Source organism: Myodes glareolus, chromosome 22 (assembly GCF_982192425.1).
Source record: "Myodes glareolus chromosome 22, mMyoGla1.1, whole genome shotgun sequence".
NCBI lineage: Eukaryota > Metazoa > Chordata > Mammalia > Rodentia > Cricetidae > Myodes > Myodes glareolus.
In genome coordinates this window covers 3,212,225-4,365,657 of record NC_142047.1, presented here as the reverse complement: position 1 = coordinate 4,365,657, position 1,153,433 = coordinate 3,212,225, and the positions used below count along the sequence as shown (strand labels likewise).

At 38.0% G+C, this 1,153,433-nt stretch overlaps 3 protein-coding genes and 1 long non-coding RNA gene across 5 annotated transcripts; 3 read left to right on the top strand and 1 right to left on the bottom strand.

Annotated features, from left to right (window-relative positions):
* The first annotated feature begins 27,743 nt into the window (after nt 1–27,743).
* On the top strand, nt 27,744–43,522 carry LOC146890315 (uncharacterized). Its single transcript, XR_015736037.1, has 3 exons — nt 27,744–27,969; nt 28,091–28,247; nt 43,441–43,522. It is a non-coding gene; the product is annotated as an uncharacterized LOC146890315 (long non-coding RNA).
* Nucleotides 43,523–152,515: 108,993 nt separating this feature from the next.
* Nucleotides 152,516–153,669, top strand: LOC148118387 (uncharacterized). Its single transcript, XM_087900392.1, has one exon. The coding sequence runs from the start codon at nt 152,596–152,598 to the stop codon at nt 153,535–153,537; it is 942 nt and encodes a 313-aa protein (XP_087756518.1). The 5' UTR covers nt 152,516–152,595; the 3' UTR covers nt 153,538–153,669.
* A 375,466-nt stretch (nt 153,670–529,135) lies between these two features.
* Nucleotides 529,136–1,055,189, bottom strand: Iqcm (IQ motif containing M). 2 transcript variants are annotated; one of them, XM_048438238.3, is made up of 14 exons: nt 1,054,885–1,055,189; nt 1,043,936–1,044,048; nt 968,203–968,277; nt 961,868–961,950; nt 959,400–959,664; nt 906,416–906,506; nt 902,309–902,388; nt 823,132–823,247; nt 795,954–796,012; nt 769,967–770,162; nt 754,701–754,845; nt 745,867–746,001; nt 613,969–614,130; nt 529,136–529,459 (listed from the first exon to the last, which is right to left on the bottom strand). In XM_048438238.3, the coding sequence occupies exons 3-14, from the start codon at nt 968,237–968,239 to the stop codon at nt 529,356–529,358; spliced, it is 1,473 nt and encodes a 490-aa protein (XP_048294195.3). In that variant the 5' UTR covers nt 968,240–968,277; nt 1,043,936–1,044,048; nt 1,054,885–1,055,189; the 3' UTR covers nt 529,136–529,355. The 2 variants fall into 2 exon arrangements, with proteins under 2 accessions (XP_048294195.3, XP_087756470.1); XM_087900344.1 differs by lacking the exon at nt 529,136–529,459 and adding an exon at nt 613,141–613,247.
* Nucleotides 1,049,263–1,049,739, top strand: LOC148118386 (ubiquitin-like). The gene has a single exon (XM_087900252.1). The coding sequence runs from the start codon at nt 1,049,349–1,049,351 to the stop codon at nt 1,049,583–1,049,585; it is 237 nt and encodes a 78-aa protein (XP_087756378.1). The 5' UTR covers nt 1,049,263–1,049,348; the 3' UTR covers nt 1,049,586–1,049,739.
* Nucleotides 1,055,190–1,153,433: the final 98,244 nt, after the last annotated feature.

Sequence of the window (1,153,433 nt, the reverse complement as noted above, 5' to 3'; positions counted from 1 at the left end):
ATGTTATATGTCAGCTGGTATGTTAAATAACAGCAGTATCTATCAATTTTTTTATTTTTCAGTGATTACAAATAGATGCTAAAATATTCCTCCCATACTTAGTAGACCATTTGCTGTCCCCTTGAGGAACATGTATGAAAGCTTAGAGATGCTTCAGTTATAGGTTGGGTTAACATTCAGCCCCTCATTTATGATTATGTTATAGGAGACTTCCCAGAAGACAGTAACTTTGAATGGTGTGTAGAGTCTAGAATAGAGTTGACTTGTAGAAGATAGAAAATTCCATATATGCTTGTTCATTGCCCTGAAGGCATGGAGTGTACTGGAGGCATAACGGAATGTTTGTTATACTATTCAATACCATTAAAAAAGAATTATGAGGTATTAGAACCAGAATAGGAGACACATTGAGTATTTTTACACAGATAAGTATTTAGAATGTAATAAAGTAGACTTTGGAGGTACAATATTAAAAAAATTCAAGTTACATCTAATATTTCCTTTTCTTCTTTAAGAGAGTGACTCTTCATTATCTATGTTTTGATTAAAGGTATGTAACCACCACACCCCAACAAGCAGGCCCCCTCATGTTACACATTTTTTTCTGTATTCACTTGTTATTGGAAATTTCAGTTTACTAGTAAATGGTTCAGTGGTTAAGAGCACAGCCTGCTCCTTGTAAGGTCCTCAGTTAAATTTCCAGCAACAACATGGTGGCTCACAATGATCTGTAATGTGATCTGGTGCCCTCTTGAGGAAAACACCTGGTTAGTCATCCTCATCAACTTAGACCATAAAACTCAATATGAAAAAGCCTAAGAGAACCACCATATATGGGCTGCCCATTCATGCTTCAGCATTGCCAGTACTAAAATTTCTTCATTTTTTTTTCAGCAGATAAAATTTGAATGAGTTGAACAGCACAGCGATTCAATGAATTTAAACGTTTGTTAAATGTCAGAAAGAAAGGTTTAAGTCAAAGCTAATGAAATCTCAAAGAAGAGTCATAGAATGGAAGTAAAAGCAAAATTGAAGAGCATCTAGTGAAGGATGAAGGAAGAATCCCTTTTGACTTAGTTTCCACTGTGAGTAAGTAAGAGTAAGAAGAGATAAAAAAATTGAGAATGATTAGAGGAGAGATTTGAAGAGTCATTCTGAATTGGCTGAAGACATTCACAGTAATGCATGAGCATGGGAGATGAATTGGAAAGATCATGAATGACGGGAATGGGATTAATGGGGGAATTGCTTGAAATAACATTAGATGTGGCCTTGAAGAAACACCTAACATTTAACCCAACAGCTTCCATGGCACCTGAGACTAAGGATTCTTCTTTTGGGCTTTTAACTGCTTTATTAATGTCTTTGTCAACTAAGAGTTTCGTTTTAGCATCTTTTTCATCAGGTAAGTAAATTAATATATTCTCAGATCAGATATGAATAATCTTAGGAAGCCAAATTTTACAAATGTCTGCTAAGAAAGCTTAGGAATAGCTACCTAAGACAAAACTGATAATTAAGCATATTGTTAGAATAAAAAGAAAAAGAATAAGCTCTGCATGTTGGTGTACACCTGCAATCTCTGCAGGAGGGTTATGGGTTCAAGGCTTTCCTGTGATACGTGATAAAATCTACCACAAATTGAAAATAAATGGAAAAAATAATTGGAGTGAGTGGAGGGTTACTGAATGTAGAATTACCATTGAAATGAAAGTGATAGGTCACTAAGTTTGAGTGATTTTGAGAATATAAACCAGTCAGTTCCATGAATTGATTTTTCCAGTTTGTATGATAGGTATTGCTTTGTAATGAACAAAACACAATAAAAAGGTAGAATTTATAATGAACATAGAGAAACTTTTATGATTGATGACAAAAAGTCACAGATCATGAGTTGGGAGGTAATTTGAGGAGTTGAGGTAAGAAAGACAGAAGTATTTCTGCAGGGTTGGTGACCGTATTGTACCTAGTAGAAGAAAAAGAGACAGGCGGTGGGTGAGTGTGTATTTTAGAAGTCACACAATGTGTGCTGATTTACCCTTTGTTTTGTTTTAAACTTGGACAATGTACTGAGTATTCTTGAAGAAAACAACCTTGTGAAACCCATATGCGACTATAAAAGTCATGGCCTTTTTAGGAGATTGGTGGATTTGATCTTGGCTTTCACATGTTTTAAATGGAATTCTACAGAAAACACTCAACAGTTTAATAAATCAGCTTATCCAACAGAACACTGCTGGGCCAACTTGCAAACCCAGTATGGCTGGTTGTTAAATATATGACAGCATGAAGTAAGAGTACTCTGGACATAGGACCAACAGCTTAGGAAAAGGTATGCTCATGGAATTTGTTTTTGTCATGGTATAGACATTAGAGGACAGAGGATAGGATTGAGTATTAAGGTAGATTTCTCATAAATATTGACAAATGGAAGGAGGCTAGCAGAATCCCCATCAGAAGTATCTTACACTTAGGACAGGCAGTAGCTACTAAGAGATGCCCTTGCTCTGCAGCCTGGAGAACAGGCTGATGAACACCTTAGGGCTGACATAGTCTGGGAATGCAGCCCTGAAGGAGGAGATAGAAAGCAGATCCATGCGAGACAGGGATAAGAGAGAAGAATTTGGGAGCTGTGAGGCCATTTCCCACTTATGGTTGAAACTTCCCTGTAGTCTTTTTTTAAAGGTTGTGTTCTAAGCTGTGTATGACTATATTTATAGCACTCAGAAGGTGGAGAAAGAAGGATCAAGTGTTCAAGGCCATTCTTTACTACTTAGTGAGTGAGGTCCAGCCTTGGCTACATGCAACCCCATCTCAAAAAATAAAGATGGAGAAGAGAAATAGAAAAAAGAATAAATCAAAAATATTAAAGAATTGAACTTATAATTCAAAAAAGTATTTAAAGAGTTCAGGAAATAAAAACTTGAAATCTATGAGCATAGGTTAAAATAACTGCGACAAACTCAGTAAGATAGGCCCATGTTATGCAATAGTACTTATGTTTAAAGTATTGTTTAGTCCTAATGGGTGATAATCAATTATTCTCTATGTAGAGTGGGCCAAAAGGAGAGAAAATTATTCTCAAATGCAGTACATAGGATTTAGATAAAATAGGAAGGATCTGATTATTAGATAAAAATTATTAGATTATTTAGATAAAAATGGGGCTGAGAAGGGAAGATTACTGTGGAAGGATATGGGATTTTCTACTTGGGAGGTCCTAACGAACAGCTTCTCAAATGTCAAGCTAATGTAAAATTCATTTCGGAAGGCTAGAGAGTAGTGGTGGAGATGGGTCAATTGAAAGGCGTGGGAGAGCAACATAAACACTAAAGAGATCTCATGATCATGAAGTACAACTATTATCTTAAATATAATCCATGTTATGAGTAGAACTAGAAAACCATTGAGAAATAATATTGCGTTGTGGTTTCTTATTATGTTTCTTCCTCCTGCTTTAATCTGGGCAGACGTTTGGAAAGTTGCCAAGCAGGCTATAACTATCTATTGTTGAAACTTAAGTCTCTTTATATAATAAGCTCTCAGAAAGACTAGATGGAAATGCTGGGGAATTTTTGTTTTGACAAAGAGTAATAACAACAATTTCACTTTTCCTCTAGTTTATTCGTTTGTTTGTGTTCAAGTAGTTTGGAGACATGGCAGCAGAACTAGAAGCTCTGGGGATGTAGAAGGAGGATCAAATGTGGTTTCTAGCTTCTAAGGGTGAGTGACCACTTAAAATCACACTTGGATAAGTAAGAAAGATAATTTACACTATACTACCAGTCAAGAGTTACAGGATTCTGTGATGTGGGCTATTTGTAGCCGGAGAGTTGTATTGTGGTGTTTATGGGTTGCAGAGGTAATAGAGGAGGTAGGTTTTCAAGGATGAGAAAGAATTAAGGGGCCATGGAGAGGCATTTGTGGGCAGACAATGGAACAGTGGTAGAGGTGAGATTTTATGTTTATCTCAGTCTCATGTCTAAAACTCTAGAAAGACTTTGCAACTGCAGTAAGTTGGCAGTGGTTCATGTATCACTAATATCTTCAAGATTTGCTCTCCACCTCCTACCGCCTTTTGTGCTCTCTTCCTATACACCCATTATGTTCTTTGTTATAGTCCTGACTGAGCTACAGGCAGGTGGGGTAGGGGAACACAATTAAGAAATACTGTCTTTAGTCAGTGGTATGTGAGTTCAAATCCCATTTTCCCTCCATTCTGCCACTTTTCTCACCCTATAGCCATACCAGTGCTTCCTAATCCAAGGCTTTTACACTTATCTCTCCTCACAGATCAATATGGTATGGAGGCAGGCATTTGTTATTAATTTTGTACTACCACGCCCATAGTTTCCCAAGGTTTGTAAATATCTAAGTGAGTGACTGCCGTGAGCAAGGAGGTAGATACAAATAGTATTACAAAAGTTCTGTTTTATTATCCTGAGGGTCCTCACACAAGGTTCACACTCTAAATTCCTAACTAAGGTCCTAGACCCAAGGCTGCTCAACCGGGTGACATCTTAGCTGAAGGTAAGGTCCAGTTTCTAATGGAAGTCTCTGGTTCAAGGGTTGGGATCCTGGGACAGACTCACCAGCTACAGGGAGATAAAGGTGGTGTTTTTCCAGAAGTGCAGAGTACAGTATTGCTCTTGACCTCTGCTTATATACTATTCAATGGACTCCATGGGGTTCTAGGAGTGTGTCTGCTTGTCTTGAGTAAGTGATGTCACTAGGTTCTAGTTATCAGGTTCTAGCTATCTAGTAGACAGAACAGAATTGTGGGAGAAAGAAAGCAGAGGCTGGCAGACGCCATGACTCTCCTCTCCGAGACAGCCGCAGGTTAGAATCCTCCGTGGTGCTACACAGATTATTAGAAATGGGTTAGATCAATATGTAAGAGTTAGCCAATAAGAGGCTACAGATAATGGGCCAGGCAGTGTTTAAAAGAATACAGTTTCCGTGTAATTTTTTCGGGTAAAGCTAGCCCGGGGGGCCGTGGGAAGTGGCCTGCCATTCATTCAACAGAGTGTGTGTTAGTGAGGATCGAACTAAGCTGTTCTTGCATGTATAAAAGGCATTATGCACATTATGTTAAATACTTTGGTCTTTGAGGCAGACACAGTGATGTTGAAGACTGTGTATAAGAATTATTAACAATTTCGTGGAAATTTATAAATTTGGGCCATAAAAAAGGAAAGAAAACACAGTAAATATTTCAATCACTAATAAACAAATACAAGAAAATAAATTTCAGGTACAGAGACATACAACTATTTAAAAACATAGCCAAAGCATTGTAGATAGTATTTCTATAATCTGTATGGCATATACATGTTTTCCCAAATTTATATTTCTTCTGAGTTTGGTATGCACCAAGATGAAAAACACATTCAGTAATAAAAGGTAATAAAATCACTTTCAAACAAAAATGTTGTAAAGGGGGCATAGCAGAGTTGAAATTGTAGGACTCTGAACTGGGTCAATCATAGTAAAGCATCCTCCTAACCTGATTAGTGTCAAGTAGGAGCACGGGGGTCGTGACCATGTTCTTTTTATTAATGAAATGAACAACTTCTTAGTTCAGTAAGTTTCATAAAAGCATTTAATGTTATTTCTTGTTATGCAAATGCTAATATTATAAAAAAGAAAATCGTGAGGATAAAGCATCAAGAAATGAAGTGAGTCTCCAGAGGCTCCATCCTGGGTCCGAGATGAATGTATACAAACCATCTCTTTTGGCAAAAATGACAGTTACTGGTGGATAGAACCAAGAGTCCACAATACGATATTCCTGGCTTGGGTTGTCACCATGGAGATGAAACATCTCCTGAAGAAGTTTTTCCAATCATGACTTTCACAGATGTGTCTGCCAGAATCATAAATGGCTAGCTGGATGTTCCTTTTTGAATGATAGCAGTCTCTGGACCTTGTCATACTTTCTTCTAAAATGAAGTTTATTAAACAAGTCCAAAATAATCATAAGAAATTTATATGCCAGAAAGGTCAAAGTAATGTGTTCAGAATGACAAAATTTCTACTTTATCAGTGGAATAAGTTCCATATGGGAAAGCAAATATAGTCACAGCTAGATATCCTACCAATCACATCAAATAAAGAGCATTTTAAGGTTGTTAACTTTATGGGTATAGGCAATAGTGTCCACTTTGAGTACAGATAATGAATGCTGGATTCTGTCTGGCTGTCCTCCCAGGGTTTCAATAGCCCTAGTAATTTCATAATCCATTGACTGTAATTGTGGAGTGTTAAAGGAGAAAACAGTGGGAATGTCACTGATGGTCTCCCCAGCCTTTCTTACCAAGTGATCTTTGTGCTCATTATTATATAGAGTACCTGAGTCAAAAACATGTCTCTGTTCAAACATTAGGCTAGAGATCTTGGGCATGGTTACATGTCCCAAGAAATGAACTAAAACTTTAGAAGCATTGTATATAGTTACTCAACCAGGTTCTACAGAATGAAAAGTGAAGTTCAAGGTGCCCATGGTGATGTTATAGAAGTCCACTGGCAGGTTGAAGGTTTTCGTAGAGCTTGTAGTAAAGTGTCCATTGTCAAGGTCTGTGACTTGGTTTACAAAGACCAAAAGGGTATTTGGAGTACATTGGACAGAGAGTGGGTGATCACAAGCATGTTAAAACCAAGTGAGATGATATGCTCCTCTGGATAGTAGACATCTTCTGCACTAGTACAACTAGTCTATAGAAAAGAATCAGTGGACATGAGAAATTCATCCCCAAGCTTCCTAGGCAATGGCGTGTATGAGAATGCCCATATAGACTAGGAAAAAAGTATTTTACAGACTTTTACAGCTGATGGTTTCTTTGGCTATATAGATCAGTTCCTTACTTGGAACTGGCATATCATGCTCTGTTATTTCAGATATCAATGAAGATATAGCAGACATTAGAAATCTAACTGGATTTCTAATTTCAATGAAGAATCCATTGCTCACACCAATAGCTATGCTGTAAGTCCAGTAGAATCTTGTAGACCACCATTTCTGTACCTAGTCCTGTAGAAAAGAGCTGATATAGGTCTGTTGCTACGCTTTAAGAAAAAAGTCTTGTTTGAATACATTATTCTCTTTGTTTCTCTGAATAAGTTATAGCAGATAATTCTGAGAGTTTTGGTTGGCTACAACTAATCTCTGCAATTTTTAGCTGTATATTTGTTAGTATATGCCAATGATTGCTTTAATAAATGTAGTTCTAGATGAAGGCCTGTAATCAGTTTGTGGTAGCTAGTCCATCATACAAGATATTAAAAACCAATGATTGTTGTCTAGTTAGATTTCTATTGTCTGCTATATCTGCACTGATTTATAAAAGAATGGATGATGAAATGCCAGTAAGGAGCATACAAACATAGTAAGGGGCCAACCAACATAGTCACAGAAACCACCAGCTGAAAAAGGTTTTCCTGCAGCAAACATATTTCCTGAGAAGTGGGAGAAAATTGCATTGTCATAAATTCAGGCTTAGAGCCAAGTTATTCAGATGGGAGCCATGATTTGAGGTGAGATCTTTTGTTCCTAGGTATAATTATAATTTAAGTCTTACTGGTAGACTAAGGTCAGGCATCATTTTGGGTGCTTTGGTAACTATTGGTGGGGCAGTAGCAGCGTTGGCAAATGCTGCCTTGTAGTGATATGTGAAGAATTTGTTATCCTTCCTGGTCCCATCCTCCTCTATAAAGGATGCATGGTGTTAGGCTGATTTCTGATTCCTGATTCCACAGGATTTCCACATTACGCGGAAGAAATATCCATCATCAAGTTGAGGTCCTTTGTGTAGAGTTCTTATATGTGATATATTGAGTATGGACTTATGAGACAAACTCTTCAATCCCTCACTGAGGCAGTGAAAGAATCATATAGAAATAGTAGGGAAGTCCTGGGTATATATGTTCCCGGTGCTTTAGTTTGGAAAGATCCATACCTACAGTTTTCCACCAATGTAAGTTTCTGTGGTCTGAATTTTCATGTGATACCTTGGAACAAAGGAGTCATAGGACCTAGGGTATCCTCTGGTTGCAAATTGTATCATGTCTACTCTTGAGTGGATGTAATCAGGTTTGTAGTTGCTAGAAGTCCAGGCTGAAACTTCAACAGACTGGGAACTAATGTTCCATATTCTGTGAAGAAACAACTATGACATGTTCCTTGCATATATATCTAGAGGAATTAGGAAGTTTATCATTTCATTGTCATGTAGTGTATGTATGGTAATATAGCTCTAACTTTTTCTTTTAAATTTGTCAAGCAAGTTTTTTTTGGTTTTAAAGATGGGTTCCGGTGTGGCAATGACAATTAGTGGAGTTTATTGTTCTTTTGGTTTCATTATGTTCCTTAAAAATGTGTCAGTAATAGAGTTGTCAAGTAGTAAATCTTCTGAGTGCGGTGGATGAAAAAGAGTGGTATTTCAGTTAGGTTACTCCATTTTATCTTCCACCACTTGGAGTTGTTATTTTGTTTGTGTTCTATTTTATTGTGTAGTGGTGGCCCAGTTGTAGTTGGAGCCATTGACGGACTGCAAGGCAATTTGAATGAACTCGCCATCATAAGTCCAGTCCAGTGTGAATCAAGTTATTTTGTTGAGAAGTCTTTCCATATGCAGAGAGTTATATTAGTCAACACATTAGTCCAGTTTGCATTGATTGATACCCATCTGAAAGATTTTATTATGGAGGTTCACACTTTTTGCATCAAAAATTGTAGTGGTATATAGGCTGTGTCTGGACAAAATATGGATGGCTGTTTTGGTATAATCTGAGTTTTGAAGAATGGCATACTGGCACAAAATGTCTGGGTGACTGCATGGGTTCTTCTCAGGTGGTGGGTCTTCAATATCTTAAGATGTGAAGGATTGTGAGAGCAGGTCAGTCAAGATAATGGAAATCTGTAGTGTTATATCCCCAATGCAGTAATTTCCAGCCAGTCATTAACATGTGAATTACATGGATAAATTGGTATATCATATTCTTCAGCATCTCTACTAGCTACTCAAACCATTCCCCTTAGTTACTAATGCTAAGCAACTTTATTAGGAACAAAATGCCATTGGAATACAGAGCAGAGGTTTATGGATTTAAATTTATTTGCTTAACAGATCTTTCCCAAAAACATGTTACAAAATAATTTTGCACTTACATTTTAAACTTTGAAGAATACCATGTATAATATAATCTTAAAAACTTTGTTGTGCTTTGTATGTGCATTCTTGACAAGATGCGTTACAAAGCTCATTTGGTTGTGACATGTCAGAGACCATAGGAGTTGTATCAGGAGACAATTAGTGTTCAGATTTTGATTCCCCTGAGGAATGATTCTCATGTGGGTGAGAATCCAGTTTGGAAAAGGCCTATGGGACCAAGAACTCTGGAAACTGTTGCTCCTGTCTCTAGTTTCATATGTGCAAAAGTAGTTATGGTGTCTCCACAATACTGGCATTGTAGTGTGCAATTTCATGTGTTTTGTACATGTAATCTCACAATTGCATCTCAATATTATGGACACATATATCTTGGATGGTCAGGAAGATGACCTCCCATTGAATTGCATAATTTTGATATATAGAAAATACACCCTAGTGTATATGTTTCATAACTAGAGCTATTCTCCCATGAGGACTGTAAGACAGTTAAAAGCCTGCTTTGTTCCTCAGACTAACACAAGAAATCAACAATGTTCTCCACAGTGTAATACAAGTTACACATAGTTAGCTCATTTCCACCTCAAAGTAAGTTCAAACTAGACTGAATGTTTCTGTATTAGATTATAAGTAAAGATTAAAAACTTTACAGATATGAATAAAATCAGAGTTACAGATGTCTAACCAGAGATATCAACAGAAAGCAACCTAAAGAAATCATGCCAATTCTTTGCTTGCCAAGTTTGGCTGATAAAGAACTATGTCTCACAGCTTGTCTCACCTAAGGCACTGTGTCCTCAGCTTCTGATCACAGTCTTACACCAGAAATCTTGCAAGCATGCATTGCCATGGTAAGCAACTTCATTTTCTTTCTTCTTGCTCTCTCCATTTGTTTGTTTTTGCTTTACTTGTTTTGAGACAGGGACTTTCTATGTAACCCTAGCTGTCCTGGAGCTCTCTATGTATAATAGGTTATCCTAGAACTCATGGCCCATGGGTGCCTGGACACCACAACACCTGGGTTGGGCCCTGCCTCTTAAGAGTTCTTTCTACACCTCCTAGTACTGCCACTCTTGGAACCAATTGTTTAACAAGTGGATCTTTAGAGGACTTTACAGATCCAAATTATAGTACAAGGAGAGCAATCCAGACCTAAAACAATGAGCGGTAGTCTTTAGATTCTCTTTAGTTCAGAATAAATAACTTTATTTGCCTGTAACTCTGAATTTTGTGAGGCAGGTGAATGCCCGAGGTGCTGAGGATTATTACAATATAGATTTCCTGAAAGTAGATTGGTGATTTCTCCTTTAAAATGATCTCATTCTGCTAGTCGCAGGACCACTCACTTTTCGGCTGTGTGTTGATGAAATTGTATTTCAGCAGAAGATATAATAATTGAGTAATGACAATAGAGACTATAAATATCTTAATAAAATAAATCTTGGTTATGCTTTTTTCTGAAATTAACATTAACTATTAGCTAATGAGGATAATCATTAGTCATTATTAGTTACTAACTTATTAACTCAAAACACTCTATTGTGCAAATTAGTTATCTTTATAGTTTTCTTTTATTTGTTTGTTTGCTTGCTTGGTTGTTTTTGTTTTTATTGAGGCAGGGATTCTCTATGGAACAGTCCTTGCTGTCCTGGAACTCACTCTGTAGACCAGGCTGGTCCTGAACTCACAGATCCATCTGCCTCTGCCTGCCAAGTGCTGGGATTAAAGGTGAGAATCACTACCACCTGACATAGGTAGTTTATTTTATTGTTGAACATTTTTCAAAGTTATAGCAAAAAGGTGAAATAAATATGTATTCTAGGTAGAAAATCTAAGTGCTATAAGATGTTAATGACATTAATAAGAAGTCTGTTGTAGTTGCTTTGCTCTAACGATTTCATTTTGAGAAAGAGGAACTTGAACACCATGGTCATGTCATAAAAATAGTGAATACCACATTGTATTCCAGGTACCCTAACAACAAAAGGTTTAGTTATGTGGTGGACCACATCAATTACTAAGCCCAAATAAGAATGAGATTAATTCTGGCTCAATAAGTTTGCTATCACTCTTGTCTATTGATTGTTAAGTGACTGAATTTATCCATCATTTAGAAACCTCAGTTAAGCCAGGTGGTGGTGGCACAGGCTGTTAATTCTAGCTCTTGGGAGGCAGAGGCAGGTTGATCACTATGAGTTTGACGTTAGCCTGATGTGCAGAGCAAGTTCCAGAACAATCAAGGCTACAAGAGAAACTCTGCATCGAAAAGACCCCCTCCAAACAAAAAGAAGGAAAGAAAGAAAAAAAAATGAGACATCAGACTCAGCTCTTCTGCTTGAGAAAGCCATGGCAAAAACATGATGACGTGGGCACTAATTTTGTACGATTGTCAAATATCAAAAGATCCATATTAATTGTGCATGGTGGCATGAACCTGAGATCCCAGCTTTCAAGAGTTAGAGGCAAGAAGATCATGGGCTCTGGGCCAGCCTACAACACACAATTACGTACTTTTCTGTAGAAAACAAAACACAATATAGCAGAAAAGAAACAAAAATCAAAATAAAAAAGGAAGAAAATAAAAACAAGCTGAAAAGAATAACAAAATAGAGTCATCTCAATTGGTTGTCAATAAAGAAAACATTTCTCGGTTCTATTCCACTGTCATCTGTAAAGTCAGCTTTAAAGCTTTCTAAAGCATAGCTTCCTCCTTTCCTTATGGTATCTTTGTTTTTATTGGCTTTGGAGACCATTGCTACTATTCTAGTGCTAAGAGCTTAAGGTTAAACAGACAAGATTAGCCGTATGCTTGGTTGTTTTGCTCATGTCTTTCTTGTCTACAATTAAAGTTACAGTTATGTAACCCTAAGGTTATGTGGATCTATGGAGGCAACGAACAGAAGTCTTTAACATGTGGCAAGTGAAGCAACTGAGTGATCAGCTTTCTGAGTTCTTTTGTTGAGTATAGGTGGGTGATAGTAATCAAAAGGAGACAGTTGTTTCTCCTCATTAACAATTGATGGAAAGATTTGACTAAACTTTTACCAGGAATCAGTGTTGACAAAACTGAAAAATGATAAGTCCAGAAGAGAGGCTGCCCTGAACATGTTGATATATACTATTGTTTAGAACCAATAATATTTACTTTCCTCTTCTACTATCTAATTATCAGGTGGTTTTAGGAAAAAGATAGCAACCAAATGAAGAACCAGCTCAATAAAACGCTAGTCCTAAGGAGTACATCTTGTCATGCAAAGATAGTTTGTTTTAAAATTGTTGTGTAGGGAATTAAATGATGTTGTAAGTTTCGATAGACTCATTTGTTACAAAGACAGAACAATAAATAGACTGGATACAGAGAAGGTTGAGTTGAACTGAAAGACTTCATCTAGCTCTGGCTTCAGGGGATAATAAAGACAATACACTGGAAAATCAGGGAACAGACACAAAGGAGTCAAGAGACAGGAGAGAGACACTTGAGAGGAAGTTCTAATGGGATGACTGTCATGCAACACAGAAGGAAGACTGGATGATATACTGCTACGGTCATAGCAAGAGTTTAGTTGCATGCATAATAGAACATACTCTCAGTGCTCAGGAGGCAGAGGCATGAGAGAATGGCTCATCTGTGACCAGCCGAGCAACATAGTGGATACTGGCCCAGAAAAAATACACTAAAGAGACTTGAAGTTTGGTGACACAGCATTGCCATTTCATGTGTCCAGGGTGGTGAGGCCAAGAGGAATTAGGACAGGGTATATAGCAACTTGGACAACTGACCATGTCCTAAACTTCCTGAACTATGATCCAAAATAAACTTTCCTTCTTCTAAGTTAATTTTTACAGGTGTTGTGTTATAATAGAAAACTGACTTATACACCTTCTTTCATTTCTCTCATTTTTTATTCCTTTTTTCTCTTTCCTAATGTCTATTGCTCATCTTGGAGGGGATTATTAATGATTTGCTATTAGAAGTTCTGAATGTAAGTTTTGTCAACTAATTATCAGAGGCATGAACTTAAGCCAGTTCCTTCTGAGTGCCAGTGTTTGAAAAAAAGCAAATAAATGTTTCTTAACAAGTAAAATGATAAGATCTGCTTCTCAGGGTTTCTGAGGAGCAGTTGAAGTAACTGGTCAAATATAGTGCAGAAATTGCTATGTGATATTTGAGGCAAAAGGAGATGTGATTTTTCCATAATATTGATGAATAAATATACCTTTAGTCTTTACTCTTCCCTTTTTCCTTTATAATTTCAAGGATCAAAAAGTCAAGAAAGAGACAAAAACCATATTCTTCTCTCTAAGTTTCTTTGAGAAAAGACTTAGGCATGGAGGAAAGGATCTGAGACTCTGCTAAGATTTATTTTGGTCACAGGACTCTGTAACAAATTAAGCCACCATATATTTCATTTGTGGGATTTTTATTGCTCTTTTTCATTGAGTTAAAGGAGCCACTGTCCTCTTCTGAGGCCCTGGACAATTTTTGGAGTGAAAAATTCAGGAAAGAAACAATTTCAGAGGGTGAGGAGTGACAGTGGGTCAATGAGAAATTTACTAATCCCAGACCTGCTCAGGTATGGTCTGTGTGGGCTGCAGTGTTCACACCTCATGAAAAGATGACTGAAGCCCACACAGGTCTCCCTCTAGATTAGCAATGACTGTGGTTTTTTGGAGATCCTAACAGAGGCCAGTCCTCTAGGCTGCTTTAACCATATTACCAGTTGACACAGATCTTAGTAGTAGTAGATTTCTCATTACTCTTATTTTTCTAGAATAATCACAAACGCTGACTTAGCTTTAACCACATACCACGCTCCAGAATCATCTAGAGGCTACCATGAACCACATTCCATCACAGCAGGAGCTATAATCCGCCCAATGACAGCATAGGTCCTGGCAGTTCCCTTACAGTCAAAGCTGGATTTCACAGGAAGTTGGAGAGTCACATTGATTTTGGCTTCGCTCCTCTTCTCTCTTTGGGGTTATGATAATAAATCAGCACAAACCCAAGAGCTAGCAACAACAACAGCAGTTCATTGCTTCCTAACTCTGGAGGTGAGATGTCCAAGATCAACATGTGTTCGGACTATTCTTATCTGAGGCCTGTGAGGGAAATTGACCTCCATCTCTCCAAGTTACAGCTGCATTGTTAGAATGTGATATTCCTTGGCTTCTGGTGCATCATCCCAATCCAAACTCTCTCTTCACATGGTGTCTTCTGTGGTTTATATCTATATCCAAATATCTTCTTTATATAAAGACACCAGTCATCCTGGATGAAGGGCTCTTATTACTTAATTTTTAAAATTCTTTTCTCATACATTATATACTAACTGCAGTGTCTCCTCCCTTCACTCCTTCCAATTTCCCTCCACCTTCCCTCTCCCCTAGACCTGCCCCTCCTCCATTTCCCTTTGGAAAAGAGCAGGCCCTACAGGAATATCCATCAAACATAGCATAACAAGCTACAATAAGACTAGACACAAACCATTTTATCAAGGCTAGACAAGGCAACCCAGTAGGAGGAAAAGGGTCCCAAGAACAGATAATTCACTGCTTAATTGATTCCCCCTGCAACAGTGCTATTTCTGAGGGTCGCCATAGTATGACTGTAGCATACATATTTCTTAAGAAAAAATCTCCACCCATACAAAGGATAAAGTCTGAAATATATCTTGATTAAAACTTATTTAAGACAAAAAATATGGAAAGTATGATGAGGCATGCCACACTGATTAAAGTGTCATGAATGACCCCTCTTACTAACAGTTGACATTTTAGTTAGTTGTCAACCCTATTGGTTAGTTGAGGATCTATATGAATAGATACCAGATGGTTGCAAAGAGTCTGACCGAAGTTAATCATCAATTACAACATTTATTCTCAAACCAAAAAAAAAAAACTTCACGTTTTTTGAGGGTCCATCATGGAGTCTTCATGCTAGCATTCCAAAGCATAGATTTAATGAGAGGCTAGAGGGAAAATTTTAGAATGGCCAGTGTACATGAATAAAAATTTGAAGGTAAATATTTGGAAAGGGTGACCAGAAACTTAAGGTTTAGAGGTTTTGGAGAGTATGAGAAGAAAAGAAAGAAAAGTATTCTGAGGTCCTAAGTCAGAGAATCCCACGAGACCTTGACTGAGTTCGGATCTGTGAAAGGTATCTCTTGACTGGGGAAGGATGCTGACCCCACACTGTTCTCTACACACTGTACCTTACTTTTACTCCTTGCCTTTATCTGCTGATCACTTTAATGCTTCTGTTCTCCAGACCTCTTCTGCCTTGGAAAAGCAGTATTTACATAGAATTAGGAAGTTGTACACATTTGTCATTGTACTTCTGTGCTTTATCACAGAACACAGTTCTTAAGTTACTAATAACACAACTTCACATGCATAATATGAATTTAAGAATTATGATTAAAACCATGAAATTATAAAGATCAGGGGGTTATGTACTATGAAGGTTTTTTTGGACCTTAAGTATAAAAGCATAGTTCATTTTAAGACATTTCTAAGAAACAGACAGCCTGATTCCTAATTTATAAATGAAAAAATTTGAGGTACAGCCAGCAGTTGTCTCAGAATTAGAATTTGAACTTACTTCTGCTAGATTATAGACTGTATCATATTTTCACTCAGGACTAGGGAACAGAAAACAGTGACGCCAATGGTACAACACAAAGTCAAAGTCTACGGCCATATACTTGATTAGAAATGACAAAAGACAGCAAAAATGGGGAGTTGTGGCTTCCCTTAAAGACCACACAGTGAAACTGTCATTGAAACTGTCCTTCCATGACCATCATTGACCCAATGGGACAAATCTACTATGAGGTACACACTGAGTATCCAGTAGTAATTTCCCTCATTCTTTGTCAGTCTCTTGCTTCCAGTGGTATGATCTCATGCATGCTAGCACCATAAACACATTTAGATTTTCTCTTACATTTGCATACAATTCAAATGTCTCCAACACGAAGTCACGTAGCTGAGATGCCGGCCAGTCACTGCTGCTGCCATGATACTCAGTGGCATAGGCAAGAAGAGGGCCGTGCTGTTATGCAATGCATCTCACACATGGGCTTATTTTCTCTTTTTAGAAAGAGAAAGAGATCTTGAGGGTCACTTTGTCCGGTCATTCTTAAAATTTGCCAAATACTAGCCTAATGAAGAATAGAATGACAGAATACAAAACAGAGCACTGAAAAGTGACGTATAGAGAAATAATGTAATATTTCTGTTTAATGTGACATGCAGCACTGTCTTCAAGCCCGATGAAAAAGGCTATTACAAAACTTAGCTGCTTAGTTCCCCTGATTCACAAATCTTGATTCAATAGTGTACATAACTGAAACTATAAGTTCAATAATACATAACACATCTTTCCTGCATTTGACCATAACTCACTTCTCCTCTCATTTTCCCCTCCAACACTCACTGCATATTACACAGCACATTTGATGTTTTTCAAGTTCATACATAACAGCTTCCACATTCTAGAATGTTTTAGCATCCTCAGCTCCTAGAAAGACTGGCAGAGATTGGTCATTGTTACTAGCATAATTGTTGAGAGATTCAGCGGAAACTGGCAGAGAACTTACAGATTCAAATACTGTCATCCTGGAGATCAATATAAAGACTACAAAGCTGCTTTATTATACAATGTGTATTAATAACATAAGCAACATGCTTATATTTAAAATATGATAATTTAAACTGATGACATCATGGGTTGTGATGAAGCTGAAGATAAGAACTGTTTCCTACACAAAACTAATCAAGATAAAGGAAGGTAGATCCCAAAGTGGGTGGGGTTGCTGCCTTATCAGGGATCTTGCTGGTGGTAAGAAGACGTAGCATATTAGTTCTGGGGGGGATGATTTGCAGACATGTGTATTTAATATGTATTAAGATCTCTAAGAATTTACTATCAAAATACACTGTAGGCTCTAAAATGAATAAGAGAATGTAAGGCCTGGGATAGAGCTCAGTAGTAGTCTTTATCAACTTGCTTTAGTTCCCAAGAGTTCACCGTCATCTGATTTTTCATTGTTGACCTCTACTCCCATATCAGGATCCTTATCTCAAAGGAAAATCAAGTTAGGTCTCCAAATAAAAAGGATTGCATTACTGACCCTCAAACAATTCACTTGTAAGCAGTTGTCTGTAATCAATTGTGGGTTAAAAAATTACCAAAGTTCTCAAACATTATCAAAAAGGTTTTGGCTCAGTCTTGGTCTGACCTTGCCAGGGCAAGGCTTTCCTTGCATAGTAATAACTTGAGTTGTTCTCCCCTCAGGTTCCTACACACTAGAAATCCTTGCAAGAGAGAATAATTTACCAGAGCTTCCTTGCAAACCTAGAAAGACTGCCAACAAGGACAGTTGTGCTTCTTCAATAACTACAATCTTCTTTTAGGATGCTTCATGCTTCTGTGGATATTAAAATTTAAAATGTTTTGTACATCAGTGGCTACCTACCTCCAGAGTATCTGCCAACATGGCTAGGAATTAGTATCTCCTGAAGTCATGTCAAGACAGCGCCCAAAATAAAGGAGCTCAGGATAGAAGCCATGGGGGGAGCTGTATGAGTTCTGCACCTACTCAATATCTTTCTGGTCAGCTAGGAAACACCTAAAATCACAGACACTCAAATCTAGACCCTGGCACACACCAAGGCTTCTCTCTGATCCGAATATTTGAATAAAATATTATTCAGAATCTCACACATGTGTACTTACATACTTAATTTTAAAATCTGGGTCCTGTGAAATATGATATACTTTATTAGAGCTTGCAATCACATATCATACTTCTTATAGACTCTGACAGTAACGGCAATAGGACACCCATAGAATTTCATATGCATTCTACCAAATGACAGTGTGGATCTGTACCTATGTGCAAAATACTCAGCCGCAGTATGTGCATGAACATCTATCAACTGTGCGCATTCCCATGGCAACAGCCATAGTACAGCAATTAACAAAATTTGATAAATTATTTCACTAACCATTTTACAACTTTGTTTTTTTTTAATCTTGGAAAGCATCTATTTTTTTAAATTTTTTTATTAATTTATAAAAATTTCCACTCCCTCCCCTCCTCCCAATACCCTCCCACTACCCCCACTCCCTCTCCTCCTCCCTCTCCAGTCCCAAGAGCAGTCAGGGTTTCCTGCCCTGTGGGAAGTTCAAGTTCCTCCCCCCCTCCCTCCAGGTGTAGGAAGGTGAGCATCCAAACAGACCAGGATCCCAAAAAGCCAGCACATGCAGAGGAAACAAAACCCAGTGCCATTATCAATGACTTCTCCGTCAGCCCCCGTGTCAGCCACATTCAGAGACTCCGGTTTGATCACATGCTCATTCAGTCCCAGTCCAGCTGGCCTTGGTGAGCTCTCATTAGATCAGTCCCCTTGTATCAGTGGGTGAACGCACCCCTCGCGGTCCTGACTTCCTTGTTCATGTTCTCCCTCCTTCTGCTCCTCATTTGTACCTTGGGGGCTCAGTCCGGTGCTCCAACTTTGAAATTTACCAGGGTATGTGCTTGCTTCCTTAGATTCCTACCCCTCTTCTTCCTCACTGCTTCCTCTTCCTCTTTTTACTACAGCTTTCATGTTTGACAACCATAGCAAACAATAGTCAATTAAGTGCCGAAAAGACACTCTAAAGCAGCTTTGACATCAAAATAGCAATTATGATTATTTTTTCAATTGGCCTTCATTTAGAAGCCTGGAACAATTTTTTTGTTTTGTATTATGAGAAAGAATAAGTAAATCATGAGTTGTTCCTATTGAATGGATTTTATTAAAATAAAATGCTCCAAAGCACATGGTTTAAAGAACATATTTCTTTAAAAGATCATATTTCTTATCCCAGGAGAGCTTAATATAGTCATTTACTCTAAATTTGATAGAATAGCACTGAAATAATGGCACACACTAAAAAATCATTTAAGTATTAAAAATGTTATTCCACCCTTTAAGAGATAAATAATTTATAGTGTTTACTGACCTACTACATGATAAGTAAAAAAAAAAAGATCATAAAAGAAACTGTTCAGCAAGTTAAGGCAGCTTATTGATGTCAGTTTGTAGCCTTCAGATTCATGCATAGCCCATTAAAATAAACAATATGGAGGGGTTACCTGTGCACTGCAAATAAAGAGTAACTGAGAGCTTGCCATAGTCTCTCGGGCTGCCCAGTCATTTATGTTCTCCATGCCTCAATCTTAACGTCTGTAGCATGGGGTCATTTGGTTAATGAGATGAGAGGCAGATAGGTGTCCTCTGAAAGTGTTATTGCAGTGACACTGGAGAAATAGCAGTGGTGAAATAGACTATGCACAGGTTGTCTATAAAGCTTTGCTAATGCTTATGGTGGAGACAGATATGGGTAGAAATAGAGATAGATATTTATAGCCACAGACAGAGATAGTTTTGAATAAGAAATGCCCCACAGGTTCATTTGTTTGCATGCTTGGTCCCCAGATGAGGATGTTTTGTGGAAGCTTTACGAAATGTGGCCTCACTGAAGAAAATAGATTACTAGGGGTGGGTCTTAATGGTTTCAGCCCCACCCCAGTACTGTCTGCTCTCTGCCTCCAGTAAGAAGCATTTGCCACAAGATCTAACCAGTATGCTGATCTACCATGAAAAAGTGGGTCCCCTAAACTATGAGCCAAATAAACACAGACTCTCCATAAGTTGTTTCTATGAGCTGTTCTGTCACAGGCACAAGAAAAATAATTTAGGTTTGGTGTGCAACTTCGGTATATACAAATAATGTGTGGTGACAATTCAACACAATTAACACACTTTTTTATGTCAAATAGTTATTGTTTCTCTGGATGGTAGTATTTCCTTTTTATTCTAGTTGTTATTTATTTATTAATCCATTTATTTTGTGTGTACACTTGTTCTTTGGTGTGCATGTGAAATTCAGAGAACAGTTTATAAGAATCCTAGGAATTAATTTTGTGTTCCAGTATGTGGATCCCAGGGTTTGACTCCCATTGTTAATCTTGTCTGTAGACTCCTTTGCCTACTGAGCCATCGCTCACTTAAGATAATGTATTCAGTTCCATGCATGCTGCCATGAGTGACAAGATGACATCTTTAGAGCTGAATGATATTCCATTGTGATATTTTTATTTGTGCATGATACATAGAATATATCATATATTTTAATACGTATGAGTAATTTTAGTGTGTATTATATAAATTCAATGTATTATTCAATTTATATAAATAATATAAATAAATAAATTCAATAAATTATTCTCTATATAGTCATTTCTTATGGAGGAATATGCTTTCTTACATTGTGTATCTGTTCTAGTTTTCTTATTTGAACTCTTATAATAATAACACCAATTTCCTATGATTTTAGTTTGTATGCATCCCATCTGTTTTGATATTCTCTTATATCTAGCTCATTTTCTTAGTGTCTATCAGTATAAATATAAAAATGGAAGTTTATTGGTTCACATTATCTTATAATGTCTTGCTTGGGACCTTATGTTGTTGTTGCTGATTTTCAAGGAGGGGATTGAGGAATCATGAGGAGGGAGGAGAATGAGGACTAGGAATAGAAGATGAAGGAAGTAAGAGGAGGAGGGAGGAGAATGAAGACTAGGAAGATGCGATGGAGGAAGTAGGATGAGGGAGGAGGATGAGAATGAGGAAAGGGATGAAGGAAGCAGGAGGAGGGAGGAGATTGAGGACAAGGAGTATGAGTATGATGGGCTTGATATCTGAGACAACTGAAATAAATTCACATCTTAGTATGCAAATTCTGTGTAATCTTAAATGAAGTTCTTCATTCATGTATTCATCCATCTACCAGATACATAATGAGTGTTCATTATGTGCCTACAAATGTCCTGGGTGCTAAATATAAGAGGGAACAAAGCAATGCCATTCATGCCCTCTGTCAGTCTGCATTTAAAATAGTCATACAGTTTCTTTCCTCTCTCCATTTTTGGTATGGAGAGAAATGTGCCGAAGAAGCTCAATACTTCCTCCCAAATTCAAAGCATTCTTATGACAAAAAGTTTTTTAAAATGTTTAGTGAAAGTACTTAATATATTGTAAATGTTCATACTAAAAGTATTTATTATTTCAATATTACTTCACAAATTTTAGCCTGGGATTATGATAGAATAGATGTATATTAAGAGAATAATTAACTGAAGATTTCAAGTTACCTAAGTCAGAGAGATAAAATAGCTTTACAAAATTTGCATTGTTTGTAAGGATAATTTTTCCCAGCTGATCATATATGCCACAAATATTTCTGAATACCATTGAAAAATAAAGCATAAAACTATAGAATTAATTGTTTTGCAAAGTATTTACAAAAATAGAGCTGTATGCACTTTTTCAGTGAAGGGAGCATGTGAAGCAAATGCATTTGGACAGGGAGGAGATTCTGAGTTTAGCTGCAGCTTGGAAGAAGGCGTGGCTGTGGGAGAATAGAGAGAAATGGAAAGGCCACGTGCTCATGTGATCAGGGAAGCAAAAAGCCTCCACAGAGAAGGGAAGGGAGCAGATGGAGACAGCCTGCACTAATTCTAATTGGAGAAGAAATAGAAAACGTCAGAGTGAAATACGATATTCCGCTGTGAAAATGTGCACCAGTGTGTGTGTGTGTGGGCGCTTCTCCGGTGAGAACGCCCTTGGAGGACTGTGGAGCACTACATGTCTCAGAGAGGAAAGGGAAGACGATCTTGGAACTCTGAAAATGACAGGAAAGTGACCGTTCTTAGAAATTCACTTCCTGAACTCTGAGGAAATCTGACTCTGATTGCACATGCAGTTTGGTAATGGTCATGAGTTTCCATTCCTAGAAACTAAAGAGACTACATCTCGAATTGGGCTGGAGGGTTAAAGGACAAAGGGAAGGAGGAAGGCATGAAAGGGGGGAAGTTTAGGGATGAAAAGGGAGAAGTTTAGAGAACAGGGAGTATGGATCAAGCTGGGGATCTTGATAAAGCATGAAAAACTGAGCAGAGGCCCCAGGACAATTTCTGCTTCAGGACCCAGGTTAAGCATGAGGCCCATGGGGTGAGCAGGAGTTTTCACCAGGGCACTGTTCATCTAGTTTGAACTTACACAGTGGACACAGAGAGCAACCCATTAAAATGGTTTATTTAAAGACAGTACAAAATGACAGTTAGTTAGCTGTTGTATAGAGGAGCGGGCTGCTTTTTGTACCCCCACCTCAGCCACCTGGCTAGATTATACCTGAAATAATTACACAGAAACTGTATTCACTTAAACCCTGCTTGGCCCATTAGTTCTAGCATCTTACTGGCTAACTCTCACATCTTAATTAACCCATCTCTATTCATCTGTGTTTCACCACAAGCTTGAGGCTTACCGGGAAAGATTCAGCATGTCTGACCTGGCAGCTTCTTGGCGGGCAGTTCTCTGTCTCTTCCTCCTTTCTCCCAGCATTCTGTTCTGTCTACTCCACCTGTCTAAGCTGCTGCCCTATCAAAAGGCCAAGGCAGTTTTCTTTATTTGACCAATGAAAGCAACACATAGAAAGAAGACCCTCTCACACCAGTTAGCCCTAATGAAGAGAAGATCAGATGATTGGGGAATACAGCAGCCTCCTGAAAATCGTCTTAGAAAGGATTGGTTTTCTTTAGACCCCGGAACTCAGTGTGAATAGCATCAAACATGTAGCTATATTTTCTAACATGACTCCAACTGAATATGTTGTGGGTCCAGCCACAGATGCTATTGCTATACATGGGAATATTGGAAGCTGAGACTTAAAGGAACAGGGGACTTGAGATGCAGGGGGAAAATGAGCACAAAAGCCCAAATCATTTCGGTGAATCGCAGGTGAGTTTTGAGCTCTTAAGGTACAGGATGGAGAGAATGAGGAACACTGAAGCTGGAAAGACAAACACCCATCAGACCATTCAGAACTTTCCTTCCTGGACTCTGTGCACTTTCCTGAAAGGATACAGCAAGGCAGAATTTCTGATGGGTTTGATGATACGGGTTTGACCAGGAGATTATACACAGAGCATCTGTTTTTAAATACATGTCTGCAAGGAAGGGGTGGGGCTTTAGCTGGATGGAGAGCTGAGGTTGCAGGCACTGCAAACTTTTCTGCAGGTCATTACCAACTCTCCTGTCTCACATGGAAACTTGCACTCTGCTAGGATAAGCCCAGGGAAAAGACATCTCTCTCCTCTAGGGCACCACTTGAGAGAAGACACCTTTCCCTAGGGATGTCTCTCCACAGTAGTTGTCTCTTTTCTCTAGAGGTACTGTCTTTATTTTCTTTACCAAACATTGTTTCTCACACTCTCAAAGAAGTGGTAGTTCACACACATTTTTCTCATGAAAGACAAGTGGGAGTGACCTTCTGACCTCCTCTGTACCATGTCACATGACCCACTTCAGACCCTCCCTGGATCATAGTGTGTGATTGAAGGTTGCATGAATCACCATTGCTTTTAAACCATTATTTTTTATTCGTGATTATTGTGTAGGTGTACATAGTATGTGCATTTGTGTGTGTGTGTGTGTGTTTTGGAGGGGCACAAATGGCATGTCACACACGTGAGTCAGTGGATGACATTTTGGATTTTATACTTTCCTTCCATCTTTAAACTGGCTCTGGGTATTTAACTCGGGTTGTAAAGTTTGGACAACAAGCACCTGTATCTGCTGAGTCAACGCTCTACACCAAAGACTGTTAGAGACATCCCTAGTGACACAGCTACTGAGTGGGCCAGCAGGTGAAGCATTCACTGCAAAGATCAGGCCTCTGATGCTCATCATGTGAGACTGAGGTGTCTCAGTCACAATCATAATTAATACGAACTCTGGAAAGAAGTCATCATGTGACATCATGTGAGACTGAGGTGTCTCAGTCACAATCATAATTAATATGGACTCAGGAAAGAAGTCATCATGGAGTGTTCTAATATTCTTTTGAAATCGTGGATAAATACGATGTGGATCTAAAAATCCTCTGACAATTGTATATAAAGGTGCCAATAAGTACATAGATGTGGCTAGGGAAAAAGATGTTAGGTGGCTAATTCAAAGGTAAGTCATTAATCAATTATTCCAAACCATTTTGTTCAAAGCTTAAGAAAACTTATATTGGTGACAGTTTTTAATTTGTAGTCACAAAATATCTGAAGGATAACATGAAAGACAGACATAATTCAAAATGCAAACAAAATATTAGATTGGATTTTCTTTGAATGTTAAGAAGAAAATTTAAATGCATCCTACAAGTTGGAGATAACACTCTAATGTGTAATTACACGCAAAGATCTAAGAGCAAACAATGCTAATAATTAACTGATTTTCTTTGCTGCCTTCCTAAATACCTGCTTAAAATTATTTGAAATCAATTATAAACCTCATGAAATTTCCCTTATAAGTACTTCAAGACTAAAAGATTATTCTTTGAAAGATCTCTAATGTTATTGGTTCATACCTAAGAAGATCACTGATGATTCATATTCTAACTCTCTCATTTTTAATCTGGTAAAATATATATCTAATATAAAGTTTAATTTATAATCATTTTAAATTAAATTTTCTCATTATCACATCTCTGCCTCTCTCCCTCCCTCTCTCCCTCCCTCCCTCCCTTCCTCCCTTCCTCTCTCTCTCTCTCTCTCTCTCTCTCTCTGTGTGTGTGTGTGTGTGTGTGTGTGTGTGTGTGTGTGTGTGTGTGTGTGATGATATTCCAGTGTTCATGCAGAGGTCAGAAGACAACTCTTGGAAGTCAGTTCTGTCCTTCCACTGTAGCCTGAATTCTGGGGGTCAAACAGGTCATCAGGTTTGTTCAGCAACTGCTTTAGCTTGCCAAACCATCTTGAACCCCTTGCACTGCACAGAGGGATTAGGACATTTGCACCACTGCAGCCATCACTGCACTGCACAGAGGGATTAAGACATTTGCACCACTGCAGCCATCACAGCCATCACATCAGGGTTTCATGATCATCTTCAGTCTGTGACTCACTGGATCTGTGACAAAGCTTGCAGGGATACTGCAGTGTCCTCCCTTGAATTTGATAGCCTTTCACAAGTGCAGGACCGAGGAGGAAATGTGAATGAATCTGTAGCCTGAATAAACAACAGTGAAGGAACTGTAGGGAGCAATTAGCTGAATTTCAAGTGACTATAGCGTTAGGTTGAAGTTTAGTCCTCAGATCAAGGAAGAGAAAATCCTGTTTTCTATACCTCCCAGACTACTTGAAATAATGTATGCAGAAATGATGAAAAAAAAGTCATGAGAGATAAGAAAATGCTAATTAGTGCTTGGAAAAACAAAAGTTAGCACCCCCACCCCAGCTGCAGTGAGAGATGTCACCTTAACTTTTGACAACATTTACAGAACTTGGAAGGCACATATTGTCTCAGACTGAGATAGAAAAGAGATGGGGAAGACACTGTGCTAAAAATGACTGTAGTCAATGGGAGGGCTGCCTCAGGAGCAGCTAGTCCTCTGTCCTGAGTGGCATCTGCTCTAATACTTTGCTGAGGAGAGCCAAGCAATTAGTGGTGGTTTAGGCAACTCAATGCTAGGGTTCATTCCAACTGTGTTTTACTTAGAATTTTTTGGTTATTAGTGACAGAAAGCAAAACCATACCCTTCAATAATTTCTCAGGTATAAAGGAGAATGTTAGAAATTATATTTGAGAAATGGAATATGGTGAGTGGCAAGGCTGAGCAGTGGAAGTTAAGTGAGCTGGAGCTCAATTCCTTCTCATCCACCTCTTTTCACTGTCTTGTCTAACTCTCCAGTGGTGGCTCTTTCTTTACTCATTGATTCAGTACAGTGGGTAAGAAGCCAAAGACTGGAGCCCGACGTCTGAGTCTTACTTCACATGTCTGTTTTAAAAGTTTTCAGAGAGACTATATTATCATTTAATTCTGGCGAAGAGGGAAAAATATAATGATCAATAAATTGGTTTGAGTTGGTATATTGTGAATCTTCTCAAACAGTAAGAGTCCTGGCCATGGAAGATTCATTGTGGCAAAGGACAGAGTTCCTGTCCTGCCTCTCATGATATGGATGGCCAGTCCTTAAGGGAAGACACTGGCTGAATGAAGTCCTTCATTATAAGCTCAAAGGAAGGAAAAATTTTTGGAGGTTACCCGGGAGTGACACAGCAGATGTGGGAGCATAGTTGAGGACCACTGCAAGATTCTTGTTACCCACAGACTGGCCAGGAATGCAGCAACTGAAGCAAAGCTTTTCTTTTCTGAGAATATTGGGAAAACCTTGAGACGAAGTCAATGGTGTGTAGCAGTTTGCAAACATTTGCATCTGTGGCTAAAAGCCACGTGGGCCCGGAGTCTGCGGGATTGTGGATGAGTCTCGTACTTTAGTGGAAAAGTCCATTCTTTATTCCATAAGCGAGAAGCTTGCTTCCTGGAGAGGAAATGATAGAAAGCACAGCATGGGATTTCCCTGTCTCCTAATCATCATTTCTTTCCTACACATTTTCCTAGCTATGAGAGGGGACCTTGTTTCTGCAGAGGACTCAGTAGGCTTGTAAGGCACTCATGGCATGAGAAGGACCAAGGCTTGACTATGCTGAGTAGGACAAGGGATCCTAACACCAGTTCACAGGGGCCTTAGCAAGGATTCCCACTGAGGAATTTTCCATTTTGTTTGTGGTGTTAGATTTGTTGAATCTGATGTGTATATGGGTTGGGTCTAGAGTGACTTTCAGAGCTTCTAGAAACAGGCCTGGTTTCTAGACCAACTCTACGAGGCTGTGATAAATCTTGTAGGGGGAGCCAAGTGGAGAAAAGCTAGTTCACTGAGTGAGTGCACTTGAGGAAGGTCCTGAGACTCAAGTCCTTTTCTAGTTCTTCTTGCTTCTGTTTCTGACGACCATGAGGTGAACATTTTCCTCTACCACATGTTTATGCCATGATTTTCTTCCTCCTCACAGGGCCAAATATTTTTGATATTTTGTCACAGTGATAGAAGCTAAATAACCAACTTTTATGAATTTTATGTTTATGAAGCAATTCCACAAGTTCTGGGAGGAAATTGGAGTTGAGAACACAAGGCAATACATGGCCTCTGGGAGGTGCCCAGCTCTCCATTTTCCAAGCCCCACCTGAATCTCTTTTCTCTCAGGCTGACTGAGAATAAAGGCAGATCCTTGAGTGAAGGGGTCAGGCATCAGAATGAGTGTGTGTTCTCACAGCCTTTGCATAATGTGCTGTAGAAGTGGAAGATGATGAAGGTGGAGATGATAGCAGTGTGGAGATGGGTTGGCCCTGCCGACTATGAATGCAAGTGGATCTGTTTGGCTATTCTGAGAACGTAGTCAGAGTGCCAGGAAGTCTAATGAAATGAAAGCCGGTGTGTGCACACTCATGCTTCTCTGAAAAGCCATAAGGAGAATGTCAAACGTTTGAATGTCTCATTATATTTTATATTTCATAACAAGCTGAGGGGTACTCAAAGAATAAAAATCAATGATTAAAAAAAAACTGGAGGATCAGGAGTGATGAGTTCTACAGTAGAAAATGACCATCAACCTTGCTTTCTACAGGTAAACAATGCACTGTATTCTTGGAAAGGAAAAGGGCAAAAAGCAAAGAGTGGCCCTAACAGCGACTCTAATCAAGTCTGCGGCAGAAGCCAGTTGGGGTAAATGAGAGATGACCTTGCTTCTTTCCCAAGCACTAATGCCAGATCAGGACAAAGTGCAACAGTGACGGCAGCAGCAGCAGGAGTCTGTCCTCCATTAGTTAGAGATGAAAACCACCGCATCCAGGACAAATGTGAGGCACGGGGAGGGGAGTGCTTTAAAATCCATGCTTGTTTTCGCACACACCTCCCCACTAAGATCTTTCCATATGCAACACAAAATCTGTTGAAGATATATCCATGCTCTTTCCCCAGAGTGACCCAGAAGTGGCCCAGCTGGCTGGAGGTGTGAACATAGGCTGAAAGAGAGGACCACTGCCTTTCTAGGATGGTTGCCTGGAGACTTCCAAACACTTCATTTTCTCAGTGAATATTTGTTCCAGATGATGAACTTCCATCTGCTATGGTTTGGGTAAGAAATGTCTCCTCACGGCTCATGTAGTGAAGGACCGAGTCAACAACATTCAGAGGTGAGGTTTTGAGGGGCGATGAGATCATGAGAGCTCTGACCTATCAGTTAAATACATTGATGGGGACAGGATATGATGAGGTTTTGAGAGATGTTGGCAACTTAGAGTAGGAGGGGCTGTCCCTGCCATAAACATACTATTTTACTATTCTACCTCCTGCTTTCCTCCGTGGTATTTGGTTTCACTACAGCCCAGAATAACAAAAACAAATGGGCATGCCCTGACACCTGTGAAATCAAGGGGAAAGGATTCTCCCTCCTTTAAGTTGATTTTCTTAGGAACTTTGTTATAGCAATGGAAGTTGGCCTAATTCAAGTGATGAGCATCTTCTTAACTGGCCAATGATGTTCCTTAGTTAATGCTGGAATGGATGTAAAGCATTATAAAATGTGGGAAGACATCATATTCTCCCCTATTGAAATTCAGATTTTTGAGCCCCAAAGGCTATTTGTTAGACAAATTAGAACAATCTATGTGACATATATTGCCCTAGGTAACTCAGGAAACAGGAAATTAGCAACTGGATAAAATGATTGTTGTCTTTGATTTTTTTCTTTATAATTCACACTTAACATATTTTACATTCTACATAAGCATTATTATTTGCACACATGTGTAAACACATTCAATCATATTTTTCAAAAGGACTATAAGATAATAAATACCATCTTGTGCACAGTGCTCCTAATTCTGTTCAATCATTTTTATCTTCCATATTTTCAAATATATAGTACATTTGGGGCTACAGTTGAAAGAACCTTGAATTAGAGGATGTAAACGGTCACACCAGAGCAATGTGCTCTATCTGACATGCTAGCTCAAAGCCCCACAGAGGATATGAATGCTTAAGGGGCTGCCACAGAGCTTAGTGTGTCCTAGGTACTAAACATCAGTCATTACCAATACCATCCACTAAGCGTTTCTCTTTGGATCAATCATTTAATTTCTCTGTCTTTGATTCTTATCCATCAAAAGATACAAACAGATCTCTCAGCTTTGCTACCTCTTATTTATATCATTATCTGCTATTAATAGTTCTCTAAAACAATGCCACATATAGCCAATGCACCTGACAGTTTTCTCATCAGTTGCCTTCTGCAACTCCTTACCATTTCCTGGACAATACTATTTCACATTAATTACCTTAGTTGTACTATCCGTACCTCTGGGAGCTAGATGTTCCCAGTATAAAATTATAGATTAGGCATAGAAAGATGAGCTACTAGCTCCTCCAATGGCAGCAAATCCTCAACACCAGGTCTCTGGGCCTTCAAAGCCTGAGACCTTATACAGAAAGAAAGAAACGAGGGAAAGAATGGCTTCCCGCCCAACTGCAAAGGCCTGAGTATTGAGTTCTAGTGTCCTCTTTCACACCTGCTGTTTACCCTCCCATCTATTAGAGACTTTCTGATGGACAAATGCTTATAGGAAAGGCAGAAAAAAGGGATGTAATTTGGGACATAAGGAGGGATGTTTACGTCTTTTTCAGTTTCTGGACAGTCACTTTTGTTGAGACGCTGCTTCACCACACAGAGCTACGGAACACTCCTGCATAAGATGGAGTCAGCCAGAAGAGGCAAAAGTTGCAGTGAGGATAGGGACACAGATCTGAGGCAGCAGGTAGGCTACCCAGCCAGGAGGACCGGGACAATTGAGCCAAATGATAAATCCTAGAGAATGGAGAATAAGAAAATAAGAAGACAAAAGAGAGACGTTTCTGAAAAATGGAGCTCATAGAATACAGACCAGGGCAGCAATGACTAATTTCTTAGTTTTACTTGCCATGATTGCACTTTTGAAAATGTCAGGATGCCTCTTTGGAGGAGCAGTTTTGGAATTTAGTTTCTAGTCTGGATGGCTTCCATATAAACTCTACTTAACTTTCTGTTAAAATTTATTTATTGATTGATTTTCTGTCAAAATTTCTGTTCCCACTTAGGTTATCAAAGGGATGAAGTAAATTTTCAGATGTATTCCGCACTTTTCTCTCTATTGTTTCCTGAGGTGAGGTTGATAAGCAGATTCCTCTAGTTTGCTTTGGAAGAGACAGAAGGCCATCTCCTTGCTGCTGTGCAGGCATAGTGCTACATGACTTGTCTTTTGAAGACAATGCATTTCCAGTTTATTATGTGAGTGTTGCAGAGTGAGAAACACTTCCCCATGGAGCACAAGATGTTATGGTTTAGGTGTGAGTGACAGCCCCCATCCCCAACAAAGACTCATGTGCTCAAGTATTGGTTGTCAGCTAGTGGAGCTGTTGGTAAGATATTGGGTCATGGGGGCTCTGATTCATGACTCAATCTATTGATTGATTGATTATTTTATAGTGTTGTTAGGAGCTGGCAGAAGTTAGGAAGTGAGACCTAGTGGGAGGAAGCAGGTGAGTAAGGCTGCACATTTTAAGGGAGCATCGTGTCCTTCCTTCCCTCCCTCCCAATTCTCTCCCTCTTTGCACCTTGGCTACTATGACGTGAGCAGTCTTCCTGTGCTTTGTCCTTCATCTGTAACATTTCCTGTGCCTTGTCTATAACCAGTAGACCCATTTGGCCATGGACTGGACTCTTTCATCCCTTAAGTGGTCTATCTCATACCTTCTGTCACAGTGCAGAAAAGCGTACTCATATGGACGGAATTTCCTGGATGGCCCTATTACTGTCTTTTCACTCCAATGTAATTTAAAGGTTGTTGGATTTCTGTCCTTATGAGGCTTTTTGCTAAAATGACTTTGAATATTTGTTATTTCTATTCACCAGAGAGCTCAAGTTCAATTCAGGCTCCAATATCTGTTTCTTGAAAGCCCTTCTTTATCTTTCTCAAACTATCATCAATACACATTAGTATGTGTGTACAGCATCAATATATTTAACCTGGTATATCATGTCTTGTGGGCACAGGAATCCACGAACCACATTGTACTGACATGAGACTACCTCTCTGGCCTTCATGCTAGCATCTATGAAAATAAATACCTAAAGACCATAAGGTATAAAAAAAAAAGGAGTATCCCCTAATGGCTAGGAATATGAAGTTGGAAGACCCTAGGCTGTCTGAATCTAATACTCTCATGGAATTGTACTGATTGGACTAGTTCAGTTTCATTCTGAGAGATAATATTTTTTTAAGGGAAACATACTCAAAACTAAATCCTTCAAAAAAAAATCTTATTATTTGTTGTCTTAGTCTTCTTCTTCTTCTTCTTCTTCTTCTTCTTCTTCTTCTTCTTCTTCTTCTTCTTCTTCTTCCTCTTCCTCTTCTCCTCTTCCTCCATCTCCCTCTCCTTTTCCTTCTCCTTCTTTTCCTTCTTCCTCCTCCTCTTCCTCCTCCTCCCTCTCCATCTCCTTTTCCTTCTTCGTTTCTTCCTCCCTTCCTCCTCCTCCTCCTCCTCTTCCTCCTCCTCTCTTTTAGTAGTTCACTGAAAATACTTATTTTTTCATATTTTAATTAAAAATTACTTTTCATTTTACATACCAACCTCAGTTCCCCATCCTTTCCTTTCTCCTGCCCTTCACCTCTGCCCTTCCCATCCCTAATCCTCTCCTCAGAGGGGGTAAGGTCATTCTTGGGGAGTCAACAAAGTCTGGAATACCAAGTTGAGGCAGGAACAAACTCCTCCCCCTGTATCAAGGCTAAAAAAGGAATTACACCACAGGAAATAGACAGGAAATAGGCTCCAAAAAGCCAGTTCATGCACCTGAGAGAGGTCCTGGTGCCACTGTCAAGGCCTATCATCCCTACAGATCAAGTCACATAACTGTCTTCTACCTTCAGAGGGTCTAGTTCAGTCCCTTGCAGGTTTTCCAGCTGTCAATCCATAGTCTGTGGTTTCCCCATCATGATCTTGACCCTACCCACACACTCATACGTTTCCTGCTCCCTCTCTTCAATTATACTCCAGGAACTTAGAACAGTGCTCGGCTGTGGGTCACTGCATCTGCTTCCATCAGTTACTGGATGTAGATTCTATGATGACAGTTAGGGTAGTCACTAATCTGATTAAAGAGGAAGATCCTTTCAGACACCCTTTCCACTATTACGAGGAGTCTTAGCTGGGCTCATCCTTGTGGATTCCTGATGAAGATACTTTCTCTTTTTCATTGTACAATTTTGGCTTCCTTGTCAAAAATCAGGTGTTCATAGGTGTGTGGATTAGTATCAGGGTCTTCAGTTCAATTCCACTGATCCACATGTCTGTATCTATGCCATTACAAAGCTATTTCTATTACTGTAGAGCAACAGTGCAGTTTGAAGTCAGAGATGGTGATGCTTCCAGAAGTTCCTTTACTGTAAGGGATTGTTTTGGATATCCTGGGTTTTTTGTTTTTCCGTATGAAGTTGAGTATTGTTCTTTCAAGGTCTCTGAAGAATTGTGTTGGGATTTTGATGGGAATTACATTGAAATTGTAGATTGCTTTTGGTAAGATTACTATTTTTACTATGTTAATCCTACTATTGAAGAACATGGGAGAGCTTCCCATTTTCTTATACTTTCTTCAATTTCTTTTTTCAAAGACTTAAAGTTCTTTTTGAACAGGTCTTTCACTTCTTTGATTAGAGTTATCAAAGACATTTTATGTTATTTGTGGCTACTGTAAAAGGTGGTCTTTCTCTGGTTTCTTTCTTATCTTAATTATCATTTTTATATAGGAGGACCACTGAATTTTTGTGTTAATTTTGTATCATGCCACATTACTGAAGGTTTTTTATCAGTTGTAGAAGTTCTCTGGTAGAATTTTTCTGGTTACTCATGTATACTATCATATCATCTGCAAATACCAAAAGTTTGACTTCTTCCCTTCCAGTATGGATTCCCTTGATCTCCTTTTGTTGTCTTATTGTTCCAGCTAGAACTTCAAGTATTATGTTGCATAGAGATGGAGAGAGTAGACAGCCTTGTTTTATCCTGATTTCAGTGGGATCACTTTGAGTTCTCTCCACTTAGTTTAATGTTGGCTTGTTATATATTGCCTTTATTATGTTTAGGTATGTTCCTTGTAGCCCTGATTTCTCCAATACCTTTATCACAAAGGGGTTTTGAATTTTGTCAAAGGCTTTTTCACCATCTAATGAGATGATCATTTACTTTTTTATTTTTCAGATTAATTATATACTGGATTACACTGACAGATTTTTATATGTTGAAACATTCCTCCATCTTTTGGATGAAGCCTGCTTGATCATGGTGTATGACTTTGTTGTATTTTTGGATTGAGTTTGCCAGTATATTACTGAGTATTTTTGCATCAATATTTATGAGGGAGACTGATCTATAATCCTCCAATCTGTAATCCTCTTTCTTGGTTGTGTCTTTGTGTAGTTTGGGTATCAGGGTAACTGTAGCCTTATACAAAGACTTTGACAATGTTCCTTCTTTTTATATTGTGTGGAATGACTTGAGGACTATTAATATTAGCTATTCTTTGACATTCTGGTAGAATTCGGCACTGAAATCATTTGGCCCTCAAATTTTTTTGGTTGGAAGACTTTGGATGACAACTTCTATATCCTTGGGGGCTATAAGTCTTTTAAATTATTTATCTGTTGTTGATTTAATTCTGGTACATGGTACCTATCCAGAAAATTTACATTTCTTTTAAACAGTCAAATTTGTGGAGTACAGTTTTTAAAAGTATTACCTATTGATTCTCTGAATTTCCTTGGTGTCTGTTGTTATGTCCCTCTTTTCATTTCTGATTTTAATAATTTGGATATTTGCTTTGCCTTTTGGTTAGTTTGGATAAGGGCTTGTCTTTTGTGTTTGGGTAAATGTTCTATAGTTGTCTGTTAAGTCTAGTTGAGTCATGACATCTGTTAGTTCTTTTATTTCTCTGTTAAGTTTCTGTCTGTCAGACTTGTCCAGTGGTAAGAGTTGGGTATTGAAGTCTCTCACAATTGTTGTGTGTGGTTTGATTTGCAATTTAAACTTTAGTAGTGTTTCTTTTACATAAGTGGATGCTCTTATATTTGGGGCACAGATGTTCAGTATTGAAACTTCATCTTGATGTATTTTTCCCTGTAATGAATATAAAATATCCTTCTCTACTTCTTTTACTAATTTTAATTTGATTTCTATTTTGTTAGATATTAGGATAGTTATACCAGCTTGTTTCTTGGGTCCAATTGACTGGAAAATCTTTTCCCAACCCTCTACTTTGAGGTGGTTGAGGTGCATTTCTTGTGTGCAGCAAAAGGATGGGTCCTTCTTTTGTATACATTCTGACAGCCTGTGTCTCTTTGTAGACAAATTGAGACCATTGATATTAAGAGATATATTAATGACCAGTGATTCCTGTTATATTTAACTTTGTTGTTTGTGGTAATAGTGTTTGTGTGTTTTCCTTATTTGGGATTTGTTGGTGTGAGATTATTTGCTGTCTGTGTTTTTGTGGGTACAGCTAACACTCTTGGGTTGGAGATTTTCTTCTTGTATTTTTTCTAGGGTGGGATTTGTGGATAGGTATTGTTTACGTCTGATTTTGTCATGGAATATCTTGTTTTCTCCATCAATAGTGATTGCAAGCTTTGTTGGGTACAGTAGTCTTGTCTGGCATCCATGGTCTCTTAGTGTCTGTAGAACATCTGTCTAGGACTTTCTGGCTTTCAGAGTTTCCTTTGAGAAATCAGGTGTATATTCTGATAGCTTTGCTTTTATATGTTACTTGGCCTTTTTTCTTTAAGCTCTAAGTATTCTTTCTTTATTCTGATTGTTTATTCTTTTGGTTAGTATATGACAAAGGAATTATTTTCATTTAGTCTATTTCATGTTCTGAAAGCTTCCTGTATCTTTATAGACATGTCCTTATTTCATGTTCTGTAAGCTTCTTGTACCTTTATAGGCATGTCCTTCTGTAGGTTGGGAAATTTTTCTTCTATGATTTTGTTGAATATATTTTCTATGTCTGTGAACTGGAGTTCTTCTCCTTCTTCTATCCCTATCATTCTTAGATTTGGTCTTTTCTTGGTGTTCCAGATTTCCTGGATGTATTGTATTAAGAATTTGTTAGATTTAACATTTTCTTTGACTGATGAAACTATTTCTTCCATTGTGTCTTTAATGCCTGAAATTCTCTCTTCCATGTCTTGCATTCTGTTGGTTATTCTTGCATTTGTAATTACTGTTCATTTACCCAGATTTTCCATTTCCATAATTTCCTTGGTTTGTGTGTGTGGTAGTCTCTCTCTCTCTCTCTCTCTCTCTCTCTCTCTCTCTTTCTTTTGTTTCTGTTTGAATTTTCAATTGTTGGACTGTTTCCTTAACTTGTTTGATTATTTTTTCTTGATTTTCTTGGCTCTCTTTAGGGGAATTTATTGATTTTTTCCCATTTTTTTGTCTTTTCTACCATTTCTTTAAGGGAATGTTTCATTTCCTCTTTAACAGCTGTTAGCATCCCCTTAAAGTTATTTTTAAGGTCGTTTACTTCTGTTTCATCCATGTTGGCATGTTCAGGTCTTGCTATTGAAGAACCAGTAGTTTCTGGTGGTGCCATATTGCTCTTTATGTTGTTGAGTGTGTTCTTACACTGCTGTCTACCCATCTCTACCTTCACTTGGTTCAGGTTGGATCTGTAGCTCTGGTGGCTGCTCTTCCTCCAAGTGCAGTTAGGACCTCTGACTTTGATGGCCACTGTCCCTCAAGGTGCAAGTGGGGCTGGTAGGTTCATTGGTCTTTGGTGTGGCAGGGGATGGTTGGCAGGAAGGGGTGCTGCTCACTGGTCTCTGGTAGTACTGGGGGGAGGGTGGAATAGAGGTCCTAGAGATCAGGACTTTCCAGTCAGGATATCAGATACTTATCTGTCCCTCCAGGTATGGGTGGTGCTGGAGGGGCCTGTATTCACTGGCATTGCAGGGGCAAAAATATTTATTTTTAAGGCATGATTAGCCTTACAACTTTAATGAAGCAATCACAGTGTTACTTTGGCAATGGGGGTATTACTAAGATCCAGCCTTTAACATGCTGGGAATGCAGCACAGGATCATATCACATGTGAAGTTCCAGGTCTGATATAAAGATCCAATCTTCTCTTTAGAATCTTTTCCAGCTGCTAAAATGACAGCCAAAGTTAACTACACTAAGGCTGTTCCTGGAAAGATGGTTCAGTGATCAAGAGCACTGCTGCTTTGAAGACGCTCAGGGCTTGATTTCCAGCATCCATGTGGCAACTCACAACTGCATGTAACTTCAATTTCAGGGCTTCCCATACTCTCTTTTAGCCTCCACAGGTATTGCACACAAGTACATAGACATGCATACAGGCAAACTGTCCATACACATAGAAACAAGTAAACTAAAACTATATAAACACATGATCTGTGTGGTCTATATCTACTTGATCTGAACCTTCATTTTCTTAAGGTTCCCAAGAGTCTGTATTATGGACTCCTTTCCAGAAAGACTTCTGTTTGCTGCCTTTTCCCTGATGCTATCTGATCCATCTTTCTCATCTTGTCTGTTCAACTTTAGAAAACACCCCAAACTGTGCACAGTTATCTGTGTAAACTCAAGGGCCTCTCCCAGAAACACCGTTCATTATTTCTGAGTTTTTTCCAGCTCCAGTAATGCTCCAAGGTGCTCAAGAATAATATTCAGAAGTCTAGACACAACTGGAAGTGAAGGGAAATTTTGAATCTTCAAGTCTATAATACCAACTCAGCGGGTACCTGCATTCCACTCTGGATCGCCCTTGTAGTCCCTAGCTTACAAGGCTGGAAATACCTCCTTGGCTGGTTCTATATTTGAGATTTCCGGGCTTCAATTAACATTATATCTGATTATACTACTGAGACAGAATGAATATGTTGACATGGGGGAAACATTGCAGGTCCTCAAATCTGACCCCAATGGACACTCCTAGTTCATGGTGGTATTTGGTTATCAGAGTCTAGCATAATCATTTAACATTCATTCCCAGGGATTTTAGTTTGCACTCGAGTTCAGCGCCAGCATTACAAATAAGCTTTCCTTGTTTTCACACTTAATAACCAATTTCTTTTTCCAATTGCTGTTCAGTTTTATAACTGTATCTTTATCTGTGGTCTTGATTTCTGTGATCTGTGGTCAATTAGCATTTAAGACAATAGTGAATTTGGGACATGTGTGCGTGTGCACACACTCACACAGCCTCTGAGAGACAATATGCAAATTGAAAACTACCTAAGGTTGAGTATGTGATAAAAGAAGCAAGGTACCTAGGGTACTGCCATGCTGCCCTGGTTTCATTAGAGCTGGCTTTATGCCTGTCCCTGAGGTGTCATATCTTTCTCCTGTCTGTCATATGAACCCCCCCCCACCCAGGGTTGTTTCTCTGTCACCACTGTGGTGAGCAGCCACTCGTTTCCTTTTGTTGTGGACCTCTTGTATCCTTTGTTCCCTCACTTCAAATCCAGATGTTTTATCTGTGAAGTTGGATGATTCCAAGCTCCCATCTACAGAGATGACTATTAACATTAAGACTAGGAAAGCGGCAGTTCTGAACTTTGGTTTCTTATACTCATCACTGCCATGGACTTGTCAACACGTGGATTTTCTTTTTGTTTATTTGTTAGTTGTTTGGTTGTGTGTGTGGGGTGGGATGTTTTTTGTTGTTTGTTAGTTGCTTGGTTGGGTGTGCGTGTATGGGGGGTTTCTTTTTGTTGCTTGTTAGTTGGTTGGTTGGGTAGGTATTTTTGTCTTTGTTTTGTTTTTCCCATCTTAGCAGAAACTCTTCTTTCTAGTGCAGGAAGACACTGGTCTTAGATGCTCAAGTAGCCTTTTTATTATTATTTTTTTGATAGAAGATGCTGTAGGAATTTATCATCCACAAGACACTTTGTTTTGGTTGCTTTTCTTGCTGCTTTGGTGTCACTTGAAGCTGCCTGCATGCTGAAGACCAACCATCCACAGCACATTTTCTCTAGTGAATCTTCCTGGCATTCCTGGAAGCACCCACCAGGGGAGGTTTCTGGGCATTTCGGCAAGATGGGTTGTGTTTCCCCAGAAACTGTGGACAGCTTTCTTGGCAGTTCAGGGAAGGAGATTCAGTACAACCATACTCAGTAAGTTTTCCTGACTTGCCTGGTACCGTAGTGAACATGAATATTATCTAAGGCACTGTTGCCACACGCTCTTCAACAAAGTACACATTTTACACTGGCAAAGATGATGGAGTACAGGGGTCTCTGAGTTTTCTCTCATTCCACAATCTACTCTTTCTATCATTTTCATGATCTTTTGCTCCTTTTAGTATTTGCATCAATTTTACCAATTTAATCACTGTACTTTAAACTGTCCTGTTCCCACTAGTGACATGGCTTCTGTCCCCTTTTTGGATTTAGCCTGATTCACTCTCTGATGCCCAGGTGATCTAATAAAACTTGGACAACTCTGCTGTTGGAGGGCATCTGAAGGAGGTACAGGGTTGTGGTCTGAACATGCCCCATCCAAAGTGAAGGTACTGATAATATAACATCTTAAGGAGTAGGTCTTTAAGTGGATTAGGCCAAGAGGGCTCTGCTTCATTAACATTGTCAGCACTGACAAACTGCTGCTGGATCCTAGCCCTCTTGTGCTTCTGCCCTCTGCCTTGTAGCAGATCGCTGGATTCACCTGTAATGTGACCCAGTCCTGACCTTGCTTCAGGTATTTTGTTGTAGGCACGCATAACGGATGAAGACAGGGGTCTCCTGGAGGTGACTATCATTGCCTTTAGTTAGGTTAAAATCAGCGTTTCCCAGGCATACATACATGCTGGACAGTGACGCGAAGTTCAAAGGTGCCTTCAGCAGTGACTGCATAAGTCTTTGTTTGGTGACTTTACCTCCTGGGCCCTTGCTTAGTAGCTCTTAAGTTTTCCAGCTACCAGTGTCTGAATACTAGCTGTCCAAGAAGGCTCCAATTGTCCTTGAAACACACATAGAATATGTATAAGGCAGTATCTTTATGAAAGAATTGACAGAATCTTGAATTTTTGCTTTAGATTTATTTACATTTTTACTTTGACAGTTCAGAGGCACTGGCTGAGGTCTGTCTGAATGGTGAACTATGTCTGATGGTGGGGTCTGCCTGAATGGTGAACTCTGTCTGAATGGTGGGGTCTGTCTGAATTGTGCTTCAGTACATGCAGCCTTCAAGTTTTCACGACTTTTCTAAGACTGATAGCAACCACATTGTCTAGGAGACTTGCTGGGAAATTAAAGGTGTTTTGACTTCTGGGCTAAGATTCTCTTGCTATTAGGTCAAGGGTTCATCTAGATTATAAGAAGTTTTTTGTTTGTTTGTTTGTTTTGTTTCATTTTCTAGTCATGATTCTAGTGGTCTGATGTGGCTTGAATGTATACATTGCATTACCATGTCCTGAACTCAGAGTTTAGAAGTAGTTGAAATGAGGAACAAAAGTGCAGTTTCGTGTGCATGCTTGGGAACAGAGTGCATATTTGTACACGTTATGTAACAGCATTTGATCCAATGCTCAGCTCAAATGTTTAGTAGTTACGTACTGCAAACAGATTTCTAATTGATCTCCCTCATAAATGGATAAATAAATAAGGACACCCAGTGTGTTTTTCTTAGTCTAGCCTGATTATGTCTTTCTCCTGTCAATAAAATTGACATAGAATTCTATTTTGTGTTTTTGTATGTGGTCTATTTATACTTAACTCATGAAGTCTTGCTATGAGTGTGTAGACACTGAACTCTGAGCTCACTGGCATCTAAAGTGCTACACTAAGTTTAACTCAGCAGATAAGGGGAATGTTTGTGAAGGGTTTTTTCTTTGGGCCGCCAGCTCACAAATAGTCACATGGAGACTTACTATTAACTATGAGAGCTCATCCTTAGCTTATGTTTATTCTTAACTAGTTCTTGTAACTTAACTTAACTTATATCTTTTAATCTATGTTCTTTCGTGTGACTCAGTGACCGTTACTTGAGATTGCCCATCTCGTTTCCTCTACATGTCCTGGTGACAACATCTTTAGGGGGCTCTGAGAAAACTGGGATAATTCTGTGACTATGTCAGACAAATATTAAACCACCATGTCAGTAATCTTATGGTCCAGATTAGCACACACGGCTGGTGGCTAGCTTCAACCCGCAGGCAATTGCTTATACATGCCATGTCTCTGATTGCTGCAGGGAGCACCGTGCCCCTTAGAGACTTCAGTACTAGGAAGTCACATCTGGCTCTTTGTCTAGAATTTTTCTTAGCTTTCTCAAGCCCAATGCTTGAATATGTGAGCTCCCATGTTGGCCCCATAATAGCAAGCTTTCTCATTAGTACTGCCAGCCCACAAATATTGACATGGAGATTCATTATTGATTATGAAAGCTTGGCCTTGGCTTAGGCTTGTCCCACTAGATCTTATAATATAAATTGACTTGCTTTTATTAGTATACATTTTACCATGCACCTTTTTACCTTTTGTCATTCTATTTGTCCAACTCTCTACCTCTCTTGTTGGCATCTCCTCTGCATCTCAATTATCTTCTCCAACTGTCTCTCTGTGCCCAGAAGTCCCACCTATACCCCCTGCCTAGCTATTGGCCATTCAGTTCTTTATTAAACCATTCAGTGCATTATATCTTCACACAGTGTACAAAGATCCCACAACAAATTTCTGCTTTAATAAAATGGCTTTGATAATTTATTATAGCTCTCATTCTAAACACCCATATAGAATTTCTGGAATCTATACCTTGATGACCTGTGTCTCCAGACCTTGATGTATCCTTCACCATCCCTGTTGTCTATTACTATCATCCCTTTACTTGGGGAAGGATAAACACTTCCTACACTTGTTTGGTACAGACACCTCTTTGAAATGGATTTTGTGAGAAGTTTTTCATTTATAGATTGTGAAATCTGAAACTGTAGCAGGATTTTCCCAGTATCTTTGTGGTCAGTAGCTTAGTTCACTGATTTTGTATCATAGCTCGACAACAGTGTGGAACATGGTAAAAATTTTCATGTCAAATAAATACCACCTGGCTCTTATACCCTTTCTGTCTCCTCTTCTGCAGAGTTCCCTGAACTCTGAGGGAAGGGATTTGATGGACACATACCTAAAGAACTAAGTGCCCAAGGTCGCTCACTCTTTGCATCATGTCTGGCAGTGGATCTCTGTATTTGTTCTCATCTGCTGTAGGAGGAAGCCTCTCTGATGATGGCTGAACAAGGCACTGATCTATAAGTATAGCAGAATGACATTAGGAGTTATTTTATTACTATGGTTCTTTAAGAGAAAAGTAGTATAGTAGCATTTGATTTTTCTCTAGGTCTCTGGGCTATCTAATTTCAGGTTCTTGGTCACTCAAGCAACCTTGAGTGTGTATTCCATCTCATTGGTGGTCTTAACTCAAATCAGACAATAATAGATTCTTCCCACAGGCTTTGTGTCAGCATTCACTGCTGTAGCTTGCCTGTAGGTCACTGTGGTAGATCAAAGGGTTCGTAGCTGTGCTGTGCTTTCTTTCTTTGGTAGCTGCAGAATTCCTTCTAGTACCATGAACACCAGTCCACAGGGCTGAAGGTTTTAGGCAGGCACCAGCTTGACCTTTTCATGATCAATGAATCGTATAGGTGATCTTTCCAAAGGCAGGACCTTACTGTCAGTCTCTGGAGAGCCATCAGTAGCCTTGGCAATAACCTGGATTGTTTTGGGGTTTCCATGGGACCCCCTTGGCTATGAATTCCATTGACTGCAAGTCAGTCTTGGTACTGGGAGATTTGTTTGTTGATGAGAGATGTCAAGTGGGGGTTTTGTCTCCCATGTTATTTGGTATTTCCATTTAGATTGCATTCCTAAATGTATATATTTTAGGAAAAGTCTAGTACATTGGGTTTCCATATGATTCCTCAAATGGCCATTAGTTTTAGTTGTTCCTCTGTGTATCCCCACCTCCCCCAACCCACCTTGCCTGATCATGGAGGATACCTTGCAATCAAGATCTTCTAGACACAACAGGGTTGGCACACATAGGAGCTCACAGAGACTGTGGCAGCATGCCAAGAACCTGCACAAGTCTGCACCAGTTGGGGTCCTAGAGCTGAAATCTGTCCCAGTCTCTAACCCAGAAGCTAGCACCAAGAGAGTCACTTGCAAATGAGAAACCACTTTCCTTTAAGAGAGTCTCACTGGGGAAACAAACCACTCTTGAGGATAGGCCCCATGCCCAACAGTAAATGACCAACACAAAACAAGCTCAGGGCATTCTTGGAGGTTCTTTGTTTCATAATGTTAAGTCAGGACTCTTAAAAAACAAATCTTACAGGACTTTTGTGTATATATTGTGACTTTGTTTTCATATCTTATGGGATTCCTGTGTGTGTGAATGGTGTATCTGTGTATCTATGTGTGTCTCTTGCCACCCCCAACCCCATTCTTTTTCCTCTTTATTTTTTGATCCTATTCCAATTTGTTTATTTTTGGTTTATCTTATTTTATTATTATTTCTTAGATACCTGTTTCCTTTCTAAGGAGATAGAGAAAGGGTATGGATTAAGATGGGAAGGAAGGCGGGGAGGAACAGGGAAGAGTAGGGTGAGGCCAATGTTATCAGAATATGTGGTATGAAAAATACCTATTTCCAATAAAAGAAAAAAATACTGCCTGAAAAATGTTGCCTTCTTTTGACGACATGAATGATATATTGGAATGAACTTCCTATGGTTGAAGAGACAATTGGGTTTGTTATGAAACTGAGTTTTCCCAGGAGTACCACATGACTGCAGCTATTAATTATCCAGTGTTATTGTTATCTTTTGCTCAGAACTGCAGTGCTCCCAGGGTCCTGTGGAACTTTTCTCCCATATGATCTTGTCGGGTTTTGATTAAGCATCATAATATACAGTTCATTAACAATGTATCTTAAAATGAGCTTTTGATTGGTCATTTACTGTAATTGATGGATTCTGTTGAAATTTCACATAGAAAATGTGCCAAGACAGTTACAATATTTCTTATTATGTATCACTCTGCAACCCATTCTCACCAGAGCACAATTTTATTTAAAAATACTAACTTTTAAAAATTAGATATTGACCTATGCCAAGTCACTTAGTCTTCTCAAAGTTTAATTAGAAAACCAAATCTATTGATATTGAACAAAAGTAAGAAAAATTGGGAAATTGGATAATATGATTAATCTCTACCATTTCCCTTTAGTATACAGGTCAGACTACTTCAGGGAAGTAAATCAACGCTATCAAGCTGGTCAAGGTCCTGATCTGCTTAACTTGATTCTCAGGCAAGTTACTAAGTTTCTCTTGCTTTTGGTGATAAGGAAACTGAGTCAGGTGTCCTTAAATGTTCCTTTCTGTTAGAACATTTCCTGCTTCTTTAATTTTCTAATACTGGTTATAAAATAAAAGCACTACAAAGATTTGGGAGACAATATTATTTGTTATTGTTAATATCATTGTTGTTATTATTATTTTATTTTTTGAGACAGGATCTCATCCATAGTTCAATCTGGCTTCAAACTCACTATGTAGCCCAATCTGACTTTGAAGTTGTATCCATCCTCTTGTTTCAGCCTCTTCAGTGCTAGAATTACAGACATATACCTTCATGTGCAGCTCAAATTTATAAGATTTTAATCAATGGTTCTGATATGTATCATACTAACATGATAGAAATCTGTTTCACTTGTGTTTTGTAGAATTTCCTCCAACTGAAACTGTGAGTGAAAAATCAAGGGAAGAAAGGTCCTCCTTTACATTTCTCTTTGAAGTGAGAATGGTTGGACATACCTATGAATCTACTATGGACTGTAAGACTAGGAATCTTTGCTGATGCGATAGAGAAAGATAAAGGCTACTATTGGGTATATCTGTGAGTCCTTTTCACTGCTGTTAAAGAGAAAGGTCAAATTTGAATTTGAGTTGTTGATCACAGGTTGTCTTTTAGGAAGGGAAGAACTAGTTTTTGTTAACTTTTCTAAGTCTTGTTCTGGCTAGAATATAAAAGTCCATCAGTTCAAATGTGCACATCTAACATTTTAGTGAAAACCAGAGGCTGAACAATGAAAAATTAGTTAACTATCCAGATAGAAAGTGTGTGTGGCCAAAATTGCTTAGTTTCCTGAGCTTGAAAGAAAGAGAATTGTAAATTGAAAGAAGAGAAATCTAAATTTTATCTTTCAGCAAAATTATCATCTTTCTTTTCTTCCATCTGCTCTCTTTCCTCCTCTCCCCTCTCTGTCATTTTCCTTTTCCTCCTTTTTCCATCCTCTTGCTCTCTTTCCTCCCCTTTCCTTCTTATCCTACTCATTTAAATATCAATATGTTAACCACTAAAAGAGACAAAATGTTTTATGACTTTAATATAATATGATTAGTCTGTCCATTATTCCTCTATGATACTTAGTGGATTATGGTTCTTCATGAGACTGTGTCTCTGAATTTATTGATTATTATCTTCAATGTTATATCCCTCTTCCTGCATCTTCCTGCACTGATAGTCATATTTAAGCAAAATAAGAAAGCATTAAAAAATAGAGTGTGAAGAACATGAATTCACTATCAGAGATTAAGTGAAGACATTCTTGAATTTTATTCTTATGATAATTTGATTTGCTTCCCACATATGCTGTCCACAGCAAGACACCTTTGCCAGCATCTTACATATTAAGCCACATAGAGGAGACAATTGTTCTGATGAAGTAAAGCCTAGAGAAACAATATAGATTTTTATGTTTTAAAGTAAATATATTTTTGATAATTTCTACAGATATCCTGATTTTGATTAACTGTAAAATGACACAGAATCAAAATGGTAGCTTGGATAACAGCTAACAATCCTAACTGATGTTCTTGGTTCAAAAGTAAAAAAAATAGGGAAATGTTCAGCAAGTGTACAACTGCACTAATATTTGGAAAACAACATAATATATATATATATATATATATATATATATATATATATATATTACCATGACTTGTCAATTCTTATTTCTGTCTTCATAAAGGAAAATAGAATATTAAAAAAATCTTATTCTTTAATCTGGGAATTAGATAAGGCAGAACATCTTGTCTTTATATCAGCAATGAGGTGTTTTGGAAAAGTAGTTTAGTTTTAGAGGTCATTCTGACCTCTAGCCTTCAATCCCGCTTAAATACATGAGCAGCCTAGGTTACTCAGCTCACTTCTAGCATTTGGCCTCTTGGTTATTGTGTGAGATACTCTCTAAAAATCTATGCAAAAATGTCTAGCATAGATGAGGCTTGTACAGAAGAGTCATGTGTTTGTGTCAGATTATTCACACATGAAATGAGCTTAATCTACAACATAATAGTTAAGAAAGTAGGGTCTATTGAAAAACTACAACAAATTGCACATGGCATCCCACTTAACTAAACAAGTATGAGATAAGCTGTCCAGAGCTGTGGGCATTGGACATTTGCAGCTTCCCTGCACAAACCTTGGCTTATTCAAGCATCTGGCTAAGGTACTATACTAACATATGCATATATCACAGATCTTTTCAACATTACATTATTAACTATTACTTGGACCAACACACATTCTACATGAGCTGCACATGCCAAGAGTCTCCAATGTTCTGCCTCCCATTTTCCAGAAGGTAATCACTCCAACAATTCATCCTAAAAGGGCATCATCTTTAAGTGGAGAAGCACAATGAATGCTTGAGATTCTGTTGCAAATCGTATTGTCCTCAGTGAAGGATGCCACAGTCAGCTGAATCAGTTCACTAAGCAGGGTCCTATATCTCTCGTGTGCCCACAGAGCGCTTCTATTTATGTTGAAATTATCATTTGCGGCTCTCCCAGCTCAGGTCTCCATAATTAACAATATACATGGGATTTCTTTTAATGTGAGACAAAAGAACCATTTAGTTAGGAATAAATCTAAGCATTGTAATAACTGGGCATATTTTATTATATATTTAACTTATTTTTGCAGCAAACCACACTTGGCAGCAGAACACAATTGGGAATTAATTCAAAAATCCCAGATTTGTGATCTTGGGCAATGATGTTACCAATGTTAAACTAGTGTTTCTTTATTATTGAAAAGGAAATGAAAATCTATTCCTCACTTATATTGCTATGAGATTTAAATGAAAAGAATCATATTCTATGGTCCTGTGTTGAACTTGTCATAGAGGAGATGTGCAGTTAAACAAATTAATCTTAATTTAAAATGTTGTGTGAAACTCACTTACAAACTCTACTCCACAATGACGCCAGCAGGATATTGTGGAAAGTCGAGACAGACCTGCCTGAGAAGCGAAAGCAGTGCAGCTCATTTTGGCCGTCTCAGTCATCTACCTATCTGTCCACCACATATTGATCCTCTCTGGAGTCTTGTGCTGAATTGGATATTAATGTGAACAACTCTTGGCTTTTCAGTTGTTAAGTGTCTGTGCACAATAAAGAAACAAACAGATTTATCAGTAGTGTGACTGTAATTGCTGGCAAATAGCTCCTTCACAGATTTAGCCAGGGTGGAACAAAAGGAAGTGAATTCTTTCCAAACATGTACCTCAAGTTTCACTATGGACATACATTCTCTATTTTTTCATCAGGATCCCATTGCATTATTTTCTTTGCATAGTAGATAATTCCAACTTCTACACCACATGTTTTTTATTCTTTTTGTAGACAAAAATAGCTTTAGAATTAAAATCTCATAGATTGAATATATAAGCTAAAATTTGGGGATCTAATTAAAATGCAGGTACTCTTTCATGGGGTCTAAAAAGATCTGCAAAACTACATTTCTCCAAGGACCTCAACAATGTTCTTGCTGCCAGCCTGTGGCCCATTGTTGGAGTAGCAAACCCCAAGTTACATCCCAGGTTGTCATGTAAGTCAACTATTATTGCTCTTCTATAATTTTTACTTACATCCAATTTGCATTAACAGATTTTAAAATTTGCTTGTTTACTTTCTTATCCCATGCCAGCTATGTCTGAAACTGAAATAGAAGCAAATAACCCCAAGACTCTTTAGCTGTTTGTCTCTAAGAAAATCTTCTTCTAAGAGGAGGCTTTGTTTCAGCTTTAAAATGATGACCAAATTTTACAGGATGCTCTCTTTTGGCAATTTTTTTGGTTTGTTTGTATCTTTGTTTTGCTGTGTTTTTTGAGCCTGCAGTAGCTAGTTTTCTAACCACAAAGAAAGTAAAAGTCTCTTGTGGAAAAAACAAATCACCCTCATGACATTAGCCTGAGCCTGAGGTCACCAGCACCACAGGCTGAGCATTCAAAGTAACAGCCAACAGTGGTCTGTCTTGAGTCCTAGCCAATCACTGAGAACAGATGAGAAGTGATCTCCTTGGCTTTATTAATAACTACAATAAAGACACAGTGGGCACTCCCACTGTGAACTTCCCCACCCCACTCTTAGTTCTGAGATATGAGGCTATTAAAAAAAAAACACCGCTATAAACTCATTATTTTAAGAGCTGTTTCTTCAGAAAAGTCTGGGCCAAGCATTCCAGAATATATTATCGTTTCAAACACAGATTCTCACTGACAACATTTTGTGGGCATCTATTTCATATTAATATTAAGCCAAAGAAATAATGGTCCTCATTTCTTTCCTTTAAAATGACAGGAATAGTGGGTACTTGTTCCTTCTGGAAAACAGGAAGTGTCTAAGCCAGCAACATTCACACTGGTGCCGTTCCTGCCTTGCTTCAGTTGTCCTGTGAACCTTGCCAACTTCTCCATAATGCATCTGTCTACCAGAAAGAGAGAGGCTTGTGTGAGAGATCTGCTTGTGAAGGTTATCTCAGGAGCAAATGATAAGCCGTTCTGCCTTATGAAAAGTCTTAAAGAGCTGCGTGACTGGAGAGAGGCAAGCAGAAAATGGGGCATCTGGTGATTATTTGCTCAAATTAAGAACAAAATGTTTCAGAATTTGGACTTAATCCTCCATAAGCCAGGCCTAATCTAATAAGCACTCTTCAGTTCTCTTTCCTCTCACCTAGAAGCCGTGAATGTTCAAATGTTAGTGCCTGGTGTCTCTATGAGATTCCCAGATTCCTTTAGGTTCTTATCCACCATATAATTTAGAGGTGAGAAGATGGGCTGATGACGTAGTAGCCAGGATCAGCTTTCTTGAATGAACTTATCATCAAGGCTTAGAGAGACTTTCTTTTGGTATTCTTCCCAACATTTAAGTGCTATATTTATTTTGTCCATTCATAACCCCAAATTGTGCCCTAGGGTCTGCACATCTGTAAAGACAGGAAAAGGAATTGCTTATGCTTCCATTTGTTCTATTAATTCAGAGTGTCCTGCAGTGAGTCGTAAGATCAATAGAGTGCTGGCTGTCTTCCTTTTATCTCTTTCTTGCCAGATTCCATTGCTCCCAATTCGCCTCTTCCATTTTCCTCTTGCAGTTGACGCTCTAAGCCACATGGTCCACATCAGCTCTTCTCACTACTCAGGGAGAGTAAAGTAACCCCAGCCTCAATGTGGTGCTGTTGACCTACCTAACCTTTCAAGTCCGTGAATGGAGTCCCAAAGTTCATAGAAATTTCTCTGAGTCTGCCTGTGTCCGTCTCTTCTTTGTATGCACATGGGATAAAGGTAAAGACTTAGGTTCACTTGGATAGATGACTAGTCTACAGAAGACTCCATGTGGCCCTTTTCTGATGTATTTTTTTGTGTCCCTGTTTCCCTGTCCTTTCTCATTTATGTGTCAAATGAGTGTGTTAATGTAAATAAGGTAACATTGACACCTGCGTGAGAAATGACAGTTTTTGAAAGACCAAGTTGGAATGATAAAATCCAAGCAAGTATGACACAAATTCAGCTCTAGGTCGACCTGAGATTTGTCAGTGAGGATGACCAAATTGTTCACATGATCCTTGTTTTGGTCTCTGGGAAGCTACCTTGCTTGGACAACTTTTTCTTTATGCATTGACCAGACAATTGACACATAATAAAATTTCCTCCCTTTGCGCTTCAGAAACTTTCTTGTCTCCTGAGGAGATGGGACGACCCTCATCTATAGTTGTTCAGCTGCAAGATGATTCAGCAAGAGAAAGCAAATGTCCCAGGTGACTTCTGTACATACTAAGAAGAAACCTTTAGTTTTTTCGAAATTTTTTATGTTTCTTTTATTATCAGTACTAATACAGAAGAAAAGCATGAGAATGAAAACTTAATGTGCAAAATGAAAGAAATTGTGGTATTAAAACCCTGCTAAGGTTTCTATTTTAAAGATCCCCAAGAGCACACGTGTTAATGGGAGGCCACATTAAAGGTGGTGAGACCCCTAGGAGGGGGCACTTGGAGGAAGAAGTGAGATCATTCAGGGTATGACCTTAACGAGGAAATTAGGACCCTGCTCTTTTTCATGCCTGAGAGGACTAGACCACATCATTTCATATGCTGTCATGGTGTGTGTGCTACTACCGAGCAATGAGACCTTTGGTCCTAGACTAGAAGCTTCATGATGGAAGATAAGATACTTTTCTCTTCTTTTAAACTTAATTTACCTTAAGTGTTTGTCAGAATAAGAATCTTTTGATGAAAATGAAATGAAAGAAATTATGCCTACTGCTAGAAAGAACTGCTTCATCACAAGAATAATGGCCTTTTTTAGAGTCGTCTAGAGTTTCTAGAATTTTCTCTGACAACTGCTATGACTAACTCCAAGGGGGCCCTGTTGTCTATGACTGTGTCCCTTTTTATGGTTGTTACTCTTGTCTTGCTAGTGTGGCTGCATTTTTTTTTAAAACTAAAGATAAATGAAGTTAGTGTTGGTGCCAGCACAGGAAGGACTTTTTTTGTTAGAAACAGCATTTCCACAGTGATGAATGGCCATCTAAAGTGAATAATGGATAGAGGAGAGGTGCAATGTGCAAGGAACCCCAGCTGCCCGCTTGATTTCCTCTGATTGTTTTTGGATGTTTTTGAGTTGGATTCAGGAGTTTCCAAAAACAAACAAAACTAAACGAAACAAAAGTAAAAAAGAAATATATACAATTGCTTCATTTTAAGTGCTGGTATTGGACTTACATGAGTACTCTTAATCTACACTCACACTCCTGCCCCATGTGTAGCCCTGTGCTTCATGATTGACAATCCCTACCCTGTACTGAGAAACCATCTGTCCCCACAGTTCGCCCACACCAGGATGGAGTTATTGTCAATGTGGCAGCCAGGACGGCAGCAACAGGCTCCCGTGCCAGACAACGCAGGTGGCTGGGCTCATTGGGAGTCACCAAAGAGACTCAGAGAAGACCAGCAGTTGGTTAGTGGGGTGGAAGGATCTGAACACATCATGAACAATTCCTGTCTAATGAAATTTTATTCAAGTGGACACTGAACCCTAGAATGCATCTATCAACTCTAATTCACAGAGATGACCACATGGTGTAATATCAGATTATAGTAACTGGAAACATACTAGAAAATATGGTGCCTTTAACTTTGGATGTACTCCATAGTTTAGTCTACACAAAAACCCTGTGAAGAAGGCATTGTTATTACCCTACTTATAGAAGGTGGAAATTAGTTATTGAATGGAGTCTACCCAGATATTGATAGAAAAGTTAGAATTTGTATCTAGGCAGCCCAGATTCCAGATCCAGAGTCTCCACGTTGTTTACCAGTGCATGCATTTCAAGCCTTTCTTTCTTTCTTTCTTTCTTTCTTTCTTTCTTTCTTTCTTTCTTTCTTTCTTTCTTTCTTTCTTTCTTTCTGTCCTGGAGAACATGCTCTGACAGTCTTTTTCTAGTTTTTCCATACATTTACAAAAAAAAGATAAGAAAATACTAAACATTTTTGTCAAAGTGATTCCTTAAACATCGCTGTATTTCTCCCCCACCACATACACACAATTCTATCCATTCACCACAAAATTTATTTTTCTTTACAGCTGAACAAAATTCTATTGTGTATTTCAACCACATTTTATTATCCATTCATCTGTTGCTAGACAGTCAGTCTTCTTTAATTTCCTAGTTTTGTGACTAGAGCAGCAATGTACATGGATGAGCAAGAGTCTCTAAGTAGGACCAGCGTCTTTTGGGTGTGTGCTCTGCTGTGATATAGCTGGGTCATATGATAGGCCTAATTCTAGCTTTTTGAGGAGCCTTCACACTGATTTCCGACACGACTACATCAGTTTAAACACTCACCACAGTGAATAAGGTTTCTTTGTCCCATTATCCCACAAGCATCTGCTCTTTTAATTTTTTAGTAGTGGCCACTCTTTGATAATTAATAATTGCCATTCTGACTGTGATTACATTGGTTTTAATTTGTATTTCTCTAATGCTAATGATGTTAAACACTTTTAAGTGTGTTTATTGGTCATTAGCATTTCTTGTTTTGAAAACTATGCAGTTTCAGATTTCATTTTAACTGGGTTGTTATTGTTTTATGCTTAGCTTTTAGAGTTCTTTGCATATTCTCTACATTAATCTTCTATTGGATGTATAGTTGGAAAATATCTTCTTTAATTCTGTAGTCTAATTCATCACTCAGTTGATTGCTTCTTTTCCTGTACTTTTAACTTCATGAATCCCATTTGTCATTTGTTGGCATTAATTCCAGAGCTATAAGAGTCACATTTGAAAGGTCTTACTTAAACCACAAAAGATCCTAGATAGCCAAAAAAATCCTGAGCAAAATCCCAAAACCAACTAAACAAAAAGCAATGCTGGGGTGATTGTAATTACAAATCCGAAGATAAACTATAGAGTCATAGTAATAAAAATAATGTGGCTTTGGCAACAAAACATGTATGTAGATCAATGGAACAAAATCAAAGACCCAAACTTGAGCACTTGTCTTCCTCCAGCTGCTTAGCATTGACCATAAATTTCATAAACATATGATGGTGGAAAAAAAGACAGCATCTTTAACAAATGGTAGTAAAAAAACCAGATATCCACACCCAGAAGAACAAAATTAGACCCATATCTATCACCCCACAAAAACACTAACTCCAATTGGATCAAAGACCTAAACTTGAGACTTGGAACCCTGAAACTGCTGTAAACAAACATAGGCAGTACCGTGGGTACTTTAGGTATAGGAAGGACTTCCAGAAAAGGACTCCATTAGTCCAAGAATTAAAGCCAACAATTAACAAGTGGAACTTCATGAAGCTAAAATGTGTCTGCACAGCTAAAGAGAAAATCAGCTGGGTAAAGAGGAAGCTCACAGAATGGGAGAGAATATTTATCAGCCGTACATCTCACAGAGGATTAAAATGTGAAATATATGAAGAACTCTACAAAGTCAACACAGCAAATGGCTCATTCTAAAAACATGATCACTTTTTTGATAGTATGTTTTCCAAAGAAGGAAAAATGGCTAAGAAACATCTCAAAAAAAATGTCCATTATCCCTAACAATAAGGGAAATTCAAAACAAAACAACTAAAATTTCATCTTACTCCAGTCAGAAAAGCAAAAATGCTGACAACAGCTACTGAAGGGGATGTGATGAAAAGGGAACCCCACTCACTCTTTGTAAGAATTGCAAATGGTGCAGCCGCGATAGAGATTAGTGTGGAGAATTCTTAAAAATTTTAAAAAAAACCTTACCATATGGATCTAGCTTTGCCACATTTTGGCAAATGCCTAATGGTCAATAGATACTTGCTTGGACAAGTTCATTGCTGCTCTATTCACAATAGCTAGGAAATGAAAACAACCTAGTCATCCTACAGTTGATGAACAAATAGTAAAAATATGGTGCATACATACTATGTAATACTATTCAGTGGTAAAGAAAAGTGAAACTATGAACTTTAAGGTAAATGAATTGAACTAGAAAATGTCACTACAGACTGTGTACTCAAATCTGAAGATCTGAAGCTAGAAGACTCCAGTAAGAGAAAACATTATTCAGATTTGAGTACACAGTCTGTAGTGACTATAAAAATAGGAAAACAAGATGGCACCATTGCCAGGATGGGGGTGTTGGGGAACAATAGAGAGGGCAATAATAGGGTACAATCAATCTGATGGGGAAAATGGGAAAAGAGACTACTTTTTAGGAAGTGGAAGAGAAGTAAATACAGAAGAAGGTAGGCATGGGATAAAGGGAAATGGCAGGATTCAAATGATCTTATAGGTGAAATAGGAACAGTGGGGCCTTCTTTGAAAGAGGGAGGGAGATAAAACAGAAGAAAGGACAGACAAATTACAAGTGATCTGATAGGTGGAATGGGAAAAGGGGGCTTCTAAGGGAAGGGGGAGGGAGGTACAGGATATGGAGGGAAGTGGATAAAATAGCAATATGGATGACTTAAAAGGCCACAAGGAATCATACCATTAAGTACCTAAAAATTCCCAATATGTAAGTAATTAAATACACACACACACACACACACACACACACACACACACACATACACACATATAGTTTTAATAAACTTCTCATCTGGGCTGATGCTGCTTTCCCCAAGAACTTTCCCCAAGAACCAGAGACCACCTAGCAAAAGCCTCAATACCAGACATGAGAAGTCTTTTGACCTGCTGTCCACAGATGTGCAAGAAACTCCCACAACATACAGCCTATTGCTGTTGCTCTTGGTTACATCCCAGATGTGAAAGATAAGTCCATATTGCTATAGACACTATATACTTTGTAAACAGGTCCCATAGACCCCTGAACTGGAGCTGACCTAAGGGTTATCTTTCCTGGTATCAGAAAGCACTATGAGAACCTCTGAAGGAAGGAGGCAGCCAAAAGTTCTACCCTGCTATGATAACTATGAGCCATAATGACTATTATGGTACAAAGCCCTAACTGTGCAATGTGGCACACATACTTTGTCTTTAACTAAAATCTTAGTTAAGTGCTCAGTGCTGGCAATCTTATGGTTGTTAGAGAAGAAACTACAACCATTAGTTTACTAAACTAATATTTAACCAAACAACATCTATAAACATTTATTCTTATTCCCACAGATAAGTGCAGTCTTCACCCTTCATCAAGGAAAACTTCACTTAGTAACAGACAGAGGCTACTACAGAAAAATAGCAACAAATCATAATGCAGAGTATGAAGTCTAGTCCCAGTGGATACATCTACAAAACACTCCTGCACCAAAGGCTCAAGAAACATTGCAGGAGAAGGGGCAAAAAACTGTAAGAGCCAGAGGACCAGGATTTCGCTGCGAGATTACGTCTCCTAGTAATGTCAGAAGCTATACCTGTAAAGCCTAACCAACATGACTGCTCAAATGTAAACTGAACAAGGAAGAGACCAAAGAATATCCAATGAACATGATCTACTTAGAGCTGCCTGTATTTCAAGGAGAGAAAGAAGGATCTAGACCCATTCTTTATGGGGATAATCAGTTTTTCCTGTGTCATTTGTTCCAAATACCATTTTCTCCAATGTATATTATGGCTTCTTTGTCAAAAATCAGATTGTTGTAGTTGCATGGGTTTGCGTTTGTGTTTTCCATTGATTTATATGCTTTTTTGTGGAGGACCTTGTTTTTATTTTTATGGTTCTGTAGTATAACCTGAAATGATACCTTCAGTAGTTTATTTTGAAGGTAAATGAAGTTGCCTAGAGGAAAAAATACTGCATGTTCTTTCTTATATATGCACCCCAGTTTCAAATATTTAGATCTATATTTTTTAACTTAAAGTAAATGTAAAAATAGCAAATTAAAGAATGGCTTGGGGATGGGAAGTTCTCAAGGGAGTAGAACATAGATTACATGAAAACATAGAAGTAGAATAGGGATAGGAATGTTTAGACAAAGATAAATGTGAGAGGATGGGAAAAACGAGACAGTGGAGAAGGAACAATACAGTATAAAGCGTTGGATCTACTAAAGAGCAACATGAAATATACTATTTTGCAAGTTAATTAAAATTAATTATCAAAAAATAATGAGTTGGACAGGAAATATGCTGCCTGGTTAAAGAATGCTGCTTCCAGAAGCTAACATTTGTCACCCCAGTGCCTAGTGTGATATACTTCTTTATGAGTTAGTGGCCATAGATGAGGCCTCAGTGACCCTGCAATAATACGAGTTTTTGCCATTCTTCCTAGTTGTCCACCAAAAGAGGATGATAAGACCCTATTGATGAAAATTCTACATACCTTGACTACAGGTTGTACAGAAATCAACATAGAAGTGAACTGGATTCTTCCTACCTAATGACTAGCTTTCACAGTGCCAGAAGGATGCTACAGGATAGTAGGGGAGATATAATTTTAATGGTCTTGCTCATCTGTGAAAACTAAGCATGATAATGTTATCTTTCTAGGCAAGGTGTGCTCACTGGTGCAATAATGGCATAACTGTTATGGCTATGGCCTGTGACTGTTGGATTGGATTAAAGCACGTTCCACAGGAGGGAATGCATACCTGGTCCCACAGTACTGTCAAACTGATCAAAACAACCGTGGCTGGTCCCAGGGAGATTTTCCCTTTTGTTGTTTGGCTAAATTGACACAGAATCGAACCACATTGTAAATATTTGTTTATACTCATAAACAAGTGTTTTTCTCACCCATGACCAGAGAAGTCTCCCTTTCCAGTGTATGACTGTGAATTCAGAGACTCATGAGAATAAATGATGGTTGAATGCTTAGCCTCAAAAGGGCAAGTCTATCCATTTGGTCTTAGGTTAGGTGGATTTGTGGAAGAAAAAGCAGAAAGAATGTGAAAATCAGAAGATAGAAGGGTTTTGAAGTTCTAACTTCAGGGCATTCAGTTACGTTTTCACAACATGATACAGCTATTGAAAACACAATCTCACCGCAACTGTGATTTGCTGAACTAGACTTTCACACGTCTGAGCCTGTAAACAGCCAGTTATGGCACCAGAAGAGGTTCAGGAAGCCCTACATTATGGTGGACTGTTGGCTACTGATAGATTATGGAAAAGGGATAATCATTATATTCAGCTGTGTACCCAACAGCAAGCCCACCAAGTTCTACTGGCCATTTCCAACCTTGTGGGCACATAGGAAATACTAGTCAAAAATCAATGAGTCACAAATCAAAATCAAAATACATGGAATGTGGGACTGGGACATGAAAGTGTGCTGAGGGCATTGGAGTATAAACAGAATGCTCTATGAACTATGTATAGCCATGCATGGAATTATCAAAGAACAAATTCGATCAATACAAAATGAAAAATTATTTAGATATAAAGAACTTTTTTCAGGTACTCTGATACTGATGATTACACTGGGCTATCTCAAGCCATTAAATCTAAATTGTACATGTAAGTTTTTTTCAAAGAATGAAGGCAGCATATTATACTGGGTCTCAAAGAAGTAATGTGGTATATAAGTTAAATTAGAGAATTGCTATTTTCCCTTTCTAGTATTGTCTCTCTGACCAAGCTTAGAAAAAAGCATAATCATCATTGTTCTCTGTTTTGAACTTAATATATATAAAAGTCAACATTCAGTGAAACCCTTTTGTTTTTTTTCAAATTCATAATCTCTTTATTTCTGTTATGTAATTTGATTTCCGGATATCGTCTCTCTTCCATGAATGTTTTAGGAGGTTCTTTGTCAGTACTTTTACCCAACTCTACAGTAATAATAAAAATAATGATAATTGCTGATTTACAGGCATCACAAATCTGAGCAACTCGCTTCACTTCTATTTCTCTCTAGCACTTCTTACACACTCTACCGTAGTGTACTGAATTTCTTAATGTACTCATTATTTGCCATTCCCCATTATGTTACCAGTCACGCAAAAGCAGTTATTATCTGTGTCTTTTATGGTGATAATGTGTCAACAATGAAACCAAGTCTACATTAGACATTTGAATTCTTGCTATTTTCTGTTTAAAAATCTACCTTCCATTGACATTTCTTCTAGGAGTAAGTACAAACTTTTTACTGTTGACATGATTTTCAGTAGTCTCTTGCAAACTTTGAAACTGGTTTTCTAGCTTCTTTCTCTCTAGGCAACTTCTGCTTCAGTGACCTGCACAGTGTCATACTTGAAACTTGTCATGTCAGGCACACATGTTCCATCATCTGAAAAACTCTTCCCAAGGACTTTGCTGACACTCCTCTTTTCAGCTATCTCATCAGATAATTCAGACATTTATTGATTTATCCATTCATTTGTCTACCCATTGCCTGCTCAAACTCTACAGTGATGAAATTGTAGCAAAATTCCACCATTGCGAGGAGGAAGCCTTACAGACTTCCAGCACTGGGGCAGGCCCTCACAGTATCTTATATATAACTTTGTTTTGATTCTTGTTATATTGAATAACAATTTATTTTAGATACATTCCTCGTCCTTCAGGGACAATGAGATACCCCAGAAGAAGGAATGAGTCATCTGCCCCCTTGTCCTTAGTATACTTAACAGCTCTTGGCACATAATATACATCTCATGGCTATATAGCTTGGTGTTCTTATGGAAGTAGGTGGTGTCTCTGACTCTTTTGCCTTTGCTTGGGAGCCTTTTCTTTCTACTGAGTTGCCTCATCTAGCCTTTATATGAGGGTCTGTGCCTGGTGTTAGTGGATATCCCTGGGAGGCCTGCTTGTTTTTTAAAAGGGAAACAGAGGAGGAATTATCTGGGGAACAGGGTAAGTGGGGGAAGAGACTGGGAGGAGAAAAGGGAGGGGGAAACTGAGGTTAGTATATAATGTATGAGAGAAAAATAAAGGCAAGAAAGAAAAGCTCAATGAACATATGAAAATTTTAGATGGAAAATATATGAAATAAATTTAAATACAATTTCAGTATTTTAAAATAAATTGTATATAGATTTCGTATCCAATCTGTTATTGTTTAACATCCTTAGTCATCAGAGAAATGCAAATCAAAATAACTCTGAGATTCCATCTCACACCTCTAAGTATGGCCAAGATTAGAAGCACTGATGACAACTTATGCTGGAGAGGATATGGGGTAAAGGGAAGACTTCTCCATTGCTGGTGGGAATACAAGTTGATACAGACTCTTTGGAGGTCACTGTGTTGATTTCTCAGAAAATTAGGAAACAACCTTTCTCAAGACCCAGTAATACCACGTTTGGGTATATATCCAAAGGATGCTCAATCATGCCTCAAGGACATGTGCTCAACTCTGTTCATAGCAATATTGTTTGTCATAGTTAGAACCTGGAAACAACCTAAATGCCCCTCGACCAATGAATGGATAAGGAAAATGTGGTACATTTACACAGTGGAATACTACACAGCAGAAAATAATGACATCTTGAATTTTGCAGGAAAATGGATGGAGCTATAAAACACTATTTTGAGTGAGGTAACCCAGAAACAGAAAGACAGTTATCACATGTACTCACTCATAGGTGGTTTTTAAACATAAAACAAAGAAAACCAGTCTACAAACCACAACCCCAGAGAACTTAGACAACAATGAGGATACTAAGAGAGACATACATAGATCTAATCTACATGGGAAGTAGAAAGTATAAAAAGACAAGGTCTTCTGAGTAAATTGGGAGCATGGGGACCTTGGGGAAGAGTTGAAGGGGGAGGGGGGAGGCAGGGAGGGGAGCAGAGAATAATGTAAAGCTCAATAAAAATCAATAAAAAATAAAATTTAATTTGTGCCTTCAAAAAATAAATTGTATTTAAATAAAATTTTAAGCAATATACATTTCAAATAAATTATAATTAAATTTATAGTGATTTTAAGTTATCTGAAACAAATGTACATATTTTTTATGAAGAGACAATTGTTTTGAGTTGAAGAATTTTCAGTCAAACTCTAGTATTCTATCCAGATATCAGAGAAATCTCAGAATATCCTTTGAGCATTGGGAAATGCATACTTAAGTTATACTAGCATTCTAATTTACATCATCTGAAATTCATTCAGTAGTAACCATGTAACTGAGCCATCTTGGAGTCATATACCAAGTAATAAGACAGTAAGTTAGGTAGTGTAGCACACAGAAAATATTTTTTGTTGAAGTCTCAGTTATCAGCAAATAACTCTCTATGAAGCAAGGAAAAAAAGTTGCTAGGTAAGGTCACGTTTGTCCTCCAGAGCAGAGAAATTAACCATTTCCAATGAGAACTATTGTATAATGTGATGGTTAATATGTTTTCCAATGTGATTAACACTCTGAATAGCTTATTTAAATGGAAGTGTGATTTGCTTTTAAAAGAGAACTGGTTTACTTCCCACTCACTCTCTCATTTTGCCTCGGACCTGTCTCAGTTCCTGATGGTTTTTGTCTGTTTTGTTTTCTTTATTTTTGTTTTGAACCTGGAGCCACCCAGAAAAAGACACAGACTGCCTGAAGGTGAGAACAGGGCCATTAACTGAGCTTCCCTAAAAAAAACGGCGCTTAAGTCAAATTACAGTTTCTTTTGTTGGAACAAATGAAACGCTAAAATAAAAGTATGTTCTGGCTTCATTTGAAGTGTTTGTTGAGATATTTCTGTACGCCTATCTTAATCCCCGGGGCTGAGGATTCTGGGCAAAGTGCTGAAGCTGCAATGCTTTGCTATTCATCGGTCTTCCATCTGCACAGCACACAGACCTCATATTGTTCATTGGGATCCCTGTTATTGTTCGAGTGTCTATCACAAAAGAGATGCCTTAGTCCTCCAGGGTAACTGGCTGTGATAGCAATGGACACAGATGGTGAATGAATGCATTAATATGCTTTGTTCATGATGGAAATTGCATGAAATAATACATTAACTTGGAAGGATGGCTCCCCATTTTGTGACAGAAGCTTGGGAGGCCATGTCTGCATGTGCAAGATGAAATGGAGTTTTGAGGAAATTATTTAATATTTGTGATGTATGCAAAGTAATTTCTGTCCCCTGCTTTAATAATTAAGAGTTTGATGAACTTTAGTGTGAATCTACCCAAGCAATGTGCATCCCTTTGGCTTTTCACCACCTTTATTCTTAATGTGTCCTGCCATGTTTCCTATGCAGGGCCAGTCACAACTGTGATAGGTGCTTATAATGCAGTTATGTTTCCTGCCCCCTACAGGAAAAAAGAAGAATGACAACATTCCACTGTATCTTGATCATTTTGTCTGCTTTTGTAGTTGTTGTTTGTTTGTTTTCTAAATGAGTTTTTGTCAGAGCTCTTAGTAAAATGGGAAGCTCAGAGCCCAATGCACCATTGCGGGAAGGAGGGCTGTGGCGAGGAAGTCTATACTGCACAGCTTTGCACACAGGCTGCACGGGTGGCTGCAGCCCTAAATGTGAGGAGAGCTGGTAACAGAAAGCAAAGAAAAAGGGCTATACCTGGATTTTCCACATGAAAGGAATTCCTTCTTTTATAAAGTAAAACAAAATCAGTATGAGGGTCATTTGGAAGTTGTGAACGAATGCTCTATACTTATACTTAGAAAAGAGTCTCTGCTGAGTGTTCCTCCTGTGAGAAGTGAGAAGGCGGAGGCCACATCACCCTTCTCTTCTCTCCTAACCTAAGGACAATCTCATCCTCTTGCTTTCTCTTCTTTATTGCATCTTTTACCAATTTCTGCTCTTTTTTTGCCAATTTCCATTAAAGTTTTTAAGAGTAATTGATTTCCTACAACCAATGAAATAACATAAAAACAGTCACAGTTAAAAAGCTGGAGCTGTCAAGATGGCTCAGGGAGTCAAGGCACTTCACCAAGCTTGGAGACTCAAGTTCAATTCTTTGGATCCATGTAGTGAAAGGAAAAAGAAAACACCTGTAAGTTGACCTGTGACCTTCGCATATGCACTGTGGCATGCAGGAACCTCCTCCTTCCTGCCTTGCTCTCAAGAAATGCAAAAATACAAAATCTATTTCTCTCATCTCTCACTCACAGCTTCCTTTCTCCTTTCTGTAGCCCATCAGTGCCTAGAGCAAAAGGTGTTCACAACCTTCTGCTCCTGAACAAGTTGACCCCACTCCTAGACCCTAAGGACTACAGGGGTTTTGGAAAAGAGAAAGCGCTTTGTTGAAATGGATCAGTAAAGAGAGATGTCCTAATGGTTGGATCAGTTGGTGGTAGAGGTTTAACTAAACTGGTCAGTTGGCAAGAAGGGGGAGATTGTATAGCTTTAGGTCAGGGTATCTTGCAACTTCAGGAGTTGGAGGCTTCTTTGGGGGTAGAGGGGTTCTATCATTTTCTCCTGGGCCACTTTGAGCTTGTAAAATATAAAGGTCGTTGGCCAAATGAGCTGACCTCTGTGAATGTCCATTCTTCAAAAGCCAGCTAGAAGCTGTTCTTGGATGGAATCTGAAACAACTTAGGGTTTGGATGTTTAAGGAACTTTTTTCCAGTCTGGTGCTGCCTGGGCTATTCTCTTTGGTGTACTTTTCAATACTATCATTATGGTCTGTGAGCATATCAATATATACACATGTGAATAATTTTTACAGGTCTGTGGGTAAATTATGATGTGTACATGTGTACATTTTTGACTGATTTTTTTTATTTTTAAAACTTGGTTTATTCCAGGTACATCCTTGTTCATGCTTCTTAAATGACTTTATTACAGTTTTTAAAAGTCATGCACTTTCTTCCAGATCAACAATAAGAATCAGTGAACACAAACATTTTCTGTTTGTTTCTGGCAAAAAATAAGTTTCCTATAGAAAATGTACATAGATATATAATTACATAAATATTATGGAATGGATACAGCAAACCAATTAGCAAGTTCGTTAGGTCAGGTTCTTGTTGTCTTTTTTGTAATGTGAATATTAAAATCCACTATTAGCAAGCTTTATGACTTTTAAAAATAAATACATAATATCCAATAATGTACCACTATTATTTAAATTGCTGAATTTTTCAATTTATAATTGAGAACAAAATAATGTTATAGTTGACATTATTTTTACATATGTATTAACATATAAATCACCTATGAATCACATGAAACATATATATCTATACCACCTGCATATTAATTAATACATATAACATATTTACTCTTAAATATATATTCTATATGCTACATTAGAAAAAGATGTCAAGATAGGTGGTCAAAGAATAATATTTCTTTATTTTCTTATAGAACAAAATTAATTACTTTTACATACTTGCCAATTTGTCCTTTGAACAATGGTGCCCCCTCCCTTCCAATTGCATGTCTCTGATTGGAGTGAGGCTGAAAACCAATGCAGGCTGGGGCTACTCATTTGTTTTGCAGCTGCCCAGAGTCCTAAAATAATCACACAGAAATCTGTATTAATTACAACACTGCTTGGCAATGATGCTAGCATATTTCTTGATTGCTCTTAAATCTTAAATTAACCCATTTCTATTAATCTGTGTATCATCATGTAGTTGTGGCCTATTGGTAAGTTTATGTCCATTGTCTGGCATCTGTCTACTGTGGTGACTACATGGCTTATCTCTGACCCCACCTACTTGCTCTCTACATCTCTGTTTGGATTTTCCACCTGACTTTCCTCTGTTAAGCCACTGACTGAGAGCAGCTGTGTTAGTTAACTAATAAAATCAACACATATATAGAAGGACATTCTACACCATTTCCATTTTCTGTTTAAATAAAAAGGAAGATTTTAATTTTAGAATAGTATAACTACACATAACAAAACAGGTATCAAGCAAGAACTATGGTTACAATATTTATATCTATCTGTTGGCAGAGGTTTCTGTCCCACCTGGTCCTGCAATAAATACACAGAAACTATATTATTTGAAATAATGTTTGGCCAATAACTTAAGCATATTTATAACTAGCTCTTATACTCTAAACTAATCCATCTCCATTAATCTGTGCATCACCATGAGGTCATGGCCTGGCAGCAAAGTTTTGGTGAGTTCTGGTGGAGGGGGTCTGTCTCCTGTGATGGTTACATGACTTCTCTTTGACTACGCCTACTCTCTCCTCCTTTATCTACTTGGAATTTCCACAACGCCCTATTCTGCTAAGCCATTGGCCAAAATAGCTTCATTCATTAATCAATAAAAGCAACACACATATAGAAGGATTTCCCACACCAGACCATGTCAGGTATTCACAGGACATTCCCTTTCCTGTTTTCAAATCATTCATATTCTTTTCCTTTCTTACTTTTTTCTGATTGATATATTAGAGCTCTTCCTTTCCCTTTTGTGGATTTATCCCTCTTCACTCTGTATGTATTGATTTTCCTTTTTTGTCTTACTTGTCTATTGTCATTATTTATTTTGTAAATGTAAAGCTCCAGATGATCTGTGGAATAAAACTGCAGAACACTCTATAGCTTTGGATAGGTCACATGGCCATGTTTCCATCCTGGGTTCTCTTATACACATGTCTGCAACTGAGTTGCAGAATGACTGAAAGAATGTATACATGGTCCTCTTGTGCCTTGTGGGATTTTAGTGAATAAACATGATGCAGAGCACAGGCAAAGGGACAGGCTGTTCAATGTATGAGTTAGGAAAGACCAAACCTAAGAATAATAAAGATAGAAGAACAAGAAAAAAATCCAGCTCAAGGGCACAGAAAATATGTTCAGCAAAATCAGACCTATCAGAATTACTCCCAATTTCTCAATGAAAACAAAAAGGTCCTGGACAAATGTGTTGTGGACATTAAGAGACCACAGATGTAAGCCCAGACTGCTATATCCACCAAATCTTTCAATCACCATCAATGGAGAAAACAAGATATTCCATGACAGCAAGATTTAAGCAATACCTATCCACAAATCTAGCCATACAGAAAGTACTAGAAGAAAAACTCCAACCCAAGGAAGCTAACTGCACTCACAAAAACACAAGCAGCAGATAACTTCACACAAGCAAGCCCCAAAGAAGGAAAACACACAAACACCACCACCAAAAAATAACAGGAATTAATAGTCATTGGTCATTAATATCTCTTAATATCACTGGACTCAATTCACCTATAAAAAGACACAGGCTAAGGGAATGGATACAAAGCAGGATCCATCCTTCTGCTGCATACAAGAAATATACCTCAATCACAAAGGCAGACATTACCTCAGAGTAAAGTGTTGGGGAAATGTTTTCCAATCAAATGGACCCAAGAAACAAGAGGGTATAGCTATACTAATATCTAAAAATATAGACTTCAAACTAAAACCAGTCAGTAGAGATGGAGAAGGATACCTTATACTCAGAAACAACTTGTCAAGATGAAGTCTCAATCCTGAACATCTCTGCCCCAAATACAAGAGCAACCACATAAGTAAAAGAAACATTACTAAAGCTTACATCACATATCAAATCCCACATACTAAAAGTAAGAGACTTTAACACCCCACTTTCCCCAATAGACAGGTCAACCAGACAGAAACTTAGTAGAGAAATAACAGAACTAACAGATGTCATGACTCAAATGACCTCCCAGATTTCTGCAGAACTTCTCACACAAACACAGAAGAATATACTTTCTTCTCAGTACGTGGAACCGTCTCTAAAATTGAGCACATACTCAGTAACAAAACAAACCTCAACAGATACAAAAAAAGAAGAAGAAAAGAAAATGGAACCCCCCCATATCTTATCAGATCACCATGGTTTAAAGTTAGAATTTAACAAAAACACTGGTTGCAGAAAGCCTACAAACTCATGGAAATTACACAGTGCTCAGTGGAACCACACCTGGGTCAAGGAAGAAATAAAGAAACTAAAGACTTCCTAGAATTTAATGAAAATGAAGGCACAACATACCCAAACCTATGGGACAGTGCTAAAAGGCAAGTTCATAGCACTACTGCCCGCATAAAGAAAGTGGAGAAATCTCACACTAGTGGCTTAGCAGCACACCTGAAAGCTCTAAAAAAAAGACTCAACCAGGAGGAGTAGATGACAGGAAATAATCAAATTGAGGGCTGGAATCAATAAAACAGAAACAAAGAAATAGTAAAAAGAATCAGTGAAACAAAGAGCTGGTTCTTTGAAAAGATCAAGACAGACAAACTCTTACATAAACTAATCAAAAGACAGAGGGGAAACATTCAAATTAGCAGAATTAGAAATGAAAAAGGGGGCATAACAACAGACACAAAGGAAACCCAGGAAATTATTAGGCCATACTGCAAAAACTTGTATTCCACAGAATTAGAAAATGTAAAAGAAATGGACAACTTTCTGGATAGGTGTCACATACGAAAATTAAATCAAGACCAGGTGAACAATTTAAATACACCTAAAACCTACAAGGAAATAGAAGAGCTATCAAAAGCCTCCCAACCAAAAAACAAGCCCAGGGCCAGATGGTTTCAGTGCAGAATTCTACCAGAACTTCAAAGAAGAGCTAATACCTACTCTTAAAATTGTTCTACATAATAGAAAGAGAAAGAACACTGTTAAACTTTTTTTATGGGGCTACAATCACCCTGATACTGAAACCACACAAAGACTTAATCAAAAATGAGAATTACAGACCAATTTCATTCATGAACATAGATGCAAAAATACTCAATAAAGTAGTGGCAAACTGAATCCAAAAACACATCAGAAAATTATCTACCATGATCAAGTAGGCCTCATCCCAGGCATGCAGGGATGGTTCAACATATGAAAATATATCAACGTTAACTGCCATATAAATAAATTGAGAGGAAAAAGCCATGTGATAATCTTATTAGATGCTGAAAAGCATTAGAAAAATCCAACACCCCTTCATGATAACTGTCTGGGAGAGATCAGGTATACAAGGAACATATCTAAACATAATAAAAGCAATATGCAGCAAGCTGACTGCCAACATCAAATTAAATGGAGAGAAACTCAAAGAGATTGCACTAAAATCAGAAGTAAGACAAGTTTGTTCACTTTCTCCATATCTATTTAACATAGTTCTTGCAGCTCTAGCTAGAGCAATAAGACAAGAAAGGGGGATCAAGGGGATCCAAATTGGGAAGTAAGAATCAAACTTTTGCTATTTGTAGATTATATGATGGTCTACATAAGTAACCCCAAAAACTCTAACAGGAAACTCATACAGATGATAAATGATCTCATTAATGTGTTAGGATATAAGATCAACTCAAAAAAACCTGTAGCATTCCTATACACAAATGATAAAGAAGCTGAGAAATAAATCAGAGAAACATCACCTTTTATAACAGCCACAAATGACATAAAATATCTTGGGGTAAGACTAACCAAAGAAGTGAAAGCCTGTTTGACAATTGCTTTAAGTCTTTGAAGAAAAATTGAAGAAGATTGTGGGGGGCCGCAGCCACATTCTCCATCATCAAGATGGCGCTGACATCCGGCTTCACCACCAGGTGAATGCACATGTGTTGGTAACTTTCCACTACTGTGTCCCCGCCTACTCCCGAGGCATCACCTAGGACTGGGAGCAGCGGACCAATCCAAGAGTGACACGTCCGAAGCAGGGTCTGTTTCCTATATAAGGGATGGGTTCCATCATATCTGGGTCTCCGCCATGTTGGCTGATGCTCGTTCTCCCAAGGGGCATTAAAGCTATTTCTGCAGTAGGATCCTGTGTCCCGCGTGGTTCTTGCAGGCGAGGCCGAGCGCAGGACATCTGGTGCCGAAACCCGGGAAGAAGAACTTTGCACTGCCGGAGACCAGGAGGGATTCAGAACTGCAGGTATTCATGCTCAGAGAGGTATAGCATATCAGAAACTGAGCAGCAGTGGGAGGTTGTGCGCGCGCACCCAGATAAGTTAAAAAGGACCCCCCAGTGATTCTAAGAAAGTAAAAATGGGGGAGAAGGCTGATTTACAAGGTCAAAAGCTTTATGTTATGTTGTTCATGTTGTCTTTTGTGTACCAGACAGGAGAAAGATATTTAAATTTAGGAACTGCTAAGAATATGATGTTTTGGAAAAGAGGTTCTGTTTTCGTCTACACAGAAAATGAGAGCCTAAAGGTGTACTTGGGATTTATGTGGTTTGAATCACCGAGACATCCTGAAATGTTGTAGTGTATACCCCTAAAATGCAACGGCCCAATTCAGCAGGAAGCAGCCAGAGAGACTAACATTGCCCAAATTCCCTAAAAGATTAAATGAGGTCCTTTCAATGGTTGCAGAGCAGCAAGCCTGCTTCTCTGAATTCCACTTTGCTCCATACAACAGTTTGGACTCGCAATGAATGCAACTACAGCTAAAGGGCGGCTGGAGCGGAGCTTTGCTGGGTGGATATGGTGGGGGGCGCAGGACAGAAGATACCAGAAAATGTAAAGATCATCCATGCTGTCAGATAGGTAGGATCAACATATTACAAATTGCAATCCTACCAAAAGCAATCTATAGATTCAATGCAATCCCCATCAAAATCCCAACAGAATTCTTCACAGATCCTGAAAGAACAATACTCAACTTCATATGGAAAAATAGTATAGACAGTATAATATAAAAGAGGACAGACAGACATATAGTAAAGGAGTAAGGATAATAAGTATTAAACTTGTAGAAAAATTAATAGAGCAATAAAATCAGCCACATAAATATGGGATAATATACACAAAGAGTATTATGTATATTATTGTGTTTTTTGCATTCTTGACTGTAAATGAGCTAAGTACTGAGAGACATTTCATTGTATGGTCTGCTAAGGTAAACCAACATATATACCATAAAGGTATCTTGACTTCAAAATTTGGGTCTAAGGATATATTGCTTTGTAAAGAGATTGTTTTGTACTTTTGTTTCCACAGAGAATGAGAAGCTGTGAATTCCTTTCAGACTAATGTGGTTTAATGGAACAAGACCACCTGAAAGATCTCCACAAATCTCAAAAAATTACTTTGCCCAACAAAAAGCAGGAAAGAGTTTGAAGAAAACTATGACCAAATTATCAAATATTGTCTGCAATTGGTTGTTTTTGTTTAAAGGAGGATATGATATAGAGATGAATATTTTGCTTTGGTATGGATCTGGTTTATTGATACAAATTTAAGGCCAATTTTTATATGTATTTCTTCTCTAGATTAAGGTATTGTGATTGTGTAGCTCATTTAAAAATATAGCGTATAATTTAGTAATATAGGTTAATAGATAATCATCTATAATAGTCAGACTTGTAGTCATATTAGGTTTTCTAGATACATAGAAATATATTTCAGCTAGATATGTATTTTTTAAATCTTTCAAAGACTAACAGAATATGGTATTTAAAATGTTTTAAAAACTTAGGACTTTCCATGACAGTGAGATTCATCTGCTCCTGGCTGCACCAATCTACTTCAAGAGGGAGATAGGCATTAAAGAGGCTCCTTATGGAGTTTGTTAGCCATTTTGACAAGAAATTGATCTTTCCTGAACTGTGTGATGGTATGCTGCATGAACTGGACATGCAGGACCTACAGAAAAATGACTGCTGAACTTGCCTAAAGGTGAGACAGTACTTCAGGGTTCCTACCAGAATCTGCTGGACATTCTATAGGACACAGAAGAAAGTGATTGACAAACTGCCAATATAGGCAGAACTGTCTTTGAAATTTCCTGCTTGATGGAATAGTCTGCCAGATGTTATGGGCCTGTAGGCTGAAGATAGATACCCCAATGTTACAAAAGAACTTTGGGTGACTGTTCAAGCAACGAGATGCTTCTGTCAATTCTAGAATTTTGGAGGTTGCTTACAATGTACTTCCTGTTAACTTAGGAACATTATATCCTTCTGGAGTCTTTGATGGAGATGAAGAACAGATTTCCTTAGTTATGATAATAGATAGATTAGATATAAAACTTCAGACTCACAAAAATAAGATGCATGATGGAGTATTTTTTTTAATTTGCCAACTGTAAGTACACTAAATATTGTAAGTATAATTCTTGCTTGGTAACTGTTTTGTTGTATATAATCTTGCTATGGTAAAGTTAAAACCTTTCTTTTCATTTAGACAGAAAAGAGAAAGGGAAGTGAGACTCCCCTCTGAATGCTGTGAATATGTTTTATGACCATTAGTTAATGAATAAAGCTCCTTTGGCCTATAGCAGGGCAGAATGGATAATTTTCTTGAAGCATACCATTGATCAAAGTCAAGTCAAGAATAAATAAGCAATTTTAAAGACCTGTAACCACTAATGTAATTAAGCTGTCAATAAAAGTCTCCCAATGATGAAAAAACCCAGGGCCAGATGGTTTTAGTACAGAATTCTATCAGATTCTTGAAGAAAAGTTAATGCCAATACTCTTCTAATTATTCCACAAAATGGTAACAGAAGGAACATTATATGATTTATTTTATGAAGCCTCTGTTATCTTGATACCCAAAACACAAAAAAATGCAACAAAGAGGGGAATTACAGACAAATTTTATCAACCCACATGCAAAAATTCCCAATAAAATACTTGTAAAGCAAATCCAGAACACATAAAAAAGATCATTCACCATTATCATGTAGGTTTTATTCCAGAGATTCATGGATGATTCTATACACAAAAGTCAATAAATGTAAACAAGCTGAAAGAAAAAAATCACATGATCATCTTCTTAGAGGTAGAAAAATTCTGTAACAAAATCCACACGTATTCATGATAATAGCCATAAACAGACTAGAGACACTAGGAACATTTCTCAATATAGTAAAGGTAGTTTAAATCAAGCACATAGCCAACATTAACTTAAATAGAAAGAAACTCAAAGCAATTCTACTAAAATTAGTATCAAGACAAGGTTGTTCACTCTATATATCTACTCAATGTAGTATGCAAATTCTTAGCTAGAGCCATAAGGCAACTGAAGGAGATAAACAGGATAAAAACTGGATGGTGTCACCTTCATCCTAATATATCTTATAGGCAGGACATCAGAGGATTTGTGGCTGGGTTGGTGTTTTTAGTTTCTCCTATGGTTTCATGCTGAGTACCTACCAGTACACATACACTCATCTATCTATAATAATCAGGTAATAACCAGGTCTTCTTGCTAAAGCATTAAGATGCCTTTCCTGGCTTATGATAAAAATTTTCAATTCTGTTTCTATAATAGATAAAAAGCGACTTGGCATATCAGTGTTCCTGTCTCAGCACACACACACACACACACGCACGCACACACACACACACACACACACACACACACCACACACACACACACGGTATGATCTTAGAACAGGAGGGTGCAGTGTCTCTTGGCTCAACAGACACACATGTTAGAGCCGGTGGATTCAGGAAACAGTGATCAGCAGACACACTATGCTGGCAGAGCTGGTGAATGTAGGAAACAGTTTGAAGGCTTTTGTATAGGCTTTTTTTTTTTAATCAGAAAACTGTTGGCTCCCGCTTATATAACCTTCAACTTCCAGAAACCCTGGGCCTAATTGCTTTAATTTACTCCCATACAAAGGTGATCAATTAATGTGAAAGATTGACTTTATTAGGATTGTCTGTGGATAGTGTTGGAGACTGCCATCATGAGAGTTAGACTGCCACTACTCTAAAAAATAAAGTCATTGGAAAAGATAAATGGCTGTTTCCTTGTCAAAAACCTTTCGACAGAACACAGGGTGCTAGTGCAATACCCCTTGGGGCTTGGTACAGGTGTTACACAGTAAATGTAATTTGAATTGCTGCTAGTTAGGTCCTCCCATTGTCAAAAATTTTGCTCTTCAAGGCCCATCACAGAGAACTGTCTTCATGACCAACGGAAAAGACCTAAAGAACACTCTGAAGTTACTGGGCAGAGTTCATGGAATGATAATTGGGGTGTGTTGTTACTGTCTCATTACCTAGATGATTAGCTCCCAGCTTCACAGTCCAGAGTGAAAGTCAAAGGGGCTGGCAGTAGTTGAACAACTTAATGGTAAGGTACATGGATAGCATGCCTAAGGCCCCCATTTAACCAAGAGGTGGGAATGAAATGGAATGATTTTAAAGCAGAGCCCAGTGCACAATAACCTTGACTCTAAATCCACTGACCTTGGAGCAAAGTGAGAAGACTCTGTTAAGTGTTTGGGATTTTCAGGAGCTAGAGTAACTCTTCACTGCTGGATCACCAAACCCAGTATCATGTAGGTGGCTTGGTTGGCCATCTGAGAACAGGTGCTAGCCTCTGAATGCTGCGGACTGTCCCCTCCATCCCAGTTCCTCTCAACTCCAGGCCTGTCGGGATTATTATTTGTCATTTATTTAGTGTTTCTTTTTCAGTGTAAAGTGTCAAAGCACAAGACCACAGCTGTGCTTCTTCTCAAATATGAAAAGTCATATTTAGACTATTTTTATATGATGAGAAAAAATTCACCATGCCTTCTGGATGGCCAGTGGAGTCTAATAGGATGACGATGTCACCTGGCTTTGAAAGAGGCTTAAATATGGAAAAGCCAATTTGCAAGTCTTGCATATTTTGTTGCTGACACCAAGCTGGGAAAGAAGCAAAAATATTTTGATCTTTGAGCTTGGGCATTTTGGGACAGATGGTCTTTCCAGCAGCATTCTTCTGCAGTGGGGTAAAAGGATGACAGAGGAAGGTATCCAAATAGAACACAGAAAGTCAACATGATAGAATCTTGGTCTCATTTTATGAATCTTTGTGTCAGACCTTGGAACATCCAAGCATCCCCATTCAATCAAGGAGAGGTTCCCCTTCTGAACTATGTGACAGGGATGACAGCTCACTTAAACTGTCTGGTGGGACCATTTGTTGGGTTTCCATCCAGTCCCTCGTAATCCTGCACACAATTGTAAACTATACATGTATGTATCATTGCCATGAAATGAGGTAGGGTAAAAGGTGTCTCCAGATGGGCTTGCACAAACATGGGAGGAAGAATATTGTTAGAGTCATGAAGGCCCATAAAGACCTTTGGGACCTCACCCCAGGTGGTTGGGGGAGGGCTGAAGTCTGACACAGCTGCACATTTTAAGAGGTAAGTGCTGCTTCTGTCTCCTGCCTTTCTGTCTGCCGTCTGTCTGTCTGATTGACTGACTTTCATATCTTCAGAGATGCACAGAGCTCCAGTTGCCTTGCAGATAGGCGCTAACTCACTCTCCTCAGACACTACACTCAGGAAAAGCATGAAACATCATGAGGTGTCCAGGAGTCTTTGCAACCCCGGAGCTCTGCCATTTTCAGCTCAGAGGTTTCCTGTCTTGGTGTAATTAATTTATTAGCTTGGAAACAGCAATCTTGCTCTGAAAATTACAGGGCAGGGGCACCCAATCATTTCTTTCGAAGTAATGGAATTGGAAATAGAGCACCATGTCAGTGTCCTCAGAATGGGACACAGTACACAATGGCCTGGTTAGGACATCTTTCCCAATCACATTTGGTCACTAATGAACCTAGACTCGGCTTTTACAATTCACACAGTAGAGGACAGGATAAGGCCTTACAGGACACATTTATGCCCACCTGATGGGCAATACAGGCTGTGACATGCAGCCAGTGATGCATTTTGAGCAATATTTCTTTGTTAAGTCTTGTCTCTTTCTTAGAGGGTTGGAGGAGAAGATGCTGGTCCTAAGAATATTGCTTATACATTATAAAAATTGTAATTTCCTTTTTGTTTCTATCGATTCAAAAATATCCATTTAGGCTCCGAGGTTATTTGGAGTCAGTAATGTGACACACATGGCATACAGTAGCGTTCTCCTCTACTATAGATAACAAATGACAACAGGAATAGACACATCAGCTAGTAGGCTTTCTTTCTTTGTGTATATATAAAAAGATACGCTCAGCCTTTTACACACATGAGCTCTGCACCCATGAATTCAACCAACAGAGAATGGGCACCGTTTAAAAAGTTGTGCCTGTACTGGACATGTGAGTATTTTTTGTCATCATTCCCTCAAAAATACCCAATAGCAGACCTATAGCAGATACTGCCGTAGCACGAGAACAACATAAGCACTATCGATACTGTTTAAAATTGGTGGGCTATCTTCCCAGGATACAGGGCTTGTGCATCTGTGGTTGTGGGATGTTGGTACTCACAGCACCCTGGAGGTAACGGGGACAAACGACAATGGAACACGGCGCGTAGAAGGTGCTTCATGTGCATTTGTGTAATTTGTCTTTGCAACAGGTATGAAAATGAGAATTGCATTTTTAAAAGATCAATTGGTTTGTCCAATAGCATCTCATTCATGGCAAGCTAGGCCAAAAGGCCAGAATTTAGCATTTCTGAAATAAATTCGGGCATTTTTACTTGTGGTTTTTTTTTTTTTAGCTGAAAACTATGAACAGACTTACTCTTTTTTCTTCCACAGCTGCTTTCTAATGTAGAGAAAGTTTTAAGGGAGTGAATATCACTGCAAAACCTGTAGAGTTTTAACTGGGGAACATTAGCATAGAAATAGCCTGGCACAATTGGATCTAATCTTCTCTCTTTAAGGAGGAAGGGTTTGGGCATGGGAGAGTGTAGATTCCCCTCTTCCCTCTCTGGGGGACTGCCACCACCTCCCAATTAAATAGAAAGACTTTTTCTTACTTGTGAATGCCCAGCCTTACTTTGGCTTATTTCTAGCCAGTTTTTCTTAACTTAAATTATCCCGTTTATGTTTTGCCTCTGGGCTTTTACCTTTCCCTATTGTAAACACTTTCTTTCCTTCTTACACCATGGTTGGTTGCTTGTGTGGCTGGGTGCTAGGCCCCTGGTGTTCTGCTCTCCTTTTCTCTCACTCTATTTATCTCCCTGCGTGGCAGCCTACCTGTTTCTCTCTCCTGCCTGGCCACTGGCCATTCAGTTCTTTATTAGACCAGCCAGGTGTTTTAGGCAGGGAAAGTAACACAGCTTTACATTTAATCAAAGGCAACATAAAAGAATAAAACACATCTTTTTGCATCATTAAACAAATATTCCACAGCAATAACAAATATAACAACTCATCCTTTTTATTTTTTGTTAAAAATTTACTTCTCATTTTACATACCAACCCCAGTTCCTCCTCCCTCTCCTCTCGCCCCCACCCCCACTGCTCTACCTTCCTATCTCCCATTCACTCCTTAGAGGGGGTAAGGCCATCCTTGGGGAGTCAGCAAAGTCCGATACACCAACTTGAGGCAAGACCAAGCCCTCCCCCCACCAATATCAAGGCTGAACAAGTTTATTCACCAGAGGGAATGGGCTCCAAAAAGCCAGTTCATACACCTGGGATAAGTCCTGGTGCCACTACCTGTGGAGGGCAGGACCACATTCTCTATTGTTTCTAGGAACAAAGGTAGAGATTGACCTCTGTGACCCCAAGATGTGGCAGTACACGCCTTTAGTCCTGATGTCTGGGCGGCAGAGGCAGATTGACCTCTGTGACCTCAAGGCATGGTAGTATACGCCTTTGGTCCCAACGCCTGGGAGGCAGAGACAAGCAGATCTCTGTGAGTTCAAGGTGATGTAGCACACGCCTTTATCCCAGCGCACATGCTTGGTAACTCTCTACCGCTGCGTCCCTGCCTACTCCCGAGGCATCATCTGGGATAATGGGCAGTGGACCAATCCAAGAGTGACACGTCAGAAGCGAGGACTGTTTCCTTGATAAGGGCTGGGTTCCCCTCATTCGGGGTCTCCGCTTTGGAAGCTGATGCTCTCCCTCTCAAGAGGCATTAAAGCTTTACTGCAGAAGTATCCTAAGTGCCCCGCGTTGTTCTTGCTGGCGAGACAGTAGCGTGGGACAACTGGTGCCGAAAACCTGGGATGCTGAGGGACCCTGACAACTGCTCGCACCGCCGGAGACCCCTTGGACACAAGGAGGATTCAGAACTGCAGGTTGTTTGCTCAAAGAGGTATGACTATTCCTGGACTTTTTGATTTTGGGCTTGACTTGTCTCCACCTTGGAAAGATTTTGTAGAGGCCTTGGTACTTCTTAGCAGTTCTCTTATCACTTTAAAATTGCTTAGAAGATAAATCCTGCCAGGCTGTTGTTGCAGACGGACAAAATGTATTGGAGGAAGTCCAGGATAACATATCAGAAACTGAATGCAATGAGAGGTTAGGCGCGCCTGTAAGAAAAAGAAAATAAGAAAAAGGACCCCCCCCCCGGTGGTTCAAAAAATGGGGGAGACTAAAAAGGAAATAAGAAAAAAGGACCCCCCGATGGTTCTAAGAATGGGGGAGACTGACCTACAAGGTCAAAAGCTTTATGTTATGTTGTTTATGTTGTCTTTTGTGTACCGGACAGGAGAAAGATATTTGAATTTGCCTAAGGATATGATGTTTTGGAAAAGAGGTTCTGTTTTCATCTCCACAGAAAATGAGAGCCTAAGGGTGTACTTGAGATTTATATGGTTTGAATCACCGAGACCTCCTGAAATGTTGTAGTGTATACCCCCAAAATGCAACGGCCCAATTCAGCAGGAAGTAGTCAGAGAGAGACTAACGACGCCCATATTCCCTAAAAGATTGTTTAAATGAGGTCCTTTCAATGGTTGCATAGCAGCAAGCCTGCTTCTGAATTCTGCTTTACTCCGTGCACCGAGTTTGGACTCAGAATAAATGCAGCTGCGGCTGGAGGGTGGCTGGAGCGGAGCTTTGCTGGATGGCTATGGTGGGGGGCACGTCGCACTGGCTCAGTTGGTGCCTGGCCTGGAGGGTATCACAGCAGTACTGAGAATGAGAGAGGTGCCACAAGCTGCCAGGCCAGAAGGCTTGCAATGTGCCTAAAACTGTATGGGGCTCTGAGACTGGAATGGCTTCTGTTCCGCTTGGCTGAGCTGAGCTGTGCTGATCCTAGGTAACAAAGGTGGACCAATAGCCTGGGGCAACGGGCGGGGCGAACAATGCCGGCTACTAGCCCGAGAGATTTTCCATCTGAATAAGGAGCTAAAGAGATAGCTTAGGGGTTAAGAATGCTGCCTGCTCTTCCAAGGGTCGTGAGTTCAATTCCCCAATGACCACATGGCAGCTTACAACTATTTGGTTTTAAATCTAACGTTTCAGGATCCACAGGGAGGTAGATGCAAAAAGTCCTTAAATTTTTAAGGTGATTGGGTCATTGGCTAAATCTGTGACTATGGCAAAAAAGCCCATAGTTTCCAACACGCCTCTGGTAGACTTCTTGATGCAGCTGGAGAATTGCGCCCCTGCGATCCCAGATGCAATGACTAATTATTAAGCAATTGTCTAGTTATCTTGTAAAAAATTAAACTAAAAAACTTAATGAAAAAATAACAAGGATGACCCTCTAAACAATGACAAGGGCATGGCCTATACTGATACCAGTTCTTGTTAAAAACGAAAAAAGGGGGAATAATGAAGGAGTTGCCCCCAACGCCAAGAGAGGCCATTGCCATGGCTCTGTTCACCATAAATTTTTTAAATTTGGATGATAATGGCCAAAATGCTGCAACATGACATTGTTCGGATCCACAGCGGCCCAAAAATTTGGTTAAGTGGAAAAATGTGCTTTCTAATGAATGGAAAGGCCCGGATCCCATTTTATTGAGATCCAGGGGAGCTGTTTATGTCTTCCCACAGGATCAAGAAAGCCCATTCTGGCTGCCAGAGCAATTGACCCGAACAGTAAAGAGTGATCCACAACACACGGATTCGCCTGAGGACCTGGCTGCTGTTCCTCCTGCCATTTTGCGGATGGATGACAGAACACCGATGGAGGACACTCTCAGCCTTCCTGAAGCTGTTACCAGTCAACCATAGGATGGCGGTGTCTCCTCGATTTTTTACAACCAATAAGATTCTGGGCCCCCTCCCTACCGTCCTAGAGATGATTTATAAGCTTGGCCGTAGGACTCCAGTCCTGGGCCATGTCTCTCATTCCCCTACTTCAAAGAATGGGTGGGGGTGGAAATGTTTTGGAACAGTCCTATGCTATGGATTAGTGTTTCTCCTCTGGATGGTCTGCTGACTCAAATCCCAAAATCGTAGGGACAAAGTGGTTATTGCACAAGCGTTGGCAGCCCTGAAACAGGGGCCTCTACCGATGTGTGGTTATCTATGCTGAAGCAGTAAGGTTTATGCCAACCAGCTCCTGCACCCCTAGGACAATGGTCCATTGCACAGGGTGGAATGCTTGGCTTAGCTAGCCCTGAAGGTTGTCGAGCTGAAGAGCATCGCACAGAGAATGGCCCTCTCTGAGAGATATGTCGTCCTGCATAAGGGTTTCCTGTCGTATATTCCCTTTCCCAGAAAAATGGCAGAGGGCAGGCCGGATAGGTTCCAGGTGTCATAAACCTAGGGGCAGATTCCGTACAAGCCCATCGTAATGTTTTCGCTCTGGGAAATGCGACCTCTATCTTTGCCTTCTGAGGGAGTTGCCTTTCTGCAAAGAAGTAAAAAAAAGGGAGATATGTGGAGGGCCGGACCACATTCTCCATTGCTTTTAGGAACAAAGGTAGAGATTGACCTCTGTGACCCCAAGATGTGGCAGTACACGCCTTTAGTCCTGATGTCTGGGCGGCAGAGGCAGATTGACCTCTGTGACCTCAAGGCATGGTAGTATACGCCTTTGGTCCCAATGCCTGGGAGGCAGAGACAAGCAGATCTCTGTGAGTTCAAGGTGATGTAGCACACGCCTTTATCCCAGCGCACATGCTTGGTAACTCTCTACCGCTGCGTCCCTGCCTACTCCCGAGGCATCATCTGGGATAATGGGCAGTGGACCAATCCAAGAGTGACACGTCAGAAGCGAGGACTGTTTCCTTGATAAGGGCTGGGTTCCCCTCATTCGGGGTCTCCGCTTTGGAAGCTGATGCTCTCCCTCTCAAGAGGCATAAAGCTTTACTGCAGAAGTATCCTAAGTGCCCCGCGTCGTTCTTGCTGGTGAGACGGTAGCATGGGACAACTACCAGTCCTCCCCCACAAACAGATCAAGTCCCATAACTGTCTCCTACCTTCAGAGGGTCTAGTTCTGGCCCATGCAGGTTTTCCAGCTGTCAATCCATAGTCTCTGTGGTTTTCTCCATCATGATCTTGACCCTGCCCCACTCATATGGTCCCTCCTCCCTCTCTTCAACTCTACTCCAGGAGCTCAACACAGTGCTCGGCTGTGGTCACTGCATCTCTTCCATCAGTTACTGGATGTAGGTTCTATGAAGGCAATTAGGGCAGTCACTAATCTGATAAAAGAAGGGAGGCCGTTCAGACCCCTCTCCACTGTTGCTAGGAGCCTTAGCTGGGCCCATCCTTGTGGACTCCTGAAAATTTCTCTAATACCAGGCTTCTCCTTGATCCCATAATGACTCCCTCTATCAAGATAATCTCTTTCCTTGTTCTCCCCTCTTTTTCTCCCCCAACTTGGTCTTCTTGATCTCTTATGTTCCCATTGTCCATCTTCTCCCTTCTACCCCATCCCAGTTTACCCAGAAGATCTTAACTATTTTCCTTCCTGGGACCCTTCATGTGTGTCTCTCTTAGGATCCCCCTTTTTAGCTAGTTTTTCTGAGATTGTGGATTGTAGCTTTTTTATCTTTTGCTTTACATCTCATATCTAATTATGAGTGAATGTATATTGTATTTGTCTTTCTGGGTCTGGGTTACCTCACTAAGGATATTTTTATCTAGTTTCATCCATTTGCCTGCAAATTTCAAGATATTGTTTTTTACTTCTGAGCAATATTCCATTGTGTAAATGAACCCATTTTTTTATCCATTTTTCAGTTGATGGACATCTAGGCTGTTTCCAGGTTCTAGTTATTACAAATAGTGCAGCTATGAACATAGTTGAGCAAATGTCCTTGTGGTATGATTGTACATCCTTTGGGTATATGCCTAAAAGTGGTATTGATGGGTCTTGAGGTAGGTTGATTGCCAGTTTTCTCAGAAACTGCAGTACTGATTTCCAAAATTGCTGTACAAGTTTGTACTCCCACCAGCAACGGGAGCATGTTTTCCTTGCTCCACATTCTCTGCAGCATAAAGTGTTATTAATGCTTTTGATCTTAACCATTCTGACTGGTATAAGATGGTATCTCAGAGTCATTTTGATTTTCAATTCTCTGATGGCTAAGGATGCTGAAAATTTCTTAAATGTTTTTTGGCCATATGAGTTTCTTCTGTTGAGAATTCTCTGTTTAGATCTATTCCTCATTTTTAATTGGATTATTTTGTATTTTGGTATCTAGTTTCTTGATATATATATATATATATATATATATATATATATATTTATATATTTATATATAGTGTCATCAAAAAATGGTGCTGGTATAACAGGATGTTGGCATGTAGAAGAGTGTAAATAGATCCATATCTATTCCCATGCACAAAACTCAAGTGCAGGTGGATTGAAAACCTCAACATAAATAAAGTTACTCTGAAACTGATAGAAGAGAAAGTGGGAAGTAGCCTTGAATACATTAACAGGACATATTAAACTGATAACCCACAACAGGAGGGAAGGATTTTTGCTGACCTTTCCTCCTGTACCAAGGAGCAGAGAGTCGTCCAGGGGAAGCAGTGTTTCTACTTGCCTGCAGCAATCCCAGAGGGTGGCTGAGCTGTCAGGCAGCTCATGTCTTAGCTGAGGGAGGAGAGCTTTGGAACATCTTAGTCTTGACAGGGGTGGGATGTTAAACTTGTCTTCAGTTTTCTTCATGTGGATCTTTTGCATAATTTTAGACCCTCAGAAAAACTTATGATGACAGTATACAGAACCAATGTGAATTTCCCCCAGATGTTAGCATTGGACACTCTCCACCTTTTCTCCATACATGTGAAGATGTGCCTGGCTGTGCAGTCACATACATATGCAAACATATATTCACAACAGGGATTATTTTCCTGAGCTTTTTGAGACCAAATTGCTGGGTCTTTTATGTATAAATACTTCTCTATGTATTCTCTACATACCAGCAGATTTATGCAGTCATAGGACAAATGTCAAAAAGAAAGAAAAAGATAAAGCCAGATTTAGAAAGACAAATGTCTCATATCCTCCCTGCCTCCTCTGAGGTGTGTCTGTGCAAAAATAAAGAGGATCATTGTTGAAAAGAAGGGAACTGAGGAAGGAAATGAATGAGGAGACAAAAACAGAAGTGGGAAAATATATACAAGGTACGTGGTACACTAGAATAAAAATATCCTCATGAAAATCCACCATAATGTGTGATTAATATAAACATGAATAAAATGTAAAAGGTAATTGATATTAATACAACATTACCAAATTTATAGACAGTCTTTTACTTTCCTTGTTATCTGAAGAGATGTGCTGTTTTGGGGGGCATTTGTCATAGTTCAGATGTAACATTTCTATCTTTGTTTGACCTGGATCATTTGGAAGATTGCAGGTCAATTGTCCTGAAGTCTGCCCCTGAACATGGATCTATCTTGTGTGTATTCACAGTGATACTCAGATGTGTCTTTTAGACAATGCAGGGCAAACATAGGACATTGAATCATTTTCAAGGATTTGTTCTGGGAAGGAGGATGAGATGAGTAGCTTGCAAACTGACGATGGGTCATCATTTGAGCACCTGTGACGTTTATCCATGGCTAAGTCACCATTTTCTCTTTGTGTTTAAGAAGTATCTTCTGAGGAGACACCTTGAGGTTGTATTTTTGACTTCAACATCATAGGTCCTTGTGTAAACCAATTGTGCTAGTTGTTCATGATGATTTTTCTCAATGTATTATTTCATCTTCACTTGTCTGGCTTGCAGTTGGTAGGGAGAGTTTTGATTTCTTTTAGTACATTTCTAACATATCCAATAGGCTGAGGTTCTTTATTGTTATTATCTCAATGCTCAATTCAGAACAGTAATTACCAGATTGTCTAGTGTCATTACTTTAAGCTCTTGGTGACATACCCTAGTGTTCTCTGAGCATTTCGTTATTTTCTCAAAGAATTTGAATTTTTGAACCTCCATTGTTGAAATCCATCATTTTTCTTGAATGCCTAGATTCAGTTATAAGATGTGGGATCCTGAGACTTTGAAAGCAGCATCTAACTATGAGTCATGCTCACTGCAATGGTGGTGTTACTAATTATAGGTTCTTTAGTGGACTGAGCAGAGAAGGAGATATAAATGTGAGATTATTTATATACATGTATGTACACAAAATCCTCTATAACTCCCATTAAGTGTTAGATTTTCATCATAGGTTTCCCTTCCTGATATTTCTACTTCCGAACATCACGAATTGGGACTGCCATTTTTCATAATGTATTCCCTTATTTACTCAATCTCATACTCTACAGAAATGTTCAGAACTCTGCTCACAGCTCATGAAAAAGAAGGCACTAATGTTAAACCAGCACCTGTCTAGTGTTTTCCTTCTAGCCTGAAGATATCCATCCTGAATAAAGCATTCAGAAGTGATTTGTATTAGTTTATGTATTTTCATTTACTGCACGTGTTAGTCACTTAGAATATTTTCAGTTCACTTTGTCCATTTGTTTTCCACTTTAGATTTTCCCCTTCTTCTATCACGGTCAGAAATGTACAAAAGGACAAGTGAGACATGTCAGTGTGCTCAATGTTTCTAGCCCATCCCATTCTCTTGTTTTCTCTACTCATATCCAGAAAGGACCAACCTCATTATTTTATAATTAATCTTTATTGAATTTATTTCAGAACAATTCAGAAAATACAGTGTTTTCTTTACACATAAAGCAGAATATTATGGACATTATTTTATACTATGCTTGTTTAATTCAATAACCTGTCACATAACTCATTCACTATCAATTTGTATAACTTTATCTAGTTCAGTTTCACAGTAAGGTAGAATACTGTTAAGTTATTCTGTTTATTCTCCTTAAGCTACTTCTAATAATTTGCTAATAAATTAATCTATGACATGTCACACAACATATATACTTTAGTATAGAGGTTCATTGTAGGGTAGTTTATGAATACTGAGATTCCCCTACTTAGGGGCTGAAATAATCTCCAGTTACATGAGCAGTGTAACACTTCTCTGCTTACCCACAGCCTTTCCAATGGACTATGATACTATAATATCATAATATCATACTATAATATGATAATATAATAGCTATACCAGTGGCATGTTGGCATGGTTTTAATGATTGTTCCCTGTTGTAGGAGTGTGATTAAATATCTTCTCAGGTACGTAAGTGATGTTTCATTAACATTTGGATTTGTTTGAATCTTTTACTCATTTTTATTTTGACCTTTGTCTTTTTAAGGCAGATCTTAATATTAGAGAAAATTTTTGTTTTGTTTATTCATTCATTTACATATGTATGTATTTAATGTGTTGTGTGTATGCATGTGTCCATGTATGTGTGCATGCACACACGACTGTGCTCATGGGAACACTTACCTTGTAGAGTCAATTGACACTGCCATATTTCCTTGAGACAGAATCTTTCATTGAACCCGAAGGCCACTGTTTCAGCTAGTCTGGCTGGCCAGAGTACTGCTGGGATCTGCATTTCTCTGTCTTCATTGATGGCGTTAACGGCATGCTCAACCATGTCCAGCTTTTTACAGACTAAGATTGCCTATTTTTTCCCCACTCCATACCTATTTTATTATTTTCCAACATTAGGACCAATAGTCTTTAAAGGAGGGACTCTATAAATAAATGTTTATTTTTAATCAGTTAAGTATTGCTTCTTCAGGACTTTGAAGTTTTAGTTTCTACTACTCTCTTATGAAATGCTCTCTTTATTCTTTCTGTGGTTGTTGTTTTGCTTTTAGGTTTTTGTTTTTTTGAGACAGGTTTTCTCTGTGTCTGTGTAACTCTGACTGTCCTAGAATTTGCTCTGTAGACAAGACTGGCCTTGAGCTCATAGAGATTCACCTGCCTCTGCCTTGAGTCCTGGGATTAAAAGTATGTGCCACCATTGCCTGGATGCCTTTGTATTCTTTCCAGTTAGTCACTGGGCATTTCCAAATGCTGGTCATTTGCAGCATCCCCTACATGCAGAACCCTGCCCTTTTTCTGTGTGCTTGCTCTCTCAGTCCCTGTTGTGCCAAGTCTTAAGTATTGACTGTTGAATGACAATTACCCCTCCTAATTCGAAGTGACACTAGGACTTGTGGTGTTAAGGAAAGTGTGGAAGCACTGGGGGGGTTTCAGAAATGAGTTCTGAGAGTCTGAAGATCATTAACAAGGTCTTTGTAGTGAATCATGGGAAAGTGAAAGGGACAGGAAGTGAAATGAGAACTGGTAGGAGGAAAGTTGCAAGTGAACCACTACCTGGTTCTTAGTGTTCAGATGGCAGTGGTTTAAGAGAAATTAGGGGTGGTTTCTGTGCCTCTTCAGTAACTGCTCATCACACAAATGTACACACACAGAGACATGCACACACATGCACAGACACATGCACACACATGCACAGACACACTCACACACACTCACGTCCGCTTCCAGTCTGCTGTTAATTTTAACCAGAGAGTGCTGCTTAGAGAAGTAATCAAGATTGTGAGAGTGCTTGTTTTCTGTGGAATGAGGCAGAGAAAATTGTGAAAAAGTAGCAGTGTAAAGCAAAACCTGCGTCCCCATTGTTCCTGCAGGCTTGGATATGTGCACACACGGAATCAAGAAGAACCAATTTTGTGGGCAGTCTCTGACTCACTCTTACCCTTCTGCATAACCACTCTTGGAGATGGTGTGTCAGGAGGAAGTCAGCACAACAGGTTGCTTCAGGGCTGTCATCTGAAGATTGCGGTAGCTATAGCTGGAGAGCCAATTCTCTTCCTTCTTTCGCCTGATAATTTAGGATTATGTATCTGTGATTTAAGCAAGATTTGTATGGACAAGTAATCGCTAGAAACTGTGTGGAAATATGATTTGAATCCCTCATCATATGTATGTCCTTGTGTAATTGAGGCAAAGAGTGTCACACTGACTTGAAGGATTCACTCCTGAAATGAGATTCACGGACATGATCTAAACTGTGACTAAACAGGAAGAAAAAATCATATAACAATAAAGATTTTTGTATCCTCACTCTATACTCACCTCTCATTCTTATTTTTGGTCCTCAAAATCTACATGCTAATTTTTATCTGTTTTAATAGAGATTCTTTATAAATTTTTAAGGCTTTTAATGTTCTTAAGTAATTATAAATTAATTCAGTTTGATTGATAGGAAGTGAGTTCTGGGTTAGGTGTGGTAACATAGTCAATTATACACAAATACACAGTATCATATCTAAAACTATTCTCATTTTTGCAAAGATCAGAACATAGACTTCCTGAGAAAGAGCAAACATAACTGTTAGTCTGTCTGTCACTGCTCTAAATATCCAATATCTAAGTACCAAATATCCAAGGTAGGTAATTCTTAAATATTAGATTTCTTAGCAATCAGTTTAGGAAGCTGCAAATCTGACCATCAGGTAGTCTCTCTCAGACTGGCCTCTGGCGCAGGCTTTTTTGACTTGTCCCATCAAGACGGATAACATCATGGCAGAAATGTGGATGATAAGGAGAAATTGCATAGCAGACAAGAAGATAAAAATTGGGAAAAAACCCATCTTTCTCTTCTCTAGCATCCCACTCTCTTGGAAACTAACAGGGTGTTCCCTTGAGATCTGCTGCTCCTGCTCAGTGCATCCCCATTGATTTGATTGCCTTGTATCAAGCCCCACCTTTTAAAGGCTCCATTATCTTCCACTGTCACAATACTGAAGATCAAGTTTCTGGCGTATGAACTCTGTGGGTGTATGCAACCACAACAATAACAAAGATAGAAAACTTCGAGAATATCATCGCAACATGCAGCAGTTCAAAGTAAAAAAAAAGTCACAGTGGAGCGGTGGAGCCAGCTTTCTCTCTGGCCCATGGGACCTGGAACACTGCCTATGTTCACAGTCACTGCAAAGCATATGAAGTGTGTCTTCTACCCGAAAAGGAAGAGGGGTTTTGATGAAACAGTAAATGGAGGTGCAGTCGTCTGGGTTAATGGCCTTTAAAACTGAACTATATAAACTGACTGAGCAACTTCCAATCCCCTTGTCTACCGCCTTTCTACCTCTGCCCACAGGTCAGCACTCTGCAATGAAGCAAACCCCAGCAGTGTTCATTGTCAGATAGAAAACCAAGTACCTAAGCACACACAATGGAAGGCATGCAGGCTATTCTTGACCAGCTCCTTCCCTGCCTCTAACTGCTCTCCAGTTTTCTTGTTCTTGTCCTGGGTCTTCTCAGATCCTTCGAAATGTAAGTTGTAAGTTCCCTAAAATGGCAGCTCCCCACCACTGCACGTGATTCATTGGATGTCCCACTTCCTAGATATCCTCACATTTCCTGAAGCCATACTTTTAAGTGGAGAAAATATATGAATTTGTCCCCAACCCCGCAATGACCTGAGCTGGTCACTCACTATTCTGAATATTTTTATATCTTTTCTCTCATATATCTTTTCTTACATAAACTAGGTCTGGGAAACTGCTGATCAAGCTTTTCTGTATTCATGAATCACCTAAGAGCATGATAAAATGAGGATTTAACCCCTATAGTCCCACATTTCCAGTCATTTCTCAGGCAATTCTGGAGATACTCACTTCTGGACCACACAGTGATCTAGCAATCATGACTAACAATTACTGACTGCTTTTATTCCTTTCTAGAAGGTTTTGGAGCCCCTTGAACACCTAACTTCTGATTGTTGTCCTCTAAGTATATAAATATGGTCCTCAGACTTTAACTTTATTGTCTATTTTGAGTCAATATAAAAATTATCCTTATCCAAGACTACATAGCAATATACATAAAACCGAGAAGTAAACCCATTCCAATCAATCTCTCCTCAGAGGTTTTTCACTACGGGCTTTGACATGAGCAACAATATGCTGTGCCTTAGATCAATTTACACAAAAATCACAATGGAATGTGTTGCTATATCAATAAAGAAAGAATAAGAAATGAAGTCATTAAACATTACAAATCGCCTTCCTAGCTGCTGACGGCTTTCCTTACATTATCTTGTTAGCTTTCACATACATGGAAGTAGATCAGTACTAGTTTCAGTTTAACTTGGGGAAACTTAGAAAAGAATGAATGAGCTGGCTTGGGGTTTACTTTTTCCTGCAAAGCTAATAAGTTGTTAGGTACAGTGCTCCTGAATAGTCTGTGTCATGGTGTCAGAATCCTATGTTAGGTGCAGTGCTACAGAGTAGTCTGTGTCATGGCATCAGGATCCTATGTTAGGTGCAGTGTACAGTGTAGTCTGTGTCATGGCGTCAGGATCTTAGGTTAGGTGCAGTGAACAGTGTAGTCTGTGTCATGGCGTCAGGATATTTTTAGTTTCAATCCAAGATCATTGGAAATAATTTCAGACAGAAAGAAAAATATGTAGATATACAAGATGATATTGCAAGATGTCATGGAAACTTTTGCTCCCAAGTTATCTGGAATTTTCTATGAACTTCCAACACCTTCACAGAGCTGTGTTTTGTTAGGCTAGAACCTCATAGGTTCATTGTATGTATCAAAGTGTTGTGATTCCATGAGAGATTGCTCCAAGAAGTTCACATTTCTGGTTCTCTTGCTATTTTAAAATATGATCTGGGGTTTGCCGTCTATTAAATTGTGTGCGTGTTTTTCACTATTAAAGAAAATTATAATGGGATTAAAGATCTAGCTATGCAATTGGTTTGGGAATGGTATGGCTAGAGTCTACCTGGCTTTTTCAGAGAAGCCATGAGATACTTTAAGGCTTGATTCTCATCTACTCAGGAGTCCTGGTTATCTGGCACATGCTTCAAGCTTTATTCTAACAACCTGTGTGGTATTTCCCTCTACTTCAATCTTTGGGAAAATGTACAGGGTTAGGATCTATTTCTCAGGAGCCTGTTGAAGGCCCGTTGAGAAAATAGGAGCACCAGGTCTGTATACTGCCGTGTTGTACAGCTGACCCTGGTGACAGACCTCCCAGTCCTGACCTTAGACATAGGAGACTTCTCTGAAGACATCAGGAGGTCCTGTCCAAGGCATAACTGCTCCTGTAAATGTGACCCCATTCTGCTGTGCACCTCTCTGCTTGTGACTGGGCATTCGTTTGCTTTAATGAGATTTTGCAGTGACAGGATTGGAACAGATTGCTAGCATTATGGCAGCCAGGATATTGTCAGGAGGAACTTGGCAGAGCTCATAGGTGTTATGATGCAGGCTCTTCGCTCAAGGGCAAGGATATTGAAGGGAAAATAGGAGAGGAGACAGAGTGGAGGTAATGTCACAAAGTCCTGAAAATGAAGCTGGTAGCAGTAAATGCATAGGGAATGATTTGAGATTTACTCACTTTTGAGCCCTTGGTGACTGAAGACATTGCAAGAATTGCTTCAGTGATATTCCCTCCTAAATCTGCATAATAATCTCTCAGCGGGCTTTTGGTGAAATTACAAGGATTCATTTACTAAATTGGGTTCAGTGTCTGTATCCTGCATGCCACATGAATATTCAACTCAGTGAATGCTTCCCAAGCTATGTTGAAGTTAACACATAAGCTGAATATAACTCAAGTAGAACTCAAAATTGCATGCTTATTTTAACCCAACAGAGTCCTGGTGCATTAAAGAATTGTACCCCTCCTCCCAATCTTGCTGTGTCAGTTAATGCTCATTCTAATAAAGCCCAGTGTAAAACTCTTTCAGTATTTGAATCTGATTTTTGGCATTAAGTAGTTTTCTTTATAACAGGGGATTAGGATAATAATACACAGGGCTATGAATGGTTTCTTAGAACAGTGGCAGCTGCCAAGCAGATTCAGGAAGAATGTTTAATTACAGTGCTCAGTAATAACAACAAAGAAACAGTTCAAGGAGAGGAAACAAGTCTATTCTGTGACAAAGGTCTGTGCTGAGTGGAGGAGGGGCAGTGCTCCGCAGAGTGTACCACAGATAGTTATACTGCAACTGCCTTGGCAGGCAATGGGCGTTTTATCTTCAGTTTGAGCATAATTTCTTCTTGGCACAAATCAGTTGGCACTCCAGGTTAAACAAATAGAATTATACTCTTTCTTCAAAACATGCAAGTCTTTTCTGTAAGTGAAATTATTAATAATTCTTTGAGAAGAGTTGATCTCATCCACTTCTGTAGAACAAGAGAACTTACCTAGGAGTCTGGCACCCTGTGTTCCCATGTGGAACTCTTCACATTAGGCCAACTCAAAGAGCTAGGTACTCTCTCTGAATCCCTTTCAACTATCAAGATTTCCCAGATAGTCTGATTATAAAACACGTTCAGAAAATACTCCTTTGGAAACATTTTGCCTGTACCATTTTATATTTCTTACAATGTCATATGACATTAGATGCATAGTCAATGGTCAAATGTGGTACAACTTTATTGCAAGGAAATACTTGTTTATACTTTTCATGTGCAAAGTAAAGTTCTAAATGTGTTTTATACACAAAATGTCAGTCAATAGACCAGCATTATTTTTATTTTTATATTATAGATCAGTGGTTCTCCACCTTCTTAATGGTGTGGACTTCAACACAGTTCCTCATGTTGTGGTAACACCAAGCATAAAATTATTTTCATTGCCTCTTCGTAACTGTAATTTTGCTACTGCTATGAATCATAATGTAAATATATGTGCTTTCCGATGGTTAGGTGACCTGTGAGAGGGTCATGACCCACAGATTGAGACATGGTGTTAGAGATGGAAAAACTGAAACTCCCAAAGTTGAAGTCATTTGTGCGAATTGATGGTATGAAATATGAAACTGAGAGTCAAATGTTAGCTTTTTTGTTCCCAACAATCATGGTTTCCTCTTTAAGATAATTTTCTGGATGAAAGGCAAATATTTCAAGTTCATATCAGCTCTATAAGGGAGAAATTGGTTTCATTTTTAACTGAATGTGTCCTTCTTAGGAAGTCTGAAATCAGGGATGGGGGCCAGACTTGTTTTAAGGACAAAGCCTTGGATTCCAGAAGAGCTTAAAGAACAGCAGAGGTTCCTTTTCATTCTGCCTAGTCATAACTCTGTAGAGTAAGCAACTCCCCCAGTGAGTTTCCCTGTTTGAAATGGTGCCACACTGTCACGACTTTCTCGCTGTGAGCCCAGCAGGACAGGCTAAGAAGCATGCAAGTCACACACGCACCGGTGTATGATGTGTGTGTGGGTGAGGGGTGGATTGAAAGAAAACCAAAAACGTGTAATCTGTCTTCCATGGATCTTGACGATTAGAGGAAGTCTGAAGCAACTACAAGGTGAATGTCCATCCCGAAAGACACTGAATACATGGATTAGAAGATACAGACTGTAACTTGTTTTAATGGTGTCAGATAAGTCAAGCCTGGTTGGAAAGAATTCAGCAAAAGTTGTCAAAAAATATGAATAAATAACTAGGAGGAGATTCTCTGATCTCAGGTGATGAAGTGTCCAGAAGAGATGATCCATAGCCTTATAATGTAAATGCTTGAATTAAAAGCAATGGTATCAGGGGAACAGGGAAAGTCAGTTTTTTTATGTCAGAAATTAAACACAAGTCTCCAAACATAAAATTGGGGTGTGTGTATGTGTATATCTTTCTGTAAAGAAGATGGAATTAGACTATTCTCCTCCTTCAAATATGATAAGCATATATACTGAAAAGAGCCAGTGAAGCTATGCAATGAAGAATAAGACTTTTAAAAGCAGATAAAGGTCTCAAGATAAGCTATGCACAGTCTAAGGACTTACAGATTGCTGGAAAACAAGTTTTGTCAAATGGCCTGCAGGAAATGGTGGGATCAACGGAGCAGTCATGCTTCATCATCTGAATTTGCTACTAACATACCCAAGAAACACTGTAGGAATCCCACAATGTTTAAAGCAGAAACATCTTTATTTTTAATTTCCTAGCATCTAAGCTCAGTTTTAGAGGAAGGTTTTTATATATTCACAGTATAAAGGAAAAAACAGCCACATTGCTATGGAACTGCCCCTGGTACACTATTTGAAGGTTAAAAATACATTTTTAAAATAAAAATAATCTACTTCTAATAATTTTTCTTATCTTTATTTTTCTTACAAAGTTAAACACTACTGTGGTTTGAAGTGAACAAATGTAAATTAGAAAGTAAAACCTAATGATCATTAGCAAATCGTCTAATGGCATGGTCCGTGGACGGAGATGGTGTTTATAAAGTCAGATGCCTGAGAAGGGGCTCCTCTGTCCACATCATAGCAATCCTCACATTAGGGGTGGATCAAAGTGGCGATCATTGGACATGCGTGGATGGGATGAGATGGGCCTTCACCCTGCTCTGCTTAGCTGCCTAATGGAGCATGGAGCTCAGCCCCAAGGAGGTCAGAGGAGGATTTATGGTCCTTGGTGATCTCATTTAGATTACAAGCAGCATCCTGATTTCAGGAATGACATCTAATAGGAGCCCTAGAGCAGATAGTGTCAGGGAATGGGGCTGGGAGAATGCACCCTGAGGTGAGAACATTGTCAAATGAGCTTACCTGGGTTATTTTATTTAAATGATTTTGTTTAATCAGGCTTTCTTGGTTCACCTGTGAGACAAGTGATTCTAAAGGAATTTTGACAAATAAGACAAAACAAAAAAGATTGCTTTGGCTTCCTCTATAGAACCCTCTCCTCCCCCGCCAAGATAATTTTCTTCCTGGATTATTAAATCAGTAAGCAGTCATTAACCACACAGACACTAACGGAATTCTTTGATTTAGAAGGAAATGGTGGTTTATCTTGGTGTCCTATGCTTATATTCGGATGCATTGTTTGTGTTTGTAAACTTCTTCAGTATGAAATGGCTGGACAGTGAAGCCTTCAGCCTTCTGCTGTGACTTTAATTAAGGCAGTTACAACTTTTTAAATACATGGGCGTCAACGTTTTCATTAAAACCCATTTGGGTTCCTGTTGCTTTCCACAAAACTTATCTTATGGCTGGCTTAAGAACATCTGGTCATGAAAAATAACCAAAAAATTTTGTTGAGAATGAGTGTAATAACTCATATACACATTTAGTTGCATTTTAGTAAGCAGAGGTTAGACATTGCATAAAAACAATGTTTTAAGAAACAAAGGAAGAGAAATCTTCTGAGTTCTTAGAGAAGAAGCATTGATTTGATCTCAGCTCAAGTTTCCCCTGTACTGGTGATTTATCAAAGGACAATTCTTTATAGGTATCTGGTATCTGTAAACTGGAAACAACAATTCCACTCTACCTTATGTTAGAAAGAGTTAACATGTAAATGGGCTTTAAGGTTATAAAATTAAAATGCTATGAAGAAATTACAATGTGAAAAATCTAGCCATTTCAAATGAAACCACTGAAGTTATTAGTTTAAAATGAATTCATTACAATGTTTTAAACATTCAGCAATGTGCTATGTGGGAGTTTCTGTTGAGATATTTACTTTGATGACAAAGAAGGCAGACCTGGTAATATAGGCCTATATTGTACCTACTCGGGTGGCTGAGACAAGAGGTTTGCAGATTCAGGACTGCCTAGTCTACGGAGCTAGTTTCAAGGCTTGTCTGGGCAAATTAGCAAAATTACGTCTCAAAATTAAAACAAATAAAATACGTGAATAGATGATTGGAAGAGATCTTGCCTGCCATGTATGAAGTTATAGCTTCAATCCCTAGCATTGAAAAAAGAAGAAATACTGTTCATTATGTAAGTTCACATTTAAAACGTGGCTATCATTGTGTTATTCTTAAGTGAGGACCCATTGTTTCCCGAAAATTTGTCTTATTCTTTTCTTCTTTCTTTTCCTCCTTTTTATTTGCTTTTGTCAGGCTCCCACCTTGTAGACAAGCCTAGGCTGTCCTCCAAATATCTCAACATCTCAGGTCAGCCCAGGCTGGCCTCCAAATACCTCAACATCTCAAGTCAGCCCAGGCTGGCCTCCAAATAGCTCAACATCTCAGGTCAGCCCAGGCTGGCCTCCAAATAGCTCAACATCTCAGGTCAGCTTCAAACTCCCTTTTCCTGCCTCCATTTCGAGTGTTCTGGTGTCACAGGCTTGTATCTCCAGTTTTATGCTTCATCATTTTAGATGACACTGGTTAATTTGTGGGGAGAATTCTCTGTGTGTGCTCTTATTCAAATGCATGCTGCATCATTAACTACTCCAATCAATTAAAAAAATATTGTTATTCATCTGTGTTTTAGGCATCATGCTTGCCCTAAAAATACATATACTGGGAAGAAAAAATGCAGAGTCTAGACTCAGGCTGTCATGAAGATGTTTTGAGTTCTTATTTTTCATGAGAGAAAGAAAACATATAAAAATGTCAATGAAGGATATCTTGTGAGGAGGCAAAAAACATCAACTCATGGGTCCAAGATTCTTTGTTGTCTTCTAGGATATCAAGTCAGAACTGAAATGGCTGGGTCTGGATGACTGCTGGATAAAACAAAGGGCATGATGTGGTGTGGATTTTTCTGTTGCTAGTTTGTTTCTAGTGCCTGCCTGTCATCCCTGGAGCTTCCAAACATAAATAACACAAGACAAGTCTAGGTTTCTCTGAACCATGCGCATAAGAATCTAGTCTTAAGAGAGATTTTTGAATCCTTAAAATGCTGAAAGTAGGTGGACGTGCAGATTAGTTCTCAGGTTCTGTCTTAATTACTTTTCCATTGTGGTGACAAAATACCTTGACCAAAGCAGCTTACAAAAGAAAGCATTTAATTTGGGGCTCACAGTAGGCTAGAATCCATGGCGATCATGGTGACAGTATGGCAAGAGGCAGGTAGGCATTGTGCTGGGGCTGTAACTGAGCTGACATCTGATCCACAAGAACACACAAGGAAAAGAGAGAAAGGGAAAAGGAGAGGTGGGGGAGAGAAAGGAGAGCAAAGTTAATTAGGAATGATGTGGACTTTTGCAACCTCAAATTCCACCTTCAATGCCACACTTCCTCCAACAAAGCTGCTCCTAATTCTTCCAAAACAGTTCCACCAACTGGGGAGCAAACATCCAAATAATGAGCCTATGGGGTCATTCTCTTCAAACATCACAGATCCTCTGAATGGTGCAATCTGTTAGAGGGATCTAAAGACATCAACTTTATATGAGAAAGCAAAAATATATCACATCTATCCAACTTCAAGTAAAGCAAAGAAACAGTCTGCTGCAAGCAGAGGTTTAGTTCTTGTCTTTGAAAAATAAGGTAGATTGGAGGGATTTCTCTTGCTGACCTCTAGCTGCTCTAAAGGCTCCTTGAGATACCATGTTGCATTTTTTCCTTCCTCTGAGGCAACCATGAGACTTTTCTAAGGATGTAAAGAGACAAAAAGAAAAAGGTTTTCCACTTTGGTTCCTCGCCCTGGATTTGTTTAATGTAAGTTGGACCATTTAGAAACAGTGAAGATGTCTCAGAGCACTTGGGTCTTCTTTCTGGATACTCCTGGTACCATTTACCTTGCTAATTTGCTCTTAATGAGTTCATCAGCAATGATTTAATACAACTTTGAGGAACAGCTTTCTTTAGTCTTTAATTCGCGACAGTTCCCCTTCTATTTGGCAGTACATTAATGGAAATGGAAAATTGCCTCATTCTAAATGTCAGAATAATACCGCACCAAAAACAATTCAGTCATGTCTTTCAAACCACGCACATATGGTTCATCAGCAAATGTCACAGTTCTCCTTCCCCCTTCCCCATGCTCCCACCCTGCCTGCACCTTCCCTCTTCATTCGTTCCCATTAAGCTTTCACTTCTTTTGCTGAAGCTTCGTTTCTTCTGTCACCTGTATTTGCTAAAGACCCAGAAGCCAGGTCTCATGACACCACATTTGTGTAGATCTTGGAAATGAAAGAGTTCACAGATCAGGTGACAGCAATTGCTTTAGCGTTATAAATGTCTTTCATCTGCTCTCAAAATTGAAAAGAAAAGTTATGTGAAGTTTCCTCCAAATATTTTTTGTGCATAATTTTAGAGTGTTTGGTGACATTCCCTCAACGAAACTGTGTTCTCTGCTTTACCTTCACCTAGTCAGAGCTTTTCCTGTCCGAGCACTGTGTCCAAGCGAGCTTCTATATAAGATGAATGCTTTTATTATGAACATCTTAGCTGTGATTTATTGGGCAAGCTTATAATATGAACCCGTGGTAAGTACATATTCACTTGATCTTATGGTAACTAAATTTTAATTGCCGGTCTTAGTTCATTAACACTCAAATGGTATTTCAATAATGTTCAGAATTAGTCTAAAAGCTGAACTACCCAAAGACAGCAATTTCTGAAGTTATTGATCAAGCATGAGCTGCCGTGTTATCCTCTGCACACTATTTTAAATGACAAATTTCTCTTCCTGAGAAAGACTTTTAAGATAATATCTGGAAGAAATACTTAAAGACTACAAGATATCCACTCTCAAATGTGTGTGTATGTGTATTTATGAATTCATATTCAAAACATATACCGAACACTGGAATTTTGAAGCTTAATTAATTTGGGATATTTGCTTTCTATTTTTACCAGAAACCCAACTCATCTGTGAAGTATGACACATTAATTCAAGTCAAATTTTTCTTTTCTTTTAAATCACATTTTTATTCTTTGAAAGTTTCATACACCTGCTCCCTGTAGGCTCACTTGGTTAAGCTGAAGCTAATCAGAAGGGAACCTATGGCTTTGCATTACAGAAGTTAGCTCAGAAGGCATGTAGAACATTTCCCAGGTTCTCTTTTGGTCTCTCTCTCTCTCTCTCTCTCTCTCTCTCTCTCTCTCTTTTAGCTAGTGGTCTTAAGAGCATTCCTGTCTCCTTCTGTAGGAACTGTATAATATTGTAATAATACTTGTTCTCATGATTTATTAAACACCTAGTTTGTGATAGATGCTTTACAAATGTTATTTAATCTAATTGTACCAAAGAAAGTGAAGTGTTTTGGAAACAGTTTCCTGAGGTTTAAAATGTTTTCATTTACAGAAATGGTGTACAAGTGTACATGTGGATCTATAATTTCTCTATGTAATATGGGATATATACATACATATACATATAGACATATATATATATATGCATATATAAAATAGAGAACTAGTAGATAACTGTCTATTATTTTGTATGACCATTAAAGAAAGAAATGACGGAAGCAGAAAGTTTTCATGCGCTCTGCCTCCCTACCTTAGAATTTGCTCCTTCCCCAATGCTTCCCTGTGGTGCCTTGGATCCAGAGGGAGGTATGTGTGTCCTGGCTGATCAGCTCTACTGAGAGCAGGATTTAGCATATACATAAGCTGTTTTGTGTATTTCTCTAGCCATTGCCTTCTACCTTCTACAATCCTTCCAAGTTCCTACAGAAATTTGAGGCCACCACTCACTTCCTTGAACTGACTTTTTGAACTAAATATATGAATGTACATATTGTTTGTATAAGTCTGTTTCCTATTATTCTAGATGAATGGATAACTCATAAAAAAGATTAGTTTTTTTGGGGGGGGATCAAACTATGAAGACTGAAGTTTAAGTTTGGATGGTTACATGCTGAGGTAGTAGGGGATACTGCAGGTTCCTGAAGTGGCCAGGATGCTGTATACAGAGAGGAATTAGGTGTCCTCATGTAGTGTCCTCTGCTCCTTACAAGAATTCCTTACAAGAATTCAAGGTATATGTTTATCAGTACCAATGTTGAGTGTTGAAATGGCCTCCTTTCTGCCTTTTGGTTTTGAATATTCTCTTTGCTGCACAGCTTTCTGACATTACCTCATCATGCAGACTTTTCCCACACTATCAGTTAAGACTGATAAACTAAAAAACAGACAGACAAACAAGCCCAAAATATCATTGAACTAGATAAGCTATGTTTGAAGCATATCCCTACAATATGGTCCCTGGAACTTATTATAAGAACTCTATAGTATGTTGTCCCTAGAGTCTACCTACCTGCTGCTGAGGGGACTGGAGCTGACACCAAAGCCTCTCTTGAGAACTCTATCAACCATGACATCACCACCACCTTCTTAAGGACTTCATTGTCTTAAAGTCACAATTCTTTTATGCTCTCTAGTACTTTTCTTAAGTATCCCTTGTACTGGGCTTTCTAAACAAAATACATTTTGGTTTTATAATACATTTGTTATATACTGTTAATCCACAGGTGAAGTAAAACACACAAAAATGTGCTTCTTAATTAGAAATTTCCTTATGAATTCCAAAAAGGAGGTGCCCTGGATTCTGTCGGTATGACTGGCATGCCCCGATTTGTCTTTGAGAGTAGAATTTAAACACCATGTAAAGACCTTGGTATTCCTTCCTGTCCACACTTCCCTTCTTGCTCAGTGTGTTTTGTAAGATTTTACTTCAGGGTTGCATGGCTGTGTGTTATCAGTTCTAGCTTGTCTAGTAAGAGGTGCTTCATAATGTTAGATGGCTCTCAGCTGAACTGACTACTGGAGATTTTCTTCACCCAAAGTCACCTCTAATCTCAGTAAACTTCCCAGTCTTTCTCCCTTTCTGGATTTCTCACCATGAGATGAGATCTTCTTATTTCTTTTTCTATCTTGTCCCTTACAGACTGAAGGTCATTTACCTGGGTGTGTGCCTGTCTTCTTTCTCTTTCTGCTGTTGTGATGAACTACTCTACCAAAACCAACACATGGGAGAAAGAGTTTATTTTAGGCCAAAGTTCATGGCAAGCCAGGTAGGAAGGTAAGATTGGCAATCCAATCAGCAGACTACATGGTATCACAATGAACAAGCAGAGACAAGGAATGTTTTCTTCACTTATATAGTCCAGGACCACAACCAGGAGAATGGTGCTACTCACACTGCAAAAGTTCTCCCACCTCAGCAAACTCAAGAGAGCCCCGGGAGTGTGTTCACTGGCCCATCTCCTGCGTGACTCCACCTCCTGGTAAGCTAGTGATTAGTGTTACCCATCACAGAATTCTCTCTGAGTTTTTATAGGCAGTGAAACCCAATTAAGGCTACAGAGTCCTGGTGCTTCTGGTGCTTGATATCAAGTGCAGTAAAAAGCAAGAGAAAAATAAGCTCAAGGTCTGTCCAGCCTCAGTCACAACAGCACTAACAATAACAACATACAAGAGGATGCAGAGAGCTCACAGAGTCTGAGTAATAAATTACCTTTTAAATCTAGAAATACAGGCTTAGCAATTCATGAGTGTACCCATGGTCAGAGATAAGCTATTATATCTGAAGTATTTGGAAGACATTAAAATAATCAATTGATTAAGTAAATTATTTTGTTGGCCCAGGATAATCAAGGAGATGAATGACAGACAAAATTGTTTTTCTTAATTAAGAGCAAATTTGAATGTTTTTCTGGAGCCTTTATAAATTTGATTGACACACTTGAGCTATGTTTTTACTTATGTACATATATATATATATATGTAATGGGAGCTTAGTGATGTCAAGTATTGACAAAGGTGAGCTTTAACACACACACACACACACACAAACACACACACACACACACACACACACTTTATTCTTGTTTTTTCCTTACCAGAAGGAAGATCAGGTGTCTAAATAAAACAATAATATGTCTTGTGATCCTTGTGAGGAACTGGCTAAAACTAGCTCACACATGCAATCAGAAGCTTATCCTTATAAACACTTTAAGAGCAGAGTTTCGGGTTACATCATGAATTCTTGGGGACACACGTACATGTTAGACCTTTTGAGAACCTTTTCTTATTACATAAGTTCTCTAGCTGTGAACTTTAGCCCAGAATGGACAGAAGCCTCTGTAGGAGTCAGGGACCTCGATTCGACTTCCTCTCTGTATTGTGTGTGTTGGGTTCTTTTTTTTATATACAACCAGTGGAGAAGGACCTTCATTCAGGTCCTTCATCATGAAGCTGACTGAGTCAATGGATTAGGGTTTAATTTATGGAAAGTAAATAATTCCTAAGACTGTCATACTCCAGTACCACCACTTGGTAATTAAAATCTCCAGGATCTTGCACTCTCAGGGTCCTGGGGGCTAGAAGCCCAAGAGCAAAGCATCGCCACAATAATCCTTTATCTTAAAGCCCTAAGGAAGAATCTGTCTTCCAGTCCAGTTCCCAACTGGTTAGCTCTAGGCTAGTGGTAGAGGAAATCACCCCAATCTGTATCCGCTTCTCTCTTCACATGACCTTCTTCTCTGAGTCTGTCTCTAAGTATGAGGCTCTCATTGGATTTGGGGCCTGTATATCCTAAGCCCTTGTGGTTATATGGCTTTTCCTGAGATCAGTGTGCTTATAAAACCCTGTGTCATAATAGAGCCAACTCATCACTATTTTAAAATACAGGCCATTCATTTAAAGGAGGATAGAAAGGACCAAAAAAGGGTGTTGCAGGGAGAAAACAGAAGGGAGAAATGTTGTAATTATATTATAATATCAAAATCAAATAAAACAGTCTATTGATCATAATAATCACAAGAAATATGTGTTGTTTTGCTTCATTTATTCCACCCACCATAAGTTTGTTTTAGATTTATCCACATAAATGTGTCAGTAGGTCCCCAGTCCACATTGCTGAGTTGCCTTCCTCACTGCCATTCATTTGTCACTTCTAAGTTCTGGGTCTTATTAATACAACTGTGATGGAGATTAAAAATGCAGTGTCTATGTCTGTGTTGATTCAGGCCATTTTTAATTGATTGATTGATTGATCATTTCATTCATTCACCAAATATTTAACAAAATCGTGCTAGAAACAGTGTTGGGCAGGGAGGATCCTGTTATCCATAAATACAGTTACACCTTCATGGAGCCTGCAGAAAAGGATAGGGGCTTTTTGTGGGTGCTGGGCCTCACTACATACTTTCCTAAAACAGGATTTCAATTTTTTGATGATTTTTAATTATTCAGTATGAATTTATAATTATCAGCATTTATTTTATTTATGGAACTACTATGTGCACTTTATTAGTACATAAATGTGGATTTTAAAAGAAGTTGTACAATAAAAAACGGAAGTAGAAGTTTCAGTGTCACCGTTTGTATTAATCAGTCACTTTGCAAGTCACCTTGGCTTTCACTCGAGTTATCTGAATATCTGCTGCATTTTAAGTCTCGGGAACAATGTCATAGTTCAAGATCATTGCCAGGCAGTGGTGACACACGCCTTTGATTCCAGTACTCTAGAGAGAAAAGCATGTGGATCTCTGAGTTCAAAGCCAACCTGGCTTACAGAAAGAGTTCTGGGACAGTCAGGGTTACTCAGAGAAACCCTATCTAGAAGAGCAAAACGAAAACAAAAAAAGCAAAAATGATCAGGATTTCCTGAGTCCTAAGGTTTAAATCCATGACTCCACTATGTCAAGGATTCCTCACAAGTCTTGCTACACAGGTATGTAAAACAAGTATATCACTTTACTAGAAATTCATAAACAGACTTATTAATTTTCATAGATGCATAATTTTGCCCCTGGAAAACTAATGAGATGGTTGCACTTGCTTACTTTTGCATAAAGAATTAAATCTTGGAGCTCAAATATGCAACGGCCCAACATATAACATTAAAAAAACTTTTTAAAAAAATGAATTAAACCTGGATGGAGGGCAGTTTCAATTTTTAAAATGTTGATCGATCCTTTGATTTTGTAATCATCAGTTTTGAGAATGTCACATCACAAATACAAAATGGAAGAACTCTGTTTGAACCATTTTAGAAGTTGGAGGAAATGCTGTAATAATTCCAAACAAAAAATTAATTTAACAATTATGTTTTATGAAACTCAACTCAGCGACTCAAGGAGCAATTGCAATACAAATATTCCCTGCCAGGGAAGGGATAGGCCACATGCAGATCTTAATCTCCTTAAACTCCTCTGGTCCCACCACCAACTCTGCGGAAGCCGCTCCTTTCTCGTTGCCCTGTCTCCACAGATCACACAGACATTCCCCTCCAGCATCCCCCCCTTACAAAAAACATTACTTTATCCCAGCAGTGCCTGGGAAACCTTCAGGCATGCCTGCCAGAAGAGCCAGTAGGCAAGCAGAGCAGTCAGCTCAGCTTCCGAGAAGCTAGCTGGCCAGCAGAGAAGTCATCTGAGTTTCAGATTCTTACTCTCCCCCTTCACCTCAAAATCCAGTCCTCCAGACTTACCCAGCTTCTGTAGCAGACTATCTGTGGCCTCTCCTCACTCTCTGCCTCAACTCTCAGAGGACTAAGTGAACCCTGGTGGACCACTCTACCTTACTCCCTTCCGTGTAACCCCTCGACACCCATCCACATTCCTAAATGTCAGCTTTCAATACCTAAGATACATTTTATCCAGAAACCCCAGTGGCTACATCTGTCAGGATCCCAGAAGAATTTCCTACCAGGCAACACACACCACCTCCAGATATTCCTAAGGACAAGAGAGGGAAATAGAAAACAAGGAGCAAAATACCCAGCAAGGACAAGACTAGATATCAGTATCTAGAATTGCAACCATCCCCAACTAGATTCCTAGATGCTAATGTAAAAATACATTAATACCAGCCAAGACAATATGTCTCCACTACAGCCCAGCAACCCTATGACAGTAGGCTTTAAGAATTGCAGTGCCGGGAAGAGTTTAAAATAGCCATTAGTAGTATGTTAAAGGTCTTTAAAGAGGAAATGAATAAAATCCTTTAAAAATAATCAATGAAAACACAAAGAGTGGAAGGGGACGAATAAAAATAGTTCATAACCTGAAAGTAGAAATAGAAACAATAAAAAAAACGAAATTAGAGGAAATATGGAAAGAAAATTAGGAACTCAAACAAGAAGCTCAGAGGCAAGTATCAACAGCAAAATACAAAATAATACAAATGATGGATGAGAGAATCTCAGACATTGAAGAAACAATAGAAATGGATACCTCAGTCAAAGAAAATGTTAAATCAAAAAAAAGATCCTGGCACAAAACATCTAAAAAATTTGAACAATATGAAAAGACCAAATCTAAGAATAGTAGGAATAAAGACAGGAACAGAAGAAAAGAAATATGAATTAAAGGCACAGAAAATATTTTCCAAAAAGTGAGAAGAAAATTTTCTATCCTAAAAAAAAGAAGATGATTATTAAGGTACAAGAAGCATAGAGAATACCTAATAGATTATATTAGAAAAGAAACTTCCCTGGCACATAATAATCAAAACAGTAAATGTACAAAACAAAGAAAGATTAAAAGCTGTCAGGGAAAAAAGAAACATTAAGGTAGACCCATTAGAATTACACTTGACTTCTCAACGAAGACTCTAAAAGCCAGCAGGGTCTGAACAGATGTGCTACAGACTTTAAGGTACCACAGATGCCAGCCCAGACTATTATACCCAGAAAAACTTTCAATCATAAAATAAAGAGAGAATAAGACAGTCTGTGACTAAAATACAAAAAAAATTAAGCAATATCATATCAATCTACAAATCCAGTCCAGATGTGCTAGAAGGAAAACTTAAACCTAAGGAGGTTAACCACACCTAAGAAATAACAAGGAACAAATCCCAAATCAGCACATCAAAAGAGAGGAAATACACACACACACCACACACCACTCTAATAAAATTAAGGGAATCAGCAAACACTGCTCATTAATATCTCTTGAAATCTGTAATCTCAATTCCTCAATAAAAAGACACAGACTAATAGAATGGATGAGAAAACAGGATTAATCCTTCTGCTGCATCCAAGAAGTACACTTTAACATCATCAATATTTACCACCTCAAGGTAAGAAAACAGAAACTTATATTTCAAGAAAATGAACCTAAGAAACAAGTTGGCATAGCCATTTTAATATATGACAAAATAGATTCAAACCAAAACTAATCAGAATAGATAGAGAAGGACACTACATACTCATGAATGGTAAAATCCACCAATTGGATATTGCAAATCTTAACATCTATACACCAAACACAAGGGTACCCAATTTCATAAAAACAGCACTGCTTAAATTTCATATTGACTCCCACTGACAGTGGAAGACTTTGAAACCTCATTTGTTGTCCAAAAACTGGCCATTCAGACAAAAATTCAACATAGAAATGCTGGGGCTAACTGATGTTATAAAACAAATAGACCTAACAAACATTTACAGAACATTTCACCCAAACACAAAAGATACACCTTCTTTTCAGCACTTCATGGAACTTTTGTGAAAACTGACCACATACTCAGACAGAAAGCAAGTCTGTGCACATGCAACGAAATTAAAACAACACCCTGCATCCCATCTGCCCACCATGGATTGAAACTGGACACCAACAATAACAGAGACAACAGAAAGTTTCAAACTCATGGAAACTGGACAACTTACTACTGTAGGAAAAATGGATCAATACAGAGATTAAGAAAGAAATTAAAGACATTCTAGAATTAAATGAAAATGAATATACAGCATACCCAAACATGCAGGACATGTTTAGGAGGTTCTAAGGAGCAAGCTGATAGCACTTAGTATCTACATAAATAATAATAACAAATAATAATAACAACAACAACAAAATAGAGATATCTCAAACTCAAAATTCAACATCATACATAAGAACTATAGAACAAAAAGAAATCACACCCAAAAGGAGTAGAGGGGAAGAAACAATCAAATTCAAGGCTGAACTCAACAGATTTGAAATGAAACAAAACAAAAGCAATGCAAAGAATCTATAGAACAAAGAGTTGCTTCTTTGAGAAAATTAACAAGATTAACAAATGCTTACCAAATTCAACCAGGCAGTGGTGCACACATTTTTAATCTCAGCACTCAGGGAGGTAGAGGTAGGAAGACCTCTGTGAGTTCAAGGCCTGCCTGGTCTACAGAGTGAGTTCCAGGACAGTCAGGATTGTTTCACAGAGAAACCTTGACTTGAAAAACCAAAACACAAAACAAAACAAAAACAAACAAACAAACACAAAAAACTAAAAAGTGAATAGTGAATATCCAAACTAACAAGACTACAGATAGGGTAAGCATAGCAACAGACACTGAGGAAATACAGAGAATCCTAAGGACATACTCAAAACATAGGCTCCATCAAATTGGAAAACCTAAAATAAAGCTTGCCTGAAGATCAGACAGTAAAACTGCCCCACTGGCCAGCCTCACAGCCCAGGCAGTGGTGACACAGCTATAATCCCAGGAGCCACACCAGTTTGCCGTAGAAACCCTGCAATAGTAGTGCAATCCTAGTTCTAGAAAGGAATATACTACGGTAAGAGACAGCTCTCAGACACAATCTTATTCTGAGAATTCTTGGAGCAGAATTACATTTTCGACTAAAGTAGAGGCAAGAGCCAGTAACTGGCTGTTTTTTTTTCCCGACCTTCAGGTTGAACCCCAATATCTGTCTCTGGGTTTTTATTAAATCATGCTACATAAACAGAAAATTTTCTTGATATATATCACTCATAAAATACAAATCAAGATCAGATAAGCAATTTAAACAAATCTATAATTCCTAGCATAATAGAAACAGTCATTAAAATCTTCCAACTGAAACAAATAAAATCACCACCACCACCAAAGAAAAGGGGAGGGGGGAGAAGGGAAAGCACAGAAGTCTATCAGATTTTCAAAGAAGAGTTAATACCAACACTCTTCAAATTGTTCTACAAAATAGAAACAGAATAAACATTTTCCCAATTCATTTTGTGGAGCCTCAGTAATACTGATATCCAAACCACATAAGACCCAATAGAGAACTAGAATTACAGGACAGTTTCCCTTATAAACATAGATGCAAAAATTATCATGAAATATTTAGAAACTGAATACAAGAACACATCAAAAAGATCATCCACCATGATCAAGTAGGCTTCATCTCAGAGATGCAGAATGGTTCAACATATGCAAATTCATAAAAATAAGGCATCAATAAAGAAACTGAAAGACAAAATCCACACATGATCATCTCATTGGATTCAGAAAAGATGTTTGACAAAAATTCAACCCCTTTTATGTATAGGTTTGGAATGATTAGGGAGACAAGGTACATACTTTAACATAATAAAGGCAATTTATAGCAAATCCATAGACAACATCCACTTAAATAGAGATAAATTCAAAGCAACTCCACTAAAATCAAGAACAAGGCAACCTTATCTACTCTCTCCAATGCTATTCAGTATAGTACTTGAAGTTCTAGCTAGAGCAATAAGGCAACTGAAATGCATCAAGGGAATCAGAGCAAGATCTGCAGATGATATGTTAGTTTATGTAAGTGACCCTGAAAACTCTCCCAGAAACACATACACTGGCAAACACTTTTAATAATCTAGCTGGATACAAAATTAAGTCACAAAAATCAGTAGCTTTCTTATATACACATAATGAATGGACTGAGAAAGAAATCAGGGAAACAACACCTTCCACAATAGCTGCAAATAACAAAATATCTTGGGGAGGGGGGTAACATTAACCAAGTGAAAGACCAGTATGATTAAAAAAAAACTTCAAGTCTTTGGAGAAAGAAATTTAAAAGATATCAGGATATTAAAAGATCTGCCATGCAAATGGATCAATAGAATTAGCATAGCCACACTGGCCATCCTATCAAAAGCAATCTGCAGATTCAATGTAGTTCCCATCAAAATTTCAACACAATTCTTCACAGATCTTGAAAGGACAGCCTTCAACTTTATATTGAAACACAAAAAAACTGAGGATAACTGAAATGACTCTGAATAGTAAAAGAACTGCAAGAGATATCACCATCCCTGACCTCAAATACTACTATAGAGATACAGTAATAAAAATAGTATGATATTGGCACAAAAACAGACACATCAATCAATGGAATCAAACTGAACACCTGGACATAAATCCACACATATATGGAGACTTGGATTTAAAAAAGAAGTCAGATATATACACTGGGGAAAAGATAATACCTTCAACAAATGATGCTGTTCAACCTGGATGCAGAAGAATTCAAAGAAATCCATACTTATCACTCTGCACAAAACTAACTCCAAGTAGATCAAACACATCAAGAGAAGTAGGGAGTAGCCTTGAACTCATTAGCACAGGAAAAGATTTTCTGAACAGAGCACTGTTACTACAGGCACTAATATCAACAATGAATAAATAGGACCCTATAAGACTGAAAAGCTTCTGTTTGGCAAAGACCACCACCATTTGCACAAAATAGCGGTCTGCACAATGGGAAGCTTTTTAAAATAACTACACATTCAACAGAGGGTTAATATTCAAAATAGATAAAAAAAACTCAAGAAACTATATATCAAAAAAACAAATCACACAGTTTTAAAAATTGTGTGCAGATTTAAATAGAGAATTCTCAGAAGAGGAAACTCAAATAGCTGAGAAACACCTAAAGGCATGTTCAACATCCTTAGTAATCTGGAAAACACAAATCAAAACTACTTTGGGAATTCATCTTACAACTGTCACTTCACTAAGATCAATAAAACAAATGATAGCTCATGCTGATGAGGATGTCGGGAAAGGAGAACACTCATCTACTACTTGTGGGGATGCAAAGTATAGAAAGCCACTACAGAAATCAATGTGGTTTCTCAGGAAGAAGAGAATCAATCCACCTCCAGATCCAGTTATACCATTCTTGGGCATAAACCCAAAGAATACTTCATCCTATGCAGAGACATTCTCAACCGTGGTTATTTTATTCATAGTAACCAGAAACTGGAAACAATATAGACGTCCCTCAAAAGATGAATGGATAAAGAAAATGTGGTATATTTTACCTATTGGAATAGACTAAACATCCACTTAAAATGTGAAATCAGGAAATTTGCAGGTAAATGAGTGGAACTAAATCACCCTGAGTGAGATAGATAACCCAGACTCAGAGAGACAAATATGGCATATCAAGCAGCCTGAAAGCAGGAAGTCTCATTGGCAGTCTAGGATGGTGTTCACAAACTTCCTAATGTTGCAGCTCTTTAATACAGTTCCTCATGTTGTGATAACACCCAACCACAAAATTATTTTTGTTACTACTTCATAACTGCAATTTTGCTATTGTTATGGATCATAATGTAGATATCTGTGTTCTCTGATAGGCTAAGGTAACCCCTGTGAAAAGGTCATTTGACCCACAACTGGTCATGACCCAGAGGTTGCAAACCACTGATTTAGAAGGTCTGTGGACTCAGAATTAAGACACAGTGTTTCTATGACAAATTCTGATGACTGGCTCCATGGGTGGCTGGAACTACCTCTTCTCAGCCTGGAAGTTTAGCACAGATCTACTGAGTTAGCATTGTATTTCCCATCAATTTCCCCTGGACTGGTTAGTCAGCAGTAACCAAACCAGATAAATCAAAACTGAGTGGGTAAGTATGGAACTGCAGAACACCTGGAAGACACTGTCAGCTGTTGATAACTTGTTTACTTGTCTGATACTGTGCTTCCAGATGTTGTGAAATTCCTGGTACGCAGAAATTCTTTATTTCCTTTTCATTTGAGTTCATTTAAAATGGTTCTTAGTATATTTGCCAACATAGAAATTCTTGCACGAGCTCTGCCCTGCAGCCTCTCCATCTAAATGTTTATTTTCTGTGCCACCTCGTGAATGTTAACAGAGCTGTGGTGAAACAGCTTCTAAGGATTTTCTAACTAAGACACACGCTATGTGATCCATTTTTTCTCTCCCTCATTTTCCACTTTCTGGAAAGAATGACTAAAGCAGGAAATTCAGTAGGAAGGGTATTTGATTTTAAATTTATGTAAAGATTTGTGAAAAGCCAAAATAAACTCTCCAGAAAATGTGAAAAGAGCTGAGACCCTTATCTATCTCCAGCAAATATATTCTTACCCAGTTTACTTCTGTATTTGTATGGTGAGACCAAATGCAAGCTCCTGATTTCACCAGTATTATTTGCATTATCTCATCTAGATTTGCAAATTCTTCAAGGACAGCAGCCACATTAACTCTTTAAATGCCAACTCACTTTAACTTTGCTCACTCTGATATCTGAGAGTCATTGTTATCATTTTGTTATTTCTATTTGGTAAATTTTTCGTACCCATCTGCAATCCTGAAAAATGTCTCTGTATATGTATACGCTTCCTATACTGGAAAAGTGCTAGGCAAAAGCAGAGCAAACATACAAATAACAGCAACAATATCAAAAATAGGGCATGTTCCTGCAAGAAGACTTTACCTATCTAGTCAAAGAGAGTATCACTTAAACAACATTAAGAGCACTCTCAGGATTTGTGTGTGTGTGTGTGTGTGTGTGTGTGCGTGTGCGCCTTTGGAACAAGATGCCTGGAGCAAATTATTACTAAATAGTGAATTAGTTGATATCTTAGTAATTGTCATTTTAAAAAGGATTTCTGTTTTAATCTTATAACAAAATTTAAAACAAAAATATTAATAATATTGAAATATCAGAATCCAAATGACAAAAGTAACTAACATTATTAATGAATTTCTTTTATATTTATTATGTAGAAATAAGACAAATGAAAGTAAAGGCCACTTGTATTCTTGCAGCATTTCAAAGCAAAACAATAACAAGTTATTTTCATCATATTATTGTTACATTATAGGCCTGTGTTTGGCTTTTAGCTACCCTGGTTCTCGAGGATTTCCATATAAATGAAGAACAAATTCCTGAAACTTCTAAGATAAAAGTAGAAGAAAAGTATGGCATAGCAAACAGGGGCAAGAGTTACCCATGACACTGCTATAGTTACACCTAGTTGGTATAATTCTGATGTGTTAAGGACATCAAGGGAAACTATAATTTTGTTTTTAATTACCCTTCAGTTAATTTGCTTTCTTTCTCTCACATGTATTTATTAAATTTTAGGCTGACATTTTTGCATATACAGCTTCACTTTTCTTTCAGTGGTATGTTGACATTGCTTTTTGGTTTGATTACCTGATTAGTTGCAAAGTTTACAGAACAGGGCCTTAAATCACTTCATTTAGCTGGTTCTCTGAGCCTCCATCTGTCTGCTGATCCCTCGGTTCAGTCTTACCTCTGCAGGACAATCTGTAGTGATGCACATAGAATCTGAGATGTGATTATTCATCAACAAAGCTTCAAACCCTAGGTCCTTCTGCTTTAGTTGTGGGAGCTCTTATAGAGGAAAGCATTTAATTGGGACTGGCGTACAGTTTCAGAGCTCTAGATCATTATTTTTATGAGGAGAAGCATGGCAGCATGTAGGCAGACATGATGCTGGAGAAGGAACTGAGAGTTCTACATCTTGATCTTAGGCAATGGAAGCGAACTGTCCATGGCTTGAGCATTTATGAGATCTTAAAGCCTGTCTCTACAGTTACACACTTTCTCCAATAAGGCCTCTCCTACGCTAACAAGGCCATACCTCCTACTATTGCCACTCCCTATGTCCCAAGCTTTCAAACATGGGAGTCTATGGGTTGCATACATAGTTACTGGTCATACCATCTCTACCCACTTACATGCCGTAGACTCTCTTTCTGACTTCTCTGCAGGAAAAATGATTTGTTTACATGTAGTTTATCAGCCACTGTGCATTTTCTGGTGGTAGACTGTTTTCTATGACAGACACAATATTTCTTCTTTTTATAGACACACCCCTTTGTCTTGGTTCGACACCTAACTACATATGCTTATATTCTATACCTCTTGAAGATGGGCTTGAATAAGTGGGTGGAAATTTACCTGGTCAATAGGACATGAGCAAATATGCAAAGAGATCCTTGAAAAGGGTTGTGTACTGGGCCTTAGCCCCTCTGGGTTTAGATGCTGCTGTTCTTGTAAACAAGCTGCATTTGCTTAGTTGAAGACAAGGATCAATCTGAAAGAAGTGGTGGTCCCACACCAATAGCGCTCCAGATTTCCAGTGGAGGCTATCCTATACTGCGTAGCAATCAGTCTTACCTGATTCATACAACTATCCAACAAACATATGAAGGTTTGTTTAAAACTCTAAAACAACAAGCAAATGCTTAGTTAGTTTCCATCCAATTTCTCATGTCATTGAATGCTTTATGTAGCAGAGCTTAGCAGTTTATAAGGTAATATCAAAAGAGAGAGGCTGTTGTTACAAAGCTTTAAAAGAACTCAAGATGGTTTTAGGATAAGATATGATGAAGCTGAAAACATACAAGCAACTTCTAGTCTAAATTGGGGGGGAAAAAGAGCCAAAGAATCTGTTAGAGGTGATGAAGTGGCAAGGAGAGAGTAATCACAGGCTGGGAAGATGATAATTCTTGTTATATAGTTGCAAACAATTGAGAAAACTGTCAAAAAAAAAAAAAAAAAGCACGAAACTGTCCCCAGTAAACTCACAGACAGGGCTAAGATTTTATGACCAAATGGTGAAAGTGTCGATTGGCTTTTGGCTAGCTACACTTGAGATAAAGATGTGCTAAAGAAGGAACTGTTTGGCAAGCTGAATTTAGAGATATATTGGGATTACAACTTTCCTGGATTAGAAACTGAAACGGCTTCATCTCCAGACTCTCCAGTCAAGCCTACAACATGCCTTTAGGAATGAAGATGCATTTTTAGGGTGGTCTATTGTTTTTAAGGTTCATTTTAAACCCCTCTGATAGAGTTAAAATGGTACCTAGTACACTCTTTCAATTAGTGATGCTTTAATAATTTTAAGAGCATTGTTTCAGTCTGCCTAGCATGATTTTTTTTTCATAGAAGTTTGGGGTATAGATTTGGGCAATAAGGAGTGTACTTGATTATGCTTTATTAGTGCATTCAACAATTGTTGTCAAGGTGATGCCTGCTTTTGTCATAAGATCTGAAACTGCTTACTACCAAAGAGCATCAGTGAGGCCTTACATTCTATTGATAAAACCTCAAGCTTTAAAAGGGCATAGCAAGAGTTGTAACATGAAGGGGCTTGCTTGTGGGGTTTATGTCCTGCCCAGTTCCCCACAGCCAGCAAACCCCAAAGAAAATCACACAAAGATTTCTACAAGTTATAAAACTGATTGGCGCATAATCTCAGGCTACTTATTAGCTCTTGTAGCTTATATTAACCCATTATTCTTATCTATGTTAGCCACATGGCTCGGTACCTTTCACAGCTGGGGCAGGTCATATGCTGCTTCTTTGGTGGTCTGGGCTGGACTGCAAAGGGAGCTTCCTGCTTCCCGGAATACTCCTGTTCTCATCGCCCCACTTCTACTTCCTGTCTGGTTGACCCACCTATACTTCCTGCCTGGCTAATTAGCGTTTATTTAAAAACATGATTGACAGAATACAGACAATTCTCCCACACCAATAATAATGCAAGAATAATGAACTGGGAACCAAGTTTGGGACTAGAATTGGGTCCTGATTAAGGATGGTGCGTGTTAAGAGTGATCTAAGAGAATCTCACAGAAGCTTTGCAATTCTGTCCTTCCTGGGTGGAAATGTCTATTACCATTACAAGTACCTTCTTTCTATTATATGTTGGATGGATTGGCAGGAGCTAGAAAACTTTAGTACACAAGACTTTGGATTAAGAGTCAAAACCGAGTTGTACACAAATAAACAACTAAATTGTGAATTGACTGGGATGACGACATATCAGGTATATCATCCTCATGGGAAGACTTTTGTAGAATTTGAGACCATTATTTTACATGTGAAAAGAAAGTCTGTTTGGTGATTGGAGGATAAAATATGCAGGATTGTTTGCACAAACCTGCATGATCATCCTTTTTTTGTATGCACATTCTTTGAGATAGAGCTTTGCAATCTTCCCATCAAGAGGTAGTTAAATTCTTCATTCCTTAGTCCAGATTCAGCCTGAGAACTTTATGTAGCTAGTGAGATATGAGGAACCTGGTAGAAGCCAAAGCATATAAAGCTTGTACACTTTTGGAAGTGTTAAGTGTTAACTCATGTGCCATCTGCGAGGATGTGGATGGTCCCGAAGCAGCCATGGGGAGGAGGTTACATAGAAAAGAATGGGTTGGAAAATGAATGTTGAATTTGGCTTGACCAGCAGCTCCAGCTAATAGAGTACAGAGTTCACTGCAGCCTGAGTAGTGAGTGGCAGATAAACTGGAAGGGTGGTGTACTTGATCTCCATCTGAACTGCCATCTACTGAATCAAATATAGACAACTATTATTTCTGGCCATTATGTTTTGAAAGGGCTTATTATGCATCAAAGGCTAATTGATGTAGATCTTCTGCTGAAATACAATGTAAAGGTTGTATGTCTCTATTACAGCCTTTAAAAAAATAACACACCACAACAATGGGTTGGGTGTATGGCTTTGTGATAGAGAACTTACCTAGTATACATGAGGCCCTGGACTTGATCCCTTGAACTGCAAAACACAGATTAATAAGCACATTATAATAAATTTTGCAGGCTTTGGAAATTTTTCAGTCAGTAAAGAGTTTGCCTTGCAGTAATGAGGACATGTTTTTGAACTCCCAGAATCATGGTTTAAAATAACTGTGTGTGGTAGTGAACAGCTGTAGCTCATGGCCAGGAAGGTAGAGAGAGAAAAGGAGATAAATTCCTGAGGGTTGTTGACCAGTCTGTCTTGTCTTCTTGGCTAGTTCCAGGACAGTGAGAAACCTGTCTAAAGAAAGCAAACAAAATGAAAACAAAATAAAGCAAACAAACAAACAATAGGGTGGATGGCAGCTGAGGAACGACAGCAGAAAGTATCCTCCAGCCTCTACCCACAGCACACTCACACAAGGAAATGCACACTGAAAAACATATACACCTGCACACACAGAAGCAAACACTACACACACATAATAATGCATTTCTTTTTAAATTTGTTTTCACTATTACCAAAGTGTGCTTAAGCGCCACTATCCCCTTTAACATCACTCATTTTGAGCATCTCCATTGAGAATTAGCCTGTTTTTCTTTCTGTTTTTGAAAAACTAGAGTTTGATTTTAGATTCCTATGCAAGAATTTCTGGGAATTAAGGAGTTTTCATCGAGTTTAGTTGGGAGCTGCAACTTCATCCACCTGCAACATTTCTCAGGTTTCCTTCTCTACTTTCTGGAAAACTATTCCAGCATAAAAAGATTTCCTTTCTGCCTTTTTCTTTGCCATTTGGTCATTTAGTATTTATTTTTAAGTGCCCATTTTTGGGCGACTAAGTTAGAGTTTCCAGTGAGCTGTTCTGAAACAGCCTCCAGGCATCTTCATGGCTATTAACTTCCAAAATGTCTTCTGGGCATTATTTTTTCTTAGTAAAAGCCCACATTATGCCATCACTTCCTTTTCTAAAATAGTGCCATTCATGATATTATTTTTGGCTTTTCTTCCTTGTCAGCACATTGGATTTAACCCTGTGTTGATGGGCATTGAACAGAAAGCCCCTGGATGGGGCAAGACCCTATTGCAATTTTGAGCAGCTTTCAGATTAGTGTAGCTATCACCTCTTCTTTTCTGTGGAGGATGAAGGACAGGGTTTGCATGTGCAGTTGGTCTTCTAACTATTAGAGGCTGCCACAGGGACTGCAGAGAAGGGAGCAGATGTTAGCAATGAGCAGGCTTGAGAGGCATGGTGACAAGCTGCATAGGCATGAGTTCTTCTTGATGAACTGTTTGTCTCAGTGTGGTGTTTATTAGACTCCTAGTTTACTCCATTTCCACTGAGGAATAGAAACACTGGACAACAGTGACAGTCCCTTCCCCATCCAACCACATACACTACAGTGCAGCACTGAACTGTCAGGAAGAGCATAAGGCTTGACAAATCCCCCCCGGAAGGAAAGAGAGAAGCCATGAAAAATGACTCCACCGTTTTTTTTTTTTTATCTGTCCATTAAAACAAGCAAAAGACAATGTGACAAAATTTCAGACTCCTACAGGAAGTTATAGGAAAGGCACTTCCATAATCCTCCAGATACATGTGCTGAGATATGACCACAGGTTACAGTTCTGCTGTTATTGTATGGGTGGAGGAAGAAGGTAAGCGTCTGGGTTTCTTCTGTTAGTTGTGAGAATGGGGAGTGGTGGGCTGGTCTGAGAATAGCCATCTAAAACTACACTAAAATAATGGTAACAAGCTCATGAAAGTAAAAAAAAAATGTGGAAATAGAGAAGAAAGTAAAAGGGATGGAAGATACTAGACACCTGGCAACACCTTCAGAGAAAGGATGACAAAATTATACATTAAAGTAAAACAGGAAGGAGATTTAAAAGACTTCAAATTAAATGATAGAAAGAGAGGTTTGTGGTGAATGTGACAAGTATGTGCGAACCAAAGCAAGCAGAGTACGTGCCAAAATAATACACTTGAAAATTTTCACTTATATATATAGTTTGTGTGTATGTGTGTTCATGCATACATGAATGAGTGTGTATATAGGAGCTAAGAAAAATATGTTAGCATATTTATCACATAATGGATTTAAATAAGTATAGATTGCTTATTTAATGAGAGAAATGAAATTCTTAATTTAACATTAAACTGAGAAGAATATTCAGACTGATTAATAAAATTAAAAATGTACTGATTCTAGATGTGGTAAAAGAGAATTAAGACTGAAGAGAAAAATTATGAAACTTGATAATATCAATAGACCCAATTCATCCAAGAATCAGCAAAAATTTTCATAAAGTATCAACTGTGTATGTAAGAGAAGGCTCCAATGCCTGTCTCTGAATTTTAGCAAAATCAAGTGAGTAATCTGTTTTTTAAGAATATAGCACAGTGCAACATTCTGTATTTTAACAATATGGAAGATCTTTGCTTTGAGGCACACATTGTCCATTGATGAAATCCAACTCTCTCCACATATAGATGAGGTACACAGTGTCCATTCATAAAATCCAACTCTAGCTATATATAAATGAGACACACATTGTCCATTCATGAAATCCAGCTCTATTCATGTTTAGAAATAGCACTTGATAAATCATAAAGCTAGAAATCATATTAATAGTCTAACTATAGCAAAAGAAAGCTGAACATTAACAAAAATCCCAAATAGGCACAGCTATCTAAAATGTTAAAGTACTATTAAGCAGTTAATCAAAGGAGAATGAAGAAACTTAGAATTAGAAAACTGCTTAAAATAGAAATGCAAAACCCTGAATCTGGAGGAAATATGAGAAAATACCACAACAATTTTACAGTTACTTATGCAAAGCTACAGTTATTTATACAAACATTTAATAAACAAATGTTAAATGTTTACCTAGGAATGTTATGATAAGAAATACAAAAAGCGAGACATGATTGCGTAGCTGCCCATTCTCATAATGTGAGCTACACAGTGAAATTCGGTCTTGAAAAAGAAAAATAATCTAGCAAACAAACAAACAGAACAATGGGCCCATACTACAAAAATGTTGGATACTTTATCATTTGTAAATGATAAACAGAATAAAGTCTTCTGAGATCATTAATTTTCTTTAAAATATTGCTCTTCATAAATAATTTAGAATTCCATTGAATAAATTTGTTGCCTGGTTATCTGCTGAGATATTTGTTTATTTGCTGCGATGTGATGGAAAACATTCTTATAGTTGCTCTTTGCGTCCATATTTTGCTGCAGTTTTACTGTTGTGATGGGCCTCCATGACTAAAAGCAACTTGGGGAAAAGTTAGTTTTGGCTGTGGTTCCTAAGGGGTGATTCTGTAACGGTGGAGAATGCCTGGAACCAGGAGCAGGAATCTGAGAGATCACATTTTATCCAAACACAGGAATCAGGAGGAATGTGAGCTTGCAGGAAGCGGGGGAAGGCCATAAATCCTCAGACTGTGTAAGGGACAGAACATACCCAGACACCAAATTCTCACCATAAAGGAGATTTATTAGTCCAAAGCTATAGGCATTGGGGAGGAGGGTTGCCTCTAGATCAGACAAAGACAGACAGTAAGTGCTTCTGTAGGAGTGTGTTTTTAAGGAGAAAAAAGAGGAAGTCTGTGTTAGAATTAGTTGTTAACTCCTGAATGGACCTGTTAGCCAGTATATCCAAAATATGAATTTTTATTTCTGAACCTTTTTATTTAGTGTCAGAAATGAGTTACTGGTCAAATAAGGGAGACCCTGGGGCTAACTTTAGGAGTGTGATATAACAGTTGAGCAATGAAGAGGGATGGTGAAAAGGCAAAACCTGCAAATGCCATGCTTTCTATGCTTGGGTCTGTTAGAGAACCCTTCATTCTGCCCCTTAGTGATATTCTTCCTTCTGAAAGGCTTCATTTCCTAAAGGAACTGTAACACAGTAGTTCTCAGTCTGTGGGTCGCAACACTTCAGGGCTGCATATCAGATATCCTGTATATCAGATATTTGCATCATGATTCATAACATTAGCAAAATTAATGGTATGAAGTAGCAACAAAATAATTTCATGATTGGGGCCACCACAGCATGAGAAATTGTACTAAAGAGGCACAGCATTAGGAAGGTTGAGAATCACTGATCTATAAACACAAACAATGCCACCAACTGGGGATCAAGTATTCAAATATGTGTGCCTATGGGGGGCATTTCCAATTCATCTTATCATATGTATGCTTCTGAAGCATATTTGAATCATAAGCATAGGAAGGTTGGCATGAAAAAAAGTCATTTAGCTGAGGGTAAGTGTTCAGTATCGCAAGCAAACAGATTGTGCTCTGTCTTCTCTTTACAATAAATTGTGTTATGTGATTTTCCTCAAAGAAGGACATTAGAAAGTTTTTCTTAAAAAAAATGAGGACGTTTTGAGAAAGTGGAAGATGGTCAATGTTCTAAAGAAGTGCATCTTACACACAACTACTGATTCTTCAGAGCCGGGAGGAGTGGAACATCCAGCTTCTCATTCTTACACAGTAAATCTTGTGTGACAATTTATCAACAAGTTTTTTCTTGGGACGCTAAGCATTAGAGCCACTCCCCTTTGCTGCTGAGGCCAGCATCTGCATAGAACGCCACTCTCCAGCATCTGTGTAGAACGCCACTCTCCAGCATCTGTGTAGAATGCCACTCTCCAGCATCTCTGTAGACGCCTCTCCAGCATTTGCGTAGAACGCCACTCTCCAGCATCTGTGTAGAACGCCACGCTCCAGCATCTGTGTAGAACATCACTCTCCAGCATCTGTGTAGAACGCCACTCTCCAGCATCTGTGTAGAACGCCACTCTCCAGCATCTGTGTAGAATGCCACGCTCCAGCATCTGTGTAGAACGCCACGCTCCAGCATCTGTGTAGAACGCCACGCTCCAGCATCTGTGTAGAATGCCACTCTCCAGCATCTGTGTAGAATGCCACGCTCCAGCATCTGTGTAGAACGCCACTCTCCAGAATCTGTAGAACGCCACTCTCCAGCATCTGCGTAGAACATCACTCTCCAGCATCTGTGTAGAACGCCACTCTCCAGCATCTGTGTAGAACGCCACTCTCCAGCATCTGTGTAGAACGCCACTCTCCAGCATCTGTGTAGAACGCCACTCTCCAGCATCTGTGTAGAACGCCACTCTCCAGCATCTGTGTAGAATGCCACTCTCCAGCATCTCTGTAGAACGCCACTCTCCAGCATCTCTGTAGAACGCCACTCTTGATTTGGGTTTTCAGTTCTGCTCCCCACACCTGTCAGTTGTCTAATGAGGTGAGCTGATTACTTTATCATTCTTTCCTTGATACGGCATCAAATTTTCTTTCAACTGCTCTAGAAACACATTGATTAATTGCTATCTTGTGCCTTCTTGTACTGAGCTACACTGAGTTTTTGTATTTAGAGACTCTGCATAATTTTGGTGTGGTTGGTGTTCACTTTTGGAATTGGTTCCACCAAAGGTGTATTCAAAAGCAGTAAAATAAAGCGTAATATTTAGTATTCTAAATATAAAACTTTTTACAATGTTTGTTTCAGAGAATCCCACTCGAGTTGCCCTGGTGATATTTATGTGATCTTTAACATCACTCTAGGCAAACAAAACTGAACATTTTGTATCATCAGTGATACTACTACTGCTTATCTTTCCATTGTATAATGCTGGTTTGAAGGGAAATATAGGAATGTTGAAGAGATACATAAAATCCCTGAAATTACATATTGGTTATATATAATAGTTATATAAAATACATACTATAAATACTTGCTATATAAATAGTCACTTAGTTGAACAGTGGAAATTTCCCCAAACTAACTCAACTGATTCAATTTTTCCATACACATTTTACCAATAGTTTATCTTTGGATTACTTATGAGTAAGGAAGTTCTCATTTCATTCTGAAATGAAAGAGAACTATGAATTACCACTTCTTTCTCTTTCTTGCAATGTTCCCTTTTGGCACACAAATGACTGGCTAACTCAGAGAAGCAATGTCAGTCATAAAATCTTGATAAGGTTCTATAGGAATGTACATTTCTTAGGATGTCATTACTTTTTGCATAGAAGATAAGTTCTAATTTAAACAAAAAACAAGGTGTGGTCTCTCAGGTTGGTCAGCATAGGGAATGACTGAATACTTCCTTAGTCTGTTCTTTGAGGTTTTTTTCTTTTTTTGAGTTCTTGAACACCAGAAGTCCAGTGAAATTTTTGTGTTCATAGGGCAGAGAACACACTGGGACTGTAGGAAAGCTTCGCTTTCATATCAGATTTCCCACTGGCATACAAGTTCAAAACTTAAATCAGTGAGCATTCAGGGTCTGTGACCATGCAAGATAAAACCAAGCCCTTCTGGCCTCCAACTCCACCCACACCTCTCACTGGCTGTACGTCTGTGCATCTGTGTGTGTGTGTGTGTGTGTGTGTGTGTGTGTGTGTGTGTGTGCAGGCCAATGTTGCCTCAAGCTTTGTAATATAACTTGTTGATCCTCAAGACCTTGAAGTGATTTACAGACAAACAAGTGAACACACTATGTGCCAGGCCCAGTGCTCCACACTTTGCATAGGGTTCTTTCCTTAGTCTCCAAACAACCATGAGAGGTGCATTTTATGATTCACTCAATTTTACACAAAGTGAAGCTCATGAAGTACAGTGGTTTGAATAGGAAATGTCCCCAGCAGTTTCATTGTTTGAACACTCAGTCTCCAACTGGTGGTGTTATTTGGAAACAATGTGGATCCTTTGGTAAGAAGGGTCTTTGGAGGGTATATACTGGTTACTCTGGATGGGCTTTGAAGATGATAGTCAGTTCTGATCTGGAACTATTTCTCTGTTTCCTGAATGAGTAAGATGCTAAGATGCTGCTGTTGTGTGCCCCTAACATCACAGACAGGAGCTGGTCCCACACCAATGCCTTTCCCACTGTAAAGTTCTAGACACTGTAAACTGTGAGCCAAAAGGAATCCTTCCCACCTTTAAGTTGCTTTCATCAGATGTTTCATCACAGTGACAAAAAACTTATTAATATTCAAAGTTTAACTTTGTCTTGTGAGGTCACACAGTCCACAAGCAGCAGAACCCGAGGAGCTTACTCTTCCTCAGACAAAACAACTTAATGGCATCCTACAAACAAGGAGTGAGGTATGAACCATCATTACAGAATGAAGAGTATATGGCTTAGTAAACTGATTTCATGGAAACTTCCAGTAATACAGAAATAAGTGTATGGTCCAAATGTGGATGACTGATGTTTCTTAGGGTCCTGTGAATCATTTAAACAGACGTTAAGTTGGACCCTTCAAATCCTGAATGAATTCATTCCTTGCCTGTCCTGCTAGTCACCCCCCTCCTCAGTCACAGTCTACCCCACACTCTGCTGGATGGATACACTGCTAAGAAGTCTATGTATCCGTCAAGATCCAAAGAACCTCCATAATTAATTTTGAGGTTCAGAGACTTTGATTAATGAAAGTTCTTGAGCTTCAGCTATTTCTATTACTGAACAAATGCTAAGACTGGAGGGGTAGCTTTTCTACAAACTTGTCCTGCCAAATATGCCTGGAAAAGCTGCCTGCGAATATCTACTTGGTCTACACACAGAAAGAATGGGCATTAGTTCAATTCTTAACTTTCTGTGAGAAGAATAAAGCTTCTGGGCTGGGTGTCTTCTCAGAAACAGGCTTCCTGAGCCTTGCAAAACACCCCCGTCCCCAGGAACTGCCCAGGGCCATGCGGCCTCTGTTTGCAGCTCTGTCCCAGGGACTCCACATGGAATTTGGGCTTCAACTGTGACTATTGGGGTGCACTGTCCAGGACCTTAGCAATAAAATATCCTTCTTAGAGGCTTTCAGACCTAGGTTGCTGACTTTTCTGCTCTTCCCCTTCTCAGATAGGCGAGACTGTAGTTCTTGATTTCCACTGCTATAAAAAAGATCTCACATTCTGGAAATGGATGACAAAAGCCGCAGTGTCTAGAAGCTTCCTTTGGAGACTTTGCTTAGAAAAGAAAGTGAATGCTAGGTGTGGTGGCCCATGGTTGTAACCAGAACTCTTAGGGGCAGAGGACTGAGTTCAAGGCTGATGTGATCTATAGTGGGTTGTAGAACAACCAAAGCAGAAAGGAGGAAGGATGAGAAACATGCTAAGGAATAAGGCTAGTCACAAAGGAGTGTGTGTGTCTGTGTCTGTGTGTGTGTGTGTGTGTGTGCATGTGCATATGTGTGTGTGTGTGTGTGTGTGTGTGTTTTCCTATGAGTTACTGTTTGAGTAATTTTTCAATTGGTATTTTCTTTTTGGTAGAGTGCTGTGGGGCATTGATTTTGTACCCTGTAAAGATTTGTCTGTTGTATTGTTTTAATAAAATGTTGTTTGGCCAGTAGCCAGGCAGGAAGCTTATGTGGGGCAACCAGAAAGAAAATATAGGCAGGGCAACAAGAACAGGAGAATTCTGGGAAGAGGAAAGATGCAGTCTGCAGTTGTCACCCAGACACAGAGGAAGTAAGATGAGAATGCCTCACTGATAAAGGTACTAAGTCATGTGGCTAACACAGACAAGAATTATGGGCTAACATAGGATGTGAGAATTAATAAGAAGCCTGAGCTTCAACCAGTTTATAATTAAAGTAGACCTCTCTGTGTTTCTTTGGAACTGAATGGTAGTGGGAAGGACAGAAACCTCTGGCAATAGTAGAGTCTGCCTCTCTATCCCAGGCTGAATTGGAAAGCACCAAGTAGTTCCAGCTGACCTTGAACTTGTGATCCTCCTGCTTCAATCTTTTAAGTGCAACCACACTCAGAAGAAGTATAATCTTTTACCAAAAAAAGCTACATCAGCCTCTTTAACGGACGTATGAGAAAATTCAATATTTCTTAGTAGATTTAAGTGGCAAAGGACAGATAGTTTAGAATTTGAAACTGAGGAGTAAAAATAATCAAAATAAAATAAACAGCACCTTCCCTGACTCTGACCCCTCTCACCAGAAATATGAAGGGAAAGAGGAGAACCAGTGACAGAAGTCAACTTGAGGCAGAGACAAGCATAATACTCTTTTAAATAAAAGCCAAATAAATGGCTTGTGAAGTTTGAGGAGTGATGGGTACAGCATGTTGTGACACTCTACCTTCCAGAATTGGTGATGCCATTTATGAAACTATGGGTGTTTGGAGCCATCATTTTGTTCTGGCATTAACATATAGGGACACAGTCTGAACAAAGTAACAACACAAAGGAAGTACTGTAAAAAAATGTTGTGTTGTTTGGATTCAGTCACTAATAATATTGGCAAATCCTTGAAGATTTTCATTGTCCTATAAAGTGGAAGTAAAAGAAAACACAAAGGTGGATGCCAAATTATTTTGAGTTGAATGAGTTCTACTTTATTCATGTCAATAATTCTTTAAAACCTGGTGCAGTGGGTTCAATAAATTTTTGTTTTCCTTGTACTTATTTACAAATTACATGCATCTCTGACCCTTCCTTAGATTTAATATTAATTCCCAAGGACCTGATTTCATTTATGAAATTCTCTAAGCCACAAGAATGAAAAAGGCGAAATACTGCTGTGCAATGTGTCCTTCCGTGTGTGGATGCCGGGCAAAAAAGGCTCCCAGTCGGCTTCTCTATTTGATCAATTGGCTTGCCATTTAATCTATTTGACTATGGACAGTTGGTTTGACCTGACTTCAGATTAGCTTAATGAGGATTAAGGTGGCATGAAATGTATAATGCTACAAATTTATAAATACAAAGATGACTATAGTTTATCTTTGGGGGTTGGGAGAGATTAGGTCAATCTCTAACTATAATTACAAATAGATTCTTGCTACCCCTGAGCACTGTGGAGCTGGGGAAAGTAACCGTGTTTGCCTTTTCTTAAGCCTGCAAGGCATTTTGGGTTCTGCCCAAATAAAGCAGCCTTTTGGCACGGCTCTCTTAGCTGGCAATATAACTGCATAATGTCTGCAGAATTTAGAATGGCCAGGAGGGGCAGGTCAAAGACAGCCAAATTATGATATCACATCCATAAAACCTCATCAATGGTGACACACAGAAAACACTCAGTGAATTGCTTTCATTAATTTATTCTTAATTAAGAAATTCTAAGTAGAGCAGTGTCTACATTCCTTGACAGATTTAACATTCTGCCCCTGTTCCTTTTATTGTTCATTGCTTTTCAAACAAACAAACAAACGAATAAACAAAAACCAGGCTACTATAGGTATCATATCGGTTGACAGGCTCTGAAGTGGTGTGGCTTGGGTAACCTGGGTTGCTGAGGCAGTCTTGTGGCGGGAGCATGTACTGTAAATGGTGACCTTGCTATAGGGATTGTCAACGATGTTACTGAGTCTTCCACTCTGGTTAGTATCAGAGCACACCTTACAGTGCCGTGAAGGAGGGCTGACTACAGAATTCTGTCTTTATTGTCAAGATCAGGACAGGGTGACCCTGTCCCCTTATAGTTGAGTGACCAGCTGATCCAACCTTGGCTTGCTTGGGGGTCAAATAATCAGATTCTTTTGGAAAGAGGGAATAAGAATGGCTGTTAGGCTGCCAGAATAGAATGAGGATCAGGGAAACAGTGGAATATGCAGTTGAATGCCAGCCCAGTTTTTCTTTGGGTCACACATGTTTTTAAAGCTAAAAATCTGGCTGGTCTACAAAACGACATGAGGAGGAACTGAGGGAAGGGAGAAGAACTGATGGGAAGTATTTCCTGGTAACCGTCTGACCCTGTCGGGAGTCGAGAATGTCACTGTGTGGGGACAGATATTCAGAAGTCTCTTCAGCTGTGTTGTCTGGGCGCCTGGAGTTATGCTCAGCCAGCAGAATTTAAAATCTACTGCAGCACCAGGAGGCAGAAAGAAAGCTCTCTGTATGGTCCAGTATGGAAAGGAGAGTGGGAGGAAATCACAGCCACGAAGATGAAAATGAGCCAAAGACACCAAAAGATTTACCAGGACAAGGAAAAGACGAAAATAAACAGAGAAAAGATTTGCAAGACCAAAGTGTCAAAGATATTTTTTTCACTGTTTTATAGGCAAAATTTAAAAGAGCAATGTATGAATTAGGAGCTATAAATAAATATTTGGTCCTTTATGTGGTCATGTTACTGTATTAACATTTATTTTTCATATTTGTTCAACTTTAAAAAATCTAGTTACTTAAAATGCAATTCCTTTTTTAACATTTTATTAACAATAGGAGCTATTGTTCTTGTCTGTAATGGATATTAATCAGAACTAAGTAGCAACTATTAGGAACTATGAGATATTTTGATTACTTGGAAAAGTATAGGTATAGAGATGTATCTTAAAATACTTACCTTTATATTCAAAGTCCTGGTATCTATCTGAAGCATTGCATAAAATCCAGTGAGGTGATTGCTACCTGCTTGTAATTTTGGCACTTAGGAGGTGGGGGCTGGAGAAATGGAAGTTCAAGGTCATCCTTTTAGCTATATTTAAAAAAATCAAGGTCAGCCAGGGTTGCATGAGACCCAGAAAAAGCAAAGCAACAACAAAAATAAAAGGGAAACAGTATTCTTTTAATACCTTGCAAGTCAGTTGCATTCCTGAGGACTTTTATATCAAATAATCATGTCAGGTAAGCGTCAGTGAACACGCCTTGATGCATGCTATGGAAGCCCCATCAAGTAAACAGCATGGACGAATCCCAAAGTATGGCCCAAATAGAGAAATCAAAGAGGATAGGATAAAGAGATACTTATTATTTGTATCTCACTGCTTTGGTGAATATTTGTGAGGGAAGTCCTGAATTCAAGTCAGGAAGAGACAATCACAACTACACTCAGATTTCAAGTGAACGAATCAAGCTAGAACTGAGCTTCAATTAGCTAAGAACATCTGACAGGAAGGCTTCCTGGTATGTCATGATGAGAGGATCAAGAGACAAAGAAGGGAAGCTGGTGTCTGGGATAACATCAGACCCAGTAACAGGCAGAACAGGAGAGAAAGGCACCTTGGTGAAAGCCTTTGGCACGAGGCAGGGGCAGAGTTCAGGTGTAGGCTCTACTGCCTACCAGTGGTGGAGGAAGGCACCAGCTGGACGCTGGAGTCCTTTGGACTCTGCATTTCTGTGATTATAATTGCTGTTTCTGGAGGGACATAGTTCCGGTTTCATTGAACAGCCCAGGCGAGTGACTGGATGAGGGTTACTTTAGTGCTCTTTTATTTCACTTCCTTCTGCATATGCCATCATTATTATCTTGAAATTTATAGTGCGATTTGTTGGGAAGATGGAGTAGAACATGATTATAATGCTTGGCTGGGGTGGGATGGGGTAAATCTACTCCCTGGTACCAGTTCTCTATATTTCTCCCTGACAGCTCTGGCAGGTGCAGACCAGACTTGATTTAACTTAGTATCCTGAATGTCCAATGTCCATGCTGCTTCTTAAACACAGAGTTTCCCACAATTTCACGTGAGCTTACACAGCAATAAATTATAGTTTCTGGGTTTCCCTCTGGGTGGAGCAAAATTAACTTACAAGCTCTGGCTGAATGAACTCAAGTTTTTAAATCATTAATAGCATGCTCAGGTCAACCGTTTAAGCATGTTTAATTGAAAAGAATGAAAATGGAGATGACTCACAGATTAAAACAATCTCTTGGCTTCCAGAAAAGATTTGGCTGATGGGTTTCGGGTATCACTGATATGGAAACACCAGGAAGGTTGTTACACAGGCACCCTCACCCTTGCCATACTTGCCTCATGAGGAATGCAAACGAGTCCTGCCATCCCTAATGTTCATATGTATAAAGCAACACCACTGTAACACTCAACATCAACACCCCTGGGAAGACCTATTTACTGACTGTGTGGGGAAACTGACAAACTGATAGTTTCTCTCCATTTTTGATAAAGAAGTATAAAAATGAAAACAGTGTGCACATGTGTGTGTGCCCATGCTCATCAATGTGTACATGTGTGTGTGCTCATGTTCATCAGTGTGCATATGCGTGTATGCTCATGTTCGTCAATGTGTACATGTATGTGTGCTCATGTTCATCAGTGTGCACATGCGTGTATGCTCATGTTCATCAGTGTATACATGTGTATGTGCTTATGCTTATCACTGTGCACATGTGTGTGCTAATGCTTATCATTGTGGACGTGTGTGTGTGTGCTCATGCTCATCGGTGTGCACACATGTGTACTTATGCTCATTCGTGTGCACATGTGTGAATTCACTCTCATCAATGTGCACGTGTGTATGCTCAGATCACCAGTGGGCACCTGCGTGCTCATTTTCCTCAGTGTGCATGTGTATTTATTTACACTCATCAGTGTTCACACTTGTGTTTGTTCATGCTTTTCAGTGTGCCCACGTGTGCTCACACTCACCAGTGTACACGTGTGTGTGTGTGTGTGTGTGTGTGTGTGTGTGTGTGTGTGTGTACGTGCGTGCTCTTGCTCATGAATGTAGGAGAGAGAGAGATGAGATACTAATACTCAGATTTCTTCAACTGGACTAAGTACTAATTTTTGGGCCCATTAATTTTTATAAGAACTCTGCCTCCAGAAGAAATAGAAGCAGCACAAAGCCTTGTTTGGCTCTCCTGTGGGAAACCACAGATGATCTGATGATCCAGTCAGTGTGGGTAAGGCCCCTCTCTCATCTTCAGATGGAGGAAATGTTGAGTGAAAGGTGATATACTATGAAGTAAAAATTCATAAATACATAAATTACTTGACTACTTCCTTTGATGATAAAAATAGGCTCAAAATTGACTCAAAGAACAAATAAATTATCTCTTCTTTTTTAGATAATTTCTACTTCTCGAAGGGGCATCCATGAGATATCAGGCTGGGATAGTATTGGAACAAAGCAGAAGTCCAGGGCTTGAGCTTTCCACAGCAGGCTCCAAACTCCTCTAAAAGGCTTTGCCAGGTTCCTAAGACACTTCATCTCTGCCACTGCAGCCTTAACCTAACTGATCCACCAAGTACAATTCCTATCATTGTTCTCAGAGCTTCTATTATAATGTAAGAGACAGAAAATACTCAACAATGAATGGATCATTGTCTTAACAATGGATGAGTCATGCCCCACTGTTGTTTGCTGGATATTCAGAGGCCCTTTCCTGACTGCGCCTGTTCTGAGTGGTCAGACTATCACCTTTTGAAGTAATGTGGTTGAGACAATTCTAGCATGCCTGCAGATTAAAGAAATAACCTTTTATATTTTATTCACAGAAGATTAATTTATATGTTACAATTAAATGAGAAATAATCTAATATTAAATAACTATATAATATTCAATATTTAAAATACTTAAAAATAAGCAGAAGTAAATAAACTAAAATGTAAAGACTACATATTATTTGTGGTGAGAATTATTTTATGTTTCTAAATTGAAATCTATTCTATTGTGTTTGTATATGTGCGAATGCTTGTGCATGCTGTGCGTTCATGCATGTGTGCGTCTAAAAAGAACCTGGAGATATATGTAGGTATAGAAATATCCAATGTATGTGGAATAGATATTCACCAATAATTTTAACAAAAATATCCACAGATAAGTCATATTTTATTGTAATTGATTATTGTGAAATAGAGTCATCTTTTAAACTATTGTCCTAGACCATGAAATGTTACAAACAACACTCTTGTGGTTGAGAATTTTTGTCTGAGGCCATATACTTCCATTAGACATTGTCCTTACTAAGAAGAGTGTTATTGCCATCAGTAATTGCTGCTTGAGGTCTCGGTGTACATTTGGATATCTATATCACTGGAGTGTAGCAGACTTTTTTTGGGGGGGATCACCAAACAGCTCCTAAATCAGGACATGGAGACTTATCATTAGGTTTGAATGCTTGAGCCAGTTTTGGTTAATTTCTTTTTTAACTTAAATTAATCTGTTTTCTCTTTATCTACATTTTGTTTAGGGACTTTTTACCTTAATTTCACTGTTTTTAGAGTCTGACTGGCTAGTGGACTGCCTGGCTTCTGACCGCAAGCATCTCTTTTGTTCTCTCCTTCTTCTCTGGTTTTTCCTTTCCTTAAGCCTTTATTTCTTCTCCTATTTATTTTCTCTGCACAGTGGCCCTTTTTATCCTTCTCCTGCTTAGCTATTGGCTATTTTATTAGACCAATCAGGTACCTTAGGCAAATAAAGTGAAACAGATGCAACTCATTGTTACATGATTAAATATACATCCTTACATTGTTAAACAAATGAAGCATAAACAAAAATAACATACCTTTACACAGTTAAAGACTTCCACGAGAGTAGACATGAGCCACCAGCCTCCACAGGACCAGGCTCAGGTCAGTGACATCTTCGGAAACAGACATGAGACGGGATACCCACACGAGTATGAACAAGTGAGCGACCTGCTCAGGAGCAGGCCCTAGCCAGTGTCCTCCTCAGGAGCAGGTAAGAGGGAGCAGGACTGAACCAGAGACCCCCATATGACAGAACTCCAGCCAGAAAGTTCCTCTGGAGCAGGCCTGAGTGAGTGATGTCTGCATGAACAGGCCTGAGCCAGCAACCTTCACACAATCAGGCCCAGGCCAGTGACCTTCGTCAGAGGAAGCCCAAGCCAGTGACATCCACTGGAGCAGACCCAAACTAGCAACCTCCTCCAGAGCAGGCCGGAGCCAGTGACCACTTCCAAAGCATGCTTGAGCCAGAGATCTACACAGTAGCAGGCCTGAGCCAAACACCTCTGCAGGACCAGGCCCAAGCCTGTGGCTTTGATGAGAATAGGCCCAAATGACTTCTGGGATTGCAGAGCGACTTGAGGAAGAACCAAGAGACCTCCAGGAATGTTGGGTGACTTCTAGAGTGACTGGAACTATGGCCCTGATCCCATCACAAAGAGAAACCATCTGAGCCTTGGATCCACTGGCACCTAGAAGAGTGATCACCAGAGATATGGTTCCAAATACACCAATCAGAGAAAAGGATGGGTGGACTAGGTAAGAACACACCCAATGCCACAAAGAACAACATGATACCAACAAAAACTAGTGTCTCTAAATCAGCAAGACTTGAACATCACAACATAGATAAAGCAGAAAAATATGACCTAAAAATAACTTGAGGAGAATGTTTGAGGCCCTTAAAGAGGAAATGAAAAATTCTCTCAAAGAAACAGAGAAAAAGACAAACAAAAAGTTGGAAGAAATTAACAAATCCCCTTTTAAAAAAAGACAAGAAAAAACAATCAAAAGATAAAAGAAATAATTAAAGACTTGAAAATCAAAATAGAGATAATAAAGAAAACACAAACTGAGGGAGCTCTGGAGAAGAAAATATGGGAAAATTATCAGGAACCACAAATGCAAGCATAAACAGCAGAATACAAGAGATGGAAGAGAGAATCTCAAGCACTGAAGATGCAATAAAGGAAATAGACTCATTAGTCAAAAAAAGCTTAATACAAAATATCCAGGAAATATGGGACATTCTGAAAAGACCAAACCTAAGAATAATTGGGATAGAAGAAGAAGTTCAACTCAAAAGCACAGGAAATATATTCAACAAAGTTATTAAACAAAACTTCCCCAACCTAAAGAAATGCATATGAAGATATAAGAAGCTTACAGAACACCAAATAGACTGAATCAAAAGAAAGTTCCCTTGCCACATAATAATCAAAACACTAAAGATACAAAATAAAGAAATAATATTAAGAGCTGCAAAGGAAAAAGGCCAAGTTACATATAAAGACAGACCTATCAGAACTACACTAGACTTCTCAATGGAAACAATAACACCATAAGGTCCTGGTCAAGAATTATGCAGTCATTAAGAGACAATGAATGACAACCCAGACTACTATACACAGCAAAACTTTCAATCACCATAGACAGACAAAGCAAGATATTCCATGACAGAACCAGATTTAACCAATACCTAGCCACAAATCCAGCGCTACACAAAGTACTAGAAGGAAAACTCCAACCCAGGGAAGTTAACTATATCCACAAAAACAGACAATAAATGATCTTACAGCAGCAAATCCCAAAGAAGGGAAAAACATATGACACAGTGACATACACAATGACATCTCCAGCAAGAAAAGCTAAAATAACAGGACCTAGCAATCACTGGTCATTAATATTTCTTAATATAAATGGACCCAACTTACCTATAAAGAGACATAGGGTAACAGATTAGATATGAGAACAAAATCCATCCTTCTGTTGCATGCAAGAAACATACCTCAAAGACAGACATTGCCTCCGAATAAAGGTTTGGAAAAAAACTCCCAATCAAATAGACCTAAGAAACAAGCTGGTATAGCTATCCTAATATCTAACAAAATAGACTTCAAACTAAAATCAATCAAAGGAGATAAAGAAGGACATTTCATATTTGTCACAGGAAAAATCCATCAAGATGAAATTTCAATACTGAATGTCTATGCCCCAAATAAAAGGGCACCCTCATATGTAAAGGAAATTCTACTAAAGCTTAAACCATACACTAAACCCCACACACTAATAATAGGAGACTTCAACACCCCACTCTCAGCACTGAACAGGTCTGCCAAACAGAAACTTAACAGAGAAATAAGGGAACTAACAGTAGTTATGACTCAAACAAACTTAACAGATATCTATAGAACATTTCATCCAAACATAAAAGAATATACCTTCTCAGCACCTCATGAAACCATCTCAAAAATTTACCACATACCAGGTAACAAAACAAACCTCAACAAATACAAAAAAATTGTAATTATCCCATGTTTCTTATCAGATTACCATAGCTTGAAAATAGAATTCAACAGCAATACTAATTTCAGAAAGCCCACAAACACACGGAAAAAGTCCAGGGCCAGATGGTTTTAGCACAGAATTCTATGAGATTTTCAAAGAAGGACTAATACCAATACTCTTCAAATTGTTCCATACAATAGAAACAGAAAGGACATTGCCAAATTCTGTTTACAAGTTTACAATTACTCTGATACCCAAACCACAAAAAGATATCGTTAGGAAATAGAATTACAGATCAATCTTACTCATGAACATGATGCAAAAATACTCAGTAAAACTCTGGCAAACCAAATTCAAGAACACATCAGAAAACTCGTTTACCATGACCAAGTAAGCTTCATCCAAGAGATGTAGGGATGGTTCAACACACAAAAATCTGCCATTGTAATCCATCATATAAACAAACTGAAAAAAAAACACATCTAATATCTCATTAAATGCTGAGAAAACCTTTGACAAAATACAACATCCCTTCATGAAAAAGGTCTTGGAGCAAGCAGTACAAGAAACATACACAAACATAATAAAGGTAATATACAGCAAGCCAAACAGCCAACATCAAACTAAGTGGAAAGAAACACAAAGCGATCCCACTGAAATAAGGAACAAGACAAGGTTTCCCCTCTCTCCGTATCTATTTAATATAGTACTTGAGGTTTTAACTAGAGCAATAAGGGTAAACAAAAGGAGATCAAGGGCATACACATCAGAAAAGAAGAAGTCAAACTCTCACTATTTGTTGGTGATATGATAGTTTACATTAGTAACCAGAAAAATTCTACCAAGAACTCCTACAACTTATAAGCACCTTCAATAATGCAGCAAGATATAAGATTAAATAAAAAATCAGTAGCTCTCCTTTATACAAATAGTAAATGGGCTGAGAAAGATATTAGAGAAACATCACCCTTCACGATAGCCACAAATAAGATAAAGTTTTTGGAGTAATGCTAACCAAACAGTTAAAGACCTGTATGACAAGAACTTTAAATCTTTGAAGAAAGAAACTGAAGAAAACACCAGAAAATGGAAAGATCTCCCTTGATCTTGAGTAAGTAGAATTGACATAGGAAAAATGGCAATCTTACCAAAAGCAATCTACAGATTCAATGCAACACCCATCAAAATTCCAGCAAAATTCTTCACAGACCTCAAAAGAACAACACTCAACTTTATATGGAAAAGCAAAAAAAACCTAGGACAGCCAAAACAATCCCATACAATAAAGGAACTTCTGGAAGCCTCACAATCCCTGACTTCAAACTCTACTTCAGAGCTACAGTACTGAAAGTAGTCTGGTATTGACATAAAACAGACAGGAAGACCAATGGAACTGAATAGAAGACCCATATATCAATCCACATACCTACAAACACCTGATTTTTGATAAAGAAGCAAAAATTATAATATGGAAAAAGGAAAGTATATTCAACAAATGGTGCTGACAATAACCAGATATCAACATGTAGTCGAATGAAAATAGACTGATATCTATCACCATTCACAAAATTCAAGTACAAATGGATAAAAGACCTCAACAAAACACCACCTCGACTAAACCTCATAGAAGAGAAAGTGCAAAGTACACTTGAATGCATTGGCACAGGAGACAACTTCCTAAATATAAACCATATATATATCCTAAATATGTAAATATAGCACAGAAACTGAGTGCAACAACTGATAAATGGGACCTCCTGAAACTGAGACGTTTCGGTAAAGCAAAGGACACAGTCAACAAGACAAAACGACACCCTACAGAACGAGAAAAGATCTTCACAAACCCCATATCAGCTAGAGGGCTGATCTCCAAAATATACAAAGAACTCAAGAAATTTGATGTCAAAAGGACAAATAATCTAATAAAAAAATGAGGTACAGACCTAAACAGAGAACTTTCAATAGATGGATCTAAAATGGCTTAAAGACTCCTAAAAAATGCTCAACATCATTAGTCATCAGAGAAATTCAGATCAAAACAACTCTGAGATTCCATCTCACACCTCTTAACCTGTCCAACATTAGAAGCACTGATGACAACTTATGCTGGAGAGGATGCCGGGTAAAGGGAACACTTCTCCATTGCTGGTGAGAATGCAAACTGGTACAGCCACTTTGGATATCAGTATGGTGATTTCTCAGAAAATTAGGAAACAACCTTCCTCATGACCAAGCAATACTACTTTTGGTTATATAACCAAAGGATGCTCAATTATACTACAAGGACATTTGGTCATAGCAGTATTTTTTGTCATAGTCAGAACCTGGAAACAGGTTCTTCTTGAGAACTGAAGAATGGATAAAAAAGGTGTAGTACATTTGCACAATGGAGTGCTACACAGCGGAAAGAAAAATAATGTCATCTTGAAATCTGTGGCCAAATGGATGGATCTAGAAAACATCATATAGAGTGAGGTAACCCAGACTCAGAAAGACAAATATATGTACTCTTTCATTAGTAGCTTTTAGACATAAAGCAAGGAAAAACCAGCCTACAATTTAGAATCCCAGAGTACCTAGACATAAAAGAGGACCCTAAGAGAGACATACATGGATCTAATCTACACGGGAAGCAGAAAAAGACAAGATCTGAATAAATTTGGAGAGTGTGGATCATGGGAGAGGGTGGGGGTGAGGGAGGGGAGAATATATATATATATATATATATATATGTATATCAATTAAAACAGTAAGAAAAAAACTAAAAAAAGAAATACCCTGCAGCATAAACAAATATAATACATCTTTGCCTAAAGTAATATTCTGCAACTCTGGAGCTCCTACAGTATAGGTACTCATTGTAGGTAATTACATTCTCCTCTAAATGGCTTTTTTTGGGGAGTGTTTCTGCTTAAATATACCTGTTAGTGGTGGGTGTACCTGCTTAAATTTTCCCATTGCTGAGTAATAGGTGTACAGGGTTTCCCAAACTATTCAAATATACTTAGTTGTAAGTACAAAGCAACCTTTAAAATTTTTTTGTTACTTCAGTTTTTTTCATTAAGACAATCTGTTTTACCCATGCTACTGAATTTGAAATTATCACTCTCTTCCTTTCCCCCTCTGCATGTATAGAATATTTATAGGAATAAGACAGTGAAGTGTTTCTGTTAATAAACACATATTTGAGGCTCATTCCTGCTCACCTTTCTCCCCTTCAGCAGTCACTGTTATTCCTGATGTCTGAAAGGCACAGAGAAGAATTATCTTTAGCTCTGGCTGGACTAGATGTGGATAATGTATCGCACCTCATTGATTTTCTAGAAGTACTAAATAATTGCTATAACATACAACAAATATAAGGAGGAAAATTCTAAGCACTTAATAAATATCCACTTTTACTGTTTCTCTTGGCATTACTAATGAGCAAATCTAAGAGAGGAAACAAATCAGACAATAGCCTTGAAAGCTAAATCTATAATTAAGAACACAGTGCTGCCATGAATCTACTCTGTAAATCAATAAAATTCTAAAGGCTCTTGTAACATTAGAACCCAGTTTTAATCAACTGTCTCAGAAAATTGGAAAGCACTAATATGACATTGATCAGATTGGCATCTTGTATACAAGGACAGTGGAAAATAGCTATGAACCAATCACAACAACATAGATGGAAAAGTGTAATAGCTAAGACCTAATAAATTCAAAAGAATATTGAATACACTGGGAAATACCAAGTATTCTCTCAAAGAGAAAACTATATAAGCAAAAAAACTGAGTTACTTCAATAAATTCAGAAAAAATTAAATGGAACTTTAACACAAATTTGTGATAAAATGCTCCACAAAACAAGAATACACATAGAAATGTTTAGTGCATCTCTCAGAAGTTTTTTAGTAAACATCATACTTAATGTTAAGTCTTCATTAAGGAAAGCATTATGCAATACAAAAGTCTGAAAAGGAAAAAGGTTTGTTTAATAATGTGATAGTCACGTAATTAGATAATAGGAAGCTACTGGGAGAGTGTGATTGACTGACTGCAGCTACACAGCTGGAGTAATAACCTAACGCTTTGCCATACAACAGTCCTGTAGAATACGCTACAGAAGCAAATCTCATCTTTCAGCTACTACTGGGTTTGCAGAGACAGGACAAGAATATTTCTTTTTCTTGAAGGTTGTAAAAAAATTTGCAGAGGGTCATAAGCACTCATTAAATGCCTGCAATTATCTCACACAGTATGATAAAATATAAACAGAAACATCATAAAGATCGACAAATAATCAGAAAACAATGGAAAATTCATGGTTTAGCATTTCAAAGAAGACATCAAAATGTCTCATAAACACTAGAAAAGTTGACCAACCTGATTAGCAATCAAGTAAACACAATCAAAAATTGCCTGAATCCCATCCCAGCCTTCATCCAGGTACACCTTCTGCTCTTTCTCCCTTCCCCCTGGGGCCACAAGATCTCCCCAGAGCTGCTCCCTTGCACGCTGAGCCTGGGCTGTGGGCTCAACCGGGCAGGGGCAGTTCCTGTGCTTTGAGAGACTGCCTGAGGACAGGCAGGCCCTGAATCAGCTCAGCTACATTCCTGGCCAGCAAGAGACAGTGAACTTCTAGCAGACATCCATTGGAAGAGGGGTGAGTTTGCTTCTGGCCCGAGGGCTTCGGCTAGGAGGAATTCAGACTTTCCCCGCCCCCCTTAACTTTCTGGTCACCCTGCAGTGGTGGCTCCACCCTGCAGAGCTCTCCCAAATCCTATCCCAGCCTTCATCCAGGTACACCTTCCTCTCTTTCCCCATTCCCCCTAGGGCCACAAGATCTCTCCAGAGCTGCTCCCTTGCACGCTGAGCCTGGGCTGTGGGGTCAGCCGGGCAGGGGCAGTTCCTGTGCTTTGAGAGCCTGCCTGAAGACAGGCAGGCCCTGAATCAGCTCCTCCACATTCCTGGCCAGCAAGAGACAGTGAACGTCTAGCAGACATAAATTGGAGGAGGAGTGAGTTTGCTCCTGGCCCAAGGGCTTCAGCTAGGAGGAATTCAGACTTTCCCTGCCCCCTCGACTTTCTGGTCACCCTGCAGTAGTGGTTCCACCCTGTGGAGCTCTCCCGAATCCCATCCCAGCCTTCATCCAGGCACACCTTCCTCTCTTACCCCCATCCCCCTGGGGTCACAAGATATCCCCAGAGCAGCTCCCTTGCACGCTGGACCTGGGCTGTGAGTGCAACCCGGCAGGAGGGAGTCCCTGTGTTTCAATAGACTGCCTGAGGAAAGGTAGACCTTCTGTCAGTGAAGTCCCTGCCCAACAAGGGAACCTGACCTGGTACCAGAAGATCCAATATAGAGCAGTTGAAGGAAGAGATGGGCAGACACCAAGGCAAGAACTTCTCCAACAATCTAAAAAACAACATGAAATCACCAGATCCCAATGACCCTACAATAGAAGGATTTAAACCTCTTAATTCAGAAGAAGCAGAAAAAAAGTGCCATTATGAAAGCAATAGATTCCCTTAAACAGGATATGAATAATTCCCTTAAAGAACTGGATGAGTAGTACAACAAAAAGATTGAAGAAATGAGTAAAGAAATGGATGAGAAGTATAAAAAAAAGTTCGAAGAAATGAGTAAATCCGTGAATGATACACTGGGAAACCAAGAAAAAACAATCAAACAGGTAAAGGAAACAGTTCAAGAATTGAAAACTGAAGTGGAGGCAATGAAGAAAACCCAAAACGAGGGCCGGCTGGATATGGAAAATCTAGGTAAACGAACAGAGACTACAGAATCAAGCATAACCAATAGGATACAAGAGATGGAAGAATGAATCTCAGAGTCTGAAGATACCACAGAGAAAATAAATGCTCTGATCAAAGAAAATGGCAAATCCAACAAATTCTCATCACAAAACATTCAAGAAATCTGGGACACAATAAAAAAACCAAATCTAAGAATAATAGGGATTGAAGAAGGAGAAGAACTGCAGATCAAAGGCCCAGAAAATATATTCAACAAAATTATAGAAGAAAACTTTCCCAACCTAAAGAATGATATTCCTATGAAGGTTCAAGAAGCTTACAGAACACCGAATAGACTTGATCAAAAAAAAAAATCCCCTCGCCATATAATAATCAAAACACAAAACATACAGATTAAAGAAAGAATACTAAGAGCTTCAAAGGAAAAAGGTCAAGTAACTTATAAAGGTAAACCTATCAGATTTACACTGGACTTCTCTATGGAAACCATGAAAGCCAGAAGGTCCTGGATACAGGTACTGCAGAAACTTAGAGATCATGGATGCAAACCCAGACTACTATACCCAGCCAAGCTATCATTCACTATCAATGGAGAAAACAAAATATTCCAGGATAAGAACAAATTTAAACAATTTGTAGCCACAAACCCAGCCTTACAGAAAGTAATAGAAGGAAAATCGCAACCCAAAGAATCCAACATTGCCAACACTGCCTACAATAACTCAGACATCTAGCGACCCTTCACGAGCTTAACTCAAAGAAGGGACACACACAAAATCTATTAAACAAACAAACAAAAAATAATAATAACCAGAGTCAACAACCACTGGTCATTAATATCACTTAATATTAATGGACTCAATTCACCTATAAAAAGGCACAGACTAAGAGATGGGATACGAAAACAGGATCCAACATTCTGCTGTTTACAAGAAACACACCTCAACCACAAAGACAGACATCTACTCAGAGTAAAGATCTGGGAAAAGGTTTTCCAAGCAAAGGGACCTAAGAAACAAGCGGGTGTGGCCATTCTAATATCTAACAAAATTGACTTCAAACTAAAATCAATCAGAAGAGATGGAGACAGACATTTTATACTCATAATAGGAACAATTCATAAGGAGAAAGTCTCAATCCTGAATATCTATGCCCCTAATATAAAGCCTCCTACTTATGTAAAAGAAACACTTCTAGAACTCAAGGCAGTCATCAATCCACAGACACTAATGGTAGGAGACTTCAACACTCCTCTCTCACCAATGGACAGGTCAATCAGACGGAAACTAGCAGAGAAATAAGAGAATTATTGGAGGTATTGAATCAAATGGACTTAACAGACATCTATAGAACATTCCACCCAAATAGGAAAGAATATACCTTCTTCTCTGCAGCTCATGCAACCTTCACAAAAATTGACCACATACTGGGTAACAAAGCAAACTTCCACAGATACAAAAAAATTATTCGTAACCACCTGTATCTTGTAAGACCACCATAGATTAAAGTTAGAATTCAACAACAGTGCTACCTCCAGGAAGCCAACAAGTTCATGGAAGTTGAACAGTCAACTACTGAATCACCCCTGGGTCAAGGAAGAAATAAAGAAAGAAATGAAAGTCTTCCTTGAATTTAATGAAAATAAAGACACAACATACTCAAACCTATGGGATATTATGAAAGCAGTGCTAAGAGGAAAGTTCATAGCACTAAGTGCCCAATTAAAGAAAATGGAGAAAGCACACATTGGAGACTTAACAGCACACTTGAAAGCTATAGAAAAAAAAGAAGCTGATTCACCCAGGAGGAGTAGAAGACTGGAAATAATCAAACTGAGGGCTGAAATCAACAAAATAGAAACACAGAAAACAATCCAAAGAATCAATGAAACAAAAAACTGGTTCTTGGAGAAAATCAACAAGATTGACAAACCCCTATCCAAACTAATCAAGCGGCAGAGAGAGAACATGCAAATTAATAAGATCAGAAATGAAAAGGGGGACATAACCACAGACACAGAGGAAATTCAGAGAATCATTAGATCTTACTACAAAAGTTTATATTCCTCAAAGTTGGAAAACGTAAAAGAAATGGACATTTTTTTTTGATAAGTACCATATACCACAGTTGAACCAAGAACAGGTGAACAATCTAAATAGACCTGTTAGTCACAAAGAATTAGAAGCTGTTACCATAAATCTCCATACCAAAGAGAGCCCAGGATCAGATGGTTTCAATGCAGAATTCTACCAGAACTTCCAGGAAAAGCTAATACCTATACTCCTTAATGTATTCCACAATATAGAAACAGAAGAGTCATTGCCAAACTCCTTTTATGAAGCTACAGTTACTCTGATACCAAAACCACACAAAGATACAACCAAGAAAGAGAATTACAGGCCAATCTCACTCATGAACATCGACACAAAAATTCTCAATAAAATACTGGCAAACCGAATTCAAGAACACATTAGAAAAATTATCCATTATGATCAAGTAGGCTTCATCCCAGAGATGCAGGACTGGTTCAACATACGCAAATCTATCAATGTAATCCATCATATAAATAAACTGAAAGAAAAAACCATATGATCATTTCACTGGTTGCTGAAAAAGCATTTGACAAAATTCAATACCCATTTATGATAAAGGTGTTGGAGAGACTGGGGATACAAGGATTATAACTAAATATAATAAAAGCAATATACAGCAAGCCGACAGCTAACATCAAACTGAATGGAGAGAAACTCAAAGCCTTTCCTCTAAAATCAGGAACATGACAAGGCTGTCCACTCTCTCCAGACCTCTTCAATATAGTGCTTGAAGTTCTAGCAATAGCAATAAGCAAACATAAGGGGATCAAGGGGATTCGAATTGGAAAGGATGAAGTTAAACTTTTGTTATTTGCAGACGATATGATAGTGTACATAAGTGACCCCAAAAACTCTACCAAAGAACTCCTACAACTGATAAACACCTTTAGTAATGTGTCAGGATACAAGATCAACTCCAAAAAATTGGTTGCCCTCCTATACACAAAGGATAAAGAAGCAGAGAGGAAAATCAGAGAAACATCACCTTTTACTATAGCCACAAATAGCATAAAATATCTTGGGGTTACTCTAACCAAGGAAGTGAAAGACCTATTTGACAAGAACTTTAAGTCTTTGAAGAAAGAAATTGAGGAGGATACCAGAAAATGGAAAGACCTCCCCTGCTCTTGGATTGGGAGAATCAACATAGTAAAAATAGCAATTCTACCAAAAGCAATCTATAGATTCAATGCAATTCCCATCAAAATCCCACCAAACTTCTTCACAGACCTTGAGAGAACAATAATCAATTTTATATGGAAAAACAAAAAACCCAGGATAGCCAAAACAACACTGTATCTCAGTGTAACTTCTTTTCTTTTTAATCTGATTCATTCCCTTTGATCCATTTAAAAATATTATGCTGAGAAAAGGTCATAGGATTCCGAGGCTTCCAGTAGCATAAAGAGTGTTAGAAAGTCCTTTTCCAGATGCTGATGACTTAACTGGCTCATGAACATCTGTATTTGAATACCTCATGGAACTCTGAAATAAAACTCCAGATTGATCTTAGCACGTCTTCCAATCTAATTTTCCCAAAATCTCATTCTCCTGTGTACTCTATTTCATGAGGGGGATAAATAATCATCTAATTACCAACATCCAAATCCCAAGCTCTTCTGACAACTCCTTTACATCACTCCATCAGTAATTCAGAGGGAAAACATGAGGCTTCAACATTCTATTTTTGTGTGTGTTTTGAGACAGGGTTTCTCTGTGGCTTTGAAACCTGTCCTGGAGCTAGCTCTTATAGACCAGGCTGGCCTCGAACTCACAGAGATCCGTCTTCGTCTGTCTCCCGAGCGCTGGGACTAAAGGTGTGCACCACCACTACTCGGCTTCAACATTTCTTAAACTTGCCCATTTTTCTTCATTGTCAACACCTCAATTTTGGTAACCAGGTTCTCTTTTCTTCCTAAATAATCTCCCCACAGAATGAGTTCCTTCCTAGACTATTTTTCCCATCACTATTAGAATGATAATTTTCCACATGAATATAGTCACTTTACATTATCATCCTGGTATACCCTACTTGGTATAAGTTCCTTGAGTATAAGGACTTGTACTTTGGTAATTTGTGGGTCTATATCATTAATCTTTGTGTCAGGTATACAAAAATACTCTATAAATGGTGTTCTGTGAGCTCAAGTTCTCTAGAAAAGCTAAATCTATATTAAAATCCTGTAGATTGTTTAACCTTGGCTAAATAGAGTCTTATGACTGTATATACATAGAATGTTATAAGTGAAGAGCCAAATTTAGTCATCTTTAACCTGTTTTTAATATTTTTGTTAATTACATTTATTTTTCGACAATTTCATACATGATCAAAATGCATTCTGATTACTCTTATCCCCTGTGTTGGCTAGTTATTTGTTTGTATTTTTGTTAACTTGACACAAGCTAGAGTCATCTGAAAGGAGGGAGCCTCAGTTGAGAAAACGCCTCTATAAAATCAGGCTATAGGGAGTTTTCTTAATTAGTAATTATGGGGGAGGGCCAAGCTCATTGTGGGTGTTGCCACCCTTGGGCAGGTGATCCCTCGATTCTATAAAGAAGCTAAACAAGCAAGACATAGAGAGCAAGCAAATAAGCAGCACCACCTCCATGGCTGCTTCAGTTCCTGCCTTCAGGTTTATTTTATTTTTCAGAGACTGGCTATGGAACAGTTTTTATACACTGCAATTATGTGTTGCTCTCATTATTTCATTGCTAATAAAAAGGTGACTGACCAATAACTGGGCAGGAAGAGATTGAGCGAGACAATCTGACACAGAAGGAATGCTGAGAGGAAGAAAGGTGGAGTGAGGAATTACCAGACAGACAGAAAGTAAGCAAGGCATGCTAGAGAGCTAAAACCTTGAGTCTTGGGACAGCACATAGATTAATAGAAATGGATTAACTTAAGTTGTATGAGCTAGTTAGTAACAAACTGGAGCTATTTGCTGAGCATTTATAATTAATATTAAGACTCTGAGTGGTTATTCGAGATTCACTGCTAGCACAGGAAAATTCTGCCTACAGAGAATCAAGGTTCATCCTTCATGACTTTATTTATTGATTTGAGACTCATAGTAAGTAACTTTTTCTCAGCAATAACCTTGTGGATCTGATTCTTTCTTGGAAGGCCCTTTAACATATTTAGTATTTAAAGTTCTATTTACACTTCTACCTAAACCTACACTTACTTGTGTGTTGAATTCTTGTCTCCTAAGTTTAGCACATTTCTTTACAGTTTTTTTCATGTAATAGAATATTAGATGTTGTACATGTCTAGTGAAAACAATCTCTGGATGTGTTTTTCTCTGACAAAATAACAAATTGTTAACTAGGTATCAGTTTGTGAACATTTTAAAAAAAATCCATTAGATAACTTGATTTCCACTTTGGATGGCACTGACACAGAAAGTGTCTGGCATTTACCCATTAGTTAAGAAAGTGAGTTCCTATATTAGTTAAAGAAAGATAAGCTAATCATAATTGCAAAGGAAATACCATTTCGAATAAATTAGTTTTCATTTTTGCAATATTTATTTTGCTTCAAGACTGCTAATTGCATTCAGGATAGTTACAAACCTTGCAACATAAAACATGTAAATTTAAATTATAATTTTCCCCTGCAATGTGAGAGAATATTTTAACATAGTAAAGAAATTGGGAAATGTAAAAATCATAAATTCTTGGTTGCACTGAGATTCAATAAGTAACAATAAGTCCCGATGCAAAAGCAGAAGAAATTCTAGCTTCGAACAACAGCCAGTTCTTGAGACATTCAACATATTCTACCAAAGAAAGATTGCTTTGCTGTTGCTGTTGTTTTCAAATATACATAAGCTCATGAGATCATTCTTTAGAGACTACTGTGAAATTAGACCTCTACCTAGTACTTCAGGTGTTTTATCCTGCCTTCAGGTTCTTACCATGAATTTCTTCCCTAACTTTCCTTCATGATAGACTGTGATGTGGAACTGTAAGCTTCAATAAACCCTTTCTTTCACAAGCTCCTTTTGAACATGGTATTTTAATATAGCAAAAGAAACCCTAACTAAGAAAACTTTTTTCTTATCTCTGTCCTCCAGACTAAAATGGATGTGTTGTTGTTGGAGAATGTTAGGAGTTGTTTGTGACAGGGCCTTACTGTGTAGTTCAGCTTGACCTCAAATGTATGAGCTTCCTGCCTTGCCTTCCAAATGCTGTGATTATAGTAATGTAACACCAAGCCTGACTCTTTAGTCCTTTTTGTCTATTCATGACTTCTTACCAGATGAGAAAATTTTACACAAATAAAGGTGTATATGTATATAAAACAAGTATATAGGTATAAAAAACATGTATGTAAATTAAAAATTTACTACTAATAAATAATAATGAAATTGAAAATTTTTCTTGTTATACATAAAATATTTTATTCTGAGCCAAATATGAAGAAACATGGCCCAAGAACCAGTATTCTAGTCATCCAGAATGGAATGTTTTGCCATGCAGGCTACATGAACATTTGTACTCACAAAGAAATACATAGATAGAAAAAAAATATAGCATATTTTCTCTCAAATACATAATTTATATTTTAATTGTGTATGTGTGTGTTATATGTGTGTATGTAAGTATACTGATCGATTTTTGTCAAGTTCATAAAAACTTAGACATATCTGGGAATAGGGAATCTTAATTAAGAATATGCCCCTATAAGACTGACCCAGAAGTGAGTCTGTGGAGTATTTTCTTGATTAATGATTGATGAGGGAGTGCTCTGCTTGCTGTGGGTGGTACCACCCTGGTCAGGTGGTCCTGGATGTTGTAAGAAAGCAGGCTTGCAAGCCATGGTCAGAAAGGCACTACACAGCATTTCTTCATGGCTTGTGCTTCATTCCTTGCGTTCAGGTTCTTGTCTTGGGTTTCTATCCTGACTTTCTTGGATAATAGACTATGATGAGGAACAGTAAGGTCAAATAAATCCTTTCCTTCCCATGTTTCTTTTGGTTGTGTTTTTTATCACAGCACTAGGAACCATAACTAAGACAGTAGAGCATGAAAATAGAAAAAGGATTTCAGATGAGGGAAGAGGTCTAAACAGAGGGGAGAAGATAGAAGAAGAGAGAGTAATGGTCTTTATATATGACATGAAATCAGAAGGGACACTATACTTTAGGAGAAGCAGGGAGCCAGGAAGAAATGGGAAACAGCAATAGGAGAGACAGTAGGGGAAGCAAAGAAGGACGGAATAAATGAATAGGTTATATGAAAATGACATAAAGAAATCCATTACTTTTGTGCCAAAAATTAACTAACAAAAAGAAAAGAATGTTATAGATCAATATGGGTTCATCAGGTAGGTGCACTGCAGTATTGGCAGAGAAATCTATAAGATATAGCTATTGTCTTTATTACATCTTTGGTATATTAGGCTTCTCTAGAGGAACAGAACTGATATCATGAATTCTTAGAATGAATTACCAGGCTATGGTCCAGCGAGTCTAACAATGACAGTCTACCAACAGAAGGTCCAAGAACCCAGTAGTCGTTCAGTTCACAAGGTTGGATATCTCAGCTGGTTTTCTGTATAAGCTGGAATCCTGAAAAAAAAGGGGGGGCTCTAATGCCAGTGAAGGAGTGGACTTGTCAATGACAGCAAATAGGCAAAGAAAGCAAGCTTCCTTCTTTCATGTCCATTATATAGGCTCCTAGTAGAAGGTGCAGCCCACATTAAAAGTAGATTTTATGACCTCAAAAGAACTGGATTAGAAGTAGGTCTTCCCACTTCAAATGATTTAATTAATTAAAAACAACCCTTCATAGGTATACCCAACTGGTTGGGTTTTAGTTAATTCCACATGTAGTCAAGTTGACAACTAAGACTAGTGATCATTCTTGTTTTTAGGATTGGTGAGGCCTAGAGGTTTGTCAAGCTTAGCAACATATTTCGAGGGGTTTTAGAGAAGTCAACTGGATATAGATCAGATACAGAAGTAGACAGTAAATGTCTCTTAGAAGTGCTTCAAGATGACCCAAGGTAATGCTAACTCCTCCCCTGCAATATTCCATCTCTCTTAGTTCTGCTCAACCAAGCTCAAACAGTCTGAAGAATTAATATAGATGCAGCTTCTTTAGAGATCTTCAATTTATAGTTTCATAATCTATTCTGTAGGACTACTAGGGTCCCAACTTCTGGACCCACCAAAGTGGCAGTCCTTCCTCTATAGCTGTGTCAGGTGAATAATCCACTCCTAAGATCCTTCCATGGAGAAACCAACTCACTATATATTTGGGAAGCCCCACCTCAAATCTTTTGCTGTGTATTTTCTGACTTGTTGAAAACAAGGTGATGATCACCTTGGTTATCCTTTGGACAGGAAATGTTCCCCTACTGTCTCACATTTTTGAAGCTTGGCTCCCAATTTCTGGTGGTGTTTGACAAGGTGTAGCTGCTGGTAGGTGGTGGGGTACACCTTTAATTCCTGAACTCAGGAAACAGAGGCTGGCAGATCTCTTTTGAGTTTGAAGCCAGTCTCATATACAGAGAGAGTTTCTGGACAACCAGGACTGTTACACAAAGAAACCCCATCTTTAAAAAACAAAAACAAAACCACCCCCCTCAAATCAAGGAGAAATTGTCGCACTTACAAGAAATGTAGTCTAGCTGGCAAAAATTGATTACTGGGGAGCTGACTTTGAAAGTTATAGCTGATCCTGCTTCCTGGCTGGCTCATGTATCAAGTTCTCTCTGTCTCCTACTTGACTTAACATATCAAGTAGCTCCTTCAAGATCCCACTGCCATGAGACCAACTGCTTTAGCTCTCATGCCTTCCACACTATGATAGACAATATTCCTTGAGTCACAAACCAACATTTATCTCCCATTGTTCAAGTTGTTTCTGTCAGCTACTCTATTACAGCAATGAGGCTAGTAACAAACAGAGTCTGCCTTTTGAAAACAAAGAACACTGATGGTCTCTGAAACTCTTTCTGAATCATTCTTTGGTTTTGAAAAGTACAATATGTTTACAAATAAATAACTCTATGGTCCTGTCCTATAGAAATTCAATAGCCTTTCCTCGTTCTTTAGGTTCCATCTAACAGTTCTCCTGATGGGATAATCTGACTAAATCTGCTTCACAAGGTGGCCATGCTGGCAAGAGCCTTTAATCCCAATATTCAGGAGAGGCAGGCAGATCTCCTATGAGTTCAAAGCCAGCCTGGTCAATATAATGAGTTCCAGGACAGCCAGAAATATGAAGAGAGACCCTGTCTCAAACAAACAAACAAAAAAAATTATCTCTCACAACTGTCTTGGTTTCTTTTTTCTGTTACTTTGATAAAATATTTTAACAAAATCAATAGAAGGGAAAAAGAGTTACTTTGGCTCACAGATCAAGGTTACAGTCTATCACAGCAGGGAAGTCAAAGCAGCAGGAATCTGAAGCAGGTAGTGGACCACATCTACAGTTAGAAAACAGTGATAAAAGTATGCATGTTAGTTCTGCGGACACTTTCTCTATTCATATAGTTCAGGATCCATTGCCCAAGGAATGTTCTTGAGTATAATTAATGTATCCTCATCAATTAATAAAGCCAAAACTTACTTCCCCCAGGAATGCTCAAAGGCCCATCTCCCAGATGACTCTAGAACTTGTTGACAACTAACACTAATCATCACAACACCTGTCTTAGTTACTTTTCTTTTGCTCTGACAAAACACCATGACCAAGGCAACTAATAAAAGAAAGCATTCGCCTGGCGGTAGTGGCACACACCTTTAATCCCAGCATTTGGAAGGCAGAGGCAGGCGGATCTCTGTGAGTTCAAGGTCAGTCTGGTTTACTAAGAAACACTTTCTGGGTGTGGGGGGGGAACATGCAACTTGGGATTCGTGGTTCTAGAAGGTTAGAGTCCATGACCATCAGAGTAGGGGGCATGGTAGCAGTCTGAAAGGTAAAACAAACAAGCAGTAGCTGAGAGCTCACATCTGATCCACAAACCAAGGCAGACAGAGAAAGCAAGCTAATTCACTGGAAATGAGTGAAATCTCAAAGCCCACCCCATGACACAACTCCTCCAACAAAGCCTAACTCCCAATCCTTCCCAAACAGTTCCCCCAGCTGGGGCCCAAGTAGTCAACTAGCTATGTGAGCCTAGTAGACATTCTTATTCAAACCAGAACACTATCTGATAGATGATGGTGGTGTACACCTTTAATCCCAGCACTCAGGAGGCCCAGGCAGGCAGATCTCAAAGTCCCAGGACAGCCAGGGCTACAGGGAAAACACTGTCTTGAAAAAAATCCTTTAATCTTGTTTTCAATTAGACAGAAGATTTGATTAAAATATGATTAAGAGTCATCTGAGGGGCTGGAGTGATGACTTCAAAAATAAAAAGCACTGGCTGCTTTTGTAGGGGATCTGGATTCAATTTGCAGTTAATAACCTGGCAGCTAATAACTGTTGCTCAAGTTCCCGGGGATCAGATTGTAGCATGGTTAATAAAAACCCAGAGACAGATATTGGGGTTCACCATGGAGGTCAGAAAAGCAAAACAACCAGTCACTGCCTCTTCTCTCTACCTCAGTCTGATATGGCAATCCCGCCTCCAGGAATCTCAGAGTGAGACTGTGTCTGATAGCTGTCTCTTTATATTCCTCTCTAGAGCTGGGATTAAAGACGTGTACCACCACTGCCCAGCATCTATGGGGCTAACTAGTGTGATTACTGGGATTAAAGGTGTGTGTCACCAGTGCCTGGTCTGTAAGGCTGATCAGGGTGGCTGTTTCACTCTCTGATCAGGTAAGCTTTATTTATTAAAATACAAATGAAATATCACTACATCTGATGTCACTCCAGTTCCAGGGGATCTGACACCCTCTTCTTGTCTTTATGTGTACTACACAAATAAGGTGCACAGATACATATTCCTGGAGGTAAAATAAAGATATAAACATTTAAAAGTCACTTGAAAAGATTTGTGCATAGAGTTTTCTGCTTTTCCACAGTGAGATTATGTTGTCAGTGTCTGATGCAAAACTGTCGGTGATGTCACAAACCCCAAGACCAGCCTGAGGAGATACAGTGGTAACCTCAGACAAAGAAGCATTTTGCCAAACCCTGGCCATGAAGGTTCATATTTATGTCTTTTTCTTGTCCATTTGTACAATAAGTTGTTTAGATATAAACCACATTAATGGATCATCTACTGCCAGAACCACAGGTATGTGCCTAAACTTAATGTTCAAAATGTATTATCATATTATTAATGTATTATGTTATTAAGAATGCTGTATTAAGAAATATGCTCTTATAATGGTGTTACTGTTATGAGGGCTTTAAGAATTTGCAGTACAGTAGTTGGTATTTTAAGTTCTATGTGGAAATTCAAAATCTAAAGAATATAGAGTTACAGTCCCCTCTGACTTCCCTTTAACACCCAGTCTGCCAACCAAACTAGACAACCTTATGGGAATAAATCTACCATAGGGCTTAAGAAGCAGGGGTTTCTTTTGATTTGGGTTTAGTTGTTGGAGTTAGGTTCTTTCTGTGTTGTTCAGGCTCCTTTCAAGTACCTAACCTGAATAACCCTTCATTCTTGGCCTCTGAAGTGACTGTTAAAATATACCATTGACTATGAGCATGATCTGTTGTTATCCTGTCCTATTTCTTGCCACATACATAGTAACACCCAACTGTACTCACCTATGCACAGCATATACTCAAATCTTAGTTACTGCAAAACCACCCATGATTCAGAGGTAATGCAAATAATGATACAAATTAGCCACAGATACTACTCACATTTGACATTTATACCCATGATGTATATGTGTTGCTTTTATTGGATAATGAATAAAGCTTTTTGGTCAAATGCTTAGCAGAGTAAAGCCAGGTGGGACATCAGAACAGAGATAGAGAGAGTAGGCAGAGTCAGGGAGTCACCATGTAGCTGCTGAAGGAGACAGACACCAGATCCTTACCAGTAAACCACAGCCTTGAGTCAATACATAGATAAAGAAAAATGGGTTAATTCAAGATGCAACAACTAACAAGGAGTACGACTAAGCTATTGGCCAAATAGTATAGTTTCTATATGATTATTTGGGTCTGAGCAGTCAGAAAACGAAAAAGCAGTCTCCGGCTACAAAGCCAGGATGTGCTCATGGAAAGAAAATTACACTGGAAGGCTAAGTGGGTAAGGCACTTGCTGTACAAGTGTGATGACAAATTCAGAGCCCCAGAACACACATAAAACTGAGCACAATGATAAGTTATCTATAATCTGAGTGTTCCTACAGTGGGATGTGAGATAGACAGGAGATAGACAAACTCACGAATCAGCTAAGCTGGTTTTCAGTGCAGCAATAAACAACCAAAGAGACCAGGAGCATGAATTCTATTCAGTATTGATAATAAAACTTGGAATCAGCTATTGTTGAACCCTGGAGTCCAATTACTGAGGAGGAGTCGCCCCAAGAAAACACTCTCACACCTCAGTTGATGCAAAAGCATGAGGAGTTTAATTAATTCTGTTGCAACAGGGTCTTTCAGCATTTGAGAAGCCAGAAAGACCCTGAATAGCTGGCACAGGCTACTTTTAAAGCAAAGCTGCAGAAACAAGCAGGGAAAGTCAGGGCTTGATCTTCAACTATTGGGATTGACTTATTCAAAGGGCTATTAGCATTGATTGGTCTGAGCCAGGACTGGAGGGTGGTTGCCAGATCAGGTGAGGTAAGAGGAAACATATGAGGGTTACTTTGACCTTTCCCAGGGACTGAGTCAAAACATCAGGAAATTAGCAAACATCTTAAGGGTTATCTTGCCCCAATTTTAGCAACTGAGTTCTATCTGGGGAACATTCACAAAGACTCTGGGAGAGGGACAGTTTCCAACATTTCAGTACGTGTGTAGGTAATTGTTAGATTCCTGGTTCCCAGGGTTGGGGGTGAGAAGCACTAAGGCTGAGAGGCTTCAGAGTTGCCTTAAAGTTTTACATTCCCTCCTCTTATTTGGCCAAAAATCTCAATCCTGAGATTTTTAGAGATAGGTTGATAGAGGGTACTAGGTACCAGTTTCCTGTCATCCTGGGACTAGGGAGAGTTAGGTTACACAGGTGTTAATATTGAGGGGTTGGAGTCCCCAAACAGGCCCTTTTCTGATACTTTTGTCAAGGTTAACGTTTCTGTTCCCCCCAACTACAGGACATATGAGAGGTAATATTGTTGAAACTGCCAGATGAGACCATTTCCTCATAATAGGGGGGTGAACTGTGAAGGATCAGAGAAGCAGGGCAACCGGCCACTAGAGAGTTCTCACCTCTACCAATGCTCAGACCAAAAAGGCAATCCTGTCCTCAGACTGCCTCCTCAGATTGCATCCTTAGACTGACTGCCTAGACTGCAACCTCAGAATGATTGCTGCTCAGACTGCTGCCTCGGACTGTTCCTCAGACTGATTGCTTTGGACTGCTCCTCAGACTGCACTGAGCTCCTATCTACTTCTGCCTTATATTCCTTTCTACACCCAGCCATATCACTCCTTTAGTATGGAGTGATATTTTGTTTGTAATCTAACAAAAAGCTTGCCTGAAGATCAAAGTTTAGAGCTAAGCCACAAGAGGCCAGGCAGTGGTGGGACATACCTTTAATCTCAGGACTCTGGATCTCTGTTAGTTCAAGGCCACCCTGGGTGACACAAAATTGATCCATTCTAAAAGAGAAACAGAGCTCCCACAAAGGTGATCCCACTTGGGATCACATAACTTTAATCCCAGCACTAGGGAGGTGGAGACAGGAGTGATATGAATGGGCAGAGAGAGGAAGATAAGGCAGGAGGAGACAGAAGGTCAGTGCAGTTTGAGGAGCGGTTGGAGGCAGAAGTCTGAGCAGCAGTCAATCTGAGGATGCAGTCTGAGGATGCAGTCTGAAGACTTTTTGGTCTTAGCATTGGTAGAGGTAAGAACTCTAGTGGCTGGTCACTCCGCTTCTCTGATCCTTCAGCTTTCACCCCCTGATAGCTGACTCCTGAGTTTTTATTATTAAGACCAATTAAAATTCATGCTACAGAGACCCTGTCTCAAACAAGGTAGAAGGTAGAAGACAGGGAATGACACCCAAGGTGTCCTCTGACCTTCACATGTACATTGAAACATGCACTTCTCCACACACAGACAAATCCATATGCACACAAATAGATAGATAGATTGATAGATAGATAGAAAGATAGATAGATAGATAGATAGATAGATAGATAGATAGATAGATAGATAGAGATTTCAAAAAATAAGATAGTGATATTGAGGAAAATACCTAAAGTCTTCCAGTGACATTCACATGCACATGCATGGGGAAATCACATTTACATACTTACATGCCCACATGTATGCACATACACACACACAAACACACGCACAAGAAAATTACGAAGGAAACTTAAACTTAAAAAGGAATCACTGAAGGACTGGAGAGATAGCTCAGTGGTTAAGAGCACTTGTTTCTCTTACAGAGGGCTGAGTTCAGTTCCTGGTACACTCATATGGTAGTTCACAAGCATTTGTCACAACAGTTTCAGAGTATCTGACAGTCTCTTCTAACCTCTTCCAGATTCCAGGCATACATGCATATGGTATACATAAATACATCCAAGCAAACACTCCAACACATAGGCAAACACTCATAGACTTAAATATATTTTTCAAAAAATCATTGAGAAAGAGAGTTGACTTCCATGTACAGTGGCAAACCACTCTCAAAGTGGGGGGAACTGGGTTACCTAGCACATTTGCTGATGATACAATCTATTTGCAGTTGGAAAAACTACTGACTCTACAGGATCAAAGATGGACCATTTTAGGAAATGCCCGCTGAGCTACATAGTGGCAATAGTGATCACAATCTTTACCTTTGCCTCCGTTTGTTTACCGCATGTTATAACCTGCATGAAAGAGAAGGTTCCGCCACCAGGAGGGTATGTTTTACACATTTAAGAATGAAAAGTGTGTGTATGTGGGTGGGTGTGTGGGTGAAGTATTGGCGCATAGGTGTGTGTACACATGCAGAAACCAGAAGATGACATCAGATGTGTTCTGCTTTATCGTTTTATGCCTTAATGTACTGATACAGGGTGTATCACTAAACCTAAATATTGGCTTACAGGCAGGAAGCCCTAGCAATCTTCCCCAGCAACCTCTCCCTCACATGTGGGGTACAAGCATATGCTACCATATACAACTATTTACTTGAGTTTTAAGTGAAAGATCTATGAGAAAGAAAGTCAGGTATTTACTTCTATATGTATATTAGTCTGCATATACAAATATGCATCATGTACCCGCAGGAGCCAAAAGATGGCATCAAACCCCTTGGAAATGGAGTTAAAGCTGCTTGGAGGCCACAGTGGGTCCTGTTAACTAAACCCAGTTTCTATGCAAGGACTGCAAGTACTCTTAATCACTAAGCCATGTCTCCAGCCCCAATAATACAGGCTTTTATATGGGGGAAAGTAAGTTCTTCCGAAGAACTCTCTGTTTTAAAGAGAGATAGCTCAGCAGTTAAGAGCACTGGCTGTTCTATTAGAAGTCCTGGATTTGATTCTCAGCACCTACACAGCAGCTCAAAACCTTCTGTAACTCCAGGTCTAGAGGATCATTGTCACCTTCTAGCCCCTACAGGCATCAAGCACAACCATGATGTAAAGACATACATGCAAGCAAAATACCCATATACATAAAATTGAATTATTATTTTTTAATTAAAAGAGTAAGAACTCACTATCTGATTACAATCTGGGGTAGCCATGGGACAGAAAATTGGGAAAAGGATGATTGAAATTTTTCCTTTAGCTAGGTATGGTGGCACACATGCTTTATCCCACCACTTGGGAGTCAGGGGTAGGTGGAAATCTATAAGTTTGAGGTCAGCCTGATCTACATAGTAAGTTCCAGGCCAGCCAAAGGATGTTAGGTGATTAATAAACATCTTTCATGCCTAATCCCTTACTGGAGGTTGATAAAAGAAGGCAGTAATCTAACGAAGCAAGTTGCTTTTATTCTAGAAATTTGACGGCATTAGCTTCCAAAATTGTCCCTGTTTAATCAAAATGTAGGAGTTTTACAAAATGTCATGACTATGAATAACATTTCCTGACTTTTGTTTTGATTATACCAGTGAAAAACAATAGTTTTTCTTTTTGTATCTCTCGCTTGGCATGGTCTGTATCCTCCTCAGAGAGGGCATGGGGAAGTCTTCAGTACAGTAAACTTTGGAAGAGGAAGATGATGGAAGGGAGGGATCCCTTTTCAATAGCCTCCAAAACTAATATCTGTTTACCTATCTAACATTGTGTCCTTAAGAGTTGAGCCCTAAACTCATTTACAAGATGAACATCAAGTTACTTTGCACATTTATGGATGAAATTAAGGGTATATAAGGGTTGAGAGTCCCCACTCTTACTGACTGTAATGCATTGGAGATCAATCAAGGGAACCCAGGTAGATGGAGACAGATTGTTGCAGGATCACCTGAGTGTGAATGGACAAGGAGACTATGATGTTTGATGTGGTCTTAGTGCAGGTAACAACAGTTGATGTGAGTTAACGATTACAGTAGTTGCATCATCAAGTGGAGGGAATGGCCTTTCACCTTAGTCCTTCACCTTAGCTTCCAGCTCTTAAAGACTTCTGGCCACCAATTCCACAACATTCCCTGATTCTAAGAAGTGGTGGTATAAGTGACTTGCCTGGGGCTCAATCTACATCTGTGACATATTTTCTAAATTCTCCACTGTTCATTGTAAGGAGAGGCTTCCTTGATTAAGGCTGAAGCTGCTTTTGCCTGTGGGTATACACATAGGTGGTTAGAAAGCAGTTTGCAGCTGTATCAGTTTAATTAACTGTCAGAAGTCCGTTCCTCCTGTGGGCATACCACCTCCTATACTTGAGTTGTTAGTCAAGCTTACTGGCCCCCTTCCCATCACCCAGACTGAGACTCTAGAATCCATTCAGAGAGCAGTTAGTTAGCACCACTACTCAAACAATCAGGCTGTTATTGTTATTGTGGGTATATCTAGCTTTCCAAATGTTTTTTATACTTCTTTTATTCCAATTAATCCTCCTCCATCCCACACCTTCATCCCCCCAATTCCCCTTCATTCTGCCTCCCTCTCTGTCTAAACATTTCCTTTCAGAATCCCTCTTCCTTTTATCTATGATCTACTACCCTCCCCCCAAGGTATACACACATGCTGCGTACACACACACACACACACACACACACACTTGCTTTGCTTTTTTGTTTCCTAATCTGCATAGGTACTCCACTAGATATAATGTACTAAAACTAGGATCCTCATATGAAAGAGAACTGGTGAAATTTGTCCTTTTTATCCTGGGTTACTCATGTACAAATTCACCCATTTCCCCTGAAATTTTCATTTCTATACCTAAATTATAATCTACTATACATACGTACCACATCTTTATTATTATTGATAATTTTGTATCCTCCTATACTTGGACTAAAAGTTATCTAATGCCTTTGAAATATTAAAAATATTCTGTAAGAAAAATTATTTATGAATTCATATGTATAACATGTGTTACAGCTGTCAGCACACTCTTGATGCTGCAGGGCGATAGGTAATGAAAAATCCCCAGACTATCTTAATACAAAATATACAGCTTTAATAAACAGAAGTAAGACTTACAACAGCTTACACCAGAATTCAAACGATCCATCCAGGCGCAGGAGCCAGGCGAAAGAGAGCTAGTGGAGCATGCTTGCTAGGTTTATAGACAGGCTTTAGCCTGAGGGCGGCACGCCCCCAAAACAGAATGTGATTGGCTGAACTCCCCTATCACACTCTAATTGTTACTGTGTTTAACTTTTACTCTGGAAAAATCCATAACCTAAGCTAACATTATATTTTCTGATGATAACAATAGTACTTTTGTTTTAAATTATGACACCCAAAGTTTTCTGTGTTTTAGGCTCAACAAAGAAAAGATGGAAGCTATATCATCCTGGTTATCTAAGGTATCAGCTGGTCAACCTGATATAATAACTGAGGATATTCTAGAAACTCAACTTCTGCTGTTAAATTCAGACCATATATCTGGACCCTCATGTCAAGAAAATCTATCTATGCCAAACAATACAATAAAACCGGATGAGCCTTCAAGTCTACAAAAGCCATGCATACCATCCAACCCACAAAATTCAATGAAATGTACAAATACAGATAAGTCATCGATACCATGCAGTGTAAAGAAGTCAAACAGAGAATTCAATCCAAAAAAGTTAACCAAATCATCACATCCCCAAAGATTACATAAGTCATCTAGCCTGAATAAGCTATACAAGAAACACAGCCTTAAAAAATCGCGTAAGCTCGCCCATACCTGTAAATTAACTAGTCGAGTCCATTCATCCTGCTCAGCAATGCAAATCACAACACCCTGGCTAACCACTGTGCAAATGTCAGCTGCTCTAACCACAAAGCCTTGCCCATCAGTCTCCAATAATCAACATATGTCCATCAAACCATCTAGAAGGAGACCAAACCAGGCACGTGAACACCGTGATCAAAAAAAGTCAGTGAGTACAGGAAAGGCTGTGTTACCCAGGAAGCATTCATCATTCACATTTTGCCAATATTATCAAGAAAAATGTCTTACTTGTAATCCTGATTTTTTTCTCAATGATCTTGTGGGGCCAAGGAGGGAACATGCTGGAAATCATTATGATTCAAACACAATGAAGTCATTCCCCAAGTCCTTTTATGGAGCACAGTACAAGTACACTGAAAGAGGGTACAAGTACAAATGTTATCAAAACAATGAGACTGATGAGACTATGAAAACATATGAGAGTGAAGACAGTGATACAGACATAGTCATTATTTGTGACAAAAGTCATGAAGATGACAACATCGTCTCAACTTACTAAGGACTTAAAACAATTGAATCTACATGTGGAATACTGGCATGTAATCACTGTCAAGAATAGACATATGTTTTGAAGGCAATTAAATGCATGGCACAACAAATTATTGGTTGTTGTATTTATCACTGCATCTCATTGGCACAAGATTCATTTGGTATATTTTTTATATGTGATCACTTAAATGGGAACCATACATGTACATGTACATACAAATCTAGAAAGAAATCTTAAGATGGATATCCTTAACTGCTCTTTCCCCTGAGATAGAGCTCAATGAAAGGCCCAATTTGACATTATTTATAGAAGGTTTTTTCAGTGCTGAGGAGTAAACTGAGGGTATCACTTCTGCTAGTCAAGTAGTTCACATGAGCTTTGTATACCACTTGGAAAGGTTTTTTTAATTTTTAAATTATTTTTTTATTATTATTTTATGTGTGTGAGTGTTTTGTCTCCATATATTCCTGTGCATCACTTGTGAGCCTGGTGCCCAAGGAGGCCAGAAGAGAGATTCCCTGGAAGTGGAGTTCCAGACAGAAGTTGCCATGAAGATATAGAGAATATTAACTGGGTACCCTGGAAGAGCTCTTAATCCACTGAGTCATCTCTTCTGCCCCTGGAAATTATTTGTAAATTTCTGTTTTCAGAGTTGGGATCAAGCCCAGGACTATGAATACTAGGCAAATGTTTCACCACAGAACTGTCCTCCCAGTTCCTGCAGAAACTTTTAGTTAGGGGTAGGATATGTGGTGCTGATTATGGAATCCAGAAGCACATGTTAGACAAGCTCTCTGCCACTGAGCCACATCCCCAGCTCTACTGTCAGTATTTATGTGGAAACTTCATGATTTAATACTGTGTCTTTCTCTATAGGACACAGTGCATGTTGGAAATAAAGCTCTATAGCTCTGTACTTGCCCCAAATTCACATGGTTGAAATCTAATGCTATATAAGATGAGTATGGAGTCCTTGGGTGGTAGTGGGGTCATGACAATAGAGCACATCATGAATGGGATTTGTACCTTTACAAGGAGCTAAATCACTTGCATCTGCCATGAGAGACACAGCAAAGATTTCCATACACTAATTATAGAGCTGGCCCTCCCTAGACATCTGCTGCTGCCTTAAGTTTGGACGTTCCACACTTGCGAACTGTGAGAAATAAATTTTCAGGCTTACAAGCCACTCAGTTTGTGGTATTTTGTTATGGACTCCAGACTATAAGATTCTCAATACAGCTTGCTTCTGGATAATTTAGAAAAATTCCTAACAACCAGTTCAAAGAACATCTCCTCCTCTAGAGATTACGACCTAAATGGAGGCCCCAACCTATATAGTACACACTCCTGGAATTCTATGATATCAGACTAAGTGTTGTAATTAACTCAACAATTAACTTACTGTAGATAGCAAGGGGCCCATGGTGAAATTTATACACATTGATTATATAAAGCAAACAAATGTTGGGGTCAAAGAAAGACTGGGTTCTCAGTCAGTCCCCATTGTCAGCCACAATCAGAGAGTCTGGTTTGATCACATGCTCATTCAGTCCAGGTCCACCTGGATTTGATGAGCTCCCATTAGAACAGGCACACTGCCTCAGTTGGTGGACCAACCCCACGTGGTCCTGACTTCCATGCTCATCTTCTCCCTTCTGCCTTTCAACTTGGCCTTGGGAGCCCAGTTCGTTGCTCTGATGAGGGTCTGTGTCTCTATCTCCATCTGTTGCTGGATGAAGATTCTATGGTAATATTTGAGATATTCATCAGCGTGATAGTGGGACAAGGACAGTTCAGGCACCCTCTCCTCTGCTATCCATGGACCTAGCTGGGGACATCCCATGGAAACCTGGGATCCCCTGTAGAGCCAAATCTCTTGCCAACCCTAAAATGACTCCCTTAATGTAGATAACTGTGGAGGGCCACAACCACATTCTCCATTACAAGATGGCGCTGGCATCCGGCCTCACTGCCAGGTGAACAAGATAGTGCACATGTGCTTGGTAACTTTCCACTGCTGCGTCCCTGCCTACTCTCGAGGCATCATCTGGGTTGATGGGCAGCGGACCAATCCAAGAGTGACACGTCCAATGTGAGGACTGTTTCCTATATAAGGGATGGGTTCCCCTCATTCTGGGTCTCTGCTTTGTAAGCTTATGCTCTCTCTCTCAAGACGTATTAAAGCTTTTCTGCAGAATAATCCTAAGTGTGCCGCGTCGTTCTTGCTGGCGAGACGGTAGCGTGGGATATCTGGTACCGAAACCCAGGACGCCGGGGGACCCTGACCACTGCTCGCACCGCCGGAGACCCCTTGGACACAAGGAGGATTCAGAACTGCAGGTCTATATGCTCAGAGAGGTATGACTATTCCTGGACTTTTTGATTTGGGGCTTGACTTGTCTCCGCCTTGGGAAGGTTTCGTAGAGGCCTTGGTACTTCTTTTAGCAGTTCTCTTATTTTCTCTTTTGGGATCACTTTGTTTCAGGCGATTCAATTGCTAAGCACTTAAGTCCGACGTAGATAAGCGGCTGTGCCTTGTCCTGTGTTTTAGTCTCCTGTACATAAAGGAGCCGCACACGGACTTTACTTTCATTTTTCATCGTGCCTGTAAGCCAGACATACATAAGCCACGGGCGCTTGTCTGCTGTTATGGGCTCTTTACAGTCTATTCCAACCGCCTTGGACGCGGTCCTGAAGCAAAGGGACTTAAAGATTGGTTAGCGGACACTGAAAAACTTTGTGAAAGAAGTTGACCGGGTTGCTCCCTGGTATGTTTGCTCTGGGGCTCTGACTCTCGCCTCATGGGAAAAATTAGGTAAAGATCTTGATCAAAAGTTAAAGGAAGGAGATTTGGGACAGGGGACCAAGGCCATTTGGGCTCTCGTCAGGAATTGCTTAGAAGATGAATTCTGCCAGGCAGTTGTTGCAGAAGGACGAAGTGTATTGGAGGAAGTCCAGGATAGCATGTCAGAAACTGAACGCAGTGAGAGGTTGGGTGCGCGCAAGAAAAGGACAGTCCCAGATAAGAAAAAAGGACCCCCCAGTGGTTCTAAGAAAATAAAAACGGGGGAGAAGACTGACCTACAAGGTCAAAAGCTTTCTGATACCAACAACAAGAAAAAAAAGGAAAGAACAGCAGTTTATATCCTCTGTAGGAGCTCAAAGCTCTGCAAATTGAAAGTGACCATGAAAGTGAGCATAAGAACGAAAGTTCTGGCTCGGGAAAAGAGGTAGAAGAACTAGATAGAGAGGAGGAGGCAGAATTAGAAGAAGAAGCGGCTAGATGTGAGAGGGAAAGATATCCCCATAATGGAGAGAAAATCAAAGCCTTTCCACTAAAATCAGGAACACGACAAGGCTGTCCACTCTCTCCAGACCTCTTCAATATAGTGCTTGAAGTTCTAGCAATAGCAATAAGACAACATAAGGGGATCAAGGGGATTCAAATTGGAAAGGATGAAGTTAAACTTTTGTTATTTGCAGACGATATGATAGTGTACATAAGCGAACCCAAAAACTCTACCAAAGAACTCCTACAGTTGATAAACACTTTTAGTAATGTGGCAGGATACAAGATCAACAACAAAAAATCGGTTGCCCTCCTATACACAGAGGACAAAGAAGCAGAGAGGGAAATCAGAGAAACATCACCTTTCATGATACCCACAAATAGCATAGAATATCTTGGGGTAACTCTAACCAAGGAAGTGAAAGACCTATTTGACAAGAACTTTAAGTCCTTGAAGAAAGAAATTGAGGAGGATACCAGAAAATGGAAAGACCTCCCCTGCTCTTGGATTGAGAGAATCAACATAGTAAAAATGGCAATTCTACCAAAAGCAATCTATAGATTCAATGCAATTCCCATCAAAATCCCACCAAACTTCTTCACAGACCTTGAGAGAACAATAATCAAGTTTATATGGCAAAACAAAAAACCCAGGATAGCCAAAACAATCTTATACAATAAAGGAACTTCTACAGGCATTACCATCCCTGACTTCAAACTCTATTACAGATCAACAGTGTTGAAAACAGCTTGGTATTGGCATAACAACAGAGAAGTCGACTTATGGAATCGAATAGAAGACCCGGGTATTCACAAACTTATGAACACCTGATTTTTGACAAGGGAGCTAAAAGTATACAATGGAAGAAGGATAGCATCTTTAACAAATGGTGCTGGCATAACTGGATGTTAACCTGTGGAAGAATGAAAATAGATCCATATCTATCACCATGCACAAAACTCAGGTCCAAATGGATTAAAGACATCAACATTAATCTGACCACTTTGAACCTGATAGAAGAGAAAGTGGGAAGTAGTCTACAAGATATAGACACAGGAGACCACTTCCTAAGCAGATCCCCAGGAGTGCAGACAATAAGAGAAACAATGAATAAATGGGACCTACTGAAACTGAGAAGCTTCTGTAAAGCAAAGGACACTGTCAGTAAGACAAAAAGGCTACCTTCCGACTGGGAGAAGATCTTCACAAACTTCTCATCAGACAAAGGTCTGATCTCCAAAATATACAAAGAACTCAAGAAACTAGACACTAAAACTCTAATTAACCCAATTAAAAAATGGGGGTACTGATCTGAACAGAGAATTTACAACAGATGAACTTCGAATGGCCAAAAGGCACTTAAGGTCATGCTCAACCTCCTTAGCGATCAGGTAAATGCAAATCAAAACAACTTTGAGATATCATCTTACACCTGTCAGAATAGCCAAACTCAAAAACACCAATGATAGCCTATGCTGGAGAGGATGTGGAATGAGGGGAACACTCATTCATTGTTGGTGGGAATGCAAACTTGTGCAGCCACTGTGGAAATCAGTGTGGCGGTTTCTCAGGAAACTGGGAGTCAACCTCCCTCAGGACCCAGCAATTCCACTCTTGGGAATATACCCAAGAGATTCCCTAACATACTACAATAGCATTTGTTCAACTATGTTCATAGCAGCACTATTTGTTTTAGCCAGAACCTGGAAACAACCTAGGTGCCCCTCAATAGAAGAATGGTTAAAGAAGGTGTGGAACATACACACATTAGAGTTTTACTCAGAGGTAAAAAACAATGACATCTTGAATTTTGCATGCAAATGGATGGAAATAGAAAACGCTTTACTGAGTGAGGTAAACCAGACCCAAAAAGAGGAACACGGTATGTATTCACTCATAAGTGGATTCTAACCATAATTAAAGGTCTTTGAGCCTATTATTCGTGATCCTAGAGAAGCTAAATAAGAAGGTGAACCTGATGAAGATTATTTAGCTATCCACCAGGAGATACGAAATAGACAAGATTCCCAGGTAACCTCGGGTGCATGGGGGGTGGGAGGGTTGTTGGAAGGGGAGAGGGTTAGAGAGAAGGGAGTTGGGGAGGAATGGGGAAAGCCCAGTGGACTGGGATGGGGGGAGGGAGGAAGGATGAATATGGGATCAGGGAAGAATATATTTCAACTAAGGGAGTCATTTTAGGGTTTACAGGAGACTTGATTATATATGGGATCCCAGGTCCAAGTTGAGATCCCCAGATTGTTCTCTGGACAGACGAGAGGGTGCCTGAACCGGCCTTGGCCCATAACCATACTGATGAATATTTTGCTTATCACCATACATCCTTCATCTGGCGATGGATGGAGATAGAGACAGAGACCCACATTGGAACACTGGACTTAACTAACTAGGTCCAAACGAGAAGCAGAAGGAAAGAGAACGTGAGTAAAGAAGGCAAGGCCAGAGGGAACCTTCATCCGAGGATGGATGGCGATACAGACAGAGACCCACATTGGAGCACCGGACTGAGCCCCCCAAGGTCCAAATGAGGAGCAGAAGGAGGAAGAAAATGAAAAAGTAAATCAGGACTGCGAGGGATGCAATCACCCACTGATACAAGGGGACTGATCTAATGAGAGTTCACCAAGGCCACTTGGACTGGGACTGAACGAGGACTTGATCCAACCAGATTCTCTGAATGTGGCCGGATTCTCTGAATGTGGCTGGCCCGGAGTCTTTCTGAAAAGCCATTGACAATGACACTGGGACTTGTTTCCTCTGCATATACTGGATTTTGGGGATCCAGTCTGTTTGGATACTCACCTTCCTGGACCTAGAGGAAGGGGGGAGGAACTTGAACTTCCCACAGGGCAGGAAACCCTGACTGCTCTTAGGGATGGAGAGGGAGGAGGAGAGGGAGTTGGGGGAGTGGGAAGGTGTTGGGAGGAGGGGTGGAAATGGAAACTTTTATAATTTAATAAAATTACTTTCTCATAAAAAAATTGCAGAAGAATGTTCTTCATTCTTACAATTGCCCTGCAAACTGTTACAACCAATAATTTGGTACAATCCAGATACACTGAGGATGGCGTGTGAGATAATAGAGCAATTGTACTCTTAAGATATAAACCCTAGGAAAATTTTCATAAGAGCCCTAAAAGGCATGCACCAGACTGTTCTAAACAATACTGTCTGTAGTAAATAACTTGATGCAGCCTAAATGTCCTTCAGTAGAGGAATACTCTCTGAAAATCATAGGAGCATATTCATATTCATGTTTAGAGACTTATACACAGTCCTGTGAATAAGCACCAAGAAAATACAAATTCAGAGCTAGCAGAAATAGCCTCAAAAGCAACGTGGAAAGAGAACTGATCCCCAAAATTGTCTTCTCATTGTCCCATGTCTGCTTACCTTGGCTCTGGTGCTTATGTGCCTGAGCACTCATGCAAACCCACATATACACGTGCACACACACACACAACACACACAACACACACACACAATGACTAATTACTTAATGAATGTTTTAAAAGTGTGTTCATCAACCTGGATAAATATCAAAAGCACAGTGTCAACTATAATTTGGACAGTGTATCTCTCGTGTCTTCTCACCCACACAAAAAGATCATTGTAATAATTTCTTTCCTGCAAGACTGATTTTCCCATATGCACTTATTATTCCCATGAACATATAAGTTGCTGCATCTTGTCCTTCACTTTCCATTCATCTAGACTTTTTGGTGACAGAACACTGAAAGAGTTGACTACATTTAACATCTACAAAAACTCTCCTCCCACTACCTTCTCTAAACTTGCTTTGACTCTCTTACTTTGAAAGTAGATACTCAGGAGTTTATCCACAAATATTATCCGTGTTTATCTATCACTTTAATATTGTAAATAGGTAGTATGCTCACATTTCAGAAATTCTAAGAGGTGAATATTTTTATTAAGAAACTTAAAATATACTTTTCTTATTTAACATAGCTATACCCTTTCCTACTCCCTCCCTCCCACTAGCCCTATCTTTCTCCTCCCTCTCCCCATCCATTTCTCAGAAAGAGTAAGTCTTCCCATGGGGAGTCAACAAAGTCTGACACTTCACTTTGAGGCAAGACCAAGCTCCCCACCACCTGCTTATATCTAGGCTGAGCATAATATCCCTCCAAAGAGAATGTACTCTAAGATGCCAGTTCAAGCAGTAGAAATAAATCATTGTCCCATTTCCAGTAGCCCCACAGACTGCCCAAGCCTCACAACTGTCTCCCACACTTAGTGGGCCTGATATGGTCCTATGCAGGTTCAGAGTCAGTGAGCTCTCACTAGCTCAGGTCAGCTGTTTCTATGGGTATCAACACCATGGTATTGATGTCTTTACTCATATTATCACTCCTCCCTTTCTTTGGCTGGTCTCTGGTAGCTCAGTCCAATGCTTCACTTTAGATCTCTGTATCCCAGACTCAGATAGACAAACATGGAATGTACTCACTCATAAGTGGATATTAGATGTAAAGCAAAGGATAACCAGCCAATAGTTCAAGATCCCAGAGAAGAAGCTAGGTGACAAGGAGAGCCCTACAAGAGACATACATGGATACCCCTGGGAAAGAGAAGCTGACAAGATTTTCTGAAAAAATTGTGAGTATGAGGGGAAAGTAGAAGGGAGGGTGGGAAGGGAGGGGAGGGGAGAAGGGGAAGGTAGGGGAGAACAAGAGAAGTGAATATTTTTAAAACTTTAAATGTGTAGGTATGAGTCTGTGCATACACACACGTGTTCCAGAGATTTAACTCTGGTCACCAGCCTTGTGCAGAAAGCACCTTTACACACCTAGTTATCTTGTCACACAGAGTTTATATACTACAGGATCTTTTCTTTTTACCATATTTTTTCTTTTAAGCAATTTCCAATCTTTTCTCCCAGTTATTATTTTTCTTGTGCATTAGCTCAGTTTATTTGTGCTACACAAATAAATATAAACATACTTGCTGCCACTGGTGTGGATGCAATTGTAGAATGGTCTACCAAATGCTGCTGCTCATTTTCACTTGATGGGTCATGGGATACATTTCATATCAACTTGTTGAATCTTCTCAATTTTTGTGTGTTTGTGGACATCTGTGTGTGTCAGTACACATGTGCTTGTGTATGGAGGTCTGAAGTTGATATCATGCTTTTCTCAATAAGTTGTCATCTCATATCTCATTTCTTGAAAGAGGTTCTTTCATTGCACTTAGAATTTACTGACTTTCCCAGCACTGGGATGACAGGCATGCACCTCTATGCCTAGCCTTTTATGTTGGGTCTTCAGGCTTGCAGTGCAAGAGCTTTAAAAGGAGCCTTCTCTCTTGCCTCTTTCAATTACTTTTTGAAAGATTAATATTCAGCTGAATATAAAAATGTATGATTTCCTTTACTGAAAAATTCCCATATGTTTGCATTACAATGCTTCAATATTAACTTTGTATGTAAGCATCATATAAAAATATGAGGATGGATTTCCAGAGTGAATCCCATAGGTCAAAATGAATGGAAATTTTGATGCATTCTTTGTGTAGGTAAGTGTGCCAACTTACATTTCTAGCAATGTATGGGACAACCTGCTCCCTTACAGCCTTTAGGAGATATATATATATATATATATATATATATATATATATATATATATATATATATATATTATCTATATATATATATATTACTATATATATAGTCGGAAAATGATAGTTCTAACTGGAATCTTTTTAATTAAGCATAACAAATGCCTTTTTATTTTATTTTATTTTTATTCATTTAAAAGTTCAGCATTCCTTTTTCTGTGAATGTTTTCAGTGATTTATTTATTAGTTCTCTGAGAATTTCTCACAGTCTATTTTGATCATATTTGCTTTTCTTCTTTCAAATCTTCCCAGACATACCCTCCTCCCCTTCTCATCCAACTTTGCATTCTTTTATTTTTTATTTTCACTTAGATCATTGATCTCACTAAGTTCTGATTATTTAAATGTTGGAGATAATAGCCATTGCATTCTGACATACTCTTAACCTTTTGACTTCAACCTAATTTCTTTGTTTTGGACCTTGTGGAATGGGTTCCACATCATATTAAGAAAATTTTCTAAACTTTTTTCTGATGCTCTCATTTGATCCATTATTTAGAGCATAAAAATCTCTGAATACCTTGAATATAATTGAAATTATGCATCCAATTTTAGTGGGGTTTTGTTTGCTTTTTTTCCTATGATTTCTAGGTTTCTTTTCATTGATTGACTATCCTATCTTTAAATGCCAAATTTCAGATTATTTAGCAGTTCTTAATTTTCTCTATATTAATTTGTTTACATATAAGAATCACATAGATTCTATGTATAACTGAGACATTAAGTAAGTTTTGATAACTAATCAAACTAACTCCTCCTTCACTGTTTTTTCTTCAGAGGTTTTCCAATATTTGTTTATTTTTTCAAAACCAACAACAACAACAAAAAGCATCTGTTTGTCCAGTACCACAAAATTCCAATATTTTATTGGAAGATTATTGCATTTATAAAGTAGCTTACAAAATTAGCGTCTTTGCCTTATAGTGTTTCAGTCTAAGACTCTGGCGGGCACCCTTTGAACAGCATTGCTTTCATGTGGTTTGTGTATTTGCTCTAGCAATTTCTTTTTGTGTAATATTGCAGATTTCTTTTTGTTCTTAGGTTCTTGGTTTTTTAATGGCTCAGGGAAAGTACATTTTTTTAGAGTTCCAACCAGTTATATAGAGTACACCTGAAATTTTAAAACTTTTTGTGACCTCAATCTTGACTTAATGTCTTAAGTTTAAAACTATAGCATGCACCATCACGCCTGTTGAAATTTATTGTTCATTGAACTATTGTTTGACAATTTTACATACATTTTACATACGTGTACAATACATTCTGGTCACACTTACTGCTCTGCAGGCCTCTTTTACCCCCTGCAGCTTGCACGAGCTCTCTCCTCCTCCCATCAAGTTCCCATTCCGCTTTCATTTCTTTTTGCTTGTTTTTGTTTGCTTTGCAACTAGCTGCATTTCACTGGGGCTGTCCATGTGGGTGCGAAGTTATCCTCTGCTTCATGAGTTAAATCACGAGTGATTATATCATGAAGACAATGAATTCTTTCACCTTAGAACCCTAAAGTATCAATACCTCCTCTGGTCAGGGCTAGGCTTCATAGCCCCTTCCATCTTCTATGACAATGTTTATGGGCTCAGTCTCAGTTTTTATGTAGACAGTCATGGCTGTTGTGAGTTCTGAGACTTCAGTCTCATAGTTTAGAAAGAGACTTGGTAGTCAGAGTCAGAGACATGTATGGAGAGCCTCTGCTGTCTCCAGCACCACATTCCTCATACACCAGAAACATCGGATAGAGGCTGCAGCCCAGACAAATGTCTCAGGAGTTCCTATTTGTCTTTCAAATATAATGAGCTTGGCAAATACTACAAGAGGAACAAATTCCTCACTTGGGAGCCAGAAGGAAAGGGCAACAGAGACATTGTGGAGCATTCATGAAATAGGCAAGCTTGCATGAGGCACCATCTGATACCAAGAGTGTATGAAAGAATGATGCTACCATGGGATGGTACAAAACTGAAGGAAATTGGAATGCCTAGCTGCCATGGAACTGCTCTTCTGAAGGGCAGACTGTAAGAAGCTCTTCATCATTACAGCTTTTACTTCTGACATAATCTATGTAAGGTTCAAGAAAATTTCCAGAAACTGTAATGAATACACAATCAGACCATTCATAAAGCAGTTATAGCTACTACTGGATGAAACAATGACCCTGAAAAGAAAAGGCCAGGGGCAAGTAACACAAGTTGTAATTCACCATAAGTGAAGATGCATGATGCTTTATAAGAACACAATTCAGAACAGCAATTCCTCATTTTTCTAACTTTTATGGTTGGTATTGATATATGCATGCTTCCATAAGCCAAAGTAGCCATACATTTCCACCTCCTTATATCCCTTTGCTATGTACAGACAGTGCCTGAAAGACAGCAAGTTAATTTATATTTGTTTCCCTTGCCAAGTATGATTAATTGATATAATATGTCAATTCCTTTTATGCAAATGTTAAGCTGCATCTTCATTTGTATTCATATATATGTATCACAGATAAATACTTTCCAAAGAGATGATCTCACCAGGGCAGTCGTGGGCAACTGTTTCTTCATAGTTTAATGTAGGAGATTTTTAAGGCTTTTTCTACTTAAAATATTTTGTAGTCTGGAAGAAACAGATAAAACTCCTTTCTGCTCTCAAAGAGCTTAAAATTTAGCAGGAGAGCTCAGGCTTGTCTTATCACACTCTTCATCTGAGCTGCCTGCTACCTCCTTGATCTCAGCAAATGGAGTCATTAGTCTGTACAGTGCTGAAGCCAAAGATGTGTCATCCTTCTCTCTCTGTTCTTCACTCTCGCATCCATTTGTTCAGTAAAATTTTCAAACCCTAATTTGAAAAACACATCATGAATCTCCTTTTGTCACCTTCACCACAACCACCCGTATCTTATCTATTGTTAAAACAAAGTATTCCTCAAGTTTGTGGCATAAGACAAACTTTTCTTTTCTTGGTGAAAATTTCTATGGCTCAGAAACTGAAATAGAGGACTGTAGGGACAGCTTGTCTTTGCTCCTCGTACTTGATCTTCAGTTTGGATATCTGAGGAGACACAAGGCATCTGAAGGGACATCCCCTCCCATGCTAAGGATGGAGGTGGTTGAAGATGACGGTTCCGGCATCCTTCCATGTCATGGCTTCCCATAGGTAGTTTGTGCTTCATCATACCGTGGTGACTTATTTCCTTAACACCAGAGTCCTGAGGAGAGGAAAATTAACTAGATGGTAAAGTTGTGGCATTCTTCTGTAGATCTCTGGTGCTTGCCACAACCCTATCCTTGCCCTGTTCAGGAGCTGGAGCCCTGACACCTCTCTGTGGGAGCTGTATCAGAGCAGGGGGAACAAAGACATTGCCCGAGTCACTTCTGTGAAGACACAATGTGCCTACATAATTATTCCCATGCCTTCTAACAGTAGATGCCCTGTCCCTACATGACCGTCTTCTGAAATCCATTTGTTCACTAAAGGCAGAGTACTCTTTTCTGTGACCATCTAATGTTCTGTTTCATTATTTTTAATAGAATAATTTTTATTTGTTCTTTGATAATTTTAGACATAGAAACATTGTATTTTGATTATATTCACTTCCCTCCCAACCCTCTCCCACACTTTATTTTTCTTTTATGTTAACCTACTGAATCCAGTTAATGCTGCCTGTTGAGCTGTCCACTGATCTTGTTGCTCGATATTGTCAGGTAACCACAGTTGTGGTGGATAGGTTCCATAAAGATTTCTAGTTTAGCCTGAGACATATACATAATAAGATCATGTCTCAAAAGAACAAAATATGACAACTATTTGTCTATGTGTGTGTGTCAAGTCATTCTCAGCCATAGTCTAAAACCATGCCCTTGACACACAGAAAGTGTTCAAGAGATATATACTGTAAAATAAACTATGTATATACATGTATATGATAGATGTTTTCTGTTCACAGATACAGAAGAATTTAAATGTACCTAGTTCTGACGGAGGCAAAAACATAAACTGGGATGGATTTCATTTAACAAGAAGGCCTAGGGAATTTTTCATATAGAGAAATAAGTGAGGTTTAGGAAACATACCAAAGAGAAAACTGAGGGTCCCTCAGGTGAGAGCAAAAGACTTCAGTGGGAAACTGAGGGAGAGGGGTGGAGGGCAGAACATGGACAAACATAAATGGCATTTTTATTTTTAGGTACTTTGACATATTTCTGTATGTGATAAGATCTTATGCAGTGGTTTTGACTAGCGGAAGAAACAAACTGCAAGAAACTGTATTAGGGAAAGCTGACAACAGAACAGAGTGTACAAGGTAAACTGGTTAAATGCTCCATCACTTTCTGACCTAGACAGATTACTTGTTAAGGGACTTGGGTTTCTTACAGAACATTTAGTTAAATGTTGATCCAAAAGCATGAATTACTCAATTTTTCTAGCCCACCTACAAGATCAAATTGGGACATCTTTGTAGCATGCTTTCTTGTCAGACTTACTTGGACTGCTAGCCCACAAATAATGGCACAAAGATTTATTGTTAATTTTGAAAGCATGGCTTTATCTTAAGCTTTTCCCCAACTAGCTCTTCTAACTTCATTAACTCATAGTTTTTAAATCTACATTTTGCCTTGTGACTCCATTACCTCTTTTTTGTACGGTACATCTGACTTGCTCCAAGCCTTCTGACAGAACAGTCCACCTAATTTCTTCTTCCTCTTCCTCTCTCTCCCCAAAAATCCTGCTTATCCTGTCCTGACAAACTATTAACCATACAACATTTTATTAAACTAATTAGAAGGTGGCTTAGACAGAGACACATCTTTACAGAGTACATAGCTGTTCTGTAATACACATTGCCTGTTTCTATAGTAAAAAACCTAGATATGTTCCCAACATAGCCTCATTTTCTCTGGGATTCACCACTGACCACCAAAAATCATTACAAATAACATAAATAGGATGAGTTCTGAAAATAGATATTAAAATTTCTGATTTTCTCTCAGACAGAAGAATCAATTGCGTACAAGTAATGTGGACCTGTGTAAGTGGAAGCTGCTCATTTGTTTCCTGGCCACCCATAACTGAAATAATTACACAGAAACTATATGAATTACAACACTGCTTGGCTGATTAGCTCATGCATATTTCTAGCTAACTCATCCATCTTGAATTAACCCATTTCTATTACTCTATATTTTAACACAAGGCTTGTGGTTTACTGGTAAAGTTTCCTGGCCTCTCCCTCCTTCAACAGCTACATGGTGTCTCCCTGACTGTGCCTACTCTCGCTCCATATCTCTTCCATCCTAGCTAATTCTGCCCTACTATAGGCAAAAGCAGTTTCTTTATTAACCAATGGTAATAAAACATATTCACAGCATACAGAGGGTAATCGCACATAATTTCCCCTTTTCTGTCTTAATTAAAAGGAAGGTTTTAACTTTAACATAGTAAAATAACATATAACAAAAAATTACCAAGCAAGAATATAATTATAATATTTAGTGCATTTATATTTGACAAATAATGGAAAATACTTTATCATCTATCCTATCTTTGTGAGTCTAAAATTTAATATCTAATTTACCTTTTATAATTACAACTATTTTTCTTCAACCCCATCAAAGACTCCAGAAGAATATAATATTACCTAAGTAAAGAGGAAGTGCATTGTAAGCAAGTTCCAAAGTTCTAGAATTGACAGAGACATCTTGCTGTCTGGACAGTTGGTCAAAGTTCTTCTGTAACATTGGGGAATCCATCTTCAACCTACAGGCAGTATCTGGCAGACTTTTTAGTGAAGCAGGAAATTTGAAAGATGGTTTTGCCTGTATTGATAGTTTTCAGTTGCTTTCTTTTGTGTCCTGAAGAATGTTTGGCAGACTCTTTTGTAGGAGGTTTTTCTGTATTTGTGTTGCTTTCATTGTTTAATAAAAAACTGTCTTGGCCTTTTGATAGGGCAACACATAAGTGGGCAGAGTAGACAGAACAGAATGCTGGGAAGAAGGACAGTGTGACAGACACTATGGTTCTCCTGCCTAAGATGGATGCTGGTTAGAATTTTGCTCATAAGCCATAGTCAAGTGGCCATACGCATTAATGGAGATGGGTTAAACTAATATGTGAGAGTTAGCCAATTAGAGGCTAGAGATAATGGGCCAGGCAGCGTTTAAATGAATACAGTTTCTGTGTGGTTATTTCAGGAGTTAAGCTAGCCAGATGGTGGGACACAGCCCACTCCTCCTACAATACTCTTTCATGAAGTAGGAACCACGAAGGACTGTCTCACCTTTAGGCAAGTTCAGAAGTCATTTTTCTGTGGGTCCTGCATGTCCAGTTCATACAGCATACCATCATGCAGTCCAGACAAGAGCAGTTTCTAGCCCAAATGGCTAGTCTTGTCACATTGAAGGCAAATTCCACAATGAGTTTGTTCAAAGCCCATCAACCTCTCTGAAGTAATTGGTGCTGCCAGAAGCAGACATGTCTCACTGTCAAGAAAAGTCTAAGTTCTTAAAACATTTTAAATGCCCTATTCTGTACATTTTTAAAAGATTTTAAGAATATTTATCCATCTGAAATATATCTCTATATATTTAGAAAACCTAACATGACTCTAAGTTTGACTATTATAAATGACTTAACTATACACTGCATTTTAAATGAGCAACATAAGCACAATACCTTAAACAAAAGCAAAAATACATATAACAAAATTTATCTTAAATTTGTATCAATAGATCAAGATCCATATCAATGCAAAGTTTTCATCTCTATATCATATTCCCCATTTAAATAAAAACAAACATTTATATACAACAAAGGACAATAGTTTTTAGGATACCAGCTGACTTTGGGCATGGTCTCATGTACTATAAATGCAGATTTAAAGTGTAAATGGGTCACTTGGCTGCTGGATTTGGTTTCAGTTCCCATCACATGCAGAGGACTATGATCATTACCCTGTCTTTGAGTTTACCCCCCTATTAAATAAACCTTTATTGTACTCCATGCTGAGCTATTGTGAAACTTTTTTATATGCCAACAAATTGAGGTCCACTGTCTGGGGCAGGGATAAACATAAGACCTACAAAACTGATGTGGGATTCCCCTCTGTATGCTGTGAATACCTTTGGTGAATGAAGAAGTTGCCTTGGCCTGTTGATAGGGGAAAATTTACGTAGGCAGGGAAAACTAAACTGAAGGTTTAGCTGGGAGAAAGAAGGACAGAGTCAGAGAGAAGTCATGGAGCCACTGCCAGAGACAGAGTGCTGAAATTTTGCTGGTAGGCCATGACTTTGTGGTAATGCACAGATCACTAGAAATGGGTTAAATTAAGATGTAAGAGTTAGATGTAGTGGGCCAAGCAGTGTTTTAATTAACATAGTTTCTGTGTGGTTATTTTTGGGCTGAGCAGCTAGAAACCAGCAAGTAGATTCTTACAACAAATTGGCACCCTCTCTTCCAACAAAAAAGCTTAACAAAAAAGAGGGCTTCTAGACCCACAAAATGGCAACCAAGTTCAGCTTCTTGGTAATCACACTTTTTCAGATAGGCTCTGTTGGCTAGCTACCAGCAGCAGCATGGCTTCTTTAAAAGCTGGCTTCCTGATTCATTCTGGCATTATTGAATGACTCTGGCTGTTTCAGGCGGCCCTATTATGGACCATTTAAACAGGGTTTGTGAGAAGAGTGCTAAAAGTTGCTTAATGGTGACATGGAACCACTGTATCCCTGGATCTCGGGCAGTGAACATGGCTTGCAGAACTGGTAATGAATGTATCTCTGTCATATTGGACTGGATAGAACCAAAAGGCAAAGTAACCTTCATCCTAGCCACACCCCTTAGCATTTTAAGAGGCACTGCTGGTCAGAAATGATTATAGATATGCAACAAAGACAGATTCAGACAAAAAAGACTTCTAAATGAGACAAATATACCTAGGCTTGGGAAAAATGAGAAAAAGAGTACAGACAGTTATAAAAAGAAATACATAGTTTTGAAAAATAAAGCAAAGTATTTAAAAAGACAGTAAAAGTAGTATAAAAGAGTAAAGACAGTTATAAATTAAAGAAGTAAAGAAAACTAAGTCATGTAAAGACACACAGAGAATTTGTACAATATTATATATTCTTTAAATTTTTGGCTGCAGAGAGACATTTGATTCTGGGAAATGCTAAGCTAAACCAAGATATATATTTTAAAGGTATCTTGACTTCAAAATTTGAGTTTAAGGATATGTTACTTTGGAAAAGATGTTCTACTTTTGTTCCCAAGAAGATGAGAACCTATAGATTCTTTCCAGGCTAATGTGGTTTGATGGAACAAAACTCTCCAAAGAGTCTCCATGAACCCCTAAAAATACTTTGCCCAACAAACATAATGATACAGTTTGGAGAAAACAATGCCCAAATTCCCAAAATGGTTGTTTATGAATTTTTTTTATTTTAAAAGGGTTGATTATAAATGGTTAATGGTAACAGTCAGGGTTTTTCTTAAGAAAAAAAAGGAATAGGTGGGATGAAATAATAGGTCGATTAGTGTGAGCTCACTCATACTACTGATAGTAACAGTAGTGAAATTACTTGTGAACTATTATTTATAGAAAATTTACATTGGTATAGATTCTTGTTTATTGATGCAAATTCAAATTATATTTGTTATATTGAATATGCCCCTACTTCTGTGTATAATACTGTGTACCTATGCAAAGTTATTTCATTATATTGTATGCATGTTTTTACCATGGCTTAAGATATTTTATATATTGATATAATTTTAGAATATATTTATCATATTATATTATATATTCCTACCTTTGATCAAGATACTTACACATTGCTTATATTTGGAGGTCATCTTCAACCACTTCAAAGAACTGTAGAATATGACATTTACATATTTAGGATTCTGTTGATGTGAGAAATGATTGTTCATGACAGCACTGGTCTGTTCCTAAGAGAATGTTGGGTACTGAAGACACTTCAATTGAAGCTTGTTTTGTTCTTGGCAAAACCAGCCTTTGGGCAAAGAATTGCCCTAACCTTGACCATTGATAAAATGCATGGTGTCCAGAGTGGACAAGTAGGATATAAGAAAAAAGAATGCCAAACCTTGCCAAGACAGGGTAAGACATTTACCCTGTTTAAAATTTTCCCACCTCTGCAAATGTTCTGTTAGTTACTCTAGGACTTAGCCAAAGCTGGTTTCCCCTGTTGACAGAGGTTTCCATCCCACCTGGTCCCTTAGCCATTCAGTCCCAAAGAAACACACAGAGGTATACATTAATTATAAACTGACTGGTCTAGTAGCTCAGGCTTTCTTATTAACTAAATCTTACACCTTAAATTAGCCCACAATTCTTGTCTGTGTTAGCGATGTGGCTTGGTACTTTTTATCAGTGAGGCATTCTCATCTTGCTTCCTCTTGTTCTGGGTGACAACTTCAGACTGAGCCTTTCCTCTTCCAAGAATTCTCCTATTCTGTTGTGCCACCTATATTTTCGGCCTAGATACTGGTCAATCAGCATTTTATTAAAGAAGTACAAGAGACAAATTTTTGCAGGGTACAAGACCATTGTCCCACAGCATGCCCCACTGTTGCAAATGAGACTTTGAATGATTGCACAGATAGTCAGTTGTCTCTGTCATTTCTTGCACCTTTTGGAATTTGCTTGGTTGCACTTCCTGTTTTCCCAAGTAGTATTATTTCCCTTCTCAGGTTTCTGATGGATTTGAAGACTAGATAGTCACAGTTACTTTCCTTTCATGACTTAGCCAAGCCATTTCTGATATAAGACTTAGACTCCTTAGGATAGGATATTTACTGAAACGTTTAGCATACGTTTTTGCTTGATATTATTTATGCTGGTTGTAATTCTAATTTTTATACTTGCTATTTGTTCTTATTGTATATAGTTTTGTACTGGGTTTGGAACTCTTATTTAAACAAAAGGAGGAGGTGCTGTGGGAACTCTTTCAGCCAATAACCTTTAAGATACCCACCTGCTTTGGGCAAGATTTCATGTACTATAAATGCATAGTACTCTTGGCTGCTGGATTCAGTTCCTGCTCCCAAGGAACACAGAGGACTGTGGATCTCTACCCTTTCTGTGAGTCTACCTCTATTAAATAAACCTTTATTATACTTCATTATGGGCTAGTGTGATACTAATTTATTACAAAGTGCAACAGACCTGGCAGTTGATTTCCTGTGCTTGAAGCTTGTAACACCTAGTTGCAAAGAAAATATCATGATTATCACAATGTATTTGTTTTGGAATATTGGTTTAAGATCTGTTATATTCATTTATACTGTGGAATATTTGTTTAATGGTGGAAACATGTGTTGAATTCTTTTATGCTGCATTTGTTTAACTTTGCAAAGCTGTTTTACTGTGCCTGTCTAAATCAACTGTTTAGTCTAATGAAGAGCTGATCAGCCAGTAGCTAGGCAGGAGAGGGATAGGCAAGGCTTTCAGGCAGAGAGAATAATGAAGAGGAAAAATTTAGCAAAGAGGACGAGCAAGAAAAGGAGGAGAGGAGAATACCAGAGGCCAACTACCTAGTCACACAATCAACCATGAAATAGGAAGGAAAGAGATATAGAATAAAGAAAGGAAAAATCCCAGAAGCAAACAGCAATTAAAGAGAAATGGAATCATTTAAGTTAGAAAAACTGGCTAGAAACAACTAAGTACATTCATAAGTAAAAATAAGTCTCCATGCAGGCACCCAAAAAGGAAAAAAAACCCCACAACTACAGAGATGAAGATGCTGGGGATTATAAGAGTTGATTTAGGAGAAGCTATGTCTCAGCTCATTTCATCCTGAAGTTCCAAGGTGCTCGTAACACACATGTATTATTACTTCCCACATTGATGAACACACATGTATTACTTCCCATATTGATGAAGGGAATCAAAGGCTTTCCATAAAATGTACCTGAGATTAATTAGCTTTATTGAAGTTTTCCATACAAATGCCATCTTGTCTTTATCAAATCTATGGGCCAGATAATGGGAAATCTGGTAAAATAAAGCTACAGATCACACCAACCAGGAAGATCCTACCCCATTCTGCTCTTTCTTAAAGACACATATTAAATTATTAATAATGTTTATTAAGTATTATTATATTATATTAATAACACTAAGTTAGTGGTGCTAAATATATGCATGAAATTAAGCTTGTTCATTAACAGTTCTATTACTGACTGTTTGTTCCTTAGACCTTTCTTGTATGTTGCTCCCTTGGATATTTCCTATTAAGCCATTCTTAGTGCTATTACTTCATCTGCATGTACGTGGTGCTCCATTTACAGAGTCCTGAGAAAGTGAGCAATCTCAATTGCCTGTGCAACTTCAGAAAAGATCTTTAGTTGGGCATGTTCTGTAGATATCTGATGACTATTCTTGAGAGTGTTATCTGTTTTAACAGACTCATCGTTGATAAACAAGGCTTTTACTTATTGATTTTTCATTTGAAACACCCATTTCAGAAACTTAAGAAAAAAACCCGATGAAGTGAGCCATGTAGTACTCAAGTTGGTGTACCCAAAACATCCGAAGAACATGTAGGGTGTAATAAATGCCTGAGTACTTGGAGTGTAATCAGCTCTTGTGCGAAGACCTGGGGTTGGTGGTTAGATTTTAATATTCACAGTAGAATCTGGACCACTACTGACAGTATGGCTCTAATGAGGCCTCTAAGGGCGCATATTTCCATATACATATGTGGGAAGATCATGTCAGTGCTCTATCCTGGTAACACCACACATGCCGCTCTCAACTCTTTGTCTTCTCCTCTAACCTATAGAATTTTTGAAGGAAGATGATTTTCCCCCATTTTTCCTTACTCAGATATTTAATCCTTAAAAAGTATCATTACATGTGCAAGACAGGGAGGCCATGGCTCTGAGACTGCAAAGAACCTAATCACAACCTTCCCTGTGGACACCCTGCTGCACTTCCTCATCCTCTGTTTTAGAAGGAAACAATGCAGTCCACTATAGCCTAAAAGAAGCAATGTTACTATGCTAATCTTCATCTATTATTAAATGCTATTCTTTAATTTTTAAATTTATTGTCTTATATATTACATCGTGACCACAGTTATCCCTCCCTCATTTCTTCCCATTCCCTCCCCTCTTCGCGCCTGCCCCACCACTCCTTCATCATCTCCCTCAGAAAATAGATAGGTCTTTTAGGCATGTCAACCAAACATGGCATATCAAGTTACAAGTCTAGGCACCTTACTTCATGTTAAGGCTAGACTCCACAGCTCAATAGGAGAAAATGGTCCCAAAAGCAGTCAACAAAGAGACAGCTGGTTTTATTTTTAAATGTCTCTAACTTGAGAGTTTTCATAGTTGAGAATCTCTGTGTTCTCAAGAGTGTGAACTACTGCAGTAGATGCTAGTGTCTAAGCAAACTTGTGTTTCCAATAATTGGAGAGTTTTTATGTAGATTGAGTCATTCTTAATCTATTGGTCTTTGATAGCATTCCATGCCTGATGAGTTTAACATCAAGTCTTTCATTCCTCTCTCCTCTCTTTTCCCCTCCCTTTCTCTTCTCTCCTTCTTCATTCTCCTTTTATTAAATCAGAGAGTGAATAAAACTAAATGTCTAAACATCTCGTCACCAAAGATGCATCTAAGAAAAATAAAGATGAGGAAGCTATGATCACAGAGCAATCGCTTGACTTTGATGATTGTTTGCCTGCTAATCCCAGCCCTTCTTTAATATTCATTGTCACCCTTCCACACCTGTGGCTCAGCAGCTGAGATTTAACAACCAAGAACCTGATACAAAATACTTCTTTTAAATTCTGAAAACAAGTTTTGTTCATTATAGATTTTGGAAATGATATCAAAGCACGTGATGTGTAGATTTAATTACTAGTTTTCTATGTCAATGCCAGTCTCTCCTGCTTCTGTCTAGCTTAGCCATTGCTACCACTTTGCTCTCTGTCTTTTGTTTTCATACCTACCTCCCATCTGGGTACATGTGCACATTTCATTTTAATTTGTTTTCAAAGCCACCACAAAAGGAAACCTATTTGCTTTAGGTTCTCTGAATAAATGGGGTATTTTTATATATAATGCAAAATAACATATTATAATATATTCAGTATATATTACGCATATGCACAGTATTCTAAAACTCCCCTCATGGACGGTGGAATTCTAATGAATGCCCTCAACATGCCACATCATTAGTGACTATACTTTTGCAGTCTTTGTCTCTAGAACATGAAAAACTTATAGCTATGATGGGTGTGGTTCTTAGAATTAGATTGTGTTAAGTGAAAAAAGGAACACTGAATATTTCTAAACAGTGGATTATAGTTACTCAACAGGAAAATTCTCCGAGTGAGCCAGAAAACCTGTTCTTTCAATCTCAGCCTAGAGACGAAAAATAACAATTCAAGCTGTATATGTTCTTCTTTTGGTCTAGAAAGAATAGACCATCCTGATGCTCACATAGCCTCAGGGAAGACAATATTAAGCATCTTCCAAGAGCGTGAGAACCATGTACAGGCATTGGCTCAAACAAACAAGGAGACATTCTTGGGATAAATGGAATCAACAACCAGAGAGTTCAGACAAAAACTTCCAATTAATTGTTAGTTCTGGCCAACATGATAATTTCAGCCTGGTGGTGACAAACAGAGACTGAATTAAGATGAGCAGAATTCCAGGCCCACAGTAGCTGTGAGATGAGAAATGTGTGCTGTTTGAAGTTGCCAACTAAGTTAAGCTGAGTGGTTCCTATGAACCTCAGAATTTGATCTTTCTTAGATACACCATATTTGCTGATACAATTAATGTATCTAAAGATAAAATGTTCCTGGGTCAATATGGGCAGGAACTGAGACAGAAAGGAGGCCTGATTTAAAAAAAAAAAAAACTGTTGTCCCTAAGTCAGGTGTTACTAAGGGCTGCTGACAGTCATCAGAAGTTGGGCGATAATTGTGAAATCAACCCACATGACTTTTAGAGTTCTGGCTCCAGAACTATCAGAGAATGAGTTTCTGTTGTTTTAACTCACCAATCTTGTGGGAAATTGCTGTGTAGAAATAAGAAACTGATATGCAAAATCAAAATATTAGGAAGTATTTTCTTCTTCCTACCAACATCAAGACTGCATCTCCCATGGAGATGACCATCTAGGAGGTTACTCCTATTTTGCCTGGATGTGAGTGTCCTGGTTGTGGACCAGGACTCACATTTGCATTGTCTGCATCTTGCTTTGATTGTCCTCTGTATGCATGTAGAGATTTAATTTTGACTCGGGGGCTTTACTTTTATTTGTTTTTAAACTTTGAACTATCACACATGTTTATTGGCACATGGTCACTTCTCAGAGTTAAAACTATTCCTTAGTAGCACTGTGGATATTAAGAACAGAAATCCTAGATGATAATAAAAAGAATTACAAAGTAATTCCTAAACCACATTGTACCAAAACAAACTTTCAGGAGTTTATGTGGTCAAAAAAACTCCACACAGGACTGGAAACAAGACTTACAGACCTGTTTAACCCTCAGTACACTATCATAACTATGTCCTTTCTGCCCTCAAGCTAGTACACTAACATGGATTAAAGCAATTTTAACATTGGTAAAAAAGCAACTCTCCAAAGACAGTCTGCTCCAAAGGTATATGTTAGGGGAGTCCACTTTACTCTAGGCTTACAATTCTTGCTGGAAGAAGCAATGTGGATTGCCTATGTTGGTGGAAAATTTCAAAGTGCTGTTTCTTTTTTCTAAGAGTTTCTATTTTATTTTTTTTTTTGGAGTAGGTGAGAGAATAGATCTCGGGGTTGAACCTCTTACCTAGTGTATAGTAGCAAGTATTCTACTACTAAGCTATGTCCCTAGCTGTTCTGAAGGATGATCTCTCCTTGTTGACTGTGATCATGACACAACTTCCATCAGTGTCAAGACCTCTTTTTAGTCCCAGTTCCTCTAAGTGGTGTGTTCATGTCCTTGTTATTCTACAGGAGAAATATACACTGATAGTTCCCATAATTATTATTTGTCCTATTGCAAGTAGAATCACTTATTTTTATCCCTCAAGGATTTAACCTAGGGCCCTGTCCATACGAGGCAAGTTCCATATCACTGAAGTATATCCACAGCACTCATTGTTTTGAGATAGGATCTCTTTAAGCTGTGCATTCAGGTCTTCAACTCACTCTGTGGTTTATGCTGGCCTTGGACTTTTGGTTTTCCTTCCTCAGTTTCCTGCATAGTCAGAATGACAGGCCAGAGTCACTTAACCTAATTATTCTCAATAATTATTTGACATTGAGAGAAAAGTCATTAAACAGTTTTCTACAAGTTTTTAAACTGAATGGAATTCTCTCAACCGGGCCCCGTAAAGCAGTGAGTACCTGACACTGAACTGTTGATGCTTCTGTCATCTGGTAGCCATGTGTGTGCATGTGTGTATGTACGCACATGCATGTGTGCATATGTAAGATAGAACTGACACTTTAGCTCAGCATGGTCCACAGTAATGATGCAACACATTAGAATTCACATCTTTCTGTTCATCCATCTGGACTGGCTGTCCATCTGTCTGCCCTTTTGTTAATCTGGACCTGGTTCTTCCATCCCACCTCTACAACAAGAATCAACTTCATAGCTTAACTCTGGCCCTTCCACCTGACTGGAAGACATTTGTTCTGCCCCCATTTGGTTGGTTATCTCAAGCCCTCAGACACTGCATTCTATCTTCTATCCAACTTCTCAGGACTTGAATCCGCTTGAACTTTGGTGTTACCCTTAACCCTTTGTAATCATTCTGCATATGCTCACACACACACACACACACACACACACACACACACAGAGAGAGAGAGAGAGAGAGAGAGAGAGAGAGAGAGAGAGAGAGAGAGAGATTCACCATGTGACATGTAATCTGAGAGTTAATGTGAGCAATCATGAAGACAATGAAAAGAGCCTGCATTCTCCTTAGAATGTGGGGTCACCTGGCAGATTTCTCTCAGTGAAACCAGTCTACTGTGTGAATTTGCTGTTGTTCAATAAATTCTAGCACTGTGAAAAACACAGGTACACAGTCTGTTTCTGATGCAGCAAGCTCATCATCTAGTGTTAGGCCATAATTAGATTTCTGAGTATCTGAAAACTTTTCTCCATCTTGTCAAATCATTCAACAAAGGAAAGTATAAAAACAGATACTTGGAGAAATTGTAAGAGTTCTTATTTGAGGTATTTTTTTCTTGCTTTAAAGTTATGCAGGTGTGTTTGGGGACTTAGGACAGCCTCCTCTTATACCCCAGCCTGTGCTGTATTGTCTGCAATTATCTTCAATCTTTGAACCTTAGTAGCTAATCATTCAGGGGTAAAAGCGAAGGAGACACACTGAATGAGGAGCCCTTTCTCTCATAGGCATCTCATTTCTGGCTTATTACAACAACAAGGCCAATACTAATCAGTTGTCTTTGTTTTCCTTTTCTTCCTAGGTGGGTGGATAGAAGACCAGATTTGATGTTACTGTTTTTATTTATTATTTTCTTAGGTTTTAAAAGCCTGTCTCTACTATGTTACTCATTGTGAAACGAAAGTACTTAATTAAACAAAAGATTTTCCATATGTCTCAGCAAATGTCCTTAGTACAAAAGCGCCTGCATAACTGCCCATGTTGGGGGGGGCATTCTCCTTCCAATTTCCTTCAAGTTCTGAAAGAAAACTAAAAGAATCAGTGAGATATTTGGGAGTCTGAGTGCACATATATCAGGAGGTATGAGTGGATGCTCCAACAAATTAAACTCTGTGTTTGTAGAAATTTCACAAATGCTAAAAGACATAAACCAATATCCAAATATACAAATACATTAACTGTTTTAATAATGACTAAATTGAAGTTAGTGGAAGAATTTAAAATTCTTTAGAAAAATAGCAACATTAAAGGCAAGAGAAAGGAAGTACTGGGCACAGATCATTTAATGGGTTGTGTGTCCTGCTTTCTGGTAGTATTTTCCTCTCAATGTTTCCATTTTGAAAACAGAGTCAGGCAGAGCAGTGGTCCCAACAGGAAGTCTTCATCTTTAACCTCTAGGATTCAGTTCCATGGCCCTCTTTGACTCCCTCTGCCTCCTGACATTACAAATGTCCTTTATCCCAGAACACATGCAAGGAGCAGATTGTAGCCATTGGCTCCTTCTCCAGCCTTCATCTGCTCTTCCTCATTTCCTCTTCTTTCTTCTTCTTCTTTCCACTGTCTGACTCAACTTTCCTGCATTCATCCCAACCTTTCCTGCTCAATTTAGAATATACGCTTAGGATCTTATAGTTCAAAAACAACTAACAACAATGGACTTTCAATTGACATTGAAATTGATGCTGTTAGTCAAACTGGAAAAAATGAGATGCTGAGAACTGTTGGGAGGAATAGTCAAGCTGTTTCAGATGGTTACACTGAAGTAGAAAAAAACCCTGTGCAAAGCAATATTCTATCTGTGAAGCAAATTCTGAAGTGTGGAGCAAATCATTTTTGCAATACAGTTTAAGTCAAGTGATTTATTGGGGTAAAGTAAATACTTGACGAGGGATATTTCAACGAATGTTGAAGACAGAAAGTGCAAGTCCACTGTGTACACAGTGGCTAAGGAATGGAACCAACGTAGGGGCCCTCCAGAAGATAACTAGATAACAAAATGCCACATATCATATGTCCTTAACAGAATATTACTCAGCAATTAAACCACGAAGTCTTGCCATCCTGTGCAATGTGAATGGAGTTAGAGATCACAGTGTCAGAAGATCTAAAGCAGGAGCAGAAAAACAGCACATGTTCTTTCTTGTTTACAGGAGCTGGAAACTTGGTCCCGCCAAAGAAAAGAGTGGAGTAGTGGTAAATGGAGTTATGGGGGGCAGGAGACTGAATGGGTAGGAAGAAGTTAAGAAAAAGTGTTTACAAATAGTGAGTTATTTTTAGACTTCTGTGGGGTCATTTGGTTAAAACAACCTATAATACAATTTTTAAAGAGTAGAGGATAAAGTTCTTAACACATCCAGCATGATGATACACACCTTCTATCCCAGAACTCAACAGGCAGAGGCAGGTGGATTTCTGTGAGTTTGAGGCCAGCCTGGTCTACAGAGTGAGTTCCAGGTCAGCCATGGAGAGATCCATAGTGAAATCCTACCTCAACAAAACAAACAAACAGATGAAGAAAGAATTCTTGACATGTAAAGTGATTACCATTTGAAGAGACAAAAGTACATATACATTTGAATATTGATCATTTCTTCCAAACATTGAAATTCTGTGATCCATCTCCAAAAGATGGTCAAATATGTTTCTACAACAAAAGATAAAATGACCACATCAATATTATAATAAAAACAAAGTAAAGAACATATAAAATTGTATCTTTCCATCTATATTTTGTTAAACTAACACTGAAATCAATTAACAAGTATTGATCTATGAATTTTGTAGAATCCCTGTCAAGGTCAGGCAAAATGGATATTGAAGACAGATAACAGCTTTGCTTATGAGAAGCATGAAGTTTCTCCCTACTTGTAATTAGATCTGAATGCTTTCTGGTCATAGCGACTGCTTTTTAACTTTCAAATTTCATTTTGATGTTTCAGACCACCCAGCTTTCACCATAGTCCCCGCTGCCTTAGAGTGGTCTTCTCAATTTCTTATCAAAATATGCTTGTCATTCACTAAGTGGGTTAAGCTTCATCTTCTCAGAGGCATGTCCTCTGGATTCTCCACAGCCCTTAGTTGCTGTTCTTCTTCCACTCCTTCAGCCAATAGACGCTGAGATACCAGCCCACTGGGGTGTGGTCTCTCTTTCTTTAAAAAGCAGCAGCAGCCCTCTGCTCATGCTCTCTTGCTCCAGTGACTAGACTCCTTTCCTGGCTATTGTGTAGGACGGTATTCTGTAAGTTTTTTCCCCTCAAATAAATAACACTTTGAATCCAGATTGGTGTGGGATTGTTTTGCACATTAGTTAGTACTGCCTTCTTAGCTTGGGTAGCAACTTACATTAATATTTCTCATAGAAAACAGGCTTTGCTAAAGTTTTGGGTTGTTAAGTGTCTTTGGAACACAGGATTCTCTATAGAGTGAAATCTTTGCTTTTTGTGGACTTTCATGTCTTATATGTAGCAAAGAACTACATCAAGGGTTGTTAATGCAGACCTGTTGAATGAAAGGGACTTCTAATGCACTGAACTTAATAGCATTACAGTCAAGAGCTGGAAAAAAGAGATAAACAAAAAATGAGACAGCATTCATAGCATTTATCTTAAAAGAAATATCTCAGAAGTCCATATAAATTTCTTTTCAATTAAAATTGTGGAATCAATAGATCCCGTTTTCATTTACAAATTCTATATTTAGTTAGGATATAATAAAAATTACATTTTTGATTCAATGAATTTATTGTTGACAGCTTAAATGACCCCACATTCTGATTATTTATTTAGTACATGTTTAGTGATTACCCACTGTGTGTTGAACCCTCCCTGACTGGGGAGAAAACAGCAATGACTAATGTAATCTTATTACTGTCACAAAACTTACAGTCATTGGGGTATGGTGGGGAAGAAAAGCTGCATGAGTGCACACCCAGCACACACTCCCTCACTGAGGAAGATGAGTGCACACCCAGCACACACTCCCTCACTGAGGAAATGCACACTCAGCACACACTCCCTCACTGAGGAAGTGCACACCCAGCACACACTCCCTCACTGAGGAAGTGCACACCCAGCACACACTCCCTCACTGAGGAAGTGCACACCCAGCACACACTCCCTCACTGAGGAAGTGCACACCCAGCACACACTCCCTCACTGAGGAAGTGCACACCCAGCACACACTCCCTCACTGAGGAAGTGCACACCCAGCACACACTCCCTCACTGAGGAAATGCACACCCAGCACACACTCCCTCAATGAGGAAGTGCACACCCAGCACACACTCCCTCACTGAGGAAGTGCACACCCAGCACACACTCCCTCAATGAGGAAGTGCACCCATAAAACTCATGTTCTACTCAGATAAGCAGAAGGCCATCCATTTGCAGAGGAAGTTGCTAAAATATGAAAACACCTAATTCAGACTACAGATTTTGGCTTGCTTCTCTTGGGGTCACTAAATTACAGAATTTGGGAGTGTCAACATGTCTGAAAAGATTGAACCTTCTATTTCTTTGAGAAAACACAGATATTTTCAGTTTTTTTTACTATGAAATAGTATGGTTCTTAATACAGTGGCAAATTGTTTATCTCTGTGAATCCAGAGTATCATAAAATTAGGCTTCCTGGTAGAAAAGTTTTTTTTTTAACCTTAAAGAATAATGGAAATGTTTGTCCATTTGTCCATTTTCTCTTATCATCACGGTCCTCTTCTTCCCCATCTCCTCTGTGGGGGTGCTCTTCCCCATTATCCCTATTGTTACACAGCTTTCCAGCAGACAGCATTTATTAATTTTACCTAAGATAATGGCTTACTTACAAATCAATGATCTTAAACTGTTAATAAAAATAGTAAGGAATGATTCACATTCCTTAAAATGGATACATTTGGCAACCCACATAGGACAAAGGGACATAATGAGGCATTTGTTGGGCACACAGTTCATCAATCCATGAAGTGTCATGAGGTGTCAAGGATGCCAAGCACAGACAAGTGGTATTTTTTGGTTGGGTTTTTTTCTTTCTTTCTTTTTTCTTTCTTTCTTTCTTTCTTTCTTTCTTTCTTTCTTTCTTTCTTTCTTTCTCTTTTTTTTTTTAGATCTCATGTAGGCAAGGTAAACCTTTCTTTAAAAGGTTTGCAGTTCCTTTGTCTCCTGAGTCCTGGGAAGACCAGCTAGCCCTGTTGCCCTGCTGAGCCGTTCTTCCCAGAGAGGTGAGTGGGTGCTAGCCTGGGCAGCCTGCCTGCCTCTCCGGGAAGGGAGGACAGCCCTTCCCCCCTCAGCTTCTGCGGCAGGGTCTTCGGTGTTCTAAGGGACCCCTCCTCTCCCCCCACTGCTGCGGGCCCTTTGTCTCCTGAGTCCTGGGAAGACCAGCTAGCCCTGTTGCCCTGCTGAGCAGTTCTTCCCAGAGTGGTGAGTGGGTGCTAGCCTGCCTGCCTCTCCGGGAAGGGAGGACAGCCCTTCCCCCCTCAGCTTCTGCGGCAGGGTCTTCCGTGTTCTAAGGGACCCCTCCCCTCCCCCCACTGCTGCGGGCCCTTTGTCTCCTGGGTCCTGGGAAGACCAGCTAGACCTGTTGCCCTGCTGAGGAGTTCTTCCCAGAGAGGGCTGAGGAGCTCTATCCAGAGAGTGCTGTGAAGTCCTACCCAGAGAGTGCTGAGGAGTTCTATCCAGAAAGTGCTGAGGAGTTTCATCCAGAGTGGGGGAGATGGGCAGGCGCCAATGCAAGAATTCCTCCAACAACCTGAAAGGCAACATGACATCGCCTGAATCCAGGGAGCTCGAAACTAGAAGAATTGAACACCCTACTCCAGAAGAAATAGAAGAAATCGACTCTAAGCGCTTCTTTATGAAAATAATAGAGGAACTTAAACAGGAGGTGAAAATCTGCCGTAAAGAAATGGAAGATAAGTATAACAAAAAAATTGAGGAAATGAGTAAAGAATTGGAAGAGAAATATACCAAAAAGTTTGAAGAAATGAGTAAATCCGTAAATGAAATTCTGGGAAACCAAGAAAAAACAATCAAACAGGTAATAGAAAAAGTTCAAGATTTGAAAACTGAAATGGAGTCAATGAAGAAATCACAAACCGAGGGCCGGCTGGCTATGGAAAATCTGGGTAAACGAACAGAGACTTCAGAAACAAGCTTAACCAATAGAATACAAGAGATAGAAGAGAGAATCTCAGACTCTGAGGACACCATAGAGAAATTAAACACTCTGTCCAAAGAAAACAGCAAATCCAACAAATTCTCATCACAAAACATTCAGGAACTGTGGGACACAATAAAAAAACCAAATCTAAGAATAATAGGAGTAGAAGAAGGAGAAGAATTGCATTTCAAAGGTCCAGAAAATATACTCAACAAAATTATAGAAGAAAACTTTCCCATCCTAAAGAACGATATTCCTATGAAGGTTCAAGAAGCATACAGAACACCGAATAGACTGGATCAGAAAAAAACATCCCCTCGTCATATAATAATCAAAACACAAAGCATTCAGACTAAAGAAAGGATATTGAGAGCTGCAAAGGAAAAAGGTCAAGTAACTTATAAAGGTAAACCTATCAGACTTACACCAGACTTCTCGATGGAAACCATGAAAGCCAGAAGGTCCTGGATAGAGGTACTGCAGAAACTAAGAGACAATGGATGCAAACCCAGACTACTTTACCCAGCCAAGCTATTGTTCACTATCAACGGAGAAAACAAAATATTCCAGGATAAAAACAAATTTAAACAATACGTAGCTACTAATCCAGCCTTACAGAGAATACTAGAAGGAAAATCACAACCCAAGGAATCCAACATTCCCAACACTGCCTACATTAACTCAGACATCTAGCGACCCTTCACAAGCACAACTCAAAGAAGGAAAACACATACACGCTACTACCCAAAAAAAATGACCGGAGTCATCGATCACTGGTCATTAATATCACTTAATATCAATGGTCTCAACTCACCTATAAAGAGGCACAGACTTAGAGATTGGATACGAAAACAGGATCCAACATTCTGCTGTCTACAAGAAACACACCTCAACCACAAAGACAGACACCTACTCAGAGTAAAGGGTTGGGAAAAGGTTTTCCAAGCAAATGGACCTAAGAAACAAGCGGGTGTGGCCATTCTAATATCTAACAAAATCGACTTCAAACTAAAATCAATCAGAAGAGATGGAGATGGACATTTCATACTCATAACAGGAACAATTCATCAGGAAGAAGTCTCAATCTTGAATATCTATGCCCCTAATATAAAGGCACCCACATATGTAAAAGAAACTCTTCTAGAACTCAAGGTAGTCATCAAACCACACACACTAATAGTAGGAGACTTCAACACTCCTCTCTCACCAATGGACAGGTCAAACAGACAGAAACCAAACAGAGAAATAAGAGATTTACTGGAGGTACTGAATCAAATGGACTTTACAGACATCTATAGAACACTCCACCCAAATAGGAAAGAGTATACCTTCTTCTCTGCAGCTCATGGAACCTTCTCGAAAATTGACCACATACTTGGTAACAAAGCAAACTTCCACAGATACAAAAAAATATTAGTGACCACCTGTGTCTTGTCAGATCACCATGGATTAAAATTAGAATTCAACAACAATGGTACCCCCAGGAAGCCAACAAACTCATGGAAGTTGAACAGTCAACTACTAAATCACCCCTGGGTCAAGGAAGAAATAAAGAAAGAAATTAAAGTCTTCCTTGAATATAATGAAAACAAAGACACAACGTATTCAAACCTATGGGACACAATGAAAGCAGTGCTAAGAGGAAAGTTCATAGCACTAAGTGCCCACCTAAAGAAAACAGAGAAAGCACACATTGGAGACTTAACAACACACTTGAAAGCTCTAGAAAAAAAAGAAGCTGATTTACCCAGGAGGAGTAGAAGACTGGAAATAATCAAACTGAGGGCTGAAATCAACAAAATAGAAACACAGAAAACAATTCAAAGAATCAATGAAGCAAAAAGCTGGTTCTTGGAGAAAATTAACAAGATTGACAAACCCCTATCCAAACTAATCAAACGGCAGAGAGAGAACTTGCAAATTAATAGGATCAGAAATGAAAAGGGGGACATAACCACAGACACAGAGGAAATTCAGAGAATCATTAGATCTTACTACGAAAGTTTATATGCCACAAAGTTGGAAAATGTAAAAGAAATGGACATTTTTTTAGATAAGTACCATATACCAAAGTTGAACCAAGACCAGGTGAACGATCTAAATAGACCTGTTAGTCGTGAAGAACTAGAAGCTGTTATCAAAAATCTTCCTACCAAAAAAAGCCCAGGACCAGATGGTTTCAATGCAGAATTCTACCAGAACTTTCAGGAAGAGCTAATACCTATACTCCTTAATGTATTCCACAATATAGAAACAGAAGAGTCACTGCCTAACTCCTTTTATGAAGCTACAGTTACCCTAATACCAAAACCACACAAAGACACAACCAAGAAAGAGAATTACAGGCCAATCTCACTCATGAACATCGACGCGAAAATTCTCAATAAAATACTGGCAAACCGAATCCAAGAGCACATTAGAAAAATTATCCATTATGATCAAGTCGGCTTCATTCCAGAGATGCAGGGCTGGTTCAACATACGCAAATCTATCAATGTAATCCATCATATAAATAAACTGAAAGAAAAAAACCATATGATCATCTCACTAGATGCTGAAAAAGCATTTGACAAAATTCAACACCCATTTATGATAAAGGTGTTGGAGAGACTGGGGATACAAGGATCATACCTAAATATAATAAAAGCAATATACAGCAAGCCGACAGCTAACATCAAACTGAATGGAGAGAAACTCAAAGCCTTTCCACTAAAATCAGGAACGCGACAAGGCTGTCCACTCTCTCCATACCTCTTCAATATAGTGCTTGAAGTTCTAGCAATAGCAATAAGACAACATAAGGGGATCACGGGGATTCGAATTGGAAAGGATGAAGTTAAACTTTCGTTATTTGCTGACGATATGATAGTGTACATAAGCGACCCCAAAAACTCTACCAAAGAACTCCTACAGCTGATAAACACCTTTAGTAATGTGGCAGGATACAAGATCAACTCCAAAAAATCAGTGGCCCTCCTATACACAAAGGATAAAGAAGCAGAGAGGGAAATCAGAGAAGCATCACCCTTCATGATAGCCACAAATAGCATAAAATATCTTGGGGTTACTCTAACCAAGGAAGTGAAAGACCTATTTGACAAAAACTTTAAGTCTTTGAAGAAAGAAATTGAGGAGGATACCAGAAAATGGAAAGACCTCCCCTGCTCTTGGATTGGGAGAATCAACATAGTAAAAATGGCAATTCTACCAAAAGCAATCTATAGATTCAATGCAATCCCCATCAAATTCCCATCAAACTTCTTCACAGACCTTGAGAGAACAATAATCAAGTTTATATGGCAAAACAAAAAACCCAGGATAGCCAAAACAATCTTATACAATAAAAGAACTTCTGGAGGCATTACCATCCCTGACTTCAAACTCTATTATAGAGCTACAGTATTGAAAACAGCTTGGTATTGGCATAAGAACAGAGAAGTCGACTTATGGAATCGAATAGAAGACCCAGATATTAACCCACAAACTTATGAACACCTAATTTTCGACAAGGGAGCTAAAGGTATACAATGGAAGAAGGAAAGCATCTTTAACAAATGGTGCTGGCATAACTGGATGTCAACCTGTAAAAAAATGAAAGTAGATCCATATCTATCACCATGCACAAAAATCAAGTCCAAATGGATTAAAGACATCAACATTAATCCGTCCACTTTGAACCTGATAGAAGAGAAAGTGGGAAGTAGTCTACAAGATTTAGGCACAGGAGGCCTCTTCCTAAGTAGGACCCCAGCAGCACAGACAATAAGAGAAACAATGAATAAATGGGATCTACTGAAACTGGGAAGCTTCTGTAAAGCAAAGGACACTGTCAGTAGGACAAAAAGGCTGCCTTCTGACTGGGAGAAGATCTTCACCAACCCCTCATCAGACAAAGGTCTGATCTCCAAAATATACAAAGAACTCAAGAAACTAGGCACTAAAACTCTAATTAACCCAATTAAAAAATGGGGTACTGAACTTAACAGAGAATTCACAACAGATGAACTTCGAATGGCCAGAAGACACTTAAGGTCATGCTCAACCTCCCTAGCGATCAGGGAAATGCAAATCAAAACTACTTTGAGATACCATCTTACACCTGTCAGAATAGCTAAAGTCAAAAACACCAACGATAGCCTATGCTGGAGAGGATGTGGGGTGAGGGGAACACTCATCCATTGTTGGTGGGAATGCAAACTCGTGCAGCCACTGTGGAAATCAGTGTGGCGGTTTCTCAGGAAACTGGGAGTCAACCTCCCTCAGGACCCAGCAATACCACTCTTGGGAATATACCCTAAAGATTCCCTAACATACTACAAAAGCATTTGTTCAACTATGTTCATAGCTGCACTATTTGTAATAGCCAGATCATGGAAACAACCTAGGTGCCCCTCAATAGAAGAATGGTTAAAAAAGGTGTGGAACATATATACATTAGAGTTTTACTCGGCGGTAAAAAACAATGACATCTTGAATTTTGCATGCAAATGGATGGAAATAGAAAACGCTTTACTGAGTGAGGTAAGCCAGACCCAAAAAGAGGAACACGGTATGTATTCACTCATAAGTGGATTCTAACCATAATTAAAGGTCTTTGAGCCTATTATTCGTGATCCTAGAGAAGCTAAATAAGAAGATGAACCTGATGAAGATTATTTAGCTATCCACCAGGAGGTAGGAAATATACATGAGTCCCAGGTAACCTCGGGTGCATGGGGGGGTGGGAGGGTCGATGGAGGGGGAGAGGACTAGAGAGAAGGGAGTAGGGGAGGAAAGGGGAAAGCTTGGTGGCCGGGGAGGGGGGGAGGAGGGAGGTAGGATGAATATGGGATCAGGGAACAATATATTTCAACTAAGGGAGCCATTTTAGGGTTTACAGGAGACTTGATTATATATGGGATCCCAGGTCCAAGGAGAAATCCCCCAGATTGCTCTCTGGACAGAGGAGAGGGTGCCTGAATCGGCCGTGGCCCATGACCATACTGATGTATATTTTGCTTATCACCATAGATCCTTCCTCTGGCGAAGGACGGCTATGCAGTCGAAGGCCCACATTGGAGCACCGGATTGAGCCCCCCGAGGTCCGGATGGGGAGCGGAAGGAGGAGGAACATGAAAAACGAAATCAATACTGCGAGGGATGCTATCACCCACTGATACAAGGGAACGGATCTGATGAGAGTTTACCAGGGCCAGCCGGACTGGGACTGAACGAGGACGTGATCTAGCCAGATTCTCGGAATTTGGCCGGATTCTCTGACTGTGGCTGGCCCGGGGTCTTTCTGAAAAGCCATTGACTATGACACTGGGACCTGTTTCCTCTGCATATGCTGGATTTTGGGGATCCAGTCTGTTTGGACGCTCGCCTTCCTGGACCTGGAGGGAGGGGGAGGGAGCTGGAGCTTCCCACAGGGCAGGAAACCCTGACTGCCCTGGGGGACGGAGGGGAAGGAGGGGGGGAGTGGGGGGAGTGGGAGGGTGTTGGGAGGGGGGGCGGAAATGGAAACTTTTATAATCTAATAAAATTTACTAAAAAAAAAAAAAAAAAAAAAAAAGGTTTGCAGTTTGAGAATTTGAGTGAGCATTTACTACCCTTGGAGGAACTTGGTGAAAGAAAATTCTCAAAGTAAGTAATCTAGAGGCATGAGATAGTTGGGCTTATCCTATTCATTTTCTTCCTTCAATTTCGCTTAGCCATCACCCGGTTCCAGCAGGCGCAGTACTTTTCTTCTTCTCCTTCTTGGGTTAAGGCAGGAAAGTTGACCAAGCACCACAGGAAAACCACAGATGGTCCTCACTGGTCTCCATAACAAGGAAGAGGGCTTTTTTTCTCTTTTTGACACAGTTCTACAAGTCACAAGGTCTGGTCTGCAAGAAAATGACCTTGAACTTCTGATCCTCCTGTTTCCACGTTTAGTGGCTGCTTTCTTGATGGTTCCTCCCTTCTTCTGTTCTCTCTTGCCATCTCCTGGGGGTTGACATGTAAAGATACCGGTAAGTAATGGTGTTTATATTTTCATCTCTGTGTGTGTGGCAGCGATGGGCAGAGATGAGGGGTCATCGCTCTTTTCTAAATGTTAACATAAGCATTTCCTGCCTCTTTGGTGCTAGGTTTACTGACTGACACACACCACTGTGTAGTATATGTCACGCTGGAATCAAACCTAAGACTCCTTAGGTTTGTGCACTACCAACCCAGATCTTGAGTTTTTATTTTTTCACAGATTTGCGTTGCCAGATAATTTTACCCTTTTATTCACTGAATATGAAATCAATAATCACTGATGGATATCTCCCTCACTCTGCCTCTTTCTCTATCTCTCTTTTTATGGTTCTTTCTTTTTGTTTCTCTTTCTTTATAGCAAGTGGATATTTGTTAGTTGGAGGAATTCTTTCAACAGTGTTTTCGTTATTACTCATTGGGCCATTTTTTTTTTCAAAATACCTCCTCTTTATAATTCAATCAAGGTTAAATTCACATGAACCTGTAGAGGTTCCAAATTGATTGGGTCTCTTTACACTTTTCTGCAGCCCTCTTACTTATCGAATATGATCTGGACACAGTTCACATTGAAAAAGAGTGTTTTTATTTCTTAACTTCAGGAGTCATCCTAGGGCCTCCCACATGCTTGGCAACCACTCTACCAATGAAGCACATCCCAGTTAGACTTCCTTCTAGGAAGTAGAATCAAGGTAGTCATTTGTGCCTTTTCCTTATTTCGATGTCGTAGAAATTCAAAGTTGAAGTTGTGTAAGAACATAAAATTCTAAGTGGACTTTCTGACATTTGCCAGTCAGCCCCATGTTTTTACCTGATCAAAACTCGAGTGGATGTTTACTGTGTGCAAACATCCACCGAATGCGGATGGAGAGTAGAGACAGAAGCAGAAACTCTATGTTTAAAGCTTGTTGGGAGGCTGGAAAGTGTCCCCACTGGCCTTTGTGCAGCAAAGAGAGCATGCTCAAGCCAGTGTGCAGAGGAAGCCAGGAGATTCTTTCTTCCTGGGCTTCAGTTAACTGAGGATGCGCGAGAATTACGAACATAGGAAGTGGATCTGCAAAGGACTGTGTGGTTTGAAACTTTCGGGGGTGCTTTTCTCAGTTCACAAACCCATGTCACTTTTTGAGAGCGCCTACTCTGTCATTTATAAACCGTCTCAATTTATGTTTCTAACCACGTGTCCCGGACGCATGCTTCTTCCTCTGACATTCTGCCCTCTCTCACTGCTTCTCTGACGTATATATCTGACTTTGAAGGTCTCCATCAACCTGCCTGCCCTATGGCTTTTCGCTCAAACTTTAATAAAATTGTCCTTGAGCTTCCTTCCTAGTTATCTTATTAAGGAGAGTAAGGGCCTGAAATGAGACCTTGGTTTCCTCAGTGAAAGGGTGTGTGTTAGATGAGGCAAAACCGATGGCTACAGTCCACATATAAGACTTTGGTTTCTCCAGTGAAGCACACATGTCCGATCAGAAAAGAGAGGTCTCAGTGGTCCACTTTCTTGTTAATCTTCCCTTTCTCTGGTCATCTTCTCAGGAGTTGGTGAGGACATGTGGGAGATTTAGATTTGGATTTGTCTTGATTTATGCTGTCATCTGACAACCAAGAGAAAAGTGATGACAACACCAGGGTTCCCGCAGTGAGGAACTTCAGATCTCATCTCTTTTATACTTCCCTTTTTGATCTTTTTTCTTCCAATATCATCTAAGCTACTATCACTTGCTGTTCCAGAAAAATACGCTTCCCAGAAGCATTCTCCAGCAGACAGAAATGGAGCCCAATATTAGCATCGGAAACCTATGTCTTCTGAGACTTTGACTGAAACTACTACATACATGATAAATATTTGGTTTGAAATGAATAAAACATAGGGTAATTCATCAGCTATACTTGAAAAGACAAGGGATCTCTTCTCTCCTACTAAAATATGCCTTGTATAGCAGAGAAATCATTGTCCTCGGTGGGTTATATCAGAATGTAAATGTGTTTTTGAACTTCACATGCAAAAAATGACAGTGATGTAGATTTATGCGAATATTTAAAATTTTGAGACTATATACTAATATGGAAAACACAAAGAAAATTTTTAACCCTACATCTTTTTAATTTGCAACTAGGCAGTTTCCCTATCTAAAAATTGGGCAGGAAAATGTAAGAATTATACCAGAATTCACTCAATATGGCACTAAGGAAGACATAACCCAAACCTGACAGTCCAAGTAAATCAATTCAAGACAGAGCAGTAAAAGGGGATTTTACAAAGTATTACCATACATATGTAACAATAAATACTTCTATAGATATATATTATTTCCTTACTGTATCCACTCACTTAAAACAGAATTGTTTGTTCCTAATTATTTTCCCTGTGAGGATTTAATTTAGGATTTTCTGCAAGGGAAATATACATGGGGCTTGGGAGGTCAGAGTGGCCCCTGAGCCCTAAATGTCTGCAGGGATCCAGGCTGCTGGAGATCATGTGGGTCCTTGATAGTCTTCTGACTCATCAGACCTGGAAAACAGAGTCGTTTTGGGGTCTTCTGGTTTGCCCTGATTAATCTGTAGTCACTCAGCTTCTGTTCCAATTATATATATTGATTCATAGTAAAGGGGCCAATTTTTCAGTAAGCAACCTACATGGTCAATGTTCTTCCCAGAATAAAGAAGGGGGAAGGGTAGGAAAGAAGGAAAGGGAAGGATAGTGAAAAAAAAAGGAAAAGAAAAGAGGTACCACTTCATTGGGCTTCTTTATGATATTTCATGCCTTGAGACTCCTGGATCGTTGGAGCCTCTCCAAGATTCACTTAGAGACCTTACATGAAGTAAAAGTCAGGACATACCTGTGTAATGGCGAAATAATCCCACATCAGTTAGGTTTTAAAAGAGTATTTACTTTGGGGGGTAAAACTTACATAACACAAACTGTCAGGAAAGGAGCCTAATCGCTGGGGCAGGAGCCGAACCAAGCACCGGAACCAAGAGAACAAGCAGAGGCTTGCTGCTCTCTTTTAAAGAGAAATATACCACGCCCCAGTGGGCTGGTATTTCATCGGCTATTGGCTGAAGGAGCGGAAGGTACTCCCACAGCATCTGTGGAATGATCCTGCTCCGAATTGACACTTTACATTATAAATGTCCTTTTCCAGCTTTTAACCAAAAAGGTGAAAATCAAGAGGAGCATGCAGTTGACAGGAGGAAACACCCAAAACATTTTAGTAACTGTCAGTCATTGAAACTGTGACACACACAGCCTCAGTCACTGAAACTGTGACACACACAGCCTCACTGTGGCCAGAGGTCAGAGTCAAGGCCTCTATGAGTCAGAGAAGTCTTTTCGGTTGTTTTCCTCACAGTGGGTCTACTAGATCCCCAAGTCTGTGCTGTAGTCATTTCCCAGTTGTAAATGTATGGATAAAATACCATACTCAACAAATAGGTCAGTTTCCATCCTTGATTCCCTAACCCAGACAGTATCAGTGGTGATGATATTTCAGGTCAGTTATCAGTCACCAAAAATGATCCACTTTCCCAGATGGCAAATGAAAGGCAATACAGCTTTCTGAAAGGGTTTGAAACAATTGCCAATATCAAAGACATGATCCTTGCTTTCTTCCCACACAATTTAGTGTATTTGTCAGGTGCAGAAGAAGACAGTTATAACTGGCAGCATGTTGTGGGTCACAATACATCTATACAGGTATTGATTCCAATTTTATTGAACCCCAGAAAAACCACTAGTAGGTGTTGAGCTGTTGATTCTGGCATGGACTTTTTCTCCAGTGTCTTTTAGCAATTATCAACCTGCTCAGATACAATCTGGTCAGTAGAAAGGACTTTGATTCGTGTTCATAATTCTACATCAGAGTTATGTCAACTCTTCAGCCTATTACTTGACAGATGTCTATTGCTTATTTTCTATTCTATGGGCCATGCCTGCCCACTTCTGGGTTCATGGGACCCAAACCTAAAGCTTGCATCCCAGTCAGAGGTTTGTGACTGGGAACTGCATTCATCCTTCCTACTTATGGAATGCTGGCACCTGTGCTTCAGCAGGTTTTTGTTTTACTTAGTTTTTTGTTTCTATTGAACATAAAAAAAGGCTGTTTCCAAATGGTAGAACTTTCAAAGAAGTCATATTCTTTTTTTATCCTGTTTCTTTTTTTTATTTTGTTGTTAAAACAATCTTATTTTACATAACAATTCCCGTTCCTTCTCCCTCCTGTCCTCCTGTTTCCCTCATCTTCTCCCCACCACCCCGATACTTCTCAGAGAGGGTAAGCTTTCCAATAGGGAATCAACAAAGTCTGTCACATCATTTAAGACAGCACTAATCCCCTCCTCCGTATCTAGGGTGAGCAAGGTATCCCTCCATAGGAAATGGGCTCCAAAGAGGCAGTTCATTGAATAGGGGTAATATTTGTTCCACTGCTAATGACCCCAAAAACTCCTCAAGCCACACAACTGTCACACACATTCAGAGGGCCAAGTTTGATCTTTTTATTTCGAGACAGGGTTTCTCTGTAACTTTGGTGCCTGTCCTTGAGCTAGCTCTTGTAGACCAGGCTGGCCTCGAACTCACAAAGATCCTCCCGCCTCTGCCTCCCGAGTGCTGGGATTAAAGGCGTGCACCACCACCGCCCGGCTTAAACTTTTTTATTACTTTAAAAATAATACCAATCAAAATTTTCACTTCCTTCCCTCCTCCCACTTCCCTCCTGCTCCCCCACACATCCTTTCTCCCTCCCCCTCCAATCCTGAGAGAGGGCAAGGTACCCTGCCCTGTGGGAAATCCAAGGTCCTCCCCTCTATATCCAGGCTTAGGAAGGTATGCAGCCAAATAGAATAGAATCTCCCAAAATAAATAAAAAAAAACAGTACATTCAGTAGAGAGACAAATCCCAGTGCCATTATCATTGGCTTCTCATTCTGCCCCAATTGTCAGCCACATTCAGGGGGTCCAGTTTGATCCCATGCTTGTTCAGTCCCAGTCCAGCTGGATTCTGTGAGCTTCCATTAGCTCAGACACACTGTCTCAGTGGTGGACCAACCTCTCATGGTCCTAACTTTCTTGCTCATATTCTCCCTCCTTCTTCTCTTTAACTAGACCTTGGGAGCTCAGTCCAGTGCTCTGACTTGGGTCTCTGTCCCTATCTCCATCCATTGCCAGACAAAGGCTCTGTGGTGATATTCAAGATAGTCATCAGTCTGACTACGGGACAAGGCCAGTTAAGGCACCCTCTCCTCCACTGCCCAGGGTCCTAGTTGGGTTCATCCCTGTGGACTCCTGGGAACCCCTCCAGAGACAAGCATCTTGCCAACCCCAAAATGGCTCCCTCAATTAAGACATCTCCTTCCCTGCTCCCACATCTGTCCTTCCTCCATCTCACCCATCCCACTCCCCCAAGCTCTCCCCAACCCTCCCCTTCTCCCCTCTCTTTCCCCTTTTCTCCTTCCCCCATTCCTCCCCCACCCCCATGCTCCCAACTTTTACCTGGCAATATTGTCTGTTTCCAATTTCCAGCAGGATCAGTATATGTTTTTCTTTGGATTCACCTTATTACTTAGCTTCTCTAGGATCACAAACTATAGGCACAATGTCCTTTGTTTATGGCTAGAATCCACTAATGAGTGAATACATACCATATTCATATTTTTGGGACTGGATTATCCCACTCAAAATAGTGTTTTCTATTTCCATCCATTTGAATGAAAAATTCAAGATGTCATTGTTTTTTACCGTTGAGTAGTACTCTAATGTGTAGATGTGCCACACTTTCTTTATCTATTCTTCCATTGAGGAGCATCTAGGTTGTTTCCAGGTTCTGACTATTACAAATAGTGCTGCTATGACATTGTTGAACAAATGCTTTTGTAGTATGATTGAGCATCTCTTGGGTATATTCCCAAGAGTGGTATTGCTGGATCCTGAGACAGAATGACTCCCAATTTTCTGAGAAACCACCTCACTGATTTCCAAAGTGGTTGCACAAGATTGCATTTCTACCAGCAATGGATAAGTGTTTCCCTTACTCCACATCCTTTCCAACATGCGCTATCATTGGTGTTTTTTATTTTAGCCATTTTGACTGGTTTAAGACAGTAAGTCAAAGTTGTTTTGATTTGCATTTCCTTGATTACTAAGGGGAAAATTCCTTTATTGCTGGTGGGAGTACAACCTGGTACAACCACGAGCATTTAGATTATCTTATACCAATCAGAAAGGCTAAGATCCAAAACATGAATGCTTGATATAAGATGGTGTCTCAGAGTCATTTTGATTTGCATTTCCTTGATTGCTAAAGACATTGAGCAGGTTAAGTGTCTTTCAACCTTTTGAGATTCCACTGTTGAGAATTCTACATTTAGATCTGTACCCTAGTTTTTAATTGGATTATTTGATATGTTGATATCTAATTTCTTGAGTTCTTTTGTAGTTTGGAGATCAGCCCTCTGTCCAATGTGGGACTGGGAATGATCTTTTCTCATTCTGTAGGTTGTTATTTTGTCTTATTGACTGTGTCCTTTACCTTATAGAAACTTCTCAGTTTCAGGAAGTCCCATTTATGAATTGTTGATCTCAATGTCTGTGTTACTGTCTTTTTTAGGAAGTGGTGTCCTTTGCCAGTGCATTAAAGGCTAAGTCTCATTTTCTCTTCTATGAGGTTCAGTGCTGCTGGATTTGTGTTAAGGTCTTCGATCCAGTTGAACTTGAGTTTTGTGCACAGGGATAGATATGGGTCTATTTGCATTCATCTACACATCAACCTCTAGTTATGCCAGCACCATTTTAAAATATGCTTTCTTTTAGCCCATGGTATGATTTTAGTTTCTTTGTCAAGAATCAGATGTTCATAAGTGTGTGAATTAATATCAGGGTCTTAGATTTGGTACCATTGGTTCTCCTGTCCATTTTTGTGCCAATACCAAGCTGCTTTAGTTACTGTAGCTCTATAGTAGAGCTTAAAGTCAGGGATGGTGATGCCTCCAGAAGTTCCTTTATTGTACATGGTTGTTTTGGATATCTTGACATTTTTTTTCATATAAAGTTGAGTATTGTTTTTTTGAGGTCTGTGAAGAATTGTGTTGGGAGTTTGATGGGGATTTCATTGAATCTGTAGATTGCTTTTGTTAAGATTGCTATTTTTACTATGTTGACCCTACCCATCCAAGAGCATGGGAGATCCTTCCATTTTCTGATTTCTTCTTCAATTTCTCTCTTTAAAGACTTAAAGTTCTAGTCATACAGGTCTTCCACTTGATTGGTTAGAGTTACCCCAAGATATTTTAAGTTGTTTGTGGCTATTGTGAAGGATAATGTTTCTCTGATTTCATTCTCAGCCCATTTATCAACTGTATAAAGGAGGGCTACTGAGTTTTTTGAGTTAATTTTGGATATTGCCACATTACCAAAAGTGTTTATCAGCTGTTGGAGTTTCCTGGTAGAATTTTTTAGGTCAATTGTATAAATTATCATATTGTCTGAAAAGAGTGAAATTTTGAATTCTTCCTTTCAAATTTGTATTTCCTTGATCTTCTTTTGTTGTCTTTTGCTCTAGCTAGCACTTTAAGTACTGCATTAAATAGACATGGAGAGAGTAGACAGTCTTGTCTTGTTCCTGATTTTAGAGGAATTGCTTTTAGTTTCTCTCCATATAGTTTGATGTTGGCTGTTGGTTGACTGTACGCTGCCTTTGATATGTTTAGGTATGTTTCTTGTATTCCTGATCTCTCTAAGACCTTTATCATGAAGGGGTGTTGTATTCTTTCAAAGGACTTTCCTGCATCTAATGAGATGATTATATGCTTTTTTCTATTAGTTTGTTCATATGGTGGATTACATTGACAGATTTTTATATGTTGACCTATCCTTGCATCTCTGGGATGAAGCCTACTTCGTCATGGTGGATGATTTTTCTGATGTGTTCTTGGATTAGGTGTGCCAGCACTTTACTGAGTATTTTTGCATCAATGTTCATGATGGAGGTTTGGTCTGTAATTCTCTTTCTTAATTGCATCTTTGTGTGGTTTGTGTACCAAGGTAACTCTTGCTTTGCATTGTCCCTTCTATTTCTATTTTGTGAAATAACTTGAGAAGTATTAGTATTAGCTCTTCTCTGAAATTCTAGTAGAATTCTGTCTTAAACCCTCTGATACTGGGACATTTTTGGTTGAAGACTTTTAAAGACTGCTTCTATTTACTTAGGGATTATAGATCTATTTAAATGTCTTATCTGCTATTGATTTAGTTTTGTTGTTTAATCTGTAAAATTGTCCATTTCCTTTAAAATTTTGTGGAATATGGATTTTTGAAGTATGACCTAAAGATTCTCTGGATTTCCTCTGTGTCTCTTGTTATGTCATCCTTTTCATTTCTGATTTTGTTCATTTGTATATTCTTTTTTTGCCTTTTGGTTAGTTTGGATATAGGTTTGTCTATCTTGCTGACTCTCTCAAAGAACTAGATCTTTGTCTCATTGATTCTCTGTATTGTTTTCTTTGTTTCTATTTTATCAATTTCAGTACTTAATTTTATTATTTCTTGATGTCTACTCTTCCTGGGCATTGGCTTCTTTTTGTTTTAGAGCTATCAGATATGCTGTTAAGTTGACAGTGTGAGATTTATCCATATTGTTTATGTAGGCACGTAGTGCTATGAACTTACCTTTTAGCATTGCTTTCAAAATGTCCCATAATTTTCAGTATGTTGTGCATTTATTGTCATTGAATTTGAGGAAATCTTTAATTTCTTTCTTATTTTCTTTCTTGTCCCAGGCATGATTCATTTGAACATTGTTCAATTTTTATGTATTGGTAGGCTTTATGCAGTTCGTGTAGTGGTTGAATTCTAACTTTAAATCATGGTGCTCCAATAGGATACAGGGGATTATTTCAATTTTTTAATCTGTTGAGGTTTGTTTTGTCACCAAGTATGTGGAGATTTTACAGAAGGTTCCATGAAGTGCTGAGATGAAGGTTATTTTTCTTGTGTTTGGGTAGAATGTTCTATAGAAACAAGCTTTCTCAGTACCTATGAAAATTTAAGAGCCCCACATTGGTACACCAAAATGTTATTGTTTTATTTTGTTTTGCTTCTTTTTTTTTTACTCTTGGTTCCCTGCTGTTTCCAACTCCTGTTGTAAGAAAAGTGGGCTGCATCCCACCACTTGGCTAGCTTAACCCCTGGAAAAACCACACAGAAATTGTAGTAATTAAAATACTGCTTGGACATTAGCTCTCATTTCTTATTGGCCAGCTCTCACATCTTGATTTAATCCATTTCTAGTAATCTGTATGACAACAAGAGGTCGTGGCTTTCTAGGAAAGATTCAGCATGTCTGATCTGGTGGCTGGCTCCATGGTAGCAATCTATGACCCCACATTCTTCCTCCCAGAATTCAGTTCTGTCTACCCTGTCTACCTGTGTTCTGACATATCAAGCCAAGCAGTTTTCTTTATTAATTAACCAATGAAAGCAACACATAGATAGAAGAACCTCCTATACCATTTCCCCTTTTTCTGTTTAAACAACAAAGAAAGGCTTTTACGTTAACATAATAAAATTACATATAACAAAACAGTTATCAAGCAAGAATTAGTTACAATATTTATATCTACTTTATCTTTTATCATAACTAAGGAAAACTATAACTATCTATTCTTCAACTCCATCAAAGTCTTCAGAAGGATTTAATGTTACCTAAGTAAACAAGAAGTAAGCAATTTCAAAACTCTAAAATTTACAGAGACATCTCACTGCCTGTACAGTCACACGAAGTTCTTTTATACCATTGGGGCATCCATCTTCAGCCTAGAGGCCCAGAGTATCCAGCAGAGTTTTCCATGAAGCGGGAAATTTTAAAGACAGTTCAGTCACTTTCTTCTGTATCCTGCAAATGTCTTGCAGACTTTTTCATGAAACAGGAACCCCGAATGATCATATCACCTTTAGGAAACTTCAGCAGTCATCTCTCTGTGGGTTCTTCATGTCTAGTTTATGCATCAGTCTAGGCAAAAGCAGTTTCTTGCCCAAATGGCTAACCAACTCCATAAGGAGCCTCTTTGATGCCCATCTTCCTCTTGAAGTTGATTGGTGCTGCCAAGAGCAGACATGTCTCATTGTTATGAAAAATCCTAAGTTATTAAAACATTAAATCCCGTATTCTGTAGTGTTTGAAAGATATGAAGAATGCCTAACTGAAATATATCTCTATATAACTATAAAATCTAACTAACATGACTACAAGCTTGACTATTATTGAAGATTATCCATTAACAACCTACATTTCCTAATTATATATTACATTTTTAAATGAACTACACAATCACAATACCTTAATCAAGATCAGAAATACATATACATATAGCAAAATTGACCTTAAATTTATATCAATAAAGTAAATTTCATACCAATGTAAATTATCCATATCTATATCATATTCCCCTTTAAATGTAAAAGAACATTTATAAACAATATTTGGGAATATGTGTGTAGTATTTTCTCTCCAAACTGCTTTGTGCTGTATGGGGGCACTGTTAATTGGGTGTTTCATGGTCTAGTCTGTTTGCTAGGTTCCTCTCCATCAGCAGTTGAGCAAAGTAATTTTTTGAAGGTGTTTACAGCAACCTTTCAGGAGGGCATGGTCTATCATACCATATTGATCTAGAAGAAATCCACAGGGTCTCATCCTCTGTGAAAACAAAAGAAGAACCTCTTTCTCAAAGTATCATATCCTTAGATACAAATTTTTAAGTCAAGATACTTTTAGAACATATATGCTGGTTTAATTTAGCAGCCCATTCAATGAAATGGTTTTTTTGTACTTAGCTCCTTTACAGTCAAAAAATTTAAAGAAAACATAATAAAATACAGAGTCCAGGCTCTCTGTGAATTTATCTTTTATCACAACTAAGGAAGACTTTAACTATAAATTTTTCAGCTCTATCAAAGACTCCAGAAGGATATAATATTACTTAAATTAACAGGAAGTGCATAGTAAGCAACTTCCAAAATTCTAGAATTGACAGAGATATCTTGCTGCCCGGACAGCCACCTAAAGTTCTTCTGTACCATTGGGGCATCCATCTTTAGCCTACTGGCCCATAGTATCCAGGAGACTTTTCCATGAAACAGGAAATTGTTTGTCCATCACATTTTTCTGTGTCCTGAAGAATGTATAGCGGACTCTTTCATGTGGCAGGAACCCCAAAGGACTATTTCACCTTTATGCAAGTTCAGCAGTCATTTCTCTGTGGGTCCTGCATGTTAAGTTAAGCAATCCAAAAATTGCACTTTCTTGCCCAAATGGCTAATCAACTCCATAAGTAGCCTCTTTGATGCTCATCTTCCTCTTGAAGTAATTGATACTGCCAAGAGCAGACATGTCTCATTGTCATGAAAATTCCTAACTTCTTAAAACATTTTAAATGCCATATTCTGAAGGTATCTGAAAGTTTTGAAGAATAACTAACCAAGTGAAGTATATCTCTCTCTATATAAAAAACCTAACTAGCATGGCTATAATCTTGACTATTATTTAGATGACTATCTATTAACCTATATTTCATTTTTAAAATATTACAATTTTATATTTAAAATATTTTCATATTTAAAAATATTACACTTTTTAAATGAACTACACAAACACAATATCTTAATCAAGGGCAGAAATGTACATATAACAAAATTGACCTTGAATTTGTATCAAGAAATCAAGATCCATACTAATGAAAGTTATTCATATCTATATTGTATCACCCTTTAAATGTAAATAAACATTTATAAACAATATTTGGGAATATGGGCATAGTTATTTCTTTCCAAACTGTTTCCTGTTGTTTTTTGGGTAAAGTATTTTCTTTGTGGGGGTGTTCACAGCAACCTTCCAGAGGTCTTGTTCCATCATACCATACTGGTCTGGAAGCAATCCAGAGGCATAAGAAACACAAAAGATACTCCTCTTTTCCAAAGAAATATATCCTTAGATAAACATTTTAGAATCAAGATACCTTTAGAATATATATACTTATTTAGCTTAGCAGCCCACACAAGGAAATGTCTCTCTGTACTTAGCTCCTTCACAGTCAAAAAATTCAAAGGAAACACAATGATATACATAATCCAAACTCTTTGTGAATTTTCCATTTTTACGTGGCTTATTTTTTATTCTATTACTTTTTAATATTTATTTTATTATCTTTATTCCTTTAATCTATGACTCTCTGTACTCTGTCTCTTTAAAGAGTTTGTTTTATTTTTGAAAAATAACATTTACTTCTTTTTATAACTGTCTATATTATTTTTCTTTTATCTCCCAAGCCTACGTACATTTATCCAACAGTGTGACCTATTTATATGTCTCTTTTTTTAAAACTGGATTTATTTTTATTGTATATCTGTAATTATCTTTGGACCAGAGGCACTTTTTAAAATGCTAACAAATTCTTAAAAATTTAAATTTCTCCATTAGTAGGGTACATATAGTACTTTCTTCTTGCTTGCACAGTCTAAAATTTAAGCTGTGTTATTTCTATGGTATATATTGTACTTCCTGCTCACTCCACACAGTCCAGCATGGCAGAGCCACTTGTGCCTCTGAGCTATGCACACTGCCCAAGTTTCAGGCACAAAACCGCTTCATGTTGTCATCAAACAAATTGCAGCATGCTGCTCACAGGCCGCACTCAAATGCTCTGTATCCAGACCTCCTGTCTGAAAGAGTCAGAGGTCACACTGGCAGCATAGCCTAGAAAACTGGCATTTCAAAACTGCACATAATTTTCTTGCTACTACTAAATCAGGAAAAGCAAGTGCGGCTAAACTTTGGGGTTTTTTGTATATAGAATTTTGTTTTAAGCTTTCTCAGGTTTTACATGGATTTAGTTGGCTATGTGAGTCCCAATTTGTTGGAGGGAGGCTGCTTGTTCATCTTGGCCACCCAGAACCAAAATAACCACACAGTGTTAATTAAAATATTGTTTGGCCCATTAGCTCTCGCTTCTTATTGGCTAACTGCTATATTAATTTAGCCCATTTCTATTAATCTGTATATCACCATATGACAGTGGCCTACCAGCAAAGATTCAGCATGTCTGACTCTGGCGGCAGCTCCATAGCATCTCTCTAATTCTGCCCTTCTTTCTCCCAGCATTCAGTCCAGTCCTCCCTGCATATCTAAGTTCTGTCCTCTCAAAAGGCCAAGGTAGTTTCTTTATTTATTAATGGTAATCAAAGCACACAGAGAGGACTCCCACATCATACATTCAGTCTTTAAGTTATCTAAGATGTCCAAATGCATGTGGCTCATTCAACATTCATGATTTTCTCTTTGTTACCTCTATGTGTGAACCTTGGAAAATTTTTATATTTACAAAGGAAAATATTTGTGTCTAGTTTCCCAAAAGATTTATAAGAGTTTTCTAGCAATATCATTTCCCAGGAAGATCAATCAGCTATCAACTGGAAGGCCGATTGCATTACAGATTTTTCCATTATGTAAGGAATAGTACTTTGTACTTAGTACAAAGATTATCTTGAGGCATAGAACTGCCTTTGCTGTACATGCTTTAATATCACCTTCTGTGCATGCCTATTCCTCATAGTTATTTCATACAGTATTATTTCTGACCCAGAAACTTAAATAATAGCTGATGGAGGATGAATAATAAGAAGACCTTTGAGGATTTAGTTACATCTTCAGCAGAATGACAGTACTCTTTAGGAATAGCTAAATTTATATCCTCTGTTCATATCTCATACTACAAATCAATAATTATATTATAGAACTATTTCACACCATGTATGATCAAGAAATGGAATTATTTCTATAATTAGGACCCTCAATAATCCCTAGCATAACTTTTATTTCTAGTATTTTTTTCAATTCTAGACTCTATTGATTTAAAAAGGATCTTGTTTTGTAAGAGAATAATCCTTCTACTAGGGTATCCAATAAATAAATTGGAAGTTGATGTTACTCCCCCAAAACTGTGATGGTAGTAAGCTAATAGATACATTTGAGTTACTGCATTGGCTACAGTGTTAACAATCAAAGGAAAGAATGAGTTTTCACCACATATTGTGTATAAAAATTTCTTAAATGTAGTATTTTCTTATCTTCTAGTAGTTAAGAGAAAACTATAATAACTAATAAAGTCAGGACTTCTTGTGGCTCAGACACTCCAGGAATAAAGCCTGAGTTACTCGAGCAAGTATGACATCAATGGTAAAGAAAATAAAGAAAAGAACAGTAGGTAAAGGAAGTAATTAATATAAGCTATGAGTAGATTTTCCCTAAAATTGTACATTTGTGTGCTTTGTGTGTGTGTGTGTGTGTGTGTGTGTGTGTGTAAATTTCTATCCCTCTTTCAGTTTTTTCTGTCCAATATAAAGCATGTTGATTTTGATTAATTTCAGGGCTCATATTTAAATCAGTGACTCCTTTAGAGAGCTTGTGCCCTCTTCCTTGTGTAAGTAAGAACAGAATCATGTTCTCACATATTTACTCAGAAATTAAATGTCCTGTAAAGGTGTAAATAAGGGTGCTGAGATGAAGAGAGTTTTTTTTTCAGTTTTAACCAATGTCATCTGAGTTGAAAATGGATTTTCGAGAATCTTCTTCCATGTATTGTTCCTGATTAGAAATGAAAGTCTGGTCAATTTAACAAGATTTGCAAAGTTCAAGCAAAACAATCTAACACTTTGAGAAAAAATGTAGTACTGCAGGCATCTAACCTAGAGTGCAACACTGTGAAAAGGTAGACCAGAAGTTTGTCTTATAAATTTTCCAGATTCTACTAGTCTTGAACTAAATATGTGTACAGGTCCTTGAGAAAGAATTTTCATTTTCCTCTTAGGTACTGGGACTGAGTTATATCTAATTGAGCTGTTGGCCAAGGGAATCATATGCAGGTCTCCAAATGTACCAGGCTGTTGGCAAGACTATATATGTTTGCTCTCCACAAATTGATGACAAGGCCATATTGCCGAGGACAATACATACAGAACTCATTTAACACGGAGATATCAGGCTTATGCCTACTTAGAGCATTTGTTATGAGAAGGGACTTTGTACACCACCAAAGACAGCCAAAACCCTTTTATCTTCAATGGTGTACTGCCTGTCAGATTGTGAGGGCAATGGTGGCACACACTTTGTTGAAAAAACTTACAAATATTTGATTTGACTTAAAACCCACTCCGAGATATGGAACCCATACGATGCTTGAGTCATCAAGAACCAGAGACTACCTAGCACAGGGCCCTAGGGTAAAACCAAATACTACTGTTCTAAAAACTATAAATAACTATGACCAGAGAATAATTCCTAAAGACATTCTGCTATAGTCATAGACTAGAGCCTTGCATTCATCCATCATCAGAGAAGCTTCCTCCTTCAGCAGATGAGAACAAACACAGAGACCCACAGCCAGGTATTATGCAGAGAGTAAGAGAGATCGAAATATTCAGTATTAAGCAGGATGTCTGTATCTAACGCTCAGGAAACCCTGCAGAAAGAGGTTGAAAGAACATAAGAGTCAGAAAGAATGGAGGACATCAAGAAAACAAAGTCCTCTGAAACAATATGGTTCAGAACTTATAGAGTGTGAGGCAGCATGCACAGAGCTTGCATGTGTCAACACCAGATTCTCTGTGTATATATTATGGCTTCCAGTTTAGTGTTTGTATGAGATTTGTGAGTATGAAAACAAGCAGGTCTCTTACTCTCGTGCCTTATCTTAGTCTCTTTTCCTTCTGTTTATTTGTCTTGTCTAGCTCTGAAGTGTTAATTTTTGTTTTTTTGTTTTTATTTATTTATTTATAAAAATTTCCACTTCCTCCCCTCCTCCCAATGCCCTTCCCCTCCCCCCCACTTCCTCTTCCCCTCCCTCTCCTGTCCTAAGAGCAGTCAGAGTTTCCTGCCCTTTGGGAAGTCCAAGGTCCTCCCCTCTCCCTCCAGGTCTAGGAAGGTGAGCATCCAAACTGACTAGGCTCCCACAAAGCCTGTCCATGAAGTACAATCAAAACTCAGTGCCATTGTCCTTGGCTTCTCAGTCAGCCCTCATTGTCAGCCACATTCAGAGAGTCCAGTTTGATCGCATTCTCCATCAGTCCCAGTCCAGCTGGCCCTGGTGAATTCTCATTAGATCAGTCCCATTGTCTCAGTGGGTGGACACACCCCTCTCGGTCCTGACTTCCTTGCTCATGTTCTCCCTCCTTCTCCTTCTCATTTGAACCTTGGGAGCTCAGTCCAGTGCTCCAATGTGGGTATTTTATTTTATCATTATCCCTTAGAAATTTGTTTGTTTTCAAACAAGAGAGAGAAGGGAGTAGATCCTGATATAATGGGAGGTTGGGAGCAACTGGAAGGAGTAGATGGTGGGGGAATGATAATCAGCATATATTATGTGAAAAAAGTCTCTTTTCAATAAAAGGAAAAAACGGGCATTTAAGAATATTGGTAGGGATAGCTAGAAAGATGGTAGATAGATAGATAGATAGATAGATAGATAGATAGATAGATAGATGGATGGATGGATGGATGGATGGATGGATGGATGGATGGATGGATGGATAGATAGATAGATAGATAGATAGATAGATAGATAGATAGATAGATAGATAGATAGATAGATTCTGCTGCTCCATGCATAACTTTAATAGGAAGTTTCTAGATGATCCAAAAATGGGTTAAATAACAGAAAGACATCCACCTTAGACGTGCAACTGCTTACCTACATTCAATCAGAAAGCAGATATGTTTATCATTTATAATGATACTCAGTGGCTGAACTACTTTCTCCACTGTTAAGAGGTATTGGGACCAGAAGGGCACAGTACATGCTTTCAGGAACTTACCATATATACTCCAATTTTTCTCTTTATTTTTGCCAAGAAACTCATCTAGAATGCTGTAGATATACATGACAATGTGACCCAAACCCTCCCCACTCTAGAGGTGAGCTTCTGCAACCACAACTACCTTCTTTTTTTCTGCATTTGGTGGCATTTTATTTTTTGAAAATGCTTTGTTCTTTGTATCTATATTGTATTTAATTCATTATAAGTTCTTGTTTAAGGCTTGTGTTCATTCTTGCTTCCCTGCAATGTCTGTTCTAATGGCTACTAGGTGTGTGCTGTGAACTGTGTGTGTCACCTATTTAGGGAAACAGCCTGTGATTAATGGATTAGCACCAGGGTGAGGGAGCAGCCATTCAGACTGGCTCATGTAATGAAGATATACTGGGGATTATCTCTTCTATAACATGTAGATCCTTAAGGATGAGACTAATCTCTGCCATTACCACAAATGTTTCACTGTTTTGCACTTGCTATTTTGCCTCAGGCTTCATAACTCCTACTTGTTTTTCACCACTATGATAACTCTTATCCTGTAACTAAGCAACAAAAGGTTAGGGTATGGTTGTTTCCAGTCAATTATCCTTTGTTAGCTAAAATTACTGTTGTGTGAGACTTTCCTAGAGAGTTGTGACACAGGCCTACTCTCCCCAGGTAGGGCACCTACAACAGACCAAAGCAATGATTAGCTGAAGTTCAATCTGGAAAACCAATGGTTGAATGTTGTTACTAGTGGCAGATGCATGTGACCCAGAGGCCTCTACATTACCCCAACAGAGTGATGATTCCTGCTGGTCCCTGGAGCTCTCTGCACAGCTCACAGGCAGCTTAACTGGAGGGCTAGTGAATCTTCCTTGGCAGCTCTCCTGGCCTGTTTCCGTCCCCAGAAATTGCTTACTGCTTCCACAGTTTTCAGGAGGAGCTCACATGAATCTTGTAAGTTTCAGTTTTTCCCAGATATGCAGGTTTTTACTTCCCATTCTCTTGGGCATCTCCCTCCTTTCTAAGAGGATGTTTCAGTTAGGAGGAAATTGCTGAACAACAATGGTCCATGGGGTCTGTAGACCAGAGAGACTTAACTGATTTTACCTACACTAAGAGTTACTACTTGATGCTGACATGTCCTCTCTCCAACAACGAAGATGTGATAGTATTTCAAGTGATGAAATATCAGTGCTTAAGGTATAAGTAGTTTTCATAATTACTTTTTTATGGTTTATGTTTAACTAAGTAAATGGGAGGAGGTCTCTATGTGGTAGTTTTTTTCCATAGACATTTGTGATTTGACAGGTCTGTTCCTTCTGGAAAGTTCACTTTTTCTAAAGTCAGAGGATTGTGAGTTGAAAACTGATGGAAGTGTGGAAATTGGGGAAGGTTTATGATTTTTTATTATGTATTCATTTATTTTGGTTCTACCATTATCATATCCTAGTATTACCCCCAAAGCTTTCTGTGGGCCAAATCTCATGAGGACTTCTTTGTATTTTCAATTTAGAATCAAACCATCTTACAATCAATTGTGGCCACTTTGCATGAATCAGAGTAAATTTCATCACTCATATTGCTGTCATTATGCTCAGTTATTCTATCATCAAATTTAATGTACAATAACTGACAAACAGATTCTGTGATGATGGCACCTTCAACTTACTTTGGAAATGGGAATCCACGTCTTCCCATGTTATATTCATCTGGTGTGTTCCCAAGACTTATTAGTATGTAACCCCAGCCTACCAGTTGTTTAATCTATCTCTCCTGCCATTTACTGTATCCTATGACATTGCTGGCATTCTAAATTTATTAACATTGGACCACTGCTTTCTCAAACAGAACATTATCAAGGCATTACATGCTCTCTTATGCATTTTACATATTTTCAATCTCTCTTGATCAAGTCCCTTCAGAATCTGTCCATATAATGCTCTACCATTTATTGTTGGAGAGACCTTTATAGTTGCTTCCATCCTTCCCCAGTTGAATTACCTGTATCTGACTTTAACTGTTGTCTGGACCAAATAAGAGTAGGTATTTGCACCAGGGCTAGACGAGGAAGACAAGTGAAAAAAGAATGCAAAATTTTTACAAAGCAAGGCAAACTACTTGCATAAGCTAATTCAGCAGTCCTTACTAACCATCCCATTACCTCCTTCAAGAGTTCTACCCTTTGTTTGGTAGATCTATGAAGAGAATTTAACCTTCTTTGAAACCTTGTTCTCAGATTTCTCAATTATTCATGAAATAAAAAACTTTGTATACTGTCCTGGATAACACTTGGTTGTTAATTGATTAATCGCTCTTAGTCTTTAACTGTCTTTCACAAGAGCATTAATTGCTCCTAGCATTAAACCACCAATTGCTCTGTTTTTATAATTCCTCTATTTTGCATTTATTTTTCTAAAAGGCCTGTTACTTTATGGTATATTTTCCTTCATACCTGTAGATAACAGTTCACATTTAAGAAAGGTGGGGCAGATGTTTTTCTGCCTTGCCCCCAAAGACTCAGAGTAACCAAGCTATTATAAACACTGAGGTTCCTGTTGCCATACAGCCTGGTCACTTAGTTTCAAAATATCACCTTAATATCAGTTTCTTTTCATAACTGAGAAAAATCCTTGTCTTTTCCCCTTCCTGATATGACCTAGAAAACGTTCTTTACTGGGCAAGTCTCCTCTAGTGGTTATAACTCTCACTCAACATCTCCTCACCATGGTCTGTGGAACATACTAGGTATATGGTAATGAACTAAGAGTGTTTTTCCTCTTTTGTTCTGCTCCTTCCTTTTCTTGTAGATTAAAAGCGTTAGTGTTGTTCTATTACACATATGTCATGCACCATCAAATATTACTTGCTTTCTGGACACTGAGATTGGTTTAAATATAAGACATACTTCTTAGGATATTTAGGTATATGAAGCTATACAAAACACAATATAAAATACCAAGACGACTGCATCTGGTGTAATTGGTGGATGAAATTGAGTATTAAAAACTAAAGGGGTTTGTATGCAGATGCTTTAAGTTCAGTATTATCATTTATTAGCTAGGTAACCACATAACACTTCAATTTTTGTTAATCATCTGATTTATATTACATAGTTGTTATGGCAACCTAATTTTATGTGTTATTTCTCTGGATTAATGATCCCTCAGGTGTTTTTCCTTTACCACTACATATTCACTAGAACAGATTTTCTTAATATGATTTAATTGATTTAACATATAACAACACAGTACATATAGAATATAATTATCTTTCACTAAGAAACTAAATAAAGTGTTTTTCAAGACAAGAAAAAACGTTATTTGCTGTAGCTTTTCATCTATTTTAGAAAGTACAGATTTTTAAAGGAAAATATATTAATAAGTAGTGTTATTAATACAATTACTTTTATTATTTTGGTGCAGATGATAGAAACCAGGGAGCTTGCATTTACTAGACCTGTGCTCTACTACTGAGCTATACCTCCAGACCTTTTTTCATTTCTAGTGTAGTAAGTATCAACAAGTATAAGTCATATAAATAAAGATTTTTTTGGGGGGGGACTCTCAGTAATTTCTAAATTTTCTACAATAAAACAATTTATAGGACTTCTAATTTTACTGAAAATAAAAAAATGATTGATTCTCAACTTTCCACAAAATACAAAAATAGAGAAACACAAACTTTTAGTGGTAGATTTGTTATAATATTTATGGTCATCCAAATATTAGTAGAAATTCTTAATAGTGAAAGTTAAGATAAAATCTCTCAGATAGTTAATCTGTGCAGAAATGCTAGTAATAAATTTCAACATAAGCACTTCTGAAAACCCGTTTGCTTAGCAAAACTGGTGCCTGCAGAAGGGAAGGACAAGTGAAATCACTCCTGCTTTGGCTTACTGCTATGTCTTCTTGACCATTATTAGAAGAAATATGTCAGAGTGGAAGGTGTTTTATAGTCAGGACAAAATGGTAGATCAGGCAATGGGAAAAGAAAAAAACAAACCACAGGCAGAATGTATTCTGCGCATTAATGATTCTCATTCATTGATTTTGGCATGAAATCTATACTCTGATCACCAAAACCGACAGTTTTTTAGGTAGTTGCTATAGGTGTATTTTAGTCCCAATGATCCAGAAACTTCCAACATTTTACTAAAGCTAGAGAACATTAGCCAAAATTAGCCCACTATACAAACAGAGGATTCTAATGAGAATCAGAAAGCCAGAGTGGAGAATTGAGGGTAATACTCAGTAATCCATCTTAGATTATACTTCTTATAAAGAAAGAAAGAAAAATGTGAAGCCTATGAGACATCGCTGCAGGTTTCAAGCTGAAACACAGCTTACTACCTGGGATCAAGAGGACTTTACTTTGTTACTTCAAAGGGAAGTCTTGATCCTCATGGTAAGGTCTAAGGGTCTTTGTGTGTGATGAGACAAAAGAGAAAAAATGGACTGAGACGAACACAATGAATACAATAAAAACAAGTTGAATTGAGGAAATGGTATTAAAACATTAAACTATGATCCTAGCACTAAAATCAAATTCAAAATGACACAGGTGACATAGTAGAACACGAATTCACTAGCAAATCTCTCTATGCAGAAATTAAGAACAAAGAAGCCAAATAAAAAAACAAGGTGGTGGCCATAAAGGTGAGATAATCAAAAGTCACATATTCATTAATAGTAAGAATAAATATACCAAAAATATAAGGGAAGTGAGAAAAAAAAATTAAGTGAAGCTATAAAGGATATTTCTTCAGAAAAAAAAATCTCTCCAGCTAAAAATAAAACTATTAAAAAAACTAGTGACACTTAATAAAAACAAACAGATCTCATGGCATATTAAACTATGCCAGTTAATAATATACTAACAGTTTCTGGAAAAATAACATATATATCTTATACATCTTAAGTAAGAAACATAATGGTTGGAGCATAAACAGAAGAAATGTTGCTAACATAATTTTTAATTACTATAAAAAACTACAGACGGTACTCTCTGAACAATTAAAAATTTATAAACTCAACTAAATAAATTTGAAGAAAATTAAAGTGACAGAGTAAAATAGATGAAAGTACCTTTGAAAATGTTGGAGGCCAACAGGATTTCTTTTTCAAGTCCAGTGTGTTTTTTTACAAAGCAATAATTGACAGTTCTATTTATACCCACATTGAAATTTTGTATATGTTAAAAAACACCAATTTTTTAAAAGTAAAAGACAAATTACAAGTTTCAAATGCATTTTTTGTGATGAATATACCATAAGGGAAGTTTCAGAAATATACACAATGTTTACAATCAGTCAGAAAATACAAATAGGTCATTCAAGAAAGTAATTGTTGAATACCTAAGACACACACACACACACACACACACTTATTCTCAATAACCACAGGCTTCCAAAATTATTTACAAAGAGAGAAAATTCGCTGGACAAAAGTTAAGTCCAGGCTGGAGAGATGGCTTGGTGAAAGATACTTGATGCTCTTTAGAAGACCTGAACCTGTGCAGGGGAAATCCCAAATTCCTAGAACTCAAGCCCCAAGTTATTCTTCTGACCCCCATGTATAAACAAGTACACTTGCTATTATGTTCACACACACACACACACACACACACACACACAAGCACACATGCATGCAGATTAACAATAAAAGTAAAACTTTTGAAAGTAGTTAAGGAGTCAAACAGTACAGTGAGATCATGAAACAGAATCAAATTTGCTTTACTCAGGGGCTAAGTTGGTATAAATACCTTGGTGGGAAAAATTACAGGTTTGTGAGTTTGAAAGAACAAACACCCTGTGTCTCAGAAGACTCCAACAAGTCCCCTTTAACAGTTTCTCTCTTTCTCTCTCTCTCTCTCTCTCTCTCTCTCTCTCTCTCTCTCTCTCTCTCTCTCTCTCTTTCTCTCTCTCTCTCTCTCTCTCTCTCTCTCTCTCTCTCTCTCTCTCTGTGTGTGTGTGTGTGTGTGTGTGTGTGTTAAGGGAAAAGATTTATATACAGAAAAATGAAATGTCAATACATTTATTGAAATGGTTTAGTGATGTTAGACAACATAATTTAGGCAATATAAGAGTCAGTTAGAGGTGAACAAATGAAATATATGAAGCAGTATGCAAAGGTCCCATATAACAAATTACTTTTGTTAGTGGAACACATATATGCATTATTTCATTCTCTTTATTTTTTGATATACCTTAAAAGGCCATAAATAGTTATGATATAGCTATATGTAAATGAATTAACTAAAAATAAATGAACAGAGCTACAAGAACTTGACCTGTTGAGTGCAAATATATGAATAAAAAGCTAGAAAATAAAAAATATGTCAAGTATGACTAAGACATAATGTCATACATGAGACTTTAATTTTTAAGAAAGGTTATTACCTGGTAAATTTAATTTGAAAAAAAAAAAGAAAACTTTAGCCTTGCAACCTCAGAAGAACTCTGAAACATGGACTGCAGTTTTACAGAGAGGCCTTAGAGGTGAATGATCACCTACTCAACTGGAGACCCTCACTCCTTAGGCCTTAGGTACCAGGACAAAACCTCAGGCACCTCCCCCACCTGCCTCAGTTTCTCAAACCAGTCAGCAGGCAAGCTTCTTAGAGGTAGGTTGCTCAAATACCCCCACCCCATGGATTGGACCCTGTAAGCTAAAAGTCCCACAATGCCCCCAAACACTGCTATGCCATCTCCCCCCCACCCAGGACCTCAGAGTAACTCTGAAGTACAGGCTGAAACTGCACAGAGAAGACCAAGAGGTAAATGATTACCCACCCAGGGGGCACTCCACTCTTTAGGCTCTCTTTACCATACCAGGGTAAAAGCACAGGATTCTCCCCACCTGCATCAATGTCTTTAGCCAGCCATCAGGCAAGCTTCCTGCAGTTAGGCTTCTCCAATACCCCCACTCCATTGATCAGACTCTGTAAGCTCTTCTATCCCCTGAGACCTAACAGAAACTCTGAAGCACAGGCTGTGACTGCACAGAGTGGCTCAAGAGAGCAGACCAAGAAAGCAGATCAAGAGAGACTTAGCAGCTCCCTGAGACACAGAGAGTGATAGTACAGAGCAAATCAAGAACAGAACCAAAGGAACAGAGAGCAACTGTCAGGATTGGAACAAGAGGAAAAGACATTGCCAGCACCAACTGGAGGAAGAGATGGGTAGACACCAATGCAAGAATTCAATAAAGAAGACAACTCTATCTGCACATTGTGAATCAGTAGCTATATTGATAAGTTCTTTAAAATTCCTTCGTGTTGAATAGAGAGAGGGCATGCTTTTGGTCCCAGTCACCCATCTAGCTTATACCTGAAATAATCACACAGAAACTGTATTAATTTAAGCACTGCTTGGCCATTATCTCTAGCCTCCTATTTGCTAACTCTCACATCTTGATTTAACCCATTTCTATTAATCTGTGTTCACCATGAGGTCATGGCTTACCAGGAAAGATTTAGCATGTCTGACCTAGCGTCTCCATGGCAGCTCTCTGACTATGCTTTCTTCCTCTCAGAATTCAGTTCTGTCTTTTCCACCAACCTAAGTTCTTCCCTATCAATCCAAGCAGTTTCTTTATTTATTAAGGCTTTGTTTGCTCCACCTTATTTAATTCTTCTGATTTGTAACCTGCTTTTCCTGATTCATTTTTATCAGTATAAAATGTATGGGCTCCAGTTATTGATGCATCATGTACAATTTGGGGAAAAATCTAAGAAGTTATCTTTATAAGGTTAAGTCTATCACTTTTGGGATAATTGCAATTAATTTCTCTCAAACAATTAGCACAAACCCTTTGCCAGGGTTTATTGTCTTCCCATAACTTTTTTTTATTTCTTCAGCAGTTAAAAGCACTATAACCTCTGCTGGGCTGATGAAGTCAACCTGCTAATTGACAAAGTCTCAATTTATCTTTTACAATTAATTTAGAAACTTTTCCATATATGTTTTTAATTTTTTACTTGGTTTATGTGGTCAAAAGATCCATTCTAAGATAATATCATCTCTCTGTATTCAAATTTCTGTAGGAGAAATTCTGTAAGGCAATATGACTAGAATACAATTAAGATTTGGGTCACTCTATCCACATGTGTCTTCTGTAATTTCTCCTCAAAAATTGTCAATTCCTTTTCCACTTCAGCTGTTAATTTTCTGGGACTATTAAAGTTTTTACCACATTCTAAGGTTTTGTTTAAATGAATCATTAGATTAGGTGTTATCCCAATAACTGGTCATAGACTGGAAATGTCTCCTAATAATCTTTGAAAGTCATTATGAGTCTACAACATATCTCTCATAATTTGTGCCTTTTGTGTTCTAATTTTCTGTAAACCTGTTCTGTAACCTAGGTAATTAGCAGAATCTCCTCTATGAATCTTTTCAGGAGCAATTTGTAATTCCCATTTAGGCAAGACTTTCTTTACTTTTTCAAACATCTTTTCAAAAGTATCTGTATTTGAATCGGATAACAAAATGTCATTCATGTAATGGCAGATTATAGATTTAGGAGATTGTTTACATATTATCTCTAATGGCTGTCTGACAATGTATTGGGACAGGGTGGGGCTATTGAGCATTCCCTGTAGGAGGATGGTCCATTAATATCTCCTAGTAGGCTGAGAATTATTATAAGTAGACATTGTAAAGGCAAATTTTTCTCTATTCTTTTCTTGTAAAGGTATAGTAAAGAAATAATCCTTTATATCAATAATTATGAGATGCCATACCTTTGGTAACAGAAAAAGCAGCGGGATTCCAGATTGTAGATGGCACATAGGTTTAATAACCTTGTTGATAGCTTTAAGATCTGTCACCATTCTGCATTTCACATTTCTTTTTAGCAAGGAACACAGGAAAATTCTAAAGGCTGGTAGATTCTTCAATATTCTGAGCATCTATTTGCTCTTGTACTAGCTGTTCTAAAGTCTGCAACTTTTCCTCAGCTAGAGGCCACTGTTTAACCCATATTGGTTTCTCATTTAACCATTTTATAGTCAGGTTAGTTAGTACCTTTGAAAGTTTATCAATTGTTTTGTGTTCTTATACAGCCTGAGTGGCTGGTGTCTGTCATTTATAAATTCTTCTAACATTTTCCTCAGAAACATAAGTTTTTGAGGCTCCAGGAATGTTAATATGGGTATTACATTGCTGCAAAAGGTCAAGACCCCACAAATTTGCTGCAATATTGGCTATATATGAACTCAGTCTTCCTCTTTTGTAAAAGGAGCGGTGGGCCGCTTCCCGCCGTCTGCCCGACTAGTTTTACCCCTGAAATAATTACACGGAAACTGTATTCTTTTAAACACTGCTTGGCCCATTGTCCGTAGCCTCTTATTAGCTAACTCTTACATATTGATCTAACCCATTTCTAATAATCTGTGTAGCACCACGAGGTGGTGGCTTACCAAGAGGATTCTAACCTGCAGCTGTCTCGGAGAGGAGAGTCATGGCGACTGCCTCACTGCCTTCTTCCTCCCAGCATTCTGTTCTGTCTTCCCCACCTACTTATGTTCTGACCTATTAGACCAAGCAGTCTCTTTATTAACCAATGAAAGTAACACATAGAAAGACACACCTACGTCACTCTTTGCCCTTTTATTCCTAAACATTCAACCCATCTTGTGCTTTGTTTTACCTGAGATAGGATTCCAGTTCCCAGGAACTGAACATCTACCTTTTGAAGAGGCCAATTTGGATGCCAAGATTCTGGAGTAATGATACTTACATCCACACCCATATCTAGTAAGCCTTATATATGAGTATATATAAATGCCATTTATATATACTCTTAGCTTTGGTCTTTGATCATTTATAAAAGTCTGCCAAAATATACATTTCCTCTCTCCTGAGGAATTTTTTGACTCATCCTCCACATTTATTCCATCTCTCAGACCAGTATTGTTTTTTACAGTAGGTGTTAGATTTTTTAAAATTTTTTCTTGTGAGACACATTCTTCAGAGTAACTGGGAATGACTGCACCACATCATCATGGGGGCCTTCAAGAGGCCCCTCATGGCATTTCCCAATGGCATTTGGTTGCATTGTCTATCTTTTGTTGACCACATTCATTGGTCCAATGTTGGCCTTTGTGACACCCCTTACCCATACCTGAAGGATGAGTCCTCCTATTCCTGCCATTCCCAGAGGAGACATTATTCCTAGAAATCCCTTGGCTAAATTCCTTCTCAGATGTCCCATTATATCACAATTAAAACATTTCATATTTTGATGTCTTCTCTTGACCAGTGGCAATTGCTTCTCCTACCCAAGCTTCAGTACCACAGTCAAGTGTCTCAACCTTCATTCTATGCAAGATCCATTCATCTATGGGTACTAATCTGATCTTTCAAAGCCCAAGGACCCTCTTGCATTCTATCTTGGCATTCTCATAAGCCAAAATTCAATTATTATATGTCTAGCTTAGTTAGTCTTTGTAAAAAGTCACTGAAAGGTTCTCTCTGACCCTGTTTAACCCTAAGATATGATTCAATTCTCTTTCCTAGTTCCTAAATCTTGTCCCAAGACTCTAAAGCAGCTGTGCTTCATAGGGACAAGGTGTTTTCATCATAAAGAACTTGATCCTAAGGATCAGAGTGAAGTCCCTTGCCTAGAATTTGATCTAGGGAAACCTCAAGTCCTTTTCTTTTTCCTGTTGCTTTAAAATTCTAGCTTCTTCCCTAATAAAGCACCTCCAAAGTAACTGCAGTTCACTTACTAGGACTGCTGAGATTAACTGAGCCCATGCTTGTGGCATTGCTTTGTTTCCAGAAGCCCACATTTTAATCATTTCTCTAACAATGGATGAATGTAGTCTGTAAGCTATGATTGTTTTTTTAAATTTCCTTTAGATCAGTCATACATATGGGCTCCATGAATATTCTTTGACAACCTTTGGGTACTTGGGGTCAGATACTCTTTCTGATGTTATTACTGGAAAGAAAGACAGAACTTTGGGGAATCTCTCCTTGAGATTCTTATGTACTGATGAGATTAAATTTTGTCTTTGTATCTTTTGTCCCTGGTCATTAAGTTTGATAAGTTTCTCAGTCTTTTCAAATCTATTTACCACTGCCTTTTTGTAAAGTTTGGATCCATTGTTCTTCTCCAATGCCTTCATTGAGGATTCCAATGGATGAAATCTGTCCAGTAGAGATAATATTTTATCCTTGGATATAATCTTCATAATATGCACATTACCTTACTGGAGAGGCATTCTATCAGTCAATCTGTCATGTCCCTTCAATAGAGTCTGATTAATATATTTAACAGTACAAATTCTATAAAATAATGTTTCAGCACCCACTGTCATTGATTGATGTGCCAAATCAGCTGTATCCTTCTCCAGAGTGCTGAATATTACTTTAAATAAATTACTGTCAGTCTGTACCATTTCTAAAAGTACCTCGGTTGAATGAGTTTTGTTAGTTAAATTGTTCGCCTCCTTCTGCACAGATCTGACCTCTTTTTTGAGAAGCTTGGTATCAGTCTGAAAAGACTGTACCATTTCTAAAAGTGCCTCCTTCTTAGCCCTATTGTGAAACCATATTTTTTTAAAAAATATGGAGCACAAGACTAATCTCCAGATTCAAAAGTAGTGATGTAGGATGGAAATCATTTTAGTCTTGTAAAATCTCATACATGATGTAAGTAGTAAAGAAGCTATTGAAACCTTGGATGGTTAGGTTGTCTGATATATTACCCTTTTAAGTCATAAAGTTTTCATTTATATTTCAAGTTATAAATCTTACCTATAGTTGATTTTGAGTTGGAGTAGGTGCAATAACCATTACCTGCCAGTAGGTGTCACGGGCCACCTGCAAAACAAACCCAGCTGGGCATAATGGTGCACTTGGAGTCACATGGTTGGTCTGAATCTAATTTTAGAGTGAAATGTTGAAAGATAAATCACAGACTGTGTGCTCTACATATGTCTCTAGAGCAGTGGGATAGGAAAATGCAAACAAACTGTTAGAATGCCACAGAACAGCTGGCTCAGATTGGGGGAAGTCCCCATCTTGCCAGAATTTCTGCAGTGTGTGCTGGCAAGAGACAAAAAGTGGGTTGCATGGGGAGTTGAAGTTACTCAGAGGCGTGTAAAGAGGAAATATAAAGAACCAAGGATCTACAGCTGCTTTTATAGTATTAGAGACCATGACCAAGTGGACTGGTATCTTAAAGGCTATTGGCTGAAGCAGCAGAATTTGCTCCCACAACGTGTGTGTGTGTGTGTGTGTGTGTGTGTGTGTGTGTGTGTGTGTGTGTTACCATTTCAGGCTTGTGTTGTTCCTCTTGGATTATTATGATACATTTGTCCTCAGATGAATTCTTCCCACATGATGCTTCTTCTGATTATGCCAATAGTCACATTTTCATCAAAATTGTCCACACTTAACTCACATTTCTACAACATTCTACCTCTCACCTCATTAACTAAAATCTCATGTTGCTGATGCATGAAAGTTATCATCTATTGTGGACTCTTTGTGACACTTTTTCTGGTCTATCTTCTTAGCTTCCTTGTTCTAGTATTATCAGCTCTTTATCATGACCTTCACCCTTTTCCCTCACCTATCTCTATTACCCTCCCCCTCCTCTCTTTCCATCACTTCTCTCATTTCATCTCTTCTCTTCTTTCTTCTCTTTCTCTCCTTCCATATTTCTTTTTTCCCTACTGCTTCTGACCCTCTTCCCCCCTACATATTGTCTTCTCTTTTCCCATGTACTTTCCTTCTATCTTCTCTTCTCTTTTTTCCTCTTGTCCCCTCCCTCCATCGCTTTCCCTTTCCTCACCCTTCTTTCTTCTCCTCTTCTTTCCTCCCCTCCATCTTTACTTCTTTTAGTTTGTGTGCTCTGAGTGATGGAATCCAAAACTTGGATCATGCCAGGTATGCATTCCATCACTAGCTACAGTCACTTTTATTTACTTTTAAATCATCCCTAGACTATTCTTCTTTGTTATTCTTCTCTTCATCTCCAAACTTGGGTTCCTCTATGTCCAGCCTTTCCTGAAGATATCATGTATAATGATTACTTTAAGGTTGACTTGGCCAACTCATACAACTTGTCATAGTATGCTTTTCAAATCTTAAATTTCTTTTTTTTTTGTAATTTTATTAAATTATAAAAAGTTTCCATTTACGCCCCTCCTCCCAACGCCCTCCCACTCCCCCCCTCCCTCTCCTCCTCCCTCTTTGTCCCCTACGGAAGTCAGGGTCTCCTGCCCTGTGGGAAGTCCAAGTTCCTCCTCCCTCACTCCAGGTCCAGGAAGGTGAGCATCCAAACAGACTGGATCCCAAAAATCCAGTATATGCAGAGGAAACCAGTCCCAGTGTCATTGTCAATGGCTTCTCGGAAAGACTGCAGGCCAGCCACATTCAGAAAATCCGGCCACATTCAGAGAATCTGGTTGGATCACATGCTCGTTCAGTCACGGTCCATCTGGCCTTGGTAAACTCTCATTAGATCCGACCCCTTGTATCAGTGGGTGATAGTATCCCTCGCAGTCCTTCGTCATTTTCTTCCTCCTTTTGTTCCTCGTTTGGATCTTGGGGGGCTCAGTTCGGTGCTCCAACGCGGGCCTCCATCTGTATCGTCATCCAACGCCAGATGAGGGATCTATGGTGATAAGCAAAATATTCATGAGTATGGTCACGGGCCAAGGCCGGTTCAGGCACCCCCTCCTCTGTCCAGAGAACAATCTGGGGATCTCTCCTTGGACCTGGGATCCCATATATAATCAAGTTTCCTGTAAACTCTAATATGACTCCCTTAGTTGAAATATATTCTTCCCTGATCCCACATTCATCCTTCCTCCCTTACCCCCATCCCGGTCAACCGAGCTTTCTCCATTCCTCCCCTACTCCCTTCTCTCTAACCCTCTCCCCTTCCATCAACCCTCCAACCCCCCCCCCATGCACCCAAGGTTACCTGGGACTCTTGACTATTTCCTACCTCCTGGCGGATAGGTAAATAATCTTCATCAGGTTCGTCTTCTTATTTAGCTTCTCTAGGATCACGAATAATAGGCTCAAAGACCTTTAATTATGGTTAGAATCCACTTATGAGTGAATACATACCGCGTTCCTCTTTTGGGTCTGGCTTACCTCACTCAGTAAAGCGTTTTCTATGTCCATCCATTTGCATGCAAAATTCAAGATGTCATTATTTTTTACCGCTGAGTAAAACTCTAATGTGTATATATTCCACACCTTTTTTAACCATTCTTCTATTGAGGGGCACCTAGGCTGTTTCCAGGTTCTGGCTATTACAAATAGTGCTGCTATGAACATAGTTGAACAAACGCTTTTGTAGTATGTTTGGGCATCTCTAGGGTATATTCCCAAGAGAGGAATTGCTGGGTCCTGAGGGAGGTTGACTCCCAGTTTCCTGAGAAACCTCCACACTGATTTCCAAAGTGGCTGCACAAGTTTGCATTCCCACCAACAATGGATGAGTGTTCCCCTCATTCCACATCCCCTCCAGCATAGGTTATCATTGGTGTTTTTAACTTTAGCTATTCTGACAGGTGTAAGATGGTATCTCAAAGTGGTTTTGATTTGCATTTCCCTGATCGCTAAGGAGGTTGAACATGACCTTAAGTGTCTTCTGGCCATTCGAAGTTCATCTGTTGTGAATTCTCTGTTCAGATCAGTACCCCATTTTTTAATTGGGTTAATTAGAGTTTTAGTGTCTAGTTTCTTGAGTTCTTTGTATATTCTGGAGATCAGACCTTTGTCTGATGAGGGGTTGGTGAAGATCTTCTCCCAGTCAGAAGGCAGCCTTTTTGTCTTACTGACAGTGTCCTTTGCTTTACAGAAGCTTTTCAGTTTCAGCAGGTCCCATTTATTCATTGTTTCTCTTATTGTCTGTGCTGCTGGGGTCCTACTTAGGAAGTGGCCTCCTGTGCCTAAATCTTGTAGACTACTTCCCACTTTCTCTTCTATCAGGTTCAAAGTGGACAGATTGATGTTGATGTCTTTAATCCATTTGGACTTGAGTTTTGTGCAAGGTGATAGATATGGATCTATTTTCATTCTTCTACAGGTTGACATCCAGTTATGCCAGCACCATTTGTTAAAGACGCTTTCCTTCTTCCATTGTATACCTTTAGCTCCCTTGTCAAAAATTAGGTGTTCGTAGGTTTGAGGGTTAGTATCTGGGTCTTCTATTCGATTCCATAGGTCGACTTCTCTGTTCTTATGCCAATACCAAGCTGTTTTCAATACTGTAGCTCTGTAATAGAGTTTGAAGTCAGGGATAGTAATGCCTCCAGAAGTTCCTTTATTGTATAAGATTGTTTTGGCTATCCTGGGTTTTTTGTTTTTCCATATAAACTTAATTATTGTTCTCTCAAGGTCTGTGAAGAAGTTTGATGGGATTTTGATGGGGATTGCATTGAATCTGTAGATTGCTTTTGGTAGAATTGCCATTTTTACTATGTTGATTCTCCCAATCCAAGAGCAGGGGAGGTCTTTCCATTTTCTGGTATCCTCCTCAATTTCTCTTTTCAAAGGCTTAAAGTTCTTGTCAAATAGGTCTTTCACATCCTTGGTTAGAGTAACCCCAAGATATTTTATGGTGTTTGTGGCTATCGTGAAAGGTGATGTTTCTCTGATTTCCCTCTCCGTTTCTTTATCCTTTGTGTATAGGAGTGCCACTGATTTTTTGGAGTTGATCTTGTATCCTGCCACGTTACTAAAGGTGTTTATCAGCTGTAGGAGTTCTTTGGTAGAGTTTTTGGGGTCGCTTATGTACACTATCATATCGTCTGCAAATAACGAAAGTTTCACTTCATCCTTTCCAATTCGAATCCCCTTGATCCCCTTATGTTGTCTTATTGCTATTGCTAGAACTTCAAGCACTATATTGAAGAGGTATGGAGAGAGTGGACAGCCTTGTCGTGTTCCTGATTTTAGTGGAAAGGCTTTGAGTTTCTCTCCATTCAATTTGATGTTAGCTGTCGGCTTGCTGTATATTGCTTTTATTATATTTAGGTATGATCCTTGTATCCCCAGTCTCTCCAACACCTTTATCATAAAAGGGTGTTGAATTTTGTCAAACGCTTTTTCAGCATCCAATGAAATGATCATATGATTTTTTTCTTTCCGTTTATTTATATGATGGATTACATTGATAGATTTGCGTATGTTGAACCATCCCTGCATCTCTGGGATGAAGCCTACTTGATCATAATGGATGATTTTTCTAATGTGTTCTTGGATTCGGTTTGCCAGTATTTTATTGAGAATTTTCGCATCGATGTTCATGAGTGAGATTGGCCTGTAATTCTCTTTCTTGGTTGTGTCTTTGTGTGGTTTTGGTATTAGGGTGACTGTAGCTTCATAAAAGGAGTTTGGCAGTGACTTTTCTTTTTCTATATTGTGGAATACATTAAGGAGTATAGGTATTAGCTTTTCCTGGAAGTTCTGGTAGAATTCTGCATTGAAACCATCTGGTCCTGGGCTTTTTTCGGTAGGGAGATTTTTGATAACAGCTTCTAGTTCTTCACGACTAACAGGTCTATTTAGATTGTTCACCTGGTCTTGGTTCAACTTTGGTATATGGTACTTATCTAAAAAAATGTCCGTTTCTTTTACATTTTCCAACTTTGTGGCATATAAACTTTCGTAGTAAGATCTAATGATTCTCTGTATTTCCTCTGTGTCTGTGGTTATGTCCCCCTTTTCATTTCTGATCCTATTAATTTGTAAGTTCTCTCTCTGCCGTTTGATTAGTTTGGATAGGGGTTTGTCAATCTTGTTAATTTTCTCCAAGAACCAGCTTTTTGCTTCATTGATTCTTTGAATTGTTTTCTGTGTTTCTATTTTGTTGATTTCAGCCCTCAGTTTGATTATTTCCAGTCTTCTACTCCTCCTGGGTAAATCAGCTTCTTTTTTTTCTAGAGCTTTCAAGTGTGTTGTTAAGTCTCCAATGTGTGCTTTCTCTGTTTTCTTTAGGTGGGCACTTAGTGCTATGAACTTTCCTCTTAGCACTGCTTTCATTGTGTCCCATAGGTTTGAATACGTTGTGTCTTTGTTTTCATTATATTCAAGGAAGACTTTAATTTCTTTCTTTATTTCTTCCTTGACCCAGGGGTGATTTAGTAGTTGACTGTTCAACTTCCATGAGTTTGTTGGCTTCCTGGGGGTACCATTGTTGTTGAATTCTAATTTTAATCCATGGTGATCTGACAAGACACAGGTGGTCACTAATATTTTTTTGTATCTGTGGAAGTTTGCTTTGTTACCAAGTATGTGGTCAATTTTCGAGAAGGTTCCATGAGCTGCAGAGAAGAAGGTATACTCTTTCCTATTTGGGTGGAGTGTTCTATAGATGTCTGTTAAGTCCATTTGATTCAGTACCTCCAGTAAATCTCTTATTTCTCTGTTAGGTTTCTGTCTGATTGACCTGTCCATTGGTGAGAGAGGAGTGTTGAAGTCTCCTACTATTAGTGTGTGTGGTTTGATGACTGCCTTGAGTTCTAGAAGAGTTTCTTTTACATATGTGGGTGCCTTTATATTAGGGGCATAGATATTCAAGATTGAGACTTCTTCCTGATGAATTGTTCCTGTTATGAGTATGAAATGTCCATCTCCGTCTCTTCTGATTGATTTTAGTTTGAAGTCGATTTTGTTAGATATTAGAATGGCCACACCCGCTTGTTTCTTAGGTCCATTTGCTTGGAAAACCTTTTCCCAACCCTTTACTCTGAGTAGGTGTCTGTCTTTGTGGTTGAAGTGTGTTTCTTCTAGACAGCAGAATGTTGGATCCTGTTTTCGTATCCAATCTCTAAGTCTGTGCCTCTTTATAGGTGAGTTGAGACCATTGATATTAAGTGATATTAATGACCAGTGATCGATGACTCCGGTCATTTTTTTGGGTAGTAGCGTGTATGTGTTTTCCTTCTTTGAGTTGTGCTTGTGGAGGGTCGCTAAATGTCTGAGTTAATGTAGGCAGTGTTGGGAATGTTGGATTCCTTGGGTTGTGATTTTCCTTCTAGTATTCTCTGTAAGGCTGGATTAGTAGCTACGTATTGTTTAAATTTGTTTTTATCCTGGAATATTTTGTTTTCTCCGTTGATAGTGAACAATAGCTTGGCTGGGTAAAGTAGTCTGGGTTTGCATCCATTGTCTCTTAGTTTCTGCAGTACCTCTATCCAGGACCTTCTGGCTTTCATGGTTTCCATAGAGAAGTCTGGTGTAAGTCTGATAGGTTTACCTTTATAAGTTACTTGACCTTTTTCCTTTGCAGCTTTCAATATCCTTTCTTTAGTCTGAATGCTTTGTGTTTTGATTACTATATGACGAGGGGATGTTTTTTTCTGATCCAGTCTATTCGGTGTTCTGTATGCTTCTTGAACCTTCATAGGAATATCGTTCTTTAGGATGGGAAAGTTTTCTTCTATAATTTTGTTGAGTATATTTTCTGGACCTTTGAAATGCAATTCTTCTCCTTCTTCTACTCCTATTATTCTTAGATTTGGTTTTTTTATTGTGTCCCACAGTTCCTGAATGTTTTGTGATGAGAATTTGTTGGATTTGCTGTTTTCTTTGGACAGAGTGTTTAATTTCTCTATGGTGTCCTCAGAGTCTGAGATTCTTTCTTCTATCTCTTGTATTCTATTGGTTAAGCTTGTTTCTGAAGTCTCTGTTCGTTTACCCAGATTTTCCATAGCCAGCCGGCCCTCGGTTTGTGATTTCTTCATTGACTCCATTTCAGTTTTCAAATCTTGAACTGTTTCTATTACCTGTTTGATTGTTTTTTCTTGGTTTCCCAGAATTTCATTTATGGATTTACTCATTTCTTCAAACTTTTTGGTATATTTCTCTTCCATTTCTTTACTCATTTCCTCAATTTTTTTGTTATACTTATCTTCCATTTCTTTACGGCAGATTTTCACCTCCTGTTTAATTTCCTCTATTATTTTCATAAAGAAGCGCTTAGAGTCAATTTCTTCTATTTCTTCTGGCGTAGGGTGTTCAATTCTTCTAGTTTCGAGCTCCCTGGATTCTGGCGGTGTCATGTTGCCTTTCAGGTTGTTGGAGGAATTCTTGCATTGGCGCCTGCCCATTTCTTCCACTCTGGATGAAACTCCTCAGCACTTTCTGGATAGAACTCCTCAGCACTCTCTGGGTAGGACTTCACAGCACTCTCTGGATAGAGCTCCTCAGCCCTCTCTGGGAAGAACTGCTCAGCAGGGCAACAGGCAAATCTTAAATTTCTTATACCTTATTTTGGAAGTATGATACCAATATGTAACCAATTTCTTTCAAATATTTAATTTACTCTGCCTCTTATCAATTTCATGCTGTTGTTGTTTTCTAAATTTAACTGCACACTTCTTTATAAAAGTGATAACTGATTTTGTTTGTGTTTCCCACTGTACCAACCACAGTGACTCCTAATAAACTTAGTGTTAACTAATAAATAATGGTCCCTTTATTCTGATTTTTTAAGTGAATATCATAAGGCTCTAAAAAAGGTAAGTTGTGGAGATGTTAAGGAAGCAGTAAAATGCAAATGAACAAGACATATTTTAAAGTATTCTGAAAACTATTTCCAAGATTGAGACAATGTTACCATAACCAGGCTTGCCAACAACACCCATTCTGTGGCTAGAAAGCACCTGGAGTTCAAAGTTAGGGAGGTAGGAATTGGGTGGCCACTTCAGAGGTCTCTAACTGTAAACAACTTTATAGTTCTTCCTTTGCTGCTGAGAATCTTTAGCTAGAATCTCAGTGGTAGGTTTTTATACAATCTTGGAAAAGCAAGAGAGAAACTTCATTTTGAGCACTTTGACACAGGAAGACAGATACAGAGTCAAACACCCTTTGCCAAGTATCTAACAGTGACAAAGCTGGGAATAAAAACCAGGTCCTGTGCTTTCCCATCTGGTGTTCTGTCAGCCAGACCACACTGTCTCTGCAGGGTGCCAACCTGGATTGATAACTGTACAAGTGGCATAACTCTGGTTTCTGCCTTTCCATGCTGTTGAAGAATAAACTTCTTTTTGTTCTATTGAATATAATGAAAATTTGTGTGTGTGTGTGTGTGTGTGTGTGTAAGTTTATAATTACTGATACTTTGATGTTTCCAGTGGGTGGAAACATCAGTAGAAGAACAAAAATACCACGATATGCATGCACTTCTGGTGATCTCAATGCTGGAAGATTAAGGAATTTGAAATGATACAGGTTTTAAATAAAGACTGTTTTAAGAGATGTGGCTTTAGAATGGACTAATTAAATCCTATTACCTTCTGCATGTCTCTGCCTGTCCTTCACAGCCTGAGCACATGACCAACAGAGCCGAATCTGGGAGCACATAGCATATAGTCTAGAGCTCCAGGCTTGTTCTCAGGCTCCTTCAGCTTCTTTAGCTTGATGTGCACAAGCATAAGACTGAAAATAGGGGAATTTTACTATGAGTCACATGAAACATTTCATTTCCATTCTAAAAAAAATGAAAATTCAAGATGGCTTAAAAATGTTTCTCCATTGCCAAGTCAGAAGCCTATTCAGGGATGGAGAAGGTAGATGTAGTACTCTTTGATATAGTACTATTTCAGTTCCTACTTTTTCAGGTCTCCGAGAGCTCTTTTGAAGAGCTATTGTCTCACTGAACTTCCTTACAGTCTTGTTAGCTATAATCTTGCAAGGTAGTTTTGCAGCAGTTCTGACAATGACTTTAAAAAGAAAGCAAAACTAAAAACGGCATGGGTTTGAGGGGTGAAAATGCATTAATTCTCTAAAATGAGCCTCATCAGTGTGATAACCTCAGCAGTGCAATAGTGTTGCATTCCCTTTGCAGTCTCATGGTATTAACTGAAAATCCAGCACAGTGAAGAGATGGACTACAGGAAGCAGGATCTCACCCAGCACATCTTTAGGACTGGAGCAATGTGGGGCAATGGGCAGGACATGTCATGAAATATGGATCACTCAGGACCATTGATGGGCAGCAAATCCCAGAGGGAATAGAAAATAAAAGAGAAGCTTTCTATTTTAGAATATGTCACACAGTCCCTGGAAGCAGCAGATCTCTCCTGCCTCATTTTCCAAACACGGTGTGTGCTACTAGTTTTTCCTTTGAAAGGAAAGATATGATTTTTATACTAGCACTACTGAAGAATGTGAGCTAAATGACGTCACACATGAAACACCAAATGCTGCTCCTGAGTAAGGTTCAGTTATGTAAAATTGGGTGGTAGATTTGACAGGAAGTCATACAGAAAAGTATTCTGATAAGACTTGTGTGTGTGTATGCTTAATCTTAAAAAGACACAGTAGTATAATCAAGACAGAAAAGAAGGAGAAAACCAAGTGTGATGGGCAATGAAAGAAATACATGTCCATCCTTAGAATTAGAGTAAAGGTTAAGGACAGGAACAGTAAGTACAGTGAGTTATAAAATTCACAGATGAACATGGGCTAGAAATTCTGATAAAATCTTAGCCAACATCCATCAGGCAGAGACATACTACAGCTATAAATGAAGACAAAGTGACTCAGTGAAAACCTCTGCTGTTCACGGCTGCCATTGGAAGTTAGGGTCCTTTTGATAAAACAGAAAATGGTAAATGGATTTTATAAATGTGTCTGAGTTTTGCACCAAATCTTTAATGATATGATAAAACCAAGAGTGACCCACCTGCAAACCCCTGGGTCTGCACAGCAACCCTTGAAGGAGACCAGCAAATGTCTGCAGACCAGAAAGCCCTAGAACATCTGCTTTCTCTCCCTCTGCTAACTCTTCTCCCTTATACTCACTCCTTATTCCAGCCACATTGATCTAATCATTGCTCTCTGTGGGGCTAGTATCTAATCACTCACCTTGGCTCTCACATTTCTCTACTGATGAATAGCTGCCATTTTTCCCTCAACTCCATGTATTTTTATAATCATAATTCAAAATTGTTTTTTTCTTCTCTAGAATATCTCATAGTACAGATTCTCTTTAGGCTATATACAATTTTTAAACTCTAGTTACACAGCTTTTAATAAATTTGTGTTGCTTCATTAGTAGAGATACAATTCTCAAAAATTTAGTCCTGAGCACTTACCATGTACAAGATTAGGAACTGGAGATGATGTGTATGTAGCGATGATGATGATGATGCTTCTCTTTCATTTTTTTCTCTATCCTTTATGTGTGTGTGTGTGTGTGTGTGTATGTATGTGTGTGTATGTGTGTGACATAATTTTAGAGTATTTAGAATAGTTTCTTTTTGTCACATATTATATGTGAATGTCAAGTTGAAATAAGCTTCTATTTTTCAATAGGTAGATGTTAACTTGATACAGATAATAGTTTTGTTTTATTCAAGCATGGAGTGCATGCTAAACCTTTGTGTCTAAACACATGAATGACAGATTGTAGAAGTTTCCCTCCAAATAAATAGTTCCCTAGTGTAGTAGTCTGAATAAAAATGGTCCTCATAGACTCATATATTTGAATGCTTAGTAACCAGTCGGTTGAACTGTTTAGGGAAGAAAAGGAGTTAGTTGTGGCCTTGTTGAATGAGGTATGGCCTGGTAGGTGCGGGTGGGCTTTGAAGTTTCAAGAACCCATGTTAGGCCCAGTCTCTTTGTCAACTGCTGCCTGTGGATCAGGATATAAAGCTCTCAGCTGCTACCTCAGTGGCATGCCTGTCTACTTTCCACCATGAGAGGCATGGACTGAATCTCTAAACTACAAGGAAGTGCCTAGTTAAATGCACTTTTTAAAGAGTTCCTTAAGTCATGGAGTGTTTTCACAGAACTAGTACATTAACTAAGACTTATGACTTCCTAAACCAGATCATGGGTGCAGCTACCAGCAGTTTCAGGAAATTAATGGTAAATAATGCTGATTCATTAAGAAAGAAGTCAGTCTGTTCTCTTCTTCTGGTTCATATACTTCTGAGGTCTGTGAAGAATTTTGCTGGAATTTTAATGATCATTGCATTGAATCAGTAGATTAATTTTGGTAACATTGCCATTTTTACTATGTTAAATCTACCTATCCAAGAGCATGGGAGATCTTTCCATTTTCTGGTGTCTTCTTAAATTTCTTTCTTCAAAGATTTAAAGTTCTTGTCATACAGGTCTTCCACTTGTTTGGTTAGAGTTTCTCTGATATATTTTATGTTACTTGTGGCTATTGTGAAGGCTGATGACTCTCTAATTTCTTTCTCAGCCCATTTATCATCTGTGTAAATTGGAGCTACTAATTTTTTTGAGTTAATCTTGTACCCTGCTACATTACTAAAAGTGTTTATGAGTTGTCGAAGTTCCTTAGTAGAATTTTTGGGGTCACTTATGTAAACTATCATATCATCAGCAAATAGTGAGAGTGTGACTTCTTTTTTCCCAATTTGTATCCTCTTGGTCTCCTTTTGTTGTCTTATTGCTCTAGCTTCAACCTCAAGTACTATCTATATTGAATAGATATGGAAGGAGTGGACAGTCTTGTCTTGTTCCTGATTTCAGTGGGATAACCTTGAGTTTCTCTCCGTTTAGTTTGATGTTGGCTGTTGGTTTGCTGTATATTGCCTTTATTATGTTTAGGTATGTTTCTTGTATTCCTGCTCTCTCCAAGACATTTATCACGAAGGGATGTTGTATTTTGTCAAAAGCATTTTTAGCATCTAATGAGAAGACCATTCTTCTTTTTTTTTTCAGTTTGTTTGTATGGTAGATTACACTGACAGATTTTCATATGTTGAACCATACCTGCATCTCTGGGATGAAGCCTACTTGTTCATGGTAGGTGATTTTTCTGATGTATTCTTGGATTTGGTTTACAAGCATTTTATTGAGTATTTCTTCATCAATGTTCATGAGTGAGATTGGTTTGTAATTCTCTTTTTTAGTAATGTCTTTGTGTGGTTTGGGTGTCAGGGTAACTGTAGCCTCATGAAAAGAGTTTGGCGATGTTTCTTCTGTTTCTATTGTATGAATACCAATGTTTTCATTGGTATTAGTTCTGCTTTGAAATCTTGTAGAATTCTGTGATGAAATAATCTGGTCCTGGGCCTATTCCTTTAGCAGTTATAGGTCCATTTAATTTGCTTATCTGGTCTTGATTTAATTTGGTAAATTGTATTCATCCAGAAAATTGTTTATTTTCTTTAAGTTTTCCAATTTACAAGGACAGGTTTTTGAAGTATGACCTGACAATTTTCTAAATTTCCTCCATGTCTGTTGTTATGTCCCCTTTTCATTTCTTATTTTGTTAATTTAAGTATTCTCTTTCTGTCTTTTGTTTAGTTTAAAGGTTTTTCTATTTTGTTGATTTTCTCAATGAACCAACTCTTTGTCTCATTGACCTTGAAAGAACCATACTCAACTTCATATGGAAAAGTAAAAAACCCAGGATAGTCAAAATAATCCTGTATAATTAAGGAACTTTTGGAGTTATCATAATCCCTGACTTCACACACTACTACAGAGCTACAGTACTGAAAACAGCCTGGTATTGACATATAACAGACAGGAGAACCAATGGAACTGAATTGAAGACTTGGATATCAATCCATACACCTACGAACACCTGATTTTTGACAAGCAAAAAAAGATAAAATGAAAACAGATAATTCAGTAAAAAAAATTGGTTACATGCTTAAACAGAAAACTCTCAAAAGATGAATCTACATTGGTGGGAAGACTCTTAAAGAAATGTTTGACATCCTTAGCCATCAGAGAAATGCAAATCAAAACAACTCTGAGATTCCATCTTACACCTGAGAGAATGGCCAAGAACAGAAACATTGATGACAGCTTATGCTGGAGAGGATGTGGGATAAAAGAAATACTTCTCCATTGCAGGTGGGAGTGCAAACTGGTATAGTCACTTTGGATATCAGTATGGTGATTTCTCAGAAAATTAAGAAACAACCTACCTCAAGATCCAGCAATACCACTTTTAGGTATGTATCTGAAGGATGCTCAATCATACCACAAGGATATGTGATTAACTATGTTCATAGTAGCAGTATTTGTCATATCCAGAATGTGAAAATAACCTAAATGTTTCTCAAACAAAGAACAGATGAGAAAAATGTGATACATTTACACAATGGAATATTACTCAAAAGTAAAAATCAACGACATCTTGAAATTTCCAGGCAAAGGATGGATCTAGAAAACATCATATTAAGTGAAGTAACCCAGACACAGAAACAGAAATATAGTATGTATTCATTCATAAGTGACTTTTAGACATAAAGTAAAGAAAAACCAGCCTACAATTTGGAATCCTGGAGTACCTAAACAACAAAGAAGGCCCTAAGAGAGACATACATGGATCAAATCTACATGGCACATAAAAAAATGACAAGATCTCCTAAGTTAATTGGGAGCATGGGGACCATGGGAGAAGGTAGAAGGGGAAGGGAAAAGAAAGGGGGAGAAGCAGAGAAAAATATATAGCTCAATAAAAACAGTTAAAAAATAAAGTATCCTGAGAAAAGGAAACAAAAGAAAAGGTTATTTGCGAGTAACTTAGATTTTTATTGACATAACGAAACACTGAAGATAAAAAGCATATATGAATACAAAAATGTTTTTAAAAAGGTTCATATACTTCCAGAAAGATGTCATTGGTAGAGATAATGAGTCCTTCAGCTTGTATCCTCCATTACTGATGACCCCCAAAATGCATATACACCTAGCCTATACCTTTCACAACTTAAAGATTTCAGTCAAATAAAAAGCCATGAGAAAACCACATCGTTGTCATTTTCTCCATCCAGTGGATGTTGTACTTGTTATGAAGTTGACAGTCTTGTGCAAGCGGTACATGTTCCCTTGAATTTCTAGTTCTATGAAGCACATTCTTCAACATCTTTTATACTTTGCTTGTTTCTTCAACTCTTGAGATTAATTCATCAATATTTTTTTCTAATATTTATAAAGATGTATTTTTTCTATATATTTAATCATGGTGATCTAGTTTAGATTCTGCCATTTATATATTTATCCATCATTTATCAACCATCTATCCATTTCCTATTATCTATCTTCTCTCTATCATCTATCTACCTATGTTCTATCTATTGGTGTAGCAATTGATGTATCATCTATCAATTGTCTACATATCATCTGTCAGTCAGTGTATCTATTTATCTATTATTTGCTTATTTTATGAAAAGTTAAAAACACAATATATCACTTCGCTCCAAAAGCAATTATTCAATACCAGTAGTTTGCAGTCATTTCTGCTCTTGTTTTTCCAAATCTGTTGCAGGGTTATCTGTTCTGTTCCCTTGGCCTGTCTGCAAGTTTTCATGCCAATATCGCACTGATTTTAATTATTGGCTCTTAGAAGAGAATAAGTCCTCTTGTTTCAGTATTTTTTCTTTTCATTATTTTTGATATTTTCCTGCGGGGTTTTTTGAGATGAAATTTTCAACATTTTTAAGTTACAAATTTTATTCCATTGGGATTACATTTAGAAGATACAAATTGACTTGGGAAGAATTTGTTTTATTATAATTATTAATTTTCCCAATAGTATAATCTAAATTTTAGGATTGCAAAAACATAAAAGTTTTTCCTTCTGGTACTATTTTTTTAAAAAAGGTTGCATCTAAATCTTAAATATTGTAGAGCTGTTTGTCTACTATGTGAACTGATGAATGACTTTGCATTCCTCTCAAAACCTGTTGGTTCATAATAAAACTCCCTTCCAGAACTTTCATTTTGATGAGCAGAGGCCAGCAGTGAAGCAGGTTAATAGCTCAAGGGATAACTTTAGTCAAAAAAGAAGTGAACACTTCTGAATGTGAAATGACTCCTTTATAACTAATTTCCATTGAACTAACTGGCAAGTATGACTTTGTGCTATAGTTCCATCTTTGGGGACTGATTCATCTCCCTCTCTGTACTTTGTTAAGGACCATGGGATCAAATGTAAGAAAAGTTGAGTTAATTGTTGAAAGAAGGCTTGACTCTGGGCTTTCACAAATTGGCTTTCCAAAGTGGAAAGGAATGAAAATTAAAAACACAGAGTTTAGTTTTGAAAAAAATCATCTTGTAGTAATTTTCTAAGAGTGCTTTTATGATTTCCTCTTCCTCTGTGTGGAACCGATTTGGGGCTGAAGAGATAACACATTTTTCTTAAGTGCATGATATGATGCCAGATTCTAAAACCCTCACATTTGATCAAGGAGCAGGAAAGAGACAGGCAGATGCTAGGAGCTTGCTGGGCAGCCGGTAGGTGACATGCTATGCTCATTGTTCAGTGAAGGATCATGTCAAAAAAAAGGAGGCCAAACACTGATCTCTGGCCTGCATTCACAAGCGCACTTTCCCGCTGCCCCATACGTATATTCACAGTCACAAATGCAGTCGTATACGTACTAAACAAAACATCTTTGATATGATTGTTGAAGTGACCTTTCAAAGCAAACACCTCTGATTGGCCATTCTTTTTCCTCACTATGAATGCTGAATGCTTCTCTCTCTCTCTCTCTCTCTCTCTCTCTCTCTCTCTCTCTCTCTCTCTCTCTCTCTCTCTCTCGGATGAAAACAGATTTAGTTGAAGGAGACAGCTGGGGAAGATACAAGTTCCACCACCAACATATTGCAGACCTGGTGGCTGAAGAGGCTGAGAGGTCTGTGTTTCATTTCTGACCTCCCACAGCCTCACCAGTTGTTGGAAGTGTATAGAACAGCAGCAGCTCCTGCTGATAGCATTTGGTAGCTGGAGAAAGTGCAGAATTTTTAAAACTTAAACACCCAGCATATCTGTGAGTGGGAGACTTTGGTTGCAAGCATATTACCCACTTGTTATTTCTGATTCCTGTATTCTTTACATCCTTTTCCAAATACTTCTTCAAAAGTTACTTATAAATTTATGCCAAAATAATTGTGAGCATGCTTTCCCTCTAGAAGTTTGCACTCAGAATATCTGTCTAATTGGTATATTTGTTTGAAATATTTATGTATGCAGTATTTGTCACAGAAATTGGATACTATGGCTAATTGCTGAGAAGAGATCTGTGTGGGTGTTCACGTGGAGGAGGATGGCACAGTCCAAGGCCATGCTCGCAAGAACAGCAATCAATGGCTATTTTTTACCAACTGCTTAATATTCCAAGAGGCTTGCCTTGCTGTCTTTAGATGTGGTGTTCTGGTGCATCTGTGAAACTTTCCTCAGTGCCTGCTTGCTTTAGATCTATTTTTCATGACAGGATATTTTTTTCTTTTGTCGTCTATATTTCAGAAAAATGCTGTGAAAAATGTTTCAGAAAATTTTAATTTTTCTCTTATTTATTGGTTTATTAATTCATTTACTATTGATTTGGTCTTTAGGTAGGTGCAGTATATTCTTTTATATGCAGCTTGAAATTAGGATTTTTTTTTTCAGAAATTATAATGCATGCCAGTTATGAATGAGTGCAATCTCATCTTCACATTAGGAAGATTGATGCTGATCTTCCATGATGTATATATTTCAGAGAAATAGCAATATGTATTACATAACTCATATCAGAAGGTTGCTGCTAATATATTTTTAACTTATAAATATTATTATCAGGCATTGTGTTATATATTGGGAGATGAGTCTGAGGTTAAGAACAGAGAGACATTCACAGAAGAACCAGGCAGAAGTAAACTATGATAAAATACAGTGTTCCTATCAGTTTTACAAGCTAACTTGTACAGCAAATGCCTTGATCATCAATAGCGTAGGACACCACCGTGCATTTCTCTTTATGTTTTGTAGATAAGTGATTACATGCAGGACACATTCACCCTCTACTTCTCCTCCCCCTAGTAATGTTTGTCAGTTCTCAGCTGGTGCAACTATTAAAACTGAAACATCGTAACTTTTCTGGATGTTCAGTAAAGGTAGGAGCTCAGTGGAAGCTTTATAATAGTATGTATTATTAAAGCACATTCATTTTGAAAAAAAAGATCCATGCCAGGAAGTACTACAGAGGACTCAGTCACATTTCATCTCAAGGAAACTTGTCTTTAAAATGTCAAAATAAAGTAGCTCATGCAGCTGAAGGAGAAGTGGTGATAACGTAGGTAAATGAAGTGGAGCATACAATTGGAGCACTAAGCCCATCGGTTTCACTTGCAGCAGAATTTCTCATTCGGAATTTTTTTCTACTGCAACATATGGATTGTGAAAAGGTGATTATGGAATCACGAAAACATCAAGTTACAAAATACCAATCTCATCCACCCACTCATCTATGTTTCTCTTAGCTATTCACAAGCACAAATGGTAGGGATCCCTCCTTAAATATAAATGCGTGCTTCAGCCACAAGATGGAGAATGAGTCCCTCCTTAAATACAGATGTGTGTTGCAGTCACGGGATGGAGAATGGGTCCCTCCCTAGATACAGATGCGTGCTGTAGTCACGAGATGGAGAATGGGTCCCTCCTTAAATACAGATATGTGCTGCAGTCACGAGATGGAGAATGGGTCCCTCCCTAGATACAGATGTGTGCTGCAGTCACGAGATGGAGAATGGGTCCCTCCCTAGATACAGATGTGTGTTGCAGTCACGAGATGGAGAATGGGTCCCTCCCTAGATACAGATGTGTGCTGCAGTCACGAGATGGAGAATGGGTCCCTCCCTAGATACAGATGTGTGTTGCAGTCACGAGATGGAGAATGGGTCCCTCCCTAGATACAGATGTGTGCTGCAGTCACGAGATGGAGAATGGGTCCCTCCCTAGATACATATGTGTGCTGCAGTCACGAGATGGAGAATGGGTCCCTCCCTAGATACAGATGTGTGTTGCAGTCACGAGATGGAGAATGGGTCCCTCCCTAGATACAGATGTGTGCTGCAGTCACGAGATGGAGAATGGGTCCCTCCCTAGATACAGATGTGTGCTGCAGTCACGAGACGGAGAATGGGTCCCTCCCTAGATACAGATGTGTGCTGCAGTCACGAGATGGAGAATGGGTCCCTCCCTAGATACATATGTGTGCTGCAGTCACGAGATGGAGAATGGGTCCCTCCCTAGATACAGATGTGTGCTGCAGTCACGAGATGGAGAATGGGTCCCTCCCTAGATACAGATGTGTGCTGCAGTCACGAGATGGAGAATGGGTCCCTCCCTAGATACAGATGTGTGCTGCAGTCACGAGATGGAGAATGGGTCCCTCCCTAGATACAGATGTGTGCTGCAGTCACGAGATGGAGAATGGGTCCCTCCCTAGATACAGATGTGTGCTGCAGTCACGAGATGGAGAATGGGTCCCTCCCTAGATACAGATGTGTGCTGCAGTTATGAGATGGAGAATGGGTCCCTCCCTAGATACAGATGTGTGCTGCAGTCACGAGATGGAGAATTTTGTTTTTCAGAGAACAGCTAATAATTATACCCTGTCAATTATGTGGAATACTTAGAGCCAATTTCAGAAAAGTTATCTAGGTCTCCTTTACATATCTATATTTATTTTAATCCAGAATCATTATTTAAAAGAATGTATATTCATTTTTAATACAAATGTTTATCCACTCGCAAAACACTCACCTGTTTTCTAAAACATTTCTACAATAACTTTGTGTGATTGTAGTGATGGAAAGAAAGTGATAGAATGACATTGTCTTAAAAGTCTGATGTTTTAAGAAACAGTATGATAACCATATGAAATCATGGTTGACCTCCTTCTATCCAGAAAACAGATTTTCATTTTATTCACAAGGCATTTTCTTCTTGCTATTAATTCACAACCAAAACCTTTCATTCTATATCTGAAGTGTTTTCAGTGCTTTGAAATACTGGAGTATTTCTCTCTCACACAACACAAAGGTGAATGTACATAATTTTATCAGATTATAATAAAATCTATTTGAAGACTATAGCAGAATATTTTTAAAATGATACTGAAATTTTTATTTCTTGTATTTCTATGCACTTTTAGAAGGCAATTGTGAAATACATGTGTTTTGTTTTATTGTGAATTTTAAGAAGCAAACTGCATAGCATCAAACATTTATGTAGCACTCCCAGTGCTCACATGGCTCGTTATCATTTCTAGGAGTCGACTGTTTCTCATGTGCATTTGCAAAAATGTAGATGCGTTGATCCCACTTTTCCACATCAGGGAAGTAGCCAGTCTTTTGTTGGTATCCATCCATTTTATAAACTTTTATTGGGATTTACTTGTTACTGTACTTACTGACTGTATGCCACTGTGCTGTGTCTGAGATGATGTAACTTTAATTAAACAATTGAAGTCAATAGTATTATTGATCTCAAGAAATCTATTTATTATTGACACTGAATATGTATGCATACAGTATGAGTATGGGGTCAGCAGGCTTTTGGTATGCAGAAAATTTATGAGAAAGTATAAAGCAGTGGTATTTGGCAAGCACAAAGGCAATTCTACCAGTGGCATTGAATTTCGGTATCTTTCTGATGTACCAAGACTATGGAAATCATGTGACAGATTTATTTTCAGAGGTCAAGTATCAATTCCATGTGTATATATTGTTGAAATTTGAAAATTCATTAACTATACTCTCAGAGTGTTGAAATATTTTCTAATCTAAAGCATAAGATAAATTTAATATTGTTGACAATACTTCATAATTTCCATCTATTAACCTCAACTCACCAACGCATCACTGAGACCTCGTAGAAGATAAGCTACTTCTCTCTGGGAGTCTCACCAAGTATTTGTATTCAGTCTCCAAACTGCTCCATCTGTTTGTATGAGAGAAATTCCTAAAGAAATAATTTTACTCATTTCCAGAATTTGGGTTGCAAAATATCACAGTATATAGAATAGCACATGAATTATAAAATAACTGGTTGATAGAAAAACATTTCCTCTATTGCCCCTGTCCCTGATTACATACTAGAAAGACTAAAACACCAAGGGATACTTAAACAAAGACAGTTTAAGCACAGTTTCATAAATGTTAAATAGACTTGATTCTGTTCCATTTCAGCTAATAACTGTCATCTGGCTGGAGTTTTGCATTCTAGATACATGGACTCAGTCCATCTTTAAAATGCACATTTTTGTGACTTTCCACATGGTGGACTAGTGGCCTCGCTTTAACATAAATGTATTGGTGAAAGTGAGACTAGAGCAAAACCACAAAGTAAAGTTGCAGCCTTGACTGGAGTTGGGAGAGGCCGATGCTGAGGCATGGTGCACAGTATTCAGGGAAGAAGATACACATATAGGTCACACAGCAGCAGTTTTGAGAGCTTAACTTTTCTGAGTGTGGTCATGTTTTCTCCAAAAATTTCTACAATGTATACCTTAACGGGTTTAGGAATACTGGTGATTTCTTCCTTCATGTCTTCAGCCAAGGTTTCCATGACGTCTCCCCAGGTCAAATCTAATTTTTATTAATTTTGAAGGAATCACATCAAGAAGAAAATATAATATTGCTGATATATGCTGATCCTGCTGCATGGGAGCAGCTCGGGACTGGATGAGTTGTGGTAAATCTTGTTGGCTACAGAGTCCTCATCCTTTCATATGACATGGATGGAACCTTACATTACTGCTTGTTTACATAGTCCAAATTGACTTATAAAATTGACAGATGCCTTTTACCTACTCAAACATAAAACATAAATTCATCTTTTAAAAAAAGAATACTGGTGATTTACTATCTTAAAATGGGAGGGTTTTCAGTGTTAACAGTTTATGGGTAATATGTTGTGTTTTTGTTCACTTCAAATATGCTAGAAAGTGCAGTTGAACCATAAAAAAATGATGCTGATCTAATGTCTAAAAATGCCCCTATACTGCAGATGTTGAATCTTAATTTCTGATTCTCCCATTAAGCCAAGGCAATAAAATATGTGCAGATTTTCTATGTGACATAAATTAGCCTTTTCTTTTAAGGTTAAAATAATACAAGTTGACTAGTATTCAAAATAGCAAAAACATAGCCGGGTGGCCTTTATCCTGGCACTTAGGAGGCAGAAGCAGGTGGATCTCTCTGAGTTTGAGGGAAACCTGGTCTATAAGAGCTAGTTCCAGGACAGGCTCCAAAGCAACACAGAGAAACCCCGTCTTGAAAAACCAAAAACCAACCAACCAAACAACAACATTAACAAAAAATTATAGATGAGCTGTAGTGGATTACTTTTGCCGAAGCCTCAGAAATTGGTTGATGTCAGTGACCAGCATCCCTTATATTGCATGCCAGAGTTGATACCGTACAGTCAAGGGCATTGCTACTGCCTCTAAACCACTCTTTATGTGTCATAAACACCATGGGATAAAGAAAGGTGGAACCACTTTGAACGTGTGACTATTGATAGATTTGTTTTGCTATTTCTGAGTTTGAGTGAAGCTATTGATTTTTAATCTGTGAGCCTATGGTTAAGAATTCTGCCGGGATTATTAAATGAAGTATCTCTTATTGTACAACTAGAAACCATGATATGTGTTAAGAATGACTCCTAAAGACAGATATAATGTATGTATACAACTTACAAAAAGTTGTACTGCAGCTGAAAAGATTTCTCAGTTGGCTAAGAGCTGACTGCATATAAAAATGAGGACTGGGGTTGGAATCCTTAGCACCCATGCAATTTCATTAGCACTGATGAAAACAGACTAGGTAGATCCATCACTAAGTTTCTAGGGTGCCTAAAATTTTTCTGACTTTGCTTCTTATCACCATTTTATTAATGGCTAGCAATCCAAAGCACAATGGCAAATGAAACCAAAAGTTTATTACTGAAAAACATAAAACTCAGAAAATAAAAAAGGAAGAGAAATAAGGCAGGCACTAAATATAATTTATTCTTCTAATTGAATGCTATATTTGCAAATTGGGAATATTGTTACATCTTTGTTTAATTTTTTTCTTGCTTTCTAGAGTAGTATCCAATAGCAAAGATTCAATTTTAAAGTCTGTCAAGAGACTAAAAAGACACAATTTTGGTATTAAATGTGTGAAGAGTGTTTCAAGTGTTGTAATCTAAAACTAAGAGAACAATAAAGCATTTAAAAGGGAGCTGTGATTATTCTCTGTGTTCACTCTGAGCTTTAAAAGAAAGTTTATTATTGATCACCTAGGATTAATAAATATTGCAGTAAATAAAATTATTGGTTATCAGCTATGCATGGAGATGATATATGAGCTTTCCTTAAGTGTTTTACTCTTCAAGTCATAAACATGGTTAGTCTTAGAAAAAGGTTTATGCCAGAACACTGTTTGCTTCAAGTCTTTGAACCTACCACTCAGAAGTTTTCCCGTCCTATGTAATGCAGGCTGTTAAGACACGAAGGATGTGATCTACTCTTCTTGCTTGCTAGCAAGGTGTCTTGCAAGATATAAGGATCTCTGGGTCCTGATTGCAATTTCCTGGAATTGAATATTACACTGACTATTCCATTGTTCCAGTCAGTCAATTCTTTAATTTTAATTAGGGGTTATTGGTGAGATAGCATGGATCTTTTTAAATATGCATGGATATCTTTCTTTACATGCTTAATACTTGTGTAACATTGATAGTGAAAATACATCTTTTGAATTAACGAGTATTCCTGGGAATTTAACTTGTTTTAACTTTATGTTATAACAAATAATCCTACTGGAGGTAATATATTAGTAGTATGATTATTGAGTATACCGATAATATTTTTCTAAGCATAAGCCCTCAGATTTTGAGTTTGTTAAAATGGCTTTTGGAATATGTGATTTTGAAATATGTGATTCATGTTGTAGACTAAGTGCTCTGTGAATATCCCACTTATAGAATATTTTTTTTACAGGTTTTCTTTTTTTTTGAGACTGTACAGCATATTTATTTTTTTTACTTTTTTTTATTAATTTATAAAAGTTTCCACTTCTGCCCCTCCTCCCAATACCCTCCCATTCCCTCCACTCCCTTTCCCTCCACTCCCTCTCCTCCTCCCTCTCCAGCCCTAAGAGCATTCAGTGTTTCCTGCCCTGTGGGAAGTTCAAGTTCCTTCCCCCTCCCTCCAGGCCTAGGAAGGTGAGCATACAAGCAGACTGGATCCCAAAAAATCCAGTATATGCAGATGAAACAAGTCCCAGTGCCATTGTCAATGGCCTCTCAGAAAGTCCCCTTGCCAGCCACATTCAGAGAATCCAGCCACATTCAGAGAACCCGGCCACATTCAGAGAATCCGGTTTGATCACGTGCTTGTTCAGTCCCAGTCCAGCTGACCTTGGTGAACTCTCATTAGATCAATCACCTTGTATCAGTGGGTGAACGCACTCCTCACAGTCCCGCCTTTCTTGTTCATGTTCTCCCTCCTTCTGCTCCTCATTTGGACCTTGAGGGCTCAGTCCAGTGCTCCAATGTGGGTCTCCGTCTCTATCTCCATCCATCGTCGGATGAAGGTTCCCTCTGATCCTGCCTTCCTTGCTCACGTTCTCCCTCCTTCCGTTTCTCCTTTGGACCTAGGGAGTTAAGTCCAGTGTTCCAATGTGGGTCTCCGTCTCTATCTCCATCCATCGCTAGATGAAGGTTCTATGGTGATATGCAAAATATTCATCAGTACGGTTATGGGCCAAGGCTAGTTCAGGCACCCTCTCCTCTGTTGTCCAGGGAACAATCTGGGGATCTCTCCTTGGACCTGGAAACTCCTCCAGAATCAAGTCTCATGCAAACTCTAAAATGGCTCCTTTAGTTGAGATAGATACTTTCCTGCTCCCATATCCATCCTTCCTCCCTCCCCCCCATCCCAATCCCCCAAGCTTTCCCCAAACCTCCCCCACTCCCTTCTCTTAACCCTCTCCCCTTCCATCCACTCCCGCCTCCGTGCACCCATTGTTTCCTGGCACTCTTGTCTACTTCCAATATCCAGGAGGAAAACTACATGATTTTCTTCAGGTTCATCTTCTTTTTAGTTTCTCTAGGATCACAAATAATAGGCACAAAGACCTTTAATTATGGCTAGAATCCACTTATGAGTGAGTACATACCATATTCCTCTTTTTGGGTCTGGGTTACCTCATTCAGTAAAGCGTTTTCTATTTCCATCCATTTGCATGCAGAATTCAAGATGTCATTGTTTTTTACCGCTGAGTAAAACTCTAAAGTATATATGTTCCACACCTTCTTTAACCATTCTTCTATACACTACAAAATCTCATTTCCTACTCACAGTATCCCAGGTCTTCTTCTGGTCAGTGGTTCACCCACGTGGCTTTGGTCTAAGAAACAATCTCAAGGTCCAGGCTCCTTTACAGGATTCCTACCATCACAGAGTCTACTGAAGCATTTTAAAATGATGCAGGCTAAATCATGTCTGCACTTAAAACAACGGGTTTCACTTTATTAAGATCTATGCATCGTGACTATATTCTCTGTCTTCTGGTGGATCTATGTTCATGGATGTGTTTCTTGTATGCTGTAAGTGATAATGAAGGCAAGGAGAGTCTGTCCCTGTGCTTGGGAGGAATATGAAATGCTTTAATGAGTACTTGGGATGGTTCCTGTCCTGGGATTTTTTTTTTAATTTTACTGAGTTATTTGTGGCTGCCAAGATAGTATTAATTCATACCTGTTTGATGCAGGACAATTGTCTGTATTCTGTGAATCATGTTTTAAATAAATTCTGATTGACCAGGCAGGAAATATAGGTGCGTCAACCAGATAGGAAGTAGAGGTGGGGAGATGAGAACAGGAGTATTCTGGGAAGTAGGAAGCTCCCTTCCTTTGGAAGCTCAGACCACCAAAGAAGCAACATGTGACCTGCCCCAGCTGTGAAAGGTACCGAGCCATGTGGCTAACATAGATAAGAATAATGGGTTAATATAAGCTACAAGAGCTATAAGTAGCCTGAGCTAATGGGCCAATCAGTTTATAAGTAATGCAGACTCTCTGTGTGATTTTCTTGTGGGCTTGCCTGCTGTGGGGTACCAGGTAGGACAGAAACCCCAACAAGCCGGCCCACATGTTACACCTGTTGTCCCAGAATAATCATATAGGTCACTTGGTCTGATATTGTATCTCGGTTTGCAGAATAAATTCTATGATCTCTGTTACTATGACTTGGCACCACCCTAAGGTACACTAAGTTTCCTCTTGCCAGACTCAGGTGCCCTCCTACTCCCTGCAGCCTCATTTGATAGTTGCATTGACATTGCTTTGACCCAATGAGTTTATCTAACATAGAAGACAGAATTTTCCCCAGAATGCAAAGATTAGTGCCAAATACTCCTGTTTCGAAGGAGGAATTGAAAGAAGATAGGTGTTAGTTCAATATGAAAGTGACTTATTTTTACAATTGAAAACACTGGAACAGGTTACTTTATAAAACAGTAATGCTCCATCCCTATTTGTAAGCAGGTGGGATTGGAAGGTTGAAACATGTCTGTTTCAAATCTCTACAAGTCCTATTATTCTATGAGTTTTAAATGTCTTGGTTTACACTTGGAATTAGGCCAACTGAGTCTTTTTGGGGGCCCACCCATTAGTGGAAAATATTCTCATTAGTGACAGCTGTTATGTGATTGGTTCTTCAGATGAAGGGCTCAACCACAGCTTTCTAAAATAGCTTAGTGCTGGGGATATTTTCCGTGTTTCAGAAAGTGGAATTTCCTCTCTTTGCCTTGGGGAATTGCTGCTGAAGAATTTAATACTTTGTCTTTTCTACTGAGCTGATAAAAGCATGACTCTTTTTAGAGGCATTATTTTCAAGTGCACCATATCTCTACATTCTGGTCATGTTTTCTTTTAAGTGAAGGAAAGGAACTCTGATTAGTTGCACTCCAAAGATGCAGTGAGTGATTCTAGCTCTCTCTCCTTTTCACATCCCTGAGAGCTTACCTTGCATCTTATACCCTGTAAAATCTTAAGAAGGAGGAAGAGATACAGAAGGTTGAGAAGAGAGTGGAGAGAGGGAGGTGGAAGGGAGGAAATTTAGAAAAAAAAGATACCTAACTTTACTTTCAAAATAAACTTTGGTAGAATTGTTTAGTGATAGAACAGTTAAAAATATAATAGTAAATATGTATATTGTGAGTCATATTAAAAAACAGTATAATTTTCAAAAATAAACTGTCAACTGTGGCAATGGGAAAGTGAATAGTTAATACTCTTGGATTGCTGTAGTCACTGTTCAGAAGAAAGAATTATTGAGTTGTTTAAATAGCATATTTAGAATATGAGTAGGTTAATACATTTAATCTTTTCTCTTCTTTTAGTTTTCTTGAACTCCCATTTCTTTTTCTTCAGAAGTATACACCAGACCAGCTCCCTCAGATCTCAGCTTCCTGTGTGGTTCTTAATAAAATCATGGAGTGCAGGCTCCAGGTCCAAGAACACCACCAACTATATCATCCTCTCTCCTTTCCCTTCTTTCTGTCACCTCCTCTCTCTACAACTCTGGTCCTCTTTTCAGCTTCTCAGCACCCAGCCATCTTTATTTCACGATTTTGCAGGGTACTAATCCACAGTCGATTCATTGGTCTGGTTTCTGATGAGGAAGCTGTTGAAGCTGTTACAACGGTTCTTGTGGTGGTGCTATGTCATCTTCTGTGGCTGTATCTCAGGTGCTTTCTCTCTAGTTGTAGACATGTTAAATATAATGAACTTGTGTGTAGTTTCCTTCATGCTGTTCGTATTTTGGATTGTTGAATTTGGGCGGTTTATAGTTTTTATCCAACTTAATTTTTTCTCAACTTCCTTTTTAAAATTTTTATTTGTGCCTGAATGTTTTGCCCGCATGTATATATGTATATCATACGTATGTACTACCCAAGGACGCCAAAAGAGGGTGCCAGCTCTTCTCCAAGACCAATAAGTACTCAACTCCTAAGTTATCTCTTCAGCCCCAACCCACCCCCATCTCCTTTAAAGACTTCAATTAAAAGTAATTAGAACCACTTGAAGTTATTGGACACTTCTGCCTCATTTTGCAGGTTTGCTATTGATATGATTTCAAAACCACTAATATTGTTTTTCCATGAACTTTAACCTGTCATTGGTACCATAGAGTATAATTTTTATTTTTAACATTGTAGTTTACATCTCAAAATTTTGATTTGAGTCCTTTACAATCCCCCTTCTATTTTTAAACACATAGAATGGAATTAAGATAATTTTTTAATGTGCTCACCCTTTATTCTAATATCTGTATGTCTCTTAGTTTGTACTGATTGCTTTATCTCATGATAAGTTTTATAACTGAGGGTTACATGTATTTTATTACTATGAGCATCTTGAGCTTTCTTCTAGGACTTGGCTACTGGGAAAGAGTTTGAGCCTTTGAGATTTGCTTTTAGGATCAGCTAAGGGAGACCTAAAATGTTCTTATTCTAAGGTTTGTTTTGGAGGAGAGGAAGGAAATGCTTGTTCATTCTGGCTGCCCAGAAACAAAATAACTGCACAGAAACTATATTAATTAAAACACTGATTGGCCCCTTAGCTGTAGCTTCTTATTTGCTAACTCCTACATCTTAATTTAACCAATTTCCCTTTTCCCCACAACCTAACCAGTTTCTATTAATCTATATATCATCACGAGGTCATGGCCTACCAGCAAAGTTTCAGCACATCTACCTCTGGCCGCAGATCCACGGTATCTCTCTGACTCTGCCTTCTTCCACCCAGCATTCAGTTCTATCTTTCTCGCCTACCTAAGTTCTGCCCTATCAACAGGCCAAGGCACTTTCTTTATTCATTAACCAAGAAAAGTAACACACAGACAGAAGGAACTCCCACACCAGGTTTGTCAATGTCTAACTTGAGTTCAAGTGCTTTTGTGATCTCTTTTCAGAACTCATGATTTCAAGCAACAGGATCACCAGATTTGGCTGTGAGAGATTAATTTTTCTTCAGGGTTCATTCTCTAGTTTTGCATAATTTTCTCATATAAAATCATTGAACTAGACTTAACTGAATATTTAGAAGGAGCCCAGTGCTGCTTTCTGGAATTCCTTTGTCTGTACAAAATCTTCCCTGCAATACACTATCTCTTATAAATACTTCTATGGTCTCCTCAGGTTCTGCTTCACCTCTTTAAGTGAGAGAGTGAGTTTCCATTCTTGCTGTGGATTCCCTTCCATACCATACAACACAGAAAATGCATCATCTTATACATTAAAATGAAATAGAGCAGGGAAATCCCACATCTTTTACTGAAGTAAGCTAAAGGACAATCTCACATCTCATTGCTTTGATTTCTTTATTCAATATTCTTTCCCTCTATTTTTTAGATTCAAAAATGTCCTTGGGAATGGTTGTTGAACATATTTTCTCAATTTATTTCTTGTTTCAGATTAATGCAAATCCACAGTATCCTTTATTTCATTATTCTTTTTTTCTAATTATTAACTATGTGTATGTGTGTGCATGTCAGTGTGTGGATATGTAAATATTTGAATAAGATATTGGATTCCCTGGAGATGGAGTTAAGGTGGTTATAAGATGGATGGTGGGAACCAAACTTGGGTCCTCTAATATGTGTTCTTTAGCACTAAACTATTGTTTGAATCCTGAAAGCAGAATTTCTTATCTTGACCTTTTTCTTCTCTCCCAAACTACCCACTCAACATTCAGACTTGAAAGCCTAACAGACATTCCAAATGCAGAAAGCACACAAATGAATTCTTTATTTCTTGCAAAACTGCTTTTAATTTCTCCTCTCTGCTCTAGTTATTTAAGCCAAAAAATTTAGAGTCACTCTCTTTCATTTCTCTCCCACCTCACAGACTATGTATCACCAAACACTAAACTCTGCTTTCCAACTTATTCCAAACTCATGGATACTATGTTCCAAGGTGAAAGCATATTGCAGCAATAGCCCAGAGAAGGACTTGACAGACTTGAAAGAGGGTACACACAATGTGATAAATTAGAAGGAACATAAGGAGATTATTTTAAAAGGCAAAGATGAGGGTAAGGAAATGAAAGGTAGAAGTTATTATATAAGCCAGAGGTAGTAATAATGGAAGTGATTTATATCCTAAAGCATCATAGGGCAAAGGGAGGAAGAACAAAAGCTCAAAGAGTTAGCTTTGGCTTTTGGCAGAGAGATGCAGCCAGATATTCAAAAACACGGCTGTTGGGAAGCTGGAGAATTAAATACGCTGACTTAACATCTCAGTTTGGTTTCATGCTTTTAACTCTATGAGCTGAGCCCAGCTGAAAGCTAAAGACTGAAGAACCTCACCAGCACAGGATAGAAAAGTCATCTTCTAGAGACCCATTCAAGTCTGGTGGAGGATGAGTCTGCAAAAGCCAAGAGATGATACTGAGTCCAGTCCCTGTTGGTCTCATAATTCCATTCAAGGCCTCCACAGACTGTCCCCTGAAACTAGAAAGACCCACTGAAAATATGAATCTATTTTTGTCACTCCAAGTCTTAAAATGCTGAAATGACTTTTTCTGACAGTGAGAATAAATACAATTTAAAATCGTTATTGAGATCTAAAGTTTTTCCATGAGCTCATCTTTGGCGACTCTTCCAGAGCAATCTTTAATTGCTCTCCTCATCGATTGTTCTGCTGCAGCTGTGATAGTCTTATTCCTGCTCAGTTCCCCACATTCCCTCCCACGTTGCCCTTGCTGTTCTCGCTACCAAACATTCTTCCACATTTACTCAGTTTCATCTTTGTGAGATCTCCTCAGATTGGCTCATTTACTGTGTTGACTGGTTTTAGTTCAAATAGACTCAAGATAGAGTAGAAGACTTGAACTGAATAGATCCCTCACTAGATTGGCCTGTGGTCATTTTACTTATTACTAACTGATGGGGGAGGCCCAGCTCCCTGTGGACAGTGCCACCCTGGGATTGCAGTCCTGGTTTGAAAAAGAAAGCAAGCTGAGTAAACCGTAAGGACAAGCCAGCGAGCAGCACTGCTTCATAGCTTCTGAATTAACTCCTGCCTCCAGGTTTCTACCTTGAGTTCCTACCCTGGCTTCTTTCAGTGATGTGTGAACCTGAGAATTGTAAAATGCAACAAACTCTTTCTTCCCCGGGCTGCTTTTGGACATGAGGTTTAATCACAGTGATAGAAATCTAAGACACTCACAAGTTGTTGTGTTATTACTCCGTCTCTTTATTCTCTTCTATTTTATATTCCATCATAGCAATTACTCTCTGTTGCTTATTATCTCCCTTCCTCAGTTAGACTATAAACTCACTGACAGCAACTGCTTTGCCTTTATAGGGCTTCTGTGTTGCTGGAAATGCAGCAGATATCGTCACATTATACAAGCACAAGGAGCATGAACTGAGACCATGGTAGTGTGGGAGATAATTCTCTTATCTTTTCCTAATCATTCAAGATTTTTCTTAACATTTCTTCCTGTTTCATCTTATTGTATGATACTGTGCATTTTTATGTCCCAAAATATTAATAGAGAATATATTTGTTTGCACAGGCACAGGGGACTTCAACAAAGCAGTTCATTCTAAGTGGTTTGAACAAGTTAAAGTGTTTTCTCAGAGTATTGGCGGATAGAATTCTGAGTTCCCAGTTGGTTGGTGTGATTGTTAGTCTCAATTGCCAAAACTTGACAGAAACTAGCATCATCTGGGAATAGAATCTCAGTGAGGGATTGTCTAGAGCATGCTAAGAAGTGAGCAAGTCTGTAGGAGACTGTCTTTGTGTTACCTGTTGTGGGAAGATCCAACCCCTGGGATTTGGGTCCTAAACTTTAGAGTAAGGTGACCTGAATAGCATCATACATGCATTGATTTTTCTCTAATCTTCATTGTGTGTGTGAGACGATGGCAACACACACACATACACACACATACACACACATGTGCACACACACACAGACACACTTTATGGACTTATTTTACACCTTTCTTATTTGAAGAAGGGGATGAATTGCCCTATAATCCTTCATTTTTGAAGACATTAGTTCCTTTTAATGAAAGACTTTTAGAATCTGATGATATGGAGGTATCTATGGTCATTGTTTCCTAGGCTTTTCAGGGCCCTATTAAGAACAAAGTAAAAAAAATATTAAAGTCTCCTTGTTATAGGTCAGTGCAGCTATAGACAAAGCTGTACCTGTTTGGGAAGGGCGAAAAATCACAGCTGGCGCTGAGAGCAACTTTTCCAAGCGAGTGGTGCTGGAATGGTGTACAGAGCTTCACAAGGCCAGCCACAGAAAAAAATTAATTTATAAGGATATTTACACACAACACAGAAAAACACACTTTTATGTTTATTTTTCCTTCATACTTGCAATTCCCTTCTCTAATAGCGAGAATTCCTGTCCAATTTTACTTTACAGATCTCCTTATTGGCCTAGCATCTGTGTTTGTGACAATGTGGAATACCTTATGCCCTGACCCTAATGTTTATCCTTAGCACCTGCCTGGATTCCATGTTTAGTCTGCCTCTACCTTCTTTTCTGGTCATCTTCACACCTTGAAATTAAAGAAAAGGGACATAGAGACAAAGAGTGAGGAGAAACAAAAAAAAAAATTATTGGATATTTTTCCAAATTCATTTTCTGGACTTCCATTGTCCCATCTGTGATTCTGATTTAGTATTTATAGACAAATAGGGGATCAAAATTCATTTCATACCTCTGACCAATGAGTACGAGCTAATATGTAAGGTCCCGAAGGGCATATATGGAATGAACCAAACCCTTTGTCTTCCTCATCGTGCTCATTATTGAGTAGGGAAGATATTGTGTATGTGATTAATTGGGCAAATAATTCTGCTTGTTCATTTGCTCCTTCTGGAACCTCTTCCTTGCCTGCCATGTGATATGGTTGCATTTTCTGAGGAACTTTATCATGAATTCATCTGCCAGTTTCCACAATAAAAGATGCTATGTTTGCCACCCTCATTTCATTATCACTTTGTATATATGTATTAGTCAACTTTCTGCTGTTATAACAGATATCAGAGATGATCAGCTTAAAAACAAAAAGTGATTTTTGCCTCATTATTGTAGAAGATCTAGTTTGTGATGAGGATTTAACTCCTTTCTGTCTTATGGTAACGTGTTAAGGTGGGATGCAGAGTAGAGTAAACACCACTCAACTAGAGAGGTTTTCAGAGAGGAACAGAGGTTGAAGACCCACAATGCCATTTAAGGACATGGTCTCAATTGTTGAAAGACCTTACACTAGGCTTACTACCTCCTAGTCTCTACTCCTTCCAAGAGTACTAGCACAGATAACAAGCCTTCAATGTAAATCACTAAAGGAACTCTCTAATGACAATTGCAGTGATACCCATTGCCTTTTTAAAAACCTATCACATTTTGGTGTTTTTTTTTGAACCCCCAGATTTTTTTTTCTTGAGTAAGGTCTCTTTTCAAATAACCTCACAGTTTAGATGGACCTAAGACTTCACTAAATTCACTTCTGGTTTGGTTCTGCTATCTGTCTTATGCATCAGCTCTCAGAGACAAGTGAGATGGAGCAGTTTTACTATATTTCTACTCCAAAGGCCTTTCGGAGTGATTGCATGATGGGGGCAATATTCCTTAAAATTTGTGACTGACTCTCATCATGGCACTCTGAGATGCTTCTAGCTCAACTTCTAGCAACAGAAAGCTAGAAGATCTGGACTGTTGGTACTCAAACAGCGAAGGGTCCTTCTAGGCTAGCAGTCTTCCTCCTTCTTGACCTGGGTGATAACTGTTCCCATTAATAGGGCTACCAAGTATTCATGATTCATGCAGTTTTCACTAAGTGCATTGCACTTTATTATAGAGTAATTATCATGTCTGCCTGAGAAGAGAAGATACACTAAGAAATACTTGGTATGAATAACAGTACTGGCACTGTATCCATGTCCAGAGTGTTGATTCTCTTTTAGATTTTTCTGAAGTAGAGAGTAAAACAAAATGTAATAAACACATAAAATGCATTCCTCTGAGATTTTCAGAAATTATTATACTTATATACATAGAAAACATTTGAATGGTGTCAGCAAGCATAAGTTGGACACCTTTGGAATTATTTGGATGACATTCTGTTCAAGTTTCTTGATGTCTGACATTCATTTTTCAGGTTCAAATCCATGTTTAATATATATAATATATTGCATGCTTATAAATTTTAATTTCCACAGTATTACAAGTTTTGTTCCATTATCCCCACTGTACAAGAAGAAGAGAATGGAGGAGGAGGAGGAGACAGAGAAGAAGGAAGAAGAGGATGAGGAGAAGGAAGAGATGATGATGATGATAAAATGCCATCCTTAAAACTAACTTCACTAACAGGATAAAGCAGGTAAAGTGCAAAGACATACTTAGCCTAGAGATAACTCTCCCAGAGAAATATCTTTAAAAAAATAACTGAAGCACTGGCCTGAATTTCAGTACAAGCTTATGCCTTTCATTAGTCCTTGTGTCAAATGAAGATGGTAGATAGCACATTTTTGGTTTTGATTTTAGTGTGGTAAGTAGATCTTCAACCTAGGAAAAGTAAAGAATGTGCCACAAAGGAATAAGGTGCATTAAACTCTGAGTGCAGTCACAAGGTTACCTCTTTGACTTATTTCACACAAAGGAGAAGTGGAAATTTGTGTATCTTCAAAGGCACTGGCATCTTTTCCTTCTGTAGATAGAGAAATTTTGTCTTTATTGAACTACAACTTTAATAAAGTAACATGCCACGAAGGACTTTTCATAAGCATGTATTCAATATGTTTATCTCGTTAAGAGTCCAGGAACAAGACATCCTACGCATACAGCACCACACACTCAGCCACACAAATGAACAACTCTACAGCCTCTTTTAGCTGTGTCTTTCTTTTTATCTTCTTGTGTTTCATTCACTTCTCTATCCTAGTAAATTCTAAAATCGTATCATCCTACAGTCTCTTGCTATTCTGTGTTACTTCATTCATAACCATAGCAATAACCAATTGTAGGTGGACATGGTCCTGTTTTGGTCCTAGACCTGGACAGAAACCAGTCACCAAGTCTCCATTCTAGTGCCCACTGTTCCTAAGCAACACCAGTGTACTTCTATCCTGCTAGCTCTTTTCTTTTAAGCTTTCTCTCATTATCTTCCTACTGAGGGGTATTTGGGGTGTCAAGGCCCTTTCTCCAAAAGAGACAAGATTTGTACCAACATCCTGGTTCAGAATTTTGAAGTCTCAATCTGGTCCCATGCCTGGATCTGCCTTTTCCATCTGGACTCACACTCTGTTCTCACCAGATACCCTGAACAGCCTTACAAACTCATCGACAGCATTCTTCATGGAGGTGATCTTTATACAGGTCTCAATGGGGCCACAGCTGTCAGTTTCTCTGCAATATTTGTGTTACAAATACTGCTTAAAGATTACCTGCTGGATATATACTTTCCAAGTGTTTTGCTACTGAGGGATAAGAATGGCAGCAGATTGCCAAATCCTCATGTTGCCCTCCATAACAAAAGCTGGTGGCACAAATGCAAGGGGTATCTGTTTTTCCACTCATGAGAAACCCTTCACAGACAGGCTGTAAATAGCTTGGGTGGTATTGACATGACATTAATTCTCTTTCCTGTCTACATCTTATAAATTTTAACTTGTTACTTTGCTCCTGTGTACCATGTCTCTAAATATGTTAATAGAGGCCTTAGGAGTTGGTTTTTGTTCAACTTTCTAATAGGTGATGATTTGTTAGTTTGGGCAATTTTTTCATACAGAGAAATATACTTATATGTTCAATTCAAAAGGCTCCATAAATTAAGCACTTCTACAAAGATACAGACTCTGTGTGCTAAAGAGATATATGTCTTGGTTGTTAAGGATGAACAGGGCTCTTGCAGAAGACCTGAGTTCAGGTCTTGGAACTCCAGTCAGGAGTCCCACAGGCATCTGTGTCTCCAGATCCAGATGATCTGGCTCCATCTTCTGTCCTCTAAGGAGACTCACATGCACAAGCTTGTGAACAAACACAAGCACACGAGAAAAATAGTATTTTAAAAATATACACATCACTAATGGAAAATAGAGGCCATGAATTTGAAGGAAAGCAATAAGAGTTATGTGGGAGGTTTTAGATTGAAGACATACAAAAGGGGAAATATTGTAATTATAATCTTAAAAATATTTTTGAAAAATATATACTTCTTTATTGCCTTCAGTTTCTACTACCTACAACTAGAAATCCTCACACTATCTTAACTTCTATCTCCATATCTTGAACTTTATCACATTTAATAAGATCCATACATACTGTGTATGCTGTTTGTTATTTTGTGTCTGGCTTCCTTTAGTCATGACAGTTTTGTGATTTATCAATATTACTGGTTCCATCGGTAGTTATTTCTTATTACTGAATACACTTGTTTGCTTGCCAATGATGGATCTTTTGGGTAGCTTCCAGTTTAGATTGCTATAGATGGAGTTTTTATACATATACTTGTAGAAAATTCTTTTTGATCTTTGTTAGATCTCTCTCAATACAGAGTGATTGATGGGGCACAGGTAGTTCCTGTTTAACTTTTTAATCCATTTGCAAAGTTTTTTTAAAAAAGAAATTTAATATTCCTTGCAGCAGTGTATAAGAATCCAGATTTTCTATATTTTTACTAATGTTTGATGTCACCTGTCTTTAATTTTTCCCATTGGTGGGAAGCAGGTGTGTAGACTGTGATTCTAACAAGTATAATTTTCATTTGCACTTCTCTGATGATTTCCTGAACATTTTTGATGTAGTTTTACTTTTGTATGTATTCTCAAACACCATCTTTGCCCTTTTTATTCCATTGCTTTTCTCCTTTGGGATTTCTTTGTATGAATTTATTTAGATCTGGACATAGGTACTCTCTAAGTCTCCAGACATTCCATTCTAATCTTGGTTTATTTGTTGTCTGTGTTGTCTATCTCTTGATGGACTGACATTTTTATATTTTCATATAGTCTAATGTCCTCTTTTTCTGTTCATTCTTTTGTTATTTGCTGGCTGGCTGGTTGAATTTAAAAAAGAAGAGTTTTATGTAGCCCAAGTGGGACTGAAATTCATGACCTTGAAATTTTCTTTGATCCTCCTTACGCTACCTACCAAGTGATGTGTGCAGATGTACCCAGGCATGTGTTGTGCTTCGTGCTAAGAAACAGTTGCCTAGTTCTGTGCAAAATATGTGTTTGCCTATAGTTCCTTTGACTAAATTATGTTTAGATGAGCATAACAAAAACAAAATCCTTACAAAGGAGTAAAACCAAAATCCTCTTATTTACAAATGAATCCAGAAACAAAGAAATTGAACTTTGAAAGTAATTTCTGGCTAAGGTGTGATGTGGGACTCATATTTCACCTTATCCATCAGATTTATGCAATTGTGCACCATTTATTAAAACAAATGACTAAAATCTGTCTTCTATCCTTGTTGGCAGTCTTATGAAGAAACAACTTACTGTATGTGCATGACTCTATTCTGAATTCACTTCTCACTTACAGCAGTGTATTAGCCCACCCACTGTCTTGATTGCTGCAGATCTGGAATAAGTCTGAAATTAAGCAGGATGTATAATTCATCTTTCTCATCTTTTTCAAGTCTAACTGGGTTATTCTAGGATATTTGCATTTTCATATACATCCTAGAATTGGTTAGTCAATTTTCTTTAATTAAAAAAAATACTACTTGAATTCTTGTTGGATTTTTTAAATCAGAAATGAATGCCCAGGCCAGAATTGGTAGTGCAGGCTTAGAACCCTGCTCTCTGAGAACTAACGAAAGAGGATTGCACAGTTGAGGCTGGTGTGGGCTGCAGATAGCCCTTGTCTCAAAAGAACAAAACCAACATAACGGAAAATGTTGAATTCTGTCAAAATTTTTTTTCATCTGAAAATAATCAGAGTACTCTCATTTTGTAAATGCAGCAATTACACTGACTGCTTTTATTGAGGTTTTGGTTTTGTTACAGTCACTGAAGCCAGGAACTTAAGCGTGCTGGGCTTGCAGCTTATACACCATGGTGGCTGGATCCACATGGCCTTTGACTTTCTCACTGAGGCTGCTTCTCTTTGTAGCTCCTAGGCTTGAGCCCCTTCCAGTGCACAAACTGGTCTTGAGATTGCTTTGTCTTCTCTTCAGTCTACAAATCTGTTGTTAACAGTGCTGAGTCGGCAGACCTGGTTTTGCTTTAAAAATCTTAGGCCAATCATCAACGTCTGGGATTAACCTCCTGTAATCATGGTTATGGTAATTCAAAGGTAATTGACCCCCAAAAATCTCATAGGGAGTGACACTTTTAGGAGAGGCAGTCTTGTTGAAGTAGGTATGGCATTGTTGGAGGAATGGGTCACTGTGTGGGTGGACTTTGAGGTTTCCCATGCTCAGGACACCACCCAATGTCTCAGTTGACTTTCTGTTACCTATAGAATGTTGGATGCTCAGGTACTTCTGCAGCACCATGTCTGACTGCACATGACTATGCTCTCTGCCATGATGCTGAAACTGTAAGTAAATCACCTCAATTAAATGCTTTCCTTGAGTTGCTATGGTCATGGTGTTTCTTCACAACAATAGAAAACCTAAGACAATAGTGTATCCTGATTTTATATTTTTCTAAATTCAATTATCCTTTGATAATTTGTTTACAAATATTTTTAATAATCCTATATTATTTTTATAAAGTTTTTGTCATGTTTTGCTATTGTGGTTATACTAATATCATTGAAAGTAGTTAGAAAGTAAACCTTGTTCTATTTTTTTGAAAGACAGTGTTACAGGAGTATTATTTCTTAGAGAAAGGTTTTGTAAAGTTCACTAACAAAATGGCTTATATAGAGATATTTTTGGTGTGTGATGAACAAAATTTGGTGTCTAGTAGATACAGAAAACTATGTTCTTTACATGTTAATTTTGATAATTTGAAATTTTTAGAAAATGTTTCCATTTTATTTAATTTGTTTCTTGCTTTTGCTGTTCTGTTTCAAACTTGGTTTAGTACTCCCTATGTAGTCACAGATGATCCTGACATTCTCATCTTACTGCATCTGCCTCGTAAATGTTAGGATTGCAAGCCAGCACCGCCATGGAATCCAGGGCTTCATGTATAATGGACAAACGTGCTATCAGTTGAGATATAACCTTAGTCCCACCATTGCATATTTTATTAGCATAATGTTTATTGTTCTACTGGTTGATTTGTGTCTCCTATTTCTTTTTTTACTTCTTAAGGTAGAAATTTATACAATTCTACATCACTCTGTGTAGACCCTTCAAAAATGAGACTATTCCACCTTGTCTGAAGGTCAGAGAGTTTGAGTTTGTTTTGCTCTCTAAAAGTTATTGACAACAAGTGTGGCTACATATCCTGCTCTAGGGTGTGGTCACTTGGTGTTTTGGACATTACAATGACTCAGAGAGGTAGATCTGCTTCACCCTGATCAAAGGTCGGAGAATTCAAGCATACTTCTGCTCCTTTTTCAAAGTAGGAAGTTTGATCTAGGGGGTGGTTGGCTTCAGGATATTTGATCTATGGTGGACTAACTGCCTAAACAATGCTTAACGAAGGATATAGTTGCTTGATGTCTGATATTGGGGCAAGTAACTGTTCTAGTTGTCTTTTGTGTCATGTTAAAGCAATCTTTTGCCTTCTTCCCCTCTTTTGTATTAGGGTAAAAGCATGTGCAAAATAGACATTCAGCATTCAGTATTTACTGAGTCTCCCTCCTGTTACCATTCTGTGTCTCTGTGTTTCTTTTTTATTGCTGGTCCTCCTACTTAACATTTCTAATCCTCAGGCTCCTACCCTGGTACAAATGAACCCACCATGGCAAGGATCGTGGCAGAAGTAATCCAAAAATGGTGGCTTCCAACATTATTCTTTTTTTCTAATATAAACATTTAAATATTACATATGTTTATGATATTAAACATGAAATTGTTTTATGTATGTCTTACACATCTTGATAGGATTGTATCATTACACTTAAACAATTTATTCCCATTATGTCTTAGTTTATATTTTACTTACAAACGTGATCAATGTCCAAATAGTTGATGTTTTCTAAAAATATCAATGCTCCTGATATATAACTGATTTCCATTCTTCTCAAAGAGCACTGTGGGAGCTCCTTCAGCTCCTTTAGCTCCTCAAAGATACCAGCCCACTTGGGCATGGTCTCTTATACTATAAATGCAGGTGTAAAGTGAGGGCTCACTTTCTTGCTTCTGGTTCCCACTTCTGGCTGCTAGATTTGGTTCCTGTTCCCCGTTTTTGCAGAGGACTGTGATCTAGGACAATGATCTGTAAGTCTCCACTAAATAAACAACCCTTTATTGTATGTAATTCTGAACTAGTGTGGAATTATTTTGTAACTTCTGCCTTCAAAAAAGTATGGTCTTTTTTATTTTAGTACTTGCTATTGGTTGAGATTAACTTTATGGCCTAGCATATGATCTAGTTTTATGAGTTTTTCACTGAAAAAAAGTTATGTACATCTGTTGTTTGGGGATAGAGTGCTACATAAAACTGTCCATAAAACTGGAACCACTCAGGATAATCTTATTGTTTAGATCTGAATGCACTTCTATTTCTACTTCTTTTTTAGTTGTTGAGAGCAGGCAGGTAAAGTCCCTGACACTGATTATTGGGTTGAGATGGCAAGTCTGATATCAGTTCTTCCATCACAACTGGAAACAAGAATCACTGCACTTATTTTGATGATCTTTGGGCCACCTCAGAATATCACCATAGTTTTTCCTAGAAACTAGGGGGTATTCAAATATTATAGCCAATGATTATAGAGTTATGGGGTTATGAAAAGGAGACAAGAATATCTACTGACTGAACTAATAACATTTTTCAAATTTTTGTCAAGTTTCTCCACTTAAAATTGCTAAACTTCCCAAAATATCCCTGATTTGCCTCTGTTATCATACTATACACCACACATTTATGGAGTATAGAATTCTGTTCTACTTTCATGGAATGATATGCCTATATGAATTATTTGGCATTATTTTTCATGGACTATTTGTCACTTCCCTTCACTTTATTTATATGTCCAATAACTAGTTCAGGCTACTCCTGATTATATGTAGTATAGTTTGGATTGGAATGTAGTAGTACTTATTTTTGTTGCTATAGTTCTCCAGCTTTGGCTTTGGAGAAACTAAAATGAGAGAAAGATTAATATCTTATAAATCCTCTTCTTGAAATACAAGGCCATTCAAGTGAAGGAAGAAAGCCACTGTGGAATAATGAGATTATCATTTGCCTTTGGCCTGAGGAAAAGAGGACTCTGCTCTAGCATCACGTATTTTGCATTTCTCAACTCTGATCCCAACTCTGTCTATGTCTCTTCTTTTGAAAACAGTTTTCAAGATCAGTGGTAAAAGTCAAACCAGAAGCACACCCACACTACTGGTACTAGCCCAGCCTCTGGGTAACAGTGACCCTCAAGTATCCACATTCACGGATGAGCCTACTTGGAATAGGAAAGCCCCTTCAACTGGGCCATTAAACCAAGGGTCAGACTTCCAACTGATGGAGACTACTGCAAACCCAAGGGAATAGTCAGAAGATTTGGGGGATGGGCTAGACTCAGGAAGCCTGGACTAATACTGGGTTGTTCTCAGGTACATGTGTGAAGGGCATGGAAGAGTGGAATGGGTTAAGACCAAGAGTAGGAAAGGGTTGTGGGCTGCAGCCCTTGTTCTGCTTATTAGATTGGCCCTCTTCATACAGCCCAAGGAGTCCAAGAGCAAATCTGTTTTCATGCCCGACTTCTAGATCACAATGAAGCGTGTTTGTCAAATTTGTGCATACTACAAACTTGGTTAGTGTGGTGGGTAACTTTTCACTGTCTAGACATCTGGTTTGTGAGTAGCCATACATAAGCTTACCTTTGTCTAGAATATATGAGGGGCAATCTGGAAATGAATCAACACTTTAAACTCTGACTCCTCCATAAATCAGTGCATAGATGGAAAAAAAACCATGATTCAAAATATATGTAGTTCTGCATTTCATATTTATAAAAATATTAAATATGTACTTCTGCCTCTGTGCTATTTCTCTCACTTGTTAGACATGTTACTTTGAGGTTCTTGTTTCCACCTTTAGGTCTTCATGATTGAATTTAAGGTTGTATTGGGTGATAGCATGATAGGCTTTTGTAGTTTTATTCTTTTAGGAGTTTAGAACAGTTGCAGACAGTTGTGAGAAGGAAGCATTATCGGAGTAATGGCTCAGGCTAATAAAAGCTAACTGCTTTAAATTGAGCTCCTTCCCCCCTGCGGCATTCTCATAGCAGGTTCAGGCTCCTGATAGCTCAGCCTTTTTCTAAAGTTAACATTGTGCTTGGGTGGGTGGGTGGGGCAAACACGATGTGATTTAAGGTCACAATACAATTAAGTGGTAATTACAGTTATTTGTTTCAAGAGTCCAGATAGCATTTCATATCATAAATCTGTCAGATAACAGTTTATACAAATCCATCAACAACCTGTATTCTCTTTGATCACAAATCAGCTCTAGATAAGAATGATAATAAGGAAATAATTATGAGCCATTCCCTTGAAGAGGTGTACCGAAAGTCCTTTGGAGAAAAAGCCTCACTGAGTACAAAATAGAGCCCCTGTTGTTGTTTTGTTAGAAAACTCAGATTAACCATATCGGTTCACGTCACCTGAGCAAAAAGGGCAGCTCTTGATCACTCATATCAGTTGAGTATTGGCCTTTACTAAGCATTGATTGCCCACTAGGTGAAGTGTGAAATGTTAACTTCTTTGAACAAGGCACGGGGAAAGACAACAATGACCACAGATTAAGTGTGCTGGGTTAGAGACACCAAAGTATGCTGCCTCATGCTTTTTTCTGAATACTTTATAGGACTTAGGAAGAAGTACCCTGCGACAATGACAACAAGAACACAGACCAGAGACAGGGCCTCCATCATGGCCTGAAGTGGAGGCCTGTCTTCTCAGACAGCTGTTTGCAGGAGCAGAATCAGATTGTCCCTGTTCTATTTACTGTATCATTGCAGGAAGTGCTCACTCCACTTGCCTAAGAAGTAGTGATGGCTGGGAGTCATTAATCACAGCCTTCTTCTATCATAATTGCATTTACATAAGAATTATCAGATAAAGTTACTTGTCTCTAAAGAAGGGGTAGCCCTCCTCTTCTTGATGTGAATCTCTCTCTCCCAAACAAATAGCAAGCAATATCAAGGTCATTCCGTAACAGTTAGACTGATAGTATGTATTTTATTAATAAGTACAATGGTGACCATGCCTCAATAAAATCTACATGATTTCTTTAGATAGAATATGCACAGCTTTGATCCAAAGAAGAAACAAAATTGCAATGCTAATCAATACTCCAGGAAAATCTTTGAAATATAACCTAGAATAATACCAGAAGCAAAGATTTGCAACTCATATTGTGCCAGTATACAAAATGCTCACACATCCATGTTTAAAAATGAATGAGAATGTTATTCAAATATTGCTTGGCCAGAGGGGTAGTGGGGGAAGGGTGGTAGAACTGAATTAAATAGAGTGTTCATATGAAGGTAAATTGAGGGATTCTTTTTCAGCCTACTTGAGTTTAATTAAAAATAAATGTAGAAAATTGTTTTAAAAGATTGTACACAGTGATTATCTCAAATTGCCATGGGAAATACAGAAATGCCTCATTAAAAAACACATTTAGACATTTTTTAGACATAAACTCCATCATTTATATTCTAGCTTAGACAAACCTCCTCGCTTCTAAAAAATAACAAGCCAAAATATGTCATCATAATTTTCCTGTATCCCAGAAAATTATGCATATGTGATAAGATGATAATTTTGTCTACACAGACATCACAAAAATAATTTTAAATGGAAATTGCAATGATTTAAAGAAAGACAAAACCACTGGTTACTTAAAGAATCACTGAATTGTGCACAAAAAGAAAGCAAGGAATACACTTGAATCAAACTTGAAAACATCTATAGACCAGGCTAGGTAAAAACCACGGAACTACAAAATTATGATTTCTTGACATTAGGCAGTGATTTTCAACTGTGAGCATATGAGACCTAAATATCTTTTTTTTTTTAAGTTGAGAGACTTAGCTGATGGAAAATGGCAAGTTTTACTTATATTTCCTACATTTAATTTAAAAAAGTTGATGTATAACCCTGTCATAAGCGTACACAATGACAATCTGCCCTCCAAAGTCAAGCAGTCAAGTGTCTAGTAGCTTCTGTTTTGTTTGTTTTCTCCCCTTTCTTACCTCAAAGAGACATTTATAGTTGAGTGGCGGAAGACATCAGCAAGGGGCTATGGAGCAGACATCATGTGGAAAAGAAGGAAATGAGTGACTACCTTAAGATTGATGGAGCAATTTGTCCATAGTTTAACTAAATATATTTAATGAATGTAGAAAATTCCATTAGCATTATTAGAATTCATTAATATCTTTATAATCAAGGTGCATGATAAACAATGCAAAGAGAATTGGTGCTTTAGTTGTGATTTTTGGCAGGTAGTCATTTTCCTGACCCAGATTATCTATAACACAGCTTTTCCCTGAGACACTCAGAGCTGCCACTGTATGTGATATGTATAGTATGCATACATATGTTTTATGTCTGCACACCTATACCTTCCAAAACCCATGCTGAATTTAACAAAGTTAAGAAAAACAGCCTTTAAAAGGCCCATCTGCTGCTAGAGGAAAGCAAGCATCCTCTTCCCAAAGGACTCAGCATTGAAGAAGGCATCTCAAAACTATATTTCAGGCCCTTACCAGATACCAGACTTCATCTTGGACATTTTAGCCTCCAAAACTCAAAGAGATAACTTCTTTTCATTGTAAATTGCACAAACCCAAGTTCTATTAAAGCTCCAAGTGGAGTAAGTTATGAGATTAGTAGATAGCAATTGCTACAAAGGTTATTATAGATATTTAACCACTTGTCTCCTGGCTTGGAGAGCTGAGATTTCCAAAGCTTTATTCTTGTTTGTTTGTTCAGTAGGTGTAGTCAGATACTGCTCATTCGCTCCTGGACACCCAGACCCAAATAATTACACAGAAACTGTATTAATTAAATCACTGTTTGGCCAATAGCTTAGGCATCTTTCTACCTAACTCTTATATTTTAAATTAACTCATTTTTATTATTCTATATTTTACTAGGTTTGTGGTTCACTGGCAAGGTTCCGGCTGGCAACTGGCATTTTTCTCCTCCAGCAACTACATGGCGTCTCCTCGACTCAGCCTACTCTCGCTATATGTCCTTTCCAGCCTAATTGTATTCTGTAAGCCATTGACTGAAAGCAGCTTCTTTATTAACCAATGGCAATAAAACATATGTATAGCACACCCACATCAAGTGGGTGCTCATGGAACTCAAAGACACGGAAAATTGTGACAACTAGGACAATACATGGTTTAATTTCTTTCCATTTCGAACTGGTTTGTGGTGGTTGTACTGGTCCTAGGGTACATTTGCTTAGCAAACCCACACTCTTTTGGAAAGCTGTCTGCTTTGTGAAGTTTACCTGAGGCAAATCTTCCTTTCAATTATTTGTAGAGAGCTATTACTTGCTATTCTTTGTTAATTATTTAGCTAAATCCTATGGTTTCCATGAGCTTCAGATTCTCTCATTTGAACCACCCATGCCAACACAGAAGACGTGCTATCCTTGCCTTAGTTGATGCTTTGAGTCAATCTCATAGTTATTCTTCCTGGCCTAACTCACCATGCTTTGGAGGCTCAGCAACAAGATGAACTTCCGCACAAATCAGGCATTATCAGGAACATGTTCCCCTCTTCTTTTCTCTGTGTGTGTGTGTGTGTGTGTGTGTGTGTGTCTGTCTGTCTGTCTGTCTGTCTGTGGGTATATGTAGATGTGTATACATTTCACTTTCTCCTTCAACCAACATAAATACTCATTAAAAGAAATAAAGCAACGTGATGAAAAGCTATAAAAGATTCAGATGAACAAGGGCTTAGTTTACCAAACGTTCTTAACTGGGGAACATCCATCAGACAACACAGACCTCTGTGCATCTCAGCTACACGTGAGTCAAATGTCATGATATGCTTTGCACCAACTTGATTGACAAAGGGAAAAACACAATGACAATACCAACTGTTGGTGAGATTTAAAGAAATAAATTTCTTACACACTAGAGTAGCAGTTTAAATAACCACACTGGGATGGATACAGAAAGAAAATCACACTATCTTTGTTCATGGCTCAGTATGAGTATATTAATAATAAATTTGATAATGGATTTGAACAAGAATTATGAGATGATTATATTTTGAAGTAAGCAGAAAATCCCTGAGAGTTAAGTTTTCATTTTCTGTATTAGAAAAATCAATAGGCAATATCTGGAAACAACAAAAAAAAGGTGCATAAGTATGTAATACAAAACTGTAAGAGAAAATGAAAGGTGTGGCTGTGGCTTCCTCTAGAGAATGCGGTAAAAGCTTTAGCACAATTACAAGCAGGGAACGGCCATATTTCCATTACAAAAATTGTAGAATTATTTGATTTTCACAATCATATGCATGTATAATTTTGATTATCTATACAAATTTTTAAAGTATGTGTCTGTATTTTCTGTAGTTTGGAGTCTGAAACAAGAGTTTCATTGACAAGTTTAAGGTCACCCTTAGGTATTTAGTGAGACCTTGTCTCAGCACACACTCATATACATACACACTTCTAAATATATACACAGACATATATACACACATACAACTGTATGCATAGACATGCACAAACAGATGTATACACAGGGAGAGAAAATAAGATGGAGAAAAAGAGAAAGCAGGGAATGAGGAAGTAGTAGACTAGTTTGGTTAAATTCTATATCCTAAAATTTTATAGTAGAATATAAAATAGTAGTAATTCAGCAAAAGCAAATATTATTTCTTAAGTTAAAATTAGGAAGCTTCAAAATTGTGGAAGTAAGTAAATAGATAAGTAATATAGTGTGAAACTATATTAAAACTAAGCTTTTAATAAAACAGTGGCATGTTTTCAGAAGGCACTTTGGATATGATCCTGTGACCCCGGTGAGAGGACTCAAGGCCCTCTTTGACCTGCTTTGCACCTCCACTTAAACATACATGCCCACATACATACATATAGTCAACAATAAATTAAAAGGTAATGAAAAAAAACAATAAAACCTTCTCTTAGATGATATTAGATATGAACAAACTCAGTAAATATAGGATGTTTTATTTGTGGAATAATATCTAATTTCTTACAGGAAAGTCTGTTACAAGCTTGACTACTAAAGTCCATAGTTGAAAACAGAGAATCAGGACAAAAGCGTGTGGGAGAAGAGGGACTCAGCTCTCCTGGCTTCAGTCAGGAGGTTCTTCATTAGTCTGTATCTCCTACTTCAGGACAATCAAATATCCCCCAGGAATGGAAAGCAGAAAGCTGCTTCCAGAATGAGTGAGCAAAGGACGGAGAAGTCACTGGAGGGAGGGGATGGGTGAGCGAGCATATGGTAGGAGTAAGTTAGGCCTACAGAAACTGGGACTGTGCAATAAATGCTTTTTCTATAGTGTTCTTCCTAAGGAAAACTGTCCAGTGTCCATGAATGGCACTGTATGGGCACATGTGTGGGCACCTTGGCTTTGTATTTTATAAGAGACATTCTTCCACTGCCAACTTATTCTTTCAGTTAGCCCAGCTTGCTGTGTTGTACAATCAGGTGTCTGATGACACAGAGATGAACGTGATCGTGTTTCATTGAGTGGTAGGGAGTCTTAGACAAAGAAACTCCAGATATCCCTAGCATCTTTGCCGTCCAGTAGCTCCTTATCTATCGCCTATTTTCCTCCGCCTCTCTATGTTAGAATACCTATGGAAAAGAAAAGGTATTCCTAATTTCAAAATCCTTGCTTTCTAAAACAAAGCCTAAGTGCTTCCCGAGGAAGATGAGCTTCAGCCTCTTTCCCAGCACTACTCTCCTCACTCCCCTGTAAGCCCTCTGCTAGGCACCACTCGGCATTCCCAAACCAGCGCTGTCTTTCTCACATAAACCAAAGATCATTACAGTCTCCTTTTCCCAGCTCTTCCCTGATGTGGTCAGTCAGAATTTATTACAGTTACTACCATGACTCTGTCATTGGTTAAAATACCATGGCATTTATATAATTATAATAAGTGATCCTATTTATATAATTACAATATTATAATTATTTTTTTATTATATATATATATATATATATATATTTCTTCCACTAATTTGAGTTCCTCAAAAGTAGAAAATACCTAATTATGTTTCTGATGTCAGTGCAGGACATAGCTTCTCATACAGGCGAGACACCGTCTAACAGTTTGCTGAGGTTATTAATGCCAAATGTTCTTACGTCAGAGGCTAAGATTAGCTCTAGGGCTAAACAGCAAACAATACAGAAAAATAGAGTACATTTTGCTTTACTGTCAGTAGCTCTGATTCATTGGGCATTTTTCTTTGCCTCAGTCATCCTGGTGGCCCTATGTCTTTTGTTTCCAGACCAACCATATCATTTTTAATGGATACCAGGAAATACTCCCAACTCAACAGTGCAGAAGGCAGCCTACTGCTGAATCCAAGAGAGTGGGAGAAGATAGAATTCAACCCGATACAAAGAAAATTGCCACTGTGAGCATTTTATATTAACCTTTTTAAATGTTGGATTATCCATTCCGAGCACAAATGTATCAATCAGGGGAAATTATAGAGGCGAGTGCTATGGCAGCAGCTGTGTAGCTTGCCTAATAAGTCTGGATCTCAACATTCCTCTGCCTGGTGGCACAGAAGATGAGGGCTGCAAATCATGGGAGCTGCAAGAAGAATGCGAATGCCTGAGTACCGAGCAAAGGAAAGGCTTCAAAACCTGCAGGGAAGTGGCTGCTCCTGGGTGTGTGTGTGACCATATCGGTATGCTTTAATGTCAGAAACATTTGGAATTCTTGCTTGGAACCTCTTTGTGAAAGAAAAAAAATAAAAAATCTCTTAGACTTCAGTCTAGAGGGAAGTATAGACTTCACGCACTGTGTCTCTGTGTGTTGAGTGTGCGTGGATATGTTCGCCTCCCTGTGTGTTAGTGTGTGTGTCTATGTGTGTGTGCACACCTGTGTATGCATATGTCTGTGTTTGTGTGAGGGTGTGTGCACACATGCACACACATTTATGAAATAAACACAGAAACACTATTTATTACATAGACACAGAAACACTCAAAGAGCAAACAGTCCAACTAAATGGCAAGGATGGTTGAGAGCAGACCATTGTTCAGTCTGAAAAACTTCCTAAGACGTGTGATGTAGCCATGCTTCTGTCCAGCATACCCTAAGGGGCACTGCAAATGTTGAGTTTGCTAGTGGCATTCAGTTAGAGGATCAAGCATAGGAATCTTTTTGGAACTTCCATTATCTGATGCTTTTGGATCTCTACCTACTTGACTATTTTTATTTTTTTTATTTGTAATAAGTACTCCTAGAATTTATTTAAACTAACATTCATGGTTGATACTATATTAACTTGTTCAGAGATCAGAAAAACAGGATATCACAGAATAAAAAGCATAGAGAACTTCCCATTGCAATGCTGCTTGTCTGAGATGTTTGCCTAGAAGGCACGTGCCTCCTGACATAATACATGACTGAATTATTTGATATCCAAGTTAAAAATCTTTTTAAAGCCATGAAATAGTGAATATTTTAATATGTAATTTTCTGTATCATTAAAGGATGAAAGAGTTTTTGCAAAATAAAACTGTGTAAGTTTCTGAATATATTCTTAAAGTAGGCCTTTAAAATGTTCGGTATTGGCTACTGTTGAAGGGTGTGTTAAATGGTCAAGGGTAGGCTAGGGACTCTGATAGCTACCTAATTAAACAGTCACCAGGCCTTTGCAAGGTAAACTCAGAATATGCATTTTTATGGATTAGGAATTGAAGACTCAGAGATGATATGAACAGAGAGACAGGGACTCAAGCTTTGACCATACACTTTCCATGGCAAAAACGTCTCTCTCAATAATGCTTTCAGTGGGTGGGGAGAACAAAGCTTTGTTTGTTTTGTTAATGCATCCTTGAAAGCTTACACTTATTTATTGCTTTGTGGAGTTGGTCTAACTCATGGCCTTATTTATAAGCAAGGCAAGCACGTACCCGCTGAGCTCCACCTCAGTTCTGGGAGGGTGTTCACTAAGTACCTGGGCTAATACATTGGTTCTATGACCAAAATGTTGAGTATCATGAACATTTTACCCTTGTGTTTTAAGGGTTCAGAGAAATGTACTAACATTGCATTTTCAACTGTTTTAAAATAAAACGTTTTGTGGTTGGTACAGGTAAGCCAGTAGAATATTTATTTCAACATATTCTGTTTTTAGGCTGGTAGTCTGTCAATTTTTAAATAAGAGTATAAAAATATAAACTAATATCAAAGTCTAATAAAAGTTTACATGAAATGATTTTGTTTCAGGATCTCAGAAACATAAAGTGCTCTAGGATAAAGGTCAAAGTTGAACTCGTTAAAATATTACAATCAGTTGGCTCAGTAGCATACATGGAATAAATGTGGAAGGCAGAAATTATTTGATCCCAAAATGTGCAGGCATTCTTCTCTGGTATGTGCTTTTGTGTGTGGTGGTTTAGGTTTCTATTGTATATTTCTGTATTTTCTAACATAAAGCCTCAGCAGGCATGCACTTGGCTAACAAAAAGAAAACTCTGTCCCAGTTTTCCATAATACATTCATGAAGAGATTTGAAACCAACCAACAGTTACTGCAGAAGGAAAGCTTTTTAAAAAACGTTCCCTGGCATTTTTTAAACAAACCAAGAGTTCAAGCACTTAGCATTAATTAAGCTTTTTGGTGGCAACATAAACGGGGGCTTACTTCTAGCCCCTAAAATCCCTGAGGAGAATCCAGCCTTCATTTCTCTTGTAATCTTTCCTGCAGAAGCCCAAACCCAGGAGATCATGAATGAAGCTCACTAACCACACTTAGTTGGATTTCTTTGACAGCAATGTTAGGTCAAAGCCTTCATTTCATTTTGCCTGGTTGAGAGTTCTTGTATAATAAACACCTTTTTTTCTGCTCTGCTTGGTCTACAGAGAGGCCCTTGTCCTTCAGAGGCAAAGTGCAATTTCTTCTCATGATCTTTGTCCTCCAAGGAGGGAGGCACATATCTGTGGAGGATATGGTTGAAATTTTTGTCTTCCATTTGGTGTGGGAAGGGTATTCCCTTGAAATCATCATTTCAAGTCTCCTGGGACATGTTGACATGCCATATGATCAACACACTTAAAGAAACTCCAAAGGCACAACCCATAAAGCCCTTATCAAGCTCAGCAGAAAAGATGATGAATGTAGTTGTGTCTACGAGGGTGGAGGTGAAGTTTCATAGCCCCTCTTGGCCTTCTCATCAAGGCCTGATACTGTTTGAGATTCTTCTTGTCATGACCAAATGCAAAAAGGAAAGAAGAATGCTGAAGAGGAAGGTCAGGAGGAAGGTCAGGCAGCCACTTTCACTGTCACTTGAATAATAAACCCTCAGGTTATTTTCAAGTATTGCAATAGTAAAATGGATGCACCTGTTTCTTACAAGCAATGATGCATCTCTGTACTAACAATTATTATTGAGTCCATTTACATAGATATAGTTGAGCAGCCCAATAATTATCGCTTTATAGAGTTATAGTTACGATCAAGATCAGTCTACTTTCCTGAGCCTGTCATGAAAACACTGACTACAGTCTGGGATCCGAGGGCTTTTTTTTTTTTTTACTTAGAGATATGAATTAAACGAAGCAGGTCAAGTTAACAGAAAAAGAGAGATTTATAAGCCAATTCTCTGAAATAAAGGTTCTGTTTTATGATTTGAATTACTTGTGAGTGCTTCATATCGACTAAGCAAGTATGGAGAACTAGCAGGGACCCCCTGTGCAGTCACAGTGGCTTGCAATCAGACTGTGGAATGTTTGCAGGGCTCTGTAGATGAAAGCTGAGGCACGTGGCAAATGCGAAGTTGTCTTCTAACTAGAATCCAAGTCATTAGAATTTAAGTGCAACTTCCTCTTATGAGAATTTTTTTTAGGACACTGTGGGAAAGGGACCTAATCTTTGCCCCAGTCTTACATTTTTCTGGGACTATCGAAATAAGTGAGTTCTGAGGTTTATTCTTGCTCTCTATGCTTCCACCTGGCTATTCTGATGGAGACTGCGTGAGATGTGTGCGGGATGAGAGCAAAGGTAGACCGTGCAGAATGTCGTGACAACCACAGAGGTGTCAGGCCCTGTAAGAACCACTGTCAGGTATTTCCTCACAGAAGGCTCAGGAGAGCCCTGTGAGACGGGAATTGGTATAACCCTCACACAAGGAGACCAAGGCATGGGGGACTTAGATAAACTGGGTGGCGGTTTCTTATCACAGTAATGAATACTCAAGGTAACCAAGCTTTGAACAGTAAATATTTATCCTGACAACTTTGAAATTTTTAGTACAGAGCCGATCGGTTCTGTATCTTAGGTCCCAGAATGAGGCAGCATGCATGCATGGCAGCAGAGGAGGGGAGACCAAAGATGTATGAAAGAAAGAGGAGTGGGGGGGGGAATACCTCCCCTCAATGGCATAAGACTCCCATTGGAACCTACCCATTTAATGTTCTACCATCTAATAGAACAAAATTGGGAACTAAAGTTTTAGCTCATGTAATTTGGAGAAACATTCAAAATGAACAGCTTATCACTGCTTAGGAATACAATCAGAAAATGACAGAATAGAAATTGAAACCACTTCTCAATGACTCCAAAAACCTGTCCTCTTTACCCAAGGACAGACTGCCCTTGGAAAGACCTCTCATAATAGCATTGCCTAGGAAATCGGAACCTGCTCTTAAACTTTGCCCATTTCTATCAGGGCTAAAAAAACAATGGCCCAAAGTGGGTACCTAAAAAACATTCTAGAAAGCATATTTGCCTCTGATAATCCCCTGGCCAATTTTTTTTCACTTTTTCTCTTTCTAAGAGGCAAGCCATGGACACAAGAATCCCTTTTCCCTAACAGGGATCAGAGAAACCAGAATCTCTTTTGCCAACAGCCGTGTCGCCTAAAAATAGTACCCTAAATTTCCACAGCTTTCTATGTGCCAGTGACCAGAGGAAATTTCAGGTAGCCATTCCAGAGTTCTGCCCTCTCACCCCGGAGGAAGAAATTCTATAACAGAAGGGCTGAGAAGAGCGTGAATAGACATACTGGCAAGGTTTCCCATTCCATCTCTTACTAGGTCTTTTCCTTGTCATTCATTCACGTCTACAAAGATCTTCATAGTATATCAAACCTAAGAATTAAAAAAATCAGTAGTTTCTGCTAGACATTTAGGCTCTTCATACTGGAGGCTTCTTTTGGGTATATGCCCAAAGGATGCTCACTCATACTACAAGGACATGTGCTCACCTATGTCCATTGTAACATTGTTTGTCAATGCCGTAACCTGGAAACAACCTAAATGCCCCAAGACCAAAGAATGGATAAGGAGAATATAGTAATTTACATAATGGAGTACTACACAGCAGAAAATATAATGACATTTGGAATTTGTGGGCAAATGGATGGATCTAGAAAACATCATACTGAATCAGATGTTCCAGACCCAGAAAGACAAATATCATATGTACTCACTCATAAGTGCCTTTTAGACATAAAGAAAAAAATCCAAAACCAAACTAGCCTAAAATTCACAATCCCAGAGAACCTAGAGAACAAAGACGACCCTAAAATAGACAAGCTCTCCTGATTAAATTGGGAGCATGGTGACCATGGGAGACGGGAGAAGGGGAAGGAAGAGAAAGGGAAGGGAGCAGAGAAAAATATATAGCTCAGTAAAAATGATAAAAAAAATTAAAAATGGATAAATATGTTATGATGTCCTCTTGTTGGCCTTGTGACAGAGACTTATATGAAGCTTTCCCTTGCTCTTACAGCCTGCTTTTTGTCTCATACCCACACTAACCCTTCTTGATGACAGGTCTTTCCTCTTATTTTAAAAACTAACTAGCTACAAGAGATGTCCCTGCCAGAGAAGAGGAAAGAATTACTTCAACAGATGAATACCTTGTCTGGTACACGACTTTCTATTTGTCTCATTGAGCCCTCCTTGTTCTTCTGTAACAGGTATTTTGTCCCAGGAACACTCAAATAGAGTGGTCAGACAGGGACTTCCATCTTTCTTCTTCGAGGTAGTCTTTAAACAAACTTGTCTCCCTCTAGTAATGCCTGCCTCCTGCAGTTGAAGAGAGCAGCAAGCAATGCAAAATTTCTTTAGCAGCTCATTTGCTGTTCCAGGGAACCAGCCCTCACTGTGGACAATCCTCTTCTACTTCTTGTTTTCTCTCAGCTCAGAACCAACTTCCCTTCCTCTCAGAGAACCCAGTCTCCTTGATAAAAGTCGTCCTCCCCAACCCTCACCCTCAGCGTTTGTGTACAGATATATGCAGGCAGAACAGGACAGGGGGTTCTAGCTCTGACATGTTGGGAGCCTTTCTTTGAGCTAACATGGAATTTGGATCATTGCTTCCTGGTAGGACTCTGGAAGATTTGTCCAAGCCTCTCTGAGGGAGAGAGTCTCCCTGTCTGGGGCTGGTGAGCATGAATCCCTCTGACAGGCATTTGCCTCTCTTTCTTCCCTCCTCCCTTTGTTCCTTTGGCCACTATGCAAGCAATTAGTGCAACTGAATCCTTAATAAGCCAATTTAGTCCAGCCCACATAGCTATTTTGTTCCTAATAAATCAATTAATTCAGCTCACATTAAGGGGACTGTCATGTTTACAATATCACAGTCAAAATCTACATGTCTTACTGAGAACTGATGGTACAGAGTATTTTTAGAGTAAAATTGCATCCGTATCTGAGTGGTGGAAGGAATGCTTTTGTGCCAGGGTGTCTCCTGCTGTAAGTGACTCCTGAGCTTAGGCAGGGTCCAGGGAAGAAAACTTCACAGTCCTTTCTGAGTCTTCCTTCATGAAAAGAAACCGAACAGATAAAAGTCTTTGTGTTTTATCCAAGGGATTTGATGAAGGACAGAATAATACTTCTGTAGTAGGGCTGGGCTTCACAGAGCTCTCCCCTCACAACCATCTACCCTAGTTTGTTTCTGGCAACTTGACACGAGCTAGAGGAACCTCGTTTGAGAAAAATAGTGCTTCTATTAGAATACCAATAACTATTCTATATGTCACTTTTTTTGAGTGCCGTATATAAAGAACAAGCTGTAGGGAGCAAGACAGTAAGCAGCACTCCTCCATGGCCTCTGCTTCAGTTTCTACCTCCACACTTCTGTCTCAAGTTCCTGCTATGACTTCTATCAGTAATGAGTGGGACTTGAGGCATTGTAAGATGAAATAAAACCTTTCTTCACCAAGTTACCTTTGGTCACAATATTTTATCACAGCAATAGAAACTTAACTAGGACACCTTCTAACTGATCCCATGAAAGTCAAAATATCTAAAACTTATCTTGAAATTATGATGAACAGATGGACATTATCTCTAACTGTAATTCTTCTTTGACATCTTCATTTATTAACAAAGTGAATTTTAGTCTTACTTAAGTCATACTTGAACTTAGGTTCTAAACACACTTAGAGTGATACTTGGGAACAGATGAGGACTAATAGCCACATGGATGAGCTAGACTTTGGCAATATTCTTGTTAATAGCACTACTATATGAATGATGTGGTGTGGTTGCTCATTGTCTTAGTTAGGGTTTCTATTGCTGTGAAAAGACATCATGGCCACTGCAACTATTCTAAAGAAAAACATTTAATTGCCACTGTAAGTGACAGTTCACAGTTCAGAGGTTTAGTCTATTACCATCATGGCAGGGAGCATGGCAGCAGGCAGGCAGACATGGTGTTGGCAACATCTTTATCAGAAGACAACTATAAGAAGTAGACTACTATGACACTGAAGCTTAAGTAAAAGAGACCTCAAAGCCTACCCCTCCAGTGAAACACTTCCTTCAAGAAGGCCACACCTACTCCAGCAAGGCCACACCTTCTAAAAGTGCCTCTCCCTGTGAGCTTATGGGGGCTGATTACTTTCAAACTACCACACTGATATACCCCTAAATACCTACTGAGGCTGATGTGTCTGCTCTTCTCTATGATTTTTGTAGAATAGACCTTAAGAGGATCCAATAGACTTCTATTTTAAGGGAGCTAATACAACTCTCAGTATATTCTAGAGAACAGCTTCTCATTCTTTTTCTAGTCAAGACCCCCCCCCACTTATACCTGAGAAATTTTTGTTTGATCTTAAATACCTAAAATAGGTATCCAAATAAAATCTTAACTAATCAGAAATAATAACAATTGTTTTAAAATAATTCTTTGGTATGTACCTACTAAAGAAGAAAACAAATTTTCATAATAACAAGTTGAATATACTTATTGATTTCTACATAAAGAATTAAGTCTTGGTTGAATATTTGACATTACAGCATGTGGACATCTTTATCATTTTATAGAGCTTGTTGGTTTTATAACCATTAGTTTTGAGAATACCTTTTCTAAATATATAGTACAATTTGTAAAAGCCTGTCTATCTATTATCATTTTATAAATTATTGGATATTCTATCCTAATCCCAAATCAAAATATCATTGAATAATATATTTAGGATGTTCATGTAGGTAACTACAATAGCAATTTTAAGAATTAAACCTTCTAGAGCCCACCTCAACACTACCTGGAGGACTAGAAAGCAGAGGCCAGATGGTCCAGAGGCCTAGGATAGAACTAAACATGCCTGTCAAAAAAAAAAAGAAATTAAATGGTTCCTAATGATATTCTGCTGTACTTGTAGACAGGAGCCTGAGTCTGGTATAAACACTATCAGAGAGATGCCATTTTGTAACTGATAGAAACAGATGCAGAGACCCACAGTCAACCATTAGATGCAGCTTTGTGAATCCTGCAGAAGAAGAGGAGGAGGAAGAAAGATTGTAGAAGACAGAATAGTCAAGGACAGCACAAGAAAACACACAGAAACAATAAACCTGGACATGTAGGGGCTCACTGAGACTAAACCAACAATCATGGAGACTGCAGGAGACTGACCTAGGCCCTCTGCTTGTATGTTATGGATGTGTAACTTGGTGTTCTTATGGAATTCTAACAGTGGGAGCCAGGGCTGTCTCTGACTCTGTTGCATGCCTTGGGGTGTCTTTTCTGGGTTGCCTTGTTCAGTCTAATTATGAGGGGAGGTGCCTAGTCTTATTGTGACTTGATATGTCATGTTTGGTTGATATCCTTGTGAGGCCTTTTCTGAAGGGAAATGGAGAAGGAGTGGATGGGGTGGCAGTCTGGGAGGAGAGAAGGGGGAATTCCTCTGGTTCAATACGTAAAATATGGGAGAACAAATTAATTTTAAAAAATGAAATAAAAGAAACCCTCTAATATAAAATAATCCAAAATATCTTAATTTAATACTTCTGTGTAAAAGAATAAAAATAGAAATGCATGGAGTCTCTATTTTAGAACTAAACAATTATACTTTTTAAGGGTAGAAAAAATTTGTATACATTAAAGCCATTCTTATTCATAACATACAAAACTTTCCATTCTGAGCCCAAGGGGAACAAGCAGCACTTATTGACATTGCATGGCATCACGATGTGCACACTATAAAGTGCCTTTGTGTGGCTGCAAACTCAAGGCTGCAGTGTGATAATACAAAGCAAAATAAATGGGCTATGCCAGAAATACATTGGATAGATTACACTTTTGACTGTCAATTAATTTTTGGTCACATTTTGCTATTGCCCTCCCCCCTCTCTTTTGTGTGTGTGTGTCCAAATAAAGTTATGGACCACAATTTAAGAAGTAAGTTTCAAAAGATAGACTGAAAGTGTGAAATGATTTGGAGCCCTGCCAGGTGAAGAAGAGTAAAGGGTACGGACTATTTGTCTAGAAAAAGAAAAGTATATTTGGGCATGGGAAGTCTACAGAGACCTTGCCCTGAGCAAGGTTAAACCAATATGGTGGTAGTACATCTGTCTTCCCATGTGGAAGAGGTGGGACTTATTCAATGGTAACTGCGGACAGTGAGTGTGAAAAAGAGGGAGGCAGCTGACTGGCTTACATCTATAACCACACCCCTTGTAGTAACCTCAGCTCACAGGTGTGGGAGCCAGAGACACACATTGTCCTGGAGACGCCAAGAAGAGGATCTGTATTATCACTCCTCCCTCTCTTCTGGTCAGATCTGGGAGCTCGGCCCAGAGCTAGCGGTAAATCTCTGCATCTGCTTCCATCAGTTGCTGGATGAAGGTTCTATGATGACAAGTAAGAGAGTCATCAATCAGCCTACAGGGAAAGCCCAGTTCAGGCACCCTCTCCATTATTGCTTAGGCTATTAGGGTCATCCTTGTGAATTCCTGGGAATTTCCCTAGTGCCAGATTTCTTGCTAGCCCCATAATGGTTTTCTCTATCACAGTATCTTCTTCCTTGCTCTTTCCCGCTGTCCTTTTCCCATCTGGGCTATCCCATTACCTCATGCTCTCCTCCATCTTCCCCGTTTCCTGTCTTCCTCCCCTTCCATCGTCCTTTCAAAGATGTCAAGACCATGATGGGGATACCCACAGAAACAGCTGACCTGATCTAGAGGGAGCTTACTGACTCTGACTGACAGCCGGGGAACCTGCTTAGGACCAAACTAGGCCCTCTAAATGTTGTGAGTCTGCGGCAGTCTGAGGGGGTCACTGTCAATGGCACCAGGATTTATCCCTACTGCTTGAACTGACTTTTTGGAGTCCATTCTCTGTGGAAGGAGAGCTTGTACAGCCTAGATACAGGAGGAGGGCCCTCAAAGTGATGTGCCAGACTTTGTTGACTTCCTATGGGAAGGAAGCCTTACTCTCTCTGAGGAGTGGAGTGTATTGGGGCGAGGGTGGAAGGTGAGGGAGGAGGGAAGGGAAGTGGAAAGAAGAGAGGAAGAAGGAACTGGGATTGGTATGTAAAATGAGAAAAGATTATTATTTTCTTTTTTTAAAAGGCACAAAGAGTGGGGGTGGGGGGAAGAATCCAGATAAAGTTGTATTTAGTGGGAAGGTGGAAAATCTCTCACATGAAGCATTTTCTAGTAGTTCATCTCCTCACTCGAGCGACGGTCTATATTTGTTTGACTTCGTTGAAAAACAGCTTGAGCTTAATGAAAAAAAAGCGTGAGAAATCAGAGGGACAGCACGTTGGCAGGCGGAGGCTGTGATTGCGGCTGCAGGAGCTTCCCTTCGAGCTCACTGTTTTTTTGTGCACTTGTCGAAAGTGCCGAACAGTCAGCGTGGATGTATCTTGACTTTGCACTGGGTATTAGACAACGGTATAGGCATCTGGGATCATTTCCTCCAAAAACAGCTCACAAAGTTTGGCACCCAGGCTACCAGTTTGTGAGTTGGAGTAAATTTTCTGAAAAAGACACATATGAGAAAATATAATAGGGTTTTTTTGGGGGTAGTCTTTTCAACTCAGTAAAAATTTAGTATAAGGCCCATGATTACATGCAGAAGGCATATGAACTTTTTAGAAAATTAGCATTTTCTGGTGCAAATTTATTTGGTCAAAATATCCCCAACCCCATGCTTCTGGAACAACCTTTTATTCTTTAGAGAACCCTGCTTTTTCTTTTCTTCTGTTTTATTATTTTTCTTATTAGTTTTTAGTTTTTAGTCATTATCTTTGGCTAGAAGATGAATTTAATTGCTCCAGTGTCACACATTGTTTATGCAAATAAATCAAATTTTATGAACTTCATTGTTAAGATAAAAATTTAATTTAGGATTCTTGCAAACATCTAAAACTTACCAAAGATAATACCACACTTACCAATTAGTTGTATTTCCTTTAAATTTAACTTAGACTACAGATAGATTACTGTAGGTTTCCAAAAATAAATTAGTAACACTGGAAAAATGAAGGAAATTTTCCCTATATTGTTAAGTTGTAGGAAGACCCATGGAAATGTGAACTCTCTTTTTCGTTTTTCCCTTCTGACTTTTTCAAACACATATACAATGCAATATGACCATATTCACCCCAACAGGTGGCAAGGAGGCAGTGGGCCCCAGAGCAGCCAGTCCCAGGCCAGGACAGTGCATGAAACCACGCTGCAGGTCTCAGAAGTCTGGTCCTGGTTAGTGAGCCATGTGGCAGCAGCGAGAGACAGATGGATAGGCATGCCACGCAGAGTGAGGTTGGATATTTATTTAGTGAGTTATGGAATTATGAAAAGGAAGGGGAGAAAAAGAGGAGAGAGAGAGAGACAGAGACAGAGAGAGAGAGAGAGAGAGAGAGAGAGAGGAGAGAGAGAGAGACAGAAGCTGCCTCTTCAAGAGGAAGAAGAAAAAACTCAGGTTGCAAGCAAGAAGGAAAATCTCCCTGCCTCAGCAGACAGGGGAGAGAGCAGGCATGGCTTGTCTCTTAAAGAGACAGAACAGATCATTACACCCCGTGTGTGTGTGTGTGTGTGTGTGTGTGTGTGTGTGTAAGTATTGTGTCTGTCACTCCAACTTTCTGCTACTGTTGCAATACACCTAAGAGAAGCAACTAAAAGCTTGCAGAGTTTATTTTGGCTCATGATGATCAAGGGTTTTGCTTTGATAATGAATGATTCTAAAATCACTTACTTTGCAATCAACTTGCCTGTCTGAGATAGATATGTTCTAAGGAGACCCTCATACTTCCTTTTTGACTGTCAGATGGGCCACAAGACGTTCCTGGGAAATATCTGCTGGGAGAAGAAATGAAATGCCTGGAGGCAGCCAAACAGGAATTTGTTTCCTGGAAAAAGAGCTGTCAGTTGACCTTGTAGCAGAGACCAAGAAGGCAAGACAGCCTGGAAGCTGAGATTGGTGGGGAGGGACCACACCTGCTAGGCTGTTTAGCTATGCACACTTTCTGCTTTCTATTTAAACCCTACTGTCAAGTTAGGAACTTTGAAGACAGATTTGGGTGAATTCCACAATCACTTTATCCCTCTTTTCAGTGTGACTACATTGAACAGATCTTCTTTTTCTGCTCTTCTCTGTTAATTTGGCTCCTTTTAACTACCTTATTGACTGAGTCAGGGTTGTTGGACACAAGCTAACCTAAGTTACACCTAAGTTGGGTAACAACTTCAACCAAATGTTTCCAGCTTGTCTCCATTACATATTTACAATGGATTTGCCTAAATGGGTGGTCCCTCCTCCGTCTCTTATTCTTTTAGTGACCTGGGTATATCACAAAACCTCAGTCTTGGCTTTCTGGATCATGGCAACACTAACAGAAGAGACTTATTGCTTCATATTCCACAGGACAAACAAAGTCACAAATACAGTATCAGTCAGTTAAGTAGAAAGGCAGGCAGAGGAACTCTTAGCCACAGATTATAATTCAAGAAGTATCCAAGGGGTATTTATAATACATCAAACCATTTTGATTAAACACTTCCTAGAAATATTTTCTCCAGTCTGATTGTCTCCTCGACTGCTTGACTACTTTAGCTATCATGGATTTTACCAACTCACCAATATTTCATCCTTTGCAATTATATCTTTAGTTTTAGGTAATTTCACATTATTTGCCTATAAATGAAGCTTTGAAAATTGAAATAAATTATTTCAAAGTCAATTATTTGATTTTTAAAAGAAATTCCAACATTTTCTTTTTTCTTTATCACTCTAAGACCTCTAATAAAAACAGGTACAAAAATCAGCAGGTGACTAGCCACATCTGGGTGATATTTATAAGAATATTTTCCTATAAATTGTGATCAGTAACGCTGAAGTCCATATTGAGATGTATGTTATAACTGGATGTGAGTATTCATCATTAGTTTCCATGCTCTTTGTCTGCTGACAGGTTGTTTTGGCCAATTCTGCTAATTTATTGTGAGTCTGTTCTTGTGCTACTGCCCTGCCTCATCTCACTCTTTTTATTTTGTTTTTATTGAGTTACCTAGTGGAAGTTATGGATTTTTATGACCCCACCTCAGGGAACCCCCAGCATTTTGGGTTGTGCTTGTCTCAGTTTGGCTTGCTGCACATGTTCTTACCCATCTTTGATACTAGTATTCAAAAAGTTGGATCCCCAGAAGGTCTCAAGAAATCAGAAGCAAGGGGAGACTTTTAGGAAAAATAGAAATTTAAACAACTTCCTATATTTGCGCTAGCCACACAGGGACTGCTTCCCTTGGAGGTTTTGGTCCAGTGTGCTCCATAGCCATTTGCACTTGGGGTATTGCCTTCTTCACCCACTGTTGTCAGGATCTTTGCTGTAGGAGACACTTAAGCAGAAATATTAGAGCCACAATCATCCTTCTCATAAGGCACCATGCAGCAAGTTTAGAGGGCTCTAGCAGGGATTTTATGATATCTCATACTTGGCCAAAGAATGTAGTAGACAAATCCAATTTCTCGACTGGTGGTAAGTTAAGTTGCATAGATTCTGATTAAATGTTTACAGCTGGATAAGGGTAAACCAGGTAAAAACTTGTGCAAACTTTGAGGGGACAAATGAAATTGCTGACGGAGGAGGCTAGCCTGCTCCAGCAAAGCCAAGGAGACTGTCATAGTCACAATAAGGTGGTCTACTCTGTGGTTGCCTACCCAATACCAGCTGTTCTAGCACCACCAGAGGAGCTGGAGTTGCTGTTTCCACCTTGAACTGGAGGATCTGGTGTGGCCTTCAGAAGCCCAGCTGGGAGAGGCAGTATCACCAGTCTCTCACCACTGCAGGGTGCCTCCTACAGAATCTCTGATTGGGCCACCCACTGAACAGAAGGGAAAGCATTTCTTGAGCTTTAATTTTTAAGGACGATGTAGAGGAGGAAGAGACTGAGGAAGGGGTGGGGGCGACTAGGTCCTCAGAAGATAGAGATGAACCCAACACAGCCAGAGACCCGCCCACCCTGCACAAGGGACAAGTCATGTGGTGGTGCAGTCTCCACACCAGGGCTCAATGGAGTCAAGACAGCTTCGAAGTGCGGCAGGAAGAGCCCAGCCAAACGGTAAGAAAAGGCAGCTTCTGCTCCAGGCTCTGCATATTATGAGTAGGAGTCCAGGTAAGAGGTGAAAATGGCGGACAAAATCTAGGGCAGCAGTCTTGCATGGGACTCAGAGAATTCTTGCCAAATTCAGGGATGGGGTGGTGGCAGCGCTAGCAAAGGGAAGGCCCCATCCTCTGGGGAAGGGGCACCATTCCTGATGGGCTCCAGTAGGATCCTGTGAGGAGTGACAGCAAAGAAGAAAGTGGTCAGAAGATACACGGTGAGCGGCAACAACTACATCTCCATCCCTGCTCTCAGCTTCAGGTTCAAGCTAGTGGAAGTAGTGGCCATCTGAGGAGAGTGTTCCAATCTGGGAACGGAAAGGGCATTCGACCACAGTTGAACAGCTAAAGCCTTTCCATGAATTAAGAGACGGGCTACCACCCCAATGGCCTTTAACAGGTGGTCATGTAACCACATTAGTTGAGAAGAGAGGCTAGGAGAAGAAGTCCAACAGCGCACACTCCAAAGTACAGAAAGGACTCCCTATAAAGTAAGAAAGCCTTCAGACAATTCCGGAGAGTGGTCCCGGGCTAAAGTCATCAGTTGCTCTCAGGCTGCACAAGGACAGAAGGGAAAATAGCGTTCGCAGATCTATAGTGAGGGACTCAAATGGTTTGTATGCTCACACAGTGTCTCCAGGCACTATCTCCTAGATGGTCAGTCCTTATGTGGAGGTACCAGGAGAGACAGAGTCATGATGAAGAGTTCCTAACCAGGAAGATAAACAAGGGAAAGAAAAGAAAATGTAGGGATAGGAAAGAAAGCCCCAACTCACCATGGGCTTCGAAAATGAAAACAGGGGCCAACTCACCAAAAACAGCCAAAGGGGGCAAACTCAAGATGCCTGCGGAGAGGCAAATGGGGACAGCAGCTGGGGGAAACAAGCATGAAAGAAAAATGCCCAAAAGAGGGTAAGAAGGACCAAAACACAAGCAAAAGGAAAAGGTCCATGTTGGGTGCCAGTTGCAGGCTTGCTAAGTTACTGCTGCCTGTTGTACGATCCCCATTTCCCAGAGGGCAGAGGTGAGAAGACACAGAGGCGACAACAAAGACGCCGAGAGATTGTGATAGAGAAGCTCTTTATTGTGGAAGGTCAGGGTTTTGTGTGTGTGTGTGTGTGTGGGAGGGGGTGTTTAGGGAAAATATGCTGCCGCAGAAACGTTTTTGGTTGGTCCTTTTGAAACTGGCGGTTGCTCCTGGTGTGCTGTGATTCGCCAGGAGTGTGCATCGTTAGTTATCATGCTTTTGGTCCGCTGACAGGTTGCTTTGGCCAATTTTGCTTATTTATTGTGAGTTTGCATGTGCTTGTTTGTGCTTCCACTATTGCCCTGCCTCAAGTAGCTTTTTCATGAGCAAGCTTTCTCTGTAATCCCTGGGAAATGTTTCTCTTCTTTGTAGGCATGCTACTACCATGCAAAAAAACAGTATTGGGGTGGGGGGTGTTTAGGTTGATGAAGGCTAAGATGGTGGAGCTTGTTAATTCATTCTTTGAATTCTTATTCTCTACCTGTCTGATTGGAACAGATATCTTGGAAACTAGATATCCGAATGCTGTCAATCCCTAAGGCATCAATGCATTTATGTATAATTTTCCCTTTCAAATTTCAGGGCACCACCCTCAGTTCTCTGCTGCCTACTTGTTTGTATGTTATATTCTTACAAAATGCTTTTCCAAATGTAAATAAGTAAACAAAATTAGTAAAAAGACCCACTGTGAAACATCCAACTAATGAATTCCTGGCCTCAGGACTAAATGATAATTTCATTATTACAAATGTGATTTCTGATTTCTTTCCACAACCAATCACTAAAAAACAAACATCGTTGAAGAGAATGGAAAGCATACATTTAGCATGCAGTCATTCTCTTAATTTCTTAATTTATTATTTCTGTTTCTCCCTGAAACTCCACCTTTGCTAAGTCTCCTCATATACTCTGCCTTCCAACTGTTATCAGCTTCATGACTTATGCTTTAGTTTAAGTTGTTTCCTAAAAGTAGATCAAGTAGAACTTAATGATGAAATGGACTATAAGGTGTTTGAAAAAAAAGGGCAAAAATAATGAGATTGTGTGGAATATTGGGGCAAGATGTTGCCTTTTGCTAAGATAGAGACACTATGCAGAAAGTAAATACAGGGCAGGAGAATATCATGAGTTCTTTGATAGACCCTGTGATGAGTGATTTTGGTCATCAACGTGGCAAGATCTAGAATTGCCTAAGAGAAAGGCCTCTGGGCATGCCTGTGAGGGATGTCTTCATTAGGATAATTGTGTAGCAACACACCCTAAAATTTAGAGACACCATTCCCTGAGCTTAGATCATGGACTGCATAAACAATAGAAAGCCAGACGAACACAAACTTTTATCATCTTATTCTTCTTGATCCCAGAACCAATGTGACCAATGCACCAAGCTCCTGTCACATGGTTTTCTCTGCCTTGTTGGTCTGTATCCTCAAACTGTGAGCCAAAATAGTCCCTTTCTTCTCAAGTTGCTTTGATCAGAATATTTAATCACAGCAACAGAAAAGTAATTAATAGAGGCCCTGGAAATCTAACATGTTAAATGGACAGTTTGAGGATACAAAGTTTGGACCTCAAAGAAGAGGATTGGGTAGGGCTGTGTCAGAACAATAACAGAAGGCAGGTACATTGGATGACATCACATAAAGAAATAATGTTGAACTGAAGTAGTCTGTGAACTAAACAGGAAAGCAGCCATCAAAGAAACATTTATTAAAGCAAGGAGAGGGGAATGGCATAGAAGATGTAGAAGAAAATGCCATTTCTTCTAAGAAGTTTTGTGAAAATAAGACCAAAGCAAGAAGACCAAAGCAATAGATGAAAGTTGGAGGAAAAATACAACATCAAGTGAGTGTTGATTATGAATATCATACAATGTTAGTATGTCCACAAAAGTATCTAAAGGAATGAAAGAATTAAAAACAATTAAGTAAGGTTTAAAATAGAGAAAGAATATTTGTAACAAAGATACAGAAACTTTGCATAACTATAGGAGTTTATCCAAATACAGTGAGAGACAAAGATGAAATTGTTTTATGATGGGAACCTGAAGACATAAATTTTTGACAGTTTCTACTTTCTACATAAAATATAAGACAAGTTTTGCTAGATGAGTGTGAGGACTATAGAGATGGAAAAAGAACAGATGGCTGAAATAGCTGTGACAGGTGAGTCGTCAAGAAAATTAAAATCAAAATCTGGGCAGTACCGCTGACTCACTTGAGACTGTGGTCATAATTCTGACTGACTGCAGTCAACTTAGTTGTGGATGTCTTCTGCAGTGAAGCATGAAGGATGATCTGTTAGATTTCATGTGTGAAATGTTAAGTAAAAATGTGGTCAGAGAGTTGAAGACATTTTTATAGAAGTGATTGTGATGAAAACATCAGAGTGGATGCTGACTGAGGAGAGGTGGAGGCTGTGGATGGTATGGATGACAACCACTCCTACAACTGAATCCATGAGCTTTCTGTCTGTGATGGCTGGTTTTTAAGGTCAGTTTTCCAAAATTTAGAATCAACAGAGTGAAGAATCTGAACTAAAAATTGTCCCGATTGCCTTAACAGATGTAGAAAGAACCGCTCTGAATGTGAGTGGCGCCTTTTGTGCCCAGATATAAAAGGACAAGGCATAAGGGAGACTATTGACCTTTTGTGCTCCTGACCTTCCCTTTTTCTGCTGCATTCACTAACTCTGTTGCTACTGCTGATTCCTTCATTCACATCACAACCAACATTTCAAGGCTTCCCTTGCCACCAAGAACCAGCTCTCCCTGAAACTGTCAAACTTTTAGCTACAGATTGGGAATGCAGAAGCACTCAACTCTGGCAAGGTAAACATACCAGAGAGCACCAACAGGATAGGCTTAACACCAAAACAAACAAACAAAAAGATCTTTATTTCCCATGGCCACACAGGGAGCTGGCCTAAGTCTTGCAACACAAAGCCTTGGAGCTCTTTGTCTTTCATGAACAAAAACTACATCCTGGTTGGCACGTTTCAGAGAGCAAGAAGCAGAGCTTCAGAACTGAATGACAAGGTAAGGGAGTTTTTACCCTAGCACCTTCCTGAAACTGTGTATTAGGTCTTTATCCTGTTTTGGCAGGTGCTAGGCCTATGAGCTGGGATTTAAGGTCAGAATGGGGTCTTTAACATGGTGTCAGCCATGGTAAAGTCTTGGTAAGATCATGATAATGTCTTACACAAAACTTGTGAACTGAAAACCTGCCAGTTGTCATCCTGTCGTGTGTGAAGCAGCCACTGTGGGCTACTCTGATAGCAGAGGTACCCAGCCTCAAGAGTTCTCAGTTTCTCAGGTGTGAGACAACTGTTACTAGTTTAACTTAACAGATTTAATAAATTCTGACTCTCTCCCTCTATTTGTATCTGTATATGTGTGGATACACACACACACACACACACACACACACAAACACACACACACACACGACACACGAGGAAGAGTACATGTAACCAAAACAAGCAACAAAAAAGTAAACAAACAAACATAATAGTTCTTGAAGAAACTCAGGTCAAAGGGTTGAAGTACCTATTTTACATATCTAGCGACCAGTCTCCCTCTATCCCTACTCACAAGTACCTGTTATAGAGTCATCCTGGCTGGTACACCCACCCCTAATCTCTAGCTCTCCGGTCCCTGAGCTTTCCTCTCCTTCTCTCCCCTTCCCTCAGCTTCCCTTATCTATATAATTCAGTCTTTTGGCTATGTATACTCTTGATTCTCTTCCTGCTCTTGGTCGGCCTGTCCTTGGCTCCTCTCTCCTCTTTTTCACTCACCACCCCCACAGCTCTGCTAAGTCTGTTGACCCAGTTTAGTCCAGACCCTTCTAGATGCCTCTGACTGTTTGCTCCCTCATATCTACATTAAACATTAAACCTATCTTCAAACATACTTAAGAGTGTCATGTCCTCGTTTTTTTTATTTATTTACAAACAAACATGCCTTCTAATTAAAATCTGAAATACTGCAGCATGAGACCACAGTGCACACTGCCCTAACATCATGTGATCTGAGTCTGGTTGTTATACAAAGGCTGAGGAAGCCTTCATCTCCTCTCTCCTCCTACCTCATCTACCCCAATCTCTTTGACTTGAAGTCAGAGTTTGCTGTGTACATTAGTGTACAGAGAAATGTTCCTTTGCTGTCTCGCCTACAGAGAAAAAAAAAAGAAAAAAGAAAAACAGAGCCTGCCTTGGGGAATGTGTGTGAAAGAATCTCCCACATACACACATGCTCATAACACAGTCCCCCAAAAAAGTCCCTGTCATTGTATCAACTCACAGCAAAGCCCTGTATGTAGCACACTTCCATAGGACAAAAATTGCTAGAGCTCTCCATGTGAGAGGATGTGGTCTAGTTGCAAAGATGGCTCAGGGGAACTGGAGAATGTGGGGGCTGAGGATGTGAGAATGTGAGAAGAAACTTCCCAGGATAGGGGCCAGAGTAGGGAGTGTGAGACTTTGGCCTGCTTCATGCACAGCTGTGTTATAAACGCTGGACCAGCATCTCCTGGATCATAGTCAGCATTGGCTTCAGAAAGCTAAACTGAATCAAACTAATGTTACCTTCAGCCTGGTCTTCTCCAGGAAGTGGGTTTGCAAAGACCTGGAGACTGTTGAGACCTGTCTTCACAGCTGCATGGGCTCCAGATCACGTCAGTATGTTGTGCCTTTTATGTACTTCCTAGTTTTCTGTTGTATCCCTCTGCAACTCTACAATCTGTCTTTATTTCTCTTTCTCATGCATCCTACTATTGTTTGGGGGAGTGTTTAAGCCATCTGAAACGTTTATCTTATTCATAAAGGTGGGAATGTGGCTTTGACATAGGACATAGGACAGACATCCACTCACTTTCAATCATCATCAAATAATTGGCCTCATGTTGGGATAAATGGTTGAGTAGTGATCATTTTTTTATTGTCAGGGGACAACTCACCTACTCCTAACACATTGGTCACCTGTGTTTGAAATTAGCAAATGCCATAGGCATCTGTTCAGTATCAAGAATATGTAATATTGACATTGTAACTCCACAGAGATTATTTTACATTTCAGCCCAGGAGTGAGTCATGACCAAATTAGGAATGGAGAAGGTGAGGAATTAAAAAAAAAGCAAATTAATTTTGCAAGTTGTCAAAAAAGACAGAAGAGTATTTCCACATCTTATTAGGATGCCTTCCTCCCAAAGAAATCACAGGTCCCCTCTCTACACTGTGATGGGAAAGACATTGCGGGAAGCTAAGCTTGAAATACACAGACAACCATTTCTGTCAGGCACAGTTCTTACCTGGGTAGGTGTAAGGAGCAGGGAGCAGAGGTATTGGGTGGGATGAGCTTCTTTGTTCCTAGGGTATTCTCTAAGTAGAATAAGTTTGGTTGTCTCTCAGCTGATGCCTGTTTGAGGGTTAATATTTAGCCCACATTAAAGGACTCACTCCAGGGATTCTGAAAATATGATCAAGTCCAGCATGATGGACTTCTAACGTTTTCCTGTTCTCAATAAATGACCTTAAAAATTACACTCCAGCCAGAAATCCATCCTCTTAAAGAAGTCTTTGATCATGCTATTCAACTCCATTTTTAAAAATGTGGTGAATTTAAGCCATATATATATATATATATATGTATTATAAATGAAAGCTCACAAGTTCTTGGCAAGCCTGCCTGAAGCAGTAAATGTTCTCAGCCCCTCCCCATCCTGGACACTGACCATGTGTAGAGTGTGGATCTGATTTCATTTTTGCATTTCATTAGAGAGGGGCAATGAAGAAAACAGAGTGCTGCTAGTTGCTGGCACCAGCAGATCCCTCAAAGAACTGGTCTGGGAACATCTATTTTGCTGTTTCAAAATTCCAGAGTATGGCACTGGCAATTGGTGGGTTGCAGTGAAAACTATACTCAGTTCAGTTAGAAGTAAATGAAAATCCCATTCCAACTGACGACCTCCAGTGCACTTTGTCCAGAAGACGAGAATGGAAGGAAAGGCCTTTCTATGGAGCTAGTTCCAGGAAGAGTTCCTGTAAGACCTGGGAAGGGAGAGAATAGACTGTGCCCATGGAAGGCGTGCCGACGGGAACATGTGCGGCTGATGATTGCAGAGCAGAGTGTAAACTTCTTCCATGCAATATCCAAGATGCTACACAATAGCAATATATTTAGATTCTGGTAGTGGCCTGATAGATGAAACTAAAGTAAACAGAAGCGTAGAAAATGTTTCCATAGCCTCTTCAAAACTAACCACATTTGCCCTCTGATTTCTACGAAATGTAGCTGGAAGTGAACTTCGTTAGGATGATTGGGTTTCAAACAACTGAACTTCCAAAAGAGCCTGAAATCCTGAGTTCCCCAACATTTTGTTGCCTCCAACTGTCTTTTGTTCTGAAAATACTATGGATGCTGATTTTCTTCTCCTTCTGATTGTGCTATTGTATGTTTTATTGTATGTCCTGCTCTATATAGTCCTCGGTTTTCTTGTACTGTTTTATAAACAAGGCTGACCTCAAACTCATGGCAATCCTTATCACTAAGTCTCCCAAGTGCTAGGATTTTAGGCAAATACTACTATTCAAAGCACTTTTAAAACCTATATTTAAAAAAAATATATTGCATTAGCAAGATAGATCAGAAGATAAGGGTGCCTGTTGCCAAAACCTAACAACCTGAGCTCTCCAGATCCGACACTGTGGAAAAGGAGAAACAACTCTTGCAAGGTATCCTCTGACCTTTGACCTCCACACTTGCCATGATGCCCATGTGCCCACATCTCACACACAAACACACACACACAGACACAGACACACACACACACACACACACACACACACACACACACACACACACAGAGGGAAAGAGAGAGAGAGAGGAGAGAGAGAGAGAGAGAAGGACGGAGGTTCACACAGAGACAGGGGAGGGAGGAAGAGGTAGAGGGGAGAGAGGGGGAATAGAAATTACAAATTTTTAAAGAAATAAATAATCTTTCCTCAAATTCTTTCAGATAGAAATGTCAGTAGAAACTCAGTGCTCTTGAATTTTACTCATCTTAATTTATTTCAGCTCATTGTGGCCCCTTTATATCTCAAAGCACCATTAGGTCCCAATAGTTACTGAGGTTTTCCAAACTCAATCACTCTATCATCTCTTTTTACTGTAATTCTCTCTCTCTCTCTCTCTCTCTCTCTCTCTCTCTCTGTGTGTGTGTGTGTGTGTGTGTTTCTATTTCTTGCTTTTAATTCTAATTTTTATTTGTTTTCCTTAATTTGTCTATACTACTGGTATTCTGTATTAATTAGCTTTCTATGACTATAACAAAATACCTGAGTTAATTTAGTTATAAAGGCAAATGATTTATTTCGGTTCATCTTTAGAAGCTCCAGACCTCTGCCATGTTTCTGGGTGTTTGAGAGTGGTACCAGATGGAAATAGTAGGGAACTTGTGCATTAGTAATCCATTTATGTCATGAACCAGGGATGAAAGAAGAGAAAGAGGCAAGACCCAGGGTCCCCATTGTCCCTATTTAAGGGCATGTCTTCGATGTCCTCCAGACCTTCCGAAGGCTATCTAGACCTCACTTCTATCTAATGAGTTCCAGCTAACATAAACAGTCCCACATTGAGGACCAAGCTTTTAACAACAATGAACCTTTGAGGATACTTTTCCAATCACAGCAGGTCTACTATAATTGTCCCCAGAAGAACATTCACCCATAATTCCTACCAGAGCATGTACCTGTTAGAGAAGTAAGAGTAGTATTATGAAAAATAAACAAGAATGCATAAGCAATAAAGATAAATTTGTCAGTCCTTGATGAGTGGGCTAATGAGTCTTTTTAAAAGCTGAATTAAATACTGCAATTGTTAATGAACTCTCTTGATGGAAAATAACTCATAGAAAAGCACTGTGTCACAAAGCAGGGGCGCACCCTCTCAACAGCACATCATTTATCTCAGGGTTTTATTGTCAAATCTGTTTGAAGAATTGAATTTATTAAAATTTTAACTCCTTTCCCTCTTACACGGTTTCCTTCTTCAGGATATTAAAGTCACTAGTGGCTCACATAAAGCATGCCAAGGAAGAAAAAAAGCTTTTTTTTTTCATCTAGGGATTTTATTAGGAAAATAATGTTTCTCTTAGCTGGTCATTATAAGAGAAGGATCTGCTTGTTCATCCCTGCTGCCAAGAACCAAAATAACCACACAGAAACTATGTTAATTAAAACATACCTTGGCCCATTAGCTCTAGCTTTCCATTGACTAACTCTTATATTAATTTAACTCATTTCTATTAATCTGTGCTTCACCACGAGGTCATGGCCTACCAGCAAAGTTTCAGCACGTCTATCTCCGGTGGTGGATCATGGCTTCTCTCTTTGACTCTGCCCCTGCCCTTCTTCCTCCCAGCATTCAGCCTAGCTTTCCCTACTAACCTAAGTTCTGCCTTGCTATAGGTCCAAAGCAGTTTCTTTATTCATTAATAGTAATCACAACACACAGAGGGGACTCCCACATCACTTCCCCTTTTCTGTTTAAATAAAAAGAAAGGTTTCAACTTTAACATAGTAAAATTATATATAACAAAAGTTTTCAAGCAAGAATTATAGTTACAATATTTATATCTACTTTTAACTTTTATCACAACTAAGGAAAACTATATTGTAAATATCTATTCTTCAACTCCATCAAAGACTCCAGAAGGATGTAATATTATCTAAGTAAACAGTAAGTGCAATGTAAGCAACTTCCAAAACTCTAGAATTGACAGCGCCTTCTCACTGCCTGTACAGTCACCCAAAGTTCTTCTGTACTGTTAGGGTATCCATCTTCACCCTACTGGCCCATAGCATCTGGAAGACTTTTAATGAAGTAGGAAAGTTCAAAGATAGTTCCATCTATATTGGCAATTTGTCAGTCATTTTCTTCTGTGCCCTGCAGAATATCTAGCAGACACTTTCATAAAGCAGGAATCCCAAAGGATCATCTCATCTTTCGGCAAGTTCAACAGTCATTGCTCTGTGGGTCCTGAATGTCCAGGCAAGAGCAGTTTCTTGCCCAAATGGCTAACCAACTCCATAAGGAGCCTCCTGATGTCCATCTTCCTCTTGAAGTAACTTGTGTTGCCAGGAGCAGATGTGTTTCACTGTCATAAAATGTCTTAAGTTCTTAACTATTTTAAATGCCATATTCTGAAGGTCTCTGAAAGATTTGAAGAATACCTAACTGAAATATATATATCTACACATCTAAAAAAATCTAACTAACATGATTACAACTCGACTATTATAGATGATCATCTATTAACCTATATTTTCAAATTATACATTACATTTTTAAATAAACTACACAATCACAACACTTTAATCAAAAGTAGAACTATACATATAACAGAATTGATCTTAAATTTATATCAGTAAATCAAGATCAATACCAATGAAAATTATTCATATCTATATCATATCCCGTTTTAAATGTAAAAAACATTTATAGACAATATTTGGGAATATGAGTGTAGTTTCTCCAAACTGCTTCCTGCAGTTGGGTAAAGCATTTTTTTTGTGGAGGTGTTTAAAGCAATCTTTCAGGGGGTCTTGTTTCATCAAATCATATTGGTTTGGAAGCAATTTTCAGCTTCTCATCTTCTGTGAAAACAAAAGAAGAACGTCTTTTCCAAAGAAACATAAATACAATATAGCAAAATTTACATCTGTAGAATGAGGGGCTGCTTGTTCGTCTCTGCTGCCCAGAACCCAAATAACCATACAAAAACTGTATTAATTAAAACATACCCTAGCCCATTAGCTCTAGCTTCCCAGTGACTAACTCTTATATTAATTTAACCCATTTGTATTAATCTATGCATCACCACAAGCAAAGTTTCAGCACTTTTATCTCCAGTGGTGGATCATGGCTTCTCTCTCTGATGCTGACCTTCTTCCTAGCATTCAGTCTAGTTCTCCCTGCCTACCTAAGTTTTGCCTTGCTATAGGTCCAAAGCAGTTTCTTTATTCAATTAATGGTAATCACAGCACACAGAAGGGAATCCCATGTCAGGCCATTCACAGCACTGCCATGACTCTACCTTAATTCCTTAGTGTTAGGTTATGAAATAAACAATGTAGAATGACTAAAGGTATCTTTAGTCTTCCTCTGTTTCCAAGGAAAGTAAAGAGAAAATGACCTCTAGCCAAGGAATGGAGTTACTCCACAATTGCAAAAGCAAAGGCTCATAAAAATAATTCATAGAGACTGTTTTCAATGGGTTCTGACTGGAAGAAGGACTCTGGCTTTACCCATGCTGTCATTGGGATATAGCTCAATCATTACAGTGGCTTAATGAATATTCTTTGAATAAATGAAGATTATTGCCATTATTAAACTTTTAACTCATCACAATCAACATGAATGAATTGAAACATTTAATTCTACTTATTAGCTATTACTTACAAAATTATGAAAGCAAAGACTAGGCCTCATTTAAATGGCAACTAGTCCTTTGTCCAGTATAGCTATCAACCATGAATAACTTAAAATTGACTATTAAGCTCTTTCATTCATGGATGTGTTGAAAACCCTTCCCTGTCCCTTATAAGTTTTTATAAGGAAGCTTGTGTGAAGGAAAGACGTTATAATGTACATTTTAAGATCTTAGGAAATGCAGGCTTCAGCTTAACAACAAGTCCTGTGACATTCAGAAGTAAGACCAAGAGGACACCCTGGCTTTCTCCTTCTAGGGCAGTTCCGGAAACTCTGAACCCATCCTGGGTTAAGGACTGAGAGTGTTTGTCCTGAGTATAACTCGGCATGTGTCCATCAAGGTTCTTTTATACAAGCTAGTGTGCATTCGACCAAGGAATTGGTGTTCATTGCAACGCAAAATCCACCTGATCCTCATAAGGCCTTTTAAGTCATTGAACTCGTCAAGTTCAGTTTTTAAGTATCACTGAATTTCTAGGAAGCCAATTCTAATGATTTTTACCAAGAAAACAAGTTCAAACACACAAAGCAGCATCTTTTCAGTTTGAAAATATAGATCCCATGAGGCAGAGTGGCTTCTAAATTTGGCAAAGCTCCATTTCCTGGTTCTCTATAAGTATCAATCATCCCAAACCAGCAGCCACATGAAAGTCTATTTGAAAATACTTTAGTTTTTGTGTCAAGACAGGAAAAGCTTGGGGGGAAACATTCCCCTTTGGAATAAATATCACAAATGAAAATTTTATTTTAACAAATTTGGAGAATATAAGAAAGTCTAGAAATTTTATTGAGAATGTGGAATGTAATATGTTAAAAAACATGATTGTATTTGTGAATTTATAACCTGGGCATATGTAAGCATCAATCATAGCAACAAATAACAGTTGTTATTTACAAACACATGTTCATCCTTGTAGAGAAAAAAGGAAATGCATGATTTGATAAACTCAAAACCCATGAATCTGATCCATTTAATGTCTCTGATCAATTGCCCATGAATGGCGGTACACTCTCACAAACAAAAAGAATGAAAATGCACATTCAAGGCCAGCCTACACTACATAGCAAGAGACAATCTAAACCAAGCTTCGTATTGCTTCTTGTATAGAGGCCACTCTATCTCAATATATTAGTAGATAGACTAAAATGGATTTGGAATTTATGTAGAAAATTCACTTTTACTTTTAGAAGTTATTCTGTGACTGAAATCTGCATGTTTTCTTCCAGTTTGAATGGAAGGAAGCAACCACGTTAGCTTACAGGTGTGTTTATCATTTTTTTCCAGTAGAAATCACAGTGATTAAAGCTTTTATTGGTAATGTCTGGAATAGCTGTTGGACCAAAAGTTAGATATTGTTTATTTCTAATATGTAACAATCAGAAATTATTTACTTTCACACATATTTTCTTAACTTTATGAAAGTCATTATGATTTGTTTTCTTTACCATAAAGTACTTCGTTAAAACATTATTTCAAGTCATCTTCATTTGATTCTTACACTCTGTGAAAGGTCTGAATTTCCGTGTTAAACTAACCACTGGAGTCTGAGTAGAGCTATCAATTTATTTCATACAAATTAATGGTGAGTGTTTCCTTGGCAGGCAGTTTTGAACATTTACTCCTATTATTATGAAATTACCATAGTGTGAATTTGGTGTCCACGCATTGTTAAGGCTAGTGACCTGTTAACTAATTTTCTTCATGATCATTAACCAGATGTGCAGTTTAAGCAATATGTACATTGCAGGTTTCATAATGAAGAAATAGATGTTTTATGTGTATTGCAGGTTTTATAGCAAAGAAATAAATGTTTTATGTGCATTGTAGTTTTTGTCATAAAGAAATAGACATTTCTACTCACCAGCTTTACATGAACTGGTCTTCAAATGGCAGTGAGACCTGCAGAGTGCTGTAGTGATGGAGAGGAGGATAAACTACTACTCAATTTTCTGAATTTCATTGTGGAGACTTAAATATGTAATCTCACACCCATTTCCAATGGTGCAGTCTGATTATCAAATACTGAATACAAATGAAATGGTATATTATATATACACTGCTTCTTCTATTCATTTCTCTTGTGTTTTGTGAGAATCACTGCATTCAATTGCGTTAAGTATTGCTTCTTTACCTATCTCTAAGTTGGCAGATCCCATATCTTGATGTTTCCACAATATGCAACAAACTCTTCTAGTGATCTCAACATTGGGATTTACTAAATGGGTACTTTTAAAGTGATGAATTTTTAGAAACTGTATATAGTTTATGGAGCTGTGGAGTTGTAAACTAAGAAGAGAACTTTGCATTTTTGTGGATTTCTAACAGCAGGACTTAGGTGGTAATATCAATCACTCTCTCTTTCTGTGTGTGTGTGTGTGTGTGTGTGTGTGTGTGTGTGTGTGTGTGTAAAAGAGAGAGAGAGAGAGAGAGAGAGAGAGGGAGAGAGAGAAATGCAATATGCATCTCTGCACTCATGTATTTACAGCACATTATCCTAATAAGCATCATTTCAAGCCCCTTTTGATATCTTGTGGTTTACTCTTCTTTCCCTCCTGTCTTTCACTAAATATTTTCAGACCTGGAAGTAAGAGTGAAATCAAGAAACACAAGAGAAATGTAGTGAAGTGATCTAAATGTTATATGAATATTCTCACAGAGGAAAAATTACCACCAAGATTAGTTATTTTCCATTAGTAGGTCACTTCTGAATCACAAAAGAAAACAATGTTTTTCTTAAATTTCTTCTTCCTTTTCTACTTTCATTCATTCCCTTCTTCCTTCTTTCATTTTCTCTATTTTCTTTATTCTGCCTTTAATTTTTACTTTCATTACACTTTTTTTTGTTCCTACAACTATTTTAGATTCTAGTGACAAAAAATGTAGCAGAAAGCAAGAAGGAGACGGAGACAGGGAGGAGGAGTAGAAAAGATGAGAGAGAGAGAGAGAGAGAGAGAGAGAGAGAGAGAGAGAGAGAGAGAGAATCTTCACTGTCAGGTTGACTATTCTATTCTTGCAGTGAGGCAGTAACCAAACAAAGTATCTTGAAACTAGTAAATAAAGTTAAGCACAAAATAAATTAGACCATAACAAACACTGAAAAGAAAAATATGAAGGAAGAGCTGTGTGCAGTTCAGAGGACAACATCTGCTCTATACACAAAGCACTCACTTCATTCCTCAGAAAATAAAAATCAAAAAGGGAAGAAACCATGGGTGAGTGGAAGGAATTAAAAATCTCGATAAGGGAAGGCCTCACTTATAATTTTATAACTTTTGCAATAATGCCTTGAAGAAAGGTGGGACTGGCTCCCATCCTATGATCAGTAAGATATTACATTCTAGGAAAAGAAATATATTACCAGTCCTTTAATGCAGTCATATTACAGAGGCACAATTTACATACAAAATTATACATGTTAATGTGTATAGCTTGAGGAGTCCTGAGATGAGTGATGGCTGTCACCACAGCTAATGCCATAAACATAGCCAACATCTTCAAAAGTTTACTCTTGATCTCAGTGAAAGTGATGAGATGACTATGATGTCATGTATGTGTGTATATAATACAGTCATCAATCAGGGAAGTCAACATGGCCAGAAGAAACAGAGAGAAGGAAAGGTCAATCACATGAGTTTGTCAAAGTCTTGACTTTGCTTTGACAGAAGGAAAGATTACACAATTTGATTGAAAGAGTGGCCTGCCTTTACTTCCATCTAAAACAATAGCTAATTACTATGATTAGAACAGACAGGTGAGCTGGGCTGGGGAAAGAAAATTGAAAAACCAGTTGGCTTCTGTTGATGCTGGTGAGAGAAGGTGGTACCTTAGATCCAGGAGTAGCCTTTGTGAGTGGAAACAGCTGAGTCCTGGATGTAACTTTAGGTGAACCAATGGACTTAATTGGTAGTTTGATACAGGCTATAAGAAAAAGAAAATATGTGAACATCACCTGAAGACTTGGGGATAAATGAAGTTGTTATAATGAAGTTCATAAAGTTGTCATGAACTTGGGAGTGTTTGGGAGTAAGTAATTTCAAATTCTCGAGTTATTAAATGAGACTATGTCTTAACACATCCAGGAGAGTTGTCAGATAAGAAACTTGATATATGACTACAATTTTTTATTTGAGATTTATAGAGAGAGTTTCATGAGGGATCTGACCCTAGGGATCAATAGTATCTAAATGACAGCTGATAGCACAGGTGTTTAGGAGTTGATCTAGGAAGGAGAGAACAATATGAAAGTTCATAAATAATGATACGAGGCGAGGTCCTTGAGGGAGATGGGAAAGGCAGCAGAAAACTGAGGAAGCAGAAAAGAGCACTCAGGCAAGGAGGGGAAACGTGGCAGGGATTCTTCCCAGTGTTTCCTACCCTTTGCAATGAGGCTGTAAGTGCTAGCATGGGTTGCTTAGTCCTCAGAAAGTCTTTAGGGATGACATTGCTTACTTCAAATATGTTCAAAGATGCTGAGAAGTGCACCATATGCAGCCCATTGATATTTTTCTCTTGAGTGTGGATTCAGACTCGCCGGATGCAGAAAGCTAAAAATACATCATGCTGAGAAATGGACACCCAGAACACTTTGTGTGTGTTTTTCACAGTTTTCTGTGACATTAAACTAAGTGTGGAGGATACTGTTCTCCTTCTCCTTGCACATGGTATGGCTGAAGCTGAATGTGTGGGGACCATAACCGTACCATGTGACAGATTGTGGTGTCACACACACAGAACTCTGCCTGCACTGCGGAGATGAACAGAAGGGAAGTACACTAGGATAAAAGCTATGTATTCAGCTGTAAGTAAGTAGGGTCATAGAGAGGCGCTGCCATGAAGAGTTATCTATGGGGACAAAGGCTCCCTTAGGCTGTTCATTTCCACACCATGACCTTCATGGGTATAATTTTTTGTTTTATATTTCAACTTGTCTCCACCAGAATGGCAATAGTCAGCTGTATTTGCAAAAGCAACCTGTTTATTGTATTTTTTAAAAAAAAATCAACAAAGGTTAATGGTGTGGGGACAATCATCTATATTCTGTCAATTATATTTTAAATAAATGCTGATTGGCCAGTAGCAAGGCAGGAAGTATAGGTGGGGCAACCAGACAGGAAGTAGAGGTGGATCAATGAGAACAGGAGAATTCTGGGAAGAAGGAAGCCCATTCCTCTACAGTCCTGGCCCAGACACAGAATAAGCAAGATGTGACTGTCTCACTGAAAAAGGAGAATTCTGGGAAGAGAAAACAATTCCCTTGAAGTACTCTTCCAGACACAGAAGAAGCAAGATGTGATTACCCCACTGGATAAGGTACCAAGCCATGTAACTAACATAGACAAGAATAATGGGCTAATATAAGTTATAAGAGCTAATAAGAAGCCTCAGTTAATGGGCCAATCAGTTTATAACTAATGTAGACCTCTGTGTGATTTCTTTGGTACTTAACAATTGCAGGAACCAGGCATGACAGAAACCCCACCAACAGGTTAACATTCAGATTCAGAAAACAGGATGTTTTGGGAAATCTAAAAATGAGATTTAAGATAACTGCAGTCAAGAAAAGAAGCAGAGTGTGCCTGTGTTAGCTGCCAAGCCTGATGACCTGAGTTCAATCTCCAGGACGCATATCTAAGTGAAGGAGGCAGTCAACTGCAAAAGGCTGTCCTATGACTACACACATGCCACGGCACTCATACATACTTAAACACATCCAAGGCATACATGCATACATACATACAAACATGCATACATCCACATAGATAAATCATCGATACATGCAAGTAAAAAATGCATACATGCATAAATGTATAAATGCATAAAAACAGAGAAGATAGGTTCCTTATGTAAAACTGTGTTCAAAATCTGGAAGACAAAAATATTTGGAGGGAAAGACCCAGATTCATTATGAACTTCCATTATTTTTGAATGCAGGTTTTCAGTTACTTTCGTGGTTTTAGTTTGGGTTCATTTGAAGTGTTTCAGGTGGAACACACACAAGTTCTCTACCATAAGCTGCATCCCCAGGCTTTTTATTTTCTGAGACAGTCTTGCTTTGTAGTCTGCCTGTTCTTGAACTTCCAGACAATTGCTTTCACCTCTCACTTGGGACAGAATCTGCACCTGTTCTGCTGTGCCTCTTGGGGCACTGAGCTTCTTCTGGGGACAAATGGAGAAGGGCAAGAGAGGCAGACATCAATCATGCTACTTCTTCAAAGAGTGTCGTTTATTAGTCTTAAGAAAAGAAAGCTTTGATAGAAGGTGTGCAAATTTTTCACTATCATGAGTTTTGGGCTGTTGTGAGAAGCTTGTGTTCTCTCCACCTCCAACACTGTAGGTGTTTCCTAGGGAAACCTAGGAATGATGGACAGGGGTGTGCCTTTCACAACTCTCCTCCTGCCTCCTCACTGGGCCCTGTAGCTGCCTGGCTCTGCCTCTTTCTGATTTTACTGTATATTCCCCTCACCCTTTTCCTCGTGACACTTTTAGATATTTAAAATTGTTAGGTTCTCCTTTGATCACATTTTCATAAAACTTCACCACATTGAGTAAGCTGTCTTCTTTCTCAAGTTTAGTGAAGAAATGGCTTTCAGGCCTTGTTTCATATTGACGCAAAGTCTAAAAATTCATATTCTCACTTATTTATGTTTGCTGTGGTGAACACTTGTTCTAAGTGGTTTGTATGTTATGGCATTTGAATTCTAAGGTTTGAATAACATCTGTGAGGTACAAGCTGATGATAAACATCTAAAAGTATATTTTCAATACGAATTTGTAAAGAACATCTCTCACTCTATTTTTGGAAATTACTCTTAATAAATATTAAATAAAATTCCCAGAAGAAATTGAGCTTGACTCCTTTTATGAAAATAATGTCAATAAATAAAGGTTGAAACCTCTTCTGTTTTGTATGCTTTTTTTCTGAGTTAAAAGTTGTTGTGCATGTATACACATACAAGTAACACTGTATGGACTAACCAGGTTATATTTAGGAATATGTGTGTACATATATGCATACCATAACAATTAGTGATGGAAGAGGTCAAGAATCTGAAAGAGAGGGGGCATTTGGGAGGGTTTAGAGGGAGGAAAGGGAAGGGAGAAATGTATTTACATTATCATCTCAAAAGACAGATGCTGTGGGTAGCAGCTGCTGAAAGAGGCAAATGCAGTTTCTTCACTGGTGGATTGAAACCCTCCAGCAAAACCCACAATCCAAGAAAAGTCTACTATATTTAATGCTGCTGCCATGATAGCTTCTCAACATTATTGTACAAATATTAGCAAGGGTAATGATAGAAGAAATGGAAACACAACATAAATTACACAGACTAAGTATTAATCAACAAGTAATGTATAAAATCTTACATTAAAAGGAATACTATATACTAATAAATGAGTGTCCTAGGTAACATTCATTGGGATGGCAGTAAGTGACTGGTATTTTCTGAACATTTGCTTTATATATGCCTACTTTTCTGTTTCAGAGCTGTATTGGAGTGGGATATTTAAATTGGCAGAAATTCTGTTTTATTTTATTTGTATGACAGTGGCAAAAATGTGAAGGCCTAATCAGAATTAGTGTACTTGTATATATACATACTTACTGAACACAAACATGAATATATTTAAGATACACCCAGAAGAGGCCCCGATGATGCACCACTGTGGGGATGGAACAAAAGTTCGTGTCTCTGATAGTAATTAGGGGATACTTGTGCAGATTCGTGGTTAACAATGTAAGATTGCTGAGAGTAGTGAAAACACATAGCAACAGTGGATCACTCAAGACCTTGACAATGCAGATGTAGAGAGAGCCCTGCATCAGGACCTCCAGGGATAAATCCCAGGTCTACTCTTGAGACACATCCTCAGTCCATCAGTGCTTTGAAATGCCAGCAGACAGTGAGTTGAATGTGATGTGAAATTCAGCCTACTTCACAGAAGGCTTTGGTTGCTGATGAGAAAGCAGCAACACAAACTTTAGGTGGAGAGAATGGAGTGTGTTCTATAGAAAGTCATCAGCAGAGTTTTAGATTTGTGAAAATGTCCAGGAGATGAGGGATTTAATGCACTGGAAAGATGAGAAACATGTTCACTGCATACTCAACATCTGGGAGGAGGCTGGGAAGCAGTGGTTCGGGAGCACAGGTGGAGAACTCTGCCTTGAACATGAGAAGCGATACAAAGTTGAACAAGCTATCTCCCAGAAGGCAGAGGAGACAGATGGAACAAAGAAAGAAAAGCAATGAATTCTATCCTGCTGTGTTTCCAATAAGCCTTTCCCAGAAAGGATGCTTGGCCAGGAAGTCAGGGAGCAGACAGGTGGTCCAAGGTCTACTGGGTAAAGTGAATACATGATTGTTTGATTATTCAGGTCTGAGTTTCAGGACAAATAAAAAATGATGGCGTGTAGATTAAAAGCAATTATTGCAAATTTATGAGCTGCATCCAGTTGCCCAGACACCAGTCTTCTGACCCGTATTCCCTGTCCCTTAGTGAGCAGAGTTGGAACACTGCCTATTTGGAGGTCATTCTAGTACCAACAAGCTGAAACAGGAGCAGAGCTTCAGAGAAGTCCCCTGGGTGCTGTACTGAAGCTGAACCTGTGGTCATGTGCACAACCGCTTACACTGCGGAGTCCAACTCTCAGCACCCCTAAGACAGTCATAATTACCGATTGGTGATGATTCAACTCTGCACTTTCCTCTCCAAGACGTTATATGGTCTCCTTTGTAAATTATTGCACATTTCCTTCTCTTATAAAGAAGAGTTCTTCTTCTAGGGACCTTGTCCCTTGATCACTGATGACACCTGAGTGCAGAAAGCAACTAATATGATTCATTGGTTAGATGAATTGCAGCTAGTCCAGAAAGCATTCATTCTTTATTACACTTCCACACAGAATACTTCAAGGTGAAATTGACAGTTCTGACATTGTCCTCCAAACCAGCAATATTATAAACCCTGCTTCTTCACTGCTAGTAAAGACCCAGAATAGCACAGAACTCTAAACAGTCTGGCCCCAGCTGTCAAATAAATATGTTAAGTAGTTATCCATAAACAAACAAACAGCCTAAATCGATTTTTATTTTTATGATAGCAAAACAATGATGGAAAAAGGAGAGTGAACGAGTGAGCAAGAGAGAACAAACTATATAGAGTCAACTGAGAGAAAACTTGGGATCTATTTTTGTGCATTGACATTCATGGGGGTCTCTGGACCTTTGTCTATATTCATTTTTATGCTGCCCCAAACAAATCTTGGAAAGATTCACAAGGGTCTGCTGGGGAAATTCTGGAAACACTGTAACTCCTTGAGGCTTTTAGCTGCTCTTGGAAATCTTCTGGTTTTTGTTTATGTTTGTTTTCTTTTCATGTGAAAATAAAGATAAAAATGAATGAAATACCATGGGATAGTTTCTTCAAGGGTGAGTAGAATTAAATTATCTCCCGTTTCCTCTGAAGTTAAATCCCTCTTAATTCTGAGAAATCTTCTACACCCTGAACATGTATACCACAGAGGACTCCCAGGAAACCACAGGCACAACCCCTGTGATGAAGGCTTGTTTGCCAAGGGAAGACAGGGAATCAAGGCTTGTTTTGAGAGATTCAAGCAAGCATTTAAGGATTCCTATTGCCTTGGAATTTTCAGTATCTCTTTTCCAAGTCAGACACTTGGTGGCAAATGTATAGATAAGAATGTTTTTAATGTATGTGCTAAGACATCAGACACCAGTTCAGTTACGCTACTTGTAGAATTTTATTCTGAGCCAAAGCCAAGTACAATTGTGACTTATGTTTTATATGCAGCGAGCCCAATGCCTTCTCAGTAAGAGTTAGGTGGACGAAGCAGTCAAAAAAATGTATATCCACAGATCCCTCGGTCCCTTGGCACAGTGAGTCAAGTAGAAACAAGTTGACAAGGCTTTGTCAGGGAGATGCCAAAGCATTGTTCGCCCCTCTTCTAGTGAAAAGCTTGCCTACTGTAGGCATACAACACGTTATGCTGGGCTGCAAGACACTAGGTTTCTCTCCTTGTCGTCACTTGTGCTGGGCATCCCTGAAAGTGAATTCTAGAAGAGCCCTGGCAATTTGAAGTAGAGAGCCTAACCCTATCCCATTACCTGAAACTTTTCTGTTCTGGGACTACACTTGAATCTTGAGTCAGTCTTAAACTTACAATTGAAAAAAAACAAACAAACAAACAAACAAACAAAAAAAAAAAACATGCCACCAGCCCTTAAAGGGACAGTACTGAAGGAAGACAGGGGTAGCTCATTCCCTTGATCCTCTTAAGGATAAAAGCAGTCTCCAGTGGTTTCTCCAGTAGCACGGAAAGTGTCTGGGAAAAGAGCAAGGAAGGTGGGCTTTACAGCTGCCTTATGACTGCTGGGCCAATCCCTGAAGGTTTAATTTAAAGAAAGGGTTGCCATGCCTAATCTGCTGTAAAAGGAAAGGTGCCCTATGGGGGTGTTTGGAACTATTTGGGTAAAGGCAAGTTAATAGCATATCGGAGAAAATGTCAGCCCCACCCCCGCATGTCACGAAGGGAAACATTCAATTTCTTTCCGAGCTCTAGTCAGCAACTAACCTAATTTTCTTGTTTTTTCATTTTGTCAATGTAAGAGAAGGAAAAGTCTTTCTTTCCTACATAGGGGGGAAATAAATAAAGAAACGAAGACTCTTGAAGGCACAAGCAATACAGCAGATGCTGCCTAATATAGGGAAATATAAGCAGGTTTTCAAGGCCACCAAAAATAAATCAACAAATCTCAGATTATTAATAATTAATGAAAGAAATCCTGTAAGACTTTGAAAAAATGAACTGCCCAAGGATCACTGTTGACTAAAGAGTTGCTGGACAAGCAAAGACAGAGGATTTGCATAAATAGTGATGAGGAGGCTGTGGGGAGAGAATGGTACACAGAACACCAAAGACGCTGCGAGAGTTCATAGAACAGGAGAAAAAAAGTGGGGCAGGATGCATGGGAGCGTCTACTCTTCAAACAGTGGACACCACATCTAGTCTGCCTTGAAGCTTCATTTGCTAGGACATCAACTCAGATTCTGTCCCATCCCCTTGGGCCCAGGAGAATCTTTTGATTGGTCTCCTTCAACAAAACATATCAAAAGTTATAATGTATTCCTTCCCAGGCTAAGGGATAAAAAGGCTCCAATCTTCTGTGTACTTTCCAGATTCTTCCTCTATAAACCCAAATACAATACAGATCTATGGAATAAAAAAAATCCATAAAAGCACACAAGGCTTTTTGTCCAAGCAGAGAGCAACTAGTTGTTCTGCCCAAATCTGCAAAGTCCCCACTAAAGCCAACAAGGAAACTGAGTCCCATATGTAAAAGCAAAGAGCCTTTATTTTAATTAAGTTTGCAAACTCGGTCTCTCCGCACCTCCAACATATTGGAATAACTGGAGAGTGGAGAGACTGAGTTTGTAAACTTGATTAAAGACTCTTTGCTTTTAGATACATGACTCAGTTTCCTTGTTGGCTTTAGTGGAGACTTTGCGGATTTGGGCATAACACTAGCCCCTTTGTCCTCAGCCTTCTCTGAGCTCCAGATGACAGGCAAAATCAAATGACCAGTCCTGTAAGTGAGTCATTTAGCAAGAGACTCACCATATGTCAAGAGACAGAGCCCAGAGCATGTTGCTGAGTTGACATTACACAGTAATTGTGGTTTCAGGCCACTACATTTTCAAGAAAAAAAATTTATACATATCAATACATTGCCAGAAGAGGATCATAAAGAAAATTATTTTCTTTGCCAGAACAAAGAGGTCACTTGCCATTTCTAGCTCAAGACTGTTTTATAGAATGGAATATAATTGTCTTGTTGGCTGCATCTCTAGAAGACAGCAAGACACCATCAGATCCTTCCTCACCATCTTGCTGCTCACAGCCCCAGACTCAAACAGGGTGAAGCTAGGGAAGAAAGATTGCTAGGAAGCTTACTTCCCTTTGACTTTGAGCTATTGAACCAGCTCTTTTAGAAGTTTCTAGTATCTTCAAACTGAAAGACCAATGAGATTATAGGTTGTCATCTGGCTCCACAGCAGGATCCTAACAATGAAATACTTTATCATTTGGAAGACTAACACCTACCAGAAGACAGAACTAAGAAGTGGATATCTCAGGAATATTAGGGTCCACAAAACTAATGTGAATTCACAGAACTATTATTGAGGCTCCAGAAGTGATTTTCAACTACTTTTCTCTTTTAATCATACACGAAGCTTCAATTTTATATTTATGAGCTTTAGAAAGAAAAGTCTGAAGCAAAGTTGACAGATTTATGAAAATTTTATCATATTTTTAAATAAATACTTTTGTTGAGAGAAGGAAAACACTTGTCCCTCCCTCTTTGTCTCTGGCTCAGTTGTCTGGATCCTAAAACAGAAATGCTAGCTTGATATACAAAGAGGCAAATGATCCTAAGATGTTTATTTGAGATAATTTTGACAAAGAGTATAAAGCTGAACTTTTGAGTTATATAGATATGATATTTCTTTATTCCTTGCATAGCCCTGAATAATGTATTTGACCTCTTTAAACCTGAGTTTTTCTATTTGAGAAATGAAAATAACAAAAGTGCCTACCTCTTAGGATATTGATAGAATTAAATAAGGAAATTAAATATAAAGCATTCAGCAACAACCACACACTAAATAGTTGTTCAGAAATGCTATATAATATTATAACTATTATTATTAGAATTATCACATATTTCCATAATATTATCTTTGAAATTATAAATAGCAATTTTTATTTTTTCACTTGCAAGTATAAGCTACAGTCAAGTTACTTAGCTTTTCTTATATTCCGTATTTATCATTGATGAGATTTCTTAGACACACAGTGGATTTCAGCATATACTTCCAAAAGCTGTTTCTAGATCGTCTTTTGCTATTCAAATGACATTTGATAGAAGTTGTCTTTTGCCTTTCTGCTTCTGCAGACTGAAGTCTGAAGTAGCAAAGGCCTTTGCATCCCAAGGCTCTGACTCTCTTTCATCATCATGTAACCATGCTCTCCACGTAACTGCTCCATCAGAAATGGCTTTAAAAATCTATATTAAGAGCGTACCTAGCAACACTAGCTCATTACAATACGCAACTATCAAGCACCAGTCATGTAACAGCAATTTCTATGATCTCCAAGATAAACAGTTTATCTAGATCTGCACCCCCTCTAGCTAATGACATTTATGTGAACTTCTCAAATGAAGCACACAGGTATCATTTTCTTTACTGCTCCGATGTTGAAACTGTGAGATAATTGAAATGGGCTTTAAAGATGCTTTAGCCAAAAGAAAACAAAGTAGTGCATAGTAAATGGTGATAACAAAAATAAACTTTCAGGCATAAAGGTCATGGCCCCGACCACAGAGGCAGGCCCTTACTGTATACAGACCATTGGGAAGGCAGGGTTTTCAAGAAGCTGTTGTGGTTACAGTCATTGCCTTAAATTTCAATGCCAAACTTTAGTGTGTATGCTGTTACTGTCCACTTCCTATGCATAATTCATGTGCCTGTTGATCTACAGGGGCTATGGCTCATTACTCTATAGACAGCTTATACATCTTGCAGTTTAAATAATAGAAAAATTTGATGGGCTCTCAAGAATGCACACTCTATGAAACTTCCAGCAGCCTCGCTATAATCATTTTTGTGTTGGTTGACACAGGGTGGGTTATTTACACTACTGATTTCCTGGGGAAGTATAGGAGCTGTGAAATGTGATCTAATAGGCTGAGTCTGGACTTTAATACTGTCTATGTTAGATGCATTCTTAACAAATAGTCTTGACAAGAGCCCAACCCTACTGCTTACTATATCAAGAAGCTACAGGAAGTGGCTCATGTTTAAGTGGCCAGAGACATTTGTTATCTTCCTCATTGTTTTTGTTTGTTTTGTTGTGTTGTGCTGTGTTATAGAGTTTACTACACAGGTGCTCAAGAGATGGTTCAGTGACTAAGAGAGCATCCTGCTCTTCCAGATGACCTGTTTGGTTCCCAACACCTATTTAGAGTGGCTCACAATTACAGGATCTGGAATCTCCAGGGCACTCCCATTCATGCACACCCAGATAAACACACACATACACACACATAATTATAAATAAATACATAGATAAATAATAAATAAAATCTTCCAAAATTTATTATACAGGTCTTTGAAAATGTTGTCCGTAACATGAACTGAGCTCCATCACATTTTACGTTTCAGAGTTAGAATTTAGGCAGAGAAATTAGTTTGGAAAATTCACTGTACTTACTTTAAAATAGCTGTTTTGTTCAAAGAGTTCTGGACTCACACAAAAAATAGTGTATTTCCCAAACTTTCAGTTTTTGACTATCTTCAATTTTTCCTTCTCAGCCCTATTTTCAAAGGTTTGTCTAGACGTAAACGTGAAGACATACATTGTGTTCATTGGCAAGGTTGGAGCAGGCAGTGGTTAAGAAACAGTCATGATTTATTCTCACAGCAGAGCTTCTCTAGGTACTAAGTAGCTCTTGTCAATCTCTTTGCCAATAGTATGGCTTTCTGGGCATAAAATCCCAAGTGAGATGATAAGAATGAAATAGCCAAAGCCTGCAAATATCAATTACTGAAAATACCATCAAGGAGAGTCTATGTCTAGGAAGACTGGAATCACCATGAAGGTGTGTGTGAAGATGAAGAGTTATGAGCAGCTATGAGTAGCCTGCAGGTGCCATCATTCTTGCTGTACGGGAAGCCATGTAATGAGCTCCTCAGACCCACTGCTATGTGCTTGACAACTGACTGAACATCTGGACTATCTTCACTGCTGTCTGAGTCATAGGGAAAGTATGCCTCTCCAATTGTACCATGTTATAAACTGTGACCCAATTAATTATCATGAGAAAAGAAACTGTAACAAGACTACATTACAGTGACCAGCAGGAGTTAAAGTCAACAAGATTGTTTGTAAAGCCAACATCTTCAAAACAAAGTTGCTTACTAAAGAAGCCACATGATAAAAGTAATAGTGCTGCCTGATCCATTATATATGCAAATCATATCACAGAAGCAAAAGAAATATAAAAAATTGAAGTGATTAAACATCTTCAGTATTCACAGCTCTATAGCAACAGATTTCTAAGAAAACTAAAAGGATGAAATGACTGCTAAGAAATTTGAAATAGGAGTAAGCCTGGGACCTCCGAGGGAATAGGCAGGAACCAGAGATCTCGATGGGGCCAGGTGTGAGTCTGAGACCTCAGATGGAGTAGGCCTGAGCCAGGACCTCTATGGGTCTGGGAATTTGTCTGGGACATCAAAGGGAATAGGCAGGAACCTGGAACTTCTGCAGGTCTGAGAATGAGTCTGGTACCTCTGAGGGAGTAAGCAGGTCCTCTTTGGGTTGGGCACATCCAAGCCTGGGACCTTCGAGGCAGTAGACTAGAGCCAGAAACCTTTCCAGATCCAACTTCAAGTCAGGGATGTCTGCAGGAGGGGATCCAGACCCGAATTTACAGAAACAGGGCAATGCTAACAACTTGGGCCAAAGTAGGCCAGAGACAGCAAACTCCAAGGAAGCAGAACAAAGCACAGGAACACTGAACTATCTCAGGAATAGGAGTAACCAACCAAATAACTAGATCTGTAATACTGACTGTACCACAAGGATCAACCATGTGAGCTTTGGATGCACTGGCACCTAGAAGATTATTCAGCAGAATCTCAGACAGCCCCAACTACACCTATTAGAGGAAAAGATAAGTAGAAAATGTAAGAACACAAGCAACACTGCAAAGAGCAACAAAACACTAGTAAAGTCTAAAGATTCTAGAACAGAAAGTCCTGAACAACCAAACATGGATGAAGCAGAAGAAAATGACTAAAAAATAACTTCAAGAGAATGTTCAAAACTCTTAAAGAAGAAATGAGAAATTCCCTTAAGGAAATGGAGGGAAAAACAAACAAAAAATTGGAAGACATCAGCAAATCACTTAAAGAAAACCAAGAAAAAAATCAAACATACAAAAGAAACTACCCAGGACTTGAAAATGGAAATAGAAACAATAAAGAAAACACAAGTCGAGGGAATTAAAGAAACAGAAATCATGAGAAAATCATCAGGAACCACAAATGCAAGCATGAACAATAGAATACAAGAGATGGAAGAGAGAATCTCAAGCGCTGAAGATACAATAGAGGAAATAAACTCATCAGTTAAAGAAAACATTACATCTCACAAAAGCTTAACCCAAAATATCCATGAAATATGGGACACCATGAAAAGGCCAATCCTAAGAAGGAGAAAAAGCTCAACTCAAAAGCACAGAAAATATATTTAACAAAATCATAAAAGAAAGCTTTCCCAACCTAAAGAAAGATATGCCTATGAAGATACAAGAAGTTTACAGAACACCAAATAGACTGGATAGAAATAAAAAGTCCTCTCACCACATAATAATCAAAACACTAAACATATGGAGTAGAAAAAATTATTAAGAGCTGTAAAGAAAAAAGGCAAAGTAACATATAAAGGTAGACCTATCAGAATTAATCCTGATTTCTCATTGGAGACAATGAAAGCAAGAAGGCTGTAATCAAGCATTATGCAGACATTAAGAGACCAAGGATGCCAGTCCAGACTACTATACCCAGCAAAACTGTTAGTCACCATAGAAGGACATAGCAAGTTATTCCATGACAAATCTAGATTTCACCAATACCTAGTCACAAACCAAGCCCTACACAAAATACTATAAGGAAAACTCCAACCCAAGGAATTTGGCTACATCCACAAAAACACAAACAATAGCTGATTTCACAGCAGCAAATCCCAAAGAAAGGGAAAATGCACAAATTAACATCACCAACAATGAAAACTAAATTAACAGGAGACAGCAATCACTGGTCATTAATATCCCTTAATGTAAATGGGCTCAACTCACCTATAAAAAGGCATAGACTAGTAGATTGGATATGAAAACAGAATCCATCCTTCTTCTGCATACAAGAAACACATCTCAACCTCAAAGATAGACATTGTCTCGGAGTAAAGTGTTAAGAAAAAATATACCAATCAAATGGACCTAAGAAACAAGTGGGTGTAGCTATCCTAATATCTAACAAAATAGACTTCAAACTAAAATCAGTCAAAAGAGACAAAAAAAAAGGTCATTTCATCTTAGTCACAGGAAAAAAAAATCATCAAGAGGAAATTTCAACACTGAACATCTATGCCTCAAATACAAGGGGCCCCCTCATATGTAACAGAAACACTTCTATAGATTAAATCATACATTAAATACCATACACTAATAGTAGGAGACTTCAATACTCCCCTCTCACCACTGGACAGGTCAGCCAGACAAAAAATGAACAGAGAACTAGCAGATACTATGACTCAAATGGACTTAACTGACATCCATAGAATATTCCATCCAAACAGAAAAGAAAATATCTTCTTCTCAGCTCCTCATGGAATCGTCTCAAAAATTGACCACATACTTGGTAACAAAACAAACCTCAACAAATACAAAAAAAAAATTGGAATAACCCAGTGTACCTTATCAGATCACCGTGGCTTAAAACTAGAAGTCAACAGCAAAACTAATTCCAGAAAACCCACAAACACATGGAAATTAAGCAATGCTCACCTGAATCATCAATGGGTCAAGGATTAAATAAAGAGAGAAATTAAAGGCTTCCTAAAATTCAATGAAAATGATCACACAACATACCCAATATCGGGCACAATGAAAGCAGTGTTAAGAGGAAAGTGCATAGCACTAAATGGCTACATAAAGAAGCTGGAAAAAATCCCACACTATTGAATTAATGGACCATTTGAAAATGTAGGAACAAAAAGAAGCAAACTCACCTAAGAGAAGTAGATGGGAGGAAATAATCAAATTGAGAGCTGAAATCAACAAAATAGAAACAAAGAAAACAATACAAAGAATCAATGAGACAAAGAGTTGGTTCTTCAAGAAAATCAACAAAATAGACAAACCTTTATCCAAACAAACCAAAAGGCAGAGAGACAATAGCCAAATTAATGAAATCAGAAATGAAAAAGGGAACATAACAGCAGACATGCAGGAAATACAGAGAATCATCAGGTCACATTTTGAAAATCTGTATTCCATAAAATTGGAAAACTTAAAGGAAATGGACAACTTTCTGGATAAATATCAATTACCAAAATTAAATCAAGACCACATAAGCAAATTAAACAGATCTATAACTGCTGAAGAAATAGAAACAATCATCAAAAGTCTCCCAACCAAAATAAGCCCACGACCAGATCATTTCAACTCAGAATTCTACAAGATTTTCAAAGAAGAACTAACACAAACACTCCTCAAATTATTCCACACAATAAAAACAGAAGGAATGTTCCCAAACTATTTTTATGAGACTACAATTACCCTGATACCCAAACCACAGAAAGACATTACTAAGAAAGAGAATTACGGACAAATTTCACTCATGAACATGGATACAAAAATGCTAAATAAAATACTGACAAATTGAATGCAAGAACACACCATCCACCATGATCAAGTCAGTTTCATACCAGAGATGCAGGGATGGTTCAACATATGAAAACCTGTCAACATAATTCATCATATAAGCAAGCTGAAAAATAAAAACCATATGATCATCTCATTAGATGCCAAAAAAGCTTTTGACAAAATACAACTTCCCATCATGATAAAGATCTTGGAGAGAGAAGGAATACAGGGAACATACCTAGACATAATAAAGACAATATACAGCAAGCCAACAACTAAAATCAAACTAAATGGAGATACTAAATGGAGAGAAACTCCCAGTGATTCCACTGAAATCAGGAGCAATACAAAATTGTCTACTCTCTCCATATCTATTCAGTATAGTTCTTGAGGTCCTAGCTAGAGCAATAAGACACCAAAAGGAAATCAAGGGGATACAAATTGGAAAAGAAGAAGTCAAACGCTCACTGTTTGCTGATGATATGATAGTTTACATAAGCAATCTGAAAAATTCTACCAAAGAGCTTCTATAACTCATAAATACTTTCAGTAATATAGCAGGATACAAGATTAACTCAAAAAATCAGTAACCCTCCTGTACTCAGATGATAAAAGGGCTAGGGAAGAAATCAGAGAAACAACACCCTTCAAAATAGCCACAAATAGCATAAAATATCTCAGAGTAACTCTAACTAAACAAGTGGAAAACTTGTATGACAAGAACTTTAAATCTAAGAAAGAAATTGAAGAACACACCAGAAAGTGGAAAGATCTCCCATGCTCTTGGATAGGCTGAATTAATATAGTAAAAATGGCAATCTTAACAAAAACAACCTATAGATTCAATTCAATTCCATCAAAATCCCAGCAAAATTCTTCATAGACCTCGAAAGAACAGTACTCAACTTCATATGGAAAAGCAAAAAAAAAAAAAAAAGAAAAGAAAGAAAAACCCAGGGTAGCCAAAACAATTCTGCACATAGAAGAACTTCTGGAGGCATCACGATCTCTGACTTCAAACTCTGTTACAGAGCTACTGTGATGAAACAGCCTGGTATTGGCATAAGAATAGACAGGAGGACCAATGGAGCTGAATAGAAGACCCAGATATTAATCCACACACCTTTGAAGACCTGATTTTTGACAAAGAAGCAAAAAATCAAATGGAGAAAAGAACGCATATTTAACAAGTGGTGCTGGCATAACTGGATATCAACATGTAGAAGAATGAAAATAGACCCATACCTATCACCTTGCACAAAACTCAAGTCCAAATGGATCAAAGATCTCAACATAAAGTCAGTCACACTGAACGTTATAGAAGAGAAAATGGGAAATACACTTGAATGCATTGGCACAGGAGATCACTTCCTAAATATAACCCCAACAGCACAGACACTGAGAGAAAGAATTAATAAATGGAACTTCCTGAAACTGAAAAGCTTCTGTAAAGCAAAGGACATGGTCAACAATGCAAAGTGACAACCTACAGAATAGGAAAAGATCTTTACTAACCCCACATCAGACAGAGGTCTGATCTCCAAAATATACAAAGAAGTCAAGAAATTGGTCACCAAAAGATCATATAATACAATTTAAAAAATGGAGTACAAACCTAAACAGAGAACTCTCTACAGAGGAATCTAAAATGGTTAAAGGATACTTAAGGAAATGTTCAATATCTTATCAGAGAAATGCAACTCAAAACAACTCTGAGATTCCATCTTACACCTGTAAAAATGGCCTAAATCAAAAACACTGATGACAACTTATGCTGGAAAGGCTTTGCGGAAAAAGGGAACACTTCTGCATTGCTGGTAGGAATGCAAGCTGGTACAACCCCTTTGGATGTCAGTGTGGCAACTTCTCAGAAAATTGGAAAACAACCTTTCTCAAGACCCAGTAATACCAGTTTGGGGTATATATCCAAAGGATGCTCAGTCGTGTCACAAGGACATGTGCTCAACTATGTTTATAGCAGCTTTGTTTGTCATAGCCAGAACCTGGAAATAACCTGAATGCTCCTCAACCAAAGAATGGATAAGGAACATATGGTAAATTACACGATGGAGTATTACACAGTAGGAAAAAATAATGACATCTTGAATTTTGCAGAAAAATGGATGGAGTTAGAAAACATTATTTTGAGTGAGGTAACCCAGACACAGGAAGACAATGATCACATGTACTCACTCATAGGTGTTTTTTAAACATAAAGCAAAGAAAACCTGCCTACAAACCCCAATCCCAGAGAACTTACACAACAATGCGGACACTAAGAGAGACTTACATATATCTAATCTACATGGGAAATAGAAAAAGACAAGATCTCCTGAGTATTGGGAGCATGGGGACCTTGGAGGAGGGAAGAAAGGAAAGGGGAAAGGCGGGGAGGGGAGCAGAGAAAAACGTAGAGCTCAATAAAATCAATAAAAACAAAGTGACAAAAATTGACATAATCTTTATGAGAACTTCAATGTAATACAGAGATTAGAAACAAACAGTTTGCAATTAAGATATAAGTGAGAAAATCATCAATGAAATAGAGATTTTTAAAAGAGCCAAACAGAAACTTTGTAACTGAAGAGTTGATAGTCAGACAACAATGAAGTTCAAAGTCTCAACAGCAGACTCAGCAAAACATAGGAGAGGATCTAATTCCTGTCAGGAGAAATAAAGGGTGGAGGAAGGAAGATATGGAGGAATGAACAAGACAAAGAAGAAGAATAAAGTGTATTCAAGACCTACAGGACTTCAGTAATCAGACAAGTGTGTGCATTTTTTAAATATCTGAAGAAAAAAAGTCGAAGGCATAGAAAACTTACTGAAATGTTATCAGAGACACAGCGATCACAAAAGAGCTGAACATCAATGGAATTTTAAAAAGTGAGTATTCCAAACAACCAAAGACAATTCATCAAAGTGACAGGAATCATTCTTCAGTGTCAGTAGTAACCTTGGTTGTAAACAGATTGTATTCACTAATTAAAAGATGGGGTTTGGTGAGATGGTTCATCAGGTAAATGCCCTTGTTATCAAGTTTCATGATCTTCGATTGATCCCCAGGACCCCCATAGTAAAGGATAGAACTGCCTCCTACAATGTGTTCTATGACCACCAGGTGCATTTGTGATATAAGACATTCGCGGTAGAGAGTGAGAAGATGGAAGCAGCTCCCAAGTGAAGGTGAACCCTCTTGGCTTTACCCGTGTCCCATGCCATCGGCTTTAGACAAAAATTGAAAAGTGACTAAAATCATGAAAAATGTTGAAGCAAAGGGTTTGTAAGATGTGTAAGCAATGGGTTTCCGTCTTCTCAATTTCTTTTGTAGTAAAGTGAGATTGTTGTAAACAAAATAATGTTGAATCTCAATTTTGTTTCTGTTTAATACATTTAAACATTGTATCTTTAAAACTACTATATTTGCTTATTTATTCATTTGTTTGTTTGTTTGTGTGTGTGTGTGTGTGTGCTGCAATTTTCTCATATCAGGAATGCACTTGAGGTCAGAGAGCACATTACAGGAGTCAATTCTCTGCACCTAACGAGAGCATTGACTTTTATGAAACAAAACTGTACAATCTCATGGGCTTACCCAACCTTTTCACATTATGACATGATGTTATCATCTATAAGGTCCATGCTTTAAAAATGCACAATCATGTTGCAAAAAAAATCACATAATGTTTTAAGAAAGCTCCCAAGGTCCAAATGAGAAGCAGAAGGAGGGAGAACATGACCAAGGAAGTCAGGACCACGAGGGGTACGTCCTCCCACTGAGACGGTGGGACTGATCTAATGGGAGCTCACCAAGGCCAGCTGGACTGGGAGTGATGGAGCATGTGATCAAACTGGACATTCTGAAAGTGGCTGGCAATGAAGGCTGACGGAGAAGCCAAGGACAACGGCATTGAGTTTTGATTCTATTGCATGGACTGACTTTGTGGGAGCCTGGTTTGTTTGGATGCTCACCTTTATAGACCTGGATGGAGGGGAGAGGACCTCGGACTTCCCACAGGGCAAGGAACCCTGACTGCTCTTAGGACTAGAGAGGGAGGAGGAGGTGGGGAGGGGGAGGAAGAAGGGAGGTTGGGAGGAGGTGGAAATTTTTAATAAATAAATTAATTAATTAAAAAATAAAGATTAACAAATGCTGGAAAAATAATACTAAATAAGTTTTGTACCTTTAAGAGCTCATAATTATTATTTTTTAAGATGCTAAGTTAAAAAGAGGCATCAATTAGATAAGTGAATAATCTAGCAGGTGATGGTTTTAGAAATCACCCAGAAAATTGTGAGGAATGGAACCTAGAAGCAAGAAAAGTTTAGGAGCAATTTGGGGAATTTGTGTCTTGACCTCTATGGGCACTTGCCTCTCCATGCACATACAAACATAGAGACACAACCCCCACACAAAAATAAAAATAATGAAAATAAAAAAAGAAAGCTCACAGTTTATGTTGGGCCATATTCCTAGCTTTCTTGGAATGAATGTGTTCCATGGGCTATAACCTGAACACATTGGAAAGGAGAGTGATAATCTTCAAGACAGTTATATAAAGAAACTTCCACACTTCACAAACAACATTACCACAGAAGCATCAAACCTGAAGTATACGGTCTTAGCAGACATTTACAGTTCATTGCACAAAAGTGCTATGTGACACGCTTTCTTTTCATCGATGCAGTAACCCTTTGGAGAAAAAGGATAGATAGACAACAAAACCAACCCCAAGAAATTTTCACAAATGAAATCACATACTTTCTCTTTTCTGATCAATTTGGTTAAAAAAATACATAAGATTTTAGAAAATATATAAACACATACAAACTGAACCACACATTTAAATTATTAGTGGGTCAAGGAAAGAGTCTGAAGGGAATTTGTGAGGACAAATATATGTCTGTGATTATGTGGGTGTGCTTACCCATAGAGGTGTGTGTTGATGATAGAAGTTGACATTGAAATGTCTTGTTCAATCTCTTCTCCATGGTGGTGGCAAGAAAAATACATGTATATATACATACATACATGCATACAATTTTAACCCTACACACACCAAACATGTGTGTGTGTATATATATGTGTGTGTGTGAGTATGTATATATATATATATATATATATATATGTACATATAATTTTATATAATTTTGATACAGGTTCTCGCAGTGAGCAACAGGCTTCACTTTTGATCCAGACAGGATGCCCAGTCACCTCTTGGTATTCACTTGTCTCCAACCCACCTCTTCCCAGTACTATCATTAAGGATGCATGGTGCCATACATGATTTTTACTTGGGTTCAGAAGGAAGGCGCCGAAAGGACATTTAAAAATAAATAAAAAGGAACTCCATGCCATGGGGAAACTTTGCTGCACAAAACACAGGAGATAAACAGCTTGAAAGAAAAAGATTTTCTTTACTCGTGGTTCCAGGGCTTCCAGTCCATGTCTAATTGGCCTTGACTCTTTGGGCCCAAAGCAGGGCTGAGAACTGTGGCAGGGAAATTCGTCTTACAGAGGACAGAAAGCAGAGAGGAAGACAGGCAAAGGGGAGGGGGGATGGTGGAGAGATCTCACCATTCCAAGCAGATGCTTCTTGCCTTGAAACACACATATACACACAGTAAATTTCAGATATTATATGGTCAATTGGATTGTTCGTTTATGGAATCTATTTATAATCATAGACATTAAAACAAATATTCCTTGAAAATTGGACTTCTCTTATTTCTTTTTTTCCTTCCTTCCTTCTTCTTTTTCTTCTTCTTTTTTTTTTCTTTTTTGAGACATGGTTTCAAAGAGTTTCTCTATGTAATAGCCCTGGATGCCCTGGAACTCTCTTTATAGACCAGGCTGTCCTCAAACTCTTAGAGATGTAATGGGATTAAATTCATGTTCCACCCTGCTTGGCTAATGTGCTTGTTATTTCTACAGATTAAATAAAAGGCTTTGGCCTTTGATCTTTTTGTTATACCTATTCTGCAAAGGTTCCCTCTTTGAGCTTTACCTCTGCTATGATAGGAATGTGTGTTCTGGTCTCTGCCAGCTGTCTTCTTGAGTGATATAATGCTTGTTTTGGACTTATGAAATCTTGTTGATTTCTTGTCTTTCTAGAGACTGAGTTCAAAGCTAAAGGGCTCTCAGCGTGTACTCAGACCTTATTCTTCTCTTTGTTTTCAGACTTGTATAATCCAGCCACCCTGGACATATATGTAGCCAAGTGGTTTACGAAAATATTCATGCTGACTCAACTATTCATCTGACACAGCTACTTGATTTGGTTTGTCAGAAATGAGGTTGCTTTGGAGAGAAGAATTTTGTTCAGATGATTAGCTTCAACACTCTCTGTGCCTCAAAATGAAAGACATAAATACAAACACAATAAATTTCTTAAATGAAAAAGTCCTCAAATTTCCAGGACAAAAAGATCTCCAGAATGTACTCAAGTACAGTTTGAAATGACTTTCCAGAAAATGGCACATGTAGAGCTAACTCACCCTGGCAACCTTGACAGTAGAAACCCCAAGTTCCTACACAAAACAGAATTCCAGCTGCACAGTCATGCGACTTGGGAAGAGGACTGATAACAGTCTATGCTTATATAAAATCACCTCTGCAACTCCCATCTGGACATCCAGTAACACAGCAGCTTTGCCCCTCCCTCTCCCATCCTACAGGTTCTGCCATCAGTTGTCCACCAAAGGGATAGATCTGAGCCCTCACCTGTCTTGCCCATGGACAACACTATAGTGATTTCTCAGTATTGGTAATGGAAAAAAGACACCAGTATAATTAATTTGTCCAGAAAAAGACTATTTCTAAGGAGAACAAAACAGTCCATTTCAGATTAATTGCAACATCCATAATAATAGTAGCCTGAATTGTACATCAGACTTAATTTTAAGGTCCTAGTTTCAATTTTGTAAGAGTAAAAACCCCATAGAAATATTACTGGGGAAAGGAGGGGGAGAAAGAGAAGGGGGGCAGAGAGACTTTGAGACTTTTCTACTTAGTATCCTTCTCTGTACACCTTCCCAAATATGACGCGATAGCTGCCTCTTGCCAATATTATTCCTACTTAATCATTTTATGGGAATTAAGTTGCCAAACTTTTCATAAAACATCCTCTAAATATTGGAAAAATACAGACTTTGTGGTCACATTTAATTTTCTGTTCTAGAGAAAAGATTATGTAAAGTCTATCTGCACTCATACATTCAAAGCAAATGGGAGAAGGGGGGCTGCTTTCCTCTAGCTTCCAGTGCCAGCACGTTTAACCTTGGGAAGCCTGGAACACAACATCTTTTGATGGGAAATTGTGGAAAATTTTACCCAATTTCAGAAAAATCTAAACAAAAATAAATGTTTTGATACTTTTCTAAACAAATTACTGTAAAATAAAACTAAGCACACCAGAATTTGAGTAACCAAGGGGCTAACCCTTAATGTGCTAGCTTTGGTTACCATTTATGGTGTATAAGATATTTTGATTGTAGGGTTACTCTTCATCATTATTTTTACTTAGGATAACCAGAGAGTTTACCTGTGGTGAAGAGATCTCTTTTGCTCTATTGTGTGTGGCTAACTAGCTGCTTTTAGATATAGAAATTGGGCTGTGTTCACATCTGTAACACTGAGAGGTGAGAGCTTCGCAACCTACAAAATAGAGCCACAGGCTTTGATCTGGTTTGTTATTCATGTCCTGTCAACCTGGATAGATTTCCTGAGAGACACTAATAAAAAGTGCAGAAGGGTAACTCCAACAAGAGATTATCAATGTGGTTTTTGAGAGGTAAGTAGACTTTTCACCCTCTCTTACAAAGAACCAGAGACCTGTGAGCTTAGGAGTATAAGAAATATTTTTCTTAAACAGATAAAGCACAAGATGCCCATGCTGTAACCCAAGGTTACGGAAAATGGAAAATGCACCATAGGCATTCCCATTGCCTTTGTGTTTTTAATTTTGTCTTCATCTCTTACCTGGTTCTTGTTTTGTTTTCTTTTTACAGTTGCTTATGTTGCCTGCTTTTTGCCAGGTTCTTTGAGGCTGCCGCTGGCACCTACATAAAATATCCTAATGACCCCATGCAGAGCTACAGTAGAGAAAGGTCTGCTAATGTTCCCATTATGACTCTGCCTTCCCAGATTTTTGGAGCACAGTGGTCTTAATTTGCATTAGACCATAGAGAACATGTCACAGGGTCTTGGGAGTAATATTTTTAGTGCATTTGAAAAAAATGCATAGCTTAACTTCCTTCATAGTTGTATTGCCAAATTCAATGGATTTGTTACAGCATCATTTGCTGGAGTGTTAGCTGGGTAACTTCCATAAAAGTTAATTGAAATTACCTGAATGAAGCCTCAAGCGAGGCTTTGAAAATAGAGACTAACCTTGTAATTGCCTTGTTCTCCTTTTACCCTCTTCTCTTTTCTTAAATAACAGAGCTATGGCTGATGAACTAGAAAGTCACCATACAGATGAAGGAAAAATGACACAGTAATTAAAAACCAACTGTACTTTGTTTTAATAAAATACTCCAATAGAAGCCCAAGACAAAGGCAAGAGGAAGACATAGATGTCTGTGGCCAGGAGACCCTGGGAGCAGATACTGTTCCTGCAGAGGGGAGGGGATCCTCACACTTGGCTTGGAATCAAGGGCAATTAAACACTACATTTAAACTATGTACAGTTTCTTTTCTGCCATGAAATGAGATGGCTATTTTGAAAGTTTCATTAAAGCCTGACCCAAGAAGAAAACAAAGAAATTTTCGGAACAAGATTCAGCAATTATCTAATTTCTTATTTTTTTCCTATATATTTTTGTATTAACTTACTCTTTGAGTCAATGTAACAGTCTCATCAATCCCATATAAAACTCCATTGGCGAGAAAGTAAAGGGGATGTTTGGTTATCAATGTGAGTCGTGTAGATAGGACTGGATTTGGGGCTTCACTCTCTATGTGCTGGGGGTAAATTTAGAACAATTTTCTCAATTTCTCATAGTATCACTGTTAAACCTTCAAGTAAAGAAGTTCATGTCTACTCCTACAAGCCTCTAATATAGAAAAAGTGACTTTGATCCAGTCCAACAAAGAACTTACACTATGCTCCTCCCACTTAGTTTCTTCACTAATGTGGGCATATACAATGCCTCAAGTGGTAAATTGTTAACATAAAATTAAAATACTAGTGTTCTGTGAAGTACATGTCATTCTCAAGCAAAGCTCTCCCCCAGTCTTAGGCTTGTCTCTCAACATCATTCAAAGAAAAAAAATTAATTAATTTAAAATAAAGAAATGTGTTCTACCTATTGTCCTAACATTTAATATTCTTATTGCTCCCAGCTAAAGATAAATCATCAAATACTCATGTAATTTTGCTGTAATTCATCTACTTTCAAATGAAACTAGACAGCGTTGTGATGAAGAATGGGGATCTATGAAAAGGTATTTTATAAAGAACAGAAGAATGGTTATCTCAAGAACAGGGATTGCTTCTTTTGTAAATTAATTTAGGAAAATGTGGGAAAAACAAGGAAAATGAGAATATATTCCAGAAACTATGGTCATGTATGGAATCCACTGCAGCTCTTACAAAAAACAAAACCTACAGCAAGAGATGGAGAGTGGGAAGATGCAGACATGAAAAGGTGAACTCCTCCTCACGACCCATTTTACAAACAGATCATCTCAGAGGATGGAGTCTGCCAACACGAAAAGGTGAACTCCTCCTCACGACCCATTTTACAGACAGAACATCTCAGAGAATGGAGTCTGCCAAGATCACTTTAGAAAATGTCCAGGTTATGGTTGAGCTAAACGCCTAGAATGGTCTCTGTTTAGGTTTGTTGTTTCAATGTTGTTGTTATTACCTCCACCCTTTTATTTCTGTGGCAATTCATTTCGTCTTCTGTGGTGGTTTTAATGAGAACGCCCTACTTGAACACTTGGTCCCCAGGTGTCATGGAATATTATTTTAACGGGTCCAAAAGTGTTTCAATTTGTTTATGCTATATAATATTACTGTAGCTGTGTAGATGTATGTTACATTTGTTTATGCTATAGAATATTACTGCAGCTGTGTAGAGGTGTGTTACATTTGTTTCTGCTGCATCTGTTTAGTTATGTAAATATATGCTGCATCTGTTTCACCTTACCTGCCTACTGCACCTGATTGGTCTAGTAAAGAACTAAATAGTTGATAGTTAGGCAGAGGTGGTATGGGTGAGGCCAACAGGCAAAGAAAATAAACAGAAGGAGAAATCTAGGCTCAGGAGGAACAAGGAGAAAGAGGGAGACACGGGGGGCCAGCAAGCTGCCAGCCAGCAAACACGAGAAACAGTGAAAGTGAGATACACAGCCTCAAAAGTGAAAAGCTACAGGGCAAAAGGTAGATAAAAAGAAATGGGTTAATTTTCTAAAGTTATCCAGAAAACAAGCCTAAGCTAGGCCAAGCAATCATAACTAATAATTAGTCACCGGGTCATGATTTGTAAGTTCGTTGGTGGCCCTAAAGAAATGGCTTGGTGCTCTTTGAGGAGATTATGGAGTCTTTAGGAGGTACAGCTTTGTTGGAGGAAATATGTCACTGGAAGTGGACTTTGAGTATTTACCATTTCACCTCTCTTCCAGTTCTCTCTCTGCTTTCCTTGTATGTCAAAAAAAAAATGTGATTAGCCCCTCCCTGTTCTGGCTGTATGCTCCAAGCCACTCCCACAATTATGGACTCTCCCTTTAGAACTGTAACGCTAAATAAACTTGTTCTTCACTGAGTTGCCTTGGATCATAGTATTTTTATCACAGCAACTAAAGGTAAGTAGCACAGTAATTCTAACAGTTAACATCCTTACACGAGTGAACACCCAGGCCTCTGGCATCATTTTGAACACATAATTTTTAGCTAGGCATCCTAGTCACTGAAGTTCATTGCTCTATGTCACAATCCGACACTCTGTAGAAACTGACGCTGTATATGAAATCGATGGGAAACTGAAATGCAATGTCATGTTGGCAGAAAAGGATGAGTGCTCTGAGAAGGAGAAAGAGAATCCTACTGGGCGCAACCACAGCATCAAAATGATAGCAGTAAGGCAATAACGATTGCAAAGACTTTCCCATCAGGAAGGATGGATCTTGGGGAGCAGAACAAGCACACTGGAGATCTGTCTGATGAAAGCCAGGGTCTAAGGCTAGTAAGCTTGAAGTAAGGTTAGAAATGCTGATAAAGCTAACACCAAGTTAAAGTAATAGCCACATATTGAGTCTTTTCAATCACAGGGGCTTGATACATAGCTCCAGGCTAGCCTCAAACTTATAGTAATCCTCCTGCTCCAGCCCCCAGATTGTTGGGACAAATAATTAATGTTTATAAAAATTCTGAGAAACTTGTTAGATTTTGCCTAAGAAAATTGACCACACATGGTACCAGTTCAATATAATGGTTATTTCCTTAGTCCTTTTGTGGTATGCAGATTAGTTCTTCCATACATTTCTCATCAGCATGAAATATACAAAGTTGTTGCTTTTCAACCACTTTACTTGAAAGCTGAACTGGTGTGGCCTAATATCATCTTATTGAGGTAGAAAGAGAAAAAAAGTCAGAAAAATTCATCATAATAAATAATTGATGCAGAACAGGTGTTGGGAAGCAGAAAACAGGTAGAAGTCACTAGACAAGAGTTTATTGAGCACTTATTCTTATATGTTAAGGAATCACTCTTAATCCCTTTATAACCAACATAGAAAACCAGAAACCCCTAATGCTATTAGGGGAAGGAATGACTGAAGTAGCAATAATTATAATTCAATCAACTATAAGAACAATCATCAAAGGGAAGAGCAAAATACTCTCCATAATATTAAATGCAAATGGTAACAACAAACATTTAAATAATTCTAAAGTGGATGTCTGTACCAAATTCTTCCCCTCAGGGTTCAAGGAATCCTGTAGAAGAAAGAACAGTTTTCAGAGCCAGAGGATAAGGAGGATATGAAAGATATGGGTCTTCTTAACACAACAAGGCCAATGCACATATGAACTCACAGAGACTGTGCTAAGATCCACAGATCTGCAGGTGTCTGCTCCAGGCAGGTTCCCAGCACTGAAAAGAGAAGTAGACACAAACCCTCACTTCTTACCCAGAAGCTATCTCCAATTGAAAACCACTGCAAACAAAAAATGATTTTTTTTTCCAAGTGAGTCTCACTTGAGTGAATCCACTAGGGTAGACTGCATGTCAAGCACTAGAAGGGCAAGACTAAAGGGACTTGATGGCATCCTTGGAGTTCTTTGTCTTATAATATTGAATCAGGGTATCCTTAAGTTATTGTTATTGATTTGTACCTCTAAAATTTATTTATTTATTTATTTTTAATTTTTCAAGTTTTTTCTGTATATATTGTGGCTTTGGGTTTTATGTTTTTATGTGATTCATGTGTGTGCAAAAGTGTGCACCTATGTCTATATGTGTTACTTTTGCTTTTTCTTTGGTTCTTTCTTATATTTGTTCGTTTTGTGATAATATGAAAGAGAGAGAGAGGGGGGAGGGAGGGAGGGAGGGGTGGTAATATCATAATGAAACTCATTGTTTATCATGCTAACTTTTATGATGAGTAGAAACAATTTCCAGTAAAAATCCATTCTTACTCTAGAAGTCTTTATACTGTTGTGAAGTATTCTGCCCTGTTTGGGATGTCTGTTCTAAATTTTCTGCCTCTTTCACCTCAAGGCAACAGACTTTTTAGATTTACAGTATACAACTTCTTAATCTTAATTAACACGTCTTGTTCTTGCAATATCCCTGACATTAGATGTTACTCTATAAATTATCATTAAAGCAAAGGAACCCAACATACAATGGTGCTGATAACTAGACTCTTTTCTGAGTCTCAAGAAAACTGATGATAATATGGATATTATCATTACTATACATTAAAATGAAATTTAATATAGTCCTTGATCATTGAAGTTGGAGAGAAATAATTTGTTCTTGTCATGTATTCTGTGACCTCAGTATTTTACATCAATGTGAATAATTTTTCTCCTCAGGGTATAACTAAAGAATCCAATTGTATAAGTTGACTCTTGATGTTTGTCACTGACTTTTAAAAAGACACATTTTTAATTAAATTATACAAAGTATTATTCAGATTTTTCTGTAAAAAGAAATCCATAATAATTTTTCCATTAAAGCAAGAACAACATTAAGAAACTGTTTCCCCTTGCTTCTTTTACTGACAGGAAACTGAATCTGAAGCCCAAAGGTCATTCTTAACTGTGAAAATGTCATAAAAGATAGCCAAGCTGGAAGGTCACCAAGAAACTTGTTTATGTGTGATTTCTCTGGCTTCCTGAGTTTTGAAATATTTTTATAGCATTACATCAATTTGATAACAGGTAATACAAAGAAACTCACTATTCAAATGAGTGAAAATTAATCCAACATGTATCTATGTGGAGTAATTACTTACTATGCATAGTACATGTTTCAACATATTTTGCTTTTGATTTAAGAAAATATTGATATATTCAATTATGAATTTGTTATATCTAATTCACAATTGTACATACTATGTATACCACTATAAATTAACTTATAGAAGCCACAAGGAAAATAAAAAAGTGATTAAAACTGTTTATAAATTTTAAAACTTTGGTATTTGCACAAAATAATAGTGGGTGTAGAATTTGACAGTTGTAAGTCTGCATTGAACAACTTTTTACAGGTGTTAAATAAGAAGAACAAATTCAACACAATGGACTGTAGTAAGAGGTAGAGCAGACTGCATCCCACAGCCCGGCAAGCTTAACCCCTGAAATAACCACACAGAAATTGTATTAATTAAATTACTGTTTGGCCCATAAGCTCTAGCCTCTTATTGGCTAACTCTCACATTTTGATTCAACCCATTTCTAATAATCTGTCTGTCACCATGAGGTCATGGCTTACCAGGAAAGGTTCAGCTTGTCTGACCTGGCAGCTTCATGCATGGCAGCTCTCTCTTTCTCCGACTCTGCTTCTTCCTCCCAGAATTCAATTTTGTCTCCCTGCCTATGTAAGTTCTGCCCTATCACCAGGCCCAAAGCAGTTTCTTTATTAACCAATGAAAGCAACACAAATACAGAAGGACCTCCGACACCAATGGGCAAATCCTCCACAAGCTAGTTTTTGACAAGAGTACAGTCTTTCAATATAGTAAATATTCAAATATATTCATTCATTCAACAACAAAAAGCATTGAACAGCTACCACACACAAAGCAGTCCAGCAGTGACAGTAACATGGCAAAGCCAAAGATTTCAAACTTTTGGATCTGAGAAATACAGTAAGGTACTTTTAGTGAGACTTGTTCTGACAACATTGACTTTGGAAAGGGAAAAGTGTTTCAGAGGACTCTGGGTGTGTAGTGGTACAGGACAATTGTCTGTATTCCATCAATAATGATTGGCCAGTAGCCGGGCAGGAAGTATAGGTGGGGCAACTGGACAGGAAGTAGAGGCAGGTCAATGATAGCAGGAGAATTCTGGGAAGAGGAAAGCCCATTCCCCTGGAGTCCTCTCCCAGATACAGAAGAAGCGAGATGTGATTGCCCTGCCAGATAAGGTACTGAGCCATGTGGCTAATATAGATAAGAATAATGGGCTAATATACATTATAAGAGTTAAAAAAGAAGCCTGATCTAATGGACCAATCAGTTTATAACTAATTTAGACCTCTGTGTAATTGCTTTGGGAATTTACAATTGCAGGAACTAGGCGGGACAGAAACCCTGACAACAGTGTAGAGAATGAAAAGACCATCACAACAATAGTATAAGAAATGGTAAGGGAAATGAAGAACCTATCATAGTAGGGTAGAAAGATCAGGAATTTTGGTATGAGATCAACTAAATCCAGGATGTAGATGTAGGGCCATTTCCACTTCTGAGATCCCAGAAACAAGAAATGTTTCTGTTATCCCCAGCTTTAAATTTCTTTATCTTTAAAACTAAGACAATACTTAGCCACATAATTATTACAAGAGCTAATCACAAACCAAAACACAAACTCTGCCTTTAATATTATTGCTGACTAAAAATTATTTAGTCAACATTATGAATATTACCATTCAGTCACAGAGTTTTGCTAATAATTCTGAAGCAAGGAGGCATCATGATAGATTCTAAATTTTGTTTTCAACTTCTATATGGAGCAAAAGGGTGTACCCTCTTTTCTTTTAGTGTGATGAAATAATTCACCAGTGACTAGTAATAGCTATTGTTTCATACTCTGATCTATTGTTCCTGCAAATGAATAAGAAGAGAAAGATGAAGAGGAAGAGGGGAAAGTAGTAGTAGTAGTAGTAGTAGTAGTAGTAGAAGAAGAAGAAGAAGAAGAAGAAGAAGAAGAAGAAGAAGAAGAAGAAGAAGAAGAAGACACATGTTGCAGTCTCAAGTCACATGCTAAGCATCCAGAATTTGTGGAAATTCAAACTGAGTCCATCCCAGTGTGCATGGGTAGGCATAGTCAGGGTGTGCTAATCCAATGAGTGTAGAGATCATACTTGCTATCTATAAATTATTGTTTTTTGTTTTGTGATTTTATTAGCAAAGATGCCCATAAAACCTGAAAAGTAACAGGGGCATTAGGTGCAGAAGGCTGGATTACAGAGTTTTCTGTAAGAAAAATGCTTTTTTCTGTTTTTTAAAATTATTTCAATCTAAAATTTTCCCTCTCAGTACTTGAATGTCAACAACATATTCTAATACAACTCACCAGAACAGATAGAAGAGAATAAAAGGTAATAGCATTCAAAGTCATGAAAATATTCTGTGTAAAGAGGTCTGGAGGAAAAAATGGGAGTCTGCAAAGCAATAACATGAGAACCTTATAGAAGAATCAGAAATGTCCAGGCTCCTGTAAAATTTCCATATACTCAATACCAACTTGATTACTCCATGTGTGTGCTCACATATATTTGTGTATGTATGTACATATATAACTTCTAAGCATAATTAAGAGTTATACCTCAATGTTTTTATTTCAGAGATCATTTTTAGGGGATTTAGGGGCATATATTCATATTTTCATATGTTTTAAGTTCCTGAAACTTTTCATTCTGAATTGAACTATATAAGCCACTTCTCACCTCCAGCTCTAAATTTGTCCAGGTCAGTTTAAGTTCTCTTTTTCTGACTGACCCTCCAAAGCCCAACTTCTGCTATATCAGCAGATTTTGTTGGTATAATGCCTGTACCTTCCTTAGGGTCACTGATATATCAAACAAACAAAAATCTGCCTTAATACTTATCCCCATAGCCATTCATTTTATTACTTAACCCTGACCAGTTACCATTCTTGGATATTTTTTATCAGTTATTCAAGTTAATTTTCTCCTCATTCCAGTATCTAATTCCTTCACACTGTAGTTGCTGACCTTGTAAATCAGATTTTCTATAGCGTAGTAAAAAAATTTCTTAACTTCTAAGTAAAGGGTGTGTTCCTTATTCCCAAGCCCTCTAAATAAATGCTCTGTGACCCTGCTCAAAAAAAATTTTTCTCAGGCTTATTTCCACTTAATTAATAATATTTCTCCATTTAAATATGCTATTTTTGCTCATGCTTTCATTCACACTTTTCTAGTTTTTGTTTCTAGAAATGAACATTCTGATTTGCATGTTTTATTTATCATATTTGCTGCTAGGAAGTTTACAATTCAAAACTTCAGTTTATATTTTAAATTTCTTCAGTATACTTCATATTTGAAATATAAGAATGTACTTGTCATAGTAATAATATTTGCCTAAACTGATTGATAATACATGAAAGTTGGATTGATTTCTAAGAATTAAATATTTACTAGTTTTCTTTCTGTTTTTGGTCAATGTTCTACATCTTACAGTTTCTCTTGTTGCTAATATAAATCAATTAGCAGGAAAAAACAGCATATTCCTTCTCATATATGATAAACAATTAATAACTGAAAAATTTCAAATTATCTAGTTGGCAAAAATAAAGGAAAAATAACATTTAGTGTCCATATGTATATTGTGAAAAAGTTCCTTAGTTGTGGGACATAACAATTTAACCTGGCACAATTTTATGGAGTAAATCCTTAAAATGTCTATCAAGACTTTTAAAAATGTTTACACCATATTCTTACTAACAAATGTACAGGAATATATATGTTTTATACAAAAATTGTGGTAATATATGTGTGAATAATATATTATATTATATATTATTTTATATTGTTTGTACATAATATTAACTCCCTAGAAACAATTGAGATTAGCCCAAGTTCATACATCTTTTCTTGCAAGTGTTCTCTGCAATGAGTCATTGGTCGGTTGGGCTTGAGACCTCTGGATTCTGTTGGTCCCTCACTGAGACTCCTCTTGGACATCCTGCTGTTACCCTGTAGGCAGAGACTGTTCACTTTCCAGCCTCCTAGACCCAAAATAAGACAGAAACTATACTAATTGCAATTCTGTTTGGCCAATAGCTTAAACATATTTCTAACTAGTACTTATATCTTAAATTAACTCATTTCTATTATTTTATTTTACAATGAGACTCATGGTTTACCTACAAGGTTCTGACAGGCAGCACATGTCTTTCTCCTCCAGAGGCTACACTGCATCTCTCACTGACTTGACTTCTTTTCTCCTCTATCTCCTTGTAATTCCTGCCTTGCTTTATTCCGCTAAGCCACTGGCCAAAACAACTTCTATATTAGCCAATGACAATAAACTCTATTCACATCATACAAAGGGTAATTCCATATCACTTCCCCTTTTCTGTCTAAATTAAAAGGAATGTTTTAACTTTAACATAGTATATAACATATAACAAAACAGGTATTAAACAAGAATTAAAGTTAAAATATTTATATCTACTTTCTATCTATTCTTCAACTCCATCAAAGATCCCAGAATAATATAATATTACCTAAGTAAACAGGAAATGCATTGTAAGCAACTTCTAAAACTCTAGAATTGACAGAGACATCTCACTGCCTGGACAGTCACCCAAAGTTCTTCTATAACATTGGGGCATCCATTTTTAGCCTACAGTACCAAAGTATTCAGCAGACTTTTCCATGAACCAGGAAATTTCAAAGATTGTTTTGCCTATATTGGCAGTTTGTCAGTCACTTTCTTCTGTGTCTTGAAGAATGTCTAGCAGATTCTTTCATGAAGCAAAAATCCGTATGAACTATCTCCCCTTTTAGGCAAGTTCAGCAGTCATTTTCCTGTGGGTCTTGCATGTCCAGTTCATACAGCATAATGACAAGCAGTCCAGGCAAGAGCAGTTTCTTGCCAAAATGGCTAATGAACTCCATAATGCATCTCTTTGATGCCCATCATTCTCTTGAAGTAGATTGGTGCTGCCAGGAACAGATGTGTCTCATGGTTATGAAAAGTACTAACTTCTTAAACATTTTAAATGCCATATTCTGAAAGTCTTTAAAAGATTTGAGGAATATCTTTCTAACTGAAATATATCTCTATATATCTAAAAAAAACTAACTAACATGTCTATAAGATTGACTATTATAGATGATTATCTATTAACCTATATTTCATAATTATACATTACATTCTTAAATGAACTTCACAAACACAACAGCTTAATGAAGAGCAGAAATATACATATAACAAAATTGACCTTAAATTTGTATCAATAGAGGCTGGAGTGATGGCTCAGAGGTTAAAAGCACTGGCTGCTCTTCCAGAGGTCCTGATTTCAATTCCCAGCAACCACATGGTGGCTCACAACCATCTATGAGATCTGGTGCCCTCTTCTGGCAGGCAGGCATACATGCAGACAGAACACTGTATACATAATAAACAAACAAACAAATAAATAAATAAATAAATTGTATCAGTAAACCAAGATCCTTACAAATGCAATATTTTCATCTTTATAGCATATCTCCCTTTAAATGTAAGCAAACATTAGTAAGCCATATTTGGGAATTTGTGCATAGTTCTCACCTGCTTTTTGTTGGGTGAAGCAATTTTGGGGTTTGTGGATACATTTCAGGGGATCTTGATCCATCAGACCACCTTAGTCTGGAATAATCCACAGATTCTCATCCTCTCTGGAAACAAAAGTATAATCTCTTTTCCAAAGCAATACATTCTTAGACTCAAATTTTGAAGTCAAGATACCTTTAAAGTATATATGTTGGTTTAATTTAGCAGACCATACAATGAAATGTCTCTCTGTCTTAGCTAATTCACAATAAAGAATTCAAAGAAAACACAATCATGTACATAATCTAGACTCTCTGTGCATTTTCCAAATTTACATGGCTTATTATTTTTCTTTACTCCTATAATCTATGACTTTCTGTACTCTCTGTAAAGATTTTATGTTGAATTTTTTAAAACAACACAAAGTGTTTATAACTTCTTTTTATAACTGTCTATAACAATTTTTCTCTTTCTCAAACCTACATACATTTTAAACACACTGTGTTCCATCCACATGTTTATTTTTTTCTGTCTTTATTGCATATCTGTATTTATTTTCTGACCAAGAGCACTTTTAAAATGGTAAGCAGCTTGGTTGAGGGGTCCTGGATGCTGGCTCCACTTCTCTTGGTCTTTTAATAGGGGAGAGGTAATTTTATGACCAGTTTCTGTGTTCACAGCTTTAAGTCTTAGAAGGATCGTGCAGCACATGAACACTTTTTATCTGAGCAAAAGCCAAATCTGCCATGCAGCACAATGGGAAGCCTAGAAATATCTCTGTGAATGGAAGGGGAAACCAGCCATGCTCTACTTCCTGTGCACTCCTAGACTCCTGCTGCCTGCCAAGGCAGGGAAGTCTGATCCATGGGCATAGTTTCAGCTACTTTCCATGCAACCCATCATAAACTACCAAGAAGTCAAGCATACCTCTGTTCTTTTTTGTCTAGAATTCCTTACAAAGCCCTTTCAGGTTTTATATGGATGTGCTCAACTCAAGTTGACCTGCCAAGCTGTTGGCAGAGGTTGCTTGTTCATTTCATAGCTGGCCAGACCCAAAATAATAGTACAGAAACTAAATTAATTGCAATACTGTTTGTTCAAAGTTTAAGCATATTTCTAGCTAGATCCAGATAACTCTTACATTTTAAATCAACCCATTTCTTTTTCTTTTCTTTTGCATTTTTTGAGATAGGGTTTCTCAATAACTTTGGAGCCTGTCCTGGAACTAGCTCTTGTAGAACAGGCTGGCCTTGAACTCACAGAGATCCACCTGCCTCTGCCTCCCAAGTGCTGGGATTAAAGGCATGCACCATTACTGCCCAGCTTCTATTATTTTATATTTTACAATGAGGAGCTGTCTCTCTCTTGTTTCCAGCTTAAACTTCATTCCTGATCGTGCAGAGCTACCATTGCTGGGATGAAACTCTGTGACCAAAAGCAACTTGAAAAGGAAAAGTTTTATTTCACTCAGTTTCATCAGTAAGAACTTTTATGGCAGGAACTCACATGGAACAGAAACCTGGAGCCTGGAGCTGATGCAGAGGGAATGGATTGAAGGTGTAAGTCATGAAACAATCCCACACCAGTTTGGAATTATGACTAATAAAGCAGTTATTTATTTAAGGGGAAAAAACTTACAGATCACTGCCCCAGACAATAGCCCTCTGCGAACAAAGTCTAACTGTCAGAAGCCAGAAGCAAGAGAGAGAGCACATGGCTATTTCTGCTTTTTAAATCAAAAGAGACCAAGCCCAAGTGGGCTGGTATCTTAAAGGCTATTGGCTGAAGGAACAGAAAGAGCTCCTGCAGCACTTCCCGCATTTGTTTAGTAAGAGAGTTCCAAACCCAATACAAAACAATAAACACTAGGAAGAGATACCAAGTATAAGATTAGAATTACAATCAACATAAACAATAATAAGCAAGGAACATATGCTAAATGTTTTAATAAACATTCTATCATAAAGAGTCTAAATCTTGTATTGGAAATAGCTTGGCTAGATCATAAGGGGACAGTAACTACAAACTATCTAATCTTCAACCCTATCAAATGCCTGAGAAGGGAAATAGTATTACTTGAGCAGGCAGAAAGTACAATCAAGTAATTCCAAAGTGAGCAACATATGACAGACACAATTAGCTACCTGAGAAATCACCCAAAGTCTCATGTTGCAACATTGAAGCAACCAACCTTTGCTATGGCCTAGCATAATTTACAGACCATTTTCAGAGGCAAGAAATTTTTCAAAAACCATTTTTACCCTGTCTTGGCAAGATTTGACAGTCCTGCTTACCCATTTCGGGATATCATGTAACTTGTCAGTGGTTGAGTCAGTTCCTTGCCCAAAGGTCAGTTTTGCAAGAAGAAAACAAGGTCCAAGTGAAGTGTCTTTAGTGCTCAACATCCTCTTGGAAATAGATTGGTGCTGTCAGAAGCAATCATGTCTCATGTCAACAGAACCCTAAGTTACTTGAATGCATTGTTCCACAGATCCTTGAAGTGGTTGAGAAGATTAGCTATCTAGACAGAATACAATCTCTATGTATCTAAAGAACATAATTGATCTAACTGTATGTACAGCAAGCATTAAAATCCATTGACCTATAATAATTAATACCTGTATAACTAAAACTTCATGTTAGAGTATTAAATAATCTATAACATAACATATATTATGTTAAAGTAAATAAATGTGCAACAAATAAGGACAGTGACCTCAAAATGTCAACAATCTATAAGTGTTTTGATCAGAGGTAGGAGTAATATATAATGCAATATGAAAATATATCCTAAAAGTTGTATCAATATACAAAATATCCTAAACCGAGGTAGAAACATGCATATATGCAATCTGACAAATTAACTTTGCATAGGTGTACAAATGTAAACAAAAGTAACAAATATAATTTGAACTTGCATCAATATACAAAAACTATACCATGTATATTATCCATAAATAATAGCTCACAAGTATTCACTCTATTACACACTATTACTATCTCTCCCCTTTTTTTTAAAACAAACATAGTTTTCCCCCAACCCTCTATCTAATACAAGTAATAATCAACAACCCTTAAACAGTGTTTCAAACCCTATGAATAAAATTTTTGGGGATGGGGGCGTCGTCTTCTAGAATTGCTTTCTGCTGTCATGGCGGCAATGTTCTCTTAATGGGATCCTACAAAAATTAAGTGGTGGTTCAGTTCCAAAATTACTGTCTAGTATAGGTGCAAACAATTTCTGAGCAGTCAATAGGATTTTGTTTTGTTTTGTTTTCCAAAATTCTCATTTGGAGTTCTGGTCAGAATATTAGAAGGTGCACCATTTTAGCAGTTGGTACCCAAAAAGAGTAGCACTATCTGCATTATGATGTCATCTCAACTAGGTGGTTGCTGTGCAGCCCCACCTTCTTCCTGGAAATATCAAAGATTGCTGAAGGAAAAGGATCTGTAGGAAAATCTATGTTCATCATGAAACAACTTAAACATCATTCATATAAACATGTATGCAATGAAGAATATGATCTAGACAAAAAACAAGGCGTGAAGAAAGGATTTTTCCTAAAGTCTTTGTTCTGTCCCACACCAAATGGCTTCTGATATGAGACAAAAACTCTGAATATTCCTTTTAACAACAAACTTGGATTTAGAGAATACAAAGTCATTGTCCAACTCCAAAACCAGCTATGTGTGTGTGTGAGTGTGTGTGTGTGTGTGTGTGTGTGTGTGTGTGTGTGTGAAAGAGAGAGAGAGAGAGAGAGAGAGTAAATGTAAGTGTAATAAGTGTAAACAGTACCTGGATTCATAAACCACATTCTATTTTTTAGATGTTCCTTAGTGGATAGTTGTTTTTTCTTCTGTCAGCATTCAAACATCCAGTGTCTCTTGAATTTTTGATGATGTGTATTTTCCTGCAAAGATAAGAGCAGAACCCTGCCTTCACACTTAGAGTTTTATTTACCACCTGTATGATTGTTACCATTGTGGATGTGGTATCATTTCTCTTTTTCAAAATGTTTCCCCCTTTCAAAGCAAATGTATATTAATTTTAATGGTATACATAATTTTTCTTCTCCTGTGGAAACAAGAGTGAAAACACCTTCCCCAACATAACACATCTCCTGGTTTCCATTGTGAGGTCAACATATCCTTGAAATATACTGGTTGATAAAATTCAGAAGTTTTTTCCAATATCCAATGCCTTTCTGCTGCTGTTGTTGCTTTCTCATTAGTGTTAAGAAAATTCAAGGTTAATACCGCATTATGCAATCTATTTCTGGGGATATTTTCCATGCCTTTCTGTTTGATCACCATATTCTTTATAGTATGATTTGGCCTTACTATAACTGCCAAACCTATAGGATTATTTGATATACCTGTCATGTGCTTTATATTGTTACAGGCAAAAAACTGTTTCATTTTCATTGATGCATATGCTGGACCATTGTCTGTCTTTATTTGTGCAGGAATGCCCATGATGCCTATAACTTCTAATGAATGTATGATTACTGAGTCAGCTTTTTCTGAGCTCAAGGCAGTTACTGATTGACAATCTGAATATGTGCCTATAGTGTGGTGTACATATTTTAATTTTCCAAATTCTGCAAAGTGGACCACATCCATTTGCCAGATTCCATTCTTTTGAGTACCATTTGGGTTAATCCCTGAAGATAACAGTGTTTGATTATAGAAAGAGCAAGTAAGGCATCTCTTTATAATCTCCTTAGCTTGTTGCCATGTAATAGAAAACTCTTTATTTAAACCTTTGCTATTGATGTGATGTTTTTTATGAAATTCTGAGGTCTTCAGCATGTCTCCAATCAATAATTGATCAATTTATGCATTACCTTGTGCTAGAGAGCCTGGAAGATACATATGGGATTGGATGTGTGTTATAAACATAGGTCAAAGCCTGTTCCTGGTTATATCTTGCACCTAGATAAACAATGAAGTCAATTTTGTATCATCTGGTATAAATTCAGTGGTTTCAATATACAAGATAACTCTTTCTGCATTTTGTAAATCAGTAACTATATTAAGAGGGTCTTTAAAATCCTTTAGCGCCATAAGAATAGCATATAATTCTTCCTTCTGAACAGAATTATAAGGGCTTTGTTCCACCTTACTCAGTTCCTCTGATTTGTAACCTGCCTTCCCTGATTTATTTGCATCAGTATAAAATGTATGGGCTCTAGCTACTGGAGCATTATGTACAATTTGAGGAAGAATCCAATAATTTCTCTTTATAAGTTTAATTCTATCACTTTTGGGATAGTTGCTATTAATTTCTCCAAAAAATTAGCACAAGCCCTTTGCCATGGTTCATTGTCATCCCATTTATTTCATCAGTAGTGAATGTCACTATAATTTATGCTGGGTCTATACCTGCTAGTTGATGAAGTTTCCATTTACCTTTTATAATTAATTCAGAGACTTTTTCCACATAAGTTTTTAATTTTTTACTTGGTTTGTGTGGTATAAAGATTTATTCTAAAATAATATCTTGCCTCTGCATTAAAATTTCCATAGGAGAAATTCTGGTAGGCAATATGATTAGGATACAACTACATTTGGACTCACCCTATCCACATGTGCCTCTGGTATTATTTTCTCAACCATTTTCAGTTCCTTTTCTGATTTAGCTGGTAATTCTCTGAGAATATTCACATCTTTATCACCATCTAAGATTTTGTTTAAATGAATTATTAGATCAGGTGTTATCCCAGCAGCTGGTTGCAGACTGGAAATGTCTCCTAACAATCTTTGAAAGTCATGAAGAGTCCATAAATGGTCTCTCCTGATTTGTTCCTTTTGTGTTCTAATTTTCTGTAAACCTATTCTGCAACTTAAGTAATTAACAGAATCTCCTCTTTGAATATTTTCAGGAGCATTTGTAATCGCCATTTAGGCAAGACTTTCTTTTCTTCTTCAAACATCCTTTCTAAAGTATCTATATTTGAATCAGATAAGAAAATGTCATCCATGTAATGGCAAATTATTGACTTAGGAAATTGCTTACAAATTATTTCCAATGGTTGGCTGACAGAGTATTGGCACAGGATGGGGCTACTGAGCATTCCTTGTGTTAGGACAGTCAATTTATATCTTCTAGTAAGCTGAGAATTATTATAAGTAGGCACTGTGAAGGAAAACTTTTCTCTATTCTTTTCTTGTAAAGGTATAGTAAAGAAATAGTCCTTTCAATCTATAACTATAAGAGTCCACCCCTTTGGTAACAGAGAAGGCAGAGGAATTCCAGATTGTAGAGAACCCATAGGTGGAATAACCTTGTTGATAGCCCTTAGATCTGTCAGCATTCTCCATTTTCCAGATTTCTTTTTGACAACAAATACAGGAGAATTCCAAGGGCTGGTAGATTCTTCTATATGTCAAGCATCTATTTGCTCTTTTACCAGATGTTCTAAAGCCTGCAACATTTCATCAGTTAGAAGCCACTGTTTAACTCATATTAGTTTCCCAGTTAACCATTTTAAAGGTAGGGCTCCTGGTGTCTCTGAAAGTTTATTAATTGCTTTGTTTTCTTGTACAGACCGAATGGTTGGTGCATGTCATTTGTAATATCATCTAATATTTTCCTCAGAAACATAGGCTTTTGTGGCTGCAGGAATGTTAGTCTGGGTATTCCTTTGCTGTAATAGGTCACGATCCCACAAATTCACCGCAATATTGGCTATATAAGGCCTTAGTCTTCCTATTAGCCCTTCTGACACTATGCATTCAACCCATCTCATGCTTTCTTTTACCCAAAATAGTGTTTCAATTCTCAGGAATTGAATATCTACCTCTTGAAGAGGAGAGGCCAATTCGAATGCCAAGATTCTGGAGTAATGATACTTACATCTGCACCTGTGTCAACTAACCCTTCAATAAAAATGCCATTTATACAAACTCTTAGCTTTGGTCTTTGATCATTTATAAAAGTCTGAGAAAATATATGTTTCCCTTGTCCTTCTGGAATTTTTGACTTATCCTCCACATTTAACCCATCATTCAGACCAGTATTGCTTTTTAGAGCAGGCATTGGGTTTTTTAATTTTCCTGACAAGACACGTTCTCCACAGTAACTGGGAATGACTGCACCATATTCATCATGGGGGCCTAGGAGAGCCCTCCATGGCATTTTCCTGATGGTATTAGGTTGCCTTGTCTATCTGTCATTGACCTACATTCATTGGTCCAATGTTGACCATTGTCACACCTCTTCATATACCTGAAGGCTGAGTCCTCCTATTTCTGCCATTCCCAGAGGAGACATTATTCCAAGGAATATGTTGTCTACAGTCCCTTTTCAGATGTCCCATTCTGCCACAATTTAAATATCTGGTATTCTGATGTTTCTCTTACCATTAGAAACTGATTCTCTTACCCATGCTTTAGTACCATAGTCAAGTGTCTCGACATTCATTATATGCAAGGCCCATTCATTCATAAGTGATGATCTGATCTTTAAACGCCCAAGGATTCATTTGCATTCAATGTTGGCATTTTCATAAGCCAAAGATTTAATTTTTATACATCTAACTTCTGGGTCAGTTAACCCTATTTGTACAGCCCTAATTAGTCTTTGCAAAAAGTTCAATAAAAGGTTCTCTCTGACCTTGTTTAATCTTAAGATATGATTTAACTGTCTTTCCTAGTTCCTGAATCCTGTCCCAAGCCTTTAAAGCTGCTGTGGTACATAGGGCCAAGGTATGAAGAGCTTGATACTGAGGATCAGAGTAAAGTCCTTCACCTAGAATTTGATCTAGGGAAATATCAAGTCTTTTTGCCTTCTCTTGTTGCTCCAAAATTCTAGCTTCCTCTTTTAAAAAGCACCTCCAATGCAACTGCAATCCATTTTCTAGGACTGCTGAGATTAAGTGAGCTTAATCTTGAGGCATGACTTTGCTACTGAAAGCCAACATTTTACCATTTCCCTAACAAAAAGTCAAATGTAGTCTTTAAACTACAGCTGCTTGTTTAATTTCTTTTAGATCAGTCATATGTATGGGCTCCCATGTATATTCCTTGACAACCTTAGGGTTCTTGGAACCAGATACTTTTTCTGATGTTATTACTGGAAAGGCAGGAAGAACTCTGGTGAAGCTATCCTAGAGTTTTTTACATACTGACAAGATTAAATTTTGCCTTTTTACCTTTTGTTCCTCGTCATAAAATTTGTTAATTTCTTCAATCTTTTCAAATCTGTTTATCACTACCTTTTGTAACATCTGGATCTTCTTTCCAGTGTTCTGCTCTACTGCCCTCATTAAGGATTCCAAGGTATGAAGTCTGTACAATAGAGATAATGTCTCATTCTTGGACATAATCTTTATAGCATGCATATTACCTTCCTGGAGAGACATTTTATCAATCAATCTGTCATAACCCTTTGAAAGAGTCTGATTAAAACATTCAACAGTATGAATTATCTCAAATAATGTTTCAGCACCCATTGAAATTAATTGGGTACTATGTGCCAAATCAGCCATTTCCTTCTTTAGAGTACTGAATCTTCCTTTGAATAAATTACTATAAGTCTGTACCATTTTCAAAAGTATCTCAGTTGACCGAGTTTTGTTAGTTAAATTGGTCGTATCCTTCTTCAGGTTTCCAACCTGTTTCCTGAGAAGTGTGGTTTCAGTCTGAAAAGACTATATCATTTCGTAAAATGCCTAATTCCTATGTCAAGTCATATTTTTATGAATAAAATATTGAATACAAGACTAATTCCCAGAAACAAAAATAGTGATGTAGAAGGGATATCATATAAATCTTGCAAAAACTCACACATGGTGTAAGTAAAGAGGCTATCGAAACCTTGGATGATTAAATTGTCTGCCATATTACCCTTTTAAATTAACAACTTATGCTCTATATTTAGGATATTAAATCCTACCTGTGGTTCAATTATGTTGGTTAGGTGCAATAACTACAACCTACCAGTAGGTATTGTGGGCAACCTACAAAACTATGCAGCTGGGCGTAGTGGTGCACATGAATTCATGTGACCAGTCTGAAATCTGAGTTTAGAGTGAAATACTGAAAGATAAACCACAGACTGTGTGCTCTGCGGATGTCTTTAGAGCAATGGAATAGGCAAATGCAAATAAATTGTTAAAATGCTGCAGAACAGCTGGCCCAGAAGGGGGAAGCCCATGCCTCACCAAATTGTCTGTGGTGTGCCCTGGGGGGAGGCAAATGGTAGTGTATATAGGTACTTGAAGCCAATCTGAGGCATATAAAGAGAAAAGAAATGCAGCTGATCAATAGAAAAGCCACTATGCATGATTCTATACAAACTACTGGTTCCATGTGGTCGGCTGAGGGAGGGCTCACACCAAGCTGGGTGTACTCCAAGCTGGCAGCAGGCAGTAGAACCAGGGCTTCTAAACCAAAACATTGGGCACCAGATCATGCTATAAAACAATCATATACCAGTTCATAATTCTTTATTATAAAAAGTATTATTTATTTAAGGGGAAAACTTACAGATCACCATCATAAACAACAGTCCTCTGAGTGCAAACAGGAAACAGAGTCTAGCAGCAGGAACAAGAGTTGGAAGCAAGAGATTAGATGCATAGTTCCCACTGCTTTTTAAACTATAACAGACCATGCCGAAGTGGGCTGGTATCTTAAAGGCTATTGACTGAAGGAGCAGAATAGATTTCCACAGTAATTAACCTCCATTTTCTTCCTCTGGTGCTCTGCCTTTCCTCCCTGTTCTCCAGAACTCTTCAGATCTTCAGATGGGACTAAGAATTTAATCAATGGACCATCAATGACAGTTCAAACTATAGCATCACCCCTAAAGAATGGAGCAGATAGTGAGCTTCCAGTTAGTAAAAGGCAATCTTTAGTCATTGTCTAAAGCATAAGCATGGGGACCTGAGTTCAAGCCCAAGTACCCACCTGGAAAATTGGTCATGGCTGTCATTTCAGAAATGAGAAAGAGAAGACATGTGGGTACCTAGGGCTCACTAGCCTGTCAGCCTGATGTAAATGTTGAGTTGCAGAGCACTGAGAGAACCTGTCACAGAAATCATGTTTCTCAGAATCTGAGGAACAACACCTGGGACTGAAGTCTGCTCACACACTCTCTCTCCTGCTTTTTCTCATGGATATACACATGCACAAAAGAATATTACTTTTACAAGCATAAATCAGATGATGCACTTCCCAGACTTATTCTGTTAGTTCTCACCTAGAATGAAATCTAAATTTTTGGCATGGTCAAAAGTAGCCTTCCCTTATTGCTGTTTCTTGACTCATGACAAAAAAACTTTCCCTTTGTTAACTGCACCCCACACAGGCTCACCTCTGTGAAATCCCTGGATTAGACCATAGAAGTGTCATAATGTGAGTCTTTTGCAATTATGACTCCTCCATGCTTTCTTGAAATACATCAGCCTGACCGTCTCTCATCCTTCAGATCTCTGTTCAAGCTTCAGCTCTCAGTGATTTCAACTTCAAGGACACTCTCTCTGTTCGTTCTGTAATCATTTGCCTCTAAATATTTGAATTATTATCAAAGAGTTAGTATTTTCTTCCTTATCTGTAACATGAGGGTGGACTTGTTGGCGTATCTGTCCCACCCGGTACCCCACAGCCGGCAAGTCCCAAAGAAAATCACAGAGTCTACATTAGGTTATAAACTGATTGGCCCATTAGCTCAGGCTTCTTGTTAACTCTTATAGCTTATATTAACCCATTATTCTGATCTATGTTAGCCATATGGCTTCGTACTTTTTTCAGCTGTCAGCTCACATGTTTCTTCTTCTGTGGTCTGAGCAGGAATGGTGGAGGGAGCTTCCTGCTTCTCAAAATTCTCCTGTTCTCATTGCACCACCTCTACTTCCTGTCTGGTTTTCCAGCATATACTTCCTGCCTGACCAATAAGCATTTATTTAAAATATAACTGACAGATTACAGACATTTCTCCCACACCATTTCCCCCTCTTTTTTTTAATAAAGGAAAATACCTGTAGTTCATTTGTTGGGAATGTGGGCATAGTATTTCAGGCTACTTACTGCTGGTTGGGGGCATTGATAATCTTATGGGGACCTAAACAAATTAAGAGTTATAATCAAGTCCAGACTGTAGTATCCTGTGAGTCTCAATTATCTCAGGCAGCAGTCTTGAATCAGTTATGAATGTAGAACTCAGACATCTGGGCCATCTGTTCCTACCGGGGATTTCTCAGGTGGTCTTCCTTGATCAAACTGGATTTTTCTTAACTCAGAATGAATCCACAGCCTCTCATTTTCTGTGGAAACAAAAGCAAAATCTCTTCTCCAAAGTAGCATACCTTTTTACTTCAGTTTTGAAGCCAAGGTATTGTCAAGATATCTATCTTGGATTAATTCAGCAGCATTTATAAGCAAATATCTTTTAGCAGCTGTTGCTCCTTCCTCAGCATTTAAACAATTCAAAGAGAGCATAATAGCCTACAGTATCAAGATTCTCTGTGTATTTTCCATCTTTACATGGCTTTATTTTAACCTCTATTTCTTTTAATTTTACTTTTAACTTTGGCTTTTTGAGACAGGTTCTCTTCATATCTTTGTCATAGAATAACTGTGTAGACCAGGCTGTCCTTGAACTCACAGTGATCCACTGTCTCTGCCTCCCAAGTGCTGGGATTAAAGGTGCTACAACACCTTGAACTCACAGAGATCTGTCTGTCTCCGCCTCCCAGGCATTTGTATTAAAGGCATGTCCTACCACCTTGAAATCACAGAGGTCAATCTACCTCTGCCCCTTGAAGTCCCAGAGGTCAATCTACCTCTGTTTTCCAAGTGTTGGGATTAAAGGTGTGTTTCACCACACCCAACTACTCTCTTTCTATTTTTTTTCTTTAAGAACTTAACTTTTAGCCTGCATATATTTTTAAAACACTGTAAAACATTTAGAGGTTTTCTTCATCTTTGAATCTATCTTTACTGTAGATCTCTCTTTTTCTGACCACATGAGTCTTTAAGGAGAGGATTAAAGCCATGGCTTTGACAGCTGGATCCAGCCCATTCCTTAGCTTTTCAGCCTCATGGCAGAGGTACCACAGGAGTCATTTTTATTGCCACAACTCTCTGAAGTTTCAAGGTCCCTGCCGCAAGCAAGTTGCAACATTCTGCTCACAGACCACGCTCAGTTGGACTGCCTGCCTGAAAGAGTCAGAGTTTGCCCTAGCAGGACAGCCCAGAATGCTGGCATTTTAAAATGGGACAGCTTTTTGCCTGCTATGGCTAAAATCAGAAAATCATGCATTCAGTTTTTCATCAAAACCATTTAAGTGTTTTGCCCCAGGACTTCTTAAAGGAGCTGTAAAGTTTTGCAGCTAAAGCTGTGTAGGAAGCCTCTCTTGGATGAGAGCATTTGCTTGCCTCCAGCAAGCAGAGCAGACGTGAGAAATTGTTGCTACCAAGAAAACATGCTTTACTCTATTCTTTTCCAAGCTTTCTCAAGCTTTCTGTGGATTCAGTTATCCACGTGGTCACCATCTGTAACATGGGGGTGGGCTTGTTGGGGTATCTGTCCCACCCGGTACCTCACAACCAGCAAGTTCTAAAGAAAATCACAGAGTCTACATTAGGTTATAAACTGATTGGCCCATTAGCTCAGGCTTCTTGTTAACTCTTATAGCTTATATTAACCCATTATTCTGATCTATGTTAGCCATATGGCTTCGTACTTTTTTCAGCTGTCAGCTCACATGTTTCTTCTTCTGTGATCTGAACAGGAATGGTGGAGGGAGCTTCCTGCTTCTCAAAATTCTCCTGTTCTCATTGCATCACCTCTACTTCCTGTCTGGTTTTCCAGCCTATACTTCCTGCCTGACCAATCAGCATTTATTTAAAATATAATTGACAGATTACAGACAATTCTCCCACACCACTTATCCCCACTTGAGAATCTAAATTCATGGGGTCAAGTATCTCAAAGGATGAATTGAAATACATCCATATGTCTAAAACAATGAAACACAGAACTTATTCATTTGTAAATATTTGCTCAAATAATGAAAAAAGAGAATTTGTGTGTTTCTTTGTTAGTTTTAAATTCTAGTAGCAATGCAAATTCTCAGATTTTATGTCTGTCTAACAAAATGATAAAAATTATAAGGGCAAATATTAGGGTATAGTGATAATAGGTTGAATACTTCCCCACAAAATTTCATGTCTGTCTAGAACCAGTGAATATAATGTCATTTGGAAATAGGCTTTTGCAAGCAAAGTTTTATAATGGTTTAATATTCTTCCATGAGATTATTGCTTTTTTATAATCTTTAAGTGAATATAATAGAAAATAATTAATGTAAAATAATTTAGCTTCTTGTATTCATTGATCACAAAAATTGGTGTGCAATCTCCAGAAAAATCCCCAAAGCATTGCAGCCCCTCTTCTAAGTTATCCTGTCCTCAAGTTAAGATCCTCTTAATCATGGGGCTGTGGCAATGGATTGGTTACTAAGAGTGAATGTTGCTCTTGCAGAGAAAGCAAGTTTGGTCCTCGGTACCCACACTGGGCAGTTCACAGCTAGCTGTTGCTCCAGCCCCAGGGAATCCAAGACAAAGAAGCTTTCTTCTTGTCTTCATGAACACCTGTTGGATGTTTGTTTTGTTATGTGGCTGTTAAGAATGAAGCTCTGGTCCTCATGGTTGCACAGCCAGTGCTCTTGAGAACTGATCCATCTGAACATTCTCTTTAAAAAGCTTGTTTGTTCAGGTGGTAGGGCTGAACCTGACCCTCATCAACTGCAGCGTTGAATGGTAGGCCCTGTATCTTGCCCTGGCAGTCAGAAGATTGGGAGAGGGAGACACATGACTCCTGGTCTGGCCCCAAATTGCCATGCCAGGGAGAGCTGCCCTCCTCCCACAACCACACCCACACCTCAGCTGGCAATGAGATCATGAGAACAGGCTGGACACCTCACCTGGGCAGCATAGAGCTGACCCTGTTGATGAGGGCTCAGGTGAGCCAGCCTGGAGGATGTGAGAGCAGCACAAGTGGACCTGCCACTTGCACAGAATAAGCTAGCCAGGGTAGCTCTGGAGAGTTTGCTCAGGTACGAGGATAAGAGAAATGTCAGCCTGACCAACAGCAGCTACCACCCAGGCCCAGAACCAGTGTTACGAGTTGGCCCACCCCAACATCCACCCAATCTACAATCTGCTGGAAAAAGTGAAAGACCTACAGAGAGTTAGAGGGCATTGGATCGGGGTTACCCTCATTTATTAGAAGTTATGGCTGTCATGGGCATTCAGGCACAAATAAAGACAGACAATGATCCAGCACATGTATCTATAAAAATGAAATGTTTTTTACCTTATTATAATATAAATCACAGTACAAGTATACCAAATAATCCTACAGATCAGACAGTTATAGAAAGGCCAAATTGTACTATAAAAGTATATGCTGAACAAACAGAAAGGGATGGAAAATACCCCCAGAAATAGGTTGCATAATGCTTTATTAATCTTGAATTTTCTTAATGCTAGTGAGAAAGGAACAATAGCAGCAGAAAGGCACTGGATAATGGAAAAAAACTTCTGAATTGAATCAACCAGTATATTTCAAGGATATGTTGACCTCACAATGGAAACCAGGAGATGTACTACATTGGGGAAGGTGTTTCACTCTTGTTTCCAGAGAAGAAAAGTTATGGATACCATCAAAATTAATAAAGATTAATTTTAAAAAGGAGAAACCTATTGAAACAGAGAAATGACAGCTCAACCAAAAGGTAACAACCATTCAGGTGATAAGGAAAGCCATATAAGGTTGGGGCAGGGTTTTACTCTAAGCTTTGAAGGAAAATTACACGTCATTAAAAATTCAAGAGACCCTGAATGTTTGAATGCTGACAGAATGAAAAATAGCTATCCACTAAGGAGCATCTAGAAAACGGAATATGGATTATGTATAAAGGTATTAGTTGCAGTTACATTTACACACACACACACACATATATGTGGTTTTGGAGTTAAACAATGGTTCTGTACTTCTCTAAATCCAAGTGTGTTGTTGAAATGAATATTCAGAGTTTCTATCTCATATTGGGAGCCATCTGGTATGGGACAGAAGGAAGACTTTAGGGAAAAAAATACCTTCTCCATGCCTATTTTGTCCATATCATATTCTTCATTGTATGTATGTTCATATGAATGATGTTTAATTTTTCCATAATGAACAATAGATTTTCCTACAGATCCTTTTCCTGCAGTAATCTTTGAAGTTTCCAAGAAAAAGATGTAGCCCCAGAGCAACCACTCCACTTAATTGAGATGATATCATGATGTAGACAGTGCTACTATAAGACTATTTGGGGTGCCAGCTGCTGAAATGGTGCATCTTCTAATATTCTGGCCAGAACTCTAGATGAGAATTTTGAAAAAAAACCTATTGACTGCTTGGAAATTGTTTACAAATATACTAGACAGTAGTTTTGGAACTTAATCACTGCTTAATTTTTGCAGGATCCCATTAAGAGAACATTGCCCCCATGACAGCGGGATGCAATTCTAGAAAATGACGCCCCCATCTCAAAGAAGTTTTTCCATAGAGTTGGGAACACTGTTTAGAAGTTGTTGATTATTACTTGAACTAGATAGAGGGTTAGGGAGAAAACTATGTTTGTTCAAAAAAAGGGGGAGATAGTAATAATGGGTAATAGAGTGAATACTAGTAAGCTATTTTATGCATAATTTACATTGTTGTAGCTTTGTATATGGATAGAAGTTCAAATTATATTTATTACTTTTGTTTACATTATTTTTAAATATATACAAATTTATTTTGTCAGATTATATATATGCATGTTTCTACCTTAGTTTAGGACATTTTGTATATTAATACAACTTTTAGGATATATTTTCTTATTGCATTATATATTACTCCTACCTCTGATCAAGATACATATATTAATTATTATAGCTCAATAGTTGTTCATGTTTGTTGTACATACAGTAAGATCAATTAGGTTCTTAGTATTCTGTCTAGATAGGTATTCTTCAACAGCTTCAAGGGTCTGTGGAACATGGCATTTAATTAATTTTGGGTTCTATTGACATGAGACATGATTGCTTCTGACAGCACCAGTATACTCCCAAGAGAATGTTGAAAATCAAAGACACTCCACTTGAACCTTGTTTTCTTCTTGCAAAACTGGCCTTTGGGCAAGGAACTGACAATGCCTCAACCACTGACAAGTTACATGATATCAAGAAATGGGTAAGCAGGACTGTCAAATCTTGCCAAGACAGGGTAAAGATGGTTTTTCAAAAATTTCCTGCCTCTCAAAATGGTCTGTCAGTTACACTAGGCTTTAGCCAAAGTTGGTTGCTTCAGTGTTGGAAAATGAGACTTTGGGTGATTTCTCAGGTAGCTAATTGTGTCTGTCATACATTGCTCTCTTTGGAATCTACTTGATTGAATTTCCTGCCTGCTTAAGTAATATTATCTCCCTCTCAGTGCTTCAACGGGTTTGAAGATTAGATAGTAGTAGTTACTGTACTCTTATGATATAGCCAAGCCATTTCCTATACAAGACTCAGACTCCATAGAATAGAATGTTTATTAAAACATTTAGCATATGTTTCTTGCTTAATATTGTTTATACTGGTTGTGATTCTAATTATACTTGATATCTATTCCTAGTGTATATTGTTTTGTTTTTGGTTTGGAACTCTCTTATTTAAACAAAAAGGGGAGGTGCTGTGGGAACACATTCTGCTCCTTCAGTCAATAGCCTTTAAGATACCAGCCCACTTAGGCATGGTCTCTTATAGTTTTAGAAGCAGTGGGAACTGTGCACCTGTTTTCTTGCTTCTGGCTCCAATTCTGGCTGCTAGACTCTGTTTCCTGTTTGCGCTCATAGGACTGTTGTTTAGAATGGTGATTCTGTAAGTTTTTCCCCTTAAATAAATATTCCTTTTTATAATCAAGAATTCTGAACTGGTGTGAGATTGTTTTACAGCATCAGTTATTGCTAGATGCAGGTGGATCTCTGTGGGTATGAGGTCAGCCTAGTCTACAAGAGCTAGTTACAGAACAGGCTCCAAAAGCTACAGAGAAGCCCTGTCTTGAAAAACCAAAGAAATAAATAAGAAAGAAAAGGGCGGAGAAGGAGGGAGGGAGGGAGGGAGGGAAGGAGGGAGGGAATGAAGGAAGGAAAGAGGAAGGGAGAAAGAAATGTGAGTGAGAGGGAGAGAAAGAGAGAGAGAGAGAGAGAGAGAGAGAGAGAGAGAGAGAGAAAGGTTGGTCTTCAGCTTGGTTCTTTCTGATGAGAAGTTATGAAAAATTTTAAGAATTCAGGACTAGTGGGAAGTAATCATGTCCCTTCGAATATGCTTTTAGAAAGAAATAATGGTGACTGAAGAGATGGCTCAGTGGTTAAGAGCACTGGCTGCTCTTCCAGAGGTCTTGAGTTCAATTTCCAGCAACTACATGGTGGCTCATACCTATCTATAATGAGATATGGTGCCCCCTTCTGGCCTGCATGGATAAATGTGGACAGAACACTGTATACATAATAAAATAATAAATAAATAAATCTTTAAAAAAAGAAAGAAAGAAAGCATGGGACTTCAGCACCTCCTCTCCCTTTTTGATGGTCTTCCATGGGTTTGTTCCACCTGACACAGCAGAGGCTGAAAGGAAAAGATCAAGTCAGCCATGCACTTAAATCTTCCAAACTCATGTGTCAAAACATGCCTCTCTTTAGAAGTTCATTATTTCATGTATTTGTTACATAGAAAAAGCTCACTAATGCGGATGGTGAAGTGAGGTCATTAGAACTTGACCTCAACTAGCAAACAAGAACCCATTGATCTTCTGTGATTCAGAGTTCCCGACTCCCTGAACTTATGCTGTCATGATGATGTGAGACTAGGCTTATCTTGCTGCGGTAAAGTAGCTTCTCTCAAAAAACTTTCTCCAGGACTACAGCCCAGAATGGCCTCATACAGCACAGTATAGGCCTGCGGCAGACACTACACTGAATGCAAGTAGGTAAAGCCTCACCTCTCCCAGGGATACTGGAGCAGAAAGGGGCACTTCTTGCAGGCATTTCCATGAATCTGTTTTGGCATGGAGGAAATAACACTACTTCCTCAATGTCTTTTTCTGTGACTTTCTTATCTCTTTTATTAATGAGAAACTCTTTCTGGGCCGCAAAATGACAACTACAATAATGATGACTTATAAGGAACTTGACTGCAAGCTAGCAAAAATATAGATACTAGTGATGCTAGTAACAATTAGTTCATTGCAAGAATTGTGGGAAATTACTTGAAATCCTTTCTTTAACCTTTTCCACAGATTTACACAACAGAAACTGCTGAGAATTTGTTGATACTGAAGGACATAAAGATGAAATGATCTTCCCAGACACAGACATAGTAAGCAATGATTTCACACTCAAACTGGAGGGTGCTAATGAATCCCAAAGACCTTTTGGAGGGGAAGTGATGATCCCAGAATCCTACTGGATGGTCAAAAGATTCCCACAGTTCTACTGGAAAACACACAATGATTTTAATCCCATCCTTTTAACCGCAAGAAAACAATAAAACCTCACATATTTCAACGTTTGGCTAAGTAAATAACTAAAAATCATAGTCTTTGATTAAACTGCTAATACCCTGGGAGTCTAAAATTTTGTGGCAAGTAAATACATGTATTAACTTTTTAAATCATTGAACACAAATGTTCTAGAAAATTCTAAATTCCAAGGGATAAAGAGGTGTTACTTCTATATGACTTGCATGTCTTCTCTGATGCTAGCTTTGGTCTTGCTGCACAGACTGATGCTGTCTGATGTAGCTTTCCCAGACCATGTTCATTGTTATTGAATATGTCAGGTTATTTTGCAAATAACCTGCTTTCAATGAATTCACTTTTTAAAATACTGTAACCTTTGTACAAATACAGAGAAATAACAAGTATTATTTTTCTGAAGTACATGTATTCAGATTATCTTTTGGTTTTATTTTCTTTTTGAATTTGCAGGGCATGATGATTGTTTTAAAAAAGATGAGACTCTTGATGCATATTCTATAGCATGTGTTAGTATATACTAAACTGTAAATCAGCTTACACTTGAGTAGTGTTTTTAATCTTTTATTCACCTAAAAATGTAGAATAGTCCTAAATAATATCTAATATTACATGGTTAATTAACAATTTTTACTCCCTTAATGCTGTACAAAACTCTATAAAATAGATTAATTAGTTTTACTGAGATATTATATATAATTATAAATTATTCTCTTCTCACAAACCAAGGTACTCCAAAAGTGATTTGTTCTTCATATGTAGACTATGTTACACAGAATGCTTACTGATTGATAAATAACCAAAACAAAAAGAAGTACCTTCATTGTTAATGTAGGCAAAACGTAGAAAAGTAATTAAACGAACATTTGAAACCAATAAACACAGAATGTACACATTCATACACAGATAGTCTCATTAACTTTAAACCATAGAAATTAATTACAGATTCACTGCTAATGAACATATGGGCTGAGTTCTGACACTCCACTGGTTTCAGTTCAGCGATCCTAGAAACAAAGAAAGACTCACAGACGCTGGGAAAAATGCTAGTGAGTAGGGGCCAGGAAGCAAAATTCCTTCATAACTGTGAAAAACAGCTCCAAATATTCAGTTAGGAAGAAAAGAACACTCACATTCATTCAGTTTTGAATATGAACAGCCCTGCTCCATTATCACCACCTGTTGCCACTAGAAGAAATTGCTGATGTCTGAGGAAGATCAAATTGAGAGGACAGAGCATAGGCAAAGAGGGATGGACAGAAATATAATTTCAGAGAAAGGGACCTCTCTTCCCAAACATCCAAAAAGAATATTGAGTTATGGAAAATATATACAGAAATTTGGAGCCTACAGTCATGTGTACAGTATTCATGAGTTAAGCTATAGTCACGGAGCAATTGCAGAGAAGTTAGCAGTGCTGCTGTAATGCCAAGCATCCTTGTGTTTGAATATGCTGACAGTTCAAAGCATCCTCATTCAATATGCAGATCAAGAAAACACATGCATTTTAATGGACTGAGTTACAATGCCAAACTCTGAGGATCACAGCAGTAACATCAGCGCTGCTTTATCTTCAGGACTCAGACTTCACTGACAACAAAAGGAGACTATGTTAGGCTTTCTAATGACTAAGAGGATGCCACCACAGGTAATGCCACTTGGGATTAAAACACTGGGTACTGCCTGCTATATTCCTTGAGATGAACAAATTCATTTAATCTACTCATGTCTCAAATCATAGGTTTACTAGTCATTACCTGTTGCTTTTCTCACAGTTACATACCAGTTCATATTGCTGTTTTTTTTTTCTTTCCTGCCGAGGCACTGTACTATTGCTCCTCATCTGTGTGAACTTGCCTCGACAACACATCTTAATTTGTCTATGAATAGCACTACCTTAAATACATTGTGCTTACTGATGTCTACAGTTTTCAATCTTCTCGTCTTTGTCCCTTCTTACTTGCAGTTACTCAAAACAACAACAACCATGTGTGTTCTTCAGATTATGAGCTTGTTTTAGAATTAGGCTTCTTTGATCATTTTCTTCTTAGTCTGAAATCAGTTCCTGCCAACTTACATGACCTTTACTCTACAGCAATGACAATTTTCAGTTTAATGTGAATATTAATAAATTAATTTAGCTTCTGGTGATGATTTTCATTTTTTCCATCTGTCAGAACTTTACCAATCTCAAAAACAAATCTGACACTTTCAATTAGAAATAAAGTAATGCAATGATGGGAATGAGAGAATTTTACACAAAGCATGTCCAAGAAACAATAATTTAAGTAATGTAATTGGGACTTCAAAAAGATGGCATGAAGAATTGCATACTTATGTGGAAACTTGGAAACTTTTTAAAGAGTTTTGACTTGTCATTAATCACATTATTTTTTAAACATTTCAAATTTTTATTTGACAAATGTATTTATAGGTACAATTTGGGGGTTTAGTGCATGTATGGATAATGTAATGAATAAACTACATTGGTTAGAATTTCTATCTTTTTGCAAACTTATCATTTCTTTGTAGTGAGAATCCATAGGTTCTATTCCTTCAGCAGTTTTTGAGATATATAAATCATTACTGCTAACTACAGTAGCCAGGAACAGTAGTTCACCAGAACATAGCCTCCCATCTAAATGTAGCTGGAAATTTTTTAGTCTCTTCAGTATATGAAGAAAAGCTCAACCCAGGTGTTTCCCAGGTAATTCCCCTAGTGTCCCAATGAGCATATAATTGCAAATTGATCCCTACTCCACAGAAGAGGTGTATCTTTAATTTTTTTCAACGACAAATTTGACGGGAGGGATGTTGAATCATATGTAGATGGTGTTGAGAACTGCAGTGTGATGATTGAGAGACTAGCAAGACCTCAGGCCTTCTAACTCATCAATTATTCTCCAAATAATTGCATAATAATTACAACTGTCTATCTCTCAATGTTACATTCTGTTCCACAATTCGGGATATATATATTCCTTATTCTTATCATTCTCCTGCTTAATGTATTTATTTATACTTTCTATCAGCAAGAATTTATTGAGTCAGAACTTGCCATTGGTGACTATAGCCACTGTGCCTTTCTACACACACACACACCCACCCACCCACCCACCCACCCACACACACACACACATACCCACCCACCCACCCCCACACACATATACACATTTATATTCACATAAATATTGTATAGACAAATATTATATAAACAAAGATTTATATTAATGTGTTTATATAAATTAATATAGTAAATTCGACTTACCAGAATAGACAATTACCAATGATTTGATTACTCTTTGGAGATGTATTAAGAACGTCTATCTTGCTTATGTATTAATTCATTCATCTACTTAACAAGTATTCTTTTAATAATAAATATTTTCATGATCTTGTCTCTGTCTCTATATTTTCTGCCTCTCATTTATCTTCTATATTACAATCACATAATTTGTATGGACTATATAATCTCTCAAACCTGAAAATTACACATTTCTATACTTTCCTTGGGGAGTATTCTTTCTGAGTCACAAAGTATTTGAAACTTATTCTTTTAACTTGCCTCAATCTACCTGATCTTTCAGGTTGTAAGAGACCATTCATTACTATAAATAAATCTGTCTCACCAGCTGTCCAATGGTGACCTACCCTATACGACACCATCTTATTTATGTTTTTACACAATGACTAGTACAAGCAGACTTTCAAGAATTCCTTTTGAAAGGGGAAAGAATAGAATGATCCTTTTAGTGATCTGCAAGCACTTTGGTCAAACCACAGAAATAGTATAGGCTTTATTGAATAAAATGCTTTCTTTTCCTCTTTTGCAGAGTTCTGGATTGGTGGTTTCAACCTACTTGGTGAGTTTTCTAAATTGAGACTTAATTCAGCAGCAGAGCCAGCTAAATTCCAACAAAATTACTGTCATTATCACTATCTGAAAGCTATTTAACAACCAGTTCACACACAGTGTAGAATATAGTTCATTAAACATTTGGTTTTTAGACCTGATAAACACGGCTTTCTGTTGTAAATGATGAAGCCCACACATCTTAAAATTTTTGGTTCACTCAAAGGCCAGCAAAGCTCAAGAGACTCATTGCAACTCACCTTTACCTCATCTGCCTGCAGACACTTGGGAGTTCAGGGAACATGAAAACCACTGGAGCTCTTTACATCTGCTCTCTTCTACTTTTGTTTCTCAAACAACATTTGTAGCTATGGAAGCTGATCTCATCTGTTCAACAACACAAAAGCAGGTAATTGGCGATATAGACTATTTGCACTAGATAACAAATATGGTCTTTGCCTCATTTAAGTTAAGCCTTGGAACATGCCCCAGCAACCTGCAACTTCACCAGCTTCCCAGAGCCCTTCTATCATTTCCCCAAAATCTGACTAACAAAATTTAGTGATTTTTTTTTTTGGAATCTTCCAACAAAGAAGGCAGAGTCACTCACAGTGTGCTTCATAGATATTCATGGTAAGGGTTTTTGTCATGAGGCAATAAATACATGGATCTTAAAAGAAAACCATTACCTCTTTTAGGAAATGAAAATTTTATTCACTTATTTGTAAAACCTTATATATGTACATATCCAAAGTAAAATAATAAAATAGCATAAATAATGTATAGATTGAAATTAAATTTGAGTTTAGACAACTATGTAATATTCTGGATTATTCTAAAGCTATAGGGAAGTTAAACTTTTATTAGTAATCCTTTCTATAATGCCACATTGTTCATTAATTGTTGCTTGAAGATTGAATATGAAGTAATGGAATCTATGGCACTTACATCATATTTTATATTTGTGAAGTACTTTGCAACCTTGTGCCAGTTAAATGTTAAATGACCTTCTATCTATTACGAATGAGGATAAGAAATTCTTACACGCAGAAGGACAGATTACTGAAACTACTTGAAACCAGACTAAAACCCTTTCATTAACTACACATATGCTGTAAATTATGGACCTGTCTATGTCTTCCACTTTATGAACAAAATTTGTAGTTGAAAGTTTGAACTAGTAGTTATTTCTCAAACTTCATTAATTTTTTAGAATAAAAGCTGGACTGTGGTTAAAAATCATATTCCTTTCTTAACTGATACTTTTCCCAAGTTGTTGATCTACCTTTCAGTTCTGTGCAAATTGCTGATGTCTTTTTCTTTGGGCCTTTAAACTACAGAAAATCTTTGTAAGTGGAATTTATTTCTTCTGCTCCATGAATCTTGTAGTTTTTCATGTCAAAGTACTTGAGGCCTTTATTAGTTAGACATAAGCTTTCTCCAAAAAGGATTAATCAATACTTTTAAAGAACATGTTATCTATTTTTGCTTCTTATTATATTTATGAATTTAGGATATCTGAACAAATAATATTTATTCTTATATGTGTATAAATTACTTTAAAACATATTAGAAAGATAATTTTGGACTAATTTGATTTTATAATCTTTAAAAAATTGTTATTTTATGTGTATGAGTGTTTTAATGGCATGCATGTCTGTGTCCCATGTATAGCTATGCTCCATGTCTGTCTCTGCACCAGGTATGACTGTGAACTGTGTTTGTATGACTGTGCACCATGTATGCCTAGTGCCTGAGGAGACCAGGAGTGAGTATCAGATCTGGGACCAGAGTTACAGATGACCATAAGCTACCAGGTGGATTCTGGGAATCAAACACAGAACTGTAGAGGAGTTGTCAGTGTTTTCCAGTCCCTGGAAATCCTTTACTTCTCAAGTACAATCATTTTCAAAGAAGCAAATCCTTTACTTTGGAGAGAGTTGATTTAGGAGTATAGAATGTTGTGACTCCGGAAAAAGGAGCTTTTACAGGTATGTGTGACTCCCTGAAAATCTCTGATGGGAGTGGATGGCCCAGAGGATCCAACATTTTAGATCACCTCTGTTGTAGTTTTCTTTGTATTTTACATCCAGAACAGCTTCAAGACTGCTAGCTGAGATGATCAAGCCACACAGAATGCTCCAGTCAGGAGTTGACTGGATTATCAGCACCCCAATCAACAGGAAGTAGCTTAAACCACTATGCTCATGTTCTCCAAAAAAGGATGTTTGTCTTTGTACAGTGTGTTAGTTACAAGTTATTATGGATGATGATCAAGAAAAAAACTAAAATGAAATTAGATTCAAGGTTCTTGTGTTGAAAAAATGGGGGATGTAGGTATGATAAGGTAAAAGGTAGATCATTGAATCTACTTTTACAAAACAGATTTTAGTTTTAAATTTTGGATATTTGTACATTGTGTATAAATTTTGTATATTGAGATTAATTTTTTAGAACATACTGCACATGCATTTCTACTCTTGTTCAAGGGATTGTGCCTATATAACTCACTTAACAATGTAATGCAAATTTATAGTCTTTAAAACCTATTATTATCAACTGGTTAGAATAATAAGGAAATGCAGGTTAGTAATTAGTCACCTATTACAATTGAACTTGTAGTCACACTAGGTATGTTTCCAATGTCAACTAAATATATATATTTTAGATAAGTAGATCATCTTTAAACATTTCAGAGATCTACAGAATATAGTAATTAAGATGTTTTAGTAACAGGCTTTTTTTATGACAGTGAAACATATATCCTCCTGACAGTACCAATCTAATTAATAGTAAGCCAATGGGCAGGAAAATACCCCTACCTCAACTGCTGATAGTATGTTGTTCTAATTGGACCAGAAGGACACACAAAAAAGTGACTTACAAACATTTTCAAGACAAGGAGGGACAGCCCTTCAGAATATCCTGCTTCACAGAAAACTCTGTTGGATATACTAGGCCTGTAGGCCAAAGAATGACCCAAAGTTGCAGAGAAATTTTGGGTGGCTGTTCAGGCAGCCAGCTATTACTGTTTATTTCTCACATTTTTTGAAGGGAGTTGCTTGATTACACTTAATGCTTACTCAGTTAATACCATTTCCTTCTTGAGTCCCTGAGGGAGTTGAAGACTAGATAGTAAAAGTTTTCCTTGTTTACCAGATGCACAAAGCAATTTATGACAGAAAGTAAATCCAGTTCAAGACTTTTGACTCACCATAATAGAATAGAAATGGAATATTTTGTCTGTATTTGACAAATCCAAATGGATTAGATAAGGTTGATGCATTTATTTCTTGTATATTATTATTGTATATTATTGTTGGGCTTATTGTATATAATTTTTCTTACATTAGTTACAGCCTTTTTATTTTAGACAAATATTTATCTCTAAGTTTTTATAAATTGTTCTTCAGCTGTCCTTCATTCTTTAAAATTCCTGGTTCTTTTGTTTTTGTTTTATTTTGTCTTAAGACACAGAAGTAATAATTAAAATTATAAAAAAATCCCCAACATAGTTTTTTTTAAATTTCAACTTTTATTGTGAGGCTCTCCCTAACTAGAAAAAAATTCTTCTCTCTTTCCCTCTGTTCTTTGAGCTGTGTGGCTACCATTTACATGTTCTAATCCCACCTGGCTCTGACACATAACTAATTTCAGATGTGTGTAATTTTTTGAGATATCCTCGTTGATCATTTTCACTAAAACATATTACAAGTTTTCCCTAAGAGAATCTGAAATCAATTTTTAAAAGATGATAAAAAGTTTAACATAGACAATAAATATTGTATGCCAATTTATGTTTTTAGGATTTGTAGTGTCCAAGTAAATCTTGTAAGACATTATAAAGCAAGTATATAATTTTACAGTTAGAGGTGAAGTGAAATCATATCTAATTTAAGTTGAACTGTAATGAGAAACACCAGTCTTTGTTAACAGTATGTGAAAAATAAAAGTAGTTTCTGGCATATTTGGATAACCCTCACAAATGAGAATATATTCAAGTCATCTAAATGATCACTAAAAGTTAACTGGAATGAATTTTGAGCTTTGGCTATGCAGGATAATTTCTGAGCTGTAATAATCAATCATGTATGTACTTACATATTACAGAAGTCTAAGGTGACTATTTTCACTTGCAATATATTGTAAAAATTTTGTTTGAGCTAGGCATGGGGGTAAACAGCTATAATTCCTAAAATGGGGTGGATGACTAAGGAGTTCCAGGAATTCTTCTAGACCAACCTGGACTATGTAGTCGGAGGAGATATTAATCATTGGCATGTTTTCTTGTTTTAATATCAGATGTGTGGTATTTTGTCTTTTTACTTGGAAGGCTTTGATTTCAAATTATAGTGAAATGCTTCTCAATTTCCTAGCATGTGCTCAGTTTTGATAGCTGCTTTACAGTTTGCATTCTAGGTAAATTCTATGTTCTAAATATGAACTATGTAGTAAAGATGAAATGTGTTGCAACACTTGATGTGTTAGTGAGAAATTTTGTATCCCATAAAAGTTATTTATATAATTCAGTCAGACGAAAACAGACATAATTTATTGCCAATTTAAATCTTTACATGTGAAAGAAAATATGTGCAATTTGTAAATAGTGTTTGAAAGCTGTTAAACTTGACACATTTCCATGACTGTCATCAATCAACCCTGGGTTTGTTGGTGTAAGAGTTCCAGCCTTATACAACAGTATGGGCAGCTCAACCCTTCTCTTTTCTTTGTAGACATTGCATTAAGTCTGCCCAAGGCAATGCATATTTGATATCATTTTTTTGATCCAGAAATGTGTGAAAGCAACAATCACAACATTGTTTTCACTTTTATCTCATGATTCTACTTAATACCCAAAGTACTCATTTGTAAAACTTGGTGAGCCAAACCAAGAGGGTGAGTTAACAGGAATGCTTGTTTAATATTTTCTGAAGAACTAGAATGAGAAAAACCAATCTGAAAAGTCAGTCTTATTTCTTCCATTGGAGGGAATGTGCCTTCTTGGGGGAAAGGTGGAGGTCCTTACTTGTGGCACTTCTCTAAATCAATGGCTAATTAACTAATTAATTAATTAATCCAGTCTGTAAACCATTAAGTCAAAGAAAGAGCATTCACTGCTCTGGCAGTGAGGTAGTGTGGGAATATGAGGAGTAGGCAGAAAGACACATGACAAAACAGGAATGATATCAATGGAACTGAGCCTCTTACTTGCCAGGGGCATCAATGCCAACCTGATTCATTTGGTTTTGTTTTCCTGGGACATTGATATTAATTAGGATTCCTTTCAGTGCTTTTAAATTAAGGGGTGGATTGGGCTGGATTGGCAGGGTTGGCAGATGTAGCAAATGGAAACACAGGATACCCAGTTAAAACTGAATTTCAGATAAACAAGATTTTCCAATGAATAAATATTTTCAATGAAAATCAATGAACAAAATAATTCATTGTTTAATCAGAAATGCAAATTTAGATAAGCATTTCATATTGTATCTGGCACTCTTTAACATGAGGAGAAAATATGGAGGAAGGGACGGGGGATACATTACAAAAGGTCACGGCAGCATCCTTACGTGAACAGCCACTCATTCCCTGCCATCTCCATCTTCATGTGGTCCTCCCTGTTTATCCTCATTATCAGCCCCTGTTCAATATTCCATATGAATTTTCAGGATACTTTGTTAGAAGTAAAAAGCTTTTGAAATAAGAACTACAAACATGGTTACTACATTTTGTTTTTTACACATGTTTGGCTATCTTTTGTTAAAACAATGGACATATTGTTTAAATATTGCATTGGACATGAATTCTCTGTTTTCTCACATATGTCTTCTATGACAGAGCATCATTTCAGACTTAAGGAAAAGGAGGCCTCCAAAGTATTTTGAACTAATTGTTTTTACATGTGCCAAATGCTTCCATAGAAAGTCACAGAAAATTCTTACTCTTTTCATAAACAACTTCTCATCTAATGTGTTCTTGTCACTATTACATATAAAAGCATATTATGAACAGCTCATTTAAGACAGATGTCATGACACATTCTATAACATTCTTCTCTTCATGGAGGGCAGCCAGACATCATAAACCTAGATAGGTTCAGTCACTCTGGCTGATAAGATGCTGCTATATTTGGGAGTGCTAGTCTGTCAGAATCCTCAGATTTGCACATCATTTCCACGTATTAAGTGTCCATCATTATAAGGGCTATGTGTAAAATTGTTTATCTGTGGGTATCCTAAGTGCTGGATCTGACTGAATTCCTGGAGACCAGAGAGTTAAGCAGAAGCATCTCACACATTGTCAATGAACTCAGGCTTGGATCTTCCCCATGCTTATAGAGCGCAGCTCATGTAAAGAGCAAGCAAACGATGCTGTAAGACCATTGCATAGTTAGACATTACTTTGTTTGCTCCCAAACTTGTAGCAATTTATATTTCTCAGCAGTAGTACATAACTACTATTGACAGAATTTGCAGGTTTATTCTTTACCCCAGGTTTAATGGATGAAACAAAACTTGATAATCTCTAAGAGAGAGGCAACGTTCAGAATGCTGACACAAGCATGCACACACACACACACATACACACACACACCACACCATACTGGCACATGCACACACACACGCACGTGTGTCCGCTATACACACACACAAAGAAAAGGAAGAACGTACTTCCTCCTAGCTTTAAGCACCCACGCCTCCCTGTCTCTGTGACAAGGTGTTTTGTTCCAGTGAAAATCTACCGGACTTTTTGAATCAGTAAATGATCTCTACTACCACTTCTGAAACCCTTTGCACAGCCCTCCAGGGCATTTAGTACATGAAACGTTTAATATATGACCAATATGTTGGCTTTCACCGGCCAAGTCTAACAAAATGACCTGTTTTGGAAGTCAGTATCTCAATAAATATGGCTTCATCTTCAATTATTTCCAAGACAAAGACATTACATTCCAGCTCCGATTGTTAGGGTAGATTTCTTTGTAGTTTTGCTTTTTTTAATTTAGTTTTTTCTGTAGTTTAAATTCCTCTCAACCTTCAAGTTCAATTCCAGTGTTAATATTTCCAAACTTCTCCTTGGATTTTACACTTCTGATGACATATGATGATAAAGTATTTAATTATCAAGTCTTCAGATCTGTAACTTAGATGTGCTATTTCAGGTGCATTTTACTAACCTTGCCTGAAATGCTACAAGTTTTTTATTAGTATATTCCACTTCTTTAGCATACCAGAGTACTATATAAACAATTAATATATATTCTTATTTAATTCTGTAAAATTTTGACCTTGTCTCTAATAAAGACTAGCATATAAAAATTGAAAAGAACTATTGGCTTAGATCAAATGGCTTAGAATGTTTAATGTTGGATTTTTTGAACAGGTGTTGGATGCTGCTTTTTTTCTTCCTCAAATAAAAAAGCATCTTGTTCATAAACATTATACATTTGGGAATGATTTGAAAACAATGCTTTCCAGAACTAAGCTTTGCTTGCTTGCTTCATTGGTTAAGCTCTGCAAAGAGAGAAACAGGGTTGTATGGGATTGATGTGCCTTGATGTATTATGAAACACTGCAGCTGAGTTCCACAGTCCCTGGCTGAGGTCAAGTGAAGGTGGGAGAGATGACTTCATTCCTGCTCCTGCCAAAAGCTTGATATCCAGTGTTGGCTGTTGACAGCAGGCCAAGTGAATTCACTAAAAGTTTGGACATTGTACAAGAACATTGGTGCTTCGTGTGACTGTGTGATTGGTCTCAACACCCAGATTAGACTGTTTCTAAACACAGAAGAATTACTGGGGTGATGTGGATTCTACTACAAAGGAAAGAGGTGCTGGGAAGAATTTATGAATGGTTCTTTTGTTTGCACTGAGGTGCACATGCATACTCTATATGAAAACACACTTTAGAGATCAGCTTCTTCCTCTGTGTACCATTCTTTTTTTTTATAATTTTATTAAATTATAAAAAGTTTCCATTTACGCCCCTCCTCCCAACGCCCTCCCACTCCCCTCCTCCCTCTCCTCCTCCCTCTTTGTCCCCTAGGGAAGTCAGGGTCTCCTGCCCTGTGGGAAGTCCAAGTTCCTCCCCCCTCACTCCAGGTCCAGGAAGGTGAGCATCCAAACAGACTGGATCCCAAAAATCCAGTATATGCAGAGGAAACCAGTCCCAGTGTCATTGTCAATGGCTTCTCGGAAAGACTGCAGGCCAGCCACATTCAGAAAATCCGGCCACATTCAGAGAATCTGGTTGGATCACATGCTCGTTCAGTCACGGTCCATCTGGCCTTGGTAAACTCTCATTAGATCCGACCCCTTGTATCAGTGGGTGATAGTATCCCTCGCAGTCCTTCGTCATTTTCTTCCTCCTTTTGCTCCTCGTTTGGATCTTGGGGGGCTCAGTTCGGTGCTCCAACGCGGGCCTCCATCTGTATCGTCATCCAACGCCAGATGAGGGATCTATGGTGATAAGCAAAATATTCATCAGTATGGTCACGGGCCAAGGCCGGTTCAGGCACCCCCTCCTCTGTCCAGAGAACAATCTGGGGATCTCTCCTTGGACCTGGGATCCCATATATAATCAAGTTTCCTGTAAACTCTAATATGACTCCCTTAGTTGAAATATATTCTTCCCTGATCCCACATTCATTCTTCCTCCCTTCCCCCCATCCCGGTCAACCGAGCTTTCTCCATTCCTCCCCTACTCCCTTCTCTCTAACCCTCTCCCCTTCCATCAACCCTCCCACCCCCCCCCCATGCACCCAAGGTTACCTGGGACTCTTGACTATCTCCTACCTCCTGGCGGATAGGTAAATAATCTTCATCAGGTTCGTCTTCTTATTTAGCTTCTCTAGGATCACGAATAATAGGCTCAAAGACCTTTAATTATGGTTAGAATCCACTTATGAGTGAATACATACCGTGTTCCTCTTTTTGGGTCTGGCTTACCTCACTCAGTAAAGCGTTTTCTATGTCCATCCATTTGCATGCAAAATTCAAGATGTCATTATTTTTTACCGCTGAGTAAAACTCTAATGTGTATATGTTCCACACCTTTTTAAACCATTCTTCTATTGAGGGGCACCTAGGCTGTTTCCAGGTTCTGGCTATTACAAATAGTGCTGCTATGAACATAGTTGAACAAACGCTTTTGTAGTATGTTTGGGCATCTCTAGGGTATATTCCCAAGAGAGGAATTGCTGGGTCCTGAGGGAGGTTGACTCCCAGTTTCCTGAGAAACCTCCACACTGATTTCCAAAGTGGCTGCACAAGTTTGCATTCCCACCAACAATGGATGAGTGTTCCCCTCATTCCACATCCCCTCCAGCATAGGTTATCATTGGTGTTTTTAACTTTAGCTATTCTGACAGGTGTAAGATGGTATCTCAAAGTGGTTTTGATTTGCATTTCCCTGATCGCTAAGGAGGTTGAGCATGACCTTAAGTGTCTTCTGGCCATTCGAAGTTCATCTGTTGTGAATTCTCTGTTCAGATCAGTACCCCATTTTTTAATTGGGTTAATTAGAGTTTTAGTGTCTAGTTTCTTGAGTTCTTTGTATATTTTGGAGATCAGACCTTTGTCTGATGAGGGGTTGGTGAAGATCTTCTCCCAGTCAGAAGGCAGCCTTTTTGTCTTACTGACAGTGTCCTTTGCTTTACAGAAGCTTCTCAGTTTCAGCAGGTCCCATTTATTCATTGTTTCTCTTATTGTCTGTGCTGCTGGGGTCCTACTTAGGAAGTGGCCTCCTGTGCCTATATCTTGTAGACTACTTCCCACTTTCTCTTCTATCAGGTTCAAAGTGGACAGATTGATGTTGATATCTTTAATCCATTTGGACTTGAGTTTTGTGCATGGTGATAGATATGGATCTATTTTCATTCTTCTACAGGTTGACATCCAGTTATGCCAGCACCATTTGTTAAAGACGCTTTCCTTCTTCCATTGTATACCTTTAGCTCCCTTGTCAAAAATTAGGTGTTCGTAGGTTTGAGGGTTAGTATCTGGGTCTTCTATTCGAATCCATAGGTCGACTTCTCTGTTCTTATGCCAATACCAAGCTGTTTTCAATACTGTAGCTCTGTAATAGAGTTTGAAGTCAGGGATAGTAATGCCTCCAGAAGTTCCTTTATTGTATAAGATTGTTTTGGCTATCCTGGGTTTTTTGTTTTTCCATATAAACTTAATTATTGTTCTCTCAAGGTCTGTGAAGAAGTTTGATGGGATTTTGATGGGGATTGCATTGAATCTGTAGATTGCTTTTGGTAGAATTGCCATTTTTACTATGTTGATTCTCCCAATCCAAGAGCAGGGGAGGTCTTTCCATTTTCTGGTATCCTCCTCAATTTCTCTTTTCAAAGGCTTAAAGTTCTTGTCAAATAGGTCTTTCACATCCTTGGTTAGAGTAACCCCAAGATATTTTATGGTGTTTGTGGCTATCGTGAAAGGTGATGTTTCTCTGATTTCCCTCTCCATTTCTTTATCCTTTGTGTATAGGAGTGCCACTGATTTTTTGGAGTTGATCTTGTATCCTGCCACGTTACTAAAGGTGTTTATCAGCTGTAGGAGTTCTTTGGTAGAGTTTTTGGGGTCACTTATGTACACTATCATATCGTCTGCAAATAACGAAAGTTTCACTTCATCCTTTCCAATTCGAATCCCCTTGATCCCCTTATGTTGTCTTATTGCTATTGCTAGAACTTCAAGCACTATATTGAAGAGGTATGGAGAGAGTGGACAGCCTTGTCATGTTCCTGATTTTAGTGGAAAGGCTTTGAGTTTCTCTCCATTCAATTTGATGTTAGCTGTCGGCTTGCTGTATATTGCTTTTATTATATTTAGGTATGATCCTTGTATCCCCAGTCTCTCCAACACCTTTATCATAAAAGGGTGTTGAATTTTGTCAAACGCTTTTTCAGCATCCAATGAAATGATCATATGATTTTTTTCTTTCCGTTTATTTATATGATGAATTACATTGATAGATTTGCGTATGTTGAACCATCCCTGCATCTCTGGGATGAAGCCTACTTGATCATAATGGATGATTTTTCTAATGTGTTCTTGGATTCGGTTTGCCAGTATTTTATTGAGAATTTTCGCATCGATGTTCATGAGTGAGATTGGCCTGTAATTCTCTTTCTTGGTTGTGTCTTTGTGTGGTTTTGGTATTAGGGTGACTGTAGCTTCATAAAAGGAGTTTGGCAGTGACTTTTCTTTTTCTATATTGTGGAATACATTAAGGAGTATAGGTATTAGCTCTTCCTGGAAGTTCTGGTAGAATTCTGCATTGAAACCATCTGGTCCTGGGCTTTTTTTGGTAGGGAGATTTTTGATAACAGCTTCTAGTTCTTCACGACTAACAGGTCTATTTAGATTGTTCACCTGGTCTTGGTTCAACTTTGGTATATGGTACTTATCTAAAAAAATGTCCATTTCTTTTACATTTTCCAACTTTGTGGCATATAAACTTTCGTAGTAAGATCTAATGATTCTCTGTATTTCCTCTGTGTCTGTGGTTATGTCCCCCTTTTCATTTCTGATCCTATTAATTTGCAAGTTCTCTCTCTGCCGTTTGATTAGTTTGGATAGGGGTTTGTCAATCTTGTTAATTTTCTCCAAGAACCAGCTTTTTGCTTCATTGATTCTTTGAATTGTTTTCTGTGTTTCTATTTTGTTGATTTCAGCCCTCAGTTTGATTATTTCCAGTCTTCTACTCCTCCTGGGTAAATCAGCTTCTTTTTTTTCTAGAGCTTTCAAGTGTGTTGTTAAGTCTCCAATGTGTGCTTTCTCTGTTTTCTTTAGGTGGGCACTTAGTGCTATGAACTTTCCTCTTAGCACTGCTTTCATTGTGTCCCATAGGTTTGAATACGTTGTGTCTTTGTTTTCATTATATTCAAGGAAGACTTTAATTTCTTTCTTTATTTCTTCCTTGACCCAGGGGTGATTTAGTAGTTGACTGTTCAACTTCCATGAGTTTGTTGGCTTCATGGGGGTACCATTGTTGTTGAATTCTAATTTTAATCCATGGTGATCTGACAAGACACAGGTGGTCACTAATATTTTTTTGTATCTGTGGAAGTTTGCTTTGTTACCAAGTATGTGGTCAATTTTCGAGAAGGTTCCATGAGCTGCAGAGAAGAAGGTATACTCTTTCCTATTTGGGTGGAGTGTTCTATAGATGTCTGTTAAGTCCATTTGATTCAGTACCTCCAGTAAATCTCTTATTTCTCTGTTAGGTTTCTGTCTGATTGACCTGTCCATTGGTGAGAGAGGAGTGTTGAAGTCTCCTACTATTAGTGTGTGTGGTTTGATGACTGCCTTGAGTTCTAGAAGAGTTTCTTTTACATATGTGGGTGCCTTTATATTAGGGGCATAGATATTCAAGATTGAGACTTCTTCCTGATGAATTGTTCCTGTTATGAGTATGAAATGTCCATCTCCATCTCTTCTGATTGATTTTAGTTTGAAGTCGATTTTGTTAGATATTAGAATGGCCACACCCGCTTGTTTCTTAGGTCCATTTGCTTGGAAAACCTTTTCCCAACCCTTTACTCTGAGTAGGTGTCTGTCTTTGTGGTTGAGGTGTGTTTCTTGTAGACAGCAGAATGTTGGATCCTGTTTTCGTATCCAATCTCTAAGTCTGTGCCTCTTTATAGGTGAGTTGAGACCATTGATATTAAGTGATATTAATGACCAGTGATCGATGACTCCGGTCATTTTTTTGGGTAGTAGCGTGTATGTGTTTTTCTTCTTTGAGTTGTGCTTGTGGAGGGTCGCTAAATGTCTGAGTTAATGTAGGCAGTGTTGGGAATGTTGGATTCCTTGGGTTGTGATTTTCCTTCTAGTATTCTCTGTAAGGCTGGATTAGTAGCTACGTATTGTTTAAATTTGTTTTTATCCTGGAATATTTTGTTTTCTCCGTTGATAGTGAACAATAGCTTGGCTGGGTAAAGTAGTCTGGGTTTGCATCCATTGTCTCTTAGTTTCTGCAGTACCTCTATCCAGGACCTTCTGGCTTTCATGGTTTCCATAGAGAAGTCTGGTGTAAGTCTGATAGGTTTACCTTTATAAGTTACTTGACCTTTTTCCTTTGCAGCTTTCAATATCCTTTCTTTAGTCTGAATGCTTTGTGTTTTGATTACTATATGACGAGGGGATGTTTTTTTTCTGATCCAGTCTATTCGGTGTTCTGTATGCTTCTTGAACCTTCATAGGAATATCGTTCTTTAGGATGGGAAAGTTTTCTTCTATAATTTTGTTGAGTATATTTTCTGGACCTTTGAAATGCAATTCTTCTTCTTCTTCTACTCCTATTATTCTTAGATTTGGTTTTTTTATTGTGTCCCACAGTTCCTGAATGTTTTGTGATGAGAATTTGTTGGATTTGCTGTTTTCTTTGGACAGAGTGTTTAATTTCTCTATGGTGTCCTCAGAGTCTGAGATTCTTTCTTCTATCTCTTGTATTCTATTGGTTAAGCTTGTTTCTGAAGTCTCTGTTCGTTTACCCAGATTTTCCACAGCCAGCCGGCCCTCGGTTTGTGATTTCTTCATTGACTCCATTTCAGTTTTCAAATCTTGAACTGTTTCTATTACCTGTTTGATTGTTTTTTCTTGGTTTCCCAGAATTTCATTTACGGATTTACTCATTTCTTCAAACTTTTTGGTATATTTCTCTTCCATTTCTTTACTCATTTCCTCAATTTTTTTGTTATACTTATCTTCCATTTCTTTACGGCAGATTTTCACCTCCTGTTTAATTTCCTCTATTATTTTCATAAAGAAGCGCTTAGAGTCAATTTCTTCTATTTTTTCTGGCGTAGGGTGTTCAATTCTTCTAGTTTCGAGCTCCCTGGATTCTGGCGGTGTCATGTTGCCTTTCAGGTTGTTGGAGGAATTCTTGCATTGGCGCCTGCCCATCTCTTCCACTCTGGATGAAACTCCTCAGCACTTTCTGGATAGAACTCCTCAGCACTCTCTGGGTAGGACTTCACAGCACTCTCTGGATAGAGCTCCTCAGCCCTCTCTGGGAAGAACTGCTCAGCAGGGCAACAGGGCTAGCTGGTCTTCCCAGGACTCAGGAGACAAAGGGCCCGCAGCAGTGGGGGGAGGGGAGGGGTCCCTTGGAACACCAAAGACCCTGCTGCAGATGCTGGGGGGGGGCTGTGCTCTCTTCCTGGGCAGTGGTGAGCACCCACTCACCTCTCTGGGAAGAACTACTCAGCAGGGCAACAGGGCTAGCTGGTCTTCCCAGGACTCAGGAGACAAAGGGCCCGCAGCAGTGGGGGGAGGGGAGGGGTCCCTTGGAACACCGAAGACCCTGCCGCAGAAGCTGAGGGCGGGAGGGCTGTGCTCCCTTCCCAGACAGGCAGGCAGGCTGCCCAGGCTAGCACCCACTCACCTCTCTGGGAAGAACTGCTCAGCAGGGCAACAGGGCTAGCTCTCTGTGTACCATTCTTATCACTGCCAGGGGACTTCTTTTAGTTAAATGCTGCCTGTCCCCTTTCTCATTGGAATATAAAGGCCTTGTGGGTGGGCATACTTTTCTGATTTTGTCATTGCATTCTTCTGTACCCCTTGAAGTCCCTGGACCATAAGAGTTTGAAGAAATATTCATTCAAATGTACAATGATAGATGGATAAGAGGAACATTAAGTTTGAGAAATTAGTTGTCCCAGCATGGAGAAAGAAGAATATTAACTGTGACAGACACCCAGATGCCCTCTTGGTCTGTTGTACTGCACCACTGTCCACAAGACCTGATGCCGTGTGCCAGGGAATTAAGCTCTGGACAAAAGGATAGGGTTGACCATGGTAATCAGACTGAACATCTAGTTTGAGAGAGATTCACTAAATTGATATGTCCTTTACATTCATATGAAAAAGATAAAATTGCTTATTTTCTTGATTTACATTGTAAAGTTAACTGGTCAACTGTTCATATTTTTGTCAGTCTCTAGATCCACTCGCTTTTACTTAATTTGTGGGGTATCACTCAGATTTAAAATTATAATGGACAATTTAGACTTCATAATATAGTAAATCCTTCCTTTAGCATATCTCTATACTGACTAGTTTGAATTATTCATACCACAGTGATTTGAGAGTCCAAATTATATGGACATAATCACTTTATATGATTGAACTGGACCAGTAACTTTAATTCTCATTATTCTGCTTCTTCCAAATCAAAAAGCCTTGAAATCTTTACAAAGCTTTTATCCATATTATATTCTTCATTTTATTTGCTTACACAAATATATGTTCTATCTTGTGGGTATTATATTGAACTAAAGAGAAAATGGAAAATATTTAACGTTAATATGGGTATCTGATACCTTAAACTAGATTATTGACTATTACACCTCCATCTTCAATCCTCTATGTTTCATGATTCATGCAGCTTCTGTTTTCAAATGACAGATATACAAATATCCTAAGCAGGTCCTGAGGAACTTTCACAATGAGGAACACAATGCAGAGTTGTTAAAATACATCTTTAATGAAGTCCTCTTATTGCTTCCTGCATACCTACCCCAAGAAATGTTCCAATCGTCTTTTCCAATAATTCATTCATTCATCCAAGATACTTTCTGAGATTTAGTGTGCTCCAAGAAGATGAGGCCAAGATTGTAATATAGAGTCAGCATTCATCACAAGCAATGTATCCTTCCCTCTGTCTGAAATTGAACAGCAAGTCTCAACATAGCTTTGTAGCTGTGGAGCTCTATTTGTGTTTAGTGCTTTGATTATTGAGGAGAAAGCCATGAGAAGAAAACTAATTTTAATTTATAACTCAGAAGTTATTTGAAGTATTTAAAGAAATTGGTCAATCCTACTTAAGGATTTTATTAAGACTTATGTAAAAACTGCTTCCACAAATGGGCATAGTATGCCATCTTATTTTATCTTTTTTTTCAAATTAATGTGTTCTCTGTCTATAGTACCCCAGCTTTGTCTGTAAGAAAGAATATGGCATAATATGGCATAATAGTCAGAATTCCATCATTGTGATAACATGGACTATCATAAAAAAAAACAAAACAGAGAAACTTTAGAAACCTGCAGTTTGACTCATGAATCCAGAGGTTTCAGCTGGTGGTCACTTGGCTCTGCGTTTTATGTGACTGTAGTCACACAACGCATTGGCAGTGGAACAGGTATGACACTAGCTGCTCACCCTGGATGGTCAAGCAACAGAGACAGAGAAAAGGCAGATTACACTTGCTGACACACTTCCTCAAACTAGGTCCTCTTACTACCTTCGTCAATAAAATCAACCACTGAAGGCTAAGCTTTTAAGAGATCAGACTCTAGAGACAGTCTGTAAAATTATAAGTTTTCTGAGGCTCGTTTTGAATAGAAGTGAGCAACTCCTCCAGACCTTTTCTAGCTCTTTTGGTGGGAGTCATTTCTTCTCCCTTAGAGTTCCTTTGGCACCTTTTCATAGTCCGGTGACCTGTGGACCTTTTCAGTATGCTTAATATCAATCAAAGTACAATTAGAAAGAAAAATGTATGATTTGGCTTTAATTTCTTCATTTTTGTCACATGAAAGATTTACCTGCAATATGTTGTGGATGCATGTGTGCCAAACACCCATTATATGTTATGCTATTTGCATAGAAGAATGTAATAAAATATTACAGTTTGGTTGCATTTTTTCATTTCTGTCAACATATCTTCTTTCACAAGGAAATAAAGTATGCGTGGGAGGGAGCAACACTCATGCTAACTGCTATGAACCAAGTGCTATAATTTTCAAGCTTTGGTTATTCAGTAAAACCCAGCTTCCAAGGAATTTCAAAGCTGTCAAACGTTTCATTCTGCACTAAGTTTCTGAATATCAACATTAAGCAGCTATATGTGTCTCTTATCTATTACTACAACAAAACACCTAAGTTAGACATTCATGTTTATTTAGCACATACTTTTAGAAAACTCAGTTGATTGCATCTTTGCTGAGGACCACGCATATGGCAACATAATAGCAGCGAGTACAAAAGGCCAGACAGAAAGCCAGAGTGGGACCAGGTCCCATAAGAGTCAGGCTATTGCTCCCAAGGGCTTATCCCCAGTGACATAATGAGCTCTCTTTAGACGTAGCCTTTTAAAGGCTTGCACCATCCTTTGACACTGATGATTAAACTGATGTGAAATCCTGGTACACAAATCCATTTTGAAATATACAGAATGGTGAGCTAAGTTGGGGTTATTCCTGTTTTCAGGTTGTCCTACTGCTCCTCCTGTTCTGCTGAACCAACAAAAGGGGACAGAGAAAAGCTGAAGCTAAATCATGGCAAAAACCTGATAGATTAATGGATAAAGATTAATGAATAGATTATGTGTGGATTTCAGTTATATAATTAAGTTTAAATGATAAACATCTCAAACATAGTTTCTCCCTAAGTGATCTGAATTTATCAGTGATTGGCTATTTTGTTGCTCTTCTGAGCACCCTTGACACATTAGTATGGTACCTGATGCCGTTTCCCTTTCTGGTAACCCCCAGCCAAATTATACTAGATAAATTTCTCAAAACCTTTTCATTATTATGGATTAGACATCCAGTCGAGGTCACAGGATGAAGTACTGCTAGAACTCCCCTTTGGAATCTCAGATTTCTGTCCCCTAATTCAGGGTTGTATATAAGTACCCAGAATCCATGTGTCCGTTATATGTGCTCATGGTGTTCACTGGTGGCACTCCCTCTCTCTCTTGGTATCCTGCACCTCCCAGTCATCATTGGCTGGCTATTGGCCTAGGGCAAATCTTTGAGGTTTGACAACTTTCAATAGTAGCTAAAGTCTTTACATTAAGTCAGGTAAGCTGAAGCAAATCAAGAATTGGGACTCTTTTCAGTATCAAGGTATGGTAGTTCGAATGGGAATGGCCCCATAGACTCTTATGTTTGAGCTTGGTCCTCTGTGGAAGACTTTGAAAAAAATTAAGAGGTGTGGCCTGGTCAAAATATAGTGTGTCACTGGGGATTGGCTTTGAGGTGTCAAAGGACTCACACTTTTCTCAGTGGTTTTCTCTCTGCCTTATAATTGTGTCTTAAGATGTAAGCTCACACTTAGAGCTCCTGCCTGCTGCCATGCTCCTTGCCATGATAGCCATGGGTTCTAACCTTCTGAAACTGAGAGCCCCATAATGTTTTATTAGAGCAATAGAAAAACAACTATGACACAGGGTTTAGTAGTCTAAAATTTATTATTCTTATGTTTAGTAGGGCAGTTCTAAGACATTAAAAATGTATGGATCAAAAAAGAATCCAATGATCATCAGAATTTTTACAGGTTTAGCATCTGTTCCCTTTTCTGCATTCCTGACTGTCATCATTGTAGTTGCTTTAATGTTTTTAGAAAGAAATACCCCTAAGTTGGTGACTGACATCCTAAAATAATTTTATTCATGTTTTTAGGTTGGCTGTGGTGTGCACTGGGATCTACTTCTCTCTTCTGCTGTTTCTTAAACAGATTACATATTGCTCCTGATTTGGCATTCCCAGCAGATAATCTCCCCTCTTAGAGATGATCATAGAGAAGCTCCGATTGCCATTTTTCTCAACACATTTCAGGAAGATTTAACTCTTTTCAAAGATTTTTTCAGGGCTGGAGACAGAGATCTGCTTCTTTTCAAGTCTTATGACAATTCCTTCTTTACCTATACTTTTCAAAAATGTACTTCTCTGAATAGTTATGTTCCTTTTTCTATCTTAAATTCCACAAATGCAGTCAAACCTCTTACTTCCCAAGGGAAAGAACAACTAACCCCCAGCACCTATCTCTCCATATCAACATTTTATACCTGCTCATACTTTCTCACTTTGTGGCCATGTTCAGAATCTATCTCTCAGAGCAAATGCTCTGAGGAATTCAGGAAGATTTCATCAACAGTGCAATTTTTCAAAAATCTAATGGCAAATGTGGGTGTTGTGCTGACTATGTACTTCCATTTGAATTTTTGAATATTTGAGCAATTTTTCTATTTCCTTTTCTGAGACTACTGGAGATTTCACATTTCTGCTGTTCTGTCTTCATTTCAACTCCTCTTTTTCCACTTGGAGTCTGGCTGTACTTCCTCTCTCCACTACTTACATGTTAGTGTCTATGTTGACTAATATTTGCTGTCATCTTGAATATGTCTGGAATTAACTAAAACTCAAGCAGCTGGGCACATGTATGAGGGATTTTTTTGGTTGGGGTATTTAAAGAGAAAGACTCACCCTAAGTCCAGATCATTTGTGGTCAGAAGACACATAAATCTGGGATACTTTCTAGTGGCAACCCACATTAAAGGACATGGAAAATACGACAGCATTTTGACAGTTTATCCTCACTGTCACTAAAAAAATTCTTTTATTTGTTTACTTATCCTCACTGTCACTAGAAAATTCATTTATTCATTTACCAAGGCACTCAGCCCTTCACAGGTATTAGAACCTACTCTTCAGGATTCCTATGTAAACTGAAAGCTAGCAGCTGTCAAGGACTTTCTTGGGATGCGAGCACCAGATTAGGACTGCTTACCCATCCACCTTGTGGACTAAACAACTCACCAGATCCTTGGCCTTTCCATCAGGAAATAGCCATTGCTGGTGTACTTAGACCACAATTTTTAAGCCATTCTAATAAATCACATGTGTGTGTATGTACATATATATTTAGTATATTTGCATATACACAGTATGTATAAATAATGTATATATATACATGCATATAGTCCAGTATCTAGGACATAGAGGTATGTGTATATGCAAATACATTCATTCTATCAGTTCTTTTATATTAGAGAACCAGAACTAATACTGTGTCTTTTTCCACTTCCATGAGAGACTGGTTATTAGCCTTCTCTCCTATCAGCTTAAATATTAATCATGCATAATCACATTAATTTTCCTTGGTAGATGAGCTAATCCAAACATATATTCTATAGACATATCCAGTAGTTATATTTAAATTAAGATGACTACTTTCTTTCAAACACAGATCTTTCAAGAGGAGAATATTTGTAAAGAATTTCCATTGGGCACAGCAAGCAAATCTCTGGGAGTTTGAGGCCATTCTGGTATACAAGGTGCGTTCCAGGAGAGTTAGAATTCTTACATAGAGAAACCATGTGTCAGAAAACAAAACAAACACACAAACAGAAAAAGAATTTCCTTTAAGTTGTCATTGGGCTCAGTACTGTAAGAGATATGTAGGCAAATAATTTTGAAAGCATTGTGAGAACAGTGAGAATAATCACTCAAATATAGTTGTATAATTTACAAATATCCGGTTGTAATTTACAAATATACCTTCAAAGGTAGAAATTGCATTTCAGTGAATCAGTGCCCGGAGTTTCCATTCACAGAACCACACAGGATAGATAGTCCATGAATGGAGTCTAGATGGAATTTCCAAATTTTACAAATAATATCAAGGTATGGCAGGTGTTTTATACAGTCTGGAATGGCGCTTTTTAAATATAAAATCATGGGAAAGAAAAAATTTCTAGAATATTTTTGGATTTTTTTTTTAGCTGGGACTGGAAAAGGAAGAATGGATGACTAAGTACTCTCAATATCTGGAAAAGGCTTTTCACACATAAATTATGTTTAATCTTCTAATTATATAACTATTTTTAGATTTTTAAAGTTCAAATAATGTTAAAATATTTTAATCTCATTTGTTTGTTTGGTTGGAGTTTTTGTTTGTTTGTTTTATTTTTCAGACAAAATTTTCTGTGTAGTGACTGTCTAAGAACTCAGTCTGTAGACTCAAAGATCCAGCAGCTTCTACCTACTGAGTGCTAATACTAAAGGCGTGTGTGACCATAGGTTAGATTATAATATTTTTTAAAAAAAGATTTATTCATTTTATTACTTAATGTATTTGGGTGTTTTGCATTAGATTTTAACCTTTAACCATGTTGGATTTCTAACTCTCAAGAGATATTACATTTTAAAGCAAGATTCACTGCTAAGCCAAGTATCGATGAAAACAGGTCATCCTTTTAAGTTGCTTTAACCCAAGACCATGCCTGTGTAAAGGAAACCAAAAACACACTGTGCATCTGATAGGAGTTGAGGATTAGAAAGCAGTTTCATGCTGAAGTAGCTTTCATGTTATCATTTGTTTAAAGGATTTTCCACATTGAGAGTCTGTCACATGCTCACCATGAGTCTAAAATGGACTGTAGAGAGTTTAAGTATGCCGTGCCTGAACATGGTCCCTGGAAGAGTCTTTAATATTCACTGACTGGGGAAATACACAGAATTCTTATCATTCCCAAAAAGCACTGATATTCTCATTAAATATTAATGTGGGATGCCCCTCTGTAAGCTGTGAATTTGTTTTATTACCATTGGTTAATAAAGAAGCTGCTTAAGCCTTCAGCAAGCAGCTATATGGTCTCAATGTGGAGTGCTGTTTTGTAGATGGAGACAGAACTTTCTTTCCCAGCTATCCTGACCTGAGTAATCACACAGAAACTATATTAATTACAACACTGTTTGGCCAATGGCTCAGGCATATTTCTAGCTAGCTCTTACATCTTAAATTAACCCATTTCTATTAATCTATGTATCACCACAAATCTGTGACAATGCAAAATGGATATGGGGATTTCAGAAGCTTCCACCCTTAGGTGAAGGGCTATGGGTAACCAGTAGTTTCCTAGACAGGGGCAATCAGTTTTCTCCAGAGATGAGTCCCTGATAAGTTATTCTATCCTAAGTGATCATCAATAGACACATATACATATGAACAACACTAAAAGGGGCTGAATATACATGTGTGTGTCTGTGTGTTTGTGAATAATAATAAAGAAGAGGTCATAAATCCAAAAGACAGTGAAAGACAATCCCTCAGCTCCACAGAGTTAAATGTACTTACTGTATTAGTTATTCGATTCCTAGATATATATTTAAGAAAACTAATACACACGTGTTGAGAACACTTCTTAAAAGTAATAAGTTTTGTGATATTTAAAAAAGGGAATCAGTGTTTATGTTGGAGCTACCATTTGCCAGTGAAGCGACCAACATAAAAAAATGAAGCAAGGCGGCCCCTCTAAATTCTCCAGGCCTTTTAAACTGAGGAGCTGATCCTCTGGCCGCACAGCAAATTTCTGAGAAGGATACTATTGTTCACATATATCAGGGAATGAGCAATGCTCAGACAGACATACCCTATAAAGATTAGCAACACAGACCTGGAAGGGTAACAGGGTAGCGTCTACACTGCTACTGAGAATGCTGTGGGTTTGTTGTGAGCAAGCCAGGGCCAGATTCCTGCCAAGAGAATTAATGTGCATATTGAGCCTGTTAAGCCCTGTAAGAGTATAGATGCCATTCTGAAATGGGTGAAGGAAAATGATCAGAAAATAAGAAAATCAAAGAGAAATGTCCCCAAGTTCAAGCTAAGGCTCATCCTTCTCCACACCTCTGTGAGAACTAAAAAGAACCTGAACTGCAAGAGCCAGTATCTCCTATTGATTTGAGGCTTAATAGGTACCCAGAAAGAATAAAAACCCTACACTATAAACACATGCTTCCTTTTTTTTAATAGAAATATAATGTCTTCTCCCACCACAGAGAGTTTTAAAGTACATTTTCATTGTCCTACTTTGTTTCGTCTTTCCTGTTCAACATTAGCATTATTGTTGCCAAAAGATGTGGCCTGGTTTGTAACAAATACAGTGTATTAATTAGAAACTGGCCAAATACTGATAAGGTAATACTTACACTGGTTTCAAGACAGTCCTCATAAATCATCATGGGGCAAGGATGTTGGGCATTCAGTGGAAGATCAGGCATAGTGGTATACATTTAATTTCATCCACTCAAAAGATTAAGGCAGGAACATCTTGAGTTCATGGCCAGTCTGGGCTGCAAAGCAAGAACCTGCCTCACAGTGGGGGAGTGTAAGCACTGAGTTATGTTTAAGCAGCAGGGACACATTCCTTGTAATTTTGTTATAAATGACTAGATTTTTACTGAAAGATTTTTGATAATTTCTTATAAAATATTGCATTTACATTATTTCCAACCTTTCCTCTTTCACCTCTAACTTCTCCATGTCCCCACACCCATATATGCTCACCCCCCAAAAAAATGTCCATCATGTGATAAGTGGCTTAGCAAAATGCGCTGTTTCTATATGATAAAATATTACTCAAGCAAAGCGTGGATAGAAATGACCAGATCTCATGGGTTTGTTGGATTTCTGTAATTAGTGTTGTTGTTGAATCCTACCTTAAAGCCATGGTGATTCAATAAGATATAGGTGGTTGTTGTGATTGTTTTGTACCTCTTCAGGTTTGCTTTGTTACTGGGTATGTGGTCAGTTTTAGAGAAGATTCCATGCAGTTGCAGTGCTGAGAAAAGGCTATTCTTTTGTGTTCGGGTCCAACTATTTAGTACACTGCTTCTTTTACTTTTATAGGGATATCCTTTTTTTCGCTTGAGAAAGTTTTCTTTTATGATTTTGTTAAATATATTTTCTGTGCCTTTGAGCTGGAGTTCTTCTCCTTCTATCTCTATTATTCTTAGGTTTGGTCTTTTCATGGTGTCCCAGATTTCCTGGATGTTTTGTGTTAAGGATTTGTTGGATTTAGCATTTTCTTTGACAGATGAATCTATTTCCTCTACTGTATCTTCAACTTCTGAGATTCTCTCTTTCATCCCTTGTAATCTGTTGTTTATGCTTGCATTTGTAGTTCCTGTTCACTTACAAGATTTTCCATTTCTATGGAATCTGGGAGCAAACCCTACAGTTTGGGTGATGTAGCTCTGTTCTCAGCTTAGCTGGACACGTACTAATCAACAAACGCCATACAGAAGAAAAGCAAGAGTGCAATGTGGTGCTGATCTTTCTCTGGGAGCTGGTATATATCTCCTATCCTTGGGCACTAAAATCAAAGACGGTCACTTTTGACTTGAGGAGGTCACTAGTGTCCCCACATGTTCTTGGGCCTTCAGCATTGACTTTCCTGGTTCTAAGGCCCTTCACTTTGGACTGAGTCATGAAGCCAGCATCCAGTGATCTATAGCCTAGAGACAGTTTATTGTGGGGCGTTCCCTGAGGCAATTTTTCTAGTAAATGTTTATGTATCTATTATCTGTTTTTTTATCATGTAACATCTGTCTATCATCATTCTTTAATCAATCAATCTATTGTTTGTCTATCATCTATTATCAATCTATAATCTTCATATATGTGTATATATATCTTCCTTGTTTATTTATTCTTTCTACCTTTCTACCTATGCAGTTCATTTGTCTCTCTGTAGAACCCCGATTCTAACACATTAGGTAAAACTTTGGTGTTTGTTCTAGTCCATTTAAAGACTTCAAAATGTTTCGGACTTTCAATGAAGAATGACCTGCTCATGGAACAGGTGACAAATCATTAATGACACGAGGAAATTTTGTTAATATATAAATATTTGATTTAGGGAACATTTTGAGTAAATGTATTTGTTTACTTTATTTTTAGCAGTGTTTTTCTGTGCAGTCCTGACTATCCTGGTATCCTGGAACTTGCTTTGTAGACCTGGATGGCCTCAAACTTAGAGATTCACCTGCCTCTTCCTCTCAAGTACTAGGAATAAAGATATATGCCACTACACCCAGCTTTAACATGTTTCTTATTATGGCAAATAAGGAAAGTCTTGTAATACAACAGCAATGTTATTTGTGTGGTATTTATTGTTATTTCACAGTCTCTTTAATTTTCTAACATGAAAATCAAAACAAAGGAGAAAAATGGAAAATTTAAGTGATACCTTGGTAGTTAATATAAAATAAACCATGAATTAATAAAAACATTCCACAAGTAATTATCCACTTCTAAAATAAAAGGTGGAAATTTAAAAGCATATTTCAAACTTGAAATCAGAGAGAATTAATCCTTTTATATGACAAACTAACCTCTAATAGCCTTGATGTGAGGGTCTACAGGGTTAAGGTCTGATGATTGTCTCACAACACCAGGCTGCTTTGTACAATGAAAACATGGTGAATGATCTTATGTTGTAACTATTCTAAGCGACTCACAGAAATAAGTGAATATGTCACCTCAGTTCATGGTTAAAACTGTTTCTTCTTAAAGCCAGTAGGTAGACTGATATATTTTACCTTCTTCCTTTCAATAGTTGGCTTTTCAACTTTTACTTTCAGTTAAGAATAACATATTTTAGAAACAAAGAATCTGTTAAAGGTTGAAACAAACATAATTTTATCTGGATAATTCACTGTATTTTTATCCTGTGACATTTGTCACCAAAGAATATATTTTTAAATGGTTATTATAGGAAAATAAATAAATGAACAAACAAATATTTACTAAGATAAGGGGAATATATATGTACCTCCTTTTTTATGAATGAAACCCCTAAACCCAAGATAAACTTCAATTGCTTTAGAAGTTCTTATTGAATACTCAAGAGATAAGCTGCATGCTGGTCTGTGAGCCTCCTAGGCTGCATCAGTAAGAACCAGTCCAAAAGAATCACTAACTTGTGTTAGCCTCTATAGTTGAAAGACAGCAAGTCTTAAGTCACAGGCATTAGAATTTAATCAAAGCTATTCATGACAATTTGGAGGATATAATTAAATTATACTGCTTAGCTAGCACATAAACAAAAATAATTTGACAGACTGGAATAGACAATGGAATTATTAAATATCAGCCTGTCTTTCAGAAGCCAGGTTGAAAATAATGTTTGGTAAAGGTTAAAGTTAGAGTAACTAAAACTAAGTTTTCTAACTTGATTTTACTCTGCTCCATTCCTGTATAAACCTTGAAGGGCTTTTGCTGTAGGGCAATGGTTTGTAGCCTGCCAACTGTATTTTAATAAAACGCTGATTGGCCAGCAGCCAGGCAGGAATTATAGGTGGGACAACTAGACAGGAAGTAGATGTGGGTCAATGAGAACAGGAGATTTGTGGGAAGAAGGAAGTTCTAGTCTGCAGTAGTGACCCAGCCACAGAAGAAGTAAGATGTGACTGCCTCGCTGAATAAGGTACTGAGCCACGTGGCTAGCATAGACAAGAATAATGGGCTAATATAATTTATAAGACTTAATAAGAAGCCTGAGCTAATGGGCCAATCAGTTTATAGCTAATGTAGACCTTGGTGTGATTTCTTTGGGACTTAACAATTGTGGGAACTGGGCAGGACAGAAACCTCAGACAACAGGCTTTGGTATCATTTATCAGCCAAAGTAGAAGAAAAGAGTTTATGAAGGAGAAAGAAGAGAAAATTTAAGTGATACCTTGGTAGTTACCACAAAATAAACCATGAATTAATTAAAATATTCCACAAGTAATTATCCACTTCTAAAATGAAAGGCAGATATTTAAAAGTGTATTTCAAAGTTTAAAACCAGAAGAATTAATCCTTTTATGTAACAAACTTCTAACAGCCTTTACCCAAAGTCAAAGTTACAAAGAGAATGACTCTTTAGAAAGATGAGCAGAGAGAAGCCAACGCAACTTGGAATCACTCACAACATCAGAAAAGAAAGTTGTTAAGAACAAATTAATTTAGCAGCATGGCTGAGACCCCAATGAAAGAGTCAAAACTACACAGAGAATATGTTCCTGTTTCTGGTCCAAGCTCTTTCTTTGCTGATAGTGCTCAGGAAAATATGGTGACCATTTTAAACTCAGTAGCCTTTCTGCAAGGCATGCAGCAAGCACAAGCCCACATAGTGACAAGGTAGAATAAGGGTGGTGATGCTCTGGACAACCAAGGGAAGCCACATTATGCAGGAAATAGAGTGACTATGGTGGGCAGACTAAGCCTTCATTCCACAAAATCCTGGAACTGCAAGGAAGATTGTGCTGAGGCTTGACCACGTTGATACAACCACAGACCTGAGAGAACGATGTTAGATGGAAACTTTATGACCTTAAAAGTTATAAGAACAAAAAGGGCCATGAAAGCCAATCCTACTCTAATTTTGTTCTAAGAACAATAAAATCTGTGAGTATGAGAACAAATATTTAGAATGCAGTTAGGGATTCTGCTGGTTTAGTAAGAGGCAGGCAGTTGTGGGTTCTCATCGTCTGCATAACTAGCTCAGTTTCCTTCTTGCTGAGTGAATCTTAAGTCTTACTGGAGAGTTGTTGATTACCACAAATGTGTGTGTGACACTACTGAATCCTTATGGCTCTTAATTAATGAAAAGGGAGAGGTATGTGGGATGGTTAAGAGGGAGGAAAGGAAAGGGAGAAATGCTATGGATTTGAGTGGGTAGGGGTATAAGGAGGATCTGGGAGACGTTGGAGAAGGGGCAACCAAAATCAGAATATATTGTATGAAAAAAACTATTTCTAACAAAAAAAGAAAATAACTTCAGAAGACAATAAAATCTTGAGGTTATATTTAAAATGTGCATGGGAATCATTGATAATCAAGGTGAAGGATAATTTCCGGTGTAGTTGAGAATTAGTAAAAGCTAGAGAACTGAATTAAAGAAGAACGTGAAATAAGGAAATTGATAAAGGAAAGATTAAAAAGGAATGTATGACTATTTGGCAATTAAAGACTGAAAGAGGTAATTATGAACCCAAATTCCTTTAACAATTCTCCTGAGGTCTGAGTGCCTGTTCTGTCTCTGCAGCTCTTTACCCCACGAATACTCAACCCACGAAACAAGCTGTGTCAGTTTCTAGAGCTGTGTCTTAAGAGAAAGGCCAGCTTCTGCTTCCGATTCTTTAAATACCGGGACAATTTCACCACCCTTTGGGTAGCAGCAGGCACAGTCTTACATTTCCTGCCTCCAGCAGAGTAATGAGAGGTGGACTGCCTGCACTGAGTCCTGTCAAATATTTGGATTTGTGAATAAAGTCAATTGTAACTGCTTCTGGAGTCGTTAGGGAAGCGCTTTCTTGCCCAGCAATAGACAGCTGATGCAGAATTTGGTGTAAGAATCAGTTTCCTGCTTTAGCCTGAACATATAAACATTTGAAATAACTTTAGGGGTGGATGGCTCAAGAAAATGAGAAAAGCCTCAGGGCTGAAGAGCGTGTTGGAACTAAATCCTTTTGTCCACGGCAATGTGTGGAAAGCTGAGCCTTTGGGTCCAGTGTTGGAAATTCTGGCTCCTCTTCTCACTTGGTTTCAGTGTGGAAATAGAAATGGAATTTTGAATTTGCGGTTTTTTTTCTCTGCAAGTGTACCTGGTGTTTGTGTGTGTGTGTGTTGTACGTACATGTTCATATTTGTATTCCTCAGTCATTCTCTTTACTGACTGAGGAATAATCTCCTACTGAAACCAGAATTTTCCAGATCAGCTAGATAGCCAGTTTTTCTTGAACCCTGTCCCTATGTACCATGGTCTGGAATTTCAAACAGGTGTCTGTCTCCACCTAAAACACTACCTGGCTTTTGATGAAGGGTCTGAGATTTGTCACCAAACTTGCAAAGGTGCTTTACCACTGAGCAGTTTTTCCAGTACTAAATTTGGTTTCCTAACTCAAGATACTTTGTAGACTTTCCTTGGCTGCTTCCTGTAAAATCAAAAAGAAAGGGAGTGAGTATAATAAATTATTGAATTTTTGAGCAATATTTATAAATTTGAAATGATCTAGGCACTGTCAGACTCAAAGATAAAAATTTATTATTTCCAGCCTCTCTAAATGATAGAAAGAAATCTCAGATTAAAATTTAGATTTCATGGAAAGGCCAGATCTCTGGTGGTGAGCCACTGAGACACCTCATTCAAATACAAAGAACTGAGCCAAGCATAGAGGACAACTAGGCTATCTTCCCGCTTACAGGGAAGATGCCCCCTGGAAGTACAGTAGAACAGTGGGCACCAGAAGCTGGGAGGATGGGTTGTGGTGGGGCAGTGTATGGAAGGAAGACGGTCAGTGGCCCTGGGGGTGGCAGGACTGATGGAGAAAATTCTCACACTCTACACAGCACAGTGGAGCAACAGTTAATTTTACTCTTCAAAACAGCTAGCAGACAAATGTTGAATATCCTCAGTCTGAAGAAATGATTACAATCTGAGGCATAGGTGTGCTAATCTCCCTGTTCTGCTCATTATGCATAGTACACATGTTTTGAGATGCCACGTGACAGCTTGTAAATATGAACAATAGATATGTGCCATTAATTTTTTAGTTAATTAAAAATTAAAAATAAAACAAACAAACAAAAAGTCACAGTAATTTCTTTCTTGGCTGCCTTCTCTTCATAGTGGACTGGAGGCTTATAAGTAACTTACCTGTGTCTTGCTCTGTCCATATTGGATCACATTGGTGGACCTTCTTCTGTTTGCCCAGTTTCAGCTGGCAGGCACTGAAGGGGCTACCACACTTTTGGTAAAATGGATCCAGGAAGAAGAATTGGCAGCACTACCTACAAGTTGCTTCTCTGCACTCATGTTGTAGGTTGATATGGGCTTGTACCAAGGTTCCAGAAATCTGCAGAGGTCAGACAATGCCGAGCACTGCCAAATTCCCTGCACTAAGCTCTGAAGAGGGCTGTGTAGAGCTTTGAATGTGACACCCGAGTTGCAGTAGAGATCCCATGACTTTGGAAGTGCCAGAAGCAGAAACATTTGATGAGGATGGCTGTAAGCACTAGCCAAATCTGCTCAAGGAAGAGGGCATGTCTGTCACAGGCAGAACGGTAAGGACTGGGTTAGCAGAGGCTACTGGAATCCAGATTTAGCCACTACAGTCTCTGATGCTAGACTCAAGATACAGGGCGTGGTGTTTGCCCACATGGGATAGGTTCATTTTTTTCCTCCTGTCTCCTTCCATTTGGAACTAGAATACCTACTGGGTGCCTCAATGTGTCAGAAATGTGGAACTCAACTCATTTGAATTTTCAGCAAGCACTTTCAACTGTTGAACCTCCTTACTGGCCCTAGATATTATTTTTTTCTAAAACTGTCAACACCATCAACTATTAAATAGTAATTCTGTTTTTGCCACGTGATCAGATGTTTTGCGTCTAGTGCAACAATTCTTACAAAGATATATAACCCTAAAAACTTGAGCATCGATCTTGAAATATTTTGACATTTCATATTTTTAAGCTAGTTAACTTTATATATTTATGTCTTTCTGATACTAAATTTATAATTCATTATAGGATGATATTTTTACTGTCAAATGTTTATATTTGTTTCTATTTTTCTATTGTTTTTTCTTATAATCTTTCTATATTTTACCTTCAACTGTTCAATGTTTTTTATCCTAAAATCTATCAAAGTCTAATTGTCAATCCTTTTTTAAGTGACTAATTTCTACAACGTGTATTGCTATAATTACCTCCTGAGTTTATCCCTATCCTCTGATTTTATACATTACTTTGCATCTTCCCATAAATGAGGAGGATTTTCTGAACAGTAGCATTTTCCTATGATCTTCATAGTTATTTTTGGCAGCCAATACTTACATCTTGCTTGTTATTTTGCAGACAACTTTGAACCTTGCCCAATTCCTTAATACCTTCTTATCTGAGTTGAATATGTAATTATCTATTGAGTTTAAAATTACAATTATTGTTTTTATACACAAACGTTCTTTCTGACAATTGTTTTTGAATTTTTTCATTAGTTATTATTTTTATTTATGTATTTAGACTTGATTTTATTCACTAATTTCTGTTAATGATATTTAATCTTTTCTCGCTTGGAAGTAATTGAGGCATTCCAAAGCTGAAGCCACTTTCTACAGTGTTTGCTTGCCCTCTCACGTGGAGCATACTTCCTTGATTTCTTTGATGATTTTTAGCTCGAAATTTGTGTTCCTTAGAACTTTTTGTGAAAGTCCTTTGATACCAAGGTTGAAGTTGTTTCCTACAAATAACTTAAGTATGCTTCTTTCTGTTGTAGGAAAATACATCGTGATTCTGGGGTTCCTATCCCCGAGTTTGTATGCATTTGTGGCACAGCTGCTGGTTAAGAAAGGGATATATTAATACCTTCTGGAAACAAGGTCAAGTTTGGAGGGTTCTTTATTGGCCCCTGATGGAGGGCATCATGACTTACAGAACAGTGTCAGACCCAGCTTCATGGACTGTCAGCCATTCACTGTCATTCACTGTCAGCCGTCTTTATGTAGCAGATACTGTCAACAGCCTTTATGAAAATGGTTTCTTTGTCCTGCCCACTAAAATCAATATTTTGTAAGGAGCTAATTTCTACCTGGGCTTCTCACAAATGTCACTGACATGAATTAGGCATCACTCACCTCCCAAAATCCCTCTTCTTGCTTCATTTTGACCTCTGTTCATTTGAATCTTTTGTTGTCTCATCTGTATATTATATTTAAAATTTTGATGTAATTATTAGCTATCTTTTCATCACAGCTGCTTGTGGTATGCAGCCTGACATACTATTAGAAATGGAAGATAGGCGAGGTACTAAAACATTCTTAATATATCTGAATTATATACCCTGTCTCTTCCAGTTTGGGGCATTTAAGCAATTGTTGCTCTTCTACTAGGTTCAAGTTTCACCCTCCTTCATACTGCTACCACATCAAACTTTTATTTGATTTTCTTTAAAATTGGCATGAAATCCAAATTCCTTTGTATAAGCAACAGAAGTAATCGTTAAGAAGGAATTAAAATTTAAGACATTAATCTAGGGAACAGAACCAATCCAAGAATGAAATAATCCAAGTGTATCTTGTCAGATAGAAGGCCATGGGGCTAAATCATTACTAAGAGAAAGAATATTAAATCTTCTAAATTTACCACTTAATATTTAAAGCACATGAAATTATTTGCTTAATCAGAAAAAGCTTGTTGACAGCAAATTTCACATAGTTAAGAATGCATAAGACTTCTTGTCCATGAATAGAATGAACAGAAAGATGTACATATGCCCCATTGTAGAAGTCTTCCCAAATGATAATTTGATTGCAGATGGATAATGATATGTTGCCTTTCTTTGCTATAGTTCAGCATAATTGTTATTGACATTTTGTTCCATTTTCTAGTACCTACAAAGTGGGGATGAGCAGAAAACTAAGCCTCTTTTCCAGAATGTTCAAAGCTATTTTATGAGTGTCTAACATACTGTGATTTTAGCAGCATGTAATCATTGCCTCAGCTCTATTAACTTAAGGTTACTTTCAAAACCTATGATCTTTATCAATAAGGAAAGACTTGGTTTGTTAGGCGGGCTTCTTTAGTGGCATCTTTAGGTAAATCAGGGCCCAGAGCTTCTGTTGCTATTTAACTCCTGTCCTTCCTGGTAGAATGGGAAGTGGAACCCACCCTTGAAAAAGCCATGTTGTCTTCAGGTAAATGGGTAAGGTCAGAAAACTTTTTCTTGTGTCTGTTTTTTGGTTTTTTTTTTTTTTTTTACTATTTCTAAGTTCAGAATTGTACTTACTCCAATGGTGTGGCTAATTCTTCTTGCTTAAGAGTCCCTCTTTAAATTCATACCTAAAGTCAGAACTCTGGTCTCTTACATGGCTATTCCCTATATTATGGCCCAGTTTTTCTGCAGAACCATTGTCTGCATTTCTAACAATATTCAAAAAAACCTCTTGTGTTGCTTATCAACGGTGATTTGAGGAAGTAGAATGTTTGACAGTCACATGGTGGAAACCACTCTTTTATAAATTCTCTGTTTGCATCTCAACTGTCTCTCCCCACATATAAATAATGTGAAGGTTTTCCCACGTGAAAGAATATATTCACATTAACCCTGCAGTCTTCTGCATCCAATTCTATGGTGGGAAGTACTTATGCTTCTGCAAATGTAGTAGACTAATCTTTTCAATTTCTAGACCAATGATGCTACTACCATAGGCTTTTAGACATCTTCACTGAATGATATCATTGTAGCGAGGCATGTTCAAAGTAGAACTTTTACTGTCTCTTGCATTTCAAAGCAATGTAAGGAGCACCCATGCCAGGCGATTTGAATGCCAGAAGAACAGCTGAGGATTTGCAGATAAGTCCGGGAGGGAAAAGAATTTCTAAATTATAAAAAGGGATGTTGTTGTTCCTGTGTTCTCTGTAGTACAGAGTTGTTGTTTATTACCTATCTGAGGAGCACTAGATCCAGTTCATGTTTTTTCTGTGACAAAGTAGGACTGTCATGTCTTCATGGGATTATAGATTATGTACAGACCTTGATGGACCAGACTTTGATCTTCTCCAAGTTAGACTTCTCTATCTTTATTTTCATTTAATTCAACACCAATTTCAGCTTACTTATTTTTTCTTTACTGCATATAATAAACATTTGTTATATCTTTAATTCCTCAGGTTATTTCTCCACTATAGGCTACATATCTGTGGCATAGTCCAATCAGGGAGAGGTCTCATGGGTTTCTAATTAAGGTGAAGGTACCATTTTTTCTTCTCTTCTCAAGAGTTAACAGCCCACAAGAAGGACACTGTCCCTCTCTATCATTTGCTATTTTACCATCCTCCTCCTCCTTTCTAGAACAAAACCCTGATGTTTCATAAGTTTAAAAGCCACACTGCAACCAAAAATATAAAAAGAGGTTTGTAGAAATAGAATTTTTGATAAGATCTTTGAATAAGAAAACCGGTTTTGAATTATGGGTGAAGTTTTTGTTAGATATAAACAAAAGTTTTCAACTGTATCTATCTTGTTTCTTGTTAAGATTTTTTTAAAAGATAAACTCAATAATAATTAATGCATGAATCATATACCTAGTCTACCCTTCAAGCTACTGAGCTACTACTACTTTGAGCTGCACTTACTAATGCCGACTTTAAGCTCCAACATCGCTGCCCTATCTTAAAACATGACAAAGGCAAAACTAACTTTCCAGACTATAGGAATATCTGAGCACAGGGTTTCTATGGTTTGGACCTTAAATTTCCATTTGTTAGGGTCTTTGACCCTAGTTTAGTACTCTTGAGAGAGTAGCAAACTTTAGGGGTGGGGTCTAGTAGGAAGCCTTCTGGCTATTGGTAGCACACCTTAAAAGAGAATATTTGGATCCTAGTGACTTCCCTTTCCTCTCTTTTTTCTTTCTTTTTTTTTCTGGGCCATGGAATGAACAAGATTCCTCAACCACACATGTCTGTCATAATGTTTTGCTTACTCACAGGCCTAAAGCAACAAGGACAATCAAAATGGACTGATGGTTGCTCCAAAACCAGGAGTTCAGTGTCTGGTAATTTGCTATTGTTACATAAATCTGATTAGCATAAGAGTTGAAGAAAATTATTTCCTCTGCTCTCTCCAAAGTCCCAGTGTTCACCATTTGCAGCATGAAGAGCTTTCCTGTAAACTTGGGAAAGCTGGTGGATTGAAGTTTACTTAACCATGATACGTTACATTATTTTGACAAATTCAGCCTTCTCTCTCTCCTCACCCTCATGTTGTATCCATTTTTGGCATGTAACAGCAGTTTTAATTTATTTTCAGCTGATAGTAAGTGGACAGTGTTGTGTCCAGTGGTGACCTCTGTACATAGGTTGACAATTCCTTAGTTAGTATTTCTGTTACGAAGTAGAGACTCTTTCTCTATCAAACATGCAGAGACTAGATCTTTTAAATTTACCAGCATAACAAATGTAAGAACTTCAGGGGCACTGAAACTTGCTGGTTAAATTATTAACCACAAAGAGTACTGGTGGTGATGGTGTGTTATAGTTAATATTTTAAACTCTGCAGTAGTGAGCTACAATGCTCTAGTTGAGATCAGTGTTATGGGGATGTGGCAAGAAAAAGCAACCTTGTCAAATTTGTTTCCCAGCTTCTTTATGAAAAATAATGTAATAATCATAGAGCCATATCTTTTGATCTCTTAGCTGATGAATAGCTTCAGTATACCTGATTTTCACATAAGTAAAAATGACTATTAAAATTCATTCGGCTGATGTTGACTGGGCTTCAACCATCAGATGCACCAAGCAGTTTAAAATCTCTGATGATTTCTTCCTTTCATGATTCTCTGGTACATTTCAGCTCTCTGAACTTAAAAGTCATAAACTCATTTTAGTTTCATATCGCTCATTTCTAAGCAAAATGAAGCACATTCCCTCTAACAAGAAAATACATTAAGCACTTCCATAGACCAAAACATTTTCAGCTGTTACCCCAGTCATCTACAAAGACATTCCATAGGAAGATGACTTTGGGTGGCATTTTCTATATTTTCAGTTCTTCGTGCTATTTTTTTTAAGCTCAATGGTTCCATTAAGTCAAAATGAAGGCCTTGGAAGCAAGGTCTTTTGAATGATGAACAAAGCAGGTTAACTGGAAGCAAACTGACCTTTCTTAAGTTGTAAATCCTCATGAATGTAAGAAATGGACTACAAATCCCACACTGCAAGAAGAAAGACAGAATTTCTGTCATGCTCCCAGATGAATAAGCAAAAATCTGGACATGTTATCATTTATGGAAAAGCTGGGACAGCAGTGGGTTCCTAAGAAGGGTGACCCTATTTCTTTCTCCTTGTGTTCCCAGATGCTCCCAGTAGCACCAGCATTTTTATGCAGCATTTGCTTCTTTCTTCAATTTTCCCTGTAAGTTTAATCCTCATCTTCCCAGCCCTTCTTTCTATGTTTGTACAGAATATTGCATGTACATGTGAGTGTGTACATGCATGCGTGTGAGCATTAAAACATTCATGAACATGTGTGTTCATGGGTTTACATAGAATGAACTATAATTCTTCAAATTATCACCATGAATATTTTCCACTCTCCAGCTCCCTCCAACATATTCTGCACTGCCTTTTCTCACTGTGCAGCATCCTCCCAGGATGCATTGCCAGCCATCAGTTGCTATGTGGGCAGCAAAGACAAACTAATTTTAACCTTAGTTTAACCAAAGCACTACTCAAATTTTAAAATCACAGAAAACAAGTTGCTCAGTTGAGGCCAAAGAGAAATGGGAATGATGTGGAGAGAACAGAGGACTGCCTCGAATTGTGCTTGATCCAGTCTTTGATTCCCTCACTGGGAATGAAGTCTGAAGTCTTGAATATTGATTATTCTTAAAGAATGTCAGACAGACAATATTTATCTGGGTCATTGCACTCAGTTGGTGTGGTGCTAATAAAGCAAAAAGCAGGAGCTCGTTCTCTATGGAAATCAGGAAAAAAAAAACAACTCAGAGAGGAAAGCAAAGCTGTTCTACATTCAGAGTTGGGCTGTAAACCTGGCCAGACATCCTGCAGATACATGCTGTGGATGACAAGTGAGGTTGAATGTGTTTCCTGGGAATCAATCCAATGCAAATGTTCTAGAGTTGTCTCCACACTTAAGTTCTTCTGGAAGCAAATGAGGATCATGACTGATTAGGATACTGAAATTCATATGCTAGATAAACAGAATATCAATGCCTGGCATTGACCTGTTGTATAGAAAATCTGCAGGATAATATCATCTATGCTAAAGTATATCTTGTTTGTTTTGAAGAATCATTTTTGTCTTTTCCACTAGTTGTTGGGTTCATCTCTCATCTGTGTTTCTAGTTCTTGTCTTCTTAGGAAGACACTACATAGAAATGTCACTTTGAGTTAGAAGGGACCTATGAGCAAAGCCTTCCTTTGTCGCTTTTGCATGGCCACCAATAAGGCACTTATGTTCCGTAAGCTAGGATTCTTCATGTGGCAAGGTCAGTTAGAAGAGCTGCAGGGAGGAGTCCATGGAACTAGGCACAATTTGCTTGGTGCCTAGGAAATAGAAAATACTCCGATGATTACTATTTCAGTTACTATGTCATTGGCTAGGATAGGGGACACTATTGGCTCAAGGTTAGGCTCGTAATATTCAACCAGTGAAAATTAGTCCCCATTTCCTTCCCTCAATGCTGAGGTTCTGGTGCTTTTCCATGACTATTACACTTTCTTCACTGTGCCATGTGTCCTCCGTCCTTGCAGGACCTTTTGTGCTCCCAGCTCAGGGCTTTTCTGACCTGTGATTGAACATTAGTGTGTTGATGCTTAAGTGTATTGTATCCTCTGCCATTTGCCTTAACATTGCCTTACACTTCAAGCAAATCTTGGGGAAGCCCTGTTGTTTTGTGACCTTCAGGGCTTATTCACTGAGAAATTTATTTATTCATACAGAGGTAATAAATGGTAGTGTTTTGGATAGTCTGATATGAAGTATGCATTTGAAAAGTATAGGTTACTAAGTTGCCTAAAAATTAAAAACATATTTTTCTGTAGAGTTTTTCTGTTCTCATGAACTATATTTAAGACGTATTAAGAAAATGACTGCTGACTCCTTCCTATCCCTGGGACATTGGGTGAGACAGAATAAAGTCTTCATGGTTTCAGAACCTCACAACTTAGCTAATTTAGTCTTTAAACGTGTTGATTTACTTCTTCGTAGACCCACTGACACGATTAAGATAATAAAACAAGGAGAATAACCTCTTCCCACTCATTAAAATTCTTATATGGAATGCATTTCACACAGTGAGTAATGCTGTGAACTTCTGTCTTCCTTAACAGCTTACGTACTTCTCAACTACTTTGCTCTGACCTAACCCTCGTTTTTATTGCTTTTTTTAAAAAAAAATTATAAATCCAGATGCCTCAGGAACCATTTGGAGAACCCTTACATACCATTTTGGGAGATCTTAGACTCTTTTTGGAGAATACTTATTTTGAGCAACAAGAATCCATGTTCGTACCCCAGGCATCGGTCTTCATTTATGCATTAATAAACCTTGTTAGTATACTCCTTGTACTTTAAGTTGCCTTTGAAGTTGACAGTATCATGACCACATTCAATTTGTTAAATTTTTAGTCACTTTTAAGTGAAACAGAGTCAACTTAATGAAAGTAAACTTGTAAGTATAGGAGAAATTCTTATGATCTTTAGCTGTATTCTAACCTGCTATGCTTCTAAAAATTGTCTTGAGTAGAGATTCTCATGCTATCTACTCTTTGCTAATATAATTAGAAAAATATTGGCTTGATATTTTCTGACTACATCTGAAGTGGAGTTTTTAATTCACCTTCCAAGCCACTACAGAATACCACTCAGAGTTTTTCTTATCCTCGGCCTCCAAAAAGAAATGAGTTCCTTTTTAGTATTCAAAAACTAACATCTATGGAAGGCTCCCCAAACAGACAGCAATCCAGAAACACTCTGTAGGACTTCTCCCATATAGGCAGCTCTGAGACCCGCACAGTCTACAGTCTTACCTTACTCCTGTGCCCTTTCTTTTCCTTTTTCATGTGTTCTAATAAAATTTGATAACTTCTCTTTAGGATTCAGCTATTGACCTCAGTTTCACCACAACAGAAAACTTTCCACACATTCTCTGTATACTCTCATCCTTTTGGTTTAAAAAAAAAAAATCTGTCATACCTTTGCATTTTATGTAGTTTTAAAAAATACCCGTAAGATCAGGAAAGACATATGTTGGATGTAAGGCTTTTAGTACGGAAGGCCCAGCCAAATGAATCAATCAATGGTTTGCCAGACCCTTATCCCAGCACTGAGGAGGCTGAGGTTGGGGGATTCTGAGTACTAGGCCAAGGTAGGCTACAGGGTGAAATCCTTTAGGAAAATAAATAACCACATAAATAAAGAAATTAGATAACCAACTAAACAAAATCTAAAAGTAAATCCTTACAAGAGCAGATGACAATTTTGGAATGATATATTCCTGAGGCTTCCACTTGATATGCTAACCCACCTGGGTCACAAGATACTTCCCCAAACTTTACTTCCCGATGCTTTCCCCCAATAAAAGCAGAACTCTCAGCAATCTTTCAGATGCTCACAAGGAATTCCAAAGAAGCCTGACACATTGGAACACTGGTTAATAATGATGTGAACTGAAAGGCTAATTGTTGGTCTAGAACTTGGGATAAAGTGTCCAATATGTTTTCAATGTCCCAAAAAATAGTGTAAAGAATACTACGTCAAAATTAATTAACTATTTAAACTACTCTGTGTTGAATGCTATAAATGATTAAACGTAGAAAGATGACCCCTTTGCTCCTATTATTCCTCCCTCTCTTCGACTAAACTTTGGGTACTTAGCATGGATCCCCTGGGGAAGAGGAAATAGACAAGATGTCCTAAAAAAAATTGGGAGTGTGGGGAGGGAGAAGGTAGGGCAAAAGGGAAGGAGAGGTGAAGGAGGGGTTAGGAAAACTTGAGGAAAGGGGATGGGAGGACAGAATAAAAGAACAAGGAAATAAATGCCTTGATTAAGGGAACCATTGTGGGGCAAGTAAGAAATCTATCACTAGGAACATTATCAAGAATTCACAGAATGACCCCAGCAAAGACCCTAAGCAATAGTAGAGAGGGTCCCTGAACTTACCTTCCCATGTAATCAAATTGATGACCACATTAATAGTTACCCAGCAACAAATGGGAGCAGATGTACATTCACGGTCTTCAACTGAAGGTGAGCAAAGATTATTTTTCAGTGGTATACACCCCTTGAGTCAGGAGTTCAAATTCTGAAACTAGGTATATTAATGAAAGTCTTTTAAAATGATTTCTATCATTAATTCAGACTACCTTTTGACTGTTTTCAAAATTCATATGGTACAGAACACCAAGTATAAAGTATAACACCTAAATGACTATATGTTAACCCAGTTACTCTGTATAGGTAGGATCATAATTAGTAAAGAGGAATTCATGAATATTCATTCAACATTATATGCATTTTCTCACAGAGACTATCAGGATCTAGCAAGTCATTCTCTTTTTCTTTTCTTTATATTGAATGAACTTATTAACAGTGGGTTAAATGACCAGAAGTGAAATATTTAATAGAGCTGGCATTTAGATGTTCCTAATTGGGTTTCCAAACTACAGTATTGAAATGTAAATGTTATTGGTTTGCGAGTCTGTATTTTCCTCTTTTCTCCCTGTGGTTACATTCATTTCTGAATTTTTTCATCTTTTTTTTAGCTTCCAGAGGAAATTGATTCTGATAAGAATGACAATTTAAATGTGTTTTTAAGTCCAGTGTTCTTTCTATTTACCAGAATAAAAATACTTTCAATCAATACCCTGGCCGTAGCACCTGTCTATAAAACAATAAAAATAAAAATATAAAATAAATACAAGAATGAGTGACTCCTTACTTAGCCCTAATCAGACTACAGAGAGCTAGCTGGTAAATACAATCTTTACACTCTCTGCATAATCCTAATTGAAAGTTAAACTCCGTTCTAGTGATAGCACCCAATCTCTCCCTCCTTAAATTATTGACGGTCTTAAGTAAATTTAGCTGAACAAATTTATTTGGGATTCCTACTCTGTGTATATGTGTAGGGAGGTAAGGAGAATGGTTTATTGGGCTTATAATTCCATGTTGTATTTCATCATTGCAGGGAAGTTAAAATGGCAGGAGCTCCAAGCAGATAGTCACATTTCAACCACAGTCAAGAACAGCAATACGATTAATGCAAACATGCTTGGCTTAATTTGCTTTCTCAACTCATACAGTTCAGGATCCCCTACCTAGTGAATGGTGCTGCCCAGTGTAGGAGGATATTCCCATCTCAATTTCTGTAATATAGAAGATCTCTTACATACATGTCTGCAGGCCATTCTTATCTAGACAGTCCTTCATTGATACTCTCTCCAGGTGACTGTAGATTGTGTCAAAGTGACAATTAAAGCCAGCCATCACATGGCAATTCTAAAGTTTTGACTCTCTTTACAAACATATACCATATTCTATATTTTTCCACATATTCAAAATACCTTGTGAATCTAATAAAGGTAACATGGTGATGCAAATACAAATGATCCTGTAGCCAGGCATATATATGAGTGGACCTTTAAAGAATCAATAAATGACAGTAATAAACTATTTTTACCAACTTATAAATGTGTTGTAAACGAGAATGACAGTGTAGACATAGACATGCCTTGTAGATCAGCAAATGAAAAGGATTGCCATCAATCAAAATCTATCATAAATTCTACCCTTCTCGACATGTCATTTTATAATCTATTTTTTATTATTTGAATTTCATAAACCTTTATACTCTCCATTTCCCCCTCAAATTTTTCACCTTCCACCAATTTTTACCTCCTAACTCTTCTCACTTCTTATGCTTTTTTATTTTATTCAACGAGCTGAGTCTTCTTAATGCTGTTTGTATGCATTCGCGTATAGGACTTTCTGCTGAAGGATGGGTAGCCTCTCAGAGGCTGAATCCCTGACAAAAACTGACTTTTCTTCCTCAGACAGAGGTAGGATTTTATGATCCCCATTCCTATACATACTGGGATTTTGACTGGCTTCGTTAATACACATCCTGTACAAGTATTTCCAGCCACTGTGAGTTATGTTCAGTAAGTACTGTTTTATTGTAAATGTCTACTCTGTATGGCTCTTACACTCTCTTCATCTCCTCTTCTGAGATAATCTCTAAACATTATGGAGAAAAGATATAATACAGATGTCTCATTTATAGTTGAGAACTCTGCAATTACTTTTTTTCTACCTTTTAACCTGTTGTGGTTGTCTGTATTGATTGCTATTTATCACAAAAGGAAGCTTCTCTGTTGAAAAGTAAGACATGAACTAATCTATGTGTAGAAGATAAGAACTTAGAGGGCAGTTTATTATTATGCCCATTAAACAGATTGCTCATAGAGCCTACCCAGACCAGGCATGATTTCCACATGTGGAGTGGGCTGTGGGTGCAATATTAAAATAGTCGGTTGCTCCTCAGCAGCTGTGCTACTGCTGCATCACTGGGCGCATATTTCCAGTCCCATCATTATTGTAGCTCCAGAGTTCACATAAATAAGACTACTGATGACACATCTCCAAAACCAGTATACAGGGAAATTTCAAGCACTTTGAAAACTAGCCAGTATGGATGAAGTTCCTCGGTGAGTAATGGCTTCATTACTCCATGCCCTATGTCTCAAATATATGATATAATCAGCAATAGGGCCTTACCATCAAGTTCTGAAGGGTAACTAAAACCATTGATAAGAGACTGCAATGTTGTGGTGGGGTCTATGGAACATCACTAACACATAACTCTTAAAGAAGTTCCCTATATTTAGTATTGGGCTTCTTACTTAACAGGTTATTTTGTCTAAGAGAGGCTTTACTACCCTATGGTAGGGTAACTTCATTTAAACTTCTCCTTTGTCTACATCCTATCTATCTCTATCTACCTATATCATCTGTATCTACCATAGATAGATAGATAGATAGATAGATAGATAGATAGATAGATAGATAGATACATACATACATACATACATACATACATACATACATACATGCATACACACATACATACATAAGAACTTGGAGGGCATAAATAAAATGAACATGAAACTTTTACAGTAGTAGATCTCCATATAAGATGTTTAAATATCTTTTGTGTTAGTTATCTCTCCTCATACTTATACATTAACCCTGAGCCAAGACCCAGAAAGATAAAAACCAGACGTTGTCTCTCATATTTGGATGCTAGCTTTAAATATTTTGTTTGTGTGCTGAAATTGGAGTATCCCTAGAAGGCAGAGAATTATAAATGGGTCACAGGAGACATTTCAAGAGGAAGATAAATAACACAGGTGTCAAGAAGAAGAGAGAGAAAACAGCAGAGCAGGGAGGGTTAAATGACTTGGGTCTTCCTTGTCGCTGTTGCTTTCTCATGCTGCTTGCTCTCTTATGGTAAATTCTACAAGGAAAGTGCTCCAATATATGGCTTCCATATATAAATGATGCTGAGTCTTATTTCTATCTTAATTGTCCTTCTGTCTTCATGGTAGACAGGAAGTAGTGGTAACTTGGTAAAATTTTTGTGCTTTCTTCTATACAACCTGTAAGCAATTTATATAAGTGTGTATATATATGCATATATACTACATATATGCATGCACATACATAATATATATGTATGTTATATATTTATTTTCTGTGGGTAATGAATTCAGGACTTAATGTATGCTAAAACACATTTCTACCACTGAATTACAGCCTCAATCTACATGTAAATACTTACATATAAAGTTATATATGGAGAAAGATAAATTTTTATAATTGTTGGTATGATGTATGCATATATTAATAAATATATGTACTGTATATTTTTATATTTAATTATATAAATTTATAGATGCATTTATATTACACAATTATATTTGCATGTCATTACACCTGTGTATTCTTGACATATTGTCTGTTTTTATATAAATACATTACACTGTGTCTGTCATAATTATAAGAAGTCAACTTGGTACAAAAAGAAGAAGTTTATTTTTCTGGGTAGTGGTGGTGCAGCACTTAGGAGGCAGAGGCAGGCAGATCTCGTGAGTTCAAGGCCGGAGTGGTCAACAAAGAGAGTTCCAGAACCGCCAAGGCTGATATACAGAGAAACCCTGTTTTGAAAAATCCCCAAAAGAGGAAATTTTTACTGTTTATCTTACATTTGATGCTCTGGCATTTGGCACCTTTAAAATTCTTGATCCAAAACAATTTCTACAACTTAACAGTTTATAACATGAAACAAAGATAGATAATGTCTTTGAGCTAAAAATTTTCCAAAAGAAATACTGAAATGTTAGTCTCTTAAGTAGTTATGAAGTTTAGATTCAGTAATATTCATAAAGTGGCTAAAACCCTGCTAGGCATCTGGTATATCCTCAATAGATGTCACTGAAGTGTGTGAGACTGATGATGACGAGTCCATTAAGGCTCACGGAGAATGACAGGGTTGAGTCACCATGAGACCTAGCATGGATGACAGGTTCTCATCAACCACAGCATTTTTATCTTTAACATCAGTTCTTCACAATTACTTGCCATATACTACTTAAAATGAGTTATTTTTCCTTGCTAGGTAACGAGTACTATGCAAGATATGCATGTATTACTTGAAATGTCATAGTATGACTTAACAACAGTTATAAATCAAGATTCCATCCACAATATCCAAAATTAAAGTAGTGATTTAAAATATTTTTATAATGAAACAAGTAGTATAGCTGTACCTTCATGCCAGTAGACTATTTCTACTGAGTACAAGAGTTAGAACACAATTTGTGTCAATTACTATTTTTTCAAGCATATAGGGCAGCCTGGATAAATGACAAACAGTTCTAGAAATATCTTTATATATTTACTTGAAATGCCTCACACTATTGTTTGAATTTTTCGAAAGTATACCAGTATAAAGACTATAACTCTCTGAAAGTTCGGTGAGAAATGATGTTGAAAAACTGCCACCACTCACTAAACTTCTTTGGATGGCTGAAAACTTCTAGGGAGGTTGAAAACATGTCAGCTTGTGGAAATGGTTCACATCACCAATGTTATGAAGCTGCTGGAGCATATAGTGCGGAACCATGAACCAGTCTCTTCCATTTGAGTTATAATTTTCTTCATGAGTCATTAGAGCTTGGGATTTTAGAATTACTAACAAAGAATGGACGAAGTGACTCAATACATAGTAGCAGGTAAGACTGGATTCTACAGAGCTTGTGTATGTGGGGGAAATGGAAATGTCATTCGGTCATGAAACGATGCTTCAAGTAAGCCTTGTGTGGATGAGAAAGGGTGTGGGAAAGAACTAGGAAACAGCATGGGTGCCAGCAGGGAGGAGACAGTGTAGCCCTTGGATCAGAGATGAAACCCTCTGGCATTCTCTAGGTCACGATGATTCATTAAGGATGGAATTCACAGACTGAACAAGATCAACAACTTATTTTTTTCCACTTAATAACAATTAACATATGTCTAGTCCATCTTTATTCTTTATATATACATGTAGATAAAAACAAAGACAGACTGATAGAGGGAAGATAGAGAGAGAAATAGACACACACACAGGTGAATCTTTGTCACAAATGATGGGGATGAAGCTAAATATTATATAGTATATAGGACATACAGCCTCTCTTCATCCCATCAAGAAATTATCTATCCCAAATCATCATCACCAATGTTAACAATTCTGTATTAGTTAATTAATCTTCTTACCAGCCCTACTAAGTAGCTGCTGTTGTCATCCTCATTTTTTACCAGAATATCATTTTTATTTATATTTATTTTTTCTACTTTTATTGTTATAAATAATCTATCTATCTATCTATCTATCTATCTATCTATCTATCTATCTATCTATCTACCCAGGTGTTTAGGCCTTTAATTCTATGACTTTGGATAAAGAAAGGGCAGATGTCTATGAATTCCAGACCAGCCTCGTCTACATAGTGAATTCCAGACCCTCAATTGCTAACCAACATGTTCCACGCCTATCATGGCTTAATGGTGAGCTACAGGCCACCCAGGCATACATAGTGAGACCTTATTTCAAAATAAAATGAAACCAAAAATATTTTAATAATTTGGGAGCAATATATGTTCAGATTGATTTTTCAGGTTTTTCTTGTGTGTTTATATTAACTAAATATATGTTTCCATTAAGGTTCTAGAATAGTGAAAACTACTAAAATATTTTTAATTAATTAATTTATTTATTAAAAATTTCCACCTCTTCCCTGCCTCCCTTTTCCTACTCCCTCCCCACTTCCCCCTCCCCATCTCCCCCTCTCTACCTCTCCCTCCTTCTCTAGTCTTAAGAGCAGTAAGGGTTCGCTGCCCCGTGGGAAATCCAAGGTCCTTCCCCCTCCATACAGGTCTATAAAGGTGAGCATCCAAACAAACCAGGCTCCCATAAAGTTAGTCCATGCAGTAGAATTAAATCCCAATGTCATTGTCCTTGGCTTCTCAGTCAGCCTTCATTGCCAGGCACGTTCAGAGTGTCCATGTTGATCACATGCTCCATCAGTCCCAGTCCAGCTGGCCTTAGTGAGCTCTCATTAGATCAGTCCCACCTTCTCAGTGGGTGGACGCACCTCTCGTGATCCTGATTCCTCGCTCACGTTCTCCCTCCTTCTGCTCCTCATTTGGACCTAGGGTGCTAAGTCCAGTGCTCCAGTGTGGGTCTCTGTCTCTATCTCCATCCATCGCCAGATGAAGGTTCTATGGTAATATGCAAAATATTCATCAGTGTGGCTATGGGACAAGGCCAGTTCATACACCCTCTCCTCTGCTGCCCAGGGAACAATCTGGGGATCTCTCCTTGGACCTGGAAACCCCTCTAGAATCAAGTCTCTTGCAAACCCTAAAATGGCTCCCTTAGTTGAGATATTTACTTCCCTGTTCCCATATCCATCCTTCCACCATCCTCCCCATCCCATTCCCCCAAGCTATCCCAAATCCTCCCCTTCTCCCTTCTCTCTACACATCTCCCCTTACATCCACCCTCCACTGCCCTGTGCACCCAAGTTTGTCTGGCAATTTTGTCTACTTTCAATATCCAGGAGGATAGCTATATGATCTTCTTCAGGTTCACTTTCTTATTTAACTTCTATAGGATCATGAATTATAGGCTCAAAGACCTTTAATGATGGCTAGAATCCACTTATGAGTGAGTACATACCATATTCCTCTTTTTGGGTCTGGATTACCTCACTAAGTAAAGCGTTTTCTATTTCCACCCATTTGCATGCCAGTCAGTCTGCCATGGTCTGCCATCTCAGACCACAGGGACTGCAGAAAAGAGACTGTCATTCCTGCTGAAAGACACTTCTTTGTCTTTCACTCTACATCCTATATACAGAATCTGTAGCCAGAAATCTGCCTCTGGTGGCAGAGCTGACCACAGCTTGATATAAGTCATTTTGGTGGAGTCTTGGGAGTTGGATTGTGGAAAGCAGATGTGAGGCAAGGAACAAGAAGACAGACATTAAGCAACTGCAGACATCCTTTTGGAAGATTTTTGCTGCAACAGGAAACCAATGAGTAGTGAATAGAGGTTCATATGAAGTCGTATTTGTTTAGTAAGTTAGATCAGAGATGGTGCCATTTATTTATGCTGGTGCCTTAACCTAAAAGAAAAAGAGAGACGACAAAAAGGATTAAGGAGAAAGGGGAGGGTGATGCGGAGAATAGAAAACACTGGTTGGAGCTAAAGCACTGAGAACATAATAAGAAGTCCAGTTTAGTGGATCTGGGACCTGCTACCTTTGGGTATTACCATGGACATGGAACAGTTCACCACATTTAACAAGAGGCAAGAAGAAAATGCATGGAAATTGGCTTGAATACTCATGTCATCTGAACTACTCTCAGGCCTGGTCTCCAAGGCCTAGAGTAACAGATTATTCCTACTTCTGGCAATCCAAGGTCAATAATCTACCTTCTTATCTTGGTCTCTTGACTCTCATGGCCTTGAATTATCTTTACAATCAGGTATATCATTAGATTCAGGATGGAAGAGAACAAGAGAATGTGCATTGCTTGTGTAGAATAATGGTCTTTCTTTTTGAGACTCATGTAGGTTCTGTGAACCCCAAGTTGTGTCTAGTATATTCTTGCTAATCTAAAACAATAGCTAAGGAAAATTTCATTATTGGTTATCAAATTTATTTGAACTTATATTTTATATGCCTATATACGTGTATATTAGTTAATTAGTTAATTTTGTTGCTGTGATAAGATGCCATAACCTAAAACAATTCACAGAAGAGTGTGTCTGGCTTCTGGTTTTGGAGAGATGAGAGTCCTTAATCGCAGGACCTACATGGCAGCAGGCAGCTAGAGCAAGAAGCTGACTGATCACATTCTGTCAGCCTACCAGAGAAGAAAGCAAACAAAAAGGGTGAAAGGTCCTAAACGCTCAAAACCAACCCTAGCGGCTTCATTCCTCACCAATGCTGTACCCCTAGATGTTGTATAACTTTCTCAAACAGCACACCACCAGCTTCAACTGTGGACCATGTGCCCAAAGACCAGAAGCTATGGGGGAGATTTCTTATTCAAACCACTAGCTGTGGGATTCTGTCAAAACAAAGCAAAAAGAGAAAAACCCAAAACATAAACAAAACCTGTCTTGAAAAGTGACCACAAGTGGAAAGTTTAAGAAGTCCTGCTCTGTCTTCTTGAAGACACATAAAAATGTTGTTTCTCACAGAGAGGTCTCTGAATTACAATAGCTAGCATTGGCTCCACAGAGTAAAGCCAGTGTCTGGAAACTGGGATGTGATGAGCTTAGGAGGAACTATGCCATCATCATCGTAAAGAAAAGTGACGGATGGGCAGAGGGTGTAAAAATGAAACAATGGTAAACAATAAGTGAATTAGCAGAAAGAACCGAAAATGATACAGAAGAAAACCTCTGCGTGGTACCAGATCACCTGTTTGTTTCTGAAAGACCATGAAGTGTCTATTCTCTCTGAGATGCCATGCTCTGGTTTCTAAACTGGAGACAGTGGTATTGTGCTAACCTCCCTCCATTCACACCTCAGAGCTGTGATTTGAGGGGGAATGGCCTGTTGTATGATGTCTGATAGCCTTCCTTCTGTCGACCTGACTTTCCCTAGCTGAGGGAAGCAGTTGTGCCCACTTTTGACTGTGAATTAAATGAATTGGCTCTTGCAAAGGATTGCATTCCTGTTCCTAGACCTGGGGAGTAAGAGAAGTCTGACAGATTCTGCCCTTGTTCTTGAGAGATTTCCTGTATAATTACTGCGTACACTGGAGCCTTCATATATATATATATATATATATATATATATATATATATATATATATATATATATATATATATTATATTTTAAAGAAAGAAGAATCCAACAACATAATGAATGGAGGGGGGACTTGTAAATTAAGTTCTTTACAAATACAAGGCATTATTATTTGAATTCTCCACAACGCTAAAGAATAAAACTGATTTTAATGATGTACATTAAGCTAAATAATGCAGAAGTTAATTAGTTTAAACTGTGGGATTCTGTGTGAAAGACTTTTGGGTGGGTGGCAGCATTGCTTTGGGGAAATAAAGAGCCTGTTTCAGGGTATTAAATGAGTTCGCAATGCCTTCAAGAATGAATGTGCCCCCTGAAGAGCCCTCCTTAGAACCAACTTGGCACTAAGAAAGACTGTTAAAGACTGAGACAAGTTTTTAGCCTCTCCAATAAGCCATCTTAGCCATGGAGGACTGGACTGGCATTAAACAAACTCTTGTTCATTATTAGTTTCCATGCCACTTCTTAATAGTTTTAATTATTTTAATTTCTCTTTTCTTAAAAGCATATTTTCTAGTGTCCTATTTACAGAAGTTTACCTAAACTGAAATGCAAGACATTTCAAATTAAACTTAGGAATAGTATATGTCAATCATTAGCCCAATGGCCCAACTCAAGTTTCTTTGCAATTTAGAAGTTGATGCAGACTTTCATCAGAACCTCAACTGTTACATCTAATGCAACCATAGAGAAGTGGGTGAACTCTAGACGTGTTCTCAAGGCAAGTAGATGTGAATAATTTTTAACATGATTCAACATGAAGATTCTTCTATGTTTCTAGAAATGATGATGAGGAGGAGGAGACTAGAGCCTAGTTATACTAGATTGTGCATGCTATCCAGGTGCCACTCAGAAATGGACAGTTGCATTTGTAATGGTCTGTCCTGTCCCTTTCATAAACAAGCCCTGCGCATTCCCTCCCCATCTGCTGAGGCAAGCAGATCTTCCTTCTGCTTCCAGCCTAAGATCCTCCCTTTCTGTCTCTTTCCCAAAGAGGCAGCTTCTGCTTCTGCTTCTCTCCCTTCTCTCCACTTCTCCCCTTCTCCCTTCTCTCTCTCTCTCTCTGCTCTTCTCCCTTCTCCCGATCTACTCTTTCTTTTTCCCTCCATAACCCACTAAATAAATATCCAACCTCACTCTGCATGTCATGTTCCTATGTGCCTCTGTCTCATGTGGCTCTCTACCTAGGACTTGCTGCCCCTCATGGTCCACAGGCCCCTTGGGTAATGGTGCCATTTTATTTTTACCATAACATTGGTGCTGTGACTCAGATTCTATAACTTATCTATGATAAACAGCCCTCAACTGCTCAGAGATCTGGGAAATATGGCATTTAAATACTTGATTATTGGAAAAAAATCTTATCATAACAAAAAGAGACAGGTTGGCTTCTAGCAGCAGCACTCTATTTCCTCCAAAGAAGACAGGAAACAAATGGGCCAAAAAACAATGTCCAACTGCAATTTCAACTCTTAAGCACAGACCATAGGACAAAAAAATGGTGGACAGAATCTCGGAAATCAACAGCCTAGCTCCTCAGGTCAAGGTAGGCTTGTCCTCCTATAGATTTCTTAGCTCGCAGAATTTTCTGGAGCCTGGAAGGCCCTGCACTAATCAGCTAAAGAAAAATATGACCCTCAGCAACCACAGAGGAGTCTGAGGAGTAGCTCTATGTGCCAACCAAGTAAGTTCTCTGTTGTTTATTAATCAATAACTCAAGTAAAACTTTATCTCTCTTAAAGATCTCTGATGCAGTTTGACAGCTGAGAGGTTTTGCTATTTAAAAGGACAGCCTCACTAAACAAATTTCAAGTACAAGTTATCAAATCTCTCTCAAAGTGCCTTCCATAGTCTTAAAAATATTTTTTATTGCGCAAAACTATCTGTCTCAGTCATTCTGACATAAATATGCTACTGTTTATACAATGTATATGTCTAAATCTTATGTTTCACAAACTGAAATAATTTTTTGTGAATTCCAGGGAGCCAAATATAAGGATCCACCTTAAACAGGTCAGATACACTCCTCTCAATTCCCTGGTTCTATTTCTTCCTCAAACTTAACTTTGTCCTCTGTTCTGTTAATACCTTAAACAGGTGTAAGAGACACCAGACATTTCCTTACCACAAACACCAGACAGAAGCAAAAAAGATCAGCTACCCCAGGATGTAACCAGCATCTAGCTTTCTCAAAATCTTCCCCCCACACACACACTCACACTCACTAGACAATGCCTACAAATAAGCAAGAAGCAGTTTTGAGAATCTCTTGCCACAATTTTTTTTTAACCTATTGTGCCTAACCTCCCACATTTTTATGATAAAAAGGATGGGAATGTAATGGTCTGCCCTGTCTCTTTAAGAGACAAGTCCCACCCACTCCCTCCCACATCTACTGAGGCAAGCAGATCTTTCTTTCACTTCCAGCCTGAGTTCCTTCATTTTCATCTCTCTCCCAAAGAGGTAGCTGCTGCCGTGGCTTCTCTCCTCTCCCTGTTTTCTGTTTCTCTTTATCTTTCTCTCTCTGCTTCTCCCCTTTCTCCTTTTACCTCCTTTCCCTTCCATAACTCACTAAATAAATACTCACTTTCTCTGCATGGCACATCTCCATTTCTTGCCCACTACATAGTTCTCTGCCTGGGACGTGGCTGCCTTCATAGTCTGCCGTGGTCTTGTGGCCTACTGCCCACTGCCACCACTCAGGGACCTGCAGCATTTTGCCATAACAGCATTATTGATCATACATTTTTCTTGGAAGGAGAAATGGCCTGATATGCATTCACTGACTGGTTGTAGCCAATAGATTGGCTAAATGGGCAGGAACTTGGAGGACCATGATAGAAAAGTCAGTGAGAAGGCCATTTTGATAAGAAGTATGTGGGTAGATCTCTCCAAATGGGTGAAGGAGATGAGGATATTTGTGTCCCATGAAACTGATCATCCAAAAGTAATTTTAGGGAATGAATTCAATCATCAATAAGTAGAGTGACCCATTTTATGGACTGTCAACTTATTTCTCTAGTCATACATTTCATGTCCCAATGAGCCAATGAACGAAGTGGCCATGTTAGTGAGATAAAGGTTATGCCTGGTCTCAGTAACATGAACTTCCACTCACCCTGGCCTAACTCTCTACAGCTGCTGCAGAGGGCCTGAAGTACCATCAAAACAAGCTTTTGATCAAAGACACATATTTTAAAGTTTTTATCAGCCATGTAGCTGTCATAAAGACCAGCAAGTCAGCAGAACCCTCTATGTGTCAGAAAATCAGGCAACTTAACATTGGCCTTTCTATACCTGACTGCTCTGATAAAAACAACAACTAAAATTTCTATTAATATGCAAGTGCAATAAAATTCAAGTGCAATAAACTACAGCCAGCATTACAGAAGACTGAAGAAGTCTTCGTGATTCAGAAACTAGAGGAAAAGCAATTAACTTCAAAGGCAGGTGAAATGTAAATAAGCAGACAGCCTGCTGGGTTTTTCCTTAGTCCTGGCAAGGGGGAGGGGAGTGTCTGCTTCACAACACAAACTAGCCCTGCAATAGACACCAACATTAGAATATCCAAAATTCTGATTCGTCTCTGTAGGTTTTCTTTTACTTTCACGCAACCCTTGTTTCAGCACCCATATTTGGCAATGTGGTAATGATAATTACTAGTAATGGTTTTTGAAATTCTGCCAAGCTTTATTTAAGACAGTCTCTGTTAAATATCAATTCCCTCACGAGTTGCTAGCAATGTGAATATAGTGCCACTGAAAACTGCCCAGATATGGGGGGTGCATATGAAATCTTAAGGTGCAGATTTTGCCTTCAAGATTGTAAATCAGTTGGGAAACTGTTACTTAGGTTTCTTTATGAGAGGCAAAATATTTTTTAAAAAAGACAGCACCATAAGCAAGTGTATGTCTTTTAACGCTGCTGCATAAAGTAATCGCACATTTGGTGAACACCGGTGTTTATCCTCTCAGTTTGGGGGATCATAAGCCTGGTATCAGACTGGGCATGCTAATGCATGTGTGTCATTAAGTAAACAGATGCAAGAGGATCAATCATGAGCTTAAGGCCAGCCTGAGCCATTACCATATAAAAAAAAAAACAAACACGGGAAAAAATTCCAACTATCCTCATGGCTATGTTCCCTTTAGAGATGCAGGAACTCTTCCTGACTTCTTACAAATTCTGAGACTTTTCTCTAGTATCTGTCTCCTTTCCCAACACTATGTGCCCTGTCTGTGTTCTGAATCTGTCCATATAACTCCTCTCTATATGTCTCCTATATGGATAGTTGTCATTGGGTTTAGGTCTTATCCCAAGAAAATTTAGGATGTTTCTATTCCAAGATTCTTAATATCCCAAAACTCTTTCCAAATAAGGTAATTTGTTACATGCATTGGGATATGGGAAGGAGCAGAAATCAACCAATCCACTGCAATAAGTTTATCTATCTACAATAGAAAATTTTTGCAAATGGTCAAAGGATAACGTGATCCCTTGCACTGTGCCCCTAACTCAACTCCTCTGATCTGGTTAGTCCACTAAAAGTAGCCTCTTTATTTATTTATTTATTAAAAATTTCCACCTCCTCCCCGCCTCCCTTTTCCTTCCCTCTCCCCACCTCCCCCTCCCTCTCTAGTCTTAAGAGCAGTCAGGGTTCCCTGCCCTGTGGGAAGTCCAAGGTCCTCCCCCCTCCATCCAGGTCTATAAAGGTGAGCATCCAAACTTTGGAAACTGTATTCTAATTCAAGTTGGTTTTTCTAGTCATATCAGATTGAGACAGTAGAAGGAGAAACACAAGTAGAAGGAAAAGACAGATTTAAGTAAAAGATGTACAGTGCAGCATTTCTTGACTATGTATGCATGAATTTAAATACTATAAATAATATATTATACATGTAATTAATATATAATAATTTATAATATATTTTCCTGATAGTATATGTACTTCCATGTATACCTCCTTACGGGAATTGCCAGGCAGCCACTGTGAGCTACAGGAGAATTTGGGAATGCTCTCGTTCTGGGAACTCATGTGCTCAGCTGAAAGTCAGGGTTTTATAAAATGGAGGAGGTCGTCTGGCACTTACTGCTGGCCAGCCTGCTCCTTTCCTGTCCTCTTGATTCTTGTCACTTTAATAAAGATTTTGATACTCACCCACTATTTAATCCAACCCTCATCTTCAGGGTACCCACATGATCCAATTTAGAGATACAGAACTTCAACAGAGATCATTCTGGGATTTTGAAAACAAATCTTTCCTAATGAGAGTTGGGGTATGGCCTATGTTTGAACCGAGGGAAACATTTTATGATAAAAGCTGACTTTTTAAGAAAAAACAAAGAGGTGCTTCCATGATGTCCACTATTTTTCTTATTTAATAAACACAAACTGACTTTGAAGTTTTAGTAAGTTAAATCAGCTTCCCTGTATGTGCAGGAAATACAATCTTTTAAAAAGTATTTATGTGCTTTCAATGACGTGTATATGAGAGGGAGTGCCCTGTAGATACCTGCAGAGGCCAAAAGATATGGATCTCCTGGAGCTGGAGTTACAGGCAGTTATGAACTCCCTGATGTGGGCACTGAGAACCCAATTTGGGTACTCTACAAGAGCAATAAAGTACTCTGAGTCCCCAAGATATTTCTTCAACTCCAGGAAATGCATTAATTATACTAAAGTGATTCTAAACCAAGAGATTGAAAGTACATATAAAAAGATAACAAGCCATACAGAGTAGCCTGCCATAGGGGACAGTGCTCAGTCAGAGGAAGGAGACATCTGTCCATCAAACAATATTTTAAAAATTGTTTCCCATGTAGTATTGACAAGTTTGGACAATGTGAAAAAAATGGATTTCCCATGATCTTAAGATTTAATTGGTATAATCTCCAACTACTTGGATTTTCTATTGTAATTACTTAACTTGCCCCTTAGAGATTGGGGGAGGATTCTGAGAATCCTATGTTACATAATTCACCTGTTAGATTTTTTTTTTTCGGTGTTTAGTTTGAAATAGAAGAATACTAGAACTTACCTAAGAAAGCAAGGTATCCCCAGAAGGACATACAAGGAATGCATGGGATAGTCAAAGACTGGGGGAATACTGCAGAGCTCGGGATGGCTTACCTGTGTTGAATAGTGTTCCATCCATGCTGGTCCCACTTGTGTCACCACTCAGAGAATTCAGAACATCATTGAGGCGCTGAAGAGCACCTATGTGACTTTTAATGCTGCATAATGTCAACAACAAGCCTTAGGCGCAAACAAAATGTTCACATATTTAGAAAAAAACTTGGGAAAAAATGCTCCTCTAAAATCTATTTAAAACAAAGTGTGTTATGGTCACTCATTGTTGCCTCGAAGACAGACCACTGTTTTTAATAAGATTTGGGGTTCCCTCAGCACTGTGTGTTAAGTTACCAGTTCACACTCTCACTCCAACAGCAAACCAATTGACAGAAGCTCTGAAACAAGGCCGTGAGTTGGCGGTTTGCATGCTAGATTCAGTAATATTTTGTTTGTTATTTTATTTAAAATACTTAGAAATACATGTGAACAAGCACCCTCAGTATTTTCCAGACATTACAAGCACCAGAAGCTCCCACCTGAGCATAAAGCACCTGGGGTTTACTTGCTACACACTGCCACCTGGTGGTAGGTGCCAGCAATTTTAGATACAGAGTCCCTATGCTCCAGAGAGACTTCCGAGGCCTTCCTTATACCTAGAGGTGTCAACCCACGGTAAAAAGAAAAAAAAGACTGACTAATTTTAAGAGAATCTTTTAAAACTGAGAGTCAATTTACGTGATAATAATTTTGTCCGGTCTCCCTAACATGTCGTTAATATAATACCAGTAAGAGTGTTTTGCTTTATGAATCAATTGATTCTAAGGATAAAAATGCTGTTTTCCACTTGTATTGTTTGTAATTTATTTTCCTTTTATTTTTAAATTTTTCATACGATATGTTATGATTATGGCTTCCCTTCCCGAGATCTTCTCCATACCACCACACACTGATATCACACCCTTTCTTTACTCTCTCAGTAGAATACAAATATGCATCAATAAAATGATGAAATAAAATAAGATAGAATGAAAACAAGCAAACCAGAGTAGGGCAAAACAAAGAGAAAAAGAAGAGAAACTAAAGAAAAAGCGCAAGAGATACATATAGACGCTGAAAGACATACATTTGTGCACACAGAAAACCCACAGAACAAAGTAGGAAGCCATAATACAGAAGCAAACCATCATGAGGGAAACAAACAAGTGAATAAACAAAAACAAAAACAAACAAACAACAACAAAAACCACCCAGACAAAGCATTGTGAGAAAAAAAATCTCCAAAAATCCTACTGAGTTTGTTTTGTATTGGCATCCACTGCTGGGCAGGGGCCGGCCCGTAGCTGTGGGTCATCCACCCAGTGAGACTCTGGCGACAGTCCTGCCAGGAAATGTGAGCCTGTTTCCCAGAGAGCTGGAACTGGCCTCTAGTTTCTTCAAGGTTATTGTGAGTCTACCTTTAGAGCAGAGTTCTGCTCTCTCAAGGTTATTGTCAACAGGTGTGGCTAATAGCTAGACCTTATACTCCAGGATAAGAGAAGTAGATTGTGCCTACCTCAACCAAGAGTCTAAGGACCTAACTAAGTTTCAGTTCCCTTTATGGAGATAACTTGTGATTCCACCCAGGGAGTGGTTTGCCTACCGAACGTTTTGGTCTAGTGTGTGCTTGTTTTGTTCTAGCAACAAAATGTTTAACTACGAATGTAACCTACAACCTTCCGTTGGTGTGTTCATGTCCTTGTATCAAATGTTATGCAGTCTTTTGTCTTACTCCTACCTCTTGGGGTAAGGGGTATTTTAAGCAGTTGGAAATTAAATGCCGGTGAATTCTCAGTACTCACTAGAATTCCCTCCAGATACTGTCCTATATATTTCTCTGTTTTATTAATTTCATTTGTGCCTTCACATTCTTTACTATACTTCTAAATCCCCATGCCTCTACCCTGGTGAGAGGTAATTTTTTCTAGGTGATACCCAGCACAGTTACTTTCCTTTGTGAGACGTTATCAACTGGAGATAGCTGCTGAGTTAGGGAGGGGGGATTGTGTCCACTCCCCCTCACTGCTGGGACACCACAGGACTTAGAGCTCTGCAGGCCCTGTGAATGCTACCACCTTTCCCCAGTTGACACACTTCTTTCAGAGTTAATCGAAGGTGATCTTTAAGGTAACATCTTTGAGCGATGTCTGGATGACCTATGCCATTCATATCAGTGAGACCTTTTCAGCCATAATCTCTGATTAAGTAATCTATGGAATACAGCCTTCAAACGTAATCATGGTGATGTTTCAGAGGCTGATGGACAGCTTCAAGAATCTTGATTTAGTATCATTAACCAGCACCAAGCTGTGGTGCTAGGGAAGATTGAAGATCAGCCACGCTAATCTCATTATGATCTCTGGGCAGAAGTCTGCACTGTTATGGTTTCAGACACAATAAGGCTGACATTTCCAGGTTCTAGAACCATGCATGTGCAGACAGCCCTCAGGCAGAAGTGACTAATGGCACCGAAGATGTTAAAGGCCTCTTTGTGACCCACGTGTAATGTGGTTTCATAATCCAGGTATGACTCAGCTAAGCCCTTGCACTCATGCATGGCTGCATCATTCACATATGACTCAGTTAAGCCCTTGAACACATGTATGAGCCCCGTCATCTGCATATGATGTACTCACATCAACACCCAGTGTACAAGTGCTAGATAGCGTTTAAAAGCTGGACACCCCATCTTTCTCTCTCTCTTTACACACTGACCTCACCAGGCCTGTACATCCCTCCTTAATAAACTTTTAAGCAGATTTGTTGCCTGTTCCATGTTTTCTTCTCACTTGTGCCAAGTAATTTGATCCACTGCCTCAGTCTCTGTCAGGCTTCTACTTTTTGCCTATGATACTGACCTTGTGGGAAGCTATTAAAATTTAAAATCATTTTACAGTCTATTTAAACCAATGGACACTGTCCCTTTGCTTTCACTCCGCATTTTAGCTTTCACTATAGAGTTCCTAAATTCAAAAACTTAGGCAATGAGCTCTAAAATCATTCCAGGACCTAAGCCGAAATTCATCCCTGTTGTAATCTCCTAAATAGCCTCCCGGAGAAACACAGGAAACATGCATTGTATAATCATTTATCTGCACTGGCCCATCAAAAGCATTTAAGACATCTCACTTGAAAAGTAACTGAAAATGCTGTGCCTTTTCTTCCTATAGGAATCACAACACGACCTTCCCTTCCCAAATTTCCTTTTCTGATTCACTCCACAACTGTAACAACAAAGACTTTGGAATTCGAACTTGGGAAGCAGCTTAAGAATGATGTGTGCCTCTCTCCAGCTTTTTCTCCATAGCTCATCAGTGTAAATAGCTATTTGTGAACTAGAAATGTGGGGCACAAAAAAGAATTGATAACTCCATTTCCAGAGGCTTCTTTCAAATCTCAATGAACTGTGCTTAGGTAATGATCACAGCTGACAAACATAGTGATAGTATCTAAAGCAGTCTCCATCTCTGTCAAAGTTCTAAATAAAGAATTTCTTATTTTGTTTGTAGGGAACCTTATAACAAATACAGTTTGCTACAAATTTAATACTCATTACAAATTCTTGTATATTTGACTAAGAAGTAATAAGGAAGCCTATGACGCTGATCAAACCCCAAACCAGACTCTGCTCTGCTGGGGAGAGAGTAACATGATGAATAAAATGGAGGGGACATAAATCAGTGCAAGGAACTCTGAAGCAAAGACCTTCATTTTTCAAAGGCGCAGATTAAAATCACCAAGCTAATATGATATGCTCAGGAACCGAGAAATGTCATCCCAAAGTGTGGAAAACATATCACAAAGAGTAGCCTTTGTTCATTTGGCTTATAAATATTAGTTATCCACTGAAAACAGACTAGTATGCTTACTGTTTTGCTTAAAGGATGTACTTAGTGAGGATTCCCTGAGGTGTATCTTATTCTTATACTGATGATTATGTCTTTAGACAAATGAAAAAGCAAAAATCAAAGAATTTGTGTTAGGTTCATGCATCTTTCTCTATTTTTGGCATTTGTCTTCCTGATTTTAATGATGTAGCTGTAGTAGTTTTCCCTGATCCTAAACCTTTGAAAGGTCCTCTCTTCATAGCACTTCAGTTAACTGCCACTCAGCTACTGCTACCATCTCCTGATTGGCAGTGGTTCCCGTCCTCCATTTCACTTCAGTTAACTGCCACTCAGTTATTGCTGCCATCTCCTGACTGTCAGTGGCTTCCAAGAGAATGAAAGTTTATTAATAGGCAGAGAATGCTGACTTTGTTTGCATGTATGAAAAACAACTATTTCAATAAATATCATTCTTTGAATTGAGGAAATAGACTGTAGGTTCAAAACTGTGCATTGAAGTACAGATGTTGGATTCAAAAATGTCCAGAAGAGGCACAGTAGCTGTTGAGACTGAGGGGAAGAATGCTATATTTCCTTTATAGAGGCTAGGTGTGCACTTTATCCACAGAGAGAAATCAACAAGAACTGACTGTGCCCGGAGCACAAATTGAGCTCAGAACTCCACAAGCACAGAGCTCCACGGCGTCTCTGGAAAGAAACTGTCCACTTGGTCAATGAAGAACCAAAGTTCTTCCTCCATCTTGTGTCTTGTGTAAGCTACTTCCTGTAAAACATTTCAGTCCTCAGAAATAGCTAGGGGCAAAAGTAACAGGGGAGCCATCTGGAAAATACAGATAGAAAAATGTCCCCAGTCGCAAGTCTGCCAATAAAAAAAATAAATAAATAAAAAACCTTACAAGCAACAGGCAAGGTCTGAAAATGAAATTTCTGAAAAGTCCCTAGACACAAGCCAATCAGGATTAAATCCACCATCCCACATCCTGATTATGTAACTTTTCTGCTTTTTGTCTTTAAATAATGTCCTCTAGAAGGTCGGGGTACCTCCTCTTGCCACTTCTGTGCCAGTTGTTTTGATGCGGTCCCTGTTGGCTTGTTTTGTGTACACAGTAAACCTTGTTTTTGTTTTTCAGTGAGTCAGTCCCCCTGGTGGTCTTTTGGGGCATGACATTTGACTGGGATTCCCAACCTTGAAAGTTTATTCTGATCAACTGCAGTACGTCTGTGTTCTAACAAAGTCTTGTCTGTCTGTCTTCTGTTTTAATTGGCATTGATCTCAGATTCTGAATCTGAATCTGAACAGGTCAGTTTGCCCTAGCAGATACACTGGAAGGCAGACCTGGAGGAATTGGGAGACATCCCCCTTCATCATTTGGATGGTCAGTGTCTCATCTGAGACCACTCCATCAGGGACCCAGTTGGACACCATCTGTAACTCTGAATCTGAAGTCTCTGAGGATCAGATAGCCTTACTGAATGGCTCCTGTCCCATACACTCAGATTTTGATCTTGTTGAGGCAGAAGCACTAGGCTCTCAACAAACCAGACCATCTGATATCTGCCGCAGGAGTCTGTTTTGGGCCCTTTGTCTAACTGTTATGTTTGTCGGTCTTGTGTGTTCTGTCTTTGTATCTTTGACTGGACAGACCGTGGGGACTGCTCTTTCTTCCCCCTTTGACCTCACCCCAGCCTACTGGAAGGATGTAAAGGACACCACTCATAACAACAGTGTTGATGTAAAAAATGGTAAATGGGTCGTTTTCTGTTCTTCTGAATGGCTCTCTTTCAACATGTGCTGGCTCAGGGAGGGATATTTTCATCTGAATTTAATTTCTAAGGTTGAGGACATTGTTTTCTGACCTTGTACAGGACACCCAGTCACGATTTCTTACATCATGGCCTGGCATGGTCTCATTGGCTGAGTCAATGACCCCCTCTGATGGGTTAAGCCTTTCTTTCTGTCTAATCTGACTGAGCCCTCCCCCTTGTCTTTTCAGGTTTTCCCCTTAAAACCATGAGAAGAGGCCAAGCCTATCCTCCAGGGAGGATAAATGAGCCAGAAAGCCTTGGTCTTGCTGAAACCAAGAGGACCCATGTCCACCAAAACTACCTGGATCCTGGGGGCCACAGACACCAAACCTTACTCATGGACTACCCAAAGAACAGTGGTCTTGGGAATGAGATGGGTAACCTATTTATTCCTGGTAATACCCAAATGCCCCCTACCTTCTGCTGGTTTGAGACCTCCTGTCCAAAATGAAAGCCCGGACTCACTTTTCTGACAAAGGAGCTAAATTAGTTTCCTAAATGGAGAACTGGTCCAGGTCTTGGTTACAAGTGACCTAGATGAAGAATATAGACTTTATCAAGAACCAACAAAACTTGAACACAACATAGAGGACTGGCTCTGGAAGTTCCCTTGGGCTTGGGCAGAGATAGAAAGCATGGGACTGGCCCTTCACTGGCCCCCAGTCTATGTTGAGATCAAGGCAGGAGTGGATCCCGTTAAAGTCCACCAGTACTCCAATGCCACTGGAGGCTAAAAGAGGCATCAACCCCCACATATGGAAGCTAATGAAACTTGGGGTCCTAAAGCCTATCCAGTCAGCCTAGAACACACCTGTTGCCAGCTAAAAAGCCTCACACCAACGACTACCACCCAGTCGAGGACTTAAGGGAGGTAACAAGAAGTAACAAACATGTCCATGGTTATGGACATGCATCCCACTGTTCCCAATCCTTATACACAGACATCAGGTATGACTTTGCCACCACTCATATTCATGAGGATATGTATAAGGAGAGAGGCCTCCTAACAACTGAAGGAAAGACAGTCAAGAATAAATAGGAGATCCTGGATCTCCTACAGGTCCTCTGGGAACCCTCAAAGTGGCTTATTATTCACTGCCCTGTACATCATTGAGGCTCAGGACCCATGCAGAGGGGAAATAACTTGGCTGATAAGACTGACAAAGAGATAGCAGTGGCCCCCAGAGTTACAACAGTCTTAATAGACCCAGGATCAAGGAACTTACCTCAGATTCCCAACTATACACTTGAGGATCTGGCATGGATTCATACCTTGCCTATGGTTCAGCCCCTAGTAAACTGGCAGAAAACAGCTTGTGGAAGGGCCATCCTGCCAAGGAAGCTAGGACATGACATACTCAAAAGGACAGATTCACCAGTACTCACATTTGGGGACTCACAGAATGCAGGACCTTCTGTGTCGGGTCAAAGTTAAAATTCACAATAGCAGTCAAGCTATTGAGCAAATTGTGCCCCAGTGTCATGCCTGTCAATTTATCAATGCCATACCATCCCCCTCCAATCTAGACAGAGGGAGACTTGACCAGGTATGTATTGGGAAGTGAATTTTACTAAAAAGAAACCTGGAAAAATTGGAGATAAGTACTTGTTAATATTCATAGACACTTTCTCTAGATGGACTGACTTGTATCCAACAAAAAACAAGATGGCCAACATGATGACAAAGAAATTAATTGAAGAAATCCTGCTCAGGTACAGCTTTTGGGTCATGATTGGGTCTGAAAATGGCCCAACCTTTATATCACAGGCAAGCCAGGGAATGGCCACTGTACTTAGGACCGACTGGAAACTCCATTGTGCTTATAGATCCCAGAGCTCAGGGCAGGTAGAAAGGATGAATAGAACTCTAAAAGAGACCTCAACTAAATTAGCTCTGGATACTAGCATGAACTGAGTGACTCTCCTCCCCACGTCCTATTTAGGGTGAGAAACTCTTCATAGTTTCTCACTCCCTTCAAGATTATTTATGGGATACCCCTTTCCATGATACCAAGTCTCCAGACTGACCTGGTCTCCACCCTGGATGACCAGGATATGGTGAACTCCCTCTGTAGGCTGCAGTTAACCCATCAGAGGGTCTGGCCCCAACTGAGGGCCATATATGAAGAAGATGCTCCCCCTAGACCCCACAGGTTCCAGCCAGACAACTGGGTACTCATTCACAGACATCACCACAAGACCTTGGAGCTGGTATGAAAGGGTCCAATTGTTGATCTGATGACCATGCCAACGGCCCTCAAAATGGACAGCATCACCATCTGGATGCACTACTTCCACACCTGTCTAGTCGATCCATTCACCATCTCAGAGGACTACAAAGGAGACATGTAGATGTGGGAGGCTTCCAAACATCCCTCCAATCACTAAAAATGCATCTTTGCTGTGGCGATTGAGTAGATTTTGTTTCTACTACTTAGCTGCCTAACCAGACAAGGGGATATGGTGTACTAGTCAGGTTTCTTCCAATCACACCCATCAGGAGTTCCTAGACCTCATACAGTAAGGACAGAGTTAACCCTCATGGCTATGGAGACATAGAGAGAGCCTATGACAGCCCTCACCCTTAGCCTACTTTTAGGTGCTAGCCTGAGGGGCTTGGGTACAGAAATCTCTGTGCTAGTAACCCAGAATCAATATTATTCCATCCTATATGTTGCCATAGAAAAATCCATCTCCCTCCCAGAGGAGTCCTTATCCTCCCTGGTGGAGGTAGTCTTGCAGAACAGGAGGGAATTAGATCTTCTCTTCTTACAGCAGGGCTCTGTTCAGCACTAGGGGAAGAGTGTTGGTTTCTTCACTGATCATTTGGGAATAACCAAAGACAACATGGCTAGAGTTAGAGAATAACTGGTAAAGTGGAAAAGAGAATGTGAGGCCAGGCAGTATTGGTTTGAAACCTGGTTTACGAGCTCCCCTTGGTTGACTGCTCTCATCTCTATTCTATTAGGACCCCTGGTTACTGACTTTTGGGCCTTGCATTCTTAACTGACTAGTAAAATTCATGAAAGACAAATTGGGTATAATACAACCTATTGTTCAGAGATCAAAAAAGAGTTAACTGTCAGGAACCCATGATTGCGTTCACTATGGTTACTAGAACAGGGAACATGAAGAACAAAAGTTTCTCCATTTTGTCTTCTGCCTCCATTTTGTGTCTTATGTAAGTTATTTCTCATAAAACATTTCAGTCCTCAGAAATGTCTAGAGGCAAAAGTAACAGGGTAGCTATCTTGAAAGTACAGATAACAGCAGAATATCTCCCACCTGAAGGTCAGCCAATAAGAAAACTTGAAAAGTAACAGGCAAGGTTCAAAAATAAAATTTCTGAAAAGTCCCTAGATACAAGCCAATCAGGATTGAACCTGTCATCCTGCATCCTGCTAATGTAACTTTTCTTGGTTTTGCCTTTAAATAATTCCCTCTAGAAGAGTGGGGTACCTCCTCTTGTGGCTACTTTGCCAGTTGCTTTGCCAGGGTAACGAGGTCCTTGCTGGGTTGTATTGTGCACACAATAAACCTTGTTTTTGCGTTTTGGTGAGTTGGTCCCCCTGGTGTCTTTTGGGGTCCTTATGAACTGGGCCAACTCTCTTTATAAGTTCCTTCATCTTTGAGAGTGAGCCTTTAACTCCCCCAAGTCTCTGTGATCACTGGAATGCTTGCTCTTTAATACCTACTTCTTTTTTTTTCCTTTTTTTGTTTTCCCACCCTTTTCATTCATGAGAAAATCTAGTTACTTTACATATGCAAAATCCTGGGTCTGTAGCCAAACAGAACATTCCCAGCTTGGGAATTCAACCTTTATTTACCTAGAGGTCCAGGAAAGAACAGAAAACATGAATCATGCAGAACCCCTTATCTTCTCCTTTTAGAAACATGTTTTGCAGCCTTGGATGTGATGAGGGCATAATGTGAGCATGACCTTAATCATTAAGGACAGAAGGCTGAGCTTGCAAAAATAAAGAGCCATTTCTGAGACCCAACCTTCTACTTTGGAGTTATCCATGAAACCTGAAAAAGAAAGAAAGGGGGACAAATTACACACTGCATTAATTTTGGAAAATGGCCAGGACAGCTGGTTAAGTATATACACTTAGGAAGTTGTCAATATGACAAAAGAACAATATTATTGCTTAGGAATATGTATGGAAATGCTATTGTGGCCTCCCTGTCCCATTTTTCAGAGTATAACAGTCAAACCATTGCATGTGCACACATGAGGGATGTATAAGTGACTTATAAAAATATGTATTAAATTATTACAAGTGTGATGGTTATTACAAAAAACTGTCATTTTTCTTGAGAAGCTTAAGTGTTAATTTTTCCCTCAAATGATTTTGTTTTGCATCCCAAAGAATCAGATTACACCCAGAAAAAAAACATGCCACTTAAAGGGGAAAAATAAAAGGAAGCAAGAAAAGGATCCACAAAAAAGCAGGCTTGAGTGCATAATGAATGCTTTGCTGCCCATTGATAGACAACCCTTAAAACAAATCATTGTGTGAAATGTTCTAGAGGAGGGAACTCAAGACTATCAAATGAGTTATTGGGAAAAAAATGTTAATCTGCCAGAAATGATTCAGACGATTATTTCAACTTATAAATTATTTATTATTCTTAGATATGTTATAAAGTCCAACACAAATAAACAGAAATCGCTGACAGGACAGAAACATCATTGTGAATCTAGAGAGAGCTTACTGAAGCCCCACAAAAAACATTCCAAGAATCTTTGCACCCTACCCACTTCATTTTTACCACTTACGTATTTTACTTCTGTGTATTTAATATGTCAGCATTTTTCTTTGCTAATAGCCCACCCTTTTCTATTTTCCTTCACACGACTAAGCCCAGAGATAATAACACACAAACCATGTGTGTGCAAATGTGCATGTGAGAGTATAAAATGAAAACTTAAGCGAATGTGCATGAAAAGTCCAATAATAAAGACATCTCTCAATGTCAGCACCCAGCTCCAATGAGTCTCTGCTACAGTTTGCTATTTCCCATGGTTGCCTCTGCCTAATCTAGCACCTTACTTAAAAATTACTGCAGTACTCTGTTCTTAGAAAATAAGACACCGATGAAAAACCACAGTAGTTTTGTTTTAATAGTAGGAAGATGTCAACTATTGGACCATAAAATATTTTCCCTCCTTGCTAACTTTTAAAAGTCTTTTAAGAATAAGCATGGTTTTTGCTAAAAGAAAAAGAAATCTCAACCTGCTAATAGGAAGACACATTTTTATCTACTTCATTCTTTGTTCAGATACTTAAATCACACTTTGTTGTTTATGGCCTCCCTGGTAAATGGAAAGAAAGAAATTTCAAACTCCTTTTTAGGACAAACATTCTGAATTGTATACTTGGAGTCATCCACAACAGTCAACTGATTGTTTGTTGATCATAAATATCCCATAGATAGTCTTGGTTTGTGAGGAGTATATGTTTGGAGAGTGGTGAGGAAATATTTCACTTTCTACAATTGGGTGCTTAGAAAATTCTAGAACACCAAATCTCTCACAACTCTGTCTTCTCTGTCAATGACTTATGGAGATACAATAGTTTTATTCTCTTTACTTTAAAAATTATATTATCTTAGTATCTATCATTTCTTTCACATTCATAAGCAATATGGAGATAAGAAGCTAATCTGCCTCTTGCCAACTCCCAAAATTTTAAAACATTACATCTTTAAAAATATATTTTTCCAGAATATACTTTGATTGTTCTGTCAAGATACAGCTGAGATAAATTTCAATCTAGATATTTCTATTTCCTGGAGGTGAGAAATGTGATGAGGCATTGTAATAGGCTTATTAGAAGAACAGAGTCAGTCTGAGGAATGCAAGTATATCTGTGGATTTTTGGAGGTGGTCGCTTGTTGGTTCCCAGCCACTTAGCCCTGAAATAATCACACAGAAACTGTATTAACTAAATCACTGCTTGGCACATTAGCTCTAGCTTCTTATTGACTAACCCTTATATATTAATTTAACCCATTTCTATTAATCTGTGCATCATCATGTGGCTATGGCTTACCAGCTAAAGTTCCGTCTGGCTCTGGTGGGGGCTATATGGTTTCTGTCTGACTCCTTCTCCTTTCTCCCAGCATTCAGTTTAGTTCTTCCTACCTATCTCTGTTCCCCTATAGCTCTGCTATAGGCCCAAAGAATTTCCTTTTATTTTCTTTTACAAATTTTTATTTATTTTTCCAAGATATTTATTGGGCTCTACATTTTTCTCTGGTCCCCTCCCTGCCTCCCCCTCCCCGCTTCATCTCTCCCCCAAAGTCCCCATATTCCCAATTTACTCAGGAAATCTTGTCTTTTTATACTTTCTACTTTCCACGTAGATTAGATCTATGTATGTCTCTCTTAGTGTCCATATTGTTGTCAAAGTTCTCTGGGATTGTGGTTTCTAGGCTGGCTTACTTTGCTTTATGTTTAAAAACCACCTATGAGTGAGTACATGCAATAATTGTCTTACTGTGTCTGGGTTACCTCACTCAAAATAATGTTTTCTAGTTCCATCCATTTTCCTGCGAAATTCAAGCTGTTGTTATTTTTTTCTACTGTGTAGTACTCCATTGTGTAAATGTACCACATTTTTTTAAATCTATTTTTCAATCAAGGGGCGTTTAGGTTGTTTCCAGGTTCTGGCTATGACAAACAAAGCTGCTATTAACATAATTGAGCACATGTCCTTGTGGCACGATTGAGCATCCTTTGGATATGTACCCAAAAATGGTATTATTGGGTCTTGAGAAAGGTTGTTTTCTAATTTTCTGAGAAATCACCACACTGACATCCAAAAGGGTTGTACAAGCTTGCATTTCCATCAGCAATGCAGAAGTGTTCCTTTTTTCCCACACCTCTCCAGCATAAGTTGTCATCAGTGTTTTTGATCTTGGCTATCTACAGGTCTAAGATGGAATCTCAGAGTTGTTTTGATTTGCATTTCTCTGATGACTAAGGATGTTGAACATTTCCTTCAGTATTTTTTAGCCTTTTTAGATTCCTCCATTGAGAGTTCTCTGTTTAGGTCTGTACTCCATTTTTTTTATTGGATTATTTGTTCTTTTGGTGACCAATTTCTTGAGTTCTTTGTATATTTTGGAGATCAGACGTCTGTCTGATGTGCGGTTAGTGAAGATCTTTTCCCATTCTGTAGGCTTTCGTTTTGTCTTGTTGACTGTATCCTTTGCTTTACAGAAGTTTTTCAGTTTTAAGAGGCCCCATTTATTGTTTCTCTCAGTGTCTGTGCTGCTGGGGTTCTATTTAGGAAGTGGTTCCCTGTGCCAATGCATTCAAGTTTACTTCCCACTTTCTCTTCTGTAAGGTTCAGTGTGGCTGGCTTTATTTTGAGGTCTTTGATCCATTTGGACTTGAGTTTTGTGCATGGTGATGGATATTAGTCTATTTTCATTTTTCTACATGTTGAAATCCAGTTATGCCAGCACCACTTATTAAATATGTTTTCTTTTTTCCATTTGATATTTTTTTGCTTTTTTAAAATCATATATCAGGTGTTCAAAGATGTGTGGATTGATATTCAGGTCTTCTATTCGGTTCCATTGGTCCTCCTGTCCGTTCTTATGCCAGTACCAAGCTGTATTCAGTACTGTAGCTCTGTAGTAGAGTTCGAAGTCAGGGATTGTGATGTCTCCAGAAAAGAATTTCCTTTATTAACCAATGGTATTCACAGCATACAGAGGGGGAATTCTACTTCACCTCCCTTTTTCTGTGTAAATAAAAAGGAAGGCTTTAACTTTAACATAGTAAAATTATATATAACAAAACAGGGATCAAGTAAGAATTATAGTTAAACTATTTATATCTACTTTATCACTTACCATAACTAAGAAAAACTATAACTATAAATTCTTCAACTCCATCAAAGACTCCAGAAGGATATAACATTACCTAAGTAAGTAGAAAGTACATTGTAAACAACTTCCAAAACTCTAGAATTGTCAGATAGATACATCTTGCTGCCTGGTCAGTCACCCAAAGTTCTTCTCTACCATTGGGGCATCCATCTTCAGCCTACAGGCCTATAGTATCCAGCAGACTTTTCCATGAACCAGGAAATTTCAAAGACAGTTCTGCCTATATTGGCAGTTTTTCAGTCACTTTCTCCTGTGTCCTGCAGAATGTCTTAACAGACTCTTTCATGAAGTGAAGCAGGAACCTTAAAGGATTGTCTAACCTTTAGGCAACTTCAGCATCATTTCTCTGTTGGTCCTGCATGTCTAGTTCATCAAGCAGTCCAGGCAAGAGCAGTTTCTTGCCCTAATGGATAACCAACTCCATTAAAAGTCTCTTTAATGCCCATCGTCCTCTTGAAGTCATTGGTGCTGCCAGGAACAGATGTGTCTCATTGTCATGATAAGTCCTAAGTTCCTAAACATTTAAATGCTTTAAATTCTGTAGTTTTTGAAAGGTTTGAAAAATGTCTATCCATCTGAAATACATCTCTAGACTTCTAGAAAATCTAAGTAACATGACTACAAGCTTGACTATCTATTAACCTGTATTTCTTAATTATACATTACATTTTTAAATGAGCTTCACAAACACAATACCTTAATCTAAAGCAGAAATAAATAAAGCAGAAAATACAAAGTATTTTCTTTTTGGGGTGTTCACAGCAACCTTTTGGGGTGGTCAGTTCTTGGTCCATTGAACCACATCAATCTGAAAGCATTTCACAGGTTCTCATCCTCTGTGGAAACAAAAGAAGAACCTCGTTTCCAAAGCAACATATCCTTCCCAGAATTATGAGTTTCTGTGACTGTAGGAATGTTAATCTGGGTATTCCATTGCTGCAGCAAGTCACTATACCAAAAATTCACTGCAATATTAGCCACATATGGCCTCAGCTTTCCTCTCTGTTCTTCTGGCCCTATGCAATCAGCCCATCTTGTGCTTTGTTTCACTTGAGATAGGGTTCAAATTCCTAGTAATTGAACATATTCCTCTTGAGAAGGCAAATTTGAATGACAAGATTCTGGAGTAATGATACTCACACCTGTGTCAATCAAACCCACAATGACAATGCCTTTTATATGCACTCTTAGGTTTGGTCTTTGATCATTTATAGAAGTCTGTCAAAATATACATTTTCTATTTCCTATTGGAATTTTCAATTTATCCTCCATATTTCTTCCATCATCTATAACAGTATAGTTTTTTACAGAAGGCTTTAGATTTTTTAATTTTCTCGTGAGACATGTTCTCCAGAGTGACTGGGAAGGACTGGACCACTTTTGACTTGGCGGAATGTGAGAGGCCCCCAAGGAGTTTCTCAATGGTATCAGTTGCCTTCTCTGTCTTTTGTTGATCGGCATTTATTGGTCAGAAGTTAGCCTTTGCCACACTTTCTACATATACTTGAAGGCTGAGTCTTCCTATTCTTGATATGGAAATGAGCAATGGTGTCAATTCTATATTTTCATTTCACCATTTTAAAAACTTACAAGAAATTTTACATAAATATATAGTGTAGGATAGTACAAAGCAAATTGGGATGTGTTGAAGAAGTCAGCCTGCTATGGTTTTGGAAGCTCTGCATCAGGGTGCTCATTTTCAGCTGCTGCTCCCACCATTGTAAAGTGAAGGCATGCATCTGGATTAATTTCTCTAGTAGATCTGTGTTCTATGGAGTGAATTATTGACTATTTTTTATCCCCTTACGCTCTAACATTCTGCAGACTTCTGATTGTCCCCTACTAATACAGTCCCTTTTTTTTCTGGCTACTAATTTTGTTCAGATCATTTTTACATTAAAGGCTTCCTAAATGTTTTCCAAACTTTTGTAGTTAGTAACTAATTCTTACTTTCTGTTTAATATCCTAAAATCAAAATGTACCGTGTTTCTTCCCATCCCCGAGCTGCAGGATCTCCAAGCACAGCTTCATTAGAGAACACAGCTCATTGCCCTCTCCCAAGTCCCTCTGTGGGAGGGGCACATCTGTTTTCATTCACTCTCTATTGGGTATTTGACTACTCATTGACTTCTTGTGCTTTTGTTTTAAATGGAAAGTCTAAAAACTTCTTATTTTTGAATCCCAGACACAGCCTTTATCAGTATAATTTTAAGACGACTTCCTTTGCTGACTCAGTTTACTCTAGGTCTCTAATAGCACTGTCTTTTCTTCTCATTTGTTCTTGTCATTCATATTTATCATGTTATAATTATCTGGCAATATTTCATGCCTATAATCATCTATGTAGTTTTGGGAAAATTTTATAATCTCTTAAATCCTCACTAACTTAAATGTGAATGACAGGTATGGGTAGATACACAGATGGTTTAGGATTGAGATAACAACCGGAAAACACTTAGTGTCATGCTCATTTCCTAATAATAACTGCCCTTAGTACCTAAAAAATGTAGATATCACTATTTCTCATTGTTAAGTGTGGCCTTTAATTACAACAATGTACAAAACAGGAAAAGTAAAATTTTACAGTTCTGAGTAGGATGCTTTGTGGATTCAAACATGTAAATATTCTTCCAGTGAAGCCAGAAATGAACAGTAGTTTATGCACCTTGGGAACATGAAAAATCTGTGACAGAAGACAGATTTAGGAAAGATATCAACAAAGTGGAGTTCCCATTGGTTTCTGATAGATATCATGGCAGTGGACATGAAGAGGAGAGACACTCAAGGACTCATTACTACACATTCCTCTATGAGATAAGAGGATCCAAGTGCAATCTGAGCTGCTTAAAATAGCATCTGATCTGGAGTAGGAGAACAAGATGGTAAAGAACGTAGGAAATTAGAAGGGGAGTTCCTCTGGAACTGAGAGACACTCTGAAGGTCTGACCAAGGTCATAGGTGTTCAACACAGCAGGATGCTCATGGTGCCTTTTCTTCCAGACAGGAAGTCTGTTCTCAAAAGTGCAATTAGTGAGTAGTGAGTCCTCTCACACCCCAGGAATCTGGTTTCCCACCAGGAAAACAGATGGTGCCAAGAAAATATGCCTCCTTGGGAGATTGCCTATGCAAGACAGATCACTTAAACAAGGAAATAGACAAAGTAAGTGGTCACTAAGTTAAGATTTAAATTCATCTCTCTATAGCTTCAAAATTCTGAAATAACAAATTTACAGAAAGTATAGTGTCATTGGCTGAACATATGCATTAAATATGTTCTTTAAACGTCTGATAAGTGTGATACATATGTATGCAAAGTGCAGTATTATTCCCAAAAAACAAACATAATGTTGTAAGACTTTAAAGACTGCACATATAACCTTGGATGCCATTAAAATTATTTTTTAAAGTACTATATGTAACCAAATAATAATGCTGATACAATGTGTGATTTCCTTGGGGGAAAAAAATAACACTATCTAACTTTTAGCACTTAAAGCTTTAATCATCAGAAATAAATTCAAATATTATACAGACACTGAAGCTTTTTAAATGTATTATATAATTCATCTTTAATGTACCAAGAAAATACATAAAAACAAAACCAAATAACATAGAAAAACAGACTTAAAAAATTCTCACAAATTCTAACTAAACCTCCTGTCATTATGAGTAATTTAAATGGTGGGTGTAAAATATCACTACAAAGTATCATTTAAGAATTTAAACCAAAGAGACTGATTTATGACTCTAACTGCAAATAATGAATTTGTCATGCCTTCAAGATGCTGAATAATTTAGGGGAATGCTCTTTTACCACTTAGCCTCAGGTTTATTTTGAGTAAAATGAAAAAAAAAAGTACCATACTTCTTATTACTAAAGGAACTACTTAAAAAGTTAAAAGCAATATTGATACAAAACACTTAAAAATATCAATTAGTACTCCTTTTATATAATATAGCCAATAAATTGTATGGAAAAAGAAAAAGTACAACATATCTGAATAACAGGACAGGTAGATTACATTCACAAGAAATGCACAAATATGTAAGTAAAAAGCAAAATAAAGGCACTGGTAGGAACATTGCCAAGAGACATAAGGTAAAACATGCATATAAAATGTAGAAAAAGAAAGGCATTAAATATTTATTACTGACTAAAAACTGAAAATCAAACAATCAAATTTTTCTATTGGATTCACAGGAGGATCAAAAGGAGATTAAAATGCATAAAACAAAAGTTCAGAAGGCATATAGATTCCTGGAGGAAATATTTCAATGTGGATTGATACTTTGACCTCAAGAATAAATTCCACTACAACTAACTCAAGTGACAAATATTACTGTCTATAAGGCTTTCTACAAGTGTCCACATTGTTACTGTAAGAGTAAAACACCTACAAATACTTCAGTGTCCAACAATAACTTAACGGTTATGTAGATGTGATGTCTGTATAGGATGTGATGTCTATATAGGATGTGATATCATATATGTCTATGTCCTCAAGTACATGATAATTTGGTGTTTCCACCACCTCACAAAGGCATTGAAACTCCTATAGAAGGAGGGATTTAGCTGTGTGTACTTTTATATTTTCTTAAGTTATCACTTAGTTTTGTTATTCTTCTGTGTTATTATCACCTTTTAAGTTCTTTGACAGTAGCATGTTGTATACAATGCACTGTCGTAATATTCATGCTACATACTCTTCCTCTCCCGTCATCCCTATTCTTCTCCCCAATGGGTCACTCTTACTCTCAACAGCTCTCTTATGTTTTTCTCTCACGTCCCGGCCATTCCTTTATTCTTCCCTTGATTTCTCACTTATTCTTTCTGCCATATACTTTCTGGTTCTCCTCCCCCCGAATAAAAACTGTCAGTGAAGGAACCTCTGAATATACCCTTACCATGCAGTAAATAAAACACTTACTGACTCATGTTTGAGTGCTGGGTGCATAGGGGATGTTACTACTAGGACTATTTTTGTGTAGATGTGGTCTTGTTGGAGGAAGTGTCACTATGGAGGTGTGCTTTGAGGTCCTCATGCTAAAGTTACCACCAAGTTTGAAACACAGGTTTCTTCTGCTACCTATAGAACAAGCTATAGAACCCTCAGCTCCTTCTCCACTACTATTTTTGCCTGTACACTGCCATGAAAATAATGGACTAAATTTCTGAAACTCAAGCCAGTCCCAATTAAATCTTTTTCTTTGTAAGAATTGCTGAGGTCACATTGTCTCTTCATAGCAATGGAAACCCTAACTAGGACACCCAGATTGAAGAATCCCATTTTCACTCTCCAGCATGCTCAATCTTTTCACTAAGAGAATGTGTCAAAGGAGGGAATAAGAATCCTAATACAATAGACAGTATTAAAGTATGTATTAAGTGTTGATCAGATCAATGTAAATGTTGGTTTATGCCAGAGTTAAGATGAGAAAATTCTTAACACAAAAAAAATTCATAAAAAATAAATTTTTAAATTCTTTTTTAAAAAAATAAAAAACTCATACTATAAGAGCTACATATAATTATATATTTGTTTCTATATAATATGTCAATATTATTAAATAATAACATATTATTATTAATATAATAATAAAAAAAGGTTATCAATTTGAGAGTGAGGAGGGAAACATGGGAGGGACCAGAGGGAAGGATAGGAAGGGGGAAACGAGGCATTTGTGTTCTAATTATTATGAATTAAAATGAATAGGGATTTTTTTTTTCCTTTTTCTGACAGTTTTTTTCCTTTGGTTTCCTCATTTTGATCCTGATCTCACTGCATTCTTTCACCTACTTAGGAAACATTACAAATACATCTAGTTTCCAGCCACTTCCTTTCTTTATAAATGAAACCCCATTCTCAGTTGAGTGCTTGCCCTCTTCCAACCAGGCAGGTTTTTCTGGAGCAGAGCAGTTATATCCCAGGACACATAGTTTCCAGTTCTAACCCAGAGTTTTAAGCAAATAAGGAGGAAAGTTGATCATACTACCAGGCATGGTTTATATTTTTCTATAGACATGCATACATGTGTATAAATAATTTGTTATTTTTTTCCTTCTATTTAAAATAGATTTTTTTCTCATGTAATATAATCTGATTACAGTTTAGTTTTCTTTTCCTCTACCCTTCCCCAGTTCTTTCCCACCTTCCCTCTCTGTATCATTTGGTTTACTCTAGGTGCCTGGGTAACCTAGTCTCTGGTTCTTGGTCACCCAAGCAGTGCTGGGTATTGATTCCGTCTTATGGATTGGGCCTTAAGTCAAATTAGATGTAGGTTGGTTACTTCCACAAGCTTTGTGCCACTTGCACTACCATATTTTGCATGCAGAATGCTATTGGATAGCAAAAGGTTTGTAATTGGGTTGGTTGTTACATCATAGGGTATGGTCTGAGATGCTTCCTTAAAAATCTTGGGGTTTCCTGTTAGAGGTGTCTTGACAAGAGATGCCAAGGAACTCTGCAGTTCAAATTTAGTGTGAAAGAAAACTGACACACACAAAATACCATTATATTGCTTGTGAGCTCACATCCAAGAGATTTTTAATTTTTTTATTGATTGGACAAGTGTTTATTTTCTGTCTTCTTCCTCTACCTCTTTCTTTCTTGTCTTGGATTTATGAATTTGGGGGAAAATTCAGAGTTACCTCAAGGCAGTCTACTTGATTCTAACGAGGCAGAGGCCAACATTGTCCCTAATGAATATAGATAATAGGTTTTTTAAAAAAATATTGATACTGGCTTTATTAATGTTCATTAAAAAAAGAGTTTATGGTCTACTTTAGCTGTTGCCCCATAGATAATTACTTCTGTTCTTTCTGCCAGATAAAATGAGATTGTATGTATAAGTATTTGTTTTGACCTTTAGCCTATTAGACATCAATCAATTAATATATCAATTACTACAGAATATTTTTTTAGAAGTCAAGATATTGAAAATAATGATGTATATAAATAAATAAATATGAAATTGTTTCTATAGCAGAAACTAAATGAAGCAACTTTAAGTTTTTTCTGTCTTTGGTCTCACAATATTTAGATGGGCCAGGTTTTCCTGCTACCTTCTGTACCCAACTTGGGTAGTTTCAATCTGGTCATGTAATAATAATACCAATCAAAACTGCATACTGCCTGCTGTTCTGTGTTTCTATGCTTTGTTCTGGGGGTCATGTTCTGAAAAGGGGGTGACTTACTTGACCATAGTACAAGCATGAATTATGAAAGACTTGCCTTGTCCATCCATCACCTAGATCCTGCAGGCCACCTAAACCTGTCACATCTCCAGATTTCTGTTTGCAAAAGACTATAACAAGTATTTAGCATAATCAAGGAAAGGATGGCAGTACCTGCTTATATTTTGTAGTATTTTATTTAGCCCAATTCTGAACCTTCTCTTACCTCTCACCTTGTTCATACATTTTTTTCTAGGTCATGAAGAAGTTTTGTGGCGAGAAATCTGACAAATATGAAACAGGAGAAGAGTCAGAAGTCTTGATCTGAATTCCATTGAAAGACGTGAGCACATTTATGCAATCTGGACCTGCATATTCATCTAATGAATTTTGCTTGGAAATTTGGCTCCCAGTTTTACTTCCTAAAAGAGGTGGAGTGCCAAGAGGAGAGCAGCTGAGGGGGAGGGACAGAAGGCTGCTGAGTGGGCGAGACTAATTGGTCTTGTCACATACCACAGATTAGATTATGTCTGCTAGAACACAGAAGGGAAAGGAGAGAAAATCAATGCTGATACCAAAGACATACAAGGCAGAGCATACCCACAGAACCAGATGCCCAAGTGTCTTGACAGAAAACAACAAAATCAAAGAGCAGGACAATTAAAAAGAGAAAGCTTTAGTGTTTTGCCCTTGACCACATAGGGCATTGAGAAGTTGAAGAACAAAGTGTTCCAGGTGGGACTTAAAAGCTTAGTAATTAACTGAGACCAGATAAGACTTTCTGGTGAAATCTTGGCATTTCAAGAAAGACAGGGAGAAGAAAGCGGGTTGTAGAGTATCATAACCACAACAAAAGTTTGCCTATTCAAGAAATTAAAAGGTAGTACTTTCATATGAGCAATTGACAGCTAATGGGAATTTGGCTGTAAATTATCTTGTTCAACACTTTGTAACAGTAAGCTGCATTTTTAAGGTAAGGCTCTACAATCCATACTTATAGAACCAGCCTGAGCTCCGTTGCCTTCGCTGTCAATATAGAAGGTGTGCTTGCACATTGACTAAAGGAGGGAACTTTCTCAAAGAAGAAGAATGCTCATTCATCCCTATATTCTTTCCATCCTTATGCATTTTCCCTTGTGATGGTCTTTCATTTTCCTTTTTTTCTGAGACACTGCATCTCTTTCCAGCAAGTTTCAGTGTTTCTTTTTTTTCTTCTTTTCATTCTTTCCTTTTCTTTTGGTTTCAGGGTTTTATCTTTTATATTAAAAATAGCACATTTTTTAAATCAACAATGACAGTTTAGAAGTATAACATATGGTAGAAAAAGTAACAGATACTTTCTCTATGTTTTCAAATTCCTGACACATCAGTCTTTGAGATTTAAGAACAATAAATCTGTATTCCCAGGAATTCTCACAGTTATGACATTTTAAGCAAAATTTTAACAAAGTTGATACTCTATAATTTTAATATCTAAAATTCTTTTTTAAAGAATAAAACACATAAGTTTTAATATTACCTACAAAGAACTACTTCCTATAGATAGTCTATTAAAAAACACACTTTAAAACAAACCATATTTCATATGTGAACACTTCTGTAACATTTTGTCTTCTTTTATTATGCATTTTTCCTTTCCTTATATGTGTTATACTCTGCTCACATGTACTTGCTTACTTATATACACATATACATTAGAGGGTAGGATCTCCATATGGGGGAGAATATTCAGGTTTTTCCTTCAGTGATTGGGGAACCTCAATCTATGATTTCTGCAAATTTGCTGATTTTGTGACTCAAATGGACTTAACAAACATGTAAAACATTTCATCCAAACACAAAAGCCTATACTTTCTTTTCAGCACCTCATGAAACCTTCTCTAAAACAGATCGCATACTCAGTAATAAAGCAAACCTCAAGAGATACAAAAGAATTATAATAACCCTTTGTATTTTATCGGATCACCATGATTTAAAGTTATAATTCAACAACATTAATTGCAAAAATCTTACAAACTCATGGAAATTGAACAATGCTCAATAGAATTACCCCTGGAAGAAATAAGAAAGAAATTAAAGACTTCTAAGAAGTCAATGAAAATGAAAGCACAACATACCAAAACTTATGGGAAACTATTAAAGCAGTGCTAAGAGAAAAGTTCATAGCACTAAGTGTCTACATAGAGAAAGTGGTAAATTCTCATACTAGAGACTTGACTGTACACCTGAAAGCTCTTGAACAAAAAGAAGCAAACACACCCAGGAGGAGTAGACAACAGGAAACAATCAAATTGAGGGCTGAAATCAATAACAAAGAAAGAAAAAATTAATAAAGAGCCAGTTCTTAGAAAAAATTAACAAGATAGAAAAATTCTTATCCAAATTAACCAAAGGACAAGGAGAGAACATCCAAATTAAAAATTCAGAAATGAAAAGGGGGATATAACAACAGATACTGAAGAAATCCAAAGAATCATTGGGTCATACTTTTGAAACCTGGACTCCACAAAATTTGAAAATCTAAAAGAAATGAACAATTTTCTGTATCAGTAACATACAGCAAAATTAAATCAAGACCAGATGAACAACTTACATAGATCTATAATCCCTAAAGAAATAGAAACAGTAATTTTGATTTGCATTTCCATGATTGCTAAGGAGGTTGAACATGACCTTAAGTGTCTTTTGGCCATTCAAACTTCATCTGCTGAGAATTCTCTTTTCAGTTCAGTACCCCATTTTTTAATTGGGTTAATTAAAATTTTCATGTCCAGTTTCTTGAGTTCTTTATATATTTGGGAGATCAGACCTTGGTCTGATGAGGGGTTGGTGAAGATCTCCCATTCAGTAGGATGCCTTTTTGTCTTAATGACAGTGTCCATTGCTTTACAGAAGTTTCTCAGTTTCAGGAGGTCCCATTTATTCACTGTTGCTCTTGATGTCTGTGCTACTGGGGTTATACATAGGAAGTGGTCTCCTGTGCTCATGTGCTTCAGTCTACGTTCCACTTTTTCTTCTATCAGGTTCAGTGTGGTCAGATTTATATTGAGGTCTTTAATCCATTTGGACTTGAGTTTTGTGTATGGTTATAGATATGGATCTATTTTCATTCTTCTACAGGTTGACATCCAGTTCTGCCAGCACCATTTGTTCAAGATGCTTTCTCTCTTCCATTGTATACTTTTAGCTTCCTTGTCAAATATCAGGTGTTCATTCATTTGTGGATTAATATCTGGGACTTCGATTGGATTCCATTTGGTCAACGTCTCTGTTTTTATACCAATATCAAGCTGTTTTCATTACTGTAGATCTGTAATAGAGTTTGAAGTCAGGGATGATAATGCCTCCAGAAGTTCCTTTATTATATAGGATTGTTTTGGCTATCCTGAGTGTTTTGTTTTTCCATATAAAGTTGATTATTGTTCTCTCAAGGTCTGTGAAGAATTTTGTTGGGGTTTTTGATAGGGATTGCATTGAATTTATAGATTACCTTTGGTAGAACTGCCATCTTACACCTGTCAGAATGGCTAAAATCAAAAACACCAATGATAGCCTATGCTGGAGAGGATGTGGAGCAACAGGAACTCTCATCCATTGCTGGTGGGAATGCAAACTTGTACAACCACTTTGGAAACAGTGTGGCGGTTTCTCGGGAAACTGGAAATCAATCTACCTCAGGATCCAGCAATACCACTCTTGGGAATATACCCAAGAGATGCCCAATCATACTACAAAAGCATTTGTTCAACTATGTTCATAACAGCATTATTTGTAATTGCCAGATTCTGGAAACAACCTAGATGTCCCTCAATGGAAAAATGGATAAAGAAAGTGTGGAATATATACACATTAGGGTACTATTCAGTGGTAAAAAAAAATAATGACATTTTGAATTTTGCATGCAAATAGATGGAAATAAAAAAAAAGTATCCAGAGTGAGATAACCCAGACCCAAAAAGAATAACATGGTATGTACTCACTCATTAGTGGACTCTAATCATAAACAAAGGACATTAAGCCTAGAGAAGCCAAATAACAAGGTGAACCCAAAGAAAACCATATATAGATCCTCTTGGCAATTAGAAGCAAACAACATTGCTGGGCAAAAGTTGAGAGTATGAGGGTGGGGGTGGAGAAGGGGAGGGGGAAAGAGAAAAGGGAAAAGAAAAAGACTGGAGAGTGCTTGGAGGAGTGGGAGGGTGGAGATGGAGAAAGGACAGATATAGGAGCAGGGAAGAAGATATTTACATTAAGGGAGCCATTTTACAGTTGGCAAGAGACTTGGCTCTAGAGGGGATCCCAGGTGTCCACGGGAATGTCCCCAGCTAGGTCCTTGGGCAGAAGAGGAGAGGGGGCCTGAACTGGCCTTGCTCCACTGTCACATTGATGATTATCTCGAATATCACCATAGAATCTTCGTCCGGCGATGGATGGAGATAGAGACAAAGTCCCTCATCACAGCAACAGACTGAGCCCCCAAGGTCCAGTTGAAGAGCAGAAGGAGGGAGAAGATGAGCAAGGAAGTCTGGACCACGAGGGGTTGGTCCACCCACTGAGACAGTGTGCCTGTTCTAATGGGAGCTCACCAAATCCTTCTGGACTGGGACTGAATGAGCATGCTACCAAACCAGACTCTCTGAATGTGGCTGAAAATGGGGACTGACTGAGAAGTCATTGATAAAGGCACTGTGACTTGTTTCTACTACATATGCTGGCTTTTTGGGACCATAGTCTATTTGGATGCAAAGCTTCCTAGGCCTGGATGTGGGGGGGGGGGCTTGGACTTCCCACAGGGCAGGGTTCCCTGCCCTCTCTTCAGGAGGGAGAGGGAGGGAGGAGGTGAGGAAATGTGAATTTTTTAATGGAAAAATAAATTAAAAAACTGAAAAAAAGAAAAAAAATAGAAGCAGACATCAAAAGTCTCTCAACCAAAATAAACCCAATGATGGGTGATTTCAGTGTAGAATTCTACCAGAACATCAAAGAAGAGCTAATACCTATACTACTCAAATTTTTCATATAATAGATACAGAAGGAACATTTCCAAACTGTTTTTAAGATGCTTCAACTACCCTGAACTGAGACCACAAAAAGACTAAGAAAGAGAATTATAGACCAATCTCCCTCATTAACATTGATACAAAAATACTCAATAAAATACTGGCAAATTAAATTCAGGAACATATAAAAAGTATCCACTATGATTAAGTTGGCTTCAACACAGAGATACAGGCATATGGTTTAACATATGAAAATCTGTCAATGTAATTTCAATAAAATGAAAGAAAAAACTGTATAACCATCTCTTTAGATGTTGAAAAAGCCTTCAACAAAATCCAAAACCTCTTCATAATAATGGTCTTGGAGAGATCAGGAATACAAGGACCATATCTAAACATAATAAGAGCAATATACAGCAAGCTGACAGCCAACATCAAATTAGAAGGAGAGAAACTTAAAATGATTCCACAAAATCAATAACAAGACAAGGCTGTCCATTCTCTCCATGTGTACTCAATATAGTACTCAAACTTCTAGCTGGAGCAATAAGACATCATAAGTAAATGAAGAAGACACAAATTGGAAAGGAAGAAGTCAAAATTTAATTGAAGATGATATGATAGTATACATAAGTGATCCCAAAAATTCTACAAAGGAACTCCTATAGCTGATAAACACATTCAGTAATGTCACAGGATACAAGATCAACTCAAAAAAATTGCTAGCCCTCCTATATACAAATGATAAAAGGCCTGAGAAAGAAATCAGAGAAACATCACCCTTTACAATAGCCACAAACAACATTAAACACTTTGGGGTAACACTAGCCAAAGAAGTGAAAGACCTGTAAGAGAAGAACTTTAAGTCTTTGAAGAAAGGAATTGATGAAGATATCAGAAAATGGAAAGATTTCCCATGTTTTTGGATAGAAAAGATCAACATAATAAAAATGAGAATCTTACCAAAAGCAATCTACAGATTCAACAGAATTCCCATAAAAAATCCCAACATAATTCTTCACAGACTTTAAAGGAATAGTACTCAATTTCATATAGAAAAACAAACCCAGGATAGTCAAAGCAATTTTGTACAATATAGAAACTTCTGGAGGCAACATCATCCTTGATATCAAACTCTATTATAGAGCTACAGTAATAAACACAGCATTTTGATGAAAATAAAAAGGTTATAACTAATATAAGAAAATCTAGACACTAGGCAGTAAATATATCAACAATGTCTAGTCCATTTTTATTTGACAAATTTAGAGAAAATACTCCATATCGATCCTGATTTGGTGAGTACAAAGTTTTATACCTAATTTATTTTCTATCATAACTTGCTCTATGTGTCTGGTAAATAAGAAAAACTATGACTATAACTATTTAGTCTTCAACTCCCTCAGAATCCCAACAAGGGAATGATATTACCTGACTAAGCAGGAAGTGCAGGTAAGTGACTTCCAAAAAAATAGGGAAAATGACAAAAAAGCTGGTTCCATGGACAGTTATTTAAAGTTTCTCTGCAACACTGGGGCATCTGTCTTTGACCCACAGACCTAGTATATTGAACAGACTTTTCTGTGAAGCACGGTATTCTGGAGGGCTGTCCTACCTTGTCTTGACAGTGTTTCACAGTCATTCTTTTTTGTTTCTTGCTTGTCCAATTAGGACTGTTAGCAGTTGAGGCAAGGGCATTTTCTTGTCCAGTGGTTTACTTTTTCCACGAAGTAAACTGCATGTGCAGTTTCTTCGATGCCCATTATGATCTCTGAAGTAGATTAGTCCTGCTAGTAGCAGACATTGTCATTAAAAAAATCCTATGTTATTAAAACATCTTTTTTTAAAAAAATTTACTTATTTATTTATTTATAAAAATTTTCACTCTCTCCCTTCCTCCCAATACCCTCCCATTCCCCCCACTCCCTCTCCTCCTCCCTCTCCAGTCCTAAGAGCAGTCAGGGTTTCCTCCCAATACCCTCCCATTCCCCCAACTCCCTCCAGCCTCCCTCCAGGTCTAGGAAGGTGAGCATCCAAACAGACTAGGATCCCAAAAAGCCAGTACATGCAGACGAAACAAGACCCAGTGCCATTGTCAATGGCTTCTCAGTCAGCCCCCATGTCAGCCACATTCAGAGAATCTGGTTTGATCACATACTCGTTCAGTCCCAGTCCAGCTGGCCTTGGTGAGCTCTCATTCAATCAGTCCCCATGTATCAGTGGGTGAAAGCACTCCTCGCGATCCTGACATCCTTTTTCATGTTCTCCCTCCTTCTGCTCCTCATTTGGACCTTGGGGGCTCAGTCCAGTGCTCTAACGTGGGTCTCCATCTCTATCTCCATCCATCGTCAGATGAGGGTTACCTCTGATTCTGCCTTCCTTGCTCATGTTCTCACTCCATCTGCTTCTCATTTGGACCTAGTTAAGTTCAGTGTTCCAATGTGTGTCTCTGTCTCTATCTCCATCCATCGCCAGATGAAGGTTCTATGGAAATATGCAAAATATTCATCAGTATGGTTATGGACCAAGGCCAGTTCGGGCACCCACTCCTCTGCTGGGTGGGTTCAATATGGAGAACAATATGGAGACCTCTTATTGGGCCTGGGAACCCCTCTAGAATAAAGTCTCATGCAAACCCTAAAATGACTCCCTTAGTTGAGATATATACCTCCCTGCTACCACAACCATCCTTCCTCCCTCCCCTATCCCATTCCCCCAAGCTATCCCCAATCCTCCCCCTCTCCCTTCTCTCTAGCCCTCTCCTCTTACTTCCACCCCTCCACCGCCCCCCCCCCCCTGCTCCCATGTTTGCCTGGCAATCTTGTCTACTTCCAATATCCAGGAGGATAACTACATGATTTTCTTCAGGTTCACCTTCTTATTTAGTTTCTCTAGGATCATGAATTATGGGCTCAAACACCTTTAACTAAGGCTAGAATCCACTTATGAGTGAGTACATACCATAGTCATCTTTTTGGGTCTGGGTTACCTCACTCAGTAAAGCATTTTTTATTTCCATTCATTTGCATGCAAAATTCAAGATGTCATTGTTTTTTTACCACTGAGTAAAACTCTAATATATATATGTTTCACACCTTCTTTAACCTTTCTTCTATTGAGGGGCACCTAGGTTGTTTCCAGGTTCTGGCTATTACAAATAGTGCAGCTATGAACATAGTTGAATAAATGCCTTTGTAGTATGATTGGGCATCTCTTGGGTATATTCCCAAGAGTGGAATTGCTGGATCCTGAGGGAGGTTGACTCCCAGTTTCCTGAGAAACCGCCACACTGATTTCCACAGTGGCTGCACAAGTTTGCATTCCCACCAACAATGGATGAGTGTTCCCCTCATTCCACATCCTCTCCAGCATAGGCTATCATTGGTGTTTTTGAGTTTAGCTATTCTGACAGGTGTAAGATGGTATCTCAAAGTTGATTTGATTTGAATTTCCCTGATCGCTAAGGAGGTTGAGCATGACATTAAGTGTCTTTCGGCCATTTGAAGTTCATCTGTTGTGAATTCTCTGTTCAGTTCAGTATCCCATTTTTCAATTGGGTTAATTAGAGTTTTAGTGTCTAGTTTCTTGAGTTCTTTGTGTATTTTGGAGATCAGACCTTTGTCTGATGAGGAGTTGGTGAAGATTTTCTGCCAGTTCAAAGGTAGCCTTTTTGTCTTAATGACAGTGTCCTTTGCTTTACAGAAGCTTCTCAGTTTCAAGAGGTCCCATTTATTCATTGATTCTCTTATTGTCTGTGCTACTGGGGTCCTACTTAGGAAGTGGCCTCCTGTGCCTATATCTTGTAGACTACTTCCCACTTTCTCTTCTATCAGGTTCAAAGTGGTCAGATTAATGTTGATGTCTTTAATCCATTTGGACTTGAGTTTTGTGCATGGTGATAGATATGGATCTACTTTCATTCTTCTACATGTTGACATCCAGTTATGCCAGCACCATTTGTTAAAGATGCTTTCTTTCTTCCATTGTATAACTTTAGCTCCCTTGTCGAAAATCAGGTGTTCATAGGTTTGTGGGTTAATATCCGGGTCTTCTATTCAATTCCATAGGTCGACTTCTCTGTTGTTATGCCAATACCAAGCTGTTTTCAATACTGTAGCTCTGTAATAGAGTTTGAAGTCAGGGATGGTAAGGCCTCCAGAAGTTCCTTTATTGTATAAGATTGTTTTGGCTATCCTGGTTTTTTTGTTTTGCCATATAAACTTGATTATTGTTCTCTCAAGGTCTGTGAAGAAGTTTGATGGGATTTTGATGGGGATTGCATTGAATCTATAGTTTGCTTTTGGTAGAATTGCCATTTTTATTATGTCGATCCTCCCAATCCAAGAGCAAGGGAGATCTGTAGCTTGAGGGCCGGCTTGTTGGGGTATTTGTCCCGCCCAGTACCCCACAGCCGACAAACCCCAAAGAAAATCACACACAGGACTCTATAAGAATATAAACTGATTGGCCCATTAGGTCAGACTTCTTAATAGTCCTTGTAACTTATATTAATCCATTATCATTATCTATGTTAGCCATATGGCTTGGTACCTTTTCCAGCTGTCAGCTCACATATTGTGTCTTTGGTGATCTGGGCAGGAATGGCGGAGGGAGCTTCCTGCTTCCCAGAATACTCCCAGTCTCTCAGCTCCAACCCTAGTTCCTGTCTGGCTTTCCTGCCTCTACTTCCTGCCTGGCCAATCAGCATTTTATTAAAATACATTATTGACAGAATACAGATAATTCTCTCACACCAGATATCTTTCCATTTTTTGGTATCCTCCTCAATTTCTTTCTTCAAAGACTTAAAGTTCTTGTCAAATTGGTCTTTCACTTCCTTGGTTAGAGTTACCCCAAGATATTTTATGCTATTTGTAGCTATTGTGAAAGGTGATGTTTCTCTGATTTCCCTCTCTGCATTTTTATCCTTTGTGTATAGGAGGGCAACTGATTTTTTGGGGTTGATCTTGTATCCTGCCACATTACTAAAGGTGTTTATCAGCTGTAGGAGTTCTTTGGTAGAGTTTTTGGGGTCGCTTATGTACACTATCATATCACCTGCAAATAACGAAAGTTTAACTTCATCCTTTCCAATTCGAATCCCCTTGATCCCCTTATGTTGTCTTATTGCTATTGCTAGAACTTCAAGCACTATATTGAAGAGGTATGGAGAGAGTGGACAGCCTTGTCGCGTTCCTGATTTTAGTGGAAAGGCTTTGAGTTTCTCTCCATTCAATTTGATGTTAGCTGTCAGCTTGCTGTAGATCGCTTTAATTATATTTAAATATGATCCTTGTATCCCCAGTCTCTCCAACACCTTTATCATAAAGGGGTGTTGAATTTTGTCAAATGTTTTTTCAGCATTCAATGAATTCATATGGTTTTTTTCTTTCAGTTTATTTATATGATGGATTACATTGATAGATTTGTGTATGTGAACCAGCCCTGCATCTCTGGGATGAAGCCTACTTGATCATAATGGATAATTTTTCTAATGTATTCTTGGATTCGGTTTGCCAGTATTTTATTGAGAATTTTCGCGTCGATGTTCATGAGTGAGATTGGCCTGTAATTCTCTTTCTTGGTTGTGTCTTTGTGTGGTTTTGGTATCAGTGTAACTGTAGCTTCATAAAAGGAGTTAGGCAATGACTCCTCTGCTTCTATATTGTGAAGTACATTAAGGAGTATAGGTATTAGCTCTTCCTGGAAGTTCTGGTAGAATTTTGCATTGAAACCATCTGGTCCTGGGTTTTTTTTTGGTAGGGAGATTTTTGATAACAGCTTCAAATTCTTCGCAACTAACAGGGCTATTTAAATTGTTCACCTGGTCTTAGTTCAAATTTAGTATATGGTACTTATCTGAAAAAATGTCCATTTCTTTTACATTTTCCAATTTTGTGGCATACAGACTTTTGTAGGAAGATCTAATGATTCTCTGAATTTCCTCTGTGTCTGTGGTTATGTCCCCCTTTTCATTTCTGATCTTATTAATTTGCATATTCTCTCTCTGCAGTTTGATTAGTTTGGATAGGGGTTTGTCAATCTTGTTGATTTTCTCCAAGAACCAGCTTTTTGTTTCATTGATTCTTTGGATTGTTCTCTGTGTTTCTATTTTGTTGATTTCAGCCATCAGTCTGATTATTTCCAATCTTCTACTCCTCCGGGGTGAATCTGCTTCTTTTTATTTTAGAGCTTTCAGGTGTGCTGCTAAGTCTCCAATGCGTGCGTTCTCTGTTTTCTTTAATTGGGCACTTAGTGCTATGAACTTTCCTCTTAGCACTGCTTTCATAGTGTCCCATAGGTTTGAGTATGTTGTGTCTTTATTTTCATTAAATTCAAGGAAGACTTTAATGTCTTCCTTTATTTCTTCCTTGACCTAGGAGTGATTCAGTAGTTGACTGTTCAGCTTCCATGAGTTTGTTGGCTTCCTGGGGGTAGCATTGTTGTTGAATTCTAACTTTACTCCGTAGTGATCTGACAAGACACGGGTGGTTACTAATATTTTTTTATATCTTTGGAAGTTTGCTTTGTTACCAAGTATGTGGTCAGTTTTCGAGAAGGTTCCATGTGCTGCAGAGAAGAAGGTATAATCTTTCCTATTTGGGTAGAATGTTCTATAGATATCTGTTAAGTCCATTTGATTTATTACTTCTATTAATTCTCTTATTTCTCTGTTAGGTTTCCATCTGATTTACCCGTCCATTGGTGAGAGAGGTGTGTTGAAATCTCCTACTATTAGTGTGTGTGGTTTGATGACTGCCTTGAGTTCTAAAAGTTTTTTTTTTACATAAGTGGGTGTTTTTATATTAGTGGCATAGATATTCAAGATTGAGACTTCCTCCTAATTACTTGTTCCTGTTATGAGTATAAAATGTCCATCTCCATCTCTTCTGATTGATTTTAGTTTGAAGTCAATTTTGTTGGAAATTGGAATGGCCACACCTGCTTGTTTTTTAGGTCCGTTTGCTTGAAAAACCTTTTTCAACCTTTTACTCTGAGTAGATGTCTGTCTTTGTGGTTGAGGTGTGTTTCTTGTAAACAGCAGAATGTTGGATCCTGTTTTTGTATCCAATCTCTTAGCCTGTGCCTTTTTATAGGTGAGTTGAGTCCGTTGATATTAAGTGATATTAATGACCAGTGGTTGTTGACTCCGGTTATTTTCTTTTATTCTTTTTTTGTGTAGTAGAATTTGTGTGTTTCCCTTCTTTGAGTTGTGCTTGTGAAGGGTCGCTAGATGTCTGAGTTATTGTAGGCAGTGTTGGCAATATTAGATTCCTTGGGTTGCGATTTTCCTTCTATTACTTTCTGTAACGCTGGATTTGTGGCTACATATTGTTTAAATTTGTTTTTATCCTGGAATATTTTGTTTTCTCCATTGATAGTAAATGATAGCTTGGCTGGGTATATTAGTCTGGGTTGCATCCATGGTCTCTTAGTTCCTGCAGTACCTCCATCCAGGACCTTCTGGCTTTCATGGTTTTCATAGAGAAGTCCGGTGTAAGTCTTTATAAGTTACTTGACTTTTTTCCTTTGCAGCTCTTAATATTCTTTCTTTAATCTGTACGTTTTGTGTTTTGATTATTATATGGCGAGGGGATGATTTTTTTTGATCCAATCTATTCGGTGTTCTGTATGCTTCTTGAACCTTCATAGGAATATCGTTCTTTAGGTTGGGAAAGTTTTCTTCTATAATTTTGTTGAATATATTTTCTGGGCCTTTGATCGGCAGTTCTTCTCTTTCTTCTACTCCTATTATTCTTAGGTTTGGTCTTTTTATTATGTCCCAGATTTCTTGAATGCTTTGTGATGAGAATTTGTTGAATTTGCTGTTTTCTTTGATCAGAGCATTTATTTTCTCTATGGCGTCTTCAGAATCTGAAATTCTTTCTTCTATCTCTTGTATTCTGTTTGTTATGCTTGTTTCTATAGTCTTTGTTAGTTTACCTAGATTTCCCATATCCAGTCGTCCCTCAGTTTGTGTTTTTTTCATTGCCTCCATTTCAGTTTTCATTTCTTGAACTGTTTCCTTTACCTGTTTGATTGTTTTTTCTTGGTTTCCCAGGGTATTATTTATGGATTTACTCATTTGTTCAAACTTTTTGTTATACTTCTCTTCCATCTTTTTACTCATTTCTTCAAACTTTTTGTTATACTTCTCATCCATTTCTTTAAGGGAGTTATTCATATCCTGTTTAAGGGACTCTATTGCTTTCATAAAGGCACTTTTTTCCACTTCTTCTGGATTAGGGTGTTCAAGTCCCTCTGTTGTAGGGTCGCTGGGATCTGGTGTTTTCATATTGATTTTCAGATTGTTGGAGGAATTCCTGCCTTGGCATCTGCCCATCTCTTCCTTCAAATGTTCTCTAATGAATCTTCTGGTACCCAGTCGAACCTCCTCTCTGATGAATCTTCTGCTAGAGGATTAGCGCCCCTTGCTGGCCAGGAATCTTGCTGAGCTGACACAGGGCCTACCTTTCCACTGGCAGGCTATTGAAACACAGGAACTCCCTCCTGCCGGGTTGCACTTCCAGCCCAGTCCCAGAGTGCAAGCCGGCTGAGCTGGGTGATTTTATGTCCCCAAAGTGGAAGGGAGGAATAAAGGAAGGGGTTCCTGGGTGAAAAGTGGGATGGGCTCGGAGGCAAGAGGTCTTAGCTCCCACAAAGTGACCAGGGTGTCAAGAGGGATGGGGAATGTCTGAGCTCCTCTTTGCCGGGCTTCTGCCATGGGTCAGAGCAAACTCACCCCAATGATGAATCTTCTGCCAGCACTTTATAGCCTTTTATTATATGTGCTAACATTGAATAATTTTTCTAAGATTTGAGGCTTCTTTACATCTCTGGGATGAAGCTGACTCTATCATGGTGGATGATGGTTCTCATGTGTTCTTGGATGTGATTTGTCAGTATTTTATTGAGCATTTTTGCTTCAATGTTCATGAATGAGATTGATCTGTAATTCTCTTTCTTTGTAATGTCTTTCTGTGGTACGGTTCAACATATGAAAATCTGTCAATGTAATCCAGCATATAAACAATCTAAAAAATAAAAATCATAGGATCATCTCATTAAATGCTGAAAAAACTTTTGAAAATATACAATATCCTAGCATGATAAAGGTCTTAGAGAGAGCAGGGATAAAAGGAACATACCTAAGCATAATAAAGGCAATATACTGCATGTCAACAGTCAACTTCAAGCTAAATGGAGAGAAATTCCAGAGATCCAAATGAAATCAGGAACAAGACAAGGTTGTCCACTCTCTCCATATCTATTCAATATATTTCTTGAGGTCTTAAATAGAGCAATAAGATACCAAAAGGAGATCAAGGGGTACAAATCAGAAAAGCAGAAGTCAAATTCTCACTATTTGCTGATGATAGGATAGTTTACATAAGTGAACCCAAAAATTCTACCAAGGAACTTCTACAACTCATAAACACTTTCAGTAATGTAGTAGGATACAAAATTAACTCAAAAAAATCAGCAGCCCTAATGTTCTCAGATGATAAATGGGATGAGAAAGAAATCAGAGAAACATCACCACAAATGGCATAAAATATCTTGGAATAACTATAACCAAACAAGTGAAAGACTTGTATGACAAAAAGTTTAAATCTTGAAGAAAGAAATTGAAGAAGGCACCAGAAAGTGGAAAGATCTCCTATGCTCTTGGATAGGTAGAATTAACATAATAAAAATGGTAACCTTACTAAAAGCATTCTAGAGATTCAATGCAATGCCTATCAAAATCCCAGCAAAATTCTTCACAGACCTTGAAAGAATGGTACTCAACTACATATGAAAAAGAAAAGAAAAAAAAGCGAAACAAAAAACAAAAAACAAAGAAAAACCTCAGGATAGCCAAAACAATCCTGTACAATAAGAGAACTTCTGGAGGTATCACAATCCCTGACTTCAAACTCTACTACGGAGCTACAGCACGGAAAACAGCCTGGTATTGGCATAAAAACAGACAGGAGAATCAATGGAACCAACTTGAGGACCTGGATATTAATCCACACACCTTCAAACACCAGATTTTTGACAAAGAAGCAAAAATTATCAAATGCAAAAAGAAGGCATATTTAACAAATGGTACTGGCATATCTGGATATCAACATGAGAAAGAATCAAAGTGGACCCATATCTATCACCATGCACAATACTCAGGTACAAATGGATCAAAGACCTCAACATAAAGCCAGCCACACTGAACCTTTTAGAAGAGAAAGTGGGAAGTACACTAAAACGAATTGGCACAGGAGACCACTTCCTAAATAGAACCTCAGCAGCACAGACACTGAGAGAAACAATTAATAAAGGAGACCTCCTGAAACTGAAAAGCTTCAGTAAAGCAAACGACATGGTCAACAAGGCAAAATGACAGCCAACAGAATGGGAAAAAGATATATACTAACCACACATCAGACAGAGGTCTGATCTCCAAAATATACAAAGAACTCAAGAAATTGGTCACCAAAAGAACACATAATCTATTAAAAAAATGCAGTAAAGACCTAAACAGAGAACTCTCAACAGAGAAATCTAAAATGGCTGAAAGACACTTAAGAAAATGTTCAACATCCTTAGTCATCAGAGAAATGCAAATTAAAACCACTCTGAGATTTCATCTTATACCTGTAAGAATGGACAATGTCATCAAAAACACTGATGACAACTTTTGTTGAAGAGGTTGTGGGGTAAAGGGAACACTACTGTATTGGCTGTGGGAATGCAAGCTGGTACAGACCCTTTGAATGTCAGTGTGGCAATTTCAGAATATTAGGAAACAATCTTCTTCAAGACACAGTGATACCAATTTTGGGTATATATCAAAAGAATGTTTCACAAAGACATGTGCTCAGCTATGTTCATTTCAGTATTGTTTGTCATAGCCATAACCTGAAAACAACCTAAATGCCCTTCGACTGAAGAATGGATAAGGAAAAGTGGTACATTTACACAATGAAGTATTCATTACACGGCAGAAAAAAAAAATGATGACATCTTGAATTTTACAGGCAAATGGACGGAGCTAGAAAACATCATTTTGAGTGAGGTAGCCCAGATACAGAAAGACAATTATCACAAGTACTCACTCACAAGTGGATTTTAAACATAAAGTTAAGAAAACTAGCCCCCAAATCAGAATCTCAGAGAACCTAGACAACAATGAGGACCCTAAGAGAGATATACTTAGATCTAATCTACATAGGAAGCAGAAAAAGACAAGATCTCCTGAGTAAATTGGGAGCATGGGGACCTTGGCAGAGGATTGAAGGGGAGGGGAAAGGTAGGGACAGGAGAAGAGAAAAATGCAGAGCTCATTAAACATAATTTTAAAAAAAAGAAAAAGAAATAAATTAAATTAAATGACTATAAAAAATATTTGATGCTTCTATAAAGGTGAGAGATCCTCTGCATTCTAATAGACTTCTTACTTTGATCCTTGTTGTCTTTGTTGTAGTGCCATGCTATCTTCTTTTTATTTTTAAAAAACTACCATTTCTCATTTTACATGGCAAATTCAGTTTCCATTTATCCCCTCTTTCTACTCACTCCACCTTCCTCCCATCCAACCCTATCCCACAACCCATAAACTCCTCTCACCAATGGACAGGTCAATCAGACAGAAACCCAACAGATAAATAAGAGAATTAATAGAGGTAATTAATCAAATGAACTTAACAGATATCTATAGAACATTCCACCCAAACAGAAAAGAATATACCTTCTTCTCAGCATCTCATGGAACCGTCTCAAAAATTGATGACATAATCGGTAACAAAGCAAGCATCCACAGATACAAAAAAGTTGTAGTAACCACCTGTGTACTATCAGATCAACATGGAAAAAAGTTAGAATTCAACAACAATTCTACCCCCCAGAAAGCCTAAAAACTCACGGAAGTTGAACAGTCAGCTATTGAACCACCCCTGGGTCAAGGAAGAAATAAAGAAAGAAATTAAAGTCTTCCTTGAATTCAACGAAAATAAAGACATAACGTATCCAAACCTATGGGACACTATGAAAGCAGTGCTAAGAGGAAAGTTCATAGCACTAAGTGCCCACATTAAAAAAATGGAGAAAGCTCACATTAGAGACTTAATAGCATACCTGAAAGCTCTAAAAAGAAATAAGCAGACTCACCCTGCGAGGAAGTAGAAGCTCTCATTAAAACCTTCCCTACCAAGAAAATCCCAACACCAGATGGTTTCAATGCAAAATTCTACCAGAACTTCCAAGAAGAGGTAATACCTATATTCCTTAATGTGTTTCACAAAATAGAAACAAAAGAGTCATTGCCAAACTCCTTTTATGAAGCCACAGATACCCTGATACCAAACCACACAAAGACTCAACCAAGAAAGAGAATTGCAGACCAATCTCACTCATGAACATTGATGCAAAAATTCTCAATAAGATACTGGCAAACAAAATACAAGAACACACCAAAAAAATTTCCATTATAATCAAGTAGGCTTCATCCCAGAGATGCAGATGCAGGGATGGCTCAACATACGAAAATCTATCAATGATGTGTGTGTATGTGTGTGTGTGTGTGTGTGTGTGTGTGTGTATCCATCATATAAATAAACTGAAAGAAAAAAACCATATGAACATTTCATTAGATGCTGCAAAAGCATCTGACACAATTCAAAACCCCATTATGATAAAGGTCTTGGAGAGATTGGGGATACAAGGTTCATACCTAAATATAATAAAAACAGCATACAGCAAGCAAGCAGCTAACATCAAATTAAATAGAGAGAAACTCCAAACCTTTCCACTAAAATCAGGAACAAGACAAGGCTGTCCACTCTCTCCATACCTCTTCAATATAGTGCTAGAAGTTCTAGCAATAGCAATAAGACAACATAAGGAGATCAAGGGGATTGAAATTGGAAAGGAAAAAGTCAAACTTTCGTTACTTGCAGATGATATGATAGTGTACTTAAGTGACCCCCAAAACTCTACCAAAGAACTCCTACAGCTGATAAACACCTTTAGTAATGTGGCAGGATAGAAGATCAGCTCCAAAAAATCAGTAGCCCTCGTATACATGAAGAACAAAGAAGCAGAGAGGGAAATCAGAGAAACATCACCTTTCATGATAGCTACAAATAGCATAAAGTATCTTCGGGTAACTCTAACCAAGGAAATGAAAGATCTATTTGACAACAACTTTAAATCTTTGAAGAAAGAAATTGAAAAGGATAATAGAAAATGGAAGGATCTCCCATGCTCTTGGATTGGGAGGATCAACATAGTAAAAATGGAAATGCTACCAAAAGCAATCTGTAGATTAAATGAAATCCCTACCAAAATCCCAACAAAATTCTTAACAGGCATTGAGAGAACAATAATCAACTTTATATGGAAAAATTAAAAACCCAGGATAGCCAAAATAATTCTATATAATAAAAGTACTTCCAGAGGCATTACCATCCCTGACTTCAAACTCTATTACAGAGATACAGTATAAAAACAGCTTGGTATTGGCAAAAAAACAGAAATGTCAACCAATGGAATCGAATTGAGGACACAGATATTAATCCACAAACCTATGAACACCTGATTTTTGACAAAGAAGCTAAAAGTATACAATGGAAGGCAGAAAGCATCTTGAACAAATGGTGCTGGCAGAACTGGATGTCAACCTGTAGAAGAATGAAAATAGATCCATATCTATCACCGTGCACAAAACTCAAGTCCAAATGGATTAAAGACCTCAATATAAATCTGACCACACTGAACCTGATAGAAGAAAAAGTGGGAAGTAGTCTGCAACACATGGGCACAGGAGACGACTTCCTACGTATAACCCCAGTAGCACAGACAATAAGAGCAATAATGAATAAATGGGACCTCCTGAAACAGAGAAGTTTCTGTAATGCAAAGGACACTGTCATTAAGACAAAAAGGCAACCTACTGAATGGGAGAAGATTTTCACCAACCCCGCATCAGACAAAGGCCTGACCTCCAAAATATATAGAGAACTCAAGAAACTAGACATTAAAACTTTAATTAACCCAATTAAAAAGTGGGGGTACTGAACTGAACAGAGAATTCTCAACAGAAGAACTTCAAATGGCCAAAAGACACCTAAGGTCATGCTCAACCACCTTAGCGATCAGGGAAATGCAAATCAAAACAACTCTGACATACCATCTTATAACTGTCAGAATGGCTAAAATTAAAAACACCAATGATAACCTATGCTGGAGAGGATGTGAAGTAAGGGGATCACACAACCATTGCTGGTGGGAATGCAAACTTGTGCAAACACTTTGGAATTCAGTGTGGCAGTTTCTCAGGTAACTGGGAGTCAACCTACCTCAGGATCCAACAATTCCACTCTTGGGAATATACCCAAGAGATGCCCAATCATACTACAAAAGCATTTGTTCAACTATGTTCATAGCAGCACTATTTGTAATAGCCAGAACCTGGAAACAACCTTGGTGACCCTCAAAGGAAGAATGGATAAAGAAGGTGTGGCAAATATACACTTAGAGTTCTACTCAGTGGTAAAAAACAATGACATCTTGATTTTACATGCAAATAGATGAAGAACACTTTATGGAGTGAGATAACCCAGACCCATAAAGATGAATATGGTATGTACTCACTCACAAGTGGATTCTAGCCATAAACAAAGGACATTGAGCCTATAGTTCGTGATTACAGAGAAGCTAAATAATAAGGTGAACCCAAAGAAAAACATATGTTTATCCTCCTGGATATTGGAAGTAGAAAAGATAGTCTGGCAAAAGATGGGAGCACGGGGGTGGGGTTGGATTGGGGGCAAGGGAAGGGAAATGAGGAGAGAAAAGGGAGAAGGGGAGGATTGGGGAACTTGGGGGAATGGGATGGTTGAGATGGAGGAATAGTGGTTACTGGAGCAGGGAAGAAGATATCTTAATTAAGGGAGCCATTTTAGGGTTGGCAAGTAAGTTGACTCTAAAGGGGTTCCCAGGTGTCCAAGGGGATGTCCCCAGCTAGGTCCTTGAGCAGCAGAGGAGAGGGTGCCTGAACTGCCCTTGTCCCATAGCCACACTGATGAATATCTAGCGTATCACCATAGAACCATCATCTGGCGATGGATGGAGATAGAGACAGAGTCCCACATTGGAGTACTGGACTGAGCTCCCAAAGTCCAAATGAAGAGCAGAAGGAGGGAAAACATGAGCAAGGAAGTCAGTACTGCAAGGGGTGCATACACCTACGGAGACGTTGGGACTGATCTAATTGGAGCTCACCAAGGCCAGCTGGACTGGTACTGAATGAGCATGTGATCAAACCTGACTCTCTGAATGTGGCTGATAATGGGCGCTGACTGAGAAGCCAATGCTAATGACACCTGGTTTTGATTCTACTGCTTGTACTGTTTTTTTGGGAGCCTAGTGTGTTTGGATGCTCACCTTCCTAGACCTGGATGGAGAGGGGAGGGCCTTGGACTTCCCACAGGGCGGAGCACCCTGACTTCTCTTAGCACTGGAGAGGGAGGGGAAGGGGAGTGAGAGGAAAATGGGGGATGGGAGGAGGCAGAAATTTTTAATAAATAAAAAAACTATACAACAAAATAAAAGATGGAAATGGTTCTAAAAAATTATGTAGAAAAGGAAACAACAACTGTACTATGCCCATTGTGATGCTGCTTTAATATACTAGGCAGGATCCAATTAGGGTCAGGCCAATGAGTAAAAAATAAAGGAGAAAGGATATAAGACTTTGAAAATTAAAGATATTTGTAGATAAATATCAGAAAGAAGGTTCAGCCTTGCATTATGTGTGTCTTTATAGGCCTTTCACAAATGCTTAAAAATCAAGCAGTGCTTTGCTCTATGGGATAATAATTTTTACTCTTTTTGCTGAAGTCTACCCTAATTTTCTTTCTCTCTTTTTCACTCTCTGTTACCCCTGGTTAAACCCCATCAAGCCCCACAATAGAAATCACACTGCTTTGTTCCCCACAGTCAGCGTTTTTAATCTCTCGCTTTCCCCTCCAATAGAAGGGCCCTTCTGAATATTTTGGTACTTAACCTCTACGATTGTCTGTTATTTTCACTTCTGCATCTCTATGAATGCTTTCTAGTGCTAGAAATGGACTCAGAGTACCTCTTTAGATCTTATTATAAAATAGCTGTGCTGGTGGGTTAAGAAAGCCTGACTTTTAGCCTCCTTGATTCAATACCTTCACCACATTACAGAATTCCTCCTACCAGAGATAGACTCCACACCCGTATGTGCTCTATTTGGACTGGTCTTGGACTTGCTCTGGACTTTAAATGTAAAGGAAAATAGAGTTTGATAGCATCCTGTCAACTGTGGTCAGAATTATGACTAGTCAACACATGGGTGGCTCACACATGAACAGTATTAGTTCACTGTAGACCTGATTCCAGATAAACCAACCAGTTAAACAGAGAACACATAATTTGCTCATGGATTCACTGAATAAATGAAACCATGTTGAGGTGGCAGTTTTGTGTACATCAAAAGGTCAATAGAAAAATGCGGTTTGTGAATTTAGCTTCCCTTTATTTTCATGGTAGTGTCTGAAATATTTTGAATTAAGTCCCATATCAATGCATTCGTGCTTAAAGGATGAATGATACTGTAATAGCCTAGAGTGTTTCAAACTCCTTATGAAAATATATTCATGTGTAGATTCTTTATCAATAATTTTTGTACAAGTCCAAAACAGAAAATCAGAAGGTGTGTTATTTTCTTTTAACATCACTCTTCCCCTTATCTCCTGTGGGTTCAGATATGGAAAAGATCTGATAGGAAACAGGATCCAGAAAAAAATGTTCATTTTCTTGATGCTGTCAAGGAGAGAACACTGGCTTCATGCCATTGCTACTTTGGGGTCACAGCCAACCTGGGAATGAACAGCTGTTGTTATTCAGAAAAATTCAGACAATATTTTGGAAGACTTTATTCAGGGAAAATTAAGAAGAAAATGGAAAAAAAAGCAAACTAAATCAAAACAACAATTTTAGAGCAAAAAGAATGTTGTGTGTCTGGGAAGTGTTTAATATACCTTGTAATATGATCCAAAATGGTAAAGATCACAATGTCCGTGATATGGCACAATGATACAATGAAAGGGTGCGGAATGAGTTGGCCAACGCAATAACTCTCCTGTGCATTAATAAATATAGAAAGGAAGGGCTTTCAGTTATCTATGGATGTTTAACAAATGCCATCTTCAAAGAAATGTTTCTCAGAATATACATATCTGCTCATAAAAGCAGTGCCATGCATCTTAGTTTTTCATGTGCCCTCATATCCCTAAATCAGAAGTTCTCAAGGGATTGTGTTCTGGTTTCAGGCATCCCAGAAAAATATAGTAGAAGCAGGCAACTGTCAATAATTAAGCTTGACTTGCAAGAGATATGAACATACTTAAGACAATTCTACATTTATCACTATTAATTTAGAATTATTTGTATTTAATATGACATTTTACTAACATACAATAGTTTTTTATTTTTGAAATGCAATATATATGAATGCTAACTTGATGCTAATTTCTACTATTTTAAGTACTGTAAAGGATAGTCTACAAGAAAACATTTTATGGACTTCTTAATAGTTTTTATGATGAAAATGAAAACATAGATGAAAAATATTCAAGGCTTCTGCTATAAAGAAAGTGGAGCTGCATATTATGTTCACTTTGCAGACTGAGAATTAAAGTAATTAAAAATGAATTTACTTGATGGATGAGTTCTTGTATGCTGGTTAAAAATGAAAAAAATTTAACTCAAAATCCCTTTTACATTTTAATTTAATTTTTCCCCAATGAACTATATGCTTTGGAAAACTATTGCTCAAGTTTAAAATACAATAAAACACTTTTTCTTTTTTCTTAGCAGATATTAATTGTACAAAATAATGGGTTTGTTATAAAAATATTCTTCCCAGTGTATAATTTTCTGAATTTTAACAAGGTATTGATCCAAGTAAATATCACCAAAATCAGAATAAAAAAATTTCAGTACTTCAAAAAATGCCCATGTTAATTCTAAGTAGTTGCTTATTTTGTATTGTAATAAAAAATGACCAACACTGTCTAATCTGTAAAGCACAGGAGGTTTGTTTTGGCTTGCATCTTGGAATCTGGAGCATCCAAGACGAAGAAACCATATCAGGTAAGAGCTTCCTACTGTTTCAAAACATGGTAAGTATAAAACACGGTGAGAGTAATTTTAGAGTGATATGAGTATGTAAGATTGTGCAGGGGAGATGTGTGCTTTCTTATAATAATACTTGCAGGTACCAATCTCATCTCAGAATATATGAAACATACCCAGGAAAGTATTGTGGGTTTTTTTTTTTTTTGGTGAATGGTGGAACCCTCAATAAATTAATCACGTCCAAGAGGTCCTGTCTCCGAACAGTTCTGTTCATACCCTGCTGTGACATAATCCTTTTGTATACTGTGAAGATGTTTTGCTCTCATTGGTTTAATAAAAAGCCAATGGGTCAAAAGCTAGGCACAAAGATGTTAGGCAGAAGGGAACACTGGGAAGAAGGAGGGTAGAGTTGCCAGCCAGACAGAGGAATCAAAAGATGAAAATGCTGTCCTGAAAAACGGTGCAGCCATGTGGTAGTGCATAGATAAGAAATATGGATTAATTTAAGGTGAAAGAAGTAGTTAGTAACAAGTCTAAGCTACTGGCTAAGCACTTAGAATGAATAAGTCACTGTATGGTTAATTGGGGAGCTAGTGGTCCCAATGAAAAACTCCCACTACAACACCCCTCAGTATTGTCACAGTGGAAACCAACCCACTAGACCTATGACTATGACTCTGTAGACTCAAATTATATTAAAACTACAAAAGAGGATCATATAGGATATAACCTTAAACTGTTTACCCAGAATAGTTCATGCAGCTGGTATCTGGGAAGTGCTCTTCTTTATCAGGAATACTATTCTATTCTATGAATGCCTTGTTATATGCTTTGCCTTTCACTAGTTGAAGAATAGTTTGCCTTTTTGCAATTTGAGCTCTTTATTTATAGCAAGCATAAAAACATCTCTATATAAACTCATACGTGGCTATAAGTTTTTAGTTTTTTTGGTGGAAATGTCTGAAAATGAAATTTACCCATTCTGTAGAAACCTTAAGAGAGAGCCAGACTGCTTTCCACAATGGCTGCAACATTTTTAATTCTCAAAAACATTTTACAAAGTTCTACCTTCTCCTGTTTTCCCCTGCATTTGGTGAGAGTAGAGTTCTAGCAGCATAATGGAAGTGTAGTCACATTTCAGCATGGCTTTGCTTTAGGGTGTCCCGGACACTGAACATGCTCTAATGCATGTATCATACAAGCATCTTTCAGCAAAGTCTCGAGTCATTTCTACCCATTTTAAACATTGAGTGTTTTGTGGTTGAGATCTTTCTTAGTGGTTTCAGCATTCAGAATGCAACAATATTCCACATTTTGTGAATTACAATTTTTCACAATCTTTAGCTTACCTTTCCATTTTCTCAAAAGTACGACTGAATGAAAAAGTTTTGCAACTTGATAAAGTCTGTTCATTAGAGTTTTTTTTCTTGGACTAGTTATATTTCTGCTGCCAGGTTAAAGAAAGCTTGTTAATCCACACACATGATTTTTTTTCTAAAAATATTTTCATTTGGCTAGAGAGATAGCAGAGTTGAAGATTTACAACCAAAAAGTTGAGAGTTAAGTTCCCAGAATCAATGCCGCAACCTACCTCCCCAGCGTCCAAGTTAGAAATAATTTAATAAGAATGAAAATATTTTCATATTTGACATTTACATCTGTAATCTACTATATGATCATTTCATGTAAGGTTGAAGCTGAAATCTACTTATTTTTTCTTTGACATATAACTTTTTCCAGTAACTCTTGTTGGAAAAAACTATTGTATCATCAAGAGATTTCCTTTGTAATTAACTGATCCCTTACATGCAGGTCCCTTCTGTTCCAATGATCTGAGTGTCATCCACATACATTAATAACTATTGAGTTTTTATAATAAGTCTGGAAATTGAGTAGTGTGAATCTCCTAATTTTCTACAGCATATTTCTAACTATTCAACCATATTGAGTGCAGAGAAGTTTTATGTCTTTAAAAAGCTTTTGATTTTTCCTTTCTTATAGCCCTACCTGGGATTTCTGCTGTAATACTGATGTACTTTGTAGCAAGAGGAACTCTTTACTCACACTTTGTTTTTGGGGTGAAAGCAGCAGGAAGTGTGGTAGAAACCTCTATGCCCATTAATAAGTTGTAAATGTTCCCATGAGTCCTAATTTTCCGAGAGTTTATCATGAAAAACTTGGAATGTTGTCAAGTATGTTTTCTTAATCTGTGCTCATGTTGTTTTTCTTCCGGATAATGTTTTTATTCATGCTGAAATAGGTTTGCGATCCTAAGTTTTGTCTACTTTATCCTTTTTAAGTATTTCTGAATGTTCTTTGTTTTTTTTTAATGTTTACATAGGCAGATTCTTCTTTTTTAAATTTATTTATTTATTAAAATTTTCCAACTCCTCCTCTCTCCCATTTACCTCCCACTCCCACTACCCCTATCTCTCCAGTCCTAAGAGAAGTCAGTGTGCCCTGTTCTCTGAGAAATTCAAGGCTCTCCCTTCTCTATCCAGGTCTAGGAAGGTGAGCATCCAAACAGACTAGGCTCCCAGAAAGCCAGTACACGCGGTAGAATCAAAACCCGGTGTCATTATCATTGGCTTCTCAATCATCCATTATTGTCAGCCACATTCAGAGAGTCCAATTTGATCATAGGCTCATTCAGTCCCAGTCCAGCTGACCTTGCTGAGCTTCCATTAGATCAGTCCCAATGTCTGAGTGGGTGGACACACTCCTTGCGGTCCTGACTTTCTTGCTCATGTTCTCCCTCCTTCTGCTCTTCATTTGGACGTTGGGAGCTCAGTCCAGTACTCCAATGTGGATCTCAGTCTCTATCTCCATCCATCGCCAGATGAAGGTTCTATGGTAATATGCAAGATATGCATCAATGTGGCTATGGGAGAAAGAAAGTTCAGGCACCCTCTCCTCTGCTACCCAAGGACCTAGCTGGGGACATCCACTTGAACACCTGGGAACCCCTCAGAACCAAGTCTCTTGCCAACCCTAAAATGACTCCCTTAATTAAGATATCTTCTTCCCTGCTCCAATAACCACTATTCCTCCATCTCAATCATCCCATTCCCCCAAGCTCCACAATCCTCCCCTTCTCCCTTCTCTCTTCACATCTCCCCTTTCCCCCAATCCACCCCCACTCCCATGCTCCCAACTTTTACCCTGCGGTCTTATCTACTTACAGTATCTAGGAGGATAAACATGTTTTTCTTTGGGTTCACCTTATGGTGAACACCTTTGGGTTCACCTTATGATGAACCCACCTTTCTTTGGGTTCATCTTTATGGGTCTGGGTTATTTCACTCGGTAAGGTGCTTTCTATTTCCATCTATTTGCATGCAAAATTCGAGATGTCGTTGTTTTTTTTACTGCTGAGTAGAACTCTAACGTGTATATGTGCCACACCTTCTTTATCCATTCTTCCATTGAGGGTCACCAAGGTTGTTTCCAGGTTCTGGCTATTACAAATAGTGCTGCTATGAACATAGTTGAACAAATGCTTTTGTAGTATGATTGGGCATCTCTTGGGTATATTCCCAAGAGTGGAATTGTTGGATCCTGAGGTAGGTTGACTCCCAGTTACCTGAGAAACTGCCACACTGAATTCCAAAGTGTTTGCACAAGTTTGCATTCCCACCAGCAATGGTTGAGTGATCCCCTTACTTCACATCCTCTCCAGCATAGGTTATCATTGGTGTTTTTAATTTTAGCCATTCTGACAGTTATAAGATGGTATGTCAGAGTTGTTTTGATTTGCATTTCCCTGATCGCTAAGGTGGTTGAGCATGACCTTAGGTGTCTTTTGGCCATTTGAAGTTCTTCTGTTGAGAATTCTCTGTTCAGTTCAGTACCCCACATTTTAACTGGGTTAATTAAAGTTTTAATGTCTAGTTTCTTGAGTTCTCTATATATTTTGGAGGTCAGGCCTTTGTCTGATGCGGGGTTGGTGAAAATCTTCTCCCATTCAGTAGGTTGCCTTTTTGTCTTAATGACAGTGTCCTTTGCATTACAGAAACTTCTCTGTTTCAGGAGGTCCCATTTATTCATTATTGCTCTTATTGTCTGTGCTACTGGGGTTATACATAGGAAGTCATCTCCTGTGCCCATGTGTTGCAGACTACTTCCCACTTTTTCTTCTATCAGGTTCAGTGTGGTCAGATTTATATTGAGGTCTTTAATCCATTTGAACATAATTCTGAAAAGAAAATAGTAAAAGTTCCAATTTGGAATTAAATGGCCTAAAAATTGTTACTGTTTTAGCTAGACTACCATTATAAGTCAATGCCCATTTGCTAAGCTCCTGTCATATGCTAAGGGCTGAATGTAAATTACTTATGTCATTTAAAATATTATTCTACTAACTGTATAGATTCTGTTTAACTCTAAAAACACAAAACTTTTTCTGGTATTTTTTTAGGACTCTGTTGGCTGAGTAAGCAGGTACTTTCTCCCTTTTTAAAGGTATACACGGGAGTGACAGAGCCATGTAACAAGTTTGTTGACTTTCTAAAAGCCTATGATTAAGTAAAAACAAGAAGTTGAGAAATGTTATCAGCCATGATGGATGTGGTCCAGCGGAGTCTTCTGGTAAGCAAGTTTCAAAAGATGGGAAACAGGGGGTTCATGTTAATTCGGGATGCTTGTCTCTTTCATCTAGAATCCATACTTTAGTAGAGAAACAAACTAGTAAAAGACAATCTTTGACTACCTTGAGAAAGTTTGTTCCTAAGAAATACTTCTCAGTCTGATGTGGTGATATACAACACATCCCATACCAGTACTTGGAATGTGGTGCCAGTAAATTTTAAGTTTAAAACCATTATGGGCTACATCATTAATCAATTAAAATAAAACCAGCCAGGTCCAGAAGACACCTTAGTTGTTAAAACCACTACTGTCAGGGCTAAACACGTGTGTTTAATTTCCTGGTTCCACGTGGCAGGAGAGATGTCATTCCAGGAGGTTGTCTTCTCAGTTCCACATGCACGGCATGTCACACATATACACGCACACTAAACAAATCTAATTTTTAAAAGTTTAACCAACAAATAAACAACAAAACCCACCACTTCTCTTGTTAGATACAATGGACAAATATATATATATATAAAGGAGTTTTAAATGCCTTTAGAAAAAAAAATGGAGTATTATTTCTATTGAAATAGAGGTGGTTTCTAAACACTAAGTAGACACATTCTGCTTGCTCTGTAAGTTTTCATATGTCGATATAAATGTTGTACCATGATATTTATTTTTTATAAAAAACAATGATATAGTAAGTGTTCCCTACAACTTTGTGGTTTGTTCACAGAGAGTTGAGCACATTAAAAAGAAGGTGTTTGCTGCCATTTTGTCTTGTTGACCGTATTCTTTGCTTTACAGAAGCTTCTTATTTTCAGGCTGTCCCATTTATTCATTGTTTCTCAGTATCTGTGCTGCTGGGGTTATATTTAGGAAGTGGTCTCATGTGCCAATGCGTTCAAGTGTACTTCCCACTTTCTCTTGTTTGAGGTTCACTGTGGTTGGCATACTTCCATAATCCACCTATCCCACATCAGACAGAGGGCTGATCTCCAAAATATACAAAGAACTCAAGAAATTGGTCATCAAAAGAACAAATAATCCAATTTTAAAAAATGAGGTACAGACCTAAACAGAGATCTCTAAGCAGTGGAATCTAAAATGGCTGAAAGACACTTAAGGAAATGCTCAACATCCTTAGTCATCATAGAAATGCAAATCAAAACAACTTTGAGATTCCATGTTGGACCTGTAAGAATGGCCAAGATAAAAAACACTGATGAAAACTTATGCTGGAGAGGTTATGGGGTAAAGGGAACACTCCCACATTGCTGGTGGAAGTGCAAGCTGGTCCAACCCCTCTGGATGTCAGTGTGGCAATTTCTTAGAAAATTAGGAAACAACCTTCTTCAAGACCCAGCAATGCAATTTTTGGGTATATATCCAAAGGATGCTCAACTGTGCCACAAGGACATGTGTTCAACTATGTTTATAGCAGCATTGTTTCTCCAGAACCTAGAAACAACTTAAATGCCCCCTCAACTGAAGAATGGATAAGGAAAATGTGATACATGTACACAACGGAGTACTACACAGCAGAAAAAAATTGACATCCTGAAATTTGCAGACAAATGAATGGATCTTGAAAATGTCATATTGAGTGAGGTAACCCAGACCCAGAAAAACAAATACCATATGTACTCAATCATAAGAGGATTTTAGACATAAAGCAAGAAAACTTGCCTACAATTCACAATCCCAGAGAACCTAGACAACAATGAGGACCCTAAGAGAGACATACATGGATCTAAGCTACAAGGGAAGTGGAAAAGACAAGATCTCTTGAGTAAATTGGGAGCATGTGGACCATCGAAGAGGGTTGAAGAAGAGGGGGCAGGAAAGAAGAGGAGCAGAGAAAAATGTATAGCTCAATAAAATCAATTAAAATCGTTTATAAGAAATGATGGTGTTAATATGGGGGGAGACAAAAGTAGAAGACTGATATTCTGATAAATATAGACACCAGGAATACATGCACACACACACACACACACACACACACACAGAGTCACATGAACAAGCATGAAAACTTACACACCCACCTCCACTCCATCCTCCACAAACATTCCAAAGGTGCCACAGAGAGATAAGCAAAGAAGACAATGATCTGGAAAAGTGTACCTGATAGCACCCTGATCTGGGATTTCTGATTTTTAGATGTTACATTTATTTTTTTTGCTGTTGTTTTAGTGCATCAGTTTGTAGAAGTCTATTATGGTAGCCTTAGTAAGTTACATGAAACTTAAACTCCATTCTGTAGGCACGCTTTTTACTTTCAATATCATTATGTTACTTTTGGAGTGAGCCTGTTCTCATTTCCTGGTAGGTTTTGTATCAATATAAAAGATTCAATATTCTCTGGGAATCTTCAGTAATCAGAAATGAAGCACATATGAGTCTCAGCCATATCATTCTTTCTTTGAGATTTATCCACCTTGTAATCTCTGCACTAAAACAACAGTCAATTTTCCAGGTAAGGAAATGGGAAGAAAAGAGGAAATTTGATCAAGTAAGCGTTATTATATATATTGCATCTTTGTCACTTAAGGCTCTCAGGTCACCCAAGAAACAATTTAAGGAGTCCTTGCAATATTTAAATTTTTATCAGGAACTAGAAGTGTTCAGCCAGAGTGTCCTGGGTATTGTGTGGTTGCAACAACCTGTGCTACAAAAGTAGCATTTCTAACTTTCTGCCTGTGTTTTTATTTTGCATCCTAAAAACACATTATTTCACCAATGGGACAGCTTCCCAAACTAGAAACAAAAAGGAGTTGATAACAAAATGATGAGCCATGCATGATGCTTAACTCTGTTTAGCTTCCTTGAGGTCTTGAGGTCTGCCAGTCTTTACTAAATTTTTACCATTTTGAAGCACAGTGTACACTTTTTCTTCAGGCCATTCCCCTAAGGAGAATGAGTTTTTGAAACACAGGCAATGGATGAAATATGGCATAATGGTTCTTAACCTATCAAAGTGCCAGCAACAAGTTTAGAATGGAAATATCTCAAGTCAATGCCATGTACACCTGTCAGAAAGAGTCAACTGATGTGCCAAGTAGTTGACAGAATGGCGATGAATGATCTATTTGAATATTTAGAAAGCATTTTTAAATGCTTTATTCTGATAGCTGTCCAGCACACAGACCAAACACAACATGATGGATTTGAACCTCAACTTTGAGAAAAAAGAAATATCATGTAGCTTATCACCCTATCCATAGTGGTAGTTGGGGGGAAGGAAATTGTTTACAAGAATCTATGATTGACCTGGGTTCATTTCTGGTCCACTTTGAGGCCCAGTTGAGACTCAGGGCAGCTCGGGAGAATTATAAATAAGCAGGAGTTAGGTGTGTGTTGTTTCTGCTGTCATGCTCACTAGAGATCACTCCTTATGTGGACCCGATAGGGCCATTCCTCCTCCCCAATCCTCACCTCATTTCAAGCCCAAGCATCAAGAACAAACTATTTAGGTGACAACTTATGAACAGAATTGGAATCAAGACAAGAAATTGGCTTCAAAATTAAATCCCAGGTCTTTCCCAAACACCAAAACTGCCTTTAAGACTTGGAGGAGGATATAGGATCTTTCCACCTAAGACATCTGTAGTCAAAAATTCTTCTTGCAAATGTCCCTAAGTATGTCCTTTCCTCTGCTGGGTCAGGGTTGAATCCAAGAATGAGTAAACATTGGTCAGCTGAATTTTCTTTTCTTCTCTGATCTGCCCATGGAAGGTGACAGATAAGAGCATGCAGCACATTCTAGACCTGAAATCTAACTAACATCCTTCCTGATCTGTGGCCCTCATTAAAATGGAGAAGACCATAGTCAGAGAGAAGATTATGTTCTGAAAGGGAGAGAAACACGAAGCTGCCCTCTCTGCCTTAAAGCTTCAGGTGCATATAAATAATTCAAAATGTGCATTATTAACTTGTTCAGAAAGTTAACTTTTGCTAGAAATTCAGCACAGCACAGTTCAATAGTCAGATTACTTCTCAACAAAGAATATTAAATCTTTGAGGTTTTTTATTATAATAACAATAACATGAGATTTACTGGATCTTATTCCTTCTTGCAGTTTTTAGATTATTCTTTAAATATTACTTAATATATACATGGACCAAAGCATTACAGAATACCATTGATTTATATAATTTTATGATTTTATCAATTAACCATACCTCATAGTAAAGAAGTAAAAAAAATTAGGAAAATATTACCCGTTTGAGATGGATATAAATGAAGACATCTACACTCCCATTCCTACATGTCCTTTCCTCTGAATACCAATGTAAACACACAATATAGAGTAAATTCTCACCCTTAATTCAATGGTTTATTCTGCAGTTTCTAAAATAGGCTGTAAGTAGTTACCTCATTATTTTTAATCATTACATACTACTCTGCAATATTGATTGCAACAAAATTTATTCACAGTCCCTAATAAAAGAAATTTAATATTTTTCAAATTTCTGACTTAAAAAATGCATACATTTTTATATTGAAACACATATACTCTGAATTGCAAGATATACTCATAAATGGTATATTGGTATGTGAAAGGCTATCAGCAATTAAAACATGCATATATGTTGACAGTGTTTAATCCAGATGTTTATATTGAATTAGTGGATATCCTAAATAGTGCAGATAGGAATCCCCAATTGTATTTCTCATAGTGCTTAATACCATTTTAATTTTTACCTAAAGGGGAACTAAAAAAAATTGCAACTTCTTTCTAAAGCGGCTGTACCAGTTTGCACTCCTGTTAGCAATGGATGAGTGTTTCCCTTATCCTGACAAACTCTCCAACATAAGCTGCCATCAGTGCTTTTGATCATGGCATCATGGCCATTCAGACAGAAAGATGGAATCTCAGAATTTTCTTTTTTCTTTTTTTTTCTCTTTTCTCAAATGGCTAAGGATGTTGAGCATTTCCTTAAATGTCTTCCAGCCTTTTAAGATTCATCTATTGAGAGTTCTCTGTTTAGGTCTGTACCCCATTTTTTGTTGGGTTATTTATTCTTTTGATGTCAAGTTTCTTGAGTTCTTTGCATATTTTGCAGAACAGTCCTCTGTTTGATGTGGGGTTGGTCTTTTCCCATTCTGTAGGCTGCCATTTTGTCTTGTTGACTGTGTTCTTTGCTTTATAGAAACTTCTCAGTTTTAGGAGGTTCCATTTATTAATTGTTGCTCTCAGTGTCTGTGCTACTGGGGTTAGATTTAGGAAGTGGTCTCCTATGCCAATGCATTCAAGTGTACTTCCCACTTTCTCTTCTATGAGGTTCAGTGTGGTTGGTTTTATGTTGAGGCCTTTGATTCATTTAGACTTGATTTTTTTGAACATGGAGATATGGATCTATTTTCATTCTTCTACAGGCTGATATCCAGTTATGCCAGCATCATTTGTTGAACATGCTCTTTTTTCACTTTATATTTTTAGCTTTTATGTCAAAAATCAGATGTCCATAGGTATGTGGACTGATATTAGGGTCTTTGATTCAATTCCTTTGGTCATCGTATCTGTTTTTATGCCAATATCAGGCTGTTTTCATTACTGTAGCTTTATGGTAAAGTATGAAGTTCAGGATTGTGATGCCTCCAGAAGCCACTCTGGAAACCAGGATGGCAATTTCTCAGAAAATTAGGAAACAATCTACCTCAAGACCCAGCAATACTGATGTGGGGTATCTACCCAAAAGATGCTCAATCATACCACAAAGACATGTGTTCAACTATGTTCATAAGAGAATTATTTGTAATAATCAGAACCTGAAAACAACCTAGATGCTCCCAACCAAAGAATAAATAAAATGTGGTACAGTTACATAATGGAATACTACACTGCAGTGAAAAATAATGACATCTTGAAATTTGTAGCCAAAGGAATGGATCTAGAAAAAAAACATTGAGTGAGGCAACCCAGATCCAGAAAGACAAATATATGTATTCACTCATAAAATGCTTTAAGACACAAAACAAAGAAGAACCAGCCTACAGGTTACACCCCCAAAGAAACTGGACAACAAAGAGGACCCCAAAAGAGACATACATGAATCTACATAAAAAAATGAAAAGGACAAGATCTTCTGTGTAAATTGGTAGCATGAAGGTCCCAGGAGAGGGTAGAAGGAGGGGCAGAGAAAGGGAGGGGAAGAGAGGGGAGAAAATGTATGGCTTAATAAAAGTAATAAAAAAGAAAAAATTACAGCTGTTGTCATTTAATTTTGTTTAGTGAAATTTTTATTTTTTGAAGTAAGTATTTGTAAGTTGTATGTCTTTGTTCTTTTAAAACTATTTCTTATCTCTCCTTTGTCATATTAATAAGTAAGGTATTCTTTTAATGGAGGCTATTAAAAGACAGAAGTTCTGTTATTAACTACAGCATGGAGGACATTAAGTGAGTAAAATATAGGAAGACAAATGCATGTGATTTCACCTATCTGTGAAATATGAAACCATTGAATTCATTGCAGAAAGATTTGTATTAGTTGGTCTCAGAGTGGGTAACAGAAGTGGGGAGATACTAAAGTAGAAATAAGTTTAAAAGGTCTATTATACAACTTGGTGAGTCCAGTTGATAACAATGCAGTGTGAATTTAAAAATTTCTAAGAAATATTTTAAATATCATGAAAAGATACATTCCCATCAAAGTTTAGAATATTGTTTATCCTTTTTTATGACTTAGATATTTAGAAATAGGTGTTTCATAGGTGAAATTTTAATTGGATCAGTGAGGTTGACCCAAACGCATTTGTGGATGCATTTTTAAAAACATTTAAACTTTTACTTGGAATCTACTATAGTTTTAAGCTTGAAGTCAGTATACATTAAGTGTCCTGATTTTATGTTAAATAATTATGGGTGGCTGAACAGTCATCATTTCCATGGTGACTTGAAATGCTTTCTTCATTTTACAGTAAATGGCAATAAATGTCTTAACATGCTTACTAATTATTCTCCACTATTGGATTATCTCTCCTTTTACTTCTCACACTTTTTCTTTTTATCCATTTTTCTGTCACACAATGTATCCCAATGTAGCACAATATAGTTCCCCTCTCTTCCCTCCTCTCCTGTTCCCCATTCCTGTAGATCCCTTCCTCCTTTGTTTCCCTTCAGTAAAGGGTAGATCTCCTAGGGGCATCAGTCAAACATGGCATAAGAGGATGCAATAAGACCAGGCATAAACCCCCATGTCAAAGCTGGACAAAGAAACCCAATAGGAGGAAAAGGATTCCAAGAGCTGGCAAAAGAGTCAGAGACACCGCAGCTCCACTGTTGGGAGTCCAACAAGAACACCAAGGTAAAGAACCAAAGCATATTTACAGAGGACCTAGTATAGACCTATGTAGGCTTCATGAAGCCCCACTTCAGTCTCTGTGAGCTGCTGTGAGCCCTGCTTAGTTGATTTTGTTGGCTGTTTTTTTTAAGTGATTGTATGTGTGTGAGTGTTTGTCTGCATGCATATGTGTACCACATGACTGTAATATTCATAGAGGCCAGTAGAGATTGATGAATCCCTGAAACGAGTTATTATTGTGAACTTCCATGTGTGTTCTTGGTCTCTTAGCTAAGTCCTCTGAAAGAGGAGCCAGTAGTACTCTTAACCTCTGAGCTGTCTCCCCATCCCCTATCTATCTCTTTTTTGGTACCACATTATTTTTATTACTGTAGATTCATAGAAATGATTTAAAACCTGAAATGGATAGTTTCTTCTGATTATTCTTTTTCTAAAAAATCATTTTTTTCTCAACCTAAGTACAGATATTTACAGACCTTTTAAGAAACAAAATTTGATTCATGTTGGAATTCTACCTACTTTAGGGATGTTTAGAATGCATACAATGGAAAGATTAGGACTTTGGATACAAAACTGTCTGTTTCCCCCATCCAAACATTTGTTGTTATAAGTGCCTTTTGCTGTTTTGTTAATTACTTTCTCCTCGCTTTGCCCAAACACATGAAAGCATCTTAAGAGATGAAGGACGTATTTAGGCTCAGAGTTTTAAGATACAGTTCATCACGGTGATGGAGCAGTTTGCTGGCTGAAGTATCAGGAACACCAGGCTGCTTGCTTACAGATATAAGGTAATACTGTCATACATAGAAGAGCTACAGGCAACTAATGACTAGCAAGAATGGAAGAGTCAGTCTTTCACAGTCGCAGTCACAGATGAGTCCCTGATTGGCTATCTAATACCCAGTGGACAGCCCTGAGAAGATAGTTAATAGCGATAAATGGACTCAGCAGGTTGTATTTATGTATTTATTCATGTGTGTGTAAAACAATAAAAATTAAAGAAAAAGAAGCATGGATATGAAGAACGAGGGAAGACAGGAGACATAGGAGGAGTAATGAGGAGAAGGAGGGGAAATTATGTAAATACAGTACACATATATAGAACTTGAAAAAATTGTCAAAAATTTCAAAAGTAATACTGACTGCCCCTTGGTTTACTTCCATCTTTTCTTCTTTTTACTCCATTTACGCTCATGGTCTGGATCTGTGTTATCCACAGTGAGGCAGAGCTTCCTCTTTAGCGAACTCTCTCCAGAAACTCCCTGACAGCATCCTAAAGTTCCCTCACTGACACCCAATTCCATTGACAATGGACATTAAACATTATAATCATTTTCTTGAAAAATGTGCTTTATATTTATATTTATTATCAAAAATATTCTTATGTTGTATTTTAATTTTTTTCCATTCAATAATCTTTACTAATTGATGATTAACTAAGATATAAGTGAACACTGATACCCAGTTATATTTGGGAAGAACACCTATTGCTCTTCTTTCCCCTTCAAGCTAAGTGGTCATAACACTGTCTGCATTTGACCCACCTGAGCATAAAACTCAGGAGTACAGCCAATCATGCTCCTATCACTGCATCATGAAAACTACTCAGAGGAGAAGGGACATAATCTATGCCATGGGACAAATGGATGTAGTACTGACATTTCCCCGGCCATAGCAATGCCTCCCACATCTCACTAGTCCTGAACATTTCTAATGGTCGTTGGGCACCTGTGTGGTATTTCTGGGTTCCATGTAATGCCTCCATTGTCTTCCTTTGTAACTGAGAACCTATATGGTATTTCTAGCAGTAATCGGGTATCCTTGTGAAATTTCTAGCAGTAATTGGGTATCCGTGTGGTATCTGTGTGGTATTTCTAACAGTAATAGGGTATCTATGTGGTATTTCTGGTACTAGGCACCCTTTGTGGAACCATGTGGTACCTGTGTGGTATTTCTGGCTTCACGTGTGATGTTTCCAGTGCCTTCCTCTTCACCATAAAACTTTAATTGAAATATGATTTTTTTCATGTAAACAGAAATTCTATCTCTGCTTATTTTTAAAAAGATGTTTTCTCCTTGAATCAGCAATGGGTAATTAAATTTTTAAATGTCACATCAACATATGTTGAAGACATCATTTGTTTTTTCCTCCTTTGACTTATTAATATGCTAGATATTATTAATGCATTTTAAAATATTGAATCAGTTTCTGGATCCTGGATGGAATCCCACTTGGCCATAGTGAATTATTCGTGTAGTGTACTGCTGACTTCTATGTTCTAATGTTTTATTTAGGATGTTTATCTATATTTCTAAGTGAGATGAGTCTTAAGTTACTTTTTTGGATCATGACTATTGGCTTCAGACAAAGGGGTTGGAAATTGACTTTCCCATGTTGCAGAACATTGTTAGATACATTACTTAGGAGTCATTTTTCCCCACATGTACCAAATTATAATTGCATAACATATTTTTACTTTCTAGACACCAAATGTTTATTTTTATAGGTCCTGTATTAAACATATGGTGCATATTATTAAAGATCACGATCAAACTATCATGTGTTTTCTATACTTAAAACATTTAAAGAAATATTCTCTAATGACTGTTTACTTACTTAACTTTACTACACATACTGCAATTTCATTGAAAGTTTGTCCAGTGCTCTTGGAGAGAGCAGTGTAAGGTAAAAACGAAGGAAGTCTAAGAATTGAGACAAACAGGCCCAAAACTCTGCCACTTTCTTGGTGACCTTGGTGTTACAGCAGTACAGGTGCAGAAACTTGATTTAACTGCAAGTAATTAATATAATTAATATCAGGCTAGAGGTTCATAATTCGAAAATGACTTTTTATAAGCTTATGTTTTATGCAAATTAAAATCTTAGGTGGAGATGAAGTTAGGAGTGAAGGTTGGTTTGCAACATATCAAGCCTTGCTGAGAACCAGGATGCTTTGTTTGGAGACAAGATACTTCACCCTTAACAAATCAATAGTGATTTCTGGTATTGCACTACCCCAGAAAACTGCTGATCTGGTGAATAAAACAGAAGGTTTTTGCTCTAATACAATATACTGGTAGTTTTTTTACAAATCTGAGACCTTGATAATTTATGCTCAAAATGCCTTCATAGATTTATATAGAACATACATTAATTATTAATTGAGCAAAGTATAAATAATCCTTCCAAAGCATCTTACATGTTTTCAACTAATTCTAGTCTTTCTATCTTTATTCTGGTACAGTGTTATTAATGATGTTAAGCATACACACATACATGCACACACATTTACACATGTTTTAAAATTATTATAAGAAAATACATTTGCTTAATTTAGTTTTATTTAGTAGTATTTATTCATATTGTGACTAAATATTTATTGCTCAAACTGACGTTGAACTCATGATTCTCCTGCCTCAGTCTCTTCAGTGCTAGTCTTACAGATGTATATACCCAGGTTCATCTAAATTATATCATTTTTATTTTTTCTGAGAGTAAATTTAGATTTACTCTTCATTTAAAGGATGTAGAGAACTGGGGAGTATAAAGGAGAGTGTAACAGATGTTCCTGCCTTAAGCAGGGCACTTTGCCTCAGACATTTTTGGTACTCAACATATGTAGCTCTTGATCCACTTGGATGCCTACTGTCAAATTCTCCATCAGTTCTGATGACTCCTGCAGCAAGTTATCAAGCCTGAAAAGGTAACTATGGGAGCATCTATTTGCATCTGTTTCAATTAGCAACCTGAGACTTATAATTCATCTCTAAAGTTGAGGGAAAGCTTTGTAGGATTCACCCTTTGAATAATAGTTTCTACATAAACTCCCCCTAATTAATATCAGAACTTTATTGTATTGTTGGTAACTAATGTGTGTTAGACAGTAAAAGAAATACTATATATGTAGTGACAGAAAGGAAAATACTTTTCAGGTATTCATTTATTAGTTCCTTGAAGAACACACAATGTGGTATAATTTAGTAGGAAATAAGTTACATGAGGTAATTCCACATCACCTATTTTACTGAAAGTCTATGATAGACCATTGGATATAGCTCAAAGTAGAGTATTGCTAAGTATGTACAAGATCAGGTTGTGATCTCCAACAGAGAAAGATGGGGTTAGAAATATAGATCTGACAGACACACACACAGTGAGAGATCGATCAATAATAATCTATAGTACAAAATCAAACAGCAATAATTGTGAGGATGCCAAAATAAGATCTTCTTAAACCTAGTATTTTGTACTAAACAATATTCTTTCTTCCTCTTTCATCCATATATATAAAATATATAAATACACACACACACACAGAGAGAGAGAGAGAGAGGGAGAGAGAGAGAGAGAGAGAGAGAGAGAGAGAGAGAGAGCTAATTTCAGGATCAGATATCAAGTATATTTGGGTGTGTATATTAAGATGTATTAAGATGGATCACGCTTGTAGACTATAAGATTTCAAGCTATTATCTGAGGAAAGTTACTCCAAATGTACTCACATGAACTTCAAGTAATAGAAATGTGTCACTGATTTGCACCGCAAGTGTGGTGTAGATTTTAATTAAGCAGTGATACTCCATCTTTGAGAGCCTAAATATCTTTCTGAAATGAAATACACAAAGAGCCATCTCTTAGATACAAAAGTAAACCATCAATAAACTTGGAGAATTTTAACTTGCAGAAGGTTATTTGTAGATTGCTCTATATGCTTTCATTAGTGTGCAAAGATATTAATATGCTCTATATAATATAAATATATGTGCTATGGAAGTAACTGAGTGCCACTTTTCTGCTCTTTCTCAATGCACACAAACATTTGGAAGCAAAAATTATTCTCTGGTATTTTATGCTAAAGATTCATCCTCAGTTCTTCAATCTTCCCAGAAAATAGTTTCTGAATTTCCATCTGTAATAGCATTTTCCTTTAACAGAATTTCCGAGGCATATATAAAGGGAATACTTTAAGCTTAGTGTTTTTAACTGGCAATGAATCATTAAATAGAATACAAATATGTCATGTGAATCTCTTAAGTATAACATATAATTTTGTGGACATGCAAATTTTCAAATTAAATATGTTTCAGTTGTATTCATTCAATTTCTTGATAAAAACTTTTAGATTTCAAGTCTAGTATGTATTTAGAAATAGAACTATTCTGCAAGGAGGCTTTAACTTAGATAAACTGATTCTACTGTGCGATTAGCCAACAGCATGCAAACAACATAGCATTGTTCAAAGAAGATGAATGTATATTAGAAAGAAAAGTACGCCATTTAAAGCTGGTTTTACATTGGAGAAAAAAATGAGTTAGTAATTTATTAATAATTAGAAACTGTTCCTCCAGTCACCATCTCCTATCTTCCTTCCTTATCCTATATTGCAAATAAGCACATTAGATGGGGTGCCAGATGTTTACAAACAGAATTTTTCTATTAAAATTAGAGCAAGAAAAAAACTGTAAAGGCCATCTCATATTCCAACACATTATCATAAAACACAATGGCATACACTGCATATGTATGCGTTTGAATATGTGCATTTGAGAAGAAGTCATGGAAATTTAACTTATGACTATATTATTCATATCTGCATAAATTAATCATGATGGGTATTCATGTATATAAGTGGACTCTCAATAACTTCAGCTGAAAAGAAAAATAGACTGGTAGACTTGAGTATCTTCAAAGGCATAGTGTGTGTGTGTGTGTGTGTGTATGTGTGTGTGTGTGGTGTGTATGAAAGAGAACAAAAGGCAAATATACAAGCAATATTTTGAAAGTAATTATTCCACATTAGTAATTTCTACTGCCCCTATTCTATGCAGAAAAGTGGATTAACTCTCTGAAATTATTAATTTACCAAAATCAAGGCAAACCAGAGGCTATTGTGTATGTGCCCAATGCTTTTTTTAAAAAATATTTATTTATTTATTATGTATACAATATTCTGTCTGTAGGCCTGAAGAGGGCACTAGACCTCATTACAGATGGTTGTGAGCCACCATGTGGTTGCTAGGAATTGAACTCAGGACCTTTGGAAGAGCAGGCAATGCTCTTAACCTCTGAGCCATCTCTCCAGCCCCCCCCCCCATGCTTTAAGAGGACATCAGAACTCTGAATATGTGAAAAACCATGCCTGTGCTTGGAATTCTGAGCATATGAGACAGCATGCCTGTGCTTGGGACTCGTCCTGAAACTGGATTACCTTGTCCAGCCTTGAGATGAGGTCTTTTCCTTGTCTTTTTGTGTCTTGTTTTGCCATGTTCTGGTGTTGTCTCTAGGAAACAGAAAGACTAGATGCAGAGAAAGGGGACATTGATGGGGCAAACTGAGGGAGTGGATGGGAGGAGAACTGTGGTAGGGATGAATTTTATAGGAGAAGAATCTATTTTCAAAAAATAGACTGTATTTGAAAAGATACAAACTAATCATTGTAAAATGGAACTCAGGTTTCAATTATTTAAAATATAAATGTAAACATTAAGTTTAAATTTAATATTTTCTGTAGATTTATCTTATTCCACTTTATGTGTATTAGTGTTTACTCTAAATATCTGTGGATCAGGTGACTACCATTTTAAAATGCCTTGAATAAGCACTAGAGAAATTCTACATTCTTCTATTAATTTTCTTGAAGAAAATTTAAGCATAAACATAAAAATATTTAGATATGAAAGCAAGCCATTCATTTCCCCTCCTCTGAGTATATAATACAAAATTGGGGAAAATCCCTAAGAATTTGGATTGCCCAGTTTTCATGAAAGATGGACTTTTATTTTTAGCGTACAGTCTTTCCATTGATACCAGACGTGGCAGTTTTTCAGAAAGGCATAGAAATTTCAGCAAATGTGACTCTGGTTTTCACGCAGGTCTCCAGTACACTCGGGTTGACTCCAGAACCCGTGTGGCATTAGTAAAAGGACCACACTGTATCTGACTGCAGGCATTGCTGTTCACTTAAGCTATTGGGATTTTTGCCTTATGCAAAAAAAAAAATAGTAAAAAGAAAAGAAAGAACCCTCATCTTTCCAATACAAACCCATCTCATTAGGTTCAGGAACGCCAACTCCCTCATTCATTCCAATCATCAGATCTGCATCTTTCAATCACATAGACATGGCTTTTGTTTCTGATGTTGCTGTTGTCTCTGGTCTAGAACTTTCTCAGAATTATTTCTTTCTGATGAAATGAACACAGCATGTCAAAAACCTGAAGACAAATTCAAACAACCAAGCTCATTTCCTCAGGTTTCATGAATAGCCCCATAACAAGACACTTACTCATACTTTCAAAAGTCTCATTTCCCACTAGATAACCTATTTTTAAAGCAGGATATCCCGGTTTCTTTGTTGCATGAGGAGAATTATCTTTAGATGAAACAGGCCATATGCCTCCTAATGCGGAAAACTAAAAGACTCAAGCTACTCACTCAGTGGGGAGAGATCAGGGAATCCTCAGTGGGGTGAGATCAGGGACTCCTCAGTGGGGTGAGATCAGGGACTCCTCAGTGGGGTGAGGTCAGGGACTCCTCAGTGGGGTGAGATCAGGGACTCCTCAGTGGGGTGAGATCAGGGACTCCTCAGTGGGGTGAGATCAGGGACTCCTCAGTGGGGTGAGATCAGGGACTCCTCAGTGGGGTGAGATCAGGGACTCCTCAGTGGGGTGAGATCAGGGACTCCTCAGTGGGGTGAGATCAGGGACTCCTCAGGAGATGAAGAAGAGCAGCAACAGAGGCACCAACGAGCTGCATCCCAAGAAGGGTGTCATAACCGATTTTGGAAAAGATGATCTGAACCAGGTGGAAATATTTAGCTAGTGGGAAGAATACATTTTCCGGCAGTGAAGCTGCTTAGCACTTAGTTCTAGGGAGTGAACAGTTTATAGAGGCAATTCTTTACTTTTCCCGTGAAGAAAATTCCCCGAGGATGCTTCCCCAGCCCTTAGCTTAAAATACCACTGAATCTTGGAATGGTAATGATTTCCATTGATTTTATAGAGATTTGTCATTTTTGTCAAGTCTTGGGCATGTGAATTATTTATTTACCTCAACTAAGTAGTGATATCTATAGATATTATTTAACAAGCATTTCTGTATTTTGGAATCAGAGATATATAACATTTACCCTGTATGTTATTACATTGAACATGCATTTGTGAAGAAAGATGATATTAGTAACTTGCAAATTACTTTTATATCCCAAACACAAACATGCCTGTAGTAGTGATCCTTATTAGATATCCTCCATTAGAGTTGGCAATACACAGTGTTTTGTTTAACTGTCATTCAATGTAAGGCCTTCATTTCTTAAGTCAACTAGCACTAATCAAGTGTCTTCTCTATAATGAATACAACACTAGATGATGGTGAAATAGGAATGATCAAGAAATGTTTCTATAACATATAATGTCATATAACTATCTTTTTAATGAGTTAAAAGCAAATAACCTATTACAAACAGATGTTTATTAAGTTCCTATATGTCCCAGAAACTGGATATGTTGCTGAAAATTTAAAAGTCGATAATAAAGACATTAATGCTCATAGTGTATAATATTGTATAGTAGGAAGAAATCTAATAATAACAATGGATGAAACATGAACAATTCTAAAGGGGAAGGAAGTAAAGGGAAGAAATGTTAAATTTGTTCTCTGATCTAGAACATCCACCTGCTTCTGCCTTTAATCATTAGTGATCTGAACCCAAAGATCATTGACAAAAGAAGAAGATGAATGTCCTTAAAGAAAGATAGTATATATCATAATAAACACATAAACTCTATTCCTCTTACACAGGGACATGAAAACAATAACCAGATAAACGATATCTCGAAGACTGTTGTATAGAGTTGCAATCAAAGTGTATACTCAGAACACAGTGACTTTAACTGTGGGTAGTAATCCCATAAAGGGTCATAGAACTAAATGTGCTGGGATGTGAAATTTTATCAACAGTAAATTTTCTGAATATTTTCTATACAAAATTTTCAGTAATTTTCTGAACAAAAATTAATACAATTTATCTGAGGTGTTTATGGATGTTCTTGCCCATGTTGCATGATATGACTTCCCTGTACCCATTTCCGGTACTCAGCTTCATGATGTCACACCACCCCAGCCAACATTAGGCTTGCAAGGCCTCAGCTCAGATTTGACAGTGATCTATACACTACATATTATAGTGTTTTGCTGTAGACACAAGTTTCTATTCTTACAGAAGCATAATGGCTTAACTATGAAAAATACTTTAAATATTTCTTTACATTATCTTCAACATATGCCAAGTTGGTATAGATTGCATTGGGTTGGGTTAGAATGAGTCATTTTAAAAATTGTTATTTGAATTGCTGACTTGACTTTCATTTAATAATAATTTGGTAAATTTTGTCGTAGAATTACAAGAGTATCTCCAAAATTGAGTCTTGTGACAAGGAAGCATGTCATGTTAGGAAGAATAGGTCTCAAGGGAAGTAAGGAAAGAGGAAGTGACCATGGTCCTAAAGTTTTCCTTAAGGGTATCTCCCAATAAACTAAACCTTTCCACTAGACATCATCCCTTCGAGAATCCAACAATAGCATGGTGAGTTAAGGATCAACAGGGCCAATATGTGGCTAACTGAAATCTCCAAAACTGTGAACCAAAAGAAACCTTTCTTCTTCATAAGTCAATTGTCACTGGTACTTTTTACAGTAGCAAACATCTAATAAAAAGCAAGGAATGAACTGGTGGAACGGTGAGCACACTGAACTGGGAGAAGTAAAGACTCCTGAGATTGACATTAACTTAGTGACTGAGAATTAATCTAGCTTTCTTTTTTTTCATTGTCCTGGTCAGCACTATACTACAAGAATTTACATAAAAACAGATTTATCATCCAAAGACCCTAGGCAACATTACCTTGGACTAATTTTGTGAAGGAGATGTGACAATAAACAATTGTCCACTCCTAACATACCATACTATCTAAAACTATCCAAACAAGAAACAACTGAAATAGTTGCTTAAAGGTGCAGTTGTGATGTCAGGTTAAAGGTGGTGGCCTGTTCTTCAAGGTGTGCATGTGTTTTGATGCAGCCATTACTTAATCAAATGTTTCAAAAGTAAATTCTATGATCTGAAATCAAAGAGCAGACTCACAAAAGCTGGGGCTGGATCTCAGAAGTAGTATATGACCACAGAAAAATACTGTAAAGCTGCTATTGAGTAATTTTGAGCTCATTGTTCCAATAGACTAGCTACTGAAGAAAAATGTTACCAGATTGCCAGTAGCATTGGCCCTGGCTAGCACGAGGATATGATGTGGCCACAGAAGAGTATATCTAAAAGACAACTCTAGAACCCAAGCAATGCATTCACAGTTGTCCTTTGCAGTATTTTCATGTCTTTGATTCTTTTGGACAATTAACTGAAGCATTAAGCTTGATCATTGAAGTTTTAATTAAGTTCTGTACCCTCACAGTTAAAAGTCTGAGCCAGCCTCCTGAGAAAATTTCTTGGGTTAGCTCAAATGATGGTAAGAGATAACATGTATAGTGAAGGGAAAGAATGACAAGTGACATCTGAATTCTGGGACCAAGTGGAATTGGGTGGATTACAGCTAGGCTATTTCAACCCTCCTGATACCTTCCTTTTATTGGAAATTATAGCAGACCATCATGTAGACGAAATAACAAGACCATGTGCTCTGAATTTTGACAGAAGTAGATTTGTGGTCTCCACAGTTGGTCAGAGCAGACACAGTCTGCACTCATCTTTCAATCTTTGGCACACACTGATATATGCTGAAGGGTTACTGCAAACACTGAGGAAGTTCCATGTTTAGCCATGGAAGCATTCTACCTTAGCCTGCTGCTCTTACCCATTGAACTATTTCACCAGTGTGAAATTTTCACTTTCTTGCCCAATTTGTTTATTCTACCTACAGTTCCATTTTAACTTTTATAAATTCATGCACTTACATAGATTATTATCCTAGTTTGGTTTTGATCCACGGTGTCTTAGAACCAAGGAAGATTTCTTTTATTCAGGAAGTTGTCTTTAGTCAGTATGACCTAAAAACCAGAGGACAAAAATGAAGAGTATAGGTAGAAACCACTAGACCCCTACTTACAGAACAAACAAGAGCTTGGCAAGTTGAAGGCTACTAGGGGCATTTCTGATATCACAGTTTCCTCAGGGAAAACGCCATAAAGAGAGCTCAGTACTGCTCTTGGCTTCTGGTAGGACTTCTATCCAGCTGCTTAGCAGCCAGGTATGGGGAAGAGCAGACCACATTGTCAGGACTATTCATAATACCCAGTTCTGATAGAGCCTTTCTCTTTTCAGTAAGACTGCTGTCTTGATCCCTTCATGGTGTTTGTAGGTTGAAACTGAAGGAAATTTGTGAATATAAAACATAAATCATTAAAATAATTCAAAGGACAAGAATCACGGGACAGGCACAAGAAAATACGCTTGAAAATGTGAGTTTGACTTTCTCTAAAGGGCAGGATGTGTCCAGCACTGGTCTTTCAGAAAGGAAGCTGCCTTTACTCGGAGCGAGCTCAAGAGAAAAGCTAAGAAAAGAGAGGAGACCTTTTCCACTTTTTGATTTTTGAGGCAGGGTTTCTCTGTGTTGTTTTGGAGCCAGTCCTGAAACTAGATATTGTAGACCAGGAGGCCACAAACTCACAGAGATCCACCTGCCTCTGCTTTCAGATAAGGAGGATTTACAGTGTCCCGCGGAGCCTCCAACACTGAGACTGGAAGCTTCCTGGAAACTGTTCAGTAAAGAAAATCAGGGAAAACCTGGGGTTTGAGGCTCTGGTGATAGCAATATCCAAATAATTACTACACTTTCAAATTATAGTGGCTATCAGTCATGGTTTCATGTCATTTCTATGTATAAGCTAAGGAAAGTCATGATAAAGATTAGGTCAGTGCTCATACTAACCGCTTTTTGTAAGACAGAGCAGTGTTTGAATAGGACCTTCAAACAACCCAATTCTTCTGGGGAAATAGTATCTGAAGGACTTTACAGGACACTAAGAATTGGGGAGGTTTGTGCAGAAGGACAAAGGAGTAGAAGATGGGACCTCTCAATACCAAGAAGTTCAGCAAAATCAAACGCTGGCACATTGAAGAAGCAAAATCCAAGCACAAGAAAATGAGGAGCTTGTGAAGTGAAGTGAAGGGAGGATCATCTTCAGATTCACAGTATCTTGTTTGTTACAGAGGTCCAGGCCTTTAAGGACAAGCTCATTGAGTTTTCAAATAAAAAGAAAGCAAATATGTAAGAGAAATGAGGAGACATTTTATTTAAATTGTACCAGTAAAGACTTAACAGGAATTTTGAGAAAAGTACTGACTATAAATCTTTATTAACAAAGATTTGGAATGTCTCTCCAGTTTTTCAAAACGTTATATGAATAAGATATATTCATATAATAGTCAAGTAAATAGTTTTCCAGCTATTAGCTTCAAATATCATTTCATTTATTAGTCATACATATATTGTTTATATGCATGTAAATGGAGAATTATTGTTATCTAACATGGTAGCACATTGGAAGACTGAAGAAAGAAGGTCATAATTTGGGGGTCAGCCTGCTCTATGGAATGAGTGCTACCTGGAGCCTGTATTTCAAGAGCAACAGCAGGAAGTAGAGATATCTCCGAGGGTGAAGAGCCTGTTGTGCAAGCAGGAGGAGCTGAGTTCAGATCCTCAGCAGGTCTGTGACCCTGTGACTGGGGGCGGGGATGAATGAGAAGCCCCAGGAGCAAGGCATTGCTTTCTGGCTTCTTAGTCTAGCGAAGAGGAAGGCACCAGGTTCACTGAGAAACTTTCTGAAGAATGGGGTAGAGAGCAGCAAAGGAAGACATCTGACACTGGCCTTCCATCTTTATAGATGACACACAAGCAAGTAAACAGCATACAGATGTACATATGTACATAACACATGCACACATACACACAATTATCTGCTAAAAATTTAAAAAATATGCCAATTTCTTATGAAAAATCAGATTTCCAGTAAGACGAAATGGGAGTTTGTCAACGATATACCACCAGCCTTTAAAAACTCTAGATGAACAAGCTAAGAGCTTAAGTGTTCAAATCCCTATTAGCTTCATGTATACATATGTGATGACTATTATTTTTATATTTTACCTTGATGAAGACTGTAGGACTTTTAAATGTCATACTCTAACAAATCAAAATTATAGGCCTGCATATTTGGTTATATTCAAAAAACAAAAGAAAATGTTTGTATTTTATGTACTGGAATTAAGAGTTTTGATCTAGTTAATAAAAATAAAAGGACAATGTTAAAAGAAACTTCACTACAATAAAGCACTAAATAACTGTAACTGTCAAATACCAAAACAGTTTCCCTAAGCAGTATCATGTATTGTCTTAAATACATATATGTATAATACAAATATTTGTGAATACACACACACACACACACACAGATGCAGGAGCACGTATGCTATTTGCTATTCACTAGCTGTTTTTCTTGTTTTGTTGTTTATTTTTGTGCTTGTTTTCTAAGACATGCTGTTACTCTATACCCAAAGATGGCCTTGACTTAGAACTGCTAACAATCCTCCTGCCTCAGCCAGATGTTTTAGCATGAGCCACCACATCTAGCAATTCTGTGTTTTTATTCAGAGATTCAGAGTTCCTTTAGATATGATGCTGGACCTCTGGGACTAGAGCTGCAATGTGTGCCCTCAGCTATCTGGTACTGCTGCTCAGTGGGTGGCCCGTGTAAGAGACTTTAAAAATCCAGACTGCAGATTGAAACCACTCATTAAAAACTGTCTTATGTGCTTGTTAGAAAATGTATTCATATCTATAAGAAACATCTTCCCAAGTACGAATTAAGCATTTATCACTTTCTAGGAAGTGGATATGGAGAAACCGAGAGCAGGTAAGTCGCTTTCTTTCCTGTAAAACAAAAGCAGTTGACAAAGTGCATGGGAAAGCACATGTGGCTCTGATGAAGACATTCTCACCTTCTCCTACATGTGCATGAAAAGTCATTCTCAGAATCTAATTATGAAACACAGTCAATATTAATAAAAATTAAAAAAGAGCTCAAAAATGAGATATGGTCACTTTTGGAACCAGTCAATTTTAACATTGGTATCTAGTAAGATCCCTCAAAAATGAGAGTTGTTTTCTATCCATAAAATGTAGAATATTGCTCTACAGTTGTTTTATAGGTTTAGGTAATGCTAAGCACTTTATATTACATTTCCATGTTATATGTTAAATATAGAAATAATGTCCATCTTTTTTCCAAAGTAAAATTTTAAAACTAATTTTTAAATCATATAATTTCAATACATGGTCAATGAATTATTGAGTATTGAATATAAAAATCTTTCATGAAACAATCAAATTATGAAGCTATTTTTATATGAACAGATTTTAACACTTTACTCTAGTTTCAGTGAAATTTTTATGATGTTTGTGTGTATAAAAATTCAAGTCCAAAGTCTGTGATGTGTTTGCTATTCTTAGTAACCATGCCACAGTTGAATTATATTGATATCATCTAATAGATTGGAGAAACACCAAAACTCTGTAACATTCTAAAATGCTATTTTTATATAACATTAGTGTTCTGAAGAGCTAGTAAAATTTTCTCAGATGTGTATGTCTTCTACATGAAAATGTCCCTAACAAATATTCTTATTCTCGAGATATCCATAACTTCTACTGACTTTTAATAAAAACCACAAGCTCCATGGGTTATTTATAGGCTACAATCAATAAATATTTGTTATTTGAATTAATTTAAGCAGTGCAGTGTAGAACATCTAATATAGCAAGCATTTAAGAGATCAACTGAGCTAAACTCAATAGTCTATATTGAGAGAAAATGAGACCCAGAGAGGCAATGCTATTGACTCCAAGCATTCAGTCCCTTAATGATCAAGCTGAGATCTGAAACCAGTGAACATGAAATGTTCATCCATTAACTCCCAACCCCCCCCCCCACATATCCCACAAACTAGTCTCATTTCATGATCTATTGTGTTACACAGTATTTTTTCAAAAAATCATGTGTATATGTTTTGTTTGCATAAATATAATCTCCTTTTGAACTGTGTCTCATAGGCCATCACAATGCTTACTTTTCAAAATATGCTAACTGGATACTCACTTGCAGGCACACAATTCTCCATCTGCTACTCTGGTAGCTGTCTACTTTATCACCCCAGCTCTTCATTATGCCCCCATAATTCATGCTCTACTGAGTACCCACAGCGATTCCCCAAAATGAAAGTTGTATCATGTCCCTCCTCCCTGCTCAATATCCTGTAATGCCACACATGTCTCTCAAGTGCAGGACACCATTCTCACAAAAGACTCCCTGGTCAATCTTCATGCCACCACACAATTTTCTCACTACCTGTTCCCTCTGTGGCTCCTGGGGTAGTGCTCTGTCCAAGCCTCCTCAATATGTCCGGACTCACTAACAAAAGTTAGTGAGTAACTAAAAAAACAAAAGGTTTTTGCCTTTTCAAGTTGTTTGACCTGCATTTCCACCAGCTAGAATGCTTTCATATCTAATACTGAAGGAATATTTTATCCTACTATGCTCAGAATCATCTTTGAAATGAGATGAATAATGTCCCATAATAGTCCACCTAGGTGGTAGTCTTTTTATTGCATGTATTACTTTTAAACACTATAATGTTTGATTTTGTTACATTTTAATTATCTACCTTTTTCTACTGGAATATTAGTTTCATAGTAATAGCAACATGACCACATATACATTCCACGTGTTTTGATTTGTGATGTGAACGGTAGATTAATCAATATCCATTAGTAACTTGATTTCTATACACATTCCAATAGATGATAATTTGCTTCCATTATGGAATAGTGTTTTTTCATTTTCCCCTTTTATTGAAAATAGATTAGTATCTCATGCAATATATCCTGATTATAGTTTCCCCTCCCACTACTCCACCCAAATCTTCCCCACCTCCCCTCGACTCCAGCTCCACACCCCTTCTGTCTCTCATTAGAAAAGAATGGGTTTCTAAGAGATAACAACCAAACATGACAAACTATAAGAAGATAAAGCAAGAAGAAAACACATCCCATTGAGACTGGACAAGGCAATCTACCATCAAAAACAGGTACAAGAATCAGAGATGCACTCGTTTACACAGTCTGGAGTCCCAGAAAAACACTTAGAGGAAAGCTGTATTATACGTACAGAGGACCTGGTGTGGCCCTGTGTCAGCCTTGTGCTTGCTGCCTGAGTCTCTGTGAGTTCTCAAGGCTTGCTTTATTGATTCCGAGGGCCTGTTCTCCTAGTGTCCTCCATTTCCCTCTGACTCATTCTCTTTTCTGCCTCCTCTTCGGTGGGGTTTCCTGAGCTCTAAGGAGAAATATTTTGTTTGAGACATTCCATTTAAACTCTCTCTTCATAATGTCTAGCTGTGGGTCTCTGCATCTGTTCCTATCTGCTGGGCCTTAAGACAATGGGACATTGGTTGGCTGCCCCACAAGTTCTGTGCCAACATTCGCCCCAACTTATCTTGCAGGCTGGACTGATCTTAGGTTACAGGTTTTGTGCCTAGTTTGGTGTTTGCGTTTCTCTTTTCAGAGCTTTAGAGTGTCTTCCCACATCAAAGAGACTAGAATGCAGTGATGAAGGCTCTACGTAGGCACAAGATCGACATCTCCGTGTTCAATGAGTTGTATGTGTGCTGTCCGCAGCATCGGGAGCTCATTGTCAGTTCGCAGAGAGCAACCCATTATTTTAACAATAGCCTAGGTAGCCTGGGCATTTCCATGGCGGTCCCTTAGCAAACAACTCAATTGATTGCAACCCAGTCCTGTTGGAAGTCTTGCTTGGTGACAAGTGATGACCAACTGAGACTCGATATTAGGATCACTTTCATATATTTTAAGAAGTTTCCACTGTAGAGAAGGAGGTTGCCATATCATCCCTCAAATGTCCCTTAATTTGAGCTGTCTTTTTCCCAATTCTTTCCCTCTTCCCTCTCCTCACTTGATCCCCTCTTTCCCATCCCCACTTGTCCCCAGTCCACCCACAAAATCTGTTCTATTTCTCTTTTCCAGGGAGATCTGTGTCCCTTCTATATCCTTCCTCCATATTTAAACTCTCTCTGAACCTACAAATTGTAGGTTGGTCACCATTTACTTAACAGCTAATATCCATATATAAGGAAAGACATACCTAATATGTATTTATCTTTATGGGTCTGGGTTACCTCCCTCAGGATGACTTTTTTTTTAGTTCCACCATTTGCCTACAGATTTCATATTGCCACTTTTATGATAGTTGAGTAATACTCCATTGTGTAAATGTACCACATTTTCTTTATCTATTCTTCTGTTGAGGGACAACTAGGTTATTTCCAATTTCTGACAGTGATCATAGTTGAGCAAGTGCCCTTGTGGTAGAATGGAGAATCCTTTGGGTATAAACCCAAAAGTGGTAAAGCTGGATCTTGAGGTAGATTGATTACCAATTTTCTGAGTAGCTGTCATATTGATCTTCATAGTGGCTATTCAAGTCTGCTCTCCTACCAGTACTATATGAATTTTCCCTAATTTCATAGCTTCAGCAGCATTAATTGTCACCTCTGGCTTTGATCTTAGCCATCTGACAGGGGTAATATGTAATCTCATCAAAGTGGTTTTGATTTACATTTCCCTGATGACTATGGATATTGAAAATTTCTTTAAATTTTTCTCAGCCGTTTGAGTTTCCTGTTTTGAAAAAGATCGATTTAGATGTGCATCCTATTTTTAACTTAATTCATTATTTTTTTGATATTTAGTTTCTTGAATTCTTTATGTAATTTGGATATTAGAACTCTATCAGATGTGGAGTTGGTAAAATCTTTTCCCATTCTGTAGACTATGGCTTTGTCTGAAAAACAGTTTCCTTCATTTTACAGAAGTTTCCATAGGTCTCATTCATTTGGATCTTAGTGCCTGTGCTATTGGTGTTCTCTCTAGAAAGTATTCTATGCCAATGTTTTCAAAATTACTTATTACTTACTCTTCAATTAGGTTCAGTGCACCTAGTTTTTTGCTGAAGTCTTTGACTCACTTTTACTTCTTTGTGCAGGGTGATGAGTATGGATCTATTTGAATTCCTCTGCATGCACGCTTCCAGTTTGACCAGTAACATTTGTTGAAGACAGTGTATACTTTTGGATTCTTTATCAAAAATGAGATACCCATAGATGTGTGGATTTATGTCTTAGTCTTCAATTAATTCCATTGCTAAAACTGTATATTTTAAATGTCTATGGCATGTGGTTTTTATGAATATGGCTCTGTAGTAAAACTTGAAATTGGGAATGGTGAGACTTTCAGTTTTCATTTGTTGTTCGGGATTGTTTTAGCTATCCTTGCGTTTTTTGTTGTTGTCGTTGTTGGTGGTGATGTTTTTGTTTTTCCATATAAAGTTAAGGAGAGTCATTCCAGGATATGTGAAGAATTGTGTTGGAATTATCATGGAGACTTCGCTGAATCAGCAGAATGCTTTTGGCGGGATGGCCACTTTTACAATGTTAATCCTACTGATATATGAGCATGAGAGAACTATCTTCTGATATATTCTCCAGTTTCTTTTTCAAAGACTTGAAATTTTTATCATACAAGTCTTTTACTTGCTTGGTTAGAATTACCCCCAAGATATTTTATATTTACATTATTGTGAAGGTTCTGTTTCCTTGATTTCTTTCTCAGATCATTTGTATATAGGAGGACTACTAATTTTTGTGAGTGAATTTTATATTCAGCTACTTTGATGAAAGTATTTATTAACTGTAGGAGTACCCCAGTGGAATTTTTAGGGTGAGTTATACTTATTTTCTTATCATCTGAAAATAACAATACTTTGGCTTCCTCCTTTTCAGTTTGCATCCTCTTGTCTTACAGCTTGTGTTTTATCCCCTTGCCTTGCATACCCTTGGTTGTCCTTTTGTCTTATTGTTCTAGATAAGACTTCAAGTACTATAATGAATAGATATGGAGAGAACGGACAACCTTTTTTATTCCTGATTTAATGGAATTGCTTTGAGTGTTTTTCCACTTATGGGTATGGTAGTTCTGGGCTAAACTACCTTTATTAGTGAAATATGTCTTTTGTATCCCTAATTTCTCCAAGACTTTTATCCTGAAAGGTTTTGGATTTTGTCAAAGACCTTTTCTGGATCTAATGAGAGGACAGTGTGTTTTATATGGAGGACAACATTTTTCTACTTACACATGTGGAATCATCTCTGCATTTCTACAATGAAGCCTATATGATCATGGTAGGTAATCTTTCTGAAGCATTCTTTAATTCAGTTTGAAAGTATTTTATTAAGTATTTTTCCATCTATGTTCATAATAGAAATTGGTTGTAACTTTCTTTCTTTGGGGGGGGTCTTTATGTGGTTTGGGTATGAGAGAAGTCGCAGCCTCATAAAAAAATTGGGCAATGGTCTTTCTGTTTCTGTTTTGTGAAATAATTTGAGAAGTATTTACCTTAACTCTTTGAAAGTCTGGTAGAATTCTGGGCTGAAACCATCTGTTTTTCTTTGTTTGTTTTGGCCTTTTGGCCAAGGTTTGGAGATTGGAAACTTTTAATGATGGCTTCTATTTCACTAGGAGTTAAAAATCTGTTTAAATAGTTTATCTGCTCTTGATTTAATTTTGGTAAGTACTGCCTATCAAGATTGTCTCTTTTTTTTAAAAAGATTTTCCAACTTAGTGAATCACGAGTTCTAAAACTATATTCTTATGATTCTCAGGATTCCCTCAGTGTCTGTTGTTATGTCCCCATTCTTATTTCTAACTTTATTAATTTGGGTATTTTGTTGTCTTTTAGTTAGTTTAGATACAGATTTGTCTATCTTGCTGATTTTTTCAAAGAACCTTCTTATTGTTTCATGGATTCTTTGTATTGTTTTCTTTGTTTCTATTTTTACTAATTTCAGCCTTGAGTTTGATTATTTCTAGCCATCTACTCCTCTTGGATGTGATTACTTCTTTTTGTTCTAAAGTTTTCAAGTGTTTTGTTAAGCTGCTAGTAAGAGTTCTCTCTAGTTTTGTTTGTTTGTTTTGTTGTAGATGCTAGGGCTATGAGCTTGCTTCATAGAATCAATCAAACACCTTTATTGTGTACCATAAGATTGGATATTATGTGTACCCACTTTCATTCCATTCTAGAAAGTATTTAATTTCTTTATCTCTGTATCAATCTAGTTTTAATTCAGTAGAAAGTTGTTTAGTTTCTATGAGTTCTGTTGTTGTTGTTGATGTTGAAATCCTGCTTTAATCCATGGTGATCTGATAGGATACAGGGAGTGATTTCAGTTTTCTTGTATCTGCTTTGTGACTGAATATGCGGTCAGTTTTGGAAAAAGTTTCATAAGGTGCTGCGAAAAAAATAACACTGTGTTGTGTTTGGGTGGAACGACTGGTAAATCTCCGTCAGGTCTATTTGGTTTGTAACATCTGCTGGTCCAGCATTTCTCTGTTTAGTTTTTGTCTTGAAGGCCTGTCCATTGATGAGAATGGGATACTGAAGTCTCTCACTATCAGTGTGTGAGAATCATTATGTTATTTAAGATAAAGTAGTGTTTGTTTGACAAACAGGGGTACACTTGAATTTGGTGCATACATGTTAAGAATTAAAATGTCATTTTGGTGAATATTTTCTTTGATGAGTACATTCTCTCTCTCTCTCTCTCTCTCTCTCTCTCTCTCTTTCTCACTCGATTAATTTTGGTTTGAAGTCTATTTGTTAGGTATTAGAATGAGTACACCAGCTTGTTCCTTGGGTCCATTTTCTCAGACAATCTTTCAAATTTTTTACCCTGATGAAATGTCTATCCTTGATATTGAGGTGTGTTCATTGTATACAGCAGAAGGATGAATCCCGTTTTTCCATCCATTCTGTTAATTTCTATCTTTTTATTAGGGAACTGAGACCATTGATACTAAGAAATATCAGTGACCAATGACTTGATTCTTGTTAATTTGTGTATATGTGTGTTGGGGGAGTTTGCTTCCCTTCTTTTGATTTTGCTGGTAGGAGATTCTTTATTTTCTGTGTATTTATGGTGGTTATGTAGTTTATCTAACTGTTTATAAACTGTTATGTAGTTTATCTCCTAAGGCTGGGACTTTCCTCCCAGCACTTTCTGCTGTACTGAATTTGTGAGTAGATATTATTTAAATTAGGGTTTATCATAGAATATCTTATTTTCTCTGTGTAGGGTGATTGAAAGTTTTACTGGATACAATTGCCAGGACTGACATCTGTGGTCTCTTACAGTCTGCATTACATCTGCCCTGGTCATTTTGGGTTTTGGTATCTCCATACAGAAGTCAGAAGCATAATTTTAACAAATCTGACTTTATATGTTACTTGGTCATATTTCCTTGCAGCTTCTAATATTCATTTTTTGTTCTATTATGTTTGGTGTTTTGATTATTATGTGTGGTGAGGATACTTTCATTTTTGGTCCAATCTGTTTGGTGTTCTGTATGCTTTCTGTAATTTTATAGAAATGATTTTCTTGAAAATATTTTTGGGGCCTTTGACCTGAGATTTGTCTCCTTCCTCTATTCCTTTATTCTTAGATTTGGTCTTTTCATAGTGTCCCAGATTTCCTGGAAGTTCTGTGTTAAGATTTTTACATTTAAAATTATCTTTGCCTTGGCCCATAACCATACTGATGAATATTTTGCATGTCACTGTAGAACCTTCATCTGGCAATGGATGGAGATAGAGACAGAGACACACATTGGAACACTGGACTTAACTCCATAGGTCCAAATGAGGAGCAGAGGGAGGGAGAACATGAGCAAGGAAGGCAGGATCAGAGGGAACCTTCATCCAACAATGGATGGAGATAGAGATGGAGACAGACATTGGAGCACTGGACTGAGCCCACAAGGTCCAAATGAGGAGAAGAAGGAAGGAGAACATGAAAAAGGAAGTCAGGACCGCGAGGGGTGAGTTCACCCACTGATACAAGGGGACTGATCGAATGAGAGCTCACCAAGGGCAGCTGGACTGGGACTGAACGAGCATGGGATCAAACCGGATTCTCTGAATGTGGCTGACATGGGGGCTGACTGAGAAGTCATTGACAATGGCACTGGGTCTTGTTTCGTCTGCATGTAATGGCTTTTTGGGATCCAAATCTGTTTGGATGCTCACCTTCCTAGACCTGGAGGGAGGGGGGAGGAACTTGAACTTCCCACAGGGCAGGAAACACTGACTGCTCTTGGGACTGGAGAGGGAGGAGGAGAGGGAGTAGGGAGAATAGGAGGGTATTGGGAGGAGGGGAGGAAGTGGAAATTTTTTATAAATAAATGAATAAATGAAAAAAGATTTTATGGATGATAAAGAAAGTAAATATTAATTAATACAGAGGGTAATGGTTCAGGCAGCATCATTGGTCACACCATCTTTTAATGTTCCTTTTGTAATAATAATTCCATATTCTGAAAGCCTTCCAGAATCTATAAAGAACTGTGAGCAGTTAAAAAAATAAAAATAAATAAAAAAATTAAATTATCTTTGACTGGTATTTCAATTTCTTCTATTATACCTTCAATACCTGAGATTCTTTTATCTGTCTCTTGTATTATGTTTATGAAGCTTGCTTCTGTAGCTCCTATTCAAATTCTTAAATTTTTCATTTCCAGAATTCCTCCAATTTGCTTTATTTTTGTGATTCTATTTCCATTTTTTATGTCTTTAACAGTTTTATTCATTTCCTTCCATTATTGGGGTTTTCCTAAATTTCTTAAAGGGATTTACTGATTTCCTCCAATTATTTGTGTTTCTCTGCATTTTTTAAGGAATGTATTCATTAAGTCTTTAGGAACCTCTGTAATTGAAAGTTTCTCCTCCACCCACTAGCTTCCAAATTTCAACTACAAGGCTTAATATTAATTATAAACTGTAGCACTATTAATAAAAATCCAGAGACAGATATTGGAGTTCATCCTGAAGTCAGAAAAACAAAACAGCCAGTCTTACCTCTACCTCATTCTGAAATGGCAATCCTGACAACTGGAATCAGACTGAGAACTGTCTGTCTCCTCTTGTCTTATATTCTTCTTTAGTGCTGGGATTAAAGGTGTGCACCACTACCATCTATGGCAAACTATTGTGGCTACTGGGATTAAAGGTGTGTGTCACCTCTGCCTACTCTGTAAAGTTGACTAGTGTGACTGTTTTACTCTCTGATCTTCAGGCAAGTTTTATTTACTAAAATACAAATAAAATATCACTACAATAAACTGCTTGACCTATTAGCTCAGGCTTATTATTAACTAGCTTTTACAACTTAACCCATTTCTATTATTCTATATTTCACCATGAGACAGGTGTCTGTTATGTCACATCTCTCTTCCCTGATGGCTGCTGGTGTCTCCCCCACTCCACCCTTTTTCTCTCTGCATCTCTGTTTGGATTTCCTGTCTGGCTTTATTCTGCCTGTTTATTGGCCAAAACATAACCAATAGAATACAAGAGATAGAAGAAAGAATCTCAGACTCTGAGGACACCATAGAGAAATTAAACACTCTGACCAAAGAAAACAGCAAATCCAACAAATTCTCATCACAAAACATTCAGGAACTGTGGGACACAATAAAAAAAACAAATCTAAGAATAATAGGAGTAGAAGAAGGAGAAGAATTGCATTTCAAAGGTCCAGAAAATATACTCAACAAAATTATAGAAGAAAACTTTCCCATCCTAAAGAACGATATTCCTATGAAGGTCCAAGAAGCATACAGAACACTGAATAGACTGGATCAGAAAGAAACATCCCCTCGTCATATAATAATCAAAACACAAAGCATTCAGACTAAAGAAAGGATATTGAGAGCTGCAAAGGAAAAAGGTCAAGTAACTTATAAAGGTAAACCTATCAGACTTACACCAGACTTCTCGATGGAAACCATGAAAGCCAGAAGGTCCTGGATAGAGGTACTGCAGAAACTAAGAGACAATGGATGCAAGCCCAGACTACTTTAACCAGCCAAGCTATTGTTCACTATCAACGGAGAAAACAAAATATTCCAGGATAAAAACAAATTTAAACAATATGTAGCTACTAATCCAGCCTTACAGAGAATACTAGAAGGAAAATCACAACCCAAGGAATCCAACATTCCCAACACTGCCTACATTAACTCAGACATCTAGCAACCCTTCACAAGCACAACTCAAAGAAGGAAAACACATACACTCTACTACCCAAAAAAATGACCGGAGTCATCGATCACTGGTCATTAATATCACTTAATATCAATGGACTCAACTCACCTATAAAGAGGCACAGACTTAGAGATTGGATACGAAAACAGGATCCAACATTCTGCTGTCTACAAGAAACATACCTCAACCACAAAGACAGACACCTACTCCAAGTAAAGGGTTGGGAAAAGGTTTTCCAAGCAAATGGACCTAAGAAACAAGCGGGTGTGGCCATTCTAATATCTAACAAAATCGACTTCAAACTAAAATCAATCAGAAGAGATGGAGATGGACATTTCATACTCATAACAGGAACAATTCATCAGGAAGAAGTCTCAATCTTGAATATCTATGCCCCTAATATAAAGGCACCCACATATGTAAAAGAAACTCTTCTAGAACTCAAGGCAGTCATCAAACCACACACACTAATAGTAGGAGACTTCAACACTCCTCTCTCACCAATGGACAGGTCAATCAGACAGAAACCTAACAGAGAAATAAGAGATTTACTGGAGGTACTGAATCAAATGGACTTAACAGACATCTATAGAACACTCCACCCAAATAGGAAAGAGTATACCTTCTTCTCTGCAGCTCATGGAACCTTCTCGAAAATTGACCACATACTTGGTAACAAAGCAAACTTCCACAATACAAAAAAACATTAGTAACCACCTGTGTCTTGTCAGATCACCATGGATTAAAATTAGAATTCAACAACAATGGTACCCCCAGGAAGCCAACAAACTCATGGAAACTGAACAGTCAACTACTAAATCACCCCTGGGTCAAGGAAGAAATAAAGAAAGAAATTAAAGTCTTCCTTGAATATAATTAAAACAAAGACACAACGTATTCAAACCTATGGGACACAATGAAAGCAGTGCTAAGAGGAAAGTTCATAGCACTAAGTGCCCAATTAAAGAAAACGAAGAAAGCACACATTGGAGACTTAACAACACACTTGAAAGCTCTAGAAAGAAAAGAAGCTGATTTATCCAGGAGGAGTAGAAGACTGGAAATAATCAAACTGAGGGCTGAAATCAACAAAATAGAAACACAGAAAACAATTCAAAGAATCAATGAAGCAAAAATCTGGTTCTTGGAGAAAATTACAAGATTGACAAACCCCTATCCAAACTAATCAAACGGCAGAGAGAGAACTTGCAAATTAATAGGATCAGAAATGAAAAGGGGGACATAACCAGAGACACAGAGGAAATTCAGAGAATCATTAGATCTTACTACAAAAGTTTATATGCCACAAAGTTGGAAAATGTAAAAGAAATGGACATTTTTTAAGATAAGTACCATATACCAAAGTTGAACCAAGAACAGGTGAACAATCTAAATAGACCTGTTAGTCGTGAAGAATTAGAAGCTGTTATCAAAAATCTCCCTACCAAAAAAAGCCCAGGACCAGATGGTTTCAATGCAAAATTCTACCAGAACTTCCAGGAAGAGCTAATACCTATACTCCTTAATGTACTTCACAATATAGAAGCAGAAGAGTCATTGCCAAACTCCTTTTATGAAGCTACAGTTACTCTGATACCAAAACCACACAAAGACACAACCAAGAAAGAGAATTACAGGCCAATCTCACTCATGAACATCGACGCGAAAATTCTCAATAAAATACTGGCAAACCGAATCCAAGAACACATTAGAAAAATTATCCATTATGATCAAATAGGCTTCATCCCAGAGATGCAGGGCTTGTTCAACATACGCAAATCTATCAATGTAATCCATCTTATAAATAAACTGAAAGAAAAAAAACCATATGATCATTTCATTGGATGCTGAAAAAACATTTGACAAAATTCAACACCCATTTATGATAAAGGTGTTGGAGAGACTGGGCATACAAGGATCATACCTAAATATAATAAAAGCAATATACAGCAAGTCAACAGCTAACATCAAATTGAATGGAGAGAAACTCAAAGCCTTTCCACTAAAATCAGGAACACTACAAGGCTGTCCACTCTCTCCATACCTCTTCAATATAGTGCTTGAAGTTCTAGCAATAGCAATAAGACAACATAAGGGGATCAAGGGAATTCGAATTGGAAAGGATGAAGTTAAACTTTCGTTATTTGCAGACGATATGATAGCATACATAAGTGACCCCAAAAATTCTACCAAAGAACTCCTACAGCTGATAAACACTTTTAGGAATGTGGCAGGATACAAGATCAACTCCAAAAAATCAGTGGCACTCCTATACACAAAGGATAAAGAAGCAGAGAGGGAAATCAGAGAAACATCACCTTTCACGATAGCCACAAATAGCATAAAATATCTTGGGGTTACTCTAACCAAGAATGTGAAAGACCTATTTGACAAGAACTTTAAGCCTTTGAAAAGAGAAATTGAGGAGGATACCAGAAAATGGAAAGACCTCCCCTGCTCTTGGATTGGGAAAATCAACATAGTAAAAATGGCAATTCTACCAAAAGCAATCTATAGATTCAATGCAATCCCCATCAAAATCCCATCAAACGTCTTCACAGACCTTGAGAGAACAATAATCAAGTTTATATGGAAAAACGAAAAACCCAGGATAGCCAAAACAATCTTATACAATAAAGGAACTTCTGGAGGCATTACTATCCCTGACTTCAAACTCTATTACAGAGCTACAGTATTGAAAACAGCTTGGTATTGGCATAACAACAGAGAAGTCGACCTATGGAATCGAATAGAAGACCCAGATACTAACCCTCAAACCTATGAACACCTAATTTTTGACAAGGGAGCTAAAGGTATACAATGGAAGAAGGAAAGCATCTTTAACAAATGGTGCTGGCATAACTGGATGTCAACCTGTAGAAGAATGAAAATAGATCCATATCTATCACCATGCACAAAACTCAAGTCCAAATGAATTAAAGACATCAACATCAATCTGTCCACTTTGAACCTGATAGAAGAGAAAGTGGGAAGTAGTCTACAAGATATAGGCACAGGAGGCCACTTCCTATGTAGGACCCCAGTAGCACAAACAATAAGAGAAACAATGAATAAATGGGACCTGCTGAAACTGAGAAGCTTCTGTAAAGCAAAGGACACTGTCAGTAAGACAAAAAGGCTGCCTTCTGACTGGGAGAAGATCTTCACCAACCCCTCATCAGACAAAGGTCTGATCTCTAGAATATACAAAGAACTCAAGAAACTAGACACTAAAACTCTAATTAACCCAATTAAAAAATGGGGTACTGATCTGTACAGAGAATTCACAACAGATGAACTTCGAATGGCCAGAAGACACTTAAGGTCATGCTCAACCTCCTTAGCGATCAGGGAAATGCAAATCAAAACCACTTTGAGATACCATCTTACACCTGTCAGAATAGCTAAACTCAAAAACACCAATGATAGCCTATGCTGGAGAGGATGTGGAATGAGGGGAACACTCATCCATTGTTGGTGGGAATGCAAACTTGTGCAGCCACTGTGGAAATCAGTTTGGCGGTTTCTCAGGAAACTGGGAGTCAACCTCCCTCAGGACCCAGCAAATCCACTCTTGGGAATATACCCTAGAGATTCCCGAACATACTACAAAAGCGTTTGTTCAACTATGTTCATAGCAGCACTATTTGTAATAGCCAGAACCTGGAAACAGCCTAGGTGCCCCTCAATAGAAGAATGGTTAAAAAAGGTGTGGAACATATACACATTAGAGTTTTACTCAGCGGTAAAAAATAATGACATCTTGAATTTTGCATGCAAATGGATGGAAATAGAAAACGCTTTACTGAGTGAGGTAAGCCAGACCCAAAAAGAGGAACACGGTATGTATTCACTCATAAGTGGATTCTAACCATAATTAAAGGTCTTTGAGCCTATTATTCGTGATCCTAGAGAAGCTAAATAAGAAGATGAACCTGATGAAGATTATTTAGCTATTCGCCAGGAGGTAGGAAATAGTCAAGAGTCCCAGGCAACCTTGGGTGCATGGGGGGGGGGGGGGTGGGAGGGTTGTTGGAAGGGGAGAGGGTTAGAGAGAAGGGAGTAGGGGAGGAATGGAGAAAGCTCGGTTGACCGGGATGGGGGAAAGGGAGGAAGGATGAATATGGGATCAGGGAAGAATATATTTCAACTAAGGGAGTCATTTTAGGGTTTACAGGAAACTTGATTATATATGGGATCCCAGGTCCAAAGAGAGATCCCCAGATTGTTCTCTGGACAGAGGAGAGGGTGCCTGAACCGGCCTTGGCCCATAACCATACTGATGAATATTTTGCTTATCACCATAGATCCTTCATCTGGCATTGGATGGCGATACAAACGGAGACCCACATTGGAGCACCGGACTGAGCCCTCCAAGATCCAAATGAGGAGCAGAAGGACAAAGAAAATGACGAAGGACTGCGAGGGATGCTATCACCCACTGATACATGGGGTCGGATCTAATGAGAGTTTACCAAGGCCAGTTGGACTGCGACTGAACGAGCACGTGATCCAACCAGATTCTCTGAATGTGGCCGGATTCTCTGATTGTGGCTGGCCTGGAGTCTTTCTGAGAAGCCATTGACAATGACACTGGGACTAGTTTCCTCTGCATATACTGGATTTTTGGGATCCAGTCTTTTGGATACTCACCTTCCTGGACATGGAGGGAGGAGGGGGGAACTTGAACTTCCCACAGGGCAGGAAACCCTGACTGCCCTTAGGGACAAAGAGGGAGGAGGAGAGGGAGGGGGGAGTGGGAGGGTATTGGGAAGAGGGGCGTAAATGGAAACTTTTATAATTTAATAAAATTACTTTCAAAAAGAAAACAAAAAAAATCTAATAGCTTAATATTTACCTTTATGTAAAAGGTACCAAACTTGTATAACTAGCTCAAGTTGTAAAAGTGCATTTCTCATCATTTATTCTGTACCCTGGTGCTTACTTAGGCATCTAAGTCTGAGCATTATTTCCAGGTCTTAGTTGATCCCCATTGCACACACCATGCCACTACCTCTATTACCTGTTGGAAAAGTCACTTTTAGAACCAATACTCTAGCCAAACACCTCAGAGCCCTTCTTCTTGCCCCTTTTCATCATGCTCTGATTTGTCAGCAAGCCAAGAAGTTTCAAATGTGACAGCAGCTCCAGCATCTGCCTCCTTTGCACCACATCAGGTTCATGGCAACTGAAAAATCCACTGGCCATTGTCTCCTCTGGGTCTACGTCATGGCTACTAAAAAGATCCACTGGCCATTGACTCCCTGTGTCTATGTCATGGTTGCTGAATAAATCCACTATTTAATGTGTTACTTGCTTCAAATTTTCCATCCCTCCAAACTAAATCTCCAAATGCCAACCCAAGTGGTCCTTTTTAATCAAATGTCTTATCATGTCCTTCCTTCAAGTAGGTACTTCCCTGTTTCCCTCATTCAAATAAAATTCAAAACCGTGAACATGGCCTTCAGAGTTCACCTAGAGACTCTTTGTCTGGTCACAGCCTCTACCCTTTTCCCAGTACACTATATCTCTCCCTTCTTGTCATCCTCAGGCTTCCAAGCCAGGCCTTGCCTTGAGGACTTTGTGGCATTCCCAGGTTTGCTTTTCTTATGTTAGTCTGGGTTACTCTCTCTCATCCTATTGGTCTCAAATCAAACTACCACTTTCTCAAATAGTAGAATGAATTTGAATGTGATCATTCATCTAAAATAACATCTTTATTTATTTCACTTTTATTTTTTTGTCAAACACTTCAATGAGTGACACATTTGTTTACCTTGTGGTTTGAAAAAAAAAGTCTCTCTACCACCCTAGAATGTCAACTCTGAAAACAGGTATGTGCTTTTAATCATTTAATGTCATATTTCTTGGGTGTCAAAAAATGCCTGGCACATGGTAGGAAACTCCATAAATATTTACTGAATGAATGAACACCCAGATGGAATTACACTAAGATTCCTCATGTATCACTCTCTGTCAACAGCTTATTTAACAAGCCTGCAATTGATGGCCTTTCTTCTGGGACCAAGTCTTCTCTTTCAAGATGTTGAACAATTCAAACAATATTCTTCATTCATGCTGTTATGGGACACAAATTCCCACACTACTCTGAAGGTTATGGCACATTGTTCCTTTAGATAGTTCCTTGTCATATAATTTATAGGACAAACATCTGACAGAACAATTTAAAGGAGAAAGGCTGCAGTTTGGGTCAGGGTATCAGAGCCACCTCAGCTGTGAGGACAAGAAAGGCAGGGTGATAAGAGTGCACTCATGGGGCTAGGGATCTACTATTTAAGTGTCTTCATATGACATGGGCCAGGATGTAAAGAATTCTGGCTTAATCCAGAAGTGGATATAACGATGGATCACTACACTATGACCAACTTCTACCAGCCAGCCACCATTGACTGAGAGTTTCACAGTGCCCTAAATCAGATGACAATCTTAGAAAACAAGTATCCAAACATACAAGTGCTCAGATCATAACAAGTAACATTTTATATTTGTGGTTTAGGAATAATTTTCTGTAAAATATTTTATTCATTCATTTATTATTTATTTTTAATGAGCTCTACATTTTCTCTGCTCCCTTCCCTGACCTTTTCCTCCCCTTCAACCCTCTCCTAAGGTCCCCATGCTACCAATTTACTCAGGAGATCTTGTCTTTTTCTACTTCTCATGTAGATTAGATCAATGTCTTTCTTAGAGTCCTCATTGCTGTCTAGGTTCTCTGAGATTATGACTTGTGGACTGGTTTTCTTTGGTTTATGTTTTAAAACCACTTATGAGTGAGTACATGTGATAATTGTCTTTCTTGGTATGGTTACCTCACTCAATATGATGCTTTCCATCTCCATCCATTTGCCTGCAAAATTCAAGATATCATTATTTTTTTTCTGCTGTGTAGTACTTAATTGTGTAAATGTATCACATTTTCCTAATTCATTCTTTGGTCAAGGGGCATTTAGGTTGCTTCCAGGTTCTGGCTATGACACATAATACTGTTGTGAACATAGTTGAGCACATGTCCTTGTGGCGCGATTGAGCATCCTTTGGATAGATACGCAAAAGTGGTATTGCTAGTTCTTGAGGAAGGTTGTTTCCTAATTTTCTGATAAATCGCCACACTACCATCCAAAGGGGCTGTACCAGCTTGCATCCTACCAGTAATGCAGGAGTATTCCCTTTTTCCTACAACCTCTCCAGCATAAGTTGTCATCAGTGTTTTTGATCTTGGCCATTCTTACAGGTGTAAGATGAAATCTCAGAGTTGTTGTGATTTGCATTTCTCTGATGACTAAGGATGTTAAACATTTCCTTAAGTGTCTTTCAGCCATTTTAGATTCCTTTTGAGAGTTCTCTGTTTAGGTCTGTACTCCATTATCTTTATTGGATTGTTTGTTCTTTTGAAGACCAATTTCTTGTGTTCTTTGTATATTTTGGAGACCAGATCTCTGTCTGATGTGGGGTTAGTGAAGATCTATTCCCATTCTATAGGCTGTCTGTAAAGCAAGGATCATTTGCTTTATAGAAGCTTATCAGTTAGGAGGTCCCATTTATTAATTGTCTCTCTAAGTGTCTGTTCTTCCGTGGTTACATTTAGGAAATAGTCTCCTGTGCCAAGGCATTCAAGTGTACTTCCCACATACTCTTCTATGAGGTTCAATGTGGTTGGCTTTATGTTGAGGCCTTTGATCCATTTGAACTTGAGTTTTGTGCAAGGTGATAGATATGGGTCTATTTTCATTCTTCTACATGTTGGTATCCAGTTATGCCAGCACCATTTGTTAAATATACTTTCTTTTTTCCATTTGATATTTTTTGCTTCTTTGTCAAAAATTAGACGTTTGAAGGTGTGTGGATTAATATCTGGGTCTTAGATTCAGTTCCATCGGTCCTTCTGTCTGTTTTTATGGGAATACCAGGCTGTTTTCAGTACTGTAGCTCTGTAGTAGCGTTAGAAGTCAGTGATTGTGATGCCTGCAGAAGTTCTTTTATTGTACAGAATTGTTTTGACTATCCTGGGTATTTTGCTTTTCTATGTGAAGCTGAGTACCGTTCTTTCGAGGTCTTTGAAGAATTTTACTGGAATTTTGATGAGCATTGCATTGAATTTGGAGATTCCTTTTAGTAAGATTGCCATTTTTACTATGTTAATCCTCCTACTGAAGAGCATGGGAGATCTTGCTGCTTTCTGGTGTCTTCTTCAATTTCTTTCTTCAAAGATTTAAAGTTCTTGTCATACAAGTCTTCCACTTTGTTTGGTTAGAGTTACTCAGAGATAATTTATGCTATTTGTGGCTATTGTGAAATGTGATGTTTCTCTGATTTCTTTCTCAGCCCATTTACCATCTGTGTACAGTAAGGATACTGATTTTTTTTAGTTAATCTTATATTTTGCTACATTACTGAAAGTGTTTATGAGTTGTAGAAGTTTCTTAGAAGAATTCTTGGGTTCGCTTATGTAAACTATCATATCATCTGCAAATAGTGATAGTTTGACTTCTTTTCCGATTTACATGCCCTGATCTTCTTTTGGTGTCTTATTGCTGTATCTAGGACCTCAAGAACCATATTAAATAGATATGGAGAGGGTGGACAAGCCTGTCTTGTTCCTAATTTCAGTGGGATCACTGGGAGTTTCACTCCATTTAGTTTTATGATGGATGTTGGCTTGCTGTATATTGCCTTTATTATGTTTAGGTATGGGTGATCCTTTTATCCCTGCTCTTTCCAAGATCTTTATCATGAAGGGCTTTTGCATTTTGATGAAAGCTTTTTTGGCATCTAATGAGATGATCATGTGGTTTTTATTTGTCAGTTTGTTTATATGGTGGATTATGTTGACAGATTTTAATATGTTGAACAATCCCTGCATCTCTGGGATGAAGCTTACTTGATCATGGTGGATGATGGTTCTGATGTGTTCCTGGATTTGATTTGCAAGTATTTTATTTAGTATTTTTTTGCGTCAATGTTCCTGAGTGAGATTGGTCTGTAATTCTCTTTCTTGGTAATGTCTTTCTGTGGTTTGGGTATCAGGGTAATTGTAGCCTCATAAAAAGAGTTTGGGAATGTTCCTTCTGTTTCTATTGTGTGGAATATTTTGAGGAGTATTAGTATTAGAACTAATACTAATTTTACCTTTAATCTTTAAAAATCTTTTAGACTTCTGAGTTGAAACCTTCTGGATATGGGCTTTGTTTGGTTGGAGACTTTTGATGACTGTTTCTATTTCTTCAGCAGTTATAGGTCTGTTTAATTTGCTTATCTGGTCTTGATTTAATTTTGGTAAGTGATATTTAATCTAGAAATTTGTCCCTTTCCTTTAAACTTTCCAATTTTGTGGAGTGCAGGTTTTGGAAATATGGCATGATGATTCTCTGTATTTCCTCCGTGTCTGTTGTTATGTCCCCCTTTTTGATTTTGTTAATTTGGATATTCTCTCTTTGCCTTTTGGTTAGGTTGGATAGAGGTTTGTCTATTTTGTTGATTTTCTCGAAGAACCAACTCCTTGTCTCATTGATTCTTTGTGTTGTTTTCTTTGATTTTATTTTGTTGATTTTAGGTCTCATTTTGATTATTTCCTGCCATCTAGTCCTCTTAGGTGAGTTTGCTTCTTTTTGTTCTAAAGTTTTCAAATGTTCTGTTAATTCACTAATGTGGGATTTTTCCAGGTTCTTTATGTAGGCATTTAGTGCTATGAACTTTCCTCTTAGCATCGCTTTTATTTTATCCCATAAATTTGGGTATGTTGTGTGGTCATTTTTATTGAATTTTATGAAGTTTTTAATTTCTCCATATACTTCTTCCTTGTCCCTTTGATGATTCAGATGAGCATTGTTTAATTTTTATGTGTTTGTGGGCTTTCTTGGATTAGAATTACTATTGTTCTCTAGTTTTAAGCCATGGTGATCTGATAAAATACATGGGGATATTTGAATTTTTTTGTATTTGTTGAGGTTTGTTTTGTTACAGATATGTGGTCAGTTTTGGGAATGTTCCATGAGGTACTGAGAAAAAGGTATATTCCTTTATGTTTGGATGGAATATTCTATAGATGTCTGTTAAATCCATTTGAGTCATAACATCTGTTAGTTCCCTTATTTATTTATTAATTTTTTTTTGCCTCACTGACCTGTCCAGTGGTGAGAGTGGAGTGTTGAAGTTTCCCACTATTAGTGTGTGGGGTTTAATGTATGATTTAATCTTTAGAAGTGTTTCTTTTACATATGAGGGAGTCCTTGTATTTGGGGCATACATATTCAGTATTGAAATTTCCTCTTGATGGATTTTTCCTGTGACTAATACGAAATGTCCTTCTTTGTCTCCTTTGATTGATTTTAGTTTGAAGTCTAGTTTGGTAGATATTAGGATAACTATATATGCTTGTTTCTTAGGTCGGTTTGATTGGAATATTTTTTCCCAACCCTTTACTCTGAGAAGACATGATGTCTGTGTTTAAAGTTGAGGTGTGTTTCTTATATGCAGAAGGATGGATTCTGCTTTCGTATCCAATCTGTTAGTTTGTGCCTTTTTTAAAAAAATATTTATTTATTTATTAAAAATGTCCATCTCCTCCCCTCCTTCCATTTCCCTCCCCCTCCCCTCTCCCCTCCCTCTCCAGTCTTAAGAGAAGTCAGGGTGCCCTGCCCTGTGAGAAGTCCAAGGCCCTCCTCCCTCCATCCAGGTATAAAAAGGTGTGCATCCAAACAGACTAGGCCAAAAAAGCAGTAGAATCAAAACCCAGTGCCATTATCATTGGCTTCTCAGACAGCCCTCATTGTCAGCCACATTCAGAGAATCCGGTCTGATCACATGCTCGTTCGATGCCAGTTCAGCTGGCCTAGGTGAGCTCCCATTAGATCAGTCCCACTGTCACCGTGGGTGGATGCACCCCTCGTGGTCCTGACTTCCTTGTTCATGTTCTCCCTCCTTCTGCTCCTCATTTGGACCTTGGGAGCTCAGTCCAGTGCTCCAAAGTGAGTCTCTGTCTCTATCTCCATCCATCACCAGATGAAGGTTCTATGGTGATATGCAAGATATTCATCAGTGTGGCTATGGGAGAAGATCAGTTCAGTCATCCTCTCCTCTGGTGCTCAAGGACCTAGCTGGGGACATCCCCTTGGACACCTGGGAACCCCTATAGAGTCAAGTCTCTTGCAACCCTAAAATGGCTCCCTTAGTTAATATCTCTTCTTCCCTGCTTCCATATCCACCCTTTCTCCATCTCAACCATCCCATTGCCCCAAGCTCTCCCCAATCCTCCCCTTCTCCCTTCTCTCTCCACATTTCCTCTCCCCCAACTCTGCCCCCACCCCTGTACTCCCTTCTTTTGCCAGACTATCTTTCTACTTCCAATATCTAGGAGGATAAATAAATGTTTTTCTTTAGATTCACCTTTTTATTTAGGTTCTCTAGGATCATGCACTATAGGCTCAATGTCCTTTGTTTATGGATAAAATCCACTTATGAATGAGTACATACCATATTCATCTTTATGGGTCTGGTTTATTTCACTCAGTAAAGTGTTTTCTATTTCCATCCATTTGCTTGCAGAATTCAAGATGTCATTTTTTTTTTTTACCGATGAGTAGAACTCTAATGTATATATGTGCCACACCTTCTTTATCCATTCTTCCATTGAGGGTCACCGAGGTTGTTTCTAGGTTCTGGCTATTACAAATAGTGCTGCTATGAACATAGTTGAACAAATGCTTTTGTAGTATGATTGGGCATCTCTTGGGTATATTCCCAAGAGTGAAATTACTGGATCCTGAGGTAAGTTGACTCCCAGTTTCCTCAGAAACCGTAACACTGATTTCCAAAGTGTTTGCACAAGTTTGCATTCCCACTAGCAATGGATGAGTGTTCTACTTACTCCACATCCTCCCAGCATAGATTATCATTGGTGTTTTTGATTTTAGCCATTCTGACAGGTGTAAGAAGGTATCTCAACGTCGTTTTGATTTGCATTTCCCTGACTGCTAAGGAAGTTGAACATGACCTTAAGCATCTTTTGGTCATTTGAGAATTCTGTTGAGAATTCTTTGTTCAGTTCAGTACCCCATTTTTTAATTGGGTTATTCAGAATTTTAATGTCTAGTTTCTTGAGTTCTTTATATATTTTGGATATCATAGTCTGTGCCTTTTTATAGGTGAGTTGAGTCCATTTCTATTAAGGGATACTAATGACCAGTGATTGCTAACTACTGTTAATTTAGTTTTCTATGTTGGTGATGTTAATTTGTGTGTTCTTCCCTTCTTTGGGATTTGTTGCTATGAGACCATCAATTGTCTGTGTTCTGGTTGATGTAGCCAACTTCCTTGGGTTAGAGTTTCCCTTCTAGTATTTTGTGTAGGGCTTGGTTTGTAGCTAGATATTGGTTAAATCCGGTTTCGTCATGGGATATCTTGTTTTGCTTTTCTATGGTGATTGAAAGTTTTGCTAGGTATAATAGTCTGGGCCGGCATCCGTGGTCTCTTAATGACTGTATAAGGCTTGACCACAACTTTCTGGCTTTCATTTTCTCCAATGACAAGTCAGGTATAATTCTGATAGATCTACCTTTATATGTTACTTGGCTTTTTTTTCTTTTGCAGCTCTTAATATTCTTTCTTTAGTCTGTATGTTTAGTGTTTTGATTATTATGTGGTGAGGGAACATTTTTTTATTGATCAAGTCTGTTTGGTCTTCTGTAAGCTTTTTGTATTGTCATAGGCATTCCTTTCTTTTAGTTGTGAAAGTTTTCTTCTATGATTTTGTTAAATATATTTTTTGTGCTTCTGAGTTGAACTTCTTTTTTTTTTCGAAGATTAAATTACTTCATTTATTTCAATTTGTTCTCTTTACTGGGAGAATTTTTGGGGAAAAATGTGTTATTTCATATTTTTTTCCTTATTTATTTATTTAAAGACTTTCCACTTCCTCTCCTTCTCCCAATATCCTCCTGCTCCCCCAACTCCGTTTCCTCCTCCCTCACCATTCCCAAGAGCAGTCAGGGTTTCCTGCCCTGTGGGAAATCCAAGTTCCTCCCCTCTCCCTCCAGGTCCAGGAAGGTGAGCATCCAAACAGACTTGGATCCCAAAAAGCCAGTACATGCAGACGAAACAAGACCCAGTGCCATTGTCAATGGCTTCTCAGTCAGCCCCCATGTCAGCCACATTCAGGGAATCCGGTTTGATCACATGCTCGTTCAGTCCCAGTCCAGCTGGCCTTGGTGAGCTCTCATTCGATCAGTCCCCTTGTATCAGTGGGTGAACTCACCCTTCACGGTCCTGACTTTTTTTTCATGTTCTCCTTTCTTCTGCTCTTCATTTGGACCTTGGGGGCTCAGTCCAGTGCTCCAATATGGGTCTCCATCTCTTTCTCCATCCATCATCGGATGAAGGTTCCCTCTGGTTCTGCTTTCCTTGCTCATGATCTCCCTCCCTCTGCTTCTCATTTGGACCTAGGGAGTTAAGTCCAGTGTTCCAATATGTGTCTCTGTCTTTATCTCCATCCTTCACCATATCAAGGTTCTGTGGTGACAGGCAAAATATTCATCAGTATGGTTATGGGCAAGGCCAGTTCAGGCACCCTCTCCTCTACAGCCCAGGGAACAATCTGGGGACCTCTCCTTGGGCCTGGAAACCCCTCCAGAATCAAGTCATTGCAAACCCTAAAATGGCTCCCTTAGTTGAGATATAAACTTCCCTGCTCTCATAACCATCCTTCCTCCCTCCCCCATCCCATTCCCCCAAGCCATCCCCAATCCTCCCCCTCTCCCCTCTCCCTAACCATCTTCCCTTACTTCCATCCCCCACCCCCTGGGCACCAAAGTTTGCCTGGCAATCTTGTCTACTTCTAATATCCAGGAGGATAACTATATGATTTTCTTCAGGTTCACCTTCTTATTTAGCTTCTCTAGGATCACGAATTATAGACTCAAAGACCTTTAACTATGGCTAGAATCCACTTATGAGTGAGAACATACCATATTCCTATTTTTGGGTCTGGGTTACCTCACTCAGTAAAGCGTTTTCTATGTCAATCCATTTGCATGCAGAATTCAAGATGTCATTGTTTTTTACCGCTGAGTAAAACTCTAATGTGTATATGTTCCACACCTTGTTTTAACGATTCTTCAATTGAGGGGCACCTAGGTTGTTTCCATGCTCTGGTTATTACAAATAGTGCAGCTATGAACATAGTTGAACAAATACTTTAGTAGTATGATAGGAAATCTTTGGGTATATTCTCAAGAGCGGAATTGCTGGGTCTTGAGGGAGGTTGACTCCCAGTTTCCTGAGAAACTGCCATACTGATTTCCACAGTGGCTGCACAAGTTTGCATTCCCACCAACAATGGATGAGTGTTCACCTCACTCTACATTCTATCCAGCATAGGCTATCATTGGTGTTTTTGAGTTTAGCTATTATGACAGGTGTAAGATGGTATCACAAAGTGGTTTTGATTTGCATTTCCCTGACCGCCAAGGAGGTTGAGCATGACCTTAAGTGTCTTTTGGCCATTCGAAGTTCATCTGTTGTAAATTCTCTGTTCAGTTCAGTACCCCATTTTTTAATTGGGTTAATTAGAGTTTTAGTGTCTAGTTTCTTGAATTCTTTGTGTATTTTGGAGATCAGACCTTTGTCTGATGAGGGGTTGGTAAAGATCTTCTCCCAGTCAGAAGGTAGCCTTTTTGACTCACTGATAGTGTCCTTTGCTTTACAGAAGCTTCTCAGTTTCAGTAGGTCCCACTTATTCATTGTTGCTCTTATTGTCTGTGCTACTGGGGTTCTACCTAGGAAGTGGTCTCCTGTGCCTATATCCTGTAGATTACTTCCCACTTTCTCTTCTATTAGGTTCAAAGTGGAAAGATTAATGTTGATGTCTTTAATCCATTTAGACTTGAGTTTTGTGCATGGTGAGAGATACGGATCTACTTTCATTCTTCTACAGGTTGACATCCAGTTATGCCAGCACCATTTGTTAAAGATGCTTTCCTTCTTCCATTGTATACCTTTAGCTCCCTTGTCAAAAATTAGGAGTTCATAGGTTTGTGGGTTAATATTCGGGTCTTCTATTCGATTCCATAGGTCGACTTCTCTGTTCTTATGCCAATACCAAGCTGTTTTCAATACTGTAGCTCTGTAATAGAGTTTGAAGTAAGGGATAGTAATGCCTCCAGAAGTTCCTTTATTGTATAAGATTGGTTTGGCTATCCTGGGTTTTTTGTTTTTCCATATAAACTTGATTATTGTTCTCTCAAGGTCTGTGAAGAAGTTTGATGGGATTTTGATGGGGATTGCATTGAATCCATAGATTGCTTTTGGTAGAATTACCATTTTTACTATGTTGATTCTCCCAATCCAAGAGCAGGGGAGGTCTTTCCATTTTCTGGTATCCTCCTCAATTTCTTTCTTCAGAGACTTAAAGTTCTTGTCAAATAGGTCTTTCACTTCCTTGGTTAGAGTAACCCCAAGATATTTTATGCTATTTGTGGCTATCGTGAAAGGTGATGTTTCTCTGATTTCCCTCTCTGCTTCTTTATCCTTTATGTATAGGAGGGCAACCGATTTTTTTGGAGTTGATCTTGTATCCTGCCACATTCCTAAAAGTGTTTATCAGCTGTAGGAGTTCTTTGGTAGAATTTTTGGGGTCACTTATGTATGCTATCATATCGTCTGCAAATAACAAAAGTTTAACTTCATCCTTTCCAATTCGAATTCCCTTGATCCCCTTATGTTGTCTTATTGCTATTGCTAGAACTTCAAGCACTATATTGAAGAGGTATGGAGAGAGTGGACAGCCTTGTAGTGTTCCTGATTTTAGTGGAAAGGCTTTGAGTTTCTCTCCATTCAATTTGATGTTAGCTGTTGACTTGCTGTATATTGCTTTTATTATATTTAGGTATGATCCTTGTATGCCCAGTCTCTCCAACACCTTTATCATAAATGGGTGTTGAATTTTGTCAAATGTTTTTTCAGCATCCAATGAAATGATCATATGGTTTTTTTTCTTTCAGTTTATTTATAAGATGGATTACATTGATAGATTTGCGTATGTTGAACAAGCCCTGCATCTCTGGGATGAAGCCTATTTGATCATAATGGATAATTTTTCTAATGTGTTCTTGGATTCGGTTTGCCAGTATTTTATTGAGAATTTTCGCGTCGATGTTCATGAGTGAGATTGGCCTGTAATTCTCTTTCTTGGTTGTGTCTTTGTGTGGTTTTGGTATCAGAGTAACTGTAGCTTCATAAAAGGAGTTTGGCAATGACTCTTCTGCTTCTATATTGTGAAGTACATTAAGGAGTATAGGTATTAGCTCTTCCTGGAAGTTCTGGTAGAATTTTGCATTGAAACCATCTGGTCCTGGGCTTTTTTTGGTAGGGAGATTTTTGATAACAGCTTCTAATTCTTCACGACTAACAGGTCTATTTAGATTGTTCACCTGTTCTTGGTTCAACTTTGGTATATGGTACTTATCTAAAAAAAAAAAATTTCCATTTCTTTTACATTTTCCAACTTTGTGGCATACAAACTTTCGTAGTAAGATCTAATGATTCCCTGAATTTCCTCTGTGTCTGTGGTTATGTCCCCCTTTTCATTTCTGATCTTATTAATTTGCAAGTTCTCTCTCTGTCGTTTGATTAGTTTGGATAGGGGTTTGTCAATCTTGTTGATTTTCTCCAAGAACCAGATTTTTCTTTCATTGATTCCTTGGATTGTTTTCTGTGTTTCTATTTTGTTGATTTCAGAACTTAGTTTGATTATTTCCAGTCTTCTACTCCTCCTGGGTAAATCAGCTTCTTTTCTTCTAGAGCTTTCAAGTGTGTTGTTAGGTCTCCAATGTGTGCTTTCTTCGTTTTCTTTAATTGGGCACTTAGTGCTATGAACTTTCCTCTTAGCACTGCTTTCACAGTGTCCCATAGGTTTGACTATGTTGTGTCTTTATTTTCATTAAATTCAAGGAAGACTTTAATTTCTTTCTTTATTTCTTCCTTGACCCAGGGGTGATTTAGTAGTTGACTGTTCAGTTTCCATGAGTTTGTTGGCTTCCTGGGGGTACCATTGTTGTTGAATTCTAATTTTAATCCATGGTGATCTGACAAGACACAGGTGGTTACTAATAATTTTTTGTATCTTTGGAAGTTTGCTTTGTTACCGAGTATGTGGTCAATTTTTGAGAAGTTTCCATGAGCTGAAGGGAAGAAGGTATATTCTTTCCTATTTGGGTGGAGTGTTCTATAGATGTCTGTTAAGTCCATTTGATTCAATACTGCTGCTGGAATATCTTCCGCTGCTTCAGTCAATAGTATCTGAAGCACGAGCCCATGGTGCTGTGGGAAGGCCTTCTGCTCCATCAGCCAATAGCTGCTGAAATACCAGCCCACTGGGGCGTGGTATATTTCTCTTTTAAAAAGAGCCACAGATCTCGGCTCGGGCCTCTTGGTTCGGGCGCTTGGTCCTGGCTCCTGCTCCTGGCTCCTGCTCCAGCGACTAGGCTCCCTTCCTGACAGTTTATGGTGTATGTAAGTTTTACCCCCCAAAATAAATAACCGCTTAAAACATAACTGGTGTGGGATTGATTCGCCGTTATTTGGTGTCCAGTGTTTGGTTTAAGAACCACCCCACCTCTCCACCCCCAGCTTGGTCTCTGGTTTGGCTACCTGCCGCCAGCTCGACTTGGCCAGCTCGGCTTGGCACGAGCCCTCCCTCAGCCATAACCTCCACGCCTCCCAGGATACACAGGTCCAGACAGTCTCTACTGGCCTACTTTGCCCTGTTCTGCGTGGATTTTTTAATTTTTCCTTGCAATGTCAGTTGAAGAGCTCACAGCGTAAGCTCCCTTTGAAGTTTCAGCAAGCTGTTTGAAACCCCTGCCATCCGCCATAACTGATTGGGAGTGCTGCAAGCAGCTTGACCCTTAATCCCAGCACAGGGACACGGGGCCCAAAGCACTAGGCCTCTTTAGCAACAGTGCAATAGCTGTGTCACGACCCTCTGCATTGGGTTGAACAGAGCAGCAGGGCAGGAGAGCGCGGCCAGGGTAGTCCAGGCTGCCTTGTTTATTGGCCACTAGAAGCTCTCTGACCTTTTGTGATCTGTGAATTTAACCTCTGGATTTGAGTGTATATATTCTAGAGTTTACTTCCTGAATCAATGCCATTGCCATGTGGATTCAGGTGCGCCCCGCCTCCTACTGGCAGGCAACGATCATTACAGGTAAGATTTTTCTTTTCGGTTGAAAATAAATACAAACATACATACATACAAGTACAATTTCTTTTGATTGAAAATGTCAGAAAATATTACTATCCAAAAGTTCAATGGTTTTTAGGATATTCTGAAAGATGTCTCTGATATTCCTCTTACTTTGTTATTCCTGGGATCTGTCGCTTTTCTGGTGTTTGGCTATTTTATAAGAAAGATACAGTCCTTACAGACTGAATCTACAATGCTGAGGGCAGAGATTAAAACCTTAAGAACAATTCAGACTGATACCAACCTCCTCAAAAAAGAGTTTGGAGTTCTCAAGGAGGAGACTAGATCATTGTCTGATATGACTCGGTCGACTGACCAAAATATCAAGAAGGTACAGTCTGATATTGCTTCTTTAGAAGGGAGCTTCACTGCTCTGGAGGAGGGAACAACCAAAATGACTCGTAACCTCCAGTCCATGACTGTAAGTGCTGAAACATTAGCTGAGAGGATTATAACCATTGAATGTGAAAATCGGACTTTATCAAAAGGGTATGATAGATTAATTGACAGGATTTCCATACAGGAAAACACAGTACATGCCATGAGGATTGTGTCCAAGGAGGAAATGTTGTCTCTGACAGACAAGCTCCATGCCTTAGAATCGTTAATGAAGGCTTTGGAGCATAATACTGGACAGGAGATTCAGGACTTTCAGAAGGCAATGGTGAGCAGATTTACTAAGATTGAGGAAATCATAGACTCTGATGAACAGGAGCAAAAGGTAGAAAGGCAACATTCACCTCAAAAAACTCTCAGTCTACATAGAGTTATACCTGTCTTTCCAGTAATAACATCAGAAAAGATAACCGGCTCCAAAAACCCTAAGGTCATTAAAGAACATACATGGGAGCCTATACGTATGAATGATCTGAAAGAATTTAAACAAGCAATTATGAATTATGGACTACATTCATCCTTTGTTAGGGAGATGTTAAAATCCTGGGCTCTGAGCAGCAGGGCCACCCGTCAAGATTGGAACCAGCTCACGTCAGCTGTCCTAGAGAACGGACCTTTATGGCATTTTGAATGCCTATTCAAACAAGAGGCCAGACTTTTACAACAACAAGAATCAGCAAAAGGAATTGAGGTTTCTCTAGATCAAATTCTAGGGGAAGGACTTTACTCTGATCCTCAGGAACAAACTCTTTATGATGAAAACATTTTATCCATATGTGCTACAGCAGCTCTAAGGGCCTGGGACAGGGTTCAAGACTCAGGTCAGAGAGTAGAATAGTATATCAGGGTCAAACAGGGTCAGAGAGAACCCTTTAGTGACTTTTTACAAAGACTAACTAAGGCTGTACAAATAGGGATAACTGATCGAGAAGCAAGAAATATAGTTATTGGGTCTTTGGCTTATGAGAATGCCAATGTAGAATGCAAAAGGATCCTGGGGCCTTTAAAGCTCAGATCAGCGCCTTTGGATGAATGGGTTTTACATACAATGAATGTTGATACATTTGATTATGGCAATGAAACATGGGTGCAAGAAGCAATTTCCAAGGTAAAAGGAGACATCAGATTACAAAATGCTTTCATTGTGGCAAAATGGGACACATGAGAAGGGACTGGATATTTGGGGTTAAGCTTTTGGTAGATTTAATGTTTTCTTTGAGTGATGAGGCTATTTCTTCTATTGTATCTTCAGTGCTTGAAATTCTCTCTTTCATCTTTTATATTCTATTGTTTATGCTTGCATTTGTGGTTTCTGATCATTTTCTCATGATTTCTGTTTCTATAATTCCCTTGGCTTGTGTTTTCTTTATTGTCTCTATCTCACTTTTCAAGTCTTGAATAGTTTCTTTCATATGTTTGATTTCTTTTTCTTGGTTTTCTTTAAGAAATTTGCTGATGTTTTCCAAGTTTTGTTTGTCTTTTCCTCCATTTCTTTGAGGGAATTTCTCATTTCTTCTTTAAGAGTTTCAAACTTTCTCCTGAAGCTATTTTTTAGGTCATTTTCTTCTGCTTCATCTATAGTTGCTTGTTCAAGTCTTGCTGTAGTAGGGTCTTTAGGTTTTACTGGTGTCATGTTTCTCTTTGTGGTATTGCATGTGTTCTTACCTTTTCTACTCATCTTTTCCTCTAAGAGGTGTCATTGAGGGGCTGTCTGTGATTTTGTTGATTAATCTTCTAGGTGCCAGTGAATCCAAGACTCAGATGGTTGTTACTCATAGTACGGTTGGTGCAACAGTTCCAGCTACCCCATTGGTTACTCTGTGTTCCTGTAGGTTGCTCAGCATACCTGGGCTTTGCTCTGTTCCTTTGGGGTTTGCTTTCTCAAGTCTGCTATAGCCTAGGTTGTCAGCTCAGACATATTTCTGTAAATGTTTCTTGTCTGGATCCATTCCTGCAGAGGTTCTTGGCTTGGTCCTGTAAAGAACTCTGGCTCTGATCTACTCCCTCAGAGTTCCCAGGCTTGGGTGCACCCAGACCTGCAGAGGACCTGGCTCAGGCCTACTCCCTCAGAGGTTGCTCCCCTGTACCAGCTCCTGTGGAGTTCGCTGTCTCAGGTCTGCTCTGGCCCAGGTTGCTGGCCCAGTCCTTCCTCCACAAATGTCCCTGGTCTGGATCTGCTCCCGTTCCTGTGGATCTTGCTTTCTCAGGCCTGCTCTAGCCTAGGTAGCTGGTTCAATATTGCTCCCTCAGAGCTCACTACCTCAGGCCTGCTCTTGCCTAGGTTGCTGGCCCAGTTTTGCTTGTGCAAATTACCCTGGTCTGGATCCACTCCTGTTCTCATGGATTTCACTGTCCAAGGATTTTTCTGAACCAGGTCACTGGCTCAGTCTTGCTCTTTTGAAAATTGTTGTCTCAGACCAACTCTGGTCTAGGTTGCTGGTTCAGTTTTGCCCCTATGGAGTTCACTGGTCTTTAAAATATTTTTGTCCAACTCTGCTCTGATCCATTTAGATTTCACTGTAACTATTAAAATTACTATAGCCTCATAAACTCCTTTCTGTTACATAGCTTTATTTTCTCCCATATACTGATTATACAGTTCTTATGGGGTGATGAATTCATGTGTGTGTGTGTATGTGTGTGTGTGTGCAAGAAGAAGAAGAAGAAGAAGAAGAAGAAGAAGAAGAAGAAGAAGAAGAAGAAGAAGAAGAAGAAGAAGAAGAAGAAGAAGAGAACACTCCAACAGACTTAGGGAATATTCTTGATGTAAAGTTGTTCTCTTGAATGTGGTGACAGGAAGTACATGGTAACTCCTGTTGTGCAAGAGTGGAGAGAATACATTCTAAATCAACCAAATTGTGGCATACAATAAGCCATATATGTTTAATTTTAACCTATTTATGCTGATTACTGAAAGGGATTAATCCTAGCAAGTTCTCCAGTGGGATTATCTTGTTCTACTCCCTAGAGGGCATGTAATAATGTCCAGAGACATTTCTGAATATCAACTGCAAAATTTATCTGACTGGAATGTAACCAGGACCAAAGGTAGGAAACCCTGGGTTAGGGCAACATGGTTATTCAGAAAACTACATATAGCAAGAGATATTTATCCTTAATCCTCACAATTACTAGACTTCCAAATCATCCCTAGCTATCTCTAAGATGGGGATAACACACTTGACAACACAGCAACTTCTCAACATATCTTGCTGTTATTTTCTTTTCTAGCAGCCTACTTTATGCCTCCCCATCTCTGTTTCTCTCAGGTACTTACAGGGTACTGTGCGAATTAAATAAGGTAAAGTTTTACAATCCTCTTATTGTGGCAAGCACTCCATACATGTTTGCTATTGCTCTTATTATAGTGTTGTGTTGCTTTTATCTCTTCCCAAAATAAGTCTCCATTTTACCTTGAGGAATATGCCTTAGTCTTCTGCTGAGGAAAAAAGATAACTGCTTCCTAAGGCAAGAAGAAATGCTGGTGGCTGGTAGGAGTGTTCTTTCTTCTTTCACACCACACCATGTCTGCTCTGAAAACTGAGCATCTGTGATCGCTTTACACTTTCTCTGATCCTTTCAGTGAAAGAGCAGATTGATTTTTAAGCTTATCCTGTTGACATTTTCAGTTCCTAGGAAGTAAGACATTTGTTTCACTCTAAGCTATGCCCCTGTGGATAACTCTACCCCAATGGCACCCATCTTTTTGGGATTTCAATGATCCCCCAAATAAACCCAAGTCCATCTGCTAAAAGATCTAAAAAGAATAAAAATGTGATTAAAACAAATTGAGACTTTTGGTCTCATGATTTTCTGGGGATTTTACTTTTGTTTGGTTTTCACAGAGCTCCAAATTTGCCAGGGAACAAGTTCTGCTTCCTGAGGGAGGATATGTATGTTCTCAGTAGTTTGAGAAACCAGGGAGAAAAGTATTGGACAAGAATTACACAATTAAGAGTTACGATATGCTGGATGTCACTTTTCTCTAAATCCCTTCCAAGATTTATTGTCTTAACTTTGCCCAAGGGTTCCTGGCAGGTACAAAGTACTATCTTCTTGTCAGCACAGATTACATTTAAAAATTCTAAGAACTTAAAACTTATTTTTCTAATTATTTAAATTCTTATTTGCTGAAGTTTCATCTTTTGTTATTGGTATCTGATACAAAGTAAAAGAAGTTTGAGGGTTATCTTAAGTTATTTTTTTTCTACAAATAGATTTAGAGAATGAAATGTGTTCACTTTAGGTCCTTTATGTTCAATTCTGAAAACAAGCTTTTTTATTAGGCTTTCATTAGGAAAAACGTATTAAATTCCACATGTTACTGTGACTTCACACTATAAACTTCACACTTTGGTTGAAACACAAAGAAATCATAGAATGTTCATTTACATGTAGATAGTAATGACTGTGTAAATGGAAAATTAATAAGATGAACTAAAATTTAAAAAATCCTTAAGTGACCACAAATTGAATAAGAACTCAGAAATCACAAGCTATAGCTATATGCCTCCTGCATTTAAAGAAAAAGTCACTGTTGACTCTTAAGGGGCATCAAAGTTCAGAGAAGGATATGAAGACCTAATAAGAAAATGGCATACTTGGGGTCCCAGCTGAAATTGGAAAAAGCTGCAGTCTGTGTGTGGTGGTAGAAAGAACAGAGTTCAGTAGCGCAGTCTAGCACTAAGCCTCCCTATAGGAATAATGCAAGGTCTGTGACTGTTCAAAGGTCATCTGTAATTTGGTACCACTGCTAGTCCATATTTGGAATTAGATGAAACAGAGGAAAAGGTAAGTACAGGAAAAACCACCAAATAAGTAGAGGTGGTTCTTTTCTAAAGGGATAAAAAGAGAAATGAAGATAGCAAGTCAATAAAATCAAAACAGATACTCAAATAACACGGAAATTAAGATATGAAGAGTAGAATAATGAAACTTAAAAATACATAATTATCAAAGCAAAAGCATTTTATAGGTTAACTGCACTACACTATGATGGATGTTTTACATTTCATTCATTTGATTAGCCTTCAGCAATTCTGTGTGACACATTCCTTTAATAGACAGCTCAAACAAAACATTAAGACATAAAGAAGAAAATGGTCATAACACAATAAAGACTTACCACAACAATGGCAAGTTCTGAAGGCAACATTTTCCTAGAAAATTAAAAAGTAAGTCACCATTATTTACCAAATAAAAGAAACTTAAGAAAAACAAAATAAGCAACCAAAACTCCACAACGCATGCCCATTTTTCAAAGCTAGTATCATGTCGTTGAGAAGATCAGATGGACGACTTTGTACACTATTCTTTATGATGCTAAAATCCCACCTTATATAGGATACTTCACAGGATACAGTTAGCAAATGTTGAGGAACCAGTTATTCTGAAACTAATGTGAGAAAATCTAATTACAGACAATCTCATGTAGTAACATGCATACAAAAGGCTTAAATCTTTTTTCTCTTTTATTTTTTACTTTTTAATTTTTTGATCCTTTCATAAGTATCTGTTACAAATTTTAGTTATTTCCACCCACTATTACCCTGTCTTATTGGTAATACCTTCTATCACACTGAATCTCCCCTTCTTCCCCTTCCCTTTTCTACCCACCCATCCTTTCTCCCTCTCTGTGTTTCCTATTGTATTTCAGTTGGGTTGACTGCATGAGCACCAATGATCTCCTTTGCTACAAAGTTGGGAGTCAAATGGCAAGAGAAGCAAACATTCTGCCACTGAGCTACACATCTGGTCTTCTGAGCCTGATTTTTGTACAACTAAGGCTTTGGTCTTAATAATAATTCATCACAAAACTCACAAATGACTCATGGCTAGAAATACTCTGGTGCAGTTCACAAAGTGAAAGCTAAAACTTAATCAAAGGAAAAATATATTTGTATAATGGAACAGGAAACTTTTCAATCACTCAGTAATAAAACAGTGTTGCCCACTATCACTCAACATTCAGTATTCATCATGTTACTGAAGTTCTTGCACAGATAAGGACTGCGAGGGATGCGATCACCCACTGATACAAGGGGACGGATCTAATGAGAGTTTACCAAGGCCAGTTGGACTGGGACTGAATGAGGATGCGATTCAACCAGATTCTCTGAATGTGGCCGGATTCTCTGAATGTGGCTGGCCCGGAGTCTTTCTGAAAAGCCATTGACAATGACACTGGGACTTGTTTCCTCTGCATATACTGGATTTTGCGGATCCAGTTTGTCTGGACACTCACCTTCCTGGACCTGGAGGGAGGGGGAGGGAACTTGAACTTCCCACAGGGCAGGAAACCCTGACTGCTCTTAGGGATGGAGAGGGAGGAGGAGAAGGATTGGGGGGAGTGGGAGGGTGGTGGGAGGAGGGGCGGAAATGGAAACTTTTATAATTTAATAAAATTACTTTCAAAAAAAACAACAAAAAAACTTATGCGAATGTCTAACAAATGATACAGATGAAAAACACCATTTGAATAGATAAAATTATGTATAATCAACTCTAAACAATAAAAGCTCAAAATAAAGCTCAGTAAGGTGGTGAGAGAGAGACTGAATATATCACAATCAAAAGCAGTAGTACAGTTAATGTGCTAAATAAATAAAGTAAAAATAACCAAACAAAACAGAAAATGCTAAAGCATTGTAGCAACAAAAATTAGAATGGCTTCTGTGTCCAGCTAGTGGAAGAGTACTTGTCCAGCATGTGCAAGGCTGAAGGCTCCATCTGAATGCAGATGCCATGGAGAAGAAGCTATAAAACTGGGAAAGCTTCTGTCTGCTTTCTATGGATGCCTTAGGTAACTAGCAGTGTCAGAAACAGAAGACTTTAACACAGCAGAAGTTTATTACCTCATAGGTCTGAAAACATGGAGTCCAAAATCAAGGTGTGCTCAGGCCACACTGTCTCACAACCCTCAAAACAATCCTTTCTCATCTTTTCCAGTTTCTGAGAACACCATCTGTTTCTGAGCTTGTAGGTTCACCCTTCAATATGCATTCATCTTGCATGTTATTTGTCTTGTTCCTGTGCCCTCCTATGTCCTTCTTATGAAGAGATTTGTTACATTAGTTTAAGGGATATCTACTCCGGTATGACTTCATTTTAACTGATTGCATCTCTAATGACGCTCTTTCCAAATAGGATTTCAGCTATGTTTGGGGGGAACATAATTCTGCCTACAATGACCTAAATAAAATCTTAGAGGGCCTGTGCCATTGCTTAAAACTCAAGTTGTTTTCAAGGTTGTAAAATGATATAGTTGGGTCAGCAAGAGAAAAAGAATGTCATAAAGCATGGCAGGTAGCCTCAGTAAGAAGGCAGTATATATAAAGGGTTTTCTTTTTAAAAGAAAATCTTTACTGCTCTGTGTGTGTGGTGAATATGCCATGATGCACACATGGTGATTCGGGGACAACACTGTGAGTAGCGACTCTTCTTCTGCCTTTACATAGAATCAAAGGATTGACCTTAGGTGGTCAGGCATGTACAGTAACCCAGTGAGTCATCTTGGTGGTCCTATGAGAGGCTTTTGATTAAGACTGGGGTTGTGTTATTCTGGGAGTATGTGGAAGGAAAAGGGAAGGAAGGAAGGAAGAAAAAAAGGAAGGAAAGAAGGGTTTGCTAAGTGGATGATCTCAGAAAGAAGTGATTGGTTGAGGATTGGACCTTATTTGAGAACTTAAGTTTACCTAAAACTTATGAAGAATAGTATAAGATGAATCATTCCACTAAATGGAAACAACCATCAAAATCTTAGCTAGGAATGGAAATGATTCATTGTTACCAGCTCAAAGTAATTAAAGTCTCTTTCTTCATCTAGCCTCAATAAATAAATAAATAATAAATAAAATGATGACATTTTCTCTGATTGTATAAAAAATGAGTACAAAGACATTCCTTGATGAAATCACTTTATGAAGAATGAAGGCCAGACAGGGACTATGACAAATTCAAAAAAGGTGTATTGCTTGCTAAAGGAATTAATATTTTCAGTAGGACAAGGATTTCATCTGGGGAACTGTCTCAACCTCCAATTTCTATCTAGGTGATAATGTATTCTGATGTACCTGAAGCAGTTCTGGCTTAAACCAATTGTCCCAGCTACCAATATGGTCTGTATCCACCCCAGATTTCTTATCACTTACCAGAGTAATAATTTTAAGAGCGGAATTGAAAAATAAGCCAGATTTAGATGGTAGCCATTCACTATGTCCTTTCAGCTTTTAACATGTTTCATATGCAAGTGTAGGATATCTGCCCAATGGAGAGTTTCATTTACCATTAAAGGTTAACAGAAAACCCACCTTCAATTGTCCATCTCTGTTTTCACAGTACTTCTTACAGAACACAAGATGACACCTTCCTTTTGAGGTTGGCTTGAAGACCATTCACTAATTAAATAAAATATATGCCAGCAACTGCAATAAGGAAAGCAGACTTCTGCTGGCTTCAAGGTTGGGGGCAGAGAGAGGTTTATTTGATGCTGCTGTTCCCTCTAGGGCATGCAGCCCTGGCTTTGTTAGTGAAATGTGCAGAGCCCCTAGAACTGATGAAATACCAGGGATCAACAGGAAATCTGTAGCTGAAAATGTATGAGGAGTGAGGGCTGAGTAGGCAGCAATAAAGCAGAGTCTGAATGTTCTTACTTGGTGGTTTATAATTAATACCTACTTTCTAATGTTGTTGAGCCCTTCTCCTCATCTGTTATTGAATTATTTGTATCATTATAGACTTATGAGGATTGTGCTCCTTTGGGTTAAAATTAGGTGCTATTATTAGACTTCATTTCTGTATTCCCACTTGGAGTATTTATAATTTCTAAGAAAGGAAGTAACTTAGCTTTCATTCTCTGAAGTGCATTCACTTCTGTGTGTAAGTCTGTATTCATGTAGAGCAACTGCAGAACTAGCAAATCATGTCGGGTTTGGCAACCGTTAGTCTTGCCCTTTGAAGCTGCAACAGCATATCTGATATCAACTTCTTAAAAGGGAGCACAATTTATTTTGGTTTCTACTTTTCAATGATGTTTTGCAAAGATTGTCTGATTCCATTGTCCTGAGCCTAAGACAAGGCAAAATATCACAGCAGAGAAAGCATAGTGAAGTAGAGCTACTCACATCATGAAAGCCAGTAAGTGGAGAAAGGCACAGAAAGGTGCCAGGGATAGACACATCACAGGTACATTATCACTGACCTTTCTCCAATTACAACCCTAACCAGTGTGCATCAATCCCAACGATGCCACCAAATCATAAATACAACAATAGACTAATCCACTGACTAATCATGAACCAGTTAACTCTCAATGATAAACTCAACTAACTTTCAGCCAAGCCGTTCATGATATTTCATACACAAGCCATAAAAATGCCCATTTAAATTCTGAAGGGATACTATTTAGTGCCTTTGAAGTCTAGAAACAGCATCCACATTCAGTTAAAACAAAGACTGATTTTTTTAAAGTAATTTTATTAAATTATAAAAAGTTTCCATTTACGCCCCTCCTCCCAACGCCCTCCCACTCCCGCCTCCCTCTCCTCCTCCCTCTTTGTCCCCAAGGGGCAGTCAGGGTCTCCTGCCCTGTGGGAAGTCCAAGTTCCTCCCCCCTCCCTCCAGGTCCAGGAAGGTGAGCATCCAAACAGACTGGATCCCAAAAATCCAGTATATGCAGAGGAAACCAGTCCCAGTGTCATTGTCAATGGCTTCTCAGAAAGACTGCAGGCCAGCCACATTCAGAAAATCTGGCCACATTCAGAGAATCTGGTTGGATCACATGCTCGTTCAGTCACGGTTCATCTGGCCTTGGTAAACTCTCATTAGATCCGACCCCTTGTATCAGTGGGTGATAGTATCCCTCGCAGTCCTTCGTCATTTTCTTCCTCCTTCTGCTCCTCATTTGGATCTTGGAGGGCTCAGTCCGGTGCTCCAACGCGGGCCTCCATCTGTATCGCCATCCAACGCCAGATGAAGGATCTATGGTGATAAGCAAAATATTCATCAGTATGGTCACAGGCCAAGGCCGGTTCAGGCACCCCCTCCTCTGTCCAGAGAACAATCTGGGGATCTCTCCTTGGACCTGGGATCCCATATATAATCAAGTTTCCTGTAAACTCTAAAATGACTCCCTTAGTTGAAATATATTCTTCCCTGATCCCACATTCATCCTTCCTCCCTTCCCCCCATCTCGGTCAACCGAGCTTTCTCCATTCCTCCCCTACTCCCTTCTCTCTAACCCTCTCCCCTTCCAACAACCCTCCCACCCACCCTCCATGCACCCAAGGTTACCAGAGACTCATGACTATTTCCTATCTCCTGGCGGATAGCTAAATAATCTTCATCAGGTTCGTCTTCTTATTTAGCTTCTCTAGGATCACGAATAATAGGCTCAAAGACCTTTAATTATGGTTAGAATCCACTTATGAGTGAATACATACCGTGTTCCTCTTTTTGGGTCTGGCTTACCTCACTCAGTAAAGCGTTTTCTATGTCCATCCATTTGCATGCAAAATTCAAGATGTCATTATTTTTTACCGCTGAGTAAAACTCTAATGTGTATATGTTCCACACCTTTTTTAACCATTCTTCTATTGAGGGGCACCTAGGATGTTTCCAGGTTCTGGCTATTACAAATAGTGCTGCTATGAACATAGTTGAACAAACACTTTTGTAGTATGTTTGGGAATCTCTAGGGTATATTCCCAAGAGAGGAATTGCTGGGTCCTGAGGGAGGTTGACTCCCAGTTTCCTGAGAAACTGCCACACTGATTTCCAAAGTGGCTGCACAAGTTTGCATTCCCACCAACAATGGATGAGTGTTCCCCTCATTCCACATCCTCTCCAGCATAGGCTATCATTGGTGTTTTTAACTTTAGCTATTCTGACAGGTGTAAGATGGTATCTCAAAGTGGTTTTGATTTGCATTTCCCTGATCGCTAAGGAGGTTGAGCATGACCTTAAGTGTCTTCTGGTCATTCGAAGTTCATCTGTTGTAAATTCTCTGTTCAGATCAGTACCCCATTTTTTAATTGGGTTAATTAGAGTTTTAGTGTCTAGTTTCTTGAGTTCTTTGTATATTCTAGAGATCAGACCTTTGTCTGATGAGGGGTTGGTGAAGATCTTCTCCCAGTCAGAAGACAGCCTTTTTGTCTTACTGACAGTGTCCTTTGCTTTACAGAAGCTTCCCAGTTTCAGTAGATCCCATTTATTCATTGTATCTCTTATTGTCTGTGCTGCTGGGGTCCTACTTAGGAAGAGGCCTCCTGTGCCTATATCTTGTAGACTACTTCCCACTTTCTCTTCTATCAGGTTCTAAGTGGACTGATTAATGTTGATGTCTTTAATCCATTTGGACTTGATTTTTGTGCATGGTGATAGATATGGATCTACTTTCATTCTTCTACAGGTTGACATCCAGTTATGCCAGCACCATTTGTTAAAGATGCTTTCCTTCTTCCATTGTATACCTTTAGCTCCCTTGTCGAAAATTAGGTGTTCATAAGTTTGTGGGTTAATATCTGGGTCTTCTATTTGATTCCATAGGTCGACTTCTCTGTTGTTATGCCAATACCAAGCTGTTTTCAATACTGTAGCTCTATAATAGAGTTTGAAGTCAGGGATGGTAATGCCTCCAGAAGTTCTTTTATTGTATAAGATTGTTTTGGCTATCCTGGGTTTTTTGTTTTTCCATATAAACTTGATTAATGTTCTCTCAAGGTCTGTGAAGAAGTTTGATGGGATTTTGATGGGGATTGCATTGAATCTGTAGATTGCTTTTGGTAGAATTGCCATTTTTACTATGTTGATTCTCCCAATCCAAGAGCAGGGGAGGTCTTTCCATTTTCTGGTATCCTCCTCAATTTCTCTTTTCAAAGGCTTAAAGTTCTTGTCAAATAGGTCTTTCACATCCTTGGTTAGAGTAACCCCAAGATATTTTATGGTGTTTGTGGCTATCGTGAAAGGTGATGTTTCTCTGATTTCCCTCTCCGTTTCTTTATCCTTTGTGTATAGGAGTGCCACTGATTTTTTGGAGTTGATCTTGTATCCTGCCACGTTACTAAAGGTGTTTATCAGCTGTAGGAGTTCTTTGGTAGAGTTTTTGGGGTCGCTTATGTACACTATCATATCGTCAGCAAATAATGAAAGTTTAACTTCATCCTTTCCAATTCGAATCCCCTTGATCCCCTTATGTTGTCTTATTGCTATTGCTAGAACTTCAAGCACTATATTGAAGAGGTATGGAGAGAGTAGACAGCCTTGTCGTGTTCCTGATTTTAGTGGAAAGGCTTTGAGTTTCTCTCCATTCAATTTGATGTTAGCTGTCGGCTTGCTGTATATTGCTTTTATTATATTTAGGTATGATCCTTGTATCCCCAGTCTCTCCATCACCTTTATCATAAATGGGTGTTGAATTTTGTCAACCGCTTTTTCAGCATCCAATGAAATGATCATATGATTTTTTTCTTTCAGTTTATTTATATGATGGATTACATTGATAGATTTGCGTATGTTGAACCATCCCTGCATCTCTGGGATGAAGCCTACTTGATCATAATGGATGATTTTTCTAATGTGTTCTTGGATTCGGTTTGCCAGTATTTTATTGAGAATTTTCGCATCAATGTTCATGAGTGAGATTGGCCTGTAATTCTCTTTCTTGGTTGTGTCTTTGTGTGGTTTTGGTATTAGGGTGACTGTAGCTTCATAAAAGGAGTTTGGCAGTGACTTTTCTTTTTCTATATTGTGGAATACATTAAGGAGTATAGGTATTAGCTCTTCCTGGAAGTTCTGGTAGAATTCTGCATTGAAACCATCTGGTCCTGGGCTTTTTTTGGTAGGGAGATTTTTGATAACAGCTTCTAGTTCTTCACGACTAACAGGTCTATTTAGATTGTTCACCTGGTCTTGGTTCAACTTTGGTATATGGTACTTATCTAAAAAAATGTCCATTTCTTTTACATTTTCCAACTTTGTGGCATATAAACTTTCGTAGTAAGATCTAATGATTCTCTGAATTTCCTCCGTGTCTGTGATTATGTCCCCCTTTTCATTTCTGATCCTATTAATTTGCAAGTTCTCTCTCTGCCGTTTGATTAGTTTGGATAGGGGTTTGTCAATCTTGTTAATTTTCTCCAAGAACCAGCTTTTTGCTTCATTGATTCTTTGAATTGTTTTCTGTGTTTCTATTTTGTTGATTTCAGCCCTCAGTTTGATTATTTCCAGTCTTCTACTCCTCCTGGGTAAATCAGCTTCTTTTTTTTCTAGAGCTTTCAAGTGTGTTGTTAAGTCTCCAATGTGTGCTTTCTCTGTTTTCTTTAGGTGGGCACTTAGTGCTATGAACTTTCCTCTTAGCACTGCTTTCATTGTGTCCCATAGGTTTGAATACGTTGTGTCTTTGTTTTCATTATATTCAAGGAAGACTTTAATTTCTTTCTTTATTTCTTCCTTGACCCAGGGGTGATTTAGTAGTTGACTGTTCAGTTTCCATGAGTTTGTTGGCTTCCTGGGGTACCATTGTTGTTGAATTCTAATTTTAGTCCATGGTGATCTGACAAGACACAGGTGGTCACTAATATTTTTTTGTATCTGTGGAAGTTTGCTTTGTTACCAAGTATGTGGTCAATTTTCGAGAAGGTTCCATGGGCTGCAGAGAAGAAGGTATACTCTTTCCTATTTGGGTGGAGTGTTCTATAGATGTCTGTTAAGTCCATTTGATTCAGTACCTCCAGTAAATCTCTTATTTCTCTGTTAGGTTTCTGTCTGATTGACCTGTCCATTGGTGAGAGAGGAGTGTTGAAGTCTCCTACTATTAGTGTGTGTGGTTTGATGACCGCCTTGAGTTCTAGAAGAGTTTCTTTTACATATGTGGGTGCCTTTATATTAGGGGCATAGATATTCAAGATTGAGACTTCTTCCTGATGAGTTCCTGTTATGAGTATGAAATGTCCATCTCCATCTCTTCTGATTGATTTTAGTTTGAAGTCGATTTTGTTAGATATTAGAATGGCCACACCCGCTTGTTTCTTAGGTCCATTTGCTTGGAAAACCTTTTCCCAACCCTTTACTCTGAGTATGTGTCTGTCTTTGTGGTTGAGGTGTGTTTCTTGTAGACAGCAGAATGTTGGATCCTGTTTTCGTATCCAATCTCTAAGTCTGTGCCTCTTTATAGGTGAGTTGAGACCATTGATATTAAGTGATATTAATGACCAGTGATCGATGACTCCGGTCATTTTTTTGGGTAGTAGAGTGTATGTGTTTTCCTTCTTTGAGTTGTGCTTGTGAAGGGTCGCTAGATGTCTGAGTTAATGTAGGCAGTGTTGGGAATGTTGGATTCCTAGGGTTGTGATTTTCCTTCTAGTATTCTCTGTAAGGCTGGATTAGTAGCTACGTATTGTTTAAATTTGTTTTTATCCTGGAATATTTTGTTTTCTCCGTTGATAGTGAACAATAGCTTGGCTGGGTAAAGTAGTCTGGGTTTGCATCCATTGTCTCTTAGTTTCTGCAGTACCTCTATCCAGGACCTTCTGGCTTTCATGGTTTCCATCGAAAAGTCTGGTGTAAGTCTGATAGGTTTACCTTTATAAGTTACTTGACCTTTTTCCTTTGCAGCTCTCAATATCCTTTCTTTAGTCTGAGTGCTTTGTGTTTTGATTATTATATGACGAGGGGATGTTTTTTTCTGATCCAGTCTATTCGGTATTCTGTATGCTTCTTGAACCTTCATAGGAATATCGTTCTTTAGGATGGGAAAGTTTTCTTCTATAATTTTGTTGAGTATATTTTCTGGATCTTTGAAATGCAATTCTTCTCCTTCTTCTACTCCTATTATTCTTAGATTTGGTTTTTTTATTGTATTCCACAGTTCCTGAATGTTTTGTGATGAGAATTTGTTGGATTTGCTGTTTTCTTTGGACAGAGTGTTTAATTTCTCTATGGTGTCCTCAGAGTCTGAGATTCTTTCTTCTATCTCTTGTATTCTATTGGTTAAGCTTGTTTCTGAAGTCTCTGTTCGTTTACCCAGATTTTTCATAGCCAGCCGGCCCTCGGTTTGTGATTTCTTCATTGACTCCATTTCAGTTTTCAAATCTTGAACTGTTTCTATTACCTGTTTGATTGTTTTTTCTTGGTTTCCCAGAATTTCATTTACGGATTTACTCATTTCTTCAAACTTTTTGGTATATTTCTCTTCCATTTCTTTACTCATTTCCTCAATTTTTTTGTTATACTTATCTTCCATTTCTTTACGGCAGATTTTCACCTCCTGTTTATGTTCCTCTATTATTTTCATAAAGAAGCGCTTAGAGTCGATTTCTTCTATTTCTTCTGGAGTAGGGTGTTCAATTCTTCTAGTTTCGAGCTCCCTGGATTCTGGCGATGTCATGTTGCCTTTCAGGTTGTTGGAGGAATTCTTGCATTGGCGCCTGCCCATCTCCCCCACTCTGGATGAAACTCCTCAGCACTTTCTGGATAGAACTCCTCAGCACTCTCTGGGTAGGACTTCACAGCACTCTCTGGATAGAGCTCCTCAGCCCTCTCTGGGAAGAACTCCTCAGCAGGGCAACAGGGCTAGCTGGTCTTCCCAGGACCCAGGAGACAAAGGGCCTGCAGCAGTGGGGGGAGGGGAGGGGTCCCTTGGAACACCGAAGACCCTGCTGCAGAAGCTGGGGGGGGGGCTGTGCTCTCTTCCTGGGCAGGCAGGCTGCCCCGGTGAGCACCCACTCACCTCTCTGGGAAGAACTGCTCAGCAGGGCAACAGGGCTAGCTGGTCTTCCCAGGACTCAGGAGACAAAGGGCCCGCAGCAGTGGGGGGAGGGGAGGGGTCCCTTGGAACAGTGAAGACCCTGCTGCAGAAGCTGGCGGGGGGGGGGGGGGGGCTGTGCTCTCTTCCTGGGCAGGCAGGCTGCCCTGGTGAGCACCCACTCACCTCTCTGGGAAGAACTGCTCAGCAGGGCAACAGGGCTAGCTGGTCTTCCCAGGACTCAGGAGACAAAGGGCCCGCAGCAGTGGGGGGAGGGGAGGGGTCCCTTGGAACAGTGAAGACCCTGCTGCAGAAGCTGAGGGGGGAAGGGCTGTGCTCCCTTCCCGGACAGGCAGGCAGGCTGCCCAGGCTAGCACCCACTCACCTCTCTGGGAAGAACTGCTCAACAGGGCAACAGGGCTAGCTGGTCTCCAAAGACTGATTTAAATCTATAAAACCCATAATAAAAATTCCCAATAGAAGGCCAAGGACAAAGATGATACTATATGTAATTGGTAAGATACCTTTAGGGTTGGCATATCATCAAATATTGCTGCTTATCATAAAGGCTGAAGATATAAGTCGAATTGCATATGTCAGGCAAGATTTAATCCTGAAGTTCTATCTTCTTGCTTTGGAGTATATTGTCTGGTAGCAACACTGTGATTAACTTTCCAATACTTAACCAAATATATTTTATATTGACTGGATCACTACATTGAAGTAGATATATTCTGTGCTGGCTGGATCACTATATTCAATCACTATATTGAAACACTTGAGACAAATTTTAAAAAGCAAAGTCTGTTTTGACTGAGTTTGGAAGGCTGAAATCTATGAGCAGGGATCCTCACTGCTTTGGGCTCATTGGAATGGGACAAATCATAGGAGGATCACCTGAGCCAGGAAGCTGGAGCAAGAGCCCATTTGTGGTAAGGCTTACAGATCTCCTACTGGTTCTCACTTCCAAATAATCCAGAGAACCTCTCTATATATGACCCCGGGGAAACTCATCCAAACTATAACAGGTATATTTAACATATATTTAACATACTGTCATACAAGGGCCGGTACAATGGCTCTGTGTATAATGGCACTGACCACCACACCTGATGACCTGAGTTTGATTCCTGGGGCCTACATAGTAGAAGGAAGGAATCAAATACTACATGTTTTCCTTTTCTCCAGCCCTACTTTCTAAACAAATAAATGACAAGTGACACTTTTCTATTTCTTTAAGTATGGATTATAAATGGAGGTTAAATTAAAATCTGAAACTACTTGGGTAAAAATACTTAAACATAACTATATACAGAATGATTTGCAATGAAAAATGTCTTTCACTTGTAGAATTTGTTCTGAATTCACCAGCATCTTTTGCACATACTCACACAGAGTGTTTTTTCAATTTACAACAACATATTTTAAAAGTCTAGTTATAAATATCACTATTTTAAATATATTAAACAAAATGAAAATTAGAAAATAATTGCCAAATTTATGGAAACATAATCTTCTGGGGAAATATCAAAAATGTTGAATTAAATAGCTGTAGCTTGCAAGGCAGCTGTAAAAGAGCTTAAAATCGCTATACAACACTAGCTGAGAGCAAAGAAAATTACACAAGATCCCAGCCTTAGATGAAGAGCTGCAGGTGGCTGGTGGATGCTGAGAGAGGGAGAAATAGTCAGTCCTGGACACCCAGAAGTATAGACAATGCTAAATGGGCTTAATAGGTTGAATATTCATATATGCACACACATATGTGCACTTGTGCATTTTTGTACAAATTACAATAATAATAAACATTAGGTCATGAATTTGGGGGTAAGATAGAAGTTGGAATAAAGGAAGAATAGGAGTGATGTAGAGACAGTGCTCATGTATGAAATTCTCAATTAAAAAATACTGCAATTTTTTAAAGAAAAGCTAGAACTAGAGAATACACAGTGGTATGTATTCTTGTTCATTTGCCTTACATGTACAAACTCCTGGGTTCAATCTATTATACTAGACATCTATAGGTTTAACTTAATAATTTGTTAAAGCATATGATTTTAAAATAGATTTATTCTGTTAAGGTTCAGAACATGATGCCCCAAAATATGACACTTTGGTAAGTAAGAAATCTACAAGAACAGGAAGGTCAAACCTTTATTAGGGTTAAAACACGCCTCTCCAATGTTCTCCCCTGAAATGGGTTCACAGGTCTTCATTCTTGAGGGGTCTTTTCACATACTTTGGAAGAAAAAATGTTGCCCAGAGAAACAAGGATGACTCCAGACCGAGAACCCTCACTGCATTTCCCCAGGCCACTACCATTAAGCTCTACCAATTTATGCAATCATATTTCTCTACAACTACTCATTTATTTCATTAGCTTAGCATAACATACAGGGTTCATGGGCATGGGTGTGTCTCCTTTCCTGAGGCTCTAGTGTCACTTAAGACAGCCATTAAATCAATATGTTATCTTAAATATATGCATTAAATGCATATATATCTTTTGTCAACTATGTCCCTTGCAATAGATGAGTAAAACAAAATTATTCCTTCACCTAAAGCACTGAAATAATATTTTGGTTTTCATTATGTTTAATGCTGAAATATCAATACAACATTTTGAATAGTATTAAACAGCCAATAAATGTTATTTTTAAATGTTCATAGATTATAAGCTTTAATAATATTAGATTATTGTAGGCTCACAAATACAACAAGCATATAGTTTTAGTTCTTTTACTTCTGTGATACTTTCAATTTAGATAAAAGCATCATTTGAGCCTGTTGCTGTGTCCTACTACCATTAATAGATTTTCCAATATTTACTGCAGGATAAAAAACTAAAGTCATTCAATTCTAGATAGCTTACTCTGCTTTCTAAGTCAATCTGGTTTAAATTCTCTCTATTAAGAAGTATGCCCACAAAGACACATGTCAAACATGTAAGTATTATAGTCTTTCCTCTCAGAAGCCTTCCTTTCGTAAGTGTATATATATATATATATATATATATATATATATATATATATATATACATATGAACTGAGCAGGAATATAAAAGTTAAGACACATATATGGAAAGCAGTATAATAACTTTTCTTACACTAATAACCATAATGAAAGTGCCCTACAAACAAATGTAGAACCTGATAGCCTAGTTCTAGACATACAGCAAAAGACATGGCCAAAAGAAGCCCACACTTACCATAGTTAAAAAAGAGAATCATTAAAATGTTCATCAGCAGATTACTGGACAGCAAATGCAGTGAACATAACCAAGGGCATTAATCAATCATAAAGAAGAACAAAGTCTTGTCAATTGTAGCAAATCATATGGGACTCAGGATTTCATGCTATGTAAAATAGGTCAACTCAAAAATAATAACAACAACAACAACAACAAACCCTGGTACACATGTTCTCTCCCATGTATTAAAGCTGTGAAAAGTTGACCTACATGTAGAACAGTGATGAATAAAGGCTTGAAGGCTGTTTGGTGGATAAAGGACTATGTACTTCATTGGTTTGTGTTACCTGAAAATACCAAATAAATTCAATGACACACAAACACATCTTTGTAATTGTATATATACGATATTTTATGTAAGCTAGGCTAGGATACAAGGTAAGACAATGTTTTATCATATATTAAAATATAAATATACAATTAGCTGCTGATTTACTCTCAGATGCATACTATAAGAATCACCTAACAAAAGTCACAAGAGATGCACAAAACGAAATTTATGTTTTGTACTTATGAATCTAGCAATCAATCTGTAGCATGCAGGTCATCAGGATACTTATCAACTGGTTTAACAATGCCTAAAGCTCCTGGCATTACTCACAATGACACACAAAGCAGTTAAAAATGCAAATAATTTATATATGAAGTCATTAGGGCCCATTAACACCTTGAATCCACTTAGTTGAGTCAACTTACAAATCTATGGCAAAGGAGAGAAGAAAATGGCAGAAAGATTTTTTTCATGTGGGAAGGACAAGAATGATGGAAATTGAGAAGTTTTCTTCCCCCAGAGTCTGAGTGGTTGCTTAAGGCTGTGCTGGAAACTCTTCCATGAAGTTGTCGTATCATAAAACGACAAAGAACGAATTGATATCTGAAATTCTATTTCCAAATTCCAGCTCTGGCACGAAACTGCAGGCTGATTTCTTTCCCTTTTCAGCCTCAGCATTTGGTTGTATGATCACAGCCTTGGACTGGATAGATGGCAGCTGTGTCGGTATTCATTTCTATAAAATACTCAATACATGTTTTCATAGACTTTGCTGCTGCTTTACTATAAAGGGATGGGGATCATACATGGGAATACTTTAATCAAATCACCGATTTAAGAATCTCAGCCACCAGCGATGATTAAAACACATTATTTCAGACACTTTGCATTGTAACCAGGCATCTTGACTTACGATGAAATTTTTCAAACCCTACATATGTATAAGGCAATCTGTTTTCCTTATAATTATATTTCATTTGCTATAAAATCCAATACATGCTCATTTGTCATCTAACTCTTCAAGAGATTTAACTTCCAGACTAACCACTGCATTATCATTGAAATTATATGCAATTTACAATCTTTTAGATTTTAATACACAGGTTGTCAAAATTCAGAGAAATTCAATTGATAGACCTCTTCCTATCACATCCTTTCATTTTTGTGGATTACGAACAACTGTTACATTTTCTGAGTTTCAAAAGTTTATCAACCATCTTTAAAAATAAATGATACGTTTTAAAATAAATGATACGTTTGCCTTCTCTGCAGAGAATTATTTACAGGAATAATACTAGGCACAGCAAACATGCTTTAAAATAAGACAAAGCTGCAACTTATAAGCAAGAGGAAAGTGGAAGTAGGATCGTACAACAGTGTGATGTCAGGAAATGCCTACAGCTGATGTTCATACCTACAGTAGACATCAAGAGCATTGTTTGAAAGTGCAACTTAACTTTGGAAGGTTTTTTTTGTTAACAGGTAGAACCTTCACTGATTAGAATTACTTAGTAAACTTGAAGAAGAGATTAAAGAGGAAAGAAAGGAATAAAGAAAAGAGAAGAAAGAAAGATGCATAGACCAGTATATCAAGTTGAAGAAGACAAGGTAATGCTACCTTTGGTTGTTCTAATGAAAGGGGCCCCTTTCACTTTCCTACCCCCAAAGGCTTGTAGGAAGTGACACTATTAGGTGTAGTGTTCTTGTTGGTGGAAGTGAGTCACTGAGGGGTCAGCTTTGAGGTTTCAAATGCTCAACCCAGATCCAGAGTTTCTCTCTCTCTCTCTTCTTGCTGCCTGTCAATCCAGATGTAGAGCTCCCAGTTACCTCTCCAGCATCATGTCTGCCTGCATGTCACCACACTTCCTGTCATGATGATGATGGACTAACCTTCTGAACTGTAAACCAACTCCAATTTAAATGTTTTCCTTTATAAGAGTTGCTGTGTGCATGGTGTCAATTCACAGCAATAAAAATCCTAACTAAGACACTACCTCTATCGGTACAAAATGCATATTTAAAGGAAAAAAAATGTTAAGATTGAAAAATAAATAGAGCACCAGAACAGATAATTAAGTATTTCAGGTGTATCTCTGCTTTGGAAGTAAAGTTGGAAAGAAAAAATAATTCACTTACATTAGAATTTTTTGATTTGTGATCCACGTTTCAGGTACAGAGAAACTGAACTTTCAACCATTTTAATAGCTGCATTAACTAAGAAAGATACATTTTTTCCAGAAAATATAAAAAGTAAGATGCAAACAATTTAAAAAGATGTAAGAAACCAAACCTTGACCTTGCATATCTGACCCCTGTTCCTTAAGGGGCTCTTGTTTAGTTGGCTTAGTTGTATTAAAGATCATAGTGCTCCAGGCAAAGGAGCGCTTTAGAATCTAGCTGGGTCACAGGGCCTTTCTCACCACTCGGTTCTAATTTGCAGTTCTGGTATAATAAAAGCCATAAATATATTGCTACTGTCTAGACGTTTTATCTGAAACAAGTGTCCTTTGTAGTCTCAAAGGACTTTTCCATTTTATTTCCAGTAAATCAAAGTATGTGAAGAAGCTTCAGTTCTTATTAAGACATACCCTTCACAGTCCAGTGATTGCCAACTGTGGTAAGCCATTGACAGTTCATTTGCATATAAGTGATGACTTCCATCAGGTAATTGGCTCCAAAACACAATGGACATTTAGAGCAGATCCAATATTTCTTGCTCTTTGATGAGCACCAAGTGCCAATTTTTATATATAATCTGACTGTTGAAAAGTGAAGGCTCCTTTCCCTGACCTTACACTGTCTTCCACAGTACTGGAGAGACATATTATCAGTGGACTTAATGTAGGGCCACACTTCTAAAAGACTTTAGAAGCCTTACTTTAGTTTTCTGAAAACCAATGACAATGAAAAGTAGGAGAGAGTGACAACAGAGATCACTTTCTAAAAGTATTTCTATATTTTGCCCCAAATATTATATTCATAATAAAATTTTGGTTTATTTTTATAAAGTAATTTTGATGTGATTTGTTATATTAATTGCCTCCTATACATACCGCCCTTTATTTAAAAAAAGATTATATAATGTTTATTAGGAGACCATGGTTTTCAGGTTCATAATAACCTTTAATTATCACTGCATACTGTCTTTCTCCCAAAACTTTGGAGTAGCAGGGATATAAATACAGCCAATGTGTCATCTATCAACCCCATAGCCAGAAGCAGACAGACAGGCCCTTCCCATACTGAGATTTAAGTCATGTTTATATTTTTCCCTTGTTCTTGATTGTGTATTCCTGTTTTCAGTACACAAGTAATGAAAATCTTTCTTATCAAAGTGAACAATTAGAAAACTATGCTATTTAATTTCACATACAAGTTATGTTTTAGGTAGTAACCAGTGTTTCTTCCCTGTTGGATATAAGAGCTATAATTTTCTGATTAGTCTTTCTCATAGCTTATAGGCTACCTTGGCTCTGGTTTTAGTGAGAAATAGACTTTCATAGTTCATTCCCATGTATTTCTACAGTAAACTACATTATGAGAGCAAAAATGATATTATAGAAGTAATATGCCAATGTTAAGAATGTTGAAATAGCCAAATGCCTTCACACTATCATTACTCACATCTATGTCTGTTCTTACGTATATTCTGCTTGTCCACAACTGCATCTAAGACCCTTGCTTCTCTAACCCTATTCATTGACTATGAATCTAAGGATAGACATAGGAATAAAACTGAATTCAAGATGCTTAAAGAATTGAAGATGTAGCCATTGCACTGAAATTTCTTGCAGCACTCAAGGTAAGGAATATCAGATATAAAGCATCTTGGATGTCAGCTCTTCCTGTTAGAATGAACAATAAGGGTAGGGAAAGAGCACTAAGTTGGAAAAAATGGCAATGACTTAGACACAATTTTCGGAAACACCCTGAAAACCATAAGTGATTTAACATTCTGTAAAATAAACTATTTGAAATGTTCCATTTCACAAAATAGCACGCTGATATAATTTTCAAAGAATAAAAATGATGAATTAAATTTTTTAACAACAGAACCGGGAATTTTGAAAATAACAGTTTTAAAGTTTGTAACAATTACCGGCAGTGGAACAGAACAGATTTCAGTCAAATGAAAGCAGTAAATGACACGGTACAGATTCACTTCATTATGATGTTTAATGAAGAAGACAAAGAGGGCGCATCCAAACACACTTACACATGATGAACTAACTTGTCCAAGTCCCCTTTTACATATGCAAAGATGTTAGTCTTTTGCCCTGTTGATACCAAATCATTCTGTGGTCATCACTAACACATTTCTGAGGAGACCGGTTCAACTCTTTAAAGGAGAGCTGCACTGAAAACTTGCTTCACTTCTCACAATTTATAAAATTGTCTCATTTTCCTTTCTCTTATGGATCTAGCCACCAATTTGCCAACAGTCCGGATGTTAGCTCTCTTCAGTATTGGATGTCCACTCACTATAATACAAAAAATATGATTACATTAATAAATTTTCAATCAAGTAATACAGTGGAAATACATTATGGTTTTTAAAATTCTAGCATATTATAGGAAATAAATTTTGGTTGTACTAAAGCAGGCCAAAAAAGTTGAATTGGTCACATTTCCCTCATTTCTAGTGTATCACCTTTTATATCTCACCAAGCGACTTGGCCAAAGTCATTGTTGTGCCAAAGAGTTGAGAGAAGGGGCTGGAGAGATGAGCCACGGGTTAAGAGTGATGTTGCTCTTCCAGAGGACCTAAGGTCATTTCCCAGAGCCCAAGTCAGGTGACTCACTATCCGGTACCTCCAACTCCTGAGGACCCACTGCCCTCTTCTGGACTCTCTATGGGCCCTCACACATGTGGTGTACACTCACATATACACACATAAAGATACATAAAAGTAAATTTTTTAAAAAATGAATTCAAAGAAATTATGTCAGGAACTGATTTACATTGATATATAGAATATTTAAAATGAATTAGATGTAATATTTGCTCAATCACAAGAACAAAAATGTTTAAACTGATAGTATAATATTAATTCAGATACTTAGTCAATGTAATTCATTACTGTATACGGTGCCTGTATTTGGTCCATGTTTATCTGTAAGGTAACAAGATGAAAGTCATATATTTACTAAAGCCATCATCATACATAGCAAAAATCCACAAATAGACTTATGTAGCCTTGTTAATCAGGTACAATATTTATTGTTAAACAAAAACAAAAACAACCACCAGAAATCCATTAGTTTTGCGTACATTCTATGTTTCATACAGGCTGTGAACAACCTGACATATGTCATTGTGTTCATGTACAACTACGTTGACATTAGACAAAGGTATACGTTTTGCACAAGCAAAATGAAGTTAAGCAAGTACAGGATCCAAATAGATGTTACTCAAAAAAAAAAAAGACAGCTGCAGTACACATATGTGGAAGTATGATCAGTGTCATTGACCATCAGAGATGAAGGAATGAGAAGCAAAGCGATGAAGCCATTATTCTTACACACACACAAAACAAAACAAAACAAAAACAACTAAAATACAGCTAGTATCTAGAAGCCTAAAAGGACTAAAAGATGAAAATGTTGATAAGGAACAATCTGACTGCTCATGGGGAGACTATGGATCGCTGTGGCCAGTTTGTAAACAGAGCAGTGGTTCCTAAAGATATTAAAAACAAAACAACCTTAGGGTGCAGCAATCCCTCTTTTGTGCATATAACCAGCGAGTGTTGAATTTACTCAGTTATAAAAGTATCTACAGCTCCATTTTCCCTGCAGCACTATCTCTAATGGCTAAGAGAGGAGCACAGATGCCCAACCAGGAGACAGACAGACAATCCGTACAATGGAATGTTAAATCTCTGACAAGGAGACCCTGATATTTTTCACATCATATCATTAGAAATAAACCAGAAACTGGAGGACATTGTACTATATGAAATAATCTTCCTTAAATGTGGAATTTTTAAGTTCAGATGTATGTAGATAGAAAGTAAGTCTGGACACGAAGGGTGCTGGCATGGAAAGGAGGAGGGGTAGCTCACTAGTTACAGACAGCAGAAATGAACGATGAAGAACTCTGGGGAGATAATGCACAGCATGAGAGCAGTAATTAATAAAATTGCAGTGCATTTGGGATTCCTGCCAAATGAGTAGATTTTAGCTGTTTTGTCAAAAACAAAAAGTAAGTGAAAAATGAGTGTGTCTATTAGGTGACGGGTATATTAATTGGCTCTGCCATAGTTACCACTTTGCTGTCTACGTGGATCCCACAACATTATGTTATGTCTTCCATAAATATGCATAATAAACTTTTTCTAGAAATAAACAAGTTAGACCACATTAGGAGAGTTTATAAAATAATAAATTTTAGTGATTACTCCCACTGTGGCCACAGAAAAACAACGGCACTCATTAAGGTCCTAATCTAATACACTTACATGAGATGAGCATGTATTTTAGATGCAATCTTAATGTAAAATGCTTTCTATTGTGAATTTTTTAACAATATGCAATATCAAACATGTATATCATCATTTGACTATGGGATCTTGTAATATGGGACCTTGTACTTTTTTCTTGATATTTCTGTAACCAAACAATACCCATGCAATCTATTAAGTAAAAATATATGACTCACACTTAGCAAGCAGTCAAAATACATTTTAAGCATTATTGTCTATACTATGATATTATAACATAGGCTTTCGAAAGAAATTTCACTGACATTTTGTTAATGTGCTGTTCATAAACATTTAAATTAAATAAAGCACCACTTCCCCGTAGCAGATACACATATAAATATGAAGGACATAGTTTTACTCTTCAAGGTAAATATTTTGGACCTTCATTTATGTCATATGACAGAGGAGACTCACAAAACAATATTTTTGAATAAAAACAGTCAAGTTCTGAAAGAAATACTAAGTGCACTTTTAACTCCATTGCAAAGTTGGCAGATAGGAAAGACAATGCAGCCAAGACCAGAGTGAAACAGGCAGCATTAGTATGTGTCTGAGGGACAAGGGCGGTCTTTTAGCTCAGGCTTTTCTGGTAAGTCCAGAATTACTGTATGTGAGGGAAACATGGCCAGGAGTTTGGGCACATGTCCTATCTGTGACATCATCCCAGAGGGGCATCTCAGAAGATCATATCATCTGAAAGGAAGAGGAAGGGGGGAGAACGGAATGTGAGGAGGGAAGCTGAGAACAGCAGAAGAAAGAAAAGCTTCAAGACCAGTAGGAAGCAGGGAAAGCTTGTTTGTCAGTTCCCAAGTCGAGAGACTCTGCCTCCACAGCTGATCCCTGGTTTGATGGCCCAGTCCATGCCACTTGTGTGGCCCTCAGATACCCCAAATTTAAAATCTGTGTGACTTGAAGAAGAAACAAAGAAGGCAATTTCAACCAAGCTCACTGAAGTATGTCACTGAAGCATAGTTCATGAAATCTCAGATTTGTTACTGAATCTGCAAAGAAGAAAGTGGGCCACATGGCAGCCTTTACAGCATCTTTTTAGGAAGTCATATACCTAACACAATGTAAAATATCAATATCAAAGAAATTAGTATAAGAATTTAGCTTTACATTTTCTTTGTATGTATATTTTCAACAAAATACTACAATATGCAAATAAGAATTGGTAATTTTAAGTTTCTGACTATAACACATAAAATGTCATTCCCATTGCACACAATTAAGACATAGTTGGAAATTAGATATTTTGTTTATGCTTCAATAAGTTAAAGGATTACAAGTTGTGAAAATGTTTAAATAGATAGTATTGCAGTTTGTATTATTTTGAGCTGTATCTTTAAATAGATAGTATTGCAGTGTGTATTTTTTGAGCTATATCTTCAGAAATGTGATATTTTGTTTTCTTTTTCTAGGATTGAAAATTACTTTGTCTCTTTCTGTTTTTCCTAAACCATCAGCAAATTAGACATCCTCAATTCTATTTTCATCGCGATTATTCTTCAACAGTTGATTTTACTGCTTTATAAATCTTTATCAAAGTGCTTAAAACAACAAAAAAACAGAGCTTGTGTTCCAAATACATGACATGTGTCATGTGGGCTAGCTTTTGGGCCTGTTTTTTCAAAGTTTATGGTATGGTATATTATCTGTGGTCAATATGGTTCTTGGTTTGTTTTCTAGACCCAAGACAAGTAAAAATCTACAATCATGTTTCCACATGATTTAGCTAAAACGAATGAAAGCATTACCTAATGTAGCAATTTCATCTTCCCCATTAGAAGATGATCAGAGGCAATAAATAACAAAATCAGTTACTAGGAGATAAAGATCTATTTAATTAATGATGTTATATATTTTAAGAAGCAAATGTCTAGACTTTAGCTTAGTTGTATGTGGCATCAGAGTTCAGAAAGTGGGTGCTATAGGCAGTGATGGAGCAGATTTTCAGGGGCCATAACTGCAATATGCCAAGAACCCTCTATGGGAGGAAAAATGTGCTCAGTAAGAGCACAGGGAGATCTGGGGCACTTCTTTACAAGCTGGGAGAGGCTCTAGTGGGAAAATGGAAAGAGGTAAAAGTTCATTTTCCTACATGGTGTCACAGAAGACAAGCACGCGAGAGGTCTGGATGGGAGTGACCGTGCAAAGACAGGAGGGGAGCAGCTTCCTTTGTTGGGTTGACTTTGTGCCGTGTGTGTCACTGGAGCATAACTTTGGCAGGTGACAGTGGCAATAGAAGCAGCAAAACACACTCATCAGGCTCCCTACGCTTCAGCAAGGCACCCAGGAGACAGGGTCAGAGGGTGGGAACAGAGAACTCGGGTTCTATGCTGCAGTCTAGTGATGCAGCATTAGTGTGTGTGAAATGAGATGCCTATGGGAATCTGTAAGAATTCCTGAGGTTACTGGGCTGCCTTCGAGCAGACTAGCACATGTATTCTCATTTACAGATATGTGTGCACATGAAGCTGCACACATGTTTATTTAAAACATTAAAAGTTTGTCTCCCTGGTCTTACTGCCTCCAGTTCCTGATTCTGCTACTTATTTGGAATGACAGTGATTTTTTAAAGGACTACTGTAGAGAAATTACCTTATTTCTGATGCTTACCAATTTTAACAAAGACAAATTAGATCAGCTAATCCCTATTTTAATCATTAGATTTTAAATTTGCAAACCTGAAATCATATAGCTACTTAATAAACATTAATTCATCTTTTGAAATGAATAATTCTGTGACATCAATACATGCATTTCCTCCAAGCAGAAAAATCCAGGAACAAAGAAGGAAGTTTTAAAAGACAAAGAAAAAAATAACTTATAGAAGTAGCTTTCCACTTGGAAGGGCCTAGCTTCATTCATAATGAGTGGCATTTGGGGATCTAAGAAGTAAGAGTCTGGAGAACTTAGCACATGGGCCATATGGTGAGGAAGCGAGTGTGATGACATGAGAACTCGGTCCAATGTAAAGGAAGCAAGAATGAAAGAGCAGACTAGGGAGGAACAAAAGACACACTGCTGGGTGCTGAGCATGGGCCAGACTCCCTCTCCCCTTGATCCTTGGCCTGGGGAAAGAAAAAGTGAAAACTGAGTGATAGAAAGCGTGTGCATGTCATTAGGATGATCTAGGACTGGGGAAGTTTGGTTGCAGACTTCTTAGAAAAGCCAGACTGTGGGCAGTGCCCAGCTGGGCTTCTGCATCTCACAGAACAAACTGATCCCGGCATGATAAGAAGAAACCTAATGTGACTGTGAAATCTCAGGAGGAAGCCTGGGAATTCTGACAGGACTAGTTGACTAGAATTGACTTGATTTAGGAAAAAAAAGTGAAAGCAGAGATAACAGTACTTAAATCTGGGACCTTGGCAGACATTGCAACTGTAAGTTACTGAATGGCAACAAGACCTGGGTAACACAGATTGCAGAACAAAGCAGGATAGCTTCCAGGCAAGCCAGAACCCATATCCACTCTCAGCAGATGAGAGAAAATGAGGAGGCAGACATCTGATGAAGGATTGTTAGAAGAGTCAGTAACATGAGTGGTATACAAGCACAGAAGCTGATGAGAAGCTGAGAAAAAGAGGGAAGACTAATTACTAACAAAAAAATGTGCTGTACATCAAAAGACCTCTTTACAATAAGATTTGAAAATTCCATCCAAAGTGAAACAATTCAATAGAAGGCATGAACCTGCTTCGTGATTTCAAATTATAAACTGCAGAAAAAGGAGGTCCATATTTTTTCTATTGATTTTTATTGAGCTCTATATTTTTTCTGCCCCTCTCTGGAGGAGGCCCATCTTTAGAGATTTGATAAGTGCTATACAAGTGTGAAATCCAAGTTAATGCCATCACACATGAGTCACACTGAGACCTGGTTCTAGTACTTTAACTCAATTAATTACTTAATTACTTAATCCCAGGGTCTACTTTTTTCAGTCTCTCATAGTTCATGCTTTGAAATAGCATGGAAAACATATTGCCTGAGAAAACACATAACATCAAAAGAAGTAAACCAAAGCAATCAAGTGGATATACGCAGATATCTTACAAGATGGCTTAATAAGTAGATCATAAAATAAATGTATTACTTAACACTCATTTTTCTGCATGTTTAAATACTTTTTCACTAAAATAGTAAAAATAAAATATGCAAGGTGCTCAAAAGCTTTTGAAATACTTCTATATTTTGGCGATCACAAAATAGAACTTGAATAAGTGTACATATGACAATGAGAAGAATTACTGTAAAATTCTGCACCAGGCACTATGGTAGGTGCTGATGCCAGTTTTATCTACATATCTGTGTAGCGGTGTGAGTTCTTACCACAGTCAGTGGCGCCCTTCATTGGGCTGTCCGCAAAGCTTCATCTACACGTGTATTTCATGGAAACTGCAGCACTACTTAAGCTACACCGCATGATATTCTTTGCCCTGTGTTGTGTTTACATGACATCTCCAAGTCTTCAGTAATTCACTCCGTTCTCTCACTGCACTGCACTCTTTAACCAATGCCTTACAGTAAGTGTAGATGGACAACACTTCTCATCCCTCCCTCTACCCTCTCTCATGTGCTTCTTCACTCCCCTCAAATTTATGACCTCTTTTTATGATTATCATTGTTGTATATATATGATAAATACATAAACGCAACTCACTGATGTCTGATTAGTGATACTTGTATGTATGTGACTTCAGGGTTGACCACTTAGCTTTGGATAAATTGACTAATTTACTCTTTTTTAGAAGTAAGTTGCCTGTACTTCTTTGTCTAGAGATGAGGCAGTGGGAAATTTTCCCCTTCTGCATTAGAATTTCTATTGGTGTTCAAGTCTTGTTTAGACAGCAATATTCTTTTCTAAAGATTCATTTATTTATTATGCATACATAATGCCTGCATTATGCCTGCCCGCCAGAAGAGGGTGCCAGATCTCATCACAGATGGTTGTGAGCCACCATGTGGTTGCTGGGAATTGAACTCAGAAACTAGAATAACTAGTGCTCTTAATCACTGAGCCATCTCTTCAGTTCTTGACAGCTATATTTTTATGAAGGAGGTGCTTTTACAATTTACACGAAAAATAACAATTGATAAAATATCATGTATATTCATTTTTTTGCAGTACGATATTTGCTTTTTTATGCCCACATTTACAGGTCGGAACCAGGCCAAGCAAAGTGCTTCACAACTGGAATCCCAGCACTTGGAGGTTGAGGCAGGAAGTTCACCATCAATTTCGGACCAAACTAAAGTAGACAGTAAGGTTTAGGCTAGAGTGAAGTCCTGTATCAATCCTCCTCCCTTTGACATTAGCCCACATCAGTTCCATAAACTAGAATACTCATGCTGGTCAGCTTGGAGGCAGGCTTATGCTTTCTGTTTTCCTACAGTTTTATGTATTCACAGATGAACTGTCTTAAAAATAAAAGTGCTAATCTATTTTTAATTTAAAATAGAAATAAAAGTAATGACATGGAATGAGTAGTTTCCATTCTAGAGGAAGAATTCTTGGAACTTCCAAAGCCAACCAGTACTTTAAATCCCTTTGTTACACATAAATATTCTGTAATAATGATGGACCATATTTCCCTCCTATACACTATTATTTAACTTGTCCCTACCTGGTGGCCCAACAAGCTACCATGCTGAAATGATCATGTCTGCTTTTCGTGTCATAGACTTCCATGATTAAGTTAAGGAACCAAAGATATGTCTACAAATTTAACATTAAACGTTTTTGCTGACCGGCTCTCTAAAGCTGTGTGGTCTGCGGAGTCTTACAGCCACCTAAACACAACCTTACTCACATCCTGGCAACAGCAATTGCAGCTGTATTTCCACTTATTTTAGCTTTGCTGTTCTGGAACTCTTGTGTCTCCCCTCTGCCTGGAGCCAGGAACACCGGCATGAATGTGAAAGCACCTGAACGTTTATTTTGTGAGTGTCTTCTCTACATCTTTGGCCTATTTTGTGATTACACTATCTAACTAATTTCTATTCTTCCTCATTTGTTGCATTTAAATTCTGCCTTTAAAGATAAAATTCTTCTTCAATTCAATCTTAGCAATTCAAGTTATGCGTCCATAAAAAATTTATAAAGCCTGTCAGATAATATTTACTATTTGTTCTGAGTCTGTCTCCACTCCTGTGGTACACAGCTCTCTAAAATAAGGTTGACATTACTAGTTTCTATTTATTTATAAAGACTAGTTGGATTTTATCAATAGTTCACCATAGAAATTTGTAATATTATAAGTATTCATTAGATATGCTGATACAATAAACTACGCAACAGAATGATACGGTCTTAGTATATCCTTTAACAGATGTCTGACTCTGGATTTTAACTTTTCCCCAAATATTTGATGTTTTTCACTATTAAGGCAAGGAATTTTCAAGCAAATTCCTGTTGGTAAATTTTTTCTTTGAATTTTACAGGTCAAATTATAAGAAATCAAGTACTCATTGAGAACTTTTGGGCATGGTTTATACAAGAGACCATTTCCTTCAGCTATATTTCACTCTCTGCCATGGCTGAGTGGGAGGCTTGGGAGCAAGGACAAGAGAGGTGAGGGTACAAGACTGGCTTCAAAGTTACTGATTTCCAATGATTTTTCAGCATGTTTCTTCTTTTAAGGCTTAAAGAAGATGAGAAAGAAATATAAGCCAAAAAAATTGAAGGCTTCAGAATCAGTGTAAAAGATAAATTTCCCTGAGCTCAGGCAAGCCATAATATCCCAAACAAATATGTGGACTTACATAAGGGGGTAATGGCAAACACATTTGCTATTTGTTTATATTTTAGAGCCTTTAAATCTACTGAATTACCTCAACCCCAATGATTCACTTTAACAAATTTGCCATATATTCTGTTCAAGCAAATAGTTTTTCAAACTGGGTATAGTGGTGAACTCTGCTATACCAGCACTCGAAGTGGGGGTGGGTGGCAAGAATGGAAGGTAGCCTTTCAAAACCAAAATGTTTCTTTCTGGTTTTGATTCACTAATTATTACAAATGTGATCACACAATATTTGTTTTTCTGTGCTTGACTTATTTTACTTAAGGTCCTCTTGGTTATGATCCATGTCATCACACATGAAAGAGTGTCACCATTTTTAGGAGCTTAATAATATCCTATCATGCAATATATAACACTTATCTATTCATCCACCAATGAACACTAAAATTGATTTTTTTGTGTGGACAGTTGGAATATATAATACTCAACTCTTACTAGTTTTCCAGACACAGATCAGTGTAAATCTGAGGAGTACAAACTTCCCTGTTGTTAAGTGAGTTTTAACAACTCTTTTAGATAAGTGAGTTTGGTGAATCTATTGGGTGTGTCCAAGAGGGGTTCAAACACCCAGCTCTGTCTCCTGTTGCCACTGTCACATATTCTCCTTCTTATGTGGATATTGGGTATGAGACTCAGTCTGGCAAATTACATCAAATTTGTTTCTTCCAAACTTTGGAGTTAATCAATCAATCAATCAAAACATACTTAGTAGAATGTTACACAATCTCTTTAAAAGAAGATTGTCATTGTCAGAAAAATTTGGAAAGGTATATTTGTAGGAAAAATACTACACTCACAGTTCTAACATAATCCTAGATACTATTCCATTGTCAAATGCAAGCCAATGTTGGGCCACTAAAATGTCCTTCGTTTTTGACACTTGTCTCATGCCAGAGAAAGCAACTAAAAGTAACATTAGCTCTGCCTGTGACCCTTTGATGTGTTGGGAAAAATATAATAACCCTCCATGTTACAACTAAGGCCAATAAAGAATGTCAAGGCTAGCTCAAAGCATCTTTGGTCTAGACAGAGAATCTGCATATCCTTACCAATGACTACTTCATATAAGAGGGACCTTTCAGTGTGTGTTCAAGCAGGTTATTTGGTTATTTAGACAGTATTTATTTAGATTTATTCAGTTTAATAAATTTGTTATACACTTCGGTTCTGTACATGTTTGATTCTTTTTCTGGCATATCTCATCTTTAGCAGAACATTTTGAATAAAACTGCAGATTATTATTTCAAAGTTAAGGACACACATTACTCAAAGAACCACCAACTTCAGTGTTGTTGATGCTCCTTGTGTTGTTTAGTTTTGGTTATCCTTGACACAGTCTAGAATCTCCTCAGAAGGGTGTCTCAGTGAGGAATTGTCTTGATTTAGTTTGGCCTGTGAGCATACTTGTAAGGATTTTCTTAATAGGTTTGGCTAATTGTGGTGGGAAGATTTATCCTGAATGTGAGCTGCACCATTTCATGGCCCAGATCAGGAGACTGAATGAAAAGGAGACAGACGATTACATGGCATATATATATATATATATATATATATATATATATATATACATATATATATATATATAAATTCACTCCTCCCTGCAATCATTCCTTACATGATCATGGATACAGTACGGGCTAGCTGTCTCCAGCTCCTACCCTGTGACTTCCTTACACAGATGGATGGAATCTGGGTCTAGGAGCTATAAAAACCCTTTCTCCTCTAAGTTGCTTCTTGTCAGAATATTTTATATACAGCACCAGAAACAAAACTAAGATACTCTTTTTTTATGAAACCATTCTTTTACCAGAAAAAAAAGGAGAAATGTAATCTTGTCTCAAGAATAAAGGATAAATAATTTCAATACAGAATCCATCGAGTTAAATAAAAAAGATTAATGGCCATAATTCTTAGAATGTACCCAGTTATTCATTGGAGGTCCATGTGATGTTTTTAGCACAGTATAAGTATATATAAACTTATAAGCTAGGTTTCACTCAGTTCTAAATTAATGATAGAGAATTCAAACTTATCCACACATGCTAAAAGTTATTTTTTAAAGTCATCTTTAGCAATCTTGCTGATGCTCAATATTTTTACAATTATTTGAAGCTCTCTTTGACAACATTCTCCATTTATTTCTTAGTCCCTGGTGCTTCGCAATATGAAGTCCATGTAGTTTGTCAGCTTCCTCTAGTCCATTCACATACGCCATCTGTTAAAAACTTACTCATCTAAATGCCGAAACCATCTCCCAGTGCCACACTCTTTTCCATTCGTTGATACTGTTGAAAAATGTAAACACCTGAAGCTTTTTCTCCTTGACACCTCTGTCACACAAGTTTCTGGAAAGGCATTTTTCATCTTTCATGACTAAATTTTAGGTGCATATCAATTTACTCCTATAAAAATCCCCAACTTTCTAATTACTCCTCCCTGATGATTTTCTTGTATAGATAAGGGAACAAAAGACCACCGGGTGACAAAACCTGTAACTGCCAATCAATCTATTATTGAATATTATTTATATTTTCAGATAATTATGTCCTGATTATTTGGAACTTCAGTTATATTTTATCTATCTATTGAATTTGTATATTGTTTTATAACCTAAATTGTACTATTTCACCAATTTTTTTCCTGTAAATTTCAAATGTAAATGTAATAAAAGTGGTAGAAGAAAACCCAAATCAGCATTACTCTAGAATTTAAGTTAGTGACATAGCATTGTACACTGTTGTTAACTCCAACCCATAGTGCCCTATTTTATACATTTATCCACTGCTTAAATCACATGCCTCAGTTTCTGCATAGGTAAAGTTGGGAAAATAAACAGATTTCAAGTTAAAGTTGTAAGGACTGAACATAGCATCCTTGTGAAAACATGAACAGAGTGAAATTACACAAACCTAAAACCCAAACACTCACTGTGGCCTCTTGCTACAGCAAGGAGATTCTGGAGGCCCAAATCAGTGACCTCCATAGGAGCAGATACAAAGGAGGGACTGCTGAGAGACCAGACCCAGTTCAGAGACCTAGCCGGGTACCTCTGGAGGGAGCAGGCCCGATCCAGTGACATCTGTGGGTACAGGTATGAGCCAGTGACATCCGTGGGAGCAGGCATGGCCAGAGACCTCTGCTTGAGCAGGCCTGAACAAGAAACTTCCACAGGTCTAGGTACTAGAAAGTGACCACCAAGGGAGAAGAATCGAGCCAGAGACCTCCATGCCAGACCCAAGCCAAGAACCTCCACGGGAGTAGGCCCAAGAAAGGGACATTCTCAGGAAAACCCAAGCCAGTGACCTCCTCTGGAGGACTCAGCCAGTGAACCCTAGAGCAAAATAAAACAAACTCACCCAGGAGGACTAGACAGCAGAAAATAATCAAACTGAGAGCTGAAATCAGAAAAATAGAAACAAGGAAACAATACAAAGAATCAATGAGACAAAGGCTTGGTTCTTCGATAAAATTAACAAAATAGACAAACCTTTATCCAACCTAACCAAAAGGCAGAGAGAGAATATCCAAATTAACAAAATCAGAAAGGAAAAAGAGGAGATAACAACAGACACCGAGGAAATACAGAGAATCATCAGGCCATATTTCCAAAACCTGCACTCCACAAAATTGGAAACTGACAATTTTCTGGATAAATATCACTTATCAAAATTAAATCAAGATCAGATAAGCAAATTAAATAGGCCTATATCTGCTAAAGAAATAGAAGGACTCATCAAAAGTCTCTCAACCAAAAAAAGCCCACAATAAGAAGGTTTCATCTCAGAATTCTACAAGATTTTCAAAGAACTAATACCAATATTCCTCAAGTTGTTCCACACAATAGAAACAGAAGGAACACTACCAAACTCTTTTTATGAAGCTACAATTGTTCTGATACCCAAACCACAGAAAGACATTACTAAGAGAATTACAGACCAATCTCACTCATGAACACTGATGCAAAAAAAGTCAGAAAAATACTGGCAAACTGGATCCAAGAAAACATTTAAAAAATCATCCCCCAGGACCAAGTAGGCTTTATCCCAGTGATGCAGGGATGGCTCAACATAGGAAAATCTGCCAATGTAATACACCATATAAACAAACTGAAAAAGAAACCATGTGGTCTTCTCATTAGATGCTGAAAAATCCTTTGACAAAATATAACATCCCTTCATGATAAAAGTTTTAGAGAGAGCAGGAATACAAGAAACACACCTAAACATAATACAGGCAATATACAACAAGCCAACAGACAACTTCAAACTAAATGGAGAGAAACTCAAAGTGATCCCACTGAAATCAGGAACAAGACAAGGTTGTCCACTCTCTCCATATCTATTCAATATAGTCCTTGATCCCCTAAGATCAAGGGGATACAAGTCGGAAAAGAAGAATTCAAACTCTCAGTGTTTGCTGATGATACGGTAGTTTATATAAGTGACCACAAAATTTCTACCAAGGAATTTCTACAGCTGATAAAGACCTTCATTAATGTAGCAGGATTAACTCAAAAGAATCAGTAGACCTTCTTTACACAGATGATAAATGTACTGAGAAAGAAAACAGAGAAGCATCACTTTCCACAATAACCACAAATAAAATACCTTGGAGTAACTCTAACTAAACGAATTAAAGACCTGTGTGATGTGGGATTCCTCTCTGTATGCTATGAAAATGTTTTATTACCATTGGTTATTAAAAAAAACTGTTTTGTTCCGTGGCTTAGTAGAGTAAAGCCAGACAGAAAATCTAAACAGAGATATAGAGAGAAAATAGGCAGAGTCAAGGAGAAGCCATGTTGCTGCTGAAAGAGAAAGATGCCAGTATCCAGTCAGAACCTTCCTGGTAGTGCACATCCTTGTGGTGATTCACAGATTAATAGAAATTAATTAATTCAAGATGCAAGAGCTAGCTGGGAATATGCTATAGTCATTGGTCAAACAGTGTTGTAATGAATATAGCTTCTGTGTGATTATTTGGGTCTGAATGACTGAGAGACAAATAAGCAGTCTCCGCCTACACTGTATGACAAGAACTTTAAATCTTTGAAGAAACAAATTGAAGAAGACACCAGAAAGTGGAAAGATCTCCCATGCTCTTGGGTAGGTAGAATAAACAAAGTAAAAATGGCCATCTTACCAAAATAAATCCACAGATTCAATATCAAAATCAAATCCCAGAAAAATTCTTCACAGACCTCAAAAGAGCAATACTCAACTTCATATGAAATAACAAAAAACCAAGGATAGCCAAAACAATACTGTACAATAAAAGAACTTCTGCAGGCATCACAATCCCTGACTTCAAACTCTACTACAGAGCTACAGTACTGAAAAGAGCCTGGTATTGGTATAAGAACAGACAGGAGGACCAATGGAACCAAATCAAAGACCCAGATATCAATCCACATACCTACAAACCTCTGATTTTTGACAAAGAAGCAAAAAATATAAAATGGAAAAATGAAAGCATATTCAACAAATGGTGCTGGAATAACTGGATATCTACATGTAGAATGAAAATAGATCCATATCTATCACCATGTACAAAACTCAACTCCAAATGGATCAAAGACCTCAATATAAACCAACCACACTGAACTTCATAGAAGAGAAAGTGGGAAGTACACTTGAATGCATTCTCACAGGAGACCACTTCCTAAATATAACCCCAGTAGCAAGACACTGAGAGTAAAAATTAATAAATGGGACTTTCTGAAACTGAGAAGCTTATGTAAAGCAAAGAACATGGTCAACAAAAGAAAACGCAGCCTTCCTTAATGGGAAAAGATCTTTACCAACCCACATCGGACAGGGGGACTGATCTTCAAAATGTAAAAAAACTCAAGAGATTTGTTATCAAAATAACAAATAGTCCAATAATAAAATGGGGTACAAAGCTAAACAAAGAACTCTCAAGGGGAGTCTAAAATGGCTGAAAGACACTTAAGGAAATGCTCAACACCCTTAGTTATCAGAGAAATGCAAATCAAAACAACTCCGAGATTCTATCTTACACTTGTAAGAACGGCCAAGATCAAAAATACTGATGACAACTTATTGAGAGGATTTGAGGAAAAGAGAATACTCCACCATTGCTGGTGGGAGTGCAACTAGTACAGCCCCTTTGGATATCAGTATGATGATTTCTCATAAAACTAGGAAACAACCTACCTCAAGATTCAGCAATACCACTTTTAAGTGTATACACAAAGGATGCTCAATTGTACCACAAATATATGTGCTCAGCTATGTTTATAGCAGCATTGCTTGTCATAGCCAGAATCTAGAAACAACCTAATGTCTCTTGACTGATGAATGGATAAGGAAAATGTGGTACATTTATACAATGGAGTACTACACAGCAGAAAAAAATGACATCTTGAAATTTGCAAGCAAATTGGATCTAGAAAAATCATATTGATTGAGGTAACCCAGTCCCAGAAAGACAAATATCATATGTACTCACTCATAAGTGGCTTTTAGACTTATGAGTCTAAAGAAAACAAGCCTATAATTCACAATCCCAGAGAACCTAGACAACAAAGAGGACACATGGATCTAATCTACATGGGTCGTAGAAAAAGACAAGATCTCCTGAGTAAATTGGGAGCATGGGCATCATGGTCGAAGGTAAGAAGAGGATGAGGGAGGAAGAGGGTGAAGCAGAGAAAAATATATAGCTCCGATATATACAATTAAAAAGAAAAATAATAAAATTGATATGAAGGTAAGAAATGGAGATTTTGTAATGTTTTTGCATACGTTGAAATGTGTGTATATGGCTGCTGCTGATGTCACAGAGAACACAGTGCAGTAAATTATTTCATAAGTAGGAATGTGTTCTAAGATAATAAAAATACAATTTCTGCATAAACCATGAATATCATTATTTATCAGCATTATTAAGAATTATTTGCTTTCTGCTGCATTGTGCCATATTTTCATATGCATGCAAGTAAAGCACTTTTTACACCTGTATCACCAGCAATATGAGTTTTGTGTTATATAGGCATTAGACTACAGAATTTTCACCTCCATTATACATGATCCATTGTGAGCTAAAATTCATGCAGTACACAAGCCTGTATGCAGTGCACACAGTAACTGTTAATTGTTTAATCGCGGATACTATATTGCATTGTCTTTCGATCCAAAATAATTTTTAAAATAATCTTAAATTTTCTTTGAGGGTTACTCATCTATGTTAACTTCCAAAGAACAAACATGAAGGCAACTTTCTTTTTGACTCCTGAGTACCATGTTTGCCATTGTTGGTTAGCTTGAAGAATGATCAGATGGTTAATGATCATTGCTATCATTCTAACAGTACTCACTGGCCTTTCTTAGGACTCACTCTGTACCACATATTTGCCATCACAAACAAGTGCTTCTCCCTACTCACTAGTGAGAAAGCTGAAGGAAACACGCTTAACGCCTTACTATATTTGGAAGCTTGGTTTTGTTTATTTTTCTATCCATTGAATTTTCTATCCATTGAAATTTATTTTTACCTTAAACATTCTATTGGTTACAGAGTCTGCTATTTTTAAGTTTCATAATGCTTTAAAATAAAATGTGTCCTGAATTTTAGAATAAAGGCACTCCAGTCTTGTTTGCTAAACTTTTGGGCATGCGGGTTCGAATATATTAAGTATAATCTCCTAAGAACTCTATAAGGAAATATCATAAAGGAATATGAAATCTATAGATCAGAGAGGTTATGAACATTTTAGGGTCACCTAGACATTAAATGGCATAAAGGATATACGAATGCAAGTGAGTTTTTGGTATAGTAGACCTTTTACCTTGAGTTTGCCAGTTTCAACTTTAATTTTTGTTTTCTTCTCAAAACTCAATTTTAATAAAAAAAAACAATTACACAGTCACATATTTTCCCAAATTAACTGTATTCTAGTTCTCCAAAGTTCTTTGGAAGATGATTGTGAACTGAGTGAATTATGTGCTAGAGCTCTGATTAAATCAACAGATTAAATCTTTGAATGGAGTTGCAGTTTGGTGACGCTGTTAGGAGGGGTGGACACAGGTGTTGGTTCTGAGCTAGAGGAGGTAGGTGGCTGGGTATCCAGAGAAAATATATTTCCCATCCCCTTTTCTCTCCTCTCTCTCTCTCTCTCTCTCTCTCTCTCTCTCTCTCTCTCTCTCTCTCCCCCCTCCTTTGCAGTCATGAAGTTAAGCCTTCAGTGTTCTAAGTAGTCCGAGAACCCTCAGAATTCAGCACTGTTTTAAGTGATTTAAGTGTATATCAAATATTCCCTCAACATTTTAATGCTTTCCATTTCTCTACCAGACACTGACTGACAGTGCATTTGTTATAGAGATTGTGTCACTGCCTCCTGGTAGAAGTTCTAGAAGCTGATGACTTTTAGATTTATGATGCTGTTAGAAATTGTTTTGTTTTCTCAAGAATTTCAGTTTTCTGGGGTTCCAAAAGTACATGCTAAAATCTGTGCTGATATTAGGAAGTGGACTGTCAAAATTATGCAGAAACCATCTCAATGAATATAATAATGCAATTATCAAGGGAATGAACTGGTTTTATTCTCACTTCTTCCTCTTATTCCTTTTCTTTTTCACCGTTCTGTTTCCAGATAATCTATTTTTTAGCAATATGTATTCTAGAAATAGCCACTAAGGTAGTCTCGGTTCTATTCAGTAAAAAAAAATATTCAGTAACTTCATAGCAAAGAATAAACATCAGTGCCCAAGAACAGTGCTGAGCTGTACACTGAAGTAAATACAGTACATATTTATACATGATGGTTTTGGGAAGAATATCAGGAGGGTAAACAACATTTGGGGAAACCAACAGCCATTTGTTTCTTTGTACCTGACCAAAAATACATTCAGCTGGTATTTGTGCTACTACATAGCTGGGCGCCTACAGCCATCTGATACTTCTGCTTCCACCCCGCTCCCTGCAGAAGGAGGAGAGAAAGCAGAGAGATCACAAACTCTATGCAAGTCCCCACCACAGCCAGAGAAGAGATGTCAAACAGAGAAGACTTACACAGGAGAAGGTATATATCACGCAAGCTGAGTTTGTGATTATTTGAGATAGAGGTTAGAAAGAGTTTTGTAAAATTAAAAATTAAACCTAAGTGACTTTTGAATGTTAATTTTATGTATTTCTATGGAAAAAAGAGCAGGTGCCCTTTTCTCCTTGGTTTCTTTCCAGACCTTTGACACAAATGTGAATATATTTCCATTACTACATTCCTGTTATGTTTTGTGTTTTGCCACATCTTGTAATTTAACTCACCCGTTCCTCTTCCAAGTTCATATTCCCTCAAATTTAGATTGGAAGTAGAGCATTTTCTCAAAAAAAAAATCCCAGAATTTAATGCCATAAGATTATTGAAATATTATTAGCAACCTTTTGATTTTAAGAAGGGAAGTTATTCCTTATTCCTTGATTAGTCTATCATAGAAATATCTGAACATTTTATGCACCCAATGATTTGTCATGAAGTTTTTAGCAAAGTAGAAGCATAAATAAAAGTCCAGATTCTACAATGAAGACTTCATTTGAAGACTTGGATGTATCTCTCCTTCCATTTGTCTGATTTGGAGATGTTATAAACATGTTATATCTAACCAATATTAAAAACAGCAGGATTTAATACAAACATGTCTACTCCATCCATTATAACATTGGTAATACATTTAAAATGTCCTCAATGTATGTAAAAATTGCTGTATATAAAGTGTTTGAAAATAATCCTGTAAATGGAGACTATATTTTCATTTTCTGACTGCCCAGGCTTGAGTAATCACACAGAAACTGTACTAATTATAACACTGTTTGGTTAGTGGCTCAGATGTATTCCTAGCAAGCTCTTATATCTTAAATTAACTAATATCTATTAATCTATGCATACCATGAGGTTGTGACTTACCAGTAATGTTCTGGGATCTTTCTCCTTTGGCGACTACATGGCGTCTCCTAGTTACCACCTACTTTCTATCTCTGTTCTGATTTCCCACCTGGCTTTACTCTGCTAAGCCATTGGCCAAAAAAGTTTTAATCATCAACCAATAAAAGTTACCTATATACAGATGGACATTCCACATCGGAACCTCGGGATGATAATTTGAATTTCATTATTTTCTGCAGGTTTTCCCGTATTTTCAACAAAGTGGAGCTTTTTAGTGGTAGAGCATAAAGGCTTATCACTGAGTATCAGATTAATATATTAAAGCTCCTTACATGACATTTCTCTGCCCTCAATTTTTAAATAATGGAATTTTATAAAAAGCCTGAATAAAGAACTCTAAAGCGATAAACTACAGAGAGATACAAGACGCTAGTGCCAAAAAACCAGATAGTATTTAATTATCTTTTTAAAGGCATTCTTATCACATCTCCGCCTAATATCAGCTTTCTCCACAGACAATAGCCTGCTGCAATCTAGCCAGGGCTGCCCAGCTGAGATGACAATGTGCAGTAGCAGATGATGGGCCCCGCCCAAAACTCTCAGTGCTGTGCACAAATGGCCCTCACTGGTCCTTCAGTACTTCACATTACTCTGGCTCAGACGTGAAGACAGATTAACACTTATATAGTAAGGGAGATGCAACATATTTTATGCAATAAAATACAACTAAAAATACTTTGTGAATTCTCTCAGGTTACTGTTTTATAATATAATCTAATGGATACAGAAAGAAATAACAGATATTCATGCTGTGAATTTACTTTAAACAAAGTAGAAGTAGACTAGTTTAATGGTTTAAACAAATAAAAATGTAATCTTTGCAATCTGATATAAAAATGCCACCATCACACTAGTTTATTCCAGTCCCTGCTCCTTAAACACACAAATCAGCCACATTAAGCTTCTGTATTTAATCAAAGTTTCTGACAATATTTTATAATCTTTTCTTTCCTCTGCATACATTAAATTTTATATTACAGCAAAAAAACAAATCATTTCTTTAATTATCTTGTAAAATTTCCTTTTAATGTATAAATTGGCACATTGGCCAAAGTGATAAGATTAAATCAACTGACCTTCAAAAAGAGATGAAATTTTATTCACATGTTAGAACTAGAGACACATGATCCTATCAAGATAATAGTTCCAATTGGAAACAGAAGGTGCTCACTTAGCTGTGGCAATCAAAAATAATTTGAACTTTGTCAGTGAGGTCCCCAAAAGACTTGGTTGGCCTGGCACATTTCTACCTTCCCAGTCTAACATGGAATGACAGTTTCAGGGTGTCTAGCTCAGTCAAGGTCCCATGTCCTTCCCTCCACGAAATGAATCTCTGCAGATCTTTAGGTGTCTTTTCTCCGGCCTGTAATCATGTATTTTCACTGGTTGTTTTCTGTCCTCATATAATCGGGTCTCTTTCCAACTCATGAGTTTAACCTGGGAAGTGTGGCTTTTGCTTGTCATCCCATCACTAGAAAGCAGCGTCAGAAAAACTCCAGAGCTCGAGGAGGCTGGGCTGGGCTATGCAGAGCTTGAGGACAATTTTGGCTCCCTAGTTTGTAACTTGATCTAGTAAATTTTAAAGGCATATCAAGCATATATGTCTAATTTAGATGTAACCTTCAGCACCATATTTGGTAGGAAAGGGGGCTTTAGGAACTACTATATACTAGAAAAATGGGGACCATCCCAATGATGCACTATGTTCTTATGCACCTTTTATCAATTCTTCACCCAATAGCAACATACTAGAGGAAGTTAGCCCATGAAAATTATGAACACCCCACTTGCTCTTGCAGAAGCAGCCCACAGATAAGAACCTCCAGATAAGAGCCTGGAGATGCCCCAGAAAACAAGTCAATAAAATACTAAGTGATGAAAATGCTCCTCACTGTGTGTGTTGGAAATTTTATTTATTTATTAATTTAGATTAATTTTTATTGAGCTACTTTTTTTTTTGCTCTCTTCCCTGACTCTCCCAAGGTCCCCATGCTCCCAATTTACTCAGGAGATCTTGTCTTTTTCTAACTATCCATGTGGATTAGATCTATTTATGTCTCTCTTAGAGTCTGCATTGTTGTTTAGGGTCTCTAGGATTGTGAATCGTGGGCTGGTTTTCTTTGCTTTATGTTTAAAAGGCACTTATGAGTGAGTGCATGTGATAATTGTTTTTCTGGGTCTGGGTTACCTCACTCAAAATGATGTTTTCTGGCTCTATCCATTTTCCTGCAAAATTCAAGATATAGTTATTTTTATTTTATTATTATTATTTTTCTGCTGTGTAGTACTCTATTGTGTAAATGTACCACATTTTGCCTATCCATTCTTTGGTCGAGGGGCATTTAAGTTGTTTCCAGTTTCTGGCTATGACGAACAATGCTGCTATGAACATAGTTGAGCACATGTCTTTGTGGCACAATTGAGTATCCTTTGGATAGATATCCAAAAGTGATATTACTAGGTCTTGAGGAATGTTGTTTCCTAATTTTTTGAGAAATTGCCACACTGACAACCAAAGGGGCTATATCAGCTTGCCTTCCCACCATCAATGCAGGAGTGTTCCCTTTACCCCACATCCTCTCCAGCATAAGCTGTCATCAGTGTTTTTGATCTTGGTCACTCTTACAGGTGTAAGATGGAATATCAGAGTTTTTTTTATTTGCATTTCTCTGATGACTAAGAATGTTGAACATTTCCTTAAGTGTCTTTCAATCATTTTAGATTCTTCTGTTGAAAGTTCTTTGTTCAGGTCTGGATTCTATTTTTTTATTGTATTGTTTGTTCTTTCCATGACCAATTTTCTGAATTCTTTGTACATTTTGGAGATCAGACTCTGTCTGATGTGGGGTTGGTGAATATCTTTTCCCATTCTGTAGCCTGCTGTTTTGTCTTGTTGACTGTGTCTTTTGCTTTACAGAAGCTTTTCAGTTTCAGGGAATAATCCCATTTATCTTATCAGATCACCATAGTTTAAAACTAGAAATCAGTAGCAATACTAATTCCAGAAAGCCCACAAGCACATGGAAATTAAACAGTGCTCACCTGAGTCATCAGTGGGTCAAGGAAGAAATAAAAGACTTCCTAAAATTCAATGAAAATTGAAATTTTATTTTACTGTTTTAGCAATTGCTTCAGTTGTCTGGTGCTAATATATGAATGCAAAGTACTAAACTCAGATCTGAAGCTGGCTTTGATCGCTCCGAGATACTCAACGAACTGACTCAGGTGGGAATGAAATGCTGCAGAGTTTTGTGTAATGAGAAAAACAAACTTAGATTACTGAAGATTCTGCTTCTAACCAACTTGATAAAGGATTTTAAGACATTGATATTGCAAATCCTTGTGCAGTCCAATTTTTAGATCAGGGAGGAAAGACCAAATAACATAAACTAACCAGACTTTCTCAGGAAGAGAGAATGAATGAGCTCTTGGCAGCAAAGTTTAAATGCCTGGATTTTATATTCTGCCTGAAATGGCATCTATCTAAAGCCATAAGTCCTGGGATGAAAAAAAAAAACTGAACATTATCAAAAACAACAAGCAAATATGCAAGGAAAAGAATACTTGGAACTCCTGAGACCCAAGAAAGAGAGGGAAAGAAAGCCAAAGTTTATCCCCTAACCCATAGACTCAAGTGTATGTCTCTACACTCGGCAATCAGCCTGCCTGTTCCACTGTGCTATTATTCTTTTTACGTGAACACTCTTATAAATTATTCTATGAAGGTTTAGTTTGATGGAAACACCTTTGTTAATGTCCAGACTTGGTGCCCAGGTATCTTGCAATGTCTGTTTCAATGCATAGTTCTTGTCTTAAAATTCACACTCATAAAACTGAACTCCCGAAATTCTCCTAAATCTCTTCTCGTTCACATTTCCCTTTCTCCTCAATGAAGCTCATCTTCTACCCTTCAGACTTAGATTAGACTTTAGCTCCTGTTGTATAACCATCTTCAATCCAATAGCATGTCCTGCTGGCTCTATCTTCTAAATATGTTCAAATTATGGACACTTGTCACCACTGCCATGTGAGCTTTACTCCTTATCTCTAAGACACTATGGGCACCTGCCTGGATTATTAAAACAGTCTTTTCTTTTTCTTGTCTCTTGCAGGTTTGATTGATTGAACATGGGTTTCTCTGTGCTGCCTAGACTGGTCCTGAATACTCTTGATCCTCAGTCTTCCAAATAGCTAAGCCCTCAGGCATGTGGCAGAGAAGCAAACACCTGCATATCAAAGGGATCACTCCATCCCTTTTCCTTTATTTTGTTTACAACAGCCTGTGTAAATCATACTTTTTCTTAAAATTTCTTTCATTTTTTTTTCTTTTTGCAAAGACTTGCTATTTAGCTCAGTCTGGCCACAAATCCAGTCCTGCCTCGGTCTCCAAAGTGCTAGGACTGCAGCCCAGCTCATGAAGCTCCACTATGATTCTAATTTCATCTCCCTAAACACCAAAATCATTAAAAAAATATCCCCCCTCCCCCCAACAGACACACAGGTTACCTCTCGACCATGATAATACCCCAACACAGGTCTACTACACAGACTCCCCTACTGCTCCTGAAGCACTGCAGACAGATGCTCTGCTAAAGGCTTATGACTTTGCTGATAAGTCTTAAAATTTTTCAAATATCAGTTTATTCTTCTCCATTATCCTTCAAGTGTTTACTCAAATATTGCCACCTTCCCTTCCTTCCTCACTCATTTCCTCCTTCCATCTTTCTTTTCCTTAACTGTTTCTCCTCTTCACCATCTTCTCCTTTGTTTTTCTTCCTCCCAGGTTGCCTGTGCTAGAACATGAACTAAGAGACTCATCTATGCTTAAGCAAGTGATGTACCACTGAAGCACATACCCTAATGCTTAAATGTCACCTCCTGAGTGCACTGTTCCTGGCTATTTGCTATGGCAATGGGCCAAGTTATAGGCAAGTGGAACTTTTAGATGTGCCTAGTGAAATCACTTTCTTTGGCAGTGTGCACTTGAAAGAGACTGTAGGACCTACACTGCCCTTCTTTTGCTTCTAGGTTCAGTGAAGTGAGTTTTGTTTGATTATTTGTATTATTAGAGTTCCAAAGCAACCAATTGCTTGATCTTGGACTTTAACCACTAAGAATGTAAACTAAAATGTACCTTTCTTAGGTATTTTGTATAGTAACATAAATCTGACTAATATACCTATTTAAATTGAAGTCCTGTGTATGTTTGGGACACTTACCACGCATTTTGTTTACTTTTTTAGTACCTGTGTGTGTGTGTGTGTGTGTGTGTGTGTGTGTGTGTGTCCATTAGAAAATAAATTAATTGCTAACAAGGATTTGTGGCTACTTAGATAACCATGATCCTTGTATTTCTAGAATGGAGAATTCCATACAGTAAATGCTTGATAAATCCTTGAATAAAGAATGAGTGGATCCATATGAGAAAAATCCTTCTTGGATGCAGTTGGGGAAATGACTGAATTATACAATCTATTTGCTGTCACTGTCCTAACTCTTGAAATGTTGCCAAATCTTTACTTGGCTATGTTCTATTTAGATTCTACATCTGTGTAGATTTCTCTTCCAAAATTTAGGAATGTATAGTAATTTAGTGAGTGAGAGTAGTTTCCATTGATTCTGTAAACCAATTATAATGAAATTGGCACCAGGTCCCCATTCCCCATTCTAATATGACACTGGGGCATATTATAATTCTAATTTGCACCCTAAAGTCTTTCTAGTTGTAGGATGGGTACTTTCTCGGGTCATTTTCCCCTACAGATCCTAGATAAAAAGCTCATGTTGTATTTGGCATCTAATAGCTCACAGTAATCTTCTCAAATGAAAACACAATGTCAGGGAGAAGAAAAGAGAAACCTCCTGCTGAATAGAAAGGGATAATCTCTTCCAAAAACGACCTCTGGGTGCTAATGAAGCAACAATAATGGTCCTATTATGCGATTGTTTTTAGGGATATTGTTCACATTAAGTTTCAGTGATACCAAAGGCAGAAGCTTCCTCAGGCTTCAATACATCAGAATAATAATGGATTTAAATTCATTGGTTTTGCTAATGGTTACTGCATCTAGTTTAGAGCAGCCATGTAAAAACTGCAACCAGTTTTATTTTTAGTCTTATTTTGACATTACTGATAACATCCTTGAACAGAAAGAGAAAAGAAATTTTTATTGAAGCTTAGTACTCTTGAACACATAAAATATCCCAACAACATTAAGAGTAGATGGAACACCTCACCTGTCCCAGGGCTGACAGAAATACTTAGCATGATTTTCTTGCAACCCTAGTGTTATGTCCTAGCAAACAGACATCTGGTTACATCAGCAATTATTTTCTTTGCTATATGAAGACACTATGAATAATGATGTTTTGATAGCAAACTGGATCAAAATGCTTAGTCAAATACATTTCGACTTGCTCGTAAATCTAGAAACTTTAGAACACACCTAGTTATTAACTAATGTTTGCTACTCTACTTGATCATGATAATTAAATAAGGTTTGAAGTTGTATGTGAATAATGAATATCTCAGTGGCTCTCCCAGGATATGACAGGTTCGGGGACACTCGAATTTTAAATTACACAAAGTGATGCTATTATCGGATATATAATATTCTGGTATTTTCAATAAATATTTTGAAAACATTGAATGTTCAACTATAAAACTGGATGCTAAATTGGAAAGAACAATTTCTCTCTAAATTTATGATAGAATTATTAACATTAAATATACACTGAAAGGTTGGCTCTGTTGATGGATGGAACTAATGAGAAGATGAATTCCTAAGCTCTCACAGTTTCTCAACTCTCAAACACACGAAGGATGTCTTAAAGTGTTCTCTTCTCTCCAGGACATACTCCATGTTCAGGTGACTCAAGAGGAGGCATTAAAGACTTCCTCTACCTAACTCTAGAATGACAGCTGGGAGACTGCATGGGACAGAACTAGACCCTCTGCAAGTTGATGACAGTTGTGTAGCTTGGTTTGTTTGAGGAACCCCTAGCAATGGGGCCAAGATCTATCCTTGGTATATGAAATGGCTTTTTGGAGCCCATTCCCTATGGTGAGCTGCCTTGCTTAGCCTTGACACAGCGCAGAGGACGACTTAGTCCTGCCTCAACCTAATGTGACAGACTTTGTTGATTCCTCAGGTGATATCTTACTCTTTCAGAGGAGTGGATGGGGGTGAGGGAGTAAGTGAAGGTGGGAGCAGGAGGAGAGGAGAGAGAGGGAACTGTGCTTGGTATATAAAATAAATAAAATATTTAAAATAAAATAAAGATATCCTGAGTCAGGTATGTATATGATATTTCTGTCTCTGTTTATTTTATCACCTTACTTGAACAAATTGCTTACACATACTTAAGATTTTTTTCCACTATTCACTTTGGTTTAAAGGATGAAATGAGGGAGAAGGAGGTGAGAAACTGGATCTGCTACTGCTATTCCTCCTACAGAAGTTTGGGGAGAGCTTGAGGAGAGCCCTGGGTAGCAGCACTAGCTGAGTGTCTGGGTTATTCCTGAGATGGTCTTACACTGACTCTTGAACTCTCCTTTTACATAAGTGGGTGCCTTTATATTAGGGGCATAGATATTCAGGATTGAGACTTCCTCCTGATGAATTGTTCCTGTTATGAGTAAAAAATGTCCACCTCCATCTCTTCTGAATGATTTTAGTTTGAAGTCAATTTTGTTAGAAATTAAAATGGCCACAACCACTTGTTTCTTAGGTCTGTTTACTTGGAAAACCTTTTCCCAACCCTTTACTCTGAGTAAATGTCTGTCTTTGTGGTTGAGGTGTGTTTCTTGTAAACAGCAGTATGTTGGATCCTGCTTTCGTATCCAATCTCTTAGTCTGTGCTTTTTTATAGGTGAATTGAGTTCATTGATATTAAGTGATATTAATGACCAGTGGTTGTTGACTCCAGTTATTTTTTTAGGGGGGGGAGGTAGTAGAGTTTGTGTGTTTCCCTTCTATGAGTTGTGCTTGTGAAGGGTCGCTAGATGTCTGAGTTATTGTAGACAGTGTTGGCAGTGTTGGATTCCTTGGGTTGTGATTTTCCTTCTATCACTTTCTGTAAGACTGGAGGTTGCCTGCAATCAAATGCTTGCCAAGGGTCAGGTTTTGCCTAACTAGAATAAGTTAACACGCTAGGCCTCAGAAGCATCATGGGAAAACAGAGCTGAAGACCAGTCAAGCATAATAAAGAGGTCAAGGTCATTGTTCCCTTGTGACAGAATAACAGGGAGGAAGGATAAGACAACTGTGACAGGATGAATCAGAAAAAAATTAATAACAAGGATAGAAAAGTTTGAGGTCAGAGACTTTCAGAAGCCAAGACTTCCCCACCAAGGTCCATATCCAATGGGATGGCTTGATAAATTTATAAACTCAGCATATTCAAATACTACCTAATGATTTTTCCATACAAATTCTGTTTTTGTCATTGCAGATATTTTATTCCATGTTTCTAGTTGGAAATCCAAGCTAAATTTGACCTTTATTTAGCCTCAAAATCCATTGTTGGTGGGAATGCAAACTTGTGCAGCCACTGTGGAAATCAGTGTGGCGGTTTCTCAGGAAACTGGGAGTCAACCTCCCTCAGGACCCAGCAATTCCACTCTTGGGAATATACCCTAGAGATTCCCTAACATACTACAAAAGCATTTGTTCTACTATGTTCATAGCGGCACTATTTGTAATAGCCAGAACCTGGAAACAGCCTAGGTGACCCTCAATAGAAAAATGGTTAAAAAAGGTGTGGAACATATACACATTAGAGTTTTACTCAGCCGTAAAAGACAATGACATCTTGAATTTTGCATGGAAATGGATGGAAATAGAAAACGCTTTACTGAGTGAGGTAAGCCAGACTCAAAAAGAGGAACACGGTATGTATTCACTCATAAGTGGATTCTAACCATAATTAAAGGTCTTTGAGCCTATTATTCGTGATCCTAGAGAAGCTAAATAAGAAGATGAACCTGATGAAGATTATTTAGCTATCCGCCAGGAGGTAGGAAATAGACAAGAGTCCCAGGTAACCTCGGGTGCATGGGGGGGGAGGGTTGTTGGAAGAGGAGAGGGTTAGAGAGAAGGGAGTAGGGGAGGAATGGGGAAAGCTCGGTGGCCTGGGATGGGGGGGAGGGAGGAAGGATGAATATGGGATCAGGGAAGAATATATTTCAACTAAGGGAGTCATTTTAGGGTTTACAGGAGACTTGATTATATATGGGATCCCAGGTCCAAGGAGAGATCCCCAGATTGTTCTCTGGACAGAGGAGAGGGTGCCTGAACCGGCCTTGGCCCATAACCATACTGATGAATATTTTGCTTATCACCATAGATCCTTCATCTGGCAAAGGATGGTGATACAGACGGAAACCCACATTGGAGCACCGGACTGAGCCCCCCAAGGTCCAAATGAGGAGCAGAAGGAAGAAGAACATGAAAAATGAAATCAGGACTGCGAGGGATGCTATCACCCACTGATACAAGGGGACGGATCTAATGAGAGTTTACCAAGGCCAGTTGTACTGGGACTGAACGAGGACGTGATCTAACCAGATTCTCGGAATTTGGCCGGATTCTCTGAATGTGGCTGGCCCGAAGTCTTTCTGAAAAGCCATTGACTATGACACTGGGACTTGTTTCCTCTGCATATACTGGATTTTGGGGATCCAGTCTGTTTGGATACTCACCTTCCTGGACCTGGAGGGAGGGGGGAGGAACTTCAACTTCCCACAGGGCAGGATACCCTGACTGCCGTAAGGGACGAAGAGAGAGGAGGAGAGGGAGTGGGGGGAGTGGGAGGGTGTTGGGAAGAGGGGCGGAAATGGAAACTTTTATAATTTAATAAAATTACTTTCAAAAAAAAAGAAAAATTGAAAAAAAAATCTTTCAAATGAATCCAAGCCTTTTTATTTTCCCCTGTGACAGCTCTAATTCAAATGATCAACCACACCAACTGCTGCATTATTGTGGTACTTAGAACCATGCACACACACACTAAGTACTCAATAAATACATTAGAATTAATAAGCAATGGAATTAAATATGTAGTCTAGATCCTGTTTGCTTATCCTCTTACAACTCACTTTCCTAGGGAAGAGTAAGCTCTCAGGCTTCAAATATGAACATCTCTTACTAAAAACCTGCACAGGCATCTCATTATTTCTAAAGAAAAGATTAATAAGACTTGAAATGTCCTGCATGAATAGATTAGTTAATGCTCCATCTTGTACAAAATAAGATGAGAAATATGACTCTGATCATCTGTAATTTATTATCACTATGATGTCACCTCTAGGTTGAAAAATTGGGAACTCCAAATGTGCCATCCTTCAGAGATACAAGAGGAGACAGAGGAGAAACGGAAGTGGGTAGAGTTCACAGACCCACACCTTTAATAGAAGTTTAATTATAAACACTTCCTGGGACAAAGTAGGGAAACTTTATAATGAACTCCGTATATTCTTCATATAATTGGGGTTTTCTCCTGGAGTTCTTTAGAAATGATCTGAATCTCATGTTACTCATGTCATCTTATGCTAATGTGCTTTTAGAACACGTGTGCTGGACTGTGCAGCTGACTTGAGGGTAAAAATACTTAGTGCAGAATCATGAGGACCTGAATTAAAATGCCCAGGGTCTCTGCACAAAAGCTGGGCATATCTCTGTGTGCCCATGACTCCATTGTTTTGGGATGGAGCCAAGGTAGATCTGAAGAGCTAGCCTAGCTGAAAGTGTGAGTTTCTGATTTAATAGGAAACCTCTTTAAAGACTAGTGGAGAGCACAATCAACAAAAACTTTGAGCATCCCACATCAATGGAATAAAGCTGTTCATGCAGCACACAGAAAACTACACACTAATAAAATAAAATATTCATATCTTACACACTGTAAATATCATGGTCATACATAAGAAAAATAGCAACTACTCCTTCATGTTATCTGACGCCAAAGCCATACTTTAATATTTTTAACTATTTGAATTTTTCTTATATGTTTTAACGGTTAGGCTCTAGACTTCCAGAGAGATTTCTCAGCAGGTAGGTGTACCTAATGCTCTTGTAGAAGACCAGCATCCATGCGGACAGCTTGTGAGCACCTGCTAACACTCATTCCATGGATCTAATGCCTTGTTCTGCCTTTGTATACACACACACACACACACACACACATACGCACAAACACATGTGCACACACATGCACATGCATACACACATGCACACACATACACACACAAATATATACATATACACATATACATGTGCACTCACACACACACACACACAAACTAGTAAAAGTTAAATAAAAATAAAAGAGAATAAGGATCCAAGCGAAGTCCACTCCTTACATTTGATTATATGACCTAAGTCTCTTAATGTGAAACAATGCTTCTCTCCACCTTTCAAAACTGTTGTCCATTTATATAAAAAAAAACAACCTGAGGTAGTTCTAATGTAGAATGACAGTCTATTATGGCCTCATTAAACTTCTTTAGCTTCCAACACAAATAATTACCTGAAAAAATCTTGAATAGTTTGAAGTTTAATGTCCTTTTATGTGGCTCTAAGAGTGTCAAGAGAAGGCTCTATAGGAAGTAGGGACAGAGTACTTAATGCTATACTCTTAGAGCCAATAGGGGTTGGTTTGGTTGGTGTCTTAGTCTGCTCATCTGCTTGGGCAGCATACCATGGACTATGCAGTTTATAAACAATCAAGATTTTTCCATTTTGGAGTCTGTGAAGTCCAAAGTCAAAATCCACCCCCACCATGGTTTTTCCTGTACATTTATGACTTTTACCTCCTGCTGTCGTCTGAATGTGAAATGACAATACAGGTTCATTTATTTAAATAGTGGGTGCTTCTGTGGGAGAGTGGAGCCATGCTTATGTCAGTAGGTAACTGGGCTTTGAGATTTAGACATTGGCCATCTTTAAGTCTTCAAGTTTGTTTTCGTACATCATTGACAGCATTCTCTTATTAACAGTTGGTTTCTGTAAGGACTGTGATGGTGTCCCCTCACTCAATATCATCTCTGCACCAATTCTTCCTTGCATTCTTTCTAGATTCCCACCTTCCATTGATATATTCAAACAAGAGAGGTTTTTGTTTGCTTGATTCTCCTGCTTTTCTCTTTTTATTTTATTGAGATCTTCTCTGATCTTTACTATTACATTATTTCTCTTTGCTTTGAGTATATGTTTCTCTTAAATTGAAATTTAGTATCAAAGACAGGCTTATATTATAAGATATTCCTCAGTACTTATAAGGCAGGCATCTGCACATTAAATATTAAAATATTCTCTTTAAGCACCATTAAGTTATAGCACACAAGTTCCACTTGTCCTGGAAATATTTTCCAATTTCACCGGCAATTCATTGGTATCAATTGTATCAAATAAATGTATAAAGTAAAAAGCAAATGTTATTAAAAAATGGTCGTTTAGCATTTATCATTTTCAACTTGTATTATATTTCTTATTGTGAAAAATTTAGAAAACTATTTTCATTAAGTTATGTGTACAAATATGGCACTTTGTTAAATATCTGACATAGTTCAATTTAACCTTTGTCTTTCAAAACAGATTCCTTAAAACAAAAAATTTGACACATAAGTTGAAGCTTCAAAATACCACTATTATATAAAAGAATGAAGCATTCAACTGCTTTGTGAGAACTTAGCAGCTACAAACAAAATTTGGAAAAGACATATGAAGATTAAATGCAGTAAAGAAATGTTCATAGGGTCATCAAGAGGCTGGCTCAGTAGTTAAAAACACTTCCTGATCTGTGCGAGGAGCCCTAGTTCAGAAGACTCACAAACTCCTCTAACTCCAGCTCCAGGGGATCTGATGCTTCTCCTGGCTTCTGCAGGAATTACTCTCGTGTGCATCCCCACAAAATACTTACATATCCATAATTAAATAAATCAAAATAAAATCTCATAAAAAGAAGCTATCAAAAGAAAGGGTTAAGTGTCTGTAAAGAAGTTTGTATCAGTGACTGAGTTAAGTGTGGTCTCTGTGTGGTTAAAATAAAAATACACCCCTCAAGCTTCTATGGTTGAAAACATGGTCACTGTTGAAGGAAATATTTGGCAAGTAATAAGGGGTGCCCCCTTGTTTTAAGGAGGTGTGTAACTGAGAGCGGACTTCAATATTTCAAGAGCTCAAACTATTCCCAGGTAGATCCATCTATCCCTTCCCTCTTCCACTTTCTCTTCCCCCTCTCTCCCTCAGCTACTGCTCCAGCACCATTCCCACCCGCCTCTGAAACTATAATTCCCCAAATAAACACTTTCTTTTAAAGTAGTCATCATGCTTTATCACAGAAGTAGAAGAGTATCTAAGAAGGTCTCTAGAAATAATTTGTACATGTGTTTTCTTATAATACTGAATTCATTTGGAAAGGGAGAACAGAAGTAAAAAATACAGGTCAGTCATAACATACAGAGTCTATTGCTTTCTATTTAATCCATGAATACTTATATGAAGAAGAGTTATTAGGGGAAAACAAATAGTAATAAAAGATTGAAACAAAATTCTAATTACCTGTACAGCTGCTGTTCCCAAGGTTAAGAGTTAATCTGCAATCTCTAACCATGGAAGATAGAGCACAAATCTTGAGCCTATACAAGGTGAGAGTTATAACTATGATCTCCTTGTCTTCTTTTCAGGGGGCCAACCTCAGTGAAAAAATGGACTAGATGAATATATTTTTTCTTTTATGAAAGAAAAGAAATAACACAGAAAAATATTTGACATGGGGCAGAACCACACACTCCCCTCCAAATATCTTCACTGACTAGACATAACTATTGTTAGTTCGTAACTCAATGATATGGATTAACAGTTTTTCTTCCAGAAATTTTAGCTGTTCCATTAAAAAGAGACCTTAAATCCCTGGAAAATCCACAACAAATATTTTCTGAGCATTTTACAAACTCACACTTCAAAATGTACACAGTGTTATTGATGAAAGTATAATAGTATTTATGAAGGCCGCTATCTATGAGAGTAGCTTTCTATGAAAGTGGCTATCCATAAGAATAGCTGTCCACAAAAGCACAATGATACCTTCAAGATTGAGACTTTCAAGAAAAATTTTTCTAAATTTTAAAGAAATATGATGAGACTGAAGATGTGATCAAATAATGAGATTATACTAAAATATCAAGAGTAAACAAAGTAGAATTTCTAGAGGGCATAAATATATTGAAAGGAATTATAATCTTTCACTTAATAGCAGATTATTGTTGATAATAAATAAAATATAAGAATTAAGTGAAAAATCAAAAATGTAAAATAGAAAATGTAGAAGATAAATTATGAGACAAAGGGAAGAATCCCCAAAAGAACCTAGCTGGGAACTTTAAGAAGGAAGGCCTCACACTGCATGCACAAGCATGTGGGCCTGAGGTCCATCCCCAGAGACACATAAAAGATTGAGACATGTGGTGTATAACTGGAATCCCAGTGCTGTAAGATGAGGCAGCTGGATACCTGGGGCTTGTTGTACCAGCCACCCTAGTCCAAAGAAGAAGATAATCAGCAACAACCAAGGCTTTTATACACATAAGTGCATATATACCTGTGCACACACATATGTACCAACAACCACAGAAATCTACACAGACATTTGACCCCCATATTCTGATTCAAATGAAAAGAAAAAACAAGATGGGTTTGTAAAAGGAGGCCACTTATTAGTTCCTGGCCACCCGGCTAGCTTAGAATCTAAAATAATCACAAAGAAAACATATTATTTAAAGCACTGCTTGGAGAATTAGCTCTAGCTTCATATTGGCTAACTCATAGATCTTAATTTAACCCATCTCCATTAGTCTGTGCATCAACACAAGTTCGTGGCCTACCAGCAAAGTTTCAGCGTTTCTGTTTCTGGCAGTGGCTCCACGGCAGCTTCCTGACTCTGCTCTCATTCTCCCAGTGTACAGCATAGCTTTTCTTGCCTAGTTATGTTCTGCCCTTGCCATAGGCTCAAAGCAGTTCTTTATTCATTAACCAATAAAAGCAAAACATAGACAGAAGGACCACTCACACCATTTCCCTTTTTCTGTTAACTCAGAAAAGAAATTTAACAAAGTAAAATTACGTATAACAAAACAGTTATCAAGCAAGAATTACAGTTACAATATTTATATCTACTTTGTCTCTCACCATAACTAAGGAAAACTATAACTATAAATTCTTCAACTCCAACAAAGACTCCAGAAGGATATAATATTAACTAAGTAAACAGGAAGTACATTGTAAGCAACTTCCAAAACTCTAGAATTGACAGAGACATCTCACTGCCTGGACAGTCACCCAAAGTTCTTTTGTATCATTGGGGCATCCATCTTCAGTCTACAGGCCCATAGTATCCAGCAGACTTTTCCATGAAGCAGGAGTTTCAAAGACAGTTCTGCCTACATTGGCATTTTGTCAGTAACTTTCTTCTGTATCCTGCAGAATGTCTAGCAGACTCTTTCATGAAGCAGGAACCCCTAAGGATCATCTCACCTTTAGGCAAGCTCAGCAGTCATTTTTCTGTGGGTCCTGCATGTCCAGTTAAGTAGTCCAGGCAGGCACAATTTCTTGCCCAAATGGTTAACCAACTCCATTAGGAGCCTCTTTGATGTTCATCTTCCTCTTGAATTAATTGGTGCTTCCAGGAGCAGACATGTCTCATTGTCATGAAAAGTCTTAAGTTATTAAAACATTTAAATGCCATATTCTAAAGGTCTCTGAAAGATATGAAGAATACCTATCTAACTGAAATATATCTCTATGCATCTAGAAAATCTAACAGGACTACAAACTTGACTATTCTAAATGAGTATCTATTAACATATTTTTAAATTATACATTACATTTTTCAAATGAGCTACACAAACACAATACCTTAATCAAGATCAGAGATACATATACATATAACAAAACTGACCTTAAATTTATACCAATAAACCAAGATCCATACCAAAGCAAATTATTCATATCTATATCATTTCCCCCTTTAAATGTTAACAAACATTTCTAGACAATATTTGGGAATATGGGCATAGTTTTCTCCATACTGCTTCCTGCTGATTGTTGGGCATAGTAATTTTGTGGAATGTGCATGGTGACCTTCAGGGGGTCTTATTCCACCAAACCATAAAAGTCTGGAAGCAGTCCACAGATTTTCATCCTCTGTGGAAATAAGAGAAGAACCTCTTTTCCAAAGCAACATATCATATACTTGACCCAAATTTGGAAGTCATAATATATTTGGAATATACATGCTGGTTTGGTTTAGCAGCCCATACAATGAAAATCTCTCTGTATTTAACTCATTCACAATCAAGAAATCAAATATAACACAATAATAATAATAATAATAATAATAATAATAATCCAGACTCTCTGTGTATAGTCCATCTTTTGTGGCTTATTCTTTTTTTACTCCTTTTAATCTATGACTATCTGTACTCTGTCTCTTTAAAGACTTTATTTTTTAAACCATTAACTTTCTTTTATGAATCTCTATACTCTTTTTTTCTCTCTCCCAAGCTTACTTACTTACATTTATCCAACATTGTGAGTTCTTTTTCATCTGGATTTGTCTTTATTGCATATCTGTAATTCTTTACTGTTCAGGAGGTCTTTTTAAAATGTTAAGTATTTCTTAAAACTTAAGCTCCACCATTACTATGATATATAAGGTACTTTCTGCTTGCCCGTCCAGTCCAGCATGGTGGAGTCCCTCACGAAAGACATGCATAAAGCCCCATTCTCAGGTACACAGCCAGTGCATGTCACCATTAATCAAGCTGCAGCAGTCTGCTCAGAAACACCACTCAACTGCTCTGTAGCTGGACCTTCTGCCTGAAAGAGTCAGAGTTCATGCTGGCAGAATGATTCAGAAAGCATTTCAGAACAGTGTGGCTTTTTTTTTGCTACAGATCAGCCACAGTTCTTTATATTTTCTCATTAGATTCCTTGAAGTTGAATCATATCTTAGGGTTAAACACGGTCAGAGAGAACCTTTTAATGATTTTTTTTTTACAAAAATTAACTAAGGCTGTACAAATAGGGGTAACTAACCCTAAAGCTAAACATATAATAATTGAATCTTTGGCTTATGAGAATGCCAACTTAGTATGCAAAAGGATCCATGGACCTTTTCAGATCAGATCAGCATTCATGGATGAGTGGATCTTGTATACAATGAATGTCAAGACAGTTGACTATAGTACTGAAGCTTGGGAAGGAGAAGCAATTTCCAAAGGCAACTCAAAGCAGTTCTTTATTCATTAGCCAATAAAGGCAACACATAGACAGAACGACCTCCCACACCATGGGTCTACTAAGAAAGATGACGCATTCTAAAGAAAAATGAGAAAAGATTTAGAGATATGCAAATACAAAACTAAAGATTTTGAGTCTAAAGAAGAAAATCAGAAGCACATTTGAACAACACTCACTATAAGATATAGAAAGCCAGCAAAAAAATAAGCCTATGAAATAAACAGGGAACAATGGGAGTCCAATCTCTCACTTCCACAGTAGGCAAACCATCTATCACTGAGCTGTCCACAACCTTACTTTTAACTTTCGTTGTGTGACAAAGTATCACTTGGTTTCTCAGGCTGCCCTTGAATTCACCCTATAGTTCATGCAGGACTTAAACTTGAGATTCTCCTGATTCAGCTTGCCTATTAGCTGGCACTATAAGCCTGTGCCACCATGTCCAGCTTTACTCATCTTTTTATTGGTGATATGAAAAATAGTTGTAACAAATAATTAAATGTCCAGCTTAAATATAATTCAAGACCAAAATAAGATATTCTTAAAAGAAGAGAAAAGAGTATCTTCCATCAATGGGCCTGCACTACAAAACTTCCTAGCAAAGACAGATCTCTGGTGGAAAAGCTGAGATGTGAAAGATGAGAGGATGAGGGAAATGTGGAAGAAAAGAATAATTTCAAAAAAAAATCACAAATGGGTTAGCTATTCTGATATATTGATGCCACTGTTGTACCATTGGGTATGCCTTGCCAAGTTTGTTGCTATTGTTGCTAGCAGGGTTCATAGCTGGATGAAACTGACAATTACTTTTCTCCTCCATTAGCATGCATAGAACCTTCCAACACTGTGAAAGCTGTCCAGTAGAGGGTGAAACTTTCAGGTCAGTACCTATTTGATATCTCCATATTCCAGTATGTGGTATCTTCAGCAATAGGGTCTTATCACCAAAGTTCTGGAGGGAATTAACAGCAATAGCCTGAAATGTTTCAAGGTCTATAGCACCTCACCAACAACTCTTGCCACTGTTTTTATTTTTGATATTGAGTAGAGCACTGACACCTTATTTTTGTTTGTTTGTGTGTGTGTGTGTGTGTGTGTGTAGAATTTCTATAAATATACATATGTAAATATTAGGAAACGTCTACAATGATAGTTGTCTGTATTACCTTTTCAAAGGTCCTCATTGTTGTTTATATTTCCCCATATTCCCTCATGCAAAATATCCAGCCCTAACTCTAACTTAACTCTTCCGGTTCCATATCCTATACTAACTTCCTCACCTGTGTGCTAGTGGTGAGTAAGTTCAATGAGAACAAACATGGCAGTGCTAACCAGTAGTTTCCAAGTCAAGAGTGAGAATTACAAAGGCATTTTTCTACTCTGTTGCACCGGGCATGCTGCTGCAGGTGGTTTCTCACATTTTCTCTGTCACTGATGCTTCTGAAAACTTGAAGATATGGTGAGTTCTAGAACTTTCCCTCATTTTCTTTTCTGGCATAAATAGATGTCTTGATCTCCCTTGAGTTGTGTGTCATGTTCTATGCCACCTGGTAACTGCCAAGATGGGAGTCCCTACAAACGGGTGCCTGGGACCCATTCAGCAAATCCAATCCCACATTACTTGAGAATTGATACAATGCTCATATGGTTTGTCTTCTACGGTAGTAACTATATTATACATTCTGAAGAGTAAATCTAATTAACTATAGTTTATGCAACCTCATTTTTAAAATGTACTTATTTGAATACCTGGTTATTACTATATGTCTGAAGAATTGCATATTTATAAAAAATTTTCTTGACTGTGCAGTTATACTTTGTAGAGGCCCACATCACCAAGCACAAGCCAAATAACACTCTTTAGGTTAGCTTGTAATTTTACCGAGACAGAAAATATTTTGGAAGGAAACACTATCATCTAAACTTAGGTAAAAGAAAGTAGAAAGTGCCCATGTCCACAAGCAGATAGCTAACAGTGTTCCACTGAAATCGGAACCCTTGAAAGAAGCCAATTCAAATGGGGAAAGATGTCACAAAGTAACACACATAAACATATCTATAGCTAGCATTTGTTTTCATCACACATTCTTGCCAGAAACACATGGCAACTAAGAAGAAAATCCCATTTCCACTGACAGCACAAGAGAGCTAACCTGCCTGCAAACCCAAAGGTGCTGTATATCCAGAGCATTAGGGGTGCTGTATATCCAGAGCTCTAGGGGTGCTGTATATCCAGAGCATTAGAGGTGCTGTATATCCAGAGCTTTAGGGTGTTGTGTATCCAGAATACTAGGGGTGCTGCATATGCAGAGCATTAGGGGTGCTGTATATGCAGAGCATTAGGGGTGCTGTATATGCAGAGCATTAGGGGTGCTGTATATCCAGAGCATTAGGGATGCTGTATATGCAGAGCATTAGGGGTGCTGTATATCCAGAGCTTTAGGGGTGCTGTATATCCAGAGCTTTAGGGTATTGTGTATCCAGAATACTAGGCTTGTTGTATATCCAGAGCATTAGGGGTGCTGTATATGCAGAACATTAGAAGTGCTATATATCCAGAGCTTTAGAGTGTTGTATATTCAGAATATTAGGGGTGTTGAGTGTTTTTAAACTGAAATCAATAAACTTTGCATACATGCAATTGTGCTATCTGTATTACAGAAATATAATTTTCTGAATATGGCTTCCAGGCAAAAAATGTAGTTTAACCAAATTGAGGTCTAATTAAGTGCTGCTCTTCTGAGAATGGTTATGTATGAATATCCTGGATTTTATGCTTTCTTTAAACATAGTTAGTTTTGTATAACAAAGAATAGGAAATATAAAAGTACAAGCCGAAAGGGATCCCAAAGGGTTATATATCACTTTGCTTTAACCCCCAGGGAATTATACAACATATCTGTCATGGGGTTGTCTGTTCTCTGCCAAAGAATGAGAAAGAATGTTAAATTATTCTAAGTAGCTCATTTCAATTACCTCCAGCCATGTCTACCAGGAGACAGGAAAGTATTTTGGGAACAATAAAGCACTATGCAAATGCTAGTTGTTATAATTAGTATTAAGACCTGATCTCTATTCCCAGCAGAGGAAAATGACTAGACTTGTTGCATCTCTTAAAATTCCTGGTGTCTCTGGAAACACTGGCATGCTTTTCTTCAGTCTTCTCTATACACATGAAGCTCAAACTTTAATTTTTCAAATTGGCTTTCTCTGATTTCATACTTCCAACAGAAGATATTAGCATATCGCAGATTTAAACACAGAGGCAGTTCTTTAAAAATTTTAACATTTCTCACATTTTTATTTTGTTAATAATTTTAAAACCAAGAATGTGACACATGCCTGCAATTTCAGACCTTACAAGGCTAAGGCAGGAGGATTGTCACAAATCAAGGATTTTGTGGGCTACTTGATGAATGCTTAGTGACCTACAATTAATAAAACCTCAGAAAAGCAAAACAGCTAGTCACTAGCTCTTAACTCGACCTCAGACCAAAATGGTGGTCCTGTCTCCAGGAAACTCAGAATGAGATTTATGACTGAGAGCTGTCTCCTCCAATTTTATAATCCTTTCTAGGGCTGGGAGTATAGGTAGGCACTACTAGGATTAAAGGCCCAGATTCCATGGCAACTAGTGTGGCTACTCAGATTAAAGGTGTGTGTTACCACTGCCTGGTCTGTAAGGCTGACTGGGCGAGGGGGGGGGGCTGTTTTACTCTCTGATCTTCAGGCAAGCTTTATTTATTAAAATTCAAATGAAATGCTATTACAGCTGAGCTAGTGAGAGATGACAATGTCAGGCCCAGTCTCAAAATATAAAGAAAAAGGAAAGGAGAGAGGAGGAAAGATGGAAAAAAGGGAAAAGGGAGAGATATTTTTACAATGCATAATTAAGAGTACTTTTGAACTACAGAAAAGGTAAAATGTCACAAAAAATTAGGTAAAATGACACAAAAATTCCTGGATCACTGTGTGGTAAATTTAACAATTATTAGTCTAATTAAAGTGCTGTAGCTATCCCTAAAAACTTCTTAAAATTGATTTGGGATTATTATGAGTTTCTAATTGATCTCTCATTAAAGTACACACATACACACATGTATACATATTTCATTGAATGTGTATTATGTGTCTTATGTAATATATGTTTTATTTATGTGTATTCATTATATTATGTTCCATGAATGGAACAGAAACAGAAACAAGCAGAACAGAAATGATAATAAAATTCATAAGAAAATATTGACTGGAACTCTTTGGCTAAGTACTCAGTAGTGAAACTGCTGAATCACTTAAAATTGTAACCCGTTGCTTTTTGCATATCTGCTTATAAGGATAATTTTCACCTTTTAATATTGTGGTAAGAATATTTCCCAAGGAGCTTACCCTCAGAACAAGACTCTCAGTATGAATTTCCTACTACTGGCTGAATGTGCAAAGCAAACTCTCTGGAGGTCAGTGTTCCTGTGATATCCCTGCCTGGTGATTGGCAATTTCCCATTACTCAGTTTCCTCTGCACCTGGGAAGCTACCATTACATTTTTTTTTGGACAACAGACTTAATTATTTTCAAAATTAATATAAGTGGACTAATGAGATCTTTGTCTTTCTGTTGAATTTCACTTAGCATCGTGTCTGTAAGTTACACTCACATTGTCCAAAAGCGCAGAATTTACTTCTTTATTGAGACTGAATACTAGCCCACTGTTTGTACACAGATTTTCTGTACCCATTCATCCATAGATAGATATTTAAGTTGTTCCCACATCTTGGCTATTGTGAACTGTGCAGCAATGAACAGAGAAATGCTAATGTTTTCATTCATAAGGGAATACTGATTGCAATGCTTTTGGATAAGTACCCAGAGTAGAACTGTTGGATCATAAAGTAACTCTAATTAAATTTTTTAGGAATTTCCATACTGTTTCTAAATAAATTTTGATCTCAGAATAAGAGAGAAGAAAACCACTTAGTAAGAGGCCTTTTTCAACCTCAGTAGGTAATGGTCCTTTGTGCGATGAACCAATCACATGGATGCCAACACATCATAAACTAAGTCTAGTAATGGTCTTATAAAGCTTAGCTTTGTTAAAAAAATTACAGCTATCAACATTACTTAGTAATTAATATTTTTCTGTTAGAATTATTCCATGTCACATGATTATTTTAAAGAACTGGGTTTATTTGTATTTGTATGGTGCTAGACAATTTACAAATAATTTTACATGAACACACAACAAAAAGTTACTTAAATCTTATACGTTGTGAATAGTTTTATAAAAAGGAAAACTAGGTCTTTCCAGGGCACGTGCCTAGTAAATGGATAAGCAGTGTGTTAATAAGGGTCTTTCAGCTCTGCCTGATGATATTTCCATTTCAATAAAGTATTTGTACTTTATGACACAAAAGAACTGGGATTTATATATTTCACTTATTAAATAACTTAGCATAATCCTGAGATGTCACTTTCACTTGAAAATGCACCAAAAATATATACAATAAACATTTTAAGTGAGTGGAGTGTTTGATTATCTTAAGCAGTTTATTTCTTGAGACTGAATTCAGTTGGTTGTTCAATTCTCCCGAGAGAGATATTTATAGTTTAAAACCACCTTTTCAGACTGCTGATTTCTTTCCAAACAAAATTTCTTTTTTTCTTTTCTCCCCTCTGGCACACGTTTCTGCATGTAACAGCACGAATACAAATTATGTGCAAAGCACATACGTCGTGGGCAGAAGAATTTTCTTTTCTGCTATAAATTTATCAAACATTTTTCAAAATAGTGAATCCCTGAAAAAGGGGGATGAATTACAGATAGGATCGTCATAGTTACACTATGATGATATTTTAGTTAAAAGATTCTTCAGCTATTCATGGTGAAGCGCAGTAACAATTTGTCATGGATCTGAACTGGCAGTCTAATTTTCAGCTCCAGGGAATTCAATTTTTTTTCTTCAAAGTTTAGTCTAATTTTTCACTCTAGGAAACACATTGCTAATTAGTGATCAGCTCCTGCCTAGATCTTTTCACTCAGTCCATGAATAAGTATACCATTGTTGATAGAGCATCATCATCGAATGGGAGTAAAGTAAGGAAGAAGGAGGAAAACTAAGGAGCCTCAAGGAAGCAGCAGACAAAACTGAGTGCTCAAGACATTATTCATAATGTCTCCACATGTGTGAACTCAGTTAGAGGTAGAATATTGATTAGGTAGTGGATGTCACAGATAATGTATTAGAAAAAAGCAATTAAACATTTTCAGCTTTTCATTTTTAAATATCCACAATATTAAGGCAGAATTAAAGATGGGTAAGGAAGTAAATGGTGTTAACAAAGAGAGGAATTTGAGAAACAGTTAGGTATGTATTTTTTAAAATGATCGAATAATCTGAAGATATTTATTAAGTGACTAACATCTGCTAGATACTTTGTCAAGCAAAATGGAAAGAAAGATACAATGGCAGAGGGTGAGAAAGACCCACATTTTGCCACTAAAGTTCCTCAATTCTAAAGCAGTGAGAAAATACACGGTCTCTGAAGCAACTGAGCACTGTTCAAAGACAGAGAACACTTGGACAGAATCCATGATGACTACATCAAGGCACAATAAACCACCACATCCTTTAATCAACACAAAACCACATCAATCAAAACACACGTTGATTAATATGTTCCCAGGCTTTGGCTATGTCAAAAGATATATTTTTAAAACTGTACTAAGAAATAATAACCACATGAATATTTTTAAAAATAATATTTCTTGAAAAAATTATGAAGTATATAAATAAGATTGCTTAGCTATTAACTGTTTATTAAATGAGAAGATACCCTGGGAGTTGAAATGCAAACAAGAATAAGTTCCCACATATGAACACAGGAGATGAGCACATATGAAGTTTGTGCAAGGAGGTGGGTGAAAACCCAAGGAAAACACCAAATTAGATATGGGGGGAAAGACTGTACTATTAGCTGTAATTGATAGGAAAGCATTTGGAGTACATAAAAAAAAATTAAAGTCTCCAAGGATAAGAAAACAGAAAGTGAGCCTAAATACATAGTTTTCTGAGCAAACTTTAGGGAAAAATAAATATGAAGTCATTAATAACAAAATATACTTGGTTTAAAAGAGCAGAAAACTTCATATTTTACAAAGCAAGAACTATTTAAACAATATAGAAAATAAATTATTTAGTAATGTTTCCTATTATAGGAAAGTAACCATTCAGGAAATTTATAAAAATTCTCCACCTTGAAATGAAAAGGCATGCTTTAAAATGGAAAGGTATATCTCATTTCCTTCGTGTGTGCTATCTGCAAAATCTGCATGTTCAGAAGAGAAAGAAAACAACATAAGAAGGAGGTTGTTTTAATCCTTCTCATTTTAATTGTTTAGACAGGAATGTGCTATGCATTTTCCCCACTTCTTTGCTCTCCTCCCCTTCCCATTTCCACCCTACCCCCTCTTCCCTTCTGCTCCCAATTTACTCAGAAGAAAGATTTATAAACAGTCAAAAGAAATATTACTTCATGACCCATAGATAGGCTCAGAGGTCAAGAGCACTCACTGCCCTTCCGAGAACTCAGTTCTCAGCACCTACATGGCGGCTCACAATGGTCTAGAATGCCAGTTCCTGGGGATTAGCAGCTGTCCTCGAGAGAGTACCTCCACATACATAGTACACATAAATTCCTGCAAGCACACACACACTAATATAAACCAACAAAATGTTAAAAGAAATCCTTTGATGACCTTATATATAGACACAGCTCAGTTCCTGGCATGTTGAGGAGTGAATTAGTCAGAGGAAATTCCCAGGCCCCATTTTCTAGTCACACTATAGTCATTTTAGATGTTTCTCAGCTTATGCCATCTATTTCAATGTCTGTGAGAGACTAGCAAGGGAAATAATTAAACTGTTAAGAATAAACTGTACTTGAGATGTTTCATGAGGGGGAAAATCTATTCTCAATAAAAGAAGAAAAAGAATAAACAATTCCAAACTTTTAAAGATAAAAGTAGTAAATAAATGAAAAAAATAAAAAAGAAAATGTCCCAAGGAGAGTCAAAGTGACTCAACGCTGAGTGTGTTACTGAAGAAGCCACAGAGACAATGGTCTGCGGGGCAGAAATTGCTCTACAGTCATGAACTTGGCTAACTTATCAACTTCTGTGACAAGTGTTTACTGAGCATCTACTTCCTTCTCCTCTCCATCCTGGTATCAGCATTCAACTGTGGCGCCACAAGTCTGCTTCTCATCTTTCTGGAGACTCTGAAGCAAGTATTTAAGAATCATATTGCTCTACTTGAAATCATAATCAACTTCACTCAATGCACGTTCTCACTCTTGCCACAATCTGTTCTGGGCAAAAAGGTATTGAATATAAAGCAAGTCAATGTCTGCCCCTCCTAGCCTCACTGCCTAAAGTAAGGGATAATCGTGTTCACAGACTTGGTCCAGTGACACAAGGTAAATCATGACCTTACAGCACTGGTACTGCTATCACCAGTGACAAACTAACAAGATAACACATAATTGTTCTAGAGAGCCACCCATATCTAAGGAACAGTAGAAGCACAGTGGGATATGCTTCCTTGAGCATCACATGCTTTTCCTCTGTTAAAAAAATACCCCACTTAGAAACCAAACAATTTTCACGAACGGCATGGACAGCGGCTAAATCCTTGTGCTTTGAAACAGTGAGTTAGGTGATTCCTATCTACAAAGGAACTGTTCACGTTAAAGTTCTACTATGTTCTAAACACCCTCTGAGTATGTCTGTGCCTGCACATGGGTGTGCATGAATGTGCATAAGTGTGCACATCGACTACAAAGTTATTAAAATAAATCTTTGAGGGTTTTCTAACTTTAAATATTAAGTTTCCAGATAATGGCTTGGTAGGTTAACATATACACTCTTCTTTAAGAGAAAAATACTCCCTCGTGAAAGTTCTCATGCTTAACAGTATCCGATATGAAAGAAAAACAGGTAGGATTAGAACTGTGCTTGTAAACCATTCAAGGATTGTAAGCCTTGCTTTGCTCCAACTTAGCTACTTAACACTGCATACACTGCACAATTTTATAATTATTTTCCACTGTTTTTTCTAATTGCTAAACGAGATGTGATTCTATAGTTGTCTGTCACTTCCCAGGACTCTTCAGAAACACTGTTCCCTGTCATTGGGGAAACAAGGTTGAGTTCCCACATAGACAGAGGCCCTGGGCTCCTAGGAATGCTCTGTTAGGTGAGAAGCCATGTGTGAACATTTATCGAGAAGATTCTCAGCAGCAGCCAAGATGGGGCTTGGAAGGACATGATAAACGACTCAGAGAGGACACAGAGAAATGTGGGGAGGAGGAACTAAAAGGCCTGCAGAGGCCAGACTTCTTCAGTCCAATCAGACCAATGTCCTGAAAACCATGTGTCACAGCAGCATGGTCTCCAGTGAAGCCTTGGGACTGCGAGCTGAGCCACAAGATGTGGTAAATTGTCCAGCAATTTTCATTCGGCATTTCACAAGGTAAAAGTCAGGGAGGTGATTTTGTGAGAGCCAATATGGCCCTCCCCCCCTCCAAAAGAAAGACACGAACTTTTTTAAAAAATGTATTCATCAATGCCCTGCTTGAAATTAACTAGAAAAGTTTGTGTTGGCAGAGTGCAACTCCTACCATAACAAAATTAAACAGATAGCGTGGAGACAGTCTGAATACACACATCCAGGATGCTGAATGCACTGTCGGCTTGAAGCCCACTTCTTTTTGTTAAGACCCTCCATGCGTCTCTAGGACTTGGACATGCTCTGCAGTGAGCAGTGTCAGGCGATGGGCCATGGTGAAGCTCCTGGCTCCACTTTCCTGTTGCCCAGCCCTCCTCACAGCTCATCCAGCGGCACACCAGGACCTCTGGCCCGGACAGCTCCACTAGTTAGGGCCACGCCGTTGCTCCTCTCAGCACACTGATGTCTCTTTGTCACAATTTTAACTATTATTACTAATATATTCTTGTTCTAGAAAAAAATGCACGTATATAGCTACACATTCTGCACGTTTATGTTATATACCTACATTTTTCATATTGTGCTTTATTTACATAAGTTATGTTCATTTTGCAATGCATAATCCACTGGTTTGTAAAGGTAACATTGCAATTTTAGGTACTGGAGTTCAGGACCAAAGATTTTAACAATGGCAATCACACTGTCATTTTCTTTTTAGGAGGCAAATTTTCCATGTAACTTTACCTTAAGGAGAGCTATTTTCAATGACATTTAGGTTAAAATTAGTGAAAAGTCAGACTTCTATCTTTATCTAATGATGTCTAATGCAGACAAAGGTTATGGCTTTAGCTGATTGTGTTAAGGAAACTCTCTTACATCTGGCCAGTAGTTTATGGAACTCAAGGACCTCTTTTCCAATTCCTAACAGGGTAGACTTTTCCCCACCTAATTGCATTTTAATTTTTACATTAGAACTTTGTAAAATACACTTATGAACAAATGAGCAAAGGTCTAATTTTTGTTGCTGTGAATTATGTGGGGGAGAAGTAAAATGTAATTAATTATCTCAGTATATTTCCAAATGCTAAAAGTAGTCTTCCCTGTTGTCAGGGATACAAACATTCTGTTGTCAGGGATACAGGCTTCCTGTTTACAATAATGCTCTTGTCAAAGAAACTGAAGTTCACTGGAATCACCAATAACAGAGTAGAACTTTTACAATATCCCACTAAATTGATGCACCCTAAATATTTCACTTTCAATATTCCTTAGTAGCAGTTTTTCTTGCAATGTGCTTTTTAAATGTCAGTTTAAAATGATTAATATTTTAGAATATTTTAAAACAAAATACATATTTGTCTTCATTACAGTCCTATTGGAGAAAACAATTGTTTAATAGTGCAAAATATGTTTGTATTTTTACACATACTGTGGTCATGGATAAATGTTAAAAAATCTGCCAGTAAAAAGTCAATTGTACCTATTTTTTGAATATTCACTATGTGTCAAGCCCTTTTTTTAGGTGACTATCATATTAACTAACTTGCATGTAGGGATGTATATTTATCTGGCAGCTTTAAAAGAGGCAGCAAGACGTAACTCCATTTTGAAAATGTCAGAACTAAAATCATATATTCTATCTGGAGAAAGTGAAGAAAAATCAAGGTATGATCTAATTCCACTAAGCCAGCAATTATTATTAATTACTTTATGGTCAATCTTATTAGGTTAAAAACTACATAGGGAACCACCAGAGAGGATCAAGGGGGGTTGAGGAAGGTAAGGCAGGTGGGACATCTGGCAGGAAAGTGGGAAGGAGGTTGCTAGGAATGAGAAGGTACAAGGGAGGTAGCGAGATGATGAAAAAGTAGAGAAAAGAAACAACAAAAATAAATTTTGTTTGGAAAACATTATCATATAGAAAACCAATTCTCTATAAGCTAGGAAAAATGTAAATGTTCTTTAAAATGCCTTATATAAAATATACTGACAAAACTTCTACGTTAAATAACTCTAAAATATAATGATTTGGCATAGCATGGCCACAGCGCCCCTGCTTCCAAAGTCAGATTTTTAAGAAAAATACTTCTGAGTGGACTGAGCTGATGTGAAATTCAAAAGAAAGCCTGACTTTCAAAACACATTTTAAGAACATAAAAGGAATAAACATGTTAGATATTTTTTGCAATGAAAAACTTATTTAAAATAGTGATGTTTACTAAGAAGCAAAGAGCTGAAAACTGCATGGCCTCCCCCTCACCACTTTGGTGAGACCCTAGGCTGGAGTTCAGCGAGTGGGCAGGACTGCTAGCATCAACCATCACGTCTGTCAACTGTTTCATGTCTTTAAACCAGGTCCCACACTCCTCTGCTGAGACATCCTACACCAGGAAATCCAAGCTCCCTTTCCAAATTCTTCATTTTCAAGGCTTCAGAACCACGATGCTTAAGAAAGCAGAGTATGCCGAGGTCATGTGACTGCTGGTGGCGCTGAGTCCGGGTGGCTCTGATGTGGGTCTCAGCTAACTAAACAATAAAAAGTACTTTTATTCACAACATCACTTTCTATCGTTTGGATTTTTCATTGCCAAATCACCAAAAATAATGGAAAATTCCAGAAATAAACATTCTGTAGCCTGTAAATCCCATGCTGTTCATAGTAGTATGACAAAGTAGCAGTTAGCCCCTCTCTAGGTTCCATGTCGTCATAAATTAGCCTTTGTCATATATGTGTCTATGCTGTGTACGCTACATACTCTTTCGCCATCGAGCAGCCGGCTTGGCTATGAGAGTCTGACAGTCCTGTAGGACTTGCAGGTACAGTTTATTACTGCCTGTGTCTTCAGGAAGTTACTGGGCATCGTGAAATTAGTCTTCCACTAAAAGAAGTAGACTATCATATTAAGCTCTACCATCTTATACTATTTTTTATACTTTCATATATTCTAACATAAAACTAATTAGTGAGTTCATGGGTAGCTAAGATTCTTCAGTGTCCTATGCTGAATTTTACAGAAAGCATGAGGGTATGCTTTCTGTATGAGGGTATGCTACAGTGTATATGATGACCTAATGTTTGTATAAATATAATAACTCAGACTAATTTGATTTAAGAACTCTTCAAAAGTTAAAGACAAGGCCAATGAGGGTTTTTTACCCTCTACAGTACTAGAATATAATATGTTTAAAACAGTCGTTGGTCACAGATAAGCCAACTAGTAAATACCCAGGCATCTTCCCATACACATCTGCATTTTACATTTATGTTCTAAATGTGTTTTTGTACTTGTAGCAAACTTAAATCCACATTAATTTACATTAGTGTAAACTGTAACAATTTAGATATTTACTCATTGATCAGAACTATTTATTGAAGAGCTGGTGTGTGAGGCACTGAAAATGTAAAGATAACAAGAAACAGATCCCACTTCCTGTAGACCATTGTATAATATGGAAGGCAGTCATTTACACATTCAAATTATATGTACTGTGCTAAGTATGTTAAAATATCTGAAAGAGAATTTCAAGAACATAACATGGTTACTGAAGCAAGTCTAATGCTTCATACTCTGGGGCTATTCAAATCACTTTCTGTTTGTGAAGGAAATTTCATCCGGAAGGTAAAGGAGGACACTACTAGGGGAAGAAACAAGCCAGAACCTGTACGGAGACAGGACCAGCCAAAAGGTCAAAGTTCAGAGTGTCTGGACAGGGACATGTGATGGAATTCGGGTGCTATGTGAGTCTGAAGGGTATGACTGGTTCAAACAAGTAAGCAGCTTGAATTCTGTCTCCAAGTCAGTGTTCTTTACCATGTTTGTTGTACATCTATATTAGCATAAATCTCTTTGTTTATGTGTATTTATCCATGTATAGATGAACATGTAGGAAAATTAGAGAAACCCATTAAAATACAAGTTTCAAAATACAAGATCAAAGACAAAATCAAATAGTTGTATGATTTTATTCCACACAGTGGTTCACTCTTCTGGCAACTTTGGGAACTATTCCTTTAGATCATGTCAATTTGGAAGAGATGTTCAGAAGAGGGGATGTTGCAATCAACTTAGCCTTTCATTTAAGAAACAAATCAAAAAAGAAGTGACAAGGGATTGGTAGAGGAAACCTGTCACAGGGAAATGGGACCAGATTTAAACTTGCAGCATAGCATGGTGCTATGTCTAAACAGGTAGAAAAGCGTGGGTACTAAGGATCTACTGAGGTCCTCTCTGTCCACAAGCCATTGCTACTCTGATAGGCTTGTTTCCTAAGGTTCTATGCATGCTTTTATCCAGATCTCCTTAAGGAAAGGTGAAGAAGTAAAATGGAGGGGGAAATCAGCATATAAAACAAAATTTAAGAGCCCTCCATAATTTCTAAGCTTTTGAGATGTACTAGAAACAAAACAGCAGTTCATTTGCATAACTGTATGTTTAAATTAATTTCATGAACTAATAGAGAATTTTGATACTCATTATTATTAAACATTAATTTTTTTTTTACAGAAGCTGAGTAGTTTGGCTAAATTCAGTGAAATGTTGACAGGTGAGAATTTCTTACCTGAAAGTGAATAAACAATTCATATCTGCAGGTAGGTGCAAAATTGCTATCAACTTCCTTCTTCAGTTACAAAAATAATGAGTGTTCAGTGAAGCCATAACAAAAAAATTTCCTTTGGGCATGTTTTAAAAACATGTCTAGGTCTCATATTCATGCAAACCTCTTGTCTGAGAGCCAGTTGTTTGAAATATGCACATTTATTTAATATGACAAATACTATGAGAAATAATTCTCTTGATTGTCCTCATATGTTAAAAACCCTGTCTGACCTTATCTACTCCTAACTTATAATGAAAGTTTTTCTAAGAGGTGGATGCAAAACAATTAATGATTAAATTAAACTTTTTTTATTTTATCCAACTGCTGAGAGTTATGTAATTCCATTGCATTCTGAATATCATCAAATCAGTCAATAGATTCTACTGGATTTACTTCATGAAGGACAGTTTTAGCCCAAACTGATAGCTCAAATAAACTCAAAAGAAAATGATTTACTTTTACCATGACAGCTTTTCAATTATATAACAATACAGGAGTCTGAGTTTCAGTCCCGATTCAGGGCAAATTCACTTCAGTCTATGGGAAGAGCAGTTTTTGGAAAGGTGAGATCAAAGCCTGGAGAAGCGCAAGGAGTCATATGCCCAGGAAATGGTGATCAGTCATTCAGCATCATGCCCCTTAGGACACAAATGCAATGTATCCATTTCATCTTTCCTGTTTCCCTTTCTAAAAGTTCATATGAGAATTTTCTTTATTTCTTTAGACACTGTTCCATTATATAACTATTTTTGTCATTATTGCCCATGCATGAAAAATTTAAAATTCCCAAAAGCTTAGAACAAATGACTCCTATCTATGGTGCTAAAATTTTCTCATATTTATAACAAAATCAGTATATCAAATATTAAGTTTAAAGAAATAGTGTGATGTATTCATAGAGCAATATGAAGTACAGAGGAGAAAGGGATTTCCAGAATTTCTGGAGCAACAAAAATAGTTCTCTGCTTTATATTTCATGGAGGAAAATTATTTTTATGGTTGATGCATAAAATGTCCTCCAAGGGCTCATGTGTTGAGGACTTTGGTGCCCAGCTGATGGAATCAATGAAAGATGACTGAATTATTAATGTGCTAACCTACCAACAGATCATTCTATTATGCATAGAGTGCATAGATGAGTGGAATATCAGGAAATGGGGTTTAATGAGAAGCCAGTCATTGATTGTGATTTTGGTGGGTGTAGATTGTATGTATTCTCTTTAGAATAGTTTTTCCATTCATACTTTGCAATGTTTGTTTAGTTGAAAATATCCTTTGCTTACACAACTTCTAAGATGTCAGTTATATCGGAAAGAAATGCATACCCCAATTAGAACACTACCAGGTCATACCTTCATCATACCTAGAATTCACACAGAGGACAAATTTGAACATCTCAAGTTCTGAGGTTGTCCTGAAAAATTACACTGTAGTTATTGTTGTGAAGAAAGCTAAATCACAGATTAATGTTCATGAGTCTTTGTAATTGATAATATCGCTACCTTTTTTTTTAAAGCCTGCTATGAACCTGGTGTGGAATCTTGTGCCACACATGATTCTTGAAACCAGTTTTCTACTGTGCAATTACTTGCATCAGTATTATTGACATGATCACTTCAGGCATTGTAATACCTAAATTTGTGTATATCTAAAAATGAATTTAACTCTTTACAATAAAGACAGCAGTAATTAAGATGGAACTTCAGATGGTTACTCTGCTTTTAAAGTTCTGAGATTTACAATTGGCAAAATATTTTTTAAAATGTTATCAACCAAACAGTGGTCACATTGCAACCTTGCATCTATTCATAATTTCTTACCACAGTTAAGAAAATATAAAAGAAGCCAATGTAGATGATTCACATGCTCCAGCGGATGGCCCCATACTCTTGTATACATGGCAGTAACAACTGTACCTAGTGGGTTATCAAAAGAAAGTCATGGAGTTGAAAGTGGGCATGTTATAGAGAATATGGATAGTGTTGGAAGAGGAAAATGTGCTCATATTTCACTGTGTACATGTATGCAAGAATAAAATCAATCTTTTTTGTTTCTATTCACTACTTTCTAAATAATGTCATCTGGACATGGCAGTATTCTGCACTCAATAATTCAAAGCAGTTGTGGCTGACTGAACAAGACTTGGATAAGATAAGGCCAGTAAGTATTCCAGCATGGTTGGAGGAGGAGGCACAAAACTACTCCATCCCAACTGAGTTGCTATTGGCACTTTATAGATATTGTGAGAGAAAAATTTTAATTTCTTTGTGCATGTACTCCAGTGAAACATTCCAATGGACATAGGCAGTAATAATTAAACTAAGTGGGTTATAAAAAAATAAGAAAAAAAACACACATAAAATTAGGAAGGGTTATGGGGTAAGTTCTGGGAAGACAAAAAGCGGGAAATGGTGAGTAGACATGATCAAAATATAGTGTATGCATGCATGAAATTCTTAAAGAACAAATAAAGACATTATAGTTAAAATTTTAAACATTTTAAATTAAAAATAATAAAAGTTTATCCTACTCTGGCATGTATAATCATATAAAGTGGTAATAAAGACTTCAGGGGAAGTTTTCCTTTAAGTTTTGGATTTGTGTGAGTGTGTGTGTCTATCTGTGTGCATGCATGTGTGCATGTGTTTATGCATGTATGTCACTGTGTATGCAGGCACATGCATCTGTATGTGCATTTGTGGAAACCATAGCAGAACGTTGCTCTACCACTCTGAACTCTATTTACTTGAGACAGGGTCTCTCATTGAATTAACATCTCTCCCTTTTAGCCAGGCTGGCTGGCCAGCAGACACCAGCTCTCCTCCTACCTCCACTCCCGTAATACTGCAATTACAGGCACGTGTGGCCATCCCCAGATGTTGGTACAGGGAACCTTAATTCAGGTCCTAGTGCAATCAGCCTTACTTATTGGTCCACCACCCCGACCTATTATACTGAAAACTACAATAATAAAATGTATATGTAATATAGCTGAGGGATTTAAACTGGGTGGGGGTGACATAAGATTTTCATATACTTTCTAGCTTTGTAAAAGAACAGACTTTTAAGGCTATGTGAGGACTTACATAATTTTGAGGTCTTAGATATACTTAGCAGATGGGGAGCCTAATCAAAACTAAGCTCAAGTATGGGAAAGCTGCGTGTATATTTTTTTATTCAGTCTAGATTCCACACTTAAGTACCTTATTGGATAACTATTTGTTAAAGAATTTGCATAGCCTGGCCTGAATTTTTCCCTCAGTAGGGACTTCAGCTCTGTTCTTTGTCTTGGAAAATTGCTTCTTGTGTTATGCCCCTCAACTCACAATTTAGAAAAATGTTTTGCCAACCTGATGATTCCTAAGATCGTTTTCACTCTCCCCAGAACTTGAGGAGGGACTTTTGAATGTCCGTGTACTCATTTCTTTGCACATGGACTTGGATATCATGCCAATCTGACCCATGGCTTGCTTTATATGCTAGTGGCCAGGTTGTTCTGACACTCGTCTCCCAAAAATTATTACTAGGTGTCACCTCATTTTGCTTTACTGGAATTTAATGATCTTCTACTGACTAAGTTAGAAGCATAATTAATTTTGATGGGAGCATCATAGATTGCTAGATAAATATGCACTTGATTCAAGTCTGAAAATTAATATTAAAAGTGTATGATCAAGAGTTTTCTCTGTGTGGTGATGTGGAAAGTTCTTCTGTTATGTGTTGTGAAAGAAAAACAAGCAAACAAACAAAACAAAAAAAAAAGTTTCTTTGTCCTGTAATAGAACAGAATAGAGCTAGGTGGGAAACTAAACTGAATGCTGGGAGAAAGTAAGCGGAGCCAGTGAGACACTTTGAAGCTGCCAGAGGAGATAGATGTGCAGGAACCTTGCCAGCAAGTCACAGTCAATTGGCAATACACAGATTAATAGAAATGGGTTAAGATGTAAGCACTAGCCAATAAGAATTTAGAGTTAATAAGCCAAGCAGTGATTTAATTAATACAGTTTCTGTGTAGTTATTTCGAGGCTGGGCAGCCGGGAATGAAAGAACAGCCTCTGACAACAGAATGGTGTTCCAACATATGCTAGCTAAATCCACACAAAACCTGAGAGGGCTTGGAAAGGAATTCTAGACACTAAAAATCAAAGTTTAGTCGCAATTTTTTTTTTCTGAATGGGCTCAGCTTTCTGGTGGCAAGTAGGAGTGTCATGGCTCCTTTAAGAGAAGTCTTGGTTATTCAGTTGTAGCAAAAAATCAAAAATCAAAAGAACAACAGCAACAATAACAACAAGAAAACGCATGCTGGCAGCTTCCAGGTTTGTGCTGGTTGAATGGGGTTTGTGGGCAGCATGCTGCAAGTTACTTGGAGTCTGCATGGGCCAACTGGTTGCCAGAGTTGTGGTGGTGAGCACGGCTCCTACATAGCATTCTCAGAGGCAGTGAATGGATCACCACCATTTTGGACAGGGCAGGGCCAACAGCAAAGTAGCCTTAGTTCTAGCCACACTACTTTGTATTTTACGAAGTGGTCCTGGTTAGAAAGGAATTACAAATACACAATAAAGACAGATTCAGGTATTTAAAAAGACCTCTAAATGGGTCACAGTGCTGGATAAATGGATGAAAGCATGTGAGAGAGAAGAAAAGAATATAGACAGCTATAGAAGGAAGTAAATTATTTTAAAAATTAAAGTCTTTAAAGAAACAGAATACAATCATAGATTAAAGGGGTAAAGAAAAATAAGCCATGTTAAGATGGAATATACACAGAGAATCTAGATTATGGTCTAGATTATGTATATTATTGTGTTTTCTATAAATTTTTTGACTGTGAAAGAGCTAAATACAGATAGACATTTCATTGTACAGGCTGCTAAGCTAAATGAACATATATGTTTTTGAGGTATCAACTTCAAATTTGGATCTGAGAATATGTTGCTTTGGAAAAAAAAACCATTCTTTTTCCACAGAAGATGAGAACCTGTGAATTCCTTCTAGACTAATGTGCTTTGGTGGATCAAGACCCCAGAAAGGTCACTATAAACACCCCCCAAAATTACTCCATCCAACAAAGCAGGAAACAGTTTGAAGATAACTACACCCAAATTCCCTAAATGATTGTTAATGAATATTTGTTTACATTTAAAAGGGAATATGTTATAGAGATGAATTCTTTGCATTGGTGTATGGATCTGGGTTTTTTGATACAAACTTAAGGTTAATTTTGTTATATGTATATTTCTGCTCTTGATTAAGGTATTGTGTTTGTGCAGCTATTTTAAAAATGTAATGTATAATTAAGAAATATAGGCTAATAGAGAGTCTTCTATAATGGTCAAGTTTTTAGTCAGTTTTTCTAGATATATAGAGATATATTTCAGTTAGATAGGTATTTTTTAAATCTTTCAGAGACCTTCAGAATATGGCATTTAAAATGTTTTAATAACTTAGGACTTTTCATGACAATGAGACATATCTGATTCCGGCAGCACCAATCCACTTAAAGAAGATGATGGGCATTGAAGAGGCTCATCATGGAGTTTGTTAGATATTTGGCAAGAAATTACTCTTGCCTGAACTGCTTGACTGGACTTGCAGGACACAGAAAAATGACTGCTGAAGTTGCTTAAACAAGGTGACATAGTCCTTCAGGGTTCCTGCTTCATGAAAGAGTCTGTCAGACATTCTTTAGGACACAGAAGGAAATGACTGACAAACTGCCAACATGGGCAGAACAGCCTTTGATATTATGTCCTTTATGGAAAAAACTGCCAAATGCTATGGGCCTATGGAGATCAATGCCCCTATGTTACTGAAGAACTTTGGGTGATTGTCCAGGCTGCATGATGTCTCTGTCAATTCTAGAGTTGTGGAAATTGCTTACGATGCACTTCCTCTTAACTTGGTAATATTATATCTTTCTGTGATCTTTGATGGAGTTGAAGAATAGATAGTTAAAATTATAATTTTTCTTAGTTATGATAAAGAATAGACTAGATATAAAACTTTAGACTCACAAAGATATGATAGATAATAGAATATTTTCCTTAATTTGTCAAATGATAATGGACTAAATATTGTAACTGAAATTATTGGTTGATAACTGTTTTGATGATGTTTTCTAGCTCCATCCATTTTCCTGCAAAATTCAACATATCGCTATTTTTTTCTGCTGTATAGTGTTCCATTGTAGAAATGTATCACAATTTCTTATCCATTCTTAAGTCAAATTTAGGCTGTTTCCAGGGTCTGGCTGTGACAAACAATACTGTTATGAACATAGTTTGAAAAAAACAAAGTAGATTAATATCTGTGTCTTCGATTCAGTTATTAATCTACTTTATTTTTTTCAATTACGGTACATGAACATGGAAGTATATAGTAAGTTAAAAAATGGTTTTTTCTTCTGGAGATTCTTGAAATAGCTGGAGACAGCTGGGAATTATTAACATGTTTCCTCTGAACAAAAACAGGGGAGTGTAGAGAGTCAGTTTAACCATTTTCCTGATAAAGAATCGTGAGTGATACTCTTCCAAATTTGTTAGGATCACACACTAAACAACCCAAATAGCTCAATCATTTAATCAAGAAATACTACTAAGCCTTTCTAAATGTAGCAGAATCTGTCCATTGCTTTTTCATTAACATCATCCATCCAGACATAAATATTCCTAGATCTGCTATGATAATAATCAGATTAGACACATATTAAATATATATGTGCATATATGTATGTTTGATTGTATAATGAATCAATCCCTTGTATAATTAATGAAATACATAAAAAACAAAGAAATTTATATAAAGTAGATGTTTAAATACTTTTGTAATTTTACTTACATGTATTTTGAATTTTTAAGGTTATTCAACAATGGCCATGTATTCTTTTATAACCAGAAAAGTTGATACTAAAATCTACATATGGTGATAATTATGTATAAAAAACATAAGAAAACACAAGAAAGCATGATGGGTAGCTATCTGCTGGTGACCGTTTTGTTGCTGCTCTGAAGAATTCTGTAAACATTTGTTGAGCAAATGGATAAAATTTTTTCTTATTTTTATTTTTCTTGAATTTCTTCACTTACATTATAAATCAACCACAGTTTCTTCTCCCTCCTCTCCTCACCCCTCCTCCCATCTACTCTCCCTATTCACTCTTTCCATGAAAGTCAACAAAGGAATCCCATAACCCCTCTCCACGCTAAGACTATTTCTTATTGTTCTTAAAGTATTTGTAAGGAGTAATTATTTTTCTCAAGAAAATTTGTAAAATAACAAAACTAGACATTTGTATTTGTCTTAAAAATAATACTATCTCCTCTTCAAAATGTTATTAACCATAATTGCCTAAATTCAATAATAAACATATTATTCCTATTTAACATATTCACGAATCATAACTAATACAAGCTACCATAGCCTGATATTTTTATAGTGAGACAGCTGACACACTGGGTTACATTTTAAACAAGGTCACCTAAATGGAGCCAGTTAAATGATATATCACAGGATTTAATAGTTGATACATGGGAGTCACAAATTTTCCCCTAAGCATATAGTGTCTTGAGAAAGGGTCAGCATTCACAAAACAGATGATAACTGTGCATGTTAAAGAACCGCAGTTGAGTGAGATAAGATAGACCCAGAAAGACAGATATCACATGTACTCACTCATGACTGGTTTTTAAACATTAAAAAAAGAAAACCAGGCTGCAAATCACAATCCCAGAGAACCTAGACAACAATGAGGACTCTAAGAGAGACATGCATAGATCTAATCTACATGGGTAGTAGAAAAAGACAAGATCTCCTGAGTAAATTGGGAGCATGGGGACCTTGTGAAAGGGTTAAAGTGGAGGGCAGAGGAAGGGAGGGGAGCAGAGAAAACTGTATAGCTCAAGAAAATCAATAATAATAATAATAAAAGAACTGCAGTAGACCGCCGTTAAAACCAGGAACTGAGGCCACAATTACCAGCTTCTTTTTAGCAATGAGCCCATGGAAAGAACATATGTTTTTACCTGGAAATGACTGTGCCACTGTGAAAATCACAGGCTGCAAATTATGTGTCAACTATTGTAAAGTGGTAGAAGAAAACACCTGTGGCAATGCATAGTGAAGCACCAGTACCTACTATAAAATTTGTCTCCTCTCCTCCATATTTGCCCCTCTGCCTTAAAATTTTAGTAGATTCCTATTAGGCAGATTTTCAGATATAAGATAATATGCAAAATCATGAAGAGCAGTTCGATAATGCCAGAACATTCCACATGTCACATTTGTTTTTGTTTAGGCATCCTGGAAGTCAATTTGCATATAGGCTAGAAAAAGATTCAGTTTATTATCTTGTTGATTTGTTTTTATTTTTTCATGTCTCTAAATGGCTTACAGGTTCCTGATACACAGGAATCTACTTACATTCTCTGTATTTCATAATATTCATGGAATGAATATTAAGTGAATAAAGATTTTATTTCCATATAATTACATTGCTATTAAATAGCTATGTTTTGAAGATATTTGCCAAGATTATTCTAAAAATAGAATGTAGGACATACTTAAAAACAGAGAGTAGGCAACTGCAATGTGAATGTATCAGACCCTGAGATAGTCATGAGCAATGAAAATTTTGCTCATAAATAAAGGGAGCAGAGAGGCAGTTGTTGGAAGAAATTTATCATTTTAAACAAAAGATAAGAAAATTCTAAATATTCAAGTAAAATTGTGTTTTATAGGAGCAGATGCCAATCAATTTATTAAAAAATTCCAGTATCCAGGTGTTAGCATATTAAGTAAAAACTGGGAGTCACTACATTTTTAACAATTTATTACTATCTTTTCAAGATAAGCAAACAATAAGATCTAAATAACCCATATAAAGTGTTTGATTTTTAGATCTAAGAATATGTGTATATATATCTAAATGTCTATGCTCTAAATTTTAAAGGTTTTAGGGAGGAAAGACAGCTGTGGTTTTAATAAAAGATTTACCAAATTGTTTAAATTATTTTAATTTTAAATATATTTAAAATATCTGTGCCCTCCAGGTAAGCTTATTTAATAGGTTAATTTATTCTCATATTATATAATCAAAACAGGACTCAGGCAAACTATATTTGAACTGAGATTAACATATGACATCCTATAATAGAAAGTCTTATCAGTTCCCTGCAATTATCAAATGTTCTAATTTAACTGACAGTCAAACAATAAAGAAGACAATTATAAAAATTCCAAAGTATTGTGAAAACATTTTTACTTTATTATGCTGTAGTCTTGGGGATAGAGAAATCATCATTCTCTTCTAGCGATATGAAATGATTTCTAGTTAAAGGTTGTGTGTAACAAGAAGCAGGTTTGGTTTTACATGAAATTCCAAGAGAAAATACCTTCCCTTCTGGCATTGTGGAGTGTTGGGAAAGAGAGGATATGAGATTGAAGTAGATATGTGAAAAAAAATTGAAGAACAAATAAGTAAATAAATTCATGTTCATAGATTTTCCCAAATTGGAATTCATTGTGCCTATAGGCAGTGAGATGTGCAGTATTAAGATGTCTCAGCCCACAGCCTTTGTCCCCCTCCATTCCCAAGCCAGGAAGGAGCATGGAATTCTTGCAATTTTTTTTTTTGCTTCAGAGAATATTGAAAAGACTTACACTTGATCAAAACAAAAAGGTAAAGAAAGGCTAGTCTATAAACAAATATAACATATATTTTGTTCGGTTAAAATCACTTTACATAAAAGGCAAGAAGTTTGGGGAACCACAGTGATAGGAGTAATAGGCCAAATATGAGCTGAATATGAATCATTGGCTCAGCTACTTTTAAGGGCATAATCTTGTACAAGCCACAAATCCTCTGTGCCTTGAGATCCTTCATTAAAATACCTTCCTAATGCCTGCTAACTAGCTTTCTATAAGAATTGAGAACTAGGCAAAATAACATGCAATATTGCTCCAAGGCTTCAATATTCTATAGTTATATAAAATTTCTGAAAATCTAAGTCACAATATAAGAGAAGTACTTATAGTACAGAATTTACATCCTAGTCATATTTTCCATATTAATATTTGCACAAAATTTTTGTGTTCTGCCTTTATATTACATTTATACATGGAAACGCATCAACATGTAAAAATTTAGATATGATCACTGTATAAGGAAGTAGGTCCTACTACTCAGGACAAACAACATTCTGAACTGCTAGCATTGCTTCAGTGGAAGGGTTGGTTACATGTCTGAGTGAAGGGAACTCTGAGTGAAGGAGTCACAATTTAGTTTCTTGGTGATTTAAGACTATTAATACAGAAAGAAATTCTCATATTTCTTGCAATTTAAAGTGATGAATCTTGGTCTAAAATCAAACGTCTTAACTGAAATCTTGTTGCTAACCTTGTGACCACATAATCTAAAGCAGTTTAGTTTCAATTTGATATTTGCCATCCTCATTAAAACAATAATTTGATAATAGTATCTATCAAATGCATAATAAAGATGGAATGAGAAGATGTGTTTTATATAGAAACATGTATATCCTAAACAAATTTCTTAGGTTCTTCTCCATCTTTTTGTGAGAAAATCCTGATTATATTCACCTAAGCATAGATCCCAATTTCCTTTTAACATGGACAAAATGCTTTATTTAATACTTTTTTTAAAAAAAAACTTTATTTTAAAATTTTGGTTACAGTTTCATTTTTCTTTTTACTTAACAAGTCTAATGTTTAATCTCTCAGGATTAAAAAGAAAAAAACAAGACTAAAGAATTTAACAACAAAAGAATGTCAAGGAAAGGGCACCTCTGATTCAGAAGAGGAAGATGACCAAGAAGGTGAAAAGAAGAGAAAGGGTGGAAGAAACTTCCAGACCGCTCACAGGAGGAATATGCTGAAAGGCCAACATGAGAAGAAAGCCACAGAATGGAAACCCAAGCAGGAGGAACAACTGGAAACTGAGCACCAAACAACATGTAATCTACAGTAATAAAAAAATATATCTCATTTTGGGCTCAAAGCATTAATCCAGTAACTGAAAAGAGAACACAAGTGGAGCACACAAGCGATGAAGATCTTGAGACACTCATTGGACTGAATTCCCCTCCCCCCCTTGATGGAAGAATGTTCCAGATTCTAAATTGAGGACTTCATTATTAATGGCATTATTAACTGTGGCGTGATTGTTAACAAAATATCCTGTAAGGTGCACACTACATATTAAGGTTGGCCATCATTCCTGTTTTTTTTAAACCAAGCTTAAAATGAAGCTTTGTGTTTGAAAGTTATAACAAACATAGATGAAGAAGATGGTGATTGTACATTATTTCATTTAGAAAATATGAAAAAGGCGCAGCTCAGCTCGAGGCAGTTCCTGGGTCCTAAAGGCCTCCCTGAGGACAGGTGGACCAGGTGCCAGCTCAGCCATATTCCTGACCAGCAGGGGCCCTGACTTCTAGCAGAGGGCCTTCTGTGGGGTGAGCTGGCTTCGGGCCGTGGCAGGGTCCCGGCAAGGAGGAGCTTGGGCGTTCCCCGACCCCATAGACGCCCAGGTCACCCTGCAGTGCTGGCTACCCCCTCCCGCCTGCCATCCCGGCTCCCATCCAGCATGGGCCCTGACTTCTAGCAGAGGACCATCGCTGGGGTGAGTTTGCTTCGGGCCGTGGCAGGGTCCTGGTGAGGAGGAGCTTGGGTGTTCCCCGACCCCATAGACGCCCAGGTCGCCCTGCAGTGCTGGCTACCCCCTCCCGCCTGCCATCCCAGCTCCCATCCAGGTACGAATTCCTATATTTCTCCCTTCCCCCTGGGGCCATAAAATTTCCCCAGCTCAGCTGCCTTGCGAGCTGGGCCTGGGCTGTAGGCGCAGCCCAGCTCGAGGCAGTTCCTGGGTCTTAAAGGCCTCCCTGAGGTCAGATGGACCAGGTGCCAGCTCAGCCACATTCCTGACAAGCTGGGGCCCTGACTTCCAGCAGAGGGCCATCGGAGGGGTGAGTTTGCTTCAGGCCTTGACAGGGTCCTGGTGAGGAAGAGCTTTGGCGTTCCCCGACCCCACAGTCGCCCAGGTCGCCCTGCAGTGCTGGCTACCCCCTCCCGCCTGCCATCCCAGCTCCCATCCAGGTACGAATTCCTATATTTCTCCCTTCCCCCTGGGGCCATAAAATTTTCCCCAGCTCAGCTGCCTTGCAAGCTGAGCCTGCATTGTAAGCGCATCCAGGAAAGAGGGAGTGCCTTTGCTTCAATAGCCTGCCTGAGGAAAGGTGGGCATTCTGTCAGTGAAGTCCCTGCCCAAGAAGGGAACCTGACCCAGTAACAGAAGTTCTAATGGAGAACATTTGAAGTAAGAGATGGGCAGACGCCAAGGCAAGACCTCATCCAACAATCTGAAAAACAACATGAAAACACCAGATCCCAAGGACTCTATAACAGAAGTGCTTGAACACCTTAACCCAGAAGAAGTGGAAAAAAGTGCCATTATGAAAGCAATAGAGTCCCTTAAACAGGATATGAATAACTCCCTTAAAGAATTGGATGAGAAATATAACAAAAATTTGAAGAAATGAGTATAGAAATTGATGAGAAATATAACAAAAAGTTTGAAGAAATAAGTAAATCCGTGAATGAGACCCTGAGAAACCAAGAAAAAACAATCAAACAAGTAAAGGAATCAGTGCAAGAATTGAAAACTGAAATGGAGGCAATGAAGAAAACACAAACGGAGAACTGGCTGGATATGGAAAACCTAGGTAAACGAACGGAGACTACAGAATCAAGCATAACCAATAGAATACAAGAGATAGAAGAATGAATCTCGGAATCTGAAGATACCATAGAGAAAATAAATGCTCTGGTCAAAGAAAACGGCAAATCCAACAAATTCTCTTGACAAAACATTCAGGAAATCTGGGACACAATAAAAAACCCAAATCTAAGAATAATAGGGATTGAAGAAGGAGAAGAAATGCAGATCAAAGGCCCAGAAAATATATTCAACAAAATTATAGAAGAAAACTTTCCCAACCTAAAGAACGATATTCCTATGAAGGTTCAAGAAGCATACAGAACACCGAATAGACTGGATCAGAAAAAAACATCTCCTCGCCATATAATAATCAAAACACAAAACATAAATATTAAAGAAAAAATTTTAAGAGCTGCAAAGGAAAAAGGTCAAGTAACGTATAAAGGTAAACCTATCAGGCTTACACAGGATTTCTCTATGGAAACCATGAAAGCCAGAAGATCTTGGATAGAGGTACTGCAGAAACTAAGAGACCATGGATGCAAACCCAGACTACTATACCCAGCCAAGCTATTGTTCACTATAAACGGAGAAAACAAAATATTCCAGGATAAAAACAAATTTAAACAATACGTAGCTACTAATCCAGCCTTATAGAGAATATTAGAAGGAAAATCACTACTGAAGGAATCCAACATTCCCAACACGGCCTACAATAACTCGAACATCTAGCGGCCATTCACAAGCACAAATCAAAGAAGAAAAACACATACACTCTACTACCTAAAAAAAAATGACCGGAGTCAACAACCACTGGTCATTAATATCACTTAATATCAATGGACTCAATTCACCTATAAAGAGGCACAGACTTAGAGATTGGATACGAAAACAGGATCCAACATTCTGCTGTTTACAAGAAACACACCTCAACCACAAAGACAGACACCTACTAAGAGTAAAGGGTTGGGAAAAGGTTTTCCAAGCAAATGGACCTAAGAAACAAGCGGGCATGGCCATTCTAATATCTAACAAAATCGACTTCAAACTAAAATCAATCAGAAGAAATGGAGATGGACATTTCATACTCATAACTGGAACAATTCATCAGGAGGAAGTCTCAATCCTGAATATCTATGCTCCTAATATAAAGGCACCCACATATGTAAAAGAAACTCTTCTAGAACTCAAGGCGGTCATCAAACCACACACACTAATAGTAGGAGACTTCAACACTCCTCTCTCACCAATGGACAGGTCAATCAGATAGAAACCAAACAGAGAATTGAGAGATCTATTGGAGGTATTGAATCAAATGGACTTAACAGACATCTATAGAACACTCCACCCAAATAGGAAAGAGTATACCTTTTTCTCTGCAGCTCATGGAACCTTCTCGAAAATTGACCACATACTCGGTAACAAAGCAAACTTCCACAGATACAAAAAAATATTAGTAACCACCTGTGTCTTAGATCACCATGGACTAAAATTAGAATTCAACAACAATGCTCCCCCCAGGAAGCCAACAAACTCTTGGAAACTGAACAGTCAACTACTAAATCACCCCTGGGTCAAGGAAGAAATAAAGAAAGAAATTAAACTCTTCCTTGAATTTAATGAAAACAAAGACACAACATACTCAAACATATGGGACACTATGAAAGCAGTGCTAAGAGGAAAGTTCATAGCTCTAAGTGCCCAATTAAAGAAAGCAGAGAAAGCACACATTGGAGACTTAACAGCACACTTGAAAGATCTAGAAAAAAAAGAAGCTGATTCACCGAGGAGGTCTAGAAGACTGGAAATAATCAAACTGAGGGCTGAAATCAACAAAATAGAAACAGAGAAAACAATCCAAAGAATCAATGAATCAAAAAGATGGTTCTTGGAGAAAATCAACAAGATTGACAAACCCCTATCCAAATTAATCAAACGGCAGAGAGAGAACATGCAAATTAATAAGATCAGAAATGAAAAGGGGGCATAACCACAGACACAGAGGAAATTCAGAGAATCATTAGATCCTACTATGAAAGTTTATATGCCACAAAGTTGGAAAATGTAAAAGAAATGGACATTTTTTAGATAAGTACCATATACCAAAGTTGAACCAAGAACAGGTGAACAATCTAAATAGACCTGTTAGTCGCGAAGAATTAGAAGCTGTTATCAAAAATCTCCCTACCAAAAAAAGCCCAGGACCAGATAGTTTCAATGCAGAATTCTACAAGAACTTCCAGGAAGAGCTAATACCTACACTCCTTAATGTATTCCACAATATAGAAACAGAAGAGTCACTGCCTAACTCCTTTTATGAAGCTACAGTTACCCTAATACCAAAACCACACAAAGACACAACCAAGAAAGAGAATTACAGGCCAATCTCACTCATGAACATCGACGCGAAAATTCTCAATAAAATAGTGCAAACCGAATCCAAGAACACATTAGAAAAATTATCCATTATGATCAAGTCGGCTTCATTCCAGAGATGCAGGGCTGGTTCAACATACGCAAATCTATCAATGTAATCCATCATATAAATAAACTGAAAGAAAAAAACCATATGACCATCTCACTAGATGCTGAAAAAGCATTTGACAAAATTCAACATCCATTTATGATAAAGGTGTTGGAGAGACTGGGGATACAAGGATCATACCTAAATATAATAAAAGCAATATACAGCAAGCCGACAGCTAACATCAAACTGAATGGAGAGAAACTCAAAGCCTTTCCACTAAAATCAGGAACGCGACAAGGCTGTCCACTCTCTCCATACCTCTTCAATATAGTGCTTGAAGTTCTAGCAATAGCAATAAGACAACATAAGGAGATCAAGGGGATTCGTATTGGAAAGGATGAAGTTAAACATTCATTATTTGCTGACGATATGATAGTTTACGTAAGTGACCCCAAAAACTCTACCAAAGAACTCCTACAGCTGATAAACACCTTTAGTAATGTGGCAGGATACAAGATCAACTCCAAAAAATCAGTGGCCCTCCTATACACAAAGGATAAAGAAGCAGAGAGGGAAATCAGAGAAGCATCACCTTTCATGATAGCCACAAATAGCATAAAATATCTTGGGGTTACTCTAACCAAGGAAGTGAAAGACCTATTTGACAAAAACTTTAAGTCTTTGAAGAAAGAAATTGAGGAGGATACCAGAAAATGGAAAGACCTCCCCTGCTCTTGGATTGGGAGAATCAACATAGTAAAAATGGCAATTCTACCAAAAGCAATCTATAGATTCAATGCAATCCCCATCAAAATCCCATCAAACTTCTTCACAGACCTTGAGAGAACAATAATCAAGTTTATATGGCAAAACAAAAAACCCAGGATATCCAAAACAATCTTATACAATAAAAGAACTTCTGGAGGCATTACCATCCCTGACTTCAAACTCTATTATAGAGCTACAGTATTGAAAACAGCTTGGTATTGGCATAAGAACAGAGAAATCGACCTATGGAATCAAATAGAAGACCCAGATATTAACCCACAAACTTATGAACACCTAATTTTCGACAAGGGAGCTAAAGGTATACAATGGAAGAAGGAAAGCATCTTTAACAAATGGTGCTGGCATAACTGGATGTCAACCTGTAAAAAAATGAAAGTAGATCCATATCTATCACCATGCACAAAACTCAAGTCCAAATGGATTAAAGACATCAACATTAATCCGTCCACTTTGAACCTGATAGAAGAGAAAGTGGGAAGTAGTCTACAAGATATAGGCACAGGAGGCCACTTCCTAAGTAGGACCCCAGCAGCACAGACAATAAGAGAAACAATGAATAAATGGGATCTACTGAAACTGAGAAGCTTCTGTAAAGCAAAGGACACTGTCAGTAAGACAAAAAGGCTGCCTTCTGACTGGGAGAAGATCTTCACCAACCCCTCATCAGACAAAGGTCTGATCTCCAAAATATACAAAGAACTCAAGAAACTAGGCACTAAAACTCTAATTAACCCAATTAAAAAATGGGGTACTGAACTTAACAGAGAATTCACAACAGATGAACTTCGAATGGCCAGAAGACACTTAAGGTCATGCTCAACCTCCTTAGCGATCAGGGAAATGCAAATCAAAACCACTTTGAGATACCATCTTACACCTGTTAGAATAGCTAAAGGAAAAACACCAAGGATAGCCTATGCTGGAGAGGATGTGGGGTGAGGGGAACACTCATCCATTGTTGGTGGGAATGCAAACTCGTGCAGCCACTGTGGAAATCAGTGTGGCGGTTTCTCAGGAAACTGGGAGTCAACCTCCCTCAGGACCCAGCAATTCCACTCTTGGGAATATACCCTAAAGATTCCCTAACATACTACAAAAGCATTTGTTCTACTATGTTCATAGCAGCACTATTTGTAATAGCCAGAACCTGGAAACAGCCTAGGTGCCCCTCAATAGAAGAATGGTTAAAAAAGGTGTGGAACATATACACATTAGAGTTTTACTCAGCGGTAAAAAACAATGACATCTTGAATTTTGCATGCAAATGGATGGAAATAGAAAACGCTTTACTGAGTGAGGTAAGCCAGACCCAAAAAGAGGAACAAGGTATGTATTCACTCATAAGTGGATTCTAACCATAATTAAAGGTCTTTGAGCCTATTATTCGTGATCCTAGAGAAGCTAAATAAGAAGATGAACCTGAGGAAGATTATTTAGCTATCCACCAGGAGGTAGGAAATAGACAAGAGTCCCAGGTAACCTCGGGTGCATGGGGGGGTGGGAGGGTTGATGGAAGGGGAGAGAGTTAGAGAGAAGGGAGTAGGAGAAGAACGGGGAAAGCTCGGTGGCCTGGGATGGGGGGGGTAGGGAGGAAGGATGAATATGGGATCAGGGAAGAATATATTTCAACTAAGGGAGTCATTTTAGGGCTTACAGGAGACTTGATTATATATGGGATCCCAGGTCCAAGGAGAGATCCCCCAGATTGTTCTGTGGACAGAGAAAAGGGTGCCTGAATCGTCCGTGGCCCATAACCATACTGATGTATATTTTGCTTATCACCATAGATCCTTCATCTGGCGAAGGATGGCGATACAGTCGGAGACCCACATTGGAGCACCGGACTGAGCCCCCCGAGGTCCAAATGAGGAGCAGAAGGAGGAAGAACATGAAAAACGAAATCAGTACTGTGAGGGATGCTATCACCCACTGATACAAGGAAACGGATCTGATGAGAGTTTACCAAGGCCAGTTGGACTGGGACTGAACGAGGACGTGATCTAACCAGATTCTCGGAATTTGGCCGGATTCTCGGTCTGTGACTGGCCCGAAGTCTTTCTGAAAAGCCATTGACTATGATACTGGGACCTGTTTCCTCTGCATATACTGGATTTTGGGGATCCAGTCTGTTTGGACACTCACCTTCCTGGACCTGGAGGGAGGGGGAATGAACTGGAACTTCCCACAGGGCAGGAAACCCTGACTACCCTAAGGGACGAAGAGGGAGGAGGAGAGGGAGTGGGGGGAGTGGGAGGGTGTTGGGCAGAGGGGCGGAAATGGAAACTTTTATAATTTAATAAAATTTACTTAAAAAAAAAGAAAAGAAAATATGAAAACTCATCTTGTTTTGAAGCTAGGTGTTAAACTGGAATAGCTATTACGTTCTTGAAAAATGGGGCAGTTGTGCCCTTTCCTTGACATTCTTTTGTTGTTAAATTCTTTATTTAATACTTTTTAAAATAAATACCAAGTTTCCCAGGACACAAACACAATGTCAGACAAACTACAACAGAGTCCATATGCTCTCTTACCCCTGGCTTTATTATTGTTTACTGCTTTGAAAAACTGATACTTCCAAATCATTACTCTACCGAGAATGTGGCCACACTGATCGTGTATTTCACACACAGCTTTAAAATGCAGCTATTTCCCTGAGTTTTCTACACTATTAGCATTTCAGCATTTATATAATTAAAGCCTATATTTTCACATGTCAACTTTTATTACTTATTAGTTACAACTTCTAGTATCTAATACTATATACATATAATTTCCATGAATATGAATATATGGAATTTATAAATAACATATAATGATATTTATTTTATTGTTTCTTTTAATTATAAACTGTATACAATGTATACTAGAAAATAAAAGTATATTTGTTTATAAATATAGTGTTCAACATATAAGATCATATGTATAAGAGATCCATTTTGATGTATTATGTGTACTTTTTCCTTTGTGAAAGAAAGAGAAAATACAAAATATTTGCTATGTAAAGAGGATTGTGGCTCTACTAGATTAGAGAATCACTTATTTAAGAGATTCTTGCCTTGAACAAGAATGTGCGCCATTAGCTCAAGTGTCTAGGCATTGGATGAGGCTCTCACCTGTGACTTCAAGGCATCTATTCTTATGTCTGTTGTGACTAATTTTATAAAATCTTGAAGTTTTTTATCGGAGTCTTAAAGATCTAAATTTTTAACATAAAATACCCTTTCACATAGGATGGCCCAAATGATAAAAATATAAAGACTTTAATTATTCATAAACACCTCTTATATATGTATATTAGTGATTAAAAGCATTGTCTGCTTTTCCAAAGGTCTTGAGTTCAATTCCCAGCAACCACATGGTGGCTTATAACCATCTGTAGTGCCCTCTTGAGAAAGAGATTTGGTCAGTCATTCTCATCAATGAGAGAGTTAGTGGGATGGGGCATATCAAGCTCTCCTAGTCTCTAGGCCATCTTTAACAGGAATACTGCAGTGACCTCACAAATAGGCAGCTTTGTTTTCATCAGAACAATTTGTACAAGAACGAGCAAGGCAGAGGCCTGAACATCTCTCAGAGCTTAGTTTTAGAAGTGATCAATCCTACTGTTGGTAATAATGCATCCATGAGAGGTTGGTAACCAACTATTGGTGACACAGTCATGAGAGATTGGTATTAACTGTTGGTAACACAGTCACGAGAGGTTGGTAACCAACTGTTGGTAACACAGTCATGAAAGAGTGGTATTAACTGTTGGTAACACAGCCATGAGAGTTTGGTAACTAACTATGGATAATACAGTCATGAGAGGTTGGTAATTAATTGTTGGTAACACAGACGTGAGAGGTTGGTAACTGTTGGTAACACAGGCTACCTTTCATGCAATATGAGAGGATTACACAGAATCATGAACACTTGGAAATTCCTCACAGGGGTCTTATTTGAAGCCACATAGAAGGCCAACATGGCAACTTTTCCCAGAGAGGCTGTACAACCTAAAAATAACTTCCTCTTAGTAAGTAGACAATGAATTCAACATAGGGGTTTCACTTGGGATATTGAAAACTGGGCATCAGTTTCATAATTTCTGGATGTATATCCAAGAGTTTGTGAATTTCTTTATGCATCTTGAATCAATAATAAGACTGAGACTCAGCCCACATGTACGAAAACATTGAGTGTGCTTTGGATTAGAGTGGGACTGAGAAGAAGCTGTTTTCAAACTTTACTGCCAACCACATAGCAGATAGTTACTAGTTATTGTTATTAAACAGATACAGAAGTTATAATAAAACACCCTTCAGTTTCTATTTTAAAATTTGAACAATGAAATAATGAGAGGCAAATTCATGGTACTCTGTGACTCACATTTCTGTTATATTACAGTCTTGACAAAACCCAATCTTCCTCATGTACTACCACCTGACTAGTTGGACTTGACTCAGGATAGGAGATACATCTCTGATTTTGTCATTAAAGTCCAATGAAAAGATGGGATCTACATAGAATATAATTATTTCACTAAAAGAGGGAGATAATTAGTCACTTTAAAGACTTTTTAAAACCTTGAGTGCACATGGTCACTTTATCCAGAGGGCAGTAGAACGTTCACTTTCATTGCGCTTGAGGCTGTTTCAGGTGAGTTCTCCTGAGTGGTGGGAGATTTAACAATTGAAAACAAACATGTACTTCTCTCATCAGCAATTGCGCTTACTGTGAAAATGCATTAATACCTAACTATGAACATAGCAAACCAGAAAGCTAGAAAATATCACAGTGGAGTCTGTGGGAAGCAGATGGTTAAAGAAGATGAATTGGTGTATAAACAAACAACATTTCAAGGCTGATAAAGAATAAAATAAAGTTTTAGTGACTACATTGTTCTCCTTCAGTCAAGCAATATTATATATGCACAGCATGACATTTCTAAATTTTAATAGGTTGTTTTTGATACTTAAGCAGAAATAAATGACATAAATTTATATATATATATATATATATATATATATATATCCATTAAAATCAAAATTTTTTAATTTTATAATAATCATTTAGGTCACTTTAAAGAATGTTCTCCCCAAAAAAGAATGTTCCCAAATTTCACTTACTCATTTGATACAACAAATAAATTTATGAATTTTAAGAATATAAATAAGACGCAAACCCACTCATCCCCCATGACCTCAGAGGATCTCTGACACATAGACTGCAACTTCACAGAGTGGACCAAGAGGTGAGTGACCAGCTCCTCAGCTGGACAGTCCAGTCTCTAGGCAGTAGACCCTGGGGCAAAACTACAAGCTTCTCCAACACCTACCTCAGCTTCACTAGCCAGTCTTCAGGCAAGCCTCCTGCAGGTACTTTGCACCAATTCCCTCACCTTCAGTCTAACCCTGTAAACTACAACTTCCAACTCTGCCCCCAAAACCATCCATTCCCCCACAACCTCAGAGAATCTCTGATGCACAGATTGCAACTGTGCAGAATGGACCAAGTGACCAGATCCCCAAATGGACAGTCCAGTCTCTAGGTGCTAGGCCCTGGGGCAGCTCTTCCACCTTTCTCACCATCACTAGTCAGCAAGCAGGCAAGCTTGTTGCAGGTAGGCAGCTCCACACCCCTCCACCAATCAGACAAGCCCCAATGCACCCCCACAACCACCAATCCCCAGAGACCTCATGGCTCCCTGAGATACAGACAGCAATTGTACAGAGGGGAACAAAAGTAGCTCCATAAGACACAGACAGCAACTGCAACAAACAGTTCAAGAGAGGATTCCTGAGATACAGACACTTACTACATGGATGGGACCAAGAGTCAAAGACACTCCTTGCACCAATTGGAGGGAGAGATGGGTAGGTACCAATGAAAGAAGATATTCAACAACCTAAAAAGCAAAATGGTAACAGCAGAATCCAGTGGTCATAAAACAGGAAGACTAGAACATCTTAACCCGAAAGAAGAAGAAGGAAAGGACCTTAAATATAACTTTATGAACGTGATTGAAACCTTTAAAGAGAAAATAAAACATTTTCTTAAAGAAATGGAGAAAAAGACAAACAAAAAATTGGAAAAAAATCAATAATTTTCTTAAAGAAAACCAATTAAAAGCAATCAAATGAGAGAAACAAACAGTTAAAACAGTTCAAGAATAAAAACTGAAAGAGGACAATGAAGAAAACACAAACTGAGGGAATTTTCCTGGAAAAGGAAAATCTGGGTAAATGAACAGAAACTACAGATGTAAGTATAACCAGCAGAATACAAAAGATGGAAGAGAGAATCTCATAAGTTGAAGCTACAATAGAGGAAATAGATTCATTGGTCAAAGAAAATACCAAATTCAATAAATTCTTAAATGAAAACATCCAGGAAATCTGGAACACATGACAAGACAAAACCTAAGAATGATAGGGATGAAAGAAGGGGAAGAACTCCAGCTCAAAGGTACAGAAAATATATTTAACAAACTCATAGAAGAAAACATTACCAACCTAAAGAAGAATGTGCTTATAATGGTACAAGAAGTTTACAGAACATCAAATAAACTGGATCCCCAAAAAAGTCTCCTTGCCATATAATAATCAAAAGGCTAGACATACAGACTAAAGAAAGAATATTAAGAGCTGCAAAAGTAATAGACCAAGCAACACATAAAAGCAGACCAATCAGAATTACACCCAACTTCTCAATGGAAACCCTGAAAGCAAGAAGGTCCTGGATAGATGTGGTACAGACGTTAAGAATCCACAGATGCAAGCCTAGACTACTATGTCCATAAACTTTCAATCACCACAGATTGAGAAAACAATATATTTCATGACAAAACCAGACTTAAATAATGCCTACCCTCCAACTCATATTTACAAAAAATACTAGAAGAAAAACTCCAACCCAAAGGAGCTAGCTCCACCCACAGAAAAACAGTCAATAGATAACATTGCATCAGCCAACTCCAAAGAAGGGAAGCACACAAACACTACCACCAAAAATTCAATGGAATTAACAGTCACTGATCATCAATATCTCTTATTATAAATTGACTCAATTCACCTAAAAAACAACACAGGTTAACAGATTGGATACAAAAACAAGATCCATCCTTTTGTTGCATACAAGAAACAAACCTCGGCCAGAGTGGTCTGTCCCGGAAGAGAGCACAGCCCCTCCCTCCTCAGCTTCTGTGGCAGGGTCTTCGGTGTTCCACGGGACCCCTCCCTGCCCCCACTGCTACCACCCTTTTGTCTCCTGGGTACTTGGAATACCAGCTATCCCTGTTTCAGTGCAGAGGAGTCTTATCCAGAGAGTGCTGAGGAGTTCTATCCAGAGAGTGTGCTGAGGAGTTTCATCCAGAGAGAAGGAGATGGGCAGGCGCCAATGCAAGAATTCCTCCAACAACCTGAAAGGCAACATGACATCACCAGAATCCAGGGATCATGAAACTAGAAGAATTGAACACCCTACTCCAGAAGAAATAGAAGAAATCGACTCTTAGCGGATCTTTATGAAAATAATAGAGGAACTTAAACAGGAGGTGAAAATCTGCTGTAAAGAAATGGAAGATAAGTATAACAAAAAAGATTGAGGAAATGGGTAAAGAAATGGAAGAGAATTATACCAAAAAGTTTGAAGAAATGAGTAAATCCGTAAATGAAATTCTGGGAAACTAAGAAAAAACAATCAAACAGGTAATAGAAACAGTTAAAGATTTGAAAACTGAAATGGAAGCAATGAAGAAAACATAAACCGAGGGCTGACTGGCTATGGAAAATCTAGGTAAATGAACAGAGACTTCAGGAACAAGCATAACCAATAGAATACAAGAGATAGAAGAAAGAATCTCAGACTCTGAAGACACCATAGAGAAAATAAATGCTCTGACCAAAGAAAACAGCAAATCCAACAAATTCTCATCACAAAACATTCAGGAAATGTGGGACACAATAAAAAAAACCAAATCTAAGAATAATAGGGGTAGAAGAAGGAGAAGAATTGCAGATCAAAGGTCCAGAAAATATATTCAACAAAATTATAGAAGAAAACTTCCCCAACCTAAAGGATGATAATCCTATGAAGGTTCAAGAAGCATACAGAACACTGAATAGACTAGATAAAAAAAAAACATCTGCTCCCCATATAATAATCAAAACACAAAACATTCAGATTAAAGAAAGAATATTAAGAGCTGCAAAGGATAAAGGTCAAGTAACTTATAAAGGTAAACCTATCAGACTTACACCAGAATTCTCTATGGAAACCATGAAAGCCAGAAGGTCCTGGATAGAGGTACTGCAGAAACTAAGAGACCATGGATGCAAACCCAGACTACTTTACCCAGCCAAGCTATTGTTCACTATCAACGGAGAAAACAAAATATTCCAGGATAAAAACAAATTTAAACAATACGTAGCTACAAATCCAGCCTTACAGAAAGTATTAGAAGGCAAATCACAACCCAAGGAATCCAACATTCCCAACACCGCCTACAATAACTCAGACATCTAGCGACACAAGCACAACTCAAAGAAGGGAAACACATACACTCCACTACCCCCCCCCCCAAAATAACCGGAGTCAACAACCTCTGGTCATTAATATCACTTAATATCAATGTACTCAATTCACCTATAAAAAGGCACAGACTTAGAGTTGTTAGAGTTTGTTGAACTGTCAACTATTAAATCACCCCTGGGTCAAGGAAGAAATAAAGAAAGAAATTAAAGTCTTCCTGAATTTAATAAAAATAAAGACACAACATACCCAAACCTATGGGACACTATGAAAGCAGTGCTTAGAGGAAAATTCAAGGCACTAAGTGCCCAATTAAAGAAAACAGAGAAAGCACACATTGGAGACTTAACAGCACACCTGAAAGCTCTAGAAAAAAAAAAGAAAGGGATTCACCCAGGAGGAGTAGAAGATTGGAAATAATCAAACTGAGGGATGAAATCAACAAAATAGAAACACAGAAAACATTTCAAAGAATCAATGAAACAAAAAGCTGATTTTTGGAGAAAATCAACAAGATTGACAAACCCCTAGCCAAACTAATCAAATGGCAGAGAGAGAATATGCAAATTAATAAGATCAGAAACGAAAAGGGGGACATAATCACAGACACAGAGGAAATTCAGAGAATCATTAGATCTTACTACAAAAGCCTGTACACCACAAAATTGGAAAAGGTAAAAGAAATGGACATTTTTTTAGATAAGTACCATATACCAAAGTTGAACCAAGAACAGGTGAACAATCTAAATAGGCCTGTCAGTCGTGAAGAATTAGAAGCTGTTGTCAAAAAACTCCCTACCACAAAAAGCCCAGGACCAGATGGTTTCAATGCAGAATTCTACCAGAACTTCCAGGAAGAGCTAATACCTACACTCCTTAATGTATTCCACAATATAGAAACAGAAGAATAATTGCCAAACTCTTTCTATGAAGCTACAGTTACCCTAATACCAAAACCACACAAAGACACAACCAAGAAAGAGAATTACAGGCCAATCTCATTCATGAACATCGACGCAAAAATTCTCAACAAAATCCTGGCAAACCGAATTCAAGAACACAAAGAAAAATCATCCATTATGATCAGGTGGGCTTCATTCCAGAGATGCAGGACTGGTTCAACATACGCAAATCTATCAATGTAATCCATCATATAAATAAACTGAAAGAAAAAAACCACATGATCATTTCATTGGCTGGTGAAAAAGCATTTCACAAAATTCAACACCCCTTTATGATAAAGGTGTTAGAGAGATTGGGGATACAAGGATCATACCTGAATATATTAAAAGCTGTTTACAGCAAGCCGACAGCTAACATCAAATTAAGTGGAGAGAAACTCAAAGCCATTCCACTAAAATCAGGAACACGACAAGGCTGTCCACTCTCTCCATACCTCTTCAATATAGTGCTTGAAGTTCTAGCAATAGCAATAAGACAACATAACGGCATCAAGGAGATTCAAATTGGAAACGATGAAGTTAAACTTTCGTTATTTGCAGACGATATGATAGTATACATAAGCGACCCTAAAAACTCTACCAAAGAACTCCTACAGCTGATAAACACCTTTAGTAATGTGGCAGGATAGAAGATCAACTCCAAAATATCGGTTGCCCTCCTATACACAAAAGATAAAGAAGCGGAGAGGGAAATCAGAGAAACATCACCTTTCACGATAGCCGCAAACAGCATAAAATATCTTGGGGTAACTCTAACCAAGGAAGTGAAAGACCTATTTGACAAGAACTTTAAGTCTTTGAAGAAAGAAATTGAGGAGGATACCAGAAAATGGAAAGACCTCCCCTGCTCTTGGATTGGGAGAATCAACATAGTAAAAATGGCAATTCTACCAAAAGCAATCTATAGATTCAATGCAATCCCCATCAAAATCCCATCAAACTTCTTCACAGACCTTGAGAGAACAATAATCAAGTTTATATGGCAAAACAAAAAACCCAGGACAGTCAAAACAATCTTATAGAATAAAGGAACTTCAGGAGGCATTACCATCCCTGACTTCAAACTCTTACAGAGCGACAGTATTGAAAACAGCTTGGTATTGGCATAAGAACAAAGAAGTCGACCTATGGAATCGAATAGAAGACCCGGATATTAACCCACAAACCTATGAACACCTGATTTTTGACAAGGGAGCTAAAGGTATATAATGGAAGAAGGAAAACATCTTTAACAAATGGTGCTGGCATAACTGGATATCAACCTGAAGAAGAATGAAAGTAGATCCATATCTATCACCATGCACAAAACTCAAGTCCAAATGGATTAAAGACCTCAACATTAATCTGATCACTTTGAACCTGATAGAAGAGAAAGTGGGAAGTAGTCTACAAGACATAGGCACAGGAGACCACTTCCTAAGTAGAACCCCAGTAGCACAGACAGTAAGAGAATCGATGAATAAATGGGACCTCCTGAAACTGAGAAGCTTCTGTAAAGCAAAGGACACTGTCAGTAAGACAAAAAGGCTGCCTTCTGACTGGGAGAAGATCTTCACCAACCCCTCATCAGACAAAGGTCTGATTTCCAAAATATACAAAGAACTCAAGAAGCTAGACACTAAAACTCTAATTAACCCAATTTAAAAATGGGGTACTGATCTGAACAGAAAATTCAAAACAGACGAACTTCGAATGGCCAAAAGACACTTAAGGTCATGCTCAACCTCCTTAGCAATCAGGGAAATGCAAATCCAAACAACTATGAGATACCATATTATACCTGTCAGAATAGCTAAACTCAAAAACACCAATGATAGCCTATGCTGGAGAGGATGTGCTAGACTTTGTTGACTCCCCATGGCAAGCTTTACCCTCTCTGAGGAGTGGATGGGTAGTCGGTAGAGGAGAAGGTAGAAAGAGTAGGAGGAGGAGAGGGAGTGGGAACTGGGATTGGTATGTAAAATGAGAAAATTTTTTTAAAAAATATTAATTAATTGAAGAAAGAATATAAATAAAAGTAGGAAAAGTCAGGATAGCAAATAAAAAATAAAATTATTGCATATAAATTACTTAGTCACATGAAAAGTAACTGTTGGGATGTGCATTTAGAATTCTCTACATGACTAAAATTATAAAGGTAGTTAGTACAACCCCCAGGTTAATTTAAAAAATAAGAAATATATTAGTAATCATATCTTATCCCAAACTCAATCATATATAAAGAATAAGAAAGGATGAAAAATATTTAGAGAGAAAATCCAAATATATTCAAAGTGAGTTGTAGCACGAGCCTGCATTCCCACCAACAATGGATGAGTGTTCCCCTTATTCCACATCCTCTCCAGCATAGGCTATCATTGGTATTTTTTATTTTAGCCACTCTGACAGGTGTAAGCTAAGGAGGTTGAGCATAACCTTAAGTTTATTTTGGCCATTTGAATTTCTTATGTTGAGAATTTTCTGTTCAGTTCAGTACCCCATTTTTAATTGGGTTAATTAGAATTTTAATGTCTAGTTTCTGGGGTTCTTGATATATTTTGGAGATCGGACCTTTGTCTGATGCAGGGTTGGTGAAGATCTTCTACCATTCAGTAGTTTGCCTTTTTGTCTTAATGACAGTGTCCTTTGCATTACAGAAGCTTGTGCAACCACTTTGGAAATCAGTGTGGCAGTTTCTCAGGAAACTGGGTGTGTACCTACCTCTGGACCCAGCAATTCTACTCTTGGGAATATACCCAAGAGATACCCAATCATACTACAAAAGCATTTGTTCAACTATGTTCATAGCAGCACTATTTGTAATAGTCAGAACCTGGAAACAACCCAGGTGCCCCTCAATTGAATAATGGATAAAGAAGGTGTGGCACGTATACACATTAGAGTTCTACTCAGCGGTAAAAAACAATGACATCTTGAAGTTTGCATGCAAATGGATGGAAATAGAAAACACTTTACTGAGTGAGATAACCCAGACCCAAAAAGACAAATATGGTATGTACTCACTCATAAGTGGATTCTAGCCATAAATAAAGGTCTTTGAGCCTATAATTCGTGATCCTAGAGAAGCTAAATAAGAAGGTGAACCTAAAGAAAATCATATAGTTATCCTCCTGGATATTGGAAGTAGACAAGATTGCCAGGCAAAACTTTGGTGCACCGGAGGGGGGTGGATGTAAGGGGATATGGGTAGAGAGAAGGGAGAAGGGGATGATTCGGGAAAGTTTGGAGGAATGAGATGGGTGGGATTGAGGAAGGGTGGATATGGGAACAGGGAAGTAAATATCTTAATTAAGGGAGCCATTTTAGGGTTTGCAAGAGACTTGACTCTGGAGGGGTCCCAAGGTGTCCAAGGAGATGTCCCCAGCTTGTTCCTTGGGCAGCAGAGGAGAGGGTGCCTGAACTGGCCTTATCCTATATCCACACAGATGAATATCTTGCATATCACCATAGAACCTTCACCTGGCGATGGATGGAGATAGAGACAGAGACCCACACAGGAGCACTGGACTGAACTCCCAAGGTCCAGATGAAGAGCAGAAGAAGGGAGAACATGTGCAAGGAAGTCAGGACCGCAAGGGGTGCGTACACCCACGGAGACGGTGAGACTGATCTAATGGGAGCTCACCAAGGCCAGCTGGACTGGGAGCGATGGAGCTTGTGATCAAACCGAAATCTCCGAATGTGGCTGACAATGAAGGCTGACTGAGAAGCCAAGGACAATGGCACTGGGTTTTGATTCTAATGCATGGACAGGCTTTGTGGGAGCCTAGTCTGTTTGGATGCTCACCTTCCTAGACCTGGATGAAGAGGGGAGGACCTTTGACTTCCCACAGGGCAGGGAACCCTGACTGCTCTTAAGACTGAAGAGGGAGGGGGAGTAGGGGAAGTGAGAGGGAAATGGGAGAAGGGGAGGAGGTGGAAATTTTTAAGAAAGAAGAAAGAACAATAGACAGACAGAAAGAAAGAAAGAAAGAAAGAAAGAAAGAAAGAAAGAAAGAAAGAAAGAAAGAAAGAAAGAAAGAAAGAAAGAAAAGAAAGGAAGGAAGGAAGGAAGGAAGGAAGGAAGGAAGGAAGGAAGGAAGGATGGAAGGAAGGAGTAGGCTTTTGAAAGACAGCTGAATGCCATATTTTAGAAGAGTCTTAAGGGCCTTTGTAGGATTCTACTTTATGAATATTTAAAAAAACATCTCAAATACAGAGTATAGGAAAATGGAAGTTTTGTTACGTATCAAATAGAAAATTCTGAGAAAAGATCATCAAATATCAAACTTCACTGTCAAGAATAGTCATTCTTTAAAAAGTGGGATAATCTCTTATCTGATTAATAAATGACAAATTTTACCCAAAGACTCCAAAGTAAGCTGGATACTATGCAATGCTATTTTGTAAATTTTGTTTTTTGATACTATTCTCTTACTTTCTTAATAATTTCATACATGTATAAAATGTATTTTATTCTACATTTCTTCTTCCTACTCCCCCTCCAGTCTTCCCTAACATGTCCTTTTTTGTTTGTTTGTTTGTTTCCAGACAAGATTTCCCTGTAGCTTTTGGAGCCTGTCCTGGAACTAGATCTTGTAGACCAAGCTGGCTTTGAACTCACAGAGATACACCTCCCTCTGCCTCCCAAGTGCAGAGATTAAAGGCATGTACCACCATTGCCAGGTACAACATGTACATTTAAAATGGGTGACAGATTTTAGTACTGACCATATAATTTAAATATCCTGTATGTTATAATGGTTAGTAGAATACATTATGTGAAATATTATAAATTATATACTTGCAAGAATTAGACCTTATGATCTTTGTTCATTATCTATGATCTGTACTAATTAGAAAGAAAACTCATAGTAATACAGTAATGTGACTACATAAAAATGGCCATTGAGAAAAGTATTTATAATCATCTATTTGTATTCCTTAAATGGTTTCCCTGAAATGAAATGGCTTATATATCCCATTAAGACAACTCCCATTAAAACTCCATGAATTATAGGGCTGAGGTATTCTTTAATATAATCTATACCTTCCAGATTGAAAGCTAGCCAAGACACAAGAAACGTAATGTAGGAGAAGAAATTTGACATTTATGTTTAGGGGGTTGTGCAGACCGAGAGTCAGGTTGTTGACTGGCACATGGCTTATAAGGTAAAATAACCAGAGTCATGGAAGAAAAAATAGCTTCTCCACACAACCTTTCTAAATACGTTTAGTTAGATATGTATCCTTGAAAAATTGAAGACTGTTTTCTACATAGTCTAAGATTATAAAATTACCATTAAAAGAAATTATGTGTGCAAATTAGCAACATATAATTATGAAGGACATATTCAGCAGTCATTACACTTAAACACCGTTAATTTAGGAATTAGTGTTAAAATACAGATGGGAAAGAAGAATCTCCAGAGGAGCCACAGTCCTAACACTAATCTGTTATCAACTCAAGCTAAAGCTTTTGAGTCTCTAGTAACTGTTCTTCAGTACTGACGATGACACATTGCCAAATCTAGAGTGAAACCAATAAACACGAGTGTTTACACCATTGAGTATTACCATGGGAGCACAACACAGACTCCCAAAGCTAGCACCCTTAAAGTGTTTACAGTTAAGGAGTTACTCAGAAAGCACTTCTGAAATAGACTGATCTCTTTTAAGGAAAATGCTTCAATTCTCTTTTCGGTCAAATTTATGACAACTATGATCAAAATGATACAAGACTCTGGTCATGTTCCCATGCAGGAGGAAGGAAAACTCAGCCTAGAAACTCATAATGAGACAGTCCTCAACATAGGATGTGAGTCACTGTCAGATTTCCTTTCTGCTTATTGTATTATTTATCCGTAAACTGGTTCTAAACACTAAACACAAATATTTAGCCTAAAATGGGTCACGTTCTAATAATCTTAGGTGGAAAATTACAAGACAAGTTAAATAGAAACTGGAGTGTTGACTAATTTATAGGACTATAAACCTTCAAATTCAATGCCCCTTTTCATTGTTCCGTCTTCTCCCGCTGGAGGACCACTAAGATGAGCACACTAATTTGCTTTCCTATACACCAGCCTGATGGAATTCCGGTGCCATGTGACTCTGTGACTCTGGTTTAGTTAGCCGTGACAGTGCACACAGTGATTACTACTGAGCCACAAGCTCCAGACCAACACCAATCTTACAGGCAAAGTTTAATATACAAGCTTTAACACTTATGAAGAAAGGGATCTTTTAGAAAATATTGTAATTCTTTAAATATATCTTCAAATTTCTTTTGATGACTTGACTGAGGTATAGATGTTAAACAATATGGCATACATTTACAGTGTACAATGTGATGAATTTTGACAGTTTTCCAAAAATAACATTAAACAATCAAAGTTCTAGGAATTTTTATCACTCTTAATTGTTTGGTCCTTTACCTCCTAACACTAGCCTACTTTCCTACACGACTATCAGTCTCCTTCAGTTCCTATGGGTTACTCCACATTTTCTCAAATTGAATATAATCAGATTTACAGAACATCTAGCCCATTGTGTCTGCCTTTGTTCATTGACAGAATTATGTCATGTATACATATTGTCATGTATTTCATTAGTTTTAAGGGTTTTGTTGTTTTTACATATCTATGTATTGTACATCAATAGATCACAACCTCTGTCTTCCATCATCTGCAATAGAGTCTCTCCTCTTAGGTAGATAGCGGTGTCTGTTTATGCTGAATGATACAATGCATATTTAGCTTTTTAAAGAGAGTGACAGTTTTCTCAAAGACTGCATGACAATTCAGATTCACACGAGAGTATAGTGTTTTTCCAGCAGTTGCATAGCCCTGCTAACACTTGGAGGGCCAGTCTTCTACTATCAGCCATTTAGTCAGGTGTGTTAATACCCTATTGTGGATTGGTGTACAATTCCCTAATGCCTTTAACAGAACTCTGGCCCACTAAAAAAAATCATTTTATACTTTATGTTTTTATTTAAGTATGTATATAGTACAGTGCATTGTTTTATGGGATTCGACTCATTTGTAGTAGTATGTTACGTACACTTTAATAAATATGCTGATCAAGGTGCAGAGCTGCTCCATGGCTCTGAGAATGCCTAGGGCAGCTTCACGCTGGAGCACAGTAACAAACCTGGAGATCAACAAAGCACAGGCTAAGTTGTGTTGGATTGTTTCTCCTGGTTTCAACTGTCCCTTCAACAGAGCCAGATAGCACATGGCTTTAGTCTGCCTCCTTATTTATCATAAATATCTGACTCATCCACACCATCGTGTTCTGTAACAGCTTATTCCTATTTATTTTTGAGTATCATTATATAATTGCAGGTAATCTTGTTTATCTATTCACCAATTAAAGGCCATTTACGTTGTTTCCAGATTTTATAGATTATGAATGATGTTGTTATACATCCATACATATTGGTTTTTATATAAAAATTATTTTACATATATATGCAGCTATACTAAATAAAAAGGCCATTAATTTGAAAGGGAACAAGGAGGCTACATTGGAGGGTTTACAGAAGGAAAGAGAAGTGAAAAGATGCAATTATAATATCAAAACATGAAGAAACTATTTTTTAATTTTTTATTTTATTTTAAGCTACATATAAAAATTATTTCATTTATCTTCAATAATCACCTAAGAAGTGATTACTATATTTGGTGGATAGAACATAATAAACATAAGAAATTTTGAGTCAATCATCCTGCATTTTCACCAGCAATATGTACTCCATCACATCAAACATCACAAACATCACACTTATAGTCAAACATCACACCTATAGTTTTTAATATCAGTCATGTTTTTCAATAGATGAGTGGTATTACCTCACTGTAGTTCTAATATCCATTAATTTTGTAACTAATGGTTACAAAATTAACCAAGAATATTTTCATTCATGTGACTGACAACTAAACACTTTATTTATTTAGCTTGAATCAATATGCAAAGTTAATTCATAGGACAGATTTTTCAGTAAATACTGTTGGAAATTTTAGACATAAAATGCAATTTAAAAATTTAATGTATACTTTGAGTCACATACAAAAATTTATTCAAAACTCATTATATAATAAAATATAAATCCTAAAACTGAAATTATATAAAAGAACACCTTTGCGACCACAAGTTCAGCCAGTATTTCCTGAAAATGACAGAAAAGGCACAGTCATAAAGAAATACAATAGTCCATTGGACTTCACAAAATAAAAATCTCTTTAAAAGATGCAATTTAAGAGAAGATGAAACATGTATTCACATCTATATAGTGCCGCATTAGTGCCCAGAAATATCAACAGAGCCCTAAAGCTTAAGAATAATCAAAACAATCTGAAAATGGCGAAAATGACTGAACAGACTTCACCAAATAAAAATTAAAATTGCAAATACAAAGATACAAAGTATGATGAGTTACTTTGAAAATGCAAATTAGAACCATAAAGGGATACCACTATATAAGTGTTTGTTGGACTTGCTAAACATAAAAACACTGATCACAGTCAGTGTTAATACAGCTATGGAAAACAGCAACTTTTATATCCTAACTGGTGCGGGGCATGGAATGGCAAGATCTTCATGAGAACACTATGGCCAAGAGAAAAGCACGTGTGTGTCTGTGCACAGTACTGCATATGCTTGTCCACAGAGGCTTTACTTGAGGAATCCACAGTGGAAGCAGCCCAAATGTTCATCATCCAGAAACAGCTTGGCACACTGTGTTTCCACTGTATGAATGAGGGCACAAAAGCACAAAATACACACACTTAGACCTGAGGACACACACGATACCCAGGAAGTAAAGAGGATGTTACAGAACATAAGGCAGCATTTCTTCTTCTCCTTAGAAGATAGAGCTAGCATCTTACCTATGTACTTATAGCCTTCTTCTCCATCCACTATAGGCCTCAGCCACGTGGACCGGAGTCTTGTGCTAATGTTCACTTTGGCTCCCTGAGGAGGGTAGAGTGTAAATAACAGTTCTATTGCATTGGACTTTTTGATTACTTCAGAGTATCTTCCTTGGCTATCTGTAAAAAAGAAGACAAAAGTGGGTGATTTTAAAGTTTTGCACATTTTATATGTCTTACATATTTACTACAAAAGATGAAAACTAAAACTTACTTATCAATTTTAGTGGTATTGAAAACCTGGGTTGTCCTGAATCAGAATTACTTCAACAAAAGTCATATTGCTCATATAGTTCTAACAAAAAATGTATAAAGTAAGGGATTTGCCAATTTTGAGCTCGGATACTATCATTTCAAAAAAATCAATTGCCAAAGCTACACAAAATTAAAATAAAAAATGAACAACAAACTGTACATTCCAAAACACAAATGAACAATTTTAATTTTTTAATAGCCATTAAACAGAAAAATCATATATTCTGGCAAAATGTTGAATCAATATAAAGTTTTTCAATGACAATGAAGAAAGAATTAACATCCCTAAACTAACTTAAAATGAAAAGATATGCCAAGATTCTTTTTTTTCAGGCATACTGTAACTTGAAGTGGACAAAGAACTGCCACAAGGTCTCTAAGGTAGTTCTACATCACATTTTCAAAGCACATCTCTAATAGGTTCTGTTTCTATACACCCAAAGAAACAGGCTTCCAGAAACTACAAACCTTGTCATATAAGTATTATATTGTAGCAAGGAACTTTTATCAACTAAACATTACCTGCAGAAGTCCATCAGAAAATGGAAATGGAAATCAAAAACTTATCTGAATTGCAGAGCAAAACAATCTCTGGTTATGACCTTGGGTTTTCTTTCGCATTTGTAATTTCAGATTTGACTAATTGGTCAGTGTTCTAAATCTCAATGGCTTCTGAGAAACTAAAAGGGAAGGGGATTTAGTTAAGAAGAGATGAAGAAAGATAATACGGAAGAGGAAAGAGAAGGAGAAGAAAAATTTTAAAGATGCTTGAAAAGACATAAGAAATCTTTATATTTATCTAAAAATTACATATAGTACATACAAGACTATATACGTGTGCATATATACTTTAAAAATGAAGTCACCCTTCATTTTTTTTATTCATTTAAAAATGAATAAACCCTTGGGGGTTATAAAAATGCTTCCCAAGAACCATAGAGTATCTATCAAAAGCCTAGTACCATGATGAAAAACCTCCCAAGTAGTTGGTTGGAGGATTCCAAGACACTCCCAAAACAATAGTGTCTATTGCTATCACCTTTGGTTGCCTCCCAGAACTTAAAGATAAGACTCTATTGCTGAAGATACCATACAGTTAGAAGATAGGATTCAGAGGGCTTGAGCTGAAACTGACCTCAGAGCCTCCTCCCCAAGGACTAGCTTTCATAATATAAAAGGTGGCATGCAAATGGCTAGTGTAGGGAAGTAATCAATAATCCTTCTTATCTCTGCTGCTTAAGAACCACAACAGTAATACCTGATATGGCCAATGGTAGAATAGTGGTACTTACATGCTGGCAGTAAACCAACAGCTCTCTAATGAGTTCAAGGCCCACTTAGAAGGAAGAAAGCTATGCCTGGTACTTCAGCCCTAGAAAACTATGCATAGCTGGTGAGATCATAGATCTTAGATGAGCTGCTATGGTCACCTTTCTAAACCACTATCATTCCTAACTACATCCTCAACTCTTACAGGTACACCCACCATTAAGTGAAATGTTACCCCTCATCAAAGAAGCTTCTTTTGCAGCAGCAGCAGATCATTATAGGAAGGTATAACTAATCAAAATTCACACAACCACTGACTGTCGACAAGTGTCTGGCCTTGACAGATAAATCCACAACACAACTCCTGTACCCAGTGCTCAGAGACCAAGGCAGAAGAGGAGGCAGAAAGGTTGTAAGAAGCACAGGACCAGAAGTTTGTTGAGAGATAGTGCTTTCTGGCTATCACAGGTTCACCTATAACAATCTCAACAACTTGGCTGCCTTTGGACCTGAACAAGACCAGAAAGAGTCAACATCCCAATGCAGACAGAAGAAATTTCACAGGTTTCTTCCCACAAAATGAAGAGAGGGATAACCAGCGCTTTGCCATGAAGGGAGTGATGAGCCCCCTGAATAGTTAACCAGCACTGGATGATATATAAAAATAAACAGGCAGGCAACCCTAATGGGACTGCCACTTTCTGTGTTTAAGTTTACAGTAGAATACATATATATTAACTTATGATCCAAAATCAGAGCTTAAAAACAAGGACAATAGGAAATGAAGGTTTTTCTTCTGTTTGGTAATACCATACATACCTTTAAATGTTAATCCCCACTCATGGCCATGGTCAATCTTAGGAGAAATTTACTTGGGGCTCTAGTGTGAACTCAGGGACTCACAGATTGCTTCTATATAGCACATACTTTCTACTACCCTACTGTTAGGTCAAAATACTTCATGCTGTACACACTTACCTCACTTAAAATAAGTCAGGGCCATAACTTTTTTGTCAGGCCCTTTTTATCTAAGTTTTAAATGTTCATTAATAAATTTTAAAGGAAGATGACATCAGTTTATCAATGTGAACAATAATATAGTCCTTAAACAAGGTAAAGACAATGGAAGGCAGTTCTGTTCTTAAAGAAACTAAATGTTTTTAAACTTGATTTTTCAAACTGAAATTTAAAGTCTTTTTATACTATTATTAATTAATTTTTCCATTTATTTTATAACCCAACTGCAGTTTCCACTCCCTCCTCTTCTTCCATTTTCTCCCTCAGCCTCCATCTGCACCCCATCCACTTCTATGTTTCTGTTCAGAAAGGGGCAGGCTGTCTGTGGGTGTCAACAAAGCATGGCATATCAAGTATGAGTATATGAGTGTGTATGGTGTGTGTATGTCTATGTATGAGTGAGTGTGTATGATGTGTGTGTGTATGTACATGAGTGTGTGTTTGTGGTGTCTATATTTGTGTGAATGGGTGTGTGGTGTGTGTGTGTGTGAGTTTGCAAGTGTGTGTGTGAGAGAGTAGGTACGTGTGGTTATGTTGTGTGCTTATGTTGTGTGTATGTGTTATGGGGTGGTATGTGGTGTGGGAATATTATATGTGTGTGAGAGTATATGAGTATGAGTATGTGTGGTGTGTGTGGTATGTATATGTGTGTATGTGGTATGTTAATATGTGTCTGTGGTGTGTACGTATGTATATGTGAATAATACCAACATGATGGAGATACTATGACTGTCTTAGGGTTTCAATTGCTGCGAAGAGACACCATGACCACAGAAACTCTTATAAAGCAAAACATTCAATTTGGACTGCTTTACAGGTTTAGAAGTTCAATCCATTATCATCATTGTGGGACATGGTGTCACGTAAGCAGACATGGTGTTAGAGAAGGAGTCAAATGGTCTACACTTTGATACATATGCAGCAGAAGGAGACTGCATGTCCCAGTGGGCATAGCTTGATTATATGAGACCTCAAAGCCCACCTCCACAGTGACACACTTCCTCCAACAAAGCCACACTGATTCCAACAAGGTAACATCTCCTAATAGTCCTAATTTCTATGGGTCAAGCATTCACACACATGAGCCTATGTGGGCCATTCCCAAACAACCTCAATAATACTATGATGACTCTTAAATGTTCCACTTAATGACATGCTCTTAATTTTCACTTTTTTATTTAAATGTTTGTTTCATTTTACATACCAACCACAATTCTCCCTTCCTCCCTTCTTCCTTCTCCCTCTCCAACACTTTCCTCCTTTAACCTCCCATCCACTCCTCAGAAAGGGTAAGGTCTCCTATGGGAAGCCACCAAAGTCTGGCACATCAAGTTGAGGCACGACCAAGGCCCTCTCCCCAATATTGAGGCTGGGCAATGTATCCCTCTGTAGGGAGTGAGCTCCAAAAAGCCACTGTATCCCTCTGTAGGGAATGAGCTCCAAAAAGCCAGCTCACACTAGATATAAAGTGTGGTACCACTGCCAGTGACACCAAAGACTGCCAACGCCACAGAACTGTCACCTGCATTCAAGGCCCTAGTTCAGTTTCATCCAGGCTCCCCAGCTGTAAGTCCATCTTCACTTTTCTCTTAATGCAATGTCTCAGGACATTCAGATTAAAGCCATTCAGATGACCTGACATTCCTCTCATTCATGAAAACAATATAGTAGCAAAAAATGTACAGTATCAACTTTCATTGGGCCCATGATACAGGATTCATAAGAAGTTTCATTTTGCATTGCTCAGAACAAGTATGTGATAAATTTACTTTCTCCATTGAAGTGAAAACCTTTGCATTCAGTTGTAAACACTCCTACTGGTAAATTAAATTCGACTTGGGCAATTCTCTTTCTTCTCTTATCACAAAATCAATACCCTTTAGATTGTTTTAGGTATGTATACATAGACATATTAGATTTTGTGTATATGTACCCTAAAGGATAAGGGAGAAACTCAACCATTATTTAGTCATTAATAATATCATCAATTTTAAAAGGCATATTTTGAAGAAAAACTAGAGTTTCACATTGTTTAATATTTCTAATATTAGTTTTTCATGCTATTTTAGTATTAAAGCAAAACATAGTGTATGACAGACCAAATGAATAAATAGCTATCCTCAACAGCTTCATCAGCCTGTTGAACAAAATGTGTGTGTGTGTGTGTGAGAGAGAGGGGGGGGGTGTATCATCCATGGGGGTATGAGTTTGGGGGCTGAGTGGTGGGGTGAAAGTGTGTACGTCTTTGTGGGGGGCTGTGAGTATATAGAGTGTGTGTATGTGTTTGTGTGTATGTGTGTGTGTTATAATATTATTTTAAGAGTGTTACATTTATTTATGCTGTGGAACATTTGTTTAATGATGCAAAGATGTGCTGCATTCTTTTATGTTGCATTTGTTAACTCTGTGAAACTGTGTGGCTTTGTCTGTCTAAAATACCTGATTGAGCTAATAAAGAGCTATTCAATAGCTGGGCAGAGAGGAAGGATAGGTAGCACTGGCAGACAGAGACTATGAATAGGAGGAAATCTAAGATCAAGGAGAAGCAGGATAAGGAGGACACCAGGGATCAGTCACCCAGCTATACAGCAAGCCATGGAGTAAGAAGTAAGAAAAGGTATACAGAAAGATAAAATCTCAGAGGCAAAATATTGATGGGCTAATTTAAATAATGAAAAACTGGGTAGAAAAAGTCAAGCTAAAGACAGGCTTTTATAAGAAAGAACAAGCCTCCAATTGTAATTTATTTGGGAGCTGGGTGGCAGGTCCCCAAAGAGCCAAAGAACAAATATTTTTTTAAAAAAACAACAACATTTTGACATTGCAACATGATTCCATATTTCTGTATAGGGCCTGTGAAAGCTGAAAAGAAAGAGAGAAAGAGGGAAATAAAGAAAAAGGACAGGAATCTTTTAAGAGGCACTGCTGTTCAGCTGCTATCTGGGCAGCACTAAATAGAAATGGCAAACTAAGAGAAAACTTCTTGTGGTAGTATAGGCACCGACTTCCTATAGAACTAGAAAGGTTAAGTGCAGTTATTGGTCAAATGCACCTCCAGCCAGACTGCGAGCTTTAGGCTTGGCTCTCATGAACTTAGAAGCAGGTAGAGAAAGCCAATAGAGCAGCTCAGAGGTCATAGCTTTGAAGTTTACAGTTTGCTCACATGATTAAAATAGACCAGAGATATGCAGTAAAAGAGGTCCAGATGGCAAAATTTCTAAGCAGTTTCCACTGTGTTTTACAATGTGAGTAGATGAAAGAAAGGAAGAAAGAAAGGCAGGAAGGAAGGAAGGAAGGAAGGAAGGAAGGAAGGAAGGAAGGAAGGAAGGAAGGACAGTCATAGATAGAAATAATTTAAAAATTAAGTCTTTAAAGAGCGAAGTAAAATAATAAAAAAAGAAAAAGGCCCGTAACACCAGGAAATACATAGGGAATCTTGTCCCCCCCATAGTACTATTTGATTTTGAATTTTTTAAATGCTGGTGAGTAAGCAACAGCTGCTAAGAGACCTGGAATAGAAAGAGGGACTGTTGAAATAAACCAGACATATACTTTAGGAATTCCTTAACTTTAAAAATGTCAAAAAAATGTATTTGTCAAATGGAAAGCGAAAATGCTTTGGAGAAGAGGTTTTGCTTTTGTTTCCACAGGAAGAAAGAGGATGTGGATTTATCCCAGGTTCATATGGATGAGCTTTTATCAAGGGAGACCTCCTGCAACTTGACAGGTGACATATGTCAACAAAGGTTATAGCTGGTCTTCCCAGGAGTTGACCATTATCTCAGATTTTTTCAGGGATTCCTAAAGATGCCTTTACCTTAGACAACAGGAAACAGTCTAGGAAAAAACAATATCCATATTTCTGAGAGGTCAGTCATGGGATGATTTTGGTTATTTGGTGGGATGGCTGTCTCTCATAATTAGGGGAATATAGAAATATAGGATAAAAAGAGAACTATTAATCTCAGATGTTTTACAATGGTATGGATTTTGGTATGCTCATGCAAATTTAAAGTTAATTTTGTTACACTGTTTATACTCTACTTTGGGGTACAGAGCCTATACAGTTCATTTAAAAATGTAGTTTATGTACAAGAAATGAGGTTAGTAGTAAATCTATAATAATCAAAATTGTAGTCACATTAGGTATGTTTTCTAGGTTAAATAAGCAATAGATAAATGGTCTTCAAACACTTCAAAGATCTATAGAATTTGGTATTTTAAGTGTTTTGTTAACGTGGGCATTTCATGACAATGAGACACATCTGTTCCAGGTAGCACCAATTTACTTCATAAAAGGACGATGGGCATTGAAGAAACTCCATAGGAGTTTGCTTTCATTGTGGCAAGATTAGCCATTTTGGCAAGAAACTCTTTTTGCCTTGACTGCTTGACAGTATGTTGAATAAACTGTATAAACATGCAGGACTCATAGCAAAGTGACTGTTGAACTTTGCCTGAACAAGGCATGACAATCCTTCTTTGATTCTGTTTCATGGAAGAGTCTGTCAGACATTCTGCAGGATACAGAGGAAAGCAACTGATGGACTTTGTCAATACAAGAGAGGAAAGTCCTTTAAATTTCCTGCTTCATTGAAAATTCTGCCAGATACTCTAGACTCATAGGCTGAAGATGGATGCCCCAATGTTGTAGAGAAACTTTGGGTTATTGTCCAGGCAGCAAAATGTCTCTGTTGTTAGAAAATATTACACCCTTCTGAGTTAAAGTCTAAATAACTAGAGGTTTGGTTTTCCTTAGTTATGATAGAAAGTAAACTAGGAATCACTAAGATAAGGTAGATAATGGAATATTTTCTCTGAATTTGCTAAATACAAGTGAATTGGATATTGTAAATGTAATTTTTACTCAGTAACTGTTTTTGTAGTATGTAGTTTTACTATGTTAAAGTTAAAATTTTTCATTTTTATTTAGACAAAAAGGGGGAAATGTTACAGAATATTATTTTAAGATGTGTTATACTTGTTTATGCTATGGAACATTTGTTAAATGATGCAAAAATGTTTTCTATCATTTTATGTTGTATTTGTTTTACTCTGTGAAGTTGTGTTACTCTGCATCTCTAAAGCAACTGATTGGTCTAATAAAGAGCTGAACAGCCAATAGCAAGGCAGGAGAGAGGATAGGTGGAGCTGGTGATCTGAAAGAATAAGTAGAAGGAGAAACAGAGAGAAAAGAGATTAAGTAAGAAGAAGAGGAGTAAAGGAGGACTCCACCGGTCAGCCACCTAACCACACAGTCAGACATGGAATAAGAAAGAAAGAAAAGATATATAGAAATAGAGAAAGATAAAAGCCCAGAGGCAAAACATAGATGGGATAATTTGAAGTTAGGAAGAGCTGGAAAGAAACAAGCCAACCTAAGACTGGGCATTTATAAGAAAGAATAAGCCTCCATGTGTTATTTATTTGTGAGCTGGATGGTGGGTCTACCAAAAGAGCAAAGAGCAAAACCAAACCACAGGTGTGTATGCCTATGTGTGTGAAGCATGAGTATGTGTTCTGTGAGTGTGCTTGTGTGTGTCTGTGGAAGGTATGAGTATGTGGTATGTGTGTGTATGAATGTGAGTATGTATGTGAGAGTGTAAGTGTGTGTGTGTCTTTGTGTGTGAAAAGATTCACCTTATATTTCATGTGCTTCTGATTCTTATTAGCTTAAGAAATAAAAAAATAATATTTTATTGATTCTAATAAAAATGAATCTCAGATAATAACTTTTTCTAACTAAATACAAAATGGATTTTGTTTATTTTTAAATAATAAAGCCTAGTTTTCAGAAATGAGCCATTCTCTAGCTTTCAATTTTATTTTCTAAATTTATCTGAACTGAATGTTACTTAATGTCTGTAACTTGAATCTGTTTAAAAATTATAAAAAAGGTAATAGTGAATTACTCCTGAAACTAAGTTGAAGGCATTACAATCAGACAAAGAAAACCTTACTTAAACGTATCCAGGAAGAGCAAGTCTTCAATTCCTGCAAATATTCAGGGGCTGAGGTAGGAAGACGATTTTGGGATCAAGGCCAGGCTCTGGGTTACATAGAAAGTTCAATGGCAACTTGGGTTGTATGAGAAGACCCTGTCTTAAAAATCCAAGCAACAACAAAGGCAAAACCAGAACAAAATACTAATGAGTGTTTCATTTTGTGGCTCTGATTTATTAGTCATAGTGATAAATATCTTTAAAAACATCATAAATAAGTGGATTTCTCTCTGTGTTGCCACAACCCTAAATCTGTCTGTTAAAATATAATATAATCCCAATAAAAATTAAAACCTTCTTCAATAATTTTGCAGAATAAATTACAGAAACAATGTAATCTCAGCATAGATGAAACGAGCAGAACTGAATCTGAAGTGGCGCTGAAGGTAGACTCATGATAATCCATCCTGAGACCCAGGTTCTCTTTACTTCTTTTTACCCATGTGACTCAATAATAAGCAACTGTTACGAGAAACAGAGACATGACCGGCAAAAGACGGAATAACAAGAATTCAGACTCAAAGGAGTAGAAAACGAAAAGAATGGGGAAATTAGTGTCCCATGCTCAAGACATTTCAAATGCCACGCTGGGAATTATATCCTACTATTTTCAGTTTTACCTTCTACTCTTTTTTTTTTAAATGCAAGATTCAAGTCTACCTGGAATTCTATATATCCAGTGGCTACTTTTTATTTCAGAGACTCTGTGAGCATTTGGGTCCAAGCCAGAAATGTTTTTGGATGAAATCGTCATGTTTTTCCAATACACACCATTGGAACTCCTTCATTTAGAGAGCACTCCACAATGTCTATTGTGTAATCCTGTTCCTTGTCTTACTGCTGCTCTGATGAGGAAAGAGACCCATTTATACACATTTACTCTCTTCACTGAGGCTCTTGACAGATTGCCCAGTCAGCCTTTTAGTTTTCCCTCTGGAACATTCTTTACAGAGTGATCTCTTTTAGATTTGTAACAGTCTGGGTAGGCTAAACATTTCACATGTCATTTGTCCTGGTTCTACAGTTACAGCTTTCCTCAAACGTGGTTCTTGTTTTTATTAGAAGCAAGGAAACGGAAGCAAGTTGCACTTCCAACTTTGCTTAGATTCCAAGCATTCAGGAGGCTGGAGTAAAAAGATAACAAGGTTGAGTCCAGGCTGAGATACATGGTAAGTACTAAGCCAGCCTGAATTAAGACCTTGTCTCAAAACTGACCTGACTGTTCAAGGTCCGACTCAAGTGAAAGAAATGTCCAGTTCCAATAATGAAGCTTCTGCTTCTACACAGTAAAAAAACCTCCTCTAGTATCAGTACCTGCTCCTCACTTCCTCTGGAGCCCTCGGTAGTAGATCTTCCTTACTGCTCCCAACAGTCTCTTTATGATTTAGATTTCTCTAATACAATTTATCTTCACCCCTCACTTTTTCTGACCTTTTATTAGCAGAGTCAATAATGCCCATAATTCTACTAATTATCTGAGGTAATCAAGGCTTTTTATCTTATCAGTTTTCTTGGTCTTCTTCTCACCTCTCCCCCAATTAAATTAACACATTTTTACATAAGATATTTCACGAATGTCTCACTGAAAAAGGGTGGATCAAGAGGATGGATATATAGATGATAGATAGGTATATAGATAGATAGACAGGTATATAGATAGATAGACAAACAGATAGATAGATTATAGGTTGGTAGGTAGATAGATTGTAGAGAGATAGATGACAGATGATAAATAGATAGATAGATAGATAGATAGATAGATAGATAGATAGATAGACAGATAGATAGATGATAGATAGATAGATAGAAAGATAGAATGATAGATTGATAGATAGATGATAGATAGATAGATAGATAGATAGAATGATAGACAGACAGACTGACTGACAGATAGACAGACAGACAGATACAGCTATCTTACTGATGCCATTGATAAAGTCCACAGTTGTGTTGGTTGAATGAGAAATTCTTGATTTTATTGAATTGGAATATACCAACAGGAAAGACTAGTCAGAGCTGTTACATAGAGCCTGAAATTATACCCATGGCGTAATTACATCTAGAGCATTATTGGGGGTACATTTAAGGCCTTTAACTCAGATGGTTCTTGTTTGCTTGCTTACCTTTGATTTTGTTTGTTTGTTTTAGTACTGAATACTGAAACAGTTCTTTGTGCAAGCTGGGCAAGTACTATAATCATGAACTTGCAGTTCTTTGATAATTTTCTTTGCTTAAAGTCAAATATGGGTTTCAATAATACCCATAAAATCCTTTGAAGCAACTCATATTGCTGTTTGGGAGAATAGCTGAAGATGATAGTCAAGTCAACACATCAAAAAGACCATGAGCTTAAGTATGAAAGGTAATGAACTAGCGGTAAAGCCAGGAAAGCCAGGATCCTTAAGGAAGCCATATGACTTTAAAAAGAACTCCCTAGGCAAGCAGGTAGGCTAATTGCAGATCTTCACCTCCCCTTCCACTCCTCTGAATCCAATCTCCCAGCCTCCCCTAGAGCTCTGATAACAGGCCACCAGCTGCAGCCTTCCCTTCCTTTCTGCACTATTTCCAGTGGGTCACAAATTTCCCCTTCAACTTTCCTTTCCCCACTCATCTCTCTATCCAATCCCTAACTCCACCAGGCATTCCCTGAAATATGCAGGACATTCCACCTAGGGAAGTAGGTAGACTGATTACCAATCTTCCCCTCTTCCTTCTCCTCCTCTAAATCCAATCCCTCAGACACACACACACACACACACACACACACACACACACACACACCAATTCTGTAGCAGAGTGGTGCTCAGGTGGTCACTTGCTGTGTCCTCCAAATTCTCTCTGTCCACATCTCTGGCAGATCATGCAAATTTTTCTTTCTTCCTTCCTCTCTATTCATCCTGGTATCCAAACCCCAACTCTAGCAGACATTTTCTAGGAAACCACCAGCCAAACTTGCCAGAGAAGCCAATAGGCCAGAAAAATAGGTAAGACAGCTTGAAGTCTTCACTCTCCTTCCTCCCATCCATATCTAACCCCGCAATCTCATACCCAATATTGTGACTGACTAGCTGTTATAGCCTCTCCTCCCTCTCTGCCACCCCACCCTCTATTCCCAGGAACTAGGCAGATCCTGACGGAACAGTTTGCTTAACATCCTCCATGGACCCACTCAACCCTGTCCCAGCCTATTTCCTGAATGTCAGTTCCCAATACTTAGGAATAATTTACCCAGAAACCTCAGTGGCCCACATATAGTAGGAACACAGAATTTCCTACCAGGAAACAAACAGGTATCACACTATCCTGAAAATCAGAGAGGTCAACAGAAACCAAGGAACTAAACAACCACCCAAAAAAGAGAAGACCAATCTATACTCCACTACATTGGAAAATCTAAAAGAAATGGATAATTTTCTCAATCATTGTCCTGTACCAAAATTAAATCAAGATCAGTTTGGCAATTTAAACAAACCAATATCCCCCAGAGAAACAGAATTACTAACTAAGCCTCCCAATCAAAAAAGTCCGTTGCTGGATCATTTTAACCCAGAATTCTACCAGTCTTTCAAAGAAGAGTTAATACCAATATTCCTCAAATTATTGCATAAAATAGAAACAGAGGGAACATTGCTCAATTTGTTTTGTAAGGCCACAGTTACCTTGAACCCCAACTAGAGACCTAGAAAATAAAGAGAATTGCAGACAAATTTCCTTTATTAACATAGATGCACATACTGAATAAAATACTTGCAAACTAAAGGCAAGAATACATAAAAAAGATAATGAACCATGATCATGTAGGTTTCATTCCAGAGTTGCAAAGATGATTCCACACACCTAAATAGATAGATATAGTCACCATATAAATAAACTCAAAAGAAAAGCTACATGATCATCTTAATACATGCAGAAAAGGTTTTTGACAAAATCCAACATCCCTTCATGATAAATATCCTGGAGAGATTATGGATAAAAGGACATGCCTCAATAAAGGCAGTTTATAAAGCAAGCATATAGCCAAAAACACCTTAAATGGAGAGAAACTCAAGGCAATTCCACTAAAACCAGAAAGAAGATAGGGTTGTCCTCCCTCTCCATATCTATTCAACATACTTGAAGTCTTAGTTAGGCAACAAAACAATTGAAGAGCTCAAGTGGATACAATTTTTTTAAAAGAAAGAAGCCAAAGTACCTTTATTTGTAGATAATTTGGCAATATACATTAGTGACCCTGAAAATTCCACTGGGAAACACCTAAAACTGATAAAAACTTTCAGCAAAGTATCAAGATAAAAAATTAACTAAAAATATCAGTATCCCTCCTGTATACAATGATAAAACGGCTGATAAATAAATCAAGGAATCAAAACCCTATACAATGGCCTCAAACAATATAAAATATCTTGGGGTAACTCTAATCAAGCAAGTGGAAGATGTGCATGACAAGAACTTCAAATCTTTGAAGAAAAAAATTGAAGAAGATATCAGAAGATGGAAAGAACTCCCATGGTCATGTTTCAGTAGAAATATAGTTAAAATGGCCAGCCTAACAAAAGTAATCTCCAGATTCATGGAAATCTTCACAAAAATTCCAACACAGTTTTCATAGATCTTAAAAGGACAATTTTCAGTATAATATGGAAACACAGAGGGAGAGAACATGGATAAAACAATCTTGAAAAATAACAGAACTGAGGATGATGTAATTATCCATTATTTCCAACTAGACTTATAAAAAATCTCAATATTGGCACAAGATAGACACAGTGATCAATGGAATTAAATTGAAGATGCAGACGTACCTCCTTGGACACCTGAGGATGGCTGATTTTTGATAAAGAAACACACTGGGGGAAAGACAGCATATTCAAAAAATGATGCTGGTCAAATTGAATGCTACATGTAAAAGGATCCAAATAGATTCATAATTGTCATCTGCGCAAAACTCAACTGCAAATGGATGAAAAGAACTTAAAATAAAACAAGATACAGTGATTCTGACAAAAGAGAAAGTGGGAAATTGTCTTGAACTATTGCCGCAGGAGGGACTTTCTGAACAGAGCAAAAAGAGTACAGATACTAAGGTCAGTCATTAATAATGGGACTTCTTGAAACTGAAAATTTCTGCATGGTGAAACACACCATCATTTGGACAAAGTATCAGCCTATCCCTATAAATGAGGGAAAGTTTCTTTTTCATTTTATTTATTAATTTCTCATATATTACATTCTTATTACAGGGAAGAGAGGAGGGAGCGGAAGATTTTTACTAACTATACATTCAAAAGAGATCTGATAAACACAATATATAAAATAATTTAAAACTAGATATAAAGAAAACAACCCAATTAAAAATGGGATAAAAAATCTCAAAAGAGAATTTTCAAAGAGGAAATGCACATAAATGAGAAACACTTTAAAAAAATGTTCAACATCCTTAGTCATGAGGAAATGAGAATTAAAACTACTGGGACTTTTTTTTGTTCCATGTCTCCATGTTTTTAATTGATTTTTATTGAGCCATACATTTTTCTATTCTCCTCTCCCTGCTTCTCCCTCCCCTTCAACCCTCTCCCATAGTCCCCATGCTCCCAATTTACTCAGATCTTGTCATTTTCTACTTCCCATATAGATTAGATCTATGTATGTCTCTCTTAGGGTCCTCATTGTTGTCTAGATTCTCTGGGATTGTGACTTGTGGGCTGATTTTCTTTGCTTTATATTTAAAAACCACTTATGAGTAAGTGCATGTGATAATTGTCTTTCTGGGTCTGGGTAACCTCACTCAAAATGATGTTTCCTAGCTCCATCCATTTGACAGCTAAATTAATGATGTCGTTATTTTTTTCTGCTGTGTATTACTCCATTGTGTAAATGCACCACATTTTCCTCATCCATTTTTTGATCGAGGGGCATTTAGGTTGTTTCCAGGTTCTGGTTATGACAAACAAAGGTGCTATGAACATTGCTGAGCACATGTCCTTGTGGCACAATTGAGCATCCTTTAGATATATACCCAAAAGTGGTATTACTGGGTCTTGAGGAAGGTTGTTTCCTAATTTTCTGAGAAATTGCACCATTGACATCCAAAGGGCCTGTACCAGCTTGCATTCCCACCAGCAATGCAGAAGTGTTCCCTTTATCCCACAACCTCTCCATAATAAGTTGTTATCAGTGTTTTTGATCTTGGCTATCTACAGGTGTAAGATGGAATCTCAGAGTTTTGATTTGCATTTCTCTGATGACTAAGGTTGTTGCGCATGTCCTTAAGTGTCCTTCAGTCATTTTAGATTTCTCTGTTGAGAGGTCCTTGTTTAGGTCTGTACTCCATATTTTTCATTGGATTATTTGTTCTTTTAATGATCAATTTCTTGAATTCTTTGTATATTTTGGACATCAGACCTTGATCTGATATGGGATTGGTGAAAATCTTTTCCCATTCTGTAGGCTGTCGTTTTGTCTTGTTGACCTTGTCCTTTGCTTTGCCGAAGCTTTTCAGTTTCAGGAGGTCCCATATATTAATTGTTTCTCTCAATGTCTGTGCTGTTGGGGTTCTATTTAGGAAATGATCTCAATGTGTTCAAGTGTACTTCCCACTGTCTCTTCTACAGGATTCAGTGTGACTGGCTTTATGTTGAGGTCTTTGATCCATTTGGAGTTTTGTGCATGGTGATAGATATGGGTCTATTTTCATTCTTCTACATGTTGATATCCAGTTATGCCAGCACCATTTGACAAATATGCTTTTTTCATTTCATATTTTTTGTTTCTTTGTAAAAAAAATCAGGTGTTCAAAGGTGTGTGGATAAATATCCGAGTCTTTGATTCAGTTCCATTGGTCCTCCTGTCTGTTTTTATGCCAATACCAGGCTATTTTCAGTACTGTAACTCTGTTGTTCAGATTTAATGCAATTTCCATCAAAATCCCAACAAAATTCTTCACAGACCTCGGAAGAATGGTACTCAACTTCATATGGAAAAGCAAAAAACCCAGGATAGCCAAAATAATCCTGTACAATAAAAGAACGTCTGGAGGCATCACAATTGCCATGACATTTTTATTTTAAACTCATCAGAATAGGAATGCCAATGGTCAATAAAACAAGTGACAACTCATGCTGGCAAGGAATTGGAGTAAGAAGAGCACTCATTCATTGATGAGGGGACTACAAACTAGTACAGCCACTATGAAAATCAATATAAGCAGTTGCTCAGGAAAATGGGAATCAATATACTTCAAGATTCAGGTACACCAATCTTGGGCATATACCCAAAGGATGCTTCATTCTACCACAGAGATACTTGCTCAACCATTTCATTGCTGTTCTATTCATAATGACTAGAAATTGGAAACAGTCTAGATGCTCATTAATGGACAAGAATATGTGGTACGTTTACAAAGGTGATTATTACTTAGACATTTAAAAATGAAATCAGGAAATTCACAGGTAAATAGAAGGAACTAAAGGAAATCATTCTCAGTAAGGTAACACAGACCCAGAAAGACAAATATAGTATGAATTTGGTTATAAGTGAATATTAGTTTTAAGTCAATGAATATCAAGCTACAATCCATAGGACCACATACATATATACATCTTTACATACAGCTATGTATAGAGTAAGGTACTAGGGAGAGAGTATGAGATTAGAGGGGACAGACAGATCTCATTAGTAAAAGAAAACAGAATAGTTATTAATGTGAGGGGAATAGAAAGATAAAGTAGACAGGGTAGAGGGAAAGAGGGGGAATAATAAGAGAGAAAGCTAAAATTAAGGGTCATTTCAGGGGTAGTATGGAAGCCTAATACAGTGGAAGTTTCCTACAATACATACATATATGAATGTGATCTAAATAAGATCACCAAATAATTGGAGAGAAAGATCCTTAAGCAGCCATCTCTTGTTACCAAATGAAGTTTCCATTACCAGGAATGGGTTATATTTGAGTTGTTGGCTAAAGGGTTCCCATAGTAACCTCCAAACAGTTCAGGTTGTTTCCAAGAATATGGGTTGGTCTCCCAAATTTTACAGCCAAGTCCCCATTGCTGAAAACATCATCGCAACTAACTAACTGGTCATAGAAAGTCAAGCTGGTTCCTTTACAGAGTTTTTATCCCTATGGTCTACTTTCTTTAGTACAGGAAGGTACTGTGCAACCTACCAAATCAGACACATAAACACCAAACCAGCCACAAATCATCTGATTTGCGACAGTGTCTCGCCTGTAAGAGCTACAGAGAAACCCTGTCTCAAAAAAACCAAAGAGAGAGAGAGAGAGAGAGAGAGAGAGAGAGAGAGAGAGAGAGGCGCGAGGGCAATGATGGCACAAAGCTTGTGGGAGTATCTGATTTGACTTGGGGCCCCTCCACAAGACTAAACCTATTCCTGATGCTGCTTGGGTCATGGACCTAGAACAAAATCAAACACTATTGTTCTAAAAACATAGATATAAAATGACACCAATGTTATTCTGCTAGAGTCTTAGATCAACACCTTGCTCAGCCATCATCAAAGAAGCTTCCTGATACAGCAGATGAGAACAAATACAGAGGCCACAGATAGACAGTATGCAGAGACACTCGGTCCTGGATAGGATGCCTCCATCAGATTCCTCCACTTAGGGCTCAGGGAACCATGTGGAAGTAAAACAGGTGGGAAGAATATAGGAGCCAGAGGTGATAGAGGACAGACATCAAGGAAACAAGGTCCCCCGGAACAACAGGATCACGGCACAACTGAACTCACAGATATTGAGGTAGTAAGTACAGGGCCTGTGGGGGTCTGCAATAAATGGGGTCTTAGAGTTAAAAGAAGCAGACACATGCCCCGTCCCTAACCCACAAACAATATCCAATTGATAATCACTTGCAAATGAAAGTTAGTTTCTCCAAGGGAGTCTCATTGGTAAAGCAAACTATTCTTAATGGTAGGCTACATGCCCAGCAGCAGATGGACAACAGAAAACCAACCCAGTGCCATCTTTGGAGGACCCTTGTCTCATCACAATGGCCTGTCAAGGTTTTTTATTTTAGTCTTTTTTATTTTTTATTTTATTTTATTTATATTTTTATCTCTTTCTTACAGGTCCTTGTGGATAAATATCGGCTTTCATCATAATGTTTCTATGGGATACCTGAGTGTGTGAACAAATGGGCCTCTGTATCTCTATCTGTTTCTTGTGTCTTTTCTTGGGCTCTTATCCTTCTATTTGCTTGGTTTTTTTTCCTATTTGGATGTGTTAGTATATATTCTGTCTTGTTTTATGTTATTCTTATCCCTCAGAAGCCCTATTTTCCTAATGAGAGACAGAAAGAGATAGATCTGAAGGGGAGAGAAGATGGGGAGGAACTGAGAGGAATACAGGGAAGAGATGCTATTATCAGGGTGTATTATATGAGAAAATTATGTGAAATTATATGAAAAAATACTTTCAATAAAAGAAAAATTGTAAAGAAGTCCCAGGTTACTTATACCAAAAATGAAAATGATGTGACCTATATATTATAGGAATGTTAAAATGACAAAGAATAATATAAACAAATAAAATCACTGTGCTATGTGTATATAAGACATGTTTGTGAGTGTATGCCTGTTTAGGTGTTGAATATGGATCTATGTGCCACATTGTTCTCACAGAGTTAAGATGTCATCTTTGGATATCGTTCCTAGTTTAAGACAATGTTCTTCACAGTTATGTGCAGTGGGCTAGCTCCAGCTTCCAGGGTTTATCCTGTGTCTGCCTTCTCTTCACTGTTAAAGTTTCAGATTACAAGTGTAGGCAATGCTGCCCTGATTCTGCATCACTGAGGATCCTCGCCAGTCCTGAAATCATTTCTAGCAGGTAAAAATACCCAGCTTTAGATTCACTTGAATAACATCTATGAAAATTCCGACAAAATATGATAAACAAAAAATTGTATGTACATAAAAATACAATAAAACTTTTCCCATTTGGAAGGAAATAGAGCAGCCACAAACTCTTCTAGGAACATAACGTATCAAAATATAGCAAACAAAGTTGAATCCAAATAAAAACCTGAATAACAATATAACCTTAGAATAGGAACTGTTAATCACTGAGCCACAAGGTCAAACATCTGCAGAGCCTATAGAAGAAGTACAGGTTTTAGAATACATGAAAATGTGTCTTAAAAATCACAAGACATTTTATCAATTGGGGAATGGTTGAAAAGAATGATAATTATACATCAAAAATAGAAAGAAAAGAATTTTTACAAGCCATGAAAATTTGAATATTTAAACTTCTAAAAATATAACTTGAAGACCAAAAAGTCATGATAATCTCTGATAATGCTAAATTCTCAATGGGTCACAGTTTCATCAATCTGTGATGAAGATTTCATCAATCAATGATGAATCTTGGTTAACAGTGGAACTGATAAAGGCTACATGCCTATATTGATGCTGTCTTCCTTCTTTGTTCAGATAAAGGAAAAGCAATTGGACGGGAAAATGCTCTTTTAATTCCCATGAAATGATTTTTATGAATACGTAAAAAATATACTTTTCTACAACGTAAGATAAACTTATTACTTTCAGCTGACTTCTAAGTCAGTAAACATTCACCAAGCAGGCTATCTCATAATAGAGATGAGGAGAAAAGTAATAGTTTCATAGTGTACTTGCACATTTGCTAGAAGCATCAGAATTTCAGAGTTTTGATTCTGCACATTATTTCTTAGAAATATTAGGGCAATTCAAGCATTTCCCATTGGGTTTCTTCCAAAAGTCCAAGATTAATTGCATGAGTAAAGATAGGCTTAAATAATTTATAAATGTGTGTGTGGACCACTATGCTGTATTTAACTTCCTCCAGAGGATAACAAACTTAAAGGATAAGGGGAATTAGAGACCTGTTATCTCTCTTTTTTAATGAGGCTTTAAAGATTTTTCCAAAATGATACATGAAAACTAAAGGAAAAACAGATTATCAGACACTATGATAAAATAAATTGGCAGATATAAAAAGCAGATTGTTTTTAGTGGTTCATGGCAAATTGACAGGAGATATTAGTTAAATTAATGACAAATATGAACTCAACATATTGTATTATCTTGAGGAAATAGGGGGAAAGTTCACATAGTGTTGTTCAGAAAATGCATTGAGAAAATCTCCAGAAAGCATAAATAAAAAATGATGGATACTTTTGACTAAATTAGATGATTTGAGGGCTGTGGGAATAGCTTGGTAGAGAAGCATGTGCTAGGTGGGTCTGAAGTCCTGTGTCAATCCTTAGCTCCCTAGAATATGTATTGTTACACATCCACCTTTCCCCTTAACTGCTCCAGATTTTGCGTAGAAGTGACTTTTACAAGCATCACATTTGCATCTTGTTGACAGAATGGCTGACAAAATCAAATGAAGAAGGAGACACTTATTAGCTCTCAGTATCTGGGAACACAGTGCCATGTGGAGAAGGTGGAAAGGAGGGTGAAGGTAGTAGGTCTGTACATCTTGGCAAAGCAGATAAAGAGAACGAGACTGGGATGAGCGCAATAGAAGATGGATACACCTTTCGAAGGTTAGAACACAGTGGCCTCTACCTTCCAGTTATGCATGAATAACCAAAGGTTCTAGAACCTCTCAAAACATCAACTGGGGACCAAACTTGTGGGCCTAGGAGCATTTCAGACTACGGCTATAAAAACAGATATTATATTTAATAAACTGTGATTTGTGCATGTCATTTTTCTCCTTTAATATTTAATCAGGCCTGAGATATTGTATCAATAGCCAGCTTCTGCTTCTAAAGCAGCAGGTAATCCTTCATGACCACTTAGTTTCTATACATGAGTGCAAAATTCTCCATTCAAAAATATATACTAACTGTCTGAACACACAGCTCCCTACAAACTCAACACTTGGGAGGCTGAAGAAAGAAAGTTAATACAAGTTCAAAATTAGGCTGGACTGCATAGCAAGACCCATGCTTAATAATACTACTAGCATCAACTAAATAGAAATGGCTGAGAACAACGCACCTGCTTGTTATCTAAGCAGCATTAGTGAGCTAAATCTGGAGTTTACAAGACTAATGTGTATTTAGTTGTATGCATCAATATTGTGTCTTATTTGCTTTACCCAATGTTGTCATTTAAAAAAATGATAAAAAGCAATTTAAAGGAGATTTAGTTAATTTGGTTCACATTTTGAGGGTACAAGAACACAGTCCTTGATGCAATGCAGGGAAATCAAGGTGACAAGATCTTGAAGTGGCTGGTCACATTGAACCCACAGAAAGGAGGCACAAAATGATGAATATCAGTGCTCAGTTCTCTTTCTCCTTTTCATTAGAGTTTAGCTTCTCAGCCCAGAGAATGCTGCCACCCAAAGTGGATGGGTCTTCTTATCTCAATCTAATCAACAGGACAGTTCCTCTCAGGTGGTATATCTCATCAAGTTGACAGGTGAAGGTAGTCACAATAGTCTGTCTCTGAAATTTAGACAAGTTTTTTTTTCTATTATCATGCTTTGAAACTTAACTTACACACTTTTTATAGAAAAAATATAGCATGCATAAATTAAGACTGAAGTCAGTATAAAAACTACCCTTATGATGACAATATAATTCTAATAAAATAAAGGATATGATCAAGCATACATAGAAATACAATTTGCATTATCTGATCATATTATTAAGAGCTTAAGAGCTCTGCTAAATACAGCCTTACCAGAATTAACACAAAACCTTCTTGATTTTGGTGGATTCTTATTCTTCTTGTTAGTTGGTTTATTCATTCACAACATAATAATAATAGCTGCTTCTCTATGCTTCTCATAATAAAAATAGCTCATTTGCTAAAAGTTTTGGATCTTTCCCACCAGAATTTTAAAAAGAAGGTTTCAAATTTCTGGCTGGATCACCATATTTACATTGTAGTTGAAAAATAAAAAGATATTTTATTTTACATAAACACTGCCATGGTATGCAACCACCTGATTACCTCTGATATCATGTGATCTTCTGCTTAACTTGTAAAGTAAATAATTCACTATACTTATTCCCTTAAGCACTAGATTGATATAACAAACTAAAGAATATTGGGAACCAGTACAGAGGCTTGAAGTTTCTCTAGACCAAGAGGTGAGCCTGAGTCCTCAGTCCAAAGTTAAGTCATGGAAGTCTGCCAGAGCAAGCAGGCTTGAGGCAGTGACCTCTACAGGAGCAGGCCTGAGCTGGTGACCTCTGCCTGAGCAGGCCAGAGGCAGCAACCTCCATAGGAGCAGCCTGAGCGAGCAGCCTCCCTGGAAGTAGGCCTAAAACAGTGAACTCCACAGCATCAGGTCTGAGCCAGTGACTACTGTCTGAGAAGGTATGAGGCAGTGACCTCCACAATAGCAGGTACAACGGGGCGACTTCTGAGGGAGGAGGCCCGAGTAGGGAGACTTATATGGAACCAGGTACATATCAGTAAACTCTGAGAGAGCATGCCTGAGCCAATGATCTCAGCCAGAGCAGGCCCAATGTAACAACTTCAGTGGGAGTAGCCTCAAGTAAGCTACCTCCATGGGAGCAGGACCAAACAACCCTTGGGACTGCACAGTGACCCCTAAAAACACTGAGCATCCACCGGGAACACTGAGTGACCTCTCAGATGAACTGCAGCCATGGTCCAGACTGTACCACTAAGAGCAATTATTGGATTCACTGGCACCTGGAAGATTGATTAATCACCAGAGACACAGCCTCAACTACACCAATAAGAAAAAAAGATGTGTACACAAGTTAAGAACACACTCAACACCACAAAGAGCAACACAACACCAACAAAAACTAGTGGCCCTACAACAGCAAGACTTGAACACTCTAACACAGATGAAGCAGAAGAAAGCGATCAATAAAATAACTTAAGGAGAATGTTTGAGGCGCTTAAAGAGGAAATGAAAAATTCACTCAAAGAAATGGAGGAAAAGATAAGCAAAAAATTGAAAGGAATCAATAAATCCTTTAAAGAAAACCAAGAAAAAAATCAAACAGACAAAAGAAATGATTCAAGACTTGAAACTGAAATAAAGATAATAAAGAAAACACAAATCATGGAAATTATAGAAATGGAAATTAAGAGAAAAAAATCAGGAACCACAAATGCAAGCACAAACAGCAGAACACAAGAGATGGAAGAGAGAATCTCAAGTGCTGAAGATACAATAGAAGAAATAAAATAATCAGTCAAAGAAAAAAATGAAATATAACAGAAACTTAAGACAAAATGTCCATGAAATTTGGGACACCATTAAAAGAAAAAACCTAAGAATAGTAGATTTAGAAAAAGGAGAAGTACAACTCAAAAGCACAGAAAACATATTTAACAAAATCATAGAAGAAAACATTCCCAACCTAAAGAAAGATATGCTTATGAAGATATAAGAAGCTTACAGAACACCACATAGACTGAACCAAAAATAAAAAGTCCCCTCACCACATTATAATCAAAACACTAAAATATACAGAATAAAGAAATGATAGTAAGAGCTCCTAAGAAAAAAGGCCAACTAACATATAAAGGCAGACCTATCAGAATTACACCTGACTTCTCAACAGAAATAGTGAAAGTCAGAAGGTCCTGGTTAAGCATTATGCAGACATTAAGAGAGCATCGATGTCAGTCCAGACTTCTACATCCAGCAAAACTTTTGATCACCATAGACAGACAAAACAAAATATTCCTTGACAACCAGATTTAACCATAACTGGCCATAAACACAGTTTTATCCAAAATATTAGGAAAAAAAAGCTCCAACCCAAGGAAATTTGCTACATCCACAAAACCACAAACAGTAGATGATTTCACAGCAGCAAACCCCAACGAAGGGAAAAACACACACAATAACATCACCAACAATGAAAACTAAAATAACAAAAATTAGTAAACACTAAATGTTAATTAAAAAACAACGGTTAACAAATAACATATTTGATACAAAACCAGAATCCATCCTTCTGCTGCATACAAGAAACATACCTCAGTCTCAAAGACAGACATTGTTTCAAAGTAAAGGGTTGGGAAATTTTTTTCTAATCAAATGAACCTAAGAAAAAAGCTGTTGTAGCTATCATACTATCTAACAAAATAGACTTCAAACTAAAATTAATCAAAAGACAAAGACATTTTATATTAGACACAGGAAAAATCCATCAAGAACAAATTTCAATACTGAACATCCATACCTCAACTACAAGGGCACCTTCATATGTAAAAAAAATACTACTAAAGATCAAATCACATATTAAACCCCACACATTAGTAGTGGGAGACTTCAACACCCTAATCTCAGCACTGAACAGGTCTGTCATACAGAAAATTAACAGAGAAATAAGGGAACTAATAGATGTTATGACACAAATGGACTTAACAGGCACATTCCACTCAAACTTAAAAGCATATACCTCTTCTCAGCACCTCATGGAACCTTCTCAAAATTGACCACATCCTAGGTAACAAAGTAAACCTCAACAGTTATAAAACAATTGGAATAACCCCATGAATCATATTGGATCACCATGCTTTAAAATTAGCATTCAATAGCAACACTAATTTCAGAAAGCCCATAAACACATGGAAGTTAAACAGTGCTCACCTAAATCATTAATGGATCAAGGAAGAAATAAAGAAAGAAATTAAAGACTTCCTAAAATTAAATGAAAATGACCACAAAACATACCCCAAATTATGGAACACAATAAAACAGTGTTAAGAGAAAAGTTCAATAAATGTCTATATAAGGAAGCTGAAAAAATCCCACATTAATGAGTTGACAGAGCACTTGAAAACTTTACAACAAAAAGAAACAAACTCTAGATAGCAGAAAATAATCAAATTGACAAATAAAATCAACAAAATAGAAATAAAGAAAACAATACAAAGAATCAATGAGACAAAGACTTGGTTATTTGAGAAAATCAACAAAATAGACAAACTTCTATCCAGACTAACCAAAAGGCAGAGAGAGAATATCCAAATTAAGAAAACCAGAAATGAAAAGTGGGAGATAACAACAGACACTGAGGAAATTTAAAGAATTATCAGGTAATATTTTGAAAACTTATATTCCACAAAATTGAAAAACTTAAAGGACATTGACAGTTTTCTGGATAAATATCACTGATCAAAATTAAATCAAGAACAGATAAGCAAATTAAATACACTAATGTCTGCTAAAGAAAGATAAATATTCATCAAAAGTCTTTCAACCAATAAAATCCCAGGGCTAGATGGTTTCAGCACAGAATCCTACAAAAATTTCAAATAAGAATTAATACCAATACTCCTCAAATTGTTCCACACAATAGAGACAGAAGGACCATTGCCAAACTCTTTATAGAGGCTACAATTATTCTGATTAAAGAACCACACAAAGACATTATTTTTTAAAAAAGAGAGAATTAGAGATGAATATCATTCATGAACACTGATACAAAAATAGTCAATAAAATATTGACAAACTAAATTCAAGGACACATTAGAAAAAATTTCTACCAGGATCAAGTCAGCTTCATTCCAGAGATGCAAAGAAGGTTCAACATATGAAAATCTGTCAATGGAATCCATCATATAAACAAACTGGGAAAAAACATATTATCATCTCATTACGCTGAAAAGCTTTTAACAAAATAAAACATCCTTTCATGATAAAGGTCTTGGAGAGAGCAGGGATACAAGGAATATACCTAAGCATAATAAAGGCAATATACAGCAAGTCAACAGCCAACATCAAACTAAATGGAGAGAAACTCCCAGCAATTCCACTGAAATCAAAAACAAGACAAGGTTGTTCACTCTCTCTATATCTATTCAATGTAGTACTTGAGGTTCTGGCTAGAGCAATAGGACAATAAAAGGGGATACAAATTTAAAAAGAAGTCAAACTCTCACTGTTTGCTGATGATAAGACAGTTTATATTAGTGACCCCCAAAAATTCTTCCAAGGAACTTCTACAACACATAAACACCTTCAGTAATGAAGCAGGATACAAGATTAACTCAAAAAACTCAGTAACTCTCATTTATACAGATGATAAACAGGCTGAGAAAGAAATCAAAGAAACACCGCCTTTCACAATAGCCACAAATCTCATATAATATCTTGGAACAACTCTAACCAAACCAGTGGAAAATTTATATGCAAGAACTTTAAATCTTTGAAGAAACAAATTGAAGAAGACACCAGAAAATGGAAAGATCTCCCATGCTCTTGGTTAGGTAGAATTAAAATAGTAAAAATGGGCATCTTACAAAAAGCAAACTACAGATTCAATGCAATGCCTATCAAAATCCCAGAAAACTTTTTTACAGACCTCAAAGGAACAATTCTTAACTTCAAATGGAAACAACAACAATAACAACAACAAAAACAGGATAGCCAAAATAATCCTGCACAATAAAGGAACTTTTAGAGACATCACAATGTGTGACTTCAAACTCTACTGCAAAGCTACAATATTGAAAACAGCCTGGTATTGGCATAAAAAAGAGACAGGAGGACCAAGGACACTGAATCAAAGCCCTGAATATCAACACACCAACAAACACCTGATTTTTGAAAAAGAAACAAAAATATAAAATGGAATAAAGTATATTCAACAAATGGTGCTGGCATAAGTGGATTGCAACGTGTAGAAAAATGAAAATAGATTCATATTTATCCCCATATACAAAACTCAAGTTCAAATGGATCAAAGACCTCAACAAAAAACCCACCACACTGAGCCACATGGAAGATAAATTGGGAAGTGAACTTGAGCACATTGGCAGAAGAGACTACTTCCTAAACAGATCTCCAGTAGCAGAGATATTGAGAGAAACAATAAATGAGACCTCTGAAACTCAGAAGCTTCTGTAAAGCAAAAATCATGGCCAACAAGACAATATGGCAGCTTGTAGAATGGGAAAAGATCTTCACCAATCCTTATGAGACAGAGGGTTGATCTACAAAATATGTATAAAAAACCCGCAAGAAATTGATCATCAAAAGAACAAATAATCCAATTTAAAAAATGGGGTACAGACCTAAACAGAGAACTCTCAACAGAGGAATCTAAAATGTTTGAAAGACACTTACAGAAATGCATAACATGTTTAGCCATCAGAGAAATGCAAATTAAAACTGCTCTGATATTCCATTTTACATATATAAAAATGACCAAGATCAAAAACACTGATAACAATTTATGCTCAGGAAGATGTAGGGTAAAGGGAGCACTCCTCCATTGCTGGTGGAAGTGCAAACTGGTACAGCAGCTATGGGTTTCAGTATGACAAGTTTTAAGAAAAGTAGGACACAACCTACCTCAAGACCCAGCAATATTTCTTTTGTATATATACACAAAGTTCAATTGTACCACAACGATATGTGCTTAAACTATGTTCATAGAAGCATTGTTTGTCATGGTCAGAACCTGAAAACAACCAAAATGCCTTTTGACCAAAGAGTGGATAAGGAAATATGATACATTTTCATAATGGAGTACTATACAGAAAAAAAAATGACAAATTCAAATTTCTGGGCAATTGGATGGATCTAGAAAACATCATATTGATTGAGGTAACCCAGAACAAGAAAGACAAATATCATATGTACTCACTCATTAGAGGCTGTTAGATATAAAGCAAAAAACCCAGCCTACAATTCATAATTCCAGAGAACATAGACAAGTTTTGAAAAAAGTAAACTCTTTAAAGAGACAGTAAAAATAGTATAAAACAGTCCAGACTATTATTAAAGGAGTAAATAAAATAAGCTTCTAAGGTGGAATAAGGAGAGTCTGGATTATGTATATTATTGTGTTTTCTTTGAATTTGACTGCAGAGTGATATTTGATTCTGGTGACTCCTAAACTAAATCAACATAAAGGTATCTTGATTTCAAAATTTGAGTGTAAGGCTATGTTACTTTGAGAAAGAGTTTCTGCTTATGTATATTATTGTGTTTTCTTTGAATTTGACTGCAGAGTGATATTTGATTCTGGTGACTCCTAAACTAAATTAACATAAAGGTATCTTGATTTCAAAATTTGAGTGTAAGGCTATGTTACTTTGAGAAAGAGTTTCTGCTTTTGTCTCCACATAAGATGATAAGCTATGGATTCCTTACAGGTTAATGTGGTTTGATAGAACAAGACCACCTGAAAAGTCTCCATGTCCTAAAAAATACTTTCACCAATAAACAGCAGGAAGCAGTTTGGGGAAAATAATGCCCAAATTCCCATAATGATTTGTTTAGAAAGGTTTATTTTTATTTAAAGATGGATATGATATAGAGATGAATACTTTTCATTGATATGGATCTTGTTTTATTGATACAAATATACCATCAATTTTGTTATATGTATATTTCTGCTTTTGTTTATGTATTGTGTTTGCATAGCTCATTTAAAATGTAATGTATAAGGGGAGGGGAGAGGCAGAGACAGGAGCAGAGAAAAATGTAGAACTCAATAAAAATCAATTAAAATGTATGGTATAATTAAGAAATACAGGTCAATATATAGTCACCTGTAATACTCAACCATATAGTCATGTTAATTAGGTTTTATACATGTGCAGAGACATATTTCAGATGGAGAGGTATTCTTCAAATCTTTCAACGACTAACAGAATATGGTATTTAAATATTTTAAGAACTTAGAATTTTGCATGAAAATGAGACACATCTGACGCTGGCAGCATCAAGCTCCTTCAGGAGGCAGATGGGAATCAAAGAGGTTCTTTATGGAGTTGGTTGCTCATTTGTGCAAGAAACTGCTCTTGCCTGGACTGCTTGATCTTATGCTTCATAAACAGACATGTAAGAACCATAGAAAAATGATGGGTAATGTTGATTAAAGAAGGTGAGATAGTCTTCAGTATTCCTGCTTCATGAAAGAGTCTGCCAGATACTCTGTAGAAAGTAACTGACAAACTGCCAATATAGGCAAAACTGTCTTTGATATTACCTCCTTCATGGAAAAATTGCTATGGGCCTGTAGGCTGAAGATCAATGCTCCTGTGTTAGAGAAGAACTTTGAGTGACTATCCAAGCAGTGGGATGTCTCTGTCAATTCTAAGTTTTGGAATTTGTTGTAGGAGGTTCTTTTGTTCGTTGGTTAATGAATAAAGAAACTGCTTTGGGTCATATAGGGCAGAACTTAGGTAGGTGGAGAAGACAGAACTGAACACTGGGAAGGGCAGAGTGAGAGACACCATGGATCTTCTGTCTGAGACAGACGTTGGTTAGAATCTTGCCTGTAAGTCACAGTCATGTGGTGATACACAGTTAAATAAAAATGGGTTAAATTAAGATGCAAGAATTAAACAATAAGAAACTAGAGCTAATGGGCTAAGCAATGTTTTAATGAATACAGTTTCTGTGTGGTTATTTCAGGGCTAAGCTAGCCAAGTGGTCAGGAAGAACAAGTAGCCCTTCATTCTGTAACCTGAAGTTGCTTACAGTGCACTTCCTCTTAACTTGGGTAATATTATATTCTTCTGTGGTCTTTGATGGACTTGAAGAATAGATAGTTATAATTATAGTTTTCCTTAGTGATGATAAAAGATAAAGTAGATATAAATATTAGAACTATAATTCTTGCTTTATAACTGTTTTGTTATATGTAATTTTACTATTTTAAAGTTAAAACCTTTCTTTTTGTTTAGACAGAAAAGGGGAGGTGTTGTGGGATTCCTATTTCTATGCTGTGAATATGTTTTATTACCATTGGTTAATAAAGAACCTGCTTTGGGCTGTAGCAGGACAGAATATAGCCAGGCTAGAAAAGATAAAAAGAGAAAGTAGATGAAGTCATGGAAACACCATGTAGCTGCCAAAGGAGACAGAAGCCAGAAAACCTAACCAATAATACAAGAGTCTCATGGCAATACGTAGATTAATAGAAATGGGTTAGTTCAATATGTAGGAGTAAGTTAATAAGAAGTCAAAGCATTGATCAAGCAGTGTTGCAATTAATATAGTTTCTGTGTAATTATTTCATGTCTGGGTAATCAGGAAATGAATGAGTAGCCTCTACTTACACAGAATTCTGCATAATTTTCAAAGAAGAACTAATACCAATACTCTCCAATTGTTCCACACAATAGAAACAGTGGAAACATTGCCAAACTCTTTTTACATGGATACAATTACCCTGATACCCAAACCACACAAAGATATAACTAAGAAAGGGAACAGACAAATCTCACTCATGAACATTGATGCAAAAAAAAAATACTCAATAAAATACTGGCAACCAGAACCCAAGACCACATCAGAAAAATGATTCACCATGACCAAGCGGGCTTTATCCCAGAGATGAATGGTTCAACATATGAAAATCTGTCACTGTAATTCACCATATAAATAAACTGAAAGAAAAAACTGCATGATCATCTCATTAGATGAGGAAAAAGCCTTGGACAAAATCCAACACCCCATTTTGTTAAAAATCTTAGAGAGATTGTGGATACAAGGAACATACCTAAACATAATAAAGGCAATATACAGCAAAACAACAGTTCACATCAAACTAAATGGAGTGAAATTCAAAGCCATCTTCACTGAAATCAGGAACAAAACAAGGGTGTCTACTCTCTCTATATCTAGTCAATGTAGTACTTGAAGTTCTAGCTAGAGCAATAACACAACAAAAGGAGATCAAGAGGATACAAATTGGAAAGAAAAAGTCAAACTTCCACTACTCACTGATGGTATGATAGTATACATAAGTGGTCCCAGAAATTCTAACAGAGAATTTCTGCAATTCATAAATACTTGTAGTAATGTAGCAGAATACAAGATTAACTTAAAAAATCAGTAGCCCTTCTTTATACAGATTCTAAACAGGCAAAGAAACAAATCAGAGAAACATTATCATCAGAGGGGTACCTCACAATAGCCACAAATAACAAACAAATATCTTAGGGTAACACTAACCAAACAAGTGAAAGACTTGTATAATGAGAATTTTAAATCTTTGAAGAAAGAAATTGAGGAAGAAACCAAAAATGGAAAGATCTCTCATTATTCTTGGTAGGTGAAATTAACATAGTAAAATGGCAGTCTTACCAAAAGAAATCTACAGATTGAGTGCAATGCCCATCAAAATCGCAGCAAAATTCTTCACATACCTCAAAAGAACAATACTCAACTTTATACAGAAAAACAAAACAAAACAAAAAAAACAGATAGCCAAAACAATCCTGTTTTTTGAGAACCCACTTATTTGTTTGTGGCCATTCAGACCTGAAGTAACTACACAGAAACTTTATCAATTAAATCACTGCTTGGCCCAGTAGCTCTAGTTTCTTCTACATTCTTATTGGCTCATTCTTAATCTAACCTGTTTCTATTAATCTGTGCATCACCACAAGGCTGTGGCTTACTGGGTAAAGCTCCAGTAGACACTCCAGTGGGGCTATATGACTTCTCACTGACTTAACCTTCTTTCTCTCTGTATTCAGTTTAGTTTTCCCCGTTCATCTCTTCTGCCCTGCTATAGTAGGTCTAAGACAGTTCCTTTATTAACCAATGGTATTCACAGTATACAGAGGGGAATCTCACATCAATCTTGTACAGTAAAGGAATTTCTGAAGGTATTACAATCTGTGATTTCAAACACTACTATAAAGTTACCATAATGAAAACAGCCAGGTATTTGCATAAAATGAAATTGAACCAAAGACCCATATATCAGTCTACACACTGATGAGCACCTGATTTTGGACAAAGAAGCCAAAACTATAAAATGAATAAAAGAAAATATATTTAATAAATGGTGCTGGCATAACTGGAAATCAACATATAGAAGAATGAAAATAGATCCATATCCACTGCCATGCATAAAACTCACCTCCAAATAGAACAAAGACATCAACATAAAACTAACCATGCTAAATATCATAGAAAAGAAAGTGGGAAATATGCTTGAACTCATTGGTATATGAGACCATTTCCTAAGTCTAACCCCAGTAACACAGACACTGAGAGCAACAATTCATAAATGGGATACTGAGAATATTACCTAAAACAAAGGATATGCTCAACAAAACAAAATTGAAATCTACAGAATGGGGAAAGATCTTCACCAACCCCACAATTGACAGAGGGATGATCTCCAAAATATGCCAAGCACTCAAAAATTTAATAAAAGAACAAATAGTCCAATAAAAATGGGATAAAGAACTAAACAGAGACTCTCAACAGACAAATCTCAAATGGCAGAAAGACACCTACAGAAATGCTCAACATCCTTAGCCATCAGAGGAATGCATATCAAAACAGCTCTGAGATTCCATCTTAAACCTGTCAAAATGGCCAATATCAAAAATACTTATGACAACTTATGCTGGAGAGGATATAGGATAAGGTGAACACTCTTCCATTACTGGTGGGAGTGAAAATTTGTACAGCCACTTTGAAAATCAATATGGTGATTTCTCAGAAAATTAGAAAACAATCTACCTCAAGGCCCAGCAATGACACTTTTGGGTACCCAAAGGATGCTCAATCATACCACAGGACATGTGTTGAACTATATTAACAGCAGCATTATTCATAATAGCCAGAACCTGGAAACAGTCTAAATGCCCCTTGACTGATGAATGGTTAGAGAAAATGTGGTACATTTATATAATGGAGTACTACTCCATGAAGAAAAAAAAATAATGACATTTTGAAATTTGCAGGCAAATGGATAGAGTTAGAAAAAAAAAACATATTGAGTGAGGTAACCCAAACCCAGAAAGAAAACTGTAACATGTACTTACTCATAAGTAGCTTTTAGTCATAAAGCAAAGTAAAGTCAGCCTACAGTCCACAACCCCTGGAGAACCTAGACAAAAAAGATGACCCTAAGAGAGACAAGCATGAATCAACATAGGAAAATGAAAAAGACAAGTTCTTTTGAGTAAATTGGCAGTGTGGGTGTCATGGGAGAGGGGAAGAAGGGAAGTAGAGAAAAATATATAGTTCAATAAAAATTATAAAGAATGAGATTGAGAAGGATATTTCATAGTCATCAAAGGGAAAATCCACCAAGATGATGTCCAAATTCTGAACATCTATTTCCCAAATACAATGGCACCCATATTTGTAAAATAAGATTATATATTACTAAAGCTTATATCACATACATCATACAATTAAGAGTGGGAGACTTTAACACCCCACTCTCACCAATAGATAGGTTGGCAAGACAGAAATTTAACAGAGAAATGATGAAAGTAACAAATGTATGTTTCAACTGTAACTAACAGATGTCTACAGAACATTTTACCCAAACACAAATAATAAAACATCTTTTCAAGACTGCAAGGAACTTTCTCCAAAATTAACCACATACTCTAGATTAAAAGCACATTGCAACAGATACATAAAGTTTAAATAACCCACTTTATCTTATCAGACCACTCTGAATTAAAACTGAATTTTAAAAACAGCAAAAAGAACAGAAAGTCTACCAATTCTTGGAAACTGAACAACTTTCCATTGAGTTACCACAGAGTCAAGAAACAAATAAAGAATTTAAGAATTCCTAGAATTCAATGAAAATGAATACACCAGATACCCAAACTTATGGTACACAGTGAAAACAGTGCTAAGAGGAGGATTTGTAGAACTAAGTACCTTTATGAAGAATTTGGAAAAATCTCATTCTAGCAACTTAGCAGCTAAAACCTCTGGAACAAAAATCTCTGGACCAAAAAGAAGCAGACACACCCAATGGTAGTAGATGGCAGGAAATAATTAAACTGAGGTCTGAAATCAATAAAATATAAATAAAAAGAATACAAAGAATCAATGAAACAGTTACTTCTTCAAGAAAATAAAACAGAAAAATCCTTATCTAAACTAACTAAAGAAACAGATAGATTATCAAATCAAATTAGAAAAGAAAATAGGGACATAGCAACAAACTCTGAGGAAGTTCAGAGAATCATTAGGTCACACTTCAAAAACCTGTACTCCACAAAACTGTAAAATCTAATATAAATGGACAAATTTCTTGATTGATACTATTTACCAAAGATAACTCAAGATGAGATTTAAATATAGATCTATAACCATTAGTGAAATAGAAGAAGTCATTAAAAGTCTTTCAACCAAAAAGGCATGGGACAAATAGTTTTAATACAGAATTCTATGAGATGTTCAAAGAAGTGCTAATACCATTACTCTTCAAATTATTCTATACAATAAAATCAGAAGAAAAACTGCCAAATTCTTTCTATGAGGTGACAATAACTCTTGATACCCAAACCACACAAAAACTCAATGAAGAAAGAGAATTACAGACAAATTTCCCTCCTGAATATTAATGTAAATATACTCAATAAACCACTGGCAAATTGAATCTGATAACATCAAAAAGTTCATCCACCATGACAAGCTGACTTCATTCCAGAGATGCAGGGATGGTTTAACATGCAAAAATCTGTCTATGTAATCCATCATATAAACAAACTGAAAGAAAAAAAAACACATGATAATCTAGATGATGACATGTCTTTGATAAACTAAAATACCCCTTCACAATAAATCCTTGGATATTAGGAATAAAAGAGACACACCTAAACATAATAAAAGCAGCATACATAAAGTTGACAGACAATATCAAATTAAATGGAGGGAAAATCAAAGCAATTCCACTAAAATTACAAAGAAGACAAGTTTGCCACTCTGTCCACTCTGTTCATACTTATTCAGTATACTACTTAAAGTTCTATTAGAGTAATAAGACAACTAAAGGAATGCAAATTGGAAAGGAATAAATCAATATATTTTTATTTTCAGATGATATGACACTATACATAAAGGAACTAAAAAGTATACCAGGGAACTCCTGATTCCCCAATTAAAGCTGACTAATTCCTTTGGTCAAGTGGTTGAACACAAGAATAACTCAAAAAATTAGTAGCCCTTTTATATTCAAATGATAAATGGATTAATAAATCAAGAGAATCAATACCCTTTATAATAATCACAAATAATATAAAATAGCATGATGTATCTCTAATGTATTTCTAAACAAGTGAAAGACCTGTATGACAAGAACTTCAAGTCTTTGAATAAAGAAATTAAAGAAGATATTAGATGATAGAAAGATAGCTCATGTTCAAGGATCAGTAGAATTAACATAGTAATAATGGCCATCTTACCAACCTCAATCTACAGATTCAATGCAAAATTTCCACTGAAATCCCAACACAATTCTTTATAGACTCTGAAAATAATACTCAGCTTCATATGGAAAAACAAAAAATTCAAGATTGCTGAAACAATTCTGTACAATAAAGGCAATTATGGAGGTATTGCCATTCCTGATTTCAAGCTCTATGAAAGAGTTATAGTAATAAAAACTGAATGGTTTTGTTACAAAAAGAGATCGGTGGATCAGTTGAATTGAATCAAAGATCCAGATGTAAACCCACACACCCATTAACATCTCATTTATGAAAAAGAAGCTAAAATTATACAATGGAAATGGGAAAGCATCTTCAACAAATGGTGCTAGTATAACTGGATGGTGGCATGTAGACAAATGTAAATTGATTCATATCTATCATGCTGAACAAAACTTAAGTCCAACTGGATCAAAGACCTAAACGTAAATCCAGGTACACTTAAGTTGATATAAGAGAAATTGGGAAATAACCTCAAACACATTTGCACATGAGACAGTTCTCAGACAAGAACACCCATAGGGCAGGCACTAACATCAATAATTAATAAATGGGACCTCATGAAATCGATAAGTTTCTGTAAGGCAAAGAACACTGTCAATATGATACTGTCAATAGAACAAAACAGCACCATACAGAATGGGAAAAGATCTTTACTCCACATTGGGCAGAGGGCTGACTTTCAAAATATATAAAGAACTCAAGAAACTAGATATGAACAAATCAAATAATCCAATTAAAAATGGAGTACACTGAAGTCAATAAAATAGAAACAAAGAAAACAATACAAAAAAATCAATGAAACAAAGAGTTAGTTTTTCAAGAAAATCAACAAGATGGACAAACCCTTATCTAAACTAACCAAAGGACAGTGAGCAATTATTCAAATTAACAAAATCAGAAATGAAAAGGCGATATAACAACATACACTGAGGAAATCCAGAGAATCATCAAGCCATAGTTCAAAAACATTCTTCACAAAATTGGAAAATTTAAAAGAAATGACCAATTTTCTAGATAGGTACCACATACCAAAATTAAAGATAGACCAGATAAACATTTTTAAAAGTCCTATAACCCCTAAGGAAATAGAGAAGCAGTCATTAAAAGTTTCTCAACCAAACAAATCCCAGGGCCAGCTGATTTTAATAAAGGAACTTCCAGAGGCATCATCATCCCTGAATTCAAGCTCTACTATAGAGCTATAGTAATTAAAACAGTTTGATATTGACATAAGAATAGACAAGTGGACCAACAGAATCAAATTAAAGATGCTGACATTAATCCACACACCTATGAACACCTGATTTATGACAAGAAAACCAAAACTGTACAATTGAAAAAAAGCAGTTTTAACAAACGCTGATGGCATAAATGGATATCAGTATGTAGAAGAATGCAAATAGATGGATATCTATTACCCTGCATAAAACTCAAACCCAAGAGGATCAAAGACCTCAACACAAAGCCAGTTACACTGAACCTAATAGAAGAAAAATTGGGAAGGAGACTTGAATGCATTAACATTGGAGACCACTTTCTAAACACAACCCCAGTAGCACAGACACTGAGAGCAACAATTAATAAATGGGAACTCCTGAAATTGAGAAGGTTTTGTTAGGCAAAAGATAGTAAATAAGATAAAATGGCAGCATACAGAATGGAAAAAGATCTTCACCAATCCCACAACTGACAGAGAGCTGATCTCCAAAATATAGAAAGAACTCAAGAAACTAGACATTAAAATACCAAATAATTCCATTAAAAAACCGGGGTACAGATTTAAACAGAGAATTCACAACAAAAAAATCTCAAATGGCTGAAAGATATTTAAGAGACTTTTCAACATTGTTAATCAGCAGGGAAATCCAAATCAAAATGACTGTGAGATACTATCTTATACCTGTCAAAATGGTGAAGATAAGCAACACTTATGACAGCCTATGCTGGAGGGGATGTGGAGTAAGGGGAATACTCCTCTACTGCTGGTGGGAGTGCAAATTTGTACAGTCACTTTGAAATGATGACTTCTCAGAAACTTGGGGATCAATCTACTGCAAAACCCATCTATACCACTCTTGGGCATTTACTTAAAGAATGTTTCATCATACCACAAGGACATTTGTTCAACTATGTTCATAGCAGTGCTGTTCATAATAGCTAGAACCTAGAAACAACCTAGATGGCCCTCAACTGAAGAATGAATAAAGAAAATGTGGTACATTTATACAATGGAGTAATATTCAGCAATTCTAGTAGGAGGCCGCAGTTAATTGCCAGCTGCTCAGCCTAGAAATAATCACCATATTATTTGAAATAGTGTGTGGCCAATAGCTTAAGTGCATTTCTGGTTAACTTTTATATCCTAAACTAGTCCATCTCCATTAATCTGTGTATTTCCATGTGGCTGTGGCTTACAGGGTAAAGATCCAGCATCTGTCTCTGGCCAGGCTACATGTCTTCTCCTGACTCTGCCTTCTTTATCCCAGCATTTTGTTTAGTTTTGTCCAGCTAGCTCTGTTCTACCCTGTCAGGCCAAGCCAATTTTCCTTATTCATTAATAGTAATCACAGCATACAAAGAGGAATCCCACATCAAACAGTAAACAATAATGGTATCATGAAATTTGCAGCCAAATGGATGGAACTAGAAAAAATTATCCTGAGTAAATTAATCAAACCCAAAAAGAGAAGCATAGTATGCAATCACTCATAAGTGGATATATTAGATATAAAGCAATGGATAACCAGGATAAAATCCACAGTCTCATAGAAGCAGACCCTAAGAGGGATGTATAGATCACCCTAGGAGAAGGAAATGGATGAGATCTCCTGGGTAAACTGTGGGAGGGATTAGAGGGGAGGGAATGGGCGATAGGAACATGAGGGATTGTCATGGCCAAGTTGAGTGAGGGTTGGAGAGGGAGAGCAGTGAAAGAGATAGATATCTTGATAGAGGGAGCCATTATGGGGTTAGGGAGAAACTATTGCCAGGGATATCCACAGGAATTCACAAGGCTGACCCAAGTTAACACTCTTAGCAATAGTGAGTGTAGAGGGTGCCTGAACTGCCTTCTCCTGTAGTTGGATTGGTAACTACCCTTATTGCCATCACAGAACCTTCACCCATGATGGAATTAGAGGCAGAGATGCACAGCCAAGCACTAGAAAGAGCTCTGGGAGACCAGTCAAAGAGAGCAATGAGGGTTTATAAAAGAAAGGAGGAGGGTTCAAGATCATGATGTGTAAACTCACTGGGGAAGACAAGCCAGGCTTGTGGGAGCTCAGGGATTTTAGACAATTAGTAGGAAGCCTGAATGGAACCAACCTAGGTCCTCTTCATGTGGGTGACAGTTGTGTAGCTTGTTCTGTTTGTGGTGCCCCTATCAGAGAGACTAAGATCTGTCCATGAAATGTGAACTGGCTTTTTTGAACATGTTCCCTATGGTAAAATGCTCAGACTTGATGCAGCAGGGAGGAGCTTGGTCCTACCTCAACTTGATATGCCAAGCTTTATTGACTCCTAATGAGAGGCCTTACTATTTCTTATGAGTGGATGGAGTGGGGGTAGAACGGAGGTAGAGAGAGGGAATGGGAGGAGAGAAAGATAAGGGGAAACTGTGGTTAATATGTAAAATGAATAAAAAATATAAAAAATGGGGTACAGATCTAAATAGATTTCTCAACAGAAGAATCTCAAGTATCCAAGGAACACTTAAAGAAAAATGTTTTAAAAAATTCTTAACTCTCAGGGAAATACAAAACAAAAATGGCTCTGTGGTTCCACTTAGCACCTGTTAGAATGGCTAAGATCAAAAACCAAAAGATAGCTCATGCTGGAGAGAATGTGAAGCAAGGCGAACACCCCTCCATTGCTGGTGGAAGTGAAAACTTGTACAGTTACTTTTGAGGCCAGTGTGCCAGCTTCTCAGAAAACTAAAAATCAACCTACCACAAGACCCAACTATACAACTCTTGGGTATATACCCAAAGAATACTCAGTCATACCACAAGATACTTCCTCAACTATGCTCATAGCAGCTTTATTGTAATAGCCAGAACCTGGAAATGACATCAATGTCCCTCAACCAAGGAATGGATAAAGAAAAGGTAGTACATTTACACAATGGAATATTACTCAGCTGTTAAAAGAAAGGATATCAGGAAATTTGCATGCAAATGAATGGAACTAGGAAAAAAATCACCCTAAGTGAGGTGACCTAGACCCAGAAAGACAAACATGGCATGTACTCACTCATAAGTTGATATTAACTGTAAAATAGAGGATAACTATGTTAAAATCCACAGACCCAGAGAGACTAGGTAATAAGCAGGGTTCATGGGGGGTAGCACCATATCTCCCTGGAAAGGAGAAATAGAAAACAGAGATTTCTGTGAGGGTGCTGAGGGCCAGTGTGGATGGCAATATAAGTGATCAGGTGGAGAAGTACAGACAGTAAGAGTACAGAATGATACTACTGGAAAGGGGGAACATTTCAGGGTCAGGTAAAAACCTGGTAGAAGGAAATCTCCCAGAAAGCTACAAGGAGGACCCCAGATTAGGCTTCTAGCAATAGTGGATAAATAGACCCTCTCCTATGATCAGCTTGGTGCCTAGCCTAATTGTCATCAGAGAGGTTTCATCCAGCAACTGAAGGAAACAAATGCAGACCCACAGCCAAATATTAGGCAGAGTTTAGGTAATCCAGCAGAAGAAGAGTAGGAAGGATTGTAGGAGCCAGAGAGGTCAAGGACACCACAAGAAAACTCACAGAATCAATTAATATGGACTCTCAGGGGCTCACAGAGACTGAACCAACACCTACATGGGACTGAACTAAGCTCACTGTGGTGTGGGAGAATTATCTATATTCTGTCAATCATGTATTTTAATAAAACGCTGATTGGCCAGGCAGGAAGTATAGACGGGTCAATCAGACAGGAAGTAGAGGTGGGGCAATGAGAACAGGAGAATGCTAGGAAGGAGGAAGCCCATTCCTCCATTTCTGCCCAGACCACAGAGAAGCAAGATGTAACCTGCCCCCCCCCCCCCCGGAAAAGGTACTGAGCCACATGGCTAACACAGACAGGAATTATGAGTTACCGAAGATGTAAGAATTAGTTAATACGAAGATTGAGCTAATGGGCCAATCAGTTTATAATCTTAGGGAGTCCTGTGTGTGATTTTATTTGGGGCTTGTCTACTTGTTGGGGTACCGGGCGGAACAGAAACCCCAACAAGCAGGCCCCTCATGTTACATCTCTGCATACATTACATTTGTGCAACTTGATCTTCTTGTGGTACTCCTAAGAGTGGGAACAGGAACTGTCTTGAACTCTTTTAGGACATTATTCCTCATACTAGGTTACCTTGCCGAACCTTAATACATGGGGAGATGTTAAGTCTTACTGCAACTTGATAAACCATGTTTTGTTGATATCCATGGGAGACCTGCCCTTTTCTAAACAGAAAGAGAGAAGGAATGGATTAGGGGGTGGGCACAGAGAGGGGTTGGGAGAAGGGACTAGGAGGAGAAGAGGGAGGAAAAAATAAATAAATAATTTTTTAAAAAGTTGATTCTTGAAAATAGTAAAATCTAAGCTAAAAGATATACAAAAATCTAATCAAGAATGAGAGTAGGGTGCCGCTACAGCATTTCAGATTTAAAATGATCACACAAATATTGTAATATTTTATGCAAATGTATTCAGTGCCACTGATGAAGCTGGTAAATTCCTATAAAGACAGCATGTCAATGCAAACTAAAGAACCAACATATCTCTAAAAGAATGTTTAATTTATTTGTAAACATGGGCCCACAAAAAAATCTACTTTCATGTAAATTCAATGGAGAATTCCATCTAATATTTAATAGAGAAATGTTGTAATTATATGGAATACTTCCATGTACTTCTTCAGAATAGAAACACTTCCCAAATAGTTACATGACTGAGAATATTTCCATTATAAAATAAAACAAAGCATTAAGAGACAACTATTGAAAATTATTACTCATGAATATAACTATCAAAAATTCTTATACATTTAGCAAATTAAATCCAATAACAGCATTCAAAGTGATAATATGATGATTTAATTAAAAAATACTAGCTCCATTTAACTATTGACCCTAAGATTCTAGAAAAGAGCAATTTATTTAAAATTCAGTAAATTTATCATGTCAAAAAGATGCTCCACTGAAAGTTACACTCACACCCATACCCATACCACTGCCAACAACAAAATACAGAGGAACTGAAATAAAGAAGAGCTCTCAATATCCAGCAAAGATTAAGCATAAATCCTGGATTCTACAGAAGCCTGGGTAGTGTAGTAGAAGAAGAAAGAAAAAATTAGCCTCTGCTTCTCCATCTCCCTACGTCTGAGATCAGCTCAGAAGCAGAAAGAAATCAATGAAATAAAGGGGTAATTAGAAGATGCCAAAAGTCCTCTCCACCACCACCTTACACACCAAAGGCTTTGTTCCAAGACTACGGTAGCCATCACAATTTGAAAGCCCAGTTTAGGAAACTCTCTGGGGCCAATATGTTGAGTGTCCCTCAGAAAAGTGACAGATGCCATTACCTCATGTTTCCTGATGAAACAGAGCTACTGTTAGCATACAACTATTGAGGTGTCAATGAGTAGCCACAGGTTCCTTCTAATCCTAAAATCCAATTGCCACTGTGCTAGGCCCAACCAGCATTGTGACCACAGACCCTAGGGCCAAACAGAATTCAGTCCCTCACTGAAGCATCCCCTCCTTTGAATGAGCCAAATGGTGTTCTAAGCATTGTCATGTGTAATACTTCATCTATCACAGTCCTTCATAATGCTACTACATTTAAAGATATTTTTCTTGAAATGTTGAGAAGAATTATAGTTTTCTGAAGTTCTACAACTGTAAATGAATTTTTGGCTGCCAGTGTGGATTTGTCTTTTCTCATTTCCCTCCCTTAGCTTCACTGAAAACAAACAAACAAACACCATCAATTGCTTGAGGGTGATGTTCATTTCTTCATCTACACAGTGGCCTGAAGAGAGAAGCCTGGGTAAATGTGTCCTACTTGTTAAATTAAACTGTAATATAACTTCTATTGGGAAAGTTGCTTCCTATTTGTTCACAAATCCAAATACAGTGTCCCTGGGACTCTCCCCTGGTTGTTCTCTGTAGCCTCCTGTTAGACAGTCTGACTACTATCACCAAAAGTGGAGTAGGGTGTTGCTAAGTGTCCCCTGCAAGAGCAGAGATGAGATAAGTAGTCTCCTCCAACATGCATTTTCCATTCAGGTTCTACAAGACCTTTATTAACCTGCTCACAGTATTTTTAAATTATACTAAATCTGAAATCTAAAAGATAGCAAAGAAAATGTTACTAATATTTGAATATTAACCTGATGGAAATAAATGCTATAATGGAGGATAGTTGATTGAAAATAAAAAAATATACCAAATGCTGTGAGTGTCATCAAAATAGTATAAAGACAGGTGGGCGGTGGTGGTACATGCCTTTAATATCAGCACACAGGAGGCAGAGGCAGGCAGATCTCTGTGAGTTCTAGGACAGCTTGGTCTACAAGAGCTAGCTTCAGGACAGGCTCCAAAGCTACAGAAAACAATGTTAACATGTTCTATGAAAACCATACTTCTTGAAATGTGGTAATATAAAGTACTTAATATGGGATTTAAAAACAAAAAAATTGAAAAACAGGATTTGTTTTCTCTTGTTAATTGACTACACTCTTCATATAAATCCTAGTGAGTTAGCTTTAAATAGATAAATTAAGCACCACTACATAAACATCTGTACAGGCAACTCCAAATGAAATGTACCATGAAGCAGAGAAGAGTCTATACAATCAACATAAAAGTCATTCTCTGCTAATGACACATCTCAAAACATTACTAGGAAAATCACCTTAAAAAGCATTAATTCAGGCACTATTTCAACTATTTAAATTATCTCAGTCACCTCAGAAGTGTGATTCCATCACATAAAATAAAACCACCAAGGACTATGAAAGAAATTTCTTTAATGCAGTACATACAATGTATGCTAATAATGACTCTGTAAACAATATATATCTAGAAACAAAATTTAAAAAACTAAATTAAAGGTAAAAGATAAACATAAATGAATACACATACATGACTAGGATTGACAAATACGAGACATAGAGGCAGGTGGACTGACTGACCAAGAAGTAAATATTGGAGGCAAGATAAAAATGAAAAGGAGTAAGACATAAACTGTCGAGCTCTGAAGTGCAGCATTCCCCTTGTCCTCTCTCAGAGGTTTCTGACGTCTAAAGTGTCAAGTCTTTCAAAGTTGATAATTCTGCAACATGGTAGATTTTACTTGTTATGTCTAGTTTGAAAGATAGAAAAACATCTGCAGAGTTAATTTTCTCTTAGAAAGGTTTATAAGACAAACTCAAACTATTTTATCCAACACTCCATTCAGAGACAAATTAATTGAGTGTCTTCAAAATTTTGAAAGGTAATTCAGAGTAATATTTTATTAGCAAAATATAAAGACATTCAATAATTGATTTATATGTTGCAAAAAGACAGATCCAACCTGCAGAAACTAGCTGTCCTTATCCTCTGTGAAATCCTAGGTTTGGGGATTATGCTTCACCATAGATTCAAAAGTTTGCATTTCAGGTACCCTAGGCAGCCATCAAGTCTAGTAAAGCGCTGATGCAGGTCATAACAATGAAGTATGTAGAGTCTTTCTGTTGCTTCTCTGCCTTCAACATGGCTAGATTAGTGCAGTGGAAGTGTGACCCTTGCTGCACATCTTCACAATATCCTCATGTGCTTCATAGAGCAGCCTTGAGTGTAAAGAAACAGGACGCTAACTACCTGAAGAAGCACTACACCCCTGTTTTTAAAGGTTCTGTCACAGGCAACGTTCAGGATGAGAAAGATAATTGACACGTCTATCTATTCATTGCGATAAGGCACACACAGATGGAAAGAAAGGATACTCTCTGCTAAGGCTCATCAACATTGGTGCCTTTATGTCAGATGTGTCAATTCCATGTTTTGCTACCAGTAAATGTTGACTGTTGGATTAAATGAAAGATAATCACAAAGAATAATAACAAAACAATACTTTTACAATCAATTCTAATTTTTAAAAATACATTATAGTGATATTTTATTTGTATTTTAATAAATAAACCTTGCCTGGAGATCAGAGAGGAAAACAGCCCCTCTGGTCATCCTTACAGACAGGCAGTGGTGACACACACCTTTCATCCCAGTAGCCACACTAGTTTTCCATAGAAGCTGGGCAGTAGTAATCCCAGCCCTAGAGAGGAATCTAATACAGAAGGAGACACTTCTTATACACAGTCTCATTCTGAGATTCCTGGAAGCAGGCTCCCCATTTAGGACTGAGGTAGAGGGAGGAGCCCGTGGCTGGCTGTTTTGCTTTTCTGACCTTCAGGTTGAACCCCAATATCTGTCCACCACCTTCCCTTTAAACAAAGTATTAGAATGTGTAGAAGTAGTGATCCTACTCTTTAAAATCAGGTACATTACTAGGCTTTATTTGTTATATAAGCATCATCAGATCTTTAGGTAAAGTATACTTACAATAGACTGTAAGTGTGTGTGTGTGTGTGCGTGTGTGTGTGTGTGTGTGTGTGTGTGTGTGTGTGTGTGTTCGTGTGCCTGTGCACACGTGCATGTATGGGTGTTTATCTTTGGAGGGCAGTAGTCAACTCCAAGAATTGCTCTCACTGTTCTTATCTTACGTTTTTCCTTTACTGAAAATAAATTTTTCATACAATATATCCTGATGACATTTTCCCCTCCCTCTACTCCTCCAAGTTTTTTTTCCATCTCTTCTCTCATCCAGATTCACACCCCTTATAAATCTTGCTAAAAAAAAAAGATGCATCTATGGAATAATAATAAAATATAATTAATAAGATAAAACAAAAACAAACACATCTGCTTAGGAAAAAAGCGCCTGAAGAAAATGAGACCAAGAAAAGGCACAAGAAACATACAAAGAAACAGAGACCCACTCATTCACACACTCAGGAATCCATGAAAACACAAAACCACAAGAATAATATATTCACAAAAAAAACTGGTAGGGTTAAAAAAAATCAATAATAAAAAGATAAAATGTAAAATAAAACAAGAAAAAAAAGAAAAAGGCCTGTCACGACATTATGTGATGAGGAACATCCAAAGGTCCTTGAGTTCACTTTCCGCTGGCCATCTACCAGGCATGCAGCCTGCCCCTAAGAGTAATTTGATTTGCCAATGATTCTCCCCTGGAGAAAACTAATTTTTTACTTTTGAATGTTTATTTACTGGAGATTGCTTCTGGATTTGTCAATGAGTCTCCCTTGGAGAAAACTATTTTTTTACTTTTGAATGTTTATTTACTGGAGATTGCTTCTGGAGTTGTCAATGAGTCTCCCTTGGAGAAAGCAAAATATTTGCCTTTGAGTATTTACTTATTGGAGATTGCTTCTGGGTTAGGGATGGGGCATGTGTCTGCTTCTCCTTTTAGCTCTAGGACCCCATCTAATGCAGACCTGTGCAGAACCTGTGCATGCTGCCTCAGTAACAGTTACTTCATATGTGCCTTGGTCATGTTGAATTTAGAATGCCTGTTTCCTTGGTGTTCTCCATCCTCTCTAGCTTTTACCATCTTTCTGGCTCCTCTTCCACTGTGTCTCCTGAGCTCTGAGGGGGAGATATGGATTTGATGGAGACATCCCATTTAGGGCTAAGTGTTCCAAGGTCTCTCATTTTCTGCATATTGCCTGGCTGTCTTCATCTTATTTTTAAAACAGGGTCTGTCACTAAATCTGGAGTTGAAGTTTCTGATGTATTAGCTGGCTAGTGAGCCTTCTAAGTCTGCCTCTCTGCCTCCCAGCAACAGGATTACATAAGCCTATCCAGCTTCCTGTGAGGGCTTTTTGGATGCAACCTCAGAGTCTCATGCTGTGCAGCAAGCCACTTATCAATTGAACCATCTCTCCAGCATCCCTAAATATTTGAAAATGTACTATATATCAAATTATTGATGAATTATTACCTTACTAATATTAATACTTTACATTCTTGCTTAGTAAAGCTTATGATTTGCGAATTATTGGGGGACTGCCAGGGATTCAGTTCTAGCAGCAGCCCAGCTGACATCACTGTTCTATAAAAGTACAAGTTGCATAGTCAATGAAAGGAAAAACCTTCTTCAGAGACCAAAAACAGAATAATGACCTTCCTCAGTCAGACTAATGAAAATTCACTTTATTGACACTCTCCATTCCACTGGAGGTGGGTGTTTCTGTGGCTGTCTAAAGACATAGGAGGCAAGGAAGGAAGTGTTAGAGGTACAGGTGCCAATGGAAATCATCACTTTCTTCCTATCTCTACAGCTCCAACCCCTATGAATAAAAGAATAAGGTTGAGTTTCAATAAAGCAATGGGAATGCTTACTAATGCTTGAATATCTGTCTTCTCTGTTATTCCACATGTGCCTTTTCATCCTTTCTCAACTAGGATCCCACTAGTTATCATGGAAACAGTCTCATATGAGAATAGAGTTGGAAGTGTTTTCAACGGAGGCAAATTGCCATGCATTCAATTCTCAGAGCTGGGTTTATAACACAGTTGAAGAGTATCAAAATTAAACCAGAAATTAGACTGCTGAATTATTCTGGATTAAACTCTAGGAGGCAGGTTGCTTGTCTCTTCAGGAGAATCTATGAATCTGAGCTGCCAAAATGATTAGACAATGAACACCACACTGGGAGAAAATGGATTTGTAGAAGAAAGAGACAAATAAAATCTCCCATCCCTCTGCTACAGATTTCAAACATCCCTTTGGTGTGAAGTACTTGAATTACTGCATTGAGAAGCTCTTAGAACTATGGAAATAGCACAAATTCAATCATTTATAGACTAGCCTTTAATTAGGAAAAATAAAAAAGCCATTCAAGTCATATTAGAAATTCACTTATACACACATGCAAGGTGATGACTGCTAAGCTCAGGGTACCCAATAACAATTTTAACCTTATTCTTTAAGTCATGAAGACAAATGATGATCAAAGAGAGAAATCCACAATGAGCTGTTATAAACAAGCACATTGTACTGCTGCTATTAGCCATAATTGGGTTTTGGAAGGAAACAGAAGCTAGATGCAATATAGGTAATTAAAGAACAAGCTTTTGCTAACACTAGCAATCAAGAGGCTGTGGTTTTACAGACTTTGAATATATTGTGGTGCCCTGAAACTAAATAAGTAGTGTGCTTTGCTTTCTTACAAAACTGAGGTCTAATCCAAGCTATCAAACTATTTACTATCCATTTACAGCAAAGAGGAGCATTTTCAGAATCCTGAATTACCATAGATATCTCATTCTGAATCCTGGATGCTGAGAAAAAAGTCAGTTATGAAATCATGATAGCTAAATAACAAATCCCTAAAGAGTACATTACTGTAACTACAATCTCAACAGTAAACATATGAGGTTTTCTCTCTCTTTAAAATGAACCTATTGGTCAGTTTCAGGTGCCTAAAACATTATAATTAGGTACATTAGATCAAATATTGAAATTTAGATATGATAGCATGAAATCACAATTAAAATCATAATGAATATTAAAGAATTGTTATAAATGTCACAGCAGATGTTCAGAATATCTGGATAAATAAACATACTTAGTTCTTTGCAAAAGTTCAGACAAAAAAACATGAAAATTACCCCAGGAGACCCACTGAATAGAACCTTTTAGGAAATCCTTAATCATGTGGCTTTGAAGGAGCAGTTTTGCTCTCAAAGGAATAGCTTTTCAGATAAAAAGTTAAACTTGCTTATTTCTTTTTAGGTAAAAGGCAGAATCATAAATCTTTATGATATTAATTTTTCCTCTCTGGTTGCCTATCACATTATTCATAGACTATTCAGTTAAGCTTATCTTGGGGTGTTATTCTACACCATATTATTGACCAAAGAAGCATAATTGTTCTCAACACCAGTGAAGTTGGAGCATAAAAGGGGGGGAGGTGAGTCAAATAATCCCAAGATGACTGTGAAGTGGTGTATTCTAAGACCTTTCTTTGTAAGAGAGAAAATTGATAGAATAGGAACAGGGGTTCAACCTCAAGGTGTGAAGTGTGGGAAGGAGAGAGCAAGAGCTGGGCAGTCTGATGGCTTTCTCTGGGTACCCAAAAGTCATGTCCCAACCTGGTTAAGCCTCTTAAAGGCCATTGGTTGAAGGAAGTTCCCCATCCCCTCCCACTTTTGTCTAAGAAGAGAGTTACAAACCCAATACAAAACTATATACACTAGGAACAGATATCAAGTATAAAATTAGAATTACAACCAGTATAAAGAATTTTAAGCAAGGAATATATGCTAAATGTTTTAATAAACATTCTATCCTAAGGAGACTAAGCCTTGCATTGGAAATGGGTTGGCTAGATCATAATAGGGTGGCAACTATGACTATCTAATCTTCAACCCCATTAAGGCCTGAGAAGAGATATAATATTACTTGAGTAGGCAGGAAGTACATTAAAGCAGCTTCCAAAATGTGTAGTAGATGACTGAGACAACTGGCTACCCAAGCAATCACCCAAAGTCTCATTTGCAACGTTGAAGCAACCAATTTTGGCTAAGGCCTAGAGTAACTGGCAGATGATTTTCAGAGGCAGGAAAATGTTTAGAACCATCTTACCCTGTCTCAGAAAAGTTTAGCAGTCTTTTTTCTTGTATCCTGGTTGTCAAGTCTGGATACCCTGCACTTTGTCAGTGGTTGAGGCATGGGCAGTTCCTTGCCTAACAGCCAGTTGTTCCAAGGAGAAAGCAAACTCCAAGTGCAGTGTCTCCAGTGCTCAATATTCTCTTAAATTAGATTGGTGCTGCCAGGAGCAGATGTGTCTCATTGTCATGAAAAGTCTTAAGCTCTTAAAACATTTTAAATGCGATATTCCAAAGGTCTCTGAAAGATTTGAAGAATACCTATCTAAGTGAAATATATCTATATATCTAGAAAGCCTAATTAACATGACTACAAACAAGACTATTATAAGTGGTTATCTATTGACCTGTATTTCTTAATTATATATTACATTTTCAAATAAGCTTCACAAACACAATACCTTAATCAAGAGCAGAAATATACATATAAGAAAATTGACCTTAAATTTGTATCAATAGACCAAGATCCCACTATTGCAAAGTATTCATCTCTATAGCATATCTCCCTTTAAATATAAATGAACATTTATAAATAATCATTTAGGGAATTTGGGCATAGTTTTTTCCAGACTGCTTCCTGCTTTTTGTTGGGTGAAATATTTTTGTGGGTGTTCATTGTGAACTTTCAGGGCATCTTAGTCTATCAAACCACATTAGTTTGTGGAAACAAAAGAATAGCTTTTCTAAAGTAACAAATCCTTAGACCTAAATTTTGACATTAAGATACCTTTAAACATAAATGTTGATTTAGCTTAGCAGCCCATACAATGAAATGTCTTTCTGTACTTAGATCAATCTCAGTCATAAAAGTTAAAGGAAACACCATAATATACATAATCCAGACTCTCTGTGTGTATTCTATCTTTACATGGCTCATTTTTCTTACTCTATTACTTTCTCTACAAGTTTACTCTGTTTAAAGGCATTGTTTTATTTTTTAAAAAATCATTTACTTCTTTTTATAACTCTCTGTATTCTTTTTCTTCTCTCTCCCAAGTCTAAGTACATTTATCCAACATTGTGACCATTTTAGAGGTTTTTTCCATCTGAATCTGTCTTTATTGTGTATCTGTAATCATTTTCTGGCCAGAAGTGCCTCTTTTTTGTAAGCAGGCATAGCTAGGACTAAGTCCTCTGTTCTGTCTGTTGGCTCCACCCTGTCCAACATGGCAGAGGCATGTTCACTGCCTCTGGGAACCATTCTCTCCTCCCCAGATTCAGGGTTGCAGCAGGTCTGTGTCCCTATTAAGTAATTAATCACATGCTGCTCACAGACCCCATTTAAATGCTCCATAGCCAGACCTCCCAAAAGAGTCAGAGCTATTTGTGCTGATAAACCAGAAAACTGCCCTTTGGAAACCATGTGGGTTTTTTTTTGCTTTAGTTTGTTTGCTTGTTTTTCTGCTACTGCTGAATCAGGAAGACCTCTTTTAATGGAGCTACTGTGTTCCTGCTCTCCAGCAGCTAACAAAGCAAGAAGAAGCATTAAACTGTGTTTTTGGGGTGTGTGTGTGTTTGTGTGTGTGTGTGTGTGTGTGTGTGTGTATGAGAGAGAGAGAGAGAGAGAGAGAGAGAGAGAGAGAGAGAGAGAGAGAGGGAGGGAGGGAGGGAGGGAGGGAGAGAGAGGGAGGGAGGGAGGGAGGGAGGGAGGGAGGGAGGGAGAGAGAGAGAGAGAGAGAGAGAGAGAGAGAGAGAGAGTCTAGAATTTCTTTTCAAGCTCTCTTGGGCTTTTGTTTTTAATGTAAATATAGTCAGCCCCATGTTGGGTGCCAGATGAAGCTGAACATGTTAAATGGGAAGAATACAAGTCAAATAATCCCATCCTAAGGCCTTTATTAAGGAAGAAAAATCACGGAACAGGAATGTGGGTTCAACCTCAAGGTGTGAAGCATGAGAAGAGAGTGAGAACTGGGTCTGCCAGTGGCTTTCTCTGGGTACCCAAAAGTCACGCCCCAACCTGGTTCAGCCTCTTAAAGGTCATTGGCTGAAGGAGGTTCCCCATCACACCAGCCTTGGCCTGTGGTTATGTTGGAATTAAGAGGACTGGACCAGATCATGTCCTTATGGACAAGTCACAATCTCCATCTTAAATTCATGTCAGAATAAGTTCCTCTGTTCCCAATCAAAATTATTTTATGTAGGGAGCATTTTGCATATTTTAGTCCCATCTAGAATTAGTCTGCTGATCTTGGTTGAGTTCTCTAGACTTGGAAGTCACCTTCTAAAGCCTGTTGCCAGGTCTGTCCAGTTTTTCTGATTTGACAGAGTGGTATATTAATGAAAATATTTCTATGGTGGGAATGAATCTTATGGTCAGGTGTGCAAACCTCTAAAGGTCCTTGAAGGTATGAATTTCTTAGTATGAGATAAGAAGTAAAACACTTTGGCATCTCAGGACCTAAGAGATCAGACGGCTGCAAATGTGTGACTTGATGAATTTCTTCAGCATGTGTCACTGGTTGCTGAAATGGAAAGAATGAAAGCCTAAAGAAATGATTCAGTGATTAAGATTGTTGATTGCTCCTCCGGAATATACAGGCTTGATCCAATGAACCCACATGTCAGCTCACAAGTATTCACAACTCCAGTTTTAGAGAATCTGACACCTTTTGGCCTTCATGGAAACCAGAAGTGCATGTGATATATAGATATGTATTCAGGCAAATACTAATACACATAAAATATTAAAATAAATATTTAAAATTTTTAATTAAAAGAATAGCAACGCTTATGGGATTGTTTGGGGACAATTAGTCAAGGCCACATATCTAAGTTACATGGAATAGTGCCTAAGTAAGATAATCTATTATTAATAATTATTATTTCAGATAGAGAGACAAGTACATAAAAAACTAGTGGGTGTGACAATTAGAGATAAGTAAACAAGAGTTTCTTAGGTCTTTAAGAAGAACTAGGGACCAGATCTGGCTGATGTCCATAAAACCTGCCTTTCTTGCCTAGGTAATGGCTAGTACAAGACACTGAGCCAATGTGTATATATGTTACATATATGTCTCACAGACTTCCGAATACTAGAAATTTGCCTCTGTTATCTAGTAAAGTACTTCTCTATAACAGGAAGCTATCAGTTATGATAGATGGAAAAACTTTTCAGCTTAGGTCCCAAGTGAAAGGATATCATGATACATACAGAAAAGAAGTCCTCCTCTTGGTCTCCCATTAGAATTTCTCCTACTGGCCTGGCTATGTGTGGAGTAAAGGGAATATAATATGCTTGGCAACTCTAGAAATCTCCAACTTTAGACTACCAAAAGACAGTCTTGAAAAATGTCATGGTAAACAAAATAGCAGAGAATAATAAAGTATCTTGGTCCTCCACCAGGCACCTGAGGACATACCAGATGCAAAAGTCTCTTATACTGATCACTCTAAAACAGATTGTCCTAGGAAGATAATGAAAATGAGGAACTCCTTGCAGTCAATCAGCTCTGAACATCACCATAAATAACATATTAATGTCCTTATACTTTGGATTTCACATTTCCACCAAAGGCTAAATTACTAAAAAACTTGGTCCCAGTTCAGGCACTACTGGGTACTGATGAAGTATCTAGGTGGCATTACCTAATTAAGGAAGGCTCGATACTGAGCATAGTCAGTGAGGATATTAAGAAAGGGGTACAGTTATTCATTGGTAGTGGTACTACAATCTGTACAATCATTATGGAAATCAGTGTGGTGGTGCCTCAGGAAGCTGTGAATAGATCCACCTATACTACTCTTGAGTACATATACCCGAAGGACTTGACTCATCCATGTTCATTACTGTTCTATTTATAATCACACAAAATTGAAAATAGCTTAGATGTCTATCAACTGATGAATGGATAATAAAGATGTAGTACATTTACACAATTTATATTACTCGGTTCTTTAAAAAATGAATTTTTCAGGTAAATGTAAAAAGCATCATTGTTGAGGTAACCCAGATCCCAAAAGACAAATGTTGTATATTTTCTTTTATATGTGGATGTTGGTTTTTAAGCCTTCTATAGTTAATGGCAGCCTGAGAGTCCAGCTCTTCAAGGGCACCTCCTGAGTTTGAAGAAAGAGTCCATAACGAAGTGAAACTGAACTTATCTTTTTCCATTTGAGGGTAAAGACTCACATACATGATCTGAGGATCATGTTCTTTATTATTCTGTAGCTCTAATTCTACCTCTATAGCTTCTAGTTCTTTTTTGTTTCAATTCTCCATTCCAATTCTCCCCTGCTTCCTTGTTCACCTGGTTTAAGTATTTTTTTATAGAATATTTAATACAAAATGAAAAAAGTCACAGGAATTACATCTCACTGGTCACGGCACATTTTTGGGTCAACCATAAGGGGTCAAGTATTTACCATGGCAATGTAAGGTTTCAAGGTTCCACATTTAAGGCTGTGACCAGAGTCTGGGACACAGTGCTCAGTGAGACAAGCTGCAGTGAGATCTGCACAGAGAGTTGGGTTTTATCAGCCATACTTGCCAAATGGAGGACTGGCCTGGTTTTTTAGGTTTCTTTGTATTAATAACCTTGGTTAGACATCTGCAACTCTGACTTTATGCAAATCTGTAAAGTTTTTAACTTATGATTCATATACAGAAACATTTATTCTACTTTGAACTTGCTCTGAGGTGAAAATAAGATAATTATGTATAACTTAGACTGGGGAGAATTTGTTGTTCTCTTGTGTTAGTCTGAGTAAAAGGAAAAAAGCAGGCTCTTTTAAGTGTCTTACAGTTCTGATGGGACAACAAATCTAGTTATGAAGCATATCCTAACCAATTTTCAATATATCAAAATTATACAGATTAATGATTAGTCATCTTCCTTACCATCTACAGATATATGTGGCCATAAGATTGAGATGCAATCATGAGATTACATATACATTTATTTAAAAATTACACACTACAGTGCAGATATTGGCGAGACACCATAGCTGCTTTTGCACATGTGAAATTACAGACAAGAGCAACAGTTTCCAGAGTTGGTGGTTTCACAGCCTTTCCCATATGAGATTCTTCTCCATCAAAGAATCATTCCTTTGGTGAGCTAATTGATGAACAATACTTGTTACCTGCTGTATACTTCCACAGCCTATGACATGTAGGCATACTACAATCAGAATAACCACAGAGGTTAGTTATCAAGTAAGAGACTGGTGAAGATAGAAGGATTCCTCCAGAAAATGGCAATAGAATATATAAAGAGACAAGGGTAAGATTAGAACAGGAGAATTAAATGGGAAGCAGGAGGAAAGATGTGGGTAATAAAGAATATGGGAGGAGCAATTGATGCTAAGAACCATTTGAGATACTATATGGAAATATACTACTTTAAAAACTTCCTAAAATATATACATATATGAAGGAAATATAAATGGTATCACAAAATAGTGGGGGAAACAATGCCCCCAACTAGACATCTCTCACCACAAAATAAAACTTCCACTGCCAGGGAAGAGTTACATATAATCAAATTGTTAGCCAAAGAGACCCTAAGGAAACTTCCAAACAATTCGGGGTTTTGACAAGGCTATTAGTTGTTCTGTATATGGAATTGAACATGAGAAAAGAAAGCTGAAGATGGAGGCTAAAAAGAAATACCACACTAGCTCAGAATTGAGTATAAAAAGGGTTATTTACTTAGGGGTAGACTCACAGATCACAGTCCTCTGCATGAACAGAAAGCAAGAACCGAATCCAGCAGCCAGAAGAGAGAGCACACATTTTATGTTGGAATTTATAGCATAAGAGACCACACCCAAGTGGGCTGGTATCTTAAAGGCTACTGGCTGAAGGAGTTTCTCCAGCATCTCCCTCTTTTGTTAAAATAAGAGAGTTCTAAAACTAATATAAAACTATGTATAATAAGAACAAATATCAAGTATAAAAACTAGAATTACAACCAGCATAAATAATATCAAGCAAGACACATATGCAAAATGTTTCAATAATTATCCTATCCTAAGGAGTCTAAGTCTTATATTAGAAATAAATTAGACAAATCATGAGAGGAAAGAAATTATGACTATCTAGTCTTCAACACCATCAAAGACCTGAGAAGGAAAATAATATTACTTGAGTAAACAAGAAGTATAATCAAGCAACTTCCAAAATGTGCAATAAATGACAGAGACAACTGACAAACTGGGCAATCACCCAAAGTCTCACTTGCAATGTTAGAGCAACCAACTTTGGCTAAGGCCTAGAGTAACTGACAGAACATTTTCAGAGGCAGGAAATTTTTTGAAACTGTCTTACTCTGTCTTGGCAAGATTTGACAGTCTTTTTTTTTCTTGTATCCTGCTTGTTCTGTCCAGACACCATATATTTTGTCAGTGGTCAAGGCATGGGCAGTTCCTTGCCCAAAGGCTAGTTTTGCCAAGAAGAAAACAAGCTGAATATGGAGTGTCTTCAGTGCTCAGTATTCTCTCAGGAATAGATTCGTGCTGCCAGAACAATTGTGTCTCGTGTCAACAGAACCCTAAGTTATTTAAATGCCATAATTTACAGCTCTTTGAAGTTGAAGATTACATATCTATGCAGAATACAATTTCTATGTATCTAAAGAACCTGATTAGTCAGCAATAAGTATCACAAATATGGATGACTATTGACCTATAATCCTTAATACCTATATAGCTTAAAGACTAAGACTTCATATTAGAATATTAAACAATCTTTAAACAACTGTGCAACAAATGAGGACAATGATCTCAAACTATAAACAATGTTTAAATATCTTGATCAAATGTAGAAATGTATAGTTCAATATGATAAATATATCCTAAATTTTATCAGTATACAAAATGGCTTAAGCAGAGGTAGAAGCATGCAAGCATACAATATGACAAAATAACTAAGTGTAAAAACATTGCAAACATAAATAGGATCATATTCAATATAACAAATATAATTTTAATTTATATCAATATACAAGAATATATACCATTATAAATTGCCTATAAATAATAGCTCAAAAGTATTCACTCTATTACATACTATTATTATTAGTGTGATTAAGCTCACACTAATCTATCTATTATCCCATTCAAATTCCCTTTTTTCTTTTCTTTTCTTTTATTTAAAGAGATCCCTGAGCCTATATAAATTCCACCCAAACCCTCAACCTTATACTAGTTACGATCGACCCGTAACTGATGTCTCTAACCCTGAGGACAATCTTTGTTGGAAGAGAGGACATCATCTTCTAGAATTACTTCCCTCTGTCATGAGGGCAATGCTCGTTCTATGGAATTCTTTGAAAGTAAAATGATGGTTAAGTTTCAAAATTACTGTCTGGTCTCTGAGTATTAGGTAGGGTTTTTCTGAGGTTTTTATTTGGAGGTCTGGCCAGAATATTGTAAGAAGGTATACCATTTCAGTTAACCAAGTTGTAACCATCTTGAACAGCTGGTACCCAAAACTGATCTCATTGTAGCAATATCAGCATCATGACATCATATCAACCAGGTGGAATGTTTGTTGTGGGGCCCCATCTTCTTCCTGGAAACTTCAGAGATTACCACAGAAAAATTCATTGCTCGTTGCAGAAAGTTTAATCATTACTTACATATACATATATTCAATGGAAGCTATGATAGAGACAAAAATAGATGTGCAGAAAAGTCAATTTTTTTTCTAAATTCTTTCTTCTATCTGTCCCATACCAAATCACTCCTGGCATGAGACAGAAACTCTGAATTTTTCTTTTAACAATGTGCTTAGATTTAGAGAATGACAGAGCCATCTTCAAACTCCAAAGTCAGCTTTGATTTTTAGTGAGTCATGACTATTATTCTAGTGGGCCACCACACACACACACACACACACACACACACACACACACACACATTCAGTGATTTGTACCCTCAGATGACCTGTCTTCATAAGTCATAATTCTCTTTGATTGGTGATCCTATCTGGATAGTTATCTGTTCCTCTTTAGGCATCTAATGTCCAGGGTCTCTTGACTTTTTTAAGACGAGTGTTTCCTTGCAAAGAACAGAACCCTGCCCCAAGCATTATAAGGTTTCTTACCACCTGTATAATTGTCACCTCTGTGGACAAGCTATAATTTCTCTTTCTCAAGAGGTTTTTCTTTTACAAACCAAATCTTTATTAATTTTGACGACATTCATAATTTTTCTTCTCCTGTAAAAACAAGAGAGTTAAACCCCTTCCCCAGATATAGCACTCCTAGTTTCCATTGTGAGGTCAATGCATCCTTGAAATACAATGACTGATTTAATTCAGAAGGTGTTTTTCTATTATCCAATGTCTCTCTCCTACTGTTGTTCCTTTTTCATTAGCATTAAGAAAATTCACAGTTAATAAAGCATTATTCAAGCCATTTCTGGGGGTGTTTTCCATCACTTTATGTTTGCTTGACAAATCCTTTATAGATCGATTTGATCTTTCTATAACTGCCTAACTAATCAGTAAGATTGTTTGGTATACCTGTAATATGCTTTATATTATAATAAGCAAAAAACTGATTCATTTTCTTAGGAACATATGATGGACCATTATCTGTCTTTATTTATGCAGGTATACCTATAATGGCCATAACTTCTAATAAATGCATGACTACTGAATCTGCCTTTTCTGAGCTCAAAGCAGTTGCCCATTGAAAGCCTATATAAGTGTCAATGGTGTGAAGTACATATTTTAATTTTCCAAATTCTATAAAGTGGAACATATCCATCAATCAGATTTCATTCCTTTGAGTATCCTTTGAGTTAAACCCTGCAGGTAGCAGGATTTGGTTATTAAAAAAAAGAAGTAAGACATCTTTTTATAATCTCCTTAGCTTGTTGCCATGTACAAATTCTTTCTTTCTTTTTTTTTATTTTATTAAATTATAAAAGTTTCCATTTCCGCCCCTCCTCCCACCACCCTCCCACTCCCCCCACTCCCTCTCCTCCTCCCTCTCCATCCCTAAGAGCAGTCAGGGTTTCCTGCCCAGTGGGAAGTTCAAGTTCCTCCCGCCTCCCTCCAGGTCCAGGAAGGTGAGTGTCCAGACGGACTGGATCCACAAAATCCAGTATATGCAGAGGAAACAAGTCCCAGTGCCATTGTCAATGGCTTTTCAGAAAGACTCCGGCCAGCCACATTCAGAGAATCCGGCCACATTCAGAGAATCTGGTTGGATTGCGTCCTCGTTCAGTCCCAGTCCAACTGGCCTTGGTAAACTCTCATTAGATCCGTCCCCTTGTATCAGATTGTTCTCTGGACAGAAGAGAGGGTGCCTGAAACGGCCTAGGCCCATAACCATACTGATGAATATTTTGCTTATCACCATAGAACCTTCATCTGGCAATGGATGGAGATAGAGACAGAGACCCACATCGTATCACTGGACTTAACTCCCTAGGTCCAAACGAGAAGCAGAAGGAAAGAGAACGTGAGCAAAGACGGCAAGATCAGAGAGAACCTTCATCCCACGATGGATGGCGATACAGATGGAGACCCACATTGGAGCACCCGACTGAGTCCCCCAAGGTCCAAATGAGGAGCAGAAGGAGGAAGAAAATGAAAAAGGAAATAAGGACTGCGAGGGATGTGATCACCCAAACTCTTTCTTCAAACTTTTGCTATTCACATGATGTTTCTTATGAAATTCTGAGGTCTTTGGCATACTTCCAATCAATAATCAGTCAATTTCTCAATTACCTTGTGCAGGAAGATTATCTGGCAGACCTGTATGGGATTGGATATGTTATATATATATGGAACAAAACCTATTCCTGATTATATCTTGAACTTGTATGAATAATGAAGTCAATCCTTTATCATCTGTTATAAATTCAGTGGTTTCAATATGCAAGACAATTCTGCATATTGCAAATCAGTAACTATATTCAGAAGTTCTTTAAATTTCCTTAGCATCATGAGAATAGCATATATTTCTGCCTTTTGGACAGAATTATGAGGGTTTTGTTCTACCTTACTTAAATCTTCTGATTTACAACCAGCCTTTCCTGATTTATTTGCACCAGTATGGAATGTACTGGCTCCAGTTTTTGGTATGTCATATAAAATGTGGGGAAGAATCCAAGTAGTTGTCTTTATAAGGTTAATTCTATCACTTTTAAGATAATTGCTATTCATCTCTCCTAAAAAATTAGCAAAAGCTCTTTACCAGGGTGCATTGTCTTTCCATAATTTTTAATCTCATCAGTAATAAAATGCAGTATAATCAGTGTTGGACCTATTACTGCTAGTTAATGAAGTCTCAATTTTCCTTTTATAATCAATTCAGAAAACTTTTCCATATAAGTTTTTAACTTTGTACTTGTTTTATGTGCTAAAAATATCTATTCCAAGATAATATCCTCCATTTACTTTTCAGTTACTGTAGTGGAAATTCTGGAAGGCAATACGACTAGAAAGCAATAAAGATTTGGATCCACCCTATCCAATAATTTCTGTAATTTCTGTCCTCCTGTAATTTCTCTTCAATGATTGTCAATTATTTTTCAGTCTCAGTTGTTAATTCCCTGGGACTATTGAAGTCTTTGTCACCATCTAAGGTTTGGTTTAAATAAGTTATTAAATCAGGTATTATCGCAACAGCCAGCAGTACACTGGAGATGTCTCCTAAAAATCTTTCAAAGTCATTAAGAGTCTATAATCAGTCTCTCCTAATTTGTGCCTTTTGTGTTCTAATTTTCTGTAACCCTATTTACAGCACAGAGACCTGCAATTAGACAATATGCAGAAGCTGAGAGGTTTTGGAACACTCATTCCATAATGGTAAAACAAAATTGTAAGAGATAGAGAGGATTTATGACACCCAGGAAACAATGTCTTCCAGGCACAGCAGGACAGACACAATATAAACTCACAGAGACTGTGGCAGCATGTGTAAGGCCTGAACAGGTTCAAGCCAGACAGTGTCCCAATAACGAGAGAAGGAAGTGGCCAAGTGTCCCACCCCTAACCAAGAAGCTATCTAAAACTGACAACCTTATGACAAAGAAAACTAAATTTCGTGGGGTACATTATCCACACTTAAGGGCATACTTCTTGCCCAGCAGTCGATGGCCAACACGAAAGGAACTCCGTGGTATTTTGTAGATAATTTGCCTTGTATTGCTTGCTTTTTTTGAGGTTTTCTTGGGCTTATGGGGGTGGTTGTTAGTTTTTTTGTGAGAGTTTCTGTATTTCTTTTTTTAATATTTTTACTCTGTGTGAATATTTTTTCATTTGTAGTTTGCTTTTTAAAAGCAGAGAGAAAGGAAAAGAGAAAGAATGAAAGAAAGAGCATGGAGTTGAGTGGCTGGGATCTGGGAGGAGGGCTGGGGGAGCACAACTGTGATGAGAATATACTTCTTAAGAAAATGTGAAGGGTGTGTGGAGGAGCCAGAGGGGGCAGGCTGGAGGCGGAGCCAGAGGGGGTGGGCTGGAGGCGGAGCCAGAGGGGCGGGCTGGAGGCAGAGCCAGAGGGGGATGGGCTGGAGAAAGCCATAATCAGAAAAATCAATAAAAGAAAAAAGTGATCTTAGGACCCCTGGCCCTTTCATTTCCCATCCTTCTGGATTGCTGGCCACTATGATGAGGTAACCTCCAATCTACTGCAGTGTTCTGTCCCCCATAGGACCTACACAACAGTGCCATCATGAAGCCATGAATTGAAACAAACTTTTCCTTCCTTGGTTGATTCTCTCGGGTATTCTGCCAGCAATGGTCATCTACTTAGCACAAACAATGTGATTTATTTATAGACTAATGATGATGTAGGACTCATAAATTGTAAAGTGCAATCACCTCAAATGAAGGAATCTTTCCTCCCTGATAAATTCAATATTATAAATTCCTGATAAAATTTGTACTTAATAAATATTGATGGTCAAAAGAGTCAATAGAATGAAAATTTTCATTAGAAGTCAAGATTCGTTGAGTCTCCTTCTGGGGTCACAGCAGGAGTAGAAAACTTTCACTGTTTCGAAATAAAAGTCACTTTGAATCAGTTTACATTAGTGACTGATCACATTCACTCTATTACTCTAAAATAGAAATGTAATAAAATGAATGGTATATTTTTATTTTTTCTTCCCAATGTTGCAGTTCATACTGCTTAAAGAGCTGGTATCAAATACTAATTCTGCCATATGGCCTAAATTATATTTGGGACACATTACTACATTTAAATAATAACATTATAAAACACTGCCACTGGGGTATTTACTTGCTATTCTAAGGGTTTGGCACATATGAACACAATTGATTTTCCTATAAACTCTGAGACATATGTCCATTTATTATTTTCACATAATGGATGCTGGGAAAGGGTAGAATAGAATTCACAAGATGATGCCAATTTTAAGTTACAGAACCAAGAATCAAGGAGCCTCACCCCTACAACAGCCAGACCGGCATCCCAAAACCCAGGTAATACTGCCCTCTATCCCAGCTACACTCCTCTAGTATCACTGCAAGTACTCTTCCTCTTTTTACCACCACACCCAGGTCCACACATCTGGAGGAAGTCATCCACTCTGTCAGAGGCCAGGCAAGGATCCTGAAAAGCAGGTAAGCCACCACCCCACCTGCCTGCTCTGCCCAGTAAAACCTCAACTCTTCCTCCTCTCTTTGCTACTCAATGCTGGCCCATACCTCTGGAAGAATCTTTCCACCCACAAGAAGCTATGCCAGCATCTAGAACCCCAGGGAATATTTTTATCCATTCTGCCTGCCTGTGCTTGTCCATCATAATTCCAATCACCCATCATCTCTTTATCATCATATGCAGGCCCACACCATGGTGGAAGCCTACCACCTCATTAGAGGTCAGGACAGAATTCTGAACCCCAGGAAACTCACGGAAAATCAGACAGAAGTCTCCTACCCCACCAGAAGCCAGGTCAGCATCTGAATCCCAGAGGATCCCTAGCCAGATCAGAGACGGTACATATATACCCAGAAATTCAGTCACAAACTCAGGCAGGAACTTTCTGCTGGACCAAATACCATCCAGGCCATTAGAAGTCCAGCCCTCAACATTGGCAGAGACACTGTACTCAATCAAAGACCACAAAATCCAGAAAATCGGAGAGGAAAGAGAGCACTCACCTAACAAAGACTACCTAGAAATTGGCACCTGGACCTATAGTCATTCCAAATCCAGAAGCCTAAACGTTAGTGTGAGAACACAAACAACAGAAGCCAAGAGAACATGTCACTACTCAGACATTTCTTTACAGCAAGCCAGTACTTGCTGCAAGGGTACTGCAACACAGTGGAAGCACAAGAAAATGATCTTAAAGTCAACTTTATGATGATGATAGAGGTCCTTAAAAATGAGATGAAAAACTTCCTCAAAGAAATCAGGGGCAAAAAAACCCCCCAGAAATTGGAGAAAGTCAACAAATCCCCTTCAAGAATGGCAAGAAAGCCAAGAAGAAAGAAAAAAACAAGCAGGTGAAGAAAACTATTCATGACATAAAATTGAAATACAAGCCATAAAGAAAACACACAAAGTGAGGGAATTCAGGAAATGGAAGTCTGCATTGGTGAACAAGCATGACAGGTGCACGCATCACTAAATGAGTTCAAGAAACTGAAGGGAAAATCTCCAATATTAAAAATAGAGTTGAAGAATTCACTCATCAAAGAAAATGCTAAAGCTGAAATATCTGCAGCATTGAACATCTAGGAAACCAGGTTCCCTATGAAAACTCCAGACAATAATATTTTCTAGGAATAGAAAAAAGACAGTAATACCAGCTACTAGATCAAAAATCCAGAAAATATATTGAAAAAAATCATAGAAGAAAATTTACCTAACCTAAAGAAGGACATGTCTATAAAGATACAGGAAGTTTACAGAACACCAAGCATATTGAATCAGAAAAGAAAGTTTCCTTACCACATAATAATCAAAACACTAAATATACAGGACAAAGAAAAATATTACAAGATGTAAGAGAAAAAGGCAAAGTAACATATAAATGCAGACCTATAAGAATTATAACTGATTTCTCAATGGAGACTTTAAAGGTCAGAAAGTCCTGTACAGATGTATTGCAGATTCTAAGACACTATACACACAAGCCTGGACTACTATACACAGCAAAACTGTCAATGACCATAGATGGATGAAAAAAATATCCACAAACCCAGTGGTACAGAAGGTACTAGAAGAGAAACTCAAGAAATTTAACTACACTCACAAAAATACAGGCAATAGATAGTCTTATGCCAACAAAATCCAAAGAAGTGAAACAAATGCACACCACCACCACTACCCCACCACCAACAACAACAACAACAAGACAATAATAATAAATGGAAAAAATAATCAGTGATCATTAATATCTCTCAATATCAATGGACTAAAATCACCAATAAAAAGACCATACTTTCTTTTCAGTACATCATGAAAAAACTTCTCCAAAACTGAAAAGAAAGAAGGTGAAATAACCCCCTATACCCTATCAGATCATCGTGGATTAAAATTGGATTTGAGAAAAAATGGAAAGTCTACAAACTCACGGAAACTGAACAACTATCTACTGTATTATAATTGGGTCAAGAAATAAATAAAGCTAAAGAATTCCTAGAATTCAAAGATAATAAATGTATACACCGAAACTTATGAGCCATGATAAATGAGTGGTAAGAGGAAAGAAAACTCACAGAATCATCTAACCTGGCCTCAGAGGGGCTCACGGAGTCTGAGCTGACAACCAGGGAGCCTGCATGGGACTGAGCTAGGACCTCTGCATATATCTGACAGCTGTGTAGCTTGGACTTCTGTGACTCCTAACAGTGGGAGCCTGAGTTGTCTCTGACTCTTTTGCTCACTTTTGGGAACCCACTCCTTCTACTAGGTTGCCTTGCCCAGTCTTAATACAAGGTGGGGAGCTTAGTCTTACTACAACATAATATGTCATGTTTTATCAATAGTCGTAGAAGGCCTGCCCTTTTCTGAATAGAAACAGAGTAGGAATGGATAAGGCAGTAGAGGAGAGATTGGGTTAGAGACTGGAAGGAGAGATTGGAGAGGAAACTGGAGTCAGGATTTAAAACAAAATAAATACTATTTTTTCTACAGACAATATTCATTCTCCAAAATAAATTTGAGATAAACTAGGAATTTAAAACAACCTAATTTTGAATATTCTAACTATATTTTCATATAAATTTCTCATCAAAAACATGCAGATATTACATAATGTTAGCACTATCATCTTTCTAAATATTAATAATTAAAATTGATTGATATAATGTTCATGATGTTGTGTTTGAGGTCACACCCACAGACTCTGGTTATACTAAAGAAGGTAACAATCTACTTAGATGGAATAGATAAGACCCCAAAGTCTCCAATTTGCACTATAAAAAATTCTGGAAAAAAATAAAGGATGTAGAATAAGTTGATTAAGGTAATTCCTAAAGAAAAATTGATTATTGTAGTAGTTTAAATAAGAATAACCCCCATAGACTCATGTGTTTGAATCCTTGGTCCATAGGGAGCAGCATTTTAGGATGTATGGGTTTGTTGGAGTAGGTGTGGCTTTTTTGAGGGAAGTGTGTCACTTTCGGGGTAGATTTGGAGGTCTCATGTGATCAAGCTATGTCCAATGTGACCCAGTTTCTGCTGCTTGTGGATCAAAATGCAGAACTCTCAGCTCCTTCTTTAGCACCATACCTGCCTGCATGCTGCCTTGCTTCTTTCTAAGATGATAATGGAATAAATCTCTAAAACAGTAAGTCATCCCCAATTAAATGTTTTCCTTCATAAGAGTTGCTGTGGTCATGGAGCCTCTTCACAGGAACAGAAACCATAACTAAGACGATTATAATTACTTTAGCTCAGAAAACAATATCAGTCAATAACAAATACGAAGCCATGAACAAATGAATGGCTTTCTGCATAGGTTAGGAAGAATGTAGGTATTCTATTGACATGAATACCTTTGTAAAAATAAGCAATAGTCTCAAATACAGCTACTGAAGCTATAAATCAATACATTTCAGTGAATTATAATGAATGGCCCATGATCCCATCTATGCTCATACTTTTGTGATAGAGAATTAATTGGATGTTCTATTTAGAGGCAGTGCTATTGAAACAGCCTGCTATCAACACCAAATGGGTATATCTATATAAATCAACTAGCAAGCAAATAATGGGATTGAATTAAACAAAGAAAAACATATACCCACAAAGGTGAATTCAGTATTGGAGAACCTCAATTGTAATTTTTTTCATATTCTGAATCAAATGCAAAATGTCCAGCATGGTCTTCCCAGCACGCACAATTTGTTGAAAGTCAGAGTGCCGCTTCAATGCATTCTGATTCTTTATTTTGTTACATAATAATTTGCTTTAAAAGAAACACTGTGAGCTTGGGAACTGTTCAGCATTTATTTACCACGGTGGGCTAATCACATTCAGTGAGGTATAGAAACTCAATAATGAGTGCTACAGTATATAAGCTAATTGCTAGGATAAAACCAAGTGAATAATTACTTAACTCCAGAATGAGGCCTGCGGGAATTTTTCCTTAATAAAGGTTTAATTCACCAGTGATAATGAATGCAATCTCACATAATACTGAATAACACCATTAGCATAATGGTTGTGATACAAAAACTATAATTAGAACTAACCAGAAACGTTAATTACAACCACCAAGGTACTGAATGAAATACTGTTGTTTAAGAAATTGACCTGCCTTAATGTCATGCTTTAGGAGCTAAGGATACATCAGTAATTAAATGTATATGTATTTATATACATATGCATACATATAAACATATAACAGGGTCCTCTTCATTATTCTTAAAATTCTATAAAATATAACAAATATATTAAGAAGGAATTGTCTCAAATTCAAAATACAAGCTAAAGATGATTAAAATATTTTTCTTGGTTAAATATTAATATCCACATTTATATTTTAAGAACCCAATGTTAGAGTAAATATTTCCAATTCTCTATTTTACTGATGTTAGTACAATGAATACTATATGTAGTATGGAAAATAAATACATAAAGTGAAATAATTATATACAGTGGAAATATCAATAATCAAAAAAAGTTAAAATACAAAACTAAAACTCAGCTATTTTAGTTATCATATATACAAAGGAAAATACATATAAGTAAAATATTTACAGGCACACATGATGGACCTATATATGTGTTAAGCAATAACCATGTGTCATACTTTATTAAATTAAAAAAATAACAACAAAAATGTCACATACCTTGTACTTAAAATATGGTTTGTTTCCATAATAATAGTACTCTGTTTCAAAATAAAGTAAACCCTTTAAGAGAAGTTCTCTAGCTAGAATAAGCTAGGCATGTTCAAAAATTAAAGCAAAAACATCTTCATATACATAGCAAGTTTGAGACAAACATAGGCTACATAATACTCGAAGGAAGAAAGGAAAGAAAGAAAGAAAGAAAGAAAGAAAGAAAGAAAGAAAGAAAGAAAGAAAGAAAGAAAGAAAGAAGGGAAGGATGATGGGAGGGATGATGGGAGGGATGAAGGGAGGGAGAGAGAGAGAAATAGGGAAGGGAAGGGAAGGAAGGAAGAAGTGCAGGAAGAAAGAAGAAAGGAAGGAAGGAAGGAAGGAAGGAAGGAAGGAAGGAAGGAAGGAAAGAAGGAAGGAAGGAAGGAAGGAAGGAAGAAAAATAGAACTTAAGGAGAAAATTTAGAAACATCCCATGAGCCAAATCAGTCAAAACTTGGAAAATATTCTAGAATCAATCAATTCATAATTTGTCCTCAGTTACTCTTTATATTTTAATTTCTTTATTTAGTTTCAATTCAATAAATATACTACCATCTTCTAAAGTTGTTAGTCTTGTCCCTACATTACATTTTCCAATAGTCTAACACAGTCTCTTAGAACTCATATTTGTTCTTCCATACAGAGCACCTACAGAGCACCTCCCTTCCACAGCAAGAACATTATTCATTAATGAAATATCACCTCCTTGGAATTATTCATAGAAGAGATACCATTATTCTTTGAATAAACATCATAGTGTTCTGTGACCTGTTACAAATGAACTGGGTCATTACACCCACTTGACCATAGTCCAGTATCATTATGGCAAGAAGCATGGTTACATGAAGGAAGACATGAAGGAAGAGAGGTAGTTTGGAGTTCTACATCTCTAACCAAAGGCAACAAGAAGAGAGTGCCACACTGGACATGGTTGGCCATGGCTGGACCATGTGAGACCTCAAAGCCCACCCCCAGGGACACATTTACTCCAACACCTACTCCAATAGGGTCATACCTCATAAAAGTGCCACTCCCTGTGAGCCTATGGGGTCCATTTTTATACAAATCACCACAGCCTTTCCAATGGGACTCCATGTTATTTGATGCTGATAAAGTGGATGAGGTGATATTTCATTCTGGGTTTAATTTTCATTTAAAAAATAATATATTTGTGTGTGTGTGTGTTGTGTGTGTGTGTGTGTGTGTGAGAGAGAGAGAGAGAGAGAGAGAGAGAGAGAGAGAGAGAGAGAGAGAATGTCACCTGTGTGTGTAATCATGGAAGCCAGAAGAAGTCATTGGATGCTCTGAGGCTTCAAAAAGTCTCAGAAGTTGTGGGACAACCAACATGGGTGCTGATAACAGAACTCAGGTCACCTGGAAGAATTGCAAGCACACTTTAAATATATAAAAAAATTTTATTCTATGTATTCACATGTTTGTGTCTGTGTATTTGTCTATATGTTCACCACATGTGTGCCTGAGCCCATAGAAATGAGATAAAGGCATCAGATATATTGGAACTGTAGTCACAGGAAGCTGTGAGCCATCATGTTCTTGTAGGAAACAAACCAAGGGCAGGTAGAGGTACAAGAATGGTAACTGCTCCTAACCATGCTGAGACATCTCTCTAACCTCATCAACAGTAAGAACTCTCAACTTCTGATCCACTTCGCCAGCCCTAGATTTCTTCAATGAAGAGAGTTAATACATTTTTCTATAAAGCTACTATTTGTATTCCTTCTTTTGAAAAATGTCAATGCAGATTCTTTGAAAATAAATATGTTAGTTGTTTTCTGACTATTGAAATGCTAAATTCCTTACATGTTATAATATTAACTTACTTTTTATTGTTGATATTAAGCTAAACATTTTTCTCCACTCCATCCCTTCCTTACCTCTCCTTTTCTACCCTCTTCCATGACCCTCATTCTCCCAATTTACACAGGAGATCTTGTCTTTTTCTCCTTCCTGTGTATATCCATGTATCCTCTTTGTTGTCTAGGTTCTCTGAGGTTGTGGACTGTAGGCTGGTTTTATTTTGCTTTATGTCTAAGATACTTATGAGTGAGCACATATTGTATTGATCTTTCTGAGACTGGGTTACCTCATTCAATATGTGTTTTTCTGGATTCATCCATTTGCTGCAAATTTCAAAGATTTCATTTTTTTTACCATTTGTAGCTCTCCATTATGTAAATGTACCTCACTTTATTGATACTTAGGTTGAAAGGCATCTAGGTTGTTTTCAGGTTCTGGCTATTTTGAATAATGCTGCTCTGAACATAGTCGAGCATATGTCCTTAGGGTATGATTGAGTATCCTTTGAATATAAATACCCAAATGTGGTATTGCTGGGTCTTGAGGTAGATTGTTTCCTAATTTTCTGAGAAATCACCATACTGATTTCCAAACCACCAGTATAAGTTTGCAGTCCCACCAGCAATCAATGAGTCTTCACCTTACCACACATTTTTTTCAGCATAAGCTGTCATCAGTGTTTTGGATCTTGGCCATTCTGACAGGTGTAAGATGGAATCTCAAAATTGTTTTGATCTGAATTTCTCTGATGGCTAAGGATGTTGAGCATTTCCTTATGTATCTATCAGTCATTTGAGACTTGTCTGTTGAGAGTTATCTCTTTAGGTCTGTGTCCTATTTTTATTGGATTATTTGTTCTTTTATATATTTTTGAGATCAGCCTTTTGTCCAATGTGGGGTTGGTGAAGATCTTTTTCCAATCTGTAGGCTGCCATTTTGTCTTGCTGACCAGGTCCTTTGCTTTACAGAAGCTTCTCAGTTTCAGGAGTTCCCATTTATTAATTGTTTCTCTCAGTTTCTGTGCTACTGGGATTTCATTTAGGACATAGTTCCCTGTGCCAATTCATTCAAGTGTACCTCCCCAAAAACATGAAAGATTTTTCCATTTTCTGTTGTCTTATTCAATTTCTTTCTTCAACGATTTAAAGTTCTTTTCATAGAGACCTTTCACTTGTTTGGTTAGTTATCCCAAAATATTTTATGCTATTTGTGGCTACTAAGAAAGGTGATGTTTCTCTGATTACTTTCTCAGCCAATTTATCATCTGTATAAAGGAGGGCTACTGATTGAATTTTAGTAAATTTATCCTGCTATACTACTGAAGGTGTTTATGAGTTGTAGAAGCTCCCTGGTAGCATATTTGGGGTCACTTATATCTACTATAATATCAGAAAATAGTGAGAGTTTGACTTCTTTTCTGATTTATATTCCTTTGATATCTTTTTCTTGTCTTAATTGATCTAGCTAGAACTTCAAGAACTATACTGAAAAGATTTGGATAGAGTGGACAAGCTTGTCTTGTTCCTAATATCAGTGGTATCACATTGAGTTTTTCTCCATTTAGTTTGATGTTGGCTGTTGGCTGTTGGCTGTTGGCTTGTTGTGTATTGCCTTTAGTATGCTTATGTATGTTCCTTGTATCCCCACTCTCTCCAAGATTTTTATAATGAACAGATGTTGAATTTTGTCAAAGGCTTTTTTCAACATCTAATGAGATGATCATGTAGCTTTTTTCTTTCAGTTTGTTTATATGACTGATTATACTGATAGATATTTGTATGTTGAACCATCCCTGTATCTCTGGGATGAAGCCTGTTTGGTCATAGTGGATGATTTTTCTAACGTGTTCTTGAATTCAATTTGCCAGTATTGTATTGAGTATTTTTTCATCAACATTCAAGAGTGATATTGGTCTGTAATTCTCTTTCTTAGTAGTATCTTGTACAGTTTGGTTATCGGGGTAACTGCAGCCTTGTAAAAAATGTTTGGTAATGTTCCTTCTGTGTCTACTGTGTGCAATAATTTGAGGAGTATTGGTATTAGTTCTGTTTTGAAAATCTTGAAGAATACTGTGCGGAAATAATCTGGTCCTGGGCCTTTTTTGGTTGGGAGACTTTTTATGACTTTTTCTATTTCCTTAGCAGTTATGGGTCTATTTAATTTGATTATCTGGTCTTGATTTAATTTTGGTAAGTGATATTTATCCACAAAATTGTCCATTTCCTTTAAGCTTTCCCATTTTGTGTAATACAGGTTTTTGATGATTTTTTAGATTTTTGTCTCTGTCTGTTGTTTCACTTCTGATTTTGTTGATTTGAATATACTCTCTTTGCCTTTTGGTTAGTTTGGATAAATGTTTGTCTATTTTGTTGATTTTATCAAAGAACCAAGTCTTTTTCTCATTGATACTTTGTATTGTTTTCTTTGTTTCTATTCTGTTGATTTCACCTCTCAATTTGATTTTTTTTACTGTCATTTAGACCTCCTGGATGAGATTGTTTCTTTTTGTTCTAGAGCTTTCAGATGTTCTGCTAACTCACCAGTGTTGGATTTCTCCAGTTTCTGTATGTAGACATTTAGTGCTATGAACTTTCCTCTCTCTGCTGCTATCACTGTGTCCCACAAATTTGGGTGTATGGTGTGTTCATTTTCATTGAATTTTAGGAAGTCTTTAATTTCTTTATTTCTTGCTTGACCCATTGGTCATTCAGGTGGGCACTAATCAATTTTAATGCTTGTGGCCTTTCTGAAGTTAGTATTGGTGGTGAATTCTAACTTTAAGCCATGGTGATCCGATAAGATACATGGGTTTTTTTTATCTGTTGAGGTGAGATTTGCTTTGTTACTGAGTATGTGGTCAATTTTTGAGAAAGTTCCTTGGGGAAATGAGAAAGTATATTCTTTTATGTTTGGATGGAATGTTATATAAATGTCTGGTACATCTATTTGAGTCATAAAAATCTGCTGGTTAAGTGTATGTCTGGCAGAACTGTCCAGAGTAGGGTGTTGGGGTCTCTCACTACTAGTATGTGGGGCTTAATGTGTATTTAAGCTTTGAAAATGCTTTTTTACATAAAAGGGTGCCCTTGTATTGGTGGTATAGATGTTCAGTATAGAGATTTCCTCTTGATGGATCTTTCCAGTGACAAATATGAAATGTCCTTTGTCTCTTTAGACTGACTTTAGTTTGAACTTGATTTTGTTAGATATTAGCATAGCTACCCCATCTTGTTTCTTAGATCCATTTGATTGAAAAGTTTTTTCCTAACCCTTTACTCTTTGAGGTTGAGGTGTGTCTCTTGTATACAGCAGAAGAATGGATTCTGTTTTCATTTCTAATCTGTTAGTCCATCTCTTTTTAGAGGTGAGTTAAGTTCATTTATACTAAGGGATATTAATGGCCACTGATTGCTAATTCCTGTTATTTTAGTTTTTGTTGGTAGTGATGTTATTCTTTGTGTTTTCCCCTTCTTTGGGATTTTCTGCTTGGGATCATCTACTTGTCTGTGATTTTTTGTTTTTTTTTTTTTTCGGTGTAGCTGATTTTCTTGGGTTGGAGTGTTTCTTATAACACCTTTGTGTATGGCTAAATTTGTGGCTAGGTATTATTTAAATATGATTCTGTAATGGAATATCTTTTTTTACGTCTATGGTGATTTAAAGTTTTGCTGGGTATAGTAGTCTGGGCTGGAATACATGGTCTCTTAATGTCTGCACTTGACCGGGATCTTCTGACTTTCATTGTTTCCATTGAGAAGTCAGGTGTAATTTTGATAGGTCTGCCTTTATATGTTACTTGGCCTTTTTCTTTGCAGCTCTTATATTTTTTTTAATTCTGTATGCTTTATGTTTTGGTTATTATGTAGCAAGTGGATTTTTTTTGGTTCCATCTATTTGATATTCTGTAAACTTCTTATACCTTCATAGGTATGTCGTTCATGGGAAAGTTTTCTTCTATGATTTTGTTGAATATATTTTCTGTGCCTTTCAGTTGGACTTCTCCTTTTATCCCTATTATTCTTAATTTTGTTCTTTTTATGTTGTCCCATAGTTTCCAGATATTTATTATATTTTGTTAGATTTAACATTTTTTTACCTTGTTATCTATCCATCTTTTCCTCCAATTGGTGTCATTGGGGCTGTGTGATCACTCTTCCTGGTGTCAGTAGATCCAAGGCTCAGATGTTTGTTCCTCATGGTGGAATTGAGACCATGGTGCTGGTCATTCTGGAGGTTGCTTGTCACTTCCCGAGGTCCAGGCCTGCCTGTGCTGACTCCAGCAGAGGTAGGGTGGACTGGTGGGTCTTTCTTGCCTGCTGACTCTGACAGAGGTCAGGAGGGCAGGCAGTTGGGCTTTTGTTGACTGCTGGCTCTGACAGAGTTCAGCTGGGTGGGCAGGCAGTCATGTATCCCTTGCCTGCTTGATCTGGTGGAAGTCCTAATATTAACGTATTAAATATATTTTCTCCCATTATTGTATATGTTCTCTCTTTACAGTGTGTGCTAGCTAGGTTTCTATTGTTATGATAAACACTATGAACAAATGCACCTTAGATAAAGGTTTAGTTGACCTTACAGTTAACTGTTCACTTTCAAGGAACCTCAGACCAGAAACTCAAGACAGTAACTTAGAGGCAGGGACTGTTCCTGAGGCCATGGAGGGATATTGTTTACTTACCATGCCTTGCTCAACCTGATTTCTTATATAACCCATGACCGCCAACCCAGGGGTTGCACTGCCCACTGTGGGTTGGACCCTCCTACAGCAATCATTAATCAAGAAAATGTCCAGAGACTTTCCTACAGGCTAATCTGATACAATACTTTCTTCAATTGTGGTTTCCTCTTACCATATGACCTAATTCGTATCAGGATGAAACGGAAAAAAAAAAAACTAGCTAATGACTATAATAAAAAAAAATAGACCCTTAATCAAAGAAAGTGTCACATTTGAGAAGCCATCATCTTCCACAACTCTGGAGGGGCCATATGACAGAGAGTAAAGATGAAAGAAAAAGATTATGACCTATAAATCAGAGATACAAAGTCAACTTTGGCAACAAAGATGAAGAAGCATCCTCTCTACTTAAGATATTTCTGTAACTTACCATTGGGCATGCACAACACAATAATCTCCAGGATAAACTATGGAATTTGTTTACACACATTTCTCTAATGTTCTCTGCCAAGTTACAAGTAGCTCCCACCACTGTACAATTTAGAAATGCCTCTGCCTGCATCTCAAAAGAAGCAGGCTTTGTGTTTTTTGTGTTTAGCAGCCTTGTGGCTTGTCCTTTTTCTCTACATTCTCAGGTTTATGCATCAGTAGATAAAAATTCACCTTGCCATGGACCCTGAACCATTTAGCTAACTGAAAAGAAAAAAAGAAGTGACTCCTAACCCTGTGCCTGCTGCTCTATAGCCTTTGGTGGAAGAGAGGAGTAAAGGTAAAAGGACAAGGAACAACCACAGGAAAGAGAAATTTGGAAATGCCAGAAAAATCTGTCCAGAACTTAATAGTATATAAATCTTTAGAAAAGAGACACATAACCAAACACAAATCATCTACTCTGTGATATTAGAACTAGCTTCTATGGTTTAAGCCTGGGCCCTTTCCAGATATAATGTTTTTTTTATGATTGTTCTATTGTGTCTTGCTTTGCTTTGTTTATCTTTTTTGCTTTATTTTGTTTCTTTGTTTTGTTTTATTTTCATTTTGCTTTGTTTTTAGTGGCTGTTTCTTTTTGTACTTTTCACTTCAACAAATAAAAACTTCTGTCCAAACACAGACCGATACCTCACCCACTGTCAGCTTCAACTTCCTCTGTATTTTTAATTAACTTGGGCCCAGCAGTAGTTTCTAACAGCTAGCATTTTGTGTGAGTTACAGTATGCCCACCACTGAGACATAAATGCAAAGCAATCACTGTAATAAGTAGATATAAACATTGACACAATTGCAACAAGTCATTGCAACAAACAAGGAAATATAAAGAAAAGTAACCAGCAGCAAGCCAGGAATCAGCCTCAATGCAACTGCATGGGTATGATTGCCATTTAAAGCTCTGATCTTTTATTGCCTTTAGTAATTTCAATACCCTGAAGTGGCTAATGAGCTTGTACTTTCAATGCCCCCCAAAAAGAGAACTCTTATTAAGGAACAAAAACAAAAACTAAGACCTTAATTTTCATGTTTGTTCCAAAGACACCAGCAGAGTCCTTGGGCATCTGGGTGATGGCATCATATCAGCAACATAAAAAAGTTACAAAACCTCAATCCAGAACCAAAACAGGGGAGCCTTTAGTGCTCCACTCACAGACAATAGGCAGGCCTTAGGAGGGAAGCACACGTGAAGGGAAGGAATGTCAAGGACTTGGGGGAAGTGGCAAATGTGAGTGGGTAAAGCAGTCACTAACAACTTAACAGCTAAGAATCAGGGAAACAGATGTTATTAAAAAGCACACTATAAACATGGGAAGGCGCTAAGCACAGTCGGTTGTCAGCTGGTAATGTGTGCTTTATTACTACTTTTCTAATAGGGTGACAAAACACCATGACTTAGGCAACTTATAAAAGAAAGCATTTCATTGGTCTTATAGTTTCCAAGGGTTAAAAGTCCCTGACGGCAAAGTAAATGCATGCAAAGAGGACCAACTGAAATTTCATATCTCAATCTGCAAAGCAAAAGGAAGGTGCTCTGGAAATGGTGTCAGACTTTTGAAACCTCACAAACAGCCCCCAGTGATATACCTCCTTAAACAAAGCCATACCTCCAAATTTTCACAAACAGTTCCAGCCACTGTTGTCCAAGTATTCAAACATGTGAGTCTACAGGGATTATTCTCACTGAAACCACATACATGTCATGGGCATTATATTACAGAACCAATTTAACTGGAACACAGTCATATCAAATAATTCACCCACAGTCTATTATAAGAGTTTTGTTTTCTAGAGGTGGGACTAAAGATGATGCCAGAAAGAACAGATGATTTAAAAGAACAACTATCAGAGGAGAAAGGTGTTGCAAGGAGGGCCTTCTTGTTCGTCCCAGCCACCCGGCTAGCTTAGCCCCAAAATAACTACACAGAAACTGTATTAATTAAATCACCGCTTGGCCCATTAGCTCTAGTTTCTTATTGACGTATTCTTACATCTTAATTTAAACCACTTCTATTAATCTGTGTATCACCATGAGGTTGTGGCCTGCCAGCAAAGTTCCAGCATGTCTATCTCTGGTGGCAGATCCATGGTGTCTCTGTGACTCTGCTTTCTTCCTCCCAGAATCCAGTTCTGTCTTTGCTGCCTACCTATGTTCTGCCCTATCAACAGGCCAGGGCAGTTTCTTTATTCATTAACCAATGAAAGCAGCACATAGACAGAAGGACCTCTCACACCAGAAAGGAACGATGGTGCCATTCACAGAAAGAATATAGAGATATGAAAAAACAGTATCTTAAAATTTAAGTCGATAATGGTTAAATATCGATCTATAATAAGCAATCTCTGCTACTGTAGCTATGGGTACTGCCATTGCTTTTTAATGGCTTGTAATCTACAGGGACACATAGACATTTATTGGAAGAGAATACCTAATGAAGAGATGAAATGTGAAATAAGGACCAGTCTCAATACCAAATTCATTCAAACTTCACACAAGGTTGTAAGAGAAAATGTTGGGATTCAGAGAAGGAAAGTCAGACAGGCCTGGTCACCAGCAAATAAATGTCTTCGCCAGGATTTAAAATGGAGGCAATTTGATTCTAAAGTTTATTACATTAACCAAGTATAACATAGGACTTTTAAAGCACCTGTTCCCAAGTGAAAAGTAGGAGAGAGGAGAATGTGTCTTAGTTAGGGTTTCTATCACTGCAATGAAACAGTGACTGAAAAGCAAGTTGGGAAGGAAAGGGTTTATTTGTCTTACATTTACAAACCATAGTCCTTCCTCAAAAGAAGTCAGGATAGGAACTCAAGCAGGGCTGGGATCTGGAGGCAGGAACTGATGGAGAAGCCTTGGAGGGATCCTGTTTACTGGCTTACTCCCCACAGCTTGCTAAGTCTGCTCTCTTATAGAACCAGAACCACAAGTCCAGGGATGGCTCCACCCACATAGGGCTGAACCTTCCCACATCAATCACTACATGAGAAAATGGTCTTCAGTTGGATCTTCTCAATTGAGACTCCTTCCTCTATGATGTCTCCAGCTTGCATCAAGTTTACACAAAATCAGCCAGTGTGAAAGAAGAGGAGGACTCAGAGGAGAGGGAGAAGGAGGCACAATGGTGTGTGTGTGTGTGTGTGTGTGTGTGTGTGTGTGTGTATGAAAGAGAGAGAGACAGAGAGAAAGACAGAGAGAGACAGAGACAGAGACAGAGAGAATTAGTTCAATTACCAAAGTGCAGGAGTATAACAGAATGAGATAGTTTCCAATGTTAAGCACCTGGGAAAACCCTTAAGGCACTAAGGTACAAAATGAACACAGAATGTCTGGACAAGCTTTCTACTGATGGATGAAGCTTCAAGGTAAGGTTGTTAGGAAAATTAATCGGAGATGGTAAAAACACCTTTATTGGAGATTCCAATGGAAGCTTAAGAAATAACCTTTTCAAACATTGTTTTTGCCTGTCATGACTGCTCAAAATATTAAGCACCAAAGTATAAGTCTATTCTAAGTTGGTAGGTAGCTTTCCTGATTTCTTCCAGTAATAGGGTACAGATAATTCATAACTCACATGATTCTAGAGTATGGTTGATTCGCGTATCAGAAAAAGAGAAGACACCTGGTAGCATGAGATTAAGCACATTTATGAAGTCCTGCCCATGGGAAGTTTCTGTCTACAGGCTCTTATATAGAGAATACCTTTGAAAAATGGCCCAGCAACTGTTCTGTAAATGGAGAGTCAGCCTGAGCAGCAGAAGAGGGTGAAGAAGTGGGGAAAAGGAGACAAAAGAGGAGAACTCCTCAGTGCTGGTCCTAAGAATAACAGCAGTGCCACCCAAGGTGTTGCACACACTTGCTATGAGGTAGACATCAGCATTAAAAGCCTGCAAGATTCAGTATGGCAGACAATGAACCCTCAAAGATGATAAGATGCTACGTGGCAGGGCAAAAAGAGACTGTACAGATCTGTTAAGTGGACAAACTGAAACTGAGAAGATAATTCGGAGTTATCTGAGTAAGATGAATGAAATCAAAAGAAAGGTAAGACCATGAGGAAGGGAGAGAGGAGACTCGAGGGAGGAAGGTACAGGACAGTGTAGGCAAGTACTGCAAGGGGCCATTCAGAACTGACTGTGAAAGGGGAAGAGGCTCCAGACAAGGAATTTGGACAGCCTCTGGAAAAGATGGGAAAATGTGGTCCCCTAGAACCTTCTGAGGGAAGCAGACTTTTGATGCCTTGGCTTTGAGTATTCTGGCATCTGAGAAATAAGATAATATATTTGTTTTGTTATAAGCTGCTGTGGAGGGTAATTTTCTATAAAAGAAGGAAGAAATAAATGTAATACATAAATTTATAACTTGCTCATCTTATTTATTACTTTCACTCCCTTTGTTCAGTGTTCCTTTGTTTAGTCACCAAATATTTACCCAGCCTCTAGGCCGGTCAGGGCCTGCTTCAGTCCTACTGCAAGAAAGGCTCAATACAAGCTCCTGGCATGCCCACTATCTAGGAGAGAGATACAAATAAACAAGCTGCAGCAAAATCCTTACCAGGATTGTTGAGCCCTAGTAGGAGGACAGACAAAGGACAGTCATTTCTTCTGGAAAAGCTGCTGTTCAATTACTCTAAAAAACCTTATGGGATGTTTTCCATTGTGTGTGGAATGGGGAATGATAAAGTTCTGGTCTGGAGATAACTATGATGTCACCTAAGATGGCAAGACAGTGAACCCCATCTAGGGATCAGACTGAATGAGGGCAGTTCCTTCTCCAAGCAGCAAGCTTGATCTTCTTGGAAGGCAAGGTAGATCTTTACCTGAGAATGGATCCTCGATCAAAGAAAGGAAGGGCATGGAATTGCCAGACATTTATTCAGCAAAACCAGCCACTCATTTTTTCCCCCAGAAGGCCTGTTATTAGGGAGAAAATAACACAATTTCTTTATCAAGGTAAAAATATAATATTTAAATGTTCTTTTACCTCTAGAGAGAAAAGTAAGTTTATTATTATTCTTTAAAAGAAAACAACTCCAAGAATTACATGTATTTTGCCAAGTGCAGTTCTGTCTACTCTTGATTATACTTTTTCTTTTGTTTTTACTTTTTGGTTCAAAAATTTGAGATACTAAATGGTGTTTGTACTATTGCCATTAGATTGGAGCTGCCTACATCAAGCTAGTGTTTTAAGTCTAGAGAAACACCATTTTCTGAAGGCATCCCCAGACACTTCCACAGAAAGATTGCCTATAGAAATTCCAACTGGCTCCACTTACCTTTAAGGCTTCCTTCAGGCCTACACTGAGTAACACTGAGAATGCAAATAATTTCTTGAGTAGGGATAAAGAGGACCAAGCTACCTCTCCTTGCCCCTTCCCAAATGTAAAATCAACTGAGCAACCACACAGTTTAAATGAGTTAGAAGAACATGAGGCCACCATTCTGTCTGATCTGAAGACCAATGGAAAAGCAACTGAGGAAAGTAGTAGAAACCCAGTAACTACCACTTCTCCTAAAGTGTGGCCAGAATTTCATCTTTCCTGTAGGTCCCATTTACCATGGAAAACACCATGCCTGAGATGACTGGCAGGCCAATAAGAAAACTACCTTTTGAACTAGGAGACTTCAGCAACATTGGAGTAGCAGGCACTGAATTACACCTTGGATTCCATAGAAACCAAGAGGAAACCATGCTGGATCCAAATCCCTGAAGTAAACTGCAGTAGGGAAGCACTCCCAGAGTGCCCTGCAGCTCAAAGTGGTCAATGCCTGGATGACAGTCGAGTAAATTATGGCTTCCTTTCTTTCCTCTATTTTTTCACCAGTTCTCATTGATTCCATGCACCAAATCTTCCAGAAACAGAGAAACAGCAGACATGGTGGCTAACAATTTCTGAAATTGTAGAAGTCAGCAAAAATAGATGTTCTCCGCCCTTTCAAACAGCTCGGGAACTAGTATTCACTGCTTTCATAATATTTTTCTTCTCTGTTAACAAATATCAGGCAAGAAGCAACTTTAGAGAGAAACAGGGATAGAGATGCTGGCTGTCAGTTGGCTTGCTCCTTTTGCCTTTTTACTAACTCTAGCATGCAAGTCCATAGAAAGAATCTCCACTCATTCTGGTGAATTCTATTATTCTACTCTGGAAGCAACCTGGCAAATACATCCAAAGATTTGCTTCACTAAAGCCTCTATTAATTCAAACAGTTTGATGACCAACAGCAGCTAGTGTATGCTTAGTAGATGGAGATCCAAAATAACTTTATGTGATATTTAGCTTGAAATAAAGTCTGAAACTGAGTTTAAAACAAGCAGGAAAAGCACGTGTCCAGTTTAATGAAAAGAAACCAGATGCTGGCAGAGAGCAGGAAGTGTTGGCCCAAATGCCATCTAAGAACCAAATATTGTTCTATAAGTTAAAAAACATACATTTGTATATCTGCTACTTTTTCCAAAAACAAACAAAAGTCTCCACATTTTTATTTAGCTTCTTTAACTATCTCAAAAAAAAAAAAAAAACCCCAGTATGTTCAAGAAAATATTAGGAAAAAGTAATTCGCCTTACTAAAGACAAATGCCAGGGTGGTAACTAATGTGGGAAGACACTGAGCTTATATTTACTGGTTAACCAAATTCATTGCAAAACCAGAGTGACACAGCAATATTTTGAATCTCGCTAATTACCCTTCAGAGACAGGAGATTCACAGTTTACCTCAGCAGAAATTGCTACCAATATTTTTACATCTATATATTCTACAGTCAAGAAATAAAAAATCTTAAAAGCATGATAAAAATTCTAACTTTTTGTTCCATAATACGATGACAATTAAAGTGATGGCTTCAGAATAAATTCAAGATGTCTGCACTCCGTTACCCATGATGCCTCTTCTCCATTTCTGTAGTAAGGACAGCAGAAGTATATGCAGATCTAAGTAGTGTGGAGTCAATTATATTTACTGAGACATGTCATTTTTATTTTCATATTAGATCCAGGAAAATAAATAAATAAATGCCTCAGAAATGGCTACAAAACTATGAAGATTTTCCTGTTTCACCCTTTCTCATTCAATAAGCTTGCATGAATTATAGCTATTTCCCAGCTGATACAAGAAAACAGTCAAAACTGAGCAAACTTTCCAATCCTTCTGGGAGAAAGTAGGGAACCGAATTGTAAGCTTGCAATTCCTATAAAATCAATTTGGTTAAGTAACTTTTAAAAAAACTGTCGTGTATTCATTGTATATTGTTGTATGTTTCATAAGGACATTTCCACACAAGTATGTTATATGCATTAATATGACTCATAGTTCCTCCTAGCTTCTGTCACATTCTTTCCCACCATAAATCTCCCTTATACTCCCAAATGTTTGTTTCTACTTTCATGTCATATATATATATATATATATATATATATATATATATATATGCATTTTGTGTGTGTGTGTGTGTGTGTGTGTGTAAAATCTTGTATCCAAAAAGGAGAAAAATTATATTTGTCTTTTTGAGTATGACTTAATTTCTTCAATACGATACTCTCCAGCTGCATTATTTTTTGCAAATGATATAATTTTGTGGACCTCTAATATGTACATATACCACATTTTTTACTTACTCCTCTGTTAGCCCAGGCTAACTCTGTAACTAAGTTACGGTGAATACCTCTATAATAACACTGCCCTGAAGTTATTGCTATGTTGACTTGGAGTCTCTGAGGAGTCACAAGGCTGGACCATAACGTAGATATATTTATATTTATGCTTTTGTTGAAGAACTTCCATGGTAATTTTCTTGGTACCTAGATTATGATCCCAAAATAAGTTTGCAATAACTTTACAATGGAATTTCAACATGTAAAATCTATAGCTATAGTAAAAAGTGCTTATTTAAAATCAAATGTATAAATTCCCAGAAGGAAGTCATGAGCAGACAAATAATCAGGACAGATGGATGGTGGTGTCCACCATAAAGTTGCAAACCTATATGAGAATTTCAGTCATGAACTCCTAAACACAAAGGACACCAAGTCATTTGTACACAGTTAAAGCATAGTTACTACATATAACTGAGAACAGGCTTGAACTGCAAACATAAAGGTCACTGAAGTTATATTCTAATGAAGATGCTGATATTAAATTTCCAACAGAGTTGAAGAAATTGACTAAGAAAAAATGATAACACACCAACATAAAACAAGTCAAGTTTTTAGAGAACTGGGATCTTCTGGAAGGTACCAAATACCAGCTCACACTTCCACATATATATAGGAGGCACCAGAGTATAAATCACAGCAATGCTTTAGGAGACATGAAAAAGCCATGGATAGTATACATATTAAAGAACACACATGATGTCAAAACCATACATTATCTGCTAATGTTCTAGCAACATAATCAGAAGTACAGTATATTGTTTTTGAAATCATTATACCACTTCATCCCAGAAGTAAAGAATACTTGGAAGTGTAAAGTCCTATTAATAACAAAAGAGTGCATCATTATCCAATCCCTGTGTGGTGGTTTGAATAGGAATGTCCTCCATAGGCTTTTATATTTTAATGTCTTGTCATTAGGGAGAAGCAATATTTGAGAGATATTGGGAGATGTGGCCTTGTTGGAGCAGGTGTGGTCTTGCTAGAGAAAGTGTGTCACTGGGGGTAGGTTTGGAGTTATGAATGCTCAAGCCAGGCCCATTGTTTCTTGCTCCTACTGCCTGTAGATCCAGTTGTAGAATTCTCAGCTACCTTTCCAGTGCCACGTCTCCCACATCTAGCCATGCTTCCCATCATGACAATACTGAACTAAACCTATGAATCTGTAAGTCAGCTCCAAATAAATATTTTTTGTTATAAGGATTGCTCTTGTCATAGTGTCTCTTCACAGCCATAGAAAATTATAGAAAACTGACTAAGATAGAAATTGATGCCAGGGCCTAGGATATTGCTGTGACAAGCCATGTTTCTGTTGGGAGTAATGTGGATTCTGGGATTTTGAACTGGAAAATCAACTGGACACTTTAAGTGGGGCCAATGGTTCATCCTAGTAAGAGTATGGAAGACAGTGGCAGTGAAAGAAATTTGAAATGTGGAGGCCCAGATTAAGAAGTTTCAGAATAGAAAAATGTTAATATATATCCTAGAAACAATTCTTGTAATATTTTGGCAAAGAATGTGGTTTCTTTTTGCCCTTCTCTGAAAAGTCTGCCTGAGGTTAAGTTGAAGAATTTTGAGTTAATAGCTTTGGCAAAGGAGATTTTCAAAACAACCTAGTATTTACTATGTCACGTGATTATTAGTAGTCAGCCTTATGTAGATCTATAACAGAAAGGAACAAGCTGAGAGAGGAAAAATATAAAATGTACAGTTTAAGGAGAAAGGGGGCACCAGTAAGGATAATGGAGCTAAGTCCAATGCTCAAGGAGATAAGAAATTTAAAGAAAAGCCTCTTCTAAGTAGAATATAGCAAGTACTGACCTCAGGGCAAGACCTCAATCAGCTAAGCCTACAATTTATGAAAAGAAACCAAAGAAAACACAGGGCTAGAGGTGACAGCACAGGCCTTTAATCACAGCACTGAGGAGGCACAGGCAGGCAGATCTCTAAGTTGAAGCTGGCCTGGTCTTCAGAAAAAGTTTCAAGATATCCATGTTTGGTTAGTGAAGGAAATCATTGAAAGCAGAAAGCAGGTGAGGATAAAATGAGGGGCCGTGTTCCTGCTCAGCCAGCAGGAAAACTTGGCCACTTCAGCCATGTGGCTTTAGATTCAAGGTTTCAAGAAAGGAGTTATAGAGTCTCCCTCTGTGGCTCAGGAGGGTGCCTTGGTTGGAGGCCTAGAAAGGCCATTGGGTCAAACTGTGAAGGTGAATACTGGATTGCCTTCGAAGATGTTGTAGGTGCCAGAGTCTTAGGATGCCTGCCAAGGAAAGCTACTAACTAAATGGGAGTGGAACCAGTCCAAGAGAAAGAAATGTTGCAGTCACAAAGGTGAAAAGAGGTTGGGTTGCTTTTCTGTCAAATGTGGAAATGCAGCTTGGAGTTTGCTCTACTGGTTTTTGGTCTTTTTTTGGTCTAGTATTTCCACACTATGTTGGAAGTATGTGACCTGCTTCTCATTTTGATTTATAGAGATTATAGTTAAGAGATTGTCATGAGTCTCCAAGGAGATTTTGAACAGTGTTGAGACTGATAGACTAAGGAGACTTTCAAAAGTGGACCAAATGCATTTTTACATTATGATATGGCTACAAGCTTATGGGGACTAGAGAATGGAATGTGGTGGTTTGATAAAAATGGCCCACACAGGCTCAAATATTTGAATGCTTGATCATTAGGGAGTGGGGCTACTTGGCAGGGATTTGAAGAAGCGGCCCTGCTGGAGGAAGTGTGCAGACGAGTGGGTCTCCGGAATCTGTATCTGTCCTTGTGTTGCTCCTTGTGCTTCTTCCCTTCTGTTTGTTGCTATTGTTCTAGTCCAGTGTGTTGGTTTTTGTTTTACCTTTTTATATTTTATTTCATTTCATTAATTATTATCCTTGAGAAGTATGTTTGTTTTCTAATGAAAGACAGAAAGAGGGTGGATCCAGATGGGAGGGGAGGTAGGAAGGAAATGGGGGGAAAATAAGGAAAGAGAAACTGTAATCAGGATATATTATATAAGGAAAAGTCTATTTAAAATAAAACGAAAAGCATGGTGGTGGTGGCGCAAGCCTTTAATCCCAGCACTTGGGAGGCAGAGGCAGGCAGATCTCTGTGAGTTCAAGGCCAGCCTGATCTACAAGAGCTAGTTCCAGGACAGGCTTCAAAACTAAAGAGAAACCCTATCTCTAAAAACCAAATAGATAACTAACTAAAAAATAAATAAATAAAACAGCAAATCATTTATATGTGTATGTAGGAAAATATAAACTTTGTCTGGTAGTGCAACCAGCTATACTCTCTTGTCTAGAACTTTCTCTGGTTTAACACTGGAAATTATGTGTCCTGGTATAGACATTGCTTTGCCACTGACAAACTAGATAGTGGATTACCTGGTTGGAGGAGAGAAAGCAGTCAACTGAGAATGGGGTTTGCTTCTTGAAGGAAGGAAATGATTGGAAACCAGATATATTTGTAATATGTTTCCTAAGATGGACTACTATCATGTGGGAGAGAATGCAATGTGGTCAGGCTTGGAATGAAGAAACCAAAGAATAAACCTATGTTAGAAAAAGAAAAAAGTATTGATTTTAATTCATTATAATTATAATATATTATATAATTTCCCCTTCCTTTTCCTTCCTCTAGCCCTTCCCATGTTCCCCTCCTCACTCTCAAACTGATAGCCTCTTTTCTTTATTACATTTGTTATTTTTAATAATATTGGTGTATTATACATGAACAAATATATAACTATATATACTTCTTATAGTTTGAGTTTTAATAATTGAATGATGTAAAAGGAAATTAAAAATCCATTTTCTTTATTAATTTTTAGCACATCAATAATCTTTCCATCTTAACTCTGGCATAAACCATCATTTACATTGATATGATCAATACTTAATGCATTCTTCAATACTGAAAAACTTTCTGCTGTCTGTTGTATTTGGATCCTTATTCCTTCTTCTGACACATTGTCTAAGTGAATAGACTGAACATCCTGGACATTGAAGATGGGATTTTTCAATCTGGGTGTCTTAGGGTTTTCATTGCTGTCAAGAGATACCATGACCATGCAACTTATAAAGGAAAGCATTTAACTGGGGTGGCTTACAGTTTCAGAGGCTTATCCTCAAAATGGGACACGATGACATGCAGGCAGACATAGTGTTGAATAAGGAGCTGGGAGCTGTACATCTTGATCATCAAGCAACAGGAAGTGAACTGAGTGTCACACTGAGCCTGATCAAAGCAGACCTCAAAACCCACATTGACATACCTCCTCCAACAAGGCCACCCCTACTCCACAGAGCCACACTTCCTAATACGCCCACTCACCGTGAGTTTATAGGGGTCAATCACATTCAAACCACCATACCCTTCAAAAATCAAGAACCTTCAAATATCCACATTTCTGTTCTTGACATTTAGCTACTGATACACTCTACCAGTTAACAGTGCAGGATATTCTGAAGCTATGGTCCTTCTAATCACATCAGAAGGTCAGAAGGTCAGCAGGTGCCTAAAACTTTGCCACAAGTGCTACATTTTTCACCTCACTTCATCTCACCACACATATTTTAGCACATCAGTCATCAGAGAAAGGAAGAAGTGATGGCCAATGGCCACAGACTCCCCTGGGTGTGCCTGCGATTATGCTTTTAGAAAGACAACAGAAGTGGGAGGAGTCGCACTGCATGTGGATGGCACCAGTCTATGGGCTGACATACCAGATTGAGTTAGAAACTGAAATTGAACTAGACAGCAGCACTCATCTCTCTCTCTGTTTGCTATGAACTACGACTGCAATGTGGCAGCCGCCTCACACTCCTGTCACAGAGCTTCATCACCGTGATAAAACATATCCTCAAACTGTTTTTAAAAAAAATACACATTTTCTTTCTTATGATGCTTCTTATTGGGTGTCTTGTCAAAGCAACAACAAAAGCAGTCAGTCCAGATGAGTTCAGTGCAACCTGGTGTTTTGAGGAAGTAGACAGATACATTCCTTTGTCTGTTATTACAGTGTAATTGTCCTGGCATTATTTCTCTTTGATATTGTGAGGCTCCAGGTTTCCTGCTTACTTCAGATACCAAAATTTACAGATGTTCAAGTCCCTTGCATAAATAGTGAAGTATTAGAATATGACCTATGCAAGTCCTACTGTATACTTTAAATCATCCCTGAGCTATTTATAATAAAAAATATAATACAAATACTATCTAAATAGTTGTTATATTGTTTAAAAATATGACAAAATGTTGTGTGTGCTTATTATGAATCAAATTAATTTGCCATGTTGGTATGGTTATGTCCATACTTCTATAACCTTAGAATATAGAAAGGTTGCAGTATATTGCTTTATGTCTTCTCTTATTTCTGTTGTTTATCTCTTCCTATGACTAATTTTTTTATAGAAATGGGACCTGGAAAATAGGGGGAAGAAAGGTAGTTGTTGAGTTAATAAAAACTAAGAGTGTATGAAAAGTCCTCATAGAAACGAAAGAATTTCAAGATACAGCTTTTAAAAAGAGTTCAGAAAAAGGTATGCTCCAAGGGTGGATAATGCCACGTCCAGAAGACATGAGTTATTAAACAAAAGTCCCAGTGTAAGTCATGGGAGCCCTCCCTGGGAGTGTTTGGACAGTGAAGCTCGAGGTCTCCAAAACAATGCAGCTACTGCTAATGCTCTTGGTCACTACATAATAAGACACTGTTTGCTGAAGACATCATAAATACTCACTGCAAAACAGAGAAATCAATCTCAAATTGACTGGGAAACTGACTCCCTGTTGGCTACTTTCATAATGCTAGAAGGTGGTATGCAGGCTGCTGGAGGGAATGTACAGCAATGGTCCTATTCAGCACTTGACCCTACTTGCCACTTCCTCAACTTACCAGGAAAGTATGGCCACCAGTGCGACAGTGGCAATATTATCATGAATTAATCACTTTCTGATTGGATTTAAGACCTAATTAATGTTAGTGAATTTCATGCCTGTTACTGTAATTCTGGTCAAAAGCCTATTGTTGCAAGGAAAGGGCCTGCTTGTTCATCCCTGCTTGTTTGTCCTGGCCGCCTAGCTAGGTTACACCCAAAATAACCACACAGAAACTGTATTAATTAAATCACTGCTTGGCCCATTAGCTCTAACTTCTTATTGGCTAACTCTCACATCTCAGTTTAACCCATTTCTATCAATATGTGTATCGCCACGTGGCAGTGGTTTACCAGGAAAGATTCAGCGTGTCTGTTTCTGGCATATCCATGGCGTCTCTCTCCTACTCTGCCTTTCTTCTTCCCAGCATTCAGTTCTGTCTTCCTCGTCTACCTAATTTCTACCCTATCAACTAGGCCAAGGCAGTTTATTTATTCATTAACCAAGACAAGCAACACACAGAGGGGACTCCCACATCAGCCTATGGCTTTTGAAACCATAGACCCTAGTATGAAACCTGACTCTAGTCAAAACAAAAGAATAAGAGTCTGTGAGTGCTTATTCTTATACAGGACATCTTTGTTACTCCACCCACTGCTGTCAAAGCTTAAAGAACAAGAAAGAGAAGAGAGAGTATAAAAGAAGGAGAACTGGAGGGGTGCTGTGTAATCTACACTTACTGAGAAGCTGTACAGTGGGTAGCACCTAGAGAAATGTCTTTTACAGTTTCTACTGCTGTGATGAAAGGCCATGAGTCTCAGCAACTTGGGGAGGAAAGGGTTTCTTTTGTCATACAATGTAGTTCGTTATCCAAGGAAGTTAGGGCAGACAGGAACTGAAGCAGAAGCTGTGGAGGAGGGCTGCTTACTGGCTTGCCCCTCATGACTTGCTTAGTCTGCATTCTTATAAAACCAGAACCAGTAGCCCCAGGGTGGCTCTGCAGTGAGCTGGGCTCTTTTCCATCAATCTATCACCAGAAAAAGCATGACAGGCTCTCCCATAATCCAATCTGGTCGGCATTTTCTCACCACCATTTTCCAAAATGACTCTAGCTTGTGTCAAGCTGGCATAAAACTAACCAGCACAGAGAGGAAGAATCATCTTCTTTGAGGGTGTGGCCACTGGTTCCAGTGGACGATGCCACACCCATGCACATATGGGCTGTACTTACTGGACTTAGTGGGTTACTATAACAAAGAAGAACACATGAAGTTGGGAAGAGAGCATGTCAGAGAGATTATAGCAAAGGCTGAAGGTAGAAACAAGATGCTAATATGATTATATTTCATCATATGCATACATGAAATTGTCACAAAATAAGAAGAATTCTTTATAAAAAGGAAAAAGGAAACCTGTATTTATAAGTCACTGATTTCTGATTTGAGGTGGTTTTTTTTAAAATTAGGGATTTATTTGCTATTCTCAAATGAACAAAAAAATAAAGCAAAATCATGGTTGTGCTTTATAGGATTTGGAACTCTAAAATTTTAGGTATGCACTGGTGGTCTTGGACATATTCTCCACAATAAAAGCAGACAAGCAGGACTCGCTGATGTCACACAAATTTGAAAAGGTACCAAAAGACTAAGGCAAACAAAAGGTACCTACTTCTTTTGTTTTAAGTTTGAATTCCAGAAACCATAGAAACATTGACATCAATCTCAAGAGAAAATTCTGGGACAGGTTTTTCAGCAGATGGCTTGGGTATATTTAGGGAGAAAGAGTGGAGCCCAGCAAAGGTCAGAAAGAAAACTCAAATCAAATCAATATCAGGTCCCTTTGTGCTGTTGCTTCTCTGTAAGATGAGTAGATGATTATAGCCAAGATATAAAAGCCCCAATTCGACAAAATCTTAAAACAAAGTCCAAGAGTTCTTTCTGGACTCGTTCCCTTAAAACTGCTTCTCAGAGTCTTGGGAGATGCAGAAGTCATGGTCCACTTTGGGAAGACAAAAGTCTATTTTGATTTATTTAGCATGGAAAAGTTTCACCTCCATGCTTTGCCATCTCTCCCATGGCACTTCTCCTTCCATGACTTTCCCGGAGCTCGCTGATTGGGCCAACAGAAAAGCTCTGTGCTTCCATCACATGTGTTTCTTGCTTCAATCAGATCTCCTAAGATGTCTTCCTTAAGAATCTGTAAAAATATTTTCCCCAGTGAAGAATAAGTAATCTAATTTCCCTGTGTTAGAAACCATTTCAGCTATCTAGACTGTAATTGTCCTGAAGAAAACATTTTGGAAATCTTCTTGATATCCTCAGGGTCTGAAACACGATAAATATTCAGTGTTTGATGAATAGAATCAACTTGCATGATTACAGCAAAGCCTATTCTATTCATATAGGTGATATGCTGCAATCAGCAATTTCAGGAGATATTGCAGTTATGTCGATAATAGGAACAAAGTCCTAGTATAATATTAATAATAGGCATGACTTGCCTGTTCATGGCTTCATTTTCTTTCTATTTTATTTCTTTTAGTGTGTGTGTGTGTGTGTGTGTGTGTGTGTGTGTGTGTGTGTGTGTGTTTAACTGAAATCAGAGCTTTTAAATTCCAACTAGTCTAGCTAGCTTGTCCTGGGGATTTCCAGTCTTTAATTCCACAGTCACCATCCCTGCCTAACTTCATTGTGGATTCTGGGTACCCAAACTCCAGTCTTCATACCTTAAACTTAAAGACCATTCATCCACTGATTTATCTTCCAGCCCTGCTCTAGATTCTTTTGAATAAGCTCTAAAATAATGAAGAAATACAATTAAAATGTAGTAAAATATACAATTAAATTGCTCTAGATTTTTACTGATTTATACAATATTGAAGAAATACAATTAAATTGCTAAGAAATCTGATCAATAATTTAAAAGTCCACCAATGTAAAAACTGTTTTAGCAAATTATATAAAAGTAATGCAAGTCATGTTTAAGACAAGCTTTAAAAGGCAATTCCCAAATTCTCCTACTACAAAAGCCCAGTATCACCAGGAAAGAGGATAAGTAAGCCAGAAACAATTATTTAACTTTGGGGAATAAATACTGGAGTCAAAGGCAGCAGTGTAGTAAAAGGCTACTAGTGTGCTCAAGGATGTCCTTCATTTCCCAGCTGCAGAGACTCCTGAAACAATCACACAGAAACTGTATTAATTAAATCACTGCTTGGCCAATATTATGTAAGCACATTGCTAACTAGCTCTTACATCTAGAATTAACCCATCTCCATTATTTCATGGAAATACCATAAGGCTCATGGCTTACAAGCAAGGTTTCACCATGTCTGTCTCTGGCAGCAACTCCATGGCTTCTCCTGACTCTGCTTTCTTTCTCCCAGCATTCAGTTTAGTTTTCCCTGCATAGCTCTGCTCTACCCTATCACAGACCCAAATCAGTTTCTTTATTCACCAATGGTATTCACAGCATATAGAGAGGAATCCCACATCACAGCAGTAACTACTATGGGGTGGCTCCTCTAGATTTCTGTTTGCCACTATGACATCAAAGGCTTGGAAAGACTGCATATGAGGTACGAGCACCAACAGTTGAGTGGAATGTCAAAAGTCCCAGGAAGAATTACTAGGATATAAGTCTGACAGTCAAAAGAAGACACATTATCCAGATGCAACTCCTAACACAATAGTTCTATTAATAAGGGAGGAATTTCTCTACAAGAAAGTATGTTTTCTTAGTCTTCCTATAACTTTAATTCACTGCCAGTCCACCTTAGGCAGACAGGTCACAATTATATAAATTTATGTACACCAGTCAAATATGTCAAGATTTGGAAAGGCATTTTAATAGTCACAATCTAGACAGTGTTCCATTTGAAAATCTATGTTCAATTAATACTCTTGGGATTGGTTCTCACATTCAATTTTTAAAGTGTGTGTATTTGTGTGTGTGTGTGTGTGTGTGTGTGTGTGTGTATAGATAAAGATGTTTTCACCAAAATAATTTGACATTTGAGACAAAAGTAAAATAGTAAGTGCAACAACTTTGTGCTTACAATAACATTTATAAATTAAATTTTTAAGTTCAAAAATTAGTAATAAAATGGCAGAGTAACATACTGAGATGAAAAGGAAAAACATGCACATTAAGATAAAGCAAATGAAAGTAATACAATTGCAAAATAGACATTTTGTATGCACCTGGAGGGGTGAATGGAAAAACTGGCATGACAGAAAAGTGGAATTTATTTAGAGTACAATTGAAAAAAGTTCAATCAGATAAGAAAAAGTCATAAAATTATTATGCAAAGGACATCATCTAAAATGGATTAAAATTAAATGAATAATAAAAATATATTATCTGACATACAGAATAACTTAATCAACTACCCAAAGCTCTTATAAAAGCTTAGAAAATTAATGCAAAAAAACACATGTCTAAACAGCAAGGACATTTCTACCTCCCAAAGGCAAATATTTTCCTAATCATCTAAATTAAAGAAATTCAAGATTAAGGGAAATCAAAGTAAAGGTGACTAAGATTTTTTTCATAATAAAGAGAATAAGAAAAAGAGATTAAAACTACAAAACTTTTAGGAAAAAATGTGTCATCCAAGATTTTAATAAAACTCTAGACCACATGTTAATAAAAAATGTTCTGTTGAAAAGTATCAGAATCTAGAATATTAGGTGTTTTTTAAACAAATGCCAATTGTCTTAGTTTCCTATTCCATTGGTTCTCCAACAAATGTAACCTAAGGGAAAGAGGGTTATTCCCATCACTATTCTGGTTTACAATCCATCAGTCAGGGAAGTCATAGCAACAACTTTGTAGAAGTGATCAGATCACAGACATCAAGGGCAGAGAACACTGCATTACTGTCCAACTTGCTTCCTCCTTCTAATACGGTTCAGAATTCCTTGCTTAATTCTGTGCAGGGTTAGATAATGATCTGGTTTTGCTAAGTGCGATTGTTAATTTGTTAAATTTTTATTCTTAGGTATTGGTATGGAAATGTTTATCTTGTGCCATTATATGTTAGAAGTATGTAACATGTAACACCCAAAGTGACTGTATCTTCACATTTCAATTAATATAGTCAAGTTAAAGCCCTACAGATGTGCCCAGAGGTTAAAATAACCTAGATAATCCATCACTGATACTCCCTTTGCAAAGGATTCTAGATTATGTCAAATTGACAATTAAAGCCAACCATCAAAACTCTATCCCTTGTCAATTTAATATATGAATAATACTTAAAGTCATTCTTTTCTATCCTTCCCCCAATCTCATGTGAATCTCATAACGCAAAATATAGTCCAACTCTAAAAGTCCCTATAACTCCAAAATATTCCAACTTTTAAAGACTCTGTTATTTAATTATAAATTTTAAGCAAGTTAAATACTTCTAACACATAGTGGTATAGAATAAATGTTCCATTGTCACAACACTAAGGGGATAATGGGGCTGGACAGATGGTTCAGTGGTTAAAAGCACTGACTGCTATTCCAGAGGTCCTGAGTTCGATTCCCAGTAACTACATGGTGGCTCACAATCATCTATAGTGAGATCTGTTGCCCTCTTATGCCAGAAAGGTGTACTTGTAGGTAGAGCACTTGTATACATAAGATAACTAAGTCTTTAAAAGGTTGTTTAAAAAAGAATGGGCTAACAACAATAATTAAGAAAAATTCAATAATCATCTCTAATTCTGCACAAAACTCAACTCCAAATGAATCAAGGATCTTATCATAAGACCTGATTCTATGAAACTGCTCAAAGAAAAATAAGGAGTATTGTAGGGCCCTGTCTTCCCTGTTCCTCAAGGCCCAAGCACAGGATGCAAGAATAGTTTACACTAACCAGCTTAGCTTCCCCTGCTCATTCTGCCAGCCGGAGGGAATTAGTTCAAAGCCTTGTTTCTGTCATTGCTATGATAATTTCACCTGCTAAGGAAGGTCCTCACGGGCGCCCTATATCTCCTCCCATCTGTCTGTCAGTGTTTCCAGCTCGATACCCCCTGCAAGGAGGCTCAGGCCGCTGGCGCCAAGTGGTCAACACCCCTCTTCTCACTCCTAGGTAGGAGGGGGCTCTCGTCCTCTTGCCTCCAAGTATATAAGCCTACGTGTGGTGAATAAAGATTGACATTTACCCTTTGGGCAAATGATCTGGTCTCTCTGTGTGTGTCTGTTCAACTCCTAGAATACTGATCCAGACTCGTGGTCCTGTACAGGAAGCGCGCCCTGTACCAGGAGAGTGAGGTTTCACAGAGAAGCGCAGGACAGAGTATACTTCAACATATAGATATAAGTACTAGCTTTCTGAATGGGACTATGCTGGCTAAAGGAAATACGAACAGAGACTGACAAATGGAATCCTATGAAACCTAAATGTTACTTTACAGCAGAGAAAATTGACAACTGAATCAAAAAGCAACCTACAAAATTGGAGGATATCATTTCTGCTATTTATTGTGCTTATTTATGTGTAAATATTTATTGTGCCATGTTTTATAACATTTTAGCCTTTTATCAGCATATCTTAGCTATGTAAAATAATGGGTTTGCTTGCAACAAACACAAAATAGTCACACATACACATAACATACTTGCAACATATTCATACTTACTCATAACATACTTTAATCTAACTGACCTAAGGCTGTCATTTCTTCTATCATCTTCACATACTGCTAAACCTCCTTATCTTTCCTAACAGTCCCTTTGATTTTCATGGACTCCATTTCTTGGAGATTTCACGTATGACAGAAAACATGAAGGTCATATCATTGTACACTTAGCTCAGATAAATTGAAGACAGAAATTACTTACCAATTATACCCAGTTTTTACAAAATATGGCATTTTATTCTTTAATACTCCAGTGTGTTTTTAAGTCACAATTTCTTTATCCCCTCACCCCTACCCTGTGACTTCCTCTGGCTTGTTTTGTTGTTGTTTAATTTAATCTTTCGAGGAAATTCCTACATCTATATAGCATTTATAACATTTCTACCCCACACTTCTCCCTTCCAACTCCTGTCATGCCCCTCCACTCTCTCTTAACTCCATGAACCTCTTCTTTAATTATTATTGTTACACACAAACACATAGACACACATACACATTCACAAACACAACCTGCTTAGTTCATTTACTGTTGCGAACATAAAACTGAGCACTTGAGACTGAAAACTCTATTAGGGTCTCATTCCTGAAGAAAACTTATGCTCCATCTATCAGCAGCCATTTTGCCTGCAGTTCTTAATCTGGGGCTGAGGCCTTGTGCAACTTTCCCAACGCTGACATGACAACTGTTGTCATTATGCAGGGGTTGCTTAGGTGAGCAATTTTTGAGATCTCATGTGTGCATCTTCCCTGTCATATATAAAGACAGTATCTCACAGCAGACTTCTGGTCCTCGGGCTCCAGCAATTATTCAGCCCCATTTTCCACCATGTTACCTGAATCTTAGGTAGCAGGGCTATCCTGTAAAAAGTGTAAGTTGAGGTTTGGCACGCCGTGGTCGTTTCTCTACATTTTTTACCAGTGGTGGATTTCTGTATTATTTTTTGTATGTTTCATAAAGAAGCCTCTGTGGTGAGACTTGAGAACTAAAGTTCCCTATGAGAAAATGGATAAATTTAGAATCCAGTTAGAGATTATATTGGTTAAAAAGTGGCAGTAGCGGGTTGTCTTGTAGGGTCCATGAACTCACCAGCCCTGAGCAAAGCTAAGTTTATAGTACATAGCCTGAATTTCTTCCTATTAAGTGGGCCTTAAGCCTAGTTACATGGCCATTGGTTATGCCCAAGGTATAAATGTCACTATTATATCCTTGGAGATATCTCACTAGGATGGTCATTGGTGTGACTCACCTGGATAAAACTATTGGATTTTTTTTTTGAGATTCTCTTCCATCCATTAATCTGACTAAAGATTAGCACTTTCAAAATACAGGATTTTTTAAAAAAAAATTAAACAAGAAAATAAACAATGAACAGTAGTACTAAGCAGAGTTCTCAAAAGAAGCTCTATAAATGGCTATTAAAATCTTCAAAAAGTGTTCTCCATTCTTAGTCATTAAAGAAATGGAGATTAAAATTACTTTAAGAATACATGTCACCCTAATGAGAATTGTCATTAGCAAGAATAGACATGGCAGCAGATGCTGGCATGGATGCGGGGAAAAAGAAGCCCTTATGTGTTACCGGGGATGTGTGAACTAGAGCAACCATTTTGGAAATAAGTCTGAAGGTTCCAATGTCATTCATCAAATTTCTGTGCAATCCAGATATTCCACTCCTAGACATATACTCAAAGGAATATATTCTACGCCAGAGACCTTGAATTGTCCATGTGTGTGTATGTGTGTGTGTGTGTGTGTGTGTGTGTGTTCTGCTCTCTTCACAACAGTCAGAAAAGGAATCAGTCTCAGTGTCTATTAACTGATAAGAGGATAAGAAAATGTTGTATATAAACACCATGTCATTTTATCAAGCTGTAGAAAGAAGTGAAATCTGTATGTAAATCTGCAGAAATAGCAAAATGTATACTGAGTGACATCACCCTGGCACCAAAAGGCAGGTACAGTGTGATGTCTCTCTCATTGCAGATCTGGGTATTGACTCTAGTTTTGTATATTCAACTTGGAGTAACTGTGGAAACCAGAAAACTAAAAAGAGATCACTGGAGAGTGAGGAATGTGGTAAGGAGGGAGAATGGTATAAAACAGGAAAAATGAGAGAGAGGAAATACTGGGAATGGAAAGGGTTTAATGAAGAAGGGAATAGGACACTAAAGGAAATGAGGGAATTTGGGGAGGTCAACCATCTAAACAAAGGGAGCATGAAAAGGTCTACAAATTTATAAACCAAAAGAGTGTATTTAAAAGAATTTAAAGGTGAATGTCCTACTTGGATAATGCTGCACCTAGAAATAGAAGAAAATGAAACAAAAATCTCAATGCCAGGTGCCGGATACCTCCATAACTGTTTTGACCACTGGGCAGTGGTGGCACACACCTTCAATCTTAGCACTTAGGAGGCAGGTGAATCTCTGTGACTCTGTGAATTCAAGAACAGCCTGATCAAAAGGTATTGACCAAAGAGATTCAATGGACCCCAAACAACACAGAATTTTACCTCCCTGATTGATTGCTTTCTAGTACTAGATGATAAAAATTTATTGCTTGAGATAGATTCAACAACTTGGTTGCAAGGTACACATAAATCAAGTTGGAACTGAGCAGGAATCGTTTGAAATTGCTAGCTTAAATTGCCATAATGTGCTATCCAGATGTCATAGGGAAGGGAACACAGGAACTCTACGAACTGTGTGGACTTCACAAATGACAGGAATGACAATAGCAAACTAACAGGTAAGATGCTCCCATATTTGTAATAGTGGCATTACTGTTATATGTAAGGGCACCCAGCTACCATCCATTTGGATTCAAGCCTGCTGCACAGGAGGGAAACGGGTTCCAGTACTGTGGTACTAAAATCCTGATCAAAATCCACACCTGGGGATGTCATAGGACCAAGAAGAAAACTTAACTTCTGATATTTAGCCACATAGACACAGCATCAAGCTAACTTCTAAACATCCTCATTTAAAACAATAGACAGATGTCAGCAATAATCAGAGAATCACCTATTTTCAGTGAAAAGCTTTGAATTAAAGATATTTGAATTAAAGATAAGATATTCATAGCTTCCCATCATTCTAAGAATAAGACAGAGGAGAGCTCAGCCCTAAATGAGCCATTTTTATTACTCACTCTGAAGGTTAGCGAACACTGTGGAAGACAGGATGGGAAAAGGTTGTCACAGGTAGAAAGAAGAGATACAAAATATCATCTCAGGCAGTCACTCACAGCAGGTATAGTTGCTTGCATTGAGCCACTACAAGACATACCCTGTTGAGTATTTGCTACTGATTGATTCTGTATGCTCACTAGTGAGCTACCAGACTGCCACATATAGTTCCAAACCCATGGTCAGTCACAGAGATAACCCAGATTAAACTCAGTAGATCACAAAAGGAAATGAATTTAAGGGAGAGATTAGCAGGAAGGAGAAGACAGAGGAGCAAGATGGATAAGAAAAGGTGGAAGCAATGAGAGTGACTGGAATGCATTATACACGTGTGAAATGGCCAAAGAACAATTTTAACTAATGAAATGTTTGTCTTTGTAGTTTTTACTGAGTCACATAAAAATACACTTAAAATGCTTTCTGAAATCCTGCCATATAGAATCATGCTAAGAAGCAATATATATGATCCCACCATGCTGAAAAAAAGTCACCACAAATAAACATTTTGCTGTTGACATCTCTTTCTCTCCCAATCTATCCAACACCACACATTGAGACAGGAGAGCACTCTGCTGCTATTACATGTGGTCACACTTGTTCACTTTCTTTTTTCTCCTCTGTTATCCTTCCATCATTTTTCACTAACAAAAGATCAATATAAAGTAACTAGCTGTTATATTTTTCTATGTTCATGCTATCATGTGTGTATACATTCATAACAGCATGATAAATAAGTTTATCACTGTACTTTGAGAGAAGATGGGAGCTCTAAGCAGGATCTGATTAACGAAAGTGCCAAAATAGCATCAAGAGTTTAAAGAGGTGTCCTGGTTACAACATTCACACAACTTTTTTAGAGAGGAACAATTTCAGTTGGGCCTATAACCCTTACTCAGCCCTCCCAATTCTGTCCTACAACTTGACGGCTAGTTTAGATGCAACAGAAAAATCAGTACTTTCACTTCTGAAAAGAGAGAAGATATTACTTGGTCAGCAATTCAACAACAGCAGAAGAAAGCACAGCACTAATATCTTTGCAGAAGTTAGGGATGTTTTCATAAGGAGATCCTGCCATGTTATTTGTGCTTTTTCACCAAAGGAAACTGATCAGCACAAGCAGCACTTTACCTACTTCAACCACAAAAGAATTCTTGGATGGCTAGAAGGACAGCTCAGTTGTTAAAGGCTATGTTCACAACATAGACTAGAATTCTTGGAGTACTGGAAAGATAGTTCAGTAATTAAAGGCTAGGCTCAAAATGTGAAATAGAATTTTTGGAGGCACTAATACATCACTGCAGGATTTCAGAGTACTGTGTGCTAAAAATGAAAGTTGCAGAAATGCCTCTGGTGTCGAATAAGGGCTGACAGTTGAATGAGAGGGTAAATGTTTCCATAGTGATATTAGCTCGCTAAGGTGGTATTGAAAAGATTCCTTTTGGGGAGCTCCTGACAGGAAGAAATGGCCCAAGATTTATGTTTTGTAAAGAAGATAAGTGAAATCTTTAAAATCCTGAGAAAACAAGCATCCTCACATCATGCAAATTTGGAATCTAAAGAGTCATAGTACTAGTACATAGTTCTAGTGCATAGTTCAAGGAATAGGGGTGCCATTGTACATAGTACATAATTCTAGTCCATAGTTCTAGGAATAGGCATGCCATTGTACATAGTACATAGTTCTAGTCCATAGTTCTAGGAATAGGCGTGACATTGTACATAGTACATAGTTCTAGTACATAGTTCTAGAAATAGGCGTGCCATTGTACATAGTACTTAGTTCTAGGAATAGATGTGCCATTGTACATAGTACATAGTTCTAGTACATAGTTCTAGGAATAGGCATGCCATTGTACATAGTACATAGTTCTAGTACATAGTTCTAGGAATAGGCATGCCATTGTACATAGTACATAATTCTAGTACATAGTTCTAGGAATAGGCATGCCATTGTACATAGTACATAGTTTTAGTACATAGTTCTAGGAATAGGCATGCCATTGTACATAGTACATAGTTCTAGTACATAGTTCTAGGAATAGGCATGCCATTGTACATAGTACATAGTTCTAGTACATAGTTCTAGGAATAGGCATGCCATTGTACATAGTACATAGCTCTAGTACATAGTTCTAGGAATAGGCATGCCATTGTACATAGTACATAGTTCTAGTACATAGTTCTAAAAATAGGCGTGCCATTGTACATAGTACATAGTTCTCGTACAAAATTCTAGAAATAGGCGTGCCATTGTACATAGTACTTAGTTCTAGGAATAGATGTGCCATTGTACATAGTACATAGTTCTAGTACATAGTTCTAGGAATAGATGTGCCATTGTACATAGTACATAGTTCTAGTACATAGTTCTAGGAATAGATGTGCCATTGTACATAGTACATAGTTCTAGTACATAGTTCTAGGAATAGATGTGCCATTGTACATAGTTCATAGTTCTAGTACATAGTTCTAGGAATAGACATGCCATTGTACATAGTACATAGTTCTAGTTACATAGTTCTAGGAATAGGCATGCCATTGTACATAGTACATAGTTCTAGTACATAGTTCTAGGAATAGGCATGCCATTGTACATAGTACATAGTTCTAGTACATAGTTCTAGGAATAGGAGTGACATTGTACATAGTACATAGTTCTAGTACATAGTTCTAGAAATAGGCATGCCATTGTACATAGTACATAGTTCTAGTACATAGTTCTAGGAATAGGCATGCCATTGTACATAGTACATAGTTCTCGTACAAAATTCTAGAAATAGGCATGCCATTGTACATAGTACTTAGTTCTAGGAATAGATGTGCCATTGTACATAGTACATAGATCTAGTACATAGTTCTAGGAATAGGCATGCCATTGTACATAGTACATAGTTCTAGTACATAGTTCTAAAAAATAGGCATGCCATTGTACATAGTACATAGTTCTAGTACAAAATTCTAGAAATAGGCATGCCATTGTACATAGTACTTAGTTCTAGGAATAGATGTGCCATTGTACATAGTACATAGTTCTAGTACATAGTTCTAGGAATAGGCATGCCATTATACATAGTACATAGTTCTAGTACATAGTTCTAGGAATAGGCATGCCATTGTACATAGTACATAGTTCTAGTACATAGTTCTAGGAATAGGCATGCCATTGTTCATAGTACATAGTTCTAGTACATAGTTCTAGGAATAGGCATGCCATTGTACATAGTACATAGTTCTAGTACATAGTTCTAAAAATAGGCGTGCCATTGTACATAGTATATAGTTCTCGTACATAATTCTAGAAATAGGCGTGCCATTGTACATAGTACATAGTTCTAGTACGTAGTTCTAAAAATAGGTGTACCATTGAACATAGTACATAGTTCTAGGAATAGGCATGCCATTGTACATAGTACATAGTTTTAGTACATAGTTCTAGGAATAGGCATGCCATTGTACATAGTACATAGTTCTAGTACATAGTTGAAGGTTATAAGTAGCTTTCCCCCAAGGAACTGCTGCAGCAGGTAGATATGTGTGATGACAAAGGATACAAGAGAAGAGGCTCCCAGTCACAAATACCATCGACTGTCTGCCTCTCTACTGCCTTCTCTGTGCTAACACTGGAAGAACCAAAAGCAACAAGAAAAAGAGAAAGAGAAAAAGACAGTAAATAGACATCTATTGAGCCCCTTTATGCCACCTCCCTCACCCTCGTCCTGGCTGCTGCTTTATCACCAAGGGTCTTAGTAAAGCTAAGACAAAGATTTTAATTGACTAATAGGTTGGTATTAGATTGTTCTTGATTATTTTATTAACTGAAAAAGAACTAGAAAAATCAAGAGATGTAGGACAAAAATATAATTCAATATCAAAGAAGAAATGTCTGATAAAGTCTGATCACCAGTAGAGGAAAGTGAAATATATGAGCTCATCACATCTTCTTGAGACTGTCACTATAATACGCAAGATCTCTCTGCCTAAACTCTCACATACACACAGAGAGAGACAGACAGACAGAGAGACAAACAGAGACAGACACACAGACAGACAGAGAAAGAGATCATTTCATATGCAAAATTCAATCACATTCATCATTGTATCTCTCTTTCCTTTTTAGCAGTATTTGGAAATCTCCAACCTTAGCTCTAATTTGTTCATATTTCTATTGATTCTTTGGTATTGATAATATCTCATTTCATCAATTATTCTATTTATAGACTTAAGCTCCAATATTTTTGATACTCTAAAAATGCCGCAACAGTGATCTGTATTTTATACTAACTTTTCATTTTATTAATCATTTTCTAGGAGTCTGCTCACATATGCGCATCATATTATAATACATTACCGACATGACGTTCAGTAAAAACAGTAAAACTTCTACCAGAAACCTAGGATAATGCCATATTCTTAGAATACCAGCCAGAACCACATATTGCCATTGTTTTTAAGTTTTAAAAAGGCAGTAAGTAGCCTGCTGGTGGTAGTGCACACCTTTAATCCCAGCACTCAAAAGTCAGAGGCAGGCAGATTTCTATGAGCATGAGGCCACCCTAGTCTACAGAGCTAGTTCCAGGACAGCCAAGGCTACACAGAGAAACCCGTCTCAAAAACAAAATGTAAGTAAAAGACATATATTGATACTATTGTTTTGACTGTGTGTGTGTGTGTGTTGTGTTGTGTGCATGTGTCTGTGTCCATGACATGTGCATACAGGTGTACATGGAGGCCAAAGATGCTCTCAGATCCTGTGGATTTGAAGCTACAGGTGGCTTAAAGCCACCTGACCTAGGTGCTGGGAACTACACTCCAGTAAGTCACTCTCTAGTCCCATAACCCTGATGCCTGGTGTAGGTGACGATTTATTAGTTCTCGGAATCCTCTCTTCTCATAAATTTCTCACAGTATCATTTATATATTATTCTATTCAGTTATCTTTTTTTCCTTAAAACTATAAAGGACTTTATGGGGTCAGAGAAATGGCTCATCAATTGAAAACACTGCTGCTCTGGCAGAGGACCTGTATTCAATTCATAGCACCTATATGATGGCTCACACCCATCTGTAACTACAGTTCCAATGGCTCCAACATGCATACAGGCAAAAAAAAAATCAAACACATAAAGTAAACAAAATAGAAGGACTTTTGGTATACAGAATTTACATAGTTAGGTTCCAAATATTAAAATTATTATTGAAAGCCTACTAGATATCCCTATGAAATACTTTTTGGGCTGTGAGAATGGTCTTATTGATTTTAGAATTACTTCAGATAATATAAAATCTTCACAGCGCAGATGGTGCATATACCCCACTTATTCCAGTGTTTCTTTTGACTCTGAATCTTCCAAAAGCATAATACATTTGTGAAAATAAATAAATATGTTTCACCATAGCCTAAATTCTCAATCAAAATTTCAAGCTTTAATTCTAGATTTCATTTAAAACTTGCCAACTTTTACACTGATTCTCTTTGCTCTAGGAGCAAAAGAGGTTAGCAGTAATAAATCATTTTAAAACACACCACTGTGTCTTTTTCTGTTCTGTCTAGTTTGTAATAGCTTCTCAATCTTCGTTTCCATGACAGACAGCATTAAAAGTTGTTGGTTGTAGCTACCAAAGTTTCTTCCCTTCTCTCCTGGCGATTCGCAGGGCCATGTGACCTCCGGCTCCTGGAGACTCTGCACTAGCTCTGGCTTGAGGGGATAACCTAGCTAGAACCTGGTTCTCTTTGTTATGGTGATTCCACTTGTATTCAAAGTCTTAGCAGTGGGCCGACAGCCTGCCTCCCCTAGCTGACCCTGCCCGAGGCGCTGGGAAGGCTTTAATCTTCCCTACTGCTTCTGGTTGGGAGGAGGCCTTGCATTTTCAGTCCTTCTAGCCCACTGGTATAAATACCTGACTTGAGTTTAATAAAGTGGCCATTTACTCTTGTAGATGAGCCAAGTCTCTTTTGTGTGTGTCTCTTTTTCAACCCTCAGGACAATCGTCCCTTCTTGTGGGCCCGAGTTCAGGAAGCGCGCAGCCTGGGTCGGGCGTGGGTATCCATTGGAAAGTGCAGACTCTTACAGATGGCGTCCCTCGGGTGTGCTTTGAAGAAGAATTGAAGAGTCGCGTCCTGCCATCAGTGAATCCACCACGAGAACCCAAATTGAGGTGAGGGCTCCCCCACGATCCGGAATCTGGCCAGATTTTGCAGTTTTTGTAATGTGCAGTTGTGCACGGGTGATAAGGGGGTGAATAGGTTGAATAGTTTGATTTTTAGGAATATGGGTGCTGAAAGGTCTGATCCGGAGCTGAAGGCCAATGGGCAAATCAGCTGCTAAATTTCTTATAGAGACTAGGCACCAGGATAAGATGACACTGCACTAGAGACTGCTTAGAATTAAACTCATCCCCTGGCTCTCACATGCAGGGAACTTTAATCTTTGCCTAAGAACACAGGCTGGGCGCAGTTAACTCCTAGCGGGAATCTGTTCCCAAGGCACAGGGCTAGTCAACTGGTAACTAACAAAGTACATAGCCGAGGACACATAAGGTGCGGACCTCGGGCTGAGAGAGGATTAAAAATATATTTGTAAGTTCTATTAAGAGTTTTTGAGTAACAAAAGAAAAGCTTCACAGAGCTTGTCTTTCAGGGAGACTAAAAAGCTCCCATGCACATTTGTATGTGGGTCACAGGACCGCATTGGGTCACTCACTGTGGCTGAGGTTCTGCAAGGTGCACTTAATACAGAGAAAAAGGCAGCTGTATGGTGCAGGGAGAAGCGCAGGCAGCCGCCAGGTCCTGCCTGTGAGTGGCGGGGCCATTAAAGACAGGCCAAGGAGGGTAAACGCAGCGGTGTGCCAGTACACTCAGCCGCGGGTGCAAACTCGTTCGGGAGACACATCCGCGCTCACCAGACACAGAAAGGCAGTCACAAGACTTCCTTGCCCAAGGCAGCCAGTGAGCGGCGGGCTGCAGGTACCTGGGGCAGGGCTATGCCGGTTGTGGCGGCGCCTGAGCAAACAGATAATTAAGAGAGTGCTAGGCGGCCGAAAAAAGCGACAATAGCAGGCCTTGATGGTACAAAGAATAGTTAAAATCCGCCCGCCAAATCTCAGGTGACAGTTTGCAGCTGGAGGGGGCGGGTCTGTGTCCCGCCCCCTGCTGTGCAGAGCAGCTTCAGCAGTTTTAAATGGAGACTGTGATAGATTCAAAGGTTTTACAGACCCAAAAGAGGTTAGCTAAATCTTGAAATGGTTTGTTGCCTAATTTTCTGTAAATTTAAACTGTGCTAGTTTGCATTTACACCAGTGGTGGAGGAGTTTCTCTTAAGTACAAGTTATGGACAGTATTTGATTTTAATCATGTTTTAGGGATAAGGTAGGGTCAAGAGTTATTTTGATTCACACTTCTCCAATGATTAAAGATGTTATGTTTGAGAATTTTTAAATGTCTTTCAGTCATTTTAAGTTTGTCTATTGAGAGTTTTCAGTTTAGATTTATTGCATATATTTTAATTTTATTAATTGCTCTTTGGAGGACTAATTTATGGAGTCCTAATATTTTTTATATGGATTGATGACTAATAAAGATTTTCAAATCTGTAGCCAGATATGTCAATCCTATTAATTATTTCTCTAATGTTGGTGGGAGGCAATGTGCCCCCATAAAGATATCAATTTTGATAATTCTGTCCAGTTGTCTAAATGCTCATGTACTGGATCAGATAATTATTTTCTGCCCCTGGAAAAGTTCCAGGTGGATCTGATTCTAAAAGATGTTTTGGAGCTGACCATTCAGCCCAGTTCAAAACCTGCTATGATGGTACAGGACAATAAAAAATAATGTTTTAAGCTTGGCTAATTCAGGCCAATATTTAGGCCGGTTGCAGTAACACAGGCCAATAGAATTTGTTCCTTGGAGACAGAGACCTACAGATCTCTGTATGTCCAAGATCTGCTTGGTTGTAGTTTAGATCCTAAACAGCTAAGCACATTGCTCCCAGAGACTGACGAGGGGAGCCAATTTCAATGGCGCACACAGGCAGGATTGGCCTCAACTAGCGTCTGACAAGGTCCAGGTCATGTACTGATGTACATGGTCCGGACCAGGTTTGATTTGGGGAAGAGGAGTGGTTTGCATATTTCCACAGGATGCGGAGCTCCCGATCTGGGTCCCTGAACGTCTGGTGCGGACCGTGGATTCCTCTGTTCAGAAACCTGAGGACGAGGCGAGTTCGAGAGATCCCACGGACATGGCGACAGAGGCGGCAGCGGAGTTGGCAGATTCCAGAGAGATGATCCAGTGCCTGATTTTACCCCTTTCCCAGATTTCTGTCTCTCTGCCTGATTTGTCCCTTTCAGCCAAGGCTGCTTGGCCTCCTGAGGGGAAAACAGCTATTCCCCCTGCCCTGATAGCAGCTTTGGGTGCTCAAGGCTAAAACCTTGCCAAATACACAGAATTACCATACTATTCAAGGTATCTAAATTCGCAATTGGACGTTGTAGTCAATCTTTACAACTGGGTGTGGATTTTAACCTCTGCTGGTCACAGGTTAAGATTTTGCTGCTTTTTCTCGGACCCCGGTATACAAAATTGCTAATTGGCTCTAATTTAGTTTAGCTAGTCACACCAGGGGTCCCATTTGCCGGTGCTGTAGCCCTACCCAAGGGCGCTATGCTGAGCCAATGTTTCAGATATTGTGCAAGCACTGTCTCTTCCAGTAATGCTTATGCATGCATACGCTGGAGTGTTTTCTCCTGGCCAGTGGCTTCAGGTCCGCCACGGCCTGGCCCTAGTAGGCGTTCGCCTTGGAGTATCTTTCAGCATAAACTGGCTGAACATGTTGGAGGATGGCATTAACCAGAGACAGGTCTAAATCACTGGGCAGACATTTCCAATCTAAGACAGGGAGCGTCAGACCTGAGGCGTTATCCTAAAGACGGATCCGGATCTGTTCTGGCTACTTCCGGTGATGCCTAAGACAGGTTATGTCGTCATATTTTATATATATAAAAAGGGAGACTTGTAGCTACCAAAGTTTCTTCCCTTCTCTCCTGGCGACTCGCAGGGCCATGTGACCTCCGGCTCCTGGAGACTCTGCACTAGCTCTGGCTTGAGGGGATAACCTAGCTAGAACCTGGTTCTCTTTGTTATGGTGATTCCACTTGTATTCAAGGTCTTAGCAGTGGGCCGACAGCCTGCCTCCCCTAGCTGACCCTGCCCGAGGCGCTGGGAAGGCTTTAATCTTCCCTACTGCTTCTGGTTGGGAGGAGGCCTTGCATTTTCGGTCCTTCTAGCCCACTGGTATAAATACCTGACTTGAGTTTAATAAAGTGGCCATTTACTCTTGTAGATGAGCCAAGTCTCTTTTGTGTGTGTCTCTTTTTCAACCCTCAGGACAATCGTCCCTTCTTGTGGGCCCGAGTTCAGGAAGCGCGCAGCCTGGGTCGGGCGTGGGTATCCATTGGAAAGTGCAGACTCTTACAGTTGGTCAATGATTTTCTAGAATGTCCTGGAGTGTTTTATTTGTCTTATGTTTCTCTTCATGGAAAAACCACAGTTGTGGTCTTTTAGGACAGTACCACAGCAGCGTCCTCTCATCACTTTTAGGACAGTACCACAGCAGTGTCCTCTCCCTATCACTTTTAGGACAGTACCACAGCAGTGTCTTCTCCCTATCACTTTTAGGACAGTACCACAGCAGTGTCCCCTCTCCCTATCACTTTTAGAACAGTACCACAGCAGTGTCCCCTCTCCCTCATCACATGATGCCAGGTAGAACTTGTTCTCATATAGTCATGGACGGTAGTAACCTCATCACTTGTGGATCACAGCATCAGTCAAATTTCATTCCTATGAAATTATTATTTGTTCCTCTATGTAGCCTATTCCTTGAAAACAAGTCACTAATGTCATACTTTGTTTAAAATCAAAGTACAACTTTAATTTAAAATTTGTGCTCACATAGCAAATGGAAAAAGACCACACTCCAGACATGACACATAGTACCACAAAGAGGGTAGTTCTTTCTATCTTCCTCTACTTCTTTCAGATACATCAATGAAACTTTTCTTTCTCTAGCCCACTCTCTGGCTTTTAAGGTAAATCTCATTCTTTTGTCACATATCAATTTAATAAAATACTGTGGTTCAGAAGTACATTTTATGAGATCTCCAGTTTGGATCCGGTGACATTTCTCTGTGCTCTCACATCACGACAATGTCTTCTGGCCCAGACCTCGCAGTCCACAGTGCAGAAGCAATGTCTGTCCTCTTTTTCTGTTTTGAGGGGCTAATGTAGTACCCCATAAAATACAAATATGTACTCAAAAATAGCTGATGAAAACTAAATTTTGTTGCAAAATATCATGGTTTGACCACAGTTTCTCTCAAAGCATATGATTTTCATTCATTTATTCAATCAGCATTGTTGCCTACCTTCTTTGTGCCGGATATATGCTAGGTCCTAGGTAATAGGAGGCTTTGTAGGATGGAAAACACTATTCCTGGTTGCCATGACTTTACAGCCATGTAATGCATAAAATCATAAACATTTTTCAAGATCCCTTATAGGTCACACATTGTAGGCAACAGACAGGCCAACCACCTAGTTTCCAGGGAAGCATGAGCTCCCGTTAGTAAGAAAGTAAATCAAGTTGTCTACTTTCCAAGATAACTTCTCTTTGAAAGCAAAAGTGCAGTCTCTGGTGGCTGTGGCAGCAGACTAAGACCAGGGACAGAAACCATCAAAGAATGTGAGAAATGCCACCGAAAGTGGAGATTTCAGTAAGATGGAACACCATTGTCACATCTAGTCCTCGAGATTTTACTTCAGATGCTGAGTTTAGAAATCTGGCTCCGTGGGTTGTGGCAGTAGTATTTTTTAAGATCCTTATTACAGATATATATTTATCCTAACAAGAGAATTCAGAAATGGGGAGCCCTTGACCTTTCATATTAGTTGAATTTATTTCTCTTTTAAATTGTTTGAGCTTTTTATTGGATTTTTGTACTGTCCACAGAATCATTCTGCTAAGTTGGAGGTAAAGCTTCCAATTATGAAATCCAAGTATTCTTGTGACTTATGACCTAACCAACTCATATTAATGCTGACTGGGTGAACCTTAGACCTTCTACAATATTAATTGTGCAATTTCTGCTGAGGACCTTGCTCTTTCTCATAAATATGTTTCAAAAATTACGAAATCACTACAGTCATCTGGTGTTCAGGATGACTTTTATCACATAAAGCTGAACTGAAATGGATTTAATAGAGACACCTTCAGCTTTCTGCATCATGATTGCTTGGGTAGTTATATGAATATAAACAAGGAAGATGTAATATACTGTTAATATGTCTTGTTTAGATTTCCATTTCCCAGCCCCTAAAAGATCTCTAGTCATTTTCTCCTGTATAAATAGCTCAGCCTTGCCCTAGACCATGCCCAACCAAGAGTTAATGCAGATAATGAGCCATGTGTGTCTCAAACATCCTCTAACTCACCAGTGAATCCTACAGCTTACAGTTAGTGGAAGAGCTAAGTTAGCATCTTTTGTTCAAAGAGAAAATCTTTTAATAACAGAAGTCCACATCTTATATTTTGCTGAGGGTAATTATAAAATAATTTAAAACACAGGCAAACACATTCATTGAGAAGAGAGTTGAATGATTGTTAGTAAAATGAGTTAATTTTTAAAGGTAAATGAGACTTCTACAATTAGTTTGTTCATCTTATTTATAGTGCAGAAACCATTTTTATATTCTTCTTGCTGACACAGATTTAGAGCTGTTAGTAATTCCTGTAAGAACAATACAAGCATACAAAACAAATATCTACTCTCAAAGAATAAGTACGAAATAAAATGAAACACAAAGGGGGCACATTTATGCATGAACTTGTAATAAATAATGTAGTATTTCCAAATGGAAGTACTGGAATAATTAAACTAATTTTCTAAAGTTATTCTAGTGTATTCAATTATAGGTTCTAATTATTTTAGAGAAGCAACTTGCACAGTTAATGAAAGAGATAGAAGGAAAAATCATGGTAGTATTAAGCGCCATGTCTCTGCATGCTATAAGCTTTATTAGACCTTGTTAATCAAATATTTGATGAATACTAAGAGCCTTTGGGGATATTAAAATGAATATCAGCATCATGACTCTGAGAACTAGGTTGACACATAATAACCATCAGTTAAGGTACGTGGATTTCATAACCAAACGAAACATAGGATGTCAAAAGGAGGTCTCCAGAGGATTGACCAACACTAAAGAGAAAAAAAAATTAAAGCAAACATTAAGATATGTCAAGTGTATTATGTAAACTCTTAGAAACCCAAACACATTGCAATAATATTTTCAGTCAATCAACAATGAAAGAAAAGATTTCAGTAGGGTGTAAAAGATAGTTCCCATATCATTTCATTATTTTCATTAATATTTGTGTTTTATGTGATAACCATGTTTATGAATCTTAGGACATTTTTCTCTCTGGTATCATTTTAAAATATTTGGGGGGAGTTTCATATATGAATATTAACTATATTTACATTATTTCTACTTCCCCCATTCCAAACCCTCCTCTTATGCCACTGCCTGCACAAATTCATGACCTAATCTTTATTATTGTTACAATCCACATACTCACATATGCATGCAACTAATATATATTATATATAATATTTATATGCATATGTGATCATATATACATAAAACTTGAGTTCATTTAGTATTATTCATATGTGTTTGTGTTTAGACTTGAACCATTGAAATTGGATAACCTACTGGGATCATCCATGTAAAAGACAGATTCTCTATCTCTCAGCAACCACTAATTTTGTGTGGCTCTTCATTTAGGCAAATGAGCTTGGTAAGATTTCTCTAATCTGAATTAGTGTGTCAACTGGTATTATTATACAGGTTTTGTTTAGGCAGCATATAGTTGGGTTTTCATGGATGCAGCTTCCCGACAGATAGAAGACAACATCTCACAGGAGAAAAGTGATTGTCTTGCTTGTACAATCACTCTACCCCACCTTCTGTGATGTTTTCTGAGCCTAAGGTATAGGGATTGCTTTGCAGATGTATCAGTGGAGGATGGGGATCTCACTGCTAGCTTTTATCTGTATTTTAAAGAGAATTTCTGTAATAGTCTCCATTTGCTGCAGAAGAAGCTTCTTTGACTACAGGTTAGAGTTACACTTATCTGAGCGTATAAGGAGAAGTTTTTATAATGCTGTTAGATGTGAATCTTTAGATTTGAGTGTACAACCTGTAGTAAGTCCAGAAACAAGGAAACTAGATGGGTCCAAAGAAGGGGTGAAGAAGGAGCTCCAGAAGGATGGGTAGTAGACACATGTGCTATGAAGAAGTCAATGGGTAAGATGGATAAAGGATTTGAACAGGAAAGGGAGTGATGAATGATAAGTACATTAAGGGTGCAAAAACAGTCACAGAGAATCAATTTATTTTGTGTTCATTTAAACATATATATATATATGTACATGCAAATATGTATGTATACACACATGTATATACACATGCATACATATGTGCACACACATATATACATACATACATACATACATACATACATACATATTACCAGGCATAGGAAACGAAGCATGTTTTCCAGTTTTTGGTTTGTAGAATACAAGAGACTCCAAATAGAGGTTACTGCCATTGCTCTTCATTGCCTCACAGAACTTGAAAGTAATGCCTCATCACTGAAGACTCAACACACTTTACACACAGATCTTGGAAGAATCAAGTTTGAACTGATCTAGAAATCTCCTCTCAGAGGACTAGTTCTCATATAATTCAAAGAAGCTATGCAAACTGCCAAAAGGACAAACATATCTAGTCTTTCTGAGCTAGAAAGGCTATGAGCCACAACAATGACCACCAAAGCAAGATATTCTCAAGGATGCAATAAGTGGTACTTACATCTTAGGAGTAAACAATAGCTGTTAAATTCCTAATATCATTACCTTCTTAACTTTTATTATGTGATAAGCATATATGATAGCCAAAGTTGAGCTGAGCACAGAAGACATTAATATACATGCCAAACTGGACAGAAAAAAGCCTAGGAGGCCTCAACCCTACACATGAACACAGGCAACTAAGGCTTTCTTAGAGTGGGAAAATGGTCTTCCCCAGAGAAGAACCCACCAATTTTTTATGCAATATCAAAAGACGGCATGCACATAAAAGTAATATTATACAGACTGAGTAGGCCATATTTAGAAATTAATAGGGCAAGGAGGGAGATGTATATGGAAAAGTTTGTAATGAGGAAATGGAAGGGACAAGTGCAATCATATTATAATCTCAAAAATTTTATAAATGGAAAGTAATTAACACTTAACTGTAGATGCATCGTTTTATATGTAATATGTATCCCACTGACACAAATTAAATGTGTGTGCCTCTCATAGTCTACATTCCACTCATACATTAACACACCAAGGCAAATAAGAGGGTTTTGGTACCTGAAGCATTTGAATTTTAATTAGCTTTGGTAAAATTATGAAAATGGATCATTGGTGAAGCAATGGATATCCTCATAAGAGCAGAGTGTCCCCTCTCTGCTCCTCTTCCTCTCTCTCTTCCTCTCTCTGTCTTATATGTAGTAAAAACAGAAAAAGAAGAAGAAAGAATTGTTTCTCATTATTAGGGTAAGTGAAAAATTTTGTCACAACAGCCTGAGATAAGATATTCACCAATTTCAGCTATGCATCACTCTGATTTATTTAGGAGTAAGATTTCAAAGAGAAATTGTTCTAGGTTATGCACCTAGATCTCAAAATCACAGATGAACTTCAACACAGAGATAGTGGATGACTTTAATGTCCTATTCTTACCAACAGTCAGGTAATCCAGAAAAAAAAAGCTAAACAAAGAAACTCTGGACTTAAATGTCAACATAAATCAATGGACCGAACATATATTCTATCCAAACATTAACAAATGTGCATTCTTCTCAGAAGCCCATGGAATCTTCCCTAAGACTGACCACATATTAAGCCACAAAAAAAATCTCAAAAACATAAAGAAAAACTGAAATTGTGTTCTTTCTGAACACAATAGAATAAAGCTGCATATCAATAGCAATAGAAAGACAAAAAGTACACAAGTTCATGGAAACTAAATGGCACAATAAGACTCGTAACTAGGTCAAGGAAGAAACCGAAAAGGAAAGTTAAAAAGTTCTAGAATTGAAGGAAAGTGAAAATATGTCATACCAAAACCTATAGGACACAATGAAAATGGCACTAAAAGTCTACAGTACTATGTATCTAGTCAAAAATAAGAGTGGTCTCAAATTAATAACTTTCTGATGCACATGAGCATCCTATAAAGGTAAGAACAAACAACAGGCAAAAGGTAGGCAGGAAAAAAGAATATAAAAATCAGGGTTGAAATTGGTGAATTAGAAATAAATAAAACAATATAAAGAATCAATTAAATAAATTGCTTTTTAAAAAGATTAACAAAATCAACAAAGTTAACAAAATATTACCTTGATTTTCAATGAAATACTCAAGGTTCTGAACTGAGCTGACATCTAGAACCCCAAAGTCTTCCAAGCTTAGCATTGTATCAGTCATCACTAATTAATCCTTTTGGTTAAAGCATAAAATAATTTTATAAGCTTACTTTCTCCCAAAAGACAAAAATATTATGAACATTATGTACCTGTCACCATCTTATCAAGTATAAAAAAATTAATTGTGCAAAATTTGGGAAAGGTAAGTTAAAAGGTTATCTTGTTGCCTCAGAAAGCCCTGAAGGACTGGGTCATGGGAGAAAGAATGAGTTGAACCAGATTAATTAGAAGAAGCCTGAGAAAATCAGGTGGCAGAAAAGTCTCTTACTTTCCTCTAAAAACAATGGGACAAGAAAAATTCTGGAACTTGCATTTGTCTACTAGTGATGAAGAAAACTAGATATTTCAATCTTCTTTCTTCTTAAGACAAATACAATCATAGCAAGAAAAAAAGTTGCTGCCATGCTGACGAGATGCCCTTGTACTGCCTGTGTGCTTCGTGCTCATCAAAGTGTTCAGTTTGCTGGTAGGAGATATGAAGTCTTGTGGATCTGGAGCAGATGTGTGCCTTTGAGGACATGGAGGATGGCCTCAGAAATCACAGTGCTATCTTGCTTTGTTAACCTCCAAAGCTTGCTCTTGTGCTTAGTAGCTTGCAGTGGTTCTCAAGGTCTGAAGCTGCAGCTTCTCTATACACCAAATGCACGTCCACAGACATACTCAAGCTGTGCTCTGTAGTGACAAGACAGGTTTGTTCAGTCATTGGAGCATGATTCACTCAGCTAAAGGGAGAGTTGGAGGGATAAATTAAATCCAATTAGGATTTACATACAGGGTAATAAAAGAACTGGCCCTGGTGCCACGCAAAGCCATTCTCCAATGTGTCTAAAAAATAGTGTCTGATTTTTGTTAATGAGACACCTTGTACAGACAATAGGTTCATAGGAAAGTCAGTAAACAATAGCTATGAATCTGTAGGAATGAGCTATTTAGTAAAAGAAAATGTTTCAATAGTAAAAAGTGGTATTATTTTATTATTAAAATATGACAGAATGGTAACCAGTATATAGACTCTTCTGTGGGGCCTAATTCTGTTCCTATTGTGTATAATGAATTTTAAAAACTGTCAGCTGTTGGCTTATATTTAAGAAATTATTATTTGTAAGTTTTCTTTTTTCATTTAAACATCCATTATCAATTTTTATTTATACTTCTCTCATACAATACATCCTGACCACAGTGTTTCCTTACTCCACTTCTTGTAGTTTCTCCACATACCTCCCTTCTCCCCCAGATCTTTCCTCCCTGTCTCTCCCCACTCCTCCCAAAATAAAAGAGCAGGTCTCCCAGGTACATCAAGAACCAGTAAGACCAAGCACAAACCCTCACAACAAGGTTGGACAAGGCAATCCAGTAGGAGAAACAGGGTGCCAAGACCAGGGAAAAGATCAGAGACAACCCCCATTCCCCCTGTCAGGAATCCCTCCAAAACACCAAACTAAACAACCACAGCATATAGATGTAGAGGAACTAAGCCATGCAGGCTTAATGACTGCCACTTCAGCTTCTGTGAGCCCACATAAATCCTAAGTTCATTCAAGGGCATGCTCTCTGGTGTCCTCTACCCACGGATCCCCACAATTTTTCCTCACCTCTTCTGTGGGGTTGCCTGAGCTCTGATGGAAGTGACCCTATGGAGACGTCCAACCTAATGTTTGGCAGTGGGTCTCTGCACCTGCTCCCATCAGCTACTGAAGGCAACCTTTCTGATGACAACGGGATTAGGCATCGATCTCTAAGTACAGAAGAACATTATTAGGGATCATTTAGTTGAGTTTTTTGTTTTGTTTTGTTTTGTTTTGTTTTGGCTAGTCATGTTTGGTTCAACTCTTAAGTCTCTGGGCTACACAGCCTCCAATTCCTGGTCATTTAGGCAGTGTCAGGTATGAGTTTCCTCTCGCAGCTTCGGTCTCTCCCAGAGGTGTGTGCCAGCATTGCCCCAGTCATCTTGCAGGCAGGACAGAGTTTTGTGGCTGGGTTCATGTCAAGGTCTCACCACTGAAGTCTTGCCTCGTTACAGAAGATGATCAGTTCAGATGCGGTATCTTCCATTAATAGGAGTCCTTGCTAGGCTCACCCTCATAGATTCTATGGAGCTTTCACTACACTAGGTTTCCACATTGCTCCCCCAATGCCCTCAAATACCCTGAAAGTAAAATTATAGATTATTTCAGCCTTGTATCTAGTAAATGCCTTTTTTCCTTCTGAAGTAAGCTGTAAATATTTAGGTCATTCATTCATTAGTTTTTGCCTATGTATTTGTGGGAATTGACACATTTAAAGGAGGCTCATTAATATTTGTTCAATGAAAAATGAGAGAGGAAAAAAGAAGGCTTTTTGACAGGATACAAAGAATGGAAACAAGGAAAAGAAGACGACAGTGGCTGTGGTGACCTGAATGAGAGTGGCCCAGGAGGTTCAAATCTGAATGTTTAATCCCCAGGGGTGCAGCTGTTTGGCAATGATTATGAGGTGTGTCCTCGTTGAAGTGGATGTGACACTATGGGTCGATTTTGAGGTCAAAACCCACACTATTCTCAGTTCCCCCCATCTCCCTTCCTAATGGTTGTCTCAAAATACAAGCTCTTAGAAATTGCCATGCCTGCCTGTCTGCTGCCAGGCTCTATGATAACCACAGACTCTAAGCCTGATCATGTGTCATGCCTGCCTGCCTGCCTGCCTGATGACACGTTGCCCATTCTAATCCTACGGAACCATGAACCTCCCCCAAATAAATGCTCTTCTCTACAAGTCATCTCAGTCATGCTACTTTAACAAGGCAATAGGAAATGAACAACTATTGCAGCACTTTGCTTTGTTTCAGCTTGATGTGTATATAATTTAGAGAAACAGAGAAGCTTTTCTTCTCAAATGCTTCCCTTGTTACCTTCTTTCCCTGCCAGTTGTTATACACGTTGGTGACACATTGTGTAAATACTTTAGAGGAAAACCTATGCTACTTTTGAAGAGATATTACTCATGTTAATCCATATAAACAAACAGAAAATACTTCTCCATAAAATCTTATCATGTGACAAATACAGTAGATTCATCTTGTTGCTACCAAGACTATAGCTTATTTCATCATTACTGTTCCTGTGTTCAGTGGTTTCACATTACTTCCAATGATGTCAAATTATATTAACTGCATGCTTCAAGTGTGAGAGCTTATATTAAAGACAGATTTCTAAAAGGTCTTTGCAAATACATTTCCAAAAAATGAGCCTACCAGTCCCTAAAACAGAAATGTGAGAGTTAAATATGTAACATGAAACAAAGCAGCCCTTCAAGAGTTTAGAAACTAGTACCAATATTCTCAACCTGGAGAGGTTTAGACCTTAAAACAGTTTCTAGATTAGGATGTTAGTGGATATAGCTACAAATAAGTGTGTGTTCCTCTCTCTCTCTCTCTCTCTCTTTCTCTCTCTCTCTCTCTCTCTCTTGTGTGTGTGTGTATGTGTGTAGCTGGCGTCAGCACAACTACCTGGACTGCACTGTAGACATGACAGGATGAACTAGAGAGCTTCATGAACTGAGTTTTATTTATTTATTATACAAAAAGGAACTTTAAAATTATATCTGGGCCTACCAAGCACCCAGTCAGAGGAACACTACAGGAGAGCAGGTCTGCTTTCGAATTTCTACAGCAACAAACCTTAAGGTAATTAGAGATCAGTCTAGCAAAGTATTAGAAGATCTCTAGGGAGAAAAAGTTAAGAAAACTTATTAAAATATAAAAGGAAAGTCACAGAGATCACCTAATAAGTAGAAAGATTTCATATCAAAATAAATCAATTCCCTACATTTTAAATGAAACTGGAAAGAATAATTCTTGCATTCACATAGGATTTTAAAAGGCAAGACGTTCATTGTATCTGACAGAGAAGATTCCAGCATTTTTCCCTGGATTTCAATGAGTGAGAGTAATAATATAGGGGATATCATTTAACAGATTCAAATTTCTTTCTTTAAAAAAAAAATCTAGATGTCTTAACTTCCTTATAGTCAAATAAAGTAATTTTGGGTATTACTTTAAAACTGATTTTAATACTAATTAGTATGTGAAGTCTTGGTTAGGACCTGCTTGCTAAGTCTTTATTCTTACATGTAAATTACAATGCTAAAAGATATATCCAACAAGTGCCTTGTATATACCTAATTATATGTCTTCTCAAATTAATACTGTAAATTACACCCAAAAATGGAAGAAGTTCTCAGATCTATCCTTAATATGGGAAGGATTTAATGCTACTATAATGTATATTCTAAACAAACAGGCATATTTACGTGTATCTGTATAAACCTCAATAGAAGACAAATGCATATGAAATTTGATTATCTGTATCCAGTCATTGAAGACTGACAGCTGAAACAATGCTCCATGCTCATAATAAATATATATCACTATTGGTAGATGGAGAATGTTTCTAAAGAATAAAAGTTCAACACTTTTAGGAGAGAAGAAGGAGAGATTTATGTTAATGCATGAAACCGCACAGAAGCTTCTCCTATCTCTACAGAGGCCAGAATGACATGTAAAATTTATACTGTAACAGTATCCCCATGTTGATTTCAATGAGGAAACTGTATTAAATTTTGAAAATCAATATAGTGCAATGATGCTCCTATGGCCATACCACAGCTCTATTGTAACAGTATTCCCATGTTGATTTCAATGAGGAAATAGTTCTAAATTTTGAAAATCAATATAACCCAATGATACTCCTGTGGTACTACCACAGCTCTAGAGGCAACTTTAGAGGAAATCAACTTTTGCCATTAATAGTTGGTTAGTATGGCACTGAGCTGGGCAGTTATAATAGGTTTTAACAAATGTGATACAATTCTTTCATTTCAGTACCACTAACCATGTATACAACATAGGAGGTTCTTGATGCTCTACTGACCAAAGCATAAACCCCTTTAAAAGCGTGAGTCAGAATGTTCATTGTTAAGGTGATGTGGACTGCATGAGAAATACAAAATTTATTGTGACTTTCTTTCTTCAAAGACTTGAAGTTCTTGTCATATAGGTCTTTCACTTGCTTGGTTAGAGTTATCCCAAGACGTTTTATATTATTTGTGGCTATTGTAAAGGGTGTTGTTTCCCTGCTTTCTTTCTCAACTTGTTTAGTGTTTGTATATAGGAAGGAGTTCCTTGATAGAATTTTTAGGGTTGCTTATGTATATTATCATATCATCTGTAAATAGCAAAACTTTGACTACTTCATTTCCAATATGTATCCTCTTATTCTCCTTTTGTTGTCTTATTGCTCTAGCTAGAACTTTAAGTACAATACTGAATCGATATAGAGAGAGTGGATAATCTTGCCTTGTCCTAATTTTAATGGGATTTATTTGAGTTTCTCTCTGTTTAATTTGATGTTGGCGATCAGCCTATTATATATTGCTTTTACCATCTTTAAGCATGTTCATTGTATCCCTTATCTCTCTAGGATCTTCATCATGAAGGGGTATTAGATTTTGTCAAAAGATTTTTCTTCATTTAATGAGATGATCATGCAGGTTTTTTAATTCAATTTGTTTATAAACGGGATTGCATTAGAGATTTTCGTATGTTGAACCCTGACTATATCTCTGCAATGAAGCCTATTTGATCATGGTTCTTTTTGATGTGTTCATGAATTTGATTTGTCAATATTTTATTTAGTATTTTTGCATCAGTGTTCATGAGTGATATTGGTCTATAGTTCTCTTTCTTAGGTGAGTCTTTGAGTAGTTTGAGTAGCAGGGTGACTGTAGACTCATAAAAGAATTTGGAAATGTTCCTTGTCTTTCTATTGTGTGGAACAATTTGAGGAATAAAGAACAATACTCAACTTTATATGAAAAAAAAACCCAAAAAACTCAGCATAGCTAAAACAATTCTGTACAGTAAAAAGACTTCCAGAGATATCACTATCCTTGATTTCAAGCTCTACTACAAAACTATAGTAATAAAAAGAACATGATATTGACATAAAAACTGACAGATGGATCAATGGAAATGAATTGAAGATCCAGACATAAATTTATACACCTAAGAACACATGATTTTTTTGCAAAGAAGCCAAAATTACACAATGGAAAAAAAGAAAGCAAATGGAGCTGGCATAACTGGCTGTCGGCATGTAGAAAAATACAAATGGATCCATATCTATCACCCTGCACAAAACTCAACCAAAAAAACCAAAATATAACTATATACAATGAACCTGAAACAAGAGAAAGTGGGAAGTAGCCTTGAATGCACTGGCACAGAAAACAACGTCCTTAATAGAACACCAGTAGCATAGACACTGAGTTTGACTATCAATAGATGAGACCTCATGAAACTTAAAAGCTTCTATAAGGCAAGAACACTGACAATAAGAAAAAACAGCAGCCTATAGAATCGGAAAATATTTTCACCAACTCAACATGTGACAGAGGACTGAGCTCCAAAATATATAAAGAGCTCAAAAATCCAAATAATACAATTTAAAAAGTGGAGTACAGATCGAAATAGAATTCTCAACAGAAGAATCTCAAACAGCTGAAATACACTTAAAGCCTTGTTCAACATCCTTAGTCATCAGGAAAATGCAAACCAAAACAACTCTGGGATTTCATCTTACACCTGTCAGAATGGATGTAAGATCAAAAACACTGATGGTAGTTTATGCTGGAGAGGATTTCGAACAAGGGGAACACTCCTCCACTTCTGGTAGTAGTGCAAACTTGTACAGCCACTTTGGAAATCAATATGGCAGTTTCTCAGAAAATTAGGAATCAATCTACCTCAAGACCCAGCAATACCACTTTTGGGCATATACCCAAAGGATGCTCAATAAGAATACTTGCTCAACTATGTTCATAGCAACTTTATTCCTAGTAGCTAGAATTTGGAAACAGCCTAGATGAAGCTCAACCAAAGAATGAATAAAGAAAATCTGATACATTAACACAATGGAGTATTACTCAGCTATTACAAACAAAAATACCAGGAAATCTAAAGGCAAATAGAAACTAGAAAAAAAATCATTCTGGGTGAGGTAACCTAGACCCAGAAAGGCCAACATGGCAAATACTCATAAGTGAATATTAACTGTAAAGTAAAAGAAAATAATGCTACAAGCCACAATCCCAGAGGCTAGGTAACAAGGAGGGCCCAATGGGGGAAGCATGGATTTCCCTGGGATGGGGAAATAGAAGAGATCTCCTGGGTAGACTTGGAGCTAGCAAGGACAGGGTTGTAGGGCTGGATGGAGGTGGGGAGTAATGAAAGAGTTGTCTTGATGGAGAGCGGGCATTTGGGGTCCTGTAGAATCTTGATGCAAGGGAAACTCCCAGGAATCTATAAGGATGATCCTAGCTAAAACTACTGAAAATAGTGAATAGGTAGCCTGAACTGGTCATTCCTTGTAATCAGATTGGTGACTACCCAAGTTGTAATAAAAGAGTCTTCATACAGAAAATAATGGGAGCAGATGCAGGGATCCACAGCCAAGAATTTAGGCCAACCTTCAACAATTCTGTTGAAGAGATAGAGGAAGAATTGTACGAGCCAGGGGCATTCACAAGGAAACCCATAGAGACAACTAGCCTGGGCTCATAGGAGCTCACAGACACAGGACTAACAGCTAAGGAGCCTGTATGGGACCAACCTAGGCCTTTTACATATGTGTGACTGTTGGATAGTTTGATCTACTTATGGAGCTCCTAGCAGTGGTAATTTGGCCTGTCCCTGATGCTTTGGTAGACTTTGGGGAACCTATTTCTCATACTGGATTGCCTTACCAAGCCTTAATTAAAGGGGAGAAGCTTAGTCCTATCACAACTTGATATGCCATGCTTTGGTGACACCCATGGGAGGCCTGCCCCTTTTGAAACAGAAACAGAGAAGTGGATTCTGCTGGGGTTGGGGGGAAGGAGCATAGGGATTCTTTGAGGGGAGGGAATGGGAGGAGTGGATAAAAGGGAAACTGGTAAGGATGTAAAATACATGAATTAATTTAATTAATAATTTTTTTAAAAAAGAATAAAAAATAAAGCTAAACACTGTTTTAAACACTTTGGAAGCTTTCACTTCATTGTGGGATTCTAATCAAGACAAGCTTTTTTCAATGTATAAAATTGAGTCAATTATGCTATAAAAGTTTTAAGAGTTTGTGATGAAATAGTTTATATTATGTCAGAAACTTGTATTGCAAAGGTATTCTCACCAGGGAGTCTGGGTATTTCAGACATTTGAGCATTGAGAGCAGAGACATGTTAGTTAATTCCCTTACCCTGAAATGGCTGTATGAAATTGATTGTATCTTTATTGATGTTACAGCATTCTCCACTCCTGGTGTTCCTACTGTCTCTTAAAGATGATCACTTTCTACTTAGAGGAAACAGACAGGTTTAAGAAGAATAATTGGTGTCAAGTACTATTACAAAATTTAATCAGAATTTCTGTGCAGCTTGTGTAACAGTGGTTTCAATATTTCAAATATAAAAATAATATAATATTTTTTAAATATTATATTTAAAAATATATATATTTTTATTTATATATAAATAAAATATATATTTTATTTACACTCAAATAAAATTTGAGTGTTTATAAAAATAATAAAACACTCAAAGCTTTACAAAATTCAGAGTGGCTAGTTGGGATAACATATTAATTGGAGCAGCAATTCATATGACTGCCAGGTAGGACAGGGAAGTGGGAGAAAGGAAAAGGTCTTTCTTTGTCCTTGATATTTCCCAGACATGGGTGCACTAGTTAAGAGCTAAAACAAAGTGAGGTCAGACATCCTTTGGATTTTTCTTTGCTCCCATGGGTTTGGTGCCTAGTCTCTCTGAGGTTGCACAACTTAAGGGAAAGTGTTTAAACAGCTCCTCCTGGAACATGACTGATTTATATCTGAAATTTTATTTGAATTACACATTTGAAAACATTTACTTTTCAATAAAGAAATGATGATAGGTTGAATAAGCAATTCCAAATGGTAAGAGACCTCCCTCGAAGGAAAAGCATCCACTATCAATTTTGTTTCAGTAAATGACCAGGATTTTTTTTTTTAATCCAGAAGTTTCAGTGACATTGTGTCCTCTCTACTTCCTCACCCAGCAAACACACTCTCTTCTACTCAGATGTAGCAGCTGCCAAGGGAATTATAAATTACAGAGTTCTTCCTTTATTTGTCAGATCTTTGTGTTTGTTTTCAATCTAGTTAACTTTCTTGCAATGATTAACTCAAGCTTTAGCTACTTTATAATTTCTTTGATCCCCAGGCTGAAGTCATAATTCATTCCTATATCATCTCCACACAGCACATACATGAATAAAACTCCGGATGTTGCATTTGTCCAGCTACATCTGACTATCCCTCTAGTGGTGAAAGGAAATTTCTAGACATATTTATAAATAGCAATTTCATCGAAAAAGTAAATTCCACAGCAATGGGAAAATAGTGTACTATGTACTGCCCAAGCATGAGGACCTAAGTTCAGATGCCTGTTTCTGCATAAAGCCAGGTGCACCCACAGACTTCTGCAGCACCAAAATGGGAAGGACGGAAACAGTCAGATACTGGGGACCAGACGGTCAGCTAGTCCACTGAAACGGTGAGCTCTGTTCAGTAACACAGTCTCAAGATCAAATGAACCTTAACTTGAACTCAAAGTATAAGTAGGAATATCCTACACTTATACAGCGATCAAACTGCTGAACGATACAGGTGAAAATCAATCACAAAGACAGAAAGAAAATATATCATTTTCTTATACTCAGGGAACAAAGCAATACTGATGACTGACTTTCCATCAGAACTAAGGACTAGAAGGTGCTACAATGTAGTCAGAGTATTTGCTGAAAACTAAAGTTTGTATCCAATAATTCTATATGCAGCAAAAGTATTCTTCAAAGATGATAACAACAAAGAAATCTCCAAACTTATAGAAATTAAAGGAACCTAGTAGTAGAAGACCTGTTGAAGAAAAGACAGCAGATAATAACTCATATCCAAAGAAAGATGAGGAGAAATGAAGCAGCAAATGTATTCATAAATATAAGCTCCACAAAACAAGTTTCCACATTCTTTCTCTCAACTATTACAAAATGTATTATGACAAAAGATCATAATTGTAAAATTATTGTTAGGTATATATTTTCACATATATAGACCATGTGATAATAATAGCATTGTAAAGACATGATATGGAGCTATACTGAAACAAAGTTTCTATGTTTTAACAGGTATCCTTTAATATAAATGTAACTATTGCTATAATTAAAGCTGCACGTTGCAATCTCTGCTAAACTACTGAAGTATTTTTAAATAATGTTTGAAAATTTATGCTGTAATTGTAATTATCCATGGAACTATTTATGTACAGGGAATAACAAGGCAGTAATGGAATAAGAATGAAGGATAAAAATTAATTAAAGTCAAATTTATGCTTTATATAAAATAATGGATTCAAATATGCAAATAGGTTAAAACAAAATGGCTCACAGACAAAAAACTCACCATTAACACTAATATTTCTTGAAAAATGTTTGCTTTTTATGGTGGGCAAAATTTATTAAGTATTCTGCCAAATAACTATTATGGAGGAATGAAGTTATTAGAATTAATGAAAATTTTAAAACTTTGTTCTTCAAAGCAACTCTAAATAGACATAGATATATATGAGTGTTTAAAACATATATAAGCATATATGTGTATGTACAGGTGAGTGTGTATAATTTTTAAAGAAGAGGATATGGCTTAGTAAGTAAGGAGACATGGGAAGAGTGGGGAGGGATAATGAAGGAAGATATTTATATAAATGATGTACTCATATATGACATTCTCAAAAAATAAAACAAACGTAAGAAGAAGAAATTTAAAGCCACAGTACCAAATAGCTGATATTATGAGAAAATAATGTATCTAACAGACAAAATAATTTACCAGAATAGAAAAACACAAATAATACAAGAAAACAGATTTTAATTGAAACAATATACAAAATTTTAATATATTCCTCCATGGGACATGTTGGGGGAAGCTGCTTGTTCATTCCCGGCTAACCAGACCATGAAATTAATCACTCAGAAACAACAAAATTTTAATATATTCCTCCATGGGACATGTTGGGGGAAGCAGCTTGTTCATTCCCGGCTAACCAGACCATGAAATTAATCACTCAGAAACAATATTATTTGCAGTACTGCTTGACCAATAGCTTAAGAATATTTCTGGCTATCACTTATATTCTAAACTAACCCATTTCCATTATTCTGTGTATCTTCACATGGCTGTGACTTGCCAGGTAAAGTTTCATCCAGCATCTGTCTCTGGTGAGGTTACATGGCTTCTCCCTGACTCTGCCTTCTTTCTCCCAGCATTCAGTTTAGTTTTCCCCATCTAGCTTTGATCTACCCTGCTATAGACTCAAATTTCTCAATTAATCAATGGTAATTACAGCATACAGAGGGGAATCCCACATCACCTCCCTTTCTGTCTAAATGAAAAGAAGTTTTTAATTTTAACATAGTAAGATTACAAACAATAAAACAGTTATCAAGTAAGAATTATAGTTATAATATTCATATCTACTTTATATTTTATCATAACTAAGGAAAACTATAATTATAACTATCTGTTCTTCAACTACATCAGAAACTTCAGAAAGAAACAATATTACCTAAGTAAACAGGAAGTACGTTGTAAGCAACTTCCAAAACTCTAGAATTGACAGAGACATCTCATTGCCTGGACAGTCACCCAAATTTCTTTTGTAACACTGGGGCACCCATCTTCAGTCTACAGGCCCATGGTATCTGACAGACTTTTCCATGAAGCAGAAAATTTCAAAGACAGTTCCACCTATATTGGCTATTTTTCAGTCACTTTCTTCTGTGTCCTGCAGAATGTCGAGCAGACTCTTTCATGAAGCAGGAACCCTGAAGGATCATCTCACCTTTAGGCAAGTTCAGCAGTCACTTCTCTGTGAGTCCTGATTGTCCAGTTCACACAGCTTACCATCAAACAGTTCAGGTAAGAGTAGTTCCTTGTCAAAATGGCTAACAAACTCAATGAGAAGCCACTTTGATGCCCATCATCCTCTTGAAATAGATTGGTGTTGCCAGGAACAGATGTGTCTCACTGTCATAAAAATTCTTAAGTTCTTAAAACATTTCAAATGCCATATTTTATAGGTCTTTGAAAGGTTTGAAGATTATATATCTAACTGAAATATATCTCTATACATCTAGAAAACCTAAATAGCATGACTACAAACTTGACTATTCTAGATGATTGTCTATTAGCCTTTATTTCTTAACTATATATTACATTTACATTTTTAAATGAGTTGCACAAACACAACACCTTAATGAAGAGCAGAAATACATGTAAGACTGACCTAAAATTTGTATCAATAAACCAAGATCCATACCAATGCAAAACTCAATAGCATATCCCCATTTAAATGTAAACAAACATTTATAAACAAATATTTGTGAATTCGGGCATAGTTCTATCCAAACTGCTTCCTGCACTTTTGTTGAGTGAAGTAATTTTTGAGGAGTTTTCAAGGTGACCTTTCAGGGGTTCTTGGTTCAACAAACCACATTAGTCTGGAATGATTCCACATGTTCTCATCTTCTATGGAAATAAAAAAAAGGAATCTCTTTTCCAAAGCAACAAATCCTTAGAACCAAATTCTTATGTCATGATCCCTATAAAATATATATGTTGGTTTAGCTTAGCAGCCAATACAATGAAATGTCTCGCTGTACTTACTTCATTCACAGTCAAAATATTCAATTAAAACACAATAATATACATAATCCAGACTCTCTGTATTTACCATCTTTACATGGCTAATTTTTCTAACTCTACTTATTTGTACAGTTTAATATTTATTTTATAATCTTTATGCCTTTAATCTATGGCTGTCTGTACTCTTTTATGTTACATTTACTATCTCTTTACTCTTTTTCATCTCTCTCCCAAGCCTATGAACATTTTTTAAATATATGGTATCTCATTTAGACACCTTTTATGTCTGAATCTGCCTTATCAATGTATCTGAAATCCTATTTTGTTCAGTAGTACTTCTTAATATGTTAAGCAGAATTACTAGGACTAAGGCTGCTTTGCCTCTTGGCTTCACACAGTCCAACATGGCAGAGGTCCATTCACTACCTCTGAGAGCCATTCTCTCCACCCCAGATCCAGAATTGGATTGTAGCAGGTCTATGTTGCCATTAAGCCATTTGTAGCAATCTGCTCACAAACCCCATTTAAATACTCCATAGCTGGACCTCCTGAAAGAGTCGAGAGTTCATGCTAGTAGCACAACTCAGGAAGTGGCCATTTCAAAACCGCACAGTTTTTTGTGATTATTTTTCTGCTACCACTTAGCAGAAAGACCTCTCTTGAAGAAATCATGCCTCTGCTTGCTTCTAGCAAACAGAGTAAAAAGTTGTATTAAACTACGTTTTTTTTGTGTCTAGAATTCCTTTTCAAGTTCTCTCAAGTTTTTATGTGAACACAGTTACCCATGTTGTTATGCCAATTGGTAGGGGAGGCCACTTGTTTGTTCCTGACTGCCCAGACCATAAAATTAATGACTTAGAAACTATGTTATTTGCAATACTGCTTGGTCCAATAGCTTAAGCATATTTCTGACTAACTCTTTGTCCTAAACTAACCCATCTCCATTAATCTGTGAATCGCCACATGGCTTTGGCTTACCAGGTAAAGTTCTATCCAGCATCTGTCTCTGGCAGGGTTGCATGGCTTCTCCCAGACTCTACCTTCTTTCTCCCAGCATTCAGTTTAGTTTTCCCCACCTAGCTCTGTTCTTCCCTGCTATAGGCCCAAAGCAGTTTCTTTATTAATCAGTAGCAATCACAGCATACAGAGGAGAATCCTACATCAAGAAGTTAAACAATTATCTACTGAGAATATCAAAAGAAGTGTAGTATTACTCATTATTAGAGAAATGCAAATAAAAGCCACAAAAAGATGTTCATGGTGCTTAATAACAGAAAGGTAGAAGCAACTCAAACAGCCATTAACCTAATGCCTAAGTAAAAAATGGCATATTTACACATTGGGATATTATTTGTTATGAAAATGCTAACAAATAGAGCAAAGTGGAGGTTCATGCTAAAGCATACATGTACTTCACAAAGAACGTGAATTATATTAAATATTCTACTGGATCAAAAGAAGTGTAGGTTCATACATTGAGCTGTCATCCACAAAGAAGTCATTATGAGTAAAGATGACTGACAATCTAAAATGAATACAAAGATTCTCTTGAAAATGGAATTAATGACAAAATATTCTATCACTTCTCCAAGATTTTGTTTTCTTTCTATCCTTACCATTATTTATTTCACTTTTAAAGTATTGTGTGTATCAAAAGAATTTTTAGTGGAATAGAGATATAAAACTAGACACTAAAATAAAATAAAATCATCACATTGTTTTCTAGAAGAGAAAGCTAACCCATCCAATAAGAAGAATTTCCAGCCAAGCATGAAGGCCTGAGCTGGCTTCACTTAAAAAGTGAGGTATGACTGTGTGCACACATGATGCCAGCACTGAGTGGGCAGCATGAGAGAAGCACAAGAGCTTCCTTGTCAGCCAACCAAACCAAAAGATGATGAACTTCAAATTCAAAGAGACATGACAGCTCAAGAGAATAGACACTTCTCTGGCCTCTGAATACATCTCCACAGACACAAGCATACACACCCCAGATGCACATAAGAAAGAAAGTTCCCTAAACTTGAGAATTATAATAGAAACATATTTTTAAATAATTTTTCTTCTAAAATCACTAAAAAATAAAATTTTAACAGACTCACCATTTACTTAAAAATAACTAACTTATCTCAAAACTCATTGAAGCTAGTCTGTACAAGACAAAAGCAAAGCTGCATATTGTGGAAAGCTGTTGAAGAGGGCAGTGTAGGGTGAAAAGAACCAAGGCAAAACACCCTGACCCTGGCTTAGGAACAGGGATTGAAATTCCACCACCTAAGATCCCTGAGCATAAAAACCCACTGATCCCTGAGCACAAAAACCCACCGATCCCAAGCAACCCTGGAATCCCCTTTTCAAAGCACCTTATATAAGCTCCAAGCCCTGTTCAGTTTGCTGCTTCCTCACCCTATAGGCAGCCACCCTCTTTGATTCTTCCCTCCCAATAAATCTATTGAATGAGGTTTTAGTGACAACCTTCTTTCTTTAGAGTGGAGCAGAGAAAAGAAGTAACAACTTTCTCTGTAGTGGGAAAAGAAAAGAGCAGAGTGGAACAGAAACACTTTTGCTGGGGAAACTTTCCTCTAGAGGGAGAGAGTTGTTAAACTTCACAGGGCTTGAGCAGAGCTGTAGGAACTTCCCTGGGGTAACCCTCCCCCTCTGGTGCAGAGTTGTTGCACTGCAGAAACTTTCCCTGAAGCAGGGCTATAAGACTTTTATTTAATTTTTAAAACAATATTATTTTCCATTCCAATCCTCCTCCTGCTCCCCCCACCTTCCCCCATCCCACCCCCATCCACTCCTCTGAGAGGGTGAGACCTCTTAAAACATCACTTTAGAAAAAAAGTATCTAAAATTTGTATAGCGGTATAAAAGATGCCTAATGGCCAAACAGTCTTAAAAAAGAAAAACGACAACATTATGTTTTCTGACTTCAAATTATTATAAGTCTGTAGATTTCAAAGGAGTGTGGGTGTCATTATTTTGATGACCTTCCCTATCATCTGAGTACCCTGTTCCTTTAAGAGACAAGCTCCGCCCCTCTCCAGCATACTTATCTCTCTCTCTCTCTCTCTCTCTCTCTCTCTCTCTCTCTCTCTCTCTCTCTTCCAGTTCCTCTTCTGATGAGGTAGCTACTGCCTCTCTCCCATCGCTTTCTCTTTCTATCTATCTATCTATCTATCTATCTATCTATCTATCTATCTATCTCTGCCTTTCTCTCTTCTCCCTTTCCCTCTTTCCCCCTTCCCTTTTCCCTCCATAACCCATTAATAAAACTCTATACCCAAACTCTCTCTCTGCATTGCTTATCTTTCTCTCTCACCTGCTGCACTCCCCACCCAAGGGGATCAACTGAGGCTTTGGGTGACCTGCTGCTGCCCCTTGTGCAACTGCTGCCACCCATGGGACGGGTCCCCCACCACCAAATGTTTATAAACAATAACAGTGGAACAACTACAAAACATATATAAACACATGAAACAGAACAGAGTCAGTACCAAATCTACACCCTTGAAGGCAACCCATCTTTGACAGTGATGATAAGAATCGAAGAGAGAAAGGTGGCGTCTTAACAAGTAGTGCTGGGGAAGCTGGATATCTGCAGATAAAAGAACAAGTTGTGCCTGTGTTGTATAATTATAAAACATCCACAAAAAAAGGATTACACTAAAATGCAAATTCTCAAACCATGAAATTCTGTTGTATGAGGTGTGGGCCACGTCCTGTTGCCTGGCTAGCTTAACCCCCAAAATAACCACACAGAAATGTTATTAATTAAATCACTGCCTTGTCATTAATTAGCTCTGGCCTCTTATTGGCTAACTCTCACATCTTGATTCAACCCATTACTAATAATCTGTATGTCACCATGAGGTCGTGGCTTACCCGGAGAAATTCTAACCTATGTCCATCTCAGGCCAGAGATTCATGGTATCTGCCTGTCTTTTCCCAGCATTCAGTTTTGTCTTTCCCACAAACCTAAGTTTCTGCACTATCAAAAGGCCAAGGCACTCTCTTTATTCAACCAATGACAGCAACACATCCTACACCAAAATTCTTATAAGATGGCATGGCACAAAGCACTCTTGCATATGGTTGGCTAGGATATTTCGAACATCACCACAAAAGCAAATAACAAAAATGCAAGATAAATAGTGAGACTACAACTAATTAAAGAACTGACAGACTGGAAAAGCAAAAACTAACAGGCTAAAAGGCAGCCAGCAGAATGGGAAGAATATGATAAACTATCTGTGACAGGCTAATTCAGAAAACTTCACAAAACATCCTAAAACTTAGATAACTAAAACTCACAAAAAAAAACAATTAAAAATAGACAAGGACCAGAACAATGTCAAAAAAAGCCCCAAACTCCTAATAACCAACAATAAAAAAATCTCAACATTATTAATGATCAATGTAACTCAAAACCTCACTGAGATGCCACTACATATATGCTATAATAGCTGATGATCAGTAGCAATAAGACAAGTGATAAGTGGTGAAGATGGGGGAAGAAGGAACATTTGAAAATGTAGGTAGCAATGTAAGTTGCTACAGTGTTGTAATATGGAATGGCAGGAATAATACACGGAAACTGTATTCATTTAAACACTGCCTGGCCCATTATCTGTAGCCTCTTATTGACTAACTCTTAAATATTGATTCAACCCATTTCTAATAATCTGTATGTTACCACGAGCTCGTGGCTTACCGGGAAAGATCCTAACCTGTGTCTGTCTCAGAGAGGAGAACCATGGCGACTGACTGCCTCTGCTTTCTTTCTCCCAAAATTCTGTTCTGTCTACTCCACCCACCTAAGAGCTGGCCTATCAAAAAGGCCAAGGCGGTTTCTTTATTAATTAGCCAATGAAAGCAACAGAAATACAGAAGACTCTCCTACATCACTACAGCCAATATAGAAAGCAATACAGAAATGCTGTTTAAAAAACATCATCCAGAACTATCATAAGATTGAACATTTGAACAAGGTCATTAAATCATCATGACAAAGAAATACCTATATGCTCACTGTAGAAATGTCCTAAATAGATATCAAGACATGGTATTATCATGGTATCTTCTTGAGCACTATCAGCAGAGGTGTGAATAAAGAAATAAGTCTACAAGAATAGATAGTGCCCATCATCATAAAGGAAACGTTGTCACTTTGAGAATGTCATGCCACCTCCTGCAGAGTCTGTGTGATCTCTCACTTAAAATGTGGCACAAGCTTTAAGGAAGAGTGCCCACAGAGAAAGTGTGTGCATGCTGTGCCTCCCGCTTGGAGTCCTTGCACTCTTGGCATTACCTGCTTATGTTCTAAGAAATACAGTCTGGTTTCTTCAGGAAGGGAAGATAGTATGTTTAAGTTTCCAGAGTCTACTGATGAGCCATTGCCATACAAAGGAGTATATGATGCTAATGGTAAAAGATGGGTTAACATTTTAAAAAGGCTTTCCAGGTTTAATCTGGTGCTTAATAAATAAAAAACAAAAGACAAACCCAATTAAGCAATTAAGACAAATTCAACAAAAATAAAATAAAAAAGAGATAAATGCCTATAACGTCTTAAAATTGGTTTTGAAAAAGGTTTAAAAAGGAGTTAAAAATATAAAAAAGTTCTTCTACATAAATTACAAAAATATAAAAAGAAACTGTATAGCTATTACCACAATTGCTCAAAATGCTATGAACTCATAGCCTAGATAAAGATTTATATCAAAACTAACATCAAGCCATGTCTAGCATGACCAAACGCAGACTCACATCTGTCTGATAAAAATCTATTCTTACGTATCTGATACAATGATTCTAAGAATAATCTGTACTGCATGAAAAACAGTACATGGTGTTAAACAATCTTTTCTGTATAAAGAATGAGTCTCATGCCTAGTAAAGACCCATTCAAATGTAATTCCTTTGAGTCTTGTTTCTGTTTGTCATTTGTCAACTCCTTACCACGTATTCCTGAGACCCTGTCCCATAGGTCTCAATGCCTCTGCTGAATTGGTCTATGCAGAAAATGTACATGAAATTGGAAGACATTGAACTAAATGGAGCAAGCAAGACACTACAAGGAATATACTACATAATCTCCACTTTTTGTTGACTGAACATGCTGCCATTGGTACCAGTTAGGTAAACTACTAAAATGCTAATAAGACACATGTATTTATGTAATGAACAAGGAATCAAAAAAAAAACAGCAGCATGATTTTAAAACAAGTTTAGTAAGGAAAAAAAATGAGTAATAGTGTATAGCTTACTTAAGACTTTCTAAGGGAGAATGTCTTTACTATCCCCTCCTACACATACACAGATATACAGAAGGGAGTTATGAACAAAAGCAGATATGCTGGATCATGACTTTGGTCATCAACATGTGGCATATCACACCACATCATACAACTCAAATGTTTTTGTCCATTACACTTCAATAAGCCTAGGGAAAATAAAACTAAAAATATATTTAATTCACTAAAATTTCAAACATCTGTGATGGGTTTCCTCTTACTAGACTTTACAAATGAGAATAATGTTGTTTCACATATATTATTAAATATTATCAGACATTTTATCCCTTCATCTGTTTACTATTTGGAACAAAATTATTTTGCTTTTCTGGCATTAGTGGGGACTGTACTCCTGACCTTGTGTATACTAGACAAGCTCTGTTCCACTGACCTATACACCCAGCATGAAATTATTTTCCAATTGGAAGATGCTTTTCTTACAATGTTTATGTGTCTGTACCTGACTGTGTTCATCAGGATCAAATCTTACTATTCAGGAGAAAAAATTTAGCAGCAATTTTTAAATTTTATGGATTAAATATATTCTGCATAGTTTCATTATAAAAGAAATGTTTCCAGTGGTCTCACTGGTCTCAGTGTTTAATCCTTTGGCCCTGGCAGTCAGTGCTATTCTGGGAGGTTCTAGAAATTCCCAGAAATACATCGCTTGAGGCATGTCCTCATTCTCAGCATTCGACTGTCCTGTTCCCAACTTCCCTCACTTCCTTTCCACTGTGTTTGAATCCTCTGAGGCCCCTAGTCAAAATAATTCTTTTAAAATTGTTTTTCATTAAATCATATTTGTCACACCAATTGAAAAAGTTATTAACATACTTTTCTAGATACAACTTTTCGATATATCAAAATATATATTTCAAAGAAAAAGTTGAAATCATTTTTATGTTCTCCAATTAAAAAGCAACTTTAATTTCTTTTAACTTTTCTTCCTCATATGGATTAAGTTCAGATAGAAACAAACCTGAGGGAAGGAACTTTATGATTTAGCAGACAGCAAAGGACATAGGGAAATGGGTTCTTATTTAATAAAATAAATGTGCAGTGGTTATACACAACTAAATGACAAATACGAGACAGATAAAGAAGGAATAAGGATGAAAGCAGGGAGAGGAAAAAGGAAGGCCCGTGAAGAATGAGAGACGCAGCACTCACGCCTGTGGAACAGGTCCCAGTACTCGTCAATCTGCTTCTGTGTAGGGAAATGACCACAATCATTGAAGTACTTCAGCAGCTCGCTTCTCTCTAGCCCTTGCCAGTCTTCTCTCTTGGCAAACATGGTTTCATAAACTAAAAGCCAAAAAGGAAAAATAATATAGCTTCTTTTACAAATAATGTGCCAAGGACAAGTCATCTAAAAAGTCCTTCCCAACTGGAAGCAACGGCAATCCCAGCTTTATTGTCACATGTATGGATGAGTCTTTGGGACTGTAGGAGCTGGGGTGGTGCCAGCCTTTTGGCAAGGGGCAAGAGGAAGGACTTCTCTTTCTCACCCATTTCCACAAAATTGAAATTCAGTCTGGCTCCCCATGGAGAACACAGGGTGCAGTGGAGGCCGCATCTCTTTCATGACAAGTGATCACAGACCTTATTACACATATTCAGACCAAAACTTCATTACAAACTCTAAATCGGGGGCTGGAGAGATGGCTCAGCGGTTAAGAGCATTGCCTGCTCTTCCAAAGGTCCTGAGTTCAATTCCCAGCAACCACATGGTGGCTCACAACCATCTGTAATGAGGTCTGGTGCCCTCTTCTGGCCTTCTGACATACACGCAGACAGAATATTGTATACATAATAAATAAATAAATAAATATTTAAAAAAAACTCTAAATCGGAATATTTTACTTTTATTAAGATGTATTCACTGTGTGATAATCCAGAGCACACACACAGCATAAACCACTCAAATCCCACCTTCCATATTCCTTTCCAGCTACTAATAGTTGCTATTCAGTGCTCATACTGACTTTTAAAACATTTATATGTAAGGGAGGACATGTGGTATTTGTCTTTCTGTGTATGACTTATTTCACTTTGCATATTGCTGAAAATAAAAGTATTTAACTTTTCTTTATGGCTGACACTGCAGTGTGGATATATAAAATGGTTTCTTTACTCATGTATCTGTTGCTAGACACTTAATTTAACCCATGTCTGCACTATTATGACTAGTGTGACCACGAACACGGGTCACACAGACATGCAGGTGTCTCTTTGACATACTGCTCTTACTTCCTTGAACATACATTCAGGATGGTTCAGCTGGATCACATGATGTTTGTTTTTCTTTTCTTTCTTTTTAAATTTATTTTTAAGATCCTGGATGTTGAGCCTAGGATACCATGCATAAAAGGCAAGTATTCCACAATTGCATGTCACCACCAGAACTCTTTTTCATTTTATTTTGAGACAGGGGATCACCAAGTTTCCCAGGCTGACCTTGAGATGTGAACCTCTTGTTCTAACCATTAGGTCTGTAATAGCAGATCAAACTATTTATTTTTATTTTTTGAATCTTCTACTTGTTCTTCATAATGGAGCTGCTAATTTGGATGCCTACAAACAGTACATGGACCCCACCGCTTGTCCACACTGTCACCAGCAGGGACAGGAATCCCAGGCCCCGGACTCCTGACGACACACATCAGTAGCCATTACTTCCTCTAATTTCTCCCCTTTCAGCTCTCAATTCACACTCTAACTACTTGGATTTCTATTATACTTTGGATTTCTGATTCAGGAATACAATTAGGAGCAATGTTTGCATTCTGCTCACTGACTTCACAGCAAGAGAAAAGAAAAAACCTCAAGAAATTCCTACCTAAATGCCAAATCTTCAAAACCCAAGGAGAGGTCCCCAGATTTTTCCTTGGACAGCAGAAGAGAGGGTGCCTGAACTGGCCTTGTCCCATAGCCACACTGATGAATATCTTGCATATCACCATAGAACCTTCATCTGGCGATGGATGGAGATAGAGACAGAGACCCACATTGGAGCACTGGATTTAGCTCCCAAAGTCCAAATGAGGAGCAGAAGGAGGGAGAACATGAGCAAGGAAGTCAGGACCACGAGGGGTGCATCCACCCACGGAGACGGTGAGACTGATCTAATGGGAGCTCACCAAGGCCAGCTGGACTGGGACTGATGGAGCATGTGATCAAACTGGACACTCTGAATGTGGCTGGCAATGAGGGCTAACTGAGTAGTCAAGGACAATGGCACTGGGTTTTGATTCTACTGTATGGACTGACTTTGTGGGAGCCTGGTTTGTTTGGATGCTGACCTTTATAGACCTGGATGGAAGGGGGAGGACCTTGGACTTCACACGGGGCAGGGAACCCTGACTGCTCTTAGGACTAGACAGGGAGGGGGGAGAGCGGAGGGGGAGGTGGAAATTTTTAATAAACAAATTAATTAATTTAAAAAAACATCAAAAACAGAACTAATTAATAACTGATGTAGGTATACATTTATCTTTGCTTTTCAAATCTACAAATTAAAACTGCTGCTTTTAGGACCTGTGCTCACTGCCTTGTAGAGCAGAACTCAAGGCCTCCTTCTGTTTCTGGACCTTTGACCCAGAAGTGCCATTCATTGCCTCAACACCCCTTCTAGGACAGAGCTTTAATCTGTCCAGGGATTTAGGACCCCTGCGGCGTGGCACAGAGGGGCAACTGCTGCATGAAATTCTAGTTTTTGAGAAAGTTGGCTCCTTTATTTTCACAAATTCTCATGATAATGTAATTTTTTTAACTTCCATCCTGTCTCTGCTGCATTTCTCTGTTTTTAACAATATTTTTGGCGTGGATCTCTGTGAGTTTGAGGCCAGCCTAGTCTACTAGAGCTAGTTCAAGGACAGGCTTAAAAAACTACAGAGAAAACCTGTCTGGACAAACAAAAAACTAATATTTTTGGAACCTCTTCATAAATGATAACAATTTTACTTCCAAATAAGTTAGTTGTACTTGAATCCTTTTCTCAGAATTTTATTCTAGAGAAACTTAAAACTAAGACATAAAGAATGTGTTTTTGTTCTCTATATAAATATATTTTCCTTTTAAAAATTTAATAAAAAAAGAAAAATGTTATTATAAAATGATTAGATGATAAGTGGACATGAATAAGAAAAAACTCTGCTGTCACATTTTTCCCTAAGCATTGTGTCACCACTTGAGTCCTAAAGGAGCAGCCACCTCATGGACAATCAACTATTTTCAGCTCTGCATGTTGGATCTCAAAAGGATGTGATCCAATCTATCTGATAACAAGAATAAATAACTTCATTCTGTGTAAAAAAAAAAAAAAAAATTATGTACCTGCCGGGAGGTGGTGTCACATGCCTTTAACCCCAGCACTTGGAAGGCAGAGGTAGGTGAATCTCTATGAGTCTGAGGCCAGCCTGGTCTACAAGAGTTAGTCCAGGACAGGCACCAAAGCTACACAGAGGCACCCTGTGGAAAAACCAAAAAGAAATAAATGAAAAATTCATGTACCTTTCTTAATTTTTCCTTCAATCATCATTCAACGTCTTTTATACTAATATCTTATATCTGTGACTGTGCAATGCTTAGTGTATAATACAAAAGTTCAGAAGCTCAGTAGCAGAATTAATGAGCTAAGCTAGCTACTCGATTTCAGTAAACACATAACAGAAATTATGAAAATAGTTTAAAATTAGTAAAATATATTTTTAAAAAGTACACAGATATTTGCCAAGTATCAAATAATTAGCAATCACTGGATAGAGAAGAGAAAACTTCTATAAGAAACATAACAAAAAATATGTTGCAAATAATGGGTACTCTAGGCATAATGTAAATGAATGATATTCATTATTCTTTAAGTCATTCATTTAGCTAACTCTACTCACTGCTGAGATCCTGTATTGGACAGAGAACAATCTGTCTAACCGAATGCCTTTATTCTGTCTTTACCTCATGCAAGTGTAACCACAGTGATATGTATTCATAAACTGTACCATGTTCTCTGTGTGTAATCTTCAGGTCCCTTCCCAACCTTACAAGGAATCACACCAAGAAACTTATATGCAGTTCAGAGACTTTAAAGACTCTTACTCAGTAACATTATTACCTAAAACCCACCAAATACAGACTTGAAAAAGCAAATACTACATTGGAGGGGTTGAGGGTATATATGCATGTATCAATCCTTAGTCTTTCCAAACTAAGATAGGATAGATAGATAGATAGATAGATAGATAGATAGATAGATAGATAGATAGATAACCTAGGTATAAAAATTTGAAATATGTAATTACATATCAAGAGGAGAAATCATGGGAAAAAACAGATAAAACTAAAATAAATTAGTTGCTGTAAGACAAAAATAATGGCATAGTGGCAGAATTTGGGGTACAAATATAAAACTTAGTAAAACAATGGGAACATTTTGGAAATGCATGTGATTAGGAATTCTGTGTTTGAAGACTAAAAGAGACTCTTTGATGGTGCTTCCGAGGAATGACCGCAGGAATAGTTGCTGGTGGTCTGGATAAAGGGTAGAAGAGCTGTGTTCTGAATCAGATGAACAACTTCTAAGCAACAAGCAAGGTTTTCCCATGAAACAAGGTGTCCTGACCCCATGTTGGAGTGTGCCTGCTGTTGAGTACAGGTCACTCTTGTTAAAGGCCAAAGAGAACTGGAGAGAGGAAGTATGACTCTGTTTGCAGATGCATTGTGGATGCCAATCTGAATGTTTTCAACTTGGCTATTCGAGAGAAAAAAGAAGAGAAAGATATTCCTTTCCTGGATGAACTGATACTACTGTGCCTCAGTTGTTAGGACCCCAAAAAGCCAGTGGAATTCAAAATTTTTTAACTTCTCTAAAGGAGATGACGTACCCCAATATATTGTCAGAAAGTCCCCAAAACAAAGAAAGTAAGAAGTCCAGGACCAAAGCAACCAATATTTAGGATCATTTTACTCCATGTGTCCTGCAACCCAAACATTCATGTATTCCTCCTAAAAGGCAATACACACAAGAAAAGAGAAGTGTGCAAAATTTGCTAGATTTTTGGTCAAGAGAATGAAGGAAACCAAACAAAAATGCCAGGAACAGACTGCCCGGAGACTTAGGCTATCCTCAGTGAGAGCGTTTCCTGTTGGGTCCAGTCAAAAAGAAGTCTCTAAGAGTAGCATATGGTCATACCTTGAAAAATACAATAAAATAAGTAAAATAAAATAAAATGGGTGGGGGAAAGCTAGTTGGTACAGTAGCCAAAAATGCTAGTAAACAAATTGATAAATATTAGAAAATCTGTCCTTCAAAACATAATAAAATATAAAACTACTACTCATAGAAGACTATTAAGGATAACATACTAATTTTTTTTACTAGTGGATGGTGCACTCATGACTAACAGTGTTGAAACTGGAATGCAGGTGGCTGGGATCCCATTTTCCCCTTCTCTGTCCCTGTCACTGTTTTCGGCTTGCTTTTCTTTCCCATTCGCAGCTTTCCTTCTGTCTGACCTCCAGCTGCACTGTCTGTATAGGGAAACCATGAGAGTCAAACATGTGCCTTGTCCAACTTTCTGAAAATCAGGCTGTTGAACTAGATCACCTGAGCTAGACCTCAAGACCTACACACAACCAAGCTCTAAATTGTCTCTGTGTCCCTTTCTCTAGTTGTTTTCTTTTTTCTTTAATTAGTAACAGCAGGAATAGAACAAATATAACTCATTTAAAAATATCTCTTTGTATATAAACTTAATGAAAATTGTCCGTTGAACAAATATGTTTGCCATTCTGACATACTAGGTACATGTTATATAGTGAATCTTCATGGAGCTTTTTATGAATGTGAAGTCCCAAACATAAAATAAACATCTCACTGTAGGACTCAGCCGTGACAAGCTCAATAGAGGCCCAAGTCTTAGTAGTTTACCCTGAGGCAATACCTGGTTCAGATAAAGACCACAAACTAAGATCACCCAGGCACCACCCAGGAACAGACCATCCAAAGGAAATTCCAATCATTAAAACCATTGTTGATTGGATCACCTGACAGCACACACATGCTAATGTAATTTTTCTGGTTTTTACATTTAAATAATGCCCTCTAGAAGGGCTGGGTACCTTTTCTTGTTGCTGCTGCACTGACAAGGTCCCTGCTGGCTTGCATTGTGCACACAATATACCTTGCTTTTGCATTTCACTGATGGTCTTTTGGGACCTCATGGACTGGACATGACACTCACATCTAGCTGAAACTATCAAAATGTAACACGTCAAAACCCAGAAAAGCAAAAAGTGATTCCAATTAAGTATAATTTACTTGTATCAGCCATTTTAATTGTTCAAGAAATTGGTCTAGTGATACTTAAGCAACACTCAACTGATCAAATAAAAAATAGAAAGTCAATGATAAAATATTGGTCATTGGTCATGACAGCAAAATCCACAAAGACTGCTGAACTGAGCTTGTGGGAGTTCAGGAACTCTAGAACAGCAGCTGGGGAGCCTCCATGGGACTACACTAGGCCCTCGGGATGTGGGTGACTGTTGTGAGTTGTGCAGCCTGGTCTGTTTGTGAATCCCCGAGGCACTGGAACCAGGATCTATACCTGGTGCATGAACTAGCTATAGGGAGCCAATTCCATATGGTATTGCACAGCCTTGATGCAGGGAGGATGGGAGGAAGGGCAGATGAGATTGAGATTTGGTCCTTTCTCAAGCTTTGTTGACTCCCCATGGGAGGGGTGGATGGAGGTGGGGGTTGAGGGGGAGCAGGGAAGAGCACCAGGAGGGTGTTGGTATCTCCATCACATCCAGGGCTCTCATTGGTTGTCAGCATTCAGACAAAATGTTTAGCCACAGGGATTAGTGTCTCCAAATCCTAGGCCCTGCATGCACCATCAGTGTTCAGACAAACTGCCTGGCAACCCCGGGCTTTGAGCCTTACATAGTCTATGCATAATGTAACTACTTAAACTCCTTGCACAATTAGCTAGACAGTCTTTAAAAGAGGAAATTCCCACTCAATCTCTCTCTCTCTCTCTCTCTCTCTCTCTCTCTCTCTCTCTCTCTGCTGTTTTCCTATAGGCCTTCACATTACCCTCTTTTCCCTTCCCTTCTTCCTTTCCTTCTTCCTTCCCTTCCCTTCCCTTCCCTTCTCCCTTCCCTTCTCCCTTCCCTTCCCCTTTCCCTTTTCTCCTTTTTCCCCTTTCCCCTTTTTCCCCTTTCCCCTTTTTCCCCTTTCCCCTTTTTCCCCTTTTTCCCCTTTCCCCCCCCCTTTTTCCCCTTTTTCCCCTTTCCCCCCCCTTTTCCCCTTTTTTCCCCTTTTTCTCCTTTTTTCCCCTTTTTTCCCCTTTTTTCCCCCTTTTTTTCCCTTTTTCCCCCTTTCCCCCTTTCCCCCCTTTCCCCCCTTTCCCCCCTTCTTCCTTTCCCCCCTCCTTTTCTCCCCTCCTTCCCCTCCTTCCCCTCCTTCCCCTCCTTCCCCTCCTTCCCCTCCCTTCCCCTCCCCCTTCCCCTCCCTTCCCCTCCCCCTTCCCGCCTTCCCCTCCCCCTTCCCGCCTTCCCCTCCCCCTTCCCGCCTTCCCCTCCCCCTTCCCGCCTTCCCCTCCCCCTTCCCGCCTTCCCCTCCCCCTTCCCGCCTTCCCCTCCCCCTTCCCGCCTTCCCCTCCCCCTTCCCGCCTTCCCCTCCCCCTTCCCGCCTTCCCCTCCCCCTTTCCCGCCTTCCCCTCCCCCTTTCCCGCCTTCCCCTCCCCCTTTCCTGCCTTCCCCTCCCCCTTTCCCGTCTTCCCCTCCCCCTTTCCCGTCTTCCCTTCCCCCTTCCCCTTTCTTCCCCTTCTTCTTCCCCCTTCCCCCTTCTTCCCCCTTCTTCCCTCTTCTTCTTCCCCCTTCTTCTTCCCCCTTCTTCTTCCCCCTTCTTCTTCCCCCTTCTTCTTCCCCCTTCTTCTTCCCCCTTCCCCCTTCCCCCTTCCCCCTTCCCCTTCCTTTCCCTTTGCTAATACAACTCTTAAAGTAGATTTTGCTGTGTATCTTGTGATCTGTTCTCAAGCCTGAAGATATAAGAGCGGAGGGAAATGGAACTGTGGTTGGTATGCAAAAATAAATAAAATTATTTTTTAAGAATTGTCTTTGTTTAATGAGCAGAATTCCCAACAGCTTGAAGTAATGTGTAAATTAATCTGCTCAGTGTGCATTAATGTTCACCTAGTATTACAATTTTATACTCATTTCAGGAGTGACCCATCTCTCCCCAAAAGGGCAGAGAACCCACCATAATTCTCAAGGCCTTCTATGACCAGTTCAACCTACCAGACTCAGGGCTTAGGTTAAATTATTCATTTAAAATATCTTGGAAATCCATTTTTTTTAGTAGTGTCTCACACTGAATATGTCACTTGGTTGGTAAAGTGTTTTCCTGCATGCATACAACTCTGAGTTCTCCAACACTGTGTGATATGGTGATATATACCAGTAATCCCTTCCCTTGGGAGGTAGAGAGATGAGGAGCTGGAGTTCAATGTCATTCTTAGCTACATAGAGAGTTCTAAGTTAGCTGGGACAAGTGAGACCCTGTCTCAATAGATGATAGATATATCTAAAGATAGACAGACAGACAGACAGGCAAACAGATGATAGATAGACAGATGATCTCTAAGTAATGTGGCTGGTTTATTTCTCTTCTTCAGGAAAGAATAGACTCTTTCCTTCTTTATGAACCTTAGGTCTCTGGAGCAGCCCGGATTTATATCCTCTGTGGAATCTGACTCTTTGCCTGTCTTTCCAGCTCTGTCCCTTTAAATATTCTTTTACACTTTGTGTAGCCAAAAGAGAATTTTATTGTTTATAAACTGCAGATTTAATGAATGAATCCAAGTACACAGAATACCTTAAAATACAAATCACAATATAAACTAGAGTTTGCCTTCTTGGCCAGGAGTAGATAAAAGGTCTTTTCATTGTCTAAAACTTCATTCTAAACTTAGTACCAAACAAGAAGAGACTACAATACTTACATTTTTTCCTATCCATCCATTCCTCTAGCTCTCCAAAGTTTATAATCTGTCTTGTCCTCCAAAGACCAAGGCGATGTCTAATACGGTGGATCAAGCACTGGTACATGGTAATAACTGCTTTCAAACTCGGTCCATGACACGAAGACTATGAAAATCAGAAATATGATAATGTTCTTCATATATTTTTATTATTTATACCTATTTGGGCATCTACAGTGAACAGTTTAAGTAAAAGCCATTCTTGAAAGTCTTCTGCATAGAAAAATGCCTCCACCACTGTCCTCTGTCCCCTACTCTCATCAAAATACCTTTTGTGCTGGTTAGTTTCTTGTTATTGTGACACAAGCTAGACTCATCTGGGAAGAGGAAGCCACAATTGAGAAGATGTCCAATTGCATCGCCTGTAGGTAAGTCTTTGGGGACATTTCCTTGATTAACTATTGCACAGCAGGACTCAGCCAACCAGGAGTTGTGCCAGTCCTGAGCAAGTGGTGCTGGGTGTATGGGAAACCAAGGCAAATAAGCCATGGCAAGAAAGCCGGTAAGCACCATTCCATGGCTTCTGCTTCAGCGCCTGATTGTAGTTCCTTTTCCTTCTCTGCCTTCCTTCAGTGACTGAGATTATGCTGGGTAAAGAACAAACACCACTCTCACAAGTAGCTATTGGTCCTGGTATTTTACAATAAAAAGACAGAAAAGGAGAGCAACCCAGGACACCTTTCCTCCTGTGTCAGACTGTGCTCCTCTGAGTTGAGAGTAAAAGTAAATCCAGTTTTACTTTGCTTATTGCCAAGTAATTAGTAATACTAAAAAAAGTAACTAATATAAAATATATGATAAAATATAGATCAAGTTTTCTAACAAGAATATGATACAAAAGTCATCATAAATTATTGATTGATATTTCCCAATTCTTATTGCCTTAACAGCTAATCAAAACTACCTTCTGGAATGCATTTCATTCTGTCTTTTATGTGACTCTGTCATGTGGCTTCTTTCAACACAGTGACACTTAGTGGTACAAATTTCCTCTCCTGATTAGAAAGAGCAGACCCTTCCTTGTTTACTTTCCATTGTTCTGTTCCAGCTGTGAAGCACCAGCTACTGTTTTTTTCACTAATTTTTGTGCTGTTCAGGGATTTGTAAGAGAACATTAAAGACTAGTGTGGTTTCTTAACCCTGGTACCTATCTTAATAAATGTGTTTGTGTTGATTTATTTCAACTCTTAGGAAATGATATTATAGGCCTTGAAAATCCTGTCTAAGAGGTCTGAACTCCATAATATACAAAGAGCTCAAGAAATCAGTCATCAAAAGAACAAATAATCCAATAAAAAAATGGAGTACAGACCTAAACAGAGAACTTTCAACAGAGGAATATAAAATGGTTGAAAGACACTGAAGGAAATGTTCAACATCCTTAGTCATCAGAGAAATGCAAATCAAAACAAGCCTGAGATTCCACCTTACACTTGTAAGAATGGCCAAGATCAAAAACATTGATGACAATTTACACTGGAGAGGTTGTGGGGTAAAAGGAACACTCCTGCATTGCTGGTGGGAGTGTAAGCTGGTCCAGCCCCCTTGAATGTCAGTGTGGCAATTTCTCAGAAAATTAGGAAACACTCTTCCTCAAGACCCAGTAATACCACTTTTGGGTATCTATCCAAAGAATACTCAATCGTGCCACACAAGGACATGTGCTCATATGACATAGTTTGTCATAGCCAGAACCTGGAAACAACCTAATGACCCTCAACTGAATAATGGATAAGGAAAATGTGGTACATTTACAAAATGGAGTACTACATAGCCAAAAAAAATAATGACATCTTGAATTTTGCAGGAAAATGGGTGGATCTAGAAAATATTATTTTGAGTGAGGTAACCCAGACTCAGAAAGACAATTATCACATGTACTCACTCATAAGTGGTTTTTAACCATAAAGCAAAGAAAACCAGCCCAAAAATCACAATCCCAGAGACCCTAGACAACAACGAGGACCCTAAGAGAGACATACATAGATCTAATCTACATGGGAAATAGAAAAGAACAAGATCTTCTGAGTAAATTGGGAGCATTGGGACCTTGGGAGAGGGCTGAAGGGGAAGGGAGAGGAAGGGAGGGTAGGAAAGAAAATGAAGAGTTCAATAAAAATCAATAATAAAATAAAAGAATCCTGTCTAAACACTGACATATGGCAATAACCAAGAGGGTTTTTATTACAAACCTCTTAAAGTAAGAAGGAAAACATACTTAAATGACTAAGTCCATGAAATAAAATTCAAAATAATAAAATGAAATAAAAAGAATACTCTAAATAGTTGCCTTAAGCTCATACTCATAAGCACACACTTAAATATGTAAGTAATAAATAAAGGAAACATCAATTGTGATTTAGATATCCATTTCCTAGCCAGTAAAATGTTACTGACAATCTTAGTCAAGCAGAATGAAGAAGGCACTGTGTCTCTTTCCTCAATTTGGTATCTACCACATACCTATTTATTAGGTTATTGTCTTTCTAATAGAATGTAATTCCTTCATAATAGAAATCTTAGATTTCCATTAAATTTTCTTCAAGAAGCCAGGTGGTAGTAACACACACCTTTAATCCCAGCACTCAGGAAGTGGAGGCAGGTGGATTTCTGTGAGTTCAAGGCCAGCTTGATCTACAGAGCTAGTTCCAGAACAGCTAGGACTGTAACACAGAGAAACCCTGTCTCAGAAAAAAAGAAAAAAAAAAGTCTGCAAGGTTCAGAACATTCCTGCAACTTATTTGGAGCCTAATGCCTGTTTCTTAGACTAAGTAGAAACATAAAATGGCACATTGGGGTCAGCTAAATTGTTTTTGCTAAATATTCTGAATCTGTCTCTTAGGCAAGTGTGCCTTCTGAATATCCTGTTCATGCCATAAATTTTAGAAACATTTTTTTTATGACAACTAGAGTCATGGAAACAGATATCTTTGTTCTAGAAACTATGTACAGTAATGAGAGAATTCTATAAAAGAAATACTGAGATAAATCACAGTCAAAGGGAAATAGAAGGTCTATCCCATAAATGTTAAAGCAATAACCAGAGGTAAAAGAAATTAAGAGTATGCTTATTCATAGAAAATCAAGAAGGAAGTTAGGTTAAGTCAGGAGACTGCAATGTTGTAAGGAATGACTGTGGCAAGGCCTTTTGTTGTTTTAGTACTGATAAATTCATGGAGTATTCTGAAGAAAAATCAAGTTCATTTTTAACGTAAAAGTTTACTTTAAATATATTAATTTAACGTGTGACTATATCACTTTTCCCCATAATCATGTCCCTTCCTTCCAACACATCCCATGCTCCCTCACTTCCTCTCAAATTGCTGGTATCTTTTTCTTTGCTTTTGTTTTTTACACATACCTTTATACACATTTCATACACACACTTGCACAGAGTGATATTTAAATACAACCAGCACAGTAGTTTTGTTTTTTATGTGTATATGATTTTAAGGATGACTGTTTTGAAAAAGTTAAATACTTTAAGTGGCATGGGGACGGCTCCAGAGTGAGAATGTTTCAGTTGGGTACAACAGGGCAGCTGCATAATAAGGAGCAGAGACTTCACTGAAGCAAAGGAACTCCACTTAGTGGAGAAGAGACAGGACAGAATAATTAACAAAATAAATAACTTTTGTCACAAGGTACTTTGAAAGAAATTTAAGATCAAAGGGTAAATATTTCAACTTTTCTGTGGCCCATTCTCCTTTTTGAGTTGTAAATCCACATTTCCAATGAACTTCTAGCTATCTAAAACATCTCTCACAGGTACATCAAACTCAGTGTTTGTGATAGTTTGAATGTCATTGACCCCAATAAGCTCTTGAAGAGTGGCACTGCTATGAGGTGTGGCTTTTTAAACACGAATGTATTTATTTATTTATTTACTCATTCATTCATTCATTTTTCATCCTGGCTGCAGATTCCTCTTCCTCCTCTCCTCCCAGTCTTCCCTCCTCAGCCCCCACTTCTTCCCACTCCCAATCTAATGGACAGGTCTCCCATGAATATTAACAAAACATGGTGTATCAAGTTGCACTAAAACTAAGCACCTCTCCATGTATTAAGGCTGGGTAAGGCAACCTGATGTAGGTGGATCTTCGTTCTATTTGTTGCTTTCATTGGTTAGTTAATAAAGAAAACTGCTTGGCCTGATAGGTCAGAACATAGGTAGGTGGGGAAGACAGAACAGAATTGTGGGAGAAAGAAAGCAGAGTCAGGCAGACGTGCTGAAGCTCCAGCCCAAGATGGACGTAAGTTAGAATCTTCCTGGTAAGCCACCACCTAGTGGTGCTACACACATTAATAGAAATGGGTTAATCAAGATGTGAGAGTTAGCCAGTAAGAGGCTAGAGCTAATGGGCCAGGCAGTGTTTAAATGAAGACAGTTTCCGTGTAATTATTTCGGGTGTAAAGCTAGCCAGGTGGCCAGGAGCCGGGTGGATCAAAAAGCAGCCCACTGCTCCTTCTACAAATGGTGCCCACATGAGAAACAGGGTCCCACAAGCCAGTAAAAGAGTCAAAGAGAATGCTTGTTCCCACTGTTAGAAGTCCAATAAGAGAACCAAGCTATACAAATATAGCATATATGCAGAGTGCCTAGCTCAGTCTCATTCAGGCTCCCTGGTTGTCGGTTCAGTCTCTATGAGCCTCTATGATTCCAGGTTAGTTGATTCTATGAGTTTTCTTGTGGTGTTCTTCTCCTCTCTGCCTCTTACAATTCTGTCTCCTCCTCGTCAGTGGGATTCCCCAAACTCAGCTTAATGCTTGGCTGGGGGTTTGCATCTATTTTCATCAGCTGCTGAAAGATACCTCTCTGCTGACAATTGGGCTGGGCACCAGTCTGGTCACAGGGGATGACCAGATCAGGCTACTTATCCACTATTGCTAGGAATCTTATCTGGAGTCATCCTTGTAGATTCCTGGAGATTCCCTTGCACCAGGCTTTTGTCTAACACCGAAATGCCCCTCCTCTGCTGAGTTTTCAGTTGTCACATTCAGTACTTACTCCCTCCATACCCCCAAAACATGATTACTCCTGTTCCCATCTCTACCAGCCCTCAGTTCAACCATGAAATCTCTTCTATTTCCCCTTCCCAAGGAGATGTGCTTGTTATCTAGTCTCCCTGGGTCTGTGGATTGTAACATAGTTATACTTTACAGCTAATATCTAGTTATGACTGATAACATGGCATGCTTGTCTTTCTGGGTCTGAGTTAACTTACTCAGAATGATTTTTTTTCTAGTTCCATCCATTTGTCTTCAAATGTCCTGGTGTCCTTGTTTTTAACAGGTAAGTAGCACTCCATTGTGTAAATGTACCACATTTTCTTTATCCATTCCTTAGTTAAGGGACATCTAAGTTGTTTCCAGGTTCTGGCTATCAAAATAAAGCTGCTATGAACATAAGTGAGCAAGTATCTTTGTAGTATGATTGAAGATCCTTTGAGTATATGCCCAAGAACAGAATAGCAGGGTCTTGTGGAAGCCTGATTCCCAACTTTCTGAGAAATCACTGTGCTAACTTCCACGATGGCTGTACAACTTTGCACTCCCATCAGTAATGGGGGAGTGTTCACCTTGCTCCACATACTCTCCAGGGTGAATTGTCATTTGTATTTTTTGATCTTAGTCATTATGACAGGCATACGATAAAATCTCAGAGTAGTTTTGATTTGCATTTTCATGATGCATAAGAATGTTGAACATCTCCTTATATGTTTCTCAGCCATTTTAGATTGTTCTGTTGAAAATTTTCTGTTTAGATCTGTATCCCATATTTTAATTGGATGATTTGTCGATATCTAATTACTTGTGTTTTCTTTTATGTATTTTGGAAATCATCCCTCTGTTGGATGTGGGGTTGGTGAAGATCTTTTCCCATTCTGTAGGCTGCTGTTTTGTCCTACTGACAGTATCCTTTGCCTTACAGAAACTTTTAAAGTTCATTAGTTCCCATTTGTTAATTGTCTATCAAAATATACCTATGCTATTAATGTTCTGGTCATGAAGCTGTCTTCTGTACCAATGCATTTGAAATTATTTCCCACTTTGTATCTGGATTTATGTTGAAATCTTCTATTCACTGGGACTTGAGTTTTGGGCAGGGTGATAGATATGGATCGATTTGCATTCTTCTATAAGTCAAGATCCAGTTAGACTGGCACTATTTGCTGAATATGTTTTCTATTCAATGTTGTATGATTTTGACTTCTTGGAAATCAGGTGTCTGTTGCTATGTAGATTTTGTCTTGGGCTTCAACTCAATTCTATTGGTTCACCTGTCTGCATTTATGTCAATACCATGCTCTTTTTATTACTTTAGCATTTTAGTAGAACTTGAATTCAGGGATGGTGATACCTCTGGAAGTTTCTTTAGTGTACAGGACAGTTTTTGCATTGAGTCTGTACACTGCTTTTGATAAAATGACCATTTTTATTATCTTGATCCTACTAATACATGTGCATGAGAGATTTCCCACGTTCTCATATTTTCTTCAATTTCTTTCTTCATAATTTTAAAATTTTTGACATACAAGTCTTTCATTTGTTTGGTTACAATTACATCAAGATATGTTATTTGAGACTTTTTAAAGTGTTGATTTAATTTCTCTAATTTCTTTCTCAGGCTGTTTATTTTTTGTATATAAAGACCTACTAACTTTATTTTAGTTAATCTTGTAATCAGCCACTAGACTAAAGGGGTTTATAATCTGTAGGAGTTTCCCTGTAAAGTTTTTATATACTATCACATCATCAACTTTGACTTCTTCATTCTGAATTTGTATCTCTTTGCTTTGTCATGTTTATCATGCTAGTACCTCAAATACTATATTGAGTAGGTATGGAGAGAGGGGACAACCTTGCCTCACTCCTGATTTTAGTAGACTTGCTTTGAATTTCTCCCCATTTAATTTGATGTTAGCAATTGTTTTCAATATATTTAGGTATGTCCCTTTTATCCACAAACTCTCCAAGACTTTTATCATAAAATGTGTTACATTTTGTCAAAGAGTTTTTCAGCATCTGATGAGATGATCATTTTTTTCTTTCTGTTTGTTTATATGGTGAATTAAACTGACAGATTTCATATGTTGAACCATCCCTGCATCTCTGGGATGAAACCTATTTGGTCATGGTGAATGATATTTTTAATGTGTTATTGAATTCTGCTTGCCAGTATTTTATTGAATATTTTTGCATCAATATACATGGATGAATTGGTCTGCAATTCTCTTTCTGTGTTGAGTTTTTGTGTAGTTTGAGTATGAGAGTAAGTGTGGCCTCATAGAAAGAATTTGACAATGTTCCTACTGTTTCTAGTTTGTGGAATGCTTTGAAGAGTAAAAGGATTAGCACTTTTCTGAAAGTTTAATAAAATCCTGCATTAAAATCATCTGGCACTGGGCTTTTTTGGTTGGGAGACTTTTAATTACTGCTTCTATTTTGTTAGCAGGTATAGGCCAACTTAAACTGTTTATCTCCTGTTGATTTTACTTTGGTAAGTCATATCTATCAAGAAAGATGTTCATTTCTTTTAGATTTTCCAATTTTACGGAGTACAGGTTTATGAAATATAACCTAATGATTCTCTGGATTTTCTCAGAGTTCGTTGTTATGACCCCCCCCCTTTAGTTTCTGATTTTGTTGATTTGAATATTCTTTCTCTCCCTTTGCCTTTTAGTTAGTTTGAATAAGGGTTTATCTATTTTGTTAATTTTCTCAAAGAAACAACTCTTTGTTTCATTGAATCTATGGACTGTTCTCTTTCTTTCTTCCTTCCTTCCTTCCTTACTTCCTTTCTTTCTTTCTTTCTTTCTTTCTTCCTTTCTTTCTTTTTGATCTCAGTCTTCACTTTGATTGTTTCCTGCCATATACGCATCATAGATTTGTCTGTTTCCTTTTGTTCTAGAGCTTTCATATATGTTTTTAGGTTGCTAGTATGAGATCTCTCCAAATTCATCATGACTGTACTTAGTGCTATGAACTTTCTTACAAGCACGGCTTTCGTTGTGTTTCCCATAATTTTAGGTATGTTCTGCATTCATTTTCATTGAAATCCAGGAAGTTTATAATTTCTTTATTTCTTCTTGACTCAGTGGTAACTCAGTAGTGAGTTGTTCAGCTTCCATGAGTTTATAGACTTTCTGTTGTCTCTGTTGCTGTTGAAACCCAGCTTTAACCAGGGTAGTCTAATAAGATAGAAGGGGTTGCTTCAGGGGTTTTTTTGTATCTTTTTATACTTGCTTTCTGGCCAAGAGTATATGATCAGTTTTGGAGTTCTATGCAGTGCTGAGAAGGTATATTCTTTTGTGTTTGAATGAAATATTCTGTAGCTATCTGTTAGGTCCATTTGTGATTAGCATTGGTTAATAAAGAAGCTGTTTCAGCCTGGCAGTGGTAGTGCACGTCTTTAATCCCAGCACTCAGGAGGCAGAGACAGGCAGATCTCTGTGAGTTTGAGGCCAGCCTGGTCTACAAGAGCTAGTTCCAGGACAGGCTCCAAAGCTACAAAGAAATATAAAAAAGAAAAAAAGAAAAAAGAAAAATAAAAAAGAAAGAGAGAGAGAGAGAGAGAGAGAGAGAGAGAGAAAGAAAGAAAGAAAGAAAGAAAGAAAGAAAGAAAGAAAGAAAGAAAGAAGTTGTTTCAGCCAATGACTTAGTAGAGTAATGCCAGGCAGTAAACAAAGATGGGGAGTGGGAAAGCAGAGTTAAGGAGATGCCATGTAGCTGCCAAAGGAGATAGTCGCCAGAACCTTATTCAGTAAGCCACAACCTTGTAACAATACACAGAATAATAGAAATTGGTTATTTTAAGATATAAGAGCTAGCCAATAAGAAGCCTAAGCTATGTACCAAGCAGTGCTGTAGTAATTATAGTTTCTGTGTGATTATTCAGGTCTGGGCAGCCTCCACCAAAATTCACAAATTTCTCCAGTTCATTCTGTCATGCGTACAGTGCAGTCCAAATACTCATGCTGAAGTTCCTCCTCTCTGATATCAGTTCCAACTTCCTTTCTCGCTTGGTCTACTCAAGTCAGGCTAACAACTTTACTTTTGAAAATAACTAATTCTTATACGTGTTGCTTTTATTGGCCAAAACAGCTTTATTCAATTAGCCAGTATAAGTAACATATATATAGAAGGACATCCCACATCACATGAGTCATAACATGTTAGTTGCATTATTTCTCTGTTTAGTTTCTGTCCAGATGACCTATCCATTGGTGAGAGTGGGGTGTTTTAGTCTCCCACCATTATTGTGAGGGATTCTATGTGCAATTTATACTTTAGTAATGTTTCTTTTATAAATGTAGCTGACTTTCTACAAGACGTTCAGAACTGAGACTTGGTGGATTTTCTCTTCAACAAATATGAAATGCCCTTCTATATCTCTTTTGATTATTTTTAATTTTTCTTGGAAGCCTATTTTGTTAGATATTAGAATAGCTGTACCATCTTGCTTCTTAGATATATTTAATTAGAAAATCTTTTTCTAACCTTCACACTGAAGTAATATCTATCTTTGATGTTAAGATGTGTTTTTTTGTATACAGCAAAATAATAGATTCTGCTTCTTATACAAACTGGTAGCATGTCTTTTTATTGGCAAATTAAGATCATTGAGGGTTATTAGTGACCAGTCATTATTAATACCTGTTATTAGTGGTTGTGTGTGTGTGTGTGTGTGTGTGTGTGTGTGGTGTGTGTGCGCGCGCATGTGTGTGTGTGTGTATGTGTTTATGTATTTCCCTCCTTTGGGTTTTGCTGGTGTAAGATTATATTGCCTTCTTGTACCTTTATAGGAACGCCCTTATTTAGGAGGGACAATTTTTCTTCTATGATTTTGTTAAATATACTCTCTGAGTTTTTGAACTGGCTTTCTTCTCCTATTCCTATTATTCTTATTTTTGGTCTTTACACAGTATTCCAAATTTCCTATAACATTTGCATTAGAAATTTTTTAGATTTAACATTTCCTTTGACTAAAGAATCTACTTCCTCTGTTGTGTCTTCAACATATAGAATTCTCTTTTCCATCTCTTGTGTTCTGTTGATGATACTTGCATCTGGAGTTCTGGTTGGCTTACCCCTGTTTTTCATGTCTAGGATTCCCTATGTTTGTTGTTTCTATTTCTATTTTCAGGTCTTGAGCAGTTTCCTTCACCTGTTTGCTTTTCTTTGGCTTTCTTGTAAGGATTTATTGATTCCTTCCAAATTTTTGCTTGTCTTTTCCTCACTTTCTTTAAGGGATTTCTTTCTTATCTTCTTTGAGGACCTCTATCATCTTCATAAGGTGATTATGAAGATCTAAAGTGTGGGATAGTTGGGCTCTGGTGATGCCATATTACCCTTTCTGTGATTGTTTTGACACATTTATGCATCTGGATTTGGAATGATTATAGATCTAGTTGTTGATTTCTGCATTTGTCTTTGTGGAACAAGTGTTTTGTTCATTGGTTTCTCTTTCCTCTCTGGTCTTTTGTTCTAAAGTTCCAAGGGTTCTGGTGACTAGCATGTCTTCTCCAGTAGGGTGTTCCTCCCTGGGGTCCCTAGATATTGCCTGGCCTCTGGTAATATGAAAGTTTACTTTCAAAGTTGTGGACCAGGTAAAGGAGCCAGGATATGTGTGTGTGTGTGCACGCATGCGTGCTCTTGCAGTTTGGAATTGTTGGCCATGGTTAAAGGGGTTTTTGTGGGCTGTGTTTTGTGGTGTCTTACATGGTGTTCCTAGGACCAACCTGACCTCCTCTAAGGCTACCTGGCTCTGGGCCCAAGTGTGGAGCCCAGGGAAAAGAGTGTAGCCTGGATTTGCTTTAAGGAGTGTTAGCAGACAGGGGTTGTTGTCCTACCTAGGATCCCTAGATGGGGCCTAGCCCCTGCCAAAGTGGAAGTATTCTCATGTTGTAGAGCAAGATATGGAACCCAGGGGACTAGGGGGAGGTATGACTTTATTGGAGTTGGTATGGTTTTGTTAGAGGAAGTGTGTCACTGTGTGAGGTGGGCTTTGAAGTTTCCTATGCTCAAGATACCATTCAGTGACACAGTTCTTCTGGTTGCCTTTCAATCAAGATGTAGCCAGCACCATGACTGACTGCACATCATGGTGCTTCTTGCCATGGTATTGGATTGAACCTCTGAACTGTAAGCTCCCACACTTCAGTTCAATGCTTTCCTTTATAAGAGTTGCCGTCATCATGGTCTCTTCACACAAACAGAAACCCTAACTAAGACACTACTGAAATCTATATTCTACTTCCTTGTAATCACTCCCTACTCTTTTACGTGAAGATAGTGACTTCTCAAGTTTGTTCTTCTCAAACATCTACCAGGATACTTCAAGCAGAAATCTATTGAGTACTCCCTCAATTTTCTTCATCCAGTCAACCCTAAGTCCTATATACTGACATGTTTCCATATCTGAAGCCATTCTCACCATGTACCAGGCTAGTGAAAACGTCTACTAAACCAGATTCCTCTCTTTTGTCATTCTCTTTTCCAATACACTATTCAGAACAGCCCCCATTCTAATCTAAACACTCTTGGCACTGGTCCACTTAATATCACAAATTACATACAAATACATGTGGTATGTCTTGATTAATAATATGATTCAATAATATGGTTTAAACATGACTTTTAAGAGCGCTTTTAATATGCCTAATATCTTTAGCTTCCTCAATTTCACTAATCATTAATATATATCATCAAATGTAAGGCTAGGAGGAGCCTTGGCTGGAGAAAGGCTCAGCATTTCTGAGCATCTGTTGTTCTTGCAGAGGACTAGAGTCTGGGTGTCAGTAGCCTCATCTGGTAGCTCACAACTTCCTCACTGGCATGCCAAGAGATTTGCTTCCATGGTGAGTCTACATCCTGTCAACTTGACAATATTAAGCATTGCACCGCCATGGGTGTTGTGTACACAGTATAGAAGATCACAATGTAGAGAACTGAACGGAAGAGTACAGATGGTTGCCTCTCTGCACTATGGACCAGGGAATAGGAGGGATGGTTGCCTCTCTGCACTGTGGACCAGGGAATGGGAGGGATGGTTGCCTCTCTGCACTGTGGACCAGGGAATGGAAGGGTTGGTTGCCTCTCTGCACTATGGACCAGGGAATGGGAGGGATGGTTGCCTCTCTGCACTGTGGACCAGGGAATGTGAGGGATGGTTACCCCTCTGCACTGTGGACTAGGGAATGGGAGGGATGGTTGCCCCTCTGCACTGTGGACCAGGGAATGGAAGGGTTGGTTGCTTCTCTGCACTATGGACCAGGGAATGGGAGGGATGGTTGCCTCTCTGCACTGTGGACCAGGGAATGGGAGGGATGGTTGCCTCTCTGCACTGTGGACCAGGAAATGGGAGGGTTGGTTGCCTCTCTGCACTATGGACCAGGGAATGGGAGGGATGGTTGCCTCTCTGCACTGTGGACCAGGGAATGGGAGGGATAGTTGCCTCTCTGCACTGTGGACCAGGAAAAGGGAGGGTTGGTTGCCTCTCTGCACTATGGACCAGGGAATGGGGGGTTTGGGTGCATCAAAATTTGGAATTTACTAATTTACTAATTTCTAAAGCATATGCAAAGGAGCACCATGTGCTGACGGACAGAAGCTAGAGACAGGTGATTATATGTTCTTGTCAGGAAGTTCACACTTCATGTCCAGTCAGTGTAAGGTAGCATAAGACCAGGAGAACTAAGGAAAAATGATAAATTTATAACATATGGCATAGACTACAGAGGACTAAATGAGAATAAGCTCACAGTCAAGGAAATCAGCTGAAAATCCACTGTATTTATTCATGTGAGAACAGATTAAAATAAAATCTGAGGGATAGGAAGCAGAGAAAAAGATAATGTAAAAATATGTGAAACTCATAGCAATTGGGTATGGCAATAAAAATGTCAAAAACACAGACAATTCTAAGCAGTGTCCTGCACAGTTGACGTACTGCATAGACAGTGCAAGGGAGAAAGTACTTGGGAAGGTAAGAAAATGAGTTCATTTCAGGCTATATGAAGGGTGACCCAGCTATGGAAAGTTCAAGTAGGCCGTGTAATACCTGGGTCTGAGCTACAGAGACAGTTCTATGATTTGGCTTTGATTGGATTCAGGAACAGTCCTGCCCGGAGTATTTCAAGTAAGTGATAAGAGATGTAGAAAAAGCAGTCTTTGGTGCCAGACAGGCATTCATCAGCAGTTTCACTCAACTCTGAGCACTTGATTTAACACATCTGAGCTTGGATTTCTTCACTTATAAAACAGATATATCAGCTATCTAAAAGAATTAGTAATGGGTTAAGAATAATAAGTGTTTACCTGGTGATGTAACCCAGGTCCAGAAAGAAATATATAATAACTACTCACTCACACGTGACTTTTAGACATAAAGCAAAGAAAAACCAGCCTACAGTCCACAACCCCAAAGAACCTAGACAACAAAGAGAACCCTAAGAGACGCATACATGGGTCTACATAGGAAGGAGAAAAGGACAAGATCTTCTGAGTAAAATTGGGAGTATGGAGAGCAAGAAGAGAAGGGAGAGGGAGGGGAGCAGAGAAACATGTATAGCCCAATAAAAACAATTTTAAAAGTTTATTTCTTACAAGACATTAGATTTAATATCAGAAAGATATATAATTATATATATATGATACATCATCATATATAATGATAACATAATGGGTACACTTTTCCTTACACATAGCAGAGAGCTATGTTCTTACACACAGGTGCTGCAGGGCACAACTACAAGCCCTTCCGGAGGGCTACTCTGAGAAATGTGCACACTTTTCACTCACTTTATTCTTCATAGCCTCCAAGCTTTTGCCCTCAGGATGAGGACATTTCTTATGTTCTTACAGTGTTTCCAAGATCTATTTGGGCTTTTCTTGGATTTGAGCAGCCAAAAGAATACTTGTGGTTTATTCTGAAAATTGAGGTTGCTGATTCTGAAAGTTGCCAAGATGGATGTTGAGGGGAGAGAATGGTTGCATACAGTTCTTTTCAAAAGGAAACATTTCTATTTGTGGCTATCATGAAAGGTGATGTTTCTCTGATTTCCCTCTCTGCTTCTTTATCCTTTGTGTATAGGAAGGCCACTGATTTTTTGGAGTTGATCTTGTATCCTGCCACGTTACTAAAGGTGTTTATCAGCTGTAGGAGTTCTTTGATAGAGTTTTTGGGGTCACTTATGTAAACTATCATATCGTCAGCAAATAACGAAAGTTTGACTTCATCCTTTCCAATTTGAATCCCCTTGATCTCCTTATGTTGTCTTATTGCTATTGCTAGAACTTCAAGCACTATATTGAAGAGGTATGGAGAGAGTGGACAGCCTTGTCGCGTTCCTGATTTTAGTGGAAAGGCTTTGAGTTTCTCTCCATTCAGTTTGATGTTAGCTGTCGGCTTGCTGTATATTGCTTTTATTATATTTAGGAATGATCCTTGTATCCCCAGTCTCTCCAACACCTTTATCATAAATGGGTGTTGAATTTTGTCAAATGCTTTTTCAGCATCTAGTGAGATGATCATATGGTTTTTTTCTTTCAGTTTATTTATATGATGGATTACATTGATAGATTTGCGAATGTTGAACCAGCCCTGCATCTCTGGAATGAAGCCGACTTGATCATAATGGATAATTTTTCTAATGTGCTCTTGGATACGGTTTGCCAGTATTTTATTGAGAATTTTCGCGTCAATGTTCATGAGTGAGATTGGCCTGTAATTCTCTTTCTTGGTTGTGTCTTTGTGTGGTTTTGGTATTAGAGTAACTGTAGCTTCATAAAAGGAGTTAGGCAATGACTCTTCTGTTTCTATATTGTGGAATACGTCAAGGAGTATAGGTATTAGCTCTTCCTGGAAGTTCTGGTAGAATTCTGCATTGAAACCATCTGGTCCTGGGCTTTGCAGGGATACCCTGAGGCTTGGGAAGAAGAAAGCTTCCAGTTATTGTAACTTGAGAATGAGTAACAACAACAACAACAAAAAAGACATTTTGGTCTGGTTTAAGAACTGCCAAGCTATGGATAAACCTAGTATTTTATTCCATGTTCAAATTAACTGCTCCCAGTGAAAATTATTCATTTCATTTTCTTAATCAAAAGTGTGTAGATAGAACTTTGTTAGAAATTACACAACTACTTCCAGCAGAGTATTCAAAATTCTATAATTGAATCTACATAAGAAAGTCAAAGACGCTTGCCTGTGAGGCATGGCTTACCTTAGTCTTTATCCTTTGAAATCTTTTACGTTCAAGCCATCCCCTGATAAATGCTTGTGCGATGGTGATCAGTTTAACAATTCTTTTAGTAAATACAAGTTTGTTTCTTCCCTGGAACAGTTGGTAAATTTCTATGTGTGGCCCAATTCTTTTAACTTTATTGTCTAATTTATCGGGCTTCATAACGGTCTTTGACCTAAAAATAAAATAGTGAAACTTCTTAGCGATAGCTAGAAGAATAAACATATCTATAGTCTTAAATTCTTTAGATAATGATTGTATACACAAAAACTCACATGCACACACACACACACACACCTCAGTACTGAGCTATCAAGCTATGATCTCCTGTACAAGCACTCTACCACTAAGCTACATCCCCAGTTTTTTTATGTTTTTAATTTGAGGCACAGTCTTACTAGGTTGCTCAAAGAGGCCTTGAACTCACTGTTTCCCATACAAGTATGGAACTCATGGATTTTCCTGCCCCAGCCTGTAGAAAAGTTAGGATTATGGGCCTTTATAATTAGGTCAGCCTTCAATGACAAATACATTGAAACAAGAAATGTACTAAGACTTGTACATAGAAGTTAACATGAAGCCTCACTTAACTATGCTGATAAAGTTCCAAAAAAGGCTGAAATGCTAGAATAACTACGTATAACATGAAACTTCCAATGGAAAAAAATTCAAAAGAAAGTAAATCTTTCAAACATATCCACAACTATTCAAAGACAGAGGGTGAGTATAAATAATTTTCATGTCCCTACAGTTCTACTTTAAATATCAAATCAATTGTCACATATATGCAAACTCAGCATCACCTGAAAATCCAGATCTTAGACCTAAGAGGGGCAACACTGTGGCAAGCAGGATCCTGGGCTACAGGACAAACCACAGAGGAATCATACGGGAAACTGTGATCAGCCTTCAATACTAATGTAAATAATCCTGCAGCACTAATGATAACATAGAAGAAAACTGCTAGTTCTCTGCCACGAGTTTGTATGTAGTATGAGTATGTAGACTTAGCACCTTTGTGTCTATAAAAATCATAGATAAGATTTATTTTTAACATAGTAACTAGTTTCTCAAAATCTTTCAGTGTCTATTTCTCTCACAAATTCTTAGCATATAGATATAGATACTAAAAAGCAGAACTGTTTTACGTCTCCTGTGCACATATCTAAAGGAGACCCACAGAGAAGTTCACCCACCACAGCTGCCTCTTCTCCAGTGCAGGCCTCAGGTTTCACACCCAGTTTTCTTAATTTTCAGAATAATGTGGTTTTGCTTTATTTTCTTCTAGCCTGTTTTTATTTTTGCATTAAGTAGGTTCTTGAGCAAGTCTGGTGTGGGAGGTCCTTCTGTCTATGTGTTGCTTTTATTGGTTAATTAATAAAGAAACTTCCTTGGCCTGTTGATAGGAAAAACTTAGGTAGGTGGGAAAAGCTGGACTGAGTGCTGGAAGAAAGAAGGCAGAGAGGGAGATGCCATATAGCTCCACTGGAGACAGACACCTGAACTTTAGCCAGTAAGCCACAGTCATGTGGCAATATATAGATTAATAGAAATGGGTTAAATTCAGATGTAGGAGTTAGCCAATAAAAAGCTAGAGCTAACGGGGCAAACAATGATTTAATTAGTATGGTATCTGTGTGATTATTTCTGATCTAAGCTAGCCAGGCAGCAGGGAACCAACAAGTGGCTCTTTCTTCCCTACCACAAATTAGCACCCAATGTGGTAGACTAAATTCTCTTTACTATGCCCATATTTTCATAATATTGTTTATAAATGTTTGTTTACATTTAAAGGGGGGATATGGCATAGAAATTTGCATTGGTATGGATCTTTGATTGGGGTTAATTTTGTTACATGCATATTTCTGCTCTTGATTAAGGTATTGTGTTTGTGCAGCTCATTGAAAAATGTAATGCATAATTAGGAAATATATGTTAATAGATAATCATCTATAACAGTCAAACTAATAGTCATGTCCGATTTTCTAGACATAATAGAGATATATTTCAGTTAGATGGGTCTTCTTCAAATCTTTCTGAGACCTTCAGAATATGCAATTAAAATGTTTAAAAACTTAAGACACATGACAACAAGACACATCTGCTCCTTGCAGTATACTACTTCAAGAGGAAGATGGGCATCGAAGAGGCTCCGTATGGAGTTGGTTATCCATTTGAGCAACAAACTGCCTAGATTACTTGATAAACTGAACATGCAGGACCCAGAGAAAAATGAATGCTAAATTTGTCTAAAGGTGAGACGATCCTTTGGGGTTCCTGCTACATGAAAGAATCTGTGAGACATTCTGCAAGACACAGAAGAAAAGTGACTGGCAAACTGCAACTATAGGTGGAACTGTCTGAAATTTCCTGCTTCGTGGAAAAGTCTGCTGGATACTATGGTCCAGTAGGCTGAAGATGGATGCCCCAATGGTACAGAAACTTTGAGTAACTGTTCAGGCAGTGAGATGCCTCTGTCAACTTTAGAGTTTTGGAAGATGCTTACAATGTACTTTCTGTTTACTTATGTGGCATTATATCCTTCTGAAGTCTTTGATGAAGTTGAAAAATTTATAGTAATAGCTTTCCTTAGTTATGATAAAAGATAAAGTAGATATAAATATTGTAACTGTAATTCTTGTTTGATACCTGTTTTGTTATATGTAATTTTACTATGTTAAAGTAAAAACCTTTCTTTTTTACTTGAACGGAAAAGGGGAAATGGTGTGGGAAACTGCCTTGGCCTGTTTATGGGGAAAACATAGGTAGGCAGGGAAAACTAGACTGAATACTGAGAGAAGGAAGTTGGAGAGGGAGCCACTACGTAGCCCCACTGGAGACAGACACCAGAACTTTAGCCGGTAAGCCAGAGCCATGTGGCAATATACAGATTAATAGAAATGGGTTAAATTTAGATGTAAGAGTTATCCAATAAGAAGCTAAAGCTAATGGGTCAAGCAGTGATTTAATTAATACAGTTTCTGTGTGATTATTTTAGGTCTAAGCTAGTCGGGCGGCAGGGAACAAACAAGCAGCTCTCTCCTCTCTACCACACAAGTTTCTTTTGTTTTGTTTGTTTTGCATATTATTTCTCTTCCCTTGGTATTTGCAGAGTTGAGAGTCTTATTTTGAAATCTAAATTGGTATTAAAACTTGGTTACCAGTGGAAAGCAAGGAAGCTCAAATCTGTCTTTTGTATTTTTCTACAGTTTGCCTTGAAGACTGTGTCTTCCTCTAATATGCACTGTCTTGTATATCACAGGAATTACATCATTTTGGAATATGAGTTTTAACTTCAATCACAGATTATTTTATAGAAAAATTAGAAAGGAGATCATTCCTAGATTTTAAGAGCCAGATGACCAGGACACTGACTGCTAGACAGTGTCTTCTTGCCATGGCAAGGAAACTACACCCATGAAATATCAGCAGTATGGTTGCATAAGAAACACATGTATAATGACAACATCAGCTGCTATGCCAATGGAGATGGGGGAAATTTAAGAAGACCTCAATCCTAGATGAAGAACTCAAAAGAACAGATTCTGAGAGAGTAAGAATTTAAGAGCCAGAGCCAAGGACACACCTGCCACTAGATAGCATCTCCTAGACAAGATCAGGAAAATACACTCATGAAATCCCAACAGTATGGCAACATTAACTGGCCAGCCTGTGTGAACTGGGAAATTCCTGAAAGCTCCACTTCTAGATGAAGACTTAGAGGGGGTCAATGGCTGCCGAGAGAGGAGGAAGCAGTGTCCTCCAGGAACGAGCCCCTCCATGATTTGCCAATTCCAAGTAATCAGCACACACACATGTACACATATACCCACATGTGCAGATATATATACATACATGTGTATATACATAAAACAGTAATAAAGAAGAGATCATGAATTTGGGAGGAAGAGGTAGGTTGAAGCAGGAGTTAGGGAGGAAGGGGTGGTGGTAATGCACCTGCTGACTTCATTGATAATGTTCTCAAAACATTTCTTTTAAGAGATGCAGACATTAAAAACATGTTGGAAGTGATTTTTTTTTAACAACTGAAAAAGAACAGTTTGCCTTAGGGTCTAAATATACAGACATCGGTCGGGAATGAGTGAATAATAACTAGCATTTAAAGCAGACAAAGCCAGGATAGGATAATTTATGGAGGACTTTCTAGAAAAGCTTTAACTATTTTTACAAATAAAGCATTCAAAAAGAAGCTAAAAATTATACTAAATTGTGACAGATGAATTTTGATGAGGACAATAATAAAATAGGCAAAAGGGCAGAGAATTTAGCCCAGCAAGAGTATTTGCCTTGCATGCACATGGCCCTGAGATTGGTCCCCAACACTAAAAAAACAATCACAAATGTCACACAGGTTGGATAAAAAGAAAGAGTAACCTTCAGTATGAAATCCTTTCTGTCACACCAACAAGTTGATTTTCAAGTACTGTCTGCTCTTAATTTGACAGAGAAGGACCTATTTCATGCCTTTAATACAATTTCCCTAGGTAACAAAAAGTTCCCGATACTGAAAAAACATAGATTTACTAATGTTTATAAATCATTTCCTTTTTCTTATTATTGACTTTTGCAAAATTTGGTGTCCCTGATATTTGTTGTCATTTAACCCTTAACTACTTTTTATTTTACTTTGAAAGTTAATACAAGTCATTTTTGGGGTGACATTATAAAGCCACAAAGTTTGTCACTGCTCTTGGGGGATCGGTGATATTTCCTTAGTTCCAAGTGATGGATGGCTACATCCCTATAGAGTAAATGTACAGGAATTCCTGCTGAACATAGCTGATACCACTTATTCAAATTACTAAGAGCTCATTCCTGCCTTTTACTCATATTTTCCCATATGCCCTGTGATAAGGTACACACATGTCATTAATTGTGTTTTTTGAAAGGAACATTGGAAGCATGATAGCTTTATGAAGGTTGCATTTTCTAAACAATTTATCACAGAAAGAAAGGACTTATCGGTAGAGTCTTAAGCAGCTATTACAGATCTATTAAATGGAGCAAAAGAATGTACCAGGATGGCAGGATGACTTCTCATCCAGAAGCATAAGCTTCTTAGCCTAAGGCCAGAATTACCATCAATTTGTAATTCCTATTTATTTTCTATCAAAGTTGAGAAAAACCCTTTAAATGACTATATATAATTTATTATTGCCTTAACTTATGTGTACTACAATGAATAACCTCTAAGAGATACTGAAATGTTTCCAAAACAACAACAGAACAGGCCCTCTACATCTACGTTACAACTTTTAGCTTGGCATTCTGGGGGAACTTCTGATTATGGGAGTGGATATATCTCTGACTCCTTTGTCTGCTATTGAGATTCTTTCCTCCTTAGGGGTTACCTTATCCATGCTCAACATGAGGGCTTTGCCTTGTCTTGTATCTTGTTTTGTGGTATTTAGTTGTTGTCTCTTGGAAGTCTGCTCTTTTTTCAAGGGAAACGGAAGGGATGTGGAACTGGAGGAGAGGGGAGAAGTTGGGGGACTGGGAAGACTGGATGGAGTGGAAACTGTGGTCAGGTTGTATTCTATGAAAGAAGAATTTATTTTCAATTTTAAAAAGTTTTATTATGTCAACATCATTCTTGACTGCTTAGGCTATTTAAGAAATAATGTGTTATTATGAGAACAAAAACTAGTCACTACCTAAACAATGGGAAAAGTCACATGCATGAAAATATCCACCATGACTTTATTTATAATGAATGATTTTATAAATATCTAAGTTGCTAGATTAAATCAATAAATGATAAAGTCATAAACCAATGTTGATCATGTAATAATAAAAGTCTTATTACTTTAAAATTTGGAGAATAAAGATATTTAACTACATACATTAATGCTTATAACCTTTTGTTTAAAATGCATATAAATAAGAGTAGGAAGCAACAGGCCAAAACGTTACTGCAGTGTGCTAGCATGTTCTTAACCACAGGTGGACTGGGCTCTTGGGAAGGAAGAAATGCCAACGTTGCAAAATTCTGACTCATCGTCTACAAAAACTTGTAGAAATATTCCATTAATCTGCAGACTGGAGAAAAAGCATTGGGGTGTAAAGAAAATTGGTTGTTTTGGGTTTTTTAATTTTGTCCACATAGTTTGAGATAGGCCAACATACAATGCATATTTTCAAAGACAAAGGCAATTAGTTTCATATTTGACAGGATTAACAATAGTCACTTTCTCTCTTTAAGCCTTAACTTAGCACTTTCTTCTTTAATTCTCAAGATAGTTTGTGGTGATATTTTGTTTGCGTTACAACAAATAAATCTTTTCTGAAGACCAGACTGTTGAGCAATCCACTAGTTGTCCATAGAGGCCAGGAACTGATAGCACACACCTTTAATCCCAGCACTGGGGAGGCAGAGGCAGAAGGCTCTGAGTTCAAGGCCATCCTGGGCTACCCTCAGTTAATCCAGTCTCAAAGAGAAACAGAGCCAGGTGACATTGGTTCTGTCACACCTTTCACCCCAGTACTTGGGAGTTATACACCTTTAATCCAGCACTAGGGAGGTAGAGACTGGAAGGGATATGGCTGGGCAGAGAGAAGAATGTAAGGCAGGAGGAGAGAGGTCCTCAAGGCATTCAGTCTGAGCAGTTGTAGAGACAGGATACCCCATTCACTCTGAAGATTTCATAGAGGTGAGAACTAGTGTCTGGCTGCTCTGCTTCTCTGATCTTTCAACTTTCACCCCCAATATCTGACTCAAGGTTTTTGTTATTAAAACCAATTAGAAACTGTGCTACAATAGTTATCTCGAGGTAATTTACTCTTCTGATTTCTGAGAGAAATCTGGTGACCTTCTAACCTCACAATGACAAAACTCAATGCCCTGCTGTTCTATGTGATAAAATCACGGGGAACAAATCTCAGCTTGCCAACAGAAAGGTTAGCAATATAGCTTTCGTTTGATTGTATACCTAGTGCACAAAAGATACAGCCACATCACTGTAGTGCCATTTTGTTTATAATCTAATAAATTGAGCTTGTCTAAAGATCATAGTGCAGAGCTAAGCCACTAGTTAGCGATAAAGACCAGGCACTTGTGGTATAAACCTTTAATCCCAGCACTTGGGAGAATAAGGCAGACAGATTTCTGTCAGTTCAGGGCCACTCTGAGCTATACAAGATTGAATCTGTCTAAAAGAGAAAGAGATCTTACACAAAGGTGATCCTAGCACTTGGGATCACACACCTTTAATCCCAGTACTAGGGAGGTTGAGACAGGAATGACATGGCTAGGCAGAGAGAGGAATATAAAGCAAGAGGAGACAGGAGCTCAGATGCAGCCTAAGGATTCTGTCTGAGGTTTCATAGAGACAGCATGCAATCTGAGGATTCATAGAGACATGTATTCTGAGGTTTTGTAGAGACTGTAGCAGTCTGAGGATTCAGTCTGAGAGGTAGTCAGAGGTTTCATAGAGGATTTATAGAGACAGAATCACCCCTTTAGTCTGAGCATTGGTAGAGGTAAGAACTCTATAGTAGTTGACTGCTCTGCTTCTCTTTTAGGCAGATTCAATCATGTGTAGCCAAGGGTAGCCTTGAACTCACAAAGATTCATATGCCTCTGTCTCCTGAGTGCTGGGATTATCAGTGTGTGCCACCACTTGCTGGCCTCTATAGCTAACTTAGCTCTTCACTCTGATCTCCAGTCAAGCTTTATTTGTTATATCACAAGCAAAATGTCATTATACATCATATCTACATACTCTGTTACAGAGTTCATTCAGGGTCCAAGAAGAAGAGTAGATGATGCATGAACATCATCTTATGACCACCTGATAAACAGAGGTCAAAAGATTTCTTTGATTTAAAGAATACATAGAAACCAGCCTTGATTTATCCTTCAAATTAAATTTTGAAATTTATCTGTTTACCACATCTTATCAAATTGTGATAAAATGGGAAATGTCACTTTTCATGGAGATTCTTGGCCATCAAAGAGTCTCTATGACTGTTCTTACAACAGTAAAAAAAAGGAGTCATTAGAGGCTAGATATAAAACCAGATTTCACAAAGAAAGACCATCTTGCTTGTCTGTGTACATTCCCATAATCTAACCTCATTATAAGAAAGTGGAAATACCAAAGAGCCATGTCTGCATTTGGATTTTTTACTTGAAGTTAACAAATAAATATCAAGTATTAAATCAAATGGGTTTCAGAGACAGAAGAAACAATTAGGTAAAACTACATGTGAGAAAATATACAAGAAATAATTAATCGTGTTAATCATGTCTAAACATTACAGAGCCTAAGATTGACAAACAATTGAATGGGGAATTTTCTTTCAACTGTAAATACTTATATGATAATAAATTAAGCACTAAATCAGCTTTAGAGATTGGTTTAGATATTGCTATTAACCAGTTTTGGCTGATATGCAAGTATTGTGTATGCCCCATTTAGAATAAATGCTGTTTGCCCATCTGCTCATAGGTTGAATGTGATTAAAGGATACTTAATTTGACTGTTTTAAAGTCAAATACTTTCCAAGCTGCAAACACATGACAAAACCAGTCCAGTTTGCCAAATTCAGAAATACATTGAGAGATTAATGATGCATCCACCACCAATTCCTCTTCGAACCTGCATTATCATAAAGCAAACATCACAAGTTTCCTGATTAGACTAGCATGCCTGCTTTGTCCAAATGTTTTGCAATTAAGTTATAATTTACACAATTTACTTTGATTTGGATCTTCTGCTACTAAGCTGTGTTGAGGGCTTTCATTTCCTGAATGTGCAGTCTTGAAGCACAAACATGTGATGTCTTGTGCTTTAAATGTGGGATTGGAAAACAACCTGGGAATGAGCCAAACAAGTTGATGTTCTACTTGAACCCCCTAAACAAGGTCTACTTAGTAGGAAAACAGTGCATTGAATTCAGCATGACTTTTAAGAAAAGAGATATTCTGTCTCCAAATTATCCATTTCCAAATATCTCCAAGGCTTGAGTACTTCATGCCATTAAAACCTGCTCACTTCCAAAATTGGGGGGGGGGTCCTAAAATAAGAAAAAAAATCTCCCTGAAGTAGAAGATGATGTCACTTTAATTTAAGCAAAATCTTAAGGTGCTTTAAAGCTTCAGAATGAGGTATGTTTTCTTCTGAGCTTTCTTCTCTCTTTGCCACCATTACTATTCATAATGCTGCCCTGGGCTCCAACTTCTCCCCTGTGACTCCTCCAAAGTGCCAATTTCTCTTTGGCTTCTCTTGGGCTTATAGTCTGTTTCAGCATGGCCATATTAAAAGATGGAGGCTGATGTCCTATTTAATGTCTCTAAGAGTGTCTGAATCTCTAGACAGGCTTTTTTTAACCTGAATAGATTTCTAGAACATTTCAGACAGCAAATGGCCAAAGGCAACCAAAGAAAGAAGAAGAGGTTTGGGAGGCTTGAGTCAGAAAGAATTTCCCAGGTCACCATTAGGGTTTATTGTTATTACTGTTGGTATTGATGTTCAGATTAGATTTCCAACAGTTTTTCCTTAGAATACAATAGCAATTTTTGAATGCCAAACACTACAATCATTTTTTCTACCTTAGTATAGAGAAGCTGTCTGGAGGAGCATAGCTTATAGATTAGAGGAAAAGATCATTTCATATAGTGCACAGGTGAGAGAGGAAAGGGAATGCTAGTCTGTTTATTTCAAATTGATTCCAGCTTCTTGGAAATGCCCTTAACAGCAGAGACATCGACAATCCTTTTCTATTGTACCTATATGATTTATTTATTGAGTCACTCTAGAATTATCCTGAAAGATATCTGGAAAAACTACAGTATTTGTGCCAAAGGGGCTAGAGAAGTTATTTTTCAAAATCACAATTATCAAGTTCCCATTTATTTTACAAGCTTGTCTTTGAGTAGAGAATCCAAGGAGGCTTTCTGCTCTTTAATGTCTCCCATGACAACCCCCTGGTCCCAACCCAAACTTTAGTCAGTTCTGGCTGGCCTCTGCTCTCCACTCAGATGTAGGGCTGTTGAGGGTCTGACTCATGTTCATGGATCCCATTGTTCTTGGAGGAGAAGCAAGCACCAATAACAAATTCCCTTAACAATTAAGTAGTACAATTTTGGCATTCTGTTTCCAATGAGACATCATTTATGGACTCTGATCCCAACAAACAAATACCTTCAAGAGACAGACAGCAGTAATAAGTCAAAGGGTAGTAGAAACATAAGAAGTGCAGACACTCTCCCAGTAACACTGTGGCATTGAGAAGCTCCTTGCTTAGGCCTCTGACCCTCTATTATCCCTTTCTATAAGTCCTTCTAAAGAAAAGCCATTGCAAGGCTGCTTTTCCATCTCTGGAACTTCATTCTTCAATATCGTGCTATCGGCATACAGTTCAATTTTAAAAGTGAGGTCTTCTCTTATTTTTGAAGGGAAACAAGAGGAGTGGATCTGGGGGAGGGGAGCAGAGGGGAGAGAAGAGGGACTGGGAGTTGTGGAGGTAAGGGGACTGCTGTCAGGAGGTAACATGTATAAAGAATTAAAGGGGAAAAGATGAGAATCTTGTGGTACCCTTTCATTCATTGTCTCCTCCTCCTCATACAGTTCCCTTCTGATTTCAGGCAAGAATCACAGCCACACAGCCCCAGTCAGTCATGTGTGCCTTTCACAGGACCAGTAGATTCTTCACTCGCTGCTGTATCCTATCACCGGAAGTTAATGGAAATGTTTCTGTTCTGTACACATGGATGAGGATGTAGACCAGGCCATCCTGTCTCCAAGGGAGACAACCTGTAGCTGTGGCCAACAGGCTCTGCTCAAGTGTTCATAGAGACTCTCACTGTCAGGACCTAGCCAGTTAGTGTTCTCATTGCCCCACCTGACAGTGCAATGCTCCTCCTAAACTGATCAAACTAGATTTGGAATCAGGGTGCTGCTTGCCTGGCAGTCACTGGTCATACTGATATCTGTGCTACAATGGTCTACTGGGTCTACTGCTTGATCCTGCTCCTGCTTGGATGGACAGCTCTATTGAGCAACACCATAGCATGGAAGAATGAACACAGGAAGTGAAAACCCAGACTCGCTGGGCAGTGGTGGTGCACGCCTTTAATCCCAGTACTCAGGAGGCAGAGGCAGGTAGATATCAGTAAGTTAGAGGCCAGCCTGGTCTACAAGAGCTCATTCCAGGACAGGCACCAAAGCTACACAGAGAAACCGTGTCTCCAAAAAAAGAAAGAAAGAAAGAAAGGAAGGAAGGAAGGAAGGAAGGAAGGAAGGAAGGAAGGAAGGAAGGGAGAGAAAAGAAAACTCAGACTCCACAATTAAGAGAAAGTTCAAACTTTTATCAATAGAAATACGAAAGGCATCAGTAATTCCTGATCATGTGGGCTAGCAGGCATTCTCAAGGTGAGGAAACTAGAAACAAGCATGAGAACACAGTCAAATAAAACACCACAGAAAGGTTCCATTTGTCCCAAACTTAGTTCTTCTTCCATTAGAAGATAATCCTGAGGAAAGTGTCCCCAAAGTCTGAAGGTGCAGACCAAAACAAGGCTTGGAGATATAAAGTTGGAGACAGAGGTCTTTCTGGAGATGCAGACTTCTTCTAACTACTCCGAACCAACTAAGTAAACTCATGCTAGTGGGGTGCCATTAAGATGGTTTATTCTAGTCTCTCTACTGCCCAGAATGACAACATCGGATAAAGTAGCAAAATCATACTAAGAGACCAGATTGCCCTGGCAGAAGATAGGAGGGCAAGTGCCAGATATAGTTCATGTACCTTCTAGCCTATTACTCAGTGTCTGGGAGTTGACTGGAAGTGATTGTATCATGATGAAGATGAAGGACTGTGTCTTAGGGTTTCTTTTGCTGTGAAGGGACACCATGACCATGGCATCTTTTATAAAGAAATATTGAAGTGGGCTGGTTCACTTGCAGTTTCAGAGGTTCAGAAAGCCCACCCCCACAGTGACACACTTCCTCTATCAAGACTGCATGTATTTATTTCAACAAGTTCATGCCTCCAAATGGGGCTACTCCCTTTGGGGGCCATTTGCTTTCAATGCACCACAACAAAGGGAGAAGGACAAGGCTCGGGGCAAGGAAGGTTTTCATAAAGGAAACTGAAGCTTCCCTTCAGTAGTTATATGTTCTGGCCTAACAAGAGCAATTGTTTACTTTTATCTGTTGTTTTGTTTACTTTGAGAATCTGGAAAAGGAATATGATGTGAGAATTTCAAAGAAGACCAAATGTCTTCCCTTTAGAAAAATTAAAAAAATAAAATTTGCAAAGCATGGTCCTCTAAATTTAGTATCTAAGTCTGTTATCAAACTGATGGTGGGTGAAGATTTAAACAAAGCAAGAGTGTCAGGTGTTAGACCATGGTAAAAAGGAGCAGATAGTTCATCCTAAATTCATTCGCTTTATTGAATTTCAATTACTTATTTTGCTTTGTGTTTATGAGATTGGTGGACCAGGAAATGACTTTTACCATGTCTAAATTTCAGGAAAGCAATTTTCAAGGTTTACATACAATCTTTGGAAACAAGGTGGGTGTAACATGAGGAGCTTGTTGGGGTTTCTGTCCCACCTGGTACCCCACAGCCTGCAAACCCCAAAGAAAATCGCACAGAGGACTCCATAAGATTATAAACTGATTGGCCCATTAGCTCAGGCTTCTTGTTAACTCTTGTAGCTTATATTAATCCATTGTTCTTATCTACATTAGCCACATGGCTCGGTACCTTTCTCAGCTGGGCAGATTATACCTTGCTTCTTCCATGGTCTGGGCAGGACTGGAGAAATGGACTTCCTCCTTCCCAGAATTCTCCCGTTCTCATTACCCGCCTCTACTTCTTTTCTGGTTGACCCGCCTATACTTCCTACCTGACCAATCAGCGTTTATTTAAAGCATGATTGACAGAATACAGACAATTCTCCCATACCAGGCAGGTGTATTGAATATTTTCTTATCATTGTGACAGAATACCAGAAGGGAAATTTACGAGAGGAGAATTAATGCTGATTCTGCTGCTTAGCTTAACTATCAACTTGACACGGCCTAGAAATTTCTGGGAAGAGAATCACAACTAAGAAAGTATTAAGACTAGGCTGACCTGCAGGCATGTCTGTGGGGACTGTCTTGATTATTAATTGTTGTAGGAAGACAGTCCATTATAGTTGGCGCCACTCTCTAGGCAGGAGGTCCTAAAAAGGTTATGGGAAGAGAAAGCTAGCTGGGAGCAAGCAAGCCAATAAGCAGGTGAGAATTTCTATATTTCATTTCTTTTTGCTCTTAACAGTGAGTGTAATGTAACTGCTCTTTCAGGATCCTGTCTGGGAATTTTCTGCTATGATGCACTACAGTCAGGAATTATCAGCTAAACCGAACCCTTTATCCTCTACATTGTTCTTGGTTGGGCATTCGATCCCAGCAACAGATATGAAACTAGACTAAACTCAGAGTCCACTATGGTAGGAAAGTCATGGCAGCAGAAGTAACTGTGGCTGTGATTTAGTACCTCCTCATACAAAATGAATAAGAAACAGAGAAAGGGAACTAAACATTCAGCTAGCTTTCTCCTTTTCTCCTATCCAGTCAGCCTCTGGCCCTAGTCCATGGTATAGCTCTACCACATTCAGGGCAAGTATATGCCCTTCACATAATCCTCCTAAGTACATTAAAGGTGTGCCTCACTAATCCCTAGGCATTAGATTTATTAATCTAATCAATTTGACATTTCAAAGGTTGACTGGTCTTGGGGTAACTAGATGGACAATATTGACTACAAACTGAGAAAAGGGACATAGAAAAGAAGCCTGGGAAACAGGACATGACTATTTTAAATTTGAGACACATTTATGGAATATCCCTAAAAAGGTAGTCAAGAAGCAGTTCCCACTTTCTATGCATGCTGTTCTTGGTTTCCTACCAGGATTTGAAGGCAAGACTCTCTTGCTGAAGATGCCATGCACTTTAGACACAAGACTTGGAAGAAACATACTTGTTACTCCCAGAGGATTAGCTTTCATGATGCTAGAAGGTTATATATTCACACTACCAAAAGAGAAGAGTGAGCAATATTCCTACAAACCACAACAATGACCAGAATGACAAGACATTTCCAAAATGGAAAAGTGGCAATTTCTGTCTAGGCAGTAACCAGGATCTGATGTGGACTTAAGGCCAGCTCAGTAGGAGGGAATTCATGTCTGGCACTATAAACCTGCCCAGCTCCTCGTGTCTAGTCAGGCGCAGAGCCTGCTACTGGAGCTTGCCCAAACCAACATCATCTCTGTCTTTTCAATACTTATTCTTATACCCATGGATAAATGTGGCTCTTGACCCTCATCAAAGAAGATTCTTTTAATAGCATGTGGAGACAATTGCAGAAACCCACAATTGATCAAAATGCAGAGAACTCCTAACCATTGGGTGGTTACCTTACCTGATACATAGATAACAACAACACCACACCTACAGCTCGGAGGCCATTAAAGACGATGGGGTGGAAAGACCAGAAGAGACACAGAGCCACATTTGCTGTGTGATTCAATTATGTGTGTATGACAAAGGAACTTTGCTCATGAACTCAAAACAATATGGTTTCCCAACCAACACCTGAAAGAAAAAAAAGCAGTGACAAGCCAACATGGAAGGAGAATCTCACAAAGGCCCACCCATAGAAGAAGAGCTACAGGGAACTAATGTCTGCTGAAAATGGAGGAAGTAGTCTTCCCCTCTAGTTGGCTTTCCAATACCAAGTTCTAAGAACACACACATATGCACATCACTAAAAGGACTCAGTAAGTTGTATCTATATATTCTTTCATATATGTGTGTAAAACAGTAATAATTAAAGAAAAAGAGACCATACATTTGAGAAGAAGGAGTTGAAGAAAGAGAAGAAAATGATACAAATTTAGTACATATATGTAAAATTTAAATGAGTTGATTAATTAAAAAACTACATACAGCTAGAATAAAAATCATTACAAGAGTACAGAGACGATCTCAAATTTGATTGCAGTATTGGACATGTATTTGTTCACATAGCTCTTTACTTATGTGTAAGGTGCAAGGTGTGGCTCTAGGACTGAGGGCACCCTGGTGAAAACAGCACAAGCATGCGCACCCCTCCATCCTTGTGCCCTTATTCTAATGGCATGTTAGATGTTCACTGCTTTCTAATTCTACTTCCTGTTGCTCTGGTAAAACATTCTGACAAAACGATTTAAGGAGAAAGGGTTTATTTTAACTCAGTTGAAGGTACAATCCATCCATCAGTGGTGGGGAATTAGGGCAGCACAGGCTTGAAGGACCTGGTGAAGTCACATCCACAATCAGATGGGGCTGCTGCTAAGCTAGTGCTTCCTAGGGTCCCAGCCAGTTAACAGTACCACCCACAATGGACAAGTCTTCAGGCCTCCACTAAAGCAATCAAGATAACCCCACACAGATAAGTCCAAAGGCCTCTTTTCCAGATGATTCTAGATTCATTTTGACAATTAATGCTAATCATAATTATTTTTCTCCCATCACTGCAGTTACACAATTACAACTATCTTATAATTATCCCCAGGCAAATTTTGCTTCTAGTCCCAGATACACTGAGGATAACCATTGCCTTTTTACAATAGTTAAAGGGATAGATGACAGAAATGGAAAAAAGAAGAATACAGTAGAATAAACTATTTGAAAAATAATCAACGTGTAATTTTCTTCTTTCGAGAATTCAATCAATAGAAGCTACTCCCCTGAGAAGTTGTGCCCTAAATCTAGTATAAACATCAGTTTCGTGAACAGGTCTCTAAAGCATGAGAAACTATAGAAAGGTATTGAAGCCAAGCAGAGACTGTTGCAAGGGTTTATAATGTAAAAAGATGGCATCTTGAAGTCACTACTGAGCACACTGCCACCATCCGTGTGGCTTGTTTCCCCACACACTGCCACCAAGCATGCACATTGTCATAGCTGCAGCTCTGAAAGCTGACTCTCGTCATCTCTGGTGTGCTATTTCTGCTCCAAGCTTCAAGATTACTGTTCAAGAAGCTCTGGCTGCCTGCTGCCATGCTTCCCCTCCATAATGGTGGCAGGCTCTTATCCTTCTGGAACCATAAGCCCAAATAAACCCTTCTGCAAGTTGCCTTAGTCATGGTGTTTTACCACAGTAATAGAATAGAAAGGAATTCAAACTTCAAAACAAGAAAATGGGATATTTCTGGGACAGGTCTGTCCAATACTGGGTTTTAGAGGATTTTTGGAAAGCTTCTGTAGTTGTACTAGAAAAGCAACTAAATTCTGTAGGAGCCTGGATGATATCACTGAGAGCCCTGAAGATTGCAGAGGCCTTGCTCAGTGAGCCTCAGAGAAGACCAATGGTGGTAGCTGGGCTAAAAGCCAACCACCCCTGTGACATTTTGGCAACAAATGTGGCTGCTTTCTCCCATACCCTAAGAATTTGTCTGAGGCTACAATTATAAGCATCTGACTAACTTCTTTGGTGGAGTTTTCAGTACAGCCTAATATTGACTTTGTTGTGTGGTTATTAGCAATCTCTGTTATGTAGGTCTATAATGGTACAGAAAGAAATACAAAGTATCTGGAAAGAAAAAGGATACCATAAGCTTAATGTCAGAGTCAAATCCTATGCTAGGGGAGAGGGTTAAGGAGGTTAGTGTCACTAGGGAGAGAACTGACCTGTATTTGAATAAACTATGTTCTTTGGGCAAGATCCTACCCACCAAGCTTCCAGTTTACAAAAGAGAGCATAAGGCATTTTCTCCAGGAAGATAACTGTGATCAAAAGCTGATGATAACGTGGTTCAAAGGGTCAGGTCCACATTAAGCAGGATAGTCAGCCTGACATTATTGTGGGGCTAGCTTTTGAGTTTAAAAGAGAAGGGATCATGGTATCTTTTCCATGAGAGGCCATTGAGTAAAGGTGTGGAAATGCAGCCTGGGTTGTGCTAGAGAACCCAAGATGTGAAAAATGCCAGAACCACAAGATATCTGCCAAGGAGAATTGTAGGCAGGGAATGAAACAAGCCCAAGAGAAACACATGTTACAGGTGGCAAAACTGGAGGATCGACTCCCTCTAAGCCCTCTGACATTGGACATAGAACTAAAGAACTCAGTGTTTGATTTTTTTTTTAGCATAAGAATAAGTGAAAATAAATTAAGCCTTTAGAAATAAAGAAGTGTCAAATAGTATCTTCAGAAAGGGTATTTCACTTCAGTATCAGTACAGTTTTTAAATTATATAAATATATATGTATATGCATATATGAAATGCATGCATATACTTTATTTTCTAAAAATAAAAATAAATTTGCTACCTGTTTGAATATAATTCTTCCTTGGTGTGGGAGAATTGTCTGTATTCTGTCAATCATATTTTAATAAAACGCTGATTGGCCAGGCAGGAAGTATAGGTGGGTCAACCAGACAGGAAGTGGAGGCAGGGCAATGAGAATAGGAGAAGGCTAGGGAGGAGGAAACTTCCTCTGCCATTCCTGTGCAGACCACCGAAGAGGCAGCATGTAACCTGCCCAGCTGAAAAAGGTACTGAGTTGTGTGGCTAACATAGATAAGGATAATGGGATAATATATGTTATAAGAGCTAATAAGTAGCCAGAGCTATGGGCCATCAGTTTATAGCCTAATGCAGACTCTGTGTTATTTTCTTTGGGAATTGCCGGCTGTGGGGTACCGGGCGGGACAGATACCCCAACAAGCCGGCCCTCATGTTGCACTTCCTGGTTCAGAAATTTAACATTTCTTATTTCAATTCAAAAAATAAAATAAATCCTAAAACTATTAGGCAATTCTGACTGAACTAACACAGGTTTTCTTCAAAATGTTTCTTTGTTTTCCTTAAAAATCGTTTAGACTTTCTTAAACATATCTTAATCACATCAGTTTTCAACAGTCTTCTGAAACTTACACAGAGCTTAAAAGCTTTCAAAGCTTATAACTTAAATTGAAATGTTAAAGAAATAAAGATGTCTCTTTATCAAACCCCCCACCTCAAGATCCTGGAAATTCTGTGGAAGAAGAGCAAGCACTGGGTAATGCATGAGGAGACGATGTCTTACAGATACAACGGGACTCTCCAATCCACAGAGACCATGTCGGCGTGAGTAACAGCTGCGCAGGTTCAAGCAAGATGGGTCCCCGCACTGAGGTTAGAGGGGTGAGTGTGGGGTCCCTGCACTGAGGTTAGAGGGGAGTGTGGGGTCCCCGCACTGAGGTTAGAGGGGGGAGTGTGGGGTCCCCGCACTGAGGTTAGAGGGGTGAGTGTGGGGTCCCTGCACTGAGGTTAGAGGGGGGAGTGTGGGGTCCCCACACTGAGGTTAGGGGGGAGTGTGGGGTCCCTGCACTGAGGTTAGAGGGGAGTGTGGGGTCCCCGCACTGAGGTTAGGGGGGAGTGTGGGGTCCCCGCACTGAGGTTAGGGGGGAGTGTGGGGTCCCCGCACTGAGGTTAGAGGGGAGTCTGGGGTCCCCGCACTGAGGTTAGAGGGGTGAGTGTGGGGTCCCCGCACTGAGGTTAGAGGGGTGAGTGTGGGGTCCCCGCACTGAGGTTAGAGGGGTGAGTGTGGGGTCCCCGCACTGAGGCTAGAGGGGTGAGTGTGGGGTCCCCGCACTGTTAGGGGGTAAGTGTGGGGTCCCCACACTGAGGTTAGAGGGGTGAGTGTGGGGTCCCTGCACTGAGGTTAGGGGGGATTGTGGGGTCCCCGCACTGAGGTTAGGGGGGAGTGTGGGGTCCCCGCACTGAGGTTAGAGGGGTGAGTGTGGGGTCCCCGCACTGAGGTTAGAGGGGTGAGTGTGGGGGCCCCACTGAGGTTAGAGGGGTAAGTGTGGGGTCCCCGCACTGAGGCTAGAGGGGTGAGTGTGGGGTCCCCGCACTGTTAGGGGGTAAGTGTGGGGTCCCCACACTGAGGTTAGAGGGGTGAGTGTGGGGTCCCTGCACTGAGGTTAGGGGGGATTGTGGGGTCCCCGCACTGAGGTTAGGGGGGAGTGTGGGGTCCCCGCACTGAGGTTAGGGGGGAGTGTGGGGTCCCCGCACTGAGATTAGAGGGGTAAGTGTGGGGTCCCCACACTGAGGTTAGAGGGGTGAGTGTGGGGTCCCCACACTGAGGTTAGGGGGGAGTGTGGGGTCCCCGCACTGAGGTTAGGGGGGAGTGTGGGGTCCCCACACTGAGATTAGAGGGGTAAGTGTGGGGTCCCCACACTGAGGTTGGGGGGGGGCTGAGTGTGATGTCCCCGCACTGAGGTTAGAGGAATGAGTGTGGGGTCCCCGCACTGAGGTTGGTGGGGTGAGTGTGGGGTCCCCGCACTGTTAGGGGGTGAGTGTGGGGTCCCCACACTGAGGTTGGTGGGGTGAGTATGGGGTCCCAGCACTGTTGCGGGGGGTAAGTATGGGGTCCCCGCACTAAGGTTGGGGGGTCAGTGTGAGGTCCCCGCACTGATGTTGTGGGGTGAGTGTGGGGTCCCCCGCACTGAGGTTGTACAAAGCAAAATCCTCTTTTTTTAAAAAAAAAATGTGTACTCTTTATTTTGTTTTGTTTTGGACACTTTTTATATACTAGGTTTTTGTTTGCTGGCTTTGATTTTCATTTTTGTGGATTTTTGTTTTATTTTGTTTCTGTAAGAGCCTAAAATTGGCAGGGAAGGAAGATGGGAAAAATTGAGAGAAGATGGGGGAGCATAAAACATAACCAAAATGTATTGTATAAAAAAACTTTAATTAAAGAAAAAGGGAAATAGATGGCTCAAAAGTTAAGAACAGCCGCTGCTCTTCAGAGGACTGAAGTTGGGTGCCCAGCATCCATGTCAAGTGACTTACGACCACCTGTAACTGCAGCTTCATGGGCTCTGATGACCTCTTCTGACCTCTGCAAACACCTGCACACACATGCACAGGCACACACACACATATTTAAACACCTGCACACACATGCACAGGCACACACACATACATATTTAAACACCTGCACACACATGCACAGGCACACACACATACATATTTAAACACCTGCACACACATGCACAGGCACACACACATACATATTTAAACACCTGCACACACATGCACAGGCACACACACACACATATTTAAAAAAAGAAGACTTCTGTTTACATAGTAAACATTTTGACTTCATAAAATCTCATCTATGAAATGTATTTTAAATAAACAATGGATATAAGTACATGTGTGTATATATTTATGTATATATATATATGAATGCCAAAATCAAATATCTAGTCCCCTAAATGTGTGGGATTTCAACTGTTTAACAAGGTTGATGATAAAAATGCCCATGGATATTTTGTCCAATTGTACACATGTTCTTAAGCAATGCAGCACCTATTTTTCTTCCCTTTCTGAATAGGGAAGCCTTTGAGGTTGAAAAAAATCAGGAATATGAACAGCAGCAACAACATAAATGTGAGAACTTGCCTTTTGTGATTTTAATCATTGACAGGACATAACAAATAGGACTGCGTTCATAGCATATAAGGCATGGGGTTCCATCCCCTCAGCAGAAATTCCCACCTAAGCGCTGCAGCCAGGCTTTCTGTTTGTTTAGTTTCCCCACTCCCACCTCCTGACAAACAACTGTTGAGGGTTCCAGCAAAGCTTGTGGATATTGGACAATTATAAATATCTTTTTCTCTATAATTAAGAAGGTAGGGGCAACAGACCCTCTGCTCTTCACTGGATAATGGCAGTGGCAAGACACGTGTGTCATATTTCCCCTTTAATGTAAAAGTACTTTAGAGATGGGCAAACACTTTATTGAACTTAACTGATGTCTGATTGAAGGTTATAATGTGCTCCAACTCAGGTGTGCTTAACGGAAACCACTTACTGACAAATACATGAGAAACTCCCAAGAGGAATAAAAGCTCTAAGCTTGGTCTTGGTATGTGGATTTCAAATTTTAATGGAATTTTTATGATAAAAAGTCCAGGATTTTAAATAAATATAGGAATTTGATTAAATATATCTAATATGTATCTCCAGGAATACATGCGTGTATACATATGCAAACATGCTTTTGCTTGTTTTACATTGCTTCACCTTTTTGTGTGTCTCCATGCCTCAACTCGAATAATATTTAAAAAAAAATCAGTACAGTCACTTACATTTGCCTAAATGGTAGCTTTCAGAATCATCAGAAATATTTAAAATTTAAGATACAAATGACATTTGAAAACAACATGACCAGGAAATGTAAGAGGCTCATCTCCTCACAGACTCTGCCTCCCTTTGTGACCCTGTAAAAGTTCCTAATCTTTTTTAATCTTGGTTTTCTCCATTAGCAAACAAAATGGTTGAGGTTATGTCCAAAATTTCCTTTAGTCATCATCCTATAAAACAAGTAGGAAGTGCCAGCAAACGCAACAGCAGGGTTCTTCACAAGGCTGTCACTGTTCTTTATACTTCTAGCACAGTGGGTCTCAACCTAATTCTGAGATCTTTTGATAAAGCTCTTCCTGCTACGGTGACCCCCCAACCATAAACTTATTTCATTGCTACTACATAACTGCATTTTTTGCTACTGTTATTGATTGTAATATAATGTCTGATATGCAGGATTTTTGATATGAACCGCCTATGAGGGTCCCACCCACAAGTTGAGGTAGCTTAAAGGAGGAAGTGTTTAGAATTCATTCATTTATCTGACTAGTTCTAGGGAAGCAGCTACAACAAATGGTAATATCTGAGGATGTTTAGTATTTAGTATTAAAGCTAGAATTTTAATTTTTGTAACATCTATAAGGAAGAAGGGTTTCACAATCAAACTAATCAGCTGAAGAATATTTGTGAGAAAAACACAGTCATATACTTAGGAAATAACTCACTTGTGACAGCTGAAATTTTGTGGGGGCGGGTTTCAAGACAGGGTTTCTCTGTGTAGCCCCGACTGTCCTGGAACTTGCCTGCAGGTCAGCCTCAAACTCACAGAGATCTTCCTGCCTTTGCCTCCTGAGTGCTTGGACACTGTCTGGCACAAAACTTATTATTTTTAAAACAAGTTTATGGCAAGTTGAAATAGCATCCAATTAACAGACATGGATTGTTGAGATTTTATATTTCTTCTTGTCTCAATTTTCTCATAATCTTTCCTTACAAAATTTAACTCTTCTTATGATTAAACCTCAATCTTCTAGGCACATATATCTGTGGATGGTCAGTTTCAGGGGCAATGAGGTACAGCAGGTGACAGCTGGTGCTCAGATGTCAACCCACCAGAGCAGTGACTATCTATGGAGGCAATCCTGTCCAGACAAGGTCTGCAGGACCATCCACTCTGACAGCTGCTGCTCACTGTTGCTAAAGCACTTTGGTGTCTCTCCAATACCTGCACTGTAGTATGAAATCTCATGTGATGTGTATATGTAATCTTATGATTGCATCTCAATCTTATGGCACATAAGAGGTTAGGAAGATGACTTTTCATTTATCTATATAGTTTTGATGTATAGAATATATACTGGGATATGTTTCATAACTGGATCTAGTTATCTCACAAGGATTGTGGACACTGAAAATTCTGCCTTGTTATTTTGCTTATTGGGTGACCTCTGTCCATTCTGTGGGACCCCCAGTAAGAAAATTTAGTCATGTAATCAAAAACCTTGGTTCCCACAGTCAAATCTCTGTTCCATTTCTTGAGACAAACTTAGAAGTCAGCTCTTTGCAAATACCTTTTATTTAGCAGGACATTTAGTAAGGAGGGGAATCTTTCAAATAGATCACATCTGGGACCTTCAAAGATAGGGGCATGTTATGTCTAAGCTTGTTTGAGTCATAGTCTTTCCTGATAATGAGACTGAGTGTCCCCAAATTCACCCACAGCTGACTTAGGAAAGTGCTAACCTCTGTTGAAACCCCCACTCTAACCCTGCAAATGCTATTAACTCCCTACACTTACCCTCAACTCAGTTTATTAATACAGAATTTTAATTTAGAAATATAATTTAGCACACAAACTGCCCTTCTCCATTCTTAAAAAATTAGAGAAATAAGTGGAATTTTATGCCCTGGCAATGCTGAAGCATGATGCATGGACAGTCCGTATTGGGTCTGAGTTGATGAGGACAACTAACCAGATCTCTTCCTTGAGAGGGCATCAGATCTCATTACAGATGGTGTGAGCCACCATGTGCTTGGTGGGAATTCAACTCAGGACCTTTGGAAGAGCAGTCAATGCTCTTAACTGCTGAGCCATCTCTCCAGCCACCACTGACCTTTTTGTCCCTCAAATATGTCCAAGCATCTCACAAGTCACATCCCCCTTAGCCATAAAGTAAGGTGACAGCTACTTGCTTTGTGTAACCCTTATCTGTTTTAATGAACCTGAAAAATGCAAGTCCTGTACCTTGCTATTGCCAGAGAATTGCTGACTGTGTCTGTATGCGTATATAAACTTGTAACTTTGGAAGAGCATAGAAGAATAACTGATGTGAAAAGTATGTAATGGGGAATCCATTTCACCCTCAGACTTTTCTAAGTCCCATGCTTGCTGTAAGCTTTCTCTCTGAACCCTGAGAGGTCTGAGGGGCTGGTACCCAAAGGCCTCAATAGGTTAGGAAGAAGACTTCTCGTTAAGTTGCATAATTTTGATATATAGAAAATATACTAAGATATGCTTCATAACCAGATATATTATCCCACGAGGACTGTAAGACTCGTAGGCTGTTATTTTTATCACCAGCTCAGACTGGACTAAGGAAAATACCAATTTCTTCTCAGTTCTAAGACAAGCCACATACAATTAATTCATAATTTCAAGAGCAAATTCAAACTAGGCTAAGTATCTCTGTGAACAGATTGTAAGATAAACTTTCACAGATTATATACAAATACAGTTACAGGTGTCTGAACCAAAGTTATTAAGCACAAAGCAACCTAAAATACTATGCAAGTTTTTCTAGCCAGGCCTGGATGACAAAAGAGACTAGCAACAACTCCCTACTAAATTCCTTAGCAATTAACACTCTGTACAAATTTCTAACCTCAGTTTATGGTACAAAATTCAAAGCTCAAGTAACTAACTTTATGTTTAAGTTCTAAAATTTATATGGAGGATAAGAATAACAATTAATCAATTAACCAAGTCCAGAGAGAAACAACCTTATGTGGGAACAGTTCCACAAAGAGTCAGGGGTACAGAAGATGGTCTGGCCTCACAGACTTGAATAACAACGTTACAAACTTCCCTCCTTGTGCTCTGGGGTTACATGCAGGAGAATAAAATGTACTTTTAGGTTTGGGGCACCTTCAATGCCACAGTCCTGGAAAATGTCAAAGCCATGTCCCTGCCTATGTGTTGCCATGGTCCTTATCTCCTTATCATTTGTTCAAATAATGTATTAAGACTATTGTGACCCTCAAATATAGATTTTACTGCTTCTCATTGAGATAAGATATAAAGAAAAGCAGAACAAAGAAAAGGGGAAAGAAAAGAATGAGAGGTCGAGAAAATAAAGTGCTAAACCTTCTGATTGTGTGAGACTTTTTTCTAGGTCCCACTGTGCTAAAGGCATTCTTCCTGCAACCGAGATGCAGTTTTGGGAGCTGGCATCCCGAACTTCAGCAGCAATTGTCATGGAGCTTTTACACATTGCCTTATTTTCTTTTTCATGTCCACATGATATAGAACAATGCCCTTTCTCCCTGATGTCATTAATTTGTATCATCTCTCCTTTGGAAAAATCAAATGTGATTTGAGTTTTTATGAGCTTATAAATTTCCTTCATATTTTCAAAGAACTAATTTTGGATTTGTTAATTGCTTTATTGTTAATCATAAATTTAATATTTTGTGTTTGACTTTTATAGTGTATGATGCCTTGTTTTTTGTTGTTTGTTTGTTTGTTTTTTACAGAGAATTGTTTTCTATAGTTGTTGGATATGGTCTTAAAAACATCTCTACTGGTTAAATTAATTGATGGTTTGTCTTTACACCCTTTATATCTAGAATTTTCTTCATTGTTTTAATAGCTTCCCTTCTACATTGGAAAGGCCTATCTTTATGAATATCTTCTTATGCACAAAATGTGCCTTAAGATACACTTATCTACTAAGTCCCAACCTCCAGAATATTTCTTAAATATTTATTTTTATTTTTAACTATGGGTATAGAAAAGGGGGTTGTGCACATGTGAGTTGTTACCAATGAGGCCAGAAGAGGACATCAGATCCCCTGGAACTGGAGTTACAGGCAGCTGGGATCCACCTGACACGCATGTTAGGAACTGCACCTATATTCTCTCAAGAACAGTACACAATCGTGACCACTGAGCAGTCTCTCAGCTCTGATCCTCTCCTTTTAATGTAACCATTCAAGCCAACTAAAAATTAATTATGCAAATTACTGCTTTTGACTGGAATCTGTGGCTTGTTCAGCATCTTCACAGTTCAGGGGCCAGATAGGTATTTGAGAAGAGTTTATGTTCAGACCCAGATTTCCTCCTCTGGACTCTTCTCTTATATAGAATCCCATAACAAGTTTCCAGTTACTTCACAGCCCCATACTCTCCAATAACAGTAATAAATTAGTGTATTCCCGGAATATAAAAAGCACATAAACAAAATCTTACCTTTTCAGAAAATTTGCTCTGCAAGCAAAAGGATCTGATTTCAGATCTCCAGAGCCCATATAAAAGGCCACACCCCAGCATTATGGCGCAGTCTAACGGAAACGGTGAGGTTCTAGTTCAGTGTGAAACTTTGTCTCAAAATAATAATGTTACTAGCAATAGGGTCACTCACCATCCTACCCAACCCTTGGTATGAATACCATAGATTCACAAACTCACACACATGTAACATTTTACATTTAAACTCTCAGCTGTCTATGCTTTTTATACTTCAGTGCTAAAGTCATCAGGTATGTTATCAACAACAAAAACAAACATGCTGATTTATGTTTTTCTTCTGTTGTTTAAAAGATCTACCTTTTTGCTCGCTTCTGTTCTGACTTGATTGGTTGTAGTTCTTTCTTCTTATAAGGTTTCTAGAAAGAATTGATATAAGAAGTAAATAACTTGACTGAGAAATTTTAATTTGTATTCTTTTATATTTTCAGATGGAGAAAAATATGTATAATGTAAATATATTTATATTCATAATATGTATCATAAACCAAATATATTCTATAAATATGTAGGTATGCTCAAATTGCCAAATCATCTTCAGTATCTTTTTATACTCAAGAAACATAACTCCTGCTAATCATTCTAGTGAGCAAGTGTTTTTATAAATTTATTACAGGTAAGAATTTATTTGGCTGTGCCTTACAAAAGACCTGATGTAACATTTTATAAAATAACATCATCTGTAAAAAATGAAGATAACTTTAAATCAGGTTAATGAGAAATGCAAGTAGAATGGTGTGGAATATTTCCCGATATTACCTGGTATGGAATATTTCCCAATATTACCTGGTATGGAATATTTCCCGATATTACCTGGTATGGAATATTTCCTGATATTACCTTATGTGGAATACTTTCCATTATTACCTGGCATAGAATATTTCCCAATATTACCTGGTCTGGAATATTTCCTGATAACACCTGGTATGGAATATTTCCAGATATTACCTGGTGTGGAATATTTCCTGATATTACCTGGTGTGGAATATTTCCTGATATTACCTGGTATGTCTTTCAGAATTGGTTGTCAAATTCCTAGCTGTCAAAGACTTATGGACTGAAGTTCATTCTCTTCAAATTTTCAAAGCCCTAATCAACAGTGTGTTTGTAAGTTTAGCAAAGGCTTCTAGAGAAGTGTGAGGTTCATAGGTGAGGCCCTAATCCTCTAGGACTTATACAAAGAGGACGGCACACCAGATTAAGGTCCTCTGATGACACAAGGCCAAAGAGGTAAAGAATCTCAAATTAAGGAGAAAGAAATCCCCTTGCTAACAGTTTAAGCTTGGACTTTCAGCCCCCAGAATTATGAGATAATTAACTCTGTTGATTAATCCATATACATTGTTGTGTTTGTTCCGATAGCCCTAGAAGACTAACATAAAAGCACCCAGGAAAACGGTTCAGTAACATAAATCAACTTACATTCACTGAAAAATGTCTTCCACATGTCATTCAAAACAAGTCTGGTCCCTGCATTACACTCAATGATTATACGCAATGTTTACTACAGAGTTTTCGTATACATTCCTGTAGTACTAATCAATGATAAGACTATATGAGAGATAACTGAACAACAGCTCCTCTGACCAATGTGACCCAAAAGTGAAGCTGATCATTTTATTCACTTTATAATTTTCCATGATGATCACTACAAAATTGCTTTTGAAGAAGATAGGGGTGTAGAATTCGAAATCATTCTGCTACTTGAGTGAAAAAAGAAGGGAGCGTGGGTGGTGGTTGTCTCCATCAGGATCAATGAAGTCAGTTAATCAAAGTTTTGTGTGGTATGTGATAATTCAGCATCTGCACATATGGAAAATGCATCTTTTCTCTTCACATTTACTGAAGCCAAAACATATATAAATTCTAAGAAAATATCAATGGAACATAAAGATGAAATGTAAAGATGTTACATTTGTGCTGCAAAATATACTCAGTTTTAAGACACAGGGTGTTTGTTTAAAATTATAGCTGTTAGTTACAAAGTTGAGCTTCATTTTGTGCTAAATTTCTCTCAGATACAATCTCAGTTATATATGGTCATGCTCTCTCATGGCATTTTTTTCTAAGAACTAAGATTCTTTTTTTCTATAGTTACATTAGCAAACAAGAACCTTGAAAACAGATTGGTACCTTCAGAATCTCTGGATTATACAATCTTTTTCAAAGTAAACAACTACTCCAAATGTAATATTTTAATTTTTAAATTTATGTAGAATGAATAAGTCATACTAAACCACAAAGTCAGGCTTTTCAGTTGCCTCCAAGAGAGGTATTCATGGCTACAAAGCTACTAATGGTTCATAAAACCTAGTCTTTTGAGTTCCATACATTTACAGGAACTGTTTTTAGCCGTGTGCTCAGGTGAGGATGCTTATACCCCTATCATGCTTTGTTCTCTGACTTTCTTCTTAGGCAGGCTAAGCAAATTGCAAGTTTTCCATGACAAAGTGTCGAATGTGAGGACCTCCTACCCAGGACGCTTTCCTGTTTTAGCTTCTTCCTCTTCTGCAAACTCAGTGGACTCACTTTCTCCATTTCTGCCCCTTTCCTCCTTCCTCACCCAACTAGAAAAGATCTTGGACTTCGTTTTGGCTTTTTTTTTAAACATTTAGTAAAAGTACTTTATTTTCTTCTTGTTTCTGTTTTTTATCTCACTTACAAAGTTATGAAGTTCACAGCTTTTATACCAAAATGTAAGAATACTGTTTAGAAATATCTTTGCAGTCAAACGTCACCTGACATTTCTTCTAATCCATCCTATGTATTCGTTATTTGTTGTTGTTTGTTGTGGTTTGCTTTTCGCAAAGTGAATTTAAAGTGTTTTTTTCCCTAAACTTAGTCTTCTACAGACATCTATATTCAAATCTCAAGTTCATCCTGCCTTGACATTTCAACTCCATTTTCTCTTGAAATATTTCCTTGTCCAGCTGCCACCTGCTTCTTCCAACTTCTCCAAGTTCCTCCTTTCTGCTTAGAAACAGCTTTTCTGTCCCCAGATATTCGGCTGAAGAAGAAAACTACTAATAAAACCACCCTGATACAATTTTCAAATTTTTTGTAACAACCTGAATGATTTATCTCATATCCCTTCCAAGACTCCTTTCCCACATATTCTCTTAAATATCAGAATTAACTGGGGACTCACTTCTGGAATTTACACAATATTATTACACCTCAGGCTTCATTTCAGAAAAACGGCTGTCTAACCCATCAATCCCCATCCTCTTTCCAAATTTGTTTTTTTCCCTTTTTGGCAGATCCTCATAGAATAATAATTAAATTCTCACACTGATTAACTATAGAACTTCTCGAGCCTTTCATTTCACATGTTACTGCTAGACAGATTTCTATTTCACTCTTCTGCCGTGAATTTCTGAAATATATTTGCTATAAAAAGGTACTCTATAACTGACATGCGATTTTATTCCCTAGCACCCCCCAAATGTGGTTAAAGGAGTATTATCTAAGTCATAAGGAATCTCATAGTACATATAAAACATGATATATAAACATATCATTCAAGGTAAAATAATCAGTATTCAAAGAGACAACTGTGAAAGGAGATCATTCCTAGTATATACATATGGTGTTAAGAGGTACACATCAAAGCATGTGAACTCAACTGAGACTTTCCTGCCAGGCTGACAGCAGTTCTGTGGAGTCAGCCATGCCCCTAGCACTGTGAGGAGCAGTTCTTAGGCCACTATTGCTACCAATCTGAGAAATGACTTGAACAGGAAGAAATGCCAATCATTGGCACACGTGCAGAACCAAAAGCCACTAAATGTATTTTGGGGGATTTTTTGTATGTCATTCTCTTTGCCCTCTTGAAGTTAAGAGTATCCGAGGATACACACAAACAACAGAAGAACTTTGAAAGCATGCAAGCACCTTCAGCAAGCTAGAATATTCAAGCTCATATGTTCCCACAGAAAACCTTCTAAAAAGAGCCAAATCAGCATCCATACAAAAGGTAGTCCCAGCTGCGGCAGTTCCTTTTTGCATCTTTCCAGAAAAGCAGGATTGCCAAGAGTAAGGTGGTCTTCTGCCATTTGTCATGCAGAACAGGGGCGATTATACAGACGACTCAGCAAAGCCTCCCTTTACCTTCCTTAAAGAACCAAAGCTGCAGGAATTTACTCCTTTAAGTGTGTTTCTTTTTTTTTTTTTCATTTTTATTTTTTTTTAAAGTAATTTTATTAAATTATAAAAGTTTCCATTTCTGCCCCTCTTCCCAACACCCTCCCACTCCCCCCACTCCCTCTCCTCCTCCCTCTTCGTCCCTTAGGGCAGTCAGGGTTTCCTGCCCTGTGGGAAGTTCAAGTTCCTCCCCTCTCCCTCCAGGTCCAGGAAGGTGAGTATCCAAACAGACTGGATCCGCAAAATCCAGTATATGCAGAGGAAACAAGTCCCAGTGTCACAGTCAATGGCTTTTCAGAAAGACTTTGGGTCAGCCACATTCAGAGAATCCGGCCACATTCCGAGAATCTGGTTAGATCACGTCCTCGTTCAGTCCCAGTCCAACTGGCCTTGGTAAACTCTCATTAGATCCGTTCCCTTGTATCAGTTTATTTTGCCATTCTGGAGTCTGAGCCTAGGGTCTTACATCACCAGGCAATCACTCTACCACTGAGCTACAGCTTGCTAGCAGAGGTTTTAACCATAACTCTTAGACATAAAGATTGAAAGGGAGAAAGAGGTGGCTGCTTCCCAACCAAGTCCTTCTAAAGGACTTAGTTTTTTTTTTTTTTTGTAAAAAGGTAAGGGGGGTTGCCATTTCTAAGAAAGAGAATGTAATAACAAACTCTAGCACCATACAAAAATAACTCTAAAAACATAAAACTGAATTATATTTTTAATGTGTGACTGAACTGAAAGAAAAACAACAGAATTTCATTCTAGTTAAAAGCAACAAAGTGGTGATTTATGAGTTTGGAGCCTGACTCTCTGGAAGCTTCTGAAAGTTAATTTTGATTGTAAGCCTGGTTGAACTGGGAAACACCTAGGAGATTTAAAAAGGAATATTTGTGAGTCTGTCTATGTTGGACTTCCAGGGACATGAGATGATAAGAGTCTAAAGACTCTGACCTAATTAATGTAGTTAGTCCCTTGATGGATTCATAATTGGATGGTATTAGTGAAAGTAACATTCAAAATCCTTTCTCCTCGCTTCCTGAAATACAGTCTATTATCACTCCCTAAAGACAGCATACTGTGCAGTAGTAACACACCTCTGACCAACCTCTCCCCAGATCATTGGCTCATTTATTGATTGGCAGATTTCTTCCCCTGATGTTTAATTTCTGCAGCCCTTTGTATATTAAAAATATTAATATTAACCTCTGGCCTGAGGTCTTACTGGAAAAGATTTTCCCCTATTTTGTAGGCTGTTGATTTGGTTGGCAGACTCTTTTGCTGTACAGAAGGTTTTTAATTTCATGCAACCCCATCTGTCCATTCTGTTTCCTTTCCTATTGTGGTTTTATTCAGAAATTTTTTGTCTCTTGCTTACGCCCTAAAGTTTTATCCCTATGTTTTCTTTAGCAGATTCAGTGATGCCAATTTTAAATTAAGGTGTGGGATCCAGTTTGAAATTGATTTTTGTACAGGGTGAAGGTACTGTAAAGGATATTTTTCTTGGTTTATTTCTCAGCAAGTTTATTCTTGCTGTACATAAAAGCAAACAGTATTTGTATTGTTTTGTAATTACAATATTGTAATTAACTTTGATAAATTATTAGAAGTGTTTATCTAGGGTTTTGGGTGAAGACTGGGGATTTTTAAGTACAGAATTCTTTCATCTGCAAAAAGGAATAGCTTTGGTTTTCCTTTCTAACGGAAGTTTATTTATGACAACAAGTAAGAATGTCATGCAAAAGAACAGTGACGGAGTTTGTGTTAGATTTTAAATTGATCTGTATTAATCAGTTTTATTTTTTCCATCTTTACCTCATTTAAAAGTCTCCAGAACCTAGCCACATAGGAATTTCAACCTGGAAATTCTATGACTGAGCAAAGGATGCACTATCACACTTGTTATCACTTTGGAGAACATTGTTAGGAAATTATCTAAAAGTGGGCGTTTCAAATTTTAGATGTTTATAAATCACCATGGATTTGTTTCCAAGGCAAAGACATGCTTACCTGGATGAATCCATCATCTTCTAGGCTCTGTCCAGAAAAACCCATGAGTGAAAACTCTACTATATCAAAGCAACTAGCATATTTTCCAGACAAACTTTAACACTCACTATAATTATATTTCATGGGGTTTGATACATTTGATGAGAGATAACCTCACTCACCAACTTTTAAAAGAAATGAATTTTTATGCTCCATATAACTAAATCGTAACAGAATAGTGTTAAGAAAAATCTTAATACGAGCCGCTTCACCCACAAAAAGAACTCCAATTAAACCAGATTAGACTGAATTAAATGCCCATGTTTAATAAATGGCAGGAACGCGGCAGGGGTAAGACAGAGTGAGCATACACGCAAACCCAAAACCACATGCTCATTTTTCTGGCGCAAGCTTAAATATCCTGTAAGAGTGGTCCTGATCCTCCCCAGGGAGGAGTCGGCGCTTAACAGGCTGGGAATTGGAGTCCAAGCTCTTGGCAGGCTGGGGTGACACTTCCAAGTCAATACTACATTCCAGTCTCTTTGGATATAGGGGTATGAGAGGGCTGGGATCTCGCTTTGACCAAACAAGCAGTACATTTCAGGGTCTGTCAGGATACTCAGCTTGTGTGTATCACCACTGTCTCAAGTCTCACAAAAACTAACATCACAGAAAATCATCTTTTAAAGTATGTCTCAGACACCAAAATGCTGGTAAATCTCTACAGATATTTTACTTCAGACAATCTTGGAATTAGAGAGTCCATATTTCTAATAAATTTCCATACCCTAGCAGTGCTGGGGACACATGGATCACACAGAGAGTAGAAGGGTTGAAAAGGAGATTTTTGCAGTCTTTAAGATATTCTAAAATGTGTTTATTTAAAGAGAACAACAGAAAGATGACTATAGGGCGGCATACTGCTTTCACAACATCTTCACCACATTCCACACCACCAGCCTTTCTACCCTGTAAAAGTGCTTTCACCAAAGTGTGCCCTTGTGCACTGATAAGATAGGACCTTCAGTATCAGCTATATCTGTAACTTCTGGATTGCACTCATTTTAGGGAATCACTTGAATGAGTGACTAATAATAAAATCATCTCTTATTTGATAATGAAATATGCATATACACAGCAAAATTTCTGGTACATTTATCATTTATTAAAATGTCAATCTGTATACGTAATGAACTATTAATTTCTCCTTTACTCTGATGTTTTTACTTACGTATGTCATACTACATATTTTTATATGCCGTGCTAAATTCTCTACAAAAGGACTTAAATCCTTCAACAAATTAATAACATTAATAATAGCTATTACTCATCAAGTCCTTATTGTAACCTAGCTATAGTATTCTCGGGTATTTCACATATGATTGCCTGCTTCTAGTTGATTATTCATTTGTTTATCTTTTCTGAATTTGTTTCTGAACTGAAACAATGAATATCTTCAAAAATCCGAAACCAATACTTCTTTAAACAATATATAACAAAGTAAAACATAAAATAGAGCAGGGTACACCAGATTCTTCTTCTAAGAAACTAGAAATACTCACTAAAACTTAATCCTAAGTATTGTGTGCCCCATTCCATTAAAATGCTGTACTGATTAAAAAATCATTATATTCCATCTCTAAGTGCTTTGGTTCTTGCTTTGGTTTCCATTAGAAAATAAAGCATATTCCTATGAAAGATAGAAAGTATTTTTTAAAGAAAAATAGCTATAAAGCCTGATTATAACAAACACAGCCCTTATTTTTGACTCAACAAACCCTTGATTGAATTTAAGGTTAACAATTATGTTTCGTGCCATGCGTGGTGGTGTACATCTCTAATCTCAGCTCTTCTGGGGCAGAGGCAGGCGGATCTCTGAATTTAAGGCCAACCTGGTCTACAGAGCGAGTTCCAGGACAGCCAAGGTTACACAGAAAAACCTTGTCTTGAAAAAGAAAAACAAAAAAAAATTATTCTTTATAACTGATACAAGAATAACTCTGGAATCCCTCACAGAGACTGAATCCTGTAACCTAAACAATACTTTCGAATGCCACCTCTACAGCTTGAAGGCCCCATAACAAATGAAGATCTGCTACTTCCAGCTGGGTCTCACTGTGACCTATTCTTTTGCTATTAGGATTCTCTAAGAGTCAAGGTTGTGAAATTGTGCTTCTGGATCAGATGTGAGAGTTCCAACAGCAGGCCCCATGGTAAGCCCAAGACACTCTAATGTGTAGTAGATGATGTCAGAAAAGGGTAAGAGTGGCCAAGAAAAAAATCACCTGACAAAAAAACACCTGCTACCTCCACGTAAGAGGAATGAGAGAAAGGGCCCTGCAGATGGCAAACATTCAGAAGCATTTCAATCTTTTTAGTCAGTATAGAAAACTGATGTTTTCAGAAAATACTTTTGACATCCTAAAACCAAATTTTCTCCCCTTCTTCTTCCTAGTAATAGTATCTTAGTTGTGCTTTTCATTGTTGATGTTTCATGTGCATGCACATATGTGTATGTCTGTTTGTGTGTATGTGTGCATGATGTATGTATGTGTGTGCATGTGTGTATATGTATATGTTTGTATGTGTATATGCTTATGTGTGCATATATATGTGTGTGAGCACTCTATATATATGTTGGTTTGTGCATATGTCTGTATAATTGTATGTAAGTATCATGCCTGCTATATGTATGCATTTGTATGTGTGCATGCGTGTATTTAGTGCATATGTATATGTGTATGCATATGCACATGTGTGTACTATGTGTAGGCATGTATGTGTTGGATATGTGTATGTACATGTAATATATGTGCACATGCATGTATAAATGCAAGAAGCATGTGTGCATATATGTATGTGTATGCATGTGTACATGTGTGAATGTATGTGAGGATTATGTGTGTATATTTGTGTATATTCATGTATTCATGTGTGTGCAGGTGTGTGTATATGCAGAGGGAATATGTATATATGTGTGTACATGTGTGTACATATACAGGGGTATATATGTGCATGTATATGTATGTACATATGTGATGTTTATGTTATTTTTCCCATGCCCCATCAGCTCCTTTTGCCACTATTGCTATAAATGAGTAAACATTTTCTCATCTGAGACTGAAATTTGAAAAGTTCAGAAAAAAAACACATTTTCATTATTACCTATGAGAACAAAAAGTATGTCATATGGTTTTTGGTGTCTTCCTTTACCTGCTCTAGTCACCCCGGGCCATTGTGTTGGCATCTGTCCCCTCTCCCCATGGAGAGTGTCCTCCTGCAATCCAGCAAACAGGAGCACAGATGACACAAATTTCTGAGCCACTGATTTTTGACCCTTCCAAAACCCAAAATTTCTGAATTCTTGAAAACTTTTGTCCTGAAGTTTTTTATGTGAAGATTTACATGTATACTAACAAAAGCCAAACTTACTATGGTAACTACCAAAAGCCACACTTACTATGATATGGTTGTTGGTGCTACAAACCTTGTCCCTTTTATAATTCCAAATCACTCTGACACCTCAGGAACCTGCAGGTGTATAACTGAAGAAAGGTCTTTTCCTAATCCATCCATTGTTTATTGAATACACAACTTTTTATTTCAATTTTATTCATAGATGTTTTTGACCATTATAAAAAGTAAATCATAACCATTTAAATCAGCACACAGCTCACAGCCATAAATCAAAAGCCTGCAGCCTTCACCCTGGCTGCCAGCGCTTTATCTACTCACTATTACTACTGGAATTTTCATTCATATTCAAAATCCATGTCTTGTGCATTTTGTTTGATAAAAACAAGTTAATTAGTGCTAAATCCTCCCTCGTTCATAAATTTATTCCTAAGAACATTAAAAGTAAGTCAAGTGAGGCATGCTCAGTAACAGATGTTTGCCTTTTTTGGCTGCCTTTGTATAGTTTGTTCTCTTTCATTACTTTTTAAGAAATTTAGTTAATGTTCCTTTTCTAGAGAACAAATGTACCTAGCTTCCCAGGAGGTAGGGGGAGGCAGGGATTCCCCAGGGCAAACACAGCCTGTTCCTTTCCTTCACCTAATAACTGCTCAAATTTTCTCTGTACAAAGCTTCCAATGCCTTCATTCCAGTGCTGGAAGCAACCACCATCCAGCTTATCCACACATTAATAATTATGGCATAACTTGATTGACAGCCACATGAGTAGAAACACTGCCAATGACATTATTAACAGCCAGGAGCCTCGCACTCCTCAATGTCTTTCCCACCTGAGGGCATTTTAGAACAACAGACCAATTATAATTGAAAAATGTGGTTGGATGTATTAGTTTCCACAGAAAATAAACTGCTGTGGAATGACTCCATAAGGTAAAACTCCAATGAACTTCTATAATGATAAAGTAAGAATCATATACTAAGATTTTAGGTCAATGTCCAGCTCACTGCTGTAATACCATAAAGGATCTCACTTACTAGCTCATGCTGACCTGCAAGTCAGGCTGCCCTTAAATTCAGGAATCCTTTCTCGTAAGCGTACAAATCTGTGGCATTACATACCTAACGGTACATAGTGGCATGAATGTTATGGGAGTAACCAGTCACATGTTTTATTGGATTTGAGGTCCAGACCATGAGAACGAACTTATTCCTGACACTGTCAAGGAGGCCAAGAATCTGAGGATAGGTAGATAGGTCATGGGTTCCAAGGGAAAACTTATTACTATTATTCCACTAAGTAGACTCAGAGGTTAAACAACTTCTTGTGACATATTGTTGTACCCATAGATGTGTGTCTTGCTCAGCCCTCATTAGAGAATCTTCTTTGTTGATAACAATTAACACAAAGGACAGCTGAAAAAAATGTGCCTAGTGAGTTTGGAGCACTCAGCCATAAGTGTGCAAGTCTTTGCCACAAACCTTTCCTGACACCTCTGGGATCTATGTGGGAGGGAGTTAAAAAGATTGAAAGAGCCAGAGGTAGCAGATGACCTCAAAAAAACAGTGTTTCCCCGACCTGATAGGGAAAACCTACATATGAACTCACTGTGACCTCATGTATAGACTTGCACAAGTTCAAGCCAGAGGAATTCCCAACAGAAGAACGGGTGGTAGGCATGAACCCCCACTCCTAGCTGGTATATTAATCATTCTCTGGGGCAGGCCTCAGACCCAGGAGTAGTCTGCCAACACAAACTGAACTTGCTATGGGGGAGGAGGGCGCTGAGAATGACTATGAAATTGGGTGACCATGGAGGTGGCAAAAATTATGGAGAAGTTCGAGGAGGAGATAAATGCCACCAAAATATATTGTATAAATGATTTCAATTCTCAAAAGAGTAAAAATATTGTGTTTAAAGTATATTTGCAATTTTTATTAATAAGAAACTTCATTTGAGTCAAATATTCATGGTCTTCTTACAATACATATAGGTAAAAAATTACAAATATGGTGTGAGAGATCCTTCTGTATATGTGTCACTTTTATTGGTTAATAAATAATGAAGTTTCCTTGGCCTGTGATAGGGCAGAATAGAGCTAGGTGGAGAAAACTAAACTGAATGTAGGGAGAAAAAAGGTGGAGTCAAAGCAACCCAGTAGCTGCCACCGCAGACAGACATACTGGAACCTTGTCAGTATGTCAGTCATGTGGCAATAAACAGATTAATAGAAATGGGTTGACCAAAGATATAAGAGCTAACAAGCAATACACTTAACTATTGGCCAAACAGTATTGCAAATAATATAGTTTCAATGTGATTATTTTGGGGCTTAGCAGCTGGAAACAAATAAACACCTTCTGCCAACACAAATAGGCATTAAGATTTCCAAGTTAAAATTTGAAACAAATCTTTAGATTCTTGCTATACTCATTTTTATAGAAAGCCTCTAAAACATTTCCCAAAGAAAACTAAAAGAAAATTTATCTGTGAATATCCATTTTGTGGTCAAATTTTATTTGACATGAACAAATTGAGTTTAAGATTTCTTTTTGTATTTCTAAAAAGAAAGTATGTTTCAACAAAATCAATGAGTGTTTTGTTTGTGAGAGGAAGCAGTAAGTATTTTAATAGGATAAAAAGAATAGTAAGTCTTTTTGTTTCTTGTTGGCAGAGGCCACTAGTTCCTTTCCTGACTGCCCTGACTCAAAATATTCACACAGAAATCTGTATTAATTGCAATACTGTTTGGCCAATAGCGTAGGCATATTTCTGGTTAACTCTTATATCTTAAATTAACCCATTTCTATTAGTCTGTGTATCACCACATGACTGTGGCTTATTGGAAGAGTTCCAGCACATCTTTCTCTGGTGGCAACTACATTGATTCAGATTCCACCTACTCTCTCCATATATCTTTTCTACCCTGGATATATTCTGTCAAGCCTTTGGTCAAAAACAGATTCTTTATTTATTAACCAATAAAAGCAACATATATACAGAAGGACTTCTCACACCATTTCCCTATTTCTGTTTAAATAAAAAGGAAAGGTTTAACTTTAACATAGTAAAATTATATATAACAAAACAATTATCAAGCAATAATTAGAGTTACAATATTCATATCTATGTTATCTTTTATCATAACTAAGAAAAACTATAATTTTAACTATCTATTCTTCAACTCCACCAAAGACCCCAGAAGGATAAAATATTACCTAAGTAAACAGGAAGTACATTTTAAGCAACTCCTAAAACACTAGTATTGACAGAGACATCTCACTGCCTGGAAAGTCACCCAAATTTCTTCTGTACCATTGGGGCATCCATCTTCAGCCTACAGACCCATCGCATCTGGCAGACTTTCCGATGAAACAGCAAATTTCAAAGACAGTTTCACACATATTGACAGTTTGTCAGTCTCTTTCTGCTGTGTCCTACAGAATGTCTGACAGACTCTTTCATGAAGCAGGAACTCTGAAGGACTGTCTCACCTTAGGCATGCTTAGCAGTCATTTTTCTGTGGGTCTTGCATGTCCAGTTTATACAGCATAACATCAAGCAGTCCAGGCAAGAACAGTTTCTTGTCAAAATGGCTAACAAACTCCATAAGGAGTTTCTTTGATGCATATCATCCACTTGAAGTAACTGGTGCTGCCAGGATCAGATGTGTTTCGTTGTCATGAAAAGTCCTAAATTCTTAAAACATTTTAAATGCCATAATCTGAAGATATCTGATAGATTTGAAGAAGAATTAATTGAAATATATTTCTATATAATGTGGGATTCCCTTTGTATGTGGTGAATATCATTGATTAATAAAAGAACTGCTTTGGGCAAGCCATAGAGGAAGAGAGCTAGTAAGGAAAAGCTAAACTGAATGCTGGAAGAAAGAAGGGTAGAGTCAGAAAGAAGCCATAGATGCACAGATTAATGAAGATGGTTTGAATTAAGATGTAAGAGTTTGCCAATAAGAAACTAGAGCTAATGTGTCAAGCAGTGATTTAATTAATACAGTTTCTGTGTGATTATTTCAGGGCTAAGTGCTGGGAATTAGCTAACAGCCTCATTACTACAAATTGGTACCCAGGTGGTCAACTAAAATCTCTTAAAACCTGAGAAGGCTTGAAAAGGAATTCTAGACACAAAAAGACAGAGTTTAACACAGTTTCTTGTTATTTGCTGATAGTGTGCCACAGTTCCTTTAAGAGAGATTTTCCTGACTCAGTAGCAGCAGGAAAAAGCTGCACTGCCTTGAAATGCTAGCTTTATGGGCCATGCTGCCAGCGTGACCTCTAGCTCTCGCAGGAGTCCAAGCATTTAAATGGGGTTTGTAAGCAGCATGTTACAAACTGATTAAAATAGCTCTACATAGACTGGGTGCATTCTTGGAACTGGGTAGGGCAATGTACACAACTTGCAGAGGTGGTAAATAGACTTCCACTATGTTTGACTGTGTGGAGCAATTAGAAATCACCGTATATACCCTAGTAATGCTGCAGCTTAAATTCATAAGAAGGGTTTAACATTTTAAGAAGCACTTCTGGTCAGAAAATAATTACAGATACACAATAAAGACAGATTCAGATTTTAAAAAAAAATCTCTAAATGGGCCACAGTGTTGAATAAATGTACATAGGGTTGGGAGAGAAAAGAAAGAGAATATAGACAATTATAAAAAGTAGTAATTTTTTTTAAAAGTAAAGTATTTAAAGAGACAGAGTACAGACAGTCAAAGATTAAATGGAGTAAAGAAAGAATGCCACGTAAAGATGGGATACACACAGAAGGTCTGGATTATGTAGATTATTGTGTTTTCTTTGGAATTTTTGACTGGGAAGGAGCTTAGAACAGAGAGACATTTCATTGTATGGACTACTAAGCTAAATCAGCATGTATATAATAAAGATATCTTGACTTCAGAATTTATGTCTAAGGATATGTTGCTTTGGAAAAGAGGTTCTTCTTTTGTTTCCTAGAGGATGAGAACCTGTGGATTGCTTCGAGACTAATATGGTTGATGGGCCAAGAGCCACTGAAAGGTTGCCTTGAACACCCCTCAAAAATTACTTTGTCCAATAAAAAGTAGAAAGAAGTTTATAGAGAAGAACTATGCCCATATTCCCAAATATTGCTTATAAATGCTTCTGTACATTTAAAGGGGGATATGCTATAGATATTTGCATTGTTATAATTATTGGTTTAGTGATACAAATTTAAAAGCAATTTTGTTATAATATATATATTCCTCTTGATTAAGGTGTTGTGATTGTGCAGCTCACATAAAAATGTAATACATAATTGAGAAATATAAATAAATAAAGAGTCATCTATAATAGTCAAGCTTGTAGTCATGTTAGATTTTCTAGATGTACAAAGATATATTAGATAGGAATTCTTCAAATCTTTCAAAGACTAAGAAATATGACATTTGAAGTGTTTTAAGAATTTAGGACTTTTCATGACAATGAGATATATCTTCTCCTGCAGCACCAATTACTTCAAGAGAAAGATGGGCATTGAAGAGCCTCCTTATGGAGTTGGTTTTCAATTTCGGCAAGAAACTGCTCTTGCCTGGAATGCTTGATGAACTGGACAAGCAGGACCTGCAGAGAAATGACTTCTGAAGTTGCCTAAAGGTGAGATGATCCTTTGGGGTCCCTGCTTCATGAAAGAGTCTGCTAGACATTCTGCAGGACACAGAAGAAAATGACTGACAAGCTGGCAATATAGGCAAAACTGTCTTTGAAATTTCCTGCTTCATGGAAAAGTCTGCTGCATACTATGGGCCTGTAGGCTGAAGATGGATACTCCAATGGTACAGAAGAACTATGGGTGACTGTCCAGGCAGTGAGATGTCTTTGTCATTTCTAGAGTTTTGGAAGTTGCTTATAATGTACTCCCTGTTTACTTAGGTAATGTTATATCCTTCTGGAGTCTATGATGGAGTTGAAGAATTTGTAGTTATAATTATAGTTTTCCTTAGTCATGATAAAAGATAAAATAGATATAAATATTGTAACTCTAATTATTGCTTGATAACGGTTTTGTTATGTGTAATTTTATTATGTTAAAGATAAAGCCTTCTTTTTTATTTTAACAGAAAATGGGGGGGTGACATGGGATTTCCCTCTGTATGCTGGGAATATCATTGATTAATAAAGGAACTGCTTTGAGCCTATAACAAGCTGTAGGGGAACAGGGTGAACTGGGGAAAACTAAACTAAATATTGGGAAAAAGAAGGGCAGAGTCAGAGAGAAACCATGGAGCCTCCACCAAAGACAGACATGCTGAAACTTTGCTGGTAGGCCATAACCTCATGGTGATGCACAGATTAATGAAGATGGGTTAAATTAAGATGTAAGAGTTAACCAAGAAGAAGTTAATGCTAATAGGCCCAGCCATGATTTAATTAATATAGTTTCTGTGTAATTATTTTGAGGTTAAGTGGCTAGGAACTAACAAGCAACCTCATTATTACATCTATATATCTAGAATACCTAACATGACTACAAGCTTGATTATTATAGATGACTATCGACTAGCATGTATTTTTAATTATACAGCACATTTTTAAATGAGCTGCGCAAACACAATACCTTAATCAAGAACAGATATATATATATATATATATATATATATATATACAAAATTAACCTTAAATTTTTGTCAATAAGCCAAGATCTATACCAATACAAAGTCATCTTTATAGCATGTAAATATAAATGTAAGCAAATATTTAAAACAATATTTGGGAATATTTGGGAATCTGGGCGTAGTTCTCTCCAAACTGTTTCCTGTTTTTTGTTTGTTTGTTTGTGTTTGTTGTTTTTGTTGAACAAATAGGAGTGTTCATGGTGACATTTTGGGGAACTTGATCCATCACACCACATTAGTCTGGAAGGAATCCACAGGTTTTCATCATTTGTGGAAACAAAAGTAGAACTTCTTTTCCAAAGCAACATATCCTAAGACCCAAATTTTGATATCAAGATACCTTTAAAACATATATGTTGGTTTAGCTTAGCAGAAATGTCTCTCTGTACTTAGCTCCTTCCCAGTCAAAAAATTCAAAGAAAACACAATGATATACATAATCCAAACTCTCTGTTTGTATTCCATCTTTACATGGCTCATTTTTTTCATTATTTTAATCTATGACTATCCGTACTCTTTTTAAAGACTTTGTTTTACTTTTTTAAAACCATCTACTTTTTAAGAATAATTGTTTATATTCTTTTTCTTCTCTCTCCCAATCCTGTATACATTTACCAAACACTGTGTATAAGGCCCTGTCTTCCCTGTTCCTCGAGGCCAAGCACAGGATGTGAGAACTGTTTATGCTAACCAGCCTAGCTTCCTCTGCCAGCCTGAGGGGATTAGTTCAGAACCTTGTTTCCGTCCTTGATATGGTAATTTCATCTGCTAAGGAGGGTTCTGACAGGTGCCCTGAATCTCCTCCTATCTGTCTGTCAGGGTTCCCAGCTCGGTACCCCCTGCCTGGAAGCTCCTGCCACTCAGAGCCAGGCACTCAACACCATGATCTCACACCTGGCTGGGAGGAGGTTCTCCACTTCTGGGGCCAAAGTATTTAACCCTGGATTAAGTTTGAATAAACGGGCATTCTCCTCCTCTTGAGAATGACTCGAACTCTGTATCTGTGTGTGCGTCTTGTGTTTTAACCCCTAGGACCTTACTCAGCTTGTGGAAGGTATGGAGTTGCGGTCCATACCGGTTGGGTGGTGATACAGACCCCATGGCATGGAATGATCACCACAACTGTGGCCAATTTAGAGGTCTTTTTCATCTGGATTTTCCTTTATTGCATGCATATCTGTAATTATTTTCTGATCAGAAGCACCTTTTTTTTTAATGCTAAGTGTGTGTGGCTAGGACCAACTCTACCATCCTGCCTGTTGGCTCTGCCTAGCTCAACATGGTGGAGGTCCACTCACTGACTCTGAGATTGCCGAGAAGGAGCCATACTCATCATCTCAACTCTGGTAACCAGGTGACCATGCTGCTACCAAGTAACTTGTAGCATACTGCCTACAAATCCATTCAAATGTTTGGGCTCCTGAAAGAGCCAGAGTTTTTGTTGGCAGCATGGACCAGGAAGTTGCCATTTTGAAGCAACACTTTTTTTGGTTTTGTTTTTGCTTTTTTTTGTTACCACTGAATCAGTAAGACCTCTTTTAAATGAGCCATAACACCCCTGCTCCCTGCCAGCAGACAGAGCCCTTTCAAAGAAAAAAATGAGGCTAAACTTTGTTTTTTTGTGTGTGCCTAGAATTTCTTTCTAAGCTCTCTCAGGTTTTATGTGAATTTAGATGTACATGTTGGCATGCCAATTGTTAGCAGAGGCTGCTAGTTCATTTCCTGACTGCCCTGACTCAAAATAATCACACAGAAATCTGTATTAATTACAATCCTACTTGGCCAATAACTTAAGCGTATTTCTGGCTAACTCATATCTTGAATTAACCCATTTCTATTAATCTGTGTGTCGTCTTGTGGTTGTGGCTTATCAGCAAGGTTCCAGCATGTCTATGTCCAACAGTGGCTACATGCCTTCTCTCTGACTCTGCCTGTTCTCTCTATATATATTTTTCAGCTGGGCTGTATTCTTTTAAGCTATTGGCCAAAAGCAGCTTCTTTATTCATTAACCAATAAAAGGAACACATATACACAAGGACTTCCCACATCACTTTCTCCTCTCCCACATAGGCTCACATTGGGAAGCTGAATCAGGTGACTGGAAATCCAAGTCTAGAAGGGACAGCATTCCTTCTTAAAATAGAAAACAGAGGGTTGGGAAGATGGTTCAGTGGGTAAAATGTTTGCTGTGCAATAATGAAGACCTGATTCAATCTTTGGCATCTGTGTAAAATATGGGTGTGACACCATGTAATCTCAGTGCTGAGGAGGCAGAGCCAGGAGGATTCCTAGGCTTACTGTCTAGATAATTTATTCAAAATGATGACATCTAGATACAGTGTTGATTTCTGGTCTCCACACATACCATGTACACATGTGTACATGCATTAAAATATTAATAGTAAATAATTCTAATGCAACCAATTATAAGATCAAGTTCTATTTTCTTCTAATCCTCTCCTTCCAAGTTAAGGTCAGGGATTTTTTTTTAACAATGGGTTTCTTCCTGTCCCTAAGACATGGAGTTGCTGGAGGGCCTCATACTCTATAATGGCCCTGTGTATATCTTGTCTTCACTCATGATATCTTTCTCTGAAGGCACATACACAAGGGTCACTTCTGTTCCATCATTCTAAGAGATCACAACATGAAACAATTCCTTTCAGGGAATTTCTTAACCCTAGAGCTATTTATCACAACTGCAGAAATCAGCAAATCAATCAAGGAAAGACAGTCTTGTGGGACTGAAAAGCATGTTCCCTCACTGTCTTCTGTTTCTCATGATCAACATTTGTTTTAATTCTTACCATCTTGAAGGAAAATTTTAGAGATGGAGAGATGCCTTAGTGGTTAGAGCATATGCTGCACTTTCAAAGGAATCCATTTCAATTTTCAGCAACTACATGGCAGCTCACAACATGTAACTCCAGTTTTGGGGGACACACAGTCCTTTTCTGGACTTTATAGTACCATTGACCAATCAAGTGCTATGTATACATATAGGCAAACACTCATAAAATAGAAACAATGCTGTAGATACAAATATTAAACATCGTATCTCTGGATGCTGATTAGCTCCAAAAGTTTGCTTTGCTTTGTCTATTGTAACCATAGTACCCAGGCCCATACTCTCTAAGACTGTTCCACGTATTCTCAGAGTTATAAGATGAAACTGAAGGGGGGAGAGGGATTGGAAACAGTGGTCTTGCACATCTGATTACAAAATAATTTTACATTTTTATGTTTGCATGAGGTATTATATCCACAGGTTTCACTTACTGTAGGGAGTCACCTGGAGGCACAGGTGGTCCTGCAGTTTGGAGGTATACAAGTCCATACCTGGCTTAGCCACGTGGGGCTGAGAACCCTTGCCTGCACATGTGCAGACCAGCAAATGGCATTAACTAATCAGGACAGCATTCAAGCCTCTCCACCGTTTAAAAGCAGCTGCCTCTGGGCTCTGCTTCCTCTCTGTAAGCTTTCTCTCGTCCCTGCACTCTCTCTTCCCTTCCCCTAATTTTCCTCAACCGAGTGCTCTGAATAAAGACGTGATAGGGAAGGAATTCTCGTTTCGTGGCCGTTCATTCCTGCTGGTCAGGAAGCGCGCCGCAACTGGTGCTGAAAGCCCGGGAAAAAGCTGAAATCAGACACTGGATTCTCAGAGAGCCGAGATATTTCAGAACTCTACACGTGGAGCGGTGAGTGACGTCAGTTAAATCCTCCAGAAAGGGGAGGAAAAAGAATGGAAAGAATATAGGCCTAAGAAAAGAAAATAGAAAGAATCAAAAAAAAGGTATCTGAAAGAAGGTACAAAAAGCAACGGGGAAGAAAAACCCCTCAAGTTCAGTGCAGGTGGAGTTTGAGAAAAAGCGAGGTTTACGGTCGGGAGATCCGTGGCTTCCGTCCCAACTCGCTGATAGAGACTCGGGGCAGCAGTCTCGTAGGGAGGCGGGCTTGATCGTGTTTGACGACTGCCTTTCCTGTTCTTAAAGAGCCACAGAGTTTTTGAGGTGATTCTCGCCTAATTTTGATGGGAGAGCTCTATGCCTGGCTCTCATATGTATGTTTGAAATACTGGGCAACTGTTGCAGCGGCTAACTGACACGGAAGTGGGCCAGGCGCGGTGGCGCACGCCTGTAGTCCCAGCTACTCAGGAGGGAGATGCAGAACTGCACCGGAGAGTGCTAACTCGTCCAGGAGGCGTGGCCATGCTAACTAGATGCTGGCGGGAGTTTGCTGAAGTCCGCAGAGGCGTCTAGAAAAGCCAGGCCACTATGGCAACAAGGGCGGGCTAAAGTCCGAATGACATCAGAGGCTATGTGTCCCAGCCTTCTGGCAGGGCTGTGGTTTTCGGAGGACTTTTTCTGCACCTGAACAAACTTTCCCTGACTGAGGCGGAAGCTGCCGGGTGAGCAGCGGCGCCGCTAAAGGCGGAGAGGGGCCAAACTCTGAACAGCGTTTCCATAGCAACATGGGCGGGCACATTCTGGGTGCACAGATCGCCCGCGGAAACACGCACGGCCCGGGGCGGGGTCATGCCTTTGTTTGGGCCATGCGGAGCGCGCCACAGTGGGCCGTGCCTCAGAGGCGGAGCTGTTGCAGCCGCCGCTGCCTCTGTCTGCTGCTGCTGCCGCCGTCACAGCCGTGGCCGCCAAAAAAATTCAGTCAGATAAAAACATTTATCCCCCAAAAATTTACATCGTTCCTTCTTCAGCAGGAAGCAGCCAGACGAGACTGTCGACGCCCATTTTCCCTCATAGATTTCAGGCCGGACTGGTCGTAATTATCATAATAAAAGCGCGTCAACCTGGTTACCCGTATCCTAGGTAACAGAGGCGGACCTATTGCCTCAGGCAACGGGTGGAATAAACAATACTAGACCTAGAGGTTTTTTTTCATCTGAATAGAGGGCCTGGAGAGATGGCTTAGAGGTTAAGAGCACTGCCTGCTCTTCCTGAGGTTGCAAGTTCAATTCCCAATGACAACTATTTGGTTTTAGACAAAAGAGGGGGACTAGCAGTGACAGCTTCCCCCAGAGAAAGGATTTCTCTTGCATTCTCTACACTTAATTTTTAATTCAAAATGTTGCTGGAAAAACAGCAGCAGACAGACATGCTCTGTTTGAAAGCAATTCCATCTAATTCTAAGACTTGCTGTAATGGCACAGGCAAACAAGATTTGCTCTTTGAAACGGAGACCTACAGGTCTCTAAGTTCAAAACCAGCCTACTTCCAGTACTGACTGTGCTGAATTTTTACACTGAGTTTTTAATACTCTTAAATGTTAATTTGGGAGGAGAGTTTTGTTTATGTTTTTCTAGGAATGCTGACATACATCTGGATGCCAGCGAGACTGACAAGAGAAATAAAGAAGAAAGATGACCCAGTGGATGCTGAGTGTCCTGCTGTGGAAGATTCATGCGGAGACAGCAGAGAGGACCCTCTGGGCAGTGTCAAGAGCAGCTGTTTCATGTTATCACCTTGAGCAGCACCCTGTACAACCTCTTATCTTTTAACAATTTTCTGACTGACTCTATTTTGCCTTTTCCTTCCTTAGGAATGGGTGGGAGCAGAGATATTCTTGGCATGCTGTGTCTAGGTGGAAGTGCTGTATGTCTTTGATTGGTGTGCTACCTGCTAGCCCAAGTGAGGAGGGACAAGGTCTTTGTGGCACAGGCCTTGGCAGCCTTGGAATGTGTATCCTCACCCCAGGTTTGGCTCTCAGCCTCAAAAGAGCTCATAGGCAATTAGCCATGCATAACCTTTGCACCCTCTAGGGACCAGATAGTCCCACGGCACAGAGGAAGGTATGCATAGGTGGAGGGGGTGCAGACACAACCCTAGCACTCCCAGGGAAGTAGTTGTCCCATTGCTCGGGAAGGGTGTGTCTTGTTTTTCTTTTCTTCAATCGGTCCACATATCATGAGGTGGGGACCAGATTGGAAAATAGTTTTGCCTTATTGCTCTTAGTAACAATAGAAGGGGGAACTGTAGGGAGCCACCTGGAGGCACAGGTGGTCCTGCAGTTTGGAGGTATACAAGTCCATACCTGGCTTAGCCACGTGGGGCTGAGAACCCTTGCCTGCACATGCGCAGACCAGCAAATGGCATTAACCAATCAGGACAGCATTCAAGCCTCTCCACCGTTTAAAAGCAGCTGCCTCTGGGCTCTGCTTCCTCTCTGTAAGCTTTCTCTCGTCCCTGCACTCTCTCTTCCCTTCCCCTAATTTTCCTCAACCGAGTGCTCTGAATAAAGACGTGATAGGGAAGGAATTCTCGTTTTGTGGCCGTTCATTCCTGCTGGTCAGGAAGCGTGCCGCAACTTACCTTAGATAATATTCCCTTTCAAGATAATAAAGGCTATAAGTATCTCTATTTTTCAGAGGCTATAAGATATAATCCAACTAGTCATTCCTCTAGGATACAGGGTCTTAGTTACACTTTACAAAGAAGTTTTAGGAATCCAAGTGTCATTGTTTAAAACAGTTGGATATTCTATTACACTGCTAATATAGTAAGTCATCAAGTACAAATTATGTACATCATTTTTGAATTATTAAATTAGAATTAAATACTGCTAATCATTAAATTATAAAATTAAATACTTCTAATTATTAAATTACAAACTATGCTTCATAGAAACATTTCACTTTTAAAAGGCTTAGTGTTATCATAACCTAAAGGAAGTGCATCAACGGTGACTTTGTTAAGACAAGTAAAGTTAATAAAGCAATCAATTTGCAGCTGGTATACCCACTCTGCATCCCATGTATCACATATACCCCAGGATTGCAGTGATACGACCCACATATTTGTAGATGATTATTTCAGTTTGAAATACCAAGGGATTGAAATACTTCTACAGACTATTTCAAAGCAAAATATGTTATAGTCACTTCTCCCCACAACAAAATGAAAAGCTGAGTTTTAATGTCCTTGTCTCTATTCTACTTTAACAATGGAGCCACCTTAAATATGTTTTTCCAGTTCCCTTTTGTATTCTCAAGTGATGAAACAATTTGATGTCAATATGGTTTACTACTTAACACCATCATGATGTAAAATACAGAAGATAAAGGAAGTGTGCTAAGACTGCAGAGAAGCTGAAATCCTCAGACATTGCTAGAGGAACCTAAGGTGGTACAACCATTCTAGAAAAACAATAAGATGATTCTTCAAACAATGAAATGTAGAAACACAATGTGAGTCAGCAGTCTCCATCCTGGGCATGTAGTCCAGAGGAACCAAAGCAGAGATTAAGCAATATGTGAACCCTTATGTTCACAGTGATGTTATTCAGAGTATTCAAAGGGTGGAAGGCCCTCAAGTGTCATCTGATGGATGCCCATGCTTACAGGGAATATTATTCAGCCTAATAAAGAAAGTGCATTCTGACACATGATACAATCCAGAATGATCTTTTAAGATGTTATGCTAGGTGAAATAAACCAATCACTAAAAAGTACTATGAGATTGAGTTATCTATGGTGATCAAAGACAGAGGCAGCAATCAAAGTGTTGGCATCTGGGAGCTCAGGGAAGGAGCTATGGAGAATTAGCTTTTAACAGGGATAGAGTTGTAGAGTTTGAGATAATCGAAGTGTTCTGAAGATGGACAGTAGTAGCAGTAACACAGAAGTGTGGGTGTGATCGTGTACAAGTCTGAAGAATAGTCAAAACGGGGCACTGTAAGATGTACATTTTTTAATTAAACAAGACAATTTTGTAATGATTTTAATTATTTAATACAAGAAATAAACTTGGAACTTGTTCTTTTATCTCTACATAGAATGTTAGTGTTTTTGTAGGATAGGAAAGTACTCTCTGTTTATTAAGAGGGATGTGTGTGCATGTGTTCCTGTGTACACGTGTGCTTACAGGTGCATGTGTACACACATATGTGTGGAGGACACAGGCTGTGGGTGTCTTCCTCTATGACTATCTATTTCTGAGACAGAAATCTCTCATTGAACTCAGAGCTCACTGCCTTGCTATAGTAGCTAGCTACCAGACTCCACTTCCCTGTCACTCACCCTCCAGTGCTGGAGTTGGAGATGCACACCAGCATGTCTGGCTTTTATATGGGTGTTGAATGTCCAAACTTGGGTCGTCATGATTATGTATGTGGTAAGCACATTAAGGACTGAAGCATTTCTCACGGTGCTAATTTGTCTACAGCAACCATGTCTACAACCTCAGTGAGTTCACACTTTTCCTTATCAACTTGGATATTTTTTTCCAGCTTTCTGCTCCACTGTCTGCTCTGCTTCACTGTACACCTGCTAAAAGTGATGAGAAACGACCACAATGCAACTTAAACACTATAGTCCTTAGAAATTTTCTTTGCCAAACAAATAAGTTTGTTAATTTTTAACTCAGCATTAACTTTTCATCTCAAGGGCAGAATGCAGTCAGATGCATTGTCAGAATGTGCATGTTCTAAGTGGAGTGCTCATTGCTGTTTGGGACCGCGCACAAACATTTTTACATCCACATGTATAACAGCAGACAGCAGTTTAGCTTTCTGAACTGCTACCAGGAAGGCCACTAACTAATCTCAGCTTACAGCGCTCTAGTACTTCTCCAGCCTGAGCTCCAAACGCTTTCCCAGCCCCACTGCCAATCTCTCCCAAAGGCTCCTCAACCACGTCATCAGGTTTGCCACAGCAGTGACTCAATTTTTCCGGACTGATTTTTCTATACTGATTTTTCTCATATCACCATGATCAAATCCAGGCAGAAGCAGCTTAGGGGAGGCAGGATTTGTTTGGTTCAGGGTGTGAGAGGGTACAGCCCATAGTGTCACAGAGAATGTGACGGCAGAATTGGCTCATCCTCAGAAAGCAGGAGTAGAAGGCAGCTGGGTACATCATGTCACCCAGGCAGGAAACTCAGGGAACTGGGACTATAGCCTCTCCATCTAGTTTCTGCTTCCTGAATGTCAGACAACCTACGAAGACAATGCCGCCAGCTAGGAATCCAGTGTTCAAACTGGAGGAGATATTCGCTAAGCTGGAATAGTAGTGAATTAAAGAAGATATTTCATAAACAATATATAAAAAAGATTGTTAATTCTTTTCAGGAAATTATGCTTATGCATTTCCCATATCTACATTCATACATTGTCCACAAAGAACATTCATATAATATCCATACCTAAAACTGAGCTGTAAAAATTTAGTTTTAGGAAAGTGGACTCATAAAGAAATTAGTAACATAATTAGTTCCATAAGATAAATATGACTTCATTTTAAAGTTGTAGTTATAAGAAATATAGAAATGGGATCTTTTTTCTTGCTCTCCTTCTCTGTCTTTCCCCCATCTCAGCTATCCTGTTCCCTATGTTCTCCTCTCCCCTCCACTTCTCCAGATAACAGTTGTGTGGCTTGGGTAGTCTGTGGGACCACTGGCAGTAGAACCAGGACTGACTTATCCCTACTGATTGAACTGGCCTTTTGAAGCCTATTCTCATCAGAAAGATAAGCTTGCTCAGCCTAAATATAGTGGGAGAACTTTGCTCCTGACTCAACGTGATGTGTTGGACTTTGTTGACTCCCCACAAAAAGCCTCACCCTCTCTGAGGAAAGGATGGGGGTGGGGTTGGGAGAAGGTAGGGGAAGAAGGAAGAGGAGAGAAACTGGGAACTGGGATTGGTATGTAAAATGAGGAAAGATTGCTTTAAAAAATAAAAAAGAATATATTCTAGAGCAGAAAAAAGAAAATTAGGAATGAAACATTTTTAAATGACAGGTTAAGAACAGCACTTGAGAGACAAAGGCAGGCAGACCCTGTGAGTTTAAGGCCAGCCCAGGCTACAGAGCGACAAGGCTACAGAGAGAAACCCTGTCTCTAAAAGCAAACAAACATAAAATACTATAGCTAATGAATGGGTAAAGGAGTTTTCTGCTGAGTCTGATGACTTAGTTCAAGCCCCAGAACCCACACAATATAGGAAAGAACTAACATTTTTTAGGTTGTCCTCTGACCTGTGAACCATGGCCCATGCACTTGTACCAATAGATAGAGAGAGAGAAAAAGAGAGAGAGAGAGTGTGTGTTAAAAAGTTATTCAATATAAGGAAATATTTCAAATACATTCATTTGTCTAACAAAATTATGAGTATTGTGTTTTTCAAACATGTTAGAATTTTAGGCCTTGGTGTGACAGTCTTTGAATATACAGCTCTTAAGAAGCTAACTAAAGTTAAATAAAGTCAGAAGATGGGAGATGCCAGGATCTATATAAACAAGACCAGGAAACACACGTGAAGAAGGCAGCTGCCTTGAAGTCAAAAGTGAAGCTTCAGAGGAAATAGGCCTGCCAGGCACCTGGCTGCTGACTTCTAAGCCCCAGAACAGTGAGAATTAATTTTTGATGTTTAATCAACATAGTACCTTTCAATATCATATTTTCTATGATAGCAAATGGAAAGTCAAGAAAAATAAACCACTGACATAAAAAGACATAGGATAAAAGATGATTCATGCCTGTTCATACACAGGGTAGACTCAATAAGAAGCATAAGATAAACACACTGACTCCCTGAGACATGGGGTTCTTATGCTGTGATCTCTTTTAAAGATGTTGGTGCTAAAGATGTTCAAACTTGAATTTCCTGTGATATTCACAGAGCAGCATCCAAAGACTGGCTCTAGCAGAAAAACCCAAAGTGAAGACCCAGACTGTCAGTTGGGAGAGTCACATGCTCTGAATTAGAGCCTTCATTCTAAAAGCCGTAAGTGGGGAGTCATGAAATTGCATTTGGATTTTCTCTGTCCTTCAATTATTACACTTCAAACAGAAGTAATCATCTTCAGTCTCCAACTTCTTGATATAATTTTAAAAAACAGTAGCTGTGCAATCACATGTAGAACAAACCATGTGATGACCCTTTGGCTGAGTGCTTTTCAAATAAAATATAATGCATGTATTATGGGTCAAGGTGATCAGTAAATTTTACACAAAACATGATAAGAGTGCTCAGTCTTTACTTCTGGAGAAAAAGATTTTTGAGTGTATGTGTTAGGTTGCTTTTGATTTTGAGAGAGTATCTCAAAACTGATGACTAGACTGGCCTCTAATTCATGGCCATTTTCCTGTTTTAACCTCACAGGTGCAAGGCATGAACCTGCATAGTTGGCTAAAATGATGGACTTCAACGGAGAGTTTAGGAATAAAATATGTCCCAGTAAAATTTCATTTTTTTATCAAAATTCACCCAATATTTTGCTGGGAAAACAATTAGCAAGCAAACCCAACATCTATATGTTAAAATACTTACCATATAATAATCCTTAAACATCCCTGATGATCCAGATAGGGTCTGAACAGACCCGTGAGGCAAACGGGAGGACCTCGTGGATGCAGTGCTTCTCCAGTCATAAAACATCCTGTCTGCTAGAAATACGGATAGAGGTTAAAGTAATATTTATCTAAGGAGAACAGACACTGATCATATTGCTTAATGATACAAAGAGGAAAGCAAATCATTTTTATGGGCTCACTTTTCTGTGTTAAAATCACATCTTGTCATCTCATCAGAGAGAGATGAAGAAGCGATGGTACAGCCTAGAGAAAGACTTGAATTAATTGGCTCCTTCCAGTACAGCTTCATGTTTTTATTGCATGCAGTGTGCCCATCAGAAGGCTAGTGGGTTCATTTTCGTCACTTATTTCTCCCAAGAACACTGACTTCATTTTTAAAAAGAAGACTTAAAGCAAAATTTTATCTGTGAATGGCACATAGACAAAGAAAAGGGAAAAGGAAACAGAATAGGAAAGCAAACACAATAAAAGAAAGTCCAGAGAATTATTATTAAGGACTAAGTCTTAAAACTGCAACGCAAATGAAACTGTACCCAGTGCCTAGGTGAATATTACTGAAAGAGGAAATGGCCAGCCAGGGGAGGCTCTCAGTTCCTCTGTGGGATTTCTGCCACAATCTTATCTCTAATTAAATAATCGGGAAATTTGAGAACCACCTGATGATTTGTTTCTCAAAATTATCTATTATTTTTAAAAGAAAATAATTAGTTCAATCTTGTCATTCAAATAAGCCACATGGTATCAGATTTCTAATTTTTCTAATATTTACTCATAAATTCTCTTCTGAAAATGTCAGTTCAATAGTCATCTATGATGTATTACACAAAAATTTTGAGACTTCAGAAATAATTGTTTTATTTAGTTGCTTTTCCGTTTATTTAGAGAACCAAAGCCTGAATGTCTTATAGGGAGGAAAAATGTAAATTTAAATCATAAATGCGGAAATGCTGTTGCAAATATCAGAATATATATGCACATTTTTAAAATAGGATTGTCTATTTGGCCAAAAGAGTCTCTGGTCTCAGGGCTGGAGAGATGGCTCAGAGGTTAAGAGCACTGACTGTACTTCCAAAAGTCCTGAGTTCAATTCCCAGCAACCACATGGTGGCTCACAACTATCTGTAGTAAAACATGCTGCCCTTTTCTGGCCTGCAGGGACATATGCAGGCTGACCACTGTATCCTTAGTAAATAAATAAATCTTTAAAAAAATTAAAAATAAAATAAAGAAGAGTCTTTGGTCTCTATCAAAAAGTTTAAAATCTCTTTAAAAAGGGAAGATAATAAATCATATATTTTATTCCTGATTCAATATGAACAAAGAAATTTTTTAGTGAAAGCAAATTTCAAAAAAAACAGCTTAGAGAAAACTGGTTAGATTAAAAGAACAAAAGGTGTTGGCCAGGACAAGGTCTTGTATCTTTTACTTTAATCGGGACTTTTATAAGTCCTTGGAAGATGCAGGATTGCACAGGACATATCAGAGGTTTGGCAAGTTCTCACAATGTTTTCTTTGAATATTTATTTATGTATTTATTTGTATAGGTTTTTCTGTCTCTGTATGCCTGTGCGTTATGTGCGTTCATAGCCTGTGGGTGCCAGAAGAGAGTGTCAGATTTCCAGGAACGGAGTTACAGATGATTGACAGCCATCATGTGGGTGCTGGAAATCAAACCAAATCTTCTGGAAGAACAACCAGTGCTCTTAACCACTGAGCCATCTCTCCTGCTTCCTTGTTAAACTTTCTTAACTCATTCAAAGCACTATCCCACATTTCCTCTTCCGCCCCCTTGCAATGAGTGTTTGTCTATGTCTAGTGTCCAGCTTCTTAAATTATTCAAGGCGACCCATGAGATTGGATACTTGAATCTGTGTGACAGCAAAGAAAATGGCGACAGTAAAAAGTTTAGAATGTGTGACAACCTAAAATCAATTAGAAATCAATGTCCATGTTGCACTGTGCACCTTCACTGCAGGTTCGTTCCTGCATACACTTTGGATTTCAAATGTCTCCACGACAAACAGTGCCAACAAACGCTGCAGGAAAGGCCCAGCTCGGATTCCAGGTGACTGGACGCTATGAATTGCAGTTCTTTTACTATACAAACAAACTTTTTTCCTCTTGATTGCAAAAGTAGACTTCATTTCTCAGTATGAATTACTTTAGATTGTATTATTTTAGAATTTGATTTTTAGAAGTACTGTTTGAGTTGCTGGCTTGAGCGTTACATATATATATATATATATACATACATATATATATATACATATATACATTAAGAAAATTTTGGCTTGGGAGTGGGAAAGATTGCCAACAATTTCTGACATGGCCCTAAACATCCTGCAGTTCTGCGTTACACAGTTTATGAGATGCAACATTTTCAGCATTGCTGGATACAGAAATATCTAAACTCTGAAAAGAGATGAAGATAGTCTATGTCATAGTTTCACATATTCAGCTGAGATTTAATTCTTTTTATAAAGCAAACAAGCACATTTATGTCATTATTATGCAAATTTGACTTAATCTTTAATGGTAAAGTTAACGTATACCAAAGAAGTGCTTTAAAATAAACTTTTTATTGATTTGTAAGTAAACAGCCGATTTGTATGCCTGTTTTGTAGAGCTCTATACTTTGGAGCACATAGAAATTTTCTAGGCAAAAGGGAGGTTACAAGTCAAAAAGTTTAAGAAGCCCTTTTGCAAAGAACTGCAACCTCTTTTCCAGTCTCTGATGTCAATTTGCAAACTTTTCTGGGGCCAGAACAATATCTTACTTGAATTGGACACATGTTTCTGGCTCATTAGCAATGTGAGTAAAATAGCTATATAAACACTGGCAAGTCAAATTTGGCCTCTGCTCACAGCTACAGCCATCTGATTCTTGACAAAAGTGCCAGAAACATACATTGGATAAAAGCCTTCTCGACAAATGGTACTTAGAAAACTGTACACACACTTGAAGAATGAATGGAAGCAGACTCCTATGTCCCCCATACAAATCACTTCAAAGACCTTACTGTAAGGTCAGAAACTGTGACCCACCTTAAGATACCAGCGGAGGCCAGGATTTTCTGAACACTACACAGTAATAACTGAGAAACCAATAATAACAAATGACAATTGGGTTTGTAATAAACTTAAAAAGCTTCTGTACAGCATAAGAAACAGCAGAAGTAAATGACAGTCCGCAGACTGGGAGAGAAAGGTTTTCTGGATACTCATCCAACAGTTATTTACTTAATATCCAGAATGTATAAAGAAGCGAAAAAACAAGAACCAAAGGAATAATCGTAAACTCAATAAATGGACAGATTATCTGAAAAGACACTTCAAAGGAAGGGCAGCAGGCCAATAGATACATGAAAAAATGTCTAGAATCTTGAGAAATATGAAAATCCTAACTACATAGATTTCCCATCTCATTCCAGTCAGAATGGCCATCAGGAAGAAAACCAAAAATACGAAGTGATGCTAAAGATGCCAGGTCAGATGAGGACAATCCACTCCTGGCAGGAAAGTAAACAGCCCAGTCGGAATGGAACTCAATATAGATATTCCTCACATAATTAAAATAGAATTTCTATGTGATATAGTTAAAATACTTATGGTATATTCCCAAAAGAAACAAAATCAGCTTACTACAGAGATACTTATACAACCACCTCTTTTTTTCCCCAAGGCAGGGTCTTCTGTAGCTTTGGGCTCTGTCCCAGAACTAGCTCTTGTACATTAGGCTGGCCTCAAATTCACAGAGATCCACCTGCCTCTGCCTTCCGAGAGCTGGGATTAAAGGAGTGCGCCACCACCAACCAGCCTACAATCACCTTTATTCTTGTATTAATCATAACAGCTAGGTTATAGAATCAGTATAGGTGCCAATCAACTGGTAAACAGATAAATAAAATGTGTAATGTGCACAACTGAGTTTTAGTCAATCATGATATTGTGTTGTTTAAGAAAAAGGTGCATGGAGCAGGAGATTCTAATGTCAAATACAATAGGCTACGTGGTGCCTGTGTGTGTATGTGTGTGTGGTGCCTGTGTGTGTGTGTGTGTATGTGGTGCCTGTGTGTGTGTGTGTTGTGGTGCCTGTGCGTGTGTGTGGTGCCTCTGTGTGTGTGTGTGTGTGCGTGTGTGTGGTGACTGTGCATGTGTGTGTGTGTGTGGTGCCTCTGTGTGTGTGTGTGTGTGTGTGTGTGTGTGTGTGGTGCCTGTGTGTGTGTCTGTGTGTGTGGTGCCTCTGTGTGCCCTCTGTGTGTGTGTGTGTGTGTGCGTGTGTGTGGTGCCTCTGTGTGTGTGTGTGTGCGATCTGCCTATGTGTTAAAGTTTTAATGAAATCCATTAATCTATACAATTACTACACACTAAAACAATAAAATATAAAAGAAAAACTCAAAAGGATATAGAATTAGTCTCACAAAATTAAACTACGGGCAAAGTAGGTGACCTTCCTGACCAGCAGTGGACCACCCCCAATATGGAACTAACACTACACAAGTTATTTATAAAGAAGAATTCGGAGCACTTTCAAATATTTTCTCCTGTTTACCCACCAGACAGACCTGTGCAGCTGAAAAGGCCATGTATTATTCCTCCAGTATACAGGTATAGCACAGGAAACAGCTAATTTCCTCCAGTATGTAGGTATCGCACTAGGAAATAGCTATAACTTTCCACTCCAAGAAGCAGTAAAGACTCTACTGAAGTCTTCAAGGCAATCATTCACACACTGATGTATGCTAATGACTTCCCCTCAGAAGCCAGCACACAAGGTGAGAAGCAACAAATTCTAGTTTATTCCACAAAGTCAGTCCAAAGTTATAAGCTTATAAAGAAAAGCAGAGTCACATATCAGACTAAGTTATCAGACAGTCTTCTCAGAGTCAACAGTCTTCTGACATGATACCTAGGGGTGTGTGTGTGTGTGTGTGTGTGTGTGTGTGCATGTGTGCGAGTGTGTGTGTGCGTGTGCATACACGTGAGCGTGCACATGCACTCCACAGCCACAGGCCACACATTCACATGTGGAATAGTTAAACTATTATCAGTACTCCCAGATATTAGCCAACAAGACAGAACAAAGCACTCGGGAATTTTAACATCTTGGTAAACACAGCATTTTAGAAAGAAAACATAAGGAGCTCAGAAAGAGCCGAAATTCCTGAACATTAAAGACAAGTGTTAAAGAACTCCTCACACTGACATCTTCCTGATTTTGCTTTTCCTTGACTCTTATTTTAGGCTCTCTTTTTAAAGAGATGTTACCATAGCACAAGCTCACATGATTCTGCTGTCTTCTGCACATCTCACTGCCATATCGAGGCACAATAAGAAAACGCTTTGCATTCTTCCAGTATGCCAGCAACAATTTGGCACTAGTTTGACATGCCAACCATAAAATCATACAAGTGTAAGTCCCCACGCAATATAAACCCACCAAGGTACGGAAATGTTTCAGCACACAATTTTAAAATGCTGTCTTTTCTCAGGACAGAATTTTCCCAAGAATCATCTTTCCTCAGTGTCTAATATCTTGATATTTATAATGGCAATAGTTTCTAAATATCTTCTAGGTGGGAGGTTTTATTTAATTTCTCCATTTTTATTTAAATTTATGTACTAAACATGAGTCAATTATTTACACAGGTGGGAGATATTTCTAAAACCTAATAAGCACAGTTATTTTAGAAATTTAAACTACTCAGTGATTCACAGAAAACTGATAAGCTGGGTACCTAGGATTGTCACCAAGGCATGAGGGAATGAGAGGGAAAAGCAGAAAGCAAAGGAAAGTTATTAGCTAGCACCCCCACACTGCAAACAATAGATTTGTTCAGTTCATCTGGATATTGGCAAAGGCAACCGCAACTCAAACTTCATATAGAAGCTTTTACTCAAACAAGACACTAAATGCTTTGAATTAACAGTCCATGCAGCTGCCCCTGACAGAGGAGGATGTACCAATGAGAAACCAATATATCTTTATTAGGACATGACAGAACCAAACAGGCTTATTGTCCTGGTTCCCCAGAGCCTCTTTAATGCTAAGATCATTCTGTTTCCTTCTATCAATCCCTTTGTAACAATTAATTCTTAGAGTTAATTACACTTGCAGTTTTAATCTGTAGGTAATTACAAGCAATTAATAGTTAGGAGCAAGAATTAGCAGTTCTTGGTTTGATTATCTATATAATTAAAAGGGATGGTAAGCCAGAGTTGACAAATAGCATCTTAATCATTTGAATAATCAAACCTAAAAAAGTTTCTTGGGTAGCTGAATTCTATCTGTTGCATTAGTTGAATTTTAGAATAAATTACTAAAAAATCCAATTCAATTGATTCATGTGTATTACTTTGTAAAATGAAATGAATAATGTATATATTCTAACATTATTAAAACTGCCTTTAGTTTGTTTGAAATGAGCAAATAGATTCAAGAAAAATAAACACACGTGTGGAAGAAAAGAGCCATAGTTTCCTCGACATTATAAAGTTCATGATTAATACATCTGTAAAACTGATTAATAAGAAAACCCTGTACATTTATCAAACGTCTGCATGGCACAAAAGGTTAAGACTCTCAGAAAACCATTTTACACTTAAATCTCGTGATGGCTAGTTTTGATTTTCAACTTAACTGGATCTGGTATTACACAGGAGACATGCCTCTCTGTGTCTGGGAGAGCACTTCCACAATGGTTTAACTGAGGAGGAAAGAGACATCCTGATGTGGATGATGTCATGCCAATTAACGGGGATCCCAGGCAGAAAAAGAAAGGAATAAGGAAAACGTCAGTCAAGTGTCAGAATTCATCTCCCTGACTTTGTAAAACAATGTGTCCAGTTGCCTCACACTCCTGCCACCAAAACTGAAGCTTCTCTCACTGACACACCTTCCCCATCATACAGTCTGCATCTCTGCACTACAGGACAAAATCAGCCTGTCTTCTTTTGGCTGCCTCTAATCAAGTATGTTTTATCACCGCAATGAGAAATCTAATAAACATAAGCTTAATACATGGATAGTAATATTCTAAATCGCTTACTATTTAAAATTAGCATTAAGCATTGAAGAATGGTCTGATGGTCACAGACTAGGAGAGGGCTTAGAGAAGCCTGCTTCTTCACTTGGTTTTTCGTCTCCAATGATTGAATATGGTACCTGTCCTGGGTGGGCTCCGAATAAAGGGGGACAGATGATCAAAGGGGTGACTCTCCTATGTTTTGATGGCTTGCTTCAAGAGAGAGAAATTGCAGTTTCTATAACCTGCATTGGAGATAAAAGGGATTCCAGAGGAAGGTCAGGAAGACCTTTCTACCTCCTCAGCTCTCTCTTTAGCCAAAAATATTCAGCACTTGAAGGCACCATGTTTTGGGCCCTTATGTTCTAAGCACAGGCCTAGCACAAATTAGAAAAATCGTGGGAGTTTATTTCTGAGAGTGAAAGAACACAGGGCAGAACAGAGGCATCTTGGTTGTCATTTTTTTCTGAATTCCCTAGTGTTTGAGCAGATTTGGCAGATACCTCCAAGTTAACCATGAATTTAAAATGCTCAGCAACAATGTCTTCTGGTTCTATCTGTGTGTTAGCTTCAGTCTGGTAAAATGCCACAGTAATAATGAAAACGCTGGTAATTATCAAGGTCACAACACATTGAATCCAATCATTCACCTCCAATTGGCAGAAGAGAATTTTTCCTTCAATTATGATGAATGAAAATAAGTCAAGGAGAGTCATTCATGCACATATTAATATAATCTCCATTCTCAATCAAGGAAAGTCATTCATATACACATTAGTATAATCTCCATTCTTAATCTGAAAGATGGTGGGAAGAGGTTTAATTCCTCCTATAAGACAGGAAAAAGAAAATGAAACCCCTCTCTCTGCTCACATCCATCAAAATCTACTTGAATCCATAACTCTAACACAGTAACCCTGACTCTAGAACAAAGTGTAGGAAAAAGTTCGATACAGAGGCTGGAACTGACAGGTACGGAAGCAATGCCTGAGGATTATAATTTTTCATGCCCTAAATAGGTAATGATAATCAAGAATGAAGAAACAGGGTAGCAGATCTTAGCCGAGCAGAGCCTGAGCATTCTAGGTGGATATCTGAAGATTATTGGGGACAGCAGAGAACAAGACATCAACAGTGTACCAACTACAGAACTAGCAGCAGGTAACTGACACACCCAAAGTAAGCTAGTAAAGCTGAGAAAAAACATCGCACGCTGTACTGAAGTCACTCACTTGGAGAAAAGCTTCTTCTCTCCATGCAGGCTTAGATCCACGGTAGTGTAATTGAATGTATACAAAAAATTCAATTTGCAAAGCAATTCACACCACACCTAAACAGTAACCCTAAGACACTGATGCTGTCCTCATTTCACAGAGAAAATGTTAACTCACATTCCCAAACGTTGACAAGTGGCAAGATGCTGTGTGAACCTGAATGTGAACTTGATGCCTACTTGACTCACATACAGAAAAAGATCAATGGTTGGCTCAACAATGGCTCCAAAGATGCTGACATCCCGACCCCTGAAAATGTTCCCTTCTATGTCACAAGAGAGTTCTCAAATGTGGTTGTATAAGGATCTGGAGACAGAAAGATACTGAGGTTATGCTGGTGGGTCTTACATGCAATTACAGGGGTCTTTACAAAGCCAAGGAGCCCAAGAGCAACAGACTAATGATGGAAGCCACAAGTAAATCGGAGTGACTGGACAGGGATTGCCACAGGAACGCAGGTATTATCCATAAACCAGAAATGCAACAAAACAGATTCACAATTAGAATCTCAAGAAGGAACAAGAACTACATACATGCTAACTCTGGTAAAACATTTCATTTTTTGTGCCTGTAGGACTATATTCAGAAAACAGTTATGCACAGAACTAACACAGTGTTGTGATATCATTGTCTGAGTTTATCTAGATGGATGGTGTATGTTTTATAAGTGTTCAATAGTTTGTTACAGCAACCACAGAAGACAAATATAGTCTCAAGTCTAAAACTCCAGGAAAGGAACTTGAATGTGAAAAATATTTTTAATTTTTTAAATTTTATCTTATTTTATTATTTTATCTGTATCATTTTTCTGCCTGTATATATATATCTATGCACCATACGTACATCTGATATCTTTGAACCCTAGGAAAAAACATCAAATCTCATAGGATTGGAGTTATAGATGGTTGTGAGCTGCCATGTGAGCGCTGGGAATGAACCTGGCTGTTATGGAAGAGCAATTAGTGCTTTTAATCAGCGTCCTCCAAAAATGTTCTGGTAGACTTAGGGTCAATTTTTTAGAAAAATGTTTAGAATTCTCGTTATAAAAAGTAATTAGTAAAGAAAAAAAGACTATAAAAACTAGTAAGAATTTTAGAAAAATGAAATTATAAATGGACACAGTTGTAAGACACAAAATACAAATAAATAGAAGTGTAAATAGGAGACTTCAAATGTGGTTTGGAGTCAGAGGGAGTGTGTTTGACAGCCCAGAATACCAAGTGACTGGACTTGGAAAACATTCCTAGAATGCAGACAATGAGCCTCCGAAGACAAAAAAAGAGAGGAGGCATTAAAAAGTGGTAGAGACAAAAATAAAGTCCCTCTGTAAGGGTCACACAGTGAGGATAAGGTCACTAAGTCCCTCTGTAAGGATCACACAGTGAGGATGAGGTCACTAAGTCCCTCTGAAAGGATCACACAGTGAGGATGAGGTCACTGAGTCCCTATGTAAGGAATCACACACAGTGAGGATGAGGTCACTAAGTCCTCTGTAAGGATCACACAGTGAGGATGAGGTCACTAAGTCCTCTGTAAGGATCACACAGTGAGGATGAAGTCACTAAGTCCTCTGTAAGGATCACACAGTGAGGATGAGGTCACTAAGTCCCTCTGAAAGGATCACACAGTGAGGATGAGGTCACTGAGTCCCTATGTAAGGAATCACACACAGTGAGGATGAGGTCACTAAGTCCTCTGTAAGGATCACACAGTGAGGATGAGGTCACTAAGTCCTCTGTAAGGATCACACAGTGAGGATGAAGTCACTAAGTCCTCTGTAAGGATCACACAGTGAGGATGAGGTCAAGACAATTAGAAATGAAGGTAACACTATGTGATAGATTCCTGAATTGAAAAATAATAGGAATCTTTTAGAAATATTTTTAAGTTTGTGTGATGCTAACTTGAAATACAATGTTTTATAATTATATCCCCAAAAATAGAGGAATGAAAAGTTACAAGAATAAAGATTATAGGTCACAGATTTGAATAAGAAAAATGTGCAAAGGTGTAAAACTCTGATAGTTTTAAATTCATCTTGTAAATTGACAAAAGAATCAATAAATAATAGACCAATAACAGGATTTTCTGAATAAAAAAAGTAGCAAAATAGAAACTTTATAAATAACTTTTCTTAAGTATTTAAAGACTGAAGGGGAAATGTCTTAAATCTGCTAAGAAATTTTGCTTTTTATTTGGAAGTCCACATAATTCTCTAAAAAACAAGACATGAATCAAAATATAGGATGGAAGAACCTGAAACTCTGGTGGAAGAGAAGCAGCAATTCTGCTAATAGTGTATTCGATTCATAGAGGATCCTGTGTGCCCACGAATTCAGCAAGCAGACTTAGATGCTGGCCCTCTTCCTTCTGGCTCACTTAACCTCTTTTCCACTCAGCTTCATATTACACTTTGCCAGGAACCCAATCTTTCGATTCTAAAACATAAGCTTGAATCTGAACCCATTATTAAAGATCTGTGAGTTTTCAAATGGCTTCTTAGGTTACGTTTACCTAAAGCCCAAATTCAGGGGACTGCAGTGGGTGAGCAGCCACAGAAATCCAATAAACAAGATTATCCAAGATTAATAAATGACTCTTCATTTTCATAGAACATTAAAACAACTTACCACCTTTGTAACAATAGCTGAAGCCTGCCATCTGCCCCCCACCCCCCCCCCACACACACACATAGAAAACCTCTTACTGTGCTGGGGAACAACGTCTAAGTGTCTCCATGGAGCTACAAGGTTTAACTAGGAATAAAATTAAACCTTGAATACCAAAGGTAAGAGAAAATATGTTCAAAATTAACAGCAATTATTCCAGGGTAGTGAAATAACAGATGACTGTCAGTATTTATTTGGCGGTGGGGTTGATAGTGTTCTGTATCAATTTTTTTCAATAAGACATCTATTTGGAAGTTTAGAAAAGTACATTAAAAATATAACCACATAACATTAAGCAAAATTAAGTTAAAATTACAGGCAAAACCAGGCTCCGGAGAAAGCCCAGAACTTGGGGGCCATGTTCTTTTCATGAAACAATGCAGTAAAAACTAAATTCTGCTCTTTCTAAAAATGATAGTTTATTCATGCAAAACAGGAAAATTGTTTTGTTGAATTCCTTTGAATAAATAAACATAAAAATAAAAGTTGTCTTTAAAATTACCACCAATGATACAAATTTGGGGGTTTGAGGTTAGGACAAAATCACTCAAGACCAGGAAGAAAGGACCAACCTGCTGGCAGAATGGCTGAGAGGATTCTGGGGCTAGGATGTGAGGGCTCCTGTAAAAAGGCACTCGGGGCTCAGGTGTCCCATAGACCCATCTGAATTGCAACCTGCAAACACCTCATTTGCCACCTTTACTAGGAGTCACTATGACACACATAGCTCCTGCTGGCAAAGAATAAAAAAAAAATAAAAATAAAACAAAACAAAAAAACCTCTAAGACCAGAGCTGTAACCAGCGTCTGTTGATGCCCACAACTGCAATGCCTGCGACAGAAGAGACAATTATTCACCTATTAGCAAGTGAATTTTAAAATTGCTTTTGGTTTTGATTTTTCTTTTCTGAGGCAGAATCTTGATATCTGCATACATAATCTGGCCTCAAATCTATGTTTCTCCTGTCTCCATTGCCCTAAAGCAATATAAAGAAACCTGTGTGTACTGCCACATTCAATTTAATCAAATTTCCTTTAGAGAGCTAGATGATATATGAAAACTTGACAGACGCCTCAATTCAGTGATTTTTTTAGGCAAAATAAATAAATAAATGAAAGATCTTATAGGAAACTGAACTTTGCCTGATAATTTAATGTAACTTTCCTCAGTGGCTCCCTTTATCACTCTGAAGACAGCAGCAACTACTTTTTAGTTAGCTTAATGAAATTTTAATATTTTAAACTCGATTTAGGTTAGTAAGATGGCCTAGTGGGTACAAACACTTGCCACTGAAGATTTAGTACCTGAGTTTGACGTCTAGAACCCATGTAATATTAGAAGGGGATAACAGACTCCAAGAAGTTGTACTCTGGCCTCCACATGTATGTCATGTGCACATTCTACACACACATACACACATCATACATAAAAATAATAATGATAACAATAACAATTATAAAATTTAATTCCTCCAAATTCATTGTCCACTGGTATTTGGACCCTCTGATTTTACTGTAGACAACATTCAGATTTTCAACTTTATACATACCTGATGAAAATAGGAATAGATATAGAGGAAAATAGTTTGTCAGTAATCGAAGTATTTTTTAAATGTTCATATTTTAATAAAATGTCATTTGCTGGATTACATTAATGAAGAGATAATTTAATGTGTTAGTTGCATTTTTATTGCTGAGATAAACCACCATGATCAAAGCAATTTAAGGGTTTCCTGGGACTTATGACTGCAGAGGGTTGGGTATCATCATGGTAGGGAACTATGGTAGCAGGCAGAAGGAAAAACAGAGAACTCACATCTCAGAACCATAAGCAGGAGTCATAAAGAGTGGACTGACAATTACACAGTGCTTTTGACATAGGTCCCCTGTCTTCCCCTGGGACATTTTTTTTTCCCAACAAGGCCACACCTTGTTAACAAACATACTTAAATTAAAACACCAACTGGTAATTAAGTTTTCAAACTTCTGAGTCTATGGGAACATTCCTATTCAAACCACAATATCTGAAATGTGAAGAAAAAGTAATGGAAATGTTTTGTATAACATTATATATTTTTACTATCTGTTTTTTAAAGCAGGATCTTAGCCCTGTATCCCAGGTTGGCCTTGGATTCAAAACAATCATCTTGCTACAACTTCCTATATGTTTGGATTATGACTGTGCACCACCTTAGTAAGTTTATTTTTAACTAATATACAGAAAAGAACATAATCTAAACTAGCCTGAAGAAGCAATTCTCAGCAAAATCTGTATAAGGTGGACCTGTGACTGTCATCTGGGAATGTGGCAGGCACACACTTTGCCAACTGATGTAAATTTCCCCAGTGGTTATTATGCAAATAATACAATTCATGCTAAACATCTACTTTCCTTCCAGAGATCTGAAATACTAGTACACTCTGAGAAGATGAGGTTTATGTAATTAAATTCCAATAAAACTATTGAGTAAATATAAGACTGGTAAGGGCAGCACATAAAGGCACTTGCCAACAAACTAGAGGACCTGAGTTCAACCTCCAGAACCCACATTAGAGACTGGGGTGGAAATTATGTAGGCCCAGAGATCTTGAAAAAAACTTTAATTTTTAAGTTTAAATTCTGGATGCAGAATCTAGACTCCCAATAGACATTCTGCATATTCCATATGAACAAACACAAAGATGCACAGATGGATGGACGGATGGATGGATGGATGCATGGAAGCATGGGTGAATGGAATAATATATATTATTAACATATATTATATATAAAGATAATTATATTTTTAATTTTAAGTACTGAGCCCAAGAATACAGTACTTAGCATACATTATCATGACCCATTTGTGGAGAAATTAAATGAATTCTATGCAACCTAACAGGGAAAGATTCAATAAACTTGGATTCTCTAGACTTCATCCTACACATGCTTTTCTTTGTAATTACTATTGCAATAAATAGTAACGGGGTCTACAACTACAAACTGAATCTCCTGACTTGTAGCTAATTACCTAGCAGAGTCTTTGGAGCCATGACATATATGCAAATGAAAACTGAAAATAAATGGGAGATTTGTTGAGTAATTTTTAGTACATAATACATTACATTACTTGTCAATGGCTAAAATTATAAGGTATTTTATAATGCATAGGTGACATAAAAAATCTTACAACTTTTTAACCATGAACAAAAAAATGTATAGACAAAATGACTGAAGATTAAGTGGACAGTTATTCAGTGAGCCAATTGCTTCTGGAAAACAAAAAAAGAAAAAAAAAACTTGAGTACCAGAATTCAGATACCAAGCACCCACACAGAAGACAGGTATGGCCCCACACATCTGTATGTCCTGTATCAGGATGTGGAGACCAGCATATACTGGTCGCTCACTAGTGAACTAGCCAAATCATTGATCTCTGGGCTCAATAAGAGACTCTGTCTTAAGAAACAAGGTGGAGAAGGTAGAAAAGTGATTATAAATGACATCCCAACATCAACATCAACTTCTGGCACACACACACACACACACACACACACACACACACACTCAAATGTGCCATATATTAAAAATTGTCAATATAGTTGACTTTTGATATAGTCAATTTTTTTCCTATAATCCACAGTCTTCTTTAGCTATGAATGGGCTGATGAGGCCTTAAATACCTGTCTCATAAGGAACCATCTTTTTGGGAAATCTATAATTGTTTCATACTGATGGTCGTATGACCTACAGCATATGAGATGAGGCCCAGCAGTTTGAGCTCTCAGAGGACAAACTGGGAAACAGTCCATATCTCTGAGACAATACATGAGTTAGACACAAGAGAGTAGTAACACTGGACATGTTTGACTCCAACTTTGTCCAGTTTGGTCTCAGTATCGCATGGAAACAATCTTATAACTTCACATTGCATTGCAACAATTTAAATGCTAACTCAACTAGCAGAAGCATGGTATACTGGCTGAACAAGTAAGTGACTTCTCTAACAGTCTCTGAAGTTGAAAATAACACCAGCACTGGGAAATCTAGAACCCAGAAACCAGGTAAAGGGCAGCCTTTCCTCACAGGCTCCATCACATAGGGCATGCCTAATGCTTTATAAGCAAGGAGACATACACATTTGGCTTTTCAGGAGTTCTAGTGTATAATGATGTGTTTGTTTTGTAATATAACAGGATGATTAAGCTTTAGAAAACAAAATTATCTACAAAAGTTTTCAATGCAAATCTAGGTTTCTGTTTATTCACGGGTTATTCATGAGTTGGAGTTATTGTGCGAATTCTGGAATGAGTTGATCCACATTTAGAAAACAAAAATGAGAATCTAATTTCCTGAGGAAGTTTGAGCTTGTTATTTCCATCTGTCTTTGAGAGTGGGCTTGTCAGAAGACTGGAGATTATTAATGTGTTATTGTCTTTACTAAAAGCTCACTAAAGGAATACATTTTAAAAGGAAAAAAAATGTGATTACAAATAAAAGAATAATCACAGAACAGAATTTTAGCCCTATTTTAGTCTACATATTTATTCCATAATACTAAAGCCAATTAAAAATTTCTGGAATTACTAAGGATCACATGGTCTAAGTTTATAAAGTCATAGAAAACATCACACAAGTTAAGATTAAATGAGTTAAGTCATAAGCCCTATTATGATTAACATCTATAATTATTTATTAGAAAATTAAGCCAATTCTGCCTTTCCTCTCTCTTCAGTGTTTTAATCAAATAAAAATCAAAAATGAAACATAAATCAGAATTTCTGTTTGCTATACATGGAAGACTAAGTTCTGAAAGGATGATGTTGGCTTATACATTAGCACTTCAGGATTTACCTATGGAACTCAGGGAGATGTGGGTTCTGCTTCCATTATTACTAATAATTGAATATTGACTGGAGTATTGGAACATTTCACAGATGTTCTGTCTTTTCCCTCCTACACACCAACAGATGCAATTTTCAAAAATTCATTCTTCAGAGAAACAGAATATGAAATATTTTACAAGGAATTTCAAGCATCGAAGTTAACTTGAGTTTACTTCTCACATGCCCTTCCTGGGTTTACAAAGCACTGTGTCCATGTGAGAGCCTTTCCTCAGGCTGCAGTGCTGTGCTTGTTGCTCTCTTCACATACCCTTTGCTAAGGGCTTTGCCAGTGCCCTTCCCAAAGTGCAGCCAAGGTTCAAGGTCAAACTGCAACACCACCATCTTTCTCTTTCAACTCACAAAGCATATATAAATTCAAAGAAATGTAACTACAGGATTACATATAACCTGATTCCATTCTTAATTATTAAACATTAACATTGCAAGTTTTTCAATATTAAGAAAATTATATCTTGTAGAAATTGGACTAATCACAAATCATTAGCAAGCATTTCTATGGAGATTGAGGATCGAGTCTTCATCACTGGGACAAAAGACAAATTTTTGCTTTGAATTGTAGAATTTACATGTTTAGTAATTCAGTCACACGCTGTAAGTTCTTTATAAGGCACAGCTAGAGCAAAAGATTGCGTGTATACAAACTCGACTCAGAGCTCTGAGTGCTCAACAGTCTTCAAATTAATCAAAACCAGACCAGTCAACCCTCCTTTGCCTTCAACTCTGTTCTACAGAATGTTTTCAACCTGAAAGATTAAAATAAATTTATCAATGTCATCTATACCTGAAAGGTCTCTCTCAAGTAAGGCATGAGGCATTAAACAGCTAGTGGGTATCAATTACTGATATCAATTAGTTATTACTAATATTTGATTATTTTTGGATAGACTTTTTAAAGAGATTATATAATACAAGTTGAAAGATATTTATAAGTGGATCTTGAGGAAGTTACTTCAAATAATCTAAGTTGAGAAGGGAATTAGGTAGATGCATAAATTAAATAAAACTAATGCTGAGTTCATAATGGTTGAGGCTGGATGATGAGATTATATGGATTTAGTATTTCACTCTCATTTGTGTACAAATAGATTTGTCTATTAAAATTCTTATTTGAATTGCATAATGTTTTAATATTCTCCAAAGAAAGAAGGAACCAAAAACTATCCTACATTGGTTAGTCCACAGAAAAACAAATCTTGTCCCTACAGAAGGCAAGCAGAATGTAGGTGAAGTCTAAGGATCAATAAGAAACAACTGTGGCTTTACTGGGTTGCAGACACCTCAGAAGCTTAGGCGCTAGCAGACATGCTCCAGCTCTCCCGATTTCCCTGAAGATCCCATGGTGATGAGGAAGAAATTGGCAGTTGGACCTGAAAAAGACCATTTATGGGATGGATGTATAGAGATCCTACATTGCTTAAAGGCAGAGCAGAAAAATCTAGATGTCTTTGTCCAATATAGACAATGCCAAAGTACAAAGCTATTGTTGGCTCCTGCAGAGAATATTCTAGAAAAACTCTCATGGTTATATCTCCACACTGATTACAGGCAAAATCTGGCTGCTCTTTGGGGAGGGAAAAGAAACCGAACTCAGTTTATGAAGCCATAATAAGCTCAAAAACAAAGTCAGGTAAGAGTTGACAAGAAGGAAAGTTACAGATGGGTCCAATAGGAAAATCGTTAATAAGCCGCTGGGAGTGGAGCTCACCAGCACATGAGCAGCCTTGCATCTCGAGCAGCACTGTGTAGGCTGAGAAGGCAAGGATGATTTTAAGTGGGGAAAAGTAATGCATGTAGTTTACTATTTTAACAGACTGGAGGATAAATCAAATAATCCTTTATTTAGGTATAATCAAATATTTTAAATAAATGTATAACAAATATGTAAAACCTTTACAAATATTTTACATTTATAAATTTTTTTCATACACTTTATATATGAGTATTAGATTTATTTACATTGTTTTCATTGTTTTCACACATCCTTTCCCTGATCCATGCTATGAATCTTCTACATTTAGGTACAAACACACACACACACACACACACACACACACACACACAATGCTCAGTCCATTAATCCTGCTTGCATATACATGTGTTAGGGATGACTATGAGATTATATAAGATACTAGTGCACTCATCCCTGGAGAAAATTGATTCATTTTTATTCTCATTCTCTTTCTTCTCTCTACTTTCTCTTTTTCTATCTCCTCCTCTTCTCCTCTCCCTCCTTCTTTTCCTTCAGAGAAACCTAATATAGATTGTAGTCATTTCAAAACTTAAAGTATTAAGAATAAATTTAATAAAAAACATATAACAACCAAAATAGAAAATATTGCCAAGCAACTATAAAGGACCCAAATAAATGAAGATAAATTGAAAGACCAATTGCAACCTAAGTAGGTAGTGGAAGATCATAGAACCCTAACAAAAGGAGCATCTCTTCATCTTAAACTGATAGCAAGACCTGAGGGAAATTACTTCTGAGAATGTTTATGAGAGGGAAAAATAGTCTAAAGAAGTCTATTTTGATACAGACACTGCAAAAAGTACACCAAGCTCATGATTGAAGAAAAGCTAAAGATTCCCTCATAGATTCAAGGTGTTACTAGATAGAGTCACAGAAGACTCTTAAAATTATCAATTGAATGATAGCTTAAGTTTGGAGAAGAGTAAGAAAAGATTCTGAAAACAACACAAAAGGGGAAAATCAAAGGACACACATGACCTAAATTTATTAAGATAATGTGGATTAGGGACAGGATATGCAGATAAATCAACGGAAAAGCATGCTCTAAATTCCTGAATTCAGCTTTCACATGCAATATCAAAGACAAGGCGATGGAAATGATTCATGAAAGAAAAATTCCCTTTTATAGATGATATCATTTTGAAGCATATCCAGATATTGATTTAAGATGGGTCATAAAGAAACATATGAAGGCCAACCCAACAAAACTACCAGGAAAAAATATAGGAGATTTTCACAACCTCAGGCAGGCAGAGGTTTTTACAGAGGACACAAAAGGCATAAGCCAAGAAACAAAAATATGAAAAATTGGACTTCATCAGAAATAGACCTGCACATAGGGAATAGCAAGGAAAGAGTAGAAACTACTGGATGTCATAAACAGAGAACATGAAAAAGGACTTCAGAGCACATGTTGGTTCCTGGGATTCTGAACCATGAAGCAGATCATGCCATTTTAAAGGCTGACAAAAGACAAATACAGTGGAAGAAGACAAAAGCTGAAGAGACACTCAGTGGGTAGCAGCACATGCCTCTCAAGCATGGAGCCCTGAGCATGGCCCCAGGACTCACAAAAAAAGCCAGATGCTGGACAACTGGAGTAAGCCTAAGGCACTGTGAAAAGCAGAAAGAAGAACCGGAAGGAGCTTGCTCACCTCCGCTCACCTCGTTGCAGATTCAGTGAAAAGCTCTATCTCAAAGGAGAAAGGCAGAGAGAATCCAACATACTCTGAAATTACACACTACACAAGCTTTCATTCACCACACACATACATACATGCACTAAGGCACATGCATGTAAACATACATGCACACACACACTGTCAACATCTAGTGTGTTGGGGTCCCTGGGTAAGGGTCTCACGCAAATCAGGACACAGGGGATGCAGAGTATGAACAACTGCATAATAAGCTTTATTTTGTGTGGCCTTTTACACAGACTAAAAAGCATTGCCTCAGCTCTGAAACTCCCTCTTACTCACATACACAATCATGAGATACTTTTACCTCACCTTGCAAGAAACAATACCTCAATAAATAATAGTAATAAAAATGAAAAGAAGTACATATAAATAAGGCAAAAAGTATACAGAAGCAAAGCACTCCTTTATATCTGATAGAGTGTGAAGAACTGAACTCAAAGACCACTTCCTTATCCAGGGTACAGATTCTGAAAGAATGTTTGAGAAATGGGCAGAGAAAGTATGCTTTCATCTATTCTTGGTTTGCCAAGCAGCTGCTTCCCAGCTTCATCTCATCTGTCCCAGGAGGAGCCTACATTCTAAGCCAGTTCTGTGTCTCCACAACTCTCACACTCACACAAGCATTTATGCACCATATATACACATACATAGGCATGTATGCATGTACACATGTGTACACATACATGCTCACACATACATATACCACATAATGCATAAATATTTTTTCACAAAAAAAGGCAAATGGAAATATACATGTATACCCTTTGGTTATCAGGCGTGACACCGGAAATTGAAGAGCTGGAGAGGTGGTTTAGCAGTTAAGAATATTTACATACTGCTCTTGCAGAGGACCTGAGTTCTGTTCCAAGTATACAGATTGAGTGGCCAACAACTCCTATAAATCCAGCTTCAAGAGATCCCGTGCCCTCTTCTGATACTGAGAGGATCTGCACACATGTGCACATGCTCACAATAGACACACATATCTGCACATTTTTAAATAATAATAACTGTGAAAATTGAACATGGAAACCTCCATGGGATTACACCACTGAAGCCATTAAAGTGAGCCATAAAGTGAGCATTAAAACACTCGAGAAATGTGGAGTGACTGAAATGCATATACATGGCTGATAAAAACAGACATTGTCTTTATCTTTGCTTCTTAAGAAAGCTTATGCCTGTGCTATAATCCAGCAATCTCACATCTAGATATTCATGTGATAAAACAAAAACACATGGCAAAACAATTTCTACAAATGACAATCTCAGCTTTATGTACTTACATTAGCAAAGAGCTAAAAGTAATACAGATATCCATAAGCAAAAGAATGTAATTAAACTCTGTGGTATGGATCAATAGACTACTACTCATTTATGAATAAATCAATGACAGAGTCAAGAACATGGATGAATCCAGCAACTACATTAAACTAAAGCACAAATTGCATGAGTCCATTTCTATAACGTGCTCAAACTGGCAGGGGTTACAACGCTCAGTCACTTGAATCCGGTCCCTACAGTCACATCTGTTTTCCTTTAGAGGCAGCAGGTGGTGAGAGCCTGGGAAGGGACAGAGGAACTTCCTACGGTGACAAAGGTATTTTCTGTCTTGATATCTATTTGTGGGACTGCCTGGATGATGACTTGAGACCTGGACATCTCAGGGTTCCAGTGATTGTAAATTACATTCTAACGAGCAAATATGGAAAAGACAAGTGTTCTATGTCTATTGGTGCCTTCACAGAAGCACAGTGTGTTACTTATGTTATGCTGCCAAGTCAAATCTGAGTCACTTCCCAAAAGGCTTAAAGGTCACTAATCATAAGTACACCTTTGGAATAAATAATTCATGTAATAAATTAGAGCACTTAGAAATCCTAGCAGCCAAGTCAATATTCTAGAGATAAACCCTTAGGTTTGAGGTGGGATTTTCCTCTGTATGCTGTGAGTACCATTGGTTAATAATGTCTTGAGCCTGAGCAGGGAAATAGAGGTAGGTGGAAAAAACTAAACTGAATGCTGGGAGAAAGGAGGTGGAGTTAGGGAGAAGCCATGGAGTTTCCCCCCAAAGACAGACAAGCTGTAACTTTGCTGATAAGCCATTACCTTATGGTAATGCACAGATTAATGGAGATGGGTTAAATTAAGATGTAAGAGATAGCCAATAAAAAGCTAGAGCTAAAGGGCCAAGCAGTGTATTAATTAATATAGCTTCTATGTGATTATTTCGGGACTGAGCGGGCTGGGAATAAACAAGTGGCCTCCCCCACAACGTGGGTTTCTTTTTTTCTTTTTTCCTGTAAAACATTCTAGATTTCAAAATTGGATTTTAAATGTTGTGTTTACTTCACAATTTATAAATAACTTCAGCTGGTTGTAAAATTCACAATGAGAAATATATAAAGAAGGGATTTCCTAGCCCATTTGAATATTATAAAATAGTTATCTTATTTTCTTACTTACTGTTATTGTTTGTTTTGCTTGCTACCAAGAAAATCCAATGGAGTCAAGAATAAAAGTTTTTAAAGAATCTTTTGATGCACACTTCAGAGAATACATATTTTCATCTTCATGAATGCTCAAAAGTTTAACTCTGACAATGCAGAATAGTGGTAACAGGGAAGAACTACAACTAAAAGCATAAAATAAGGCAACTGTCATTCTATTTAACCAATTGGTATTTTCCACCATATCTATAATACTAATGAAAATTTATTTTTATAATATCTACATATCTACAATTACACAAAGCCCTCATGTGTTTAATTATGTATATGTCAGAAACACTAGAAATTGGAAGAATGTGAAAACCAAGGTTTTAAAATGCATTTTCTAGAGATGAGTAATAGGGGACCTGTCATTCAGATACCACTGGATGAGAATGACTCAGAGGCTCTTAAAACCACAGAAAACATGCAAGCTTTTTACGTCTATGTACTTTGTTTTGCAAATAGAACATAAATTGTCTCGACCTTTAAGCCACAGTGAGAACCTTTGCATCAGCCACCTAAGCCTAGGTCCCAGTGGTCACACCTAACCTGGACTCAGGTAAGCCATTTTCATGCTCCCTTCTTGTCACCCTGTCTCTACAGCCTCCTCCCCAGTCCTGTGGCAGACTCCCTGCGGGGGGCCTCTCCTCCCCCTGCCCTTCCTTGTTTAAAGATGTGTTTACTTTATTTCCCTGATGGAATAATTTAAGTCACAAAAAAAAGAAAAGAAAAAGAAAAAATAACAGGGGAATAAAACAGAAAAAGAACAGCTTAGAACTGGACTTGTCCTCATATCCAGGCTTTGGTTTTGTAACCCTTAATTCAGATAAGTTTGAGAAACACTAAATGGCATACTTAGAATTTATAGTGGTAATGAATTATTAATTCAAAATTTTAAAACATATGTCAAGGATACTACCTTGGATTAAAAAACAAAGAACTGTAAATCAATCTGGACATTTCCTTTAAAAAGAAACAATAAATTAAGAAATAAGGCTTTGCTTGTTAACTTTTAAAACCAAGTTCAGTTTTACAGCAAATACATTAACTCAGCAAATTAGTACTTTGTCTATCTGGCAATATATTCAAATCCTCTATGTATATTCAAAAATTGCCATTCCAGAAAGTGAGCACAAACATAAAAACTCCAGAAAGTGACTGCACAGAGATCTGCTTTAAAGGACTGAGGGCACAAATAATTAACATGGCATTTAATAAATGCCACTTTGAAGAACTGCTAAGCTCCAGTAACCATTTTAGTCAGACCACCATGGCTCCCTACATTTTTGAGCAAGGAAACTATACTCACTAGCATACTCACAATCTTATGCCTACATGCGTGTATGTGAAACACTTGAAAAGGATGCACATGCACATACATTATTGTTCCCGGGAGCACAGAACAAGCTGTGTAGAAAGAAGGGTCAGAAAGTAAGAAACCTCTTTTATACTATTGATGTGTAGCTGGATACAGTATTTGAATAGCTGATATAAATTAACTCCAACTAAAAAGCAGTACAATAATTTGCCTCATGTAAAGCAGGCAGAAACAGCAAAAAAGATTCTTCCCCTTCAGCAAAAAAAGGGCCATCCTGTAATGTCAACAGTTATTACCCTCATCTGTCTAAACTATACACTCATCTCACGGACTGTGCAGGAAAATATGAAGGTCCTTCAAAGCTCAACCATTCAAACACTACAGAGATTCTCAGTGGTTTAAAATATATATGAAAGACTAGAATAATGTTCCTAGGTTTTAAATTCAATGAGTGACTGACTTTGGCTTTCCTCTAAGTTAGAACACAATAATAAATAGTTCTCTTCAGATATAAAGATATCAGAAACTATTTACTGGTCCTTGATGTTTGAGTCATTCTTTGACTTATGTATGACACAGAGAAAATTGGTCAGTATTTTTAATTGGAAATATTAACCATGATTATCGCTCAACAGAGTTCACATTGAACATATTACTGTCCTGAGCAGTTTAGGGCCTAAGACAGTGACAGCATTATTTGTCTATAGACCAATGATGAGCACTTTCTTGACAGGTTTTATTCAAAATACTTTGAATCAAAGTACTATTTACTAAAGCTACATTCAGTGAAATATGTAATAACTGTTTTAGATATAAAATAAAAACAAGGTATGATTTTCTTTAAGGCAAAATAATGGTAACAACCATAAGATCTACTCAGTACATGGATTTACTGTCTATGACTACTGCATATATTTATTCTATATTTGTGAGGTATAGCTAAATAATGAGTGTCTACTAGGTGTCAGGCTAAGTGTTTCTATTATTAGAGAATCAAGACATTGCTCCAAAGAAACTCACATCATTTGTGGTGGCACACAGGACTGATGTGAGAGGTTCGATGGGAAACAACTTCCTGCTTGGATTTCAGGAAAGTGTGACAGGTAAAAAGACAGTTCAGGTGGATCAGGGCATTGGGGAGTTCCTGGCTTTATGTTATGAACTCTGATGAACAGGAACAAAAGGTAGAAAGGCAAAATTTAACTCTGTCAGTAAGTAAAACTCTCCAGGATGGTTTCCCCAGAGTTCTACCTGCCTTTCCAGTAATAACATCAGAAAATATAACCGGCTCCAAAAACCCTAAGATCATTAAGGAACATACATGGGAGCCTGTACATATGAGTGATCTGAAAGAAATTAAATAAGTGATTGTGAATTACAAACTACATTCGTCCTTTGTTAGAGAGACACTCAAAACCTGAACTCTCAGTAACAAGGCCATGTCTCACGACTGGGCTCAATTAACATCAGCTGTCTTAGAAAATGAACCTCAATTGCAATTTAGGTGCCTTTTCAAAGAAGAGGCCAGACTTTTACAACAACAGGAAAGTGTGAAAGGAACTGAGATTTCCCTAGATCAAATTCTAGGTGATATAACTCCCCCGCCAGCCATCCCAGCTTCCAGCCAGAGGGCCATCGGAGGGGTGAGTTTGCATCGGGCCTGTGGCAGGGGCCCTGCGAGGAGGAGTCCGGACTTTCCCCGACCCCATAGACTCCCAGGTCACCCTGCTCTGCTGGCTCCAACCTGCTAGCTCCCCCGCCAACCATCCCAGCTTCCATCCAGGTACAAATGCCTATATTTCTCCCTTCCCACTGGGGCCATAAAATTTCCCCAGCTCAGCTGCCTTGCACGCTGGGCCTGCTCTGTAGGTGCATCCCAGAAAGAGGGAGTGCCTGTGCTTCAATAGACTGCCTGAGGAAAGGTAGGCATTCTATCAGTGAATTCCCTGCCCAACAAGGGAACCTGACCCACTACCAGAAGTTCCAATAGAGAGCATTTGAACGAAGAGATGGGCAGACGCCAAGGCAAGACCTCCTCCAACAATCTGAAAAATAACATGAAAACACCAGATCCCAATGACCCTACAACAGAAGGACTTGAACACTCTAACCCAGAAGAAGTAGAAAAAAGTGCCATTATGAAAGCAATAGAGTCCCTTAAACAGGATATGAATAACTCCCTTAAAGAATTGGATGAGAAGTATAACAAAAAGTTTGAAGAAATGAGTATAGAAATAGATGAGAAATATAACAAAAAGTTTGAAGAAATAAGTAAATCCGTGAATGATACCCTGAGAAATCAAGAAAAAACAATCAAACAAGTAAAGGAAACAGTCCAAGAATTGAAAACTGAAATGGAGGCAATGAAGAAAACACAAAACGAGAACTGGCTGGATATGGAAAACCTAGGTAAATGAACGGAGACTACAGAATCAAGCATAACCAATAGAATACAAGAGATAAAAGAACGAATCTCATATTCTGAAGATACCATAGAGAAGATAAATGCACTGGTCAAAGAAAATGGCAAATTCAACAAATTCTCTTCACAAAACATTCAGGAAATCTGGGACACAATAACAAAACCAAATCTAAGAATAATAGGGATTGAAGAAGGAGAAGAACTGCAGATCAAAGGCCCAGAAAATATATTTAACAAAATTATAGAAGAAAACTTTCCCATCCTAAAGAACGATATTCCTATGAAGATTCAAGAAGCATACAGAACGCCGGATAGACTGGATCAAAAAAAAAAAAAGTCCCCTTGCCATATAATAATCAAAACACAAAACATTCAGATTAAAGAAAGAATATTAAGAGCTGCAAAGGAAAAAGGTAAAGTGACTTATAAAGGTAAACCTATCAGGCTTGCACCAGACTTCTCTATGGAAACCATGAAAGCCAGAAGATGCAGGACACAGGTACTGCAGAAACTAAGAGACCATGGATGCAAACCCAGACTACTATACCCAGCCAAGCTATCATTCACTATCAGTGGAGAAAACAAAATATTCCAGGATAAAAATAAATTTAAACAATTCGTAGCCACAAATCCAGCCTTACAGAAAGTAATAGAAGGAAAATCACAACCCAAGGAATCCAACATTGCCATCACTGCCTACAATAACCCAGACATCTAGCGACCCTTCACAAGCACAACTTGAAGAAGGGAAACACACAAACTCTACTACACACACACACAAAAAAAATAATAAACGGAATCAACAACCACTGGTCATTAATATCACTTAATATTAATGGACTCAACTCACCTATAAAAAGGCACAGACTTAGAGACTGGATAAGAAAACAGGATCCAACATTCTGCTTTTTACAAGAAACACACCTCAACCACAAAGATAGACATCTACTCAGAGTAAAGGGTTGGGAAAAGGTTTTCCAAGCAAATGGACCTAAGAAACAAGCTGGTGTGGTCATTCTAATATCTAACAAAATTGACTTCAAACTAAAATCAATCAGAAGAGATGGAGATGGACATTTCATACTCATAACAGGAACAATTCATCAGGAGGAAGTCTCAATCCTGAATATCTACGCCCCTAATATAAAAGCACCCACGTATGTAAAAGAAAAACTTTTAGAACTCAAGGCAGTCATCAAACCACACACACTAATAGTAGGAGACTTCAACACACCTCTCTCACCAATAGACAGGTCAATCAAACAGAAACTCAACAGAGAAATAAGAGAATTGCTAGAGGTAATGAATCAAATGGACTTAACAGATATCTATAGAACATTCTACCCAAAAAGGAAAGAATATACCTTTTTCTCTGCAGCTCATGGACCTTCTCGAAAATTGACCACATACTCGGTAACAAAGCAAACTTACACAGATACAAAAGAATATTAGTAATCACCTGTGTCTTGTCGGATCACCACGGAATAAAGTTAGAATTCAATAACAACTCGAATACCAGAAAGCCTACAAACGCGTGGAAGTTGAACAGTCAACTACTGAATCATCCCTGGGTCAAGGAAGAAATAAAGAAAGAAATTAAAGTCTTCCTTGAATTTGATGAAAATAAAGACACAACATACTCAAACCTATGAGACACAATGAAAGCAATTCTAAGAGGAAAGTTCATAGCACTAAGTGCCCAATTAAAGGAAACAGAGAAAACATATATTGGAGACTTAATAGCACACCTAAAAGCTCTAGAAAAAAAAAAGCAGACTCTCCCAGGAGGAGTAGAAGATTGGAAATAATCAAACTGAGGGCTGAAATCAACAAAATAGAAACACAGAAAACAATCCAAAAAATCAACGAAACAAAAAGTTGGTTCTTGGAGAAAATCAACAAGATTGACAAACCCCTAGCCAAACTAATCAAACGGCAGAGAGAGAACACTCAAATTAATAAGATCAGAAATGAAAAGGGGGACATAACAACAGACACAGTGGAAATTCAGAGAATCATTAGATCTTACTAGGAGAGTTTATATGCCACAAAGTTGGAAAATGTACAAGAAATGGATTGGTTTTTAGATAAATACCATTTACCAAAGTTAAATCAAGAGCAAGTGAACAATCTAAATAGACCTGTTAGTCGCGAAGAATTAGAAGCTGTTATCAAAAACCTCCCCACCAAAAAAAGCCCAGGTCCAGATGGTTTCAATGCAGAATTCTACCAGAACTTCCAGGAAGAGCTAATACCTATACTCCTTAATGTATTTCACAATATAGAAACAGAAGAATCATTGCCAAACTCTTTTTATGAAGCTACAGTTACCCTGATACCAAAACCATACAAAGACACAACCAAGAAAGAGAATTACAGACCAATCTCACTCATGAACATTGACGCCAAAATACTCAATAAAATACTGGCAAACCGAATCCAAGAATACATTAGAAAAATTATCCATTATGATCAAGTGGGCTTCATCCCAGAGATGCAGGGATGGTTCAACATACGCAAATCTATCAATGTAATCCATCATATAAATAAATTGAAAGAAAAAAACCATATGATCATTTCATTGGATGCTGAAAAAGCATTTGACAAAATTCAACACCCCTTTATGATAAAGGTGTTGGAGAGATTGGGTATACGAGGATCATACCTAAATATAATAAAAGCAATATATAGTAAGCCGACAGCTAACATCAAATTGAATGGAGAGAAACTCAAAGCCATTCCACTAAAATCAGGAACACGACAAGGCTGTCCACTCTCTCCATACTTCTTCAATATAGTGCTTGAAGTCCTAGCAGTAGCAATAAGACAACATAAGGGGATCAAGGGGATTCGAATTGGAAAGGATGAAGTTAAACTTTCGTTATTTGCAGATGATATGATAGTGTACATAAGCGACCCCAAAAACTCTACCAAAGAACTCCTACAGCTGATAAACACCTTTAGTAATGTGGCAGGATACAAGATCAACTCCAAAAAATCGGTTGCCCTCCTATACACAAAGGATAAAGAAGCAGAGAGGGAAATCAGAGAAATATCACCTTTCATGATAGCCACAAATAGCATAAAATATCCTGGGGTAACTCTAACCAAGGAAGTGAAAGACCTATTTGACAAGAACTGTAAGTCCTTGAAGAAAGAAATTGAGGAGGATACCAGAAAATGGAAAGATCTCCCCTGTTCTTGGATTGGGAGAATCAACATAGTAAAAATGGCAATTCTACCAAAAGCAATCTATAGATTCAATGCAATTCCCATCAAAATTCCATCAAACTTCTTCACAGACCTTGAGAGAACAATAATCAAGTTTATATGGAAAAACAAAAAACCCAGGATAGCCAAAACAATCTTATACAATAAAGGAACTTCTTGAGGCATTACCATCCCTGACTTCAAACTCTATTACAGAGCAACAGTGTTGAAAACAGCTTGGTATTGGCATAACAACAGAGAAGTCGACCTATGGAATCGAATAGAAGACCCGGGTATTAACCCAAAAACATATGAACACCTGATATTTGACAAGGGAGCTAAAGGCATACAATGGAAGAAGGAAAGCATCTTTAACAAATGGTGCTGGCATAACTGGATGTCAGTCTGTAGAAGAATGAAAATAGATCCATATCTATCATCATGCACAAAACTCAAGTCCAAATGGATTAAAGACCTCAACATTAATCTGACCACTTTGAACCTGATAGAAGAGAAAGTGGGAAGTAGTCCACAAGATATAGGCACAGGAGACGTGTTCCTAAGCAGAACCCCAGGAGCTCAGACAATAAGAGAAGGAATGAATAAATGGGACCTCCTGAAACTGAGAAGCTTCTGTAAAGCAAAGGACACTGTCAGTAAGACAAAAAGGCTACCTTCCGACTGGGAGAAGATCTTCACAAAACCCTCATCAGACAAAGGTCTGATCTTCAAAATATACAAAGAACTCAAGAAACTAGACACTAAAACTCTAATTAACCCAATTAAAAAATGGGGTACTGAACTGAACAGAGAATTCAGAACAGATGAACTTTGAATGGCCAAAAGGCACTTAAGGTCATGCTCAACCTCGTTAGTGATCAGGGAAATGCAAATTAAAACAACTTTGAGATATCATCTTACACCTGTCAGAATAGCCAAACTCAAAAACACCAATGATAGCCCATGCTGGAGAGGATGTGGAATGAGGGGAACACTCATCCATTGTTGGTGGGAATGCAAACTTGTGCAGCCACTGTGGAAATCAGGTTGGCGGTTTCTCAGGAAACTGGGAGTCAACCTCCCTCAGGACCCAGCAATTCCACTCTTGGGAATATACCCAAGAGATGCCCTATCATACTACAAAAGCATTTGTTCAACTATGTTCCTAGCAGCACTATTTGTAATAGCCAGATCATGGAAACAACCTAGGTGCCCCTCAATAGAAGAATGGTTAATAAAGGTGTGGAACATATACACATTAGAGTTCTACTCAGCGGTAAAAACAATGACATCTTGAATTTTGCATGCAAATGGATGGAAATAGAAAACGCTTTACTGAGTGAGGTAAGCCAGACCCAAAAGGAGGAATATGGTATGTATTCACTCATATGTGGATTCTAACCATAATTAAAGGTCTTTGAGCCTATTATTCGTGATCCTAGAGAAGCTAAATAAGAAGGTGAACCTGATGAAAATCATGTAGCTATCTGCCTGGAGATTGGAAATAGACAAGAGTCCCAGAACCTTCATCTGGCGTTGGATGGAGATAGAGACAGAGACCCACATCGGAACACTGGACTTAACTCCCTAGGTCCAAACGAGAAGCAGAAGGAAAGAGAACGTGAGCAAAGAAGGCAAGATCAGAGAGAACCTTCATCCGACGATGGATGGCAATACAGACGGAGACCCACAATGGAGCACCGGACTGAGCCCCTCAAAGTCCAAATGAGGAGCAGAAGGAGGAAGATAATGAAAAAGGAAATAAGGACTGCGAGGGATGCGATCACCCACTGATACAAGGGGACGGATCTAATGAGAGTTTACCAAGGCCAGTTGGACTGGGACTGAACGAGGACGCATTCCAAACAGATTCTCTGAATGTGGCCAGATTCTCTGAATGTGGCTGGCCCGGAGTCTTTCTGAAAAGCCATTGACAATGGCACTGGGACTTGTTTCCTCTGCATATACTGGATTTTGCAGATCCAGTCCGTCTGGACACTCACCTTCCTGGACCTGGAGGGAGGCGGGGGGAACTTGAACTTCCCACTGGGCAGGAAACCCTGACTGCTCTTAGGGATGGAGGAGGAGAGGGAGTGGGGGGAGTGGGAGGGTGGTGGGAGGAGGGGCAGAAATGGAAACTTTTATAATTTAATAAAATTACTTAAAAAAAAGAAAAAAAATCTAGGTGACAGATTTTACTCTGATCCTCAGAAACAACCTCTTTATGAAGACCACCTCTTATCCATTTGTGCCACAGCAGCTTTAAAGGCTTGGGAGAGGGTTCAGGACCCAGGACAGAGAGTGGAATCATACATCAAGGTTAAACAGGGTCAGAAAAACCCTTTAGTGACTTTTTGCAAAGACTAACTAAGGGTGTACAAATAGGATAGCTGACCCAGAAGCCAGACGTATAATAATTGAATCTTTGGCTTATGAGAATACCAACATGGAGTGCAAAAGGTTCCTGGGGCCTTTAAAGATCGGATAAGCACCTTTGGAGGAATGGGTTTTGCATACAATGAATGTTGAGACATTTGACTATGGCACTGAAGCATGGGTAAGAGAAGCAATTTCCAATGGTAAAAGAAGGCATCAAGATACCCAACGTTTTAATTGTGGTAAAATGGGACATATGAAAAGGGAGTGCAGACAATGGATTTCCAAGAATAATGCCTCTTCTAGAAATAACAGGAATAGGAGGACTCAACCTTCAGGTTTATGTAGGTGGTGTGGCAAAGGCAGACATTGGACGAATGAATGTAGATCAACAAGAGATAGACAAAGTGTTATCATCAGGAAACGCAATGGGGGGGCCTCTCACAGGCCCCCATGGCAAATGTGGTCCAGTCATTTCCAGTTACTGCAGAGAACGTGCCTTGTCAGGAAAATTAGAAAGCCCCATGCCTGCTGTTAAAAGCAATAACGGCCTGAAGGATGAGTTTAATGTGGAGAATGAGTCAAGAAATCTGGTAGAACAGAGGAAACATATATTCTGGCAGACTTCTATAAATGAACATAGACCAAAGTTAAGAGTGTGTCTGAATGGCATTTTTATTGAAGGCTTACTGGACACAGGTGTGAATTTAAGTATCATTACTCCAGAATCTTGGCATCTGAATTGGCCTCTTCAGGAAGTAGATATTCAGTTCCTGGGAATTGGAACCCTATCTCGAGTAAGACAAAGCACAAGATGGGTTTAATGCATAGGGTCAGAAGGGCAAATAGGAAAACTAAGGCCATATGTAGCCAATATTGCAATGAATTTATGGGGTCATGACCTATTGCAGCAATGGTATACCTAGATTAACATTCCTGCTGCTTATAAAGCCTATATTTCTGAGGAAAATATTAAAAGATAGTACAGATGGCAGAAACCGGCCGTTCAGGCTGTACAAGAACACAAACAAATTGCTGACCCTTCAGAGGTACCAACAGCCCTATGTATAAAATGGTTGACTGAGAAAGCAATATGGATCAAGCAATAGCCTTTAGCTGAGGAAAAGTTTCAGGCTTTAGAACAGCTGATACAAGAGCAATTAGATGCTCGACATATAGAAGAATTTACCAGCCCTTGGAATTTTCCTGTATTTGTTGTGAAGAAAAAATCTGGTAAATGGAGAATGGTGACAAATCTTAGGGCTATCAACAATGTTGTTCAACCTATGGGCCCTCTGCAATCTGGAATTCCTTTACTTTCTCTGTTACCAAAGGGATGGCCTCTCATAGTTATTGATTTAAAGGATTGTTTCTTCACTATACCTTTACAAGAAAAAGATAGAGAAAAATTTGCCTTCACAGTGCCTACTTATAATAACTCTCAGCCTACTAGGAGGTACCAGTGGACTATCCTCCCACAAGGAATGATAAACAGCCTCAGCCTGTGTCAATACTTTGTAAGTCAGCCATTGGAAATAATACGTAAGCAATTTCCTAAGTCTATCATCTACCATTTCTTGGATGATATTTTACTATCTGATTCAAACATAGATAGTTTAGAAAGAATGTTTGAGGAAGTAAAGATAGTTTTACCTAAATGGGGATTGCAGATTGCTCCTGAGAAAATACAGAGGGGAGATTCTGTCAATTATCTAGGTTATAGCATAGGTTTACAAAAAATTAGGACACAAAAGGCACAAATTAGGAGAGATTGGTTACAGATTCTTAATGACTTTCAAAGATTGTTAGGAGACATTTCCTAACGACCAGCTGTTGGGATAACACCTGATCTAATAATTCATTTAAACAAAACCTTGGATGGTGATAAAGATTTAAACAGTTCTAGAGAATTAACAACTGAAGCAGAAAAGGAACTGACAATGGTTGAAGAAAAATTACAGGAGGCACATGTGGAAAGGGTGAATCCAAAGCTTAGTTGTATTCTCGTCATATAGTCTTCCAGAATTTCTCCAACAGAAATCTTAATGCAGAGAGATGATATTATCTTAGAATCTTTTTACCACATAAACCAAGTAAGAAATTATAAACTTATGTGGGAAAAGGCTCTGAAATAATTATAAAAGGTAAATTGAGACTTTGTCAACTAGCAGGCATAAACCCAGCAGAAATAACGGTGCCTTTCACTACTGATGAGATTAAAAAAGTTATGGGAAGACAATGAACCATGGCAAAGTGCTTGTGCTAATTTTTTGGGAGAAATTAATGACAACTATCCCAAAAGCAATAGGCTTAATTTTATAAAGAGAACTTCTTGGATTTTACCTCAAATTATCTGTGATACTCCAATAACTGGAGCCCATACATTTTATACTGATGCTAATAAATCAGGGAAGGCAGGTTACAAATCAGAGAATTGAGTAAGGTGGAACAAAGTCCTTATGATTCTGTCCATAAGGCAGAATTATATGCCATTCTTATGGTGCTAAGGGATTTTAAAGAACCTCTTGATGTAGTTACTGACTTTCAATATATGCAGAAAGAGTTATCTTGCATATTGAAACTGTTGAATTTATACCAGATGATACAGAACTGACTTCATTGTTTATCCAGGTACAAGACATGATCAGGAATAGGCTTTGCCCTATGTACATAACACACATCCGATCGCATATGGGTCTGTCAGGTCTTCTAGCACAAGGTAATGCAGACATTGATCAATTGTTGATTGATAGTCTGCTGTAGGCCTCTGAATTTCATAAAAAAAATTCACGTCAATAGCAAAGTCTTGAAAAAAGAGTTTTCTATTACATGGCAACAAGCTAAAGAGATTATAAAGAAATGCCCTACTTGCTCTTTCTCTAACCAAACACCACTGCCTTCAGGGACTAATCCAAAGGGTACTCAAAGGAATGAAATCTGGCAGATGGATGTGTTCCACTTTGCAGAATTTGGCAAATTAAAATATGTACACCACACTCTTGACACTTATTCAGGTTTTCAATGGGCAACTGCTTTAAGCTCAGAAAAAGCTGATTCAGTAATCACTCATTTATTAAAAGTTATGACCATCATGGGTATACCTGCACAAATAAAGATGGATAATGGTTCAGCTTATGTCTCTAGGAAAATAAAATGGTTTATTGCTTATTACAATATTAAGCATGTTACAGGTATACCATACAATCCTACAAGTCAAGCAGTCATAGAAAGATCAAATCGAACTATAAAGGATATGTTGAACAAATAGAAAAGGGAGGAAAATACCACCAGAAATAGGTTACATAATGCTTTATTAACCTTGAATTTTTTCAACGTTAATTAGAAGGGGACAATGGCTGCAGAAAGACACTGGATAATGGAAAAGTCTGCTGAATTAAATCAACTAATTTATTTCACGGATGTGATGACCTCGCAATGGAAGCCAGGAGATGTGCTGTGTTGGGGAAGGGGTTTTGCTCTGTCTCCACAGGAGAGAAAAAATTATGAATACCATCAAAATTAATAAAGGTTTGGTTTGAAGAGGAGAAGCCTCTTGGGAAAGATAACAATTCATTCACAAGGATAGAAATCATACCAATGGTAAAAAAAAAATATAGGTTGGGGACAGGGTTCTCTTCTTATCTCCACAGGAAAACACTCATCTTCAAAGAATTCAAGGAACTCTGGATATTTGAATACTGATGGATGGAAACTAATTACAACCCAATATGGATCAGCAAGAAAACTGAATAGGTTCAGTAAGTACAATTATTATGTACGTATTTTTAAATATGTATTAATATGCTTTTATTTGTAAATATGTAGAGCTGGTTTTGAAGTTGGACTGGCTCAGTCCCTCTCCAATTACAAGCCTATTGATAAGAGATATCTCAGAGTTTCTGTCTCATGTCAGGAGCCATGATATGGGACAGAATAAGAATAACCATATTAATAATAATTGAGAAACTTTGTCTTTCCTCATATCTGTTTTTGTCTTTATTATATCTTTCATTAAATATATATGTCTGTATATGTCTTTGTAGATAATGTTTAACTTTCCTATAAGAAACAATAAATTTTCCTGCAGTAATTTTTGAAGTTTCCAGGATGAGGAGGGGGCCCCAAAACATCAACTCCACCTGGTTGATATGACATCATGATGTTGATAGCGCTACTATTAGACCTGTTTTTTGGTACCAACTGCATGAGTCAGTTCCAAATGGTGCACATCTTTGACAACACTCTGGTCGGACCTCCTCAAAACACTCAGAGACTATTTGCAATTTTCTCAGACCAAATATTAATCTTGGAATTTTACCATCATTTACTTTCACAGGACCCCCTAAGAAAAAAGTCGCCCCCATGACAACTGGAAGCAATCTTAGAGGATGACGTCCCCTCTCCCAGCAGAGTTTGCCCTCAGGTTTAGGGACATCATTTAGGGGTTGATTATAGGGTTGAGGGGATGGGGGAGATATTTTATAGACTCAGGGATGTTTATTGAAAAAAAAGGGATTAATTGGTGATGGGATAATAATATATTGGTATTTGTGAGTTATTGTTTTTAGAAAATTATACTGGCATTGATTCTTGTATATTGATATATTGAATATTGTATGTGAGTATGCTTATACCTCTGTTTAAAACATTTGTTATGTATTGAGACATATATATATATATTGTATTGATATATATACACATATTTACGATATTGCAGTGTACATTTCTACTTTTGATTCAGATACCTGTATATTATTTATGAAATGATATACATTGTTTACATTTGAAGGTCATTGTCCTCGTTTATTGCACAGTTGTTTATTCTCTTAGTCTTCAAGTTAGATAGGTATCGAGAATTATAAATCAATAGTCATATATGTTTGTCATATTTATATTTAGGCTAATCAGGTTCTATAGATACATAGAGATTATATTTAGTATAGATAGTATGATCTTCAACCTCTTCGAAGAGCTGTAGAAAATGGCCTTTAATCTAACCTAGAGTTCTGTGCTAGTGAGACACAATCACTCCTGGCAACACTGCTCTACTCCCGAGAGAACATTGAGCACCAAAGTCACTCCACTTGGAGCTTGTCTTTTTCTTGGCAGAACTTGCCTTTGGGCAAAGAAAAGCCCATACCTCGACCACTGACAGAGTTACAGAGTATCTGTAAATGGATAAAAACAAGATTGTCTTATCCTGCCAAGACAGGGTAAGATAGTTCTAAAAAGTTTCTTGCCTTTGAAAATGGCATGTCAGTTATGTTAGGCCTTAGCCAAAGTTGGTTGCCTCAACATTGCAAATGAGACTTTGGGTGATTGCCCAGGTAGTCAGTTGTCTCTGTCATTTGTTGCACAGTTTGGAAGTTTCTCATTTGTACTTCCTGGTTGTTCAAGTAATATTACTTCCCTTCTCAGATCTATGATGGAGTTGAAGATTAGATAATTGCAGTTACCCTCTTCATGATTTAGCTAAACTCAATTTCAATACATTATTTATACTCCTTTAAATAGAATGCTTAGTAGAACTTTTGTTATATGTCTCTTGCTTAATATTGTTTGTTGTTTGTAATTTTATATTTGGTATCTGTTCTTACTGTATATAGTTGTATTGGGTTTGATTCGATCCTGTTTAGACAAAAGGGGGAGATGATGGGGAAGCTCAGCCAATCACATTCTGTTTAGGGTGTGGCCCCCTGATTCCAAGAAGTAAGGATAAAAGCTTACAGGTGCACTTGCCCTTCCTCTTTGTTTCTCTCCGCGCTCCTGGTGTTCATTGGATCATTGGTCATGTAAGTTTTCTCTGTTTTTCCAATTATTAAATATAATATTATTTATCTTTGAGCTGGTCTGGTTAATTCTAACTGTCAATCGACCATACCCATCAGGATCCTCTTTTAGGGTCCCTGTAATATAAGCACAGAGTGTGTTTTATCTAGACAGAGAGGTGTAAGCAAACCTGGTTACTGTAATTTGGTCCAGCAAAGGCCCACGTTTTTGTTAGTATTTGTTCTTGGAGTTTTGTTAGCCTATTGAGAGGTGGTAGAGCCTTTAAGGGGTAAGGCATTCCCATGAATTAAGGGGATTTTCCCTCCCATATTCCTATCATACTGTACTTCCTTATCTCCCACACTAGACCCACAGTAAAATGGATAGGTCTACCCAAACAGGGAATGACATCTCCAAAACTGTTGCCAAAATTCTTGTTCTTCCTAAACTTGTTGTGTCAGGTATTCCATTATAGTACTGGGAAGTTTAATGGCACACTTTTCAGAATCCAGAAATTTCATGCCATCCAGAAGGATACTCAGGCAAGAAATTACTGAGATGTGGGAGAGTCCTCAAGAAACTTAAAGGCTTATGTAGTGCTGTGCTGTTTTCTTAAAGGCAGAAAGTACAAACTCCAAGTAATGCTCTCCAGTGAATGGGGATGGCTCTTTAAGTCCTACTTTTAAGACAGAATTTTGACTGTTCACATATTTCCTATTGTAACTTTACAGCACTTTAGATGATGTAAATGACCATTCATTCTAGGTTGTCAGAAACAGCTCCATGTAGATAATGACATTATGTCTTGGAGGAAACTTCTAAGTCTAGGGCTAGCTGGACCAGTGGTTTCCCCTACAACTTCCTGCTCCCAAAGCCTTAATGGGAATAGGTGTCAGCATTGTTTTCATTCATGAAATGTGTCGCTTTTAAAAACCACACAAAGCTAACTGCATAGGCTAATTTTACAGACAGGTGGCCACTTAGTAGCAAAAACACTGTCTCAGAGTCCTCTCTTTTCAAAGAACTTTCCTTCCTGCCAAACAACCATTTTTCTGCCTCTTGTAAATATTTCTTACATTTCACAAATTTGCAAATGGCACCAAAAGAGAAAATTTTTGTTTTTCATTTTTATTTGAACCTGACCTACCAAAACAGCTTTGTTCTTTGCCTGTATCGCTCAATATTATATAATAACACTGATCCATGTTAATATAGGCTGAGTAATTTTTGCTGTGAACTCTCAACTTATATTTATACGTTGTATTGTTTTCAGTCTGAGGTTATTATAAACTATACCACTGTAAATATTCTTGCTCATCTGTTTGCACATATGCAAGATGTTCTCAGGACTCTGCTAGAGTTAAGTGTGATCCACAGATTAGGAGAACCCTCAGCACAGAAGAGCAGAATAGACCCCCAAAAGAACCTGAAAAGTCAGAAATCTCCATTGTAACAGAATTAATTTCTTTATCCCAGTCTGAACAAATGATGAAAGCAGTTAAATATATGAAGCCCTGTTGTGTGAGATGCAGGCTGCATCCTGCTTCCTGGCTAGTTTAGTCCCTGAAATAACCACATGGAAGTTGTATTAATTAAATTACTGCCTGGTCATTAGTTATAGCCTCTTATTTGCTAACTCTCACATCTTGATTAACCCAATTCTATCAATTTGTGTGTTACCATGAGGTCATGGCTTACTGGCATGAGTCTAACCAATGTCTGCCTTGGGCAGGAGAAGCATGGCATCTGGCACACTTCCCTTCTTCCCAGCATTCTGTTTTCTCTACTCCACCCACCTATGGGCTGCCCTATCAAAAGGCCAATGCAGTTTCTTTATTCAACCAATGAAATCAACACAAATACAGAAGGACTTCCTACACCAAGCCCTGTTAGAGTATAGGATAAGGAGTAGAATAAAGTTAATGCTAACTGGACAGCAGAGAAAGTGAGAGTTTCTGGCCTTTCACATCCCTACTCCCACACCAACACTGCCTTCTCCCACTTGTACTTTTGTAATATACCCCTCATCATACTTTTCACCCTCACACTCTTCATGCTCACACTCTGTGTTCACACTCTGTGTCCTCACACTCTGTGTCCTCACACTCTGTGTACTCACACTCTGTATTCACACTCTGTGTTCACACCCACTCTGCATCCTCACACTCTGTATTCATATTCTGTGTCCTCATACTCTGCATTCATACTCTGTGTCCTCACACCCTGTATTCATATTCTGTGTCTTCACACTCTGTGTTCATACTCTGCAATCTTACACTCTGCGTCTTCACACTCTTTGTGCACACTCTGCGTCCTTACATCCTGCATTCACACTCTGTGTCCTCACATTCTGTGTCCTCACACTCTGCATCCTCACACTCTGTGTTCTCACACTCTGTGTTCACACTCTGAGTCCTCACATTCTGCATCCTCACACTCTGTGTTCACACTCTGTGTCCTCACACTCTGCATCCTCATTCTCTGTGTCCTTACACTCTGCATCTTACACTCTGCATTCTCACAATCTGTATTCACACTCCACATCCTTACACCCTGAATTCACACTCTGTGTCCTCACACTCTGTATTCACACTCTGCATCCTCACACTCTGTGTTCACACTCTGTGAACTCACACTCTGTGTCCTCACACTCTGTGTCTCACACTCTGCATCCTCACACTCTGTGTCTCACACTCTGTGTCCTCACACTCTGCATCCTCACACTCTGTGTCCTCACACTCTGTGTCCTCACACTCTGTGTTCACACTCTGTGTCCTTACACTCTGCATACTCACACTCTGTGTTCACACTCTGCGTCTCACACTCTATGTTCACACTCTGCACCCTCATAATCTGTGTCCTCAATATCTGCATCCTCCCACTCTATGTCCTCACACTCTCTACTTTCATACTGCCCTCTTAATTGGCTTAAATACCATTTAACTATGCTAGTTCTAACTTTTAATTAGCTTGAAATTAGTTTTCAAAATGACACTTTAGGGGTCCTAGCATTAGTCTGGGAACTCTGAGGGAATAAGCCTGAGCCAGGTCCTCTGTAAGTTTGGGTGCACCCAAGCCTGTAAGCTCTGAGGGAGTAGACCAGAGCCAGAGACCTTTGCAGGACCAACTCCAAGCCAGTGACATCTGCAGGATGGGATACAGACTAGGATTTACAGAAACAGTCAAAGCCGGTAAACCAGGCCAAAGTAGGCCTGAGACAGCAAACTCTAAGGGTGCAGAGCAAAGCCTGGGAGTGGTGAACAATCTCCAAGAACACTGAGTAACCAACAGGGTAACTAAAACCATGGCATTGACTGTGCTACGAGAAACAACTATCTGAGCTTTGGATTTACTGGCACCTAGAAGATTAATCAACAGAATTGCAGACAGCCCCACCCACAACTATCAGAGGAAAAGATGAGTAGAAAAGGTAAGAACACAGACAACACCACAAAGAGCAACACAACACTAGTAAAACCTAAAGACCCTACAACAGCAAGACTTGAACAACTGAATATAAATGAAGCAGGAAAAAAATGATTTAAAAAATAACTTTACGAGAATGTTTGAGACCCTTAAGGAGGAAATGAAAAATTCCCTAAAAGAAATGGAGGAAAAGACAAACAAAATATTGGAAGACATCAGCAAATCCCTTTAAAAAAAACTAAGAAAAAGCAATCAAGCATAAGAAAGAAACTATTCAAGATGTGCAAAAATAAGGGCAACAAATGAAACACAAGCTGAGCGAATTATAGAAGCAGAAATCATGAGAAAATGATCAGGATCCACAAAGCCAAGCATGAACAGCAGAATACAAGAGATGGAAGAGAGAATCTCTAGCACTGAAGATATAAAAGAGGAAATAGTCAAAGAAAACATTAATCTAACAAAAGTAAATGCAAAATACCCAGGAAATATGGGACACCATAAAAAGACAAAACCTAAGAAAAATAGGTATAGAAAAAGAAGAAAAAGTTCAATTTGAAAGCACAGAAAATATATTTAACAAAATCACAGAAGAAAACTTTTCCAACATAAGAAAGAAATGCCTATGAAGATTAAAAAAGCTGACAGAATGCCAAATAGACTGGATCCAAAAACAAAGTCTGCTCCCCACATAATAATTAAAATGCTAAACATACAGAGTAAAGAAAGAATAGTAAGAGCTGCAAAGGAAAAAGGCCAAGTAACATAAAAGCAGACCTATCAGAATTAAACCTGACTTCTCATTGTAGTCAATTAAAGCAAGACTTTGTGGTCAAGAGTTATGAAGACATTAAGAGACCATGGATGCCAGCTCAGACTACTATACCCAGCATAAATTTCAGTCACCATAGAAGGACAAAACAAGATATTCCATGACAAAATCAGATTTAACGAATAACTAGCCACAAACCCAGCCCTTCACAATAATACTAGAAGGAAAACTCCAACCCAAGGAATTTGGCTACATCAACAAAAACACAAACAATTGATGGTCTCACAGCAGCAAATTCCAAAGAAGAGGAATATGCACAAATTAAAATCACCAACAATGAAAACTAAATTAATAGGAGATAGCAAACACTGGTCATTAATATCCCTTAATATAAAAAGACTCAACTCACCTATAAAAAGGCACAGGTTAACATAATGGATACAAAGACAGAATCCATCCTTCTTATACATACAAGAAACACATCTCAGCCTCAAAGACAGACATTGTCTCAGAGTAAAGGGTTGGGAACAAATATTCCAAACTAACTGACCTAAGAAACAAGCAGGTGTAACTAACCAAATATCAAACAAAACAGAACTTAAAATTAAAATCAGTCAAAAGAGACAAAGAAGACCATTTCATATTTGTCACAAGAAAAATCCATCAAGAGGAAATCTCAATAGTGAACATCTATGCCCCAAATACAAGGATACCCTCATACATAAAAGAAACACTTCTAAAGCTTAAATATATATTAAACCTCACACACGAATATGGGGAGACTTCAACACTCCCCTCTCACTATCGGCGAATCAATCCCACACCAGTTATGTTTTAAGGGGTTATTTATTTTGGGGGGTAAAACTTACATACACCATAAACCGTCAGGAAGGGAGCCTAGTCGCAGGAGCCGGGAGCAGGAGCCAGGACCAAGCACCGGAACCAAGAGCCGGAACCAAGCGAGCCTGATCCGGATATGCTTCTCTTTTTAAAAGAGAAATATACCACGTCCCGGTGGGCTGGTATTTCAGCAGCTATTGGCTGACGGAGCGGAAGTCGCTCCCCGCTGCACTGTGGGCTCGTATTTCAGCGACTATTGGTTGAGGCAGCGGAAGTTACTCCCACAACACCTCCCCCTTTTGTTTAAGTAAGAGAGTTCTAAGCCTACTACGAAATTATATACAGTAAGTACAAACCTACACAATTATATACAATAAATACAAATATCCTATTTTAACTAGCTTAAGTCTTGTATAAGAAATAACTTGGCCACGTCATGAAAAGAAAGTAACTACGTTTATATAATCTTCAATCCCATCAAAGATCTGAGAAGGGAAATAATGTTACCTGAGTAATTAGGAAGTGCAATCAAACTTCCAGAACATGTAACAAATCACATAGACAACTGGCTACCTGGGCAAACACCCAAAATCACGTTTGCAGCGTTGAAGCAACCAACTTTGGCTAAGGCCTAACATAACTGACATACCATTTTCAAAGGAAAGGAACTTTTCAAAACTATCTTATCCTGTCTTGGCAGGATATGACAGTCCTGTTTTACCCATTTACTTATACTCTGTAACTCTGTCAGTAGTTGAGGTATGGGCATTTCTTTACCCAAAGGCCAGTTCTGCCAAGAAGAAAGGCTCCAGGTGGAGTGTCTTTGGTGCTCAACATTCTCTCGGGAATAGATCAGTGTTGCCAGGAGCGATTGTGTCTCCCTACTACAGAACTCTGAGTTAGATTAAAGATCATTTTCTACAGCTCTTTGAAGAGGTTGAAGATTATCTATCTATACTGAATATAATGTCTATGTGTCTAAAGAACCTGATTAGTCTAACTATAAATGACAAACTTAGATGACTATTGATCTATATTATTCTCAATATCTATCTAACTTAAAGATTGAAATAGTAAACAACTGTGCAATAAATGGGGACAATATGACCTCCAAATATAAACAATGTGCAAGTATACATTGCAATATGGTAAATATATATATCAATACATAAACAATATATAAGTATCTTAATCAGAGGTAGAAGTGTACAATGCAATATGGTAAAATATACATATATCAATACAATATATATATATGTCAATACATAAAAATGTTTTAAACAGAGGTAGAAGCATGCATGCATAAAATAGTCAACATAATTTAAGTTTGTATAAATATATAAGAATCAATACCAATATATTTGTCTAAAAACAATAACTCACAAGTATAAAGCTATTATCCCATAATCCAATTATCCCTTTTTTATTTTTTTATTTTTTTAGGATTCCTGCGCTTATAAAATTTCTCCCCCAACCCTCAACCCTATACTAATTATAACCAACCCCTAAATGATGTCCCTAAACCCAAGGACAAACTTTACTGGGAGAGGGGACGTCGTTCTCTAGAATTACTTCCAGCTGTCATGGGGGCAACGTTCTTTCTGGGAGATCCTGTGAAAGCAAAATGATGGTTAAATTTCAAGATCAATGTCTTTTAAAATTGCAAATAGTCTCTGAGTATTTTGTGGAGGACTGGCCAGAATGTTGTACAAGATGTGCATCATTTCAGCTAACCACGTTGGAATCGTCTTGTGCAGCTGGTACTCAAAACAGGTCTTGTAGTAGCGCTATCAGTATCATGATGTCATATCAACCAGGTGGAGTTGTTGTTATGGGGCCCCATCTTCTTCCTGGAAAATTCAAATGTCACTGCAGGAAAAACTTATTGTTCATTGTGGAAAACTTAAACATTAATCATATATATTAATCATATATTAATCATATAGACATATACAGACATACATATATTCAATAAAAGACATGATAGATATATTTAATGAAAGGTATGACAGATATGAAGAAAAGTAAAGATGTTTTCTAAACTCATATTCCTTTCTGTCTCATATCATGGCTCTTGACATGAGACAGAAACTCCAGAAACTCTGGGTTTTTCTTTTAACAACAGGCTTGGAATTAGAGAGGGACTGAGCCAGAGTCCAACTCTAAAACCAGCTCTATAAATGTAGAAATATGATTTAGTATATTTTACTTACAGAACCTATTCAGTTTTCTTGATAGTCCTTATTGGGCCATTATTTTCCATCTGTCAGTATTCAGATATCCAGGGTCCCTTGAACTTTTCAAAAATCAGTGTTTTCCTGTGGAGATAAGAACAGAACCCTGCTCCCATTCTATATGTTTTTCTTACCAACTATATGAATATCATCATTGTGGATGAGCTGTCATTTCTCCTTTCCAAGAGGTTTCTCCTCTTCAAATCGAACCTTTATTAATTTTGATGGTATCCACAATTTTTCTTCTCCTATGGAAACAAGAGCAAAACCCCTTCCCCAACGTAGCAAATTCCTGGCCTCCATTGAGAGGTCAGCATGTCTTTGAAATAAACAGGTTGGTTTAGTTCAGAAGTTTTTTCCATTATCCATTGCCTCTCTGCTGCTGTTGTTCCTTTCTCATTAGCATTAAGAAAATTCAAGGTTAATAAAGCATTATGCAATCTATTTCTGGGGGTATCTTTCGTCCCTTTCTGTTTGTTTAGCATATCCTTTATAGTACGATTTGATCTTTCTATAACTGCTTGACCTGTAGGATTGTATGGTATACCTGTAACATGCTTAATATTATAATAAGCAAAAAATCGTTTCATTTTCCTAGATACATAAGCTGGACCATTATCTGTTTTTATTTGTGCAGGTATACCCATAATGGCCATAACTTCTAATAAATGTGTGATTACTGAGTCAGCTTTTTCTGAGCTTAAAGCGGTTGCCCACTGAAAGCCTGAATAAGTGTCAATGGTGTGATGTACATATTTTAACTTGCCAAATTCTGGAAAGTGAAACACATCCATCTGCCAAATTTCATTCCTTTTAATTCCCTTTGGATTAGTCCCTGCAGGCAATAGTGTTTGGTTATAAAAAGAGCAAGTAGGGCATTTCTTTACAATCTCCTTAGCTTGTTGCTATGTAATAGAAAACTTTTTTTTCAAGCCTTTGCTATTGACATGATGTTTTTTATGAAATTCAGATGCCTCCAGCACACTACCAATCAATAATTGATCAATGTCTGCATTACCTTGTGCTAGAGGACCTGGCAGACCCGAATGGGATCAGATATGCATTATATACATAGGGTAGAGCCTGTTTCTGATCATGTCTTGTACCTGGATAAACAATGAGGTCAGTTCTGTATCATCAGGTATAAATTCGGCAGTTTCAATATGCAAAATAACTCTTTCTGCATATTGTGAGTCGGTAATTATATTAAGAGGTTCTTTAAAATCCCTAAGCACCATAAGGATGGCATATAATTCTGCCTTCTGGACAGAATCATAAGGACTTTGTTCCACTTTACTCAATTCTTCTGATTTGTAACCTGCTTTCCCTGATTTATTAGCATCGGTATAAAATGTATGGGCTCCGGTTATTGGAGCATCACGGACAATTCGAGGGAGGATCCAAGAAGTTCTCATTATAAAGTTAAGTCTCTTGCTTTTTGGGTAATTGTTATTGATTTCTCCCAAAAAATTAGCACAAGCTCTTTGCCATGGTTTATTGTCTTCCCACAACTTTTTTATCTCATCAGCAGTGAAAGGCACTATAATTTCTGCTGGGTCTATACCTGCTAATTGACGAAGTCTCAATTTTCCTTTTATAATCAATTCAGAGACTTTTTCTACATAAGTTTTTAATTTTTTACTTGGTTTGTGTGGTAAGAAGATCCATTCTAAAATAGTATCTTCCCTCTGCATTAACATTCCTGTAGGAGAAATTCTGGAAGGTAATATAACTAGAATGCAACTAAGATTTGGATCCACCCTATCTACATGTGCCTCCTGTAATTTTTCCTCAACCATCATCAGTTCCTTTTCTGCTTCAGCTGTTATCTCTCTGGGACTATTCAAATCTTTGTCACCATCTAAGGTTTTGTTTAAATGAATTATTAGATCAGGTGTTATCCCAACAGCTGGTCGTAGACTGGAAATGTCTCCCAATAATCTTTGAAAGTCATTAAGAGTTCGTAACCGGTCTCTCCTGATTTGTGCCTTTTGAGTCTTATTTCTTTGTAAGCCTATTTTATAACCTAAATAATTAACAGAATCTCCTCTCTGAATTTTTTCAGGAGCAATTTGCAATCCCCATTTAGGTAATACTAGTTTTACTTCTTCAAACAGCCTTTCTAAGGTATCTTTGTTTTGATCAGATATCAGGATATCATCCATATAGTGGTATATTATGGACTTAGGAAATTGTTTGCGTATAATTTTCAATGGTTGGCTTACAAAATATTGGCACAGGGTGGGAGAGTTCAACATTCCCTGTGGGAGGACGGTCCACTGGTACCTCCTTACAGGCTGAGAGTTATTATAGGTAGGCACTATGAAGGCAAACTTTTCTCTATCTTTTTCTTGTAATGGTATAGTGAAGAAACAATCTTTCAGATCAGTAACTATAAGAGGCCATCCCTTTGGTAACAGGGAGGGCAGAGGAATTCCAGATTGCAGAGGGCCCATAGGTTGAATAACCTTGTTGATAGCTCTAAGATCTGTCACCATTCTCCATTTACCAGATTTTTTCTTAACAACAAACACAGGAGAGTTCCAAGGGCTGGTAGATTCTTCTATATGTCCAGCATCTAATTGCTCTTGTACCAGCTGTTCTAAAGCCTGTAACTTTTCCTCAGCTAAAGGCCACTGTTTAGTCCATATTGGTTTCTCAGTCAACCATTGTAGAGGCATGGCTGTTGGTACCTCTGAAGAGCCATCAATTGTGTTGTGTTCTTGTATAGCTCTAATGGCTGGTTTCTGCCATCTGTAATATCTTGTAATATTGTCCTCAGAAATATAGGCTCTAGAAGCAGCAGGAATGTTAATTTGGGTGTTCCATTGCTGCAATAGGTCACGGCCCCATAAATTCACTGCAATATTTGCTACATATGGCCTTAGTTTTCCTATTTGTCCGTCTGGACCTATACAATTGACCCATCTCGTGCTTTGTCTTACTCGAGATAGGGTTCCAATTCCTAAGAACTGAATATCTACCTCCTGAAGAGGCCAATGCAGATGCCAAGACTCTGGTGTAATGATACTTACATCCGCACCTGTGTCCAGTAAGCCAGTAATAAGTTTGCCATTTACACACACTATTAGCTGTGGTCTTTGTTCATTTATAGAAGTCTGCCAGAATATTCGTTTACTCTGTCCTCTTAGATTTCTTGATTCATTCACCACATTTAACTCATCCTTCAGGCCGTTATTGCTTTTAACAGCAGGCATGGGGCATTCTAATTTCCCTGAAGAGGCATGTTCTCTGCAGTGATCGGAAATGACTGGAACACATTTGCCATGGGGGCCTTCGAGAGGCCCCCTATTGAGTTTCCCGATGGCAACGGGTTGCCCTGTTTATCTCTTGTTGACCTACACTCATTCATCCAATGCCTGCCCTTTCCACATCTCCTACATAAACCTGAAGGCTGAGTCCTCCTATTCCTGTTATTCCTAGAAGAGGCATTATTCCTGGAATTCCATTGTCTGCAGTCCCTTTTCATGTGTCCCGTTTTGCCACAATGAAAGCATTTTGTAATCTGATGTCTCCTTTTACCTTTGGAAATTGCTTCTTGTACCCATGTTTCATTGCCATAATCAAATGTATCAACATTCATTGTATGTAAAACCCATTCGTCCAAAGGCGCTGACCTGAGCTTTAAAGGCCCCAGGATCCTTTTGCATTCTACATTGGCATTCTCATAAGCCAAAGGCTCAATTACTATATTTCTTGCTTCTGGATCAGGTATCCCTATTTGTACAGCCTTAGTTAGTCGTTGCAAAAAGTCACTAAAGGGTTCTCTCTGACCCTGTTTGACCCTGACATACGATTCTACTCTCTGACCTGAGTCTTGAACCCTGTCCCAGGCCCTTAGAGCTGCTGTAACACATATGGATAAAATGTTTTCATCATAAAGAGCTTGTTCCTGAGGATCAGAGTAAGGTCCTTCCCCTAGAATTTGATCTAGAGAAACCTCAATTCCTTTCACTGATTCTTGTTGTTGTAAAAGTCTGGCCTCTTGTTTGAATAGGCATTTGAAATGCCATAAATGTCTGTTCTCAAGGACAGCTGATGTAAGCTGGTTCCAATCTTTAGGGGTGGCCCTGTTGCTCAGAGCCCAGGATTTTAACATCTCCCTAACAAAGGATGAATGTAGTCCATAATTCACAATTGCTTGTTTAAATTCTTTCAGATCATTCATACGTATAGGCTCCCATGTATGTTCTTTAATGACCTTAGGGGTTTTGGAGCCAGTTATCTTTTCTGATGTTATTACTGGAAAGGCAGGTATAACTCTATGTAGACTGAGAGTTTTTTGAGGTGAAGGTTGCCTTTCTACCTTTTGCTCCTGTTCATCAGAGTCTATGATTTCCTCAATCTTATTAAATCTGCTCACCATTGCCTTCTGTAAGTCCTGAATCTCCTGTCCAGTATTATGCTCCAAAGCCTTCATTAACGATTCTAAGGCATGGAGCTTGTCCGTCAGAGACACTATTTCCTCCTTGGACACAATCGCCTTCATTGATAATTCCAAGGCATGGAGCTTGTCCGTTAGAGATACGATATCCTCCTTAGACATAATCCTCATGGCATGTACTGTGCCTTCTTGTATGGAAATCCTGTCAATTAATCTATCATACCCTTTTGATAAAGTCCGATTTTCACATTCAATGGTTATAATCCTCTCAGCTAATGTTTCAGCACTTACAGTCATGGACTGGAGGTTATGAGTCATTTTGGTTGTCCCCTCCTCCAGAGCAGTGACGCTCCCTTCTAAAGAAGCAATATCAGACTGTACCTTCTTGATATTTTGGTCAGTCGACCGAGTCATATCAAACAAAGATCTAGTCTCCTCCTTGAGAACTCCAAACTCTGATCTAGTCTCCTGCTTGAAAACTCCAAACTCTGATCTAGTCTCCTGCTTGAAAACTCCAAACTCTGATCTAGTTTCCTCCTTGAAAACTCCAAACTCTGATCTAGTTTTCTCCTTGAAATCTCCAAACTCTGATCTAGTTTCCTCCTTTGTTTTTGGATGTTACATCTCACCACTGGACAGGTCAGTCAGACAAAAAATAAACAGAGAAAATAGGAGAACTAACAGATGTTATGAATCAAATGGACTTAACAGACATCTATAAAATATTCCATCCAAACAGAAAAGAATATACATTGTTCTCAGCACCTCATGGAACCTTCTCAAAAATTGACCACATACTCAGTAATATAACAACCCTCAACAGATACAAAAAAAAATTGGAATAACCCCATGTATCTTATCAATCACCATGGTTTAAAACTAGAAGTCAACAGCAATACTAATTCCAGAAAGCCACAAACATGTGGAAATTAAACAATGCTCACCTGAATCATCTATGGGTCAAGGAAGGAATAAAAGGAGAAATTAAAGACTCCTAAAATTCAGTGAAAATGACCACACAACGTACCCAAATTTATGGGACACAATTAAAGCAGTGTTAAGAGGAAAGTTCATAGCACTAGATGCCTACATAAAGAAGCTAGGAAAATCCCACACTAGTGAATTAAAACAACATTTGAAAACTTTAGAACAAAAAGAAGCATACTCACCTAAGAGGACTAGATAGCAGGAAATAATCAAATTAAGAGCTGAAAACAACAAAATAAAAACAAAGAAAGCAATACAAAGAATCAATGAGACAAAGAATTCATTCTTCGAGGAAATGAACAAAATAGACAAAGCTTTATCCAAACTAACCAAAAGGCAGAGAGAGAATATACAATTTAACAAAATCAGAAATGAAAAAGGGGACATAACAAAAGACATGGAGGAATACAGAGAATCATCATATCTTGAAAACCTGTACTCCACAAAATTGGAAAACATAAAGGAAATGTTCATTTCCTTTCTGGATAACTTTCTGGATAAATATCACCAAAATTAAATCAATACCAGATAAGCAAATTAAACAGACCTATACCTGCTGAAGAAATACAAAGAGTCATCAAAAATCTCACAACAATAAAAGCCCAGGACCAGACAGCTTCAGCTCAGAATTCTACAAGATTTTCAAAGAAGAACTAATATCAATACGCCTCAAATTATTCCACAAAATAGAAAAAGAAGGAACATTGCCAAACTCTTTACCAGGCTATAATTACCCTGATACCTAAACCACAGAAAGATACTACTAAGAAAGAGAATTACAAACCAATCCCACTTATGAACATTGATGTAAAAATACTAAATAAAATACTGGCAAACTGAATCCAAGAATACATCAGAACCATCATCCACCATGATCAAGTTGGTTTCATCCCAGATATGCAGGAATGGATCAACATATAAAAATATTTCAATGTAATCCACCATATAAACAAACTGAAAAATAAAAACCACATGATTATCTCATTAGATGTTGAAAATGCTTTTGACAAAATATAACATCTCTTCAAGATAAAGGTCTTAGAGAGAGCAGGGATACAAGGAACATGCCTCAACATAATAAAGGCAATATACAACAACCGAACTGCCAACATCAATATAAATCGAGAGAAACTTCCAGCGATCCCACTGAAATCAGGAACAAGACAAGGCTGTCCACTCTCTATATATCTGTTCAGTATCATTCTTGAGGCCCTAGCTAGAGCCAAAATATGATCAATGGGATACAAATCAGAAAAGAAATCAAACTCTCACTGTGTGTTGATGATATGATAATTTACATATGTGACCCCAAAAATGCTACCAAGGAACTTCTACAACTCATAAACATTTTCAGTAATGTAGCAGAATACAAGATTAATTTTTAAAAAAATCAGTAGCCCTCCTGTACACAGATACTAAAAGGGCTGCGAAAGAAATCAGAGAAACGACACCCTTCCAATAGCCACAGATAGCATAAAATATCTCAGAGTAACTCTAACCAAACAAGTGTAAGACTTGTATGACAATAACTTTAAATCTTTGAGGAAAGAAATTGAAGAAGACACCAGAAAGTGGGAAGATCTCCCATGATCTTGGATAGATAGAATTAACATAGTAAAAATGGCAATCTTACCAAAAGCAATCTACAGATTCAATGCAATGCCCATCAAAATCCCAGCAAAATTCTTCACAGACCTCGAAGAAACAGTACTCAACTTCATATGGAAAAGCAAAAAACCCAGGATAGTCAAAACAATGCTGTACAGTAAAGGAACTTCTGGAGGCATCATAATCCCTGACTTCAAACTCTACTACAGAGCTACAGTACTGAAAACAGCCTGGTATTGGCATAAGAACACAAAGGAGGACCACTGGACCCTAGTTGAAGACCCGGATATTAATCCACACACCTTCTAACCCCTGATTTTTGACAAGAATCAAAAAATATCAAATGGCAAAAAGAAAGCATATTTAACAAATGGTGCTGGCATAACTAGATATCAACATGTAGAAGAATGAAAATAGACCCTTATCTATTACCATGCACAAAACTCAAGTTCAAATCATGGTCAACAAAACAAAGCAACAGCTTACAAAATGGGAAAAATTCTTCACTAACCCCACATCAGACAGAGGTCTGATCTCCACAATATACAAAGAACTCAATAAATTGGTGATCAAAAGAACAAATATTCCAATAAAAAATGGAGTACAGAACTAAATGGAGAACTCTCAACAGAGGAGTTTTAAATGGCTGAAAGAAACTTAAGGAAATGTTCAACAGTCTTAGTCATCAGAGAAATGCAAATCAAAACAACTCTGAGATTTCATCTTATACCTGTAAGAATGGCCAAGATCAAAAACACTGATGACAACTTATGCTGGAGAGGTTGTAGGGAAAAAGGGAACACTTCTGCAATGCTGGGGGAATGCAAGTTAGTACAACCCCTTTGGATGTCAGTGTGGTGATTTCTCAGAAAATTAGAAAACAACCTTCTTCAAGACACAGTAATACCACCTTTGGGTATATATCCAAAAGATGCTCAATCGTACCACAAGGACATGTGTTCAACTATGTTCATAGCAGCATTGTTTGTCAGAGCCAGAACCTGGAAATAACTTAAATGTCTCTCGACTGAAGAATGTTTAAGGAAAATGTGGTCTATTTACAAAATGGAGTACTACACATCAGAAAAAAACGATGATATTTTGAATTTTGCAGGCAAATGAATGGAGTTAGAAAACATCATTTTGAGTGAGGTAACCGAGACACAGAAAGACAATTATCACATGTACTCACACATAAGTGGTTTTTAAACATAAAGTAAAGAAAATCAGCCCACAAATCACAATCCCAGAGAACCTAGACAACAATGAAGACACTGAGAGAGACATACATGGATCTAATCTACATGAGAGGTAGAAAAAGACAAGATTTCTTGAGTAAATTGGGAGCATGGGAACCTTGGGGGAGGATTGAAAGGGAGGGGAGAGGCAGAGAGGGGAGCAGAGAAAAATAAATCCAATAAAAAATAAAATTAAAAAATGTCTAGTAGGTATAGGGTATCAATACAAAATACAAGCGAAAAAAATAACAGACCACAACACTTACCTAAAATAGACTAAGATAACAGAGTTTTATTTTTATTTTTTTACTCTTTGGAGGCCTGCCACTCAGCTTCCAAAGAAATACATATAGACTTATTCTTACATATGATTTCCTGATCTTAGCTTGGTTTGTTTCTTCCCAACTTTTCTAACTTAAATTTTCCTGTTCTTTTGAACTTCATTTTGCCTCTGAGCTTTTTTTTTTTTTTTTTACCTTTCTTTAGTCTATATATCTTTCTTACTGATTTCTTCATGACTGGCTGGTGGCCGGCCCCACGTTCTTCTCTTCTTCTCCTTTTCTCACTCCTAACTGCTCTTCTAAACCTAGATTTCTCCTCTTCTTTATTCTCTCTGTCTGACAGTCCCACATATCCCTCTCTCTTTTCTAGCTCTTGTCTGTACAGCTCTTATTAGACCGAGCAGGTGTTGCAGGCTGGCAAAGTAACACAGTTTTAGGGAGTTAAGCAAATGTAACATAAAAGAAATACAACCCATCTTTGCATCATTAAACAAATATTCCAAAGATGTCCCTGGTTTTGGCCTGCTCCTCTGGAGGTCCCTGACTCATGCCTGCTCCCTCAGTGGTCACTCCCTTGTACTTGCTCCTGTGGAGGTTGCTGGCTCAGGGCTGTTTCTCTAGATGTCTCTGGCCTAGGCCTGCTCCTGTAGTGGTCCCTATCTTGGGCCCAGTTCTGCAGCATTCTCTGGCTCAGGCCTGCTTCAACATTTTTAATACTATTATTTATTTTCAGTTTATTTTTAACTCTGACAGATATCTATACCTTTTTAAATCTACATTTTCCATTTCAATTTATATAAACATCACTTGTTCACTAAGTACATCTATGCAATCGTCTATTACTCTCAGTTTTCAGGAAGATTTTTTAAATTCCCAAAAGATGTTACCATACCTACAATTTTTTAAATCATCAGCTAATTTATTAAGAATATGGGTTACTCAGTCATTATCCTTGTGAAATCTGTTTTGCTCCTCCTATTCCTCCTTTTCCTTTTCTGTCTCTCCTCCCCCTCCCTTTCCCACCTTCAGCTCTACCCCTTCTTTTGATTTTCTTTAATATTTTCTCTCTTTTGCCTTTTCAAGCCATGTATTTTTATAAATTAAACTTAAAATTGGCCATCCTTAATCTAAGCATTGATATCTTTTATAGACTCTAAAATATTATCTAAACCATCTCTTTAGAAATGAGTTCTCCCTGGAGGATGTTCCCTGCCTGCTGGGCCTCACTCTCAGGTTTGAAGGGGATGGTTTCTGCTTCCTAGGCTGTACTCTCAGATTTGTTGGATCTTGTCCTGGTTCTGGCTTGATGGAGGAGGGTCATCTGTCTATTGTTACTTTCATTGGTTACTAAAGAGACTGCCTTGGCCTTTTTGGTAGGCCAGCCCTTAGGGTGGGCGGAATAGACAGAACAGAATTGTGGGATAAACAAAAGCAGAGGCAGGCAGTCGCCATGACTCTCTTCTCCAAGACAGATACAGATTAGGATCTTTCTCGGTAAGCCACGACCTCATGGTGAGACACAGATTATTAGAAATGGGTTGAATCAATATGAGAGAGTTAGCCAATAAGATACTACAGATAATGGGCCAGGCAGTGTTTAAATGAATACAGTTTCCATGTAATTATTTCTGGTAAAGCCAGCTGGGTGGGTGGCGGGAAGCAGCCTGCAGCTCTCCACTACAGAGTGGTGCTCCAACGTGGTAACTAAATCCATTTAAAAACCAGAGAGGGCTTTTATAAAATGGGAAAGAGAGTTTAACACAGCTTTTTGCTGTTTGCTAGGGTATGCTGCAGAGAAATTTTCCTGACTCAGCAGCCTCAGCAGGAAAAAACCTGTGCCGTTTTAAAATGCAACTTCCTGGGCCCTGCCTCTGGTGCAAACTCCGGCTATGGAGCATTTCTGGGCCTGGACGTTTGTGTGCCCACTTGGGGTCAGGATCAAAGTAGCTGAGACCATGCCCATGGCTTGGCTCTTCCTGCCTGAGTAAGCAGTGGGATCAGGTCTACTAGAACATGGCGGTTTTGAAATACCAGCTTCTGGGCTATGCCGCCATCGCAATCTCTGTCTGGCTCCTGTGGGAGACAGAGCTTTTCAATGGGACATTTGAAGTAAAGTGCTATGATTTGTTTGATGGCAACTAGGCTCACTGTGTGCCTAAAAGGGGATCATTGTGTGCTACGGCCCAGAGGCACAAACAGCTCTGCCATGCTAGTGGTGCAATGTGCAAGGATCAGAGGCACAAGCAGTTCCGCCATGTTGAACTGGGTAGGGCAAGCCGGCAGTACCTGTTTTTGACCTAGGAATGTCACAGCTTAAATTATTAAGTGCTTAGTGATTTAAAATTGTAAGCAAAAATGCTCCTGGATAGTAAAATATTACAGATTCACAATAGGACAGATTCAGACATAAAAGGCCTCTAAATGGCTCACAGTGTTGGATGACTGTATGTAGGCTTGGGAGAGAGAAGAAAAGGAATATAGAGAATAAAGTTAATGCCTTAAAAAAGGGTAAAGTCTTTAAAGAGACAGAGTACAGATAGTTATAGATTAAAATAAATAAATAAATAAAAATAAGCCAAGTAAAAATGGAAAATTTACAGAGAGTCTGGATTATGTACATTGTGTTTTCTTTAAAATTTTTGACAGTGATGGAGCTAAATACAAAGAAATATTTCATTGTATGGGCTGCTATGCTGATCCAACATGTATGTTCTAAAGGTATCATGACACATCAAACTACCAGGTGTTTTAACTGTGGTAAATTAGGACATCTGAAAAAGGGATTGCAGGCAAAGATTTTCTAGTAATAATATCTCCTCTGGGAATGACAAAAGTAAGAGACCTCAGCCTTCAGGTATATGTAGGAGATGCTGTAAAGATGTACAATGAATGCAGGTCAACAACAGACAGACAAGGCAACCTGATACCATCGGGAAACCCCTTGAGGGGCCTCTCAAAGGCCCCCAAGCCAAAAGTGGCCCAGTCATTCCCAGTTACAGTGGAAAACGTGTCTCACCAAGAAAATTGAAAACTCCAATATCTGCCGTAAAAAGTAATACAGGTCTAAATGATGAATTACAAGTGGAGAATGAGTCAAAATATCCAGTAGGACAGAGTAAACGTATATTTTGGCAGACTTCTATTAACGATCAAAGACCAAAGCTAAGAGTCTGTATAAATGGCATTTTTATTGAAGGCTTATTAGACACAGGTACGCATGTAAGTATCATTACTCCAGAATCTTAGCATCCGAATTGGCCTCTTCAAGAGGTAGATGTTCAGTTCCTGGGAATTGGAACCCTATCTTGTGTAAAACAAAGCACAAGATGGGTTGAATGCATAGGGTCAGGAGGGCAAATAGGAAGACTAAGGCCATATATTGCCAATATTGCAATAAATTTATGGGGCCGTGACCTGCTACAGCAATTGAATACCCAGATTAACATTCCTGTAGTTCCAGGAACTCACAATTCTGGGAAGGATATAATGAGGTATTATGGAAAAAGGTCACCAGTCATTCAGGCTGTACAAGAACATACAGCAAATAGCAAACCTTTAGAGGTACCAACAGCCCTACCTTAAAAATGACTAAGTGAGAAGCCAATATGGATCAAGCAGTGGCCTCTAGCTGAAGATAAATTACAGGCTTTGGAACAGCTGGTACAAGAGCAACTAGATGCAAACGATATTGAAGAATCAACAAGCCCTTGGAATTCTCCTGTGTTTGTTGCAAAAAATGAATTTGGTAAATGGAGAATGGTGACAGATCTAAGAGCTGTCTACAAGGTAATTCTACTTATGGGTCTGCTACAATCTGGAATTCCTTTGCCTTCTCTATTACCAAGAGGATGGCCTCTTATAGTTGTTGATTTGAAAGATTATTTTTTCACTATACCTTTACAAGAAAAAGATAGAGAAAAATTTGCCTTCACAGTGCCTACTTATAATAATTCTCAGCCTACTGGGAGATATCAATGGACTGTCCTCCCACAGGGTATGCTCAATAGTCCCACATTGTGCCAATATTTTGTTAATAAGCCATTGGAAATAATTCGTAAGCAATTTCCCAAGTCCATAATTTATCATTACATGGATGACATTTTATTATCTGATTCAAATAAAGATACTTTGGAAAGTATGTTTGAAGAAGTAAAGAAAGTCTTGCTTAGGTGGGGATTACAAATTGCCCCTGAAAAGATTCAAAGAGGAGATTCTATTAATTACCTAGGTTACAGAATAGGGTTAGAGAAAATCCGAATGCAAAAGGCACAAATTAGGAGAGACCGGTTATAGACTCTTAATGACTTCCATAGATTGTTAGGAGACATTTCCAGTCTATGACCAGTTGTTGGGATAACACCTGATCTAATAGTTCATTTAAACAAAACCTTAGATGGTGATAAAGATTTGAATAGTCCCAGAAAATTGACAGCTGAAGCACAAAAGAACTGACAATGATTGAGGAAAAATTACAGGAGGCACATGTGGATAGGGTCAACCCGAATCTTAGTTCCATCCTAGTCATACTGCCTTCCAGAATTTCTCCTATAGGCATTTTAATGCAGAGGGAAGATATCATTTTAGAGTGGATATTTATACCTTATAAACCAAGTAAAAAATTAAAAACTTATGTGGAAAAAGTCTCTGAATTAATTATAAAAGGTAAACTAAGACTTCATCAACTAGCAGGTATAGACCTAGCAGAAATTATAGTGCCTTTTACTACTGAGGAAATAAGAAAGTCATTGAAAGATAAAGAACCATGACAAAGAGCTTGTGGTAATTTTTTGGGGAGAAATTAACAGTAACTATCCCAAAAGTGATAGACTTAACCTCATGAAGAGAACTTCTTGGATTCTTCCTAGAATTGTATGTAATGCTCCAATAACTGGAGCTTGGACATTTTATACCGATGCAAATAAATCAGGGAAAGAGTTATAAATTAGACAAACTGAGTAAGGTGGAACAAAGCCCTTATAATTCTGTTCAGAAGGCAGAATTATATGCCATTCTTATGGTGCTAAAGGATTTTAAAGAACTTCTTAATATAGTTCCAGATTCACAATATTCAGAAAAAGTTTTCTTGCATATTGAAACCGCTGAATTCATACCAGATGATAGAGTTGACTTCATTGTTTATCCAGAAACAGGACATAATTAGGAATAGGCTTTGTCCAATGAACATAACAGACATCAGGTCCCATACCGGTCTGCCTGGTACTCTAGCACAAGGTAACACTGAAATTGATCAATTATTGATTGGAAGCATGTTGCAGGCCTCAGAATTTCATAAAAAACATTATGTCAATAGTAAAGGCTTAAAGAAAGAGTTTTCCATGACATTGCAACAAGCTAAGGACATTATAAAGAGATATCCTACTTGTTCTTTCTATAATCAAACACCGTTGCCTGCAGGGAGTAACTCAAAGGATACTCAAAGGAATGAAATCTGGCAGATGGATGTGTTCCACTTTATGGAATTTGGTAAATTAAAATATGTACACCACACCATTGACACTTATTCAGGTTTTCAATGGGCAACTGCCCTGAGCTCAGAAAAGGCTGATTTGGTAATCACACATTTATTGGAGGTTATGGCCATCATTGGTATACCTGCACAAATAAAGACAGACAATGGTCCAGCATATGTATCTAAGAAAATGAAATGTTTTTGCTTATTATAATATAAAACACATTACAGGTATACCAAATAATCCTATAGGTCAGGCAGTTATAGAGAGATCAAATCATACTATAAAGAATATGCTGAATGAACAGAAAGATACCCCCAGAAATAAATTTCATAATGCTTTATTAACCTTGAATTTTCTTAACACTAATGAGACAGGAACAACAGCAGCAGGGAAGCATTGGATAATGGAAAAAAATTTTGAATTAAAACAACCTGTTTATTTCAAAGATATGCTGACCTCTCAATGGAAGCTAGGAAATGTGCTATGTTGGGGAAGGGGTTTTGCTCTTGTTTCCATAGGAGAAGAAAAATTGTGGATATCATCAAAATTAATAAAGGTTTGATTTGAAGAGGAGAAACCTCTTAGAAAGGAGAAATGACAGCTCATCCACAATGATGATATTCATACAGGTGGGAAGAAAAACATATAGAATGGGGGCAGGGTTGTGTTCTTATCTCCACAGGAAAACACTCATCTTTGAAAAAGTCAAGGGACCCTGGATGTTTGAATACTGATAGATGGAAAAATAACTACCCACTAGGGACTATCAAGAAAACTGAATAGGTTCTGTAAGTAAAATATACTAAATCATATTTCTACATTTATAAAGCTGGTTTTTGAATTGGACTCTGGCTCAGTCCCTCTTTAATTCCAAGCCTGTTATTAAAAGAAAAACCCAGAGTTTCTGGAGTTTCTGTCTCATGTCAAGAGCCATGATATGGGACAGAAAGAAATATGAGTTTAGAAAACATCTTTGTTTTTCTTCATACTATCATACCTTTCATTAAATATATCTATCATGCCTTTCATTGAATATATGTATGTCTGTATATGTCTATATTATTAATGTTTAAGTTTTCCACAATGAACAATAAGATTTTCCTGCAGTGACATTTGAAGTTTCCAGGAAGAACATGGGGCCCCATAACAACAACTCCACCCAGTTGATATGACATCATGATACTGATAGCACTACTAAAAGACCTGTTTTGGGTACCAACTGCACAAGACGGTTCCAACTTGGCTAGCTGAAATGGTGCATATCTTGTACAACATTCTGGCCAGACCTCCACAAAATATTCAGACTATTTGCAATTTTAAAAGACATTGATCTTGAAATTTAACCATCATTTTACTTTCACAGGATCCCCCAGAAAGAACGTTTCCCCCATGACAGCTGGAAGTAATTCTAGAGGATGACATCCCCTCTCCCAGTAAAGTTTGTCCTTGAGTTTAGGGACATCATTTAGGGGTTGGTTATAATTAGTATATGGTTGAGGGTTGGTGGAGGAATTTTATAAGCACAGGAATCTTTTTGAAAAAAAAAAGAGGGATAATTGGATGATGGGAAAATAGATTTGTACTTGTGAGGTTAGTGTTTTTAGACAAATATAATTGGTATATTGATACAAAGTTAAATTATATTGACTATTGTATGCATGCATGCTTCTACTTCTGTTTAAAACATTTTTATGTACTGATATATATTATTGATATATGTATATTTACCATATTGCAATGTATACTTGTACATTGTTTATATTTGGAGGTCATATTGTCCTCATTTATTGCACAGTTGTTTATTGTCTTAGTCTTTAAGTTAGATAGGTATTGAGAATTATATAGATCAATAGTCATCTAAGTTTGTCATTAATAATTAGACTAATCAGGTTCTTTAGATACATAAAGATTATATTCAGTATAGATAGATAATCTTCAACCTCTTCAAAGAGCTGTAGAAAAGGCCTTTAATCTAACTCAGAGTTCTATTCCCCAAAAAAAAATGTTGAGCACCAAAGACACTCCACCTGGAGCCTTTCTTCTTGGCAGAACTGGCCTTTGGGTAAAGAAATGCCCATACCTCAACTACTAACAGAGTTACAGAGTATCCATAAATGGATAAAACAGGACTGTCATTTCCTGCCAAGACAGGGTAAGATGGTTTTCAAAAACTTCTTGCCTTTGAAAATGGTATGTAGTTATGTTAGGCCTTAGCCAAAGTTGGTTGCTTCAACACTGCAAACGTGACTTTGGGTGGTTGCCCAGGTAGCCAGTTGTCTCTGTGATTTGTTACATGTTCTGGAAGTTGTTTGATTGCACTTCCTAATTACTCAGGTAACATTATTTCCCTTCTCAGATCTTAGATGAGGATGAAGATTATATAAATGTAGTTACTTTCCTCTCACGACTTGGCCAAGTTATTTATTATACAAGACTTAAGCTAGCTAGAAATGGATATTTGTATTTATTGTATAAAATTTTGTAGTAGGCTTAGAACTCTCTTACTTAAACAAAAGGGGGAGATGCTGCAGGAGCTTCTTCCGCTCCTTTAGCCAATAGCCACTGAGATACCAGCCCATTGGGACATGGTCTCTCTCTCTCTTTAAAAAAACAGTGACTGTCCTCCATTCTCTCTCTGGCTTCCGGCTCTGCTTCCAGCTCCTAGACTCCTTTCCTGATCGCGCAGAGGGGCTATTGTCTGGGACGGTAATCTGTAGGTTTTTCCCCTTTGAATATATAACCATTCTATTAATCATAATTCCAAACTGGTCTGGGATTGTTTGTGACTTATGGCTTCACTGGCTTGGCACTTTTACCCTCACTTCTGCACCTTCCTGTTCACCATTCTAGATTGCATCTGGATCATTTATCCTAATCCTCGTAGTACTTTTCTTTCCTAATATACTCCCATATAATGTCCACTAACAATATAATTGTTGGGTTCAAAGGAATTTGGGACCAATGACTGACTGAGGTGTCTAACATGTCAAAGTGAATGCTGGCCTCCAGATTCTCCCAGCATCTCTCATCATCTTTGGCAAGTACCTTTTACAGAGTCTTACCTTTTCTCAGGACTTCTCTCTCCTGCCCCCAACTCTAAATGTCTCCATCCTTTGAGCTTCCCTTCCCTTCCCCAGCTTCTCTTTCCTATAATACCCAGCCACTTTGACTAAGTGCTATCTTGGTCTTTCTCTTGACCTCTTGGTTCTTCTCCCATTCCTGATCCTCTCTCCTCCCCTCCCTCTTCCCCTCCTCTCCTCTCTTCTTCTCTCTTCTCCCCTCCTTTTCTTTCCTCTTCTCTTATTCACCTTCAACCCCTCACCATTTCTTTCCTTTCTCATGGCCCAGTACAGTCTGCTGGCCCAGTTCAGTCTAGACCCTTCCAGAAAGCTCTGGCTATGCTTTCTCTTTCATATCTACAATAAAACCCTTCTCCTCAACCGAACCCAAGAGCAGTCATATCTTCATTTTCACTCATCTGCTGTCAAATCCCGGGGAAGCATATATAAGCTCCCTTCCAAGGGACTTGGCCTCTCCAAACCAAGATGTGATTTGACTCTCCTGAGCTATGCACAGATAATTCATTTCTGCTGATTTCTGCCACCCACCATATTTAACTCCAAATTGTAGAGTCTACCTTTTCAACCACCACATTTTCCCTCCACCAACTTTAATCATCCATCTCTCCTTGTCTACTTGGTGACTGCCCTCTCAGTCTCTCTGGATCCTGGAGTTTATGATGCCCTCCACATGGGCATCTACTAAAATACTTACATATCTCCCTCTATATTGTAACTCTTTCTTTTCCCTGGGCCTCTTACCCTTTCCTTGCCTCCTCTACCTCAGAGCTACCTTCTCTTAGCTAATTCCCAATAGGTTCCTTACCTCCCTCTAGGACCTATAGTCCAGAAGCTTCCTTAAGTTTTTCTGAGTTCCTAGTTAACATTAGAATTCTACCTCTGGTGGAGTTTCTATACTCTGGTGCCTGATTAACAGTATTTATCAAACTTTTATTTCCAGAAATTCTACTGACTCTATTTTAAATAGTCATTTTTTACAATTTCATATTCTATGTCTCTATTTTCAAATTATCAATTATTTTATTAAGCACACTAAGCATAACTGCTTTAATATCTAAATCTAGTCATTATAAAATATCTGAATTTGGATAAGACTGTCACTAGCATATGCTTTGGGCTGATTCTTACAACTTTTGCACCATTTCCATACAAGCTTAAATTTTTATTTACTCAGTTGCCACACTCTTTAAAAATAATTTACATAATCCCCAGTGGTCAAATGGAATTTGCATTTCTTTTGACAGCAGCCTGGGGGCATTAACAGTCAGAAAACATCTTAAATTATGTTAAAGTTTGAAGTTCCCTGACCAACCTATAGTGGTTGCACAAGTTCATGATAGGCAATTTATGAGGATAGAACTCCTGATGATATTTTTCTGTTCTTGCTTTCATTTACCTGTTTGGATATGCAGCAAGGTATCCTTTACAAAAAAAATTAAATATTAAAAACTAGCTGTTCCCATCATTCTCTAGAGTAGGGATCACTTTCATTCTGCTCTGCTTCTTATCTCAGTATAAATCTAGATAGTCTTTTGGGGGAAAAAAGAAACCACTATAGTCCTCAGCCTAGTCTCCTCTCTCACAGTTTTCTTCAAGACTCTGAATCCCGGTTTGGATTTGGCGTTTATCTAGTCAGGAGCTGGCCAACTGTTTTTATAGTTTTTTATTGGTTTACTTTAAATCACTTTTCTCTGGAGATGAGCCCCCTGATAGGGTTTCCACATGCTTAGCCCTAAACACATGCACATAGAAACAACAGTAAATGGGTTATTTACTGAGTTAAATGTGTGTGTCTATGTAAGTAGGTCAATAGGTCGGTAGGTAGGTAGATAATCTACTTAGTTATATGTATATGCACATAAGTAACAGTATTAACTGTAGAAGTGGAGGTCAAAAATTGAGAGGGACTAGGGGACACTGGAAGATTTGAAAGGGAGAGAGATAGGAGTAGAAATGATATAAATACAGAACTCGTAAAATTATTTAAAAAATAAATTTTAAAAATGTATCTAAACCCTATGACTTTATCTTTTCTATAAGTCGCACTGAAACATCCGCTTAAGTTCTTCCATTTGTACCATTTCTTTAAATAAAAAATTTTGGTACCATAAAATAAAATAAAATGTAATTTATCAAAATAATATTTCCCTGTGTTATGGAGAAATAAACACCCCATTATAATTGTCAAGTCCTGAGAACTTGAACTTTTGTTCGTCACTTCCTGGGCTACATGACAAAGACTTGTACAGACTTGCAGAACTGCCAGTCTGTGCATCAAACAGGCAACTGAGAAACCTAGACATCTGAACATCCTGATGCAGGAGCAACAAAAACATATCCAAGTACTTTTCCCTAGATTTAAGAAATTTATAAATTTAAACAAAATTAAAACAAGGATAGCTGTGATAAAAAAGAGCAATATTTATACTTTCGGAGAGTTGTTTCACATGCCTTATTTATCTGGTTTAAAGAGAACTGAAGTTATAACAACTAGCTAATTCATTCTCTACCAAGTAGCAGCAGAGCTTACCTCATGGGTGAAATTGAGTTCTAATCCCCAATACCTGAGAATGTGAGTGTATTTGAAAATAAAATCAATGCAGCTATGATTGCATAAACCAAGAGGAGATAATACAAAAGTCGGAAATCTAGCTTCCTGTGTCTTTACAGAAAGAAGAGACGAACAGTCACACAGAAAGGTGTTGCTGATGTCAGAGGTCCACATTGGAGTGACATGGCAGGGTCCTCTCCCAGTGGCTCTGGAGGAAGCGCAGCTCTGCCACCTGTGCTCCAGGTATCCATCCTATAGAACAGTTCTCTCAACCATCCTGATGCTGCCATCCTTTAATATGATGTGGTCCTTCATGTTTTAGTAGCCCTAACCATAAGATTATGTATGCTGCTACTTCATAAGTGAAATTTTGCTACTGGTAAAAACCTTAATATAAATATTTGATAAGCAGGATATGTGACCCCTGTGAACAGGTTGTTTAAACCCAAAGGGGCTGTGACCCACAGGTTGAGAAACACTGCTCTAAGACTAGCGAGAATAGACTTCTGTTGTTTTTAAAACCATCCTGGGGATCGTTTATTTCAACAGTTGGAAGAATACACTCCATTGAAATGTTAGTCTGCATATAGTATTTTATAAGCAACTGCAGTTGAACTTCTAAGAATATCATTTAGCATAAAAATACGGAGTGATAATAATGCTTTATGCCAAGGATTCACATATTAAATTCTAATTCTTTCAGGAAAATTAACTTTTTGTCATTTGTTTCAATATCTCAAAATAGTATTACACACTCTGATTCATAAAATATGGACTAGAATGTGGTCTTTACCTCTTTCACTTCTCAAAAATAATTAGCAACCAATAAATATCACAAAGTAAATTACTTAAGTTCAACCAGGAAACATTCTAGAACCTCCTAGCACATTCCTTAAGGGGTGAACCTCTTCCTGATACATATGGGGATAAACTGGGAGTGGAAGCAAAAGACTGTCCCAGATGCTCACAGTAGTTAATCCTGCAGAAAATCAGCGGCCACAGCATAAGGATTAATTCTACCTGGGGAATGGGGATAGGATCCTTATTTTGACAATAGAATAATTCAATATTTTTAGGGCATCTTTAGAATTTTTAAAGGTGAAGTTGAAAGGTTTTCACAAATATTCTCAGCCTCCAGATGATGTAGAAGAAGGGGTGGATATTCAACAAAGTGAACTCTCCCTAAGTGTGGAAATAAAATGACTGGGAAAATAAAGACTAAATAACTCTTGTACATACCCAAACTGTGTCATTAAATGAGTTGCCCATTATTCACTGCACACCCAAGCTTCCCTCAAATGGCTGGTTGAAGAAAACCTCAATATACTCAAATTGAATAATAATTAAAAATTAGTTAATATTTAATGTACATAAAATCTTACAGAAAAACAACATTGAAAGAGGATGTATGACAGATATATCTTGAGGCAAAAATTATTGCTAGGAACAAAAACAGATGAAAACTGTCACACGAGTTAATAATAAACATTCTAGTCAAGCATATTATGTAATAGGTTAGGGAGATAAACTTAACTTCTACCATAAAAAAGAACAAATTTTTAATAAAAGTAAAATAAAATGAAACATTAAAGATAATTATCTGAGTTGGTAATTTCAGAAAAGAAGAAAGGCAAGAAAATAAAAACATTTTCAGAAATGAAAAAGTAGGAGAGGATATTGAAAATAGGATTGATGGATGTGGACAGCCTGAAACACAAGAAAGAGTTTGAAGGGATTAGAAGAAAAAATGATAGCAAACAGAAAAGAAACAAAATAACAAAGCATAGCAAGTTGAAGACAGTTTACAGAATAATTACTGAAACGCAATTAGAGTCTTCAAACTGAAGAATATCCGTTCTCTCAGCAAACAAATCATGACACTCTATAATGCTCACTAAAACACAGTTCAAAAAACAGTCTGACCAGCTTCGGTGGTCCAGAAAGTATACAAGATACATAAGAGAAAGGAGGGTAATGAAGACTTCTATCAGCATGTGCTTTGAGAAAGGAAAAGAAACTAATAAATAGTTTAACAACTGAGGGTACAATGTCATCATACAAACAGCATATAGGTACAACATACACCTCACAGCAACTATCATCCGGAATTATTAAATACTACAATCTAAACATATTAATATATTTAAAGTATGGAAGTACTTACAAAATAATATATCTAATGAAATCAGGTGGCAGATAAAGGAGACGGGAACAGAGACAAAGTCTATTAGCCTGCTGTGATCTCAGCTGTTGGGAACAAGAGGCAGGAGGATTGATCAAGGCCAAACTGGGCTAAATTTCAAGACCCTTTCTCAACAACAACAAAATCTAGCTTTGCTCATGACACAGACTCAAACTCAAAACCACATTTAAAGAAAACCAGAAAGCACATCTTCCGTTCATGATGCAGGAACAGCGTATTGTCGCAGACAAGTAAAACACTGGAAAAGTGTTTGTTATAAAATCATAGCAATGAATAATCTGCACTCATTGGGTTAGACAAGCTCAATAGTAAGAGAACACAAGAACAGACATATACATCCATTTACAGAACCCCAGTGTGTGGTAGAGGCGGTCCTGAAGTCAATCATGTAAAGGAGGGCACATCAGCAAAGATGTCTATGATTATTAAGGGGGAAGAAAGGACAACAAAGAATGAAACTGGCTATTTTACTTATTTTTTGCCCAAAATTCAACTCTAAGGAACCTTAGAGTTTTAAACAGCTTAAATAAGAAAACTGGATATTAATTCTGTGACTTGAAGAAAAATTTATGTTTTACAAACAACAATAAAAAGAAATGGGTTTATAAAGTACTCATTGATAAATTAAGTTTCTACTTACAAAAAAACATCACTAAATGTTTGTAAAGATAAAAAGATAAAGACTTGTAGAATTTTTTAGCTGAAAAAAGACAATTTGAAATAGAAACACCCACAGAAACAGCTGACCTGAGCTAGTGAGAGCTCACTGACTCTGAACTGACGGTTGGGGAACCTGCACAAGACCAACCTAGTCCCTCTGAAAGTGGTGACAGTTCTGTGACTTGAGCAGTTTGTGGGGCCACTAGCAGTGGAACCAGTATTTATGCCGAGTGTATGAATGGCTCTTTGTAGCCCATTCCCTGTGAAGAGATACATTACTCAGCCAAAATCAGCGGCATATGGGGGAGGGCCTCGGTCCTGCCTCAAGTGATGTGACAGACCTTGTTGACTCCCTCTCTAAGGAGTGTATAAGGGGTAGGGTGGAGAGAAAGTGGGGGAGTAACAGGACAAGAAAGGGGGGAACTGAGATTGGTATGTAAATTAAGGTCATTTTAAAAATAAAAAAGGAAGGAAGGAAGGAAGAAAAAAGAAAGAAAGGAAAGAAAAAAGAAAGAAAAAGAATATTTTATAGATAGCTGCTGCAACTCAGAAACAGGACAAAGCCAAAAGTAGATTAAATTGAATAGGATTTTTGTTTTCAACTAATAAGATAACCAAGTAGTACAGGAAATGTTCAAGTGGAAACTCCACCTCAAGTCCCCTTCCCTGGAGTTGCCTCAGTCCAGACTCCACCCACGAGAAAGCCCACCATCAAGGGCTCCACTCTGTAGACATTAAAAGCCCTACCTTGTGGGTTCCCCTTGTTGCCTCCTCAATTTCCCCTGGGGCCACCTAGGCATGCTTTGTTCAGAATAAACCTGGATTTATTAATTCTGTTTGGTTGGCTTATTACATCATCAGTGGAAGATTCCCAATAACCAGGAATTTAACGTAACATTTAGTGCCAAACCCAAGTAGAGCTGAATTTTCCCACTACCAGGTGACCATGTAAAACCACTCTCCCTTCCCCGCCCTCAGACAGACTTGCTTTGTGAGTTACCCAGTTTCAGGCCATGGCCTCTAAAGGGGTCCAGGACCCCTTCTGTCTTCCAGCCCACCTGTCAAGATACTGCAGTGCCAGATGGCTGTTCTAGGGTGGAGACAGTCTCTACCTTTTGGGATCCTTGTATGGGAGTCCTGCACAGAGGTACCCCAAACCTCCTATTATTTCAACTCTAGTCTATTTTGGAGGACACTCTTAGTCTCCAGTAAAAGGTTTTTAAATGGATACTTCAGAATTCAAGTTCACTCCTCCAACACTCTACAGAATTTATCCACCCTGAGTCTGAGCTACCCTGGCCAGGTTCCTGAGAACTGCATTCCTGCCTCCTCTCTTCTCCCTGTCCCTAGCCTCTCTCTGCTCCCGACTTTCACCTGTGGACAATCTCCTTGCTTCCCTGCTTGTCTGTATTTCATGCTTCTGTCCAATTGCTCTTCCAGTTCCTGACTTGTTCCCTTTTTGGACGTTATTCTAACTTTGCCTATGCTTCATGCCTAGCACAGGGCTGCTTCCACCCTCCCCAAACAGCCTGGGAGACCCACAGCAACCTGCAACCTGCTGTGTCCTCCACAAGGCTCCTGTCCCTCTTCCACTCCTTGCTTGTTCCTGCCTACTTGTTTTCCCTCCACAGAGCCTTTTCCACGCTCAGGGAAGCCTGGTAATAGCCGCCTTAATGCTAGAAAATACCTTTCGTTCTTATGGTTTCTTTCTTACTTTAGCATTTTTAAGTTGGTCATTTGATATGGTTTCCTGAGAAAAATTTTGTTCATCCTTTGTGTTAAAGTTTTGTTTCTGTTAAAAGTCTTATCTGTTCCATATGTATGGATGAAAACATTAAATAAAGTGGCCAGAGTATGTTTGCTTTATGCCTCTGTGTATGATTGTGTACATGTGTATGCTTGTTTTAAAATCTGTAAAACTTGTAACACCAGATTACAACTGCTCTAAAAATGTACAAACACATGGATACCTGCCATTTCGGTTGAGGAGAAAATAAAAATCTCAGTGTCATCTTTACTAAGGACACTCATGTGCTATGGCCCCACCAAGACATTCCTCTCCAATATACTTTGGCTTACAATATATTTCAATATGATAATTCCTGTCCTGCCCTTAAAAAATGAAGTTTATAACAATGCTGATTTACTGAGATATTAAAGCTACATCTCATATATATGAATTAATCTTGCTGGCAGCCAGATTTTGTAAACTAAGAGTAAAAACCCTTTGACATTGATTTAAAACATTAAATTGCTTACACTGTTAAAACTTGGCTTTGCCTTGTACAGATTAGAATTATGCTCTAGGTCTCAGGACCACAGCTGAAGCCTAGAGACTAAAATACACCTTCTGGTCTTCTTGCCCTCTAAGATGTAACTGATTAGGTAAACTGTATGCCCAAATTTAAGTTTTATGTCTAATTTAGATACACATGACAGGTAATGGTACTTTGATTCTCAAGTGCCTTACAGATCCGAGAGCATGGCAGCTAATCAAGTACTTCTCTTAATAGAGAGACATGCCAGCTCCTGCAGCATCCTGTATCTCCAAGAAGACAGATGGCCGCAGAAGAACTTCCTCCTGGAGTTTTGCTTTAGATGTGGCAAATCCAGGCAACAGGAGAAATTTGCCTTTCACCTCATCAGCTGCCTGGACCCTGCCTGAACTGGACAGCAGGACACAGGGGGATCAATCATCTCTTCTTGCCAAGATAGGTAGACGGAACCCTATTCCCACAGGAAAATCTGTCAGGACCCCTAGACTCAACAGCTAAAGGCAAGTACTGTTTCTGAAACTGGTGTTCACCAAAGACCATGGGGAGACTTGGGAGTGCTTGGGTAGCTAGACTGGTGTTCACCAAAGACCATGGGGAGACTTGGGAGTGCTTGGGTAGCTAGACTGGTGTTCACCAAAGACCATGGGGAGACTTGGGAGTGCTTGGGTAGCTAGACTGGTGTTCACCAAAGACCATGAGAGACTTGGGAGTGCCTGGGTAGCTAGATTGGTGTTCACCAAAGACCATGAGAGACTTGGGAGTGCATGGGTAGCTGGAAAAGCTGCCTCACTGCTGCTCATTTACTTATCCCTCTCAGATCTGTCTGATGGCATTTGATGACTTAGGATACTAGTAGCTCATTACTTCACTAGTTAAGTTTCCTGCTAAAAGTACAGACAGTTGTGCCTCTTTCACAGGTTTCATAGTCCAGGATTAACAGGTTTCAGATACAACTTCAGAGGTTCAAATATTTAAATTTCCTCTAATTATCTTCTAAAGTGTTCATGCCTTTTAACCAAAAGCCATAGCTGATTGATTGAAAGTGTCACCCCAGCCCCCGGCACTCATCCTTGGGGTGCCAATGGAGCATAAAGCTCCATCTCAAGCCCCCTCCCCCTGGAAGTTGCCTGGGTCCAGGATCCACCTCCAGAAAAGCCCACCAAGTGCTAACCCCTCCCCAGGGAAGACCATCACCACCCCCACAGGCTATTTAGACTGCTGTCAAGAAAAAGAACAAGTGGTTTCTGAGGTTTGTATGGTACCCCCCCTCTCTGTCTCTCTCTCTCTCTGTTTCTCTCTCTCTCTCTCTCTCTCTCTCTCTCTCTCTCTCTCTCTCTCTTTCCCTTGCCATGTTCATGGCCACTCAGGAGCACTGCATTTATTAGATGTAGGCATTTTTTATACAGTTTAATTTGGTCTGATTGGAATTATTTGCATTGGTGGAGAAGCTCGTTTTAGGATTATTCCTAATATATGGAGGTTTCCCACAGTTGAGATCTGTTTTTCCTATGGGCTCAGCACCACATGCTGGAAAATACTCTCTTGCGCACTCTCTGCCAGGCTAAGATGGGCTTCGACTCTGTGAGTTCCCCTTTTGGAGTACATGGCCAGTAAGGATCAAGCCTCTGCTTGCGTCTAGCAAACAGAGCACACTCAAGAAAATGCTGATACAAAAAAGCCATGCTTTATTCTGTTTTGTGTGTGTGTGTGTCTCTCTCTCTCTCTGTGTGTGTGTCTGTCTGTCTAAAAATCCTTTTTAAGCTTTCTCAGGTTTTACATAGCTATAGTTGACCACATCAGAAAAAGGAGAGGTGATATGGACAGTGATGTATGCTTTGAATATATTTAATTGCCATTGGTTAAAAAAGAAGATGCTTTTGGCCAGTGGCTTAACAGAGTAAAGCCAGGCTGAAAGAAATATAGAGAGAGTTGGCAGAGTCAAGATGAAGCGATGTAGCCACCACCAGAGACAGATGTCTCCACTGGAGCCAGACGAAGCCTTCCCAGTAGTTCACAACCCATGGTGATGTATGGCTTAATGGAGGTGGGTTAGTTTAGGATATAAGAGCTAGCTAGCAATATGCTTAAGTTGTTAGACAAGCAGTGTTTTAATTAATACAGTTTTGTGTAATGATTTTGGGTCTGAGAGGCCAGGAAACAAACAAGCAGCCTACCCCAACATCAAGCACCAGCACCAATCTGAAAACAAATTTTATAAAGTTATTAAGAATTTCAAGGTCACAGGGAATTAAATCCTTTGCAAGTCCAAGGTCATGAGACCAGTCTCCTCGGTTTTATGTGTGTGTGTGTGTGCATGTGTGTGTGTGTGTATGTGTGTGTGTACATGCATGTGTGTGTGTGTGTGTGTGTGCTGCACATTTCACATTTTTTCACGTTAGTTATATTGAGTATGTGTGAATGTGACTGTAGGACAAGGAAGAACATACTATATACCTTTGTGTTTGACAGTTCTCTGGGCAATGGCCTGAACAGAGGGTCTAAGCAGACCAGCAGTGATGTGGATATTAAGGTTTCAGATTGGATATATGACTGCCACTTACTCACTAAAATGTTTAGTATCTAAATGTGAACCTGCATGTTTAGAGGGTGTTCTATATATTAAGTATTTATGCTTAAGATCATGGGCAATTAATTCTGCAGAATGCTAAGCAATTTAATGTAATTGTTCTTTGCTATCATCTTGATGCCAAGAACATCCTTCTCTTGATCCCAGCTTCTTTCCACTAAGTTGTAACTGGAGAAAAAATACTATGTTTTGGTAGGTCAATTTATAAACGCTAATAAGAATAAATAGAAACACGTTGTTACCTAGTGTGTTAATTCAGACTGACGATGGGATAAACATGAAGTAACTAGACATTTTACCTGTCATCATGTGAACGCATAGTTTTATTCCAGTGATCTTTGACCTTTCTCTTCCTTTTCTCCCTTCTTTTTAAATATTTGGGGTACATTTGCTATATGCCAAGTGTCATAAATACAGAAATAAGTGGTCAAAGTCCTTGGATTCACATTGTCGAAAGCTGTTCTCAAAAACTACAAGCCATGGATTTTTATGAACACATAAAGTGTATCCAAAATTAAAATGTGTGGTAAGCTTCCCTATCCACCAGATTTCAAAAACTTAATGAGAAAGGGGTACATAAAATGTATTTCTAATGACTTTTCATATTGATTATATATAGACATGGCACAATTAGTCATATTAAATAAAATGTTTACATTTTATTACACCTCCTCTTCATATTTTTATGTACTAGAGAATAGTACACTACAAGTTTTTTGAATTTGACTTCTAATTGTACATCATGGGTTTAAGGCTTCTCTCTCTTGGTGTTGCCATAGGATATATGAATGAGTTATCTTCCTGTAATTTTTAAATGTGACTAAAACTACATCAAATAATAAACATCTGAAACCCACTTTTAATACTATTAATATTTATCAACTATGTACTGCCTCCCTTGAAAATTTCGGAAATTAGACCATCTGTAATTGACTGAGTCCTGTTGGTTCTCCTTCCTGTGGCAGGAAGAAAGTGGGCAGAAAGCAGTCTTAATCATGGGACAGCTGCTATTGTAACCATCTGAAAGCTAGCTCTCTTCCATCTCACACATCCCGTCACAACTCCCCTCCCAGCATGACCACTTCTGACTCTTCAGGATCTGGCACATTGGGAATATTTTCTCACATTGTCATGGAGAGGAAGAGGCAAAGTCTCTTCTCAGATAATCAACTCTTACTTTTATGAAGTACCTATTAGGAGAGCCATGGGAAATCATGCCAGAAAAGTATTTATCATATTAAATTATTACATGTTGAAAGAGCAACACAAAGTAATTTCTAAATCATACTTCAGAGCTGTTTAAAACACAATAACCATATTGATATTTCTAAGACTGACTGAAAAAGTTCGCTGTAAATTTATGCAAAGAAATAAGAAATATAATATTTAATAGTACAAAGACCAAAACTATCAAAACCCCAGGCATATGTATATTACATATTAGTTCATAATGTTGAATGGTCTACAAAATGCTCAGTTTACAGCCCCTTCCTAATCCGAATCACAGTTTGCTCTACTATGTGGATGGATGTTTCTGTCCCATCCGATCCTGCAACCATTCAGTCCCAAAGAAACACACAGAGGTTAATTATAAACTGTTTGGCCTGTTAGCTCAGGCATGTTACTAACTACCTCTTACAACCTAAATTAACCCATAATTCTCATCTATATTTAGCCACATGACTTGGTACCTTTTATCAGTGAGGTATTCTCATCTTGCTTCCTCTGCATCTGGCTAGTGACAGCAGACTAAGCCTTACCAATTCTCAGAATTCTCGTAGCCTAGTTGCACCACCTATACTTCCTGCCTGGCTACTGGCCAATCAGTATTTGATTAAACCAATACAAGTGACAAATCTTTATAGGGTACATAAGCATTATCCCACAGTAAATATTATATATATATATATTACTATATACTGATTATATAATAATCAAATAACATAGTTTTCATAAATGCATATAGACCACATAAATCATGTAATTGGTATGGTAAATGGAATAAATATGGAAACTGAAATCAGAACTATACTAGGGATAGGGTGTACTTCAGTAGTAGAGCAGCTGTGCAGCACGTGTGGGACCCTGGAGTTTTATCTATAGTACCATATATACATGCACATATTCACACATACTAAACATAACCTGATACTTATGTGGCTTAGGCTGGTCACAAGCTGAATGATTCTGAGCTCGTCATATAAAAAATAGGAAAGTTAGAATTGAGCATGCAGGAAATCTGAGAGCCAATATATATATACATATATGTGTGTGTGTGTGTGTGTGTGTGTGTGTGTGTGCATGTGTTTGTTTATATAAATAATGTGAAAATTATACTACTATCATATTAAAAATAAATTTATTGTGTTATAAACATCTACTTTTTCACTAACATTTTGAAAAGTCATTAAAATAAAGAACAACAAAACATTTAAAATATATTAAATTTAATTTTTGTCACATATCTTAGCATATGATAATTATTAAAATTATACCAATGAATGAAAATAAGAAGACATTTGATGGTTACAGTAAAATTCTGAAAATGGGAGATCATAGAATTAACAGGGCTACAGCAATGATTGAATGCATTCAGATGAGCTTCATGTATCTCTCAATCCACTTGAGGTTATATAGTAGACCTTGGTATAAAATTAAACCTATCAAGAATGTTGTTTTTATCTATTTTAAACTTCTAAAGTGAATAGAGAATCTCTGGCTCCCTCCCTTGACTGTACTGTCTTTATATCCTCCAAGAAGTTTGGAACAATGGATGTGACTTCTCCTCTCTGATGTTGACCACTCCAGAAGGGCACACAAGAAGGGTAGATGAGGGAAAGAGATGCTGTTCAGCACAGAGGAGTAGGTGGGCAATAATGTGGCTATCAATGAGAGAAAATGAAATGGATACATTGTGTAATTAATTAAACAATATTAGACCTAACTATAGGAAACATTCAAATTTGTGTTGCCACAGGTTTTTTAAGATTGAAAAAGCAGAGGTTGGAGAGATGGCTCAGTGGTTAAGAGCACTGACTGTTCTTCCAGAGGTCCTGAGTTCAATTCCCAGCAACCACATGGTGGATCACAACCACCTACAATGAGATCTGGTGCCCTCTTCTGGCCTACAGGCATGATACTGTATAAATAAATAAATAAATAAATAAATAAATAAATAAATAAATCTTTTAAAAAATTGAAAAAGCAAAATATTAGAAATAAAACAACTCATGATTGTAAGAAAACAGAGTATTAATAGAAAAAGTTTTTTTTCTGAACATCCTTAATATGTCTTTATGTATGTATTATTTATGTAATACAAATATAGTATAATGAGAAGAAGTTTGAGTCTTTGAAACTATCTGTGCTGCTAATACAAGTCATTCATGAAATATTCTTTGAGAGTCCATGGGTCTAATACTTTGTTGTCCTAACAAAAATGTCATTCATCTTACAAGAAGAAGATTCCTCCATATTGAGGAGACGATTATGTCATATATATTCATATGTAAAAGATATCCACATGTATGCACCTACAAACATATATTGGTTGACTGAGAGATAACTAATGAAAGAGAGAGAATGGGTGGGGTGTGGTTGGGCTTCCTATTATCACAGGTTTTAAGTAGAAGTTCTGGGCAAACAAGAAAAAGCATGAGTCATGAAAACAAACACCTTTAAAGAACATGAGGCCCCTATGGAATCTGGCTTTCTTAGGTTTGCCAACTTGTTTTTGTGGTTTTTTTGAGAATGAGTCAAATTTTTAAATTGTCTTTTAATATTTAACCAGGATTTTTAATCCTTGGGTAGTATTCACCTTCTCAGAAGAAGAAAGAAAAAACAAATAAACACCCTCAAAGCTATATTCGAAATGAAAGAAAATATTTGAACTACTGTGTATAAAATTATTTTCATAAGCTATATGTGATGCAATATAACTGAGTTACAGAATGTAATAAATAGTACAACTGACTTAGAAAATATGTAAACTAGTGCATGAAATCATGAGCTGGATTAAATCACTGATGAAGTTAAAATAGCTAGAGAAGAAATTAAAAACTTGATCTTTTCACTCCCAAGGCCCCTCATGGAACTAACTTTTTAATGCTGTTGGACTTTATGAAATGCCATGCATTTTCCGTAGCATTTTTCAAAGTAGAATATTGGAGGTACTACCTAGCTCTCTCTAAGATTACATGAGAGTATATGGGATGATGGACGGAAAGTAAAATCACTGGAGGAAAAGAACAAAAAGAATTGAGAAGCTAATGAGTCAAGAGATTTTACTTAGCTCAACAGCAAAATGGCCAAGAATGATGACAAGCATTAGAGATACTAACAAGGGTCCTGAAGCTAAATTTAAGCTATGAGAAGATGGGCACAAACTAATAATTATTCCAAGAAGAAAGGTAATGGAGAATGTCATTGGATGACATGAAAGCCAAAGCTGAGAATTTTAGGAAAGAGGCAGAGATGGTCTGGAAGCAATAGTGATGAGGATCAAGAAAGACACTCTCCCATCTCCACCCCTAGATGTGTGTTAAGGATGGGAGAAAGAAATAGTGCCACTTTAGAGAGCCACAGAAGAAATGCTCTCAAACTTGTCTTCAGTTGGATCTAAAGTGTGGAGGGAACTCTTTAAGAAGGTAAAAGGATTTAGATTTTTGTTTTGTTTTGTTTGTTTGTTTGTCATTCAATATGAGCTCCAGAAGCAGAGTGAACAGATTCCAAAGTGGAAGAGGTGGTGGTGAGGTCAGACGAGAGGTGTGGAGCTACTGACAGTTGTCTTTAGCATCCTCCAGTGACTGCAAACCCACCTCCGGTGGAGGCTGTATCAGACAGAGTTGTAGGCAATACTCAGGGCTTTTCTCTGAGGGTCTGAAGACTGTGAACTTGGGGGATGTTACTGTCATTCTACTGTTAACAGTCTGTAGAGAAACTAAGAACCAGCCACAAATAAAGGAAATTGTCTGACCATCTATGCCTTTCCTAAAACACTCATGAAACTTAAAGCCCACAAAGCTGAAGGTATCCTTATCAAGACACAACATTTGTTCCTTAAGGCAATGTGGGTTTCTTTGACTAAACCCTCTCCTTCTAGAATTTATTTTGAAACTGTCTGTTAAGAACACCTCCCTTGGTTCTGGAGAGATGGCTCAGCAGTTAAGACCAGGGTTCAATTCCCAGTCCCCACATGACAGCTCACAACTATCTGCAACTCCAGTTTCAGGGGATCTGAAACCTTCAGACCAATGCACATAAAATAAAGCTAAATAATTTCTTTTTAATAAAAGAACACCTTTCTAAGTAAGAGTTCATACCATGGTTCCACTTTCTTTGTCTCAGAAAGGTAAGAAACAGTTTTGAAATCACTGGCGAAAGGGTGATTGTTGGAATATCAAATTAGCAGTTCCTTACTGAACAGACTGAAGTAAGACAGCCAAAGGGTAGACTGATGGTCTTGAGCAAGATGACTGCCATGATAACAGCAGAAACAGGGCCGCAGTGTTCACGGTGTGAAGGTGCTAGTGCAACTGGTTCCTTTTGTATGGCTGCCATGACAACAGCAGAAACAGGGCCACAGTGTTCATGGTGTGAAGGTGCTAGTGTAGCTGGTTCCTCTTGTAGGACAGGTGCTGAGATAGTTCTTGGCAAACCAGCTGTTTGCTCCTACTGTGCCTTTGAGGTCATTCATTTGAAACAGTCACTAGTAACTGCAGCTCAATTTTGGTGAGCACCAGATTGTGCCACACACCTCAAAGCATGCCTAAACATTCTCAGCTTGGTGATATTATTAGCCACCATGTTTCTCCCATGAAGAAACAGTCACAAGTGATTCAGCAATTTTGATAAGGCTTCCTCTTAGATTCTAGAAGAATCAGAACTCCAATATCATCACTAGCAAGTGTTCTCTGATGCCGGTTTAAACATTGAGACTTCAAGGCATGATATCCTCGTCATCTACTTAAATTGTAATCTAATGGATAGAAATTAGGATTGATCTTCATTCCTATGACCTAGCTTTCTTTCTTTTTTTTCAATAAAAATGATGATTTGTTAGTATTTTGGAAATGTTTAAGATTATATAAAATTACTGTGCACTCCAGAGGGAACATACTTATGTTCTTTGATTGCTTAAGTAACATTGTTTGTTTTTTAAGGAACTTCAGTGAAAGCTTCCTGCAATTACTGGAGACATGGTTCAGCAAACAGGTTTATAATAACAATAGAGTAGAAGCCAATGTCAGACAGAGTTTTAGAAAATGTAATTAAAATGAACTTTAAAAGCATTTTAAAAACATTCAGTTTTTCAACAAAGATGCAATGCATTTAATGTATATAAATTATTTTAGAACAAAAATCAACATTTTTTCACATTTTATTTTACAGAATAAATTGCTGGTCCCAAGTCGTTAGACATTTCGGCTTTAGTTGCTTTCTGTTGTTTTAGAAAATTCTATTTCAATTAAAAGATAATGGTTTAGCTAAATACAAAACAAAATTCAACAAAACTTCACACAATAAAACATTGGTTACATATCTACTCATATTAGAGATCCATTTTATTTTAAAGGAAAAAGGAACAGAAAACCTATAGCATCCAGAAATTACAGATTTATTGCAATGTTTATGCTTCCAGAACATGCAGCCTTCTGACTCTGACTGCTTGAGATGAGAGATGAAAGCTGAGAGGTCTCTGGGATGACCCACACAGTCTGCTGGAGTCTGGACTTAAGGCAGAAAACTGTGACACATTTCATTTGGTTTAATGACTCCATTACTTTAGTCCACTAACACTCGTTACGTTAAAAAAAAATCATTGAAAAATAGCATCAAGTATTTTATTCCCTTGGCAGGAGGCTGTGAATTGGACAGAGTCTTTTGCTGTCATGAAGCTGTGGTTACTTTAGTGCATGTTTCAGGTATTTTAAAAGATTTTTTGTATTGGAGGAACTTTTAACAAGTCTTGAAAGTATTGCAAGGGTGGCTGCAATTGTGCAATCTTCATTCAATTTCACAATAATCTGTAGCTGAGATTCTCTCAACTAGCATTTTAGAATGGTCTTCTATCTTTTGTGCAACGCTAAAAAGACAATGGCCGAGCTTTTGTCTAGATAGTCTTTGTACATATAGAAGAAAACAAACCAACCTGAATATTGAGACTCTGAGTAGCAAGTTGCAAGGAAGGAAAACTACAGCATAGTTTTCTAAGTCAATACCCTTCCAAGGTCTTCAAAATAGCCTCTAAGATCCAAGCTTTCTGATTGTACTTAAAGGACTTTAGAATGCCATATGTAGCTTCTTTTGAAGAAATTTTATATATTTTGAAAACAGTAACTCAGAAGAATTATTACTGGAAACCTCTTTTAAATTCAAAGAATTTATCTTCATTATTTCCCACAATATCCTACATTTACACACATTTTTAAAAGAACCAACTTTTCAAATTTAAGTAAAGTAACAAAAATTAGTTCTCAGTAGTTGTCCCCCCAAATACTTTATCTCTCGACACAGTTTTTTCAAATGAAATAATAAACAAGTGATTTTGTTCAATACCGACTGATTTACATCATGAAAATCACTACTGCTCCCAGCATTAGCCTAGAGAAACTCACCAGGTTCTCTCAGAAGTCCCATAGAAGAGGTCAGATTCAGCAAAGGTAAGCCAAGATGGGAATGGAAGGGTTCCAACATTCTGTTTCCAAAACACAGAGTTACAACTTGAGTGATTCGGTATCTGTTGTTTTGTAATCGGGTCCCCAAGCCTAATATTACAGGGTTAAATGTTAGCCTCAGATGCTTGTGACAACAGTATTAGACCTGTGGCTTCCTTGGCACCCTGCAGGGTAACTAGTATTAAAATAATAATACTAAACTTTGCTGGTTCTGAGTGTGGATTAAAAGTAGGAATATCTCTTTTCTGAGCAAGTCCTACATAACAAAAAATCAGGAAAATAAGTGTAGTATCTATTTCATTGTTTCATAAGATATTTTAAATAATATAATTTTCCCAATATCACTTATAGAGATTTAAAGATATCTGTTGGATCTACAGTCAAGGGCCATTTAGACAATTTAGAAAATATAAATAAGCAAAAGGAAAGAAAAATCTTCTCTAATACTATTTCTCCGATATTTTGTTAATTATTACAAACCTAGAGTTTCTCCTGGCCTAAGAACTATTCAGAGCCTCCTGTGTGTCCTGCCTGTTTAATCCTCCCGACAAACCTCTGCCACCATGTCTACTAATCTCCTCATTTTACACCTGAAGGAACTTCAATGCACAGGGGTCATGTAGGTCAGATTATCCCAAGGAGAAATAGGTGGAGCTCTGATGTGAAATCAGGCAGTGAGGCTTCAATAATTGTAGCACATTATTTTATTCTAACATCATTTGACATGGTAGACTGTATAATACATTCCATATCTTTACAATGTTTATGTGTTTATAAATGAAAACAGACGTTCTAAGTAGTTTTGCACTTAATATTACACTATGGGCATCTTCATTAACATAGATAGATGTGTGTTTTTGTATTGGACCATTATTTCACATTGTACTGTATGGTTTGAATATACTAATGGTTTGTCAGCTTCAAATGAATATTTGGGGTGCTCACATTTTTTCGCTATTTTTAAAAACTCTCAAAAAACTTTTGAGCATTCTCATTTGTGTACCTGCTCAATTACCTGCTTGGTATAAATGCCTAGAGATGGCATTGCAATCTGGGTGATATACAAGTTTTACAGAGTTATACAAGTTTAAAATGTTTTAATAGGAAAAAAAATAACATATATGGGGAAAAGGCTATTACCATCCTGATTAGTGCTTGATATCAGATAGGGTATAGGCGCTAACTAAAGAGTAAATAAGTTGTAAGATGAACCCATCCCATTTCTATTATGCATATGACATATCCATGGATTTGGTCAAGGACTTGAGTAATTTCTTTTGAAATTTTAGAATTCATTTATATCCTACTAAAGATAAGGTAAAATGCATTCATTAGACAGTTTGCTTTACTTTCTAGCATGTGGACCAAGGCTAAATACTGTTTAATCTCCAAATTAGGACAAATATGTTTTTCAACCATCCTCTACAAATGAATAATTATGACAAAAATTTACAATTGGCCCTTTTAGCAAAACATTTGAAAACCATCAAGCAAGGATTCCGAGCTGTTTCAATACAGCTGTTGGATGTTAGAATGCATGCCAACACTTCAGCATGAGGTGAGAGGAAGAGGAGAGCGGGAGGAAAGCCGTGCAGAACTTCCTTTTGGTTCCAAGCATAGATTCTCCAATACAAGATAAGAAGCTCATTGATGTCAAAACTAGAGGACCACGTCCACTCTCACTTGCCTGAAATACAGAAGTGTGTTGACAGAAATGCACTGAATTGGAAAGCATGGCAGTTGCATTTCTGTCAACTAACACCAAAAATCAGCACTAAAAAATAAGTAGGTCAGTGAATTTTTTTCCATGATTGGAAAGTAACATTTAGAATGTATCCACATCCACCATCGCTGTCCTAAATTCAGGATTCTTACACATGACAACGTTAATTTAAAATTTAAGGATATAGTAAAGAACCTCATATTCTTAAGCTTAAATGTGAAAATATGAAAGCATTCCATTTTGTTTGCTCTTTGCATGCCCAAAATAGAAAAATGTAGGCAAAGATAAACATCATAATTTATGAAATTCTTTCATATTCCTTATTTTTGGCAACTTTTTTCTTTTCTTCAGTAAATATTTTTATAATATACTTAAACATGCTGTTTGTCATCTTACCCACAGATTCTTCCCAAGGCACTTTGAAAGGAAATCCAGGAGAGCAATGACTCTCCCGTAAGCCTCTGTGTGACCTGGCAGAAGCCCTCCCAGACTCTAATCTGAAAGCCTGTTGGCCGTCCTCTACCTGACTGCCTGGCTGACAGCCTGGCTGGGCTTCTGTCTTCTTTTTGTTGCCTATGGCCTCTTCTTCTCTGCATTATATTGAGAGCCAGATTTCAATAAAAGCTCAACCTGGTGCCTTTTTTTAAATCGACTAAAACACAGGTTTTTAAAGAACCTGAATCACCATATCTCCAAACACTTGCTTATCTTTCCCATCACATTCCAACATTAACAAAATGAAGATTAACTGCTTAAGGTAGGAACAAACTACCACAATAACTAGCTATAAATAAAGACAAGGCAGCCGGAGTGGATTGAAGCTCGTGCTTCAGGCACCCCAGTCTGTCACTGGGGTGCACGGACCAGCTCTTAACTTCCAACAAGGTTGATCTTCCACATTAAACAGGACATGTTTTCATTAAATATTGGAGCTAGGTGTATTAGGAGACCTTTAGCTCTCACCAGTTCTAGAAGAAAAAAAGTCCCTGAGATACAGTTAACCCTACCGAGAAAAACAACATAATAAAAGACATTATTTCTGCTCAGGTTTCTCATTAACAAGTGGCCAACTTGTTCCTAAGTCGCCATTTGTGTTCTTTGGCTTACAGGCTTCATATAAGTAAAGTAAGAAGAGGTTTAAATGAACTCAGTCAACTTCTCTGGTCACTAAAAGCTCGCTGGATAGTCTACACTCTTTAACTGCTTCATCAAGTAGCCTCTCCACAGCCATGACTTAGTTTAGCTAACCTGTGTCTTCAGTTAAATTGGCCAAATATAGAAAGAGGAAAAATGTAATTAATCTTCCCCTATTGTAAATAAAACCAGTTTTTCCCCTGAAGCTGGGTACACTTTCCACTTGTTCAAATCTGAGGCTTGTAATAAATTTAATCAAAGAAAAGGGTTACACCAGACAAGGGTCTTCTAGTGTGAAGTACAATTTGGAAACAGATTTTGGAAGTCACGATATTCTTTAAAGCAAAATAATATCTCCTCCAATTTCTATTATTTGTGCATTGTGTCAATTACTGAAATTTTCTTTACATACTGTGTTAATGAATTGCTGTAAAATAAGCCATGAAAAAGTCGTTTTAACAAAGGAGTATTCTACAATATTCTACAAGTTCTAAAAAAAATAAGGGTTATTGGAGGTTTTATCTGAAGCCTTACAGTCTACCCTCATGCACACCCTTGTAAAGTTATCTGAAAGATGGTATGATCCTGTAGAACAATCCAGAAGCGTAGCTGAGCTATCTCTAGACACTGGAGAGCAGAAGCAATGTTCCAAATCTTTGCATTCTAACCATGTTCTGTGGAATCATTCTCACCTTCTGTTAGAGAAAGACTAACCTTTAATTATTAGATTTTAAAGGGAAAATCATAACTTATTCTGCTCCATAATTGCTGCAAAGGAGTTATTAAAATTCCAAACTTATGTAATATTATCATAAAATATGGCATTTTTCTCAAGAAAGACACAAATTGGATTTGAGCTTATGCACTGTAAAACCCAGATGGTTTGCTTAGCTACTCAGACATCCTCCAGTTCAAAAGTTAATTGAACTGAAAGCTAAAATTTTGATAATTGATATGCTTTGAGATTAGAGCAGAAAGATAAATTGGCCTTATGCATGGAGTGTTAATGGGCCTGAGGAACCACTGCAGTTGTTGAGAGAATATTGGCAAAGAAGAAGAAAATCTCTCAATTTCCTTCAATCTCTCTCTCCTCTCTCTCTCTCTCTCTCTCTCTCTCTCTCTCTCTCTTTCTCTCTCTCTCGTGTGCATGTAAGTGTCTATATTTCCCAGGTTAAATAATTCCACATTACCTGGATTTTCTGAGGTTCAGTTGCTTTTCTTTCTCCATTTTCTTACTCACAGATTCAATATCGGTCATTATTTTACTCAGTTTAACTTTTTCTGAAATTAACAAAAAAAAACCCACTTTGATTGTACACTACTACAATTTCCAAATTCTAAACAAATTTTTCAAATTTAATTACAAATTACAGACTTTTTAAAAAGGAGACATCATATTCTTTAAAAAAAATTACTAACATAAAGCTTCTCATAAAATACATTTGAGTAGCTTTTGATGGCCACCATGTTACTCTGATCTTTTATAATTACCAAAATTTAGGGCCAAAAAGTAAACCATAAATGAAAAACATATATCAAAAAAGAACATCCCAGAAAAATGCCTGCAGTAACATAGCACATGCCCGTGAATATAAAGGATATCTGTGCATATCACCATTATTACCTTTATTATCATAAAGATTAGTTTATATGGGAGGTTCTGCTGTGAAAATAAGTTAGCAAGTCATTAGTTAATGAAAACAAGTCTCCTTATTGAAAAGAGTTGGACTAAAGACAAGGACACTAAATCAGGTGTGTCCAGCACTTTTTGTCTCCCAGCTCGGATTTGCCAAAAGATACAGAGGCATGTGGTGCATACAGTAGAAAGCCTGTTCTTTAGGAAAAGTTACACCTAGCTGAAATCTTACTGTCCAAACAGAATGAAACACACTGGACCGAACTTTGTAGTTCAATGTGACACAGAATAGTAAGAGTGAGGAGAAACTGAAAACAGTGTTGTCAAGAGTACTGAGTGGTTAGAATTCACCTAGGAATTGCCTGGTGTGAGCCTCAGAATAGTGATTGTTTTTAGTGATTTTTGCAAAGTACTGTGTCTATTCTTGAAGAGAGGCAGCAGTCTCCAGAATTATTGGGCAGAGCCTGTGTAAGTTCTAAAGTGAAAGTCCTCTACAATATATTTTCTTTAATAAATGTATGTATTATTTTACATCCAGGCAGCAATTTCCCCTCCCTCTTCTCCTCCCAGTCCCTCCCCACACCTCCCCATTTTCCCATCCCCCCCAATCCACTCCTCCTCAGTTTCTGTTTAGAAATGGGGCAGGTTTCCCAAGAGTATCAACAAAACAAGACATATTAAGTTGCTGTAAGACTAAGTACCACTCCATGTACTAAAGCTGGGGCAAAACAACACAGTAGGGTCTCAAAAGCCAGTAAAAGAGTCAGAGACAGCTAGGGGAGTCAAGGGCACCACAAGAAAACACAGAATCAACTAACCTGGGCTCATAAAGGGTGCACCGAGACTCAACCCACAAGCAGGGAGCCTGCATGGAACTGATCTAGGCTGAATCAACTAACCTGGCACATAAGGGGTGCACAAGACTCAACCCACAACCAGGGAGCCTGCACGGGACTGATCTAGGCAAAATACACTCTGTGTATATATTCCAGTTGCATGGCAGTATCTTTTAACTCGATTCTGTAAGTAAGACTGCTTCCAAACTAAAAACACAAGCTGTTTACTCCTAAATTTCAGTAAATATTACAGAAGAGCCCGATGGCAATTAAAGCATGCAGATCGGCAAGAGTTTGTGATTGACTCTGTCATAAGATGGCCAATGGGCATCCCGGCCTCTTCAGGCAGGTCACAGCACTCTGAGTTTATAAACATCTCTTTACATAAAATCTTGCCTTTAAAACAATGTTACAAGACTTTACGCTTTCGGTTTTATAGCATGAATAATCTGATTGAAATAATTAGAAGAAAAGAAACAGGGAGGCTAGAAATGAAAATGGAGGAATAGTGAGAACCATTTGGAAAGTTAAAACAAAAGCAGGAATAAGGCACATAGGACATAAAAAAGCCAATAAGATTGCCCTGCTCCCTTCAAAGGTTAGCTGGAATCATTCAGTCACCTGAAATCAGATCCCTACACAGTCAGTGTTTGTCATTCAGATTTTCTTTCACCTGTCTTTCAAGACCGCATTTCACACTGAGCACTCTTAGCCATTGGTTAGATTTCCCCACACACTCTTTCTCTTCCTGATGACTTTCTAACCCTCCACTTCAGTGATTTGGTCCAAGTTCTGTGGCTATATTTATTGCCTAGGTGTATTTGGCTCATAGGTTTATTTATCTTGTATATACAATTCTTAAATTCCTATTTTGAGTAAATAGCTATCTTCATTTCAATCAGCATGGCCCTCTCAGAACTAACAATAGTACTGTACACTGGGAAAGCATCTCAAATATCTTCCCTTTCAATCCCCTCCCTTACGCAGTCATTCATTAAATACTGTCCACCCTTTCTCACTACATATTGCTGGCTACAGGTCCTTACCATGCACTGTCTGGAACTGTAAGAGCTTCCTCAATTGGGTTCCCATCCAAAACCATGACACCTTCTAACCTACCCTTTATACCTTCTATAACGTTCCTTTCTAAGTTCTGGAATTCTAAATTATCTCTGTGTTGTTTCCTAATATAATTTCACAGTAATTAGAGAACAGATTTTGTATAATTCTAGATCACTGAAATGCACTGAAAAATGTCTTTTTAAGTAAGATTTAAGTATCTACTGGTATCTCTTGCCTAAATCATTTACTAGTAACATTGTGCTATAATTCTATTATGCAATCATTTATAAACTGGCTTTCTCAGTAAGGAGAAAGTCATCCTTCTTCTTTCCTCTCATTTTGAGTATTACTATGGGCATATTAATTCATTTTTGCTATTTGCATCACTATTTTTCCTATATTCACAATACCAAAATTGACAGATCAGAGCCAAACCAGCTCCCATCTCAGGCTGCAGATCATCTGAGGTTTCTCACTGCTTCCTGCTTGTTGTCCCAGCACAATTTCATCTTCACCTTGTTTTTCCCTGCTTCAGACATGGAATCAGGTATCCACGAAGCTGTGGCCATTGACTCTTCTAGTATATTTTTATCCCATTCTCCAGTTACTTTCCTAGCTAGAAAAGGCTGCATCTTACCTCTATTATAACAACTAAATAGGGTCTCCAGGATTCCATCTTTCACATTTCTTCCCTACCTCTGTGCTCCATTTTATATATTTCCTAAGATATGCTTTCTAGTTTACTAATTCTATTTTCAATAATATCTTTCTTAAACTCCAACAGGTTTCTGCGGTTCTTCATCAGATCTTCTCAGCTACATCAATAGTCTCTAGCTCACTCATATGTTCATGCTTTCTTTTTTGAGACAATGTTTCTCTATGTGCCCTTGGTGTCCTGAAACTCACTCTATAGACCAGGCAAACTTCAACTCAGAGAGTTGCCTCTGCCTCCCAAGTGGTGGGATTAAAGGTCTGTGCCACCACCACCTGGGAATACATTGTTTATTTTTATTTTTTATATACATTGATCTCAGTTATTTCTATCGTTTACCTGATAGTTTATATACATGTGGTTTTTGTGAATCAGGAGCGCTAACTCAATCTCACTTTTTATGGCTTACTTCCTTATGAATTCTCATTTCTCACATTGTAAACTTATATGCTATACAAATAGACTATTTACAACAAATATTCCCTAAGAATGAGAATTATTTGCATATTTTGTAAAAATTTAAGTATATGTGCTGGATGCAAGATGCAATTCAGATGTACCTCTGTAAATGTATCTGTGTTTACATCCTGCAGGAAGCTAATAGCATTTTCAACCATGATAACTAATTTCTCACATTAGAGATTTTTAAGACATTGTTAATATGAATTCTAGTTCAATCCTAAGTAAAGTTATTTGTGCCTATGAATTCTAGAATTTTCTGTCTCTCTAGGAGTTAAGACTAAAGTAATAGCTTCTTTTTTATTTTCTCCAAGCAAGTTTGTGCATATGTGTGTGCGTTGTTGTTGTTGTTGTTGTTGCTGCTGCTGCTGCTGCTGCTGCTGTTTGGTCTCTTTTTTGTTTTGTTTCTGATTTGGTCATTTACCAATGTTATCCCCTTACAGAAGTAAGAGATCAGCTTTAGGAAGTCTCTCAGTTAACCAACCAGTCTACATTGGAAAAGGATTTTTTCTGTACATTGTTCTCTCAAAGCTCAATGAAACTGGGAGCTAAAGGCCAGCAGACACATGCAGGACTTCACCAAACTGCATATGCTGACCCTGCCTTAAGGATTTTCTGTGTCTGCTCTGTTTTCTCCACTTGGATTTTCGGGGGCACTGTAAAAATGTGTTAAATAAAGAAGTGTGTGGGATGTTTTCTCCTTTTGTTAGTCACTCACATTTCAAGATGCCACTAACAGCATGCAACCTGATCTCCAGAATAACTTGCAGCATTCATTAGCTGCTTTTTGATGGTATTGACTGGGAATTCTTTACCTTGAACTATCTGCACATCTTATTTTAAAATTTAGCTCATTTGTTAAACACTTACTGTAAGAATCAATAAATAAAATATTCAAAACTGTATTCAGTTATGTTGTCTTCCTATTATTTATGTCTGCCAATGACATAGATTAACTGTCTTCATTTTCCCCAATATTCTAGCTACCACATACATTCATACTTCAACCTCCTTTTAAGGGAAAAAGACTCATTTCTTCCAAGACCTTTGTAGAGAATATTTATTCTCCTTCATCCTCCTAAAAAGGAGCTCCCATTTATACTGTAAAAACAGCTTAAAGATGTAACTGAATCAATGTGCTGGGACTTAGTTTTCTCAACTCAGTTTAGAAGATTTAGGACTAGGAAGAAATGACTGACACTGTACTCTCTGTCTGAAGTGCCACCTTTCAAGACATCATCACTGAGGAGATATCACACGATCAAGATGAGGGAATGACAAAAATTTTGAAGTCTCTTCTCTTCAGAGAATCTTTTTAAAAAATGTTTCATATTAGTTGAATCAGATATTTTGTGTGAAAACTGAGACCTTATAAACAGACTATAAAATAGTCCTTCATGTTCCTTTCTTTTCAAGACCCTCTATTTAAATTGTATTCCATTTTATATGAAATAATTATAATAAAATTTAGAACTTAAAAATGTTACAAATTTTATAGACAGATTCATTAGTCAAGAATGACAGATTGCAATTTGCTGACATTTTACATCCTAGTGTGTGGGCTGGGTGGATGTCACATGATTTTCTACTGCTGGAATTTCCAGCACATGTGTGTTATTCAGAATGCCAATTCCCCACTAGATTGTGAACTCTGTGGTGGTTTCTTGAGGACAGGGACTGCATTCATACACTCTGGTTATTCTGTCAACATAGCTGCTGAGTGACTACACTGGACAGGGACTGCATTCTTACACTCTGGTTACTCTGTCAGTACTCAACATAGCTGCTGAGTGACTACACTATGGCAGGTAGTCTGGTAGGTACTAAGAAGACAGAACCTTAGGTTTATAACTCCTTTGCTCTGGCCAATGACATTAGTCACATGTAATTGGACAATTGCAACTGAAATGCTAGGAAACTATTTTCATTGTCTCATGAACACAAGATTGAGAATGAAATGTATTCTTTAACTGTGTAATTGAGATAGCAAGTATCCTCTAGTGAGAGAGCTGCATCTTTACCAAGCATGTGTCACAGACAAAAGCTTAATAACTTTCCAGAGGAAATAAGCATAAACTGATCTTCCCAGGACTACTCTCTCCAACAACAACAAATATGGCTACAGTTCAGTTACCCAAATCTGAGCTTCTGCTCTCATGTACTGAGGTCACCTGGTGAAAAAGCCCATGGTGTGCACGCCTGGTACCCAGTCCCTGATATCTGCCTTCATTTAAATTAAGAAAGGAGTAGAAACTGGGCCATGGTGGTGCACGCCTTTAATCCCAGCATTCAGGAGGCAGAGGCAAGCAGATCTCTGTGAGTTTGAGAACAACCTGGTCTACAAGAGATAGTTTCAGGACAGGCTTCAAAGCTACAGAGAAACCCTGTCTTAAAAAAAAAAGGAGTAAAGAAAATTGTTATCCTTAAGTATCATGTTTTCATATATCATTATCATTGTTTTCAGAGGAAGGAATTCCAGCATCTGCATTAAAGATGCTTAAATTATTGACAAGTCATGGAAGTCAAAGACTCAGATTTAAAGGTACCTTCCCATATATTTATCTTCCTTCCAAGATATTTATCTACCTCCCACACATAATAGACATGGGCCCCTTTACTACATCTCCTGCTGTAAACTATATTTGCTTATGTATATAAATCACTGGCTCTTCCCGCTCCCTAGTACATTCTGTTGAAGAGAAACAAATGTACCAAACACCCTAATTTCCAAGATTCATAATTCAGAGTTCTTCTCATATGCTATTGACTCCAGTGCTTGTGTAAGATCCACCCTGATTCAGCACCCAAAGGAGGATGGAAGCCTGAAGAAACTGATAGGGCATCTCTCAATAATTGAAGTCTTCTCAAATCCAAAAACATTATGTTTCTGTTAGGAATAGATAAGACAGACATACCCGCATCTACACACATCAGCAAATCGTGTCTTCGCAGATGGCACGCACAAATGTGAAGAGAGTGTCTGCATAGCATTTCAATAACCTGCTCTTCCTGACTCTGCCTCTAGTTTAAACATATTTTAATTCTGTCTTCTCTGGCCACTCCTAAATTCTCATTTTTTCTATAGCTCAAGTTAAGTTCTGTCAGGACACCTTCCATGCCTGTCTCCCACTGTGGAAGGAATCCATCTTCCATACCTGTGATAGTTTGAATGAGAATTGGTCCCATAAGCTGACATATTTGAATGCTTAGTCAATAGGGAATTTGAGAGGTTTGGAAAAACTAGGATGTGTGGCTCTGTTGGAGGTGTGTGTCACTGGGGTAATCTTTGAAGTTTCAGAAGCCCATACCAGACCAAGCCTCTCTATCCTGGCCGATTATAGATCAGGATATAGCTCTCAACTGCTTCTCCAGCAAGCATGACTGCCTGCTGCCATGTTCCTCACCATTATGACAATAGACCAAGCCTCTGAAGCAGTAAGGAAACTCCCAATTAAATATTTTCTTTTATATAAACTGCCTTGGTCCCAGTATCTCTTCCCAGTGATGGAACAGTGACCAGGACAGTACATTCTGTATGACAGTGAAACAACACAGCATGGGTCTCCTAACTCACTGATACACTGGTCCCTGTGGTACCTACTCCTTTGTTGTGAACATTCTCAGGATAAAGTGTTTGAAAACTCATTAAATGCACCAAGAAAATGGCATGCAATGTATTTAGGTAAGAAACCTTAGCATTGAAGTCAAGAGCTAAAATCTGTTGCTTGATCACCAACTTTGAAAGCCATTTGCCCTGAAAATAGTACCCTGATTTTCAGCCTTCATATTCTGAAAATGAATAGCTGGTATATCTGAGCAATGCAAATTAGACAGCGGTTTGTGGAATGACTCATAACTAAGCACACAGAAATCAGAGGCCTACTGTGGTTTTGTCACTTTTGCTTTCTGCTGATTTAGAAAATAAATTTGGCAGACCCTGTTTCATCGGCAACACTCCTATATATTTGCTAAGGACATCACTGTGGTTACTCTGCAGGGATTCATATTTCTTTACCATAATGTTTAAACTTGAAAAATAGGACACTTATTCATAATTCTAAATTGCTCTTAATATATCTTCCCAGTTGAAATATATACAATTAAGTCTCTAAAGCAGAAAAATAGAGAAACACTAATATAAGCCCACATTTAAGTTTAAAAAGTCAGGGGAAGATGTCCCATTGAAATCCTCAAACAGCCCAGGCTGTTGCCAAGATGAACAACATGGCCCTATTGATGAAGACAACACCTACATACCAGTACCGACATAGAGTCTTCACCTCTACATTCCAGCATCTTTGGTACAGGAAGGTAATATGCACACTACCAAAGAGAAACACCAACCCAGTTACAAATCCTTGATTTACAATGGGGTCCTGCTTGCAAAAGAATCTAGTGCAAAGGTGACACAAAACTTAAGACTACACGAGATGGGACCAATACCCAACACCGCATGGGTGACCATAAACAGGAACTAGACAGACTGTGATAAAACCAAATACTGCTATTCTAAAATAGAAATGCAGCCTTAAAATGACTCCTAACAACTGTTGTACTCATAGATCAGTGCCTTGCTCAGCCATTACCAGAGAAACCTCCTTCTGCAGTAGATGGGAGCAAATGCAGAGACCCACAGTCAAACATTATGCAGAGTGTAAGAAACCTTGGAACACTTGGTCCTAGGTGATATGTCTTTATCAAATAACTCCTCTCAGAGGTCAGGGAATCCTTTGGAAGAGGAGGCAGAAAAAGTGTAAGAGGCAGAGGAGGTGGAAGACACCAAGAAAACAAGGCCTTCTAAATCAATATAATCAAAGCTCATATGAACTCACAGAGACTGAAGAAGGATGCATTGGACCTCCATGGATCTGCACCAGGTCCTCTGGGTACATACTATAGCTATGAGTTTAGTGTTTTCATGGAATTTTTAGTGTGCGACTCATGGGTCACTAACTGTGGTTGCCTTCTCTTGGGTTCTTTCCTTTCTGTTTCTTTTGTCCAATTTTGATGTGATAGTTTTGCTTTGTCTTGTTATTTTTTATTTTATTATTATCCCTTACAAATCTTTTTGTTATCTTTTGAAAAATGGAAAGGGAATGGATCTGAATGAGAATGAAGGTTAGGAGAACTGGGAGGAAAAGAAGGAAGTCAGCCATAATCGGAAAATATTATGTGAGAAAAAAACTGTTTCAATAAAGAAAAAATGCTTTAAAAAAAACTTAAAAAGCAAAGTGAAGAAACTAGGGAGGAGGGATGGATTTCCCTAGGAAGGCAAAAGAAAATAGAGTTACGGATGGACAACAGACAAGGGAGCACACTGGAATGGGAGGATCAAACAGGGAATGGGAGGGAATACAGAGAGGAACCATTAAAACCAAGAGCTATTTGGGGATCCTAAGGAAACCTAATACAGTAGAAGCTTCCTAAAATATATACATATATGAAGGTAATATAAATGAAGTTCTGAATAATGGAAAAGGTAGAGCCCCGAGTGGAAAGCTCTCACCACCAAATGAAGCTTCTAGTACCAATAATGAGCTACATCTAATCAAGTTCTTATCCAAAAGGGTCCTATGGGAACCCCAAAGAGTCCTGGCTATTTCCAAGGCTACAAAGACAGTAGGCCTTATTGCTGAAGACAACAGTTACATAGCTCATTGAACATAGAGAAGTTGAGCTAGAGCCTTCACCCCTATGATCTAGTTCATGGTACTGAAAGGTAGTCTGCATGCTACCAAAGGAGAAAAGTAGGCATCCACCTAGATTGAAACCCTTCAGTCTACAAAAGTGACATGCCTGCAAAGTCACTTTATATAGTAGTGGCACAAAATCTGCGGGAGTAACCAACCAAGATCTGATCTGACTTAAGGCCCACTCAGTGAGATGGAGTCCATATCCAACACTGCTTGGGTGGCCAAGAATCTGAGATTAGTAAACCGTGGGCCTGAAACAAAACAAAATACTGTTATTCTACTGAAATAATGTAGTCATAAAAATGACTCCTAACAACATTCTGCTATATTCATATATCCATGCCTTGCTCATTCACCATCAGAGAAGCTTCATCCTGTAACAGATAGGAGTAAATACAGAGACCCAAAGCTAGGCAAAATTTAGAGAGTGACAGACTCTGCAACTCTCAACCTTAAACGAGATGTCTCCATCAAATCCTTCCCTGCAGAACAGGAAATAGGAGGAGTATAAGAGGCAGAGGTCTAGAAGGCCAGTGAAACAAGGCTTTCTAGATACAACAGAATTGGGTCCATATAAAGTCACAGCAACTGAGGCAGCACACACAGGCCTGCATGGGTCCACACCAGATGAGTCTTAGAAGGAAGAAAAAGTGGACACATGCTCACATCCCTAACCAGGAAAAGATCCTTAGTTGATAGCACTTGCAGATGAATGTTTCAACTCCTTCTCTCCAAGGGAGTCTCACTGGGGAAAGAAGCCAGTCTAAAGGGTAGGGCCCATGACCAGCAGTAGAAGGCCAACACAAGACAGTCTAAACAGAACCTTTGGAGGTTCTTTGTCTCATGAGATCAAGTTGGAGGAATTTTGTTGCTTTTTGTTGTTGTTTGTCTGTTGTTTCTTGGTTTTAGTTTTGGTTTTTAACCTTACAGATTATTTGCATATATATATATATATATATATATATATATATATATATATATATATATATGTTTCTGTGTGTGCAAACATCTATTTGAGTTTCCTTGCCTCTTTTTGGTTTGTTGTCATATTCTGATTTGTTTGTTTTTGATTTATCTTATTTTATTATTATAACTTAGATGCCTGTTTGCTTTCTAAGGAGACACAGAAAGGTGTAGATCTGGATGGGAGGGGGTGGGGATCCACTGGGAGGAGTGGTGGAAAGGAAAACCATAATCAGATTATATGGTATGAAAAAAAACTATTTTCAGTAAAAGAAAAAATAAATAATAATTAAAAGGTCAAATAATTTATTCTACCCATGTTGGAATAGTGTATGGAAAACCAAACTGAGAAAAGAGGAAACATCTGTCATGGGTGGCAGATTGTTAATGTGACAACCAGATCTAGTTACACTCATGTCGGTCGGTGAAGAAAATGAAGGCATCTGTGGACAATTCAAGGGACCACCACCTTTCATCGTAACTACTTAGTAACCTGACATAGGAAGAAACTATTTATTTATAATCTTGTTCCCCACAGCAGGTATTCAGAGGGGGAAAGGCAGGACTGTTAAACATGGAAATGTTTAATTTTAAGGGATTGGGGAAGAGTTTGCAAACTCAGGCTGTTTTGACTTCATGTCTGTAGCACTCATTATGACGCGTCCTGCAATGGTGTTGCTGCTTCTCTTGCATGCACACATTGGATTGCTGTGCGATGCTGTGCGATGTGCTTCACACACACATGCTGGAACCCCCATTTCATACTTCACAGTTTCAGTGTCACTTTGAGGTTTGAAATGTTTCACAGTTATTTGCTATATATGGGTGCCAAAATTTAAAAAAAAAAAAAAGCCAGGCTATATTACCAAAAAGGATACTGCAAGATTAGAAGATAGTCAGATGGGAATTTCTGTCTCATTAACATTCAGAACTTTGTCAAGAATCAATTCAATTTTATCAAAATCTGATTTATGTTTTACAGATGCATTGGTGCATCTTAACACATATAGTTTCTATAAAGTTAAATATAAGTTTTTATCCCTGTAGATAAGAGTCTATAATTAAAAGAAACTAGAATGTCATAATCCCTTTCTATCCTTACAACTTACCCATATGCTCTTGCACAACAAAGTCCAAAGCCCAATTAGCCACCTACTTGGATCCGGTATAAACATTGGATTTCTATGTACATATTTCCATGACTGTTACAGTGTAATGTGCTAAAGTAAATTTATTTAAACATGGAGTAACATACATCTATAAGCTAACATTCATTAAAACCAATATTTTTACCAACACTTGCAAATAGCAGACATTTTTCATGAGTTTTAGTAAGATGACCGCACTCTCTCTGTGTACCCTGCACTTTGCACAACAGAGCTTTCCTACAGCAATTTGGCACCTAACCACCTAAATATTACATGTCCTTTCCACTCACTACCATTCTGTCCAACTGTCAGACACCAAAGAAGAAAACAAAAATCAAAAAAAAGGGTAAGTATAAACATGTGAGGGCTCCAGAAAAGGACAGTTTTCATATAAAAGACACACCTAGAATAAACACCTCATGCAAAACAAGCACTTACTACAAATTTCACCCTCTTCCTTACTTTCCAACTTCATGCCATCACAAGTTCAAATCTGGTTGTTTCATGACAAATGGAAAAATGAAAGGTTTCAGGAAGTGCGCTGGAACAACAGAAAGGGGCCAAGCAAGCACAGGTACAAATCAAGTAGTGGCATTGTCCAGCAAGCTCTGGGTAAGATTTTCCCTCTGACAGCTTAGAGCAACTTCTCCTTCACAGTAGAAGGAACACATACTTACAGTACTCCAGTATGTGAACAATGACAATTTGTTACTAGATAGTAAAAGAACGTGTTTTCCACCAGAGGCATCTAGCACTTAAAGAAACACTTACTGAAGCATTAAGTTAACCAGCTGGCAACATTAGTAAAGGTTCACAGGGTCTCTGCTACTTTCACATATATCTCAAAATGAATTCAAAGTCATTCCAAAAGGCCCATGTGGAGACAGGACCATCCTGACCCAAAATGAACCTAAGAAAATCCAGTCAAGACAGAATGCTGGCATGGCATGCTGTGTTCTCTATCTAATCTAAATTGTAACTTGCTAAGATCATACCAAAAAGGAAACATGGTCTCTATTACATTTTCCATTTGCAATTTTGTCGTTAAGAGCATACATAATTAAGTGCTTAGCAGCAACAGAGAAATCATTCAATTTATTTATTGTAATGAAAGTAGTACATGACTATAAAGCACTAATGCAACACTATCAAGAATGGTCTGATTTAATTTGCCTACTTATATGAGACAGTCTGACTCAGATTTACAGCAGTCCCTAAGGGCCTAAATTGTATCAAACAACCTCATAAAGTTAACAGAAATTCTTCAAAATAAGTTCACATTAAAATCAACACATTCACAGGGGCATATTTAGGAGTCAGCTGGATAGGACAGGGTAGAAGAATAGATCAAAACAAGCACAAGTCGATGAGTGTTATAACATCTAAAAAACAGAAGAGAAGTATGATATACAACTGGGGCTGCCAACAAAATCAAGTAAATATATAAAATATTTACATAACAAAAATTTTTAAATAGTTCTGAATATATTTGTGAAGGCCAAATAGAAAATGATTTCTGTTAAAGGGGAAACTGGACTAATGATCAGTTCTAGAGTAACAGAAAGTTTCCAGAAACATTAGACTAGGAAGACGGTTCACAAGGCATTCTTAGAGCCCTTTCTGTATGACAACACTCGACTTCATACGCCTTCTCTGTCCTCACAATGCCTTTCTCTTATAGCAGAGAAAAAAATTCAAAAAGCTAGAGTAGAAGTTTCTGCTTTAACAAAAGCTATTTTGTATAGTGTCATCACTACATAAAAGCTTGAACAGGTGGCATGCACATACTAGTTAGATAAACATTATATTCATATTTTACCCTATTAATGAATCTCACACATTTTGAAATGAGCCCAAAATACACACTATAGTCAGAAGCTACAGTAAAAATACAAATAAAGGCTATATATTCAATCATGTACCATCTTGCTCAACCCTCAGAATAAGCACCTGCAGTTGTGACCAATGAGCCGGAACCTGGGTTAGCTATTGTTTGGAAGTACCCCACAAAATTCCACGTTAAACCACTTGACCTGAGCCCATGGTAGGACAGTATTTCTATGTATGACTTGAGGTGACTTCAAGAAAAGATTGCCATTTGAATGAGTAGCCTGAGAAACGTCATCACTTAGAAGTGGAATGTTACATCTCTTCTTAGTCTTTTGGCTGAGATCATTATGTAGAAATCTACCCCAAAGTTCCATATGTTAAAAGACAAAGCACCATCCTATGGTACTTTTCAGAAGTGGCAGAAGCTTAGAGGGGGAGGAGGGCATTGTAGAAAAGTGAGGTTTCTGGGGACACATCCTGAAAGGGGATTTGGGATGGTAGTCTCTTTCTCACTTTGACTTCCAGGCACCATGAGGTAAGCAGGCCTCCTTTCTGCATGCTCCCACTACCAAAATGTACTGCCATCAACTGGACCAAGTTCCCAAGCCTTCCTTTTCAAGTGCATTCTGTGGGACAATATTTTACAGGTCACATACTTTTGCATTGTATCAACAGCCAGCCTCTCAAGTCACAATAGCAACAGAGACGTCTTCAGATGACTGTCCCTGGAGCTCAGGATATGCTGCTCCTTTCTTTGTGATTATGTAGATCGCCTGAGAAGAGGTGTGAGTTCCAAGCTAGTGACAGAGCTGCAGATGCGACTCTAGTCCTGCTACCCTGGAAACGGAAGACTAATGAACTTCCTCCTCAGTTTACCTTGGGTGATAAAATGTGTTTGGATAATAAACACGGGTGATCTTCAGGATTTGAATGAACCCTGATATTCCCATCTGATATTGCTCTGTGAACTGTCTCAATTGTTCCCACGCCTCCACGCCGATCCAGAGAGGGAAAAATAGTCTATGTTGGGGCAGCGGACCCGGACAGCATACCATGCTTTCCAAGCTCTCCCTCTTACAGGCAATATAGGACTTTCTCCCCGCCTGTAACTAGTGATGATAATAAATTCATTGATTCTGTGGCTCTGCAGAAGCCTAACAAAATAGGCAAAGAGAAGAACTGATGAATTTTCTAATAAAATCAAAATTATAGCACCATAGATTATGAAAACAGGTCTTTAAAACTCAGTGAAAAATGAAACAAATCAAAAGGTAAGGAGCCTATAATGCACTGCTGATTTTGTTAAATATTGACTCATTCTTCTAAAGCCTCCATCAGAGATGTGTGCCCATAACCAGTCTACCTGTGTATTCTTTTTCTCTCTTTTTAATTATTCAAGACCAAAAAGGAAGGAGAGGATTGAGAGCATGTGAATCTGACTCTAGTCAGAGTTGATGTACCCAGCTAGCTCTATGAACTTGAGCCAATCCCTGACTTGCATTTATTTCTCACCCTTGCATTGTGAGGAGTTAGCATGATTGACACCTAATATTCCATGTAGCTCTGAAACCACGCGTGATAAAAATCATACTTAAGGATATAGAATTATTTTCCACCAGGTCAGGATGACAAAATGGCAGCAAAGAAGCTAAATATAGAGGCAGATGTAGATCTGGGGCCATATAATACTGAATAAAAATATTGAATTAGAATGTGTCTAGGTGACTGAGCTTTCTCTAATTTCCTGTAGATGCTACCCCCCCTTTGAGCATGCGGCTATTGTCACACATTACTGTCACCTGATAATTTATTACCCATGACTTAAAAGAATAATAATTCAGCGAGCACTGCGATGTCTAGATTACTGCCCCATTTATGAGAAGCAGAGGCATTGCTACCAAACTGAACTTCAAAACACATAATGTAAAGGCACTTTCTACTAAAATCCTTGAACCATTTTTTTCTTTGAGAGGATAATATAGTGCAATAATAAAAACACAGAATCTTATATACAAAAATATTGACTCTGGACTTGTTTACCATTAGTAAGACCATGACCCTGTATGGCAATTCTCTGAGTTTCCCTGAATTTCTTCTTTTCATTAGTAAGTACAAGTGGGGTAGTTAGACAAAATTGTACCCAATGTATAGTCTTTACTCTGTAACTGCAAATCTAAGATAATAGACAACTTCATTGTTTTTACTCTGTTTCCTAGAATTTTGTACACGCTATGTACCATTAGAAATAAAAGATTTTTCTAAGCAAAAGAATGAAAAGATGTAGGGAGTACAGAGACTGACAGAACAGAAATGCAACAAGAAATGAACAAAAAGTCATTTCCTAAAATACAGACAGATGTGTGGGCCCATATTTCATACAAAACATTTACAGGCAGGCTCACTGACCATGCTTAATTTCCTAGGCAGCTGCAATCCTGCCATACAAGCTAGCCACCTGACAAAAGCCAGGATGTATTGCTTCTTCTCCTTTGTTATAATGTAGATCTCCTGGGGAGGGGCGTTGATTCCAAAGCTGGTGACTTTAGTTGCAGGTGTGTCGGTAGCCCTGCGTCCCCCGGAAAGAGAATAATAATGAGTATCCACCTTGGTTTACCTGGGGGATAAAGGGTATTTTGTATAAAAAAAAAAAGCTGATAGGTCTTCAGGAATGGATGAAGCCTGAGACGCCCTTCTGTTATGACTGAGTAAACTGTGTCTCGTTATTCCTCGCACCTCCGTAGCGGTCAAATTAGGGGAAAAATAGTTTCTATGTTGAGGCTCCGGGCCCTGACACAGATGCAAATAAAATAATGAAAAAAGCCCTCAATGAAATTTGGAACCAACATGGCTAGAAAATTCTTTACCAATCATACAAGACTATCTAATGGAAGCAGTGTATGAAGTACAGACTGCATTGTGGTATCTTCCGTGCAACATATTGGTCATTTTAGATATTTACTTAACCCTACTAAGCCCCATTTCTCATTTTCTACAAAGAGAAAAACTATATTTGTGTATAGAATATAAGTATAGTACAATTTTTTGAGTTCCTAAATATTAGAAGAACCTGTCCATCATGGATGCTGTTTATCCCTGGCAGTCATATTAGGTATGCCAGTTGTGAAGGTTCTGATTCTGTGCTCTGTACTCAGATCTATGCTTGGGACTGTGTTAGTCACAAGCAGCCCTGAGGAAAGAGGCATAATATTACCAGCCTGACAGATCCTAAAGACATACCTGTGTCTCCATCTGACTATCAACCTATGGAAATAGCGGACCCAAATAAATTGATATTTCCCTAGCAATTTGATGCTGGGAGAAGAAAGGCGCTGTTATCCAGAGGAGAACAGGTCCCCTGGAAAGAGCTTTCACAGTTGTAACAATTGTGAGACTGAAGTCTAGGCAATGATGGGTTGATGGTAGGCTGGATGGGCTCATACTTCCGTCTGGCCTGTTTAGATGTGCATATCCCTGGCTCTCTGTAACTTTAGTCTGATCTCTTTGTGCCTTTTCCCATTGACCAGATCTCCTTTTATGCTTTTTACTATTAACTTGTCTGTTTGAAAGTAGCTTCTTGAGGATGCAAAACCAAACCTGGATTAAGATATAGTGTCTGTGACCCCACGTTAGCTATCATCTCTTCTTGTATGCAAGCAAACTTACTTTACAAAGTAAGTAGTAGGTCATCCAAGCTCACGTCTCTTGGCTGGGTCCTTCCCACCTCTAGCAGAGGACATTGAGGGACTTGATAAGTGAAGCTCAGAACTTCTTTTCTATGGCAAGTCCAGGTTGTTTGTCTTCTGCCTGCAGCCACACAGTAGTAGTGCATCTTATTTTGTAAATAGGGTGAAATCCCAGTCTCTGCACAGACCTTGTGAGTGTGCTTAGCAAGTAAATGATTGTCAGAGGGGTAAAATCTGGGAAGCCTCACGCACTTGGTAGAAGACATCACAGATACACACTTTCATCTAGAGCCAGGACAATCACTTCATTGCACTTGTTATCTTTCTCATTCCTGAGTCTCACAAATAATTACTTGCTAGATAATCCACTGCACTATAGTCAGTGTTGCCATTACTAAGGACAAATGCCATGCCTCACCATGGTTTCTTCTCTACTCTTTCAATCAGAATTTTTCTTATTTAAACTAAGATGGTGCTAGTCTAACTCCTAAGGGTCTTCTGATCCTGGGCAAGTTATTGTAAGGCTGCCTACCACCAAAATCAGATGTTATTTTCTTCTTTGAAACTTCCAAATATACTTTGAAACCTTTACTGCATCTGAAATTGTTTTGGAAAAAAAGTAGACAAAAAAACTGTAAAATTGCTTCTTAACACAGACAAGAACTTGGAGATTTTAAGTACCACCTCTACTAGATTTTGTTACAGTGTAAATATAATGTCAGGTGATTAGGGGAAAAGATAAGTATGCCAATAAAAATCTTGATACCAAATGCCAGGGAAGCAGTAACACCTCTATCATAAACCATTTTATGTGATAATTGCCTTTTAAGAAATAAGGAAAGGAATATTATCACTAGCAAAAAAGATTTAAAGAAATGCAAATTTTTTATTAGTATCATTTTCAAGTGAGGAAAACAGCTATTTGGATTGATTACTTCATTGTCAACAATTCAGTTTTCCTCACCTTTCATACCATTGTTTGTTTTATGTAAAACACCGCAAATATCTTGACACACTTTCATGTTTCACATTAGGAGTGGTATTTTTCCACAACTGAAATGAGTTTCCATGAGAGGACAAAGGATGCACAACAAATCGTGATTTGCACTTGGTCCTCAAGAGGATTTGGCATGCTTCCTGTTTTTATCAGCATGCAGACTTGCCAATGGTGTCAGCAACTAGACAAAAGGGATGTGACCCATTTGCAGTCAGTGACAAAGCTTCAGGATGAAAGCTGACCAGATCCTTGATTCCTGGCAGGCTCAGAACCAACATTTTCAAAATAGAGTCCAGAACTTGGTCCTATTCTTAATTATGATGCTTTTGTGAAAAAACCTATTTCCCAAAATGTGGGAGCCCACAGAAGTGGAGCATTCTGCCTTCACTAAAGGTAACAGAGTTCAGGCCTAGTCCTGTTCTTTCAAGGTTATTAACAGGACATTTGACTTAAGGTGTGGCTACTAACAAAGGTATCTTGACCTAGTGTGTGGTTACTTAGTGTTTTGGGAACTCAAATGCTTCCTGTAATGGAGGGAAGAGATGCTCAGGGAATTCTAATCAGGGTGCATATGCCAATCTCACTCAAATTACTCAAAGAATTTCAAACAGCTTGTGAACAATACAGTCCTGAGGCTCCTTTTATGCAGATGATCCTGGGGACTAGAGCCCAGGAACTGTGCCCCTGGAGAATTGGAATCTGTTGGCCAAAACTTGCCTGTCAGGAGCAGACTATCTCTTGTGGAAAATTGAGTTTCAGAACAATGTCAGGCCACAGCTGAGAGAAATAGGGCCCAACAAATTCCTATTTTCTCTGAAATGCTTGTAGGTGAGGGCAGATCAGCAGTTAAACTTTGATACAGCAGCATATGCCCAAATTAATGCAGGTGCCAAAAAGGCCTGGAATAAATGTCCATCTTCTAAAGAGCAGAATGAGGACTTGTCTAATATAAGACAGGGACCTAATGAGTTTTTCAGCATTTTGTCTCCAGGATGATGCAGACATCAAGCCTTTGGGAATGCTAATGCTTTATGTAAAGATGCTTTAAGGTCTTTTAGAAAGAAAGGTTACATCTCTGATTATATTGAGATTTGTTCCTATCTATCTATCCATCTATCTATCTATCTATCTATCTATCTATCTATGATATATATATATATATATATATATATATATATATATATATATATATATAGCTATAGCTGCTGCTTTACAGGGAAAGAAAATTAAACATGTTCTCTACCAACAAAGAAATCAAGGCCCAGAGAGGAGGGGGGCTGCAGGGTCTCTTGGAAGATGCTTCAGGTATAGTCTTATGGAACGTCAGATCAAGCAGTGTCCTGATAGAAGAGTAAGTCCAAGGACAAGGAAGGATGTAAGAAAGAAACACATTGGACTAATGAATACAGATCAAAGAGAGATACCCAAGGGAATCCCCTGGTTAATGAGCAGAGGGGCCCATCTCAGGCCCTGGGACAAATCTATGGGGTGATCCAACAGTCTGTTCTTCCATAAGGAAATCCATTCAGGATCTTTGCAGAGAAACCCTAGGCTCTTCCTTCTAAACAGCTTTAACTCCTGAAATGAGGATGCAGACTCTCCCGACTAGAGTTTATGGACCTCTACCAGAAGGCCCTGTAGGACTGTTATTGGGGAGAAGTAGCAGTGCCATGCAAGGGATGCTTGTTGATACTGGAGTCACTGATGCTGATTTTGAAGGACAAATCAAGGTTATGACTCACTCTCTTGATGGAATTTCTGTGGTAAAAACAGGCTAAAGGCTTGCACAATTAATTTTACTTCCTTAAAGTGCAAACTAGAAATCAAGTTAAGGGAGGTGAGAGAGGAGAAGCTGGATGGTTCATCTGATGCCCATTGGCAACAAACTATGGGTCCACAGTGACCAGAACTCACTTTGTTTTTAAATGGAAAAGCTTTTCTGATCTTCTGCATACTGGTGCAGATATTTCTGTATAACTGCAGTCAATGGCCTTGAAAGTGGACTAAAACAGAGACTATTTCACACAGTTACACGGGATTGGTCAAACTCAAAATCCTGAACACAGCAGCAATGAACTTTACTGGATAGATGGAGAGGGTCATGAAGGAACTTTTAATCCTGTAAATTTGTGTATCAAGACATTATGACCTGAATGAGCATATATTTATATTCCTCCAACAAGCTATTGCTAATAAAATGTTCTAGCAAGGGTTGTTGCCTAATCAAGGGCTGGGCAAGGAGAATGAGGGAAGGATTGATCCTATAATACCAAGAAAAAGGCCTCCCAGGGCAGGATTAGGGAATTTTTAGGAGAGGTCACTGAAAAGCCTACACTGCATTATTTACACCCAATTTTTACACCCAATTATTTAGAAAAGTGATGAGCCTGTATGGGTAAATCAGTGGCCTTTAACAGAAGAAAAACTATAAGCTTCCCAGCAGTTAGTGCAGGAACAGTTGGATAATGGTCACATTACACCCTCCAGTTCCCCATGGAATTCTATTTATGTTCTTCTGGGTTTTTTGTTTGTTTGTTTGTTTTTGTTTTTTAAGACAGGATTTCTCTGTGTAGATTTGTGGCCTATCCTGAACCTAGCTCTTTTAGACCAGGCTGGCCTCTAATTCAGAGATTTACCTTCCTTTGTCTCCCGAGTGCTAGGATTAAAGGTGTATGCCACCATTGTCTGGTGGAATTCTTCTATTTTGTGATTTAAAAAAAAAATCGTAGAAATAGAGGTTGATACAAGATTTAAGAGAGATTAACGAGACCATTCAGCCAATGGGAGCTTTTATAGCCTAGGTTGCCTTTTCCTACAGCTATGCCAAAATTTAAGATTATTTTATATTTAAAAGATTGTTTTTATGTTATCTGTTTGACAAGATTGTCAAAAATTTGCACTTAGTAGTCCATCAGTTATTTTCAAAGAGCCAGTGAGAAGACATCATTGAAGCATCTTGCCTCAGGGTATGGCAAACAGCGCTATGTTAAGCCAGAAATTTGTGGCTCAGGCTATACTAATGTCAGAGATTAATTTCCACAAGATTATATTTTCCATTATATGGATGATATCTTTCTTACCCATAAATAATGAAAGAGTTTTGCTTGAGACATATGGACAACTCTAGCAGAGACTTACCCAAGCAGGGTTATTTATTGCCCCAGAGAAAGTGCAAAGGCACATAACCTTTCCAATATTTAGGTTACATGTATATCCTAAAGAAATTAAACCTCAGAAATTGGAAATCAGGAAGGATAGCTTACAGACTCTGATTTCCCGAGACTGTTGGGAAATATTTAATGGCTGAGACCTTATTTAAAATTCTCCATGGGACACCTCGAGCCACTAAATGAAATTTTTAAGGGAAGCAGTGACCCAAATTCCATCAGACACCTAATAGACACTGCTAGGCAGGTACTGGAGCAGGTGGAATATGCAATACAGAAACAGAAGGTAAAATATTAATTATGACCAACTTTACAAAGCACATATATATATATATATATATATATATATATATATATATATATATATATTACCTAAAAAAATTTACTCCCACAGCAGTATTATAGCAAATCAGTCCTTTTATGGATAAACCTTTCCCTTTTACCAGTTAGTTATTAAACCCTTTGAAGCAGTAGCTTTTAAAGTACAGAAAAGCCAGATGGAATCTAGAGGATATTTTGGTAGGGAACTTAACGTGATCAATGTTCCTTACATTAAGTAACAAATTGACTTGCTATTTCAAAATAATGACTCTTGGGCAATTTATTTGTTCAATTTATAGACCAAATTGTTAATCTTTTTCCAGTTGATCAATTGCCACAATTCCCATAACTACATTTCTTTATTTTCCCAAAAATTTCAATGAAAGATCCCTTAAAGGATACTATGTTAGTTTTTACAGATGGTTTTTCCAACAGAAGAACGGTATATGTTGTTGATGGTAAAGGATATGTAATGCAAACAAATCTGTCCTCAGCTCAAATAGTTGAGCTGGGAGCTGTTGCTGTAGTAGTTCAGCTTTTTGCAAATAAGGGATTTAATTTACATACTGACAGTCAGTACATCTTTAAAGCTCTTCAGGTTATATAAACAGTTCCATGGCATCAGTGCTAGTATTAATCAGGTTAAGATGCTGTTCCAGCAAATTCAAGGTGTCATATGTCAAAGAAAATAGCCATGGTTTGTGGGTCACATTAGGATACATTCAAATCTTTCTGGTTCATTGACTGAAGGTAATGCTTTAGCTGATAAACTTACTCAGTTGATCACTTTATCTCAGGCTGAGCATGCTCAGTGATGACATGCTTTACGTCATCAAAATAATAAAAGTTTAAGAAAACAATTTGGATTAACAAGAGAAATTGCTAAACAATTAACAAGAGATTGTTAAACAATGTAACGTATGCCCACAGTATTCATGTGTACCTCATCTGGACATAAATCCTCAAGGCTTGCTTCCTCATCATTTATGGCCAATGAATGTTACTCATATTGCAGAATTTTTAAATTTAAGATATGTGCATGTGACAATTGATACATATTCAGACTTCTTAATGGTCTCTTCATAGACTGGAGAAGACACTAAGCAAGTAACAATTCATGCTTAAAGTATTTTTCATATATGGGAATCCCTAAAATTGTAAATATTGATAATATATATGGAAATGTTAGTTAAGCATTTTACCAATTTTCTTCGCAATGGAGTATTAACATAAAACAGGCATTCCTTATAATCCTCAAGGGCAAGTAATTGTGGAGAATGCCCATGGCTCCCTGAAAACACAACTTCCAAAGATAAAAACGGGGGAATTATACTATCAGTTTCCACATAATGCCTTAAATCATGCCCTTTTTACACTAAATTTCTTCAATGTAGAAACCCATGAACAATCTTCCACAGATAGATTTTGACATAATGGAACCAGTGTGAACATCACTAAAGCAAATTGGAAAGACCCTTGCACTGGATTATGGAAAGGACTTGACCCTGTTTTAATATGGGTTGAGGGTATGTTTGTATTTTTCTCACAGGAGGAGAATGAAGTATTATGGCTTCCGGAATGGTTGATCCAGTATGTGAAGCAGAAGAATGCCAGCTCTGATTTCAGCATAGTTACTGGTGCCCCCGCAGAAGAATCAGAGTGAGGTTCCTGACCCTCTAATGTCATTCAGTCTGAGAAAGGAAGGAAGACTGTGGTGATGATTGGCAATTCCCAGCTTCTTAGTGGACCTATTGCACAAACATCCAGACCTTAGTGAATCTGTTTTACTTTGGACCTGGATGGAAAGTTGACTCAGAGGTACACAGTAACTAGTTGAGCACCCTCCTTTAACCTTTTATTTATATACACTGGTAGTCAATAGTGGGTAAGATCTTTTTCCCTCCAGACATTTTAAGACAGGTTATACATGACAGAATATATGTACCAGTGATGGATAAGTGTGGAAAGTGGAAGAAGTCCACCTAAGCCAGGCACAGTTGTCTGTCTCATAGCAGAGGCACAGGCTTTATTAAATATATTAAAAAGGGAGGAATATGTAATCACTTTGTTTGTTCCTTGTATCATAATAAAATGTCTTTTGCTTTCTTCCCCTTTTTTGGATTAGGGTATTTAAAGATCCTAAGACATAAACATGGATGTATTCAATATTTACTGGATTGCCCTCTGGTACTATCCTATGTCTCTGTGTTTCTGTATTTCTTTCTCATTTCTGTTCCTCTTGCCTAATATTCCTAAACTGCGTGCCCTTGTCCTGGAACATACGAATCCATTGAGGATGGACCCTGACAACAGGAAACTTGAAGGCAGAAATATTTGTTTCAGTTGTCCCCTAGGAAGTTTATTAAGTAGTTCAGTTTTTATTAATACTTTGAAGCTTCGAGATCCACAAAGGGCTGAAGCTTGTAGTATACTTGAGTCTAATGTATTCTAAACATGGGTTATATAAACACTAGAACATTCATTTTCAGACGGGTTTTGGGTAAACACTCTATACTGATCTTTAGATTCTCTACCTAGTGGGCAGAGGTAACAAAGAAAGGAGCTCACAAAGCCCATGTATATTTCTCAGACAATTCTCTTTTCACAACAGTGTTCCGTGGATAGAAGACCCACAGGCTTTTCTGCACAGTACATATGTGCTCAGGAGTCCCTGAGGAGTCATCAGTTATTTGTCCAGTATTTTATTATTCAACTGTGTTTTCACACAGATTTCTTTGGTCTTTGTAGCAATATAAAAAATGGTATTACATTATAAAAACTGAGTATCCAATATATTGAATGATATGGACAGAATTACATAAGAAGAAAAATTGACCTTAACATTTGAAATGTGGTCCTTAGGGCTAGGTTCCTTCCAAGCAGGTGCAAAGACTTTATAAAGGGCCACAGTTCATTAGATGTCAGTTATCATGCATGTGTGGAATGCCACCCTGATCTGAATACTCATGTTCTGCAGCTATTGCTACCCCCCTTCTCTACTGCTACAGAAGAAACCTTTTGGTTTTTCCTAAAATGCATGTTTATTTCAAGACTACAAATGCAAAAATAAGTAATTTCTGAAATTCACTCCATATTTTAAAAAAATCAATGGCAAACAACAAAAATGTACAATTTCTTATTACTGCTACAAATAAAATTATTATAATTTATAAAAATCAAGAATTTGAGTTTATTCTAGAAAACTTTATCAAAGTCTAATGATCTAGATTATTACATTTCTACAGAAAATAAATGACTAGAAAAGTTACTCACTTCATTTTATTGTACAGGTCCTAAAACTATCTAAATGTATTTAGTCTCACAGATAAAGTCAGCATTAGCAGATCTAAACAAACCTGCACTCCAGACCCTGTCTTCCCTTTATTGACTTAAAACAAGTTTAAAATTTTTGAAAGTTAAAGATCAGGCAAGAAATATCCTGGGCAATAGAAATCCAAGGCCTTGCAGTGAGTCCTAGAATTTTAAAGAGTCTCTTTCCTAAGTTCTAGCAACTCAGAGCAGTTCCATCTCAGACCCTGACAAAAAAATATGGAAGCACCTTTATGGCCATTTAGGGCAGGTCGCTACTGTTTGGGTAGCAAGGAAACTGCACCCTTACCTCCTTTTCAGAAAATCTATCTCTGCCACATCCTTGCTCCTCCTCCCATGAATAAACACTGGGTGATAGGAGACTCTCAGGACACAACGAGAAAAGCCATCAATTTTACAATAAAGGGGAAAAACAAAATGTCTGTCAGAATTTATCCCAAAGCTAATACTTTACCCTTTAAGGCATCTGTGAAATGCTAGCTCTTTCTTCCACTTTTATTATAAAGTGAGTTTTCTGGAACTTCTTGATCTCTCCAATCCATAGAACCATAACACACAACCCCCCACACAGAGACAAACATTTTTATATCTTTTCTGATAACAATTTTGAAATTCATCTCTCTCTCTCTCTCTCTCTCTCTCTCTCTCTCTCTCTCTGTGTGTGTGTGTGTGTGTGTGTGTGTGTGTGTGTGTGTGTGTGTATGTGTGTGTCCGTATCCTAAAGAGGGAGCGGCAACACAATGTAACACTCATTACCACATTGGCTTCTTCCCAGACATCAGCACTCCTGCCGTGCTTTCTCCCGACCCAGAGGCCACTTCTGTGAGGACCTGCTGAAAATAACTCTGCCACTTGGGAGCACTGTTAGAAGAACCAGGAAAGTTCAAGTGCTCTAGCACACAGCGGACTGCGTGCATAGCTATCATGTTACCTAAGAACGCTATCTCTTTCAATGCCACATCTCTTCTGAAAGCTTGTCTTCCTTAAGAAAAATAAAATAGACTCCAAGCAGCGAGCAGTAGCTTGGTTTTCTGGGGCAAACTAAGGTAGAATAAAAGCAAGTTCTTAGCATCACCACAGTTTAGGAAAAGAGCTCCTTGCCACATCCCCACTCCCATGTAGAAGACCATCAGCCTGAGCACCCTAAAGTTCTCAGTCCCGTTGTGAATAGTGGAGCACAGATTGCCTTAGAGACAGGAAGACCTCAAACCCTGGTTCTGTGCTTACCATGAGTGAGACATTTCTCTGTGGTCAGGAAACTTTTCATCGTTCTTACCTGCAAAGCAGAACTAGTAGTATGTATATTTTGCAAGATTTGAGTAGTACGTGGTGTCCTAGTTTAGTTTCTGTTGAAATTATAAGTATCATAACTAAAAATACTTAGGGAGGAGGGCTCACATCAACTCACAAGTTCCAGTCCATGCTCAAGGGAAACCAAGGCAAAAGGACAGAAGGAAGGGGCTTCCTCTGCTGCTCCGCCCCGCCGCTCCGCCCCACCGCTCTGCCCTCTGCAGCTCCACCCCACTCCCCTGCTCTGCTCCCCTGCCCTGCTAGGGCTACCTTTCTTATACAGGTGAGGTCTGCCTGCTCAGGGGTCCTACTAGCCACAATGGGCTGGGCCCACCTGTGCTAACTAACAGACAAGAAAATTTCCCCATGGACGTGCTCAAAGGCCACCTGATGGAGGCATTTCTTCAGCTGAGGTACCCTCTTCCCAGGTGGATCAAGTTGACTACCACAGCTATCTATGGCATGTGGCTTGATGTACTACTAGATAATTAACACATGCTCAATATCAACTACTTTTCAGCTTGTCAACCTTACTTTCTATTAATTGGTGTCTAAGTAAAAAGTGGAAGCATTTTTCAGTTTTATAAAACACAAAATCATTTTCTAATTTGATCAGTGTATTTTCAGACTTTCATGGAGAAATACAAAAGTAAAGACCACTAATGTACAAGATTATTAACCAGATATTTCACTCTGTCTTTGGACAGTACTTAAATGGTTGTAAATCACAAAAGTTGTTAGACTCTTCCATTAACTTGGTCACATTAGAAGTACTCATGGGTGCCTATCAAATGTGTGGCAATAATAAAATGTGTTTGAAACAGTCACTACATAAGAGATTTTTCAGACCTGTCATCACTAAATAAAGACAAAACATTCATTGGGCTTCTGAAAAAGTTGAAAAAAATACCTAAAATAAAGTTTTGATTCATTAAGAGCACCGAGACCAAAATCAGAATTTTACAATGGGCTGCTTCAAAGGCTGATTTTGAGACTGCTTCAGAACCACGCCAGCTCAAGGGAAGACCAATGTAGCACATTACAGACTTCAGGCACTAATATGTCCTTGAACTCCAGTTTCTTGGTATTCAGAAGAAATGCCAGAAAACATGTGCTGTGATAGAATCATGTTGGAAACATCTCCGAAGGGCAGAGAAACGAATACCTATCTTCAGTGCTGAATAGATCAGGCGACAGCTGTTTTATACCAAACAGTGGTCAGAACACTTCTCTTTAGTCTGTGTAGTAACTGTCATACACAGTCTAACATGAAACTTGGTAATCTCTTTCTCTCTCTGATAATTATAATTATTGCCATTTTGATTGAATTATAAATTGCTTAAAGGACCAGTAAAGCACATGCTTTGATGTGCACATGAGGGTATACGGGAATGTAATTAGACTATGTGAGCTCTTGTTCAATCAATGCTTCAATCCATTTATAGAGTCAAAATCAGAAAGGACCATGGGAAGGTGATGGAGCTTTGGAAGGAGGCTTCCAGTTGGAGGTCGGCAGTATACTGAGGTCTTGGTCAGGGATACTTTTGTCCAGGTGCTTCCTATCCCCATGTGTTTTGACAGTGTTGCAGAGGGCATCACTGTCTCATGAATTCTCCTTCCACATGTCTCTGACTAACCACAAGCCCCACAACACAAGGGATCCAGACACCATGGGTTAATTCCTGAAACAGACTCGACGGGTTAACCCCTGAAACAACCTCCATGGGTTAACCTGTGAAAGAGCCACCATGTGTTAACCCCTGAAACAGCCTCGATGTGTTAATCCCTGAAACAGCCACCATGGGTTTAACACCTGAAACGGTCACCATGGGTTAACCCAGAAACAAGCACAGATTAACCCCTGAAATAGCTACCATGGGTTTTAAACCCCTGAAACAACCACAATGGGTTAAACCCCTGAAAGAGCCACCATGGGTTAAACCTCTGAACTATAAGTCTTTTCTGCTGTAAGTTGATTTTAAGGTATTCTGTTACACTGGTAAACATATTAATAACAGACTACCTTTAATAATGTCTAGAATATTAGTTTCTCAGTGAGACTATAATTCTGCTAATTAACCATTGGAGTATGAATGCAAACAAGATAAGTAAGTTCCCTGGGCCCAAAAGGATGATTTTGTAGCAGGAAATGCAGGATCAGTGGAAGCAAACTAAACTTGTGGAAGAATCCTTGGAGCTAATCAAGGATACCAGGCATTGCTCCCAAATGGCACTGAGCACCTTCTTCACCCATTTCTTTTCCTTTTAAGGTATATTTAGCCTGAAAAAAAGTAACTTCCTCTAGTATAGTCTGTAGTAAAATAAGTGTAACAGGGTATAAATAAGCAACTTCATCAGGAAGAAGAAGCAGGAAGTGTATATACATACTGACTGGCCAAGATTTGTCGATAATAATGATAACTAACAAAAAACAATTAACTTTTTAATAACAGCACGATTTTCTACTGAATGTCTCCTAAATTACAAAATTAGAAGCTAAGTCTTATATTCTTATAAATTCAAGAACACTCCTATTTAACCCAATAGGTGCCAAACTCTTTGATCTCCTATCTCACAAGAGGATGGCTTGCTTAAGGTTGTGTGTCTCATTAAACACATTGCCACAAAGCCACCCTTGTCTGCAGGCTCTATTATAAGGAGTCTCAATGGTCAGAACTTTATCTTACTACAAAGACCCAAGGTCTGACCATTTTGTTAAAATTACCTAGAAGGGAGAAAGTTTAATTACTCTTCACTGCAGAGAAGAGGGAATAAAAGAAACATGTTTTGATTTTCAAATGTGTCTTAGAATCCTATGTCAAAATTAGTAGAAACAGAACACTGTATGACACCAATTTACGGAAATGCTATAATGGGATCTATTATTTTCATATTTGGCTAATGTACTATGCTAACTTTAAAAATGAATAAAAAAGAAAAAATCAATTAATTTCGCTTTACTTATTTTTATTTAAACTTAGAAAAGTCTCACTAGAATATTTTTCGATATAGACAACTAAAATCCTAATAAATTCAACTTCAATTATTAAAGGTTAACATTTCATTATTTACTAATTAGCATTTAATGATATTTGTGTATGAGAGATTAAAGAAATATAAATGTTAATGGTGTGGCTGACAAATTCTGCACAGTAGGACAGGATGATTAAGGGTTCTCGGCTACACTGAGAGAAGTGCTTTATGGCATGCATTCTTTGACCCTCCCAAAGTACCCAGCATTGACTCGAGGAAATTTATCTGTCATTTACTAAAAGATTTAATGACTTAACAACCAGTTTATGGACACTCCTTTTCCAAACTCCCTAAAATATATGGAACCTGCAATCACAGACAAATCTCCAGTGCCTGTAAGTAGCTACTTTTTGTATGATGGCCTTTTAATTAGGAATTTACACAACCTGTAGCAAATGCATATTTATATACCCTCTCTTCCTACAAAGTAAAGGAGAAAAGGGGTGCGATCTAGCAGATAGACCAATGGACTGGTTAACGAGACTATAAACCCAACTAGCCTACAGCGAGGAGACAGTGGACAAACCGTAGAGCTACTTATCCGAATCACAAACTCTCTCTGCTGTTTCTATAATAAAGCAAACATTTTCAGCTCTCTATGCTCCCAATTCATCTGGTTCCAAATTCAGGGGCCTAAGGGGTGATATTATTTATTATAATCTTGTTTGCTACCTCCTTTCAAGCCCCCCTCTACTGTCTACACTTTTGAGGAAAAGAGAAGGTCATTTCTGCTTTTCTAAAATTCTACATCCTTCGTAACCCCAACTAGAAACTTAGTACAGCTGTGGCACAAAATATGATTGGGAAGTAAAGGTTGAAACTGTTGGCCTGTTGGTTATACCTCTACAATTACCCTGACAAGGAAAATATGTTTAAAAGGTCAAGTCTGAAACTGAAGTTTACTTTTGAAACCCTCCTGAACTAGAACCCTATGCCTGTTATAACAAGTTTGCTACTAACTCGGCAACACAAACAGTAAAAACAGACTCTCCAAAATCTGAAGGCAATCATCCCAAACCCAGGAGCCAGTGAGGCCAGTATCCTTCACTACAGAAGCTGTTGTTACAAATAAGAAACCATATCTAGGAAACTACCATTTTCCTTCCTCAGAAGAGCTGATATTCATTACTCATATATAAAACTCATGGTGTGACATTAACCCCTTGTAAAACACTAGACAAAGTTCTTAACTTTTCCCAACCTGTGAAAAACATGGAGCAAGTGTAATCAGACAACTTGTAAGCACTTTGTTCTGGGATTTTCTGGGCTAATAAAATTAGAATTACTAGGAGAAAGAGGGCTAAAAAATTAATAGATTTTTTCCCAACTTCTTATAATACTGTCCATATTTAAGAGTCTGTAACTGTATCAAAAGTTTTCACATAAGAAATCCTATTACAGAAAAGGCAATAAACCTCCTGTTTGATTAGCATCCTCATCCTGTACCCATCTGTTTCAAAGATGCAGTGTGAAGAGAAAAAGGGCATAGAGATGCAGGCCCAGGCCCTGTGATCCACATGTCGTGAAGCTATGTAAGTTCATCCAGTTACTAATTCTAAGAATTCTTTGCAGGTTCTTTCTAATGCCAACTAAGAAAAAAGAAGAAGGAAGGAAGGGAGGGAGGGAGGGAGGGAGGGAGGGAGGGAGGGAGGGAGGGAAGGAGGGAAGGAAAAGAAGGAGGAAAAGAAAGACGGAAGGAAGGAAAGAAGGAAGGAAGGAAGGAAGGAAGGAAGGAAGGAAGGAAGGAAGGAAGGAAGGAAGGAAGGAAGGAAGGGGGAAAATTCCACAAAGAAAAATAAGACAAAACAAGAAACCAAACTAAGAATTAAAAGCAGAGTCACAGTTCTTTATGTGAGCATCTCCCAAGGGTATCCAGAGTTCACCTCTTCATTAGCAAGTGGCCAACAAGGAACTGCCTCTATGCAAAGAGAGGTAGTTCCAAGTTTGAAAGCTTCAAAGATCAAATTACGTTGTGATTTTAAATTCAATATAATTTTCCACCTCACTGAAAGAATATTCTTGTTTCTATTTTCTTAGAAATTGTCATGGATCCCAGACGTAACTCCTTCCAAATAATTTTGTAGAAATAAATATAAAAAACAGTTTTAACACTCTGCTACCATCACATGTGTTCTAGAAGTCACTAAAATAGAGAATGTGATATTTTATAAACATCATTGATCAAAACACTGAAAAGTCATTGTAACTGTGGTCACAGAAATAAGCTCAAAACAAAGCCATTTTTCCTTAGAGATTTCACTATTGCTTTCTACAAATGCAGCACTTAATAACACCTTAAGGAAAATGTTATTAAAGTACATATGCCTTCATTGTATATGTGTGTAAAGGGAATCATTTGTGACTTGGTAACCAAAGAATACATACTTGCTCACACAGGTCTATAATTTCCAGCTACCTCCACATATGCACCTCAAAACAGAATTCCCTCTCCCTCCTCCCTCTCTTCTCTCTCTCTCTCTCTCTCTCTCTCTCTCTCTCTCTCTCACACACACACACACACACACACACACATCTCCTTTCAAACTACTTATGGACAAGTATTAAGCCTAGATGCATGTGTTCTGTTCATAAATATCATTAAATGTCACAAAGTTCAGTTATTCTGTCTTAAAATTTAACCCAAAAATAAAGTTATATACCTTTATTCCCAAAGAAGAGCATGAATATGAAGGACCCCAACCACAGTTATGCCGTTCTGCAAAGGTTTTCAGATAGCAAACTTAATTAAGGACCCCCAGAGTTCAGAGCCTCCGGAATGCGGAGCAGATAACCAGCTCCATTAAAAGGACCTCCGGAATCCAGTGCCTCTGAAGTGCTGAGCAAAGACACCTGAGCAAAGATAGCCTCATCTGGCTGCGAGACATGAGATTTATGGATAGGAACAAAGAAAGAGAAGATTGCGAGGCCTGAGTCACGTAGAAAGCGGGGCTCGTCACGAATCAGGGGCTATGCTATCAGACATCTGGTCACCAGCCAGGAAAGGGGAAGGCAGGATGAGAGGAACAATAAACCGCCGAGCAGTCCCCTCAATGGTATCTAGGTTAAAAATTTACCACCCTGAATCTCGCTTCTGTAAACCTTGCTTTTTGCTCCCCTATAAAAACCCCTCACCCCCAACCTGCGGGGCGCAAGTCCTCCGAGAGACTTTGCCGCCCACAGGTGCCTGTGTATCCCCAACCAATAAACCTCCTGCTGCTTGCATCCGGTTGCGTGCTTTCGACTGGTCTTTGGGTTTGGGGTCTCCCCCGAGGGAAGACGCCCAGCGGGGAGTCTTTCAAATACATATATACTATATGCTTCATGCTGATTATAAAAGTAGTATTTAATATGTACTAAAAAATGGATTTCTTCATGCTATCTCCAATTTCTAACACTCATTAATTTGATAATCTATCATTCAAAATTCTAAAATAATTCAGTCATAAGTTGTTGGAAAAATCACAATTGGAATTGGTTAATCGGTACTTTAGAATCTATAAGCTTAAAGAGAACTTCAGTTCATATTTTTCCTTATTTTACTCTATTAAGAAAAAAGTCAAGTATAAAGAACATATTTGCTATAACTATTTGATATGATAATTGTCACAGCATTTTAAAAAGTTGATATCTTTGGATCAAATTCAAGGAAATGTTTAGCATGTTCACACATAGATACTCCATTTTCAGGAGAAAATGCAATAAAATTTGTCAGCCTGAGTAGAGTACAAGTACTGAAACAGATTTTCTCTTTTTAATCTCACAAACTTTAATCAAGTTCTGAAATTAATGCTACTGATATTTTAGATTACATTTCCAGTCACCCTGAAATGAAGATCAGAAATACATTTAAGAAATGGATCCAAGGTACAGACCTAATGTATGATTTCTGAGATAAGAGCCTTGACAAATGAACCGCAATTTTAATTCACACATCAGTACTAAGATCAGTGCTACCTGGCAGGGCATGCACAAAGGCTCTCAGTCAAATGCCCTGACGTCCACAGAGCCTGTAATGAGATGCCCTGGGGGATCACTGTTTGGATTCTGACAAATGCTTCATTCCCTCCTCACAGGCCCCACTCCTAATCTCATGTGTACAAATGAACTGCTGGAGAGAAATGTCTCCCCAAAGAGACCATTGCTGTCATGACTTCCTCATCTTCTCCCTACCAGACACTCACAACTATTTTTGTTACTCTTAACATTTTACCTCCAGCTCCACAGAACCATAGTCTCTGCTTCTTCCTCCCACTGCTATAAACTCTCTACTAATGCCCTAAAGGTCTTAGGACTTGTCATCAGGTAAGTTGGCTCTCGCTGTATCCACCACGTCCCTCACCTTCCTTCCTAACACTGATTTAATGGCACAACTCTTCAGAAGCTCTAGCTTATTCTTCCCATCCATCCCTCATGCTCTGGGGCTCTATAAAGTTAGTCTCCTTGTAGAAACTTTCATATCTTGTCTCTTTCTATCAAAATAAACTTAACATTGTCAGTTCATTTCCATACTCTACCAGACTATGCCTCTGCCAGACTGATCCTCTCCTGGTCTCTCCAGACTTCTGATCCTATGTTTTCTTCAAGGGAAGAACTCATTTTGAAATTCATTTCCCCTAACCTGCCTATCTACCTATATCAATACCCAAGCTTCTGTTTGTCTCCTAGGTCATCTATTCTGGACCCTCTGAGGTGTTTTCTTCCCTTGTAGAATAATGAATAACATTCTTCATGCCCTCCCAATTCCCTCGCAGCTGCTCTATCCTATTCCTTTGCAACAACTCTTCTGATTCTCTTGATGCTAGAATCCATGGGGCTTGGTCCTTAGATTTCTTCCACCTTTGTTTATTTCCTATATGACCCTCTCAAAGTCTGTGACAGGAATATCCTATATATTTTTGTTGTTTGGTAAATAAACACTAAATTTAGATATTGACTACACAAAATGTGTCTAATCAAATGTGAAGGTTGTAAAGAAAATATTTTTTGAAAATTGTCATAGTGTATTCTGTGCTCTTATAATGAGTCTTTACGATTGCTGTCTTAGTTAATTTTCTTGGTGCTGTGAAAATACCCTGGCAATAGAAGCAACTTAAGGACACAAGAATTTATTTTGGCTCATGTTGTAGGGTAAGTAAGAGCAATCACAATGGTAAAGCCAAGGTAGCAGGCTTTGAAGCAGCAGTCACATTGTATCCACAGTCAAGAGGAAACCGCTGTGGCTTGTGTGCTTAGCCAACTTCCTACTTTCTGTGTATTCCAGATTCAATCCCAGTAAATAGTGAAAGCCTACCCAGTAACTCAGATTGAATAAATCATTCCCAGGTATGCCCACAGGTATTGGTAAATAACCTCTTACCAGTGTGATTCAGATCCTGTCCAGCTGACAGGGAGCACTAGCCATCACAGCTGGGTAATTTATTATGATGAGGATTTTTTTTTTCAGCTCTATATGCTAAAAAGTACAGGATTGAAGGACCGGAATTTAGTGGGGACTTCTTGTTGTAGCATTCAATGACAGAAAGGCAAAAGGGCAAAGGAAAATGAATGAGCAAGAGATGGAACACACAATCTCAAGATCTGTTATTACTGCTATTGTTTCCATTATAAGCTTGAGCTGCTCATTGCCTAATTATTCATCAAAGGTCCTAATTTTAACTGTTGCACAAGGAATTGAATTTCTATAATTTCTTTATATGGATGGCACCTAATGTGAAAATTAGTAAAGTACCTCAATAATTTCTGAGATAATACTGTAGATATATAAAGCATATTATTAAAACATTTTTAAATTGTTTTAAATATTTTAAGTGGCTCCAAGAATATTTTTAGTATTGACTCCTGGCTCGTGTTTCTGTTGGGCAATATTGGTTTATACCTGTCCTAGCTTAACTATCAACTTGATACAGTAGAGTCACATACAAAAATAAAATCTCAATTGAATATTGCCTTTTTCAAGAGGTCTGTGGATCTGTCTGAGGGGTTGTTTTGACTTCCTAATTGATGTAGGAGGACCCAGTTCATGTGAGCGATGCCATTTTCTGGGCAGGTGGTCCTGGGATGCACAAGAAGCATAAGCTTGTGAGAAGCTAGCCAACAGCCTTCACCGATTCTGCTGAAGTTCCTGACCTGACTGCCCCCAGTGATGAACTGTGATCTAGAAATGTAAGCTAAATCTACAGATTGCTTTATCTCAGCAATAGAGGCAAAGTAGGAAATACATTAACAGACTCAATCCTATGAGTCCACACTTAAGGAAAAACACTCCTCAACATCATGGTTTGGATATTTAAATGCCTCTTCGTACCAACCATATCCAAATCCTAAGTTGCTGTCTGCCCATTAAAACCTACATGCCCACACAGGGCCCAGAGGACCCAGCCAAAGCTACACCTGACCTGAAAATCTGAAGACTAACTTTCATGGTACTAAAAGACACCATGAAAACTTCTAAAAGAGGAATGCAACTAGCAGTCCTGCCCATCTGTGATACACTTGAGAACCACAACAACAACCAGCATGGCACAAGAAATCTAAGAGTACAACAGTGGCACACACAATGTGGCAGCAACCAACATCTCTCTGACTGGTCTTAAGTCCTGTTCAAACCCAGCCAACTCCTCAGGGCGAGTGAAGTCGTGATCTTGAAGAACCTTTGACTACCACTTAGTGAATAATCATAATCAGCACAATCCCTAACTACACTCTAAGTAACTGTCCTCACACCACCAAATAAGTATTATTCTCACCCCTCATCAAGGAAACTTCTCTTCACATCAGGAGATCATTACAGAAAATGACAACCAATCAGAATGCCGAGTTGTGGAGCCCAGTCTCAGCTGATACATCTACAACACAACTTGTACCTAAGGCCTTGTGGACTATGCTTCGGAAGTTCCCCATGACAAGAGCAAAAGTTCATCCTTGAATGTCTGTTTCACACACACACACACACACACATACACACACACACACAACTCATCTTCAACAAACACTGACAAATTCTGTCCTTAAGATAATTTTAAATCAACATTTTAATGCACAGGTCTTCTGAAATAGGAACAAAGAAGGGAAAATAAGCACAATGCAAGAGTTAACATAGAGTCTTTCATAAGTTAACCATTCTATAAGGAATATGCTTGCTTAACCATGTGAGAAGCTTGTGGAATATTATTGGTATTCCTCTACTCTAGAAGAAAGAAGAAAACATTCCCCTATCAATTCCAAATTCCCCTCCCTGGTTGCCAAATGTTGGTGCTAAATTGAGCTCATGAGTATCCTGAGCAGGTAGGATTCTGCAGGTCTGTAAGTGAATGCAGTCATCACAAAAGTATCTGGAATGGCTGAAACAGGAAGCGAGGCAATCTAACTTCAAGTGGTATATGTAAAACATTTGACAAAACAGCCTACATACAGTGGTATGCTGAAGTGAACTCCTGTCTGCCCGGTAGAGCAGATCTATACACATCTCCATATATCTCTTGTGATGAGTGAGAATCCACTGGAGTATTTCTGTCATGGACACCAACAAATGCAACAAACCATAGGGCTTCCTCCCTCCCCACTTCAGACACAATTGCTAATAATTTGCCAGCATATCAGCTGTTACAAGATCCTGTGTCAATAATGCCCCAGCTCATTGTTGAAATGTTTTGTTTGTTTGGTTTAGTTCAGTTTAGACTTTATCTTGTTTTCCATGTCAAAAGCTCTTGTGTGTTTGCCCCATTGCCTAGAGCACCCTGGTGATTATCTGAATTATTAGTATTCATTTCTTACACCTTAGCTCAAATATCACCCTCTGTTCAGTTTAACTCTATTATTACACTCATTATGAACATGTGATTATTTAACTGATATTTATTTTTCCCCCGGTATAATATTGTTCTAAGAATATAATTCAGGTCCATTTTTTCTCACCTATATAGTCTCTGCACTGACCTGTGTCAGAATCTGAATCTCTGAACAAAACATTGCTAATCAAATATTTAAACTCTTATTGCCATCATCACATAAGTAAAACAATTGTAATAAAATTTAAAAGCAGGTCTCATGGTTGAAAATGTAGGGAACCTCACTGGGAGGACACCGGATTTTATGGGTATACATCATCTCCAGCATTATCCCTTGACTTCTAACTGTCATCCAGCACAATCTAACTACAAAAAATTAAAGAAATTTATTTCAGATGACTACCAAGGAAGAAAAAAAATATTATCTGGTTGAGTATCTACCAGTCCCTTCCAGTCTGTCTTTCTGGACACCAAATATCACTAATTCTTCAACCCTGAAAGAAAATGCTTTTTCACCACAAAGAAGCAACCTAGAGTTTTCAGAGGCTTGACATTCAGCTCTGAGTCCTTATCTGATGCCTTGTGTCACTATCAGATCGACTTGTGGCTCCTGGTGGCCTAGTGTTGTGAGAACCATGTACAAATGTTCCTGCCTTCTTCCATAGAGCATTCTATTCCAGCATGCAATAGAAATACAGGGACACCTCCATCAGCGAAAGAGGAAAGGAGACAACAGTCACTTCCATAGAAGGTGCAGAGCCTGCTGTGGCTGGGAAGTTCTTTCTAGGGGTCAGTCTCTTCTCAATGGCCCCTGGGAAGTATTTGAGTGGCTCCCAGTCGCCTCTTGCTATTATCCTCGCTGGAGGCTACACAAGTTGGTCAGTTCACTTCCTGCAGGTTATTTTACATTTTGAACACTCAGTTAAACCCAGGCTCATAGTTTATTCAGTAAAGGAATTTTCTTTTAAAATTGATATTTCTGATCTATTTGCTTCCAATTAATTCTACATGCCAATAACCACATTCAAACTCTCTTTTTATTCATGGTTCTAAAACATACTTTTTTTCTTACCCTTTGCTTTAGTCTGTCAATGGTGACTGCTCTGGATTATCTAACAAATAGGGTAGGTTATGAAAGGAACATCCTTAATAGATTCATTGCTGCAATGATAATTCTTCTTGGAGATTTAGATCAAAACCAAAGTTCCAAACTTTGATTTCTTATAGCAAACATGATAGTATTTTTCTTAGTTCAATGTTTCTTTTTTGACTTAACTTTTAAAGACAAGCAGAGCCACTAAGATAAGACTATCTTTACCTGGAACTGCAACACTTAGTAGTACATGATCTACTTATCCTTGGTCTACCATTACATAAGATGTGTTCCTACATACATCACTTAAATAACGGCATCATGCTGTCTCGGTAGAAATCTTTAGAGATGCTGCACTTGCCCTCTTTCTTATTCTCTATTTTTCTGTTGACTAATAGATCACTCTGCCCCCTGATATCTGGAGAATCTTCCCTCTCATTTCTAACCCCAGGTGCTACCATCTTAATTGAAGCTGTTCTATTGTAACTGAAGTGATCTCTCCTTACTAGTCTCCATGTCTATAAAATGTACCACATCCCTTTCTCTGATGCCTGTAAACATTCCAACTTCAGTTTTTATCAAAAGTATTTGGATTATTACTTTACTTTGCAGTTAAAGGTCAATGTTCATTACCATCTAATGTCATTTCTGGACTCCCCAATCATCAGATGTTGGGCCAAAATTATCTCAGGGCCTGTACCTCGAAGCCTGTAGGACAGAAAATAGCCTGACTCGAGTTTGAAGGACAGTTTCAAACTAGGTAGATGGCCCTCCAGCCAGAGGGAGGACTTGACTAACTCTCACTGGCTGAAAGTACCCCTGTGTCACATAATGTCATTTAACCTATACAAGCTGATGCTCACAGTAATAAACTGAGTTCCTGCTTTGACTTGACTCTTTTTTGCCTCTGATTGTCCTGTGTTGTGGGGCTGCAGAACAGGTGAATGGTGCATTCACCTTTTACTGGGGAATAAGGCTAAGGAAGTCTGGCAATTGGTGCCAGAAAGTGAGACTCAACCAGTCCCAGGGTTAAGCAGTCGGTCAAGGTGAGTGGGACCCCACAATGATTACTTCACACAGAATAATGACCCAGCGCTTAAGACACTGAGATATATGCTACTCTCCCAAATCCTGGAATTGTCAGACCAGAATGCGATCCATGCATGGGAGGATATAATTACCCTGGCCCCCTGGGTACCCACTGGAAATCTTTTCTCATGGGACACATGGAAGCATGTGGAGACTCTGGCCAGAGAAAGGGAAAAACACTCTGATATACCCATACCATTGGGATTCTATCTCACTATTGCAGCCCTTAAGGCATGTTTTCACCCTGCTGCTCTGCCTCCCCCAATGGAGGTTAGGAAAAGGCCAGAGACCAAGAGAGATCTAAAGAATCCAAAAGTAATCAACTTGCTAGAAGGGCATGGGAGAAGGAGACAGGAGAAGAGCAGGAAAAGGAAAAAAATTGGGAGAGATCTGAAGAATCCAAAAGTAACCAATTAACCAAAAGAATGGAAAAAAAGAGTCAGATTACGGGGAAGAACAAAAATGGGTGCAATTTACTGAAGAGCAGTCCCGAGGGAAGGAATATGGAAGGCAGGGGCAAAGACAAAAAGGAAGGTAGATATTGCCTGTGACAAGGAGCAGCAGCCTACTTATGTCCCAGTCACCCTGGAAAGGATAAAATGGGAGAGGGGAGTAGGACAAATAATGGGGTTCCATCCATACCTAGAGGAAATGAATATACCAGCCTCCAGGAGAAACTGCAATGATAAACTTTCACACAGAGGAACATGGTGTGGAGCCTCCTGGGGATCCAAACCCTAATTAGCCAAGGCCTATAGGGCTTAGGTTTTACAGACCCCAAGTCTTCCTGTCAATGTTGCCCCAACCCTAACTGCCCCCTAGCCTGATATCCTTGGGAAGATAAGGACCTGAAAGAATTGGGGAAGGCAGTGGCCGAGGATGGCCCCAACTCCCCTTAGGCCATGACTCTCCTTCAGAATGTAGCCTACCATCCTTGTGTCCCCAAGGACTGGTATGATCTGGCTAAGGCCACCCTGGGGGGGGGGGATCCTAATATGTTAAATGGATGGTCTTTTTTTAAAGGAGGCCTGTCATACTAGGGCAGAGTTCAATAGAGTGGCCAACTCCCCAATCCCCATCATTTATCCAATGCTGACTGGTATGGGGAAGGCTTTTCCACTGGGGTCCTACAAGCCACAACTGTGTCTCTTTATCTGCTGCAGGAGTGTCTTCCGCTCCTTCAGCTAATAACCACTGAAATACCAGCCCACTGTGCTGTGGGAGTGCCTTCCACTCCTCCATCTAATAGCCGCTGAGATAACAGCCCACTGGGCTGTGGGAGTGCCTTCCATTCCTTTAGCCAATAGCCGCTGAGATACCAGCCCATGGGGCATGATCTATTTCTCTTTAAAAAAGACCGGCAGTCCTCTGCTCGCTCTCTTGATTCTGGCTCTTGCTCCAGCGACTAGACTCCTTTTCGGCCTGAAGGTGTTCTGTAAGTTTTCTCTTAAAATAAATATCCCCTTTGAATCCAAACTGGTATGGGATTGTTTTGCACATTATCTGGCACCCAACATGGGACTCGAACCCTGACCCAGAGATTAAGAGTCCCATGTTCTACCGACTGAGCTAGAGCCCCAAAGAAAATTACACAGAGGTCTCCATAAGTTATAAGCTGATTGGCCCATTAGCTCAGGCTTCTTAGCTCTTATGACTTATATTAACCCATTATTCTGATCTATTTTATCCATATGGCTCGGTACCTTTTTCAGCTGGCAGGTCATATCCTGCTTCCTTGGTGATCTGTGCAGGACTGGGAGGAATCAGCTTCCTCCTTCCCAGAATTCTCCTGTTCTCATTGCATCACCTCTACTTCCTGTCTGGTTTTTCCACCTATACTTCCTGCCTGGCCAATCAGTGTTTATTTAAAACATGATTGACAGAATACAGACAATTCTCCCATACCATATCCCCCTCCTTTTTTTAAAAAAAGGAAAATACCCATAGTCCACTTTTTGGGAATGTGGGCATAGTATTCCAGGCTACTTCTGGCTGTTTGAGGGCACTGATAATCTTATGGGGACCTAAAGAAAATTTAGAGTTATAATCAAGTCCTGACTAGAATTTCCTGTGAGTCTTGATCATGTCAGGCAGCAGTCTTAAACCTGTTCTGGATGAAGAACTCAGACAACTGGGCCATCTATTCCTGCCAGAGATTTCTCAGTTGGTCTTCCTTGATAAAAGCTGATTTTTCTTAACTCTGAATAAATCCAGAGCCTCTCGTTTTCTGTGGAAACAAAAGCAAAATCTCTTCTCCAAAGTAATACACCTTTTGACTTCAGTTTTGAAGTCAAGGTATTTTCAAAATAACTATCTTGGATTAATTCTGCAGCATTTATAATGAAATATCTTTTAGCAGTTGTTGCTCCTTTCTCAGCATTTAAACAATTTAAAGAGAGCATAATAGCATACAGTATCAAGATTCTCTGTATATTTTCCATCTTTATTTGGCTTTACTTTAACCTCTATTTCTTTTATTTTTACTTTTAACTTTTGGTTTATAGAGACAGGTTCTCTGTGGATCTTTGTCCTGGAACTCCCTCTGTAATCCAGGCTATCCTTGAACTCACAGAGATCTGTCTGTCCCTGCCTCCCAGGCAAATCCTACCAGCATGTGCCACCACAACTGGCTACTCTCTTTCTTTCTCTCTCTCTCTTTTTTTTTACTTTGAGAACTTTAACCTTTAGCCTGTATATATTTTTAACACACTGTAAACCATTTAGAGGCTTTATTTCTCTTTGAATCTCTCTTTACTGTATATTTCTCTTTTTCTGACCATGTGGGTCTTTAATTTGCTAAGGAATATGGAGAAGATTAAAGCCATGGCTTTGACTACTAGATCCAGCCCATTCCTTAGCTTTATGAAATTACATCCTCATGGTGGAGGTACCAGTTGTAGTCACATTTTTTGCCACAACTCTATAGCATTTTAAGGTTCTTGCCAGCAAGCAAGCTGCAACAGTATGTCCATAAACAACACTCAAAAGCTCCACAGTCGAGACTGCCTGCTTGAAAGAGTTAGAGTTTTCCCTGGCAGGATGGCCCAGAAAGTTGGCATTTTAAAACAGTGCACTTTTTTCCTGCTACGCCTGAAAACCAAAATGCTTTACTCTAGTCTTACACAAGCTGTCTCAGGCTTTCTGTGGATGCAGTTATCCACGTGGATGCCATTCTGTAACATGGAGGGGGCCTGCTTGTACAACAACTCCACTCGGTTGATATGACGTCATGATACTGATAGCGCTACTACAAGTCCCATTTCAGGTATCAGCTGCAAAGACGATTCCAACTTGGTTAGCTGAAATGGTGCACATCTTCTACTACATTCTGGCCAGACCTCCACGAAATACTCAGAGACTATTTGCAATTTTAAAAGACATTGACCTTGAAATTTAATCATCATTTTACTTTCACAGGATCCCCTAGAAAGAACGTAGCTCCCATGTCAGCTGGAAGTAATTCTAGAGGATGATGTCCCCTCTCCCAGTAAAGCTTGTCCTCAGGTTTAGGGACATCATTTAGGGGTTGATTATAATTAGTATATGGTTGAGGGTTAGGGGAGGAATTTTATGAGCTCAGGGATCTTTTTGGCAAATAAAAAAGGAAAATTGGATGATGTGATAATAGATTGGTAGTTGTGAGTTACTGTTTATAGATAATTACATTGGCATAGATTTTTGTATATGGATACAAAGTTAAATTATATTGAATGTTGTATATGCATGCTTCTACTTCTGTTTAAAACATTGTTATATATATATATATATATATATATATATATATATATATATATATATGAAAAGGAAAAAAAGAAAAGATACCACCCTGAATGTTGGAATGAAAGGCATTAGAATAAGGGGGAGGAGGCCTTTTGTCCTGTGAAGCTCCTGGACAACCCCCTCCTTGGTATTTAGGTGAAAGGTCAAGAATTTGCCACTGAGCGCGCACTCTTAGCCTTATTTGAATTGACCAATGGAATGAATCCCCATAACCACGCTTTTCGCTTCTGTTCCCGCGCTTTTGCTCTCCTATAAAAACCCCTCACCCCAGCCTGACGGGCGCGCAAGTCTTCCGAGAGACCTTGTCGCCCCAGGTACCTGTGTATTCGAATAAACCTCTTGCTGTTTGCATCCGTAAGTGTGGCTTCGTCGGGTTCGTGGGTTCGAGGCCTCTCTCGCAAGGAAGACATCCCTCGGGGGTCTTTCATATACACACACACATATATAGTATTGATATATATCTACCATATTGCAGAGTACATTTCTAACTCTGATTAAGATACTTATATATTGTTTATGCATTGTTTACATTTGGATGTCATTGTCCTCATTTATTGCACAGTTGTTTATTCTCTTAGTCTTTAAGTTAGATATGTGTTAAGAATTGCAGATCAATAGTTATCTATGTCTGTCATATTTATAGTTAGACTAATCAGGTTCTTTAGATACATAGAGATTATATTCTGTATAAATAATCTTCAACCTCTTCAAAGAGCTGTAAAAATGGCATTTAATTTAATTTTAGAGTTGTGTGGTAGTGAGACACAATCACTCCTGGCAACACTGATCTATTCCCAAGAGAATGTTGAGCACCAAAGACACTCCACTTGGAGCTTGTCTTCTTGGCAAAGCCCGTCTCTGGGCAAGGAACTGCCCATACCTCAACTACTGACAAAATACATAGTATCCAGAAATGGATAGACAGAACTGTCAGATCTTGTCAAGACAGGGTAAGACGGTTTTGAAAAAATTAATGCCTGTTAAAATTAATCTGTCAGTTATTCTAGGCCTTAGCCAAAGTTGGTTTCTTTAATGCTGCAAACGTGACTTTGGGTGATTGTCCAGGTAGCCAGTTGTCTCTGTGATTTGTTGCATGTTTTGAAAACTTTTTGATTGCACTTCCTAATTACTCAGGTAACATTATTTCCCTTCTCAGATCTTCGATGGGGTTGAAGACTAGATAAATGTAGCTACTTTCCTCTCATGACTTGGCCAAGTTATTTATTATGCAAGAGTTAAGATAGGATATTTGTTCTTATTGTATATAATTTTGTAGTAAGTTTAGAACTCTCTTACTTAAACAAAAAGGGGAGGTGCTGCGGGAGCTCCTTCCACTCCTTCAGCCAATAGCCACTGAAATACCAGCCCACTGTGCTGTGGGAGCGCCTTCTGCTCCTTTAGCCAATAGCCACTGAGATACCAGCCCACGGGGCATGGTTTATTTCTCTTTAAAAAAGAGTGGCAGTCCTCTGCTCGCTCTCTTGGTTCTGGCTCTTGCTCCAGCGACTAGATTCCTTTCCTGACTGACAGTGTTCTGTAAGTTTTTCCTTAAAATAAATATCCACTTTGAATCCAAACTGGTGTGGGATTGTTTCACGCATTATTTATCAGGACCAAGTTAGACAAGCAGGCCTGAAGGCCTGGGCCAAGCTAGAGGAGGGACCCACTGAATCACCTATAGCTGGCACAATGAAAAAACTGTGGGAGCCACTTCCAGACTTTATTGCCCATGTGCAGACCAGCCTGGAAAGGAAATTGCCCCCCATTGGGCTTAGAGACCAAATTACTAAACTCCTAGTCTGGAAAGGTATGAACCAAGATACCTGGATGGCTTGTGCTGGCCTTTGGGAAGAGTTCATGAGTCAATAGGTTGTGGCATCACAGAATGTCGGGACCCAGTCACATACCAACCAGACTCTTGGAGCAGCCCTTCAGGCCCAGACCCAAACTCTAGCCTCTTCTATTATTCAAGCTCTGGCAGCTGAACAACAAAAGCAAACACCTTGGAAATGTTTTCTTTGTTGTCAACTGGGGCATTTGAAGAGGGATTGTCCACAAAAGGGCAATAAGACCCACGTGCGGAAGGGAGCCCCTCCATCTCCCTGCCCTTGCTGCCACAAGGGGTGCCAAGCAATCCCTTCCCATCTAATTTAGAGGTTGATTTGCAAATGGGTTTTCTATTTTTTATATGAGTCCCAATGAGGAGAATTGCAAAGTTTGCCTTTTCCATTCCTACATTTAACTCCTCTTGACCTGACAAGAGATATGAATGGACTCTTCTCTCACAGGGAATGGCCAATAGTCTGACCTTTTGCCAACAATATTTGTATAGTATCCTCTGTCCTTACTTTGACAAAAATATTACCCTCATATATGTTTATATTGATGATCTAATCATTGGGCATTTGGAGGAATCTGGGATAGCTCCCTAGGTAACCACTATTCTTGATATCCTCTAACAACATGGCTTTAAAATAGCCCAAACTAAATGCAAAAGGTACCTCCAATTCATATATTGGTATCCCAATTAACACTCACTCAAGTCAAAGTGAATGGACCCCAACTAATCCTGCCTCAGCCTCTCACTTTATCCGGGTTACAAAAGATACTGGGAGAAATGAACTGGGTAAGGTCCTGGTTGCCTGTAGAGACTGGGAAACTAGATGTGTTATATGATCTCCTAAAAGGGCACAACCTTATGAGATCATTTCTTTGCCCCCTGAGGGTAATCAGGCACTCACTGAATTCATCAATATGCTCTATCAGGCTTTTTTGGTGAGATATAATCCTAACATTCCAATCCAAGGCAGGATATTATTAGGGAAAAAGACCATACTGGCTGCCATCATTTCAGAGTCACAACCACTAGAGTGGATACACACCACCCTGGGGGGCACCCCCAGAGTGTACTCTCTAGTCAGTCAAATAGCTAATATGATCATAAAAATCAGGGACGCATCCCTTTGACATTATGGAAAAGATCCCTCTAAATTAATAATTTCATTCAAAATTAAGAATTTAGAATGGGCAGCCAGACATTGGTCTCAATTGAGCCCCACCCTGGAGAGATTTATGGGTACCCTGGACACCCACTTTGGGAAGTCCCAGTTAGTGAAGCTATATCAAGAACTGCACTGGAGAATCCCCTTAGTCTTTTCTTTGAGGCCCCTGGCCCAAGCATTCACTGTTTGCACAGATGGTAGGAATAATGGGGCTGCCTTTGTAGTTTTCCCTGCAGAGGGGACCAAGACAAAGACTACCAAAATTCTCCCTTGTGAAGGATCTGCTCAATATACAGAAATAATGGCCATATATATTGCCCTATAAGAGGTCCCAGAACCTGGAAACCTCTATTCAGACAACTTTTATGTGGTGAACCTACTGCCACACTTACCCTATGCCTGTATCAGAATGGATGCTAATCCTATTTCTATCTTGATGATACAACTTACATCACTATTTTTTAAGGATTTTGCTTTATTGATATAAATTTATCATCACTCTTAGAAGGTAGAAAAAAACTCATATATACCCAACATCTCAGAGTACACCAAAAACTCCCTATCCTCATTTCCCAAGGGAATGTTGCTGCAGATGCTGCAGCTTCAGGGGCCTGCCTCATAGAGGTCTCAACTCTGCCCACACAAAATGCTATCCAATTGCATGACTTAATTCATGTTAACTGAAGAGGACTCAAATACCCCAGATTCCTACAACAGAATTAAAGAGAATTGTTCATACATGTAAGACCTGTCAACAGTTTCTCTGCACACCCCCCCTTTACAAGGGGCAGGGGTAAATCCAAGAGGGTTAGAATCCAATATCATCTGGCAAACAGATATAACACATTACCCTTCATTTGGCAAATTAAAATATATGTTTGTGACCATAGACATGTACTCTAAGGTGGGGCAGGAAAATTGTCTGTATTCTATCAATCATGTTTTAAGTAAATGCTGATTGGCCAGGCAGAAAGTACAGATGGGAAAAACAGACAGGAAGTAGAAGTGGAACAAAGAGAACAGGAGTATTCTGGGAAGCAGGAAACTCCCTCCACCACTCCTGCCCAGACCACCTAAGAAGCAGGATGTAACCTGCCCTGCTGAGAAGGTACCAAGCCATGTGGCTAACATAGATAAGAACAATGGGTTAATATAAGCTACAAGAGCTAATAAGAAGCCTGAGCTAATGGGCCAATCAGTTTTATAACTTATGGAGATCTCTGTGTGATTTTCTTTGGGGCTAAATGGCTGTGGGAACTGGGCAGACAGAAACCCCAATGAGCCCAGCTTCTCCAGCTACACTAAGGCATGCTGGACTACTGCCCACTCAGAGGAAAAAGCAACACATGCCAAAAGCCAGTTCTTTTTTTTTAAAAAGATTTATTCAGCTTCCATGTATGGCTGCAGGCCGGAAGAGGGCACCAGATCTCATTACAGATGGTTGTGAGCCACCATGTGGTTGCTGGGAATTGAACTCAGGACCTCTGGAAGAGCAGCCAGTGCTCTTAACCTCTGAGCCATCTGTCCAGCCCCCAAAAGCCAGTTCTTACAAAGTTTTGCTGCATTGGGAGTACCACAACAGGTCAAGACTGACAATGGCCCTTGTTTTGTAAGAAAAATATTAAAAGAATTCTTCCAGAGATGGAATATATCCCATACCACTGGAATCCCATACAATCCTTAGGCTTAAGCGATTGTCGAAAGACATCACCAATATCTCAAAGAGGTCCTTATGAAACAAAAAGGGGGAGAAGTTTCCCCCATCTATAATTGCAAAAGACTTTATTAACAATCAATATTTTAAATTTTCAAAAATCAGATCAACAAAATAGATTCCAGAAACATTGGGTTAGGTAGAAGAATCCTCTTACTAATCAACTGAGAGACCCAGATCCTTTGTTGACACAGGGCTGAGGATATGGATACATTTTCCAAACAGAGGGGAAACGCCTATATGGCAATCCACTCGTAACTTGAAATTCCTCACCTCCCTTCAGGACAGTGGAGAAGACCAAGATGACCATTAAAGAAAGGAAAAGATTATGGTACACAATCCTTAACTTCAAACACAAGAAAAGAAAAATCACCACGGCCCAAGGGAGACTGACCCTTGAGGAAAGTATTTTTGTTTATCTATTTCAGATGGCTCTTCCGCTGGTAATCATGTGAACTCTTCTCACGGGGGTCAAGATCCATGCAATAAGCCCCCACCAAGAACAGAAGATGATGTGGATCTTGTCAAGCGCTGGCACTGGAGGGATCCTAAACCAGACTTCTCAGATGACAACACTCTGGACTTGATGTTTGACCTCTGCAATTTGGTGCAATGGAACTGGGACATGGAAGACTGGATTCCAGGGATCAAATGGAGACCTGAATGTGGAGGCTTTCAGAGGTGCACCCTACCCCAGGCATCTTACCCTAATGAGCTTGGGTGTACTCATGTCTTTAGGAGACATGCCCTCCTACTGACACCTTTTTATGTATGCCCAGGAAGCGACTGGACTGCCTCCACTATTAGAAAATGTGTGTTGGGAAGACTCCTGATTACTACTGTTCTTTCTGGGGATGTGAGCAGACTGGGAATGGACACTGGATAAAACAACATGGAGATATAATGATCTCCAGGGTGTCCCAGGTACCCCCATCCCAGAACCCCCTATATGGAAGATGCACTCAATTTAGATGTAACCCTCTGATATTAAGGTTTACAGATCAGGGTAAGAAAGGGGACCTATCCTTATTATCTGGGAAGAAGTGGGGATTAAGGCTATACCAAAAGGGAAATGATCATGGCCTTATACTCATGCTTCTAATGGGGATACTTCCTGAGGACCCTCCTTGGATGCTGGGGTCTACTTTCAAGCTAATGCCCATGGGGGACACTGCCTGTATATGCCTCAACTTTACATATCACCACCCCTCCACCATCTCTCCCTAAGATATCCTTTCCTAAGCTACCTAGAGATTATTTAATGGAGACCATTAAGATGGCCTTTATGGCTTTAAACCTTACTCACCCTGAAGCAACTGAGGCCTGTTGGCTTTCCTTACAGCCACTAACCCTCCTAGTTTGAAGCCTTTGGGGTAAATGGCTCTTATAAAATACTATATAAAGCTGATATTTGTAGATAGTAAAACCCTGAAATGGGGGAGATGTCAGGGCTGACTATCTCCCCTTTGGCAGATGTCGAATGGAACTTGTGTCTCATACACCAGACACTCTCTTTTTAGCCTCCCTTATGATGTGACTAATGGGTCTATAACTTCATGGAGGGAGTCCAAAGATCATGGGTATTTTTGGGTCTGCCAAGAGATGGGGGTTACTACCTGCCTGTCTGACCCATTGGTCATTCAGCATAATGATGTTTGCCTGCTTACATTAATTTTCTTTCACTTGATTTACCACATGCAAGAAGAATTCCTGACTCAAAGAGAGAGCCCCTAATGGCCCTGTCCATCACCACATTGATGGGACTAGGGGTGGCCAGGACTGCCCCAGGCACCTCATCCCTGGTGATTTCACAACAGGAAATGGGAATAATTCACTCACAATTGACAGTGACCTTAGAAAAGAAGAGACTGCATTGCATTATTTACAAAAGTCTTTGGATTCCTTAGCAACGGTAACCTTACAAAACAGGAGAGGCTTGGACTTGCTGTTTATGAAACAAGGAGGAATTTGTAGGGCACTTGAGAAAGAATGCTGCTTCTATGCAGACCATTCCAGCATAGTTATAAGAACCCTAGATGAGTTAAGAAAAAATATTGATTCATTTAATTCAAGGACCCCCTATGAGACCTGGTTTAATTGGTCCCCATAGTTTACCACACTCATCTCTTCCCTAATTGGGCCAATGGCTATTTGTTTATTGATTTGTCTTTTTGACCCATGCATTCTCCAAAGGCTGAAACTAGCTTTCCAAAAACAGATACAATAGGTACAACTCATGGCTCTTCGAGTACAATATGATAGGCTCAATACATCTCACCCCACAGATGAACTCTTAATTTGAGGGTATTCAGGCCGAAACTCCAAATAGGGGTGGCCCTGACCTGTACCCTCTTCCCAGTGGGCTATTCTGGTCTGGCTGGGGTAGGGGAGGGATATAAAACAAAAGGGGGGGATGTTGGCTCAAAATTATCTCAGGGCCTATACTTCGAGGCCTGTAGGACAGAGAAAAGGCTGGCCCAAGTTTGAAGGATAATCTCAAAGCTACTAAGTGGGGATGAGAGATAGCAAAATCTAGGTAGATGCCCCTCGAGCCAGAGGGAGAGCATGGCTGTCTCTTATTGGCTAGAGGTATAATGTCACTTAACCTATATAAGTGTAAGCTGACACGCACAGTAATAAGCTCAGTTCCTGCTTTGACTTGACTCCCTATTGCCCATTATTGTTCTGCATTGTGGGACTGCTGAATGGGCGGATAGCGCACTCCCCTTTCCCTGGGGAATAAGGCTAAGGAGGCCTGGCAATCAGATTCCAGTTCCTTTAAAGACGCATGCTCATTCTCATATCATCTAGCATCAGGTGCACATGAAGCCCACTGACTAGATAGGATGTTCCTTCTTTCGTAAATTAGCAAACATCTATTTTTCAAAATTTACCAATTTAAAGTTCCAGGGAATACATGCCTGACTGCCTGATCAGATGTGATATTCTTCTATTGATTTTAAAGCAGCAGAGCTTCCTTCTATTTATAGTATCATCCATACTATAGTCTTATGTTTTACATACCCTACTTCAGCAAAGAGCATATAAATTACATGCATCAAGTATGAGCTTCTAGACTGGAACTAGGATAGCTTTTGTCTCCTTATCCCTTAAGTGATAAATAAATGGATGCTTCTGAACAACTGCATGAAACACACAATTTCAGTGCCTTAATGATTCACAGTGAGAGAGATTTTAATATTGTCTTCATCTACTGCTCTCTTAATTTCCATATTTCTTTTCCCAACTTCGTAATGGCTACCTCAATATGAATATCTATTTGATAGATCTAAAAATGCAATACTTTAAGCTTTCTTCATTTCTTTCCCCACCTCCTATTATCTAAATTGCCCATAAAATGGTTTGAATGTTCGTGCCCCTCCAAAATCATAGATCTCAAGTTCAAATGGTAGAAGATGAAGCCCTTGAGACTTTGCCACTCCTCAAAAGTCCCATACCATGTGAGGACATAGCTTTCATTCCTTCCAAATAATGCAGCATACAAATTACTACCTAGGAAGCAGTGCTAAGGCCTTGATTAAACATAATATTTCTGTTTGTGAAGCTTCCATAACTGTGTGAAATATATACACATACAAACACACACACACTCACATAACTCAAGTATTCTGTAGCAACAGAAACTGATTACAGAATACTCTGAATCTTTTTCTCAACACAGTGACGTCGACTCAATTTTCTTGTTTACAAACCTTAACATCTTCATGTCTCCACTGTATTCCGTTAATTTAAGAAAACCTATTTATTCATCTTACAGTCCTCTGATCTGAATTTACTGACATATATTTAAAGAAACAATAGTTTCAAGGACTGACAGGCACAATATATGAAAAAGAATGTGAAGTGTGGTGGTGGTTTGAAAGAGAATGATGGCCCCAGAAGCTCATAAGGTCGAATATTTGGGCCCCCCGTTGGTGGAACTGTTTAGGAAAGATTAGGAGCTGTGGCCCTAGTGGAATAGTCATGCCACTGGAAGTGAGCTTTATATTTCAAAAGCCCAGCACCATTTCCAACATCTCTTGTTCTTTCTACCCCATGTTTATGGATCAAGTTGTAAGCTCTAGCTTCTGTTCCAATGACATTCCTGTCTGCCTGCTGCCATGCTCTCCAGTATGATATGGCGCTCATGGACTAAAAGCTTCTGAAACCACAAACTCAATGAAATGCTTTTTTCTACAAGTTGACTTCGGTCATGGTGGTTTGCCACAGCAATAAAAAGGTAACTAAGATGGGAGTGTTCTTAGTCAGCTCAACTGAGAATAAAAACAATAAATGGATCACTGTAGTGCTTTTCTGAGATTTTGATATATTAATGCTCAAAGAAAAATTCAAGAATGGAGTATACTATACAGGGTTTTTTTGTTTTGTTTTGTTTTGTTTTGTTGTTTGTTTGTTTGTTTTCCTCTGCTACAAATCAGAGAAGACTAATATCCCAAGAATACAGTCAGGTGCAGCATTATCACACATCTCACTTCACTGCCCTAGCATAGGTCTGGTACTGGGGCTAATTCTCAGGTAGTCTCCTCATGCATTTCTGCTGTTATTGTCTCCAATGGCTCTCTGTTTCCAGTTTTATTTTTTAAAGAAATAGCTAGTTATGCCTCAACATGACTTTAGAATTATGAGTTGCTTTTATGAAGCATAGGTTCAAATCCTACACTGCTTGGATGCCTCAATCTACCTACCCCATCTCTCCTCCCAACCTCATTTCCTAACATATTTCATGATCTTTCACCTTCCTGGGGATCGATTTGTTCTGCTCCTACTCTTCAATGTAGCTTCTCTCTGTTCCCAACCTACCACTAAAGAAACATCTTAACACCTATTTCTAGTGAGATCTCTGCTGATAAATTTTCATTTTGGTCTTTGTTACTCCTTAATGTTTCCATAACACTTGCTTTTATCTCTAGTCCAGCAATTGTCATGCAGTGAATAAGAAAAGACAATATTTGTTGAATGAGAAAACTACAAACAGATGAATGACGTAATAAATATTTTAGAAATACCTGAGTTAACAGGAAGCTTTCCTTACTGTAGCTAGAAATGTGCTGTGAGATTCATTTAAGCTGCTACTATGAATAAAACAGTATCAACTTTGCCTAAAAGGAAGCAAGCCTTCCATTTAGGATGCTTCTAATAGAGAATAAATATTTACTAATGTTTGCCTTACAGAAAACTCTACAGCCTGGGGATTCTGTTTAGGAGCTTAGATAGAGGCTACCTGCCATAGCTATCCTTCTCAATAGAAATCAAGCTGCTCAGTACCAGGGAAATAAACATTCTTGGACAATCTTTACTAGAAAAAAAATCTGCAGATAGAAAACACATAAGCCAGTTTTGGTTCTCAAGGTCTCTTTCCCCATTTGGATGCTTTTGTCACAGTTTCTGGTGTAACAAAGGTTGGAAGCTCCTTAAATTGCCAAAATTTAAAGTTCTAGGTATTATCTGAACCAGGAAATCTCATTTCAAGCTCATAAAAAGTTAAAAGTTCTATGTGTTGGTTCTTGATTTTCTTGATCAAAGCTTACCATTCTTGAAAAGATCTATAGGCTGGTACTTCTCTTTTATATTCAAAACATGTGGTTCCGTGAAGGAAATTTGCTGCGAGTCCTCACTTAAAGGTGCACATTTGGAAGTGTCCTTGGGATAGTTAATGCTTCTCAGCGCCGTCCGATGTTCTTTAACGACACTGAGGATTTCACTTTTCTTAATCTCAAAAGGGATATACTTGCCAGTTTTTGGTTTTTGGTGTTTATTTTTAAAAACGTTTATAGAAGTACTTTGAGACTTATTCTGTAAATAAAATAAAAAACGAAATGTAATATTCATTATTTAATAAAATTACATAGTAAATTTTGTGAGTAATTTTTGTCATGATAAAATCATGTCTTCACTAACTGCATTTTCCAAGTGTCGTACGGTAGAAGACATTTCCTGCAGTACACATGACAGCTACGCTCACGTTCTAAAGTCATTCCCATCTGTGAGTGGCACTGTCTACTTCAAAAGAAAAGTGAATTGTAAAATAGTAACTTCCCCCTCCACACAAATGGTCAGTCCCGAAAACATTCATGTAAACAGCGTTATGGAGACTGAACAGGTTATATTTAGGAATATATCTGCAGGTGCATATATGCATATATGCATAAAGAAGAAATGGAAAAGGAGAAAGGAAAGAAAAGAAAGGACATGAATTTGAACAGGAGCAGGGAAGAGCATAAGAAAGAAAGATTTCAAGGGAGGAAAGGGAGGAGATAATGTTATAATTAAATTATAATATCAAAAATAAAAAACACAGGCTCAGAATAGAATCTATTTTAAAATAATTTTCACATTTAATTAATTTTAGCCACATCTGAGAACTCTTAATTGCCAATAAAATTCCCAAACCTGTCTTTGCTAAACTGAAAATCATGCAACATATATGGAGTTTTGCTGATGTGGAATTCCCCTCTGTATGCTGTGAATCTGCCTTATTGCCATGAGTTAATAAAGAAGCTGTTTTGGCCAGTGACTTGACAGAATATAGCTAGGTGGGAAAACTAAATTGAATTCTTGGAGAAAGAAGGTGGAGACAATAAGAAGCCATGTAGACACTGCTGGAGACAGACACCTCCACTGGAGTCTGCCCAAATTTTGCCTGTAGGCCATGACCTCATGGTGATGCATGGATTAATGGAGATGGGTTAGTTTAGGATATAAAAGCTAACTAAAAATATGCTTTTGCTATTGGCCAAACAGTATTGCAAATAATATACTTTCTGATTATTTCAGGAGTCTGGGTGGCTGAAACAAACGAGCAGTCTCACACAACAGTATGCTGCCATGAAAACCATATTGATAACAGTATATAACTTTTCAGATGTGTTTAATCACTTGTTTCTTAATTTTGACCAACATATGCAGTGGAAAACTAATACAGTTCCCAATCTCCGAAATGTGATTGTCCATACAATATCTGCTCTAAATACAGATATGGCTTGTTACAAAAATTCAAATTGTTATCAGTTCTAACTGTTACCAACTCAAGATGTCAATAAGATTTTGGTGATAACTATTGTTTTTGTCAGATAAAAAAATAGGAATACAATGATTGTAAAAATTTCATATAATTCTCAAAGCAAGTCAGATTTCCAAGGTACATGTCTAACCCCAAACCCATTCATCATATACGCCTTTACTAATATGTCTATTACTAAAAAGGAAATATAATTAAAACAATTTAAACTTTTAGAGAAAATTAGCATTATTTATAAACAGTATTTATTATATAGCTAAAACTACCCATGGTCATTTTCAGCAAAAAGGTTCACCAAAAGAAACATAAGCTAAAAACACATTCCTATTTCCAATAAAAGAAACATTAAAATTCTGCTTAAAACTCCTTAAGATCCCCTTCCTTCCCCTGTGTGCCTAAAGATGCACTTGTCACATAGCCTCCTTGTCTTCCCTCAGACCTGTGACCTGTCTGTCTGTGTCACCTTTTCTCCTTTCACCATTCCTGAAACCTCACAACTGTTTGCCACTCTGCATATTCTTTGAGCAAGGCACAACAGTTGTTGCTGAGGATGCAAGATTCAGAAGAGACAGTCTCCCTGCAGGGCCTACAGGCTGGCAGGAGAGCTCTAATGCAAAGTGACCTAAGAGAAGACAGGCACACTCATGTCATGCTGAGTCCACAGAAGAGATACATTGTGAATTTCTAACTTTAGTTTTGTCTAAACAGTGTTAAATGGATATTTACTTAGGATAATAAATACAAATAAGTGTTAATACGATGAAAAATTGTATCAGATGTGCAGACTAAATGCATACATAATGGATAATTTTCAACAGTAAAATTCTTGTTTTCCCATGTCACCTGAGTCAATTGTAATAAAAGCTACTGAAGGCGTCATTCCCTTCCTCAGAGCCTGTCACCCTCTGTGATAAGCAGTACAGTATTAGGTACTTATTCATTTTTTAATAAAATACGCTAAATAATGCAAAGTACTACCTCATTTATTCGTTTGTAATGTTGGGCAATAAGAGATTTTGCTTCTTGCAAAAAGTCTTGCTGGGTGGTTTCTAATACAGGACCTAAAACAGAAACAAAACCACTTTTTAAAAATGTAAGTCTTCATTTTATTTGTTTGATTTCTGAGACAAGATCTCAGGCAGGCATGGAATTTGCACAGCCTCTGAGGTGCTGGTTACAGTAATTACTTATACTTCCTTAATTAAGGTGGTGAAAATAAATGATGAAATGTTGAGGGCAGTTGTGAGTTTTGTGGGATTCTATAGAAGGATGGTCTAAGTGGTTTTTACAGTCAGATTCAAAAGAAATTAATGATTTTTATATAATATCTGCTATTTAAAAAGAAAACCTAATTTATAATGGTCAGGTTGATGAAAGAAGTGACCAGTTCCCATGGTGTAATGGTTAACCCTCTGGACTCTGAATCCAGCTATTTGAGTTTGTATCTCAGTGGAACCCGTTCCTTGAGCAAGAGACCTGGTCAGTCATTCTCATCAACTCAGACCATGAAACCCAATATAAATAGGCCACCCATGCATGCTTCAGTATTGCTGGGGGCATGTTTCATATAGTAAATCCTGAGTATCATCTTACAAAAATTATTAAAATGCATTTGGGGCATAAAAAATGTTGACTCTTACCCTGTTGACTAAGTGACTAAAGCATATGATTATATATATTTTCAGAGTATATTTAAATTATACCTTGTTGATAAGGTAACAATTACAAAGTAAAATGCCAAAGTAAATCTGTAGGACTAACATGCATAAATATTCATACCTAGTGGTCTGTAGTTTTATAATAATAGTGCTTATCTTATTTCTATTTTCTTTTTTTGTTTGTTTGTTTTTTGTTTTGTTTTGGTTTGGTTTGGTTTGGTTTGGTTCTGCAAGACAGGGTTTCTCTGGGTAACAGTCCTAACAGTCCTGAAACTCACTCTGTAGAGCAGTCTGGCCTCGAACTCACAAAGCTTCACCTGCATTTGCCTTCCCAGTGCTCGGGTTAAGGTGGGTGCCACCACTGCATGGCTTCCCTTCTACTTTCCTAAATTTCATAATTTCCTTTAAGCAAAGCTAAAACTAAGCTGTCTGGCATGCACATCATCCTCACATATCCTAGTCTAAGAGTCCATTCGTAAGTATGCCCTTCAGAATTACCTGATTCTGGTATTCAGAAGTATTGCCCAGCTTCCTCCTCTTAACCTGGACTTCATAAAATTTTAGGTTGTACCTCTACATATTAGCTTTCCACTGTGTGGGCTAGCCGTACACTTCTCCTTTGTATATCTTCAAATCAAGGTTCCTCTCTCTGTTTACATCAGATTTTAAGCAATTTCAGAGAACTTGCTCTGTTCAAGTGAAAACATGAGATTCCTTCACACCACCTGAGCTAGGAAAACTGAAACTCCTGTGTTACAGGTGGAAATACAAATACAAAAAGGAATAAGCAGCTCAGAAAAGGTGTGGAAATGTCTGTAAAATTAAAATGCATTTATTCTGTGATCAAGCAATTTTACTTCCAAATATGCATTATAGAAAATGAAAACATGTTCATAAGAGATTTTAATAAGATTGCTTACAGCAACTTGCTCACAAGCCAAATTGGAAAAGACTCACATATGTATAAATAAGAGAGTGGAGAAATAAACTGGCTTATATTCATGTGATAAAACTGTTAACCATCAAAAAAATAAAAGAAATGAAATTATCCACATGCACAGCATGGGAGTGGGTCTTAAAAACAGCATGCCAAGTTAGAGTAACATACAAATAGAACATACCGCACAGTTTCCCTTATATGAAGTTCTAGGATAAATAGAATCCTCTATGCTATGAACAAAACAACAGTGAATCTTTTGGTAGAGCACATTGGGTGAGAAGTCCCTAAGGGGGGGCATGAGAGAAACATCTGAGATGATGGCACTATTCTGTACCCTTGTGCGAGCATGGCTGTAACAGGCTTTTATAACAATAACAAATCTCATAACACCTAAGATTCCTGCACTTCACAGCTTGCACATTTTACATTAACAACAATGCAGTTTAGAGTTAGGGAAAAAACAAAACTGCCCCAGTATGGATGCTCACAACACCACTTTACTCTGTGACATCATGGGCCTCCAGGAACGGTATAATCAAGTCTGAGGACTGGAGATATGCAGGAAAATAGCAACCAGAAAGTAGTCTCCCTCCAAAGTACTGCGTTAGGAAAGGAAGAAACTAAAGCTGCTCTGTTGGGATAAAGAGCACAAACGTTGTCCCTAAAGTCCTGAAGAACTCCACGTGTTCCTTGCTCCCTATGCTGCCTCCCTCAAGGCTGTATATGGACGTGCTGGTAAGTCATAACCAGATTCCCAGTCCTCATGCATTCAAGGGTGTCTGTGTACATCTAAGGACCATTGTTGGTGGCAGTTTTCTCTTTTCAATGAAAAATACTTGTTGAGATTCATGTATGTGTTCCTGAAGAATTGTGTATCACTGGTGCAGACCAAGCAATCTTTGATGTCCCAATCCAGAGCCCTAAGATCGTTGTCCTCACATAGACTTCAGAATATAAAGCTGTCAATTTCATGAAACTGCAACTAAGATAAAATTCTACTTTGAGGGATCTCTAGCCGAGCACTCTCTTCCTGAAGGAATGGAACCGGCTGATGTTCCCAGTGTGGCTCCGAGGTTTGTACTTTTTCTCATTCTATGCCAATCCTTTCCAGCTCCAGTTATTTTCTTCTGTTGTAGGTGAATTTCCATAGTCCCCAAAGTTATGGATAAACGGGATAAACACAAAAGCTATGGAAATTTTTATAAAATTAAAATATATTTACCCTGTGAACTATTTTACTTCCAGACACAGGAAATGAAAACATATCCCTAAGAGATTTAAATAAGAAGGCTCCCAGCAACTTACTCATAATTCAAATTGTAAGGGTCCACATCTGTATCAGAGAACAGAGAAACTGTGACCAATGAAAAGGCAGTATATCTTTACAATTTTTCATAATAAAAACTGTCATCTGCCAGTTACATGATTAACAAGTCTTGTTTTTTCTGAAAATGTGACCTTGTATAAACTATAAAGTGTTCATTTCAGCCAACACTTTAGAGATGATGCCGTGCTCACTCACAGACAAATCTCTGAGCTGCTCTTTGCTGCATGTCTGCTGCCCCCTTGATGCCACACTCCTAGAATACCTTTTGTTGACATTCATTCTAGGTCTGTCATTCTGCTTGCATCTTCGGTGTCACCTCATACACTGGTTTCCCCCTTGTAACTAAAAAACAACTTTTGATAGAGAAGTTAAATTCTCAAGATATAATTTTCTCCCTAGCTGAGCCGTTTGTCGACCTCAGTGTACCTGATCTTTCCATGCTCAACAGTGCCACATATCTGCTTTCAACTATAGAGAAGCCCACATGCACTCTGGGCACCCAAAGGCCTTCTTGGGATTAGCAGGCGGATTTAGATCCTGAAGTCCTGCCACTTCAGGTTAGACCTGTGGTTAAGCCGTGGAAGACAGCAGTGGAACAAGGCTGTCTTTGATGAAATATTTGATGATAAAGCAGCGGAGCAGACAACAAAGGCCATGATTCAACAATTTCCCACGGACCCTGAGGCGACTCTGCTGAGGTCCTCAGCACATACATGCTGTCTTCAAGCTTGCCTTTGTCACCAAAGGTGCTCAGTCAGCTAGTCTGATTTCTGCTCTAAATGAAGTTAGTTTTGAAGGGATAGTTTTCCATGGCAGCATAAGAGAATTCAGATCTCAATACAATGGGAAAGGCTATGCTAGAGTTATTTCTTCATTCCTATGAGCTCCAAGAGTAGGTCTATGTTCAACAGGTGAGGCTAAAGATTTGAACACTAAACTACCCTGATAGTAATGGTCCGTCCATCAATGTTTAACTCTGATAGTAAGGGTTTATCCATCAATGTTTGAGCTTCCTGCTTCTCTGATACAGAAGGGTAAGGATGTAAACCTGACGTTCTTGTATATCTAAGTGCACATAATAACTGAAATGACTAAGTTGTTGCTGCTGGTCCTCCTACACTAAGACATCTATATGTCATCACATTTGTAAACACAGACCCACCACATACAGAGTAACTGAAGAAGCTGCTGTCCTGCTATGTTTTAATTTAGTTTGCTCATGAACCTATTTTATTTTCCCAAGCCTTGGTTTTCTTCTTGGTAAACAAGGATAATATGTTCTATAAAGCTATTAAGGGAGTTGATTTAAATCTTGTCTGAGAACATTTAGCTACCAGACCTAATATATATAAGTTTTCCCAATAAGTAATTATTATTACTGTATTGCTGTCATTGTACAAAATTTTTTGGTTAATTATATATTCATCCTAAATAGGATCAATAAATTATTATTTACCCTGAAGATGACTAATATTTAATTTCACTAATCAATTCTTGTTTTTCAATAACAAAAAGACAAATAACCTCCTAATTTATTTTTAATCTTCTCCTTAGTTATAGACATTTTATCTAAAATTAATGAATTAATATGCTCACAGACAATAAAAATGTCATCTTTGAGATTTTCTGTTATTAAAAACCCAAAAATAACTAGCAAATTTTTAAAAGCAATAATAATATTTTATAATAAACTAAGTTTTAGAGATTGAAATGACCAAATAAACTTACCTGATATATGAATGCAAATATTATTTCCAAAAAAAATAAATGCACACCTTTGATTCCAAAGGTTTGGAGTCACATAAAATAATTTCATACATTAATCTTTAAAAAGTCTCATTCTTCGTAAGACTGGACTGAATGCTAGCAATGTGATATTTCTCACACTGCTGTGATGTTTCTCACACTGCTGTTCTGCTGAGCTACTCCAGTAAAGCTCCAAGCTGAGCTACAGAAGGAAAATCTAGTCATGGAAAGTATGACAGGGATTGAGCAATCTCTTGACTGCATCCAAACAGCCCCAGGGCCTTGTAAACATGTACTTTTCAAATCCATGGCTTGCTGCATTCAGGTTTCACCTATTCCCAATCAAGACTTGATTTTTCAGGAAGGCTTTGCAAAAACTTGCTAAAAAGATAATCAGAACTTTATGGTCACGTGGGTGACGATCTTGCATGTACAGTTCTGACTAAATCTCTGACTGCCTATGTGGCTGATTCACGGAACTCAGAAAAGGCACTCTCAAGCTATGTGTATTGGCACATGCCAGTAATCCCAACATCCAGGAAGCTGAGGCAAAAGGGTTTGAGACCAACCTGGATTATATTTGTAAGATGTAGTCCCAAAATGTAAAAAACAACCCAAAATGTGTAAAATCCTTAGGCACAGTGGGACTTGATTCCATATATACTCATTAAGTCCCCATTAAGTATCCTGTTCAGTGCTAAATGTACTCAAATGTGATAGTAACTGCACCTGTTTCTAGCTACTATCGAGCCTAGGTTTTTTTCTATAAAGAATTTATAAACAAACTCTGTGACATTTAGTAGAAAATATACTATAATACATAACAGCATAAACTACTGCTAATCAGCTCACCATGAAAAATATTTACTTTAAAGAGTTAAAACTTTCTATTGCACCACTGTAGAAATTTGAAACATAAATGTCTCCAGAGAAATAACCGAGTGAGACGGATCACAATTCAAGCAGTGACTTAAATCTGTACTTCATTAATTTCATAAGTTGTGGGAATCCTTCCTCTTTCAGTCAGAGCAGCGCAAACTCTGGTTTTCCATTCTTAAGGTCCTCCTAAGCTTTATTTTAAAAAACATAACCTTTGGCTAAAATAAACATATATCTATCAGGTAAAAACCAAAATGTTTCAATAAACGCTCATGTAGAAAAGGTCACTTTCTAAACAGGTAAAAATGATCAGTTGCAGTCATGACGCTCATAGTTTCTTTCACCAGACTTGTTTAGCAGTGGATAGCCTCACAGCATGAGTGGACAACAGACTTGTTTAGCAGGGGTGGCCTCACAGCATGAGTGGACAACAGACTTGTTTAGCAGGGGTGGCCTCACAGCATGAGTGGACAACAGACTTGTTTAGCAGTGGATAGCCTCACAGCATGAGTGGACAACAGACTTGTTTAGCAGGGGTGGCCTCACAGCATGAGTGGACAACAGACTTGTTTAGCAGGGGTGGCCTCACAGCATGAGTGGACAACATGTTGAGCCTTTTCCGGTGGACAGAGGGTGAGCACGTTGTCGTGAGTCATGCTAACTCATGGCTTGTTCTTGGAGTAATTAAATCAGAGGTAATGGCTCTTCAAAACGTTGAGAGTGTCTTGCTCTTCACATGAGTTATGTACACATGGGTACTCACCGTCTGCTCCTTCACATATGGCCTCTGCAGTTGCCATGATGGACAGGTGGGCTGATCCTCTATGAATGGTGAACTCTGTGGTTACATGAGTGATAAAGACATGATGAACATTTGTTTTTAGCTATTTCTTTTATCCATAAATAAATAAAATGAATGCCCAACACTCTGATATTTTGTTAATCTGATCTAGAACTTTCAGCGTCCCCTCTAGTTTATGGAGTGTCTGTATACATTCTACCTTACTGGTTCCAAACCACCTGTGTGAGGGTTTGAACATTTTAAAATTTATTCCCAAAGGTTCACGTGCTGGAAGCATGGCCCACAGTGTCACAATGGGCATGTGAAAGATTGAGTGGATGGAGTGAGACGTCTTTAAGTCAACAGGAGCATGCAATCAGAAGAGGCAGCAGAGCTACTCTGATCCCCTTGGTTTCCTGTTTCTAAGACATGCGGGATCTCCCACTTTCTCATGCACTCCCAACTGTGAGGAGTTCAGCCAAGAGCATCCCCACTGGGGCTGGAACAAAGTTAGCACCTCTGAAACTGTGAGCTAAATGAACTACTTTTCTTTATAAATTGAGTTTGCTAACACAGAACCAGGAGGTAGGAAGAAAGCAATATTTGAGTCATTAGGCTACGCATCCCTCAACACAAATCATCAGAATCCAGGAGTTCTGCGATCCCTGAAAACTCAGTCTCGAACCTTCCAGTGCCAAAGCATGTGATCTTTGTCAACTCCTAACCTACCCGAGCCCTACTGCCTCATACAAAAACCTGAAGTTTTACAAACAGAAATTTCATCTATATTTAAATTAATTCTCAGAAGGCAATGAAGACAACAGATGGTCGCCTGGTTCTTCTGATGTGAGGGGGCCTCAGAGTCTGCCAGCATGCACCTCCTCTCATCTCTCCTTAGCCAAAGGCTAAGAAGCTCCAGGCCCAGAGAAGTTCAACTTAACTCTTTCATAAGATGGTTGTTGTAGTTAGTTCAGTAATGGTCAAGCAATAACATGTTAAAATGTTTCTACTATTTCCATTCTCATCTAAAATATTTAAATATTTAAGGTACAAAAGAAAGTGATTTATTATTGATTATTTTTTTGTTTTATTTAAGTTTTAAAAAGGAGATGTTAAACTGATAACTTTTAAACCCCTCACATTATACTTTATAATTATTTTTGGTGTTCTACTTGGTTAAGTTGTAACCTTTTTTGAGCCCTTTCCTTATTATAATGGTTCAAAGGAAACTGGATTGCAGCCAGGGAAGCAGGTAGACCAACTGCAGGTCTTCACCACTCCCTCTCCTCCTCCAAACTCAACCTCCCATTCTCATCCCCAGTTCTGTAGCCGAACACCTGCTTCAGTCTCCTCTCTGCCCCTACCCCAGCTCCAGTGGATCACAGGGATCTTCCCCCCCAAACCTCCAACCCCCCACTCATTCCATTATCCCAGCCCTCAACTCCACCAGGCATTTGCCGGGAACACACAGGCTGCTGCAGTCAGAGAGGCAGGTCAGGTAGATTCCTCTCCTCAAAATCCACCACCAAAACTGGAGCAAATCACCTGACTAGGCCTCCCCCTCCTCTCTGAACCCATTTCAAGCCTTTCATGAAGATCCTTCTCCTATAATCTTTCTCCCCATTTATCCTGTTATTCCAGCTGAATCTCCATGATAAACAAACATCATCCACCAGTGGCAGATTACAACTGGGCTGGTGGGAACAGACTGACACTCCACTGTCATAGACAAGTAGATTTCACTTGGGCTGGTGTGATCTGAGTGTCACTCCACTGTCATGGCTAAGTAGAAAGACTTGTAGAGAATAAAAGGTGTAATCACTATCAGATGGAGTCATACCTGAGTAAAAGGATCAACTACTCACATTTAATTTTAGTCTTTACATAATCCAAAATTAAAAACACAAACATCTAAAATACTTTACAAATAAATAAAAATATGTTTTTATTTTTAAAGCAATCTTATTTTACTTATCAATCTATCAATCCCGTTTCCATCTCTTTTCCATCCTTCCACTCTCCCCCTCCTGTATTCTCCCCACACCACCCATCCACTCCTAAGGGAGGGTGAGGCCTCCCATGGTGAGTCAAAAATGTCTGTTATATACCTTGAGGAGGACAAGACCCTCCCCCTTGTATCCAGGTTGAGCAAGGAATTATATAAGAGAAAATACTGGAAAAATGCAAGGAATTGACCTCTTTGCTCATACTCTCACTCCTCCCACTCTTTAACTGGACTTTCTGTTTCCATCTGTTTCTGGATGAAGGTTCTAAGGTGATATTTAAGATATTCAACAGTCTGACTACAGTGCAAGGCCAGTTCGGGCCCCCTCTCCTCTATCGCTTAGGGTCTTAGTTGTGGTCATCCTTATGGATTCCTGGGAATTTCTCTAGTGTCAGGTTTCTTGCTAGCCCCATAATGGTTCCCTCTATAAAGCTATCTCTTTCCTTTCATCTCTGAGGAGTGGATGGGGGTGGGGTGGAGACTAGGTGGAGGGGAGGGGAGGAGGGGAGGGAATGGGAACTGGGATTGGCATGTAAAATGAAAAAAAAAGTTGTTGTTTTCTTTTAAAAAATAAATAAATAAAAGAAAACAAATTTACAAGGAAGATTTCCAAATGGAAAATAGGTAGGTGAAATGACACTCAAAATCCATTTGTTATTAGCAAAAAGAAGGTTAAAAGTCACAACCACATACCCAAATAAATGACTCTTTAACCAAATGTTGACAGAGACAGAACATCTCAATCATTCACTCACTACCCATTGGAGAGCTAATTATCTTTGCTAAACTAATTGAAAAAAGCTTCAAGAGCTTCAGAAGCCCTTCGGTCTCTCCCTAACGAATGGCTCATACCATTCACCAAAAGATACATGTAAGAAAAATCATAGTAGCACTACATAAAATCAAAGTAATAGAAACAACTCAAATGTCCTCCAACACAAGAATAAATAATCTGTGTATTATATACACAGTGGAAAACTTTGAAGCGATGACCTCAGACTACTATACACAAAGACAATTGGTTCTCACATATAATCCTGAAAATAGTAAGTCAACATAAAAAGGATACAATTTATGCTTTAGTTGCTATGAAGTTCAAAACCAAGCATTGCAACCTCTGAAGGGAGGTGTCAGGTCTCAGGTGAGGTCATACAACAGGGTCCATGCTCTACTAATTTCTGACATTTCTGGCATGGTGGTTTACAGATTGTTCCATTGAAAATATTTATTATTCATTAAGCTTTACTTTTGGGAGTAGTATGTATTTTCCAATATCTCATTTATCCATTAAAATGTATCCCTTTTTCAAAGTGACACATAAAAATCTGAAAATAAGCTCTTGTCATCACAGACAAATTTATGTATCATCACCTGATTCTCCTTCAAAAGAAATATGAAGTATAGAGCTTTAACAAAGCCAGAAGTAACCAGATACCTTGTAATCCACACCAGGACCAATACTAACTTTTGAATTTGTCCTTATGTCTTCCATTGACTGTATACATGGCGAAACACACATTACTACTCCACAGAAGACTGTGACTGCTGTGGAAATGGGTCTGCAAGTAAAGCTCCTGATGAGCAAATGGAAAGACCAGAGTTAAGTCCCTCTTAGGGCTGTGCCCAAATCACATAAAATCTGAACATGTAGGGCAAGCGTTTGTAAATTCAAGCCTCCAATAAGAAGACAGTAGAATCCCAGAGATGTTCTCAAGCTTGCTGTCCTAGAGAACACAGTGAAAAGACACTAGAGAAAATATCTCAAACAAGATACAAGGTAAGAATCAACACTTAAGGATGTCTAACTGCAAACCATGACATGTGCACATCTGCACACACACACACACACACACACACACACACACATTCACACACATGTGTACACACGCACACACTGCTGCTCTGGAGTCCTAATGTTTGGCATTCTTCTAAATTTCCCAAGAGCTCTGAATATGTCTTTAGAAATCTACTACTACTGAAACTTTCATGTAACTTGTCATGCATTTGCGCAATGTGACTAAGATAGTGAATTTGATGGGAAAACTGTTAACAATCTGAAGGAGAAACAAAGTTAAATACTTTGGTCCAAAATGATTGATGAACACCCCCACACAACTGGCATCAGAAAGAACCATAATTTACTACATTTTTCTCACCCCAAGTTCCCATAACACAAGAGTTAAGTTTTTATTGAATAAAATGTTCAAATATTCTAAGTATGTCTTCTCATGCACTTTATGTAAGAAGTTTGGTAATATAAGTGGTAAGCCCTGGGATCATACACGTACACAATTAACACTGTACAAATGGAGGAGGTTGCATTTAGATATTTATGAATATGTGTGTGACTGTGTATGATAATAACAAAGAAAAGAAAGCCATGAATTTGAGAAGAAGAAATGGAGAGTGAAAGGAATTTGAGAAAGGAAAGGGGAGGATGATATAATTATATTTGAATTTTTAACAATTTGTAATTAAAAGATTTTTGGTAAGAAAATTATATTCGGAACATATGTGTCCAGGAACAACAACAGAAAGCTAGTAATCCCTCATCTATGAAGCGTTCTGCAACATCAAGTTTGTTTGAAAAATATCTCATGAAGATACCCAAATCAATAGATGATAGTTGAGATATGTTGTGATATTCCTGTGTGGTCTTTATAAATGAAAACAGTGTTATTATAAAAGCGTATTTGGCTGTTAATTGCACATGCCTAAAATAGAAACCATTAATATTTTTTTAAATATTAATAATGAGTAAAAACTCACTTTACAAAACAGTTCCCTATTGACATGTTTGGGACATTTTGCAAATAGTTAAAAACAACAATGAAATATTATAAAATACAGTTTGTGATACTAGTTACAACAAATTAAATAAATTAAAGGTCAAAGCTATTAAATTATTTGAAGAGAATTGTACTCAAAAATAGTGAAGCTGAAGACCTGGTGCAAGAAATTGAAACAACTCATGGGCTCTTTCTTCCTTCTTCTCTGGAGTTTCTTTTTACTCAAGACCTTGCAAAAATTCTAATTGATGATAGAAAGTTTATATTTAAGTAGTAGCTTCATGTATTATAATTTTCAGACTGCAAAACATCTTAAGTGTTGTCTTTGAGCCCCCTTCATATGGGTGAAAAAATGCATTATGGGTATGTAAATGATTTCCACTCAGTCCTGGCTTTGCAGATGAACTATAACCAGAATGTATATATCCTGACTCTATTAAATAACAATTCCTGAAACTAAATGAACAAAATTCTTGCAGGGAATAGTATCCCCTCCAGGAAGTCTTTCAAGCTTTCTCTTCCTCCTACTGAGTGAATTGATCTTTTCCCTACTTTATTGTAATGAAGACAATATTGTGTCATGGTGAAAAGAAAACTACTTTGTGCGCAGTGGGTGTTGGCTCAAGAACAGGGATTCTCAATTCCAAGTCATGGTCCCGAGCTTTGCACAACCAACTGGTGTTAATTGTCCCAGGACATCACTGTTTTGAAAACTTGGAGCCCTGAATCCTGGGTGACACTTCAGTCTGAGGTAAATTAAGATATTATTTATTCTTTTAACTAAAAAATTTATCCTGTTAAATATGAATGATGATTATGATGGTGGTGGTGGTGATAAGCCATATAATCTGATGTGCTGCTGCTGCTGTCAGGCCAAATAAATGACTTCTTGAAAATTTAAATACAATGTCAAGGCCTAGACCAAGAGCCACTCATTTCCATATCTCTTGTGCCTCTTTCTATATAAGAGATGAAAATTATAGGTGCTATTTTTTAAATGCAGCTAATATATGTTTTCTGAGAATCAAGACAAGCAAAAGACTCAGGGAAGTGTATAGCATGGGAAGACTAGAAAACATTAAGAAGAAAAGACAAGGTCAGAGGCCATAATGATCAACATAATCAGACAGGCAAGGAATTCAGAGATCATGAAAACGTGACACATGATAATCTATTTTAATCCCACCGTTAAATGATGATGCTTTAAAAGAATAGAACAAAACAAAAAAGAAATAAGGGACAAGTTTTCCTTATGGAATGGAATAATATGGAGATGTACCTTCAGTCCACCAAAAAGACCCTGGAATAGGTAACAAAGACAAGTTGTGGCAGGGATGAAGTTGTACATGCAGTGTCCTGATTCCCAGAAGTGTGCAGAAGAGACCTGGGGATTCAGAGCCACTGAGTTACCCAGAACTCAGCATGAACCCCAAATAAGGCAGAGTGGGACCAGGTTCTTCTACAAATAAGTAGTCAAGAGGAAGTAGGAAATGCTACTTCTACCTGTTGCTGGAGGCATCGGTTCAATCTAAGCTCTGAATTTAGAGAAGAAAGATCATAAGAGTGTTCACACTAATGAGTCATGCTAGACCCTGGATCAAAATAGGGTGCACATCATTTCCAATAGTGCAGGGGCAGGAAGAACCAGGGCAAGACTGGGTCTGAACTAGGAAGCTTCCTGGCAACCACAATGTGAATCAGTAAGTGAGCATAGAAATAAACAAAATATTAAAAACGACAGAGAAGGAAATAATATTCCATTTGAAAATAACATCAAATATGAAAAGAAGCCATCAGAAGCAAAACAGAGATATGAAAAAGAACAATTCAGAGCTTTGAAACAGAAATACATTATTTGGAAAAATTATGAGTTCAGTGTACAGAATAAAGTCTAGATTAGATTAGGTTAAGAATTAGAAGATAGCACTGAAGATTGACCAGCAGACAACAAAAAGATAGAGAAAAGATAAAATAACAAATAAAAAGCAAAGACTGAATGATTCCAGCATATATGAAAAGGAAGTTTTGGGAAGGAAGAAATAAAAGAATAGCAATATTTGACCTGACAGTATCAAAAAAATGATGTGAGTCTCAGACTGAAATTACACTACAGATGTCATGCAGTAAAAATAAAAATAGAGGTCAGGGACATCTATAAAAACAAGCCTGAGCCAGTGACTTCCACCGAAGCAGGGTTGAAACAGGAATCTCCACTGGAGCAAGCATGAGGCAGTGACCTTCACGGGGGACTTCTGAGGGAGCAGGCCCAAGCCAAGGACATCTGTGGAAATAGGCCTGAGCCGGAGATCTCCAAGGGAGCAGACCTGAGCCAGCTACCTCAGACAGAGAGGCCTGAGGCAGCAACCTCCACAGGAGCAGGCACACGGGAGCCACTGCTGAGGGAGCAGGCTTGAGCCAGAGATCTCTGAGGGACCAGGCATGAATCAGTGGTAGCAGCCCTGAGCCAGTGACTTCCACCAGAGCAAAACATGATATTCCATGACAAAAACCAGATTTAACCAATACCTAGCTAGACGGCAGGAAATAATCAAATTGAGAGCTGAAATCAACAAAATGGAAACAAAGAAAACAATACAACAAATCAATGAGACAAAGAGTTGGTTCTTTAAAAACAAATCAATGAAATAGACAAACCTTTAACAAAACTAACCAGAAAGCAGAGAGAGAATATCCAAATTAACAGCTTGGCTTGCTTTTACCTAAGTGGTTTTTGTAGAACCCCCACCACAGCAGGGTTTACTGCATGCAACAACTTGGAAATTTCCCAAGCGCACGCACGACTGCCGCATTCCCTGGCACCTTTTCCTGGTGCAGATCCTTGCCACGTGGTAACTTGTGCAGCTTCCGGTTTCTGCTCCCTGCCCGTGAATTCTGGGTTTCCTGTTCTGTGTATGTAATTGAATTAATTGCTTCTAATTTGTCAAACAAAGCAAATTTCTCAGTGTTTAACCCTACCAAGGTGGGAAACTAAAGCGGCTCAGGACCATTCCTGTCGCCACTAGTTGCATTGCTGCTAGTCTCAACTCTCCAACCACAACATCTGCTGGACAATAAAGATTATTACACCTAAAACAAGTTACTGGATCTCATAACAGGTAATTAATAAATCAATATGGCAGACTACATTAATATTAAAACTTTTAGTAACTTTTTTGATAATACTATGGATTGTATTCTGTGAGACTTATATAGTTATAATGGTACTTCCATTTATTGGATACTGGGACTCAGCTTTTTTCTTCATATTCTATCATTAAGAAAGAATGTGGCACTTTTAGAAATGATACAGTCTTTACAGACTAATAAAGAACAGCTAGTTGACAGGATTAAGACCATCGAAAATCAAAAGTTACCTGAATAAATTAATACTATTAAAATGGGTAACACTAATATGACAGACAAAATTGAATCCATATCTAAGAGTACTGAGAGATTATCTGAAAGAATTCATACTGTTGAATTTGACAATCAAAATTTGTTAAAAAGGTATGATAGGTTAGATAGAGTATCTCTCCAGGAGGGCAATCTGTACATTATCCAAGTAATGTCCAAGGATAAGGTGTTATCTTTAAAAGAGAAGCTTCAGACCTTGTAATCACATGTGCAGAATGAGGACCAGAGGCTAGGTGCCTCAATGAAATTACTAGAAATATATACAGGCCAGGAGATTCAGGCTTTACAAAAGACGATAGTAAAAATATTTGAAATGATTGAGGAAATTATTGACCCTGATGAACAGAGAAAGAAGGCACAAGAACAGGATTCAACATTGCCAGTAGCTGTCAGAGATGACTTACCCAGGATTTTAGCTTGCTACCCTGTAATCTACTCTGATAAAGCATCAAGTTCTAAAGGCCCAAAAGGATCCAAAGAAGGTAGATGGATACCTATAGAAATGAATGATCTCAAAGAAATTAAGCAAGCTGTCATAACTTATGACTTGCATTCTACATTTGTTAGGGAGATGATAAAGACATGGGCTTCTAACATCAAAGCAACACCATGTAACTGGCTTAAGTTAGTTTCAGCAGTCCTAGATAATGGGTACCAGTTGAGGTTTAGGTGTTATTCCAAGGAAGAGGCTAAAGTTTTAGAACAGCAGGGAAAAGCAAAAGGACTTGAGACTTCCTAAGATCATGTTCTTGGTGACCCATATTATGCTGACCCACAGTTTCAAGATCTTTACAATGAACAAATCTTGTCCCTGTGCCACAAAGCAGCCTTAAATGCTTGGGACAGGATTCAAGAATAGAAAAATGATTTGAATCATATACCAGGGTTAAACAGGGCCAGAGAGAACCCTTTAGTGACTTTTTACAAAGGTTAACTAAGGCTGTACAAAAATGAGTAACAGACCCAGACGCTAGATCAGGATTGAGCCAGTGACCTGGGTCACAGCAGATCTGAAACAGTGAACTCCACAGGAATAGGTACAGGGGAGCAACTGCTAAGCAAGTGGGAAAGAGCCAGAGATGGATTAGGGTCTGGGCATGAATCTGGAACCTTCAAGGGAGTAAAACTAAGCCAAGAGCCCTGTTGGTCTGGGCATGAGTCTAGGATCACCAAGGTACAAGGCCTGAGCCAGGATGTCTGTGGGTCTGGGTGTGAATCTGGGACCTCCGAGGGAGTAGGCAGGAACCAGAGATCTCTGTGGGTCCAGGTGTGGATCTGGAAGCATGGAGGAAGTAGGTTTGAGCCAGGACCTCTGTGGGTCTGAGCATGAGTCTGGGACCTCTAAGGAGTAAGCCTGAGCCAGGTCATCTGTGGGTCTAGGTGCACCAGAGACTGGGAAACCCGAGGGAGTAGATTGAACCTAGAGACCATTGCAGGACCAACTCCAAGCCAGGGAAATCTGCAGGAGCAGATCCAGAAGGGAGATATTTACAGAAACAGGTATAAGCTGACAACCTAGGCTAGAGCAAGCCTGAGACAGCAAACTCCAAGGGACCTCAAGGAACATGGAGTGACTAAAGGGGTAACTAGAATTGTGGCACTGACTGTACCATGAGGAAAAACCATATCAGCCTTGGATTCACTGGCACCTAGAAGATTAATCAACAGAATCACAGATAGCCCAAACTATAACTATTAGAGAAAAAGATTAATAGAAAAGATAAGAAACAGGCAACACCAAAAAGAGAAACACGACACCAGTAAAACTCAAAGACCCTACATTATCAAGACTTAAACAACTGAATATAGATGAAACAGAAGAAAATGACATAAAAATTAACTTCAGGAGAATGTCTGAAACTCTTAAAAAGGAAATGAGAAATTCCCTCAAAGAAATGGAAGAAAAGACAAACAAAAAAAAAATTGGAAGACATCAGCAAATCCCTTAAAGAAAACCAAGAAAAAGCAATCAAACATATGAAAGAAACTATTAAAAACTTGAAAACTGAAATAGAGACAGTGAAGAAAACAAGGGAAATATAGAAACAGATATCATGAGGAACTAATCAGGAACCACAAATGCAAGCATGAACAGCAGAATACAAGAGATGGAAGAGAGAATTTCAAGTGCTGAAGATGCAATAGAGGAAATAGACTCATCAGTCAAAGAAAACATTAAATCTAACAAAAGCTTAACACAAAATATCCCCTATATGGAACACCATGAAAAGGTCAAACCTAAGAATAATATGCATAGAAGAAGAAATTCAACTCAAAAGCACAGAAAACATATTTAACAAACTCACAGAAGAAAACTTTTCCAACCTAAAGAAAGATATGCCTATGAAGATACAAGAAGCTTACAGAACACCAAATAGACTGGATTAAAAAAAAAAAGTTCCCTCGCCACATAGTAATAAAAACACCAAATATACAGAGTGTAGAAAAGAATATTAAGGGCTATAAAGGAAAAAGGCCAAGTAGCATACCAAGGTAGATCTATCAGAATTACTTTTCACTGCAAACAAAGAAAGCCAGAAGGTCATGGTCTAGTATTATTTCAAACATTAAGAGACCATGGATGCCAGCCCAGACTATACCCAGAAAACTTTCAATCACCATAGGACAAAACAAGCTATTCCATGACAAAACCAGATATAACCAATACCTAGTCACAATTCCAGCACTACACAAAATTCTAGAAGAAAAACTACAACCCAAGGAAGTTGGCTACATCAACAAAACACAGACAATTGATGGTCTCATAGGAGCAAATCTCAAAGAAGGGGAAAACACACAAATTGACATCACCAACAATGAAAACTAAATTAACAGAAGATAGCAATCACTGGTCAAGAGTATCCTTTAATATAAATGGACTCTACTCATTATAAAAAAGGACAGGCTAACAGAGTGGATACAAAACCAGAATCCATCCTTCTTCTGCATACAAAAAAACACACCTCAATCTCAAAGATAGACACCTCAGAGTAAAGGGTTGGGAAAAAATTTTCTAATCAAATAGACCTAAGAAATAATCGAGTGTAGTTATCCTAATATCTAACAATATAGACTTCAAACGAAAATCAATCAAAAGAGACAAAAAAGGAAATTTCATATTAGCCACAGGAAAAATCCATCAAGAGGAAATCTTAATACTGAACATCTATGCCCCAAATACAAGGGTACCCTCATATGTAAACAAAACACTTCTAAAGTTTTAACCATATATATATCAAACCCCACACACTAATAGAGGGAGACTTCAACTCTCCACTCTTACCACTGGACACATCAGTCAGGCAAAAAATGAACAGAAAAATAAGAAAAATAACTCATAACAGATGTTATGACTCAAATGGAATTAACAGACATCTATAGAATATTCTATCCAAACAGAAAAAAAATATACCTTCTTCTCAGCACATCATGGAACCTTCTTAAAAATTGATCACATACTCAGTAACAAAACAAACCTCAACAAATAAAAAAAAAAGAATAACCCCATGTATCTTATCAGATCACTGTGGTTTAAAACTAGAGGTATTCACAGCAATACTAATTCCAAAAAGTCCACAAACACATGGAAATTAAACTATGCTTACCTGAACCATCAATGGATCAAGAAAGAAATAAAGGGAGAAATTAACGACTTCCTAAAATTTAATGAAAATGACCATACAACATTCCTAAATTTATGGGATATAATGAAAGCAGTGATAAGAGGAAAGTTCATAGCACTAAATGCCTACATAGAGAAGCTGGAAAAATCCCACAATAGATAATTAACAGAACATTTAAAAAAACTTTAGAACAGAAAGAAACAAACTCACCAAGAGAACTAGATGGCAAGAAATAATCAAATTGAGAACTGAAATCAACAAAATAGAAACAAATAAAATAATACAAAGAATCAATGAGGCAAAGAGCTGGTTCTTCGAAAAAAATCAACAAAATAGACAAACAGTTATCTAAACGAACCAAAGGGCAGAGAGAGAATAACCAAATTAATAAAATGAGGAATGAAAAGGGGGCATAATAACATACACAGAGGAAATACAGAGAATCATCAGGTCATATTTCAAAAACCTATACTCCACAAAATTGGAAAACATAAAGGAAATGGACAACTTTCTGGATAAATATCACTTACCAAAATTAAATCAAGACTAGATAAGCAAATTCGACAGACCTATAACTGCTGAAAAAAATAGAAGCAGTCATCAAAAGTTTCCCAAAGAAAAAAATCCCAGAACCAGATGGCTTCAGCTCAAGAATTATACAAGTAATACTAATATTCCTGAAATGGGAAGAGAATAAACATTGCCAAATTATTTTTATGAGACTACAATACCCTGATGCCTAAACCACATACAGACACTACTTAGAAAGAGAATTACAGACCAATCTCACTCATGAACATTGATCCAAAAATACTAAATAAAATGCTGTCAAATGGAAGCCAAAAACACATCAGAACCATCATCTACCATGATTAAGTCAGCTTCATCCCAGAGATACAGGGATGGTTCAATATAAGAAAATATGTCATATAAAAAAACCACATGACTTTTATCAATAAAAACCACATGATCATCTCATTAGATGCAGAAAAAGCTTTTGACAAAAATACATCCCTTAATGATAAAGGTCTTAAAGAGAGCAGAGATACAAAGAACATACCCAAACATGATAAAAACAATATACAGCAAGTCAAAACTGAATGGAGAGGAACTTACAGCAATGTCACTGAAATCAGGAACAAGACATGACTGTCCACTCTCTCCATATCTAGTCAATATAATTCTTGAGGTCCTAGCTAGACCAATAAGACACCAAAAGGAGATCAAGGGGTTACAAATCAGAAAAGAAGTCAAACTCTCACTATTTGCTGATGATATGATAGGTTACATATGCAACCCGAAAATTTCTACCAAGAAACTGAAGATGGATGCCCCAATGGTACAGAGGAACTTTGGATGATTGTACAGGCAGTGAGATGTCTCTGTCAATTCTAGAGTTTTGGAAGTTGTTTATAATTTACTTCCTGTTTTCCTAGGTAATATATCCTTCTGGAGTCTTTGATGGAGTTGAATAATAGATAGATAATTATAGTTTTCCTTAGTTATAATAAAAGATAAAGTAGATATAAATATTGCAACTGTAATTCTTATTTGATATCTGTTTTGTTATATGTAATTTTACTGTGTTAAAGTTAAAGCCTTCTTTTTCCTTTTAAAAAGAAAAGGGGAAAGGTATAGGAGGTTCTTCTATGTGTTGTTTTCATTGGTTGAATAAAGAAACTGCCTTAGCCTTTTGATAGGGTAGCACTTAGGTAGGCAGAGTAGACAGAACTGAATTCTGGGAGGAAGAGAGTCAGACAGAGAGAACTGCCATGGAGTTGCTAGGTCAGACATGCTGAATTTTTCCTGGTAAGTGATGACCTCGTGGTGATATACAGATTGTTAGAAATGGGTTTATCAAGATGTGAGAGAGTTAGCCAATAAGAGGCTAGAACTAATGGGCCAGGCAGTGTTTAAATGAATACAGTTTCTGTGTGATTATTTCGGTGTAAACTAGCACGGCAGCTGGGACGACAAGCAGTCCACTCATCCTGTTACAAAAATTGATAAGACTTAACCTTATAAAGAGACCTTCATGGATTCTTCCCCAAAATGTACATGGTGTATCTATAACTGGAGCCCATACATTTTACACTGATGCAAATAAATCAGGGAAGAGTTAGAAATGAGAAGAATTAAGTAAGATGGAACAAAGCCCTTATAATTCAGTCCAGAATGAGAATTACATACTATTCTCATGGTGCTAAGGGATTTTAAAGAACCTCTTAATATAATTACTGATTCACAATATCCAAAAAGAGTTGTCTTGCATATTGAAACTGCTGAATTTATACCAGATGATACAATATTGACTTCATTATTTTCCAGGTGCAAGACATAATCAGAAATAGGCTTTGTCCTATATACATAGCACACATCCAATCCCATATGGATCTGTCATAAAAAAACATCACATAAATAGCAAAGTTTTAAAGAAAGAGTTTTCTATTACATGGCAACAAGCTAAGGAGATTATAAAGAGATGCCTTACTTGCTCTTTATATAACCAAACACCGCTACCTGCAGTAAGTAACCCAAAGAGTACTCAAAGGAATAAAATCTGGCAAATGGTTCCATTTTGCAGAATTTGAAAAATTAAAATATGTACACCACACTATTAACACTTATTCAAGTTTTCAGTAGGCTCAGAAAAGTCTGGGATTTGGTAATCACACATTTATTAGAAGTTATGGCAATCATAAGTATTACTGCACAAATAAAGATAGAGAATAGTCCAGCATATGTCTCTAAGAAAATGAAACAGTTTTTTGTTTTTTCATAATATTAAGCGTATTACAGGTACATCACACAATCCTACAGGTCAGGCAGTTATAGAAAGATCAAATTGAACCATAAAGGATATGTTAAACAAACAGAAAGGGGTGGAAAACACCCCCAGAAATAGAATACATAGTGCTTTTTTAACCTTGAATTTTCTTAATGCTAATGAGAAAGAAACAACAGTAGCAGAGAGACATTGGATAATAGAAAAGTCTTCTAAATAAATCAGCCAGTTGATTTCAAGGATATGTTTACCTCACAATGGAAGCCAGGAGATGTGCTACATTGGAAAAGGGGTTTTGCTCTTGTTTCCACAGGAAAAGAAAAACTATGGATATCATCAAAATTAATAAAGATTCAGTTTGAAAAAGAGAACTTCTTGAAAAAGAGAAATGACAGTTCACCCACAACGGTGGGTTTACAATACAGGTGATAAGGAAACCTCATAAGGGTTGGGGCAGATTTCTGTTCTTAACGTTACAGGGGAATACACATTCAAAAATTCAAGAGACCCTAGAAGTTTGGATGCTGATAGAAAGAAAAATAATTATCCAATAAAGATCAAGAAAAATGAATATGACCAGTAAGGACAGGTGATCAAACATATGCATTTAAATGTATATGTGTATATGTGTGTGTGTGTGTGTGTGTGTGTGTGTGTGTGTGTGTGTGTGTGTGTGTGAATATATAGAGCTTGTTTTGGAATTGGGCAATGGCTCTGTCATTCTCTACATTCAAGCATGTTGTTTAAAGAAACATTCAGAGTTTCTGTCTCATGTCAACAGCTGTCTGGTATGAGATAGAAAAAAAAGAATTTAGAAAAAAATTTGATTTTCTTGATACCATTTTTGTTTTTATTTTACCTTTCATTGAATATATACATCTACATATGTCTATATAAATAACATTTAAGTTTTCCACAATGAACAATGAATTTTTCTGCAGTAATCTTTGAAGTTTCTAGGAATAAGATGGGACCCCACAACAACAACTCCACCTGGCTGATACGACATCATGATGCTGATAGTGCTACTATAAAACCTGTTGTTTTGGGTACCAACTGCTCAAGATAGCTCCAACTTGGTTATCTGAAATGTGCACTTTTTTTTTTTACAGTGTTCTTGCCAGAACTCCAAATAGGATCCTCAGAAAAACCCTACCAAATACTCAGAGACTATTTGCAATTATACCATGCAGTGATCTTGGAACTTAACCATCATTTTACTTTCACAGAATCCCATAGAAAGAACATCGCCCCCATGACAGCTGGAAGTAATTCTAGAAGACGAGGTCCCCCAACAAAGTTTGACCTTGGGGTTAGGGACATCATTTAGGGGTTGATTATAATTGGTATAGGGTTGGGGGCTGTGGGGAAAATTTTGTAGGCTCAGGTATCTCTTTGAGAAGAAGGGGGGAATTAATAATAGCAAGTAATAGAATGAATACTTGTGTGTTATTATTTATAGGATATTAACCTTGGTATAGATTGTTGAATATCGATACAAACTTAAATTATATTAAATATGTTCCTATTTTTGCCCACCATACTTGTACACCTAGGCAAAGTTATTTTGTCATACTGTATGTATGCATGCTTCTACCTCTCCTTAAAACATTTTTATATATTGATACAGTTTTAGAATATATTTATCATATTGCAATGTACATTTCTACCTCCAATCAAGATACTTATACATTGTTTACATTTTGAGTTCATTGTCCTTACTTGTTGCACAACTGTTTATTGTACAATATTATATGAAGTCCTAGTCTTTCAGTTATAGAGTTATTAAACTATTATATAGTTTGTTATATAGGTATATATAGTTACCTATGTTTATCATGCTTATAGTTAGACTTATCAGGTTCTTTAGATATATGTATATATATATATATATATATTCTGCATAGATAAGTAATCTTCAACCACTTCAAAGAGCTATAGAACATGCCATTTAAATAACTTATGGTTCTGTTGAAGTGAGACATAATTACTCCTTGCAGCACCAATCTATTCCCAAGAGAATGTTGAGCACTGAAGACACACCACTTGGAGCTTGTTTTCTTCTTGGCAAAACTGGCGTTTGAGCGAGGAACTGCACATGCCTCAATCACTGATAAGGTACAAGGTATCTGGGAATGGATAGGCAGGACACAAGGAAAAAGACTGTAAAATCTTGCCAAGACAAAGTAAGACTGTTTTGAAAAATTTTATGCCCCTGAAAACAGTTGGTCAGTTACTCTCAGCCTTAACCAAAGTTGAGTGATTCAGTGGTATTGCAAGGTGATTTCCCAGGTAGCCAGTTGTCTCTGTCATTTGCTGCACATTTTGGAAGTTGTTTGGTTTTACTTCCTGTTTACTAAAGTAATATTATTTTCCTTCTCAAATCTTTGATGGTATTTAAGACTAGATAGCACAAGTCAGCCCAGAGTGATGCAGTCCTGGATAACTGTCCTAAGTCTTGACTATTCTGGAGGACCACAGCATCTGTGTTCCCCAAGGATCTGTAAGGCTTTCACTGGATTGCAGCACAGCCCAGTCTATGCCACTGGCCTGACTTGCTTCCTCTTAACCTGAAGAAGTTCACTAAAGTTCTAGCTACAAGATTGTGAGTCAAATAAGTATCCAGTGAGGGTTGGCCCCATAGAAACATCCAGGCAATACTCTACAATCTCTTTGCTAGCCTGAAGAAGTGCAGGGGCAGTAGGATGACCTTGACTCTGGATGGGGAAGGTAGTAGAAACACAGAATCTATGGGTTTTATTTTAATAATTGCTTGGGAGACTAGAGATATGATTCAGCAGGTAAGAGTTCATAGTGTTCTTTCAGAAGACCAGAGTTCTTTCCCTAGACCTACATCAAGCAATTCACAGCCAGCCCTAACCCAGCCCCCAAGGAATGGATACACTCTCTCACCTCTATAGACATGTGCTAATGTGCGCATATCCACACACAGAAACAAAATTTTAATTAAATAATATTTAATAATTATTTAGAGGAAAATCTGCCTCATTGGAACAGTTCAATGAATAAAAATCTTGAGACAAAAAATTTGTAATTATTAGGGGTTTAATTTATGACTTATCTTAGCTTATGTACTCACAACACAGATTATAAGGTCTATAGGCACTGGGGCTTAAGGATTCCATTTTGATTGAAACATCTCCAATACTTTGGCACTCACTGTAAATCAGTGTCTTTGAAGAATAAGGAATAAATAAATGACTTGAATCCTCACAGAAAGAAGAGTCAGGCAATCTACAACAAGGTGCAAAATGACAGCAGACAATTTTATAAATACTAGGAATATATGATATAGAGGAAATTACACTTTTTGAATAGATATTGATGGATATATGTGATATATATATATATATATATATATATAATCCCTCATGAATATAATCTACTAATCTTCAACCATGTAATAAAGGCATTGTAGTGGAAAATCGAACAGTCTTTCAGCAAATGTGCTAGAACAACTGAGCAGAGCAATGCAAAAGACTTTATGCAGTCCATAGCACTCAAATCCCAACTTCCTTTTAAATAAGATAAGATCCAAAGCACATTTTTTTTTTTGGATAATGACTTTTTTCAGACATAACACCAAAAGCTATCTATAAAAGGGACTGTAACTAAGAGACTGGCCTTCATTAAAATTTTCTATGTTTAAAAAAAAAACATTTTCAAGAGAACGAGGAGACAAGCCACAGATAGAAAAAAATATTTCAAAATGTCTCTCTGATAAAAGTCTGTTATCCAAAATATTTTAAAAAACACAACTTAGAAAGAATACCAATTTGAAATATGGACAAGAGGGCTAGAAAGATGGCTAAGTGGTTAAGAGCTGTGTTTGCTTTCCCAAAGATTCAGGTTTAATTCCCAGCATCCATATGGCAATTCAAAACCACCTACAACCCCAGTCCCAGGGGATTCAATACCCTCTTCTGACATTTTTGGGTGCTGTATATACCTGGACACATAGGCAAAACATCCACACATGGAAAATAAAAACAAAAGAAACTTAATTGTTTAATTAAAAATGAATAAGTTTTAGCATAAACCTCAACAAAGAAGACAGACAAATGAAAAATAAGCATATGAAAAGATGCTTTACACTTTAAAAGTCATCACGAAAATGCAAGTTAAAATGATGAAATCCCATTACAGATTAGATGAGCCAAAATCTAGAACCCTGGGGGCCTCGAAAACTGAGAAAGAACATGAACTAGTGGGAACTTCCTTCTGCTACTGGTGGGAATGCAAAATGGTACAGATACTTTGGAAGACAGTTCTGCAGATTTCCACAAATCTAAACACTCTTACCACATAGTCCAAGGAACACACCCAGTATTCACCCAAAGAGTTGAAAACTCATTTCCATGAGAACACTTACACATGAATCTTTATTGTAGTTACATTTTACATTGTTAACATAGAAAAAAAACAAGATATTTTCCAATAGAATGGAATATTATTAGGTGTTAAAGAGAAATAAGCAATCAAGACATGAAATTATACAAACAACAAAAGAAGCCAGCCTAGAAAGGCCAGTACAATCCCCTCAATGTAACATTCTGGAAAAGGTAAAGGCCTATCAACAGTATAAAGATCATTGTGGCCATCATAAGAAAGAAGGTGGAACTAGCTGGTAGGTAAAGTTGGAGAGATCTGCAAATAGAAGAAATTATACCTTCTTCAGGGCAAATACTTCATTGAGAATGTTGACATCTTTGTTCATAAGAGAAATTGGTCTGTAATCCTTTCTCTGTTGGGTCTTTATGTGGTTTAGGTATCAGGGTAACTCTGGCTTTATTAAATGTATTGGGTTGTGTTCCTTCTGTTTTTATTTTGTGATATCGTTTGAGAAGTATTAGCATTAACTCTTCTAACTCTTCTTTGAAAGTCTAGTAGAATTCTGCACTAAAGCCATCTGACCCTGAGTTTTACTTAAGTTGGGAGACTTTTAATGGCTGCTTCTCTTTTATTATCAGTTTTTTTTTTAAACTGACTTATCTGATCTTGGTTTATCTTTGGTAAGTGGTATGCTTTGTGAAAATTATCCATTTCTTTTAGATTTTCCAGTTTGGTATAGTACATGATTTTAAGGCTTGTTCTTATGATTCTCCGTATTTACTGAGTATGCTCCCCCCTTTTATTTCTGTTTTTGTTAATTTGGCTCTTTCTTGTCTCTGTGACTTTTGATTTGGAAAAGAGTTTGTCTGTCCTTTTGATATTTCCAAAGAATTAACCCTTTGTTTCATTGATTCTTTGTATTTCTGTTTGTTTGCTTTCTTGTTTGTATTTTATTGATTTCAGCCCTGAATTTAAGTCCTTCTTGCTACTTATTTCTTTTGCATGTGATTTCTTCTTTTTGTTCTAGAGTTTTAGGTATGCTGTTAGGTTATTAATATGAGATCTCTCCAGTTTTTAAGCAAGTACTTAGTGCTATGAACTTGCCTCTCAGAATCACCTTGTTTTTCCCAAGTTTAAGTACGTTGTGTATTTGCTTTCATTCAATTCTAGAAAGTCTTTAATTTCTTTCTTAATTTCTATCCTGACCCATTTTTCATTCAGTAGTGGTTTGCTGGGGTTCCATGAGTTTTAAGCTTTCTGTTATTTCTGTTGTTGATCTCTAGCCTTAATCCATGGTACCTAAAACAATATAATTTCTAACTGCACTTTAAAAACCTATCCTTATACCTACAGATAAATGTCGCTCTCATTCTTCTTTAAAAAAATTCTTTTGTAGTGGAGAGAGGCCTCTAAAAATCCACAACTGATCAAATTGCAGTGAACAACTGACTGTGGCGTGTCCAACCCCAACTGATACATCTGTCACACAACCCCTACACCTAAGGCTCAGGGAGCATTGTGAAAGAGGGGACAGAAAGATTGTAGAAACAGAGAACCAGATGATTGCTGGGAGATATTGTGAGTGCAGCTTTCCTGTCATATAAAGAAGACATCTGCACTCACGGTATTTCAACAATCTAAACAATACCTAAGGGGGAAATCCCTTAGGGTCTTATCTCTAGATGAAGAATTATAAGCAATTAAAAGCTGCTAAGAAAGGGAGAATCAGTTTTCTCCAGGGATGAAGCCCCTGATAGCTTATTCAACCCACAAGGTCAGCTCTAAACATATATACATGCAAATACCACCAAATGAATTCAGCAAGATATGTATGTGTATCTATGTATGTGTGATATGTGTATATTACATGTATACATACAAATACATACAAAATAATAATTAAAGAATAGGTGATGTATTTTTAAAAAAGTAGGGAATACAAGGAGTTAGAGAGGAAGAGAAGAGCAGAGATAAAGTTAGCACTCATGTACAAAATTTTAAAACAAATAAAATCTAAATTTAAATCTGTAGTTCATAGTGGAAAATTTAAAATATTTAGAACTGGGAGTTAGGCAAACATTTATAAGGACATCATACAAGTAGATGTATGTAGGACATACATAATGCAATATCAAGGAGCAAATTGACTTCCTTGAGTATATTTACAAAAACAAAACTGTTGTCAGGGTTTCTATCCTGCCTGGTTCCCATAGTACTTAAGTCCCAAGAAAACACACAGAGATCTACATTAACTGTAAACTGATTGGCCTAGTATCTCGGGCTTTTTATTAACTCTTACAACTTGTATTAGCCCATTATTTTTATCTATGTTAGCCACATGGCTCAGTACCTTATCCTGCAGGGCAGTCACATCTTGGTTCTTCTGTGGATGGGTCACAACAACTGTGGAAGGAACTTCTTCTTCCAAGAATTCTCCTGTTCTCATTAACCTGCCTCTACTTCCTGTCTGGTTGTCCCGCCTATACTTCCTGCCTGGCTACTGGCCAATCAGCATTTATTTAAATATAATTGACAGAATACAATCCCTCTTCCCACACCACAAAACAACTCTAAAAACTCTGATAAGTAAAAAGCAAAACATATTAATTCTGAGAAAATAGAAGAAATTGATAAAAAAAAAACTGATCAGAGTAGAGAATAACTTCATTAAATAGCACAACAGAGGCAGTCAACATACACAAAATCTGGTTCTTCATAAACAATAACAAGGTACACTGTCTTCTACGTTCTAGGAAGCAAAAGAAAAGGAGCAGGAAGATAAAGGAGGGGGGAAGAGGAAGAAACAAATAAGCAACTCAAACTGAAGGCAAATAAACACAGGTAAGGCAGTGATGAAGGTCCTAACACCCAAGAGAAGCATAAATGCTTTGTGAGCCCTTATAGAGGAAAAACTAATAGAGAATGAGGAGACAGAAAGCAGGTAATGCGCCAACGAGGGAGAATGCTAACAGCAGCATTAGGCAGCTAGACATGCTAATTCTTCAAGGATTTTCCTAAGTAAAAAGCTAGGATTGCCTAAAATAAAATCACAAAAAGAAAACACAAAAAGAAAAAAGAAAAAATACATAATACAAAAAGAACCAGTATTAGCAAAGTTTTTTTCATTATTTAAATTTTTGAGATTTTAATACAATTACAATTCCTCCCTCCAACCCTCCCACACACTCCTTCTTGTTCTCTTTCAAAGTCATGGCATCTTTTTTTCATTAATTGTTGTAACAACTAGAAATATATCAGTACAACAAATATATAAATACAACCTGCTCAGTCTGTACAATGTTACTTTCATGTATGTTTTTAGGGCTGACCATCTGGTATTAGATAACCAGTTGATGGGCTCCTGCCTAGGGAAGACTATTTCTCCTGCTCTCAGTATTCCTTAGTTGACTGTGGGGCTAAGCTAAACTAAGCTACCTGAAAGAATGATTAATTTTGCCTTACTGGCTTAGGAAACCAAAGAGGCAAAGCTTTGAGTCTTATAGTGAAGACAATTCCAGATAGGATGAACTCAGGAGCCAAACCCTGAATTGTGGTGGAACCAATTCATAACTTGGAAGCCAGAACTAGAAAAAAATGGGGGGGGATTGGAAATCGACTGAGTTCCCATATTGTTTCTCTTTCCTGCTTTCTGGCCCACCCAGATGAAAGCAATTTCTCCTCCTTGCCTCAATCCATGAGTCAATTACATCCTTCCTCCTTTAAATTGCATCTTATTAGGTATCCAAAGACAGCAACAGGAAAGTGATATGCTGTCCCTAAAACCCCCAAGATTCATAAGAACCCTACTAGTCCATACTCTTTGGGTCAAGGACTGCTGTGACCTAGCCCACAAAGTGAAAAAATAAGAGAATATAGATAGAGCCTAATAGTGACCGGAGGAAACTCAGACCTCTTCCTGCACACATCGTTTTATAACTAACAGTTAACAATCATAACAGTGTCCCTTGATCACAGGTCTTCTTTGAAGAAGTTCCAATATATAATCTCATAATAAATAACCCAAAACCTCAAGACTGGCTCCAAGCCACAGGTTGTCCCGATGCACCTTTAAGCTTGGGCAGAGAAAAAATGATTTCTTTTCCTCCTCCACCTCGGAAGATTTCCTTCACCTAAGAATCCTACAGCATCCCTGACACTGCTATGTCATAACTTTTATTACATTCGTTTAATTATTTGGGTGTGTATACGTGGATGCACTTGCCACAGCTTCCATTAACTCACAGGACAGCTTTCTGAAGTCGGTTCTCCCATTTCACCACATTGATCCTAGAGACTGAACTCAAGTGAGCACCTTTATCTACCAAGCCTTCCCACCAGCTCTTCTTTATTGTTTTTCTGGCATATTTAAAAATATTCTACTTCACACGATTGTCCCTTTAAATCTTGCAGTATGGATATATGGAAATATGATTTTCACTGTAGTAATCTTAATGATAAATAACTTCAAAGCTCCAGGAAAAATTCTCAAAGTGCAAAATATTCAAATACCATTAATAAAACAATGGAAGTAACAAATTCAAGAGATTTTGTTGGTAGAACAAAAAAAGCCAGCTTTCCGGAAATGTGTTGTCTACTCTAGCCTCTTTCCCTTGTGTAAATAACATATTAAGGAAAAACTCTAATATAAAACATATAAAAGGATAATAATTATGTAGACAATAAAAAATAAGACATAGAAATAAAATACATGTCAAAAACATCCCTATAAAAACAACATAGCAGGTTATGGTAAGGAACTGAGGACTTGACCTCTGTTGACAGGCATTATTTATCAAGTGAATAATGCATAAAGATAGGGAGACCGCGTCAAGTGGGGAACATAAGAATTCACATTGTTTAATAAGCTAAATAATATATGTATGTATAAACTTCCCAAAGTAAGTGTTACAATTAATTTGACATTTGAAATATATTTGAAATAAATTTGACATTTGAAAATATCAAGAAAAATCAGGAGCAGGGAGGCAGGATAATGGCTGTCAAATTCAGGAAAAATAAACCTCAAAACCATTAATCAACATAGCAAATAAGTAATAAAATTAAGACAATGTTGAGTCTTATATTAGGTATAAGATTCTGTGTGTGAAATTTTCAACCAATCTAAGAACTTAAGTGTAACAGTGAAGTTGTTCATTGATAGGGAAACCTGAGGCTTTTGTGAGTTTATAAATACTGAATAGAACAAAATCAGATTAACAGAATTATCCTTTAGGTCAGCTGCAGCTTTCCTCTGTGACATGGGAGATGGTGCTTGCTCAGCAGGGTGGTTTCAGTGAAAACACCAGATGCTAGCTGTGGCTACCAAAGTTTCTTCCCTTCTCTCCTGGCGATTCACAGGGCCGTGTGACCTCCAGCTTCCTGTACTAGCTCTGGCTTGAGGGGATAACCTAGCTAGAACCTGGTTCTCTTTGTTATGGTGATTCCACTTGTATTCAAGGTCTTAGCAGTGGGCCGATAGCCTGCCTCCCCTAGCTGACCCTGCCCGAGGGGCCGGGAAGCTTTAATCTTCTTCTCCTGCTCCTGGTTGGGAGGAGGCCTTGCATTTTCGGTCTTTCTAGCCCACTGGTATAAATATCTGACTTGAGTTTAATAAAGTTGCCATTTACTCTTGTAGATGAGCCAAGTCTCTTTTGTGTGTGTCTCTTTTTTCAACTCTCAGGACAATCGTCCCTTCTCGTGGGCCCCAGTTCAGGAAGCGCGCAGCCTGGGTCGGGCGTGGGTATCCATTGGAAAGTGCAGACTCTTACAGCTAGCCTCACTGGAAAATACGTTGTAGTCAGAAAGAACTATGCCAAATATAAAAAGCAATCAAGCATTTTACCTAATCTTCTGTGAAGCAGAACTATAGGGCAGGCTAATGAGCTGCTTTTCCTCCTGCGCCCCTTGCCTGAGACAGGACCACTTAGGACAAGGTTGCAGCTACTCCACAGCTTCCACAGTGTCTCAATCCTGCAGGTCCTGCTCCTCTGGCCTTTCCTGATGTCTTCCAACTTTTTGTTTGTCTTTTCCTCCATTTCTTTGAGGGAAATTTTCATTTCCTCTTTAAGAGTCTCAGACATTCTCCTGAAGTTGTTTTTTAAGTCATTTTCATCTGTATTTGGTTGTTGAAGTTTTGCTGTTGTAGGGTCTCTAGATTTTCCTGATGTTGTGTTGCTCTTTGTGGTGTTGCATGTGTTCTTACCTTGTCTACCCATCTTTTCCTCTCATTTGTGTGGTTGGGGCTGTCTGTGACTCTGGTGATTAATATTCTAGGTGCCAATGGATCCAAACTCAGGTAGTTGTTCCTTGTGGGACAGTAAGCTCTGCAGGTCTAGCTATCCCGTTGATTGCTCCATGTTCCTGGAGGTCGCTCAGCGCTCCTGCATTTGCTCTGGTCCCAAAGAGTTTGCTGTTTCAGGCCTGCTCTGGTCTAGGTTGCCAGCTCAGACATGTTTCTGTAAATGTACCTGGTCTGGATCCATTCCTACTCCCGTGGAGTTCTGATCATTATTATTTTTAACTTAAATAACTGGCCTAATGAAAGTTATATGTGGACTAGAAAAAAAAGTCTGAAATTAACGAGATAATTCATCTTCTCTCTCGAAGAAAGTCACTTCCAGCCTGCACAGAATTTTATCAACACTAAATTTTTAGGCAGATAACTCAACTGAAGATGACAGTGTATTTACACATATTACATTTTACTTTCAATTACACTTTTATTTCAATTTTAAAATGCAATGTAGAGGTAAACCACTGGCCATCATGCTTTCAGAACTGACATGGTTTCACAGTCACCTTAAAATCCCTTACGATTTGGAGACCAGACTGACTACAACACTGTCAGAATGACTCTCCTCACATAATATTCCCTACCAATGAAAACAGTTATAATTTGAATTTTTATTTAATAGATAAATCACATTTAAAAAGAATCAGCAGAATTTTTATCATATCTTTGGATTGCTTTAAGCATAATATATTAAAGAAAATCTAAGTCAACAAGAAAAATGTAAATAGAGTTTAATGATATATTTCTTTAAAATTTTTGGACAGTTAAATCTGATTACAGGAGATGACCAGTTCAGGCAGTCTCTCCACCATTGTTAGGAGTCTTAGCTGGGGTCATCCTTGTGGATTCCTGGGAGTTTCCCTGGCACCAGGTTTATTCCTATCCCTGATATAACACTTGCTTCAAGACATCTCTTCCATTACTCTCCCTCCCCATCCCACTCCCAGCCCATCAAACCTCATGTTCCCACTCCATCCCCATTCTCCAGTTTACCCAGGGAATCACATGCACTTTCCCTTCCTGACTGGTGACTACCCTAATTGTCATCAGAGAGCCTTCATCCAGTAACTGATGAAGCAGATGCAGAAATGCACAATCAAGCACTGGGCCAAGCTCAGGTTGTCCAGTTGAAGAGAGGGAGCCAGGGGGAATCAAGGTCATGATGGGGCAGGGGGACCCATAGGTGCTGTGGGACAATGGTTCTGTACCCTGTAAAGATTTGTCACTTGTATTAGTTTAATAAAGAACTGGTTGGCCAATAGCCAGGCAGGAAGTATAGGTCTGGGAACCAGAATAGGAAAATTCTGGGAAGAGGAAAGGCTCAGTCTGCAGTCGTCACCCAAATGCAGAGGAAGCAAGGTGAGAATGCCTCACAGATGAAAGGTACCAAGTCATGTGGCTAACACAGACAACAAGAATTATGAATTAATGTAAGAGTTAATTAGTAAGAATCCTGAGCTAATAGGCCAACCAGTTTATAATTAATGAAGGCCCCTGTGTGTTTGTTTGGAACGGAATGACTGCAGGACTGGGCAGGACAGAAACCTCTGTCAAAGCACAGGGACTGCTGTCCTGAGCTCTTTGAGAACTCCTGGATTCTGAACTAACAGCTAGGGAACTAAATGGGACCGACCTAGACCCTCTGCATGTGTATGACATATTTTTACCTTGGTCTGTTTATGGAGCTTCTAACATCAAGAACCTATTCCCTATGGTGGGTTGCCTCATCCTTAATGCAGAAGAAGAAACTTGGTCCTGCATAAACTTGATGTGCCATGCTTTGTTGATGCCCATGAGAGGCATGAAAGGGGAGCAGAGAAGAGGTGGGGGAGGAAACAGGAGGAAAGGAGGGTGAAACTGTGGTTGATATGTAAAATAAATGAAAAAATACTTAAGAAACAAACAAAAAAAATGAACAGTATAACATTAAATTAAAATTCTATTTAGAATCAATTTTCTGAGCAGTCTACATATACTTTGGGAACTTGACTACTAGCTGCCTAGAGTTCCAGCAAGCAGAATCAGAATCCATCATGTGGCATATACTAGGAGTATCCCAATGATTTCCCCACCCTTAGTCAGGGTAAGGTCACTCAGCAAAAGGAGGAGCACTTACATAGAGCCAGGGATCATTGGTGAAATACTCTGGAGGCTCAGACACTGGATCACATTCCTATGTTAGGCTGAAGATATAAGAATCTTCTGTGGTGTTACTTGATGCCAAGAGTTATGAATACAACAGCTGACAAACCTGAGCCTTTTAGATACTTTATGTAACTTGTCCAGTAGGAAAATTAAATTCTTTACTGCATCTGAGGTTACATTTATGTGGATAACTTAAGCTATATGAGCTATTACATTTAGATCAAGCACTTTCAGAGGGAATACATATGTATACATATTTTTTTACTGTAAACCTACCACTTAAAAGCCTGACCCAGTCAAATGCAATATTGCTTATCATAAGCTACAAATAAAATTAAGGCGAAAGAATAAAAGAACAATCATCTTAAAATGGGTATGTCGCAAAGAAATTTCTCTTTAAATTTTCTCTTTTTATAATAGGCTTATTAAATTACATTGTATTGTCTCTTCACAATATTCTATTACACATTTTGAAATATGAATCCTTTATCTGGGAGTTAAGACTTACAGACTGGCACAGTTCTTTCATCATCTTTATTATTTTCTTGTTGATCATTGACTTGGTTCAAGCTTCTTTATCCCAAAACTCGGAAATATCTTATAGTCTAATGAAGACCACACTGCAGATGCTAAGGGTATGTGTGATTTCTAATACTCACTGGAAGGAGTCTCCCATTCAGTGATAAACAGACTCCAATGGACAAAACAAGCGTGCATTGCTGTGCTTGATGATGATTTGTTGACAATGTATTTTATTACCTTCATGAACAATAGATGGTGCTGAGGGAGTAATTCTTTTGTTCTAATCAGAGACAGTATTATAAAATTTTGATTTAAGTGAAAGAATGGTACTTCTTTAGCATGATGACCCCATGTTTCTCCTTTCAGTGCCTTAAATATCTATGCCGATGAACTGCATTCCATCTGGTCTGGTTATGTATATAATTAAGTATACAGCCATGTGACCCTTTAAAGAGACATTTTGAGCCTTAGGAAAAAACCACATCTTTTGATCCATTAACCTTTCAGGAAATCTATACAAGGAAATAAGCACAGATTCAAATATGTATCTTTATATGCTAATGTGTCCATTAGGGCATTATTCATAAACACACATTTATAAACAACTTAAATGTAGTATTCTTCAGGACTTTCATGTTTTTCAAAATGTTCAGTAGCTAGGAAATGTTGAAAACCTAATATTGAAATAAAAGATAGCATGCTAGCTGTCACAGTCACTATGAGTTCATATGTGCATCTGTACTGTTGTGTCTGGCTCTTTGGCTCTTATCATCTTTCCAGCCCTCTCTTCTGCAATGGTCCCTGAGTCTTGAGGGAGGGTATGAAGAGGCCATCCTGTTCAGGGCTGGTCACTCTAAAGTCTCACACTCTAAACATTGCCCAGCTATTGGTCTCTATGGTAATTACCCATCTACTGAAGAAGAAGATGCTGAGGGTTCAGTGACAAGCTAGACAAGCTAGACAAAAGCCCAACCCCAAGTCATGGAGCTGCTCACAAACAATAGCTGCTGGGAGAAGGCAGATCAATTTTCTTCAATTGAGTAATACTGGGTATATCAACCACACTCCAGGGAAAGCCCCATGCTTCCATATTCAAGAGTAGTTAGCCAACACAAAATGGATCCCATGTTCTTGAGTGCTTGTTTCTTTCATTTTTTTCTTTACTTTTTTAGAGAAGAAAAAACAGCCAGATGGTGGTGGCATACACCTTTAATCTCAGCACTCAGGGAGGCAGAGACTGAAGGATCTCTGTGAGTTTGAGGCCAGCCTGGTCTACAGAGTGAGTTCCAGGACAGCCAGAGGCCCTGTGCCAAAAAACAAAAAACAAAACAAACAGAGAGAGAGAGAGAAAAGAAAAAACATAAAGTTGGGTAGAAAGGGAGAAGAGGTGGACATGGGAGGAGTTGGATGACAGGAAAATAAAAACAAACATACTACATGAAATTCTCAAAGGTTAAATTTTTAAAAGAAAAAAATAATACCCCGCAAATGGGAGTGGGAAGGATAATATATAAAATGTGCTTATATTTCTCCTCTATTAAATATGTACTTATATATTAGCACATATACGTTCATCATTCTGAAGAAACAAATAAGCAAAGTAATGAAAACAGTAAGTATTACCACAAGAACATAAGAAAAGATAAGCAGATGGATGAATTATCACCAGCCTGGAGTTTTGATAGTAGGAAGACCAACTGAAAATGTGAGAAATGAGAGAAAAAGCACATGACACTAATTAACACTTGTCTTTTTCTACACTGCCATCCCCTTTGTTACTATTTCAAATCAAACAATATCTAAAACTGAATCTTATATTCTCAATGTTTTAAAAATAAACATCGTTCTTAATCAAAATCACAACAAAAAGTACAAATCAAAAAGTACAACAGATAAGATTTTCAGAAGATTTTTAATGTATACTATATGGAAAACTACAACACTGCGGATATTTGTCCTAGGAAAGGAAAATTTATGTGGTCATAGGGTTTGCACATCCTAGGGCAGAAGACACTGATGCCATCATTTAATAGCTACCTCATGATTCTTCTCAGCTACGGCACTGAGAGGTGGAGGAGGCTGAGCATACTCACAGCCAGAATGGTGATCCAGGTATGAGCTTAACATCCCTGACCAAAACATACTGTGCACCTCCTCCCTCAGCCCTATCCCTGTTTGCCTCTATGTGGAGGGTTTTGCTGGTTATTTTAACATGTAATTAAGGATTTGGAATGCAGTTATCATCCCAAAATCCTAAAGTGCCAATGTACAGCAAAATTAGTATGACAATCTGAGCTTTTAAGCACTAACTCAGACATTAGACTTTATCAAGACTGAACACAAATTATACAAATACTGAATCATTCGTCCTGTTTTACAGTGATACATAAAGTTCACTCTAACAAACCTGCATGTTAAGATCTGTAGGTTTCATTATTCTAGAGTTCTGATTGGGTTCCTCATTTAAGCACTTTCTCTTGTAGAACAGAAGATTTATATGAACTAAATAACAACTTTCTATTTTCTGTTGGCCTATGGTGAATACCTGGTAAGTAATATTCTGTTTTTAAGATTATTTTTGTATGCATTGCATTTTCAATTTTCTTATATTCTTAGTATATGTGAAAAAATAGAAATAAATGCAAACTAATATTTCATCTCATGAGTATTGAAAAGACTCATCTAATGCTACAGCACATATGGTTTTAATACAACTGTGAGCAGTGTAAACACAACTATTTCCCTTCTTCAAAGTTGTTTTTGTTCTCTTAAAACAATTTTTAAAGACTTATTTTTTTACTTTATGTATAAGAGTATTTTTGTCTGCATGCATGTTTGTGCCTGGTATCCATAGAAGTCAGAAGAGAGCACCAGGTTCCCTGGAACTAGAGTTAATAGTTAATAGTCAGTTGTGAGTCATCACAGGAGCACCAGTAACCAAATCTGCATCCTCTGCTTTTAACTGCTGAGCTGCCCCTCTAGTCCCTTTTTGTTTCTTGATCTTCACCCTGATGTCGCCTGCCCTCATACTCCTCTCTCTAATAACAAACACTCCTGCTTTCTTAGGAGTCACATGACCTGATTACCCTCTTTTCTGCCCTGAAGCTCTCCTTTCTCTCCAGTGATCCCTTGCTCTGAGATATCTCTGAGCTTCTAGGGTGATAACAAAAGTCCCATTCATAGCTAGATACTCAGCCACTTATTCTCAGCACTTGGAACAGTCTGAGTCTCCACGTTGGCCACTCCCTTGGCAGTAATGCAGGACAGAAGAGATCTATATCTCCAGGTCGGATGTGGCAGCTCAAGGATACCTGGTAGGCAACTGCAGGATCTTCAGGGAGCCATAAATAAGCATATATACATGTGCACAACACATACACACATACACACACACACAAATACACACACATACATATACATGCCAAAATTGTACTGTTAGATTATTATACCTAGAAAGTGGTAAAGGGAAGAAAAAAATCTATGAGATATTTAAGTAGAGTTCTTTTCTCACTTTGTTCAAATATAGTAAGAATACAATAAACTCAACAAGCTGGCTAACTGTATAATATATGTACCTCTTCAACTTTCAAACCTGAAGCAGTAACAAGCTTTGGAATAAAATAAAAAGATTTTTCTTCCTTTAAAAAACTATACTCATAATGAAAAATATTTGCAGTTTTCTCTCTTTCCAAGGAGGAAAACCCATATTTTAAAAGGTTTAGATACATACATTTGAGTATTTTTAATGTAGCAACTTAACAGAAGAGATTTGTATTTCTCACTCATCACTGTTGGACAGTTTCATGTGTCTGACAGCTTCATTGTTATTTAATTACGGGAATAAACTAGCAAGTTCGACTCATGGTTTGAGAATGCAGTCACTCATAGCAGAAACTTGAGGCAGTCAATGAGACTATGATTAGCTACTATTTCCTCCTTTTTTTGAGACAGGTTTTCTCTGTAGTTTTGGAGCCTGTCCTGGAACTAGCTCTTGCAGATCATGCTGGCCTTGAACTCACACTGATCCCACCACCCAGCCTACTATCTACTTTTTATTCAATCCATAACTTTATCAACTGAAATGGAACCACCCACATTAAGTGTAAGCCTTCCTATTGTGATTAACTCCATCGGGAAACTTCCTTGGCTAAACCCAGAGATTTGGTTCCATGGTGATTATAAATCCATCAAACTGACTATTAATATTAAGCATTACAGTTTCCAAATAACCATAAAAATCTTGACAAAAAGAACAAAGATGGAAGCAGCACCATAACTGACATCAAAACATGCCTCAAAACTGCATAGTCTTGGCAATAAAAAAAAATGTGCACACAGACCAAAAGAACAACAGAGAGAATTCAGTAATAAACCCTCAACTGGGTTTCAAAAACACTGTCAGGAACATATGGAGAAAATGACGCTGTCTTCAATAATGATGATGGAAAACCTGGAAATGCAGAATTGAACTAGATCCCCTAACTTACCATAGGCAAAACACAACTCAATTGGATCAAGTACTGATATGCAAGACCTTCTATGAAACATAGAAGAAAGCATAAGATAAATGTTTCAGGATATTGATATGGGGGTTATATTCTACACAAAACACAGAAGACGGAGTAAAAATAGACAAGCAGGAGTATAACTGAGAAATTTCTACACAACTAAAGAAATTATCAACAGATTGAAAAGAAATCCTACAGAACAGGAAGAATGTTTGCAAACCGTTCATCTAAAAAGGATTAATGTCTTGAGTATAACATGAGCAATAGAAAAAATAAAAATTAATGTAAAAAATCCAATTAAAATATTTTGAATTAAATAATCTGAAACCATTCCTCCCAAAAAATATGCAGATTGCCAAAATGGACATGAAAATATATTCAAAGCATTACTAGTGAGAAAGAAACTACAAGTTCAAATCATAAGGAGACATTAGCTAAATTTTAAGTTTATTGTAAATATTATATGCTGTTGGAAAAAATTTAAATTAGTAAATCCATTATTTAAAAATCAAGAAATACACCACAATATTATCTAGTCATTATTAGATATGTATCTAAAGAAAGAAAACCAATATGGTGGGTACCTAACTGTACCCCAATATTTATTACAACTTTATTAATAATAGATATGGAACCAATCAAAAGATGAAATCCTGTAACTTGCTGCAACATAGATGAAATTGAATTGCAGCATGTCAGTAAAATAACACAGGTTATTTTATAACACAGAAAGAAAAACTAATATTCTCATTTTTATACAGAATTAAAAAAGTTAGAAGCTGACCTTATGGGGTAGGAGAATGGGAATGCCATCAAGGATTGTGTAGTGTGGTTATACTACTATATTGACTATATTACTATATTAACACAATATATTGACTATATTGACTAAATTATCATATTAACACTATAGCATATTATTGAAAACCACAACACAGTGACTATAATTTTGATAAAACAAATAGATATTTTTAATTTTCATTATTTATTTATGGTTCTTGAGACAGGGTTTCGCTGCATAGCCTTGGCTGTCCTAGAACTTGCTATAACAGACCAAGCTGGCTTCAAACTCAGAGGTCTGTCTGCTTCTGCCTCATGAGTGTTGAGATTAAAGGTGTGTATCACCACCACCCAGTTAAGAGTGACTATAATTAACAAAAACTAATTGAAAATTTCAATGAACTAGAAGATTTTGAATGTTCCCAGAACCAAAAACGTAAGTAAATAAGAAATTGAATGCTAATTATCTCAATTATCATCCGATATTCCACAAGTGCATACAACTATCATGTACTAAGTTAAAGTTATAGTGACGATAGCATATTAAGATTCATGGTGTCTTTGACTTGACTTTTGTGCATGGTGATAGATAAAAATCTATTTGCAATTTTCTACATGCTACTATCTAGTTAGATCAGCATCATTTGCTGAAGATGCTATCTTTTTTCCATTAAGTATTTCTTACTTATTTAATCAAAATTCATAGGTGTGTGGATTTATGTCTGAATCTTCGATTCAATTCCACTGTTTAACCTGCCCATTTGTATGCCAATATCATGTGGTTTTTATTGCTATATCTTTGCAGTAGAGCTTGAAATCAGGGCTAGTGATGCCTCCAGTAGTTCTTTTGTTGGACAGGATTGTTTTAGCTATCCTGGTTTTTTTGTTTTCACATGAAGTTGAGTATTGTTCTTTCAGGGTTTGTAAAGAATTGTGTTGGGATTTGATGGGATTGCATCGAATCCAGATTGCTTTTGGTAAGACTGCAATTTTTACTATGTTAATCCTACTGATCCATAAGCATTGGAGATCTTTACATTTTCTGATATCTTCGTCAAATTCTCTATTAAAAGACTTCCATTATACAGATCTTTCACTTATTTGGTTAAAGTTACCCCAAGATATTTTATATTGTTTATGGCTATTGTGAAGGGTATTTTTTTTCAAATTTCTTTATCAGTTTGTCATTTGTTTATAGGAAGGATACTGATATTTTTGAGTAAATCTTGTGTTCAACCACTTCATGTTAAATTGATATTCCTGGGAGGCCTAATTTTGAAAAGAAACAGAGGAGAAGTTGAGGGGGAACTGGGAGGAAAAATTCCAGCTAGGATACAATGAATAAGAAAAGAATCCTTTTTAATGTTGCACAGTAGCAACCAGTCTGGTAAGATATACCTGCTGAGCTAACAGTGGCATGAACTATTGTGGAAACAAGTAACCACTTTCTGGTTTCTAAATGTGTTGCAGGGGAGTGAGCCGCTTGTTCTTCCCAGCTGCCTGACTAGCTTATACCTGAAATAATCACATAGAAATTGTATTAATTAAATCATTCCTTGGCTCTAGCTTCTTATTGGCTACTACATCTTACATCTTAATTTAACCCATTTATCTTACCAGATAAAATCCCCAGTGTCTGTCTCTGACAACTCCATGGCATCTCTCCCTGACTCTGCCTTCTTTCTCCCAGCATGCCATTTGGTTTTCCCCACCTACCTAAGTTCTGCACTATCAACAGGTCCAAAGCAGTTTCTTTATTAACCAATGAAAGAAACACAAAGACAGAAGGACCTCCTACACCATAAAAAGTAATAGTATTAAACTACCTTCGAAATGTTTATCTTTATACACATAGCTAAATACATCATTCAGTGCTGATCAGAGAAGTTTCTTTTTACAGGAGATGAGAATCAACACAGAGACTCACAACTTCACGACTAGTTAAGTGGAGAACATAAAAGACTGTTCAACCCTACAGGGCACAACTATATCATACCCACTGCCCCACGGCTCAGGGATCATCACAGGAAGGTGACAGAAAGATAGTAAGAGGCAAGAGTTGTAGATGGCTGCTTCAAAGTGATGTTCTCTGGACATGCCTGGGCCACTGCACATATAAGCTCACAGCAGCACAGATTAGGAAGGTATCACAAAGTCCCACCCCTAGCTGAAAAGCTATTATAGGCAGTTGGTGGCTGTTGGAAGGGACAGCAAGGGTTTGGGGATTTTTTTTTCGTTCATTTGTTTGTTTTTCAAATTCTTGCCTCTGATAGGCTGCCCAAGTTCCAATGGATGGTCCTATATTCATGTACATACTCACAGCACAAAATGGACTTTGAGATTTTAAAAAAGAGTACATGATGTTGGAGTGGATGGTAAGGAGGGGGAGGGTGTGGGAGAAAATGGAATGGAGGAGATAGTAGGTGAATTTGATTAAAACATATTACATTTATGTATGAAATTCTCAAACAATTAAAACACTTTATCCATCCCCTGCAAAAGATGTAATGACTCACTAAAGAAGTTTGTGAGAGAGATAGAAAGCACTGATCCTTACCTTAGAAAAGAGGACTTCCCTGGTGCATGTCTAAATCCCAGCACTCTAGGAAGAGAGCAGAACTTGACCCCCAAAGCTAGAAGAACCTGTCACAAAGGAAGTAGGAAGAAAAGAGAGGCAGAGACAGGTATAGGAATTTGTGTTTCCATCACAAACTCTAGAAAAAAAAAAGGAAAGGCAAAAGCAAAGTGCTGGTTCTTCAAGATTAATATAACTGACAAGTACAAGGCATGAACTTAAAAGAAAAAAGAAATTATTAATACCAAAATTAAACTGGGGCAGGCAAGTGTTGGGGCACATGTGTTTAATCCCAGCATTCAGGAGGCAGAGGCAGGTAGAAACTCTGTGAGTTTGAGGGTAGCCTGGTATACAGAGTGAGTTCCAGAATAGCCAGGGCTACACAGAGAAGCCCTGTCTCAAAAAATAAGTAAATATTATGAACAATTCTATATACACAGATATGAAATCATAAACAAAAGAATTCCTAGAATTTATCAACTATAAGAATATTCCTCTATTTATAAACCAATCATTTGGATAGCTATATAACTATTAGGGAGAAGAAATTACCAGACTTATTGGTTTCATTGAAAATGCTAATGAGTATTAAAAGAAGAGTTAGCACAAGTGTGAAACATTTGTTTTACCAAACCAGAAGTAGTAGTAAGTAGTAAGTAAGTAGAAGTAGTAGCAAGTAGTAAGAGGAAGTCAAAAACTTCCTTAAAGAAATGGAAGAGAAGACAAGCAAAAAGTCAGAAGAAATTAATAAATCCTTCAAAGATGCCCAAGAAAACCAAGAAAAAGTAATCAAATAGGTGAAAGAAACTGTTCAAGACTTGAAGACCGAAATGGAGGTAATAAAGAAAACACAAACTGAGGAAAGACTGGATACGGAGAATCTGGGTAAATGAACAGGAACTACAGAGACAAGTATAACCTAGAGAATATAAGAGAGAGAAGAAAGAATCTCAGGTGCTGAAGATACTATAGAGGAATTAGACTCATTGGTCAAAGAAAACATTAATTCCAACAAATTCTTAACACAAAACATTCAAGAAATCTTTGACACCATGAAAAGATCAAACCTAAAAATAATAGGGGTAGAAGAAGGAGAAGAATTCCAGTTATAATGCAGTGTTTAAACTGCAAACATCAAAAATTAAAATATAACACAATTTATAATCACTCAAAAGCAAGCTAAATAAATTGATGTAAATATAACAAAATATTGTTAGAACCAATGACACAGGGTTTATGAAAGAAAACAAGGAGGATCTGAGTAAACAAATGGAGGGGTAGATCATTGTCAGATAGTAGAAAATTCATATGGTAAACTAATCAATTATCCCATCTTAGTGAATGTTCTATTGCTGTGAAGAGACACCATGACAATGGTAATTCTTGTAAAAGAAAGCATTTAATTGGGGGCTTGTTCAGTTTCAGAGGTTTAGTCCATTATCTCTATGGCAGGAAGCATGATGTCACAAAGGCAGACACTGTGCTGAAGGAGCAACTGATCTAGATCTGGATCAACAGGAAGAAAAAAACACAAGGCCTAGCTTGGACTTTTGAAACCTCAACATTCCACCCCAGTGACATACTTCCTCCAACAAGACCACATCCTCTAATCCTTCTCAAGTAGTGTTACTCTATGATAACTAAGCATTCAAATATATAATCCTATGGGCCCAAATCTTATTCAAACTGCTACATCCCAAACTTAGTATAGTTGTTATAAAATTATTTGCTAAGATTTCCTGCATGAACAGATGAAATTCTGATAAAATTTACATCAAAACAGGAGGGATTTAGAATCACTGAAAAAATTTTGTAGAAAAGTTGGAGAAGCTCTTCCTCTTTTACAAATTCTATCTCCCACCTCCCACCCCAATTTCATCCCCAATTCTGTAGCAGGTCACCTGCTGTGACCTCCCTTCCCCTCTTCCTCCATTTCCAGTGGATCACACATATCTTCTCCAACCTTCCTTTCCCCAATTCAGCCCTTTTTCTCTGCCCAAAACACTAGCAGGCATGCCCTGGGAACCAGTCTCAGACTCTTGCAGGCCCCCAGGTAAAATGTGGTCCAGTCATTCCCTGTCACTGTGAAGGACATGTCTTACCAGGAAAATTAAAAAATCCAGTGACTGCTATAAAAATATACTTCTCTGGATGATGAACTAAGCACAAAAGATGAATCAAAAAATTTCAATAGAAAATAGGAAATGTGTATTTTGGCAGACTTCTATAAATAATTAAAGACCAAAGCTAAAAGTGCATATAAAAAACATTGTAATTGAGGGGTTACTGGATATAGGTGCAAATGTGACTATCATTACTCCAGAATCTTAGCATCTGAATTGGCCTCTTCGGGAGGCAAATATTCAATTCCTAGGAATTGGAACCTAATCTGAAGTAAAATAAAGCATGAAATGGGTTGAATGCATAGAGCATGGGGCCAAAAGGACAGAGAGGAAGGCTGAGACCATATGTGGCTAATATTATTGTGAATTTATGGAGTCATGACCAGCTGCAATAATGCAATATCCATATTAACATTCTTACATTCCCAGAAAGTGAGTTTCTAGGAAGGATATTATAAGGGACAAATAAAAACGTAGTCACCAGCCTTTCAGGCTGTACAAGAACACAAAACAAATAGCAAACCTTCAGAGGTACCAATGGTCATAACTTTAAAATGGTTAAGTGAGAAACCAAAATGGGTTTAATGGAAGAGAAACTACAGACTTTAGAACAGCTGGCAGAGGAGCAACTAGATGCTCACCATATAGAAAAATCCACCAGTCCTTGCAATTCTCCTGTATTTGTTATTAAAAAGAAACCTGGAAAAAAGGAGAATGGTGACAGATCTAAGTGCCGTCAACAAGGTAGTTCAGCCTATGGGCCCTCTACAATCTAGAATTCCCTTGCCTTCCCTATTGCCTAAAATATGGCTTCTTAAAGTTATTGATTTAAAAGATTCTTTCTTTACTATACCTTTACAATAAAATTACAGATAAAAATTTGCCTTCACAGTGCGTATTTATAATAATTCTCAGCCTTCTGAGAGATATCAGTGGACATCCTCCCACAGAGAATGCTGAATAGCCTCGTCCTATGCCAATACATTGCAAGTCAGTCAATGGAAACAATATGTAAACAATTTCCTAAATCTACAACTTACCATTACATGGATGACATTTTGCTATTTGATTCAAATGCAGATACTTTAGAAAGAATATTTGAAGGAGTAAGTTTTGCCTAAATGGGGATTACAAATTGCTCCTAAAAAAATTCAGAGGCGATTCTATCATTTACCTAGGTTATAAAATTGGTTTACAGAAAATTAGAAAACAAAAAGCACAAATTTGGATAGAACAATTGCAGACTATTAATGACTTTCAAAAATTGCTAGGAGACATTATCAATCTACAACCCACTCTTGGGATCTGATCTAATAATTCATTTAAACAAAACACTATATGGTGACAAAGACTTAAATAGTCCCAGGGAATTAACAGCTGAATCTGAGAAAAAATTAACTGTCGTTGAAGAGAAATTACCAGAGGTATATGTGGATAAAGTGGATCCAAATCTTAACTATATTCTAGTCATATTGCCTTTGAGCATTTCCCCTATAGGAATTTTAATGTGGAAGGAAGATATTATCTTAGAGTGGATCTATTTACCACATAAACCAAGTAAAAAATGAAAGCCTTATAGGGAAAAAGTCTCTGAATTAATTATAAAAGGAAAATTGATACTTCATCAACTAGCAGAAATATACCCAGCAGAGATTATAGTGCCTTTTACTACTAATGAAATTAAAAAACTATGAGAAGATAATAAACCCTGACAAAGAGTATGTGATAATATTTTAGGGGAGATCAATAGCAATTATTCCTAAAGTGACAGAATTAACATTATAAAAAGAAAAACTTGGATTCTTCCCCGCATGTATGTGACAAACCAATAACTGAAACCCATACATTCTATATTGATATAAATGGATCAGGAAAGACAGATTTCAAATCAGAAGATTTAAATAAGGTAGAACAAAGCCCTTATAATTTTGTCCAAAAGACAGAATTATATGCTAGTCTATTGAGATTTTAAAGAACCTCTCATATATATTTTGTTCCTGATTTGCAATATGCAAAAAGAGATGTTTTGCACATTGAAACCATTGAAACAAGATGATACAGAATTGACTTCATTATTCATTCAGGCTCAAGATATAATCAGAAATAGGCTTTGTCCCATATACAAAACACATATTTGATCCCATACAGGTCTGCCAGGTTCTCTAACACAAGGTAATATAGAAATTGATCAATTGTTGATTGGAAATGTGTTGAAGTCCTTAGAATTTCATAAAAAAACTTCATGCCAATAACAAAGATTTAAAGAAAGAGTTTTCTATTACACAACAACAAGCTAAGGAGATGTCCTACTTGTTCTTTCTATAACCAAACACTGCTCTCTGCAAAAAGTAACACACAGGGTATACAAAGGAATGAAATATGGCAAATGTGTATGCTCCACTTTGCAGAATTTGAAAAATTAAAATATGTTCACCACACTTATTTAGGTTTTCAATGGGCACCTGCTTTGAGCTCAGAAAAGGCTGATTCAGTAATCACACATTTATTAGATTTATTAGAAGTTATGGCTATCATGGGCATACCTGCACAAATAAAGGAAGATAATGATCCAGCAAATGTCTCTAAGAAAATAAAACAGCACTATACATTTCTACCTCTGATTCAGATACAAATACATTGTTTGCATTTTGAAATCATTGTCCTCATTTGCTGCATAATTGTTTAAGGGTTGTCTAGTATTCTAATAAGAGGCCTTAGTACTTAAGCTATATAATTATTAAGAATTATAAGTCAATAATTATACATGTTTGTCATACTTATAGTTTGGCTAACCAGTTCCTTTAGATATATAGAGACTGTATTCTACATAGATAGGTCATCTTCAACCACTTCAAAAAACTATAGAATATTCCACTTAAATAACTTAGGGTTTTGTTGATATGAGACACACTTGCTCCTGGCAACACCGATCTATTCCCAAGAAAATGTTGGGCACCAAAGACACTTCACTTGGAGCTTGTTTTCTTCTTGGCAAAACTGGCCTTTGGGCAAAGAAATGCCCATGCCTCTACCACCGACAAAATGTAGTGTCCAGACTGGAGAGGCAGGATACAAGAAAAAAGACTGCCAAATCTTGTCAGGACAGGGTAAGACAGTTTTGAAAAATTTCCTGCCTCTAAAAGTGATCTGTCAGCTTATACTGATAGAGTTAAACTTATAAAGAGAATTACTTGAATTCTTCCATAAATTGTTTGTGACACACCAATAAATGGAGCTCATACATTTTATATTGATACAAATAAATCAGGAAAGGCACGTTACAAATCAGAAGATTTAAGTAAGGTGGGAAAAAGTCCTTATAATTCTGTCCAAAAGGCAGAGTTATATGCTATTCTCATGGTACTAATGGATTTTAAAGAATCTCTCAATATAGTTACTGATTTGCAATATGCAGAAAAAGTTGTCTTGCATATTGAAGCTATTGATTTTATTTATACCAGATGATACAGAATTGACTTCATTATTCATTCAGATTCAAGATATAATCAGGAATAGGCCTTGTCCCTTATACATAACACACATCCAATTTCATATGTTTATTAGTTTTGTGCAATTTCAATGTGTTCATTTTGTTTTAGCTTATTATATTTTATTGTATTTTGTTATATTGTTAGTTCTCAATGTCTGTTTTTTAAAGAGAAATGGAAAGGAGGCGGACCTGGATGTGGAGGAACTGGGAGGAATAGTGGGAGAGGAAATTATAATCAGGATAAATGTACTATATGAAGAAAATTTGGAGAAAAGAGCCTACCCAATTTCAAGACTCATTATCTAGCTCTAATGACCATCACTGTATGGTACTGCTCTGTAGGCTCATAATTCTATATAGTATGGCAGCCAGGCTCTAAAGCCATGCTCAGTATCTGGAGCAGTCATGTAACCTTCCAGACAGGCTGTTGCTACTTAACAAAAGGTCAAGATGTTGTTTTGCTCCTTTCTTTGTAATTTGAAGGATGCCTGATAGAGATGTTAATTCAAACCTACATGACAACTTGCATACTGACCAGGAAGACGTGACAGCTAGCACACAGAGCAGATAGGTAGATGTGAACATGACTAAAAGCCATTCACCTGGTTTCCTAGGAAACAGAATGCTAATGTATTTCCCCTCAGTTAAGTTTTGGTATAAAGACTATTTGGAGAATAAACGAGGAGGAATTCTTCAGCATGTGAACTCAGGACTTCATGAGGAACCACTGATAATCTCCCTCCCAATAAAGCCATGGGAATTGTGTCTTTATTCCTGCGCCTCCACGCCAGCCCAGAGAAAGAGATAGTTTATGTTGGGGTCTGGTCAAGAGAAATAATTTATGGTCCAGGCTGACACTGAACCCTGATGCTGCTCTAGACATACACCAATGAAAGACAATAAAGATCATAGAAATATAAAAATACCCCCAACTTAGTTCTGACAAGCATGCAAGTAAACTCAATACATGTCAAGCCTCTTCAAAATGGTGCTAGAACAACTAAATAACTGCAAAGCAATTGATCCTCAGTAACTTTGCAGAATGTTTATACATGAAATTAGTACAGGTTTGGGAACTTAAAACTAGGAAAGGAATCAGTTATAGCCAATATAAATGAGCAGGCAACTCACTCAGAGCAAGAAATAAGTTGTACAGCTATTTAAATGGTTTTCTTATGATTCAATGAATTATGGTACCTATACATCTTAGTTTATTTAAATGCTCTGGTATAAAATTTCCAAATATGTCTTTGATCTTGAAATTCTTCAAATATGTACCGAATTATACTAACTTTTAAGCACTGAGTTGTCACAGTCAACAGATCAATTTTAGTAGAGCCTTTACAGTCTGATGTTTGTGTAGATATTTGATTTGTATTTAATTTCACCTCATTATTACACAAGAGTGAAAAACTGAACAATATAATTGCTGTTCCTGGCAGCAGGAAATATAAGACATACAAATCCAAATGAATTTGAAACAGAAAGATGAAAAATATTATGTACCCCAAATGGAAAATCCTTATCTTGAACAAGATTTTGTCAGCTTTAAGACATGGATTCTATGTGAGAGTGATAACAGAGGAAATTAAATATGACAGTACAACACTGAAAGGGGAAAAACTGCTGTGGAATAGTGCTCCTCACGAGCTGAAGGACTAGAAGGAGCTCCATTGTCCACTGCTACAAAGAAAAGAATCCAAGTTGTCGAAAGTAAAAAGCTGCTCTTTGGATATTAGATTTGTGGCCACATATGTAGAAGGACATCTTGATGACATTGCTTGATGGATCAGTCTGAAAACAAAGCTCTCCCCATATTCTTTAATGAACCTTATCACAAAGTGGTGCGGGAGAATTGTCTGTATTCTGTCAATCATAGTTTAATAAAATGCTGATTGGCCAGGCAGGCAGTATAGGCGGGAAAGCCAGACAGGAAGTAGAGATGGAGCAAAGAGACTGGGGGTATTCTGGCAAGCAGGAAGCTCCCTCCACAGTTCTGCCCAGACCACCGGAGAGGAAAGATGTAAGCTGCCATGCTGGAAAAGGTACTGAGCCATGTGGCTAACGTAGATAAGGATAATGGGGTAACACAAGTTATAAGAGCTAATAAGTAGCCTGACCTAATGGGCCAATCAGTTTATAACCTTATGGAGTCTTGTGAGTGATTTCCTTTGGGACTTGCAGGCTGTGGGGTACCGCGTGGGACAGAAACCCCAACAAGCTGGCCCCAGCCGGCCCATCATGTTACAAATGGTGCCCAACGTGGGGCTCGAACCCACGACCCTGAGATTAAGAGTCTCATGCTCTCCCGACTGAGTTATCTACTTATTTTATATTGTTATCAAGAAACTCCTTTACTGACAATTTATAAATTGTCATTTGCTACTCAAAAAAAGTTAGCCTTAAAATGTGCCTGCCTACTTCTTTGAGACAATTTTTAGGCCATGAGGGAAGCAGAATATCCAGAAACAGAACTCTGGAGTAGAAAGTCTCTGAGAGAAATCGGAAGCTATCTAGAAAAGTGTAAAAAGTGTTCTTTTACATCTTCAGCTAAAGGTGAGGATAACCTGTCTCAAGTAACATAAAGCATAATCCTATTTTTAAAAGACTATTTTTATCTCTACATCATTCATTCACTTGAACCTAACTCATCTGTAATACTGAGAATGTTCATTTAATAATGAACGCTATTAATAAGTACATAAAGTTGGTATTAATCATTTTTCTAAAACATTTATTAGAATATAAACATTTTTATTTTAGAAAACAAAGACTGAAGACCTATTAACAGAAAAAAAGGAATACGTGATTGACAGAAATATATTCAGAGCGCAGCAAATGACTGGCTTATTATGTAGGAGGTCAGTACAGTTCCTACAACACAGGGCCCCCAAAGTGGGGGTGCTGACACCTCACGGGGTGCTAAGTAGTGGATGAAAAGTGAAGCAGCAGAAAGAATGACTAAGCATATACTTGAGAAAGTGAGCTTTGAAACAGTAGTAGCCGTGCCCAGGGCAAACAGAGAGAAGTTGGAAGATTATTACGGTTTTATTATTAAATACAAAGAAATAGGATTAAATACAAAGAAATGACCAGTGTAAGTTCTGGTCTCTGACCTCCATCTTTGGAGGCCCAGTCCCTGTACCTGCCAAGCCTTGATCCCTCCCCAGAGGAGGGTCAAGACAGCCCTCCAGAATCATTCCCCCAGTCTATTTAAGCTCCATCCCCCACCCTCCCACCCCCAGTGGTCACATTCACAGCTTCCCAGTTTCCCCTTGGTGTCACCTGAGAGCATAGGAATCCCATTAATTAAACCTGTATGTTTTTTAATTTGGCATGTTGTGATTTGGCTTGATTGGGATTTTCGCATCGGCAGAGAACTTGCATTAGGAAAATTCCGAATAGCCAGCATACTATCCATTCATGAAAAACAAGAAGGAAAGCCAGGGCTACAGGACTTAGTCTGATGTTGCTCCAAACTTCAAAAGTCTGACCCTGATTTGTTCATTTCAGGACATCACAATTTGAGAAAAGTTTCCTGATGATAACTCAATCCCATGTGTACAACAAACAACATGGACAAGCTTAAGACATGCTTGCATTGAAGCTTTTCATAAAGCACATGGGACCTCTTCCATAAAGATGGGTTTATATATTGTCTAAGCAACAATGCTCAAGATAGGGTCCTGGGAGGATGAATGAGATTAATTTAGGAGTCTGGGTTAAGTAGAAGGGAACTCTCTGGCCAAACAGAGAGCACAGAGGTCACCAGGCTATTAAATACCGATACTCCCATTTGGAAAGTACTTGTTACACCTCACAGGAAGATGAGTTCTGAATTCGGCTGACTGAGAAACAATGCTCAAGATAAGGGTCTGGATGACTGAGAAAAGAAACAGAACCTGGGGGAGCTAGCTGTGGCCTGGCCACACCTACACCACAAAGGTCACCAGGCTACTGCCACATTCATAGAAACAGCCCTGTGTGTTTAACATTCCTTGTTTACCCAGTGCTTATCTGTGAACACAAGGACCTTGGTGCCCCTCACACACGATATCTAAGTCATGCTACCTAATTACCTCATTTAATAATTAGAAAAGAGAACAGCCTGAGGCCAACATCCACAAAGGGAAAGAATTAATTTTTGTCCTTATTTAGGGGATTGAAAATGATATGCAATAAAAGATAATTTTAGCCTGAAAAGTGAGTAAGATGATGCTTGCCCTGAGAGTGAAGTAATTTTCACCCACAAAATAAAATTGTTCTGAAGGATACAAAAACTATACCTTAAAAGCAGTCAATTAAATGTGGAGAACTACATGATCAAATTATCCTTGCTGCATTATTAAGATTATATAGTCTTTACAAGAATTTCTGCATATATTAACAAAAAAGATTAAGTCTGCTTTATAAATGTATCTATAGAGTCTCAAATTGTTCCCTTAATGTTACTGTGGTTGCAGCAGAAGTCACACTCCTTGCTGCATCCTGGTAATGACCATCTTTTGACTTCACTTCTTAAACAAGGAAGTAAGTAAGCTGACCAGTCTGTGTGAAAAGTTCTCATGTGAATCATTTTAAAATCCTGATCACGTAGGCATTTTTCAACAGCTCAAACTGTCAGGCTATATTTAGACATCTTTTTTAAAACTCTTAAATGACTAGTAAATTTATAATTGATCACCAGTAAAAAAAAAAAAAGTCCTTTGTCACATTACACATTTACCTATACGATTAAATCAGAATTTATTAATTGTGTTTCCCCAAGAAAACTTTTCACTGTAACCAAACATTATAGACAATTAGGAAATAACTGGTTAGGAAAGACTGTTGGAATGTTCAGTGTTTTTTTGCCTCTGATTTTTCTGTGGGGAAAGGAATGAAGATGGACAAATACATCTGGGACCTAGTCTTTAAATTGTTCCCGATAAATGTTCTATGCACTCCACAGGCTTCTATTAGTACCCAGCAGGAGTGTCCTCTGCACACTCAGTCAACTTTACCTGGTTAGTGTACTACATTGTAGAATAGAGATTAGGCATTGTGCCTTCTTCTCAGTTCTTGTTCATTAAAGAATTGGCTTGGCAGGCAGTGGTTTCAACCACCTTTAATCCCAGCATTCAAGAGGCAGAGGAAAACAAATCTCTGTGAGTTCATGATCAGCCTGTTTCCATAATAGCCAAGGCTACACAGAGTAATCCCATCTCAAAAAAAGGAAAAAACCCAAAAAGCAAAAAACTATGGCTTCTGGGTCTTGGTGGAGTACGTCTTTAATCCCAGCACTTCAGAGAAACCCTGTCTCAAAAAAAGAAAGAAAGAAAAGGGAAAAAAAGGAAGGAAGAGAGAGGGAGAGAGAGAGAGAGAGAGAGAGAGAGAGAGAGAGAGAGAGAGAAAGGAAGGAAGGGAGAAAGGAAGAAAGGATGGACTAGCTGTAGTGATAAGCATCTGTCAACTTGCACAGCTTTTGGATAACTGACACTTCTCAGGCAACTATCTGTCTGAATAATTTATCAATGATATGACACAGACAGGGGTAAAAGGTAGAATACACTACTGCAAGAAAGGAAAGGGAAGGAAGGAAGGAAGGGAGAAAGGAAGGAAGGAAGGAAGGAAGGAAGGAAGGAAGGAAGGAAGGAAGGAAGGAAGGAAGGAAGGACGGACGGGAGGGAGGGAGGGAGGGAGGGAGGAAGGAAGGAAGGAAGGAAGGAAGACACTGCCCACGAAAGAATCCTTTATAAATCATTATGGTCCATTGTATCAGTTATTCCTACATCACTGGTACCTTAGTCCAGACACGCTGTCAGAGTCATCCCAATCATTCTGGAGGTACTTGATTTGGCAGTGTCTGATGTTTGACTCCCATCTCCTGTCACTGTTCATAGCTTACTAATTTTGTGTTGTGTGCCTTCCACAGAAAGAAATCTTCATTGAGATCTCTCCCAATAGCATGCTTCAAAAAGCCATGCCTTGTGACTAGGAAGATTAATAGGCTCATGCAATTTAAGAGTCCACAGTCCAACTTGCTTCAGGCATGTATAGGTCCCAGGGCCTGAATAATTCATTAGCAGTCAGTTTCTCTCTTTCCCTCTTCCCTCTTGACATTTGTACCTTTAAATTGCCACCATCCTTCTAAGATTCCAATGGATGATAAAAAGATGACATCTCACACTTCTGGTCCCATTCTCATATCTCTTCATTTAACAAAGGTCTACAGATAATTATTAACTCAGGAGCATGGTAAACCTATGACAAACCATTTTGGAAAAAAAAAAAAAAGCAATGGTCTCCAAAGATAAACTTGGGTTTTACACACACTGGAGACATATCCAAGCCACTTGAACTAGAAGTGGTGGCATGCCTTTCTTGACCCAGTATTGTAGGGCCCTGTCTTCCCTGTTCCTCCAGGCTGAAGCACAGGATGCAAGAATTGTTTACGCTAACCAGCTTAGCTTCCCCTGCTCATTCTGCCAGCTGGAGGGAATTAGTTCAAAGCCTTGTTTCTGTCATTGCTATGATAATTTCACCTGCTAAGGAAGGTCCTCACAGGCGCCCTAAATCTCCTCATATCTGTCTGTCAGGGTTCCCAGCTCGATACCCCCTACATTGGAGGCTCCGGTCGCTGGCGCCATGTGGCCAAAACCCCTCTTCTCACTCCCAGGTGGGAGGGGGCTCTCATCCTCTTGCCTCCAAGTATATAAGCCTACGTGTGCTGAATAAAGATGGACATTTACCCTTTGGGCAAATGATCCGGTCTCTCTGTGTGTGTCTGTTCAACTCCTAGGATATTGATCCAGACTCGCGGTTCAGTTCAGGAAGCGCGCACCCGTATTGAAGAGTGGGTTTCACAGATAAGCGCGGGACAAGTGTCACAGAATGTGTATTGAAAGGATAGGTGCTGATGAGAAAAAAGCAGTACAAGAAAAAATAAGCCCAAGTCAGTAAGACACAAGGTTTCTTAAATTACTTTATAAATAACAGCAATCACAATTCCCACCTCCTCCCCTCCTAGGACACAAGTTTTATAGACTTCTTTTTCTGAGAAAGCATATGAAAATCTGTCTGTCCACATCGTTTTTCAATACAAATGTGCATACTGTACTGAGAACAGCTGGCGTATTATAAAGGTATATTAGCATACAGAGCTTGAGCTCAAACTCTAGATAACTTCCTCAAAGCTTGTGTGGAATTTGTTGTCTTCCTGCCTTGCTTTCTTTAGCTATCAAATGTGAACTGTTCTGCCTACCTCAATGGTTCTTTTTCTCCCCTTTGGCTTTATGTGACAAGGTTTCACAACTTACCCTAGATTGGCCTTGCAGTCACAATACTCCTTTCTCAGCGTCTTGAGTGTGAGTATTATAGACTTGTATCACTGTGCCTAATCTCACCCTTATAAGGATATATGTTAAATGATGGAAAGATACTTTGAAAGCTGTGAGTCATTCAATAAATATTAATATTGTATGCCCCAGAATAAAAGTCACGCTCATGTACAGATCAAGCTATAGGCCTTGTAAAGCTACTACATTGTTAAAATCCTTTCATGTTGGACTATCTGATTCTTACGTATCCAAAATACAAACTGTTTCTACTAGAAACTACCATGTTTCCCACTGATAAAACCTGTCAAAAGGGAAAACCAAAACCAAAAAAAAACAGGTGTTAACCCAAACATACAATTGAATGATTAAAATACAAGCAAAATGAGAGAATGTTTGCCCAGACTCCGCACCACTTACTGCACCCAGTAGAGCTTATAGTGGAGGAGGAGGGAAAAGAGGAAGAAAGAGGGGAAAAGAAAGAAAGAGGAAGGAGAAAACAAAGCACTCATTCAACCCGAAATTCCTTTACTTTTCTGATCCTTAAACTCTCATCCATTTATTACCCAGCTATAGATCCAGCCCCGAATAAAGACTTCCAGTCCTGAAGAACTGAGAACCGCAGATCAGCAATTCCATACTGAATCAGTTGTTCCTGAGCCCAATAAACTCTTGGGACATTCTGCAATGTTGAAAACCTTACTTGTATTGCAGGTACAAACCTCCTTCCCATTTAAGTCCTCCCTGTCTCTACTAAGGCTTCTTCAGTTAACGCTACTTGGGCAGGTGGAGCTGTATTCTATCCCTGAGTGCATTTATTCTAGCTGTACTTTCAGTATTATGAATATTTTAAAATTATAAATTATCTTTAATGATACTACAAATATAGTAAGAGGAGGAACTGTGTCTATTTCTCTCATCACCGAGTCTGCAGAGCTAAGTACTATTTATTTATAATAACTTCAGATCTACCATTTTTCAAAGGGTTTGCATATATTATGAGTTTAACAGCAAGAATTTTGGAGTCAGGAAGACCTAGACTCAAATCTGGTCTCTACATTTTCCTACTTATAATTTTAGACTGATCACTTAATCTGTTAAGTCTAGTTGGTTTATTTTTTTATAGTAAAAATAATAATGTTCTAACTAAACCACAAATTAAATGTAGATATTTTTAAGCCACATAGAATACAAACATAGATACATAGTTCTTTCCTACTGTCTACCACCATCTCCAATATATTTTATTTGGAATGAAGGTGTGATGGTTTAAATACATGCATCATCTTGGCAGGGATAAGAGGGGCAAGTTACAAAATGAAATGTTCCATGAGGGTGTTTCCAGCAGACAGGAGGCTATAGACCAGTAACTGAGTAAAGAAGATTTGTACTCACTAAAGTGAGTAGGCATTATTCAATATGTAGAGGATTCAAATAGGAAAAAAAGGTGGAGAAAAGCAAATTCATGCACTTTTCTAATTTCTCAACTTTTTAAACTTAGTATATGAACGAGTTTCACTGTGGCATTCTCATACATGTCACCGTATATTACTCATATTTGTCCCTTCCTGAATGGGCCCTGGGTTCCTACCTTCAAACACCAGACCTCTAAGTTTTTAGGTTTTGGACTCTGAACTTCACCAGCAGTCCCTCTCGTAACCAGTTTTCAGGCTTCCAACATGAGGCTCTGCCTAGTCCTCATGACTTCCATCTAAAATACACTTCTTTGGCATTTGTAGTATCTGTTTCTTGCTATCCTCCAGAATAGTGACAATCAGTTCCTATAAACAGACATTTTATATCTATACTTATCTATGGGTGTTTTACTGGGTCCATTTCCCTGAGAAACTTGAAGAACATAGGAAATAAATGTTCATTTAATTGCAGTCTTAACAATAAAATCACTTACATACAACTTCTACTATGAATCCTGTACAATAAGGATTAAAACATGTTCTCTGGTGCAAAAAACCCGACAGTGTTTGGTGAGTTTAACAGCACATACGAGATTACTTGAGATGGTAATTAAGCAATGATGGCCTGGTCTTAAATTAAGAGTTAAAGGCTAAGCAGAGAATTCTTGTATATTTAAAGATGAAATTCTCCCCAGAACATAAGCCAAAATCTTGGTAACAAAGGTGATAATGAAATAGCACTGCTCATTAACTCTAAATCTTATTTGGAGGCAACTCAGGGTCAGGCCACACATCAAGGTAAAACATACACCCACATGCATGTTCAATTTCATTTGGTATCAAATTAATAGACACCTAAGATAGATCTTATTGGGGGAAATAAAGTCTATGGCTGAAGCAGTCGATTCAATCACTTAATTTTAGTGTTTATTTTAAATTATCCTCAATATTAACACAAAGGTAAATACTAATTTATTCAAATACACTCTTATATGTTAGGTTATTGACCTATTTTACATCAGTGCTTGTTTTAGAAAATTAAAACCTTAAACCATTAAAAAGAAAAGTAATATAAAATACATAATCTATAAATAAAATATAATTTTATCTATGTATAAAATGCCAATATAGGTATCAATAATGTCATGTATTCTTCGTATTTCGTTATGAATAAACCATTTTGCAGGTAATGCTGTTTATTGGAAAATTGTTTCCATCTTCCTTTCACTGGCTCTTCTCATCATTTTAACCTGGAACTATTTTAATGTACATTCCACAGCTATGCGTCTGAATATCTGAGAATTATAAAAGATTCACTGCACAAAACTATAACCTCTCTGCATATGTGTCCTTATTTTATGGTACAGTGAGGCCCAGAGAAAAAGCCTATCACAGAATGAGCAGCATCTCCAGATCCTATGTGACACAAACAGCACACGTTTAAGCAGTCACACATGAATTCTAAATTGTAGGTCCAACAGAGAGATCAAATACCAGGAAAAACAAACAAACAAACAAACAAACAAACAGATAGTAAGGGCTGAGAACTGAAGTTGTTTTCCTCCAAAACATGAATAAATTGTTTGTACACAACCGACACTGAGGACAAATGAACCAGAGACCAAAATGATACAAAGAGAGTGCCAAGTAAAACCCTGGTTTCTGCCAAAGTTTTCCTTAGGAGGTGAATAACATTTTCCATAAGTCTGTTGAAATTGCAGAACGTGTTGGGTAATGAAATACTCTTAGCCACTTTTTTATGTTTGATTTAACATTTCTGTTCTCTACTGAACAGTATGGGTTACATGAATTATATCAGAAGGGAGCCCATATTTAGATTCAATGGAAAGATTAGCAGTATTTTATTTCACTTAAGAAATTTTACCATATGTATAAATGAAATATGCATTTGAAACCTATTTTTGATAGTGTAAGACTATTTATACAATGCAGTGTAATTCAGAAAGATTAAAATTAAATACAAATATTTCAGGCAGGAGCACATGATAGTATATGATGTTAATTTGCAAGGCATTATAATTAAGAATTATAATATTCATAAAAATCTCATGTTCAACCAAACTCATCACTACAATGTTAGATATCGATCCTTGGACAAAAGATGTGGATTTTTTAAAAATAGTTTTTCTGTTCAATTTTCCCTGAAGTACATTATTGATCATTTTCAAGCAACAGAACATTTTAATACATAAGTCTCTGCTTGTGACTTTGACCCATCTCCAGCTATCTTTTTAAGGCATTTGGAGTGTTTTTACACAGCAACCACGACTGTAAAAGCACTCAAATGGAGCCATGGAATGGTGCAGGACAAGTCTGTATCCTGTCAATTATGTTTTAAATAAACACTGATTGGCCAGTAGCCAGGCAAGAAGTATAGGCAGGACAACCAGACAGGAAGTAGAGGTGGGTCAATGAGAACAGGAGTATTCTGGGAAGAAGGAAGCTTCTTCTGCAGTCCTGCCCAGACATGGAAGAGGGAAGATGTGATCTGCCCCGCTGAAAAAGGTACCCAGCCATGTGTCTAACATAGATAGGAATAATGAGTTAATATAAGTTATAAGAGTTAACAAGAAATCTAAGCCCATCAGTTTATTATTAATGTAGAATTCTGTGTGATTCTTTGGGACTTACCGGCTGTGGGAACTGGGCAGGACAGAAACCCCAACAAGCAGGCCCTCATGTTACAAACAAAAGTGATGCTGAGAGATTAGAATGATGCTCCCAACTAATCTCCCAAGTGTGGAGAGGAACCAAAGGTTTTCAGAACTTTTCATCCTGATGCCAAAGCAGACTCATGTAGTCCAGGACTGGACCAATGCCACATGCACTAAACTACCTTGAAAAGAGACAAAATTTGCCTAAGTTCTCGACTAGGTACCTATGATTTCAAAACATTAAATTCCACAATCACTATATATAAAGTCAGCACAAATCCTTTGGAGGCATTTTTTATTATCTAATTGAGAAATATTAAGAGAGGTTTGCATTCACTTGCTTCTTGACATAACACCTAGTTAGATAATACAAGCTGCCTTCTGACAAAGGAAAATAAGGAATCCATGGAATGTATGACCAAGATCTAGGATTTGTTTTTCTTTCTCAGTCTGAAGTTCTAAGTATCAGATTCATCTCAGATCCCCCTTTAAAACCAAAGGAAGCAAGAGGAAAGGGGTGGAAAAGTTTAACTTTGTCTATTGACTGTTGGGTGCCCTTCTTCCCTTCGTTAGTTCTTTAGCTGGCCCCATCTGTTGCCCCCTCCTCTAATGCCGGCAGCTTCTATCTCACTCCTTATGTCATTTTCTGCTTTGTAACTACAAAATCAGGAAAGATTCAAAGAGTGCTTTAAGTAATGCTTATTTCAAGCATACTTTCTGCCTTAGTTAGGGTTTCTATTGCTGTGAAGAGACAGCATGACCATAACAACTCTTATAAAAGAAAACTTAATTGGAATATATTACAGCTCCAGAGGTTTAGTCCACTATCATCATCGTGGGAAACATGGCAGCATGCAGGCAGACATGGTATGGAGAAGAGCTGAGAGTTCTACAGCTGGACCAGCAGGCAGCAGGAAGTAAATGTCATACTGGACCTTGCAACCTACCTATTAACATGCCTTGAAAACATTTAAGATGGTGTATTCAATCTGGGATCCTGCTGTGTGCTCAGCATATTTAAATTTAATCTGTCTTTAAAAGAACTATGTAACCAACCTTACTATGCCTTAGATTCCTCACATAATCAGCTTTACAACCTAAGCAGAACGCACAGATTTAATCTTAAGCTACATTCCCATCTATGCCCCTATCCCAGAAGTGTGTGTGTGCGTGTGTGTGTGTGTGTGAGTGCGTGTGTGTGCGTGCGTGTGCGTGTGTATGCGTGTGTGTGTGCGTGTGTGTGTGTGCGTGCGTGTGCGTGTGTGTATGTGTGTGCGTGTGTATGTGTGTGTGTGTGCGTGTGTGCGTGTGTGTGTGTGTGCGTGTGTGTGTGTCTGTGTGTGCGTGTGTGAATGCGTGTGTGTGCGTGCATGTGCGTGTGTATGCGTGTGTGTGCGCGTGTGTGAGTGTGTGTGTGTGCGTGCGTGTGCGTGTGTGTATGTGTGTGCGTGTGTATGTGTGTGTGCGTGTGTGCGTGCGTGTGTGCGTGTGTGTGTGTGCGTGTGTGTGCGTGTGTGTCTGTGTGTGTGTGTGTCTGTGTGTGTGCGTGTGTGTGTGTCTGTGTGTGTGCGTGTGTCTGTGTCTGTGTGTGTGCGTGTGTGTGTGTGCGTGTGTGTGTCTGTGTGTGTGCGTGCGTGTGTGCGTGTGTGTGCTGCTAAAAGCATCCATCAGAATGAAATCAATCTTTTAAAAAGCAAATATCCACCATAAATGCTCAAAGCAACACATGGGTACAGCTGATAACATCCATGTGCAGTTCTCAGTGCTATTCCAGATCAGTCAGTAAAACAACCTAAATAAAACACCATTTCAGCACAGCGTTCAATGATATTAATGTGGAGTCTTTAATATATGAACATTTAAAGAAAATTATTTCTTTACTTTCATAGCTCTGTATCTTCTCTTTCTGACCTGTTATCTGGGGCCCTCACACTGCCCTTCAGATAATAAAAGGGAGCCCACTTTGGCATGCTGCTCAAGATTGCCCCAGAGACAGAGTTACTTCCCTTTTCTCTCATTTTGACCCTCATCAAAACTTCCATTACCTAGAGAAAAGCAATTTAATTAAACTAAGTCACATTGGACAGTGAATGATTGATTAATAGACTATTTAACCCTCCTTGGAATACATATTTTTAAAGAGGACACTGTAATGTAATGAATGTGCAGTAAGCAGAATTTCAATCAGTTCAAGAAAGCAAAAAGAAATATATAGGCTTCATTGAGGCAGATTTGTTTTGAGAGAAGAGCCTTCTGAGGGGCCCTTAATTATCGCTGTTGGTGGTCTCTGCTCCTAACTAGAGTAAAGCAGAAGCTGAATGCCTTTTTCCAGTTTTGTAAGTGAGCAGCAAAATGCTCTCAAAGGAAAGCATTTGACTTTGAAACAGACTTCAGAAGTCAGAGGATGGTTTAATACTCCTCTGGGTGAACTGATAAATTTAAATGCTTCTTTCAACTTGATGCCAAATTCCCAAGAGCCATCCTTAAACATCAAATATCACCATGACAGAGCTAAACCCTTTGTCATGTGGAAGTGAACCTACAAGTAGTCTTTTACGATTAACTCCATGTTTTTAACTCTTAACTGGAGCATGAGAAAGATCACCAGAAATACACAATGTAATGCTATACTGCAAAGATGTGCTGCAGGAGCTCCTTCCACTCCTTCAGCCCAATAGCTTTTAAGATACCAGTCCACTTGGTTATGGTCTCTCTGGCCTGAAAAAGCAGCAACAGCCACATGTTCTTTCTTTGGACTCCACTTCTGACTACCAGACACTTTTCCTGGTCGGGCAGGGGACTGTTGTCTAGGACGGTGATCTGTAAGTTTTCTCCCTTTAAATAAATAACCCTTTTATTAATAATAATTCTAAACTGGTGTGGGATTGTTTTGTGACTTACTCCTTTATCTGGCACCCAACGTTTGGGCAAATGCTTCATTCCCCTACCTGCTACCAGTGCGGATTGGCACAAGCCCTACACCCCCCCCAACACTCCCCCAACACCCCCACCCCACCCCCACTCCCCCACCTCCCCCCACCCCCCCAACACCCCCACCCCCCCACCCGTCCATGCTGTGCATGGAGCCAGCAGTAACCTCCACACCTCCCCAGATCCATGGGCCCGGAGAGTCTCTGTCCACTTGATTTGATCTTTTCTGAGTGGTTTTTAAATCCCACCTTGCAGCTCAGCACTTAGGCAACATGAGTCATAGAGCTCACAGTGCAAATGGTTGCTGAATGCTGAAAACCCCTTGGGGCAAAAACTCCCTGTGAAGTCGCAGTGACTCATATAGATGCACAGTTTGAAACCCCGGCCATAACTGATTGGGAGTGCTGCCACAGCAGCTTTTGCAGCGTGACCTTTGTCCCAACAGATCTGATGCAGGGGGTCCTGACAGGGCCGCTGTGAGAGAGGCCAATTGCACTCCCAGTGTCCCTATGTTGGGACAAAGGTCACGCTGCAAACGCTGCTGTGGCAGCACTCCCAATCAGTTATGGCTGGGGTTTCAAACAGTGCATCTATATGAGTCACTGCGACTTCACAGGAGCAGCGGGGTGGGGCCTGCTGCTTATCAGCCACTAGAAGCTCCCTGGGTGTTTGTGATCTGTGCCTGGACTCTGGGTTTTCTCCCTTGGTTTACTACATCTAACGTTTCAAGTGAGATTTTAAAACAGGATTTGCCATGATGCCATTGTAGTGGTTCCAGTCGAGGCTCAGAAACAGCGCCATTAGTCTGTTAAGGTAAAATGGCAGGTGTCATTTTTAATAGGACACTTACTGCGGTTTTTGCTCCCACTTTGAAAGAAATCACAAGAGGTGTATATACCTATGGAGATACTTCAATTTCCTGGTTATTAGGTTTCAGTTTTCTCCTTCATATTATATCATTATGGAAGTATATGGCATTAATTGATAGAATTAATACCATGATAGGCAAAATTGACTCCATATCTAAGGGTACTAGGAACTTACCTGAGAGGGTCCAAGCTGTTGAATTTGACATTCAGAAGTTATCACAGAGTTTTGATAAGGTAACAGACAGAATATACCTCCAGGATGGCAATTTACATGATGTTCGGGAGCATTTCAAGGAGATGTTATCTTTGAAAGGAAACATTATGACCTTGGAATCACAGGTGCAAAATGGGGACCAGAAAATTGATACTGTAGGGAAAGCACTAGAAACATTTGCAGGTCAAGAGATTCAGGTTTTATAAGAGATTATGATTAAGAGATTTGAAATGATTGAGGAAATTATCGGAGCTGATGAACAGGGTGAGAAGACACAAGGGCAAGATACACTATCACCACCAGCTGTCAGAACTGGTTTACCCAGGATTTTAGCAACATACGCTGTAATTTACTCTGACAAAGTATTAACTTCTAAAGGCTCGAAGGGAACCAAAGAAGGTAGATGGACACTGGTAGGAATAAATGACCTAAAGGAAATTCAGCAAGCGGTCATTAAGTATGGCTTGTACTCTACATTTGTTTAGGAAATTATAAGAACTTGGACTTCTAATATCAGGGTTATGCTTCATGATTTCTCACGGTTAGCATCTGCGGTGTTGGGAGATGAACCTTGTTGATGTTTGGAATTTATTTCAGAGAAGAATCCAAACATATGGTACAGCAAGGGAGAGCAAAGGATGTGGAGGTTTCCCAGTATCAAATTCTTGGTGTAGGAGCTTATGCTGATCCACAGGTCCAAGCTCTTTACAATGAATAAGTGCTGTTCTTATGCCACCAAGCAGCCTTGAATGCTTGGAATAGAATACCAGAACCAAGGAAAACGATCAAGTTATATACCAGGGTTAGGCAGGGACAGAGAGAACCCTACATTGACTTTTTGCAAAGATTAACTAAAGCTCTGAACATAGGAATAACAGACCCAGAAGCTAAACAAATAGTTCTTGAATTGCTGGCTTTGGTAAATGCAAACTTAGAATGCAAAAAGATAATTGAGTCTTTAAAGTCTAGATCATCACCTATGATCTGCATACCATGAATTTTCAGACATTTAAATATGATGATGAATCTTGGGTAGAGGAAGTGATTTCCAAAGCAATGGGGGGACAACAACCTGTCAAATGTTTTCATTGTGGTAAATTAGGACACTTGAAAACAGATTGCAGGCAAGAAATTTCTAGGAATAACACTTCATCTGGGAATGGCAAGAATAGGAAACCTCAGCCTTCAAGTGTATGAAGGAGGTGTGGTAAAGGACGACATTGGACCAATAAATACAGATCAACAACAGACAGACAAGGCAGTCTGATACCATGGGGAAACTACCTGAGGGGCCTCTCACAGGCCCCCAAGCCAAAAGTGGCCCAGTCATTCCCAGTAACCATGGAGAACATGTCATACCAGGAAAATTAAAAACTCTAGAACCTTCAGTACAAGACCATAAGGTTCTAAATGATGGCTCAAATTTGGAGGGTAAGTCAGAAATACAATTAGGAAATAAGAAGCATATATTTTGGCAAACTTCTATAAATGATCAGAGACCAAAGCTGAGAGTACATATAAATGGAATTATGACTGTTGGCTTGATAGACACAGAAGCAGATGTGAGTATCATCACTTCAGAATCTTGGCATCCAAATTGGCCTCTTCAAGAGGCTGATGTTCAATTACTAGGAATTGGAACCTTATCTCGAGTTAAACAAAGCATGAGATGGGTTGATTGTTTTGGGCAAAAAAGGTCAAAGAGGAAAGCTAAGACCATATGTAGCTGATATTGCAATAAATTTATGGAGTTGTAATCTGCTATAGCAATGGAATACCCAGATTAACATTTTTACAGTCCCAGGAACTCATAATTCTGGGAAGGATGTAATAAGGTACTATGCATGAAGATTGCCAGCCATTTAGGCTGTACAAGAACATAGAGCAACTAACAAACCTTTAGAGGTACCAACAGCCCTACCTTTAAAATGGCTAACTGAGAAGCCAATATGGGCTAAGCAACGGCCTATAGCTGAAGATAAATTGCAAGCTTTAGAACGATTGGTACAGGAGCAATTAGATACTTGACATATTGAGGAATCAGCTAGCCCTTGGAATTCTCCTGTGTTTGTTGTAAAAAAGAAATCAGGTAAATGGAGAATGATGACAGATCTAAGGACTGTCAACAAGGTGAGTCAACCTATGGGCCCTCTACAGTCTGGAATTCCTCTGTCTTCTCTGTTACAAAAAAGATGGCCTCTTATACTTATTGGTTTAAAGGATTGCTACTTCACTATAACTTTACAAGAAAAGGAGAGAAAAAAGTTTGCCTACTTATAATAACTCTCAGCCTACTAGGAGATGCCAGTGGACTATCCTCCCACAGGGAATGCTCAATAGCCCAACCCTGTGCCAATACTTTGTGAGTCAGTCATTGGAAATAATATATAGACAATTCCCTAAGTCTATAATTTACCATTACATGGATGACATTTTGCTATCTGATTCAAACATAAATACTTTAGAAAGAATGTTTGAGAAAGTAAAAATAGTTTTGCCTAAAGGAGGATTACAAATTGCTCCTGAAAAGATTCAAAGAGGAGATTCTGTTAATTACCCAGGTTAGAGAATAGGTTTACAAAAATTAGAATACAAAAGTCACAAATTAGGAAAGACTGACTATGGACTCTTAATAATTTTCAAAGATTGTTAAGAGACATTTCCAGTCTATAACCTGCTGTTGGAATAATACCTGATCTAATAATTCATTTAAACAAAACCTTAGATGGTGATGAAGACTTGAATAACCCTAGAGAATTAAGAGCTGAAGCAGAAAAGGAACTGACAATGGTTGAGGAAAAATTATAGGAGGCACATGTGGATAGGGTGGATCCAAATCTTAGTTGTATGTTGATCATATTGCCTTCCAGAATTTCTCCCTACAGGAATTTTAATGCAGAGGGAAGATATTATTTTAGAATGGATCTTTTTACCACGCAAACCAAGTAAAAAATTAAAAACTTATGTAAGCAAGGTCTCTGAATTAATTATAAAAGGTAAATTGAGACTTCATCAGCTAGCAGGTATAGACCCAGCAGAAATTATAGTGCCTTTCACTACAGATGAAATAAAAAAGTTATGGGAAGACAATGAATCATGGCAAAGGGCTTGTGCTAAATTTTTGGGAGAAATTAATAGCAACTATCCCAAAAGTGGTAGAGTTAACCTTATAAAGAGAACTTCTTGGATTCTTCCTCAAATTGTATGTGATGCTTCAATAACTGGAGCCCATACATTTTATACTGATGCTAATAAATCACGAAAGACAAGTTACAAATCAGACGAATTGAGTAAGGTCAAACAAAGCCCTTATAATTCTGTCCAGAAGGCAGAATTATATGTCATTTTTATGGTGCTAAGGGATTTTAAAGAACCTCTAAATATAGTTACTGATTCACAATATGCAGAAAGAGTTATCTTGCATATTGAAACCACTGAATTTATACCAGATGATACAGAATTGACTTCATTGTTTATCCAGGTACAATACATAATTGGGAATAGGCTTTGTCCGATGTACACAACACACATCCAATCCTTTATGGATCTGCCAGGTCCTCTAGCACAGGTAATGCAGAAATTGATCAATTATTGATTTAAAAGCATGTTGCACCGCCAGCCGGGGCAGGCGGTGAGTGCAAAGGGACGGGAGTCCCTTTGTTCTGATAGCCGGCCTGCAGCAAGCTAAGACTGCAGGCAGGGAGTCTTCTGACCAGCGAGGGGCTCTGATCCTGTGGAGGGGTGAGTGTGTTGACCGCCATACAAGTCCGGTTAGGTACACACAATATTCCCGCCATCCTTATCTCCCTGGCTACTCCAAAGGGGCAGCTTCCCCCAGCTAATCCCTCTCTCCTGCTACGCCATCCCAGTTTTCGGCCTCGAACCCCTCCCCTCCTCTCTCCCTTTTTCGGGGCTTAAATTCCTCCATCTCAGCCGGGGTGGGCACCGCGGGCCGGGGCAGGCGGTGAGTGCAAAGGGACGGGAGTCCCTTTGTTCTGATAGCCGGCCTGCAGGGAGTCTTCTGACCAGCAAGGGGCTCTGATCCTGTGGAGGGGTAAGTGTGTTGACCGCCATACAAGTCCGGTTAGGGAACACACAATATTCCCGCCATCCTTATCTCCCTGGCTACTCCAAAGGGGCAGCTTCCCCCAGCTAATCCCTCTCTCCTGCTACGCCATCCCAGCTTTCGGCCTCGAACCCCTCCCCTCCTCTCTCCCTTTTTCGGGGCTCAAATTCCTCCATCTCAGCCGGGGTGGGCACCGCGGGACAGGTGGTGAGTGCAAAGGGAAGGAAGTCCCTTTGTTCTAATAGACTGCCTGCAGCAAGCTAAGACTGCAGGCAAAGTGATTCCTGGATAGCAAGGGGCACTAATCCAGTAGAAGAAGACCCAGCAGAGGGAAGAGCCATTGTAGAGCATCTGAAGGAAGAGATGGGCAGGTGCCAAGGCAAGAATTCCTCCAACAATCTGAAAAACAACATGAAAACACCAGATCCCAGCGATCTTACGACAGAAGGACTTGAACGCCCTATTCCGGAAGAAGTGGAAAACAGTGACATTATGAAAGCAATAGAGTCTCTTAAACAGGGTATGAATAACTCACTTAAAGAAATAGAAGAGAAATATAACAAAAAGATGGAAGAAATGAGTAAAGAAATGGAAGACAAATATAACAAAAAGTTTGAAGAAATGAGTAAATTCGTAAATGATACCCTGGGAAACCAAGAAAAAGCAATGAAACAGGTAATGGAATCAGTTCAAGAATTGAAAACTGAAATGAAGGCAGTGAAGAAAACACAAACCGAGGGCCGGCTGGATATGGAAAATCTAGGTAAACGAACAGAGACTACAGAATCAAGCTTAACCAATAGAATACAAGAGATAGAAGAACGAATCTCAGATTATGAAGACACCATAGAGAAAATAAACGCCCTGACCAAAGAAAAGAGCAAATCCAACAAATTCTCATCACAAAACATTCAGGAAATATGGGACATAATAAAAAAACCAAATCTAAGAATAATAGGAGTAGAAGAAGGAGAAGAATTGCAGATCAAAGGTCCAGAAGATATATTCAACAAAATTATAGAAGAAAACTTTCCCATCCTAAAGAGGGATATTCCTATGAAGGTGCAGGAAGCATACAGAACACCGAATAGACTGGATCAGAAAAAAACATCCCCTCACCATATAATAATCAAAACACAAAGCAGTCAGATTAAAGAAAGGATATTAAGAGCTGCAAAGGAAAAAGGTCAAGTAACCTATAAAGGTAAACCTATCAGACTTACACCAGACTTCTCTATAGAAACCATGAGAGCCAGAAGTTCCTGGATAGAGGTACTGCAGAAATTAAGGGACCATGGATGCAAGCCCAGACTACTTTACCCAGCCAAGCTTTCGTTCACTATCAACAGAGAAAACAAAATATTCCAGGATAAAAACAAATTTAAACAATACGTAATTACTAATCCAGCCTTACAGAGAATACTAGAAGGAAAATTACATCCCAAGGAATCCAACATTGCCAACACTGAGTACAATAATTCAGACATCTAGCGACCCTTCACTAGCACAATTCAAAGAAGGAAAACACATACACTCTATTACCCCCCCCCCCCAAAAAAAATGACTGGAGTCAACAACCAACGGTCATTAATATCTCTTAATATCAATGGACTCAATTCACCTACAAAGAGGCACAGACTTAGAGATTGGATACAAAAACAGGATCCAACATTCTGCTGTTTACAAGAAACACACCTCAATCACAAAGACAGACACCTACTCAGAGTAAAGGGTTGGGAAAAGGTTTTCCAAGCAAATGGACCTAAGAAACAAGCAGGTGTGGCCATTCTAATATCTAACAAAATCGACTTCAAACTAAAATCAATCAGAAGAGATGGAGATGGACATTTCATACTCATAACAGGAACAACTCATCAGGAAGAAGTCTCAATCCTGAATATCTATGCCCCTAATGTAAAGGCACCCACATATGTAAAAGAAACTCTTCTAGAACTCAAGGCAGTCATCAAACCACACACGCTAATAGTAGGAGACTTCAACACTCCTCTCTCACCAATGGACAGGTCAATCAGACAGAAACCAAACAGAGAATTAAGAGATTTATTGGAGGTATTGAATCAAATGGACTTAACAGACATCTATAGAACACTCCACCCAAATAGGAAAGAATATACCTTCTTCTCTGCAGTTCATGGAACCTTCTCGAAGATTGACCACATACTCGGTAACAAAGCAAACTCCCACAGATACAAAAAAATATTAGTAACCACCTGTGTCTTGTCAGATCACCATGGATTAAAATTAGAATTCAACAACAATTCTACCCCCAGGAAGTCAACAAACTCATGGAAGTTGAACAGTCAACTACTAAATCACCCCTGGGTCAAGGAAGAAATTAAGAAAGAAATTAAAGTCTTCCTTGAATTTAATGAAAACAAAGACACAACATACTCAAACCTATGGGACACTATGAAAGCAGTGCTAAGAGGAAAGTTCATAGCTATAGGTGCCCAACTAAAGAAAACAGAGAAAGCACACATTGGAGACCTAACAGCACACTTGAAAGCTCTAGAAAAAAAAGAAGCTGATTCACCCAGGAGGAGTAGAAGACTGGAAATAATCAAACTGAGGGCTGAAATCAACAAAATAGAAACACAGAAAACAATCCAAAGAATCAATGAATCAAAAAGCTGGTTCTTGGAGAAAATCAACAAGATTGACAAACCCCTATCCAAACTAATCAAACGGCAGAGAGAGCACATGCAAAGTAATAGGATCAGAAATGAAAAGGGGGATATAACCACAGACACAGAGGAAATTCAGAGAATCATTAGATCTTACTATGAAAGTTTATATGCCACAAAGTTGGAAAATGTAAAAGAAATGGACATTTTTTTAGATAAGTACCATATACCAAAGTTGAACCAAGAACAGGTGAACAATCTAAATAGACCTGTTAGTCGTGAAGAATTAGAAGCTGTTATCAGAAATCTCCCTGCCAAAAAATGCCCAGGACCAGATGGTTTCAATGCAGAATTCTACCAGAACTTCCAGGAAGAGCTAATTCCTATACTCCTTAATGTACTCCATAATATAGAAACAGAAGAGTCATTGCCAAACTCCTTTTATGAAGCTACAGTTACCTTAATACCAAAACCACATAAAGACACAACCAAGAAAGAGAATTACAGGCCAATCTCACTCATGAACATCGACGCGAAAATTCTCAATAAAATCCTGGCAAACCGAATCCAGGAACACATTAGAAAAATTATCCATTATGATCAAGTAGGCTTCATCCCAGAGATGCAGGGCTGGTTCAACATACGCAAATCTATCAATGTAATCCATCATATAAATAAACTGAAAGAAAAAACCATATGATCATTTCATTGGATGCTGAAAAAGCATTTGACAAAATTCAACACCCATTTATGATAAAGGTGTTGGAGAGACTGGGGATACAAGGATCATACCTAAATATAATAAAAGCAATATACAGCAAGCCGACAGCTAACATCAAATTGAATGGAGAGAAACTCAAAGCCTTTCCACTAAAATCAGGAACGCGACAAGGCTGTCCACTCTCTCCATACCTCTTCAATATAGTGCTTGAAGTTCTAGCAATAGCAATAAGACAACATAAGGAGATCAAGGGGATTTGAATTGGAAAGGATGAAGTTAAACTTTCGTTATTTGCTGACGATATGATAGTGTACATAAGTGACCCCAAAAACTCTGCCAAAGAACTCCTACAGCTGATAAACACCTTTAGTAACGTGGCAGGATACAAGATCAACTCCAAAAAATCAGTGGCCCTCCTATACACAAAGGATAAAGAAGCGGAGAGGGAAATCAGAGAAACATCACCTTTCACGATAGCCACAAATAGCATAAAATATCTTGGGGTTACTCTAACCAAGGAAGTGAAAGACCTATTTGACAAGAACTTTAAATCTTTGATGAAAGAAATTGAGGAGGATACCAGAAAATGGAAAGATCTCCCTTGTTCTTGGATTGGGAGGATCAACATAGTAAAAATGGCAATTCTACCAAAAGCAATCTATAGATTCAATGCAATCCCCATCAATATCCCATCAAACTTCTTCACAGACCTTGAGAAAACAATAATCAAGTTTATATGGCAAAACAAAAAACCCAGGATAGCCAAAACAATCTTATACAATAAAGGAACTTCAGGAGGCATTACCATCCCTGACTTCAAACTCTATTACAGAGCTACAGTATTGAAAACAGCTTGGTATTGGCATAAGAACAGAGAAATAGACCTTTGGAATCGAATAGAAGACCCGGATATTAACCCACAAACCTATGAGCACCTAATTTTCGACAAGGGAGCTAAAGGTATACAATGGAAGAAGGAAAGCATCTTTAACAAATGGTGCTGGCATAGCTGGATGTCAACCTGTGAAGGATGAAAGTAGATCCATACCTATCACCATGCACAAAACTCAGGTCCAAATGGATTAAAGACATCAACATTAGTCCGTCCACCTTGAACCTGATAGAAGAGAAAGTGGGAAGTAGTCTACAAGATATAGGCACGGGAGGCCTCTTCCTAAGCAGGACCCCAGCTGCACAGACAATAAGAGAAACAATGAATAAATGGGATCTACTGAAACTGAGAAGCTTCTGTAAAGCAAAGGACACTGTCAGTAAGACAAAAAGGCTGCCTTCTGACTGGGAGAAGATCTTCACCAACCCCTCATCAGACAAAGGTCTGATCTCCAAAATATACAAAGAACTCAAGAAACTAGGCACTACAACTCTAATTAACCCAATTAAAAAATGGGGTACTGAACTGAACAGAGAATTCACAACAGATGAACTTCGAATGGCCAGAAGACACTTAAGGTCATGCTCAACCTCCTTAGCGATCAGGGAAATGCAAATCAAAACCACTTTGAGATACCATCTTACACCTGTCAGAATAGCTAAAGTCAAAAACACCAATGATAGCCTATGCTGGAGAGGATGTGGGGTGAGGGGAACACTCATCCATTGTTGGTGGGAATGCAAACTTGTGCAGCCACTGTGAAATCAGTGTGGCGGTTTCTCAGGAAACTGGGAGTCAATCTCCCTCAGGACCCAGCAATTCCACTCTTGGGAATATACCCTAGAGATTCCCTAGCATACTACAAAAGCATTTGTTCAACTTTGTTCATAGCAGCACTATTTGTAATAGCCAGAACCTGGAAACAGCCTAGGTGCCCCTCAATAGAAGAATGGTTAAAAAAGGTGTGGAACATATACACATTAGAGCTTTACTCAGCGGTAAAAAATAATGACATCTTGAATTTTGCATGCAAATGGATGGACATAGAAAACGCTTTACTGAGTGAGGTAAGCCAGACCCAAAAAGAGGAACACAGTATGTATTCACTCATAAGTGGATTCTAACCATAATTTAAAGGTCTTTGAGCCTATTATTCGTGATCCTAGAGAAGCTAAATAAGAAGACGAACCTGATGAAGATTATTTAGCTATCTGCCAGGAGGTAGGAAATAGTCAAGAGTCCCAGGTAACCTTGGGTGCATGGGGGGGTGGGAGGGTTGTTGGAAGGGGAGAGGGTTAGAGAGAAGGGAGTAGGGGAGGAATGGAGAAAGCTTGGTTGACCGGGATGGGGGGAAGGGAGGAAGGATGAATATGGGATCAGGGAAGAATATATTTCAACTAAGGGAGTCATTTTAGGGTTTATAGGAAACTTGATTATATATGGGATCCCAGGTCCAAGGAGAGATCCCCAGATTGTTCTCTGGACAGAGGAGAGGGTGCCTGAACCGGCCTTGGCCCATAACCATACTGATGAATATTTTGCTTATCACCATAGATCCTTCAACTGGCGATGGATGGCGATACAGACGGAGACCCACATTGGAGCACCGGACTGAGCCCCCCAAGGTCCAAATGAGGAGCAGAAGGACGAAGAAAATGACGAAGGACTGCGAGGGATGCTATCACCCACTGATACAAGGGGTCGGATCTAATGAGAGTTTACCAAGGGCAGTTGGACTGCGACTGAACGAGCACGGGATCCAACCAGATTCTCTGAATGTCGCCTGATTTTCTGAATGTGGCTGGCCCGGAGTCTTTCTGAGAAGCCATTGACAATGTCACTGGGACTAGTTTCCTCTGCATATACTGGATTTTTGGGATCCAGTCTGTTTGGATACTCACCTTCCTGGACCTGGAGGGAAGGGGGACGATCTTGAACTTCCCACAGGGCTTGAAACCCTGACTGACCTTAGGGACAAAGAGGGAGGAGGAGAGGGAGAGGGGGGAGTGGGAGGGTGTTGGGAAGAGGGGCGTAAATGGAAACTTTCATAATTTAATAAAATTACTTTAAAAAAATCTATATTTGACTTCATGTAATTGAAATAAGGTATTAAATTTTCCTTAAAAAATAATGTATATTTGGCTTAATGTAATTTGACTTATTTTTTGTTTTAAATACATGGCAAAAAGATAAGGAGATTATAAAGAGATGCTTTATATTATAAAGACTTGCTCTTTATATAACAAAACACCACTACCTGCAGGGACTAACCCGAAGGGTACTCAAAGGAATGAAATTTGGCAGATGGATGTGTTCCACTTTGCAGAATTTGGAAAATTAAAGTATGTACACCACAGCATTGACACTTATTCAGGCTTTCAGTGGGCAACTGCTTTAAGCTCAGAAAAAGCTGATTCAGTAACCACACATTTATTAGAAGTTATGGCCATCATGGGTATATCTACACAAATAAAAACAGATAATGATCCAGCTTATGTCTCTAGGAAAATGAAATGGTTTTTTTTTGCTTATTATAATATGAAGCATGTTATAGGTATACCATACAATCCGACATGTCAAACAGCCATAAAAAGATCAAATTGAGCTATAAAGGATATGCTAAATAAGCAGTAAGGGGTGGAAAATGTCCCCTAGAAACAGATTACATAATGCTTTATTAACCTTGAATTTTCTTAATGCTAATGAGAAAGGAACAACAGTGGCAGAAAGACATTGGATAATGGAAAAGTCTGCTGAACTAAATCAATCAGTTTATTTCAAGTATGTGCTGACCTCACAATGGAAGTCAGGAGATGTGCTGTGTTGGGGAAGGGATTTTGCTCTTGTTTCCACAGGAGAAGAAAAATTGTGGATACCATCAAAATTAACAAAGGTTCATTTTGAAGAGGAAAAACCTCTTGGAAAGGAGAAATGACAGCTCATCCACAATGATGATAATCATACAGGTGGTAAGAAAAACATAGAATGGGGGCAGGGTTCTGTTCTTGTCTTTGCAGGAAAACACTCATCTGCAAAAAATTCAAAGGACCCTGGATATTTGAATACTGACAGATGGAAAATTACTACCCAATATGGTTCCCCAAGAAAATTGAATAGGTTCCATAAGTAACAATGTTTATATATATTTTTGTTTATTTATATTCACAAGTATATAGAGCTGGTTTTGAAGTTGGACTCTGGCTTGGTCCCTCTCTGATTCCAAGCCTGTTGTTAAGAGAAAAACCCAGAGTTTCTTTCTCATGCCAAGAGCCATGATATGGGACAGAAGGAAAAAAAGAATTTAGAAAACATCTTTGCTTTTCTTCATATCTATCTTACCTTTCATTGAATAAATATGTCTCTATATATCTATATAATTAATGTTTAAGTTTTCCACAATGAACAATGAAATTTCCTGGAAGTTTCCAGGAAGAAGATGGGGCCCCATAACAACCACCCCAGTTGTTTTCATGACCCACGTCATGAAACTGGCCTCTGGGCAACAAACTGCCCATACCTCAACTACTGACAAAATGCACAGTATCTGGAAATGGATAAGCAGAACTGTCAAATCTTGCCAAGACAGGGTAAGATAGTTTTTAAAAATTTCTTGCCTTCAAAAATAATCTGTCAGTTATTCTGGACCTTAGCCAAAGTTGGTTGCTTCAACGCTGCAAATGTGACTTTGGGCAATTGCCCAGGTAGCCAGTTGTCTCTGTGATTTGGTGCATGTTTTGGAAGTTGTTTGTTTGGACTTCCTAATTACTCAGGTAAAATTATTTCCCTTCTTGGATTTTCAATGGGATTGAAGACTAGATAAATGTAATTACTTTCCTCTCATGACTTGGTCAAGTTATTTATTATACAAGACTTAAGCTAGTTAGAATAGGATATTTGTTCTTATTATATAGTAGGCTTAGAACTCTCTTACTTAAACAAAAGGGGAAGGTGCTGCAGGAGCTCTTTCTGCTCCTTCAGCCAATACCTTGAAGATACCAGTCCACTTGGGCATGGTCACTCTGGCTTGAAGAAACAGTGGTAGCCACACACTCCCTCTCTTGCTTTAGACTTTGCTTCTGGCTATCAGACGCTTTTCCTAGTCGGGCAGGGGGCTGTTGTCTAGGGCGGTGATCTGTAAGTTTTTTTCCTTTAAATAAATAACCTTTTTATTAATCATAATTCCAAACTGGTGTGGGATTGTTTTGTGACTTACTCCTTTAAAGATGCATCTAAAACCCAGAAACAAAGGAGCAGCTACCAGTCACGCTGGAACTCCTTCTCCCAGAAGCTCCACCTTCGAGACACTCTCCATCCCCGCTCTCCTCTCTCTTTTCTAAAACACTTATTCCTCAAAATATTTTCAGAGTATCTTCTTAAAACTTAGTTACATATTATCTAAACATATTGTAAGGTTTGGAATTAAATGGTTAAAATAGCACTGTTGATAAAAGTGATTAGAAGTAGTTCCAACTTCTAATCAATTTCAGGCAAGTTTAAGGAGAACCAGGACTACATAGAGAAACCCTGGAGAGACAGAGGGGGGGCCTAATGTTCATTGTCCAAACTTCTCAGAAATGAAGAAATATGTTTTATATCCTTTTTTGTGTAATTGTTCCCTGCCTGATCTTATGTATTAACTGAAGAGGTCAGAAGTGGTTTATTGTTTGCCTTTCATTTTAATATATTTATTTTATGTGTATGTATGCCTAAGTGTATGTACATTCACCTCATGTGTGCAGGAGCCTCAAGAGACCAGAGGAAGGCATGGGATCCCCAGGAATTTGGGTTACAGATGGCTGTAATTTGTCAGATACACTCTGGAAGTGGACCCAGGTCATCTGTCTACAAAATCACCCATTGAAGTGACCTTAACCACTGACTCACCTCTCTAGCCTCTGTTTGCCTATTGGTTTGGTTTGGTTTGGGTTTTTGAAGTGGTGATTTGGGTTTGGGGTTTTTATTGAGATAGGGTCTTCCTAAAAAGGCTTGGTTGTCCTTGAAGTCACTATATAGACCAGACAGTCCTTGAACTCACAGAGATCTGCCTCCCTCTGCCTCCCAAGTAACTTGTTTGCCTTTCTTTCATACATAAAATAACATAGATCCTCTGCTCAAGCTAATTACAATTTCTGACCTTCCCAGGTGACAATGCATACCTGTCTGGTAATAAAAGTCACTGTTCCTTGCATTTTAATTAATAATTTAACCCTATTGTCAATCAACTTCATTAATATCTCAACACCAAAAACATTTTTAAGAAATGTGAGGCTACTCTTAGCTTCTAATAAACATTTTACTGCATTAAAATATATATTAGCACTTGGTAAACTTATTCATTACATTAATACAGTATATCCAATCCCTATTTTCAAATCTTGAAAGGAAAGAGAGTGAGTGTTTAAACATTACAACACCAGAGAAGCTTCTTTTCCAGGCATGGTGGCACACACATTTAATCCTAGCACTGAGGAGACAGAGGCAGGTGCATCTGTGAGTTTGAGGCCAGCCTGGTCTACATAGTGTGTTTCAGGACATCCAGGTCTACATAGAGAAACTATGTCTCAAAGTACAAGAGAGAGAGAGAGAGAGAGAGAGAGAGAGAGAGAGAGAGAGAGAGAGAGAGAGAGAGAGAGAGAGAGCTCACTGTCCAAACTTCACAGACAGGAAGAAAATGTGTTTTAAAATTTTAAACCACTGCAAAAGAAAATATCAAAGCACAAATTTCCATAAGATATTGGTCAAATAATTTCAGTGTAAATGACCATTTATACTGATAGTGCCATACTAAAAGTCATGTTGGAAGTCTGTAGGTAATATTCTCCCCCTTGAAAACATGAAGTTAGGCCATATTATGCTAAAATTATCTCTAAAAAGTGATCTCTCATCACCAGAATTGTTTGCAGTGTGTTCTGCAAAAACAACTCAGTCTTTATATCAAGATAAAAGATGGGGTACAATGCTATCTTAAGGTGGGCACAATGCTATCTTTACACCTTTTTGTTCCAAAACAGTAAGCAGATCATTTTAGAATGTTTTTTAGAATTCATAAAAGCTTTTTTTTCATAATAAATGGCAAATATCAACCAGGTTCCCATGGTGATTAGATTATAATGGTTATCCCAAAAATAGCAATTCACTTCTAATCCAAAACCCTCAGGAAAATTTAAGAATAACTTCAAGGAATAATTTACATGATCTATCTCTTGTGTCCAGCATTAGCATTTGACCCAAAGAACAGAGGTCATCAAGAGTACTGTACAATGAAAATCGAGGGTTTTTCTGATGACACGTTTAATCTCCTGTTCTGTCTCAGGATACTGATATTTCTGTGTTCATGGGAACTCTAAAAGGCTGTATTTAAGCAAGATTAAGTGATAGCAGTGATTTTAAAAAGAATATGGAATGTCTATTTTTTGAAACTAGTATGATTTTATTTTTTCTCTTTAAAAGAAAAATAAAATAATGCCTCCCAAAACAGGGTCAGTATCTGCGGACAAATCATAACAGCTCAGCACAAACACTGAAGGAATTTAATACAGCAGAGGCCTTCAGCTCTCAGAAGTAAAATTTTAAGAGGTCCAAATAAGTCAACCAGTTCCAAAACTTCATGGAAGTAGTTTATAATTCAGAGTGTGTGAAGAGGCAATGCTAACTGAAATAGGATGCCCCTCTTTGAGTCACGCAGACGGTGGGGGGTAGTAGGATCCTTCATTGCAAACCTTTGTACTCTGAGCTTGTTTTCTTCTTCTCCTGTTAAGCACAGAACTCCAAACTAATTGACAACATTCTCATATCTTACAGCATAAAAACACTGGTGTGTGTGTGTGTGTGCGCGCGCGTCTGTATGTGTGTGTTTTTTTTATATCCTTTCAATAATTGTTGAGATGATATTATGGAGAAATGCTGAGAAATCCCTCCCTATAACTAAAAATTAGGAATAATTTGTAATAAAATCTGTCAATGTCACATGCTTATCTTTAAAAAATCAAAAAGAAATGAAAAATACATTTCAATCAAAACAAACTCTATGAACATAACTGTCATTTTAAAAATAATTCCTATTACACAATAAAAACAAGATCGCATCTTTCATTACTCAAGAGTGTGTTTACCACCACTAAGTCACAAACACCCATTCCCAGTATGTTTGCTGAAATCTGGAGATGGAGAAGTGTGGGTGTGTGTCCAAGGAAGCACCGGTGTCTTCCTCAATCCTCCCTTTCCTTATATATTGAGTTAGAGCCTCTTACTGACCAAAAGCTTACCACTTCAGCTTGTCTGATTAATCAACCTTGTTCCAGTGATCCCCTGGAAATAAATCCTCCAACATACCAGGATTACAGACAACAATGCCAATCTAACTTTTGAACAAATTCTGGCAAGACGAACTGCTGAACTCATGCTTGTGTAGCATTTCACCTGCTGAACCATATTCCCAGTTCCTGCAGGTGTTTCACAGTTGGGGTTGCCGGAGTTGACACTAACCACACTAAAACACACAGAAATCAAGAATTGTCCAGTCTAAGATAATAATACTGTGGAGGGTGAAAAACAGTGCTACTAGGACCCAAGTTCAGAGCTCTTACTGATGCACGAAGGTTCAAGTTACAGTAAGACAGGAAAAAGGAAAGCTTGGATTAACACATGGCTGCTTCTGCTGTCAATTTAACCCTGAAATTTATTCTGAATTTTGGCCCTTGAAGCCAACATTTATTCAGCTCTCATTCTGGTTAGAGCCTTTCAAGAATTTTATTTATGCTATGCAGAGACATGCTGAAAGATTCCTCTGCATAATTAAAATTAAGAATAACTTTTAACAAAATTCATTAGAATAATTGGCCAATCTTGAAGAAGACTCAAAAAATCTAAACAGAAAGCAGGTTTTCAATCACTATTAATTTGATGCCCTTTATCTAAGCTATGCTCCCCGAAATGAAGCTGATTTTTCACTAGTAATTTTCATGTTTCTTTTGTGTTTCCAGCAGTTCTTTGAAAACAGAATGCTGTTCTTGAAGAGAGGTACTCTTAAAGTCAGATATCTTCTCTATATTAAAGACAATATGACAGAGGAATGTCAGAAAGTACTTGTCCAATCAGATGCTTCCTGTGAAATATGACATAGCTAAACCAACTTTAGGCTATGCCTCAATGTACAAACTCCCCAGCCACTGAGGTAGAAAACACGCACTAACAAATGGGCAGCCTTGTCCATTGCAAGGCTAATAAATCAAAATCACCAAGATCAGCTAACTGCATTTTCAGTGGTTCTGAATTTATCATCAAAGGACTGATAATCATGCAATCACTTGAAAAAGAAACGTGTTTGCCATGACCTTGATCATAATTCACCAACACTCCTGACATAACTTTTCAACACTATATCACCCTCAAAAGAAAATGATTTCAAGAGCTTGGATCTCTGAATTTGTGTGTGTGTATATGTGTGTGTGTGTGTGTGTGTGTGTGTGTGTGTGTGTGTGTGTGTGTGTTTATCTGGAGGTTTTTCTGGAATATTTGGTATAAAAGCTTTAAACATCTAATGCCTCAAAAGTAGACTACTAGAAAACTGAAGGATGCAAAGCTGAAGAAGTCTTAGAGACTTTTTCTAGATATAGGTAGCTAGAAATATGGATGGATCCAAATGAAACCACCAGATATTCACCTTTTTAGTAACTACTTTATCTCCTAAATCTACCCATTCCTTGTAGCTGTACTCTCCATGCCAGAGACGTAATAGAGCAGGAAGGAAAATCATCGAATTGAAATGAAGTTAGGAGCACTGCGTCCTGGCTGATCTCACTAGTGGGAATGCCTGGTTGCCACAAAGTTTTCCAAGAAAGGGAAAGTGATGTAAGATGCTAAAATCTTCTTGGCCTTCTCAGAGCACAACCGGAAATACTACAAAACTCTTAAAGAATGCAAAATAGAGGAAGAGAGGTGGATTAGCAATGTCAGGGTCTGTTTGCCAACCTTGAATCTTGGCTATGGAGGGAAAGTGAAGAGAAAGGTACCCTTTTAATATTTAAATAAAACAAAAGGTCAATTATAAAGATTAGAATTGAAATTTTTCAGTAGTTTAAAAGTTCTATAAAATAAAATGCCTGAATTAAAATCCTGATTTAAGATCTTTTCTGGAGAGTGGACAAGAGTAACATAGTTGTAAACTCAGCATTGAAGAAACAGGCAGGAGAATCAAAAGTTCATGTTTAGCCTGAGCTACATAGCTGATACCTTGCCCTTAAAAAACAAATCAACCTCAATCAAAAGAGCCTTTCTGAGTACAGAGTTTTAGTTTGGCTGTGTAATGGCTCAAAGTCTCTACTTTTGTTTTTCTTTGTTTCTGCTTCGATTTCGTGTTTAACTATAAAATACAGGTTTTTAAGTCTTTCTTCTCTTTATTTTATTTTAAGTGTTAATGTATGCAAGGAACCCAAAACATATTATGCAAGAAAGTTTATGGCACTGACTACTAACCCTCTAATAAAATAGATAATAAGGGTTCCATATCAGAAGACAAAAAGCAGACACAGAGCAGGCCAGCACCCCACACTCCTTGACAACCAAGGATACTGAAGTCCAGAGTGGCAACTGTGGAGCTTTGCTGACTGTGGGGTAAGAGATTAGTCCACTGAGAAGCTCAAGAGTATAAGCATGATAGAAGGTGCATTGGGCACAGCAATTATATGATTATCAACTATTCTCATTTTGCAGCTTCTAGAACTATGGGTTCTAGAAAAGTATTATGTACTTTTTCAGAATATGAGCAGACAATGTAAAGCACAGATCCTAGCAGTGGCTCAGTCAAAGGCACTGTGAAGAGGAGAGCACAGCGCAGGCTCTGGCCCACAGTGAGTACCAGACACTAGATTAGCAATCAACACCAGCATTGTTCCCATAGAGACTAAATTATTAAACTTTCTTTTTATTCATTACAAACATATATATATTAATGGATAGTTTTTAAAATCCAAGAAACATCTAAAAACACTGAAGATCTAATTACAAGATAAAAGAATAACTTCAAATAAATGGGGGAATAAATTACAAAATAAACATAATTGGGACGATAAGCCTTCATTTGGAAAGACAATGTGCCTGTTTGCTTCTCTCTTGCTGTGATAAACACCATAACCAAAAACAAAAGAGAAGGGTTGATTTGATCTAAGGGCTGCAGTCCATCAACAATGAAAGCCAAGGTAGGGCTTGAAGCAGAGACCAATGGAGGATGCTTACTGGCTTGCTTCCTATGGCTTACTTAGTTTTCTTTCTTATTCAACCCTGGGGGATGACACCACCCACAATGGGCTAGGCCTTCCCATATCAATCATTAACCAAAAAACTGCCCCCGCAGACCAATTTGATAAAGGCAGTTCCTCAACTGAGATTCCCAGGTCAGGTCAAGCAGACAAAAACTAACCAAGAGACTCCAATTTTTCCGTCATCCTGCCCCAGAAGGTCACTCCGCAGCAAACACATTCATGAGTAGATAGCTGATACCAGAGACTGTAGGTTCAGGGACCATCTCAGCATTCATTAGCAGAGAAACATCTATGAGCATGTCACATACCTAAAAGCAGCCGACTGAAGTGTGTTCTAGCCCGAGCACAAAGCAAGCTCTTCCTATGGCTATGCTGCAACAGTCTTCTGTCATTGGTGATCTTTCTTCTTTCCTTTGAGAGACTTAGAAAGAGAAAGCACAATATGAAAAGATTTCTATTTGAGAAAAGAAAAAGGGGGAAAGGAAGCATTTTTTAATTAAGACATTTTTATATTGAGATTAGTCTAAGGTTGACCTAAAGCTCAAAAATCATACAAGACAATATTTTAAAATCAGGTATTTTAAATTACAACATTTACTCTAGAAAATGTATCAGAAATAAATATAAAAGTCAAGAAAATGTATTTGTAGTAAATAGGACTAAGGCTTAATATATTTAATCACTACCATGTACTTTTGAATCTATTCTTAATAAAAAGGAGCAATCTAGCTCTTTAAACTATCGAAAAGCTCATATTTACAAAATAATGTAAATGCCCACCAATGAACACATTTTCAATCTCACTAATGATCAAAGATAATAAAACAACACAGATTTTCACCTGCTTGTCAATTATTAATGATTAATAATTATTAATCTTCTTAGTGCAAATGGTACCTTCACATCATTATTCAAGAGTGCAAATTGGTACAAATCTTCTGAAAAGAATCTGGCAAGCAGAGTCAAATTCAAAATATGTGTGCTTTCAAACACAGCAACTCCAGCACTAGGGGTGTATCTCTGGAAAGAACACTCAATGAGTTGTGGGCAGTTAGTTACTGAAAATTACTTAAAATAATGACGTATTTTAAGCAATTATGCATTGATTAAACTACTTTGTTTTGGTATTATGAAGTACTATCCACTTGCTCATGAAGAATAGCGTGTCAGTATTTAGAACACTGTTCTTCATGTATTACTGCTGTATTGAAGTGGAGTACAAGACAATTTTATAGCATAATACAACTTACACATTTTTCTAATATTATCTTTAAAAACAAGAAAAGTATATCCAAAATCCATGAGAAGGATTGGAGAGATTGCTCAGGGACCATTGGCTCTCAGCATGTAGACACAGGGAGCACACACTGCTCTTACAGAGAAACTGAGTGCCTTCCCCAGGACTCACACTGGGCATATAACTCACAACTGCCTACAACTACAGTCCCAGGCAATCTAAGGTCCCCTGACCTCCACAGACACCTACATTCACGTGCACACTCCCTCCCCCACACACATCACTAAAAATAAAATCTTTTTATAAAAAGTAAAAAGTTGGAAAAATATGTTAAATTTAACATGGTTATTTTTTCTTTTGCTTTCATAGTTTTTTTTGTCAGTGAATTTTCTTTTATCTTTGTAATAATTACATGAAATAGCAAAAGAACATGTATTAAAATATAAAAATGTCCATCTTTTTAATAAGTTTGTAAACATTAGCTATAAAGGAATGTAAAGGTTTTTATAAAATAATGTTGATTTTATTTCTGCTAGTGCAGAAAAATATATCAATCTCTTTAGCATTGTTTATTTATAATTAAAATAAATTAATTGTTCTAAAGTTATCAAAATACAAAATACATGACCTGGTTTTTATAAATTATAGATCATTAGATAGGCTGATTTTTGTTTGAAGAAATATGGGTACCTCAGTGTTAATATCTAACATGTGCTATGAAATTAGCTGTTCCTAAAAATGTAGAAAATATCCTGGTATCTACAAATACCAAAATGTGATGACACATTATTTACTGAACAAATTATAATTTTAAAAAAACTAAAACAATATAAAAAAAAAACCTCTGAAATTAACCACAAATTTTGCGGACCACAACAGGTTCTTTGAAACATCCAGAATAGTTGGAAACTTTGCAGTTAATATTTCAGACTTTCAGGCCTGTTCTGGAAGTGCACACCCTGAAAAATGCTTTGCTATTTTAATCTCCAAGCTCACTCTTCCTCCTGGGAAGCTGCCAAAGCCATCACCAGCTGGCCTTTGGAACAGGGCTAAGTTAACAGCAGGTATTCCTTTTTGAACTGTTAGTAGATATTAAAAGGACTAAGTTGAGCTAATCTAAATTCATTACATTGGAATACAGGGGCTATCTCCAAGAGAGTTTAAATTGCAGAGTCAAACTTAAAATATTTCCATGTTCTTCTTAATGATAACTTCTCTATTTTTAGTGCTCTAGTTTTTCATAAATGTGAACTGGAGATACTGTCCAGCTCTCTCCTGTATTGTCATTCTTTAGAAGCATTAAAGAAACCCAGGTAAAATTAGGCACAGCAGCACAGTCTAGGCTAGACAAACCCCGATTCTTTACCTGTCTTCCTGGGCTGCATCCGCAATCTCAATGAAATTTACAGAGAATTGAATTAGTAGATGTTAAAGTAAAAGCACATGATTGTTAGATTACTAATGAGACTAAAAACTGGTCAACTTTTCTACAGGGCAATAAATAGCAATATTCTTCATGTACTTTGAGTAGTAGCTCCAAATAACTGTGGAGTTATATTCAGCCAGTATTATTTGAGTCGCAACAGATTGGCTTGCTCAATATTTCCAAACATTGACCAGGTAGTATTCTAAGCCACAGTACACTCATTTGTCCACAAACATTAAAGCCATAGTAGATGGAAGCAGTCTTTGAACCCAGTGAGCCCCAATGGTTTCCAATCAAAGTCTGAAAGGGTTATTTAGAATTGTTTCACAGAACTGTTTCATAGCCCTGGTGTGTGGTAGATGAAAACACTGCATGCTAATGATGCCTACAAATTTCCAAAAAAAAAAAGTCCAGATCTCCTTTACAAAGCACCCACTCAATTTATGAGATTATCACTGACTTAGGGCTCAATGCTATGTCCCTATTTATGGACTGACACAGAGAACTACCTTGCTTGGGATCAAAGCCTCACTGACAATACCTGACTGATACATATACTTGACTTATATGCTTCAATTTGAGACAATTCTGTAGGATCTTCCTGCCCTGCTGACAGAGAGAATCATCTCCTGTGAGCACACGTCACTAAAACTTCTGCACTCAGTCTAGGACAATGGCCACTAAGACACACTCCTTTTGTTATTCCCTCATACTCGAAGGGAGTGAGGATAGTGGCAAAAGGGATAAGAATCATGTCCAAAATACAGATGCGGTTAGTTCAGCACTCACTGCACAAAGCGTGAGAAGTCTGAGAAAAAAAACAGATCTGACATCCTAAGTACCCGTGAGTTGGTTAGCCAAATGAGAATGACAAAAAGCAAACATTTAGACCTAACTATATGAAAAAGTTAACTCATGATAGAACCTGAGAATCACTAATCTCAGTCTACTAGAGCAGCAGAAATGGAAGACTACTAAAATATTTTAGTTTGGGAAGCTACTGAAGTCTCTAACTATTGTCAGTCTGTTTGAATCATTCATATTTAAGGCTCATGGTGGTAACAGAGAGGGAACAACCCCGGAAAGTTTTCTCTTACAACAAGCAAGTGGAGCTGGGAAGTGGCTTATCAAGTACAGGCATCTACTGCCAAACCTGATGACCTGAGTTTTAACCCTGGAACACACATGGAAGCAGGGGAGAGTCAACTCCTACAAGCTATCCTTTGACTCTTATTTACATAATAAAGTGTACTATGATATATAATGTATAATAAGTATAGTAAATGTTAATTTACAAACAGCTTGTAGGATATAGAAACTACTCAATAGGAATTTTAAAAAAGACAAAACATGAATAATGAAGCAGATCTTCATCTACAATGCATACACCTTTCTGTTGAGATCATGGCTAATTCTCAATACCCACTGTCCACAAAAGTAGTCCTCCTTATCCTCAGTATTCTCTTTCTGGACATTTCTCAACCGTGGAAGACATGTGTCTTCCATAGCCAATTCTTCTACTTTTATTTTAAGGCAGTTCTTGTAAACTAGTATATCTCCACTTTGCAACATTTATACTTGCTGTCTCTTTGTTCTATTTCATAAGCAAAAATTTTCCCTATATTTTCCAGAAATAGTGTAGAAAGAATTAACACAGTTGAGAGTTCCAATCATGAGCTAACTACCCCTTCTTCTCCAAAACAGGGGAACAAAATATGAATGTTTGGGGAGACAAAAAAAATTACACTTGGAAAGCAAAATTAAGGCAAAAAATCAGTAAGGTTTTATATTTTTTTGCATAAAAGGAAATTTGCCTTTATCACACTGCCTTTCTTAATTTTCTCAGAATCAAAATTAGTACCATAAAAGAGAATAAAGCATACTGAATAAAATGAATTATTACCAAAGCCAAGGTGAACAAGATAATTTCCTCAAAGTCTCACTTGAAAAGAATTTGATATTTTAATGTGGAAATACACAAAAGTCCTTTGAGTTTAATCTCAAAATATTATGCCAAATATTTAACATTCATTTTTATATCTTATGAATAACAGCTTAGCTGTATGTCCAAAAACAATCATGAGAAGATTAATTTTTCTAACTTACAATAAAAAAATGGCCTGCTTTTTAAAGTCTGAGGGGTGAAGTGGACAAAATACTAGATTCTTATTTCTTCATGATATGAAACAATTTTTGTCCAATACTTTCACAAGAAGTACTAGGTTGAATTTACTGTTAATAATTTGTTTTAACTTATTGTTCTTCTGCATGAAGAGACAAAAGAAAGAAGACAAACCTTAATACTTACTTTCTAAAAGTTCAACAGTGACAGTCACTATTGTCAGATCCCCTTCATCATATAAACTCTGGTTTTACATCAAAGAACAATATCATATTATTTTAGTCATCCTCTGACTCATTATCCACAATCATATGTTCAATTAAATCTGGAAAAGGTAATAGGCATCCTACATTTTGGGGGGGTTGCAATATAGACCTTCTCCTGTGTTAAACATATCCAAGTGTATGAGTGAGTGACAGGTCAAAGGGTAACCTAAGCGAGCTGGGGCAGCTTGGCCTGATCGGTTTCCTGATCACACAGTCTGCAATCTTTTTATTCTGTCAAGGTAGCAAGGCATCATAATAGGGACAGATTGTTCCATCAGCAGAAGCGGCAGCAGCTTTTTCCAAAACTGACATGTTTTCCAAATGTGCAAGCTCTAGCTAGGGCTAAGGTTATTTATTCAAATGCTAATAGAAGTTAATTTGGTCACCAGCTAAATTGAATTTAGAAACTTTCTTTTCTCTCCTGCATGAAAGATCTGGTATTACTCCTACATTCTTTTCCTGAGTGTTAGTTTCTGAACCAAATATTCTCTTGTAGGAAATTAACACCCAACATTGATCTGTATGTTTGGCAAAGCCTAATTCCACAAACACATTTAGAAAGTAGCAATACGAGTGACGAGAGGCTTTGTGAGGTTAGGAGGTCTTCGCGTCCCGGTGTCTCTATGCGCTCGGCGTTTTGTCATTTCACCACATTCGTTAACAGGTCAAAATGCAAATCTTCGTGAAGACCCTGACCGGCAAGACCATCACCCTCGAGGTGGAACCCAGTGACACCATCGAGAACGTCAAGGGCAAGATTCAGGATAAAGAGGGCATCCCCTCTGCCCACGACCAGCAGCGACTCTTTGCTGGCAAGCAGTTGGAAGATGACAGCACTCTTTCTGATTACAACATCCAGAAAGAGTCCACCCTGCACCTGGTCCTCCATCTCAGGGGTGGCTATTAATTTCTCAGTCTGCATTCCCAGTGGGCAGTGGTGGCATTACTCTGCACTATGGCCATTTGTCCCAATTTAAGTTTAGAAATTGCAAGTTTCAGTAATAGCTGAACCTGTTGAAAAATGTTAATAAAGGTTTTATTGCATTGTAAGCAAAAAAAGAAAGAAAGAAAGAAAGAAAGAAAGAAAGAGAGAGAGAGGGAGGGAGGGAGGAAGGAAGGAAGAAAGAAAAGAAAGAAACAATGCTTTGATGTCTGTATGTCATTCTTCCCTCACAGTTCACTTCAGTTTTGGTTTTTATTTTCTGTTGTCATGCTCTCCCCACCACCACCATGTGTCACTTTGAAGGACAGTTAAGAAACAAAAAGACTGGGGCTGGAGAGATGGCTCAGTGTTAAGAGCACTGCCTGCTCTTCCAAAGGTCCTGAGTTCAAATCCCAGCAACCACATGGTGGCTCACAACCATCTGTAATGGGGTCTGGTGCCCTCTTCTGGCCTGCAGGCATACACACAGACAGAATATTGTATACGAAATAAATAATAATAATAATAAAAAGAATGCTTGATTTATAAAAAAAAAAAAGAAACAAAAAGACTAGACACCATATAGTTGTGGAAGTAGATTTTTTTTTGCTAATAATTTCCACAAAGTCTGCTCAGTTTATACCATAGCATCCTATTGTCCTTGGTATAAAAATCAAAATTCCTTAGTTTAGCAAAGCAGTGGTCCACCATCTGCCCTCTACTATACTCTTCCAAGGCCTTGTTTTCCTATTGAAGTCTGTCCTCCAAATCAGTGAATTTCTTCCCTCTGTGGAACATGTTTTTTCTTGCCTACCTTTCTCTTTGTTTGAACACTCTAAAAGTGTCTCCATCCCCACCCAATACACATGCGTGCATATGCGCAAGTGCGCACGCGCGCGCGCACACACACACACACACATTGCTGTATGACATTTTCCCCAAAATTGAAATATTCCCTCCAGAAAAGAAGGATAAGCTCCTGTGACTCAGGAGGTAAATAAAAAGTCCCATGTTTAGGAGGAGAAATTGTTGGAGATTCTTGAGGCCCCTCACTTCCTGGCAGTAGAGAAAGGGATAAACAAATACGGCGGAAGAAGACCGACCAGTGGGGCTGCAGTTGTTTCACCAAAATGGACAATGGTGAGATCATCACTTTGAAATGTCCTGGGTTCTCTTTCTGGGGTGAGCAGAATTGTGTATGTGTGAGTGAACATGTGCATTCCGTGTGCATGTGCGTGTGAGTGTGTGTGTGTTGTGTCTCCCAGGAAAACTCTGTTACACAACAATAATACATGGAATTTATCATTGCCTGATAGAAATACATTGCCATCAAAAATAGAGTCTCAAAATATCTCTCTTACTAGGATATTAAAGAACCAAACATATATTTAGAGATATTGGAATAGAATTATTTCTGTAAAATGAATTTAAGGAAGGGGGTAATATAGTCTGCTTTGTGAATACACCAGACAGAAAACAGCCTGTGGGGAATGTGTTCCTAGTAGAGAAGTAAGCACAGATGAAGCCTTAGAAAGGAGCCAGCGCTAAAGCTGTGCTACTCTCTGTACTGCTGTATCAAAATGAGGACCAGAGGCTGATGTTCACCAGTAAACAGTGTCGCAGGACAATGGAAGGATAAGGGTTTCTATCTGAATCAACACGGTTTGCTTCATTGAGAAAGTCTTGTAAACAAACAGATTAGCATGACAGAATAGCACACGCCTGAAGTCCTAGCTTCTGAGTACTCTAGCAAGAGTATTCGAGCCAGAGAGTTCAAGACCAGCCTTGTTATACAACAAGACCCAGTGTCATTGTGTGAGTCAACGTATGTGTGTGTGGTAGGTCAAGCAATGTGTTCAATGATTTTCTTAGTGTCGTTAATCTATATTACAGCCTGAAAATATTACAAAAAGAAAGAATAGAAAGGACCATAAAACAAGGAGGCATTGAATTATATTCATAACTTCTTTCTTTGACCTCTCTTACTTCCAGCATGTTCTACCTAACTATGCTACCAAGTGAAAAATAACCTTCTTAATACTTGAGATGGAGGCAAGGGATTAGCATGTGTTTATAGCATGGGAGTTGTACCAAGCCAGAGGCTCCTAACTAAAGGTGACTCCCACCACCCCATCCTTTGAGTAGCATTTCTCAATCATACAAAGGCATTTTTATTATTGTGTATACTTCGATATGAGCAAGCTATAGCCAACAGTGATGTGACTTAATATGTGGAGAGCATAGATAGTGCCAAATACGCTGCGGCACATGGATGGCTCTCTCGGCCACTCCTCATCACTGTGCGCCACCACCTCCGTTAACGAATGACCTACTCTAAGGTATCCATAGCGCACCTGATGAGAGAGTCTCTTGTACATAATCTCTTACCGCTCCTTCACCTTTAGCATTCTCTGGTTCTGTATTTTTTGGGTCACAAGAAATTATATTAACTTTAGAGAGCTAATAATATGAGCAAAAATAGCTCCTTTAGTATCAGTTTCTGTATTAATAACTACATAACCTATAAAAAAATAAAATAATTTTGTATAAGTTCCAAAGTGAAAATTCTTTAAGACTCAAACTAATGTTTGCTTGTATGTAATTATGATACCAGTTTTCCTATGAGTATCCTGTAAAATCTTTAACCTAATAAAGAATAACTTTCTCTTCTAACTACATTTTATACAATATTTATAAACTTATTTTCTGATTAAGTTAAAACACTAACTTAAAAGAAAATATGTCTAGCTCTGTGCAGGGCTTTTCTTGATGCTTCATAGTAAGCACTATAGTCACCAGGACATGGATATGACAACGTTTTTAGTAGGAAAAAACTACCGAGGAATTCCATAAGCACATCAGTGTGTGCCTGGAATCCCAGCCTTCGGTCTAATCTCGTTCTTTCAGCAGCACCTGCATGCTTGAAAAATAAAAATGAAAAGCTTTTTAGATGCCCAGAGTGGCCTGTTGCCTTCATCCTTTTCAGTAAAGTGGCCTTAGCCTGTGAAAACTTGGATATTGTTCTTGCGTATTCACCAAGGTCCTTAGGTTTTTTATCTTTCTAATAAACATGGTAGCAGAAACCAGTTTATACATGCTTAGCATCACAGGAAAAATAAGTAGTCAATGTTTGTATTTAAATTTAAACATGCAGTAACTTCAATAAAAAATGAAGATTCAAAAAGCAATAATGGCTAACAGAGCTGGTAACAGAAAAGTTGCCATGTGTTTCAGTGGGCAACAAAGTCAAAATAAAATAGTAGTGGCACATGGACAAACCTAGTTCGGACCAACTAGTAGAATATAACACTTACTAGTGAAAACTCCAAAGTCCCAGAACTGCTTACCCACATTGTGCTTGCAAAGGCTCTGACACAGAATGTGCACTTTAATATATACTGCCACTACCAAGATGATCTAAAAATGATTCCAAAGTCTAGGACAGGAAATTGACAAATAAGCATCAAGTCAATGAGTCAAATCCACTTGTTTTTGCTCCCATGAATCAGCCATACACCATATTGTTTAGGATTGTCAGTGATGGTTTGGCCATGGTTTAACCTTAACAGACTCAGGATGGAATCCTGATACCTAGTGGACCAAGTATTGAAATTTTGGATCTCCACAAAGTGGGACATAAAAGATAATTAATAGGGTACACTTCCAAGAAGGATGATAAATTTCTCACAAGACTCAAGCACTTAACAATAGTGGGTTGTTCAGTCGAGCAAACCATGTCCATGGCCCCTTTAATGATTTTCTTTTCTGCTTCTCTACAATGTTATGACACAGCCGAGGGGACCTAACTATAAATACCAACACCATTCTATATGGATCAGTTTATAGTTAAAATAAATAAATCTCTCTTACTTCAAAAAGTATCCATCTCCAAACAAAGATATAAAAAGAGCAAAGTTGAATCCTTATGTCTGAAAACATGACTATAAAGCCTAGGATACGTATTATCCAGACATTCATATTTCTAAAGATCTGTTGCCTTAGAAAAAAAGAAAGGCAATAAACAGAGACAGGTGGAGTACAAGGTCCGTCTGCAGAACTACAGCATTTGTTTCCTACAGGGTTGGGGTCCTGAAGGAGGATGAAGTGAACTGGTAAAGAAAACAAAGCAGCCAACTCTCTGATGATGATAGGGAAAAGCAGTTCTTCAAATGCTGGACTCTTGTCATTGAGAGCCACTGTTATGGGTGGTGTCTCTTCTGCAGATCTATCAAAATCACTTTGAAACCATTCTTGAGCAACCACATTGAGTTGTAGCTAAGAGAGAAAACACTGGATAATGAATAGGTCTATTAAGACTGACTCTGGGCTCTGCCATCAATAGCTGTGTGATCTTGGCAACTCACTTTCTCTGAACTTCAGTTTGCTAACCTACAAGACAGATCTAAGTAATAATATCTAAATTCTGGTATCCGGCATACATACAAAGACTAGACACTAAAAGCACAGGTAAAGCCTGGAAACTGGCTACTGTGCACACCAGTGCTCACCAAACTGCATTATTTGAAGTGAGAAAACCCTCAACTATTTCCTAAAGAAAAACTAAATTTCTCAAACAGAATTTCATAATTAACATGGGATAATTTTAGGATTAAATCCTGTAAAACCTCATTCTGGTCACTAAACATCTTGATAATGGAGAAACAACAAAAGCAACAACAACAAAAAGCCCACAATCTCCCCACACACACACACTTAATGGCTTTATTGCAGAGTTGTCCTCACTGTTTTCAGTGCGTCCTCACTGAAGACTTAGGCAAAGCCAGGCCTATATACAGAAACGCCATGGAAAATGCATGTTCAGAATCAGTTAGCGATGGTGCAGTCATGCAGTGCGTGAGAGAACTCCTGGGACAGCAGTATACAGCCTACTGTCTTTCTCAGCTTTTAGCACCACCACGTGTGGGGTGTGAGTGTGAGCACCTAGATCAACGGGAGGCTGCTTGTCTATTTAGTACATACAAGAGTGCACAGAAGGCAAAAACGGGAAATGCCCAGACCTTATTCTATTTTCTATCACACTGGAATACATTCCAGACTTTTGGGGGGGGGGGAGGCGTAGGGAGGGGCTCGAGACTGGGTTTCACTGTGTAACAGCCCTAGCTGTCCTGGAACAAGCTATGAAGACCAGGTTGACCTTGAAGTCACAGAGATCCTCCTGCCTGGGCCTCACGAGTGCTGGGATTCAAGAAGTGCCCCGCGCATTTTTCCAACTGCTCTCCTACCCTCACCTAAAAGAAGGCCAAAACCCCAGGACCATGCTCACCTTAGCTTCGGACTCAGGACTCAGAGTCACCTCCTGAACTTGAGAACCTTCAAGCCTCAGAACTGGTATTGAAGCCACGCCTGCCACACTGTCGTTGTCTCCCTAGCTCCACCCCCAGAGCGCTCTCCCAACCCAGGTCGCCCTGCCAGGCCCCATTAGTGCTTCCTCCTCTGTCTCCTCACAGCACTGTGAACTCACAGGCTTGTTTTCCTGTGACAGGGCTGTAGCCCCTTGTTGTAACACCCCTGAGGGCCACGACCCCCTGCCAGGGTGAGCTGCAGGGCTTGACAAGCCTCCTGGGCAACCACCAGAAGGTTCTTTCAGTTACGAATGTTTCCCACAGTGACGTTGAGGAGCATCACATGTTAGCGAATCTATACATTCTCTATCCTGCTCCATAGTTGCATTCCATAGCCAAAAAGTGCAGAGGGGCAGCTTTTGTTCTGAGGAACCTTCTGTGGTTCGGGTTTTTACCAGCAGCAGATTATGGTGGGGCGTGGTAGGAAGGCTGTCCACAGAGTTCTACTAAGAAGGGAGGGAGGACTTTTAGAACGTTTAAAAAATGATACAGCATTTTTACTATTTGAGAATTTCTTACAACTGTACAATGTAATTTGATCATGTCTCTCCCAACTCCACCTAGAAACACCACCATCTCTCCACTCCCACGTTCTTGCCTTTTTAAATAACCCATTAAGAACAATTTGTGCTATCCATACGCTCACGGGTGTGTTGCCATGCACTAAGATGTGGCTGACTTGCCTTGTTTGTTAAGAATATTCCCAAGCAGTACGTGAAAAGTGATCTCACAAAATTTTGCTTTCATTCACAAGAACTGTAGCCAGAAAACCTTTATGGTACCAAAATTTTAGTATTTGCTCTTGCTTAAAAAAAATAACTAAGAATAAATATTCAGAATAAAGTTAGGGATGACACTGGTTTGGTAAAGTAGCAATCCTAGGCTTCCTCTCTGACTTCACTAATCCCAAGGAGTCGACTAGGTTTCCAATACCAGGTATAATTTTCCTCTTGGTGATCAGGCCTTAAGTCCAATTAGAGAACTATTTGTTATTGCCAATGTGCGTGGACCGCTACTGTACCCTTAGGGTTATCCTACCATGCAGGTTGTAGGGGAGTTCATAGGCATTTTAACTGAGAAGGACTACGTGTTGTTTCCCTTTTTTGGAAGCTTGCTTACATGGCACCTTGTGGTATCAAGAAAGCCAGTCTTCAGGGAAGAGTCATTCAGGTCATAGCCGCATTGGGTTCTCTGGTCTTGTGTCCCGACTGCAGATGCTTGGTATCCTCAGCGTAGGAATCTAGTCATAGAGAGAGACACAAGGAAGAATGGAGGAAACAGGATGGGCAGTATGTGACAGGATGGAGATTAATAGAAATGAGTTAATTTAAGTTGTTAGAGCTAGTCATAAACAAGCCTAAGCTATAGGCCAACTTTTCATAATCATCGGCACCTAATTGGAGGGACAGAAAAAGACATGTTACATTTAAGTATGTAGCAGCAATTAAAGAAAAAGAGGACATGAAGTTGACAAAGAGCAAGGAGTATACAATGAAGATAACTAGAAAAAGGAAGGAGCAAATGGTGTAGTTATGTTATAATCTCACAATTTGTTAAATTATAAAATAATTTTTTAAAAAATAGCAAAAGATATACTAATTTTCTTGCATCAATTTTTTTCTCAATTTTCCAAGCAGTCATTATTTATTAACTATCCAGTTTACAAAAACATTGTGGGAGATACCTTAGTTCATCATTCAAGTAAGAACATAAATCTGTTTTTGTGGTTCTACAAAATGAAGTTTAACTGTAGTTAGCATGAAGCTGGGGACAAGTTTATCCAATGGGAATGTATGCATGTTCAATAGACAGGCATTGATTTCTTGGTCCTTTTCTTCACTCTCACAGTCAGCTACTGTCCTTTCAGCCCAATCCATCCAGCTATGAAACACTGTTTCTCCAGACTGTTTTCACTCTAAGCGTTTTTCCCTCCTTTAGTCAGGAAGCTCCTTTATGTGCAGGCAGTTTTCTTGCTCCTATGTTTCACTATCTAACTTACTGTTTACTTAATGAGAAAACTATCAAAGAAGATTATCAATTATTTTATACATGATTATTCTTTGTATATAACTAGGCTATGAGATTGCTTTGTTGTTTATACCAACAAATTTTAATTACTAAATTAAAACAATGTTATAATATGAAGGCAAATATAGATTTCTGTTGTAAAATATTTTATAGAGAAACATGAGAGTGTAATAAGTATGTAAACATATTTACTTATTATCTATATCTCTGACTTATGTTCAGTTGAATAATCTCAAAAGTCCTGTTCATTATAAAGAAAGATACTTTAAAGTACAACTCACAGGATAAAATGTACTAACTCTTCAAGCTGGGATCATCCACACATTCCAAAATAATACATTACTGCTCGTTTGAAACACCAACCGTATTTAAATTAAATGACTGTACTTTACTAGAGATCTTTATACTTTACTATGATCACTTGTGCCAAGTAAACAGCTGACTTATATGTGATTCACATAGGATCTGGTTCTTGTCTCTGAAATGACCCAAACAATTGTGACTGTGTTTTATTATGATGCTATGCAGCTGAGCTGAAGGGAATATAAATCTTCTCATTTCTTCAAATTATCTTGTGAAGCACTTCTTGGTGTACCAAATAGATCTTTATATTTATCATTTCACTTGAACATGATAGTTTTTCTCTTTATTCCAATATCACTCCAACTCACTAGTACTGACTAATGTTTTGAATAAGTAATTCAATTACTTAACTGTTATTTTCATTTTCTATGTGTAGAAAAATATATTGGGGTTCAATTTGTCCCACTGCATGAAGTTATGAATCTATATTTAAAAGTATTTTAGAGGAAATAAACCAAGAATTTTTTCTAATATGCTTCTTGCTATATATACTTTCTTTATTTTCTGTCTTATTTTGTTTATGTCTTTTGAAACAGAATTTCTCTCTGTAGCCCTGGCTGCCTTGGAACTCACTCTTTAGACCAGGCTGGCCTGACAGGGATCCTCCTGCTCCTGCCTTCTGAGTGCTGTGATTAAAGGCCAGATCCAACATATCCAGGCTATATCCTCTCTAAATCCAGAGAAATTTTGTTCTTAAGTCTTATTTTTGCATCTATGCTTTTTCACACTGATCAGGAACTAAAAGTTCCTTGAAAAGATTATGCTAGAAAGAACATGAAACAATATATAGTTCAATCCTATCTTATTTCTAACATTTAAAGTCAGAAACACAAGGTAAGTTTGGAAGATTATTCAAAAACAATAGCATTCTTAAGTAAAATGAAAAAGACAGAAAGGAAAATGTTTTGTCAGTGATATAGGTTTCAAACATATACATGTGCACATTCCATATTGCTAAGCTTAATCAACACCTCCATCACTTGGTCATGGGGAAGTGCACACAGCATGGTTGTATTTATTGGGACACCTAAGGAATAGAAGCCTGCCTTAGTAAGGGTTTCTATTGCTGTGAAGAGATACCATGACCATGGCAACTCTTACCAAAAAAACACTTCATTGGGGCTAGCTTACAGTTTCTGAGATTTAGTACATTATTACCATAGTGACATGCAGGTAGATGAGGTGCTGGAGAAGGAGATGAAAGTTCTATATCTTGATCCGCAGTCAACAGGAAGTGTACTGTGCTCCACACTGGTAGTGAGCACAAGAGACCTTAGAGCACATCCCCATAGGGACACACTTCCTCAAACAAGGCCATACCTATTCCATCAAAGCCACATCTCCTAGTACTGCCACTTCCCATGGGGGACATCTTCTTTCAAACTACCACATTCCACTCCATAGTTCCAATAAACTTATAACAATATCATAAAGCAAAAATACATTCAGTCCAACTTCAGAAGTGCCCACAATCTATAATAGTCTCAAACGTATGTAAAAGTCTAAAGTTCAAAGTCTCTCATGCAAACTCTTAATTATGATCCCCTTAAAATCAAAATGAAAAGAATATTATATACTTCCAACATACAATGGCACAAAATATACATTGCCATTCTAAATGGGAGGGAAGGGAGCATGGTGAGGAAATAATGGACCAAAGTAAGACAGATAACCAACTGGGCAAGCTCCAAACTGCATCTCCATGTCTGATGTCAAAGTGCTCTTCAGATTGCCAATTCTGTTCAACTTTAGTGACTAAAACATACTTCTTTCTCTTGGGCTGGTTCCATTTCCTATTAGTAACTTTCCTCAACAGGTATCCCATGGCTCTACCATCTTCAACATTTGGGGGTTTTAAGGTAATCCAGGCTTTAACTTCACAGTTTCACTCTATGGCCTCTCTAGGCCTCAACTCAGGTATACCTCTTACATATGCCTGGTCCCAGAAGCTTTTATTAGTCACAGAGGAAGATTCCATAACCCCTTTCTATCTTTAACTCTAAATCAGAAACCATGTGGTCGGAGCTGCCAAATTCTGCTGCTTGCTGGGGCTGGAACATGATCCCTTGTTCAATGGTATTAAAGTCATGCACCACCACATCCGAACATAAGCTGTTTTTTAATTCTATTTCACAAGTTGGAACCTTAGCTAGGTGGGTCGTACCCTGAAGTCACTACTCCTTTTAGTCCATTTTTTAGTCTGTTTATCTCCTTAAGAACAGGATTTAGCTCCATTCTACTTCCTGGTGCTCCTTTTTTCATCAATTTGTACATTTTTACTTGTTCATCTTGCTATTTTCATTATAAATTTCCATTAGAGTTAAAACTAATACCCACACAACAGAGTCTATACTAGGCTGTTTTGAGATTTCCTTTGAAAAGGGAATCTTCACTTTATTCTCAGCCAGACTTTTCAGACAAGGGCAAAAAGTAGTCACATTCTTCACCAAAATTTCACAAGAACTATTTCTAGGAAATGTACTTAAAGTTTTCTCCTCTGAAACCTCTTGAGTCAGGCCCCCATAGTTCCATGCTCCTACTAGTATGGCCCATTTTGCAATGCTTAAGCATTCCACTGCTTTCCTGACTCCAAAATCCCAAAGTCCAAACTCTTCCAGTCAAAAGCATGGTCAGGCCTATCTCAACAGTACCCCAATCCCCAGTATCAACTTCTGTATCAGTAAGCGTTTCCATTGCTATAAAAAGACACCATAACTATGGCGACTCTTATAGAGGAAAAATGCTTCATTTGAGCTAGCTTACGGTTTCAGAGGTTGAGTCCATTAACATTATGGTAGTATGCAGGTAAGTGTGGTACTGTAGAAGGAGCTAAAAGTTGTACATCTGAGCCACAGTCAACAGGAAATGAACTGTGCTATATCTGGGTATAACTTGAGCATGGGAGACCAAAGATCCCAGCCACAGGGACATACTTTCTCAAACAAGGTCACACCTACTCCAATAAAGCCACACCTTTTAATGATACCCCTACTCATATGGATCATTTTTCTTCAAACTATCACAAGGCCCACGTTGGGCCTAGAAGACAGCCAGAAGCCACTTGAACTCAAACAAAGAATGCCAATATGGTTCAAATGTTAGTATAAAGTGAAGGATAGGGGTTCTAGACTGGTGCCATACAGACCCCACTTCTTCCTGTTGCTGTCAGGGAGTTACAGAGTGAAAGACCTCTCACAACCAGTTCTTAAGGATAATATTAGTTAAAATGTCAAAGTTATTGTCTATGAGCAATGCAGTGGCTGTAGATATTCATTATCCAGAAGTATAGAAACCCTTCCAGAGTTCCCACAAGTGATTAAAGCCTCTCTATGCCTTGTTTTCCTTACAGACCAGATTTTGGTAATTTTATGTTCAAAAAAAAAATCAAACAAACAAACAAAAAAACTAATCAGTAGAAATGTTGCCGTTCAAATTTGATTTTGAGTTTTTACTCTTCCTGCCACTAGGGTCACTGTTCTAACTCTAATTGATCTATGTCCACTGCCCACAAAGCCACCAAGAGAGCCACACTCTTTATAGTGTCCATCACTGGGACTCCAAGGTCCACATCAAGATGCCTAATGTCTCCAAGTTTAGAATATCAGATTTATTCTGAGTAGCTTCTGAAAGAAAAAATGACATCCTGTTAAACTATGTTTGACATTTTGCCAATTGGGTCTTCTGTCCCTGAGTATCTTTTTATTCCCATTTTTTTAAAAATTTTATTTAAGTCTATAAATTTTTGGACCTCTTCATCTATAAAGCTCACGCCTTCCCACAGATGAAAATACTGTTTCCTCAAAACTTTTCATTTAAAGTCCTCATCCCCATTGAAAATAGAAATGTTGTGTATATAAAGGTATATGAGTGGGTATTGTCTATGACTAATGAAGAGCCTGTTATAAAGGTAGTAAGGAGTGATTTAAAGCCTGGTTTCAGATAAATAAAATTGTTTTTGAAGAATACTAACAAAATAAAAGATATGGTATCTGTCTTAGGCACTGTTCTATTGCTATGAAGGACACCATGACTAAGGCAACTCTTATAAAAGAAGTCGTTTATTTGGGGGATTGCATACAGTTTCAGAGACTTAGTCCATTATTATCATGGCGGCAACATTGCTTCAGGCAGGGATTTTACTGAAGAAGCAGCTAAGAGCTACATCCTGATCCTTAAGCAGAGTTTTAAAAGACCCTAAGTCTCCCATAGGATTCTGAAAGCTGAAGGTCCACTCCCAGTGATGCACCTCCTCCAACAAGACTGCACCCACACCAACAAGGACACATCTTCCCATTCTTCCATGACAGTTCATCAGCTGGGAATCAAGCATAAGCTTAACTGGGCCATTTGTATCTGATTCACCACAGTATCCAAGGACAAATTTGTTGTTTAGCACCAGGAATAAGTTCTGGGAAACACATCTTTAGGTAATTTCTTCTTTGTGTAAGAATGATGGAGTATACATATACAACCTAAGGTGGAAATGACATCAGAAGGAAGAAGAATCTATGGAACTACCATTCTGTATGTGACCAGTCTTTGACAGTGCATCCCTAGCACTACAAAAGACCATCTCCCCCGGCCTCCATTTTCCCCACCCTCTACCACCAGCAAGCATTCCCTGTGAACACACTAGTTAAGCAGTAAATATGCAACACACAGCTACCATACTCTCTGAAAATCCAGAGAGAAAAAGAAACTAAGAAACAAACACCCACCCACGTAAGAAACAAATACGAAGTCAGAAAGCAGACCCATGGTCACCACAAAACCAAATACCTAGACACTGGCATTAAGAATATAATCAACAACAGCCAAGGTAACATGTCACAACCAAAGCACAGTTATCCTACCCACAGCAGACCCTGAGTATTTCATGTAGCTGAAGCACGATAAAAAGATTTAAGACCAACTATATGAAGATGATAGAGGTCCTTAAAGAGGAAAAGACAAACAACTACAGAAAATGAATAAATCACTCAAAGGAAGAAAAAATAAAAAATAAATAAATAAACAAGCAAACAAACAGTTGGAGGAAATAAATAAAAATTTTCAAGACTGGAAAACAGAAATAGAAGCAATAAAGAAATCACATTGTAGTAGGAGGTCTTGTCGCTCCAACGTGTGCTAGCTAAATCCACATAAAACTTGGGAGGGATTGGAAAGAAATTCTAGACACTAAAAGACACAGTTTAGCCACAGTTTTTTTCCTCAGGTGGGCCTTGTTTTCTAGAAGCAAGAAGAGGCACGATTCTTTAAAGAGAAGACTTACTGACTCAGCAGTTCCAGCAAAATCTGTGCAGCTCCTTTAAGAAGGCTTCCTGATTCACCAGCACAAACTCTTTTGGCTCTGACTCTTTTGGGAGGTCCCACTACAGAGCATTTAAATGGGTCTGTGAGCAGAGGCTACAACTTGCTTAATGGAGACAAAGAACCACTCTGTGCCTAAAAATTGGGCAATGTGCCTTGCTCTCAGAGGCAACAAACATGCCTCAGGCTTATGGGACTGAGTAGAGCAAGCAGGCAGGGCCACCTTGTCCCTACTTATGCTCACTTAGCATAAAAATAAGCAGTTCTGGTCAGAAAAGAATTACAGATATGCAATAAAGACAAATCCAGATAAAAAAGACCTCTAAATGGGTCACAGTTATGGATAAATGTATGTAGGCTTGGGAGAGAGGAGAAAAAGAATAAAGAGACAGTAAATATAATAAAGAGACAACAGATAGTCATACATTAAAGGAGTAAAGATAATAAAATAAATATTAGACTTGTAGCAAACATAGTAGAGTAAGAAAAATAAGGCATGTAAAGATGGAAAATACACAGAGTCTGAATTTTGTATATTCTTTGAATATTTTGACTGTGAAGGTGCTAAGAACAGAGAGACGTTTCATTGTAATGGACTGCTAAGTTAAATCAACAAAAAGGCATCTTGACTTCAGAATTTGGTTCTAAGGAAATGTTGCTTTGGAAAAGAGGTTCTTTTTGTTGTTGTTTCCATGGAGGATGAGAACCTGTGGATTCACTCCAGAATAACGGGTTTGATAGACCAAAACCTCCTGAAAGGTTGCCACAAACACCCCCAAAAATTATTTTGCCCAACAAAAAGCAGAAAGAAGTTTGGAGAGAATTACACCCAAATTCCATAAATGCTTGTTTATAAATGTTTGTTTACATTTAAGAAGGGATATACTACAGAAATGGATACTTTGCATTGGTATGGATCTTCTTTATTGATACAAATTTTAGGTCAATTATGTTATATATATATATATTTCTGCTTTTGATTAAGGTATTGTGTTTGTGCAGCTCATTTAAAAATGTAATGTATAATTAATAAATATAGTGAATAGATAATCATCTGCAGTAGTCAAGCTTTTAGTCATGTTAGTTAGGTTTTCTAGATATATAGAGATATATTTCAGTTAGATAGATAATCTTCAAATCTTTCAAAGACCTTCAGAAAATGGCATTTAAAATGTCTTAAAAACTTAGGCTTGTCATGACAGTGAGACACATATGCTCCTGTCAGCACCAATTACTTCAAGAAGAAGATGGACATTGAAGAGGCTCCTTATGGAGTTTGTTAGCTATTTGGGCAAGAAACTGCTCTTGCCTGGACTGCTTGATGTTATGCTGTAAGAAGTAGACATGCAGGGCCCACAGAAGAAAGACTGCTGAACTTGCCTAAAGGTGAGACCATCCTTCGGGTTCCTGCTTCATGAAAGAGTCTGCCAGACATTCTGCAGGACACAGAAGAAAGCAACTGATGGACTTTGCCATTACAATACAGAACAGATCTTCAAATTTCTTGCTTTGTGGAAAAGTCTGCTGGGTACTATGGGCTTTATGCTGTATAGGCTGAGGACTGGATGCCCCAACATTACAGAAGAACTTTGGGTGACTGTCCAGGCAGCAAAATGTCTCTGTCAATTTTAGAGTTTTGGAAGTTGCTTACAATGTACTTCCTGTTTACTTAGGTAATAATAATATTACTATTCTACTAGAGTCTTTGATGGAGTTAAAGAATAGATAGCTATAGTTGTAGTTTTCCTTAGTTATGATAAAAGATAAAGTAGATATAAATATTGTAACTATAATTCTTGCTTGGTAACTGTTTTGCTATATGTAATTTTACTATGTTAAAGTTAAAACCTTTTTTCTATTTAAACAGAAAAGGGGAAATGGTGTGGAAGGCCCTTCTGTATATGTGTTGCTTTTATTTTTTAATGAATAAAGAAACTGGCTTGGCTTGATAGGGAAGAGAAGAGATAGGCAGGGAAAAGTAAACTGAATGCAGGGAGAAAGAAGGTAGAGTCAGTAAGAAGCCATGTAGCCCCACCAGAGACAGATGCCAGGGACAGAACTTTGCTCTATAAGCCGCAGACACATGGAAATACACAGATTAATGGAGATGGGTTAGCTTAGGATATGAGTTAAACAGAAATACACTTAAGCTATTGGCCAAACAGTATTACAAATGAAATGTTTTCTGTGTGGTTATTTTGTGGCTGAGCAGCTGGGAAGGAACAAGCAGCCTCTTATTACATCACATAATGAGGGAATTCTAGAAACGAAAATTTAGGAATGGAAACAGGAACTACAGAGGCAAGCTTTGCCAACACAATACAAGAAATGGAAGAACCTCAAGCATGAAAGATAATGGTTTTAAAAAGTAAACACATCAATCAAAAAATGTTAAAACTAAAAATTTCCTATTGCAAAGCATGCAGGGCATCTGGGACACTGTGAAAAGACAAACCTAAGAATGAGAGGAGCAGACAACCAGCTCAAAATCCCAGAAACTGTTTTTAACACAATCATAGAAAAAATTCTAAGCCAAATAAGAACATTCCTATAAGGGTAAAAAAAGTTTACAGAACACCAAATAGATTGGACCAAAAAAGAAAGTGCGCTACTCACATGGTAATCAAAACACTAAAAATACATAACAAAGAAAGAATATTAAAAGCTGAAAGGGAAAAAAAGACCAAGAAACATATAAATCAGACCTATTAGAATTACACCCAACTTCTCAGTGGAGAATCTAAAACCAGAAGGACCTGGGCAGATGTGCTGCGGATCCTAAGAGATCACAGATGCCAGCCTAGACTACTATACCCAGCAAAACTTTCAGTTACACTGAGAAATGAAAATATTCCATGATGAAGTCATATTTAAACAATATATATCTCCAAAACCCTACAAAAGAAGATAGAAGGAAAAATCCAACCCAAAGCAGCTAACTATATTCATGAAAACACAGGAAATAATCTCATACTACCAAAACCAAAAGAAGAGCACACACACCACCACCACCAAAACCACCACCACCAACAACAACAACAACAACATAACCAGAATTAACAATCGTTGTTCACTGATATCTCTCATTATCAATAGACTCAATTTCCTTATAAAAAGATACTGGTTAACAGAATGGACTCAGAACAGGATCTGTCTTTATGCTGCATACAAGAAAAACAACTCACCATCAAAGGTCACTATTACCTCAGGGTAAAGGGTTAGAAAAAGAAAATGGAGCTAAAACTCAAGATGGTATAGTTATTTTAATATCTAACAAAATAAACTTCAAACCAAAATTAATCAAAAGATGGGAAAGAATACTTCATACTCATCGAAGGAAATATCTACCAAGATAACATTTCAATTCTTAATATCTATGCCTCAAACACAAGAATACATATGTTTCTAAAATGTTACTACAGCTTAAGTCACATATTGACCCTCACACTCTAATAATGGGGGACTTCATACCCCATTTTTGCCATTAGGCAGGTCATCCACACAAAAACTAAACAGAAAAACACTAGACCTAACTGATGTTATAAACCAAATGAACATAACAGACATTTATAGAACATTCCACCCAAACACAAAAGAATATATCACCTTCTCAGCATGTCATGGAACATTTTCCAAAATTGATCACATGCTTAGTCACAAAGCAAATCTCAACAGATACAAAAATTGAATAGCCCCGTGCATTCTATCAGACCACCACAGGTTAAAGCTGAATTTCAATGACAGAAACAACAGAAAGCTTACAATCTCATGGAACAACTGAACAACCCTCTACTGGATGAAAAGTGTGTTGGTGGTAATGTTGATTTTTTACTCTTTACTCTTTAAACTCCTTCAGTCTTTGGTCTTTTAGAGGTCTGCCACCCAACTCCCAAATAAATCACACACAGAGGCTTATTATTACTTATACATACCTGGCCTTAGCTAGGCTTGTTTCTAGCCGGCTTCCCTTAACTTAAATTATTCTATCTGCCTTTTGCCTCCAAACTTTCTTTTTTCCTGTTTTTGAATATCTTATTTTCACTCTTACTCCTTGTCTTGCTGTGTAGCTAGGTGGCTGGTCCCTGGAGTCCTCCTCCTTCTCTCATTCCTTGATCCTGTCTCCCCAGATTTCTCCTTCTTTCTGTGTGCCAGCCTAGCCTGTCTTTTCTTTGGCATCACTACAGGCTGTTCAGCTATTTATTAGACCATTGGGTATTTTAGGCAGGCAAAGAATCACAGTTTCACAGAGTTAAACAAATGCAGCATGAACAAAAGTAGCACAACTTAAAATAGCATTATATAACAAAACTAGATTAAGACAGAGATAAAAAATGAAATTAAAGACTTTCTAGAATTCAATGAAAATGAATATACAACACATCTAAACTTAAGAGACACAATGAAAGCAGTCCTAAGAAGCAGATTCATAGCTCTAAGAGCATACATAACGACGAAGTGGAGAGTTCTCATATTAGTAAATTAACAGCACACCTGAAAGCTCTAGAACAGAAAGAAACAAGTACACCCAAAAGAAGTATATGGCAAGAAATGATTAAATTGAGGACTGAAATCAATAAATAAAAATATAGAGATTCATTGAAGCAAAGATTTCTTAGAGAAAATCAGCAAGATAGACTAAAAGGCAGAGAGCTAATATCAACAGATACCAAGGAAATCCAGAGAGTCCTAAGTACATATTTTTTGATGTGTATGTATATATGTTTGTTTGTGTGTTGAGACAGGGTTTCTCTTTGTCACAGCCTTGACTGTCCTGGAACTCAGTCCACAGACCTAGCTGGCTGTGAATTCACATAGATCCACCTGACACTGCCCTCTGAATGTTGGGATTAAGGTGTGCTCTACCACTGCCCATTTATAAATACCTAATTTAAAAACCTCTACGCCACCAAACTGAAAAATCTAATAAATCAATAGTTTTCTTGGTGAGTACTACTTACTAAAGTTAAATCAAGAGCAAACATTTTCTTAGTTTGGTTACCACAAACCCAATCTGCCACCATCTCTTCCCTCTCTACAACCAGCTCCCACTGCCATGTTCCAGTTCCCCAACTCAGGGGGACATCCCCTGCTCAAGTGCAGCCCACACCAGCCAGAGGAACCTTACCCATGGAGCTTTCCCACTCCCTCGGTTCAGTTCCCACATCTACCACCATCACTCCGTTCCCATCCTCCCAGCCTTATTGCCATTTCCTACCCCCAACTTAGGCTAAAAACCTGTACAAAACTGGAAATACATAAAATAAATGAATAATTTTCTCAATAGATATTACTTACCAACTTTAAATCAAGATCAGATAAATCATTTAAATAGATTTATAACCCCCAAGGAAATAGAAGCAGTTATTAAAAGTTTCCCCACCAAAAAAAGGACCCCAAACAGTTTTATTACAGAATTTTATCAGACATTCAAAGAAGAAATAACACTAATATTCCTCAAATTATTTGACAAAATTAAAACAGAAGGAAGATTGTCACATTCTTTTTATGAGGCCACAGTCACCCTGACATTCAAACCACACAAAGATTCAAAAAAGAACAAGAATTACATACCACTTTCCCTTATGAACACAGATGCAAAAGTACTAAATAAAATACTCACGAGCCAAATCCAAGAACACATCAAAAAGATCATTCACCATGATCAAGTAAGCTTCATCCCAGAGATGCAGAGATGGTTCCATATACCTAAATAGATAAGTATAGTCATGATGTAAATAAATTCAAAGACAAAAACCACATGGTCATCTCATTAGATGTAGGAAAGTCCTTTGACAAAATCCAATACCCCATTCATGATAAAAGTCCTGGAGAGATTAGGAGTACCAGGGACATACCTATACATAATAAAGACAATTTATAAAAGAAACCTATAGCCAACATCACCTTAAATGGATAGAAACTCAAAGCAATCCTACTAAAATCAGAAACAAGACAAAGCCATCTACTCTTTCCTGAATGTGGAGCAGGGGAACACTCCTCCACTGAGGGTGGACGTGCAAACTTGTATAGCCAGTTTGGAAGTAAATATGGTGGTTCCTCAGAAAATTGGAAATTGATTTACTGCAAGATTTAGCTATATCGTCCTTAGGCGTATTTCAAAAGAATGCTCTATCCTACCAAAAAGATATTCACTCAAGTATGTTCATAGCAACTTTAATCATAACCAGAAACTGGAAAAGACCTAGATGTCCCCCAGCAGAAGAATGAATAAAGACATTTGTACATTTACAAGATGAAGTATTACTCAGATACTAAATAATGACATCTTGAAATTTGCATGCAAATAGATGGAACTAGAAAAAAAGCATCCTGAGTGAGGTAACCCAGACCAAGAAAGACAAATATGATATGTATTCAGTTATAAGTGGATATTAGCTATTAAATAAATGATAAGCAACCTACAATCCACAGACCCAGAGAGGTTAGGTAAAGAGAGTTTTAGGGAGAAAGCATGGATATTCCTGCAAAGGAAAAAGAGATGAAATTTTGTGGATGGACTCGGGGTGAGTGGGAATGAGAACAGGAGAGATTGCGGTGGGGGGGGGGAGATGGCGGGACATAGTGCATGGAGAGACAGCTAGAATTGGGGGGCACTCGGGAAGAGGTGTGGAAACCTAGTGCTGTGGAAACTTCCTGGAAACTGTGAGGGTTACCCTAGTGAGGACTCCTGGTAATGGAGGATATGGAATATGAACTGGCCATTCTTTTGTAGCCAGGCAAGATTTACAGTGGTGGGACTGAATTGCATTTGGTTGAATTGTTAGCCAAGGGGTTCCGTGGAGATCACCAAACAACCCAAGCTGATGCTAAGAAAAAAAAAGAGGTTGCTCTCTGAAAACTGACAGCAAGTTTGGGGGTGGACACTGCCAGGGACAACATCCACACAGCTCATTGAACATAGAGGATGAGATGAAGCCTGCATGGAGCCTTCACCTCTACATTTTAATCTCTTTGGTACAAGAAGATGCTCTGTAGGCTATGGAAGAGAAACCTGGACACTAGCCTGGCTACAAAGTCCTCAACTTACAATCTGTCCTACCTGCAAGACACACAAGGCCAGTGGTGGCACAGAATTTATGGGGGCGGGCAATCAATGTCTGGTTTAACTTGAATATCATGCCACAAGAGAGATTCCATACCCTACATCTCTAGATGGCCAGGAACCTGAGACCAGATAGCCCAGAGACCCAGGGTAGAACCAAACATGACTGGAAAAAAATCAATGAAACGATTGCTAGTGATATTTTGCTATACTCATTAATCATTAATGCAGTCATCATCAGAGAGGCTTCCACAGGCAGCAAATTGGAGCAGCTACAGAGACTCACAGACAGACATTATGTAGAGAGAGTCTAAATTGGAGGTCTCCACTGGGTCCCTGCCCTTGAAGATCAGGAAACCCTGTAGAAGATAGAGAGTAAAGATTGTAGGAATAAGGGAAGATTGGGGACACCAGGAGAACATGGCCCACTGAATCAACTAAGCAAGACTCACATGGTCTCAGAGAGACTGAAGTGGTAAGCATGGAGTCTGCATGGGTTAGCACCAGGTCCTCTGTATATATATTATGGCTGTTAGCTTGATGTTTTTGTGGAACTCCTAACAGTGGGGTTGGGTGCATAACTGACTCTTTTGCCTGCTCTTGGAACTCTTTTTTTCCTAATTACTTGCCTTGTTCAGCCTTGATATGAGGGTTTTTGTTTTGTCTTATTATATCTCTTTTGTCCTGTTTGGCTGCTGACTCTTGGAGGCTTGCTCTTTTTGGAAAAAGGAAGGGAGATGGGTGTCTCTGGGTGGAATTGAGAAAAGTGAGTGTAAGGGAAACAGTGTATTTTATGAGATGAAAATCTATTTTCAATGAAAATAATAAACAGACAATAAAAAATATTTATGCTACATGAGTTTAGATGTGAAAAAGATCCATTCAAGGGATTCACAGATGAGGAAAACCGTGGATAGGAAGTCCAAGGACACTTGAGATCCTTGGATGAGGATCAGCTCTTTTTAAAAAGTAAAGAAAGAAAAGACCCAAATAGCTAAGGGGGGAAACACAACGACAAATTTCAGAGTGCAGTACCTCAGCCACCAACCTAGTCTCCCTACACCAGATCTGACATGCTCTCATGAGTCTTTCTGTCCCACCACGCAACTCCCAAATAATGGCATGAAGACTTCTTATTAATTATGGAAGTTCGGCTTATAGCTTAGACTTGTTTCTAACTTGTTCTTATGGCTTAAAGCATTTATATTAATGTATGTTCTATCACATGGCATTACCTCTCTTCCACCTTGCACCTCCTGTTTCCCCTCCATGTCTCCTGGCATCTCCTGTGCACCTAGATTCCTCCTCTTCTTTCTTTCTCTCCCTGGATATTTTGCTATACAGCCTGCTTAGCGATTGGCCATTCAGCTTTTTATTACACCAATCACAGCAATACATCTTCACACAGTGTACAAATATTGCACAATTCTCTCACAATCTACACATCCTTTGTTTGGACAGCTGTGTCTAGAATCCTCCTTTATTTAATGCTATCCCCACAGTGTTCCTTTCTGAAGACAAAAAAGTGTAGTCCTAGCTAATACTCTAAGCCAATATTAAGCAGTGCTGTATATGCATAAATCTGTACTCCCTCCCACTTGGCCTTCCACTAAACTATCCTTGTTTAATGCTAGCACACTTTCACAAGAGACTAGAAAGGAACCTGGTTATATTCAATTAGTTCCAAAGAGTGCTCCAATTTGTCATGTGAGCTATTTACCATCATATTTTTTTAAACTTTTTATTATTCTTTGTGGATTTTACATCATGCATCCTGACGTCACTTATCTCCTCATCCTCTCACCCCCATCCTTGTTACCTACCTCTAAAACAAAATAAAATTTAGAAATATAGCCTAAAAAAAAACAAAAAGAAAATTTTTGGTGGAAGCTGTAGTGTGGCCCAGTGAGTCACACAGTATACCAGTTACTCCATACATCTTTACTTGTAAATGTTCTTTGTAAGAGATCATTGTTCTGGCTCAATTCTGGCTTCTGCTGCCTTATTGATACTGGACCCTCACTGGAACTGCTCTTGTAGATTCTGCTGTTGTTCTGTGTCATGGAGATCCTGTAGTTTTGAATCTGCAGATCCCGCCCATTCACATACTCCAGCAGTTCATGGATGAAGTGAACGTTGGTGTAGCCTGGTGGTAGCGGGTTGGTCGGCTTACCCACTTTCCCCCATCATCCCCTCCAGGGTGAGCCCTCCAGCACTGCCCACCTCTAGCTCCCCCAATGCAGCAGGCAACAGGAAACAATGCAATTTCTGTTCCTCAGGCCCCTGGATCCAGCTCTCCCACACCCACACCACCAAGGCCAGCTCTCCTCTTCTGCCCAAGTAAGGTATATGGTTCATTCTCCCAATTACTGCAGTTGGTGATGTCCCTTAGCCCAGCTTTCTTATCTGCCACAGTTGGCAAGTAGTAGGGATGGAGAGTATATCTCTCTACCCATGACATCATAGGGCATACAAGGGAGGGTACACCTGCTCTTATGTCCACACAACCAGATCACCTGCAAACCCACAAACAGGATCAGTGCTCCCCAGGTAAGGTTCAGGGCCTGCTTTCCCAAACACTGCAGTCTATGAGGAGCAGGACCAGCTCTCTCATGCTGCTGGTCCAGTTCTCCCATCCCCCATAGATCACAAGTGATGAGAGGTAGGGTATTTTCCCCCTCATCCATGCCACCACATGGCTGATGAGGTAGTGGGATCACCTCTCCTGCTCTTACATCCTCTGGACCAGTTCACCTATGTTCCTGCCAAAGGGATCAGTCTGGGTAAGGAGCAGTGCCAATTCTTCCATTTCATGCCCCCAAGACTAGCTCTCCCATCTCCCATAGGTCACAAGGAACGGGAGCCTGAGGTCTTCTTTCCCTTGCCCACTCTACTTATGGCTGATGAGGAGTGTGGCCAGATCGCCCACATACATTTACAGGGGCACATCACCTGTAACCAGGTTAGCTCTACTGTGCTGCTCAGGCAAGGAACAGAGCCTTGTCTTCTGAGTGTTGCAGTCAAGGAGAGGTAGTGTCTGGTCTCCTACATTGTGCTGGCTAGTCTTATATCAATTTGATAAACAAACTAGGATTATGGGAAAGGAGGGAAACTCAATTGAGAAGACGCCTCTGTAAGATCTAGCATTTTCTTAAGTAGTGATTGCTGGGGGAGGGCCCAGTCCATTGAGGGCAGTTCCATCCCTGGGCTGGTAGACTTGGGTTCTATAAGAGAACAGGTGGAGAAAGCCGGTAAGCAGTAACCCTCCACGGGCTCTACGTCAGCTACTACCTCCAGGTTCCTGCCCTGTATAAATTCCCAGTTGTTACTTCTTTAGATGGTGAACAGCAATATGGAAGTATCAGCCAAATAAACCCTTTCCTCTCCTGCCCAGCTTGCTTTCTGACCATGGTGTTTCATCACAGCCATAGAAACCCTAACTAAGACGGGCAAATACCCAAAGAACACTCCTTCTACCAAAGAGACACATGTTCATCAGGTTCATCACTGCTTTACTCATAATAGCCAGAAGCTGGACACAACCTAGAGGTCCCTGAACAGATGGATAATGAGAATGGATAATGAAAATGTGGTACACTGGAATAGGTGATGTGGAGTAAGGCTGCTAGTTAGTTCCTGGCCACTTAGCCCTGAAATAATCACACAGAAGCTGTATTAATTAAAACACTATTTGGCCCGTTAGCTATAGCTTCTTATTGGCTAACTCTTACACATTAATTTAACCCATTTCTATTAATCTGTGTATCACCACATGGCTGTGCCTTACTAGCTAAAGTTCCGGCATCTGTCTCCATGGGGCTACATGTTTTCTCTCTGATTCTTCCTTCTTCCTTCCAGCATTCAGTTTAGTTTTCCCCACCTACCTAAGTTCTGTCTTGCTATAGGTTCAAAGCAGTTTCTTTATTAATCAACGGTAAGTAATCACAGCATGCAGAGGGAAATCCCACATCAAGGTGAGTGTCTAGGCTCTAGACTGGAGGGTCATGCTTTCTAGTTCCTAGGCCTAGAGATCTTGCAGCTGCTTCCCCACACCCAAGCCATCCCCCATGGCAACAGTGACTACTAGAGCCTTGGCCTCACCCACATCTGGAGGAGTCCCTAGCACCTGTGGTCTATTCCTTACTGCATCAGCTACCACTGGAGGTGTTGTCCCACCTGTACCTGGAGGAGCTTTCACTGGGGTCACAGGCATCACCTACATCGACCAGAGGAAGAGGGAACCCTCTGAAGCACAGGTCCCACTCAATGGAGAGAGGGATGGGTAGATGACAGTGTAAGAACACACTCAACAACATAAAGAGCAATATGGCACCACCAGAAACTGGTGATTCTACAGCAGCAAGACCTGAACAACATAAAACAGAAGAAAACAACCTTAAAAATAACTTTATGAAGATCTCTCTTTGGATGGATACCTTGCTCAGACTAGATGTATTAGGGAGGACCTTGGATCTTCCCCAAAGCAATATGCCTTACCTTCTCTGAGGAGTGGATGAGGGTGGGGGGAGGTGGAGGGAATAAGAGGAGGGGAGGGAGTGGGAACAACTGGGATTGGTATGTAAATGAAAAAGTTTGTTTAGTTATACATAAGTAATCTTATGTTTCAACTCTTGTTTAGAATATACTGAATATGTAACTTAGAATCAACTCTTGTTTAGATTATATTGTATATGTAACTTGAATTCTAGAGCTACTAGGTCTCTTGCTGAGAAGGGCAAACAGGTTACCTTGTTGACAGACTTCACTATGAAAGAGATAAACTCACAAATGTTAAAATGTTACAGATTTCTTTTCCTCAATATGCTATCATTATACTAAGACTTCAAAAGTTCAGAGTTTTTACTTAATCAATGGATTTCTGATAATACAAGCTGAAAATTTTAATTTACCTCTAATGTCTTTTAAGCATAGACTTAAACATTTGTCAAATCTACATATCCAGTCCTCTGAAAAGTGCGTTACTGCTTTTAACCCAGAATCATCTTTGGGTCCCCAGGAATTTTACTATGACTCAAAGTGTGAGTCTACCGCTTCTTCAACAACAAGGATTTCAGTAAAGATTCCAAACAGTGGTGATGCTAATATATCTAAAACATCTATCTCTTTTTGCAAACTTAAAAAAAAAATCATGTAATCCTCAGGGAATTGACTTGGATCCGTCTCTCATAGGTCAGATGGAGTCTAGATAAGTACTCCTGCTTCCCCACCTGCCTATTCCTGAAGGTGGGCTCTCTCTCTTGCTCTCTCTCTCTCTCTCTCTCTCTCTCTCTCCCCTAGCCTTGGGACTCCCCTCCCCAAACTGCCAGAATCCGCGGCTGAGCATTTTCAAATGTATACCCACAATTTTTCTCTTTAACTTTACCTTCTGTCCCTAGTTTGCATTCAGTCAAGTGAAGACTACTCTAAAACTGCCTGCGATGGGCTATCCCCATTGTTCCTCAAAACCTACATCCCAGATAGCTCCAAATTAGCTGGTATTTCACTAGCCTCAGGTGTTCCCACAGAACCTGGACAGTAATAAAAAAGGTGTGCCCCAGCCTGTACTCTTCTTTCCCTTCCCAGCTTTGTCCAACATTAAACAACAATGCCTATTGCAGTTTGAAAGTTGTTACAAAACAGATTACATTGTCCTTTTATCATCAGTAAAATACTGGCATGTTAGGTCTCAGAAACCCAGGTTTTTGCCAAGACAATGGGTTGCTCTCCACAAACTGACAATGGAAGCCTATTGCTAAGCACAACACTCACACAACTCATTTAACATGGAGAAGTTGAGATGATGCCTACATGGAGTCTTCACACTCTTGTTCTAGGGTGAAGAAAAGAACACACTCATGTTCTTTGACACGGGAAGTTACTCTGCAGACTACCAAAAGAGAAATTTAATACCAATCCAGCCACAAGACCTTTGGCTTACAATTTTTCCTGCCTGCAATATGATCTGGGGAAATGGTATTGCAGAAATTGTGGGAGTGGTCAACTAATGACTGGTCTAACTTGAGGCCCACATCTCAAGAGGGAGTCCATACCAGGCATTGTCTGGAAATCCAGAAACTTGAGACTAGATAACCCAGAGACCTAGGGTAAAACCAACACAACTGACCAAAAAAAGTCAATGAAATGATTCCTAATGATATTCTGCTATACTCATAGATTGGTGCCTAACCCGATTGTCATCAGAGCTTCCTCCAGTGACTCTTGGGAACAGAGAGCTACAACCAAACATTAGGTAGAGCTCGGGAAACCCTACAGAAGAGGGTGAAGAAGGATTAAAGGAGTAAACCAGAAAAACATAGCCCACAAAATCAACTAAGCATGGCTCATAGAAGTTCATAGAGACTGAATCAACAATCACAGAGCCTGCATGGGTCTGAATGGGGTTCTCTGCATATGCCCTCTGGTTGTGTAGATTGGTATTCTGAAATCCTGTGGGAATAGAGAGTGGTTCCAAATCTTTGTCTGCTCTTAAGACCCTTTTCTTCCGATTGGGTTGTGTTGCTCAGCCTTGATATGAGGGTACTTTTCAAAACAGCTAAGCTTGAAATAATGATGAAACATCTCCTTCTTCAGATATGCCTCCAAATGTTACATGAAAAATAACAGATAAAACTTCTCTAGTGGCCCCTGTATCTTCTCTACCATGAAGACATTCCTATTCCTAAATGCTTTTCATGCTACCCACATTCCTACAAAATCCCAAGATTTGCAGAGGAAAAGGGGGCTCTAAACAATCCTGTATTGAAAGAAATAACAAAAGCAAATTGTATAATGAAACAGAAGAAAGTAGATAAAACATCTTCAGCAGATTTAGAGCACAAAATATGAAAATATTATAATAAAGTGTTTTTAATTAGTTTAAGAAAATATAGTCCAGAAATGAGCCACATTGTTCAGTTAAATGTTATTTCAAATTAGTAAGAAAGATAAATTAGCAAATAAATTACTTTGGCAATATTCCCTAGCTGTTTGGAAACATATATGTACTGTCTGTTACCTGACTGTTCCTGATAAGATGGATACTACTAAATCAAAGTATGAAGCATAAAGGTTAAATAAAACCATAATTTACCCAAGATAAAGCATTAAAGTAATTGCAAAGAAAGATAATATACACTATCAAACTGTAATTCTTTTAGTGTGTATATGTATTATGAAAAGATATCACACTTACAAAGAAACATGCATAGGACTAGGGAGGTGTCTCAATCAGTAAAGAACTTATCACACAAATATGTGAAAGAGTGAGCTCAATCCTTAGAATCCAAATCAAAGACAGACGTTGCTAAACACATCTGTAAATCCAGCACTTAGCAAGAGGATCCCTGGGTTTGCTGACCAACCTGTCTACCTAAATTAGTGAACTCCAGGTTGGGTGAGACACCCTGTCCCCAAAATAGTAAAACCAAGCATGTTACCACATGTCTTTAATCTCAGCACTCAGGAGGCAGAAGCAGACAAATATTTGTGAGTCCAAATTATCTAATATATATACTTAGTTTCAGGCCAAATAGGACAATATATTGGGATCTTGCCTCCAAAAAGTAAATAAATGAGTTTGAAAGTGATTGCAAAAGGTACCATATGTCAACCTCTGGCCTCTATGTGCACTTGTATATATGTGCACACAGAGAGAAGCACAAATATAATTTATATGTGTAAAAAATGTCTAAATTCACATGCCCGTTCAGTCCCAGTCCAGCTGGCCTTGGTGAGTTCTCATTAGATCAGTCCCCTTGTATCAGAGAGTGAATGCACCCCTCGCAGTCCTGATTTTCTTTTTCATGTTCTCCCTCCTTCTGCTCCTCATTTGGACCTTGGGGGCTCAGTCCAGTGCTCCAATGTGGGTCTCCGTCTCTATCTCCATCTATTGTCAGATGAAGGTTCCCTCTGGTCCAGCCTTTCTTGCTCACGTTCTCCCTCCTTCTGCTTCTCATGGGGCTGACTGAGAAGCCATTGACAATGGCACTGGGTCTTGTTTTGTCTGCATGTACTGGCTTTTTGGGATCCTAGTCTGTTTGGATGCTCACCTTCCTAGACCTGGAGGGAGAGGGGAGGAACTTGAACTTCCCACAGGGCAGGAAACCCTGTCTGCTCTTAGGACTGGAGTGGGAAGAGGAGAGGGAGTGGGGGGAATGGGAGGATATGGGGAGGAGGGGAGGAAGTGGAAATTTTTATAAACAAATAAATAAATTTTAAAAAATGTCTAAATTCAATCAAATTTAAATAAATAAAACTTTAAACTGACAGTTCTTAGTTCAGTGCTATTTGGTAACACTTTGTGATCTGCACATAGGAAAAACTACCTCCATTTGTTCGTATATGTAAGCTGAAACTGCTCCTCTGGAGGACAAAGTGACATTATTTTCTAATTTTGTAAGCGAAAAATTGGTAACCCAATTGTATTTCTGGAAATTTCTCATGTCCGTTTGTATGTCTGTATTTTCAAGGATGTAGCTATGGGGGCTGGAGAAATGGTTCAGCAGCTCTTTAGGAGAACCCAAGTTCAGTTTCCAGTATGTACATCAAGTAGTCCACAACTGCTTTTAACTCAAATCCCAAGAGAGCCAACTTTCTCTTCCAGCCTTTATCGAACCAGCATTTTCATGGACATACCCACATTCAGATACATATGCATGTAATTCTTAAATAAAAATCTTTAAAACCATATATGATTATGTTTGTTGCAAAAGTGATTATAAAAAAGAGACAAAAATTGCTTGGACATAAACTAAATATAAAAATATGCATACATAAAGTTACTTGGAGATTGAAATAAAGATAGAGCTATTATTCTTAAAAAAATACATCTAGGAAATGAATCCCTTTCAGTGAATACAGATCTATGTTACTAAATTAATAATTGCATAAACCTTGCCTTATCTTTCTGATACCTTTCTTTAAGCCTATACTTTTTAAAATATTTCATAATGCTATAATCACACTCTGTAGGTACCAAGGTCTTTTTCCCTTCTTCCTGGCAATTCGCAGGGCTGTTTGACCTCTGACTCCCTGGAGATTCTGCACTAGCACTGGCTTTAGGGGATAGCTTAGGAAGAATCTGGCTCTCTTTTGTTATGGCGATTCCACCTGTAATCAAGGTTCTAGCAGTGGGCCCCATATGCCTGCCTCCCCCAGCTGATTCTGCCTGAGGCGCCGGGCACCTGTAATCTCCTTCTCCTGCTCCTGATGGGAGGAGGCCTTGCCCTTTTGAACCCCCTTGCCCACTGGTATAAATACCCGACTTGAGTTTAATAAAGTGGCCATTTACTCTTTGGTAAGTGAGCAAGGTCTCTTTTGTGTGTGTCTGTTTTAACCCTCAGGACAGTCGTCCATTCTCGTGGGCCCGAGTTCGGGAAAGCGCATGCCTGGATCAGGTGTGGGTATCCACAGAAAAGGCGGGGGCTTACAACACTCCTTTATTACAAAAGCAAAAACAAATCTGTCATTAATGCTTCATCCCACTTCACTTGACACTCAGTGCCACCTTCCTATCCTTGGATAAACTTCACCAAAGAATTCACAAGCTTGGTCAATGACAGCACCATCTTGATCCCACTCACCAGCCATTACTCCTATCACTCTAACAAAACAGATCCCGCTAAGACCATCTGTAGGATTCATATCAGTAAATACAAATGATGCTGCTTACTCCAACCAGTGGCCTCACTTACCCTGTCTTCCATTTATTAGGCCTCAACTGTAAAATTCATTTATTTATTTTCTGCCTTCTACCTGTCCATTAAGTCTTATATTTCCTCACATCTCTATCAAAACCATCTCTTATCTTTTTTACTCTCTTTTTTGAACAAAATAAACCAATATGTCCACTAGTCTTGTGACTCCATTAATGTCCAGCGAAGATACATTCTTTATTCTCATAAATCCAGCTCGCAATTTTACCATTGTATCTACTTTATTTTTTTCTTTTGGGCATATTAAAAAAAAAAAACTCAAACTCAACATGTCAAAAATTATCTTTAAATGTTCCCAACCAAGCTTTTAAGTTTCTTACCTGTGTTACTGTTACTATATTTCATCCAACCACAAAAAACAGATGCCTGAGACTCATCTTTGATAATTTCTTCTCTCGCTAAATCAATCATAAAGCAATGGCTATTTAAAACTCTTGAGTGTGATTCTGCATACTCCCACTCCTTTCCATTTCTACCACAGCCATTAAATGCCTTTATAGTGTCATCTTTCATGTAGACAAGAGTTTCCTAACTAACCACATATATTCTCATCGGCCTCTCCAACCCAGTCCTACCCAGCAGCCACAGAACTGTCCAACATGAAATACCCATCATGTTAAACATTACTACTAGAAACATCAGTGGTTCTCTTAAGACAAAGTGCCTAATCATGACTTATAGGACACATAATATTTCCTGTATTCTAGCTTCTCCCCCTCTAATGCCTTCATTTTTCCATGCTCTTTCGTAACAAAAGTCTTTGAACAAACTCTCCTTCCACTGAAAACATTTTCCCTCATTTCCTAACTTAATTAAAGACTGTTTATCACTTCTATCATCCCTTACAGGATCAAAATAATTTATTATAATAATTACAACTTTGACCTCTCTGTCAAAGTTAAAATTTTGCATTGATTTATGTAATTGTTTTATCAACATCTATCTCCTTTAGAATTTATTAAAAGGCAATGTGCAGTATCAATCATTGTAACACCAGCACAAAGAATATTTCTTGTCACATAACAAGCACTTTTAAAATATTCTCTGGCCAAGGGCACCATAGAAGAGTGCCATCAGCTCTATGATGAAGTCAACTCCAATGATAATGAAACACATGATATTGTCAAAGAGTATGTTTATGGAGACATAAGTAAGAATTACAGTCAGAACTTCAGCCAGAGCACTGCAAACAGTAGAGCAATCCCTCGAACATTTGGTTTAAAATATCCTGTGAACTGTACGGTGCTCTAGAAAAGTGAATATGGGCTTCACATGGACAGCTCATGTTTTGGGAATACTACATCTGATGGAACTGCACTGTACGGTAAGATGCGAGAAGCACGTTATGAATTGTGTCACTAATGTTTTTGCAATAAAGGTCCTGTACCCAACTACATATGTTAAGATAAATCCATTAACTTAAGTTTGTGAGCATATTCTTTCTAAAAAAAGTAATAATGTACTTATTAATGTACTAGATGACAAGTGTGCAATGTGTTTCAAAACTATCAACAAAAAACTGAACATTGTAGGCAAAAGTCTGATAACTAAAAAGTTAGCACACTATCTTATATTACATAAAGCACCATATAAGATGTACATGTTAGCCCAAAGTTATGGACAAATATAGAATGACATAAAAAAGAATCTTATAAAAACCTTTCACTAGCATTATGTACCCACGGATAAATCTATTTAGATAATGATATTATCTTTAAACCAGAAAACTTAACAGGGATAACTATGTGAACAAAAATCTGCAAAAATAAAGGCAGAGAAAATTGTATGAATTATCTAATATTTTTCCAGTTTGTTTTAATTTCTTCCCTTCATTTAATTGTATATAATATTTAATGAAAAATAATTTTGACTGCCATGATATAGTAGCAGCAATAACTAACCTGTTTAGTTTTATTGAGAACAGGCAAATTCATTTTTAGAAGTTCAATTTCTTGCATTTACATTTGATGTTGAATTAAATCTGATACCCAGATTTCTTCATTAAGTAAAATTAGCTAGGTATGTTCTCAGCAGTATAAGACTCAGACAACTGCCTTCCAGCCCATTCATTCCATGAGGAACAGGCGTCTGTTGAATATGTGGCCTGCATATTTCTCTGCTAGGCAGAACCCCTGTCAACATGGCATCCACTTGGGACATTAGGGCCTCCATTTGAAGAAGAACAAATAAAAGGGAAAGAGTCTGGGTCTCCATGGAGAACTCACCAAAAGGAAAGCTTTTATTAGTGACAGAATTACAAATGTAAGTTTTTGAGTTGCTTCTGACAAAGTGAAACACATAAAATATGCAATTCTTACTTAAAGTCCTTATTAGTAGGCTTAGCTATACAAGTTATAACTTCCATCACTGCATTAGTTACAACCATGTGAGAATAATTTAAAATACTTATGTGGTGTTAGGATTCAGTGGAGTAAAATATACATTAAAATGAACAATCAGTAGCAGGTTATCTGATATCTCAGGGCTAATGGATATAGTTAAATTTATTAAGAAAATCAAAGATAAAAATTAAGCTACACAGGTAGCCACCACATACCAAGTCAGTCTGCCATTTAACCTTGAAAATAAAACCAGTTTTGCATATTATCACTGATATTCAGTCCATGTAAGAACTGAAATCATGGGGCTGGAGAGATGGCTCAGAGGTTGAGATTACTGACTGTTCTTTTAGAGTTCCTGAGTTCAATTCCCAGCAACCACATGGTGGCTCACAACCATCTGTAATGAGATCTGGTGCCCTCTTCTGGCCTGCAGGCATACATGCAAACAGAACACTATATACATAATGAAGAAATCTTTAGAAGAATAAAAAGAAGTGAAACCATGATTCATTGAATTTGCTGGGAAAATGAAAGCTTACTATTAAAGGCAACAATATTAGGACAGAGTCTTAGAGAACTACGTGCCTGGTTGATATTTGCCAAATAACTATAATGACAAGAATGCAAAGATGGAGTTTAATGCAGTCATCTGTAGCTTTGGCACATTAGTAATTCTTTGTTGGCCACTCCTATCCATGCAGCCACAGCCGCAGCCAGGCCTCACTCACTCCTTACCAACTTGGCAAAAATGTCCAAGCCTACAGAGACTGAGTGGTGTGTCGGATCCGTCACTGCTATTTCCAAAACTACAGTAGGAAGAATGGAAACAACTGCCCAAACAACTCTTCAAAACTGAGTATCTCACCTTCATGAACACTGCTGGAAAGTATAACAGTGACCACAGTATTTGTGAAGCTGAGACTGATTTTTGATGATTGTTGTTTAAGCCTCATTTTAAGATAATCAAATTATACCTCTTAAGCTTGCTACATGATGTTCCAGTTAAAGATTATCTCCCTGTACTGCAAAACATAAAGTTGCATAGAGCTTGGAACTTTGCTCAGCCAGTAAAATGTCATGCAAGCATGTGAATCTGAGTTTGACTCCCAGAAGCCCAATGAAAGGGCTGTGGTGTGTATATGTCTGCTAGTGCTGTTCATGGGATACCCTGTCTAAAATTTAAGAGGTAAATAGCCCTAAAGAATGACACCTGAAATTACACTTTGGCATCAACAGCAAGTGCATATGTATACATTTTCATTCACACACAAACATGCAAGATGTTCAGGTATATGTTTGTCTAATGAATACCCAAGTCAGTCCTCCTCGGTAAGGCAACATTTGCTGTAACTCAATTCTACCTATTTGGAAAAGAACGAGATTCATTGGGGATACTAAAATTTTTCTAGATAGAGAGGCAGTGTTTATGGACTAGTTAGAAATTTCTTGACTATTTCAAGAATAAATGACCATAATGGGAGTGGAGTCAGTAATTGACAAATGAGTATTTGGGGAGGTTAAGTTGAAATCAGACACTGAAATTTGTTTAAAATTTTTAAGTCAAAGGTTATATTAATATCTCACCTACCAATCTGATGTTTGTCAGGTCCCAAAGAAACTGGAACAAGTCTCACTCAGCACCTATGGCTCCTCTCAGCACTTCTCACCCCACTCACTACCCTAAACCTCTCCAGTCAAGGGGTAGGCTTCCCTTCCCACAGCTTGATTCTTATATAATCCACCACTGTGGATGCGTTCTCTTGGCTTCTTGCTGGCTCTCTCTTAGCCTCTTGGTCCACAACCACTTTTTTGGTCTGCTTGCTGCTCTCCTCTCTTTCTTCTCTTCCTTTCTTGCTCTCCCTGCCTCTCTCCCCCACATAGCCCAGTTCAGTCTGGACTCTTCCAGATGCCTCTGACTGTTCTCTCAACTCGTATCCTCGTATCTACAGCAAAACCCTACATTTACACCTCATATCTCATACATCAAAACTCACATCTACAGCTCAACCATACCTAAGAACATTAATATCATCATTTTCATTTAATGTTTTCAGAGATAGTTACATCTGGAAACATCATAGATGGTTTCAGCTTTAAGGCACTGTTTTTAATAGATTTGATTACTGTGTGCCTATCTCTGAGTCCTCAGTTGCTAAGTTCTTCTTGATTCAGATCTTCATTTCATCCTTCAGCTTCCTTCTCACAACCTTCCAAGTGCTTTTCTATTTTTATTTTCATCCCACTCTGTCCTTGGAATATAAGAGCCACTCAGAATGTTTTGCCTCTCCTGCTCTCAATCTGCCAAGCCACAGGCAGAGGACTGAGTAGCATTCAGTCTTGCTTAAGAATGCCTAGCATGCTGGTGAGGATTTGACACTTATCGGCAGACAAATTTATTTGGTAACTGAAATTGGAAAGAGTTGAGTTTGCCTAAGTCATAAAGCAAGAAGAGAAGTTAAAGGGCTGAGCCCTTGAAATAAATGCTTTGGGAATCACTAGAAAATAAAAGCTCCATCCGCACATAAAACCATTTTCCACATAGACAGAAAACAAGTCAGTCTCCAAGGAAGAGTTCAGTTCATCTAACATTTCAGCCCTTGCTATATGGCTCTTAAAGACTACTTGTATTAAATATTTAAGAACCAGTCACATTCATTCAATGTGAATGTTTAAGTTAAGCTTCCTAGGAAGCAGACTCTGGGATGAGAGGTGTGTGGAGAAAGTTTCATTGGGAAGAGTTATTAAAAATAACACCTACAAAAGAGTGAGGGAAAGATTAAAGTATGACATTTATACATGGTCTCCTGGGGAGCTCCAGAGCTACTATGGCAACTCAGAGATGACTCACTTGTTTGAAACATTTCATCTAAGGGAAACTGATCAAGGTTTAGTATTTTATGGCCAGATTTTTCATTTAGCATGATGCTTTTAATTCTGTAATGTAGTATAAAGCCGCACTGCCGTTCTTTTAGTTGTAAAAAAAAAAAAAAAGAACATCTTTGTAATAGAATATTATGAAGCAAAATTTGGTTATCTATTTATCAGTTTGTAGAGATTTATGGGTCTTTTCACTATGGAGCTTTTATGAAAAATCCTGCTATGAGCATTAGTGCACAACTGCTCTTATGGACATATTTATATGAGTGTGTAGCTAGCATAAGAATTGATGAGTCATATTATAATTTTGTTTAAACATTTAGGGAATTAGCAAACTCTTTTTCAAAGCAGCAGCATCATTTTTCATTCTCAATAGCAGTGCATGAGGGTCCATGGTTCTTTAATTTTTTTCTCGGCGTTTGTTATTATACCCTTTAACACAAATAATAAAAACCCAGAGACAGATATTGGGGTTCAAGTTGAAGATCAGAAAAGAAAAGCAGCCAGCCACCGGCTCATACCTCTGTCTCAAACCAAAATGGGCAATCTGGTTTCCATGACTCCTCAGACTGAGAGTGGGACCTCGCTCTTCCCATTTTACATTCCTCTCTAATGCTGGGATTAAAGGCATGCTCTACCACCACCAGGCCTCTAAGATTAGTTAGAGTGACTGCTAGGATTAAAGGTGTGTGCCACCAATGTCTGGCCTGTATGGCTGACTAGTTTGACTTCTGTGCACTCTGATCTTCAGACAAGATTTATTTATTAAAACAAATAATGCCAGTATAATGCCTTTTTACTGGATGATTAAGTAGTAAGCCTACCCTCAGGATCAACCAACAGTCCTTACCAGGCTCAAGTCCAATTACAAATTTTGGTAAGATATGATAACAACTCCTCTGGGGGACAGGTCAGTAGTGGAGAAGAATCAAATTTTGTCACTCTGTACAATTTGGATGAAAATAGCCAGTTCCCTCTCAAGAAATTTGAGCTAGTTGGGGAATCTGGATTCAATCTGCTATAGCACCAGAGTGAGAGATGACATGGGAGGCACTTGTAAAGAAAAAACCAGACACTGACAAGTCAAAGTGTGCTCGTCGCAAGGAGGCTCAGCTCAGGTAATGGAGTATACAGGGAGAGGCAGTACATAGTCAGGGACTGACCCTATCAACTGAGAAAAACCAAGGAGCCTTCTTTCCCTTAAGCCTAGAGTATATACTCGGGTCAACGACTAAAGTCATCTGAGACTGTTCATTGTTACAGAGTCTGAGAACTCTAAAGCTCCAGCAGAATGCTTGGCAACCACATCTGCATCCCTCTAACGGGGGCAGGGCTATAAACACTTTGTCTGTTTGGGAAATACAAAGAGAAGTCCTCTACCTATGCCCATCTCAATTTTAATGCTGCTTCCTTGGCTTCCAACAAACTTGGAGACAACGTTCTCCTTTGTTAGAATATTAGGCATCTCAAGCATGCTATCTGGGGAATCTGGGGAGAATGGGATAATTACCCAACCTCTAGCCTACAAAGGTGAATGAATGTAAGCAACAGAGGCTTCTGCTACAAAAAGAAGAGATGTTAGTAAAGCAGACAGCACTGGAAGACCCTGGACACATGTCCAATACAAGCTCAACACCAGCATAAACCACAGGAAAGACAAGAGTCTCCTAGTTTAACTACCTCTCCTGAAGTAATTTGAATGGAATTTCCCCCTCCATAAGTTCATAGTGTGTGGGGCAATTAGGAAGTATGATTTTGTTGGAGTAAGTGTGGTCTTGTTGGAGGAAGTGTGTCACAGTGGAAGTGGGCTTTGAGGTCTCCTATGCTCAAGCCTCACACAGTTTCTTCAAGATCACTTCCTGTTGCCTGCAAGTCAACAAGTAGGACTGTCTTCTCCTTCTCCAGCACCATGTCTAACTGCATACCACCATGTTACACCATGATGATAAAGAACTAAATCTCTGAAAACGTAAGCCACCCAGTTAAATAAGTTGTCATGGTCATAGTGTCTCTTCACAGCAATAGAAACCCTAACTAAGACACCTCCTATGCATCTCTCATTCCAAAACATAGGCATATAAATAACGCCTGTCATTTGAGGACCCAAAGGAAGGTGCTATAATGCATGGTATTTGATATGGGTTTTGCTGTGGGGGATTGTCCTTTTGTTACCCTAAACCTTATTCTTACAATTATTTTACTTTATTGTATTAATTTAAAAAAGCTTTGTAATTCCCCTTTATATACTTATATAATTTGGTTTTCATCTTTCTTCATCATCAGGTAATTTTTTTCTTTCTTTTTCTTTTTTTCCTCTGTTCCCATTTTTTATATTTCTACTGTACTTTTAGTAGTATTTGTACTTCTATTATTAGTTTAAAAATAAGCACTGTTGTAAAGTAATTCAGCCAATGGGTTCTCAATAATCTGGAATTGCTTTGACTTCCCTATTGCCTAAAGGATGGTCTCTTATAATTATTTATTTAAAAGATTGTTTCTTCACTATACCTTTATTTTAAAAAAAACAGGGAAAATTTTTATTCTCAGTGCCTACTTATAATAATTTTCAACCTGGTGAGAGATATCAATGGAAAATTCTCCCACAGGAAATAATAAATAGCCTCACCCTGTGCTGATATTTTTTACGTCAGCCATTGGAAATGATACATAAACAATTTCCTGAATCTATAGTTTACCATTACATGAATAACATTTTACTATCTGATTCTATTGTAGATACTTTAAAAAGAATGTTTGAAGAAGTAAAGAAAATTTTGTCTTCTTGGGGATTATAAATTGCTCCTGAAAAAATATAAAGAGAGGATCCTATTAATTATTTAGGCCATAAAATAGGTTTACAGAAAATTAGACCACAAAAAGCACAAATCAGGAAAGATTGATTGCAGGCTCTTAATGACTTCCAAAAGTTGCTAGGAGAAATCTCCAATCTACAGCCCACTATTAGGATAAAACCTGATGAGCTGATTAATTTAAACAAAGCCTTAGATGGTGACAAGGACTTAAATAGTCTCAGAAAATTATCATCTGAAGCCAAGAAAGAATTTTGATTTAATTGAAGAGAAAGTACAGAACACATGTGAATCATATGAACCCAAATCCTAACTGCATTCTGGTCATATTAACCCAGAAACATTCCCCTGCAGGAATTATAATGCATAGGGAAAATTTTATCTTAGAATAAATATTTATACCATATAAACCGAGTAAAAAATTTAAAACTTATATGGAAAAGGCTTCTGAGTTAATTACTAAAGGAAAAGACAGACTTCATCAATTAGCAGGAATAGACCCAGTAGAAATTGTAGCATCATTCACTAATGATGAAATTAACAAATTGTGGGAAGAAAGTGAACCCTGGCAAAGAGCTTGCAGTAATTTGGGGGAAGAGATTAACAACAACTAAGAGAATTTGACTTATAGAGAACTAATTGAATCCCTCCTCACATTGAAAGGAACACACCAATAACTGGAGCTCCTACATTCTAAACTGATACAAATAAATCAGGAAAGGCAGGTTATATTAGAAAATCTAAGCAAAGTGAGACAAAGCTCTTGTGATTCTGTCTAAAAGTAAGAATTATATGCTATTCATTTGGTACTAATGGATTTTAAAGAATCTTTCAACATAGTCACTGGTTAACAAAATGCATAAAGAGTCATTTTGCATATTAAAACTGCTGAATTTATACCAGATGATACAGAATTGACTTTATTATTTATGCAGGTTCAATATATAATCAGGAACAGGCATCAGCCCACATGCATAACATACTGGTCTGCAGGTCCTCTAGCACAAGGTAACATAAAAATTGATCAATTATTGATTAGAAATGTGCTAAAGGCCTCAGAATTTCATTTAAAAGATCATGTCAGTAGCAGGCTTTTCCATCACATGGCAACAAGCTAAGGAAATTGTAGGGAGATGTCCTACTTGTTCTTTATACAACCTAAAACCTATACCTGCAGGAAATAACCCAAAGGGCACTCAAAGGAATAAAATCTGACAGATGGACACATTCCATTTTGTAGAATTTGGAAAACTAAAGTATGTACACCACACCATTGATACCTATTCAGTTCTCAATGGAATACTGCCTTGAATTCAGAAAAGGCTGATTCAGTAATAACACATTTACTAGAAGTTATGGCCAGCATGGGTAGTCCTGAACAAATAAAGACAGACAATGTCTCAGTATAAGTCTCTAAGAAAATGAAACAGTGTTTTGTTTATTATAATATAAAACATATTACAGGTGCATCAACCAATAATACCGGTCAGGCAGTTATAGAAAGATCAAATTGATAAAGGATATGTTAAATAAACAAAAATGGATGATAAATACCTCCAGAAATAGATTTTATAATTCTTCATTAACCTTGAATTTTCTTAATGCTCATGAGAAAGGAACAACAGCTGCAGAGAGACATTGAACAATAGGAAAAATTAAATCAGCTGGTATACTTCAAAGATATGTTAACCTCAAAATGAAAACCAGGAGATGTGATACATTGGAGAAAAGGTTTCACTCTTGTTTTCATATGAGAAGAAAAGATACGGATACCATTAAAATTGATCAAGATTCAGTTTGAAAAGGAGAAACCTCTTGATAAAGAGAAATGATGGCTCATCCACAGAGGTGACAATCCTATAAGTTGTAAGGAAACCTCACAAGGTTTGGGTAAGGGTTCTGTTCTTGTCTTTGCAGGAAAGTAGAAAATACCCATCTTTGAGAAGATAAAAGACCTTGGACATATGAATACCTAAGGAAGAAAAGATAGTTATTCAGAAAGAATCACCAAGCAAAGAAAAATCTGACTGATACCAATGTTTTCTGCAGAGTAAAATCTCACTACCTAAACATACATATCTCCTTACTGCTCAATATAATGGTAGTACTGACCTTCTTAAAAATCAAAGTCTGACTTTGGAACCGGACTGTGGCTCTGATCCTTTAATTCCAAGCATGTTGTTAATAGAAAAATTCCAGAGTTTCTGTCTTATATCAGGAGAACCACATGGTAAGGGACAGAAGAAAAATAAAAATCTAGGGACTAAAGTGATCAAAACTATAATTTCAAAAATTCTACTTTTGCCCATACCTGTTTTTGTCTTTATGGTACCTTTTTTTGAATACATATCTATTGAAATTCAAGCTTTCCATTTTGATATGAATAATATTTAAGTTTTCCACAGTGAACAATAAATTTTCCTAAAGTAATCTCTATATTCTCCAGGAAGAAGATGGGACTCCACAACACCAATTTTACCTGGTTCATATTATGCCATTCAGCTGATAATACCACTTAATAATCAGTTTTGGACTACAAACTGCTCAGAACAAATTCAAGGTGGCTAGATGAGATAATCCAGTCTCATAGACTAGCCAGGAATTGAGACAAGCCCTGCACTTTCCCATTACACATAGACAGGACAAAAAATGATACAGCTACCTCTCCCAGGACTTGACAATCCAAATCTGATGGGGAACCGCCTTCATCTAATGGCCTTTGAGAGGCTGAACCAGGCTAGATATGGCCTTGGGTACCAAAAAAACACACAGAGCTGGCCTCTCTGTCTCTCTCCCTCTCCCTCTCCCTCTCCCTCTCCCTCTCCCTCTCCCTCTCCCTCTCCCTCTCCCTCTCCCTCTCCCTCTCCCTCTCCCTTTCCCTCTCCCTCTCCTTTTCTCTCTTCCTGTTTGCCACACCTGGATGTTGGTTTCCATTTCTGTTCCCCATTGTGATCTGTGAGTTCCCCTTTAATAGAGAACCACTTATTATACCCTATTCAGTATAGTGTGGGATTCCCTTATTCACATTTCTCCTAATCTGACACATTCCCCATCATCTGGCACCCCACTTGGCAATGAGTATATGCACTTCCAGTTCACCAGTCTGGAAACATTTGGCCCACCTGCCACTGTCTAGGACCTCAACTTTCCCCGCCACAGTCCACCATTTTGACAGAAAGCTTTGGGTGTCTTTCTTATTCTGGCCACCAAAAAACTCTCTCCATGTACAGAAGTGTATTAACTGTTCCTAATAACTTTTCTTAATTTGCTAAACAAAGCATATTTGTCAGTATCTAAGTAGGCAACAAGCACGAAACCAAAGTGGAATGTTCATGGCTGCTCATGTCTCTCTGCCACACAGTTGCAATCATGGTACCTGATGGACAATAAAGATTATTACACCTATTCACTGAGATTTTCTAAAGGAGGTAAAAGAATTAATAAATTTGAAAGTTAAATGATGACTAACAATATTACCATTTGGGAATTTAATAACCATTTTGCTTATGCCATTTATGATATTCTATAAGGCTTACGTGATTTTTTTATACATCCATTTATTTGATTTTGGGAATTAGTCTTATTTTTCATATTATATCTTTAAGAAAATGGTATGATAACAGAGCCAAGAATGAGGAACTTGGAGAAATGATACAGTCTCTATAGACTAATAATGAACAACTTGCTGAAAAAAGTAGTAACATTGAAAAGGATAACATTAATTTATAGACAAAATTCAATCCATGTCAAAGGGTGCTGAAAAATTACCTGAAAGAAATCATACTGTTGAATTTAACAGTCAGAATCTGTTAAGAAGTTATGATAGGTCAATGGAAAGGATATATCTCCAGGAAGGCAATATGCACACCATCTAAATAATGTCCAGGGATGAGATGTTATTTTTACTGGGCAAACTTTATACCTTGGGATCGTTGGTAAAGAATAAGGACCAAAAGCTAAATAAATCAATGAGGACACTAGAACTAGACATAGGACAGGAGATTCAGACTGTACAAAAGGCAGTGGTAAAAAGATTTGAAACAATTGAGGAAATTATTGGAACTGATAAGCAGGGAAAGAAGCTACAAGAACAGGATACAGCCTTGCCAGTAAATGTCAGAGTCCGGGATGACTTACCTAGAGTTTTAGTTGCTTGTCTAGTAATATCCTCTGAGAAGCCATCTGGTACTAAATATCCTAAAGTATTCAAAGAATATAAATAGCAACCCATAGGTATGAATGATTTAAAGGAAATTAAGCAATAATATCTTATGGTTTGCATTCACCATTTGTTAGGGAAATGGTGAAAAATGTGGGCTTCAAGGAATAAGCCTACCACACACAGTGGGCTTTAATTAATTTCAACAGTCCTTGAAAATTGATCACAGCTTCTATGGAAGTACTACTAGCAAGAACATGCAAAATTTTTAGAACAGGGAAAAGCAAAAGGATTTGAGGCTTCCCAAGATCAAATTCTTGGTGAAGGCTATTACTCAGACCCACAGCACCAGGCTCTATATGATGAATGTACCTTGTCCCTACGCCATATAACAACCTTAAATGCTTGGAACAAAATTCCAGAACTAGGAAAAAGAGGTGAACCATATATGAGAGTTAAATAGGGCCTGAGAGAACACATTAGTGACTTTTTACAAAGACTAACTAAGGTTGTACAAGGAGGAGTAGCAGATCCAGAAGCTCGATGAGGACTTATTGAATCTCCAGCTTTGAAAAATGCCAACTTAGAATGCAAAAAGATACTTCGGCATTTAAAGGTCAGATCAGCACCAGTGGATGAATGGATTATGCATACAATTAATATTGAGACTATTGATTATAGTACTGAGGCTTGAGTAGAAGAATCAATTTCCAATGCTATGAGGAGACACCAAAATGTCAAATGTTATAATTCAGGTATATAGGACATCTGAGAAGGGATTGAAGGCAAGGAGTTTCTAGAAACAAAGTCCTCTCTGGGGATGGCAAAAATAGTTGGTTTCAATCTTCTGGAAAATGTAGAAGATATGGTAAAGACTGACATTGAACAAATAAATGTAGATCAACAAAAGACTTACAAGGCAACCCGATACCATTGGGAAACTCCTTGTGGGGGTTCTCTCATAGGCCCCTATGTCAAAGGTGGTTATAATAGACATGGAGGATGAATCAAAAACTCCAGTAGGAAATAGGAAACCTAGATTTTGGCAGACTTCTATAAATGATCAAACACCAAAACTAAGAGTGCATAAAAGTAACATGGTAATTGATAAATTACTGAACACGGGTGCAGATGTGACAATAATTTTGGCATCTGAATTGGCCTGTTCAAGAGGAAGATGTTAAATTCCTAGGAATTGGAGCCATATCTCAAGTAAAACAATTTTAGGATATATTTGTCATATTTCATTATACATTTCTACCTCTGATCAAGATACTTATACTTTTTTTTTACATTTTGAGGTCATTGTCCTCATTTACTGCACAGTTCTTTAAAGATTGTTTATACTCTAATAAGAAGTCTTAGTTTTTAGTTATATAGGTATTAAGTATTATAAGTCAATAGTTAAACATGTTTGTCATAGTTATAGTTAGACTAATCAGGTTCTTTAGATACATAGAGACTGCATTCTGCATAGATAGATAATCTTCAACTACTTCAAAGAATTGTAGAATGTTCCATTTAAATAACTTAGGGTTCTGTTGACATGAGACACAATTGCTCTTGGCAGCACTGATCTATTCCCAAGAGAATGATCACCGAAAACACTCCACTTGGAGCTTATTTTCTTCTTGGCAAAACTGGCCTTTGTCTGAACTGGATAAGCAGTATACCAAAAAAAAAAAAAAAACAAGAAGAAGAAGAAGAAGAAGAAGAAGAAGAAGAAGAAGAAGAAGAAGAAGAAGAAGAAGAAGAAGAAGAAGAAGAAAAAGAAGACTGCCAAACCTTGCCAAGACAGGGCAAAACAGTTTTGAAATTTTCCTGCCTCTGAAAATGGTCTGTCGGTTACTCTAGGCCTTAACCAAATTTGGTTGCTCCAATACTGCAAATGAGACTTTGGGTGATTGCCCAGATAGCCAGTTGTCTCTATCATCTAATACACATTTTGTAAGCTGCTTGATTGTGCTTCTTGCCTACTCATGTAGTATTAGCTTCCTTCTCGGGCCTTCAATGGATTGAAGATTAGTCATAATTACTTACCTCTTATGATTTAACCAAGTCATTTCTAATGCAAGACTTAGACTCCTTAGGATAGAACAATTATTGAAACATTTTGCATATGCTTCTTGCTCAATATTATTTATGCTGGTTATAATTCTAATTTTTATTCTTGATATCTGTTCTTATTGTATATAGTTTTGTATTGGGTTTGGAACTCTCTTATTTAGACAAAAAGGGGATGAGACAAGGAACCTCGTTCAGCCAATGGTCTTTGAGAAGTTGGACCAGGCAGAGAATGACCTTGGGTACCAAATGCAAGCAGGTCTAGCCACATACTCTCTCTCCCTGCTCATCACACCTGGATATTAGAGTCTGTTCCTGTTCTCCCTTGTGATCTGTGAGTTCCCCTTTAATAAAGATCTCCTTATTATACCCTATTCAGAGCTATTGTGGGATTCCTCTAATTGCATCCCCCTCCCTTGTATTTGATATGTTTCCCAACACTAATTTTTCTTTTCAGGATCCCCTAAAGATGCCATCACACCCAGACAGCAGGAAGTAAATTTAAGACTATGACGTTCATATTGTCAAGAAGTGGGGTGGTTTGAAGTTGTTCAATGGATTTTGGATATTTGTTATTGTTTAGAGGGGCTAGTTACAAGTTATTATTGGTAATGGTCAGGAAAAAACTAAACAAAGAAAATTAGATTCAAAATTCTTGTTTTGAAAAGAAAAAAATGGAATATAGATTTGATAGGATAAAGGGTAGATTATTGAATCTACTCTGGGAAAAAGGATGATATAGATAATAAGACAAAAAAAGGTAGATTACTGAGTCTACTTTTAAAAAGTAACTACTAGTTTTAAATGTTTTACATTGAATTGGACTTTCACACATTGTAGACAATTTTTGCCTACAAAAACAAACTTTGGATTAATTTTGCTAGAACACACTGAACATACATTTCTACTCTTCAAGGTATTGTACCTATAGAACTCATTTAACAATGTGACTTAAATTTCTAGTCCTTGAAAATTATTATTATCAACTGTTTAGCATAATAAGAAAATACAGGGTTAGTAATTAGTCAACTATTATAATTGAACTTGTAATCACATTAGGTATGGTTTCAAGGTCAAATAAAGATATATTTTCGATAGACAGGTCATCTGCAAACATTTCAGAGATCTACAGAATATGGCATTTAAGAGGTTTTAATAACATGAACTCTTTTATGACAGTGAGACGTGTCTGTTTCTGGCAGCACCAATCTACTTCAGAAAAGATAATGAGCATCAAAAATACTCCACATGGAGTTTATTTTCTTTGTGGCAAAAGTAAGTCACTTGGTAAGAAAATGCCATTGTCTTGACTGCTGACAGTATGCTGTACTATTTGGACAAGCAGGCACAAAAGAATCTAACTACCAAATATTGTAAGACAAGGAAAGACAGTCTTTAAGACTATCCTGCTTCAGAAAAAAAGTCTATCAGATATGCCAGGCCTATAGACTGAAGATAGATGTCCAACGTTGCAGAAGAATTTGGGGTTACTGTCCAGACAGACAACTGTTTCTGTCATTTTTCACATATTTTTTTGAAAGTTGCTTGCTCGCACATCCTGCTTACTCAGTTAATATTTTTTCCTTTTTGGATCTCTGAGGGAGTTGAAGACTAGATAGTTATAGTCATAGTTTTCCTTGTTTACCTGGATACAGAAAGCAAGTTATCAGAGAAAATAAATTAGGTACAGGAATTTGAACTCACCAAGATAGGATAGATAAGGAATATTTTCTCTGAGTTTGTCAAATGCAAATGAACTAGACATTGTTGATATACTTATTGCCTGTATATATTGTATATAGTCATTGTACTTATTGTATATGGTTTTCTTATATTAGTTCTAGTCTTTTATTTTAGGCAAAATGGGGAAATACAGTGATTGAAATATCATTGTATTTTCATTTTAGTAAATAAATCTTGCCTAAAGTTCAGAGACTAAAACTGTTGCCCTGATCAACCTTACAAACAAAGTAGTGGTGACACATACCTTTAATCCCAGTAACTACACTTGTTTCCCATAGAAACTATGCTGTATGCCTTTAATCCTAGCACTGGAGAGAAATATAAGATGGGAGAAGACAGCTCTCATACGCAGTCTCATTCTTAGATTCCTGGAGGCAGGATCGTCATTTCAGACTGAAGGAGAGGTAAGAGCCAGTGGTTGGCTGTTTTGCTTTTCTGACCTTCAGGATGAACACCAATTTCTATCTCTGGGTTTTTATTACTCGTGCCATAGTCTGTGTTCCTATTCATATCATTCTGTTTTTCTAATTCTAATCCTATTTGTCATCTTTGACTCTCAGCTACAATTCCTAGCTGCCCCTCACAGAACTGCAGATAGGAGTTCCCTCTACCCAGTAAACTTGGTAACCAGCATGTGCTAACAATGTTTCTTTAACTATCTCAGAAGGATGGGAGCTTCCTGGTGTCCACTGTCAGAAACCACTGTTTCATGTTTAGGTCTTTTTCTTCTTCTTCATTCAGACTTTTGGTTGTCCTTAGTTAAAGAATATTCAAAGTAAAAAGGGAAGAATTTAAAGAAAGGAAAAAATAAGCACAGTCACCAGTTTATTCTTTGTTACTATTTTTGTCTCTGTATCCTTAATATATCCTTACTCTGCAGCTAAAAAAAACCCAGGAATTTGTTGACTTCAGGTAAATAAACAATAACTTTTATTTGTAATGTTCAATTTTAAATTTTTTGTTTGTATAATTAGTCTCATTACCTCTGAATTCTTTTGTTGATAGTCATAAAAGTTGAAATTAAAGACATGCATTCTGGAATTAATTATTAGTTTAGCTCAAGAGTAGAGCTCATACCTGCCATTCACAGACTCTGGTTTTGATCTATGATGTGGCATTAGAAAAGTAAGAAGACAGGAAAAAAGAAAGAAAGCATATGTTCTAGCAAAACACAATTTTATTTTATTCATATTTTGTGAAATTTTTAATGAAGGTTATGATAGGAAAAAGGTTTGAAAACACAGTTTCAACAGAAATACTTTCAGTGTTGTTAGAACCTAGAAATATTTTCAAAGATGCAAAGAAAACAAAGTCTAGGTTAGAGTTCAAGGGTTAATCATATGGTCAAGAAACTAAATGTCAACACCAAACAGAAGATTACAGTATCTTATTATCTATCAGATAAAATATTTCCAGTTCTGTTTCTTGAGTTAGAGATTCATGTGAGTTTTAGTTTTGGCCACCTCCACATTGTCACATAGTTATATTAAAATGTAGAGTATTCATTACCTGTGTTTAGAAACTATTAGATTATTCTTGTTCCTCTACAGAACTTCATCCAGTTGACCTCTATACTGGTTATTTTCTCATCACTGTGACCAAATGCCGGACAGGGAGACTTAAGGGAAGAAAGGTTTAATTTGGTTCCTGGTCACAGAGGTGTCCTTCCATGATGGGGGGTGCAGAACAGATTAGTTCACAACGTGATAGTCCAGAAAGAAAGGCGGGAGACACAGAAAAATGCCAGGAGAAAACACAATGGTCCATACATGCCTCCAGCGACTTTCTTCTTCCACAGGACCCACCAACTACTTTACCACCTGTCAGAAATGCTATATTACCCATCCAATCTAGGTACGGATACACTGAAAGTTCAAATCCTCATATTCTAGGTATCAGTGGGGAAAAACTATGAAGACACACTCAAAAGTGTGCCTTACTACAAGGCAGTTCTCGGCCCAGTCAAGCTGGCAACCAAAATTAACAACTCTTTATTCCAATATTTTTGCTATTTTGTTCAAACTAGACCTAAGTCAACAAAGTTTTCCTTTTTTGAAAGCATTAGCATTTGCCCACACTCTCAATGACCTCTGTATCCACCCACAATGAAATAAAGAGCATAAAGTTATATCCAGAGGTTGATTTACAATATCAATAAATTTTCTATCTCTGGGGAACTCCTGACTACAAAATCATTAACTAATTAAATTAGAGGGTAAAAGCACAAAAACCTTTCTTATTTAGATCATAGTAAGCCCAACAGTGAAGAGAACAAGGAAAGTGCATTAAATATCTCACCAGAAAAAAAAAAATCCTTAGATCCTTGGCTGTGCAATTAAATAGCTCAGTACCCGTTAATGTGAGCTTGTGTGTTGTTTTTTTTTACTGTAAAATATTTATTCCCAAAAGCAACTCATCAAAATATAAATAATTAAAATTCTGTGTGAAATATTTATTTTAAAAGTCTTACTGATTATCAAGCAAAAGGGCATTTCTTCAGGTAGAAAATTCTGAAAGCCATGTTTTTAAAATGTTAATTCAGGAACAAAATCAAATCTTTTAAGTATGTGCATCAGTTTGTATGTATTACAATCTCTGGGTATAAAGTATGTGTGCCCAAAAGCTCTGCTCATGACTCAGCATCTCAGAAGACATAATAAGATCTTTCATGGTACAGTATTTTAATAAAAATTATAAATACAATGCTCATGAGAAAATCCATAATAATCTAATCACATAGTCGAACTGAGAGACAAAACATGAAGTAAACTACCACATTAAAGGCTAGAATCAGAATGAAAATTTAACACACAATGAATCAATTCCTTCCAAAGTTGTATTTTGAAACAGCTGGTGTGCTCTGACAAAGCAGAGCAATACAGAGGTAGGGTGGCTACAGCACCACTGTGAGCTCATTACCAACATGTGCTTGCTCACAGTAGCACAAGCCGAGAAGAAGCTTTTCAATGTAGACTATGACGATTAAAAGCTTAATTTGCTGGAAGCTGCCAAACAAATTTTTCTGTTGCTTTTTAGTTCTCAAAATATTCTAGCGATGTTAGTGAAGAGAGTTTATGAAAAGTAGGCATAACACATATCTCAGAGTCACTTACCCTGCGCCATTTATAGCCCATAAAAAGGAAAGGGGAGCAGAATAAATTTCCCAGATGTGCTCAAATAACCTAGCAAATAGTTTCTTATCAGCATAATTACCACCAGTTATCTAGAACATCTTATTGTCAGGAAACATTTCATTTTTTGAAAAGCCTTTATACATTTCTGGGGTCAAATAAAGGCATTTATTTACCAAATCTGCCTATTTGTTTGTGATTTGACAGTTACAAATAAAACTGTTTGAAAGAAAATGGAGAAATTTGGAGTACCTTTTAGAAAGATTCGTTTGTTATTCATTTGTTTTTTGTATATTTGAAAAAGAAGATTTACTTCTTTCACCTGTCTTCCTCAGCCATAATTCTTCAATCACCATAAGAGGTGCCTAGACTAGATGGTGCCTGATCCCTAAAGAGGTGCTCTGTGTTTTAATTTCCTTCCCTGTTCCACCTAACTTTGCACTTTCCTGTCCCATGCCTTACTGTGCTTTGCCTTCAGTAATTCCTGACTCTGAGCCCCACCACAGAGGAATAGGCTGTGGTAGCTGAGTGAACAGCTCTGTTTTGAGATTTGCCTAACAGTTTGGCAAATCTGGGTAAGTATGCTGGAATTGGGGGCTTTAATTGCAATAGAAGAAAAAGATGTCTCTTCTTTAGGATTAAAATTCTGTCTTCAGCTTTAAACTGTTTGGTTCTAGAGTTAAGCTGAAGGGTCACTTTCTCGGTAGGACTCTTTCTGACGCTACTACTAATGCTCTACATCCAAAACTCTTTAAATATGACTGCATTGTGCCATTTATCATCTTAGCATAATGGTTTATATGTTAGTTTCAATTACATGGGCATTCAGGGAGATGCAGCTGAATTGTTTGTATATGTCCAGGACCTGTACAATGACTTCCCCATGTCAAGGGCTTCATTCATGCCCGCAGAGTTCTTAGTTTCTATTTTTGTTTTGTTTTGTTTTTTCTTTAATAGCAAAAAGAAAACAGAAAGGTAGAATGCTTTGAAATTTTATTTTTGCTAGGCAAAGATGTAATACTTTTGTTTATGCTACACTTGGTTAATTATGTAAAGATGTGTTGTATTTGTTTCATCTTGACAGCCTAAGGGACCTGATTGGTCTAATATAAAGCCAACTGGCCAGTAGCTAGGCAGAGAAAGGATAGGTGGAGCTGGCAGACAGAGAGAATAAATAGGAAGAGAAATTCAGGCTTAAGAAGAGGAATAAGAGAAGAATGAGGGAGGTGCCCAGGGTCAGAAGTCAGGCATCCACCAGCCAGACATGAGAAGCAGTGAAAATAAGATATACAGAAAGAAAGAAAAGTAAAATGTCCTGAGGACTCTTAAAATTTAGAGAATGGTCATGGCATGTTTTAGTTGAAGTAGCAATCAGAAGGGAGTAACAGAAAATGTTATTGAATATAAGCCATGAGGCTCAAAATTTTACCCACCTGTAAAAGATCGTTGTTTTGGACAAGGAAGAAAGTGTGAAAGTTGCTAGTATCAAGATAAAATCATTTTTGCCAGATCTGTGCAAACTAGAGTCCATAAATAGTTAAAGTGGAAAACCCACCCATCTGAGAGGAATACTTTGTCAGACTTTCTATAAAAAAAGAACTTCCTTCATGTTCCACACTTACCCAATGTTTGTCAATCCTAAAACATATGTATGAATATTTATAACAGTGAGCTGTAGCAAACCAGATACAGTGATATAGACATCCAGTCAGCATCTCATGGCACCTCCATAAGCAGTAGGCTTACACAAACATTCTTGTATAAAGTTCTTATATAAATTTCCCCAGTTTTACCTTTAAAAGCACCTCCATGGTGTGCATATTCTTGTTGAATGCACACACAGGGAGACAGAGAGAAGGAGAGAGCTTACTGTGGTGTGCATGTTGTCATTGCAGGTTGTGCCAGTCCCAGATTAACTTAATCTGTGGAGAATCCTGCTGTGTGCTCTGTGTGTTAGGTTAACAAGACCTAAATTGCTCTAGAGTTTCCTCTGCAGAGGGAAGAAGAAAAACTAGAAGCCCCCAGAACAGGCAAGCAATAATGAAGATTGGAGGAATGACAAGGAGGAAGAAGACACTGCATAGGAAGACAGGAAGTGTTTGTTAGCTGACTATTTACAAGGAGAAAGAGAAAGAAAGCAAAAATGATTCAGAATTTTCCAAGCTAAGTCAACTGGAAAATTCCTATGGTAAACAACAAAGAGAATTAACAAGATGGAAGACCTGCTCTTCCCTGGGGGACACGAGAGGTAGGGAGTGAACTGGGAGGAGTGGAGGGAGAGGAAGCTAAGGTCAGGATGTATTGTATGAGAGAAAATAAATAAAACATTTTATTAAGAGATGGGGAATTTGACCTTAAAATAAAAAGACAGCTAGCAACTGTCTTCCAACATTTCATTCTTCCAACAGCAAGAATGAAAATAATAGTAATATTTTATGCCATAATTTACAATTGTTTCCATTGATAATTTTGTTGATCATTATTGCCGTTATATTTCCTACAAAGGAATATAAAGCTAGGAGGAAAGGTCAACATAATGAGATAGTGTAACATTTAAAAGGCAAGAATTTAGGAAATGCTCCCCAGTGTCATCTGTGAGCTCAGCAATGTTTCTGAAGTCGGAGTGAGAGCCCACCAGAAACAGGCAGGCAGTGGGAAATGCAGGTAAGTACTACCCAATGTGACTGAGAAGAAAGAGGTTTTTGGGGGGAAACACCAGGGAAAAAAATGATTTCCTGATTGGATTAGGAATCATGAAAAGTTTGAAACTTTTAAGAGGAGTGGGAAGGAACTATTTATAAAGCAGGGAAAGCTGTCTCCACCGCTTCTGTGTCCTTACAAATTTGCCACAACATGATACATTGCCAGGTCCATAAGTAAGAAACTACAGAGAAATCCATGTTGGTGTGACACAGGCCTTCCCTTGTAGACTCTAGAGGTCTGTTTCTGAACCCCAAGTTCTGAGGGCAACAACAACAACAACAAAAGGTTATTGCAAGAATATGTACCCCCTTACTCTGAAGAGTCCAAGAGTAAGAATATAGAAATGAAGATTCCAGAAATAGGAGTGTATAAATAAAGAAATATAAAGTTGTAAGACTAGGAGAATGAGAGCAGGCTGTCGGCAGCTTCCTCAGCAGCTAAAGGATTAATTATTAACAGTGGGTTACTCTGCTTTAGAATCATCTGTCTACAAGACCAAAGCATCCCTCTGCAAACTGAGAGGCCTAAGATCTCACCCCAGACACCCGTGATCAATGTGATCAACAGTGGGTATGAGCTGAGTTAACCTTCAGAGGGTGGGATGTACGTGACTTTTCTGTTATGCATTGCCCCTGCTACGTAAACCTGGCAGAATTAGGGGGAGGGCAAAGCTTCAGTAAACACCATCAGGTTGTGCCAGAGAAAAACAAGGACCTAAAATACAAATGCTAGTTTAACTAAAATCTCTGTTGAGAAAAATTACAAAGATGGGCAATTACTATCTGAGTTTTACCTTTGGATTGTAAAAATTTTTTTTGTTGCCTATAAAAACTCTTTTATTATTGCTTAATGCTTGTTATTTCTTGCTATAAAAAGAAGGAGTTTAAAAACCGGCCTTTGCCACAGCCTTACAAGTCCATCTCTGGCTGTGATCTCAGCTAGCTGATAAGCTTTTTGTACCCCCATGGAAATTTATTTTTTTAATGTTTTTAAATTTTTCCCCCTGGAATAAAGTTTGCTTCTTATTTACTAGACATTGTTGCTCTGTCCTGTTGGAAGGGGGTCTGCTTGTTGGTTCCTAGCCTCCCGGCTAGTTTAGACCCAAAATAATCACACAGAAACAATATTATTTAAGTCACTGTTTGGCCCATTAGCTCTAGCTTATTATTGGCTAACTCTTCCATCTGAATTCAACCCATCTCCATTAATCTGTGTATCGGTATGTGGCAGTGGCTTACTGACAAAATTTCGGCATGTCTGACTCTGGTGGCGGCTCCATGGCATCTCTCTGACTCTTCCCTTCTTTCTCCCAGCATACAGCCTAGCTTTCCCTGCCTAGTTCTGTTCTTCCCTGCCATAGTCTCAAAGCAGTTCTTTATTCATTAACCAATATAATGACAGACAGACAGACAGACCTCCGACACTATGTCCCCATCTTTGCATGGCCCCCTTGGACACAACAACTGAAGATCATGTTATAGTTCTACCACCCTTCATTGTAATGTTGTCCTTTGTAGTTAATATTTTGACATCTTTTGAAAATAAAGCTATACATATGAATCAGTAAAGAATGATTGCCTATCATGCATAAGAGCTTTGATTACATCCTTAGAACCTCAAAACCGACTATATGACATATTTAATAAAATCTTTAGGTAGGACACCTACCAAATTATCTATATTAAATATGTCCATGCAACAGACCCAATAGTCAGCATTTGCCAACTTATCTCCTGAAAGAATTCACACTTTTAAATTTAGCACAATTCAAAGTGAAATTAGAACAAAGAACAATTCAAAATCCTTGTGGCTTACTGATGGCCTTCACCATTACATAAACAGAGGGTGCCTGAAACCTGCCCTTCAGTTTATAATAATAGCCTGCCAAGGGCTTCTAAAGCACATGGGAAAGAATGGGGGAGTGAACGTGTGGTCTGAGGAGGAGATACTGTACATTTGGAAAACTCCATTTAAATAACCCAGTTGTGACAAACCCCTTCCCAGATCCCTATTCTAGAAAACTGAAAAGCAGTAATTACAATGGGTGGGCTGAAAAGCCTACTAAACACAACTTGACAGATAAGCCTTCTAGAGGAGGCATCCCCTGAACTACATTATTCCAACAATAATATCTTTATTTACATAGCAGAGAGGGTATATTGTGTTCAGCAATGCTATTCAGTAAGTAGAAACATGCTGCTAAAAGAATAGCCCACCACCACAAAAAAAAAACCTTCTAATTTACAGATACAAAACCAGTGACAATTACTTCTGTAATCCCCACAGAAAAGAGTGTAATGGCTTTCTCCAGGAGCCTTCCAAACCAAAACCATAGCAACTTAACACATGCCGCCCCATATGGGCAGGCTGCTTCTCAGAATGAGGTCAGGGTCTTAGGAAAACAAGCTCTTGCCTTAGAAATAAGGAGAAAATGGACATGGAATTTTTTCCATGATTCACATAGCCTTGAATCAAAGTAAAAGTTCAAAAATTATAAAATCAGTCATGGAAATAATCTTATAAATGTCTATGTGTTTTTGAAATGTGGGAATTCTTGGAAATTTTCTGTTTTGTTTTATATTTCTAAAATGATTAAAGAGACCCATTGGCTAAGAATGGCCAGTTCAAAGGTATTTGAATTGTGTCGGGGGCTTTTTTTACCACTTGAAACTTAAGAGAATTCCTTAAACAAAGCTTCTGTCATGAGAAGCTGACAATAGCTATGAGAAAGCACCTTTTCTAATGGTGTGCCACCAACTCCAAACACACACTGATGCATCCGCAAAGTGCTCTTGTGCTACTGAGACCACGACTGTGGGGTGGGTCCTTTAGCTCTCAGTGGGCCTGGGGCTTCTCTTGTGTCAAACTGATGAGGATAGGAGACAGAAGTTATGCAGACCTAGGGGCAGGGAAATTCTTTTTCTTGACTCAAAGTAAGGGAGGTCCTTTTCTCTGTCCTGGTCAAAGGGCAACAAAATACTAGTTCCCCCCAGAACTCTGATGTTTTAATTATTATTAATTAAATTTATCATTTATTTTACATCCTGACCACAATTTCTCCTACTTCCTCTCCTCTTATGCCTTCCCCCGACCCACCTCTGCCCCTTCAATCAACTTCTGTTTGTGTTTAGAAAGGAGCAGGCCTCCCATGGGTGTCAACAAAGCATGACATATCAAAGCGTGATATATCATGAGGTAGGACTAACCTTCTTCCTTTGCATTAAGGATGGACAAGGCAGCCCAGTGTGAGAATAGATCCCTGGAAGCCAACCAAAGCATTAGGGGTGGGCCCTGATTCCACAGAGTCTCACAAGTAGATTAAGCTACACAATTGTCATACATATGTAGAGGGCCTAGGTCTGTCTCATGCAGGCTCCCTAACTGCCAGTCCAGAGTCTATGAGCTCCTATGAGCCTACGCTAGTTATTTCTGTGGGTTTCCTTGTAAAGATCTTGACTCCACACCCACTAGCTTTTACACTCCTCCCTCCCTGTCTTCAACAGAACTTTCCAAGTTCAGCCCAGTGCTTGCCTGTGGGTCATTGTATGTTTTTATCAGTCACTGGATGAAGGATTTCTGATGACATTTGTGGTAATTATCAATCTGATTACAGAAATGATCAATTCAGGATACCTATCCACTATTGCTAGGAGTCTTGGCTGAGGTCATCCTTGTAGATTTGTAGGAGTTTCCCTTGCACCAGGTTTCTACCTGACTCCAAAATGAGTTCCCATCTATTTTACATACCAACGACAGTTTCCCCTCCCTGCTCTCCTTCCTACCCCCCATCCACACCTCAGAAAGTTTAAGGGCTCCCATGTGAGTCAACAAAGCATGGCATATCAAGTTGAGGCCGGACCAAGCTCCTTCCCATGCATCAAGTCTGAGCAAACTCACCATATAAATAGGTTCCAAAAAGTCAGCTCATGTATCAGGGACAGATCCTGGTCCCACTATTAGGGACCCCACAAACAGACCAAGCTACACAGCTGTCACCCACATGAAGAAGGTCTAGGTTAGTACCATGCAGGTTCTCTAGTTTTCAGTCTAGCGTGTGTGAGCTCCTATGAGTTTGGGTCAGCTATCTCTGTGGGTTTCCATATTGTAATCTTGATTACCCTTGCTTATATAATTCCTCCTTCCTCTTTTCAACTGGACTTCCAGAGCTTGGGCCAGTGTTTGGTTGTGGATCTCTGTATCTGCTTCCATCAGTTACTGAATGAAGAGTCCTTGATGACGATTAGGATAGTCACCAATTTGATTACAAGACTTCATGAAACAGGAAAGCTTCTCTATGGCAAAGGACACCAAAATGTCAGCTCACAGAATAGGAAAAGAGTTTAAGTAACTCCACATCTGTCAGAGAGCTAATATCCAAAATATGCAAAGAACTCACAAAATTCAACATCCATAAACTAAATCATTCAATTATAAAATGGGGTACAAGTATCATAAGAACTTCAAATCTTTGAAGAAAGAAATTGAAAAAGATGTCAGAAAATGGAAAGATCTCTCATACTCATCGATAGCTAAAGTTAGCATAGTAAAAATGGAAATCTTACTCAAAACAATCTACAGATTCAATGCAATCCCCACTAAAATCCAACTCAATTCTTTACAGACCTTGAAATAACAATATTCAACTTCATAAAGAAAAACAAAAAATCCAGGATAGCTAAAACAATCCTGTACAATAAAAGAACAAGCAGAAGTAGTTCTGATTTTAATTTCTACTATCAAGCTATAGCAATAAAAACCACATAGCAGTGACATAAACAAATAGGTGGATCAATGGAATCAAATTGAAGACCCAGATGTAAACCAATACACCTATCTGTTGGCGGAGGCTGCTTATTTACTTCCTGGCTTCCCAGACCCAAAATAATCACACTGAAACTATATTAATTACAATACTATTTTGCCAATATCTTAGGCATATTTCTAGCTATCTCTTACATCTTAAATTAACCCATTTCTATTATTTTATATATTACTATGAGGCTCATGGTTTACCAGCAAGGTCCTGGCTGGCAGCTCACATCTTTCTCCTCCAGTGGCTATATGTATGGCTTCTCTTTGACTCCACCTACTCCCTCTATAGATCATTTCAGACTGGTTATATTCTGCTTAGCCATTGGTCAAAAGGAACTTCTTTATCCCTAACAAATAAAAGCAACACATATACAGAAGGACTTCCCAAATCATCTCCCATTTTCTGACTAAATAAAAAGGAAGGTTTTAACTTTAACATAGTAAAATTACATATGCAAAACAGTTATCAAGCAAGAATTAGTTACAATATTTATATTTACTTTATCTTTTATCAGAACTAAGAAAAGCTATAATTATAACTATCTATTCTTCAACTCTATCAAAGACTCCAGAAAGATATGTTACCTACATAAACAGAAAGTGCATTGTAAGCAACTTCCAAAACTCTAGAATTAACAGAGATATCTCGTTGCCTGGACAGTCACTCACAGTTCTTCTGTACTGCTGGGGCATCCATCTTCAGTCTACAGGCTCATAGAGTCTGTCATACTTTTCCATGAAGCAGGAAATTTCAAAGACAGTTCCACCTATATTGGCAGTTTCTCAGTAACTTTCTTTTGTGCCTTGAAGACGCTTTAACCTCAAAGGACAGTCTCACATTTAGAAAAGATCAGCAATCATTTCTCTGTGAGTCCTACATGTCCAGTTCCTACATCATAACATCAAACACTACAGGCAAGAGCAGTTTCTTGCCCAAATGGCTAAGAGATGAGCCTCTTTGATGCCCATAATCCTCTTGAAGTAGATTGGTGTTGCCAGATATTTCCCTCTGTATGCTGTGAATATGTTTTATTACCACTGACTGGTTAATGAATAAATCTACTTTGGTCTATAGTAGGGCAGAATATAGCCAGGCTAGAAGAGGTATACCTCTGTATATCTCTAGAGAGTAGACAGAGTCAAAGAGATATCATGCTGGAAGAAACAGATGCCAAAACTTTGCCAGTATTATAATGCACAGATTAATAGAAATGGGTTAATTTGAGATATAAGAGCTAGCTATAAAGATGCCTAAGCTAATAGGCCAAGCAATGCTTGTAATTAATAAAGTTTTGTGTAATTATTTCAGATCTGGGAGGCTGGGAAATGAACAAGCAGCCTCCAACTACAGATTGGCACCAATGAGGCCAACTAAATACACTAAAACCTGAAAGAGCTTGGAAAGAAATTCTGGACACAGAAGAACAGAGTTAAGCATGGTTTCTTGGTAGTCATCACTTCTTTTTCAGATGGGCTCTGTTTGCTGGTGGCAAGCAAGATTGCCGCAGTTTCTTTAAGAGAAGGTTTACTGATTCAGCATGAGGCTTCCTGGTTAACGCTGCTAGCATCAACTCTGACTCTTTGAGGAGGCTGAGCACTTAAATGGGATTGTGAGCAGTATACTACTAGTTGCTTAATGGTGACAAGGACCAACTGCAACCCTGGAGCTGGGGCAGTGTGCATGGCTCTCAGAGGCAGTGAACATGCCTCCACCATGTTGTACTAGGTGGAGTCAGCAGGCAGGACTGTGGACTTGGTTCTTGCCATGTCCACTTAGCATTTTTTTAAAAAAGTGTTCCTGGTCAGAAAATAACTACAGATACACAATAAAAGCAGATTCAGATGAAAATGACCTCCAGATGAGTCACAGTGTTGGATAAGTGTTCATAGGCTTAGAAGAGAAAAGAAAAAGAGTAAAGAGACAGTAAAAGTAATATAAAAGAGTAGATACAGTCATAGATTAAAGGACTAAAGACAATGAAATAAATATTAAACTTGTAGAAAAAGTAATAGAGTAAGAAAAAGAAAGCCATGTAAAGATTGAAAATGCACAGAATCTGGATTATGTATATTATTGTGTTTTTTGAACTTTTGACTCTTTAGGAGCTAAGTACAGAGAGACATTTCATTGTTCAGGATGTTAAGGTAAATCAACATGTATACTTTAAAGGTATCTTGACTTCAAAATTTGGGTCTAAGGATATGTGCTTTGGAAAAGAGGTTCTTCTTTTGTTTCCACAGAATATGAGAACCTGTGGAATCCTTTCAGACTAATGTGGTCTGATGGAACCTGACCCACTGAAAGGTCTCTGCAAACCCTAAAATTGCTTCATCCAACAAAAAGCAGGAAGCATTTTGGAGAGAACTATGCCCATATTCCCTAAATGATTATTTATAAATGTTTGTTTACATTTAAAGGGGTATGTGATATGGAGATGAACACTTTACATTTGTATGAATCTTTGTTTATTGATACAAATTTAAGGTCAATTTTGTTATATGTATTTCTGTCTTGTTTAAGGCATTATGCTTAGACAACCCATTTAAAAATACAATGTCTAATTTAAAATTGCAGATTAATAGATAATCATCTAACTCTCTTCCAGCTGCAGGATTCAGTTGCTATTCCCCATTTGAGCAGAGTACTGCGATCTTATTTAACCAACACCAAGGCAGAAAATCAAAGAGGCCCAGGACTTTTCGTGGTGCCACTGGTTGCACTGCTGAATACGACTCTGAAACCATGACACCTGCTGGACAATAAAGATTACTACACCTAAAACAATTTATTGGACCTCCTAACACAGACTATATCCCCGACTACCAGCACTGTCAATCCACTCACTTAACAATTTCAGCAAAAAGAAGCCTTTGTTTTCTTTTAAAAATTGTTTGGGAGAGCAGGCCTGGCACAGTGAACTCCACAAGAGCAGGACTGAACCAGTGACCTGGGCCAAAGCAGGCCTGGGATGATGAACTCCACAGGAGCAGGAGCAGAAGCAGATCCAGAACAGGGACAATTGCAGAAGCAGGACTGGGCCAACGACCTAGGCCAGAACATGCCCGAGGCTGCAAGCTCCACAGGAGCAGGACTGAGCCAAACCTTAGTCTAGAATGGGTCTAAGAAAGCAAGCCCCATGGGAGCGGGGGCATATCCAGACCAGGGACACTTGCAGAGCCAGTGAGCTGGGTTAGAGCAGACCTGAGACAGTGAACTCAACAGGAGCAGGTACAGGGGAGCAACTGCTGAGCAAGTGGGCCAGAGCCAGCGATGGCTACAGGTCTGGGCATGAATCTGGAACCTTCAGGGGAGTAAAACTAAGCCACGACCCCTGCAGATATGGACATGAGTCTGAGACCTCTGAGGGAGTAGGCCTGAGTCAGGTCCTCTGTGGGTCTGGGCATTGGTCTGGGACCTCCGATGGTATAGACAGAAACCAGAAACTTCTGCAGATCCAGGTGTGAGTTTGGGACCTCTGAGGAAGTTGGCCTGAGTCAGGTCCTCTGTGAGTCAGGTACACCCAAGTCTAGGACCTCCAAGGGAGAAAATCAGAGCCAGAGACCTTTGCAGGACCAACTCCAAGCCAGGGACCTCTGCAGGAGCAGATCCAGACCAGGATCATTTATAGAAACAGGTCTGATCTGACAACCTAGACCAGAGCAGGTCTGAGACAGCAAACTCTATGGGAGTAGAGCAAATCCCAGGATCACTGAGTGACCTTCAGGAACACGAAGTGACCAATGGCGTAACAAGGACCATTAACTATACCACAAGGAACAACCATCTGAGCTTTGGATCCACTGGTACCTAAAAGATTAATCAACAGAGTCACAGACAGCTACAACCACACCAGTTAGAGAAGCAGGAAATTTCAAAGACAGTTCAGTCACTTTTTCTGTGTCCTGCAGAATGTCTCGCAGACTCTTCCATGAAACAGGAACCCCGAAGGACCATCTCACTTTTAGACAAGCTCAGCAGTCCTCTCTCTGTGGGTTCTTCATGTCCAGTTTATGCATCAGTCTAGGCAAGAGCAGTTTCTTGCCCAAATGACTAACCATCTCAGGCAGGAGATCCATGGCCTTTGCCTCCCAGTTGTTGATATTAAAGATGTGCGCCACCACACCTTGAATTCACAGAGGTCTATCTGCCTCTTCCTCCCAAGCTTTGGGATTAAAGGCGTATGCTACCATACCTTGAACTCGCAGATAATGAATAAAGAAACTGCTTGACCTAGTAGATAGGACAGAACTTAGGTAGGTGGAGAAGGCAGAATGGAATGCTGGGGAGAAGGGCAGAGTGGCAGATGCCATGGATCTTCTGCCTGAGGTGGACGCTGGTTAGAATCTTGCCGGTAAACCACAGTCACACGGTGATAAACATATTAAGAGAAATGAATTAAATTAAGTTGTAAAAATTAGCCAAAAAGAAGCTAGAACTAATAGACCAGGCAGTGTTTAAATGAATACAGTTTCTGTGTGTTTATTTCTGGTGTAAGCTAGCTGGTCAGCTGGGACAACAAGCAGCCCACTCTTCCTGTTGCACCCAACCTAAAGAAAGATATGCCTATAAAGGTACAAGTTTACAGAACACCAAATAAACTAGAACAAAAAAAGTCACTTCACCATATAATAATCAAATTACTAAACATACAGAATAAAGAAAGAATATTATGAGCTGTAAGAAAAAAGGCCAAGTAACATACAAAGGCAGACCTATCACAATTACACCTGACTTCTTATTGGAGACAATGAAAGCCAGAAGGACACGGTCAAGCATTAAACAGACTTTAAGAGACCATGAATGCCAGCCTAGACTACTATACCCAGCAAAATTTTCAATCATCATAGAAGGACAAAACAAGTTATTCCATGACAGAACCAGATTTAACCAATACCTAGCCACAAACCCAGTCCTATAAAGTACCAGAAGGAAAACTCCAACCCAAGGAACATCAACAAAAACACAGACAATTGATGATCTCACAGCAGCAAATCCCAAAGAAGGAAAAAGCACACAAATTAACATTATCAACAACAAAAATTAAATTAACAGGAGATAGCAATTACTGCTCATTAATATCCCTTAATATAAATGGCCTCAACTCACCTAGAAAAAGACACAGGCTAGAAGATTGGGTATGAAAACACAATCCATCTTTCTGCTGCATACAAGAAACACACCTCAACCTTAAAGAAAGACATCGCCTCAGAGTAAAGGGTTGGGAAAAAAAATTCCAATCAAATGGACTTAAGAAACAAACTGGTGTAGCTATCCTAATATCTAACAAAATAGACTTAAAAGTCAAATCAATCAAAAGAGACAAAGAAGAACATTTCATATTAGTCATAGGAAAAATTCAGCAAGAGGAAACCTCAATACTGAACATCTATACCCCAAATACAAGGGCACCCTCATATGTAAAAGAAACACTTCTAAAGCTTAAATCATACATTAAACTCCACACACTAATAGTGGGAGACTTCAACACTCCCCTCTCACGACTGGACAAATCAGTCAGGCAAAAAATGAACAGAGAAATAAGGAAACTAACAGATATTATGACTCAAATGAACTTAACAGACATCTATAGAATATTCCATCCCAACATAAAAGAATATACTTTCTTCTCAACACCTCATGTAATCTTCTCAAACATTGACCACATACTCAATAACAAAAGAAACCTCAACAAATACAAAAAAAAATGGAATAACCCCATGTATCTTATCAAGTGACCATGGCTTAAAACTGGAATTCAACAGCAATACTAATTCCAGAAAGCTCACAAACACATGGAAATTAAATAATGCTCACCTGAATCATCAATGGATCAAGAAAGAAATAAAGGGAGAAATTAAAGACTTCTTAAAATTCAATGAAAATGATCACACAACACACCCAAATTTATGGGGCACAATGAAAGTAATGTTAAGAGGAAAATTCATTGCACTAAATGCCTACATAAATAAGCTGGAAAAATCCCACACTAGTGAATTGAAACAGCATTTGAAAACTTTAGAACAACAAGAAGCAAACTCACCCAAGAGAACTAGATGGCAGGAAATAATCAAATCTAGAGCTGAAATTAAAAAAAAATAGAAACAAAGAAAACGATACAAAGAATCAATGAGACAAAGAATTGGTTCTGCGAGAGAATAAACAAAATAGACAAACCTTTATCCAAACTAACCAAAAGGAAGAGAAAGGATATCCAAATTAATGAAACCAGAAATGAAAAGGGGAACATAACAACAGACACTGAGGAAATCCAGAGAACCATCAGGTCATATTTTGAAAACCTGTACTCCACAAAATTGGAAAACTTAAAGGAAATGGGCAACTTTCTGAATAAATATCACCAAAATTAAATCAAGACCAGAGAAGCAAACTAAACAGACATATAGCTACTGGAAAAAAAAGAAACAGTCATCAAAAGTCTCCCAACCAAAAAAGGTACAAGACCAGATGGTTTCAGAGCAGAATTCTACAAGATTATCAAATAACTAATACCAATACTCCTCAAAGTGTTCCCCACAATAGAAAGAGAAGGAACATTGCCAAACTCTTTTTATGAGGCTACAATTACCCTGATACCCAAACCACATAAAGACTTTACTAAGAAAGAGAATTACAAACCATTCTCACTCATGAACACTGATACAAAAATAATAAATAAAATACTAGAAAATGGAATCCAAGAACATATCAGAACCATCATCCACCACGGACCATCAAGTCGGCGTCATTCCAGAGATGCAGGGATGGTTCAACATATGAAAATCTGTCAACCTAATCCACCATATAAACAAACTGAAAAATAAAAACCACATAATCATCTCATTAAATGCTGAAAAAGCTTTTGACAAAATACAACATTCCTTCATGATAAAGGTCTTGGACAGAGCATTGATATAAGGAATATACCTTAACAAAAATAAGCAATATACAGAAAATCAGCAGCCAACATCAAACTAAATGGAGAGAAACTCACAGCGATGCCACTGAAATCAGCAACAAGGCAAGGTTGTCCACTCTCTCCATATCTATTCAATATAGCCAGAGCAATAGGACACCAAAAGGAGACCAAGGGGATACAATTCAGAAAAGAAGCCAACCATTAGGTGGAATTCAGGGAGTCCTGAGGAAGAAGTGGAGGAAGAATCAGAACAACCCGAGGTGTCAGGGACACCACAAGAACATGGACCACAGCATCAACTGGCTGGGACTCATAGGGGCTTGCAAAGATCAGGGAGTCTGAAGGTATCTGACCTAGGTCCCCAGCACATATGTTATGGCTGAGCAGTTTGATGTTCTTGTGAGAGCAGGGGCAGTTTCTGACTTCTGACTGCTGTCAGACCCTTTTCTTCCTACTGAGTTGCCTTATCCAGCCTTGATGTGAGCATTTCTGTCTGCTTTTATTGTATCTTGTTGTGTTATATCTATTTGATGTCCTCTGGGAGGCCTGCTTTTTTCTGGGGAAAAGATGGGGACACAACACAGGGGACATGGGACATGGCCATGGTTGGGATATATTTATGAGAGAAGAATAAATAAAATTTTAAATAACTAAGGACAACATATTAACAGTGTCCACAAAGGAAAAAAATCAGAAAAGAGAAAAACATGTGTTAGGATTTCACTGACCTTCCTTGTCACCTGGCAGAATGAAACCAGATAGTACCCTGTCCCTTTAAAAGACAAGCTCCACCCACTCCCAATCTGTCTCTTCCCCACTGAGGTAAGCTCATCTCAGTGCTTGTTTCTCTCTCTCTCTCTCTCTCTCTCTCTCTCTCTCTCTCTCTCTCTCTCCCTACCATTCCTCTAAAGAGGTAGCTCTCTGTCTCTCTCCCCCTCTTCTCTCTTTCTCTGTCTCTCTCCTTCTCCCTTTCTCTCTTTCTCTCTGTCTGTCTCTGTATCTCTCTTCCACCCCTCCACCCTCACAATACCCTCTTCCTAAATTAAACTCCATACTCTCCCAGATTTCTTTTCATAGTATATTTTGTTTCTTGCCTGTGTTCTTCACCGTCATGGAATCCACTAAGGTCCCTCTCCCACTGTATCTTACAACCTGTTTCAAATTTTTAATTAATTCAACATTTTCCTATTGTGTGTGCATATATGTGTATACATATATGTGTAAGTATGATGCAGGAAGCAAAAGTATGATACAGGAAGCAAAAGAGACATAAGAAAATATTCAGGGTTGCTGTCAGGAAGTTTATAGCTGATAGTGTAATGGAAAGATGACTCCATAGATCAACATTACACTGCAGGTATCCAAAATATAGGCACAAACTACTCAAAGGAAAGCGAAAACTAAAAAAGGAATTTTTAATTTGTTAGGGAAGGATAAAATATCATAAGAACACTTTAGGCAAGAAGAACCGCCTAAACCTTGAGGCATGAAGGAGCATCCTATTTGGTCCATTGCCGAAAGATTAGTGTTTCTGAGTGTGAACTAGAAGTGGAGGCTCAGAAGTTGGTTGAAAAGGGGAAGAGGTTGACAGGAACAATCATGGCTGGCTCCAGAATTTATCTCTGGGAATTTAGAGCAGCACCCAGGGAAACGAGTCAAAGACTCTAATTCTATCTAGTTTCCGGTTTGGAAACCACTCTTGTCGGTTTGGGATAGAGGGGAAAAGCAGAACTACAGCCTAGAAATGGTGACTACCTGAAATGAAGCAACACTCCTAGTAAACAGGCATGAGTGGATGAAGAAATAGACATTGCATGTGAAGTTAAAGAATCTGATAATCAGGTGGATGGAAGCATGAGGAAGAGGGAGGAATCGAGAGTAATGCCTCCGGTTTCTATAGTAAGTCAAAGGAGAAAGCCCTTGACAGAAGTAGAAGAAGGTGAGACATGGAAAGAGCAGTAAAAACAATGGTCCCACTTTGCTTTCTCTTGCTGAGATAAACATCATGACCAAAAGCAGCTTATGAACAAAAGAGTTTGTTTACCTCACCAAAGAAAGAAACTCAAGGCAGGAATTCGAGGACAGGAATTTAAACACAGACTGGGGAGGATTGCTAGTACTGACTCACTCAGCTTGCTTTTCTATAGAACCCGGAACATCCTTCCATGGATGGAACCGACATCAATAACTGATCAAGAAAATATCTTATAACCTTGCCTATAGGCCATCTGATGGAGGCATTTTATCAATTGTGGTTCCCTCTTCCCAGATGACTCCAGATTTTGTCAAGTTAACAAAAACTAACCAGCACATACATGAGTGAGTTTGTCCAAAATAAAATGGCTTTGAGAAGAGGAGACATGAAGGAGGATGCCTGGCATTGACAAGTAAGCCCACAAAATGGTCTCCTAATGAGAGGTTCAAAGTCAGGAACTGCATAGATAGTGTTTGCCTGTACCAAAGGTACTACCAGGACATGTGAAAGCATAGGAAAACAGTTACTTGCCAACTTTAACAATTAATGAATTTTTGGGGAATTTGAGGGTTGTGATGAAGGGTACCATCTGATGCTATTATTAGAACCTGGAAAATCTCCCAAAACTCCTATGTTAAAGGTTGGTCCCGAGTATATAATGCTGGTGGGAAGTAACAGGACCTTTAAGAAGTAACATCTTTGGTTATGGGAGAGGATGCCTTTATATGGGTACTGTGACATCATGTCTCTGTTTTTACACATTGAACTTCCACGAGGTGTGCAGCTTCCCACACACAAGCTGTTAGGATGTGCTGTACGTACATGTGTCCCATACGTACTACCAACTGACTATGGGTTGAGAGCTCCAAAACTCAAGTATTTTGATGACAGAAAGCTGATTAGTATCCTGGTTTTCATGAACCATGATTAAATAGGAAGTAGAGCAAGTGAGAGGAACCAGACTCTGCTCTCCCTGGACATGAAGCTTATTCCATACGCACTGCAACACACAGTGCTGTCTTCATCCTACTAGTAAAGTCTGCACTTGAAGGGGCTGAGGGGCTGATTCCCAGAACAGAGCTTTTGCCTGGCATGTGCAAGGCTCTGGGCTTAGTATCCAGTACTGAAACAATAAACACCACTATGCTGGTACTGAGGTGAGATGCTGCCCACATGGTGTATCACGAGTGTTAGGAAACTCCATCTTCCTGCAAATGCTTTTCCACAAATTGATTAATGCCTGGGAATCTAACATGAAACAAACCCTTAGTATCACACAATAATTAGAAACAAAGTTTAAAATATAAATCCCTTTAAAAGAAAGTAAAAGATGAATAGATTCTGTGATTGTTATTATCCCATCATTTTCTCAAAAGAGGATCGAGCAAGTTAAATTGCCTGGAAAATCCAAGAGAACACTTTGGGGAGGAACAGAAAGGTGGGGTTGCATGCCCTGAAAATAGGTTCCTTTGGTCCATATTTTTTCAGCTTTACCCCATCTTTCATGGTTTTGGAGGTCACCTCATCACAGTAGAAGGAGGTAGATCTCTAACCACTGGAAGCAGAACTATTTTACCTGGTTGCAGAAGGAAGGAAGCAGCCTCTTCAATAACTTCACATTGTCTAAACTCTAGATAGCTTTAAATAAAGAGTCTGCCCTTATTCTTCAGCCCACATACTCATTTTAAACTTCTACTTCATAATCTTGACACATTTCATTTGGTGTAAGTTCTTTTGATCTCTCTTTAGCATTAGTTAATTTTTTAATTGCCAAGAAAGGTTTTTGAAATCTATTGCAGGTATTATGATATGGAACTATTAAACCTGAACATATATACTGACTTTCAGATATTTTTGAAACCTGTCATAAAGTCTCAGCTTTTTAAAATACTCTACTACTTTCATGAGCCTTCTATAAAAGCCACTCATCACAGCCATTTAGAAAGAAATATGACATTAAAAGGGGGTAAATTTTCCAAGTATTGTACCTGATTTAGTTGCGCTCTCCCATTAAGTCTAAACCTGTCTTCTAAACTGTGTGATAAAGTGATGATTTATTTGAACCTGAGGGCAAAGGTCTATTAAAACAATAACTTGAAAATATTCTTCATTGTTAACATGTCACTTATCAAAAAAATGAGGGCAGTAATTCTACAGAAAGCTGTGGGGTCTGGCTGTGACTCAAACTGATGAGCAACTGAAAGGACTAAGTACATCTGACTGTCACATACAGAAGCACACACTCCCACAGAGTACTGTCTTAATTAGGGTTGTTATTCCTGTGAAGAGACACCATGACCACAGCAACTTTTATAAAGAAAACATTTAGTTGGGGTGGCTCACTTACAGTTTCAGAGGTTCAATCCATTATCATCATGATGGGGACAATGGCAGTGTTCAAGCTGACATGGTGCTGGAGAGGTAGCTGAGAGTCCTACATCTTGAGGCAACAGAACATCAACTGAGACACTGGGTGGTATTCTTAGTATAGGAAACCTCAAGCCCACCCCACAGTGACACACTTCCTCCAACAAGGCCTTACCCACTCCAACAAAGACACACCTCTCAATAGTGCCATTCTCTCTGAGATTTTGGAGACCAATTACATTCAAACTACCACAAGTATCAAACAACTGGAGAAAACTGGGCAATGGCTGGCTGGAAAAGGGAGTATCACAACCTGTGCTTGATGCAGGACATGAGTTATCATCACAGATCAACTCTGCATTTTTTTTTAAAAAAAGGAAAGGTTTGGTGCAAGGGAGATGGCTCAGCTGGGAAAATACTGGCTGTATTAGCATGAGAATCTGAGTTCAGTTCTCCAGAACTCAGTAAATAACCAGGTATAAGTGACATATCTGTGATCCCAGAAACAGAAGGACCCCTAGAGCTTGCTGACTACTGAGAGTGGCCAATAAGTAAGCTCCAAGTTCAGTAAGAGACCCGTCTCAAAAAGTGAAGTAAAGAGTGGCAAAGAAGACATCTGATATCAAGCCCTAGTCTCCACACACAAGATCACGTGTTCATGAGTGCATGCTTGTACATGAGGAGGGGGAGAGAGAGAGAGAGAGAGAATTTGTAGTGAATGAGGGAAATGGATTTTATTATCTTTTTTTTTTTTTTTTTAGTTTTTCGAGACAGAGTTTCTCTGTAGCTTTGGAGCCTGTCCTGGAACTAGTGCTTTAGTGCTTGTAGACCAGGCTGGCCTCAAACTCACAGAGATCTTCCTGCCTCTGCCTCCTGAGTGCTGGGACTAAAGGCATGTGCCACCACCGCCCAGCCAATTTTATTATCTTTAAAATAATGTCCAGAAAATCAGGCATACTGGAACTCCTGCCTGTAAATCCAGCACTTTGAAGGTAGAGGCCATAGGAACCCTGGAAGTCAATACATACACGATCAATCAGAGCAATCCCTCAAGAAGACATCTTTCACAGAGGGCTGTATGCTGTATCAAGTTGGCAGATAAAACAGGAACTGTTTCTTCTCATTCTTCACCCTTCCAGGACTTCTGTGGTGTGTGTTGCTGTTATTCATGTTTTCCATTTCTTTCCAGGGACTCCCTACCTCATGATTCTTTTGTTTTAATCTCTCTGATCATTTTTATGTACCTTCCAACTAGTTATGCTCAATAGTTCCCATGTTTTCATAGTAAGTCCTCTCTTATAACAATACTTCCTCTCCCTTCATGATCTAATCTACTTCATCAGAAAAGCTTCAAATCTCCCACCTTTGGTCCCTCTCTCTCCAGAAGTACAGCACTACCTATCTTGATATTTTTTACATTCTCCTCACACTTTACCAACACCGTCTTCACCCCATTCCATCCCATTTAATCTCTCTTTCTCTCTCTCTAATTATATTATATCTAATATAAAATTCTAAAAATATTTTATGTCCTCACTTCCTCTCATCCCTGGTACTCAGTGAATCATCAAAGCTAATAAATTCCATCACAGAGAAGTTTTCTGGATTCAGTCTTTCTCATAAACATCACTCTAACCTGAGACAAGGCACTCCTTATCTGTCAAATGGATTGATGGAATAGCCTCTTACTGTTCTTCTGCCAGCAGTTTATCACTTTCATAGCAAGCATTTACAAACATGAACCTAAAGGCAATGACTCAACCTGCCTCTATGAAAGTCTGTATTATTATGTCTCAGCTGCCCTCTCATAAAGTTCAAGCCCCTTAAACAGGCAAAACCTTCAGAATCAGTTCTGTAGACTTCATCACTCAACATTTCTAAAGGAAGCTATTGATGACACATAGGACTTCTCATTTATCCTCTTGGGAATCTTAATCCCTTCCTTGGATGGTTGAAACCTCTCTGTATCAGCCTGATCACTAATTTAAGCACAAAATTCTTTACCTGATTGAAATCTATGGTCACTTCATAGCACTTCTTCCCCATGTATCTCCGACCTATTGCCTCCATTTCAAACTAGTGACCTATATCAATACTTCAATATGTCTTCTTTCATCTTTCTGTTCTTCAAACTTGTTCTATTTAAACCTTCTCAGAGTATTATTTCCTTATTTCTATTCCCTGAGGACATTCACATACATCAGTTCTGCATTCAGAAATCAACAAATTTATGAAAATATCTTATGATAGCAATAAGTGCCATTATGATCAATAAAAAATAAATAAGAGGGATGATAGAATATTTTCTGCAACTTCTACAAGAGTTGGGCTTTTTTGACAACTTTACACAGATGAAACCGCTATAAAGAAAAATTTTGTCTTGATCAATTAAAACTTTGATCCCAAAACCAAGATGATATGACTGTGGTTCTCCTTACAGTCATACAGTATACAATTGTCACATAAAATCTAATTTGTCAGACTTCTAAGATGAGTTTCTAATGGATTGACTGAAACAGAGAATCATTAAATTGTAATAGACAGCCACGTTTACTTTTTGATTCTCTGGTATAAGCCTGGAAGGCATTGTTCCCTAAGTAAAACAGAAAATTAGCATAGAGAAAAAGGGAACTGGCTTATTTCATTCATCTCAGTATTTTGGGCTTTTTATCATCTCCAATGAATATCACCCAGATCACATTGGGGCAACCTGAAGGTTTAGGGGAGATCCCAAATGTTACCAATTGCCAACCCATGGAGCAAAGAGCAAGGAAGAACCTCTCCTACCAAGAGAGGGTGTTCCCAGTAGAGGCTTCTCTAAGATGGGCAAAAGTTGATGCTAGTACACTCATAATTCTACTCAAGTAAGAACAGGGAAGAAAATGAGTGTGTGCAAGAAAAACTAAAGATGACTATCCACCCACATCCATTGGAACCTGCAAGCTACTAGCCCCATCCCACCCCCAAACTCACCTATCCTCCTGCAACCTTCTTGGAACTCTGAAACACAGCTTACTACAATACAGAGAAGACCAAGCGGTGAGTGACCAGCAACCCACTGGGACACCCCATTCTCTAGGACATCAATAGTAAAGCAAAACCCTGGGCTTTTCTCCCAACTCCCAGGGCTTCTTTAGCAAGCCAGCAAGAGAGTTTCCTGCAGGTAGGTAGCCCCAATACCCACCCCCATCCACCAGACACCTGCAAACTACCAGTCCTAGCCTTCCCCAAACTAGTCTATTCTCCTGCAGCCTCAGTGAAACTCTGAAACACAGATTACTACAAAATTTAAAGGACCAAGAGGTGAGTGACCAGCAGGACTCTTCTCTCTCTAGGCCCTCCATTGTTGGGCAAAACTCCAGGCCCCTCCTCCACCTGCATTAGCTTATCTAATCAGCCAGCAGGAGAGTTTCCTGCTGAGAGGACCAAGAGAGAGGACCAAGAGAGGACCAAAAGAGGACCTCTAAAGCACAAACTGTGATTGGACAGAGTATACCAAGAGAGTAAACCAGTAGAGAAAACAAAGAGAGTAGGCTAAGAAAGACCTGAGTGCCTCCCTAACACAAAGATATTGACTCTTCAGAGCAGACCAAGAACAATTCTCAAAGACATAGACAACCACTGCAAGGACTGGACCAAGATGCGAAGATACTGCTGGCTTCAATTGAAGGAAGAGATGGGTAGGCGCCAATGCAGGAATTCATCCAACAACCCAAAAAGCAACATAGTAACATCAGAACCAAGTAATCACACAACAGGAAGACTTTATCATCCTAACCCAGAAAAAGCAGAAGAAAATGATTTTAAATGTAACTTTATGAAGATGATGGATGCCTTTAAAGAGGAAATGAAAAACTCCTTTAAAGAAATAGAGGAAAACATAAACAAAAAGTTGGAAGAAATTAATAAATCCCTCAAACAGGTGAAACAAACAGTTCAAGACTTGAAAACTGAAACAGAGGCAATAAAGAAGACACAAACTAAGAAAATTCTGGATTTGGAAAGTCTGGGTAAATGAACAGAAACTACAGAGCAAGCATAATCAACAGGATACAACAAATAGAAGAAGCTCAGGTGTTAAAGATACGATAGAGGAAACTGATTCTTTAAATCCAACAAATTCTTAACATAACACATCCAGGAAATCTGGGACACCATGAAAAGACCAACCTAAGAATAATAGGGGTAGAAGGAGAATAACTCCAGCTCAAAGGCACAGAAAATATATTCAACAAAATCATAGAAAAATATTTTCCCAACCTAAAGAAGGAAATCCTCATGAAGGTACAAAAAGCTTAGAGAACACCAAATAGACTGGATCAAAAAAAAGTTTCCTCATAATATAATAATCAAAATACAAAACATACAGAATAAAGAAAGAATGTTAAGAACTGCAAAGAAAAAAGGCCAAGTAACATATAAAGGCAGACCTATTAGAATTTCACCTGACTTCTCAATAGAAACCATGAAAGCCAGAAAGTCCTGAATAGATGTGTTGCAGACACTAAGAGAGCACAGAAAACAAGATATTCCATGACAAAAACAGATTTAAACAATACCTATCCACAAACTCAGCTCTACGGAAAGTATTAGAAGGAAAATCACAACCCAAGTAAGCTAACTGCACTCACAAAAACACAAGCAACAGCCTCTCACCAGCAAAAGCCAAAAAGAGAAACACACAAACACTACCACCAAAAAATAACCAGCGTTAACAACCACTGGTCATTAATCTCTCTCAGTATCAATGGACTTAACTCATCTATAAAAAGACACAGGCTAAGAGAGTAGGTTCAAAAACAGAATCCAACCTGCTGCTATATACAAGAAATACACCTCAATCTCAAAGACAGACATTACCGCAAAGTAAAGAGGTGGAAAAAGGTTTTCCAATCAAATGGGCCTTAGAAACAAGTGAGTGAAGCTATCCTAATATCTAAAAAAAATAGATTTCAAACAAAAATCAATCAAAAGAGATGGAGAAGGAACAATCCATCATGATTAAGTCTCAATTCTGAACATCTATGTCCCTAATACAAGAGCACCCAGATATGTAAAAGAAACATTACTAAAGCTTAAATCGCACATCAACACTCCACTCTCGCCAATGGATATGTCAACCAGACAGAAACTTAAAAGAGAAATAAGAAGACTAACAGATGTCATTACTCAAAGGGACTTAACAGATATCTATAGAATATTTTACTCAAACACAAAAGATATACATTCCTTTCAGCACCTTGTGGACCTTCTCTAAAATTGACCACACACTTGTTAACAAAGCAAACCTTCACAGATGCAAAAAAAAAAAAAATGCAGTAACTCCCTGTATCGTATCAGATCAAAATGTTTTAAAGTTAGAATTTAACAACTCTACACTAAGAAAGCCCTCAAACTCACGGAAAATGAACAGTGAACTATTAAACCACCAGGGTCAAGAAATAAATAAGAAAGAAATTAAAGACTTCCTAGAATTCAATGAAGATGAAGTAACAATATATCTAAACCTAAGGAACTATGAAAGCAGTGATAAAAGTTCATAACACTAAGTTCCCACATAAAAATGTAGAGAAATCTCATATTACTGACTTAACAACATACTTGAGAGCTCTAGAGCAAAAAGAAGCAGGCACACCCAAGAGGAGTAGAAGACAGGAAATAATAAAATTGAGGGCTGAAATAAATAAAATAGAAACAAAGAAAAAATACAAAGAATCAATGAGAAAAGGTACTGGTTCTTTGAGAAAATCAACCAAATATACAAACATTTATCCAAACTATTCAAAAGGCAGAGAGAGAATATCCAAATTAACAAAATCAGAAATGAAAAGGGATACACAAAACAACAGACACTGAGGAAATACAGAGAATCATCAGGTCATACTACGAAAAACTGTACTCCACAAATATGGGAAATGTAAAAGAAATGGACAATTTTCTGAATAGATGCCATATGTCAAAATTAAATCAATACCAGGTGAAAAAATTTAAAAGTTATATAAACTGAAATAGCAGTTGTCATCAAAAGCCTCAAAAGAAGGCCAGATGGTTCTAGTGCAGAATTCTACCAGTACTTCCAAGAACAGCTAATACCTATACTCCTCAAAGTGTTCCACTTAATAGAAACAGAAGGAACATTGTCAACATCTTTTTATGAGGCCGCAGTTACCCTGATACCAAAATCACACAATGGTGCAACCAAGAAAGAGAATTACAGACAAATCTCACTAGTGAACATAGATGCAAAAATACTCAATAAAATACTGGCAAACCTAATCTAAGAATACATCAAAAAATTTATCCACTATGATCAAGTTGGTTTCATACCAGAGATGGAGGGATGGTTCCACATACAAAAACCTATCAATATAACCCATCATATAAATAAATTAAAATAAAAACATATGTTCATCTCATTAGATGCTGAAAAAAGCATTCAGCAAAATCCAACATTCCTTCATGATAAAGATCTTAGAGAGATCAGGGATGCAAGGAACATATCTAAACATAATGAAAACAATATACAGCAAGCTATCAGCCAACATCAAATTAAATGGAGAGAAACTCAAAGTGATTCAACTAAAATCAGTTACAAGACAAGGCTGTCCACTCTCTCCATATCTCTTCAACATAGTTTTTGAAGTTCTGGTTATAGCAACAAGACAACAAAAGGAGATCAAGGGGATTCAAATTGGAAAAGAAGAAGTCAAATTTTTGCTATTTGCAGATGATATGATAGTATATATAAATGACTTCAAAAAATTCTACCAGAGAACAACTGCAGCTGATATATACCTTCAGTGATGTGGCAGAATACAAGACCAACTCAAAAGTATCAGTAGCCCTCCTATATACAATGATAAAGAAGCAGAGAAAGAAATCAAAGAAGCATGATCTTTCATAATAGCCACAAATAACATAAAATATCTTGGGAGTAACACTCACCAAAGAAGTGAAAGACCTCTTTGACATGAGCTTTAATTCTTTTAAGAAAGAAATTGAAAAAGATACCACAAAACCCATGCTCTTGGATAGGTAATATCAACACAATAAAAATGGCAAACCTACAAAAAGCAATCTATAGATTCAATGCAATTCCCATCAAAACACAGCACAATTCTTCTCAGACCTTAAAAGAAAAATAATCAACTTCATATAAAAAAAACAAAAAACCCAGGATAGCCGAAACAATCCTATACAATAAAGGAACTTACAGAGGCATCACCATCCCTGACATCAAACTCTATTACAGAACTACAGTAATGAAAACAGCTTGGTATTGGCATTAAAACAGACAGGTTGACCAATGGAATTGAATCAAAGATTTGGATATTAATCCACACAACTATAAACACCTGGATTTTGACAAAGAAGCTAAAATTATGCAATGGATAAAACAAAGAATCTTCAACAAATGGTGCTGACATAACTGGATGTCAACATGTAAAAGAATGAAAATAGATCCATATCTATCACCATGCACAAAATTCAAGTCCACATGGAGTAACTACCTCAATATAAATCTGATTATACTAAACCTAATAGAAGAAAAAGCAGGAAGTAGCTTTCAATGCATGGCCACAGGAGACCACTTCCTAAATATAATGCCAGTAGCACAGACACTGAGAGCAATGATAAATAAATGGGACCTCCTGAAACAGAGAAGCTTCTGTAAAGCAAAGGGCACAGTCAATTAGACAAAAGGCAACCAACAAAATGGGAAAAGACTTCACTAACCCCATATCAGACAAAGAACTGATCGCCTTTGATCAAAGAACTGATAAAGAAATCAAGAAATTAGGCATCAAAATTCTAAATAACCCAATTAGAAATGGGGTACATAATTAAACAGAAATTTCTCAATAGAAAAATCTCAAATGGCAGAAAGAAACTTAAGGACATGTTCAACATCCTTAGCCATCAGGGAAATGCAAATTAAAACAACTTTGAGATACTATCTTCCACCTGTCTGAATGGCTAAGATCAAAAATCCCAATGATATCTCATGTTGGAGAGGATGCAGAGTAAGGGGAACACTCCTCCATTGCTGGTGGAAATGTAAACTTGTACAACCACTTTGGAAATTAGTATGGCGGTTTCTCAGAAAATTGGGTATCACCATACCTCAGAATCCAGCAATACCACTCTTGGTCATATACCCAAAAATACTCAATCATACTACATTTCTTCAGCTATTTTCATAGTAACATTATTTGTAATGTCCAGAACCTGGAAACAACCTAGATGCCCCTCAACCAAATAATGGATAAAGAGAATGTTGCACATTTACATATTAGAGTACTACTCAGCAATTTAAAAAAATGACTTCTTGATTTTTGCATGCAGGTGGATGAAACTAGAAAACACCATCCTGAATAGGTTAACCCAGACCCAAAAAGATGAATATGGGATGTACTCACTCATAAGTGGATACTAGTTATAAAGCAAAGGATAATGAGCCTATAGTACATAGGGTTGGAGGAAAAAGGGAGGGTGGAAGGGGAAGAGGAGGGGAGAAGGAGCGGGGTAAGGAGAACTTGAGGGAACTTGATAGTTGAGAAGGAGAAAAGACATAGATGATAGCAAGGAAAGAGATATTTTGATTGAGGGAGATATTATGGGGTTAACAAGAAACCTGGTTCTAGAAAAATTCCCAGGAATCCACAAGGATGACCACAACTAAAAACCTAAACAATTGAGGAGAAAATGCCCAAACTGACCTTGCCCTGAGGTCAGACTGATGAATATCTTAAATATCACCATGGAACCTTCCTCCAGCAAATGATGGAAACAGAGGCAGAGACCTGTATTGTAGCACTGAACAGAGCTCACATAGTCCAGTTGAAGAGTGGCAGGAAAGAGAACATGGGCAAAGAGGTCAAGACCTTAAAAGGTACATCCACTGAAACAGTCTACCTGAGCTAATGAGAGCTCACCAATACCAGCTGGACTGAGAAGGAACAAGCATAGGACCAAACTAGTTCCTCTAAATGTGGTTGACAGTTGCATGGCTGGGGAAGACTGAGGGGCCACTGGCAGTGGCACCAGGATTTATCCCTACTGCTTGTACTGGCTTTTGGGGAACCTATTCTCTGTGGATGGATACTTTGCTCAGCCCAGATATAGTAGAGAGGACCTTGCACTTTCCCCAAAGCAATGTGCCTTACCCTTTCTGAGGAGTAAATGCAGGGTGGAATGGGGGAGTAAGTGAAGGGAATTGGAGGAGGGAAGGGAATGGGAACTTGGATTGGTATGTATAAGGAAAAAAGATAGTTTGTTTTCTTTTCTTTTAAAAAAAGAAAAAACAAAGAAGAATTAAAAGAAAGAAGAAAAGAAAACTAAAATAAATAAGAAGTCCCAGAGGCTTAGGCACAATAAGCCCAAATTCAGAGACAGTTTTGAGTTCCAGGACATTCTTCATCTCAGTAGCTGGAATCCAAGAATCAAAGCTGGGAAATGAGAAGAGAATCCTGAAAAGAACAGCTGTGGTCTCAGGAACTAAAACTTCTGTGCCGTGGGATAATGCTTTTGTACACTGTAAATATTTGTCACTCATATTAGTTTAATAAAACACTGATTGGCCAGTAGCTATGAGGGAAGCATAGGTGAGGCAACCAGATGAGGAGAATTCTGGGAAGAAGAAAGGCAGAGACACAGTCATCAGAGATGAGAATGCCTCACTAATGAAAGGTACCAAGCCACATGACTAAACATAGACAAGAATTATGGGTTAATTTAAGTTGTAAGAGCTAGTTAATAATAAGCCTGAGTGAATAGGCCAAACAATTTATAATTAATAAAAGCCTCTGTGTGTTTCTTTGGGACTTAATAGCTATGGGAATGAATGGAACAGAAATTTCCATCTAAGCTTCTGTCTCATTGTACCAAGCAATCTCTGAGCATCCCTTCCTGTCAGGTATCCCCATCAGGACTGGACTCATCCGGTCCCTGACATATGCATTTGTATAGATTGCCAGAAGAACCATTTCTTCCTTGAGAGATATCAAGAGTTTACACACACACACACACTCCAGGACATGAATTCTGAATCAGCATCCCCATAAGAAATGTGGTTTGTTTTTTCCTCTATCTATGGTGGAACCTTAGTTTCACATGTGGTCAGTCATTGGTCATCTAGTCCATTATGAAAGGCACAGTTGCCATTTGCCTTTAGCATACTGACAAAAATATTTTCCTTGATCAAACATCAGTTGGTCTGGTGGACCTTGTCCGAGGCTCATCTTACAGAAACTAGTTTGAACAAAAGTACAGTTTGGCTTAGAAAGAAACTTTGACTTCTCATCTTCTGTCAGCTCTTCTACCCCCGCCTTTGGCCTTACCATCTGCAGATAGCCCAGAAAGGTCCTGTTAAAGTCCTGCCCCTGTGTCAGTGGTCCTGAATAAAGGCTACCTCCCTGTGCTTTAACCAGTATCTCTAATTTTTTTCTTTGACCACATCTAACCTAATGTGCAGGGAAGTGAAGGGGAGGATGAAGGGGACCACATGCATGTTAAGTGGGGGAAGAGAAGTAAATCATTTATTTGACTCATTTTCCTGGTTTTATTGACTTATGATTATTGAAAACTTTTTGGCAGGAAAGTGAGAGGAAGGATTTCAAGAATTCATAAAATCATTTCTTAAAAGAAGCATAATGGTTGGATGTGCAATGCACCTAGGTTCACAGATTTGGAATATCAAGGAGAGGATAGATATGAAGTGAAGCCTTAATAGTCACTGGCTACTTTAAATCTGTCGGGACATGTATCCTCTTAAAAAATGTACGGTAATGATATTTTCAGTTTGGAAACTAAAAATCATCAAACTTAAGTAAGTTCTCTAAGGCTATATAGCTTTCTTTAAAAAAGGTGGAAATACTTAATCCAGATTTTCTGTATCTCCACCACCTCTCTATTGGGCCAGTTTGGCTTGTGGAGGCCCTGTAAGGGTACATGACTGACTGTGTCAGCAGGAAGAGGGTCAGCTAGGTTTCCTGACTAGATTTTCCACTGTAGATGATGCCATATTTGCTGAATATGTTTGCCATATTGTTCTGAACTGAAGACAGATGATACTATGAACTAAATTACCCTCTTCATTCAACGTGGTGAATGCCTCTTGGTTTTGTCTGCCCCAGGTGGCTCTTCCCTACCTTCTCTCCAGCCCTGCTTCACATCCTATCAGTCCAGAATACCCAGTGTACTGAAGCCACTGACCCAACTTTCCAAATCTTTTCCCTGTTTTCTCCATTCAAAAGCCATCTATCCTTTCTCTTTTTCTGTATTGTTTACTTTTTAATGACTGTGAATCCTTCTTGAGAATACTGTGATACTAAGCTCTAGCTCTTTCCTAAAGAACTAATTAAATAAAGAATATATTAACTAATAATAGTCTGATCCTTTAGTGTAGTCTACCCACTCACCCAGACATCATTGCATGTTACTAGCTGTCAGTTTCTACATGCTAATAGCCATATCTGTCATAGTAATCCAAAGGATTCAGCTGGAAGAAATTTCAGTCCTCCAGCTGGAAGGGAATTTTAAACGTTGTTTATGTGTGTGTGTATGTGTGTGTATATGTGCATGTGCATGTATATGCAAGCAGCCAGGTTTGTAGAGGCTCAAATGCATTTGCATCAATTATTCCCCATCTTCCATTTTTTTAACAGGCTCTCAAACAATTTAGGTAGATTGTTGGCGGATAGTCCCCAGTAATCCCACTGTTTCTACTTCCTAGAATCTGGGATCACAAGTATGTACCAGTGTGTCTTGTTTTTCTTTTAAATGAGTGCTAAGGATCTGACTAGGCCCCTCACGCTTACGACGTGGAGGTTTTTTAATCAGTAATCTTAGGGTTAAACTATACGTTCTCACTCTGAACCTATCTACCATGATAAAATATTTTATCAGTCAATACATATTTATAGAACATCTATGATGTGCTCCGCATTTTACTAGAGCCTGGAAGACATGAAAGATGAAGAGTGAAAGACTTCAGACATCATTTTCATCTTACGTGACTCATATGACAACATTCATGAACTTAAGAAAAGCACATCAAATTTAGCATTTCTTCCTCTTCCAATGCAAAGCAACCATCTTGCACCAGGAAAACATGTGAGCTTTCTTTGGTTAATCACACTCTCATGCAATAGCACTGCTCCTTACCCCGTCATCCAGTTGTCTAGTTCTAGCCAGGCCTGCCATGAGCCATCTCAGCCTTCCTTGGAAGTCAATATTCTCAGCTGTTGGTGACATACCTCATTCTATGGCTGGCTTTTGAACTCCTGGAAATGAAAGAGTAACATTCAATATGAATTTTGCCAAAGTGCTTTGACAATGGAAAGAAACTAGGCATTGATTTGCATTCAGTGACTAAGAAAAAGCAGGGCAACTCTGAGTTATGCTTAAGGAAGGAGGAAAACTTGAGGGTAAAACTGTAAGGGCTTGGCCAAGGAAGGGAGAATCTGGGAATCAGGCTAGTTTATAAATGGTATTTCTAGGGAAAAGAGTATTTTTTTTAATTTGTTTGGAGCTCATGGGTTTCTGAAAACAGTCTTTCTTGCCTTCCAGTTTATAGAACAAATACCTTCAAAGTAATTTTCTTTTAGTACAAACTTTGGACTTAATAAATAGCTCCTGAGCATGTAATTTAGAACCAGCAAAAATATGAGTAAGTCAGGAGGTTACAGATGGGTTGGCAAGATGTGAAATATATCTCAAGCCTTATACTTTTCAAGATTGAGGGGAAGAAAAAAGGAGGCGAATAAGGTGGCTAGTATCTCCTAAGAATGCCCATCCACCATTAAACCTAACGGCCTCCACGGCTTGGTTCTACTGCTTCTAGCTGGCGGGAGAACTGACCCCTTTACCAGCTGTAACACTTGGGAAAGCGGGTCCTGTACCTTCTCTGGGTAGGACAGTGGAGCTGACCCTGTTGACGGGGCACAGGTGAGACAACCCCGAGGTTGTCTCTGAGCATGGGAGACTTTGCCCCGCCCCTCATCTGTAGTATGGCAGAATAGCCGGGCAGAGAGACCCTCACCACCACCATGAACGCCTGGCGTAGATGGGTGACCCTGAGGTCTTCAGAGCAGGAGCACTGCCCCCACCAGCTGCACCTCACCTGGGCAGCACAACAGAGCCATCCTGTTGGCGGAGGTGTTGGTTGAGCCAGCCCTAAATTTGTGACCATGGGAAAGCTGTCCCCATTACTCATCTGTCATATGGCAGCAGAGGCTAGGGAGAGATGCCCTCCTCCATTTCCCCATGCCCATTAATACCTGAGGCAAGTGGGAGAGCAGGCTCTGAGATGATAAGAGCGAGAGAGCTGTCCCAGACCCTCATTAGCCGCATCATTCGGGAAAGTGGCCCCTACACCATGCATGGGTAACACAGCAGAACTGGCCCTGGAGGTGTAGGTGTGGGAGAACCAACTCTGAGGACCTAAAAGCAGGAGAACTGACCCCGCCCCATTTCTCATCGCTGCAAGGAGTGAACTAGCCAGGGTAGCTACAGCTACAGCTACAGGAGAGCAGGCAGTCCGGCCAACCCTGCAACGACCAGAGCCAGGGTTATGAGTAGGTCCACCCCATGTTTTCTGCTGGAACACTGGAAGGGACTGGTCATGCAGACCCCAAACTGCAGGATCTCCATGACACAGGGAAACAAAGGAGGAGTTTCGGTGAGGGCCCAGCGTAGTGAAGTAGAAACCAGAGGCTGCAAACCACACCAATGACTCTTTGCAATGAACACTTGCAAGTGAAAACATTTGGGTAAAAGGGCTGACTGCATGACTCGCTGTGTCACACGATAGCTTCCACGACAAGACCAATTTTTCCTTTTTATTATTTTCTTTTGTTCCATTACCATGAATGGGATGGAGACGCATGATGTTGAAAGACACAAAGAATAACTAAAAAAAAGTTTAAAAGAGAGTAATTGAAAGAAAGGAGCTACAAAGGTACAAACCTGAAGTAATGACAAGAAATTGTATATATTAATTGTCCTGATTTAATCAGTATACAGTATGTACTTGTATTAAAATGTTGCAGTGTGCCGTATAAATATGCCTGATTATGTATTTGTATATAGTATGCTTTATAAATATGTATGATTATTATATGCTGACAGAAAGTTAAAACAAATGTTTAAGGAAATAAAAATAATAGAAACCCTAATTTTATCATCACATAATTATATATATGTCTTGGACTTGTATGATTAAAATAATTAAAATAAAACAAAAATTAAGAATTAAGAAACTAACATCAGGCTATGAATTTAATTCAGTTCATGGTTTCCTCTAGCTTGTCTTTAGTGGTTCTGGGCAGCAGGGCTTTCTGTTGTTGTGTTGTTTTGTGGTACTGGAAATGGAATGTGGTTACTTGTACATGCGAAACAATCACTCTGCCACTTGACCATATCCCCAGCCTTGGTCGCACTAGTGATACAGAAATATTTCTGAAATATTTTTAAAACTTCTATCATGACTTAAATGTGTGAATGCTATTCTTACTCCGTGTGCATTTCTTCTGATAGTTTGAATAAAATGCAAGCAAAGACAAATTTTCGAGCCATTTGGAAACACCTTTGAACAAAGGCATATTCATACTCATTAGCAGTCATTGTAAGTTCCCTTCTGATGGGTGCTTTCTAATTACAAACAAAATGGAGACACAGACAAAAAAGACAGTGTCCTGTCCTCATAGGGTTTGCATTCTGGAGGAGAAAGACAAGCAATAACAAAATCTTTTTGTTAACAAGATCAATATGTAATTAGTACTAGATAGCAAGTGCTGTGGAATTAAAATGGGGAGTGTGTGGGCATGGAATGGGGGATGGTAGATAGAAAAGAATCAGAACATCATCACAGAGAAAGTGACATTTTATTACAAACTTTTAAAGATAAGCATCTAGAGTCTATTGAAATATATGTGTTTGAATGCTCGTTCACCTCAAGAAATTGGAAAACACAAATGAAAACTTTACCTCACTACAAATATTCATTACAAATTGCAAGTACATAATATAAGGAAGTTGTCTCTTAATAATAGACAGCAAACTGTTTCAAAATCATATAATACTAATTATGACTTGCCTGGAAGTGTTGGGCTTAGCAGGACTTCTGTCTTTGTATTTGCCTTCTGTGATCACATTTGATTCAGTTGCATTTCACAGTAAAGCGGTATCATAGTTAACAATGCTATCAATCTCAAGAAAACATATAACTGTTATATCAGGATATCATAATCCTGCTAAATTAGTGCCACAGCACCAATTATATCAAGGCACAAGCATCATGTGTAACAATCCACCTGACCATAATAGGATTAAAAGGATTTAAAAGGCGTTTTCTTCAGCAACACTGCCACCTTCTGCTCAGTGTGGACGTAATTTTTATCTCCACGCTGTCTGTCATAAAGAGATTCATTTGCCTTGAATTCATAGAAATTTACAGCTGGAAGGAACCATAAGAAAGTCTAATCTGACTCTCACGTTCCCTACAGACAGAAAGAGGGATTCAAGTTCAATGTTAACTCTTGTGGTCAACATTCTGAGGCCATGTTGCTCAGAGTCTAGCTCAAGAGTGATTTATTTGGCCTGGAACTCACGCCCTGGCACAGCTCCCACTAAATTACAGAGCACAAAACACCTATAAAGACTTAAGTACCATTTTCTCCATGCATAAGATTTTATATTACATTATTTCGTATTTTTGCTTATTTGCATTACTTATATTTCATACTATGAACAAACAACTACACTTTGAATTTTCAAAAGATGTGTACTGGTTCTGAATGTGACTTTAGCAAGAAAAATATTTCTAGACCAGAAAAGCAGATAGTAACTTTTTCCATTACTGTGTTTTCTTGTTGTGAAAATACTTTTCAAATTGAATTTACTATCAATGCTAGTGGAAAGTTTTTTTTAAAAAATGAGAGAAAATTCATCATAAGTATATATCAAACTTCTCATAGGAATAAACTACAAGAGTTATGTTACAAAAACAGATATATATTTGAAGCTAATAAACTTGCCTCTGCAGATTTTGTAACTCCTTGTTTGCTTCATCTGGAGGTGAATAAGAATTAACATTTTTAGTTTAAACTTCTATCATTGTGATGTTTTACACTCCTAATCTCATGTTTCTCTACATTTTGTTAAGGATTTTCATATCTACCTCATAAGTCATATTGACCTGTATTTCCATTTTTTATTTTTACTTTTGTTTGGTAATATTTGGTTTTAAAGCTTGAGTAGTATCAGTTTTGTGTTGTGTGTTTGGCTTTTTGTTTTCTAGAGATATTTTTATAAAGTTAAATGTGTTTCCTTTTTATATTTTATAGAATTTACCAACCACCTGAGGTGGGCTCTTTGAAATGAAGTTTGCATTTATAAATTCAAGTGCTTTCATAAATACTAATTATTTTAACTGTCTTTTGGTTCGTTTGTTAATCTGTATGTATCAAAGACTTGTCTGCTTCATCTAAACCAGCAGTTTTCAACCTGTTGGTCATTTACCCCTTTTGGGTACCAGATATTCTGCATATCACTGATTCCTAACAGTAGCTAAATTACAGTCATGAAGTAGCAGTGAAGTAATTTTATGGCTGCAAGTCACACATGAGGAACTGTGCTGAGGAGTCCCAGCATGAGCAAGGCTGAGAAGCACTGGGGCACTGCTGCACACGAGGGCACAGAGCAGGAAAATATGCACGACTCTCACGCAGCGGTCTTCTCTGATTCGCCATCTCAGTCCTGATATTGATTGATTCCTTATCTTTGTTTTGAGTCTAATCAGATGTTTTTCAGCTTTATTTATTTTCAAAGAAGCACCTTTGGGATTGTATTGACTTTATGTAATGCTTGCCTGATTTTAACTTATTTCTGGCCTTTATTGTTTCTTTATATTTACCATGGGTTCTTCTTTCTCTGACTTCTGATGGTAGAAGGCCAAGTAACCAGATTGAAAGAACTCTTCTATTATAACTATTTAAAAATGTAAATGGGTTCTGGTCTTAGTGGCACATGGAAGGCAGGAGCAAGTGGATCTCTGACTTGAGGCCAGCCTGGTGTACAAAGCAAGTTCCAGGGCAACCAGCTCCAGGACTACATAGAGAAACCATGTTTCAAAAAATCAAAATAAATTTCTAAAAAATGAGATGGATCTCTGAGCTCTGTTCGACTGCATTCTGCGGATTTTAATGATTTAGTACCATTTGCTCATTGCTCTTGTGGTTTATTCAGAGACAGATTGGCAGTTTTTACAGTGAGTTGTGTTTTTCTGAATTCTAAAGTGTTTCTTTGTTTATTGATCACTTAATTAAGTTGTGATCATAGAATAAATTCTGCATAATACAGGTCTTTTGAAAGTAGTTGAGAATTGCTGTTTCATTTGGCATATGCTCAATCTTAGAGAATGTGCCTTGTGCACTCAATAAGAATGCACTTTCTGCTATTGTTTAGCTAAATACTCTTCTAGCAATACAAAGATTCATTGGTTTTAATGGATCTTTACACCAATCAAGGTATAAATTTATTTAAATTTTATTTTGCTATTATTAAGATGTTTGAACTTTCCCTGGGATGTTATCAAATAAGAGATAAATATTATTTTCTTAGTTCCTCATTGTTCTGAAATTTCATGATCCAAGTACAAAGCTTGAAAATGTAGATTACAAGTCTTTCCTAGAGGCTCAATTATAGCTTAGTGTTAGGGCCAGCAAGATGACTCAGCAGGTAAAGGAACGTGCCACCAAACCTGAGTTCAACCCGTGGGATACACATGTTAGAAAGTGATAACTGATTCCTGCAATTGTCTTCTGACCTCCACACTGTACTGTGGAACCCACATTCACACTTGTGTCCACAACATAAATAAATAAAGTAATAAAGAAAAATCATATATGCCACTGCTTTGTCCTACTGACAGTGTTCTTTGCCTTACAGAAGCTTCTTAGTTTCATGAGGTCCCATTTATTGATTGTCAACCATAATGTTTGTAGTGTTGGTGTTGTCTTCTGGAAGGAGTCTCCTGTGCCAATGAGGTCAAGGCTATTTCCCACTTTCTCTTCTACTGGGTTCAGTATAACTGGACTTACGTTGAGGTCTTTGATCTGCTTGGACTTGAGTTTTGTGCAGGGAGATAGATATGGATGCATTTGCATTCTTCTACATGCCCATATACACTTATACAAGCAACATTTGTTGAAGATGCTTTTTTTCCATTGTATAATTTTGGCTTCTTTGTCAAAAATCAGGTATTCATAAGTATGTGACCTTATGTCTGGTTCTTCAATTCAATTCAGTTGATCCACCTATCTTTTTATGCCAATATCATGTGGTTTTTATTACTATAGCTCAGTAGAACTTTAAGCCAGGAATAGTGATACCTCGGGAAGTTCTTTTTATTGATTTTTATTGAGCTCTACATTTTTCTCTACTCCCCTTCCTGCCTCTTCCCTCCCCTTCATCCCTCACCCAAGGTCCCCATGCTCCCAATTTACTCAGGAAGTTCTTTTATTGTACAGGACTGTTTCAGCAAACCTGAGTTTTTTGTTTTTCCATATGAAGTTGAGTATTGCTATTCCAAGGTCTGTAAAGAATTGTGTTGAAATTTTGATGGGGACTGTATCAAATTTGTAAACTACTTTCGGTCATTTGTTCAGTTTTCCTATGTTGATCCTACAGATCCATAAGCATGGAAGGTCTGTCCATCTTTTGATATTTTCTCCAGTTTCTTTTTTCAAAGATGTGACATTTTTGTCATACAGGTCTTTCACTTGCTTGGTTAGAGTTACCCCAAGGTATTTTGTATTATTTGTGCCTGTTGTGAAGTATGTTGTTTCCCTGATTTATTTCTCAACCCATTATCATTTGTATATAAGAGGGCTACTGATTTTTTTCTTTTTAGTTAATCTTGCATCCAACCACATGACTAAGGGTGTTCATAAACTGTAAGAATTCTCTGGTAGAATTTGGGGGGTTGCTTAACTATATCATCAAATCATATGAAAATAGTGATAGTTTGACTCTATCCTTTCCAATTTGTACCCTCTTGATCTCCTTTAGTCATCCTATGGCTCTAGTTAGAACTTCAAGTAATATATTGACTAGGTACAGAGAGAGTGGACAGCTTTGTCTTGTTTCTGATTTTACTGGAATTGCTTTGAGTTTCTTTCCATTTAATTTGATATTGGATTGTTGAAAATTACTTATGTTTAGGTGTATTCCTTGTATCCTGATCTCTCTAAGATTTTTAACATGAAGGGATGCTGGATTTTGTCAAAGGCTTTTTCAGCACATAATGAGATAAACATGTGGTTTTTTTATTTCAGTTTATACAGTGGATTACATTCACAGATTTTCACATGTTGAACCATCACTGTATCCCTGGGATGAAGCCTATTTGGTCATGGTGGATGATCTTTTTGATGTGTTCTTGGATTCAACTTGCATTTTACTGAGTATTTTTACATCGGTGTTCATGGGGAAAATTGGTCTGCAGTTCTCTTTCTTTGTTGAGTCTTTGTGTGTAATTTGGGTATCAGGGTGACTGTTGCCTCATAAAAAGAATTTAGTATTGTCCTTTCTGCTTCTATCTTGTGAAATAATTTGAGGTGTATTGGTAGCAGTTCTTCTTTGAAAGTCTGGTAAAATTCTGCACTGAAACCATCTAGTCTTGGGCTTTTCGGTTGAAAGACTTTTAATGACTGCTTCTATTTCCTTAGGGGTTACAGGTCTGTTTGAATTGTTTATCTGATCTTTATTTGGTTTTGGTAAATAGTATCTATCAAGAAATTTGTACATTTCTTTTAGATTTCCTAATTTTGTGGAGTACAGGTTTTTGAAATATGACCTAATGATTCTCTTCTTGGATGTGTTTGCTCCTCATTGTCCTAGAGCTTTCAGCTGTGCTGTGAAGTCACTAGTATGAGAGTACTCAAAACTCTTTGTATAGACACTGAATGCTGTGAACTTTCCTCATAGTGCTGCTTTTATGTGTTCCATAAATTTGGATATGGAGTGCATTCATTTTCATTGAAACCTTGGTAGAATTTTTTTCTTTATTTCTTCCTTGATCCAGTGGTGATTCAGTAGAGTTGCTCGATTTCCATGAGTTTGTAGGCTTTCTGTAGTTTGTGTTTTGGTTAAACTCCAGCTTTAATCCAGGATGATCTGATAAGGTACAGGGGTTATTCCAAATGTTTTTTGTATCTGTTGAGACTTAAATTGTGACCAAAAATGTAGTCAATTTTGGAGAAGGTTCCATGAGTTGCTGAGAAGAAGGTATATCCTTTGGTGTTTGGGTGAAATGTTCTGTAGATATTTGTTAGATATATTTGATTCATAACTTCTATTAGTTCCATTATTTCTCTGTTTAGTTTCTGTTGAGACTACCTAAACATTGGTAAGTAAGAATAGACAAGCCTAAGGCAGTCTTTGTTGATTGGACCAAGGTGATGCTTAGCTCACAGAAATGAATCCACAGTCTAATCAGTAGTCTACAATATGCTGTTTGACATGAAAAAAAAACAAGTGCTACTCTGGAAATTTTAAACTTGCTATGTTTTATATATATATATATATATATATATATATATATATATATATATATATAGAGAGAGAGAGAGAGAGAGAGAGAGAGAGAGAGATTTGTGTGTGTATGTATACATGTATGTATATATATAAACTTATAGGAAGATAGAGATATATAGATAAATATCATAAAAGGTCAAGAAAGATTCATAGAAGAGTACAGGATAGAGAAATATGTGAGAGCTGAATTTGAGTAGACAAAACCCTGAGTAAGCAGAAGGTAAGAAAGCAGAGGAGAGCAGTTCATGAGGAACACTGTTGGACCGTGGAGACACAGGAGCAGGCATTGGTAAAGCGCGGTAACTCAAAACAACACCTATTGCCCAAATGTATGCCTTGGATTCTAAGCTGCCATCTACTTCTCATGGCATGAGGATTCCCCTTACTACAAATCACTTGAGATAAACTGGTTGAGCTTCAAATCTTCTCCAATCAAATCATTAAAGTAAGAATAAAGATATTGATCTGACTGCCACTTCCCAGGCACTTTAATGTCTTGAACAAGACATGAATAACTTACCAATAACATACTATTGATGCTTTCATGAAAGATTAAACCAGAAAAAATAGTTTCTTTTAATTATTGGTTTTTGAGATTTTATTTTAAACAGAATGAAGAGACTCCAAATTCAACTTTCGGGTGAAGAGCAAACTTAAATCAGAGTTACAGTTAGGAGTAAATGCTGAATGCCAGTAGACCAAAGCCAGTTTCACAAACACAAGAATCCTGAGTACTGCTATTATAAAAAACTTAAAAGGCTTTGAGTGCCATTTGTCTCAGACCTAGAGAAAAACAAAATTCACTTTAATTCATAAAAAAATGTGTTACATTCATCACTACCCACAAAGTAGAAAGGGGGCGCTCTGAGACTGGAGAGAGACAAAGAGGTCAAGAGCACTGACTGGTCTTCCAGGGGTCCTGAGTCCAGTTCCCAGCAACAACATGGTGGTCTACAACCATCTGTGATGAGATTCGGTGCCCTCTTCTGGCCTGCAGGCACACATGCAGGCAGAACACTGTGTACAGAAATAAATAAATAAACAAACAAACAAATATTTTTTAAAGGAAGGAAGAAATGGAGAGCTGCAATGCGACTCTAACCAGAAATGGAGAACTTTAATGCAGTTGCCTCCAGGAATGGTACTCATATCAGCAAATATGAGCAGAAAAAATAACCAATACAGCAGAAATGTGTAATGAAGAAAGAGTAATATGGAAAGGATGTCCTTGATCTAAATTCTATAGTAGAAAAATACTCTAGAGTTCATGAGGAAAATAAGCCCTGGATAGGGATCATGGGGTCAGACTTAGAAAAAAGGCAGGCCAAAGAATGAAGAAGACATACTGTATCTGCGCTTCCTACCTTCTTTGATTTCTTTATGATACAGTAAATCTGTGTGTCCTTTAGTTCCATGTTATAATTTGACTAGAAAAAGGGCATTAGTGATCTACGTTGAAAACAGCAGTGTGTTGCTTGGGGAACTCTTCTGCATTTGTGTTAAATTGTGACTACACTTCCATGCTTGCTTCTGGTGTGCCTGAGAATTTCCACTACAGAGGTTCATGTGCTGCTCTGCTTTGGTTTTGCTCTTCTGGAGTGAAGGAATGTTTATACTCTGGATTAATAACAACTAAAGACAGCTAAATTTTTGTGTGTGTGTGTGTGTGTGTGTGTGTGTGTGTGTGTGTTGCACGCGCACGCGCACGAACTTTGGCCAACTAGCTTCTGGTGACTGCTCCATCCCTTGCACTCACCCTTCACATTTAAGTTCAAGGTAACCCCCTACAACAGATCCCACCCACTTCACCCTGTTAACTCTCACAGGATGTCCAGCTCATTTAAGCACCCTGGTCACAGAAATTAATCTTGATGATGCAGACCAGCCTGAGGACACCACAGTCTGTAAAGAGACATAATCTCTCCCCTCCATTTATGATCATTCTGGGGAAATGTGCTCTATTCCCTGGTCAGCAGACCAGCAGTCTAGCCTTGGAAAAGTCTACTGAGAACCTGCACATAGATGCATAGGAATGTGGTACTTAAGGGAGGCTTCAAGAACTCCCTGGGAATCCATATAATATTTTTTAACTCCAAAGAGAAAATGTTAATTTACTTTTTTAGCTTTTCTTCATTGAATAGAAATATTTCAATAGCACTTTTGTTTTTGAAGAATCAGAAACTTTGCCACAGTTACAGACATTATTTATATGAGTGAGTCCAAAAAGGAAAAGTGGCATGTGCGCATATCATGTAAAGTGTTCAAAGTTTTCATAATCTACTATAAAGTAAAAATGACAGTGTAAATAAAATTGTTACAGCAATAGAAAAACCAAATGTATTTGGAGAGAGTCTATTAAATTAAAGTGAATTTAGCACATTCTGCATTCTCTTTGCTTCAAAGAGAAATAGTATTTCAAGGCTAGCCCTTATTTATCCCTTTGAGAGCCATAAATAACAATGACAGAAATGACTTTGAGAGAAGAAAAGCAACTGACAGCCAGCAGGGACAATGGATACGGTTGGGAAGAAAGGAATTGGAAGAAAACATAAATCCCGGGAAAAGAAAGGAAAACTGCAGGTTAAAAATATAGAAACAGGCACAGAAGAATGGGCAAGTCGGTGAGATACAAAACACTGCAGTTCTGGGTTCAAAACACAAAATGTGATAGGCATGATACTGGCCAGAAATAAGCAATGGGAAAACCACTTGTGTCTCCCCTGGTGTCTATAAAGTGTTTGTACAATGGCATTCCACCATATTAGCATACTCACAAAAGCTGACATCATGAGTAAACACTTCATCATATTCACCATATTATCATTTACCTTAAATTACTAGGACTCCAAATTGCATTAAACTAAGGAAAAATAGTAATTAAATAAGAAAAAGTCTGCAGTCCTTAAGAGAGAACATTTGCTACCTTTTTCTGTTCCCTTACAAGAATTCCTCCACAAATTATCAAATTTTGTGTTTCTTTTTCAGTTTCTTTAATAGCAAAGTCAATGCCCAATTAAATTTGAAGACTTAGAGGCTTTCCTAGTCTGAAATACATTTCTCACTTTTACATAGTAAAACAAAATTGGGATTACAGATAAAAATCACATATGTTACAAGATGTACCCTTAGCATGACTCACACTCAGCACTGATAGTAGGAATCTGAGAACTCACGCCAAAACTGCAATTAGTAGTAGCGGTGGTGTTGCTCACTGCAAAGTGAGCTGAGCCCTGTTCAAATGACTTCTTCATTTCTTCAAACCTTGACATTCCTATCTGCAGTATCACATGCCATCATATGGTACAAATCCAAAAGGCGTCATCACTTTGTAACACATGCAGATGGTGCCCCCTGGTGGTGTGCAGTATACAAACTATGTAACAGTACATAAAAGCCAATGTAATATTTAAATTTACCGTGATCAGTGCCTCAGTATCAAAAAGTAATAACAATAAGAAGCTATAATTGCTTATTTTTCAAAACTGTTTTAGAATCAGCATTCATTTCCCAGTAAAGCTATAGAAAGGACCCAGTTTTCCTTGAGGACAGTTTAAATCTTAAATTTCCTACTACTCATTACCCATGAGATTTTGTGTATATGATCTTTTTTTCCAGACCTTATCTCACTTGTGCGTAATAAGATTAGCCATCTCATGTGACTTTGATAAGTTCTATATTCTTAAAAGAATGGGCAAACTGACACTGAGTATGTACCCCATTAATACACTTGTGCTCACCCTCCCATATTTGATCTAAGAAACTCCAAATCTTAAAGGTTTCAGAATTTAAACTTAACCCTGACCTAAATCACCATCATAAGCAATACGTATAACCTGTAGTTTATAATAATAAATACAACAATAAATAAAAGTTGTGTCGCATAGAGACTTGAATAACATCATGTCCACATACATGCATATAACCCTCTATAACACAGGAATTTAAAGGACATTTGGATGCATAGCAGTAGTTATTGATAGATTATGTTCAAACATATAAAATTGAAGCCTAGACTTAAATACTTTTACAAAGAGGTAAACTCAACAGAGGACAGACCCATTGACATTACATTAATTGTTTTACCAATTTGGGGAAGGACGCAGGAGCCCAACTCATTTCATATCAAGAAATAACCTTCTTGGACCTAGGATCCCATATATAATCAAGTCTCCTGTAAACCCTAAAATGACTCCCTTGGTTGAAATATATTCTTCCCTGATCCCATATTCATCCTTCCTCCATCCCCCCCATCCCGGTCCACCGAGCTTTCCCCATTCCTCCCCTACTCCCTTCTCTCTAACCCTCTCCCCTTCCAACAACCCTCCCACCCCCCCCCCAATGCACCCGAGGTTACCTGGGACTCTTGTCTATTTCCTACCTCCTGGCGGATAGCTAAATAATCTTCCTCAGGTTCATCTTCTTATTTAGCTTCTCTAGGATCACGAATAATAGGCTCAAAGACCTTTAATTATGGTTAGAATCCACTTATGAGTGAATACATACCATATTCCTCTTTTTGGGTCTGGCTTACCTCACTCAGTAAAGCGTTTTCTATTTCTATCCATTTGCATGCAAAATTCAAGATGTCATTGTTTTTTACCGCTGAGTAAAACTCTAATGTGCATATGTTCCACACCTTTTTTAACCATTCTTCTATTGAGGGGCACCTAGGCTGTTTCCATTTTCTGGCTATTACAAATAGTGCTGCTATGAACATAGTTGAACAAATGCTTTTGTAGTATGTTAGGGAATCTCTAGGGTATATTCCCAAGAGTGGAATTGCTGGGTCCTGAGGGAAGTTGACTCCCAGTTTCCTGAGAAACCGCCACACTGATTTCCACAGTGGCTGCACAAGTTTGCATTCCCACCAACAATGGATGAGTGTTCCCCTCACCCCACATCCTCTCCAGCATAGGCTATCATTGGTGTTTTTGACTTTAGCTATTCTGACAGGTGTAAGATGGTATCTCAGAGTTGTTTTGATTTGCATTTCCCTGATCGCTAAGGAGGTTGAGCATGACCTTAAGTGTCTTCTGGCCATTCGAAGTTCATCTGTTGTGAATTCTCTGTTCAGTTCAGTACCCCATTTTTTCATTGGGTTAATTAGAGTTTTAGTGTCTAGTTTCTTGAGTTCTTTGTTCTCTGGACAGAGGAGAGGGTGCCTGAACCGGCCTTGGCCCATAACCATACTGATGAATATTTTGCTTATCACCATAGATCCTTCATTTGGCGAAGGATGACGATACAGACGGAGACCCACATTGGAGCACTGGACTGAGCCCCCCAAGGTCCAAATGAGGAGCAGAAGAACGAAGAAAATGAAAAAGGAAATAAGGACAGCGAGGGATGCTATCACCCACTGATACAAGGGGACGGATCTAATGAGAGTTTACCAAGGCCAGTTGGACTGGGACTGAACGAGGACGTGATCTAACCAGATTCTCGGAATTTGGCCGGATTCTCTGAATGTGGCTGGCCCGAAGTCTTTCTGAAAAACCATTGACTATGACACTGGGACTTGTTTCCTCTGCATATACTGGATTTTGGAGATCCAGTCTGTTTGGATACTCACCTTCCTGGACCTGGAGGGAGAGGGGAGGAACTTGAACTTCCCACAGGGGAGGAAACCCTGACTGCCCTAAGGGACGAAGAGGGAGGAGGAGAGGGAGTCGGGGGAGTGGGAGGGTGTTGGGAAGAGGGGCGGAAATGGAAACTTTTATAATTTAATAAAATTACTTTCAAAAAAAAGAGAAATAACCTTAATTCAAAACCCAGGGAGAATTAAAATTTACTCTCATTATCATGAACATAAAACCTCAAACAAAATATTATCAAGTTAAATTAAGCAGTGTCTTTAAAATAACCATCTTTAATGGTTATTTTATATAATTATTAATAACACAAATATTATTTATAAAAATAATATAAGAATGAAGAGTAAGAGTAAAAAAGTAAAAAGGCTAATATTTATCCATTCATAACTTGTTTTAAATGAACAGCACAGTGCTGTAAGGAGGCATCATGAACCTGAAAAGGATATGTCCCCAAAGCTCAGAGTCCATCTTAGATTTCTCAATAGAGAGCAGGAACATTGCCTTCAAAGTTAAGCAGAAAAACGAATGTTTCTATCATTGGTTCTGCTTAGCTTTGTACTGAAAGTTTGATAAGCCCCGTAAAATACTGATTTAAGAATTGGAAAGGAGTAATCACAAGCATTTACTACTTTGTATACAGTATTATTAATGGAGTAGGTCCGGAAAACTCTTAAGAAAATCTGAAGACAATTTCTAAGAAAGCAGAATTTTAATGTTGAAAAAAATGGAACAACACATTAAATCTGTAGTGTTCTTATTTATCAGTAACAACTAAAAGTGGAGCCTTGTGGCAGGCACTTCTCTATAAATTCAAGGCCAGCCTGGTGTACAGAGTGAGCTGCAAGCCAGTCAGGATTAAATAGGAAGAAAGGAAAGAAAGGAGGGAGGGAAGAAATTTTAAAGGTTCTGCTTATAATAACAATAAAAACTGTAAAATATAAAGAAATTGCATTTTTTGATTGTCAGCCTAGCTTTTAATGGCTGAGTCATTTCTACAACAAGAAACACTATTTATTAAAGAAGTTTTGGATTCGGTTTGCCAGGATTTTGTTGAGAATTTTTGCGTCGATGTTCATGAGTGAGATTGGCCTGTAATTCTCTTTCTTGGTTGTGTCTTTATGTGGTTTTGGTATCAGGGTAACTGTAGCTTCATAAAAAGAGTTTGACAATGACTCTTTTGTTTCTATATTGTGAAATACATTAAGGAATATAGGTATCAGCTCTTCTTGGAAGTTCTGGTAGAATTCTGCATTGAAACCATCTGGCCCTGGGCTTTTTTTTGGTCGGGAGTTTTTTGATAACAGCTTCTAATTCTTCGCGACTAACAGGTCTATTTAGATTGTTCACCTGGTCTTGATTTAACTTTGGTAAATGGTAAAAACCAATCCATTTCTTGTACATTTTCCAATTTTGTGGCATATAAACTCTTTTGGGGGGTTTCAAAATGCTTTTATTATTCAAACAAATAACTTTTTTTAAAGTTTATTAATTTATAAAAGTTTCCATTTCCGCCCCTCCTCCCAACACCCTCCCACTCCCCCCCACTCCCTCTCCTCCTCCCTCTCCATCCCTAAGTGCAGTCAGGGTTTCAAGTTCAAGTTCCTCCCCCCTCCCTCCAGGTCCAGGAAGGTGAGCATCCAAACAGACTGGATCCCAAAAATCCAGTATATGCAGAGAAAACAAGTCCCAGTGTCATTGTCAATGGCTTTTCAGAAAGAGAATCTGGCCACATTTAGAGAATCTGGTTGGATCACATGCTCATTCAGTCCCAGTCCAACTGGCCTTGGTGAACTCTCATTAGATCAGTCCCCTTGTATCAGTGGGTTAACGCACTCCTCACGGTCCTGCCTTTCTTGTTCATGTTATCCCTCCTTCTGCTCCTCATTTAGACCTTGGGGGCTCAGTCCAGTGCTCCAATATGGGTCTCTGTCTCAATCTCCATCCATCAACGGGTGAAGGTTCCCTCTGATCTTGCCTTCTTTGCTCACGTTCTCTTTCCTTCTGCTTCTCGTTTGGACCTAGGGAGTTAAGTCCAGTGCTCCAATGTGGGTCTCTGTCTCTATCTCCATCCATCGCCAGATGAAGGTTCTATGGTGACATGCAAAATATTCATCAGGATGGTTATGGACCAAGTCCAGTTCAGGCACCCTCTCCTCTGCCTCATGTGCTGAGGTCCCAGACCGAGTGAAAAGGAGAAACAAGTTGAACAGCCAACTCTTTGCTTCCTGAGGATACAATGTGTCCAGCCACCTCACATTCCCCCAGGGTAAACTGTATCACTCTGTAACCATGAGTCAAACCAAACTCCACCTTAGCTAAATAGCTTTTGCTAGGTATTCTGTCCAAACAATGAAGAAAGTAGCTAGCAGCTCTATAAATGAAGGCGACCTTTCTTCTCAAGGCCTACTAAAATGCTAGTTAGTATAGGTAGCACAGGTGGGATAGGTAGTTCTAGCTTCACTGGGATTGAACAAAGTCAAAAGGAAATAAGGTAAATCCTATGACACGGCGATGCGTTTAATGAGTGGAGCAAGCAACAAACTAACCTAATGTTAGTAGAGTAGTGTTGTGGGAAGGGAGATTAATATTCCACAATAAAAGAGGGGTTCTGTAATTGATAACTAAAAAGCCTACTTCATAGTCCTTTGTGTGAAAAACATGATTAAAGAAATTAGTATTTCATGACTCAACCAGTCAGTCTGAAAATAGACACACACAGAGAAAGGGCCTTGATTATGCAAGAGGAGGGGTTTGAATACAAAGGTGAAGGGGATGGAAATGTGGTGGCCAGAGTCTGTGCCGCTTCAGCACCAGGGTGACAAACACAGGCCACCTGCCCAGCTTCTTACCTGAGTGTTGCAGATTGAATTCAGGCTCTCGTATTGGTATGGCAGTCACATCCATTACTGACTGAGCTACTCCTCCATCCCCAAGGATCAGGATAGTCTATAGTTCCTCGCTATGATGGAGGAAAGCTAACCAATAGACAAATACAAGCCTAGGGAATACAGTTTCACCTGCTCTGGCCAACAAGCTGAGACTAGAAGTCACTTTTGAGGGACATCAGATTGACCATTAAATAGTATATATCACTGTCATCTGAAAGTCATTCATCATGCTGTCCCAACCATGTATCCAGGTGTCCTCCATGCTGGCTCCATGGGGGATAAACTTCCATCTCCACCAATCAAATGTAGAGATATACATAAGAAATTCTTCTAATCAACAAGTCATTTGCAAAATAATGTCTCGGGGAAAAAATTTAAAATCCAGTTTACAGGGTAATTTCATAAACTGTTTCTCGTAAACAAAGGTCCACACCCAAAATTTTGTGGCTAGCTGACCATTGTCACAGAGAAAATAAAGTAAAGGTTCAGATGTGAAACATGAGAGACATAGATGAAAATTTTTAGTAATTCTCATGACAACAGATGATAAACCTTACATGGGGTTTATATGAGAAATTGCAGAACATCCTTTTAAGGAGGTATTTTTAAATAAACTATATCCTATTCTGCTCTGAATAATTCTTTCAAATTTCTGTCAGTCACCAGATAAGAACCTTCCCATAAAAAGATTGCTAAAAATTGTTTAAAGAAATCTCCTATAAGAAAAAAGTTACTATAAATTAAGTACTTAGCAAAGTAAACTTTTCATTGTACAATGAAGTGTTTTACCTTAAATTATACACCCACATTTTAAAGCAGCGATCAGCATTAATGCTTTTAAAACAACTAATGCTTCACAGTAAAATACATAATTTCAGAAACATCTACCCACGAGTGGCATTTTCTTTGTATTTATCTTGTGTTTTCTTAACTACTTTGTTAATATTTGCATAAATTCAGTACCTTACTTTCAGGGAAGCAAATAAATTCCATCAATGTTTATGATACTTCATAGTTGAGGGTATACTGAACAAAAAACACACATGTGGCTCTGAGGAGCCTGAGTGCTGAACAAGTAGACTTTCCAAGGTCAACACTACACATACACGCATTCAAAGCAGTTAATTCTAGTGGCTCTCTGATGTTAGTGTTTCTCTAATGCTAGTGTCTCTGTTCCCTACCACCTCTGTAAGTGAGGAAGTTTTCCATTTCTAATGTGGAGTGGTAGAGTATTGAAGTGTGCACAGGTGACATGGAACCTCCATCTCAATACCTGTCCTGTCTCTCTTAAGGAGAAAGAACACGTCACTGAACCCCCAAACACATGACACATTCCAGATCACTGTTTTCCTACCTGAGATTCAGAGCAGTTGCATTGCCTGAGAAGTGTGACTTCACAGTACAACCGTTTTGGTCTTAACATCAGTATCTATGTCTACCAGGGCTAATTCTGCTAGTCCAGTAAGCTATTGGTGTAAGTACACTCAAACTATCAAGACTCCTTGACACTTGGAACTGCTACAATGAACATGTTAAATTTACAATTATTTAACAAAGTCCAGATCTAACCATTACACCAAAGCTCAACTGCAAAGAACAAACAGTAAAACAGCTAAAATATTTTTAAATGTTGACTTTAACAACTAATACAAGTGGATGGAAATTTCTATCCTGCTCAGTACTGCAGCAACTCAGTCCCAAAGAAGCACACAGAGGTTCATATTAATTACAAATGGTTTGACATACTGTTCAGGCATATTACTATTTAACTCTCAAAATTGAAATTAGCCAATAAATCTTTTTAAAATTGTTTTTATTGAGCAATATATTTTAATCTGCTCCCCTACATTCCTCTACCCTAGCCTTCTACCCTCTCCCATGGTCCCCATGCTCCAAATTTATTCAGGAGATTTCGTCTCTTTTTACTTCCCTGAAAAAGAACACTTAAAAGAAATCCTATACTAGCTCAGAATTGATAATAATAGATAGTTATTTATTTAGGGGTAAACTCACAAATCAATATCCTCTGCTGGAATGAAAAACAACAACCAAAATCTGCAATCAGAAAAGAGTACGGACACATAATTTACATTGGCATAAATAGTGTAAGAGGTCATGCCCCAGTGGACAGGTAACTTAAAGGATACTGGCTGTAGGATTTCCTACAGCACCTTCCCTTTTTGTTTAAATAGGAGAGTTCTAAGCCTAATACAAAATCATATACAATAAGAGCAAATATATTCAGTAATTATCCTATCCTAATGAGTTTATGTCTTGTATAATAAAAAACTTGGCCAAGTCGTGAGAGGAAAGTATCTTGTCTTCAACCTCATTGAAGATCTGAGAAGGAAATAATATACTTGAGTAAGCAGGTAATGCAACCAAGCAATATCCAAAATGTGCAAAAATTACAGAGACAACTGGCTACCTGAGCAATCACCCAAAGTCTCATTTGCAACATTGAAGCAACCAACATTGGATAAAGTATAGAAAGACTGACAGACCATTTTCAGAGGCAGGAAAATTTTCAAAACCATCTTACCTTGTCTTTGCAAGATTTGACAGTCTTTTTCCTTGGGTCCTGCTTATTCATTTCCAGATACCATGGTTGAGGCCTGAGCAGTCATGACAAACAGGAAACAAGCTCCAAGTGAAGTGTCTTTGGTGCTCAATATTCTCTAGGGAATAGAATTCCAAGAGCAATCGTGTCTTACTTCAACAGAACCCTAAGTTATTTAAATGCAATATTCTACAGATCTTTAAAAAGGTTGAAGATTACCTATCTATGCAGAATACAATCTCTATGTATCTAAAAAACCTGATTAGTCTAACTATAAGTATGACAAACATAGATGACTATTGCTCTATAATTCTTAATACCTATATAACTTAAAGACTAAGACTTCATATTAGAATATTGTACGATAAAAGACTGTGCAACAAAAAAGGACAATGAACTCAAAATGTAAGCAATGTATAAGTATTTGATCAGAGGTAGAAATGTACATAGCAATATAATAAATATATCCTAAAACTGTATAAATTAATACAAATGTTTTAAGCAGAGGTAGAAGCATGCATGCATACAATATGACAAAATAACTTTGCCTACATATACAAATATTGTAGATGAAAATAGGAACATATTCAATGTAATTTAAGTTTGTATCAATATATAAGAATCTATACCAATGTAAATTGCCCATAAATAATAGCTCACAAGTATTCACTCTATTACTCACTATTATTCTTAGCATGAGTAAGCTAACACTAATCTATCATCCCATCTAATTTTCCATTTCTTTTCAAAGAAATCCCTGAGCCTACATAATTTCCCCCTCGACTCCCAGCCCTATAGCAGTTATAATCAACCCCTAAATTATGGCCCTAATTCTGAGGATAAACTTTGTTAGGAAAGGGGATGTCATCTTCTAGAAGTACTTCCAGCTGTCATGGGGGCGATGTTTTTTTCTGTGGAATCTTGTGAAAGTAAAATGATGGTATAATTGCAAATAGTCTCTGAGGGTTTGGTAGGGTTTTTCTGAGGTTCCTATTTGGAGTTCTGGCCAGAACATTGCCAAAAAAAAAAGTACACCATTTCAGCTAACCAAGTTGGAACTATCATGAGCAGCTGGTACCCAAAACAGGTCATATAGTAGCACTATCAGCATCATGACATCATGTCAACCACGGAAAGTTGTTGTTCTGAGGGCCCATCTTCTTCCTGAAAACTTCAAAGATTACTGCAAGAAAATCGTTGTTCATTGTGGAAAAGTTAAACATTAATTATATAGACATATACAGACATATATATTCATTGAAAGGTATGATAGAGACAAAAATATGTATGAGGAAAGAAAAATTTTCTCTAAATTCTTTTTTTTTCTGTTTCAAACCAGACAGCTCTTGACATGAGACAGAAACTCTGAATATTGCTTTTAACAACATGCTTAGATGTAGAGGACAGAGCCATTGCTCAACTCCAAAACCAACTCTATATGTTTATATATGTTATACATATAATTATGTAGTTATACATACATATATATATATATATAGAGAGAGAGAGAGAGAGAGAGAGAGGGAGAGAGAGAGAGGTGGGGGGGAGGGAGAGTATAGTTTTGATCACCTGTCATAACCGTTTTTCTTGATGATCCTTATTGGATACTTATTTTTCCTTCTGTCAGCATCCAACCATCCAGGGACTCTTGAGTTTTTGAAGATGTGTATTTTCTTGCAAAGATAAGAACAGAACCCTACCCCAACCCTTATGAGCTTTGCTTACCACCTGTATGGTTGTCATCATTGTGGATGAGCTGTCATTTCTCTTTTTCAAATGGTTTCTCTTTTTCAAACCGAATCTTTATTAAATTTGATGGTATCCATAGTTTTTCTTTTCTTGTGGAAATAAGAGCGAAACCCCTTCTCCAACATAGCACATCTCTTGACTTCCACTGTGAGGTCAACAATCTTGAAATAAACTGGCTGATTTAATACAAGAGACTTTTTCTATTATCCAATGCTTCTCTGCTGCTCTTGTTCCTTTCTCATTAGCATTAAGAAAATTCATGGTTAATAAAGCATTATGTAATCTATTTCTGGGGGTATTTTCTACCCCTTTCTGTTTAACACATCCTTAGAAGTTCAATTTGATCTTTCTATAAATGCCTGAACTGTAGGATTGTGTGGTATACCTGTAATATGCTTAATATTATAATAAGCAAAAAACTGTTTCATTTTCTTAGGGACATATGCTGGACCATTATCTGTCTTTATTTGTGCAGGTATACCCATGGTGGCCATAACTTCTAATAAATATGTAATTACTGAATCAATATTTTCTGAGCTTAAAGCAGTTACCCATGAAAACCTGAATAAGTGTCAATAGTGTGGTGTACATATTTTCTGTATATTGTGAATCAGTAACTATATTAAGAGGTTCTTTAAAATCCTTTAGCTCCAAGAGAATAGCATATAATTCTGAGTTCTGGACAGAATTATAAGGGCTTTGTTAAGGACCTTACTTAATCCTTCTCATTTGTAACCTGCCTTCCCTGATTTATTAGCATCAGTATAAAAGGTACAGGCTGCAGTTATTGGAGCATCATGTACAATTCAAGGAAGAATCCAAGAAGTTCTCTTTATAAGGTTAGGTCTAACACTTTTGGAATAATTGCTACTAATTTCTCCAAAAATTAGCATAAGCCCTTTTCCATGGTTCATTGTCTTCCCATAACTTTTTTATTTCATCAGTAGTGAAAAGCCATATAATCTGCTGTGTCTTTACCTGCTAATTGATGAGGTCAATCTATCTTTCATAATTAATTCAGAGACTTTTTCCACATAAGTTTTTAACTTTTTACTTGGTTTATATGGTAAAAAAAAAATCCATTCTAACATAATATCATTCCTCTGCATTATAATTCCTGTAGGAGAAATTCTGTAGGACAATATGGCTAGAATACAATTAAGATTTGGATTCACCTTATCCACATGTGCCTCCTGTAATTTATCCTCAACAATTGTCAGTACTTTTTCTGCTTCAGCTGTTAATTCTCTGAGACTATTCAAATCTTTATCACCATATAAGGTTTTGTTTAAATTAATTATTAGATCAGGTGTTATCCTAACAGCCAGTTATAGACTGAAAATGTCTCCTAACAATCTTTGAAATTCATTAAGAGTCTGCAACCAGTCTCTCCTAATTTGTGCCTTTTGTGTTCTAATAGTCTACAAACCTATTTTATAACCTAGGTAATGGACAGAATCTCTTCTCTGTATTTTTTAAGAGCAATTTGTAATCCCCATTTTGGTAAACTTTCTTTACTTCTTCAAACATTCTTTCTAAAGTATCTATGTTTGAATCAGATAGCAAAATGTCATTCATGTAATGCTAAATTATAGATTTAGAAAATTACTTACATATTATTTTCAATGGCTGGCTGACAAAATATTGACACAGAGTCAGGCTATTGAACATTCCTTGTGAAAGGATAATCCATTGATATCTCCCAGTAGGCTAAAATTATTATAAGCAGGCACTTATTAATTTTCCTGGTGAGACATGTCCTCCAGAGTTACTGGGAATGACTGGGCCACTTTTGGTTTGGGAGCCTGTGAGAGATCTCCCAAGGAGATCAGGTTGCCTTGTCTGTCTTTTGTTGATCTGCATTCATTGGTCCAATGTTGGCCTTTGCCACACCTTCTACATATACTTGAAGACTGAGTCTTCCTATTCTTGCCATTCCCAGAAGAGATATTATTCCTAGGAATTCTTTGTCTACAATCCCTTCTCAGATGTCCTATTTTAACCACAATTAAAACACTTGGCATTTTGATGTCTCTTCATTCCTTTGGAATTTGCTTCTCCTACCCAAGATTCAGTATTATAGCCAAATGTCTCAATGTTCATTGCATGCAGGATCCATTCACCCATAGGTGCTGATCTAACCTTTAAAGGCACAAGTATCTTTTTGCATTCTAAGTTTGCATTTTCAAAAGCCAGAGATTCAATAAGTACTCATCTAGCATCTGGTTCTGTTACTCCTATTTGTACAGCCTTAGTTAAACTTTGTAAAAAGTCACTAAAGTTTTCTCTCTGACCCTGTTTAACCCTAATATATGATTCAGTTCGTTTTCTTGATTCTTGAATCCTGTCTCAAGCATTTAAGGCTGCTTTGTGGCATAGGGACAAGATTTGTCCATTGTAAAGAACTTGAACCTGTGGGTCAGCATAAGTGTCCTCACCAAGATTTTGATCTTGGGAAGTTTTAAGTCCTTTTGCTTTTCCCTGTTGTTCTAGAATTTTAGCCTCTTCCTTGAAATAACTTCCAAACATCATCTGGAGCCCATTCTCCAGGACTGCTGAAACTAACTGAAGCCAATCTTGTGGTGTTGCCTTGATACTAGAAACTCGTGTCTTTATCATCTTCCTATCAAGTGCGGAATGCAAACCATAAATTACAACAGCTTGCCTAATTTCTTTAAGATCATTCATTAATGCAGATACCCAT

What these genes read in the sequence shown, in the direction of transcription:
- Iqcm (XM_048438238.3), bottom strand. Translation starts at nt 968,239, where the DNA reads ATGGCAACTGCAGAGGCCATATGTGAAGGAGCAGACG. An exon ending in ATGGATGGATAGGAAAAAAT is followed by an intron (nt 746,002 to 754,700) that starts GTAAGTATTGTA and finishes TTTGGCTTTTAG; the next exon opens with TTTATGAAACCATGTTTGCC. An exon ending in AGAAGGCTATAAGTACATAG is followed by an intron (nt 529,460 to 613,968) that starts GTAAGATGCTAG and finishes TTTGTATTATAG; the next exon opens with TGAGTGGACATCCAATACTG.
- LOC148118386 (XM_087900252.1), top strand. Translation starts at nt 1,049,349, where the DNA reads ATGCAAATCTTCGTGAAGACCCTGACCGGCAAGACCATCACCCTCGAG.
- LOC148118387 (XM_087900392.1), top strand. Translation starts at nt 152,596, where the DNA reads ATGGAAGCTATATCATCCTGGTTATCTAAGGTATCAGCTGGTCAACCT.